The sequence below is a fragment of the Camelus dromedarius genome, chromosome X (assembly GCF_036321535.1).
Source record: "Camelus dromedarius isolate mCamDro1 chromosome X, mCamDro1.pat, whole genome shotgun sequence".
Taxonomy (NCBI): Eukaryota; Metazoa; Chordata; class Mammalia; order Artiodactyla; family Camelidae; genus Camelus; species Camelus dromedarius.
The window spans coordinates 4930503-6083935 of record NC_087472.1 but is presented as its reverse complement, the minus strand read 5'-3'; the positions used below and the strand labels follow the sequence as shown (position 1 = coordinate 6083935).

General features: G+C 44.3%; 12 protein-coding genes, 2 long non-coding RNA genes and 2 pseudogenes across 28 annotated transcripts; 8 read left to right on the top strand and 8 right to left on the bottom strand.

Annotated features, from left to right (window-relative positions):
• Positions 1 to 216641: 216641 nt before the first annotated feature.
• AFF2 (ALF transcription elongation factor 2) lies at positions 216642 to 681987 on the top strand. 3 transcript variants are annotated; one of them, XM_064482805.1, is made up of 21 exons: positions 216642 to 216753; positions 374640 to 374760; positions 383728 to 384588; positions 506352 to 506396; positions 534888 to 534974; positions 540019 to 540055; positions 540335 to 540368; positions 578245 to 578341; positions 595039 to 595076; positions 642562 to 642721; positions 644734 to 645741; positions 646290 to 646411; positions 649966 to 650188; positions 655134 to 655429; positions 656004 to 656067; positions 659298 to 659434; positions 663361 to 663432; positions 663753 to 663846; positions 665848 to 665900; positions 672597 to 672787; positions 677506 to 681987. In XM_064482805.1, the coding sequence occupies exons 1-21, from the start codon at positions 216707 to 216709 to the stop codon at positions 677625 to 677627; spliced, it is 3909 nt and encodes a 1302-aa protein (XP_064338875.1). In that variant the 5' UTR covers positions 216642 to 216706; the 3' UTR covers positions 677628 to 681987. The 3 variants fall into 3 exon arrangements, with proteins under 3 accessions (XP_064338875.1, XP_064338876.1, XP_064338877.1); XM_064482807.1 differs by lacking the exon at positions 216642 to 216753 and adding an exon at positions 266692 to 267495; XM_064482806.1 differs by lacking the exon at positions 534888 to 534974.
• Positions 681988 to 996607: 314620 nt separating this feature from the next.
• Positions 996608 to 1019277, bottom strand: IDS (iduronate 2-sulfatase). 2 transcript variants are annotated; one of them, XM_031445480.2, is made up of 9 exons: positions 1019042 to 1019277; positions 1018483 to 1018619; positions 1017749 to 1017926; positions 1015021 to 1015109; positions 1012420 to 1012620; positions 1010772 to 1010942; positions 1005957 to 1006083; positions 1003665 to 1003838; positions 996608 to 1001636 (listed from the first exon to the last, which is right to left on the bottom strand). In XM_031445480.2, exons 1-9 carry the CDS (start codon positions 1019136 to 1019138, stop codon positions 1001164 to 1001166), a joined length of 1647 nt encoding a protein of 548 aa, XP_031301340.1. In that variant the 5' UTR covers positions 1019139 to 1019277; the 3' UTR covers positions 996608 to 1001163. The 2 variants fall into 2 exon arrangements, 1 of the variants encoding a protein (XP_031301340.1); XR_010379346.1 differs by having other exon boundaries at positions 1001503 to 1001636; positions 1003665 to 1003957.
• A 16707-nt stretch (positions 1019278 to 1035984) lies between these two features.
• LOC105106551 (uncharacterized) lies at positions 1035985 to 1041655 on the bottom strand. The gene is made up of 9 exons (XM_064482903.1): positions 1041546 to 1041655; positions 1041343 to 1041407; positions 1040215 to 1040669; positions 1039247 to 1039278; positions 1038934 to 1039125; positions 1038539 to 1038669; positions 1037587 to 1037689; positions 1037190 to 1037290; positions 1035985 to 1036445 (listed from the first exon to the last, which is right to left on the bottom strand). Exons 1-6 carry the CDS (start codon positions 1041653 to 1041655, stop codon positions 1038636 to 1038638), a joined length of 888 nt encoding a protein of 295 aa, XP_064338973.1. The 3' UTR covers positions 1035985 to 1036445; positions 1037190 to 1037290; positions 1037587 to 1037689; positions 1038539 to 1038635.
• Positions 1041296 to 1054600, top strand: EOLA1 (endothelium and lymphocyte associated ASCH domain 1). Of its 10 annotated transcripts, none has more exons than XM_064482758.1 (6): positions 1041377 to 1041606; positions 1042055 to 1042107; positions 1043198 to 1043313; positions 1043614 to 1043725; positions 1043840 to 1044120; positions 1044920 to 1046438. In XM_064482758.1, the coding sequence occupies exons 5-6, from the start codon at positions 1043868 to 1043870 to the stop codon at positions 1045141 to 1045143; spliced, it is 477 nt and encodes a 158-aa protein (XP_064338828.1). In that variant the 5' UTR covers positions 1041377 to 1041606; positions 1042055 to 1042107; positions 1043198 to 1043313; positions 1043614 to 1043725; positions 1043840 to 1043867; the 3' UTR covers positions 1045144 to 1046438. The 10 variants fall into 10 exon arrangements, with proteins under 10 accessions (XP_064338823.1, XP_064338828.1, XP_064338825.1 ...); XM_064482755.1 differs by having other exon boundaries at positions 1043605 to 1043725; XM_064482760.1 differs by adding an exon at positions 1052961 to 1054600 and having other exon boundaries at positions 1042055 to 1043725; positions 1044920 to 1045098.
• On the bottom strand, positions 1046479 to 1047984 carry LOC135320163 (heat shock transcription factor, X-linked member 3-like; annotated as a pseudogene).
• LOC135320130 (melanoma-associated antigen 8-like) lies at positions 1053195 to 1058101 on the bottom strand. Of its 2 annotated transcripts, none has more exons than XM_064482750.1 (3): positions 1058007 to 1058101; positions 1054205 to 1054303; positions 1053195 to 1054007 (listed from the first exon to the last, which is right to left on the bottom strand). In XM_064482750.1, exon 3 carries the CDS (start codon positions 1054005 to 1054007, stop codon positions 1053195 to 1053197), a length of 813 nt encoding a protein of 270 aa, XP_064338820.1. In that variant the 5' UTR covers positions 1054205 to 1054303; positions 1058007 to 1058101. The 2 variants fall into 2 exon arrangements, with proteins under 2 accessions (XP_064338820.1, XP_064338821.1); XM_064482751.1 differs by lacking the exon at positions 1058007 to 1058101 and adding an exon at positions 1057480 to 1057527.
• Positions 1058102 to 1064513: 6412 nt separating this feature from the next.
• Positions 1064514 to 1066973, top strand: LOC135320119 (melanoma-associated antigen 10-like). Its single transcript, XM_064482724.1, has 4 exons — positions 1064514 to 1064722; positions 1065581 to 1065663; positions 1065816 to 1065884; positions 1065959 to 1066973. Exon 4 carries the CDS (start codon positions 1066037 to 1066039, stop codon positions 1066835 to 1066837), a length of 801 nt encoding a protein of 266 aa, XP_064338794.1. The 5' UTR covers positions 1064514 to 1064722; positions 1065581 to 1065663; positions 1065816 to 1065884; positions 1065959 to 1066036; the 3' UTR covers positions 1066838 to 1066973.
• An 8397-nt stretch (positions 1066974 to 1075370) lies between these two features.
• LOC135320197 (melanoma-associated antigen 8-like) lies at positions 1075371 to 1078900 on the top strand. Its single transcript, XM_064482902.1, has 2 exons — positions 1075371 to 1075423; positions 1077832 to 1078900. The coding sequence occupies exons 1-2, from the start codon at positions 1075371 to 1075373 to the stop codon at positions 1078898 to 1078900; spliced, it is 1122 nt and encodes a 373-aa protein (XP_064338972.1).
• A 17048-nt stretch (positions 1078901 to 1095948) lies between these two features.
• LOC135320128 (melanoma-associated antigen 10-like) lies at positions 1095949 to 1097353 on the bottom strand. Its single transcript, XM_064482748.1, has 3 exons — positions 1097275 to 1097353; positions 1097054 to 1097122; positions 1095949 to 1096979 (listed from the first exon to the last, which is right to left on the bottom strand). The coding sequence occupies exon 3, from the start codon at positions 1096899 to 1096901 to the stop codon at positions 1096101 to 1096103; it is 801 nt and encodes a 266-aa protein (XP_064338818.1). The 5' UTR covers positions 1096902 to 1096979; positions 1097054 to 1097122; positions 1097275 to 1097353; the 3' UTR covers positions 1095949 to 1096100.
• Positions 1097354 to 1107929: 10576 nt separating this feature from the next.
• LOC135318482 (uncharacterized) lies at positions 1107930 to 1117758 on the bottom strand. 2 transcript variants are annotated; one of them, XR_010379345.1, is made up of 3 exons: positions 1117435 to 1117758; positions 1109150 to 1109569; positions 1107930 to 1109014 (listed from the first exon to the last, which is right to left on the bottom strand). It is a non-coding gene; the product is annotated as an uncharacterized LOC135318482 (long non-coding RNA). The 2 variants fall into 2 exon arrangements; XR_010379344.1 differs by having other exon boundaries at positions 1107930 to 1109569.
• Positions 1108271 to 1109335, top strand: LOC135320129 (melanoma-associated antigen 8-like). Its single transcript, XM_064482749.1, has 2 exons — positions 1108271 to 1108325; positions 1108523 to 1109335. The coding sequence occupies exon 2, from the start codon at positions 1108523 to 1108525 to the stop codon at positions 1109333 to 1109335; it is 813 nt and encodes a 270-aa protein (XP_064338819.1). The 5' UTR covers positions 1108271 to 1108325.
• On the top strand, positions 1114548 to 1116053 carry LOC135320162 (heat shock transcription factor, X-linked member 3-like; annotated as a pseudogene).
• Positions 1117759 to 1118254: 496 nt separating the features above from the next.
• Positions 1118255 to 1119238, bottom strand: LOC135320196 (melanoma-associated antigen 8-like). Its single transcript, XM_064482901.1, has one exon. The coding sequence runs from the start codon at positions 1119236 to 1119238 to the stop codon at positions 1118255 to 1118257; it is 984 nt and encodes a 327-aa protein (XP_064338971.1).
• Positions 1119239 to 1130278: 11040 nt separating this feature from the next.
• Positions 1130279 to 1134611, bottom strand: LOC135320126 (melanoma-associated antigen 8-like). Its single transcript, XM_064482747.1, has 3 exons — positions 1134564 to 1134611; positions 1131289 to 1131387; positions 1130279 to 1131091 (listed from the first exon to the last, which is right to left on the bottom strand). The coding sequence occupies exon 3, from the start codon at positions 1131089 to 1131091 to the stop codon at positions 1130279 to 1130281; it is 813 nt and encodes a 270-aa protein (XP_064338817.1). The 5' UTR covers positions 1131289 to 1131387; positions 1134564 to 1134611.
• On the top strand, positions 1130337 to 1131684 carry LOC135320127 (uncharacterized). Its single transcript, XR_010379343.1, has 2 exons — positions 1130337 to 1130464; positions 1130600 to 1131684. It is a non-coding gene; the product is annotated as an uncharacterized LOC135320127 (long non-coding RNA).
• Positions 1134612 to 1143122: 8511 nt separating the features above from the next.
• On the top strand, positions 1143123 to 1144042 carry LOC135320208 (melanoma-associated antigen 10-like). Its single transcript, XM_064482973.1, has one exon. The coding sequence runs from the start codon at positions 1143180 to 1143182 to the stop codon at positions 1144005 to 1144007; it is 828 nt and encodes a 275-aa protein (XP_064339043.1). The 5' UTR covers positions 1143123 to 1143179; the 3' UTR covers positions 1144008 to 1144042.
• Positions 1144043 to 1153433: the final 9391 nt, after the last annotated feature.

Sequence of the window (1153433 nt, the reverse complement as noted above, 5' to 3'; positions counted from 1 at the left end):
CATATGGTAAGTCTATTCCTAGTCTTTTGAGGAATCTCCATACTGTTTTCCATAGTGGCTGCACCAAACTGCATTCCCACCAGCAGTGTAGGAGGGTTCCCCTTTCTCCACAGCCTCTCCAGCATTTGTCATTTGTGGATTTTTGAATGATGGCCATTCTGACTGGTGTGAGGTGATACCTCATTGTAGTTTTGATTTGCATTTCTCTGATTATTAGTGATATTGAGCATTTTTTCATGTGTCTATTGATCATTTGTATGTCTTCCTTGGAGAATTGCTTGTTTAGGTCTTCTGCCCATTTTTGGATTGGGTTGTTTATTTTTTTCTTATTGAGTTGTATGAGCTGCTTATATATTCTGGAGATCAAGCCTCTGTCAGTTTCATCTGCAGAAATTTTCTCCCATTCTGTAGGTTTTCTTCTTGTTTTACTTCTGGTTTCCTTTGCTGTGCAGAAGCTTGTAAGTTTCATTAGGTCCCATTTGTTTATTCTTGCTTTTATTTCTTCTAGAAGAAAATTTTTGAGATGTATGTCAGATAGTATTTTGCCTATGTTTTCCTCTAGGAGGTTTATTGGATCTTGTCTTATGTTTAAGTCTTTGATCCATTTTGAGTTGATTTTTGTGTATGGTGTAAGGGAGTATTCTAGCTTCATTGTTTAACATGCTGCTGTCCAGTTTTCCCAACACCATTTGCTGAAGAGACTGTCTTTATTCCATGGTATATTCTTGCCTCCTTTGTCGAAGATGAGTTGACGAAAAGTTTGTGGGTTCATTTCTGGGCTCTCTATTCTGTTCCATTGGTCCATATGTGTGTTTTTGTACCAATACCATGCTGTCTTGATGACTGTAGCTCTAGAGTATTGTCTGAAGTCTGGGAGAGTTATTCCTCCAGCCTCTTTCTTTCTCTTCAGTAATGCTTTGGTAATTCTAGGTCTTTGATGGTTCCATATAAATTTTATTATGATTTCCTCTAGTTCTGTGAAATATGTCCTGGGTCATTTGATAGGGATTGCATTAAATCTGTAGATTGCGTTGGGCAGTGTGACCATTTTAACAATATTGATTCTTCCAATCCAAGAGCATGGGATATCTTTCCATTTTTTAAAGTCTTCTTTAATTTCCTTCATCAATGGTATATAGTTTTCTGTGTATAATTCTTTCACCTCCTTGGTTAGATTTATTCCCAGATATTTTATTACTTTGGGTGCTATTTTAAAGGGGATTGTTTCTTTACTTTCTTTTTCTGTTGATTCGTTAGTGTAAAGAAATGATAAATATTTGTTCTTAATAACAAACAAGACCTTACATTTGAATAACTTTTAAAATATATTCGTATGAGGTCAGCAGAACAGATTAAGTTGCCCCTGGTATAGACAAAAACATTGAGGCTCAGGGAAGTTAAGTCACGTGTATGTTTAAGGGTACAGAGTAAGCTAAGTCATAGATCTGAGGCCAGTACCTGTTTTATTTATTTATTTATTTTTTAAATTGAAGTACAGTCAGTTTACAATGTAGATAGCCAGAAACTGTTTTTTGACTCTGCCTCTCCTTTAGATTTCTGCTTTTGCATTTCGGATCTCATTTGTTCTGGCCCTCTGGCCCCTGGCTCTGCCCTGCCCTCAAAGTTGGGGCCTGTACTATGGGCTCTCTCTGCTTTGAGCTACCTGGAAGGTGCACTCCGTCTGACCGCCTCCTCAAGACCGAACCTTGACCACTGGGCTCAGCGCAGAGGCAGGAAGGGAAGAGTTAGGCCACTTTTAGACCCATTTTGATCAAAAAAAAGGATGCAAATAATTGAAAGACCACTTTCTCCTAAATGCCTTTTCATGTTACGACCAAATAGGCATCATTTTTCTTTTTCCTACTTTACTCGAATTAATTATTTAAACCCAAGATAGGAAAGTAAATTGTTTTTCTGTTATATCTGCCCTGATGTGAGTGTGCAGCTAGGAGCCAGGGTGACTCTTCTGTGTCTGTGTGCACAATTGCTGTGCTCGGGAACTTACCTTTAGAGTGAATTTTGCCCTTGTGCCACTTATTAAGCAAAACATGCTAATTAAAAATAAGAAATCAAAGGACAGTTTGTGAAGGAAACTGCCTCCAGGACGGGAAGAGGGCAGATTGTATCCTTTCAGGGCCAATGCTCAGACACTGTTTCTTATTAGATAAGTAAATGGATTACCCAGGAAAACAGGAGCAGTCTCATTTCATGTTCTGATACGTTCATCCTGTACATAATGCTAAACTCAAACCCTACAGTATTACTTTTGCAAGACCAGGGTTGGCTTGAAAAATAGACAAAGAAACAGTAAATTAAATTCAGAATTGAAAGAAATGATGTGAATACTCTTTCGGTCAGTATGGGCACATTCACACACACAAAATAAGCTCAATGAGACTAACAAAGCTTACAAATCAGTGACTTGGCAGAATCTATCAGTTCTTCCCTCAAGTAACATAGCCTGAAAAACGGTAGGGTTCTCCTAGGCCCTCTGTGAGGAAGTTTAACATAAAAATGGGTAGCAATAGTGAAGAGGTATTTGTAACTCCATGTTCATTGCAGCATTATTCACAATAGCCAAGATACAGAAACAACCTAAGTGTCCATCAGCAAATGATGAAGATAATGGGGTATGTACATACAATGGAGTATTTTTCAGCCATGAGAAGGAAGGAAATCCTGCCATTTGCAACAACATGGTTGCACCTTGAGGGCATTATGCTAAGTGAAATAAGCCACTCAGGGAAAGACAAATACTGTGTGGTATCACTTACATGTGGAGTCTAAAAAACAAAAGTCCAAATCATAGAAACACAGAGTAGAAAAGTGGTTGCTAGGGGGAAATTGGGAGAATTTGATAAAAGAGTACAAACTTTCAGCTGTAAGATGAATAAGGTCTGAGGATCTAACGTAAAACATGGTGATGATAGTTGATAACACTGTAACTGTGTAATTGAAATTTGCTGAGAGTGTGGAATCCTTTCACAATATATGTGTGCATCAAATCACCACTTTAAATATCTTAACAATTTTATTTGTCGGTTATTCCTTTATTTCCTAAAGCTGAAATAAAAACAAAAACAAAAAGATGGGTAACAGATCTCAAAGTTATATACTAAGTTTGGATGAATCTCATTTCTGGGAGTCAGTTGAGGTAATCCTGGACTGTGTGCATGTGACAGGTCACAGCTAGCCTTGCTCCATGTCACCATTCCTCCTAATTCTAATCCCTGTGCCTTAATGGTGACTCGTGGCCAGTATTAGAAGAGTTTCCTTTATTTAGATCACCATTTTAGACTAACATTCAAATGACTCATTTGCCTGCTGCTGACTTTGAATAGACTGAATCTTTTCTTTGCACCAAGTATGGCTTTTCTACATTTTCACCGTATTAACTCCTATCTTTAATTATATATTTTTTTTAGTGTCCATTGAAAGAAATTGGTCTATAAGGTTTGGTGCAAAGATATTGAGTGTTTCCAGCAAATAATAAAATATCATGCAAATCTGTAGTTGTGTACTTCAAAATGCCAAGTCACAAAAATCTGTATGGTAGTCCAGTGTGTAACTATGTGTTAATTTATTGAACCTGTCTCCTGTTGAGGCACAGTTGGATTTCTTACAGTGTTTCACTATTCCAAACAGTGCTACAGTAAACGTTCTTACGAATACTGGGTTTTTGTATTTTGTGTTTGCCTCTTTGAGACTGACCTTGTTCAACTTTGCTTACCTGGTAAATAAATAAGCAACTGTTTCTAATTATACTTTTTCTTGTGCTGTTTAGATGGTTATTGAAGTTGAATATACTTTAATATGCTTTCCATTTGTTTTGCTATTCTTATTTTATAAGATGCCCTTTGTCATTTTTTCTGTTTTAACATTTTTTTTTTCTTTTTAAAATTTTAGCTTGTAAGACCTCATTCTATATTGGGAACGTGTTCTTTTATATCATCATGTGGTTGAAAATATTTTCCCCATTTTGTCATTTTTCTTTAAATTTTGAGATGTTGCTTTACTCTGTAATTTAAAATTTTTAGTTTCTACATATTCAAATTTTCCAGACTTTTAAGTTATGGTTTCTTGTTACTTGTGATATGTTAGGCACTTTTCACCACAAGCTTTTGAGAAAAGCTCAGCCAAATTGTCTTTTATAACCTTTATGGCATTTCTTTTTGTTGTTATATTTTTGATCCATCTGAATTGAATTTGATATGAAGAGTCAGTCAGAGTTTCAACTAGTAATGTAGCTTTTGATTTTATCTCATACACAAACTTCAGAGTTAACTGGGGTTAATTTTTAAAATCTTGATTTTCCCCTCCATTTGCTATCCAGTTAACCAAATACCATTTGTTAAATAATAATTCATATTTTCCTAAGATTACCATATATAATAAGTTGTACGTCTAGACTGTATTTAATGAAATATTTACTTTAGGAGGCTGTGTCACCTATTAGAAAGAGCATAACTTTGAGGCCAGTCATACTTAAGTGTGTTTAGTTCATTTTGAAGAGAACTTTTTTTTGAGTGCAGGTTCCTTGTATACAGCTCTATCATCTCTAAGCTGTTTGACCTGTAGTTAAGCACTTAACTTCTCTGATCTTCACTTGTGACATTTGCACCATATACCTACCCTCTAGGGTTTTTGTGAGTCTCAGATGAAATAATGTAAGGCAGTCCTTACTTAGCACAATAGTGCAGGACCATAAAAGTGATCATGTAAGCTGAAACCATGCAGTGTTCCCATCGATTAATGGGAAAATTATGATTGTTCCATGACCTTTAAAAATTTTGTCAAAACATTACAAACTCTTTTATTGTCAAGTTACAAATGTATAGGGGAATGAAATAAAACTATAAAACTAATATTTATTTAGTACACTATAATTTAAAACACTAGAAACATTGAAAATTAAAGTGTTTATTACATTTTTCTTTATTAAAAAGTATTAAAAGTAGTTTTAACAGTATTTGCCTTCTTGTTGTGTAAGTTACAATATGGAGCGACCATCTTTTCTATGCACTGGTGAGTTGTCATACTCTTTTTCAAGTTTGGATCACTTGCCAATATTTTAACCTTTTTACTTTCAATATTGTGAAATATCTCCAAGCATCTCTTTTTAATTTGAAAAATTTTGCTATTGTCACTTCCTTTGGGACAGCATCATCTTTTTCTCACAACTGCTTTTTTCTTGTATGCTGATTAGCTCACCTTCACTGGGGTCCTCTGGCTGCACATCTAAGGTCTTTTGAGTTGCAACAGTGTCAACAGTCCTGTGGTCAGCAGTTTCTTCTATAACTCCATTTGTGTTTGATTCAGTTTTCACTTCCAGGATTATGACTTTTTGTTTCTTGGCTTCACTTTCATCTTTGTTGGTCAGTTTCCTCTTTTAATTATCCATTTTTGTAAAATGCTGCTTGGTTTATTAGTGGAACACAAGGAGGCAACACAACAATGACACACTTTGCTGTGTGTGTTTGAACTGAATAACAGACCCTCGGTGACCAATCACAGACTTTGAAAGAAGTGATGTAATTGATCACTAGTCACAGTGCACATCTGTTATTTATGTGGTGACTTATGGGCTGAAGAGCTAACAGTGAAGTTTGTCCTTTATGCAATTATTCACAATTCATATACTGTGATAACTGAAATTTGAACTGTCTTGTTGGGGGACTGTTCTTCCTTAACTAAACTGTAGTGACTGAAATTTGTACATATCAGAATTGTGTGAGGTGAGGGCTGCCTGTAAAGTATATACCACAGTGTTTGACGTATAGTAGGTGCTTATAGAAGATAAGCTCACTTTTCCCTTCTTTTCCCTTCAGATGAATCTAAATAGCCCTACACAAACTTTAGTGTTGATTGGGGTTAGACACTGAGTTCATTATTTGAGGAAAGGAGATGAGTTTGGAAGGAAATCTGTGAATATATGACCTACACCATATGTTTCAATTTCCATATTATGCATGATTTTGCACCCTAAATATAGCCCATTCCTTCAGCTACTACTAATTTCCCCATATCTCTCCTATCTCCATGGTTTCCTTCCCCAGTTTGGGGCATTAGTTTATAATCTTCAGGATGATTTCTGCTATGCACCCCAACAATTTTTGACAAAACTCAAACATTTATTGGGCTTCACAGCTAACATTTCCAACCATTATTTGTAGATATGTGAGTTTTAAAATTGAATCTTCTCACCACCCCAAAAAATGAAATGTTCCCAAATCGCAGAGGCATTGTTAATAGAACAAGTGTGTTTTATCAATAGGAGCAGACCTAGGTAGGTGACCGAGCCGAAAGTTAATTCGAGTGACAATATTTTAAAATGTTACTTTCAATGATACTGAATTTGAATTCTTTATTGGCTCTAGGAGACTAAAATGTTGAGTTTATGGTGGAACCATGAAGTGTGTTGCTCTCTCTTTTTGCTGCCACCTTAGGACAGACACATCACTGTTGCAGTGCTGGTTCTTCCCCTGTAGGGCTTCATTTAGTATGTGAAATGACTCCGAAATACCAGTTGTAGACACATCATGGTTTGTCTTCCACAGAAAGATAGACCACCATTTTATCATTCTTCAGTGAGATTCCAATTACTGTTAAGTTAAACTTGCTAGAAACAATACTAGTTCCCTGGCATGACTGTCATGGCCATCTGTTAGGGTGGCACTGTGCCCACCCAGAGGGTGGTATGCCAGTTTCAACAGGGCACAGGTGCCAGCCAAACATAGGTTTAGAAGGATAGCCTGCAAGAACTCAGCAAGGAGATCCTCCAAGTGGTTAGTGATGCCAAATTAGACCCACATGCTTCATTACAAGGGATCACATCTGTTGATGCTTGTGGGCATTATATTGTCAATTAAGACTTTCTTTTTCTGTTTCTTTATTCATTCTGACTCTGGACTGGGAATATAGAAAATCAGGGGCAAAACTTATCCTTGTCCAGAAAAACGATCGGTATTTCCCATGTGTTCCCCTGATGACTGTCTTCTGCAGTCCCAAACTTTATTCTGAATTATGTGAATGCTGGGAGACACATGACATTAGCTTATGAGGCTGTCTGTTATCAAAGATAACATTTAGGCAACAATCAACCTAGTCAGCCTCAGATTATCAGCAATGTTTTAAGAATTTATCTGCTGGAACTAGAGATTGTGATTCTAGTTTAGCATCTGTCTTATATATTATCTGTTATTTCTTTATTGAAGGATTATTTTCAACCAAGAATGAGACAGACCATAATGAGTCATTCATTATCCAGTGTTCTTGTTCTGGTCTGGGCTGCAGTGCATGGCTTGACTCCAGAATAGTGTTATTACACCTTTGTGTGTTTCAAACTACATTACAGGTTAGGTACATGAGGCAAGAGGGAAATGCAGCTATCTATGCCATGTAGAAAGATAGAAAGCTTGAAACAAACATTTTGGAGATTTAGGAGTGGAGGCAGGGCTGGGGTTGAGGCCTTTATTGCTGTGTAATAGAGATTGTGGTTGTAGGTCACAACCTGTCCTTTAATTATAGGGTGGAATTTCAAAGGTGACGTCAGCCACTTTCCTCTCTCCTAAATATTTGTGCACCCAGATTACAGATAAATTCATGAAAAGTTAATATCATAGCTTTCATGTAAAAGAACCTACAGGATTTTGGAATATATTCCCGACTTTCATGGTTGCTAGCTTGCCATGGCAAATTTTTCTTCTCTCCCCATCTTCCCTTGGTATCACTACCATAAGCAGAAATCAGAATTAGCATGGAAACAGCATGAAGGGATGTGGACGGGGTGGCGGTGGGGGGAAGAGGAAGAGAGTAGAATGGTAAGCACACCAGGCTTTGGAGTTACAGGGACCTGGGTTTGAATCCCAGCTCTACTAATTATGAATGCTGCTACTGAGGCTACTAGTTACTACTAGCAGCTAGGTGAACCTGGGCAGACTATGGAAATGCTCTGGGCCTGAGTTTTCTCACCTGTAAAATAAAGATAATGATCCATAATAAGGTACCTGGCACATGATTGGTACTCAACAAATGGTAGTTCTTAATAGTAGAGTTATTATTATTAGGGTGTAGAGTCAAGAAAAGGAAAGGGTGGCAAAGGAATGATTTTATGTTGTCAGCATAGAGCCTAAGCGGGCTCACTGGCCACTTCCTCAGCATGATTTTGGAAAGCTGGTGTTGAGTTTCTGCAACAGTCCCCGCAGTGCTCATCTTTCTCCCATGGCCTCTAATCCCAGCATAATGCCCCTCACCATGCACAGCTGAATGGCCTCCTTTTCTGCATAACTAGCTGTTACCTTTCTAATGTTATGAGATATTTAATACACAAATGAATATACATATGCATGTGTGTGTATATATATACACACAAATACTGACTTACATATTAGGTATAAAGAAAATTGTAATGAAAATCCATGTACCCATCCTGAAGCTTAAGAAACAAACATTACAAATGCCACTGAAGCTTCCTGTGTGCCACCCTCACCCTCATTTTGCCCCCTCTGTCCCCACAGTGGTCAACACTACTCTGAATTTTCTTTTTTATCATATCTATTGCTTCCTGTTATAATTTTATCATACATGTGTGAATACTTGTCCGTGCTTTTGAGCAGACAATGCATGGGGTCATACTGCCTGTTTTTCCTTCTGCAAGTTGCTTTTCTCACTCAACATTATGTTCGTGCAGTTCATCCATGTCCGTGCATGTTCCACTACATCCACTCTCATTGACATAGTATTTCATAAAATAAATGTAACGTAGCATTTATCCATTCTTCCTTTGATGGTCATTTGGATTGTTTCCCACTTTTTTGCTGCTAATGAATACTCTTCAACATATCTCTTCATATTCATGTGCAAGGGTTTATTTTAGTATATATCTAGAAGAGAAACTGCTAAGTTTTAGGGTATGTTTACCTGCAACTTTTCAAGAAAATTCCAAACTGTTTAAAAAAAACAACATCACTTACTACTTCCACCAGTATCATACAAACTTCTCATGGCTCCACATCCTCACCAGATCTTAGTATTGCCAGACATTAAAAGTTTTGCAAATCTGCTGCGTAACACCATACCTCATAGTGGTTTTAGTTTGTGTTTGTGTTTCCCTTATTACTAAAGAGCGTTTATTGTTTATTGGCCATTCATGTTTAGTATTTGGTGAAATGTCTGTTAGATTTTTGCCTGCTTTTCTATTGGCTTCTTTGAAGTGCCTTTCTTTATCTTTAGTAACATTTTTTGCCTTAAAGTTGATTTTATCTAATATTAATGAGTGATCCTGGCTTTCTTTGAGATAGTAACACCACAATATAGGTTTCCCCTCTCTGTCACCCTATGTTTTAGATATCTCTTGCTAGCAGATAGATTTTTAAAAATTCAGACAACAATCTTTATCTTTTAACTGGAGCATTTAGTTCATTTACATTTAATGCGATTAATGACATCTTTGAGTTAAAAAATCTATTGTTTTTATATTTTCACTTAGTCTTGCCTGTTCAACTTAATTTTCCTTGCATTAATTGCTGCCTTTAAGAGTGCTTGCTTGTGTTTTCATTCCATCTCCCTACATCTACTTGTTTAGAAGTTATGTGTACCCTATATTGATTATTTTAATTATACATATTTTATTTCTACTAATTTAGGTTATAATATGAATATCTAACTTATTTATTAAAGCTTAGTGTCAATAATTTTACCCTTCCCCTGGGGAGTGCAAAGAACTTGAGACATTTTTACTCCATTCATACCCCTCCCAACTTATACCACCATCACATATTTTATTTCTATCTTGTTTTTTAAGCCCAGCGGATGTCATTACTGTAGTTTTATATGAACAGTGCTCATTACATTTGCCCACACATTTACTATTTCTTTTTTTAATACTTCTTACGGCTCAGACTTTCCATCTGTGATCACTGTCCTTCTGCTCGAAGTATATCTTGTAGAATTTCCTTTAGTGAGGCTCTGCTGGTGGTAAATTCTGTTTTGGTTTATTTTTAAATGTCTTTATTTCACTTTCATTCTTATAATGTATTTTTCTGAGTATGACATTTTATAAGCATGTTGCAGTTTTTATTAGACTCTCCTCTGGCTTCCATTGTTGGTATTTCTCTGGCTTTTTAAAAAGGATTTCTCTTTGTTCTGTAATGTGTAGGCATAGATTTCTTTCTTTCTTTTTTTTTTTTTTCTACTTAGGAGTCATTGTCCTTCTAGAATCTGTGGATTAGAGTTTTTAGTTAGTTATGGAAAATTCTCAGCCATTGTTTTTTCAGATATTGCCTCTCCTCCATTCTTTCTAGTTTTTCCTTCTGACTAGACTTATGCTAAACCTTTATAAACTATATTCCATATCTCTTAGCTTCTCTTTCATATTTTCCCTGTGCTCCAGTCTGGGTAATTTTTCAAATCAATATTTTAGTTCACCATTTCTGTCTTGAGCTGTATTTAATCTGTTGCTTAAACCATCCATTAAGATTTAATATTTGACACAACATTGTAAAATGACTATAACTTAATTTAAAAAAGAGAGGAAAAAAAGATTTAATATCAGTGGTTGTATTTAGTTTTAGTTCTGTTTTTGATATTCAAATCTTTGTGTTCATTGCTGATAGTCTTATTTTCTGCTCATTTTTTGCTTCCATCTTTTATTTTTTGAAGATCCATATTATTGTATATTCTTTCTTATCAGCAATACCTATAATCCTTAAAGGTTTAGTTTTGTTCTTATTTCTTCTGAGTCTTATTTATGATAACTTGTTCCTTGTGCGTTTAGTGATTATTATTGTGTGTCTCTGTTTGACTGTACTTATTAGTCTGTGGGACTTCTGTAGGTCTGGGTTGAGGATGCTTTATTCATAGATGATTTACATGCTTTTGCTGGTTAGCTGAGGTGCTCCTATACTGGAATAACTTCTAGGCTTGGTGTTTCCCAATCATGGTGGCTGAATAAATTCAAATCTCAGTCCCTTCTAAAGCAGATTTCTAGAAAGAAATTCTTGGGGTGGGGGTGTGGTAGGGAGTCCTACTGCTATTACTATTACTATTACTATTGATTTCTATTAATTTGCTACTGTGGTGAAGAAAGATTTTTTGTGAGCTTGCTCTGATAGCTACCAGCTTTTGTTTCTGGACTATCTTTCACTGAGGATGTAGCACCTTCAGGAGGGCCAGATTTAAGTAGGGGGTCTCAGGTGCAGTTTGTCTGTTTGCCTAAGTCCAAGGATTCAAGTTCATTTCCAGCTCCCAAAACTCTAGGTAACTGGCTTATTTTCACCCTGAATCCTCTTGCCCTTTGCTTACTTCTCTGCTCTGGTTTCAGACTGATCCTACTTCACCCTTCTCCTGCCCTCCCCCGCCTCTCTTCAACCCCTACCTCCCCCTCCCCCTTTCCTCCCCTTCTCCACCCTCTTGGATTTCCCTTACTTTCTTGTGAGTTCAGCAGTGCATTTAAAATATATTGTTATAATTCATCCAATATTTAGGGGTTTTGAAGTAGAAGGGCTATTTAGAATCTCTTATTCACAATGTTGCAAAAGCAGAAGTCTACCTTTCTCTTAATTTCCAACTCTTCAATTATAGTACCTTTTTTCTTGCAAGTTAACACCTCTTCTTGTGTTCTTGATCTTGTCTCTGTCCACCTCCTCTGAAACCTGGTTTTATTATGTCTCTTACAAGTCTATTTCATCTTCAACCTTTCTTCCCTTCTGTATTCAAATATCGTTGGGTCTCCCCCCTCTCAAGATAATCTTCCCACAGCCATGGTACCTCTCAACCTACTATTAGCTCTCATTTATTTAACTAATTAATCAATAAATCTTATTATTATAAATTTGTTATGTCCCAGGAGCTATGCTGGGTTTTAGATGGTGTCAAATAAGAAGTTAAGGTCCCTTCCAGAATCGGAACTCAGGTTTGTCTGACTCCGAGATCTAGAATCTTTCTACTGCAGCTCACTTCATGGGTTAAGAATGGTCAGATGTATATTAACTTAAGAGGCAAACATCTAATGAATACCTACTGTGCACCAGGTAAACTTCTTCTAGGGATTATGATACAACAGTAAGAAAAGGTGAAACATGAGCCTTACTCTCATGGGGCTTGTGGTGAGCAGTTAAACAAAGGAGATGTACAGGGTGCTTGGAAGGGATGTAATAGAGTCATGTGATCTATACGGGGGGTCAGAAAAGGCATCCCCAGAAAGTAACAAGCTCACACCAAGAGAGGTCTGCCCTCTCTGCTTATCATTCCCTGCTGCTGGTTCAGCTGCATCTTGTCACTAAACTGCTTTTTTTTTTTCGGTGGTGAAAGAAAGTATAGTGTTTATTACAGGGCACATAGCAAGGAGTTCAGGACAGCTAGTGCTCAAAAGCCCGAACTCTAAAATGCTAACTTGAGAATTATTTTTTTCTTTTATATTTAAAAAAGTGTTTATTAATATTTTAAAGTAACAATAATAAACACATAACATGTGAACATAAGACTTTCTATGAAAAATAACTGTATTTTCCAAAACAGAAAAAAAGTTAAGGGAAAAGATTGCCATTATTTCACAATAGGATTATTAATAACCCCCAAATGCCTGAATTCCATGGTGTTTTTTCTGCTGTTCTTTTTACATGTCTCTGTTGCAGGCAGTATTCTTTGACACCAACCCTCTCTTTTCCTTGAAGCTTTGAAATCAGTCTTTGAATTTCTCTCTTGCTTTATACACAGGTGGTTGCCCAATCCTATACAATAGACCTTCTTCTCCAACATATTTCAGAGCCAATATTTTCCATCCCTTGAAACAGCCCTGGTTAAGGACCTTGTCATCCCTTGACGAACTTTTTGCAACACTCTCTGCCCAGTCTCCCACCCCCAGCTCCATCCTCACCAAAGCTGCTGCTTCACTTCGGTAGTTCTCAGCCCTCGTTTTCCATTAGAATCACCTGTGATGCTTTAAAAGCTAATACCCAGATCTCACCCCCAGATTTCTGATTTAAAGGATACGGTGGAGGGGAGGGGCTTTGTGTGTCAGGGTTTTTCTGAAAGCTCCCTAGGGTGATTCTAACATGCAGACATGATTGTGATCTGTTGCTCTAACCTCACGGTTCTCACAGTTTAGAGCACATCAGAATCCCCTGCAGGGCTTATTCCAGCAGACTGCTGAGCTCCACCCCCAGATTTTCTAGTTCAGTGAGTCTGCCGCAGGCTTGCAGTTCTAACAAGCTCTCGTGTGAGGATGATGATGCTGGGCCCGGGGACCACAGCTCTAATTCTATAGCCATTGTCAAATTTTCCTAAACAAGGGGTCTCATGATATCACTCCTCTGCAATATAACCTTGAAGGGCTCCCTATGATCTATCAAAATAAGTACAGACCACTCATCATGGCCTTCAAAGCATTTTACCACCTGGTCCTAGGTACCTGTCCTGCTCTATTTCCTGTTACTTCTCTGCACCAGCCATACAGGACTAGTGGGTCTTCTTTAAACACACCCACTATTCTCTTGCCTTCATATATTTGCTCATATTCTTATCCTGGCTGATACTTTTATTCTCACGTGTTCACCTGCTGAAATTCCATCCATCCTTCAAGGTTGTTTCATATACCTCCCGTGATGGTACTTGCTTACCTCACTCCCCAACACACACGCAGATACACACACACTCATTTACTTACTCTCTCACTCACTCATTCATTTCACTCCATATCACAATTTTCCCATCTCCCAGCTGATTGCCCCAAAATCTTTGAGCTAGCCATAGGGTGCCCAACATGACCTACTTCATATTATATGTCTTCATGCTTAATCCTCTCCCACCCTATCCAACTCAGTTATACATGCCTTGTATTTATCTTTTCATATCCTATAGTCTTGCTACTCTTAAGTGTGGTACAAGGCCAGCAGCATTGACTGTCACCTGGGTGCTCCTGAGGGACGTGAAATCCCAGATCCCACCCGAGAACTGCTGAATCAGAATCTGCAATTAAGGAATCTGTAGGGGACTCTTCTGTACATTAAAGCTTGAGAAGCGCTCTGTAATGCCTTGAACAGCTTGGCATATAGTGAGGAGGTGATAAATATTTGCTGACTTGAATTACCTGGAATAGAAAGTACAGCAGAATAGATCAGTGCTTTTCCCATCTCCCTCAGGGATGCAGTTCTTCAAATTGCTTCCTGCATTTTTTCTTTTGTTTTGCAATAGACAGTAGGACTTGTTGAGTCAAGACTGAGTCAGAACACAGGATTAGGAGCCCTATGGAAATAGCAGAAAGTAGGGACACTTCTCTGGAAGAATTTGTCATCTAACTCAGCAGAAGAGACAGGCTCTGTGGGACAGGCTCTCAGTTTGGGGTGACTAGATACTAGGCTAGTGGCAGAACAACTCTGCCAAAGTATGCAAAGCCCTCGCCACCTGTGGGGGCCCCAGCACAATAAGGACTATTTCTTTCTTTCCTTCTGGAGTTTAGGGCCCCTCTCCTCTTGAACATTTTGATTTTTGATTCAGAATCCTAGGAGAGATATTGGTCAAGAAGACTATTGCCTGGTACTGTCAGTCACCTCCGTGTAAGGAACTGCCCTGAATTTGTGCATATCGAGTCAATGAATAGGGTTCTCTGTCAGACATTTTCTTGTTCCACACTTGATGCTACAATCTGTGTACATGGTCCACTCCTGGCTTTCACTGACAGAAATAGAATGTGCATTTAATCAATAATCACTTATAAAACTTTTATTTAAACACTTAAGTTGAAAACCCTTCATTCTGCAAAGAGTGAGAGAGCTCACAACATGAACATATGTAAATCGTGTCAGGAAAACAGAAATTGACAATTTTAAAGCCTCAGTCTGTAGAAAGAATAATGCTCAAACATACACGTATTTTGAATCCATCCACATACGAGACTCTCAATATTTGTTAAATAGATGAAAGCAAAATGTGTGTGGAAATGTAAGTCCAAAGATGATACTTCAAAACAGTTCATGCCTGTTGCCATTGTAGTCATAGGAAAATACAGTTAGGCCCTTCTGCATCCAGGGCCCTTTAGTGGGAAAATGTAAGACATACTGAAATTGCTGTGACTCACCTCAGCAAAACCACCACTTGGAGATTTCGCCTGTGGAAGTCATAGTCTTTCCTTCCTTCATTTACTCACTCTTCTATCTACCCAACCATGTAGTCAACAAAAATGTATTAAGTAACCAATTATTGGGACTGCAATGATGAATAAATGAGAACGGATAAGATTTGACTATTAGATATGTACTTTTTGTTATAAATAAGACCAGTAAGAATGGTGAAAAAATAAGTTAACTAATTATTTGATGTGCAAACAACTGAAGTTTGATGTATAAATTGAGTGATCTTTTTCTCCTGTTGCAATGATTGGCCTCCTACAGTTGCCAAAATAACCTTCATTTGGTTGCTGTTTTTATTTTTACTTTTAAAGATGCCTCCCATAACTGCTCTCTCAATGCCATGGCTCTATCTCAGTATTCGCAGAGACATTTCCGTCTTTCAGTGCCTGATATCCCCAAGTGTCTCCAATTAACTCGTGGAACGTTGTGACTTTTTTTTTTTTTTTGGTACTATTTTCATGCTACAGAACTAATTTTCAATGGCTGTGTTTCTTAAATAACCACACGACATTTTTTGAGAGTGGAGATAAGTAGGGCATGAAATAAAATAACAACAAGATAAGGTGCTGTACTCTGAAAGATTGGAAATTGCTCATGTTATCTTTTTAGAGTCAGCTTCCATTCACAATCCTCTCTCTCTCCTTTTCTCTCTCTCAAAAAAAATCACAGCCTGACCGTGTCTGTAAACAATGAATATGTTACTCTAAACTCAATAATATTTCAGCTTAAAAAATAATAAGTGATCACTTCTTTGTTGTTAATCACTTGCCCTACTTAATTCATTCATTATACTCTGAAGCTCTGAGATTAAGCCCCCAGGCTGGAGAGCTTCATGTGAGTCCTTTCTTTTTTTATCTATTCCAAGTTAGATTAAGCCTAGGTCCTGTTTAATGAGGTGCCACTTGCTGGGTTTTCATGCAGAAAGAATTCCTCATCCTCAGTGGTATGTATATACCAAATAAATTATCTCTTTTTTTTTTTTTTTTTGAATTTCCCTATCTCTTCCTGTAGGAATGACTATCATTATAAGCTCCCTGGGATCCGGGCAGCTGGATTTCTTTGATTTGGATTTTTTTTTTCCTTTTATCAAAGCTCTCTCTTGTTTTTCATTATATTTAGGGAGTGTCAGATTATGAAGTGATTTCTAGATAGCATTAAGTGCCGTGCACTTACGAACATGTGGAAGAGGGTAGAGATATCAGAAATGAGTCCAGTTGTGGGACTCCCCACGCTGCAGACCATTTGTACCCTTTTTGGTATAACTTGCTTAAAAATGAGCACAGCTACTTCATGTTTCTGCCCCAAATCCTAACATGTGTGTGTATATATGTGTGTGTGTGTTTGTGCACATATGGGTGTCAGGGGGGAGGAGTTGCTAATGTTTTAATTTTTCATGCATGGTTGTGCACACAGAGTCAATCACTGGATTTCCCCTTAAATGCTGCCTTTTGCTGCACATCCTGGCTCCGGACTGAAAATGCACACGTGGGAGTGTTTCCAGTGTGGACTGCGTTCTGTCAAAAACTAGACTTACAGGGCTCTAGTGTCACAGCTGAGAGTCATTGTCCTGGCGCTACGGAAGTGTTCCCTGCAGCTGCCGAGATAACAGTACTACTTCCCTGTAGGCCCTTGGCTAGCCTGGGACTCGGCAGCCCCGTAGTAAGGCTGGAAATAGTCAAGGAGACAGGAAAAAGGAGACAGAAAAACTAGAGCAAAAGGGTTGACAGTAGAGGTAGAAGAGAGAAGAGGTTCCCATGGAAGGCAACGAGACATCACTAGTGCCAGCCCACGACCCCCAATGGCACCGTTCCCAGCCCATTCTAGACAGCCTGGATCTTCAAGTCTGCTTATTGGGACAAATTAATGTGGTAAGAACCCACTAGTGATGAGGCCAGCATCTTGGGTGATGTTATCAATATGGTCCACTTGGCTTTGTACGAAGGAAAAATAGTTTCCACACACTCTTACTGCCACTCACTGATCACCAACTAAGTAAACCAAGACAGAGTGCAAATGGCAGAGTGCAGCCTGTGCCTAATGACTGCAGAGCAAACCTAGAAGGGGGTTAGATATGATTAAACCCTATTCTCACACAGTAAATTGTAAAAGAACAGATGGATGTTACCAGGGTTAATATCCCGCTGTTGTTTAGTTCTGTCCTAGCAATGGCACTCTAAAGCTGTGCTTCCTGAGTTTTTCATGCCGTGGAGCAACTGGACTGTGAGAAGGTCTGTCCAGCCTCCTTGAGTCACCAGAAGAGGCTATACATGACTGGAAAAGACAGGCCCAGGGGCTTGGGCTGGCCCCGGTCTCACCCAACCACCATGAGGACTGAAGGGGTCCATCCACACAGGGGAACTGTAACCACTAGTTGGATGAGCTCTGTTCTAGAGTTATTTCAACAAAATGGGAAACTACCACTTCATTTTGAAATCAGTTTTGGAGAAAGTATTCTACCAAGCACATTTATCTATTTAACCTCTTGGATAGTGTGTGTGTGTGTGTGTGAGTTTCTGTGAGTACATTTTTATTTTTCCCTTAAATCATTCCTCTTTCAAACTTCTTCTTCCAAGACTGAGTCATGAGGTTTATTGCCCCAAGGAAGGAGAGGGCAAAACCTGCCTAAAACAAAGAGGTTGCTGATCAGCTTTAAGTCTCAAAATCGATTATTTTGAGGCCATAGAAAGACAATTGTTTTGAAAGCTCTGCTCTGTGGAGAGAGAAAATGATTTCCTAAATCCCTTTAGCTCTCATTTAACATATGACAAACTGGGCACAGCTGACTAGATCATGGATGTTTACTGTATTCTTAAAATAGAGCTCAGGATATGAGAAAAGGAGTAGAAACCCTGCTCCTTCTGGTCCTGCTGGTAGGGGAAAGAAGAAGGAGCAGGAGGGAGAGGAAGGAGTTCGGATGCTGGGGCCTTTGTTTTCCCTCTCTTTTGGGATGCAGTTTAGAGTAAAGAGGTTATTTAGAAGTTTCCAGGTTGGTCTGAAGAAGCCTGAAAACATCGGGAGGCAAAGGGACAAGCTATTCTTGTCATAGCTTCGGGAGTCCTCAGAGCTCTTGTGGAAGCCCCATACTGGGCCACGCCCAGCCTGCAGCAGGATTAACAGTGAGTCACTGGCAAAGGAAGGCAGCTGGACAAGGATCCCCATGGATTGAGTAAGATGGAGGATTCAGATGCCTGAGTCAGGGAGTAAGGATGTGCTGAGAATGCCTGGAGTTAGAACAGAATTGACTCTGTGAACGAGGACTCAGGTCTGAAGGAAAATGACTGTGGAACCCACTGTACCTTAGTAGACATCAGCAGTCCACATTGCAGAACAGAGTACCCTGGTATAGACACCAGCTAGGATCTAGGGGTCACTGTATGGACCCATGGACTCTTTCTTTGCTATTGCTACCATGAGAATGGCAGAAAGACTCTAAGATGGTCCCTCGTGATCTGCAGCTGCTGGTGTTCACGTTACCTTGTGCAATCCCCTCCGCCTGAGTGGATGGGACCTGTGACTTGCTTCTAGCCAATAGGAGAATAGGTGATGGGATGCCACCCCCATGATAATGTTATATGTCGAAGATGAAGTGATGTCACTCCTGTGATTATGCTACATTATATAAGACTTTGTCTTGCAGACCATTATCAATTGTACTGCCACAGAGACATGAATTCTGCCAACAGCCTAAATGATCTTGGAAGTGGATCCTTCCCTAGTCAAGCCTCCAGGTGAGATACCTTAGTTGTAGCCTTAAGGAACACCTTAATGTAGTCTCATGAGATGCTGAGCCAAGGGCCCAGTTAAGCTGGACCCAGACCTCTGACCCACTGAAACAGTGAAATAACGAATATGTGTTGTTTTAAGCCACTAAGGTTGTGGCGTTTTGTTACACAGTATAGAAAACAAATATGCATAACCCTCAGCCCCCATACACACCATCGTGAAGAGAAGGAGAGGAAAAGAGAACCTGGAAGACCCAAGAGAGACTGAGTTAAAAAGAGAACATTAACGATGGAAGGGACTGGATGGTACCGAGTTTACTCAACTGCAAGAAATTTGTTATAATATCCAGGAGTGTGGGGTGGTTAGGATCATGGGGAAGCTTTGATAAACTACAGAGAAATAAGGTACCTTTTTGTACGTCTGAGTCTAGTGGGAGTAAATTAGTGATACACACACACACACACACACACACACACACACACACAAATACTTCAGCCACAGTATTAAGGTTATCTTGGAATTTATATCTGGAGTCATTTAGGTGGTTGCAGTCCTTGGATCCAGAGTGTTCATGTCTAGGATACCTCTTTACTGTAACCTGATGTTAAATAGGGATCAACCTGTGAACATCAAGGAGAATGAAATAGGTTTTAAAGAGCCCCATAAACATCCTGTTTCTTTGAACACAGTTCAATAAAATGAATAAAGCCCAGTATTGATGGCTTTTGTTTCCGAGGTTTGGACTGCTCAGTATAATGAGCCCTCATTTGGGAAACTGTATCTTCATTTGTAAGAAAACTTAAGATATGGAGAGAGCATTAAAATGGCCCAGTTGATTAATTACACTTGGATGGAGTTCAGATTTGTTCATGGCGATACATCTGGGAAACAAGACCCAGTGACAGGGTTCAGGCGTCCTTCAGCAGCCATGTGGCTTGTGTTGACAGTGTGAAATGAAGACTTTGCCCTCTGACAGTGAAACCGGCATAGAGTTCAGAGTGCAGAGTTCACGAGACTGTTCACTTGAGTGTCCCTCAGTGGACTTGGATCTCTCCACAAAGGTAGGCACTGTAGGAGATTTGTTAAGATTCTGGCAAAATGAAGGTTGGCACAGTGTTTGGTTTCCTACCCAGCTCTGCCAGAGTCAATCATCCCTGAATAGCAACATTCCTGTCACTTTTCAGCAGAGTTGCACCCTTGCTGAGTGCCAGATTCTGTGCCTCCCTGACGCCTCGCTTAGTGTGGGCAAGACCACAGAGTTCCCATCCATTTGATACCTGAGCAAAGATTCATCTCCAGAGTCCTAAAGTGATGATCCAAGACTCCAGTGAACCCTGGGCTAAGAAAATGTCCCTGGGCAAACATTTGTCAGAAGGAAAGAAAAGGACATATTGTCCTTCCAGAAATGGGACATGAAAATGAGGTAGATGGATTCCATCGTAGAGAATGAGGTCTTGGCAGTGGCCACACCAGCACTGGCAAGTCTACGGGGTGGCCAGGCACAGGTGCAGCCCAGGGCCTTAAGTACAACAGAGCAAGGGGATGGATAAATCACGCACCATGTACTGTTGTGAGGTTCTTCCCCCTTCCAGTTCATTTTTGGCAAAATTAAATAGTCAACTGCTACTTCGATTTTTCTAAGAAGGGCTGGGGCACAATAGATCTGCCCTGAGTTATGTTAATTTCCTCAAAAACAGTGCCTGGAAAGAGAAAATGGTCCTGTTGAGACAGTGTGATGGTAAGAAAGACCTTACCATATAGAAAGAACTATATTCAATTTCTTGTAATAACATAGGATGGAAAAGAATCTGAAAAGAAAACATATACATATGTATATGTATAACTGAATCGCTCACTTCACTGTACACCCGAAACTAACGTAAATCAACTAGACTTCAGTAAAAATAAAATTGAAAAAAATAAAATCATTTTAGATTAAAAAAAGAGATTAAGATTAAGGAAAGAGAAAATGGTCCTATTGAGACAGTGTGATGGTAAGAAAGAGCTTCCTCTAATAAATTTAAAACTACTACGGATTGATTTATTTTCACATGAACAGGTTTAAGTTACGGAGAGTGGTCATGATAGGGAAAGGAGAAAGAAAGAATTACGTGCGCGCGTGTATGTGTGTGTGTGTGTGTGTGTGTGTGTGTGTGTGTGTGTGTGTGTGTGTGAAAATAGCTATGCTGGCTTGGCTGTTGCCCCAACCATATATTATACTTCCTAGAGCAGAAGCAGCCTGTGTTTTCAGGAGGGGTACCAAGGCTCTGCATCTCTCTGCATCGGGTACCGTATTGGTGGCTCTGTGCAGGCGGCCTGCTTCCCACTGACTTCTTTAGAGAGAAGAACAGTAATATTTCAGCTCCATAGTGGGCTGTTATCAAATATTTTGAACTGTAATCTTGTAATTACTATTAATGTTGCATTAAAAGGTTATTTAATGAAGGAGATCATGCCAGGAACAAGCATTATAATGGCTCCAAGCAGCCTGCCTCCCACATACCTGGAAAAATTCCCTACTGTTGTGGAAAGTGAAGACGAGCCAGTTCTAAACAATAGGCTTCACACTAGATGTGTTAAGACCTGTTGCTTTTGGCAAACACACACACACACACACACACACACACACACACACACACACACGGAAAACACGAATTAAAAACATGATACCAGTGGCTCAAGACAAGTTTAACGGAAGTTCTAGCTTCGGGTGCAGTATTTAATCCGAGGTAGCGGGGCCCAGACTTCCCACGGAGAAACCCAGTGCAGCCGATCTGTGGGTGTTTTATCTGGAGAGAGATTCCCTCAGACAGTCTCCCACCAGTTTCTGGGTCCTTTTTCCTTTCTGAGCCAGGTTTTCAGAGGCTTGTGCCTAATTCTGGAGTAAAAGCCACAGCAAGGAAATGACCCAATGGCAAGTTAGCAGACGTATTTATCTGTGCAGACATTGGGTTCTGTTTGGGGCAAAATGCCTTTTCAGGACGCAGATTTGATTGGTGTACTTTACAGTCCTTGTTCGGGAAGCTCAGTTGAACATTTGCCTGTGCAGGTCCAGGAACAGAAAAACCGCAGCCCAGACTGGGAGTTTGGCTTCTGTCAGCAAGCCCTCCAAACACCAAGAGCTTGTCTGCCGTCACCAAGGAAAAGGCACTATCCTTTACTGAAGACGTACGTGTTCAGTAGCTGAGCCCAATGCAGTGCACACACCTGTAAGTTCAGGGCTTCTCAGCTTTGGCCCTGTTGACATCTGAGGCTGGGTAACTCTTTGCTGTGAGGAGCTCGTGTGCCTTATAGGATATTTAGCAGCATCTCTGATCTCCACCCACTAGATGCCCATAGTACTCCCCACCTGGCTATCACCATCAAAAATGTCTCCAGACATTGCTAAATGTCCCCTAGTCAGGGGAGCAAATTTTTCCCCATTGTGATCCTCCAATCCGTTGTGGCAGGTACTGTTACTCTCCCCCATTTTCCAGATGGGGAAGCTGAAGTTCTAAGAGGTAGTGACTCACCAAAGATCACCCCACTCATGAGTGGCACAGTCCCTAGCTCCTTCCCCTCTGCCGGTGTCTCCAGGCCAGCAGGTAATGAGAACAGCAGAGTTCCTGGGAAGTAGGTCACTTCACATGTTGAGGCCTGAGTTTCTGTGCAATGGAGGTGAGGTGACTGTAGCTTTAAAGGGAGAGTACTCGAATTATGGCTGGAAGCTTGAAGTCCTTCCGGGATCCTTCTTATTTAGTAGTGGCCAACTTCATCATGATTGTCATCATTGGGATGGAAGAGATTTTAGATTTTGAGGATGAATTCCTTTCTAGAGCTAGGTCTCACTATCTTTCTGGATGTCTGGGATTCACATAGAGCCAAATAGAAAGAAGAGGGATGAAGCATCAGGAGGACTGGGTTCTAATCCTGTGTGACTTTGGGCAAAGCCTTGTTCCTCTCTGGACCTCACTTGGACATGTGTATGAGGACACGGTTAGATTTATCTCAACAGTCCATTTCAGCTCTAACCCTCTTACAATAAGGCTTAGCCAATATTAATCGTAGCCTGTGTTAGGTTTCCTTGGGATCCAGCATTACTGGCTCACTGGCTGTGGATTGGGTCAATGGCTGGGGGAAGACTTATTAAAGAGCGGCTCAGGGATGCCTTCCTTCTGCAGGACCTAGGCACCGTCCAGTTCTACGGGAAAATACACAGAGAGGAAAATTTTGTGTCACTTCTTGTTTTTCTAGGTTTTAAAACCTATTACCATCAACCTGGGGAAATGCCACTGATTTGGCATCATAAAAAGAGTATAAAGACTGTTCCTCACAGTGCTATGGTTTTTATTAGGTTGCTGGGGAAAGAACAACAGAGCATTCCCTACTATATATCTTCAGGTCAGAATTTTATTGCTTGTGGCCAAAGGCCATTGCAAGACTTATAGAGCAAAGGGTAGATACAATATGATTTTTTAAAAGAAATTATAAAGATCAAAACAGAGCTAAGTTACAGTGACTCTGAGTGTAAGCGCTGGTAACATTTTAGCATTGTTTTCATAAAAGGAATCATCATCTTCTGCTGTTTTAACCAGGGTCTGCAGTAGCTTATGCTTTGGTAATTGAAGAGTTCAATACAAATAGACGCTTGAAATGTATGCCTTCAAAATGTCATGAGTAGTTAAAATTAGCCCCCAGACTGTTGGGTTATTTCCAGAAACAGACCATTTTGTGCTTTGGCGGCTTCACTCATGTGCAGGTTTCTGGCTAGCACTGCCTTCGATCATGGAAGCAAGTTCTATAAAGCAGTGGTTCTCCACCTTCACTGCTCATCTGCACCCCCAGGGAGCTTTAGAAAATACTGTCACCTGGGCCCCACTACCTTTGATTCTGACTTAACTGGCCTGGCATGTGGCCTGGGCTTCAGGGTTTTAAAAAGTCCCGCAGGTGATTCCAGTGAGCAGCCAACGTTTGGATTTGTACCATGAAGGTTTGTCTCTGAAAGGTAGGTTTTCCCAAGTGATTTCTTTTCATTATTCCACAACCACCTGGGAAATATGTGGAATGATAATCGTAGTGGGCACATAATAAGTACTCAGTCAATGTGTGTTCCATCTGAATCTGAATCTAGAAGAATTCTACCTCCAAGAGAGCAAGCCTGTCAATGACCTCTTCATCTAAATTCTCACCTCAGCTCGAGTTCTATACGTGCACGTGTCCAGTGGACACCCCTTTACATGTCCTACGAAGGCCTCACATTCCATTTGCTTTAGCCCCAGCTCATGACCTTCCTCCTCAAGACCTACTTCTCTTTTTCAGTTCTCTATGTTGGCAGTGAGACATCATCATCCATCCCTCATCTAACTCATCTCTTTCCTCTCCCTCAACTCTCACATCCATTCAGCCAGAGCCTTTTAAATTCTATGTTAGAAATGTCTCTTTAATCTCTCTCCTCCCTTCTCTTCTTTCCATCAGCATTATCACTGCCTTAATATAGGCACCTCTCCTCTCTTGTTGGTGGAGTCCCAGGAGATCATGACTCTGGCTGTTCATTAGAATCATCTGGGGAACCTTGAAACTCTCCTATTGTCTGAGATCACCTCCAGATACTAGTTTCAAATGCTCTAAGATGGATGGGCACATAGGAATATTTTTTTAAAATTCTTTGCTTTCTAATATGTGGCCAGATCTCTGAGTCTTGTAAAGTTCTCTTGACAGCCTCCTGCCTCCAAACATACATATTCTGTTACCTTCTGACATAGTCTTATGAAACTCCCATTTAAGCCCTTCAGTGTCTCCTTATGACCTCTATGGTAAAGTCCCCACTCCTTTGCAAGGCACTGATGGTCCTTGGAGATCTGGTCCCAGCCAACTCTTGTGTTTCATCCCTCACCATTTCCCTTTCACACTCTAATCCATAGGCTCCCATACCTCTGAGTTTGTTCCCACTGCTCCCTCTCCCCTAGAGCCTTTTCATCCTTGTCTGCCCAGCATTTATCCACCCATCAAGATCCTCGTCACTTAGGATCCCCAAAGCACGTTGCTCAACCTTTCTTTTAACAATGATCGTATTGTAGACTAATTAAAGTTGCTTATGTGTTTGTTTCTCCATCTCTCTCCACCCCAACTGGTTGTGATCTCTTTGAGGACAGGGACCATATCATACTCATTTTGAATCCCCAGTGCCTAGGTCACTGCTTCGTGCGTTGTAGATTTGATAAACTGATTCAACTAATAGGCTAATGCCTACTTTGACCCTGTAAATCAAAGATAATAGAATAGAAATGACACAACACAAATCACTTATAAAATTTGTTCTTCGTGTTGTGAAGCTGAAGCCAACATAAATTTGAGAACCAGTTCTTCAGGGAAAATGGCAGTTTCTTTAAGTATTTTATTAATGGGTCCCATGAATACAGTTTCTGATGCAAATCCAAAATGACCGAATTAGTGCTTCCAAGGTACTGAGAGGTGCAGCTGTTGGTAAATATAAGTGTTTTTAGGAGACATTTTTTGTAATGTTTCCAGGTTTGCACTCTGTTTATTGTCCCAGTCCCATTCCTTTGTTCAGATAGAATTTGGGTCACTAAATTATACTATGGAAGAGTTTTAGAGGGAAATCGATTAAGTGGCCCCCTTTGGTGCAAAAGAATTTCTGTCTGGCTCCTATAGCTTTAGTGACTGTGGCCTTTAATGTCTTAGAATGTCATTTCCCAGAAAGTGCTTAGTTAAAATAAATACCTAGCTATTTAAATACCCAGTACCGATCAATTGACTGATGATATAGAACCTGTCAAATTGCTGGTTTGCTCCCTCCCAATCATCAATTTTCTTTTTGGATAATTAATATTTAATGATGATTCTTTAAGTGAGTCATATTATCTGGATATATATAGAGATAGATAGAGAGATAGGTAGGTAGGTAGATAGACAGACAGACAGACAGACAGACAGACAGACTTGGGCTCAAAGTAAATATTTTTAGATATATTTGCACCACCCCTCATTTCACAGAAGACTTGAGGCAACTTATGGGAGGACAAAAAATTCATAAAATTAAGAAAAAATTTGGGGATTACAAAGGTTGCAAGCCATTATAAAATATTGGCAAATACAGGAATAGAGGTTCTAGATAGAGTTGAGTGAGCAGAAATACTGGGCAAGACAGCTTTTGACAATTTGGCAGTAGCTGTTTATCCTGGATCTTATAGAACAAATGTGTGCTGTCTATTTTATAAAACCTTTGTTAAGAAGGAAAAAGTTTCATGACTGCTTATTCTTCATTTTTTATGTACATATTAAAAATGTAAACAAGGCTCTCCACTGCTATGTTGGCAGGACAGATCCAGACCTCGGACTCCCTCACTTTTAAAAAAAGACAGACAATAGGAGGAAAATAGAAGGAAGGAGGAGAAAAGTCACCAGGAACAGCCGCTACAGTAAATAAACTGAGTAATAAAAGCAGGCCTAACACTTAAAGTTTATTCCTTGCACCCAACAGTGATTTAGAAATCGTATGGAAGTAATGAAATACCCTATAATCTGATTTCAAGATTAAGGATGTCATTAAGGTGAAGGTTGAATAGCAGCGGGACTAAGATCTGCCCTTGCTTCACCTTTTGGTCAAAGAACTGGAAATTCCTGCCTTTATTTGATCAGGGGTGCCAGTGAGAGCCTGCTGAAGCAGAACTAAGAGATGCCCATCAGTGATGGGGCAACGCCATCGGGCCAGAGCTGATTTCTGGTGACAGAGCCACAGGCTGCAGCAAAATCTACAAATGCAGCAGCAGAATGTTTAATAGGGTTTCCTGTACTTCCTTGCACAAAAAGACAAAGAATTGCTTTATTATGTATAAAATTCGATGTGCACTGAGAGCAAGTCATGCTAAACTAAACTTCATGCCTTAAATATCTATTTAAAAGGAGTTTAAATGCAGAGCGGGGAGGGCATAGCTCAGGGGTAGCGTGTGTGTCTAGCATGCATGAGGTCCTGCATTCAGTCCCCAGTACCTCCATCAAAATAAATAAACAAATCCAGTTAACCCCCCAGTAAATAAATCAATAAAAGACTATTACCAAACCCTCAGGTCAGGAGAATACTATAGATGTTATACATTAGGTTTCCTGCACACTGTTTGATATTTATTCATTCAGGAAATATTTGTTAAATGACTACTATCTTCTCCTCTGCATCATGTAGTCTTCTAGGCACTGGGGATACAGCAGTGGACAACACAGTCAAAAATCTAGTTTCTTGGAGCTGACATTCTAGCAGGAAAGAGAGAAGACAGTCAACTAAACAACTAAAAAGTATGTCTGCTGATATTAAGTACTGGGGGGCTAGACGGGCCATGGGAGCCTGGGGATGGGGCAGGGGATATTATTTAATATAGGATGAGCAGGGAAGGCCCCTCTAATCAGGTGACTGTGAACAGAGACCTGAAGGAAGGGAGAGAACAAGCCATGTATCTGTCTGGGTAGAGTATCCGGGGTAGAGGGAACAGCAAGTGCAAAGGTCCTGAAGTGCAAAGGTGAGTGTTTCCATACTGGCCAGGAGGCTGGCATGACTGGAGCCGACTGAGCCAGGAGGAGGGTGAAGGGAGAGGAGGACAGTCATGGCAGAGGATGGGAAGAAGGAGGTATGTAATGTTGTCCAGTCATAGTGAGGGCCCTGGAGTTTACTGTGAGCAGAATAGGATGCCAGGGTCTCATATGGCATCTCGAAGATGGAGAAATGAATCCTGGATGGAAGCACAGTTAACTGAGTTTTTGGCTGGTGGAGCCACTACATCCAAAGTGATGATGACTGGATCAGTGCAGAAACGGAGAGAGATCTTTAAGTGGGGTACCCTGGAGCTCTGTAGTTGGCTGCACCATCATACACAATGCTTTCCTTTGACTCGGGTTAAATAATTGTGGTTATATTAATAATAGCTAATACTTAAATAGAACTGGGTGCAAGCCAAGCACAGTTCCAATTGCTTTACACGTATCCACTCATTTAATTCTTACAGCAGCTTTATGAGTAAGCACTATTATTACCATCACTTCACTGGTAAGTCAACAGAAGCACTGAAAGGCAACATAAAGTGCCCAAGGTCACAAGGCTAGCAAGATGGTGGCTGGGCTCCAGAGTCCGTCCTTGTAATCATCATACCATACTCTCAGTACAGACCACAGATATGTTTACCTAATTTTCAGATAAAAGAATGCTAGAGTAAGTGATAACATATTAGTTGATGAAAGCAGAATTCATATGAAAGACACTTTTACACCGTCATCTAGAACACAAACATGTACACGCAAGATCTCCCAAACACTGACCTACAGCAATGTGTTAGTGGAGCCTAATCCTCCCTCGATGCAAGGCACCACTTAACATTTGTCACCCGACCCACAAACACACACGGACACCTCCTGTCCAGGTGTTCCCTGGGAATTACATTCACTAGCTGAATAAGAAGAGCTGTATGAATGGGCTGAACAGCATTTTGACTATATAGAAATGTCCCTGTGGAGTGGAGGGACAAGGACCAGTTTTCTCCTTAGGGAAACCTGGCATAGCGGAACAAGTGGGGACAGCTGGAAGGTGAATTCTGTATCCAGTTGTGTAGCACGGGCTGGGCCATGGGATGTATTGTCCAGTCCAGTGTCAATAACTGCAGTTGTAGTTGGTAGAAATTCCCTCATGCTTTTGGCAGTAGACCTGCCATCAGCCCAGTGTTCCATCCTTTCTTGAATGTCTTTATGGGAATTTTAAAAGTGAAACTGTATCAAGAGCTGATAATCTCAGTTGTGATGTGGTAGATGATTTTTGCCTAAATTCAATCTTTATTGAATCTTTAGTAGCAGTATAGTTTAGCAGTCTTATATTCCAATTCCTTCCTTCCTTTCATTTCCTTCCCTCCTCCCTCCCTCCCTTCCTTCCTTCCTTTGTACTTTTCCCTTCTCTTTCTTTTCTTCTTTCCTTCCTTCCTTCCTCCCTTCCTCCCTTCCTCCCTTCCTTCCTTCTTAGTATAGCAGACCATCATTTGGGTCCCAATCATTTATTTTTCCTTTTTAACAGAGAATTAGAATTCAGATAATCATTGATTCATTTGAGGAAACAGTAAATTTAATATCCCTAAATACAACATTAAAATAGAAAGATATCATTTAAAGAGAAGTTCATCTTTATGTATTTAAAGTACCACTAATTTGACAACTTGTCATCTACAATGTGAATCGGTCTGCCTGCTCTGCACTAGGTTCTTGGGCACTTGCTACACCTGTAGGACCAAGGCTATATGGCATCTCAGTCCTCCCACCCCTTGCCCCTCTTTGAATTACTCTCTTTTCTCTTGGTCTTCCATCATGGCATGTGACCTTCATTTGGTACAAAAGCTCTTGTACAAAAATGCAGGCGAGTTCTGAGAATATATTCTAGTACTTAACTTCAAGGCGGCCACCAGATGAAAGTGATTCTTTTAGGTTATAAGAACTAATAAACATATGCAACTGAAAACTTACAAAACTCCACGATCCTGGAGATTTTGTCATCTGATCTCAGTTTCAGAATCGAGTTCCCCAAATCATGTGTTTCTAATGACAGATGCTACTGTTTCTTCAAGGGAAACAAAGTATTTCATGTGAGGAGTTTGAAGTCTCTCCCGTGGTTCTCCATGGTGGGCACGGCAAAAGCAAGCCTGGGTGTTACGTGTTCTTTCTCATGACATTATAAGGTCACGGAGAGTGACTTTGATGGAGCAAAGGCAACATGGTTGAAGCAGGCAGTGTTCTAGTGGCCAGGCTGGATCTTAGGGGAGAAGGTGAAGAAACTAGAAAAGTGGTCGGTAGAGTCCAAGTCATTTAACATGGTGTCTGGGGTGACACTGTGCTTTAAGAGCACAGGCTGCAACCCCCCTCCCCCGCCGAAGAAAAGCACAGGCTGCAGAGTCACAGATCTGAATTTAAGTTCTGGCTCCACATCCTGGTCTGTTATTTTCTCATTAGCCTGAGACACTTAAATTGTTTCTAATTGGCACCAATGTGACCGTAAACACAAAAGCCAATGTGGGAGCCGAAATCACAGGGCAGTGCCCAGCTATAGGTGGTCATCTGCGTAGTTTCTAAAATCCTTATAGCTGATAAAATTTTTTAGATCTTCTACTCGAAATTAAAACTTCCACTTTAAGACATTCTTATGGAACTACAGAACCCAGAGAATATGACAAGGGACCTTAGTTTAGGAAACAGTGCACTAGATAAAGCTTGCTAGACTCAGCAAAGTTGGATGACCAGGGTCCAGCTCCAGGAATGAAAAGAAGTCAACCCTGACATGGATAGGGAGTGGGCCAGAGGAAGTCCCAATATTTTTTGGCAAAACTGAGTCTGAAGAGACCTTGCCTTATTTGAGGATGAGTTAACTGAGCTTAAGATCTAAGAAAACAATGTATTTAAACAAGACCGAGACAGATGTACCTTACAGCCTGGCTTCTCACACTGATAGGCGCACAGGAGTCCCAGTGCCTCTGGAAAAATGCAGATTCTTATTCTGGTCTCTTATGCCTGAGACCCTGCATTCCTAATGAAGTTCCCAGGCCACGTTGGTGCTGCTGGCCTCTAGACCATTCTTGAGTAGGGAGGATTTAGAGCCCTGGTTCTCAAATTTGACTACCCATTTAAATCACCCAGAAAGATTTGAAATACTGATGCCTGGGGCCCATATCCAGAGATTCTAATCCAGTTGGTATGGAGTTTGACCCGGGCATCGTGATTTGTAAAAGAACTGAGAGGAGGAGGCTGAGTCTGATTGCTGCAGAAGATGATGCTGGGGCTGAAGGATGAAAGCTACAAATGAACTTGATTTTAGCTCCTCAGTTTAGCATAAGCTTATGCTCGCTGACCCACTAGGCCATCCAACAGAGGAACGAGCTACCTCGTGAGGTGATAAGCTCCTTACCACTCAAAATGTGGTCCGCTGGCTGAGTTTCAGAAGGGTTTGCAGCAAAGCACAAGGGTTTGGACTTGTCTGATCTCTAAGCTCCCCCCTGAGGGGCAGGGCTCATGGAAACCTCTGAGTAGACCCCAGTGTCTCCCCTAACAATGTCAGGTTGTGACTCCTGTACTTATTTTACTTTTCAAAAGTTTTTAGCAACTTGGAGAATAGATACCGCCAAAGAGACCTCATTATCTGACTAGGGCTTTAATTATAAGATGACTTTCTTTCCTTTTAAATTTGAATAGTACATCATTTTTATGCAGTTGATTAAATAATAAACCTACCTTCTCACCCTTATTTGTGATTGCATTCATAAACCATGAATAATTAGAAATAATATTTGAAACAAAGGCCTTCTGGGCTTATCTCATGAAAAAAATAATTAAACCATAATGAAACTTCATAAGAATAATCAGCTTCCCTACCCCCACCCCAAAAGACCACACACACACACACACACACACACACTCACACGCACACATGTACACCCCACTATGTTTAATATTTCTCAAAACCAGGAGAATTGGTGTAGGCAATTTGTTCTTCCATGTGAGGTGTATGTTCTGAGCACCATGGGTGATTCTGTTTATCCTTGTAGAGTCCCCCTCATTTTGTATTTACCAGGGGGTCAAAGCTCAGACCTCCCCACAGAAGTAGTTTAGAGGAAAGAGACTGGATTGGGGGTCAGAGGAAACTGGGGTGTACCCTGGAGCTTAGTTGCCCCGTGGTCTTGGGCCTATTGCTCAACCCCTCTAAGTCATGGCAGTAATCCTGCTCTCAAAGGGCTGTGGCCATGATCATCAGGGTAACACCTGTTAAGTACCTAGTGCAGTGCTGGGCACATTTGGGGGCTCAACAAAGCGCAGCTCTTATTGCTATACTGACAATATGATTTATAAACCCCTGGCTCCCAGGCACCTCCTACATATAAACGAGTGGTGGGTAATGCTGAATAGTAGCTGCCCTGCCCTCCTCGACATGGAAGCTGGCCTGTGTTTGCTAATTGAAAGCACCTGAAAACTGATTAAACGAACGATGCCTTTTTTGTGCAGATTTGGAAAATTAACAAATCCTGGTCTCTAAGTCCCTTCCGGTTCCTACTGTTGTGGAGGGTGGAAGTGATGCTAATAATGAATTCAGCAGCAGTAACCATGGAATTGTGAGCATTTCTTTTTTTTTTTTTTTCAGTTAGATTGAGATATAATTGACATACATCACTGTATGAGTTTCAGGTGTACAGCAAAAAGGTTTGACTTATATATATTGTGAAATGATGACCACAATAAGTTTAGTTAACTCCATCATCTCATATAGATAGAATAAAAAGAAACGGAGAAAAAAAAGAAAAAAATTTTCTCCTTGTAATGAGAACTCTTAGGAGCTACTCTCTAAATCTGCATGTATATCATAAAGCAGTGTTAACTATGGCCATCATGTTATACATTACATAGTACTTATTTATCTTATAACTGGAAGTTTGTACTTTTGACCACCTTTGTTCACTTCTTCCTCCCTCCTGCCCTCACCCCTTGCCTCTGGTAACCACAAATCTAATCTCTTTTTCTATTAATTTTTTTTAAGATTCCACATATAAATGAGATCATACAGTATTTGTCTTTGGCTTATTTCACTTGGCATAATGCCCTCAGGGTCCCATCCATGTTATTCCAAATAGCAGGATTTCATTGTTTTTTACTGGCTGAATAATATTCCATTCTATACATATGCCATAACTTCTTTAACCAGTCATCTGTCAATGGACACTTAGTGAGATAATGTTTCTTGAGCTCTTACCACATCTCAGGTGAGGAAATCGCCCAGGAGTACACAACTGGTAATATATACATGAAGATATAGGTTCACAATCCCTTATCTGCAATTCTGAAGTCCAATACGGTTGTTTTTTTGCAAGTTCTGGGCAAACTGGTTTCATGGTAAAAGTTGACCTGAACTGTGAGTCTATTTACAATCTATTATCCTACTTCATATGAGCATTCACCTGCTTCACCTCAGAAAGGTTATTTACTGTCTTGATTACAGGATGCTGCTCCCAACCTCAATGGGAGCATTACCTCATATACAATATATACACTGAGCTCCATTTCTGAAATCCAAATAATTCTGATTTCTGCAACATTAGGCTCCAAGCGTTTTTGGTGAGGAATCATGGTCCTGCTACTGAAAAGATCCATATTTAAGCTACAGGTGGATCAATTAACCATTTTTGAGCTGGACTAGTAAGCTCACCATGTAAGAGACTGACTGACCAATGGAATTTGGGAACAACGCCCTTCTCTAAATTAGCCCCGCCACCTATAAAGTCCAACAAAGAGAAATTGTCCAAGCCCTGCCGTCTGTGATGTGCTGGTGTTGAGGAAAGCTCCTACTAGGATACAAGGTTAAGGACAAGGAAACCTAACTTGCAAACAGCTGCAAACAACACAATCTAATTTCCATAATTAAAGTTAAATGAGATATTTGGGAAGGTTGGAAGTGTGATTGATTTCATTCCCCAGCTCCTTGAAGTACTTCTACCATTCCTGTTCTCTCTCTCTTTTTTTAATTAATTTATTTTAATTGAAGTATAGTCAGGTACAATGTGTCAATTTCTGGTGTACATCGTAATGTCCCAGTCACACATATATATACATACACTCATTTTGTTTTCACATTCTTTTTCATTAAAGGTTATGACAAGATATTGAACATAGTCCCCTGTGTTATTTTGCTGCTAGGACTAGGGTAGAGGCTTAGTGGTGTGCAGAGAGAGGCAGCACAGAGCCATCCTTCTTTATCCCTCAGCCAATCCACAGCTGGTTCTGGGGGATTCTTCCACGCTTCACCTTGGACCAGGCCCTCGGAATAGTTGCTATCATAGGCTGCTACAAGCTGACAGCTACTATCCTATATGTGGACTTCCGCTTTGCAGTTTTCAATGTAAATACTTGGTTGAGGAAGTAGCTAAACTTTCTGAAGGAGAGAGAGAGAGGGAGGGCAGGGCGTAGGGGAGGGGCTGCCCTGGGGAAGACACAAGAGCATCTCCCTGATGATTAATCAATTCCTGAAACACAAACAGGATGAGGCATTTTCCCACTGCAGTTGACATTTCCCACCAAAATGTTGGTTTTGTTTTGCTTTTGTTTTCCTCTTACTTCTCCTGTGCAATTTGGCACTTTTAGCTGTGTGTTTCAGGTGACAAGATGAATGGGGCTTAACGACTTTCAGGAAAACACAATAAAATCGGGAGTGAAAATTGAATATGATTTCTTGTGGTGCTCCAACAAGAACCAATATCCTGAGTCTGTTCTGGTATATTCTTTCTAACTTTTTCAAGCATAAAAATAGCTAACTTGTATTCAGAGCTGACCATATGCCAGGCACGGTTCTTGGCACTTAATTCATTTATGCCAAACAACAACCTCATGTGGTGAGGGGGTATTTTTTTAAACAGACTTATTGAGGTATAATTCACATACCGATTTAACCATCAAAGTATACAATTCCCTGATTTTTAGTAGATTTACAGATATGTTCTACTATCACTGCAAGTAATTTTAGAACAATTCATGACCCCCCCCATAAGAAACTCCATACTTATTAGCAATCACTCCTTATGCCCCGTCCCCTCAGCCTCTAGAAAAACACTAATCTGTTTTCTCCATAGACTTCCCTATTCTGGACATTTCGTCTAACTGGAGTCACATAATAAATACGTGACCTTTTGTGCCAGGCTTCTTTCACTCGGGGTGGTGTGTTTGAGGTTCATCCATGTGGTAGCATGTACCATACTTCATTCCTTTTTATGGAGGAATCATATTCCATTATATGGATAGACCTCAATTAGTTTAGCTATCCATCTATTGAAGGACATTTGGGTTGTTTCCAGTTTTTGGCTATTGTGAGTCATGCTGCCATAAGCATTCCTGCCCCTGTTTTTGTGTAAATAAATGTTTTTACTTCTCTAGGGTGTAGACCAAGGAGGGGAAGAGGCAGTATTTTCATTATGCTTATTTTACAGGTGAGGGAAGTGAACAGTTGAAAGCAAAAGGGGTGGAGTTGGATTCCATCCAGAAAAGGTGGTGTGAGAGCCCATGCTGGCTTTTAACCACTACTTTGTATGTCTTTTTCATCAGAAAGGCAGTGCATTGAGGCTCACTGATCTAGCTGAGCATGCTGGCTTCAGAGTTGCATTGATGTGAGTTCAAATCCTGGCTGTCCCACTTAATCACTGTGTGAGGTTGGGCAAGTCAGTTAATCTCCGTGAGCCTTGGTTTCCTTTTTTCTGTAGAACTGCAGTGAAAACAATATTGGCATATCATGGGCCACTGTTTTTGTGAAGATTAAAGGAAATATTACATGTGAAGTGCTGAGCATAAGACTTGTTGGGCACACAGTGCTCAGGAGCCTTTAGATTTTTTTTTTTTAATTTTAAAATGTAGGGTTTTATTTTGAATAATAAGTACCTCAATGCAATTATTCTGGTTCCAATGGCTGAACAGATGTTGTCCTAGAAATACAGACAGTAGAGAATCAAAACCATTAACCTCTGAGTCACAGATTAATAAGTCAATATTTATAATATAATTTATATCTGGCCCCCTAGATATTGTTGTTATTAGCCTCACCTGTAGCATCTAGGACAGTACCAATAAAGCCTAGTTTGAAGCAACATTATCAATGTTGAGTTGCCCCTGAGGGCCAGGACCGGGTTGGAGCCTTCCAAAGGAAATGGTCTTTATGGGTTGCAGGAACTCAAGTAAGCCCCCCTCTAAGCTTGAAGACTGACCCAGGGGCAGAAGGGCCCATGAGTGAGCCATTGGCAGGACCACTTCAGATGGACTTGGTGAGCAGGACCAGGAGGCCAGCTCTGTTGCCATCGTAAAGGCTTTCCTCCCAGCAAACTGGTGTTTTCTGGAAGTCCAGCACCTCTGTAGGGTTCTCTTACGTACTTGACATGAGTGAGATTGTATGTTGGGATGACCACCGGCATCCAAATCCCACTCCATCACTTACTTGCTGTGGGAAGTTGGGCAAGTCACTTAACCTCTCTGTGCCTCAATTTCCTCATTTGTGAAGTGGGAATAATTATACTGCCAACCTCACAGGCCTGTTGTGTGGATTCAATGAGTTAGTAGACACAAATCACTAGAACACTACCCAGCACAGATGAAGTCCTGTATATGGGCACATTGTTGCTATGGCTCCTGTTACTATCCTGTTGAACTGTAGCCAAGGGTCTTTCGAAAGACTTGGTGGCCCAGTCAGATGATGCTTCTGTGGGTTGCTTCTTGTTTCTCTTACTATTACTGAATAACAAATGACCCCAAAACTGAGTGGCTTAAAATAACAATCATTTTACTAAGCTCACAGATTTTTGTGGGCCAAGAATGAAGGTGATTCTTTTGCTCCTTGAGGCATCAACTGATGTCCCTCAGTGACATTCAGCTGGTGTATGGACTGCTGGAGAATCTACAGTGTCGTTACTTTCATATCTGGTGGCTGGGCAGGGATGGCTCAGATCAGGACAGCAACCAGACTGCTTTCTCTGTGCCTTCCCGTGTGGCCTCAGTTTCCTCACGGCATGGCAGACTTGAGGGAGTCAGACCTCTTACGTGGCAACTCAAAGATCCAAATGTAAAGACTCCAATGGCAGAAGCCACATGGCCTTTTATGACTTAGCCTTGGAAGTCACACATCATCACCTTGTCATGGAGCACGTAGGTTGTAAAGTTAGGATTTGAACCCAGATCTGTCTGGCAGCAGAGCTTGTCTTTGTAACGAACCTTTCTCCTTGCTCTAGGGAAAAATAGGATGTGTAGAAATGATAACTACATAGGACTATTTTCACTGAAATATTCTCTCAGTTTCCTCCTGTGGTCACTTTTTTACAGATAAATTCAGCTGACACTTCCATCGCATGATATGATTTTGAGAGAAGGGGAGGGAAACAAAAGGAATTCCTTTTTCTCAAAGATAGTCAGGCTTATTCTCGCTCCCAGAGAGCTAGTACTTTCCACTTAACTCAAAATAAAGAAGAAAAAAGAAAGAAAAAAGAGGAAACCGTGAGCCAACTTGAGGAAGTAGCAGTTGGGAGCCTCTAAGATACATTTCTCTGAATTACCAAGTGTTATGTGTAGGGGGAAAATGGGTTTATTGAAATGCAAAAATATACAGTATGTGTTATGCTAAAAAGTGACTATGATATAATTGAAATTTCATATGCTTCCCTCTAAAAAAAATCTATTGTGGAGTAGGCTCACTTTTTCTATCTTGAGATTGTCTACCCTTAATACAGTAATCATAAGCATGACACAATCATTGTTTACAGGGATCAGCGATTTTAATATGACTGATGTCATGTGTAGTGAGGTCTTTAGGAAACGACGCTTGTGAATGAGACAAGGCCAAGTACTGTTGAAATTCAGGTGTGTGCATGTTTCTTTGTTTCATTAAGACAACTTTGTCAGACGACACAGAAAAACAATTCACATCATCTGCTTGGCAGTTTGTGTGCGTTGGGCTGTGAATGTGAGCTGCACCCAGCCTTCAGGAAGAAGAGAGTTGAGGCTTTAAGGTTATCGTCTTCTGTTAGGTGAAGGCTCAAGAGAGTCTCAGCGGGTTGACAGTCAGGAATCCTTACTGAGTACCTGCTCTGTGCCTGGCACTGTGCTAGGTGTTTTCATCTCTGCTAGCTGGCTTATCTTCCTAACCACGGTTGGCGATCACTGTAATTAGCTCTGGTTTTATAGCTGAGGCATCTGAGACTCAGAGTGCCCTTCAGAGCGGAGGGTGCTGGCTCTGTGATCCTGAGCAGCCCCATTCCCATCACCCTTATGCCAGCCCTGCTCCCCCTTCAGCTGCTCCGGAATTCTCCATTCTTGACCATAATCTGTTCTTTTTCAGTCCTCAGCTTCAGACCTGTGGTCTCCGCTGCATGGAAGGCTTTTCCCATCTTGCAGAGATCCTTCAAGTCTCCATTTGAATAACTCTCTCTGAAGGCCTCTGCCCTACCTTCTCAGATGGGGCTAGGCCTTCCTTCTATCTGTTTCCAGAAAAGCCTGTACTGCACATTCATTCTCACTTCTTTGCGTAATTCGAATACCTGGGTGATTCCTGGTTACTTTATTTCTCTCAGCATTTAAACTCTAGCAGGGCAGAGGCTTTTGCCTGCCTTGTGTTTCACCATGTCCTCAGTATCTAATCCATTGCATGGCACATAGGAAGTGCTCAATAAACATTAATTGGCTGACTGAGCCGCAGAGAATGAGTGACTTGCCCATGATCACACGGTTGGTATCTGCAACACAGAAGAACAATTAGCAAGTTCACGATTTGCGCTTATGTTTGTACTCCAACAAATAAACTAATAGTTTAAGGATTAGGTTCTGCCTGATCCGAAGTGTGAGTATAAGTAGTAATGCCTGAGTCAGGTTTTCTGCTAAGAAGTATAATGTGTGAAAAATAGAAATCAAGTTTACTTTGGATAGTTATTCATAGCAGATGGTTGAAGTGGTTCAGAATATGACCTTTGGAGCAAGACTGGCTGGGTTTGAATTCAATGCCAGTATTTCCCCTGTGTGTGACTACAGGCAAGTTACTTAACCTCACCGTACCTCAGTTTCCTCATCTGTAAGATGGATATTGTCATAATAGTATCTACCTCATAGGAAAGTGGTCAGAACAAAATTATTTAATGCAAGGAAAATGATTAGAAACATACTTGGCACAAAGGAAGTGCTAGATAAGTGCTATTTATAGTACATTGAAGAGCGTCCCTCAAAAACTGACGTCCACCCAGAAGCTCAGAATGTAACCTTATTTAGAAATGGTGTTTTTGCCAATATACTACTTAGTTAAGGATCTTGGGATGAAATCACCCTGGATTTTGTGTGGGCCCTACATCCAATGACTGGTGTTCTTATAAGAAGTGGAGGGGACACATAAGAAGGCCATGTGGAGACGGAGGCAGAGATTGGAGTTATACACCTATAAGCCAAGGAGAGCCAGGGGTTGCTGGCAACCACTAGAAGTTGGGAGAGTGGCCTAGGAGAGATTCTCCCCAGGAGGCTGATGAGTAGCCAGAGTGTGTATGAGAAGCCGAGGTTAGCTGCTCCTCCCTGCCGCGGCCTTGCCGTCCCGGCCAGGGCTTCTCCAGCCCTCTGCCCTCTGACCTCTGCTCACCACATCCCTGCTGTGTTTCCTCCTCCCCTTCTCCCATGGCATCCTGAACTTTGTGCCAGTGGTTTGTTGGGTTTTTTTGGTTTTTGTGTTTTGCTGGGCCCTTTAGATGCTTTGTCCTGAGCTTAACTGGTTTCCTTATGGAAATAACCTCTTCATGGATGTTCTCCTCACCCTCCTGCCTCACCTGAAACCCGGCTCCATTGCAAGCTGTCCATTCTCCACGGGGCTGGGAGCCCTTCCCCCAGCTCCCCAATGACACTTGTTTCTTGTGGCTGCTCTAACAAACTGCCACCAAGTTAGGGGCTCAGAACAAGAGAAGTGTATTCTCTCACAGTTTTGGAAGCCACAAGATCAAGGTGTCGGCAGGTCTGCACCCCCTCTGGAAGCTCTGGGCAGAATCCATTCCTTGCCTCTTGCAGCTTCTGCTGGCTTCCAGCATTCCTTGGCTTATGGCCGTATCACTCCAATCTCTGCCTCTGTGAACCCATTGGCTCCTCCTCTTCTGTGTCTCTGGGTGTCTCCTTCTGTCTGTCTCTTATCAGAACACTTGTGATGGCCTGCCCAGATATTCTGAGATAATCTCTTCATCTCAAAATCCTTAACTTAATCATACTTGTCAAATCTCTTTTTAAAAATAAAGCAACATTCATAAATTCTAGGATGGTCTGCACATAGATGTTTGGGAGCCATTATCAGCCTCTCACACCACTTCTGACCCATCCTTTGTGGAGAAAGTGGTCACCTTGGCACTGGACCACTCCTCCCTGAAGTCACCTGTAGTGTCTTGATCACGCGCTTGCAGCTACTCCAGGGCTTCCTCTCCATCGTAAGGCCTGCCGTGTCCTGGGTGGTTTCAGTCTTCATGCCAACAGCCTACCTACCAAGCTGGTCTCACAGCTATCTGGCCCATTGCGTCCTAATGAGCATCTCCACTCTAGAGACTTCTCAGATTCATCATCAGTGTCTCTTTTGACATTGGAAACTCCAGCATCACTTTCTCTGGCCTCACAATGCTTTTCTTTGACTTGGGCTAAATAATCGTGGTAATTTTTTTAAGCAAGAATAGAGGGGCAAGGATGTGAGGAAGCAGGTTGTATTTAAGTATTAGCTATTATTAAAATAACCTCACATTCTTGCCTCTCTATTCCTGCTTAAAAAAAGAAAAACAAAACTTTAGTAACATTTAACCAAGTATATCCAAAGTATTATCATTTCTACCTGTAATCAATTTCCAAAAGTATTCATGAGAGATTTTTCTTTCTTTATGCAAAATCCTCAAAATTCAGAGTATATTTTATACTTATGGCATGTCTCAATTTGATGCTAAATTTTCATTGGAAATACTTGATCTGATTTGAAATGTGGTTGGCCAGTGTATCTGAGGAACCAAGTCTTTTATTTTAATTAATTTTAATTGAAAATTATAACTTGCTCATTTATTGGAAAACTTGTAAGTATATATTTGGGACAACTTGGATATGTGAGCCTACTCCTGCTTTTTTGATCTCCTCTTGACCTCTGGTCTAGTCAGCCCCTCTCCTGGCTTCACTGCCAGAAATGGTCTCGCTCTCCAGTAATCCTTTTTGCCTTTTGGCACATCTCTTTCCTTTTATTCTTTTGTGGTGTCTGCTCTGTAAAATTCAGGATGAGTCCAATCATCCAGACTGTTTGATCCTACACTCTCTTGGGCCACTGAGGATGGCAAGAGAAAAATCGCATCCCTCTGGGGATACTGGCCGTAGTGACATCATACTCTCCGGCATCACCTGGGGCCTGCCAGTCCTTCCTTGGTTCCTAGTTGGTGTTCTTGTTCACTCCCCATAGCAGTGAGACTAGATATGCACTTAACGTCCTACAGCTTTAGGGTATAAAGACCTTTCTGGGCATCTGAATTATCTGGGAGAGGTTTTATAAAGCAGAGCCCTAAGCCCCACCTCTAACCTAGACTGCACTGTCTCTAGACTTAGACATTCCTAGTGGCTTTTAATCATCCCTAATGTGTTTTATATAAGGAGGCCGATGCATTTAGATTTTCCCAATAATCCTCTTACTATCCTATAGGAGAAAATAGTGAGTTTGTCCCATTAGAATACAAAAACAACAGAGCTGAACTGTGTGATATTTGAATCCCAGCCCAACTTGGGCAAGGATTCAGACACCTGGAATCTCAATGTGGATGCTTAGCCTGTCCTCCTTACAGGAGGAGGAAAATACACATGGGTAGGAAATGGCTGTTCTGTTTGAAAGTAACTTTAATTCCATCAGTTGGTTCTTCCAGGTCACCTTTGTAACCCTTCCAAGAAAAGTAATGTTTCTTCATTTTGCAGCCTCATTTTACTGTTGTAAAAACAGGTGGAAATGTTGGAGTCTAAATGGTTTCCAATCCCATGTGAACGATGGAGTATATAACACTATCTTCTGTCCCTTCAACCCACCCTTCCTTCTATAATTGGTACCTTTGAAACAGCACATGGAAGTTTCCTTGAACAGTCTTACCTCATCCATTGCTTTCCCTGTTCCTTGATTTAGACCTGGGGACATTCCAACAAATGAAACAAAAATAACCCAAAGAACCCCTGTGGCAATACAACCAGGCCTCCAAGACCAATTGCACTCTGTTCTTGCACTGAATTTACTGTGAGTCTCTGCCTAGCAATGCTAGCCCTTCCCTCCATTCTGTCAATAACATGACCTAAGCATTCTCGGTCTTCATGGACAGCTCCTTTCTGATCTTCACACAAGGATATGGATTCAGGTGTCCGTATTGGGGTTAGGTTCCATGTATACGGCTTTCAGTATTCTAACGTTTTATTCAGAACGTGCCTTGTACAGGGTACTGAGCTGGGTGCACAGAGCTGACTAAAGACATGGCATCTTCCTTAGCAGAGCTTTCATGGAGAGTAGTAACAGTGGTGTGCTGGAACTGGTTTGCACCAACTTGTAAAAGCTAATCATTAAATTTTTAGGAATTTCGAGAGCTGGTTGTTACACACAACCATTATTGAAAATTAAATTATGTAAATCTACAATAAATGAATTTTATTGAAAGCAAAAGTAATTCATTCATTTCTAATTGTTTTACTCTATTTTATTATTATCTGTGCTCTTGAGATTATTTCCAGCTGTTGTATCTGTATGGTGGAAATACTGTGTAATTGTTTACTACTGAACATCTTTCTCTTTGCAAGTCTGCGTTCAGTGAGTGACATCAAATTGATAGCTTAAAATTGACCATGGTGGGAGTTTTTACACCATGGAAATCGGGAAACACTATAAATCAGGACTTCTTTCAGAGTATGTTTTTAAATATCCACAAGTGCACCACTGGGCTGGGCAGGGAAGGAGTTAAAGAAATGCCTCAGGAAGGAGTAAGTGCCATTATAGAAGTTCAGAGCAAGTTCTCTGTTGGAGTTAGGGAAAGTGCTTCAGGGAGGTGATGATATTTGAGAAAGACCTTGAAGGATGGACCAGATTTTATCAGGCAGAGATTGATAGGTATGATACCCTGAAGAGAGGGAATAATGAGTAAGGTCATGGCAAGAAAAAAACTTTGGACATACTTGGGGAGCAGCTAGGAATGTATCTGGCTGACATACGAGGCCAGTGTAAGTTGGTAGTGAAGATAAGGGTGGGAAAGCCAGTTGAAGCCTAATTGTAGAGGGTTTAAAAGTCACAGGGAGGAGCTTGTACACAAGTCAGTGGGAAATGGGGAATCATAGGGAATTTATGTGCAGAAGCATAGCATCTTGAGAGCTGTGCTTTTGGAAGATGACTATGCCAGCTGTATGCAGTAGGGCCAGAAGTGGGTGGTCCTTGCCTAGGTAGGAAGTCATTGTTCTAGTGCTGTGGAGTTAATAAGCACCAGACTAGAGGTACTGGTCCAGGAAGGAGAAAGGAAGGTCCTGAGGCAAGAGACATTTTCAATGTAAATTTCACAAGTCTTGGCTTGTGATCATCTGTCTTCTGATGCCAGCATTTGTACAAGCTTCTACTGTTACCTGGTCTCTTGGCCATGTGATAAAAAAGTGTGTAAGCAGAAAACACGCATGCTTTTAATGGGAACTATTGATGTTTTACTAGTCACTTTTGGATTCAACTTCCTGAAAGGAGATGTGGCTAATATTTTAACATGTGTTTAAGAGGACGAATAACAAGATTGAAAATGATTTGTTTGGCTACATGGATTCTAGAAGTCAAGGTAATATGCAGTTCCTCTGGCTGTGGTTCCACAGCTTGACCTTTAGAAAATTAGTCCGGTAAAAGGTTAAAGGGGGACCTGGAAAAACCAATATCTATCTGTCTCTCTCTCTCTGTCCCCCTTTCCCCACCCTGTCTTTATTTTTCTCTGAAAATTAAATCAATATTCTTTTTTCTTTGGCAGCATCCAGGAAATCTGGCTGTGGGGCTATGGGATTCCAGGAGAGGTGTTTGGGTATCTTCACTATACCCTGAGAAGGAGAACTGAATTAAGTATCAAGAATTTCATTCTGAGAAAGGGTGCATCTCAGTGGTAGAGCGCATGCCTACCATGCATGAGGTCCTGGGTTCAATCCCCAGTACCTCCATTAAAAATATAAAGAAGCTAATTACCACCCCCAAAACCAAAACAAACAAGAATTTCATTCTAAGGAGGATTGTGGGCCCAATCTCTCATTTTTTTCTCTTTGCCCCTTTCGTCCTCTTTATTGAAAACTCAGGAGTCTCATTTGTGTCAAAAGGTACATGAAAGTTCTCCAATGTCATGGTTTGAAAAATTCAAGGTCAGACTTCAGCAGACATGCAGTTGGCACACCAAGTCCCCTCCAGAACACCCCGTGTAATGCGTCGCTTCTGAGATTTCTTAGCGAGGCGGCTCCCTGCATTCCTCCATCGTGAAATACAACAGAGAGAGACTGCTGCCGGCACCAGTTTAGGATGATTGTGCCGAGACTTGCTGAAGAGCTTTGTGTGTGGAATTTACATTCGTGCTGAGTGGGGAGAGTTTGTGGCGGGTGACTCATCATGGGAGCTTGAGGGGGGCACTGGGAATGGTGGGCAGGTGGGAGCGAGGATGACTGAAGGTGTCTGGAAGAGGGTGTCTGCAAGCGGCAGTGGCAGAGAAGTGGATGTTCTGGAGGGAGAGCGGGATAAGGACTGGAGGAGAAGGGAGCTAGTGAAGGCTGAGGATGGGCTGTGGTGCGGTGAGAGGCACTGAGTGGGCGTGGGTACTGCCCGGACGGCAGTGGGATCTTTGCTTGATTGTTTGTGGGCAGCCCTGTGAGGGTGCTGCTGGGGAAAGGATATGAGGGAGACCTCTGGCCAGCGTCCCCTGAAAACTTGGGTCTAGGGACCTGATGTCCTGGACACCATTTGGCTTAGGTAGAGGTCAGTTTCAGAAGGTTACTCTGGGAAGTAGGTTGGAGGAGGGATGCGATGGGCTGCAGGTTTGTGTCTCCTCCACGTTCATATGTTGAAATCCTGATCCCCAGTAGGATGACATTTGGAGGTGGGGCCTTTGGGAGATGACTGGGTTATAAACGCGGAGCCCTCATGAGTGGGATTAGTACTCAGAAGAAGAAGCCAGCGAGCTCCATTGTATTTTTCCACCACTTGAAGACAATGTGAGGCTGGCAGTCAGCGACCCGGAAAAGGGTCCTTTGTAGCACTTGGTCACGCTGGCACCCTGATCTTGAACTCTCAGCCTCCAGAACTGTGAGCCATACATTTCTGTTATGTACAAGCCACCCAGTCTGTGGGGCTTTGTGACAGAGGGCAGTAGTGGGTGCAGGGAGAACAGTTAGGTGACTTCTGCTGAGAGTTGTGCTGAGAGATGCTGTGGGCCTCGCTAGCAAAACACCTCAGAGGTGGAAATAGTAGTTGTGATGATGGATGCTGAGGGACATGAGGGGAAGGGACACTTAAGAAAGAAATTTTAGAAAAGGGGCATCTGATACATTTATTTGATGCCATAAGGGGTCAGCTACAGCCCCAAAGCTGGGGACCTCAGCACCAGAGTGGGGCAATTTCAGGGAATGGCGATCATGGTCCATGACTGTCAGCTCCCAGGCAACGCACCGTCTTTGAACCCCGTTTTCCTGAGCCCTCCCGGAGCAGGTGTGCTTCCAGATGGCAGTCCATCTGGAGCGGGCAGCAACCTTTTCCTCTTTGTGTTTAGTTTCTCCCCAGTGCTGACCTCAGGTTCTATCCGCACATGGTTTCGTAACATCCCGGCCTGACTTCCTTGGGGCCGCCCCGCAGAGAGGCCCAGAGAGCCTCAGCTGCGGCGGAGAACAGCCCAGCACAAAACACCTTCTCGTTCTTCTGTATCGGGCTGGCTTTGGGGGCTGTCTGCTAGCCTCCAAGAACAATTCGAGAAAACTCCTTTGTCCTTTGCTTTCAAAGGTAACCCAGTGACAGGGTAACACAGTTTTCTTCCCCTGAAAAAAAGTGTGCCTGCTGTCACTGTTTGTAATGCAAGGCAGGTTTCAAACTCCAATTCCCAGCACAAAACTGCCATTCTGCTGGGACTCTCTCTATGACAGAATCCCCAGACCTCGTCTGTGGGACCCTTACTCCCAGCAGCAGTCAGTATGACCCCTATCATGATGTTCCAGGACCACAGAAGCATCTGGTACACATCTTGGACCATTATAACCAAAATCAATGTAAAGCGAGCCAAGGCCAAGCCGGCTTCCATCCTCCACTGTATTTGAGCATGATTCTCCCCTGGTGGCGAGGAAGCATCTCCTCCCTGTCTCTGGATCGATAACCACCGTATAAAAGTTTGTCTTTTTCAATGTCGTGTGAGGCAGTGGAGCTGGTTACCTAGTAACCTTTATTTCATCCTGAAGCCAGGCTTTCGATTGGCTTATCTTATTCCAAGGGTGATAACCAGAGAAGCAGTGAGAAGAGGGAGGGGACAGTGTGGCAGCAAGAGATGTTAGTGGAGATTTTCTCCTCAGCAGAAGAACCTGGGGGCAAAAGTCTACATGAGGGCATGCAGTTCTTGACCCCTTCTTAGCACCTGAATCCGAGCACTGTGCCATAGCTTTCGGCCTGGGTCCCAGTCCTCCTGATGTTGGGAACAGGGAAAGAAGAAATGCAGGGGATTTCCAAGCTCTCTGCCAGGCACTTGGCCCCTCTAAAATCCATGAGAGTGCGGAGAGGGTGGGTGGGCCTCTGCAGAGAGGCTTGCTTCTTGATCCTGGACGTTCCACAGCCTGAGGAGCAAGACAGGCCAAGGCTTGAGTTCTGGCTGCATGACCCGAAGACTCAGTTTTCTAACCTATAAAACAAGGGTGGAACACTTTCTCAGAGCATCCCTAGATACCCCGTCCCACTCCCAATTTGTTCTTCCCTCACTGCTCCCCAGCTCAGAACATGGCACTATTGGCCAATCAGTTAATCAGTCCCAAAGCCAGGCATCCTCTTGACTCTCGTCTTTTCCCTCCACCTGCATCCAGTCCATGAGCAAGTCCTGCAGGTTGCACGTCCAAAGCATCTCCCACATTTGCCTGCTTCTCTCCGCCTTCATCGCAACACTCTCGCCAGTCCCTAACGACCCCTCACCAGGACTCTCACCCTGACTGTTCTCCTGTACTCACTCCCCTCCCCATCCAGTCTGTTTACCAAAGTTACCTTCTAAGAATGCACATCAGTTTACAACCCTCCAATGGCTTGCCATTGCACTTGGAATACAATCCACATGCCACACTCCTTTCCATTGGTTTCAAGGCCTTCACCAATCAGTCCCTGCCTATCTCTCTGGCTCCAGCTCCTGCGCTTTTCCATCGGGCTCACTAAGTTCCAGCCCCCTGGGCAGTATTCTTCCAGTTGCAAGAACAAGGGGACTCTTCCCTGCACCAAGGCATTTGCCTGACTATTTCCTCTGCCCAGAACACTCTTGTCCCTACACCAACCCGCCTCCAATCTTTGCATGACCAGTTCCTTCTAATCCTTCAGGTCTCAATTCAAGTGGAACCCTCTTCCTCATCCCCTCTATTGAAAGGAGCATCTGCCCCTTGGTACACTCTATACCCATCACTTGATTTTAGTTTTATTCACAGCACTAATTGTCCTTTGTACATATTTCTAATGGTTTTTTTTTCATGTTTATTACTGGTTTCTGCCCAGAACAAAAATTCTGTGAGGACAGGAGCCTTACCTGAATTATTCCCCATGGTCTTTCTAGCATCTGGAATGGTGCCTGACACACAGTAGGTGTTCAGTATGTATTTGCTGAAAATGAATAGATGAATGAATGAATATGAATATAAATAAGATGAATAAATTGTTGTGAAGATCAGGTGAAATACAGAGGAAGAAATGATTTGTAAACTACAGTGCCATTTTTTATAGTTGTTTTCCTTTGTTCCCATTATAAACCTTGCATGGTGGATTCTTGAGATCTATCCACAGGAGAAGGGGGATGTCAGACTCTTTGCTACTGTTCTCTGCCTTATGCTTTGGCCACCCAAGTGCTGCTACTTTGTTCAGTGACTCTTCAGTGGTTGCTTCATCACTGCCCCAGCACCCCAGCATTTATTTTGGTTTAACGGCACATCACCCCATTTTATATTTCTAAACACAGTAAAACCTGAATTATTAGGTGAAAGAACTCGAATTTACTTTAGGGAATAGTGTGTTTATCCATTCACATTAATCCCCTACCCCTTGGCTGGAGGGGCTGGTTTAGGTATACCCAGGCCCATAAACCAGAGACTTTAAGACGAGCTGTGTCAACAGAGTCTTTTATTCTTCCAAGGTAGATAAAGTGAACAGTTGACTCTTTCTGTTTGGGAGTGCCTTTCAGAGAGCAGCTTAAAGATAAAAGGCTATCATCTTTAGGTAAACATTAAAAATCCTAGGATACTTCTCCCAAGGGTGTTCCTTACACCTCCCCATTCTGAATTTCCCCAGATCATTGAGTTGGGAGCTTCTCTTTGGTCACCTGAGTCACCTGCCATTGGCCGCTCCAAAGAGTAAATCTGGCCCTGGCTTTTTTTGCCAAACCAATCCCTTACTCCATATGTAGAAGTTCCCAGTTGGGATAATGGCTGCTACTTTCCTGCAACATGCTGAGGGAGGCTGGGCCACCTGGCAGGCTCCAGACAGATGGACTGTAGCACCAGGGGAATGCCTGCATTACTGGAGGCACGTGCACTTCCCAAGGGCTTTCCTAGAAACTGTGGATTTCCTCAAGGACCGTTTGAAGAAGCCGACTCCGAAAATGGGTTATCTAGGCTGTTTTCTGACTGCACCGTTTTTCAGTAAGGGAAACTAGTTTTATATCTCCTAAAGCCACTAACCTTTGACTATGAGACAACTTTAGCAACCCTGATTTCCAGCACTCAGCTGTTTGCTGCTCAGCAAACAAGATGATCCTTCTTGTTGCCCTTGAATTCCCTTTTAGACTTCTATTAATATATTTGTCTCATTTGTTTGAATATAAGTGTGTCTCTCAGGAGTCGGATTTTCTTTTGCCTGATTCCTTTGGGGGTGGTTATTGTTATCGTGGTGAGCCTTACTGAAAGACACGATATCAGACGCAGGGTGTGTTCATTTTCAGTGCTCGGGCAGCCTGTGATGTGAGCCTACAGCTGCAAATTTCTTATGACCTTAATTATGATCCTTCGTGTTTTTCATCTTTTTTCACCTTTCAGTTGACATTGTCAAAGCAATTAAGACTCCCAGGACCTTAACCGTTTGGAGATCCCATTCTTAATCTGAAGAGACTGACACATGACATCATTTATTCTGAGAGCAGGTTGAATTTTAGCTTTGCAGTTGGCATATTTGCCAGCATCCCATGCCTTTTCGCTGTTAATTTTAGGGATTACCATAGCTGGTATTCTGCCATTCTTCACTGGAGAAATAAATGTCCTTTGCGAAAGAAAAAATGTGCACCACTCTGGAAGCTGCTGGAGAGCTATAAGGATTCTGCAGGTCAGGGAAACAAAAATCCAAATCCTTGCTAAAGCAAGCTGTTCTGATCTATTTGCTGCAAAATCTCTCCTCACTGTTTCCTCTTAGCCCCAATCTTGTGTATCCCTAAGCCAGATGCCTTACTGCTATGAATAAGAAATCCTCTTTTCGAATGTGCATGCATCCTGGCAGGAAGGAGAGAGCCTGGCCTGGCTGCTGCTGGGGGCGCTCTGCAGGGCCGAGGTTTGTGGGGGAAGCCTGTCTTGCCCAGAACATCTGGGGCCAGAAAAATCAAGGAAGGGTGCACCCTGAGGGAGGTGGGCGTGGCTGAGGTCAGAACACCAAAGAAGGGAATAAACAGGTCATTGGAAGCAGAGAAAGGCTGAGATGCTACTGTGGAAACAGGGAAGAAGGGAGCTGGGGAGAGGAGGGTCAGAGGCCATGGGTTGAGAGGTAAGTAAGTGGGTGGGCCTGGGAAAATTCTTGTGCCGTAGGGGTAGGGAGCTACGACTCGCATCTGGCTTTTTATTTGCTTTCCTTGTCGTGTGCATGGGAGAACCAATCCCATTTCCAACCGTGGTCACTGACCCTGATCCACTGTACCCTGGCCTGGGCAAGCACATGCCTTCTTCCAGCGGTGAGCAAACTTTTGTTCATGGGAAATAATTTCAGAAAATAAAAATATTCATTGGCCTCATGTTTCCCCATTCAAAATGAACATCACCGTATGGAGTTCATGGTAAAAAATGCCAACACTTACAACTCAGCTTACCGACTTTATTGAAGACCATCAGTGAGAAAACCAGCATTGCTTTTTAGGCACTGAAGTTAGTATCTGGACACTTTTGAGAAATAGCACCCTGGGAGGCCGCCTTCTAGTATTTCCTCCTGAGAAGGGAGACCAGGTCACAGTATCAATGCAGGCCCACCCTTTGACTACAGACCCCGAGTTGCTCCCCACTCCCAGGCACACCAGAGTGCTGGATAGACCCTAAAATAGTTCCTGACTGGCTGCTAGGGCAACAGTGGTTTCCAGAGTTCTGGAAAGTAGGCCTCAGTGAGAAGGTGACATTTGAGAAACATACATAGGAAGTAGGGACATGACCCAAGACAATATCTGTGGAAGAACATCCCAGACAGGGAGAATAGTATGTGCAAAGGCCCTGAGACAGAAGATTTCTTGGCTGGCTGGAGGAGCAGTAAGGAAGCCAAAGTGATATGGTCCCTGGGCACTATTCATGGAGATGGGAGTGCTGCCAAGCAGGGAAATCCTTTGGCCAAAGGCATTTTTCATTGTTGTCACTGACACCGTCTGAGTGGGTGAGAGATGGAGCGCTCTGGAATTCAATGGTGACAGACAGTTAAAAATGAAGAGATATAGAAAACTGGTTAAAAGCAGAGGCTTTGTGAAATTTTTTTTCAAGTTGCTCTGTAAAAGACACTGTTAAGAGAATGAAAAGACAAGCCAAGACTAAGAGAAAATATTTGCAAGTCACATATCTGAAAAAGGACTCGTGCCAAAAACATATAAAGAAACCCAACAGTAGGGAAAGAAATCAAGCAGTTTTTTAAAAGGGCAAAATATCTGAGCAGACACCTTCAACAATATGCAAATTAAAACAACAAGGAAATACTAAGACACACCTTTTAGAATGGCTAAAATTCCAAACACTGACAGCACCAAATGCTGTGAGGATGTGGAGGAACAGGAACTCTCATTCATTGTTGGTGGAAATGCAAAATGATACAGCCACTTTGGAAGACAGTTTGGCGGTGGCTTATTATAAAGTTGAACATATGACCCAGCAATCACACTCCTAGATATTTATTCAAGTGAATGGAAAACATGTCCACAGCTCTTGAATGTTTATACTAGTTTCATTTATAATCACCCAAAACTGGAAACAACCAACATGTTTTTCAGTAGGTGAATGGATAAACAAACTGTGGTACATCCAGACAATGATTTACTATTCAGTGATAAAAAGGAATGAACTATTGATACACTCAGCTACCTGAATGAATCTTAAATGAATGTTGCTAAGTGAAAGAAACCAGTCTGAAAAGCCATGACTCCATGTATGTGAATATTCTGGAAAGGGCGAAATTATAGAAACAGGAAACAGATCAGGGGTTTCTAGGGGTTTGAGGAGTGGAGAGGGTTAATAGGTGAAGCAGAGAGGATATTTTTGAGGGTGGTGGCACTATTGTGTACAATATAATAACGGTGTATTTGACCCTATGCATTTGTCAAGACCCACAGAACTTTACAGCACAAAGAGTAAACCTGAATGTACACAAAATTGAAAAAATCATTGTGGAAGTGGGAGAATCCCAGGGAGGAAGGCAGATCATGACTGAAGAATCTTAACTGCTTTTACAAATGTGTGGAGCCACCTCACTGAAGGCCTGGGGGGAATGGTACTGACCTGAGTAACCTTGGAAATGAGTGGAGTTTTTCATATATACTGGATACTATACGTGTATACTGGAGTGGACCAACTAAGAAAACGGTTGGCAGATGGTGGGAACCAGGATTCTCACTGTTGGAATGAGAGTTTAGATAAGCAAAGGGAGGAAACTAGAATGATCCATGTGGTACTGAATTGGAGCTGGAGACATCAATATAAACTTAATAGATATACAGATGGTCACAAAAAGAGCGATTTATAGATACGTGTATATCCATGAGCAAGGCATCACATCTCTCTGGGCCTCCATTTCCTCATTCATAAAATGGAATTAGAAGAAATTCGACCTGATAAAGTTGTGTGAGACAGGTCACGAGGCAAATGGGACCGCATGTGTAATACACGTGGCTATGTTGGAAAGCATTCCATGAGTGGCAGGTATGGGTAAAAGTCATGTGTGCTTCTGCTCCCTAGTGGGGAGGCAGGGGCTTGAGGGGTGCTTGGGGATCACCCTAGAATGGAGTCAAAGCAGGCAAGAGGCCTGCAGGCAGCACCTCCCTGGACCCAGAGTGTGGAGTATTTCCTGAAATGGGAACAGAGTTGAGGTGAGAATCTGAGGCTGCACTATTGGCCAAGCCACATGTTTGGTTTCTCTCCAAGGTCTTGTATATTGGAAGGCCCCCTTGTTTAAACGCTCACAGGTGGGTGAGCCAGGTGAGCAAGCCCCCTGATGTGGCAGTGTCATTGTCTCTGTCAGTATTTCTTTCATTGGCTCCTTCTTCTTAATATTCTTCAATCTTTTGGTCTTATTCGATCTGATGCCAGTCTTTCCAATGGGATAAAAATAAAGCCACGGCTCAGAGATCTGAAGATACGTTGTTTATTCATATTACTTGAAAAGAAGTGTTGTTCGGCAATATATCATCCAGTTCCATCTTGGGTAATAGTAGCCAGGTTCTCAAAATGTACGGAGGCCAAACTCCAAATTTACATGTACAGAGTTACTCTTTGAAAATCAGCTCTACCAGTCAGTCCCTGCTTCATTAATTTTGTGGTGCTCACTTCATTAACTAATTTAGTGTTCACTTCATTAATTTACCCAGAATCTCTTTAACTTTTTCCATGCCGGTAGCAATTCCTCTTTCGCATCTACGTAAGGAGAATGCATGTTTGTCCCCCGCACCCCCCCCCCCCTTGCTCCCTTTCTTCTGAAGTCTCGTACGCATACCACACTTGATGTTGTGACTTCCTAATTATCCTTGGGGAATATTTGATCCCAGGGTTTTTTTTTCCCTCAGTGTTCCCAGGGCAGTTTTTTGCAGCTTTTTCCTTCTGTCTTTAGTTTGCACTTTCAGAGACAGAGCTACAAAGAAGACCTAAAATGTTTTGGCTTTAAGATCAAGGTCAATGCCCCTGAATTAGATGTTTCTGGGACCTTTGAATCTAGATTCTTACTTCTTCTAAAAAAAGAACAATGCCATATTAGTCTTTTGAATTCACGCTGTGCCTATAATATAATAAAGACCTATGCAGATGCTGTGCACCAGGCACTAAATACTAATGGGGGAAAATCCCTTTACAAAATCCAGGCCTAATTTGTAATGGGAGAAGGGAATTATAGAAAAGCTCAGAGTCTGCCCTTGAAGATGGCAGTGCAGACTGAGTTTTTCTATAAAATGCGTGGCACTGGGTATGGCTGGGAGAAGATACAAAATAGGGAGAAGGCAGTTGTACGTGTTCAGTTTGCTGCACACCTGTATGATGTCAGCCTGTGGGACAGTCTCCGCCCTATGGACAGCACGCTGGTATTCTTAGCTCTCAGGGGGTTCAAGTTGCCTCGGAGCAAAAGGAGTCCTTCGTTATCTCATTACTGCCCAGCAAATGCTGTTCTTTGATAAAGAGCTGAGCCCAGACCCTCTTTGGTGGGCCTTCGTAATTTAGACTTGATTATTATTCTTTGTCAGTTCTGCCTAGTTTTTCTGAAAGGACATTTTCTGATGTACCCCACAGCTGAAATCAAAGGCTGAACCTAGTACAAGGTTTCAAAGAACTATCATCTATTTTAAGAAATTATTATGGGAAGCGCCACATATCAGACTGGATGGATGATTTGCCTGACCCAGTAGGGCCTTTCCATTTGGGAAATAGCCCACCATAGTGTGTGTTCCTCAGCAGGGAAGGTATATATGGGAGCGAGTACGCAATCAATCTTTGTAAAACAAGTGGACCTATCTCACTGAATGAAATTTGGTGTTTTTTATACACATTATAGGCATGTGAACATTTAAGAAGTTTTAGAAGAATTTGCATCCTGCCTAAAGACAGAATCAAGGAAGACTAACTAGCAACATAATAAATTTCTTTCCTGTACAAGTGAGAGTCTGTGCTGAGGACAGCCTCTTAGTCAATGAAAGCTGCTTCATTTCCTAGCTCAGTTTCATAATCACAAGTCAAGTATTCATAATATAGCCAGGTTCATCCCATTTTTCTTGGGTTTGTGACATTTCATAAGGCAGGAGGACCTAATTAAGCCATGCTTGGCTTTTGGACTAGGAATATATTCACAAACACAGTGAATTAATTAAACACAACACATTTGATCCTTGTTTTCCCTGCTGTGGCTGATACTTTGTGCCAGACACTTTGATAGGTCCTGAAGACAGAGTAGAGAACAAGGCCTGGCCTCTGACTTCCCAGTCTTCAGTCTGGCGTCATGCCACTGCCTTCAGACAGGTGTGGTCCTCATAAGAAAACCACTTCATCTAATACTTTTTCTTGCTAAATCTTTCTATCAGACCAGTTGCCCACCTGATTCATTACATGTATATCTGAATGAATTTTTACAAAACAACAAAGGACAAAGAAATCACCACTTCAGTAGCCTTGTTTTCTGTCTAGTACTCTGCCTCCTCTAGATGATTATGACTGGTCTTTCTGTGCACTACTTTAGTTCTCTACCATTTAAAATCCTTCAAAGGCTCCCCATTACCCAAAAGAGAAAGTGAACACAACCTTCATGGTGTCATCTCTTGCCCCATCTCCTTATTTGCATGCTTAGTAATCTGAGCCACCTCTTTTTTTGGGCTGGTGCGTTATGTACGACATTGCACATCTCAGGCCTACCCTCCTTTTGCCTTTATATGTTCAAGACAGCTTCGCTGGGTCTAAATTCTTAGGTCACCAGTACTCTCCCTCAAAACCCTGTAAATATTGCTTCTTTGTCTTTTGGTAGTTTTTGTTGAAAAGAGCAAAACATGGGTACTTTGATTTCAGTTTCTGTCTGTTGCTCAAATGCTGACAGGAATCTTTTCAGTAACAATTTTCCAGGACATATCTGGATGTATATTGATCTCTGTTTGGTAATTTTGTCTATAATGTGGAACATGGTGAGCATCTCCAATATCCAACTCAGTAATTTGACTAAATGGAAAATTTTTCTCCTATTATAACTCTGTTGTTTGTAATCCATTGGCTCCATTTACTACCTCAGAAACACCCGGTACTGGTAGTAGACTGGGTGACTTACCTTCCACAGTGGTTATTTTTTTCTCTAATCTCTACAGAGCATTTTAGGGATATTTTTCCATTTATTTCTCTGCTTCAATAATTCAGGTTTCTGTGGCATCAAGCCTATTCACTCCTTGTGATTCACTCTTTCATCTTGACTGTTGCACTTTTTTGTCTGGTTGCATCACGGGAACCTGGTGTGAAAGATTGGACGTTTCTAAGTGAATGTGGAATATGCTTGTTTTCTGTGTTCACTTTGGTCCCAGAGAAGGATCATTTTCCCCCTGATTGTTTCACAGCTATGTTAAAGGTGATTTGGAGGAAGGATTTTCAGGTGACCTCACTCATCCGTCTGCCTCCCTGGAAGACATTTAAACACAATATAAATGCTGAGTTCTGGGACTTTGATTAGCATATTTGAAAGGCACTGGCATGCGTTTGCTGCATTTGCCATAACTTGGGTAGGGCTCCCATTTTCTGTAAGTATGGTGCTCTGCTAGTTCTTTCCTGTGAGTTACAGTACTTCACGTTGATTATTGTCTTTGGGCAGAAAATACACAGCTAAAACTCACTTTCTCTCTCCATGTTCTAATTTTTTTTCTTATCCTCTCCATGTCTCTTTTCCTTGTTTCTTAATGAATTTAGTGCCATATGTAGTTCTGCTAATAGACCAATTACAATACTACATGAAATTTTGATTATTTATTTAACTTTTTTCAAATTGAAAATGACTGTATTGTTTTTTTGATCACGAAAGGAATGGATACTCATTCTATAAATAGAAACAATATAGAAGCTGCTTACTTGTGCTAAAAAGAAGTTCATAGAATGGATAAGTGATATAATATAGATGATAATTTGACTTCTGGGGATGCATTAATGGAAGTACAATTACAATGCCTAGGAAGGAAGTAGTTAGGCATATAGGTGCTATTTTTATTGATTCTTATGAAATTCTTAAGATGATGCTTAGGCTCTTAGAATATCTTTTGTCTGATAAATCTCAGAAACAGCAAAATACTTAGAAAACACAATTATATGGTGCTCAAGAAGTATGTAGTTCAGCTATTTATTTTAAACTCAGATGCTGCGCATGTTTCTAACTAGCTGGGATGCCTGCATGTTTATGATAGAGGGAGCATTTAATGGGGTTGGACAGACTGGAGTTCCAGACTCCAAAATACAGATGATGAATTGCAAATTCCTCCACTTGATCCCTATGGGCTATGGTTTCCTCCTTAAAAGCTGTATTTGAATGATATATAGTGGCTGGTAATCGCATCCGGCTCCAACCTTGGAACTCCCTTTGGGACTTTGTAAAGATTACGGGTTTTGTTCATATTCCTTTATTTTAAAAGAATAGCTTCCATGTTCTTCTCAAAAAGACTATTATTTGGGGCAGCAATTAGTTGGGCAGTTCCTAAGTCCTTTCAGATATAAATGTGTATGTATGTAGATGCAGACGTGAATGTAAATGTGAATACATATATAATAATGTATATTTTCAAGGAAAATAGAAACTTATCTTTGACTTAGTTACAGGATAGCACCAACCACATAACTGGTGAAGCCACTCTGATTTTATTTTTCTTTTTTATGTAAATGTATACCTTTAGTTACCTGATTGATTATCCATCATTTCCAGAGAATATGAAATTCACCATAGCAGGGTTGTTTCTATGCTCATTCGTTCCTTCACTCATCCATTAATTTAATGAGGAGCTATTGTGTACCAGGCACTATAGTAGCTTACAGACAAAAAGGGAGAGAAGGGACCTTGTTTTCTATAAGCTAATAATACCTTAGTAGAGCCTACAGATAATTACAACACAGTGTGGTAAATACAAGGACAGAGATGGCTCCATGGTGCCAGTGGTTCACATAGGAGGAACATCTCAGAATGCTAGACTAGGATGTAAAATGCTTTCTTATCAATGGCAACCATTGGTTGACTTTCTATCATCAAGAGGATTCCATGCAGAATTCTGAGTATCCAAGAGGTATATGATCTCAAGTTGCTTGAGATCAAGTTGGTGAGAAGGAGGATTTTCATGTTTAGGGAATAATGAATAGAGCTAGTGTGCAGGACCCATGTAGGGTAATAGTGAGATATAAAGTTGAGGAGGTAGTTTAGGGCCACATTGTGGAGAGCCCCGAATGTTACACTAAGAGTTCTTTATCCAGGGTATTTGCTGAGGGGAGGGGCTACTGAAGGTTTTGAGAAGGGGTGAATGTGAATGTCTAGCTTCTCTGCAATAATACAAACTCAAAGAATCAGGAGGCCGTGCCTGCCTTGCTCATCACTCTCGGCCCAGAGCCCACTGTAGTACTTAGCAATAGTATGGACTCAGTAAATACTTGTCGAGCAGCTGCCTGTATGCAAAATTGTGTTTCAGGAAGAAAACTGTGGCTGTTGTTAATAGTCTGTATTGACTGACAGACTAGAGCCAGGAAAACCAGTTTGGCTGCCTTTGAGTAAAGTAGTGAAGACCTGGACTTTAGTGGGATTATTGGCAATAGAATGAGGAAGTGATTACAAAGAAGAAATGGAGAGTACTTTTATGACTGGATAGGTTAGTGGGCAAGGGAAATGGAGGAAACAAGGACCATCCAAGGTTTTGAAAGGGTCACAGAAAAGAGCTGTTGGCAGAAATGGGAAGCATAGCGAGGAAGCTAATTTGGGGAGAAAGATTATGAGCATGGGGTTTAAAAATGCGAACACAAAGTGTCGGACACTAGTCGGAAGTTTTCAGCTAGCCTCCAATAAACTAGTTGCGGAGGTTACAAGCAACTTCTTCCGTAGGTTCTCATACCACATAGCGGTTATGTTCAAGCCGTCAGTTGTGGGTGTGACCTGATGCCAAGGCCAGAGCATTTTCCACGCACATGGCAATAGGCAGAAAGGCTAATGTGCCTTCCAAGACTGAAGCTTTTAAAATGTGGAGCAAACTAGTGGATTAGATGAAAGTGCAAGTGGCTCCCACAGCAAATCAGTAATAATAATAACAACAACAACAATCATAATAAAAATCACACAGGATATTCAAATACCTAACAATTGAAATACTATCTTTTGAAATGCAGTACTGCAATTTCAAGGTCCAGTTCGATTAACTAGCATAATGAGGAAAAAAAATGCTGTGTATGTTCTTACAGAGAACTAGCAGTTGAATAGTGCTTAAAAAATAGTAATAAAAAGACAATAGCCATTTGCTAAAGCAATATGTCATAACTTTGATTACACAAAAAGTGAAGTGGAGTGTAGTGAATTTGAGGTCAACTTTTTAAACAAGTCATCAGGGGGAAAATAAGAAAAGTGCCAAAGAGCTAAATATGCATGAAGCTGCTATTGAAGTTTAATGGAAAAATGGGGCTCTTGTCAGCTAGCTGAGTACTTAATAATGTTAACACCACTACAAACAAGTTGTGGTTTATTGCTTCAATTTCCTACGTACTGGCAAGAGAATTAACAAGACTGATGCATTAAGATCTTAGATTTCAGTCAAATTAGGTGACTAAGAGGGTGATGAAAAAACACTTGTTCTCAAAGGGAACACAACTCCATCAGGAACTTGTTACATTCTGCATCAGATCATTGGATGAGCTGCTGATTTAACAGTTATGCTGAAAAGGAAACCCTTTAATGAATTTTTTTGTACAAGAGCTATTATGTATTAGGTGATTTAAAGGTATAATATGCAGAAGTAGGAAGTGCAGGTACATCTCTGAATATCTGTGTGTGATTTCAGAGAGATGAATAAGATAACAGAGCCTTTGTGAATATCCTTATTTCATTTAGAATGTAAGATACCATCGAAGTAGATTTTTTTGAAGGGGAACTTACTTTCATTTCCCCTCAGGTTTAATGGGGGATCTCCAAGCAATTCAGTGACCCGTCTGGAATCTCTTAGTCAAAGGGAAGCTTTCTCCTTTAAGCCCTTTCCCAGCCCCAGTATTGATGACAGTTGTCTCTGTTACTCTCAAGCATCTACCTTTTCTGGCTTGTAAACGAGACAGAGAAAAAAAGAGATGGGCCCATTACAAAATAAAGCACATATATGGCCTCTTCAGAAAAGGGGGAAGCGAGCAGGAGATGAGAATAGTAGACTGATGAAGGGTTGAACACATTCCTGAGAAAGAACATCTTCAGCTTTTTCAGTGAAAAATATCCTTATTGTTTACTTAAATCAATTAAAAGGCCCTTAATCATAGTATATGGAGGAAAGCACAGACTGTCATTATCCAGATATTAAGCTTTCCCTGTAGGATGTGGGAGACCCCTCCTAATTTGCAAGTTGATATTTTCTCCAGATTTATCTGGTTTGATTCTTTTATTGGAATCAAAGTTACAGATTCACTGAATCATGAATTGTTAGACCTTAAAGGCCAGTGGTTTAAAATTTTTAGCAGCAGAATTCTTTGTAAAACAAGATCTTGCATGAAAGCCCATTATGTGTGGATGAAGACAGAGCTCCTTCGGGAAAAATGGGGAAGGAAGCTGTAGCCACCAGCTGTCCCTCCAACTCTGCAGCAGCCATGCCCAAGGCACCTTGGAGGAGCTTTAAAATAGCAGGTGTGAACAGAAAACGCAAAGTCATGCATGATCAAACTAGGTCTCAGAGTAGTGAAATGACTTGGCCACAGTCATACAATCAAGGCCAGGTAGCAGTTAGCACTAGAACCCCGGTCTCCGAAGTTTGGCTAGAGCTAAGATGTTAATAGCCACCCGCTGGATGGTGAAAAGATAGCCTAGCTCTTCAGGCCTCTCAAGCTATCACTCTGTGGCAACTTTAAAAAATAATGAACACAAAAGAGAAATTTGCATTAATATCTGTTCCCTTAAATAGATGCTTTAGGAGTAAAAGGCAAAACAGCTTTTGACCAGTGTGTGGTGGCTCTCAATTCCATGGAGGAAAAGACAAGGTTAGACACAGTCACTAGGAAGGCTTCTTATGGGAGCTGAAGTTGCTGGGGAAATTATAGAACCGTTGACTAGAATACATCAAGTACAAAAGGGAGATGTAATAATAGAAAAGAAGTTATGCACCTAAGTCCTGAAATGTAGTGTTCCATCCATCCTGAGAGGCAATCACTCCTGTCATTACTAAGCTCTACAATCGCTCAGTCTGGCATGATGGACGACTTCAAGCTCAGTTCCATCACAGGCGGATCTTGCTTCAGAACCCCTGGCTCTTATGGCTCAACTGGGGTTCAGGCAGAGGAGAGAAATAGCCACCTGGCAGTTTTCCACTGACCTTTAGGTATTGGTTATAAGCCTACTTAATTGAAATAAATGATTTTTTTTCATTAGTGCTTTATGGAGCCATTTAAAATGATAATCTTTCCTGTCTGAGAATTAGTTTAATATGATCCACTATGATTACTTCTAATTGGATTTAATTTAGATTGAAATGTTTAAGCTCATATAATGGCTAGGGCTCCACTGCAGTGTGTGTGTGTGTGTGTGTGTGTGTGTGTGTGTACGTTTTCAAATTTCAGGAGATTGATTTTTTTCTTGCTATTGACTGCTGCAATTGTATGTTACTAAACCCTGGGCTAGCAAAACACCCAGAATGTTATTTTACTCCAAAGATAGTTTGTCCTTGTTGAAAGTTGTAGTTAGAGACCATACAGCATACTAAGATTCTATCTTTGGAAGGAACAAAATCGAGCCGCATGATTTCTTCTATCCCTCCTCCCGCTCTCACCCCAAGGATACACTGTAAAATGTATTTTTGTCTCTACACATCTCTCTAAAGCTCTTGAGAGTTGGTTGGCCATCTCTCGTGTGGATGCTGAAGAGCCCTCTTTACCAGGCAAAATGGTACCTGGCGTAAGCATTTAATTGGGGGAATAGAGTTGGAGAAAATAGTCCAGGGCTCTAAACAATGGACGAAATGCTCTTGATTGTGAAAGACTGGGGTCTAATGGTTGCCCACTCCTGGCACCTCACAGTGCTGTTTACTTTCTGCTGGCTTCTGTGTCCTGAGTGGTTTTTTGCTTGTGTCTTGCTGCTTCCTTCCTCTATTAAGGCTATAAAATGACTTAGTCTTACTATAATCAAGTGACTAAAACATTTTTGTGCTTTTCCAAACACGTGTTTTTAAAGCCATTTACACAGTGACACTGTATCTTCAGAGCTCAGTGTCTCACCAGGGGCCCGGCCCTCACAGCTCACTAATGCACTGGCCTGCTTCCTTTTCTAACAGGAGGCATCGGTTAAAAGCCGGCTCCCACCTTAGGCTCGTTGGGTCTAAAACCTGACTAGCCCAGTGGAGCTTTATTTTTGTGATTAAGACTTCAAATGGATTACCCCCGACTCGGGTGCCGTGGATGGATTTGGTTATCACAGTGTGCAGGTTTAAGGCTTGTTATTGAAAACCACAGAGTTATCAGAACTGCTCCCTGTAAAATTGTAAGCATTATGTACCAACCAAACCTTCACGTGAGATCAAGAAAGGGCAAGAGGTGCAAATCTGGTTTGAAATCCAATGGATATCATGCCCCCTTCCTTTGCTTTCCATCCAGTCTTTCCTCGCATTCTGGGAGCCAGAATTCACAGCCGTGGAAAGCTATTACATGAGTTACAGAATTTTATAGGATTGAAAAAATGAAGGGTTGGGGGAAACAGTGGTACCTTCTTGGAACCAGGCAAATTTACTATTACTTCATTCACTGTGATTTTGCTCCACCTGAAAATATCTGGGCACTAGGGTGATAGAGAAATTGTCTCATGGGGATGACAAGTGAGGTCTTAATATTACTTTTGAAAGGTTGGTCCTGAAAACCCAGAAGGGAGAGCTGGAAATGGTCATTTCTCTTTTATCCTTCAGCGAAGGATTCTCCTTAGAAAGAGTTACCTTAGGGTGAAATGTTACCTGTAACCAGACTTTGCACTTGACCGTGGGCATTTTCTCTCTTTGCTGAAGGATAGACAGAAAGTATCAAGGCAGATACCGTTGTTGGCAAGAGGGATGGGCGAGCCTCATTCACTATCCAGAGAAAAGGAGGAAATCCAGTTTCCATCTCCTTCTGTTATATGGAGTACATAAAAAAGCCTGAACGACCCTCTCAAAGGTGCTTCTGTTCCGTCTACAGCCGAGGGTATGGTCAATATGTAAAGAAAGCTTTCTGTATATTTCGGGACTTACATAATTTAGTAAAGTAGCTCCTGAATGAAATAAATGAGGGAAAGTCCAGTGAGACTCTTAATAGTAGACAGGAACTGGTAGCACAAATAAATGGTTTCCTGGTTGGTCAGGACACTTATCTGTTCATATAAATCCAATACAGGTTGTGAACTGGGGAACCCCTACTCTTCTATAGTTGAGATGCCCTAGTCAGTACGCTTCCATGTCAGCCCCTTCCTCTGAATCCAAGTAGTGAATGACATGTATTTCTTAAATTTTGGATTAAAGTGAACATACATTATTTTTAGGGTGGGAAAAGAGAATTTCACAATGCTCCTTAAGATAATTGGAGGCACTCTGAGGTGTCACAAAACCAGTATTGGGAAACTGAACTAAGTCTTCCGTTAAATTTGGTTTAAAGGGTTGGTAACATTCAAATTCGTAATAAGTGTGTTTAGAAATCATGAGGACAAACTTCCTTTGGGTTTTTACCGATTTCACCTTTTACCACAGCTCGTCCAACACTGCGGCCATCTGTTTTGAAGTGAGGACTGATAAGTCCCCTAGGGAACTTCACATTCTTATGTATTCTTTTTGGGGCAAGAAACATGGTAGGCTTGGATCCAGGTCTTTCAATAATTGCATCCATATTAGAAATCACGCGTGGTGATTTTGTGTACCTGAGTGGAGAAAATAAGAAATGACTGTGCGGCATTGAGTGATTATTAGGATAGTTAGCTAATATGAAGGGAGCCAGCCAAAGAAAGCACAGCCAGTAACCCATCCTTTGAGTTTGAAAAGGGCGAAAGGAAGGTGCAAATAGCCAATGGTAGCTGTTACCATCTTCATCATCGTCGTCATCATCATTGTTATAAAATAATGCACAGACGAAAAATTCTAATAAATGGTATAAAAGAAAAAGTCCCCCTCCACACCACCCACTGTCATCCTCCTGAAATCCCATTTCCCAGAGAAGCTACTTTTAACAGGTTTAAATATTCTGAACGGTATCACCAAAATGCTGAATAATGCAGCACTCTTTCTTGCTTTGTCAATTTTACATATTACCCATGGACTGTATTTTCTGTTGCTATGACAGATGAGGAATTTAGCAAACTACACTGTTTTCCACCTCTCTTCTTCCTTCAATTTCTTGATTTATTTTTTGTTGATGATACTATTTTAAAATTTTCCTCCCATGATTTCATTTGCAAACTTTGAACAATGTCTATCCAGGTCTATTTCTTGTTTCTTCAAATGTTGACACTATTTATTTGCTCCCTACCTTGTAAACAAAGGAAGCTACCAGAGACACACCCCGACTCCTCCTTCTCCCCCTCTGCCTCCTGACTGTTGTCTCCCATGTCATTACTTTTATGTTGTCAAAGTTTATAACATTTACAATTTATTCTGTAACTGACTTGAACCATATGTACATCAGAATACCCAAGTATCAGCAATTTCCTGTGGTTCAATCTAATATATTTCCTGTGCTTCTCTATAGCTTGATTTTAAAAACTGAAAACCAATAAACATTCATATTCATAGATACATGTATGGAAGTAGTGTCTTTGGACTCGTAATTTTAAATGCCATGTAATGACTCCCAAATATAAGTCCCGATGCCCAACCTATCCTCTGAAGTACAGACTCATATCTAACCACCTGACTGATACCTGTGTATGTCTACCTGCCATCTTAAACTTTACCTGTCCAAAACAGTTCTTAATTTCCAGCCTGCAAAACCATCTCTCTGTGTCTTGCCAGTGAATGATACCTCTACCCATCAAATCCCAAACTTGGGAGTCATCTCAGATTCCTACCTTTCACCCTCTGCTCCACTCTGATATACATCTATTGGCTCCTCTAAAATATACCCTGAACTGGTCGATTCTCACCCCTTCTGATACTACCACCCTCATCTGCCCCGCCAGCATCTCTGGTGTCGCACTCTAGCACCAGTCACCTAACTGATCTCCCTGTTGCTGTTCTTGTTCTCTTCCCTCCAGCCCCTCTCCAGTCCCTGCTCCAGAGTGTAGTCAGCATGGTCTTAGAACAGAAATAAGATCATTCTTTCCCTGGCTTAAAACCCTCCTTGCAAGCGTTGCATAATTCTGGCCCCCACAAACCTTCCGATCGTATTTCCCATCACCAGTGCTCCTCACTTGCTGACTTCCAGCCCTACGGCCTCATGCTGTTTCTGTCACATACCATGATGGTTCCTGTCTTAACTCCTTACAATGTAAGGACACTCTGCTTCCAGATCTTTCCATGGCTGGCTGTTGTCTGTCATTCAAGTCTCAGTTCAAATATCTCCTCCTTGCCTGACCACTCAGTCTTAAACAGTATATACCGTCCCACCATTTATCTAATTTTATTTTCTCCAGGATGCTTAAAACTGACATTTTCTCGTTTATTTATTTATTTTTATAAATTATCTTTCACCATTTGAACGTTAACTTTGTGAGGATAGAAAGATTTTTTTTTCTGTTTCTGTTCATATATTCCCTGAGCACGTAGGACACCAGCCAGCATTTCATAGGTGCTCAATAAATATTTCTTAAAGACTGTACTTCATAGAGCAGGATAGGTAATCCTAGGTCATTGAGAAGCATCAAGATCAAATAGATTATCTTTTCTTACACTGATTATTCAGAAAGTGCTGCCTTTTATTTTGCTTCATATTTGGGCCATAGCTCTTTGTTTTGTGCAATTTTTTAAACCGTAGTTTTTATGCCCCTCCTTTCTTTTCTCCTCCCTCCTTCCCCTTTCTGTTGCTTTCCCCCTCCCTCTCTGCCTTCTCCCTCCACTCCTTTCCTTTTTGGAAAGAAGAGAAATTTACTTTCATTGCATCAGTAAGAACCTTAAAGTTATTACCCATGCAGTTTGTGGGATAGAACTTTTTTTTTTAATTCTTGAAGACATTTTTTGAGCATCTCTCTAACAACTTCCTGTTCATTTATATTCTGCCATTCTGGGACATGTGTGCCTGCCTGGTGTGTTTCAGGAACAGTGAGGAGTGAATGAAAGAGTTAGTAGGAGATGAGGTCACAGGGGTCATGGGCATGTCATGGAGGACCAGATAGGTTGCAATAAAGACTTCAATTTTAAATCAGAGTGAGATATGAACCATCTGTAGGGTTTTGAGCAGATGCTCATTTTGGCTGCTGGATTGAGAATAGATTAAAAGTAGGCAAGTGCAGAAACAGAGAGACTGGTGAGGAGGCTACTTCAGTAAGCCAGGTAAGAGATGATGATAGCTTGCAATAGGGTGGTGGCAGTAGAGGTAGTGAGGAATGGCCAGATTCTGGATATCTTTTGAGGGCCAACACTAGTTTCTGGATATGACGTATGGGGGAAAGAGTGGAGTAAAGGATGAATGATAGGATTTTTGCCTGAAAAATTGAGAATATGGACGTATTCATATATGTGAGGAAAATTACAGGAGGAGGTTTTCTTGGGGGTAGGGTGAATGTGATATCAGAAGTCCAGTTTTGGATTTTAATTTTGATATATCAGGTAAGAACTTGGTTATATTTATCTGGATTCATGAGGGGAATCCAGGTGGGAGATATAAAGATAGGTCACAGCCTATAAAGTGTACTGAAATTGATGCTATTGGATGATCCTAGCTAGAAAATAAGAAGAGACAGAAAAGAGAAGAGACACAGGAACTAAATCCTGGGTCAGTTCAGTGTTTTACAGTTTATGGAGATGGAGAACCAGCAAATGAGACTAGGAAGGAATGGCTAGTGACCTCGGAGGGAAATCCACTGTGAATGAGGTGTTCTGGAAGCCAAGAGATTTTTTATTTATCATTCATAAACTAAAATGTCAACATGAGTAGATGTGGATCCTATTTTAAATCCTGCTTAGCATTTTAAGGCCCTTTTAATCTAAAGACTCCTGTATTTCTTCATCTATGAATTGTTTCCTCTGTTATACCCTACCCTCTAATGTTTCTTTCATTCCAGAATGCCTATTAGATAAATGTTGCACCTTCTGAATCTATATTCAATGTTTCTTACCTTTTTTGTGCATCTTTTCCATCTTGTTATCTCAAGCTGTAAAATTTTTTATTATTTAGCCCTTCTACTTAAAAGAAATCTGTAGTCTTTTTTTTTATTTCAAAGAACTTTCTTACTCTGTTATTGCTTCTTTTTCATGGGGGTTCATTCTTGACTTCTGTGCCTGGTGTAATCTGTTTCCTCTGCAGTCGTTTGTTTTGTGTGTTCCTGTTGGTCCTTCTCTTTCATGCTGTTGGTTTTCCTCAAACATCCGGTTATCTCTGATTGACCATTTATTTTTATGAATGAAGAGGGACATTGATTAGGACAGTAGCTGGCATGAGTTTGTTTCATAGCCATCTGTGAACATTGCTCCTTCAGACCGCTCTCTGGATTGGGAGTACCAAATGCCGGCTCTGTGGCAGTGGGCTTGTCCTGTTCACTAGGAGGCTTCTCTTTAGGATGTCTTAGTGGAAAGGAGGCAGGCTGACTCAGGAGGACTCCATGTCAGTGCTAAAGGAAGAGGTCTTTCCTTGGAAGTCTTTCATGGCATTTCAGACTTTATTCTAGAAGACTTTAATGTATTTCATTCCTTGGTGGAGCTGCCTTTTGTTGTTTTCTTTTTTTTCCCTCCAGATGAGGCGTAGTGTCCCCCTTCTCTGTACTGTGTCTCTTTATTTAGTTGCAACACCTGTACTGTCGGCCTCTCCACGCAGATACCCTGCTCTGACTAGGAAACAGTTCTTGGGACTGGAGCTAGGGACAAGTATGACACACACATGAAGGATGAGCGGAGGACGACTAGCTCTGTTACCCACTGACAGTCCTCTGCTGTGACCACCCTACTTGCTGTCCCACAGCCCCATTTTTGCTGACTCTGAACTTGAAGCCCCTCAGGGGCTCTGCAAAGAAAGTATCTCCCACCTCTCTGAAGTCTTATTCCATGTATATTTCATATGACATCAGGGGGTTTGGTTCTAACCAATATGGCATTGGGTTAGTTCCTATGTTCTCTGAGCTTCTGCCTCCTCATCTGTGAAATGGGGGTATTATTCACCTCATAAAGTTGTTAAGGATCTTAAATGAAGTACCCTATGTAGGGCACAGACCAATGCTCTGCTCCCCATCCCGAGCATCCATTTTCATCTATCAGCTAAAGGAGGCAAAGGTAAGCATGTGGGAGGGTCCATGTCTGGAGGTTAAGGACACTATGTTAAGAGAGTGTATCATATATAACAGGTTGATACAGTAAGCATATTGTTGAATAAACTGGAAAGTCAGGAAAATACTGTACTTAAAGGTGGAGAACAGTCTCAGGACTTTTGGTTCTGGGTGACTGACTGCCTGAGCACATGTGTTCACTGCTCTGTCTTGCAGGACAGAGTTTATTTATTGTCAGTGGCAGACCCGGGACTGGAATCCAAGTCTATTTTACTTCAGTCCTGGATACTTTCCATCACATCAAGGTCCTTCCACCCTCTTTGCCGTTGTCCTGTACCACACGAAAGACCCCTGGCCAACAGAACTGTAATCCTTGTAGGTGTTCAAAAGAAAAATTAGAATTTGAGCTTGGCACGTATGAAAAGACTGTTAGTTATAAGTTTTGATTGGCAGTTATCTGGGTTTCTTAGTATTTTATCATCTTTTTTCTTCATCCATGAATCATGTTGCTTTTCAAATGTCATGAATATTTTCTCAGTGGGGTGGCTGGTGGTGTGTGCCCCTTATTTCTTTCAGAAGTTGAATTAATGATGAACCTCTCCTGAAGGGGGTGGTTGTGTTAGTAATTTGGGGTGTGCATACTGTGAGCTTGCATTTCACTCAGTGGCTCATTTTTTTCCCAAATAGACAGCTTTTATAGACTAGCAGAGTGGCTCTCATAAAAGAGGTTGACTGTTCCTGTCCAGCCATAACCAGCGAAATTTGACGGACTTTGCTCCATTGTGGAGCTTTCTTTGATTGTACCAGATAAACAAAGGTCTGAACAGGCCAAGAAAAGTGTGTTGTGTGACTCAAAAGAGCAGGCTGGCTGGAGCAGGCAAGACCCCCAAAAAGAGCCACAGAGGGAAGCTGGTCATGCTTTCTCTTCCTTTTGCTGCCTCTTCTCCATGGACTGCTACCAGACCACCCCAGTGCCTCACGCAAGGACACAGAGGACACAGGGACACACGTCACAGTTACTGCGGCATCCACTCCTAGCTAGGAGAAACGTACACTTGGGTCCTGGTGAGGGAGTTCCGGCCCCTGTGACTTTCCTACCCCCGCTTTTCTCTCCGGTGAACTTGCCACATCCTTGCCTGTGTGTTGGATCGCCTTCTCCATTCTCATTCCGTTCATGCTGCCGGCCAGACACCACTCAGAATCAAGGCGCTCATCCTGGGCACAGAATTAAAGAAGTGCAAAAAACAAAAATATCCCTCAATAATCAAGATGATTACTCAAAATGAATGTAAAAAATTCCATGATGAACAAAAATACAAAAATGTTGAAGACAGGGTCTGACAGGGATTTGGGGGAGATGTGAGACAGCCGAGCCGAGCAAATGCCGGGCCCATCCTGTCAAAATGTTTTCTTAGAATTTGAAACAAGAGCAAGATATATCCTCATCATTGTTGTTTTGCCTTTTATCACTTTAAATGAGAAAGAAATATAAAAGTGCTCTCAAAAGATCTTAAGTATGATATAAATGTAAAGTATGACCACACCGCTATTGCCATTTGTTCCCAATAATGACTGCCTGGTTGGATTGACATTTTAAACGAGTCTGTTCAATTCTTTGAATCACTAAAGATTTACACTAATTTGACTCTTTTTTTTTTTTCTCTAAGTCATACAGAAAACAATGAGGTGGCAAACATATTCCGTAAATGTCACTCTAAGCAGAAAGAATGCGATCCATTAGGGAGCATTTGATTCAACTTTCCACCCCTTCTTTTCTTAATTACCATTTACTTAAAAGCAAAGGGAAAGCCAGTGCCCGGCTCCCAGCCGCAGTCAGGCCGATGCTGCCTGAAGCCCCATGCTCGGAACGGGGAAGACGGCAATTGCATTTTAGAAGCAATTAGAGGAACCTCTGGATTTCCACACACTCTGTGACTTGGCATCTTGGTGGAATCGAAAAGGTTTTAATGTTATTGCTGAAAGATGGTAAAAATCATGTCTTGTGATGTAGAAAATGGAAGTTCCTTCTGAAGCTGCATTAATGAGCCTATTTCCCTAAACTTCATTAAGCCAACCGTACATGCTGTTCAGTTCTGGCCTGTCTTGCACTTATTAGAAAATTATTTCCAAGCAGCAAAGATTTAGAATTTACAAGTTAAGACTTAGTGCTCAATGACTTCGTGTTCAGCTCCAGCCTTTGAACTACCCTAAAGTTATCTTCTAATTTAATTAAAGGTATTTGTGAATTCAACAAGCTACCTGTCTCCTGTCTTGGAGTACATTACAGGTAGTCTAGGAAGAGGAAAGAAAAATGGAGAAATTATGTTTATATAAATACAGTAGTGTACAGGTGTGACTGGCTTCTAGAGACGTGGGATTCCTGTGAATGAACATACCATAGCAGGAATCTTAGACAAGCCTAGAAAATTATAGATTAGGCGCTTACAAAACAGAACAAAGAGCTGAAGCTGATGTAAGGAAATCAAAATCAGCATTAGATTGGGGAATGTGTTCAATGAAGTGTGTGTGGCCTGAAAGTACAAAATAAAACTGACCCCCTAATTGAGGCAGCTCAAGTTTGTGTCTGCAAAAGCGTGACACTGTTCCCTTGGAATCCATCAGCCAGGAGAGTTCAGAAGGTGAGGAGGAGGGTCAACCTTTTTCCTTTCCATCAGTTCTAGTTTTAAGGAGGCCAGTTCTTAAAGGTGCTCATTTCTGTGTTTCTGCATTCACAGTTAGAAATGAAATGATCACTCCTAATATCCATTTCAACAATTCTGGGTTTTACTGTGCTTTACAGTTTGCAAAGCCCTTTAACCTCACATTGGTTCATTTAATGCCACTCAGCACCACAGTCTGAGAGGCAGGAGAACCACACCGTGGAGAGTGCAGGCTCGGGAGTCAACCAGCCCTGGGACTAACAGAACTAGTCACACACACTACTCTTTAATTATCCATTTCTAAGTATGTCTGCTCCGTGGACTGTGATCCGCTTAAGAGTTTAGACCACAGCAGATTCACCTCCACATGCCTAGCATCCAGCAGAGGACCCAGAATGGAAGAGATGCTCAGTAAATTTTATGTGAATGCATGAGAACCAGTGAGAGGCATTCTCTTAGTTTTCATGTGAAATAAAATATATAAATGAGGTATCTTGCTGAACAGTAAAGAATACACACACACACACATATATCCATGTTCTATTAGTCTCTGCAACGTCGGGGCAAGGAAGAGCGAGTGAGGAGCTTGCCTAGGGCACACAATTTAAGGAAGCTTCAAAACTCACTGTTGATCAGAGTTGTTTCCCTTCATGGTAAACAATATTTTAATGCAGTATTTTAAAAACATCAAAATTCCCATCAAAAAATCCATGATGATCAAAAGTGTCCTTTTTTGATTGGTAAGGGAACATATGCATAGATTCCGGGGATTAGGTCATGGGCGTCTTGGCAGAGGAGGCACTGTCCAGCCTACCACAGCTACTGAGATGTGTGGGATACTTTGGGGGACACTGCCTGGGAAAGGGTGAGGTGGGAGGATGGCAGCAGTCTTACAGCTGTTCGGGGTGTTGGCAATGGCTTAGCTTTGGGTGGAGGTCCGGGGGATTGTTTGTCTTACCAAGAGACTTGGCACTGATCAGGTTTGGCAGTCGCTGCTCTGGGAAATGAAGGCAGGAGCTTGCACAGAAAAGCACCACCTTGACAGAATGCTAGCCAAATGCAGCACTAAGGCCATCAGGAGCGATGACTAGCAATGCGGGTTCCACAGGTGCTCAGGGGAGTCTTTTTTTGGATTGGCTCCAGCAGCAACTGCTGTGGAGTCTGAAAGGGGCAAGACTGAAATTTGTGAGCAGATCAGAACTGTTGCCTTCAGAATGACATCCCTGTGACTCAATGTTTCACCAATTTACTGAGGGCCACGGTGGGCAAGGGGATCAGTGTGATGCAAATTTTACAGGCACCTTGTAATAGGCAGCAGCTCATACTGAATTCTCTTAAGTTTATCTTACTTGCATTAAAGAGAATTTGTCCTAGTTTGCTTCAGTTTCAAGATAAGAACCGCAGCAGTGTGACTCTTGATCCAGTTAGAGTAGAGAAAGAAATAGAAGACTTAAAAGCTTGCAGAAGGGCCAGGTTCCCTTGCCCACATTACCCCTCCCCTCTCCTGTCCCCACACCCTGTACACATAGCATCCACCTGTTGGAGAAGCCTATGTGAAGGTACAAGTTTCATTTCCCAGATAGAAGTGATTTTCATAGTCTTCTAGAAGATACTTTGTGATACTACATGTCTATTCCCAAGTCAGAGCCACAGTAAGATCAGCTAAGAAATCTCTTATTTTTAAGGCAGTTTTCTATTATAAAAGCAATAAATATTCATATAGAAAATTGGGAAAATATAGAAAAATTAGATAAAGGGAGAAATCACATAATCTGACCTCTGAGTTGATTACTGATAATGTTTTAGCATATTTCCATTCAGTTATTTTCTATACATCATAATATATGCATACATGTATGTGTATATGTAGACATAAATTTACATACATATATATATGTATATGTGTATCTATATATTATATAAACACACACGTATGTGTAATTAAGGGTGGTTTCCATTTTCTTACTCTGATTTTTTTTAACTTACCATTCTTTGTTCTTGTCTGTTTTGACCTATCAGCATCAGCCCACATAGTCAACCACTTCCTCCTTGAAACACTCACTTCTCTTGGCTTCTCTGTCACCACATTCTCCTAGTTTTCCTCCGACTCACTTCCCACTTGTCCTTAATGTCCTTTGTCATCATAGCTTCCTTTATCTGACCATCAAATGTTAGGATTCTGCAGAGCTAATGTCTTGCCTTCTTCTCTTCTTACTTTGCATTCATGTTTTCGGTGATTCTACCCATTGCCATGACTGCATATCTGATTGGCATGCAGATATTTCCCACATTTCTATCTCTGGCACAAACTTTTTCTTTAAGATCCAGGTTCACAAATCCAGCTGCCTACTTGACATCTTGACCTGAATGTTTCATAGACATCTCAAACCCAAGAGGTCTGCACAGAGATCTTGACTTTTCCTTCCTGCACCTGCCTCCTCCAATCTTGCCCATCTCAGCAAATGGTACCACTTTCCACCAGTGACTCAGTCCAAAAACTAAGGAGTCATCCTTCATGCCTCTGTTGCCCTTATGTCTCACATCCAGTCCATCACCAAGTCCTGCCTATTCTATCCTACTTGATACCTTGAATTGACCCATTTCTTTATATCTCCATTGCTACCCCTTGGGCTTAACAAATATCCTTTCACCTGGCTATGACAATAGTCTATAACACTTGCCCCCTCCAACCCATTCCCTACAAAGCATTTGTAATGATCTTTCTAAAAGATAAGTCATATTATGTGATGAGAATCCTTAAATAGCTAACCATTGACTAGCTAAATGAATTGTGGTACAACCATATGATGGAATACTATGCAACTGTAAAAATGAATGAGGAAGGCAGCCATACAATGAATAGAAGGAGCTCTAGGATATATTATCAAGTGAAAAAAAATCAGTGTATAGAGTAGTATGTATGGTATACTTATAACTTGTGGCATATGACATAGAGACAAATCAATAATACATATTTGTATCTTCATCACAACTCTGAAAGGATTCATAAGAAACTAATGAAAATGGTTACTTGTGGATGAGTAGGGGGAACTATCCAGTGGATAGATACAGGGGAGAGAGTAAGACTCATCACAGTAAATCTTTTCTGTATTGTTTGGATTTTTGAACCATGTGGATATATTCCCTAGTCAAAAAATGAAAATAGAAATATCTTTCCATTTCAGCTAGAATTGAACTAATGTTCCCTGCCATGGCCTACAAAACTCTGCATGGTCAACCTCTGCTCACCTCCCTACTCTCACCTCGTACCATTCCAAGCAGTAGTAAGTCACTCTCTTACTACTTTCAAGGCCAAATGATCTTCTTTCAGTTAATCAAAGTCACCCTTTTTTCTTCTCAGTGCTTTGGCACTATCTTTTTCCTTTGCCTTGGCCACCATTTCAGCTGGTCTTCACGGGGCTGTCTCCTTTTCATCTGTAAATCTCTGTTAAAATATCGTCTCAAATATATCTTCCCTGACTGCTTCATCTCGGTGTGTTCACCCCATCCTATCTTCTGTTCTCAATCATGGCACCATGGTCTCTTCCTTCGTAGCATTCCTCACCCTTATTTATTGTTTGTTTAAATAAAGTATTTATTTTGTTGTTTGACTAGAGACTAAACTTCATAAGGATGGGAACCATTTATATAATTTTCACCGCTGTACAACCAGCCTTTATCTAGCATCTGCTGCATAATAGGTAATCAATAGTGTTTCTGGACTAAATGCCTAATTATAGATGCTTATGTCATGAGCATTTACCCATCTCAGTACACATTTTTCAGAAGTGCCCTTGTAATAGTTGTATAATATTCCATCCAGTGGCTATAGCACAGTTAACATAACCATTGTCATATTTCTTGACACTTAGATGGTTATTGAAACAATGTATAAAAGTAAGATTAACCTCAACATTGTTAGTATGGGATACTGTCAGGTTTAATACATTTTGATTTATGTTAGAGCTTGAAATGTCGTATCTTTTCTTTGATTACTGATGCAGTGTTACATGTTTTTCATATTAGCCACTTGGATTTCTTTTATGGACTGTCCTCAACATCTTTTGAATTACATCCTTCTCCTTCCCCAGTTATTGTCTTAAACCAGGTTCTTAACTGTTTCTAGCCTGAGTTGCTTTCCCAACCTTCCTGCTGGTCTCAGGACCTCTGATCTTGCTACCCTCTAATGTATCCTTTCTCCTGAAGCCAGCATAATTTTTTTTCTAAAATACATATTTGTTCACAGTTTTGCCTATTTACAGCTCTTAGACTCTTCAATGCCTAGAAAATAAAAAAGTGAAGTCTCCCACGTTATGGCCTATGAGTATAGCTTCAGTGGCTCCAGCTAAAAGTCTTACCCCCATCCAACATCGCACATCGTGCATGTCTCTGGAGCTACTTAAGTTGCTGTCTCTTTCTGAAATATCCTTATATAGCGTCTTCTGTCCAGCTGTGGAACATGTACTCATCTTTAAAAACTAGGTCAAGAGTTAACTTCTTTCATGTACTTGATTCCCCCAATCTTGGTAAAATTGACCACTGCCTCCCTTTTCTTGCACTTCTACCTCAGTCACACTTCCATCATAGCAACTATGATGCTTGGTTGCACCACTTCTTTTAATGTTTGTCTCCCTGTAGGTTTCAAGCACATCAAGAGGCAGATTAGTTCTTATAAACTGTATATTCCCTATGATCTGCCACGTCTTGAAATACCCAATGAATATTTGTTCAGTATTTTTTCCAGTTATTTGAGTATTAGTGTTTTCCTTATAGACTTGTATGAGTGATTTATATGTTAAAACAGGAATTCTTTGTTTTATTTATTATGAATATTTATCAGTTTTCAAATTGCCTTTTAAGTTTGAATATGGGATTATTGAATAGTTTGGGTTTTTTTAGAGGAGTTTTTAATATGTATAAAGTCAAATTTATTAATATTCTATTTCTTTCATTATTTCTAAATTTAGAAATTTCTATTCCTGTTAGTGATTTGATGGATATTTGTTTTCTTCTAGTTTTATGGTTTGAATTTTTGAATGTAATAATTCCTTTAGTATTTACTCAGTAATTCCTCTAGAAATTACTTCATGGTATATACTAGTAATTTTATTTATTTTTCCCTAAATAGTTTACGACTTGTCCCAATGCCATTTATTACTAACTTTTTTCTTTCCTTTTATTTGAGATACCTTCTTTATCACATATTAGTTTCATATACATAGTAGGATCAGCATGGGGATATATATGATTTCTTTGATTCGTATATCTAAATTTGTTCTGGTATCCCAGTGCTTTAGTAATTGTAGATTTATAACATGTATTTTAAATGCAGTGGACTATAAATAAAATTTTTAATATCTGATAGGGCTAATCCCTCTTCATTCCTCTTCTTTTACAAATGTTTTCTATGCAGTTTTCTTCCATTTGTTTTTTCCTACTAAATCTTAGAATTATTTTGTCAAGTCCCCAAAAGAATCCTGTTAGTGTTTTGATTGGAATTCAACTAAAATTATAAATAATTTGAAAGCAAATTGATTTCTCTTTACTACATTCAGCCTCCCAATTGAGGAACATGGTATGTCTTCTTACTTATCAAGTCTTTTTTTATGTATTTCTCGGGAAAGTTTTATAGTTCTCTTTTTGTGGGTCTCACATGGTTCTAATTAAGTTACTCCTAGGCATTTTGGATTTCATTCAGCAAACTTCTCTGGTAAGACTGAAAATGCCCATGCGGCCCACTGATAAATCTAAACCAGGATATGGGGGCCCATATTTTCTAGGCCACGTGGTCTGACAGTAATTGAGGCCATATAGTGTAGTGGTTAAGTGCCTGGGCTTTGGCGTCTAGACAGATCTGGTTCTGAACCCTGGTTCTGTCACTTATTAGCTATATAACCTTGGGCCCGATATGTAAACTCTCTGGAAATTCCGTCTCAGTTGATTCATCTATAGAACAGGGCTCCTAATAGTGCCTTTCCTCACAAGGGTTTGGTGAGGAATACGCAGGCTCATGAAAGGCAAGTTTTAGCATGGTGCTTGGTACGTAGTAAGTGCTCACCAAGTGTGAACTATGATGATGGTACCGATGATGGTGACAGGAATTGGGCATTCAGAGAAAAATTGGAAACAGGACTGTCCTGAACAGGTCAAAATGCCAGAATCATAGGGAAATGACAAGGAAGAAAGATCCAAAGGAGAATGAAAGCGGAACAGGGAGAGGAAAGCAGGAAAAGGATGTTGCTTGCAGCAGGGAGGTCTAAGACCCCCTCTTCTGATGTGAAGAGTATGGGTAAAAGCTGCGTCATTGTTGGGCCAGGTACGAGGACCATGCTGGGGAAACCTCCCGAGGCTGAGGAGAGGGAAAGGGAAGCAGATTAAATGCGTGGATAGTCGTTCTTCACACAGCTGCCCTCCTGCCTACTCCACGGGGTCTCGGCCCCAGGATGGGGAGAGAAGCTCGCCTGAGGACCACTGTGTTGGAGGCATGTGGCCTGGTGGCCATGGGAACCTGTGGAGCCAAATTTCTACTTGCAGGAGATACTTGTTTGGAATTGCATAGGTCGAAGAATGCAGCTGAGTGATTCTCTGAGAGCAGCCACAAAGGGAGGCGAGCATGGCTCTTAGAAAGAGATGGAAAAGTGTCTGATAACCCAGCCCCTTGAGCTGGGAGGCCATAGATTTGGCTCATCATTATTTTACGAATCGTAGCATATGCTGATTGAGAGTGTTGGTGACATTTAACTAGGTTAGATCACTTCTTAAATGGCAGTGGGCATGAAGTGGAGGAGTGGGAAGGATGGGAAGAAGGGAGGGAAAGAGAGGAGAAGAGGGGAGCTTGGCGTCTCTATGTGAATGCTTCCACAACTGTATAGTCGATTGAGCCATATGCACAGCACAGTGTGAGTTTTACTCTGTAGGTGTTGTTGCACAGCCAGTTGCAAGGATGATGCGTTATTTATTGTATATCACATTGTTTGGGGACAAATAGAAGTAACATCCCTAATTTAATCTGAGGTGCAAACAGGAAGCAGAAGGGTAAAGATCCCTGTAAAGAGAAAATGAGAAAACAGCCTATGGCCTAATGGTTCCTGTTCTGATTCCTTTATGTTCCCGAGAATATCCCCAAGATGCAATTCAGCAGTGATGTTTTCCAATAAAAGATCCGTTATTAAATAGCAGATATTCAAAATATTCTGGGATATCATTGTATCCTGGAACATTAGCACTGGAAAAGCCCTTCGAGACCAACCAATGGAGCCACTGAGGCCCAGAGGAGGGAACTGACTCGCGTACAGTTGTGTGCTGAGCTGGCGGCAGAGCCACAATCGATACTGAGGTCTCCCGGCTCACAGTGCCCTTTCTCTCCACCAGAACATAGAGTCTGCCTACTTCTGGAAGCTCCGAGGCCGTGGCTCTGTTAGCACTTACTCATCCCTTGCGCGGTGACCTTCTAGTGCAGTCAGGGCCTGTGTTATAAACCTGGCAATGTGCTTTTCTGCCTTCAGGGGAATAGGGTGATGGCAACGTAGTGCAGCCCACACACGGAGCAGGAAGGAATATTTTCCAGAAGCAAAACTGTCTTTTTATCATTTTTCCTCCCTCTAGAGATATTTCTGAAAAGATACTGTAAATTTTATAAACATTCTTGTTTCACAGCATCAAAAATGGGCCCATGCAGGTAAGGCCTTGGAGATGGGCTCTGCCAGTTCCGTGCCCCCCGCTGGCCTCCCCACAGGGATCTCCAGCACACCTTCTGATACTAGCTATCTCACGGTATGGTACTTAGTTGAGTCTCCAGCACTGCAGCGTCCTCTGTCTCTGACCTGCCTCTGATCTGCTCCAGGGCCAGGGCTGACTGGGTCCGATTCTCTATCCCCAGTGAAGGGCAGGGACCCAGGAAATAGCTTTGGATTGAACCCCAGGAGCAGAGAGGATGTGAGGGAGAAGCTCAGGTTTTAGGCGCTGAGCTCGTACGTTTGCTGTGTGGCCTCAGGTCCATCAAGGAACCATCCTCAGCGTTGACCGTCTTCATGTAAGGGGATGACAGTCACAGTGCCACCACTACCCCCCAGAGGAATGGAGGATAAACGAGATCATGATTACCGGAACTCTCTGTGAACTGAAAGGGATTACAGAAGAATAAAGCATATGATAGTCGTGGCTAACATTCTTAGAGGACTCACTGAGTGCCTGAAAGCATATTCAGCCTGCACAACAACCCTATGAGGAAAGGACTGTGTTGTCCCCGTTTGAGAGATGGGAAAACGGAAGCACAGGGAAGCTAGACAGTTTTTCCAGGATCCTACATCCCTAAGGGCACACAGCTAGTAAGTGGTTATATTATAAGCTAGAGATGGGGGCTATAACTTGCTCAAGCTAACACAGCCAAGTTTCAGAGACATAACTAAAATCTAGGTCTCTTGACTCCCTGTCCAGTGCTCTTTTTACTAAGCCTTATGTATGACGTGCTGGGAAAACCATCCCAGATGTCTCCTATGGAAGCATACTCAGAGAATGGTCTTGCTACTCTGAATACGTCCTCCTGCCTGAGGAAGAGGTACAGGAAGTAGAAATGAAAAGTTCTCCCTGGGCTGAAGGACTTCAAGTCATGGGTCAGTTTTCAACGTGAGTCCCTGAGGGGCCTGGGGGAAGGTCTGTCATCCCACGTGGGTTGGTGAAAGCGAACGAGCGTACTTGGGTTAGAAATAAATGACACATTTCTCTCTCTTCTATATTTCTATCCTAAACAACCTAGATCTATAGCATATGTATTGTTTCATGCCAACTTGCTGAAAGGTTATTTTTAGGTAAGATGACACAGATATAGCTTGGCCAACAGCAAGCACCTTTGCAATACAATTTGACATTTCTAATAAACACCCAATGATGTGTGGCATATTACCTGGCCTTTGTGTATGAAGCTAGGACCTTCATGCTGTTTCTGAGAATAAATCCCACTGATCAGCGCTAATCTAGAGATCCTTTTTGCTCCAATAGTCCACAATGTGTGCACATTTCTAGGTCCCCTACTCTGTACTCTGTGTGTGTGTGTGTGTGTGTGTGTGTGTGTTGAGAATACAAGGGTACAAGGAAGTGACCTGTGGTTCCTGTTCTCACAAAACTTAGCATCAAGTGAGAATGAAATGGCTTATATCCACAGAACACTAATTTTCTTCAAAATGTGTAAGAATAATAATAATAATAATAATAATAATAAAGCTTACAGAAGGATTTACAGTTTTCAAAACACACACATACTATTTTAAATAGCTGCATTGATTTTCTGGTTATGCACATGTGTTTGGTCTTTTAAAAAATCATCAGTTAAAATGATGATCTCCAGGTCCATCCATGTTGCAGCAAATGGCATAATAAATTCTTTAAAAGTCATCAGGACTATAGTAACATACAACATAGACAGTGACTGTCCCCCATGATCCCACACCACTGGAGGCAGCTATTTCTGTTAACTGTTTAGTGTCTATTTCCTGTAGACCTTGTTCTCTGCGTATACACACATAGATGTATAGTTTATTGATATTACACAAAGGGGAGCATCCAATGCAAACAGCTTTGCACTTGCTTTTTCACTTATCTCACAATGTCTTAGATGGCTTTCCATCCCCATACACATATCTCATTCTTTTAAATGGATACATACTGTTCCATTGAGCATATACTCTTTAATCCTTTTAAGAGGGTCAGCAAATTACAGTCCATCAGCCAAATCTAGTGTACTATTTTTGTAAATAAAGTTTTATTGACACACAGCCATGCCATTTGTTCACGCATTGTCTGTGGATAATTTCACGCCACCACTATAGAATATATTCACTGTCTTGCCCTTTATAAAAAAAAGGTTTGCTGACCTCTTATAACAACCTCCCAAATTAGACAAGGCAAGAATTGCCTTATTTAATGGTGAGTGTGTTTCTGTGTTTCTTTGTGCTCATATACATGTGTTCTACAAATCTCATGTTATATGATATTCTTATTCCTGAAATATCATGTATCAATTGAATCTTATGTTCAATGCCCTCAGTTTGCTAACTACAGAACTGTTACATCAAATGATTGTCCAAATGAAGAGTCCTTCTGTAAAGCGAATAGGCACCACCTAATTTATCTGTTTTATACAGTATTTTGGCTTACTGTAATGTACATCTGTTCATCTAAAATCCACACACTCACAAACACACTCACATACACACATTCTCACAAATCACTAATTCCCCACCCTGCACGCACGTGCACACAGGATCATGTTAAGTGATGCAATCCGATGATGCCAGCAGCATTGGCAGACTTGAGTCCATGTTGGCTTCTTCATGCCCTTCATTCCAGGAGGTGCCCCAGGCTTCACTTCCACTGATGGAAGGAAAGGTTGAAGAAGACTGTGGAATGGAAGGGCCTTTGACAGGTCTGTGATCCTGAGGTTAGTGAAGGCATCCAGGGGAAAGAACAGCAGGGAAGGAAGCTCGGTGGAGGTGGGACATCAGATGCAGAGGAAGCAGGAGGCAGAGGCTCTCTAGAGAAGGCCAGCCTAGTGGAGAGGCCTGATCCCATGAATTGGTGGTTTGTTCTTGGGGCAGAAAGGAGGGTGAGGAGCCATTGGCATGACTGCAGAAAAGTGGGAAGTGAAGAACAAGCAAATGGAAGAGACCGCGTTGTTGATCTGAACAAGAGCAAAAGAACTTGATGGTGGCCACCACTGGCCAGTCACTTCCTGTGAGCTGGGCACTGGGTTGACTGCGTGCGCATTACCTTAGGTAAGCAAATCCTGACCGTGTGCTTTTATAGTAGTGTGGCCTCAGCCAAGAGACTTAACCTATCTGAGCCTCATTTTCTTCACTTATAAAATGGGAATAATAATGGCGCAGGCCTCACAGGTTGATGGTGAGGGTTACCGTAAATAAATACTTGAATTTGTAAAAGTGCTTAGAACATTGTCTGGCACACACACAATACATGTTAGCCATTGTCATCTTGGTTGTTGTAATTATTATTATTGTTGCTGTTTGCCTATGACTTCGGTACTTTCATGATCCCCATGTCACAGATGATAAAACTGCAGTTCAAGGAGTTTGCATTGACTTGTCTAAAGTCCCACAGCAAGTGTATTAGAGGAACAGTGATTCTGATCCCAAGTGAGGGCTCTTCAACACTGCCGGCTAGGCCAGGCCTTCTCCGCCTCCTGTGTGCAGATACACCACGTGGGCAGCCTGTTAAAATGCAGATTTGGGGTCTTCAGATCTGGCGAGGGGCCTGAAATTCTGCACTTCTACCAGGTGATGCTGAAGCTCTTGGTCCTTGGGCCACGTTTTGAGGAGCTGGGCTGCATTGCCTCTCTGTTGGAGCTCTAGGTCTTCACACAGAGTAGACTCTCTTAAGGACCTCTAGCTGAGTTTCCCAGGCCTCTCCTTACTGAGTTTAGAACTTTGGCTGTCAGGGTTTCTGCACCTAGATATGGGTCTCACAGGGTTCCATTTAGTTTATCCTGCAATTATTTGTCTGCAGTTTTAGATATGCCATTTTTTACTGAAGTATTTACAATGTTGTGTTAGGAACTTTCTAGTGTACAGCCTAGTGATTCAGTTATGCATATATGTATATGTTCTTTGTCATTATGGGTTATTATAAGATATTGAATACAGTTCCCTGTGCTATACAGTAGGACCTTGTGGTTTATCTATTTTATATATAGTACTTTGTAGCTGCAAATCCCAAACTCCCAATTTATCCTTCTGCCTCCTCCCTTCCCCCTCTGGTAACCATAAATTTATTTTCTATGTCTGTGAGTCTGTTTCTGTTTTGGAAATAAATTGATTTATCTTTTTTTTTGATTCCACATATTAGTAACATCATGACATTTGTCTTTCTCTGTCTGACTTACTTCACCTAGTAGGATAATCTCCAGCTCCATCCGTGTTGCTGCAATTAGCATTATTTTATTATTTTTTACGACTGAATAGTATTCCATTGTGTGTGTGTTTGTGTGTGTGTGTGTGTGTGTGTATACCACAGCTTCTTTATCCAACCATCTGTCAGACATGCCATTTGAATCAGCACTGCTATAAACACTCATCAAGTTATCTCTGCTTTGTCAGTCAATTGCTTTTAGTACTTATCATGAGATTCATTTCTGAGATGCCAGCTTCATGTTGTTAACTATTACCCTTTTACTTTTCTGAAAGGTAATGTAAGTAGTTTCTTTGGTTCTTTTCCTAATCATTTATTCAACAAATGTATATTATATCCCTACTATATGGGCCAGGTACTATTCTAGGCACTCAGGATAGAAGAGAGACAGAAGTGCTTACCTTCAGGGAGTTTACATTCTGTTGGTGGTAAAGGCAAGAAACAAATAAGCAAGAACACTGGATAGTATGTCAGATGAGAAGTCACAACAGAGATAAGTAAATCCAGGCAGGAGGATAAAGAAGGGTGGGCTGGGAGATGCACTAAGGAAGGCCTCACAGGTAACATGGTGTTTAAGCAGGACCCTCAGGGAACTAAGGGATCACACCAAGTGTCTGTTTGGGAAAAGAGGGCACAGGAAGAGGGAACAGCAAGTGCAAAGTCCCTGAGGCAGGAGTCTGCTAGCTTATTTGGAGAACAGCCTGGAGGACATTGTTCGGGTGAGAGAGAGGGGAGTAGCAGGAGGTAAGCTTGCAGAATTCAGGGGAGGGGGTCAGGCTGGGGAAGGACCTTAGAGAGCCTTGTAAGGATTTGGACTTTTATTTTCCTGATGTGGGAATCATGGCAGGATTTTGAACAGGGGAGTTCTTATAAGATCACTCTGGCCTCTGTATTAAGAATGATGGGAGGGGAGAGCTTGTCCTGTAGGGTAGGAATAGAATAGAGTCACCGTTGGGAGCTTGTAAATATTTGCTTTACAATATTTCATGACATAAATAAGCATTTCAAACACTGACAGGGTTACTGGGATGAACTCTGTAAAGAATCCACAATAAGGAGGTTGACAAGAGCTACCAGTGACTGAGGACCTCCTCCGTTCCAGGCACTTGGGTAATGGCTTCACATGGTGTCATCTCATGGAATCCTCACCACAACGGTATCAAGTGGGCCACTGCCACTTTCAGACAAGTAAACTAAAGTTCGGAAAGGTTAAGCCACTTGCTCAAGGTCACACAGCAAATAAAGGGCAGACTGAGGAGTCAAGCTCAGGTCTCTAGTTCTACAGTGCCCCTCTTCCTCCTCTTATCATAAGGGTTACAACTGAAAAGACATTAAAACCACTCTCAACACTGCAATTTATTATCTTTCATACTTTTTAAAATGTGTACCATTCCTTGCGTTTATGACCAGCTTTTAAGTTAGAGTGCTGCAAAATAACACTATGAGTGCAAGGTCCCAAGTTGGGAAATTGGGTCCAGTGTCATCAGGTGCTCCCGCTGGCAAAGAAGAAAAAGATTCTGTTCTTAGCTGACTGATCAACTTTTCCAGGCTTCTCAGGACAAACTCATTTGTGTGTTTTCATTTCCTCTAATTCAGGTAATTTTACCAGCTACTCATATGAAAAGTAACAGGCCAATCCCACCTCTAGACATCACTGATTAGTTTATGCTGGAGGCCATCTCATCCGCTTGGCTGTGTAGGGTGTCTCACCTCTCTGAGATGACATTAAAGAAGAAAAAAGCAAAGCAAGTTTCATATCGCTTTTTAAGCCTGCTCTTAAACTGGTATCCACAGTGGATCATAGGCTCATGGAATTTGCTGCAACTTTTTAAAAACTCTACTGTGTACCCACTGCATCTTGGAAATTCGACTTAGTAGTTGGAAGAGAAAGTTGCTACTGTAATGTTTAAGATCACAGCAAATTGGAAAAGCTGTGGTAGCTTAAACAGGGAAAAGATCTTTTACTTCTGAGTGGAATAAATCTACTAATAGATCCACTTCGTTCAATCCTTCCCTGCTCTCCCGAGCCTGTGTGCATTCGTGCTCGTGCGCTCTCTCTCTCCCCCTCCCTCCCTCTCTCTCACGCGTGTGCGAGCGTGCACACACACACACACACACACACACACACAGGAAAGGCTGCAAGCTGTCTTTATAGACTTTCTATTGCTTCAGAAGCCACTTCCTGGCCTGTGCTTTCATCTGAAATCTCAGTATGACATCTCAGCCCTGAAGGCAGTTATTTCTGTTGGTCTCTGGTTGAGAGATAGGCAACGTCCCATCGCTGAAGCTTCGTTCTGTGGGTTGAGTAGCCATGCTGCCCCCCACCCCACGACCAAAAATGAAGACTGAAACTCTGGAACATAGACCTAGCTATTTTTTGAAGCCTGAAAATCCTTACTATTTATTGCCAATGAATAAGTGCCCTGCAGATTTGCATGCATTTCCTGGCTCAGAGATACATGGCCAGCTGTTGACCAAATTCAAGGACATAAGGTGTTCCCTCTGGGCAAAAACTGCAAGTCCTTTTTGTATAAGGTGGCAAGCGAACCTTAAGGCTTTGTCACTTAACTGCCTTGTGACCACAAGCACATCACGTCAGCTCTCTGAGCCACAGTGTCCTCACTGGTAAATGAGGGAAATGGTGCGCCGCTCATTTGTCCTCGCGCTGGCGCCTGTGTGCTCCAGTGCAGGGCCTCTGGCGGGGGGGGTCAGTTTCCCACTCTGACTTGTCTTGAGTGCAGGCTCCAGACGACAGGAAGGGAGGAAGTGACAGGCAAGAACAAAGACCTGTTCTGCCACATTCTCCCCGGCCCCACAAGAATCCTTGGGCACACACCAAGTCTTTAGCTTAGAACACAGGTCTCCTGCAACCTTGCAGAGACACTGAGAGAGCAGCGTTTGGGGGAAGGTGCGCTGTCTCAAGTGGTGAGAGGGCAGACGCCACAGGCCAAGGTGGGTGCTTACTCCGCACCTTAGGCATCATAGGTAAGGCTATCCCGTACTTCTGGGCAGTGCTCTTCACTTTATAAGAACTTTTGCCATCCACACTCTCGTTTAAGCCTTCCAGCAGCGTGTGACATAGGCCGGGCCGGTGTTACTAGGCCCATTTTCACAGATAAATAAACTGAGACCCAGAGAGTTGAACGGATTTGCTCTTAAACACAAGAGTCAGGGCCCTGAGACCAGCTTTCACCATAAATTAAGTGCTCTTTCATTGTATCCATACCTTATTGCTAAGTATGTCCATAAATTGAAAATAAGAATGTGGCTACTTTCCCATCACAATGCATGTGGGAGAAATGATCAGAGCTAAAAGTCTTCTCTGTCTACACTTTGTCCTTGATGATCTATAAAATACTGTCTGGGTACTGATGGCTCCTCCCATCTGGACTCTTCCAGAACTCCAGATTCATCTCTCCAGCTGCTTACTGGGCATCTCCATTGAAGTTGCTAGGAGATGTTTCAGATACATCAGGCCCCAAAGTGTAATCCTGATCTTCCCCACTTCCTGCCCACAGCAGGCCATTCTTACAGTTGCTTCGGTCAGTATCCTCGGAGGCAGCCTTTGTCACCTCGACTCTCACATCCTACATCCAGGCCATCAGCAAGTCCTATTTGGCTGGACCTTCGAAACATATTCCCCTATCTAACCATTTGTCCATCTCCCACATCTACCACCAGCCTGCTGTAAACCACCATCATCTCTCACCTATGTTGCTGGAATAACCTCCTCCTCATCTGCCCTCTCTTCCTCTGTACTTTATTCCTCCCGCAGCAGCCAGAGATCCTGATAAAATGTGAAGAGCATGACCCTCCTCTGCTCAAAATCCTTCTGTAGTCCTCCATCTCACTCAGAGTAAAAGTCACCACAGTGGCTGCTGAAGCCTAATCTGGTCCAGCCACCCTGCTACCTCTCAGACCTTCTCTCCTATTACCTTCCCCACTTCACTATTCTTGCCGCTCAGTCTCCACTGCCCACTCAGGTGTTCCCAGAACACACCAGGCACACTGCTACATCAGGGCCTTTGCCTTACTTAGGTGGTCCCTCCGCCTGGACCACTTACACTCTTCACCCAAGGGTCATCAGAGCTACTTCTCACAGCTGTTTCAACTATTTGCTCACATCTTGCCATCTCAGTCAGGTCCACCCTAGTCACCCTATTTATAATGTCACCCACATCCAACCAGGCCTCTTTCTGTGCTCCATTTCCCCCTAAGCACTTACAACTGTCTAACATATTGAACTAACTTGATTACTTATTAACTGTCTCCCACCTCCTGTTAAAATGCAAGATCCATGGACAGGGAGGCTTTTTGTCTGTTTTGCTCACTGGTATATCCTGAGTGCTTAAAAGTGTCTACCAAAAAATAGGAACTTGAGACATCTTGTTGAATGAATGTTTGTTAGATGTAGAAAGATGGAGACAGACAGAAAGCCAGTGAGTGTCAGAGATGAAGAATCAAGGACACCAAGTCACACTATTCATGCTGATATCTTGGCACTTGCCTTGTTGCATTGTAATGTACGGCTTTGCGCATCTGAGTGAGTCAAGGTTAGGGTCATGGTTAGAGACAGGGACCTTGGAGGATTTATCTTTGAAACCCTAGCTCCTAGCACAGTTATTAGGGTATACTGAGCACTGAAGGAAATGTTCATAGAGTGCATGAAGGAATGATGGATGGTCCCATGGACAGAAAGGGTAATTATTAACTGAAGATCAAAATGGCGATGAAAGAGGGAGTAAATATTCTTAAAGATGATAGTAGCAGACTAAGTACAGCATTTACTCCATGCCTGGCACTATTCTAAATGCTTTACCCATATTAACTCATTTAATTCTCATGTAACCCTCTGAGAATATGTGTTATGTCATTTTTCCAATGAAGAAATGGAAGTATTGTGGAATTAAGAAACTTGACCATGCCCACACAGTTACCTTTAGAGCTAGGATTTGAACCCAGGCAGTCTGATCCAGAATCAGTGTTCTTAATCCTCATATTGTACCACATCTAGAATTAAAGATTGTTATTATTTTTAAAATTTATTAGAAAAAATTATTATAAAATGATTATAAGATTATTATTTAAAAATATTAACACTATTTTCACATGCTAGGGCTTAGAAGATTGAAGAGATGGTAACACTGTTAAAGTTCAGCATTTTCCACTGTTTTTGATGCCTTTACTAGAGCAAATTTTTAGGTTGTCTTCTTGACTAAAGTTTGATAAGTCATAGTATAACTTATTATTCTACTTGCTGTTTTTTAAGCTCCTTGCACCTTATGGCTTTGTATACCTCAGTGAGTCAAGGTTAGGGTCAGAATTAGAAACAGGGGTAGGAGTTGCCCGTCAAGAGCAGGAACCTCATTTGCTTCATCTTTGAACCTCTAGCTTCTAGCACAGAGGAGATATTGTTTAAGGAAGGATATAAAAACTGATGGCTTTGTCCATACGTTTTCCTGAAAAAACCATTGCTGTACCATGGAATGGGCTGACTTTGACCTAGGCTAGAATGCCATCTATCACGGGACAAGAATGGAAAGTATATAACCTTGGGAATTGTTTTGAGACCCAAAGACTAAAATGCTATAGATTTGCCCTACAGTAAAGAACTCCAACAAGATGAATACATATTTATGCCAAGCAAGTGGAAATTAATGTTGTTTTCATTTTGGTTGTTGTTCTTTGAACATCCTGGGGAGATAGGCTAACAAAATTTATATGCATCCTCTCAAAGCCTTTTAAAAACATGTCACTATTATTGGAATGATGAAGAGACTCAGGACTGTTCAATGTTGTTATCTTTAGATTGCATGATTTAATGTATGGGATTTTAAAGCTATATTCCTATTATAGTGTTCCTTTCAGCCAGTAAAAACATTAAAAGTACAGTGAAAATTTAATCAATGATACCACATTAAATATACTGTGCTGCACATCTCCATTGACAAAAATACAATGAAGAGGGCTATGTGGTGGTTTTATGTGAATCTGTCTGGGTGGCTGTCTTAAATAAATATGTTCTTAGACAAGTTAATACTTCCTGTTAAATATACAAAGACAATAGTGAACTATAGGTTCTATAGGTTGAAACTTATGTTTTGTGATAGCTTCTCTCTTTGTGGCCATCTGTGTTTCAGTATAATTTTTTAACGTTTGTTTTAACTTTATTTATATATTTATTTTACAATATCATATTTTTATAACTGAAGTATGGTTGATGTACAATATTATATGTTATAGGTATACAATATAGTGATTCACAATTTTTATTTTCACAATTTTAAAGGTTATACTCCATTTATAGTTATAAAATATTGTCTGTATTCCCCGTGTTGTACAGTACATCCTTGTAGCTTATTTTATACCTGATAGTTTGTGCCTTTTAATCCTCCACCTCCATCTTGCCCCTCCCCCTCCCCACTGATAACCACTCGTTCCTTCTCTACATCTGTGTGTCTGTTTCTTTTCTTGTTATATTCACTAGTTTTGTTGTATTTTTTAATTTCCACATGTAAGTGATGTCTTACAGTGTTTGTCTTTGTCTGACTTATTTCACTCAGCATAATGCCCTCCAAGTCCATCCATGCTGTACACCAGAGACTAATACAACATTTTAAATCAGCTGTACTTCAATTAAAAAGCAAACAAACAAACAACCCATTTAAATTATGGGCAGAAGAACTGAGCAGACATTTTTCCAAAAGAGGAAATGCAGTTGGCCAACAGGCACATGAGAAGCTGCTCAACATCACCAGTATCAGGGAAATGCAGATCCAAATCACAACGAGACACCATCTCACACCTGTCAGAGTGGCCATCATCAAGAAGAACACAAATAACAAATGTTGGCAAGGATGTGGAGGAAAGGGAATCCTTGTACACTGTTGGTGAGAATGTAAATTGGTGCAGCCACTGTAGCAAACAATATGGAGGTTTCTCAAAAACCCCAAAACAGAACCACCACATGGCCCAGCAATTCCAGTCCTTGGCATACACCTGAGAAAAATGTGTTTCAGTATAATTAAGTGACCTGACCAGGTGATTCTGACATTGGGGGTGTCCTGTGCATCAAGTTGAGAGAAAAAAACAATAAAGCGTTGAATAATATCCTTGGGTAGTGGTTCCCAGAACTTTCCATGGCTTTGCATTTCAAAGTACTGGACCTATGGACAATATTTTACTAATCTAACAGAATGTATTTCTCTCACATGTAGTTCCTGATGCAGTGGTAGTCACCTTACAGATTTTGAGGAGAGACAGTGATGTCATTCTGCACCATTCAATTACATAGTGTATGCACAGGGCCCTGGGGACACAGAGATAAAGAAGTCTTAGTCTTGGCCCAATTTATAGCATTTCTTTGGGATTTGGAAGAGTATCTAATCACTTTAGCATCCAATGGGAAGCTGATTTGTGGTGTGGAAGGTAAAGGTTTTGTTTGCTTTGAGGAGGAAGACCTCATCAGGGTGTTCTGATTCGATTGCTTGACATTTTTCTTTCACATTTTCACCAGTGAACAATGGCTTTCTGTGCAGAAGTCAGCCAGGTTGGCAATTTGTAATGTGGGTGATTAAGGATTTTCCTAAGAAATGTGGAGCTGACAACAGCTATAAAAAAAGGTTGAACTATTCATAACTAATTTAGTTATAGTTTATGTATTACTACAAATGTTGGTCATGTCACTTGTAAATGTATCATTGACTTGGAAATGGAAACAAGTTATTGAATCTTCTAGTCCATTCTCTATCAATTCAAAATTGTTCCCTTCTGTATTTTCTTAATTGTTTAAGCCAATCAGTCATGTTTTTAATGACTTGATATATTAATAAATAAAGGTTTAGGGCCCACAGAGGGAAAATGTATACACATATTAGAGTACATTATGTTCCTTACAGGAGGTTATATTCCTGCCAATATAGGAAATACTTGTATAAAAAAAAAACAAAGGAGACTTTAAATTTTAGGAAGGGATATTGAGCTTAATTAAAGGCTAGCAAGCAAATTATAGTTATTAATGGCCTTTTATTTGAGTAAAATGAACACAATTTAATATTTAGCATAATCTTGTCACAATACTTTTGTTCCTTTTACTATTGTAGTTCCATTTTGGATACTGTGTACCTGGGGATTTTTTCCAAAACGTCCTTGAAGGAATGAAAGAATTATTGATTCCTTGGGATGTGGGGTGACTATTTTACCTTTAGTATCCCTGCCCTTATCTAAGATATAGCAAAGTTCCAGGTTTTTCATACCATTCTCCTGCTGTGAACTCCAGTACCCTAATTATTACCCCAAAACATGGTCTGATCTGTCCCCTGGTCACCAGTCAATCTCTCTGTCTCTGTGTCTCTCTCTAATGTTTCCCTTCTTTCAGTACATTTTTCACCTTCCCAATTTGTGCCCAAGGTAGAAAAATAACCTCTTTATAGAGCCAATTAAGCAGCTATTAATACAAATCTCAAAAATTAGTCTAACAATAAATGAATAGAAGATCAATGATTGGATGTGAATATAATAGAAAATAGAATACATGAATGAATTGGGGCACATGTAGTCTTGAAAACATGGGATATTGTCCAGTACCCCAAATCATTTGACATTTATATGAGACTTTGTTTTCTTGAACACTTTGAGTACAAAGAACTTTGTGAAAAAACAGACACATAGACCGATGGAACAGAATCAAGTGCCCAGAAATAGACCCACACATAGACAGTCAACTAATATTTGACGGGGGAGTCAAGAACAATCAATGGGGAAAAGATAATCTCTTCAAAAAATAGTGTTGGGAAAACTGAAACTCCACATGCAAAAGGATAAAATTGGACCTGTGTCTTACGCCACTCAAAAAAATTAACACAAAATGGATTAAATAATTAAATGCAAGACCTGAAACTATAATAAACTCCTAGAAGAAAACATAGGGGAAAGCTCCTCAATATTGGTCTTGGCAATAATTTTTTGGATATAACAACAAAAGCAAGCATTATTCAGTGGAACTTCATCAAACTAAAAACGTGCACAGCAAAAGAAATGATCAACAGAGTGAAAGGCAACCTATGGAAGGGAGAAAATATTTGCAGATCATATATCTTATAAGGGTTAATACCTAAAATATATAAGGAACTCATACAATTCAATAGAAAAAAATAATAATCTGATTGAAAAATGGCTAGAGGACCTGCCTAGAAAGTTTTCCAAAGAAAACATGCAGATGGCCAACAGGTACTTGAAAAAGTGCTCATCATCACTAATCATCAGGGAAATGCAAATCAAAACCACAATGAGTTATCATCTCACATCTGTTAAAATAGCTATCACCAAAAAGAGACTATAAGTGCTGGTGAGGGTGTGGAGGGAAGGGAACCCTCATGGACTGCTGATAGGAATGTAAATTGGTGCAGCCACTGTGGAAAACAGTATGGAGTTTCCTTAAAAAACTTAAAAATAGAACTACCATATGATTCAGCAATCCCACTTCTGGGTATTTATCTGAAGGGAGGGAAATCTCTATCTAAAAGATATCTAGAAGAGATATCTATACTCCCATGTCCATTGCAGCATTGTTTATAGTAGCCAAAACATGGAAACAACCTAAGTATCTGTCAACAGATGAAGGAATAAAGAGAATATGTGTGTGTGTGTGTGTGTGTGTAAATATATATATATATATATATATATATATATATAGAGAGAGAGAGAGAGAGAGAGAGAGAGAGAGAGAGAGAGAGAGAGAGAGAGAGGAAGTGCCATAACAAAGTAGGAAATCCTGCTTATGCCATTTGGGCAACAATATGGAAGAACTGGAGGGTGTTATGCTAAGTGAAATAAGCCAGAAAAAGAAAGACAAATACTGTATGGTATCACTTTTATGTGTAATCCTAAAAAGAGAGTCAATTTCATAGAAACAGAATATAATGGTGATTGCCAAGGGCTGGGAGGATGGGGAGATGGGTTGATGTAGGTCAAAGCGTACAAATTTTCCATTATAAGAAGGGTAAGTTCTGAGGATCTAATGTACGGTAATGTCTAGCTAATAATATGGTACTGTATGCTTGAAAGTTGCTGAGAGTAGTCTGAAGCATTCTCATCACACACACACAAAGAGAACTATATGAGCTGTTGGATGTGTTAATTATCTTGATCTTAGTAATCATTCCACAATATATATGTATATATCATTCCCAACAACATGGATGGACCTAGAGAATATCAAACTAAGTGAATTAAGTGAGACAGAGAAACACAAATACTCTGTGACATCACTTATATGTGGAATTAAAAAAAAAACTAGTAAATGTTAGACACTATATATAAAAGTAGATTTTTTAAGAAGTTTCTTTTGTACAGCACAAGGAACTATGTTCAATATCTTGTAATAACCTTTAATGGAAAAAAATATGAAAACGAATGTATGTATGTATATGCGTGACAGGGACATTGTGCTGCACACCAGAAATTGACACATTGTAACTGACTTGTACTTCAATTAAAAATTAATTAAATTAAAAAGAAAAAAATTCCACCAAAGGAAAACTGTCACCAAAGGAAAAAAAAAAACTAGTGAATATAACAAAAAAGAAACAGACTCACAGATATAGACAACAAAGTAGTGGTTGCTGATGGGGAGAGGGAAGGGGGGAGGGGCAAGTTAGGAGTTTGGAATTAAGAGATACAAACTACTATGTATAAAATAGAGAAGCTGCAAGGATATATTGTACAACACAGGGAATTACAGCCATTATTTTGTAATAACTTTTAATGGAGTGTAATCTGTAAACATACTGAATCCCTATGCTGCACACCTGAAAATAATACAATATTGTAGATCAGTTATACTTAAATTTAAGAAAATGAATGAAAGGGCTAGCACACCAGGGAAAGTTGAAAATAAAGGAAAAGAGGAGATAGTCAATGTTGTAAAGTTTCTGATAAAGTGGAAAGAGGGCTAATTCATCCATAGTGTCACTGGGCAACAAGTGGGATTCTAGGATGCTGGTGCAGGAGTCACACACAGCCCCTGGCACTTGGATGGCCTCTTCCCTGGATTCTGTGGGAATGCAGTTTCCTTTACATGGATCTTGTCACAGCCATTGGGCTTAAGGAGCCGGAGGGCGTCGTGTTGGCTCTCTACTCTCCATGGCGATGACACACTTCAGAACAGAACTGGCTTGGATTCCCAAGCCCATGTTCTTCCCCACGTTATGCTGTTTCTGTTGAACAGCAGTGTTATTTTTAAAATTATCTTCATTATTTTTTAATTGCTGATTAACAATTTTCTCTGTACTTCGTACATTCTGTCTGACAGTTTGATTTGGAGCTGGTTTCTGCATTATGAAATCAGTCCCGAGGCCTGATTCCTGCCGGCCCACATGTCTGAAGCAGCCCTCCTTTCCCTCTGCGCTACCCATGTCCCTCTCATCACTCAGCTCTATTGTCTTTTAACACTTAGTACAATTTGAAATTACCTTGTTAAGTTTTTTACTTGTTTATGATCTGACTCCCCCACTACACTTTGTGCCCCATGAAGGTGTGAAATTTCTCTGTTCCATTCCTACACCTATATACAAAGTTCCCAGAACAGTGTCTGGCACACAGAAACCTCCACACGGGGAGTCTGTAAGAATTTAATACTTGTCCTTTCCCAAGGAATAGAATGTGTAATAAGTAACTCTATAAAAGGAGTTTTTGTAATAGGGTGGTGTGTGTTTCTTTATCCTTTTGAAAAATATTTCTTGAATTAACACTATGGGCCACATACTGGGCTAGGCGTTTAGAGTACAAGAAAGATGTGACAAATGTCCCTGCCTTCAAGGACTCATAGACCTGTAAGGAAGGAGGCAAGTAAACTCAAATGGAAATAGGGGATACCATATCCAAAGTCCATATAATCATCCGTGGCTTCATTAGAGCCACCCAGAGAGATTTTAAAAATATTGATGTCTGAAAGAAGCTAGACACAAAGGCCATATACTATAAGGTGTCGTTTATGTAAAATATGCAAATAGGCAAATGCATAAAGACTGGAAGAAGATTAGTGGTTGCCAGAGGCTGAGGGGTTATGGGTGAAGGATGAGAGGATGAGAGGAAATGGGGAGTGACTTTTAATGGGTATGTGGTTTCTTTTTTGGGGTGACAAAAGCATTCTAGAATTTAATAGTGATGGTGGTTGCACAATCTTGTAAATATACTAAAAGCCATTCAATTGCACAGTTTAAATTGGTGCATTTTATGGTATGTGAACTATATCTCAATAAAAGTTTTTAGAATGTTGATGCCTGCCTTCCACCCCTAAAGCTTCTGATTTAGTTGGCCTGGTGTGTATCATAGACATAGAGGTTTTAGACGCTTCTCCAGGGACCAAGGTTGAGGACCACTGGCTTAACTACAGTGGTGGCTCAGAGGAAGCACAGATCAGTCTTGTTTGGATGGTTTAGTAAAAGTTTCCAGTGCTCCAGCCAGGGCTTGAATGATAAGCAGATCATTTGAACTTTTATAGATGTGACTAAAACTTCATTTTGCATAGAAATGTCCTTTTGTTGCTAATTTACCAAGATTTCGCCAGTATCTAGACATCAATCTACTTCAGCAGTATTATCAATAAGGCTTCTTCATGGTCAACCAAATGAGATTTCTTACCTTCTAATATACTATATACAGTATATGGGATTATATTCTTCCATATTTAAATAGTCTGTTGTACCCTGTTTAATACACACCTGGACCTTAATGAAGTACAGTTTTTGCAATTTACAGGGGAGTGCATAAAACCAGTGAAAATATAAGATTTCTAATAGCTCTGGAGCATAGATAACTCAGTGTTTGATCAAATAGATCACTTACCTCTGGGTTTTTTTCTACCCCAAACCTGGTGAGAGAGTGGATATATAGAAACAGCACAATTTAGCAAAAGAAAGATCTGACATGTTAGCCCCCACTTTTACCATTCTAAAAGTGACCTTAAAATTCTTAAATAAAGCAAGTCAAAAGCCATTTGGTTATGATTATTTTTGCAATAGAAAATGACGGTTTGGTCAAGGAGAGAGTTAGGAAAGCTGATGTGAGCTCGAGGAGGCACTTCCACTCCAGGTTCCACAGCCCGAGACTTAGATGACAAGACAGAATTACCAAATCACCAAGGAAATCCTTCCCCTCACAGGTGACTGTCAACGTTCCCTGCTTCTCTGCCTCCTGTTCCTTCAGCATTGAGAGTATGCTCGTAGGCACCAAGAGCTTTCTCATTCACTGGTGATGACTATAGAAACTTCACAGGAGTAAAGCCAAGGAGTCAGGGAAGATGAGAAGAAAGAATAAAAGAAAGGTGGGAGAGAAGGCAGCAGGGACAGCAGAGCTACAGAGGTGCAGAGTAGAGATGGCACTTCACAGACTCAACAGACAGTAGATCAGCACTTCCAGATCCTTAAGCTCATCAGCATGACTTGGGTCTTTACTAAAAACACAGATTTCTGGTGCCACCACCATAATCCAGTTCAGCAAGCCTATGCTAGGCCTGGAATCTGAATTTCCACACGATCCCACCCAGATGCAGATGGTCCCCAGCTGCCACTTTGAACATCCCTGCAATAGAGATGACCATGAGGGAACAATAGTACTAGTGACAAAATGGTGTTTTGTAAACATATTTTCATGACTTTTTTGGTTGTTCCTCATACGATCTTAGGAGGTAGATTGGACAGATGTTTGCCTTCCCCCTTTTACAGATGAGTACACTAAAGTTCTAAGAAGTTAAATGATCTGCCCCAAGTTGTATTATAGTCGGTGAAGTAGGTGATTGATAGAGTCAGGACTGAAACCCAACTCTTTCTAATCTTAGATGGGTATGTCTTCTATTAAACCAAGAGACACAGCCCAGAATAGCACACTAGAAGAGTGCAGTGATATGGAGTCACTGGGTGTAAGGGCAGGCAGGCGTACACAGCTCAGTGCTCTCTCTGGGCACTGAACACACTGGACATGATGATAAGGCCTGACTCATCAGGAAAATAGTCTTTGGTTCAGGGTAGTATATCAGGGTAGAAGATAATAGAATATACTGTGGAAAGATTTTTTTTTTAAGTTTTAACATTTTAAAATTTAAGACACTTCAAGCCCTTTCTTTCTTTCTTTCTTTCTTTCTTTCTTTCTTTCTTTCTTTCTTTCTTTCTTTCTTTCTTTCTTTCTTTCTTTCCTTCTTTCTTTCTTTCCCTTTCTTTCTTTCTTTCTTTCTTTCTTTCTTTCTTTCTTTCTTTCTTTCTTTCGATTCCTCACTTACATAGAATAACCTCATGAATATTTATTCATTGATTCCATAAACACACCACATAACTGAGATATTACTAGTACAACATCTCCACAACCTTGCATTTGTGAGTTTCTGGAAACATCCTCAGTTTTGTATATGTTATTTTATCCTTATGATTATTACCCATTATTATTATAAAATGTATCTGTATATTAAACATTTCTATGCTTTGGTATTTTCCACGTGTAAATTCAGTAAGCAGCCTGTGGGTAGCAGTCACCAGCCCCTCACTGAGGTGGTGCTGCCCGGCACTCACTGCTTTCTTACTCCGAGCAGTAGGTGATTTCTAGACTGTGGGTCCGCCATTCCAGTGCCCGTCATTTCTTCATCCTCCAGATTAGAATTCTTTGTTCTTGGTCCTAATCCCTTCCCTCTGTTTGAATAGGACCACATAAACTCTCTTTATGGCCATTAACTTCTTTCTTAATTTTTTTCTCACAGGCTCTTGGCTGAAAGGCTCTTCCATGTGGGGCACAGTCTGAGCCTGTGTCGCTAGATGGACCAGTGGGTGGGAGCTAGTCCCCAACTCCTTTCTTCTGCCTTCTTAGCATTGAAGCACCAAAACAGGGAGCTGTCAGGTAGTCCTGTGTGCATAATGCTGAGCTCTCCCTTCTCTGTTGGCCAGCTGCCTTCTGGCTGGAAATCCAGGTGCCATGCCAGTGGTCCCCTCTGGCAGGCCTGCACATTCTGAAGGGAGACATGCAATAAACAGGAAACTGGTGTCAGAATGTTCCTCATCAGTCTTACGATTTCTTCATGACAAACTCCCAAATCCTCGAGCCATCCCTTCCCTTTCTGATGCTTTTATTCCCATGCACCAATTCCTTTTAGCATCATATTTCCCTACAAACAATTGTGAAGGATTCTTTTTTTTCAATTGAAGTAAAGTCAATTTACAATGTTGTCTTCATTTCTGGTGTACAGCATAATGATTCAGTTACGTATATATATATATGTAACTGAATATATATATATTCTTTTTTCATACTCTTTTTCAGTGTAGGTTATTACAAGATATTGAATATAGTTCCCTGAACTATACAGTGGGACCTTGCTGTTTATCTATTCTGTATATAGTGGTTTCTGTCTGCTAATCCCAAACTCCCCATTTATCCCTCCTCCCACCTTCCCTGCCCCACTGTGACCATAAGTTTGTCTCATTGTGAAGGATTCTGACGAGCCCGCCTTTCACCTGTGCATTCATGCTGGTACTTTTCCATTTGAGCCCCGTGTTCATAGCTTACTCTTTGTCCCACTAATTTTGGCTCCTGCTTCTTAAGCCTACTCTTGCTGATATTTTGAATCCGTGCTGCCTTTCTTCTGCTGCTCTTGCGGAAGTGATGTAACACATGAGCTCGCTCAGCTGTGACTGGCGTGGTGGGCCACAGGAGGCACCGACGTGGACCAAAATAGAAAACTTCTAGTACAAGTGCAAAAAAGCGGAGATTACCCCCATGAGATTCAGCAAAGCAAGAATTTCAAGTTTTTTAAAAAGCAGACATTGAGCCCAGATATACACTGTGTAGGGTGTAAGTTGTCCCTGGGTGCTGAATACTGTCTCAGTCAGCTCAAGCTGCCATAACACAATACCACAGACTGGGTATTTTCTCATCATTCTGGATGCTAGAAGTCTGGGCTCAGGGTGCCAGCATGGCTGGATTCTAGCGAGGACTCTCTGGCTTGCAGATGGGCACCTTGCGTTGTATGCACACACGGCCTTCCCTCTGAGTGCAGGGAGAGGGGTGGGGCAGGCTCGCTGGTGTCTGACTCTAATCCCATCATGGGAGCTCCAGCCTCATGACCTCATCTAACCTGCATCACCTCCCACAGGTACCATCTCTAAACACCACCACATTCGGAGGCTAGGGCTTCAACATGTGAATGTGACAGGGACACAAACATTGAGTCCATAACACTAAGGGTGGAAAAGACACCAAACCAGAAATTCCCAACACCTGTGCCCTGGGTGGACATCTGTGTGTGAGCTTCCCATGCTGCAGAACTTGACACGTGCCTCTGAGACATGCAGGGGTGGCCTGAGCCGCCAAGTCCACCCATGCATCCTCTGAGATCAAATCAAAGAGCGACCTTGGACCAGGACCAGACTTCATGGTGGGGTCTCGTGCAACTGTTATTAAGTGTTCTTTTTTATTTTTATCTCCACTGATCTGTAGACCATATTAGCGGGCCCACAGGGACCGCACAAAGGAAGGGGTGCTGTGGGACGCTCTGCCTCACTCCCTGCTTCACTTTCATTTCTCTTCCCACCCCCTTTATTCTACTTTTCTGCCCGTTGATCTTGGACATGTAATTGCATTGATATTGAATAAATCATTTATGTATTCATTAACTAAATCATTTAGTCTCTCATGAGATATTTTAAGTGCCTACTATGTGCCAGGTGTGGTTCTGGGCACTGAGTATAGAGCAGTGAACGACAGAGGTACAGACCCTGCCCTGGTGAAGCTGGCGTTAACAGACTGTGAGACAGTGCAGAGTGCAGTGCAGGACATGACACAAGCGGGAATGGGTGGTAAGGAGTGCTGGGGGGCCACATTAAACAGGAAGGTCAGGGAAAGCATCACTGAGAAGTGGCCACATGGGCTCCCAGGGGTCCTGTTGGATACCCCAACACACCACAGCTTGGAGAGAAATTCAAGATTTGTTGAGGATTGGATGAATTTTCCCTCATTCACCCATAATAAATATCCTTTCTAACTTCCCTCAATGGGCATTTTCTGCCATATCGCAAGTCCAAGTCTACCAGTTATCTCTGGATAAGTCCTGAAGATAGCCTTGCCTGTCTTGGGTATGAGTTTGCTGCTAATTTAACGTAGTTCACATTCAAGAATGCCAGGGGCATCCAGTTTCTAACATCCCTCATCTCTCTTTTAAAGGCCGTTGCTGTACTCAATAGTATTACTGATATACTGTCATATAATAAGTGCCTACCGTATGCCCAGTTACTTTACAGATGCTGTGTCATTTAATTACCCAACAGTCAACCAACCAATTAACCTCTGGGGTAAATATTATTATTCACCCCACTTCACAGATGAGCCTTCTGAGGCCTGGGCAGGATGAACTCCTTGCCTAAGTTTATAAAGCCAGCCTTGAAAGCTGTGCCTGTGTCCAAGCCTTTTGTCTTTTCACCACACCAGGCTGCAGCTCTCCTGAGATAGGTCGGTTCCCCCATAATAGAGTTTCTTAGATTTTATCCTTGAGACGGTCTCTTGAAGGCACGTATCTTGAGACAACTTTGTCTTCTCAGAGCAGGTCCTGTGCTCCCTAGCATCTTAGAAAGCAGAGAAGCTTTGCATTCCTTGATCTTGTCTATCAGCATAATTTAAATTTTGCTCTGTTCTAACAGGCATGTACTTATCCTCTGTATATCCATGTCAAGCGTTCTGTCTTTTGATGTGTTAATTTCAGTTGTTACCAAAGTATAATCAGAAAAGTCAGTACTTTTCCCTTTTGACCACACAGCACCTATTCTAAAGCACTTACTTCCTAGCAATTCTGCTGTCTTACTTCTTTTCTGTAACCTTTTTTCCCCAAAGGATATTTGTAAGTAGTCTTCATTTCAGGATTCTTCTTTGCCAATTCTAAATATTTGGCATGTTTTGGCTGCTTTCAACACTGTCATCCTTTTTTCATTGATGCAGTTGATATTGCCTGCCACCATCACCCTCCAAGCAAGTAACCTTTGATATAGTTTCTCTTTCCTCTGTATTTTAGGGGTCATATGGTCATACCCATTCCCAATGGTGCTCTTTTCCACTCTCACATCTATGTGTGTGTGTATCAGGGACCCAAACAAAACATCTTTCATTCTTCTTAAATCAAAATGCCCTGTCACTTCCTCCATCACCCTCTGCCATTAAATCAGTAGACTGCAGTGCTTTAAGTCATTATTAGGTTTTAATCATCTAGTTAGAAGTGTTTAAGTCCTCATGGAGACAATGGCCTTTAGAATCAGGAATCTCTAAATTTCCAAAATTTCTTTTCTATATCAAAAGGCCAAACTGTTACATTCACACTGATGGCTAGAGTGAAAAACTGATAATCCAAGTGCTGACAAGGATGCAGGGCTACAACTGCATTGCTGGTGGGAATGTAAAATGGTACCACTACTTTGAAAAGCAGTGTCACAGTTCCTCAAAAAGTTAAACATAGAGTTTTCTATGACCCAGCAATTCAACTGCTTGATATATATCCAAGAGAAAGGAAAACCTATGTTCAAAAAAAAGTCTGGATATGAATGTTTATAGAAGCATTATTTATAACAGCCAAAATATGGAAACAATCTATGTGTCTATCAGCTGATGAATGGATTAGCAGTATGTGGTCTGTCCATACAGTGGAATATTATTCAGCCATAAAAGAGAATGGAATCTGGTACAGGCTATAGCATGGTTGATCCTTGAAAGCATTGTGTTAAGTGAAAGAAGCTAGTCACTAAGGGCCACATATTGTATGATTCCATTTATAGAAATGCCCAGAGTACGAAAATCCATAAACACAGGAAGTAGAATAATGGTCAGCAGGGGTTGTCGGGGGAGGGGAATCGGGACTGCTAATGGATTTGGGGCTACTTTTGGGGTGATGAAATTGTTCTACAGTAAGGTAGTGGTCATGGTTGTATAACTTTGTGAATACACTAAAAACCACTGAATTGTACACTTTAAAAGGGTGAATTTTATAGTAAGTGAATTATATCTCAATAAAGCTATGAAGGAAGGGAGGCAGGAAAGGAAGGAAAGGGCAAGCCTGGTTAAATAAGACTCTAGAGCTTTACTATATAAGTCATCGATTGGGAAAACCCAAAATATGATCTATGATGCAAGCGAAGGGTCTACTATTTAGGAACAAAAGTGGAGCATACTGAGAGGTGGCAGAGAGAGAAATGAAAGAGAGAAATATGAGGAAGAAGCCAGATAGCACTGTGCCACCTCTCCCACCCACTCCTTATTAATGAGAGTGGAACCTGCTGAGGAGTGGAGGTTTGACAAAAGTATTCCAACCAGGTTTAAGGAGGAATTGACAATACACTGGATTTAAGCCATCTTTGCTCCCTGGGACTCTGGGAGACCACCTTTCAGAGAGTTCCTCATTATGGGGCAATCATAATGGAGGAGAAATGCAAGAACACTTACCTGGGATCCAGATGTTTCCACATGCTCCCAGTGGAGGACACAGAAGGTAGCTGGGTGTTGAGAGCCAACAGACCTGCCATGGGGCCACAGTGGTAAAGGATAAGGTGGCCCCATGGCAGAGGCTGAAGGTGGATAGCTTCATCCAGGGGCTGGATGGAGGATGTGCTGAGACTCAGAGGACCTGAAGGACAGTGGTAGGCTGAGGCAGGGCCAAGTCAGCAAGGTGGAATGCAACACTGGGCCCGGACTGGGCTGAGAGAAAGGACTCTATATTTCACAAGCTCTGGACCTCATCAGTGGATGCCAGGAAGGTTAGGGAAGCTCAGTGATGGAGTGAGGGTATCTGGGGCAGTACGTAGAGGCCAGTGAGGTGGCACATAGGGACCCCCATATCAACCTCTGTTGCCATCTTGGGGAGATGGAAATAGGGGTGGGCTGAGCAACCCTGGAACACTGAGCATTTACCCAGAGGTACTAAGTTAACCCAGAAAAGACTCTTTCTGATGGACAGAGAACTGAGTTTCCATTAATTAGGAGCTTTTAAGGTACCCTTCACCACCACCATCCATGAGAACAGGGACCTCAGATGGAGATGAGAACACTTACGAGTTTCTTGCCCTGGGCACCACTGAGACTTTTGGTTGGATAACCCTTTGTTGCAGGGGTTCTCCTGGGCACTGTAAGATATTTAGCAGCATCCATGCCCTCTACTCACTAGACGCCGGTTGCACCCTCCTCACCCTAGTCATGACAGTCTGTCCCTGGGGGGCAAAATTGCTCCCAGTCAAGAACTACTTCATTATAGCAATGAAGAATGTTATGCATTGTCTACACATCTGGAGATGTAGGGTTAGTTTTGCACCTTTCTCTCTACACACATGTCCAGCTCAGGCCTCAGATACCCCACATGGTGTGAGCTGGGCAGACTTCCTCTCCTGGATGACTTCCTCCCCCTGATGCCCATGGTGTGGATCCTGGAAGCCATGTCCTTTCATGCATAATGCATGTCCTTCTTTGTATTCAGCCTTGTTTCTTACACTAAAATTACATCCTGTTTCTTTGCTCTCAGAGCCCCACAGGCTCTGTCTTGAGCTTCCTGTGTTCTTAGATTATTTGTATTACCTGTTCTGTGATGCGCTTTCTCCCCAATGGTGTTATTTTAATTAGTGCTTCCAGGTTTCTTTTGACCTAGCCTCATCTTTCTTCCCTCTTCTACTGCCTCCCCTTACCTGCTACTCTTCCTTCTGCCCTTTTTAGTTTTGCCTCTTCCTTCACAAACTGGGCCCACGTCTATTGGCTCATCTCTTTCATCTCATTCTTCACTGGTTTCTTGGCGGCCCCAATGTGCCCCACCTTCCACCCTGCCACTGCCTCTATGGAGGCTGACAAACCCTCTCTCCCGAAGGAAGCAAGATGGAGCCTCCCATTCCCGGACCTGTCCAGGCCCTCCCTGTGCCCACATCCCGAGGTAGACAGCCCGGTGCAGGGAAGAGGCCAGTGCTGGGCGTCAGTCACACAGGGACGTGGCTCCTGGCCTCTGCACTGTGCTCATCTGTGTAAAATGGGAGTAAGAAGAGCGCCCGATCCAGAGGGGCTCTGGGGGACTGGACATGTTTCAGGTACAATGTTTAGGACATTCTAGACTGTACACTCTGGCATCTAGTGTATGCGCAGTTAATGTTTGTCAAATAGCTGAAAAGTTGCATCACTGACATCCAGTCCAAGGCCTGGGGCACAGGAAGTGCCAAGGCAAAAATGCCCTTGAACTGAACTGAACAAAACTCTCCTTCCCACATTAGATTCGACAGCCCAGACCTCAAACCCGAACCTGACTGTCTTCCTACATCACAGCCTTTTCTGCTCCAGGTTGAAACCCTTCCGGCATCTGTGATTTGACTTCTCAGGAAAACAAAGACCTTAACTGAACCGACCCCCATAGAATCCCTCTTAAACAGTTCCTGCTGCCTTTTCTCCTACTGCACGCCTCAAAATAAATCCAATTGTTTCTGCTGATCTGAAGCTTCTATCAAACCCCTATACTTTCTGGGAATTTAATTATGACAAATATGTCTCTAGGGTTCGTGCCAATTGGATTGCTAATCGGGGTCCGCAGCACAGGATCGCGGCGGTGCTTTTGAAGGAGATCCGCGAACCAAATCTTCCCTGGGAGGTCTGGCCCCACTCGCCGCCTCCCCCACCGTGGAAAGGCTTTCAGATCCCTTCTCCTTCTATGGCCTCCTCTCTGCCGGCAGCTCTCGCGAGGGCGAACAGGAACCTTATCTGCTTTCTCCTTACTTCCGTCTTCCTCCTCCTCATCCTTGACTTTCTTCTCCCTCCACCCTGCTGCTGTGCCTCAAGATTGTTTTCTTTTCCCTCGGATTTTTAAAGTCCATTTAATCTCATTGGATAAATTGAGCAGGTGGTATTAGCGTCACTGGCTGAGGAGGAAACGGAACCACAGAGTGGTTCAGTGACCTGGCGCGTCACTGCCAGAGCTGAAGTTACAAGTGAAGCCCCACCTCTCAGCCTGTGGCTTTTCCACCATGTCGAACCCATACTGATTTTAAAGGGAGTATCAAGGATGGCAGAAGTGGGCGTTACCTAGTCTCTACAAAATCTACGAAATGCTATGTTTTTATGCTTAAAGGTTAATATCAATAATAAGTAAGGAATCTGCATGAGTTCCCGTTAGTATTTGTATAGAGTGGTACTCAACATCATTAGTCCTTTTCATCCACATTTGTCATTTGTTCTTTCAAAAATCATCTATATACGAAACAGAAAACAGTAATTACAAATTCATAGCATTTGAAACCTATAGAACCCTTTTAGAAGCCAACATGTCATTTGAATCTTCAGAACAATCTTGAAAGGGTCCCTTATTAACCCCATTGTACAGATCGTGAAACTGAGGCTCAGAAAGCTTCAAGGATTTAATGCAAGATACAGCTAGGAAATGGCAGTGCAGTGACTCAGACACTTTCCTCTTGACTCCAGAGCTCATATTCTTTCAATTTCAGCATTCCACTTCACACGTGAAGGGGCTGCATTTCTAAAACCCATTTAGCTTAGTTTATGAATATTTATTGTCAAGAGTAGAAATGCATCAAATTTACAGACAAACAAGGTAAAGGCAAATCAGTAATATTATGTTTAGCTATTGATGTGAGATGGAGCTGCTTGCAAAATTAGAATTCATTACAGGCAATAGATCTTTTTCATGACTAGGCTTTGCTGGATCTCATTATCTTGTAAATAGCACCAAAATAAAAGACTTAGGGTTTAATAGGGTAATGAAACAAGTTGATTTAGTCCCCAGTTGAGCACGGTGGGCCAAGGCCTGCCTAATGGCTCACTCACAGTGCCCTAGAGGGCCGTGGCAGGGCCTAGGGGACCCGACTGGGCTCTGCAGAACTTGTGTGAGTCACCTGCATTTTTGGCATTGGACGCTTGATCAGGGTTTCTGTAATGAACTAAGAAGCCAGGACGATTTGAAACTGGATTATACAGCTGTTTGGAAATGCAAAGATTGTTTGTATGAATTACTGGAATAAAATTATATCCCAAGTTAAAATACCAAAATGCCTAAATCCACTTAGTACAAGGAGATGTGGTTCCCTCTAAGCCAGAGACTCTTCATCTTGGGTCTGTGGATGAACTTCAGGTGGCATGTGAGTGTGCTGAAGATCAGGGGCCAGACTGAGGGGATGTGTGTTTAAGTGTGTGTTTCTTGAGAGAGACTTTGGAACTTCTGTGGGTTTTGCAAAGGCGGAGAGGATGGATAGCCACTGATAGAGAGGCCTGCGGACACCTAGGGAGTAAGCCCTCCTGAAAAGAGGGGTGAGCAGAGGGAGGTCCAGGCAGAACTGAGGAAATCAGCCAACTATATGTCAGATGTTTTATTAAAATTATTCTCAAGGAAGCGTCACATGAATCACAGATGGCGTGACTGGATTTCATGATGAGGGGTGATTACTGGTGACTTTTGACCTGGGGCCTATGGATGCAACATGTGGGGTTCATAAACTCCCTGAAGTCAGGGGCAACCTTTTGCATGTATGTGCATATGAACATATTTCTAAGGAGACGAGCTCCAGCTTTCATCAGAGTCAGAGAGAGCCCTTGATCCCCAAAGGTTAAGAACCACAGAGGTGAAAGAATTGTTCACAAAGCTTTGAGCTTCCGGCAGTGACAGTGATTTGGGTTCCTTCCTGTGTCCCAGGCCCACCTTTATATACTCTTTTTTTCCATCTCTCGTTTGACTTGAGGAAGCAGTGTGCTAAGTGCAGAATAATGCAGTCCAATCTGAATACACAAGAGCTGAGAAGGGAGGGTTTAAGGAGGGGGAGGATTCTGAGGGGATTAATCCAAGAAGATTTCCCAGAAGAGGCCTCCCTTGAAGGGAGGTCAAGCGGGTCTGCTCAGCACTTGAGTCCTGAACTGGCAGGCAGGAGGAAGAAGCCTTAGGCCGGGAGGTACGGACAGAAGGGCTTGGGCTGACCACGTAATCTGAGTATTGAGTTCACATATAAGACAAGGGATTTCCCCTTTGATCGTGTAAGACGCTATAAATGAGGAAGGCAACTACCAGACGGAGCACTTCACTGGCTATTTATCATTGTCAGGCGGGCAGGAGGAATTGACTGACCTGTTGGGCTAATCAGAATTCTGAGCAATGGCTTCATTACATGACAATTCAGTGCACAAGATTGATACAGCTCCTGTCCTCATTAACAATATAAATATGTCTTTAAAATAACATTTTGGAATGGAACACAGAATCATAATAAGTTTCTTCCCTCTCTGAACTGCTTTGAATTGATTCTCACCTAGTTGTGTGGATGGCACTTAGGCTATGGAACTCCCAAGAACCAGCTACAAGGCATGAGTTACGGTGTATCATTCACACCTTGCCAGGGTTCCTAGCTCTCATAAAAGAAGCTGTTCTTGGCATCAGTGGCAAATCTCCAGGAAAAGACTGGAATTGTGACAGGACTGCCTCAGAATAATCTGAAATCCAAGTGGTGCTCTTAAGCTTCCCAATTCATTCCCAGCAAGAGCCGGAGGCTGCTGCTGGTATGCCCCCATTTATGTAATAGGTGTGCTTCTGAAAACCAGTGAGTAAATTACACACATGGAGTAAATGACAAACATATACATATATAATGAAGCTTTGAGTTAACATAATGTGGTCACTATTGCAAATCAAGTTTTTGTAAAGTGAAATGTCTTTGTGTAATGTGAATATCACCACTGATTTTATAAGCCTGGGTTTTTGTGTATTGAGTTTACTTAAATTGAAACCTATTTGTATGTGAGCCTACAGAACTAGTCATTGCTATCTTCATGGTTCAAGCTGATTGGGTCAATATTTTCATAAGGTCTCTAATTCTCTTGAGTTGGGAGCAGGTAGCCCTGTTACATGAACCTATCCAAATTGAACATACAAAAAAAAATTAAATAAACCCACACACTTACGATCAATTAATCTACAACAAAGGAGGCAAGAACATACAATGGAGAAAAGACAATCTCTTCAGCAAGTGGTGCTGGGAAACTGGACAGCCACCTGTAAATCAATGAAGTTAGAACATTCCCTCACACCATACACAAAAATAAACTCAAAATGCCTTTATAGGACACTATAAATCTCCCAGAAGAAAACATAGGCAAAACATTCTCTGACATGAGTCATAGCAATGTTCTCCTAGGTCAGTCCCCCAAAGCAATAAGGAAATAAAAGCAAAAATAAACAAATGGGGTCTAATTAAACTTATAAGCTTTTGCACAGCAAAGGAAACTATAAACAAAACAAAAAGACAACCTACGGAATGGGAGAAAATATTTGCAAATGAAGCAACTGACAAGGGCTTTATTTCCAGAATATACAAACAGCTCATACAACTCAATAACAAGAAAATAAACAACCCAGTCAAAAAATGAACAGAACGTTTGAATAGACATTTCTCCAGTGAAGACATACAGATGGCCAATAGGCACATGAAAAGATGCTCAACATCACTATCAGAGAAACGCAAATCAAAACTACAATGAGGTATAACCTCACACTGGTCAGAATGGACATCATTAAAAAGTCCACAAACAATAAATGCTCAAGAATGCGTGGAGAAAAGGGAACCCTCCTACACTGTTGGTGGGAATATAATAAGCTGGTGTAGCTGTCATGGAGAACAGTATGGAGTTTCCTTTAAAAACTAAAAATAGAGTTACCGTATGATCCAGCAATCCCATTCAGAAAATATCTGGAGAAAACTTTAAATTTGAAAAGACACCTGCACCCCAGTATTCATAGCAGCACTATTTACAATAGCCAAGGCATGGAAGCAACCTAAATGTCTTATCAACAGAGGACTGGATAAAGAAGTTGTAGTATATGTATACAATAGAATACTACTCAGGCATAAAAAAGAATGAAATAATGCCATTTGCAGCAATATGGATGGACCTAGAGATGATCATACTAAGTGAAGTAAGCCAGCCAGAGAAAGACAATATCATATGATATCACTTTCATGTGGAATCTAAAAAAAAAAGAACTTATTTACAAAACAAAACAGACTCACAGACATAAAAAACAAACTTATGCTTACCAGGAGGGTAAGGGGATGGGGGAAGGATAAATTGGGAGTTTGGAATTTGCAGATACACACTACTATATATAAAGTAGGTAAACAACAAGGTCCTACTGTATAGCACAGGGGACTATATTCAATACCTTGTAATGGCCTATAATGAAAAAGAATATGAAAAGGAATGTATATATATGTATAACTGAATCACTATGCTGTGCACCAGAAGCTAACACAGCATTGTAAATCGACTATACTTCAATTTAAAAAAAATTAGTATTATAATCAAATAAGACTTGCAACAAATTTAAAATAAGAAATGATTTGTGTGGTAATTGTGTCAAAATATTAAGCGGTTTCTGTAAATGACTATAATTAGTGTGACTCCTGCAGTCCAGTGAAACGTTTGTAGGGACAGAGGTTGTTCAGGAAAGTGTTGAACAAAACTGCCTGGTGGCCTCTTCTAGGGCCACTGTATCCATGACTCAAGCCTTTCCATCTGGTCATTCCAATGGCCCAGCTTTCAAGGAGATTTATGGTGTCAAAACTCACCCTGTGAGAGCAAATCAGATAAGCCGCACTGGCCGTAACCTCATTCCTCATCAGTTCTTCCCCTACTCCTGGATCTTTCCTATCGCATGGGAACATGCTATAATCTCTCTCATCATTAAAACCCTCCCTTGACCTTACAGCCTCCTCCAGCTACTGCCCCCATGGCTCTGCTTCCCTTTACAGCAAAACTCACCCAGAGAGTTGTCTATACTTGGTAAAGAACCCACTTCTGCTCCTCCCATTCTCCTCCGAACCCACTGCAGTCAGGCTTTCCTCCCCCAAAACTACTCTTGTCAGGACTACTAGTGGCTCCCTTAGTGTCAGATCCAGTGGTGCTCAGTCTTCATCAAGGAACAGAGTTTGGCACCCTTGGCAACTGTTTCCTTCTTCAAACATGTTCTTCACTTGGCTTTCAGGACACCACACTCTTTGGGTTTTACTCTTACCTCACCAACCACTAACTTCTCAGTCGTTGTTGCTGCTTCCCCCTCCTCTTCCTAACCCCTAAACCCTGCAGTGCCCTGAGGATTAGTCCGTGGCCTTCTCTTTTCTAGCTCTGTCCACCTCCCAGGTGACCCCATTTGGTCTGATGGCTTACGTAGTTTGAATATACTGATGCGGTGATGCCAAAGTTACTCTAATGAATGTGTAACTGCAAACTATGATCAGTGGGGGAAGAAAAGGTGCACGGTGCTACGAGATCACATTCCAGGGGTTCCTGTTCCCGTCTAGAACAGGGAACGGGGTGGGGGGGCACAGACTTTGAGTTGCAAGCCATTATTCAGCCAGGGATCTGTTTTTGCAAATGAAGTTTTACTGGAAGTCAGCCACCCCCATTTGTTTGTGTCATCTAAGATTGCTTTTGCACTACAGTGGCAGAGTTGAATTGTTGCAAGAGAGACTACACAGCTTGCAAACCTGACAGTATTTACTATGTCCCTTTATAAGAAAATCTGTTGACCCCTGGGCCAGAAGATCAGAGAACAGATGATATTTGAATTGAGGTCAGAAAGGCTAATGTGAGTTATCCAGACGAAGAAAGGGGGAGAGTGTTCCAAGCCATCGGAACAGCACATGTCTGAGCCTTGTGGGGGAAAGGAGCATGGGGGATCAGGGACCTGATGGAAAGCTAGTGTACCTGCAGAACGAGAGCAAGCATGAGGCTGCTCAAAGATGGAGGCGGTTGTGTCCTTCACAAACACTGCCTAAAGCAGTGCTTCCACAACTTGATTGTGTCTAAGAGCCACATGTTAACATGCAGATTCTGGTTCATCAGATCTGGAGTGGGTCTGTGATTTGAATTTCAAACAAGGTTCCAAGTGATGCCTAAGTAGCAAGTGCCATATGCCACCTGGAAAGTCAAAGGGCATGATCTCATTAAAGCTGAGTGGTTGGATGAGGAGCTTGACGGGGAGGAAGGAATCAAGAATGACTCCATGTTTCTAACTTGAACAGCCCATTGGTGTCACCTACTGGGAAGGGCAGCCTGGGGACCAAGCAAGTTTGAATGTGGAGAGGATGAGTTAAATTTCGGATGAGTTGAATGTGTGGTGTCCATGAGACATTTACATGTAGACCAGCAGGTAGTTGAATATTCTGGAAGGGAGGGATTCGGATTAAGGAATGGTTTTTCAAAAGTAGATGAGTGCATGTGGAATGTCTTCATAGGCTTAGGGGAAGGTATAAGAGATGGGGCAAGATATTATGGTCATGAGTCCAGAGGAATTGCTATCTGTGGGGAGGACAAGGTGGGGGTGTGGCAAATAAGAATAAGTATTTATGTAGATGTGGTGGGTGGAGCTTGAGGACGCTCTCACTGCTGGCCTCAATCTTCTTTGTGGAAAAGAAAGCAAGACCTGTGAAGGGATTGGGTGGAGAAGAGAAGACAGGGAGGAACGAATTTCTGGCATGTGAATGTGTGCCAGTGTATATGCAAAATATCAAAAATTTGCATCTTCTGATAAAATTTTATTTTATTGTCTTTTAAGGAACGTGGTTAAGTGGCATTTTAGAAAAAGCACAGAACGTAGAAAGAGTCAAGAAAACTGCTGTTGTCCTACTATTTGACCCTTGACAGATCCTTTCCCCTCTCTGGGCCTCAGTTCTCTCATTTTACAAATGAGAGGGGTCGGGATTGATCATTAAAGCGTCATATGATTTTCTGGTTCTGACTCAATACAATCAAAGATTTTTAAATGTAGCATATAAAGAAATACTTAATAGAAATATTTACATTTTATCTTGGATCTTAATGAGGAATACCTATTCTGCCTAGAATTGGATGAGAGTCAAATAAACATTTTCATTTCAAGTCACCCTGAAGGGATTCAGTGCATTTAAAGGATAAGAAATAAGTAGGGAGTTAAGTCTTGCAGAATTTCTGACTAAGGCTACACGACACTATAGGAACGACACTTACAATCTTCAAAGCGTTTGGTAATTGTGAATGAATCTTCACAAAATGCCCTGGGAGGTTGTTAACTTCCTTTTAAGATGGTGTAGAAACTGAGAGAAGGAAATTGTGACTTGCCTAAGGCTTTGGAAGGACTCCTGCAATCCTGTTCATTAAATCTAGGGCCTGAAGAACAGTCTTGTTTGGCTGATTTTCTTTACTTGAAGTCAGAGCTCTGGAGGAAGCCTCTGGGGCACCTGGGCCCCATCACCTCCACCTTCACCTTCATGTAATGACATAAAGTCTAGCCTATCAACAGGGGTTCCTTCTTTCAGGGGATATTTGAGAAGCTCCTGGAGAGCTGAGACCATGTACACTGTTCGTCTTGATATTTCCTACAGTAGTTGAATAGGAATTTATTTCTTTTTAAGCACTATTTTTTAGAATGAGAAAATTAGATTTTGCCCAGCAAAGGTCTAGCTACAACCCGAAAGTAATGCAAAAGTAAAACTCAGGTTCAGAGTTTTGCTTACTGAGAATGTGGTTCTTCCACCGAGTTCTACCAGGAAATTGGTTTTTGCCCAATCTGCTCTCTGGGATAAGAAAGTGGATCTCAGCCTTTCACTCAGTTGCTGTGTGCCAGTGCAACTTAAGTCCGGCTTTTCTGTTTTCCCATCTAGAAGTCCAAAATGATAGTGCCCCATCCTATCTACCTCAAAGGCTTTTTAATTTTTTTAATTGAAGTATAGTCAGTTACAGTGTGTCAATTTCTGGTGTATAGCACAATGTCCCAGTCATGCATATATATACATATATTCATTTTCATATTCTTTTTCATTAAAGGTTATTACAAGATACTCAAAGGCTTTTGTGAAGATACCTCTTAAGTACTTAGAGCTCTTAGGAAAAAGGTGTTATATATATGCAAAGTATTGTCACATATACACACTAGATGCTTTATATCCAATATAAATTTTAAAGCCAAAATAAGAAAGAGTTTGTCGGGTACTTATTAATAAATATAAATGGCTGTACTGATACGTATCTGTTTCACAGGGAAGTTTAAAGAAGTAATTGATGCTTGTAAAGTTCCTTGAAGTCTTTGAATTAAAGAGTCTAGAATTTACAAGCTATGATTACCTTCTGTATTATAAATGTTATAATTAATACACACACATATTTTCCAATTCAGATGCAGAGCTAGGACTTGTTTAAAATGAATAAACCCTTTAAAATGACTATTTTGGGGAGTAGCCTCTCTAGCCTCTCGAGTTCTGACTCATTTGGGTGGGCACCAATTGATGCGGACTCCAGTCTCCCCCGAGTACTTTTACCACCTGTATTTTGTAATTTTAGTAATCTGCCTTGCCTTTGTGGCAGGAAGAATTGAAATAACCCTGTGTTATGATTTACTCAAGCTTGACAGAAATCAGGAGCCAAATAAAAGGGAAGACAGCTATTTCTCTGTCTAACAAGGTGACCTCAGATTGCTGGATGTTCCCTGTGACATTTGCTTGAAAATTTTTCTTCCAGCTTCATTAAACTGTCTTTGGGAGGTAGCAACTAAATATTCCCTGTAGTCTAGATGTTCACGTTCCCCAATGATTGGCCCTGCAGCTGGAAGGAGAGTTGGGATACACAAGTGGGTGGGCTGGGATCAGGGCAGACAGCGGGGGCAGTCCCAGGCAGGGCAAGGGAGTCACCAGTGTTCTTTAAACAGCAAAGACCTTTGGGCATTTTAAGAAATATACTGTACTTACAGTCATTTGCTGAGACAGTACATACAGTTAGTTCAGATTACAAATGACTGTCCCATTGAGGTGCATACTGTTCAGAAGGACAGAGAACAAAATGCTCCTGCCCAGGCTCTCCTGGTCAGAGTGTACTAGTGGAAACCAAAAGGAGATTGCTGTCTTTATAGTTCTAAAACCCTTGAATGCTGTTCATGGTAACATTCTTTCAAGTTTGCTATAGACTTGAAATTTTTCTAGTACAATGCTGGAGGGAAAAAAAATAAAGAAATGCCTCTTTACTTCACGACCACTTCTCTCTACCTCAAACATCACCAGATACACAGGATAAGAACCCCCCAGATCTATTTAATTGCATTGTAAGTTATATATTCTAGAATGTTCTCTAAAGTGAATATTAGGCATTTTTCTCTCATCATCCAAAAAAGTGACAACAAGGTGATTAGAGCCATGCATGGCAACAGGTTCTTAAATATACTGAAATCATACAGGAAATAGGAATGATAATGACAAATCTTCACACACACATTACTAAACACCTAGGGAGCCAAAAGTGACCTGAGATTTTCCTTTTTTGGAGATGGGTGAGAGGGGAAGGGGAAGAGAAAAACAGCTGATAGTAAATAAAAAAAGGCAATGGTTGTCATCATATGGGGTACCCAGTAGGTTCTTTAAAATGGAACTGACTATTTAAGAAGTAAATTAACCAAACCTCATGGTTGAATTATTTTTGCATGAAGATTGTATTTACCCCAATCGGGGACACATGCTTTGAAACTTGGACTGCCTGGAAAATTCAAGATGGGTGATAAACCAGCACTCTGATTCCAGTCTCTCTTTGTACTTCATAGAGCTGAAAGAAAACATTTGAGATAAAGTTCTAGGAAGAATTGTCATGAATCTCATTTCATGTTAAGGGACAATTGGCGTTTTGAATTGGAGTCCTGGGGCTGAAAGCACATGTGCATAATGTAAATATCTTAATTATCATTCATTATGCATCTTCAGGAGGTACATTATTATACATAATTGTGCATCTGCCTCTAAAGAGGTAGGCTCCTACCTACAGTGACCACATTTCCCAAATCCCAAACTGAGAAGCGTAATTGGAAACGTGGTCTGACAAGGAGATTGGATTTTTTAAAATCTGGGCCGTCCTGGAAATGCTCACACGTCCCTTGGCAGTCGCTGTGCCCAATGTGTGTGCACTTTTTAACTAAGGATGAGGAGACTAAGCTGGGCTCAAGTCTGTAAGACCCTAAAGCGAGGTGGGGGCGGGGGGCTGCTCTGCAGAGGGAAAAGGTCAGAAGGAGGTCATGGCTGGGTGACCTCAGAGCCGTTTGGTTGTGTATCTTTTGCAGCTGGGGAGAGTAAAGGAGTCCCATAATGGAGGTTTTAGGAACAAGAGAACAAGGTCTCCATTTGGCAGGAGAAGAAGGGGAGAAGAAGAAAAGAAACTAATATTTCCAAGGGCAGGCGGTACCTCACTTAGACTGGGGGCTGGGGCCCCAGGCTCACTGTGTGCGGGCTGAATTGTGTCCCCCCAAATTTATATGGTGAAGTCCTAATGCCCAGCACCTCAGAATGTGACTGGATTTGGAGACAGGGTCTTTAATTAAGTTAAAGTGACATCATTAGGGTGGGCCCTAATCCAATCTGCTTGGTGCCTTTATAAGAAGAGGAGATTAGGACCACATACAGAGGGAAGACCACTTGAAGACACAGGGGGATGGCAACCATTTACAACCAAGACAATAACAGGCTGTTTGGGATGGCTCGGTCCTGGTGTTGTACTCACCTGCTCCTTGCAGCAAGCTTCCAGGAGAAACTTTTAATTAGACAGTGTGACCCTCTCTGAGGCCTTGCAGGCTATGGGTTTCCTACCCCAGGCTGCAGCCCCTCCGGAGTGATTTTGAGCCTCATGTGCTTCCAGGATGAAGCAGGACTTTTATGAAACCAGCTTGCCAAGACTCTGAGGGGCTTGTCTGGGGATTCCCGATGATAGAGCTGATGGGGATCATGAAATAGTATCATCTCCAACTGACGCCCCAACAGCTGTGTGAGTTTGATGTCCGCTTGCGGTTAGCTCACTTCCACCTGTTCCCAGCATGCCTGCTTTTTCCCTGAAGAAATGGGCTTGACATTAACCAAGACACCATCCTGCCATTTGTCTCTTCCCTAGGCACACTATGAGGTCTGGACTCGTCAGCCTGAGAACACAGAGGCGGAGAGGGGCCACAATCCGGCTGCGCAGACAAGGAGGAAGGAAACGAGATGCTGCCTGCCGCACTCTGCCCCTCCTGTGCGTGAGCCCTGCACAAGGGCCACTGTAGCCGTTGACTGTGCTCCGTCTCACTCCCTCCCACATCCAGCTTATGAGGTAGGTACTATCATTATCTACATTTTGTAGGTGAGGAAACAGAGGCTCAGAGAGTGAAAGGGCCAGGGGCAGAAGCCAGGTCTGCATGACTCAAAGCTTATGCCCCTAATTACCCTACTTACCACCTCCCCCCTTAAAGGCTATAAATACATCATCCTGGACTTAGTCATTAAATCCGGGGATGCTAAAATGAAAGGACAACTTCCTTCCGAGCCCTCCTTGTACACATCCTGAAACCGAAAGGAGGCACTTCAGGACAAATTGAAGGCAGTCATCTCTGTGTAGTGGGGAACAAAAATACTACTTGTTTTTTTAACCTCAAGTTGTAGAGCCTGAAAAGATTGGCTTGAGAAGGGTCTAGATCAGTTCCCTAGACACCTAGAGGGTAGAAATGCAGGGATTGCTGTTCTCAAAGCAAAACAAACAAAAATGCTCCCAACCTGTCACAGAATTTATATATAATCCCCCTAAGACTGTGCAGGCAGCCAAAGCCACAAATGCTTTGACCTTGGGGCGAGATTTTTGTCAAGTCCATCAGTTCTGGCTTTCGACTAGTAATTTAGCCTCATCTTCACAACCATCATAGCTAACCCATCCTGAGCTCCTACTGCGCGTCAGCCACTGTTTGATCTCGTTGAATCTTCACAGCAACCCTGAGATACAGACTATCACCATCCCCATTTTACAGATGAGGAACTTGAGGCCACTTCACACTGACAAGAAACTGATTGTGAGTTACCTGCTCCTTTTATAATTCATTTTTTAAAAGGGGAAGGTTTGGGGGTTGGGGAGATACAGCTCACTCATAGCGTGTGTGCTTAGCATGCACAGGGTCCTAGGTTCAATCCCCAATACTTCCATCAAAAAAATAATAAAAATAAAAAAGGAAGAATTTCATTAATTATTACTTCATAAGTACAGTTAGTAAAGAAAGTTATTCAAATAATTAATTGCAGTTAATATGGGGGAATATTTTAAAATATGCAGTTCCCAGTGGGGAAAACCTAAAAAAAAGAGGATAAGAAGATAGGGCCTAGGTCATGTCGTGAGTGATAGCCTTATCCTGGGCTGGTAGAGAGGTCCAGGAAGTGCAGAGTAAACTCCAACCTTTGGGGACCACCTCAAGGAGAGTGGTGACTACATGCACTCACAGCTCATCACGTAGAGTTTCTGAGCTGGCTATGTCAGTGGAATGACCTATTTCTTATGTAAAAGCTCAGAACATAAGAAATAAGTCATCCTGTACCACTAAGATAACTCAAAAATCCAGAAACATGCACAAAAGGGACACACCTGTACAGCAGTTTGTGGCTTGGGCCCCATTCCTGCCACAAAATGCACCACTCTCGCCTCCTGTTCTACTTACTGTCACAGGCTACACTTTGCTCGAGTGCTCAGATCCACTGGGGGTAGAAATCCCAAGCGTAGCAACAGTGTCCAAGCAGAAGCAGCAGCCAAATGTCCTTAACTAGCAGGCGAAAGGCCTGAATAACGATAATCAAGCTCAGAAGCCAAATCAGAAGTGGGTTCAGTTGTAGCAGGCATGGCTGGGGGGCATGGGGGCCGCAAGGGTAGGAATAGCGAGGCAGGCAGGCAGGCCCAGGCTTTTAGGCTTTTGCACCAGATCTATGAAAATTTCGTACATCTTGGCAGTGCTGTGGAATATACCTCAGCTACCCAGGAGAAAGCACTGGAAAGGGGGCCTGATTTTCCTCAGAAATAATAATAATTACCATTGAGTGACAGTTTACCATATGCCAGATACTATTCTAAGCATTCGTTATCTCATTTTATTTTATTAAGGGATAAGAAACAACCCTACATGGCAGGCACAATTATTAAGCCCCATTTTACATAGGGAGAAACTGAGACTCAGGAAGGTTAAGTAACTTCTAAGGTGACACAACTTCAAAGTAGCAGAATTAGAATTCTAATCTTGGTGTGTGTGAATTCTGAGTCCAACTCTTTACCCACTAGGCCAGAGTGTCGCAAACTTTTCTGTAAAGGGCCAGATAGTAAATATTTTCAGACTTGCAGACCACATGGCCTCTGTCACAGTATGAAAGCAGCCATAGACAATATGTAAATGAATAGGTATGTCTGTGTTCCACTAGAACTTTATTTTAAAAAGATGGTGATGGGCTAGCTTTGGCTGTAGTTTACCGACCCCTGAACTAAGCTATGACACTTCCCTAATTGTCTGCAGCAACAATTGTTCTGGTCTTAGAATTAAGTACCCTAGAATTAGAGACAGTGATCTAATGCAAGGAAGGAGAACTGACCTGAAGAATTTGGGCTCGAGCCTCAGTAGTGCCACTCACTTTCTGTGGGATTTTGGTCAAGTTATGTAATGCCTTTGGGCTTCAGTTTCCCTATTTGCAAATTAAGATGAGAATCACTGTTTTATCTACCTCTCTGGAATATATGTTTTCAGGAAGATGGGAAAACACAGGTGGCCTGCTTGTTGAAAAATGGAATTACCATGCAAATCGTAGGTGCTTACTTTTCCTTATAGAATGACTGCCTGGAGCCCCAAGCCATAATTTCCCCGTAGATCACATCCTAGGCCTGGCCCCTGGTGCCTTTGGAAGGAGCCGCAGGTGAGTCACTTGCGTATCTATATGAGAGTTGATTCCTATGGCAACAAACAATCAGAAGCAGCTCTCACGCTGTGCAAAAGAACAATGTGAGGATAGCAAACCAAAAAGTGAAAATCAGACAAGATATGGAATTGCAAGGAGACGGTTAAGCTCAGGTTGAGTGGCTAGTGCTGATACCAGTGACAGGGATTGTTTCCATCGAGTGAGAGCGAGCTCTTGCTTTGTTGAAGCATGTGTTTGTGACGCCGTTTAACATTCAGATAATATACTCCTTCCTGACAAGGAGCTTTCCTCAATGCCAATTGCCGAAGGAAAAAAAAAACAAAGCACTTCCTTTTGCTTTCTCTCACATCTGGGTATGGGGAAGAAGCTCTCCAACTCACCCCGGAAAGCTCAGCCCCTAGAAGGAGGTTGCAGAGACGGGCCTAGAGGACTAGGGCACTAGAGCTGTAATGGCCCGTGGAGATGATTTTGTCCAGTGCTTCACGTTTCTAGTATGGAAACTGAGGCCTGAGAAATGGCTGGCTGAAGGCCCTCAGATGTAAATAGCAGGACCTGCATTAGAACCCAGGTCTCCTGACTCTCCTGCTCGATGACTTGTCCCTTATTTGGAGTCTGAAATGTCTACTTCAGTACACTCCTGTGCATTGCAGCCATTTTTATTGACACACTCTGATATTGACAAGGCAACCTAGGCAAGAGTTTCCTTACATACTATTTACTTTTGCAAACCTTTACTTCACAGCATGATTGGGCCTCTTTCCCTCAAAAGAAATAAAGGAAAAGGTTGTTTGCACCTCTGTATTCCCATGGAATTCTTTGAACAATTGGGATGAAAGTAGTATGTTGTTCTTTTCTCTTTGTTCTAGTTGTTATTACTGAAGTTGACATTGAAAATAGTTAAAACTGCTCTTCAATGTTTTAAGAGAATAAGCAGTATTGATTGTGAGATAAGGTTTCTAAAGCTTTCCTTTACTAATAATTGTTAGACACAGTCACTGTGTAGTACCTTTTAACTAATACTTGGTAAATTAGGCCATTGACGTTACCAAACAATAAAGTATTTTCTTCCAGCTTTGTCAGTCTGTGAAGAGCTTAACAAGACCTCTTAGTGCCTGGACATGGCAGGCAGTGAGAGTTCACTTTTCCCCTAATTAGCTCCGTGCCTATTTGCATGGAGCTTTATTTTTTTCTAATATTTCTGGGTATAGTATTTCCTTAATATTGCCAAGGTCTTCATTTGTATCTTATGCACTGTACACTTGAGGAAATGTGGGGTCAAGAAGAGGTTAAATATAGTGGTTAAAAACATGGGATCTGAAGTCAGAGTGGAGTTCAAGTCCCAGCTCCTCTATTTTCCTAGTTGTGTGACCGTGTGGGAATCACCCAAACTCCATCCTCAGTTTTCTCATCAATAAGGTGGGGAAAATAATGGTAGCTGCCTCTGAGGATTGACTTGCAGGTGAAATGAGCTGATGCAGGCAGTCCTTGGCGGAGGCGTGCTCCGTAAGCGTGAGCCACTATTTCCTTGGGGAGCCTGGGAAGCTTATCCCACTTCTCTTCTATGATACAGGAAGAAACAGAAAATATTTATTTTGAAGCCGTGAATAATGTTAAATAAAAATACAGAAATGCCCATTGTTAGTGCTGACACACACACCCTCTGTGTTAAGCCTACTTAAAGTCAATTTCTCCATCAAAAATTCTGTGCTGAGAAACAATTTTTTTCTCTCTCGGCCAAACGCCTTCCCGTTTTCAGTGTAACTGGTGTGCTTTTATTATTACTACCTTATTTCCCACTGAGACATTTTTCCTCCAGAGCATACGATGTCATTTATAGCTACTGGCACAGACATTTTTTCCCATATTTTGTCAGTTAAGCATATCACAGGATTTAATATGTACAGTCTTATATGGTTCACTGAAGTACCTGGAGGAGAAGAGAAATAATGACAAGGAGAACAAAATAAGAGGTTCTACTTTCAGCACCAAAGAACTGAGGGTAGAATCCTGTCCTGTTGATTTCATGAGTGAATATTAAATATTATGAGGCTTGTAATGAACATACTGATAACTTTGGTAAGCATTTCAAAGAACAAATTAATATTGAAATATTTAATATCTAGAACTCAAACTTTTGCACTGAAGCTTGCCAATTCTCTCGTATAGTTGGGAAGCAGATGGCATATCGTGCTTGTGCAAGGTAAAGTTGCTTATTGCCAAAGCCTGGGTGGTACGCAGGCAAACTCATTTGTGTTGATGACGCTGGTGTGGTAACATGGGCAGGTCACAGCATTTCTCGGTTTCGATATAAGTGGGTATGTCTGAATTGTGTTCCGCTAAATTCACACGTTGAAGTCCTAATCCGCAGTATCTCAGAACGTGGCTGTATTTGGAGACAGGGTCCCTAAGAGGTGATTGAGTTAAAAGGAGGTCATTAGGATGAGCCCTAATCCAACATGACTAGTATTTCCCTATAAGAAGAGATAAGGATGCAGACACACATAGAGGGAAGACCATATGAAGACACGGGGAGAAAGCAGCCATCTGCAAGCCAAGGAGAGACACCTCAAAAGAAATCAGCCCATTTGACACTTTGATCTGGGACTTCCAGCCTACAGAGCTGTGAGGAAATAATACATTTGTGTTGTTTAAGCCGGCTTGTCTGTGGTATTTTGTTATGAGGGGCCCCTGGAAACTAATACATACGCCCAGTCATTGCCTTGATCACCTCAGCTTAGGCGGGGAAGCATAGTAGGTCTGCATTTGTGCATCCTTCTGCCTCAGTGACTCGAGAGAGGAGCAAAGCCACCACAGCAGCCACCCAGCCCTGGCTGAATGGCCGCCCCACGGGTAACGGGAGCTGGGTTTTTCAGAGGTCAGGCATGGGGCACCAGAGAACGGTCAGGAGGTCAGAAACCTAGGTGATCAGGGCACAGGCAAAGGAGCCAGGAAGGAGTCAGGAGTCAGGGCAGACAGAAGGGCCACAGTCTAGGGTTGTGGGAGGACACTAATAAAAGACTCTCCCCCACATTAACTTTGGACCCCATAGGATTGTACTCTGATGGAAAGTAGGAGCCAAAGGTACTCTTCTCCAAGGTTAACAAGAGCAGTGGAAATAAAAAAAGAAAGACTTGTCACTGAGAATTGTGGCCATGGGCCTGTCCTTATGTAGAACTGTAGCCTGGATTTGCATTGCCTGGGTTGTCAAAGAAATATCAAGCTGTGAATGTGACTGAAGGTGGTCTTGGACTGGTAATGCCGCCAAGCACTTGGCAGAAGTGTACACAAATCCTTCTGCAAGAAACTACTTTCATCTTCAACTTAAAAATTTCCCTCAGGTAATTCTTTTATGACAATGAGATGTACACTCCTATCTTAGTTTAAAGAAAAATAGAGAAATACTTGAACAACACATTAAACAAATTGGACCTAACAGACTAGGTATAAAATAATATCCACAGCTATAGACTGTATATCCTTTTCATGCGTATATGGAATATTTAAAAAGTTTGAAAACACTTTAGGCCAAAAGCAAGTCCAAATCTATTTCAAAGTATTGCAGTCAGCTCACTCACTGCTGTGAGTAGAAATCAATAGGAAAAATAAAACCAACACGGCCCCATGTGTATGGCTTTTACATTTTTTCATCACTTAACTTTAATTTAAAATGTAGACATTAACATATGGCACAATTTTTACATTCTTTTGGAATTTCTTCATTTTCCATGGAGTTACAATATGGATACAGTAATGTTTAAAGTGCAGTAATCTTTGGTGTATGGCTTTCATTTAAAAAAAATTTTTTTTTATTTTTAGAATTAACACACAGTAAAATGGACTCTTTTGCTGTATAGTTTTATTAAGTTTACACCATTTATAAATTCAAATAAATACCACCACTGTAATCAAAATACAGAATCCTTCTATCACCCTACCTCTACCTCCTGGCAACCACTGATTGCTTTTCCATTATTAGTCTTAGGTTTGTCTTTTCAAGAATGTCTTTAAAATGTCATAAAAGTGGTGGAGGGTATAGCTCAGTGGTAGAGCCTGTGCCTAGCATGCATGAGGTCCTGGGTTCCTTCCCCAGTACCTCCACTGACAAAAAAAAAAAAAAATGTTGTAAAAGTACATACATGCAAGGCATAACCTTTGGAGATTGGTTTTTTTTTTTCATTCAGCATGAATTCGTCCAGATCCATCTAAACTGTTGTGTGTATCAATAGTTCATTCCTCTGTATTGCTGAGTAGTATTCCATGGGATATACCACAGTTTTAAAAAATTGTTAACTCATTGAAAGACACCCGGGTTTTGTTTCCAGTTTGGGCTGTTATTAGTAGAGTGACTATAAATATTCATATAGAAGTTTTTATTTGGATATACATTTTCATTTCTCTGGGCTAAATACCCATGAATAATACAATTAGTTGTTTAATTACGGTTGTCTGCCTTTTGTATGTTAAATTTCACAAGAAACTGTCAAGCTGATTTCTAGAGTGGCTGTAACATTTTAAATTCCCACCAGCAATATCTGAGAGACCCAACTGTTCTGCACCCTAGCCAGCACTTGGTCTTTTCATCATGCTTTTAAAAACATTTTATCTTGAAATAATTTTAGACTAATAAAAGTGGCAAAAATAATACAGAAATTTTTCATTTATCCTTCACCCAGCTTCTCCTAATGTTAACATCTCACAAACCATGATACATGTATCAAAATTAAGAAATTAATAGCAGTATGATACCCTTGACTACTGACTTTTTAAAAAATTTCACCAATTTCCCCACTAATGTTCTTTTTCTATTCCGGGATCAAACCCTGGATACCACATTGCATTGAGCTGGTCCTGTCTTTTTATTGTCCCTATAATCTGGACACTCCCTCAGTCTTTCCTCATTTTGTGTGACCTTGACAGTTTTGAAGAGTACTAATCAAGTATTTTGTGGAACGTCTCCCAGTGTGGGTTTGCCTTATGTTTTCTCATGGTCAGACTGGAGTTATAGATTTCTCATCACATCGTATTAGGGGGGACATGATATCAACATGACTTATTTCTCATCATATTAAACTTGATCACTTATTGCAGGGTGGTCTCTGCCAGATTTCTCCTTTATAAAATTACTAATTTTTCCCTTTCCATACTCCATTCCTTAGAAGCCAGTCATTCAACCCAGCTCACAAGCAAGAGGAGAGGGATTAAGCTCTACCTCCTGGATGAAGGAGTATCAAAAAATCTGTGGACATATGTTAAAGCCACTATAGTAATTAATCAATATTTAGGGGGAGATACTTTGAGAAAGCTATGTAACTATTCTGTTTCTCCTTAAAGTATTGCCCCCTAATGTTGGCATTCACCAGTGAACCTTACCTGTAGCAATCATTGCTGTGGAGTTCTAATGCGGATTCTCTAGTTCCCTAATTCCTTCTACATTTATTACTGATAATTCTCCTATAAGAAAGATCTCGCCCTTCTTCCACATGTATTTGTTATTCGATCATTTATTTAGATCAGTATGAACCCATGGATACTTAGTTAACTCTTTGGGTTAGACTCCAATGCTATAATTATATAGTTATTTACCTTGCTGCTCAAATTATTCTAGCTTTGGCAATTGAGAACTTTTTCAAGTTGGCTTCTGTGTCCTTCTGACGTGTCCTCATCCCTTTTCTTGCATTTTCCCTGCCCCATTTTCCCTGTCCCAGCCCTAGAACTGTCATTTCCTCAGGAAGCCCTGGCTCTTTTGATTGGAGAGTGACACTTATAAACTATAATGTGGGTGCAGGGTTTGCTCATTCCTACTGGAGTGTCCCTGCTCCTAGGACCCCTCAGCAGACAGAGCTAGGGTAGGAGATATATATTAATATTCATATATGTATAAGTGTGTATTAATCCATATATGTACTTATTTCTATATCTATCTATATGTGTATATGTGCATGTGTATATATGTACACGTATACATACATATATGTATGAGTTCATACTGGTGTCTCTGATTCCAGTCCAGCACCATAGGTTTTCTTCTTCTAACTTCCCACCTTCGTTATTTGTAAGTTCTTTCTCTGACTGTGAGAAACCTGGCTCTCATCATCTATCCACCATCCATTTACTTACTTGTTCAAGCCTAGTGTAGTTTCAGAATGGCCAACCTGTATCCTTGTGAGAAACAAATTTACTGACTGGGGCACATAGTTTATATACAGTTTTGTTTGCTTTTTGCCTTACAGCATCAATTCAAAATATTGTTTTCCGAAGTTACTTAGGTCGGCTACCTTTTCCCCCATTCCTTTCAGCAAGGTTACCTTATACATTTGTAATACAGGTAGATTCATTTGTGATGGTCTGCGTTCCATCCTAGTTTCTCCTGAAATCCTTTTTGATATTTTGAATTTGCATACAGTAAAGGTCACTCTTTGTGCTGTAGAGTTCTGTGGATTTTGAAAAATGTAGTCGTGTATCCAGCACCATCGTACCAGAGAGAACAGTCCCAGCGCCCTGCCAGTTCCCCTGGGCAGCTGTTTGTACTCAGTCACTCCTCCCACCCCGACCCCCAACAGTCTCTGATGTGTTTTCCACATCTACATTTTTGCCTTTCCAGAATATCATATAAATGGAATTATACAGCATGTGGTATTTTCTATCTGGCTTTTTTCACTTTGCAAAATACATTTATGATTAATCCATATTGTTATGTGGATTAATGGCTCATTCGTTTTTATCACTGAATAATGTTGCATTGGGTGGATAGACCACAGTTTGTTTATACATTCATCTACTGAATGATATCTTTTATTTTTGCTTCCAGCTTTTGGCAATTATGAATAAAGTTACTATAAACATCCACATACAGGTTTTTGTGTATACATAGGTGTTCAGTTCACTTGAGTAAGTATCTGAGAGTGACATTGTTGGTTATATGGCAAGTATATGTTTAAATGTATAAGAAACTGCCAAACTGTCTTCCAAAGTGTCTGTAACATTTTATATTCCCAACAGCAATGATTTAGAATTGTTACTTCACATCCTTTCCACATCAATTGTTGTCTTTTTAAAAATTTTAGCTAAATAGGTGTGTAGTAATTCTCACCAAGGTTTTAATAATTTGTATCTGCCTAATGGCTGATGAATATCTTTTTATGTGTTTATTTGCTTATATCATCTTTGATGAAGTTTCAGCTTACGCCTGTTGCCCATTTTTCAGTTGGGTAGTTGTTTTCTTACTATAGAGTTTTGAGCATTCTTTACATATTCTGTATTCAAGTCATTTGTTGGATATGTGGTTTACAGATATTTTCTCTCAATCTGTCATTTGTCTTTTCACTTTTTTTGACAGTTGTCTTTGACAAAGCAAAAGTTTTTAATTTTGACAAAGTCCAATTTATCATTTTTTAACCATGGTTGAGAATTCACCTCCTAGCCCCATGTCATCAAGATTTTCTCCTAAGTTATCTACTAAAAGTTTTATGTTCTTATGTTATACATCTAAATTTATTATTGGTTTTCAACTAATCTTATATAAGATATGAGGTTTAGATTGAGGTTTTTTTTTTTTTTTTGCCTGTGGTTGTCCAATTGTTCCAGCACCATTTGTTGAAAAGACTATTCTCCCATTGAATGCTTGTATACCTTTGATAAAAGTCAGTTGGTCATACTTGTGTGGGTGTATTTCTGGGTTCTCAGTTCTACTCCATTGGTCTATGTGTTTATTCCTCTGCCAGTACCACACTGTCTTGAGTACTAGCTATCTATATGGTAAGTCTTAAAATTAGGTAGAATGATTCCTCCACTTTATTCTTCTTTTTCAAAATTGCTTTGGCTATTTTAGTTCCTTTACCTTTCCGTATATATTTTAAAGTCCCCTTGTCTATATCTACGAAATGATCCTGCTGGGATTTTGCTAGGAATTGTGTTAAACCTGTATATGAATCTTTACTATGTAGAGTGTTCTCATTCAGGAACATAGTGGGTCTCTCCATTTATTTAGGTTTTTTGAGTTCTTTCTGTGGTATTTTTTAGTTTTCAGAATATAGATTCTGTGTATTTTTAATCTGATTTATACCTAATTATAAAAGTAGAGCAGGATGTTGGAGGTGGGTGTTAAAATTTCAGGTAGGGTAGTCAAGGTGATATTTGAGAAAAGACTTGAAAGACATGACAGAAGAGTGAAGATCAGTGAAGATCTAGGAGAGAAGATCAGTCCCAGTAGTGCAGAAGCTCTAAGGCGGGAGCGTTCTAGGCTTGGGGATTCCAAGGAAGCTGGGTGAGCGGGATAGGGCGAGTGAAAGAGGGAGTGGTAGGGCAGGCCGTCACGGAAACAATGGAGGGGCAGGGCTATACAGAACCTTCTAGATCAGGCCTTCCAAGAGACTTCCGCTTTGATCTCAAGTGAAACGGTGAGCCCCCAGAGGAATCTGTGCAGAGGAGGGCCATGAGCTGACTTTGACATAGAGAAGCCCTCTGGCAGCTGTGTTGAGAATGGACTGTAAGTGATCAAGGATGGAAGAAGCAAAATTAGTTTAGGGGGCTCTTGCAGTAAACCAGAAGTGGCTGGACTCCGAAGAGGTTGTGCATTCAACAAATAAGCATTGACTAATGGGGAAGGCTATAAGAAGTTATCAGTATTGCCACCAAAACTCAGGCAATGATCTGGTAAGTGACAACTGTGAAACCAAATTTGGAAAGGAAAAGTACATTACAACAGCATGAATAAACCATCCAATTGCAAGTGTTAAAACCTAATTAGTATTCAGTTTATCACACCTAAGGTGCAGACAGCAGCGTGTGGGAAGCCTAGGGTGCTGTCGGCCCCAGACTCTTTGCTTGGATTAAGAGCAGAGTCGCTATTGTCTGCAGTGGGTCTCCACAGAAATATACCTGGCATGTCTACTTAGCTTTGCAAAATTATAAGGGCTCAGTATGAGAAATTAGGCAGTTGATTGGGCTGAAATAGTGCTGCACCATTGGTTTACTCCTTAAGAAAACCACAACTGGAATTAAACAGAGGCAATCCTGTTAATTTGAGAAGAGAAGCAGAATTGTACTTAGCTTTGTGTCTGCTACTCAGCTGATGATATGTGGTCCCCAATCACACCTCTAGTTTTTGATGTGTGCATTCATAAATGCTTGTCATGGGGCCTGATATAATTAAATGGATTTTCAAATGTTTTCCGAGGTACATTGCCCCTCCATCCTCAGAGTGCTATGACCATTATACCGTAGATCCTCATTAGGCAAAAGCTTACAAATCTTCAGTGACTTCATAAGGGTGGATTATAAAATTAAATCAGGGTTTTTAATGTTGAAACTTATGAGCTGTAATTTTATTAGGGCATATTTTTCTTCCTCCTACTGCACATATCTGCAAATAGCATATACTCTTTGTATAATCCCAGTACTAGTTATAGACTATTTACTTGTTTTAAAAAGTAATTTAGACTGGAATGAATAACTGTACCTTAATGTATATAAAATATGTTGCAGTTATTCCTTTGATTAGTTCATCTTTTTTTTTGGCATGAAATTATCCATAGATGACTTAAAACCTAATGGAAGCCTCCTGAAATACTGAAATTATAAATACAGATTCTCATGCTTGTTATAGAGTCATTGGGTAATACCATCTTAGAGGTAGAAAGACACTTAACTCTTATCTAGACACATATTTTCCAAAGGAACACATTCTTTCCCAGGCTTCTCTAAGGATTGGGCATCAAGCCTCTGTTCATACATCTTCATCAATGGGGAGCTCACTACATTTTGGAACAACCCAGTCTTCTATCAAATCTGTCCCACCAGCCTTTGTACATACTGGTCCCGCTGGAATAAATCAGATAGGGTGCCCAACCATCTGGAAGCCAACCTGGCTCAGAGTCACACAGGATGCTCTTCAAGTGTGGACAGGAAACCAAATAATGCAAATACACTAAAGTCTTTGGGTGCCCCTACACAGCCTGCCTCTCCAAATATAAATCAGCCAGATGTATTTGCTTGAATCTTCTGAATCCTTGCCATCCATTCTGTCTCCCCATACTGTAGTTGACAAATTGCTAGCTGTTTTATTTGATAGTAGTGAAATTAGACAAGTAAATATCCTATTTGATTAATAAGGTGATATAAGTGGCCCACAGGTAGTTAGGGTAAAGTTACCTTAGACTTCTCGGGGGCTGAACTGGATCAATTAATCAACCATTTGATGGTCAGTGACTGACCATCAGGAATAAATGCTACTTTGCATAGTTTGGGTTCATTTAATAATAGCTGATATTTATTTATTGCTTATTATGTGCAAGATGATGTGTTAAGCATTAAGTTATTTAATTCTCATAACAAGTTTGTTATGGGAGTTTCATGATTCGCATTTTACAGATGAAAAACTGAATGTTCAGAGAGGTCAAGTGACTTGCCCTGGGTCACACAGCCAGTAAATACCAGACACCAGATTAAAATACGAATCTGCCTCACTGCAAAAGTTCAATCTGTTGGTCTTTACATACTCTGTAGTGGTGTATGGGGTGCAATTCTAGGCTTGCAACATCAGGCTTAGGGCTTTCGTCATGCAAGTCCGTGGAGAGGGTGGAGGTGGAGAGTTCTGGTGGGTAAGTAGCCGAGACGGAGTTAGTTCATTATTAACTATTCTGCTTTCACTCACTCTCAATGTCATTACCCAGGACCTGCTAGGGCATCATTTCCATTCCCACTTCCCCATTGCTGGATCTCATCCTTAACAAAACAACATTCTCTCTGGATTCCAAAATATGTACCATATGATAGGATAAGCAAATTCACCCCGATATGTGAACAAGAGATGGCTAGAGCACACCTGACTCTGAATCTTCCTTCCCCTTCCTGGTCACATGTTCTTACTTAATGGAAGACATGGATTCAGGCCTCCGTGTTAGGTATCTAGCCTTGAACAATGACTGAAATGGTGGGGGGATTAGGTCAGGGTGACTGCCCAGCAAGCAGGTGGAGGAGACACGTTGGATTGGATATGACCTTGGGAGCCTTCACTGACTGGAGCTCTTCGCAGAGCTAATTCTATAGGTGCTTGATCAAAGTCATCAGTTAAGAACTTGGATGTCACATCCACTTTGCATGAGAAGATAACTTCATGTGCAGAGTTTGGGCAGTATTTTCATCTGTGGTAAAGTCACTGATCAAGCCACTTAACCAGTTCAGTCAGGTCCTTTGGAATCCCTGCCACAAGAAGTGAATAATAATGAATAAAACGCTAATTTCTTGCTTACAGTGTAAAAGATAAGGGGTGTGTGTGTGTGTGTGTGTACTTAAATACATTTCAGATAACAAGATAACCAGATTACTATCACAGAATTCTAGGGTGTGTTGGCTGTAAAGTGATATACTAAATATTGCTCTCCAATTTTCAGTTGTAATGTGTGAAATAGATTAAGTATGCACTTTTATCAACAGCAGTACAAAATGCAAAGCTTTTGGAAGAACAATAAGAAATATTTGGTGTTAGTGAAGAGAGAACTCTTTAAAGGAAATCATAGGTATAGGGGACTCTATCTCACCAAAGATCTGTTTCAGAAGGTTAAAGTTTGCTTTTTGCAGTTGACTCCATATGGAGAACTGTCTTCTGGGAATTGTTCTCATGTTGTTCCAAAGTGAGCAAAGGGGGAAATGTAGAAAGTAGTATTCTAAAGAAGCAGAGCGATATAGAAATGATAAATCAAGCGGAGTAGATGGAATTAGTTTAGCAGACAACACACTTTAGCTTGACTGTCCAGTCTGCACAGTGGATATCTCTAGATACTTTATTATGACTACACACTATAACATAATTAAAGGTTCACTCTAGTGTTTTTCAAAACTGATACAGTTACCCATTTGGGGTTTCCATCCAGAATGGATTAGTATTAGAGCTCCATTCTTAAAATAAACAGAAGAGCCAAAATAATTTTTGTTCAAGGGACACTAACTTTGTTCCAATGCTATAGTGTCCGTATTAATTTCCTTGGGTTGCCATAACACATCCCTGCAAACTTGCTGGCTTAAAACAATATACATGTATTGTCTCACAGTACTAGAGGCTAGAGGTCTGAAATCCAGGTGTTGGCAGGGCCGTGCTCCTCTGAAGCCTTTAGGGGAAGAGGTTTCCTTCCTCTTGCCAGGAATCCCTGGTGTGCCTTGGCTTGGAAGTGCCTCACTCTGACCTCTACCTCTGTCATCATATGGCCTTTTCCTCTATGTGTCTGTGTTCCTGTGTCTGCATTTCCACTCCTCTTATAAGAATACCAGTCATTGGATTTAGGGCCCACACTAATCTAGCATGACCTCGTCTTAACTTGATTACATCTACGAAGACCTGATTTCCAAAAAGTTCGTAATTATAGGTACTGTGGGTTAGGACTTCAACGTACCTTTTGGGGAGACACAATTCAGTCTACAACAGTGTCCTATAAAAGCACTGTATTTTTGAAAACCTCTTTTTTAACGAGATGCCAACCAACTGCACTTCAAGGATGGTATATCAGCAGGACAGGCTTCAGAAACTTGAATGAGAAATTAACAAAGGGCATAACCAAGAACTGAAATACTCTCTCCTAACTGAAAAATCATCTTCCTTCCCACCACCTCTGCTGCCAGATTTACCCCTTAAGGTTAGTGGACAGAGCAGGTAACATCTTCCAAGTGACCACACATCCCATCCCTGAGCTTCACCTTATCCCAATTTCTCACACCATCCCTGGTTAATAGCACTGGCTCTAGAGTCTTATTATTTAGGTTCAAATTCAGCCACCCACCCCCAACATGTGCTAACTGGCTCTGTATCTCAGTACCAACTACGGCAAACTGGAGGGGCTGGCACAATTTCTTTAGTCAAGTTTCCTATAACTTGTTTAGTGAATTCCATCATTTGGTGACAAGCTCACTGCTACAACCCTGCTATCTTTGGGACACTAGTTTTTAATGTTTTCATCAAAAGAAAAATATACTTCTTGATGCATTACATTCCTTTATTCATATGTGACTGGATGTCTAGCTCTGCATTTTAAACCTACTGTTCAGCATGGGGTCGGGCCCATTGACCTTTACAGCCTTGTGGAAATCAGCATAAGAATGTTTTCTGGGAGTTCTTTTTTCTAAATATTATTTTTGACAAGTGCTGGATATTTCAACTGATCTTTGGCTTAAACCCTGGCAGTCTTATCTTTTATGTCCTCCTTTGCTCTTGTGGATGCGTTAGGGTAATTATTCTGAGAAGATTGTCAAAACACAGCGAATGGTTTAGAATAACTCTGTTTATCTCCCTTAGAGTGAGAGGGGAAAGGTCTTGGGAGAGAATTAATAATGTCCTATAGCTGCTTGCAGGGGACATCAAACAAATTGATAGCGATCTTGTTTTTACTGCAAGATAGAACCAAATTTATAAAGACGAACGCAAGCTGCAAAGGCTCAGACCAGATGTAGCGGGTGTTCTGTGTGGATCTGGGACGTTCATTAGCACAGGATGGGAATTCAGAGACGAGATGGGTGGCCAGCAGGCTCATTGGGAAAATGCATTTATGGGTGGGAATTTATAGGCAGTAGCAGAGTATATTTGCTTTTGTCTCCGTTGTGAAATTATTCTGACCAGTTTTGAAAGTCACTGGCTTCCATCTGCATCTCAAGAGGATTCTTCAGGCCACTTTGAAAGGAGCTTTATCTCGTTCTTCTCCCAGGTCACTGAAGATTAATGGGACAAATCATCACTCCATGGCACCAGCATGTGTATCAGAAAAGAAGATGTTTCCCTTTAATAAAACAAGAAAGCACCAATATTTTCTCAGAAGAAATTGCAATTTTCAGTTTTAATGCGTTCTGATAAAGTCGCAGAAAATTCAGGGCTTTCTTTGCTTCCCCCCCGGTCAGTCGGGGTCCCTGACTATTATTTCCAGGGCTTTGGTGGAGCTCTTCTCCACCTCCTGGCCTCCCAAAGAACCCAGCCTCTACCCAGGGAACCCTAGTTTACTTATAAAGCACACCATGCAATGAAGGCTTGACATCTAGGACAGGAAGTGGCATGAATGTCCCCACAATTCACTGTAGATATTGTAGGAAGAAGAGGGTTCTCATTTCTAACCAAACCTTGCACCTGGTGGTGGGGAGAAGCAACAAATTCCAGAGACCCAGGTAGGGAGGCAGGTGGCCAGGCTTCCTCCCCCAGCTCTCACCGACGCCCAGTGTGACCATGAGCAGGCAAGTGTCAGTTTCCCAGTCTCTAATATGAATAGGTTTGGTAAACGAAATAGAAGGTGCTTTCTTGCTGTAAAGTTGATGTGCGGCTGGTGCCCTGATGTGGCTTCTTGGATCCGCTTCCGTGGCCCTGTCCCACACTTCTGCAGTACACATTTCTAAGTTACTCCCCTCCTCTGTTCCTTACCTTTCTCAGCATTTTGCTGTTTCTCTTTGTTTTCCCAACCCCTTTTCTTGCCTTACCCTTCACCCTAAATTTGGGGTAGGGACGTTCCCTTCAGGCTCTGTTTAATGTTCAGGTGGCATTTTGCTCTAACGAGGCTATTGAGCTCTGTTCTTTAGACAAAGCAGACTTTATTTCAAATAAAAGGTTCTGATATGTTCAGGACGCTCTGGTATCAGCGGAATGTGAAGAGACAGCCTAAAGATGCTACAGTAGCATTTCAACGTGGGAGTCATGGAGCCCTTCACAAGGCTGCTGGCATTGTGTCCGCCGTCAGCAGTCTCCCTAAGCTCACTGTCACCCCAACTCCAGGGATTTTCCCAGGGCAAGAGAGAGACAGGCTAATTGTATGGGATTCTTCTCTGAAACCATGAGTGTAAGGTTGCTCCGTCTAGAAGCGCCAGGGGCCTCTGCACCTCAGGAGCTCCTTGGACAGACATGATGGCCTGGCCGTCTCCACAAGCCTCCCAGCCTTGGTGGGGCCACTTCCACGGACAGCTTGCTAATCTCTCTCTCTTTCTGTCTCACTGAGCAAATGGAATTCTGATTTCTTTCATCATTTGCATAGCAGATTTTTGTTGACTTTTAGGTTTTCAACAATCAAAGCCACTCTCTCCCCTCTGCTCTGGGACATTGGGAAATGAGTAACAGCTAACATGTATTTGCCAAGCGCTCAGTCCTTCCTCACGTCACAACTCCATGCAGCAGACGCTTGGAAGATCAACCCTGTTTTGCAGCTGAGGAAGCCAGGGCATGGAGAAGTTCTGCGATTTGGCACAGCATATGCAGCTGAGCAGCGAGCTGGACTGGGTGTCAAGCCCAGGGAGCGTGGGCCAAAGCCTGGACATGGAGCCACCTTGCCAGGGTCACTTTCGCTTTCCCATAGCTCCAAAACTGGCCAGTGGTGGAACTGGAATAAGAACACATGTCTTTGGGGCCAGTGCCCATGACCTCAGCCACCATGTCCTGCTGGGGCGTGGCGGAGAGAGGAAGGGGCTCACCAGACCCTGCCATCTTTCTTGTGATTCTGTTGCTAGAGGAATCGAAGTGTGTAGACTGCCAGACTCTGGAACATCACTCTGTAAAGGAGAAACCCCAAACTAAACGCATACCAAGAGAACGGCCAAATGAAAATAGCAGGGAAATTGAGATACCTAAAACCAGGGCTTGAGGCCAAAACTAATACAGGGGGAAAAAACTCAGTAAAATAGACTTTTAGCATTCATACAATAAACTATCAAATAAACTTGGCAATTGTCATAATATTTGGTTTCATTGAGAACACAGCCTGTTAGCAACAGGGAATAACTTAATCTATTAATTAAGTACAAAATTCAGTTCCCATAAAAACAGAATAATTAGCCCTTTCTTACCTTCGTGTATCTGCACCAGCAGATACGGGCATTTCTCAAGAAGGGAAATAAGGGGGTTCTTCCGTCTGCATTGCTCACCATGGCTTCGCCACCGCAGCTTGGCGAGCTCAGCACTCAGGAGACTGAGTTTTCCTTCTGGAAGCTTTTCTTGCAATGAGGATATGCTCTTCTCTGGCGACAGTAGATGACTCAGTTAAATTCACATTGCTTGATCAACCAAAGGTTCATATATTATAAGCAAGAGTCTTGCTGTGAATTTCTACTCCTTTGAACCCAACCAACCCCTGCCCCTCCAAAAGGTTCACATCAACACTTTAAGAAGCAAATCAAGCGATCATTAATTGGTAAAGTAGATAGTTACGTAGAACAAGACTGAAGGGACAAACATTTGAGGCTGGGGACAATCTGTGAAGGAAGGATGGCCCCGTGGTTACGCACCGAGGACGTCAGAAAGACCTGGCTTCACAGTCAGACTCTTCCGCTTATTTATCTGCAGGGCCAGAGCTGGGCCACTTATTTGACATCTTGAAGCCTACTTCCCCTGCCTGTAGTTAATTATATGTCTGTCTTGTAGTACCATTGTTGTGAAGATTAAACAAGATAGTATGAATGAGGGCCTTGCTTGGCTCAGAGCCTAGAAGCGCAGTGGTGGCCCTGTGTTCCCGTCACTGAACAACTTGTAGTTTTCCACAAAATCCAGGCTCTCTCTTGCCCCTCTCAAGGTCTCATAGTCCCCTTGACTCTGGCCGTCGCTTTCTCCTGGCTCACACCTCCGTGTTCTATAGGCGCGCATGCAGAAGCCAGCGTCCTTAGGACGTCTTCCTTATAGTTAATTGGGTGAAGAGTGATAGCAGTTATATATTTCACAAAGTCCTTGTAGTTAAAGAAGTGTAATAAGGTTTAGGAATATAGGTGAATTGACATAATACCTCAGATTAGCTTTGAAATACTCCAGGAAAAAATAAGGGGAAGTGAATGAGTGAAACAAGGTTGAAAGATGTTGAGAACAGCTGAAGCTGGGATACGGGCACACCGGTTTCACATACATGTCTCTTTACTTTGGGGCATATTTGAAATTTTCCATAGAAAAGAAACAAATCTTCCTGGAACTCCCTCCCCAAGCTGATTAGACGTCCGTCCTGGATACTCCTTAACAACACTATTGTATCATCCCTTAATGCTCTCCTAATGATCTGTTTCCCGGACAGTCTCCGCTAATAGACCATGAACTCCTTCAAGGCAGAGACCTGCATATTGTTCATTTATGTATCACCACCTGGCACTAAACATAAAAATGTAAAAGGATCACTTGGGAACAAATTATTTGTTGAGTCGAATATACATTCTGTTTGGAATGCCTCTTTCATGTTTTGAAGTGTCCTCCTCCAAGGAGCTTGCTTTCAGGACCTTAGTAGATCCTGAAAACAATCTCAGGGGCTGATAATCCTCTCCTCTTTCAGCCACTGGCTCTTAGAATTAATTAAAGAGAGAAGCCATCATAACACATCCTTAAGAATCGAAAACTCTCCGTCACTAGATGTCTTTAAGAAGAAGGAGGTGAGTTTTTGACTCTGCTCAAGGAATGAAATACCCACCTTCTCCCAACAGCTTTAAGCTGCAACTTTGATTTAACAGATGTGTACATAACACTTCCTTACGGCTCCCCAGCAATGGCTGAGGCCTCCAGAACCATCATTTTCTAGGTTTTGAATATCCATTTTAGGCACATTTATGACAGTGTTAGTGGTGCTGCCTCTGGGTCTCCCAAACATCCACGTGCCTGATACTTTTAGATTATGTATAAAAGTACAGAGATGTATTTAGAATACACTGTGTGTTTCTGAAGATTGAAATCCCAATGTTAGAATACATTCCATTTAATTGTCAAAACGCTGTAACACTATTCTGCCCATCTTGAGGTTTTCATTATCAAATAATTAGAAACAAGTTAGCCAATCATTCAATAAATATCTTTAACCTCTTGCCATGTGTGCCAGGCTCTGTTCTAGGCACCAGGAATACATCAGAGGACCAACCACACAAACTCCCCTGCCCTCATGGAGCACACATTTTAGAGGGTTCCACTAGCCCCATTTTAGAGATGCAGATACCTAGCATCGGAGGTTCTCATTGGAGGAACTCAGTGAGAGTTGTTCATTCCTGCGCTAAACTCCTCCCTTCTCACCTGCTAGTCAGGGACCTTGCCATCTTCTTTCTCCTCTCTCCCTCCTGCATCCTCAATCTTCTTTTCACTCCTGGGTCTTTTCATCAGCATCCACACGTCGCAGTTTCTCCCGATTCGGGAAGAACTCTTGACCCCACATTCCCCTCTAGTTACCACTGCTTCTTTGCCCATCTGTACAGAAACCAGTAAAAAAAAACTCCTGAGGGAAGTTGCATGTACTCACTGTCTCCATTTTCTCTCTTTCTGAATGGCCACTTCTCATTCTCTCTGGAACTCAATTAGAGCAGCACTGCTCTTCCATGGGAATGGCTTTCTCAGCGTCACCTATGATCTTTATGTGTTAAACCCGACGATCAACTCCAAGCCCTTATTTAGAGTGACCTGTCAGGGGCACTTGACTCACTTGATCAGTTCCTTCTCTTGGAAACACATCGAGGACACCACACTCTCCTGAGCTTTCTCTTCCCTCACTAGCCATTTCTTCTCAGTCTCCTTTGCTGGTTCGCCCTCTTTCCCCATCCTTTATCTTTACTCCATCTACACTCACCCCCATGCTGCTGTCATCAAATCGCATGGCTTTAAATACCAACTCTGCACCAATCACTCCCCAATGTCTATCTCTAGCCTACGTTTCTCCCCTGAACTCTAGGCGCCTACTTCCACCTCCCTGCTTAACATCCCTCCTTTGGTGTCTAGCAGACGTCTTCAGCTTCACAGTACCCAAACTGACCTCCTGATCCTTCACTCCCCAGATCTGCTCCTTCTGGAGTGGTCTCCATCTCTATAAATGGAAATTCTATCCTCCCATTTTCCCAAAGAACCTCAGGTCCTGCTTCAATGCTCTCTTTCTTACCCCACATCCCATCCTCCAGCAAATCCTTTTAATGAAAATTCAAAATAGGTCTAGAGCCCGACCATTCTCCTGACCTCTACTGCTCCCATGTTGGTCCAAGCCAGCATCATCTCTTACTCAAATTATTGTTAATATCATAGCCTCATAAATGACCTCCCTGCCTCTACTCTTGCCCTCCACAGTCTCTTCCCTTCATGGCGGCCAGAGTAACAATGTTAGAATATAAGTCAGATCCCGTCATTTGCCTCCTCAGAGCCTATCCATGGCTCCCTGTCTCCTTTAGAGTAAAAGTCAAGTTCCTACCATCACCTCTGAGAGCCACTACACTTCTTGTTCCTTCTGCCTGGACCACTTTTCCCGCATATATCCACATGGCTTGCTCATTCCCCTCCTTCTGGTCGTGGTTTAAATGGCACCTTCTCAGGAAGACCTCCTTGACTATCCTATTTAAAACTACAACCTTCCTATCCCCCACACTTCCTACCCCCTTCCCTGTTTTATTTTTATCCATAGCATTTGCCATCATTTAACATACTGCATATTTTACTTTCTTATCTATTGTCTACTCCCCCCGCCGCTGCCCCCCCCCCCCACTGACAATGTAAATAAAACACCAGGAGAGTCAGGGATTTTTATCTGTTTTATTCATTGCTGAATCCCCAGTGCACAGAACAATGCCAGACACATGGTAGGCACTCAGTAACTAGTTATTGATTGCCTGAATGAATGAATGAACACTTATTCTCAGCCAGGCACAGGAGGTACAGCAATCAACAAGGCGTGGTCCTTGCCCCAAGAAGCTCACATTGTAAAGAGGAGAAATAGAAAAGTGAACAGAATTCCTATTCAACATGTTAATTGCAGTACTAGGGATGCATGCCAAGGAGGCTATGGGAATACACGGTAGGCATTCGATAAATGCTTGCTTAATGTTGAACGAATGATTTCCAGTTAGTTTTATTAATAACAACAGAAATACTTCCCTTGAAGCACTGACACCGTCCTAATGACTCTTGTCCTTTTCAGCCCCTCGGGAAGGGCTGGAAGCTGAAGAGACCCTGTTGCCGTAACACTGTCCATCTCTACCCTGCAAAACCTAAAGCATTGATCTGTGTCACTTGTTAAAATCACAAAGGAAAAATAGAGTTAAACTGAAAGCAAAAGACAAAAATGGGCCAGGATAAACAGTTCCCGAAAGCATTGCAATGAGACGTATTAGTCTGCGTTAAGATGTAAATCGCATAGTCCTTTGAGTCAATATTTGCTGATTGTATATTTCTTTTAGCCAAAGGTGAGTCGGTGCGAGGAGGAGAAAAGAGAGAAAATAACAAAAGCATGAATTGCTGGAATGGAACTTTCCCCCCGCTGCTAAAACTTTGCACTGAAGCTGTGTCTGACAACAAAGCAATAGATTGAAAAATGAAAAATTGAGTCAACCAATTGTTCTGTCTACATGACACATATTCTTTGACTTCTTTCCCAACTGAATTGATATTGTGTATATGTGGTTTGAAGGGTAGAAAATGGGCCAGTGGAGGGGAGAGTATTATAAGAGGCCTTTGGTTCCAGGTCCTTCTCTCTTTCCCATTGTCTGGCTTTTCCTGGGTGGTGGGAGATTGGGAGTCAATGTAAAGTGTTCTGCCGCTACCCGGAGCATGGCTTGCATATTGGGGTCCCAAGTACTCCTGTTGCACTTTTCTTCACATCCTGGGAACAGTACACCTTGATCTGTACTAGAAGCAGACAAAGATGTCGTAGGGGCCATTGGTAGTTGGCACTGTGGAACAGAGGTGCTCACCTAACCAGAGTGCAGAGACTGAAAGAAGAGGACCGAGGCTGGGTGGTTGGGAACACCTACACTGAAGGGGCTCGTAAGAGAGAGATGGAGGCGAGCAATGTCACATGCCTCTGAAAGGTCAAATAAGATGAGGACTAGCTAAAAGGTAGAAGCAGCCTAAATGCCCATCAACTGACGAATAGATAAGAAAAAGGCGGTGTATCTGTACAATGAAACACTGCTTAGTCAGCAAAGGAATGAAGCACTGATTCACACAACTGGATGACCCTCAAAAACGCTACGCTAAGTGAGGGAAACCAGCCGCAAAAGACCACATATTGTATGACCCTGTTTATATGAAATGTCTGGAACAGGCAAATCCATACAGATAGAAAGCAGGTTAGCGGTTGCCAGGGGCTGAGGAGAAAAGGGGAATGAGGAGCGGCTACTGGGACAGAGCCTCCTTTCAGGGTGACGGAACATGTGAATGTACTACATGTCACTGAACCATGCACTTTAAAATGGTTAATTTTATCTTCATATGAATTTCACCTCAATAAAAAAATATAAGATGAGGACTGAGATGTGGTCATTGGATTAGGAAGTCATTAAGACTTCTGTGAGAGTAGCATCGGTGATATTGTGGGAGCAGAAGCCAGACTCTGGGCAGTTGAGGCATGAGTGTTGAGAATGGGGCTGCAAGGAGCATAGACAAATCTTTCAAGAAGGAAGAAGATAGCAGTAGAATTGGAGGGGTGATGGCGGGCATTGTTTCTTGACTGTAAGATGGGGGAGACCTAAACCTTTGTATTAAATGAGGAGAAGGAGCCAGTGGAGAGAGAGGGGTTGAGGATACAGAGAGACACTGGCTGTCTGATAGAGCATGGTCTCTATGGAGGAGATAGGGATGTGAGCCAGAGCAAAAGTAAACGGATGAGCCTTGAATAGAAGGTCGGAATGTGCCTCCCATCATGTGGGAGGCAGGAAGAAGAGATGCCAAGGCAGATGGGGATGTGGAGAGGAAGTTGATGATGTTCCCATCTACTGGCATTGTCTATGAGATGGGAAACAAGGTCAATACAAAGAAGACTGATTAAAGCTGGCTACTTGACATAGCGCCATGTGGTTAGCAGAAGGTAACTGACTTCCTTTCCTATAATCCTTAATGAGGGAACAAAGACTGGTCTCCCAAGTCTTTCATTTTGGTTTATTTCAGTTGTCTTTATTGGGCTTGTATTTTTTGATTGTATCACTCCTTACCAACCCCCACACATGAATTTAAATTTTGAATTCCATTTCTCTAATGAGTAACTATACTTGAAATGATAAAAAAAAACAATAAGTTCTGTGAGTACTCCAGTTGTAATGATCTTAAAGTACAGTGTCTGAGGCATCTGAAGTTCAGTACCTTAGAGAGTTAATTAAGTCAGGTTAATTGGAAAAGATCTAATCTCCAGACAGGGAACATGGTTGATTATCTTATTTATGCTTAAATAGACTAGCAGAGGTCATTACAAGACTTTTTAGAAGATTATTGATTGATACATAATTTCTTGATTAATTTTGTTTGACAATATATCTTGCTGCTTGAATCTACCACTTCCTCGCTTTGGAATCTCCTCAGCACAGTTGATCTATTGAAATCATGACAATTTAGCACATGGCTTATTTGTCTAATCTAGGTTTAACATATACAGACACCTAGCATTTGGCATTTGACTGTGACTCTACAAACCAGCAGTATCACACATGTGTGGCATGCTGCCAAGGGCAGAACTGGGAAGATGGAAGTTTCTGGGGACAGTGGAGGTACCAAAGGGTGGTTGGAACAGGACTTTTAGTCAACTTTAATGTCCATAGCTTTGCCCCATCCCCAAGCCATGTCAAGTAAACACACACTCCAGGTACAAACAGTGTGCTTGCTTGGCAAATGCAATTTCAAGACAAGTCTCCTAACCTGGCTTCCCAACCAGTTTGTTACCTTGAAGCCCCTGCTCTAGAGAAATGCTGGAGCCACTTTTGGCTGCTCTGCTTAAGGCAGCCGTTTCTAACAATGGAGCTGGAAAAGATTGCTTTGTCACTGGAAGTTACTGGAAGCAGGAGAGCATCTTTCTTGGGAGGCTCTAGAAGCAGTTTATTGTTTGGATAGGAGTTTAGACTAATGTGGACTTCTGGGTGCATTTAATTTTAAATTCTTTATTTCAAAGATCTACAATAAAGTTGGACCAAAGAGGTCTTGAAATCATTCAGGCTTAACTATCTATGTGTGTTCATGTGTGTGTATTTCACTGAGCTCTCAGTAGTATAATACAACTATTAAGACCCTTGATCATCTAGATCGCTCTATTTCCTCCAAAATATTACTTATCATAAAATTTATTTTCTATCTTTGCTTATAACAGTAACTATTTTAAAAAATATATTCCTAAAATAAGTTCTGAAAGCAAATTCACTTTCTTTTCTGGAATATTCCATGTATTAAGACTAATGATTTCAAAGCATTTATCTGGGATGAACTTTTGGAGTAAAGGAGCTTATGTGGATTCTAACTCATTTTGGAGTGCTCACTTCTGCATTTGCAAGTTACCGTCACCAAATGTCTGCTGTTCTGACCATTTTAAAAGCATAAAAGATGAAGTCCAAAGGATCAAATTGAAAAGAATGGAGAAAATTGACAATAATGCATAAAGCAGCTGTGTTTAAAAAAGAAACCTTCAAATATTCCCCACCTCATCCCTGGCACAGCTGTAGAGGAAACTGCTGTAAATGAGCATGTTTTACATTTGGACAGTATAGTGAATTTTCCCTTAACACTTAAGCAATTAACCAAGCATTGGTGTTTTGCATAAAATTTTGTCCTTGTTATAATTTCTTACATGTTTATATCGCTTTAGAGTTTGAAACGTGCTTTGACGTGTATCATCTCACTTTAGTAAGTTACCCAGCAGTTTCTCTGTGCCAGGCATTTGAAGCACTCTATAGTCTATCTCATTCAGCCCTTCTAACATTCCCACGCAGTAGGGCTTGTGATCTCAGTTTATAAATGAGCAGACTGAGGCGTGGCTGGGGTAAGAGCCTTGTGTCTGCCGATGCAGTGGGAGGTACAGCCTGACTTCTAAGTCCGATCCAAGTGCCCCGGAGGCCGTGGGCTTTCCCTCCATGCTCTGTGGCCTCTGAAGCTTGCCTTACTTTTTCTGCCTGTTTTACCTCTACCTCTTACTAACCTGTGGTCCCTTTTTGTACGAAAGCTTTATTGCTAGTCACCACGGAGAAGTAGTCCTATGACAAAGAAGTGCTAAACAATGACAAACTTAATTGCAACATTAATTGCAGTAGTTGTTAATCTCTACTGAGCGAAACTGACTATGTGGCACTGAGTGGGGGCTTTTGATACCTTATTTCATTGAATCTGCACACCATACCTGTGTTGCATTTGAACCTTACTCAGTCCTAGAAGGCTGCTGGCAGAGCTAGTGTCATTCTTCACCTTACAGATAAGACCACAAGTTCCTTGAGGTTAAAGGACATGTCTAAGGGCACACTGCTTAGTAGGATGGATACTAGAATCTAGGTCACCTATCTTCCTGTCAGATACCCTTCCTCTCTGTATACATCTCACAAATGCCAGGGCGTGGCTGCTGTGCACCCCAGATGATATGCTCTACGTTTATTTTGCAGTTTTATTTCTACAGCCGGCGCCAGCGCTGCAGCAAAATTAACAACTGCGTTCCTCTTTAGTGCTCCTCTATTCAAATTGCTTTATGCCCCAAGGACAAGCAAGTGATGGCCTCTCTGTGCGTTTGTGTCTCTTTTTCATTTCATCTTATTCCTGACAACAAATTGAACTTCTGATGGGGATAGATAAGATTCTGACTCACTGAGCTGCAGGCAAGAGTGACTCAGTAGATTGAATGTGTTCTCTGGGAAGTCTAGAGAAGTGATCTTAAGGAAGAAGAGTATGTATTAAGAAAACAATTTCTCTCTCCAGGAGGAGTGGCTAACTCAGTGCCCCAAAGCATATAATCCATTTTGTCCAAAGTTCTGTTAGACACCTAGGTACTTTGCTTCCCTTGTCTAGGCAGAAGCAAGAGCACAAGGAACGAGAGAACTGGGCTCTAGACCCAGATATACCACTTACTAGCTGTGTGGTCACTTCTTTAAGCCTAAGTCTCTTCATTGGGAAAAGGAGAATATTGTACTAAATCGTCTCTAAATGCCTTCCTGCTTCAAAAATCATGATAGCTGAGGTTCATGGAAGACTTTTTAAAGCACTTCTATCAGCTCCATCACATTAGCTCATTATTGCAAGCCTGATAGGTGAGTATTTGTTTTTCTCCATTTTACAGATGAGGAAAGGCCCAGGGCTCAAGACTGGAAGTGACTGATCCAAGGTCACACAGCTAGAAGTGGTGAAGTTAGGGATGACGCTCATATCTCTTTGATCTTGAACCCCCATCTTCTTTTCACTATCACACATCTGCATTTGCTTACTCTGTGTTTATATAATTGTGCTAAACATTTGTCTGGATATTATGGATTGATGTGACTGCCCCAACAGTTGATTCAGTTGTTTGTATAGATTTTTCTTATTCTAAATGGCTAACCATGGAGCAGGGAGGGTATACCTCAGTGATAGAGCACATGCTTAGCATGCACAAGGTCCTGGATTCAATCCCCAGTACCTCCATTAAATAAATAAATAAACAAATAAATAAATAAACCTAATTACCTCCCCCCTCAAAAACCAAAACAAAATAATACTGTAAATGGCCAACCATTACCTTAATTTGGTGACTTCCAAGGTAGAGCAGAATATGCTGTAATTTTGTGGGAGAATAACCTTGTTAGGTAGGGGCAGCAGAGCAACTAAATGATCTCCTGAATAGAAGCTGATCTTTACAAACATTTCTCTATATATTCAGGGCTTCAGCTTACTTAGAAGCCAACACATCCCCAGAAGAATTCCTCCCCCTGCAAGGCCAGCCAGGGGCTGCTTCTCAACCTGTTGTGACCTCTGCTTTCCACACAAGAGCCTGGGATAGAGACTCTGGCTGGTATATAGCCTATTATTCATACCCTGTGACAGAGCCCAGGGGATGCAGAGCTGGCTAGAGGAACACCTAGATGGATTTTGGCCTGGTTTCTGTGAGGGAATTCCATCTTCTCAAAATCAGAAAACAGACAAGTCACCTCTTTTTATTACTTGGTGGGGACTAACAGGATCTATGATGTCAAATATCTTGTTGCATCTGACTCAATAGACGGGCACTGATCTCAGAGAAGGCAATTTCTGTGCTTAAGTGTGGGGAAGGAGAAAGATGAATAAATAGAGATGGTTCCTATTCATAAGGAACTTGGATCCAAGTGGAGAAGACAAACAAATCGCAATCACAACTCAACATGGTGGGGGAGGGGATAGCTCAGTGGTAGAGCCCGAGCTTAGCATGCACCAGGTCCTGGGTTCAATTCACAATACCTCCATTAAAAAAAATAAGTAAATCTAATTCCCCCCCACACACACACACACAAAAACAACTCTACACAGGATGGAGTAAGTAATACAAGAAATATGAACAATGAATGGGCTGTGGAAGTCCAGAGTGTAGAGTAAAGTCAGTCTGACTTGGCAAGGGGTGAGGATTGGAACTGATGACCAAGGGATCAAAGAAGGCTTCATGGAGGAAGTGGCTCTGGAACTGTGACTTAATGAAGGGTATGATCAGAAGAGATGGAGAATGGAAGGAACAGCATCCTAAGCTTAAAAAAAAGAAACAGCATGTGGAAAGTCACATGAATGTGGAGAAAGCCATGAATGTGCATATTCTGAGCTCTAGATGATCTTGAATTCCGTGCTTTGTTCTGTAGGCACTAGGGAGGCATTGCAGCTTTTTGAGCAGGAGATGGATGTGATCTGTGTAGACTTTAAGAAAGAAAACCCAGGTAGTAGTGTGGAAAAACGGATTCGTGGGCTGGGGAGATACAGAAAAAATGGAGTGTAATTATAAAGTTATAGGATGGTGATGAAATTTTGAGAGCCTGAATGGCAGTCATGATGGAAATAAAGACATGAATGCAATTTTTTTTCTTCACTGCAGAGGGATATTTTAATCATTTGGATGTGGGGGTGATAGAGACACATCTAGGATGACTTTCGGGTCTGAGGCCTTGGGAACTGGGTCAGTGGCTTAATTTCACCAATAATAATGATAATGATGATTTTTTAAAAACCTCCATGGTACTTACCGTGAGCCAGCCAGTCCCTGTTCTCAGCGCTCTACATAGATGGGCTCGTTTAGTCCTCGCGGCAACCTTTATGAGGTAGAGCCCGGCTACCATCCTCACTTTAAAACGTAAAGTGAGGCAAAGAAAGGCATGATTATCTGCCCAGAGTCACACAGAGGGTTTCGTGGTAAAGTTGAGACTGGAATCCAGGTACTTTGGCTCTTGAAACCCATGCTTCATGGCCACTATTGTAAGGAGCCAGTGGCGCGTAGGACTGCCTGTGATCTACAGCCTTGAAAATACTTACGATATTGTCAAAATTACTGCTGATCTAAGCACAAAATAATACCTCGTAATTATTTTAATTTCTATATTTTTATTGTGAGTAACATAGAACACGGTTTATACATTTATTGGCCATTTAAAGTGTGTACTTCTTGGATGTATTATTTGCTCATTTCCTTACTGGGATTTCTTTCAAGATTGTAGAACTATTTACGTATGAGGAATATTAAGTCTTTGTTTTATATATATATATATATATATGTGTGTGTATATATATATATAAAAGTATGTATATATATTAGATTGAATCATATGAAATTGCCAATATTTGATCGTGTTTGACCTACAAAAATGGCAATTTCTTACAGTTCCGCCTAATCATTCCATTAGTCATAATAACTGATATTTATTTAGTCCTTAATATGTACAAGGCACTGTGCTTTATTTACATGTATTAGCTCATTTAATTCTGACAACTACTTTTCAAGGTAAATACTCTCATCTCCATTTCACAGACAAGAAAATTGAGGGACAGGGAGGTTAAATAACTTGCTGTAGTTCATGAAGCAGGTTGTCAGGCACGTGCAGGGGCCTTATCTGGACTGAAACTTGGTCTTTTTGACTCAAAAGCCTATTATCTTAACCACTGCCTTATATTGCCTTGCATTCTTATTCTTCCAGATAACTTTTAGAAACAGGTTCCTCAAAAAAATTCCTGGTGAAATTTTAGTTGGGATGACATTCAATACATGGATTAGCACATGGGGAATTCATATCTTTACACTGTAGAGTCTTCCTATCTGAAAGCAAGCTACCGTTCTCCATTAATTCAAATATATTTTTACCTCCTTTGTAAGACCTTTATAGATTTATTCATGGGATTATTCAAAATGATAATTCCAAGGATTTACTTAAGGTTGTCCTTTGTGTTTTTTAACTTTATGCTGCTAGTATTATAGGATTTTTTCTTCCGTTATATGATCTAAATGGTTATTATTTGTATATGGAAAAGCTTTGGTACATTACTTTTATAGTTATCCATTTTACTGAATTTTCTCTAAGAGTTTTTGAATCTGTTCCCTCATATCCATCACAAGATCACCATCCTCTCTCACCTGGATGACTAAATAATAATCTAACTGTCCTCCTTGCCTCCTAGCTTGCCCACCTAAAATCCACCCTGTTGCCATGGTGAGCTTTCAGAAGTACAAATCTCATGTCCCTGGGTTTAAACCTTTAGGTGGATCCATCCCCGCTGCCTTCAGGAGACATTTGTGCCCCCTCACAAGGTATCCAAGTCTCCTTGAGGCTTGCTACTCATTCACGTAGACCCAACATTCCAGCTAGACCCAGCACTCACATTTCTCATAACGCAGGGTGAACACCCATGCCTTAGCGTGTCCCGCACCCTGCAGGTGCTACCCCTCCTCCCTCCGCTCAGCTCTTCTCCGAAGACTTTACTGGCTACCCCAGGTGGGTTCTCCGTGTCTTTGTCCCTGTCTTCACCTGGCACCGTTTATACACTCCAGTATGGCAATTACCATGGAGGCTTGTCGTTGATTCTCCACACGGATTAATGGTTAAGATGGACGTCAGAACCAGACAGACCTAGGCTCATACCTGGTGCAACTGCTTGCTATTTATGTGACCTTGGGAAGGACATATGACCCCGTGTGGATACGAATGAACACTCCACAGAGCAGTTGTGAGGATTACTCAGGACAACGTGTGCAAAGTGCGTAGCCCCACGCCAGGCACGCAGGAGATATTCCGCACCTTTTCAAAGTGACAGTGCGGAAGATGAGAAAAGGGTGGACTAACCAGATGGTGTGGGCTTCAGGGACAGGGGAGCTGCGAAGCAGGGTTTAGGGAAGCTCCACTCGGGAGCCGGGAGAGGGATAACTTATCTTTCTGCCCGGATGGATGAGGGCTGTGGGAAAATGAGCAGCCTCCACTAGAGGGTTGCTAGACAATGACATTTTTAGAGGTTGGAGTTTCAGTTAAGGCAAGAAAAGCTACAGAGGGAATGTTTACGGCTTCTACTGGGAGGTGCTTTTGATGTTGATGTTGTACCTGGGAACCGTCATTCCTCCTATGTCAGCACCAAGTTGGCCCAAGAGACTGAAGTAAAAATGGAATCGATGGTGGTGAGTCACAGAAGGGAGGCCAGATGGCCAGCCACCGCACATGCCAGTCAAGGCTGGAGTGACAAAAGTCTTATTTCACTAGCTTCTCAGAGTTCTTTGAACCATGCAGAGGCCTGAAACTGCCTAAGGACTCCTTCTGAGTCAAGTATAGGAAATGGACCCCAAAGCCTTGCCTAACGGTACAATTTCCCTCCAGCCCTCTATCTGATAACCTAGTTTCCAACCCCAGTAACTGAACCCCTCTAATTACTTTGAACCACTTCTCCGGGAAGAATCTGTTTGGCTTTGGTCATTTGGCAGCTGGCATGAGGAGAGGGTGGGGAAAGGGCTCCTCTCTCTTCTATTACGGTCTGTGGCCCTCCCCGATGTACCCTTTGCCTCCATGTATCTTCTTGGAAGGGCCTTTCTGAGGGTATGGCTGGTATTTTAATTTTTGTGGAATATATACCCTGAAGCTGTGTTGTCTAGAACCAGGGCAGGCCTGGATTGGGGTGTTGACCATTTTCTGGCTAATGGTTTCCCTTTTATTTGTGTAGCTTGAATCTCTGCTCTGGTAAGGGAAGACAAGAGGGGGAGAGAAAGAGAGAGGGAGAGGGAGAGAGAGAGAGAGAAAGAGAAAGAGAAAGAGAAGGGGAGGGAGGGAGAGGCGAAAAGAAACAATTTACTGTTTTTTTTTTTAAGAGATCAGCCAGTGAAAATATAGATGATGGAGACAGATCTAGGTATAGGCCCAGCTTCACCACTTTTGAGGTCTGTGATGTGGGCCTGGTTATTTAATCTTTCTGAGCTTCAGTTCCTTCATCTTCATTAATTGGATGCTTATTTTATTCAAACAGATATTTTCTCTTTGTTATCCCCGTTACTTATTTATTTATTTTTCTTAGTGGAGTTACTGGGGATTGAACCCAGGACCTTATGCACGCCAAACACATGCTCTACCACTGAGCTCTATTCTCCACCCCCCGTTATCCCAGTTATTAATTAAATGTTGAACCGCCTTGAGGGATAGAAACGAAAGCTGTACAGTGGTTTGGCTTGTTATATCTCGTCATCAGCTGTCAGGATGACATACTATATATAGAAAATACCTAGAATTCTTTATCGTCAAAATACGAATCATCACAGGGAACAGGTAGTGCCTGCAGGTCCTGAAGCAGTTGCTATCTATTTTTAGTCCCTACATTAAAGGTTTTTCTTTCCCTCTCTTTTGTATGCATATATGTGATGAGTGGGGTTGTTGAAGGAACTGAGCTTGAGGATGGAAATGGGCTGAATCTCTTCCCTCTTTGTCATTTAAGAAAATGATTCAACTTTCCATTTTGGGAGTATCTAAGGGTCACCTTTAGCCAATTATGGCTCATTTTCTGTTTTTGTGTTATATTCTCAGACTTGAAACCCTATACAAAAGGGATCTCTTCTGTATGTTTTCTTCATGGTGGAAGTGACTAAAACTCACTAAACATCGAAGATCTTTGTGAGAGTGTCACTTAAAATTGGAAAAAGAAGTCTTTTATAGAAAAACTCTTATAGGTAATAGTAATTCACTCCCTTCTAATAATGCCAAGAGGGTGAAACAATTATTTCAGATATTTAAAAAAAATAGATGGGCTTAATTTTTTACATCCTGAATTGTTAACAAAAGAACAAAACAAGAAATATTGCAGGAGGCAGACATGCACATGCACCTGGGACCAATTAAATATTTTTCCTTCATCTTAATCAGAACACTGGGGCTCTTCTCTTTCATAGTGGACCTACATTCCCCAAATTTGAGATTTTTAGATGCTATTTTTAACCAACCATTTTCACTGGGTTTATTTGAATCAGATTTAAATTTATTTGAGTCAAGTAAGAGACTCGATCTAATGGTAGTAGTAATGCCTCACATTTGGATTGATTTTACAAATTTCAGATGGCTCTAGTGTGTTATTTTATTGATCCTCACGGCAGATAACAGATAACAGTCTTGTAAGATAAGCCGGCCAGGCAGTATTATCTTCCCATTTTACAGGTGAGGAAACTGAATTTTACACAGTTCAGGATCACACATTAGCAACAGAGTCAGACTCAAACCCAGGTCATCCGACTGCCTAACCCACTGCTCTTCCAAGTTCACTACCACCTACTACTTGATCATTCTTTGTTTCCTTTCTACTCCTTTGAAATGGCATGAAGAACTGTACTAGTTTCTCATAGCTGCTGTAACGAAGTGTCACACACTTGATGGTTTACAACAAAAAAATTTTCTTCTCTCTTAGTTCTGGAAGTTAGAAATCCAAAATCAAGGGTGCAGCAGGGCTGTGCTCCCTCTAAAGGCTCTAGCGGTGAATACTTCCTTTCTTTGTCCTAGCTTTGGGTGATTCCTGGCAATCCTTGGCCTCCCTTGGCTTCTAACTTCATCATTCCAATCTCTGCCTCCATTGTCACATGACCTCACTGTGTGTTTCTGTGTCTGTGTCCAGCTCTCTCTCTTCTCATAAGGCCACCAATGATACTGAGTGAGGGCCCACTCTACTCCAGTGTGACTTCATCTGTATTAATTACATCTGCAACAATGCTATTTCCAAATAGGATCACTTTCTGAGATACTAGGGGTTAGGACTTCAACTCAATCTTTTGGGGAGACAATTTTTTTACATTATTTAAAAAATTTTGTTTTATTGAGTTATAGTCAGTTTACAATGTTGTGTCAATTTCCAGTGTAGAGCACAATTTTCCAGTTATATATGAACATACATATATTCATTGTCACATTGTTTTTCACCGTGAGCTACCACAAGATCTTGTATATATTTCCCTGTGCTACACAGTACAATCTTGTTTTTCTATTCTACATATGCCTGTCAGTATCTACAAATTTTGAACTTCCAGTCTATCCCTTCCCATCCCCCTCCCCCCTGGCAAGTACAAGTTTGTATTCTATGTCTATAAGTCTGTTTCTGTTTTGTATTTTATGTTCATTTTTTTTTAGATTCCACATATGAGCAATCTCATATGGTATTTTTCTTTCTCTTTCTGGCTTATTTCACTTAGAATGACATCCTCCGGAATGTCATCCATGTTGCTGCAAATGGCGTTATGTTGTCGTTTTTTTATGGCCAAATAGTATTCCATTGTATAAATATACCACCTCTTCTTTATCCAATCATCTGTCAATGGATATTTAGGCCGTTTCCATGTCTTGGCTATTGTAAATAGTGCTGGTATGAACATTGGGGTGCAGGTGTCATTTTGAAGTAGGGTTCCTTCTGGATACATGCCCAGGAGTGGGATTCCTGGGTCATACAGTAAGTCTATTCCTAGTCTTTTGAGGAATCTTGGGGAGACACAATTTAACCCATAACCGATCCCTCCTCTTTGAGGGATACCGAAACCTTTTAGTTCTCAAGGGGAAAGGAGGTTACTAAGGTTGGATATTGTTGGGAAATGTCTTCAGGTATTTATTTGTGTGTTTTCATAATGTGGATCTGGAGATCCCAAGAGCTGGATGGAGTTGGAGCCATGTTTGGATGTGATTCTCAGGAGCAGTTGCTTTTGGAGGGTGCTTGGAGAGATTCTGTAATTAGAGAGGAGTCATCAGGAGGTACTTCCTTCCAATTTCAGCAGGCGTGTAAGTTTAGCTTTGAGGGATGACCTGGGTCAATGCTTTGTAGTGCAAATCTCCATTACATTAGTGGCAACAGGCCTCTAAGTAAGTAGTGGGATTCCATGTAATGAACATTTATTGAGTAGTTACTCTGTGCAAGGCCCTATGCTGTGGTGGACACAGAAAGGAGACAACCATGGCCCTTACCATCAGGGAATCTAGTCTAGTTGTTCAGTTAAAAAAATACTGGCAACTCCCTGCATGTCAGGAACTGTAAAGGCACCAGTGATATAAGGGAGAAGGAGGGGAAGCAAGGGGAAGGGAAAACTTCCCAGGAGGTGCTCAATTTCTAGTGGCTGGAAGAAGGCAAGTAGGAAGCCATATATCATTCAGTAAGTTCAGGGTGTGCGAGGACAGGAGAGGTGCACCTAACACAAACTGGGACCTCAGGCAGGGCCATCACATCGATGTCTGAGGGACATCAGTCCAGAACTTGCATTGTGAGAGTTTCTACTCAGTACAGGTGGCAGGAGGAGATACCCATGGTGAGTTCATACTAGTCTGCAAATCAGACATCAGTTCCCCTTTCTCTAGGTGTGTGTGGCCTAGTGAATGGCAGATAGGAAGTCTGAATCTGATTCTGCCGGCAGGAAGGGGGCATAGCACTGATGATACTGTGGAGAGTAGTAACTTCAGAAAGATTGCCCTGGCAGCGATACAAAGGAGAATGGAGGGGGGTGAGTGTGGAAGCAGGGGAGCCAGTTAGAGGCTTTTTCAAGGGGCTGGGGAGAGGGGAATGCCATCATTTCCAGCCAGGCTAGTCGCTTGGTCTTCCCACGCCTGGTCTGGCCCTGCTACAACCCATTTCCCACCCAGCAGCTAAATGTAGAGTTAAAAGCATCAGTCAAATCCCACAACTCCCTGCTTACTGCCTGTCAGTGGCTTCGTCTTGTCCCTTCACATGGCTAACCTTGGAGTTCAAGGGTTCGAAACGGCCCGGCCTCCCTCTTCAAATTCTTCCCATTTCACTCTTCCCTTTCACTTTCTGCTCTCCAGCCAAATGGCCTTCTTTTCAGTACTTGAAACACACAAAGCTCTTACCTGCTTTAAAACCTTAGCACTGGCCATTCCCTCTACTTGGAAAGCTTTCCCCCCAGATCTTATTATTCCTAATCTTCCAGATTTCAGATAAAATGTCATCTCCTTTCGGAGAGGTCTTCACTTGACCGCCTTCCCTAAAGCAGCCTCCGTACTGCCCTGTCTCCTCGTCCTTCATGCTGGACATTGTGGGTTTCCTACCCGGCGTGAGCCCCCCCCCTCCTTCTCAACGGGACGCCGCTTTTGTTCATGTGTTCACCTCTGCCGCCTTCAGCCCCGAGTCTTAATTAAGGGAATGGGGCTGCTTGCTCTGCAGCTCATTGTCTTCCATGTGCCAGCGACTGGCCGAGGAGCAGGCATGAGAACAAACTCTGGACAATTCATCCCTTCACTCAACAGATACGTTCTGCACACTATTCTATGTCCTGGGGATACAGCAATGTACAAAACAAAGAAAAATACCTGCCTTCGTCAAGCCTACGTTTTAGTAGGGGGAACAGGCTGTTAGCGCCAAGACCTGGCCCCACACAACAAGCTGTAGGATCCAGTGCTGGGGCACCTCAAGCCAAACACCTAAGTGAGTGGGGACACATCCCCACCCATCAGCAGACAGGCTACATAAAGACTTCCTGAGCCCACAGCCACCTCGAGACACACCCATAGACATAGCCCTGCCCACCAGAAGGTCAGGATCCAGCTCTGCCCACCAGTGGGCAGGCACTGGCCCCTCCCACCAGGAAGCCTGCACAAGCCTCTAGAACAGCCTCACCCACTAGAGACCAGACACCAGAGGGAAGAAAACTATAATTCTGCAGCCTGCAGAACAAGTCTGCAAACACAGGCCAGACCCTACTTCAGGAACAACTGGCCCCTGGCCCTTGGGTGACAAGAGGGGAGTGCACTGCTGGGACACATAGGACGTCTCCTACAGAGGGTCACCTCTCCAAGGTTGAGAAACATAACTAACCTACCACATACATAAAAATACAAGTAGAAATTTAGACAAAATGAGACGGCAGAGAAATATGTTCCAGACAAAGGAACAAGATAAAATCCCCAAAGAATTAAGTGATATGGAGATAGGCAATCTACCAAAGAAAAAGTTCAGAGTAATGATCATAAAGATGATCAAAGCACTTGGGAGGAAAATGGATGCATAGAGCAAGAAGTTAGAAGTTTTTAACAAAGAGTTAGAACATATAATGAACAACCAAACAGAGTTGAAGAATACAATAACTGAAATGAGAAATACACTAGAAGGAATCAATAGTAGAATAAATGAGGCACAAGAACACACGAATAAGCTGGAAGACAGAGTGGTGGAAATCACTTCTGCAAAACAGAAAAAAAAAAAAAGAATGGAAAGAACTGAGGACAGTTTAAGAGACCTCTGGGATGATGTCAAGCACACAGATATTTGTACTATAGGGGTCCTAGAAGGTGAAGAGTGAAAGGGCCTGAGAAAATATTTGAAGAGCTAATAGCTGAAAACTTCCCTAACCTGGATAAGGCTTGAGTAGGAGTAGAGCCAGATTGTGTGGGAATTGCTGCTTTCATAGTCTGAGGGGGGCATTCTTTGCAAAAATACTGCAAAAATGAAAATACAAAATTGCTCATAAAACTTTGTATTTCGAATTAGAAAATATGTCACAAGTTAATGACTTTTATAAATCAGACCTCACAAGTTCAGCAGAAAAACTGCCTGGCAGACAACTATGTTTTATTCCCCTGGATTTGGGCTGAATATTCTTTGATCACCTCTTTTAATGACAATGATTATGGAATATTTTCTGTAGAAAGATAAACTAGTCCCTTCCTCAAATGTGATTAACATTTTATTTTTTATCATTGGTAATTTAGAAACAATAGTTTCAGCATCACAACTTGATGTTAGTAACATCAAATCAATTTTTAGAATTGTCTAATCTGGGGGAAACCTCTATCAAGTCTCTTCCATGAAAGAAAAGTTTTCAGGATTTTTTTTGTGCAGAGATTACTCTGAATTGATCAGATTCATGAACCAATTTGTGGAATATCCCAGTAGTGGCAAATTGAGTTTTATATTTTCATTGTCAATGTCATCATTTCATGGCAAGTCAGAAAGAAATTTTAATTTAAACATTTTCCAATATGTTTATGTGATTCACTCCTCTTTGTGAAGTGGAATATCGAGCAATCCAAGGCTGTTCTTTGGATGTTTGTAGTTAATGATCATGCTGATGTGTAAGACCTTCCATTTCAATAGTTTGAATGGAAACCAAATTTTCCCTTTATAATTTTACATGTTTAATGGTTGGAAGAGTTTTCCATAGACTAGCTTGTGGCTCTGAATGTTTGAAACTTTGTTTCTTTTTCAATATCCACATCGTTCTGGGGCTGAGGCTGGGCATGGCAGGACATATAATACTATGAAATGGTTTCTGTTCAGCACTTTCATTTCATGATACAAGGTAAATCACCAACATGAGCAGTGGGAGTATTCCCAGAAGCCATTCCTACTCTAACCCTACTCTGGAATGGCTAGGGATAAATTAAGTATGTGCTGAGGTAACTGAGAACATGTAAAAATATATTACTAGATCCGTATTAAATGTATCCACAACTCAACTGTCCCTTAGCTGGATCCCTAACATTCCCATGGCCATTCCAGTGCCACCTGACATCATGGGAAGTGTGACAGAAGAGATGCCAAAGTAGAAGGAGACAGAGGCCTTAACTGAAAGTGGTTAAAATATCTTATCTTTGCAAATTTTACAAAAACTTATGACCATGTGAACACATTGCTAGGCCCTTCCCAGAGCTTTGGAAGGAGTTGGCACCTATGAAAGACCTTAATTGTCTTTAGCAGCATAATAACAGGGGAAGGGTGTCTCTCTTGCTCTTCCAGACGTGTTCCCATCTTTTGGTGATACTTAGAACTGGGGCGGCATCTTGCACCCAGTCAGAGGATGAAGCCAATCTTAAGATGATGGATCCTTGATGGTATTGTTGAGCCATTAATGAACCATCCCTGGATCCTGTCTTACCTCTGGACTTCCTATTCCATGAGATGATAAATTACTTTACTCTTTATATCATTTTGAGTAGGAGTTTCTACCAGATATAGCTGAAAACATCCTGATTCACTCTGTTTATTTTCCTCTAAGCATTTATTATTCCCTAAAATTATCTTTTGAGTTTACTTGGGGTTTTTTGGTTTTGTTTTGGTATATCTAAATGTAAGTTACACAAGACTTTATCATGATTAATGTGGTATCTACAAAACTCCAATCAGTGCTCAGCTCATGGTGGATGCTCAATGAATATTCGTGGAATTGGATGAATGGATGGAGTGCGGCATTAACAGTGAGTGAGGCTGGCAATGAATCTTCATTTTCAGTACATTCTACACTCCCAGCTCTGGACCCTCGCACAAAGGAGCCCATGTTACTGAAGGTGTTCTCCTGGTATTTTGAGATTGCTATGCTGAGGCACTGTCATTGTAGATATTTCTCTGCTCCACTCCAACCAACCCATTGGTTTCATCCTGTCAACAAGGCAAGTCTGGGGACTGGATATGCAAGCCCCAAAGTTGCCCTGCTTTCTCTTATATGAGTACTAAATTATGGGCTGTGTAATAGTTAAAGAAGCTAGATTTCTTGGTGGTGAAAAGAAACAAATTTTCTTTGAAAAGTAACTTTTGGCTCTTAAGTATGCTTTGTTCCTCACATCCCATCTGCCCACCACATTCTGACATTTCTCCAAAGAGAACATCATCTGTGTTTGCCCTCCTCTTTATTCCCTGAGGTAGCTCCTTTCCAGAGTTATCTAGTATCCCCAGCACTTTCAGAAATATTCTCCAACAGCCCACTCTCCATCTTTGGCCAGTTTCATCCTTAATTTCCTACATCAATGATTGCTTTCTAAAAAAGCCTTTTAGTGGCTCCCTGGACTTGGGGGTTAAGGCCACATTTGTTTCCGCTCAGCTTTAATAAAAGGTTATTTGATTACCTGGAACGACTGGGGTCTGTAGTAGTAGTGCTAGTGATGGCAGCCATTCTATTAGAGGATTAACAAGATATAGGACCATTCTGCAAATTAGAGAGTACCACCTAGATCTGGACCCATCTGTCTCTTTCTTCCTTCCTCCCTCCATCTCTACATCCCATGTCCGTTTGTCTGTCTTTCTTTCTTTCTCTCTCTGTATCTTTCTTCCTTCCTTCCTTCCTTCCTTCCTTTCTTTTTTCCTTCCATTCTTCCTTCCTTCTTTCCTCCTTTCCTTCCTTCCTTTCTCATTCACAATGTGTCAGACACTATGGTCAGAGCTGGGAATACAGAAAAGAATGACACAGTCCTTGCCCTCAAGGTGCTCACTGTCTAGTCGAGGAGGCAGACACATAAACTGTTGTTTACAGTGCAGTGTGATGAGAGTATGCATTCAGTTTTATAAAAGCCCTTAGAAGGGGCATCAAGTGCACTCCTAGTGACTCAAAGTGTTCAGAGAAGGTGACTCCTGTGGTCCTCTATCAAGGATGAGTACAAGTTAGCTCAGTTTTGGTAGAGAATTGATGGAAGATATTTCAGGAAGAGAAAACAGCATGCACAAAGCAAGAAAGTACATGGCACATTCAAGGAACTAACAAAATCATTGTGGCCAATTAAAGAGCTGGGGGAATAGGGTTGCTAGAGTGGCATCAGATGAAACCAAAGAGGTAAGAAAGAACCATAGCATTTATGACTCTAAGACAAATGAATAGACATTGATGGGTTTTCAGCAAGGAAGTGACATGGTCAGACTGGCATTTCAGAAATGTCACTATGGCTTCAGTGTAGAAAATGGATTGGAGAAGATTCTCACAATAAGGAGACTAGTTAGGAAGTTGGCACAGCACCTTGGATGACAGATAATGGTGGCTTGACCTGGGATCTTAGCAGTGGATGTGGGAAACACTGAACATATTTGGAATATATTTTGGAGGCATGGTTTATAGATATTGGTACTAATTAGTTGTTGATGGGTTGAAGGAGACGGAGAAGTCAAAATAAGGATGAGCATAGGCAAAGATTTCTTAACAGGACACAAAAAGAACCTATAAAATGAGACATTATATATTGACTTCATTAATATTAAGAATTTCTATTCATTCAAAGATGCCATTCAGAAAGTGAAAAGGCAAGCAATAGACTAGGAGAAGATATTCACTTACATATGTCTGTTGGATAACTCATGTCTAAGATATAAAAAGAAATTTTACACATCAAGAAGGAAAAGGCAGCCCAATTTAAAGTTTAGTTAAAGATTTGAAGAGTCATTTTACAAGAGGACTTCCAAATGGCTAATAAGCCCATGAAAAGGTGATCAACATTATTAATCATTAGGGAAATGCACATTAAAACCATAGTGAGATACCACTACACACCTACCGGAATGACTAAAATTTAAAAGTCTGACAATATTACACTGTTAGCAGGGATGTGGAACAATTAGCTGTCTCATATACTGCTGGTAGGAGTGTAAATTGGTACTAGCATTTTGGAAAATTTTTTGACAGCATCTGCTAAAGTTCAATAACCTATCTTGTGACTCAAAAGTTCCACTTCTGGGTATATACCTGAGATAAATGAATGGCTATGCTTACCAAAAATATGTTTAGAAATGTTAATGTCATTGTTATTCACAAAAGCCTCAACTGTTCACAAACAGCCCAAAGGTCCATCAACAGTGGAATGGGTACTTCAATTTAGGTATAGTCATACAACGTAACACAACTGAGTAATAAAAAGAACAAACTATTGATACAAGCAATGACGTGCATGATTCTCACAGATGTAATGTTTGTGAAAGACAGAAGAGTACCTGCAGTAGGAACCCATTCATGTAAGCAGGCAGAACTAGTCACAGGTGATAGAAGTCAGAGTAGTGGTTATGTTTGGATGCTAGTACTTATGGGAAGGGGCACTGGGGAGCCTTCTAGGTACTAAAAACATTCCGTATCTTGATACAGTTGGTGGTTACATGGGTGTGCACATATGTAAACATTCATCGAACTTTACGCTTAGAAGTGTTTTCTCTTTACTGTATGTATATAATACCTCAGAAATAATGAAATAGGAGTAAAAGATGACTTTCAGACTTCTAATCAGAACAACTGAATGGACGGTCCTGCCATTGGCTGAAGTGAGGAATATAAGTATAGTAACTGGGGCCAGCATAGGGGTTGCAGAGAGAGGATGAGCTCACATTTGGACATTCTGAGTTGTATGTGCCTGAACACCCTGAGATAGATCAGACTAAAACTTAGGAAAGAGCTCTAGACTGGATTCTTCAAATTAGTGGCTATTTTCTACACACAAGTTTATATTGTAGCCATAAAATATGATAAAAGCACAGAGCCCAGAAGATTCAGAATCATGAATGATCTTTGCTTTTAGAAGCATTTATGCAGAAAATAGGGTGGAATAATGAATAACACTGGTGAAAAATAGTGAGGCTAGTTGATGAAGGGTCTTACATCTTAATCTGAAGAATTGGGAATTGATTCAAGGTGTAGTGGGAAACCATTACAGGTTATTGAGCCTGAGAAGAATCTATTCAAAAGCTCCTTAAGATAGATTATTCCTGTTGCCTTAGATGTAAAAGATGTACAGGAACAGGCCGAGGCTGGAAAGGGAAAGGCCGATGAGGAGGCCAACTGTGGTCATTCAGGCTTGAGGTCAGAAGTGCTTGGCCGGAGCAGGGCCATTGCTGATGAAGAGGGGAGGATACAAGACCAAGAAATGGTGAGGCAATGATCAGCAGCACTGACGGGATGTGAGGGAAAAAGAAAACTAAAGTCTAGCTCCAGCTGAAGTAACGTGAGGCCGCAGACTTCTTCGGATCAGCACTTGAACCCGTTCCATAGTCGCTGAGCATATTTAACGCACTAACACTTGTAAAGTGCTTAGCACAATGCCCGACACATGCCAAGTGTTCAATTAGCTTAGCTGCTATTATTCTGTCCACAGCTGCTCACTGCTGGAAGAATTCTTGTAACAAGGCAGGTTGGTTCCACTTTAAATTCATCATTACCAACCTCAGGTGGGTCCTTAACACTGCTTACGCCTTCACTCGCCGTACCCCCTGTTTCAAATCTTTTCTCCCTTCCTCCAGGGCCTTGTTCCACTTCACCCTTTCATTCTTGATATGTGACCCAGCCTCTTGCATCGCAGGGAATATAGATACCAGCAGAAAATACTCCCCCAACAGTTCACTGCTCAGTCCAGTGATTGCATCTGACTCATCCTCTCCTCCACACCTGCTGTTACCATGGAGAGGTGTGCTATACCAAAAAGCTAGTACCCTAGAGAGTACTACTTCCTGCCTACTCTGGACCTTTATGAAATATGGGGGTCAACCCATTACCTTTCTCTTTAACCTCTTTGTCTGTAGAGCAGAGGAAGAAAATGCAAAGTCTCTCACTGCCTGGGTTCACACACTGGTTTTGCTACTTACTAGCTGTGAGATTCTGGGAAAATCTCTTAACCTCTTAGTGCCACCATGTCCTCAACTGTAAACTGTTCTCAACTAACCACCTCACTGGGTTGCTTGTGAGCCTTCAATCGGACCATGCATGTAAAGTGCTTAGCCAGTGTCCAAGATGTGTGTTATCCATTACTTCTTGAATTTTTCTATCAGAATTTAAATATTCTCAAGTGTCTCCCATCTAAAAAAATATAAAAGCCCTTGTGGACCCCCACGTGCTCCTCCATAATATTGCTTCATTTATTTGTTGCAATATAATAAATGAATGAATAGTATGTGCATGTTGTATTTGCTTCCTCCCCTCCAATTCATTCTTCAAATCCTTCCGATCTTGTCAAGGTCACCAATGACTGGAATGTTGCAGGATCCAACAGACACTCTTCTATCCTCATCTTGTTTAACCTTTCAGCAGAAGTGGCTTTTGAGCATGCCCTCATGCTTTACTGCCTCACTGCCTTTGGTTTCAGGGTCCCCCATGATCTTGGTTCTTCTCCTACAATTCTGGCAGATGCTGCACTTTTTTGTTGCCCAGTCTTCCTCTACCCAATCTTAGGTTCTCAAGGCTCTGTCCTAGCCCCTCCCATGACTTCAGTTATCATCTGCATTAGTCAGTATAGGCTGTGTTATGCTATGATCACAAATTAGTCCTGAACTCTCAGGGACTGAACACACAAAAATGATTTATTTCTTACAAGCTTATCACACTCACCTCTCCAACTTTTATCTCCTCCCTGGAGGAGAATATCCAGTGAGTCACCAAGTTTCAAGTTATTTCAAATCCAAAATATTCCTTGAACCCCACCACTTCTCACAGAAGTGGTCATGCCATTCCCCTGCTCAAAACTATTGAAGATCTTCTCATTACTCTAAGGTAAATCCAGACCTTCTCCCATGACCCACAAGGCTGTGAGTGACCAACCCACTGTGGTATTCTCAAGCTTCATCTCATATCTCACATGATCCTTCCCTGGTGCACTCTGCTCCTGTTGGTCACACAGGCCTTCCTTCAGTTCCTTGAACACACCAGAGACTCTCTCCTCTGGACCTTGTGTGTTGTTCCAAAAATACTCGTTTTTCCACCTCTGTTCGATTTAATTTCCGTAGGCAGTATAGTGTCCTGGTGACAGGGGTAGGCTCTGCAGCTGCAGAATCTAGAACTACCTAAATTTTCTATGCCTCAGTTTGTCCATTTACACAATGAAGAAATCTGTCCCCTGATGTTGGGTCTTAATACCCTGGTTCTTTCTCTCCTTTTAGGGGGTTGTAGTAGTAAGATGCCTGCAAGGACTAACAGTCAATTCCAAGTTGTTCAATAGGACTTAAGCCAGTTTTACATTGCGTGTGCATGGTGCATGTTCGTTAATTTATAGAGAATTATAGATGTGATCAATAGTTTCATGTTGTTTACATATCATTATCTTAGTAGGAGTAGACGATACACAGCATGAAAGGCAAGAAACTATCACTTTATAAGTTACACAAACTGTAATCAAAATTGCCAATAGGAGTAACAATGTCATTAATAAGGTTTAAGCCAAGATTCTCCTAAACCAAACCATTTTCCTAATATTTCCCCTAAACTGGGAAGAGGATCATTTAGAGAAGAAATTTGATTCTTCATCTGTGTCATGAAATAAATTACATCAGAATACATCAAGTAGAACATATTCAGTATGTATTATAGCACAAATTCTCTCATCAGAAGCAGTCAGAATATCAAGGGCCACACAGTTTTGCAAGACCACTTTTCTCATCTTGGAGACTTCTGAATTGTGAAAGCTATTGGCTTGAGTACTATCATTTAACGCTTGCTGAGTAACTTTTGTTAAAGCCTCCACGTGATTAATAATACCTTCTATCCAAGTTAAGGAACGAATATCATGGCCAGATGGTCGTACCATTGGAAAACTGATCAAAACCCAGTGCGCTTGCATTAAAGGCAAATTGACAAGCTAACCATAGGTGACCTTGAGCCCAAAGGAAACCAATTATACATCTTCCTAATCAACCTGGGGAAAGCCAAGGCCATAAACTGTTCCATAAATCCATTGGGTCCTGTTAGGAACTACAGAGTATTTACCATCTAGTGTAAAGGAATATTTATGGCCAGGTTCAGAACAAGTGTCATTAACTGGCCAGGTAAGAGGGTCCCACTTAGTGATATTGGCAGTAATGGTAGCTTGCAGTCTTCTAAATTTAAATTTCTAAGGGCCATTCAATTAAAGTCTTAGAGAGGAGAAATCCATCAAGATAACCTAGGAGTACTGGACATAGGTAATTGGCCATAAACCCAGCAATTGGATTGATTCTTCACACTTGCAAATGATTGAGCCAAAGGAAGAGACACATTTGGCTCATAAGCAAAAGCATGAGCAATTGTGAAAGTAATTAGTATACAGACCTGGTCTGGCATCTTGCGTCAGCTATCTTCTTCAGATGTTGTCTTCTCATTCTGGTCTGGTAGTGCTGGTCTTAGTCAAAGTTGGTTGTCAGAAACAGGAGTTGCAGTCCATTCAGGAGACATGGCCTAATATGAGTGACTGTAAGGAGTCTTTTACCTCACTCTTTAGAGGAAAGGTTTCCTTATATATCAAAACACAAATTAAATACCAGTAGTATTTCAGACAAAAAGCAAAAAACAAAAACCAAAAAACAAATTATAACCATATTCATCAGTTCACTCTGTCCTATGTGACTAATTCTTATTGTTAATCTTCTGTTAATAGTTTCATAAAGCCATTAGGTTTTTCATTAGAATTCTTTAATTTCTTACCCAGTTCAATGGTATGATTTAAAAGTTATCAGAATCTTGTACTTGTCAAAAAGTCTTTTCTATGAATCTCTTTGAAAATGAAGCAGTTTTTGCAAAAGCATCAGAGTACAACAATAACTGCCTATAAGTAACAAAGGCTTAAAACAGCAAGGTTAAAGATCTGATTACAGTGCCATTAACAAACTTGGTTACTGTGGCAGCGTATGATATTTTAAGATAATAACTAGAATTATCTGATAACAGATAATTCTGATGACTGATAACATTTTACCAGAACATATTCAACTTTTAGAAATATTTATATAATTTCTAGAACATTTACATTAATGATCTTTACCCATACAATGTAGCATAAGAAGGTCTACCAGTCATTTTACAATGCTTCCCATGTAATTAAACATACCAAATAAGCTTAATTAGTGTGATATCTTGCCATGATAAGGAGAAAAAATAGTACTCCTGAGGTATTCCAGGGCCCTTTGGAAAAGTTCAAAGTTAGCTAGAAGTCAAATAAACTTCAACTAGAATTTATCTTTGGGAAGTCTATAAAAAATACCAAAAAGATTTCAAAACATTTGGTCAAATAGAATCATAGGTCCCTGTGGAACTTACTCACTTAACCAAAGTGACAATAAAAGATTTCAAAAACAAATACAGAATGTTATAACAGATTACTTAAAAGTTGAAGAAACTTTACAATCTGTTATCAAAGCAGATTAATGTTCTAAGAACACTTTGTTCCCTTAACATAGAGAAAACCATGTTCAGGTTTTGTACCACTACACCTTTACAATTAACATTCATTTACTCAATTAAATTTATTCTAATCTTAATCAGTCCTGACCACACATAGAATTCCCTCCTAAGGATTCTTTTTTTTTCTCGCAAATTCTCTACAACTCTCTATCCATATTAATTTGTCCCTTATTTTCTTTTCCCTTAAGAAACTGCATTTACATTCCTTATACCTTATTTTTCCCTTGTGTACAAAGATATTTTCCTTATTAATTTTAGTAGTTTTAATTACATATTTTAATTAGAATTCTTAACCTTAAAAACCTTTAGTTTCTAGCAAAAACTACAAAGCAAGTAATTTTGAACTTTTTGTCATTCTAGCATTTCCTGATTGCCAAATTGATGAATTTATCCTGTAACCCAATTTGTTTCCTCAATGGGGCACATGTCCAGTGAACTCAAATATCTTTAGTTTTCCTCTAATAAGACAAAAGTAGGTAAACTTAGACTTGTTTAGCAATTAATGTTCCAGTAGCTTATTTGGAAACGATCTGGATATTCCATGAATTCTCATCATTTAACTTAATTTAATAATTTCAAGTTACTAAAAATCTAGAGAAACTATCTGAAGTAGATATGCTAAAACATAATTATTCCAAAAAAGTTAATCTACTCTTATCTCATTTACATTTAATTTACTTTAAAGTTTCATCATTTCAAGTTATTTTCTTGCTGACAAATTTTATAACACGAATAATGAGGTCTTATTTGACTTCTAGTAAACCTGGGTACAATAAAAGTATACTTAATGTTGATGACTCTAAAGACATGTCTGTATTAATTAAACCAACAAAGTTAAACTTGTTTTCATTCATTAAAAATTAATCCTAGATGACATGATTGTGAAATTCATTTGGGTTAGTTTCTTTTTCTGAGTATTTATATCAGTGCTTAATTTCCTTTAAGCCAATTAAGTAGGGCTCTTTTACGAATTAATTTTGGTAATACCACACATCTACAACACACATATATAGATACATTCAAAACATAAACAGACACAGAGACCCCATAGTTCCCATTCTGAAATTTCAGCCATGAATCAGGTACAATAATACAAAACCTATCACTTACAGAAGTGATTAGATTCAAACTGAATTTCTGGCAGATGGAACAAATCAAGGTCACCCGTTTAGATGGCGAAACGCTTTTTACTAATATTTAGAGAAGACACTTAAGGTACGTATTTGTCCTTGACAAGCCAAGTTCCAAATTACCTATCCTGCCTGTTTATTCTTTGGAAGGCAGCAACCTTCCTGAAATTTGAATTTTAAAAAGATGACCTAGATAAGAGTTCCTGAAGAAGACCAGGTAGAACATTTGCATCTCAAAGGCATAGGAAGAGAAAGGCATGTTCCTCCTAAGAGAACTTTTGTTCCCCTCAAGGCTAGACTCTTTTACTTGCAAGACTCTTAATATAAACAGGGGAGGTTTCGGGAATGGCCAAAGTATTGAGGGGCTTTGGATTGTTGCCAGAGCCACATCTATGGTCCTGAAAAGACTGGAGTTGTAAAGCAAGAACAGCTGTTTTTAATTCCTCAAAAAATTGAGTGGCTACCTAAATGATATCAAAAGGCTGCCATCCCAATTCACCTGTGTTGGAATGTTTTTCTTTCCTTCATTTAGCTTCGGGGAGAAAGCGCCTCCAAATTCCTGGCAGGCTCTGAATATCAGCTGCGGTCCTTTTAGTCAGGCTAGTGGCCTCCCATCTTGATAATGCATTTACAAAACTTTTGAGGATCCTCCCTGGGTTTAAGAAATTCTTGAACTACGGCCCTTAGTTTGTCCTTGACAGGAAGAGCCTCAAGTGGTCCCACTGCTAAAGGTAACCTTTTAATAGTGTCTTCAGAGGAGAAAGGCAATTCAGACAGAGGATGACTAGAGTGAGTACTCAGCTAAAGGACGATGGAGGGGAGCAGTAATGTCAGTCGTAGAGGGTTTTTTGTTTTGGGTAACTTTTATATCATTAATTTTTCACTAGCCTTCTGCAACAAATCTTTCAATAAGGCTTTTTTTTTTTAATTTTGAAGCCTTCTGGAGCGTCTGCATACCAATTAAAGTAGGTACAATAGTTTAACATGTGAGTTCTCTAAAATTTTAACAATTTAGAAGTCTTTCCAATTCAAAGGATCCAAAGAGCTAGCCCTACCAATATTTCCTCCTGCTTATCTAACTTTAGAAGAATGAAAACCTCTTCCCACTCTTGTTTCCAGTGGACCCTGCAGACAGGTTCCAGGAGACAGACTGACATGGTAAGAACTTACCTTCTACCAGCTTCCTCTAACTGTGTGCACAAAATTCAGCTTTAGAACGTCAAAAAAAGAGCCCCATCTTGGCCATTTCAGGGTGAGGTTTCCTTTAATTTTCAATTAAGTAGGCGCTTGCAAGCATACATGAGCCCAGGTGGTACGTCTGTAGGTGGCTGGCTGGCCTGGGTCTCATTGGCCTTTGAGGCACAGTTTCCCACAATCAATTTGGTAGTTTAATTCAGACATGAGACATAATCTGAACAACTTTCTGAGGACAATGTGGCGGGTTAGATGTGTGCTGCTTCTGAGCCTAGCTTAACTCCCCAAGGAATTACCCTTGGGTGGGTTCACCTGCTTTATGTGTCTTGGTTTCTCCCTCCAACAGTCAAAAACCACCATGGGTGCTCAGAACACAAGATGATCAGTCTTTATATCATGTGAGCCCGGAAGGAGAGTATTTCCTTAATGGTTGTAATGGGGTTCCCCTGTAGGATCGCTACATGTCACACGGACTGATCCTCAGACACTTCCACTAGGTTCTCAGTCACCTGAGAACGCCTTGCGGCCAGAAGGAGCCAATGTCTCTTGATGTTTGGAGCTGAATAATGCTGTCTCTCATTTCCTAGCAAAAATTTTGTTCAGACCATATATCAACTTGTTTTTCTTTTTTTTTTAAATTTAAGCCAAATTTAACATAAACCCAGCCACATATGTTTCCCTGGGCCTACTGCCCAGACCGCCTAGGTCCCTGCCTAGGAAATGCCCTGGTGCCCCTTAAGATTCTTAAGTCTAAGGTAAAAACAGCTCAAATAAAATTTTTAGGATCATCACTTAAAAACAATGAAATCTGGATATCAGGATATCAGGAGAACTCACCAGAACACCCGAGTAGTACCGAGAAGCCCGTGGGGCACAGTGGGCCCATGCTGGAACTGAGCACTGGTTTGGGGTAGACTCCAGGTGTCCTATGATGGGTAGCTATGATATTCTGTTAATTCTGCCATGCATATGTCAATGAAAAATTAATCATCAGTAGTCGATCTAAGAAAGAAATAGAAAGTTTTATTGAAGCCAACCTGAGGATTATAACCTGGGAGGCAGTCCTTCAGAAAGCTCTAAGGACTGTTCTGCCTATTAGAGGTCAAAACACAGTTATACAAGTTTTTGAGACAAAGGATTATGCATCAAATGACATATTAGTGACAGCTGGCACAACCCAGATCTGCACATACAAAGTGAGTAGTGGGTCATCGTGATCCCTGAGAAGATTAAGAAGGAAAGTTATCTCCTGAGGAGTTATCAAGTGGTGGGTCACCCTGACTCTTTCCAAGATCAAGAAGGACTGTTATCTCCTAAGGAGGTCTGGTTAATGCAGATACACAATATACGTGAAAGGGGAGGGAGGAGGCCCAAATGGGCAGAGAAAAATTTTGTTTATATTTTTCTTGTCTTGCCATAAAAAATGAAATGAGTGTCATCAGGACAAACATACACATACAAGCTTTCACAGGAAATCCACTTACGGGTTGACTCCAGTACTTAGGAATGTTTTATCGTCACTGGGCTGGAGCCCTGCACAGACCCCGTCTCTACAAAGAGCTCCCCCACCTTCAGACCTCCTCTGTGGGTCCCCACTTAGCTTTAGAGAGGGTCACCCCTACCCAGAGGGACTGGACAGGCCCTTAGTAGAATCCATGCCTTCCGTCCTGGGCTGCAATGATTTCCCACAGCTCACACCCCAAACTCAGGCCTAATTTAGAATAAGTCCTGGGGGTATAGGGTGGGAGCTTCAGTAGGACCTCCAGATAGGCCCCTGCTCTCCCCTCCCAGGCCCTTTGACACCTCCCTGCTGGAGGGAAGGGCTCACTCACTTGTCACCTCCTTGCAGGTGATCCAGTGGGTACTAATTGGAAAGAAACACAGGCATACAGACAGACATTTGCACATTTCCGAAGGACACAGATTCTCCAAACAGGGTTGTCTAAATCCTTGTTAAGGAAGAGAAATGTTTCCTGACTCCACAGCCGTTGGCCCAGCTAACCCAAGCCCACTCTGGAGATAGCGTTTACTCTCTTATGCAGAGCTGGGTCAGTCCCTCTTTGTTCCTTTTAGTGCTTTCAAGACTTTGCCTCAGGGGCCTGTAGGTGCATAAGAAATGGAAGCCATTACCAGGGTACTTACCTCTTAATGGCCACCACTTAGCTACGCAAACACCTGGCAGAAGCTTTAAAATGAACGGATTTCCTTTGTCTTGCCTTTTTGAGTGTGGTCACTTTGCTGGGCAGGGTGCTCAGCTGTAATCTCAGTGGGCCCCAGGGGTTCCAAAGTGAGTATCCTTTAGCCCAAGTAACTGCCTGGGCTGGAGATGCTGATGGGACAACAGTGGCTGCTCTCCTGGTTACCTATAAAGTGAGCTGAATGATTATTTAACATCTATATCTTTGCCTCCAGCTGAACGCTCCACGTTTGTCCCTGTATCGCAGAGCCTGGCCCATAGTCAGTGCTTAATGAATATTTAGTTAATGAATGAATCTCCAGAAGTGTAAGTAATCATATTTTCAGAGATACGTGATGAAAGAATTCAGAGAGCTGAAGCGGCAGGGCCGGCGTCGGGGAGTACAGTGTGAGCAGGAGAGACCGACGCGTTCACTAGGTGGTGAGGACCAGGCGGTAAAGGACCCTAGCTAGGAGGTGAAAAATTTGTATAGGGTTTGTCCTGCCAGTTCCCATCGGTCCAGGTGGGGAGTTTGCATCTCGAGGCCCAGAGCTGAAACACAGACAGAAACTCAGCCTCATGAAGTGACAACTTTCCCAGGGAGGAGGCAGGGGGAGACCGGCCCGAGCAATCACCCTGGTGGGGAAACAGTCCTGGAGAACATGGAGGCTGGGATACTGGTGATCAGAGCAGCTGGGAGCAGGAGGCTACCAGTTCACAACCCGGACTACGGGTCCTACGCACAGAAGTGTAGGGTCTGAGCAGCAGCACTGGAGTTAACATTATTGTCAGGTAGGGGCTGTGCATCCCGTCCAGGGCTGGTACTAGGCAACAGGCGTCCGCGGGATGGAAACTGACTTGGCTGTGGGTAAGCTTACAAACTGAGGGCAGGAAGCCAGGCAGTTCCTGACAGCAGAGGATGATGGAATTGAAAAGGGTGCCTGAACTTTTCTGACCTTCTGGGCACGGTCCCTTTATTCCTACTCATGTTCCTTTGCTTTTGCTCTTCTTTTTCCTTCTTAACGTCAGTTCCATTCTATTACTTCTATTGTTATTATTATTAAACAGGCAATGTATGAATGCTTTTTTATATTCATTTATATTAGGTTCTGATATACCATTACTTCTCTGAAGTCTAGCTCAGGCCAGTATGTTTAAGAAGTCCTTTTGACCCTGGCCCCCCATTCTGATGTTTTCATATGTATCCTTGGAACTTCTAATTCTAGTCTTCTTTGAGGGGAGGGTGGGAATCCTATTACTATGACCTCAATTACTGTCACTCTGTAAATGTTCTAGGATTTTCATTTATGCTTATTGCAAGCTTTCAATGGCAGGGTCCATTTCCTCGGAAAACCCCATCATCAATTCACTCATTCAAGGCACATGTGGAGCACTTACTCTGTACCAGGTGTTGTTTAATCTACAGATGAATTGCTTTTGGAAGGAGAAGCTACTGAGCAGCACAGAAAAAATATTTATTGTCAGATATCTTTGTGAAAAAAAGAATGAAAGAGGACCGTAGTTAATACTGTGAATGCTGATTAAGCAACCAAACTCAGTCTGATTTACTTTTAGGACTAATCGTTGGTCCAGCCTAACTGGACTGGCCTTTTGCCAGCTCTTTTTGCACAGGCTCAAATGCAGCCCTCTGATACCTGTTCCCTGACAGGGAAGTTAGCTGTTCTTGCTAAAGGTCATCATTATTGCAGGCTGCTGTGGTTTATTGCTCCTAACCTGGGAGAATTCCCTTTAACGGGTTCAATTTTCATAAAGTCTTTTCTGCTCTTTGGAGCAGCCATAATTTAGTGCCCCCAATTAATTGAGGGAGCTAAAATTTCATACATAGTTAACTACGCCTTCAATCAGTATTTGGTGCCTAGAAAATAAGTCCCCAGTGGCCATTTGCCCCTACAAGTCATGCTGCACCGAAAAATTGGTGCCTGTTCGCAGACCGTTTCTCCTTCAAATGTTCAAGTTCAACAATGATAGCAGTCGGCCAAGTGGAGAGTGTTTCCAAGAAAAAGCACGCTCAATGCCACTCTAGGGTATCCGACAGAGAAATGGAAGTGACTTTAACTTCCTCCAGGTAGATGAGTCAATGGTTATATTATCCACTCTCAACCCATGCTAAATGAGTGAGGGTCCCCAAGAAGCTATCCATTTTTTTCCAATGGGTTGTAACTGTTTGGTAGAAGCAGTTACTCAACTCAGTTGCTGACAAGCCCTCACCAATTACGGGTTGTTCAGATGTGGCAGCTCACCCTCAGTACTCCTTCAAACCCCTGGGAAGAAATATTTTTTAAATGTTCACACAGATTTCTGACCAAGATGGCCACTGTGGGGAAGGGACAGTGTCCTGGCTGGGAAGTCAAGAGTTTGGGGCTCTGGATCCAGCTCCGCCACTGACTCCTCCTTGTGTGAACTTGGAATTTGGCCCCTCCCCAAATCCTGTCTGTTTCCCCAACTCCAGGACACTCATCTTTGCCAGCCATCACCACACATTTGGGAGAGAACTGAAAATACATCCAGACAACGAATGCTCATAGCTGCATTATTCATATTAGTCCAAAAATGGAAACAACCCAGATGTCCATCAACTGGCAAATGGATAAACAAAACACAGTATGCTCACACAATGGAATATTATTCAGCCAAAAAGAGGAATGGAGTACGGATCCGTGTAACAACACGGATGAAACTTGAATACATCATGCAAGTTGAAAGAAGCCAGACGCAAAAGGCCACACATTACATGATTCCATTTATATGAAATGTCCAGAATAGGCAAATTCATAAGAGACAGAAGATTAGTGGTTGCTCCGATCTGGAGGAAGGGGGATTGGGAGCAACTGCTTGATGAATACGAAGTTTCCTTTTGGAGTATGATGAAAATGTTCTGGAATTGGATGGTGGTGATGGTTGCACAACTTTGTGAATATACTAAAAACCACTGAATTGTACTATTTAAAATAAAAGAATCGCCAGAGTAACTTGTTGAAAATAAAAATCCCAGTCCCCTCCCCTATAGATCTGCAATCAGAAAGTCTGGAGTAGGTGCTGAATAATCTAAATTTTTTAGCAGGTAGCCAGATAACTCTAATTGTCAGATACATTTATAAAACACTGTAGTAATAACTTTTTCCCAAGGGTTCCTCCAGGTCTCTACTGCTTGACTTCTCTGCTATTCTCATTACCCATTTAGTTATCCATGCCCCATGCACTGCGCACTGAATCAGTGCACCAGACACCCCCCCCCCCCGGGGAGGGACAGGTGGGTGGTATCGCCAGTTCTCGTCCTAGTGCATCTTACATCCTTGAGGACAAGGGATGCTTCTAAGTGCCTTTTAAATTTTAATTCACATTCTATTAAAAAACTAAACAAACTATTATAAAGAAAGAGCCTAGCACATCTACTTAATAAAAATCTTTTTTAGGTGAAAAAAAAGATCAGGACATCACAATGTGGCTTTCAACCAAATTTCTCTCTTTGGGTCTAGTTCCGCTGAGTCCACGGCCGACTTTCACAGTCCCTTTGGTTAAATTAATAACTGAGAGACTCACTGGTCTTTCAGAGGAGCACAGTAATACGGAAGACTCCACACTGAGATATCATTTCTGAGGCAGCTCCAGGCCCTGGCAACACAGAAGGCTGAATACATTGGAGGTTTGGGGGAAAGCCGTCCTAGCTCACTGGTGGGAGGGGGCCTCACAGCAGATGCCTCTCTTGGCACTCAGAAAGAGCTGCTTCTCACACTATCAGTCGCTGTCACAAAGCCTTGAAACTTCTGAGGTTGGCCTTGAGAAAGAAATGAAACCACTACACAGTGGTGAGATGGACATTTCAGAAAGGGTGCTGCGCTAGTCATACTTAAGGTTTGGAGACAAATTGCTCGAAATGATGCTGATGTTTTCAAATGCCATAGAAAAACGTCCTTCTCCAGCAAGAGGACGCACTCAGTAAATTTCTACAATTGAGGAAAAAGAAAAGACAGCAGAAGGCTTAAAAAAGGGAGGGAGCCACCAAAAGAGTTCACAGAGTTTCAGAATTGCTGGCTAATTCTGCTGCCCATCTTCTCTGCATCTCGGGAGCCCAGGGGTCTTCAAAGGGGTTCTGCAGAGCAAGAGAAGCGAGATTACAAGAGGAGGAGAGAACGATGCAACCAAACCGTTAACTTTTCCTGCAAAAGTATTCTTGCTTTGGATAGAACTACCAAAGACCACCCCCCCTTTTTTTTTAACTAGAGTACCAGAAGGCTTATGAAGCTTTTCTGGTTCAATCCCCCTGCATCTTGTCAGAACTAGGCAGGGCAAACTAGAGCACAAAGCCCCATCTAGGGACTTCCATCCATCTGGCTGGCTGTGCAGGGACCCACCCTTATTTCTCTCCTCTCCCTTTTCACTTTTCTCTCTCCACCTCTTATCTACTCTGCCTTGGGCCCTGATCTACGGACCAAGGAATCAGAGATGAGTTAGCCTTGGTCCTTGCCCACAGGGACCACATAGCCTGTGGGGGGACACAGACAGCAGACAAATGAATGCCAGGCAAAATGATCCCTACTGTAACGTCCGTGTGCAGAGGAGCCTGGACTTAACGCATTTGTATGGGCTTTTCCAGGAGTGTAAGATGCAAAGGAAACTGACTTGCTGGTTTTCACTGGGGACTCCTGGTCCATCATTTTTTCCTTCTTGCTCTGCTCTGTGGCCAGTTAGTCGCAGCAAACATCCTAGGAGGTATTGTTTGTGGGAAACAGATTAAATGTTTCAAATTAAATGCAGGCAGTGGAGGATTATGGAAAGTTTGTTTTAAGGAGCAGGGGAGTCTTTCTTCCTTTTTTTTTTTTTTTTTTTTTTTTTCAGGGAGAGACTGCCCTGATTCTCAGAATGCCATGAAGTAAGGACACCTGTTTCCTTCCTTGGAGGAAATGCTTTTTAAAAAGCAAGACCTCTTCCAGATTTCTGAGGGCGCCTAGGTTCTTGGATGGTTGTGAAATGAATGTTTTCCGGATAGAAATGTGCCTGCTAGAAATCGTAGAATAAGAAGGCATCTCTCTGACTGCTAAATACTTGGGCTGTGGATTAAAAACTTGGGTTGTGACACACTGGAATTATGGCTCAGAATCTCTTGCTTTCTGTCTTCTGTGCTGCAGGGTGTAACGGTGCAGGGAGCTTGGTAATTTACACACTGCTGTGTGTCACAGCCCCCAGCTTGGAGAAGTCGGGCCAGGGTAGCAGGCACATTTCTATCCGGACAGTTTGACAGCTGACCTCAGGGGTGACTTAGAGTTTGGGGTGATTAATGTTTATTCAGATCTTATCTAACGGACTCCTTGATTGTACAGAACTGGGAAAATTAGATCTGGACAAGCCCTGTAATGTCTTCTTCCTGGAAAAAGACACTGTTAAATAGGTCCTTTAGTCTAGTTTAAGTTGATCAAGCAATGCTTGTATATACATTATGATTTTCCTCTTTTGACTATGAAATCTGAAGAAATGGTAATATAGCCATGCGATATGGCAAGTAATCTGATGAGAAAAACAGAGACATATTGCTTATTTCTCACTTTTTTCTCGTGTTACTGAATGCCCTTCCCGCCTCTAGTTGTTTCCTTGTGATTTTGTGCCACAGTTTAACACTGCACATGTCCTAATTCTGCAGTACGGTTTGCTGAGTATCTCTAGGCGTGAAGAATAGAGCTGAAATAAAATGTATTTTTAGCCCACGGTTAACTCCTGATTGCCCATGAACAGACGTGCCGTGCTGCCAAGGATGTGGGCTTTTGCAGGAAGCAGAAGCTGGGTCAGGGCCCTAGTCGTGCCCTTCAGGTAATAAGTATTCATCCCACAGCCGCCATTTTTCACTTATTCAATGTGTGAACATGTGTAACATACTTAACTGTTCAGAAACTTGGTTTTCTCATCCGTAAAATGGAACAATAGCTCTCACTTCCTATGTGCTGGGGATTGTTCTGAATCCTTTACATACATGAATTCCCTTAATCATAAAAAGAACTCTTCACCGTAGTTATAATTATTGTCATTATTCCCATTTTACAGGGGAAGAAACAGAATCACAAAAAGTTAAGTGACTTGCTCAGGTATGTACATTATTTAATATTCCTGGGCCTCAGCTTCCTCATCTGTAAAATGTGATAATAATAGTGCCAATTTTATGATTACTGTAAGGATGAAGTAGGCTAAGTAGACAAAGTCACTTAGAACAATGCTCGGCACAGAATAAGCCCTCTAGAGTTCCATTTTATTACCTTTAAGGCACTTGTCACTTTCTGAAATCACCTTATATATGTGTTTACTTTTTTATTTTCAGTCTCTCTTGCTAGACTGTAAAGTCCCATCAGATCAGAGCCTCTGTTTGGGTTCTTCCCTGTTATCTCTCTGCTGCCTGTAAGAGTGGCTATACACAGAAGGTAGTTACTAATTATTTTATGAATGAATGCATGACCGTGTGAATGACTTCTACCATTATCTGTCAAGGAAATGACAAGTTTGCCACATTTCCATTTAATTTTTCCATGATAACTACTTCCCAAAGAGCAGTGACTTGGTTTGCTACACACTTAATGGCCCTTCCTTTAACAATGAAAACTTTCCTACTTTTTAACGAAACCAAAACTATATGATTTCCATTTCTGATGCTACTTGGCCTAGACGCTTCATTAACCTACCATAATACATAGCCCAGCACACGTGTAAATTGGAATCATGGCAAGTCTCCCCCAGATTGGAACCATGAGTCCAGGTAATCTGCTGGGGCTGAGGAGCATGGAGAAATGGTTAGAGACTGGGCTATCTTAGGGGCCCAGTCACAGGGAAGTGAGTCCAAAAGGACAAGCAAAATCAGGAAATTAATTTGTGACATCAAAAGATAGGGAGTTTGGTCCAGAGGCCCAGTTTTCGGGAATGTGTTTGATTAAGGAGGAAGCAGGCCGCTGATTGGTGAGGACACGCCTAGGCAGTAAACTAATAAGGGCACAAATGCAGTTGCTGGGATAAACTGGGTTACTAAGCAGGGCTTATGTCACTCCCATGCTCAGGCTCCTCCAGTGTCTTCCCATCACACTCAGAATAACATCTGCAGTCCTTAATATGTCCTGGGTAGTGTTTCACAAACTATCCTGAAGGTAAGAATCACTCAGAGTTTTTGTTAAAAGTTTTTAATGTCATGCCAGACAACAGTATCTTCTCCCCCGTGCCACACTGTTGTTTTCTTCTGCTAGTGCTTGGGCCACTTACCCTAGTTTCTTTTTTCCTTTTCGATGATTTTAGCTCCTGGCTCACTGTCCCTCTCTCCAAAACCACTCCTGCATTAATTATTGGCGATTTCGCTACTGACATAGATGACCCTTCCAACCGCTTGGCTTCTCAGTTCCTTGAACTCTTCCCTCCTCTACTGACCTGGTTCCATACCCTTCAGCCAGTCACTCCCATGGCCACGCCCTCCCTCTTGTTACAAATAACTGCTCCCCCTACAACTGCAGTTTCTCGCATCCTAGTCTCTTTTCACCACTTTCTATCTCTGTGGCTCATTCTGTCCAATGCCTGATCTCCAACCGTCCCTTCAAACATAGCAGACCCTACGACCCATTGATACTACAAACTTTTCACTGTCTCTCACCTACCTGATGTCCTCTCTTCCCTCTTGAATTCCACGGCCAAGCATTATACTTGCTTTGTGTATGTATCCTCAATAGCCTTGCTCCCCTCTCACTTTGCTTAGCAAGACCACACCTACTTTGTAATTATAAATGACGAGGAAAAACCCCACGAAGATGCTGGCTGCTCTTCCTTTAAATTCACAGCTATGACCCTCAGCAGCAATCCTTAGTGCTTGCTGCTTAGCAGTGGCACACTATTTGTTAGGCCCTCGTACTCACCCACTCCCCAAGGTGATGATTCCATACCTTCTCCTCACTCCCCACACTTCCATCGCTGCCCCTCCATCTTGATTTCTGGCTGATAATGATGCTTCCTTTTCCCTGAGAAAATGGAAGCAATCCAAATAGTTTCCGCTCCCACCACACCTACCTGCCTGTCTTCCCTCCTATTAAACGGATAAACTGTCTGTGCTAAATCTAGTGGTCATTTCTTAGTTCTCATCTTACCTGACCTGGCAACTCAGCTGAGCGGTCCCTTCTCCTGAAAGTGCCTTCTTCACCTAACAGTCAGGACACCCAGAGCCTGGGTTTTCCTCCTCTCTCACTTGCGGCCTGCTTGCTCTCAGTCTCCTTTGCTGACTCTGCTCCACCTCCCCAGTCTCTAAACACTAGAGTTGCCCAGAGTCAGTCCTTGGACTTCTCCTCTATCTTGCTCACTCCCCTGGTGGTCTCAGCTAGTCTCACAGCTGTAACGACCATCTATATGCTGACAGCGCCTCAGTTTGTATCTCCAGCGCAGACTTGATGATCCTGTACACGAGTGCAACCCACCGCTACCCCCAGCACTGCCAGGCCCACTTAGTAGCTTTGGTTTTGTCTGTGGTTTAGCATGTAGCAATAGCCCATGTACAACATATTTTTAAAATGTTCATTTTCTGTCTTCCATATTAGAATATGCCTCATTGAGACAGAAGTTTTTGTCTGTGTTTTCTTTTAATTGATGTATCCTCAGTGCCCCAAATGGTACCTCTCATGTAGTAGGTTTTGAGACTATTGAATTGGAATTTCCAGAGGAAAAGCCCTGGTGACTGGTTTATTTAACATGGGCCCAAGGTGATTGCCACGAATCAGGGAAGTCGGGGGAGTTCTGACTTCATCAAATCCTCTACTAACTGATTCCTCCTGGTCTCCCTGACCTAATTTCATCCATTCTCTGCACTGCTCATCTTGCTCTCCTGCACTGGCCTCCTCATGGTTCCTGTAACATTCCAAACGCCTTCCAACCCCAGGGCCTTTGCACCTGATATTCTCTTTGCCGAGAATGTTCTTTGACTTGCCCATCCAGATCATTCAAGATGCTATTTAGTTTACTCAGTTGAATTCAGTTTATTCAGGGCTAATAAATATTCTGGACTATGCTTAAAAGACCCCCTGAGAAGTCTTTCCTGCCTCTATCATTCTCACTCCCCTACTTGCTTTATTGTTCTTTACAGCACTCTTCACTACCTGGCACTAGGTAATATGTTTATTTTTTGTCTGTGTAGACTACAGTGTAAAAATAGTAACAGCTAACACTTGCTACCTTCCAGATACTATTATAAGTGCTTTGCATATAATAATTTTAAATCCTCACAATAGCTCTAACATTAATGTGTACTCTTACCATACTCACTTTGTTGATGTGGAAAACTGAGGCACAGAGAGGTTGAGTAGCTAGGCCAAGGTCACAGCGCTAGGAAGTAACACGGCCTTTGCAATTGGCTCCTGAGTCTGCCTCTTGTTAGGTGACCTAAAAATAAGGATTTGTGTCTATTTTCTTTACCATTATATCTCCAGGGCTACAACAGTGCTGGGCACATAGGAGGTGCTCAATTATTAATAGTTAAATATTGAATCATTGGGGCTTAATAAAAGTTTCTTAAGGCTATTTTAACAAAATACCACAGACTAGGTGCCTTAAACAAGAGAAATCTATTTTCTCACAGTGCTGGAGGCTGGAAGTCCAGGATCAAGGTGTGCTGAGGTTTGGTTTCTCCTGAGGCCTCGCTCGTTGGCCTGCAGGGGGCCACCTTCCCACTGTGTCCTCGCATGGCCTTTACTCTGTGGTGCACCCCTGGTGTGTCTTCCTCTTCTTATAAGGGTTCCTGTCCTATGGGATTAGGACTCCACCCTTATGATATCACTTAACTTTAATTAATTACCTCTTTAAAGGCCCTATCTCTGAATACAATCACCTTGGGGGTTAGAGCTTCAACATATGAAGTCTGGGAAGATGCAATTCAGTCCATAATAGGGCTGAAGCCTAGCTCCTAGAGAAGTAAGACACCGAGATCCGAATCGTTACCAAGGACAGGGCACGCGAGGGTAGAGAGAGATTCCTCCACCATGTCGCCTACTGGTTTTCAAACTCTTATTTTCTTTTTAGAGGCCGAGTCCCTTCTCGACAGAATTCTCCTGTAGAAGCGTATTATAGCAAGCACACAAACAGGGGCTGCCCTGCTGGGAGCTGCGGTGGACAGCCCCATGGACCCCCTGTGAACAACTGTCACAGGAAGGTCCCCTGACCAAATCCCAGCACCTCATGTTAAAGAAAAGACATCGGAGTCTCTAAGGCAGCTCAGATACTCTTTACATACCCAGTGTCCAGCAATAGGCTTGGTTTCAGCTCAGAGAAGGCAGCTCCATCTCCAGCTCAGGATTTACGGGCTCCAGCTGGAAGCTTGGAGAGCTTGGCAGCAGGAAAGCAGGCAGACCTTAAACCAAGGGAGTGAGAACGGTGGCCATCACAACTGCCGCAGGTGTCAGTGGGGCAGCTCAACCTCACCCCGATCAGAATAATGACCAGGCTGCAGCGGCCTTTGCATTATTAGCAACTCATCATTTTTAATGAAAGGTTTAGGCTGAGTTTGAGTGAGAACAAACACTGCTGTTCAAGTTCTCTGATTGTGTAGCTCTATATCGCCTTCATTCTAAAGCACAGGAACTGTTGAAAACATCATAAATCACTCCCAAGAGCCTCAGTTCAAATATTATTTCAGTATGCAAATTACAGTCATAAAGCATAATGAAGCACATTTGAATATCTAGTACAAAAGTCAGCATATAAATATAAAATAGGAGTGAATGAATGTGGTCAACGTTTTATTTTATAAATGCAATTTGCCTCCCAAAGCCTTTAAAGAGCTTCTGGCCAATATTTGGAAGACCCAGCTGAATTCCATGACCAAAAATTTCATTGCTTTAATTATGAAAGGAGCAAGAACATGAATATATGTGTGTGTGTGTGTGTGTCTGCATATGAATATAGATATATGCATAATTTTGTCATCTTCTCTATATTTCCTACTACCTTGCCAATTTTGAGTAGGTTGTCTGGGTTGGCCATTCCTTGACTCAGGGATTCTTACAGTTTGGAAATCAGAACTGTGCCTTGGACCACCTTGCTGGCAGGGCTGGGACGTGGAAGGAAATCAGAGATGAAGGGTTGCAGGCGCATGTGAAAATGCCGACTATTAGGCTGCCTTGCTGAACAGTGGGGCTCCAAGTAACAGCCATCGCACTGAAGAGCCCCGGGGACTGGGACAATTTTTTGTCCCAGGAAATGCTGGTGTCATGCTCAATACTTTGGTGTTACCTAAGTCCCTGGGATTTTTGTTTAATCCCAAGTGGTAGCCTCCCCAAAGATGACTGAGTTTAGGTCACTTCCCACTCCAGGAGCATAGGCTCTCAGAAGTGGAATTAAGATGATTTAAAGAGAATATTCAAAACGTACTACAAACTTGTGTCCATCTCCAGACATAAACGCAAATGAAGGTCTCATCCTTGGGCTTAGGCTTTGCTTTTGCTCTTCTCTTTTCTTCCTTCTCTTTGTCAATTACGTCATGTTACCTCTCTTATATTACATTTGGGTTGTAGAAGATTCTGAAGCTACCACTGCTTCTGTCAAGATCCAGCTCAAGACTGATGTTTTCTAAGAAACCATGCCCACCTTGATCCCTATCTGATACCTTAATGTCTGTCTCTTTGGTCCTATTTGTGTGTTTTTGCTTTTATTTCCATTGTCTGGGTAGACTGCCTAAGGAGAACACTGCTAAGATTTATGTCAGAGAATGTTTTGCCTGTGTTTTCTTCTAGGAGGTTTATAGTGTCTTGTCTTATGTTTAAGTCTTTAAGCCATTTTGAGTTTATTTTTATGTCTGGTGTGAAGGAATGTTCTAACTTCATTGATTTACATGTGGCTGTCCAGTTTTCCCAACACCACTGGCTGAAGTGACTATCTTTTGTCAATTGTATGTTCTTGCCTCCTTTGTCAAAGATTAATTTACCAAAAGTCTGTGGGTTTATTTCTGGGCTCTCTAGTCTGTTCCATTGATCCATGTGTCTGTTTTTTTTTTTGTTTGTTTGTTTGTTTGTTTTTTTGACCAATACCACACTGCTTTGATTGCTGTAGCTCTGTAGTATTGTCTGAAGTCTGGGAGGGTTATTCCTCCAGCTTTGTTCTTTTTCTTCATTATTGTTTTGGCAATGTCTGCCTCTTTGGAACTTTAGATGTTAGTTTGTTCCCCATTATCAGGATTCATTATCTATGATTTTGAAAATATTCTGGGGTTTCATTTACACATTTTATCTCTCTGAGTAGATTGCCATCTTCTCAAGGAAAGAGCTATATATAAGTGACTTATATTTAGTTAATAAATCCCATGGTCAATTCAATAATTCAAAGCATTGTGGAGTGCCTGCTTTGTACAAACCAGTGTATCAGGTACTTTAAAATTAATGAAAACAATAATTGCTTTTGGAAGAAGCTTCTGATCAGATTTAGAAGAGAGCCTCAAAGACCTAAGCACCCAAGCTTTGTGACCTTTGTTGACCTTGGAGTCACTCCCTCTGCCCTTGGATCTAGACGATTCTATGCTTCTTGGCTTCAGGAAACCTATCCCTGTCCCTGGACCATTCTCTGTCCTTTTCTACTTGTCTGAAGCTGAATGTCTGTGATCAAGTCATTCCTCTCATTAAAAATGTTGTGGGACGCACCAGTGTCTTCAGAAAAAATATCCCCCGTCAGAGCAAGGCACTATGATATCAGAAGATCAGGGGTTTGAGGGTTAGACAAGTCAGCTGGACCGTTAACTGGCTGTATGACCCTAGGCAAGTTTCTGCACCTCTTCGAATTTAGTTTTTATACCTGTAGAACATAGGATAAAATTCCTAACTTAGAAGGCAGTGTTCCCCACATTTAGAGTACATCAGAATCCCCTGGAGGGCTTGTTAAAGCAGTGCTAGGACCCACCCCCGGAGCTATAGATTCTGTAGGTCTGGGATGGACTCAAGAACCCGCATTTGTAATGAGCTGCCTGCTGATCTGCTGCTGTGGTCCGAGGCTCACACCTGCCGAACCACCGTGACAGGTTACTGGGCGCAGCGGGAACGATGCACATCAGGAGCCTCCCTGCTGCGCTTTCACGAATGGCAGTTGCTCGTGTTGCTCTCGTGGCCCTTCGCCGCGTGGTCTCCACTTCTCCAGTTTCGTTGCCCACCACCAGTCTGCACACATCCTGTGTGCCAACCACAGCCAACCACTCGCTGTTGCCTGAACTTTTTGTGCAAGCGGCCTTTGCCCTCGGGGGCCTTCGCCTGTTCTAGCTTTCCTTGCAAGAATGTCCCTGCCCCTCCTCCCACCCACACCACTATCCCGCTTTGGAAGAACCACCTCCTCTTCAAGGCCCAGCTCAAATGCCCAGGGACTTTTTGCAAAGCTTCTCCAGTTGGGATTAATTGGTCTTTCATCCATCTGTTCATTTAGTTGTTCATTTGGTAAATATTTATTGAGTATCTACTCTGTGCCAGCCTCTGCACTAGCTGCTGGGAATACAGTGGTGAGCAGAAACAGAAATCCCTGCTCTCGAGGGGCTCAAAGCCTTAGAGGAGAAAAGAGATGTTATTCAAATAAACACAAATGATTGGAAAATTACAACAGTGAGAAGCAGTTGGCGGGGGTCAGCAGGAGCATGCTGCTTTAAGCACTAATAACAGAGAGACGGTCTCAGCTGTTTAAAAAGGCTCTTTCCCTATACAAGTTGTTGAACTCTGTAAGGTTGGAATAGGGGAACAATCCAAAAATGACTTCGGTTGGCATAGTGCCTTGTATACGGCGGACCTATTTTCTGGCCGGTTGCAAAGATTATTTCATCAATTCTCATAGTAGCACGATTTGCAGTCTCACAGCTAACACTTACTGAGCACATACTAATGTTCATACCAGTATTCCTGCCAGGGCCAGAGGTCTCGAGATCACTAAGACATTGCACTTGCTCCCAAGTTGCTTATGTCCAGTGGGAGAAGTTGCACTGCACACAGAACTCAGCCTCGACGTTTGACAGGAGAAAAGGCATAATCGCCTCTCCCATCCCCCACCCCAACTCAAGCTCCACGCCCAGAGTGATGTTTCCGCACGTGTGCACTAGCGTTGCCCAGGATCAAGACCAGTGTCTAGTGTAGAGTGGACAAGCAGTAACATCTGTTAGATGGATGAATACATGCCTACTCTTGCTGCCCCAGCTCGGGGTTCCATCGTAGTTCATCTAGATTTAGCAGCCTGGCCTTCCTGACTCTAGTAACTCAATCCAGCCATCGTAAACAAACAAACCAACCAACCTCAAACACAACCGTGTAACTCTCCTTATTTAAAACCTTTCAGCTGCTCCCTCAGTATTCTTGGAAAAATCCAGACTCCTTCTGTGGGCTCTAAGGCCCTTTGGGATTTGGATCTGGTGTCTGTGTTCTGCCTTAGCTGCTTTCCAACACCAGCGCTCCCCCCATGTGTGCCAGTCGGAGTTGTGGTTCCTCGAATGTGCCAGACTCTTTCTCTCCTGGAAACTCACCCTTCACTCCTGTGTCCACTGACCACTGCTGGTGAACGGAAGCTAAAAGCTGAAGTTCCTGACTTTGGGATAAATCTCCCCAAAACTTCCCTATATCCTTTCCTACATCCTCAGCTTTCAATCTTGAGGGTGGGAGGATGGACTTGTTTATTAATGATGATGTCATTAACAATTGAAATTGAAATCCAGTGTCTTACACAACTGCAGCCACTTGTAGCTCCTGATTTAACAACCCTTTTCTCAAATTAATTGCAGGTGAATATGTGATCGTTTGATGAGTGAACACAGCTGCCTCTGGAGAAGGCGAGGTAAGTAATGGTGACGCGTCTTTAAAGAGAAGCTTCCCTATTTTGTGAATCAATGATGGGCCAACAGTGTTTATCCCTGCGACTCTGCCAGGGACAGAGCGTATCTCTCTGCATTTCAGTTGTCTTAAGTTACATATGGGAAAATCAGTCTCTCCTTACCTACAGACTGCTTCAGGATCCCAAATGGGGCTCCCCCATAAATTCAAAGCACAGTGTAGAAAAAGGCCAACACAAAGGTCATGGCCAGATCATGTGGCTGCTCCTCGAGGGAAGGTTCCGTTCTCTTAGGAATGTCTACATCCTCTTCCTGCCATATTGTTGACTGTTAACACCTGGCTTTCGGTGCCATAAGAAGAAACTTCATTAAAATATTTTGGCACTTCTGCTTTTAGTAGAACTAGGAAGCCGTGAAGCATGCAAACAGGGCATGAAAATGAAATACATCCTGAGGATGGTTATGAAACTTTTTCAGACCCAAGAAAAGTTTCACTTCAGTCTGCATTTTGGTTTGGGAGGGAATCTGCACAATTTCTTTCACTTAAGCTGACCGATTCATGTCTGTTTTCTGACTAGCCCCTTCTCGGCTAGAATGGCCTGCTGCCCTTCTCAGGATAGACTTAGGCCTAACAAAACCAAGCTGTGGAAACTTCCAGGTGGACATAGGCCTCTGCTGTCTTTCGCCCCGATCCTGAAAAGTCAGAGTGTAAAGACTGACTTGTAGACTTCTGAGCAACCACTCTGTGAGCTGAACCAACCCTGAGTGATCATGACTGTGTCCTAAAAGGACCCCCAGGCACCAGTCAGTCTTTAGCTCATAAGATGGTTATTTGTGTGCCTCCATTAGCCTGTGAGCCTCTACAAAGCAAGAATTCTGATCAGCCTTTTGTATTCTCCTCTTCCAATCTCCCTTTGCCACACCCACTCCACTCCCTCCCCCGCCCCCCCTTTTGTGGCACAGTGCCTTGTAGGTCTTCAGGAAATTTATCAAATCAAAATAGCTATATTCAAAAAAAGAAAACAAATAGCTATATTCATGTTAGTATGTCAGCCCCTTACCACAGACCAACTTGCATTTGCTATAGAGTAGAAAGAATGCTCTCCGGGCCTCATTCTTTCGATGAGTTAATACTGAAGTTCCAGGAAGACTTTCTCAAAGCGCGGGCTCTGAGTCCAACACAGTAGGGAGGCTTCCATCTAGCAAGATTATGCATTTTCCTTTAAAATTGCCTTTTCATTCAATTAGTAAAAAAAATCCAACTAACTCTTCTTCTTACCTTTCTTTAATGACGAGAAATATGTCAGTCATGTTGTCCATTTATAAATTATATTGCCAATGAAATACCATGATGCTTAATTTTTCTGTTCCTCTGTCATCCCTGAATCCCATTTACAAAGTCAGCTCACCTAAAAAAGAAATGTCCCCTGCCATTCTTCTATTCCTACTAATCTGGCAGTTAACACATGAGTTCCTGGACACATCCAGGCAAGATCTGGAAGCAGAGAATGTTCCAGTGTCGCAAATGATGTTGGGAAACCATTCCACTGCAGCCAATAGGTAGCAGCAAAAGTCAGCCCTGGACACTGCATTCTGGTTGGCTGCTGGCAGCCGAAATGTACACAGCATTCTAGCGTCCTCTCTGTTTCTAAGAACGGAGTTCTAATTATGAAATGGCAAACCACAACATCTGGATGCTTAGATAGCTGTATCTTTGACGAGAATCCATTCTGTCTGCAAGTGGGCTGAGAGCCTGGTTTGATGGAAAAGTTCTAGAAATTCCCATTCAAGAACCATTTTGGAAGTTGGAGCTTGAAGTCTCCCCAGAAAGACTTCATGAGTAATTTTCACCTTAACGATTTATTGTTGCTCTGGTTACCAAAGGCTAGCGGTAAAAACTAACACAGAAATAGGTTTCTAAATCAGAAAGTTGAGAAATTGTCAGCTTAGGTCTGAGCTGATGGTTCCTATTACAACAGGGTCCCTCTCAAATGAAAGTCATTTGCCATGTTTCAGCCTTCCATTTCCTCTGGCCAAAACTTTTGGAGTGATTTCTTGAATCCTTTCACACAATCTAAATCCAAAACATCAAGGAATCCTATTGGCTTTATTCTCAAAATATGTCTAGAATCTGACCAATTCTAACTACCTTCACTGCGACTCCTCTAATTTAAATTACAATTAACTCTCACCTGGATTGTTCAATAGCCCTTTTCTTGGATGTGTGGGCTTATACTTTTCATCAAAATTAGGAATTTTTTGATGATTAATTCATCAATTTTTTCCCTGCAACTTCTCTCTTTCCCTTTGGGGACTCCAATTACGCAGATATTAGGCAGCTTGAAGTCGTCTCACAGCTCACTGGTGCTCTGTTTACTTTGGAGGTGATTCCTTCTCTCTGTGTTTCATTTTGGATGATTCTCATTTCTAAGTCTAACAAATGTGTTCATCTCTTCTCATTCCATGTCTAACCTGCTGTCAATCTTAAGCCAAGGTTTGTTTCATTTCATGCATCATCATTTTCATCTCTGGAAGTTCCGTTGGGATCTTTTTCATAGGTTCCATGTCTCTGTTTGACATGTGCAGTGTTTCCTCCGGCTTCTTGAGCAGGTGAAATGCAGTTTTAATGTCCTGATCTACTAGTTCTGTCATCGTTGTTACTTCTGGGTCAGGTCAGTTGGTTGACTTTTCTCCTCATGATGGTATTATTTTTCTCCTTTGCATGTCTGATAATGTTTTATGGGATGCCAGACTCCTAATTTTTTTCCCTTTGTAAGATGCTATTTGTTTTTGTTTTCCTATAGATATTCCTGAGTTTTGTACTGACCACATTTTGGCTTTTGGTGGCTTCTCCGTGGTACCCTTAACCTTTTCCACTAGATAGCTAGTGTCACTGTGACATTTGGTGCTTTGACAGAAACGACTCTCAACAAATGACCTCAAGTCTCCTTTGAACTAAACTTCTGACTTACAGCGTTCCTTTATTATTTTTCACATCTTGAGGGGACTTTCTACTGCCATTGGCACTGTTTTATTTACCTCCTTTCCACCTTTGCCTCTTCCCTGTGCATTTAATCCCCTCATGGTCCATGCAGTTGTTTGTGGTCTTGGCCTGTGACTATTCATGGACAGAGCTAAAGGGCCTGTCTGTCCAGATTCAAACTCTGTGATGCTGTCCACTGGGCAATCCCTAGTCCCTGAATGGCCCACAAGCATCAGGAGTGTCCTCCTTATTTGGAACATTCAAGACATTATTGAAAAAAAAAAACTTGATGTGGATATGTTAATATGAAAGACATGATTACAAGCAGGATTTTCCAAATTTCTAGAGAAAAATCTCTTCTACGTGCTTCTGGTGCATCTATCATAATCAATATTCAAGTTAGGATTGAGCCTTAAATATACATCATTTTCAAGCCAATACAAATCATGTTTGTTAGGGGAGGAATGAATGATGACAAATGGAACGGAACCATAGCATTTCCTGAATCCAGATTATTGAACTCGACTCTAAAGTGTAAAAAAATTCAGTGTCACAAGTGTATTCCTTCTTGAAAGGCTTTCATTGTATAATTTCTATGTGAGGGGAAAAAGAAGGATAGATGACAGTTAATACCTTTTGCAAGTGGAAACAGCATCTAGCATCTGCTTGAGGAAGACTTGTTTATGGAGATCATATTTCTGAATAAAAACAGGATTTCCTTTGTGGTTTAATTCAATGAGCAATTATGGTAAAACATTATTAATGGAGATACACTCATTTTCACAATGTGGTCTTTTGGACACAGTGGACTGAAGCTTAGTTTTGTCTAGCGAATTTCTGCTTTGTGATTTTCTAGATAATTCTCATTGCTGCCATTTATTTGGTCGTTATCCATAACTTTGTCTTATTGGGCCCCCATCCTTATTAATCCTGCTCTGTTTGTCAGCGTCCTTGCTACCTACCCTTCCACACCATTTGTCTGTGGCTCATGTTCTCATCTTGATCTGAAAGCAAAGACCCCATGAGCTGCCTTGATAATGATCCTTCAAAGAGATAGAGTATTTCCCACTTTACAAAGACTTCCAATTTTTATTTCATTTGATCTTCACAAGAGGTTCTTTTTCTCCCCATTTTACAGATGTCAACATTGAGGTTCAGTGTGGTAGTCATTAATACTGTTCACCAAATGTTTCTACTTCCCCCCCTCACGTGTGAGTGCTGGGATGGCCCTTCCTGGCTTTACGTGTGAAGCAGATGACTGGTACTCACCGGTAAGTATTTAGTGGAAGTGACACATACCACTTCTGGGCTGGGCACTTAGTTATCGATGTCCTACTCTGTAGAACTCTCTTTTCCCTTTGCCATAGTGACTGGCCATGTTTGCGACAATGTCTGCTAATATTAGCATGAGCTATTGGGATTCGGGGATTGTAAGTTATTGTAGGCATTCTGACTGCCACACTCGGTAACAAATATGAACTGGACCATAATGCAAGTCTCCTTACCCATCCCACTTTCCACTACACTGGTATTTCCAGAAGACAAAAATGTCTTCCTGTTAACAGAGTTGAACAGTGCTCTGCTTAACTTGGTTTGTGTAATTCTCTAAATACGAAGATGCACTGTGGAATTTCCAGAGGTAAATAGTATGCAAAACTTTCCAAAATTATTTAACCAGAAAAACCTATCTTTTCTTGTGGAAGAACTTGCGAGATTAGCTTCTGCAGAACGCGCTTTGGGAGCATTGCACTAGATGCCTTGTGCTCGTCTTCATGAACCTTTCTTCATCTTCTTGGGGTTAAGGGCTTTGGTTAGAGAAGTGATTAGGGAAGTTAGGTGGAGGTCTAGAGGGGGAGGAGGATTAAAGAGAAGATCATTTACCAGCAACATCAGCTCAAGCTAGGGAGGGTTGTGGCCAGGCGGAATATCTAAAGGAGCAAGAGGAAGACCAGATGTTGGTTAAAGCAGAGTGGGAACATGAAGAGGGAGAGAAGGGCGGCAGCCTAGAGAAAGGTACAGATGATAAGCAATCAAATGATCCTCCAAAGGATGCTGCTGCTGGAAGAATCCATAGAGGAGGGGGTCTGCCTTACAAACAGCTAAGAAAACAAGTAGGAAAGCCTCCATTTGGAGAGCTCACTAGCGCTAGGTGCTTTGATTAGCACCTTATATATTTTGTCACCTGAGCCTGCAGGCACTGTTAGAATGCCCACTTCACAGGCCAGGAACTTACCCGGTGTCACCCGCACATTAAGATGGCACATCGGGATTTGCACTCCTGTCAGTCTAATTTCAACACCAGGTTTTCAGTCGCTGTGCTCTGTTGCCTCCCTGTCGTTCATAAAGTCCAGCTCTTACCAATGCTTCCTGCTGCTTTGGCTTCTCTCTTTAGAAGCTGAATTAGTGGGATCTGTGTGTGTTCTGAATGGAGAATCTAGAGCAGTAGACCTATGGGTTATAGAGGACTTTCATGTGTGGGTAACCACGTGTTCTAGGTTTCTTCTCAAAAGTCAGTCTTATAGGTGAGTCATCTTCCAAAATGGGGATGGTCAGCAAACAAAATGCTATCAAAACACCTTCTATGAAGAGAATCACTTTCTATTTGAAGGCGACATCATTTTGATGTCTAAAAGAAACTGAAGTGTGGTTTATGACAAAAGCAGAAACTGGTTACAAACTAATCTCTCTTCTGCAGATGGTTCTGGTCATTTGTAGCTGGAGAAAGATGGTTTCAATCGGTAAGCCTGTAAAAGAAGGTGACTTCTTCCAATTTTGAAAGTCTCTTTTTTTCATTCTTGCACTGCTAAACGATTGGATTTGGACCATTTAGTTTCCCCTGCTACATTTAGTTTCTGTGATTAGGTCCATAGAGATCAAGAGACATGAGTCATAAACTTTGAAACTAAGAGGCCTCTGATTCATCTGGAGTTTGTTGGGTAGCTGAGTCACTGTATTGATTAACTTGAGTGGCTACTGAACTTTTCCCTTTCATTACTAGTCATCCAGACCCAGAATTGGTGGTGAGATACTCTTTTGTACTTTTTGATCCTCAGACTTTGTTTTCTGTGGTTTGGTTAGCTTTTTAACATTTCTTGATTATCTCTGAAAACCAAGCTATAAACAAAAGCATTGACTCAATGAGTTGAATCACTTGGTGTTTAATTATGAACTACTTGGAGATGGTTAAAAATTCATGCAGTCTTGTATTTGTGATGGTACAGGTTTAAAAGTCATTAAGAAACAGCATGACTAGCTTAGATAATTAATATTTGGCTTGAAAAATAAAAACATTGCAATTATGATCAGCATGACCCATGGTCAATTATCTGTCGCATTTTTTCAAGTGAACTCCACAATTTACATAGATTTATAATGAAATTAGCCCTTCATTCATTCATTAATTCATTCATTCAACAAGCATTTATTATTAATTACTAGGTGTCAGGAACTGTGCCAGAAACTGCCAAGGACACAGAGATGAACAGAATCCCTTCTTGTTCTCAAAGAGCTTATTATCTAGCAGGAGAGTTAATACCTCTGCACACAAAACACTCTAATACAAGATACATGTGGAAAATAAGCAATAATGGTAAAGCACCACAGTAATTCAAAGAAGAGATATCTTATTTTGGGGAGGAGAGGGGAGAAATAGGAGAATCTTTGTAGAATATGTAGGATTCAAAGAAACAATAGTGGACAGAGAAGGCATGACAAGAAAGCAAAAAGTCGTGAAAGATACGAAACTTTTAAGGACGGAAACTAAGATATTTTAACAACTACAAATGCATAGTGCACGGCAGTGCCTTCCAAACTCTATCATTCATAAGAATCATCTGGATCATCTTGTTTTTAACTTTTTTATGTTTTAACATTTTATGCAGATTCTGGTTTTGGTAGGTCCAGAGTGGGGTGTATGAATCTGCATTTCTAACCAGCTCCCAAGTGATATCCCAGCTTTTGGGCCATGGACCCCACGTGGAGCAGCAAGGCCCTAGGGCACTGCACTAGGAGTCAGAGACCAAGGAGTACTTCTGGCCAGCCGTGTGACGCAGACAATAAGGGCTACAGGCTCGTGCGAGAAGTGAAGTTAATGAGCACTGGGGTAGTTAGAGAGTGTTCCGTAGAAGAAGAGCTAGAGCGATGATGTGAACAGATAGAGGACTCGGTCGCACATGTTTGAGGAGGCAGAGATTCTAGGTAGGTAAAATATGGTGAACAAGTGTGCGGAGGAAGGAATGCGTACTGTGTATGCAGGCAACAGTGGGCAGACCAGCCTGGCTGGAGTGGAGGCAGTAGTGGAGGGGATTAGTGGAGAGGATTTAGATGTAACGCTAAAAGCATAAGGTTAGACCAGATCACGGAGGGTCTTGCTAATCAGACTAAGATTCTTGCCTAGAAGCCTGCATGCAGGCTCGGCATGATGCGAGCACTCATGGAAAAGTCAACAAAAATCACACAAAAGTACCATCCCGTCACTAAGCCATGCGCCCACGGCGCTGGGCCTACCTGAAGGAGGCACTCTTTCTGTTTTGTACAGAGCTGCCAAGTGCGTGCCTGGCGAGGAAGGCTAGTAAAGCGAGGCTGCTTGGTGTGGGCTCTGCAGGGGCTCTGTTTGCTAGGGCTTCATCGGACTGCGTACCGGGAGGGAGCATTAAGAGTCAGTTAGACTTAAAGGACTGGAGATTAGGAGGAAGATCAGGTGGAAGACTGAGATCTGGAAGGCAATTATTTCAGCCTTGGAGGGTGATGAAATTGCCCAAGGAGGAAGTCTAGAACAGGAGTTCTTACTATTTTGTGCAGGATCATGGACCCTTTTCAAATCTGATGAGAGCCATGGACCCTTTCACCCCAGTGAACACACAGGCACACAGGTACACATGCAAACACAATTTGGCATAAATGCACAGAGGTTTCCTGGAACTCTCTGAAGCTTGTCCATTTATTTAAAAGTTTAGACATTCTTGCTTATTAAGAAGAAAAGAAAAGAGGTGGAAATACAAAGCCTTGGAAGAGGAAGCAGTAAAAAAAAACAAGGAGCCCTCAAAGAGTAAGAGGAGAATCTGAATACTTCAGTATAGGATTGCCAGAGCCAAGGGAAAAGAAGTTTCTAGAAGGGAACAGGGTATGTCAACATTATCATGGGTCAATATGGGAGAGCACATCGAATCAGGCAAAGTCAAGCTTGATGAGGAAGAGAAATTTCAGGAGCATGTTGAGAACATAAATCTCTACTGAGAGAGTTAAGGAGTAAGGAGGCAACGAGGGAGTAGAGTTGGAGAGAAGGATTTAAAAGAGAGAGAGAGAGAGATACCGGAAAAGATGGGTAAGGCAGAGAGGAATTCTGGGATGAATAGGAAGAAAGTTAAGAAGCTCATGTTGGTAAATTAGTGCATGAAGTTGTCAACTGAGAAGGGTCTATAGAGTTGGCAGCTTGAAAAAATGTTGGAATTGGCCATTGTGAACCTAGGGAGTCCATAACAGATGAAACAGAGATTTTTCAATCAATACTTGATATAATATTAATGATGAAATATCTGGTGCCTTTGAGTTTGCAGTGTTTCTCTGTGCAAACTCGGAGATTGATCGTCTATACCTGACATGGCCAGTGGCAGGGCTAGATTCTTGGGACAAAATGCTGGGCATACCAGCTCCAAGCTATAATCTTCTCATGTTACTGTGGGCCAGTTTTCTGTAAACAACTTTCCAAGACTGGTTATTTTGTCCATCTAGCCAAGTTCTCCCCGTAGAGAGACAATGTCATCCTGTAACTGACCCATTGGAGAGGGGGCCATGGTAGCAAAATAAATGAAATACTGCACCTATTGTACCTAATTCACTTCATTGAAACTACTGTATACACATGCATATGGGGTACACTTTCTTAGGAAAATGTGAATGTAAATCAGGAGAATCAAATAGCCAGTCGGCAGGAATTTGGAATATATACTGGTTGCTGGCATACGACCCAGTGTAGTGATAACAGTCCAGTTTGGAGAGGACTGAACACAGGCAGATTCTGATTTCCTCTGCTTCCTGGCTAAGGGTCTGAGGTCCTGAGGGAGGAAGCTATGTGGATCGGGGGGGATAGAGACAGATCCAGGTTAACATAGTGAGGCACACACACATATTGCAGACAGAATATAAGTTGTTTATGCCTGCCAAAATGGTGAATGGATCTGTAAGATTGATTGAAATGTAACAATTGCCTCCAGTGTAGACAGTCTGAAGTCATCCCATTCCGCTGCTATCAGCTCTGGGATGACACACATAAAGCACGGAGGCCAGCCGGTCTGCACGGCAGCTCCTTAAGGACAGCGCTGTCTCCCTTCTCCCTTTAACTGCTGATTGCAGGAAGGACGTGCTGCTGTTTGGATAATGGCACAGTGAATCCAGCTTTAGCCATTAAAGCTTCTACCCAGGGTAAAACTTAAATTTAATTTTAACTCATAAATAGTTAGATTTTTGAGCCTCTATGTGAATTTTGTCGACATTTGTCCACATTACAAAAACGCAACGCCAGATGACACATTTTGGCACGGCATTTAATCTCCATTTGAGAGATGGAGAATTGTAATGGGGAGTTGGCAGAGGTGTGTACCTGCATTTCGAGCTGGTGGTAGCATTCTGTTCTTCTCTGAAGCTCTAAAAGTCATCACTTCTTCTGTGATGTGATCAGATCTCTTAAGCTATGAGAAAATGACGGGACTCTCCAAGATGCCAGTGTTTTACCACCATCGGTTCATCCAGGACCCGAGGACACACGACTCAGTCATCTATGGCATTCTCACAAAATAACCAAAACGGACGGCTGTAAAATTTGGGGTGGCAGTCTATTGACCACTCAGCTGTTATATGTGATATAAACACAACACTGTCTCCATCAAAAAACATTTGCTGAAATCCTACTTGCCCCTCTGGGGTTATTCTAGGAAGACAAGGGCATCAAGCCTTCAAAGTGGAGGATATGGACCCTGAAACCCTGGAGATCACAGATGCCACGCAGGGCCACGTGTGACAGCTCACCAGGCATGTGGCCTGTAGGATTTCCTCATTTAACATCTTCACTCCTTTTTGGTTTCTCACAATCAATTCATGACTATTTTTGAGGGCCTCCTAGGTGCAGGGTCCCATGTTTGTATCTGTGCCAATCTCTCCAACTGACCGGACCCAGAAAAGACAACACAGTGGCTTTTGTTATAACTCACCCTCTTTTCTCCAGAATTTTCTAAGCTTCTGATAAAATGATAAGGAGAGTGATGGGGGCAGGAGCTCAATGCTTTCTTTAATTGAAGGACAAATATATAAGGCAAGCAAGCAGAATCTTGTTGTTAAAATATTCAATATTAATGTTAAAACACTGCATGTAGACATGAGTTAGTTTTGTGTGGAACAAGTTGCTATTCTGAGCGTAAACTCCATGATAGAGCATTTGAAGGAGGAGATGGGAACGAACATTTAATGAGCTTCTCCCCCATATCGGTGCTGAGAGAGTAGGGCAGATTACTGACTGTGAAGTGTTAGCGACTACCCCGCCCGCAGGGCATGCGTACATCGTAGTGCTACCATAGCATAGGGAAAGGGTGCTACCACAGAAATGAAAAGGAAATGGGAGCCAAATTCATGGCTTTTGAATTTCCAAATCAGTTCCCCATCACCTACTCCCTGGATAAATATTCTCTGAGAGGTGGAGCACGACTGTTGGAAACGAGCTGCGTGAATTTAAATCCCAACTCCACCACATACGACCTGCATGACCCTGGGCAAGGCCCTTAACCTCTCTGTGCTTCAGTTTCCCTATCTGCAAAATGGTCATAACAGTAGTACCCACCTCACTGGGCTATTCTGAGAATTCAGTTTGTAAAGTGTTTAGAACAGTACCCGGCATGTAATAACAGCCTTCATTATATAAATGCTAACTGTCCTTAGGTGGGAGGAAAGGAGAGAGAGTGAGCGGAAGCAAGAGGGTCTGTCCCTGACATGCAGATCCCGACCCCCAGCTCAGAGGTTGGGGATGGAGAAAGCATAGGATTATGGGAACTGAGGGCAGGTTCTGGGATTCCAAGAACAGATGTGACTTGTGCTGCACTTTGCGGTGGAGAGCGGGGCAGTAGCAAGCCTTGGGGTGGTTTCCCTCCAAGCCCAGCATGGCTCTGGAGAAAAAGACTAGAAACCCCTGGGGGGAGCCCTAGACTGAAGTCCCAGAGACAGCCTTATAGCCCCCTCAGCTGCAGAGTGGCGCAGAGAGGCAGTTGAGGCAGAGTTCGGAGCTGAGAAAGAACCAGAATGGGGAGAGGGCCCACAGTGGGGCGTGAGGGCCAGAGCAGTGGCAGCTTGTGTGGGTGCCGGCAGGGGAAGATGGTGCCTGCTGAGGACTGGAGGTACTTCTCCCTGGAACCCCAAAGCTAGGTGAGGAGAGAGCACCCCTGAACTGACTGGGATGATGTGTCTGCCACCGAGCAAAATAAGGATCAGGAAAAGGAATTAAGTTGATTTATAGCAAAAGAAGTCATAAATTTTGCACCCCTGTGTTTAAGGCCTGAGATTCACACGTGAGACTAACTACTATTACCTTTACTTTATAGATGAGGGATGTGAAGCCGAGGAAGGTGTAGTAGCTTCCCCAAGGTCACAAGGCTAGCAAGTGACAGCGCTAGGATTCCCACCAGGTCTCCGGGTGTGAAGGCCTAGAGGGACTGTGTGAGCCCAGATCTCGATGAAGTCGGACTAAGTCGGTCTCCACCAAACGATGAGAAGCACACTGTGTGCCTCCTGCTGGGCCTCCGTCTCCGTGCAGGACTTGAGCAGCTCCTTTTTATGTGTCAGAATGAACCTCCCGAACAAAACAAGGCAGGGTCATTTCATTGCCAGGAAAGGAGCTAGATAACACTCATTCGAGCTATTTTCACATGGTGTTATTTCTTACTTTATGAAATAAATATGTCAGGCATCAGCTCCTCAGTGACAAGAAATCTCCAAGAACATCTTGGATACTGTTTTTGAAAGGAGGCTTAATCCAAAGATCGGTGTGTCACTGGAATAAAAGATACGGCAAACCCTTAAGCCTGGAATTGTTTTGGCAGCTAAGCTCTGTGCTGCCCTCTGATTCCAACAGACAGTTCCTCTAATTGATTTATATTTCTATAGGCAATTTTACCAAGCCTCTGTCTCTCCTTTAAAGTTGTGCCTTCTTGAATGGAGCTTCTGATAATTTTACATATTCAAGTACCTAGGAATCATGGCTGGAAAAGTTAATTAAAAGAAATTGAAAACTGGACAGGAGGAATTTCAAGCTAACCCATGGATCTGGTAACAAAGGAAATCCCAGTTCCGGTATCCACCCTGATAATCTGAGACCACACTAGCTAGAATAGAACACGAGAGGCAGAGTGCAAGCACTGGGAGGCATGGCTGCCTTGGGTTTGGGTTGTCTGGCATTGAAAAGGCCCCGGTAGACAGCCATGACCCGAGTCTAGTTTACCTTTTTCTCATCAAGCTTTACACAGCTATCTAAGCCACAGAATTTAAACACTTTGCAGAAGCACACATAATGCAGGATGTGCTTTTATTTGTAAAAATCTCCCCTGCTTATGCAAAGAGTATTGAATCTTATTTCCCTTCTATGTTTGGAATTCTGGCTGAGCTTATTTAAATCTTCACCGACTTACCTTTAAGCAGAATCTCATTTGAATGCTTTCATTGCCTAATGCTAATAGTACAGTTTTTCTTGATGTTTTTGGTTTCACTTTGCTCCTTAGTGGAATATGTCATTTTTAGGTATAAATGATCATAGGCAAAATAATGCAATGAGGAACTTAGATACATAGAGAAATATTTTGTGCTTTCTGGAGATGGTAAGTCTCTCCCCACAGATATGAAGTCATGACAAGGGTGAGCGGGCATAACTCGCCTTCTGTGTGTAGTATCCAAGAGTCAGCTCTCAGCTCTCCGCATAGGCCTTATCTTTTGTGTGAACTGTTTGCATCCACTTTTTAATGCCTACATCAGCGTCCCACAACCCTATTCACCTTTCTCCCAGACCATCTTTCCCCACTGACTGGAATTATGTACAGTCTCGTTTAGTGGGGATACTGACTAAAGTTAAAAATGTAAAACAGAATTAGGAAAGTAGGATAAATGAAAAGATAGAGTGTTCTAAGCTAAGATAGTACACTTCCAAAGCCACACAGAAATGACTCTGAGCTTCTCAGACATTTTGAGTTCTCTGTACTACAATTCCTCTCCCCTTTATGGGTAATTGAGAGTTGGCTGCAATCGCCATTCGGTGTTGAATCATGCACGCACCAGCAGACTTAAGCCAAGAAGCATGTACATCTTCTATATGGAGCTGTTACAAAAGTTACCTAGCCGACGTTGCAGCAGTGAAAAAAAGAGGCCAATCTTGCTGAAACAGTAGAGAGAATGTAAAGTTAAGAGACCAGAAGAAAAAAAAGTTGACCTCTATTTTCTTAATTTTCCTGTGTTACTCATTTTTGTTCTATTTTTCAAATAAAAATACCTGTCAGATATAGAGATTTGGGTGAAATGCTTTAAAAGTTGCATTCTAGTTTCTAAGCCTTAAGAAAGAATGGACTATTGACGTTTGCAGCAACATGGAAGGACCTAGAGAATATTATGTTTAGTGAAATATGTCAGACAAAGAAAGACAAATACTATATGATATCACTTATATGTGGAATCTAAAAAAATACAAATGAATCTATATGCAAAATAGAGACAGACTCACAGATATAGAAAACAAACTTATGGTTACCAAACGGGAGGGGGAGGTGGGGGAAGGACAAAGTAGGAGTTTGGGATTAATAGATACAAACTACTATACATAAAATAGAGAAGCAACAAGGATTTACTATATAGCATAAGGAATTATACCCCAATCTTGTAATAACCTATAATGGAATATAATCTGCAGGAAAAAAATCCTGAATCACTATGCTATATACCTAAAACTAATGCAATATCATAAATCAATTCTACTTAGAGAACAGTTGCATTCTAGAGGGCAAAGCAAAAGAGCACTTCAGCACATGTGCATGAGTTGGCATCTCTCTGAATAATGGTCACAGTGGACCAAACAAATTGTGTTTATACCACGGTTAACTTAGCAAACCATTCTGCAGCTATCTGTGAAAACTTCAAATGCCTCTTCTTTAGACACTTTTTTAAATAGAAAAGTGAATCTTTGTGTTTGAGAAAAATACTTAGGGAGATATTATGTACTGTCCAAGTAACTTATTTAGCCTTTTAATAGGATTTTTTCTTGGAGACTAAACGTCCCGTTTGGTAGGATTATATAAACTTAAAATACAATAAGGTCATGTTCATCCAAGAAAAACTAGGAAGCTGGTGTTGATTGTAAACTTTGGTGAAATTCATTCTTACTTCTTTACTCTGGGTTTTTTTTAAGAGAAGTTCATAAAAAACATTCTTGGTAAATACCTTTGAGCAGTATCTCAGTTGAACGATTTCATTGCCTAATGCGAATTTTACGGTTCTTCTTGATGCTTTTGGTTTCACCTTGCTATTATTAAGGGGAATAAAGAAGCCAGCCTAACAGTGGAGTCTGTTTTTCCTATCTTAGTTTCATCTGACTTGACATGGATATGACAGAAATATCAGGGTTTTCTATTTTGGCATTGTCTGTTGATCTTGCTTTTATAGGTAAATAGTACTGTGATTATTCTGTGGGAAATCAGCCCTTGCTTTTGATCATTCTGCAAGTGCACTGTCTCGTTTATGTCCAACTGGAAAAGAATGAGAGCTGGTACAGGATGACAAGATGTCTTCTTTACTGACAGGAACAGTAGGCCAAAACATTTGATGCTGGATTAATTCTGGAAATACTGGTCCCAAGTGGACCACAGGGTTGCGACTTCAAGTTGCTTTTACCACAACAGAAGAAGTAAACAAGTCAGAAGCACTTCATTTCTAAAACCTGAACCAAGAGGTGGTCCAGGAAACAGCCTGAAAGGGTGGAGAGAGCAGTGGATGTGGACTCAGGAAATCTGAAGCCAAGCCTCATTGCTTTAACTAGGAAGCCAGGGGACTTCGGACAAGTCACTTCCCCTCTCTTAGCTCATGTTTTTCATCTGCAAAGTAGGCACAATGATACACCTCCTGTTTTCTTGTGAGGATAAAATGAAACAGTCTTGCACAGCATAAAATAAGAGAGACTTATACTGGATTCTTATTATTGAGAAAGAGTATTGCTATTCCTCTAAGAGAACAAAGAAACTGTTCAATGTTTATCTTTATGTCATATGTGATATATGACTTGTTGTTGTTTAATAACTATAGAATGTTTATATTCCACTAGGATGCCAGCTGGCGGAGTTTACACTGAAGTCAAAACAGATGAATAAGGAGATGGATCATATTAAAAGGAATAGTGGGAGGGTTCTTCAGTGTTATATATTAATGGTAATGCCTCAGTCAGTTTCCGTACTCAATTTTTCAATTAAGAATTTATGAAAAGTGGTTTGGTTTCTTTGACCTTCTAAATTCTATTGCGATGCACTGTTGCTCCCTGGTCAAGTTCCCTTGTTTTGAGAGCTTATAAGCCACTAACAGCCTTTACAAGTCTGTGCCTAGAATCTGCAGTGTGCTCTAGGTATTATCAATTGGTGAGAGTCAACAAGGAACCAAGTCATTTTCTGTACTTTTCTTCAGTGACACAATGTCACAGTGACATTCTCAGTCTCTTAATCACTCAGGTCAGACAATGCCACTGTCTCAACACACTGTGCCTTACATGCAAACTCTCCACACTTCCACTGAACACCCTGTGTCATCTTTCTAAACACCCATACATGTGGATGTGGCTTTGTACCCCTTCCTTAAGTCACATTAGGCCTAAATACAATAGACTGCTCAGAAGGAGAAAAGCTTTGAAACTCCATATCTTGACTATAGGGAGTAAGTGTCTCAAAGTGTTAGTGACAATTGCTGTTATTTTGGAAGCACCTGAACTGAAGGTATCTTTCGATGTCTTTTCTAGAACTACTAGTGGCAACTATTCTGGAATTATTAGCAGACATTGTTGGTTGGCAAATTCCACAGCCATTTTCAACTCCCTTTTTATTGCTGCCTGTAGATACTGGAAAGCTAGGTCCTTGGAGGTAGGTTTGGCCACATGAGTCAATGAGACATAGGGGAAATCTGTTGTAGAACTTGGAGGAGTGTTTGTGGTTTCCTGATAAAAAGGCACGTATGACTTCCCCTTTTCATTCTTCCTGCTAAAATTCAGACAAAATATCTGAAGCTAGAGCAGCCTTCTTGTGACCATGAGGTGATAAGAACTCACCACACACATACACATACTCATATACAATAGTCAAACCTTTGAGTGTTGCAGAGCAGACAGATGGAAAGAGCCTCAGTCCATGAAGGCCCTGTTGAGCTTCATACCTTCTTTTAAGTTAACAGTAAATATCCTTGTAGCTTCAACCAATAGTCATCAGATATTGGTTACTTTCTGCCAAAAGCATTCCCAGTGACTATGTAACACAAGCCTGCATGACAGTTTCAGAAAGGGCAAGACCCTTTTCCTTATAAATATTGATGACTTCCAGCCCTTAGCTTGCCAAAGAAGCTATATCAAGTATTTCTGAAGGAGGAGTTTGGCAGTAGATTTGTTTTCCATGAGACATCATTTTTATATCTAAAATTTGAATTGTGCATTGCTAATGGGCAGTCCTCCCACCCTAATTTTAAATCTTCATACTTTATTCGCTTTAGTCTCTATTGAATTGTAGCAACATTGCTGTTCTTACTACTCTCTTCCACAAAAGGAAGCAAAGTCAGTTTTTTCCAAGTTGGCATAAAAAGCATCCTTAAATTGCTTTTTAAAAGATAAACACAGACAGACATCAGGTAGATTACAACAATGATTACAGTGTAACTACCTGCCTCTTAATATATGCTGCCAAACTGATTTAAAAAAAAAGGTTAAAAGGGAATCTACCTGAAAACCATACCCTTAGCATAACTTGAAGACAGAGAATGCGCCCAAACTTCAAATAACTGTAAGTGAAAAGAGAAAATTCACCAATTCCCACTGTGTGATCGCTCATAGTTCTGGCCCATGGCTGGCTTTCTGCAGAGCTCTATGGCAAGCAAAGGCAGATAAGAAAAACTTAAAGGAAGACAGAAGAGAAGTTAGCAAAAGGCCCTAAGTTTATTTTAAATCTATTGCCAGAGGGTAGTAGATGCTAAGTCTGAAAATACTAGAAGAAAAAGTTTCTAGGAAGATCAGAGCATGAATTATAAGGAAGGAACTTCAAATTATACATGATTTAGAGGGGTACACATAGTTTAAAAACCATGGTCAAGCCCTATTTAAACAAGTAGGCATGATGTAAAAGGACAGGCAGGGTGTGAAGGAACAGCTTTCAAAACACATAGCTTTGGCAGGGGAGAAAAACCCAAGCAGGAAGTGAGAAGAATCATTTGGCAATTGGGTAGTCAAAAGGAATACAGAAGAAAGTGGGGATGGAAATTTAGGGTCTTGCAAAACAAAACCACAAAATCTAAAAGCTCCCAACTCCTACCACCACTACGGAATTACCTGAACTTTGCTACACTGAGAGGAGAAGGTGCCTGCATTAAGTCAGCTTGGGCCACCATAACAAACACCATAGACTGAGTGGCTTTTAAACAATAGAGATTAATTTTCTCATAGTACTGGAGGCTGGGAAGTTCAAGATCAAGGTCTGGCAGGGTTCAGCTTCTTATGAGGGCTCTCCTGTTGGCTTGAAGTTAGCTGCGTTCTCACTGTGTCCCCACGTGGCCTTTCCTCAGTGAGTGCGTGGAGAGAGAGAGATTTCTTCTTCTTTTTGGACTCTACCTGTGACCTCAACTAACCTAATTGCCTCTTTAAAGGCCCTCTCTCCAAATACAATCACACTGGGGTTAGGGCTTCAACCTATGAATTTTGAGGGGACATAATTCAGTCCATAGCAATGCCATTAATTTACAAGTCTTGTCAAATGCCCTAATACCATAAAAATGAACAAAAAAGAAAAAAATGAACAAAAAAGTGAAGAAAGCTATGGCAGAAAATCAGGAAATAAAATATATATGAACTGAGGATAATAGCCCCCTCCAAACAAAACAAGACAAAACATGAAGCACAAAAAAACGTAACTAAATATGCTCAGACAAGCTCTTAAGGCTTTAACAAAACACGTTGAATCAAAAATTAAAAAACTAAAAGTAACAATGACCTGAAAACAAGGAGAAATAAAAAGTTGTCTGTGGATTTTGGAAATAAATAAAAGAAAAAGACAAAATGATCTCATAAAAGAAAAATAAATTACAAGGGGCCCAAGAAAGAGAGAATAGGTTGAAATGAAAATTTGCAAAGAGGCATTGAAAAAGGCAGGGGGAAAAACCAAGAGGATAAACACACCATAAAGAAATAAGGAAAAATGGTCAGAGAGAAGATAGTGGAAAGGCAAGAGAGGCAAAGAAGGAATAATGTTTGTATTATTGGAGTCCCTGGAGAATAAAAAGCAAAACACTGATACAGAGCTAAGATTTAAAACTGTAAAATAAGAAAACTTCCCAGAAATAGAAAAAGACCTGAATTGACCCCTAGTACCTAGGGAAATTAACAGAGAATGATCAACTCCAAGACATGACCTGATAAAGCTGTTATATTTCAAAAACAAAAATAAAATCTTTAAGACCTCCAGGCAAAAACATCAATTAACTTATAAAAACCATTAGACTGACACAGACTTTTCAAAACCAACATATAAAGCAGGGCAACAATGGAGAAACATTTTTTAAAAAAGCAATGAAAGTATGGACCAAGGAAGATATATCCAACCAGGTTGTTCTTTAAGTTTCAAACTACAGAAAAACAGTTTTAAACATACAAGAACTCAGGGAATTCTAAACTCATCAGCTCACTTTGAGGAATTTCCTAGGGGGTGAGCTGCAGCCAATCAAGGTATGACTGGGACACTTCTGCAAAAGGACTAATGGTGAGAATATTAAAATATACGTAAGACAAAAAGTAAGAATGATGGTAGACTATTAATACACAAAATAAATACTATGACAAAGTAGAAATAATGCAACTAACGCTGGGAGGAAGAAGATGAATAAAAGAGAAAACAGGAAAAAGTAAGTGCTATATAGGCAATAGGTATGTGTTAAAGGAATTGCAAAACAAACAAACAGGTAAAGCAACTAGCAAAAGATTAGATAAGTATGAAGTGCAACAACAAGGGTATATACTAGAATAAAAATACAAGCCTTCCTAAATAATAGAAGAAACTTATTTTAAAAAGAAAAGAATTTATAACTTGTAAAGAAGGACACAGAAAATACAGCAATATAAACATAATGATACAATATTAAAGCAGATTTGAGGAAAAAATCAGTCATAGCAGTAAATGCAAGTAACTCATTAATTCATAACACTTTAATTGGCACACAACAGAAGGTCCAACTATAAGCCACATACAAAGCTTGACCTAAAACAACCTGATTTGGAAAGGCTGAAAATAAAGGGATAAATAAAAGAATGGCAGACAAATGGAAATCAGGAGATAGTCATACTGATATCAGACAAGGTAGATTTCAAGCCATAAAGCATTAAATGTAACACAGTAGAAAACATTTCTTCTTGTTGGTTTTTTCTTGGCTAGAGTTTTATCAATTTTATTACTCTTTCCAAAGAACCATCTTTTGGTTTCATTGATTTTCTCTATTGTGTTTCTGTTTGTAATATAACTGATCTCTGTTCTAATCTTTATTATTTACTTCCTTTTCCTTGCTTTGAGTCTCATTTGCTCTTCTTTGTCTTAATTATCTAAGGTGGAATCCCAGGTTAGTGATTTTAGATCTTTCTTTTTTCTAATTTATATATTTAATGTTCTGAAATTTCCTCTGGCACAGCATTAACAGTGTCCCTCCAATTTTGATATGTTGTATTCTTAATTTTATCCAGTTCAAAATACCTTTTTAACTTCCCCCAAGAATGCCTCATGGACCCATGGGATATTTAGAAGTGTGTTGTTTCATTTCTAAATATTGGGTATTTTCCACATATTTTTGTTACTGATTTCTATATAAAAACCATTATAATCTAAGAACATACTTTCATTATTTCTATTCTTTTAAAATTTGTTAAATTTTGTCTTATGGCTCAGAATATGGTCCATCATGAGGAGTAGTCCATGTGCACTTAGAATGTAAATTCTGCTGTTGCTGGTGAAACATTCTATTCATATCAATTAGGTAGAGTTGGTTGATAGTATTATTCAGGCTAGTTACATACTTTCTGATTGTCTGCCTACTTGTTTTATCAGTTACTGAGAGGGGAACATTGACATCTCCAACTCTGAGTATGGATCTGTCTGCAATCCTTTCAAATTGATCAGTATATTTGCCTCATGTATTTTGAAGATCTATTTTTAGGTACAGAAACATGTAAGATTGTTACGTCTTCTTGAAGAGTAGACTCTATCATTATGTAATATCTCTTTTTATCCATGATAATATTCTGAAGTCTCCTTTGTCTGAAATTAATATAGCTTCCCTTTAGTTAATGGCTTCATGTTATATCTTTCTCTATACTTTACTTTTATTTATTTATTTTTTAACATTTTTTATTGATTTATAATCATTTTACAATGTTGTCTCAAATTCCAGTGTAGAGCACAATTTTTCAGTTATACATGAACATACATATATTCATTGTCACATTTTTTTCTCTGTGAGCTACCATAAGATCTTGTATATATTTCCCTGTGCTATGCAATATAATCTTGTTTATCTATTCTACAATTTTGAAATACCGTCTATCCCTTCCCACCCTCCGCCCCCTTGGCAACCACAAGTTTGTATTCTATGTCTATGAGTCTGTTTCTGTTTTATATTTATGCTTTGTTTGTTTTTTTTGTTTTTTTTTAGATTTCACATATGAGCGATCTCATATGGTATTTTTCTTTCTCTTTCTGGCTTACTTCACTTAGAATGACATTCTCCAGGAGCATCCATGTTGCTGCAAATGGCGTTATGCTGTTGGTTTTTATGGCTGAGTAGTATTCCGTTGCATAAATATACCACCTCTTCTTTATCCAGTCATCTGTTGATGGACATTCAGGCTGCCTCCATGTCTTGGCTATTGTAAATAGTGCTGCTATGAACATTGGGGTGCAGGTGTCATTTTGAAGTAGGGTTCCTTCTGGATATGTGCCCAGGAGTGGGATTCCTGGGTCATACGGTAAGTCTATTCCTAGTCTTTTGAGGAATCTCCGTACTGTTTTCCACAGTGGCTGCACCAAACTGCATTCCCGCCAGCAGTGTAGGAGGGTTCCCTTTTCTCCACAGCCTCTCCAGCATTTGTCATTTGTGGATTTTTGAATGATGGCCATTCTGACCGGTGTGAGGTGATACCTCATTGTAGTTTTGATCTGCATTTCTCTGATAATTAGTGATATTGAGCATTTTTTCATGTGCCTATTGATCATTTGTATGTCTTCCTTGGAGAATTGCTTGTTTAGGTCTTCTGCCCATTTTTGGATTGGGTTGTTTGGTCTATACTTTACTTTTAACCTATTCATTTATTTATATTTAAAGTGGGTTTGTTATAGACATAAGGATACATATGAGTGCTAAAAGTCATAATTCATAATAAAGATATATCATTTATGATTATTTATGCATCAGATAAGACCTCGATCACCTTCATGAAGAAAAACTACGTAAGATGACACTAATAATGGGAGACTTTAATAAACCACTCCCAGTACAAAAAAAGACGAAGTGGGAAAACTAAGTAGGTAGAAAGAAGACCTAAACAACAGAATCAGTTGGGTGGATTTTATGGATATATTGAATTCCCTTATAATAGCAAATACACATTATCTCAATAAATCGTGGCACAGGCACGATATTGACCAATACTGGAAAGCAAAGAAAATATCAGTAACTGCCATAAAATAAAAATATAACAAGCAACACTCTTTAGTTACAGTGTAATTAGACATTGTTAACAAAACAAAAAATAGAAAATTCTTTTCAATCTGAAATTAAGAAAACCTTCTATTAAACAACTCTTGAGTGAATAGACAGTGTAAACTGACATTACAGAGTTAAAATAATAAAATAACTACATTGAAACACTACATTTCAGAATCTATAGAATGCATTTGTAACAATGATCAGAGAAAAATTCACTGCACTATACATTTTTATCAATAAAAATGAGACTGAAAATAAAATAAATGCTTAGCTCAAAAAAAACCCAGAAAAATAAATAAAAGCAAACCCCTCAAAAATGAACAAGGGAAAAAATTAGTAAAGTTAAAAACAGAAATTTACAAAGCAGAGAATAGAAAAAGAATAGACATAATAAATCAATATCATTGGAGGTTATTATCTTAAAATCATCAAAATAGTTAAATCAATAACTAAAGGGGGAAAAGGAGAAAGTAAAATTGTACAAAACCAGCAATGAGAAGTGGAAATCTAAATAAAACCGAATATATTACTTTACAGACCTATGTAAATACACTTGAAAACCGAAATGAAATGGATGATTTCTTATGAAAATTCAGGTTACTAAAATGAGCTTTTTCATCTTTTGATTTAGAAAGCTTAAATCTTAAATCGAAGGAGGAGAGGAATTTTAAGGATTTATCACCCCCTCTAAAAAAAAATCCACAAAACACCAGGCCCAGATGATTTTACAGGGGAATTCTAACAAATTTTCAAATACTGGTTTGTCCCAATGTGCTATAAATTATTCCTGAGTATTGAAAAGGAAGGAAAACTTTCCAGCTCCTTTTATGAAGTGACTATGACATGGATACATAAATCAGATGAAGGCAATATTAGGAAACTAAAATAGAGAGCTGCATCACCCATGAATATTAATGCAAAAATACTGAATAAAACACTAGCAAACAGAATCCAATACCATGTTATGAAAATAATGTACCATGACCACGTAAGATTTATTCCAGGCATGTAAGGTTGGTTCAATAATAGGATATCCATTAATCCAGTTTATTAAGGGATGTAGGGGAAAAAAATCATATGAGAACCTCCATAGATGCTGAAAAAAGCCTTTGACAAAATTCATTATCCATTTGTGAAGAAAACACTGAAGAAACCAGTAATTTAACATGTGACAAAGGTGTTACCTCAAATCATTTGGGTAAAGATGGGATATAGATGAACTTTTTCATAAGTATTTCTGGGAAAACTGGGAAATCTTTTGAAAAAAAGATTAATTATATCCTCATCTCACATAAAAGACATGAACAGACTCTAAATGGATTGGGATCCAAATGTCAAAAATGATCCCATGCAAGCACTGGAGGAATATTAGGCGAATTCCTCTTTACGCTTGAGGTAAGGAATGCCTTTCTAAATACAACTCAAAATCCAGAGGCAATAAAAGAAAAGATGAATTACTTTGATGACATACAATCAAAAAAAAAAAATCATGGCAAAGAACACTGTAAACAAAGTCAAAGATAAAAGGCAAGCTGGGAGAAAACTATTTGCAATGTCTACCATAGAAAAAAAGGCTTATGTCCTTATTATATAAAGAACTCTTAAAAGTTGAGGAACAAGCTACCAAGAAGCCAAAATAATAATGGAAAAAAGACATGAACAGACAATTCACACACAGATACACACACACACACACGCGCACGCACGCACACTTCCTAGCTCTGTCTATAGAGAGGATCTAGGAGCAGTGATACCCCAGTAGCAATGAGCTTTGCTCCTGAGCTACTGTACAGATCTTGGTTTCTAAATACCTTGCTCACACAAAAGGAATCAGGGATCCTCAGAGAAGTGGTTGATTCCAGAGCTAGGGCAAAGAAAATACAAGACAAGCCTGGAACATCTTGTGATGACTAAAAATAAAGAAGTGCTTCAAAAGGATGGTGCAGGTGAAAAGGAAAATAGGTTTCAAACTGAAAGTGCTCCCAATGGCCAAAGATGGAACCTTCTGAGAAAGGAAATAAATAACAGTAGTATTGGATTATAACTCATAAAATAAGTATGCAGAAGTCCATGCATGGTATAAATAATTCAATAAATGGGAGAGCAGCTCTTCCTTAGGGAACTGTATCAGTTAATCAATGCAGAAGAAAAGAGGAAAATAGAGAATCACCATGAAAACACCACAGTAATAATTGTTGCCGGAGAGTCCACTGATGGAGGTTAAAATTAGTGGGCCAAAATTTGAGGAGAAACAGATTATTTCCATAGTCTTCAAGTATCTTCCCCCAAGGTAGTTATTAATTACAAGGGGAGAAAATGATTAGTTAATCATGGAGAAACTCAGCAGACACTTTAAACAGGTGATCATAGTTAGCATCACTAGCGATAACACGTTAGCATCATGAATCCCAAGATGTCATGCCCTGAGAAAGGTTCAGTATTACATGATATTCTTGCTAGAAATGCATAACCTCAATCTAACCATGAGAAAACAAGACAAACCCAAATTGGAGGATATTCTCAAAATAAGTCGTAAGTACTCTTCAAAAACATCAAGGTCACGAAGGTCTAGGAAAGACTGAGGGACCGTCACAAATTGGAGGAGACTAAGGTGACAGGATATCTAAATGCAATGTGAGGTCCCAGATTGGATTCTTGAACAGAAAAGATGACATTGGGGGGAAAAGTGACATGTGAATAATTTCTGTAGTTCAGTTACTAGTACTGTGCTAATTTTAATTTCCGGTTTTGATCACTTTAATATGGCTATATAAGATGCTAACATTAGGGGAAGCTGAGTGGTGGGTATATAGCAGCTCTCTGTACTACTTTTGCAATTGTTCTGTATGTCTAAAATCATTTCTAAATAAAAAGAAAAAGAAACAAAGGACAGACAAAAAATACCTCTCCTTCTGAAGCTATCATTCTGATGGGAAAAACAGGAAAAAAGGATAAATGCAGTAATATAAGCTAGAAAAAACTGAGCCTACCCTTGTAGGAAATACAGGGAAAACCTGCGGTAACGCACGGGCTTAAGCCTTTTCTGGGATAAGCAGACTTAAATTTCTTCACGTTGATACTTTCTGATTGCAGACTTGAGTTGCCGTGCAGTTCTTTTAGGAATCTGTGCTGAGTTTTCGATATTAATATGAATATATGGCGCTCTAAACAGTTTGAATCAGGTGTGACAAGGACATTGTTCCTGGCTTCCCCCACCTTTATCAGCTTCTTTGATGGAGTCTTCCTGAGATCCATTGTCCTTTCCACTTCTTCTTCCCAGGATGTATCTCACTGAGGCGCTTGCTCCTAATTTACATCCCTTAGAGAGAAGGAGGCAGGTTGTTGATGTCCAGTGGGGATTGGCCCTGGGGGCTTCTGAGGAGACCCTAGCCCAATCCGAGCACAGAAGTAAGCCTTTTTAAGTGAAAGTTTATTGAAAATTTGTTTTTCAGTTTAAAAGGTAATACAGGAGAATTATAAAAAAAAAATTGGAAAACACAGAAATGTAGAGAAAAAAAGATCATCCAAATGTCACTCCCTCACCACCCTCCAGAGACTACTATTTACTTTTTGGTGCATTTGCTTCTAGTCTTCTTCCTTTGCATCTGTTTTGTGTAGTTCTGATGATACTGCTTATATAATTGTGTAATATCCATTTTACCTTCAGAAAAAGAAACTCACTTTTGGATTATTATAAATATTTTGTAAACACAACTCATGAATGAATACTGTTTCTTCACATGGCTGTGGACCCAAGCCCTCCCCTATTTTTGGATATTTCATTTGGAGGACTTACATCTGCAGGATGCCAACTATGGGTGAGGCAGAGGAATGAGTACTGGGCTTGAAGCAGGAGTCATGGGTTAGAATTTTGACTCTGTTCCTTATAAAGCTTTCAAACTGTGTTCTGCTCGTCTTCCCTCTCTGATCTTTTTTTGTTTGCTGAAAAATGCCATAAATCGATCTATAATCCTCAAGGTTCCTTGCAGCTTTAGCATTCCATGATTAGAACATCTTTTTAGTTAAAAGTTTCTGTGAGGTTTTCAGCCATTTCCCAAATTGTATACGTCCGTGTATCAATATTGATACTGATACTGACATGTTGTTACATCAGAGTTTATTTAGGATGTATTTGTGTGGCTCAAAGTGCCAGGTAATGCTACCCACCATAGTTTTTGTTTCGTCAGCAGGCACACTCTTTGGCACCTGGGAACTCTAAAAAAAGACTTTTAGAAGTTTTATGTATTCTCCCTGCTTGTATAGAAATCCTCAGTTTATATATTACACCAGGTCCTTAACTAATGGACTTACCGTGAGAGTGTTTGTTCCTTATTTTATGATTATCTTCAAGTCTCGTGGAGACTGTGAACTTCTTGTCTCTATAAACTGTCCTGATACTTGTTCAACCTTAGAAAATGTTAATTGTGAACACAATTCTTACAGAAAGTTTCAATCATCATCTTATCAGTGAACTTTGAAAAATTACACTTTGGTGAGTGTGTAGATTCTAACTGGCTACTTGGAGGCTTATTAATACAGGTTAATGAATCTGTAAAAAAAAAAAACCTCACTAAAAATGTGCTTTTGATTGAAGGCAGATACTCTAACCCAAACTGTGGTGTGTGAAAATGGAAGGAAAATACCAGGTATCATGTCCATCCTTCACTAGCTCTTGAATATGAGATCAAAAGATTTTTTTTAAAGATTTTCTTCACACACACCACATTTGTCTCTCATGCTTTGCTTATCTACCTCAAATGCAGAGAGACAATATGGCTGCCGTTTGGTCTGGGCAAAACATTTGCCCAACATAATTCAGCAAATCAGAAGGGGTAGGGAAAAATTCTATTCTGATACAAATCAACGGATGGATTTGGGGACACAGAAAACAGCCTGCATATAGGCTCTATATTGGCAAGATTTTTATAACCCACAGATGCCATGTAAAGGATACCATGTTGGAGAAGACATACATCTATTAATGAGGTTGATGGAAAATGGAAGTACGGCCAGAACATTTCCCTCTCCAGAGCCTGTGGCTTTGCTTTTGGTTTTATTCTTTAATTGAGAACTGCTTTGGCACCTTACACCCAACAGAGCCAGTATAATTCATTCCAGGAAGGCTGGCTTTCAATAAGGTGAATTGCATGTCTTGTCTAAGTAGAGCTTACCATTTTCTCTTTTCAAGCATTGCTATGGGGCAAAGTGTTGCCATAACTTGGGACCTTTTGGAACTTAATGAACACTTGCTGACGATTATTGACTAGAAAAACTATCAATCCTCAAAAAGAAAACCAAAACCAAAACCAAAACATCAACAATTATCTTACAGACCCTTGGGTGGAAATTTGCATATTTCTCCAAAGGTTAAGATTTTCCTTAATTAATAGGTCAAAGAACAAGTATTTTATGATGTAATTAAGAATGATTCAAGATGTGATGGTTTAAGATGTTAGGATTGCATGATTTGGGTGTGTGACTGAGACTTAGGGGACCTGATTATGGTTCTGACTCTGATATAAGTTGCTGTGTGATCTTCCTGAGCCATTTGGACCTCTGTTGGCATAGAGATAGTAGGGTTCCTGGTGGTGCTGATATTCTGTGATTCTATGATATAGAAAACCAAGTGCTGGCAGAAAGGAACAAGGTGATCTTGGAGACATCATCCTGCTGATAAATTTAAATTTAAGTAATGTAATGTCATGATCTGATAAGTAGAGTCAGGAAGTGTGGGGAGTTGACATAAGGATGACTGAGGCTCAAGTGTGATGCCTCGAAGTGCAGCTTGGTCAGGGATGTGGCTCTCTTCTTGGCTATAGTCTCTCAGAAGTCAGTGAAGGAACTTTGCATTGGAAGACATCTTTTCATTGGATCCCTTATAGCAAAGCTAAGAAGACCATCAGGGGGACCTACTTTCCTCTTCACAGTAGATTATGTTTTCATTTGCAGTGGATCCAGAGGCATCTGATTCACTGAGTTAGTTGTAGGTTTAGGGGAGAAAGAGCCTAAGAGGGGCCATTGGGTAAGTGATCTAAAGCCTTCTCAGCCACGCATCTGCAGTAGTCCAGGCCCACCCTGAGCCTCTCCCCCATCATCCTGATCTGCTTCAGTTGCCATGAAAGGAGGAAGCAGCAACCACCGAGTGGCAGGGCAACATGGCCTCTTTGGAGCAGCCATTCCTGGGAGGTCAGGTGATTAAGCAAAATTTCCCCAGACTGAGGCCTCTGCTCTCCCTTCCCCCGTGGAACAACCAGACTGATTGTACTGCTGATCCATCCCTGAAGCTTTCAGTTACCAGATGAATAAATTCTGGGGATCCAATGTACAGAGATGTAATATACAGATCGAATGGTAACCATAGTTAATAATATCATATTGTATACTTGAAATTTGCTAAGAGAGTAGATTTTAAGTGTTCTTACCACACACATACACAAAATGGTAACTGTGGGAGGTGATGGATGTGCTAATTAGCTTGATTGTGGTCATCATTTCAGGATATATACATGTATCAAACTATCACTTTGTACACCTTAATATATACAAATTTTGTCAATTACACCACAATGAAGCTGAAGAAAAGAGCAATTCAAAGCTTGAGAGACTTACCAATGCATTCTACCTTCTGAAAATAGAAAGTCAGAGCAGATAGAAGTTTACTTGAGGCAGTCATTTCTTCTATAGCCATTGCTAATGATCTGATTGTTAACAACTTAATAGAAAAATAAAATTTCACATGATACTAAGAACCAGGAAGCTTTACACAAAGACACTGACTTAAAACTCTTCTGAAAGTTTCAGTATGAAAATTAGTGATCTGAACCCCCTTCAAAAGATGATTACCACAGAAAAAGAAGTTTAAACTTCTTAATATTATTTTGACAGCATCAAAACTTGCAACTTATTAACCAGGTTCTGGGACCCTTGACCATTTACCAGACAAACAAACAAACAAAAACAAAAAATCCCCACTACAAACCAAGGAAAACTCTACAAGCACAGCCAGTGCATTTAGCACACCTGATCTCAGCTGATGGAGAAGACTGAGAGATGGCAGCCCTAGGGATGGTGAAGGAACACATTTTTATGCGGCTTTTTTACCGTTTACAAAGCACTTTCATACACATTAGGTTTCCTCTCTGGCCACTGGGAAAATGCTTGACTTCCCTCTGGAATCTAGCCCTTCAACCCTGCAGAGTGGGCTCTGGAAGAGACTCTTGGCAGCCAGCCTGCTGAATGGGTTTATGAAGGCAACCCAGGGACAGGGCTCTGCGCTCCAGGAAGCAGAGTTCTCCATCGCCGCTTCAGGAATGGAGGTGATTGATCTGGGTAATCGAGGTGACTCTTCACTTTACCTTTCTCATCATTATAAATTACCAATCTGCATTTAGTCATGGACTCGGAGGTTGTGTAAAGGGACTTCAAATCAAGAAGACATAGAATGTCAGAGCTGGAGTGTTTCCAATCCCCTGAATTTATAGACAAGGGAATGGAGCCTTCGAGAAGTTAGGAGAGAAAGCCATAGATTTGCAGTCCCCCAGCTGCACAGTCTTGCACTGGAGAGAATTCCTCAGGACGCCTCCCAGCCCACCACCATGCACTCCCACACAGTCAACTAAAGAGGTATCTTAGTTCTAGATTTCTAATCTCCAGGAAAAAGACCCATCTGAGTCTCCTTAAACGATGAAGCAAGAATTACTCCACCATCTTCTTGCTTCCTGTTGCCTATCTGGCTGACTTTCTTTAATATGAGGGCATGGCTCAGCCAACTGCCTTCCCCCAGTTCAGCCACAGTTGAGATCAGGGAAATTGCACCACGACAGTTTTTTTTTTTTTTTTTAAATCCAACAGTAAACTGATGCCACTGCAGTCCCAGACTCCCAGGATGCTGGAGTTCACTGGAGCAGCCTTGGGACTATAAAATAATGTGGTCCGTGGAACCAGCACCAGACTTGGTGCCTAGATGATGGTGTCCTGGCCTCAGCTGCTCAGCTCTGCCACCTTGTGACCGTGGCCAAGTCACTTCACTTATTTCCTCAACTGTCAAATCGAGATAATGGTCCCTTCCTTGCTGACTTTCCCTGGGCTACAGTGAGATGAAACCCTTTGTGAAGACGGAATGGAGGCTGTGGGGCAACATGTGCTTTGGCAGCAAACAAACTTGAGGACAACGCCTGGCAAGTGCTCAGCCTCTTCAAGCCTCAGTTTCCTGTTGCAACATAGGTATAATGGTAGTACTGACCTCAGAGAATCATGGTGAGGTGTGAATGAAACAATGTTTGTAAAATGCTGAGCACCCTGTCTGGCAAGTAAAAAGGCCCAATCAGTGTTATTTCTGTTCACTGTTATGCTAAATATGTACAAGGAATCATAGCAATGCACCATCTAAAATGAGAATAGCATCAAGTTCAAGTACTGTGAACCTAGTTAAGCAGTTGATTGACATAAAACTATATGGTGTTTGATGTTTAGGATCCAGTAGAAACCCAGGGACTTTGGAAGATCTCTGAAATGGGGTCATTGTCTACAATAATCAGGAAACCCAAGAGGAGAGTCTTTTGGTTGGGATTCATGATTGAGATCCAAAATTCAAAATGGTAGAACCAGAAGTTGTGAAAAAAAATTACACGTAGATATTCATGAGATGCATTCTAAGTTGAGAGAACTGTCCCGATCCAATGTGAAATCAACTCCTGAGATCGCCACCTTCAAGGAGGTTGGTTGGATAGACTTGCTATGTGTCAGATCTTGCACGAGGCTATGATGACAGAGACTCCGGTTCTGAGAGTACTGACATGAAACAAGTAAGGACGGACGTTCTGAAGTTAGAAAGGATTGAAATGTGCCTTCCACAAGGATCATCCTGGATACTGTGGCCCATGTACGGAAACTGCCCCAAGCTCAGAGTCAGCGTTGGTCCATTCCAGCCAGACCTACGACAGCACCAGGCTGCTCCACCAGAGGGAGAGCCACAGTGATGGAAGCTGATGTTTCCCAAGGGAGCCCATGGAGTTCTTTCACAATCTGCCTCAGATGAGCTGGAACCTTGATCGATTTCCTCCTAGATAGTAACTCAGCCTGACTGCACACACCAGGTCAGAAACAAACGCTTAATATTGTAAGTCGAAATCTGAGGTATGACAGGGTGACACATTGTATCACATGCTGTCAATCTGTTCATTTCCCGGAACTGACATGCACAGTGAAACTTTCTTAAATTAATCTTAATTTGTAGACACTATCTACCAGACCCTGCATGACAGTGCCTTTACTACAACTCTAAGAATGGAGGATTTCAAATTCTTTGAAAGATTCATGCCCAGAGACTCCAAATTAAACTCCTTTAAATGTACTTCAAGTCAAAAAACCCGCTTTAGAAAGTCTGAGAATCAGCAGTTCTATACAATTGAGCCTCTTAGAATGATTTCTGATTTCATACTTCAGGAGATTGGGTCATGGAGTCTCAGTTTTGATGCTCTCCTCTCTGCAAAGACAGCTTGCTCTTGGCCTAGTGGTCCTCCAGTAGGTCTCTGAATGGAGGAGATTGGTGGGGTATGGAGGGGCCCTCAACAGGGAGAATGGGAGAAGCCAACAGAGAGAGGTGGGCCCAAGGGTAGAGGTTGCAACTTCTGAAATACTGGGTTGAGCTGAGAGCTGTGTTGTTAGATCAAAGAGGCTCTTTTCTGGGCAAAGCCAGGACCACAGGTTGGCCCACAGCAATCTTCCACCTTTGCTAAGATGCCCCAGGGAGTGGAAAGGGAGGGAAGCAACCTGACCCCAAGGGACTCGATGGTGGAGCATGCAGTCTGACAGCCGCAGTTGGCTCTGATTTCGGAGAGCCTTTGTACCTCCTATGGCAACCTGCTTTCCCTTCCTTCCTGCCAGTGTGACAGAGGAACAGGGCTTGGATGCATATCTGAGGATTCACTGAAAAGCCCAGTTCTAAGGCTCCTGGCTCCATCTGATCAGGGATGGGCAGGAGGAGGAGGGCAGAAGGTGAAGCTTCTACCCTGCCCAGGAGCTGATGCTCAGACAGTGAGCGAGTGCTGGGCCTGAGGGCCAGCCTGGCCCCTTCAGCGCTGCCTCTTTCAGCTTCATCCTTGTTCCAGGAGGGTGACTGGGGGTGGGAGCTCCTTCCGCCAGCCCAGCCTTCCAGCCCAGCCTTCCCTCTCGGATTTGAGCTCCGGAAGGGAAAGCCCCAGCCCCTCTTTTGAAGCTGCAGCCGGCACCGCTTGTCTCTTCTCTCCTTCCCGCAGGCACTTCTGTTCCGAGTGCCGCTTCTTGCTGGCTCCCTCTGCTTCTGCTTGGTCCTCCCGCTGATTGGGAAGAAAGTGCACCAGTGGGGTGATGGGGGTCTGGAACACTTAAAGGAGCAGCTTTATTTCTGTTGGAAATTTATTTACCCAGCGCATGATATTTTTTTCTCTTTCCCCAATCAATGTAATCTGGCAAGAAAAGTGAATCAGATACAAAGTGACCATAATCACCATTTAAATGTTAATTGTAAATGTTCTGGTTTTCCTCTAAAGATTTTCAAGCAGATCAAGCACTAGCCCTGGCGACAATCATTATTAGCAATCAAATCCAATTCGAGGATCATTTACTAAGGGAATTAAGTTTGGGGGCCACGGATCTGAGCAGGGCAGTCCCTGCTGCCTCAAGGGCTCAGAGTCTAGGGCTGAAGACTGGAACTCCACCAGTTAAGAAGGCACAGAGATAATCTGAAAATCCCTGGCACCATTTTTGCCAATAGCTCTTTTGCCCTGGAGTCTTTGACTGAGGAGTTTATAAGTAGCCAAATTGACAAGGCAATTTGAAATGCAATCTTCCCTTGGCTGCCCATTGGTTGACTCAAAGTCAGTTAACTAGCATTTGTTTAGAACTTGGCCCTATGCAAAATAAATAAAGCAAAGCTTCATCAGCTGCCAGGGTTGCAGTATCTGTGTCTTGTTTCTGTATGTTAGTGATGTGCTTTTTTTCCCATTCAAAGAATGCGAGAGACCAAACTCTGGGCCCCTGCAAGCTCAGATTCTGAAGTCACCCACCTCTTGGAGCTGTAGCACCTTCTACTGGGTTCAGCCCTGCCTAACCGGGCTTCCCAGATTCTCGGTTCTAATCTCGGTTCTCCCTTTAGAAGAAATGTCAGATCTTGGGCAAATGAACTCAGTCTCAGTGCCTCAGTTTCTCAGGGAAAAAAAAGTAAAGAAAAGCTATTTGGATGATTTTGAGAATATGAGGTAATATTAGAGAAGACTATTCAAATATAAAGGAGAACGCCAGAGCAGCAAGAGCCAGATGGCAGCTCGATCAAGCCTCTGCCTTTCTGGATAGGGAAAATGAGCCTCAGAGAAGAGGCTTGCTCAGAGTCACACAGGGAGCCACTGACGAAATCTGAACTGGCACCTAGCTCTGTCAAGGATCAGTCTTCCGCTCTTCCTGGGAGGGTCCTCACCTTAGGATTTCAATAATGCGCCGACACTATTCCGTCTCTACAACGACATGAAGAAGGCAACTGAGAGGTCTGGGACTCCAGGGCTCTCCTGCTCCCGAAATGCCAGAACGCGGTCCCGCCCCTTCCGACACCGCTTTCTCGCATCCGAGGCCAGGAAACCTTTTCCCAAAGACTTCGCCTAAAGGGATCCGCCGGGTCCTGGACCACCAGTGGAGGCTGAAGGGAGGGAGAGGCTGCACGCGGAGGGAGACAGGCTCTCTGGCCAGAAGGGAGAGAGGCAGTGGGTGGGTGGGAGAGTGGGACACACTCAGTGGATTTCCCATTTCCCAGAGGAGGAATGTGCAGAAGCCTTCTGCCCAAGGCACGTGGTGGCTGTGAGGGGAAGGTGATAGTGCAACCCAGTTTCCCAGCCTCCCAGTCCCGAACCCAAGGACCGCACCGGGCCGTCATTCGTGCCTACCCTTGCAGCCTACGGAATCCAGGGCCCAGAGCATGCGGACCTACTAGGTGCACGACGCGCCCTTCAGCCCTGCACGGTACTGCCGCATGCCTGGCCGGCCTTGGTGCGGACATGCGGCGCCGCGGGGACGGTGAAGGTGACCGCCTTCTCCTTCTTGGCCCCGAGTGCTCTGCGCTGCGGGCCCGAGGGATGCTCGGGCCTCGGGCCCACCAAAGTTTGCTCCTGCACTCGGGGCCCGGAGGAGCGTCCCCAGGCAGGCACTGAGCGCGCCGCAGCGTGGGTCGACCACCATCCCCGCGGCAGTTTGTGAGCTCTTTTCTGGTTCTGAACCGTAACTCCCAGTGGTCGGAGTAGCTGGGGGTTCAGAGAGAGGGTCTCCTTCCCAAAGCCTGCTTCCTGGCCCCGCCGGCCACCCTCCCGCATCCCTGCAACTGCCCCTCCGGCCAGGACCCGAGCCCGGGTCCCCAGCTCTGCGGCCGCTCCCACCAGCTGATTTTGACAGAGGGGGGTCCCATGCGGCGCGGGCGGGCAGGGGGAGCCCCTGCCAGATCCGGGGATGATAACATGCCGGCTCCATGTCGCGGCTTCGGGCTGCCCAGGCTCCGCCCCCTGTGAGTGTGTAAGTGTGTGATGCTGCCGCGGCCGCCGCCGCCGCCGCCGCCGCCGCCTGTGCAGCCGCCGCCGCCGCCGCTGCCGCCCCGGCTGCCGCGCCGCGCCGCGCCGCTGCCGCTGCCCCGGCCGCCCCCACCGCCGCCGCCGCCGCCGCCGCCGCCGCCGCCGGCCCGCAGCCCGCCAGGCGGGCGGCCCCGCCGGCCCGAGCCCGCAGCGGCTGCCGCCGCAGCGTCGGGGCGCCGGGCGCGCGGGCAGCCGCGGACCGAGCGGACCCCAGCGGGCGGCCGGGCACTTGCCCGCCCCGCGCCGCCGCCGCCGCCCCGGAGCGCAGGACCCGGTACCTCCGGCGCCCGCCGCCGCCGCCGATGCGGCCCGGGCACTTTTAGCTGGGCGGGAGGGCCGGAGAGCGGGGCCGCTGTGAGCTGCGAGCGAGCCGCGCCGAGAGCCGCGCAGACCCGCCGCGAGCAGGGACGGACGCCCGCCCGCCGCCGCCGCCGCCGCCCGGCCGCTATGGATCTATTCGACTTTTTCAGGGACTGGGACTTGGAGCAGCAGTGGTAGGTGTTGATTTTTTGCCTTCTCCTTTGCTGCGCAGGTCCCCGGGCCGGGGCTGGGCTTTTCGCCTTTGTTAAGAGGAGCCGGGGGTTGGTGGGGGCGCCCCGGACGCCCTCCTACTTGCTCTTGGCCACCTCTGGCCCCGGCCTTCGCGACTCCTCGGTCGGGTGGCCCGGGTGGGGGGAGGTGCGGCCCGGGGGAGAGATGCAGGTCCCGAAAGCGTCGCTTGGCACTCCAAGTCCAAAGAGTTGCATTTGGCCCAAATCGGATCCGGTGCTGCCCGGGGGCTGAGCCGCGCGACCTCCGCCGGGATTTTCTCCTGGAACGGCTCGCCGGGCGGCCTCCCAGCGCACCGGATGCTGCCTGCCCGAAATACCCCAACTTTCCAGGTGCCCAGCGCCGGCGGCCGGCCGAGGGGAGCGGGCAGTGGCAAGGTGCCACCGGCGGCCCTCTGCTTCCTCGGCGGCCACCGCCCCCGCCGCCACCTCGGTCCCCTCACGGCGCGGCGCACACACCTTCCCTTCCACCCGCTCCGGCCGAGTTCCCCGCACTCGGGCGCTGAGGGGCGGCTTCGGGGGCCACCGCGCGAGGGACCCCGGGTCCGGGCCAACTTCGACGTTTGGCTTCCAAGACTGAGGGGTTTTGAAGTTGGCCCCTAAAGTTGGCCTCTCCGACGTCAAGGCACATTTAATTAGCGGTCGGGTCCCTGTCCGCCCCCCACTGGGAGGCAGCCGCAGGTTTGTGAAATGGGCAGCCAGCTCGGATTCAGAGGTTTAGTCACCTCTTCCCCAAATGTCGTCAACTTGTCGCTGCGAGGTTTTTGAAAGATGGTGCAGAGGTGGCTGGGGAGCCGGAAAGTTGTTGCTCTGCGTGATGTGCGCGCGCGTGTGCATAAATAGTGATGTACACATGTATTAACTTGTGCAGAAACTTCACCTCCTGCACCAACGTTATCGTTGTTAATTTGTCAGAACATTTTAACGTTATCAATTTGCCCCCACAGCCGACAGAATTAGATGGGGTGGGGGTGGGGGGATGAGGCGCGGCGGTGGTGACTTAGAATTGCACTCTTGACTATTGCCTTTTAAAATGTGGTTAGAATAATCTATAGTACCGACCGACAGTGCGAAATCTTTTGCAATGTTAAACTACTGGCAACCGTTAACTATGAATGCTGTGTATTTTTACAAGGATTTCCCTTGCTGATGTGATATTTTAGGCAATTTCCTTCTTTAGAAAAGGGTCATACTCTCAGCCAATAGCTTCATTATGCCAATCATGACTCCTTTAGTTGCAAATCCAAGATAATCAGAACTTAAATACATTTTATTTTACAGCAATTCCGGATAAGTCCTTGAAGCCACAAATTATGCTGTATCAGTATTAATCTGTAAGGCATTTTTGATACCATGCAGGGTTTTATCAGCTTTGTAGAAAAACATGTTACATTTTTTAATAACCACGCTGTTGTTATTTAAAAGTAAAGATCACAATAAAATTACTGTTCTATTAAATATTATGCTCCTGCACTCAGCCTTCACTCTGCCTCACTAATTTATTTTGCAGGCAACTGATAACCACAGCATTACTATTTGCATACAATTTGCCTAATGTATGGTGTGGGTAACATCATTAACAGACATTGTTATAATTGATTTTGTGGGTGTAGTTCAAATGTTAAACATATATACAAGGCATTAGGTTTTTTAAAACGTGTTTATTTTATTATTTTAATTTCAGTTTAATCTTAGGCACATGCAATTGCATATTTAAAGGGGGTGGCCTGTTAGATTGGATTTCTTTTTTCAGAAAGATACTCCTCCTCTTCCCTTTTTGGAGACTATCTTTTATTATATTAAGGAAAATGCAAAACCTCATTTCCTCCAGATCCCTAAATATGCCACATCAGTCAAGAAACATGTAGACTTGGACACTCTGTAGATATTATGTGAAATATCAATGAATTAGTATAACACGTCTGCATAAATAAGCCGGCCTTTTCCCTCTGTGCACACGTTGCAGGAAAATTCCTCCTTCTTACTGTTTGATTGTGAAGGGCAAGCTTCCTTATGCATCTGTGTTTGTAAACATTTGTAATGTGGTTGTGCGTCTGTGTTTTGTACACCCCCACAGAGAAAAGGAACATAAATGTGAATAGTGGATGAACTAAAAAGCTTGCCATTGCCTTAAATAGAAATCTGTACCTTTCCAAACTCTCTATGGACATCCAGAGCATGCCAATTACGTGTTCATTATATGTTTACTTCCCCTCCTGGGGAGTAAGCAATTGCTTAGAATGATGGCATGCCTCACTCCCCACCCCTCAACCCACCAGGAGGTCCTAGGAGGAAAAAAGCGCCAGCTAAGTTAAGGATCTCATTTACATTGGACCTCTTCTCAGCATTCACTTGTGGAAGAGAAAGCTCTGAGCCATCTCTACTGTGACCCTACACGTCTGACAATAACTGGATCAGGCCAGCTAAAGAACAAACTCATCTTGCAAGACCTCCTGAAGAAAGACTTTACATTCACCGGCATTTGTGTTATTTGCAATCACTAGGCTATAGTAAACAAAAAGTGCGTGCCCATTAGCAACATACACATTTGTCAGGAAGAATGTGAATGGAAAGGATGGGGCACGGGGGACCTGCAGTGGGGCTGTGCCGAGGCTGGGGGTCTGGAAGTGCTCAGTGCCTGACGCAACAGACCCCGGAATTTCACACACCGTGAGAAGATCTTAATGGGTTATGCTCTGGACTCGATTAAAGGGCCAAAGCTCCTGTTCTTTCAGATTCTTGGGTGAATGAGCAATGTTCACCTGCGTCTGAATTTAATATGAACCAGTCTGTGAAAGAAGAGGAAGGCGCAGATGGCTGTGGGCACCAAAGACACCACTTGCTCTTAAAAAAAAAAGAAAAAAGAAAAAATGATAAGGAAAACATCTATCGTTTAAATCATCCCATAGACTTGTCTATGGTAACATGGGAAATGAATTCTTGAGGTATCTGGGGATCACGTGGCTTGATTTGGACTGTTTACCAGCAAGGAGGATGTCATGAATCCCCTTTTCAGGGGGTGGGATGGAGAGCGAAATCTGAGGGGCCTTTCAGCCCTGTGAGTGCCCCTCCCCTGTTGATTAGGTGTTGCTTTTTGATAGACCTAGGTTCTATGTGGGGGTGCTTGTCTCCTTTTCATGATTAAAGAAGAAGGGAAGAAGAGAGGAAGGAAGGAGAGACAGATACAGGAAGAGGCAAATTCTAAAAAACAAAAAGGGAAAAGGAAACCACCGTAATAGCAAAAATCACAATGCTCAAAAGCCTGGTAAAAATTGTAGTGAAGCAGTTATGACAGTGGCCGACTTCTCACTGCGAAGGCCGTGGGCCGGCATCAGTGGTGTGTAGTTTTTATGTGATGCTCACAAGTAGCCTAATTAGAGGCGAGCTTGCAAACGGGCAGTTATACAGGAAGAGACTTAAACTCACTAAACTGTTATATAAATAGAAAGTTCAAAGGTCTGCGTGGGGCTGTCCGGGCTGGGAAGGGGCCATGTGCGGGCCAGGCTTCTCCTCCCCTCCCGGGGCTGCCCTGGCAGCCCCCACTTTCCCCAGTTTTCCTCGGCCTTGTAGGGGGCGGGGACCCTGCTCTCCAGACAAAAGTGAACTGTTTCGGCTCCAGCTGGGCATGGCCCTGCACTGCAGCAGCCCAGCCTCCTCTGCCTGGTCTGCGCACACAGACCTTCGAGGCCTCCTTTGCTGCAATCCTCTGGAAACGCGGAAGAGGCCTGTTTATGGATGGGGAGGTTGGGGAGAGACAGAGAACACAGCCTTCATCTACCTGGGGGTAGCAGGAATGTGGAGGCGGCGGGGCGGGGCCCTGCATCCTGTTTTGACCAAGGCCTCCATCCTGCCAGGATTTCTCTTTCTCTGTCTCCATCCATTCCTCTTTCCCCCCGCCACTGTATTTATCTTCCAGTAAAAGGGAGACAGTCGATGGTCCATCCTCTTTGCTAGTACTATATGCATCCTTCAGTGTGGTTGAGCATTCATTCAGCAAACCACTTGGGGTTGAGTTTCTTAAGGGAATGTATGGGGAGGTGAGACTCAAAGTGGTGAAACTAGCTAGGGATGAGGTCTCCTCCACAACCTCTCAAAACCCCCAAAGCATAAATGCTATCTCCGTGAATCTTAAAAGACACATCTATTGGCCAAGGAAGAAAATGATCTCATGTTAGAAATCAGTTTAATGATACATGAATTGTTTTGCTGATGATTCAGTCAAGCATTTAACAAGTTTAAAATATACAAATCAAGATTGAAAATGACTACCTCAAAAATGAATCTGTCATTATAGACATAAACGAGGTTCCAAACATTCAAGCATTTTGTAGATGGATAAAAATTATTTTGTATTTAAACATGCTAATTATAGTTGAATAGAAATGGTTTTAATGTGCTGCACCTTTATTTCATGCTGGTTATTTTTAGCTAAGACTATTTCTTGTGCAAAATTTGCACGTATTTAACATAATTTCAGAATCGTAAAACTCCAATAACATGGCCATCTCTGGAACAATCTAAAAGCTGTAGTCCTAGGAGCTTATAGGTGTAGGTCATACCTCAAAAAAAGGAAACTGCCATATACTTGATTAGCTTGTTCTGTAGACAAAGTGGTTGGTACCGTGACAACATTTTTCACTTTTATTTTGTCTTTTTCTGATTGCTGTGGGATAAAGGAAGAGATTTTTAAAACTGGTTTGCTGATAATAGAAAGAAATGTACTGCTGATTAAAGAACTCAAGACCACAACCTGGAGAAACCTTTTTGGGGAGTGTGTGTGTGGTGTGTGTTTCACCTGTGTGTGGTCGGACGCAACATCATCATTGCTACTGTTACTCGGGTATTTACTCTGTGCCCCAAACATGACTAAGTAGCTAGTGCTTTAAATACTCAGCCCCAGTTAATCCTTCAGACAGCTTTATGAGATAGGACGTGTTATGACCTCCATTTCAGATGAAGAAATGGAGGCTCCAGCAACTCAGTGATGCAACCCAGATTCCAGCTTAGATGGAGCTGACTCTAGCAGCAACTGGCATTTTGTCTGAGCCTTTCCAACACGTGGAATCCTTCCCCATACATCATCTCGTGCGGTCCTGTGAATGAGAATGTGCTGGTGTTATTCCCATTTTATAGATGAACAGACAGCCCTAGGAGGTTGATTGACTCACCCAAGTTCACGCAGACTGGTTAGGAGGAGGGCTAGGTCAGAAATCCACATCTCCCAATTTCAAGCTCAGGTGTCTTTCCGCCAAACCTCATTGTCTGTTATTTATTGTTACTGTGGGGGCTCGAGCATTTAGCTCTCATTGAAACAAACTGATTGGATTGTGCATATTGATTGTGTTAAAAAAAATCTGTGGAATCACCGTGTAATCAACTAGCCATGGAACTTGGTTTTTTCCTTTTAATTAAAAAAAGAACAATTTATGTACTGATACAATCTTTAACCACTTCTTTTATGGATGCCCCTTTAATGAAAATATATGAATGGCAAATTATAATATATATGTATATAATTTGCCATTCATGTCTATTGTATATAATATATATATAATTTTCCATATAATATATACATATGGCAAAACTCCAGTCCTTGAGAACTGTCCATTTAAATTTGAATGCCCTAATTTTGAAGATTTGACACTTAAAGAAGACCACGGTATATTTGTCTGGTTAATTGGGAGCCTCAAATCTGGGGGTGGGAGGCAGATGACATTTCTGTCTAAAGCTTTATAACTTACCACATGTATTGTTGGATTTGGTTTTCACAATAACCATGTGGGTTTGTCAGGACTGGTCTTACTAGCTCCGTTTTGTAGCTGTGAAAACTGAAGTTCAGAGAGGTTAAGTGACTTGCTTAAGTTTACACAACGTGTGGATGGTCTTAGGACTTGTGTTTATGGCTCTTTTTCACCACGTCACTACTGTTCCCTTCAGTCGTTTATGTTTTAATATCTGCGTTGCTTCCTAGGGAATGGTGTCCCACCCTATCGCATCATCTAGCTTGGCGCCTTTCTCATTACAGGCGCTCAACTGAACATCTGTTGATTGATATTAGAACTCCATCAGCTCAAAGAGTGTTCTGTGCAAACGCTCCTGTCTTTCAAAGATAGTTGCTTAGTAGATCCTGGTGATAATATTGGCCCTTTGCCTATCTGGTAGTGTTTTAATTGTCTGTAATTTTTTGAAGGTCTATTAGCCAGTCTGGTCTCTTTGACAGAAAGTCATGAGAAAGAACAATGGTTACCAAAAAAGCAAAGCTCAGTAGGAAAGTGCAAAATTAGAACTCCTGTTATTTATCAGTGTGCTTGAAAAGATACATTTCTGTGAATTGTAAGATATGCTTAGAACTGAAAAAACCCCAGCTCTGACGGCACAGGGGGACAGGACTGGTATTGTGTCTCAATCTGTATGGAGAACGTTAGAGAAGAATGTGTGACAAAAATCTGAAGAAGACTTGAGTGGTTGGAGGGTTGGGATTCCTCCAGCTTTCCTTGAGTTTCAGCCTTTATGACTTGTATTTCATCATGAGAAGGCTGTTTTTCTACTTAACTGTAGCAGATCCACGCCATAAATTATCATGACTGTTAAACAAAGGTCCAGCACTGGGTTCCTCTAATGTAAAACTTTTATGTTGCGCTCTAATGAAATTTTATATGCGTGTTCAAAGTGGGGCACACTTTATACCATGGAGAGGGTGATGCTCTGAATTGTTGAATTTATTTTAAAGTAAATCTTTTCGATGACCTTAGCTGCTAACATCCACCTACTTACTGAGCTGAGAAAAATTATCTGAGTGCTTAAATAAAATGGCATGATTTAAGCAGGGCTGACAAAAGCACCACAGCAAGAATCTGATTTTGATTATGGATTGCCTGGTTTATGGAATGCTATTTTTTTTTATATACCTGTGCATTTTCCTTCATTTGAAAAAGAAAATCAGCCAGTGATTTAAAATACTCTTTGATTTGGTTCTTCATAGGCGTGTGCTGGTCTGGGAGGGTATAAAGGCCACACGTTGGGAAATAAGCTAAGGAAACAAGTTTTGTTTTCATTACAAACTCAAAATCACTCATCTGTTTATTTTTTCAATGTTCATTTTGCTGGAAAAAAGGAAAAGAAAAAACACATCACTTCCATCCTATAAAGAATGGGTTGTTTTGTTAGATTTCCAAATAATAGTTCTCTGCATCGTCTACCGTCTTCAGTGAAAACCAGATCTCAGTGGCAGATACTGCTTCACCTGGTGTTCTTGATGAAACTGTGTTTCTGGAACCTGAATTTTGTGTTTTGTAGGCAACATATCTCCTGGAGGTAGCATTGAAATGGCTTGTTGTTTATAGAAATACAAAATAAAACCGCACTTATCTTGCAGCGGTGCTGGAATTGTAATCTCGGCTTTAACGATCTCTGGGGGAAGTTTCTGAGGAGCCTGATGTCTGCTGGGTCTTTGAGTCTCTAGTGTGATTTGATCAAACCAGCCTCAGAAGGAGAGTGTGATGAGGACAGTTTAACCTTCTGACTGTGGCAGTATGTACACGGTGACCTAACTATCTGGTGAACAGTGAGAAATGCATTCGCAGAGGCTTGATTTCTCCCTCCAGGATGTCGGTCAACTACTTTTTTAAAATAAATTAATTTTCCAAAGGGACTGGCGGTTTCATGCCAGGTCGGCACGGCCACAGTAACAAAATTAAATTCCAGCACGAGGGATGTTTCAGACGAAGTGTCACGGAATCGTGGAGAGGTGTCATCAGTTAGCCATTATTTATTTGCTGGCAAAAGCCTTGGCTCTGGGGTGTAGACATTAATCAATTCCTCGAATCCAGTGCTTTGAGACTGGAGGGCCCTTCAGGATAATCCGGCCCAGATGAGGAGACTGAGGCCCAGGAAGAGAAAATAGCTTCCCCAAGGACCGACAGTCCCTATGTGACAGAGCAGGGTCGGGAGCCCTTGTGCCCCAGTCCAGGATTTGTCAGTCTCTCAAGAACTGTTTGCCTTGGGGACCAGCTCTGTGCCCAAGGGTTTGCTAGGCAGTCACTTTTAGGAGGAGATGAAAGGAATGTGGAAGATGACCTCTGGCCCCATTGACTTGACACTGGAATGTAGAGCTGGATTTGGGGAAATAGTGTGACATGGATGGAAGTAAAATAGGAATTTGAGGGGAGAGAGAGAGAATGTGAACTAGAGGAGGAGATGCAGTCCTCGTTGGCTTGGCCCAAGAAACCCTTTTAATACTGTTAGCCCAGTCCAGAGTGAAATGGCAAGCCAGAACTGTGGGCTGTTTAGAAGACCGGGAGCAGCCAACGCTCACTATTAAACAGTTGCCTTTGGATCCCGACTGATCTGGTTGGATAGCAGCTCATGTTCACCTCATAACTGCTGACGTTATGTTTTGCTGACCACCATTTGCTGAGGGACAACCACAAAACGCTTGACGATTATTTGACTGCTGGAATTATGTAAATATTTATGTAAACATTTTTCAAAGAAATACCAAATGAAAGTTTGTTTTCCCTAATCATTTGAAGCAAATGTTTGTAAATTGGCACAATTGCTGGCAAAATAGCTATTTTTAAAAGAAGCGTATGTCGTGGCTCTTGAGATGTACCCAGATATACCTCTTCTTTTGTTCTTTCTCCTTTTTAAAAAAAAAAAGTTAGCTCATTTTTCTGAAAGATGTGTATTGATATTTTCCCCTTTGCCTTTCTTTTTCCTGAAGAGTAAGTTGGTGCCTTGATACCATCTGATTGGTGTCTGCATCTGTGTTTATGATGAATTGTTTGGCCACCAAATAATTCTTTGTCTGGCCACCTCATCCTTCGAGTCTCAGCTCTGTCTCTGCGAAGCCACTAGCTACAATCCTCCTGCCTCCTTCCCCCCAAACTCACATACTCTTGCCATGTTAGACACCTTCCTCTGTGCTGCCATATTGCCCTAAACAGACCTCCAATGCACTTGAGTTGTTTTGAAGGGTGAGAACGTGTCTTTTATTTCTGTGTTTCTGGTGTCTGGCCCAGAGTAATAACCTAATGCAGCCAATTCAGAGTGCAGCACCGTCCACTTATGCGATCTGTTTGGGCTCTGCGCTAGGTCTCCAAAATACTATGTCTAGGTGGGAAGCCATAGTGATGAGTCATATTAATAATATTGAATGAAAATATTCGTTACAGCTAACATTTCCTATTGACAGGCTCTGATTTGTGCTTTCTGAGTTCCCTATCTTACAGAGCAGGGAACCTGGGACAGAGGGGTTCAGCTCCTTGCCCAAGGTCACATAGATAGTATATTGCAGAGCTGAAATTAACGCATGGGCCATGCGAATACTTAGCTACTCTGCTATCCCATGATACCTTGGGAGAAATACTAGAATAGTGGCAAGCCCTATGTGCCACGGGGCTCTGCAGCAGACTAGGCTGATGAGGCCTTTGTCACTCATCTTTAGTATTTACCAACCAGCATCGGGTTTAAGTCCATCACCACATATAAGGTGTAACTGACCCGCTATCTACTCCAACAAGAGATGCTCGATTCTGCTCCTCTTTGGTGTGAGCATCAGATGCGGTGCTTGGGAGGGACGTGCACTGAACATGGGCTCAATGAGCGTGGAGTTTTTTCATGGTGTATTATTTACCATCACATCTACAGAGCTTAGGACAGTGGCACACAGTAGGTGCACAGTTACTTTTTGTTGAATAAATAAATGGGTTGATATACAATAACTGTCTTAATGCTTTGTGTGATCAAATTTGTGAAGAGATAGTTCAGAGATGCAGGAGTGAGGTCTCAGAGAAGAGTGAAAATTATGATCAGGTCAGACAGGTAGGTATAGGTAGATGTGTTCAATAGACATATTCCTGAAATAGCATGCTTATTAAAGCTTTATAAAGTAAATCTCTCTTTGTGCATCTTTGCTTGCCGGGAATCCTGAGGGAAATTCTTTCTTGATGAGGGTAATCTCTCCCAAACAACCCAAAACTTATCAGGTTTGTGATTTTATTTTTATTTATTGAACTATACAGTTACAATGTGTCAATTTCTGGCATACAGCATAATGTTTCAGTCTTACATATACACACATATGTTTGTTTTCATATTCTTTTTCATTATAGGTTATTGCAAGATATTGAATAGAGTTCCCTGTGCTATATATTATAAACTTGTTTTTATCTGTTTTATATATAGTAGTTAGTATTTGCACATCTTGAACTCCCAATTTATCCCTTCCCACCCCCACCCCCTTGGTAACCATAAATTTGTTTACTATGTCTGTGAGTCTGTTTCTGTTTTGTAGATAAGTTCATTAATGTCTTTTCTTTCTTCCCCCAAATTTGTGATTTTAGATTGTTACCCATAGCATTTTCTTTTAGTGAGGTATACCTGCATTTAGTATCTACAACAATGCAGAGTTTTTTTTTTAAAGGTGCCTTACATTGCTACTGTCACCAGAATGAGGCTTTTATCTAGTACCAAGAGGGAGGAGAGCACACCTTCACCATTTGCTGAATATTTTCCTCCATGCTATTTAGCATTGTTTCCGCTGAGCTAGATGCCTTGTTTTTGTTTGTTTGTTTGTTTCTTTCCTTCTTTCTTTTAAAAATAGTTCCTTCTTTGAAGGCTAACCTAGGATTTGGGTTTTCCTAACATATATTTTTAGACTGAACACATTTTCTATTTATGCCTCTGGAGGATTCAGATTGCAATTTCATCCCAAGGACGTGCAGAAAAGTTTCCATGTGTGTTCATTTTTAAGAACTCTTTAAGATGGTTTGATAGAGTAAGAGAACTAGTATTTGCTGAGGGTATGTCATGTGCTTTCCACACGTCACCTTATTGAACCAGCACCCCCAAAGATAGGTGCTCCCTCCTTGCCTTTACGGAGCTGGGCATCAGCTCTATCAGAGTTGATGGGCAATGTCACACTTCAAGATTAATCCAAATTAATGTTGGAAACAACCTCTAAATGTTATTTTTTCTTTTCATAGTACATATTTAAAGTTCAGAAGATGTAGGTCAAGGAAGATAGATAAAAGGTGTTGAGAAATGATAGGTACTTATGGATTTTTAATAAATTAGGTCTCATAATCAGAAATGAAACATATCCAAGTATTAAAGATCCAGGAAGAACACAAGAGCCATGATGCTCTTTTTTAAAAAGTTAACTATTACATATTAACTATATCCCTTTTGCCACAATTACACATTTTGGCCAATTGGTTTTGAAGTTCTGTAACAGTTTAAACATCAGCAGTGCACATGTATTCAGACTGCAAATGGTAAAAGTTCCCATCAAGAATGATGAAGACCATTATGGTTGATTCTGATTAGCATTTTACCCTGAAATTATAATGAAATGCCAGTGCACACTCTAATGCCACTGAAAAATGACACCAGTGGCAGACTTCTACCATACAGGCTTTTGTAAACAATCACACTTACTCATGTATTTTGAACAAAAAATGGAAATTTGATGAACCTATTTCAAGAGGCTTGAAAAGTTAAAGTGAATTCTAAAAGTAGATTAGTAGCAAATGATGACAGCCGAGCCGGTATGACCTCAGTTGATTAATTTATAAGGATACTGGTCAATGATTTTAACCAACAGCTATGCATAGTAGAATCCTAATGGGATCTGTCCGTTAAAATTACATAAAGTAGAGCATTTGATTTATTTCATAGTTTCTCAAAGCTCAATTTTAACTTCATACAAATAATGCATTAGTCACCCGGGATAAATGACACATTGAATAAAGTTGTGATTTTGTCTGCTTCTCCTAATTTGATTTAGCACAGGATTACATCTGGCTCCTTAATTTCTTCTTATCCGAAATGTTTGTAGTCGAGTGGGAGCTTTAACCGTTGCCAGCTTCATCTCTCATCAGGTGAGACTGGATCCTATAGCCCTTGCCCTGCCTCTGGGTTTCTGCGGTGTGGAAGGAAGGCTTTCTAGTTTGGGTGTCGAATTAAGAACTACCATAGGTACAGCGAGGCAGTGAAAGGGGCTACAGACACTGTCCCTTCTTACACACGGTTAGCTGAATGAGTCATTTTTGGTTGGTAACCAGTTTAAGATTGGTTAAACATTCCAACCTAAAATATGTACTACTAAAAGTAACTTTAGTAAAATAGTACTGAAATCACTAAAATTTACTATATCAAGTTATAATGTGGGAAGCCACCCACCTTGACCTCTGTGCCCAACTTGAACCTACCATCTCCAGTCACATCCTTCCCCTTGACCCTGGGGTTGGAGACTCTTTTCCTTGGGCTGTAAATGCTGCAGTGGCAGCTCCAGGGGCGTACATCCCTATGAGCCTTACAATGTCACCCCCCCAATCCAATTTCAATGCCAAGACCTGACCACCTTGTATAGTCTGATCACCATTACTGCGATCTTTCTTTAGGTTCATTGCCTTAGTGGAAGATGAGTTTATCCATCAGAGAGACTGAAATCTGTTCAGTCTGCCATTGCATATCAACATTAGAAGAAGGGGAGAGGTTTTAAATTCACGGCTGGCTGGAAATATGTGGGTTGATATTTTAAGATTTGAAAAACATGATTAGTAGAAAGTTCATAGAACTTCACAGACGTCAAATAACTCTTAAAAACAAAGGTAAACGATGAAGTATGGGGTAAGTTTCCTGAAATTGAACATAATCATAAAAATTCAAGGAAAAGCAATATATTCTGCAAAATTTATGAGTTTTTTGGTGGGGAGAGTTTGCAAAGCTTGACAACCCCCAGTGCATCTGGCCTGGCACATTCCTGTATGTAATCAGAACCTTATGGGGTGCTGGGCCTCGGTTTTCCGAGGCAGGCCTGCTCCCCAGGGGTATCATAAATGATACGCGAGTCAGAAACTTCATGGCTCACGGCATTTCTCAGAGATGTTTTAGTAAAGCTGCCTCACCCAGCTACAGTGGCAGAAGTTGGGAAGAGAGTCCACTCATAAATCTTCATGGAGCTTTAATTAATTTTTTTGCCAGTGTTCACAGGAATTAGAGAGGTGCCTACGTGACTTCACAGGAATGGTCCAGGTTCTTGGGGTTCATGTGACTTTCATTATTTCATAGACACACATTCATTTAACAACACCACCACCACTAAACAGAAAGCCACATAGGTGTACACACCAGTCACACAAAGTTGAACAGACAGAGATAAGAACAGAAGAAAAGGTGCAATGCCCACGCGAGAGCTTTCCCCCCAGTTTTCTAATGTCTCATCTTTCCTTTTCTTTCCTTTTCTTGCCCACGAGCCGCGAGTTTTGTCTCCATCGCCGTCTCTCTTGTGAATTTCAGCCTTACCCTGTGGGATGTGTGGGGCGGTGGGGCTGGTGGGTCACGAAGTGGAGATTTGTGAATTCGTGTTAGTTCCCACGTGCTCCAGCATCTGGATTTCCTGAATGAAGTGCTGATGTTACTTGTCTTCTCAAAAGGTGCTCCAGCCGTAATGCTGCATTTTGGCGGCGGTGATTGGGGCTAGGAAATCTCACGTGGCATTGGCCTGTATCATGGGGCTCCTTCCACTTGCTGCCTCTCCCCTGTGAATTCGGGGACCTCTCTCAGTGCGCCCGGAGCCCAGCTCGACTCGGGCAGGCAGCCAGCAGGGAGAAGGCCTCCGTGCTCTATCACCTCCCCTTCTGTCGCTGTCTTTGGAGTTCCTGACATTTATTCCTGTAAATGGCTTAGCAGTTACAGTTTTATTCACTTCCTTGGGTAGATCTAATAGCATTTAGAACAGGACAGCCCATTGCATGAACATCTCTGTCCTTTTTCATTGTCTTCCTTTGAATCATATCTGTTACATCTGATAAATTTTCAGACTTGTTTACCCTTTATTAGTGAGCTGGGATACTTAGGGCAGTGTTTGGAAAGGGAAAAAACAACACTGCTTTCTCGGAGCCATTGGACTAATTTCTCCTAAAGACTATTTGTACATTTTATTAGAGAAATGTTTAAAGGGCTGTAGTGAATGTAGTGAACACTGAATGAGGAGATTGGACGAAATGAAACATTTTCTTAGAGGAAAAAGAAACAATTTTTACCTTTCATGAGTTTATTTGGAAAGGGTAATAGAGAGATTGCTCTGTTTCCTCACTGGAAAAAAAGGGGAAATAACATATTCAAGGGGCAGAAGCATTTAATATCTTGCACACTGTTCCAGTGAGTTCCGAGTTTCAGGTCCCAAACTGTTGTGGCTAATGGAGATTTATGCCCCATCAATTTTAAAAGTCCAAGAAGGCATCTTGAATTTAAATTGTCAAATTATTAGACCTTCATTTTCAATGAAATGGAAAGATACCGGAAATTCTAGTCATTTTGCTTTGACAGATTAAGCCACACTTGTTTATATTTCGGGTGTTTAATAGTGAGGCTGAATTTTCATAAATAGACAATGGATGATGAAGCCTTGTAGCATCAGTACTGATACTTTGTATGTTTCTGTAACGATTAACAGGAGAATTAAGGCTCTCTGTGAGCCACGATTTTTTTCCCTACATAATCATCATCTCTCGTTTAAAACATGAATTGTAAGAAGCGTAAAAGCTTATCAACATATAAAAAAGAAATATGATTAATTTTCATGAATCAATGTGAACTACTTATGGTGTGTGGGCAAAATGATACATGCAGGTATGTCTCAGTTCTCATGAAGTGCGTGAGGGTGAAGGAGAGAGGAGAAACGCCATCTGCTTCCCCCTAAGCCTTGCTCGCAGACCCACATCCCAGCGGGTATGCAGCATCTAGAGCTTTAGACCTTAGGGGGATCAGAGCGAGGCCAATTCCTTGGCGATGCCCTTCCCTCACCCTCCCTGCCATTGGTTACCCAGACTTCTCTGGTCCAAAAAAAAAAAAAAAATGGGAGGAGTGTAAAACTACCTCTCAAGACAGCTCGTGCCTTCCTGTTTGGGCGGTTCTGAGACAAATTCCATCGTCAGTGCTAAAGGGCCCCGGAAGCATCCGGCCCTTGGTTGTGGTTCTGGCCTGAAGGCCACACAGGGTAGCTATACTCTCCTCAGCTCAGGCAGCGCCCCGTGGCTCTGAGGGCAGCCCTCCTGTGTTCACCGTGTTCTCATTGCTCGGGGCAGAATGTCCCAGAATTGCCTGGAGAGACTCACAGCCACCCGGTCTAGACCCGCGGGTGGGAGGCGGCCAGGCCCGGGGGCTGACAGAGCAGGGCAAGGCCTCGCCACCTTGACCACACACACTTTTTCAGAAGCTCGGTTGACAAGCAGATCCTCAACAGCCTTTGCTCAGGGAAACCTCCCTCTGGGTATCTTCCCCCTTAATGGCCACAATATGGGAACCCAAGAGGCTCAAAAGACTAACAGGAGCTTTTCCAGAAGGAATCAGATAACTCACGTGGAACCCTGGTGCCCCCTGGGAAACTGCCTCTCTCTCTCCACGGCCGTATTGGCCCCCACTTGGGAGGTGACCGCGGGCCCCCTGTATTGAGTGGCTACTGCGCGTCAGGCACTCCCTTGAGCACTTTCCACGTGTGAGATCTTCAACCTTCTGTAGCCTTGGCAGGGAGTAGGCGTGTCCACAGCTGTCACTTTTGTGTTGCGGAAATGGAGGCCTAGAGAGGCCGTCACTCGCTCAAGATCACACAGGCAGGCCGCCTAGGTAGTGGCAGAGCCGGGGTTTGAACCCTGGCACGGAAACACTGCTCTGTGATCCCGCTCCTCAGAGGCAAGGCTTGAGATGTTGCTCCACACTGGCCACCTCTGGGCTGGCGTGAAAAGCCCCTCCTCCCCTGGCTGTGACCATCGCGTCCTCTTGCAAGATGGGGATTGGCTCCTAATAGCTTCCCACTGTGCCCCCATGTCCTCGAGTGCTTACACTCTCCTAGTGTGCAGTCTCCACTTTGCAGTGCGTGACGTCCTAAGTGTTGGGTCTCCTGGAGAGGGGGATGGGCATTCATGCGTTCCTTCATTCATCGGATATGTGGTGGCTGTCTACATGGGCCGGGCACTGGGCATATCGTGGTGGCCAGTCCATAAATGGCCCCTGGAGTCAGAGCATTCAGTGCTTAAAGCCAGATGATGATTGGGCAGAGGTCCATTGTTTCTCTGAGGTGCCCAAGTTCATATCTGAAGATCCTTCCTATTACAGGGATTACAGCCCTCTTTAAGATGCCAAAAACAGATCCCCGTTGCCCACCCTTCAGGACCACTGCCCTGGCTGATTCGTGCAGGAGATTTATGTGGAGGACGTCGACAGGACAAAGAGGATTGGCCACAGCCGAAGCAAACCATCTCCAAAGACACTATTCTGAAAGGGCTTGGGTCATCAATCATATGGTGAAACGCATGGCACAGGGCATCTGGCTTTCTTTGTGGCTGCCAGGAAGCTAGGCTGCCCCAGCAGTGCCTTGAATAATGTCTTCAGTGTCTAGTACTCATTATTTCCACCTGCTGCACGGGAGTCACAATCCAGGGCCCGTGACCCTGCACCGCATTGTTGAGTGCTGCGGCCCTTCTGATGGTGTTCGACAGACCACTTCCTGTCTTGTCTATTGATGAGTTATTGTAAAGCCCTGAATTCTGCTGTACGTATACATTCTTTTTGCTAAAGGGACTCTAAATTAGAGAAGAATTTTTTCACACGTTGTTGTCACAGCTATTCATGGGACATCCTGAGATGAATAGTTTCTTGCTACCAAATGCTTTTTAGTAATATTTAGTTTAGATTCCGGACTAGAGACTCATCTTGACTTGCGGGAATAGTCTATTAAAGAGATTTTAGAGTCCATTTTGTTTTGGTCTAGTCTTGGCACAGGAGTATGGATTGTGCTAATGAGACCAAACAGAGCCAGCTGTGTTCTTCCGGAGAACCACCTTGAGCATCAGTGTGGGTGACAGATGACAGCCTTTGCGTGAAGAAGTTTATTGTATGGAGTTGGACGGTGGCCTGTCGTGCTTGCCGTGCTTCAGTGGCACGGTCGGTCCCTCGTACAAGAGGAGTTGTACATGACTATGGGTCGTTTACTGATTGTCAGGAGGGACCTTTACAAACCAGTGTCCTCTAGGCTCTGCCCTGAGCGATGACCCCACACGTGACTGAGCTTTGATGGGGAGAGGAAGTGGGGTGGCGGGTGGTGGTGGGTCACTTTCCACTCGAGTGGAGGTTACCTCGCGGAGTTTTAGGTATAGGAGTATGCATGTGTGGCATTTCAGCTAAGGCTGGGTGACCCTGATCAGGAATGCTGAAGAGGGGATTCCAGCATTAGATAAAGGTTGAACTAGATGACCTTTGAGGTTGTTTCAACTGCAGAGTTTTTATGACGGTTTAAAATCCCTTAGGAGAAAAGCTCCAGTCGAGGGCATTGGCTGTGAATCTCAAGCTTGAAATTGTCAGAAAATAATTCTCCAATCAAATCACATTAAATTCACTTTAAATTTTAGAAATACAGAGCTCACGGTGTTTTTCCTGATGGGGGGAGGGGCGAGTGAGAGGGAGAATAAGATGACAATTATTGTGACATTAAATACCACAAACAGTGAAAATAGCATCGACACTCCAAACTTAAAAAAAAAAAAGTTTTAATTAAAAGGATTGGGCATCACTGACATATATAGGCTTTTAAAATTTTTTTGGCTCATTTGTGAGCTCAGTACATGGAGCCTATTAATTACTGTTGCCTCCTATTGGCATTTTAACGGCACCTTATATAAATAGAGGCAGTGAAGCTAGTCGCTGCTCTGCCCAAGCTCCTCATTCTCGCATTCCTGACTTCGTGTGGGGACCTAACTCCATTTGGCCATTGACGTCCCTGTTACAGAAGGCGGTTAACTATTCTCCAGGTCAGGAGGGGCGGGGGTCAACATTCTTACAACAGAGAATGTATCTCCATCTCCCTCTTAGCCACTCCCTTTCTGTGTGTTTTCCAGATTAAACCTAAGCATCTCGTTCTTCCTGGCTCATAACATCCTGGGATAACTATTGCAGTCATCTGACACGTTTTTAGGTGAAATCACTTATAGGGATTTCTAGTTCAGTTTGGCTTGTAGTAAATGTCTGTCTTCCACTCAGGTAGACATAAGAATAATACAAAGCAGAAGAAACTACAAATTAAAAAAAAAACAACAGAAAAAAGAGAGCTTAAAAATTCAGAGAGGAATTTGAACTGTTCCTTGTTTCCAGTGCATGTGGCAGTGGTTAATGACATTAGAATGGGCCATTCAAAGACCTGAGGAAATAAGTTAATAATAATGTTTACCTGTGTGTGTGTATATATATATATAGGTACTTCTAGCCACATGTATATGTACACGTATGGCCACATACATCCATGCATGCATACATAAGCTAGCTGTAGATCCTAGGCTTTTGTGAAACTTGACCTCTTAAGATATATGGTTCTGATACCCTATCCCACCACCCTCCCCCTATATACAAACAACCTTTCTTACTCTGTCAGCCCTTTTGTCTGGTTGGGGGCTGTTTTGTCTAAACAAATTATGCTGTTATTTTATTTTAAACACGCCTTTTTAAAAAAAAAGAATAAAATAATCAATGTCAGATGCCTTGAACACTTGTGCATTGAAAGGAAAAAAATCATATAAAACAAGCTTACATCTGAGATGCTTCAAAGAGGGAACTTTAACTATCCAACATTTTTCAAACTTATAAAATCCGTTAATGTCCAGGATGCATTCTGGGCCTGCTGCCTGTCCAGAACTATTTTCAAATGCTGTTGGATTCAGGGAAACCCAAATGCATGTTGCCTCAAGCCCTTTTTCCCTCTTTAATTTTGAGACCCCTGTGTGTTTGGAGGGAAATGTAATCCATATGTTTCTGATTCATTTACACTTAACTCATCAAAATGTTGTTTGGAAGAGCCATTTGATGTTCTAGAAGCGTCTGTGCATTTTTAAAAATAGGCTTTTTAGAAACTTTCCCCACCAGCCCCACTCCCCCTTCTCATTTTTGGCCGAGGGGTAAAATACGAGGCATAAATGCCCGAGCGGGTCGAGTTCAGTTCGGAATTCCTCAGTGTGCCGGGGGCCCCCGGGGCAGGCACTGGGCTGCCACGTTTGTGCTCTGGGTTGACCAGGTCACAGGACTCTTCTGGTTCTTGGCTCAGCTGGTTTTGGATGCAATCAAATGACTTTCTGAATAAATTTAAACCGAGCAGGGACTTGACTCCCCTTAACCAGAACTTTCATTCCACTCTTCATAGAGGGAAGGCATCTGTCCTAATTTGCCATCTGAGATAAAATGTCTGAAAGTGGAAATAACTTCCACTTCTCAGTTAGAGCCCGTCTTGTACTTTAGATGTTACAGCTTTTGCAAAAATTGTAATCCCTTCACCTGCAGTTACTTCTTTTTTTTTTCCCTTTGAGTAAGGAATCTGATATAAAATAATCGGAAACAGTCTTGACAAATGTCTTTGATTGCTGCCGGTGGTTCTGGCCTTTTTCCTAAAGTAATTTGTTTATGGTTACAATGACAAAGCCCTCTGACAGGCCCTGCTATAATGACCCAAACAGTGCCCCTGAGAAGCAGTCTTTGTGTGGAAGTCAAACAGTTGAGCGGAGCATAAAGGCCGCACACATCGGGAAGGCTGTGTGCAGTCACTCATCCGTGTGTGGCCTACTACGCACTGGAAATGAGCTTTGAATAAAAGCTTTCCGAAGCCTGCTTCCTCCTCATGGGGCATGGTTTGGGAGAATCAGGCCTTCCAGGTCGCAGGCAGAGGAGTGTGGACGCCATCAGTAGGTACCTTCCCAGGGGAGCCTCTGATGGTGCCACTGTCCCCATCCCTGCCCCATCTCACAGCGCAGAGGACTGGCTGATGGCACACCCAATGCGGCCTCCAGTCATCGCTCCGGCTTCAGTACATGCACATCTAACTCACAAAAGTTCTGCAGCCTGGGTGGAAAAAAATCACTTTTGCCTTCTTCTTGCTGAAAAATTCCCTTAAAAAAGAGACACAGGGAATTAACACTGAAACATAGTTCATATGAGATCATTTTTGCTCTCAAGGCAGATTTCCTTTCTATCATAAACATTAAGAAGGTCTTAGAACCAAATTACCTATTCTAGCCTGTGTGTGTGTGTGTGTGAGAGAGAGAGACAGAGAGAGAGAGAAAGAGGAAGAGAGAGAGGGAGAGAGAGAGGGAGAGATCTCCAGGGATTTCCATCCCTGATAATGCCAATCCTTGGATTTGTCCTGATGTGAGAGCCAGGGGCTGAACGACCACTGAGGTTCTCAGCTGGGGCCACAGGGGATTACACATGAATATTCCAGATCAGATTGAACCTGATTGTAAATGCTTATCTTTCTTCTTCTGAGCCTGTGGATTTAGTGTGAAAAAGGAAGAGAGCAGTGGAATGAGTGGGTCTGGGCCTCCCTGGCGCAGAGGCTGAGAAGGCACCGGAACAGCTTCCCCTCCACTCCCCCGAGTGGCGTCCGTTTTCTGTAGAGTTCAGTCCATTGCCAGGTCGGGGCAGTAAACGGGCAGAGAGTGTCCCATGAAACTGCTGGCAGAGCATGAGCACTTGTCACCGGATTGCCAGCGAGCCGGAGCCCGGCTCTGGGAGCTGAGGGCTTCCCGGACTGCGCAGCTGGCTTCCCGGGGACCCCGGTGGTTCTGCTTGCCTTTGGGCTCTTACAGCCTCCCCTGTTGTTGTTCTCTTCCTAAGTGTGCCCCCCCCCCAAAAGCTAATGCAAAAGAGTCAAACCGTGGCTGCTGTTTGCTGGCCACCTGTCCCGATGACAAGAGGAAATTGGGTTACCCCCACTGGACCTCAAGTCTTCACTTCTTCTCCAAAACTTGCAGGTGTGCGGCGCGCTATCTTTAGCCCCGCCGGTGGTCCCGGGGGCAGCTGAAAAGGCTGTGCCCGCATTTGTGTGGGGCGGGATGACCAGCTCGTCTCCGATCCGATCAGGACAGTTTCACATCGTGTGTATTTCCTCGGGCTTTTTGTACCAGGAGGTAGGCATGCGTTCTCTTGTTTATGAAAACAGGCGTACCTCATGTCTACAAAGCACAGAGAAAAGGCTTTGAGGGAAAACTTCAGTTCCTTCCTGCTGGGGAAACATGCTGCAGGGACCTTTTCGGTTTTGTACTCGCTGTTTGACTATTTTTGAGTGGGAGTTCAATTTTAAATGCACATCAGGTCTTTCAAAATACTTTTAATGTCCAATTGCTGGTGCAGTTCCTTTACGTTGTACGATTGCCCAGTTTCTCACGATTGCTCTGTATTTAGACTGACAGAGACCAGGCAGGAGGGGGGTCACTAGCTCTGTCCCAGTTTTGCAAAACTCCATAGCCCTATTTTATTAAGATATTCCTATTTTGCTGATATGATCGTGTTTGTATTTTCATTTATTCCAACTTAAGCCTTCTGACGCATACTCATTGATAAACCATTCTAGTACCTTAGTGTAAAGAACTGGGCTATGCGATCACACACACTAATGAAAAGAGAAACTGAGGCCCAGAGAAATCACACAACTTTCCTCAGATCAAATTTTGTGTCTGTGATAGCATTGGGAAGGCAACCCTGAGATTGGAATTCGACTTCAGGCACTAAACACTCGCTCCAGACAGCATCTTTGTGGAATGCAAGGGTGATGTATATGCATATAAATCTTCATTAAGATGAAAGTGAGATATTATTGTAACTGTTAATGTTAATATCTATTTTCAACATTAATAACCAAATGAGCAAAATGAGGCCAATAGATCTAGGTTCTGTATGTGATTAAAATGATTTATTTTCTTTTTAAGTGAAAATGTGAAGTCAATTGCATGGTTTCCTTTGGATTTGTGATAGTGACATTGTAAAACATACACATGCACACGTACCCCACTTGTGTAATTAAACCGATTCATCAAACACGTTGTTGAAGAATCTCGGAAACGTGTGGGACAGAGGATTAATTAACTCAGAAGGATGTAAACTCAAAAAAGTTTGTCAGTCTATTTTCATTATACATATGCTCCTCCATGTATGATTCGTGACAGCTTAAGGACAGATGGCCCCATGATTTACAACTCTGACTTCAATTATATACCATGTAGTTCAAGTGAAAATAGCTCTCTTGCAGCACAGATAGAGATGTTAGCAACCATTTTATAAGAGGCATTCTGAAATTTGGATCAAAGTCGAAGCCTGCTTTGTTTGATTTCATGCAAAAAAAAAATTGGAGCGCCTGTTCCTAAAATCATCCCCCAATACTAATGTCTGTTTCTTGGTAGTTTTAAAATTGGGCGAGTTTGAAAGTGAATCACAACTGCTTTGCTTTTCTTTCATGTAGTTTATAGCAGGTATTTCAGCCCTGTCACCGCTTCAGAAAATCCTTGGATCCACTTCTCCCAGACTGAACAAAAAAAAAAGGCCTGTTGCTCCAGGTCATCGTTTAGGCAGGGGTGAGGAGGGTGGTCAAGGCAAGAGAATTCTCTTCTGTGTTTGGACTGGTAAAGGCACCCACGGCACCCTGATATTTTCAGGGTGCCTCATAGCTGTCAGTCCGTATGATTCTCATTCAAAGTGTGGGACACTGCAGGAGAAACTCTTCTTTCTTGACACTTAAACTTACTGTTAGCATTTCAGTACTGATGTCCGACTTACAGTAAAGTCTGTGTGTGTGTGTGGTCTTGGAGGTGCTGACGGCTTGAGGATCATCTGTGTCCCTCCTGCAGACTATACCCTGGTTTTTGAATTGGAGGGGGGGACGGTAAAATTACATATGTGCCCCCAGAGAGAAGAGGAGGCACATTTTTGCCTTTCCATTTTTAATTTGCCTGTTTTATAAATACTGTTCCAGAAGGGTTTGTATGACTTTATACTTTCCAGAAATATTCTATTTTTAATGTAGGCTAATGGTTCAGTTTACTTCTCATATCTTCGTTGCCTTTCAGATAAAGTGCTTCCCCAGGAACTTAATATTAAAATTTGCCTTTCCAAATGTACCATATGGAATTCCCAAAGGAAAGTATTTTTAAAGTGTCAGTCTCACTCATGAATTTGGCTGTAGAACTGAGTTCTTTTCCTAGCACAACCCCCCTCCCCAGTTGAAAACATTTTCATAAATAAAGATACAGAGGGACTAAAAAAGCATCGCTGGCTCCTTGATTTCCATGCACGTTTAATCATGTAGAATTTTCCAGAATATTTCCACTGTAAAGGGAATGTAGACACAAAGTCTGAACTGACAAACTTCCGACTCCGTCAGCAGCCACGTGGAAAGAGCACTTTCCCATTCTCAGGGCTGTTTTCACATGGACACTCGGAGCCGTCGCCTCCCGGCCTGCTCCGGGCCGCTCCGGCCGCAGGCAGCCTGTATGTCTTCTTGACTCTGGGCTGCGGCTGCCACATCGCCATTTGGAGCTACGACTGAGGAAGGAACTCAGTCTACTTGTCGACAACTGTTGTGGGCACCTCTCCCTTTTAAGTGTTGTTCTAAAGTAACGAGTTTTTGAGAAATTAGGTCAGTTGAATTTTCTAGTATTTTTGGAATGCAAATTAGCTGTACAGAAAGCTTCAACTGCAGTTGTAATCGTAGCCTGTTAGAAGTGAAAGACAGAGATGGCAGAATTCTATTAGGAAGAAGTAGTTTGGGTCGTATTTTCCTGCTGCATTGACCACGCTGACTGTGTGAAAACAAGGAAGTGCAAAATTTCACTTACTTGTGTGTGTGTGTGTGTGTGTGTGACAGAGAGAGAGAGAGAGAGAGGTAGGTTAGAGTCACTGCTTTCCTTTTCTTCCTTTCTATAGCCAAACGTAAGACATTAAAGAGCTTTGACGTAACATCTAAAATCTAAACTACAGCCAATGTCAATATCATACAGCTAATGTTGACTAATCAGAAAGGTCTGGATAATGTTAAAGCTTATAAAGAACAAACAAAATTGGGACACTTATCACTAAAGTACCACGATACAAGTGTGTAGGTGATAATCTCAGCCCAGTGAATGAACTGACTTTCAGAGATAATGGTGACATTAGTCAGATTTGGGCATTTACCTTATCTATATTATATATAAATAGTTATATTTAAATATAAACTATTTATATATAGATTTCACCACTATCTACCTACAGATATAACTATAAAGAAATGGTTATTAAGTGTAGTCAGTTAATATTTGAGTGTTTTATAGTATCATTGAAAGGGATCACATCCGAGCCATAATTGTAAAGGTTTTATGTGTTAGAAAAATGACTGAATTGTGAAATTCACAGCAAAAGACCGGAAGAAGAGTCTGAATAATTCATCCAATTTGGGGATGAATTAAGGAAGCAACAGCACTTTATTCCATATGCATATGTGAGGACCCAGAGTTAGTGGGCTGAAAAGACAGGAGAAATCTGGAAGTCCCGAGTGCTCTGAATGTTCAGAACCTCCGCAGAGCCCCAGATCTTGATTGCCAAGTTCAAGACTTCCATGACTCTGAACTCGCCAAGGCACACCAGTCAGAACTCACAGAGACAAATCCTTCGTCTAGTGACATCTGCAGATGTTGCTGAAATCAATCACAGAAATCGTTTTGCTTCAATGACATGATCTTCAGTGAGCAAGAAAATGTTGGCAGAGATGGAAGAGTAAAAATGGGCAAAAAACTTGGGTTCTACTCTAAGCTCTTTCTTTGATTTATTTACTTAATCGGTGGATTCTGATTTTATTCAGTGAGTTATAATACATTACTATCATGATTTATGTTTGTTCATTTTAAAAATTTGAGATAATTGTAGATTCATACACAGTTTCTAGAAATAATACACAGAGATGCTGTGTACCCTTGTCCAGTTTTTTAATGTCTTACAAAACTAGAAGACAACGTCACAACCTCATTATTTAGTTTGATGTGCAAGTTGTCTCAGACTTCACCCATGGGAGCCACTTTTGATCTCTGAGCACTTAATTTCTGGCATAACAAGATAGCTCCAGGCTTATTGTGTGCTTCTCTGCTCTAGCACTGGATTCAGCCATTTCTCTTAGGAACCCTGATTCCTTTTATTGGAAAATGGTATTTAGAGAACAAGATGTGGGGGCCAGTTGTGCTTTTTACTACCAGAGTGTCATTTCTAAGCCACTCAGCAGACAGAGCTAGGAGATTTTTATATATATGCATATCCTCATATATACACACACATCAATATCTATTTCTATATATATATATCCATCTGTATATATATATTAACATACCATGAGGTCATAGGGATATCATCCATTTCAATCAAGCACCACCACGTTGCAGTGTTCCACCTTTTCTTACTGTACTGTTACTGTAAGGTAACTCCCTTCTCTAAAATCGAGAAACTTAGGTCTCCTTATCCACAATACACTTACTTTTTTGCTCAGTCCAAGTGTGCTAACCCAGACCACTGTGAAAAATTGATTCAAGCAAGAATCATTGATGTATTCTAAAAGCAGTGGATGAAAGGATGAGGAGTAATGAGATATTTACATAATTTTTAAGTATATCCCCATAAAACGTTTGTTAATTGCAAGAGGAAGAAGTAGTAATCTGACAGTAAAGAAACCTGGGAGATACCACGTTACTCAAATGATCAAAGTTACCCTCACTTGTATTGAGACAAACTGACTTCATATGCCTCCTGGTAGAGGCATTGAAAAGGACACAACATCACTTCTGTGTTATTCCTGCCAAAAATGAGTCACCTGAATGTAATCCTGAAGAAACACCAGACAGAAAACCCAAATTGAAGATCATTCTACAAAAGAAGTGCCGCACATTCTTCAGAAATGTCAAGGTCAGGAAAAACAGAGATGAACAGAACTGGTCCACCTCGAAGGAGACTAAAGGGATATGACAACTAAATGAAAGGCATGAACCTTCATTGGCTCCTGGACCTCTTTTTTTTTTCCCTATAAAGGATACTGTTGAGGCAATGGGCAAAATTTAAATAAAGTTGGTAGATTAGATCTAGCAGAGTATCAATGTTTATTTCCTGACTATTTGGCAACTGTACTGTGGTTATGTAAGAGAATGTTCACATTTTCTGGAAATTGACACTGAAGGATTTAGAGGTGGAGGGGCATCCTGTCTGCAACTTATACTGGGTGAACGATATATACGCGTGGGCTTCTTTTGAATATTCTTGCAACTTTTCTGGAAGCTTGAATTTTTTTCAAAATAAAGATGTTTTCATAAAGAGATGAGAAGTGTGGTTCTCCCTTCCCCCTGGTCTACACAGTTGCCTCTGTTGGTTTCTGGAACAGGATTAAGGTCCTTTCTAAAGCTCACTGAGGCCATCTTGACAGCTTGCTTTAATTCTCCTTTTGCCTCAGATGAGCCAGCCTCTATATCCCATTTCTCCTGTTGATTTTATTCCTCTCCTGACTGCAGAAAAACAGTTGAGGGACAGTGGACATATCCCCCTTTTGCTTGCCTCTCTTCACCAGCTCTTCAGTGACCATTCCCAAGACTTGGTCCTGTCTGGCCCAAGAAAGTGATGATGCCAGGGACCGTAGGTAGTGTCCTGCAATTGCAGATTTCAACTTCCTTGATATACCCAAAGTAGCTTATGACAAGAAACAGTTGTGCCAGGGGAAAAGCAAAGACTATTGTAATTCACTTTGCTCCTTAAGTTCACCTCTTGCTAATTTGTTTATTAGGTATTTGCCCTCACAGGTACACCTCGCTTTACGTGTTCCGTCAGCTTTGGGAATTCTGTAGCACATGAGTCAACTGTATACTCTTTTTAACTTATCGTGGTGGGCTTCCCATTTAAAATGGAATTGTGATACGTACTTTTGTAAGATTAGTCATCCCTTCCTACACTTCACAGAAGAAATGTTGCCTCCGTTCACCTGTCTTTAACTGGGAAGTGCACATATCTCTTGGAGAATTCCTCATGACGTCCTTGGTGTCCAGCCCGAGACCTTAGACGAAGTCCTGGTCACGTGGTCTTGAAAGGTAGAGAATGGAAACTGGTGCTGCGCACGGTGTCAGGGGGATCGCCTGGATCAGGAAAGCTTCTAGGCTGCGGAGGGAGGCCAGTGCCTTCCCAATGACGTTTTGGATTCATTTTAGTTGATTGTTTTTTTCTTTCTAAGTAGCTATAATTGTTTAAAATAATGGATATTTCTAAAAGAAAACATTGGTCCTCACCTCACTTAAACTAGTATTCAAACAGCCACATGAATGTTATTTTCATTCAGAAAATTATACAATGGGCTCTGGAATTTGCTTCAACTTCAGCATGTTGAATGCAAGAGGGCCCTATTTTTTTAAAGCATTTTTTTTTGGTATATGTCTAGCCCACACGTACAAACACCATTCAAATGATTGAAGTGGAAAATCCCACATGCTGGTAAATTGTTTTAAAGACTTACCTTCTGCAGCTTCTTCAGTTCTCTTTCTCTGCTCATAAAGTTGAAAAATCATAACCACAAAGTATATTGATACAAAGTTGGTCTCAGATTCCACATCTGAATTCTCACTCAACATCAGCATTTCCACACAAGCCTCCAAGGGGGCTAATGGAGGTGAACACAACCAAACTGGTATCAGAAAATCCGTGCTAGTCCAGGAATGGGGGAGTGACGGGCCTGCCCAGCCCCACAACCCTCGCCGTTTCACTGAAGCTGTCCTTCAGTCTTCATCCTTCCCTGCTGTCACGTGGTGGTGTGGACCAGGGGGCAAGAGGCTTAGATAGTAGTGACAAAGCTCTGTGACCCACTGGCTCTGGCCTCAGCTTCTCAGGGGGGATCAGAGAATTTCACAGGCACCTTTTTTGTTTCTGTGAAATGAGGCCTTGATACACAAACACAAGGTACAGATAAACAGCCATGGCAACGGGCTGATGAGTAAATGAGTAGACTGTGGCTGTGTTGACATTTCTGTTTTCAAACCTAATCATTTGTTTGTGTAGCTGATGGTTCGTAACATATCAAACCGAGCTTGAGAAAGTGATAAACTGGGTGCATGTTTACTCTCTCGTCTCTAATGAGAAATGATTTTTGAACAACCTTTTGATGTGCAAAGATCCTCCCTTGAGGTTAGAGGAGTAAATAAATTACGCCAAGAGGAGTAAATAAATTACGCCAAGAGGAGGCGTGATCCCACCACATGGCAAAACCCGCTTTGAAGTTTCGGGCACCTTCACAACCGGGTTTCCAAACCGAAGAATGAGGCATCTAGGAAAGCCACCCAGACGTTCCTAAGTATGGCCAGGTGGTCTAAAAGATTTTTAAAACCAAATTGGAATGCTTTTCTTCACCTCTGTTGTTGGAAATGAAGGGACATGAGGGGCTCTTGAAACACCTCGCTGTTTCCCCATCACTTTTCAGCACCTGACTCATGGGATGGTCGGGCATGAGGTGAGTTCATACATGTAAAGTAGCCGGAACAGTTCCTGGGTCATACATACTGAGCACTCAAGAAATATCAGCTGCTCTTATAATTGTTACCCTTCTCTGGTCATCTGCAGGCAAGTTTGTGGCTCGTTTCCACTGAAGAGTAGGTGCTCGATAAATGATAGCTATAATGAAAGCACAACCACACAAAATTTATGGGACACAGCAAAGGCAGTGCTAAGAGGGAAGTTTATAGCGATACAGGCCTTCCTCAAAAAAGAAGAACAATCTCAAATAAACAATTTAACCCACCAAATAAAAGAACTAGAAAAAGAAGAACAAAAAACTCCAAAAGGCAGCAGAAGGAAGGAAATTATAAAGATCAGTGAGGAAATAAATAAAATAAAGATAAAAAAAAAATAGAAAAATCAATCAAACCAAAAGCTGTTTTTTTGAAAAAGTAAATAAAATTGACACACCTCTGGTCAAACTCACAAAGAAGAAAAAAGAGCACAAATCAGCAAAATAAGAAAGGAAAATGGAGAAATTACAACAAAATAGAAATACAGAATATCATACAAGAATATTATGAAAAACTGTATGGAACCAAAATGGATAACCTAGAGGAGATGGACAAGTTTCTGGAAACATACAGTCCACCAAGACTGAATCAAGAAGAAACTGAACACTTGAACAAACCAATCACTAGAAATGAAATCGAAATAGCAATTAAAAAACTCCCTACAAATAAAAGTCCATGACTGGATGGCTTCACCGGGGAATTCTACCAAACATACAAAGAAGAACTCATACTCAAACTCTTCCAGATGATTGAAAAGGAGATAATGCTCCCAAACTCATTCTGTGAAGCCACCATCACCCTGATACCAAAACCAGGCAAAGACACTACCAAGAAAGAGAATTATAGGCCAATATCACTGATGAACATAGATGCCAAAATCCTCACCAAAATATTAGCAAATACAATCCAACAACACATAAAAAAGATTATACATCATGACCAAGTGGGGTTCATCCCAGGGACACAAGGGTGGTTCAACATATGCAAATCAATCAATGTAATACATCACATCAGCAAGAGAAAGGACAAAAACCACATGATCATCTCAATAGATGCAGAAAAAGCATTTGATAAAATTCAACACCCATTTATGATAAAAACTCTCACCAAAGTGGGTATGGAGGGAACATATCTCAACATAACAAAAGCTATATATGACAAACCTACAGTCAGCATAGTACTCAACGGTGAAAAACTCAAAAGCTTCCCATTAAAATCTGGGGCAAGACAAGGATGCCCACTATCACCACCCCTATTCAACATAGTGTTGGAAGTCCTAGCCACAGCAATCAGGCAAGAGAGAGAAATAAAAGGGATCCAAATTGGAAAAGAAGAGGTAAAAGTGTCACTATATGCTGATGACATGTTACTATATTTAGAACACCCTAAAAGGTGCACACAAAAACTACTAGAGCTGATCAAAGAATTCAGCAAGGTAGCAGGTTACAAGATTAATGTTCAAAAATCAGTGGCATTTCTTTACACTAATGATGAATCAATAGAAAAAGAAAATAAAGAAACAATCCCCTTTAAAATAGCACCCAAAGTAATAAAATACCTGGAAATAAATCTAACCAAGGAGATGAAAGAATTATACACAGAAAACTATAAACCATTGATGAAGGAAATTAAAGAAGACTTTAAAAAATGGAAAGATATCCCATGCTCTTGGATTGAAAGAATCAATATTGTTAAAATGGTCACACTGCCCAAAGCAATCTACAGATTTAATGCAATCCCTATCAAATGACCCAGGACATATTTCACAGAACTAGAGCAAATCATAATAAAATTTATATGGAACCATCAAAGACCTAGAATTGCCAACACATTACTGAAGAGAAAGAAAGAGGCTGGAGGAATAACTCTCCCAGACTTCAGACAATACTATAGAGCTACAGTCATCAAGACAGCATGGTATTGGTACCAAAACAGACATATAGACCAATGGAACAGAATAGAGAGCCCAGAAATGAACCCAGAAACTTTTGGTCAACTCATCTTCAACAAAGGAGGCAGGAATATACAATGGAATAAAGACAGTCTCTTCAGCAAATGGTGTTGGGAAAACTGGACAGCAGCATGTAAAACAATGAAGCTAGAACACTCCCTTATACCATACTCAAAAATCAACTCAAAATGGATCAAAGACTTAAACATAAGACAAGATACAATAAACCTCCTTGAAGAAAATACAGGCAAAACATTATTTGACATACAACTCAAAAATGTTCTCCTAGAACAGTCTACTCAAGCAATAGAAATAAAAGCAAGAATAAACAAATGGGACCTAATGAAACTGATAAGCTTCTGCACAGCAAACGAAACCATAAGTAAAACAAAAAGACAGCCTACGGAATGGGAAAAAATTTTTGCAAATGAAACTGACAAAGGCTTGATCTCCAGAATATATAAGCAGCTCATACAACTTAATAAGAAACAAACAAACAACCCAATCCAAAAATGGGCAAAAGACCTAAACAAGAAATTCTCCAAGGAAGACATACAAATGATCAATAGGCACATGAAAAAATGCTCAAAATCACTAATTATCAGAGAAATGCAAATCAAAACCACAATGAGGTATCACCTCACACCAGTCAAAATGGCCATCATTCAAAAATCCACAAATGACAAATTCTGGAGAGGTCGTGGAGAAAGGGGAACCCTCCTACACTGCTGGTGGGAATGCAGTTTGGTGCAGCCACTGTGGAAAACAGCGTGGAGATTCCTCAAAAGACTAGGAATAGACTTACCGTATGACCCATGATTCCCACTCCTGGGCTTATATCCAGAAGGAACCCTACTTCAGGATGACACCTGCACCCCAATGTTCATAGCAGCACTATTTACAATAGCCAAGACATGGAAACAGCCTAAATGTCCATCAACAGATGACTGGATAAAGAAGAGGTGGTATATTTATACAATGGAGTACTACTCAGCCATAAAAACTGACAACATAATGCCACTTGCAGCAACATGGATGCTCCTGGAGAATGTCATTCTAAGTGAAGTAAGCCAGAAAGAGAAAGAAAAATACCATATAAGATTGCTCATATGTGGAATCTAAAAAAAATAAAAAATAAAATATAAAAACAAATAAAGCATAAATACAAAACAGAAACAGACTCATAGACATTGAATACAAACTTGTGGTTGCCAAGGGGGTGGGGGGTGGGAAGGGATAGACGGGATTTCAAAATGTAGAGTAGATAAACAAGATTATACTGTATAGCACAGGGTAATATACATGAGATCTTACGGTAGCTCACAGAGGAAAAAATGTGACAATGAATATATATATGTTCATGTATAACTGAAAAATTGTGCTCTACACTGGAATTTGACACAACATTGTAAAATGATTATAAATCAATAAAAAATGTTAAAAATGATAGCTATAATTATTCTATAATCTTACACCTATCACATAATAAGTCCTCAATACACATTAGCATCATGACTATTAAAAGTTATTACTGCACTGTGAAAATACCCAGGAAGCTTACATTTTGTTGGGCAGAAAATATTTTCCAAGGTAGATGACTTGGCAAGTGTTGCCTTGGGGTGATTTTGCAGACCGTCCGTAATGCCAGTATGTTTATTCCCCTCCCCCCCACCCCCAGGTCTTCCTCTTTTCATAAGAATTAACCATATGCACTGAGTTTCCTTAATCTGATTGCAATTCTTTTGTTTAATTTCAGAGTTATTTTTTTTTTTAGTTGAAGTATAGTCAGTTTACAATGTTGTGTCAATTTCTGTTGTACAGCATAGCGATTCAGTTGTGTATATATATATATATATTCCTTTTCCTATTGTTTTCCATTATAGGCTGTTACAAGAAATTGAGTATAGTTCCCTGTGCTATACAGCAGGACCTTGTTGTTTATCTGTTTCATATATAGTAGTGTGTATCTGTGAATCTCGAAGTCCCAAGTTTTCTTGGAAATAAGCTCTCCTTTTAGTCAGCTTGCAGTGTCTAGTATAGTTAAGCTGCATTTCCCCATGTCGCCAGCAGGGGCTGACGACTAATACGCGGTGTGTTTCAGCCTCAACATTGTAACACGGGAAGCTTGGAATTCCGGAAACAGAGTAGTGCCATACTGAATCAGTGAGTGCATTGGAATGTGTATGAAATGAATTGACTCACGAAAAGTAATGCCTGTAGGTGTGGTACTCTGGCTATATTTGTGAGAATATTTGAAGCTTAAAATTTCCTGCTCTTGTTTGTTCGATCATTTGGAAGATGTTTGAGTGCCTACTGCCTGCATGGTGCTCAGCTGAGTCCTCTGGGAACCGATGATAAGGAAAAGCAGAAAATAAGCATTACCTTCGTACCGGGTTTTTCTTTTTCTATAGGTACATGCACAGGAAAAATGATTTTTAAAGGTAGTTCATTCAGAAAAATAGAACTTCTGTTAAAATGGACTTTCTTTATTAAAGGTATGTGCAAAAGATTAAAGCAAAAATACATAGTAAAGGTCTGAACATAAGATTCAAATGAACCTTGGGATGATGAAGTAAAGGTGAACCCAGATGCTGCATTGTCCCCCATCCCCCATCTGGAATAGTCATCACAAAGCACTGAATTTCCTAGGAGGACTGAATATTTACCTTTACAAAAGCAGGCAGAAATAAAATGAGCAAATAAAATGAACGAGCTGAATATTTCCCTGCTATATCTTCCATGTAACAGTGATACACAAGTCTCATTTTTCTAACCCATCCTTTACCTTGTACCTGAAATAGAAAATCTGATATTCATCAGCATCTTCATTTATGCACGACCACTTCCTATAGGTAAAGCATGCCGTAGAGGGAGGGCATGGAATCTCTCTGAGCTGGAATCTTTTCATCTGTGTGACAGGGTTGTTGTGAAGGCCCTGGGAGGCAGTGCAGACGAAAAAGCACTTGTCGACTCTTAAGTAATATACAAATATGGAGGGGTGGTTAAGGAGTTAGTGCTTTTCCAAGTATTGGTTTTATATTTGGAAATGTTATGGCTCTGCAGCATCTGTCCGTCTACATAAGTTGGAAATATTTGTATTTTTATTACTAGGGATCAGATCTTTGGTTGCTTTAAAAGCTACACAACTCAGCTGGAGTTCCTCAACTTTTATTTTTATTTATTTTTTATAATGCTTGTGTATGCATGTGGGAAGAATGAGCATTTACAAGAGATCATGAATTGCCCTTTTAAAAAACATAAAATATTGGCCTAGCATCTCCCTGTCTTATTTGTTCAAGTGTTGTCAACATTCTTTAATGGTGGTTTTTAATCAGTTCACTGTTATCACCAAAAAGTACATTATGGAAATGTAGATTTAGTACCACAGCAAGACAGGACATACAAATTGACATTTGTACTTTTTAAAAAATTTCCATTTTGTAAAAAGCTAACTTAAAATGCCAAATGACTCACAAAACATATTGTTTAAACATGTTCAGATTGCTAACACACCATACTGTTATGCCTTTTAGATTCCAATAAACCATATGAAAATGCTAATTATTGAGTCTACATTAATTTGTATAAATTATGCAAATTGAGTAGCAATTAAGCACTACTGTGGTTGAGGTGGATTCCATGCTATTTTTTAACTTAATGTTGGACTGACATAGACTCTGTTCACTAAAATAAATTGTTTTATTGTTGAGTGTTTACAAAGCAATTGCTGATGGTAATTGGTTGTAGATGACACTATTGTGCATTTCAGTAAGATTTATTTAACCATATGCACCACAACCAAAACACACAGAGGAAGAACGGTCAAGGCAGGGATTTATGGCAGTTCATTCAGAAAAAATAGAGCTTCTGTCGATTAACAGAGACTTTCTTTATGAAAGTTATGTTAGAAAGATGAAAACAAATAAATAATGACAAATGGAGCGTACTTAAAGAGGTGTAGCTAAGAATATTTGAAAAACGTAGAATGTAGCAAAAGGTCAAGGCATCTCATTCAGTCTTTCAAGAAGTATACTAGGAAGTAATTATAATTTTGGATGCCTCCTAGGTATATGGATGAGAAATTCAGCCCTGATTTTGTCCAACCAGTTGTGTGTGCTTCTGCTCTGTCACACAGTGTTTTTTCCCAAATCACTTAAAAGTATTATAACCAGATCGTGTGCCTGGATGCACTCATGTGTGTGTGTGTTTAGCAGTGGATGGAACACCATTTTCATACGCTATCAAACATTAATTAAATTATTAAGTGTCTTGGGAGCAGCTTAGACTGTTTTCAGTGGTGGTTCACAGAAAGCTAACTCTGGAAGATCTCACGTCAACCCATTTCTCCGGAAGACAGAAATCTGCAGTCATGTTCTGTTACCGCTGAACAGAACTCAAGGCCAACCTTCCCGCCTCCAGAATTCAGATTGCGTTTTTCAGATGCAAAGGTTAAACACGTTGACGTGATAATTATGAGAGGAAAATAAATCCTTCCTTTTGCCAAAAATTATTGTGTGAAGGAGTGTGTAAATTATGATTTGCAAGAGTGGAAATGGCTTTAATGTTGAAACATGGCATCGTGGTGATGAGTAGATCATGTCAGCCTTCGGCGATTTATTTCATTTTAGTTTCTCTAATCGGCAATGAATTTGGGGAATCTAGATTCACAGCAAGTGATCTTCCTGAGAGTTTAACCAAAATTAAGAGAATATGTTATGGATTTTCCACTAAGGTCATATTTATGTCATTATTCTAATGAGAACTTTAGTAAGGCAAATCTACAAATTGATTAGTTTTACTGCCTTCATAAATTTATTTTCCATAATCTCCAAACCAATTTTCATTTGCCTTGATGTAAAGTGTATCAGTAGTCTGAAAAATGTGAAGAGTAAATCATTACTTTCAGTATTTGTTACTTAATAGCTTAATAATGAATGGTAAATCTCCTAAAGGACTTTTTCAGTTAAAACTTTATGGTTTGAAATACAGTTCAGTAAGTCCTTTGGTTTTCTTTAACCAACCACACTTAATTGTAATCCCTGTTGTTACTTTTGCCAGATTTTCCGTTGCCCTGGCTAAATTCACTGGAGGAAAAAGAAGTTTTAGAGCAGGATCTGTACTTTCAAAATTTGATTTGCGATAACTCATTTGATCATGTAGAGCCAAAGGATTCAAATAGAATCCTACCTCCAGTGAAAGAGAGAAGCTGTGTGTCTCGGGATGTGGGTCAGAGCTTTGTTGCATCCCTCAGATGGGCTGACTGGGTGTGATGGTGGACCAGCCCTGAGCCGAGAGTCCAAAGACTTCTGTCCGGGACCAGCTTCATGGGTTTAGGCAAGTTATTCAAATTCTCTGCGCCTGAGTGTTCTCACCTGTGTCTACCATGACAATCAGATGATACACATATGGGAAAGCTCTCAGGAAACCTGAAAAGGATGCATAAATGGCATGAATTATGACTTAGTAGTGCAAGGTATTTAAATTCAGCATCACATGTTGATTCAAGCTCAAACTATGGCGTCAGACAGCACTCCCCCTGTTGAGATGTGCAGCCATGGATGTGTGACATAGTTCCTTTGGCCTCAGTTTCCCCATCTGTGAAATGGTGACTGTAACAGGGTATCTACCTCATAAGATTGTTATAAGGATTAAACATAAAAGGCACCTAAAAGGCACTTAATAAAGGTTAGCTGTTACTACCGGGACACAGCGTAGTAATGATAGCAGAATAAAAATACTTCTCATTTGGTAGGTACTAGAAGATGTCTGATAAAATTATTTCTTTTGTATTCATTGTCTACCTACCAGAAGTTTAGATCCTTGAAGCATTATCGAATTGTCTAGGCTGTCCTAGATTTGTCAACAGAATTCTGTTTTGTTTCTAAATCTTGGATCCAATCTCGTGACCCACTCACTCAGTAGAGTAGGGTGGCCCCACCAATGACATCCTGAGATGCTGTGTAGGGAAATGATAAAAAAGCATGGCTTTGTGGTCAGAGGGGCATGGGTGCAGATGTTTAGTAATCTTTTTTATTCCGAACTAAAAGAATTTTTAACTACCTGAATGGAAACTTTGTAAAGAGAATAACAAATATCTTCATAGACAACACTAACTAATATTAGGCTTTGCTTTTTAATGTTACCTTGCTACAGTAGGTCCTGTAAAAGTTGTTTAAAAACCAAAAGAGGCGACGTTGACCGACCTGGCCTAATTATTTACCTAGCAGCTGTGAACTTTGGGAGTTATGGTCTCTGTATGTGACTCCTAGATACCCATTATGATATCTGCACTTTTGTTTAAAACAAATTAAGCCAATAGAGAAAAAAAAAAAAAGATCCTTACCCATCTCAGCGAGCAGTGAAATCTGAATCTATAGCTTGCAATTGAAACTATTTTTTTCCCAAAGCCTTTGAGGGCTGTTACTCAGTCTGGTGTAAACAATTGATAGTTAAAGTCCTAGAATATTTGCATTTTAATTAAAGACAGTTTTAATTAAACTCGAAACTTTGCTCAGAAAAGGCGAGTTTGGGCAGCCAGAGTCCTTGCATGCTGAGGCGCCTATTCAGCGACGACTCACACTCCGGGAATTCTGTGTTTGGTACCACTGAAGTAGTAACATGGCTATGAGTCTGTCTTGCTGACTTAGATGAAAGCACCTCCCAGCCGCCTTTGGAGACCCTCAGCGGAGAGAAGCTGGCCCTCGAAGGGCTGAAGACTGGCTGGGGGCTGAGATGCTTTAGACAGACAGACATGGAGGCGACAAATCAAATTTTCCTTTGTGCATGGGAGGTTAGGTAGTCAAAAGGGGAAGCTATCTTAACAGAAATATTTGAATATATGTATGTTCACCTGGACCGTGAGAAATAAATTTGGCAGTCCTGAAATTAAATGTTTTTGCTAACTAGCCTCTTAATATAGCAGTTGATCGGCGTGACCTGGGGGTGTGGAACTAGGTGTGGACCTCACAGTGAGAAGGTTACATGCAGGCCTGGGTTCTGCCTCTGAAAAGCCGTGTGACCTTGGACAGGCCATAGAATAAAGATTACAGAGTCGCATCTCTCCGGACCTCAGTATCCCCAGCTGTAAAATGCGAATTGTGACCTTTGCCCTGTCAACCCCACAGAGCTTGTATGACGCTCAAAGAATATCACGCCTCTGGAGAACCAGGCAAACACCAAGTACTAGTAATGCGCACCATTAAAAAAAAATATTTTGGTAAGAAGTCTGAGCAAATGTAATCTCAAGTTAGGAAAACAGTGATTTATTTGAACGTTATGGGGAAGTTGCTTTTGCTTCTAAAGATAATCATGGAATTGAAAAGGCTTCTTAATATCCTGTAAACCAGCTCAGTAGAAATGGCAAGAGATGTCAAAGCCAAGGTTTGGGGAACTGGGTGAAGTCCCAGGATGGACATGGCTCAGGGGAGAGGTACATACAAACAGGCAGGAACTTTTTCTCAGCACTCCCGTGTGCGGGGCCGTAGGTTGCAAGAGATCAAAGATAAGGCTTTCTCAGATTATTGGCATGGTCCAGGTGTGAACCGCTGGGAGCCTGGTCTGTGATGGTGGCTGTGGGTTTGGAAAGGAAAAGAGAGAAAGATTTCTGAATTTTGACTTGTCCAAGGTATTCTTTCTAGCGAGTGCTTATAGAATTGGAACCCCTGGGGTCTTGCCATCACGCTGTAGGGAAAATCACATGTGGGTAGGTTCTTGTTTGTTTCCAGGAGCTTTTACTGCGGTCCATTCACCAGCAGTCCGCTGGCCGCGTGCCTGGCTTCTCCTCCCCACTGCTTAGCTCACAGCTGCAGACAGAGCTCTGCTCTTTGGGGAGGTGGGGATGATGAGGGCGCCCCTTTGTCCTGTCCTCCTGAAATGAAGCACTGAGAGCAGAGGGAAAAAAGGCAGCGGCTGAGTGAGAAGCAGAAACAGCCCCATCAGTAGCATCAAGATTAAACAATTCTCCCATCTAATGGTAGGAAACGAGGCATTTTCCGCGAGGCTGGCTCTGATGGCTGTGTCCTTGTGGTGCCGCACCGGGCGTGCAGGGGTGTATGTGGTTTGTAATGAAATAAGTTAAGAAATAGACCCAGACATGGGCCATCTTGCTCCTCCCCCCAAAACGGTCTGCAGTGTGATCGGACCAACCTCCCACCTGTGATCAGAGTCTCTTAAAAACACCGACAGATATTTGACTCAATCCAAGAAAATCTACCCCCTCTAATGGAGGAACCGTTTACTAAGGATTGAAATCAAGCAGATGTCAGGGGGCAAGTACAGAACGCATACTGTGTAGGAGGCACTGGCCCAGATACAGTCCCCAGACAGCTAGAAACTTGCAGGTTGCTGGGCCCAGTCCCAGAGTCTCGATTCACTGTGTCTACACTGGGGGCCCAGAAGCTGTCTTTCTAACAAGCTTCTGGGTGAAGCCCGGGCTGCTGGTCTCTGGTCCATCCTTGGAATAGCAAGGGCAAAGAGCACCTCACTAGCACCTCTGTGCTTCTCAAACTTCAAGGTGTTAAAAAATGCGGATTGCAACTCAGTAGATCCTGAGAAGCACCGGCTAAGTCTGCCTGACTGTTTAAGTGAAGCTTCTTTTTGTTTGTTTGTTTGTTTGTTTTTATTGAATATAGTCAGTTTACAATGTTGTGTCAATTTCTGGTGTACAGCACACTGGCCCACTTATGCATATACATACATATATTCCTTTTCATATTCTTTTTCATTATAGGCCATTACAAGGTATTGAATACAGTTCCCTGTGCTATACAGCCCTCCAGAACAGATCTGTCAAGAACAGCACTTAAAAGAACATAAACCCCCGATCCCCAAACCACTGCCATTTATGACTTCTCTTAGGGGCAAGGCCTTGTGCTAAGTGCCCCGACTGCCTCATCCTGTTTAGTCCTGACAAGAACTTATTAAATGGAGACAATCCCCATTTTACAGATGAAGCAGCTGAGCCTCAGAGAGATCACTCAGGCCACACAGCTAAAGAAATGGTAGTCGTCTCCAGATCGGAACCCAGGTGCGCCTGACTTTGAAGCCCTGTGACTTCTCTTTCATACCGGTCTGTTTCCTTTAATAGCTACTCAGTATCCACTCTGAAGACATTCATTTGCTATTCAAACTATCTGCCCTCTGTCAGCCATGTCCCTTGCCGGTCCTTCTTTGACGTGTTCTCTGCTAAACAGAATCTGTACGGCTTCACACAGATAAACAGACAGCCTCTGCTAACTAGAAGTTTTTTTTTTTTTGAATCCTCCAATAAACATGCAATGGATTATAGAGCTGTAATTTTTCTTAAACTCTGGGCAGTCTTTAAATTTAGTTTGTCTTACGAGAGTTATGGGCAGACAAAACAATATCATTTATTAAGCCTTGTTAGGTACCTTGTGCTTTCATATCTGTTTTCTTTTTTAACTCTCTTTCCTACCCTGAAAGCAGGAATTATCCTCCCAGTTTTACAAATGACAACTAGAGACATTACTGACCTACTCAGCATCATCCAGCTAGAGAGCTCGGGTGTGATCGGAAACCAGCTCTGTCCGATTTCAAAGCCACGCTCTTTCCCTTATGCCCTACTGCCTCTCAGTTTCCTCATCTGTGAAATGGGTAAAATAATAACCATTACACAGGCAAATCATAATACCTGGCATTGATGAAGTGGTCAATACGTGGTAGCTCCATACTGTTTTTGTTATTTTGATGAGACTTAACATGGACTGGAAGCAAAATAGGTCCACAGAAATTCTCCATCAGAGCCCCCACTCCTTCCCTGCACCCAACATTCTCAAGATTGAAGTACACCCTACCTAGCCTACAGTTTGGACAGATGTATCTTCAAGTTAGTAGCTTTCACTCTTGCCCTCACAGTTTCAAAGAGTGCCATTTGCTTTCCATTAATGAAGGACAGATGCCACACGTCAGTTTGAAAGTTTCAGCGTTAGATTCCGTCTATAGCCCTGGTTTAGGAGGACATGATCTGAGCCGCTAGATACAAGACGTCATTTCTTTTCTATTCTCATAGCCAGCTTGTTTCAATTAGAAATAACTGTAAGGCATCTGCCAGAAATATGTGCACTTTGTTAATCTGGGGTTACTCAAGAGAATGGCAAAGGGGTTTATATATTACATTCGCTAATAAAGAGAAATGTTAAATATAAACAGTATTTCAAGATGAGGACTAAAATGAAATACCTAAAACCTTACCAGGTCCAGCTGGTTCATATTTACATTGCCAGAAGGAGGGATTAGGGGCACGCTGCAAATGCACAACACCTTCTGAATTCTTCAAATTAAAGGGACAAATCGTTATCTGCATGACCTGAGTGCCAGAGGGGGGAAGAGATAACAGTATCGGCTGGAACAAAGGCTGTCACTGACCGGCTAAAGGTTTGGCTTTTTTTTTTTTCATTTTCTCTGAATCTAAAAACGAATCCCATTAAATTGCATTATGAAATAGGACCGAAATCTAACAAAGAAAAGCCAGGCCAGTCGCAGATGCTAGGTTTATACTCCCCACAACAGAGAGCGGCCTTCCGTACAATTCACATTAGCCCAGCGTCCCCCAGAGCACACACCACTTCCTGGGAGTAAATGAAGCATTTTTGGTAGCTGCTTTCCCAGTCGGTCTTAGGCCACTAGGGTCCCATTCAGTTAGTTATTGCTTCAGAACATTTAATGGTGCCCTAGTGGCCCAAAATGAATGAATGCAGCTTCTAAAACATCCTAACTTCCGGGAGTAGCTTATGCACCAGGAGAATCTGCTTCATCATAAGCTGTGCAGAACGCATGCAAAGAGATGCTTCTGAAACTTCCAGAATCCTGTTCCAGCAAATGTAGAGCTATGAAGCCACCATCCGGGGTACCTTCCTTGGTAAAAATCATTGACATCCTTGACAAAAGCCAAAGTGCCTTCTTACTGCTAGTTTTCCTCACTGTAGCCAAGATGGGTGGAGGAAAAAAAAGGTCTAAAAATTTAAGATCTTTCAGCCACACCAGATGCTTTTGAAAAGAAAGAACTCAGTCATTCAAAGAGCCTGATTTTATGAAGTGACATTTGAGATTATGATATGACATTGCAGATTTGACATGATTGTGCTAATTGTGAGAAAATATGCTACTCTGATCAAACGCGACTGAAGGAAATAAAAAGACATTGTGGTTCAACTTGTAATAAAGAGCAGCTCATCCTCACAGCTTTTTGATTGTTACCATAGTTATCTATTCAACGTGGCATGTACAGTACAGTTAACGTCTCATTACCAGTAGCCTGTTGCGTGCTTATTGTTAAGAGGAATTTAACATACAAGCTTTCGTGTGGGTTGTTCTCCTAATTTTGATTCTTCGTGCTGACTGGCATGAGACAGGGAGCTGGACTGTATTTAACTGGTTTTATTGTGACATGACTATGATGGATGTGACGGGGGCCTCTATTATTCGCTGCAGAGTGTGGCCGTTAATGAAGCCATTAGCTGAGCTAAGGCAAGTGAAGAAAATAGGGAAATTACCATTATTCTGAAGCCATTAAGTTGTAATCCACCACTTTCTCCCCTTACTCAAAAAGGCGTCTTCTTTTTAAGGCCTCCCTGACTGTCTTTTAAAGATTCATTAATTCATTAACTTTCCAAGGAGATGGGGGTGGATGGCATGGTTGAAATTTTAATCAGGCCGGTGTAGCGTATTATTACCATGATGCCAGTGTCTGTTCGTTGCTGGACCACGTCAGGTTAATTTTAAATAAACCGCATTACAGCAGATGTTGTTCTGTTCTGGGTGTAACCGAAAGAGCTTAAGAGCTTCCATTTGTAGAGGACTTCAGAGCTTTTTCATGCTCGGTAGGCCTCCAGGACGGGTGCTGTGCACCCCTCCTTTCCAGATGAGCGAGTGCACTGAGGCTTGGTGAGCCTGTCACCTGAGGAGTGAACATCAGCTGGGCGGAAGTGGGTTTCACACTTAAATTCTCCTTGAACCTTTGTATTATGACTTTTGCTCTCCCTATGTATATTCTTCACCGGAAAAGTGAAACTAACCTCTAGTGAGCCCACATCTTCTGAGAATGAATGACTTGTGTTGTATCCTGTACGAAGTGTCTGCCAACAATCTTTAAATCTTGCTGTCATCATTGTTCACCGGGGCTTGGAGCATTTTGTGACCCACAGGCAGCGTGCTGGTGCTGGCCAGGTGGGGCACAGTCGGCTACTTCTGCATTTATTTTGAGGCGAGGCAGATGCTGCCTGTGCGGGTCATGCATGTCATGTGCAGCACCAGGAAGCGTGGCCGTGGGTGGTTTCAGTTGACTCCAAAAACGTTTTTGCTCAGTCAGGTTGAGTGAAGTCTCCTTCTTGGCCAAGCAGAAGACGCAGGCCTGGGTCCTCAGCCCTTGGGAAATCACCATTTCCCAAGCCACCGTGAGAACAGTTTCCCCTTTACAGGGATGGTAAGTTCAATTCCACACTTGATCCTTCAGATACCAGGGAAATTTGCCCCCCAGAACCCGTGCCTCAGCTCACTGATCACAGCCTGCCCCTGAATGGATGCATCTTCAAACCTGTTAGTGAACATATGCTGCATATATAATGATTGCATACTTCAGGGTCTAAATGGGTAACAAATAGGAACTCAACTCGTCTACACTGGGGCATTGTTCTTGAGATCTCCTGAGAGCGGGTGGGTGGATCTTCAGTGCCCCACCTTGGTTGGCATCCGTCCAGGCACACACGTGCCCACAGGCTGAAAGGTGGTCAGAGGACAGGGGGAGGTGTAATGGGAACTGAAACTAAGAATATTTCTCATCATATTTTTATGAGCTTCCCTAGGGGGGCTAGAGCCTACCCCGAATAGAAACTCAGTACATATTTGTTAAAGGAATGGGCAAAAGGGAAAAGGATGCTGGCTCAGAGTTCATTCAGCCATCTGGGTCTTTGGGGGCCATTCCCACCCATCTTCTTCGCCAGTGAGCCAACACATGGACACGGAGCTCGGTCCTCCGTATCACAGGCTGCATCACTAGCGGTAGAGCCGAAAGGAAATCGCCGACTCCTCTCGGGCCCAAACCTGGCCACCTGACCTTGGCATTTCTGTGTGAATTCGAGAATGGTTTCCTGACACCTTCCTGACGACGTTTCATACTCTGCGTGCCAGAGCCAGCAGTGGAATGTGGGCTTCCTGAATTCTAGATCCACAGGTGACGCAGATGCCCGAGGAAGATGCCCGGCTCTTTAGTGCCCACTGGTGATAAATCTTGACACCCATTGAAGCGTAGATCTATATCGGCTGAGCAAAGCTTCTGCCCTTTTGCTTTACTTTTGCAAAAGAAAAGAAAGGGAACTGATCTTGATTGAGTCCCCACCCTGTGCCAGTAACTGAATGTGCTTGGCGTGTTAGAGATACGCTTGCCAACCATCCATCCAGTTACCCTTTGAGAGGGGCATTGCCTTCCTCGTTTTAGGGACGGAAGTGACACTGAAAGGCACAACGTGGCTTGGCCATGGTCCCGGGGTAAATGGCAAAGCTGGGGTTCGAACCCAGGTTTATGAGACAAGGTTCCAAAGCCTTCCTGGGACAGCTACACAATAGGAGGGAGCAGAGAGGTGATCTGGAAAAGATGGAACCGCCTAGTTCTTCAGGGGACGTCTCTGGAGGAACCATGTCATTATTGTTATTTAATAACCCTAATGATTAGAGTGGTATTTTTTATAGTGGCTTTCAGCATCTGCTGATAAACGTGCAAGAATTGTTATTTGGTGGTGCTATGAAAAACAACATTGGACTCTAAAGGTGTTTTAAATTTAAATGCTTTCACTGAGTGCTCAATTATCTGCTTGTCTTACTTCCCACTCTTTATGAACAGGGTTAAAGTAACAAGGTTAAAGTAGGTGACCAAACTCTTTGGTGCTACCATCTTTTGTTACTTGTTTATTTCTGTCCCTCCCTGTTCCATGACGGCATAAGTCTTTTAAGCTACAACATCTAACTACCTCCCATGGGAGGGAGCCGGAAAGACACAAACCATGGAACGGGTCAAGACTGTTTAAGCTGATGATTTGCCACAGTCTGAGGTGAGGTTGTCACTTTCAACATTAGAGTGAATGGTCACTGAGCAGGGAACCGCCCAGGCCCCCCTCTCTGCGTCAGGCATTGCGTTTTATTTTATGGCCTACGTGCCCAAACTCATTCTATGGTTACATTTTTCCTGAACAAAATACTTACTGGTTTAAATATAAACTAACCCTTTCCAAGTTCAAATAATTTAGGGATTCCTTGTTTGAATTACTTACATGACTTCTTTCCTTACACTTGTAACTATTTCTTAAAAGCATCCCAGATGGGAGATGAGTTGATGCCTAAGAAAACAAGTGGGTTTCTGTTCTGTCCTCTCTCTCTCTCTCTTTTTTCCCTTCCACTAGGACCTGCTGAGAACCTCATGATGGCTGCCTGTGTGTGTGCACACGTGTGTGAGTGTGCATGCGTGCATCTTGGTTTGTCTCCATTCTGGGGTCTGGGACTGCGGCAGAGCAGCACGGTAATGGTCAGGGTTCCCGACGCGTTCACTGCTGATGGGCTTAACATCTGCATGATACAGCACAGTTCCATACGAACAAGCTACTGCCTTCTTCTTTCGTATTTTGAGGTTTTGTCAACTGCCATGCTCTCAGGCTTCTGAGTTGCTACAAAGGCATCTTCTCACAAAGCCTGCAGTGAGAAAGCTGTGAGACTGTACGCCCGCTGAGCTCAGTTCATATGGCTGGTCAGGCCGGCCATTGGTGGAACTTCTGGCCCCATGTGACATTCTCCACAGGCAGGACTAAACTGGGGAGGGGATGCTTTGACACCATGCAGGTATTCCATTGCTCCTTAAAGTTGCACCCACTAATTTTAGCATCCATGGGTGGGTATTACCTGCAGAAAATATTGCTGTGGCGTTCTAATGAAGATTTTCAATTTCCTTCCTTACTTCTGTCTTTATTAATTGGAATTCTTTTGTTAAGAAGAGTAATCTTTTCTTCCCCTTGATCTGTCCCATTATTTTTATTTATATTGGGAGGAACTCATGGATATTTATTTCATTCAATGACTGTCATCTAATACCATTGTTATTTGTTTTGTTGCTCAGATTGTTCCAGCTTTAGTAATTGCACCCCTTTCATTTCAGACCAAGAAACAGGCTGGAGAGGGGAATCTCCTGCCCAAGATCGCGCTGTGACCCTGGGGCTCGTCCCTTTGAACTCACAGTTCACGCCTCTCCATGATACTGTGCCACTCATAGAAGCACTGTGGAAAATACCAACGTGCATTCTCTCTGCCTGCTATGCTTTTTGTTTATCTTTTTAATAATATAGTCTCTTTACATGTAAGTGTTACTGACTGACAGTGCTGTGTTAGTTTCTGGTGCGCAGCGTGGTGGTTCGGTGATACGCACATATATTCTTTTTTCATATTCTTTTTCAGTATAGGCTCTTACAAGACAGTGAATACAGTTCCCTGTGCTGTACAGTGCGACCTTGTTGTTTATCTGATTTATTTATAGTAGTGTGTATCTGCACATCCCAAACTCCCAATTTATCCCTCTCCTCTTTTCCCTTTGGTAACCATAAGTTTGTCTTCTCTCTCTGTGAGGCTCTTTGTAAATTAGTTCATTTGTGTCATTTTTTTTGATTCCACACACAAGTGATATCATATGATATTTGTCTTTCTCCTTCTGACGTAGTTCCCTTAATATGATCATCTCTAGATCCGTCCATGTTGCTGCAAATGGCATTATTTCATTCTTTTTTTTCTGACTGAGTAGTGTTCATTGTATATTTATACCACATCATCTTTATCCAGTCATCTTTCCATGGACATTTAGGTTGTTTCCATGTCGTGGCTATTGTGAATAGTACAGTCTTGACTGTACTTCACAGTTGGGTACAGGAGGAATTTGGGGGTGTTGGCCTACTGTGTTTAAAAGTCTTTGTCAAATGCACAGGACTTCAGTAGCCTGAGCCACTGTAGAGTGGAATTTAAAATAAGATGGGTTCACCTTGTATCCCTTTTAAGTGGTTACCCCATAATGAGGCAGCGTAGGTATGGTGACCATGCGTCCTGGTTGGCCTGGGATAGTCTCAGTTTGTACCTGTTTTCCTTCTGTAATTGTCAGCCGTGTCTCTTTTCCCCCTGAGAAGTGTGCAGATTTGGATGATCAGTTATCTGACCCAGTTATCCCCGAGTCACTGGCTTTCAATCTTTTGCTCCACATCAGAATCACTTAGAGGGCTTGCTAAACCACGTATGGCCAGCCCCGCAGATTCTCATTAGGTTTTGGGGGGTGCCAGGAATAGGCACTTACAACAAGCTCTCTGAGAAGCCAGGGCTGCCTTTTGTGGATCCCACTTGGAAGATGACTGCCCTAAGCATTGGCAGACAGTCAGATGAATGGTTGGATGAATGGTTGGGCGAATGAATGGATGAAGGGTGTCCGCCACATGACAGGCACTGTGTTGGCCGGTAGGGAGCAGATAGGCAGTCAGGCAGGTGATGAGTGACAAGTCACTGCAGTAAGGACAGTGGTAGGGCGAGTACAGGGTGCCGTGCGAGTGGACACCAGAGGCCCCCGCCATAAAACTGGGGCCTCTGGCTTGGTCTGTGACAGCAAGCTTGTATTAAGGTTCTGGTACCTTGTGAAATCGTTTTCTCCCTAGTCCGTTCTACCAGTGTAATACTAATTCAGTTCATTGGATACCGACCAACCAGGAATCTAGATCAGCATTTTTCTACTCTTGGCTTTTATTTAAATTCAAGAGCTGAGGAGACAGTTGCTACTTCAGGGAGTCTCTCCCTACTCCCGGGGTGGACACAATACATCAATAGTTACATACTTGCTATAGGTCGAACTGGACTAGGCTTCTCAGTTATGTCATGGAACAGGCTGGGTTCGTTCCGTTCTGCTCCCCACCTGCATGTACAGGATGAGAAGTACCACGTCACTGTGCTTGTGAAGGCAGGACAGTTGAAGGGATAGGACACATTTTCAAAGGAATTTTAGCGATAAGAGAACGAAAAATTTTCCACAAACCTTTCACTTAACCAGAAAGTGCACTTAGAAGAACCTAACCCTTAGTTCAGTAAACTTAAGTTTCCTTGGGCCTTTATAGCTTGTAGATAGTGATGGGTGTGTGTGTTTCTCATAAGACCACCAGTAAAAGTGGCCCAGAGGCCGATCACTCTAGCCACGTACATTTGCCAGTAAGAGTCTAACCTGCAAACTCTGTTCTCAACAGGCTTTACATTTGCTTCGGAATCTGTCATTGAACAGAGTTTCTCCTCCTATCACCTGGCTTGTGGACACAGCGATAAGACTTCAAGCTGATGACGCAATTGTTGGGTATCCAGGCTTTTGCCTGGGGTCAGGAATACTGCCCCGCTTTCTCAGGGCTAAGCGTGTGGCGTGGCCTCCATCCATGTCATGTTGAACCAGAATTCCTGACAGATACTCCCTGTACTGTGCCTATTCTTACAGCCAAGATGTAAACAAAAATGGTGGGACTCCTCATCTCCAGAGTTAGGGACATACTGTGTGACTGGTATGTTGATGAACACCATGAAACTTTTCATTTGTAGGTATTATTAATGTTTGTTAATAGAATGTAATTTTTTATCCCTTGGCCTGATGCCATGGGATAGATTTATTCAAAAAAATTTGATGCTTTTCCCATCTAGTAAATTATGTTTATAGAGACGGAGTTAGTGACACAGGCAAGATAGTAGTAATAGCACTGCTAATTATGTCGCTGTGTGTAAAAGTGACATCAGTGGTATCAAGTACCATTAATAGTCCCAAATGGTGTCAGATGCAGCAACCTTTGATTTGAATATAGCTTGTAAATCTTGCTAAGCCTTTTTCTCCCCTACAGATTTCCAAGTGTGCGTTGGCTCTATGGTTTTTACCTAAAGAGAGACAGAACCACTTAGAAGAGCCAGCCTACCCAACTTACAGCAGTGGCTTTGGGGACACAGTTGGCACCTGCTTTCCGAGATGGCCCGGGCAGATGGCCTTTCTCTCTGATTTGCTAAAGACATAAGCTGATCTCGTGCCCTATTCCTTTATATAGCGGAGACGGGAAGGATGGCTGTGTGCGGGCACACATTACCAACTGTGACGATGACAAGCAACTTAGGAGCAATCTTTCTTTTTGCTTTTTCTTGATAGAAGCCAACACTTTACAATGGCATCTCCAGCTTTTTGGGGGCTGCCATATGTGTTCTGCGTTGCTCCCCGTGTAGCAGAGGAATGGACAGGCAGAAAATCATGCAAGAACTGAATTTGAGACCCAGTGTCTATTGTATCATGCTGTGTTCCCACACTGTTGCTTCTCTGACATTTCATCTGTGTTTGACTGCTTCGGTAGTATTCGAAACATAAATGGTTTTCCTTTTTGTCTCTGAGGGAGAGAATCCCTTGGATGAGATCGTTCTAATCAGATCATCGACAAATCCTGAGGATTTGTGCCTTGAAGTTTTCCTTCTCTGCAGGCCAAGAATGTGCAGAGTCCTGGTGGGAGCATTGTTTAGATGTATGACATTGGTTTGTTTGCTGTGGTCACGCGCAAGAAGATATTAAGGCTTTGGCACTGATTGGGCATTGCCAGAGGTGTATTTATTGAGCAGCTATTAAGTGCAAAGTGCTGTGAAAAATAAACCCGTGACTGAGACGCTGACTTTGCCCTCGAGGAATTTACAGTCTCATGGGGAAGGTAACACATGCCCACAAATGCCATAAAAAGTAGGCAGAGTTCAGAGCTGTGAGGGGGGGCTACAGAAAGCCTGCTTGGAATTCGAAGGAAGGGCTGCTCCCTTCCCATGGTAAGGGGTAAAACGTGGCCTTGAGATTGGCTTTGTCCATGAGGTGATGAAAAATGACAGTCTAAGTGGAGGCTATGGGGGGAAAGGCAAAACAAAAATTGTCCAGGGAACTGAGTGCATATTCGTCTGGCTGGTTGCATGACAGGGACTGTAGCAGGAAGCCACGGGCTGGCTGAGAATAAGAGGGACTTGGCTGGATGCGAGGTGGGCAGGAGCAGGAAGTGAGGGGATCACACTGCGTTGTGGCCACACCACCAGCCACTTTGGCTGCTGGGGCAGGGAATGGGACGTCTGTTCTGCAGACACAGGGAGCCACTGCAAGTGAGCAGGGGGTGACATGAGAGCTCTGCTCTAGGACGATTTCATTGGTGTCCTGCGTTGGAAGGATTGGAACCAGGAACTCCAGTTAGGAGTCCAGTTGGAAAAGGGAAGGCAATGGTTTTAGCCACCAGTATACTTCTAAGAACAGGCATTTGGAGTATCCTTGCGGTTTTGGAATGAGCCATTTCTGCTCAGTGGATCTTTTCATTTGAATATAGTAGTTTGAAGATGCTCTTATATGTCACATAGGTCTCGTAGGGTGAGTGATCTGGAATAGGGAACAGTGTGTATGTTTGGGATCCATCCCAATCGAATGGGTCTCCAGCCCCGGTGGGCTGAAGGATCGCCCCTGGGACCCTGGGGAGAATTTTAGATTCTGTATTTCCAGGGTGTGGTCCGGGAATCTGCACACCTGCTGAGGGCCCAGGGTGACTGTGCTGCAGGTGGTCTGGCCCTGGCACTTGGAGAGATACTGTGGCTGCCCGCCGTTGGGGTAGAGAGGCATGTGTCTCTGCCCACCAGTGACCTGCCTGCTCCAGAGGCCGGAGAGACCCGGAGCTGCGGAGGGGACCAGAGCCCCTGCAGCGGGCCGATGCCCGTGGTGGGCCCCTTCTGTACCTTCTCCCATTTCAGCCTCACAGTTTCTCCAAGGAAGGGGTTCTTTTATTCTCGCCTTTCAGGAAGGCCTATGTATGTTTTTCAGGAGTTGAGCCTCCCACATGCTTTTAATAGGGATGTGGGAGGATTAAGCAGTGACCCAAGAAATTGAGTTTCTGTGATTTTTGGTTTGGTCCTCAGGCTTCTCTATTAAGTAGGAAGCTCTCAAGAGAGAAGTGTTGACTTGCCAAGTGTACAGGTTTAATCAAATTCAAACAAGGAAAAAGCCCTTCGTGGGAGACAGATTTTAGCTGGAGGGGATCGCCTTCTCCTTTGTCCTACCCGTTTGGGCAGGTGAATACCCAGACAAGAGTCCCATTTCCTCTTCATCCTCCATCTGTCCCCTCTGCTGCTCTCACCGCCAAGTTCTCATCACTGGACACTTACTCACGGTTCGACAGAGGTCACGTGCTAACTAAGCAGGACGTGGCCATGCTGTGTGGCCAGCGTGACTCAGCCTTCTCCCCACTGCAGGTCGGTGGAGGTTGCCTGGAATACCTCGGCAAGCTCTGTGCTGTCCCCGTGACGTGCTTTTGGACACTCCTGATGGTAGGGTCGAGGTCAGCTCCTGCTCTCACCACCCACGGCCATCAGACTGTGCCCTGTGCCCAGTGGGTTTCACCAGCAGACAATCTGTGGTGGAGATAGTGGAGAAAATGTTTGATTTCCAGTTGCTACTTCCCAGTGATTTGCCACACACAGAGCTCTCATGGTGTGCATTTTGGACCTGTCTGTAACTGCAGTGTTCATCCATGTCTAAAGATGCAGCCGAATAAGACAGTCATTTCCCATTTGCTTTCAAACGTATTCTAGCCTTCCTAAACTTAAGGCTACCAGCAGGGCAACGGAGTGGGAAGGGATAAATTGGGAGTTCGATATTTGCAGATACACACTACTACCTATAAAATAGGTAAACAACAAGTATCTACTGTCTAGCACAGGGAGCTACATTCAATATCTTATAGCAACCTATAATGAAAAAGAATATGAAAAGGAATATGTGTATGTACATGTATGACTGAAACATTATGCTGTACACCAGAAATTGACACAACATTGTAAACGGACTAGACTTCAATTTAAAAAAGTTAAAAAAAATAAAACATGTTCTAGTCTTCTAGTGTCGACATTGCTGAAAGGTGGGGAAACCTTTAATGGAGTGGATTCTGACCAAATAGCTCATGGACTCAAGAGAAGAATAAAGATGTCATCTTTTTTGCATATATGTGCCTCCATATACACTGGCTAGGTAGATCTTTTACCATTTTTTAAACACTTCAAATATAATCTGTCATAAAAAACTGATTTGGACAAAATATTTGGCTATTATGATGGTTTTGGTTTTACTTTATTAAAAAGTAAGGATCATAGAGCTGAAAGGAACTTGTAGCAGTTTTCTGGTCTGTCCTCACACGACAGAGAGTAGCGTTCTAGGCGAATGGAGGTGGAGTTGGCTTCCGAAGGTGTCCTGAGAAATAGTTCTCACAACCTTGAGGGTGAGGCTGTGTCAATTATTTCTGTATTTCCTTCCTTAGCTGGAAATAGCCAAGGCTCAACAAATATTCGTCAAATAAATGAATGAGCCTTTATTGGCAACACACTGAGTTGGCTAGCAAGTGAGTTTCGAGCACATATTTGTGGAATGGATGCCTAGATGAAGGAATGGGCTTTTTCCAGTATAGCTAAGGCGATGTCCTCACCTTGCAGATAAAATCAGTTTTTTCTCAGTCCGTTTGCAGCGTGATTTTCCTTAACTGTTCACCAGCCCCTCTGTATTCGAAAAATCACAGTTCATTTTCCTTTCCTCATGGGCTCATCTCTCCAGGCCTGTGAGAGTCTCTGGGGCTCTCTGATCCCTGAGTACATCGTAATCCTCTGTCTGTTGTGGATCCCAGGCCTGGATATGCCAAAGTGAGCTTTACAGAGGATTAGTGAGCATTTTGTATCTAAACCTGGATGATGACAATCAGACTTCATGAGTGGGTGAATAAACCCGTAAGACAATGGAGGTTTTGTTGGACTTGTGATGAGTTTCTGCAAAATCTGGTTTGACCACTCTTTGCTCTTCTTTCCCCTAGTTGCTGTTTCTAGAACTCAACGTTTGTGATCGTAGCATCAGAAATGGAGGCTACTGCATTTCCCCCTTGGTTATTGAAAATGATATGCTTAATAGTTTAATAAGCATTTTCAAATAACTTCCTCTGAGGACTGGAGAAAGATTTCCACTCTCCCATATAATTTGGTGGTTCCGAAATTGTCCTTTAGTTTGAAAATACTGATTTGCTATTGTTTAGCCCCCAGTGGATTGCTTCTTATCTTCAAGACTGGATTTCTGTTAGAATGAGAGTTGACAGGATTCAGATTTAGCCCAGTGAAGTTTGTCAGGGTTGGTAAAATGTTACAGACTGAGAACAAATGGAATAGTAACCCAGGAAATTTCATGTGGATTTTGTGAAAAGCAGTTATATCGGGAATCAGGACCTTTGGGGTGTACATTTGTCAAAGACAATTATTTAAATGCCCGAGTCACCTTGCAGAGGGAGGAAATTGATTTCCATAGATTTGTTTATACAGGTTAAGTCATAAAGCAGGCCGAAAATGGGAACCAGTCCAAAGTTTCAGCAATAAGAGAATTGCATCAAATTTGGTACATCCATATAGTGGGCAGAAAGTTTTCTTTGGACTTCTTCGCAATTTCCAGTTTTGTTTCACAATGACCACGTGTTGCTTTCACACATACTTTTATACATGACATAATAAGTGAGTTCTGTCAGTCTGTCTAGTGAATGAGTCATTGTACCTGAGGCTGGTCTCGGGAACCCCTGACATAGCCCCATGTGCTCTGGCTCATAGCGCATGAGGGGGAAGGTAGAGTTGACTTGTAGTGTGAAGACCCCAAGTCTATGGCCTTGCCCGATGCGCGCCAGCGCCGAGTGTCTGGCCAGCTGTAACTGGCTGGCCCTTTTGGAGGCAGGGTCTTCCCTGGCCAGACGAAATCGGGAGCCCATGCTCCTGACTGGAGCAGGCTCCTGGCCAGTCCCCCTTCCCCTGGAGTCAGACATGAGGGAACATTGGCCAGATCGCCTTTGCCAGGCAAGCGGAACAGAAGTGGGGCCTCTAATCACGTGTGGTTCTCAGTGTGTTCTGGGCGCTGTTCCTGGCCGGCTTGTGATGCTCGGGGGTCAGATCACTTGGCTGTCTTGTCTTTGAGTGGAGGGACCGAGTTTAATATGACAAAACGAGTCTGGGCTTCATGCACAGATGCTTTTGCATGAATGAAAATGTCAAATCTGGGAGAATGGAAGACTTTATAGTTTTCAAAGTTTCTCTAATATGTATTGTTCAAAGCCTGTTTACCTCTACATATGGAAGTCAGGACACTCCCTTACTTAGGGCCTCTGTAGTGTCGACTAAGTCAGGTAGGGTCCCGGCTCCATTCTGAGTATTTGTTGCTTTGTGGGAGGTGAAGCGAAACAGGAAATGAGAGGGTTCCCCCTGCAAGAGTTTGGTCCCAGAGGTCAGGCAGGGAATTGTACCTAAGACCTGACATCTAGTAGGATTTTAAAAATGTACAGAATGCTTTTCCCCTTTATGTCAGAATGGTCTTTGAGGATGAAAAGAGAAGACTCCTCTGTAGCCTTCTCCCTCTCTCATGTGCATGTGTGTGTACACGTGCGATTCTTAAATTGAAGTGTAACACAGTAAAACGCACAGATCTTAGGTGCTGAGTTCCGTTTTTGACAAATCGCATACACCCTGGTGATGACCATCCCTAACAAGATACAGACCTCCTCTGCCCAATAGCAATCAAACACAAGCCATGTGTGTCATTCACAATGTTTTAGAAGCCACATTAGAAAAAGTAAAAAGAAACGGGTGAAATGAATGTTAATACTATATTTTAACCCTGTGTATTTAAAACACTATTATTTCAACACAAAATTAACATAGAAATTATCATAAGAAATTTTACACTTTTTTGGTAACAAGTCTTTGAAACTTGATATAGAGTTTATACTTGGAACACATCTCAATTAGGATGCTAGCTTTTTGAAAAAAACATTGTAGTAAAATACACATAACATAAAATTTACTGTGACCTTCTCTGAAAGGGGTGGGGCTGAAGCCATAGAGGCTGCTGGTACTGGACGCCCTCCCTGGGTTTCCATTTTCCAGTGACATTGAATTTGGGTCCCTGCGGACAGAGGCAGACAGGTCCCTTCTGCGACATGATCTGAGCTTTAAGCTGTGCTCTCAACCCATTCTTTGTCGTCTGTTCATTTCCTCCCCATCCCCACCCCTCAGTTTCCTTCCACTCATACTCCCGAGTGCTTGCTGAGCACAGGGGACCTACAAAGTACTGGCAAGACAAAAACAGGGACATCGTCGCAGTCCTGGAGCAGCTCACAACGCAGTGGAAGAAGATGCTTTTAAGTAGCATTTCAGAGAAATATGACATAGCCCTTGGATTAGAGGCAGCTTCTGGAAGATGAGGCCTAACCTTTAAAGCATGGTTAGAAGTTGACAAGGCAAAGGGACCAGCAGAAAGAACAGGGATAGAGAAGGACTAGAGCATGAATTAACAGTCAGATTGATGGCCGGCTCCACCAAGTCTAGGCTGTGTCACCTTGGCCAGTCGCCTCACATCTCTAGGCCTCTTTTCCGTCATCCGTTAAAGCAGTGATAATGATACCTACCTACCAGAGATGTCAAAGACTCAGACAAGGAAAGATTATTAAAACCCTGTTGCAATGATTGGCTTATTCATTCACTCATTTGTTCAGCAAAGACTTTAAAACACCTACTACATGCGGGGTGCTGGGCTAGTTGCTAGGGACACCACGGCACGGCCTGTGGCCTCCCACAGCTGGGGATGGGTATCGGGGTTCAGGGAGCAGTAGTCCTTTTCTCACGAGGAGAGGCAGACATGGGAAAGGCCCCGGTGCTGCTGGGAGAGAGTGAGCCGTTTAAGTCAAATTTACAGGTGCCTGGGGGTGGGGGGGGGATAGTAGCGGGGATAAGATTGGAGGGGTAGAATGGGGACCTCCCCACGATCTCACTCCTACTGACAACAGTTTGGAAAGCATCTTCAATGTTGACCAATGTTGGGGGTTATTCAAATATTTAAATAAAACCAGAAGAGACTGTTCGCTTGTGGGGATAATGGAAGACACTTTGGTTTAATTTGCATTTGCCATGTTTTACCGTCCAGATTTCAGACTGTGAGATTAGGGACCATGCCATACCTCAGTCTTTCACCCTATTCCTGTACTAAGTCCTTTTGCAGTGCTGCTCAGACTTCGGTTTTTGTTGGCTTCACTGAATGCACAGCCTCCTGAACCAGGCCTGGCGTGTGATGTTCGCTCCATAGCTGCGTGTCGAGTGCCTGCTGAAGTCCCCAACGGGGGGGAGACGAGTGCAGAGAAGAGCCACCAAACAGAAAGATGACAGCAGCCAGTGACCGTAGGTGTCCCATCCCAGTCAGTCCTCCCATACAAAACTAAAATCACAAAAAAAAACCCCACAAAATCTTTCTGCATATGTAAGAGCCTGCATTTTCAGCCCTGGAATATTCGTTCAGTTTTTATGCATCAAATTATGCACATACCAATAACCTTCTAATTTATGGATGCTTGCTATTAGGTTTTGTTTAGATGAGTTCCTTCTAAAAGGAACCAGCTTCTGTTCTGAAGAAATGAATAAACCATACAAGGTGAACTTTCCTACAATGGATTTTTCTATGCGGGGTTTTCAGGGCATAATTTAGACATAGCTGTGGTGGTTTATGAGCATAGAAAGTGTAGGGGCCACATGGACATACGTGTGAATGAGTGGAAGCCAGGAGGCAGAGGGAGAGACCCAGGGGTGGGGATTTCAGCTCAGTTTCACATCTCTACCCTAAGGCATTAGATGCTGCTAATTCTTCAAAAGCCAAAGATTTGTTTTACAGAAGAAATTCTGATTTGATTAAGATATTGCTTCCAGACCTAATGTTCCTTTAGCAAATCATGCCTACATCCATGATTGGAAATAAACTGCATGTTATCTAAGCATAAAAAAGCCGCATGATTTGGGACTATTCTCCAGAAGTAACATTTAGTGTAATTACAGTACATTTAGATTAATTATAGCACTGGTTCCGGGCGCCACCATACTTAAGGTTGTATCAGCATTTTCGTTATTAACCCTGTGTGGAGGAAGTTTATCCTCTGCCTGCAGAGTGCTTCCTCTAGAAAATATTTGCATTCTCTGTCTTGCTCGATCGAAACTGAATGGCCTTCCCACTTTTTGGGTAACTTTAAAAAGATACGATTTCAGAGGGCTTATTCTTGTTAAGATCATTGTTTCTGTGTAGACGCTCAACATAGGCAGTGAATAATTTTCAAAGTGTGGGAACGGTCAGAGTGTTTAATTAGGAAATAGACTTGCTACAAATGGCCGTGCCTCCCTTTCATAGGCTTTCTAATGTTGACCAGAAAGTAGAAAGTGGCTAATACTGAATGGCCGTGTCAAGAGTGGCGGGTGGTACCCAACCAACCTGAGTTTGGCTCCATCCAAAGTGGCATCCTCAAGGAGGCACTGCCTGATTTCCAACAGGGCTGCCTAACCAAGGCAGATTTCGTAAGAGTTGGTGATTCCGTCTTTGTGAGTGGCTTTTGGAATCCGTGCCTTGTTCTTCTGGAATATCATTAGAGACCTCAGATTTTCATCTCTGCATAGCAATGGTGGTTTTTGTTTGTTTGTTTGTTTGTTTTGTTTTGTTTTTTGTTTTATTTTTGGTTTTTGGTTCCTGAAACAACCAAAATAATTTGGAGCCAGATTGGGCGAGGAAGAAGGTTGATAAGGTTGAATGCACATTTTACTGAAGAATGAATGAGCTGTGGCTGGAAAATAATGAGCCTCATTTTCATGCCTGGTTCATAACTATAGCTGAAGGTAATTCCCTCAGACGAATTCCAAAGTCGGTTGAGCAATGTCTGTCTCCTTGAAAACGGGACAGCTTCCTCATGGCGCTGCTTCGAAGGTGCCGGCATTCATTTGAATGTCAAATGTCTGCTAGTTTGGTCTCTGAAGAGTCCTTATTTTGAGGTTCTACTCCATTTCAATCAGAGGATATTTCTTTTTTTTTTTTTAACATTTTTTATTGATTTATAATCATTTTACAATGTTGTGAGAGGATATTTCTTACAAATTCTAGGTAATTGACTGTAATGACACTAAAAATTGTTCTGACCTGTTGTTCATGTTAAAAACAGTTCCTCAAATATATCTTTGTATTTAAATGAATGTAAATATTCTCAAAAATATTTGTTCATAATAATAGCTAGCATTTTAGTGAGTATTTGCCATGGTCAGGCAGTGTTTTCTACGCTTTAACTCATTCACCCATAATTTTTTGAGAACCTTAGGCACCCATCTTTTGCAATAGTGCCGGTTACATCCACAGAGAGATTCAGTAACTTGCTCAAGGGACAGGGCTTGTAAAGGGCCACGCTGGGATTTGAACTCAGGGTGATCTGAGATTTCACCCCATCCGAGGCTTCACTGCATTTGACAAAGACGTGGGTCGTGGGTAGAGTCACAGATGACTGGTTCCGAGCATCCTAGCCATTCTTTTGGAGGAGGAAGGCGAAAATCAGGACTGTTCAGGCAAGTTTTATAGAGCAAGTTGGATTAAACAAACAGAAGAATCAGGGCAAGAGCAGTGAAATTGTCAAGCCCTCACTCGGTTTGATTTTTCTTTTCCCTTTCTATTTTGCCTGGCTTGGTTCTATTTTACTTTCTCCTGGTAGAGTCGTGCAGGTGGGTAGCTCTTATCAGGAACAAATGATGCTGTAAATCCAGCCTGAAATCAATGAGGTTATGAGCTCTAAGAGTGAGAGGCAGTTTTGTAGACCTAAGTGTTTTCCCTGCTCACCATGCTGTATCTTTGAGGCCAGAAGCCAGAGGCTCATTTACAGACCTATATAGAGCGACACTGTCACCAAGGTGGGCAAGGTGGTCCCCAGGCCCACCCTCCCCTTTCAAACAAGAGGAATATTTAGAAGAAATAATAGAGAGTACACATGCTCTCTTGTCTGTCTCCAGATATATAAGAAGAGAAACGGAAAAGGATGTGGCACACAAAACCACCTCTTGGTAATAACACTGTAATGTAAAAATTATAGCTTGGAATCTTTGGGAGGAATGGCTCCCCACCCCCAACCCCCGGAGAGACTGGCACCAGCCCTTTAGCTTTACTCAGTTAAAGGGAGCGTATTTCCCCGGGCCAGATGCACTCATTTAGTCAAAGGGAGGAAACTAGCCACGGATGCCATTCCACTTTCTGTTGAGCGAGGATGACCATTTTCTGAGGTCCTGACTTCGCTTAGGGGAAAGCCATGAACAGACACCAGGAATCGCAGGTGCTGGGAGGCCGGAGGGCTGGCCTTCCAATGCCGCGTGCTCAGTTCTTGGTGGCTTCTATACGCCAGACAATGGAAGGAACATGGGAGTGGCCAGTGAGGTTTCCACTCCCAGAAGACTGGTTTGACTGCCTTTTTTAGGCGATGCTGGGGAAGTGAGTGTGGCAGTTCGCATTGGTCTGTTCCTAGTCAACTGCGTGGAAAAGTGGACTGTCTACTCCCCATCACACCGAATGCCGGGCTTAGGGAAAGGCTATCGCGAGGGGAAGGCAGGTGAAACACCCCAGCCCAGCATTTCAGGTGGCGCCCCCAAATCTGTAATTGAGATAAACAATATTTTAATGGGGGTCTCTGTAAACAAATCAAAATTAATGTGAAAAATCTATGATTAAAAAAAGATCTAATTACTGTTTTTTTCTTTAATTTTAAAATTTATTTTAGGGGTAATTAGGTTTATTTACTTACTTATTTTTAATGGGGGTACTGGGGATTGAAGCCAGGACCTTGTGCGTGCTAAGCGGGCACTGTGCCACCGAGCTGTGCCCTCCCCAACAAAAGATCTAATTTTTAAAGGAAGACAGGATCAGTAGCAGTACTGCCCTGAGGGATGTTGGAGCCTGAGGCAAAAGGAAGAAAATATTACATGAATTTTGATTTTTTTCAAAAAAAATATTGCCTTCAAATGCCAGTTCGCTTGATGACTGGGTTTCTTGGGCACCTTCTGGTCACCCTGAAAGCCCAGCTCTAATGCCCTCTCTCTGGAGTTTTCCCCGATTTCTGTCTCCCCACTTCCATGGGCGTCCTAGTCCCGGTGTATTTTACCTCTGGGTTTCCGCAGTGCTTTCTGCAGCTCCCCCGGCAGCGCTTCCCATGGTTGACTGCAGTGATTTGTCTGCAGTGTCTGCCTCTTCCAGAAAACGATGGCTTCCTTGAGGATAAAGACCATGTCATCTTTGTATCCACTACGACAGCCAGACATTCAGTAGGTGCTCAAAAAGTATTTGCTGGTTGTTAAAAATAACCGAGTGAATGAAGGAGTTCAGTAAATAAGTGAAAATAACCTTTGTGTCTTTTAGAACTTAATCTGCGGGTTGACACCTTCCACAATTGGCCCTGCCTACATCCTCGTGTCAGTTGGGACCCTGGGTTTGGGACACGCAGTCCCACAGGGAGGACTGGTTCTAGAGACTCTCGGTCCTGAGCATCAGCAGGGAGTCAGGTTTGCCAAGTGGGTGATGAAGTCCCTTGACTGAACCATGCTGCCTTCCCTGTCCCAAGCCCTATGGCAGCCGAGGCTACAGACAGGCCAGCTCAACCATTCAAGAAAAAGGAACGTCAAACAGATATACTCACATGGCAGGTGATTTCACTGATATTCCCAAGAATAGTAGAACCACTCTCCTCCCTCCCTCCTCCTTTCCTCTTTCCCTCCTTTCCTTCTCTTCCCCACTTCTTGCAAAGGGCCTGCTGTTTGTAGGGCCCCAAGCTAGGGGCTAAGGGCCTGGTAGGGAACTTGGTGCAGTTTTCACGGAGCTTACATTCTAGTCGGAGGGGGCAGATGTGAAAAAGGCAACGGACAGTCTCATTTTCGATCGCAGTCAGTGATTTGAAGGCAGTACCATCAGATGATGTGATGTGGTTCCAGAAATGGAAGAGGCCGACGTTAGCTTTAGCGGTCAGAAAAGGCCCTGTTCGAGCTGAGACCTGAATGATGAGTGCAGGCTGCTGAAGTGAGGATCTGGGGGAAGCTGTTCAAGGAGATCACAGCGGAATCCAAAAGGCCCTGAGGCAGGGACATGCTTGGCTTGTCCAAGGAACAAAATGAGCTTGTTAGATAAGGAGGGTAACCTTCTGGACACTGAGGTCATGGAGGCGGGCAAGGACCAGGTCAGTGGGTACTTCAAAGGCTGAGATGAGCAAACTGAATTGTATTCCACCTGCAGTGGAAGCCATTGGAGGAGTGGAAGTGGGGAAAATCATGATCTGACTTCCAGGTTACAAGGGCACCTTTGGAGAATACACTATAGGGAGGTGAAGAAGGAGGCGACGGAGGCCAGCTGTTGAGCCTATTGCAGTAGGGCAGGCGAGTGATGATGGTGGTGCGCACGGGTGGAGAGGCGCGGATGGATGCAGGAGATACGTTGGAGGTGGAGTCAGTAGGAGTTGCCCAGGGATCCAGTGTGTGTGGGGGGGGTGGGGGATGGGGGGGAAGGGGGATGAGGGAAAGGGAGGACTTGGGCATGCCCTCTCCATTTTTGTCTTGAGTGACCAGGCAGATAGTAGCACCATTTATTATGCTATATGTCTAGATAACTAGAGTCCATCGAAATGGTTTTTCTAAAACAAAAAACTAGTCTTTGCCAAAGAATGATCAAAGTTTTATCTTTCATGAGACAAGAACAAAATAAAACTGTTCCCAGCATGTCAATGGGAACCTTTTACTCCCCATTCCATACACCCGTTGGTAAGCTTTCAAGTGTCTTGGGACTGAATTTCAGCCTGGGCTATCTCCCCAACGAAACTGTGAACTACTTGAGGGTAGACATGGCGCTCTGTCGTACTCCTTCTGGTGCGTCTAGTGTCAGAGTCAGTGTCTGGCACATCACAGCTGCTTGGTAAATGCTTGTTGAAAAGGAAGGAAGGAAAGACAGCTGATCCTCTTTAGAACTTGCCTGTCTTTTATTTCCAAAAGTTAACATGAAAATGAAGGGGATACAAACAGAGGAAATAAAATAAAGGAATCTCTGCAGAGTTGGATGGAAACCTCAGTACATCCAGAAGGGAAAAATACAATAGAACAAAACAACAAACGTGCTGTGAATAATATTCTCCTCACTGTGGGCAGATTTAATAAATGTATAGGGGCACTTACCTGTCTGGCAATATCATAGTGTTTAGGACTAACTTTCAACTCTATTTGATCATTTGAATTCAATCCCAGATACATTTTAAATATAAATTTTGTTCATGTCTAAGACACTTGGGATGACAGATATACTCTCATTAGACTATATTCAATAACTAATAAAGAAATTATTAAGACAGTGAAGTCCAAAATGCCTATGTAATTTTAGAGGAGCTGCCTCATTCATTTGATGCAATAGGGGTAATGAACTGTCTGGAAGTAAGGTATTTACCTCCAAAGCATTTGGTAATTCCTTCTTGATGAGAGAAAAAAAGCATCAACATTACTCAGTGTGCTGTTTTCGAGGCATCTTAATGTGGCCTCATCTCCCTTTCTCACCGCATCTTCTGCTTTGCCATTTTACACCATTTCACATGTTTAATTACTTACTCTTCGTTCTTTCCTTCCTCATCTGTGCCTTTACTTATGCTTTTCCAATGATCAGGAACAGATCTTCCTCACCTTCTCCATCACTGGTAACTTAATTATCCTTCAGTGTTCAGCTCGAGTGCAGCCTCCTCCAAGCAGCCTTCCTGGATTTCTCCAGGCTGAATTTATACTTTCCTCTGGTTTATGTTATGTTTGAAATTATGCTAATGACTGACCAGTTATTCTCAACCCAGAAAACTGGCAACGTTTGATTTAGTGACTGCAGCCTAAGATTTTGCCATGGTATATACTTAAATACTTCTCTGCTTAAAGAAGCATTATGTAATTCATCTTATATATGATAAAAACACATTCTGTCCCCTGTACTTTATTTTCTTAGGTTGTTAAAAAACTGACTCTTTCAAACACTTTACTCAATATTCCCCTAAAGGCATCAGCAGGAAAAATTTATGAATATTTTTATTAGGGATGATTTAGTTTTTATTCCTAGGAAACAGCTAGAAAAATTTCAAGGTCATTAGCCATATTTTTAAATACATAGTTGTTTGAATACGTTAGTTTTAGTTTTTAGGTTCTCTGCTATCTTTAGCTTTTTCCATTTTAATTTAATAATGATAAAAATAAATCTCGTATTTATTAGTTGTTTTCATTCTCAGATGTTTAACAAACATTAGGGGTGCAAATATAATGTAGTTATCCATATGCTTGCAAGTAGGTTTATGGCCCAGTGAGCATTTGATTACAGTTATTTCTGTTTCATTGATATTGCTTAAGAGTCGACAGAAGAATCGGGTCCAAAGGTATTGGAAAAGGATAATTAGAAACCCTTGTCAACCCAGTCAACATGTCTTTGAGGAGAGCATGTTAACACAGAACCTCCATATTTTTAAACTCTAAAATATATTTTTATTTCTATTCTCCCTTCTTCCAACAACTGTTTGTTGCATAACAACTATGTGTTGGGCTCAGAGCTTAATCCTGGGGATAGAAAGATCAACGAGGCTGTCAGAAGTACGTGTGTATATGTACATGTATATATATGTGTGTGTGTGTGTATATATATATATATATATATATATATATATATATATATATGTCAATATGGTGGAGTTTCTATATCAGTAAGGTAGGCTGTATGTATATAGTGTCAGCCTTAAAAATAAAATAGCCATTTATTTTACCAGCCAAATCAATTTATTCAGAAATCACAGAGGAACTGCAATTTGGGACAAGAAAACTACAGCAAGCCATAAGTGAGTCCAGGAAATAAAGAAAGGAACCTTCATTTATAAAGGAAAGGGGGAAATTGCGAGGGGCTGTTTTGAACAAAGTTCACTGGAGAAGAGAAGAAATTCAGGACGGGGGCAGCTTCTCATTGGCTGAGTTTGGCAGTTTCTCGTTGGCTGGGCTGTTGCTGGGCAAAGAGAAAAATCTGTCTTCCTCTCGCTGGGGTGTGTAAAAGAAGCTTCTTCCAGTTGGGGAATACAAGGTACACTTCTGCTGGGGTCTGCAAGTGGCAAGGAGTGGTAGTGCGCGAGAGCTCCCCCTACAGGGCGTCCAGACTCCATGTTAAATGAGGTTTCCTTTATTTATTTTTACATTCCCCTCTTTTGGGATCAAGATCTTTCCTTTAAAGCACTACTGATCAAGAGTCAGGTTTTGGTGGCTTTGTCCCTTGGTGCCAAAAAGGACCTTTCCTGGTCGTCATGTCCCATGTCTGAGGGAAAGTACACATATTGGAAACCATTGAGGCCACATTCGGGTAACAAGAAAGGGGAGGAAGGAGAACTCAAGCACCTCTGATCTAAAGTGTATGTCTTATCAAAGCACTGGAGGTCACCTTGAAGCACTGAGATAACATCAGTCTATTTGGTGCGTCAGTTCTGCAGAGATTTGACAGGCAACAGGTATAAAGTTAAAAAATAATTATACAAAGCAGAATGAAAGTTAACATGACAAATCCAAGTTGTATGATTGTTCTAAACCATTTGCCTAGACCTGAAGGTAGCCAACTGAACAAATCAAAGGACCATGGAGAGTTAGGTGGAATTTTTTGTAACCAGTGTGCTGGTTCCCTGATCTTGTGTAGTTGAATATGCACGTTCCTAGAAGCGTTTATCCATGAGTAACAGGCGGTATTTGCTGTCACACAAACACCTCCTTGTTCAGCAAGTGGATAATCCAGGGCTGGTACAACTGTCCAAAACCGCTTTGGCCAGTGAATCAGGTGATTATTTTGGGGATGCTACTGCCTTGGCTGTGGAGTTGGCTAGCGAACATAATGTTAGGGAGCGATTTCTGGCCATGCATTCATTGGCATTTACTCTGACCCACAGGAGAAGGGCTCTCCCTATGGAGGCAAACTTGGAGTCATGTATGCCTCATGGAAGATTCCATTTAAGGTGGCCATGGAGGTTTAATAGAGAGAACCAATGGTAGGTTTCTGATATGTTACGAATGTTGACAGGGACAGTTAAATGTGCCAGTAAGCACTGATCTCCAGTTTACCAGCTATCTAAACATTCATATGGCCAAGAGAAATGCCAACCACCACGGACAAAAATAAAACCAGGTGTCACACAGAAGACTCTAGCTAAGGTGTGATTATTGATACCTTTATTAGCTGGAATTTCCTGACTGACCTTTTCAAGCCAGGGTTCAGAGGAATTGGGATGACATTCTGTAAGGTACCATCCCAACCTAAAGAGGTCTTTTCTAAAAGCCTTGAAAAGAGGAGTTAGCGTCTTTGAATTTCCCTTGGGTGCAAGGGAACAGGTCATATTTAAATAAGAAAAAGAGTGCCAAGGTGGAGGTGTTCAGCTGAACTAGTTTGGTTATGGTTGGAGAATATTTGAAACAAGGTATGGGAACACGTGGCCAGAACAGCCTAACCAGATAGGTAATATCCGTCAGCTTCTGCGTACAACTGACAGTAGGATCTGGGACTAATGAGAAATTGATTATGGGTAAAACCAAAGGATCTCCAGGAAACCGTAAGTAAAACAAAAAGACAACCTACGGAAGGGGAGAAAATTTTTGCAAATGAAACTGACAAAGGCTTGATCTCCAGAATATATAAGCAGCTCATACGACTCAATAAGAAACAAACAACCCAATCCCAAAATGGGCAGAAGACCTAAACAAGCAATTCTCCAAGGAAGAAATACAAATGATCAATAGGCACATGAAAAAATGCTCAATATCACTAATTATCAGAGAAATGCAAATCAAAACTACAATGAGGTATCACCTCACACCAGTCAGAATGGCCATCATTCAAAAGTCCACAAATGACAAATGCTGGAGAGGCTGTGGAGAAAAGGGAACCCTCCTACACTGCTGGTGGGAATGCAGTTTGGTGCAGCCACTGTGGAAAACAGTGTGGAGATTCCTCAAAAGACTAGCAATAGACTTACCAGATGACCCAGGAATCCCACTCCTGGGCATATATCCAGAAGGAACCCTACTTCAGGATGACAACTGCACCCCAATGTTCAAAGCAGCACTATTTACAATAGCCAAGACATGGAAGCAGCCTAGATGTCCATCAACAGGTGACTGGATAAAGAAGAGGTGGTATATTTATATGATGGAATACTATTCAGCCACAAAAACCAACAACATAACGCCATTTGCAGCAACATGGATGCTCCTGGAGAATGTCATTCTAAGTAAAGTAAGCCAGAAAGAGAAAGAAAAATACCATTTGAGATCGCTCATATGTAGAATCTAAAAAAAAGAAAACCAAAACAAAACATAAATACAAAACAGAAACAGACTCATAGACATAGAATACAAACTTGTGGTTGCCAAGGGGGCGGAGGGTGGGAAGGGATAGACGGGATTTCAAAATGTAGAATAGATAACAAGATTATACTGTAGAGCACAGGGAAATATACACAAGATCTTATGGTAGCTCACAGTGAAAAAGAATGTGACAGTGAACATATATATGTTCATGTATAACTGAAAAATTGTGCTCTACACTGGAGTTTGACACAACATTGTAAAATGACTATAACTCAATAAAAAATGTTAAAAGAAAAAGAAAAAAAAAACAAAGGATCTCCAACATCATGAACAGATTGGAGTTTCTGGTGACAGATGCAATAGTCAGAACGACTTCCTCTTTTCTCAGTAGATTGGGAAATGTGGATAAAATATTGCCTTTCCAATAAAGAGATGGAGGGAATAAGGTAAGAAGGAACAGTGAGAAAAAGGTTATACAGGCTTGGTCTGGTCACATTGGGAAAGCTGTCTCCTGCAGATGTCATCTACTTCAATTCCTGAAAATGTTTATTTTCAGGCCACCAGATGGTATGCAAGTCCAGTCCGGGTTTAGATGTGACACATAAATCCAAAAGTCTATTCCTTGGAGTTAGGCAGCACACAGGTTGCTTAACAGCACCTTATAGGGGCCTTTCCAATGAGGTTGAAGAGAGTCTTACTGGAGATGTCTTGTCCAATAGACAAAATTTCCAGGTTAAAAGGAGTGATGCTTAAAGTCTTCGTCTCCTGAGAAGATGGGAGATGCTGTGAAAAGATTGCTCTACTAAAGCACGGTTATTTTCAACAGAAGCAATTAAGCCTTTACAATACTTAAGTGTAATTTCCTTTTATCAGCTGTGGATCAAAAGAAGCAGGAGCTGGGTGCATTGGGCATTCTGTGATTATCTCAAAGGGTGAGAGGGTTTATGGTTTCCAAAAGGGTTTAGACATGAGTTTCAGAAGGACTTAATGGCAGTGCCTTCGGCCAGGGTACTTGAAGGTTTCTACAAATTTTGCAAATTGAGTCTTAACGATGCCATTAGTGCATTTGACCAGCCTTGAGGATTGAGGGTGGGAAGCATCGTGAAAATGCACTAGGAGTGGCCAAACAACACTTGCTGTAATGTTTGCAGGAAAATGGGTTCCCCCGTTGCCATGGAGCTTAAGAGGGGTTCCCCAGGTAAGGGTAATCTTTTCTGAAAGAATTTTAGCCACAGAAGAGGCAGTAGCTTGTCTACGTGGAAAGGCTAAGACCCAGTGGGAAAACATACAAACCATGACTACAACATATTTATATCCATGTGATGGGGGAAACTGAATAAAATCCATTTGCCAAACCTCCAATGGTCCATTGGTCCACTGCGCAGTTTTAAGTATTCAGGAGCACTGTGGACAGGTTCTCCTGAATTATATTTTGGGCAGGTGGGGTAGGCAAAGCATGCATTTTTTGTGGCTTTATCGATATTTCTCCACCAGTATTGATTCATAAACATTACATTTTATCCACAGACCCATGGTTTCATGCATATACAGTAGTCAGAAATGGCAATTTTAGAGTCTCTGACAACACTGGATTGTTATTTGGCCCAAACTAGAGTTCTCTCTTTTTATCAGAGCAACAGTTACTAGATTTCCAATCTTGTTTTTCCTTTTCTGGAGCCAATTCTTGGGTTTCTCTGGCCATTTTCTCTAAGTTATCATTTGGGGAAACATCCCTTTGGACCATGACAGAGGTTTGGGTTTTGGTTCTTTTAAGAGCAGTGTTCTTGGCAGAAATGTCTGTGGTGTGGTTTCCTTTAGCTTCCAGGGAGTCCAGTTTGGAATGCCCAGGGACCCTAATAACAGCTCACATGCCTGGCAGGATCACGGCATCTAATAAATCCTAGGCAGAAGAACCATTTAAAACTTTACGCACTGGAAGTAGGGCAGCCTCGCTGTTCCCATAGCATCTGAGTCATGAGCCACTCGAAAGGCGTATGCACTGTCTGTATAGACATTTGCAGTTTTGCCCTTTGCTAAAGTGCAAGCCTGACTAAGATCGTGTAATTCAGCCTGTTGGGTCGAGGTTGCCAAAGGCAAAGGCGCCACCTTGATGACTTCAAAAGGACTTACAACTGCATATCCAGCATTTACCGTTTTCATTCTTTACGAACAGTCAGTAAGCCATGAAAACTCAGCATCGGTTAGGGGAGTTTCCTATAAATCATCACGAGGGGTCAAGAGGTGATCTGTCAGAGCGCCACGAGGAGTACAGTGTGCGGAGAAGGGAAGAAGGTGGCAAGGCTAATTAAGGTCATTACAGTGAGAAGGAGTTATATGAGGACTGGTTACCCTGAGGACTTCATAGGAAGACAAGTGGTTGAAGGGTGTTGAGTTGGTGAGAATTCAGGAGAACTCCACTGCTTGGGTATAAAAATGGTCAGAGGGGATCCCATGACTATCTCTTTTGTGGCCTTAACTAAAAGGACAGTGGCGGGAATGGCTCTGAAGCAAGGTGGATGTCCTTATGCCATAGGGCCTAGCTGCTGACTCTAGTACCTTATGGGGCGATGGTGGTCCTCATGTTTTTGGGTGACTACTCCGAGAGCACTTACCTCCTTCTCCTACATAAAAAGGGAAAAGGGAAGTGGATAATTAGGGTGCTCAAGGGCAGGGGGATTTTTCAAGCTTTTCTTTAAGGTATTAAAAGCTGGATCATCTGGCTCTTCCCAAGTAATAAGGGTCAGGTTTCATGTTCTTTAGTAAGGCATGTAAAGACTGGGCCATGAGAGAATAGTTCAGAATCCCTTTCTGGCAATCACCAGTGAGCCAAGGACAACCTCACAGTTGGCATTTGGTTTGGAGTTTGGGAAGTTCACGATGCCGTGAAGACGATCTGGATCGAGGTGCAGCCCTTTTCCCATGATCAGGTGCCTGGAATAATGAAGCTGCGTTTGAGCAAATTGCAGTTGCTCCTTAGAAACTTTATGTCCCTTTGAGACTAAAAGCTTCAATAGGTGGATGCTGTCTTCCTGAATAAAGACCTGGGAAGGGGAGCAGAGAAGAATGTCATCTATGTATTTTAATAAAGTAGAGCCTCCAGAACATTTTATATCATCTAAATCAGCTCTTAAGTTTTGTGAGAAGTAAGAAGGACTTCGGTAAAACCCTGGGTCGTTACTGTCCCGGTATATTGTTGCCCTTCCCAAATAAAGGCAAAGAGATACTGATTAGCATTCTCTACAGGGATGCTAAAGAAGGTGCTACATAATTTACTCACAGTGAAAACTTTGGTTTTGATGGGCACAAGGCTAAAAAAGCATGGGGATTAGGAACAACAGGGTGACAAGGTATGACAATTTTGTTTATGGCTTGGAGGTCTTGGGCAAATCTCCATCCGTGGTCATTGGGTTTCTTTTGAGGTAAAATAGGGATGGTACAGGGACTAGTACACGTCTTATAATCATCTTGCTGGCTTAATACCCTGGATGGCCTTTTTATAGGGTATTGGTTAATTCTGAGGAGGTGCTTTGAGGGATCTGTTTGGATCTTAATAGGAGCTATACTCTGGAATCTGCCAATATCAGTTGAGGATTTTGCCCTGAAGAAGAGTGGCAGCTGATCTAACAGGGACAAATGGTTAAGTTTCCTTAGAATCAGCTCCAGTGCCATCAGAGATGGAGCAAGAAAAAAAAAAAAACATGTTGAAGGGTCATTTGATTCACTCCGTAGTTGGCTATTTTGGTTGCTGCTATCAAATTCTAGAATTGTTTTCCTTTTTTTGGGAGAAAGAAATTTCAGCATGGTCTTTTTCTATGAAATGTCAGCCCCGTAAATGAGTAGGGGTGGAGGAAATAAGGAGAAAAGGTTGGGTATCTCTTAGAGGGCCTAAACAAAAGGAGATGGGCTTAGAAACAGGAACCTGTTGAAGTTTACTTGAGATCCCCCCCAATTTGAACCCCCTTAGTACTCTGAGGCAGGGGCTGTTTAATACCAGTGGCACTGAGCACTGAGAGTGTAGTTCTGTGTCAGTAAGGTCATAGACGGATTCATTCCCGATCTGGAGAGTGTTTCTTCAAGCCAATGAAAAGGGAGGATTTGGAAGAGCCCCCGTAGTTCCTCAGAGCCTCATAACTGGGGGTTAGGAGGGCATTGGAAAGGCTAGTTAGAGGGCTGAAGGTGCCTGGAGTGCTTAAATTTGTGACAGTCTTTTTTCCAATGTCCTGGCTTTTTGCAGTAATGGCAGAAGCCAGGAGGCTTTTGTTTTTGTTTAGGGGCCTCCTTTTTTTTTTTTTTTTTTTTTTTTAGTTTAAAATTGAGGATTTCAGTGGTCTTTTAGTTGAATCATCCAGGGTGCAGGCGAGCTGGTTTGCTAAATTAACTAGATCTGGTGTGGATGTAGGTTCCCATTCCATCCCTTTTAACTAGAAGAGAAAGATCCTGGTTTAGCCTGTTTGTGAACATAGAGGTAAAGGCTACCTGAGTGGATTCAGGTAGGGAGACCAGAATTTTCCTTAAAAACAATTTGGAGTTGACTGTAATAGTTGTGCACAGGTTCATTTGGGTTTTTGAGGGCAAGTCTGAATCTTACTCCAATCAACAGGTTTTGCGAAAGCCCTAGAGGTTGCCAAATGGAGTCACCTGGCGATTCCCTGAGCCTGACCACATAATTAAAGCAGCAGGCTGCGGTGGTCTCCTGGTTGTATTCCTGCGGACGCTTCATGATTTTCCCAGTAGGCAGTCTTCGTCCAGTGTTGGGCTTGACTTTTACTGACAAGCATGTAAACCAGCTGACATAAGTCAGAGAAACCAGCTTACGTTTGAGTGTCCATCTTAAATTCCTCAACAAACTCGTGGGGAACTTCTGTTACTTTGGGAAACTCTGACTATAGCTTGTAGTTCAGCTTTAGCCCAGGGAACATAAGAAATGAGGAGTTTACCATTTGGCTCCTCAGAGGGCCTGGTTTAAAGGGGCAGGTTTTAATAGGTTCAGGGGAGGAGAAAGTGGGGGAGAAGTTCAGAGAAAAAGGGAAGTTCAGCGAGAGGATTAGAATGAGGAGGTCGGGACAGCACGGAAGAGAAGAGGGGCCGGGCCTTGGCACAAGATGGCTGCTGTCCACCTGGAGACATAGAGGATGGGGGAGGGGAAAAAGAGGCCTCAGAAGCTTTCTGTTTTTTCCCCCAGTTGTTTATTTGCCTCAGTTAATTTAGAAATGATATTTTGTAAAGAGGTGATTTTAGAGTCTTGAATGCATTTGGAAGCCTCCAGGTAGCAATTAAAATAGGCATCCCATTCAATCTGTTTAATTTTAAAGCCATGGTCTTCTAATTTAGTTCTCAGAAAAACAAGTTTGGGGAGGTCAAAAGTTTTCCATAATGGCCATTGAAGTTCTAAATCATTTTTTGGTTAAGTTGGTCAATTTAAAATATGCATAAGGAGGAAGCATAATTTTTAAACGTAAAAACAAAGTCAGGGTCCCAGAAGGGGGTACTCCTGAGAGAATTTAGCAGAGTTGGATTCCATTGCTGAAAATTCAGAAGTTTAGAAAGTAGTACTCACTAGAAAGGGTGATGCCGTCATAAAAACAGATGCCAAATGAAGTCAGAGTGCTTGACCAAAGAGAGGAGCTTGGATCCCAGAGAAGACTTAACTGAACTTAAAGGAAACAGATAACTCACAGAAGGGGAGTGTGCAAGCAGCTCAAGCGAGCACCTCGCACAGTTCTGGGAGTCATAAGTTCCTCGGGGGCTTGTTGCCTTCGGATCCAATTTCTGACACCATGTATTGCCAACCTTAAAAATAAAGTGGCCAGTTGTTTTACCAGCTAAATGAGTTTATTTAGGAATAGCAGAGGAATTGCAATTCAGGACAAGCAAACTATGGCAAGCCATAGGCGAGTCTGGAGAACAAAGGAAAGGAGAGTTCTTTCATAGAAAAAAGGAGGAAGTTGGGAGGGACTGTTTTGAGTGGAAGTTTATTGGAGTAGACTGTGACTTCATGGTGGCGGTGGCTTTTCATTGGCCGAGTGTGGCAGTTTCTCATTGGCTGGGCTGTTGCTGGGCAAAGAGAAAATCTTTCTTCCTCCTGCTGGGGTGTGTAAAGTAAGCTTTCTCTTGTTGGGGAGAGAGCAAGGTACATTTCTTCCTGCTGGGGTCTGCAAGTGTGCAAGAGCTCCCCCTTCAGGGCTTCCTGACTCCATTTTAAATGAGATTTCCTTTATTTTCACAGTAGCAAAAAGGTAAGAAGGTATAACACACATATACATATTTATAAAATATGTATAGAAGTATGTCAGTTAAAAGTGCACTTTTGGGTGTGTGCATATCCTAAGGCTTTGTTTTCTGAATGTTTACTCTTAGCCAAGCTCTGTGCCAAATAGTTTACATGCATTATCTCATTTAATATTTGCAACAGCCTCATGAGTTATTATTATCCCCATTTCACAGACCAGAAGCCAAGACTCAAAAATGTTACATGATTTGCACAAGTTTATACACTAATAAGTGGTGTGGTTGGGGTTCAAACCCAATGTGTCTGACTTTTAAGCTCATGCTCTTTTCCAATATGTATTTGTGTCTCTTATTTAACCAGATACCAACTTTGTCCCAAAAGTTCAGATTCAGAATAAAAGAAAAAAGAGTGAAAAATATGAAAACGGTTGTGTGAATAGCAAAACCGGATCATCCATGAATACCAAGGATCTATTTTGTTGTATATGTGCACTGGGAGTAGAGAGTTAGTCCTCAGACTCTGCTGCTCACTCTGTATTTGATTCAGAACATGAAACACAGCATTTCAGTGACAGTTTCATTCCCCCTCCCCCAGCTAAAGACCGCCTTATGGGCGAGTTACTTTATGGTGTGGTCCTTTAGATATCTTGGTAGCTAAGAAGGAACTCCCAGAATTATAATATGTTCAAGCAGCAAATGAGCCACCAAGGAAGTCTATGAGGCTTCATTCATTTTTTAAAAATTTTATTTTAGTTTTTAAAAATTTTATGTTGTAGTTGATTTACGTTATTAGTTTCAGGTGTACAGCAAAGTGATTCAGTTATACATATATATATATATTTTTCAGATTCTTTTCCATTATATATTATTACAAGAAATTGAATATAGTTCCCCATGCTGTACAGTAGATCCTTGTTGTATGTCTATTTTATATATAGTAGTGTGTATCTGTTAATCCCAAACTCCTGATTTATCCCTCCTACCCCCTTTTCCCTTTGGTAACCATAAGTTTGTTTTCTCTGTCTGTGACTCTGTTTCTGTTTTGTAAATAAGTTCATTTGTGTCGTTTGTTTTTAGATTTCACATAAAAGTGATATCATGTGATATTTGTCTGACTTCATTTAATATGATAAACTCTGAGTCCATCCATGTTGCTACAAATGGAATTGTTTCATTCTTATGGCTAATAGTCCATTGCATATATATACCACCTCTTCTTTATCCAGTCATCTGTTGATGGACATTTAGGTTGTTTCCATGTCTTGGCTATTGTAAATAGTGCTGCTATGAACACTGGGGTGCAGGTGTCTTTTCAAATTATAGTTTTCTCTAGATACATACCCAGGAGTGGGCTTGCTGCATCATATGATAAGTTTATTTTTAGTTTTTAAAGAAACCTGTGAGGCTTCATTCTTAAGAATCTCCAGATTGAGAAAACCACTTATCCTGAACAGCTGAGCCATTCACCTCTCACGAGCTCTGACAGTTCCACGATTTTGCAAAACATGCACAAGTTTCAAGTTAATTTCACCTGAAGCAGAGCCCTACTTTGTAGGTGTTTCTGCAGCCCCTTAGACTCCATCAGAGTTTCTCTTAGGCACTCAGTACTTTTGTTTCACAGCATTTCTTACAATTGTAGTTCACTGTATGATTTTTTTTTAAAATGCCTATCTCCATGCTTGACTATGAACTTGGGGTGGACAGGGACTGTGTCTGTTGCTCAGTGCTGCACCTTACCTGCAGTGCTTAAAACCCTGTGACCAACACATAGCTGGCACTCAATTAATATTTATTGAGGCAAGAATAAATGAATGGAATCTGATAGAAGACGAGACACATGCAACCATGTAGCAGATTTGGTCTGAATTTATGCTACAGAGATTCCCATCTTAGATTTTAAGCATGGCACTAGTTCAATACCCCTTTCACGACCTAACACCTCTGGGGGTTTTATGTGATGGAGGGCAAGTCTGTTTGCTTGGTGATTACAGGAGGACAGATACAGTATTTACTAGCCTTAGCAACTCTGGAGCAAATGTGGTCCCTGGAGAAGAGAAACCCAGCCGTTATCTCGCAGCAAAGCCACACAGGCATCAAGGCCATGACTCACATTCCTGTGGTCAGGAGCCCTGGAGTTTTCAAGGATAATTTACGGTGACACTGATGAAACAGAGTTCATTTAAATACTGTAACTGCTGAAGCATTCTGAAGTGGAAAAGTCAGCTCATGGTGGAGTAGATACCTCGTTGACCCCTTTTCACTCTCTGATACACCATTGTTTCAAGTATTTACTCTAAAATACTTGAGTCCTAAAGTGACTCAGGAGAGATGAACTGACCACGGCTGCTTAATGCGTGGAGGATTTGATTTCTGAAAACGAAGCACACGCTCATCTTTACTCAGCCCATTGTTCTTTGATCAGTTAAATGATGCTATAAATGGAGAACTGTGATAGCAAAAAATAAATGTTTTATACAGTGCTAGAAAAAGCTTTAGGGGAAAATTTTAGCAAAAGAACAGATTCTTTCTTGTTTCTATAGAAACCAGTAGCGATCAGGAGGAGCGAGGTGTTCTTTCAAGTGTACATGGTAGTAAGGCCAGCTCAGCAGTCCCCAGTGCACTGGAGGGCTGGTTAAAGACCCACTATCGGCGGGGAGAGCCTCTGTCTGCGTCCTTTTGATCTCACTGGGAGTGCGGGACAGCTTGCTGGAAATTCCGGCTTCCCCATGGGCTGAGTCGGGCTGCAGTCCACAGTTGCTCAGCATCATAAAGCCAGAAAGGCTCTTCACAGGAATCTCTTGTTGAAAGAGGAAGAGAAAGATAAACATAAGGAAAGCTCTAATATCAGCTGTCAACAGGCCTTTAAACGTGCTCCTTGCCATCGAGCAGTAAATGCCCTGGTCATGTCCCAGCCAGATTACCGACCAACTGGCCAAAGCAGGCATTGGAGCCATTGAGGGGAGGATAATTTGTTGCCCTTCCAATTTGTCTACTTCCATAAAATCTTTTTGTAAATGAAATTAGAATTAAATGTCTCCTTTTTAGTTTCATTTGTAAAGCTGTTACATTCTTGACAAGTGAACGTTGAGCAAGACTTAAATCAAATTCTGAGGCAAATACTTTTCTAAAGCCTAATCAATACTACAGCTTTAAAATGATTTCTCTAGTCTTTTAAATGAAGTTTAGGTCAAATGTAATGACAGGATGAAGCAGGCGTATTTTGCTTCAATCTGACATGCCCCAGAAGGTAAGAGGAATATCTAGTAACTGACAAAAGGGTTTTCCTTTTGCTTGACATTTACTTTGTATGTAAACAATCCAGTATATTGGCATGTCAGTGTATTAGTTGGTGGTGGTCCAAAACATGATGTGAATTCAGATAGTATTTCTTTCTGCTCACACATACACACTCTTGATCAACAAGAGAACATTTATTGCAGTCTTGCCTTGCAGTTGGCAGAACAGAATGAATCATTTTGAAATATAAACTTCCTCAGATCTAAAATATATCACTGGAAAACACAAGACATAAGGGGAGTAGATTATGAAATAAAAGGAACATATTTAGGAGTCTGTAGGTTATAAACATTATAGGTGGCCATTAATAAAATACTTGGACAAATGTACGGGACTGCCGTTAGTGAGCAGGTGCTAAAAGCTGGGTAACTTCCTTGGAGCTGGACTTTGGAAGCAGCATTTTGCAATGTGGAAGGGAATGAAGTGGCCTCTTACTGGCTGTGTGACGCCAGGTAAGTCACTTTCCCTCTCTGAACTGTAGTTTCCGCATCTGTGAAAAGGTAATCGTACAAATGATGGTGATGTTGGTGGTGATGAGGAGCACGAGGAGGAGGTGGAGAAGAGTGTCTCCCTGATTGGGTTCTCTAAGGTTTAAGAGAATTCTAGAAATCTCTGCACATAGAGGGTACACATGTTGCTTCCCCCTCCCCTTAAAGTAACCAGATTAATATTGAGCATTTCTCCTTTACCAAGCTTGCAGCTGTCATCTTTCTGCTGTTAAATGAGGACTAAAGTTTTGCTAAAATGTCCTTTGGCAGAAAAGTAAACAAACTTCCGTAAATGGGAGATGTACATGGAATGAGAAATACGCTGTATTTTCTTGAATCTTTTATTTCAGATTTTTTTCCCCTGGGAGTAAAGTTAGGGTGCAAAATCTATCAAGTCCTTCTATGAATTTAAGATGAAAAAAAAACCCTTGAGATTTGCTGTGACAGACCCAGAGCTTTTCTGGAGAGCTGTGTGTGTGTTTGACCCCTGGGGCTGAAGTCATAGTATCAGCCCCATGTGACATCAGTGTCCAGAAGCTCTTCTTATTCATGGATGGGCCTTGGTTGCCCAGCACACATAATAAAGGCTCAAGAAATATTTGTTGAATGAATAAATGACAATATTATGAAATTAAGTTAAAAATGTAATGCTTACCAAACAAGTCTCAATACATTTGTTTCAGTGATTTTTTTCTCCCACATAATTGTGTGTAATATCAGCCCACAGGCAATGTATGAAAAAGGAATAACTGGAGATAAAATTGTAAGAATTTGTCTCTAGCTCACTGGCCTCGTTGATTTATACCAGTATCTCCTACCAACCTGATTGATTGTGTTAGTATTGGGCTTAATTTTGACTGCATCAGGATGTAGACTGTTTACAATTTCTACCAACCAAAGAGCCCAGCATATATTTGTGACGATTTGTAATCTCCAAACAGTCATCATCATCATCATTTAGCCTATTTTGAACCCCACTAGTTATATAGCATCACAATATCTACATGGTTATAGTCCTTCAATATGCTTCTGATAAAATTTCATATCACCCAATAAGACATCCTCATTATTTATAAAGAATGAGTTGGAGTGAGGAGGCGGTTATGATTTCTTCACTGATTTCTTGACTTATTTAGCTCACAAACTCATCAGTTTGACCCAGACAACCATTACTCTCCCTTTATTACACACAGCACGCACAGCCGGAACAAGACTTGGAAGTCTCATAACATTTAGTAAAGTAGAAATGTGCATCTTCAGGGAAGAAATGTGGAATGCATGCTCTGCATTGTTCCTTTTCATCTCAAAGATGTCGCTACTGACTATGAGGATGGTCTGGGTGTGCAGATGTGACTGGAATGGCCACCGTAGGACGTGACAACCCTTCCACCTGAGATAACAACAGTTTTTACCCTTTGCTTAGTGCCTGGAGTTGTGGATTAGTTTCCTAAGACTGCCGTGACAAACTACCACACACCGTATTTGTGGCTTAGAACAACAGAAACGTATTCTCTCCCAGTTCTGGAGGCTGAAAGTCCAAGATCAAGATGTCAGCGAGGTCAGGCTCCCTCTAAAGGCTCTAGGGAAGGAGCTTCTAGTAGCCTCAGGGGCTCCTTGGCTTGAAGAGGCATTGCACCACCCTCTGTCTTTAGCATCATCACCTTCTTCCTGTCTCATCACGTGGCTCTCCCTCCGCACATGCCTGTCTCTGTCCAGAGTCCCATTGTTATAAGGAAACCAGTTATATTGGATTACGGTCCACCCTAATGAACTCATCTTAACTTGATCCCCCATAAAGATCTTATTTCTAAATACAGTTGCATCCTGAGGTACTGGGAGCTAGGAGTCCAACAGATTTTTTTTTTTTCAGGGGAGACACAATTCAACCCAGAACGAGCTGTCATCCCCAAAGTTTATTTGCAGCTGTGCCTCTGATACTTGTGGTCCAGATGAAGCCTTAGATCCAAAAAGCAACTCCAGTCTTTGGAGCAGCTTGCTGGGCAAGCCTATGGGCTACTTAATTGTTGCCCAGGCCCCACTGTTAGTCCATTTAACCTGATATCTTGCTTCTGTGGATCCTTAAAGTTGGACATGGTTACCATGCCTAATTAGCTGATGCAGCATTTCTTTCCAAATATTCTGGAACTCAGATTTGTCACTAATTCAGCCTGGATCACCCTCTACCCTGCCCCTCACTGCAGTTAGTCTAGGGTTGATGAGTTTAGCTAGATCCAAATGATATCAAGAAAATTTAAACTTCTGGGCAAATTTAATTTAAATGGGAAAGCAGATGGCAAAGCAGTCTTGGAGGGGAAAGTAAAAGGTAAGATTGATTAAAGAGAGCATTTCTAAAAGTCTTATGGTTATACTGTATTCCTGTGGGAAAAGCTGCTAACCCAAATACTCCGAGCCAAATAATACCAATTAAAAAAGAAACAACACTGAGTTCACTTACTCAAAAGCAGGCATTCACAATGTAGCATGATCATTCTAAAGCTACTAAAAGGCTTCCTGGGAAGTTTGAGGAGGTTAATTGTCCTAAGGATGGATAGACACCTAACAGGGCATTTATGGTCCAATCTAACGAGGGATCAGCACCGAGTGAGAGGGTCAGTGGTAGCAGGACTGATGTCCCTAGGCCCATCTGCAAACAGGAAGCACTTTTAGAAATTATGAAAAAAAGATTATTCAGTCTGAGGCATTAGTGATTATTTGACTAAAAAATTAATAGGGAGCTTCAAAGGGCACCATCAAGAAATGGAAAAGACATCCTGCAGAATGGGAGAAAATATTTGCAAATTACGTATCTGGTGAGGTACTAGTATTCAGAATACATAAAGAACAGATACAACTCATTAATCAAAAGAGAAATGACCTGATTTAAAAATGAGCAAAACCCCTGAGTAAACACTTTTCCAAAGAAGGTACACAAAGGACCACTAAACACATGAAAGGATGTTCAACATCCTTAGCCATCAGCGAAATGCAAATCAGAATCACACAGATACCACTTCACATACTCTGAGATGGCTGTACTCTAAAAGATAGACAGCATAAAGTGCTGGTAAGGATGTGGAGATATTGGAATCCTTATACATTGATGATAAGAATGTAAAATGGTGCAGCTACTGTGGAAAAGTTTGGCAGTTTCTCAAAAAGTTAAACATAGAGTTACCATTTGACCCAGCAATTCCACACCTAGATGTATACCCAAGAGAACTGAAAACATACGTCTACACAAAACTTTGTATGCAGATGTTCAGAGAACATTATTCACAATAGCCAAAAACTGGAAACAACCCAAATGTCCATCAACTGATGAAAGGATATACAGAGTATATTTTATCCATACAATGGGATTTTATTCAGCCACAAAAAGGGAATGAAGTGTTGATACATGCTACAACATGGATGAACCTTGAAAGCATTATGCTAAGTGCAAGAAGGCAGACCCCAAAGGTCATATAGTGTACAATTCCATTTATATAAAATAGCCAGAATAGGCAAATCCGTAGAGTGGTTACCAGGAGCTGAGGGAAGGGCAGAATGGAGAAGGGCTAATAGGTACACACAGGATTTCTTTGGGGATGATGAAGATGTCCTGGAATTCGGTAGTGGTGTTGACTGCACATCTCTGTGACTATCCAAGAATCTCTGAAGTATATACTTTAAAATGGTGAACTGTGTTTATGTGAATTGTATCTCAGTAGAGCTGTTACCAAAAAAAGGTTCACTGGGCAGCTTTAACGTTCATTGATGATTCACTGAAACTGTAGCCAGATCCACTGTTTACAACTTAGCCCAAGAAAATTTTTTCCAGGGATGAGTATTTTATCACTGGCATTTAGAGTTGCTGCTCCATGGTGGGAATAAATAGCAGACAGACTTGAAAAAATATTGTTAGGGAAATCACATTGGAACACATTAATCAGTCTAGTTAGGAAAGAATCACCAAGCTTCCGGAAGAGATACACAGAACGGTTTCAGTGTTGGGCCGGCGAGCAGTGACAGACAGTGGTTTGCTGGCTTTCTAGTTGGACGATCAACCATTTAGCTTCCTTCAAGCCTCTGGGACCCTGATCCCCAGCAGTTCCACTAGAGGGGGAGCAAGTGAGATAAAGGAGATTTGCAATGAGTGTGGTGAGTTACCAGCCTGGAGGAAATACACTGTGAAAGGGATAGGAACTTGAAATTCTGGGCTAGCATGTCTGTGAAATGCAAGTCGATACTAACCTTGTGCCCTTTAAAATGGTGATAAAGACAAAATGTTTGTCCTCGAGAAGAGCATGGAAAAGATATGAAAATTAGAATCTGTTTGAGTTGAACGTCAAGGTTATTTTGAATTACATTAAAAAAAAAAAGCATGTGAGGAGGCAGGTTCCCATCTCTTTTATTGCCACACATGGGGACCTTTCCTTTCCTGGAAACAAGTTCAGGTTGAATAATGTTGAGATTTCCCATTTTAGCCCCTGGAAAGGGAAGCTAAAAGATGTTAAAAAAAAAAAAAGGAATATCTTACATATTTGAAGAGAAAGAAAAATCATAATGGAACAATAAAATCAGTATTAGCTGTCGCGTTGTGGTCTGACAATTGAAACGAAGAATGTGTGGCAAATTTTCATTTCTTAGAATCCAAACTGAAAGGCTTAAAGCTGGATTTTTCCCCCTTAGCATCGTGTACTCTGCCTCGATAAGGAGGAGACAAAGGATGAGCCAACAATCTTTTAAGAGAATAAATATAGAGGTTATATCAGAAGGATAGTGGAGATTTAGTCCAATCTACATTTCCCACAGCAGCATCTGGGTTTACGATGACCTGAATCATCCAAGGAGAGGATAAATAGTGTCCAGGAAGGATTAAGAACAACTGGATTTTATCATCATCTGAGTCCTGAGAATGGGTAACCCAAGTCTGTAGGCTTCTGAAAATACTCGGTGCTTTGCTGCAGTTTGTTTATTCTCGATAGTACACCTTTAATTCTCACCAATAGATTAACCGGTTTTCTGTTGTGGAGATTACTTCCGGCCCTCCCGCCCTGGTGACAAAGGGGAGTGTTGAAGCTTTGTGAATGAATCTGACTGAATAGCCCTAGAAGTGTTGGTGTTGACAAAGCCAAAGTTAGTGGCTTCTTCATTATGATTCATGGCCTCTTGTAGGCGGCAGCGCAGCAGACGGAGCCACGACCACAGCTCTGGGTCTGGTTGCTTTGATCCTAGTCAGTGACCTGGAAATCTCTCTTCGTAATAGGAGCACATGGACTGGTTCTGTAGCACGGCAACTTGTTTTTTCTGGTTTGAGTCAAACTGTTCGCAGAAGGGGATGTGACTGAGGATGCTGCATCTCAGGCAGGCACAGCGGGCTGAATTGGTGGTGCTGTCCCCCTGCCCTTGTGCTTCGTGAAGATGACTGAACAGTTCAGTGCTGGGTGGCTTTGGCCTTAGCCTTTACTCATCTGCTAATATCTAATAATTTGTAACTGCCATTTACTGGTGCTGGATCATGCTCTTTACTTACCTTGTTATTTAATCCTCAGCAAAAAGCTATAAAGTATGCATTGTTATTTCCATTTTAGAGATGAGGAAGCTGAGAGTCTCAGAAGTCCTTATGGACAGTACCATTACCTGCCCCTGTGGGGATATTGTGCAGATTCACGAATATGTGCGTAGTGCTGGGGGATTGGTGTGTGTGTGCGCGTGCGCGTGCGCGTGCGCGTGTGCATTCGTGTGTGACTGGTAGCTGAGCACGTGCCTGGGACCCGAAAAGGGCATGAGGGTCCTCAGTAAATGAGAGCCCTGCTTCTTTTGTCTTGAACAGCACTGAGTATTTTGCCAGTGCCTCAGAGGTTCAATAGATAGTAGTTGAATTGAATTAAAATCTCACTAAGTAGATTTTCCCAGTTAGCTTTCCTTCTGTAATTAGCTTTCTGACAATTTGTGTGGTAATTGGTTGATGGAAAGAATAATTAATAATAAAGGTTGTTTATTTGTGGGGTAAGCATTTATCACGGTTTTCACTCCTTTCCATCAGCATTTAATTCACAAAAAGGCACAGAAGTTAACTATAGAGAAATGATATTACTGAATATTGAATAGTAATTACAATACATGGTATGTTTTCCCTTTAATTAGCAAATAGGCTGTTCATTATGTTTTAGATAATTGTTACATATCATTTGATTTTATTTCTTTATCACTTGTGGCAGGTGATTACATTTCCACAGGGTATAATTTTTTATCACATTATTTTGAAATTTGATTGCAAGATTATGCAGTACAGAATTCAGTGTATTCAGATCACCCTGATTTCTCTCATAGTCTTTGCTTCTGGAAAATTTGCACTTCTTTTTTCTTCCCTGTATGTGTGTGATAAATAAGAATTCAGTATCAATGAAGCTGAAAAATTGTGCAAATCTTTTGAAATGCCCCGAATCAGGGACCTTGGAACTTGAACTTGGAAACTTCTGTGTCTCATTGCAGTAGCCATCTCTGAAAAGTAGTCTCTTTTGCTCAGAAAGGCAAAGAATAATGTAAGATACAGTAATATAAAATGGTATATAAGCCAATATATTATATAAGCATTACACGATGCTATACTATAATGTAATGTACAACGATATTATAATATGTGCAAATGAAAATAAATGCAAATGTTGTGTCTGAGCGTCTGAAACCACTGAAGGAGCTCAAGAGTGTGGAGTGATAGCTGCTAGCTTTCCTCTCCCCGGTCTTTGAGTAATTGGGCTGATAATGCCCCTCATTGCCCCGCTACAGGATTGACACCGTGAGTTTAGCTTTGACAGGAAGTCAGTAGCAGTGTGTGTGTTGCTTGAATACACTCAGACCTCCCTGTCTCCACTTTGATAATGTTATTTATGATGAAGGCAAGATCACAGGCTGCACAAATTATGGTTATTCTGGTATTCAGGCATCAGCAGATACGGCACCCAGATGCCTAGTCACAATTTGTCTTATTAACTTGATTATCTGGTTTCCTCCAAGTTCTGCAATGTCTAAATGGCAGCCTTTGGTGGGGGGCAGTGGGGGTGCAGATTTCGTAGAATTAGTACTGTTCTATGCGAGGCAACTGACTTGGTTGAAATAAGATCCTATCAGAGGACTGAGCAGAGGCTACAATTTTATGGTCTTAGAAAGATTGTTAAGATATTAAATGTGAAGCGAAACTCTTTCATTCCCTCATTTCATTTTGTTCCAAGGAGTTTAAATAATACTGTTTAATGCTATCAGGATGATGTCAGGACTTCAAGGGAATAAGTTTCCTATTTAGATTTGGTCATGCAGTCTGTTTAACAGCTAGTCCCTTTATCACGGCATGTTGCGGTTCCCAGCATTCCTTAGGGCATGCAGGGAGAATGGCATGGACCTCTTGAATAATTAATACGGTTTTCAGAGCAGTAGCCATGGAAACCCAAGCAGTGTCACATATTTGGATTATAAGAATTAGGCACATTTTGAATGGAACGTTTAACCAAAAGAGGTGGCTGTCCCCTAAGGACAAAAGCATTTCCCCCAGTTCCTCCGGCTCAATGAAATGAATATGGGTTTATTTATTTATTGGTTTTGAAGTGTGCAAAACTCCATGCTTCATGGTAAAGTATTTTTATATTTTTGTGTTTGAATTGCTTACCTGATTTCCTTTCCCCTATATTTGGATTCTCTGCTTAATTGAGATGTTTTCACATGCAAGCTTCTGTTTTTATACTTTATCTAGTGCTGTTCATGATCACAGGTTATTACTTTTGTATTAAAGAGAAAATGCAGAACTTAATTTACAATAAAATAGCCTAGACGACTCACTGTGTGGAGTGTCTCTAAGGTATCACATCCTTTCTAATGCTGCCCCAAACCTCTGATGATATTAGGATGTGGGATTTTCAAGAGTCTTAGACAATTGCTATTCACCAGAAAGACTACCGTTTCCCCCTGACGTTTCTAGACCTGTTCTGTTAGATCAGTTGTATGGCTCTTTTTCTTATTTGTCTCAAAAAGTGTCTCTTCAGAATCAATATCGTCATTACCTTGGATGTGTGTGTGTGTGTGTGTGTGTATAAGAAGTCAACCAGACAATAGCAGAAAGCTATCATCCAGTCTTCAGTAATAGTGTACGTGTAAAGAATAAGAATAAATGGAAGTTATTTATAGAGTGTAAACCCTCTGCTTTCACAAGCCATGTTACACTGTTATTTGCTCAGGTTTGTTCCACAAACAGCGTCAGTGTCTAGGACTCCCAAGCCTCTGCTTTCCTCCACCGATGAAGGAAGTGATTAGCAAGACCATTAACCAAGACTAGAAGATTAAAGAGGATTAAGGAAAGCAAAGACCTATTTTTGTTGCTGCTTTTAGTTTTCCGCCTGCTATTTGAAATGGACTTTCTCACAGAAATCTGCCGTCTCGTGGAAGCCCACACAGGTCTGGACTGTTCTGTTGCGTGGCCCCCGGTGCCCAGCAGCCCTGAGTGGTGGGGTCCTCCGTGGAGCCCCCGGCTCTGCCCTTGTCTTACGGTGATCCTTTCTCTCGGGTGAACACACCCGGCCGGATTGTCTTTCCCCCAACTGTCCTGACGACAGTGCCGCAGCGTCTCGCTTGCATCGGGTCCCACCTACTTTCCACCTCTCAGCCTGTGCCTGGGCTTTAATTAGGATTCTGACTGTATTGCTGGCCCGGCTTCCATCCATCTGTTGATAAGTCGCAGCTCCTCTGCGATTCTTTTTGGAATTACCAGACAGACGCCGTGCCGAGGCTGCAGCAAAAGCCCCAGCTCCCTCCCCTGGTGCCTCCGTCGTCAGCGCAGTAGGCTCCTGTTTGTATTTAGCCACGTGCTGCAGTTATTGTAGCTCTTGGTCTTTAATTTTTTCTGTGAACTGATCCAGTCAGAAGATTCCCAGTACCTCTAATTCAAAGTGTCCTTTCTTATATTATTTTGCTCGTGGGTTTTGATTTTGGAAATTTGCAGTTGTGTTTATGAAGTTTACCTGCTTGCAGGGGCTTGTTGGCTTATTCCCGTATACCTCTGCTGTGTCCCGAAGGCTGTCTCTTTGACATCCCCCCCTCTCCTTTCCCTGCTTCGTTGTTTCTTAAGGGCCCAGCCGTCATTTACAGTGGCTTCCCAGCATCCTCCCTCCCCTCCCATCACTTTTTCATGCTTGCCCCCCACCTCCCTGAAACTGAGAGGTTCTTGTTCTTAAGGAGGAAGACCCTATCTTATTTCTTTTTCTGTCTGTAGCCCTTTGGACAGTGTCCAGCACAGAGGTGGCACTCCATAAATGCTCCTGGCACCGTTGGTTCCGTTTCAAACTCTGTAAAGATTGATAAGCTGCTTTGTTTGGTTACCTTGAATAATTGTTGCGACCTCTAGATGTGGTCTATTTGGGGATTAAAAAAAAAAATCACATCACAGGACACCATATTCGTCACCTAGGTAGCACTCTGCAGGATGAAGATATTTGAATACAGACTGTGAAACACATTGATTTTTAAAAATTGAGCTATTTTGAAATATCTCACTTTAGTATGCATGTTCATTGAAGAAGAAAAGGAAAAGGTAGAGGGCATCCAGTGACTTAAATGTTATTAGAATCTGGCCTCTCAGGCCAATGATTTAGATGGGTACCCCTCCCCAACGAAAAAAATGACCACTGTCACCTTAATTAATTGCAAATAAAAAGATCTCCCCTGGGGAGGGGTCCAGGGGCTTCCCCAGAAAGGACACCATTGCAGACTTTGTTTCTAAGCTGAAGTCACCTCCACTTGAGCTGAGGCTGGGCTAGTACAGTAGCTGAGCTGTTTTGAAGCATCGGATGCCAGGGCTCTTGTAAACTCATGGAAAAATGTGTCTGCGATCAGGAATGCCGCAGCAGACACAATCCAATAGTAATTTGAAATAAAAATGTGTTTGTTTTGACAATGAAGCACCATTCTTATTCTCCATGTGCTGAACTGAAAACCCAAGTTGGTCTGTAATTGATGGCTGAAACGGCTGAATACAGCCTCCGTATTTGTTACCAGTTTGTCACCAATATATTTTGTCTGTAAATAACATCGGAGTCGTACCCACATCTCTCTGGAGCTAAATTTTACCTGAGACGCACATGCACAATTTTCCCTGAGTTCAGTGCAAGGCCAAGCACAATTTAGTTCAGTGAATAACAGGCTTTTATCAGCAACATGTATATCACAGCCACACGTGTTTTGAAAAATAAAGTGATTGTTGTCATTTGCCATCGTGAAGAGTCGTCTGTAGTAATATATTTAAATGATGCTATTAGTCATTTATGCCCTCAGTATAAGTGCCGTTTCATGTTTGTTTTATTAAATGTAATAGTACAGCGAGAATCTTTTGATGCTCAGGGACTGAAATGCAAAGTGGACTAAATACAATTAAAGAGTGATCACAGTGTGCAGCATGTGGAAACCAAGTTAAAATACTTTGATATTTTGTGACTGTGCCTAGAAAGCTTGTCATGAAACTACTAGCTGGGCTTTACTGCATTCAGTCTGCAAGGCAGTTGAATAACTGTAACAAAATGTGAATATTTCTTTAGTGTAAATATTGTGAGGCGCTATGAATGACCAGCAGAAGGCACGGGATTGGGTGTGGGGTTCTTGGTGGGCTGGGAGTGACAAGGAGAGGATGGGCAGTGTTTCTTTTGCAGTTACATTAAGCTAATTTCCTTTGGGTCCCGCATCTGTAGCCTACATTTTAGGGATAACATGTGGCTTTTTAAAATTTTCCAGCACTGAGCTGGGTTACTTCTGTCTCCTCTGCTGCCAAGTTAGTGTTTGCTCAGAGACTGCGATCTGTGCCAAACATGCTTCACTGCTTCTAAGTAAGGTACAGCTATGGACCTGGCACTTAAGTTACTTCTTCAAGAAGCGCTCGATTGGCCTGGGTGAACTTGCCTGTTCATACTCAGTGTCTTTGTGCCTAGTCCTCCCATTTGCCAGATGGCTGCTACTGGTTTTGAGTCAGTGAGTGTTTGTGTTTATCACATGGGACTTAGCTTCCAAGAGTCTCTGCTTCTAGGGGGCTGATTCTTGGAACAAGCCCCATCCCGTTTTGGTAAAAGAATGCCAAATAAAATTTCTGGGTCGTTGGATATTTCTTTTAAGGTAAAATTAGTTAAAATAAAATGAAACATATATGTTTCTCGTTCTTTAAAATAATCATTTCATAAGTTGTGGAAAGGCAAAAACATGTTTTTTGAGGAAATTATTTGAAGTTACTCACTTTGTTGAAGGAATAAGCTTATAATAGCTATATATTTTTTAAAAAAGAAAACTCAGATCAGTGGGTTGAAATGATACAATTCTACTTTTTAATGTAAGTAACAAGAATGATCAACTTCACACTACTGTTAAAGTTTATTGTTTCTTTTAACTTTTTATTTTATATGTTTTCAGACCTACAGAAAAATTGCAAGAATTGTGCAAAGAATTCCCATACATCTGTCACCCGGATTCCCCCAATGTTATCATTTTACCACATTTGCTTTTTCCCTCTCTCTCTCTTTCTGTCTCTGTCTATCTACGCACTTTTTTCTCTCAATTGAGAATAAGTTATAGACACGGTACTCTTTACCTCTAAATAGTTGAATGTATACTTCCTAAGAAGAAAGATCTTCTCTTACATAAGCACAATCAGGAAGTTAATATCTGTATAATACTGTTCTCTAGTCTAGACATAGGTTTTGCAGTGGTCCCAATAACATCCTTTTATAGTCACTGAAATTTTAGGATCACGTGTTGCATTGTCTTTATGTCTTCTTTAGTCTCCTTTAATTCTTTAATCTGGAAAAATCTCTTAGTCTGTCTTTGGTATTTCATGACCTTCATATTTTTGAAGATTGCAGGCTATTTATTTCTCAGAGTGTCCTTCATGTTGGGTTTGTCTGGTGTTTTCTTGTGATTAGATTCAGATTATGTGCTATTGGCCATAATAACACAGAAGTGATGTTTTGTTCTTCTCCTGCATCATATCAGGAGGCACATACTGTTGATTTGTCCCATTACTGGTGATGTCAGCTTTGATCGCTAGGTCAGGTGGTGCCTGCCAGCTTCCTCCCTGGTAAAGTTAGTGTTTTCCCCTTTGTGATTAATAAGTATCTTGTGGGGAGATACTTTGAGATGATGTAAATTATCTTGCTCCTCATCAAAGCTTCATCCACTACCCAGTTAAAAAATGGGCAGAGCATGTGAATAGATGTTTCATCAAAGAAGATATACAAATAGCCAATAAGTACATGAAGAGATGCTCAACATCGTTAGTCATCAGGGAAACGCAAATCGAAGCCGCAGCGAGACCCCACTTTACACCCCCTGGGATGACCATAATCAAAAAGACACGCAGTAACAAGTGTTGAGGAGGAGGTGGAGAAATTGGAATCCTCATACGTTGCTTGTGGGAATATAAACTGGGGCAGCCACTATGGAAAGAAGTTCGGTGGTTCCTCAAAAGTTAAACGTCAAATTACCATACGACCCAGAAATTCCACCCCTGGGAATATATCCAAGAGAATTGAAAACATATGTTCACACAAACACTTTTACACGAGCGCTATTCGTAATAGCCAAAAAGTGAAAACAACCTAAATGTTCATCAGTTCATGAATGGGTAAACAAAATATGATGTAGCTGTAAAATGGAATATGATTTAGCCTTAAAAAGAAATGAATTATAGTGCATGTTACAACATGGATGAACCTTGAAAACATCATGCTGTGTGAAAGAAGCCAGTCATAATGACCACATACTGTATGATTCTATTTATATGAAATATCCAGAATACACACGTCCATAGAGACAGAAAGTACATTTGTGGTTGTCAGGAGCTGAGGGAGGGGGAAATGGGGAGCAACTGCTTAATGGATACAGGATTTCCTTTGGAGTAATAAAAAAATGTGCTGCAATTAGTGGTGATGGTTGCACAATCCTGTGACTATATTAAAATCCACTGAATTAGCATTTGTTGATGATTCATTGATGACTCTGTTGAATCAGTTAGTATGGTGGATGCCAAATGATGATTTTTAAAATTTCATAATCCCTTTCATATTTATTTCTGTTGGCTTTCTACAGTGAAGACACTTTCTTCTCTTCCCTTTCCTCCCTCCCTTCCTCCCTTCCTTCCTTCCTTCCTTTCTCCTTTTTTTCCTGTCTTTCAGTGTGGAGTCTTAGATTTTTCAATGGGTTGTAATCCTTTATTATTATGTGTTTCAATGCTCAAGTTGTTCCCAGTTTGACTCGTGAGAACCCCATTAAGGTGGTTCCTGTGTCCCTTTGACATGCCCCCATCATTCTTTAAGACTTTCTTTACTTTATGCATCAGATACTCTTCACCTTGTACTTTCTCTGTTCCCTGGAGTCAGCTATTTTCCAAAGAATACTTTCAGTGGAAAGTGGCATTTAAAAACCAAGATCTAGGCATTATGTGTGCTTATTACTATGGGGATATGATTGATTCTAAGCTCTCTAACCAGATGGAGCTAGAACATACATGTGTGTAGATATATGCATGCATACATACACACATGTATACACACATCTACTCTATGTTTTTATATTTATCTATCTTTCATATAGACTTCAATATATATTCATAGACTTCGATGTATTTTTTCTTTTTTTATAGACTTCAATATATATTCATATATTATACACACACAAGCACACACACATGTTAAAAACCATGAGTTTGCGCTCATTCTTCTAATTCCCATCTAACACCACAGGGTCCATTTCATCCTTTTCCCTTTCCATATTTATAACTCCCTTTTCTGATATTGTTTTATTTTTTTACTGAAGTAGAGTTGGTTTACAATATTGTGTTAACTTCTGGTGTACAGCATAGTGATGCAGTTATGCATGTCTATTCTTTTTCATTATGGGTTATTACAAGATATTGAACATCTCCCTGAGCTATGTAGTAGGACCTCGTTGTTTATCTCTTATGGATAGTGGTTTGTATCTGCTAATCCCAAACTCCTAATTTATCCCTCCCCCTCTCCTTTCCCCTTTGGTAACCATCAGTTTGTTTTCTGTGTCTGTGAGTCTCTTTCTGTTTTGTTGATAAGTTCACCTGTATCATTTTTCTTAGATTCCACGTATAAGTGATATCATATGATATTTGTCTTTCTCTGTCAATTTAATTCTCTCAGTATGATAATCTCTAAGTACATCCATGTTGCTGCAAATGGCATTATTTCATTCTTTTTTATGGCTGAGTAATAATACATTTGGGTATGTATTTTTTCCATTCATCTGCCAGTGGGCATTTAGGTAGCTTCCATGTCTTGTCTATTGTAAATAGTGCTGCTATGAACTTTTGTTCTGCATGTATCTTTTCGAATTAAAGGGGTTTTTTGTTTTATTTGTTTCTTGATCTTTTCTGATACTGAGAAACCTGGATCACATTACTCAGTGTATATTAACTTATTTGCTCAATTTTAGAATAGACAGAAAGTAGTTTCAGAATTGCTAACCCATGGCACTATGACAAGAAGCCTGCTAATTAGCATACAGTATTCACTTAGATTTATTTTTGTCTTTAGCCTAAAGGTATATTTTTGAAAGACTGTATTCAAAAATTGCCTAGGGTAGTTCTCCTCTCCCCACCAGTCCTGCCCAGTGTGGTCATGTTATTCATTTGGAATATAGTTCAGTTCATTTGTTTCTTTTGGAGTTTTTGGATTTATTTTTCTTCTTTTGAAATCGTTGGGAAACATTAACATGGTTCCAAGTGTCAAAACTTTTTCACTTAAAAATATATCCTGGATCTCACTTCACATCAGTTTATAGAAAGAGAGCTCTTCCTCATTTTAAAGCTTATTTTAATGAAACAAATCTCGAGTAAAGGACTTGCAAATAATTTATTGCTTCTTTACCAAGAGCAGTCACTTAATTTTTTTATTTTGAAACTTATTTTCAAAAACAGGATTTGGGACACTTTTTAAAATGACGGCAGATAATGCAGAGGAAACAATAGCATCCAAGAGAGAAAACCAGGAAAAGAGCTGATGTAATAACTGAATAATCAAGGCAGGGATTGAAAACCCTGAATTTTATTATGTCTGCTTACCAGCTGCTGAAGTGAGGCGCCAAGGTCAGCTCGACCTAGTTATGTGTCCCTGGGGTTAAATCAAATCATCACTTTTTTACTGAGTATCTATTTTGTGCCAAATGCTATTTAAGACAGAAAAGAAACATGAGATGCAGCCCCTGACCTTAAAGAGCATCAGATCTAATTGGAGAAAGAAGCCAAACACGTGCAAGAAGAAAGTTAAATCTTTCAGAATTCAAAAAAATAGAGGTGCCGTTCCAAGATATTAGATAGTTATTTGACAAATGGACTGTCCCAGCTTCCAAGGAGGTCGTGACTGCTCTGAGAGTTCAGAGGTGAAGGGCTCTGAGGACTGGCCTGAGAGGGGATGTCTGACAGATGGGGTTTGCAATGGTTTTGGAGAGCATGTGGATGGGTGAGGGGAAAGGGGGAGCTGTTGTGGGAGGTGGGACAGACGGTGGGTACGGACAGAGGCTGTACATCCCAGCGGTTTTGATGGAGAGCAGCGGAGCCAGATTGCCTGCATTACACATTGGCTCTGCCATCTCTCAGCACTGCTGCTGTGGTCCAGTCACCTACCCTTCTAGGTGTCAGTTCCCTTCATCTGTGAAATGGAGGCACAGTGGTGCTCGTACCTAAAGATCTTCTGGAACATAAACAAGATAATTTGTGCAACAGTTAGCCCAGTGCCTAGCACAGAAGATGCTCTCAAGAAATATTTGCTACTTATTATGTAAAAACACAAAGAGAGGAAAGCAGAGGATATACCTTAAGAAGAGTGAATAAACCCATCTGATTGGATTGCAATGTTCAAGATGGGAGCAATGGGAGGTGGAGCCTGAAATACGTGTTGAGATTCCATTGTAGAGGGAGCAGCATAGGAGCAAATATTTATGTGGGACGTACTGTGAGCTGGGCCCTGTTCTATGTGGTTTACACATACCATTCCATTCACTCCTCTCACCAACCCTATGAGATAAGTATCACTACTATCCCCAGTTTACAGCAGAGGGCAAAGTGAAGCACAGAGATGTTAAGTGATTTGCATGAGGTCCCGAAGCTTCTAAGTGGAGGATCCTAGGTATCAGATCAAGGAATTTGAACCTGTTCTCTAGGTAATGGAGAGCTAGTGATGGCTTTTAATTAATTTATAGATGTGAGAGGGGTTATTTATATGGACTGCCCTGAGTTAAGTAATTGCACAACCAGCCTCTGCTATTACATGAAAAGAGAGAGGAGAAAGAGATGGAGGGAGTGAGGGAGGGAGAGAGAGACTATTAGAGAGAGGTAAAGAGATGTCAATTGGTCAATGGCTCCAGGGTAAAGCATATGAATGAATAATGACAGTTCCCCACTCCTGTTCACCTCCTTTAGCATGTATGGTGGTGTATAATGGAGAAAGCATCTCACTGGGACAAAGTTAGAACTCTTGGGTGCACACCAAGAGTTTGGGTAGGCCTTCAGATGGAAGTGTACAAGCTTAGACTGTTTTTCAAACTTGAGAAGATCTGCATGTTGTAATATAAGTCCTAGATCAACAGACACACAGCATTAACTGGCCTTGAATTATAGGGTTTTGTGGCAACTTGGAGAAACTTGAATTACCTCACTTCCGAGAGACGTTCATTTTAGAAGCAGGGGAATTAGTGGTGGCAGTGCTTTAATTAGCAGAAGATAATCTCAGCCACCCCATGATGGAAGTACTTTTTAAGCTTTTAGAGTTTCAAGAGATTAATATTCCACATGTGTTCCTTTTAGGTGACATTAGCTTTCTTTCTTCTCATAAGTATACATTATTTCAAGAGGATAATACTCAAATTGTTGAACTAGAGTGGCGATAAGTGTTTTAGTAAACCTATGGAAACACTTACGAATCTGAGCTCTGTCAGTCTACAAATTAAGCAAATATATGCCCAGTTCATCTTTCCAGTGCAGTTTAAATATTTGAAAGAAAGAATTCTCCAGTGTTTGGAGAATGGGACAGATACTGGGCTAATGAGGGATGTTCTTCTGAATACTTTTACATATTTCATTGGTGAGCAGAGTACTTTTTTATTATTTGTATTAGCATTGACATCAGTGGACAGTTTAAATCACAGAATCATAGACATTTAGAGCTGGCAGGAATTTTAGAAACTGTCTGATCCACCATTTTCATTTGACCCAGTGAGAGGTGAGACTGAGGGGGTCAATTACTTGTCCAAGGTCACAGACCAAGTCCAACCTTTCTTCCTTCCCTCTCTTCTTCCCTACTTCTCTCCTTCCCTCCTTCCTTCCCTTTCTTCTTTCTCTGCTCACTCCGTCTCTTCCCTCCTCCCTCTCTCCCTTCTCCTTCTCTGCTTCACGATTTTCTTCCAACAAACATTTACATACTGAGCATCTTCGAGGTGGCAGACGCCATTATGGGCACCGGGGACCCAGCAGAAGCCCCTTACTGCCTGTCTTCTACACTGGTGCTCGTGCACTCAGAGTCTATCACTCTGCTAGGGATTCACTGACTGGACAGTCTAGAGGGGTAATCGCTTCTCTTTAAACAAAAACACTTGTAACATTATGCAGCCAGCATTTTGCATATTTTAAGGGATAGGCGGGTACAGGAAGGAGCTATTAGTGTTACCTTGATTCTAACAGTCTTTTCAAAGCCAGAAAGGCCGACCACTCCAAAAGTGGATGACCAATGAGAAATTACTTCTAAACATATCACTCGTGATGAAAAAGCATGCATTTTAGCGTATGAATATTTTATTGAGTAAAGTGCCTGTGAGTAGCTTCCAAATTTTGCAATATGCAGCATGAAATATGTAATAAATTTCATAATTGAAAAAGGAAAGGTGATTACAAAAGAGCAACACAGTGCGTAGCTGCTGGAGGATTATGGCCCTGCATCTCGAAAAAGGCCTATCGTGAAAGTTTGAGTTGAGCCCTTAAACGGAAGCATCACACTGAGTCCCTTTATCTCTTTGCCCAGGGAAAGAGGCTGTATGGTGGAAAGTGGCCGAACTGGATTGCAAAGCCTGACTCACCCCGAACACCTTTGCAAATGGGACAGATTGAGTCCAGAGTTCTACGCATTCCTATGGAAAAAGCAGATTTATTGGTTTAGACATGTACTTGTTTTGCATGCATGCTTAGAGATCCACTCACTGTTTCCTTAGGTGTTAGTCCAAGTCTCTGGGTTCATGGGCCGCCGTCTCCTGGTTCCCCCACACGCACTTGGCAGGCAGTGGGCGTCCCAGGCAGGCTTATTGGTTAGTGATTTTTCATGGGTTGCTGCTTCCCCGCAAAAGCAGTTCCCGAGGTCCTCTCCGGGGAGCAGCAGTGTGCTCTAGCCGTGGCGGTTCCCCTAGTCCTGAGAAAGGGTTTCTGGACGCTGTTGGTGGACTTTTACCAGCAGGAAAATAGCCTGCTCCATGACTCTCTCCAGCATCGGCTCTTCGCGTTGATGAAATGTCAGTGTTAATCCAGAAGCAGCAATATTTGTTCAGATGTGTAAGATGTAGACATTTCTAATGCAGCCCCGGGAGTCGGCCAGAGTCCCTCTTTCAAATGATGGCGCGACGGTAGTACTGTTGCTTTAAGGCTTTCAGTCATGAAACTGGCAGGGGCCAGGGATGTGCAGCGGGCCGTGCAAGTCCCACAGCTGTCACCTCCTCAGGCCTCCCCTTTGTTAGCCCCTCTGACTTTTGAATTTGCCACTTTGCACCAAGGGATCGAACCAGAGGGAACAGATTTCTGTAGGCCAGAGAAGGGACTGCCTGTGACTTCTGGATTCCAGAAAAGAACACAGTGAGCCCGTGGAGTTATTTGGTGATTCAAGTTGCATAAATTATCACGTGATTTTTTTTTCCCCAGACCAATCATTTCCTGTTCAGTTTTTTAAAATGAAAATCTGAGTGTAAATGGATGAGTAGGCCTTCCCTCCACTGTGAAAAGTTGTGCTGTGAGTAAAGGCAGAGATACCCAAGCGTGAGACAATTGACAGTAGCTACCAGGGCACAATTGCGTTTGTTTGGTCACCTGCAAGCCCCTCTCTTCTTTTTTTCCTAATCATCTGCCCTGGATTGTTCAAGAGAGCGGACAGAGGCTATTCTGAAATGAGTCCCAGGATCCCTGGTCTGTCTTTCAGTGGAGAGTCAACAGTAGGACTTGGAGGAATGGCACGAGGCACTCGGATTTCGGGTCTCCACGTTCACCGTGGAGATCAGATGGGCTGCTGTACGTCATTGACTGAGAGAGACGGAAACCAGGCCGCCCGTGGATGTACGTGGCACGTGGCCAGTTAAGAACTGAACCAGGTTGGCAGTTTTAGCGGGGGAGTTGGAAAAATGCCCTGGTCCTACCTAGTCCAGCAGGTCTCAGTGCAGTGACCAGACAATCAGCTTGGCAGACTTTGAGAACTTTCCTCTTTCAACAGAAGGGGGAAACACGGAGGCGGTGAGAGGCGTCGCACTGTGTGGATGTGACTTTTTAAATTTGCCATCACCGATGCCACGGATGTTAATTCTGGCAGGGTTAATTATGAGAAATTAAAAAGCGGCTCTGAACAGACTGTACCCTTCGCTCTCGGAGAGAGAGTAGGGTCTATCATGAGCACATTTCTTCATTAATACCCATCCCCAAAGGGCTACTCCATGCAGTGCTCTGAATATGAATCCTGGACTTCCAGGGAGCTCAGATTCAGAGCAGGGTGAGTACTTCTCCAGTTTCAGGAAAGTACTGCAGCGCCTGCCTGGAAATCACCCAGCTGGTGACATTTGCAAAGGAGAATTTATTTATTTGTATGTTGGCATGCTAGGAGGTTTGAAATACGGTTTTTACTGCATTCTGCGTAGACATTGCTGCATCCGGGTTCTCGGGGTGGTTGTATGCTCCACGCGGCCACTCACATGTAGGTCTGCAGAAGCCCCGTAATTGTTTGCCATTTAGGATGTCACCCAGGTGGCTCTAGGGTATATATTTCTTTCTCAGGAAAATTTCACCAGCTCCTTACAGGCTAGGCATTCCTCCACCAGCCTAATGTATTATACTAAATAGCAATCTTGTTACCCCGAATGCATTGCACAGAGTCAACTGTGAAAAAATACCAATGTAAGTAGTGCAGCCGTACGGCAGCGGCTTAATTTATATCGCTGTGAGCTCGAAAGGCCGCATTCTGCAGGAAACCCACCTAGAAACGGAAGCAGGTGGAACTGGCAAATGCTAGCCTTTACCTTTTCAGCACAACCAAAGCCCTATTGTTCAGTGGATTTAGGTGCTGAGACCGGTCACAGAGCGCCTCTCCACGTCAAGACTGTTCGGAACACGAGTGGAGTTCTCCCTTAGTTAAGGCATCTCCTAATCATTACCGCCTCACAGTTGGCTAGACATTAAAATATACCACCTTCCCAGGCAGCAGAGCGGGCAGTGTGAACGCAGAGCTAGCCTTGGATGTGCTGGCTGTCTGAGGAGGAGGCAGCCACTGGCCATTAGAGAAAAAGGAAGAAGCAAATCCATCAGTATATAATTATCCCTTCCCTTTTGTCTAAAGATCAGATTGCTCAGGAGGCCTGGACACCACTGCTTTTCTATCTCTCTGTCACTTTAAGCCTCTCCCGTCCCAGCGAGTGGGCACCTGCTCACGCCTGGCTTCCGTGTGGAGCTGCTGGCTCTTTGCATAGCCATGATCTCTGCATGCTTTTAGGGCTGTCTCTCTCTCTCTCTCTCCCCCCTTCTCTCTTGCTCTCTTCCTCCTCCCTCTTTCTTTCTTTCATCCCTGGAGCCCTTGAGACATTGGTGTTTCTCCATGAGTGAGTCCTCCCCTCCCGAGATGCTCTGCTAGGAAGTGGGGGCAGACTCCAAAGACCTCATTCAAGATCCCAGCGTGTCACCTAGTGTGGGAATGATCTCAGTGGCATCCTAGTGGCTCCAAAGAAATATATACCTTTTCAGAAGCACCAGAGAGTCATGAGGCAAGGTAGAATGGAGCCCAAGGGTGACTAGTAAGCAAAATAAGGAATTTTCATGCTTATTTTGTTTCTTTTCCTTAGGAAATATTTCCTACCCCCAAGACCTAGTAAAATGGGTACTTTTCATTAGGATTTCGCAGAGGGGCGGACACAGGCAGGGGAGGGATCACGTGTGCAGAACGGCTGGAGCAGCAGCTCAGAAGCCCTACGTCTACTCTTGTGATTTTATGTTCAGAGGATACCTGAACATGCCGACTCAGTTTACTGTGTAGCCCCTGTTTCCAGTTCCCTTACATGCAGGAGATGGTTGTGTTTTATTTTCAATGAATTTTTCAGTTTTTAATATGTAAACTGTTAGGATTTAGTATACATCTTACATATCTATAAGTAAAGCTTGCATTTAGAATCATTTGGCCCTTTTTAACTGACTTATAGTCAGCTGACAATGTTGTGTCAGTTTCTGGTGCGCAGCATCATGTCTCAGTCATAACATGCACAGACACATATTCCTTTTCACGTTCTTTTTCATTATGGATTAGTACAAGATATTGAATCTAGTTCCCTGTGCTGTATAGAAGAAGCTTGTTGTCTGTCTATTTTATATATAGCAGTTAGTAAGAGATGCTTGCTTTTGTTTCTCTTTGAATTACTCTTGCTGCCACCAGCGTGTTACAGACATATCACTATAAAGGGGCTTGTACGTTCATTGAAACATTAAGAATCCTCATCCAAAAGTGTTCAGTCTAATTTTCCTTCCTCTTGAGGTTACTGTTCTTGCTGCACAGCTGTCACTGGTAGTGCCATGAAAAGATAATATTGGATCTAAGGTCCGTTCACAGACACAAGCCACCAGGAGTTGGGGGCACATAGGTCATCACAGTCGGCCGATGTCGAGTTTCATAGGAGGTGCTTGAACTGGGAGAACACTTGACTGTGTCTGGAAGCTTGTCTATAAGTCTGTCCCCCTGGCTCAACTGTAGGGCAAAGAGTTCCAGAGCTCTGCAGGCCGGAGACCTGGATTCCAGGCCCAGCCCCAGGACTGACAGCTCTGGGTCTTTAGCAAAGTTAATTCACCTATGAGAGCCTCACTTTCTCTCTGTCAGAAATGAAGCTGGTAATCATTTCTACCCTGCTTATGTCACTAAGGATCAAACAAAATACAGTACAAGTGCTTTAAATACCCCAAAGTGTCACGCCTATGCGGGTTACTCTTATGACTTGTATATTATTATTGAAATCCCTGATTTAATGGCTTCCAGCCATGATCAGCTCCTTCAGGGCTTGGGCTGGATTTATTGCATCATTAGTGAAGAAGTTTCCTTTTCTGAGAGAGCTGGAATTATGTTCTCTGTAATGTTGCCTTCCCCAGAAGTGACCACGTTGAAGTACCAATTTTACGTACTCTTGAGCATTTGGCAAATGAAGTGGAACAGTTTTGAGAAAAAAAACCCATCTTTCCATTAAGACAATTCTTTCAAAACACAGACCTATCATTTCTGACCAGAGCAAGATGATGCACCGTTTCCAGCGGGACTTCCCTCTCTCTCTTTCGTTAGAAATGCAGCTCACCCACAACTTGTTCCTGTCTAAGGACAACCGCCACGTTTCCTCATTAGCTTTGCCTCAGACAGACTCCCGTGTCAAGCTGATGGAGCCTTGTGAGCCTTTTAGCCAAATGACTGATGTTTGCCTCGTTATGTCAGATCTGAGGGCCCTCCTGGCATCTCTCTTGATCCCCTGTCTAACACCATCAATTGAGCAGCTGCGGTGCACCCAGGATCAGGCTGATTATGAAAATGTGCTCAGGAGCCTAACGACGCCAATTGTCTTTCATCTGAAGAGGCCAATAGATTCTGCTGAGAGCCCGCGGTTCTGTGAACCACAGATTTGGTTCCAGGACGGGCAGGTGAGTCTCAGCTGAGTCCCAGGGAACAGATGAATTTTGGTTTCTTCTGGAAGAAATTCCTTGAAGGATTGCTCTTGCTTCTTTGAGTCATTTCCCTCTTCACCCCATAGAAGATTCTTCGGTCCTTTCATTTTGATTTCAAGTCCTGGACAAGTTCATTATTCTCAGGCCCATGGAAGAAAGCTTATTAAGCCCAAGGCCCCTTAATAGGGAATCTATTTTTTTTCTAAATGCAGTTTTGAAAAATGAAGAGAAACGTTTGTAGATAGAGAATATCAAATTCCAGCTGTACCTTCATGAAGCTTCCCTGAATATGTGATGACAGCTTCCCTTCATTGCTGAAGGTAAAACTGATCTGTGAGATTCAGTGATTCTGGGACTGCTGACTTGCCCCCCCAGTGCCCGCCGCCAGTTAGGGGCTGTGGCATGTGGCCTCTGGAGAGAGCACTGCCAAGTGCCTCCTGGGGAGTCAGCTCTGACCTCGGTCTCCTCAGCGGCACGTGCTCCCAGCTGAGCTCGGGCAGAGGGGCTCTGACATTGAGGCGGCCTGTTGCTTTTCCCCCTCTAGGCTTCTTACTCTCCCAGACGGGTCGTGTGGCACGTTCCCTTTGCCCCCTCAGCCCCTCCTTTTGTATCCTTTCTGGCTTGGAAAACCAGAAGCCTGTTTTAAATAATTTAGTTCAGAATCTCAGGTTGTTCTAACAGCGTTTGCAGTAGAGCATTCTGCAGACCCTGTAGGGGGGCCCGGGGTGACCACGCAGAATGGCCTCCCTGCATATTCAGGCACATTGGGCAAGACTGTAGCCGGAACTTGACATGCCCATTTCTAGTCATTTCTGAGCAGCTCTGAATTCTCTAAACCAGTGAGTTCCTGTGATGGTCAAACAGTGGGTGGGGACAGCGATTTTTATATTTAACACTTTTTATAAGTAGTGCCTCGTGATTGCGCTTCTCTGTACTGACCAGGGGCCTAGAACACAGGCGTGAATAAGGGTTTGGCGGTAGATGCGACGCACAGTTCAAGGTCGCCTGGGAACTAAAGAGGACGTTTGGTAAAGAACGTAGGTTTGCAACTTGGGCTTAGCATCAGCTCGCCTAGGGGGCTGGGGAAACATGCCGGTGTCCAGAATCCGTACAGCAGTTAAATCTGGACCTCTGGGGAGTGCCTTAGCCTGGGCACGTTTCCCCAGGTCCCCGGGAGACGAGTATGCAGCCAGTAGGAGAACCACTTGTGGGGCAGAAGAATCATGAGGCCCTGAGTCAGAGATGGCAGTCCCTAGCCTAGTTAGTCTCTGTCCACCTTTGGCACCGTGGACTTGGATACGTCATTGCGCCTCTCTGAGCCGGGATTTTCATCTGTGGGATGGGGAGCAGAGTAATAGCCACTATGTATCGGTGCTCCGGACGTGCCAGCCACATGCTGACCGCGTTACCTGCATGATTGCGTGTCATCTTCACAAAACCCTCAGAATGTTTGAGAACGATAGTGATCGCCATTACAGAGGCATGGAAACAGAGGCCCAGAGACTTTGGATAATTCGTCCAGGGTCAGACAAATCGTGAGTGTGGAAAGTGAGACTCTAACCCAAGTGATACTGGGTCCAGAGCCAAGGCTCTTCACCATTTTTCTAGAAAGTAAGGATGACCACCATCACGGCAGTTCCTTTGGAGGGGTGAGAATTCGATGAGTTAACATATGTTTCGGTGCTTTGTAAACTGTATGTGGACATGCGCGTGGAAGTTGTTTATGAGCCGTGGTCATAGCATGAAGGCGACCAGGCTGGGAATCTCAGTTGATGAGACGGCCTCGGCCGAGGGGCTGCAGACATGCACGTATGGCTATGAGCGGGGTGCGCTGAACGTTCCCGGACCCTGTGCCTCGGTTCCAGTTACAGGACAGCCCTTTGGAGCTGCTCAGCCTGAGCCAGGTAGGCTTAAATAAGGTCTGGAGTCAATTCAGAAATACATCTGGGACACCCTCTTGGGGACCTCTTTTATACCTTATGTTTATGTCTGCTAAATTTCAGCTTTTGCTCGGTTTACAGAGCTAACTGTGTAACATCAGGCACATAATTGATGTTTGAGAGAGAGGGAGGTGTGTGGTTGTCATAGATGAATTAGCTGCTTTGACTTTTTTCAATGGTGCATTGATCACACGCATCTAATTTCATTCCCTCTCAAAACCACACTACAACTACAATGCTACAATGAAGGGGCTTTTAAAAGGGAGAGACCCCAAAGGACCGGGAAAATGGGAGAGGGAATAACAGAATTTGGGAAGTTGAAAAACATTTGGACAAATAGTAACTGATTTAACAGATCTAGAAATCCAAGTCCTAAGGCTGCACCAGGAAAAGCTGAGAATCAATTCATGTCAAAAAGCCCATGGACGGGTGGTGCCAGGTTTCCCTGAAAGTGGGAGTGAATAGGGTCTAAAATATAGGGGGTTGGTTGAAAGCTCTGTAAGAAGACCTTAGATCTCTAATTCCCCTCCCTCTTACACCCCTCCATTCCCCGCTCCTGCAGAAAATGAGAGGTTTATTTTCTGGAGAGGGTAAAACAGAACGTGGTTGTCCTGGGGGTACTTTCTTGGAAACGGGAACATCAGTGAACACATGCACACAGCACCGACTAGATTCAGGGACCACCAGTCTGCTTCCCCCAGAAGGCTGATGGCCGGGATTCATCATGACATTCCAGAGAAAAGGAGATAAAGGGAAATTTCCACAAGCTTCTAGTGGGAGGAAGGGAGAGACAGAGGGAGGAAGGAGTGGAAGGAGGGAGGGGGAGAGAGAGAGACAGAATAGGAGAGCAAGCAGGTATCGTACACAGAGGGATGGAAAGCAGAATGGGTGGGTTTGGACTTTATTGCAACACTGGAAGCTAGAAGACAATTCTCAAGGACAATTCCTTTCACCCTAAGACTGCCTAACCACATGATCAGTCAAGGCGGAGGGTAGAAGGAAGACATTTTCAGACCCTCAAGATCGCCCCCCAAATTTACCTCCAACCAATCCTTCCTCAGTAAGCTACTAGAGGATGTGTTTGTTCAGCAAAGTGAAGGGATAAATCAAGGAACAGGATGGCATCTCTATAGGGAACAGGAGTGCCCACATAGGAGAGAGGCCAGAGCAGGCTGTGGCATGATGGTGAAGAGAATCCCAGATGTGGAGGGCGCCAGACTAGGTTGGAGCAGGTCCGAAAGCTCTGAATGAAATTGATCAAGAAGATGCAATTGGTAGCTGATGTGAATGAAAGTATTCATGACACGTCCACAGCTGGTAGAAGAGTTGGGGGGTCCATCAGTGATAAGCGCATAGAAAAATAAGCCAAACACCAATAAAAGCCAAAGATGATGATTAACTCCAAAGAGTTGTGCAGGAAAGGAAAATCATAGTTTAGTATATGTCTCAGTGGAGAATAGCATATATAATCATAGGAACGTAAAAATGAATTTTGAGATAACTACACTTTGGATATAAATATGTATGTTGGGAAGATGGAGGACTGGGACGTACTTCATGGTGTGGTGGGGGAAGGGGGAAGTAAGAAGACTAAACGCTCATCTTCCATAGAGAGAAGTCAGTAGAAAATACCTGAAACTGGAGAATTGAGAAATAGCGATACAGTTGCACTATTTAGAGAAAGGGAGGGGGCAGCACCAAAGAATGAACTGAAGAAAAGTTGCAAGCAGTTGCCTCTTGAGAAGGGGGCAGGATACAGGGTTGGGGGGTGACATGCAGAGCTGGAGACGGCAGTTCATCTTAACAAAGGTTTTGGAGGGACTTGACGCTTGATCTTCCTATGTGTACATAAGATTGATAGACTCCCAAGCACCTGCTGTTCCCTTTTGCAAACACAACAGTGGAAAATACTCTGAGATAGAAAATTAGCCAAGTAATAACAAAAACTCCTACTAAGGAGGCGGTGGCCAGAAAGAACGAAAGAAATCCACCAGCAGAGAAAGCAAAGCTTTCCTCAAATGTTGCTTCTGAAGGAGAAACCGTCTGGCACCAAGGAAGTGGGCTGCAGGGCGTGTGAGGACCGGGAGTCCGCTCCCACCACTTCAGGACCACTAGGTTTGACCGCGTAGCCGGGGGGCCGGGAAAGCTGCACAAAGACCCCTTCATTGAGCCAGGTCTGTACTGTAATTGCTTGCAAATCCAATGGAACCAACCCAAATACAACGTCTAGGAATCGGGATTTGCCCTGCCTTCCGCTTTAGCGGAGCTCTTTAGTATTTCAGCTCCCTCGGTGAGGCCAAGTAGTGACGTGCTCAGCAGTGGGGCAGATCCTCAACGCCAGTCAGTGGGGTTTAATGAAATCCAAGTGCTCAGCGCACAGGAAAATTACATTAACAGATGTTTGTAGACATTTCCATAATGGATGCGACTCAGTAGTTTAACCAGGAGAATATTGGAAATATTTGTTACTGTTGCCACTTCCCTCTGCATTTCTGTGTGGTAAAAGCCGTGGCGATGACCGTGTGTAATGACTGGCTCCTCGGGGATCATGATATAGCTTGCGACAGTGAAGACTCCCCGATAAACTCTCAGCATTACTCATGACAAACTCAGTGCTCTGTCAGCACTTCCTGACTGTCGCCAGGCGGCAACCAAGGGGTTACTGCCTCTGCCCTCTCTAGAGAAAGGATTAGTTGGAGACATCAGATGGGGCAGAGAAGGATGAGGGTGTCTGAGCTGGTGTATTTCTAGGATGAGGCTCCCGTCAGTTCTTTTGAAACGGAGAGGATCTCAGTGGAGTTTACCAGGAGCCTCTGCTTGGAGGGCGTTGCCACATAAGGAACTATTTTATCTTTTTTGAATCTAGTTCCCCGTGCTCTACAGTAGGACCTTGTTGTTTATCTATTTTGTACATAGTAGAGGAGAACTTTTAAGCTGAAAAATGCTTAATAGCATTTAAAATCTCCAGCCCTGCTGTTTCTGCACATCGCCCTAGCAAGGCCCTAGAAGGGGGCCGGGAAGCAGAGGTGGCCGAGGAAGGGAGAAGGGGAGCGGGCCAGGGACTTTCTGTCTGTGCACCAGGTGAAACGCACACTGGAAGGCTTAATCGCGTGTTGTTCTATGGTATTATTAAGTGAATACATTTTTCATGGCCCACCTGCTAGTGTAACTAATTAACAGCCATTCTCATTAATTACATTGATCAGGATCATAAAATAATTTCAAATTGCTGAACATGATCAGCAGGAGGAAAATGGTTTCACTTTAATCCCTTAATGATTTTTTCATGATTAATCAAACAAAATATATGTAGTTATTTGATCCACTTTTTTCATCTTGGAACTGCAACTCAGGGCAATTATGGTAGACATAAAGTTGATGCAAACAGAACTACATTTCATGCGGTAGCTAATTAAGCAATAAGGCACAATGGGGTGGGGGTATGTGATTATCAGGAGATAATCGCCCCCCTGAGGAGTCACAAAGCAAAAGGTACAGTTGAGTCCTTCTGTTCCCACAGGGCTGTGATTACCTTTGGATAACCACACATCTCGCCCATGCCTTATTGCTACTCGGAAACTCTGCGTTTTATGCAGAGATAAATAGAGGAAAAAATGACTTTGATCATAGGAAATGGTTCACTACAGTATAAAGGTTTCATCTATTAATAGCGACAACACTAATGCATGCTTTAGAAAGTTAAATAATCCATCATACCGTTCTCACATCAGCTGTCAGGGTTGGGGGCCACTTTAAATTTGTTTACAGTTTGGAGAGTGCATACATTTGGTGGTCTGGGTGTGTGAAAGGTAATCCTCAAATGCTCATACTTCTAATAATTAATTTTTGATCCAGTTGGAAAGTTCTTGCATTTAAGGTACTAAACATTTTGGGGCACAAAATCATAAAACAATAGTAGGGTAACTTACAAAGTCTAAGGAAGAGAAAACAGTGCATCTGCTGGGTCTCAGCCATGATCTCTGATTGCCTCCAGCTCTGAAAGTTTCACTGTCCAGCCAGCTCCAGACATGACAATGGGAACACATGGCTGTTTAGGCAGGGGAGAAGATTCTGGCTCGTTCTAGGACATGGTTCCTCTCCCTTTCTTCCAAAGGAAAAAGGCATGAAAAAAAAAATCAAACTCACACAAACAAAAAGAAAGCAAAATGACCAATATCCTTCCTGTGCCAGTGCCAACTGGTAGGGTCCAAGGTCCTAGTCTCTTGGGTGCTGCCATCCCCAGACATTAGTCCTCTATCCTGACCTGCACACTGCAGGGTGCGGGAAACCCGAGTTCACTCTAAGCATCAGGCCGAGTTATTGCTTCATTTAGGAACCATAATGGGGTTGGAGCAGGGGTCACACAAAAGAAAAGGAAAATAAAACAAAATGCCACTACTCTTGCCAGCAGCTTCTAAATAACTAAAAGGACAGACTGACACCTAAGGGGTGCCTGGCAGTGTGGTGTTTGTGTTTAATGTCCAGGAAGACTTTGTTCTTGTTAACGGTAAAAATATAAACTTTGTAAACCTTTTATAAACCTTGTAAACCTTGTTTTGACCAACTTAACTTCCCTTTTCATTATTAAAATCACTATATTTATCTAAACTGATCATATTTATTTCATTTCCTGTTTCTCCCCTTTCCTTTTGACTAAAATCATTAGGGCTTTCTCAAAAGTGTGTGTTTCCATTTTAACTCCAGAAAAATAATGCAGAACTTACATAGTTGTTGATTCTTGAAGATATTCATCCAAATCAGCCCAGGTTTGTTTCAAAATGAGGATGCTGCCTGGTTCAGCGTCTGCAGGCGTCCTGGGGGAAACGTGGCTGTGTACTTATTGTGACCCTGTGAAATGAAGATACATTATGTCACATGCAGGATACATTACTGACTTTATGACATGTATAAATTGACAGCTGAGTGCATCCTTTCCATAAAAGCATCCTTCGATTGCTCATATTATATTTTTAGTGTAACTTTGTTAACAGTGCAAGGCATTGAAAAATATGTAGGTGAAACAATCGGACACCAGACTCAGAGTTTTTCCTTTGTGTCGGTTAGTGATGTTTTTGAAAAGAACAGTCTTGCTTTAACCTTGCTAAACATTCAGTTCAAGCCACATGGCTTGATGAAGTCAAACCATTTGGCTCTGCTTGGCATGGGGTTCTCTACCACCTAGAGATACTCTTTGGGCAGAGTTAAGAACGAACAAGACCATATTGAAAAACAAAATAGGCACAAGAAGATCGGCGATCAGCGTGATCTTGAAACATTGGCTTCTGACTGAGTCCCCCGGTCTCCCGGCTTATCTCAGGTTCACAGCAGTACTCAGACTTACATATGCATTACAAAAGGAAATGTCAGTTATTAACTTAAGTAGCATAGGTGCGAATTGTAAAAGGGCTTTTAAAGTGCCAAATGCTGAAAAAGGAAATTAAATGTACTTATTTATGATAGAGCTTTAGAAATGCTTCGATTTGTTCTTGGGAGACCTGGCATTTTCGATTTTAAATTGTGTGCAGTCTTCAGACTGGCACAATTCATGTAAAAATAATAATAAAGGCAGCTTCCCCTATAATCGTCTAAGTGTGCAAATGTGCATTTGGCCATGGATTTTTTTCCCCCAAAGCAATCAACCGTCACAACTTTTAGTCTCCTCTAAAATGTAAAACAGCATTGTATCTGATGAGTTGAATTGATGCCAGATGAAACTTTGATGAATGAAGGTCATTTGAAAAGCTCTATCAGTTGAAATTAGGTAGGTTTTTGGTTTTAATTCCTGCTACTGGTCAACATTGGGTGGCGATTGTCTGGAGGAATCTTTGCACCTGTAATCATCGCAGGTGTTCTGATCTTTCTAGGCTCGGCAGATCTGAGAAAGTCTTGGGCAGAATTCAGCAACACAATAGGCTTTTAGGTAGACAGCCCTCCTGGTATCAACGCAGTGCCATTTAGCAGTTGCTCATTGGCCCAAACAGTTTGGGGGGTGGGGAAGGGGATGGCTTGGCAGGACAGATGCAAAGGGCTGCTTTAAGAAGGGATCAGAAAAGGCACTGCTCTTCCGCTGGCCTAAATCCACTAATCTGATGTTATTATCAGCGATAAGGAGCAGTGGCCAGAAGAAAATCTCATTCTCTGCAAATGTCATTTAAATAGGACTCTGATATTTTCCGGTCAAGTTGAGAGGCTTTAGTCAAATAGTGAGCACTTTATTTGTAAATGAGGGAGGGAAAGAAAAGCTTCAGTTCAGCAGTTCTTAGGATGTCAGCTTACCAGTATTGATTAATCGTTCAGTAGTGGCAGCTGCTTCTTTATTAAATGTGCAGCTCGCCATACAAAAGATATCCAGTGTAGGAAATGTTTGTTGACAATTCACCTTTTCTCGCAGTGTGGCAGAACAGTCTTAACGTGTTCCTCCACTACCATTCCTGGGAATTTATCTCCTCTCTCCATGTGTCTGCCACCCCCAAACTCCCCGCCAATCCCCAGGAGTTTGTTCCTAGGGTGAACCTCCCTGAAGCAGGTTCTGACCTCATAATTCAAACCCTTCGGAAATATTTTATCTTTTTTTTTTTTTGGTCACTGTCGTGCTCCCTGGGAAGGTCTTGCTACTTAAGTGCTGATTGCAATGTTAGATGTCACACATATACTGTTAATGACTCATATTCTCATATTCACTTGTGAAGCCACGCCTGGCTTGGGGAATGAGGCATCTTAAGAAGCTGAAAGAACTCTTTGAGACCACTAGGGGCACTCTTTAGCAAGTTATCTGCTTCATGTTTTGCAGTTGTACCCCAGTAAGGGCAAAGCCTTTCTGAAGTTTCCTAACATACCTCCAGATAGAGGAGAGTTTACACTTTAGAAGAATCTGGCATGTATGTGAATCTTCAATGGATTTACCCCAAATGCACCTTTAGGAAACACAAATCCAATAAGAAAAGCTTTCTAACCCTTTCCCATCCTTCAAGATCAATTTTCAATTCATCTGCCTTTAGGATTCCCCAGCTCTTTAAACTCCCTTGGCATTTAACTTCTGTGGCCCTCGCTTGGCATTCAGTGTAAGAGACATGTGCATGTATTATGGGTGTCTCCTTTTCCCTTCCAGCTAGAGAGTAGGAACTTCTTAAGGCCATGACTTTGATACTTGAAATCCACATATTATGAATTTTCAAGTACAGTTTATTTTAGAAGATTTTATCTAAGTCCCATAAATCATCAGAAGGACTTAGAAATGTCAGTGTCTCAGTATCCCAACGACAAGCTTTAGATGCTTCTTTCAGCATAAAAATGTTTTGTTAGGTCCTATGTCCCCATTATTGTGCTACACATTCTAGGTACTTGAAGATACAGTAAATGGCAAGATAAAGCAAGAGGTGATGACTGCCAAGAACGAACAGGCATTGGCTAATGTGATAGGGAGGGACTGGGTGACATGGTGGAGAGGAGACACTAACTTTGATAGGAAAGGTCTTTCAGAGGAGGTGATATTTGAATAGAGACCTGAAGGAAGAGCCAGGAGGAGGGTATGGCATGCTCATTGTGCAGCAAACACAAAGGCTCTGAGACGTGAATGAACTTGGCAATTTTGAGGACAAGAAAGAAGGCCAGTATTGACATGAAGAGGGTAATTAAATTAAGTTGGAGCGTGGCGTGAGATGCAATTAGAAAGGAAAGAAGTAGGCAGGGACAGAACGATTTCATTCTGAGTGTAGTGGGAAGCCATTGGAGAATTCAAGTTAGGCAGTGACAAGATTTGATTTAGGTTTTATTAATAAAAATTTGCTCCGGCGCCAGTGTGGAGAATGGATTGGAGGGGGTGATGGCGGAAGCAGGGAGGTTATTATGGCAGCTGTCCTGGTGAGAGTTGATTCTGTCTTGGATCAGAGTCAGGGAATTACAGATGGAGAGAAAAGGAGATATTTTGGAGATAAACAGATGGAACTTACTCAAGGGACTGAGTGAGCATGAGGAATCAACGATGACTTGAGTGTGGCTGTTGAGGCCATATAGTGAGTGGAGGAAGAAGGAGACAGGCAGTGTAGAGGCACAGTTAGGAGCTCCGACTTTGGAATGGAGCTGTACTGTTTTTGATCCTTGGGCAGTTACTTTGCTTTTCTCTGCCTCACTTTCCTCATTTGTAAAAGGTGGATAATAGTAACTAGTACATAGATTTTTCTTATTGTAGAATAGTCAGTATACAATGTCATGTCAATTTCTGGTGTATGGCGTTAATATTTCTGTCATACCTATAAATACATATATTCTTTTTCCTATTCTTTTTCATTATAGGTTACTGCAAGATTTTGAATATAGTTCCCTGTGCTACACAGAAGAAACTTGTTGTTTACCTGTTTTATATATAGTAGATAATATTTGCAAATCTCAAACCATAGATTTTTTTAAACTGAAATCTGTAAGAACTAATGCTGGTAAGTGCTTGGCACAGTGCATTGTAAATAATAAATACATGGAGGATACTTTAGAACCAAGTGTGTAAGTTTTATTAAGTAAATGATGCCCACCCACCCACCATGTGAAACTTCTGACTGGACACATTAAAAAGTCAAGTCAGAAATTGCAGTTAGCTGACGGCAAATGTCAGTAGCATAGCTGGCTCTCTGAAAGTATTTTTCCCACAAACCATGAGAAATAACAAAATAAGAAAAGTAAATTCTATCCCAAACTGAATGCTCAGCATAATGTGACGACAGAGAATGGCAAAAGTGTGGAATAACTGTGAGTAAAAAGGGAAAAATGACCAAATCACAGTGCATGATCTCATGCTTCTGCCCCTCCCCTGCTCTGATACAAGGATTTGCAGTGATCAAAGGGAGACTGAGGAAAACTTCAAAAAGAGCTGATGAGTGCAGAATTCCCTGAGTTCATGTATGTTGAGACTTATTTTTTCCCCTTATATGTAGCCTTGATATAACAGACTTGAATAACAGACCGGCTAGATACAAAACCTAGCGACTTCATTTCACTGGATTTTGTTTTCTTTTAAAGGCTGCTCCACTGTTGGCTTGCCTTTGTAAACCCTGATGCCAGTCTCATTCTCTTGCCTTTGTAAGTCATGTGGTGGTTTTGTCTAGAGACCTTGAAAGTCTGCTGTCTTTCAAATCTGATAATTTTACTACCATATCTTTCTAGCTGATCATTCTGGATAATTTTCCCAGGTATGCAGTGAGCTCATTCAATGAAATTGATTTAGGTCTTTTTCTATTTTAGAAACATTTTCTTGTGTTACAATTTTAAACATTATCTGTTTTAGCATTTTGTTTTTCTTTGCCAGAGGCTCCAGTAATATCAGTATGATTTTTTTCTTTGCCTTCCTTCCATTTCCACTACTTTCTCTCTAACTCCTTTTACTTTCTTTTCTATGTCATTTTAATTCTCTTGGTTGTTTTCCTACCTTTCTTCAATATCTATTGTTACATTTTTATTTGAATCTATTCTTCCCTCTGCACCTTTATTTTTCGGATAATTTTGTCTTTTCTATTTCTTTCCTGTATTTCATCAACTTACTTTTCATTCTTTTCTGTTTTTCTTGTACACTTAAAATTTTAGTTCCTGGAATCCTTATTCATGGTGGTTTTTCATATCTTCAGATGCCTTTTTGAGAATATTCCTTTTGCATATATTTAATTCTTTTACAGCGTTGGCTTACAGTTTTCTTGTGCTTTGTAACTGTTTCTTGGAAGGGAGGGCTTCCTCAATTGATAAGTATAAAATTTCACTTCCTATGCAATGATGCATTCACAAAAATTCATCATGTATTAGGTCACAAAGCAAACAACCATCATTTTCATGAAGTAGAAATAGTATAAATGATACTCTCCCATCACAATATAATAAAACTAGAAATCACTAACAAAATAAAAACTAGAATGTCACTTTTATCCAGAAAGTTTTAAAGCTCCAACTAAACTCCTGCATGGACAAGGAAATACAGACTGAGATTATAGATTTAAAAATTGTGATTAAAAAAACTACACATAAAAATCTATGGGATGCACATAAAACAGTGATCAGAGGAAAATTTATTGCATTGAATACTTTTACCAATAAAAATGAAAGACTGGAAATAAGTGGGAAAATACCCATATCAAAAAAACTAGAAAAAGAACAATAAAATACATCCAAAGAAAGCACAGGAAGGAAGTAATAAAGATTAAAATGGAACATAATGAGACAGAGAACAGAAAAAAAAAGAGATCTAATCACTAAATCAAGATCCTGTATTTAAAAAAAATTATGCAAGTAGAGAAACCACTACCTAACTTATTAAAGAAGAAGCAAAACTACTAAGTGAGAGATGAGAAAGAAGAAATATCCATTTGAGAAAATAATTTAAAAATTGCAAAAGACTACTACTTTTCTGACATCTACGCAAAATTGAAAACTTAGGTAAAATTGATAATTTCCTAGAAAAACATGGATCGCCAAAATTTAGATCATTTGATTTAGGAAGTCTAAACAGATCAATATCCATAAAAGGAATAGAGAAGTTTGTTAATGAACTACCTCACCAAAATGTGCCACGCCCAGATACTTGCATAGTTCTGAAACTATGTGTATATTAGGGTTGATCAAACATGTGAACATATTGTAGCTGATGAGTATAGTTTTCTCACTGTTGGAAAAGGGGGTTCAAATAAGCAAAGAGAAAACTAGAATGAAACTTGCAATTGGAGGTATCAATATGAACGCATATACTTAGATAGATAGAAATATAGATGATAGATAGATATGTGTGTGCATACATACACATATTTGCTAGTTTGATCTGCTGTGAGAGCCTAAGAGTAAGTGACATTCTTATTAGTGATGAGCACAGCTAGCACCCAGATCTTGGTTTCTAAATACCGTGCTTTAATAAGCAAACCAGGAACACTTGGTAAAGTGATTGATTTCAGCTGGGCAAGAAAAGTATAAAGTAAGTCTGAATATCTTACAGGGCTAGAAGTTATGAAGTCTAAAAAAGATTAAGGCATGTGAAAGTTCACAGGAGCCAACATGAAAGAGTACATAAAGGTCAAATCTTGGACAATTTAAACAATAAATAGTATTCTTAATGGGGTATAACTCATACAACAAAATAAATATCCATGAATTCTTACTGCCATGAATTGAGTAAATGAATGAAATACAAAGTCACCATTTGAGAGGACCATGGTATAATCGTGGCAGGCAGTATCCACCAATGGATACTAAAACCCGTGGATGAATGTTTGAAGAGAAACAAGATGTTAACATAGTCTCAAAGTATCTCCTCCAAATTTTGATCAGTTACAATGGAAAAAAAATAGTAACTTTAGCAACCTAGCAGACTCACCTTAGCTAAGTGATGAAGGCTCACATTACCAGTAATAAGATATATTGACATCACAAACTCCCTGTGGTGATGCACTGAGTAGAGTTAAGATAACTTCAATGTCACTTCTGTGGTATTCTTTTCTAAAAGCATAACCTCCATATAATCATGATATAATACCTGACAGACCCAAATGGAGAGACCTTTTGCAAAATAATTGACCAGTATTCATCAAAAGTGTCAAGGTCATGAAAGACAAGGAAAACTGGGGGAATTGTCACAGATTGGAGAAGACCAAGGAGACAAAACTAGATGCAGTTAGGAATCCCGAATGGGATCCTGTAACGGGAAAATGGGCATTAGGGAAAAACCTGGTGAAATTTAGTTGTGTTGATTCCCCATTCTTTTGATAATTGTATTGCAGTTCTGGAAGTTGTTAACATTATGGAAAGCTGGGCAGAGGATGTACATCAAGTCTCTGTACTATGCTTGCAACTTCTCTGTAAAGTCTAACATTCTTTCAAAATAATAAAAGAGATTAAGTCAGCTTTGCAGATAGATTTATTACGCTTTCTGAAGCCAGCCCACTTTCTAGCAGCCTTCATATTTTACATTGTATTCCCAAGCCTGGTAACTGCCATGGCATGTTGTCAGGAACAGAATGTTTATATCCCTCTAAAACTTGTGTGTTGAAACCCTAATTCCCAATATGATGGTATTTTGAGGTGAAGCCTTTGGGAGATAGCTGGGATTAGACGAGGTCATGAGAGTGGAGCCTTATGAATGGGATTAGTGCCCTTATAAAAGTCAGGAGAGAGCTTGCCTCCCCTCTTTGCTCTCTTCCATGTAAGGTCACAGCAGGAAGGCAGTCGTCTGCAGCCCTGAAGAGGGCTCTCACCAGAACCCGACCATGCTGGCACCCTGACCTTGAACTTCCAGCCTCCAGAACTGTGAGAAATCAATGTCTGTTTTAAGCCACCCAGTCTATGGTATTTTTGGTTTAGCAGCCCAAGCTAACTAAGACACATACGAAGGGTCTACAGAAGATTTTTCACAGTTTCTGATCCATGCAAAGATCACCAATTTTCCATCACTCAATGCTAAAACTAGATTGTATATAATTGAATCTTTGAAGATTCAGGTGACACTTCCAGATTTTGCAGTACCTTCAGGTCATGATTATGGGCATCCAATTGTCACTGTACAGCATGAGAGATACACACAGAAGTGCCAATTAACAGAGATTTCTGGTTGACACCATGCCACAGAAATGAGTTTTTTCCTGATTTAGGCTCAAGTTAATGAGAGTGAAATAAATAACTTGTTCCCCTTTTTTACGAAAGCATAACTCCGAGAGCATCTGATCTTGCTTCTGGGCCTTACATACCTCTGTTGCTCTAAGGCCATGACAAGAATTTGGCTTCATTTGCTAAAGACCTTTTAAGGGTCATTAGCATCAAGATGTGGAGAAGGACACTGAGGTCTTACTATGTATGAGCTGAGTAATCCAAGAGGAGGAAACAGAATCTCAGAGAGAGTGACTGGCCCCCATCCACACTCAGCTAGTAAACGGCCAGTAAATGGACCTTTCACCCAAATCTTCCAGATCCCCAAATCCAAGTTCTTTGCATTATCCCAAGTTGTCTCTAGAATGGGGTACAGAATCATTTGAGGACTTCGCCTGTCTAGACTAGAGGGTGACATTAAAGCAACAGACACCACTCTATACAAATCCTTGAGGAATGCTCTGTACATCGCAGATATGTGACCTACTACAAACTGTTTCTTTTATCATCTGAAGATTCATATCAATGAGTTTATGACTTGGAAGCTATATTTTGAATTTCATTATAAAGGACCAAATCTCTCTGAAAGGGTTCTAAAATTCTGTGTGTTTTCCTTCCCCTTAGATAAGTTCTGTACTGGTAGTGTGCCCGTAGGCCTTTACCGTCTGATCAGATCTAGAAGAGGGTTTGGGCTGAAACCGTCTGCCAAGTGCACTTTTCCAATAAGAATAATAAGATGACTTCTTGTAAGTAGTTGGTGATGCCTTGTCATCTTTAGAATTCCTGCTAAAAGGGAATATTTAATGCACCCTGTAAAGAGGCAGTTGTATCATGCCTGACACATACAGCTGTAGTCTAGCCTTGTTGCCTTTACGGAGGCCCAGTAGAGACTATGAGCCATGAGACCAGGGTCCTCTGTCAGCACTGACCTCTCTCTCTAGCTGGTATTTGATTAGAAAGGTTAACAGCAAAGCTGTAATTAGTTATTGGATTATACAGTCTGGTGAGGCTTACTTTGGAATCGTCAGCCCTGATTTTGACATGCCCCAATGTGTCAGTGGATTTGTCCAGATGGTGTGATAAAGCTATCAAAAGGTTCTCAGAGCAAAATTAATTTATTTTATTTTTTAATTGAATTATAGTTGGTTTACAGTATGTTCATCTCTGATGCACAGCATAGTGATTCACTTATACATATATATATATGCTTTTTCATTTTAGGTTATTAAAAGATATTGAATGTAGTTCCCTGTGCTATACAGTAAGACCTTGTTGTTTATCTATTTTATATATAGTACTTTGTATCTGCTAATCCTAAGCTCCTAATTTATTCCTCCCCCCTTCCCCCTCTGGTAACCACAAGTTTGTTTTCTATGTCTATGAGTCTCTTTTTGTTTTGGAAATAAGTTCATTTCTATCATTTTTTCAGATTCCACATGTAAGTGATATCATATAATATTTGTCTTTGTCTGATGTACTTCACTTAGTATGATAATCTCTAGGTCCATCCATGTTGCTGCAAATGGCATTTTATTCTTTTTTATGGCTGAGTAGTATTCCATTCTATGTATATACCACATCTTCTTTATCCAGTCATCTGTCAGTGGACATTTGGATTGCTTCCACACCTTGGCTATTGTAAATAGTGCTGTTATGAACACTGAGGTGCATGTATCTTTTCTAATTAGAGTTCCCTCCAGATATATGCCCAGGAGTGGGACTGCTGGATCATAGCAGTTTTTTTGGTTTTTAAAAAAATCTCCATACTGTTTTCCACAGTGGCTGCACCAAGCTACATTCCCACAAACAGTGTAGGGTTTCCTCTCCAGCATTTATCATTTGTGGACTTTTGAATGATGGCCATTCTGACTGGTGTGAGATGATACCTCATTGTAGTTTTGATTTGCATTTCTCTGATAATTAGTGATATTGAGCATCTTTTTATGTGCCAGTTGGCCATCTGTATGTTTGGAGAAATGTCTATTAAGTTTTCTGCCCATTTTTTGATTGGGTTGTTTTGCTATGAAGCAAAATTAATTTTAATTAGTTTTTTAAACAAAATATAAACCATGACTCTAAAGGAATGGGAAGGATGCCTGTGGAATGTGAGAAACAGAGAATTGCATCTTCAGAATCACTGAGAAATTCTGGCTGCCTGGTGACTTTGGGGAAGTTGCCTAATTCTGGAGGAGGCGAAGGTTGTGTTTGTTTTCGGTGAAGGAGCTGGAGGAATATTTTAAATGGTTCGGCAGACATCTCCAAAGTCTACATTTTACATCTTGTCCTGAAATTCAGTCTTAGTTTGTAATGGCATATATGTTTGAAGGTGCTTTTAACAACAGGAATGTTGATGGAATGTAGAAAGTCTTTGAGCCAAATCCTGCCTTCAGCGTGCACTTAAGTTTCTATAAAAGGAGAGTGGCAACCGTATTTATAGAGCTGAGGGTAAAATTTGAAACCTGCCATAGGAAATCAGAGTATTAAAAGCTGGGATATTGAATTTCACTTTTCCGCATGCTGACGTTGACTTTCCTGTGAAGCATCACCAGCTAGTGAGATCTCATTCAGTTGCATGATTTTTTATTTTTCTCAACTAACCCAAATCCAGAGATACAAATCTGGAGCTTAGGGGGGTCTCATGTAGATTTGTAATATTCCTGAGGGTCTGTGGGATCTTAATCACTTTCATATTTTATTTATAAAGCAAATGTTCCATGACATTGAAACATTAAATGGATTATACTCAGCCATGTGCAATGTATAATTTTCTAAAATCTCTGATTAATTTAATATGGGTGATTTTCATCCTTTGATATGTGACCTTGGTGTAATTTATAACAAGCTATAAATATTTGAAATACCGTGCAAATGTGGTTTGGGGAATAATATTAACACCTGCCTTATGTGCTAGTTAGGTTGTATTGAGCTCTGAGTGTACATGGGTATGTTTCTGGGATACTCTTTGATCTGTGTTCCATCTGAATCGATGTATGTAACGATTGGCTGGATCTAAGGGGTTCTCACTATTTTCTTAGCTTTTCATTCAAAACCAAGTTGAAATTTGGGAATTTTATAGCGGCGTTCCTTCTTTTTTGTACTTTTTAAAAATTGAAGTATAGTCAGTTACAATGTGTCAATTTCTGGTGTGCAGCACAATGTTCCAGTCATGCATATACATGCATGTATTTGTTTTCATATTCTTTTTCATTAAAGGTTGTTACAAGATACTGAACATAGTTCCCTGTGCTATGTAGAAGAAAATTTTAAAATCTATTTTTATGTATAGCAGCTAACATTTGTAAATCTCAAACTCCCAAATTTATCCCTTCCCACTCCCTTTCCCTGGTAACCATAAGATTGTTTACTATGTGTGCAAGTCTATTTCTGTTTTGTAGATGAGTTCATAGTGTCCTTTTTTTTTCCCTTTTTCTTTTTAGATTCTACATGTTAATGATATCTTGTGGTATTTTTCTTTCTCTTTCTGTCTTACTTCACTTAGAATGACATTCTCCAGGGACATCCATGTTGCTGCAAATGGCGTTATGTTGTCGGTTTTTATGGCTGAGTAGTATTCCATTGTATAAATATACCACATCTTCTTTATCCAGTCACCTGTTGATAGACATTTAGGCTGTTTCCATGTCTTGGCTATTGTAAATAGTGCTGCTTTGAACATTGGGGTGCAGGTGTCATCCTGAAGTAGGGTTCCTTCTGGATATATGCCCAGGAGTGGGATTCCTGGGTCATCTGGTAAGTCTATTCCTAGTCTTTTCAGGAATCTCCATACTGTTTTCCACAGTGGCTGCACCAAGCTGCACTCCCGCCAGCCGTGTGGGAGGCCCCCTTCTCTGTGCGTTTTAATTCTCGTTGAAGCAGTACCGCCAGTACTTCCCTTGCTGACTCTCCCCCGTCTTCCCTGCACTTTCCCAGCTCAACCTGTGCGTTTTAACCAAGACACAGATAACATAACCCCTGTCGAAGCCTGCACCTGGAGACACAGACATAGGATACGGCCCTGGCGACCCACCCTGGGAACAAGCATGAGCATTGTTACCCAATCTGAGCCTTCCCAGCTTCGATGGAAAGGTGGCCTCCAGCCCAGGAGAGACTTTTCTCTGAGCTCAGGGGCCCCTCCCACGTGCAGCTCGTCCTTCCGAAGCCGAAGTCATGGAGGGAGTGTAAAGCAGAACGCGTGAGAGCTTTTGGCTTTTCCCTGAGCTCTTTCCTGGCTCAGGTGCTGAGTAACCTGAACCTCACTTCCCTCATCTGTAAGCTAGGATGGACTGGTCTAAGAACGAGAGTCTGTGCACGTGGGGCGCGAGTGCTTGGTACACAGTATGGGTGTATTACTGTCATCACGGATGCTCGTTTCCTCATTGGAAATGCCTTGGTATTGAGTCACGGGTGGTAAAAATGGTCTGTGTTGTGCTGACTTGGTGACTCGTGTTAATGGCCAGTCCACTGAGAGGAATGCCGGACTCCTAGCTCAGGGTTTATTCTACCTGGTCGGGTGCCCTCTGCCCTGTCAGTATTCAGCGTCAGATGATGGCTATGTTTTTATGTATTTCCTCTCCAAACAATGAAGAAACAAAACAGAAAACAACAATCCTGGCAAATGATTCACATCTAGTTGTACTTCCCTTTTCTGTTTTTCCTCTTATTTTGAGGGAACCATAAAAGGTGTGCAGCTGCTGCGCTGGTAGTCTATAAGCGTAGTGATTTATGAAGTCAGCTGGGGGTCGATTTCCCCAAGGGAACGTCTGCCTCATCAATGGCACGTCTAGTGGGTCACGAGCCTGGAGAGGCTGGGGCGTTGATGCGGTCGATGCACCAGGTTTTCCTGCAACTTGGCATTTGGAGAATGGCATGGGGTTATCTCCACCCCCAGGGAACTGGCCTCAACTGGTCAGATCAGCGTTTGCAAAGTCCTCTGTGTTAAGAGTTAGAATAAAATATATTTTTATGTATTTTTAGTCTCCATATAGACAATACACTCCCCTTAAAAGGTAATTCAGGGAGCTTGTTAAATGGGAAATAAAGCTAAGGAGGCAACAACACTTTGAATAAACTGGATTAGTAACACCAAAAGCAGTAACTTATTAAAATAATGTTCTGTAATTCTCATGACTCAGACCTGTGTTTTTCAAATATTATTTTGTCTTCCTAGTGTTTCCAGTGGGAAATAGGAATCAGGCCCATTTATGGACTATATAGTATGACTTTGGTTAGACAGCTGAAGCTTGGACCTTCAGGGTCAAGTGTACTGGCAGGTAGGGAAGGCCCTGGCTGAGTACTTGTGTGTTAGGCACCGGAGGATTCTCCATGGTGCATTCTTGAGATACAGCTTTCTAATTTATTAAAACTGACAGCAGCTGATGCTCTGAGAGTGTTGTGATTGTGAGAATGTTATTCCTTGGAAGGTGACACTTCCAGGAAAGTATTTGAATTTTGGAAGGTTGCTCTCTTGGGAGATGCTGGCTTGTTACCTGCTGCTTCTGGATCATTCTCCATGTCTTCCTGTCTCATCTGCAATTTGTCGAAATTAAAAAAAAAACAGGTACTGTGGTCTAGTGGTTAGCATAAGTCTGTGAAAATGAGAACTCTTATTTATATATCCATTGGCAGCAGCATCAGTTTCCGATGGCTCCTGTGACATCACTGCACTGTTCGTGGCTTAAAACAACACACATTTATTTTCTTACGGTTCTGGAGGTCAGAGGTCTAAAATGGTTTGGCAGAGCTGTGTTCCTTCTGAGGCTCTAGGGGAGAATCCCTTTTCTTGCCTTTCTTTCCCAGTTCCTAGAGGCTGCCTGTGTCTCTTGGCTGTTGGCCCTGCATCACTCTGACCTCTGCTTCCCTTTTCCCCTTTCTCCTTCCTGACTCTGCCTCCCTCTTAGAAGTACCCCAGTGATAACACTGGGCCACCTGCATAATCCAGGACCATTTCCCTACATCAGGATCCAACCTTCGTTACCTCTACGAAGTCCATTTTGCCACGGAATGTGACATAATGACAGAGTCCAGGGATTAGAGTGTGGACATTTTTGGGGGGACATTATCCAGCCAGCCACACAGTGGACTAACCTTCGTGTGCCTCAGATGCCCATCCATCCTCCCATTCCCTGAGGTTGAGTGAAAGATTTTCCACAAAGTTCTAGAAGCACCCTGGGGGCTAGTTTCTATATGAATAAAAAGTGGTTAACACAATGATATGCTAGTTGAAATCTGAAACACTGGTAACCCGGAAGTCTCTTGTTTCGCCTTATTTTATTACTTGCCCTTCCATTTGTTATTTGGTGTCTCCCACCACTGTCTCCCACTGACCAAACAATGCTGCAGTTTTGTCCTGTTTATGGTCTCTTCCCCTTTAAGCCATTTTACATCTGACTCCAAGTTCAGCTCAGAGCCCTCCTTGGCACAGATCACTTCTTCCCTAAGCCATCTGATAAAGTCTGAACTGTTCAGCCTGCGTTGCATACCTTCCACGATCCCCCCCCCCCCACCAAAAAAACCTCGGCTTTCCCGAGCTTGCCTTCCTCCTAAACTGGCTCTGTCTTCACACAGGCTCGGGCACTCACTGTGCCCTGAGTGGGCTGGGTGCCATCCTAGCCCTGGGTCTCACGTCGTCTCCATTCCCTGGGCCTCCTTCAGCATACTTCTATCTTGCAAGGCTCCAGTTTCAACCCCTCCATGAAGCCTTGCTTGCCCACTCCAGCCTTCAAGGATTTTCCCTGCTCTGAGCCCTCCGGTGGTTATAATCTATAGCACTCATTTGACAGTTGTTGGGGGCGTCTAATTTGCTTAATCATCTTTATGTGTCAATAGGTCTTATTTCTCCAGGTAACTATAACCTTGCGATCGGGGCCATCCCTTCCACATTGGCAAGCTCTGCACTCAGCATTTAGCACCCAGTAAGCCTTAAATACATATTCCTTGATAACAGTGTGTGTGAATAGGGATTAGTTTTGCAGGCCTTTTGTTCTGGGATTTATTTTCCTGTGCTATTAATCAGGCACTTTATGCCATTTAAATATGTTGACATTTAATTTCTTAGCTTGTGCGTGGAGGTCCCCTCTGTCTCCTATAGAAAACTATGTACTGGCTCATTTTTAGGACTGCAAAACTATACGAAAGTTTGTGTGAGTTCTGTGGTCAGTTAGACAGACACCTCTTATAGTTCTGAGAATAGAGACTTCTCCTAAGCTCCAGTCCATGTATCCTATCAGGCTTGTCTAAAGAGATTTCGGATCTTTGGAGATTTTTTCCCCTGCTGCAAGTGTCTGAAACCTCTATGAGCAAAACCCTCTCTTCTTGAGCACTGTTTCTGTAAGGCATAGTCTCTGTAATTTCCTCCAAGGATGCCCCCAATATGAGGAGGTCAGCTCTCTACTAAAGGTATGGAAAAGTCCACACCACTCTCCACCTGTTGCCGCTCTATTGCTGCCAAACTGAAAAGTCTATGCAGCCGTATTAGCAAACGAGGTGACTTCTTTTTTAAAAAATATTTCTATTGCAGTGTAGTCAGTTTACAGTGTGTCAGGTTCTGGTGTACAGCACAGTGAATACATACATGTATTCATTTTCATATTCTTTTTCACAAGTTACTACAAGATATTGAATATAGTTCCCTGTGCTATATAGTATAAACTTGTTGTTTATCTATTTTATGTATATTAATTAGTATCTGAGACTTCTCAAGACAGACGCTGCCTGTGGAGGAAAGACATTTCTGGAGGCTTTCACAGTAAAAAAAGGCAAGCTGGCCGTCAGACCTGTCCCAGTTTTGTGGCCTCTTTAAGAGCTGGATTTGTGACTTGGTAATTCACCTTGTGGGAACAGGAAGAAGCTAGGACTGAACATTTAGTACAAGGCAGTTTTCTGTTTAGTAAGAAGACATAACTGTTGTGCTCCTATTTAGGAGCCTGTTGGTGAAAATTCCCAAGTCATTTGAGGCCCTGGAAAATGTGGCCTTCGTGATATGCTTTTTTTTTTCCTCTAGAATTGGCCCTTGAGAAGGAGAGGGAGGGAAAGGGGACATGGTTGCTCTTCCACAAAAGTTACAAAATAATTACCGTGCTTGTGTCGAAGCCGCCTTTTGAGGCTATAATAATGATCACATCAGCAGTTTTAAGACGGTCTTTCACACCAGTTTCTGAATTGCAGAGGCTCTTTGCCGGACACTCAATGGTGACCAGAAGGACCGTTTGTAGACTTCATTATGGCCTGCCTCCATGTTGCACCCCCTAATATATGAGGCCATAGAAATCAGAAGCATGAATTCAGCCTTTCATTTATCTTTGCAATTCCCCACTTAACGTTAAACCCTTAGTTTTGAAGGCTCAAGTGGCCAATTAATCAGCCAATTGCAGGTGCAAAATCTTGAAGGCATCCATAGGGAGGTCTTGGTGGAAATCATCTTAAGAAATGGATCGCTCGTTACGCACTGGGATGCAGGGCTTGGGCGGGGATGGGTGCAAAGAGAATTAAATGGATACAGATGCTGTCCCAGGCAAGAATTGCTGAAGTGATGAAAATGAACGTGAAATGGCTTGTCTGAGGATTGACCTTATTTAACTAAGTAAAAGAGACCACTCACCCTAAGCTCTATACAATAAAAACAGACAGGGCACAGTGGGAATGGGGACGTTTAGAGGTGTGCTCCAGCCTTGCCAGCTGCCTGTAAGAGGTCAGCAATGGGGTAGCCTTCCACCCCTCTCCGTCCCACTCAAAACCAAGGCCAGATGTTTGGGCTTGGGTTAAAACCCCAGCACAATTTGGCTCCCAGCTTTGTCTCCCATTACACACCCTCGGGAACCCTGTGCTCTAGTCTCCTGTCTTTACCCGGACTATTCCCTCTCTCTGAAGTGCCTTTCCCTGCATTATGCACCTTAACTCACCTGTCAAGATCTGCCTCACATCCTCATTTCTTCTGAGAAAGTTTTCCAGATCTTTGTAGCCTAAGGTAAAATCTTGGGCTGCCACGTTCCCGCAGCACTTTGTATGTCTTTCTTGGTACTTTGGGCCTGAATTAGAGTGGTTTGTGTCTCCTTCATTTGCATATTCTGTAAAACAAAGCCCAGTGCTTTGGTATCAATTCATTAGGTTAATAACAACCACCATGTATCCAGTTTAGGGAAAAAATGGCAGAAGAAAATCTGAGCACATTTCTTTAAATAAGATATATAAAGCGTTGGCAGCTCATTAACAACTTAATGGCGAGGCTGGGGACCATCAGAGACAGGGAGCTGAATTGTCAGGATAAACTATCAGTTGGTGATCAATTGGAAATGAAGACAAACCATTCTTAAAACAATAGCCAATGAGAAAGTGGAAATTGACAGATGATAGTTTAATTTACACACAACTTTGCAAGAGCCCAGTGTCCTACACACCTATGACACTGACAAGCTACGTTTTGTTTGTTTTTAGCCTGCTATGCTTTTCTGAAACCCTAGGCCTTGTAGAATCAAATGGAAAGCCGAATTGTCCTTTCGACGGAGAATAGAGTCTGTTAATGCCGTGTGTGGATCTGATGCTAGGGGCCAGATTAAACAAATGAGATACAGCAGTCCAGTTTGCAACCCCTCCGAGGACTGATCCTTCCTTGGTAGGGTGAATGGTTTCACCTCATCCTAGCCAGCAGGAGTTGTGGAAGCTGACCTTCCGAGTCAGCAGAATCCAGATTTCTCTAGCAGCCCACTTCCTGCACGTTGTCCCTTTGAGGTTATTGAAGTTTCCTCTTATCCTTCCTTCTGGGCAAAGAACTAATCAGTTTTCTTGAATGAATGATTCTATGCAAGAGATCCTAGACGTCATTTTCCCCTACTTGCTTTCTTTTTTTAAACAAATTTTTACTGAAGTGTAATTGACTTACAATGTTAGTTTCAAGTGGACAGCAAAGTGATTCAGTTATACATATACATATGTATATGTATTTTCTTTTCAGATCCTTTTCAATTGCATGTTATTACAAGAAATTGAATGTAGTTCCCTGTGCTATACAGTAGGTCCTTGTTATCTATTTTATATATAGTAATGTGTATCTGTTAATCCTCAACCTCTACACTCGCTTTCTTTTTTTTATTCCCCCAATGAACGTTCATTTCTGTTAACTAGAGTCATTTTTTTGCTCAGCTCTGAATATTTTGTTGTTAATTCCTGAGTGCCTGCAGCGAGTTTATATGGCCTTTGTCACCCAGCCCAATTCGTGCCTGCCTTTTCCTCCTGTCCTTTCCCTGCTGAGGGAATTCCAGCCCATTTTTGATTAAGAGAGTAAATCCACAGTCCACAGAATCATGAAATACAAGACGCTCTCAGAAGCCAAGGAGAGACCCTCATGAGCTCATACATTGTTGAGTCTCCTTGTCAATGGCTGCCTTGCACATAGGAGGTGTGTGATACGTTGGGAAGTCACACTTGATGTCGACAGTGTCATTCTGGACATTTTAAAGTTTAGACAGTTGTCACCCCATTATTGTGGCTCTGCATCATAATCCCAGACAGAAAATTACTGTATGTGAAATTAAAATGGATCGTTTCCGATTTTCCCATCTCTTTTCTATGTGTGCCTTTAGGGGGCCTTTAAGGACTAGAAGGCAGAATATTATGAAAGCAGATATATTTATTCTACTCATGAGAAGGCTGGATACTCTTGGCATCGCAGCCTGTGAATCATCGTGTCGTTCCTCCCTTGAAGGATAAATATGGCATTCATTCCATCCCATTTAGCCCATTATTCTTTTGTATATAAAATAGGCCCAATTAAGATATTCTTGTGTTAATTTCTGCGTGCTATGTATGGCTGGAAAGAGTTTAAAAATATCCATCGAAGCAAACATCTCAAAACGCTTCACGCATACTGAGCATACCACCCTGGCCCCCCTCACCAAGCGAAGGCAATCACGGAGATTTGTGATTTTTCTCTTTTCCACTTACCTACATTAAGGCTCTGTCTATGCACAATCCAATATTTAGATGAAAACATGTATTTCTAAATATCTGGGGTTTCAACTAAAAATTCCAATTTTCATCCAGATGTCTTTCATTGGAGAGGCCTAGAGTAGGAGTCGAGTCTCTGCATGTGGTAACTCATTCGTGGTTACCCGAGTGCACAAACAGCAAGCGGCAGGCCTGCCTCCTTCGTCTCTTTACGAGGTGTCTAGCTGAAATTCCATGCTGTGTCTCCCCCTGGTTGTGCGGCTTCTTTAGACATAGTGCACTGGGCAAGTGTGGAAGCCGGGCCTCTAACCGTCCTCCCAGCGCTGACTAGCTGTGTGATCTTCGGAAACTCATTTAACTTCTCTAGGGGAACCAAAGGAGCCCAGGGAGGAGTTGAGAGTTGGGAACCTAAAACTGCCACGACCCCGTTGCATCCCAAAGTTCTGTGAATCCCCTTTGCTCTATGCTGTATATGAAAATGAACTGTTAATGAATATTGCTGTGCCAGTGTGCCTTTTGGTAGCCCTTAGCCCGCTTTGAGGTTGTTTTGGCATCTTATGGGTAAGTTGGTAGAGAATACAGTAACTAAGAACATGGTTTTCAACATTTGAGGATAAAAGGACGTTTTAAAAGACATTTCCATTTCTTTATGTTGATGCGATCCACAGTCGCCTTACATTTGCTCCTTGTAAAATCTTTCTTGTGTATACCTTTTTGATAAACTCAGCATGCAAGAACCTCACACAAAATATCTATCCCCAAGATGCCATAATATTTGGTTACTAGAAAGATTAGCTGCCAGTAGAGATTCAACGAAGTTCCTCTGAATTATGATATAAAGCTTTGAATTGCAAAATGTTGCCTTCCATTGAAAGGTTTCTTATGTCGGGGAGAACACGATAAACCTTTAAAGAGAAGTGACATTTCGTGAGAGTATACTGAGTGTATGATACAATGAACACATCTCTCTATCTCTACATATATATATCTATCTCTGTATCTTCAGTTTATAAATAACTTCCAGCTTCTAAAAATATGAAATATATATATATATTTGGGTTACAACTAATTCTTAGCTTCTAATATATTATATATAGTTTATAGTATTAGAAGAAGCTGAAAAATATTTATAACCTGAATTCTATTTCTCCCGTAACTAACTCTTATAAAAAATTCTAAATATTAAACAAAGCTTATTTTCTTAGAGGGCAATTGTAGCTTATAACCTTTGAAATTGAATAAATCTAACTTTCAAAAACTTGTACCTTTTAACTTCTTTATGAATCTTTCCCCACATGACGGTATCAACAGAAATTGGTAAAAGGTAGATTTTACAAGAGGGCCTCATTTTAGCTGGCAGGGTTTATTTCACATGGTTATAATTTTATTAGTGAAGAAAACAAATGGACCAAACCAGTGGATTCTGCTATTGGAAGACTGGGGCCAGTCATACACAGGAAGAGATTTCTACCCAAAATGGATGTCTCTGGACCAAGACTTTTCGACCAGAAACAGTTTGTCGCCTGTGTCTTGCTTGTGACCATAGACCCACTCACTGCTGACAGCCCATCAGGATAAAGGAACTGCCCGTGCCTGCCGCGTGCGGTTATGGCCCAACTGATCAGAAGCCAAAAACTGTTAAAATAGAAATACAACACCCAAGGGCTCTGGGGACATTGACATGGTTGTTTTCTTCCTGTTTCTTCCTCAGTGTCTTATATTTTCTCTTTTTTAAAATTAAAAAGAAAATTTGGAGAGGGAAGGTAATTAGGTATGTATTTTCATGGAGCTGCTGGGGATTGAACCCAGGATGTCATGCACGCTGAGCACGTGCTCTACCACTGAGCTAGACCCTCCCCCTCCTTATGTTCTCTTTTCCTTCACCATGGCCTGTTCTTCCTCTTCAGAATCCCTCAAGCTGGGAGTTTTGGAGGATTCCACCATTAGCCCTACATACGGTCCCTCCTGGCTTTCAGAAAGACCCAACCATTTGTCCTGCAGGCGTCCCTTCTGACCTCTCTTATCCTTGGGCCACAGTCCTTGCAAAGGGCTCGGGGGCGGCGGTCAGCAGGGCAGAGCTGGGCCCGGGGGATGAAGTGTGGGCGCGCAGTCCGGCTGTTGAGGTGGAACAGGAACAGGGACTTCAGACCAAACATACGGCTGAGCCTGGAGTTTGCATTGTATGAATGAAATCTCCCAACTGCCCCACTTCAACTTATTTTCCCAGATAGCTTCAAGGTCTTTGGTGTCCAATCTCTTTAGCACAGCTGTTCAGAAATAGATTGAGAGAAAAATGAGTTTCATTTTTATTCCCACTACTGATCTTCTGAAAGGTGGTAGGTTGGCCAGAAGACGAGAGATGGGTGGAAGGGGAGATGTTGCTTTAATCTGCGACTTCTCCTGTTGACAAGAGCACATTCCATCTGTACATTCTGTAAACAGCCACATGGGGAAGATTTATCATATTTTGTGTATCTGAGACCCCAGCTACATGAGCTACATAGAGAAGTCAAGGGGAGGATTGATGTCTAAATAGATCGCATCAGTGTTTGGCCATCCTGCCTCCGTGGGTGACTTTCCCAAGGGACAGCCTTGGTGACTGCTGTTTCACACTTGGCTATGTGGTTTTCTAAGTTCTGGTTTATCAACCAGCATATTTTTGTTTGCTTTAGCAATTTTGCCAAGAAATTCTTAATTGGGATTATTGTCCTGACAAAGCATTTTCCTCCATGTGATGAAAGGTTCATCATTTCGGAGAGTGACAGTAATTACCACCTCAATGCAGGCCCTTTTGTGCTTAGCTTGGGAGGACCGCGCCTTCAGCATACCACTAACATGATGGAGTTAGCATTGTCAAAGCCGGGGACTCAGCCTGGGCAGAGCTGTCACCAGGATGGCAGTCAAAGGCATTACTTTTTCTTGGGGAATGGTGCCTCGGGCCATTGGTTGTATAAAGGAAGGCTTGTCTCTCATTCCTACTCAGTGGTCTAGTAAGTGATTTTCTTAGAAAATCCACCCTTGGTGGTTTGTGGTTAGCAAATGTGAAGGAGTGAGCGAGATGGCAGGAGAGTTGGGTTTGGAAAAAAGATTGTCTTCATTTTTCCAAGCACTCTTCTCTGTCATACCATTCTTCTCCATAGCTGGACCCTAAAACTGCCCCCAAACATAAGGTCAGGATCCTAGGGAAAAAAATCTATGTTAATCCATTCATCTAGGAGACACTGAAATTATAAATTACTGCATTTTTTTCTCACCTGCACCATGGCCCTGGACTCGATGCAGAACATGGCCACATCATCTTTTTATGGTGATTTGGAGTTGTCGCTCAGTGGCCTTAATCTAGAAGAGACGTCCAGATTGGAAGGGCTGGATTTGAGTCTTGCTAAGATTCTGATCATGCTTTGTGATTTTGAGCAGATCAGTTTACATTTCTGTCGGATCTTGGCGCCTCTGCCCCTGCTGGGACTCTTTCTTTTTTCTCTAGGAAATTTCAAGACCCTGTTGTCCCTAAAGGAAAAGCAGTGCCTGTTTAGCCTCCAGATTTTAGCCAACCATAGTAACCACTCATGTCAGGAACACCTTTTTATGACAGCTCCCAACTCATACCGTAAAGGATGGATGGGCCTTTTTCAGCTCGGTCTCTTTCCTGGCCTGCCCTCTGTTGGTGATATCAGCGAGTCTTCCCACACCTGGCAACACTCAGGAGTGCAAACTAATGATAGAAGGCGCTCTCCAGGGAGAGCTGTCCAAGGCAGTAAAAGCTTATGGTCCAAACAACCTTATGAGTTCAGAAGAGGCGACCTCAGGGAGCTGGCCTGGTCTGGCTGCTGCAGTAGGCGTGATGCAGGAGCTAATAAGGACGTTCTGTTTTCTGAATTACAGTCCCTATACCAGAGCAGAAGCCTCCCTGTTGGATGAGATTGGGACCAGTAGTTGGTTAACTAAAGAAAAAGTCAGTTAGAGGGGGGAATTATTGAAAAATGACAATACATAAACCATTGTATTTTAACTTAATATGTATAAAATTTTTTTTTGACTAATTTTTGATGGTCTTTTTTGAAGTATTGGATGACTGGTTAATGTTCCATGTTGACTTTCTTGCATAAATGCACAGTCATCATCCATTTCCAGTTTATTTCTTTGAGGTGGAATGAGAGCTTTAAAGCACTTAAGAAGCTGTCTCAGCCCTGAAGTCTTCTGCAGTCTTCTGGATTTTTTTTTTTTTTTTTTTTTACTATTTTTTAAAAAAGCAATCCTTGACAGGGCTCTAATCCACAACTAATTTGACAGTAGTTTTTTAGTGATGTATTTTAATCGAGTTGCTCTAACCAGTACGCTCAGGTTTTAATAGTCTGGGTTTCCACTCACTTTTAATCCATTTATGTACTGTTTGTTTTAGTTGTGTGATCACAGTAACAACTACACCTGGCATAAACAAGTTTGGGAACAAACAGAATTTCCTTGTGGTAAACATTCGTCTCAACTACTGAGCATAGACGTGCCTAGGCACCCTGCAGAGGGGCCCATTAGCTATGGGTAGCGAGTGCGTTTTGAATACAATAAGTTAGGATAATCTGTTGATTTTTTCATCCTATTTATTGAGCACCTACTCTGTGACAGGCACTCTGCTAGGTGCTGGGGACATATTAGTGAATAAGATGGAATGGCCATCCACCAGGAGCTTGCATTCTAGTGGGAAAGAGAAAATAAACAGGTAAATAGAAATATAGAAATGTATCTTATTTACGTGGATCCATGTTGGGTGATTTGTAATTACTATTTTATGGTGTTAAAACATTGAGAAGAATAGGACTGTACCACTAATTTCCCCTTAGTTACTTTAGCATTGTCAGTTGTTGACTTGAAAACTAGCTCCTGAGTGATTAAAAAATTAAGTATTCTCAAACCTGAAAAAGTCGAGGTGAGGTGCGATGTTTTACTCATGTGTCTATACTCTGATGCTTAATGAGTAAGTGTAGGTATAGTTGAGGTGGCCCCTTCTGAGAGCTCTGTCAGTGGTTTCTGTTTGTTTAGTGCACACAGGTTGAACACTGTATTAGTCAGGTTATTCAGAGAAACAACCAACAGGAGGTGTTTTATATATATATATATAGAGAGAGGGGGGGGGGGAGATTTAAGGAATTGACTCTCACATGAGTGCAGACTGATAAGTGAAATTTGTACGGCAGGCCAGCCAGCTGGAAATTCATATGAGACTTGCTGTTACAGTTTTGGGTCTGAAGGTTAGAAACTTAGAATGTTGTAGTCTGGAGGCAGAATTCCTTCTACTCTGGGAAACCTCAGTCTTTGATCTTAAGGCTTTCATGGTCCTTGCACTCAGCAATAATTAAGATGCACCATGTGATCATTGATTCTAGTAGGATTTGCCCAGACAGTAAATCATCATCATCATCATCAAAAGCTTTCCAGTTCGCCATAGCCCCACCTAATATAAGGAACAGTGGGTCTCAGGGGACCTGCACTCCATCTTTCTGGGCAGATCACCGCCCCTCTCTGCCCCTTAGTTTTCTCACATTTAAAATGAAGGGGCCAGATGAAGTGTTCTCTTGGCTCTAACCATTGGTTGATTTCAGGTGACTTCCATGCTGAAGACTGTGAGTGGTCTTTAATATTAAAAGAATCACACAGACTTGGTTTTCTAAACATTTGAGAGGCTTAGAGATTGAAAGAAATCGTTTAGCTTAAGATCCGTTTGAATGAGTATTCGTGGGAAAAGTGAAATGATGTCTTCGCAACCCCGCCTCCTCCGCAGTCCATCACGCTTAGTTCCTGGCCCGGGGCTGATGCACGTTAATGTTTGCAGAAACCCACTGAAGGAAGGGCCCAAGGGCTGGAGGGTTTCTTTTAGTCCTAATGTTTTCTATGAGTGTATTATCACTTCCGTTAGGTAGTGTGTATATGTATCTCCCACTCAAATGTTTAAATAGAGATGTCCTTTTCACTTGGTCTAAAATGAATGATCTCATGTTTAAAACCACTTCTAATAATTTGAGGAACAAGGAAAGTTATAACTATAAAGGTAAGTAGAGTAGTAAAAAGAAACAGATACCCTCTTTGTGGAGAAGACCTGATTAGGGGTTAGTCATTAACCTAAAAGAAGCTGTAGCTTTTCAAACTGCCTCGAGCTGGAAAGGCCACACCAGGTCCACAGTCTGTGGTATAAGCATCTCCTTTCCCAGCTCCTTTGGAAACCCTGCCTCTTTTTAACAGGAGGTTTCATAATTCAGCTAACACACGTGTCCCTTAGAGCCTACAGGGTCAGTAGAAGGTCTGCAATAAGCTGACAGTTTTATATTCAGATAGTGATTTTGTAAGTGCAATTTGACAAATGCCACACATTTAATTTAATTCTTTAGTTCTAAACCAGTAGCTCTAGACATAGCAAGCTAATGATAAATAGCATAGCACAGGCCTTTTTTTTTAAGGGCCCAGGTCTTTACAATTTGTGTTTTATTGGGCAATTTTGAAGTGTTGAGTAATGTATCTTCTAAAAGTTAAGCTCTTTTGAATCAGCAGAGGTTTTGCCGTCCGCAGCCCCTCCCCCATCACCACCTCTAAACTTGTCACCAGCCACTGTTTATTTGGAGTTTCTCTCCTTTATCACATACTGGGTTTTTTTTTTTTTCAAAAAAATCTTGTACACCCAAAACTGTAATGACCTACCTCTAAATGTTTTTTGATTCCAACATGATTTTTTTTAAAAAGGTTTTCTCTGTATTGAAATTGCTTCCACCTTTAAAAAGTACTGTAGCCAGGTTACCAGCATTATTTGACGTTCTCTACCTGCATCAATATTTTTCTTATATCGCTTGTGCAGATCATATTTAATTTGCTGATTGTAAAAGAATGTTTCAACAGATTTTTACATTTTCCCCTTTATAAATACATATATTTTTTACAGAACAATAATGACCAGAAGGAAAATAAGACAAGATTGTTCAAAATAGTTGTACTCAATGTTCATTTTTCTTGACATTTCTTTTTACTTACACATCAATAGAATTTATAATGCCAAAATAATATTCCCAGTCACTTTGAATATAAGAAAAATTGCTGCTGCTGAAAGCAGACTATAGGGCACCCAAAATCCAGATGGCAACTAAAATTTCTGTCACATGTCTAATTTCCCCCATATGATGACAATCCTTTTTATATTTGGAAATTATCTGCATCTTAAAATTGTATTCAGAAACATGGCCGCGCCTCAGAATGGAGTTATGGAAACTGCCCGAGGACATCTTAAATTCCGTGTGTGCTGAGCTGATAGCAAAATACAAGTGAACAGAAGAAAACCAGTGCCAACGCTTTGAATCCCTAATTAGGAGCTCCATTTTCTCCATCATTCTCCCCCTTCCCATGCTAGTCAGAGGAAGTGCCTCTTGTGGTGGATCCAACTCTGCAGGCTTCTGGGCCGCTTCCTGGCCACTAGGAGGGACCTGCCACTCTTTACTGATGTTGTCATCATCATTTGCTCCCTGTGCAGGCTTTGCTTGTCCACAGGGATGAGCTACTCCAAAGAAGGGAGCTCTAACTGGAGGCTGTCAGCCCAGCAGCCAGGTCTGGTCATTAGCTGCGAATTCGGCCCTCGAGGCATTGAGCGGCAAGACTGATGTGTCTGTCACTGCCTGAGCACGCTCGCGGCTCCGGAAAGCAACGTGACTTGTGGAATTGTCATTTTGTCAGTGACAGATACACTTAGTGGTGGTGACTTTTGACCCCCTCCTCTCCTGAAGAAAGGTCAAAGGAGCAAAAGGAAACTTCAAAGAACAGGAGTGTGGTCGGCCTTTGCAGACAGAAAGAACATGTACCGCCATCAGCTTCATTATCAGTCACATCTTGCCTCGGACTAATCAGAATGCACTTCATTTGGTGACCTAGCAGTGCCTGTCCCTTCCTCCTCTGGATGGGATATCAAAGACTTCACGTTCTTTCATTTCTCTAGTCTTATGAATGTGCTGTAAAAAAAAAAAATGTCACACTTTCTTTCCACCATCGGAAAAATGTCTTTGTTCCTAAAGATAGAGGATCCTTCAGCCATTCTGACTTCGAAGGTGAAGGTAAAATGCATTAGTTCAATTTAAGCACGGACGACCGTTATCAGCAATGACCTGTTTCAGCAGGGCAGATCGCGGGGATTAATGACAGATTCAGGGGAGCTGATGACCCACAGCAAAACCAAAGGGCCATTAACCCCCATCAGTCATTTAATTCCTGAGGAAAACCCATTCAGAGGTAATTATTGCTGTTATGACCCGGAAAAAAAAAAAAGCCAGAGGTGCATGAATTATATTAATGAGCCCTGATCATTTTCTTTTATAATGTTAGCCCAAGAAAAAAATAAGTGGGTTTAAAAATGTGAGTTCCCCTTTTGAATTTTGAAAGAAAAAGTCTTCTGGAAAATTTGGTGGTCCCAAGACAAGCCCCAAAGTTTGGCCACTCCCTTCCCTAGTCTCTTTTCAATTCCTAATCCCAGACATCGTGGACCACAGAAACACTGACTTCAGGTTGCATTGTCCTAGAAGGTCCTCTCTATACCATTTAAGTTTGGTGGATTATTTGTGCTCAGAGTAAGGATGAGGAGTGTTGATCCAGACAAGCCTTCTACTTTCCAGCCGACACTCAAGTCTCTCCCCACTCCTCCCCACTACGGGCCTCTTCTTCCCTCCCTCCTGCCTTCTCACTTCTGTTTGACAATATACGTGGCGTCTACTATGAGTTAGGTGCTGTGGTCTGTGGGGTAGGGCAGATGAGAAAAATGCGTAACTGATACACAGGAAAAGGAACTTAGGGGCTAGGATTTCTGAGATGGAGGGGTTGATTAGTTTCCTAGGATTGCCATAACATATTGCCATAAACTTGGTATCTTAAACAACAGGCATTTTTTTTTTCTTTCAACAGTTCTGGAAGCCGGAAGTCTAAAATAAAAGTCTTGGCAGGGCCACAAATCCTTTGAAAGCTCTAGGAGAGACTCCTTCCTTGCCTTTTCCTGCTTCTGGTGGCCCATGTGTTCCTTGACTTGTGGCCATGTCAGTCTAATCTCTGTCTCTGTCTTCACAAGGCTTTCTCCTCTATGTCTCCAGTCTCCCTCTGCCCCTCTCTGATAAGGACACCACCATTTTCAAGTGTACAGTTCACTGCCATCCAGTACATTCAACATGGCCCACCCTAAATCCAGGATGACTTCACCTGGAGATCCTTACCTGGTTGCATCTATACTGAAAAGACTTTATTTCCAAATAAGGTCCCATTCACGGGTTCCAAGGGGCCATATCTTTTGAAGGTCACCATTCAGTGCACTCCAGGGAGCAAATTCCAGGCATGCTCATCCAAAAAGACTTAATGGAAGAGGTAGCCTTTATCTTCAGGCATGTAGAAGAAGGGTCTTTGCAGGTGGGAGTGTGTGACTACAGACACTGGCCAGTGCAGGGGCTGGGGCAGGGTTGGAATTGAGAAAGAGCGGATGGGGATCAACTTTCCCGGCACAGGATTGAGGGAACAGATATGAGAGACAAATTTAGGAAGACGGACTGGGCCCATGTCATAACCACTGACCTGGGAAAGACTAAACACTGTAAAATCAAACAGGAGATCATGCAAGTTACTTGGAAGAGGAAGGTGACAAACACAAACTTGAATTTGGGCAGTAGAATAGGAACTAACGGGGAGGATTGCGTTCTGAAGGTAAGATGGCGTGGAAACATGTATGTGTCCTAGAGAGAGGAGGGCGTGGCCAGGGCGAGGGCAAGTGAGGGGAAGGAGGCAGAGATGAGGCCCAGACGCGGAGCCTGGGTAACTGGGAGTTGGGTGAAATCGATGGAAGAGATGAGCCACACAGAAAGAGGAACAAACACGGTGGAAAGTCAGATAATGTGAACTTGGAGATGTTGGGAAGCCAGGCGGATAAGACCCTCAACCAGGTGAAACATGGGGGTCTGAGTTCAGGAGGGTGTCATGGCCTGGAGATCTGGGGGTCCTTTGTGTGAAATACTTTTCTGAGCCCTGACATTGGCCAAGGTGGGAAAGCGTATGGGGCTGGGGAGGGAGCAGACACCCAGAGAGCCTTGTGGGCTTTGTCATTTACGGGGTGGGAGGAATGGAAGGTGTCAGGGAAGGAGGCAGTGATGGAGAGGTCCAAGCAGCAGGATGCAGAGCTGCTGAGCTCCGTTTTCCAGAAGCCAGGCAGGTGGGTGTCAGGAGAGTGGGGGATGGTGGAGTTGTGGAAATAGACAGTGGTGATGGCTGCACAATCTGGTGAATGTACTTGAGGTCCATGAATTGTACACTTGAAAATGGTTTAAATGGTACATTTTCTATTTAATATACATGTATATATAGCCACAGTTTGAAAAAACCAGGCTTAGAAAGGTCGTTTAGTTGCCCCCAATTGTCTTGCATTCTTTGGCCACTTGGGAAACAGATTTGCCTAGTGGGTGGCATCCTCTGTTTCATATCTTGGGTCGGCATTATCAAAAAATTCACAGGGCTGTGAATGCATGGTCTCCTTCGAGCCAAAGTGGTCAAGCCCACGTTTAAGCTTGAAGGCAAGAGAAGGTAGGTGGGGGATATGCCTTTAGAGATAGTCACAGGGCTTATAGGGAATGATACGCTGAAAAACTGAATGCATGAAAATACAGCAGCAGTTTCTTCAAGACGTTGCCACCTTCTCTGGATTGATGTAACAGCTGCACTGGAGTGGAAAACTAGATTCTGCCTTGGCAGGTGAACTGTGGCGGTCTCCAGCAGGTGCCTCTTGGTATGCTAAGACACCGGTTGTACTTGAACTTCTTTTTGACGTGTTAGTTGGCATCACCCATAGGCAGGAGCCTCTGCACCATACACAGATCTAATTTTTATTATGATCATAGTCTTACTAGATATAGTGAAATAAAAGATGAATTTCGCACAATCCTGTTTTAAAACCATTATCTGAGGGCAACAGAAACCTCATAAAGAACAAAAATCACCCTCACGTGATGTGCAAGTGTATGACAAGGGTTTGTGTGCAGGGCGGGGAGGACAGAGGGCTTGGAGGAACAAGAGGTGGTAGCATTTCTGGGGCTCAGTTTGTTCTCATCTGTAAACGAGGGGACAGGACCAGTTGACCTGTGAGAGGACTTTTCAACTGTAAATATTATGTGCTTCTATTCTTGTGAATAGAACAGCAACAGATATGCCTAGAAGTTTGCGATAAAGCCTTATGTGCTTTCAAGTGGCAAATTGTTAGTTTACTTTAATGAATCCAAACTTTACCAAGTCAAATATTTGATTAATTGGATCATTAATCTGTTCCTGGAAGTCGATTGAAATAAATTGTTTATTAAGTTAATTTCCAGTCGGTAATATGTAAATTTGTAATTTAATTAAGATCCCATTATGTATTTTCTTAAGATCAAAGGCACACTGATACATAGTTGGGTGAGTGAAGTACAGCAAATGCTGAGGAATCAGCTCAGAGGGAAGAATGAGGATCCCTTCGAAGTTTCTTTCCAGAGGTGGAGCTGGGCCAGGCAGCTCCTGCAATTATAGGAAAGCAGGATTTTTTTTTTTATCTTTTTGGTTTCCTTTCTTTTCTTCTTTTTTCATTTTATTTTATTGAGTTATAGTCAGTTTACGATGTTGTGTCAATTTCCAGTGTAGAGCACAATTTTTCAGTTATACATGAACATACATATGTTCACTGTCACATTCTTTTTCACTGTGAGCTACCACAAGATCTTACATATATTTCCCTGTGCTATACAATATAACCTTGTTTATCTATTCTATGTATCCCTGTCAGTATCTGCAAATTTAGAACTCCCAGTTTGTTCTTTCCCACCCTTCTCCTCCCTGGCAACCACAAGTTTGTATGCTATGTCTATGAGTCTGTTTCTGTTTTGTATTTATGTTTTGTTTTGGTTTTCTTTTTTTTAGATTCCTCATATAAGCGATCTCATATGGTATTTTTCTTTCTCTTTCTGGCTTACTTCACTTAGAATGACATTCTCCAGGAGCATCCATGTTGCTGCAAATGGCGATATGTTGTCGGTTTTTGTGGCTGAATAGTATTCCATCATATAAATATACCACCTCTTCTTTATCCAGTCACCTGTTGATGGACATCTAGGCTGCTTCCATGTCTTGGCTATTGTAAATAGTGCTGCTTTGAACATTGGGGTGCAGTTGTCATCCTGAAGTAGGGTTCCTTCTGGATATATGCCCAGGAGTGGGATTCCTGGGTCATCTGGTAAGTCTATTGCTAGTCTTTTGAGGAATCTCCACGCTGTTTTCCACAGTGGCTGCACCAAACTGCATTCCCACCAGCAGTGTAGGAGGGTTCCCCTTTCTCCACAGCCTCTCCAGCATTTGTCATTTGTGGACTTTTGAATGATGGCCATTCTGACTGGTGTGAGGTGATACCTCATTGTAGTTTTGATTTGCATTTCTCTGATAATTAGTGATATTGAGCATTTTTTCATGTGCCTATTGATCATTTGTATTTCTTCCTTGGAGAATTGCTTGTTTAGGTCTTCTGCCCATTTTTGGATTGGGTTGTTCATTTTTTTCTTACTAAGTTGTATGAGCTGCTTATATATTCTGGAGATCAAGCCTTTGTCGGTTTCATCTTTTGCAAATATTTTCTCCCACTCCATAGGTTGTTGTTTTGTTTTGCTTATGGTTTCCTTTGCTGTGCAAAAGCTTGTAAGTTTAATTAGGTCCCATTTGTTTATCCTTGCTTTTATTTCTATTAAGATTTTTAATCTATGTGAGTTCCATCACACACTGACCAGGCAGTGTGGCTCCTGCTGTCCTCAGAGAATCTGAAAATTAGAATTGCAGAAGCGAGAAACCTTTCCAAGACCATCAGGCTCTTGTCCTTTGGTTTGAATCAGCACCTCTCAGCCTAGCCGTGTAGCACCCTCTGGTGCAACCCAACCACCCCTCTGTCCCCTCTCCCTGGTGGGTCCCTCAGAAGTTACTCGTCTTCCCCAAGACTGCCCTTCGAGATACTGAAACACAGAGCCTGTATGGGCTTGAACTTTTAATGAGTCTTGTCTTTTTTAAGGCAAAACATCCCCAGCTATTTCAACCGGTGTCCACAGGCCAGCATTGTGAGCCCTCTCTGCTTCCTTGAAGCTGAACACATCCCAAGAATGTACTGGTTCTCTCCAGAAATGCTTCTGGCGTGGAGTCAGGGTGTCTCTACTTTCCTTAGGGGCCTTTGAGCAGGCCTGGGCAGCTCCCTGATGAGGGGGCAGGTTTCCTACAAAACACCCATAGGTGGGCATTTCCCAGGAGATATTTGTCACTCACTGGGCTTTGAAGTGCACTGGGGACCATCAGGCTTGATTTGGCTTTGATTTTCTGGATAAATGAGGGGAGAGATGATTGGGGAGATACAAGTAATATTGTTGCTCCCTTTGTAATGTGATTATAGGGCACTCGGGGAAATATTTCTTTGTTGTCCTCAAAGACTTCCCTCCCTCATTCTTGCAGGTGGGAAACGCTGGGGTTCACCTGGGTGCCAGCTCGACTGATGGATGTTGCCAAGGTGGGGGACAGCTGCCCCCCCCCCCCACCACTCCATTCCCTTCCCCAACCTGGTCCAGGTCAAGGTGTAGAGGGTTTCCCTGGGGATTCTTTATAGCTTCATTCAAAGAGTGGGTAGGGAGTCGGGGGTGGATTGGCCAGAACTCAAGAGTTGACAAGAAGCTATCTGGTGACAGTCTTCTAGAGGAGAAAGGGAGGTGAGTGGGGGATGGCCTCGGAGCCGCTCCTCACCGGCCTCCGCCAAGACTCAGACCAGCTGTGGTTCAAGCCTTGGCTTACGTGCAAGGCCGCCAGCACGCCCTGGCAGAGTCGTGCCCCCACAGCAGTGAGGGGCCAGATAAGGCACACATAATCATGTTGTGTCTCAGAACCTCTGTCAAAGCTGCCCTGTGAGATGTGGGTTTCGCTGCCCTGGGAGCCCGGTAGTGATAGGCCCCAAACAAATTTCTATTTAACCTGAACGCTAACTTAATAATCGTATAAGTGCCTTCATGTTTAATGCTTACGTGGAATTTCATTAAAATTTCTTTGACGTTAAGCCAAATTTTGAAGTGAATTGGAACCGGTTTCTGTTTCTTAAATTGGTCTTTCTTTGGAAATAATGAAAAAGTGTTAGAGTCTTGGCCGAATTCCAGTGACTGTGACTCAACTTGTTAAAGTTAAATTTTAATATTTACACATTACATAGTATAATATTTATACTAGGCAACAGATTGGGAGTGTGGAATTCAAAATAGGATACACTTTGACTTGGAATTGCAGTATGGTAATCATTGCACCCAGAGAATTGGGAGGTTATCTCATAATGAGACCAAGGCATCTCCAGCAAAGGACTGTGTAATATAAACACTGCTAAGTGTGTAGTTCTAGCTGGTCCTCGTGTGTTGGGCTGTGGGGCCATCTGTGCTCCATATACTGGCTAATCACCGATGTGACTCTGAGCTGCTTAGGTGTGGACACATCACCATCCACGAGCTTGGGGGGTAATGGAGTCAATGAGGCCCTCGTGACCTGTCCTGAGCATGCTGGGAGTTGGGCTGGCTCAGAGGTGGTGCAAAAGGGATGAGCTTACGATTGGAGAAGGCAGAGAAAGTTACCAAAAGGTGAATGCAGTCAGGGAAGGACCGTGAAAATTATCCAGTACGAATGCTGTGTTTTACATGTGAGGACACTGAGGCCCCAAAAGGTTAAATAATTAGCTTGAGGTCACCAAGCTAGTTGAGGATAGGTCTGAGATGGAAACCCAGGTGTCCACACTCCAATCCAGAGAGCTCTACCACTCCCAGCTAGAAGCCCACAGGCACTTACCTGAGGTTTATCAATTTGCAGATGTATGAATAAATAACTGGGTCAAACGTCCCTGGATTCCTTGGAAGTGATGCTGTAGAGGGCATTTAAGAGGTAGTCAGAGGGTGGAGTGCAACTGGATGATCTAGCTGCTCCTTTCAAAACCCTCAGCATCAGGACAGTTCCAGGAGTGCTGTCAAAAATAGCAGCAAATGCTAGTTGGTTCCAAGCCCTCAAGTCTGGGGTGGATACAGGCAGGAGTCAACACGACGCCCTCTCTCACCCCGTCACAGCCACGTACGGATGGATCATTGGGCCAACCCACGAGGTCGGGAGCGCCCTGAAAATGAGCTTGTCACTTGTTGGAGGAGGACTTGGGGGGCTGAGTGGAGGGCTGCACGGTTGAACCAGGTGACTTCTGTGGTCTTTCCTGTTCTGTGAGGCTCTTCTGTCAGTTGGCCTCATCCCGGCAACGTGGATGCCTGTGTGCCCACACGCCTGGGCCGGGCAGCCTGGAGCGGCAGCTTCCTATTCAGCCAGCTCTTCGGCCTAGTAGCCTCAGGTTGTGCCGCCAAGACAACACTGGGATGACCAGTCACAAAGGAGGCTTTCTGCCCCTTGCTTGGCTGTGGAGTCCGCACCTCGTTTAGTTACTAACTCTCTCTGCCTTGTGCCAAACCATGGGCTTTCCTGGAAGGCCTCCAAATTCCTTTTCACCTGAAGAAATCCCACATAGTCTGGAATATGACAGCCTTTTCACATGGAGTGGGTTGCTTGCAGACACTGCGTCCTGCTTAGTATTTAGTGATTCATGAGCGTTTTAAAGGAAACTTCCCAAACTCATCTGATCTGTTCAACTTCCTCTTTAAAAACCACAGGAGAAGGGAAATGCTTCCTTCACCTCCACTTCCACCTTCTCCTTCCTTCTCAAGTGCCTGAAGGCTGGTACAGAGAGATGGGCGCTCAGTGAAGAGTCAGGAGACCTGGGCTCCAGGCCAAGTCCTGACACTGACCAGGTGGATGACATGGGGCAATCCGCCTTCCCCTCTTTGTACTCGATCTTCCCCGAAATGGAAAATGACGGCTTTGATCTCGGTACCCTCTAAAGACCCTTTGATTGAAGGTTGTTTTCATGCTCAATTTTCTCCTGTTTTCATGTTCCTGGTGGAAGCACATTCAAGTGTTTTGCAGGTGTGTGGAGCCTTTCCCAGTCATTTTGTTCCTGTTGGAAGATGTATTGTCATCTCTATTGTTGCAATGTCATGGAACCCTCTTATTAATCAATAAAATTGATGGGTTAATGTGTAGGGGTTTATAAATGAGTAACCACAGATTTCATACTGCTGTAATATGTAAACATGACGAATCCAGCTTTGACTGTTGTGCTCAACTACCACGTAAGAGGGTGAGTGTGGCCCCACTTATCTTGAGCAATTGAGCATCTAGTTATTTGAAGTAATTGAAATGTCTGTGTCAGTCTCTTAAGCTACTTGCAATATGAATAGGAATGTATTTTGGGGTCACTTTCACAGGGTTATTTTTATTTAGTTTTACTGAGTAATAATACCTTACATCTCTATAGAAGCGGGACCTTTCCCTCTTCTCTCCCTCTCTCCGAGATCTGGGGTACTTTCTCTTAGCGACAGGAGGAGAATGCTCAATAACATGGAGAAAGCCATTTAGCTTCTCAAGCGTTTCCATGTGCATTCTCTTATTTGAGGGTCACCGCAATTCCCAGAGATGGTTACTGATGTGAAGAGCGAAGCCTTGGCCAGCCGGAGTGGCATTAAATGACAGAGCAGGTGTGGATGAACACAGGCCTCACCCACTGGGCATTCTTCACATGTGAGATGCTTTTCAGAAGAGATATTTGAAAGCTTTATTTTATTTAATTTTATTATATTATTTTAAAAATTTTATTTATGGAAGTATAGTCAGTTACAATGTGTCAACTTCTGGTGTACAGCATGATAGTTTGGCCATACATACACATACATATATTCCTTCTCACATTCCTTTTCATTATAGGTTACCACAGGATATGGAATAGAGTTCCCTGTGCTAGAGAGAAGAAATTCGTTTTAATGAATCACTTTCATGCATTCACTGACTTCTGCTAAGAATGTCACAGCCCTACTATATGTCACATCATGGCCTTAGGTACTAGGAGGACAAGAGTAATTGAAGTGTTCAACTTGTGGGAGGCAGAATAATGTCCCTCCAAAGATGTCCATGTCCTAATACCCCAAACCTGTGACTATGTTGCTTAAAAGGCAAGAGGGACTTGGCAGATGTGACTAAGGGTCTTGAGCTGGGGAGATAACCCTGGGTGGTATGCTTGGGCCCTAAATGTTATCACGAGGGTCTGCATAAGAGGCAGGCGGGAGGGTCAGAGTTTGAGGAGATGTGATTACGAAAGCCGAGGTGAGAGAGATTTGACAATGCTCCACTGCTGGCCTTAGAAGTACAGGAAGGGGCCATGAGCCAAGGAATTTAGGCAACTCTTAGAAGAAAAGGAAGAAAACCAATTCTTTGTCAGAAACTTTAGAAGGAATATAGCCCTGCAAACAGCTTGATTTTAGCTCAGTGAGATCCATTTCAGACTTCTGACCTCCAGAACTGAAAGAGAATACATTTGTGTTTGAAGCCATCAAGTTTGTGGTAAATTGTGACAGCAACCACAGGGAACTGATACAGGGTCTGTCTGTATTGCCATCTGTTTGGCAGTAAACAGGTCCCTGAGGGGTGGAATTAGTGAGATGGTGGAGGAACTTCAGTGTGCTGGGGAGGGGAGGGGAGGGGAGGGGCTCTGAACCCAGCCTGGATGGAAGGGACAGTGTGAGGCGAGGATGCCTCAAGGAGGCAACAAGGAAGATGAGTTACAAATGTCTGAGCACAGTTTTTCTGTGTGTCCCTGTGCCCAAGGTAGGACCACTCTAGAGAGAAATGAATAACCTGAGGATTCCATCTGTCCTGAGGGGTGGGGGACAGAGCAGTAGAGGACCAGGTGGTCCTCATCTTAGCAGAGTCATCCCATCTGCTTCCCTGGAGGCAAGCAAGCCCACTAGGCAGTCATAAATGACAGAGCTGGGTGAATTCTATAGACACGCGATATATACAAGTGAGCATGTATATCACTCTCTTAAGATTCTTCCAGTGCAACACAGCCTAGAGATCAGCATAATACTCAACACCCACGAACTTAGGGACCCACTGTGGACTTTGAAACAGCTGAAGCTTGAAGTTGATCATCTCCTTTCTTCCCGGTTTGCGTTAGAGCATACATTGCGATGAATGGAAGCAATTATAGGCAGATTCAATGGCAGTGCCATCATTTATTGGTGTATAATTCCTCTAGCCAATCAGTGCTCTAAGTAACAATAAATTATATCAGACTTTCAGTATTACTTGAGCATGCAGGGGGCTATGGATCAATGGGTATCTGATACTCGAAAAGCTTCAGCATTCAGTTCTTGTTGAATCTGTAATTAACAAATGAAACTAAACTAATCATAGTAAATTGTTCATTTGACGCCATTCTTGTTGTTGAGCACACTTTGTGCGGGGGAACGTGAGTGTGAAGTGCCGCCGAGTGTGGGCCTGTGCTCTTGCCTGTCGAGGTGCCTATCAGCGAATGAATGCATCTATCAGCGCGTGCGAATGGCGTGTCGCTGTGATAGAGCGCTTCATCCTCCACGCTGCCGATTCATCTGGCTTGAATAGTATGTGCTTATCAATGATTGTTTTCTATTAAAAGGCACAGTTTAATTTTGCTACAGATTGGTTGGCAATTTCCCAAGAAAATATCAGTAAACTGAGGAGTTCTGAAAGTAATGTGTGAAATGTATGTGAAACAGGTAGAAAGAAACTGCTGGTGGCTTATGCTAATCAAAATTCTTCCCAGCTCCTACAAGCACCTGGGGAAGAAAACAAGCATAAAAGACTTCAAAACTGCACAGAGTTTCGACTGAAAGACACAGTTATTGGTAGATTAAGTTCCACTCTATTATTTACTCTCTCTAGTTTCTATACCTGAAAAATGCCTTCCTCTTGTCAAATGACATTTACATTAAGCCAGGAATAGTACTCGGGTTCTTTTGAGATTTCAGAGCAGGGCATGCGCTGGCACCCACACACTAGCACAGTGTTTGCAATGCTCATTAAAAATATTAGAGACCACGATGTTCAGCAACTACTTAGCATAATTTTGTTTTACTAGTTTCCTATGCACCAGTGATACTCAATTGAGTCTTATCATTAATATGCTCATAATATACAGTGCAGTGCCTCCATATGGTGCATTGGGTAGAAGCATATTAAACATATTACACAAACAGAGCTCAACACCTCACATATTATTGATCAACAATGCACCAATTAGACAATACCACAGTCATGAAAACAAACACTGGCATATGCGCCCAAGGGTAAATGAAAATGAGATGGAGGGAACAAATGAGAACCCAGAAGGGGGAAAATAATAGAACGGGACTGCATAAGTTAGATTGTTACAATGAACCCAAAAGCACAGTCTTCTGTTGTCCTGAGGCAGAGCACTGAAACCAATATTGTTTAAGCTAAGTGGACTCTTAACTAGACTGAGAAAAATCTCTTTTTAGGCCAGTGCTGCCCAACAGAAATATAATGGAAGCCACAAACACAATTCACATTTGTGAGTTTAAATTTTCTAGTCGCCACAGTTTTTTAAAAAAGTGAAAAGAAACAGGTGAGGTTGCTTTTAATGACACTTGATTTAACTCAGTATATGCCAAATATCATTTCAACATGCAATCTGTTTAAATTATCCATTCTGTATTTAATACTATTTTCATACCAAGCCTTTGAAATCTGATACGTATTTTATACTTATGGCCCGTCTCGGTTAAGACTAGCCATGTTGCATGTGCTCCACTTGGCTGGCGGTTACTGTATTAGTGCAGTTTTCGATTATGCATTACAGTTTATCTCCTCCTCCTGTGCTGTGTGCTCTTTGGGTAAGTGTTTCTTAGAACGCTGTGACGGTGAGGTTGAGTGTGTTAAGTGTGGAGACTGAGGCTCAGAGTGGACCCGTGACTTGCTCAAGGTCACTGAGACTTTAAGGGGCAGAAATCACTCTCCAAGGTCTTTCCACTAGATGGTCTCCTCCTTCCAAAAGTCTGTCTCATCTATTTCAATGTTTTCCTACAAAGGCGTATTTATGTATTATTAGCTAATCCATTAATAACGATAACCCATAGAAAGCTATTTTCTAAAGACCTGAAAATAATGGCCCTTTGCTCTGACACTTAGTGATGCTTCTTGTGTTCTGGAAGAATAGAATTAGCTAGCATTTTACAGTTAGAGCACAGAGCCCTGTAGTAAGAAAAAGACTGCTCCTGGATGCAGACACCTTCCTCCCACCCTTCATTAGGTGAGCGACGAAGTGAACATTGCTTGGTTAGCCCTTCTGGGTCTCAGTGTCTCCATCTGTGAAATGGGAGGTCAGAGGGCCCATCCTGCCTATTTCCCAGGGTTGTTGCAAATCTTCTTACTTGTGTAAGTGCTCTGTGAAGTGCCAAGTACCATGCAAATGTAAGAGTCTGTCGATTTTCAAAAGAGCAGCAAAATTTTAAAATCCTGGTATGCACCAAATGCATTCACTTATTTATTTTGCAATGACATCGATAATATATGACTCCACTCACCTTCAAAACATTATACCACTACAGATAAGGCTAAGCTTTCCTTAATCAGCCCTCACTTTCTCTCAGCACCCCCTGTGAGTCCATCTTATACAGGCATTTTGTCAAGGTGCAGACATTTGGATGACAGGCCAGCACTAGAGATGAGACGAGCCATCAGCACATGCATCCTTTTGAACCAATACTGATGCCATCACTCCATCCTGCCACACAGTACATGCTTCTGTGTGCAGAAGAGGGTGTGCACATGCACCGTGCGTAGACTCAGGACTAGATCACGCTCTGGTGGGTAAATCCACTGGATCCACACTAGATCCCTAGGAAGAACCTGCCTCTCATATTGACCCATCCATTTTCCACAAGATCTGGACAAAAACTGAAAGCTAGCACTTTCCTTTTCATATTAATTAGCAAAAACGTTGGCTGTTAAACCTACTGTGGCAGTATTTGCTGTAGAGAATTTTCTCTTTATTCAGTGAGGTCAGTAAAGGGGAAGAAAAATCTGCCACTCGACACTCTCATGGCACCTTGAGTGCTAATAACAATAATGATTAGAATGATGATTGAAATAGGAACTGCTATTTGATCAACAATAAGAAGTCATTTTGTTTCAATATGAAATATTAAAATATTAAATCGCAAGGCATTGTCCATTTGTATTCACTGGTCTTCAGAGAGCAAATGCACAGTGACGGAAGGATTTTAGTAACAATAGCAAACATACCTAGAATGAGCATTGTTAAGCAAATTATGATCACGGATGTCATCAACATATGTCATGTTTCAAAAGACGAAGGTGTTGTTTTAATTTGCTTTTGAAACATCCACAACAGGGTCTCCGAGCATTTAAATAAAACAGAAACAGTTCATTAGAACAGAAGGAAACTCTCTGGATCTATTGGTCATAACTTGCTTGTGAGCATTTCTGACAGCAGCCCTCTGTTGAAGAGAAAATTGCACAAATTACCAGTTATTATCATTTTTAATAAATAAGCCTTCTATCTTCTCCCGCCCTCCTCCCCTCCCTCCCTCCCTCCCTCTGGCTTCTCCGCGATTGTGTTCAACAAGCATGCTTTCAGTGGGACCATTTCTATTACAGAGTGATTGAGCTCTGATTTACACATCAATTACCCACCTTCATGGAGATTTTCATGCTCCCCTAGCTGACATCAATGAAGCATAACTGCGTAAACGCTTTATTTCATACCAGTTTTGGATAACTGAGACTGATAACTAATCACATTGAGAGACAATGTGCTGTAATACAGGAGACAATAAACGCTTCCCTTGGAAATCTCATCTGTGCTTCATGAGCTGGCCGTTCACGGGCTTCTCTCTGTCGAGGCTCTTCCTCTCACTCGGTATCTCAAGTGCAATTAGGGTTTGACCCTTGAATACAAGCACTCGCAAAGCCCCAACTCTCATTTTCCAGCTTCCCTGAAGAGCAGAAAATCTTGCTGTTTCCCCACCACTGTCGGAGACCAATTGCACCAAGCACGGACAGTCCGAGGGACGGAGCTTGCCTGCGTCTTCAGTCCCTTGTTCACTCATCCATGTTCGTCCCGTGGGATCGTCCTTAGTGCCACTGAACGAGCTGATGTGCAGAACATGAACTCTTCCACTGCTCAAGGCCCAGCTGGAACACAGCTGCCTGATTTTGCTTCCCTCCCCCCACCAACCTGAGAATGTTCCCAGGGCACTTCGTTCCTGTGGTCAGAGTGTGTCTCCCCCTGCACCGTGATTCTTTTAGAATGGATTTACCTCCCCTCCTGGTCTGTGAATTTCTCCAAGGCTCGTACTCTTTCTTATTTTTTTTCCTGAGCACCAAACATAGTGCCTGGTGTGACACAGGCACCAATAAATGTTTGTTGATTGAATAGACAAATGAATTAATATATTAATTTAATAGCTTTGTCAACATTTGTCCCCAAACTTGGGCAGAAAAGTAATCTGTTTGCCTGTCATTTGTTTATTCATTCAGTCAAAAACTATTTATTAAGAGCTGAACACTGAGCCTGGCACTCTTCCAGATAAATGTGTTATTCTGGTGACAGTTTCATTTAATACCCATGGTTCTCTCACAGAGCAGGAAAGAGGGAATGAGGGCTATTTGGAAAACCAAAGGAGGGTTGTGCTGGGATGGAAGTGGGAGGGGTGGATAGCATGTCAGTTGAGTCAAAAAGATAGTTCCTAAGGTCATGATTATCCACTCTCACCGGGAGGAGACCCAGCGTTTCCATTGTGGACTGGCTCAGAAATGCCGTCCGGGGCGGCGTGAGCCCGTCAGCACTGCCGTAACCCAGCACCGCAAACTGGGAGGCTTAAACAGCATGGATGCATTCTTTCCCAGTTCAGGACACTCCAAGTCTGTCAGGGTGTGGGCACGGTTGGTTCCTTCCGAGGGCTGTAGGGAGAATCTGTTCCCGGCCTCCCTCCTGCCTTCTGGTGGTTTCCTGGCAATCTGTGCTGTTCCTTGACTTCTACAAGCATCACCTCAGTCTCTGTCTTCATCTTTACTTAGCGCTCTCCTGCGTGTCTCTGTGTTCAAATTTCCCCTTTGTAGAAGGACACCAGGACATTCAATGTCCCCTACTCCAGTATGACCTCATCTTAACTTACCTAACTACATCAGCAACAACCCTGCTTCCAAAGAAGGTCACTTTCTGAGCTCCTGGAGGTCAGGACCCCACCATATGAGCATTGAGGGGGCACACTTCAGCCCCAAACAGGGGGGCGCCTTTTCAGGCACCTCACTGAAGCAACAGGGAGAAGTGGGCCGCTCCCGGCGCTCTGTGCTGCGGCCCGGATCGCATGCCCGCGGCTGTGTGTCAGGCCGGAGCTCTGTGCGGTGGATGGGCTGTGGAGGGGCAGAGGCCTGAAGAGTAAGCCTTTAGGGGGGTAGGGTTTGCCTGCGCACGATTTTGTGAGCACACGCGGATCAAAGGGTTTGGCGAGACATGAAAATAGAGTCCGCTTAAGCCTGTCAATTATAAACGGCTTGTTAAGGGCATTAATTTCCTTAGTTTAAAAGTCATTAAGAATGCGATTTCAGAGAAAATATTGTTTTAAATTAAGTACTTATTGAAATTGTCTTGCTCAGAGCTAACTGAAAATAAAACACCTTTTAAAAGTGTCATTTATGAGAAGCCAGGTTATATTAAGACTTTGACTTGGAAAAGAATTCCTGGTATTTAATGGGCATGGAGGGGAAATACTTCAGGCAGCTTTTTCCTAATTGGAAAGCCAGACCTGTTCCGTGGAGGTTGGCTGCAGAAGCAACAGGTATGGGACGTGGCACACGGGATGGGGCCAGCATACACGGGGGCTGGCCCAGGGCTCATCAGGAGCAGAGCGCCAAGCAGGGCGCTCTGCCTGCCACGAGGCAGAACTCAAACCAACCACAGAGTCCTTCTGAGCCATCAGAATAATCAGAGCTGGACCCTGCCTGCTCTTGCGTAGATGCACGGAACTGTTTCTGATTATGAGAAATGTACTAGCATTTCCTTGAAATAGATCAAAATTTAGATCTAGCAGCTCTTTAAAGCTCAGCATTTAGCATGGACTCAGATTCGTTTAAAGAGAGAATTATAAATGAGATAATTTCAAGTTGACGCTAAAGAGCATGTGAAGAAACGCTGGAAGAAGAAACAAGAAAATAATAATTGTTCCCTCTGTCCATGGGAAACAGGGCAGAGGCTGACAAGAGGGGAAGTGAGAATGTTTTCTATCACTTTGATTTTTTATAGTTTTCAGTGTTGAACCAATTCAAACTTAAATATATAAATAACTACACTGGCTGCATTCAGTCTGTGAGCGTGTGTTCTCTTGGCTTCTGTTATTATCTATTCCAGGCCCCTACTAGTTGTCGGGAAGTGTCTTTGAAAGCTTCCAAGTCATGCAATTATTTGCAGCTCTCTCTGTTTGGCCCCCGTGAATGCGTGATGCTTGGAAGACATCAGTTTGTGTTACCAATTGGTCCATGAGCCAGAAAGAGTGATAGCGAAGTCTCATTTTTAATGAATGGGACAGAATGAGAGTTATTTTTAAATGATTTTCTATAAAAATGGAAATCAGACACCCAATCTAAGAAAATGGTACAAAAGCAGAAAAGAAACTCCGGGATGCTTAGACATCTATGGCACAATGGAGTCTTCTTGTAGCGGGGTACCTGTGTTTGGAGGAGGGGATGCTTGACGTGAGGTTAAGGAGGTAAAGGTGCAATCTGAGTTGCGGGAAGAGGAGGGAAGGAAGACTTGTTGAGGAGACAGACATCTCTCTCAAGCAGTCCGGGATATTGGATCCTGTCTCTTAGCCAACAGTCACATTGTGCAAGGACAAAAGAATTTAATTTCGCTGGAAAGACTGCTTTTAAAGTACATTTTAACAGGCTTCTAGAAAGTTATTGATATGTTGAGTACTGCAGGCAGACGGGAACCTTTGGGTTGCCAGAGTCATGGTCATTCTATACAGAAGTGGCATTCCAATTAAAATGGAATCCTCTAAAAGATGGAATTTTGGTGCACTCTTAACAACAGTGTTGATAATCAGTATCCATCTGAGTGTCTGCCTATCCTTGCTCTTCTGAGAAGAATCTATCCTGTGCTCCAAGAGTCCCTTTCTAACCTGAAATAATCTGCAGGGAGTTCAGATTTTTGACACACACCCTGGATCAACTGTCCTGTGCCGTCCTGTGAGCAGAGCTTAAACGTGTGGCTGTGATGCTCTGTCAGGGCCCTCCCTTCTCTTCTACGTACTAGCATCTTCTTTTTGGCTAAGAGGGTGGCCTCTGGGTAGGGCAGCCTCAGTGGCGGGTCTGCTTGTACCACTTACTAATTGTGTCACTTGGGGCGTGTTAACCTCTCTGGGTCTTGTACGCCTTGGTTGCCTCATCTACGAAGTGAGGATAAAAGTACCCATCAGAGTTTTTGTGAGGATTAAATAAGTTAATACTCATAAAATGGCTAAAAGAGTGCCTGTCAGGGAGCAAGAAATCAACAAAGATTAGCTATTAGTGTTATTGTACTTGTTCTGCATGACACATTCATTGTTGTAACAACTGCTCTTCACCTTTAGGCGTTTCTGATGTAGATTTCTGCATCACAGAACACATCTGTTCCATAAAGGGGCCTGGGTCTTGATTTACCTCCATGTTAAGTCCATCAGATTTAGGCATGGCCAAATGGGTTTAATAAAGAAGTTTCTATATGAATGATCTTATCATGTGCAAAGACTAGAAATTATTTTATACTGGATGCCCAAAACACCCTCCCCACCACCGGGAGATTCCGTTGCAATTGGTCTGCCATGTGACCTGAGCATGGGAATTCATAAAATCTTAACTGAGTGATTCCCATGTGCAGCCAAAATTGAGAACCAGATTATAGAAGATGGTAATACTTAGAAATGTTTTAAATTAAAATATTATTATTTTAAACCTCATCTCAATATTAATTTGTGAATTAATTCCATACATTGATGAATTTGGTGTCACTGTCTCAAAGATCATTTTTAGTCTACAGAGAAAAAGAGTTTAAAGGATAGCTAATGAAATATACTTTCTCCTGCTCTGTTACTAGAAAGAATCTGGATCTCAAAATTGATGAAGTTTTGCTATAGTTTTTGTGGAGTGAAGAGAACTTGTGAAAGTTGCATGTAAATATCTTTGGCATGTGCTGGTCTTGTAGCAGTCTCAGACTTTTTGAAAGAGCTCTGGATTAGGAATCAGGCGAGTGGTGTCCTAAATGCAGCTTTCATAGGCTGTAACTATTTTCTGAGCATCGGTTTTCTGTCTTTCAATGGAAATAATAATCCCTGTCTTGCTAATTTACCAGATATTGCCGAGGAGTACATGAGTTAATGTGCAGTAGAGCTTTGTGGGGTGAAGGTAAATCCTGATCATGTTGACCTAGATCATGGTGCTGTCAATGGCCTCATGTGAGCAGCCATTAGCAATTTACAAAAGCCTTCCTCATTCACTATTGTGCTTAACCTTGACACCAGCCACATGAAAAGGAAAGAATAAGTTATTCCCATTTTACCCATAAGGAAACTGAGGCTTAGAAATGTAAAATGAGTTATTAATGATCAAGAGACTTGTAAGTGAAAGAGTTGGGAAGAATTTGGATTCCATCATTTCTGGACACACTATGAAATTCTTTAGAAGTGTCAGAACCTGTTTCTTTGGTTGGTGTCAGGTTAGGTTTTCACTAGGTTTTTACCATTCCGAGATGTAGTCAATTATCTTTGCAGCTTGAGTATTTGGTATTTGATAGCGCGGTATTACGTCCTTTGGGGAATTTGGCAGGCTAGTCAAAATAATTTTGCCCTAAGCTTAAGCCAAACACTTCTTAAGCTTCTTCCTCACAATATCTGTATTTGACATTGTTTGTTTATATACAAGAAGGTTTCCTCTGCTGACCTGTAGCTTGCTGTAAGTGACTTAGAAGCCACGGACCTTTTCCTTAAGGAGTGAAAAGTCTAATGGGAGACAGAGAGAATCCTGATTAAATCATTATCAGCTCACAAATTTGAATCCCCTTAATGAGCATGGTGTAACATAGGACCAGGAATATCCATGCAGTGGACTGTTATTCAGCTATAAAAAAAGTAATGAAGTATTGATCCATGCTACAACATGGATGAACCTTGAAAACATTCTAAGTTAAAGAAGTCAGGCATCAAAGATCACATATTGTATCATTTCGTGTATACAAAATATCCAGAATGAGCAACTTTATTCAGAGAGAAAGTAGACTAGTCATTGCTTAGGGCTGGGCTGGATGGGAGGATTTGGGGCGGGATGATGCCAAAAGGTACAGGGCTTCTTTTGGGGGGGGGTTGTGAAAATATTCTAAAACTATATCATGGTGATAGTTGCAAAACTCTGTGAATATTCTGAAAACCTCTGATCGTATACTTGAAATGGGTGAATTGAATGGTATGTGAATTACATCTCAGTAGAGTTGTTAGAATCATTTTAAAAACAGGGTGGGGACCAGAAGAAAAGGGGAGTAGGTGAGACAAAAACAAGATAAGAGGAATGGTTCTTGGGATGTCAGCCTGATGCCACTGGAGGATGATTTGATAAGGTTCCTGAATCTACTTCTGTTTTCAGAAGTAGAGGGAATGGGGTATCCTCAAAGTGCCCCAAAAGGGAAATATTAAACCTGTTTTCCTCCAGGACTTCTGGAAGTACTGGTGTACACGTTGTTTGAAAAAGCACAGATTTAAGGGAACTCTAAGGATAAGCACTGGCCCATTTCCCTAAGACCTAAAGAAATTGGCATGACTGGGTTGGGCAGCTGACAGATGTGGAGAGTAAGTACCTTGCGTGTTTCCTCTCCTTTCACTCCCATCATGATTTTTTGTTTTTAATGAGAGCCAGTGTCTGTGGGAAGAGAGTACATTTGCTGAAGAGTGCGGTTGCCTGCAGAGGTCTCAATGAGTCCTGCTGTGGGAATATGACTTAGAGGTTCTACTGATTTTAGAAACATCTTTTCAAGGCACCAGGTTCACATCTCCAGATCCAAGGTTCTCCTATGTCTTCCCTATGTGTGTAAAATCATTATGATCTGTTTTTAGCTTTTTAGAATACTTTGTTTAGCACATGGATGTTAGGAAATAAAATAAGTGCTCGTGGATGTTAGCAAATAACTATTTAACTTGGTGGTGATTTTGAAGGTATTTAATAGCAGAGGTTTTGTTTTTTCAACTAAGAGAAATTATATAGACACTAGGTCAGTGTCAAATTCAAAACAGGGCTAGATATTGAAGAAAAGTACCACTTGGAACTCTGGAACATGTAGTGAGTATAAATATCTACAAATTGTATAGTAGGCAGAAACTCATTCAGAACAACAAGAAGTGAGTTATAGCTTATGTTTGTCCCTTGAGTGAATTAAATATGTATTTTTATGCCTTTACAAAAATATTAGCCAAAATAAAGATGTTTTAGTGCCAGCTGGTTTAGAAAACAAGTGAGACTGTTATTTACCTTCATGTACATCATTACTGTAGTAAATCCTGTATTAGGAGTATTTTAAAACAAACTCATCATTTTAAAATATCAATTTTTTTTAATGTTTCTCCCACTAGTTTTGTAAAACAACCAAATTAGGTAAGCAATGATTATTAAACTTCATGAAATATACAAACCAAATGGACTTAAACTGGTTTTTCAGTCTCACTCACTCGGCTTCTTCCCACAGATGTAGTTAATTTTTACAGTCCCTTTAGGCTCTGTACATTTTGGTGTAAGGAAACTAATGGTTTTTCTATACTTGAATCCAAATTAAATTCCTGAAGTTTTTCCCTACTGGCAATTTCTAATAAAATACAATGCTAGGGAAAGTTGACCAACGGAGGGCAAATGAGACGGATATTTATTCTTGAGTGTGATGGAAGTGTGGACAAAAGCAGTCAGAAGGGACAAACCCTGGGGTATTAGGAAGAGAGCTAGTTTGGGAACTGGAATCCTGGGTTCTTGCCTCCTAGCTCTGCCACAGACCATTACATTTCTGAGCTCTGTTTCCTCATCTGGAAAATGAAGGGACCAGAACTAGAGGACGGCCATACTCTCCTGCTCTCACAGTCTCTCTTCTAAAAGACTAGCCTGCACGGTCAGCCTGGGTGTCCTACCGCTGTGAGCTAATGAACATGGCGTAATTGAACTTTCTTGATTTCAGTGAGTCTGCAGGTGCCCTGGATTTTATCTTCCCATGAATGCACCTATGGCTTCTAATGATGAAAATGGGAGTTACCTGAATACAAGATGAGGTTTAAGGGACCTGATAGGAGCATATGGGAGAATAGGAGAATGTCTGAGAGAAGGAGAAGATGAGGAAAAGAAATCACTTGAACTTGAAGATGGAAGAGACACAGGTTCACATCTTCCTTCGCCACTGCAGTGACGAGGCCTTGGGACGGCTCCCCACGTCTCCAGAGGGCCTTAGATTCCTCCTGTGTTAAGAGAGCAGCTTCTCTGCTATTGGAGGCCAGGGAAACAGGTGGGCAAAATCAGAGCTAATAGAAAAGACCGATTCCAGAAAGCAGCTTCCCACCACCGCGCCTTGCACTGGAGTGAGTAACAGAGTACAGTGGAGCCTTCAGCAACTTCAGCAACCTGCGGTTCCTCCGTATCTGCGATTCATTATCAGTGGATTCAAGCAACCTTGGACTCAACCCAATGCAGACTGCGTGGTACTGTAGCGTTTACTGTTGAAAAAAGTCTGCGTGTAAGTGGACACACACAGTTCAAACCAACGTGGTTCAAGGCCTTGGTGAGTTAAGTGTAGTTAAATGGAACTTCTTTCTGTCCTTTTTCTGTCAGCTAGTGCAGATGTCAGTGGAGCAGGGATTCCAGAGAGACAGGCTGTAGGGAGAGAATACAGAGGTCTTTGGTCAGTTAAGGAATTTGCAGACACTTACTACTGTATATAAACTAGAGAAACAACGAGGACCTACTGTCCAGCACAGGGTACTATATTCAGTACCTTGTAATAACCTATATTGAAAAAGAATATGAAAAGGAATGTATATATATGTGTAAGTGAATCACTATGCTGTGCACCAGAAACTAACACAACATTGTAAATTGACCATACTTCAATTAAAAATAAATTAATTAAATAGTTAAAGTGATTAAAAAAATGTAAATTGCGTTTGTTTTCTTTTTAGGTTGAAGGGTAAATGCATTTTTTAATTGACATATAGTTGATTTACAATATTATGTTAGTTTCAGGTGTACAACATAGTGATTCAAACTTTTTATAGATTGTACTCCATTTGCAGTTATTATAAAATACTGGCGATAGTCTGTGTGCTGTGCAGTATATCTTTGTTGCTTATCTACTATATACATAGCAGGTTGTATCTCTTAGTTTCATACCCCTAATTTGCCCCTCCCCACCAGGTTTTGAGTGTTCAGTGTCACCATAATGTGCCAAATTTCATTCTATCCTATAGAAAACAGTTGGAAGAACAGCCTAACTTGCTAAGAGTGGAGAGTCCTCGAGTTGTGCTTCTGGGCTCCGCTTCCGAATATGAAAGTGGTTTTTTCACACTGATGGGACCAGTCACCCTGCCCTCATCAGCCTGGATGACTGTGAGTTGTGCAGACGAGTAATATGAGGATAAATTCCAATTCCTAGTTAGAGCATTTCTTCCTGGGCTGCAGGGCCTTTTTTGTTTTCAGTGGAAAACAAGCCCGGAAGTGTAAAGGCACATCAGACCATCAGGGGACAGACATATGCTTTCCTGTGGCCTCGGCAGGGCTCACAGGTTCAAACACAACCTCCCTGAATCATAAGAACTTTAATTGAGTAGATAAAGAGGTCCTCCTAATTATAAACTGCAGTAGGTATAACAAGAGGCTAAATACATAGCTGTGGTTTTAATTAGCTGGTGCTTCAAATTAGTAATTTTGGTTTCAGTCAGAAATCAGTGACGTTCTGCACTGTGAAAGCCTCATCACCATGTAGTTCATTCCTCATTATACCTCGCCGTGTGAAGCTTTCAGTACAACGCCCTGCTGAGCAAAAAAGGGAAAAAAAAATTGGAGCGATCTGGTTGCCTTCCAAGAGCAGTGGAACTCTATGGGGATTAAATTCATTCTCGCCAGAGAGATGAGATTTAACCGTTCTTTGTTATATGTGTTAAAAAATGCAGCAGGCAGTTTTCTTGCAACAGATAACACCCGTGTGCACACTCAGTCTGCCATTCAGGTTTTCGTCTGGAATTTGGTAGCTTCATGAACTGATGCAAAATGCAGCCCAGAGCCTCCTAAGAAATCCAACCCGGGTTGAAAGCACCGGAAGTGACCCAATGGCCTGCCGCTCAAAGGGCTGTCATGCGTGTCGAGACATGTTTGCTTTTTCTTCTCCTTTCTTTCCTTCGGGGTTTTAATTATCTTTCCCACAGAAGAGGAGGAAGGTAGTTTGCAAAGCCAAGAGACCAAAGTCGTTCGGTTCCCCTCGTGGGGGAATTAAATGTGATCCCCAGGCTTGTCATTCCGGGCTGTCAGGTGCACGGAAGGAACAGAGAGCTGGAAAACTGACGTCTTGCTCACGTTCCTCGGAAGCTCAAGACTTTGGCTCTTGTCTTTCTGTGGAGAGTCATCTGCTGTGGAAGGCAAAGAAATGAAGTATCCTTCTCTGCGACAAAGCCTCCTCCCAGTCTCCCACCCCCTCTAAATACCGCTTGAACTCGTTCCTCCACTCCACCCGTGATGCCCCATTGTTCTTCCATTTTGACAAATTGAGGATGGGCTCCCGTGACGCACCACCGATGTATGGTGTTGAGGGCGAGTCCTGTGCTCCACGCTTCCTAGACTGTAGGTGTTATGGTTGATTCCACATCAGCCTCCAACACAAAGGCATTGCATCACATGGCGACTGTTTGGGGTTCTGATCACAACTTGTGGTTGGGAATGAGAGATGAGGCCAACAAACGTAATATCGGTGATGGCATCTGAGACTATGACTGATGGGCTGACTTCTTGTACCTGGACTTGACATCTTTCTTGGCTGTGCAGGGATGTGGATGTGGGGCCTGGTCTCTAGGTAGAAAGTCTTTGATTTTCCCAGACGGTAATAACCATTTGCTGGGCGTACTCCTAAGTGACCCAGTGAGCTCTTCTGTGTCCAGCATTGTTTGCATCATGAAAAGATAATGTCCATTTAAGCATCCTGTAAATGTTGCCATGATTTTTAAACGAGGAAATGAAGTGTTGTTTATCCAGGAGATAAGGCTATCAAAGTCACTTAGTGTTTGTCAGTTCAAGTCTCCCCGTGGAGAAAGGTGGATGGCTTAGTGTAGTGGCCTCTTGAATTCCACGTGTGTCAGTATCTAGTTAAGCTGCCACGGGGATTGCGTGCCCTGGGCTCTTGCTTTGTACATTAATGTTACGATACTCATGAGCAAGCTAGGCTACCGATCACAGGTATTGAGGTTTGGGATGTATCCAAGACCTGTCGACTGTACTTTTATATTACATCAGTATGAAAGTGAAAAGTGCCCCCCGCCTCTGAAAGTTCTCGTTATGCCGCCTTGCTTGTACAAAAGTCCTACATTAGTAAGGAAATGACTTTTTTTGGTAAAAGCAAAAATCCTCTTTGAATTTCTTTTGATTAGCGAGAACGGGTACTAATGTAGGTCTCCCGTAAAAGTGAAGAGGTGTAATGTGAACGTTTAGAAAGCAGGGGATACCTGTATTAACACAGCGAAGGAAAGCAACATTTATACAGCACCTGCCAGGGATTTTATGTATATTTATATAATTTCAATTTTGCCAGCATATATGTACTCATTTTGAGTAAGAGTACAATCAAAAGCAGGGGGGAAAACCCAATGAACCAAATAAAATCCACTACTGTGAGACTTGCAGATTATAGTTTAAATATGCACCATCTTGCATGATGAAGAAAATAATTATTTTCTTAATAAGGAAGCATTCCATTCTATAAAAAGCCAAGGATCTTAGATATAGTATGGAAGCTTTTGTACTGATCCTCCAGTGGTAAAGCCTGAAATGTGATGAGAGTCAGAGTTACATAGTGTCTATAAAACATTTGTGCCCTAGGGTCATGCAAGGCTTTTGACACCTCCTTTCATCGGTAGTAGTTTATTGGTCAAGGCAGACTCCTTTGTGAAGAGTTTCCCCAAAAGACTTCTAGTTGCCGATCACACAAACTGTGGGAAAACCAAAACCCCCACAAAACAAACAGGAGTGGGAGGCACTGAGGGATTTGGGTTTTTTGTGGACTTCCAAATATGTTCTTAAAGTCTCCTGTGATTTCATTACAACAGGCTACCACTGGCTGGGGACTCAGGACAGAATTCCAGTTTATCTGCAAGGACATATTTGACACTTCCTTTCCCCCTTAGGGCTTTGTGGCATCTGTGAATCCTGAGCCCTAGGCGGTTGGCAACACAAAGCAACCTGCATTCAGTTCTTTTTTGCACAATGGACTGACTTTCAGAGTCATCATTGCCTGTAGTAATCAAGTCAGGACAAGGGAAGAGGATTATGCCATATTTAAGTGGTCACGAGTGCAATTTCTAATAAGCAAGTGTCTTCTTCTGGATTCTGAAGAACTGGTCAGGATCCTAAACCCTTTGGGAACAGAGAAAAGGAGGGCGGCTCTCTATGCGAAAGCGGTTTGGGTAGCCTCAACTTGCATTTTTTTTTCTTCTTATTGATAACAATTTGATAACAAGGGAGATCTAACTGACTTATGTGACTAATTAATCTTTGCCTCCTTTTGTCTTTCTCTTTGCCTATCAGTCACTATGAACAAGACCGTAGTGCACTTAAGAAAAGGGAATGGGAGCGGAGGAATCAAGAAGTGCAGCAAGAAGACGATCTCTTTTCTTCCGGCTTTGATCTTTTTGGGGAGCCCTACAAGGTAGCTGAATATGTATGTAATTTATCTTTCTGGAAAATGGTGGCTTGATATATTTTTGAGTGTACTAATCAACATTTCATCTATTTTTAAAACACCCAAATCATTTCCAAGGGAATATATTTTACAAATGAAATATATCCATCCGCTGTATTGGGGGCAATTGCGAGTTTCTGAGGATGTCTTTAGAAACAAATTCCATCTTCTTTGGGAAACACAGTAAGATCTGAAAGGGACTTGGGAGACTTCCTGTCAACAAAGAGTTCTCCCCTGCCCAGCACTACCTACAGCAAGGAATGCCCCCTGACACTTTTTCCCTCTTAATTAGAATGTCAATGGATATGTCCGTTTCTCCTCCCAATCAGTGCCATCCACTGCAAGGCCACTGCTTTCTGTTTCCATTTTAGGTTGTTAGCAGCTGTTCAGTAGTTGAGTGCTCTTTGAAAATCACTGTTCTAGGAGAAAGGGAAAAGCCAATCATTTTTTTCCTGGTGGTTAATAATCATGGGTTAGGTGATTGCCTCAACCGGAGGGGGTAGTGTAGCTCGGTTGATTTTCTAGTGGTATTCTGGCTACTATGTAGCTCTAATAATGGTCATACTTCTATGTCTACAAGTATTGATTTCACAATGGCTGCCTCTGAACTTTCTATTTGGGCTGGGGGTGGGGGGAAGAATCTTGTTGAATTGCTGGCAGCTGGTTGGTTTCCATTGCAATATAGTCACAGTGTGATTTTCAGTAATGAAACAAAAATGATGTAAGGGGTAAAACAACAACAGAGAAAATGTTCAAGAGTTGTGATTTTAGAAGAGCAGTATTTAGGGGACAGTGACTTCTGGAAGAGGAAAGTTCTTAATGAGGACAGCATGGGTACGAATGGCGTGGAGAGTAAGCTGTTAGGATTGGTGACTAGTGAGACCAGAGTCTGGCTACCTTGTTCAAAATAAGCAAACAGCACTTGATTGAAGCACTCGGGTGCCTTCCCAATTTGGTAAGTCAGACCAAGAGACTTAGGTCACCTAAACTACTAGCTTTCAATTTGCCAGTAATAGTATAATCCTTAAAAAAGCATTTTTCTGATCTCCGTTGATTTAACTTCTATACTGTCTTTGAATGTGTGCATGTAGAGATAAGATCAGTTTAACAAGGACTTATTGAAGGCCTACTATGTGCTAGCCACATCTTAGACTGGCATACAAAGGAGAATAAGGCATAGTCCCTGCCTTCAAGGAATTCCTTGTCCAGTGGCAGAGACCATCGCGAAGGAATGAGGACATGACTGCATGGGAACTGCTGAAGAGCGAGGCAGGGGAGAGGTTCCTGAAGACTTTGTACCTCATACCAAGGAGTTTGGACGGGACTCTGTACATGAAGAGAACTCATTGCAAGTTTTAAAGTCAGGATGTGGCCAGGACAGACGAAGAATTTGAAGAGATGGTATTGTAAGTGTGGAGAGTGGGTTGGAGAGAAGGGAAACTAGAGGCAGATAAAGAAGCTACTGTAGTTGGCTAAGGAGGGGCGTGGTTCATGGCAGGCAGGATTTAAAGTGGAGCCAGGAAGTTGTAGCGATGGGACTGGGTGTCTGCCTGGATGTGGGGAGTGTGGAATAGGAGTGAATGATTCCTTTTTGACTTGATAGGAGGCTGGTGTTATTAACAGGTTATTCAGGAGGACGACAGGATTGGTGCTGTGGAAAAAAAAAATTCTGGGTTTAAGATGCCAGGGGGGATATCAAGGGAGAGCTATCCAGTAGGCTTTGGGTATATGGATCGGAAGCTAATGAGCGTGGTCAAGAAAGTTAGGTGTTATTGTGTAGGTGGCAATGGAAGCTGTGAGAATGAATATCATCACTAAGCCAGATGGCTGAGTAAAAAGAGGGATGAAGACAGAATCTTGTGGAGTAGCAACATTTAAGGGGTGAAAGAGATGGTCAAAGCAGGGGCCCGGAAAGGAAACTGAAAAGGAGGGAATAATCAGAGAGGTAGGAAGACTAGGAGACAATCATTTAATAGAAACCAAGGGATGAAAGGGTTTTATGGAGGAGGGATTCATTAGTTCCATGTGTCAGAGAGGTCAGGAAAGGTCAGCACTGGAAAGTGGCTGTTGGATGTGCCAGTTCAGGGGTAATTTGTGCCCTTAGGGGGTGTCATTTTATTAGATGATGGCAGTAGTCTTTGTGGGTTGGGGAATAAATGGGAAGTGATGAAATAAAGAAGATAACCAGTGAATGTAGACTTGACCTTGCAGTCTTTGTATGGAGAGAGGAAGAAAGGAAGATAAGTTGGAATGTAAGGGGAACAATTATTTGGAAGGAGGCTTTTTTTTTAAGGTGAGAGAAACTTGAACATGTTGTTTAAAGATTGAGGGGAAGGAACCAATGTTAGTGGAGAAGGAGAGGGTGAAGGTAAGGAGGGAGAGGTGTGATGGGCAGAGCAAGGTCCCAGAGGAGATGAGAAAATAGAAAATTGGGAACATGTGAAAAGTGGTGAGCCTTCGGGAGGAATATGGTAATTCAATATTAGGATGAGAACAAAACAGGAGAATGGAAGGAAGACTGGGAGCAGGACAAGAAGTTGTGGCCTCTATTTTTTTCCAGAAAATGGAAGACAGGTCAAAGGTTGATAGATGCCTCATTTCTTCTTGAGAAAGAGGAACGACCAGATGAGTTTTACCTCTTACCTTTGGATACGTTAGAAAAATCTTTGGATGGGTTAGAAAAATGAGCTTTGCTCAAAGGGCTCATTCTTAAAATTCAATAGCTACTCTGTGCTTAACACAATACGAGGTGTAGAACCCTTGGTGTATCTCCCCTTTATAATCTTAAGTCATGTTGAATTAATGTCTTACCTCTTTAAGGTAAATGGCATCTCTTGTTAACAAGCCTATAATATAGATGCCTATTTATTTTTAGATGTAAGCAGTGTAGTTTTGAGAAGGCAGTTAAAGAACCTGTTATCAACATTGTCAGAAGTTTTGAAAAGCCATCTGTCTTGACTTGACAAGGATGCATCAGGTAGACGTACAGATTGGAGCATTAGTCTAGTGCAGGGCCAGGCCTGCTGTGTGATTAGTAGCCTGGTCCCTTTATGCTTCTTGGTGGGGAAGAGCCTTGTTTTTGAGTCAGGACTATGAAGGAAAGGATTAATGGTAATAGTTGATGACCTCAGAATTCTCTTTCTTTCACTATTGCTTTGATGATCTTGATGATGACTGCCATCTTGTACTGTGTGCATGTTCAGGGTTCCCTGGGACATTGCTGGGGAGTATTCTTCTCCTCCCCCCACATCATGATTCTAGAACTGATGTGCACGCCCAAAAGCTCCCCAGACCTGGACTGGTGTAGACACCCTTGGAGTATGTGGACATGCCAGAGGCAGTGAGAGTTCTAGAGCTGGCCCATGGTCCACTGGTGGAGAAATGGGGACATACCTACCACAACTTTCCCTTAAAGTTGTGGTGGGAATGCTTACCAAATTAAAAAGCAAAGTTCCTGGTGGTTGATCAGGACTTCCAGGAAACTTCTTGCCACCCTAAACCGTAAAACACGGCCTGATCACTTGTATGATGGGGTTGGTGGTTCATAAGCTATCCAATGAGCATCGGTCCCTAGGACCTACTGCCCTTTCTTGGCAGAAAGAAAAAATGGTGATCTCTCATGGTTCTTTCCTTTCTTGGCTTCACATCCACTACTCCCAGAATGGAAAGAATGTTGACTACCCCTAGATTTGGGTGATGGTGGGTAACTTCTTTTTGTAGCTGCTTTTGTCGCTTATAACTTTAAAATCTGAGTTTGTGCTGTGCTGCTGAGAAGGATGCATTCCAAAGTGCTCGAAACATGAGAGGCCATTTGACATGTCTAGATTAGTGTGGAAAGGCTGGGAGGGACAGGGAACGGGCATGTACCAAGTGCCCACTGTGTGCCAGGCACTGTGCTAGAACTGTCTCTGTGTGCTTGCTGAGTCCTTACAGCAACTGGATGCACATTTCCCCCACGTTTCCCACGAGGGTTTTGAGGCTCAGGAGGTGAGGTGGCTTCTCTGCAGGTTCATATCTGTGTAAGTGTGGTTCCGTATCTGTAACAGGAAGCTGTCTGTCCTCTGACCAGAAGTCCAAAGGCCTGATGAACTTACCTCCTGTGTGACTTTGGGGAAGAAACTTCATTTCTCTGACCTATGGTTTCCTTTTCTCTGAAATCGGGGCAGATAGACACTGGATTAGACCAGAACGGCTCTGCTGACTCACATGGTGGTTGTGAGGATCAAGTCCGACAATCTGGGAAACCTGGCTTTGAAATCTGTAACGTGTGATAGAAATTCGTGGTCTTATCGTTATTATAATTAGGGTAGAGAACGAAATAGCAACTTACAGCTTAGAGAGATTAACTGTAAAAATATTAGAATTTGAAAAAAAAAAGAATTACTAAATCACATACATTAGCCACAACTAAATAAAAGGGAAAAAATGAACCTCAAAACTTAAATTATTGCGCTACTTTTATTAAAAAGAAATACCTGGTACAGGAGTCTCCTAGCACATTAGACTTGCAATGGAATTATACTACTGATTTGTAGATAAGATCAGAAGCAAACTAAGGCAACTCCACACTTCCCGAAATAATGAGAGGCAAAAAGCTTAAATGAAGGAGTGCTGTTAGTCATGAGTCACAAACCAGACATGTAATTTATGCCTGAAAATACTTGGAAGATGCATTTCCTTGAGGATGGAGAAATTGTGATTACTTAGAAAATAATGGCTGCAGAGGTTACCTTTAAGGACTCAACCAATTATCTAGAACGGGAAGTAAAGAGTTGGCCAAATTGAAAGAAGCCTGTAATTGATTGAAATGGCTAAATTTCCATTTTTGCCATGTTTATAAGGTTCACTCAGGACCGCTGAGAATACCTTGCTCCTTAAAAGGGTGACTAAGACTCTGGAGGGTGAAGAAGAAGATTTAGTGTGAATGAGAAGTTGCTACGATGTGTAAGGAGAGCCCATTGTGTAGGGCGTACATAAATGTATTCTGGGCCTTTCTGGGTTTTCCCTCCAGTGGATCGCATATCTACATCTCGAGAACTTTAAAAACTGGTTGACAGTTACCTGCCTCCAATGGTTGGAAGGCAGAGAGTTGCTTCTGGTGCCCTGGTCTGTAGTTTTAATTATTCTGAGATTGTTGAATGGTGGACTTCTTGAGGCTACGTGTCTGTGTGTCCTCCGTGCCTAACCCTGCCTCATGAGTGTTTTGAATTTACCAGCATGTGTCTTAAGAATGACTGTGGATGGTAATTCTGACTTAGCCACAGCATGTCCGTTACAGATCTTCCTTCAATCAGCAACTCAGAAAGTGTTGCTAGTGAACTCAACCTTGAACTCTCTGCCATGCATTGGGTCTCCACCCGCATGTCATTAGCACACAGGAAAGTCCCCCACTTGGAGCTTTTGGCCTGGCCCCCTAACTCCACGTGCAGACCAGACACGCCTTCACCGAGTTAGAGTTGAATGCAATGCTCTTGTTTTTTAGTCAGTCATAAGATGTCATCATAAAAAAAGCCATCTTCTGTAAAATCGGTGCTGAGAAAATCACTTGGTTTATCATTCGAAGGTTCTTGTAACCTCTTAACTAAACCAATGAGAGGAATTCCTTTTCACTTTTTAGTATCCAGCAAACATTTGTCTCATGTAATGAATTAGGATTTGCCTCCTGCCATCAGACAAAGAGAATTCTATAAGCTGTTAGCTTTTCCTTTTGACCTTAGCCACCAAGAAGCTCAAAGTTCAATTTGATGTTCAATCCCAGTAACCAAGTTAGCTTCATTTTTGCTTTTCTCTTTATGTCCCTTTTACTTCAAGCAATTGCAAATCCTTTATTTTGATATAGGCACACTATGAATTATAATTTGATTCTGTTCACCATCAGCAATTTGCTGAGTACCTAGTATGTACCAGACATGGTGTCAAGTCTTGAGGATATGAAGATGAATAAAAGGTGGTGGTCTCTGATCTTTAAGAAAAGCTCATAGTTTTACTCAGGAGAAGAAATCATAACTGTAGGAGATCCCGTGTAGCAGGAGGTTGATTTTCTAGAGTTATTCAGAAAACTTTTCATTTCCCTCTAATTTTATTCACGTAGACACGGTTTTAGACTGGCCATTGTAGAAATTCTCCTAATTTCAAGCATATTTTAAAACCCAGAGATGGAAAAAAAAAATTCTAAGCATGCATGAGAAACCCAGATCAGTATAACAGTAAGCCACAGTGAGGAGATGGTAAGACCTCACCAGGGTCTCTCCGCTGAAGATGAGATGAACATGTCCCTTTCCTTTACTGCTGAAATAGGAACAAGAATGTGACCAGTTTGCTTGCAGACAAATGGGCCTTGAAGTTCTTAGGTCCTGATGATATTGGCCCGGAGACAGTGAGTGACTTCTGAGAACCTTGAGGTATTGTAGAGTTCTCTGTGACATCTGGGGGCAAAGGTCTGATTCTCTAGAACTGGTAGCTAAGGCAAAAAGGGATGGGTCATAGGTTCTAGAAGTCTCTTTGTCTAATGGAAGGAGGCATATCTTAATTCATTAAATGAGACCATATAAAATGGAGGCATTTAAATTGGGACCTGAAATGGTGTTGGTTCCCCTTGCTGGGTCAGATCCTTGACGATATCAGGTATTAGTATTCATTAGGCAGGGATCTGACCCAAGAGGGAAACTATCTGAAGGTCCAGCACAACCCTGCAAGGATTTAAAACTTGCATCAAACTCTACTGGGCCCTCATCACAATGAAATCCCTTTGTTTTGAATTTAGGGATTGAATAGAGAGACTGCTTTTGGCTGCTGCCCAAAAGGTTCGTTGTGCAACTCCCTTGAAGGAGACCACTGTATACAAAGAGTTTATTCTTGCCTTAGCTGAAAAGTAATTTTTGCCATTAAAATTGACAAACCTAGGGACTTTCAGGGAATAAAAGTGATTTCTCCCCGTCTCCATCTATTAAATTCTGCCTTTCAAATGACTTCTGAAAATGGAGCTATTAGTCAGCTGAGGATTATATGGAATGTTAATTGTTTAATCACTGCTTCAGCACCAAGGTTGCATGTGATGCAGTATGAGATGTTCTTGAGAAGAAAAATGGAAACCGACATACATTTATTTGATTACTAAAACGCCCCACCCCCTGAGCCCTCTTAGCATATATTTAGCATACTTTTCCTTAATCTTTGAAATCATCCTTCTCTAACTGCCCTCATTCCTTTGCAAGTGTCTTATATGATTTAACACATGATATGAGTGGAATACTATGTACAGAATGTGGAGATGATGCTAAAAACGAGGCAAAGGTTCCTGGTTTGATTCCCTCTCTGATTGCTCGTTCTTTGTATCAAGGCTGGCTCCTCTGCTTCTCCTAGTCTCTTAAAGGTTGATGTTCCACGGGGCTCTCTCCTGAGCCTGACTTTCTCGTTCTACATTTTCCTTCCGTGAGTGATTTCATCCATTTCCAGCACTTCACCCTCCATTCATCTGCACACTCTTCCATCTTCACATACAGAGAACAGCACACAGCCATACATCCTAGGTTTAGACTGAGACCTCGGTGTTGAACAGGCACACCCTCTGTGGACACCACAAGACTGGGCTGAGCACCACGTGTTAAGGGCGTGTGAGGAACTTTAGATGTTAAACATCTATCTTCAGTGGAGATTGTACCAGTGGGGAGGTGGTCACCCCCTCCTGAGCAGGGAGAGCATGCCGATGGCTCCTGGGACATGGAGGCTACACGGGGGGTGTCTTTCCTATGCACTAGTCCTGCTGCCAAATAGATGCTGGTAGCCTTCTCTCACTGCAGCATCTTGGGCCAGGATAGAGCAGCCTAAGCACAAAGAAGTCCTTTGCCCTTCTAAATTCAGCTTTGATAATGTCTTTGACAGGTAAACAGAATAATAAAAAAAAGTCATTTTCAAAGATGAACAGCTGAGCTTTTGGCAGTCATTTCCAAGCATCTAGCTCACCACCATTTTTTAGTTATGAAAGGTGGGCTTTCTATGTTACCAAAAAAACCCAGGCAGAAGCTCAATTATTTTAAGAACAATCACAGCCATTTTGATAAGATTAGTACATCCTACAGGGGATGGTATAGCTGGTGTGTTGATTGCCCATAGAATGAAGTAGTTGCCAACATCACTTTCAAAATCTGACTATGTTTTGATTTACTTAAGCAACAGTTTAAATTCTTGAATAAATGTTTCTAAATCAATTGAAAAGACACAGGAGAGCTTGAGTCACTGTTGATGAACAATTGCACCGTTTCAAAGTAAACGAATGTGAATCATCAATACGTAAACACAGTTGCCCCCAGAATATGTAGGCAGACACCAGTAATTTATACAGTCTTTGATTAAACGGAATTAGATTCGCTTTAGTCATGAGTTAGCTGAATTCAATGTTGTTTAAGCCCATACCTTTTCTAAACTGAATGTAGTCGTGATAGCACAATTTAACCGACTTCCTTATCCAAGGGGCTAAGACTCTTTCAGGGTATAATGTAGCGCAAAGGGCCGACATGTCAAGAACAAATATAAGTCGAACATGCTGTTTTAATCCCGGTGGTCAGTAAGCGGAAGTTGTTAATCACAATGTGGAATATAACAGTTCAACTCATTGGACCTAAAATTAGTTAATTTGCTGATAAAATTCATAAGCAATGCAAATGAAAACTTTCTCCCAATGAACATGTTTGAAGATAGCCAGGGAGTATACAGACGTTAATCACACAGCTCATCCCAAGGGGCGCTCTCAGTAGTGTTAACGACTTTTTTTCCCCTTACATAGCACATGAAAAGTATGAAATTATATGGCAGCATGAGAATTTTAAGGAACCCTATATGCTAGTCTACTTAGGACATCTGTTTGAAACATTAACATTAGGAAACACAAACCTATTCATTCTCTCTCCTCCCACCCCCATCTTTTTGTTATTTTAGACAAACAAAGGTGATGCACTTGCCAACCGAGTCCAGAACACGCTGGGAAACTATGATGAAATGAAGGATTTGCTAACTAACCATTCTAATCAGAATCATCTAGTGGGAATCCCAAAGAATCCCGTGCCCCAGACTCCCATCAACAAAAATGAATCGAGCTTTTTTCCAGAACAAAAGAACCGAATGATCCCACCTCACCAGGATAACACTCACTCCTCGGCACCAACGCCTCCACCTTCTGTTGTGATACTGAATTCAACTCTAATCCACAGCAACAGGAAATCCAAACCTGAGTGGCCCCGAGATAGTCATAACGCTAGCATTGTCCCGGCCAGCCAGGCCGGGAGTCAGCCAAACAAGATGCAGCCAGCAACACAGGACCCGCCCCCAGCCAGACTGGAAGACTTCTTTGTCTACCCAGCTGAGCAGCCTCAAGCTGGAGCAGTTGAAGAGTCCAACCCAGCTGCAAAAGAAGACAGTAATCTCAAATCCAGTGGAGGGGATACTTTCAAAGAAATCTTTCAATCCAACTCCCCAGAAGAATGTGAATTCACAGTGCAGGCGCCGGGCTCCCCCCTAGTTGCCTCCTCTTTATTAGCTCCCAGCAGTGGCCTTTCCGTTCAAAACTTCCCACCAGGGCTTTACTGCAAAACAAGCATGGGGCAGCAGAAACCAACCGCGTATGTCAGACCCATGGATGGTCAGGACCAAGCACCGGACATCTCTCCCACGCTGAAACCTTCTATTGAATTCGAGAACAGCTTTGGGAATCTGTCGTTTGGATCACTCTTGGATGGAAAGCCCACTGCACCCAGTTCAAAGACTAAACTGCCAAAGTTCACGATTCTCCAAACAAGTGAAGTAAGTAATTTTTAAAGTTTTGTTTCACTTTTCTTTTTTAGTTCACTGCTCTAACCTCTGTAGTCAAGTTTTCACAAGCAGTTCTCCTTTACCTTCTTGAGCTGTAGGTGAGACTCTTCAAAGTCAGAGTCTGAGTCTTGATCTGCTGTCACTTGTGACTTGACTGATTAACACTCTGCTAATACAGTTAAATCGCCGTAATTTGGAATGACAAAAGACAAGGAATGTTCGGTCTGAGTGAATGAAAAGTTGGAGTTATGAAATAGTTTCAGAGAACGCATTTGTAGTAATATTATGTACACATTAATAACACTGGAGATTTTCATTGGCCGTAGCAGTAGGAGGTACATGAAAAGACTGTGAGTCACCATGGGCCTTCACTAGCCAATAGCATGTCATAAACACAAAACACAGACATTCCTTAAGGTACAAGGATGTGCACGTGGGATTTGCTGGAACCGGAAGTGGAAGGCATTCTTTCAGAATCTTAGTTTCTTGAGTGCTGGCAGGGCTGTTCCTTGGCAAGATCTTAACATTATCTTCTGTATCCCTCAGTCTTCCCCTCTGCATCACCTTCTACAGATGCCTACATAACCCTCTTACGCTACCTTGATCCCTTCTGTCAAAGCCAAATGCACTATGCTCAAACAAAATCCCACTGGGTTTGGAATGACTAAATGTTTTACCTATCTCGGGAATCATTGCCTTGTAAAACAGAAATCCAGAGGGACCAAAGCCTCTCCCAAAGGAATGAATCACTAATGATTGGATCCCAGACCTTGTGGCCCCTGGGTGGGAGACATATATTGGGTGCCCCTCAGATTCTACCACGTAAGCGACTGCCTACTATACCTCAAGTGCTTGATTGGAAGAAACCACTGCTTTTTAGATTGGATTCCTGTCACTGGTGACTAAAGGCTTGAAAAGACACACAGGAAGAAAGTAAGTTGAAATTCTTACGCAATAGGAGTCACAGTCAGTCTTTCTGAATGGTGGCAGAGTCCAAGTTAGTGGTGTCTCAATTAGAGAAGTCTGACCATCTGTGCCCTTTATTCATACTCAGCAGATGCGGTGATGTCAGAGGACGATGAGGACACAGAGGTGGGGAGAGCTGGGGCTGCTGGTTGTATTTTCAGAATGCATGTTTTGAATATTGTTTCATTTCTGAGGTGGTTTTGCTGTTTGTATCATCATCCGTCAAGTCTTGTCATCTTCCTCCCAAGTATCTCTCCAGTCTGTCACCTCTTCATCCTCACTGCCTTCGAAGCGCCTGTTAGCATCTCTCGCCTGGACTGCCTCCTATCTGGTCCCCCTCCCTCTAGTCTCACTTCTCGTTCAAACCATCCTCCATTCTGGTTGATCTAACGGGCAGATCTGACCATGTCACTCCCTGCTTTGGAATCTTCAGTGCTTTCTCATTGCTGCCAGGAAGAAGTCCAAATTTCTTAGTCTCGCATACCGAGCTCATCACTCTCTGATTCCATACTCCCTTCCTGACCTCACACGTCATGAGTTCTTCATATGCAGATGAAACCCCAGCCCCACGGAGCTGCCTGTGGTACCCCGGCACATCATGCTTTTCCACGCTTCCTTGCTTTTGTGCCTGCTGCCTCCTCAACCTAGAATGTCTCTTCCTCCACTCCCTTGTCTTCCTGGTGAAGTCCTGTTTCTCCTTCACATCTTCCCAGCTGTCACTTTCTCTGCAAAAGCATGCCTAATTGGCCCAGGCTTAATTACAGCCCCCTTCCTCGGGGCTCGCCAAGTGCCTTATACACCCCTTGGCTGGCACTTCTTTCATTGTATTGTAGTTCCTTGTCTGTGTGTCTGTCTCCTCTATTAGACTGTGAGCTCCCTGAGAGCAAGGAATGTCTTGTTCTTCTCTGTATCCCAAGCGCCTAGCAAATGCCTGGCACATAGTAGATCCTGAATAAATGTTTGTTGAATGAATGAACTTCAAAAATGGGTACTTGCTTACATTTTCTAAGCCATCATGTTAATCAAATAACACGAACAAAGGTAAATGACTGCTAGAAAACCCATCGTCGATGGTATTTCTTTCTCTGTACTCTGTCTGCCTGTGTCTCAGTCTACTGTTCCCCTGCACAGTCACTTGAAAATCCTAATCCTAGTTTCCGCTGGATGACTTAATACAGGATTGTGATACACAAAAACCAGAAAGAAACCTCCTTGGAAAGAGGGGGCATCTAATGGGAAAGTGGGACCCCATTCTCAACCCTTTTCTTGCCCTGGGATCTGCTGCTCTCCCCCTTTGCATGGCAAGGCCATCGCTCAGGACTGGTCTGCAGGTAGCTCTGGCCCATGAAGAGGTCTGTCAGCCTGAATCAACACCTCACTGGCAGAGTGTGAGGATCTCCACTCCGCTGTAACCTCCTCTCTCTCATCCAGTCACCCCGTGGCTGACGCAGATTCAGAGACGACTGCATGCTCTCGCTCCACGTGCTGGTGCACCAATGAGAAGTACATTTCCAGAGTCTGAGCAGCCATCGGCTCTGGAGCGGATGAGCTGAGGAGCCGCCTGTATGCGCGCCGCCTTTGGGAGTGGTCCAGATAGGCTTTTTGGTAGAACTTCATATGAAAAAATGGGTCAGGTGCGGTAAAGTCATGATCAGTGATCTGTGAAGAAAGTCCGTATTTTAAAATGCAGGTCTCGAGGAAGGATTTGGAAGAAGGGTAGAGAGAAGCTCATGGCCCTCAAGTCAGGAGCACATACAGGCTTTCACATTTGGTGATGTGAAAACCAGAAATAGGAGGAAAGATAATGAGAGGTTAGACAGCCTACCAGAGAATTTAGATGAGTGTAGATTAAAATGTGGGCATAAATGTAGACAGGGTGGAGCGTTATGGAACTTTGAAACTAATGGAATTTATGTGGCTAAAACTCTGACCAGGCCTGGAAATTCACCCCATTAAATCTTGATGCACTTTTCAAAAGCACTTAGTATTAGAATTCAACCCCAGCCCCTGGCGCCGAGAGCTCCGGCATGGGGTTCTGGGTCTCTAGTCAAAGTAGCCATCTTCAGTGAGTGGTACCATTCCTTTGAGTTATTACTAAAAAGGCTTGTCCATGGAGCAGTCATAGGATGTCTTTGAGTTTTCTCAACTCTTCCCCTCGCTCTAGTGACGGGGGGCTGATGTGTTGTGCATTTGGGAGCAGTGGGGGGTTGAATGACCAGGAAAAAGACACATTCTGAGGTATACAAATAAGCAGATATGGTTAAATTTGTGAGTTGAGAGATCATCACCTATTATTGAAATGCAATGTGCGTGCATGTGTGTCCGTATACGTTTATGTGTCTACACTTGTATATATAGTGTGGAAATTTTAATTATTTCCCATCCGTAAGAATTCCCTTGCTTCTTAGAATTTCTGTGTCAATAATAAGGATACCAATAAATACTAGCTAAAATGGATACTATACTAAAAATAAATACTAATAAAGTCTAACCAACTTTGTTGCCAGAGGTCAGCTTTTCAATTGAAGCATGCTTTTTAAACAAAGCATTTATTTAAAAAGTTGGTGTTACAGAATTTACTATTATTCCAGGCAACTGAAAAAAAAAAAGACTGATGTGTTCTGCAGTTGCACTTAGAAGAATTTTCTGGGGATTGCATCTGAAAACCGTGAAAGACCTATTTATATCAAGTGGAAACTAAGGATTGCTTGCAGACGGTGTTTTGTTGGGAAATGAATTTGTTAATAAATGTAGCTTTGTACATGACTTCATTACAGATGTTTTGACTTATTTTTTCATTAGGATAAAAATCTGCTGGTGTAGATAGCTTTGTATTTTGGTACAATTTGTTACTACTATTATTTGGGAAGGAAATAATTACATGCAAATGAAAGGATCAGTGACATGTATTGAGTGTTTCCATCCTAACTCAATAAACTTTCATAGGTACAGTACAAATGTGCAGAGTGTCATCACCATAAAAAGGTCATTTGCTTTACGAGGTGCTCTTGGATGTGACCTAAGACTATCTGAGGCTCTAACTGCCTCAAAATTAGGAATCTCTTAAAAAAGTGTAATGGAATTGATATGAGTGATGGGGTTTGGCTTAGCTTATTTTCGTGTCTAGCTTTGTCAACCAGCTGAAAAGTTATTGCTCACATTTGTGACCGTGCCTGCCTTGGTTTCTATCCTGTGCGGTGAATGAACGCTGTGGATGTGATTAGCTTTGTTTATTATCGGTAGATAGGAAGCTCAGGTCCCTTGTGTGAGAACTGCAGGGAATGCTGGGAACGTAACATTCGTGTGCTGGATGCACAGAAACCATCGAGGCAGCTCCTTCAAAGAACAGGGAGCCGTCCAGCTGCTGTGTGCAAGCCTTTTTCACTTGATGTACATCATGAATTTATCTTTTGTCCATTCTTACGGAAATAAAATAGCATTCGGTTCAAGGCTGTAACTGGTTTAATTCCTACCTCATTGGGAATGAATGGAGATGCCCTTGAAAATCCTCACACATTCAAGGGTGCCGTCAGAGACCTTGACCTTAAGATTTATCCCATAGAACTGTAGGAGGATCCAGAAAGCTTTGTATCTCCTCTACCAGTCTGTCAGCTGGTAGTTGCTTTTCCTTCATGCTTTTTGACTAACTCTTCCAACTGCTTGGTCTCATTGGGATGAAAGTTCATTTTCCTTACCACACCTCTTCATTTCCCCTCTAACTTCAGTGTCTCCCTAAGCTGAATGACGTGGCCTTAACTGAACATCTGAAAAGAATAGTCAGTGATGCAAGTAGAACATGGAGCCTCACATTTTGATGGAGAAGTCAGAAATTCTGGGAGAGGATTTAATTGATTGTCGTAGTTCAGCGATGAAAAAAGATGTCTTGGGGAGGGGCAGCTGACATCATCCTGACAATCACAGGGCCATCTCACCGGAAAGTGACACATAGGAGTAACCCCAGAAGGTTTCTCAGAGACAGAATACAAGATAGGTTTTGAACTTGACCTTGAATACAGGGTGGAATCACAATAGGTGAAGAGGGGTCTGGAGGACAGGGCAGTTCATATACATGCATAGTGATGGTGGAGAGACTGGCAGGTACAAAAAGGGAGCATAAGGACATGCAAGGTGTATTCTGAGGACGGGCCAGTTTGTGTGCAGCTGTGGGTTTATAGGACCAAAGTGAGATAAGGCTCGAGAGCCAGAGTCTTCAGTGTCCTGACTGCTGAGGTGATGTGGCATCCAGATTGTGATGCTGGACTTGAAACTCCATGGTCCCAGTGGCTGATCGGGTGGTGACCTAGGAACTCACTCAGGCCCGTTGCTCTCAGTGATTCAAACAGTCATTTCAGAGTGCCTGTGTTCTCTGTTCCCTTACCAGAAAGCATATCTTATTTCTTGCTCTTTAGGTATCAGTTTTCTTCCACATGCTTTCCCGAGGCTCTTTCTAAAATAGTGCAGAATGCTTGTTCTAAACCATGCTCTTTCCCTGCCCTTCGTTAGTCCCTTTCCCTCCATTTTCTCATTAGTGCTAGTCAGACTCAGGAAGACATCTCACCCTTGGCCTAGTAAAGGTTATGCAAATGCCTGGGGTCCGTCCTGCCTTCCTGCCTTCCCTTCTTTCTTCCCTTCTTTCTTCCCTTCTTTCTTCCCTTCTTTCTTCCTTCCTTCCTTTCTTTCTTTCTTTCTTCTTTCCCTTCCTTCCTTCCTTCCTTCCTTTCTTTCTTTCTTTCTTTCTTTCTTTCTTTCTTTCTTTCTTTCTTTCTTTCTTTTCTTTTTCTTTCTTTCTTTCTTTCTTTCTTTCTTTCTTTCTTTCTTTCTTTCTTTCTTTCTTTCTTTCTTTCTTTCTTTCTTTCTTTCTCTCTCTCTCTCTCTCTCTGTCTCTCTCTCTCTCTCTCTCTCTCTCTCTCATTTCCTCAAGTCCTGTTCTTTAGCATATATATTTTCTTTTCCTAAGGCTATGTGTCAGTGATTTAGCCATCAGCATCCTGGAACCATGTCAGCTATTTCAACATTCCATTTTTTAAAATGAATTAGACTATTTGGTTTTAGTGCAACTGTCTTGGTGTTCTGTGCTTTTAAATCCCTTGTCACTTTTAACATTTTTTTTGGCTTGGAAAGATTGATTTATTCTTATTCTGAAAAGAAAACCACTTTGATTTTTATCCTATGCCAATTTAAGTCATCTTTAATAATGACACATTTAAAAATATCATGATTTATTAATAACTTCAGTGATTTTTTGTGAACTAACTGGAAGTAAATCTTCTGTGAGGGAATGTGTGGTATAGTACAAAGTAGAGTTTGAACGAGGTCTACTGAGATGTGGGTTCTGGCTTGGGTTTGCTTTGTGAACTTGAGACGGTGATTTTCCCTCTCTGGGTCTCTTGTTATATGGGGAGTTTAGACTAGCTCATCAGTGAGGTTTCTTCTAGCTGTAAATCTCCTAGAGCATGTTTCTTCTTTGTGGTTAAGCCCTAGCCCACCTTGTTTGTAAAGTTACTTCAGCCACCGCCCCCACCCATATCCCTCCAAGAGTACGGGCCTCAGGACGGGCTGGAGGGGGGTGAGCCCTGCCTGCCAAACTCTCACTGCCACCCTTCAGAATAGTTGGCGAGTTTTTAAGACTAGGTAAATATGGGCAAACTAGAATTGGATCTTCTTTGGGAACTGGATACCAATTCAGCCTGGAGTATTATTAAATTTCAACTCATTTTTAAAGATGTACAGTGATATGCTGCATTTCACTGGAAAACACCGAGCGGTGAACTCAGGCAGTAGCCTCCTCATCCCTTTGTCACCACTCACTCATGTAATGAAAGATGGAGAACTTCTATTTTCACATTCCTTCTAGGAAAATATTTTGACAGATTCAGTATGCAGTAAAGTGATAAGCTTTTGTTACGTGTGTCCCAAATCACCCTGTTATCACTGGATGTATCGATTAGCTTAGTACATTCTGAGCCAGTCATAAAAAACAGAGTGTTCACAGTGTGTGTTAAAGAATCAGAAAAATTGACAGGTAGAGAACCATATTGATTCAAGCCAAATCGTGAATGCGAAGGGCTTTAGAGAGGAGTTATAAACCTCTTTATGGCTGGTGTAAGATTCTTAAGTTTTTTTTTTAATTGACTTGAAAGCAAATATTCTTTAATTAACTATCTTTTTAAAAAGTGCTGTGCTTTAGTCACCAGGTAGAGTTTATTATACAAGTGACAATGACAAAAAGCAATTACCTTTATACTTAGAGTTTACAATTGCTTTCAGTTACATTATCTTATTTTTTTCAGCTTTGTTGAGGTATAATTGATAAATGACAATTGTATATATTCAAGGTGTACAACTTGATGTTTTCATATACATAAACGTGAGATAACCTCCAGGATCATGCTAATTAACATATCCATCACCTCACATAGCTACCACTTTTTTGTGTATGTGGTGAGAATACTTAAGAGCTACCCTCTTAGCAGATTTCAAGTGTACAGTATGTTATCGTTAACTATAGTCACCACGCTTTACATTAGGTCTCCAGAACTTATCCATCCTGCACCACTGAAACGTTGTACCTTTTGACCAACATCTTACCATTTCCCCTGCACCCTCCAGCCATCTTATTTTGATTTGATTTTTATATGGTCTGGGATTATCATCATCCCCTTTTCACAGATGCAAAAATGTAGTCTCAGAGAGACTGAGGGTTACTTATCTAAAGTCACACAGCCAGCAACCGGCAACGCTTGGACTAGAACCCAGGTCATTAGTGCCACTTCCATTTGGTGTACAGTGTGCTCCTGTATACGTATGGGTTAATTTTCTACAATGAGCCTCTCTGCTGGCACATAAGGGCCAAGAGAATAATGAGCTGAATCCAGCTTAAGTTGAAATACCCTTGATGGGTTCATATTTCAAAAGTCAGGAGCCAAACCTAGCAAAAGAGCAATTTTCCCTGTGGTATTACAGGTTACAATCATGTGTTTTTCATTTACAAAAATGGTGAGAAGTAGTGTTTTTGCAATATTTCTAAATGAGTAACATATGACACAACTTGTTAGAGGACCTTTCCTTGGTTTGTAAAGTTTCTGAGTTTTTGTCTGTTTGGTAGGATGATTTTAGCAGAAGGCTCAGACAGCAGAGCTGAAATCTGGATTTCTGTGGCTGAAACACAACCACCCGCTGGATAAACATTAGATGTGAATGAGGGGTCAATAAAAAGTGTGCATGTAAATAATTTCTATGGAAGGAATAAGATGTCTCTCAAATGTTTGAGTCCTGCACCCCTGCCCCAAGTATATTAATGGAAAAAAAAATTACAGATCATCAAATTTCAAGGGTAGTTAGCAGGGAGCAGGAAGGATCCATGGCTTTTATCCATAGATGCTAAATGAGTGAGTCTCCCTGTACCTCAGCAAAAAAATGCAGGGAATCCATAGACTGCCTACTCAGAAAAGCACTATGAGAATGCATGACCTAAAGAGCTGTGAAAGGCCTTTGAAAATGTTACAAGATTCTGGAAATGAGAGCCATATTAGCCATTTTCTGTAGATGCCGTAACAGAATATTATAAACTGGGTGGCTTAAAACACCAGAAATTGATTCTCCCACAGTTACGGAGCCTAGAAATCCAAAAAGGTATTAGCAGGGCTGAGCTCCTTCCAAAGGCTCTAGAACAGGATCCCTCTGGCCTCTCCCAGCTTCTGGTGGCCCCAGGCATTCCTTGGCTTGTGGCCACATCGCTCCACTCTCTGCCTTCATCTTCACATAGCCTTCTCCTCTGTGTCTCTCTGTGTCCTCTCCCCCTTGTATAAGGACACCAGTAATTGAATTTAAGGCCCACTCTATATCCAAGATGATTTCATGTCTAGATCCTTAAATGATTCCATCTGCAAAGACCGTATTTCCAAATAGCCACATTTTGAAGTGCTGGGTAGACGTAAGTTTTGCGGAGACACTAGCCAGCCCACTATGAGAGGGGTCATTCTTCCCACTTCCCAGGCTGGGAGTGGAGAGAGGCCAGCAGTGTTTTTTGTGGAAAACCTAAGCCAGTCTGTGAGAGGGAGGTGGGCTTCTGCACCTCAGAACTGAACTCAGGTTTAGTCTGCAAAGCTTCTGAGCCAAATTCTCTTGAAGCTCTTCAGTTTTACTGTGAATAAACTGTTCAGTACAACAGTAGAGAAGTGATTTTTCAAATTCCTTTACAGTAGCAGGTATAAAGTTTCTTTCTAATTAAGTAATAGAGAAAAAATAATTTGTTAATATCGTTGACTCGATTATGAACTAGAGTTGAGGTGGGCAATTTTTTCTGTGAAGTAAATATTTTCAGCTTTGGGAGCCCTTTGGTCTGTGGCAAATCCTCACCTCTGCCCCTGTAATGTGAGGACGGCCATAGACAACATGTAAATGAATGGCCATTGCTGTGTGCCAATAACATTTTATATATGGATCCTGCGAGTCAAATATTCCATATTTCCATAGGTCACAAAATATTCTTTTGATTCCTTTCAACCATCTTACAGTGTAAAAACTATTCTTACTTAGCCTGTGAGCCATCCAGAAACAGACAGTTGGGTGAATTTGACTTGCAAAACTTAGTGTGCTGACTGCTGGGCTAGATCTAGACAAAGCTTCAGCCAGCCAAAAAAACATTGGCTCGCTCTACCTGTCATCAGTAGGAAGATGGCTTTGAGTAGAGAGGGGAAGAAGGCCAGCCTTGCAACTTGTAGAGAGCAGAATCCTAGAGTCAGGAGAGGTGTCTCTAGTGAGGGTAGAACTGGCCAGTCAGGGAGAGCCTCCCCCAGGCCTACAGGCAGATGGGTAAGAAGGCTTTGTACCCACACCACAAATCACATCTCCGTTCAGGAGGGTTCTCTTTCTTTAGTGACTCATGGGGTGAAGGTCCTTTTGTCTTTTGCTTTCTTAGAATTGGAGTGCTTGAGCTCCCAGGACAGGGGACCATCTGCATGACTGGTCTGGGCTCAGAATCATAGGATGCAGAGATAACTTCAGAGATAACGACTAAAAGGAAGCCTGTCCTATAACTTGATCTAAGGGGAAGAACCTAGTCTAAACCCAGTTAGGATTCTGGAATCCCTTATGGATTGGGAGGACTAAAGTAAATATTTGAGTTGGGTGTGGGGTGGAAGGGATTTCTATGATTCTAGGAGTAGCAGGTTCTCTTGTGCAGCTTGAGACTTTGGGTTTAATGGGGTGAAAGGTTTGTGGGAGCCCCTATAGGTGCTTCATAGCTGGTGTGTAGAGTGTGTATGTGTGTGTGCATATGCACGTGCCATTGTCCATGTGTCTCTCTGGGGGAACCTGAGAAAGCCAGTGGACTTCTGGGAAGAGCAGGCTAGAGAATGATGGCTTTCTTGGTATCTCATGAAGTTTTTGCCCAGCCTCCAGGGCAGTATCTAGGTTCTGAGGTGACTCAGAATGAAGGAGTGATAGGAGAAAGGATCTATTTTGTTAAGGTTTTAAAGGTGAGATGAGGTGGAGCTAAAGCTTCAATAAGCTAAGATGCATAGGTTGATGTAAAAAAGGCTGTCATATAGATGATATGGGCTGTGTAAAGCCTTTGAAGTTGGTGGAATTTCAAGGAACATGCTTCCTGTGATATAAGAGTATCATGAAAGCTCACTGTTTAAAGTATGTACCAGTGAAGAATGTTACCACTGTGTTGCAGTTTCATTAGCTAGATTGGTGATGGGAGAAGGCGCTGCCATCTTGTAGTTTCAGAGGTCACCATTCACATCGACTACCATGTGATGATGAGTCCTGAAGCTGGTTAAGGAGATGACCCCGGCTTTAGAGCAAACCTATCCTTTGACCTTCCTCTGCCTGTAAGCATCTCCTTTGTAGACCAGGATGCTCACCCTGAGTGGAGTCTCACCAAGTAGTCTCTCCTTTATATTGAGACACCCAAACTCTCTCTCTGCAGCTCTACTCTATTTACTTGAACACATACAGCCTTCAGATCCTTGGGAATGTGGGAAGATCTAACATCCCTTCCCAGGCAAGGTTGATGGGTAAAAAGGACCCACATCAGAGAGTTAATTCTGAATCCACGATCCACCTAAAAGAAAAGAAAATGGTTTTGTTGGATATTTAAATGCCGCATTTGATCCAAGGACAAAGATATAAACAGCAGCATAACATTATGAGTTGTTCACATTGAGCCTGATATTATGAATTGGGATGATTTAAATCTGAAAATATTATCATATACATTGTTGGAAAGAGCCATTAGAAGAGAATGCCTGTAAGACCCCACATCTTCTTTTATTGGTTGATTTGATTTACTCATTCAACAAACTTTTATTGAGCACTCATTGTGTGCCAGCCACTGTGCTAGGAGCTAGAAGCCTGAGATGATGAAGACATGTTGACATCTTAAGTAGCTTAAGTCGGGGGATATGGACACAAAAACAGAAAATCACAGTGAAATATTAATAGATGGTTGTTCAGTATTCTATGGGAGCAGAGAGGATGACTAAGAGTGTCTGAAATGTTCGGGAAAGCTTCTTGAAGGCAGTAGTAACTTGTATACTAGCTCTTGAAGTGTGATTGGGAGTTTAGTTTTCCTGGTGAAAAAGTGGTGGTACGGGCATGTCCTACAATGTAAACCCACATCAAATTGTATGTGGGCCTGATGACCCTTGGGATTCATGAGACATGAAGAGTCAGCTGTGTTTGGAGAGTTAGGAGGGGGAATTGGTTGGGAAGATCAGGGTCTTGGTGTCAGCTCTAGGTGATGAGGAGACTTTGGATGCTATTAAGTATGGCAGATGATGTTTCAGAAAAGTCATGTCAGAGGAGGGATTGGCAGGGGAGTCGGGGAAAGGGAGCTTGTGTGATGGGGCTGGTGAGGTTTAAGGCAGAGAGAGCACTGAGCAGGCTGTTGAAATATTCCAGGCTAGAAATGCTAGCAATTTGAATTGGGGCCAATTTTGAGATAGATTTTTGAGGTGAATTTGATGAGATTCTGTGATTGATGAGATGGGCCATGAGAGGAAGCCCACAGAGAGGATCTAAAATTTTGACACCAAGACCCTGATCTCCCCAACCAACCTCCCTTCCTAACTTCCCAAACACAGTCTAAGAACCCTGAGGTTTCTAGCTTGGGCAACCAATGGATGGTGATGCCATTACCCAAGATTCTTTTCTTTGACACCTAAGACTTCACAAAGCAGATAAGTTTCTTCTTTTATCTCTTTTATTGTCATGCTGTCATGATATTCTAGGCTTTGAATGTCATGATATTTGATTAATGTTTGCACAGTGCTTTTTGTGCAAAGCTTTCTATGAAAAATCATGATTATTTTCTTATGCTCCAATGAAGGATTTGTTTCCTATAAATGGCCTTTTTCAATTCACTACTTAAAAATTAACATCTTAACTCAAAGATTTTATTAGTACTTGAGAGAACATGGGAAAAGATGCTGAATACTTTCTTAGAAATCATCAAAATAGAAGTGACAATTTCCTATGAGTTACGGACTATATTACATTATGTTTTGTATTTTATAATTTTGGGAAGCCAAATGGACACATTACCAGTTGCATTTCTCTTGTAGTGATCGCTGTGGACTTTGCCATGGACTTTCCTGAACTTCCTTTTCCTTTAGACTCAAGCTGTGCTTACAGTGAAGAGTTGGGATTAACTTTCCAGTCCATACTGTCCTCCTCCCAACCCCTGCCCCAAGACAGAATCTTTAGTGAGAAAGTACATCTTTTGATTTTGGTAGACTTGGTGTAGGGTTATTACGAATGACCATCATATAAATTGTTACTTCAAAAACTGTTCAGCGCCTCTTCCTTGCCTTCGTTTGGTGGACATGTTCATTGCCTTTCAGTTAAGGTCATGAATTTCTGGTGTGGAGGCAGAGCAAGGACTAGAATTGAATTTACAGCCTTTTTGCACTCAGTGGTTATTAGGATTAAAAGTGTGTTTTTCAAGTATAGAAGAATTAATCATAATATATTTATCTTATTTTACTTACCCACTCCTGTTCTGTTCTCAACTGTTTGAAATTCTTTCTGTAACTTCTATTATACTTTCTTATTTTGAAATCATTTGAAGCACGGAGATATGGGGTGCTGAGAGGCTCACTTTTGCGGTCAGGAATGGAGAGGCTGGGTGCCAGGAGGTCTGACCAAAGGCCTCACCACAACCAGATCCAGAGCTGAGCCTTGAACTCTAGACTCGTAACCCTGTGCATTAAGTTAAAAGAACAAAGCAATCAGCATCTTGAAGAACAGTGGTGCCGTTTATAGAATTAGAGATTCTTGATGCTGGAAGGAGTCTGCAAAGCCCAAAGGTCCAGCTGGTTTAATAGAAATGCATTTGTCGGCTATTAGGCTGCACACTTCTCACTCAGGAATGGGAAAGTCCTTAAAAGTCACAGGTGAAACCTTCATGTGAGAGCGCTTGCATCAAAAATAATCAGGTACAACATGAGCCTTGGCCACTTGCCACAACTCAGAGATGCAGATAAAAATCCCGTAGTTGGGACACTCCAGCAAATACATTAGCCACGGGAAGCAACAATACCTGGCTTCCGTACTTTGACCTATGAAGGAAGCGGCATCCGTAGCACATAGATACGTTCACTTCACCTTCTGGGAGGAAAAGAAATGCAGTGGCAGCCGTAGTATATTCCTGAATCTTCTGGAAAGCTTGAGAAGATTGAACGATTGAATGCCAATGCTTCCTACACAGGCAAAACCAAAAAAGGCACGCTCTGCGTTTGCTTCCTCACTGGTTCAGCTCAAATAGAATTAGTCAAGATCGCTGTCAAAAATTGGCATGTGTTATATAGCAGTGCTTTAGAATGTTAAAGTACATATTGGGTTGGGAATACATTACCAATGAAATACTAGATTTAGTTTGTGGATTTTAATTGCCACATCATTCAGGATGTGATCTACATAGGTAGACATAAATTTATTTCTTTCCAAACCATGTAACAATATACACATAAAAGCCGTATAATAAAACACACAAAAACTCTACTTGAGCACTGCTGAGAAAAGATGACTGTTATTTTTTTAATGGCAATCTGATAGTAACATCAAAGTGGTAGAGGGAAAAAGACGCTTCACTAAGAGAAGTTTAAAAATGGCATCTTCATAAATCAAGAGGATATAGCACTTAGAGCTAGAAATGACAGTGTTGGGCTTCCCACTTTGAATACACCATTAGGCATTTTTGTCTTTGCATTTCTATTTAATCTGTACAGCATTATTTATTCCAATAATTAGTGTTAACTTTCTTGGCAGTTGGCAATATAATTACCTTTAAATTTTAAATGGGATAAAAATGCCTTGAGAACATGGTTTAGGAAAACTCTTAATATTTACTTTCAGTTGCCTCTTTAATTATTCATGTATGCAGTATTTGAAAAAGAAGAATCTTGAGAAACGGAAGGCCACTGACAGAATTACGTCCCAGATGAATGGCTTTGGTTTTTCAATTGGTTGCATAACATCCTGGATGGCTAAGACATTAGTGATGCCGAGTAGAAGCTCCACTACCCATTGACCTTGCCAATCTAAACACATTTCAGTTAGAACAGCCCACACTGCTTTCTCTTATTCCGATTCTCCTTTAAATAAGTTTCCATTATTATCCCTGCCCCCCCCAAGGTATGTAAAATCCCAAGGTTGTAGGTCACTGAATTATAAGCTTTGACACCTCCACTCACAAGGCAAGGAGGCAATTACTTCAACTTATTTGAAGATTCTCAGTGCTATTAACATGACTCTTGATTTCAAATATAAATAGGAAGGTGATTACTTTCTTAACTAGATAAATTAATTAGAAAGTAGTTTTTAAGCTTAATAAACCCTATAATTCTGAATAAGCATACTAGTTTCAGAGAAAATCAGTGTTTCTGAAGATGGAAGGAATAAAACTAGCTTGTTCTGAGCTGTTATGGAGAACAAAAGCAATCTCAAGGTAAGGTTGATAGTTATTCATTCATTTATTATGTATTGAGCACATCTACATGCATAATGTAGTTTCAGTCTTTATCAGGGGCCTGAAGATGTTAGAAGAAGAGATGACTGGATGTTTGCCAATTCCAGACAGAGTTCTTGGCAGAGAGTAGGTGCTCATTAAACATGTGCTGAATAAGTTAATGAATCCCCTGAAGAACTGAAGAGTCCATAGCGTGCCTGAGGCAATTAGACAATAATCACAAGAATGTGTATGTTCAGTTGTGTTATAACAAGATACAAATGTAAGTGTATTTTATGTGCAGGCCTTTCTTGAAGACAAAGGCCCTGAGACTTGCCAGCAAACAAGGGTAGGACTTGGGGAGGTGAGGCTTCTGGGCAAGAAGAATTAGGTGATCAAAGACCAAGAAGAGAAGTAAGAACAGTTCTGAGAAGTAACGACCAGTCACTAAATCAATCTCATTGGACCTTTGTCAGTCAACCCTTATGTACAGAGTACTCTGCTGGGGCTTTGAGAGAGACAAAGCTGGACAAGATTGTGCCCTGCATTCAAGAAGTGTAACTTCTAGCAAGGCAACTGAGACATGTATTCAAATAACAGCAAAGCAAGGTAAAATATCCGAGCTGCTGGAACACACAGAGTGCTGTGGGAGGGAGGTCAGAGCGGGGAGAGGTGCATGCTGGCGGGCAGACCTCGGGAAGTAGTGCTGTCTGCACCAGGTCCCAAGGAGCACGAGGATGAAATCATAGTAGTTCATTGTCTGTTGTGGCCTTAGTCCTTTCTGGGAAGCTATTGAAATCTCTAGCTCCTCTCCCCAGAAACCTGTGCAAGTTGATATACCCAAACAATTTTGTATACAGTTGCTTAGGTTTCCTGAGAACAATCTACGGACCCTCCAGGGAATCCATGTCCCCAGAAGTGAGACATTTGGCATAGTGGGGAAAAAATGGCTTTGGAAACGGGTGCAGGGTGGAGCTGTATTTGAAGTGCAGCTCCATCACCTCTAGCTGTGTGATTTAGGCAAGTTTCTCAGGCCCTCAGAGTGTCAGTTTCCTCATCTGTAAAACAAGGACAGTAATCTCTACTTCCTAGTCCTGAGGCATCAGATGAGTTAACAGAAGTCACACGATTGCATTGCCAGGCGCCAGGCACCTACTGCTTTTCCCAGTCCCGCATGGCTGTGTACGTCTCCCTGGGAGCAGGGCGGTTGGCGCTAGGCTAGGTTATTTTATCGAGCACTGTCTTTCCTCTTTCTGTCCCCACCAATCAACCAACTACTTGTGTTTTAAGAGTAGCATATGTAGTAGTATATCCCCAGTATGTAAAAGAGAATGAGCATCTGGGGCAGAATTAACTGAGAAATATAATGCCACACTGCTTTCCTAGGATAATAAGCAAATTTAAAAAGGAGCCTAATGTTCTATTTGGATGTTGCACATTGTATGCTGAAAGGTGTGTGTGTGTGTGTGAACAACATAATGTTAAAATGGGGTTTTGTGGTCTCATTGTTTCTCCCTCTCCTCCCGAGGGATTCGTGCTTTCGGATGCCTCAGATACACCTGCAACCATCCTCATGTATTTCCTGTGGTTTCTTTTGATGCACTGATGGGTGCCTCAAGATTTTGGTCAGAACATCCACACTCACACACGCCGACACCCACAAACACAAATGTATACACATATACACACAAAAGCATATATAACAACAGAACAAAAGCAGCAGGTGACAAATGCATACTGTAGTTGTTGTACAAACTTATTCTGTAGCTTTACAAACATATTTAGTGAAGGAATAAAAGGAGAGTGGCGATGGGTGGTTGGGTTTAAAATCAAAAGTCACCCAGCTGGTCATCGTACAGGTGACTCAAGTTGGCTTTGTATACTGCGAACGTTTTGATTGCAGGGCTTAAACATCTGTAATCCTAATTTTAAGAAAACTGGTGGAATAAATACTCATTACACAAACAAAAGCCCTTCCATTTGGCTTTTCATTGCTTTATAGTTATTTTGTCCAAAATAAAATAAGTAATTATTTGAAAGTCCTTTTAGCACACATACCACGTGGGCTAAGCTTGTTCCTGACATCTACAATCCTTTGAATGGAAGTGCCAAGGGCCCCCTGCTACCATGGGCCACAGCCAAGTGTCATGTGAATCTGAGTCTCACAGGTTACATGAGAAAGAAAGGACTGCTAGACCAGCCTGCTCCTGAGAAGGATGTAAAATGCAAGCATTAGAGAAGAGTGATGGGGCCTTGTCCGAGACTAGACACCAAGTAGGTATTTCATACCTGTATGTTGGTGACTGGGTGGATGGGTGGGCAAGTGGGACAAGTGGTTGGTGGATGGGTGGGTGGATGGATGGATGGATGAAAGGATGGAGGATAGTGGTCATTTCAAGCAAGCCTAGTGAGCCAGCAAGATTAGAGTCTTCCTAAGAGATCAAGGCTTGCTTATTTGCTTCCATGAAAAAGGAAACTCTTTTTCAAAACAGGATCCTTGTGATTCAGTTTGTAATAGTTAACACTGTATTTTTTCATCAAAAAACTTACATTGAATGATCCTCACCTGTATTATTTGGGTGTTTTTGTTTTTGTTTTGTAATGAGAAATTCTAAAAAGTTGACGATTTGGATAGGTAGTAATTCCTAGACCTCAGGTCTTTGGTGAAGGGCACTGGAGAATTGTGGTGCTCAGGAAATGGCAGACATTACTGTTTTTGTTTCTGTTATTATCATTAGAAGAACAATAGTTCTGGAGGATCAGGAATGACAGTCAATGTGTGTTTTGCCACACCAAACCCTTGCCTGAGGTGAACTGAGTGGAGAGATCAGAGGAGAACTGGACCATCATCCAGCTGATCTAAGTAGTGGCTTTGGGTCTTACGTTGGTTATACGCACTAGGAGCAAACCACATCGATTCTCTGCGTCAAATATTTCTCAGCCCTAGCAGAGGGACAAGTAATCCCTGCTTTACTTTCCTTAAAAGGATGGATGAAAATAGACTGAGGTTATGGATGTTCAAGTTCTTTGTAAACTGTCAAGTGCATTGTGCATGCAAGATGAGCGCTTCCCAGAGCTTTTGATGCGTCCACGCGGAATGACCTACAGGCTCTTCTCAATCACCGTGGTAGTAAGCAGGAATGTGTCAGTCTACCCAGGACCCTATAACTGAATGGATTGCTATTTAAGGTTAAAAATACCATGTATTGAGCTCTAACTGTGGATGTTTATGAACTTCAAGAGTTGCCCATGTGCAATTATCCTTTTTGACTTTACTTTCTTACAGATGGGAGGTGGTCTGGAGAGGCGCTGGATTACTGCTATGTTAATTTTGCTCATACTGTATCTTTTTAAGCATAGAGTTTATACTGAGGGCCTATTTCTCCCCTCTTCTTTGATAAATTGTAACTGCAGATCTTGTTTGGAAGCTTTCCAAACCTGGCTATCCTTCATGCCACTCCACCGCTGTCTTGCCGAAACACCAGCCCCAAATGCTTTGCCTGTTCCTGGTCAAGGTTTCCACTTGAGCTCTTCCGAGTGGTAAGAGACTTTTAGTCGGCTTGCTGCCTCTCAGAAGACCACTTTTCTGGGATCACTGATGTTTACTGGCTTTTAAGACTGGGGGAACTATTTAGGACATTTCTTTCTTTGAGGCAACATTGCCCAAGAGAAACTTGCTTTCTGTTGACTTTTCATCATTAAAATGAATTTGTGCCTGACATACATTAGTTTCACCCGTACCTAATTGCCCAGAAGTTACCCTGTGTGAAAGCCTGTGCAAACATTTTAAATGAAGACAGGCTAATGTACAGTCTGGATCTGAAAGGCATTAAAAAATGTAAAAGTATCATCATTGGAGAGGAATCGATGGAGGCTATTTTTAATGAGTAGGATCATTATTGTTCTAAAATAATTAATGAATGTAGTTGGTCCTGATTAATCAGAAGGCTTTCGAATTGGGTAGAGTCAGCCCTTAGAATTCTGGCTTCTTTGAATTCAGCCATGTTCAATAGTTTTGATTTTGAAAGAAGCTTTTGGTTGGCCTTTAAATTTGTACATTTAGCTTCAATGTCATATGTGAGCCCAAACAGTGTTTGCTGAGAAATGTAACACATTTCTGCAAAACATTTTTAGAAGGTGATATAGCAGATTTGCTTGATCAAGGGATCCCCTGTAAGTACGGTATTAATGAGGCACAATCCAATTTCCTAACCTGGGCCCTCTGTTCAGAGCACAAATTCCTATAACCACTCAACATAGCACTTAGGCACTGAGAACAAATATATACCTGGCCACCTCCACACCCATTTGATTTTCTAAATGTCAGAGCAGAGCTCCTGAGTTTGAAAGTGTACTTCAGTAAGCAAGTATCAGTTTCCAGAGTGAGCACCCCAGTAGCTAAATTGAGAAATACAGTTGTCATTATTTGGAGAAGTAGGAATCAAGTCATCGCAGCTGCACACTGTCGCACAATAAACTCAAATGGGAAGTGGCTTCCCTTTGACTGATGTTGCCCCCTTTTAACCTTGGGTTTGTTAGAACTTGTTTTCCGTGGGCATTATCTATATTATACATGTTTAGAAACCAAAGCCGTTTGCAGACTCCAAAGGCTAAGTGGAAATAACTGTGTACTTGAAAAAAAAAAAAGCTTTTCTGATTTAAGAAGCATAGCTTAGAACAGGATTCCAGGTTGCACATTCTGACCAAAGGCACTTCTGTAGGTGCTTGAATTAAAATTAAATGTGTTAAAACCCAAATTAGAGTCAAATCCAATATGAACCAGTTGACTCTGAGCGACAGTCGTAGGCGGGGAGGAATGATCTTCCGGGTCAGGGTTTTTGCGGGTCCTGGTGCTGACTCCATGGGGGAGGGCGGGGGAGGGGAGATGGACGCATCCCGTCCAGTGGCTAAAAGGAATTTAATAATGACCTTTGCATGCTAGTTGCCTCTTGCATTATTTAAACAAATCTAAGGATGCTTTCAACCTGGTGAATTATGCCTGTCTCATGGCAGAAATTATTGGAGGATGCCAAAGGCTCATCTGAAGCATCTGCATAGAGATTTTAAGATTTCATTCCTGATTAGCACAAGTGGTGACTTCATTTTCCTATGAGTTTGAATTTTTTTAACATTGGATAAGCTATTCAGAATTATGAATACCTAAATGAAAGGCCCAGACTCTAGAATGGGAGAACAAAATCCCATGGGATAAATAGCTGTTCTTTTTTATAATGAATAACAACAATTCTGGGGAAATACCATTGTAGATATGAGCCATTTCCGAGCTCATGTTCATGTATATGTAAGGGTTTTGGAATTTAATGCTCGAAATTGACAAGTATCTCTCTCTCTTTTACTTCATAGCTGCCTCCCAGACCCCCTACCAAAATATGACTTTATCTTTCATTTTAAAATTACAGTTCTGTTTAACTCTTTTGTGAACTTTTAAAACTTTGATATAGAATATGTCCAAGTGAAACAAAAACCTATCATTCTCACCCTCCATTCCTCTCTGTTTCCCTCCCTCCCTGTCTCTGAAACACACACATACACACACACTCACACACTCACACGTGGATATATATATTTGCATTTGCTTCTCAGGAGATTTGAAGCCCAAAAGCCTATGCATTGTTTCAATTTCAGAAATTGCTGACAGGGAATTCAGTAGAATGTTAGCAGTGGGAGTTTTCAAGCCTGTGATTTTTAGAAAAATCTAAATGATTCTGGGATTACTAATAAAAATGATAATAGGTTTCTGTGACGGTTTCTATCCTGACAAACTCCCGACAATTTCCTGTATATTTAAAGTAATGCTGAAATTGAGGAATGAGGCGAAATCATTGATCTTATGTTACGTGTAATGAATAATCGGCCCCGCAGGGCGATAGGTCACAGTTTACAGCAGTGGTTCTGCACACTCTCCCGGAAATGCACACAGCAGCCAGGGGCCCTTCTCTTTGCTCTTCTTTGGAATTGGTCAGTCCAGCAACACGCAGAGACTGAGCACCTACTCTGTGTTAAATACTGTACAGCACAGGGAACTATATTCAATGTCTTGTAATAACCTATGAGGAAAAAGAGTATGAAAAGGAATTTATATATATGTAACTGAATCACTGTGCTGTACACCAGAAACTAACACAACACTGTAAATCAACTATGCTTCAATTAAAAAGAGAAAAAGAACATTGTTATATGGGCAAAAATAAAAAATAAATCAATAAATATTGATAGCATATGGCTCATCTGACCATTTGAGTTATTGTTCTGAGTGCAACACTTTTTAAAGCAAAAGGGGACATGAACGAGGGCAATAGGCATTTGACCTCAGCTGAGGGACCTGTAGACAAGAGACAGCCTCTCAGAACCTCACTTTCTTCCACTGGGGATGAGAATAACACCTAGTATGTGTAACCTGCCTCCCCGTGCCAGTGGGACCTTCAAAAAGTGTTCATTTTTTCTTCTTCCGTGGGAGAATTCCCAGCCCTGGAATCTTTTTTGTCCAATGCACCACGACACTTAGCGAAAGCTCCTACCTGGGTACTTAGGGCTCATGCAGGTCTCCTTCTAATACTGTTTGGATCATCATTCATGGGAGACCTGGATCTGTGCCTAATTTATCTTTGCATTTACTATGAAACCATTAGTTAATTAATGAATTAGTTAGCTACTGATTGAACCCTCTCCTTTGATGAATATACAGATTTTAAAAACAAGATAGGTGTAGACAGATAGGCAAGTAAGAGAAAGCAAGTCTGCATTGAGTGAATACGCAGCAAACTGTGGAACTTAAAGAGTTGATGGGGTCTCTAAAGACACCTTAGTCTAATGCTCAGACAGTGGCTTATGACCAGGGGAATGTTCCTGACTTCATTCGGATATCAGAATCATCAGTTTTGGTTTCATAAAATGTGTATTGGCATTTTCCTTGGAACAGGGAGAGAGTAAGTGACCATCTCTACGTCACAGGGTTTCCATCTCTTAAAAACAGAAGAAATGATCAGGTTTCAGTTTCAACTATTCGGGAAAAAAAAAAATCTTGCCAAGAGCTCGTTTAAAAGCCTGTAATTTTGTCCATTTTGGGATGTGTCTGAATTTTGTCAGATGTTTAAAAATAACTTAGGGAGATCACAGACGTTGAAAGTTTTCTCCTAGTGGTAACCTTGTTTCTTTATTTTTAATTAAAGTCAATTAGGTGCATATCAATGTGTTGATTTGGTAGCAGCAGAAAATTTAGTAGTGCCTTTCATACTAGGAAAAAATGTTGAAAAGCACATTTTCAAATGTCATTTAGTTGATGAGATTTAGAGTTTTGTACATATTTAGTCTGCTCCTTAAGATGATACTTGGTACTTAGGTAAGAGCTCATTATCTAGAGACTTTGATTTCCCTTCTACTTGATCCTGCTGTGAAACCAGAGGCTTGTGTCTCTAACTTCCTGGTTGCTTTCTATACAATGTCTTCCCTTTGTGGCACAACCCAGGATGTGGGGAGGTGTGCCAATGGGTTTAATAGACAGTGACGTTTAAACATTTAAAGTTGTTAAAGAAAGCCAGCTGGGTAATGAACTTGGACTTACATATGATAAACCTCATTACCTTCTGCCTTTCTCCTCCTCTCCCCTCCTCCCCATCCTCTGTGCTGAATACCTGCTATGCACAAGACATCAGATACGCATATACAGCTGCATCTAGACATCTGGACTTGGATGTTCTCACAGGCACCCCGTGCGCAACAGAACCAGCACTGAACAGTTGGTGGCACTGCCATCAGTCCCAGAAACCCGGCAGTGCCTAAGATTCCCTCTCACCCCCTCCTGCTCTGTCACCTACCAACCATCAAGCACTCCCGTCCTCATTTACTTTGTAAAGCAGCTCCAGCCCTTTGGCCATCATCTTACACCAGCGAGCATCGTATCTCACCTGATTTCTGCGCCCGGTTTTCTTGCCTCTGGTCCTGCCCCACCCCTCCGTGCCTTCTCCACCTTGCAGCCAGGCTGCGTTTTTTAGTGCCTCCCGTAGCCTGAAGCTATAGGTGAAGCATGTGGCAATCCCTGTGACCTGGCCCTTGCTACACTGGCCAGCCTCTTCTCACAGCGCTTCCTCACCCGCTGCCTCCTGCTCTCACTTTGCATTTCACACTCTCTGCGAAGACTTCCCAAGCCAGGTACCCCTCTTCTCCATCCTCGGGGTACCCTGTCCTGACTTCAATGGAAGTGCGTCTCACACTCCATTCTCATTGCCTCTTTATACGTATTTCTCCTCCAATAGCCTGTAAACTCCTCGAGGGCAGGGAGTGTGCGTTCGTTTATTTATCATTGTCTCCCCAGCCCCTAGCACAGTGCAGAGCACTTAGGTAGGGGTGCAGCCCCGACTGGCTCTGGTGCTCCTTGCTGCGTTAGACCGCTCGGGCCGCCATGACCGGGGTCTTCAACAATGGACATTTATTTTCTTGCCAGTCTCAAGGCTAGATAGAAATCCAAGATCAAGGGCTAAGCAGGGTTGATTTCTTCTGGGGCTTCTCTCCTTGGCTCGTAGATGGCTGTCTTCTCCGTGTCTTCACATCGTCTCTCACCATGTGTCTTTGTGTCCTAATCTCCTCCTCTGATGACACCACTTATATTGGATTAGGGCCCACCCTAGTGACTTCATTCTTACTTAATCTCTCTTTAAAGACCCTGTCTCCAAATACAGTCACATTCTGAAGTATTGGGGGTTAGGGCTTCAATGTAGGAATTTTGAGGGGACATAGTTCAGCCCATTAACACCCGCCTTTCAGATACTGGTGTCTAGCAGACAATTGTCCTGCCCAAGGCCTGTCCTCCTATGTATGGAAAGACATTTTGGGGGTGGGATTCTCACAGTGGGCTCCTGAGGTGTTGGGGAGTCCCTGAGTTTTGAGAATGTGTGTGCTCTCCAAGACCACTACTGGGCACTGGGTTTCTCTTTTTCTAGTTCATAGATTCGGCTGACATCGCTCGAGTAGCAATGCCAGTCAGCTGTTCAGGAGACCAGAGGTGGACCACGGATGTCCTTTGGTCACATTGCCTGTACTGCCAGAACACAAGGGCTTTGCTCTGACTCTCAGTACCCAAAGCTATTTTAACTATTCTTTGTTCTTTTTAAAAATTATTCTTATTTTTATTGAAGTGTAGTCAGTTTACAATGTTAGTTTGAGGTGTACAACAAAGCAGTTCAGTTATACATAGACATACATGTATATACATGCATACATATTTTTTCAGTTTCTTTCCCATTACCGCTCATTACAAGAAATTGAACATAGTTCCCTGTGCTATACAGTAGGTCCTGGCTGCTTATCCATCTGACATATAGTAACGTGTGTCTGCATATTTTAACTATTTAATATGTTCCCATTAGCAGAATGCCATCTTCATGTGGTCAAATCTAATCATTTGGTTTTTGCAAGCCTATTTGGAAAACTTTATCCTTAGCTCCTCTGAGTTGACTTGCTGCTGCTGTAAAGCAAACTTGGATACTCAGAAAGGAATTGGCTGGCCTTGGGACATTTGTCACCGTATAGATGAATGGAATCTCTTGGTTATTTGTACCTTTGGAAACATATAAATTATCAATTACCTACTCTCTCTGGTGTGTCTGATTGACTGGCATTGTCTGCAATCTCTAAAGGAGTCTTTGTGTACATAAAATTTCAGACCCGTTTGCAGATGAAATATGAAAGTAAAATGTTACTGAAAGACTCAAGCTTTCACAGCCAGGCCTGACAGCTCATCTAATGGAAAGCCTGTTTGAATCGATGGGCCCCTGATGTCATGTGACCCAGGCTGCTCAGGCCGGAGGAGCGGAAGCGGCTAGGATCATACATCTCCCTGCACTGACTGCAGTTTGCGGTGAGGGATTGTTGGCAAGAAGGAACCTGATCAATTTAGCTGGAGTAATCAAATAATTGGGGGAGAAGATGCCTCAAACTGTCAGAATATATGATCATTTGCTGGCAAATCAAGGATAGCTCAGTACCCTGGGTAAAAGGTTTTTCCCTCACTGGACCTATCCTTATAACCAGCTCTCTGGCGATGTGGACCATAGACTCATTGAACTACAGAGAATGAAGGAAGGATCTATAGGAACTGTCTAGTCCAAACGTCTCGTTTAGACATTTGGGGAAACTGAGGCCCAAAGAACCAAAGGACTGACTTGGGCAAATGTGTTGTGCCCCTGACAGGGCAGGGTCAGGGATTTAGGGTATGTGACTCTCAGTCCAGCCTTCTTTCTTCATCATATCGGAGCAATTAGACCTCTCCCATCTCCCTCCCTACTTAGAGGGACTGGAGCTGAACCATCTCAGGTGAGAGGCAGTAGAGCTTGGTGGTTAAGAGCACTCACTCAAGAACCAAACTACGAGTTTGAATCCCATATTAGCTCTGTGACCTTCAGCAAGGTACTTCATTAGTTTGCTTGGGCTACAGACTGGGTGGCTTAAACAGCACTAATTTATTTCCTTACAGTTCTGGGGGCTAAAAGTCCAAGATCAGGTTATCTCAGGGTTGGTTTGTTCTGAAGGCTCCTTGGCTTGTAGATGGCAGTTTTCTTCTGGGGTTTTCACATGGTCCTCCCTCTCTGCATGTCTGTGTCCTAATCTCCTCTTCTTATAAGGACACCAGTCATATTGGATTAGAGCCCACCCCAGTGACACATCATTTTACCTTCATTACTTCTTTAAAGACTCTGTTTCCAAATATAGTCATATCTTGAGATACCAGGGGTTCGGATGTCAACGTATGGATTTTGGGGGAACAAAATTCAGCCCTGTAAGTGACTCTAGGCCTTGGTTATCTTATGCACAAAATAGGAATGGTAATAGAGCCTACCCCCAAAGGGTGTGGGGATTAAATGAGTTAGCTCAATGTAGACTACTTAGAAAAGCATGTAACGTGGGGTAAGCCCTCATGAACCCTTAGTTAATATTCTGGAAAGTCAGGTTCAGAATCGTTTTGAAGCTGTTTTGTTATGGACTCTACAGACACAGCAATAATAGTACATCCCTCATTTCCATTGGATCTTTAATTCATATATTAACAAAATGGGATCTAAAGCCTTTTGTTGAATCAGACTGTTCCGAATGGGTCGGTATCATTTGAACTTTCTTACAGAGGGTTTTGGGAGCTAGAAACAGTCTGTGTGTTTAAAGAGACAAGCCTGGACAATGTCCCCGAAAGGTTAAAGTAATTAACAGAGGATGGAATTGCCCTTCCTCCGTTGACTAGCACTGGAAATATATTTGGGCCTAGGACCCTGGTGGATGAAACACATGTTAGACAGGCTTTTAACATGTAAATACATGTTCCTACTTTAGTTCATTTAGTCAACAAACGTTTATTTTGTCTGTGTATCTTATATTGTGGTAGGTGCCCCCTCTCACCTCCAGAAACTCCTAATATAGAGGGGAAATACATGATTGTAGTATAAGTGAATGAGATGAAAGAGAGGTGAGCAGGGAGCCAATAACTCAGAAGTAATTTGGCCTAAAAGAGCCAAATTCCCAGAGGACGTGAGTAAAGAGCTAAATCATAAGCTGCGTGTAGGAATTGGCCAGGAAGCCAAATGAGGAGGAGAAATTCACATGAAGGCTAAGGAATCTGAAAGAACACGGTGGGGAGTGGACTCACTGTAGGCTGCTATGGTTGGGTCATCAGATGTGCTGGGCAAAATGGCGTGCCATGAGATTGACCGCTTTGCGTTATCCTCGGGGGGTTAGACTTATATCCTCTAAGCTGGAGCTGGCTGACAGCGATGACTGACATTACTCGTTGACAGCAGCCCTCGTTCCCTGTGAGCCTGAGTGAGGCCTTGGAGTCCATCTCAACACAGCCATTACCAATCAACTGGAGTTGGCCCCTCTCCCAGCTGTAGGCAGTGGCAATTGTTCATGAATAAAATTAAGCCAGAAACATTAATTTTACCTAAGAACAATTAGACTTGGGAATAGTAGTCTAAAACTATATAATTTTTTTTTAGTTTTCAAAATGTTGTTCCTTGCCTGATTTGTAGATTTGATACAAGCATTCCTCAGAAGAACTGGAATTATATCAACTGTAGCAATTTGGGTTTACAAGGGTTTCCTGAAAACAAAAGTAACAGATAAAACTGTCCCCACATGTTCATCTGAATTTATAACGTTCTTAAAATTCAATGAAATGTTCAGATAACATCATCACACCATGGCATTGGGGCTCTTGGCCTAAAACTCAGCATTGAAAAGTTTCAAACGATGATTCATCTTAGTATTTTTGCTTTTATTCTACGAGATAAATGATTCTCCTCACAATTCCAAACAAAACAAAATCCCTGGGATTACCCTCTACTGTAATAAGGCAAACGCTGAGAGCAGAGTATACTGGTCAGCATCACCCATTTGTATCACCAGGCCCATGGGCCACACACAGTATTTTGGAAAACTTGACTGTTTTTCTATATGCTGTTTCAATACTCATGTTTTTGTCCAGAAAAAAGGAAGTTGGTATTAAGGTAAATTAAACTTAAATGCTCACTTTTGGCTTTGGTGAGTTGTGTTTATTTTTTATAACATCCTGTACTGCTAATTTCTAGCAACATAAAGTCACATTTATCTTAGTGCTATATCTATATTATATTTAAACATATAAAACCTAAGATGTAGTTGCATGTTCTATTTATGTTCTTAAGTTATGCTACATACGTATGCAGAGACAAAGGATGCTATTAACCTATAGTGAGGCTATCACAGGTCAGTTTCCCTAAAAAGTTGACTCTGAGATGGAGATGTGTATGTGGGAAATTTTTTGAGGAGTATTTTTAGGATCAACACTTATGAAAGAGTTAAGAAAGTGAAATAGCCCTTCAGCGTTGTCCTGAATTGAGGTCAGGTGCCAGGCTTTTAGACCCCTGCATCAACTAGTTCCTGGCTGTTGGTGTCCCTGGGGAGTGGATGCGTCTTTGGGTGAGGGGCTTTCTTAGGGTAAGGGCCATTCCCAGAAAGGTGAGTCACTTGAGAGCCATCAGCAGCCAACTCTCCCAGCTGCTGGGGGAATGAGTATTTCTGTCTGGAATAGGGTCAGGGATCTGGGAGACTGGGGACATGGGCACAAGCGTCGACACAAATACACGTATCCTTTGCATCTGTTGGAGAGTGGTCTTTACACTAACGGTGGTACATTTAAGAGATATTTAGCTTGTGACTTTTCCTGCCTATTTTTAGTTCTTCCACTATTCCTTTCTGGAGTGGCCTGATATGTGTATCTTTTCTTTATATCTTCTTCAGTTGACTCAAACTGAAACTTGTCTCTGGCCTCCTGGACCAAGCCACTTGAGGAAAGGCCATCATTTGCTATATATTGACATAATTCTTTCTTTTGTATACTCATGAGAACCAAAGCCCAATGGTTGTGGCTTTCAAAGGAGAGGAAGCTGTTGGCGTTCCCAGAAAGAATCCATTCTGTCAATGGAATGAGTGTTTTTGGCCTCACCTGGCAGTCAGTTGTCATTGGGTGTAAACGTACATCGAATTCGAGTCCCTCTCCTCTTGCCACCCGTTCAGAATGAAAGTAAAATCAGAGTCCTATCTAAAAATGAAATACCCAAGGACAGAGAGTGGTGCAGTTGGCTAAGACCAGCCTGTTGGTGATGCGTAATGAGGAAGGCTTTGTTAGCTGGAGAAGACCCTTCACCCAAGGTGAGTGCTCTAGGGCACTACTCTTTTTAAACTTGAAGGGATCATAGCGTACAGTCTAGTGTCCATCAACCTTGCCAGGTATGGGAAGAGGGTGAGGGAAATGAAGTTCTTAGAGTTCCAAAGCAAAATGTTTGAGTATTTTCAATCTTAAAAGAAAATACTGGCTTTGTTGGGCTCAGATCTCCTGGGGTCGGTTTGATGTTTTGATGCTCTAACTGCAGAGCGACAACGTGCACATAAGCATTTTGCATTTCTCCTGCAATTGCCATGTAATTATAATGAATGGGTGGGGGGAAATGACTTGACTAGCCATTTCTTGTAAGGGTTTTGAGAATTTATGTTTAGAATTTCAATTTGAAAAGAGAATGTTTGTTTTGAACTATGAACAGTATCACAAGCACATTAGTAACTACCATCCAGCCTGTCCACTCAGTTACCATTTGTGTGGACAAGTTTTACTTCTAGCCTCATTTCAACTTCACAAATATCTCTCGAGTGCCTACTAAGTAGAAAACAGCATTTGTATAATGCCCCGTTCGGTGACAGGTAGTGAGGCTGGGCGTTTGGATGGTTCTGACACCTGGTCATGATGGACTCTGGGCCATTGGAGACAGTGCCCCAGCTCTGTCTGAGATAGTGATACTCTAGTCCAACGCATGTACATAGAGTGTAAAGACAGGCCTGATGGATAAGAATGCCATCTGACAGCAGCTTGCTTGCTCTTTATGCTGTCATGGTTGATTGGGTATTCTCATCGCCCTTTGTTTAAAATCATTTCAGAATTAATTGGCGTTCATTAACGAAAGTCTTTGCAGTGGAATTGCAGAAACAGTCATTAATGTAGCTAATAAACATAAAAAAGAAAAAAGCTCCTATTACTGGGTCCCTACAGGCTGTTAACTAACATTTTGAATAAGAATACATAAACATAAATTAAACATTTTTCAAACTGCTAAGAATGTGAGAATTTCACACGGTGGTCTGTAATAATGCTTGGAACTAATTTGTTCCTTTTAAAACAGTAGACCCAGAGAAAGTGGCTCTGGTTGGATAGCCTCGTCTTGGGTGATTGCTCAGAAAGCCAGGGCAAGGCTGGAGGTAAGCCATCCCAGCAGCCAGGAGAACTTACCTCAAAGTAGAGCCTTCTGATGTAAGACAAGAGCTGAATCTAACTTTGATCACCCAGGCCGGTCCTAGGATAAGCACCTTAATGGGATTTAGAAAAAGACTCATTTTACAAGACAAAGAAACAAATCTCCTTTTGAAAGAACAGATTTTCTTGATCACACACCTGCTTTGTGGCTTAGCAGTGTTATAATGCCAAATCTTCAACCACATCTCATGAGAATACACTCAAGGAAACATGCGCATTATTTTGGAAAGATGGAATAAATCTGACCTCTGTTTCTGTCCAAAGGCCAGGGACTGGGACTTTGAATATTTTCAGATGGGCTTAACTCATCTTTCTGTGTATCTTCATCTGAATAACTCCAGTTGACTGCAAAAAGTGCACCATTCTAGGAGTGATCTGCGCCCAGGCTGGAGATTCCATCAAACTCTCTCATTCTTCTTCTGTGACACTATCAGACATTTCTAATTATTCTGAATGGCAATGACAATCATTTAAACATAGTTTTAAAATTTCACATTACTAGTCAAAAGATATTTGTGTCCTATGGCAATGTTGTGTTTTTAAGAACAGGGCAAGGAGTGGGAGTGGGGAGAACCTTTGCCCTAAGACCAGATGCCATGGCAGCTCCCTCCACTTACCTCCACCCAACTGAGAACTTGCAAGATTAGCCAACTCTCTCTAAGCCCCGTGGGAAATCGACTGGCCACAGCCCATGGTGTAAGCACCAATGCCCAGAGGCAACTTCCAGGTACACCTGCTGCTTCAGTTCCCACCAGCTGAATTGTATGGCTAGCAGGGGTTCGTTGTTTGTTGTTCCCAAGCCTGTTAATGCCAGCTGTACTTAGTTTTGTAATGAGGTCATTTAATTCAGCATTGCAGAAACCAAAGAAAAGTGAGTGTGAAATGAAGTTGAGAGTTTCGGAAAAAGTCAGTTCTATTCGTTTCTTATTGCTGCTGTCACAAATGACCACAAACTTAGTGCCTTAGAACAACACAAATTTATTCTCTTATATTTCTAAAGAGGTCAGAAATCTGAGATTGGAATTATAGGGCTAAAATAAACCAGCAGGGCTGTGTTCCTTCTAGCGTTAGGGGGAAATGTAGTTCTTGCCTTTTTTATTTATTTATTTTTAATTTCTACTTTTTTTGGAGGGGAGAGGTAATTAGGTTTACTTATTTTTTTCATGGAGGTCCTGGGGATTGAACCCAGGACCTTGTGCATGCTAAGCATGTGCTCTACCACTGAGCTAGACCCTCCGCTCAGTTCTCACCTTTTTCAGCTTCTTGAGGCCACTTGCATTCCGTGACTTATAACCCCTTCCTCCATCTTCATAGCCAACAGTGTACTAGCTTCAAATATTTCTCTGACTTCTGTTTCTATCCTCACATATGCCTCACATTCTGCCTCTGTTTTCCTTGTCACATTGTCTTCTCTGACACTGACTCTCTGTGTTCCTCTGCCACTTTTGAAGACTTATGATTATGTTGGCCTGGGATAGTCCAGGACAATCACCCCATGTCAGGATCCTTAACTTAATCACGTCTGAAAAGTCCCTTTGTCATGCGAGGTACCGTATTCCCAGGTGCTGGGGATTGAGATGTGGACATCTTTTGGGGGACATTATTGTCTCTACCACAGTCCGTCTCTGGCCCCTAGAGATTCATGTCCATCCCACCTGCAAAATACATTCACTCACCCCCATCCCAACATACCCACCACTCACAACTTGTCATATCAGTAAACTTTAATTGATTAAAACATGCAATCAAAATAGGTGTTGATGAGACAACTATTAAAAATTGAGACCCAATTATAAAAATCTAAAAGATACTGCACTCGGATTGCCTCTTACGTGTCTCTAAGTTCCTAGTCCACTTTTAAGAATCTCACGTGGGCAGTCCTAGAGGATGCATTCTAGGTGTGGTTTGTGGGAGAACTATATGGTGTAAATCCAGTCTGTGATCCGTATTCAAAGGCCCTGGCTTTGAATTAAAAGACTTGTGGATGCATTAACAATTTTATGGGTGAAAGTATAATGTAGATTTAGAATGTACTGAAGGTTGTAATCCCCCATTTGAATGAAATCCTTTGATTTAATAGCCAACTAAGGGTTGTAATCAAGTTCAATTGAAAGAGCTTCTCTACCTATAGAGCGTCACCATTCTTGGCTGAGAGCTACTGTCCCAGATGAAGACGGAAGTTGGGAGTTACGGGTTTGTCTTTATGTCTTGCTGCATCATCTACAGCTGCCAGACCGGGCCATTCACCAGCCCCCGAATTCCACAGGCACGTTGCTTTCTCTGTGCCATTATTCATACCACTTTCCCTTACTTGCAGTGCCCTCTTCTCTTCCCCATTTTGTCAATCCCTCTCCTTCCTCTCCAACAGGAGGCATTTATCTTATCTCTAGTTCCCTTTAAAAAGGAGTCAATTTACGCAAATATACAATTATGAACTTGGGCAATTTGATGTATTGTCTTTGTACCGGAGTAGCTGAGGCCATTGGGACCTCAAGGACCTGGTAGGGGTGTTGTGTCTGTGATGCAACAGAGTCCCGCCCAGGGCTCTGAGTCTTTTGTCTCCTGAACACAATTTCAGAGTATCTAGAAATGATATGAGTACAGCTGGTTTGTAATACGTGTCATAGCTTTACCCTAGAAAAATGTTTTGCTAATGTATTTGAGCATAAAATAGCAGGACAGGTAATTTGTAAAAAGATGTTGATACACTTTTAATAAATGCCAAATCCCCTCAGAAGTGCAAATCCTGAATGTGTTGCAACAAAACATAATTTTATTATGGCAACAACCATACACGTGTGTGTCTACAGGAGACATGTAATTGCAGGCATCGCAGTGCAGGGGATTTAATATTTAACTCTTAACTACAGCTAAAGTCAGTCCTGATGTGATAAAAAAAAATGTGTTAACCTTTGGTAATTAGAATATAAAACCAGGAAGACTAAAAATTGTTAGTCTAACTTTTGTTTATTGACTAGAACATCTAAATGGCTCTAGGCATCACAAAACAATAAAAAAATGTGGCTTCCTATTGGGTCTTTGATCCATTTTAATTTATTTTTGATGCTGTATGCAGTTTCTGAATATCTTTTGTGGCTTGTAATAAAATAGCCGCAGTGCAATTTTGCATGTATGTCAGGCGACGCGTGACCTGCTATGCAAATTTAATACCAAGGTGCCAAAGCTGAATTCATAATGTTTCCCAGCTACAGAGCTGTTTAAGGCAGTTTAGAAATCAATGAATATGTAATATGAAGGTGATAAGACCTAAATAAAAACCCTATTTATCTACTATGAAAAAGTATTTATACACAGAATACTTAGCACAAGCAGCAAATGGACAGAGTTTCCAATTATATGGTTTGCATAAACAAATGTTAAACTGCGTGCTGTGCATGGATAATAACGTAGCCAGTCCCTCCGCATCGTGCTCGGAACTTTGAAAATGTTTACAGCTGTGTGCCTCCCTCTTAGGATAGAAATAAAATGAAATGTGCACCCGAAGCGGTGGCTGTCCTCTGAGTTCCAGCACTGCCTCTCCATAGTGTGTTAGCCTAGTTTGTATACTTGACACAGGACTGAATTTCTTTAATACCGAGGTAAGCAGATACGTGTTTTATGGAGTCTTGCAGTGGATTTTGCAATGAGAGAGCTCAATTGACAGCAATTGATGAGAGTGAGGAAATCTTTTTCCCAGGTTGGTTTGGAATGCGTGATATTATACAGGCCTCGACTTTTAATATGCCACTGTTCACATCGATATAATGCTACTGTTTCTGATGGACTGGCCATGCCATCATCTGAGTAAATATTTCAGGAGTCTGCTGACTGGTGCTTGCGTAGTAACTGGCTGCGCTGTGGGCAGAGATGGATGGTGGAAGACAGGCCTTGATTGATTGACGGGAATCAATCCGAGCTTTTTATCACGAGAAAGATTTATTTCTGCTTTTCCCTCGAGAGAGGTAAAAAGCAAGCTAATGCATTTGTGTATTGGCAGTGTGTATGCACACATGCGTATATGGGCGTGCATATATATGCGTGCACACACATGCGTGCACACACACAGAGACATACAATACACACTCAGTCTGCACTGTTTTATGACACCCCTGCCAGTCAGATTCCAGACGCATTTATATCCTTTGGCTTAGAGTAAGCTGCTACAATAATGACTAATAGTGTGGAGAGCAGTCAAGGAAAATGTAGGAGTGGGATTTGAAAAAGGCATCTCTAATGCCATCTGGGTGGCGCAGATACTTGGAAGAGCTCGGAACGCACTATCTAGAGGCCAAGTGCTATCATAACAAAGTCAGAACGAAGTCCGCTTGATAGGGGAAGTCGCGACTCTCGGGAGGTAATGATGAACTTTCACACTGGGTCTGTGTTTAGGTCTTTCAACGAGGAGAATCAGTTTTAGAAATTTAGCGCAGTGTAAAGCCACAATTTGTCCTTAGAGAAGCTGCCAGAGTAGACACGACTGCTAGAAAACTGGTGGGTCCCTGCCTTTGAATTCTCGCTTGCCATATGTTTCCTTTGGAAAGCAACATACTCACTAAGAGTGCTTAAAAATCAGACCGTATTTCTAAGGGAGGGCAAAATAAAGACTAAATATATCCTGTATCATCTCCAGATTTTCATATCAAACTTTATTTGTGTTGGTCTTTGTCATTGTATTTTCTGTTCAAGCTTAAACACACAGCAATGAATGCATTTCACCTGCAGGTTACATACTGCTTTCTAAATGAGATGTGATGTCAGGTGCTGTTCATCTTATTTAACAAATGGGGAAACTGTCAGAGTAAGTGATGTGATCCTCAAAAGATTGGTGACATATTTGGGTTGTGGAGACGGGTGAAATGGAGATTTGGCAATTATCTGGGTCATTTCATCAACAGAGACAGCCAAACTTGATAATTCAGACCAAAAAAAAAAAAATCATCTACCTTGGCCACTTTTGTGGAACAGATGAACTGAAAAATTGCCAGATCTCGACTTCCAGATGCTCTGTTCCAACCAGCCTTCTCTGCCACGGGGCCAGGCAAGCAGGCTGACTCCCAGGGTAGGCTCTCATTCTACTTAGCTTAATTAAATGTACCAGGCACCTGAAGTGATGGAGTTACCCAAGGGAGTATTTGAACCCGTATTGATCCGAAGAGGGGCGCGCTGTTGAAGTGGAGAGGTGCCACCCTTAGTACCCGCCATATTCCTTAAGCCCCCTCAGCCTCCACAAACTCCCGTCCCCTGATACCTTCTTCCTCATAAGCTATTCTGACCTTGGCCTTTTGCTGATACTTCCAGGAAGAAACTCACAAGGGGTGTTTTGAAATATAACTGCGGCAAAACATTTCCAATTTTTTGTTGTTGTTTAGAAAGAACATCTGTGGACTCAATTATTTTTCAAGATTCTAATTTACTGCTGAGCAAACAACAGGCCAAATTATATTATCTGTATTTAGCCCTACTCTGTTGCTGTACTCCTGAGGATTTAATTGGCAAGCAAATGTCCTGTCAAAAATATTTTCTGTGGCTGGAAATCTCTCAAGCTCTGACAGATGATAAGCTTCAAAATGAACTAGAATTCCCCTAATAAAATTTCAGCTTGTCATTTAGGACATTTGTCCTTTGTATTCTGTAAAAACCTTTCTTTTGTAGATATGGTGATAGAGAGGGAGTGTATGTGTGTGTTTTGTGCACATGTGCCCACACCATTATGGTAAATTGCCTTGGTGGACTCCACTCAGCTGTGCAAAAATCTGTAATGCTGGCAGGAGCAATTATATCATGTCCATAATTTAGAAAAAAGTAGTGTTTGAATGGGCAGACAAAATTGTGTTCTAAGTGATGTGCTAGTAGGCATTTTGATGAACACGAGCTTACATGTACAAAATGGATCTCTCAATCCCTGGCTGAACACTGGCCACTTCTAGCATTTAACAGGTTCTTTTTTTTCATGACACCTTAAAAACTGTATGGGGCCCTCCATCTGTTCTGACATCCATTCCTTCAAGGAAAAGAAGACTGTCTTCATGGTTCTATTATTTATTACTATGATAACTGGCACAATTTCCAGGGAATTCCTACAAAGTCCAAAGGATGAGAGCAAATTCAAAGGGACTCTGCATTTAAAATACAACACATCGATCATTTGCAACAATTAGCCATGATTTTGGATTTTCAAAAATAGCAGTGATATTTTGAAATTATCAGAATACTTTCCCAGAGGAGAGCACTGTGTTCCTGAAGAAGGATTTTTCTAGACTTGTGGCTTTAGAATATAGTTTTCAGTGCATCTTATGGAAACACGTGGTGGCACACTCAGGCACTCATTTTTAACCCTGAAGAATAATTTACTTAGCAGTTAAATTGATGTTATTTGTGGTTGTGTGTCTGTGCATTACGCTGTGACTTACTGTGAAATTTGCCATCTTTGCCATGACCGACCCATGAAATTTATCATGTTTTTCTGATTTACGTAAAACTGCCTTTACAACTATTGAACCCAATTCACAAGTGAAAAGTGTTAGACTAAAATCCTCAACATGGCAGCATTAGACTTTGTATTTGGTGTGCAATGCAAAGGTAAATTATGAGCGCGAACCATGTATAGATATTTTGACATTTATATTTTTAGGTTTCATTTGCTCTTAAGTGTGCCATCGTGATGAATTCATTTGCTATTACTGGAAAAGTACTTAGTGTAATGGATTCATTTGGTATCCATGTGGATGTCACATGTTCCTTTATACATGTTCTCCTATAATTTTATTTCAATTCCACTTTAATTTAGAATTGGTTAATGGACTCTATCATAACTCTAGTTCATTTTTTAAAACCCAGACCTCCTAGTTTAAAGCTGTTGAACTAGATGGCTTGGGAATAGGAAATTTTACTTGCTCCTTGTCAGAAATATTGAGCCCCAGCAGCTCGGTTAGGATGGCGTGCATTGTTAAAAACTGGCCACAGTGCGGTGGAAATGTAGAAACGGTGTTAAGGAAACATTGGTGGAGGCAAAAGAGAAAGGAGCACCGTTTACAAGCACGTTTTTCCATAACTGATATTTTTTTTCATGTGTTCTTTCTTTTTCCCTTTTTTTTTGGGCGGGGTGGGGGAGTCTCATTTCAACTTTAATGTTTTTTGTTATATGCGATGCCAATTTCACTCCAAATTAGGACAATTCATTACAACACAGTCACAACTTGCTCGATTTTACCTCTTTATATTTGTGGTTGTGTTTTTGCCTCTAGTTAACATATCTGTCCAACTTTTTTTCCCCCTATCTTAATGCTCTATCTGTCCCTTCAGTGCTTCAGGGGGGACGCAGGTGGTTCATTTCACCTGGTAGAGGAGTATTTAGCACCATCAGGAGTGTCCCATGAAAGCTCTTCCTGATACCCCTGATCTCTCAAAACCAGGCTGATTTTTCACTCCCTCTTGGAGGATTCTTGGGAGTCACTTCGACACTTGGTGAAACCCAAATAGCAGAATCATCCACACCCACACAATGAGGGATGAATCTTCCTAGCGCCTTTTAAACAAAAGTGGCTTCATATCCAATTATCCTGGAAAGGGCAGGCACCCTGCATCAAAGCTTTGGAGTGTGAGAAACAGTAGCATCAGGTCATCACTGTAGCTTGTTTGTAGAGCGGTAGTGAACTATTTGCCCAAGATTCGATCTTAGGTAAACCAGCCCTTCTAGACTTAACTTGGAAAAGCCAGCAAACTCACTGAAGCTCTCTGCCTGCTAGACTCCGGATACGAAGTGAGGCTGAAAGCTGCCAGTGTTTATATATAGTATTTGATTCGGTTGTTTTATCTTAGAGTAAAACCAGTCAGGGGGAGATAGAGACGTTGAGGGACCAGAACAAACAAAAGTACCTATGAAAGTCTTTACTCAAGGCGTTTGTCAAGGCGTTTAGACCGCTCTAGCCTACTGGCACTGCTTCTCGTTGCCTTTTACAATGTACTGTTTTTCTCCTCTAATATCCACGGCAGTCTCCTAGTTCAGGAGCAAATGATATACCAAAGTTCTTTTCATATAATGGGGCCGTGAAGACAATGTAACGCCAAGCCTCAACCGGGAGAGTTTAGATAACGATTTGCTTTTGTGCCCTCAACCATCACTAAACATGAACTGCTCGTCCCATTCATCCACAGAGAATGCGTCACGCCAAATATTCCTTTAAAATGGTATCTGTTCCCCACATCATGGCTGGATGCAGGTCCCAGGTCAAATGATTCTCAGGACTTGAGTGCAGCCTTCAAGGGACATTCAACCTGGAAAGTAAAACAGGAGGTTTATTCTAAGTGAGTCATGGCTTTTGACATTTAGCTTTTGTTCCGTGGCTGTTTAAGGGTAAATCCCTTGCTTTATAATTACTGATCTGGCAGAACAGGCAGTGTATCAATGGTGAGCCCAAGGTGATCAAATTCGATAGGGCCCACTGGATGGCCCTCAGCCCTCTGCTGCGCCCGCTCCCTGCCACCTGTGCTGATGATGCCATGATGCCCAGCTCGTATCTCCTGTCCACACTCTGGTTTCCAATTGGCATATTATATTTTTACCTGGATTATTTGCACATACTAAAAACCCAACTATTTTATTCTTAAGAGTTACACTTCGAAAATGAGTTATAATTATTCATGGAACCTTATGTAAGTTGAAAAAATATAGTTCCATCTTCTCTTATAATGGAATTTTTTTCCATCTCTGTCTGCTGGAGGACCAGCATCTGCACAGGCCTCCAGCCTCAAAGCCTGCCCCCAACATTTCATCATTCCATGCCTATCAATTGACCACCATGGCCTCACCCACAGCCACCCTCCCCTCCATTCTTCAGCTCAGGCCTCCTCGTCTCTTGTCTGAACAACTTCAGCAGCCCCACTGCTGGTCCTGCTAGCAGTTTTCCACTTTCTCTTCCGTCTAACTCATTTTCCATGTTCTTTCATCGATTACTTTTTCCATAACATTTCTCATCATTTATTTCTCTGCTTCAAAACCTGGGTGGAATGGTGTTTCCTGCATAGTGAAGTCCAAACTCATCCAAACCCTCAGCCACCAGCTTATCACCCATCACTCCTCCTTAGCTCCATCCGTCCCATAAGGCTTGAGAGCCAAGCTGCTGTGTCGTGTGCACTAGGTGCTTTCCTGTCTCTGCGCTTTGGCATGGACTTGCTTTGCTTCGAATAATCTTCCTATTGAAATTCTATCCCCCCTTTAAAGTCATCTACAAAAGGGCCACCTTCTTCTGGGGCATTTTTAGTGTTCCCACATCTCCTAAGCAGAATGTGTGATGCCTTCTTCTTTGGATCTTCTTGAATATTTTAATCATAACATATATCACACCTTAATTTTTTATGATAGCACCTCTATCTTTCCTTATAGAGTGTGTGTTCCCCGAGTTGGTCCTTTGCTGTATTCATCATGGTATCCTCATTCTCTGACAGTATCCTTTGCACAGTAGGTACTTCATAAATGTTTGTAAATTAAATCTACTAGAATTAAATGGGATCCGAGTAACTAGCAGAAGGTTATGGCGTAGCAGGCATGACTTCCTGGCAGAGGCAGTAAGCTTTTTAGTGGTTATCATGGGATATCATACTTTATTGTGATCAACACAGCAAACAGGCTCTTAGTCGATGAGTAGGAAGCATAGTATCTAGTAAAGGGCAGTGATCACTGCAGTTGACTGTCTAACTTTTAAGACTAGGACATGAGAGTTTCACCGAGGGCTGGGTACCACAGTTAAAGGGACCATGGACTGGAATGAGTTAGGTGAAAGGGGAGGGGAGGACTCCGAGCTTTGTCATATGAAGCAGAGTCAGAGGATTTAGGGGAACAGAAGAACTTTCATCATATATCTGACTGGCTGTCGAAGGGAAGGAAAGAGGAATTAAGCTTGTTCTCTGTGGCTCTAAGGGATGGAATCCCACTCATCTGCAGAAAGCCTCAGGGAGGCCAATTTTGGCTGAGTGTTCAATAATGTACACCTCATCCTGAGGCAATGAAGTACACGTTCCCTATCACAGAGAGGATGTGGAGATTGGCTAGAGAGTGCTTTGATAAGAGAAGATGCTTAGGAGAGTCAAGTGTCAGATGAGGATTTCAACTAGATGACCACAATTAAAAGGTCCTTGCAGCCCTGCAGTCCTACGGTTCTGTTTATTTCGGAGGGGCCCCCTGTCTCAACTCGTACAGTATTTATGGACTCACGTTCTCGATGGACATTTTAATCCTCTCTTGAGCAACTGGGTTTCTCAGACCCGGTAATTGGTTCCTTTGGTTTATGTATCTCGCTTCTGATGTCACTCTCTTAACTTCAATGTAAGGAGCACCTGCGCCCTGCAATGAACTCTGAAACCTTGTGCCTCAGAGCCTTGCGCTGCGGTTGCCGTTTGGGAGGTGGGTGCTTCTTGTGCCTATCCCAGCTATGGTTTCTTCCCAGGAAACCATATGGACAGGATATCAATTTGGACACCGTCCATCCAACAGGGAAACAAGTGCTTAACCTTGACATATGGAGCAGTAGAATCACCGGTGAGAAAGAACTGTTTATGGTTTCTGTAAAGGATCTCTTACTGTTGAATCCACCAGCATTACTCGTAGCATAAAAGCCGTGTGTCACGTTAAGCTCAGCTATTTAAAACTTTGAGAAAACCCACACGTTGCCATGCGTTAATGGGGCACACGAGATGAGAAGAACTCCCACGACTGGAGTGCCTGCACTTTGACTGAGTTGTCCCAGATACGTTTCAATCCCTGTATGTTTCGTCTTCCACACCGAGGGTGTTCAGGTTAGGACCATGGGGTGTGCCGATGCCATATCTGGCCTGCAGCCCAAGGATACCTTTTCTTTAAGCATAGAAAGAATAAAATGGGAGAGCTAATTTGAACGGAATATGGCTTTCTGTGTTTCTATTTCTGCTTCACTTCTCGTTTGCAAGGCTGCTCCGTAGTCCATGAATGAAACTCACTTCTCAGAGTAGTGGGGGAAATCATCAGCCAATTTAAACAGTAACTGTCTGCAAATGTGATGTCTGGTTTACGCGTAAACAGAAGATTCTTATTTTAGGATAGATAACATTCTTTCGTCTGTCTGGTTTTAAAGCCAAGCTGCCTCTCTCAGTAGTCGGTCATCTCCTTGAGGGCAGAGATTATGTCTTGTCTTTCCTTGTGTCCGAAGAGCCTACGAGAGGCACTTGCACCCACATTAATGGCTTTGGAATAGTTTGCTCGAGTGAATTGTTTTAATCGAATTTGGAAAGTTTTGATCTGTTCTGGCTTTTAATTCATTTTTAGTCTCATAACAATAGGTAGGTTCGACAGTCTAGGAAGGACCTGGACTGTCAGAAGGATCTCAAAAATGCATTATGAATATGCATAGAGACAATCTAATTCTTATTTCTAGGGATACGAATAAGGTGACCTCTGACTTTCCCCTCAATACATCTCTTTGAAGAGTTGAAATGGCTCCGCTTGCTGTATTTGTACAAAGATATCTTTTATTAAAATTTTATGTATTCATTGTAGAGACTAGAATCAGTGTGTTGTAATCATTAACATACTAATATGTTTTAGTTCCCCAAAATAGAATCTCTTTGGCATTTGGGGGGTTTGGAAATTCTATCACATAATTGGGCATATTTATGGTTTTATAAAGAGTACACTATTACAGAATTTAAAATAATAGATTTTTTTTCTTTTTCTTTTGATCATTTGGGGAAAGAAAGGAAAGTTACATTTATTGAGTATGTCATATGTGCCAAAAAGTGTGGTACGGTTTTGTGTGCATCATTTCATTTCATTTTTGTAATCCTTTGAAGCAGGTGCTATCCGCATCCCAACTTTATTAATGTCGATACTGAGGCTGCAAGGGATTAAATTATTTGGCCTGAGGTCACGTAATAAAGGATTTGAATCCAAATTTATCCAGTTTTAACACTGATGTTTCTTTATACGGCAATATATCCATCCATTCAATACAACTTGTGTGTGGCCTATGGCCTTGTGTTTCCATTGCGTTTTAGTCTTGATCCATTGTCACCATTAGAACTTTGCAATGCCTGTCATTTACTCCAAGAAAAGCTAAGATCCAAAAAAAAAAAAAAAAGATGCAGAAAGAATGGTCTCTCAAATTTTAATGGTGAGAGTGTCATAGGCTAGGATTTCAAATGATTAAAAACATGAAACAAACTCATAAAATAAAAAGAATAAACCATGTTGTCAGAATTACTTGCAGCACCCCAGGGCTTTTAAGCTCTACTAACTTATAGCTGCATTTGTTGTCTTATCATTGTTGTCACTGCTGTATTTCATTTTTTTTAATGCATGCCCACTCGTTGCAAAATGTTCTGATAATTAGATCTTTAAAAATCTTCAGAATACAGTAGCTCCCCCTTATCTGCAGGGGGATATGTTCCAAGACCCCCAGTGGATGCTTGGAACTGCAGATGGTACTGAACCCTGTATATGCAATGTTTATTCCTGTACACACATACCTATGATAGAGTTTGGTTTATGAATTAGGCGCGGTGAGCTCAAACTGCCAGCATCACCCCTCTTGCATTTGGGGGCCATAATTAAATAAAATAAGCGTTACTTCAAATCAAGCACTGCAATACTGCGACAGTCAACCTGATACTCGGCTACTAAGTGACTAACTGCAGGGACATGCTGGGCAGAGGGAGGCTTCCAGTCCTGGGTGGGATGGAGCAGGACGGTGCAAGATTTCATCACGCCGCTCAGAATGGCATGCAGTTTAAAATGAATGGATTGTTTATTTCCGGAATTTTCCATTTAATATTTTTGGACCGCAGTTGACTGAGACCCCAGAAAGCAAAATCATGGATAAGGGCGGGGGGACTACTGTATTATAGATGAGTTTGTCTGTAAATTTGCATGGATTAGCGCCTGAACTGTGTATTTTAACAACCACATAGAGATATTTACAGCATCCTATAAAGTTATGCCATGAAATAGAAATGAATTAAATTGAAGATTTACATTGCCTCATGTCACTCTGTTAGAGACAGCTGCTCACATGTACCATTGTAATCCAAGTGAAAAGTGACTTTTGCAAGTAACAACTTTCTTCTTGTATTCTTTGATCATCTAAACTCAGTTGGAAATGCACAAGCAATAAAGAAATCTCCGGCAGCTTAACTCTCTGCCTTTCTTCTAATCTAAATGAATATATTGCAGCTGCTTTGGTTTGAAAGAGAAGTCTGGAAATATAATGCAAACCAGACCACTTCAGACCAAGATTTTATGTCAGCTTATGGTTAAATTGTAGGCTAATCAAATTTTAGGTTAAGTGGACCCTTAGCCATATGTGCTGGAGGCACTTAACTGACCACTATGAACTTGAATGTGAAAAGATAGGATTAGAGTGAGTACAGTGACTATTTTCAAAACGTGCCTCCATGTATCCTGGGCACCTAGAACAGTGGCTGGCACTCTAGAAGTGTCTGTTTTTGGAATGTATGAATTAGTGTCCTTAATGTGAGCACCCACCCAGGGAAAAACACAATAGATTACGTACCACCTCTGTGAAACTGTATTACACCTACCGCAGAGTTGGGCTAAGGCTAAAATTATGTAATTCCGTAAAGTCGCTTGGATGGTATGTGGCATATTGTAATCACTCAGTAAATATTGGGGTATACAGTATATAGTGGCTTCTTATAATGACCTTGCTTTTGGGACTGACACACACGCGTAGGCAGAGTGGCATAGTATAAAGGGTAACAAACCTACTAGTGGCCCGGAGAACTGGCTTCTGATTCCCATTCCACAGTTTGCATGTTCCCTGACCTCAGAGGGCGTCATTACCTGTATCACTTCAATTGTCTTTCCTGTAAAATGGGAATTATAATACTTGAACTGCTTAAAGGCAAGCTTTTAGGACAGAGCCTCTCTGGAGAGTATTTCTAAGATACTTAATGGCCATGAGTCCATGATAAGCTTAATATAAATTCTGAAAGCTTGATGTGAGACCAGATTTATGATCTATAAATACTTAATCAAAAATATGTCATTGTGGTGATGATCAGAGATTCTCAAATGGTCATAGATTATTTGAACCGAAAGGATTCCTCACGCCACAGACTGGGAAATGGTGACCCAGTTAAAGAAAGTAAATTCTCCAAGGCCGGTCACAGTTTCTAAGGGGAAGATTCTAGATAAGAAATTAGGCAGTCAGCTGATGATGAGCTTGATCAAGTTATTCTCATTGCATCAGTGACTTGGATGAAAAAAATGGCACAACAGAACCGAAGACAAATAAGGCTCTTAAAACGTATGCAGTGATAAAACGGATCTCTCTGAAAATGGATGAGTCCCTGTACCTTCCTCTCTGCCTCTCTTGATAGCGGTCTCCATCCATCATGCAGGCAATATAGATCTGAGAGCAACATTTATAATTTTCCAGGGTTCTGTTCTATCTTCCCGCTTAGACAAATGGAAACATTTAAATTCTTACGATTTTATAAATAACATAACATTTCAAACTTTTTCATGGTGATACTAGAGATATAACCACAAGCTTACCATTTTAACCATTTTCGGTGCACACTTCCATGGCGTTAAGTACAGTTGCAATGTTGTGTGACCAACACCACTATCATTTCCAAAACCTTCATTATTCGAAAGAGAAATGCTGTCATTTCTGTTTCATTAGGGGAAATAAAATACATCTTGATTTTTGGAAACTCATGTTGGGACAGCTTTATCTCCAATGTAGATAATTGGCACAGTGGGTTTATTTTATGGTTTTTTTTCTCTGCTAAATTCTATTTAAATAATTAGTTTTACCTTGTAGGTATATGTCATATTCCTAGGAGGGAAATTTTCGGAGTTCCATAGGATGAGAGGAGGCGCTGGTTGGAGGTCAGTTGGCTGGCTGACCTATAATTATTATCTATCTTGAAAATAATTTTTCAAGATAGATAATTTTTGTATTCTCATTTTTGTATTCTTTGTACTGATTGCTGTTTTTATATGTTGTGTAATTATTTAGAAACCGCTTTTTTTCCATAACAAGTTCCACCTGATGAAGTTGCTAGCATTAACGTGTGTAAATGTGCCAGCCAGAGTCAAATGTAATTGTTAAAATGCTTCGTGGGCTGAGTTTAGACAGCAAAGTCAAGAGCAACTGAGTAAACAAGGAATGAAGATGTTGGCTCCGCGTAGAACAGTTTTACCCTTGCTTGACTATATCACAGTTAACAAAATTCTCTAAGAGAGAACAAAAAGTATTCAGTCCAATTTAGCTCTGGGGGAAAAAAAATCATCCTTTAAATGGATAAACTGCCATTCTCCATACCCAGTGATTCATCATGTATTTCTAAATTCTGATGAGAATTGTTACAAGTCTTTTCTGTAGCATTATTTGAAAATCTACATTATTATGTATGACAGACCATGTCAAAATAATTGTGTGTGGGACTAGTCTGGGTTAAGAGGAATCATATTTGATGTTACTAATTTTCACATTATTTCACCCATAAAAATTCTTCTAGCAGCAAAAGTTTTATTGCACTGTATTTCAGTCTCTAATTTATTCATGGGATAAATGTTTCATATAATGAATTTTCAAGTAAATGTATTCTGAAATTCATGCATAACCACGGCTGCTGTAAAACCATAAAAATTTGGTTAAAATTGAGGCATCTCTCCATTCCCCTCGGAAAGTGTAGTGGGGAACCTGGAAGATTTTATGCTAATGAAGACAATATTGTTCTGCTTTCCTTTTTATCCAATATATCCCTTTTATTGAGTTCAAGCCATTATTGCAATTAATAACTTTAAATGGAAGCACTTCATCAATTGTATTGAGCCACTACCACTGCTTAAAGGGTAGCGGGTACCAGGCCCATTTTGTGTCATTTAACATACGCCTCTTGCTAGAGAAATGCTCTCCGCGTTGCCTTCTGAATGTCTTGCGTGGCACCATTGCAAGAGCCCCCTGCCATTTGGTCTTACACCTGCCCTTCTCCCCTCACTCCCTCACTGCCTCATCTGCACTTTTGGATTTTTGTGGGGGTGGGGGTGGTTGTTCAGCCCTACACTGAACTAGAGTCCATGGACGTGGGTAAGAAGCATCTCCCCACTGTGACCCCATACAATAAACCGACATAAATAAAAATGGTTTCAAGCACTCGATTACACCTGCCTCCATCCTCACCTAGAAGAGTAGGCTCAGATTACTTCCCCAGGGATTTTACTCTAGTATTTTTCAGCTCACAGGTATAAGAGGTAACCATAGGATTTGGAAGAACAGAGTCTGTGTTTATCATTAAGACCGGAAATCCTTGTGATTTGGAAAGGTTGCTGTTTGCCAAACCCGTGGAGTTACATTTGAAGATTAAGTTCACAAAAATAACTCTGATTTTGAAAGCACACCATTAGATATTATTGGAAAAGTCATTAAGTAGAGTTCCAGATTTTTAAAAATCTGGGCTTCACTCTCCTCAAGACAGTGAAGGAGGCCACTTATCCCTAAGGACAAGGACAACGCAAGCCCTGGAAGGTCCCATACATAGCACATATTTCTCTGTCTAGACAGCCTCTTTGGTTTGGAATCCTTCTCTGCAAGGTGACCAATGATCAGCTATCAGATACAGTTTTTAATGAGTATAATCAGAAATTGAATAGATAAGGTTTGTTTCATTTGAAGAGAACTGTTGTGCATTCAAATTCATCCATTCATTCATCAGCAATGTTTACTGTGCACCTACTATGTGCCTGTCACTATTCTAGGCGCTAGAGATATAATAATGAATAAAGCAAGCCAAGTCCATGCCCTCATGAACCTTACATTCTGCGGAGGGATGTGGATGGGAGAAGAAAAGGAACGAAATATGTATGTAAAATATAGCATAGTCAGGACGATGGTAGGGGCAACGGCAAACATCACAGGGAGGGGATGGGGGCATGGCTCTGGGACCTAAGTTTTAAAAGTGGTTAGTAGAGGCACCACTAAGAAGATGGCACTTGAGCACAGACTTGCAGGAGGTGAGGGAGCAAGCCATGGCACTCTTCCAGACAAAGGGAACAGCAAGTGCAAAGGTATTTCCGAGAAATATGGAGCAGGCCACTGGGGCTGGAGCAGAGCCCGCAAGGGGGAGCCTGGCAGGAGATGAGGCAGGGAGGTGGAGGTGGGGTTTGGGGCTGATCGACAGCAGGTCATGGACCATCTTGTGGGCCATCTTGGAAGGGCCTGTATTGTACTCTAACTAACATGGAGAGTTTTGAGCAACATGAGCTAGGTGTGACATTTTGGTACGTAAATGCATCTAATGTAGTCCTTTCCCTTGATAGGATAACGTAAACTTTGATAAGAGAACTTTATAAAGCCCATGTGTCCTAGAACTAGCACCATCGGTGGTCGGGGGAGGTCGGTCTTGCAGTGAAGGATGCACAGTTTGGCCTGATCTTAAGTAATTAGCCATAGATTTCACAGGAAATGCCTCTAGCGTAGAATTCCCAGTGCTTCCTACTCTACCTGAGATGCAAAATTTCTAACAATAAATTACGTTCCCCAAACCACTAGCAGTCAGCCTAATTAATTACAGGCATCTAAACCACCCCTTCTATCCATTGGCAGAAATAAACTTGAAAAGGCTGCCCAGTTATTGACTCTAGTCCAGAAGTCAATGTGAGGTAGTCAGTTCTCAAACAGAAGAGGCTAAGAAGAATACAGGAAATGGGTTGAAAAATTAGCCTCTTCAGAAATGCAGGAAGAGGATGTTTGCAGTCTTAAGGGGGGCATATTTCCTAGTAGCCTGTCTTGCAGGGGCCCTATTTAGGTAAATGAGTTCATTTTCATCTGCTCAAGAAGTTCTGTTATAATGGCTCTTTCAGGGTATGAAAATTCAAAGAAGGGAATCTTTGGATGACCAGATGCACAGAAGCAGGTTTTAAATGACTACAGTATAATTGATATATGCGGCCATCAGTTGTGACCCAGGTAATAGTGGCGCTAAAACAATTTCAAGTGGGTCAAGACATCCCTGGAGTACTTGCCGCAGTGATAGAAAATCTCCCCGCAATGTGTCTTAAGTCCTGTAAATCATGTTAGACTTAATGAAACCTTCGGCACGAGCATTCCATTTCTATGATGCATTTAACTGCACTTGCTGATGTGTTGTATCTGGATTGAAGAAATATGTAAACTTTTGATTAATTGCTGTGGTACTCAGAAAATAAAATATATGGAGCACTATTTTTAAAGGAAGATTCAGCATACGTGTCTTCATGTGTAATTGTTCTCTCCTTATTTAAAACATGCTCCCTTACACTGCGTCTTCCTTCTCAGACTACTAGGTGCATCTCTACTTTGTGGTTTTCATTGTGGTGCATATTTTTTTCAGATAGAAAACTCTGAAACTCAAGTCTGAACTGGAGTATGGTCAGCATATTTATTTTTCTTGCTTTGACCCAATTGAGTTTGATGTTAAAATCATGCTAGTTCAGTTCAATTCTGTTGGATGGGTTCAGTGAGTATGGAGTGCCCACTCTGTGAAGTTCTGTGTTTATGATGCATCTTTACACAGCATCTTTGAAGTGAACCAGTGTATACCACGGCCCTAATACAGGAAGGTTACCGAGAACCGAAATTTTATGTCAATGATCAGTGACATCTTAGAATGTTCTGTCTTAGAATCTCACCTTCTAGATTCCAAAGTCTATATGTAGACAGCCACTAACCACAATTGAAACCTCGGGCACTCTCTTAAGACATATGTGCTCAGGAGCCTCCTGTGTCTTATTCACCACCACGTCCCCAGCCAAGTTGATGCATAAAATTAACCATCACAGTGCTTGACACATAGTAAGTGCTTGAAAGTATAAATAAATGCAGGAGCAGACATTACTGACTAGCTGTGTGCTGGGATGTGAGGTGAGTAAGTCAGAGTTCCTACCCTCAAGTAGTTTGGGGTCTTGGTAGACTGAGGAATGAGGATGGAGATGGAGAAGAGCAGCGTTAGAATGCAGAGGTAAAGTGAAGGTGCCTGCTAGCAGAAACCGAGACTGCCTCCCTGGCGGGGTAGCCTTCAGGAGGCGTCTAAGTGACCTTGAGCAGGAGAAGGTGGAGAAAGCCAGTCTACGCTGGGAGAGTGGCACTGATCGAGGGGCTGAGATGGGAAAGGACATATTATGTTTGCAGAGCAGCAAGGGATCTGGGTTACTTATCAGGCAATGCGGAAAAATGGCTTTCAATTACTGTGCTCCTTTCTTTGCAGGGGAAGTAGTTAGGTTTACTTGTTTATTTTTTGAGGAAGTGCCAGGGATTGAATCCAGGACCTCGTGCATGCTGAGCATGTGCTCTACTGCTTGAACTATTCCCTCCCCCCTAATTACTGTGTTCTTCTAATACCTTTCATATCACTGAATTCAGTTTCTGGTTAGGCAGACAAGCAAAGGGGAGCAAGTTCAACAGGTATTCCACCAAGGAAGCCCAAGGTCAGCATGTATATGTACATCTCCCCCACCCCTGCAAGCTTATGCGTGTGTGTGTGTGCATGCTCAGACACACACACACACACACACACACACACACACACACACTGGCTTCTTCTAAGTACAGCTCTTCCTTGATGCTCCCAGATTTGGGTTCTTCTTCTAATGATGGGGAGCAGACCACAGGGAAGTTTCTTGCACATATCCCACCAGGGTCTGTATATGTTTGAGGATGACAGAGGTCATGTGAAGACATACGTCCAAAGAAAATCTGTGAGATTTCAGTTGTGATCGGTAGCTGTCCGTGTAGAGTCTTTGGAATCTAGATAGATGGATGGACTCAAACTAGTTGATAGCCTAGACATGAATGTGTTCAGTCAGCTCCCTAGGATTCAAGATTCAAAATGTGGCTACATTGCCTCCTGAAGGGCTCATCTTCTAGATAGATCCCCCTTTATTGCCCAGGTCTCACTCCTGAAATTTTATGTGTGTGGCTTCCATCTTAGACAGTCGACATGAATTTTAGAGTTTTGCCTGAAACATGAAAGTCTTTGGCAGTGTGCAGCCTTTGATTATAAGATGAAACACTTTGTTACCATGTGATTAATAAGAAAAGTGTATAATGTTTTGGAACATTACTAAGTTCTAGGCAAAAAAAAAAAAAGAGGGAAATGGTCTGGCAGTTCTGCAAAGAATTAAACATAACCTTACCATAGAACCTACAAGTTCCACTCCTAGGTATATATCCAAGAGAAGTGAAGAAGTGTGTTCACACAGAAACTTGTACATAAATGCTCATAGCAGCATTATTTATAATAGCCAAACACTAGTAGCAACCCAGATGTCCATCAGTGAATGAATGGATAAACAAAATGTGCTTAATCCACACAATGGAATATTATTCAGCCATGAAAAGAAATGAAGTCCTGACAGCTGCTACAACTGGATGAACAGTGACAACATTATGCTAAGTGAAAAAAGCCAGACACAAAAGGTCACGTATTGTATGATGCCATTTATATGAAATGTCCAGAATAGTAGATCCATTGAGACAGAAAACAGATTAGTTGTTGCCAGGGGCTGGGCATAGGAGGAATGAGGAATGATTGCTTAAAAGTGAAAAGGTTTCTTCTTAGGGTGATTAGAATTAAGTAAGGCAATCATGCGACCTGGGAGGAGCAGTAGACTGAGGAAGAGAAGAGTGGATTTGAGGCCCAGCCCTGGTGTCTATCAGCTGAACAACCTTGGACAAGGCACTTAAGCTACAGGTTCTACATCTTCAAGCTAGAGGTGAAGATACCATCTCTCCCTATGTCACGGGGTCATTGTGGGGTTCATATGAGTCAAAGATCAGAAAGTACATTGACAAGGACAATTTGCTTACATAAATGAGAAGTATTATTAGCCGTGAAATATAAAAGTCATTATTCAGAAAACCTAAAACCTTCTACTCTTTCTCTATATCGAACTTACAAGTGTTGACATGTTGATGAAGATGTTTTTATTTTATGATAGATTCTGAGCCTCTTGAGAACAAAGAATGGTGTCTTAATTCATCTCTGTGCCTGGGTGCCTAGCACAGGGAGTGAGCACAGTAGGAGTGCAGTTAGGCTCTATTGAGAAAGTGGATAAATAAACCAACTGTATTTTAAATTTAACTCATCAAATAATTGCATACAGTGTCCTAGGGCTGACCAGGGGCCATAGTCTGATTTAGAAATTAAGCGCTCATGTGTCCAAGAATGAACAGAGTAAATTGACAACCCAGGGCTGACGTTGAAGTGATGTCATAAATTATTGTAATTCATCACCTATAATGAAGAACATGGTGAATCCACAGCCGTTCTTGGGGCCAGTAAATCTAGGTTGCTTGGAGCAGTATAGATGAGTTTGAGCTTCAAGAGGAAGGTGGGCAGTGTGAGTAGGCAGTAGAAGGTCTGCCATAAGCCACAGTGAATTTTTCTCCCTCTTTACACTTAAAATAATGTCATTGGTCATAGTGAGATGACTCCTTTGGCTTACGAGTACCCCAGAACACTGGCTTAAATTCAGTTCCTTGTACGTAGGATTTTGTGGATCTCCTGCTCACTAAGCAAGGAAACTCAGACAAGCACTGATTAAAGGCCTCTGGATGGTGAGAACTGGCTGGCTATTCCTTATGGAACTAAGGAAAACCAGGGCTGAATGGATTGCATCTGAGATCCTCAAGTCGTAACAGCAGACAGAAACAAATTGAATATCATTCTGAGACTTCACTGCAGGATCTTGTCTGTGTACTTCTCTGTCAAATAGGGATAATAATTCCTGCCCCAGCAAGTGGTTGTGAAAATCAAAACCCAAACCAGAGCAACCTGTTTATGTACTCTTAAAGTACCCGTGCATCTGAGAATGATGGAGCGAGCTAACATCACAGGGTTGATAGTAGCAACAATACAACATATGAGAGCACCTAGCTGAGTTCCTGGTACATGGTAGATGCTCATTGGTAAGAAACACAGATGAGCGATGAGGACGGATGATTGGCAATGAGCACGTGGAATGCTATGGAGCACTCATTTTGCCCTGTTAGATGACTTAGACTGTTGTATCTGTGTGTTCTTCCTGCCTCGTCTCTTCCTCTCATCCTGTTTCCCTCCTGTGAATTCAATCTTCTCTCGAGTCTTTTTCTCTAATACTTCCCTTCAACTACCCTTTCTCTCCTGCCGCCATCTTTGCCTTGGCTCCCCAGTGAGAGTGATGGACATAGTATGCCCCATCCACAGTATTCCTCCTGGCTGAAGTGGCTGCTGAGTTCTGTTTTGAAGAAAATGTATTTCTTTTTGGTGGGAAGAGGTTGTTCCTGGAAATTTCTAGAGAGGCCACAAACCCATATCCCATGGGCACAGTCTTCTTGCTCCCTTCCTCCTTTCTTTTCATCAATCATCTATCCACATACCTATATACACATGTATTTAATCTTTTGCTGTAAATCTTGTCAGTTCTTTCTTGGTTTCTTTCCCCCTTTGAGCCTAATAAGTATCTATGGTGGATGCTCCATAAATGTTTTTCATGAGTGTCAGTGATAACAGTACTTTTTATCTCACGTACCAAACTGAACATTAATGTTGCCTTCAATTACTCCCCAAAAGGTGGTGGAAGCATATTTGTTAGTAATATTTTGATAATAACTATATAAACAGATACTTGTCATGCTATTCTGACTCCTACATCTTCATTCACAGAAGAACATTTTATTTACATTGTCAAGTAAGAGGGTGGCAATTTAAGTGAGACTTGCAATTTATCACTTGCTTTGCTTTCCAAGGGAAGTCCTGAGAGTTGTTGTGTTTTGTTTTTTTTTTTTTTTTTCCGGGAAAGGATCTAGGATCATTCTTTTGAAATGTATGTTTTCTGGCATACTAGAAGGAAAAAAAGATATCTCTATCGATATATTTATATCCCTATCTATATAACCTCTCTCAGTATCCTGGGATACTGTCTCCATCTCGGGAGGCTAAGTTGATTCCAATCCATGAGGGTTATAACATGTTGAACTGCCTCTTGACATTACAGGCTTAAAACCTGTGAGTGGAGAGTTCATCTCACTCGGTGGAGGGCAACTTTCTCTTGAGTGTATATTTCACAACCAAAGCAAGATGTTCCACGATGTGAAGGAAGCTGTCACACACAGGAAGTAGCATGGAACTGAACAAAATTGGGCAAGGCTAAAAATAATTACATATGGATAAATGGAAACTTGAATGTGGCAGTGGAGAACACATTGCTATGGAGTGGGACATACTGGCTCTACTACTTATTTGCTACGTGGCTCTGGGGAAAGTCCTTCTCTGGGTTGCTGTTTGCCTGGCCCAGGGAAGGCACTGGGGAAATGTTCACGGGCTGGGGAGTGGAAAGGCGGGTACAGGCCAACCTCATGGCCCATGATTAACCCCAAGATGACTGACCCCCTCATGTCCTCTGGCAGGACTGCAGATAGAACATCTTCTATACCACCTACGAACACCGGGACAAGGGAGGAATTGAATGCAACTGAGAGATAAGGGGAGAATCTTTCTAATTATACAGCCCACGGGCCCTGGCATTTGGCAGGGATCATATGCAGCACTCACTTTCCTGTGTTTTAATTCACCATTTCCCAAAGTCTAATTATTGAGAGCATCATTAGGCAGAAGATGGGGAGCGAAAAAGGAAAAAAACCTTCAGTAGACAATCACCTTGTAAACATCTTGTGATGAGGATGGCTATTAAACAGGAATGCTCAGTACCAACTGAAGCTCAGGCGAGTTTAGCCAAGCAAATCAATGCAAGTTAATCTTTCAGTGTCAGCTGGCTGAGTTTTGGACGAGTGATGAATGCCTTGACTGGAAAGATGGAATGCTGGAATGCCAGCCAGTGCTCTGACAGCTACAGATGGTGCCAATTACTGCCAGTGGAGCCTGTCCTGCTGTGAGCCCGAGATGTCTGATTTGTGGCCACAGGAAAATGAAAAAGAGGCCTTCCAGCTGGGCCTGTCACCTGTCCTTTATTGTGCTGTAACCAAAATTGTATTCAGGTGTGAACACCTTTTTTTGTGATGGGGGTCGGGGAGGAAAAGGGGCCCATTGCCTCATGTTAATTACACAGCCACGTTAATTGCCAAGCATAGGCCTGAGAAGGGTGGGGTAAGTCACTACCAAGGTCAGCCACTTCCTCCTACCCCATAAAGCTAACTGCAAATCATCCTGAAATTATGAACAAAGGCAAATTAGAATATCCCACATCCTCATGATTTCCATGGGGCTTTTTTTTTTTTTTAACTGAAGCACAGTCAGTTACAATGTGTCAATTTCTGGTGTACAGCCCACTGGCCCACTTATGCATATACATACATATATTCATTTTCATATTTTTTTCCATTAAATGTTATTACAAGCTATTGAATGTAGGTAGGTCCCTGTGCTATAAAGAAGAAATTTGTTTTTTTAATCTATTTTTATATATAGTGGCTAACATTTGCAAATCTTAACCTCCCAAATTTATCCCTTCCTAACCTCTTTCCCCCAGTAATCATACGATTATTTAGCATGTCTGTTTCTGTCTTGTAGATGATTTCATTAGTGTCCTCTTTTTTCTTTTTTTTGTTAGATTCCACGTATGAGTGATATCATATGGTATTTTCTTTCTCTTTCTGGCTTACTTCACTTAGCGTAATGATCTCCAGGTCCAGCCATGTTGCTGCAAATGGCATTATTTTATTCCTTTTTATGGCTGAGGAGTATTCCACTGTGTAAATATACCACAACTTCTTTATCCAGTCATCTGTCGATGGACATTTAGGCTCTTTCCATGTCTTGGCTATCGTAAATAGTGCTACTGTGAACATTGGGGTGCAGGTGTCTTTTTGAATAAGAATTCCCTCTGGATATATGCCCAGGAGTGGGATTTACTGGATTATATGGTAAATCTATTGTTAGTTTTATGAGGCATCTCCGTACTGTTTTCCACAGTGGCTGCACCAAGCTGCATTCCCACCAGCAGTGTAGGAGGGTTCCCTTTTCTCCACACCCTCTCCAGCATTTATCGTCTGTGGACTTTTGAACAATGGCCATTCTGACTGGTTTGAGGTGATACCTCACTGTAGTTTTGATTTGCATTTCTCTGATAATTAGTGACATTGAGCATTTTTTCATGTGCCTATTGGCCATTTGTATGTCTTCATTGGAGAATTGCCCCATTTTTGGATTGGGCTGTTCGTTTTTTTCTTGTTAAGCTGTTTATGTATTCTGGAAATTAAGTCTTCCTACACACCAGATTTGTCTGGCACATTGTTTGATTAGGGTGCCCTTGCTAGAAGGATCACCATGCTTCTGTCCTGTGGCAGGCTTCAGAGTTTGGCTCTTCTCATGTTTAGATCATGTTAACAAGTGAGCCCACGGTGCAGATTTGGGGTCCAGTGCCCAAAGGCCTGCTAGTTTGCTCCTCCTTTGGAGGCAGTGACCAAGGAGGATACCTTGGCATGAATTGCCTCATCATTATAAGAGGAGTAATAATAAAAATTTTCAAAAATTATAACAGTATCTGTAGCCACTCTCATTTTTTTGAGAGCTTTTGATACACTTTACCTACATTATCCTTAATCTTCTCAGTGACCTTGCCTGAAAGAGATTATTACCCCATTTTCGAAGGAAGGGACTGAGTAACAGAGAAGCTGAGTGGTTTGCCCAAGGCCAGAAAACTACTGAGTGATGCCACCTTCATCTGAGTACAGTTCTCCCAACCTTAAGAATGAGCGTGGCCAAGAACAGAAAAGAAGACCATTAGTTTCCATACCACACAGTTCACGAGTAAGGTGCTCGATAAATGTTTGAAGGAGCAGTAAAGGTATTAATACTGGGCTGGTTAGTAGGAATAGAATAGCAATGGGAGGCAGTGAGGCAACAGCGGTGGCAGGAATTAATACATCATTTAAAGTTTTACTGTTATTATTGGTAGTCACATTTTGTTTTTAATGGGTCACCACTAAATGTTATGATCCTAGCCCTAGAAAATGATTAGGCACTAGAGTGGGTTTTCATGAATCAGGTGAAGGCAGAATCAACTGGCACCCAACAGCTTCAGTCAAGAGGAGACTGCAGCCTCCTGAAGTTGCTGAGCCCTGGGTGGCACTGGACTCTTCCAGGGCTCCTGAACGAAGCCACTCCAGCCAGACTCATCAGTAAATTGTTCCATCTGTCCCAGGAGAGGCTGTCAGATGCAGAGTGAGGAGCAGAGAAACCAGTCCCAAAGCCCTACCCCTGGGAGCCTAAGAGCATTGTCGCCCTCACGTGGCCTGGCCTTCTCAGCTCTGACCACCCAGAAATTGCCCTCCATTCAATATGGTTTCCGTGGAGGTAGAGTTGGCTGTGAATGTCTGCTGGGGTCCTTTCCTCAGGGCTTATGGGTGCAGGTCCTCGGTCTGGAAGATTGGGTATTCTACTAGAAAACTATTCCCCTTTCAATAAAATAAAACAAAATCAGGCTCCAGTGACCTCTGGGCAAGCCTCAGAAACTTAACAGAGCGTTTTAAATGGTGCTCCCTCCAACATTGTGGGCAGGCAAAGATGGAGCTTGAGTCCTATGACAATGTGGCTCACTAAGAAATGGGCAATATTTACACCAGATATTAACACGACATTGTAAGCTGGCTATACTTCAATAAAAAACAATTTTTTTTTAAAGAAATGGCTGGTATGTTTAGGATGCTTTCACTTAAGGCTCTGACGTAATGCTGGTCTTTGATAAACTTCCAGTGCATGTCTCCGTTCTCCTACTTCCTTCTTTTCTATGTTTTTTCTTATTCAACACAAATGATCATTTACCGAATGATTTCTTTCTCTTTGTGGTAGTTAATGGAATTGGTCTACACATCTGTAATTTCTAATTGATTTTTCCCTAAAAGGTAATTAGTTATAAGAACTTAAGCAAATCAGAATTATTTTCTCCCTAATGTTGAAACTTTTGTGGACAGAATATCTGGGCCACTTGAATTTGCCTTCCTGGCTTTTTAACATGGCCAAGGATGTCCTCTAGACAATATTGAAGAACTAGCAGCAAATATATTTTTGAGGAATTTTACATAAAAATAATACAGTGTCTGAAGGGCAGCAGGCTGGTTGTCCTCAGTGATGGCCACATGGGGACTGTTCCAGGGGTTTCAAGGTCACCCAGGGTTCACTGATTTGCTAGAGGGGCTCATGGGACTTAATCTATAGTCATCCTCGGGGCTCAGGTTTATTATAGGGACAGCCAGAACATACAGCCGGTTCCGCAAGGGGAAGGATACATCAGGAAGAGTCTGGAGGAATCCGGATGCAGGCTTCCGATGCTCTCTTCCTCCCATGAGGGTTCCGCAAAATGCTGTGCCCTGGCAGCAAAATGCAGCAACACGCATGAGGTGTGCCCAGGGGAGCCTTTTGGAGACTTAATACCCAAGGTCTTTACTGGGGTCTGGTCTCCTAGGCCCACTCTACTTAGCAACTACTAAAATTTCAGATTCCCAGACTGAGGGTGTTCAGTGCTCCAAGTGGGCAAAACGGCCTTATCACTTAGGGGAAGGTTCGTATCAGCATGGGGGCCCATCACAGCCTGCCTTAGAAAGCCGATCAGCTCCCTTCTTGTTTCTCTATGAACCTTTCCTTCCTGGCCTGGGGCATCAGTTCAGGTACAGCACAGCTCTGGCAATAAATTTGAGCTGACCTGGAAAGCTCCCACGGCTGAGGTGGTGCCATGATAGAGGACACGCAGGAAATACAGTCGCCGAGGGCGCACGTGGCTCCTGCAAGCAGAGTTTCCACTCGGTACCCGAGGCTGTATGGGTTAACAGAGCTCCCAGTGTGGCCTCCTCCCACGGAAAGAGGAAGTGGCAGGACTAAAAGATAGGAGTAACATTTCACAGTCAGACTTAGATGTTTGTTTATCTATTATTTATTTAAAATTACAAATGACCACCGATTAATCCTATTTACACAAAGTAAAGTGGAGATCTGCTTCTTTCTCCATGGAATTATCTGTCTGGAATTACCTAGAGGCTGGCTCAGAGCTTGTAAACTGAGATAGACAGGGAAGCATTTTGTTCTCATTTTATTAAATCTGACCTATAGAAATGGAGCTATTTGGCTCTCCACTTCCAAAAGAAATATTTAGCAAATTTTAGGATCCATTTAACAAAAGAAATAGATCAGTAAACAAATGGTCCTAGAAAAATGACTGTCTAAGCATCTGGGAATCAGGTCAGAGGTTCCATATAAGCCTTTGTTTGCCAGTTGCACACACGATGTTTCCAAACCATAACACTTTGAAGAATTGATAGTTTCGGCTCCAAATAACTATAAATGCTAAATCGCAGTCACTTAAATGGGAAATGGGTTTTGACATTAGAACATTAGGAAATGAAGGTGAATGGGCAGTGGGAAAAGTGAGTCAATCATGACACGGCACTTTATAGTTTATAAAGCATTGTCCCATTGATTCTCACAACTGTTCCCTGAGGTTGGCATTTTCATTCCCACTTTATAGGTCAAAAAACAAAACAAAACCAAAAACAACCAACCGAGCTTGGAGCATGCTGAAAATCACTCCTGGGAAACAAGCTGCAAAGTCTGGATCCAAACAGATATAATGACTCCCAAGTCTGTACTCTTTTCACTGACTGCAAGGCTAGCTTTTGAACCCTCAGCCCCTCACCTTGCTTCTGTGTTGAAATGGCTTCCATTAGAGAAAACCTAGGTGGCTATTTGCTAGCATTGTTTATAGCCTCCTCACATCTCAAGGCTGAAGTTTCTGTTGCAAACATTCCTCACTTTTTTCAATTCAAGGATCAACAGAGTTCTGATAGGAAGAGCTTGCATCATGTATGTTTTTGGTGCTTCTCTGTAGAAGAGCTGTTGGAACAGGGAAGAAGTTGCAAGACACAAACGTGGAAAGACTTAACAAATACTATTCAGAGAGAGGAACTAGTTGTGCTTGAAGACATAACCTCTGGATGTCAGATGGGCCGGGAGAAGCTTGGTGCTGGTGAACACTCCTGCCCACAGAGGTGATCGTCCACGGGGCTCTCGGGCTGGTTTGCCTCACTGGTAAAAACTACCACTAAGGCGCTGGAGGTTGGAAACATGGATGCAGCTCAGTCATCAAATCCCCTCTCTTAATCATTTGATGATGCATAACTAGCTAAGGATGGAAGCTGCCAGCAATTCTCCTTCCAAACAGAGCTGCCCTCACATTACCGGCTTTACCGTCCATTTTCCTTTGTTTTAGGCTATTTAACAGCACATTTCCAGACTTTAAGCTTCCCCAGACCTGGCTTCTTGTTAAAGGAATCTCTGCCGTCTCCTGAACCCATTTTCATTTCCTGCCGGCAAGAAGAGAGGGGCTAAAACTGGCGCAGTCCGTAGGCCCGAGGCCCCAAGTGGACAGTTTTCTGCGGAGCTGGAGAGGACGATGGGCAGGTTTATGTAACAGTAAACCCAGGCGGGCACTTACCCACTTTGCTTCGGTGCAGTGTGTCTAGGACTTGGCACAAATTCGTGTGTTTGCGTTTCATTCCACTTGGCCCCTGGCCAGCAGGGATAATCTATTTTCATTTTGAAATTTCACTTGGCAGATCCTTAAAAGTCACCGGAGAACTTTTCCCCAGTAATAAACAGCAACTTTTATTGAAAACTAATTATGTTTTTAGATGAATATGCCAGCTGTTTGAAAATGTTCTGGTCACGTTAAAGCATATTTTAATAGTGTGCTTACAAATGCAGATCCAATTGTGAAATCCTTTTTGACAGTAACTTATAAGCACTTTATTCCAAAGTGCCTCTAAGCCTGGTTCTGTGCAGCTCGAGAAATCTGATAAATGGAAAAAATATCCACTAGTCAAGTAAATCAATTATTTGGGGAATGGGCAAACACTGCAAAATTCAATACATAACTAACAATGCTTTTTTTTCTCCTTAGGAGCTAAGACAGACAAAATAAACGTAGATTTCATTCATTGAGCAGTTTTAAGCTTTTAGGAGGAATGAGGCCCTAACGGCGTGGGAAGTTTGGGTTACTCCGAGTATACTTGGTTTTGTGTTTCCTTGCCGGGGCACGCCTGTATCTTTGGTTCTGTCCGCACACATGCATACTGGCGTTCCCTGGGTTCTAGGCGCCGCACTAACCACTGGAGCTCGGAGATGAGTGAGAGGTTGTCTTTGCCTGCCAGGGATTTGCGGCTCCATGGAGTGGATCAGAGTATGGGGAGAGAACAGAAACACAAACAAGGCCGAATGATGTGTGTGTAAAATAGAGGTTGAAGGGAAAACTTGCGCCAGCAGAGCTTTCTGACTGAAGGGACCAAAGAAAAGGGGCCATTGGAGAGAGGCCTTGAAGGATGACATCCTACTGATGGGTGGGATGTGGAGAAAGGCCCTTTCTCATCGAATAACAAAGAGACGAAGGAGAGGAAGGGCGTGGTGTAGACGGGGCGGGGGGCGGGTGGCGTAGGAAGGGAGATGAGGCTGGGTGGGGAGATGGTGGAGGCCTCAGTGTCCCCTGCAGAGGTTGTCCTCTTTGCTAACAGAGGTTTGTGAGGGGTGGGGAGGATTTGCTCTCTGGTGAGCAGGCTTGTGAGCAGGAGGCTAGCCTGCTCGGGTGCGTTTGAATTCCACTGGAGTGTGGAGCACGGACTGGAGGGGCATGAGACTGCAGACGGGGAGACAGACCAGTCAGGTGGTGCGTTAGTTCAGGGCAGGGTTGATGAGGGCTTGAAGGGGGAATTAAAACAATTATCCAGTGAATTTAATCTGCAGCGAGAGTCATCCGGCTAATTCAGGGGTGGAGGGGGGCAGGGGGCGGAGGCACTTTCCTCTCAATCACTTGTTTTTATTGGCTTGACGTGGCCAGATAATTGTCTCGACTCTCCTCTTTGCCTTGCCTGTGTCACAGCCATTGTATGGGCGGACACATCACTTAGCGTCTCTGGCTTTCCTTTTCACCAGCTGTGAAATAGGGATAGTAATTCTTGCCACCAGTGGTAATTGTCTTGTAGGAATGCTCTACGCATTCGTGTGAGTGCTAGCATATTCTTGGCATGAAATAATCATTAATAACATTTCTAATACTTCTACTAATGTGCTTTGAGATCTTCAGAAAAGTCAACACCCCCCCTAGTACTGAATGTTTTAAATGTGAGGAAACATTTGGAAGGAATAAAAGGGCGGCACCGTGTTGTTCAGCAGTAATCCCTGATGCCTTCCCTTTCATTTGCAAATCCTCTCGAGCCATTTGCATTTAATTCACAGAACTTCATTTTATAAAACAAATGTAACATCCAAAGCTGTCTTGAGAACCTTTCTAGGGCTTTTGCAACCGATTGGAGGCTGCCTTCCACCAGCTCAAAGGATGTTGCAAAGACCTTAGACTGCTAAATAATGAGGTGACCTGTCTGTCCTTGGGTGACAGGTGAAGTTCAGGAGTGTCTCAGGATTTAGCAGAGACCTTTGCCTGTGGCCCAAGGGCCCAGCGACTGAAAGATACTTTGGCATTTTTCAAAATGGTAATGGCAACGGTATGAAAAAAAAAATTCCTTGGCTAACTGACCTCAGGCCATTATAGAGTGTTAAGGAATTAAACTGAGTGAATTAAGGGAAGATTTAGATTACATTCTCTTTCAGGAAGCCAGCCTACTCCCCGCTGCCTTCCCCCCAAATGGCAAAAGTGCACAATCATGAGATGCAGAATTAACATTTTTCAAAACAGCTGGGGTTGGTTGGCCAGTATTAGCAGTGTTTAAATGAAAAAAAAAAAATCTGAAGCCAACCACGCATGTCAGTTCTACCACCAGCAAACAAACAAGTGAAACTATTCTTGGGACTTCAAACCAATTCACCAGGAAATTCAGGCAAGCGGGAGCCGAGCTCTGTGCTGCCAAAAAATGTGGCTTTCTGATGGGGCTGTGGCCTCAGGAAGGGGAGCTGTGCAAGAGAGGAACTCCACTTGAGCCACTGGCAACCCCACTGATGCCGAAGCACACCAGGAGGGGGAGCTTTGCAGCCAGGAGGGTTGGATGCACACGTGTGGGCAAGACCCCGGAGGCCACTCTCTCAGAGACCAGTTCTTTCTGACAAGTCGTTTCAGTGAGACAGTCACCTCAAGATGTGGCATCCAGTTCCTTGAGGGGCCTAAATTTCCCTGCTGCTCCTCTACCCCCAAAAGACCCCAAAGGATTTATCTCTGGGCTTCACCAGCTTCGGGAGCAGTATTCCTCTGCACGTGCGCGCACATCAGGACTGGGCAGCATTGAGCCAAGGTGCGAGTCTGGCTTTCCCAGCTGGTTTTTGGTGAAGGGCCGGTCCCAAAGGACCTACACTCAGGTGGCAACATTTGAATCCATCTAAATGGATGGCTTTAATAGGAATGGGAAGACCTCATCTGCGAGAGTGTGGGGCTCGCTTTGTTATGATATCATACTACGGGTTCACTTTTGATACCCCACCCCCAAGCATCTAAGAAGTAGAATTTTCCTTCAGAGTGCAACCTCCACCTTTCCTTTGACATAGCACTTCCTTCTGAACAGGATAGGAAGCCCTGCTTATTTTTAGAAAGGAAGAGTTTAGAAAGAATTTTGGATACAGATTCAAAAGGCCCAAGGGTGCAAGGGGAAATTCTACCAATTTTTTTATGACTGTGATTTTGGGTAAGTCACTCCAGCTTTCTGATCTTCTGTCTCATGGGCTCATGGAATGGAAATATCTGGTACCTGCCCCACCGGCGTGGGTTGGAGGGCTACAGAAGATGCTCCTTCTACCCATTTTTTGAAAACCATCAAGAATTATTTATTTGGAAGTTTCTGTTTGAGATGAGGAATGTATTTTGAGCAAAGGGCCTGTGATTGTCCAGGTTAATTACCTGTCACTAGGGGCAGGAAGAAACCAATAACCCAGCAGACCTCTCTTGTGTTCAGACAATACTGAATGACACATTTGTTGCTTCCTTTCTCCTTGTGTATAAATAGCACCAGCTTAGAAATAATTTGATCTTTGGTCAAGAGGTTATCTTAACTGATTTAGAGATGCAGTTAACTTTCCATCAATGACAGCGGTCAACCGCAAACAATTATCATAATTATTCTTTTCCCTGCAAGGTTTTGTCTGGAGGGGGGTTTCATTATTTCTCCCCATTGACCAACTGAGGAGAATAAAGTAAATCTATATTGGCTTATTTTCACCACTCATGCGACATAGTGCCCACATGCTTTATGTTACCTGTTAAGGACATTTGATTATGGGTTGGTGAAATGCTCATGCATTTATTCAATAAAATATTTGTGACACAGCACTCATGTCTGTAGCACTGTTACCTTAGGTGCTAAATACTGTAGGGTTTTTCTGCCATAAAACCGTATGTCTCTTAAGCCTGGCATACTTTTCTTTCTTGTATGCATAAATATTAGGAAGAACATTGATTCTGTCTAAGGAACTTGGCTAGTACTCTGGATATCGGGGGTCAGTAGGCTTATCTCTGATCCCTGATGTGGAGGAGTCTACGAATGACTTTTCTGAAAATGAAAAAATTAAAACACTACTGATGAGCAAAAATACAATTTTATTAAAGCAAAAGTCATGCTTCCTGAAACTCCATGACTTGTGGTTTTCTGCCTGTAGGTTTTTCCCCCCTTTTGGAGCCCTGCCATTGTGTTAACGTATCAGTAGATGTACAACCCACCAGTGGATATAATTAATGCTTGGAAATTGTGGATTTCAGTCTCACCAAGCACAGGAAAATGTCTTAATTTGACAGTGGGCCTGACCAAAAGCTAATTTGTTCAGGGAGACACAACTAGCCAGTCATGTAGCTATGTGCGTATGGTCTGTAATCTGAACAGAAGGAGACCAGAACCTACCCGGCTGTTTCCTCTGTTCCAGCAGTAGCGCCATTCTCACTAAGACTAGTAAATATTCTCACATGGCATCACTTTATATAAATATAATGGTGTGGGACCAGCAGCCTGGGGACAGAGCTGTGTACCCTGCCTGGCCCTCTATCCACCCTGCAGAGAACTCCCAGGCCCCATGAGGCTCACATGGGGAGGGTGGTGGAAAAGCATTTGCTCTGTACTCTCTCTGCCTCTAGCCGTCTGTGGGTTCCTTTCCTGTAATAGGTCCTTCTTTGAAGAAGCTCTTGACGTTGAGATCTTATGTGAGATCTTATCTTTGCTAAGGAGTTTGGCCTAAGTTTGGAGGAGGGGACTGTGGGGATGGTGGTACTTTGAGCCTCGCCATTGAAGATGGAAGAGAGAAGGAATAAAGTTACTGAGCATCTGCGTGCATGGTGCTCTGCTGGGCCTTTTGCACATCATTGTGTCTCATCTGAACCTTCCAACACCCCAGGAAGTGGTCAGCCAGCCTTCCCAAAGCCATGAAGTGAGCATGGAACCAGAATTCGAACCGAAGTCCATGGGGACTCCCCACCTTGTACTCTTCACTACACCAGACCAACTCCCGCTCCATCCTTCCTTGTTGACCCCGTACATGATGTGCATGATAGCTACCGAAGACAGGCCATTCTCTTGGTTGGCTTAGGCTGCCCAGAGTCTTCACTTTGAAGATGTTCACCACAACCATTTTACGAATTAAGATTTTAAAAGTCTAGCTCAGTATTTACCAATGAGAGGAGGCCCCCTTCTCCAGTACTTCCGCCAAATAATAGGAGTAGTAAAACCTGTCTACCCAAATAGTCCATTGTAAACTTGGTTTCCTGTAAGTTTTCCCCTTTCTGTTTTTTGTGGGCCTTCAACTGGGTTGACTGTATACGTACAGAGAAAGAGATGTGAGAACTGGAAGGACCCCCCAAGACCATCTAGCGTGTTTGACAGATTAGTCAACTTGGGTTCAGAGAAGGACACTGCTATTTCTTCCAAAGTCACACAGCAAGCAAGTGGCAGCACTGGAACCTGACCCTGAAGAAAATGTCACTGTGTGTCTACAGCTACAAAGTAGATCACCAAACTCTTGAGGCAGAGGTTCAGATAAGAATAGAATGTTGGGTTTTGCAGTGGCTTGACAGATAGGAGCAGGTGGCTTGTGTGGGAGTCACATGCATCTTAGGCATTAAAGCAAGAGACAGCACGTTATCTTTGATGTTAGAAAAACGAACAACCTAGTAAAAGAATTATTCATCCCAGAATGAGTACAAAAATATCACCTAAGTTTCTCTAATGCACAATCCTGTTTGCGGATCTGTGTATATTTATGTACATAGCCACCCTCTCTTTAGTTATTCTGTCTTTCAATCTTACGTTTTGCTCTTTGGAATTTAAACACAGTCTGTGATTTATATTTTGTTTTGTTATGTCACCTTAAGACTACACTGAGGGTGGGACTTTACCGAAGAGTGGCTCTGTCATATAGTTGATAATTTTTAAACAGGTCAAAGGATTGGTACGTATTAGAATATTAAAATTTATTTCTCCAGTACCTCCACCTTTTTCCTGCTTATTTAAAGAAATGAATGCAATTCATCAGAGACTTTTTTATTGTAAAAATAAGTGAGCAGCAGTTACATGAGTTAAAATCAAGATTGTAGCTCCAAACGTTTCAATCTATTAAATTCAAGACTTGTGTAATAAATCTTTTTTATAGCTTAAAATACAAGTTAATACCTGACAATGTTTTCTTGTGTTTGGATATTTTGCCCTTCATGTCTTGTTAAACGATAAAAGCTAACATTCAGTAATGAACCTTTGAGCTGTGAGTGAGGGGTGGTATGTATGTGTGTGTATCTGTGCATAGCTTGGTGAGGAGGGTGCATGTGGTGAATTTCCTGTTTTCTTCCTCTTTCTGCTCTTTGCATTTTACTGGAGCACCCTGAATTCTTTCTTCTCTTAACCATGTTTACTCATCCAACAACAAAGGGCATTGACTGAGGATGTACCCGGGTAGAAAAGGCAAAAGCTCTAATGTGATCTATAAAAGGAACTTTGTTTGAGCATCAGGGTAGGGCATACAAGTTATTTGATTAAAATTGAAGTTCTTAATGGTTTCTATCACAAATAGTTTTCTAAGTGATTAGGGGCATGGTATACTGGTAACTAGAGAATGGATTTGACTTTTAAAAGGGGATAGAAGCATAAATAAATGTGTTTATAAGAAAGATATAGGAAGAAATGTGTACACGTGTGCTTATATTATATTCTTTCCACTCTGCTGGGATTTCTGTCTAGAAACAGCCTATGAAATTCTAATAAGGGGTGGGGCTGCGGCTCAAACCTGGCTCATAACCAAGCGTCTTGTCTGTTTTTCCTGATAAAATGGTATTATTGTATAATGTTAAGAACTTTGCATGTATGTAAAAGTATATAGAAGAAAATAAAGGCATAATAGCATCACCCGGAAACATTGACCGCGTGGTTGACTTTTGCATGTATGTACATGTGGAAGACAAGAATTAAGATTAGAGTTGCAATCAGAGTTTTGTACCTTGTTTGACTCCTCTTAAAGTAATATCATGAGCCTTTTTCCATGTCATTAGATTGTCTTTAGAATTACAATTTTAAACTCTCAGGGCCTCTCTCGTTGTGCCACCCCCTTTTCAAGGTGACAGTGACCAAAATGGAAACATGGTGCTTGCCGATATTCTAAGGGCCTTCAAATATTTAACAACAGTATCGTTCTATGGAAAAGTCGCATTAGTGTCTTATTTTAGTTTCTTTGTTTCGTTTTGTTTGTATCAGGTCCAAAGAAGGAAGACATGGCAAGGGAGACCGCTGCAGCTGTCAGGTTCTAAGCTGACCTGGCTTCCCTTTTTACCCCTAGACTGGTCATGATCGCGCTCTGATTTCTCCCCTGTAAAGTAGGAGTGCCCCTCACTGTGAAGGGAGGATTCAGTGAAGATTCAGGATCTTCTAACGTGTAGGACTTTGGCTAAGGAAATAAAGGATAGGCTAGGATTTCCCAAGCCGTCTCTATCTGGCATAACTGACCTTCATGGCTGGCTCCCTGCTTTCCTTAGATGGACCCGTTGGCAGATTATTGCTGTTGTAAATATCACCTATCAATGTCCTTTTGTAAATCGACTAGTGATCAGCCTGCCTAGGTTTCCATGTTGCCATGTTGCTAATGCTGTATGACCTTGAGCCAGTCATTTCCTCTCTGTGGCTTCCCTTCTAAAATGTTGGACTGTCTAAAGATTGGACTAGCTGATCTCCCTGTGCGTGCAGGTTCTAAAATTGTTACACACCTATCATATTCTGGACAGTGAACAGCTGACCAGATGTGAGCCCTCTGATGCAGCTCCGTAGTTGGGGGTGGGGAGATAGAAGACATTTTCTAATTTCCATTAACCACTTCCCCCATGTACCCGCCTCAGGATTTCTTTTAGAAGTCAAGTGCTTCTTGGCTTCTTTCAAAAACAACATTTTGATGAGTTAATTTAAAATGGATCAGCAACATATGGACTTTATTTTACTTGAAATGTCCATTGGTTTAAACATGAAACAAACAAACAAACAAAAAAGACTTTGGCAAATGTTTTTAAAACTATTTTGAAACTTAACCCAGACTTCCTGCGCCTGTGCCTTTATATGAACGTGATGATTATTGTTCCCATCTCTTTAAATCCTCAGGCCTCCAGTGTCTGTTATGGTTATATGTGCACTAGGAACCAGTACGTATAAGCTGAGAATCATACTGTATTATTGGAAGGGAAAAAAAGCATGCACTGTGTAGCTTGTCAATTAAAAAAAATAGTAGCCCAAACTAAAATTAAGACATATCAGTCAAAATGGCTACTTTGTTAGTAGCGTGTGAGGGCGCTACAGGCAGACGAGGAGCCATAGTCTTCTGCTTACGTCAGTTCTTAATTAATCTTGAATCCCTGGTAGGCGTTTCATGGAAAATTCTGTTTTCCTCCTTTGGATATCAGCTCTATTTATAAGATGCTGCTTAGTTTTCAATCAGCTATGGACTAACTTTTTCTTCTCTCAGGCCTTTAAAAAGATGACTATTTCATAGCATCATTTGCCGTCCCTTATACTCAGCGTGTTTTGGAAGACTATGAGTCAGAGAACATAGGTTGCAAAGCCAGGCAGAATCCCTCCTCTTACTTTCATTGTATCAATCAGAGTGATGGTTTTTCTAAAAGGATCAATGCCATGTATCTGTTAGAGCACATTAAACCCCTGACTAACGGTTTTAGGTTAGTGTTTTCCCTTCTACAGAGGAATTACCACAGCCATACAAATCAGTGCAATTTATCGATTCGTTCATTCATTTATTCATTCATTTATAGTGCATTACCTGCTACTTTCTGTCTTGTGTAGAAGACAGACAAGTAAATGAGCCATGGCAATACCATGCCCTCTAACAGAGAGATGGCCAGGATGCTGTGGGAAGTCAAGCAAGGAGGGACTGACTGCCATCAGGGACGGATTCTCGGAGAGGATTTGCTTCTTGAAGTCTGAGGGCCAATTTGCTGGTAGAAATTGGTTGGGAATGACATCCCAGGAGGTAGAAACAGATTGGACCAAAGCACAGAAATGTGAAAGGGTCTTCCTGACTTTGGAAAGAAGGAAATTCAGTCTGTGTAGTCATTGGCATGGTGGCAGCTAGGCAGACAGTCTGGGGTGGGGTTCCTAGGCACAAGAGAAGCATTGGACATTTATTTTTCTTAGAAAAATACAAATCTCTTTCAAGTACATCTTTCACTATGACCCTATGATTCTACATGAAGCCTTCCTGGCTCACACATGCAGAGACAAAGGTATTGATAAAGCTTATTGTTGGCAATAAAGTAGGCTATTCTTCACGAACTCCTATGCACCCTTCAAGACCCAGCTGAAATGACACTTTTGCAAGGAAGTCCCCCTTGACCCCTGACTGCTCGCACCCTCACATAGCACTTATCTCACAATATTGATGTCACTTTTAAATTACCCAACATAGTGCCTGATACCTTAGTAAACAATTTTTGAATACATAAAGGAATATACATTAAGCCCATGAAAACTCTGTGAAGGATATAGGTAAAACCTTGAACATATATGCAAAAACAAAAAGCTTTTAGCTTAGAGAATCCATGGAAGTGACACATTTTGAACTTTCATCACAAGACATGAACAAAGCTCCAGGGTGAAGGTTTTTGGTTTTCCACTTGCCTTTCGTAGCTGAAGGTCACTTCCCAAATATTTCTGCCTGGGAATATTTTGTTGTTTGCCGGTTTCTTTTTTTTTTCCTTGCTGTTATTTTCATCAACAACAAATCCTTTAATATGGTGCTAAACCGAGCTATATTAGATCAGCCGGAAATCTTTTAGGCTCTCAAAGCATGGGCATTACATATTCAAAACAGGACCTAATGTTTCAGAGCTTCATATTCTACTATAATTATATGGTTCAATGCGAGTGATTATATCTCTTCTTCAGTAACGGGCTGAAAAGTTTTGGTTTGCTGGTTCCCTCATAATTTACTGCCTAGGTATAATAGGCCAGTCTTGCGGAAAAAAAGATGATAAATGATGCTGGTGAGCATTCATAGATTTATTAAATTTCTATCAAACAGTGCAACAAAAAAAATCTGCTTAAGTTAGAAATGGGCTCAAATTTTTTAATCAAAATTCATGAGTCCTGATGCTTGGTTCAGTAGGTCCAAGGAAGGTTTGAATTGAAGACTGATTAAAGAAAATAAAAGGCTTATTTGAAGTAATTTTTCAATGACGGCTTTTAATTGGATGTTAAATCAAATTCTTATCTGCCTTTCTGCAGATAGCACATTATATAAAATACAGTTAGCGGCACTAGCACTGTAACGGATACACTGAATAACAATTGACTTCTCACTTTGCACTGAGAGGGGAGAAGGGCTGCGGTTGTCAGCCTGTCAGAAATTAAGTATGTAAATTAATGCTTAAGTGTATGAATATGAAAATGATTTACAAGAGGCTCAGGGAGTGTTGTGGGGGGGGATAGTGAGGTTTTTCTTTCCCCTTCAAGGTTAACCAGTGCCCGGTGACCTTTCCAGACTGCGTGGCCATGGGTGTGCCCACGTGTGCATTTTGCCATCGAGCTGGGGCTGGGAGCAGAAATCCTCCCGAAGAGCAAATGCTGGACTCGTTTCTCTAACGTCCCTTTCTGCCATCCATGAATGTCAGCCCATAAAAGCAATTTCATTAGCATTTCCTCATTTTCCAATATAAGCAGTTAGTGCGACCTAATCATCTGGGTCCTTATACATCTTTTGTAGAGGATGGGAGCTGTGCCTCATGGAGGGAGGGGCTGCCAAGGCTGGGGGCGCCCAGAGCACTTGGGGCCCTGTTTGGGAACAGCAGTGGCCGTTCCTGGTAAAGCCTGGTCACTGCTGGAGGCCGCTGGTGGGGGAGGGGAGAACAAATGCCTCTTTCACAGCCGGCTGAGATGGCGGTGGTTTGCAAGAGTTAATGGAACTTTCCTAAGTGCTGAGTTAACTCCCAGGGTAGCGTTTACACACCGAGGGAATGGAGTTAGCATAGACCGGTTTTCTCATATACATTTTTAATGGTAGATCTTTAGTAGACAGCTCATTAATTTCATGGTTCTTTATTGCCAAGAATAATATCCTTTAGGCTTGGGAAAAGTTTCTCCCATTTTTGTTCTAATTTTCGGAGGAACTGGCAAGGCTGTGCTTCATAGAATTTTAAAGGGGGAAGTGCTGGTTCATAGCTCAGATACAAATCCACCTTAGTTTTTCTGTCCCCCTAAATAGAATTGCATCTGTATTGGCCTTCCATGTTGGAGATTACACACAAAGTAATCATTTTGCTGCTTGAGAGTTATTCAACCTAGTGAAATTTATGTTGCCTGACTAGAGTCTGGTTTTTTTTTAATCTCATTTTCTTTATTTCAAGTACCCTTTTTCTTGTTATTAAAACAGTACGCAATATGTATAACTGAACCACTTTGCTATACACATGAAACTGACATCGTAAATTGACCACATGTCAATAAATAATAAGATAGCGGTTTTGGCATAGTCAGAACGGTATAAAGAAGAAATGAAAAGCCCCTCCACCACCATGTTAACAATGACTAAACAGTTTTGTGTCTATTCTTCCTGTAGATAGTCTGTTTTTATTGCATATTTTGTTGACCCTTTTTGAGAGTAGACTTTAGTTTAATTGCCAGATTTCAATTCCATTAATAATAATACTTACATCTGCTCCATGTTCATGGATTGCTTACTTCGAGCCAGGCTGGTCACTTTCTATTGATGGTAACAATAACCTGGAGTGCCCGAAGAATGGCCGAAAGTGACCAAGCTGGCACTGCCACCCCACTTGCACTAAGCCCAGATCCAATATGCTCCATCACCCTGTAGCATGCTTCTTCTCTCCCTCAACTCCTCACAGCTCCTGCAGGGCAGCTGGCATTAAGCCCATTTTTACAGATGAGGAAACTGAGGCTTAAGAAGGTTATTAAGAGCATAGTAATCAAGAGCCTGATTGGGGGGGGATATAACTCAGTGGTACAGTGCTTGCTTGTGCACAAATTCTGGGGTTCAATCCCCAGTGCCTGTCTTAAGGGGAAAAAATTATTTAAAAAATTAAAAATAAAAAAAATCTCCTAAAAAAAAGAGTCTGATGTGGAGTTTGAGCCAAGGTCTTTAAATTTCCTCCCTTCACTCCTACCTCGCTACACCGCAGGCACCTTCTCCAAGATGACGCTGAATGCCTGCACCCCTGGTATTCATTCACAGCCTCCTAAGCAGCGATCTCTTGTCAGGCCTCATCTTTCTCGATTTTCTTTTTTGAGAGGGGAGAGCAGTTGCCACTGTTCCCCATCCTTCTTTCGAAACTCTTTCCATGACATTGTATTCTGTTGGCTCTCATCCCACCTCCCCATAGGTCATTGCATGTCTTTCCCTTCCATACCCTAGCCTGGGGGATCACTTCTGTGTTTTCAGTCTTGAGCAAACTCAGCCATCAGGCTTATTCATTCCCGGAGTGTCAATTCTCTTAACCAGTTATTTCTACCTGTGCTGTCTCTCCCAGACTCTGCTCTCACACCTCTGGGTGTCCGCTGCTTGCACCAGATTTGGATTTAAATCTGGATGGTACCACGTGCTTGCTGTGTAACCTTAGGAAAGTCAGTGAACATGTCCAAGTCTCTGTTTTCTCATTTGTAAACTGGGAATGATAATAGTGTCCCATAGAGTTTTTGCATGGATTAAAGATGAGATAATGGAGGTAGAGGACGGAGCACAGTGCCTGGCACCTGTTAAGCACTTAGCAAATGGTAGCTGTTGTTTCTTTTGTTAGTGCTCACTGTGAGTTCACATGTCACAACCTGCCTTGTGTTGTAATTCTTTTGTTTATTTATTAAATTGAAGTATAGTTGATTTATAATGTGTTAATTTCTGGTGTCAGTATAGTGATTCAGATATATATATATATCTGTGTGTGTATATATATATAATATACACATACACTCTTTTTCAGATCCTTAATGGCCATGTCTTGTGTCCCTGAAAGACCATGAGCAACTCAAACTAGAGATATCTATCAATCTACTTCAATAAAATGACATACTCTTGACTCCTCTTTTGATGGCCAGTGTTTACTGTAGTTCACTGTCATTCTATGAGCCACGTCTAACTATTTATGCTTATTTCCCAATTCTCCAGGGCTTATGGATTATAATTGAGACTACATAAAGATATCATGTTTACATCACAGAGTTACAAATTCTATTCCAGCAATAGTGTCTCATAGTTCAGGGAAAGAGCCAGTGTCTGTACAGAATTGCTAGTTTCACCAACATTTTTGATGAGGTTACTGACTCGGTTTGTTCGCATGCGGCCAGTTCCCGTTGCTGAATTGGAACTGCTGTGGACATGGGGAAAGGACCAAAAGTGTTATCCAGCTAGTTCATTACCTGCATTCTGATGTATGTGAGAGCCAGATCTTTCCCTGTCTGTGCTAACATGGTGTTTTCCAAATGAGAGAATTGCCTTGGGAGTTGGGGGGGGGGGTGGTAATTCCAGAACACTCAGGGATTCCGTAGATCTGTGATGCATTTATGCAGAGCTCTAAGATGCTCTCTGTGGCAGAGAACATGCGGCTGGGATGGCTTTCCTACAGGAAAAGCACGTTAGAGCATGTGCAGTTGCTGAGCAGAGTGTGGGAGACAGGTCATGTGCTCTGGGCAAATGTGACTTGAGCATCATTGTGTGTGTGTGGGTACCAGTGGATATAGGAGCCTCTGAGTACAGAACCCATCTTGTCTTGAGTGGCCACAAGTCAAGGATCTAAATAATTGTGGTATAGACAGCCCTCCCTTCTTAACTAGCCCAAGCCTCTGCATGAGCTGAGCCTACTCCTCTGCTAGTTCTTAGCCAGCTCCACCTTCCAAATGCAACAGTGCCAACAAGTTATTATGTGAACTTTGTGAGTGCTTGTCTTTATCCTAGACTGTCCACCGACCTCTGTGTGTCCACTGCTCAGCATGATGCCTTGAACCGGGGATGAGCTCCCTCAGTGTTTATAGACGGAAGGAAAAGAGGAAGGGATGGAGGGGGGAGAGGGAGGGAGGAAGGCAGGCTGAAGGGGGGCAATTTAGTCAAACCACCGGGGAATCAAACAACTCGTTAATAATCCAACTATGGAGTTTGCACATCTAGTTTTATTCCTGAATAGCATCCCAATTAAAAAAAAATTGGATTTCAAGTGAGAGAATGTCATGGTCACATTAGTATTGAACGAGCCACAGCACGCCCCTGATTTAATTATGTTATGTGAAAATCTAAGTAGTGATGTAAGAACATATCCCTTTCGGGGCATTTGCTGTTTTTTAATTTAACCTTTGTGGCAGCTGAAAGCATCTCCTCCATAAGGCAACATTATCTGGTGAAGACCCTAATGAACGTTGGCAGAAATTCCCGTTTTTCTTTTAAGTGCGTAGAAGAAAAATAGCATGTTGCTGGCACAGATATGTTTCTAATTATAGCTTTTGCATTATACTGTTTTAATTGTCTTCTTAAATGCAGCTTTTGACATTCTGCCAAGAACTCTCAATGATTTGTTCATTGAGAAGAGGATTGGTAGACATCGACTCCATTTCTTGAAAACTGTACATTTTAACAACATTCAAATCCCCTCTTTCCTCCCAGAGTCACTTTGCAGCTGATGCTCCTCCTTTCCCAGGACACCTCATCCCCGGTGCCCAGATGCAAAAGCCAGCATCGGGGTAACTGGAGCAGCCATTTGTAAGGCTCACTTCTCCTTTTTCAGCGCTAAGACCTTGGGGATGTTGTGGTGACATAGCTGTTTGTCTGTAGGGGAGGAAATAGGATTAAATGAAATGAAACCATACCAGAATCACTCAAGTCCACATTTTTATAGTATGCATAATCTGTTGTTTTTTTTTTTTTTTTGGAAGTCATGAAAGATGTTCTTTATTTCTTGTTTTACAAAAATAGCTGCCCCCGGGTGTTGATAATGCTAATTTAAATTCTTCAAAAGAATCTGTGAATTGTAACTGCTCCGATAGTTCTGCAGCTATTTTTAAGTTTGTGTTTTTGCTTAGAAAATTATACACCGTGGGGTAAATTTTATGCACAATTATATATCGCTGGAGGAAAGTTCTGAGGCAATGGCGTAAATGGACCTATGAGGCAACCTCCCAGGAATGTGGCCCAGCTGATTTTGTAACATACGCATCTGGGCTTATATGCTTTAGTACATCTTCATTTATATCATTAAACTTAGTCTGATTTCCGATTTCTTCGGTTGGCAAAACATCAGGATCGTGTCTTTCGAGGGAAGACACCACGCTTTCTGGTTGGCCTCCTGCAGCTCTAATGTGTAGCCTGCATTTTACCGAGTGGCAGCAGGGCCTCTTGTCACTGATGATTATGCCTGGGACGACTTGTGGACTCTGAGAGTCTATCCAATGCCCGGAACTGAAAAATTCTTCCTAAATCACTGACAGAAGACAGCATATGGGGTCTGTATTCTTTCAGTTTAGCTCTAAATTCCATGGAAACCACCGTTCTGCCACTTAGACTTCCAAACATCTCTCCCACTCTTTCTGGAAAAATCATTATCTCCCGATCGTCCTAAATGTGTGCAGCTAAGATGGACATAATACAAACTCCAAAATTCTCCTATATTTAAGCAAACTCTCTTTTTGCACCTGAAAAGAATAATGTGATAGTGGGCTTTTGTTTCTGATCAAGATCTTTCCGTTCAATAAATCAGCTACAATCAGGTGTAGACCAGGAAAGCAAATGCACAACTATAAGCTTCCCAAATCACCGAACCTAGTAAAGTTGTGTTCCAGTTCCTATTAAAAGAGCACTGATGTACAGTACACACTGACTTTACGGGACCTCGTGATGCTGCCTACAGTGTGTAACACACACGAGCAACCATGCTGTTCAGACTTTGTATCTCTATTAATCGAATAAGCTAACTGTAATAAGCATTAATTCAACATTTAATTACCAATAATTGTGTTTGGCTTCTTAGAATCCTGAGGAACTTTGGGGGATTAATTTGGTTTTCCGCAGCTCTAAAAATTATTTGTTTTTTTCTGGGAACTGTGACCTGTTAGTCTTTTTTGTCCTCTTAATAAATTTCCCTGTACCAACGACATCAGGATCATGCCTTTGACCTTAGAATTGCCCTCATGTGTGTACCCATTCTTCAGAAATAGCCATTATAATATCAAAACCCCTGAAGACCTCACAAGGAGTTTAATGAGAAAAGTCTGGGGACCAGAATACTCTTGGTCTTCTTATTTTCTGGGTTTTGAACCTTCCCTCCCCTTCAAGGAAAAAAACTCCCTTAAAAAATCAGGTTTGTCTCGAAAGAGACCAGAAATCACAAAATGTCAATGATTGTGGTTGTGGAAAAAGGTGAAGAGGAAGATTTATTTGCCTTGAGGATCTAAGGGCTGTTTATGGGCTCCCAGAATGGATCCAAACAGCTGACCTTTCTTGATGCCAACTAATGGAATGAGTCAACTCTGACCCTTCTTCCTGCTCTGCCCCTCCCCCCATTTCCTTTCCCAGCACCAGCGGGGCTAGAGCCCTGTTAGGGAGTCCATTCAGCGTTCGTGTATTGATTATACATTGTTGAAGAAGGAACAATTAGCCATTGTTGAAGGGACTATGTAAAGTGCTGAAAAATGGTAACTTCTTGTGAGCAGAGGTACTTTTCTTTCCTGTTGAGAGACTGTTCAATTTAAATGTACTGTTAAGGAATACAAGAGGAATAATATTTAACCCCTACTCCCCTCAACCCCCAGAAGCTCATGATCTATTAAGAGGGCTAAGAGAAAGAGACAAAGAATTACAACGAAATAAACAACAGGGCTGTCCCCCGTGGCATCGCTATGGGCTGTGGATAAATCTGATGAAGGCATGGACATGCTAATTGGGTTCACTCTTGTAGATGAGTTTTTTCATGTTGGTTGGAGGTTGATTACGTTTGTGCAATTGTCAGAGCAAGTTGAGGAGTTCAGGGGATAGATTAATATTTGAAATGTCCTGATCGCTTTCCGTCTTGACATCAGGTTATCGTCTTGCCTGCACTCTCACCAGGAACTCCGATGTTCAATCAGTTCTTTCCATATTAAATATTTACCCCTGTCTTGATCATGACTGAAACTGCTTTTGTCACTTTTGTTTTCCAGTCATTGTGATGCTGAGGCAGTTCAAGGCTTTGTCTGTGCTTAATTATGGTATTTAGTTACAGAAAAACGTTTCCATTTTTTCCATCTACCTTAATCAGAGCCTTGGGTCTGACCTTCTAGCCCTGGATCCTGGTGTATGTGTTCCTTAGCGAAATAGCAGAGGGCTTCCTGTTCAGGTTATACTAAATCACAAACTGATGATGGGTGACAGGTTCTGCAGTCAGCTGGAATCACATGTTTGATTTTTGCCTCTATGGGCCAAATTTCAACAGAAAACAAAAAAGACAGAGGCGGCCACATGTTCAGATAGTCTGAAATGAGATCATAGTACCACAGTGACAGCCTCTTATTCTTTAGGTAAAGGAAATACTTAGAATTTTGTAACAACAAAACCCAAAATACCTAAATATCATTAAAACTATCATACAGTAAAATATCCATGTATATATTTATATTCATGTTCATGGGTATATGTATATATAAAATATATATCATTATACATCATATATTATTAATCATAGAATATGGTATATAATAATATGTAATATCACACACACACGCACTGTACATGTATATCTATCTCTCTGTCTGCTTCTGTCTACCAAGTCACCTAAATGAGATGTTTCCTAAATTTTGCTTGGAACTCCCAAATACCTTCTCTGAAATAAACAAGCCATTGATCATCTGAGCCCTTTGCTCCTTCAAGGAAAATTAGTGAAGCAGAACAGCTGAAATGGAAACATTGGCTAGTTTTCCTGTTTACGATCAGTGATTATTTCCAAGTTTGATGGACTGGGCTGGACCAACAAAAATATTTCAAGAGACTGGGCCTGTATCAGATAGTGAGGAGCAGTGCAGACAGAGGAACAGCCTGCACTTACAGCCAGGAGCTGTCTCATACTAGCATGGGCAAGGTGTTTAACTGCCCAGAGTCTCATCTTCATTATCTGTAAAATGGGGATAATAATAGCGCCTACCTTAGATGGTCCCATGGAATAAACCATACAAAGTACTTAGCACAAAAGCTAGATTTTACATGGGCTAACATTAAAATGGAACTGAAATAGAACTGCAAAGCTCAGAGCCGGTTAGGGCTGGCAGGCGATGGGACCAGTTAGCAGATAATACAGTAAAGGTCTCTGCTCATCGTGCCGTGGACCTTGGACTGGGACGATCTCATATGAAAGAGTTAATTTGGCTTTTCTTTTGGCTGGTGAAGTATGAACCTTCTGAATTTTATGCCTTTGGAATGTGAACATTTCATGTGATCATGCTGATTTGTGTCCTTTATAATTAATGAACAATCAACGTAGTTATCTGAAATAAAAAAGAAGACAATTCAAGAATTGACTTATTTCCCTATGTTATCTTGATGTTAGTAAATTTGAGGCTTTATTGACCATGTCTGAATAGTAGTGAAACCTGCCCAGGCACGATGACCAAAAGTATAGTTTTGATTTTTCAAAATAAAATAAAAGAAACAAATGTTTTGCAGGGAAAGCTTCCTCACTCTCTGGATGATTAGATCTAGATGGTTCAGAATGAATATTTTGCGGGCTTGTGTGGCAGCTTTGCACCTTGTGTGTCCTTGGAAGTTATAGTTTTGGAAAACAAGTGGCATGTACGAAACTGCGACACGTAAATGTAAGGACTGAATGATAAGCAGGTCAGGGTGACTGTTCAGAAATGTCGGGAAGCTGCCACATGACAAGAGTTCGTAGTGTCCAATTAAAGGATCAGAAGACCTGAATTCTTGTTCTCCAAATGGGGAAATAATATGAAGAGGTCAAGCTGTAGAAGCCTGTTCCGTCAGATTCCATTCTGATGTATTTAGGGAATTTTGTTCTATAACAATCTTGCCTCAGGATGTAACTCTGGTTGGGGCCAGTGCTGGATCAAATTCCATTTGCTATAGAACAGGGGTTTACACACTACAGACACTTGTTTTTGTAAATAAAGATTTATCAACACACAGCCATGCCCATTCGTTTACTGGTTGTCTACGATTGCTTTTGTGCGACAAGGGTGGTGTTGAGGAGTTCTGACAGAGACCGTGTAGCCTGAAAAGCTGAAAATAGATGCTATCTGGTCTTTTACAGAAACGGCTTGCTTATTTGCTTATTTGCTTATATGCATGCATATATATACACACACACACATATTTACATGTATGTATATATGCACACCTCTATTTATGTATATAATATGCATGTAATGTATACATGATTATATATAAATATTTAAATTTTAGAGCAGCACGCACACGATATTAATTAGAAAACAATATAGATTGCTGTGCCACGCTCCTAACGTGGTACTTGGCTCCTATGAGGTGCCCCCAAAAGGAGAGTTACTAGTAGACTCTTACGGCATAGGGGTACTTCTCAGATATTTCAGAACTGCTTTTGTGGGTTTGCTTGTTTGTTCTTTGGGGTGATTCTTTGGCAGGCATTTCCAATGACTTGGTTTAGTAAAAGTGATAGAAGTTAATTGTGGAAAATTGGGAACCTGCAGAGGAGTGGAAGAAATAGCATGAGAATTACCCATAAACTTACCAACCAACAGTGACCACCGTAGACGTCTCAGTGAGATCTCTCTCTCCGTCTGATTATTTGTCTCTCTCAAACAGAATGGTGCTGCGTATGCATTTTTCTCTCATGCTTTTATAAAAAAAATTGGAGTAGGATGTCAGTGTTTTTTTAAACCAGAGTTTTAAAAATGTTTAATAGTATTTACTTTTTTAATGGAGGTGCTGGGGATTGAACCCAGTACCTTGTGCATGCTAAGCATGCGCTCCACCACTGAGCTGTGCCACCCTCCTCTCATCCTTTTTTGAGCATTCTCATTTATCATTAATTTTTAACACTTCATTTTAAGTCTTCATTATATAATATTATGGAACATGATCACATCATCTTTGATTTAACCACCCCTCTTTGTTGAACATTTAAGACTGTTTCCATTCTTTGACATTGTAACTAGAACTTCAATAAACAGCCTTAGGGTTGACATAGTCCATGCGTGTCTGGGTTTCTCCCCTTAGGATAAAATTCTAGAGGCGGACTTACTGGATCAGGGGCATGATTTTTAAGGCTGCTGACACTTGTTCTCGAGCGTCCTCCATCGGGATGAGAGAATGCCAGTATCCCGTACCCCTCCTTGATTGACCACACTCGGTAGCATCACTTGGAAAGTTTTGCTATTCTGAAAGTTCAAATGCATCAAAACTGTTGAATGTTTGTTCCAAAATATTTTCCCTTACTTCTCTGTTAGTATTGTTGATGCATTTGGAGATGTTCCAATATCTAAGGCTGAGTCTTTGTCATTCAGGAAACTTTGTGGGAAAGATGCCTCTCAAAAATCGGAGCACCATGTCTCTTTTTATTCTTACCGCCCAAGCCCAGGCCCAGCCAGTGATTCAGCCCCTGCTGCCAGGGAAGGAGGGTATGTTCCGGGTCAGAAGACCAACAGTCCCGCATTTCCAATGCTAATCCAGGCAGTCCTGGGCAAACCAGGCCAGCTGTTTACTCTTTTTCTCTTGGTGTCACCGAGACACTGGACTTGGATCCTGGAAATGCCAGACAGTGGGTTTGTCATGTGAGGGAGCCCTTACAGAAAGCAACATTTCTGTGAAAATCTTTCCTTTGGTTCACATGATCCTTGAAGATATTTAAAAATTGTAAACCACTCTACTTCTAGAGCTTTGAAAAGTTTTCATACTGGCCTTAATTATTTGTATGACTTTATGGGTTCTGGGCCATATTTTATTTCTTTGGAATAATGACAGAAAGCCACATTTAAACCCAAATCAGAAAGAATGAAGGATTTTGCTCTTCAAGAAATACTGTGAACTGAGTTCAAGGATTGTTACCGAGATAAGGAGGAACGGGCGCAGCGTGACAGCGAGGGCACCGTGTACTCAGACTGATTCTGAAAGTAGTATTTTCTGACATAGTTCTCCACTGACGTTACTGTACTCGCAGAACACAGTGTGCGCAGCCAGTGTGGATTCCAGATCACAGGAGGGGGGAGAGAGGGTGGAGACATTTTTTGTTATCTTTTAAGGATGGAAGGATCATGACGTTCTTCCAGGGATGGTTTTGTTCATGGAGGGACCTCTGCTCCTCTCTGTATCCATCATCAATAGATTCAAGTCGCTGCAGGGACCTTGAGCCTGTGTCTCACTTCAGTGCGCCTATGTCCCGTGATTATGGGAAACCCAAACCACACTCAGCCCGGGATGAGAAATCATTGTCCCGCCGAGTGCATCCAGCGATTTCATCAACTTCTCAGGCACCTTGTGAAAGGCCGTGTGAAGCAGCTAACTAATGGCACTTGCAAAGCTCCCCGTATTTATCACAGAGAGTTTCTAGATGTTTTTGCTTTGAGCCTCAGGTAGAACGCGCAGGGAGTGGAAAATTCACCCAAAAGGGCTTATTCGTTTTTCTAACAAACGGATGTGCCCCGAAGCCAATTTTACCCTTTTCATAATAACACATAGCGTTTTAAAGTTAAAAACAAAACATGGAAAGTGAAGCATTTGTTACTTCCTTCGTTCCGACGCGCCATAGGTGGAATTTTCATCACATTGGAAAAACCACTCACTCCCAAGCTGAGACCTAACAATGCTGGGCTTAGTCACCCAAGCTTCGAAGCTACCCAAACCAGGATTTAGAATGAAAAGAGTGACACACCTCTTGAAGCCTGTGAAGCAGCATTGAATAGAGCTGTTTAAAGAGCCAAAGTGGACTTTTTCTGGGCCTCCTTTGAAGGATTCTAATTCCTCCGTCTCCTGCCTGATTACAGAAAGCAGCATAAAGAACGAGGAAGAGATGTCACCTTTCTTCCTTCTTTTCTGACAGAATTCACAAGCATTTCTTCAGGCTTTCAGCCGCATCTCTCAGTGTCTCCTCAGGAAGAAAGACGGCCTTCAGTCATTGTCACGGATCTACGGGGAGAGAGGCTTCAAGTGCCAAGCGCGTGCACACAACTGGACGGACTCAACGCATTACGCACGGTGCGAGGCAAGCTCTTAGTATTATTGAGAAGCAGCAAAATCACTGAAAATAAATTGGAAATTTTCTGTGTGTCAAAGAGTGAAATACTCTGAAATGTAGAGTGGGCGCCCAGAGTTTATATCCTTCGGCTGCTTGTACACTTGAAGACAAAGTGCCTTGGGCAAGGCATTGTTGGATAGTTTGCCAGTACACTACCGTGAATAGCATATACAGCTCTTAGGAAAGTTTCGAATCATTTCTTCAGAATCTAAGTATTCAGGATTTTTTACTTTCTTTCTCTCTCTCTCTCTCTCTCTCTCTCTCTATATATATATATATATATGTATATATATATAAAGATTTAATATGTTATAAAATAGTGTCACACACCAGTGGGAACATAATGAACTATCTAACCACTATGGTTGGGAACACTGGCTTCCACTGGGGGAACAAAGTCAAGAATTATGAAGTGAAAGCTTTACCAGGCACAGCGTATAAAAGTGAACAAACCAGATTAAAAAGTTAAATGGAAAGAGTTATGCCAATATTAACCTGACACTCAGGGCCAAGCCTACACATCTGGAACCAAAGCCCCTCTACTCACCAAGAGAAGATTCAAGGGCAAGTGTTTGGCTTCAGGGTCTGCCCATGTTACTTCATCCATCTGTGCAGCCCTGGAAGGAATATGTAAAGCATAGTCTGACAGTTGGGTAACAGTGTCCCTTGTGTTCTGGCCTCAGTTACTCGATCTATAAAATAGCTTGATATCTCCTAACCACTTCAGGGATTTGTTGCCACAGCCATGAGTGATGTCATGGGCAAAAGTGTGGGTAGTTATAGCTTCGACGACAATTGAAATATTTTGCTATTTGGAAACTTTTAGAGATTGTAGGGTTTTAAAATTATTTTAAACTATTCTTTGAAACTATTTTTTTGGCATTTTGCAATTTGAGGAAAAAGCCGTGGTACTTACATTTAGCCCTGTGTGTGCATATTATGGGGGGACACGGAACTAGAAAGAAAGTGAATGGTCATGAGGGCATACCACTCAAGTGCCTTTCGTTTATTTATTTATTTTTATTGAAGTAGAGTTGATTTACAATGTTGTGTTAGTTTCAGGTGTACAACATAGTGATTCAGTCATACATATATATTGTTTTTCACATTCTTTTCCATTATAGGTTATTACAAGGTATTGAATATAGTTCCCTGTGCTGTACAGTAGGACCTTGTTGTTTATCTATTTTATATGTAGTAGTGTGTATATATTAATCCCAAATTCCTAATTTATCCCTCCCCCTCCTCTTTCCCCTTTGGTAACCACAGTTCATTTTCTATGTCTGTGAGTCTATTTCTAGTTTATAAATAAGTTCATTTGTATCATTTTTTTTTAGGTTCCACATAGAAGTGATGTCATATGATATTCGTCTTTCTCTGTCTGACTTACTTCACTTAGAATGACATTCTCTAGGTCCATCCATGTTGTAGCAAATAGCATAATTTCATTCTTTTTTATGGCTGAATTCAGCTGTCTTTCAAAATCAAGTCCCAAAGCCTCTTCCATTATTTCCTCAATTGAAAGCATTCACTATCCAGTCTACCTCTATTTCCTGTTCAGTTCAAGCCCTGATGTGAGGTCAACTCCCTATGATTCACTAGCTCTTTAGATGGCAAACTCATTCATTGATTTCTTCAACAAATGTTTTTGGCGCCCTGGATCTATGCCAGGCTCTGTGCTAAATGCTGGGAACACAGCAGTGAACACAGCGGCCACTGTCACTGTCCTCATGGAGTGTGAACGAAGCCTGTGTCTTTTCATTGTGGTTGCCCCAATGCCCAGCATAGGGCCTGCTGCATAGTAGAACTCAGTGATGCTTGTTGAATAGATGGCAAACAATGAAATGAATTAGTATATGACTGAGAAAATGAGTGATACAGGTGTCTGCAAGTTTAAACTTTGTGAGCTCCAGGCACTTTTCTCTGCCAATTACAGACCTCAATGTACTTCTTATGACGTCCCGGTGCTGCTTAGGAGCCATGGTGTCATTTAGGGTCTCATCATGAAGATTCAGAAGAGCGAGCGTCCTCAGATCTCCGTGCGAGGAAAAGGGCTCTTCCTTAGTGTCTAGTTGGCCGGTTCTCATTTCATGCAGCCTCTGCATCTCACAGCCTCTTAGGAGCCCCTCTTTGCTCTGGTTGCCAGGAAACACCTCTTCCTTCTTGACTCACCCGAAGTAAGATCTAGACTTTTGTAGAAAGCATTTGGGCTACGTAATCTTCGCCTAATCCTACGGTCTTTATCCTTTCCATTTTTTACATCATTATATTATGTTTATCCCCGCAAGCTGCCACACAGTTTGTGACAGAACAGGATCGAACTTGTAAAATATAAGCTAAAACTACATGTGGCATGAAGTTACTGACCTTCAACAGCCCAGGCCAGTGAAGCTTTTTCTGGATAACTTACTTCTTGAACTCTGAACGTGTTTTCTGAGTTTCTCTTTATTTTCAAATAAATGTATCACGGCCATTCTCAAAACAACAAATAGTGATTCTCAAAAATCTTTCTTAACATTGAGAGTCTCAGAGCATCGTATAGGCTAAAGGTGTCTAGATTTGCCTATATTCTCCTGGTACAGGCTTTTGTGGTACTTGGCAGGGTGCTGGCAACTCAAAAAATGTATGCTGAATTGAATTATTTGGCATATTTTGCCTCCTGGGCTTTGCCAGGGTAGTAAAAACCAAAATCTGACATCCTGGTCCCTGAGATAAGTGTAAAACATGTTCATTGGGTGTTCAACTTCAGATTTAGTGCTGGATCCTAGGACACTTTCAACTTTGAATGAATAAGAAGAACTCACTACAGATATAATTTGCTAATTTCCACTTCTTTTTACCCAATTATGTCTATAAAGGAGCAAGGTAAGACATTAGTCAGGGAAATTGAGGATGAACACAGGGATGCTCAGGTTCCAGACCTCCAGATAGACAGCTTTGATTCTCAAGTGATTCCTTTTTATTTTTACTACTGTCTCTATCATGGTGCCAGTTGGAGGCATAGCACACACGGTGTCACTCAGTGAAGGAATTTGCTCAGGGAAAAAACTCACAACCATAGGGTTTTCCTGGGAGTGGAGTGAGTAATTAGAGCAATAACTTTTAGAGACGTCATTGCGGAAAAGTTCATGCTTTAACAGTCAAATAATAATTACATTAATTTGTAGATTAGTCAGTTGAAATATGAAATCCTTTGGCACTGGCTTAATGAAAATTGTCATAGTGGTGCTAAAAAGAAATCTTATGGTCGCCTTTTAAATACGAAAGAAATTCCCCATTGTTGTGATAAAATACAGATGTGACTTAGAAAGAAACTTGCATAGTGAGCAGAAATAGAATATATAATTAGAACAAAGAGGGCTTAAATCAAATTAATCTTCATCTGACAGGAACAGTTACATTTACATCCTTGAGTGCAAAGTCATAGCCAAAACTGAAATTAGGAACAGATAATTATGATCAGAGAGGACAGTTACGCTGACTTTTCTCATGCATAATTGGAAAGCATACAAAATGCAATGCTTGTTCTAATTAGAATTAGCATTAAAAGATGCAGTTTTGATGAATTGAGGGTTTTGCCATAAAATAAGTTGTTTAAATAATTGAACTGTGGACATGCACATTTATTTGCCTGTTTGTTCAAGATCAGAATGGGAAGTGAGTTCAGGAATTCGACTTTAATGGTAGCAATGATAAGAATTATGTTTATTTCTTTTGTTGATTGCATATCGTAATTTTGTTGGCTTTGTTTGGTTTCTGGTTTTGGTTTTTGGTTTTTTTTTTTGAGAATGTGATTTTATTCTTAAAATCTGCCTTTCATCTCCTTTTGTATGTGTACCTACACACACATGTCTTATAAAAACAGAGGATGCAGTCATTCGCTTGGCATGCACAAAAAGTGTTTGTGACAGTTTCAGAAATGCAGATGTCAAAAGACCTTGTGATACAGTCCTGTCATTTCATCTTGAAGTTCAGATTTGCTATTTCTGAATGATTGTACTCAGAAGGAAAATTTGCTTCCCATTGACAGATCCTTTTGAAATATTTGTTTCGGAATTCCTCACCAGAATCAATCTCTTTGACAAGAGTGACATTTCCAATGATCCTGGCAGTTGAGGGAGGCAGGGTGAGGTGTGGGCCAGCGTTCTGGGGCTTCTAATGGGGCCCCAGGAGTCATTACTCTGTGGTATGGCTCTACCACACTGTGTTCTTTGCTCTTCCTCATCTCTTGTCCTGTTTCTCTTCTCTTATTTCCTTTTTCCGTCTTCCAAGGTGAAGCTTCTGGTCTTTTCAGTAGCAGCAGTGAGCCTAGCTGCCTGGCTCAATCTCCAGGGACCCTTGGGGGTAATTTCATTATTTTCCATTAGATTCACTCTGTCATATCATGATGCACTAATTGTGGATAGTGAAACTCCTGATTCCATCTTTGTTGGAAATGTATGGGGGCTTGGCAGGAGAGGTGGACCCAGACACACGAAAGGAAAGGTTTCAAAGCCCCTTACTTCCTGATTAGGGGTTAAGGGTTTTATCTCTGCATAAACAAAGTGTACCTTAGTTGCTTTCCAAAAGTAGATGGAGTGGGGTTTATAGAACCCCTTTTTGCATAGCATACATGATTGCTGTTTAAGGTAGCATTGAATGCCTTACCATCTAGGGCCCTTCACAACGTTGCAGGGGATGGCTGTCTGAGGTTGTAGATTTCCTTCCTAAGAAGCAAGAAGGCGTCTGATCGGTCAAGAGTTATTTATTTAGGGTGATGGTGCCTGAGGTTTCTCTAATTTTATGACCCTGATCATTTTCAGCTTTCTTCCTGGCTTAGTGTTCTCTCAGAATTTGCCAGTGCTCAGAAGTCCTGAGGTATGGATTCCCCCTTGATTATGTGTAGCATTCTCTTTCCTTGGCTTTCCACAGTTTTGTTTGGACTTTGTTTTTGTTTGTCTGTTTGGTTTGGGCCTAAGGGAAAAGGGCAGGAGAGAAAGTAACTAGTATCTGATTTTAAGGATCACAATAAATACCCAAAATGCCATTTGCATTTAACTTCTCAGATGACAACTGTACAGGTGATACAGTTCTTACCAACGTGAATTATACAAATGATTCCTTTATTGTACATTTGTGTTAAAGAAAGGTGCTTAAAAGGGAAAGAGAATTTTCAGTGCCAAAATTTTAAAAATGATGATTTATCATAAAGTCCAATTTGTATTATTAACGTAGTTAAATGATCACAGTCAATTAAGATCTGATTGTAAAAGCTAAATATTAACAACTTCTTAAGTAAAAGGACTTTATCTGAGAAAATAACATCATGGAAGAAAGCATGACTGTGGCGTAACGAATGGCATCAATGTGACTGTCTCAGGAGGATTTGTGTTGTGAAGAAACAAACGAAACACCTCCAATGATGGACTCAGAAGAGAGTTTTCAATAGAGAGATTTAGACATACAGGCAGAAGGACAATGGCAGGCCCGACCGACGGAGGCCTCAGCATCCTAAAACCCTGTCTTAAGAGGGAAAGGCGTTCCAAAGCCTGTCATTTCCTAACATCCTTGCAACCACACGCTGAAGAAACTGATTTGCTAAGAACTTAAAAAGGCTGACAAACAAATTACAGCCGTCTTGATAGAGGGTGATTATTGGCATCACCAACTCAGTTGGTTATTCTTAATGAAAAAAGACAGCTTTATTTTTACAACTTGGCTTGTCATGTAGGTGCAGGATAGTTAATGCTTCTTTAATGAGCAATACTACCCAGCTCTATATATAGCCTTCTACATCTGCAGATATCATTGAAGGCAATTGTATTTTATTTTCTTTCTAAGGCTTTTGTGAAGCAGGTCATGATAACCATGGCCATTGTATAGAAAGAGTGATTGTAAAGTGTGGCTCCGACATAATCAGACTTGACAACATAATCTCAACGCTTATATCCTAATGGCCAAGGTCCCTGGGAGGCTGGCTGTAAGTGCACTGGCTGGTGCCCACCTCAGGCCACACGCCTCCTTTGGGCTGTTCCTTTCTTCTTGGAACATTGAGCTGTCCCCACTTTCTCTGCCTGGTGAACTCTTATTCACCCTACACGAGCCTTCTCCTGGTCTCTCTTCTGAAGTTCGCTCTGCTCCCTTCCCAGCCCCACCCCTGGCACTTCCTCTCAGTCTCCCTGGTCCCACTTCCCTCTGTTCCTACAGCTTTTAGAGCATCCATCATGCTGACTACAATGATCTGGTCACATATGCTTCCAAGACTAAACTTGTGAACCCTTATGGCCCCTGTATCTGGGACACGTGTCCCAGTTACCTGCAACTGCCCCTTCTCCCCAAGAACTGGGAGCTGAGATTAAGAGGCCTTAATTAAATGCAGTTCACACGTCCAGACCTGTACTTGCAGGTCCGCAGGGGTGCAAGCCTGCTGTCACCACCCTGCTGCCCTGCCTGGCGATTTTAGAGAGTATCTTGTGGCTGGAGCAGAGGGTGGGGTCCGCTTTCAAAATGAAACAAAAATGTGTACATACTCACACGCACACACACAGACGCATTTGTAAGTCACCGTGGTCTGTAGGACCTTTCAGCTTGAGAGGACTAATGGCTTAGGCTACAGATAAGGCTTTCCCATAGACATCACGTGAAGAATAAATTCAAAAGAAAACTGGCTTTCTCAGGTGGAGATTGGGAGAAAATGAAAGGGCAGCATTTTGGGTACAATGACCAAAATGTCTCTGCTTTGGCAGAAAGTTACAGGGATATGTTTTTGTTTATTTCTTGTTTGTTGTACATCTGATCCTAAGTGGTATGTGGTCTCCCGGACAACATGGATTTAGGAAGCAGATCTTGCCACCTTGTCACTTCTTTTTTTATCTGCACTTCTTTATTTAATCCCCCTGCACAGCCCTTTGAAGGAGGTAGCACGCTGCCCGATCTACAGATGAGAGAGCTGAGGTCAGAGACGCCAGTGTGCGTTGTGCGCCGACACCGTGATGCTTCCCGTCTCTCCCAATAAAGTGGGCCCTGCTTGACATTTGAGAGATGAAAAATCATATTACCAAACAGATAAATTAGACTTTTATTGTAGAAAAGTGTGCTATAAAAATCTTTACAATGTGGACCTGTTTTGTGGAAAGCAAGATGCCCCTTCGTTATGCAGGGGCTATTTTTTTTTTAATTAAAGTATAGTGAGTTACAATGTGTCAACTTCTGGTGTGCAGCATCATGTTTCAGTCATACATATACATACATATATTCGTTTTCGTATTCTTTTTCATTATAACTTACTACAAGATAGTGAATGTAGTTCCCTGTGCTATACAGTATAAACTTGTTTTTATCTATTTTAAATATGGTAGAAGATGCAAATGTTAGTCAACAAAATGTTAGCAAACAGAACCCAACAACACATAAAAAAGATTATACATCATGACGAAGTGGGGTTCATCCCAGGGACACAAGGCTTTTTCAACATACGCAAATCAATCAACGTGATACACCACACCAACAAGACAAAGGACAAAAACCACACGATCATCTCAATAGATGCAGAAAAAGCATTTGATAAAATTCAGCACCCATTTATGATAAAAACTCTCGCCAAAGTGGGTAGAGAGAAAACATATTTATCACAGGGGCTATTATGGGGAGAAAAGGCAGTGATAGCAGTGTGAAGGCTGCCAGTGAGCCTGCAGTTTGTGTGGTTTTCAAGAATGGCCAGAACACAAACCTGTAACAGAAGAGACTAAGGTGACAGGGTGGCAGGCAGCGCTGACAGTGATGTATTCTGGTTCCCGACTGATAAACTTTACTCCATAAGCCACAGTGCCAGAGAGATATGAGCAAGATGAAGAAGCAGAGAAACCATTCGTAATTAAAAGAACAAGAGAAATCCCCTGAAAGAACGATCAATGAAATAGACATCAATAGCCTACTAGATTTTAAACAGTTTTTAAATGCATTGTGCTTGATGTCCAAGTGTATCCCTGGGGAGCTCGGTCAGAAATGTAGTGCCACTTCTCGGTACATAGGGGACAAAGACTGGTCCTGCCCTTCCACCCTGGGCTTGGCTCCTGTTGCCCCCTGGGGGCTGTCATTTCAGTGGGAATCCAGAACAGATACTCTGAACGTTTGGGGAGAGAGCCAGGATTGTTGGAGTCACATGGAAAAATGATGCTTCTCTGACTCAGGACATGAAATTGATTGAACAGCTTCCAAACTCAGCCCCTTCTCCTTGCCCTGATATTAAATTTTGGGCTGACTCCCAGGAAAGAGCCCCAGATTTCCAGTTGTCCAAATGGGAAGTTCATTTCAAAGAAGTACAGTCTGCATGCAGGTGAAAATGGTTCTACAACGTTGTCGCCTCTGCTGCTGCAGGCAGTGCTATCCCTGTGAATGTGCACCTTCTCTATAAATCCACTTACCATCAGCCTTGAAATTAATCTGGGCCAATTCAAAGCCTTTCCAGATTATTTGGTAATCCAGCCATCCAACATGCACTTGCGTAGTACCTACTATGTGCGAGTACTCGGTTAGACATTCGCGGTGTTGATAGGGGAAAGCCTGGAGAGAATAGAAATGTGTCACGATTGGACTGGACCCTGCCTTCATGCCACTTGCAGATTAGAAAGGAAAATCGTGTGCCATAATTCGAGGTAGAAACCGCTATGAGAGGTGCAGATCAACTCCAGCCAGTGTTATTGGGAAGGTCTCAGAAGCAGGAAATATTTGATCTGAACTTTGAAGTATCGGTGGGATTTCTCATTGTGGAGTGGGAGGGAGGTGTGTGATTTCCAGAACAGGAGGCACTACAAGTGGAGTAAATATAATAAAGACAAGGATGAATGGTCGAATCTCATGCTAGTTTAAATTGCATCATAAGTAATATTGCAAGGTCATCCATGATCCACTGAGAAGTAGAAGGGAGGACCATGGCTCCTGCAGGTGGGAAATGAAGTCTTGGATAGAACATTTGAGGAGCCTGAACAGGGCGAGCCTCTCACGCCTTCATGAGGATCGATCATAAAACATATTTTAACACAGAGACTCCCTTGACCCACTTGTGATGACTTGTTGGTTGCACACTGCAGCTATTTGCAGTTCATACGGTAAAAATGCATTTCACAGCAAGTGTCTTTGTGCAGAAAAGACTTAACATGGCAGCCTGGAAACCAGAATCTTTAGAAGGGCCTGCTTGCAGAGTTGGCCCTTGGCTGGCCTCTGGGAACTTGGCTTTGAAGACATTCCCTAGCTGAAAAAGTTGGCTCATTGAACCTAGACTGTTCCTACAGGCAATGTGATTTATGCTGAACACCTGCTTTCTTTCTGGAAGTCTGGAATTTTGGTCCTTGCTAGGCAAAGAATGCCCACGCGGCCAGCCGCCCAGACCGTGAGTGCCAAGTCTCGAATGAGCTGCCCTGGGCAGAGGCATCAGGGGTGTGCGATGACATTTTCACTGTTGGGGCAGAATGAGCTCTGTATGGCCCTTCACGGGAGGGACAGGACATAAGGAAGCCTGCACAGGGATTTCTCCAGATGCCACCTGTGTCTTCCCCCTTTCTTATGCTGTCAGAAACCTTAGCTGTGACTCCAGCTATGTGCTGAGTTCTCCGAAAGTGCAGGTGATTTTATGGACAGGATTACAGTGTGCCCAGGATGAAATGGCTCCTTTGTGTCATCAAAGAAGAAAATACCAGTTTTCAAAGACAATGTATCCAGTTATAGAAGGACCTGATGATTTACCACAAACAGGACTAAGACCTGTGCTTCCTCCTCATAACCATTTTCTTCTTCTCTTTTTCATCTGTAATTGCAATAAGATGGCTCCTGATTTCTGTACTGGGCCGCCTGGGAATGAACACCCCTCCAAACCATTGAATTCCCAGAAGAGAAGCCACCTTTGAGCCCCATCACCATCTTGTCTGTGTTGTGACTGGCAGTCATCCAAGTAAAGACAGTAGTAAATATTTTTTCTCCTCTCACACCAGGTGATCCTCAGTCAATCTGATTGCTGACTCATTTGCTCTCTAGCTGTAACAGATGTTGCATTTGGAGATAGAAATCAATGTTACAAAATATTAACAAGAGGAGAACTTATAGGAAAGTGAACCGAAATGACTCCCTGCTTATTTAATACAGCATGATCTTGGCCTGTTATGTCAGGTTTTGCCAACAGATTTCAAGGGACGCGATCTGAAGTAAGCAATTAGTTCTCTGAAGTGCATACATGCATCCCAGATAGCCAGGAGTCGTGAAGGTAGGAAGGCCAGACCCCAATTTGAAATGAAAGGACAGATCGAAAGTTTACTTGCAAAAGACACCTGCAGAATTCATGCAAGACTGGATGCAGGCAGGGGACTGCTGGCCTTACAAATGTGTTTTTTGACCCATAATAGGTTACAGCCTGATTTAACAGGTCACATTTCACTGCTTTAATGGGCATCCTTACATCTTCTTTTTGGGGTAATTATCTCAACACACATCTGATGTGGCAATGTAATTGACTCTTGCTTTGGTACAGTTATAGGTTAATGAACCAGACTGACTTTTTTCGACTAAATCACTCATGTTTTGTTTTTGAAATGAAATAGAAATATATTTAGAAGGCGATGCTTGATACATTAAAAATTCTCAGATGGCTGACAACTTTGATTTCTCATCCTTTATGCATCACAGTGTGTAGCCATGAAGAAAGGATTATAGAGGCATCTGAAAGCAGCTTGGATGTTTGAAATGTAGAATCTAAGAGGAAAGAATGGCAAAATGATGTTTTTGATGAGTTTAACGTTGGGTGTTTAAAATACCATGTGTTCATTATAGAAGAGTGGTTTTCATTTTCAAGTTTTTTTTTCACCTGAGCACCGTATGAATTTCAGGTATAATATTTAGTTACTTTAAAATTTCCATCAAAAGCCTTTCCAAAAGTCTGTTTGGGGTGTAATCTTTTTCTCCTCTCATGAAAGCTGTGTGACGGTTTCATTATGAGGAATTTCCAAATAGTTGAAGGCAATGAAGAAATAAGAGATATTTAAGCTTAGAATTAGGATTGAGAAAACAGATGCCTTATAAATTTTATTTTACATTTATTTGTTTGTCCCAGAGTTAAAGTACTGTGGAAGCAAAACCAACATAAGACAAAGTATAATAACCAATATCAATCCACTGATCAAGGAGCAGTTGGTTACGTATGGTATAATCTTTTTTGTTTTAAAAAAAGCCAAAAAAGGCTCAAAAAAAGAAAAGCATATGTATGTTTATTAAAAAAACACTAGAAGACCCTAAGCCAAGATGTTAATGCTAGCAGTTTCGGGGGGGGGGGGGGGGCTATAGAGTCTTCCTCATTACCTGCATTTCCTAAATTTTATATAAATACCATACGCTTTTTGTCATAAGACAAAGTTATGTACCTTTTTAAAAAAGAAGTAATTAGTGTGGGGAACTATGAAAGTAATAATGACTATACATTTGATTGGGGTTTTTTTTTTTTCCCAATTTTTATGAGGAGAAAGTGACCCTCCAATGAAGAGCATTTCCAGCTCTTATTAACCAGCCTCATCTAACCACATTGAGGGCCAGGGCAATTTCACAAGCACTTGTGAAGCGGGTAGCCTCCGGAGTAGTAAATGAGATTCTTCCTGGAAATATGCAAAACTGGGGAGAGAATTAATCAGAATGCCAAATGCAAGTGATGAGTATGCTATAGAGATGTAAAGCTGCTGTTGAAGACAAAAACATTGTCAAAGGGTTGATGAAATTAGCTCTTATTTTAGGAGCAGGGAGATTTTCTGGTAGGAAATAGGGCAGAAGGTAGTGTTTCTCTTTGTGTGAGATGGAAACCATCTAGGGGAGGATGTTGGCTCTGCAGAGTTCCTCAGTGTTAGAAATATGTAGAAAACAGGGATGAAGAGGCCCCTAAATTCACAGGAAATTAGGCTTCTCTTAGGAAATCAGAGTTAGAAGTCATTCATTTTGCGAAGAGTTAGAATGTGGGAGATGAGTGACCACCATGCTTCAGTAAGTTATTTCATGTAGACAGTCTTGAGCTTTTGGGAGATAACCTGCATTTCAGAGAGTCTTCTCTTCAAATGAAGATGTAGGACTCATGTTGCATCACTGCAGATACAAATACTAGCACATACTGGTCAGAAACAGTGACTTAGAATAACTGCCTATGTCCTATCACTTTTTAACTCACTTACCATTAGTGGTTTATATCCTAACTTTTTCCAAAAAAATGAATCAAGGCAGTCAAAAAAACTAAAATGAATATTAGCAAAGACAATTTAAAGAATGATTAAAAAGTTATTAAAATTATTTAGAAGGAGGAAGAGACGTACCAGGAACCTCACGTACAATCACCATCCACAACTGAGCACTTATTGTAGCTCTGATGACTGTCTTTTAGCAGGAGATAGATGTTATATCCTCTTTGTATGAGCACAGACTGACATGGAGGAAAATAAGAGCCTGGAGAGATGTGTGTCTAATGATCTTATCTCTTCCTTTACTTCTCCCTCTTCCTTCCCACTTTGCTGACTTCATAGCCTACATTCCTCCCTTACTCATTAACCTTTCTTGTGTTTCCCGTCAGATTTTTATCTATACAAATACAGATATATTATAGATTTCACAACTGCCATTTGAATACTGATGATTAAAATACCACCGCTTAAACAAGAAAACCAGAGAGTCAAAGAGCAACCTGTACAATTCTGCAGTTTCCCTCTCCTTCTCCGTCATGTTTATGGGAACCTATTGGTTTTGCTTGGAGGGCAATTTCATTTCTTTGGCCTCAGACCAGCAGGTTGGGAGTGCAGTTCATAACTAACTGGACAGGCTGCTCTCTGCAGAGCAATTGCTCAGTGCTGTTCCTTGTTCGTCAGCCAAGTGGCAGACAAAACATAAAAATCAGTAACTGTTTCATCATGTAACGAACTTTCGGGGGGCTTCTGAGCTATCGGAAAGAGTGAGTTGGACTTTATTGGACTGGAACCTGAAGAGTGATTTTTATTGATTGGGTAGTTCAGCTCTTTTGCTTGATTCATTGTAATTATGCACAATCAACACATCCTTATTTTGAGTGATTATTCATGCAAATGGATCTGCCTTCAGTGAGAGGCTCTACAGCACAGCACAGCCTTCTTTGTTCATTTAGAGATGGTTGATGTCAAGGAAGACATTTGTTAGAAAAGTTGATTATGTGGCCAGGAAAGAGTTGTCTGTTTCTTTTGGTTCACAAGTTCTTCCAAGTTACACCTATATATTCTATATGAGATGCATCTTCTATCGTGGTATCTGAAAATACCTTATAAAATTAGAACTACTGAAACTGACAGGCTGGCATAAGGACCACTGTGCTAGAAGGTGCGTTGCTTTCCTCAGTAGCACATGGTCAGTCCTATGTAAGCACTTGCCTTTGTTATTATCATTTGGAAGCTTATTGCATTGAATCTGTAAGATAGACACTGTTAGCCCCGTTTTCTATCTGAGCCAAGTCAATCTCCAGTGTTGTATTAGTTTCCAGTGGCTGCTGTAGCAATTTGCCACAAATGGAGTGGGTTAAAACAACAGAAACTTATTCTCCGATAGTTGGAGAGACTAGAAGTACAACCTGAAGGTGTCTGCAGGACCCTCAGAAGGCTCTAGGGGACAATCTTTCCTTGCCTCTTCCAGCTTTGGGTGGCTGCTGGCAGTCTTTGGCTTGTGGCCCCATCACTCCAATCTCTGCCTCCATCTTCTTAGCAACTTCTTCTCTGTGCTTGTGTCTTCTACTCTTCTTCCTGTGTATGTCCCCAAACTCCTTCTGCCTCTTTATTGTGACAATATATGTGATTTTGTTTAAGGCCCACCCAGATAATCCAGGATAAGGTCCTCATCTCAAGATCCTTAACTTAATCACATCTTTTGCCATAGAAGGTAATGTTCACAGATTCCATGGACATCCCTTTTTGAGGCCATTTTTGGGTTTCAAAAGGTGGATCCAACTGATAAATGGCAGAACTGAGACAGACTAGAATCTAGTATCTTAATACCAAAGCTTTAGTATTATTTCTAATACTGTCTGAAACTACACCCTGTCTCTGCCCTAGAGTAAACTTGGAGATCAGTCAATGTTACTTCACCTTTTAGAGGTTAGGACACTGAGTCCACCTGAGGAGAAGTGTTTTGGAAATATGATTTAAAAATCATAATAATAAACATAAAAACAAATCAGACTCATAGTGAATACAGCAGAATATTATTTTCCCATTTCTCTGAAAGGAAGTAAAGGTTTTGCGTGATATATTCCATACTAAAGACTCTGATATTATTTGGACTAAACTAGGCTAAAAAGAATATTTTATTTCATCATGCATTTTAGTGAGCTTATCATCAGTAATATGTTTAGCATAAAATTTATTAGTGACATGCCCTTTAATTTAGCCTGTCTAATTGGTGCTAATTTAGTTAGATTGCATTAAATTACACCATTTAATGTAGCTATACGTGGGTCAAGAAATCTATTCCAACTAGTTAGGTAATTTTTCATGCAGCTGAACAGTAAAAAAAAAAATGGCATCAAGGTAGCTGAAAAACGTGATATTCCAAAATAATAATTTTCCTGTAGTCTTGCTGGAAAGAGGTTACCACACAGAGCTTATCTTCTGTATCCACTCATTTTCCCAGTCTGTAAAAATTAACCAAAGTACAAACAAGGAAAAAGGGATTGACACCTTTAAGTGTACTGGAATCTTTACAAATGATCCTCGTTCCAGCCTTCATTTCCGATTTGCCATGTTAAGGAGCAAAGAACACTGGGGGAAGCAAAACCAAGAATCTTCCCACCTTTGATCTGAATGTCATTCTATTTGAGTGTTATTGGCTGGATGATGCAAGTATGAAGTTATTGACATTTTCCCCTCAGTGGCATAAGTAAAAACCACTTGGCATTCAGACAACATAAACACAAGAGCAAAACATTACCCAAGCCCTCTCACTAGTTAAACAGAAGGTGAAGAGCAGTTACCCAGCTGCGTGCATCGCCACGCCTCTGTTTCCTCTCACCTCTGCCAGTTACCACGCCCGTCACACATCTCCCGTCTCTCATAGAAGACTAAAGCTCATTTGAGAACGTAATAACCATCTCCAGATAAGACTTTTTCACTTGCCTCTAGAAGGAAGAGTTGTTTTGGCTTTTGGAGGATCTCCAAGAATTCAAAGTAGACCCACAGGTCGATTTTCCTTCTGTTTCTTCTTAGATAGCAGAAAACACTGGGCGGAGTTGCTGAACTGTATACAGATTGGACAGGGACTTGTAGCTTCTCCCGGAGGTGTCCGTGAGGTCACTGGAGAATCAAGCACCGAGCCACTTGTGACCTGAGTGGACACCACAGGGCAGCACGAGCAGCAGCCGCCGCCGCAGGCCTCTCCATGGGTTTCCAGCACACTCTAGCCTCCCCCTCTCTTCCTGAGCCGTCCACAGTCATGGGAGGCCCGCTGGTTTTGCCAAGGTGCATGTTTGAAACCTGAGCCTTTTGTGAATGTCCTTTTCAGTGGCCAAAGAGACATTCACTTGGCCTGGGGGGTGACAAGAGAGCAGAATAGACTGAGGACGTTTTACCTAATGCCAGAGAACTTGGAAGGTGTGCCACCCATTACTGTCAGTGTCCGACAGCGCTGTCACTCCTGGCTTTGCCCTGTTCGCCGGGGCCTGGCTGTGGGTCGCAGCACACGGTCACTGCCACAGCCTTGCCGGGCCTCTTCCTTGCCGGAGGCAGATGAGATGATGTTTTTGTTCAGCTTCTAGTGCTGAGCTCTTGGGTGGCCAAACCCAAGACTGGAGAGAGAGTAAGGGCTCAGTTCGGAAGAGCCGCGGGGAGGGAGCAAATGGCAGGCGGCATTTAAAAGGAGAGGCAAAAGCAAACTGGGGAGGCACCAGGCCCAGGGAGGCCGGGAGAGAGCGTGCGGGGCGCAGCGTCTGGCACGGCCGCCGGTGCTCGCTGAGCCCCTCCCGGAATGCCTTGAGGAGACAAATCGTTCCCAGGTACCTAGCGCCAGAGCGCTTAAGGGTTAGCTAGCTCTCGCTGAGTACCATTCCTTCTAATAATAAAATTAATTTGACCATTTGGAACAAGATTTAGTAATGGGCCTCATCCAAGCCTCTAAATATGCATATTCCACTCTGGAACTGTACATAATTGCTCAATTGCACCTGCAAATCATGTTGTTAGCTCACTAATTATTCAAATAGTGGGGGCAATTCCACAATTGTGTCTGTAATTGTGTTAATTGTTAATGCAGTTAGGTACAGGTGCACCGTGACTAATTACACATGCAGAAGCGGCTCCAGAACAGCCCCCTGTCTCCCTGCACGGGCCATCCCTCTCGGAGACAGACGTAAGTGGGTGGCACACACAAAGCCACAGGCCATGAGTGGGGGTCGATCTGGCATGGCTTTCACTCAGGAGTCGCAGCATATACGTCTGGGAAACAATCAGGTCTTTGACTAAATTAAGCTGTGGATGCTGTTGCCTCTCTCGGGCCCGGCCCCGCAGTAAACAGAGGCAGGGCGCCTGCGCACACGCACGTGCATACACACACACAGATGCACACACACACAGTCACAGTCACACAGTCACACACGAACTAGTTCGTGGAGCTGCTCTACGCATCTTTTCACTGATGGTTCCCTTGCTTGGTGAGATTAGCTTTTAGTCCGGGATTTTATTACTATCTTTCCCAGTCACCCATATGTTTACAGGAATCGGATTTCTCTGAACCCAATATCCAGATATTTATGCCACTTCAAGGATAAGATGCAGCCTGGGAGGTGAAATTTAGGTGATTGCTGGCACATTCTGATAGTTTATGTCCATAGGACTAAAGCCGAGACTCCTGCCACATTCCTGGCCACAAGACAATTCTGATAAATGCTGAAGTCTTCTGTGTCTGTGGCTCAGGAGCTGGGCGTGTGTCTCACGCTGTGGAATATATACAGCAGATATGCCCTCGATTTTTCAAGACTGACCTGATTCAGATACTCTGCCCAGTTGTCCGCATAAACCAGAAGTTTTTAACTTTTCATGAATTATAGTATGTTTTGAAAATCTGATCAAAATAACAGAACCTCTTACTGGAAAATGCACTTAAGTGCACGTGCACACACACACACACAGAGTTTTCCATACATTTTCAGACCCCATTAAGCCCATTCATGGATCTCAGGTTAGGAATCCATTCCACAAACACTCCAAGTCTTAGCATCTAGCAAAGTGTCCATTTTATAGAAGAGCTTTGATTGAATGAAATATATTGTATGAAGGAACTCCGATTTTAGGTATATGATAATTGAATGAAGTTGGTAACAATTACTATGCAGCTATAATCAACCTCCTCCGTCCCCCACCCCATCTCTCTCTCCTTCTCTCCCGCCCTCCCTCTCAGACACACACACACAACAAAGAACTTTGAGATGAAAATTTCTACTTTTTGGTTTGGAAAGATATGGTCAGCATAGCTATAGGTTTCTGTTATTGTCACAACCATCTGTTAGTTTCATAACACAGTTGGTAAAATTAAAAACGAGTACTCGCAGCCAAATACGCATGGGATGATCTGGAGCTTGTATGCTTGGGAGGGAGGGAAGAGAGGATGAGTTGGGGGATGGGGTGCGGGACAGTCGTTTGTAGACTTGTATAACCAGAGACCCACTTGTACGCAGAATGTCAGACTCCCAGGCCGCTTGTGCCATGTGCACACCGTACCTCGGGCCCTTTGAGTAATCAACATCTATTTATTATTTTGACTTTGTGGTATGTAAGCCTAGCTCTAAGGAACTGGCTCTCTTAGGAGAATCTTTACATACCCTCTCTGCTATAAGGAAGGCAGGTCAGCTGTAAAAAATTAATTAGCACTGGCTTGTGAGCCCAGTGCCGAAAGGAACATGGACCACACATCAGACAAATCAGTCTGTGAGCAATACTGGAGAACCTTCTTAGGGGGCATTGAGGTTAGGGGCAAGGGAATCCCCCACCCCGGGTGTGGGCTTGATCTGGTAGAAGAGATGCTCTCTGCATCCCTGCTGTGTGGGGAACAGGATTGACCCCCCCCCCTCACAGCCATCTGTGGCCCCAGCTACCCAGTGGAACATAGGGATAATGTTAGAACTCACGTCACAGGGTTGCTGTCCGGGTTAAATGAGATAATCCTTGTGGGGCATTTAGCACAGTGCCTAGCACATATTAAGTACTTAGTAAACATGGCTATAATTTGATCTTTATTATCATTATTGTTATTGCCGTTATTATTTCTGTTGTTGTCATTTTAATCTGTAAATATGGAGACTTAACTGCACAGTGCTGTTGCTCCCTTCCTCCTCCCCCCGCCATTAAACACTGTTCATACCTGCCTTTTGTCACTTTCTATAGACTGTCTTGCAGTGCAGGCACTCACGCAGTTGTCTTATCCCACCAGCTAGCTTATATGACTGAATTAATTTGCTCGGGCTGCCCTAACAGAGTGCCACAGACTAGGTGGCTGAAACAACAGAAATGTACCATCTCCCAGCCTGCAGGCTGGAAGTCTGAGATGCAGGTGTGGGCAGGGCAGCTTCCTTCTGGAAGCTCTGAGGGGGAATCTATCCCTTGCCTGTCTCCTTGGCATGTGGATGGCTGTCTTCTCCCTGTGTCTTCACACTGTCTTCCCTCTATGCGTGTCTTTGTCCAAATTTTCCTTTTAGAAGGAAGCCGGTCATATTGGATCAGGGTCCACTGTAATTGATCTGATTTTAATTGGATGATATCTGACAAGACCCTATCACTAAATAAGGTCACATTGTGAGGTCCTGAGGGCTAGAACTCCAACATGAATTGGGGAGGGGACACAATTCAACCCATAACAATGATCATTAATGATATGGCCTGTGTTTTCTATGTCTTTGAAGCTCCTACAGCATTGTCTAGTGCCGTGCCTGGACTATGGTAGGGGAAGCCATGGGCCTGATGTGCTGGAAACCAACAGGCCTGGGTTCTGATCTCATGTCTCTCTACTCATGGGCCAGTTAGCCAGTCCAAGTCTAATTCCCTCTCTAAATTGCTACTTCGTGGGCACTGCGAGCATGTATATGTATGTATAGCAGGTACCTCCGCATAATAGATACTCAGTAAAGGGTACTTACTACTTGCAAGTGTTTACTGAATAAATGGATGAAATATGTATGGATGAAATAATGAATGAAAAAAAAAGGAAGAGTGACTGAAACCTAGGTGTCTAGTCACAACTGTTAGCCAGAATTCTAGGTTTTTAACTTCTTTGTTAAGGTGGTCTGTTTTTCAGTGCATTTCTTGGTTTTATGCCCAGTACCTGTGGAATGGAAAGGAATTTGGCCAGTGGTTTAGAATGGAGGTGTGAAAAGTTAGCTTTCTGAACTAATTTTTGAACAACAAGCAACACTGTGGCCCTGTGTGTGTGTGTGTGTGTGTGTGTGTGTGTGTGTGTGTGTGTGTGTTTGAGCAGCCCAAGTTGCCTCCTTGAGACATGGTATTTAATTTGTGGATAGGCAAAGCCAGTTTCATGATCACCCCCAACTGAAATCTGTCTACTAAATTTCATAAATATGTCAATTTGTAACCAAAAAAACACCTTCTAATAACAACAATGTATCATAGATTGGCTACAGCATCCAGTAGTTAAGAAGCAGAAGACAGGCACTTGTTTTGAGGCTACGAAAATTGGAAGTCCACACTGACATTGGTCTTCATTATAATTTCAGTTCATTAGCATAAGTGTATCAAAATCGAACCCAGATTTCCTTTTGCCTGCTTATCTCAACATTGCAACAGTGGCTTAATGTGCATTATTTGCTGTTTGGTTGAAATAGATCGGAAAATCAGTAACACCCAAAAGCCAACCTCATAATCACTGATTTTTAACACTGTGTCAATTGCTGGAAATCACAGAGCTATAGATACGTGTAGTTGTCATGTTGAAGGTGATTAAAAGCTGCTGTCTCTAATCACTACAATGAAAAAGGTTGTCATCAATAAAGAGACTCTGGAGCTGAGGAGTCGTATTGATCTGAGCAGAGGAATCTGCAAACTCTCTTTCTCAGTGATCTTGTCCTTCCACAACGGTAGCAGACACCTTGAAAGATATCATAGCACATTTGGTGGAAGAAGAAAGTCCCTATTTTTGTAAAGGGTACTTTGTTCATTTTCAGCTTCCAGGTTCTGATGTGAGCCTTCTTAGTGGATGGCTCAGCCATCACCACTGTTGTCTACAAGTTGATGTCTCTCTTTCTAGCAAGCACAGCTTCAGTGCCCCTGCCAGCACATCCTAACTGGCTTAGATATCATGGAAAAATCATTTTGGGTGGGGCAGGGCTGGGGAGAGTTTAGTGATTATTTCTTTTTTGTCAGAATTATCCACAGGCGGCCATTGGGTTCATTCTTACTCCAAAGCAGTATAGAACTGTGTATTAAAATGCATACCAAATGGCCTAATGAAATAAAAAGGAAGCATGAACGCTGTTCTTTCCATTAGGTTTTCTGTTTTCAGCAGTTCCACAAAGCCACGTCTCGAAAACTGTGTCTGTCTGAATCCCTGTGAATATAAAATCTGCATGATTGCCGGTCCCAGGGGCCAGGGCTGTTGCTACTGGGGGCCTCAACCAGCTTTCTCTGGGCTGAGTTGACCCACCTTCCCACTGTCCTGCGCCGGTCCTCGCCGGTCCTCACCGCCCACAGCCCCCCTCTTCTGTATGCTTGGGTGGTCATATTTTGAAATTTCCCCAGGCCCAGTTTGTCATTCAGTCACGTTTCTCATCACATCTGAAGGATGTTGTGCTTCGCATGGTAATGAGGCCCTCTTTGTTTCAGCTGCTGCCCTGCTCACAGTAACTCCCATCAGTTCCTGCAGACTGAGGGCTGGTGCCACGATGGCAGGGCTGGGAGGGCCTCTCAGAGTAAACAACTCACCTCCTACTTGGTTGGGTTTTTAAAAACTGATTTACATCTGTTTCAGGTTTTAAGCTGCTATGTTTACTCTGTTTTTTTTTTTTAACGTATTAAAACAATTTATGAGCATCGTTCGCAAGCGTTGCTTGTGTGGCCTGTGTATGTTTGCCCAGATTATTGTGCCCATGTATACAAGTGACTGCATGTTTACAAAAAAGGCTGAACTAAATGACGCCCACTTGAATATGTTCTAAAGAGAGAAATGACACTCCCGGAAGGCATTAATTTCTCTCTGAATTTAGTAGCTGTGATGGTATATTTCCTACCGGAACTACTGAAGAATATGATTTTCTGTCTTCTCTTGAAATGATTGTTATTTGGTTTTAAATTGCTTTGAAGCGTACCCTCAGAACATGTTGCCTCTAACAGAGATGCAGTCTGTCAATGTTATAAAATATCTGCACATGCCTTATCTCAGACAGTGAAGACTAGCCCTGCAGTCCTTATCTAGACCCCAGGAAATGACGGGGAACTTGATGTGGTGAAAGGATGGTGGGTTTGAGTTTTCTCGGGCCCCATTTATTTTCCCACTAGCTGATCATACCACCATTCGAACAGAATCTGTGTCCCCTGCCTTAGGACAGAAATACTGGCTTTTGCCAAAAGTGATGATTTCACCATAAAACTTCATGAGGCCTTAAGAATCATGGTTATATAGGCTCCTGTATAGTAAGGAGCCCGAAGAGACCACAGAGAGAATCAGACGCTTTCATTTCATAGGGAGGAGACTTTGGCCCAGAGAACAGAGGTAAGTCACCAATGGCACACAGCCAGATAAATGCCACTTGATGAAAAAGGACCCCCAACCACCAGCATAGTGAAGGATGGTTCCAATAACATATTTGGGGGCTATCAAAGTGGACTTGACAAAATGAAGGTCTAAGAGTCTAACCTCATGGAGTGTTCTGGAGGAAAGCGTAGCATGCCCCCCTAGAAGGAATCATTACTTGTAGACGATTATAAAGTGACTTACTCTCAGTCTTCTTATCAGCATCGTCCACCTATTTGCTCACCAGTCACAATCTTAGTTTGGGAAGCTTTGCAAAATTGGTGGTACCTGCTCTTCCAGAGTCTCTTCATTTCATAGATGAAGAACGTAAGGGAGATCTAGAGAGGAAAGTAGACCAGGGTCCTGGAACGTCAGCTGCAGTGTTCTTTCCCGTTGGCCTCCCCTCTCCTCCCACAGTAAACCATGCATTTTTAAATGCCCCTCTATTACTGGTAGAATTAGGCAGGGCCATTATGAGACACATTGGTTGTCCGACCTAGAGCTCTGGAAACAGAGATGGATATACAAGTCTATTGATATTTTGAATTGACCCAGCAGTGGAACTAGTTGTCAAAGGATCAACTCGGCCAAGATCAAGGTCAAAGAAGCATTTCAAACATGATTGGACTATAAGGTCTCTTCACTTTGTAAGCTTTGGGTGATGATAATACTGCGAAGAATAGGTTTTCACTGATTAGAGCCAACTACATCAAACAAACCAGTAGTGAACCCATTAGAGGGAACTTGTGAGAAATGTAGCCTTTGAAAAGTTAGGCTTGGAAATTCTCTTAAAAAGGACCCATTTGGCCATTAGATTATCAGTTGTGGGCTGACATATGTTTACTCTGTATACATTCTCACATACGTATTTCATATTTGCAGAGACCAAACACTGAAGTTTCAATTACAGAAACCCACAGCAGGTCAATTAAATCTTTTTTTTCAATGCTCACTCCTGAATTACTTGTCTGTATTCAACAATCTCAACATCATCTTACCTTCTAGTTTGACTTAGTTTGTTATATAGAATGAAAAATGGCAGCAAATTCTCTCATGGCCATTTTAATCAGTTTCTCTTTGAGATCTCATGAAATAGCCCACTGAGCTCCGCACTGTGCTTTGTGTAGATTACTTCGAGGTAATTGCACTGGCTGTAGTAGCTGTGAGTGCAAAGAAATAATCGTGATGCCTTGTTTATCCTAAGGAGCTGGGTGTATATACAACCTTAGATTCCTCAGAACAATGGGAAAATCAGCCTCACTGAACTCCAACTTGTATTTTCAGGTTCACTACATTATGTTATACTGGCCTGACAAGCGTTTTGCAAAGTGAAAATAATATAGCACCACGTACTATAGGGGGTACTGCCTACTTACTTTTGGATGATATAATTGGGAGCCGGTCTTCTTATACAGTGGATAAAAACATGGGTTTGAAGTCATAGAGACATGGTTTCCTTTCTTGGCCTTATCACGTATTAACTGTGTGACCTCTGGCAAATTACTTCACCTCTCTGAACCTCACTTTCATCATTTGTAAAATAGGGATAATAATTCCTACACCATAGGGTTGTCGTGGAGATTAAGTGGGCTGGATAGGCCTGGCCCATCTTAAATGCTCAACTAGCATTAGATGACTAGTTTAACACTACAGCTATAACAACAAAAGGCCTTGTTGACACGTAGTTTTCATTTCTGCACCTTACTTTTAACTCAGGATGCTAAGCATTCAGCTGTGAAAATAATGATGTAAAATGCCAGTGCTGGAGTGGTCTGCATTGTCGTGTTCAGTGTGCCTTGAGGGCAGCTGCCACCAAGTGTTCACTCAAGAGTCTAGGTGGACTAGGCCTGGAGGTAGCTGTTAGGCCATGGGCTGGATGATGGCATATACCACAATGTGTAATTGGGGGGCCCCATTAAAATTGATCATTTCCCCTTTGGTGTGGCTCTTCCATTTAAGGGATGGATGTTGGGACTGCATTAGTGAAATTGCATAGGCAAGAAAAACAAAGGAAGGAGACAGGAAACTGCCTAAGCTTTCAGAAACATCTCTCAATGTGCCAAATTTCACTTTTGAAATAATCACCATTAGAAAGGAGTCAGGGATGGATCATTTACAGAAGTGGAGACGTTTGCAGCTGCTCCAATGCCTGTGTCTCCAGAAATTAACAAGTCTGATTATTTTCTGTACTTAAATCCTGATTTACAGTATGGGTTTATTCATCATCCAACCTTCTCTTCTCAATACTTCCAATTTGCTAGCTTTGTCTTTGTCTCCTTGCTTTGATTGGCTCAGTTGTTTAGACTGTGAACCTGGTGCTATGGAAGCCAAGGCAATGACCATGACCCACACATCCCAGTGAACCTCACCATGCTCTACAGCCAAAGAATCTAAATAGGCGCTCCATCCAGCCTGTTGCCTAACATACCTGGCTCAAGGCAAAGGTGGATTCTGACTTCCTGATGATCCAGCCTTTTCTGTGGCTTCTGTTCTTGCTTGCCCACTGCTTTCTCAGACATCTTTTCATCACAGTCATAATAATCATCATGTCATCACACTATTTCAACTTTTTCAAAGAGATGTTCCATTTAGATGCTGCCTTCAGAGGTAAGGTAGGGCACAACCCCCCTCCCTTTATTTCCCAGCAGAACACAGAGGGGACTGTGTAGATAGCTCTATTAGATCTTCCAGTAGAAGTTGGTTAGGGCTTCTTGAGTTGCCTAATTAAATTGAAAAAAATTGAATGGAATCCAGTGGAATCAGGAAATAATGAGTCCCCTGTTGTGGGAGTTATGGAAGCAGTGGTTCTATAATACGACTGAAAAGACTCAGCTTTTTTCAGCCAGATGGACCAGAGTTCAGTCCCAGGTCTCCCATTCACATGGCTGTGTGACTTTGGGCAAATCATTTCACCTTTCTGCACTTCATTCGTCCTCACTGTTTAAAGTGGGCTGCACATTAGAAGGTTGGAGTGTATCACCTCCAGGGCCCTTTCTCTGTCAAGAGTCTAGCAGGAGATGAATGTATCCATTACTGGACAAGCAACTGAAAAGCATTCCATTGAGAATGAAGCAGTAGCATTAGCTTTGCATGTGACAGATGGCACATGTATCATCAAAGAGTTATTTCATTTCTTACCCGGTCCCTCTCCTCTCTGCCCTCCAGCAAATTTAGTAGATCATGGTCAGAGCTTTAATGCTTTAAGCCAAAGGCCTCTATCTACCTGGAATGGTTGTCAGGGGCAGTCCTTTTTCAGAGTACCCATCTGACTCTAAGTAACCAAATTTCCCAAGATGGAAGGGTTGCCCCTGCCAGCTCTGTTTGGCTGCTTCCCCGTTCCTTGAAGGGAGCACTCAAAGGAGGAAGGGTATTTTGTGTCAAATGAGCAAGGGTCTTTCTTCATCCCAGCCTTGGCCTGGTGCTGGTAAGCTCATTTCACCACCAATTCATGACTCTTCAAAGCAACGCTGACTGCAGATGTTCGTGGGAGGACAGTTTTCGTGGCATATTTGGACGGCCAAAGAACCTGTAGGAATTTCCTTCAGTTGGATGTAAAATGGCCAAGAGACAAAAACTAAAGGAGGAGTCAAGTATTGGAGTAGCAAGATGCTGGCCTCAGTGTTGAACCTGAGTCCTTGGGGTTTAGCAACTGTGGAGGCCTGGCTGGGGGAAAGAGTTGGTCTACCATTGACAATAGTAGGTGCTCTTCAAAGCCCAGATTCTGAGTCATGATCGTATAGGTGATGTTCCTTCAAGAAGTTCCTCCTCCTCTCTTAACTTCTCAACGTTTGTAAGTCTCATTTTAGACCATCAAGATTTTCTGCCTTGTATGTTGATAGTTTAGGATTGGTGACGACATCACTTGCCCTAGGCTGGAGATAAGTATGCCCTCGTCTTAGAGGGGAACCTTCATGAACGTGGCTTCTGAATTCCTCAGGCTTTAGTGGGCACTCTGTAAGTCCATGTTTACAGACCAGGAACATGAAATTGCGGAAGACAGGCTAGATTAGGGAGCTGAAAGCCCAGGGGCTTGTCTTCACCGCTAAGTAGCCATAAAACCTCAGACAACTCATGTAACCTTTTGAAGCCTCAGATTTTTTTTCATCTTTAAAATGCAGTTAATTCTATCTTTTTTGCCTACTTTACAGGGTCGTTGTGAGGAACAAATTATACAGGGAGGTGGGGAGCAGAGAGGATGTGAAAGGGCTTTGCAACCCAGCAAGGACTAAACTTCCGAGGAATTATTTGTAGGAGCCTTGGTCTTAGTAGCAGTAATAGTAGAAGATATTCTTAATATCACCTTCATATAAATGGCCTCATTCCCTTTTGTTTTTATATGCCACCAGGGTGCCGTTCTTTGAGTTTTCAACTAAGGGGTTAATATCTTCACATTAAGGATTTAGGAGATCTCACTTGGGGTTAGATAATCATTTATAGAGAAGAGAAACTGAGAATCTTGAAAATGCTAATTGGAAAGCTTATCTTGACAAAATAGATGTTAGATGCTGCTTGAAAACCTTGTAGCACCCTGATAAGTTCCATGCTTTCCTTTCAAGCACAGCTTGTAAAACAAAGGCAAAAAATTTAGAAATTAATGAAATGTATTTCATAAGGATACCTAAGTGCTTGGCTAAATAATTTCAAGATTAGTATTAGCATAATAACTTTGTTTACAGCGTGCTCTCAGCCTAGAGCCTTTTGGGTACCCAACAATGTGCACGCTAAGTATTAATAATTGCATCATGTAAATTGGTATATTATTTTAGATTTTAAAAGTCCCAATCCATTTGAATGAAGAAAGACCTTCAAACTGATTCTAAAGATCTTCAAATAACACTTTATAGTGTAATATATACTGGTGAGTTTATTTATCCTGTGTTGGGAGCTTTTATAGATTCCAGCTCTGCGGCCTCACCACAAATCTTGTTTTTTGTGCTCATGGCCTCCGTGAGAATAAATGGGAGTTGTGGAGTCTGTGAAGGCCACTGGCGGGAAATTCCCAATCTCCTCATATATCAGTGTCTCTTCACGTCTGTTTCTGATGGGGTCCAACAGCAGGTCAACATCCTTAGGTAAAGAAAGGCTTCCTAAGAGTGAGCAGCAGTCATTGAAAGTAAATTAATGAAAGCCAGGGACTGCTGATTGCTTTGACAAGAAGGAATTCTTGCTGCCAACATTCAGAAGCCACTGGAAGTGGTCTCCATTGGAAACCGGGTTTCGACTTTCTGCCCTCGGCTGCCAAAAGTATTACAGTAGAAAATTCGAAAGTAAGTTGAACTTTGAATTATAAATTCAATGACTGTCTAGTGAAATGGATTCATGCTCTGGCACTACACCTTTGAGGCTCTGGGTTGATTCGCATAAAATAAAAATCTGTCTGGTCTGACAGTTGAAAAGGTCACAAGCACACTGATGTCTGGTGGTCTCAGTACATTCCCAAATCTTGATTAAAAAAAAGAAGATTTAGGAACTACTATGGGGTTTTTCAAAATAATCTTTTCAAAAATAGCCACTTCTACATGTTTTGGCTTCAAGTGTATGGACTTAGCCAAATATAGATTATATTTTCACTGCCGTTTAGCAAGGACTTCTAATGCCACAAGAAGCTCTCACAAGATTGAGGCACTTTGGCTTTGGGTCCAACATGTTATTTTTGAAAATGGCATCTGATTGTCATTGTGGTCTCCCTGATATGAGAAATGGAGTTGTCCACATTTTAATGTTTCCACTGAAGTCATAAAGCGTGTTACCGGCTTCCATTTTGAAAATATTCGTTGGGATGGCTTGCCATTTCTCCTTCTGTAGATCACACAGGCTTTCTACTTATGAAATGTATTGCTTTTCATTTTCAGTTGGAGACTTCTTTCAATCAGAAATCAGCTGGTGAACACAAGTGGAAGTTTTGAAATTAATTTGCTTTGGACCACAAGATTGATAGACTCATTTCAACAGCTTGGAGTTGCTTTAGAGACTTGATCCTGGGCCAACCCCTTGCTTTTATAACTAGAGAAACTGACTTGCACAAAGTCATACAGTGTCATAGTCACTACCTATATGAATCTTTTCTCTTATTCAAAGTTAAAGTCAAGTCTTGCCTGACCACACCAGAGCCATGGACAGTCTTCTCTTTTGCAACTTCCTATTACACTTATCGTCAAAGCTGTTCATCTGTCTTTTTAAAAGTAGTGTCACTACATAATCTGAGATTTCTAGAAGAATCCTGATTTGAAATAAACGCGTTCATTCTCCCCGACTAGATAGTCTGGACATCCCCATATTTGGCCATCTCAGTCATGTCATCCCTGAATTAAAATCCTCCTTCTGTCCCTGTGCCTGATTCAGGGATCAGAAAATATGTGCTGACTTGCACTGTCTTTACTACTTATTGATATATCATCCTGTCGACTCTTATCTCAAGCATATGTTCTTTGTGGAAATTTAGTCTTTACCATCTACTGAAGCTCCCGGAATGCTTAGTGTGTTGTACTGTGCATAGTGGGGATGCAGTGTATATTTTCCACTTGGGACAATTTTTTTAAATTGAAGTGTGGTTGATTTACAATGTTTCAGGTGTACAGCAGAGTGATTCAGTTATTTATACATATATATTATTTTTGAGATTCTTTTCCATTATAGGCTATTACAAGATATTGAATATAGTTCCCTGTGCTGTACAGTAGGACCTTGTTGTTTATCTATTTTATATATAGTAGTGTGTATCTGCAAATCCTGAACTCCCAATTTAGCCCTCCCCAATTTCCCCTTTGGTAACCATAAGTTTGTTTCCTATGTCTGTGAGTCTCTTTCTGTTTTGTAAATAAGTTCATTTGGATCATTTTTTAAGATTCCACATATAAGTGATATCATCTGATATTTGTCTTTCTGAGAGAATTTTCTTAACATGAACAGATTTTCCAAGCACCAAGTTTGAAAATACCCCCAACACATTGATTCGGGTGAGGAGTCAGAGCGATTATTTCACTGAGTGTATTTTGTTTGTATCAGTCATGTGTTGTAATTGTGCCTGGAATTATAAACACCTGCCAGGTTTCTCCGGCCTACTTTCACAGCTAAGAAAGAATCAGCCCCTGGTTTTCCCGTGGATGTGTGTCAAGCTAGGATCATTGGCGCCATGCATATGCTGTCCACGTTAATTGGCATAACCCATCCGGCTCCATAAACCATGGGACACCATGCATCATCCTCTGTCTGGTGTTCAGTGTATAATGCAGCAGGCTTGAGATGTTCCACAGAGTGGGCCCACACTTAAAGTCACAGACCCTTTCTTTATCACACGGTGTCCAGGGTCTCTGTTTGCAGAGTGATTTTCTGGAAAGTGCCGTGCCCTTCCATGGGCCTAGTGTTTCAGAGTGTCCCACAAATACTGGGCAGAAGGGGCCTTGGGACCATCTCTCAAGCTAACTGGAGATGCTAAGCAAAGCCCAGGGGAAGTTTAATAAACAGGAACTTCTTTTATTTGTTCTATTGATTTTTCTGCCAACCAAAAAGTGTCACAAATTGGGGTGTTTTCAAATAAGAGCATCAGGCATAAACCCCAGTTTTAGAGAGTGATTTCCTGTACATACATGCAGATGTGTTTGGAGGAAGGCTGGTTACAGCAGGAGATAGGTAACGATGCCAGGTCGGTAAGGGCCAGGGCTGTGAATCATCATTTATAACCGAACAGAATGGTACTTTTGCCCACTCTCCATCCTCAAATGTGACACCCTCTTTGTGTTAATCAAACTATTACTCTGACACAGTTAGCTTATCAGGAGACTACTTTGGGATTGTGACCTGAAAATGGACGTTGTCTTTTAGCTCATTTGAATTGCAAACAGGATAGACAACCTATAACTACTGTGGCATATTTTTTTAAGCAAAATCAGGCACCTACATTGACCTCCTATTTACATTTCTTTGAGAAGAAAAAAAATCACATAAAAGCCATCAAGAAACACATTTCACAGCAGGCAAATTAATTGGTTTTACAGTATTTGAATGGAGGGTTTGTCAAATAAAACATGCCGTGACAGTTAATAGTGTCATTTAGAGCCAGAAAATTATTGGCTTATTTGTTATTGGATAAAAGGAAGGCAAACATTTTGTATTAGGAAGTTTTAATGTGTTTAAAATCCTCATTAGGGATTAATGGACATGCTTGCTTAGCATAGCGCCTCATTAATTTGAGGCTAAACAGTTACTTCTGTGTTTCAATCTTAGTGTTGTTTCTTAAGATTTTTTTTACTTCTCTTTAATTAGATCTTGCATTTGAGTTTGGTCTCTACACCACTGGAGATGTAGAATTAATTAATGAGATTTATAAATCTAATGCAAGTGAGTTATTCTTAGCTATCGTTTCATTTTAGTGAGCGGTTAAACCACATGTAAGTGGGCGCAGATCTAAGAGATTTTAGAAGTATAGAAAACAATGTGAACTGCCCTGAATATATTTAGTGGTTTCACTTGGCATTAATAGATAAAAGTGTTTTAATTAGAGTTATAAATAATAGGGGAGCTGGCGAGGATTCAGTTCCCATGCACAGGGCTTGTTCCCTGAGAGCATCACTGTCAAAGAACAGCAATTGTGAGTCTGTTTCTGCAGAATCACAGTGTCATCCACTGGCAATTAAGACAGCCCTAAGCATAGGATTTAGAGAGTCAAGAAGGCGCCAAGTCCGGTAGAGGTTAGTCTGAAAGCGGAGCCACTTTCTATCAAGTGCGTTCTGTTGTCACAGTTTTATTGAGGACATGCATGGAGACCATTTATAAAGTCTACTCCACTTACATTGCTTTAAGGAAAATTGAGCTAGAAGAAAAGCTAACTGAAATCTGGGTTTCTCGTTTTAAAGCAGACGTTTAAGTCATTAGCTGTGTGTTTAGAGGATGACTGAAAAAGGAGCTTCTTTAGGATGAGGAATTGTGAATGTCAAGGAAAGACCTTTCTTTTCTAAAAGAGTTTCAGAAAATGAGAGCTGAAGATACATATTTGAAAGCTTCTTTTAATAAATGAGGTTACAACACTTAATTTAAGACCCCATAATATGCCTGTGGCAATGTCTTCAGAAGCCACCAGAAAAACCTGAACTCCCAATTCATTTCTTTCCACTAGTGAGGAAGTCCTTGTATCTTTAGAAGCCACAGATGCTTAGTAGAACTTGTCAATCCAAGATGTATTGTAAAAGATTATCGTATTTTAAAATGTTTCAGGCTAACAATCACATAGTAAACGTGGAAGATGTTTGTATAACTTAAATGATTAAAAACAGCTCTTCTTTAATCAATTTGGAAACCCCTTCCAATGGTATATAGGAATGATGTCTCAGGAGGATCCGGGTTAACAGAGTTCTCTACTGCCCTGGGGACACAGGAGAAGTCATTTAGTCTCCAGAGAGGAACCCTCAGACCCTGGGGCCGTATGTGGCCTGGGCTGAATTTCATCTGGCCTCCTGTGGGGCCCCAGGAACATCATTCCTCCTCCTCCTGGGCTCTCAGAATGAAGCTCCTTGTAGATTAGAGCAGCTGGAGGACTGTGAGCTGTGCTTAATTAGCTCATCAGTGTTGGAAAGTGCGGTAGCTAATAGTGGGGAGCAGAGTGCCACCTCCTTCTCAATCTCCGGAGCTACTTGGCCTCCAATTCTCTTCTTTCTCCGCCTCCTGGCTCCTTTATCTCCATCCTCTGGGCGTACGCAGCATCTCTGTCAGTGTTTCACACGACAGCCAGCTCTTTCTCTCCCTTAAACATTGCCAGATAGTTCTGTTATCCTTTCCTAGCACACCCACATTCCTGTTCTCCAGCATAACCATCCTCCACCTTTCCTTTCTCCTCCAATTTCCAATAAGCAGCCTCATTCTCCGCTGATGACCTTGCCATATACTTCAGAGAGAAAAATAGATCCGATCAGACAAGTACCACCTCATCTTCTCGTCTTTCATTTCTCCAACCCAACTGCTTATGTACCGAGACACAGTCTGCCTTCCCTCCTGCGACAATGGAAGAAGTGCCCAGAAGTGTCCATGCTCCTCTTTCAGGGCAGCCTCTCCAATTGTGTCCTAATCTGCTCTCTCCTTCTCAAGGACTCTGCTTTTACAATCATCCATTGTTTCTTTTGTGATACGTTTTCCCCTCCACTGAGTTACACCCATCGGGATATAAACCTGCCTTAATATCATCCCTCTCAGAAAACAAAGAAAAACCCTGGCACCACATCACCCCATCTCTCTGCTCCCTGTCACAGTAGGAATTGTTTATTTCCTCTGCATCTGCCCCTCCCACCCTATCCTCCACCCACTCCGGTAAGGTTCGCAGCCACAGCATGCCACTCAAACAGCTCTGCCCAAGGTTGCCAGTGGCCAAGGTCATGCCAAACCCAATGGCCAATCCTTGTGTTACTTAATGGCTGATTTCTCCTTGAAGCACGTTCTTCTCCAGGCTTCAGGGACACCGTGCTTGCCTGATCTTCCTCCTGCCTCCCTAGCTACTCCTGAGAATTCCCGGGGGCCTTTGGAATACCTGATGTGAAACGAGCTGTAGAGATGAGGTCTCTAGGATATGTGTGCTACATGTATATGACTTGTTACAGAAGAGCTGTCTGCTTACTCTTGTTGGGGTTGGCTAGCCCAGAGATTAGTTTGCATTCTCCATGCATTTAAAAGCCATCAGCGGGAGAGGAGGAAATGTACCTGGGATTTGACAATGAGCAACAGCGAGGAAATCATCCACGGGTAGGAGATGATAGAGAATTGAAGTTGACAAGTGGACTGCTACCTACAGTCAAATATATGTGATAAAATCGAACAAAATAGAAGGTGAGTAAAATCATAGAATCCAAAAGATACCTGAGAAGATCATCTTGCTTGGTGACCAGTCTAAGGTGAAGGTGCTGTTATTCTGTGGCAGAATGGGAACCATAAGACCAATGGTATGTGTGAGTGAGTTGGATGGTGGCATAGTTTGCTGTCATTTATTGTGAAGAAACAGTCCATTTTTTGAAGATTATACCCTTCCTGCCTTTGGGCTGTTGTTTTGTAATGTCCTTTCACAATAAAAAGTTGGTGATCTGCTGACGATCACCTACTAGTTTGGTCCTGTTATGTGAAATGCAAAACCCTGGGGACTTGGGACAGATCTCTGTGGCATCATTGTGTCACCTGGAGAGTGAGGAAGTGAGTCGCCTCAAATCAAACAGCTGATGAGTGACAGAGCTTGGACATGGAACTGCTTCCAGACTGTCAGTACATTTTTCTTTTCCCGAAAGTGGGGTCGCTGCTTCCCCATTCATGCTTGACTTGCGCCGTGCCGTGAGAGCTTGCTCTGACCGTGGTGCGGTCAGGAGCATAAGAGAACTCTAAAAACCCTCACATTTATTCTTTAGTCGACAACATTCGGAGGCGAGCTTGCTTCCTGTTCCATCTTTTTTAATATATTTAGATCCTGGATGCTTGCCTTGTTAACGATGGCTAAGGAGAGGGTTCAGAAATTGCCTGACTTCACTTTGTACATCGGTATTTTTACAAGATCCTCTTTTACTAGGAGAGATTATGGGCCTGCACACAAGATAGCTGTTAATGTTAATGGGAGCTCAGTAAGTAGGGATTTAGTGGAATCAAGATTTTAATCTTAAATGGTCCTTGGTTTCAGTGCTAGGACTTGGACAGGACAGAAGAGGGGATCCCGCAGGCCCTGAGGAGTTGGATGTGTGCCTAGAAATTCTGAAAGGAGGGAAGCATGGCTGGAAGGTCTCTGGGTTGTAGGGCGGGCCCTGGGAGCAGACAGAGGGCTGAGAAGAGCAAGAGACAGGAACGGGCCAGCCCACTGGGTCAGGGTCTGGGAGGCTGGCGAAGAAAAGTTGGAGGAGAGGGCTGGAGTGAGAGCAGCAGAAAGGAGGAATCAGGCGAGAAGCCTGGAGAACGTGGAAGTGGGGGCTCTGTCCCGGGGGCACCTGGCCGGCAGGTACCGCACAGCTCAGGCACATGTGCGGGCAGCGGTGACGCCTGCGGCAGCTGGAACAACCTCACCGCCCAGCTCGGGTGACCAGAGGCCGGGCATCCCTGGGGAATGGGGGTCAGGCAGCCAGGCTCTTCCAGATAGACTCTTGGTTTCTTTGGGTAATCTTTCTAGATGTGTACCTAATTTTTCTTTAAGACCATACTCCCCCCCCCCCCCCGCCTTGAGAGCTCACTCTTCTATAGAAACTAGTTATTAGACCAAATAAATGAACAGTGAGCTAATGGCTATTCAGAGCCCACTGAATTAAGTACTCTTCACTTCAGATTCCATCTGCCGTTAGGTGCTCTGAGCTGATGATGGCCTTTTCTGCATATGCATCCGCCCTTGCCCATACCTAATGTAATCAGCGAGAGTGATCCTCGATCCTCCTTATGAACCGCATCGCCCCCCGCCCGTCCCCCACCCCGCCCACCCTCACTCCCCTTGTGCTCTCTGTTGTCTTGCCCCCTCGAGTCCCATCTCCAGCCTCCTTTGTCACCTTCAGTGAGAGCCACCAGATGGAGCAGCCGCCTGAGACTCCTTACACACTGGGCCCCTGAATAGGATTTCATAATTAGCGACATTCACAAGATGTCATGGGGGCCAGTTGACAAGGTGACTAAACTGTCTACTCAGTGGTTCCAAGGCTCAGGGTGCTGACACCTTTCCAAGGGCCTTAGAGGGAACTGAGTATAGAAGGTGTGGATGGACACTGAAAAGGCATCCACTGCCAGGCTAAGGTACTTCTATATGCCTCACTCATCTCAACCCCACTGCAATCCTCCAAGTGGACTTTTTAGTCCCCTTATATAGATAGAGAAACAGAGGCTCAGAGAAGTTTAAGCGTCTTGCCCAAGTTCACAAAGCAAGGTAAGTATCAGAGCAATATATATGTAGGTACATGTGTAACTGAATCACTTTGCTGTACACCTGAAGCTAACATTGTAAATCAACTGCACTACAATAAAAACTTTTTAAAAAAATCCCAGTCTGTCCAGCTTCAAAGCTTCTGCTCTTTCCCCTAGCCCTTTGTGTCCCCAGAAAATAAAGTTAACTATCTCATTTATTTAGTCAAATAAATAAAATGTGATTGCTGTCTCTTCCTCTTTAGTTTTAGTTCCATGTAAGGCTCTAGACAAAGAATCACTTTCTGTACTTGGCTTCAAACGGCCAGGGTCAAATTCCGCTGATCTTCATGCTCTACTTTTTGTTGCTTCTTTTCTTAGAGAGAATGTTGAATGTTAGCTTGTTTTACATGGCATTTTGACCGCGTGACTCCCTTAAAAACTGGCCGGAAGCAGTATTTGAAAGTAAACAGCGGCTCCTTGGACACCAGGGCTTTCTTTCGCTATATTAAAATGAAAGGGGATGATGAGCTGGTTGGCTGTACCACGTACCTGTTGTGAAGTCTGTTTTGTTTTGATTAAAGTTATATTACCTGCGGATGTCTATCTGCGGCTTATGCTATATTAAGTGTTCCCATTTAACCACAGACTGAGGAATGCAAACTAGAATACGGACCAGTTAAGGTGAGGCAGGAAGCAAGGGACAGAAAGATCTTCATGTGAACTGGGTTTGTCGTTTTCCAAATTTGAGAACTGGGACTCCCGGGATGGAGATGGGAGATAGAGGCAAATAGGGACCTCAGAGGCTGCTGCTCCTTGTTTAGGTAAATGACCAATGATGGGGATTAACCATTTTAAAAAGATGGAAAACTCATTTGGTAGTACAATGTCATAATGTGAGTTTTCATTTCAGTAGTAATGCCGTGTCCGGGGAGCCCTGTCTCCTCCATCCATCACAGGCATAAATGACAATTTGTTAATGAAAATACAAGTGGAATTAGTTTGGAAGCTGCCATCAGTGTCAGTCGTGGATATTGTTTAACTGGATCAATAGCACGGAATTTGGTGTTAGTGATGTGTCACTCAGTGTCACTTGTACTTGTTAGGAAAATCCAAGCGTTCACTGGCAATTAGACTTGCAGTTTGTGAGTTTTACTTGGCGAACTCTTTGTCAAGGTGGAATATGCCTAGAATAGTGGGCTTTGATTGCCAGGTATTGTGGGACAACCTCAGGCTTATTTTAGGAAAAAAAAAAAATGACCTCTTCTCCCCCGCCACCCCTTAATAATAATGTCCTGAGATGCGCGTCTCACTCCCTGGGGTTAACCATGTGATGGTCAGGATCCTTTTAATGTTTTACATTAATCTTCGTGTTTTCTATTAGTGCTAGCTGCTGCTTATGTCTCTCAATGACACAATCAGGGTATTTTTGATATCTTGTATTACCCTAATCGCCAAGAAGTATGCTCCAAACTGATTAATTCCAGAATGATTAAAACATCCTATGCAATTCATTTATTGTTGCTGCACTTAATTGAATATTTGATGATTTAAAGGTACCCTGATTATTTCCTAAGATATGTATTTATCACCCGGCAGATGATCTGTGCGTGGTCTCTCTGTGGTGACATGGGCTGCACTGTCACACGCGGGGAGCGTCGGCACTTGTGAGGGCTCTCAGTCAACTCCGCACCTGCCCGACGTGCGCCTGCCTCCCCTGGCCCTCAGAGGACCACGTCCGTGCCCGGCACAAGAGGGTCGTCTGGGGCCAGGAGTGAGAGCACAGCCTCCCCTGGGCGGCGTGCAGCTTGCTTTCTGCTCCCGGAGGAGGGGGTGGAGAGGGGGATGCAAAAGGATGCCGCGGCTCTGAGTGGCTAACTTGCGCTTTGTGGACTATGTGAATACTCAAGAGTGGATTTAAAGGGAGGCGAAGGTGGCTCCGGAATTAAGCAGCAGCTTGGCAACTCATCAGGCAGCAGTTGTAATCCCAGTGTCACCCCCTAGCTCTCCTCCTCAGTCTCCTGTCACACCTGTCCGAGTGACTCCTCCACAGTTCCTTCGAGAGAGACAGACAGACAGACAGAGAGACAGGGAGAGCGGCTGGGCAGCCGGGGCCGAGCCCCCGCCTTAGCTCAGCTGTCCTGCAGAGCACAGAGGGACCCGGGCTCGGCTCTGCAGGGGGCTCAGAGCCTGAAGTGGCCTCAGGTGGCCCCATCACTTCTCAGCCATGTCAGACCCTTGGCCTCTCGCTCCCTTATGGGGTGATGACTACAGTGGGGACCTCGGCGGCTGGGAGCTCCTGTCGGACATGGCTCTGTCCGTGAACCCGGTAGGTACCCTCTCCCTGACACCGAAATCAGACCTCCTGTTCGGTATTGTCTGTTTCCCTTGTAAATGTTTGTCTCCCCCAATTTGTGTGGAGTCTCAAAGGCAGAAATTATGTTGTCTTCAGTGTCTTTAAATCCTCCCCTTGGCACCATCCTGAGCACAGTGGGAGCTCAATCAGGATTTGTTGTCTAAAGAAATAAATGGGAGAAGTGATGAATAGGCGGACGGGTGAATGAATACGATCCTATTACCCTTGTCACGACCACCTTACAATGTGTGTCCCAGTGGGTCTCTAATTATTTGTTTTCCTGTCCCATCTAGACATTTAACTCCGAGAGAAAGAGGCCAAGTCAAATAGTTCTTTGTGCCACCAACCCCCCTCGCCCAGCACTGTTCTAGGCACGGAGGAAATGCTCGCTGCTTCATTCAAAAGCACTTGCAGGGGGAGAAAAAACACTCGCGGCTCAAATGAGTTGTCTTGCGGTGAAAAGAGCTAGGAGGCAGGGCGAGATGAGTTTGCGGGACTAGTGACTCCATGTCACTGCTGGATTCCAGTGTTTTCTGAAAAAGAAAAAAGAATCTGACCCCGCGGTGTGGATGCCTATTTATTTGACTGTCCGTGTCTGTAGAGTTCTTCCCCATTCTGAGTGTTCCCCACCCCCAGAAGTCATCATTAGATTTGCTGCAATGCCCCAGAGTCCACAACTCTTTCGATTTTGACAGCATTTCCCCATAAGGAAATGGATATTTATAATACCAGGTGTAGAGATGATATTTGCAGTTGGCAAGAGTGAGTCAAATCCTACCCTGAGCGCATGAGAAGGGAGGGAGGGCTTCGTAATAAAGCAGTCAGGAGACCAGCAGGGCAGGAGCGAATACCCTGACGTGCCGTGACGGGCTTCGCAGGTTACAAAGCACGTTCGCTTTCCTTATTTCATTTGCTGCTTGCAGAAGCCCTGGGACATCTAAAAGGAGCAGGCATTAAGATGGCCGTGATCTCATTTTACTCGATTTTATTTTACAGCTGGCCTAACTCGGACTCAGAGGGGTAAGGGCATGAAGTCCTGTTCCCGAGTGGTAGGGCCGGGACTCCCACCCAACTCTTTAGACTCACAGGCAGGTGCTCTTGCTGTGTCTGCGTGTTGCTGATACTTCCCACCCCCCCCCCAACTTTTATTTCAAAATTAACATTGGTGTGTTTGTGTGACAAAAGGACCTTTTCATGAGAGTGGGCCATGTATGTTTAATCCAGGCAGCCCACACTGATACAACACAACCACGATGCGGAAGATTTTGAAGTCTTTGCTTTGACTGTGTTGACCTTTGGGTTTGGAGACGGTGTGTGTTAGAAGTCCAACAATTGTCTTGGAAAATATAGTTGCTGGAGCCGGGAGCGAAGGCATGAGATTTTATTTGCTGTTGTGAATAATTAGCTGAGTTCTGGAGTCCTGTCATATGTTAGACCGACCTCTCCTAGTGTATGTTCTGCAAACACTCATTCTGTAGAATGGCAATAGTTGGTAATCAAAAAAAAAAAAAAACACATGAAAACTAAAAAGCCCACAATTTGATAGTCAAGTGAACCGATGAGATAGATGTCTCAGAGCCTTTGATCTGCATCATGGGTTGCCAAGAAGGGGCTGGATTGCGGCATCTCCCACACTCATTTGGACATGGAACCTTTCATTTTGCAGAATCGGTGTCTATGGGACGGTCTCCTGTGTGGCACTTAAATAACAGTTACAATCATCCATCAACTGTGCTTTCTCACATCCGCCTTCCTCCTGAGCCCACAAAGCCCACGAGAGAGGAAACTGTGTCTCCTTTTGCTTCTCCCTGTTGTATCTCTGCCAAGCATGAACCTTGTGGCACACTCCATGGCCCTCCAAAATATTTGTTGAATGAATGAATGAACTATGCTAAGCCAAACCACCTGTGGTTCCCTGTTAGGACCCTGTATTTAAGGTCCTTGACAGTGTCTGCCCAGCCAGCTTTTTCAGCCTTTCCTTCTACTGTTCTTTCCACTCAGTGTTGCAGTATTATTGTTCCTGGAGGGGTGGCTGTATAATTTATCATCCAAACCAGGACGTTTTGGAGAGTGAAAGACGACACTGTCAGTAATGACACCAGAATAACAGGTGGACACTGAAATCATACCAGATAACCGACCTGGATGTCCCCCTCATTACTGGTGACCCCTCTGATCCCCACTAGGGATCTTACGCTCCTCGGAGCAGGGCCTTTTATACAGGAGAAGGTATTCAAGAAATACTGGCTGAAGTTAGTGTAGGTATAGCAGTGCCTGTAATGCTAATTTAAGAGGCACTGATGATGTAGCGTGTATTTTGTAAGATTGTGGGAAACTGGCATCACATTCTGTTCCCCAAGCCCCCAAATACAGTTGTGTTTGAACTTCAATCTATCAGATTAACTAGGGGATTAAGACCTAACTGCCCTCGCACGGGGCCTGGGACACGCAGGCTCTGTGGCGCTGTGCTCGTCACAGGACTGGCCTTGCACCTCCCAAGGTAGTGAACCGAAGCGACCAGATGTTCTCCCAGAGAGGGGTGGAGGTGATCCAGCTGTGATCCTGGGGCAGGTGAAGGCGTGAAGGAGAGAGTGAGGAAGGTTTAGGGAGCCCCGCACCTGCATGGATGACATCACGCCTGGTAGACCTTTCTCCAGCTGGTCGACCCACTCCCAAGTCCTTCATCATGCGCAGCTTTATAACTGCTGTTTCACTCTGGTGTTTGGCTTCTTGCTTTCGCTGATGACTGAGCCAGGTGAGAAGGAAGTCCTCAGTACTGCTCTGCTAGTAGCTTGGATTTTGATTGATTAGGAAGGTGTCACCCTGAGCAAGATAGCTCAGGGGATTCACTTCGTATATTTGTGAGATTCTCTCTCAGGGCCAAGGCAAGCATTTGATTTGCACAGGAGATTTAGCCTTAGTGTTTTGGATAAGAATTGTAGGCATCTAATTGGACTCCTGAGTTAAGAGGACTTCATTTAATCATAGAAGTGTTTCATATAGGACTCTTCTTTTAAAAATCTGTCTTATGAATAATATGGTGAATTATGTCAGAGCGTAGAAGAGGCCTCAGGGGTCAGGGGCTTGAGCTCCCTCTTTGGAGCCCGGGGGATGGGGGAGGACGGCTCAGTGCTCGTAGCAAACCAGTGACAGAACAAGTCTTTCTCTTTCTGTGCCTTGCACTGGGGTCCTACTGCTTCATTAAAGTCAAACAAAAGTGGCCATTTGCAGATACTTACAGCTTTGTATTTAGCAGGGGAAAAACCACATCAGTAACTATATTTACTTTCTTTACAATTTTGCCTACACAGTAAAATATTACACAGTATGGTTTTCTAAGAATAACTAGATTGTGCTTAATTTTCTTTTTTGTTTTATTTTGTTTTAGGTAAGCCTTGCCAGTGATTCAAGCTGTGTTGAAGAAATCTTGCGGGTGAGTTTAAGCCTTGATTTCTGTGCCTTTTAATAATGAAGCAATCTATCTGCTTAAGCTGTTTAAAGTAATTTCTCTTCTGTTTCCGAGAGTATGGGGACGGGGCATCCTTGTATTCCATTTCAAGACCCTTCTGCTTGCACCTCCTGTCTCATCTCTCACCTCGTCTTCTCACTCTCTAATCAAGCTAGTCTCCTGATCTCTATCCCATTCTCTCATCCTTCTGGGTCTTTCTTTTGAGGTCTGGACAGGGACTCAATACCTCCTTTAAGGAAACGTTCCCTATTTAAGCATCCTACCCTCAGTCTTTGCCTTTCTGCTCTCTGGGATCTCAAGTCCACTTCACTGATGCCTTCCGCTACATTGCTGGTGGAGCATGGTTGTGGAGACTGTGGCCTCTGATGTGGAGGGGAGGAGAGGAGGAGAGACTTGAGGATGATGGCAAGTTGTGAGAAATGTTACCAGTGGGAGGGAACTGGTGCATGAGAATGGCATGGGGGCAGCACAAAGTTGCAAAAGGCAGCAATGACCTCTCCCAAAGTAAACGAGGAAACCAAAAGGAAAAACCAAAGCCAAGGCAGAAGAATTCACCTCCTGCTTCTGGCTGGCGGCATCCAAAGGCGATGCGGCATATGAAGGGTAGGGGTCGTGGGAGTGAGTTCTAGTCCCGGCTCTACCATTTTTCATTTCTGCGGCTTGGACAGATAACTTCATCTTTCTGAATCTCCCTTCCTTGTCTGCCAAAGAGGACAATAATGCCTGCCCTAATTCCCTTCTAAGCTGCCAAGTGATAAATAAATGCTTATTATTATGATAAATGATCAGTGTGGCCATGAGAAAACCATGCAGGCTTTTCAGTGGAGGAAGAAAACCATCTATGTGCCAGTGAAAAGTCTGCATCCCCTTTCCTCACTTACCAGAGTCTCCCCAACTTCCCCTGATGCTCCCCCTGGTCAGTGCCTTCTCAGTAGCCCAAAGTTGGAAGCAAATTCTGTGAAGATGCAGCCAAAGGAATAATAAACAGCAGAAACCTGTTTACCAAGTTGACTGGCCACCTGGTTTCACCTACTGTGAATATTCATGTACCTTTTTCAGCCCAAGAACATCATTATTGACTATTAAACAGAGGAGTCCAATCACTCTGATCAGAGATGAGATTCTCTGATTCAGGGATGTACTGGCTACTTTTGTAATAGCCCAGGAACCTCTTGGTCATCTCTCTCTGGGACCCAAGGGTGGGAGTGGAGTGTGGGTGGTTGTTGTGAAATCCACAGTGCGATGCACCCTGGGAACCCAGCCACCTGCTCCTCGCCTTAGGTGGAGATGGGTCCGATGCACCAAAGACACCAAATACTTGCAAGGGTGTCGGCCACCTTCCTTTTAAAGAAACGCCACAGTGAAAGAAACCTGTTACTCTCGTCTCTACAGTAGCCTTGCTTTTCCAAATGAAGGCAGTGGTCTTTTCTCAACTCCTGAAAGAATGCCAGACCCGTTTCAAAATCACCACCTAGTCTGACACAATTGGAGTTCTCTGCGGACAAGCAGCCTGGCCCTGGTGTCTAGGTGGCTCCCCCAGTGACTGAGCGAGGGGAGCCGGCGAACACCTGCAGAGGCTGGCGACCCAAGCCTGCTGGAGGGGCCACTTAGAGAAACAACAGAATGCCATTTCAACACGGAAAGAAAAGAAGTAGTTTCCTTAATAAGTTCATAAAAGATAGCACCCTTTGAGAAAGTAACAAAAGTCCTTCTGTTGTTCTTGAAAGAGAATCTAGGGAAATGGCTTTTTTGTTTGAAGGGCTATAGATTGTATAGAATTCTGTTTTTTTCCCCCAACAATACCATTAATGAGTGGGCTTTCCTTTATTGAAGAATGGCATGTTTCATTCCCCATGCTTAGAATAAAAATCAGCTTTCTGAAGTTTACGAATCAGATTTTATGACTAATTCTTAAGTTTTTATAAGACCACATTCGTGGCACAACAGAATGCTTGCTGGACATTTTTCTTATCACAAGTTCATGGAACTGTTTGTTTTAAGGGCCTTGGAGCGCGATGGATGGTTGGTTTCACAGTCTGTTTGTTGCCTTGCTCCCCGCCCGTCTCCTTGGAGGGCGGGCAGCCGGGGGGTGGTGGGAGGAGGAGTTAACTATTCTGTTCTCTCCTGCCCTCTCTGACCCCCTCAGTACTTTTCAAACTAAGCAGAGTCAAGAGCAAGGTCATCTTCTCTCCCTCACTGGAGAGGGCCCTGCGGAGGAAGGCGCACATGCCCAGGATGGGAAGAGCTGGCTTCCGGTCGCTCGTGACATTCCATCACTTCCGAGCTGTGCGGCTTGTCAACTTCCTTACCTGGAAAACAGAGGTTAATTATGCACCCTGACCCCCCACCCCCGATCCGAGGAATCTGTAAGGTGGACACGCGGTTGGCATCTGTAACGTGGAGCTCAGTCTGTTGGCTCTCCCGACTTTCCCACCTCCCTGATCCCCCCCTTTCCCCTCCACAGCCCGACAGGCAAACCCACTTCATCTCACATTGGGACAGACTTCTTTTATTAACCAAGTACAACAACTGGCCTCTCCGTACTCTCAGCCCCTGAGTCCCTAGGCAATGGAAATGCCTTTGCCTACTGCATTTTAGTTTCGCCCCCTTTTCAAAACGCTGTTCAAATTCAATCCAGTTGGCTTCCTTTGAAAGCCCCTCTCTACCATCTCTCCGCTTCAGACCCGCATTCCCACTTCTGTCTGTGCGCGCCTGGGTCTCACTCTATCTGTCCGGTTTTCCGGGGCTGCTTGTGACCGCAACCGCCTGTCCCTCCAGCACATGACTGCTTTCCAGAGCACTTGAACCTCATTATCCTTTTTTGATCATCGGAAACATGGCGGTCCCTTATTATCTCAGGAAATTAGGGCCCAGAGAGGTTATAAATGACCTGCAACGGAGGGTGAGGCTAGTATGTGGCAGAAGCACAACGCCTCACTGTCAACCACCCTGTTACTCTCTGGATTGAAAAAAACTGCCTCAGATGCTGGCTGACGCACTTCTAGCAAGTCTGACTTGGAAAACCAGCAAACCAACATAGTTTGAGCAGGTCTTAGGAATTAATTCTTTTCTTCTTGCCACTCAATATTTTCAAATCTCACTTCAAATAATAAAATAATACCAATAACAAATCCCTACTACTAATAAAACAGTAATTTGCCACTTACTGTATGCATGGGGAGTACTTAAGCACATTATGTCATTTACTTTTCACAAAACTAAAAGACTATTATTCGTCACTTGTTACGGAAACCCTCAAGCTGTCCATTCCTGCTGTTTTCTCTTCCTGCTGGCTTACCTGAATCCATCCTTATTTCACAAGCTCCAGTCTATTTTATGATTACCGTTATAATGGCACCAAGCAACAGTTCATTTCAGCCTCGTCTGTTTCCTTAATTTGTACAAGTTCAGTTATGCCAAAAGCATTCCAAGTAGTTTTTCCAACAAAGCAGAATTCACCAGCCCACAGCACCTTTCTGCCAACTGCCCTTCTCCTACAAAACAGGCCATGTAAATTCAGGTATCTTTGCTACTTGTCAAGTCTATTATTGCTCATTATAAATTTTACAAATCAGAAACGTCAAGGCAGCGATCGGTGCGGCCCCGCCCAGCCTGCGGACCTGTTTCCATCGGCACGCTACTTTCTCTTCAGAGTCAAGCTACCCTCGAGTACAAACAGAAATGAAAAATAATAACAGCTCTGGCCCTAGCGATGGCGTTCTGCAGTTGCAATTCATCTATCACATGAGGGATCCCTAAGCTGCTCATATGTAATAATATGGGCGGCAGCGGCGGCTTCTTTTCTGAGCTCCACAGGGTTTTATGGGTCCTAGAGTAATCATTTCTGCAAGAGTTAAGCCAAGGAGAGCAGCATGCACTAAGTGCTACTAGCTGAGGATGGATGTTCGATGATTATTTGTTCTGCGGTAGTATGATTTATTTGTTCTTAGCAAGAATTTACTTTAAAATATCAACAAACTATCAATTAAATCCTTTCTAGAGTCAAAAATGCATATACAGCGTGTCTCTTAGATGTGACGCTGAACAGATTGTGTTTCCTAGCAAAGTACCTTCAGCAGTTGATAATTTCATAAGCAAACATCTGTATGGGTAATTCACTGTTTATGAGGGATGCAGAATTTGCTAGCTAGGATTTAGGGAACTTGATTTGATGAACTGTATCATCTTTCCCATCTCTCCCCACCATATGGATCAGGTTTGTAAACACCGGCATGGGCACCTCGTTTTGATTACAGCATGATCTGTGTTTACAGCCGTCTAAATTATGGCAATTGTGCCTATTAGGTCTGTGTTTAAGTGCACAGTTTTAGCATGGAAAGAACTTACCGAATAATTACAGGACGACCATGCACAGTACTTGCTATTTTTTTTCCTTTTAAAGGGGAAACAAATGAGAAAGCCCATCTGAAGAGTGAGGAAAAAAATGGATTTGGGAGCAAAATTGGTCAGACAATTATGTCTGAAAGGGAATTTGATTATATTACCATAACTATGCAGCATAATCAAGCACCTTTCCGTAGAATTTCTTTGATACATTTAACCAATAATTAGGCAATTGATTTTACATCCTGTCAAATTAATGTATAAATAATGTTCAAATTGGAATCACACGAACGATTTTCTGTATAGCTGTCTTAAATACTAATCCTCCCAGAATGATTCAAAAAGCATCCATCCTATTCTTGTATGGACTTTCCAAATTATAGTTTCTTGAAATAGTAATACAGTGTTCCATCCAAGAAAGACAACAATTGCTAAATGTAATTTAGACTATAATTAATGTTAACATGATGGAGTCAAATAAACGAACTCACTAATGATTGCACCCTCTGCTATTCTGATGACTAGCTCTTACCTAATGACATTGGGAAATATGTAAATTTGTCAGCAGGTGAAAATGCCCTTGACTGGGTAAATTATGTGGAGTATTACCTTTTCTGAAGCTAAATCAAAGCACTAATGGACTTAATACGTAGCATGCATGTGTGAGGTGAGCTATTCATGAAACCAAATTAGCCCATAAGAGATATTACCCATTATTTGCCTCCCAGTAATCACTTCCTCTTTTCTCAAACACAAACCAACCCAGAAGAAAGATGCTAAATTTAATTATAACAACTATTATGTGAACAACACAGGTAAGCCATCCAGTGTGCTTCCAAATGCACTTAGAGCCTGTCAAGCAGTTTAAATATTTTCATGTGGAATCTAGGGGCTTGCAGCTAGTGTATGATGTGAATTTTAAATGATTATCCAGACGTCACTGGGTAAATGAGTAACGTGAGTAACGAGGTGACTGGCCCAGTGAATCATGGGAACCTGTCAAACCTGGGACATGTCACCGAAGAGATGATGTCAAATACCAGTAACCTAGCAACTCAGCATTTAGCTGTCCAGGGAGTGAGCAAAAGTAGCCCCTTTAAAATAGCTGAGTAAATATACGAGTCCCTATATATCTTAGGTGCGCTATAAAAATCAGTCTGTTTTCTGTCAACCTGTTTCTTTTTTGTGAATATGGTGATTTACTGTTTTCTATTGAATTGAATGAAAGCAGGTGAGAATTTAAGCCACGTGCAGAATTTACACCTGCTCTCTGTATCTTGGATGTGCAGGGAGGGTAATGAAACAATGTATTCGTTTGCCAAAAAGCAGTCTGGGCTTATCTGAAAGAAGTAATAGCTTCCAACTGTTGTTTAAGACCCAGTCTTTTTGTCCTAGCTGTGCTGGTGGGATTGAGTTGGGAAAAAAAATTTGTAATGCAAGGAGGTTAACTATTCCATTTGCATCTGCGTAAAGGTAAAAACCATGGAAAATGCATGGAGAGGGGGCCATGTAAGGAATACAGTAAGATTCTGAGGCAGTGTCAAGGATCCAGGTGATCCTGAAGACATGAAATTCATACAGGTTCCAATCTACTTTTGGGTAATTTTCTCCAACAGTGCTTAACTCGTTACTCAGAGGACCACTGATTAATGGGTCAAGGGAAGCCTGGGAGCCTCAGAGAAGTTGAATAAATTGCCCTAAGTCACATAATCATACAGCTACTAAGCAGATGAAACAGGATTGGAACTCAGGTTGGCCTGAATTGATTGAATGTACACACTAATAAGAATATCAAAGAGTTACATGGCAGTTTTTTTTTTTTGTACCTGGCACTGTTCTAAGGATTTCACAAATAATAACTCATATAATCATCATACCAATGACAGGAAGCAAATACTATTATCGTCCCCCTGGTACAGATAATGAAATGAAAGTACTTTGAGGTTAAGTGACTTTCCAACTTCAACAGCTAACCAGTGGCAGAGCCAAGATTTCAACCCAGGCAGTCTGGCTTCAGTGTCCAGGTTATTAGCCATCATGCATTTGGCCTTTCGCCATGAGGATATAGGGCTGAAATAGTAGGTTTTAAGTGATTATTACAGGGCTCAGACCCTGATCCAGTGGATAACAATGAAGCTAGGTGAGACTGCTAAAAATGCCATGAGTCAGAATCAGGAAAACAGCTTACCAGATGGACTAAATCTAATAAAATAAGGTTTCATAGGAGTATAACTATATGATAATTCAGCTGAGTCCACTAATGTTCAGAGTAGACAAGAAAAAGTTTAGCAATAACATTATATTAACTGCCAAGAAAGTATTAATAGGAGACAAGTGTCTAAAGCAGGGCTTTTCCTGTAAAAGAAAACTTTTCCTGCAAAGGGCCAGATTATACAAATAATTGGCTTTTTAGGTCATATGTTCTTGGTCTCAACTACTCTGTAGCTTTAGCATGAAAACATCCACAGAAGATATGTAAAAGAATGCTTGTGACTCTGTTCCAATAAAACTTTATCGACAAAATCAGGCAGTGGGCCAGATTTGACCTGTGAGATACAGTTTGCTGACCCCTGATCTAAAACACCTAGAAATAAGAAGGGGACAGATCCCCTCTGCTCTGTTGGACTTGGACCAAACTTGGCATGTGGTATTGATTTCTGGCCAGCACATTAAAAAAAAATTATGTTCAATATAATTTACCTTTTTTTTTTAGTTACCACCCTTTGAGTTTTAACATATGTGCAGACTCCTGTAATCACCACATTTAATAGAATACAAAACAATTCCAATATCCCAAAGAATTCGCTTGTATTACCCTTTTGCAGTCAGATTCTCCTCCCCACCCCCAACCTCTAGCAACCACTGCTCGGTTCTCTAACTCTACAGTGTTGCCCTTTCCAGAGTGTCGTATAAACAGACTCATACAGCATGGAATCTCTCCATAGTGATTCTTTCTCTTAGCACGTGACTCGGAAATTCATTCAGGTTGTTGCATGCAGCAGTAGTTCATGACTTTCTATTCCTGACTAACAGTCCATTACGTGGATATGCCACAATTTGTTTATCCATTCACCCACTGAAGAACATTTGGGTTGTTCCTAGATATTTTTGTGATTATTAATAGTGCTGCTAATAATAATCGTACAGATTTTTTTATTTCAGCCTGTCTAATAGGTGAGCAGTGGTATAGCATTGTGGTTTTAAATTGCATTTCACAAATGACAGATGATATTGAGCACCTTTTCATGTGCTTCTTTTCACTTTTGTATATCTTCTTTGATGAAGTTGCCTTTCAAATCTTTTGCCCTTTTTTTAAAATTTATTTTTTGTTGAGGTAGCATTGGTTTGTAACACTATATAAGTTTCACGTGTACCATATTTTATCTTTACTTCTGTATACATGACAGCATGCTCACCACCAAATATTTCATTTCCATCTGTCACCCTACAGTAGATCCCTTTGCCCTTTCCCCCACCCTTCTCCCCCACCACCCCTTCCCCTCTGGGAACCACGACTCTGTTCTCTGTATCTATGTGTTTGTTTTTGTTTGGTTTTTAACATTTATTTTGGTTTTTGTATGTTTGCTTGTTTTTTTATATTCCACATAAATGAAATCATATGATATTTGTCTTTCTCCATTTGATTTATTTCACTTACATTAATATCTTCAAGGTTCATCCATGTTGTAATTGACAAGATCTCGTCTTTTTATGGCTAAGTAGTATTCCATTGTATATATGTACCATATCTTCTTTATTCATTCCTCTGTTGATGGACACTTAGGTTGCTTCCATGTCTTGACTATTGCAAATAATGCCACAATGAATGGGTGCATATATCTTTTCGAATTAGAGTTTTCATACTCTTTGAATAAATACCCAGAAATGGAATAGCTGGATAATATGGTAATTCTATTCTTAATTTTTTAAGGAATCTCCATACTGTTCTCCAGAGTGGCTGCACCAATTAACACTCCCACCAATAGCATGTAAGAGTTCCTTCTCCACATCCTCACCAACACTTGTTATTTCTTGCCTTTTTGATAATAGCCATTCTATCAGGTGCACGGTGATACTGTGGTTTTGATTCACATTTCCTTAATAATTAATGATGTTGAACATATTTTCAAGTGCCTGTTGGCTATCTGTATGTTTTCTTTGGAAAAATGTCAATTCAACTCCTCTACCCATTTTGAAATCTGGTTCTTTGTGCTTTTATTGTTGAGTTATATGAGTTCTTTATATATTTTGGATATTAACCCCTTATTAGAGATATGATTTGCAAATGTCTTCTCCCATTCAGTAGGTTGTCTTTTCATTTTGTCGATAGTTTCTTCTGCTCGGCAGAAGCTTTTCAGTTTGATGCAGTCTCATTTGTTTATTTTTGCTTTTGTTTCCTTCCCTGAGGAGACATGTCCAGAAAGACATTGCTAAAACTGATATCAAAGAGTGTACTGCCTATATTTTCATCTAGGAGTTTTATGGTTTCAGGTCTTACATTGAAGTCTTTAATCCATTGTGAGTTTATTTTTGTATATGGTGTGAGACAATGGTCTTAGTTTCATCTTTTACATGTAGCTGTCCAGTTTTCACAAATGATTTATTAAAGAGACTATCCTTTTCTCATTGTGTGTTCTTTGTTCCTTTGTTCTAAATTTATTGTCCATATATGTGTGGATTTATTTCTGGCTCTCAATTCTATTCCGTTGATCTATGTATCTGTATTTCTGCTGGTACTATGCTGTTTTGATTACTACAACTTTGTAGTATAGTTTGAATTCAGGGAGTGTGATACCTCCAGTTTTTCTCTTTTTTCTCAGCATTGCTTTGGCTATTTAGAGTCTTTGTAGTTCCATATAAATTTTAGAATTTTTTGTTCTATTTCTGTGAAAAATGTCCTTGGGATTTTGATAGAGAGTGCACTGAATCTGTAGATTGCTTTAGATAATATAGAAATTTTAACAATGTTAATTCTTTCAGTCTATGAGCAATCAATCAATCTCTTCTTTCAATTAGTTCTTCCCTTCCATGTATTTGTGTCTTCTTCAGTTTCTTTGAACAGTGTCTTACAGTTTTCAGTGTACAGGTCTTTCAGTTCGACTAAACTTATTCTTTTTGCTGTGATTGTAAGTGGAATGGTTTTCTTAATTTCTCTTTCTGCTAGCTCACTGTTAGCATATAGAAATGGAACCGATTTTTGTATGTTGATTTTGTACTCTCCAACTTTACTGTAGTCATTTGTTATTTGTAATAGATTTTTGGTGGAGTCTTTAGGGTTTTCTATATGTAAAAACGTGTCATTCACAAATAATGGCACTTTTACTTCTTCCTTTCCAATTTGAATGTTTTTTATTTCTTTTTCATGCCTAATTGCTCTGGTTAAGATTTCCAATACTGTGTTGAATAACAGTGGCCTAAGTGGGCATCGTTGTCTTATTCCTAATTTTAGAGGGATAGCTTTCAGTTATTCACCACTGAATACGATGTTAGCTGTGAGTTTGTTATATATGGCCTTTATTATGTTGAGATATACTCATTCTATACCCATTTTATTGAGAGTTTTTTTAATCATAAATATGTATTAAATATAGTTAAATGCTTTTTCTGGATCTATTGAAATGACCATATGGTTTTTATCCTCCATAATATGGCGATCACATTGATGAATTTGCAGATGTTGAACCATCCTTGAATCCCTGGAATAAATCCCAGTTGATCATGGTATATGATCCTTTTAATGTATTTGTTAGAATTCACTAAATTCTACCAAACTGTCTAGTCCTGGATTTTTGTTTTTTGAGAAGTTTTTGATGACTATTTTAATCTCGTACTAGTGATTGCTCTATATTCAGATTTTCTGTTTCTTCATGATTCAGTCTTGGAAGACTGTATGATTCTAAGAATTTGTCCATTTCTTCTAGATTGTCCAATTTATTGGCATGTAGCTGCTTATAATGTTCTTTTATAATCCTTTGTATTTCACTGGTTTTATTTATCAGAGCCTTCTCTCTTTTTTTCTTAGTGAATCTGGCTAAAGATTTGTCAATTTTGTTTATCTTTTCAGAGAACTAGCTTAGTTTTATTGATCTTTTCTATTATCCCTTTAGTCTTTATTTCATTTATTTCCACTCTGCTCTTTATTATTTCCTTCCTACTAACAGAGGGCTCATTTGTTCTTTTTCTAATTCCCTTTGGTGTAAGGTTAGCTTGTTTGAGATTTTTCTTGAGGTAGGCCTATATTTCTATAAATGTCCGTCTTAGTACTGCTTTTGCTGCATTCCATTGATTGTGGTATGTCATATTTTTATTTTCTTTTTTCTTCAGGTATTTTGATTTGTCCTTTTTCTTCATTGGCCCAATAGTTGTTCAGTAGTGTGTTTTTCAGTCTCAACGTATTTGTGATTTTTCCATTTTTCTTCTTGTAACTGATTTCTAGTATCATACCATTATGATCAGAAAAGATGCTTGATATGATTTTAATTTTCTTTATTGAGACCTCTTTTGTGTCCCAACATATTGTCTATCCTTGAGGAAGTTCCATGTGCACTTGAGAAGAACGTATACTCTGCTGCATTTGGATAGAATGTTCTGTACAAATCAATCCATCTGTTCTAATGTTTCATTTACAGTCCCTGTTTTCTTGTTCACTTTCTGTCTGGATGATGTTTCCATTGATATAGTGGAGTGTTAACATTTCCTACTATTATTGTGTTGCCATCAATTTCTCCCTTTAGGTCTGTTGATAATTGCTTTATATACTTTGGTGAGCCTATGTTAAGTGTATATATATTAATAATTGTTATGTCTTCTTGGTGAATTGTCCCTTTTATCATTATATAATGTCCATCTTTGTCTCCTGTTACTTTTTTGGTTTGAAGTTTGTTTTGTCTCATATGGGTATGGCTACACCCATTTTCTTTTGGCTGCCTTTTGCTTGGAGTATCATTTTCCGTCCCTTCACAAGCAGCCTATGTTTATCTTTAAAGCTGAAGTGAGTCTCCTGGAGGCAGCATATTGCACATGGGTCTTATATTTTAAGCCATCCAGCCACTCTGTATCTTTTGATTAGTGAATTCAATTCATTTACATTTAGGATAATGACTGATAGATGAGGATTTAGTCCGGCCATTTTATCTTTTGTTTTCTGGTTGCTCTGTATCTCCATTGTTTCTTTTTCCTTGTGTTTCTGTCTGCCATTTTGGTTTGGTGATTTTTCTATGTTTTTTCTAAGCTTCATCTTTTTTTATGCTTCATGTCTCTCTTCTACATTTAAGTTTTCTGGTTACCGTGAGGTTTGTGTAAAATATCTCATAGAGTACTCCTTTTTCTGCTGGTAGCATCTTATCTTCATTTGCCTATACAGGTTCCATCCTTTTCCTCTTCTCTTTTGCTCATTTTAACAATCAGGTTGTTTTTCATATTTTTTCAATATACGTTATTAGAAGATATTGAATATAGTTCTCTGTGTATCTGTATAACTGAATCAGTATGCTGTACACCAGAAACTAACATAACATTGAAAATTAACTATACTTCAGGTTAAAAGAAATAAGGTTGTTTGTTACCTTATTGTTGAATTTTGAGAGTTCTCTGTGTATTCTGGATATGTCTTTGGTCAGATACGTTATTTGCAAATATTTTCTCCCAGACTATGGCTTATCTTTTCATTCCTTTGATGGGGTCCTTCTCTATGTATTCTGGATATGTCTTTGGTCAGATACGTTATTTGCAAATATTTTCTCCCAGACTATGGCTTATCTTTTCATTCCTTTGATGGGGTCCTTCTAAGAGCAGAAGTTTTTACCTTGATAAAGCCAAATTTATCATTTTTTTCTTTACTGGATTGTGATTTTGGTGTCAAGTCTGGGAACTTATTGTATAACCCAAGGTCATAAAAAGTTTCTCCCATGTTTTGTTCCAAGAGTTTTATAGTTTTATTTTTTGCATTTATGTTTTTCATCTGTTTTTGAATTAATGTTGGCACATGGTGTGAGGTGTAGGCTGAAGCTTATTTTGTTCATTGTGTTATAGCACCATTTGCTGAAAAGACTGTCTTTCTCTTTTGAATTAATTTTGCTTTTTTGTAAAAAGTAGATTGACCTTATTTATGTGGGTCTACTTCTGAACTCTGTAGTCTCTTCCATTGACCCATGTCCCTGGCCTTTCACCAATACCATGTCTTGAATGTTGTAGTTTTATAGTAAGTTTTAAAACAGGATAATGTGAATCCTCCAACTTTATTCTTTTTCTAAAATTGTTTGGCTATTGTAGTTCCTTTTCCTTTCCATATGAATTTTAGAAACATATTGTCTATATTTACAAAGAATCCTGCTTGAATGCCTATTAGTATTGTGTTATATCTATAGATCATTTTGGGAAGAACTGACACCTTTACCTTGATGTGTCTTTCCATTCATGAATGTGATGTACCTCCCCATTTATTTCGGTTGGCCACCCCATTTTTAGAGGGACATTGCTAATCTACCATTCCATTTTGGGGAATGTATGCTTTGGGGGGAATCCAGATCCCTAGAAAAACTATATGAGCATGATTTCAACATTGTTTATAATAACAAAAAATACTACTGTATATCCAACAATAGGGAAATAGTTAAGCAAATTCTGAGTTATACACTCAGAAAAATTGACCATTAAATGATGGCTTTGACAATGATATAGTGATATGGAATAAAAAAAACTTATGATATAATGTTAAATGAGATAACCAGAATATAACATTTTATGTGCTTAATTTTTATAGCTATGAAAAAAATATGAATAAAATAAGTGAAAGAAAAATGTTCTAAAGAAATAGTTCTTATTGTGTTAGAGTGGTAAGATTATGGGTGAGTTTTTTTCTTTTCTAAATTTTCTTAATTTCTGTAATTTACATTCCTTTCATAAATAAATTTTTAAGAGGGATGCTGCTGAACTGAAATACATTTAGCAAAAAGTAAGCAGGATAGTGAGTGGACTGACAAGTAGAATGGCTGAAGAGATGAGCTAACAAGAAGAAAAGTGGACCAGAAGAACGAACTGCCCATAGCTGCCTGATGCCTGAGGGACTTACCGTGTAGAAGCAAGGCTTAGGCTGGATTTAGGCTAGGAAGCCTCAAATTGAGGGCCCAACCCCCAGGGGGCAGTTACAGGGGGTTAAGTACCTGAGCAATAAAAGGAAGAATGTTCTAGGGGGACATCGTTGTTAAGGAAGTAGAGTTTGGCTTTTCTCACCAACTGAATATTCTTGGGTTACAACCATTGTGGCTCTCCTTTACAAAACTGGAATACTACTGCCAAATTTTCAGGATTAGTGGGTGGGTTGAATGAGGTGATGCATGTGAAGCCCATAGAATAGTGCTTGGAACACTCAATTCACATTAGCTCCTCCCTCTCTCCCCTGATCTAACTGGTGGATCTAAGGACTGAAGGGAAGTGAGGTCTCTGTCACCAAAGGTATTCAAGCAGAGGTACTGTGCTTTCCCAGGGCCTAGAGGATAAACTCCAAAATCCTCATCTTGGCAGTCAAGGCCTTTGCTTTATGCCATCATTCGCACCTACCTCATCTCTTCACTTTTCCCAACCATGTGCGCTTTTCTCCACCCTTCACAGACTTCTTTCCTTCCCTCAATCCTGCCAGTTTCGTCTTATTTCATGGCCTCTGTGTGTTGGCTTCTCCCTCTACCTGGAAGCCCACCCACTCCCGTTCACACCACAGAAGAGCCAACACAGAGGTCATGTCTTCTCTGCAGCTCTAACACTGTCCAAATGAAATGAAACGCTCCCTCTTCTGGGTCCCCTCAGTACTTTCATTATCTACACTTGTCACCTTTGTATGTTGGGGGGTGCCTCTCATGACAGCGTGAGGTCCCTTAGAGTCGAGTCTGTAGCAGACTCATCTCTCTGTCCCTTTGCCCTAGCCCAGAATCCACCCCCTACACACGTATGCACACAAAGCTGGCGAGTGCAGGTATAGAAAAAGTACACAGAGTGAGTGCACTGTGTTTGCTGAATGACTTAGATTCGTAGAGGAATGGTTAGAGAAAATGACCTCGTAGTGTCATTTCCACCCACGGTAAAAATCATTATTTGATTTTCCGTGAAGATATTGTATGTTAATAAGCAGATAATAGTGTTTAGTGAGTAGAATATTTATACAAATATTAGGTACTATAATGACTTGATTTCTTATTTATCCAAATAATATATTTAGCACCACTTTTTGTGCTAAGTTTTTCCATTGCCTATTATGATTTAATACCATTGCTTGAGCCTATTTTTAATATTGCTTGTCAAAGTGCAATAATGTTGGCATTACCACTGTAAACAAGGCATTAATGAAAGGCCAAGGTAGAGCCCCATATGCTCCTGTCACTGGAGAGAAGAGAGACAACAGGCATCTCTCGAATAATGTTGGGTACCATTCACTGTGCCTATGATTATTGCGGTCTCAAGGAAGAAGCTTCCATGACATGTGTTCTTTCCTCCAGAGTGGGTTTTCCAGACCTTTTTGTCGCTGGAAGCCTGTACGCTGTTTCCATTACACACTCTCAGCCTCACAGCAAAGGCTGTGACAAAGCTGAGCACTCCCCCGAAGCCCGCCCTCCCCGGGATGACACGCTAACAGGGACAGACTCAGCCCGCTGTCCCCGGGCAGCGTGTGAATTAGAAAGTGCCGAATCACACACCCAGCACTTACGTACAAAGGGGGACAGAGCTCTGATACGGAGGCTCCACCCCCATGTGTCAGAGTCTGGTCCGTGTCATGGAGTAAAGACCACATAGTGCCAGCCTTTGGAAGAACAGGGGTTAAGAAGAAAGCAGTGTTGAGGTGGGGAAGGTAGAGCTCAGTGGCAGAGCATGTGCTTGGCATGCACGAGGGCCTAGGTTCAGTCAGAAGGTTCAGAAGAAGAAATCAGTGTGGCAGTGACACTGGACTGGGCATCAAGGGACCTCAAAGCTAGTCCTGACCCTCCCTACCTTATTTTATGACCCTTCCAAGTCTCAACCATGACATGCTTCAGGGTTTCCATTTGTAAAGGTGAAGTGTTGACTCTCTTTCGCTGTTCAGTACAGTGATGATAGCCACGTGTGGCCGGTTTTTTAAATTTAATTACATTTTAATAAAAGTTTAGTTTCTCAGCCTGTAAGGCACGTTTCACATGCTCAGTAGCCACACGTGCCCAGTGGCTACCATTGGACAGTGCAAAAATACAATATTTGCATCATTGCAGAAAGTTCTAGTGAAAAGAACCTCCCCAGATTATCCCTTGAGATCTGCTCTAGGTCTCCATTCTGAGTCTTATCATTCAGTAAAACCAAGTCTAGTTTTACCTTTTTGACTCTGTACCCTCGACCATGTTTAGAGTATATCTGAATAATTTACTTCCATCCTGAGGCTTATGTAGAATATATTGGTCAAATACCACTCTAGTTCTGAGCAGTGCCCTCCTATATAAAAAAGAACCCCGAATCAGGCTAAGTAGGTAGAAAGAGATAAAGCCAATGTTTCTGCAAAAGAGAGATGGGAGAAATTTAAGGCATGTACACCTGGCTTAGTGGGCAGTGCAGGGAAGTACCCACACCCCGTCCAGGCCTCAGGCAAGTTCCTTTCCCTGTGTTCAGCAGAAGTGATAATGTCCGCAGCCCCAGGCTCTGGGAAAGGGCATGTGAGACCCCGGAAGGGCAGTCCCAGAAAAACAGTACTATAGAAACCTGATTCATAGTCACTCCCTCCTTCCCCGCCCTCTGTTTCATGCTCCATTTCCTAGTCTCTCCAGCATGTCCATCTTTTGAGATATTCACCTAAGGTGCACCAGTCAAGGAAGGACCACGAGCAGCGCCTGGACTGCTCGAGAGACTGTAGATGACCCATGACGTCATGGGGGGAGCTGCTCACCCGCACCCTTGATGTAACCCTGTGACAGGGACCCAAGACCTGGGCTACTGACCTTAAGATGCTCCAAGTCCTGTGAGCAGCCATTCATGGGACTGTATTCTGGTGATAAGGTACATTTAATAAATCCGTGTTCCTTAGAGATAGACATCTTTAATTTGCCATCCAGGATGTGTGACCCGCACATGACAATGAATTAAAAAAGTGGCAGGGGGAGGGTAGAGCTCAGTGGTAGAGCACATGCTTAGCATACACGAGGTCCTGGGTTCAATCCCCAGTCCCTCCACTTAAGAAATTAAATAAATAGATAAACCTAATTACCCCCCCCCTACCAAAAATAAAAAGTAACTTAAGTAAGGACAGTGGTTTCAAAACAATTATAATGGAGCTCCGAAATCCACCCAGAAAGGGCTGGTGTACAGGAAGGTGAGAAAGCCTGGTTCCTTTCAGAGAGCTCATCCTTGTGGAGCATGGTGATGGCAAAAGTCCAGTGACCAAAGCCAGACACCTGGATGGGGGTCCTTGATACGTCGCCTGCTGGCCACGTTATTTTGTGGCAGTGATTACTCTTCCCCAAGACTCAGGTACTGAGTCTATGAAATGAGAACAAGAATAAAGCCTTCCCTGGATTCCTGAGTGGCTGAAAACGGTAACATAAATGAAGCGTTCAGTTAACTCGACCCCCTAACCGCGTGCCTGTTCCATTGGATTTTGCTGTGAGTCTTCTTTTTTTTTTTTTTTTATTGAAGTATAGTTGATTTACAACGTCGTGTTAGTTTTAGGTGCACAGCAAAATGACTCAGTTATATGTGTGTATATATCAATATACATATATATTCTTTTTCAGCTCCTTTTCCATCATAGGTTATTACAGGACATTGCGAACAGTCCCCTGTGCTGTACAGTAGCGCCTTGTTGTGATTCTCCTTCTTGTGGCTCAGTGATTCCGAATACTTGCAAAGTGTGACTACGGATTCCAGGTTTCCACCCTTCACAAGGAGTTCAAATTGCCCCTGCGATAGTTTTCTTAATTATCAAATATATGAGGCCCTTTCATGTCGTTAATACAGTGCAGGGTTTTTTTTTTTTTTCCTTTTTCCTTTTTTGACCACTCCATGGTTCATAAGGCATTTCACAGCTTTTCAAATTGTCACATTTGTTTCGTTAGCCCAGAGACCCTGCCACGTTGATTTCTGTCATCTGGACAACAGTCTCCGTGGGTAGCTGCAAATCCCTGACCAGGAATGCTGAAAAATGGTTTTGCGCATTTCTTTCCTTTCTCAGAGCAAATGAGGGGAGACCAGATGAGATGGAGACAGCGGAGGGGAGGGCAGCATGCCGTTAGCACTGGCAAGAAGGATGTGTGTAGTGCCCAGTATAAAACCACTGGTTGACAACAGGCTTTGGGACACAAAATGATTACACACCACAGTCTGACGCACAGGACTGAGAGAGGCAGCTCTGTGAGGGGGAGTCCTCCGTGTGCCGTTTATTTACCTCAGGCCCAGTGTGACATTCGCTCACCAGACCCTTTCCAGCGAAGGGTTTGACATCACCGTCTTCGCATGTTCTCTTTGGTGCTTCACTAAATTTATAGCAAGGAGTACAAGTATCGACCTGCTCACCCCAAGAGATGGTATAGGCTGAAAACAGATACAGGTTTAAAGAGGATTGAGAGACAGCCATGGGCAATGGATTCCCACCGGGTCAGCCCCACAGGGAAGCTTTGGGCAGGGGGCCGTTGGCAGGCATCCCTTCCTCGTGATGAGCAAATGCTTTGAAAATATAGGTGTGGATGCCTCAAAGATGTCAAAGGGAAACACTTAATAAAAGACACTTTCATAATAGACTCCAAGTGCAATTGTTACCTTTTTATTTTAAAAAAATGACTAGGCAGTGAAATGCAAGTATTGGATTGGGTTTCTGTTGTGCAAACGCTTTGTGTGTTATCTCCTTGATATGTGACATGATCTCTAAAGACGTATCATACCAGTAGCTGTTCCTAGCTTGTGCAGCTTGGCAAGTGGCTGTTTCTGCCAAGGTGGAGAGGGGCCTGCCTTCCTGATTTTAGCACAGTACTGAAGCTTTATAGCAAGCCTACGGGGCAGGGTTTTCCGTCCGTACCGCCTGGCCCCTGGAGCGCTCCTATTGAGTTGAGAATGTTCTGTCTCCATTAGTCAGACATCCCTTTAGAAAAAGATACATCTCTCACTCGTGCTCCTTCTTTGCCGCTCTTCATATGGAATAAAGAAGCTATTTATTTCCCATTATTTGAAGTAATTGCAGGGGAAAAAAACTAATGTGGAGAGAGGAGCAACTGTCCGAGCACTCAGCCTGTCTGCAGCTTGGAACATTGGGCGGGGGGAGCCCTCTGAATCAGCTTCACGGAGGCTTAGCCGTGGTTTTGATGTTAAATTCGGGCCACTGCAAAGAGTCTGACGCCTCTGTTGGTTTATTTTTCTTTTCACTGCGGGCATGTGTGTTGCAAGGGAGGAGGGCCCGGAGGTGTTCAGTAGTTAGACCCACACCTTGTGATCGATTTGTTAGTTAATTTCACGTGAATGGGACAGACCAGTTCTCTTTTATCCCCCTGGCGCTGTGATTCTGTGATTCTAAGATTGAAATAGCTGTTTCAGAGGAAAGACAATTCCATGCAAATCATATTGGCTGGAGTTTCAGCTGTATTGGTGGCCTGGTGCCTTATTTTTTACTGAGCTCAGAAATAATGAGAGAGCAAAGCTAAGGCCAAGTCGTTCACTAGAGGCCTCTTTCCATGAAAATAGATATTACTTCTTTTTTCCCCAGCAATTGAGCTTTTGTTCCTTTTAAAAGCAGTTGTCATGAACTCCTCATTACCATTTTTCTTAATGTGATAAGTGTAAACTACAAGAAAGCTATCATGTTTGAAAAGCTAAAGCAGCCCTTAGAAATGGAATACTAGCTCCTTGTGTAAGGCTTTGAAAAGGCTTAGACTGGGATTGAGAGAAATTTATCCTTCTGTCTCCCTTTGCCTGGAGTTGTCATTCTCTAGTGCCTTTCACTTAGAGCATAAGCCGGCTTTCTAAATGACTGCCGTGTGGCTGCATGCACACGCTGTATCTGTCCAGCCATGAGAGAGCAACAGATCTCTTTGGTAATTTTTGGAACATGATAACAAATTGCATGTTATTCAAAAAAAAAAAAGCCAACTCTGACAGGTTTATTTTAGTTCTACTTTTGAACGATAAATAATAATTGTCATTATCTGCCACTCACCCTGATTATGAAGCCTCTAACTACCCAGAGTCTGGCCACACCCCGCACCTGGACCTGGCCTAGCTCCCCAGCCCTTCGAGGCTTTGCAGAGAGTAGACACTTAATAAATGTTTTTAGAATGAGTGAAATTCAATGTAGATCATTCAGGATGCTGCTGGGGGAGAAGCCAGTGAAGGTGTGTAAGTTTTATCACATTGCTTTAGCTGACCTGGAGCTGAAGGAGCAAACTGGAGGTTAACCATAAAGAAGTAGCTCATGCTACGAGGATAGAGCATGTCATTCCATTCAGTAAAGAGGCTCTGGAAAAAAAAAGACCCCCCCAAAATGGCTGTAACCTTATGAAAGCCCATGGAATTGTTTCAAGCCAGTGTATTTTAAATGATGGTCATTTGGATGTAGTTGATGGCAAAATAATTTGAAACAGAAGAGCTAGAAACTTAACAGTGAAGTTGAAAATCACTTTTGAAAAGAGTAATGTTGTCAAAATTAGCTTCTGAATGAAGAAAACAAGTTCATGGGTGAAAAAGGTAAGAAATGGCCTTTGAGAAACCTCAGACCATTCAGTGGAAGCCCTCTACCTAGGTTTCCTTCTTGCAACTGATCTTTGCCAAACATTTGTCAAAGGCCAGTTCTTACATTCCTTACCCTTGAACTTGTGCTAATGTTGCCTTTACCAAAGAAGACAATTTCCATCTAACATTTGCTAGGTCGGTGGCCAGTTTTCTGTTCTGATTGGTTCAACTAATTGAGACAAATGTCCTGATAAGGATTGAAATTAACAATCCCATCATCTGTTGGGGAGTCAAATCCCATTAGTGGCCTCAGGTTACTCTTGCTGAAATGTGCAGAACTCAGTGGATCTGGTTGAATTCTGCCCAGTATGTCGCCATAGTGGTCTGTCCCCTTTTGCTGCCTTTGGTGATGTTTCTTTGCAGTGTCTGAATGTAAGTGGTCCAGAAGAAGTTGTATGGCTAAGCTTGCTGTGCATGTGGCCATACACCTCCCCATCATATTCTGTGGATGAAATGGAATTGATTGCATTTGGCAATGGCAAGAAGGTGAATTGATTGATTGAATGACTACATGGTGAAGCTGCGGGATCACTGATCACTACGCTCCCCAACTGTAAATTAGAATTAGGCTCTTTTTTAGTGGAGCCCTGGTTTGGGGGCTGCCAGGATGAAGGCAGCCAGTGTGAGCTGAACTTTTTGCATGTACAGTCCCGGGGTCGATGGAGAGTATTTCCAGATTCCCTGAAACAACTGCCAGCACTTAAGAGTTTTGAATAAAGCAGTCAACTATTTAGTTGAAGGAATATGGCCAGGGTTTTTATAGCATGTCAATGAAATTATAACTTAGTGTTCAAAACTTTTAAAAGAATTAGCCTTTTTTGTTGTTGTTTTTCTGGTGGATTGCATTTTGCATTGGCTCACTGTTGGGAAGTTATGTTTAATGTAACAGTTGATTTTATACTTCTTCCCAACCTATGCTTGCCTAGAAATCAGACGTGCACTCTCAGGAGACTGTCTTAAGAGCATTCCAAACAGAAGAATATTCATTCAATTAAATGGAACAGGGTTTTGAGACCACTAGAGAGGGTTGGCAAGAGTGTTAATGATCAAGCCCGGGAAGGTCTGTGGTTCCACTGTTGTTGGACTTTCCAAGAGCTAAGCAAACAATCAGACAAATTGGGCTGTTAGCCATCTCACTGTGAGAGAGCAGGCTCCCCACCAGTGCTCCTCTTCCATCGCCCCTGAGAGAATGATCAATTTCATTAGCCAGTTTGATCAGCCATGTTTATATGTATATAACGCAAAACAAACAACAAACAAACAAAAAACCCCACTGCTCCAGATTCAGTTTTGCGTCTTCTCATCAATATCATCGACTATACAGAGATAAAGAATATAATCACATGACTGTAACACAGTGCAGTTGGCCCACGACCCTCCCCTCCCCCTGCCTTTTTAGGAATCCTTGTTCCAGTACCTGTAGGCTGGGGCTATCCTGCCTTTAGAGATTGGCTTCTCACTGCCTGCTAAAGCAGTAGGCTCCATGGTTGGAAAGCTCACACAACTGGAAATTCTTTCTCTGCTGACTTGTACCCCTAGGTCTAGTCCTAACCACTTGGTCTGCAAAGCAGGTCCCAAATCTCTTCCGTGTGACAGCTCTTCAGGTGTTAGAATGCACCTCCCAGACCTTCCCTCAGTCTCCCTTTTCTTTTCTCCCGGACTAAACTTTCCCCGTTCTCTTAAAGTGCATTTATAGATGTGATGAGCTGTCCCAGCTCTGACAGTTCTGGTAGCCGTTCCTTTTGAGAGATCGTAGGATTTCAGTGCGCCAACTGGAGTGGGCCGTCCAGGATGGCAGAGTCTCCTTCAAATGTGGTCTGTCCCATACAGTGTACTGTTGTTGTACAGCCAGCTGTTTGCCTCCCACACTCTGGGCGTCATGCTTCCCTTCACATCACCTGAGCTGGCACTGGTTCTTTTGGCTGCCGTATCCCCTCAGATTTCCTTGGGCTTTGGCCCGTGGATTACAGCTGGGTCAGATGGTTTTTCTCATTCTGCAATTTCACACTTGGTTTGGGGACTATAATTGCAGCTTTCACTTACCTCTGTTAAAATTCATTTTATTGACGAGTTTTGCAGGTTCTTTCTGAATTTCAAATACTCACAGGTTAGTGTCACCTGTAATTTTGATTGAAGGAGATAATGTTTCTGAAAACTTTCCTTTCAACCAAACATCCCACTGAAAAGTAAGGCATTATTATCATTATTAAAACTGATAAACAAGTAAGGACTCCAAATGACAGAACCCTGGGGCGAGCCTCACGAGATTGCCTTCTGGGTTGATCTTGCTGACACAACAGTCTGTGTCAGCTCATGCAGCAGCGCTGTGAATCGACCTTAATACACGATGATGCACCTCACATGCCTCCATCCTTAGCTGTAAGAGTTATATCTGAGATTTGGCAAGTGTCTTACTGAAGCCAGGATGTACTATGTCTATGACAATTACCAAGTCTGCCAACTAGAATCTCATTTGCCAAGTGGTATCAATGTTCTAGATTGTGGTCTGGCCAGAGTTCAAAAGGCCCTCAGACCCTAAGTAAAAAGTACATTTTATATGAGCATCTTTAAGGCCAAACATTCTGGGAAACCCAATGTCTGTCCTAGGGGAGGAGACAGAGGGGAGAGAGAGAGAGACTAGTAGCTCTTCCCGTGCTCCCTGCTTCATTGTATGAGGACTTTCATATGGAACAGCCAAGTTCCCTGACCCTGGTCAAAGGGCTCCATCCTGCAGCCCTTGTCCTCCCAGGGCCAGCCTGAAGAAGGCCTCCCGGGAGAAGCAGGCAGGTGCGCATGTCTGCAGGGCTGCCCAGCAGCAGGGCTGTGTCCTGGTACGACACCCTGGGAGTGGCGGCCTGTGCGGATCACAGCGCCTGGTCCCCTCACTGATGGCTGCTCGGCTCCTTCCAGGGCCCATCCCAAGGTCTGCTCCTGTCATGCGCTTCCGTTTAACAGCCCCACTGCTGCTGCAGATAACAGTCCTAACACCCCTGCATGGCTTCCCCCTCCTTGCAGGGAAGACCCGAGCTTCTTAGAGGCCAGGGAGCAATCACTAGCAAATCGAGGACTGCCGGTTTCCTGAGGCTGGGGACCCTTGTCTCTCATTCTCTGGGAACCCTGATGCCTAACTCCACCCCGCCCCCCAGTTCTGGCTCTTCAGGGCCCATGGATACAAAGATTCTATATCATTTATTCAAACAAAGTAGGTTTTCTGGTAAGTTCTTAAAATCCCCCCACACATGTGGTTTTGCACCAGAGGGAGGGCCCCTTAGCTAAAGTTGGTTTGACGATCTGTCTCACGAACAGACCCGACTCACAAAAACGGGATGTGCGGAGTCAATATTTTCAGGTTTAAATTCATTTTGGAGAAGGGAGGATGCCCGGTATCTGTATTTACTTTCCTATTTCAGTGCTATTTGGGAACACACTGCCTGGAAGAAGAAAGAAAGAAAGAAAAGTAACCCCCTCCCCCAAAGGAAGTCAGAGACCAGTCAGGTGCCATGACTTGGGGGTCATTTAAAGTCTAAGCCTCCAGGAAGATAAGCTCCAACCTGACTGTGTGGACTGATTCTCCTTCTCTTCCATCGTGTTTGTGTTTCAAAATTGCTCAGCTATTCCTACTTATTATTGTTTTCAACCACCAGCAATTGTAAATACTTCCAAAATTATAGTTATTGCAGTCTTGATATTTTAGCAGAGAGAAGGGGGAATGATGGACTGAGCCCCTCTCCTCTGGGGCCCTGGACAGAGCGTAAGGCTGCCCACAGCTTGTTGGCTAAGCAGTCACGTGCAGGCTCCTGCTGGCCATGCTGTAGCCGGGCTGGGGGGGCCAGTAGCATCGCGCTCTGTGTGTGGACGACACTGTAGGGTTTCCGAGACCCTTGCAAACGCGGTAGCTCCCTTTCCCCTGTGGCAGGCAGGGTAGGCGGAAGAGGTAGAAACAGAGATTAAAAACACTCAAATTTATGGTTACCAGAGGGGAACGGGGGTGGAAGGGTAAATTGAGAGTTTGGGACTTGCAGATATACACTACTGTATATAAAATAGATAAACAAGTTCCTACTGTACAGCACAGGGAACTACATTCAATTATCTGTAATAACCTATAATGAAAAAGAATCTGAAAAGGAACATATGTATGTACGTGCATGACTGAAGCATTATGCTGTACACCAGAAATGGACACAACATTGTCAACTGCCTATACTTCAATTTAAAAAATGTTTAAATTAAAAAAAAAATAAAAACACTGACACCTGAGAGCTCCCCTAGAGGCCATCTGGGCCAAAGGCCACATGCTGCAGGTGGGGACACTGAGGCTCAGAGAAGGCAAGCAACGTGACCGGGGGCACTCAGCGGGCTTTTGGCAAAACTCAGACATGAGTTAAGCTCGCCTTCCTCTTAGTCCAGGGATCTTCGGGGAAACCCTCTGACTCCTACAACCAGAACAATGAAATATGTGAAATACCACCATCATTTGTATTCACTTAAAATGTTTGAGAGATGGCTCTAATTAATCTCTTCAATTTGAGCTCTTTGAGGTAAGGATCTTAATCTTTATGTTATGTTATGTTATTTAACCTAAACATATATTGCTGGAACATCTACCACGTGCCAGGTAATGGTAGCCTGCAAAAGGACACACGTGGACACACACATCTGTGCACACACAGTGGACTCCTCCCTCACATCTTTGCACGCTCCCCTCCGAGGCGGTTAGCATGTCAAGCAGAGTGACCTCTTCACAGGAAGAAACGACTTTTTATACCTTCTGGATCCCAGTGACTGGTACCTAATGGCTACTCAGTACAAGTTACTAGAACGAAATGCAGGGACTCCACCGAAGGGCCTCTGCCATTTGCTAACCGTGTGCCCTTGGACAAGTCACTTCACCTCTTTGTGTCTGTTTTTCCGTCTGTCAGATTAGTTTGATGCTCATCCCTGCCACTTTCATTTGTGGTGCAGAAAGGCCAAGGGAAATCAGTGCCTGTAACCACACTGTGATCACTTGGTTAGTCTTGGTGTTATTAATAACAGTGATGATTCACACATAAAAACTTCAGAGACTAATAATAATAACATGTCACATTAGTGAGGTACTACTTCCTGGGCCCTGGAGATAGGAAGTTGACTAAGACCAGGCTTAGGACAAGATCCCAGTTACCCGGCATCGCCGGCTGGGAGCCCTGAGGCAGGTGCATATGGCCTGCACCTGAGATCAGCAGAGGCTGGAATTCAGACTGTGTTCTGCCCCTCAGCCTGTGGGGCACCGGCCTTTTGCTTCTAAGTCAGGCAAAGTAGGGCTCCCCACGAGTTGTTCTGGATTTGTTCTGCTCCCAGCATGACCCAGAGTCTGTAGAACATGGGTGGGATCTAACCTCTGGTGGAAAATGGGCCTCTCCTGATTGTTCTGGGCTGGGCTAGGGAGGGCTCAGGTCACAGAGGTGTCAGCATCTGCACGGCTGTTAGGAACTCTGCAGGATGCGCTGTCGCTTATGAAGCCTATTCTTTGTCAGATCCTGAAAGATAAAGCGGCACTGCTTACTTAGTCATTTCTCCGTGAACCACGTTAGCCAGCCTTACGAACGGGAGACCCATCTGGTGTCGCAGAAAACATGTGCACGCGTTCACTTATGGCTGATGTCAGGCTGTGCGCAAGCGACTTCATCTGTCAGAACCTCCACTACCTCAACTGCCCAGTGGGGGTGTGAGCCCCTGCTTTGTCTTTCTCGGGGAGGGTCAACGGAGCCCAGAGATGAAGTAGTTTCAGATCAATTTCACATGTGTGTGAGCACCTGTGTGCACACCCACGTGAGTGTGTGTGTGTGTGTGTGTGTGTGTGTGTGTGTGAGATTTGTGTTTTTTATGGAGAAGCAGTGCTTGCTGTGGAGTCCAGGTGCTCGGTACTGGAGTCTGTTGTCAGAGCTTTGGCACACGCTGGAGCAAGTGCTCATCCCCACCTGATGAACAGGCAAAGGGTTAGGACAGTTGGATAGGAGTGTGTAGGTGTTCTTATCTTAGGAGTAGCAAGAACATAAAAATAAGTTAATATCCTTCAAGAGCGGATGAAAAGAATAAGAATGAAAAATCTGCTGAGAGCATTCCGCACGTTCCAGGTCTAACCCATTTTGAGAATGGATAGAGCTTGCTCCAACGGTCCTGGCTGAAGATGGCCTTTCAGGAAATTATATTCCTTTCAACTACCTTCTCCCCATCTTAATCAAATGTGTCGATGGTACCACAGAGTCAGCTTGCTGTTTCCTGAAATCTCACATTTTCAAATACAGAGAATCAGTTGTAATTGAAAATGTGAAAGTGCATGTAGTTTCATGTGGATTGGCCAGCAGGGCGGTGCCCTCCGACAGGAATTCAAGATAATCAGATTCTGCCCACGAGTAAATACAGACGGTCTGGGGGAGAAGGGAGATGGTACACCTTTGAGAAGTGATTCATCCATCCAGGGCTCTGAAACACCTTATTTTAATAAACCCAGAGGCACACTGCTAATGCCTGGGGTAGAAAGGGATGTATAACTCAGCCCCTCATTGATCGAGGCATTTTTTTCCCTAGTTGCTGAAAAGAAACAACGTTCCTATCCCAGGCTGCGGCATACTGCCCCTTGGTTGACTCTGGCTCAGTAGGACATGTCTTTTAAATGATGGGACTAATATTGGAGAAGACCAGCCTTACTCAGGAAAAACTCTCTGAAGTTTAAAAGAAATCATCGAGTACTGAAAGATACAGAGTAATTGGAATGCCACTTTAAACTGTTGTCACGTAGTTACTTTTGGGCCAGTTTTGATGAATACAGAAGTAGCATTTGTCACGAACGTTATCAACCGCATACAAATGCACAACTCAGAAACACTTGGAAATAGTCTCTCTCTTAAGTAGGTTAAGCATCCCCTCTAAATCTTGTATGCATTTTTAATGTACTTACCGCCTCCTTTTAAAACAGTGCTAGGTAGAATCCAATCTGTGTCACTGCTCCTCGGAATCGTACTTACAAATTCTGCTTCAGCGGCGCCACCGTGAATGAATCTGTGAAGTAGCTCCTTGCATTACAGCTCTTCAGACATCAAAGACTCTTTTTGAACTGGATAATTATAGAAGGAAAAAAACAACCATGTTTCAGTGCTACCTGAGAGTTCTTATTAATATTACCTTTGAAATGACTAATTATGTTACCCATGAAGAGTGGGGAAAAGTATTATGTAACTGACTCATTAAAAAAACCTTTCGTGAACTTTGATCCCTACACCCCTCCCCCAAAGCTCGCCTTTATTTCCATCATTACATTAATTTTTATGTTTAATGTTTATATATCAACACATGCTGGCACCCTCCTGCCTCACAAACTTTGTCATCTCTCTGAGGCTGGGATGTTGAGCATGTGACTTAATTATTCTTACTCTTTGGGTAAAGCATATTGGCCACGAGCCCTAAGACTCAAGCAAGATTTGAACAGCATCTCTTTTCAAAGTGAGTGAGAGAACCTAGGTGTCCCCACTGATAGCAGAGAGTGGGCACCTGAGGGGCTTTTCCTACATTGAGAATTGAATTTACAAATGCACTGTGTCTAGCTGAGTGGAACAGAGCTGCCGATCCCAGTGTCACCTTCTCTCTAAATGAGAACGAATGCTCCTTGGTGGCCTCCTCTTTGCATGGAAAAAGTCAACAGCTTGGGCGTAATCTTGTCACTAACTATTAGGCTATGTCAAGAGAAATGAGCATCAGAGTATCCAGAACAAGGGTGGTGATGGGGCCACCCTCCTGGGAGCTGGCAGATCACACCTGCAACAGAATATCCCGAGTTAGAAGAGCCCCAGGCGATCTGGTGTCCCTCCTGGGAGCACCTAAGGTGCTTGACAGAATGCAGAACTCAAGCATTAGAAGAAAAGTTGAAAGTTCCCGATAACTGAATGAACAAGCTGCAGATGCCTTTGACTGGAGACAAGACAGCACCCAGGGGTACAACTGCTGTCTTCCAACAGCAGAAGGCTTGTCAGGCAGAAGACGAGGCATGTTCCATGTGGCTCCAAAGTGTGATGCAGAGGTTGAAGCTCCTGGCAGACAGGTTTTTAGCTCCCAACAGGGAAGAAGAGTGTGATCAGCCTGTCTCAACAGGGGCTGGGCTGCTTCAACCGGTAGTGAGCTTGCCGTCACTGGCAGTGTGCAAGTGGATGTGGGATGGCCCTTTGTCTCACAGATGGGCATCAAGCACCAGTACGGGCCAGGGGAATGGACCAAATAACTTTAAATTTCCCTGGAAAAAAAATTAGGCCAATTAAGTCAGTAAGTATTTAGAAAAGGCCTACTGTGTTTAGTGGCAGGAAGGTGTTTCATTTTCAAAGTGCCCACAAATAAAGTTGCTTTGTTTTTCCTCATCAGGAGATGACCCATCCCTGGCCTACTCCTCTTACTGCCATGCACACTCCCGGAAACTCTGAGCAGAGCACATTTCCCATCCCGGGACAGGTCAGTTATCTCCATCTTCCTTCCGCCATTTTCCTTGATCTTATTTCCATGATACCAATCTTCCAGTTGGATTCTTAAAACTAGAAATGGCCTTGGTTAGACTCTCGTGTCCCTCAGGATGTTGATATAAATAGCATTTTTCTTGAAAGAGAGTCTAAGAGAATGAGCAGCAGACACTGGCATGCAAGTCATACTACCCAGAGCACTGCCCCCGCCGAGTTACCCTGCCCGAGCTGATGAACCAGAGAGAAGGGTGCACTCCTCCCTTAAGAAAGACCAAATACATGATGTAACAACATTCAAGATTGTTTTTCATTTAAAAAAAAATCCTATGCTCTTCAGTCTAATGGATCGATTTTCACTTTTGTGTATCACCTGCAGTCTTCGCTCACAAGCAGGTGGATGCCCACACCCTGACACATCATACTGACGGAACTTTTTCTCCTACAGTCCTATCATCAAATGTTTAATGTAATTTTTTTCCTCACTTGCTCCCAGTAAGAATTTTTTCTCACCATCAGTTTTTCAAATGCCTGAGTAGACATGGCTATTCTGATGACATACTTTACAAGAAAAAAATAATATCTTCCTTTCTGTCTTCCTTCCATGCAGTTAACCAGCCACCCATTTATCCACCCATCCATCCATTTATTCAGAAACCACTTACTGAGGACATACGATAGACTCAAAGTTAGCGATGAAGAAAAACACGAAACAACAAAACAATGTAGCAAGTGTCTTCTCAGAGAATAAAAGGCTCAGAGAAGGACCCTAACACTCCCTGGGGCATTGGGGAAGTGCTCAGAGGTAGCAGCATTTGGAGGCTGCTTACAACTCTGCCAGGTGAAGAAGGGCCCAAGGATACTCCATGCAGAACAGGATGACAAAGGCACGAGGCGATGAGGGGTCGTGCTGGGATCCGGACTTTTGCCATCCTGAGTGGCTGGATCTCAGTTTGTGTGATGGGAAGTAGAGAGAGACGAACCCCCGGCAGAGAAGTGCATTTCCCAGAAAGGCCTTGAATGCAGGTCAAGGAGTTTGGACTTTATTTGTAGGAGAAACCCAATCACATCCTTTAGTTTTGAGGGTTATTGTTTTGCGAGTAACATTGGCATAAACTGCGTTTAATGATTCCCTTCCGCCTTTGAAAGCGCTCAGAACTAAGTGAGCAGCAGCAGCCTCTGTCCCTGTAGTCCCTTCCCGGAGCCCCCGTCTCCCTCCCCCGGCCGCCCTGGGGTGGGCATCCTCCCCAGCGTCCCAGCCAAAGGAGCAATTCATCTGTTTCAGGCGTTGAAGCCAACACTTGCACAGCGATTGCAGTGTTTTCAGCCGTGTTCTCCAGTTTTGGAGGTAACTTGTGCAAGTCGCAATTTTGACGTTTGCAAGTGTATGCAGTAGAACTGGTTGTTCAAGTGGGCTTTTGTAGTAAGTGCACGATTTGGAATCGGGCCTGATTTGCATTTTCTGCCAAGTATCTGTGCTACCATCAACCTCCTGATAAAGGTAGAAGCAAGTGGGAGAAAATGGTGAAACCAAGATGGCAACCCGCCCGCGCTCTTGCTTCACCTGATTCCTGCCAAAATGTGGGTGTGAAAGAGAAGTACATTTTAAATAGCAATAATAACATTAACAACACATATAACATTGGGATGTGCCTTTGCCTGCTCTAAGCACTTAATGCAGAGTAAATAATTCCGTCCTCACTGTAACTCAGAGACACTCGTAATTTACTATCCCTGACTGACGGAGGAGGAAACCGAGACACAGAGTAAAGTATTATGCTTGGAATCACTCAGCTAATAAAGGAGTGAACTGGTTTTTTAGATCCCAGTGTTCCAGTGAAGTGTTTATCACACAGATTGACAGATGCTCCAGCTCGAATTCCACCTCCCAAAACATGGGCATCTGCAGCACCCTCGTCACTGGGGGGCTTGCCCCACAACTAAGGGGCACCGCCCTCTCAGAAAGCATCCGCTTCTGACCTTCACGGCAGAGGTTGCCCAGTGAAAGGGCTCTTAGATGCTGCGGACCTGACTGCTTTTAATCGTGGCTCTGCCGTCTGCTGGCAGTATGGTTCTGTTCAAGTTCCTCTGAGCCTCAGTTTCCCTATCTGTACTCTGTGTGTGTGCGTGTGTGCGTACTATAGAGTCCCACTGGATTTTTCAGATCAGATAGTCTGTAATTCTATGAACTTATAAAAACAGAGAGATTTGAAAATTCTCAACTCACTTAAGTTCCCTTATCCATCTCAAAGTTAAAATGCTGCGTTTTCTGGCAGAGAATGGGAAAACTCACAAGGAAGGGAGTCCATTGCTAAGCAGAATTGAGGGAGCTGGTCACCTCCTCCAAGGAGGTTCAATAAAGGTTTCATGGAGGTCGAAGTCCTCTAGACAGAGTTTGGCACACTACAGCCCCTGGGTTTTTTAGATTTTTAAATGGTTAAGATTTTCAAAACAAAAAGAATATGAAGATTATGATGAATGTGATGAGTAAGATGAGTGGTATGAAATAATACGAATGATGTATAATTCAAATTTCAATGCCTATGAATCAAGCTGTCTTAGAATCCAGCCACAGGCATTCATTTATGCATTGTCTAAGCCTGCTGTCACACTGCAGTGGCAGAGCTGGAGAGCTGGGACACAGACTGTTTGCCCCACAAATCCTAAACTATTTCTTCTCTGGCCCTTTACAGGAAAGGTTTGCTGACCCCTGTTCTGGCATCTAGTTCCTACAGGAGCCTCTGATTATAGGATTACCATCAAGGCTGTTATTTAAAATAGCCTCACATAAGTTTGTAAAAACAACTTGGCACCGTTACATTCTACTTGTAAAATTACCTATGTGACATGTCTGTGTAAGAAATGCACAGATCAAAGTCAGACATGAAAACAGTTGTATTACGTGCATCAACAGTTACTGCGTGAACAGTACAGATGCTTTCCCCCAACAAGCCATTTGCAGCCGGGTTGGGTATCGATGCACCGTGACTTGGGTGCTATCCAAAGGTGTTTCATTTGCTTGGAATTCTGGTTTTAAAAAGGCTCACCCAGCTACACATTAAACACTGTATCAAGAATACATGATGTAAATGACTCAAATTCACTAAATAATATAACCCTCCAATGTGTTTCATGCATCGCTGCCCTGATGCCTCGAACAACTGATTGTTTGGGTCTAATGTCCAAAATACTTGGATGAAGGGTAAAAATTCAGTCCAGATTTCTGGGACCAGTAGCTGCATGTTTCACTCTCTAATCAGATATTTGATTTATTTGACTTTGAGACTTGTTGTTTGATTCCTAAAGGTATACAAGCCCAAACTTGCCCTATTCAATTGAAATGAAATCTCTTGTTAAAAAAAACAAACAGGTAGAGATATTGGTATATAGTTAAGGACATACAATTGGTTAACTACTCATTTTATTTGACACTCTGAGAAATGAGGTGTTCTGGATACACGGAATTCTTGGATAACCAAAGGTTAACCTTCCATACAAATCATGTAATATAAATAATTTTGAAATTTAATTAAGATTTTCGTGACTTCTAAAAGTTATCTTGAAGACACGTTAGTCTTTCTGGATAACTTAGGCATTATTATGAGCATCCGTTCATGTACTAAGCTGTAACTGCCTCCTCGGGAGCTATTAAGATGGGCAGGAATGACTCCTTCTATATTAAGCGGTCATAGGCTTTTGTGCTTTTTAAGTCCTGACTTTGCTGTGTCATTTTCTTTGGCCCCCGTGCTGGTGGTTTTCCCATCCCAATATTCCTAGTGGCTGTTTCTCCAGAAGTGTTTCCCCTTCCTCGCCATCTCTGACTTGCTTAAGGGGTGGGAATCAAATGGCCAAGATTGTCAGGGTCTTTTGTCAAAAGTCGGTTCTCCATCACTGAGAGTAAGAAGCCTTTGAACTGCAAACTACATGTGCTCAGTGCTAGCTCTTTAGTTGAGAGGCCTTTTCCATCTCTTGTGGAGTTCATGGTCACCTTATGGAGTGGTGATCATGCCAGGAGAAGTCTGTTGGCCAACAGAATCATGCTAAAGAGATTGTAGAGTTCACTTTAGATTAAGACACTGCATCACCGTTCTTGCTTACTTCTCTTAAAGAGAAATTATGCTGTGATCTTATTTTTACTCCATAGGGTGCGGTGGCAAGATTAGGCTTAAAGAGTAGATAACGTGCGGCAGTGATCGATAGAACTCATTCTTTCATTAACTTGAATTCATTGTCTTCAGTTTGGGGCCACTTGCTTTGCAGTCGAAATGCTCTCTCCCATCTGCGCGGAGGTGTGGGTGCCCTGTACATCACAGCCCTGCTTCTGCCTGCAAGTGTGGTCAGGATGCACACAGCTGTGCCACGGTCCCAGAGAGCCCAATATGTGCAAATCCAGATTTCTCCAAACACTGAATGAATGCTGTTTAGGGTGACTTTCAAATGAAATGTAAATCCCTTTAAATAATGTGCTCCACTAGCATAGTTCAAATTGCTTTCTCCTCTCCACCAAATCGGTGGTGAAATTTTAAGAACACTTCTCTGGTGAAAACTAGATACATCTATCGCATATGTGTCACAGTTAAGGTAGAAAATTGGAGTTGTTGCTATAAAGTGGAATAACTGAGCAAATCTATCCATTGCAGTCTTATTTCCGCTTCTTCAAAAATGACAGGCAATCGTTTGGTTGAACCAAGTCCCCTTTACTTCCATAGAGGCATCATTGCCTAGTTAAGTGAGAAATTATCCAATCGAATCTCACACATAGGGGTCATTTGTTCCCATGTTGCATATATTTCCAAATAGATACCAGTCTTGCTTGCAATTCTGATAAAACAGCAGTAATGGTCCTGATGCAGTGCATTTGGCTAGCAAATGTTTATCCAAGAAATAGAGCTACAGACAGTAGCCTCATTAATGAAGCTGCTAACAGTGGTTTCCTATTTGCCAATATTAGTCAAATTATACCTTCAGCAATAACAAATAGACCTTTTGTTCCCCTTGTATCATTTCACTATTGTTCATATTGTATGTCTTCTTCCTTCTAGGAATCCCAACATCTGACCCCAGGATTCGCCTTACAAAGTAGGTGTTTTAAAAATCCTTCTTGGTCCAAACCATCATCTCCTCTCCCTCACTTTCTTCTCTTTCCTACCTAGTAGCATAAAAACATGAAATAACAATAATTAACAAAAAGCCACGTTGTGAGACACCCAGCTGGGTCCTTTCTTCCCCCATCCTTTTTTATTTTATTCACGAAAAAGTATAACTGGGAGGGCTGCATGTTCAAGACCACCTTCATTCAGAATTGTCATTTGGCAGCAGAAAACACGGACAGTAACCGTCTCTGCCCTTTCTTTTCAGAGTGGAGTGACCCGACCAGCAGAGCTTCTGCAAAGTCAGTATCATTCAAGCCGTGAGTACTTGGGTTTCTGAAACAGGCCTCTTTGGGGGACATTTGGCAAGGAAAAGGGACTTGAGTGCTGAGCGCATCTTGTTCTCCCGTTCCTTGAAAATATGAACCTTGCCTCATGATAATGTGGAGTTTGATCAGAAGGAAGAAAGAGATTTCCCACGATAAGCAAGTCACTGTCAAAATGAGTGAGATCACCATTCAGTTCTCTAACAATGTAGACACAGGCACGGTCAATACCTAGGACGTGAAAACAACTGTGATTTTTGACCCATTGTTGGAGCATCATGTCATTTCAGCCACAGACATTGTTGTGTGTACTCGGCAGCCACCACTGACTGGGATGGAGAAGGGACACGCCCACGCAGCCATGATTGGACAGGGGATGTTGAGTGGATTGCTCCGGCCAGTCAGCCCGAGACCTTGCTGTTTGCAGGTCGTCCGGTGGCTGTATGTGAAAGATAAACAAGGGCACTCAGAAAGAGAGGGAATAAGAGCTTACGTGACACTAGGCTGGGGTCAGAAGCCGGGGCCCTGCCATTCGCTCAGCCCTGTCTTCATTTATTATTAATGTTAACCGAAGGAGGAGTATGGAGAAACCAATTTCCTCAGATTAACTCTTGTAGATTTTGTAATATCCATTTGTCCAAGAGCGTATCAAGGGAGTCATTCTCTCACAACTTCTTTCATTCCTAATAATAGAAGATGGAAGTCGACTTTTCTGTGTGAGTAATAGTCACATACTTGAAAATTTTCAAAATGAAATAATTTATGACATTCAAGTGGCCTAATGGCACACTTGAAGTGAATTGCTCACCTTTGGGAAGATCAGGAATAATTGCATAAAACAACTGGGAATGACTCCCAAATAGACCAAAGCTCTGAGAAAGTCAACGGTATTTCCACGTTCTTAGTTCTGTTCAGTGGCAAAGCCCCCAGAGCCCTGACCCCATCACCAGTCCTCTTCTTTGGTTTTCTGGCCTGATCTGTGCCTTCTAAATCGAGGTTCAATTTCAACAACCAAGAATTCTCCATTTAAATAATTGAGAAAGAAAGAGAGAGAAGGGGAAAATAAAACTATAACCTTGACTTAAGGAGCAAATTATATGGAAACCTGGCAATCAAAATCATCTCTGATATTGTTCATTCCAGCTTTTCCATTAATCATTTTGAATGGCCCTCCCCCTTGTTATCCTAGTAAACACTCTTACTACAAAGTCAGTACAATTCACATGCATGCACATTTGTGCATGTGTACACACACACACACAGTTGAACATTCAGGAAATCAATGCAGATTTCCAGACATGAAAACAAATAAAAATGTCTTTTCCATTGTAAAATGATCCTACTCTTAAAGGAGGACTATTAGGCTCCTGCTGTTAAATATGCTGATTTCCATATAGACCAAAAAATACAGTATTTCAGTAGTTTGTAACTAACAGAAATAATCTTGTCAATTGTGGTTTATAGTTAGAGGCTGCATTTCTAGAGACCGGTGCTTCGTAGCACAGGCTATATAGTGCGCTCTACGATTGGAGTTCTCTATAGGAAGCACTGATAAAACTGGAAAACCCTGAGTCTATTTTATGAGTGAGCTGCTCTCTATTAGCCACTTAATCTGAAGTCCGAGCGCCGTCCAGCAGGCTTCAGCGGGAAGACCTCATTCCCTTCTTGCGGCAGTGTACAGGTTTAACACAGGACACATCAGAATTCTAAGAATAATTTTTATTTTCACCTTCCACATTATTATCAGCTTGGCCGTTAGTACCATCTTCCCATATTTTACTACAGTGTGCTTTTGAAGTCAGCTTCTAGGACTTCCCATCTGGCAGGGCAATCCTCCAGGCAACTAGGAAGATCCTGAGTGGAGACAGACTGTTGGTGGCTGGAGCTTGGAGGGGAACGGCCACAGGGCAGCCTGGCGGCGGGAGAGGTGCCCTGCGAACTGCAGTGTCGTGAATTTCCTAGGCACGCCCCTGACACTTCCCGCAGTAGGGAGAGACGGGGCTCGTAAAGCAGAATCCCCTGATCACTGGGCTACTTTACTAGTTTTCCTCATCTTGACCTCTTTTCCCCAGATAATGAAATGCAGAGCTTCCATTTGGGCCTGGATTGTTTATAAGGACTGCACGCATGGGCACCAGGTCTGAAAACACTAGCGCAAGGGTCCCTGGGCTCATGCTGGGAACCAGCCAGTCTCCGTGCTTCTGACAGTTGCTGCTCTCTCTAGGTCTGACCCAGCAGCAAACCTGAGCTTTGGAGAACTGGAGCCATGGACCCAGAGAGTTGTTGAAAGGCCGTACAAAGCCAGACTAGTTGTGGCCAGTTTACCTGTGGACAGGTCTGCATGCCACATGGACAAATGCTTGGATGTAGCACTTGTCAGGAGGAAAGGAAATTATACTCACAGGAATGGCGGGCATCTCCGACAATAATCATTGTGCTGTTGGGACATGTGCCAGGCTACGTCCCAGGTCCCATGGCAGGTGCTTTCATATACATCATCCTATTATACTTAGCAGCCATCCTGGAGGGGCTCCAAACTATTCCCATTTTACAGATGAGAAGAGCGAAGCTAGAGTACAGTCCGTCCCAATGAAGGGTACACAGTCCAGTGGGCACAGACACCGACCATGCTCATTTACCACGACTGGACATGTTGGCTATGGGTACACAGAGGGGCCCAGTGAGTTCTGCTGCTCTTACTGGGAAAGCTTGAGTACAGGCTGACAGCTGTGTGGGCTCCAAGCCCTCTCTTTTCCCACTGGGCTGTCCCTCCTCATGGCATCTGATGGGGTCAGGGATATGGCACACCAAACATGGCCTTTTGTACCTGATGCAACCTTCAAAATAGACTTGAAGAGCTGAAGCTGGTAAGAAGTACTCCTGCAAGAGATTATGCCTCTCTGTTTGAGATAACTCCAAGCCAGGTCAAATTTGCTTTATTTAACCACAATATCATTATTTCTAAACTTTTCTCTGTGTGGTATGAAGATATCATTACCACAGGGAGTAGAAAGATAATTAGAATGTTTTCCCATTGGCTATGACCAGTAACAAGCATTACATTATTTCTTAGATGAATTTTGAAAAAAATTTACCAAAGCCCCCCCCCCTCCAAATTCATTACAACCCTGACCATCTTTCTACCAGACTTTCATCACTGGAAACCTTTTCTTTGAGAATCTGATCTGAGGTTTGAGAACTGCATCTCTAGCAATTTCATGCATTCTTCCATAAGAAGGTATTTGATCTGCTACTTAGATACAATTTCGGTAGCAAAGGAACAGTGTACCGAGGCAGGGGGAAAATGACTGTTCTTTTCTTAATCAGATTAATTCTTAATCAGAGTACATGATTTGGTACTTGGAATTTAGAAATACTACTCATCAGGTTGAGGCTTACAAAAGCCAAACTAAACTCTCCCAATAAGCCGGTAATCTTGGTGACTGTCCCTGGTCGCAGCCATTCTGGCTTTCAAACCGAGACGTGTGCCAATTCTTGCTTTTAACCTGTCTTGTACGCCATGCATCTTAGAGCTTGCCAACCCTTCCTAAGGACTTAATATATTTTTGGAAGTTCTCCACTGCATCGGGGACAGCCACCTGGGAGCAGAGAAAACAAACTTTGGCAGCCTGTTTAAGCTGTGAATTAAAGGTAATTCACAGTTTGAAATGAATCAGCATGAGGTCCTTAAGAAGAGGAATCAGACATCAAGAGGGTTTTATTTTGAGGACTGTATATTGGCTAATGTGACAACAAGCAATATTGGCATTTGGAATGTTCGAGTCAAGAAGCCCTGAAGCTGCCGGTGCTTGCTGGGCGCCCGGACTGACAACTGGGGCTCCTTCTATGGGAGCTGTGGCACTCCACTTCCGTTATAGAAGCTGAAACTGTAGATGGCTTTGCTTGGAGAGCATCAGTCTTCGAAAGATCCAGTTTGATTTCTGTGTCTTTGTTCATGTGCCCAAGATGCCTGTCTTTCAGGTGGATTTTGAGACCCCTCTGTAATTAGAAACAAATGTCTCGTTCTCTCGGGGAGAAGTCAAGTAGCTCCTCTTTCCTACCTGATTTGTATCCTCATTTATATTCATTCATTCAAGTTTTCATTCCTTTCAACAAAAACGCACTGAGCCCGTACGGTGTGCAGGGCTCTGGGCGAGGCGCTGTGGAAACTCAGGGTGGAGCCCTGCACGTCTTCCCCTCAAGGCGCTCCCAGATGACTGAAGATTGCGCTCACACTGATAACACCCAGACCTCCACTAACTCAGATTTGCTGAGGGCCTACGTCGTGCCAGGCACTTCCTCTCTTTACAAGCCCACGGGAGTCACCCGCATTGTATTCGACAGCAGAAGGAACCCAAACTCAGAGACTTTGAATGTCCCCTAAAGGGCTGCAGTAACAAAACCACAACAGGACAGACTCTAGCACGCATGCTCTTAACCCACACTAAAGCCATCGCATGGGCACTTTGGAGAGGGCCCTACTGATAGGAATTCAAGTGTGATCTTGCCCTGGCATCAGACCAAAGCAGGCTGACCACAGTGCCAGCAGAAATGGGCCCTGTCATTTTGATTTCCATCAGGGAAAGGATTAGATCTGAATATTGTCGTTGAGTCAGGCCTCTCAGATACAGGACATGCTGCTGTGGACTCTGTAGGCTCAGGGCCTGCAGCCAGATGGTGTCACCGGGCCTGTATGATGCTTCCTTTGGTGATGTGGAAAGATCCAAGCCTGTAAAGGATGTTCCCACCACACAGAATCCCCAGAAGGGTGATTTCTGTGGCCTCTAATGGGAACACCATCCCTCTCCAGAATCTCCATTTTGCCAAATCAAAATGAAAAGAAAAGAACTGATATTTGGGTCCGTTTTTACCAGAGGTTTGTCCATCACCTCTCATGCTTACCAACGTGTTTGATAATTGGAAAGTTGTTTTATTTTATATCCTCCTAGTGGAATAACTTTTTAAAGTTATCCCCTGTGTTATCAACCAGTGGCTTTCTTTCTAAGTTCTTCTCACCGTTTTGACCAGTAAATGGGAGTGAAGCAAATAATGCTGGGGGAAGTCACTGACGTTAATAAGCGAGGGACCAAAGTTAATGTGATTCCAGTTGTATAAATGAACGCAGTGTTTGGATAACACACACACACACACACACACACACACACACACACGCACGCATACGTGCTTGTACATCCTCTATCCCAACATATCAGGCCTCTCTGATGCCTCTGATCTAATGAGATGCACGGACATACACGCACGCTCTTTTTTCCGTTACTAGATTGTAAAATGCTATGACTGGGGCGCCTTCTCATGAGCCTGGTGATTGATCCTTTCATAGCACTCTCACACAATGCGTTAACTTCGTGTGAGTATCACGGCAGTCCTGTTAGGTAGCCAGGTGAGAAGAAGCCAGGCTTAGGGAGGGGGAGATATTCACCAAAGTCCCCCAGCTAGGGAGTGGCAGTGCTGGGCGCAGAAGCGAGGCTTCCATTCCCACTAGAACGCGCTGCCTTGTCCCCAGATTCCCCAGGTGGCTGCAGGGCCAGAGCTCAGCAACCAGAGTGAAGAAAATACAGCAACCATGTGCAAAGCCCCATGGATCGTCCCTAGAAATTAAAAAGAAACAAACCAAAACCCAAAACAAAACACCCAGCTGAGACTGGAGTAGATGAGAAGGACTACGCAGTGCACTTTTGAACTATTCATTCTGCTTTTCCATCTGACCAAGCATTTCCCAAACAGCCAGGTACTCTGCCGCAATTACGTTATCAGGGACGCTCTGTTTAAATGGCCTGCTCTCGACACCTTCTCAGAGCTGCTAAAAGCCCTTCCATTTTACTGAGGCGTGGGGAGCGGTGTTGGTAGAACACCACAGATGCTTGCACAATTACAGCTGTAAAATCAATTGAAAAATCTGACAAATGCCTTTCCTTGTGGTTTGCCTATCCACCTTACTAATGAGGATCAAAAAAGGAAAAGGTCTCAAAACGATTTGATTGACATCTCCAAATATGCTGTCAATATCGGGCCCGAGGAACAGAGCAGGATCCGACTGGAGTATGCTTCCTAAAAATCAAAGGAACAAAATTACTTTTCTTTGCTACCCTGTGCCATCTCTGCACCCATTATGTACCCGGACAACCCCTTATATGCCACTTGGTCCTTGGTGAGGGTTCCAGGGTGCCTAAGAGAGGAATGAGGGAGAAAAGGGTGTAGAAGGATCTAGAAGGTGATGATTTACAGAGGAACCAACCTACAGTTCTGCCACCTCCATTGCCTAATTTCAGGAGTGACCTCATTTCTGCAGAAGTTGCCCACTTTTAAAATCCCAGATAGCTAGCTGAATATTATAACGAGGTGGAATATTTCTAGATTTTCAAGAGAAAAACCCAAAAAAGTTCTGATGGCTGGTAATATCTAGAAATTGTCTAGGACATAATGTCTAGAAATTGAGAGGGTCATTCTGTATTGCTCCAAAATCATTTTCCTATATCCTGTTCTACAGACAGAAGGGAAGCAAACTAACTACACGTGAGCTCTGTGCTTGGGTAATTGCGGTCACCACTTCCAGGCACCGTCTATGTGCCAGGCTCTGTGGCAAACATTTTACAAGCAGTAGCTAGTTCATCCTTACAGCATCTATGAAATGGGATGTCATCATCATCACCACTCCCAGGATTATCCTCTCAAGGGCTCAGAGAGGCCGGGTGGCCGATGCCAGCGATAGCACTGGACCAGGCCTGCCTGGAGTTCTTTGCACTATGCCATTTCTCTGGTTCACTCCTCTCCTCACCTTCTGTCCTCACGACACCTTTGTAAGCTGAAACTGACTTTATGAAGAAGGAAATTTCATCTTCGAGCCTTTCAGTGATGGGCTCAAGATTACAAAGCTAGTTTTAGAGAGAGACAGAATTTCACTGTAGGATTCTTGGATCATGAAACTCGAACTTTTCTTTCTGGTACCTTATCTGTCACCCCCGTTGACAGTTTCAGTTGAACAATTATTAATCATGTCCAGAGACAGATAATACCTTCTAGTTCGGGGACATTTTCTGTTTCCCCACAGAGCATTATCTTTGTGATATTTGGTCTTGACTCATTTTGGGGAGCCAGGAGACAGGGGAGGGATTTGCTGTTGCTCCTGAAAGACTTCAGCTGCCCGGCCTCCACTTCTGGGCGGCTCAAACCCCAGCGCTCTCACTTCCTGCCACGTGACTGGATGAGGTCACTGGGGGTGTTTCTGAGTCTTTGTTTCGACTTACATAAAATGGAGATGCGCTGTTGCTCAAGCTGCGTAGCGAAGGACGCCACCACCGGATGAGCTCAGGCCCGGGCTTGGCCTTCAATTATTCGCCTTACTGCTCTCCCCACATTAGAAGTAAGGAAACTCACGCTCAGGCGGCTTAAGGGCCCCAAGCTCACACAGCTCACTGTTGCCAGGCTCAGTCCCAGCTTCCTGACTCCTAGTTGAGCGCTCTTTTGGCTAATATCCGCCATCACTTCTCACAAGTGTTGTGTCTTTGTGGTTTGAATCAAGGGATCAATTCCCAGTGCCGACAGAGAGCAATGGACTGGAAACCAATCAGCGTGCGGGCCGCTCTCCCCTGCTACTTAGATTAGATTGCCCCCAGCACGGTCCTGGATATTCCACCACGCTGAGAAGAGTTGAGTGCATTTTCTTACCCACCTGCCCACACACAAGATCTCATTTGATTTAGTCATAGTTTTTGAGCATTTGTAGAGAATTTGAAAAGCTAAAACAAATCACGTATGTTTGACAATCTCACTGTCTTAGAGAGTGGAATCCGGGGATAGGTCTGTCCTTTATCTTCGTGCTTTTTTGGGGGGAGGGTGCTCTCTTATTCAGAGCTTGAAGAGGACCTGAAACCAGTGACCCGTCTTGACCTTTACAACTGGATTAAAATTCCAGATTGCTACTGTGGTAACCGTACCTTGAAAATTAGATCCTGACAGTCACTAAGAAATTTAAAAGTTCACTGCTGCCATGAACTTTGAAGAAAGGTTGCTTATGATTGTCAGCGACAGCCACTTGATTGAAATAATCTGCCTTTCTGTCTGCTAGAAAATGTGTGTGTGTGTGTGTGTGTGTTGGAAAGGGGCGGTACAAAAAGATTACATCTTGATGGGTTTTTTAAACATAAAAAAATCGTTGTGGTTTGAAGCAACGCGGTTTTTGGCATGAAATTTAAATCAACTTCAGCTCAATTTATACTACTCCAGAAGAACTGTGATATTCAGGGTGGCAGGAAGCCAAGAGGCGCACTGAAGATGTAAAGGCGCTCCGAGAAGATACTTCCGGGGCTCCATCCCACACAAACCTCAGTGGCCCAGAGTCCATATGGCAGCCACTTTCAGACCACGGATTGCTGTGGCCGGGGTTCTGCGCAGGGCGGAGGTACATTACAGGCATGCAACAGACTTTCAGGTCAAGGGAGCAAGCAGTCACTGGTCTCCCCAGTGGCATGAAGAGCTGGAAGTTGTATTGATGCTCCCAAAGCCAGAGAAAGAGGAAGCAAGCAATATAGGGTGCCTGACCTCAGAAGAAGCTGAGGATTGAGGCATCTGCAATTCCAGGGATTCTCCATGTGCCCTTCTTTTTGCATTTCTCTCTCAAGACAAGCAGATCGTAGTGAATCTGGCTGCAGAGTTAGTGGTGGGCTACGTCTGTGGCTCCATAGTGGGGTTTTGTTTTTTTTTATTTGATGGGGCTTTTTCTTTTTTTCCTGATGTGCTACACCCGGAGATGAATGTGTATTTCTTGGGCAACATCTACAAAACACATCTTTAACTCCCTGAAAGGAGCGATTTCATCCTAGAAGTGATGACCTCACTCTGAGAAAGTTGGCAGACCCTTTCCCACACAACCGGTATCGAATATTAAACCTGTTGGACAATATCAGGTAGTTGGGAGTGAGGGATATGGAGCAACAGGAACTCTCATCCTCCGCTGAGGGGGAGCTCTGACGAAGACCTGGGGGGAGATTGCCTCTCATGCCACTTGAGAGTCTCTTCATTCTGGTTTGGTCATTCTGTTTGCCGAGGAGACTGGGAGAGTGATGGCTGAACCGTGACATGCCTCCAGACCCCAAGGAATGCACAGGAAAGCCCAGCAAACACCACCAGTCTTCCACTTGAGAGGGCTCTGGAACCTCTGGCTCTACTTTGGCTCTGCTGTCATAGTAGATTCGCAAGGCTGCAAGCTCCTTGGAGAGAAGGGTGGTGTGGATTCACTTGCGTTTCCTTAGCAACGAGTATGAGACCTGTGACACAGGAGATAACCGGAAATGGTTATCCAGTGAATGGTACGGACTGAAATAAGGATCTAGAAGGCATCAGTTATTCTGAATTAATATTAGCACTTTGAGATATTTTATTCTTAGATTCCTCAGTCCATACGGAAAAGGTGGTATCACAAGAAGTACAAATGCGTGAGTGTATGTGTGGGTGCAGGCTCACCATGGAAAGGGGTATAGTGTAGAGACTGAAGTGGACGGGCTCCAGTGCCGTATTGCCTGAATTCAAATCTCAACTTCACCAAAGTCTTTTAGTCATGTGGCCGTGGCCAAGTTACTTAATCTCTCCATCACTCAGTTTCCTCATCAGTAAAATGGGGATAGTAATAGCATCATAGGACTGAACGATTGACTTGCTTATCGCAGTGCGAGGTACATTCTCGGTAGACATTAACTACTGTCACACATTATGCTGCTGGTTAGAACGCTCGCTGTTACTGAGTGCTCTGAGTTAGTGCCCTTTGCACTACCTCCCAATCTTCGGTCACTCTGGGGGCTCTTTCTCTCCATTCCTTGACTTGTCCCAGAGGCTTTCAGTTGGAGGAAGACCTCTCCAGAATGATCAAACCTGGACTACACTGAACATTTCCTCTGTTGAGCCACCTACCCCAGGCCCCAAGGATAGAAATGAAGAATGGCTAAAATCCCTTAACTGCGTCCACTTTTGGTACTAGGCACATTCTTATTCTTGGAGCTCATCACAGCCTCTTATCACAGCCATGGTTGTGCTTTTAATTCTGTCATTATTAAAAAAAAATAAAAGCTAGCACTTCTTAAGTCCAGGCACTATGCTGTTTTATGTCCACTAGCTAATTGAATATTCACAACCCAGTGAGATGTAGGCACCACTGTAACCCACATTTTACACCAGAGAAACTGAGGTTCATGAATGGAAACTAAGTTCTCACGTCCAATAATGGTGGGTTCATGGCTTGAACCTATGTCGGGCTGACACCTGTGGGAGACCCCTGAACCACAGCCTTCCTGCCTGCCCATGGAATGGCCGATCCCAGAATCCACCCAGACTCCATTGTCTTGGGAAAAGGCAGCACTGCCTGAAAGATAACAGAGGACCAGAACTTGACCAAAGACACCCTCAGCCCTGATTCCCAGGATAGCCTCTTGACTTCGGTAAAATCACCACTGGAGTAATTTCATAATTGTGGATTGCTTAGTTCACTTACGTATGAATAACTATTTCTGAAATACTGTGGCAAGCATGTTGGCAGTTTTCTAATCAAGTAAAACAGAATCCTTTTCTGAACTCTCTCTTTTTTTTTTTTTTGTGGACATAAGGGGGTTTGTATGAATAAGAAAACATGTGAATAAAATGTCATGGACTAGCCCCACCGTTCTGTGAAATAAATACTCTATTCCCTTGCCTGGGCAAATCTTTCCTGATGCTGCGTAGCTGCTTCTGTTTCCTTGGTCTAAAAAGACATTTCAGACTCTGCCTTTAATTATGATCAGGCTTGACTCTGAATCCCTTGAGAAATAAGCTTGTTTTTGCTGGGAGGGAAGGTAGAATAACATTTAAATAGGTTTTAAAAATAAGAATGAAATCTCAGAAGACACACTATTGTCGAACCTACTGTATATCAAAATACATCAGCACGTAGTTGTAACAGTGACTTAGTAAACACATTACTGAGTGAACTACGAAAAGTAATCCACCAAGGTGCTATTCCCCTCCTTCCAAACACTGGGTTAAGAGAGTGCTGCCATAAAGTAGATATGCACTGTTTAAAAATATTTGTGTCTGTTTTTTTAGAATATCTCTTTCAGGCCCAATAGACTAATCTGTTTTCTTTGCTTGCTAGATAAAGCACACTATAAGGAATATAGTTCGGTGGTGTATTAAGTGACGGTCTGAAACAGTTTTAGAAGATAACGATTCGGAGCCAAGAGCTGTCTTTAGCAATTTGATTCTGAATGTGACACAAATTAAGTATGAAATAGAATCAAAGGAAGGTCAATGAAATCTTTCCAATCTGTCACCTAATTTAGAATCTGACACCAATTATATTTTCTACTGGCACCTTTATTATTATAAGAACCTGAAACTGTACGTAAAATAAATATATCAGTACAAGTAAATGAATTTCCATGTTCTGGAAAGTGAGCTTTCCTCTGGGCAGCCTGAATTATCCTGGTTAAGAGACCGCCTCTGTAGGAGAACAGGGCTCCCGAAGACTGTTCTTTTGCATAAAGCTTTATGTTAAACTTCTAGAAACCCTGTTCCAAATTTATGCAACAGTCAGAGGTATTCCTCTTCCCAAGCACACCTCCTTCCATTACTCTTGCTAAAGCTTTTAGATCTAAACTAACTTGACTTTTAAAATCATGGTTCTGTTCAGAATTGTTGCCTTTTAATTCCATGTAAAAAAGAGTTTGATGAGACAGTTCGCTATGCACATCAGAGCACATCAAACCATTTCCAGTTTAAAGTCATGAAATAATTTCCCATGTCTCAACCGATGGTATAAAACTGTTTTCTTAGTTTAATTCCAATAATGCGAAAGGTGCATATATACAAAGGTTTCAAAGCAGTGTTTCTCATGAATAGCATTTCAGTAGCTCCTCCTTTTCAGCAGCAGAAGGCAAGGAACAAAGTAGAGAAATCATGACAGTCTCTCATAATGAAAAAAACTGAGCGAACGCACTTCCACGTGCCCACTCCATTACGGCGTAGTTTGGCTGCATGATGGTTATCGCTGAATGATTATAACTCACAATTTTACGTGGGAGAGAAGAAGAAAAGACATATAGAGATGTTTTCCCACTTGCAGCAAACCTGTCACAAAAATTCTCGCATTTATTTCCAAACAGACAAAAAGGTAATTTTTCACCCTTAAAAAGAATCCTTCACTTTGAAAATGATTCACCGCGGGTTTCCTCTAAATAGTAAGCTCATCTCATGCGTTTACAATATGGTTTGATTTTCAAAACACCAATTTGCATGCACTTTCCAGAAACAAATCCATTGTGCAAAGTGGTGCTTACTTGTAGAACTTAAAAAAGGTGAAAATATTTTTAAGGAAATTGGGGTCCATGGTTTAGAGAGGGTGCTCATTAGTAATATTAATTATTTATAGTCTAGCCGCTCTCGCTAACCCAAGTAGAGATGGAGATGCCACAGGCTGCCTCAGAGGTAGTTCCGTAATTCTCATTCATAATTAGCGAAAAGCTGGATTTCAGCAGCAGTCAGTCGAACACAGTCTTGTTCTTGTTCTCATGGGAACCCAATCCTTTTCAGTCCCTTCTTCTCCCTTCAGTTTGCCTGGTTCATGGACACATTCCATGAGCTGAAAAAATCTAACAATAAATTAGGGAGAAAATGAGAACGGTTTTCATGACTAACATGTGAAATGAACGGAACCCTTGCAGTACAGAAGATTCACAGCCAACGTGAGATGGGCAGATGCGTAACTAGAGACATGGCATAGTGTCTCTTGGAACGTGAATTCTCTGAAGAACCCTTCCAGCCAGTGTAGAAAGGTCACCTGGACTCATTATTTCAAAGGGAGCAAAATGCCATTGAAAAGGGAGCGGGGGCTGAGCTGTGCAACGTCATTTGAGGTCTGTGCAGCCAGGAACTGTAAGCACATCTCGGACACAGAAGACTCAACGCCCCGCTTTCAGTGGGATGTTTTCAATAAGGTGCTGATGATGGCTTGACTTTTTAAAACAAAGATGTTTAGTCCCTGTTGGAGAGAGGATCAAACCACACACGAACATTCCCAGCAAGACAGAGATTGACGTTAGGTGGATTTACTCATCTTCTAAGATGGTTGCTCTGGGAAAGTCATCTTCCTCTGTCCCAAACAACCAGCCCCTGAAACGAATGCAAGCATTTGAAACCGTCACCCAATCACTTGGCCAAACACAATTTTGAACTTCCATACGGAATTTGGCTTGAACAGTTTTACCGAAGGTTTTTCTGAGCTGATTATACAGGTTTAATCCTGGGTCTTTTATGTGTAGAGTGCTAACTTCAGACTTATTTTCAAATGCAGTTGTCTCAGATCATTTCCAAGAACACACTGAGCTTCTCCACTTTAAAGAGAAAAGATCTTTTTCTGCATTCAATTGTGACGACCAGGCAGGTCTGCAGGAGAGTCCTGAATGTGGCTCTGAGTGATTATTTCGAGAATTTTAGTATTTTGACTTTCATCTCTTAATTGAAAATCAGGGTTTTTATTGTGGCTTTAAAAAAAGACTTATTAGTGTCAAACAACTTCCCTTGGAAGCTTTGGCTGTAAGGTCTTATTTATGTCATGCAAATAATGAGAATATTTGAGGCAAATCAATTCAGAGGGAAAGAAAATAACCTCACTTTTCTGTCAATTATATGGATGTGTAAGGCAAAATCATTTTAGAGACGAAATGTCTAGGTTTCACCTTTTCTAAGTGCTTTAGCATAAAATACTAGTCTGAAAGGGTTGCCATGGAATAGTAATTGTTATTCAGGGGGAAAAAAAAGGACTTCTATGATCCAATATATTTGGAAACCAGTGGGTTAAAAAAAAAACCCTAACAAGTCTTTTCATTGTAGGAGTTATTTGAGCCTTTAATATGCTAATGTTCACTGTGTTTCCCAAACTGACTTGGCCATAGAATTTTTTTCCCAGAATAACTTAGGCTGCGCCCACTGGCCATCGGGATAACAGCATCCTTACAGAGTTCTCTGCGGATGTAGATACAGCTTCAGTATCTACTTGGTGTGGAGATGCCCATTCTTTCTGATCTTGCCTCCCTCACTCTTACTTTTCCTCTAGTCACCCCACCAGACCAGAAAGTATGTTTTAAATCAGATGTCGCTTTTAGGCAGCTCAATGAACATGCAGTTTGCAAAAATCATAGAGGATTTATTTTTGAATTAATAATATGGAGGGTGTTCTGAAATCCCACCACCTTTCCCCCGGAAGATTCCTTTTGTGAGAGCCTTTTGTCTGGGTTCCCCCCTCCCCTAGACCACCTGCAACTGTAAGTTGTCTCCCGGGTGGTTGACTCCAGTGCTCTTCGGTCATCTTCCCTCACCGTGGGGAGAAAAGCTGGCTGAATAGAGAAAGAAATGCTGCAGACTCACTGAACATCCTTGGGAGATAATTTACTGCCATGTTTTATAAAACCAGGGACTGGATGTGCTTAAGAGCTTTTTATTAGATATTGCCGAGAGAGATAATAGTCCTGTTATCCTGGTGACTTTTGAGGCCGTTCTGAATGCTGGTATTATTGAAAATGCAGTAATGAAGTCACCTGTCAAATCTAAACGTGTGGCTTGTCCACTTCACACTGTGCCGTCCGCAGCTGACTGTCTTCTCTGGGCCATCTTCCCCCCACCCTCTGTGGGAATGATTCTGGAATGCAAGCTTGCATCACATTAGATTGAGAAATAATACAATTAAAAGATAATTTATTTTTCAGTTTCGGGAGGGCGGTTGCATCACACTGTCCAGAGTCTAAAGGAAAGAATTTCCCATGTTACCCTTGGCTCCATCAGCACCAGTAATCCAGAGCTGATCTATTCCATCCAAAACAGCCAAATCGTGTTTCCAAGGAGGCCAAGAATGTGTCCTTTACTTAAGTACTTTCTTGATAACAGATCTCCTATTATGAGGAACATTTACTGCCTAGTTAAGCTGGTGTTATAACCCCCTACACTGGTATTTCTGGTCTTCCGAGTGACACACTTGAAACAAGATGTTTCTGTGTACACAGTGCTCCATTTAATTATCATTTTTAATTACTTTATTGACTTAAACATGAGTTTTGAATACATTTCACAATAATGAATATAACATGCAAGCAATTTATAATTTTCATTATGTCTTATCTCGTTCACATTGTGTGAGGCTTGATGGTAGATAATTAGTTGATTGGATATGAAAGCACCCCAAATACTGATGGGTAGCAGAGATGAGTTCTGATTAGTTGGCGCTTTCTGCTCTCACCAATTACATATTGTTCTTTGTATTTGTTCCTGATGTATACTCAGTAATACGCATCTTGTAAAATTTATAGAGAGAGATGGTTCTGTGATTATATTTGGAATATATTAGAACACCTACTTTATAATATGGAGGAACTCAAATATTAAAATTTTCAATTCTGGCATTAACTTTCTGCCTTTAGATTTTGTCAGGGGTCCTTTAGCCCTACTGATTTTGTGCATGTGTGTCACAGACACGTTTCTGTAAATATCATGTTTCTCCGCAAATTGGTAGGGTTAAGTTAAGAAATTCAGCAACAGAGGAATGAGCCACACACACATACAAAATAACAAAGATGAAAATACAAAATGCCACGAGAGGGCGGTACAATAGTACTGTTTGCACAACTGCTCTCCTTGAGGTGGAAAGTAGCCGGGGGAAGATGGCTGACAATCGCACACCTTATCTCGCTCAACTCACTGTCCAAACATCAGAGCCCTTCTTTGCATTATCTTGGTTACTGGACTAGGAAGGGGCCATCTAACTGCATCCATCGTTTGAAGAATTTGGTTGATTGATTGCCTATTCACTGAGGTTTGGGAAATCAGAATGACATGTCATTTGGGTAGCAAGTTACTTTTTTGAGGGCATTCAAAGGCACACCAGTAAGCTTCCAATCTAGATTCGTGGTTATTCTTTGAGGAAACCCAAAGAGTAGAGAGAGATGCCCAGCTTATATTGTCAAGCTGTGAAGTTATCGTTCTGTAAGGATGCTTCTTACTGTGAGTTGAGTCTTCTCAGGCTGTCCTTGTATTTTCCTTTGTCCACAGGGAGAAAGGGGAAAGGGTGGGAATGATGCTTGAAATCCAGGTGGTAATGGGGGAAGGAATGCATATTTTCATTTACCGAGAGGAGCAGAAATTAGATTCTTAGAAGTCAGACGATCCTTAATGTTTCCCATCAGATAAAATTCTGCTAGCAAATCCACCCCAGGGTGGATCTGGCCTTGGGGTAGAAGATCTTTATTTTGCTTTCCTTTCACTGAAACTGAGTTCCTATGAAAGCCAAGACAGAAACAAATTGACAAGTATCAAACAAGGGCTCAGAGATTCACTGATGCTGCACTGTGTGTCCTTTGTTAAGGTCCGATGCCCTCTGAGCACGTCTTCATCATTGCATGCATGGCCGATGAGGGATATTTAACTCAAAGAGAAGCAGGCAGAATACTGATTGAATGTCACTCTGCCAGTTGGCCTACCTTGAAAGCCCAGAGTGGATTGGCTTCAAATGTGTAACTGATGTGGTTTTTCAAAAGGATGCCCAAATCCAACTGATTGGGGATCCAACTCAGTGACTTCAGATCAGCCAGAAAGGGTGGAAGGGTGTCTCTGCATCTGTATCTTCTGATTTGGCAATTGCAAACTAGGAGTCTTGATGATGATGTGGCTACTATAAACATTGGGTGTTGCCTCTGGGGAGGTGAGCATTGCTGTTTGAGGTGCAGCCCAGTGGTTTGACTTTTCCACAGACACAACAGCCTGAATGTATTTCTTTTTCCTGAACGTGCATTCCAGAGTCCTAGAAATAGGTAGAGATTTATGCAGATTAATTTGGCACAGTGCAGCAAATTGTTGCCGTGAGATGTATTTTAGAATGACTTCCCAGCTCAGGCTAATGGCTAGAATCAAATAAAACATAAAAATAGGTTTACATAGATTGTTTTATAAATCAGATAAAGCTTTATGTTACCTACCATTGGAACTGGATGCATTTTTGCAAGCAACATAAGGGTTGTTCACGTAATACCTTCATTATTTCCAGCAAGAGTAAAACAAAATAGAAACAAGTCCATTGAATTGAGCCACCATTAACTACCATTAACTGTAATTTTTCCTGACAAGCTCTCTCATCTGATGATGAGTGTAACATTGGGAAAAGTCGCCTGAAAAATTGCATAAATGCTAATGAAATATGCCCTTGGATTTTAAGTGTGCCCAGTTCAGACATTTAAAATAGAGCAATTTATAATGTGTTAGCAGCCAGAACTCCATCTTGTTTTCAATGAATGCATTTTTCTACTTCTTGGGAGACTCTGACTCACTCTGAGAAGACGCATGGCATTTCCCTGCACCGGGCGGGTCACAAATTGAATAATGTGAAGTAACGTTATTAGAGAACTGAAGAAAATGATATGGCAATAATGCATTTTACAGTAAAATTTGATAGTCCTCTAAAGATCAATGAGTGTGTTTGTTTACTTTGAAGTGAAAGGACAAAGGCTTCATAATGGAATCCAGAGAAACACCCAAATTAAAGGAATCTTTGCCCGATGAAATGAACAGCTTTCCTAGTCTGCGGTGAATTCAGCAAATCGACCACGTACTTTGCAGGAGGAAGAAATAACCTAGGTACTGTCTGTGATAACGCGTCGTTATAAAGCTACCCTGGAATGAATGAAAGTCCTCTCGTGGCCACACAGAAGAAAACAAGCTGCAAGTCGCAAGGGGTCCTGTCCTGTCCCAAACGTTGATTGAAAGGGCACTTTATAAAGGGAGAAAGAAACAGCGGGGCACCTTCATTTGCATGAGCAAACGCTAATGATGGAGGCGCTTTTATGGTCCCACTGCGTACACAGAATAGGTTCAATTAAAAAGAAGCTATTTTACACTGGCCTTTACCCCACCAGGATTGAAAAAAAAAAAAAAGACAAAAACAAAGCCCATTTATCTAGGTAACAATACGTTACTTTAAAAAAATCAAATGAGGCGGAATATAGGGTAAGCAAGAAGCGGGGGTCTCCCGTGGTTGTATGTCTGCCCCCCCTCCACCCGACCCGTCGGCTTGCACCTCGTGAAGACGTATCTTTGTCAGAATAAGGGAAATATGATTGATGATTGGAGTAGCTGCCCCTGACTAAGAAAAACAGGATTTGGAACTTCTCATGAGTTGGAAATCAAGCTGCGTTAGCAGAGACCAAGAGGAATTGCTGTCTGATATTTTGGGTCTTGATAAAATGATAAAATGAGTTGGGGGTTTGAGTTCAATGCCTGTGGACAGATGTTCCACAGACAAAAAACGAGGCTCTTAATTGGCACTAATTAGCACCCTTGTTGGCAGGGAACGATTGACAAGGTTATTTCTATGCCCCCCCCCGCACCCCCCGCCGATTCCCAGAGCCGTTCTTTCCAGGACAAGAGGAGGGCAATGTAGGTAAACTTGCGCTCTCAGCCTTCAAGGATTATTTGTGCCCCTAAACAAAGAGAGGCCTCACGTTTCTAAGCTGTCAACTTAGTAAGACTCTTCGCCTAGGATATACATTGGCTTCTATTTTTAATTAAATAAAGTGTAATTAGTAGGGAAACAGTACGGTAGAGTGACAGGCACTTTTATGTTGGTTGGTGTCTCCCTGCTGACAGAAGCAGAAGCAAAGGGGAAAAAAAAGCAGCTGTGTTAAGGATGGGAAAAACAATCTGGGCACATTCTGCTTGTTCACAGGAGTAGAGAACATAGGCCGGCCGTGTGCTGTGCTGGCACGGACCTCCGCGACGTCCTGTGCCGTACATCTTTTCAGTGCTCTGTTTCTAGTCACTTCCATCCGGAAAGTGGGAAGTACCACCATTCTTGTAGGTATCGCTGGAACGAGCGATGGTGGACAGTTAGCGGTGATAAAGGAGCCTGTGGTTGCCTTCTAATAAATATTAACCGAAGCTCTGTGGAAATACGCTTTACATTTCTGCAAATGCTCCTTGCTGTATAATTGAAAGCTTGGGAATTATGCAAAGGTAGTTATTTTTGCATTGATTCAATTTAGTGCTAATAAGGAACCCAAAGAATGGATTAAAGCCATTTTTAGTAACATGGCAGATTTTTCTTATGCTCTAGCGTGATGGCGTACATTGTCTGCAGAGCTGGAGGGGATATTAAATCTAGATTAAGCCCTTACTGCCTCCTGAGAAAGCGAAGGGGTTAGATCTCCAAAACAAAACAGAGCCAAAGAATCCCCATCAGCAAGACCCGTGGGTGTGAGAAATTGCATGTGAAGTTGGGGTGGTGGGAGGTCAGGTTCCTTAGAAGCCGGCCTTTCCTGAGAACGTGCATGCAAGGAGAAGCCTTTAAGACAGTGAAGCGAGCAGGGTAGGTTGGGGGAAGACAGCCAGGCGAGAAGCCTGGCTTCCGCCTGATCCCACGGGGAGTCCTTTGACTGGATTAGGGCTTCCGAGCCAAGAGCCAGGACAGCCCTCTGAGGAAGAGCCTGCCTAGGGAGGACCCACAGTGCCTGGAGGACCCTCAGTGCCTAGAGGACCCGTGTGCCAGCTTGGTGACAGCGACATGGGAAGGCTCCAGGACCTCAGACTTGGTAGAGCCAGGTAGCTCTCTACCAAAGCAGGGCCTTTTGGTTCCTAAGCAACTTTCAGGAGAGTGAGATTTTATTCAGCAGCATGAAGTCCATCCCCGAATAACCCAATTAAATATCCTTTCCTGATCGGCAGCAGTGCGCACGTAGAGTCCACCAGTCTCTTCTCTTGTGTGAACCGTCCTGATTTAAGTCCAGGGGGACATGGCGGAGGTGATCTGGGGCTCTCACTTGTCCGTATGCTAGAGAAAGAGGAACTGTCAGGTCTGCAGACGAGCGCTTCGCTTTCAAACCCGCCCATCCTGGCCTGCGCCTCGCGGGCAGGCCTTCTACCTACAGCACCCTCGAGTCCCTGTCTTACAGTCGTTGCTCAGGATCACACACAAACGCCTGACCATCCCAGCTAGAGGTCACTCCAGATGTGACAGAAGTACCCCTTGGTCCCAAGGCAGAGGGAGCTTCCTGCCCTTCCCTGAGACCAGCTCTGCAGCCACGCCCTAGAGCCTAGGGCCTCGCCTCCTCCCAGCCCTCACACGCCCCCTGCCCCTCAAGGCACCTCCCTTCTTGCCCAACACCTACCCTGAGTGGAGACGTAACTGCCATCGGGCCTAAGCAAAGCGCCCAGGTGCCTCCCACTTCCTCACCAGGGACTCGGGCAGCCTTTCCTCATCAGCGCGCTGCGATGCTGACACCACATCCCATTCGAGTCCCGTACTCTGCCCTGATACGTCACCGTGCCCGCCAGCCCCCTGCCAGCCCCTTAAAACAACCTCCTCCTGATGCCCCCGGCCCTTGTTCCCTCCAGGCCACACTGCTGTACAGACTCCAGACATCCCAGCAGTGATTTCCCGAGACTGCGGCCTTTGTTGCCCTCTAAGGATCTAAATCAGGAGAGTGACAGGGCCAGAGTCACGCCATAGTCAGATCACCGTGGCTCAGGTGAGAGATGCTGAAAGCTTGCAATATGATGCTGTTGGAGAAGAGGGGACACACGGGAAAGGATGCTCAGTGGTCCCCTCAAGAGGAGTGAATGACTGACAAGATATGGGAGGTGAGGGATAGAGTAGAAATTTTTAGATGACCGCCAGCTCTCTGGCTCAAAAATGTGGATAGATGGTGAGACACTATGGAGAGAGGCAGAAAATAAAACATAAGAACGAAGTGTTGAATAGATGTATGATCCAAGAATTAAATGCAAAACTTAAAATATAAAGTAATTACACATCTCATCGGTGAAAATTTACTAAGAACATTGCATTTTTTTCCTGCAGTAGTTGGACTAGGTGTTATTTCTTGCCTTGGAGGGGTTTGTCAGGTTTTTCAGTAGTGTCCCTCACATAATTCTACATTGTAACATGATAAAAAAATTTTAGTACCACCAAAAAACAAGAATGAAGTGTTAATGCAGGCGACAACTTGGGTGAACCCGGGAAACTTTGTGCTAAGTGAAAGAAGGCAGACACAGAAGTCCACATATTGTATGGTCCTACTTATATGTAATGTCCAGAGTAGGCAAATGCAAAGAGGCAGAAAGCAGGTTAGAGGTTGCCTAGGCTGGAGGGACAGAAGGTTAGGGGAGTGATAGATAAACACAGGATTTCCTCGTGGAGTGCTCAGAATCTCCTGGAACAAGATAATGGTGGTGGCTGCACAACATTGTGGATATACTAAAAAGCACTGACTAGTACCCCTTAAAAGGATACATTTTATGTTATGTGTATTTTACCATAATAATAGATGGATGGATAGATAAAACTGAATGAATGAATGAATGGATGGATGGATGGATGAATGAATGAACACTTAAATGAAACCAACCAGGAGGAGGAGCAGGCTGGAGACAATGGGCTCAGTTTTGCTTTTCTTGGGCTTGAGGCATTTGTGGGCCACGGTGGTGGAACCGTCCAGCAAGAGAGCTGGATTTGAGACCAGAGCTCGGGAAGATGCCTGGGCTGGAGATGGAGATGTGGGGAGGCAGGGTGGGGGGTGATGTCTCCCAGGAAGGGGAGCCCGGCGAGCGGCTCGGGGGGAGAGGGCCCTGCAGATGGGCGGGCAGGCAAGATGACCGGAGGGGCAGTCAGAGCAGGCGCGCTCGGAGCCGGGTCTGCATTGCCTTGCTCTCTCACTCCTGGCTGGGCGGCCACCAGCCCCATTGCTGGCCGTGCCTCCGGCATCAGGGGTTATCTTATGTTCTGTTCTGGGCTTTTCGTTTATGTCATTCTCTGGCATCTGACCTCTCGTGCTATGTGACTCACCTCTTATTGTGAGGTCTTCTGCGCAGTGTGTGCCAAAACGCTGACATTTTAAGCTCTTTAGGGGACAAAAATTGTAGTACAGGAATGCCTCAGTTCCTAAAATGCTACGCATTTTGAAAGTCTGAATCTGCCCTCGGATGACATTGTCAGAGCTCACCGGAAACAACATTCAGCTTTACAGCTGGCACGGGTAGAAGTGAAATCAATGAGGCTTACCAAAGCAAAATAATCATTAATACCCCTACCTGAATATAAGGCAATGTCCTAAATAGGCTGGGGAGTGCCATGGGGTTTGGTTAAATTTTAGCTTTGGAGGTGCTGTTTCAACTCAAGAGATTCAGATGACCCAAGGTTCACTTATTTTCCACTTTAGAAAATTGGTCCCTGGGATTCCCCTCTCCCATCACCTTGGTTGCTGTTTGCTTTTCGCAAACATATTTCTGTTACCCCCCCAACTGCTTCTTTTTTCCAGGTCATTAGATGGTGAAGCCAGTACATGAAAAGACAGCTGTTCGGGGTGTCAATGCAATTCCCCCAGTCCACACATCTGGGGGTAATGGGAACGGGGATATAGTCTTGTATTTGTTTGCTCAGGCTTCTGTAACGAAGTCCCCCAGACGGGGGGCTGCAATGACAGAAACGCACTGCCGCCCAGCCTGGAGACCAGAGGTCCAGGGTCAAGATGTGGGCAGGGCGGGCTCCTTCTGAGGGCCGAGAGGGCAGGGTCTGGTCCGGGCCTCTCTCCTGGGCCGGTAGACGCCGTCTTGTCCCTGCATCACCTCGTCTTCCCTCTGTGTGTGTCTGTGTCCAGTTTCCCCCTTTTCATAAGGACACCAGTCAGACCGGATTAGGGCCCACCCTGAGGACCTCACTTTAACTTCAGCACCTCTGTAAAGCCCCTACTTCCGAGCAAGGTCACCTTCTGTGGTGCTGGGGCTGAGGACTTCAACTGATGCATTTGGGGCGTGGGGGACACAGTTCAGTCCATCACCAACCTGTTTCTGGAATTTGCCTTTTTGGATCGGTGGCAAAGCTAACGACCTTTGTTAAGCGAGCTCCTTCAGACAGCAGGCCACAGTGGCCAGGCGGCGCAGCTCTGCCCCATCCCAGCCCGTGGGAATCCTTGGAGCGTGAAATCCGCCTGCCCCCCGAGAAAAGCCACCTCTGAACTCCCTTCTTCTCCGCCCTCTCAGAAGGACATGGATTTAGGGAACCGACTCAGGAGCATCTGCAGGCAGTACTTTGCAGATAACATTGTTCCTGCAATTACCAAGTTAGGGAAAGACTGTTCACTCACTGCTTGGGCAATTGATAGAGTAATGAGGAAAACAAACAGACTTACTTTTTCCTGTGAGACTGAGCGTTCCTAGGAGGCGGTGCCCACATCCCTCGGCAGTGGCTCTGGGCCCTGGGTTCGCCCGGCGTCCCTAACCCAGCCCGGCTTCCGGGCCGGCCCGTTGTCCTGCGCCAAGTTCATTCTTGGGCCCTGCGGTGGGACTTGATGCCAAGAGAAGTCGCTGGAGACCGAGAGACAGATCAGGCTGTTGTCCCACATTCTCTCTCCACTAAGTCACAGTTTTCTTCCAAGGGAAGGTGGCTATTGTGAGGCTGTCACAGTGAGGCGAGTTAAATGGGCTGGAGTGAAGGCATCTATGAACAGTAACAGCCATCTCTGTTAGCTGCGGACTCTGCGCGGTTACAAGGCAATTTGGCCCTGATAGGTAGGCAATTAAAAATAACAAAAGGCAAGAAGAATGAGAGGGGAAAACCCCTCTCATGGTCCCCAAACCAAGGGGGCAGGCAAGTCCTCCGCACTCCGCTCAGGCAGAGCCCGCCGTCGGGGGCAGGGCATCTTTCCTTGGCCAGGGCTGGGAATGTGAGGTGGGCCAGGGGGCAGCGGGGGAAGAGGGCAGCCAGGTCTGGGTCGGCTTCAAGGTCTGTGTCAAGTCCTGAAAGCTGAAAATTGGAAACAGTGTTACTAGTGGGGTGCATGCATGTGTGTGTGCAGGGGACCCTCAGTGTGGACAACAGCGTGGACATTTTTTGTACGAGTTGTAGCTCAGATGGTGAAGGTTAGACGATAGACAACCAGAAGAGGATTAGAGGAAAATTCTCACCTCAGAGGATCCCCGGGTTAAGTTGGATTTGTGAGCCCACATTTGCATTCGCGTAAGGAGCCGCACACCAGCACCAGGCCCCCTAGGAGCCGGGCCCCCGATCCCACATGTCAGGGGCTGGAAAATCGATCCGCTAGCGGAGCGCCGGGCCTGGCACGGCCTCAACAGAGAAGAGAGCGCTGCGGTCCTGGGCGGCCTGCACGTCAGGCCCGCGAGAACTAACGCCTTTCCCTGACCTCGAAATACAGAAACGGAGCGTAGAGCCCCATTTCCCCTCTGCTTAATGAGCTGCTGTACAACATGATCGGTTTAGGACCAAGTCTGCATCCTCACCCTGGCTTCTCCTGTAACCACTGAAGTGCGAGCCGCCCACCATGGGCCCTGGCGTCCGCTTAGATCGGCTCATCTGGATTGTCAGCCCACGTTACACACATGCCTGCCCGTGAGCTTATGGCGGGGGAACAGGCGATTTGTCCTGTGGAGACGGGACCTCTTTGCCGATGGATTCCTTTCTTTCCTAGCTTTAGGTCTAGAAATTCTGAAGTCAGAGAGGGCTGTCTCTTTAATGTAATGCTTTGTCTCTCCTGGAAAAGACAAAGCCCTTTTCCCTCGCTGAAGCTTTTGGTGGCTGTATCAATTGCAGTTTTAACGTAAGAAAAATGGAAGGAGAAAGGGACTATGTGAGGGAAAAAATAGCTCTTTTTCTCACAGCGGTTTTCTCCGTAGGCACAAGCAGGGATGCATCTGGGACCGTTTGTCAGTCTCCATCAAGTGGGGCACTGAGTGGACTGGTTAGGGACGTGGGCTTCGGCGTCAGGCAGGTGCAGCTTGTCACCCCAGCTCTCCCTTCCCCCACTTGCCCAGCTGTGTGACTTTTTAAAAAGAATAGCTTTATTGGGATTCAGGTACCATAAAATTGGCCTTTTAAAGTGTATGATTCAGTGGTTTTCGGTAGTCACAGAGTTCTGTAACCATCACCGTTCTCGAATTCCAAAGCATGTTTGTCATTCCAGAAGAATCCTTGTGCCATTAGCAGTTGTTCTTCATTACCCCTGCTCCCAGAACCTGGCAACTAGTAAGCTACTTTCTATCTCTATAGATTTGCCTGTTTTAGTCATTTCCTATAAATGGAATCCTTCACTATGCTGTCTTTTGTGACTGGCTTCTTTCACTCAGCGTAGTGTTTTCCAGGGTCTTCCATGTTGTAACCTGTACTAGTACTTTGCTCCTTTTTATGGCCGAATAGTATTCCATTCTCTGGATAGACTGCATCATACTTACCCATTCATCATTTCATGGGCATTTTGGTTGTGTTCACTGTGTGTCTGTTTCCTGATGGCTAATGATGTTGAGCATCCCTTCATCTGCCTATTGGCCATCTGTGTATCTTCCTCAGAGAAACATCCATTCAGATCCTTTGCCCATTCTGTAATTGGGTTACTTACCATTTTATGGTTAGGTTTCCAGGCTTCTTTATATAGTCTGGATACTAGACTCTTACCGGCTATATGACCTGCACGTATTTTCTCCCATTCTGTGGCTAGTTTTCTTAACTTTTCTGAGTTCCCTTGTCTAAAAGCAGAAGCTACAAGTGCAGCCTCCCAGATGTCTTGGAGAGAGCCAATAAAGTGATCCATCAGCACACGTGGCAAAGTGAATGCCTGGCATGCATTGAGGTTGCCTGAATAAGTCTTGGAATTATTAGCTAGGACCGGCCAACTTAGACTCATGGTAAGACAGACGCAAGGTGTGAGCCCTGAAGCCATCACTTTACATCTGCCAGGTGTGGCATTCAAAGAGCTTTGAATTTACTAACACGTTATACCTAGATGACTGGAGCACTTTTATTTAGGGTGATTATACTCTTTATTCTGCGTATGTTTTATCATTTTAGAAATTAGCTGATAACTACTGGCCAGTACTGGGATCTGCCGCTCTCCATATATCTATAGTACAGCTCTCTCTGTTTTTCTATCTAGACAGCTAGTTACCCATCTATCATGAATGTGAATCTATGAAGAACAGGATAGAAATAGACTAGTGTTGGGGCAAGGATTCAGGACTGGCACTTTCTTACCTAAAGCCAAATCGTGAAGGAATAGATCTCCAGTTTCCTAAGATGTTTGCCTACCGTCTGTAAAACCTACTCAGATGGTTCTCTGTTGTGGCTTAAACTACTTTCTTCAACCAGAGACCTGGGAGTTTCATCCACAGTAATTCTTTTAATGTTGCTTCTGAATGTGTTGATATAAGAATCAGGATCCCATTTGTCCTAATATCAGTAATAATAGAAGTCGTAGCATCTATTAAGCACTCACAATCATCTCTTTTCATGTTACTTTTCACAAAAACCACGCAAAGAGGGTATCAGGGACCTCGTTTTCGAGACAAAAAATGGAGGCTCAGAGAGGTCAATCAGTTTGCCTAGATTTGCATGGCTAGTAAATGCAAGAGCCCGGCTGGTCCATCCAACTCCCAGACCTTTGCTTTTTCCTTTACATTGTGACGCCTCTTGGGAGATTAGATTTACCAGAGCTCTTAATCATTAGGCACCTGGGTTACTTCTGTGTTTCAGAATCAGAAAGTCACTCCCTTTTAACCAGTTGATAGATGGCAGTACATAGCAGTTCAGATCTGTGTGCCACTCACTTATCAACAGTGGGCCCTCCCTTATCTTAAAAATCTTCCCATCTCAGAAATTCAGTTCTTTTCATGGAGTCAAAGGCAGTGCCTTACATGGACTCAGCAGGGTCCCAGGGTTAGGAAACACCCACACTGCGTCGGTGAGCCACACAGAGTTCATTTGCACTAAGTCGGAGTTTAGAGAGATATGGCCAAAATGATCCAACATGGCTGGCTTTCCGCATCAATGTGCTCGTGCCATGTGTTGTAATTTATATTGTAAACAAGTTTTCTGCAAAAGCTAAATATATCATGCAACTAATTTAACATGCACAGAAGGAGCTGTTAAATTATTTCAGTCCCATTACTCAAAATGTTCAGAAAATTCCTCTGTATTAGAGCCAGTGCAGGATTGGCTTTGCAGCCAAATGCATCAACATAAATGTTGAATTCCCTGGGGAAATGCATGCCTCATACGGTTACTTAGGGAAAATATATGCCCAGACATCGCGGAGCCCCTTCTAAAACAATTCTCATTTTGTTCAAACAATAGTATCAAATTTTCAGGCACGTTACCCAGCATCGCTGCATTTAGCAAGCTTGTAGGCAGACGTGACTGTCAATAAAATGGTGATGTGTTTTTAAAGGATTAATTCTTTGTGAAATGAGGAAGTGGAAACTGAGGTTTTTCATGTCACTTTCCAATTTTGTCCTTACCTACATGGAAAGACTTCCTCATGGAAGCCATATGTGATGCCTCAAAACTGTTGAAATTGGAGTAATTATCAGAACAAATGGTGTCATTGGATGATATTAGTCTGTTTGTGTTCCTTCTGCCTCCACAATGAATCAACATTAATACAGATTTTTAGAAACACTTGAAACACAGTCATCTGTGATTCCATTTTTGTTTTAAAATACATGTTTTAAAATTAATTTAACCTTTTTACCTACTAAAACATACTTTTAGGTTGACAGTTACCCTTGCATAGTCCCGAGCCAGAAAGGGTGTCTCCTTCTCCACCCAGTTTTTAAAGCTCTGAATCAGGAATGGGTATGAAATTTGATCTGGTATGTTTTTGGCATCTATTGAGATGATCATATGTTTTTGATCATTTTATTTGAAGATGTGATGTAGTATACAAATAGATTTCTCACTGTCACACTGTGTATGCACTCCTGGAATCTGGTCGATTAATATTTATGACATGCAGTTCAGTTGTATTTTAGGTAGATGTGAATTTTCCAGACTTGAAAAAGTCGATATAATAATATTAATAGGCTCTCTTTGTACTCAAAAACTTGATCGACTTCTCTTTCTGATATGCAAAAGCTATTCGGGGCAAAGGTACAGTTCTTTCCGTTTCTGCAACTTTTGCTTCCGTGCGAGAACACATTTCTCTAGTTTTACTTGTTTCCGAATAAAAATGACATCTGGTGTGTTTGGGTTAATCCAGGCTGAACTATCTTGATCCAGTAAGCTCAACAGATGATGAAGATGGGGTGATTCCTATATGCTGGGGTCCTCTCAGTGAATAATTGCAGCAATCCTACAAGACGGTACTTTTGGGGTCTCTTTCACCAAAGTACTCACCCGGAAGTTCAAGGGATTAGATCCGAGGTGACACAGCGAGGGAGGGTTTGAGCCTGGGCCTGTCTGACGGCAGAGGAGGCTCAAGCCCCACGCTGAGACCTTCCTTGTGCTCAGAAGCCACATGCAACTTAGCTGACTCTGCACAGGGTCAAGTTACTGGTCTCCAAGGACCCTGAACATTGGCTAGTTTTTGCAGATATGTCCTTGGACTCAAGCGATGGCCAGCTTTGCTTGTGCTCATCACTCTGAGCAGAGAAACAAGTCCATTAGGTACTCTTCTGCTTATGGTAGTGATACTCCTAGCCTTTGTTGGAACTTAGATGTGGGCAGCATGTTCGACATGAAACATTAGTCAATGAGTATGTCCAGCACGACACCGGCATCTGAAAAGCAGGTCCCATGAGGAGTAGCGAGCGGCTGGCTAGGATGCCCGGTGGGGTGGGGAACAGCTCCGCCATGCGCTGTGAACACCCCGCAGGTATTCAAGTGACCTTGTAGGCCGAGGCTTGAACCACAGATAATCTGAGTCTTGGCAGAACACCTAGTGATTTTCCCAGAACAGGAGAGGACAAGAAGATCTTGAGATGTACTTCAAGGCCATCTCCCACTCGCCCCCCTCCTCCCCCGTCTCCTCTGGGAGCCTGTTATGATGCAATTTCCCATTGCCTCCCAGGTTCTGATGAGGTATGGAACATTCTGTCCCACCCCGTGCAGAATAGAACTGCAGCCTATAAAACCCCTTACGTGGAGCCGAGAATGGGCTCCTGCATACCGGAATATCACACAGCTTTGGGTCCCTTTTGTTTTGGTGGTGTCCTTTTTGGAGTGTGGGACAAAGATCAGGGGAAGCTGGTATGTCTTCCTTATTTTCATTATGGTTTAGTACTAAACTGCCTGAATCTAAGAGTAAATGGCCGTATCTTCACCAAACAAATCACTCAGGCCTTGCCCTGTCTTGTATGTGTATGTGTGACAGGCGCTAACCCACGTTCACCCCGTGCAGAGTGCACAGGGGTCCTTCCTGGGCTCCATGTGCCCCAAGAAAGCCTTTCCAGCTCTAGGGTTTTATAAGCTTGAAACACTGTCACCAAGGGTTACAAGCCAATCTACCTCCTTCCACCCTAAACAAAATGTGTGTGTGTGTGTGTGTGTGTGTGTCTATGTGTGTGTGTGTGTTGGGGGGTGTCATTTTGATGAAACAGAGTTGAGCATATAAATCAGGTGGGATTTTCATAAACAACCCAGCAACACTGCTGTCAACATTTTAGTGGGGCCTAAATTGTCAGGTTTGACTCTTTTGCTTAAACAGTCTGAAATAAAAGGTGAACTCTCTATGCATCAGCATGAAGTTCCTTGAAGCCCTGCCTGCCCTGTCAGCTCAGGTAAACAGCCCTTCTCCACAACCTTTCTCTAGAAATGGGCTGGAGGAACAGTTTAAAGCACTGCAAGCTGAAGTGCTGTGTTCTCAGCGGCTGAGGATTTTCAGGGCCTGGGGTCTCACTAAGAATTGGTCCTCGCGCCCATCGAGTTTCATGTAAGGCGCAGTGGCTGTCAGCAGGCACGCGCTGTAGTGCACTTAACAGCAACTTAATATTTCAGTTGTTTTGAAGAGTTTCCTTAGATGGAGATTAATAGACCAGCTCAATAAAGTAGTTCTTTACTTAATCCTTTAACAATTAGAAGCTGATGTGGAGAGATAAGTAATGAAGTACCCTCTGTGATTGGGAGGTGCTTTGGAAGTAACCGCGGGGGTTTCTACTCTCTAATCAGCCACGGTTGCTCTAAGAAGCTGAAGGAAGGCCGAGGAACAACCGCAAAAGGGAGCCTTCTGGCAAGAAATCTGCCCTTCCTAAGCAATTGGCAATGGAACTAACGAGGTGTGTCTCCGGAGAGGAGGGTTGAGTAGGAGAGACACTCCCTCTGCCCTGGTGGCAAAGGTGTCAGAGCTGTGGGAGGATGGGCAACATTCATCAACATAGAGGCACAGCCTAGTGGGAGGAAGTGTGCTCCTGCTCTAGAGGTGGGCAGAGTTCTCGACAACAATTCAGTGCCCTCAGAGCGGCTGGGAAGACCTTGGACTTCAGGATCATCAGTGTCCCAATTCAGTTGATTCTAATTCCAATGCAGTTGGAGAATCTGGTCCCTTGTCTTCCCCACCCTGACTGTCGGTGCCCTGGTCCAGGCCATCCCTATCTGTTACCTGGACTCCTACAATGATGAGTTGACAGGTTCCCTTGCTACGTCCTTCTTCCAGTCAATCTCTGTTCTTTCCTCTGAGATCTCTACTTCTGGATCTCCATGGCCCCCCTCTTCTTAAAAACTTCATGTGTTCCCCTTCCCTGTTGTTCTTTAGAACAAGCCAGGGCCCGGTCTCACCGCAACCTGCCTCCTTAGTCTCATGTCTTTTCACCAGTGCCTAGAGATGGTATATTCCAGCCAGACCAAGCATCCTACTCTCCCCCAAACCTCCAGTCTGTTTGTACCCCTGTTTCTTCTCCTTGGGCTGTTCTTTCCTTCTTCCTCCTCTGGCAGTTCATTCTGCCTTTGAGGCATGGCTCAAAGGCCGCTGCTTCTGGGGAGCCTTCATCAGACTCTGGGTAGACTTAGTCCTTGTTTGAGTCTCTTCTTACATGCCTCTGACATGGAACTTACAGCATTACATTGTTATTGTTTCTTTATCCAGTCTTTGTCCTTATCAAAGGGCATGCTTATTAGGTGAAGGGACCATGTCATCTTCATAGCTGCTCCCCCAGGGCCAAGCACAGTCATGACAAGTAGGAATGACAGTAACAGTAATTATTGAGTGTTTACCAACCATTTTACGTACATAATCGAATTTAATCCTTGTACCAACCTTCTGAAACAGATACTATTATTGGCTCCATTGCACAGATTAGGGAATTGAAGCTATGATAAGCAACTTGCCCCAGTCCACACTCAGTATGTTTTGGAGCTGGGGTTCAAATTCAGCACAGCCCAACTCCAAAACCTGTGCCCTCAAGTGCTGCAACGTTGTCTCACCCACAAGTACCAGGCCCAGCAAATGATCTGAAATGAATCCCTGTTACTCCGTGTGGGTGACTTTCCATACCACCTAATATAACTCAAAGGAAGTTTGTTCAGGATGACTTGTACAGTCCTACTGAAGAGTGTACCCTCAACTATCACGATGTATGCTTGAGAGACTTTTCTAAAACAAAAGATTCTCTTTTCCCCTTTGGAATTATCCTGGCAGCTGTTTTCAGGTACAGGTCGGTCTACTGGGTTATGATCTTTTCCTGGGAAACCCATGCTTAGATGTCTTCACACACACCCCTGAAAAATGATACAGTGCTATTTTGGTGTGTGTAACATTCTTGAAAGCCATCTGAATTCTATTAGGCAGTTTGTCATTTGCATGATCACTTGAGTTCCCACATTTGGAGAAAATTATATAACCCAGAGAAATATGCCAAGAAAATGAAAATCAAATTCAAAATAATGACTGTGGAGCAGAATACTGGTATTGTGCTGAATTTACATGATCAGTTCTAAGGAAGTCCAAGGTTGAAGGGGGTGGCGCTTTGATACAAGTCAATAGTCAACGTACATCAAGGCTCAGATTATTCGCTTTGGCTTACGTGTACGATACAGACATAAACCCGTATATTCCACATGTGAGACTAGAAACAGGATATTTATTCTTTTTTATTTCCTACTATTGCCTTGTACTTACTCAGGACTATGGCCAGACTGTTTGGAATTCCCTGAATCTCTGAGATAGATATTAGTTTATTCCTTTTGCACAGAGGAGTAGACTGATGTTCAGAGAGGTTAAGTAACGTAACTCTGGCTCTCTAACTAAATCCTAGCCATAAGTACCTCCAACAAATAAGACTTGACTAGATTGCAGGGGAGGGCATAGCTCAGTGGTAGAGCACATGCTTAGCGGACACAAGGTCCTGGATTCAATCTCTCATACCTCCATTAAAAAAAGGCAATAGCAATCCCCCCAAAAAAGACATGACTAATTCCTGGGGACCCCCAGAGGTCCCCCAACCTGGCTATGAGCAAAGCAGCACTGCTTTAATCTCCTTCTCTCTCTCTCTCTTCTTATTTTTACTTTTTAAAAAATTGAATTATAGTCAGTTGACAATGTTGTGTCAATTTCTGGTGCACAGCATCATGTTTCAGTCATACACGTACAGACATATATTCCTTTTCATGTTCTTTTTCATTATAGGTTACTACTTAATCTCTTTTTTATTTGGGGTTCCTTACAAGATTTCACCTGGCAGGAGGAGGATTCTTGAGTCTAAGAGAAATTTGGGAACCATTGGCTTACAGCAGGGATCAGCAAACTTTTTTCATGTAAAGGCTCAGGTGGTAAATATTTCAGGCTTTTCCAGCCATCCATCCCCATCGTAGCACAAAAGCACAGCTGATATGTACATGCATGGGCGTGGCTAGTGCCAATGCGACTTTGTTTATGGATAAGGAAATTTGAATTCTGTATCATGTTCACATGTCATGAAATATTATCCTTCTTTTGATTTTTTTCCCTCAACCATTTAAAAAGGGAAAAAGCGATCTTAACTTCCAGGCAGTACAAGGAGAGAGGGAAGGCTAGTGTGGACTGAAGGCCTCAGTTCATGAAACCCTGGACTAGATGGTCCCTAAGGGGACTCTCAGTTCTCTTGCTAAGGAACCAGTGTAACCTTATGAGAGATGCATTTTCTGAACCCCCTAGAAGGCCATCAGCTACAGAAGATGCTCCTTCTCTGGTCTGCATGCCCATGGTGGGGCACATGGCCTAGTATGGACCCAGGCTGTGGGCCCACTGGGTGGCACTGGGCCAGAGGGTCCCCTTGATGGATCTTGGAAACTTATCCCTATGGAATACAGTCTGGATCTTCAAACTATCTGTCACTGCCACAGCCCTCAGACTGGGAATTTCCAGGATTCCCAGTGGGGTGGTCATGGAATCAGACTTTTAAGTTAAAACCTTGAGAAAATTAAATGCAGCTTTTCCCGAGAAAAGAGCCCGGCACCTTTACCTCAGGGAAACAGAATGAAAGCTTTGAAAACTATCACAGCGTCTCCGTCGTCGCCTGCCTGACGAGCAGCGAGTGATTCAGTGCTGCGGAGACTACAAAGCGCTGGGCAGGGAAATCTCGAACTCCCCGAGTAATTCTGAAGCAGCCATGTCTCACGCCTCTCAGCCTGCTTTGTGAAGAGGAAATGCCCTTTAAGGAGTCAATAGGAGTTAAGATTCTCTTCTAGAAGAGGGCCCACAGTGAGATGCTGCCTGATGGGAAGGCACAGGTCTTCGGGTATTGCCCAGACTCTCCAGGATGCCCAGCCCGGCTCAGCTGTGTTATTCATTTGGAGCCAAAAAGACCACTTACTTAGATTGCTATCCGCTCTGAATACTTACGAAGACCATGGTAATCTAAGCTGGTCCCCTGAAAACCCCAAAATAGTTGAGACAAAAGCTATGGTTCCCAATTTTTGTTGAGAGCCTAGAGCCCAGGAGGAAGAGCCTGCTCCCCTCCCCCGCACAATGGAGATGGCAGCACTGGCTCCACCTCCCGGCCCCTGCCAAGTCCGCCTCCCGCCGTGGACCACGGAGCGCAAGGCTCAGGCTGCCAGACGGAAGCTGCGAGAGCGCAGGGCAGCTCCTGACGCGCAGAACGCCTAGCGATGTAAGCTACTGAACAATAGAAATGAATGCCTGACACCGCCAGACAAAGGCTGTGGCCACGTTCAGGGCTGTTGTAGCTATTTCCCCAGGGTGACAAGGGGAAATAGATGCTTTAGGCACTTCCAGCTGTGAAGTAGCAAGGTTTCCGGAGAGCAGAGGTCACAGTTACAAGTCATATGGGGCCGGTCACATCACAGTGTCCTAGGCTGTCCCAGTGCCAAGAGCCCCGTGAGGCCACCAGGATGAGCTGGAGGCCCAGAGAAATAGGGACAGAGAAGACCTTGAGCACGGCTCTTCCTTCCTCCTCCAAGGCCTCCCCAGTCTTCTTTTTGTTCTTTCCATCTCATCTGCTCCAATTTTCACTATTCGAGCTTTTATAGGATCATCTCTTCAGGACAAGGACTTTGTTTTGTTGACATAGTTTTCTGGACTGTTTTACTTCTTAATACTCAAGAAAGTAAAATAAAAACAGAGTTTTCATACAAAGACAGACTTTGGGAACCACTAGATCCAGAACAAACATGTGAAATCACTAAGGAGAGCTACTTTGTGCTGTTTTCATCTAACTGAAAAGTGAACAAACAGTTGTCACTGTGGTTGAAGGTCACACAGACATTCAGACGAGCATGATTTTTTCACATTTTGGGATATCCAGTGTGTGATGAGTTCGTGGAATTATAACCTCATGAAAAGAGATTACCATTTTTCTGCTGAGAGACCACCTTAACTGCATGGGTGTGAATGGCGCTGCTATGATAATTAAATCCAAAATCTACCATAATCCGACACTTTCCCTGGAGGAATGTTCAGCATTAACTATGGATGGGAACGCAAACAAGTGCACGTAGATTCGATAATAAAACTTAATAGTAGGTCAAGGGAGGAGTGAAATGAACTGGATGCTTAGCACCTCCAGAGATAGCAAATGCTAGTTCGCCTTCCTAGTTACTTCCTCGGCTTGCATTTGCTGGGACTTGAACGTATGCATCAAATTGTCCTTTATTAACAACCAAATCCATATCACGCTTGTTGCACGGTGTGGGGATGTTTAATGTCAAACACTATGTAGATTGGCTGCCTATTTCCAGAACTTTACAGTGGAGGGCCTTTCATTTCTACATTAAGATCGTATACAGTTGATTGGAGAGTAAAACGAGGGCTGAGTTCCAGTCTGTGGGCTCTGGTTCTGGATGTGCAAATTCTGCCTAACGTAGAGCAGCCTGAAGACCGTGAGCCCATTTCTGGATCCAGCTTTGAGATCCCATGAGACGCTTCCCGAGTCATCACAGCTTACCTCTGTGTTGCTTGGCAAACTAAAATGGGAACAAAGTCTAAGGCTTTGCTTGTGATTGCTTGCGAATAGTATGAATGCTACACATTACTTCTAACTGGGGGGGGGCTATTTCCAAACTAATCAGTGATACTCTGCATTATTTTGTGTTTTCATAAAGCATTCCACATGCATTAGTCCACATTATGTGCACCACCACCACCACCGCCGTCCTGCAGAAGAGTTTAATTATTATCCCATTTAACAGATAAGGGACATAGACGAGGCTCAGAGACAGGAAGTGACTTACCCAAGATACCAGAGTTTATGATTATCCCGTAGTTAAATTCAAATATCTTGATTCCATGTCAATATGTTTTGTTTTGTTTTGTTTTGTTTTGTGGGGTTTTTGTTGTTGCTGTTGATTTTATTTCACACACTAACTACCCTTTGTAAGTTATACTCTCTACAAAAGCACTGCATAGTCTCAGGTTCTGGCTGGAAATGTTCTGGGTTCCATGTGTGCCTCTATGATTTCCTAGCTGTGTGACCCTGAGCCAGTTCCTTAAGCCTCAGTGTTGCCATCTGGAAAATGGGGCTAATTATCATTATGAGAACCTCCTTCATAAGGTCTAAATTACAAATTACATGCTGCTGGTCAAATACTTAGCACCTTTCCTGACACATAAATGGATCCTCTACAGGGTAAGAATCGTTTTATCATTTATTTTGCTGAACACTTAGGTGTAAATTAACATATAGGCATTATACTATGGCTGTATTCTACAAACACAGTATAATACTGACTACTTGTATATACACAGAGAAAGGGAGAGAGAGAGAGAGAATGAAGCCCAGCATTAGTAGTTTTTAAATATCTGAGTTCTATAGCTTATGAGAAGGATACAGTCTTCATTTACCACAACGTGTTATGAAGAATTATTTGTTCAGGATCATAAGCCTGCAATCGCGAAAGAAATACCAAAATACATTTTGTCTCTTTCTCTAAGATCTTCCAAACATCCATCAGTCTCTTGAAGGGTGGCCATAAATCCTGCAAATTTAGTTTATCTGAAACCAACTCTAACAATTGTCCTTCCCACCAATCATCCTTTATATCCGTCGTCGGTTTTCAGACCTCAGCGAACATGCCCTGGTCTTGTGCGGCTGAGCATGAAGGTGGAGTGGCTGGCCTTTCTTTGGGGAGTTTCTGGAACCCACTCGACCTGAATCTCTTTCTAACATTGGACATAACCTTGAAATAACATGTTCCTCTCTTTATCAAATTCGAAGCTGCCTTTGGCCTTCTGGCTTCTCTGCTGGAAAAAGCATGCAGGTGGGAACCAGGAGCTGGGAGTTTTTGGACTGGCTCCAGCACTGACTAGCTGTGTGACCTCGAGCAAAGCAGTTAGCTTCTCTGAACCTTTCTTTGCTTGTCAGCCAAATGAGGGTGGCGGACTGTGTCATTTCTGGGAAGACACTGTGCAGAACACACATAGGCACGAGGGGCTGGTGGAGGAGACACTCAACGGACAGCTGGCTGGGATCAGCGGAGCTGGGGGTGGGGAGAGGGAAAGGGTTTTCTACCTGAGATGCGGATTCTTTCTCGAAAACTTTGATGAAAGAGGTCGGATCTGGCTGAGCTGCGGAGGAAAAACACGACTTCCAGTTGAAGAAAGGGCTTCCAGCCTGGGAGCTGAGCCTGACACTGAGTCTGGAAGCAAGAAAGAGTGAAGCATGCTCAGAAAATAGCCGTAAGTCCTGACAGGCTGAGACTGGCTCTACTTGAAGCCGGAGGATGAGGTCTCAGATTGTGTTTAATAAATAAAAATCTTAACACCAACTGGTCTTTGAAAGTTGTGTAACTGGAATTTAAAGCTAATAAGTCACTCTTCCTGCTGTAGCTCAAATTTGGAGATCGGGAGCTGCTGGCACTGGAATTAATATCCCTATAAGAACAAAAGGCTCTGTGTGCTCGATAAACAATTTTGAAAGTGCTAGTTCATCACCCAAATTCCGACCACTCATATTTTTCAGGTACCTTGTCTTAGGAGAGAAAGATTTCTTATCCACATCATGGGCTTACATCTCTTGGATCAAATTTTACGGGAAGGGATCGGTCATATATCAAAAGGTTAATGACTAGCCATTTCTCGCCCAGCTATTTTGTGGTCACCGAGCTGCCACAGCACAGAGGGCACTGAAAGGCAGTGGAAGTTCCTGGGGCCCTTTGCCTCTGTCATCCAGAGAGCCCCAGCGGGCCTCCACAATAGCCTCTGGACCTCGGGGCTGTCATCATGGCCCTATTCTTTCATGGGAGACCCAGAACATCTTTTCCTGGAGAGATCCAGTGCCGCGTCCCACCTCCACAGTGATTGATCAGCACATTTATTACACTTGCAGTAGTAAAAATATATAGACTCCAGTCATCTCTGGAGATGCTGAAATAGTCCTTTTTTCCCCTTGATTTAGAGGAAGGCAGAGAGGGAGGATGTGTGTAGAGTATGACAGAAATATAAGAACTCAAATATCTAATTAGCTGCAAGAATCTCGGTTCCCTCTGCACCTTTGGCAGAATTGCAGCTGTCAGATTGTAGTTCCAATATTTTATCCTCGTTGCAAAATGTATCTGAGGATGATTTAGAAAAGATGCTTTCTAAAGTGAATGCCACTCAGGTTTTTTTGTTTTTGTTTTTGTTTTTTGTAGGATGCTGGAAGATGACCTGAAGCTGAGCAGTGATGAAGATGACCTTGAGCCTGTGAAGACCTTGAGCACTCAGTGCACTGCCACTGAGCTCTACCAGGTAGGAGCAGCTTAGGGCTTGGTTCGGGACCCAAGGGGAGGGAGCTGAAGGCACCGCTTCATCTCCAGGCTTTGGAGGGGAAGAAGCAAAGACAGACATAGTGTTCTGGAACAGGTCGAATCAGCTCACACTTTCAGTGAGGTGATGCTGAGCCCTTGAAAACTGCTTTCACCTCCTCCCTTCATTCTCTCCTTTCCATATGCACATACTGGTCATCAAAAGCAATAGAGATCGTCTTTCCCTCTCTTGGACTAAGTACGGTCTCGGATGCAGTGTAACTTTCCTATAATGAGTGCAGCGGGCACCACTTTGGAACACAGCTGACAATCAGTGCCAGCACCCTACAGGTTACATGAAAGTCCAGGCAAAGGGCATTTGGCCAAAACTGGCTGCAGCCCTGTCTTCTCCCATTGCAAGTATTTATAGCACTTACCACCAAATTAGATGGCAAGAAGGGGCATTGTCAACATTTCCAATGAGCCTGGACCTCTTGATTTGACAAGGGCAAGTATCCTGTATGAGTCATGACAATGGCAGTGGAGTGGGTGGTACCAGTGATGCTCGCGTGTCCTCTGGGACACAGAACCATCTCACATGTGGGGTCCTCCTGGGTGCGCTGAGAACCTCAGACAAGGAACACAGAAGGATTGCCTTTTTTAAAAGCCAATATCTGATCATATGCTTTCTACAGGGAAGTCTGCTAAGTAACAAAACTAAAACCAGAGTATTTTAAGGAATGCTCATGCACTAATATTTCAGGATAGTTAACAAATACAAGAGCCCATGTTCACGAAATATTTTGTGAGGCACCAGCAAAGAAAAGCTTATGGAAACCTCTTCAAGGCTCACCTAGTCCGTTCTCGTCTGTAATTGTTTACCACACTAGAACTCCTCGCCTTCAGTATGATTTTAAAATTGAACTCATCTTCAATGTTATGTGGCCCAAACTTTCCCTTTCCTCTACTTTCTCCACTTCATTCTGCCTGCATTTTTGATAATATGTACAAACTGCAAGGACAAGCACGGCTGTGTCCCAGGGCTTCGTGCGCATTCACTGAGTGCGAGCGGTCCGTCTCCGGCGCGGGGCGTGGGCTTCAGGGCAGATGGACAATGCGCACTTCAGTTCCGATGTCTGCCATTCCTGCATTTACTACGCCAGTGAGAAGAGCGCTATACTGGGAAATAACCTCCCCGCCCCCCAACCCAGATGACTGGTTTTGACAGAAGCAACATTACTTTTAAATGAAAATGCTTAAAGCCGTCATCAGCAGTAAGTGAAGGTAGATTTCGCACGCTGACTTCCTCTCTATGTGATTACACAAGTGCAGTCTGCTTTTTTGGCTTCTCAAGAAAAGTGTTATTTTCTGTATTTAACTGAAGTGGCATCAGGTCAGTTGGCCTGAGTCATCTCTGTTTTTAGGATGTGCGTGGTCACTGTGTCAGTGCTGAGACCCTCAGGTAATCCGGGTTGGGGAGCTGGGAGCTTTCCGTGGCCTGCTGCTCTTAGCCTGGTCACTCCTTCCCGAGCAAAGCTCCTCGCCCCCACCCCAGCCGGCTCCAGGAAGCAAGAAGTGGGCGCAAGGTTGTAACATTTGCAGATGAAGTCTCCTTGTAGAGTTTGAGGACTGGCTACAAAGCTGAAAGTTAAAGGCCAGGAGAGAATGTTTATGCAGTAGCAGAAGCGACGGTGACAGCAAGTTTCAGCGAGTTCTGGCTTTATGAGGCCCAATATCCTTGTTCAAAGATGTGTGATTGAAATCAGTTTCCTTTTTTTGTTGTTGTTGTGCTAAAACTCACATAACATAAAATTCACCATTTTAAAGTGTACAGTTCAGTGGCATTTACTACCTTCACAAGGCTGTGTCTCCATCACCAGTTCCAGAATATTTTCATCACCCCAAAAGAGAAGCCCCACATACATTCAGCAGTCACTCCCCCCAGCCCTTGACAACCACTACGCTACTTTCTGTCTCTATGGACTTGCCCATTTCCTCTGAACGAAATCATACGATATGTGATCTATTGTGTCCGGCTTCTTTCACTTAGCGTCACGGTTTCTAGGTCCATCCGTGCTGCAGCTGTATTAATATTCCATTCCTTTTCTGTGCCTAAATAATATTCTGTCATCTGGATAGACTACCTTTTGTTCACCCATTCATCAACTGACGGACATTTGGGTCCAGCTTTTGGCTATTGCAAATAGTGATGCTGTGAGTGTTTGTGTATCAGTTTTTGTTGAACACCTGGTTTCAGTTCTTTTGAATTGAATCTCTTATTTCTTTTCAATCCTTTCTTCTCCCTAGAGATGGAATATTGTCATGTGGTAATTTATGGTGTCTAACTTATGGAGGAACCACCAATATCATTTTCTTTTCAGATGAGATAACAGCGCCATGTAGGTAACATGGTACTGTTCTCTCATCTCTCCATTGGGACCATCGGAGCTCCAGCCACATCAGGAGGAGTTCTGAGAGCTCTCATTGATGGGGCCACTCTTGCCCTGTGTCAGCTGTTAATTTTGGTGCTCTGTCTCACTCGAACCTCAAAGCAAATCTTAGAGGTAGATTTGGGTCTCCAGCCTGAGCTGCGGAATTGCACAATCCTTCTATTTGTGGCAGGATGATTGTGAGAAAAGCATCCTAACAAATGCACTGGTGCATTAAATGATGCACCCAAGGAGCCAGACCACACTATGGGTTTGAGCCGGTGTTAAACTTAGAAATTTTCTCGGAACCCATTAGCCACATTCATGCACACATGGTTCAATTAAAAAAAAAAAAGCCATTAACTTTCTGGAGACATCTTCAGATCATCTTATTCGTAATCATTACACGTGGACTTACCTCAGGAGACCCAGAGTGGCCAGGTTTAATGAGTACACAGCAGTCTTTCCCCAAAAGCTCTTAAGACCTTATGCTATGGTTTGCAACATAAAGAATCCCAGGAGAATGCTCTGCAAATGCATGTATGAAAATGAAACACAGGATCGAGATGTGTCACTTTCTAATTTGACCTTTCAGTCCCAAGCCTCTCATCATGAGAATGCCCTCCCTTCTCCCTGCCCCGTCACTGGCACCCTCCCCAGCATGGTCGTGCTGAGCAGGTCCTGGGTGCATACACCAATAGAACAATTAGGACGTGTTTAGATGCTCAGTATTGTTCCTGCAGATGGGAAAATGCAGCAAATGAAGCAGGAGGCCTGAATGGGAGAATCGTAATATACAAATTAAAGATGCCAAATGGTCAGCCATGGAGACTCGGGGGTATTTTCTAACAGGGTATTTTACCTTCACGTGATGCTTTAAGTCAGAGATGCGCAGTCACATGTGCACATGGTTTCCGTGAAAAAGCAATGGTGATTGTACCCTGAAAATATTTGTTAAAAGTGTGCATGTTCTCTCCACATTCCTCATCGCCTTTTACTCTCTCGTTTGGGACTATCCGGGAAGCAGGTATGTCCAGGCTGTCTTCTAAGGCGGTGTGGCAGTGCTAGCTCAGTGGGCGAGGATGAGTGAGAACATAGATGTGTAGTCAAATGGGTTTGAATCCTGGCTCTGTCACTTGCTGGATGACCTGGGGCTAAAGACCGTATCCATAAAATGGTGATAATGGAGGTAACAATAGTACCTACTTTCCTGGGTCATAGTGAGGATTCAATGATTAAATGAATGAATACAGGCAAAGTCATTTGCCTTTGTGGTGGCACTCACCACTTTATATGGCCGTCATCCCCATCGTCATCGCTACTGCTAGTGATCGTCTAAAATGTCTCATATTCAAGATGCGAAATACATCACATTCCCTTTTCTTGTAAGGTATGTGGTGTTGAAGAGAGCTGCTGAATTAACTACCTGGAAAACAGCCAGTATGTGACAAATTTAAATGAAAAGATTCTGTCTGGTCCTAAGATGCATTAGCTGTGTGCACCTAGCCACAAGGAATTGTAACTGTGGTACTTTAGAGCATGGTTTTTGGACTAGAGAAGCCTGGGCATCAATCCCAGCCCCATCATGTACTAGCTGCCTGACACTTGGCAAGTCACTGAACGTCTCAAAGTCTCAGAGCTCTCACCTGACGCCGAGGAGTATGGTGAGGATGAGAGGAAGACTGTGTATAAGAAAATGCTTTGGAAACCACAAACACTACACACATAGGTAGTGGTTCTTCCTTGTGGCCTTTTCAAACGTTAACTGGAAGGCCCCTCTTTTGGATCCTTTGGTAAATAGATCTTGCCCTTCATCTTGGCCTTGGTGTCCAGAGCGATCTGCTAGGAACTGCACTGAATGTCCTAACACCACCCTGAATGCATCCATTGGAATGGATGACCTTTCCCCCCCTCTGAGCCCCGACAACTTTTAAACTAGATATCCCAGGAAGAAAGGCTGGGTTGCCAATGACATGGCACCAAGTCCTCCAGGAAAATTATGTGTCTCTAAACAAGAGTTTTTCTTCGAAGGACTGACATGGGTGGAGAGTTGATCACAGTCTTTGATCACAGTTCTCACTTCTCTTTCTGAGTGCTCGCTGTGCCCTGGAGAAAGGCTATACGGTCTGCTATGACGCTCTACTCACCTTGGTTTTCTCCCAGGAGCTTCCCCAGAATGGGAAAGAAATAATTACTTGAAGTTGACATCAGACACGGGCATGCTCCAGAACAGCGTTTGAATTGGATGCAGTGTTTTGAACTCAGGGTCCGCCTAAACACACTACGTCCTGTTTTGTTTTTGAAGTCAGCTCTCAGGAACGTGGTTGGCATGCAGGGGCTCCATGATGTCCGTTAGCCAGCTGACTGCATTTTTCCTTCTCAACTGCCACTCTTGGCATCGTAAATATAAAACCCAAGCCTGGCCTTCCCCAGACAACGCTTATTGAATTGCCATTTTCCAGCCAGTCATGCAGGGCAGGCGGTGATGCTGTGATGAGTCCACTGGGGTTTGGCTAGAGAGCGACATAATCCGATAGGACAGGCTTCCCACGTGCACGCAGGTGCGGGGTTCTCTGCCCGCCCTCAACCCTGGTACCACTGAACCTTAAGTTCTCCTTTTGGTCAGTTTTTCTTCTTATGCTTCCCAGGAGTGAAAGAACCCCTGAAAATGAAGGGTTAAACCTGGAATCAATTTTCATTTACACCTGAGAAGCAGTTATTGATGCTGTGTTTGCAGTTCAATAAAAGATCTAAAGATATAGACCTGGTGCTTCTTTTCAATAGAAGCAGCCTAATCAGTCTCAAATGTTTTGCTTAGTTTTTAACAAAGAAATTGTATTGACGGGTTTATTAAAATTGTTGTCTTTCAAGTTTTAAGCTAGCCACAATTCGACCTATTCCAAAGGCTTCTAGAGTGTGTCATGGCCCAGTTCCAGAGCTTTCTCCAGCACATAGCCATAGGACCACGTAAACATCTGCTTGATGTTTCCGTGAATGTTGTCCAATGCTTGTTACACAACTCAAAGCATGTAATGTCTGTTATCATCCTTTGGTGACAGGATGGTCCATGATGCCGGGGTTCTGCCGGTGGGTTAGATCTGGGAATGGCTCTCAGATGCCCTAACCATCTCAGACTGGCATCAGAAGCAGCAGACTTTAGAACGATAAAGGCCATAAAAGAAATACATATTGTTAGAAACAACCTTTAGGGAATTTTAATATTAATGCCATCTTATTACAAATGTGAATGAAACTGAGACCCTAGGTGACCTCATTTAGCTCAGTTAGAAATTCAGAAAATGGGCACTATGGCTAGAGATGTTCCGTTTGTGACCAGGCTCAGCTAAAGGACTCTAGATAAGGCTTGGAGTGTTGTGTTGGTGCTTGAAAAACATAGCTGAACAATTTCAATTTGCTTTGAGCACAAAGTCATTCTAATGAGTTGTGTCTGGACACATTAGCATAAGTAGCTCCGATGTACCCGGTTTTATTTAACCCAGTCTTCTTTCTCTTTCTGCCTAAGGATTGCCCTTAGAAGTGTGGTACTTAATTCACAGCATGTTACTGTGGATGTGTGGGCTTTTCAACTAGATGCCCGTAGCAGAGCATCTTCACCTCCACTTTGTAATTTTACTTTTTGTCTGAAGATCACCAGTTACCTCACACAAAACAAGCTTGTTTCTAATCCAGGTTCTGGAGGTTGGCTTTATACTTGATCCATTTTTGTTTGTTTGTTTGTTTGTTTCTGTTGTTCTTGTTGGGCCAGCTCACTGGCTAGGTTGTTATAATTGCAAATGAAATGAATTACATGGTAGCAGAAAGTCAGGATATTCTGACAGCTCTGGGGTGTGTGCCTTCTACCTGTGATGCATATTGAACTTTCTAAACCTAGTGGCTAGATAAGCCACCGGCCTATGTTGTACAGCACGGGGAAATAGAGCCATTATGCTGCAGTAGCTTTAAACGGAATGTACTCTATAAAAATACTGAATCGCTATGCTGTACATATAAAACTAATATTCCATATCAACTATACTTCAATTAAAAAAAGGGAAAAGAAACCTAGCGGCTAAGTTAAATTCAAGCCCACTTTTATGTTTAAAGTTTGCTAATGAAAAAGGGGCAATACATTTTACTGCTACTGTCAGCTGGCTCTTGGGAAGTTGACGTGCTAGCGTGAATTCATTCGTTGTGACATCAGATACTCTTCTCTGCTGGAATGGTTCCGATTTTTTAGCCACAGTTCTCCCTCATCACGCTGAACAAGTTGTTACCTCCCCAAGGTTCCTCCGCATTTCCGTTTACTTTGTTATCAGCAGAAAGGCTGGGGAAGGCCTCCTCAGTAATGACATCAGTGTGGCTCACACAGCAAGAGAGGTCAGCCTGTCAGAGCTGTAGAAACAGCAGATGGATTAGGATGAAACCAGGTGCAAAATAACTTTGATAGAGTCTTTTAATGTAAACAGTTTATCTGTCACTGCCTTTCATTGAAATCCCCCACAAAATGATCGAGTTTGGGCTGTTAAGGCTGCAGAACATAGTGGAATAAAACCCATATGTTGTCATACTCTTTAACTATCCAGCAATTAGAGAATGAGAGGACATTTTAATTTATTCATTAAAGACAAGAAAGTAAATAAGATAACATATAAGGTTAATAGAATAACATTGGCCTTCATATTCCCAAGATTGTGTTTCCCATTTGGCTGTATTAGCACAGAGACTAGATTAATAAGAAACTGCTTAGGGCTTGTATGATGTGATTTTTAATATGCTCCAGGCAAGTCTCTGACTGTTTAGAAAACTGCATGCTGAATTTTTTCATTGTAAGTAGGTCTTCTACTTTTAGTACCAAATATTTTGACTTGTAATCGCCATAGATTGCTTTTTTATTGTAATCTCACTGAGACGCTTTGAGCACACAGAGATGTAGAGGAGCCCAGCGTTTTTACAGTTATGTTCGTCACAGCTGATGACCGGACATGGACCGACGTCCACTAGAACTTACGAATTGTCATCTAGGAGCACTTCAATTGCAAACCCAATGGCTGTTTTACTTAGCTTAACACTTTTCTCACAGCGACCTTAAATCAGACATTGGTGAGGATGTGCTGCTTGCCCCAAGATCCACCTGGAAACAAAAATGTGCACAGTCTGTTATTTCAGAAAAAAATAACTCTCCCATGGGTCAGGGATGACCACAACCTTTTAGTCACAAAGAGCACATGGCACAGATATGGCTCTGTAAAGAGGGTGGCAGGAGGAGTAGCAGCCACCTCTGGGAAGCTGAGGATCATTAAGTCAATTTGAATCAAAGTGCTGGAAGGAAAAGGCATCACCATGTTACCCTTATCACTGCCTCTCTCACCCCTACTCTTTGTTTGGTCCAAGCACGCATTTTTCCATAGGCCCCTTCATCGCCCCAATTTGGGTCCCAAATCCATGGCCGAAGCCTGGAAATTCTGTCTTAGTCATCAGCTAACAACGCCCAGACAGGGCGCCACGTGTACCTAAGTTTCTTGAGTTTAATCAGGGTTCTAGTGTATATGAGAGCCATACGAACATCTCCAGGAATAGAACTCTTCGCCAAACTGAAAATGGAAGAGTTTGAAATTTAGATGCTGGCTTGGAAAAATGTACCAGGGCTTTGGTTTAGGACCTGGAAATGCTAAACTCTATCCCCCAAATATCTGCCGTCTGCTGGAAGATCTGCCAGGCAGGCTGCAGACACCCAAGGACCTTGTTCTGAAGGGAAGCAGAATCTGTCTTGTTCTGGAACAGCCATATATATATATATTTTTTCCTATTTATTTAGCAAGAGCAAAGAGCCTAAGCATTGTAAGCACCCAGAACTGGTATCCAAATTTGAGGTTAGCTACCAATCCAAGATTAGCCATTCAAAATTCAAGTGGATGGGCAGATAAAAGCCATAGACCTTTCCAAATGTATGGCACAGCATAGCCCGTATCTCACAGAGTGGCTCATAGGAGTCGTTGGAACATTAGTTAGAAACATTTATAAACTTGCTAATAGATCTTATTTCTTGCTAATGGAGGTGGACTCGGGTTCCATATTTATCCCTGAGTCATATATATGTGTATATGTGTGTATATATATACATATATATGACTAAATACTTGTGTATGTATTAAGACATAGAATATCAGACCTTAAACTGATCATGGAGAGTCCTTACTCCAGCTGCCTAATTTTGCCAACAAGGACACTGAGGCGCGGAGAAGTCAGTTGGTATTTGGTATTGTGAGGTAACAGAAAATATATATATATATATTGGTCTCTGCCCCCAGTTCCTAAACCCCTTGGAATTTCCTAAATGGTAAGAGTACTAGGAGCATCTTTTGCTCTCATATTTGGTCTTTGGCCCTGGTTCCGAACACAAGGTACTGTATCCCTAGTTTCCTGCGGGGTAGGATTGTCTTGTGTTCTAGTGAGCTGATTCTGGGCGGGCTCCTGGTTGGGGGCTGGTCATCAGAAAGACAAAGCCCTGATTAGCAGCTTGGAATTTCCCATCCCGCCCTCCCCTTCTCTGCAGAGGGGAGAGGGGCTAGAAATGCAGTTAATAGCCAATCATGCCTATATGAGGAGCCCTCCATAAAATCCCAGTAGTATAGGGTTCGGAGAGTTTCCAGGTGGGTGATCACATCCACATACAGGAAGGGTGACACACCCCAACTGCACAGGGACAGAAGCTCCTGCACTCGGGACCCTCCCAGATCTGGCTCTATGCGTCTCTTCATCTGTGTTCATCTGTATCCTCTATCATATCCTTTAGTAAACATGAGTAACTGTTTCCCTGAGTTCTGTGGGCCACTCTAGCAAATTAATCAAACCCAAGGAGTGGGCCACTGGAACCTCTGATGTATATGGCCAATTGATCAGGAACACAGGTGACAACTTCGGCTTACCACTGGCATCTGAAGTGGAGGGAGACAGTCTTGTTACTGAGGCCTTAACATTCGGGATGTGTCTGTCTCCAGGTAGACAGTGTCAGAATTGAGTTTAATTGAAGGACACGCAGCTGCTGTTGCAGAAATTTACTTGGTGTGAGAAAAGCCTCCCACACATCTGGTGTCAGAGCATTGTGAGTGTAGTCATATTGGGAAAATAAAGGAGAAACACAGGTGGAAGGTTACTGGGTTTTCTAATACAGATGTATGATCAAAATGGATGTAGCCTCCTTGCCCAGAATTTAACATGCTGTAAAGGCACAGAAAGCCTGAACACGCCAGTATGCTCATACTGAAGATGCGTCCTCAGTGCTCACTCCCAGGGAGGGTTTGGAATACTTCTATTATTGAGCACCTACTGTGCGCTAAGAGGACTCTCCCCATTGCCCTGGTTACACGTGGCAGGGACAGAGCCTCTATTAGGTATTGATTGTCTCTCAAAGGACACATGTCATTTTGTGAGGGGTGCCTCCCTAGCATCAGAGGCAAGAGGGCTCGGATTGGCCAGGAGAAAAGAAAATTGAATTTTCAAATCCACAAATCCCAGGGGAACAGAGTAACTGAGTGCCACTTACATTGGCCTTTCTAATGGGGAGAATAAATAAGCCAATACTGAGATGCTCTGCCTCGTGACTCCGTATTTACTCCACTTAGGGAATGATTAGTGTCGACAGATGACTCTTATGAGTGAAACGTGCTTCTTCACCAGAGACAGGGCATTTTTCATTAAATCACAAGATACCAAAACTTGAGTTATAAACAAAATCAGCACTTGACGAATGCATCTTGCTAAAGGGTTTTCTAGCCAGCACAATAGCCTGAAGGGAGCAATCCTTAATGAAATGCGAGCACTGCTGAATCCTGGTAACACATCATATTTGGGCCAGACACTCAAAAAGCTCCTACTGGTTGCCATGTTAGTGAAATACACGTGGCAGGGTCTTGAGCGGCAGGTTGGGTGAAACTGATCAGGAATTCAGTGAGCATTGGGAAGCCATGGAGGGTTCTGAGAGAGGGATACGACCGAAGTGGAACATGAAATGGGGTAACAATGGGAGCAGCTGCACTGAGCAGCAGCCGGGTGCAGAGGCAGTGGTCCTTGTCCTGCTGAGAGGTAACGAGGACCCCGCTGGCCCCTAGCTGCAGGAAGAGTGAGGAGGGCATAGCCTTCTGTCAGAAAGCAGGGTGGAAATATACCCTGTCAGGACCGCTCTGTACTCCCTCCTTGTTGGGATGTGAATCTGAGCCTCGTGTGTAGTTGCGGGATGGATCCAGATACACTTGGCTCTGAAGCCCAGCTTTTCCTCCAGAGGTCTCTTTGCTCCTCTGCACAGGGCGGGGGGTCCTCTGGCACTGTCACACCCGGAGCAGTGGTGAGGCCTCTCAGACTCTGCAGTCAGCCCCAGGTCTTTTACGTAGCCCATGTTTATTAAGTGACTCTTAGGTGCCAAGACACCTGGAACAAATTTCCTCCAGTCTCTGCCTGTCAAAATTCTATTCCAGCCCCTGTTATGTCTGGCATAGGCCTCCTTCATATACGCACAGGAAACGATGAATTACATTAAAATGGGAGCAGCACAGTACTCCAAAGCTAAGGAGCATGGTTTTTGCTTCCTACAGTTCAAGGTTCAAATACAGGATGTTTCTGTGTCCCCTTCTGGGCACTCAACCAGAGGGTTGAATATAGTGGGTAGTGTTTTCCTAAAGATTGCAGTCCCTGGATGTAAAGTCAGAAATTCAGGCAGCCATCCAGGTGTGGCAAAATGCTGAGTGACATTTTCTCCTTTTAAGCTGCAGTCCTGGCTGCAAGCTGAAACCCCAGCCTATAGGATATAAAATAAGCCTCTTGCTGTTTTACTCATTCCAGTGAAATCTATTTAAATGCTGTAATTAAGCGATTCATTTTTATATTTGGGCAAGTGCTCTCAGGCTATGTCTCTTTAATTGATTTCACCAATTCTGTAAGTATTGATTTTAGACCATCTGAATACCCTAACGATGAGTTCATCTGTTAATAGAGGAGTTTTTCTTCTGAACTTAGGCAATTGATGCGATTTACCAATACATGCCACTAGGTTAAGGCATAGCTGTGCCTCACACAGCAGCACCAGGGATCGTTAAAGGTAAAACATAGAAACCCCGAACGGACGCAATCGATTGTTCTTCGGTCTTATTTCCATAATGCATAATATCCAATTATTTGAAATTAATCTGAATGATTGACTTTTCATTTTTTCTCAAGAGATGTATTGTCTAGAGCCAGCTTGCTGTCTCTGCTAGTAGAAGGTGACGAAAAAAGAAACATGTAAGCAGGAAATGTAAAAGTCACACAGAACAATGGTAGTCGAATCATATTTTATACCTGACCGGCAGAATGATTACTGATTAAGGGGAAAAGCAGTCCCTGAATACATAGCCTTGTAAAATGAGTCCATGGCTACACTATTTCTAGGTCTTCGGAGGGCTCACTTTGACAGTCTCAGCAAACAGGAAACATAGGGCACTGAGTTGGTTGTCTGTAAATTTCAGGGGGGTGTAATATCATAAGTCTGGATATAAAAGTTCAGGGCATGCTTCCTAAAAGCGCAAAAAGATGCTCTGAATATTTTTATGAATATAGTATACATGTCTATTGGACTAGAATAACAGTTAATGACATATGATCAGTGGGACAGAATGACCTTACCAAAGAATTTCTTTTTTCAAAGTTCAGTTGGGATATAGAAGATGATGAGCAAGTTTCCTAAGTGATTTTTTTTTAATCAATAAAATTTGGATTTCATTTTTTTATTTTGGGGGGTAAACAAAGTACATTTTAGGAAGAGCAACTCATTGAGAGAGAAAATCATTTAAAAATTTACATATGTTCGTTGTTTCTAAGAACAGTTTAGAGCTTTAGCTTTTTAAACTTCATAGTTATCAAAGGAATAAAGCCTAAGTGCGTTATAAGTCATATTTTCTCCCCAAAGAAATGGGATATGTATGCCCTGGAGGATGGGACTCAATAGACAGCTTCTTTCCTTCCTTCCTTCATTCCTTCTTTCTATTTTTTCATGGTAGCTACATTTTATGGACCATGTAATACAGTATGGTCTTCGAGTCACTTAAGCTGCAGTGCAGCAAAAGGATTCTCTACAAAACAGAAAGACAAGGTCCTTCTTCTTTTTAGGGAGATGGATGTAATGAGTGAGCAACTGTAAGCATGTCCTTAGCCATCTCGTCCCTCCTGAGGAAGTAAATTTGCTGCTTAGCAGGATGCCACCAGTAGCACAGTGCTGGTAATGAGACAAGAACCGGCTCATAAACACTCCTTGGAATGAGAGCAGTGTCTTCTCCCTGGGAATATAATTTCTCAAGCTGCTGTATTGTGGAGGGGGCTCACCTAGGGTAGCATCCTCAGGGCTTCTCAACCTCAGGGTCAAATGGTAGTGAAAAAGCAAGGAGCCCTCCTGATGGAGTGAGGTGTGAGAGGAGGGACTGCTAATGGAGGAGTCACTCGGAAAAGAAGGACTCCTCGGCTTCTTTGTAGGGAGAGGCGAGTGGAGTGTGCACACTCGCCTGTGCCCCACAGCATCTCATGTGTCCCGACCTGTCTACCACCAACACCAACCCCCAGGGAGGTTCAGGGCAGAGGCCCATGCGAAGGCAGAGGGCCCTCTGTCCTGCTAGGCAGGGCTTAGCAGGATCTAAATACATCAAAGTCTCCCTCGAGTAGGACTTTCCAGACAGGAGCACTTTGTTCGCTGAAGAACTACTGCTGATATGGAGAGAAGAACAGAATGGCCTATAATCCTCGTTGGAATAACTGCCTAGATTTGATACTGCAACGTGGTCACCAGGCAGAAAGCCCATCAGCTCTCTGGCTATAAAAATATATGCAGCATAAGTTTTGCTTACCAAAGGGGAGGGATAAGTTAGAAGCTTGGAATTAACAAATACACACTACTATATATAAAAGAGATAAACAACAAGGACCTACTGTATAGCACAGGGAACTACATTCAATAGCTCGTAATAATCTATAATGGAAAAGAATCTGAAAAAGTAAGGTATATTTTATATATATGTATATATAATATATATAGTAATATATATAAATTGAATCACTGTTGTACACCTGAAACTAACACAACACTGTAAATCGTCTAAAAATAAAGATGTATGCATGGATGCCTGTGTGGAATATGGCCGCAATCAAGATGCACTTTTTTGCTTAGAATGCTGTGGTTTCTAGAGCACTGTTGTCAACGTCAGGCACTCACAACCACCCTTGATGTAGGCAGGGGAGAAACGATTACCTTCATTTTTAAAATGAGGAAACAGGTGCACAGGTGTTAGCCGTGTCACTAACGTCATGGCAAGGGGAAGTGGCGAAGCCAAGAGCAGAACCCAGGTTTGTGTATTTCGGGTACAGCGCTCTTTCTGCTACAGCCCATGGCGTTTCATTGCACCAATTGGGGTATTATTTTATTTTACATTTTAATTGATTTTATCATCCTATCTCTTGCTCGAACTTCACTGATGGCAAGATAAGTATGATGTTAGGGAAACGTGGCACAAAATAAGTAGAACATAGGTTTTAAAAAACATATAGACATTACAAATTAAAGTGGCATAAATGTTAACTGTCTAGCCTCCATTTTCCAATCAGTTTAAATTACTTTAATGTATGTTTTTAAACTCAAAATTAGCTGTAATCCCAATATGTATCCTTCTTAACACTTGCTGAATTGCACGGCATCCTTTCATTTTGGTTTCCCTCCCTTTGCAGGGTATCTCACATTCTTGAACGTGTATCTGGAACTTGGGATTGTCTTTTCATGTCCTATGATTTCAAAAGAGGAATTTTCTCCTTGAATATTTGGTAGACTAATTCTTCTACCTTAAAGGCATATATATTTTGTTTGCAAATAATTCACTAAACTTTTCTTCCAAGTCTCTCAACAGTTCCTTATAGCATGCTTAAAACAAAGTCAAATTACAGTGAAAGTGGAGAATGCAAAATGTGAACTCCTGTCTCATGCCTGGCGGAGGCTCCCTGCAACCATTTCATTTGGAGATGGGCTCACAGGAGGATGATGTGAGCGCATCTGACTCGAGCTGCGGGGACTCTGGAATAATCCCCGGTTAATTTCCAAAGAGAAGATAACCTCTCGGTGTAGACAGTTTCCATCAATATCCAAGCAACCCAGAAAAAAAAAATTCACTTGAATGAAGTTATTTTCCTATATTGGCTGTATTAAAAGACATATGAAGTAGACAAAGAAACTGGTCTTGAACATGATTATGTTCCTCCCGATCAGAGAAAAATGACTGGCCCTAATTGTCAGTCTCGAAGCCCAGAGAGAAGAGAGGACATTTTCAAAACACATGTTGCAGAATCAGAGCTAGGCTAAGCGATGTCACTCTGATCTCTCTCCTCCTGTCACATCTTGAACACCATGCCCGTTACTTTGTGATAACCTAAGTCTTCGTCAGGAACAGATTTGTTTGGATTTTACGGGATTGGGAAAAGTGGATTCACATGATTTCCACAACGGCCTGTCTCCAGCCTGCTGCCAGATCCGATTCTACCAGCCGGGACTGGGAGAGGAAAGGTGGTAAAAAGGCAGACGGTGTGCAGACCGGGTACACTTCTGTAGTGAAGGTCCATGTCTCGCTCCCACTCTTTGCCAGCATCTGGCTCTGCCTTTCAGCATCCTTTACACGGACCCCTCAGAACCAGGCATTCACATCCCAAACACCTTTGAGAGATGACTTGAGCCAAACACATAGTCCTTGTTTTATCATGCTCACCTGTTACCTCATTCCGTCGCTTTCTTCCTGTTCCACCGCTTGCCAAGATTCAGCCTCAGGCACAGATGGTGACAAAATGATTTTTGCCTACTGAGCCAAAGAAAGTGCCCAAATATTAATGGGTATTTATCTAGCAACAGACCCTAAGACTTCAGCGAGGAGAAGGACTTGGATTTCCAACACTAATGTCTAAACTTGGGAGCTATTTATTTTTTAAAACATTGCTTCAAAGTGCATTGAGTTGTTATGCATAGAAAAGTTCAGCCTGCATATGCACTGGTCACTCAGAATGTCAAGTCCAATGTCAGATTATAAATTGTCTCTGTTACAAGTGGTGGCCTCTGCATTTTAATTTACAGCAGTATTCTCTTCATCTCTTAGTCCTCACCCACCTCCAGGATTTGCAAATATAAAGGTCTCCAAATGGATACTTTTTAAATAGGTCTGAAGAACCCTGAGGTTGTCAAACCACGGCTTCAGTGCTCTCTGTCCTGTATGTTATTTCTACAGCCTGCAAAAGTCTAGGGGAGTACAAGTCTGGTTCTGATTGCATAATTATGCTACCGAAGTATGAAAAAAATCATCACTAAAACCCTCCAGGTGCTTAAACAGTTTGATAGACTGTAGCCATTCTGCCATCAGTGCCCCCAGCTGTGTTACTTAGCAACATTTTAATTCCAGAAGAATCGAAGGAGATGCAATCCCTGTGGAGAGGGAACCAGAAATAAGAGGGCTGTTGACAGATGATCTGAGTTGTTTCTTCTAATACACTGTGAAGATCACTAGCTCTTTTCATGAATGATAAATGGACTGTACACAGATCAATGGGTTCAGCAATAAGCTGGAACCAGGCTCCACGTCTAAGGGGCACAGGCCGAGAGGCCCAGAGGTTTCCTCATTTCGATGATTTGGTGTGTGTTTTCTTAAAGGTTCCGCAGGAGGAAATTGATCTGAGCCATCAGTCATCCCTTGCCCTTTTGTGGTATCTGCTAATAAAAATGATTTTAGAGATGGATACTTTGGCCTTTCTGGCACCCGGCATGTGTAGCCAGGTGGCCGAAGTCATGCAGGGTAAACAGTTTCCGGCCACAGATCTAAAAATCCAGGACACGCCCATGACCATTCCCTCTGCGCCCACTTCCCCGCGCTGTCATAACCCAGACAGGTCCACATGGGTGGGTGAGTGGGGTGGGGGATACGATTGGAGGGAAAGGTGGGGAGAGGAGGATGGAGTTGCGAACCTGAGGGCCCACTCGCATGGGCACTGCTGAACTTCGCAGGCAGCCCTGGCCTGTGTCTGAAGGCTGCACTTGAACAGGTACCCACGCTCCCTGGGAGAGGAAAATTGCTTTCTGCGTCTCCTCCAGTCTGCTTATCTCCAGCAGCCTGCCTCGGTTAGCTCTTCACGTTTCTGAAGAGCATTTTATATTGCTTATTGTTTTGCTAACTAGTCGCAAAGATGAAGCCTGCTAATATTGTCTAATTGCATTTTTTTCTTCTGTTTACAGGCTGTTGAAAAGGCAAAACCTAAGAACAATCCTGTGAAGTAAGTTATTTTCTTTTATTAGTTGGAAATGTTCATTTGAATGGACTCCAGGCATGTGAAAAAAGAATATCAGAGAAGAGACCTTGATGTTGAGTTCGTCTCTGTTCATGACAATTTCAAAAACAAGAACAAAAACAAAACCAGCAGAAAAAAAACCCTCTAATGAGCAGTGACCAGCTTTTTCAAGTTTTTCCTATGGTCCTGATGAGGAAGTGCTCCAAGTTATGCCCAGTTTACACAAATTAATACGTGCCGCCCATGAATAGCTGCCAGATACTATTATAATCATATTCAATGCATAGTACTTCAAGCCTTTGGGCTTTGCACATGCTAAAAAGATTACATTTTTAATTGCAAACCTTGGACCTATGACAGAGACTTAAATGGCTGAAAATGTGCCAAGTGATTTCCAGCCACGTGGGGAGGTTTGGCACCTCGGCATCAAGGCCTCACTACTCTGTTAATGAAAAGCTCATAAAAATATATCTAACTGAAGGTTTTTCTAGCTAACAGAGAGCTATTTCCAAGGCATTTTACGAGACACTCTTAAATTATAAACAAGCCGCACAGCACTCTTTTAAATATAGTACATCTTAGACATCCTGTCTCTTCCAGAAGGGAGACTTTCAAATTAAGGATGTCTGTCTTGTCATTTGGGTTTGTGACATCTGATTGCAGTGTTATGATGCATACCAGTCCCACCAGCCATGTGGTCTAGGGCAGACCTGCTCTATTTGCCGGATTACTACAGGTCTGGCAATACTACATCCCTAGGAACTTTGTGTTAATTTATGTCAGCCGACTTCCGTTATACTGGGTACCAAATGCAGAAATGGGGAATGCGTTGATTTTTTTAAAAATCGGTATCTTTCTATATAAAGTGTGTCTCCTGTAGATGGCGTATAGTCAAATCTTGGGGTTTTTTCCCAGTCTGACAGTCTCTGCCTTTTGACTGGATTGTTAAATCCATTCACATTTAATGTTATTATTGATACAGTTGGATATATTTTATATCTAGTTATATAGGAGGCAGGGCATTGATTTTTAATAGCTTCTGGGAGAATGGATCTGCTAATGCCAGTGGCAAGAAGGCTGCTTGTGTTTTGTAGAATAATTAACTTTCCCAAGTCACCAGGGTAGTGTTTGGCACACCATTAAATCCAAGGTCTGATTCATTTTTTCCAAAAGGTTTTGTGTACTTTGTTTTAAGTTTAATTTCCTTAGGCCACAGAATATTCCTTATCAGGCTCCCATGGTCTCTGTGGGGGTAGCTGTAGTCTAGAGATATATTACGCTGTGGTTGTCCTATGGGAGTGTTTTTAGTAGCTGAGTTTTTGTCTGATTGTTTGGTTGAGGTTGAAATCTCTGCAGCCTGATTTCTTTCCTGTCTGTGCCCGGAAGGCTTCCCTACTGCAAAGCCATAGCAGGCAAGCTCTGTGGATTGGAGAAGGTGCTAATGAGGCCAAGGCCAGGACTCGAGTCCCTGGGTGGGCCATTAGTGATCTTCTTTCCCGTAGTCCGGCTGCAACTCTCCCTCCAGTCCCCCCGTGGGCAGATGCATGCCCCAGGTCACGAGGGATGGAGCAGGGGCCGGAGGAGTATAAATCTGGCCCTCAGTGGGACAACCATCTCCAAGTTCAAGCCCTCCCGACAGGAAGTGAGTCCCGAGCTCCACCTTTGCGTGCACGTGGCAGCCCACTGGCAGCGTGCAGGGCTGCATTAAATGGTACTCTAATGGCCTGGAAACGGGACCAGTTTTCTGTCTGCACCTTGTGAGAATTCGACTCTACAGATAATTATATTTTTATGAGTTCCTGTTAATTCACAGCACAGACTCTATCTCATGTCTAGCACTTTGAGGAACGTTGTAAAGAGAAAACAGGAAAACTAGGCTAGCCAAAGGATTACTAATAGAAGGTAGAGCAATTTTTACTTTTAAATATACTTGCAAATCTGTCTAGTAATCAATCCAAGTCACAACCAACTGGTAGGTGTTTAGAATCATCTCCTAATTGAATAAGATACTGCTCTTAGTATGAGTTTGAGTGACCTGTTGTATTTGATACCTAACACCTGATACCTGACTCACTGGCCTGGCCACAAGCATCACTTTAAGAAGAGGAGCTTCTTCAAGACCTCAGCTCAGGCACAGGAATTCCAGAGCATGGTTCAGTTACACTGCCTGACAGCAAAGCAGAAGTGGGGTTTCGCAAAGTTTTATAGATAATGGTTTTCCTTCCATTTCTGATATCTGCCAGAGAATTTCAGTTAGACACGCTGCCCTGGGACCCCAAATAGAGTCAGGGTTCGATACATGTTATCTGAGGGAATGAACAAGTAAACAAATTGGACACATCCCAGAAAACCATCCTTTCAGGAACCTGGCCTGGAGGCTTAATAAGACCGGTAGCTACCCTAGTCAAATGTCAGATCAGAGGGGCTGGTGTATTGTGACCACGTTGTCCAGTCTCTTATTTTGACTCATGTCACATGTAAAGTGTTCCCACGTTGCTCTGGTTCATACTAGCTGCTTTGACTCTGACCAGTTACTGGCTTGATCTTGTATACACGAATTAACATGCGATTTGTTTGCATGGGTGCACACGGGAAAGCGTGCACAGCCTTGCTGGGAAAGTAGAGGTCTGGAGGCATCGTTTACAACTCCACTGTGAACACAGATTGGTACAGATGATCATTATGTGTGGTTGGATGTCATCCTCTGGTGCAGAGTTTGGCAAATGGTTGGGGAAAAGAATCAAAAGAAGGATATTTCATGACATGTGAAAATTATATGAAATTCAAATTTCAGTGTCTATAAAAGAAATTTTATTGGCACACAGCTACACTCATTTGTTTCCATGTCGTCTGGGGCTCCTTTTGTGCTACAGTGGCAAACGTGAGACTGTACAACCAGAGAGCCAGAAATGCTTACTCTCTGGCCCCTTGCAGAAAACGTTCACTGACCACTGCTCTGCTTGGTCAGTTAGAAAAAGGACTAGATGTAAGCTTTTCCATGACTGAAGGGCAAACGATCAGCCCTTCCTCTAAAACACTTGAGTTGGTAACTACTGAGCCCTTGTCTTGTGTTCAGGACTTTCTGGGCCTGACGTACCACCTCATTCTCTTTCGGAGCACAGAGCCCACTCTGAATGCAGATCTTTGAAAATCATTATGGCTGTGAGAGTCATTGATGGGGCAGTGATGCCTCAGAAACCAGTGAACACACCGCTACAGCACACGGCTAGTCTTCCAAGTTGTGTGCAGATGGATATATTGCAAAAGGCCTATGCATTTTCTAAAACTCTGTTACTTCCCAAGATCTAACTCAGGCTGAGGAAGCTTTTAATTCACGTGATGGTAAATGAGTCACAATATTATTCAGTTTGTGTATTTTCTTCTCTAAAGGTTCACCTCCCCCCCCCCCTTGTTTCTCAACCACTTGTTTATTTTTAATACCTTCATGGTTGTAATCTTCTTTCATCACCATAGGGAGACTGTGGTACACGTTAATTACATTCCATATATAAAAGAGAAATTAAATATATGCTTAGTGACTGTAAGCACATAATGTACCTGGATCACTAATGACTTTACCTTGAAACATTAAATATTACCCCTGAGGGTAAGAATCAAAATTGAACATTCTTAAGATCACTGATCAGGATGAGAGATGCCGGTGTGCTTCTCAGTCTGTCGGAACCATGCCGGTATCAAAGCTTGATTATCTGCAAGCTTTCATTGTGGCAACAAGGCCTGAGAGATGTACAGATTTCTTTTACCATATGTGCCTTATCACATACATTTTTTTAAGAACACATTTCTGTTATTAAGACATATGTGATAGTACACTTCTGCAAATGTGCATTGCTTTTGGCTAAAAGCCATGCACTAATAAGTTGAGTTGAATCTAACCGAGGTTGACATCTGTTACCAAAAAAGAGAGAGAGAGAGAAAGACAGAGGAGGGAGCAAGCAGTTGTCAAGCATCAAATTCTTCCTTGTTTTTACACTTTAGCAACGTTCAGCAACATGATGGTTGTCTTTCACAAATCAGGATCAGAAACCACTCTGCTTAGGAAATTACAGTTTCTTTAGGAACTGATCCATCTTATAGATACGATGATTTCATTATTGAAAATGACAAATAGCCACAAAGATTTTCCTGACCGTGATGTCCGTGCATTATTCATTTATTCATCCAATGAATATTTACTGAGGAGCTACAGCATTCCGGGAACTCCGACAGATGCTGAGGGAATTCAAAATAAATCTGACACGGGTCTTACCCTCGAGGAGTTTAGAGTCCAGGAGGAACGATAACATCGGTTTGTAAAGAACTAAATACAAGATAGAGAGAGAGATGTGTGTTAAGTGGGGACCAGATAAAGTCCGAGGGACGCTCTGAGGACGGACGGCGCTTGTAGTTCTCATTGTTGGAGACGGTGGGGGAGGGGCGGGGGAAGAGACATGAGCACCTGCAGTTTAAAGACGGCTGGTTTCAGAGCTGGTGCTGAGGTGGCAGGCAGTGAAAGGATGGGCTGGCAACTGAGACACAGAAGAAATGGTGGCTTAGGGCCCTCTGGGCTTATCCAGATAGAAGAGGTAAGGTTGGTGGAGTCAGAGAGCATTGAAGAGCTCTAACATGTTACTGCGCGTCACCAGTGAGTCCACTGATTATGACATGTACACAAGGAGCCCTTGGACCTGGGGTCCAGTCCTGAATCCAACCCTCGCTAGTGGTATGACACTGAAGGTGTTCCCTTCTTGCTACAGCTCTGGGCTAGATTATTTATGTGGTTCTTCCACCTCTGGAACAAAACCAGAGCTTGAAATTTTGTTGTATAATTATGCTTCTTTTAGGAGATATTCGATGTTAAAGTTGGATGCAGACGCATACAAGCATATGCGTACATGACAAACATATAATACCTGTATTTGTAGACACACATGCACATACACACACCCACACAATGCCTTTCCCTTAATTTCTGCCTTGTGCGTTCACGAAATGAGGGACAAGCCACATCATTAGAGTTTTAATGAGATACGCTGGATAGATTAGTGTGGCTCCAAGGATGCTGGGTTGAGCATCCTTGTAGATGACCCCTTACGCCCACAGGTGATTCCGTGGTTGGAGTCTATATCTCTCTGATGCTCTCGGACACATGCCTATCACAGACATGCAGAACATCGCTGTGACCGCCACGTCCTCTCAGAGTGATGAGGCAGCAGATTGTGGACTGTGCTCTGCTGAACATAAGTCTTGTGAGATTCTCTCCTTTAGGCACAAAATGCTCCAGCTCCGTGGAACTTTGACACACGCCATCACCTCCCTTTCCTGGGGCACCTCTGCACACAGGTGAATAATGCAGGCTCACAGAGGTCCTGGAGAAAGGGGCCGACTGAACTTCGTTTCTCCCCTGAGGCTTCCCAAATGTGTTTGAGCAGAAGGCGTCTTTATCTGTCATAGTGTTTCGTGAGACACAGACTCTGATTCTCCAGTACATGTGAAATAAAATGATCGCGTGGAGACCTGGCCTCCGTAGGTAGTTTGAGAACCCTAGGACATAATAACTTATGCCTAGTCTCTAATAATTGTATTTGAGGTGAGCAGATTATCTTAAAAGTCAATCATGGGAAGGAAAGAAATCCCCCATATCAGAAATGATAGAATTCCTCCTGTGTCTTGTCGACAGCGTCCCACTCTTAATGACTTCTGTCATCTGTGGATGTCCTGAGGGGCAGTTCTCAATGAGGGAAAGGGACAATTAGGGTTAGGTCCCTGGAATGAGATTCCTGAAGCCAGCAGTCCCCAGTGTGCCCCCTATGATGTCAACTAAAGTCTAGTCAACTCTAATCGACTTCGGCCCTTTTAACGGTAGTTAAAGGAAAGATAACAATATAAAACCTCTTTCTAAACAGCTGCATAAAATAAACTGTGCTCTTCATGTTGTCCAGATAGCTGTAATCGGATGCAGACGGTTCTAGCAGTCATCTTCACAGCTGGTGGAACTCGCACCGGTTTCTGGACCCTCTCCTGCTCCTTGCTAATTGCCGTTGCATCATCTAGGCAGTCTCGGGGGAGACAGCTGAGACCCAGGGAGCACACTGCCCAGAGCCCCGAGCTTCCAAGAACTCTCTCCGCTTCGAACTCACCGCCTTGTTCTCAGCAGGGCTTAGGACACACGCGGTCACCTGCCACGCCTATACATTTGTTGTCGGCTGTAAAAGTCATATTGTCTAACTTGCTGTAACAGTTTGGTTCCTTAGGATATGGCAACAACTGCTTCAAAAATGAATGAATCAGCAAGTGTGCAGGCACTTAAACGGTTATGCCAACTTCTACTATGTGCACTGGCAAACCATTTTAAAGGAAATCAAACTTTTAAAGCAACAACATTTATAAAATACCTCTTTATCTGGTACTTCCTACGGTATGGTGTTACTTTCTAACTCTGTGCCTCTCACTAGCATTTGCTGCTTAGACAAGAATGGATGACTTTGTTTAATCCATTCACACAAGTCACACAAGTTTTTGATATGTAAGAGTTACACCTAGAATTTTATTTCAGCATTACCAGTCAGCTATCTTTCCGAAAACCGTCGAAAACTCAGAATCACGTAGCTGAGCTGCTAGAAGCTCCAGCAAGTCATAAACAGGTGTTCTTTTAACAAACATGCATCTTGCACCTACCATGTGCCAGGCTCAGTTGATAGGGAGATGAGTTAGGGAAGGTTTCTGCCCTAAAAGTCTCTGGTAGGACACGGACACATCATTGCACTACAGAATAGACAGGCTCTGCAACTGAAGCATGGTCAGCATCCTACGAGGCTTGGATGCAGGAGTGAGTACCTGCTTGGGGGAGGCTCTCCCTAGCTCAGCAGGCGTCCCAGGGAACAGTGGGGGTGAAGCCGTTCCAGAGAGAACAGCACTTGCAAAAGGCATGACGGGATGAAAGCAGATGTGTTGCAAGCAATGTCTGGTAGGTCGAGGCAGCTAACGAGAAGGGGCAGGAAATACCAAGTTTACCGGGAGCACCACGCCACCGAAGCCTCAGGCCCTGCTTTTGACATGAAGAGGAGAGTCATGCGGTATAGGCCAAACTAAGAAAATGCTTAAAAGGATTCCTTTGTTCTAGAAAGTTAAAGGTGAGAGTTCGGGGTGGATTATAAGGCACCCTTTTAGAAGTGTTTGCAGAGAAGTAGACATCAAATCCTTTCTGATTGCATCTGGCCAATCCTTCTCTGAGGACTTTTATGTAAATCTCCACTCACATGGGGCTGCTCTGAGCATCCAGCTGTTCCCTTGGGGCTTTACTGACCCTTGATTGTTTATTACATTTTACCAAATTTTACTTTCATATAGTTCCTTTCACATTATTCAAACATCTCAGCTACACTAAGGCACAGTATTTCAGGTAGGCATGACCCATAACACTATTATTCTAGCTTCATTTTCTGAATTCGTTCTGCAGACATAAAAACTCTTCCTGAGTGTATTTTTATCATCCACAAATGTAAGCACAGTAGGGCTATTTTTTATTTCTAGGGAAATGATGCACACCCCCCCACCCCCCGTGGTAACTACACGCAGGGCTCCAAAGAGTAAATCCGTCCTCCATCTGCCGCAGAACCTATTCAAAGTCAGGAGCCTGCGGTCATAAGTTATTTAGTTGACGACTAGTTTAGAGGGGACTGAGAACTAGAGAAATGACTCACTTTGGCCGGGGACTGGAGCAGGGAACAAATGGTTTCTGCTTTATTAAAGCGTTTGCCTAAACCAACAGCAGTTATCTAGAGAGCCAACATTTAAAAAAACAGTAAATCATTCTTCCACAGGAAAATGTTTCCATTTGTAGAATTTACAACATGGCAGTAGATTACATGTCGTTATAATCCAGTTTTTACAGGCGCACACATTTATAGACTCCATACATCGATATACCCTCACGCTCCGTGGTAATTTACATCCAGGATAGAATTGTTGCTGGTGATGGGGAGGGGCGGGTGCGGAGGCAGGCAAAACCGGAGAAGTTCTCTGTCTCTTTTTTTGTGAGGATTTCCTTGTATTTCTGATGTAAGAGCTATCCTGCCAAAGTTCCGTAGGTATTCTGCATAATTTGCTCTGTATATGGGTATAGATTTTGCTGTATTCATGGGAAAGGGTGAGCTAGGCATCCTGCTACTCAGCCATCTCGGCCCCGCCCCGAGAAGTTCTCAAATCTTTTTCTCCGAGTCCATTTCTCGGTCCTGACCACCTCCTAATATTTTGACTGCTTTCCTCCTTCTCTCAGCACCACGTTCCCACAAGTGGGGTCCACGTAGTTGGGGAAAATATTTCAGAAAACTCCTGTAGCTTTTTGCTTATATTGTTAGCAGCTTCAGGGAGTATACGGCTGTCTAGCTCCGTGGAAGCCCTGTGAGTTACTCGGCAGGACAAGCCGCAGGCAGCCAACGGGCTCATCCACACCCATCGTCTCTGCCTTATCAAACCGTGTAGGGGGCGTTGCCAGGAATCTGCTAATAATAACATCTACACAGAGAAGCACACCTTCGTCGTCTGTCTGTCACCAGCTGGAGACATGTGACCCTCTGTGGTTAAGTGAAAGTTTAACTGGCTTCAAATCACGATGCAGGGGTTTACTAAGCAAGTGAAATGCGCTAGCAAACTTGCTTTAAAGGACTGTGTAGACGGGTTTACGCACTCTCTGCCCTTGTATGTGCATTCATATATAATGTAAACCCCACCTACTTCCCACGATGGATTCGATGTGATTGAAACAAGATTGTAGAGCAGGATGTTTCAAGGAAACGGGAGACCCTACTATTTCCTAGCACAACAGAAACATCGGTTTTCATATATGATACAACTAGAAGATGCTCCATGTCTTTAAATCCACCCCGATGAGGGCTGCCCTGTAATAATGGAGCTGACCACAGCCGGGCCCCTCTGCAGTGAGGCCCTTGTGGGGCAGAGGCTGTCAGGAGAGCCTCTCTCGGAGAGTTCCACATGTGTGCGGTTCTACAGCTGGACCCTAGTGATGGGTGGTGGACCTTTAAATTTGAGTTTGACTTTTGAAAACTCGTCCAAGACAGTGATCTCGAGTCACAGATGTTGAAAAAGTGGTTAATCAAGGCCATCAATGTGATAGTGTTTCAAAATATTTGTGATTTTCTCCTGTGGACTATGGATGCCCTGAAGAGGAATTTCACAAAGGCTCTGTAAAGCAAGAGCAACAGCATTGGGCAGCCACCCCATACAAAATAGCAACCCCTCTGACATATACAGTCCCATCCTCTTTACCCTACTTTATTTTTCCTCTTTAGCAATTATTAGCATACCATGTCTATCCATCCATCTGTCTGTCAGGTCGATCTATCTATTTAGCTCTCATCTATCTACGCTTTGAAGCATCACCTCCCACAAGAATGCAAGGTCCATATGAATGGGAGCTTTGGTATTCACTGCTGTAACCCTAGCACCGCAAATAGCACCTCGCATACAGTGGGAGCTCAGTGCTGGTTGATGAGTGAGTGCAAGCATCTAACGGTATGACTTTGAAGTTCCACTTTCCCAGTTCAGTAGGAGTGGGAGTTTCGCCTCAGAGTCAGCCTGATTTTGCACTGCTCTTTGGACAATCACTGAACAATTTGATAGCCCTCATGGGACTTAGTAACTTTTCCTAGAAAGGAACCAAGCTTTCTTTTCAGAGTCTGTATTCCATATTGGCATTTCAGCTTTTTTTTTTTTTTAATTGACATATAGTCAGTTTACAATGCTGTGTCAATTTCTGGTGTAAGGCATAAAGTTTCAGTCCTACATATATGTACATATATTCATTTTCATATTCCTTTTCATTATAGGTTACTACAAGATATTGAATATAGTTCCCTGTGCTATACAGTACAAACTTGTTATTTATCTAGTTTATACATAGTATTGTGTATCTGCAAATCTCGAACTCCCAATTTATCCCTTCCCACCCTGTTCCTCCCTAGTAACTGTAAGTTTGTTTTCTACATCTGTAAGTTGATTTCTGTTTTGTAAGTAAGTTCACTTGTGTCATTTTTTAAGATTTCACATATAAGTGATTTCATATGGAATTTGTCTTTTTCTGACGTGTTTCAATTAGTATGATAATCTTTAGGCCTATCTGCGCTGCTGCAAATGGCATTATTTCATTCTTTTCATGGCTGAGTAGTTTTCCATTGTATAAATATACCACCACTTCTTTATCCAGTCATCTGTCGATAGACATTTTGGCTGTTTCCACGTCTTGGCTATTGTAAATAGTGCTGCTGTGAACACAGGGGTGCAGGTGTGTTTTCGAATTAGAGTTCCCTCTTGATGTGTGCCCAGGAGTGGGATTGCTGGATCATATGGTTTCTGAGGCATTTTAAAGTTCACTTTCCTGTCTTTATAGAGCTAGAATGTCACCTCACAGATGATACCTCTGGTCTCTACCCACTTCCCTACTCAGGATATAGCCCCACTCTTGATGTTGACGGGAAGGCACCGGGGGAAGATGTCAGTCTTTCTGTGGGTGAGCTGATGCTCGGGCAATTGTGTTTGACTTCAGTAAGCATCTTCAAGAATGGCAGAAGGCACATTTTTGTCACTGTGGGACAAGGAGACAGAGAGGCCATTCAGTTAACAGCTGACAACACGTGAGATTTCCTGTTTTTGAAAGGTCATCTTGATGCTCAGAAACTGGCAGGATGAGACACACAGCAGCCAGTGCCAAAACACGCACCCTTGCCCTCTTTCCTCAGCGCCAGGGAGTCAGAAGCACCTGATATCCGCTTCCTCCTTCCCACCATACTTCACGGTCACAGCATGCAGAAGCCTTTGGTCACTTTCCCTATTGGCTGATAGCCCAAGAAATAGGCTGGCACCAAAGTGGGCAGCTCTAAGGGAGCTGCTCTACGAGCAAAGCGTGATACTGAGTCACAGGCATTTCCAGCCACAAGGGTGTAGGCAGTCACTCCATGGAGCAGTAGAACCAAACAAACCGTTGTTCATTTCATGTTATTTTCATGAATATGCAAGCAATTAAATCCTTTGCTCACATCTCAGCTGGTGAAGTTTTAAAAACCAAGTTCCTCCTTTTATATCGATGTGTCTGAAAGAAAGTAAAAAGCAAGACCACGTTTTGTGAAATAACACTGCTCCAAGGTTCATTTTGCCTCACGCAGCATTTCCTCAAATTGAATTGTCTGATCTCCTCCCTCGGGGATTGCTCTTAGGCTTGCAAAAATCGAGGCTGGTTTTACTGGAAAATCATCGCTGAATGAGGAACATACTCCAGAGGAAACTTTGCACGGGACAAACTGGTTTCTGGTGCCCGTGGCATGTTCTCCAGCTGGTGATGTTCGAGTCCCAATCTTTCTGTTCATTCAGGCAGCACATTCATTACAATCCTTCAGGCAGGGTAAAACAACGAGATAGATCAGGGAAATTTACTTTGAATTGTTTGGGGGACTTATTGACTAACAGATCAGTAATCAAATGATAGCTTTTAACATACACATTATATGTTTTACTAGTAGTGGCAGGATTCACTGTAGTTTGCACTTGAAACGCTTATCATAAAACAATTTTGCACAGAGATCTGGGATGTTGAAGATCTCGGATTGATGACAGGGCAGAATTCTGGAGGGTAGCGGGAGAGGAGAAAGGACGCTAATACTGAGGGGGAAGCTCTCACACTGTCTTTGTCTGCATGGTTCATCCATCAATCATTTCCTGCTTGTTGACTTTTTTAATTATAAAAAGAATCCAGAGTTATCTTGACAGCGCAGTGCAGCACAACTAAACAGGAGACCCAGATTCAGAAATGTCCCCCAGCTCCCAAACTCCACCAAGAGGAAACTGAGAATATTAGAGACAGAATACACTGAGCCTCCAAGGACGGAGGAAAGGAAGGAGGAAACTGATGGAGAAGCCACACATCAGGGGGCTCTGGTAACCTTGGGGTGACATTGACTCTGGACACTGAAGAAAACGTACTCAAATGCTTATTTGATTTCATGAATATGGGAGAATTGGGAGACAAAGACAGCAAGGATGATTTTATGAACAAGAGAGGGAGACAGAGCAGAGGGGATGCTCATCAAAGTGTATATGGTATCTTAGCCCTCGAGCTTCTCGGGCAAAACCTCCACCTGGAAGAAGGAAAAAGATCCCCCTGCTGTGTTGCTGTTAAGTCTCGCTGCTTAGGGCTACTCATTGGAGCACAAGACAACTTGGCCACATGTGCTGTGCCTGACGCTTACTTCTAGGTTTGTAATAATTCAGACATTAAGTGGAAAAGCCAAAATGTCGGTCTGTGCTGACTGCTTGGGACCCCTCTTTTATGAATTTTGTGCCCAGATTATTACCATTATTTACTTTAACCGAGAGAAGGAAAGTGAAACAATCCCCAGGATCCAGGCAGTCACACAAAGCTTTCTAACTAGTGATGTAAGTTACGTACGGCTTAATACTTGGGTTTCCAGCAATCAGGAAACAAGCTGGTGCAATATCACCAGAGCTCGGTTCCCAGTGGGCATAGCAGAGATGATTAGATATATTGAGTTCTTTATGTCATTCAAAGAAAGCAGAATCTCATACACATTGGTGTTAGCTTCCTCTCACTTCATTTCAATTTTCAATAACCAGTGTCATCACATGTAACAGCTTCTTCATAATGAAACTTCACGTCGAATTGGATTTGGCTTTCAAGTGAAAGCACGTTGTGAAGCCTTCTGAAATCGAATCCTTGAAATAATTTTTACTGCTACAAGAATCTTAAATATACCTCAGATTCCCCCAAACAAGAATAATGCAACAAATGAATAATAAAAATGAAATTGCTGTGTTTGAAAAAAAAGGCATTTCTGCTTTTGATATTTGACAGGCCCACGGGAAGAAGTACTCTGGTTAATCAAAATAATTTGGTTAACAGAACAACCACATGTAAGAGAATGATTTTCAAGGGGTTAGAAGAGTGTTAGTACCCTTATCAGGAGACAATGCCACACATAATCAAACCCTTTTGTGATGATTTAGGGAGACCATACGTGATTATCACAGTGAATGGTTCTCATGCCGTTTGCACAGGAATCCAAAGTTCTACGTGCTTACTGTTGGTGGGAATGTAAATTGGTACAGCCACTATGGAGGACAATATGGGGGTTCCTCAGAAACTTAAAAATACAACTACCATGTGATCCGGCAACCCCACTTCTGGGAATATATCCAAAGGAAGTGAAATCACTATCTCAATGAGACAGCTGCACCTCCACGTTCATTGCAGCGTTATTTACAACAGCCAAGACATGGAAACAACCTAAGTGTCCGTCCACAGATGAATAGATGAAGAAAATGCAATGTACATGCAGTTGACCCTGAACAACACAGAGATTAGAGGCTGCGACCTCCGATGCAGTCAAAAATCCGTGTATAACTTTACAGTCCAGGGATTCAACCAACTGTGGACCGTATAGTAATGCAGTACATCTTTAATGAAAAAAATCCATATTTAAGTGGCCCCACACAGTTCAAACCCAGGTTGTTCAAGGGCCGAGTGTATATACAATGGAATATTTCTCAGCCACACAAAAAAGAAGGAAATTCTGCCACTCGTGACAACATAGATGAACCTTGAGGTCATTACACTGAGTAAAATATGACAAAGTCAAAATACTATATAATCTCACTTATAAGTGGAATCTAAAAAAACTCAAAATCATAGAAACAGAGAGTAGTTACCAGAGGAGGTGGGGTGTGGGGAAATAGATGAAGGTGTCAAAGGGTACAAACTTCCAGTTGTAAGATGAGTTAAGTTCTGGGGATCTAATATACAGCATGGTGACTCTAGTTAACAATACTGTATCGTATACTTGAAAGTTGCTGAGAGACTAGACCTTAAAAGTTCTTACCACGCAGACCAAAAAAAAAAAAAAAAGGTAACTATGTGAGGTGATGGAATAACTAACCTTATCGTGCTGATTATTTTGCAATATAGTACATCAAGGCATCATGTTACATACCTTAAACTTACACGATGTTATATGTCAATTACATCTCAATAAAAGTGGGGGAAAAAAGAGCTAGGCGCTTTGATGCAACAGCGCTCAGTCTCATTCCTCAGAGAATCCCGTCCTGTTCCTGGTTTTGGCAGTTTGGGGGTAAATCATCCCTGTGCCCCACCCGCTTCCTACCACCTTATTGAAACTATAGTCAATCTCACAGAGATGTGAGAAAACATCACGGTAGTGCTTGCACAAATGCGCCCAAGTCCAGATAAGTAAAGTAGCACCTAGACATTTTACCTACCAACTCTCCAACAGGAAACTACTTGAATTAGGGTGCTTTTGTGGTGGATTATCAAGAGCAGAACTTCGCAGCAGCGTTTCAGTGGCATAGGTTGCAGAAATGCTTGTATGCTGATCCTTGTAATACTAGGGCTGGCGGGACCCAGGAGCCCTGGAGTCTCTTGACAAGCCATACTGCTCCAAGCCTTTCCTATAAGGACCACGATGTGGAAAAGGTTAGGAAACACTGTTCTAGGGATTTGAGCGTTATGCATCCATGTCCATTTTTTTTAAGAGTACAATTCTTCAAAGCACGATAATGTACCCAGACAGTGAAAGCTTTAAGGTCATACTTCTCTCTTCCTTCAGTCAGTTTTTGATGGGCTAACTTAGCATTTCCCAAAGTGTGGTCCATGAGTCATGTTTTGAGGGACATTAATAGGTGTTGTGCAGGAGGCAAAACAGACAGGTTCATGTGTAGGTTTGTGTGGTGCAGAATGGTCAAGTAAATATGGGAAGTGCTGGGTTTAAGTTTTCTTTTAAGTTGAATTTGAATCTTTAATATTCTAATGTACATTGTATATCTCTAAGACGGTCTATAGATTATTGCAGGTAAAGTGGACTGGAGAATTGGAGTTATGGTCTGATGAAACAGTCACTCACCATTCTTCCCTCCACCCAGCCCTTACCACTAATCTACTTTCTGTCTCTATGGATTTGTCTCATCTGGACATTTTATATAAGTGGAATCACACAACATTTGGTCTCAGGTGTCTGGCTTCTTTCACTTAGCATAACGTTTTCAAGGTTCATCCGTGTTGTAGTGTGAATCAGGACTTCATTCGTCTCTGTGGCTGAATAATATTCCATCGTATGGATAGACCACATCGTGTTTGCCCATTCATCATCAACTGAGGGGCATTTGGGTTGTGTTCACCTTTTCTGGCCCTTGTGAATAGTGCTCTGTGAACACTGATGCACAAGTTTTTGTGTAGTCATATGTTTTCAATTCTTTTAGGTGTATACCTAGAAATAGAAATGCTAGATCCCATGGGAATTCTACGTCTAGCCTTTTGAGAACCTGCCAGACTGTTTTCTACAGTGGCAGCGGCATTTACATTCTCACCAGCAGTGTAGGAGGCACCAGTTTCTTGGCACTGTCACCAACACTGGTTATTATCCAACTTTTTGATTATTGTCATCTTAGTGGGTGTGAAGTAAAGTATCATTGTGGTTTTGATTTGCATTTACCTGATGCCTAATCATGTTAAGCATTTTTCCATGTGCTTATTGGCCAAGTCTGTATTTCCTTTGGAGAAACACCTCTTCAGATCCTGTATCTTTTTATACTGAGTTGTAATGATTCTTTATATATTCTCAACACAAGTCCCTTAGCAGATAAATGACTTGCAAAAGTTTTCTTCTATTCTTTGGATTGTCTTTAATTTGTTGATGATGTCCTTTGAGGCACAAAAGTTTCTAATTTTGTTGAAATCCAACTTACCTATTTTTCTCTTTTGTTGCTTGTGCTTTTAAGAGTTTTAGGGCTTAGGGCTTAGGGCTTTGGTCCATTTTGACTTGGTATTTTTCCGTGGTGTCAGGTAGAGGTCCAACTTCATTCTTTTGCATGTAGAAATCCAATTGTCCCAGCACCATTTGTTGAAAAGATATAAATGTGAGAGTTTATTTCTGGACTCTTGTTTCTGTTCCGTTGATTTAGATAGCAATTCTGAGTCTAGTACCACACTGTTACTATAGCTTTGTAGTAGGTTTTGAAATTGGGAAGTGTGATTCCTCCAGTTTTCTTCTTTTTCAAGATGTTTTGGGTATTCTGGGTTCCAGTTACACATTTTTTAACCTCAGTGTACCGTCTAGACACTGCCCAGACCTCAGTGCACATTATATATACACTTTGTTTAGAAGACTAAACCAAAGAGCAGATATTTGGACTTTGCACGTGTGACACACAGACAGAAGCGTCAGCAGTACAGAGGCAGATATTTCCAATTCTGAATCCAAGAGATTCAGAAGAGAATAGGATTGGGAATCAGGCCTCGAATCTATTGAATAGTCTCCGAACTAGGGTGTGGTCGAAGTCCTCTCCAATCCCTATGTTTACACTCATGCGCTGCTGTGATTTGCATTTCTCTTTCCGCTCTGCTGGGGACTCTGATTTCCCCACAGCCTCCATCGTGGCGGCTGAGAACCGCTAGCTGATTCTAACTAAGGAATGTCACCAGAAAAAAAAACTTCCCCTTTTTACATTCCAAATGCATAGTGAGGAGGAATTAATAGCAGTTTAAGTATACTAAGAGATTTGTCAACAAAAGAAAATGACTACTTGGTATGTTTAATGCTTAGAATAAAATGACTATTATGTGGCTCTTTCTGAAAAGCATCCACCGTCTCATGGATTGGTCAGCGGGTGTTAAGTATGAATGGCGTCTTCTGTAAACTCTCATTCTACTTATAAACCAGGGAGGCAGTGTGCCTACAGGGTCACATAGCCAAGTCTTCCTGATCCGTGTTCTTACTTCTTGGCATTTTTCTATAATTTTATGAAATACTTTAATATGACAAATTCACTTCAATTACACAGTCATTATAAGTTTTGCCAAGGTTGAGTATGGATCGTTTTGTGTTCACTAGAGCACAAAATTAGAATTTTCATTGCTGCAACTGTAAACACTGTTTGGCTCAAAGGAATCAAGCGTTTTCTCATAAAATCTTGGATAACTGATAATTGGTATTTTCCCTGTTTTCCAGCATATTTTAATTTTTTGGAAACTATTTTCTGCTTTCCCTCCCTTGGTATATTTCTTTTGGCCTGGAAGTTGCATAAGTGGTTCTCTTCCAAAAGGATGGCGTGGCACATAGTGCGTGGACTAGCGGCACGTGACAGCCGTCCCCAGAGTCAGGAGCAAGAGAATAAATTCTTTCTTTCATTTTCTCAGCTTTAGTTGGCCCAAAGTCTGGCAGTTAGACCTGAGTAAGTCTGGAAAAACCATCTGGCACACCTACATCTGTTCTCACATTTGCCAATCAGGATTTATCAAAAATCAATGGCTCCAAAGCATGAAGCTCTTAAGAGGTGCTAATTTGTGGCTGAAGAATCATTCAAATGCCACACCATTTGGTCCTCATGGAGTATAGTTTCAGTCTGGGGGAATTCAGTGAATCTGTTTCATCTTGCTTTCTTGTTTTTTTCTGGAAAAAGAAGAAAAAGTAGTAAGTAGTTCATATCTAAGGACTCTCTTTTCCCTCCCTTTGTCTTTCCAGATACTGGAATGACTTTGCCAAGGGGGTTTCGATAACCTCAGTGCTGTTTATTAATGGGCACTCAGACATCCCTGCTCTCTTCCCAGTTCATGGGATGTTCTCGGCAAAACACCAATACTTGGTTCTAAATCATCTCCCACCTGCCGTCCCTGTGCTCCAAGCCTCTGCCCGCCACTCAGAGGCGGTCATCTATGAAGAAGCCCCCACGCTTCTCCCTCTGCACCGGCCCAGGAGAGAGGGCATTCATTATTCATGGTGACGCTTGCTCTTTGCCAAGGTATACTCTGCTTCAAACTCAAAACAGCTCGTTGGCTTGTGGGATCCAACAGCCATGGGCGGAGGAACAAGTTTATTATGGGAAGCACATGACTCTGCCAGATTTCGCTAACAGATTCTGAAGCCAGAGCAAGCAATTGGCTGGCACTCTTTGTGCATTAATGTCCTTTGGCCCTCACCGTGCTCATTGTTACACAGGTGCCCCTTATAAAGCACGGAGACATTTTTCAGACAATAAAACAAATCATACCTTTCACATCCCAACCACTATAGGGAGCTGATGCCTCAAAACCATATCTATACCATCATGGCCCACGTGCAATAGACTAAATTATCATTCGATGCAATTATAGATTGCTTTTTATCAGTCTGTAGATTTGGGGATTAAAATGGTTTCCTTTTGTACCTCATAGGCTTGCCACGAGAGCTTTTGCCCCCGAATTACCAAAAGCGCCTTATTAAGAGGTGGTTTCCCTAATGGCGCCGTCCTTCAGTATTACCTCTCGGGGCAGCTTTATGATGTGGGCATAGTAAACTCTACTCCTGTTTGCTGAAATTTGGAATCTGAAACAGCAAACCATGTCGAAGTCACTTGTAAGTAAAAACAAAGTATGTGTGATAGATAAAATATAGGCATGTGTTAAAAATCACTGTGTGCGTGAGCAGAGTTGAACAGGGTCCCATGAGTAGAGCCCATGGAATCAAAACCTACTTCAGCTCCTAAGAGAACACATGGTTATTTGCTGTGTAGGACACGGATAGTCTTTGCCTCAAAGAGTTTTCTTCTCTGCTAGGAAAGGCACAGGGCACCAAATACTGCCTCTCACAGGGTCCCGTCTCACTTTCTAAATCCAACCAAAAGCTTATCTGATGGCATGTGTTTATGAAGCTGGTGAGTGTCTAGACCTTCAAGGGAAGAGGACTGTTTGTGTGTAGTGTTTGTTATGGAAAAGGAAGTTAGGGCTGATTCTCTGTTTTCCTTTCCTGAAAAAGTAGAATATGTCAAAATGGAGCCACAGCTGAGACTGTGGCAGTGGCCAGCAGATAAATGGGGCCTAATTACATTTAAGCCTGAAGTTCTATTGACATAAATAACATTAGCGATGATCAACATATTTTAGATTTTTCTGGAAAAAGTGAATTGAATCTCACCTTTAGACAGATGGAGCAGTCTCAAATCCTCTTAGTAGAGTGGAGGGCTGATGATGGGAACTCAAAATATTAAACTCTTTTACTGTGTGCACTTTGATTTGTTTCAGGGACATAATTCATGACCAGAGATAGCGATTAAACCTATCAGCTAATGAAAGGGGATAAGTGAGACTTGTAAAAAAAAAAAAAATCCATCATGTATGCATACGTGTGAGCATCTGCCTGTGCGCATACGTTCTTTTAGCAAACATCAATTTTCTGTCACCGAAGGCAAACCTGTTTAGCTTCAGGGTTCTTACTTGTGTCTCATGCCATCCACCTAGAGAAATAATGCTGGATTTCTATGGGATGATGATGGAGGTAACCTGGACAGTTAGTATATCTTCCAGGGAAAGCATTCTGCATGATTTGATGCACTCAAATGGAAATGTGTTGAGGCTGTACTCTGCTGGACACTGAAGGGGATGCCAAAATGAGGAAGCCAACACCTGCCCACAGGGGCAATTGGAGCTTCGCTGTAGGGGGTGGAGGGGAGTTCAGATACACAGATGCTTCCACTGTTGGATAGATGCCAATCCAAGTGTGATACAGAATAATTTTTGAAAATGTTAGCATGAAACCCAGCCTCCCCCCAAATCCTACTGGTTCCAACAACCTTTGGGTCATGTGGGCGTCCTCTGCTTCTGTTGAGTTCTAATTTCTGTGCTCTCTCCATCTCAGATTTTACCAGAAGCTTCTTCAAAGGCTGAATATCAACACCCAGCATGATCTATTCAATAAGTAAACGCATATAACAGGACACTTGCACACAGATCCAAACCAAATCATTCCACAGAAACTGCTAAGAAGTAGATCTGCATGATACTAGATTGAATTATATTAACAGTTGGCTTTTAAGAGTAGCTGTTTGCTTTGCCTCCATTTCCTCCTGAATCAAATGAAAGAGGGGGTGGCATGGGCTCTAAGGCTCCAGGCAGCTCTCATCCTTTCTCATCTATGAATTCCTTCTGCTGATGTGTAGCTTCCTGTCAGTGAACAGCCATAGGGATACATTTGAGGATGTCTAGTTGTTTCATCTCACATTTTAAAGATACCCTCTTAAGGACACAGTATTATCATCTCTACATTTTAGAAAAAATTAGAAAAATCGGAAAAACGATTTGAACTTTTTAACCAATATATAAAGGGGAAGTGCCTAGCACACAGTAGGCATTTAATATTGGTTTAGGCGAACAGGTGCAAGAAATATTAAAGGACAACATTTCTACAGTGTGTCACACACATACTTGTCCCAAGGGATATTAGTAGGTCATCTCCTTGGCAAAATACTGGCTGCTGGCACTGGCCTCAGGAGTCCAGGTCCTCTGTGAGGCTTTCAAAGAACCCAAGGCACGGTCTGGAGAAGTGAAGGGTTTGGGTTCAAATCCTAACCCTGCTCCTTCCCCACTGGGTAACTTTGAGCAAATTGCTTCACCTCTCTTTACTTCCCTTTCCTCATCTGTAAAATGGGGATGATAGGACCCGCTTTATAGGCTGCAATGGAGATGAAATGATGCTCTCGATGACGTTCGTCCCTGTGCTGGGTTCAGTGCCAAGAGCTCCAGAGCCTTAGTTTCCTTATTTCTAAAATGACATAAAAATCCCTGGCATATGGTAAGTGCTGGATAAACATCTGCTGAATCTGCTGGATGCAGGTTCTGAGTGCACTTGCCACAAAAGCAAGCCTCAGTTTAGCGGATCGGAGATTTCTAGTATTTTCCTTGCCTTGTCTTGCAGCTCTGCTGCTTCCCATGTACTGTGCATTTATGTCAAGAGTAAGTCCAGGGGCAGAGCGGCATCGAGGCTGTACTGGAAGTTCCATTTTTGTTCTAAACTTGCTACGGCATAAAAGAAAATAACAGACTACGTGTTGGCGTCCTTTGCCAAAAGCAGCCTAGCCACATCGAAGTCTGACAATTCTATTTATTCGGTCTCTTTTGAGATGAAAAGGGTGAGTTGAAATTCTCCCACTCTGCTTCACGCTGGTTGCATGAGCTCCTCACTCCTGACACCGGCCGAACGATGGTGTAACTTGGGAGGGGGGCACCCCCTCAAGTCGCCTCACCCTTCCTATGCAAAGCAGAAAGGGGAGTCGTTAAAGTTCATACGAGTCACTCTTGTTCAGGCTGTACGAGGGAATCAGTTCCATCCCGGAGCTGAGATGGAAGTCGTCATGAAGGCCGTGCTTTCTAAATGAAGATGTAGCATATGGAGAATGCGGAGTGGAATTTATAGCTCGTAATTATAGAGGATACGGGGTAGAGTCCATCTTGCTGGTGTTCGCAGCCATCCACTCCTTCCCACATCAAAGCCTTGCCAAATTGCAGTGACCTCCTTGCCATCTCCCCAGCGACCAACTCCCGCATACCGCGTCAATCCATATTCATTGATTTTTGTTGTTCAAATAGAAGCTTATTGGTGGATCTACTGGGGTGACCTCTTAGAATAAAACAGCCTTGATGTCACATGGAAAGTGCAGCTGACATGTTCTTCCCTGGCGCTCTAATCGAAAAGCACACGGAGCATTCAGCTGGTGCCCTCCTCCCAGTTCTGTTTCTTCCCAGATAATTTAAGATTCTCCAACCCTGAGACCTAAGGTCTCATTTTCTCTAGTGATTGTGCTTGAAGTTGTGTTTTTTTTTAATGCATTGTAGTGATCGGTTTACCTTTCGGTGCTGCTTTGAGTAATGTTGAGTTGTTTTTTTTTTTTTTTTTTTATGGCATGCTTGAGACACACTTTTCAATTTATCCAGAGGACTAATGGACTCTGGAAGGGAGGGAAATTGGGACCTTGAACATAGACATTTAGGAATAGCTACTAATGCTCTGGCTTGAGAATTCTTTAGAAAAAGAGAGTATGACTGAGACAGGGTTCAAGGTAGGGAACATGTCTTTGCAGAGACCTTACGGCAGTCAGGCAAGAAGGTGCATCATTTTCCTATTTAAATAAATGACTCTATTACCACCAATCATTCTTCACATTTTACTTTCTTCTCTCCCCTTCCTCTCTTTGATTAAGTTTTCTCTTCCTTTTTCCTCTCTGCCTGCCTTCCCTCTCTCTTACCTGTTTCCTCAGAGTCCTCCCTTCTCTTTCCTTTCCTTGTCCTCCAGGACTCAGACTCAACCTCCTTCTCATTACACTGTGGTCTGTAGAACAAAAGCAAAGATGACTGGAAGGCTGGACTGGAGGTGAGGGGCCTCTGACTAGTCTCTTGCATTTGGTTATTATTTTGAGCACTAAACAGCAATTCAGTCACAGGCAAAGAGGGACCTTGTGTTCGCATCCCAGACAGATGTTGGCTTCTTTTTCGTGGAGGGTCATGAAAAATGTTTACCACGAAGGCGCTGCCAAACTCCCTACTTTAGTAGACTGAACAAATGATGTTATAATGTTTTTATATATTCACGGTTAAATTGCGCCTCGTTTGAACGTAACAATATTGGGGAAGGAATTACTAAGGAGACCAAATTGTCATTTTTCCGGCAGTCTTTCCATGTGCTGAGTTTATGAGATGAATGCCAAGATGATTAGGGATTGTCCTTGTATTCCAGAACATACAAATGGTACCCAGCATCTCCTCCATGGAAGCTTTGGCTCTGTTTTTCATAAGCTTCCCACTCTGTTCATATACAATACTGTATCTTAAATATAAACCTATCATCAGGTTCAGCAAATCAATACCATAAGAGTGTGAAATGGTCCCCAGAACTCTCCACAAGGGCATTTCACAGTAAAAGCAATTGAAAAAGAAGCGGCAATGGAATATCTTATGAGATAGCCGTTTAGATCACAAAAGGGCCATAAAAGTCACAAGCAGTTTGTGTGAAGCAAGGTTCATAATATAACCATACAGGACTTGCTGGGAAGAAAGAGGAAAATTGCAAAGCAATTTGTGGTTATAGCTTTTTCTGTCAATTCTATTGGGATTTAAAACTTGTAAAAGGTAGAAACTTCTGCCAGCTTACATTATGTCGAGAGAGTGTGGAACTGGAATCATAGCAGCCAAACAAACAGCAATTATTTGAAGCCAATAAAGCCTTTATTAACTTCAAAGGAATTAGTACTCCTTGGGTTCATTTAGCCACAGAACGGGAAGCTGCTACCCAAGATCATTTGTCAGGAACAAATTTGGGAGTCATCCCAGGATGTTGCATTTACATCTTTTAAAAATAATTTTGCAGTGATGGATGAGTGGTTGGAGGTAGAGTAGGTGAGAGCGGAGGGTCTGCTTTCGGGAGCCCGCGCAGCGCCGAGGTTGCAAGATGCTGCCCAGAGGCCGGCCGGGCTTGGCGTTTCCTGCTGTGACACAGCCTGCCTTGTCCACTGTTTCCGGCTCTGCGCAGCCAGCCCGCTTTCTGAAAGCCATGGCAGCAACGACTGCTGTCTGTGCTGAGCGCCCGCTGGGCCTGGTGCAGTCTATTCATCATCTCTAATTAGTTCAGCAGCTCTGCAAGGCCTCGTCCTCTCCCCGCAGACGAGGAAACTGAGGCTTAGAAAGGTTAATTAACAGTGGCCGAGAATGCAGCCCAGAGTTGCCTGGGTTCCGCATCTGGGATCTTGCCGGGACTCCAGGCTCCTCCTCTAGCTGATGAGTCAGTCGATGGCCAGAGCCACACACCTTACACCTTGTCCTCCTCGGGGGACTCGCTGTTACTGCACTGAGATCCAATCGCCGAGTTCTCCCAGACTGGAGACGGGAGCTGACAGGTCTCCCGGCTGTGTACCATCCTGCACTTCTTGGGCTGGCTCTAAATTAATCTCTCCAAACAGTAAGAAAACTAGTTAGATTACAGTTCTGAGTCTTTCAGCCTGAGTCTTTGATTCGCTGTTGATTACAAGCTAATGCACAGCCCATCTACCCAGGGTTTTATTTTCATCTGAGCAATGAAAGTAGTTGCTGGTCTCCCCTCAGTTAATGTTTCTCTTTAAAGTGCAGCCCTCCACTGATGAAGATACGTGAAGTGAAATTCCATCCTGCTGTATGCAGTCAGATTTCTTCAAACTAATATAAAGTAATGCCGCCTCTTTTAATACCATTAAAAAACCTGACATCTCATAGTTACCTGTAGGCTGCCGTGTAGCCGAGGCAGGCATCCTGGCCTGTTTGTACTGCTGTGATTCACTGGCACATTTGACTCAAATGGCAAAACAGATGCCACCGGGCGCCCTTGTCATCTGTCTCTATCTAAAGTCGCCTTTCTGAGACCAGACAGATGTCTGTTTCTGTGTTTAGCAGAAGCTCCATTCATCCTGGTCTGCAGTAGGCTGGAAGCCAGGCCGGGATGCCGGGCCCAGTGGCTGTATCCCCTTTCCTGGCCTACAAAACCAAAGGTGACGAGAGACCCAGCTCCATAGGTAGTCCAGAAGTGTTGTGGAAGTTCCCAGCCTGGCCTCACAGCCACCTTCTGCCAGGCCCTACCACACGGGTCAAGCCCAAGTGCAGGAAGTGGATGGGCGTGCACTGCCTGGGCCACTTCAAGGCGCAAGGCCAGCACGGCTTACCTGCGTGTGCCACTCGGCGTCACAGCCTCAGTCAGAGCTCGGCCGTGAAAAGACGGGTCAGACAGACCCGGGCCATCTTGACACCGCTGTGTACTAGCTCCGTGGCCTTGAATTAGTCTCGTTTCCTTCAGGGCCATCAGTTTCTTCACTGGCCCATGGGGATAAGGATCTCTGCCCTGGCTCCTTCACAAGGTTGCCTCAGGAACAAGAGAGAATGTTCTTTGTCCAAATGATGCATAAACTGTAAGAAGCAATAAACTTACATGAGATGATACTCCTCGTACGTTGGCCAAAGGGGTGGCTCAAACAGCAGGCCTCCACAAGTCCTACAATAGACGTGAAGAAGGGGCCTAGGAAACGTCTTGGAAGCCTTTCACGTTGGACCACACCAGCAACTCTCAGCAGCAGGAGAGCAAAAGCAAATATGAAGGCCCTGGTCGGGGTTGGAGTCATGCGGGGACCTGCCATTTCTGGAACTCCTCAGGGGCTAGCGGGAGGCCTCTGTGCCGCAGAGCCAGCCAGGACCACTATGACCTGACTGGTCATTCCTTCCCCAGCCCGGAAGCTGGTTCGCCTCAGGTAGCCAGGGCCAGTCAGCGGCAGTGCTGGGCCTGCAGGTCACCTGCTCTGTCCTCCATCCTCACTCACCCCTGGCGTTCTCACCTGCAAATTTCAACTGCATGCGGCCCAAACCACATCCCCCCATCACCAGCAAGGCAAGGACTCTGCGACCTCGGGCTCGTGGAACTGGAGGAGTGCCTGTCACCTCGTGAGTCACGTCCCTGCAGCCGATGCGGGTTTAAATAACACAGTGCTCCTGGTCCCCTGGCCGCTAAGGCGGCGCTATTTCTGCACCTACTGCTGGCTTGACTTCAGGTGGGGGCTCTCGGGATGAGGGACATTTTTGCAAACTGCAAATGCCTCTGAGTATTGGGCTTCATTCATTTCATCGAAGGCTGCACATACTTCACAAGTGGTTGTGCTAATATGAGAGTGTAAGAATTCACGTGCAAGCCGTGGTTGCGATTTGCATTCTCGACCCTGAGCTAGTTCACACGCCCCGTCTATGGCAGGGCATTGATATTTCAAACAATGCCTCTGCTTCTTAGAGCAAAAGGGAAGAAAAATTGCGAAGGTTTTAATAGCCTTTATCACCCATTTATCAGAGTGGTACAGTTATAAATAGCACTTCTCCAATTAATTGGTGGCCTTAGTCATTATATAAACACAAATCACACCAAGCTAGCATCTTCTAATTTCCATGTCTTGCACTACTTTTATCATCTATAATGGCTGACTTTATTGAAATAAATTTATTAATGTGATTCAGAAAGAGGAAGGTAAATTATCTTGCTGTCTCTTTTAATAAGAGGAAGGCTGATATGCATGTTTTTTTTTTTTACCCTGCGGCAAATATTGGGCCGTACTTGGACTGGGGGTGGGGCTCTGTTTCTGAAAGTGCATTAGTAAGCCGTCTGTGGACCGGCTGAGCATTCGGGAACTAGCTCAGAACAGTATTATGGGAAGGATCCACTTCAACAGGAAAGGAGAGGCGGTCACAGTGTGTTCATCCTTAAACTCAATCATTTGTGGCGTTCACTGGCTATTTCTATAGAACTGGGGCTGAATTTCTATCTTCCTTGCTACAGTTACGGCTGCTATCAGGGAACATGACTTAGACTGAAGTCCTCCTCTGTATGGCCAGTATGTATTAGGCACCACTGGGAGCCAAGAGACTAGCACTCTCCCACCAAACCTGTCCGGCACCCCTTCTGTCTCTGTGCCCCAGTTTACCCTGCTGTCAAGCCAGAGGAATGGACGGGACAATTCTCCAAGTCCAACTCTCAAATCTTCCGTGTGAATGTTATCAGTTTGGATGTGCTTCCAAGGCCGGCTCCTATGTGACTGAAGGTAGCAGAGTTAGAGACTGGGTATGGCAGGGGGCCACTTAATCTCCTGCGGATTTTCCAGGTTAGAAACAAGTGAGGGTTATTCATGGTTTCTTGGGGTGGCTCAGAGGCCACCGCTCTTCCATAGGTTTGGAAAGAATGAGCTGTGTGAGCGTCTGCCGCTCTTTCTCGTTCCCTGCTGCATTGTGGGAACAGCTCTGGAGTCAGGCCAGCCTGGAGCTGACCACTAGCTCTTCCAGTTAGTAGCCGTGTGAGCTTAGGCAAGCTTACTTAAGCTGCCCGAGCCTCAGTGTCTTGGAAGCTGGACCCAGCTGCATACACTATAAAGAACCTTCCTTGCCCACCGCACAACGTCAGACACATACGTTTCCTCCATCTGGTTGGGTTCAACTGGGTCCCATCTCTTCAGAGAATTACTGTGAGGACTGCAGTAACGTGTCAAGTACTCAGCCCCTGGCACCGAGTAGTTGCTGAATAAATAGGCACTCCTAGTCCTCATACCTGTTGTTACTGGTTTACTTTGTCGGTCATGGAATCCACCAACATGACCTAATTCACAAAACCCACACTTACATTTTTTCACATTCAGGCATGCATTTGTGCATCAAATATTTATGGACTACCTACTAGGTGCCAGGCACTGTTCTAGGAGCTAGAGATACAGCAGGAAACAAAGCAACCCAAAGCTCTGCCCCTAGTGGACTTTATATGTTATTGGGTGGAGACAGACGATAAATGACATAAATATGTATGATAACATACGTTGGAAGATGGTAAGTGCTGTGGGAGAAATCAGGGGAGAGTGCTAGAGAGGGTTGGAGTAGAGTTGTGGTTTTCAATAGAGTGGTCAGGGAGGCCTCACTGAGAGCTGGCATGTGAACAAAGATCTAAAGGAAACAAGGGAATGAGCACCACAGAGATTTGGTGGGGAAGAAGGATAGCATGTGCAAAGGCCCTGAGACATGCAGGTATTTGGTGTCGCTGGAAGCAGTAAAGAGGATAGTTCAGTTGAAGCAAAGTAAGTAAGAGCAAGAATGTTAAAAGAGGGCGCCAGCATGTTCACTGGGAACCATTGTACAAAAGCTGGTAGGCCATGGGAAAGACTTTGGTTCTGACTCTGAGCTGGGAGCCACTAGAGATTTTGAGTGGAGAAGAGATCTGATCTGACTTACGTCATAATAGGATCACACTATGGCTGAGAAGTGACTATGAGGGTCAGGGATGGAAGCAGAGGAAACGTTCTGTAAGAAGACTACTGCCGAGCTAGGTGAGAATGGTGGGGACTTGGACCAGGGCAGTGGTGGTGAGGGTGATGGAGAGGGGTTGGATTCGAGACCTATTTTGAAGGGAGAACTGGTAAGATTTGCTGATGGGTTGATTGAATGGAGATACAAAAAAAAAATATACAAGTCAAAAATGAGTCCAAGATTTTTAGCCTGTGATTCCAAGATTTTTAGTCTATGATTCCAATATTTTTAGCCTGAGCACTTGGAAAAAATGCTATTGCCATTAACTTTGTAATTCTTTATAATCATTATTGACAGCATGATAACAATGGACCATATGGAAATATCTGAATAATTTTTCTAATACATGGACTGGGAGAATGTTAGTTCTTTACTATCTTTCTAATGCCAACATTGAAGGGGAGATGTCCGAAAGATATAAGGACATTTTTATCTCAAGTCAGTGGCTCTCAAATGTGGATGTACAGCAGAGTCACCTATGAAGACTATTAAGAAATCTAGATATAAGGTGGCCCCCAAACCTATGGAATCAGATTCTCTGCTTTAAGCACATACACACATATAGTTACACACACCATGTTGTCACTGTCATGTTTTTATGCATTGAGTCACTCAAATGCCTGGTTTGTGGCTGATAACTAACCAGCTTTCAAAATAAAATAACTGGTTGTTTTAAATAAAATACTTTCCCTCTCTGGGTTTTCTGCATTCATCAGCTCCAAAACAAAATGGCCCCCCGGATCTTACCAAGATAGGGATTTAGGACTTTGATTGACTCACTAATACGACCTTCAGTTTGCTGAACATACTTCTGATTGGTCTCAGTTCCTCTACTGACAATTCAGAGAGATGGATTGCAGATTCCCAAGATCCTGTACAGCTGTATGATTCTGTGGTACTATGATTCTGCTCTGTTATTATGAAATTGTTATTAGAAGGCCATTTGCCTCTTAAAACTGGGTATTGACAAAACCAGAAACCTCAATGGTGGACATTTTACTTAAATTACACATTGGAATTCATCCCAAGTCACTTCAGTATAGTGTAACAGCAAAAGATTACAGCCTTTGGAATCAGAAAGACCCTCATTCAAATCTCGAAGCAAGTTGCGTCAGTTCTCTAAGCCTCAGTTTTCTCACCTATGAGACAAGGATAATAGCAGTTATGTACACCATAGCACTATGGTGAGGATTTAGGGACATTTCATGTTGGCATGGGACCTGACACACAGGATGAGCTAATAAATAGTGGCCATCATCACCGTCTTCTCCAACATCACCATCATCACCATCACCTTCACCATCATTGCTCTTAGTAAACATTATGTCTTTTCACTTGTCACTAGAGAAGGCTACAGATAATCTTATGAAAGCGCACGTTTAAAGATTTTAGTACTTATTCTCCAATAGTTCTGTCTGAAAGTACATATACAGATGGGAGATTAGCTAAAATAGAGCAGAACTTTTCAAACTGTGTTCCAGCCAAACAAACAAACAAACAAACAGAAAACAACCAAACCGCGGGACTGTTTCTTCCTAGCCACTTACTGGCTGTGAGACTTTGGACAAGTCATGGCACACATTAAGAACTCAATAAAATTAAATATTAGTATTATCATTATTATATATCATGTGGGGGTTCACAGTGGCAAAAGGAGATTGTGATGGTAAAAGAATGTTGGACAAAAAAAGGTGTGTGCATCAGATCCTAATAACCTATTTAGGTCTTGCACTCAGGCACCAAACCCAGGGGAGAGAGGAACCTCACCTATTCTGAGATTAGATTTATATGAGACTTTCTCTTTATAAGCTGCAGATCGTTGATAGGCTAATGATGAGTTTCTTTTTTTTTCCTCATTTGAAACTATATGTATATTAGGACTCTGTTCATTTTTATACAATTCTAAGCCCAAATTTCATATTACTGCCATTCTCCTCTGTCTCAATAGCTCATTTTCAGGGGTGAGGCTGTTGGTGATCTCCGCTCTCTGCTCTCGGGGATAAGTCCCTATCATCTCTTCCGAACCTTCCTGCAACTGTCTCAACAGACCTCCCCGCCCCTGCCCCCTACACAACTCTGTGATCTTCAGTTGCAGGTGAATTCGCCTCCCCCTAGAGGCTGGAAGGGAAAGGAGGACTTCGAGTAAGTGTGGCGTCCCAGCTCTGTCTCTGCCATGTAATCAGAAGCTTGCCTGCAATTTGAGTATTTCACAATAATTGCCATGTTTTCAATACAAATGATAAAAAGGCAGATATAAAGGCAAATATCAAGGCCTCTGGCTGACAAAAGCAGATTTCAGAGAGAAATGTGAAAATAGCAACTTACTTCAGCAATAAAGAGAGTATATTTTATACTCCAGGTTTTTTTCCCCCCGTTTTGTAAAATCATGACTTTCTAGTAAATGACATCCCAGAAGATATTTATCAAAGCGGGAAAGCTGTGGAAAGGAACACCTCACATTCGCTTTAATATTTCACCTTTTCTTTTGATATTTTCTTGCCTAGAGATCTAATTCCATTAAATATGTACTTTTTTTTTTTTTGGCTGGAAGTCTTCTTCATGTATCTTTCAGATAAATCTTAAAAGTACATAAGGTCTGTAGGGCAGCTTTTTTTAAGTGCAAATGAGACACACAGTAGAATATTGTCTATGAGGGTCTCCAAATTATTTATATTCCTGCAGAGTTTTCTCTTGCACTTTCTGTGATAATAATCAGGGAAAAGGTACAGTTCCAATGAGCCTTCTGTGGCGCATTGTCAGACCACATTAATCATATTTAATATCTGACATGCAGGAACTTACTTTGGCTGATCACTACTTTGATTGGCTTTATTAAGCATTGTCATGACCGTAACTTTGCCTGATGGACAAGGTAAATAGAAGTGTAACAAAGTGTCAAGTTAGCAGTGCCCTAGGGAACATCCCGTTATGCCTTTGCAAATGGACGTGGGTTGACTACTCTGTTTCACCATTAGACTTCTCTAGGACCTTGGACTCTGAGTTTTCTAAAGTGGAAGAATTATATTCCAGATTCTGTAGACACTGGCTGAATCGGGATGTCTCCTAGTAGAATTTCAAGGTCTAAAACCTTGCATCTGTAATTTCTTCCCTTGATTTTTTTGGCCTTTTTATTGAAGTATAGTCAGTTTACAATGTTGTATTAATTTCTGATGTCCAGCAGAGTGATTCAGTTTTATATATATATATAAATACTTTTTTATATATATATATATACTTTTTCACATTCTTTTTCATTATAGGCTGTTACAAGGTATTGAGTATAGTTCCCTGTGCTGTACAGTAGGACTTTGCTGTTTATCTATTTTTTATATAGTGTGTATCTTCTTCCCTTGATTTTATTTTTCATTCCCTACATCTTCAACTATTTCTTGCATTTATATGAAATCAAACTCCCAGCATAAGGATTCACCAACAGGGAATTTTTTTAAACAAATGTGTATTTATTAATGTTCAGAGCACTGGAATTACAACATAAGTGAGAAGAGTCTACAATGAATTAAGATTTTTGAATTTGTACTTCTGCTGTGCTGGTCCCCTCCTACCCCTACTTCCCCGCTCCCCCACCTTCCTAAGGCAGCCGTGGGAAAGGGACCATGTTCAGGATGCTGATGACAAGCCTGGGGTCACAGGAAACGTTCTGGAACTTTCTGTTCACTCTCCTTCAGGCCTGCAACTCTCTGGATGAGCAGGCCCTATTTGGGGTTTCCTGAGATCTTGAAGTTTATGTCTTTCACCCAATGGAAAACATTCAAATGTGGGATTTTGGAATGTCGCCTTTCATGTGTAGTCACTGAGTGGAGTGGGAGCTGGACAGAAGGGCAATCTAGATCAGTTTTCTGTTACGGAACAGAACTACAGCTTCGTTACTACGGATTTTCTAGGTGTTATCTTTACCCAGGTAAGACCTCAGGAAAGCAAGAGAAAATGCCAAACTCACACAATGTTCTATGTCACTTACATCCCAATAAAAATGAGGAAAAAGACAAGGAGACTCCTGGATATTAGAAAGATAAACATGAGAACCCAGAAGAAGGGCAAAAGAAAGGAAAAGGAGGAAAAAAACCTCCTGGTCCTACTTGCAAATAAACTATATTCCCCCATCCACCTTAGACAGTTGGTTTGTCAAAGCGCTTCCACGAGGAGAGCTGCCACTTGGTCCCTCTGCCTGTGTCGCACAGCTCTGTCTTCTCTTGTCATTGGATAATTGCCACGGCTTGACTCAACTCATTTTTCTATCGCTGAGGATAAGGATGTTTTGAAGTTACTGCGCGGTGGAGGAGATGGTGAGGATGAAGGGGAGAGCCGAAAATCTGTTGCTTTTGCAAAATTGTCATCGAAAGGATAGCCAGAACCTAAATGATACTGTTTTGGCTTCAAAAGGGTAAGCAGGTGTCTTCGAAGTCCCAAATGAGCTGTGTACAAGCTTGTACACACAAGTGCAGAATCAGGCCTGTTTGTTATTCACACAAACAGAGTTTGAACCATCTGAATCCCACAGTTCCCAGAATTCAGATGGCGCACAATGGCCCATAATGAGCAGCACCTGTGCTTACCTCAATTACCAGACAGTTCCGAACAACGGCAGAAAGGGCTTGCTAGAATTTTTTTTTCAATAATAGATTTCGTTACGTCTTTCATAATTGGATTCAAAAGCTCAAAATTTCATTTTGCAACTTGTTCATCAAATTTGTATGAAAAAGTCTGGCATTTATTCAAAAGAAATAGTCTATGAAGGAAAAAATTGCAAAACAGCCAACCACTGGTAACTAAGCAGCCAAATTATAGTCCAAGCACTTGGCAAATACACCATCTTTTTATTATTTCAGTAATTGAATTTCTGTTAAAGCATGGAGCATAATTTAACATGAGGAATTTATTTATAATACAATAGTGTTTCAGTAATAAATGCATTATTATTGTCACTTTTAATGGAGTCTTATGTATTCCCACTGAGACTGTGTGGCAGACTTTGAGACAGCCACTGCACCAGTGTTGTTTGTAGACAATTGAATTAATTGGAGACAGGGTCATTAACTCGACCTGAATACCTCTGATTGCTTCTGTAAATAAGGTTAGAGAGCAAATGGCTAATCTTCGTTGTCATTATGGATTCCTCTTGCATTTTCACACTGCCTTGTATATTAAGATCATTTTGCTAAGCAGCTTTGCAGACTCTCCTCATATTTACAGTATTGTCTTGCGTGGCACATAACCATAATTGTATCAGACTTATATTACATTCTCCATATCTTTATAAAACACGATACTCGAAAGGAACCTATGTTGAATCACAAATCGTAAAAACCATCAGACCAATAAATGAATAAACCACAGTGTATAAACCATCGTCTTAAAGGAAAGTAAGATCACCGAGCAAAAAGTTGCTTTGGTCTCCTCTTGAAGATCCATGTACAATTTGGAGACACAATTAACAGAAGACAGGCTCCCAAAGATGCCATCTCTAAAGAAAGAGCACAGCAAGGGAAGCGCTGATTAAAATCTCTTTATGTTTCCGTGGATATCACGCCCTTTCTTGCTGTTCTCTTGCAACATGAATAACATGTAAATTATAGGAGGTTAGTTTCTTTCTCCCTGCTCATTCTAGATTGGAGTTAACTAAGAACTATTTGAAATATAAATATTAAAAACTTTTAAATATTTGACTTGTATGGGGGTTTTTTGCATAGCATTATCCTGTTATAAGCATACTAGATATTTGGAAAAAATTCTTCCATTATAATGACTCAAATAAAAAAAAACGTATACTGGAAACTTTTCTATAAGGGAACTTTGTCAGGTCCTTTTCTAATACAATTCAGAAATAAAGGATCATGGAAAATGTACGGTATTATGTTGAATATTGAGACTTTTACAAGTAAGATGCCAGAGACAGAGGAGGAGGAAGAGGGGAAAGAAAAGGAAGGAAAAGTAATTCTATGCTTTGTCACTTTGTTTGACATTATTTTTGAAAAAGTACTGAAAATATCAAAGAGATCATCAAAACTAGATCTGCACTAGATCATTTACACTGCTAGAAGAATAGAACAGTTCTACGTAAACCACCAGGAATTTATCATTGTCCTACGACCACCTGGAAACCTATCAGTTCATCCCCCAACTTTACTGAGCTATGATTAATAAAAAGTGTCTCTATTTAAGGCACACAATGTGATGTTTTGATACACACATACATTGTGAAATGATAGCACAATCAAGCTAACAAACAAATCCATCACCTCATATAATTACACTTTTTCTGTGTGGTGAAAATGCTTGAGATCTTCTCTCTTAGCAAATTCCAAGTATCCAATATGGTGTTATTAACTGGAGTCACTGTGCTATACATTAGATCTCCAGAACTTCTTCATCATATAATGAAAGGTTTACATCTTTTGGCCAATATCTTCCCTTTTCCACCACCTCCCAGCCCCTGGAAACTATCATTCTCCTCTCTGTTACAGTGAGTTGGACTTTTTCTTTAGATTCCACATGTGTATTTTTCCTACATCAGGTTTATTTCACTTGGTGTAATATCCTCCAGGTCCATCCATGTTGTTACAAATGGCAGGATTTCCTTTTTAAGGCTGAGTAATATTCCTTTCCCATTATAGATAGATAGATAGATAGATAGATAGACAGACCACATTCTCTTTAACTATTCATCTGTCAATGAACACTTCAGTTGTATCCATATATTGGAAGCATATCGCTTTTCATGAGTTTCATGGCTAATTAAAAAAGAGTTGACATTTACTTTGAATATTTGATGAGTCATGATCGACAGACAGAAAAATAACCACCATTTCAGTTCTTTTAGACTTTTTGCCTTTATACATTCTTATCTGTACAGCTAACTTTTGCGTATATGAGGAGAACTTGAGTAAATGTTTGACTCTCATACATGTGAATGTACTTTTTTTATTGAAGTATAGTCAGTTACAACATGTCAATTTCTAGTGTACAGCATAATGTCCCAGTCATGCATATACATATATATTCCTTTTCATTGAATGTACATTTGTGTATGTGATCAAAATGTGGCTAGTGTCCAAATGAGGGTTAATATAAGCATGGATCAGCAACAATATCTTCTTCATTAAATGACTGATGCCCAGTGTGTACTACAGAATTCAACATTCCTATTCTTAGCCAGCTAATAGCAACATTATTTTTTAAATTTAAAATTAATATTATGCATCTCACTTGAAGGCTAGTGCTTCTCTCAATATTGTTTTACTTCTTAGGCAGCCATCTTTTTTTTTTTTTTTTAATGAAGTATAGTTAATTCACAATGATGTATTGGTTTCTGGTATATAGCATAGTGATTCGGTTACACATATGTATTCTTTTTTCATGTGTTCTTTTTTTTTAACATTTTTTATTGATTTATAATTATTTTACAATGTTGTGTCAAATTCCAGTGTTCAGCACAATTTTTCAGTCATTCATGGACATATACTCATGTTCTTTTTCATTATAGGCTATTACAAGGTATTGAATGTACTTCCCTGTGCTGTACAGTAGGACCTTGTTGTTTATCTATTTTATGTATAATAGTGTGTATCTGCTAATCCCAAACTCCCAATTTATCCCTCCACCCCCTCCTTTCCCCCCTGGTAACCGTAAATTTGCCTTCTATGTCTCTGATTCTATTTCTGTTTTGTAAATAGTTCATTTGTGTCATTTCTTTAGATTCTACTTGTGATACCGTATATTTGTCTTTCTCTGTCTGACTTCACTTAGTTTGATAATCTCTAGGTCCATCCATGTTGCTGCAAGTGGCATTATTTCATTATTTTTTATGGCTGAGTAGTATCCCAGTGTGTGTGTGTGTGTGTGTGTGTGTGTGTGTGTATACCACAACTTCTTTATCCAGTCATCTGTTGATGGACATTTAGGGGCAACCATCTTAATTGATGCTGAGATTATTTTCCTTCTCTTGGTAATAGCCATCTTGGGTTTTAGCCAATAGATACATACAGTCACTCACATGCACACGCACACGCACACATACACTCACAAGCACAGGCACGTACACACACTCACACAAGGGCACACACTCATTGCCTCTCATTCAAATACCTTGAATTTAGGCATAGTTGTCTAAAATATGTATTGGAGTATAATTGTAGTCAAAGGGAACATTTTAGCATATAAGCTTTCTGGAAAATGCTTCCCTACCATTTTTTGCCCAAGTTTCCAATTGGCAGAGTAATGTACCTGGGTCTTGTCATTATGACACTAGAGCCGTGGGAACTGCACTGGAATTTGAGACATTGACGCCATCAGGCTAGAAAACATGTATCTCACTAGAAGTACATGTTTCATGCAACTCATGTGACTGTATTTTTCTTGTTTTGAACATTTCAAATCCCTGCCCCTCCTCCAAGCTTTGAATGCCTTTCCCACTATAATTCCTAAGATGTATGTTTGTTTGAGCTTAGCTGGTGGGGACCCTGCATCATTGTGACTTGCTGTTGACACCCTCTCAGGATAGGAAGATTTCCAAGCTTTTAGAAGACCACAAGTGTAATTTGTTTAACTTCAGAAGGTATTTTTAATTATCTGTTTGTTTAATCCTTTTTATTGTAAATTTTGCCTTCTTTGGAATTGCCAAATTTCCCAAAATCCTCTGCATGACAAATCCCTCCATGTGACAGATTCCTCTTAATGACAAAACCAAACACCATGACCTTGGTATTACTAGCCTTTTTGTCATGATCGCAGATCCTGCAAGTTCTTAGAGAAATGCCTAAGGTTGTTTCCACTTCTTTCTGGGTCAGTTTTTAAGTGGTTCTATGTTCATTTGTAATACGGGGATTGGCATTCTTGTTGCTGTTGATACGGATTCAAGGGTAAGCACTGCTGTTCCATGTACAGGAGTCAGTGTTGAATAAGGCTGCCTGTACTTAGCTATCTTATTACTGGTGGCCACGATCGGACTTTTCCTCTTGACGTCAGAAGCGTGTTGGGCTCAAGATCAAAGGCGCTCCCCAAGTATGAAGAAAACGTGGTCCCCTCTTCTTCTCTCATTTGCACTTGACTTCCTTTAATTTAGCCTTGATGAGAAGGGAGATGTTAGCTGGAAGGCAAGATTCTCAGGCAGATAGTATTACAGGATTAAAGATCCAGTATTTCCTTTGCTGTCATTCAAAATAACAGGCATAGGAAATTCTGTTTAAAATATCTGGGCTTTTTGACTTACAGGGCTTCTGTATAGAAGATTTAAGATGTCAGCTTTAAATATGACATTGATCGTCTTAGGCAAAGAATGGGAGTGAATTTTTGTAGAAACTGTCTTTTTTTCCCTGTGCCTGTTTATTAATGGTCTTTGTGATTTATTGTGAACGCTGGGGAGGATTTTCAGGCCCATTTATCATGGGAAGGGAACACCTTCTTGTTCTTAATGTGAATGCGTCGTAATTAGCAATGCATGTGGGCTAGGAGATTTAGTTCTGTCTTTTGCGCAAGTCCCTCAGCCTCAAATTTAATCCCAAATTGATTGAATATTTTTTCTTCCATGAGGAAATTAATTATGCCACTAGAAAAATCATCAACTAGAAAGGGAGTTAATATCAGGCACAATGTACACTGGGCTGGTTAATGCATCAAAATGCTGTGATGAGCGTAGCTCACGTTTCACACAAATCGGAATAATGGAATTGTCGTTTTAATTAAAAAAGGGGAAGGGCTGTGTATATACAGCACTCATTTGTAGTAAGAGCCACACCATCTATTTCTTAGGTTCGTGCGTGTACGTGTACTCTGCAACCCAGTGACAGCTGTTGCTCAAAATACCAATTACATTAAAAACATCCATCCAAACCCATTGCATTTTGTCAGTGGAACTGAAGCTGAAGAAAGAATCGGGCACTGTGATGGACCAACCTCCATACAACCAGTTGAAAGGTTACAAATCTGTCATCAGGCAACCTATGTGCTTAATTATTTTCACTACATTAAAGTACGACTCAGGATGTGTCGGTGTTGGGTAGGCTGGTCTGAGTCCTGACTTCTGTTGAGACTCTGCGATACATTGACATGTCATCGTTAGGTATTGTTCTTTACCAGGTGGTCTTGTTTGTGCTGATTTTCTGTTCATCATGAGGCCATTTGGAGTGTTTTTTCATAACAGTAAAATTAGATACAACTTATCATACAAGTCACCCCAGGTGACACAAAATGATGGGACAATCTGGCCCCCGCCATCAAGGTTGGCACAGTGTCATAATTCAGGAGTAATTACGGGATAAACCGTGATGAAGTTAGGGGAAAGATAAAGATTGAAGGAAGCAGAAGAGAAAGAAAAAGTGTCATGCTGGACAGAACCAACAGGGTAAGCAAAGGCACAGGGGCAGTGTGGGCGCAGGAAGGCTGGAAAGAGAAATAGAGACTCACGGTAAGGTCGAGGGGCGATACAGAGAGATGTCTGCCAATCCTGTAGAAATGGCTGCGTCTCTCTGCAAGGAAGTCATCGTGAATTGTGCAACCGAGAGATATCATACTGTATATGGTCACCAGGACTGAGTACAAAATAAGTCAAACTTCCAGTCTAACAGGGAGCAAGGCCAAGGAGAGTAAGGGGGTGTTAACACAGGAATATTATGTCTTATGTATTACTTTCATCATTTAAAAAACCTTCCTTGAAAAGCACACATATCAATATTCACATATGATATGTCACATAATAAATATGTGTCATATCGTTGGAAGAATCCTAAGAAATTGGTAACAGTGGAAAACCAGAAAGCTGGGTGGCATGCCAGCAGAGGCGCAGAAGATGTACTGTTCATTGCATCCCTTTCTGCATCTTTTGAATTCTGTACTGTGTTTATTATCCATTTAAAGACACATGATGTGAAACATAAAGGGCATTTAAATTTCCCGTATTGAATCTTGACAAACTATTACTCTATGTGGAAAGAGTTGGAAACTGGAAACCTTTTCAGCTGGAAACTGGAAGACTTTTTCTCTAGTCTCAGATTTGTCGGTTGAATGAGTCAAATGCAGCAAGGTTTTCTTAGCATAAAGGGGGGGTGGCCTTCAGTGTTTCAAGCGTTGAATTCTTGCAGCCTATCTCATCAGGTCACTTGAAGAAAGCATTTGGGATGAGTTCTGTGCCCCCTTTGCCTTTTGATAGGATTACAAGGGTGGATTTTGTAGTGGATCCTAGACTGTTTTCCTTTCGTCAAGCTAGACTTGCTGTTCAAGAACGAGTCACAGCAGCCTGGTGAGAACCGCCCTCCCAGAGCCCGGCCGCAGGGCTAAGGGGTCCTGGGGCTTCACGGTAAAGTGGGGCGGACCCCTGTCCCAGCCCCCGCGGCCCTCGCCCAGTGCTCTTGCAGCAATCAAATGAGCTCACGGGAGTGAAAAGGCTAGAACATTGTCAAGCGCTCTGCACTTAAAAAGTTTTTTGTCTTGTTGATCCACTGATGACAGTCTCCTGCTGGGACCACAGGGACGTAGACAGCAGGCAGTGGGTGCGCGCGGGGACAGTTCTCCCAGAGATTTATAAAGAAGACTTCTTCATGGCTTTACTCCAGGGCGTCTTCAGTACACCAAACATCACTCCAGGGCATGTGTGTGGTTGATAAAGCCTCTGGCCTTAGAAGCTTCCCCTCTAAATCGAGTGTCTGTGATACATCAGGTAACAAATCAGACGTGAAGGGGAGCAGACCACACAGATAAGGAGATGGGCGTTGAGAGACAGCAAAGAAGAAATGTGGTCTAGAGATGCCCACTTCCCCAGTCGAGGGGCGGCGCTAAGCGTGGCGGGCAACAGGAAGATGCCAAGCAAGCGAGAAGGCAGCGGCTTGTCCTGAGCGGCTCTGAGCCGGCCAGCGGCCTGCGCGGGCCCGTCCCAGCGAGCCGACCTGCCCACCGCTGGGGCTCTCCTGACGGGTTGCTGGGCTTCCGCTTCCTCTCCAGCCCAGTTCTGTAGACACGCTGGGGAGCTCCTGCACGCAGGCAGCCTCTGGATTTCAGTCCCCCAGTCAAAGTACATCCCCTGCTCCACCTAAGGTGTGTGACTGATGGGATTCTTTGTTGGAAGGCTTTGACCTTGTTATGGATTCCTGACATCAGCCCCCCCCCCCCCCCGGGCTCCTTATGCATGTGTGCTGTCAATTGTTCATTCTCTGCTCCCGTGGAGACGGCGCTCATGGGAGTCGGTGTTCCGTCCGCTTGCTCACCTTCATTCTCTCCCTTGCTCCCATTAAAAAAAATGGACTTTAAAGGCAAACAGGACAAAAATACTTGGCTGTATATGATTTTTCCCCCACCTGTTTAGCTGTTTGTTGAAACAGCTCTGATCGATAGCAGAGAAGTCAGTGTGGCTTTGAATCACTTCCAGAAAAATTTGAATACCAGCTCATTCTCCCTAATGCAAATTTTGAGGTTCTCAAGACGTAAATGGCCCATTAGCCACCACCAGCCGGCCTCACTGGTAGCACACTGGCACCCTCCGCAGTGCCTCTCACTTCAGGCTGCGGTGAGGCAGAAGCCAGCCACTTTGTTTTTTTGTTTTTGATTTGGGTTTGGGTTTTGTTGTCACCTTGGTTTTTTTCATTCCTTTGAAACTGCATATTAAAGTTTGTCCCCTGGTATTCTTAAAACTATTTTTCAACTTCATATTGCTTGGTATTAAGTCTCAGTATTCTTAGCTGTAAAATGGAAGTAATAAGAGTCACGGGACTGTTGTGAGGATTAAAAGAGAAGATGCAGGGATGGTGCTAAAGCTGCCTCCTGGCGCACAGCGCACACGCCATCTGTATTAGCCATTGTGAGTTATGCCCGGGTCCCAGCCGGGACCGTGCATGCAGTCTAATGCCACCTTGACCCTCAGCAGCAATAGCAGCAAGCCACCTTTGACCTTTGCCATGATACATGGGACGCATTCGGAGGAAAGGATTATGCATTTGGTCCACCACCAGCCCAGGCAGGTAGCCTCAGGAAAGTCATAAGCTGAAGTCGGTGCTTATCAGAAGGAATCTGATAAAACCTCCCCAGGAATGATGGCCTAAAGAAAGCTTAAACTTGACCAGGTTCAATTCAAAGTGACGCAAGGCAGTCAGCTTTCTCTGTTGCAAAGGAGGACAGATCATTATGGAAAAATAAAATCCACAGCTGATCATGAAGCTGTGTTTTAGCCATTCGTTTCAAGTTCACCAACTTGTTTTTGTTTTCCCCGCAGCTTCTATCTGAACAGCCTCTGTAGGTTTTAGCCTCGCCACTCGCAGTGCGGTCTGCCGAGCCGGAGCACCCATACCACCTGGGAGTGTGTTAGAGATGCAGAGCTCAGGACCCATCCCGGGCCCACCCCATTAGAGCCTGCATGCTAGCAAGGTCTCCAGGTGGTTTGTATGCACATTACAGTTTGAGACGTACCAATTAATAGAGTTCTTTCATCTAAATGACCTCACTCAGTCCTCTTATAAGCCTGTGTGATGTATTACCCCATTTTACAGATGAGGAAACTGAAACCCTTCTGTTAAATGCTTAGCCTAAGGTCACACAAAAACAGTCTCCAAGGTGATACTCAAAATGAGAGCACCTGGCTTCCAATCGCATGCTCCTCCCACTGTCCTAAAACTGCCTCTTTAAAACCAGCAGGGGAAATGCAGCTACTGAGATATGTGAAAGAGACTGAAAGTGGCAGAAAGGGCACAGGCAGGAAAAGAAGACAAGAGCCTGGGTCTGGTCAGCCTGCCAAAAGGGCGACTGTGAGCCAAATATAATTATGTAAAGCTTTTGCCCAAATCACTCAGCATTATCACCTCAGAAAAGACGTCAGAGAGGGCTGGGGGATATAGCTCAGTGGTAGAGCGCGTGCCTAGCATGTACGAGGTTCTGGGTTCAATCCCCAGTACCTCCGTTAAAAATAAATAAATAAGAAGGAAGATGTCAGATAAGTCGGGAGAAGTAACTAACTGCTGGTGATCAAAAACTGTGAGGACCCACTCATTTCCATTTATCGTGGAAGTTCCAAATGACTGACTCGCAGCCTCTCGGGAAGCTATAACCTCTTTGATTGCCCATTGCTGTGATTACACTGGGATCCCCTAGATTATCAGGATCATCTCTCCATCTCGTGAATTTATTCATATCTGCAAAACCCCCTTTTCCACGTGAGGTACCAGAGTCACAGATGCCAGAGATTAGGATGTGAACATCTTTAGAGGAGTCATTATTTTGCCCACCACAGATCTCTTTAGTCAGTGTGGGCTTTAAACTATGTCATGTACGGTACCTTGTCCGTGAAAACGAATGTGAGTGTGTAGGTGCGCCTCTCCTTCTTATGCTTTGCAAGTAAGTCGAGCAGACTGCATTTCAAACACAGGATCAGACAAAAGGACAAATCCCCAGCGTACACACACGTTGGACAAAGATGATCTCCCTGGAGCCATGCCAGGTTGGAGCCCAGATAACAGGCGGACAGGGATTCACTGTCTGCTCGTCAGTAGCATCCATTTATTAACACAGAACATACTCGATTCTGAGTTGTTTCTGATCATATTGGGATATGCAGTATTTTACTTTCAAACTGTGCTCAGGGGCCACCCCAGGGACGAGGACAAGCTGCTGGGGACAGCCCCCTCTACATTCTGCCCCATCTCTTGTTTCCACGAGAGCAACTCTGTTTTTATCTGTTTTATGTATGATGCTTCTGTGTATGCTTTCTGTTGGACAATTGGAGTAAATGGATGTTCTGGGGTGGGTGGGGCAGATTTCCTAACTACTGACTCAGAACAAAATGGATTCCTCCCATCTCCTGGCTGGGATAGGATGAGGGTTCGGAGTCTCTGCCTCTAGTGGCCTAGTGCGGTGAGGCAGAGATACTATTCCAGTTTGGGAACCCAGAGTTCAGAGAGGCGAAGGAGGAAGACAGGAAAGATGGCTATAAATGTTGATTCCTTTGCCGCAGGGCCATCCGTCCCTTTACAACTTAATGATGAAATCAAGTATGGAAGCATATTTCAAATTATCTAGTAAACAGACATCTGATCTCCATAAAACTAGAAAAGGGCCATGTTGGTGAAATTGGTACAAGTCTCAGCTAAAGACAAAGGGGGTTAATACAGGACTCCCCCATCAAGCATCTCATGCTACTGTCTTTGGCAAGTTCTGGGCCTTGTGAAATGCATTGCCAGGATCAATAAACACCCTGTGGACTTTTTCTTGACTCCTTCTCATCTATGTTTCCCACTACGAAGCCGTCACCCACGCTGGAACCTTTCCTTTTTGATGCCCACACAGCTTGATTGCATACAATGGCCAATTCATCATCCCTGTTTATCTCCTGAAAGAGGAATTTACAGTTAAATTAGGATTCGAGTCAGATAGCACTGATGCAGATGTTTGGTTTTCTGGGGGCTGTTAATGTGAATTAGTGAAAAGTCTGATTTAGGACATAGCTCCCCAGAAAGGCAGCTGTAATCCTCTAGGTTCATACGAGAGCTCTGTGACGGTGTCACCAAGAGCAGGTCATTTCAGTGTCTCATCGTGTATTTTCCGCAAGGTCCAAACAGTCTCCCTTAAAATCCCCTATACACTTTTGTTTCAGAAGAATCATAATCTTTGAGGGCAAGGACGCCTTCAAGATCACCCAGCCCCACTCTGGACCCGTAATAGGAATCTTTATTGCCGGCTATATAGTCACCGGAATCCAGCTCACTGGCCTACAAAGCAGTGGCTTCTTTCTGTGGGCAGCTGGAGATTTTTGAAAGTCTTTCCTGATGTGGAGGTGAGATCTCCCTGGCTAGATGTCTAACTCATTGGTCTTAATTTCACCTTGGAAGGCCCTCTGAACTGGCCCACTCCCTTTCCTACAGGACAGACCTCCACGTTTTGGAAGACAATCATCATACGAACCGCCCCCTTCTCCAGACAAAGTAGTCCCAGTTCCTTCTTGTGGCTTCTGGGACTGTCTGCTTTATGGTGGCTCCTACTGAGCCCTTTATTGCAGAAGAAGCCCAGTCAGTATAAGCACAGAGAGACTGTCGTGTCTAGAGATTAAGGTGCCTGGACTGCCAGTTAAAACCCATCTTTATCTCCTGGTACTCTCAAGCCTTCCACACCAGGGCCAAACCTGTCTGCAGAAGGCATCTTCAAGGCCTCCCAAACTCCTCTCCCACTGGCCTCCTCTCTGACCCCCTTGGTTTCCCCACGAGGGGCACTGACTTGCTAAGCCAACTTCTTTGCCGTCAGTCTGGCCCATGACCGTGAAGACCTACTAAATCGGGTTTGGATTTAACTGAGGCTTCACTCCACTCAGTGTAGACTGCTCACCCTGATGAATACATAGCAAAATCAGATCTTTGAAAAGGCTGAGTGGTTCACTTTGAAGTTGTTACAAATGTGGGTCCTTTGAGAAGTTTTATTACATTCAGGGTGAAGTCACAGAGTATTCTTTTAATATTTACAGACTGTGGAGCAGATGGTTTAATATATGAAATGTTAATGATTTTTGTATTGCATATTATCTTTGTTGTTGAACCACTTGCATTCTTCTTAAAAGCAGTTTATTAAAATGTGAGAGTAAATGGTGCGTGGGAAATAATTCTAGAACAGTTTGGTGAATGAAGAAAGTGTAAATTGCACATTAGTCCTTCATCTCCTAGGCAGCATTGAGTATTGTGTGAGCTCACTTCACTCACAGCCACCTTAATATACATTTGAAAAATAAATTTGCGACGTATGAAAATAAATGTAGCAGAAGTGGGAATTTAACTAGCTGAAGAGCTAATGAATTTCAGAGAAGAGTGAAAAGTGAAATATCATGATAGTTTTCCAACTTGAAAGTTCCATAGTGGACTCTAGACAAGAATGTGGCCCTCGGCCAGTCCTTCTGATACTGATGTGTGCCTTGCTTGTGAAGACAATGTTTCAGTTTTGTGCCACTTTTTGTCCCTGGGAGGGGCCCCAACTGGGCGCAAGGAGGCTAGGGTTGGGCTCAGAGGTGTGGCTTACACACATGCTGATGATCCCTGTTTCCAACTGTGCAACTGCCCGGAGAAAGCAGTTCTTTCTCATTAAGATGCTGAAGGCCTTCGCCCCCAGCTTAAGTTTTCATGGTCTCCTCTTGAATTCAAATCCACATTCTCTTTCATCCCCAAGTCTCTATGCCTGTCAGTGTGAGTATGAAGCGCGGATGTGCCTCTTCCTGTTCTTCATGTACTAATTTCTCCTAAGTGATCGTTGTCAACACTGACTGGCCATGGGGTCCTTCCCGAGAACACAGCAATAGATTTAGCTGAAAGAAAACTTAGGTCTCATTTCACTGGGTCTCAGTCAAGGTTACCCTTAGGTTTAAAATCATCTGTATTTTGTATCTATGTCTATATAATCTGTATTTACTTATACATATAGTCCATTTTTCATATATGATTCTGTCCCCGTCTACAATCCCTTAATCACGATTCTGAAATTCAAAAAGTTTTGAGAACTATTATTTTCAGTAACTTTGAGACAACCTCAGTTGATGACAAAACCTGACCTAAACTGATGTGCAGGTATGTATCTCAAGTCTTTTATTTATTCCTCTGATTATGAATGTTACTGCAGCAATAGTCATGAGTTTTATCCAGGGGGTGCTTCCCAGATCCCACTGGGGGATCATAGGTGGTATATCTACCATATTATGTTTTAATTAAAAAAAATCTGAATACCAAAATTCATCTACCTTCCAAAAGGCTTTGTGTAAGGAACACCTGTGTACAAACACATACACACCAGGAATTAATGCGTTCATATGAAAGAAAACTAGGAAACCATCTTTTCACTTGAAAACCATAAATGTCGGGGGAGGAGGTACAGCTCAGTGCGGGGGCGCGTGCTTAGCATGCACAGAGTCCTCGGTTCAAGCCCCAGCGTCTCTATTAAAAAATAAATAAATAAAGCTAATTACCCCCAAAAAGATGCAAGGAAAGAAGGAAGAAATCACTTTTAAAAAAAAGAAACAAATTATAAATGTGATTACAAGTTAGATCTTAATTCTCAGTCCGCCAGCCAGTAGTCTCAGTACTGCAGACGCCCTGTGCTGGATCTGAAATTTTACTTGGGGGGAACGGAGGCCGAGTTAGCACACTCTCTGGGTTAGTCTCATTTAAATCTGTTCTCTCAGTCTCTATTTAGTAACCAAAGACAAAAACAATTGATTAGATTTAGAGGGTACTTTGCATAAATACGGACTCATTATACTGCAGAGGAGCACGGGGAAAGAAGAGCTCTGAGCTGTATGTAGATCCCTGCCCCCACTGTCAGGCGTGTGCGCACACACACGTATACACACACACACACAGATACACACAGACACATATACACACACAGACACACGTTACACACACACGCTTTCCCAGGGGATATGGTCCCCTATTTCTTCTGCTTCTCCTAATGTCTTGGTATATTTGGCAGACAAATGTACTTGCAGATAGCATTTACTTAGCAGATAGCATTTTAAAATGAGCTTTGGCTGTATGAAAGGAAATAGCTTCGTGGGAGATTAAAGGGGCAGTCTTCAGGGACACGAGGCACATGTCGTGAAAAGGTGCTCTGCGTCGGATGGCAACACAAGAGGAGCCCATACTGGTTTGAAAGGGATCCTATTCCTTCCCGGGCAGCAGCTGAGTGTGGCCCCTACTTGGCAGGCAAGAGCTGTAATGCTGGTGACTAGGCTCCCATGAGGGTGCAGGGGGGGCAGGCGAGGAATCATGGCAGAGGGGGACCTTGGAGTCTCTCTTTGTCCGGTTTGAAGGTGGAGCCATAGGGCCCGGTGCCCTCCAGGACCAGGACTGAGTTCTGTGGGGAGTGTGAGAGGCAGCGAGGTTCAGGTGGCCAGCCCATCCCTCTCCATGATTCAACTTCTCTCCAAAGAGGGGACTGGGTTGATGAGACAGAGGTGGATGAGACCCTTCCCTCGACTTTAGAGCCCCATTTCTGAGCGAAAGCAGACCAGAACTAGTCCAAAGAGACAGTGAGCAAAAGGACAGAAAGGCGATGACATCCCAGCGTGCCAAGAGGCAGCTGAAGTTGATTTGTTATGGGGCACAGAGAGCAAGTGATTAGTAAGGAAGGACATCGATTATCGATAAAGCCAGAGTGGCAAACGGTGTCAATTTCACAACGCTTTGCTTGGTCAGCTTTACAAATCTAAAATCAGTCGTTAGAGATGGTCGGTCCTTTATGATCATACCTCCTCGTAAGAGATTTACGAAGGATTTACGGGAATTATGGTGGGGGAGGCGAGAAGTATATCCTCTCATCCCAGTACTCAGATGGTGAGCTCTGCTGGCCTTGGTGCTGGGCGCTGGGCACCTGGTAGTGGATACACTTTACACAGCCCTGCCCTTTGAGGGGGCTGGGAGGCCATGGCCCTAGCCTCACTCTCCTCTCCAGCTGGGAGGCTGAGGCAAGCCCCTCCCCTTCCCTGAACCTCAGTTTTGTCTGATGAAAATGAGGATTGAACTCACCCCTGCTTGATGAGAGGGCTGTACTGTGCATATAGCGAAGATCAGAGCCCCTTACCAAACCTGTGGGCTTCTGAACAAGATGGCAGCAGAAAACGAAAAATTAACTGGAAAAAAAAAACTGGGACTGTGGGTCACTCACTGGGCCTCCTGAGCCTCGCGTTTCCCATCTGTAAAATGGGACGGTGTGCTCCACTCGGCCTGTACCTCACAGAGCATCAGTCTTTATGCTGACCTGGGCTCTTTTCTGGCTGGTTTGAGGCTGAATGAGGCAATGAACATGTCGTTTTTCTTCCAGCCCACTCTTGGCCACACCTCAGCCCCCCACTGCCGTGCCAGCCAGTGGGGCGTCTGGCAGCTCCAGTGACTCGGACAGCAGCTCAGAGTCCGACTCAGACACAGAAAGCAGCAGCACTGACAGCGAATCCAATGAGGCGCCACGCATGGCCACCCCAGAGGTGGGTGAGGGGCCAGGGCCCCGAGCACGATTTGTCTGCCCCGAGGCAGCACCCCTCCACACATACGCACACCACAACCGTACAATGATAATACTGCTCCAGCGCAATAATGACTTTAGCACAAGAAATCCTTCAGACGAATATTCTGGTATTTGATAGCAGTTTTTTTTTTTCGCACTCATACATTCGCAGCCTCTAACAGACATTTCTGGCCGGGTGACTGACTTGCTGTGTGACCCACTTAGCGCCTCAGAGCCTCGCACTCTTCCATGGGTAACACTGGAATAATAATTACTATGCTAGCAACTGCTCTTTCCAGAGAACTCACGAGGCCAGGCAAGACCCACTTCTGGCTCTGGGGACACCACCCCTTCCTCTAGGTTGAAGCGATGAATCACCAGTTGGCAAGTAAGACTCAAGAAGTGTGATGGTTGAAAGGACGCGTGTATTTTTTTCATTTCAATTAATATTCTTCAGGTTGTGTTTGATGGTAATTCATGAAAACATTTAACACAGCCCCACAAAATACCAAAATTAGAATTGTGGAATGAAAACACATGTCCTGCCCCTCCCATCCTCTCTGAGTTCCAGCTTCTCGTTTCCGAAGTCTGCACCTCGTACCGCAAGCCAGTCTGTCCACGGCCCTTTGCACACTTGTTTCTGAGTCATCAGAAAAGGATAATGGAGGGAGGGCATAGCTCAGTGGTAGAGCGCGTGCTTAGCATGCGTGAGGTCCTCGGTTCAATCCCCAGTACCTCCATTAAAAATAAGTAAATAAATAAATAATAACCTAATTACCCCCAAAAAACAAAGCAAGCAAAAGAAAAAATACAAATATAAGAAAAAGAAAAGACCGAGAGAAGGAGATGCCCTAGTAACTTTGCTACTGTTTGTAACAGCTCACACTTCCTCACCACGGACCGTGTGCCAGGCGGTGTGCGGGGCTTGTGCTCTGCATTTTCTCATTTCATCCTCATAACATCCCCATGCGGTCCTTGCTACTTTTTATCCCATTTTACAGATGAGAGAATAAGGTTGTGAGAGGATAGGAAAGAACTTTCCCAAGATCTCACGGGCAGGCAGCGGCAGAGCCAGGACTGCAGCCAGGCTCTGTGCGCTCCCAGAGCTGGTGACCTTAACCTCGGAGCTCTGCTGTCAAGAGCAGCCTCCGCGCCGATCTCCTCGCCCCTTACCTGCCGTTGCTCTGTGCGGGCTGGAATCGCGGCTGCTCAAGTGTTTTTAATTCTGTCATCCTCTGTTGGCTGGCGCCATAAGCCTCAACTGATGGCTTTCAAAAAAAGAGCCATTCTAATAAAAATGATGGCTCTTTTAGTTCAACAAGCAGAATTCAGAGCTAGGAATCAAGTAGCTGATTGGACGCATCATTTCCATGGCTGAACAGCGGACACTAATGTCTGCACACATGTCCCCGTAAATTAGTTATTGCCCATACACCGAAGAAAGTGCAGGTGGTTTTTTGGGAAGTCAAATCTTTTCATCCTTCAGTAAAAATACAAAGGGCCTCTTCTTTTTGCAGTGAATTACAGCATCATATAGGAGGCACTGGCACTTTGGCAGCCAGAAAGCCTTTCGTTTTGAATTACACTTGAGGCACGCTTACATTTCTTTTCAGGACCAGAGATCATTACCTCTGCCTCCTGGTGGGAAGTCGAGTAATGAGTCCCACCAAAGGGTTTTGGGAGCCGGTTTCCCTCAGCCCTCCCTGCCCACTCTCTGGAAAAAAACTCTCTGTGAATAATTCTTTCCTTCCTAGACAGAGAATATTTTCAGAAGAGGAGTGGGACTTAGCTTAAATAAGGAGATTGCAGCTGGTTTGTGAAGTATTTGTCTACGTAGGTAGTTTGACGAATGTGAATTCTGGGTGGGCTTCTAAATGTGTGAACGGTCACCTAATATCCAAAGCTTTTATCAGCTAATGGTCAGTGCCCTGCGTCCTCCTGGATTCTTCCCAAATATGAAATTCATTCTTGCTGCTGTTTCTCAATCTGCAGCCTGAGCCGCCCTCCACCAACAAGTGGCAGTTGGACAAATGGCTTAACAAAGTGACATCCCAGAACAAGTCGTTTATATGTAGCCAAAATGAAACGCCCATGGAGACGATTTCTGTGCCTCCTCCGATCATCCAACCAATGGAAGTCCAGGTCAAGGTGAAGACAAATCCCAGCCAGGTCCTGCCTGAACCCAAAGAGAGGCCTCTCCTCAGTCTCATCAGGGAGAAAGCCCGTCCACGGCCCACCCCGAAAACACCAGAAACAAAGGCTTTGAAGCATAAATTGTCGACAGCTCTGGAGACAGCTTCTCCAAGGACAATTGGGAAAAAACAGCCCAAAAAGGTCGAGAAGAACACCAGCATTGAGGAATTTACCTGGCCCAAACCAAATATTACCAGCAGTACTCCCAAAGAAAAGGAAAGTGTGGAGTTTCCTGACCCCCCGAGAGGCCGCAGCAAAGCCACTGCCCACAAGCCGGTCCCCAGGAAAGAACCGAGGCCGAACATCCCCTTGGCTGTCGAGAAGAAGAAGTACCGAGGGCCTGGCAAGACGGTGCCGAAGTCCCGGGAATTTATTGAAACCGATTCATCTACGTCTGATTCCAACACAGATCAGGAAGAGACCCTCCAGATCAAAGTCCTGCCTCCTTGCGTGGCTCCTGGGGGCAATCCTGCCAAATCCAAGGAAAGCTGCGGGGCCAGCCTGACCCTCAGCACCTTAATCAGCAGCGGCAACAGCAACAACCCCTCCATCACTAACGAGGAGCCGGCTTTTTCACCCGTCCCCGTCATGCAAACCGAGCTGCTGTCTCCACTCCGAGAGCATGAGAATCTGAAAAATCTCTGGGTGAAGATTGACCTTGACCTACTGTCTCGAGTGCCTGGCCACAACTCACTCCCAGCAGCGCCAGCCAAGCCAGACCACAAGGAGCCAGCCTCCAAGCCCAAGCGGCAGACCGCGGCCGCGGCGGCCGAGAAGCCCGCCCCCAAGGGCAAGCGTAAGCACAAGGTGAGCTGGCGGCGGCGGCCTGCCACGTGCTCGCGAGCCGTGGCTGTCTGTGGGCTGCGCTGGGTCTTCAGCGCCAGTGCCTGAAGGTCCAAAGGTGTGCCTTGCACATGCTCAGTTTCCTTGCACGTTTTTGATCGTGTAAGTCACCTCTACACGTTACCCCAAATCCCCACGCTGCTGGTCCAGGGTTTGTGCCATGTTAGAGTTGCAGTGTTAGTTTCTAAACTGCTCATTTGTGGGGGCGTTGTTCCTGAGAAGAGTGTCTGAAAATTATAGATTCTCTTTACTTTCAGTATGACGTTCATCTGCCGCCCAGTCTTTAATCAGAGGCTCACATCGCAGCTCCACTCACTCAGATGCCAGCTTCTTGGTCGGGCTGGGCTACGCAAGACTGATTGCTTTTCCGTCTGATTGAAAGGGCACTTTTAACTCCCCTACCTAACCTAGGAGTTCAAGTAGAAACAAACTGTCTCCCTTGCTTGTTGCTTTTAAATGTCTGCATGGGCCATAGATTTCCAACTCTGTGTATTTTGTTTTTCCTGTTAAAGCCAGCAGAAGTTGCGGAGAAAATCCCTGAGAAGAAGCAGCGCCTGGAGGAGGCCGCCACCATCTGCCTGCTTCCGCCTTGCATCTCACCAGCTCCACCCCACAAGCCTCCCAGCGCTAAAGAGTGAGTTTGCTCTGGCTTTCTGGGATGCTTCGATTGTTCGGACTCTTAAGAACTCCCAGCTGAACCCCTTTTGGTGGGGGTGGTCCTGTCCTACAGGAATGTTCAGTAAGAAACAGGAGTCACTCAGTCCAGTCCTGATAGCTGTCCCTGGCCACCGGCCTAACAAGGGTGGGATAAAGGGTAGAATACAGGCTGCCAGATTTGGGGGTGACTCTGTGAGCTTTTTAGCAACATTTCTTTATTCCAACTCAGACTGATGACCAAAATCGGCCAAAGTGAACCTTGAGCACTGAGTGAAGGGCACAAGAAAGTAAGTGAATTTAAAAGGGGGCAGCATCAAGAGACACCGATCCCTTGCACCAAATCACCTCCTTCTGCGCAACTTCTGGTTCTGATGCTGATGGAACACTTTCCCCTCCTGGCTCAAACGACCCCCGCCTTCCCTAGAGAAGCCCCTCCCTGTTTCTACCAAGCATCGTGACGGGGCTCTTCTGTCTTATAAATATCACTTAACTAACAATCATGTCAGCTACTGGAACCATTCCGTCTGGATAATTATTGTCATAAATTCATTCAACATTAGAGATTACTTCCATCAAAGACCAGTTTTGGAGCCTATTAGCAGCCCAGAGCAGAGAGGCAATCTGGCTAACTGCTGCTAACAATTGATTTCACAGATTACGATTTAACATCAGTGATACGGCATCAATCTGCCACAGATAAGGTGTCGGAAATAAGTTATCAGCTTACATTTGCTTGGATCCTTGTTTTGAGATGAAAGGTAGGAAGAGATCAATTACCATTAGATCTGCTCGAAATAATAAGGAGATTTGGCTCTGGGCTGACTTCTCCCTGAGGACCCCTAGCTCTTTGTGACACGCATCTGTATTCCCTGGTATAATTTGATCTGAAACATCCCTTCCCACCTTCCCGTAGTTGGAGTTCTCAGAACTAGAAACTCTTCCAGGGTGGGCCCGGCATGTGGGGAAATAGGCTTCTTTCCTAGTGGTCAAACACAGTCACTCCAGGGCCCTCCTCCTTTCCAAGGAGGAAGAACTGAAGTGGTATCTCTGTGGTGGCCGTACCTCCCCAGTTTCCCTGGCTCTGATCTATTCAAGCCAGGCCACCAGAGGGCAAAAGGAAAATCCAGCGGGGCTGTGGGCCATTGCCACACCATCAGTCCCCATTGTGAGCCCCTTCAATGACCCAGTGATCTGTCATTGTTATCATTTCATGGAAGGTAAATGATCAAGTCTTAGGTGAATGTCTAACCATTCAAATTTGTTTTCATAAAATAGCGTTTTACCTCATGGCCTTTACGGACTTGCTGCTTTTGTAGCAGTTAGGAAAGTAGTGCTTACCTAGTAGCCCATTCATCACCCAGGAGGGGGCTGAGCAGCTTCTGATGCTCCTCAGGCAAATCCCCGTCTGTGGGGAAACCTCGGCGGCTGAGAGACAACGAAGCAAGGCCAGGCCTCTTGGAGATCTCCTGGGAGCCCTCTCCCCAAGCTTGTCTGCTCCTTCGTGCTTCGTTGACCCTTCAAACTAAAGCTTTGGCAATGTCTGTGAGACAACATTCACTTTTCTAAATGAATATTCTAAACCTAGCAAAGAGTGCCACACCAGACCATGACAGCTGGCCTTCCCCACCGTCCACCAGAAAGGCCCTGCTGACTTCCTGCCTTCTTCTTTGGAGCTGGAACCATCAGAAGGGCCTCTGAGGCATTAAGTGGGGGACTTTTGCCTGCTGGCCTCCTCTGGCTTTTACAAGCGGTGCCCAAGGTAGCAAAAGCTGTTCTCATAGTAAGAAGCCATCGTGGTGACAGGGTGGTCTCTAGAAAATGCTCCCTGGTGTCTTTCACCCAGGAGGTCATTAAAGGCCCCATGGTTGCAGGTCACCGTCATACGCACTGGACCGCACTGCGTATCATGTACCGTGTGTCATGTACTGTGTACGATGGCAGATGGGAAGGCCTTGCGCAATAGTAGCAGCCAACGGCAAGCTGACTGCCTCTAGGGAACAGCTCTCCCCGTGGCAGCCCCCCACCCCACCCCACTCAGGCAGCTGGGGGAGGACAGGAGGAGGCATTCCTGGAGATGCCACAGCAGGGCTCGACACCTCTCTCGATAAACTCCCCCAGATCCGATTCCTCCATGGGGATCATGCTCAGTGTGGCCTGATGTTTGTGGCGCTTCCTCGTGGGCTTGCATCCTGCTCCCTATTTGCACCATGATTTTCAGCAGGCGTCACAACTGTCTTACAATGGTTCTTCATGCCAAAGCATTTGAAAAACGCATCAGCAAATAATTTGTAATGAACTTTAATTTAATTTAATTGAGGTAAGGGCCCAAAGAGTTAATTTTCTGAAAATGTGGCTGTATGACACAAATGGACAGAGGACCACATGTATGCCACGGAAGATGGAGAAGATGACACATCCGATTACAATTGGCAGATCTGGGCAGCAGTGCAGACGCGGAACTCGGGGACTGCAGTGACCTCTATCATCTCAGGAAATCAAGCCACTGGAGTGCTTGTTCGTCTTTGATTTGTTGCTTTGAGAGATTGTAAATCTATATTTCAAGACACTGCCTGAAATTGACCAAGAGGAAAACATAAATTCTTGTTGACTTAATTTGCTATTGAAAATTGTAGTCAATAATCATGAAAAGCAAATGGCTGCACAGTGCAATCTTAGTTTTCAAGAAAAGATTAAAATTCAAGTAATCTTCATTGATTAGTCAAAGACAGTAACTAAAATAAAAATCCATGGCCCAATTACCATGTTAAGCAGCTAGCATAAGCTTTCAGTTGTCCTGTTTTATTTGAAGTCTCAGTCTATTCAATGATGCCCATTTAACGGGCAGATACATCAGGTTAAAAGCACAGGAGCGCTCCCAGGACTGCAGATGTCTTGTGGCAAAATGACAAAATATTTTTCAAATGGATTTTTGAAAAAACTCCTGAAGGTCAAGGACTCATTACGCCTTGGTGTTGGGTTAGAACATTTCGAACATACAATTTGCAATGTGTCCTCAAAGTATTTAGTGCATTTTTTAATTTCTGTGTAATGTATAAGCATAATCTTTCTTAAGAAAATACCCTTCCACTAATTGTTTATTGTACCGTTTATTGTGTGACCAGGCAGTTAAGTCCTAGGGCAAAATAAGTAAGAACCAGCCTAAAAAATGATAGGATTAAAGTCTGCATTGGATTTTCCATAAAAATCTAATTAACAGTAATCTTGAAAGGTTGCAAATATCACACTGGGGCAACACTCCAGCAGACATTTACATTTATCATGGAGTTCTGTTTCAAAGACCTGTGTTTACTCTTAGATATATGAGTTTGCATTTATCTATAGCTCCATCTATAGGGAGGGCTACCTCGCTACAGGTATCTGTGCCTCTGTGCGCTTTTATATATTCTCTTCACCCCGGGCAAAGGGCCATCAGCCAGTATATTACTTTAGCTGAAAGTGCCAGCATCCTGGGAAAAATCAGGATAAAGAGAGACGAAATTTTATGACACCGTGTCTTCTTTGTTTATCCAGAAATAATTCATCCAGGAGAGCAAATAGAAGAAAAGAAGAAAAGCTGTTTCCTCCTCCACTTTCCCCTCTGCCAGAGGACCCTCCCCGCCGCAGGAACATCAGCGGCAGTAATGGTCCCTTCGGTCAAGACAAAAGCATCCCGGTGATTGGACAGATCACCTCGACCAAACCTAAGAGGAGTGAAGGCAAATTCTGCGCAACTTTCAAAGGGATATCTGTAAATGTAAGCATCTTGGAAGAGATATGATCATTGGCAGGGAGAAACAAGTGGACCCAGTTTACCTAACTGGACGTGACCTCGTGAGGGTGTCGCGGGGTGGGGGAGGAAGGGGCAGAGGGGAAATAGAAGTGTGTGTGTGTACACAAATACACAGACTGTCCAGTACTTCCAATCTTGATGATTTTAACTTAGGATGAATTTTTCATTCCAGTCTCACTTCTCCAAACAGGTAGTTATGCAGAGATTCGGGTCCTTGGACACCCTTTGGTTCAATCATTTCGTATCTTGGGGGTGGGGGACACTTCCCTAATACTGACCACAGCATCTGGCACATGGGAGACATCGATTATTGACTGAATGAAAGAATAAATGGACGGAATTGCCCCAGGTCACAGAACTGGGGCTGGAAATCCAAGTTACACGTTTCACCACCTAGCTCAGCAGGTGTGAACTGTGTTTTGCAATAGTGACTCTAAAGGATGGAACTTAAAAGGTGAATCTGTTACTAAAATCACACAACTGTGATTCTCTAAGCCCAACTAAAGGATCATCCAGTCCTTTGGTTCTTCTGCACTGCGACTCGAGTAGCATAGGTAATTGAGAATCTGTGTCCCTTTTGACATCCATACACAGTGTCTGTTTACCCGCGCCCCAGGTATAGGTACATGAACAGTGGAAACCATGAGTGATAGTGTTGCTAGTGAACATTGATGGCAAATGTATCTGCCTTTTCATGTAAAAGCAGATATATGCGGATACAGCATCCATATACATCTAACCCCCTTTAAGTGTGCTATAAAAAGCGAACGAGAGAAGATCAATGAGTTTTCAGATGGCTGGTGCCAACCCGGTAGACGCTGAGCCCAAAACACCCATTTAACACTTATGAGAGGCCGTGAGGCCTCTGAGCTTTAAGGACCACAGTCTATAGTCCTCCATCCTCTGAGCTGACTAGATGACATACATATCTAAGTCAATTTTATTGGTGATATAAAGCAATTGCTCTGTTATAAAGTTGTTTTCCATATGAAATTTGTATGTGCGTGTGCCCACATTATATTTGCATTCACATTTAAAGACGCTGATTTATAATGTTCGGAATTAAACCATCTCTTCTAAACAGTAATGACACTATCAGTCCCATTTATCATGCTGAATGTAATTAATGTTACCAACTCCAATTGATGTTTTCTTTTACTGCAAGCTTTTGGGGGGCATACATCATATCTAGGCACTTGTCTTCCTACAGTGCCTAGTACAGTGTCACAAATAGTTAGGTGCTTAATACAGATGCTCTTATGGCAATGATAAGGAGCATCTCTGGAAAGTCATTTCCACAAGAGCTAAAAACTGCTGGGGAAACCTGGTAAGGATGGATACATTTGCACATAAAAATGGATAATCCTTCTTAAGGAAATTCCCAGGTTCCCCATGATAGGACTGAGTACCCATTGCCTCTTCTTTGGCCATTACTTGTTTCTATTAATGGCTTGAAATCTGGGAGACTTTGTGGAAGTTTTAGAGACTTGCGTGCCACATGGTGCTAACACTGCACCAAATCTGTTCTGTGACCTTGGGCAAAGTATGAAAGCTCAGCAAGTCCATGAAATGTGTAGATTTGACTAGATGATCTAGGAAGCTTCTTCCAGCTCCAGAAATGTTTCCAATTTTGTGCTCTTAGAGTCTTCTCTATTCCATGCATGAAATCTCGTCTATTGACTCAATGGATGGATGAGTGAACCATTTCCAGTCAGAAGTGCCCGGACTGTCCACAATGCCATGCGTGTGGTGGACATGGTGTTTCAGGGTTCTTGTCACACATCTTGGCCATAGAGACAAGTGTCACTCTCTTGGGCTCCACTGTTTGGTCTGGGCCATCTGGCTTTGGCAATAGAAACATGGAGCTGGCTTAGGAGTTCAGAAGGTTCTGAGTTTTTTATGTGTTTGGGTTGAATAAAATCCATGATGAACTTTAATCTGTTTTCTCCATATCATCATAACTATTTCTAGATATGTGTCTCTCAACCCACTGATTGCCATGAGCTCTTTTTTTAAAATCGAAGTCTAGTTGATTTACAATGTTGTGAATGAGCTCTTGAAGAGAATTTTTGATAATCAGAAGGTCCAGGATGAAGTGGAAGAGATAAGACTTTCATGAATATAAGACATGTTCACATTTGACTTTTATATTTCAAGTGACCGTTTTGATAAAGACAGGCAGGCATGCTTTCAGCAAATCACTGATAGTGCTGGGCTGTGGGGCAGCAGGTCCCGGAGAGGGGAGTAATGTCGTCAATCAGAGATGGTTCCAGTGCTCGAAGGGCTCTGAATCTAAGGCGAGCAATGACGCATGCACTCAGGGAACTCAAATACAGACCAGCTGGTGATCAGTGTCTTAGGGGAGGGATTGAGACAGACCTTTCAGATCTCTAAAGGGACCAAAAATGTTGAAAGCACTTCTGGCCATAGACATAAGGCAGTTTTCCTGAGGAGGAGGCATTTGTTGAGCTGGGCTGAGCTGAGAGTATTGAGATAGATAAGTAGGGGGTTAGAAATGAAGAGAAGTGGTTAAACAGAACGTGGTCCGTACACACAGTGGAATATTATTCAGTCTTAAAAAGGAAGGACATTCTGAGATGTGCTCCAACCTGGGTGAACCTTGAGGACATTATGCTGAATAAAATTAGCCAGCCCCAAACAGACAAAGAGTGCATGGTTCCACTTACATGTGGTACCTAGAGTGGTCACATTTGCCAAAACAGAAACTAGAATGGTGAATTGCCAGGGACCCGGGGGAGGAGGATGGAGACATATGATTTAACGGGTGCAGAGTTTTAGTTTTGCAAGTGCGAAGAGTTCTGGACTTTGCACGGCACTGTGAATGTGCTTGATAGCGCTCAGCTGGACATTTACAAACGGTTGCGGTGGTTGCAACCAGTCACAACTAGACACACTGTAGTAAAATTGCTGAACAATTAGCAACCAGAGAGAAAAGACAGATTGATTACAAAGACAATAGCGCCACACTGTATGTCAGATATATCTCTATAAAACTGGAAGAAAAAAGTGGTTGAGATGGTAAATTGGATGTTACGTGTATTTTGCCTCCATTTAAAAAATTTTAAATGCAATAAATTATCACAAGGTGAAGAAAAGTAACAAAGAGGAGGATTTTTCAACCCCAAGGCTTTGCAGGAACCAAACCAGGAAGGTGAAGAAAGCGGGGTGAGTTCAGTTTGGCGGCAGGTCCATGGGAGGGAGGCAGGAAGGCTGAAGCCAGGTCACGGAGGGCCTTACCCACCAGCAAAGGAGCTCAGCCTTGGATTTGCACTTGGCTGCAAGGCAATGAACTTCAGGGAGCTTGGTTCAGGAAGCTCGGTTCAGGAAGCTCAGGCTAGCATGCAGCAGATGGAGGGTGACTGGAAAAGCGAGCTCAGAGGTCGGGAGTTTGGCCAGGAGGCTGTCCAATTGTCTCTGTCCGAAGCCATGAGGGACTGCACTTTGAGGCGTCAGAGGAGGTGGGGACAGATTTGAGAGACACTGAGAAGACAGATGAACAGGACTTTGTGATTGCTTGGATAAGCGTAATGGAGAGGGAATTTGAGATGAAATAGAGCAGTGGCTTTCAGAAAGGTTTCAGGAGCATTATCAGGTTTTGAAATGAACCAATTTACAGAACTTCAATATAGAAGGCTGCTTACAGCCGAGCAGCTCGGGTGGAAGGCGAGGTGGGGAGGACATTGGTTCCAGTGCACCCAGCCCAGGGGTGACCACGATGCCCTGACCGATGGAGAGAAACCCAGCCTTGGTGACGGGGAAGACCATCCTGCCATTCACAGAAAGTGGGCGCCGGTTTGGCTCTCAGTTTGGTCTCAGAGCAGTTTGATTTGCTCATGGACCATCTTGGTGGAACTCTCCAGAAGTGGGCACTGCAGGTCTGGTGGGTTGGAGAGAGGGTAAGATGGAAGTTTCCTTTCTGGAGTTACCTGCTTATTGTCAATTCTGTGCCAGCACACAGCGGACGGGCCAGTGCTGTCAAGGTCAAGAGAGAAGAGTGCTGAGGATTGATGTTGTGGGGTACCGACCTTAAGGACATCCCCACTCAGAAGAGCAGGGGGAAGAGGCACTGCGGCAAAAGCAGACAGAGGTGGAAGAACCAGGAGCACCCCGAAGTCGCCCGGTGGGGAGGGCAGAGTCAGCCGTGTTGGCGCAGCAGGTGGTCTCCTAACACATACTGTGTCACACATTGTGACACACCCTACCGCTGACTTTATTCATCTGGATCCCATTCTTTCCATGGCAATGACAGTTCAGAGGGAAACTCAGGAATCTCCAACTCCTCTGATTTTTGACCTGATCGAAATGAACTTTCTCTAGCCCAGGACTTCAAAATGAAGAGGCACTCACGTGGCATCACCTAGCCAGAAACCAGTCAAGGCGTCACATGAACAGAAGGACATTCTCGGTCTCTGTCCCAGGGCACTGACTGGTGTGCTAGCATTTTGCTGCCCTAGATCTGGCATTTTGCAGAGTGACTAGAGGACTTTTCTTACCCTCGAGACGGTTTCTGGGCTGGTCGCTTTTCCAAAACATGCTCACCAGGGTGATAATCAGTCAATCTCTCTGCTTCCCTCCCTTTCCCATTCCTCCCCTCTCCTCACATCCCCTGCTGGGTTTGGACCTTTGCCAGTGGCTGTCTCACCGGGGTGAGGGGGCTGTGGAATCAAAGCCCCAGACAAGCTTGGTGTTTGGTGCCGTCCTAGAACAAAAGCTGGTGATTCGCAGAGTCCACAGTATACAGCAGGGTCACCTCTTCATCCTCAAGCTGTGCGCATGGTTTTCTTTTCTCTTGGCTTCTTTCCTAGCGTGCTTGACATGCAAAGCATCTAAGAAAAGATGTTCTAAAAATCTGGACCTAATGGAAGCTCTTTGTTGTCCTTTTTCCCAGGAGGGAGACACTCCAAGAAAGGCAGCCTCTGCCACCGTCACTGTCACCAACACTGCTATTGCCACTGCCACTGTCACTGCTACTGCCATTGTCACCGCCACTGTCACAGCCACTGCCACAGCCACTGCCACGGCCACTACCACAACCACTACCACTACCATTTCCACCATCACCTCTACCATCACTACTGGCCTCATGGATAGCAGTCACCTGGAGATGACATCCTGGGCGGCCCTGCCCCTTCTGTCCAGCAGCACCACCAGTGTCCGGAGACCCAAGCTCACTTTTGATGACTCGTATGTTGTCCCCAGATTCTCATGGACCGGTTTTGGGAGTGGTGAACGGGGGGCGGGGGCAGAATGGCTGTTCTCGCACCATGCACGTGTCACCCAAAGTAAGACCTCAGCAGCAGCTCGTACAGCCTGAAAAATATATTCCTCCTCCGCCCACACACCTGTGTCCCCGCCAGGAACCACCGTCGGTCCCCTTTAGTTGTGGAGCTCTGTTACTGTCTCCAGAGGAAGGTGCTGATCCTAGGTTGCTCGGTCCCCCTTTCTTACCCGGGACCTCAGGTAGTAGAGCGGCATGCCAGCAGAGACGGTCACAGCCAGGCTCTGTTGGATCTGTTTGGGCAACTGGAATGGTCGGGGTTGGAGGATGTTTTCATTTATCCTAATGAGCCATGATGCACTTCAGGTGTCATTTACTGGATTATTTCCAGGTCGGGTATTTTATGCCTGACAGCATTCATCTGCCCCTTTTCAAGGCATTGTATAAGCATGGATTTATAGCCAAAAAAATATATTGACCGTTTAGTCTTTTAATGAAAAGATGAGACAGTTTCTGATCGAGCTCGTTTTGTCTGTTCAGGGTTCACAATGCTGATTATTACATGCAAGAGGCTAAAAAGCTGAAGCACAAAGCTGACGCACTGGTAGGTTTGCTTCCTCCCCTCACTTCCCTCCCATGACGGTATTATGCTTCGATGGAAAACAGAGAAGGCACTCTACAAGCGTCTCGAGCCTTTGCGTTGCTGCTCTGACACAGGGAGGTGGGAGCCGGTGCCTTCTCAGCGCTGTAACTCCCCGACTCCTCGGCGCCGAACCGCCCTGCCAGGCCTGGTCTTCCCGCCCTTCCCATTGCTCCAGCTTCAGAAACTCAGTGGTCTATCCTGCTTCTGTCCTTCCGGTGATTTTGAAATGACTTTTGACACTGCCTTTGAGAAGGTGGGAGCTCCCCTGGGTTCCAATAAACCCAAACTGGCTGAGAGCCAGTTAAGTGGCCCCCACAATGGGCTCGGGGAAACCGAGGTCTGTAGAAAACACTCAGCTTCTTGCTGCATGTGATTTCCTGGTTCCAGAGTGAGGCCCACAGCCAGCCTCAGCCCCTGCCCAGAGAAAGGCAGCTCTGTTCTCTGGGTTCCCCACGATGCTCGGCCCCGCTGCCTCCAAGGCTTTTGGCTGCCTGGACCAGGGAGAAGCCCAGCGCGTGCAGTTGTTTGATTGATCCTCTTATCAAGGGGTCTCCATCGTGTGTTACAACCACTTGGGGAGCTTTAAAATAGCCCTGAGGCCCAGGCCACACCCCTAGAGAAATGGAATCAGAATTTCTGAGACTGGGACCCAGGCCTGGCTGTTAAAGCGGTGATTCCCAAGTGCAGCCAAGGTCGAGAACTACTTCCTTAGAGAAGGCCCTAAATTTAAACTCCTCGCCTTTGACTAAAGCCCAGCACAATTAGAGCTGTCAGTCCCCCTCCATTGGGTTCAAAAAAATTACCTTCTCCATCATCACATTGTGTCCAGCCGGGACTTAGCGGCCCGGTGCTGTTTGCCACTGGGATGGCTGTAAAGCAGGACCAGCACGGTCTCTGCGCCATGACTTGCATGTGGCCAACATCACTGCCCATGGCCCTGGCATCTGCCACTTCCCTCCTTTCTGTTGGTTTCCCGCTGTCATCCAAATTGTTCAGCTATTGTCTGGAACTGACCTTTCCGTGGTGTGAATGGTCCCTGCTCCTGCAGACGAAAATGACAAGGCAGACTGGGAGCCAGCTCCGCTAGGGATGCTGGGAAGACGGTGCTTGTGACCACTGTAAGGGCAGCAAGAGATCTGAAAGGCCTTCAAGACGTCCTCGACTCCGCAGCAGTGCAGAAGGGCTCTGAAGTCCGCCTGCTGTCACCATCAGGGCGAGGGGACACAGGGATAACACAAAAGAACACAGCCTTTGCCCTGCTGGTGCATGAGCTGATGAGACCAGGGCACATGCGTGAGACCATGTAGGTGACAGGAGGAGCACTGAGAAAAATCAGCCACAGAGATACACACAGATGGTTAAGACTCGACATCACCTGCCACCTTCCAGGGCTGTGTTCCTGTGTCCCCCAGATTCACTGATGATCTAATCCGCTTAGACAATGCATTTTCCATTTGGGGAGATTTTGCCCCCATTGGGGCAAAATTTGGTTTTGGCGGGTGAAACAAATTTCAGATATTGCAACGATGCGTGACCCTCCACAGGGTCACAGCACATCAGGAGATAATCGTTAGTATTAAAGTTTCAATGGGGTGTGAAAAAAATATCTAAAAATCTACCTCAGTGGTGGGGGTAGGGGTGATAATGAAGAAAAGGTTGAGAAACTCTCATTTAGAGGAAGAGGCCTTTGGCTGGGCTTATGTCTATGTGAGAGCTGGAAGCTCCCTTGGAGTTTAAGCCCCTCAGTTTATGAACGCGGAAACAGACTCAGGGAAAAGAAATTTGAGCCAGGTGATCTTTAAGGGTCCTTCCAGCTCTGGGTTTGTGAATGAAAAGTCACTTTCAAAAATCAGGAAATAAAGCTTAATTTCCACATGGGAGAGCCATTCAGAGCAGCATGCCCGAAGGAAATTATCTTGTAAGGCAAGAGAAGAAGAGAATTTCCATATATACACGTAGGTTTTCATAAAATCACTTTGAATTTGGGTGAAACCGATATTTTTTCCACAACAGCTTACAGAAAGGAAACCACAGAACTCCTGCAGTACATAAAAGCCGGGGAACATTTATTGTAAAGAGAGTCATTTACCACAAGCAATTCTGCAGGACCTGTAACTCATCATTTTATAGTTGTACTTAATCCTTGGCTAGAGACAGCTACTCTACCATTTTGAGAATTGAAGCCTTCACAGTTGCGTAGAAAATATTTTGATAAAAGGTATACACGAAAATTAAAACAGCTAAATCTGCATTATATTGGTTCTTTCCCGTAAAATTCTGTATTAGTGGAATTCTTACGTCTAGCTATCAAAAACTGATGATGTTAAATACTGTTATAAAATCCTCACTATAAAAGTGTCATATATAATATTCATTACACATAAAAAAAAAGTCAGTTTAATCGGGACCATTATCAGTGCTAAAACCTCTTGCAATAAAATTTTACTAAACTAAAATATTTAGTAGTGCTATATTTTGGGGCTTTTTGACACACTGCTTCAGACCATCATTTACAATGAAAGTGATGTGATCATTGTCAACAGTCACGCTGCAGCTTGCCGGTTTCCATGACAATAGCGTTAGCTGGGTGCTTTTCTCCTGGCCGTGGGGTTCATGTGCTCACCAAGGGTTCCAAGCAAGGACTGGGTGTATTAGTGGTCCAGGAGGCTTATAAAAAACAGAGCTTCGTTGAAAGCTCTGTCTGGAGGACAGGACGATGACCAGTCTCGTCAATGTAGTCGTAGAAACTAGTCGAGGCAGTGATCAGGATTCTGCTCCACCAAAAAGATAACAGTCGTACCACCCAGACACGGTTCCTTGGCTGCAGGTCTCTCTTCTCGGCCAGCCTCAGTGTCACGACAATAGAACCTTAAATCGGTTGCATCCTTGTCAATACAAATTCATAATTGTATTGAATTATATACCCCCCCATGTCTCTACCTTGGCACTGTTGGACTGGGCAGTTCTCCGTGGTGGGAGCCATCCTGTGCATTGGGGGATGTTCAGCAGCATCTCTGGCCTCTGCCCACCAGATGCCCCCTGTCCCTAGTGGCGACAACCAAAAACGTCTCCAGACATTGCCGAAGATTCCCCGGGGGCGGGGTGTGAAATTGCCCTGGGTTGAGAACCAGCCCTTTAGATGAAGGAGAGAAGAGGAGCGAGCGTGTTGATGAGTCTCCTTCCTGTTTCAGTTCGAGAAATTTGGCAAAGCCGTGAATTATGCCGACGCAGCCCTGTCCTTCACCGAATGTGGCAATGCCATGGAGCGCGACCCCCTGGAAGCGAAGTCTCCCTATACCATGTACTCTGAGACCGTGGAGCTCCTCAGGTCAGTGCGCCCTGCAGCCTTCTGCCCACGCTCTTCCCGGTCCAAATTACAAGCTGCTGTGGTTTTCGAAAATATCATTTCCATGTAGTAATGATTGGTCCAAGGCCGCCTCTTCTTAGAAGTCATCATATTAGCTCTTGCCATTTGATTAATTGTCATGGAAAATTTATAATTGATTGGACACTGCTTTTGGAAGTTAGCCCCTTCAGAAGTTATAATGTGAGTGTGATACTTTTCAATATTCATAAAATGAAGCTGGAAAGGCGGTGGGTGGAATTAAAGCACCGTGCCTTCCCTGTATGGCCCCAACACTTGTCTTGTCCAAGCGCAGTTTTATCCTTCAAAAATAGCAGCGCTGTTGGGATTTCTGTTATAAACTATGTTTTCTAAGAATCTCTGCCTCAGTTATTAAAAAGGGAGGGGCACTATTCCAACACAAAGTCAGCTTTTACAGCCGCAGGTGTGGAGTCCACTTTTCACGCATCTGGAATTTGAGGGAGGCAGTCAAAGTGGTAACAGCGGGCAGGGCAGAGATGAGAGAAAGAGAAAAAATGATATCCATTCTATTGTTTTCTAGTAATTTGCAGATGTTTGTAAAATACTGTAATCCACCTCTGAATAGTGGATAAGCACCATCATTCGCTGGATGGACTAAATAATTGCTTCTGATGCCGCCTTCACCTGCTGGGCCCTTATGTCCCAGCCACCTCTGGCTCAGTGGATCGATGATGCCAGGCCTGGTTTTTGTGTGTCCTCCCATCTGCAATAAACTTTACAAATCTGAGGACGCTTGTACCTAAACCTTCGGACAAACATTGGACACATTTAGCATGCATATTTTCCCAGGAAAGCATTCGAAAAGTCCAAAAGAAGGAGAACTATTATAAAGAAGAAGGAAAAAAAAAAAAACTGTGCTTAGACAGAATCAGAAGATTTAGTTAAAGCCACAAAAGTGGGGAGATTATGAGGAGAGCGCCAGCCTTCCTTGCCAGGCCAGGCAGCCATCTTTGGCTTTTTGCTGCTCTGAGAAAAGTGCGAGGTGTCCCTCAGACTTACTTTATGCCCTGTGAAAGCCGCCACCACCGTTTGTAGCTTTTAAAGGGAAATTGATTTCTCCGTGTCTATTCGAGGCTGCCTGCAATTTTCAAAGATGCACAAGATGAAATTCCTGGCAAAAATTGTAAGGATGCAAAAAAGAGGGGGACCATTAATAAACAAAACATGGAGGAAAGCCATGCCTTCTATTCATCCTCAAATGCAAATTAAAGAAAGACACTTTTTAAATTGACAAGATAATGTGAAAACGTTACTACCTAGCATGAGCACGCGTGCACAGTCATGGCGACCTGGGCCTCTTCCTCGCTGGCTGATGGGAGTGGGAACTGATGGCAGTTTGGCATCATGTAGGAAAACCTACACCAGTGAGCATTCACATCTTTTCAACCAGTAATTCAACTTCCAGAAATTTGAATTTCCTGTACTGGAGAAAATAATTCCAAGAGTAGAACGAGTTATCTGTACAGTGTTCAGCTTAGCATATATCATAGAACCCAATTAGAAGCAAACCAAATAATCAATAATAGAAGGGTAATTCATTGCATCGTAGTGCACTCAACAGACTTTGCAGCCATTGAAATGCAACAGTAATGGAAACTATGAAGCTGCACAAAAATGTTTATAATATGATGTGAAAGTAGAAGCAAGCCACAGACTTATATACACTGTACGTTTCTGAGCATGAAAAGCATGTGGACCGATCTAGAAGGGAAATGAGCTCATGACTGTAACTGGGGATGAAATTATGGGTGTTTTCCCTCCCTGTGTATATTGTTTTCCTGTTTTCTTTTAGGAAAACACATGCTCTCAAAATATAAAATCAAAATATCAAGGCAGGGAGGGTGTAGCTCAGTGGTAGAGCGCATGCTTAGCATGTATGAGGTCCTGGGTTCAATCCCCAGTGCCTCCATTAAAAATAAATAATTAAGCCTAATTACCCACTCCTTCCCCCCCCCAAAAAAAGAATTAAATAAAAATGTGCAAAATCAATGACAGCTTAAATTTTTTTTTGAAAAATCAATTTCATTTTTGGTAACAATGCAATGTGAATCATTGAGTAATATTTATTTCCATTGGAAAACACTTCTTTTCCATTAATTATTTACATTTTTTTTCTTTTTCTCTAAGCACAGTTTTTTTTCCCATGACGTGATAGTTTGTCTACTCCCCATAGGAGTATGTTTCAGTGGAACCTGGTGAAAATCAATGGAGAATTTACAGGCATTCACTTTAAAGTCAGTATTTTTAAACTTTATTTTGAGATAATTGTAGATTCACTTGCAGCTGTAAGAAATGATACAGAAAGTCCCTGTGTACCTTTCCCTCCATTTCCCCCCAGGTACCGTCTAGCGAAGCTGTGGTCCAGGGCCACAGCTGGGACACAGACACTGCTTGTCACAGTCTGTCCACCTTACTCAAATTTCATCAGGTTTTTTTTTCCCAGATTGCACCAGTGCTGTGTACACTCTTGTGTGTGTCCTCTCTCTACATATGTATATTTTTTACATTTTCTCTACGTGTGTATAGTTTTAGGGGAGAGAGAAATTTCAGTTGGGAATAAAATGGGCTAAAGCATCTAAGTCTTCTGGTCCATTGAAAGCACTGGAGCAACAGTGATTGCAATTAGAGGGTGACTGTAAAAGGAGCATAGTTCTTAGTAGCATAATTTTATGTAGAAGAGATTTTTATTACTCTCTCCCTGATGGTATGCTGGCTACAGAGAGATCACCCCATTCTTTTCCATCCAAGTAATTATCGTTGCTCTGAGCCTTGGGCCTCTGCGGTAGACATGTATTTGTGAAAGCAAGCGAGGCATCCCCATGACTTGACATTTCAGCGACCTAACTGCCGCAGACAGGTTTGTGACGTAATACAAATCCTCCTGCTTACTACGGCAGCAGCAGGACACACCCCTACCCAGTGCCCAGGCTCTTTTGTTGCAAAATGTTCGCTGGAAGGAACTGGCACAGTAAGAGGGAGCGCGGGGCGACAGGGGGCGCTGGCGCTCTGGGGAGGCTGCGGACTCTCCACCGCCTTCTCAGAAAGCAGAACTCATCTAAGGCTGCTTGCACATCTTCAACTTCCTTCTGCAACACTGAACTCCGTTACTTATCCCACCACAAGAACCTGTGAAATTGCATTAAAGCTCAGACCCTGATTTTATGCAATGAATTGATTTTCAAGAGTCTAAATGCCCAGAATGGAATATGCTCAGCTCGAAGAAAAAAAAATGGGAACTACTCAACCTTTGATCACCCCAGTGTGAACAGTAACAATTAAACAGAATGGAAAGACATAATATACAAGCACCATAAATTAGGGGCACTCAGACCTTGACATGCTGTAAAAGTGACCTTCCTTTTAAAAAAACAAAGCCACTTCCTGGAGGAACATTCCCCACGTGAACCATTAGAAAAGCCCCTCGCGACGGTGTGCCTGAGTCCTCCCCACGCGCGCGTCAGACACGGCTGTGTTATTTACCTCATCTGTCAAAAACTCAAATGAGACTGACATTTGTGTCCACCTCATTGGAAGCCAATAATGTTGTTTAGCTAGAGTGTTCTTAGAAGCAGTACTTTCCCGCATTTCTGCGTGTGCCAAACCCACAGCAACTCCACAGTCCTGCCCTCAGACATGGGCTCCGGATTCCGCTCAGTTGCCCAGAGCTATAGCTTCCATTGTGGAACTCTTGTGGTCATCATTTTGTACATGTTTTTGGGAGAGCATGCTTTTGCCCACATACCCTTCTCAGTCCTTCGGCCCAGAGCAAATGTGGGGCGAGCGCATTCCGGTGATGAGCATGCCAGTGCCTTTGGGACTTCCTGAAGGGTCCGACAGATGCCACTAGACCTTGTCCTTTCTCTTCAAAGGTATGCGATGAGGCTGAAGAACTTTGCAAGCCCCCTGGCTTCGGATGGGGACAAAAAGCTGGCAGTCCTCTGGTAAGTGTCATGGACCACCAGGAAGCAGCTGAGAGTTCGCGGAAGGATTTGAAAACTCAACTTAGGCTGCTTACCCCAGATCGATATTCTTGTTTTCCATTAACCTATTAAAGGTTAACTAATGGATTTCTTCAGCCACTGACTAAACATTTACTCTCCCCATTTTTACCCTTATCAAGATGGAATTTTAATGCTTACTCCTTCTTTTTAATTTTTTTCTTTTTTCACTTACGTTCCTCAATAACCGTGAATCAGCACATTCTAGTCTGTAGGTTTCGTTAAGCGCTGGCGTTAACGTGGTCCTTTCCGCATCCCCACAGCTACAGGTGCTTATCGCTCCTCTACCTGCGGATGTTCAAACTGAAGAAGGACCATGCTATGAAGTACTCCAGATCCCTGATGGAGTATTTTAAGGTAATCCTTATTCTGGATAATGCATAGACCCCTATTCTGGATAATGCATAGACCCCAGTGATTAAATCACAAGGAGACACAGTGGGCATGTTATTAAATGTCAAGGTTCTTGCTGCCCAAGGCTTAACCTCCCTCGTCCTGGCCGGCCGTGGCCCTCCCCGCCTCCTCTGGGGCTCAGGTTTGATTTGATTCCAGGAAGAGAAGGTATAATAGTGCAGTCCCCTGGTGATTTTCTGGATTGAACAGACGGCCCTGGGCAGCCTCCTGGCGGCAGTCAGGGGCCTGATGCCTTCTGCCCCATCATGCACAGCTGTGGCTGTATTCAGTCTCTTGTTTAATGAGATGCCAGCCCAGAAACTTCTCAGCCAGGACAGAAGTCACTGTTGCCACCCTGGGCTCTGAGGGGACATCCATACCCTTGGGAGCCCTTTGGCCATGGAGAGTCTTGGAGTACAGTGGTTGCACTTTAAGACAACTGAGTGCTTTGGCTACCAAAAGAAACAAACAATAAATAAACCAATCCATTATCTAGGGTGCTGAAGTTTTGAATTTGCAAGCACAAAAAGATATTTCAACCACCAATGCAATACCAAAATGCAGGAACGAGCTGGATGAAAACCACAAGCCACAGTCTGGCACTAGGCCTGGCCACTGTACCAGGTGTCACTGGCTTGAGGGTCTGTGGGGCTTCTGCTGCTTCTGCCCGCCTATGCTGGGCATGATTTAGAATGCAGGATGCCCAAGGCTCCTGCTGGGCAGGTCTTGAAAGAAAAGGACAATCTTATTATTATTACTATTATTATTTTGCTAAGTGCATGAGACCACATGACCGCACTGCACCAAAGCAGTTGTTTGAAATGAATCCAATCCTGACCTTACATCAAACATCTGAACCCAGGGAGGGATGGGGCTCAGCTGTGTGAGGACACTGACTCGGTTGGGAAAAAGAGCAAGTTCCCCTGCTCTGCTATTATGTGGTGTCCAGCCAGAATAAAACCAGTGCTGGTGGAGGTGAACAGGGTCAAATGCAAAGCCGCCTGTGACTGGGTGCCTATGGTCAACCTGTGCTCTGGAAAGGTGTCTGGATTCTGCCAGTCCAGGGCAGGTCCTAAGAATAGGGATTTCTAACAAGCTCCCAGATGCTGCTGGATGCTGCTGGTCTTGTGGTCTCACTTTGAGGACCACAGCCCTATTATCAGTCCCCTGCAGCCTGCCCTGTGTAGTTTTCAGGACACCGCAAAATACCGAGCAGGTGTTAAGTAGCTCACTCCTCTGGCAGTGTGTTGGGCTTTGAGCTTCAAAACTGGAGGCTCCGCCTTGGTGAGGCTATTATAATGAGCCGATCGCTGTCCTTCTGCGGCGGTGCTGAATGTCAGGTTTTTCTGTGCTCCACAAGTGTATGGCCACGAAAACAGAGGAGGCCCATTCTTTAAACCAGCCCTTCAGAGGGCAAAGAATGCAGCCCTGGGCCAGCTGCACTGCTAAACAGAGAAAACTGTCAGTCACGAGGATTTGCATGTAAAAATAGCAAATCAAGGTGATTCACACACACGCACACAAAGTGCTGCTTGGTCCTGGCAAGTTCTTGGAATTTCACCTTGCATCCCAGGGAAAAAGTTTGCAACTGGAACTAAAGGTGAAAAGCTTGTCTGTACTCTGAAGAGCTTGTTTTGCAGAATAAATTTCAGATGAGGATAATTAAACCACTTCTTGGAGAACTGAGTCTGATTTCACTGGGCCTTTTAGTATATAAGATCTTTCATCAAGTGACTTTCATGGTCCTGATTGGAGCCCACTAATTATCCTAACCAGCTATTTTCATCGAGTGTGCGTCGTGGTGTGCTGACGTGCACATACATCCCAGCTCTGCTAACGAAACAGGAGGCATCCCGAAATGCTGCAATCAATATTAATGCACTCGGAATCACACTTCCATCTGTTTCTGAATTAATAAAACACAAAATAGATGTCCTCATTTCCCTCTCTCTTTCTCTTTTTTAGCAAAACGCTTCAAAAGTCACTCAGATACCATCTCCATGGGTAGGCAATGGAAAGTAAGTATCTTATGAAAATTGCTTTCTCATGAAAATCAGTGATTGAATAGACCCCCAAATATTTTGTATTGACAACTCGGGAGCAAAGGTCAATTCTGAGACTATAGTAATTTGGGAGCACACAAAAGTCTAGTCACGTGTCAGCTAATGGCAAGACAGAAAAGTTTAACATGATGCAATCCCAAATTTCTTTAGCTATCTGATCTTTAAGTCAAATGATGGCCATAAAAATATCTGTTAATGAGATGGCAAGCACCATGCCATTTCAGGGAGGCGGGGTAAAGTTACCTCCACTGCAGTGATTTTTTCCATGATTCACTCAGTAATGAAAGACCCATGAAATATTCATTGATATGTGGTAAGTGCTGTTTAATAAAACCAAAGGCATAATAGGGCTGAAAATGTGAAGGCACTTAGTCAGCCAATTATCTCAGCCTTCATGATGATTTTTATATTAATACTGAAATACCCTGACCTAACTCAGCCATAAAAACGAATGAAATAATGCCATTTGCAGCAACATGTATGGACCTAGCGATGATCATACTAAGTGAAGTAAGTCAGACAGAGAAAGACAAATACCATATGATATCACTTACATGTGGAATCTAAAAAAATGACACAAATGAACTTATTTACAAGCCAGAAATAGACTCACAGACATAGAAAACAAACTATGGTTACCAAAGGGGGAAGGGCAGGGGGAGGGATAAATTAGGAGTTCAAGCTTAACAAGAGATAAGAGATAAACAACAAGGACTTACATACAGCACAGGGAACTATATTCAATATCTTGTAATAACCTATAATGGAAAAGAATCTGAAAAATTATATATATATATATATATACACACACATATATTATTGAATCACTTTGCTATGTACATGAAACATTGTAAATCAACTATACTTCAACGAAAAATAAATGAATAAATGAATAAATGAATAAATGAATAAATAAAATACCCTGGCCTAAAATATAAAAGCATCCAGCATAATGCTGACCTGAGGCTCTGTGAACTCACCCACCCTGCGGCTGTCCTTAGAGCTGTATCTGCTCAGGGCAGCTCTGCCCTCCAGCAGTTGGATGGGAGCCGGGAAACCACTGACCTGGTCCCAAGGCTGCCCTTAGCTCCCCAAGAAAGCTAAGAGCCCCTTCTTCTCTCTGGGTTTGTTCCTCTTTCTCTACAATGAAAGGGCTGGGCCCGATGACATTTGAGGCTCATCTGAAGAGATGTTCCTTTTAAGAGGGTAGTTTTGACTCCCAGTCCTGTCTCAGCCCTGGCTGTGTGCTGCGCGTCTGTGCTGGAGCGTCCGTGTCTCCTCTGATTCCAGTACCTCCCTCACCGCCCCTTGCCACCAGTAGTGGGAAGGGAAATGAGATGACCGTGAACACAGCCTTTCGCAAAGAGCTGCTTTCTCCATTTTTCATCGTTTCAAAATTCTTCTGTCTCCGATCAAAACAGTTTCTTCAACAGTGACATAATCTCCTTTGCCGCTTTATAAATATCTCCAAAGCAGTGGGACTGTGAACTCTACTTGGAGATCATAAAAACATTCAGAGTGAGGGAACAGATCCGTTAAAAACTATACATTAACTCAATTACCTTATTGAAAGGAAGTACCGTACTGTTGAAATGATTGAATTAGGTCTTACTCTTATATTGATGAACAAAAGCAAAAGAACGCTTCTCTCTGGAAGTTCTGAAAATAAAAATAACTACTGAAAGGCCCAGAGAAAGCTATTTTCTCTGAGCACAAAGTAAAGCAAGGGCAAGTTCAGGTAAGCAGCCATTAAAGGATCATTGGGCAAAAAAATTTTTTTTAAATTCCAAAATGACAGAACCCAAACACATTCTAAGCTTGTGAAGCCACATGAAAAGCCTCGTGAAAAATGATTTTTAAAGCAGCTTCTGTCTGAAGAAAGCACACTCTCTTTGGTAAGCCAGGGAGGTTTTGAATGAGACAACTCAAAACGGTCACCCAGGGGTTACATCCTGTTCATTCAGCAAACACTTCGGGTGTATTTCCACACGAGAGGCCAGGGACCCAGCTGAATTTCATGCGATCCCTGCGCTCCAGAAGCGTGCCGTCCGGCAGAGGGAGGTGACATGTACGGACAAGGTTCTGTGGAAGCCCAAGGGAATGAGAGCCCAGGCCTCCCTGGGTGGCCGGGGGGGTTTCTCTGCCAGCTTCTCCCAGGGAATGAGGGCAGCCGAGCCCACACAGGGATGTCATCTCATCCACGATGCCATCCAGAAGCAGCGTCCCCGGACCCTGATCGTGGGAGCTGCTTGGCAAAGAGCAGGGGTTGGCAAACCTTTTCTGTTAAGGACCGGATAGTCCATTTTGGGGTTTTGCCGGCCAAGAGACAAAACCGAGGGTATTATGTAAAAAGAATAAAGGAGGAAACAAGTTTCCACGAAAATCTTACTGATGAAATTCAGAATATGATAACAGTTAAGTACAAGTTTTATAATACAAGTCTACTAAGGAGAAGAATGGAAATTTGAAAAAAGAACATTTTTCTTAATTGGGGTTCAAAGTTAGTGTTCCCTCTCATCCAAGTGATTGCAAATGTTCATCTTTTCCGACCATTTGTAGCTCACCGGCCCCTGTAGAGAGTCATGGAAACCACGTGGCGGAGCATTTAAAACTGCTGGGCAGCAATCTCAGATGTCACCCAGAGAGAATAAAAAGAAAGACGGCCAGGAAGGCTGTGGAAGGAGGAAAGAAGGCCATTTGAAGCCTTTAGAAGAGCTGTTTCAGTGGACAGGTGGCTGCGGACGCCATATTGAAAGGGCTGGAAGGGAAGGGCTAACTGCTTGTTTGGGACGCTGGCCAGTAAAAGGATCATGAGGAGAGCGGTGGTCACTGGAGGGAACATCCCCATCAGGCAAAAGTTCTTCCCAAGCTTAGGGATGGCTGTGCCGGTGTGAACATGGGATGTGCCTGGGGAGAGCAGTGGAAACAGGCCAATGTGGACTCAAGGCTGGGTCGGGGTGGGCATCCATGTCAAGTGAAACCTTTAGTGGAACAAGGGTAGGACTTCGAGGTAACTTGGTGGAACGGAAGGAAAATAGACTTTGGAGGAAAACAGACCTGCTTTCAAATCCTGGCTCTTTGACCAATTTGCTGTGTGGCCCTCAAAAGGGAGCTGAACTTCTCTGAGCTGTTTTGCCGCCTGTGAAACAGCGGTGGCAGAAACTCCCCCGCGGAGTTGTCCCGAGGCTTACAGATAATATCGGTGGAGCCCAGAGCACTGTGTTTGGCGCACAGTGACTTTAACAAATAGTGGCTGCTGCCACTGGCATATTTTGTTGTCATTGCTCCCTCTTTGAGTTAGAAAACATAGGTGATCTTGCCCCTAGAACTCCTAGAGCTCTTGGTCTATACTTCACTTTTGGCACTTAACGTAGAATCCCAAAAATTAATGGATTCTGCTCCCCTGGTAGACTGTTTGCTCTTTTCAATAGGGGCCGTTCATTCTTTTGTTTGTTAATTTTTTAATGGAGGTGTTGGGGATTGAACCAAGGACCTTGTACATGCTAAGCATGTGCTCCACCACTGAGCTATTTCTACCCCCCTCCCAACCTGGTTCATTCTTTTATTTACCAAACATTTATCGTGCTCCTGCTGTGTATGAGACACTCTGCCAGGCACCTTATAAACGTATTCCCTATCCTTGTGCTCTGCGTTGTTCGTCTTCCCTCTCCCGAGCACCGCATAAGTAATGGATACTGAGTAATAACAGAAGAGTAGCTGGAGGGCAGGCTATTCATGTATGTAACTGGCATTCATTAAGTATGTAGCATGTGCACCAGGCGCTGTTCTCGGTGCTGGGAGTGGCACCGGATGAAGTAGACAAGGACCCCTGCCCTCCTCAGTGACACGTTCTTGTTGAAGGAGAAAGTGGAAAAAAAAAAGTGCATATGCTAGAAGACAAATGTCACAGCAGAAATCAGCAAGGAAAGGGCATAGAAAGGGCTAGTGGGCACGGGGGAGGGAGATCTTGAATGGGGACATTAGGGAAGGACATGGGGGAGCAAGCCATGCAGATACTTGGGGGAAGTTCATTCCAAGCACAGGGACAGCGACCACCCCCCAACGGGGGCACGCCTAGCCGGTCCCAGGAACAGCAGGGGGCGAGTGCGGCCAGGAGGCGAGGGAGGGCGGTGGGGGCCAAGGGTGCTCGTGCGGGAAGTGGTGTGAGGCGTTCGCTGCTGTGTGCGCACTCGTGGCCACATGCCACGGACGTGTTAAGAAAAGGACACGATCTACAAGCAGGCCCACAGAAGAGGAGAACAGTGAGGCCCAAGCCGTGCGGAGAGCCGCGCGGGGCTCGAGGCACACCGGGATGGGCGCCGCAGCAGCCCTCTGTTAGCCAGGGGCCCAGCGTCGTCGGCAGCTTTTGATCTGTTTATTTAATGATTTGTTTACTTCATCGGTGCGATGCGGTGTGCAGATGTGCTCCAAGAAAAGGCAGCTCACAGAGCCTGCCGGGAGGGCGGTCGCGGCCGCACGCGGACCCGTGCCCTTGCTCTCCTTGCCTCCGCCACCGACTATTTAGCAGAAAGCGGAGTGGACGGGAGAGAAAGCCCCTCAATAGCACTCCGGTGTCATCAACTGAAAGGCCTTTTCAGAATATACGAGGTAACCAGAGGTGACTTGCTTCCCCTTGTGACTTCTGGACATGATTGGAAATCACCGAATCCAGCCTTTTGTTGCAGGCCAGGCCGGGCCCGGCGAGGGGCAGGGTGTGCTGGGGAGCTCACGGCAGTTGGACGGCAGGGCCGAGTTAGAGTCCCGGCCTATGCCATTCCAGAACTTCTTTCCCAGCGCCACACAGCCCCCCTCTCGATGTCTGTGACACTGATACCTTTGCAGTTTTCTCTAGCGATTGCAGATGAGGACATGCTCCTTTCTTGCCGTAAACTGACGTTTAAGGGTTAGTGACCATCACTTGGGGAAAGACTAGAAAACAGCATTTGCAACCTGCCATGACAAAGGAATCCAGCATTCACTGCTTTTTTTTTTTTTTTTGGTCATAACTAAGCCTTCTGTGCCCAGATCCTTGAGCTTAGCTATCCCCCTGACCCCACCCCACCTTGAAAATAAGTCTTTCCATCAAGAACTATCAAAACATCTCTAACGTTAGTGCAGGAAAATCTTCCCACCGTCTTACACCAGACAAGTGCAGAGCCAGTGTGGGGAACGGCTTTCCCCCTTACAGCAGAACATACCAGAAGACACATTCTGTTCGCAGGATGGACCAGAGCTCTCCCATGGCTGTAAGCACAGCCTGTGTGAGTCTTGGGCGAGTGTATCAATTGACTTGCTCCTGGACTGAGTCAGCCCCCCTTCTGCATTTTGCTACGTGGTGATCGCCAGTCCCTCCAGTCCTGTGTGTGTGCAGCCGGCGGGGTGCACGGCCGCCCTACGGGCAGGGCTTGACTTTGAGGAATACAGCCACCCTGGAAACGTAGTTGCCAACAGGCAGCCAGTCAAGTCGGGGGAGTGGAAGAGGGTTCCTGATGATGTGCAGGATATGTTCGGAGGAAGGAGGAGGAAGCACGCAGGCTCAGCCCCAGACACAGCTTTCCCCCCATTTCTTTTACTCCCCCAAAATGTTCAATCATAAGAAAGTGGTGCATCTGCCTGGGCAATCGTTCAAAGCCTGGCTGAAGGAGAACAGGAGGCCGAGGGTGTGGATGGACCTTGCTCGCGGGCACAGGCAGCCACCCATGACTCTGGGACTGTCCCTGACCTCAGTCCAGGCCCTCTATGCGATGTGCAGCCAGCAGGCGAGTTCCTGCTGATTTTAAAGAATGAAACAAAAATCTACCTCCAGACATTGGTACTGCCCCAAGTAGGACTCCGAAGACTTCTTTTTACAAAGCAGTGTGCGGGTGAACTGTCAGCAATTAACAGCCATTCCGTAGCACGTCTTAAAGAACCCTAAAGAGGTATTCAGAATCTTTTTCCAGCTTCCCTAATAGTGCTCCTTGGGGGGCTTTTAAGAATTGCACTTTGCTTATTGTGACAACTGTATTTGGAGCAAAGTGTCATCGTGGTTTCCACAAAATGCTTTGATAATACACCGATAGCGCACATCAAGCCTTTCTAACTGCCAATATCCATTCTGGCAGCAGGTGGAGAAATCGTAGCTCTGAGCTGATTCTTCCTCTGCAACATCAGAAGACTTGCTATATGTATTCAGAGGAAGAGCTATGTTTGTGGGTAGATTTAATGCCAGAGGAAGATTCACCCAGCTCTCTCTGGTATTTTAAAACAAAGTAGCAACATGCATGGAGTCACCCATGGTTGCCAAAGACAGTCAGACTTCAGTGTTTAAAGTTAGGAAAGGAGAAGGATGGCTCATTCACAGCCTGGCACCGTAGCCCTGTGTGGGTTGGTCTGATGAGGCAAGAATGGGGTGATGATAAGCTCTCTCTATGCCGGGGCCTCTGGAGAAAGCTACTGTGTTGGCAAAAGCTGTGGAAGTTCCTCTGAGAAGAGTCAGAGGGATGCGAACGCTGGCTCCACTGCACTCGGGCTTCACGTACATTCACTGTGCTCAACCTCACTGTGGCAAATCGTGTCCGCATGAGGTCCCGGTGTGACGAGGGAGGCCTAGAGCAGCACTGTCACTCTTGCCAACCATCCTAACAAGGCCTGTCTCTTCCCATTCCCCAGGAACACCCCGTCCCCGGTGTCTCTCAACAACGTCTCTCCCATCAACGCCATGGGGAACTGTAACAACGGCCCGGTCACCATCCCCCAGCGCATTCACCACATGGCCGCCAGCCACGTCAACATCACTAGCAACGTCTTACGGGGCTACGAGCACTGGGACATGGCCGACAAACTGACAAGAGAGAACAAAGGTACGCGCGTCTGCTCTGCTCGTTGCTCACAGGCCGTGGTGGAGTCAACTTGTTTCAAGGGCCTTGAGCTTTCCGCAGGGGCCTTCTCTCTGTCTGTCTGATTTGCAGGGCTAGATCGGCGCAGAGGGGCTTAGCTCAGGGCTGACACAGTGACCGGTTTTTGCTGAGAGAGTGAAAAAGGCCTGGGATGGAGTTCTCCTTTTGAGCTTCAAGTAATCTGAACTATGATGTGTTGATAAATGTCCGTTTCAGATTTTCACTCAATGGTAAGGATCAACACAGAGAAACAGAGCAAACCAAAAAAGAATGATTTGCAAATTAGTTAAGATACTATTGGCTTTTTTTCTTTTTTTTTTTTGGAGAGGGGAGGTGGAATGAAGGCCCTCTACGTTCATTATAATCGTCAGCGCCAGTGAGTGCGTGGTACCGTGGCAGGCATTCAGAAGCCAGGACCAAGCCTCAGCCAGGGCTTTTCACACACTACCCCTGGGATGAAGGATCGGGGTCCTGCTTATGGGAACGCATGACATTTGCTACAGAACAAATACAAGAGGGACCCTGCTTTACCAGAGAGTGAGTCGATGGTCCTTGGCTACTTCTGCTGCCATCTATGACACTAACTGTCGCACAGGGTCACCCAGAAGCCTCACTATCCCAGTGAAGGTTGGAAGTTCAAATAAACCGTACTTTTACCCTCGCCGTTCCCCTGACTTCGCTGATTCTAGCCCAGCAGTCAGCGACAGACCCACTCTAGTCAAGGCGGGGACAGATATGGGTCTTACAGAATCAGACTGCAAAGAAGGGGCCGGCGGTTTAGAGCAGTAGAAACATCTGGTGGAAACAGGCAGGCATTAGCATCATGCATCATCCTGTGGCTCCTGCTGGGACATGATGTGGTGCAAATTGTGTGGAGTGGGCTTGGGTCCCAAGCAGTGACCGGGCTTTCTGGGAATCAGGCTGGGACAGCAGGCCACAATGATGCAGATGGAAGTTCCCATGGGTTCCACCAAAAAGCACTTCCTGGGCTCCCTGGCCCAGCTCTTCTCCCAAACCCCAGGGTCCTCACAGCTCAGGGAGTACTCCTTTCCTTCCCACTCTGGCCCCAGGGCCTGGCCTGCTCCTCCTCTCTCTGAAAAGCTGCTGCACCAGTGCCTGATCACGGAATGAGGACTAGACTTCCTGCACCGCTACTGCGGCGTCACCGAGTGGGTGGGGAAACAGTCCCTCGGAAGGAGGAAGGGCGCAGAATTTGAAGCCTAATCATTTAATTAGAATCCTGTCCAGCACTGGCGGGGTGACCACAGACAAGTTACTTAAATCTCTGAGCTACTTACCTGCTAGCTTCCGTTTCTATGATGGATAAAATAATATGATGACGATGAAACTGCCCCAAAAGGTGATAGAGATGAAGTGAATAAAATAGTATGTATAAAGCACCCAGCATAAAATATCAGGTGCAAGGTTGAAATCCTACAAATATTTATTTCTCTTTCCTTACTTCATATTGTGCTATATCTAAATAACTCAAAGATTCTGTGGCCATCAATGCATATGCCATAATTTGGGACTTCAACCCTTGACCCAGCTATAAACTTCACTGAGTCCTGGGGCTATTTGCATGTATTGGTTATGTGTGTTCACGCAGCAATTTCTATATGCCACGCCCTGTACTATTTGTTTTATCATTTGTTGCCTCATTTAGCCGCATTTCCTAGATGTAGAAACTGAGGCTTAGGAAATTCACTCATGACATCACAGCTCATAATGTTGGAAGCAGGAGCTGAATCTAGTGCTGTCCGATTCGAGAGTCTGAACTGATCCCAATAGGCTACACTGCCCGCCTAGAGAGCAAGACTAGCAGTGCGTCCTCAGACACCTTCAGTGAGCGCCTGTCCTCAGTTACCTGAGCAATGGGCAATCTTTAACTTGTCCACTTTCCAAGGCTTCTAGAAATCCAAAGACAACTGGCCCAGACAACCAGGCTGATCCAAAGGTTCTCAAATTGCTAATGAAGGCATCGGCATCTTAAGACTTGCCTACCTTGTCTGCCTCCGCCCTTCTCTGTCTCATTTTGTATTGGTATCTTGAGGGTAATTCAATATTTATGGATTTCCTTCATAATTGCATCCATTTTCAAAATCTGTTAAAGTAATTCCTTCTAATTAACCACAGAACTTTCCAGAAGCAGTAATGTAGCGGCCGTGGGGATGTTGGAGTGAGATGGCGCTAATCTTGTCCTCAGCACAGTGTGTCAAGGAATTGTTAAATTCTCTGCCTGATATTGAATGAATCAAAATGACTCGGTCACTCTACCAGCAGAAGGAAGATGCATCCTGCTGGTGATGTCATGGGGCTGTCCAGTGGACTCGGCGAAGGGCCTCGTTTGGAGTCTTCTGTTTGCAGCCTTCAGTTTCACACATTTATCATTTCTGAAAGGCTTAGGGTTGAGAGTCCTCCCAAATCTGTCTTGTCCACATAGAAATGGGGAAACAGAGGAGATTCCCTTTTGCTTGGTACTCCGCCTCCCACTGGAGACAAGCAGGTACTTGCTCCTTTCTCCACGCACTTGTGCAGTGGAAATGGCTGAGGCTGGCCGCCCCTGCCCCACGTCTGCCCACCTGTGCAGCTGCAGGAGGCTTATTGCAGAAGATTCTGGTGCTAAAAGGGGCCAAGTGGATCACTTATATGTGGAATCTAAAAAAATAAAAAGGCCACAAATGACCTTATTTATAAAAACAAACAGACTCAGAGACATAGAAAACAAACTTATGGTTACCGGGGTTGGGGGGGAGCGGAAGGATAAATTGGGAGTTTGGGATTTGCAGATACAAATTACTATATATCAAATAGATAAACAGCAAGACCCCACTGTGTAGTACAGGGAACTATAGTCAATATCTTGTGGTAACTTATAATGGAAAGGAATATGAAAAAGAATACATGTATATATATGTATGTATAACTGAATCACTATGCTGTACGCCAGAAATTAACACAACATTGTAAATTGACTCTACTTAAATTAAAAAAAATAAATGGGCCAATTGGGCTGATTCTGCCCTCTGGCCTTTGTTCTAGAAGCCCTGTTGCCTACCTTTCCAGCTGCTTACTTGAAGCAGTTATTAAAATGGTGACCTGGGTACCAGGTTAAGAATGCCATAGCGGGCTTTGTACAGAATTCCCCAGGGGACATCCCAGCTCACATGCGGCTTACATTCACTCCACGGTGACTGGGTCCTTTAACATTTCCTTTAATATTGTATTACATAAGAAAGTAGTTTAGATGCCAAAAATAATTGACTCTTTTACCGGCAGAAATCACTTTTATTTCATAGTACAGGTTAAAAAGTATCACATAATCAAATGAAGTTGATACGTAGAGCAGGAGCCCATGTGTTACAAATAACACGAAGAATAAATGCACTGTTTAGTGAAATGCCATCTGCTGGGCAATCAGGCGCACAGAACCCACGCGAGGAAATTGCTTCCCAAGGAGGCAGGAGAGCATCCCAGCCGCTCGCTGTAAGGTCGTCTCCAGCACCTCCCCCGCCCCCGCCCCAAAGATCCCTCACCCTCAGCCAGCACAGGAGTGACTTCCTTGTGGCTGAGGCTGCCTCCTCCAGGGGAAGCTAATGAAGAAGATGCCCGAGAGCTCTCTCCTAACCAAGAACAATGCAGCACCAGACAGATCAGTTCAGACGTGAAAAGGGGAAGCCTAGGACTTTCTAGAGCTCACATGGTTTTTCCCGCGTACCCCCGACCCCGCCCCAAAGCAGACAGTCTAAGACTCTGGTCAGTAGTGTGTCCCCAGTGCTGCCCCTTCCCCAACTCATCTGGAGGGGAATCGCCAGGCAGTCTTCCCATCCATGTCCCAGGGGGCAGGGGGACGTGTTATGTGGCAGATACTTAAAGGTCATTTTCCTTCCCTAAAGGCAGAAGACTCACCAAATCAGATGCTTCCTAGACACTTGTTTGGCCTGAGATGCTGATGGCTACAGTGGCTGTGACTGCCTCAAGCCAAGAAAAATCAGTAAACTCTGTTCGTTTAGACAAGAGGAAAAGAGAATGTTTTTAATGCAATAGCACAGAGAATGAAAAACTGCTTGCTATCATATAGACCAGGGCTCCCTACCATTTTATGTATAAGGACCCCTTTCTAAATATAAAGTTATAATGTATAAAAATATTAATTCAATATATAATGTCAATGATATTTAAATACATTTTATTTTAGATGTGTAATTTTGTGTATGTTTTCAATATATAAATATTATATATGTTTATACGAATATATTTTTATAAGTAATATATGCATATTTGTGGTGAATATCTGTGTGCGTCTCACAAACCTCCACAGGACTGTAATGTACTTTTAGAATCTGCTGTCTGAGAAAATACACAGCGATTTGAAAAAACTGACTCTGAATTAACAGATGTAAAGGAGTGTGTGTTTCATTAATCACAATAACCTTTACAGACATTACTTATGCTGTGGAGTTTGGGGCACTAACTACAGATGAGAATAATAGGGCTTAATAGAGAGTTTTGGTCGCTTCATAGGCACTCTGTAAATTTCTGTTGGATGAATGAGTGAATGAATGAACAACAGATAAGTTTTCCGATGCCCACAAGGCGGTGGTGCTGCCCGAAGGCAGCTTAAGCAGTCAGGGGCCGTGACAGCATGCAAAGGCCTGACCAAGGTCTGCTCTGATTTTCAGAATTCTTTGGCGACCTGGACACGCTGATGGGGCCCCTGACTCAGCACAGCAGCATGACCAATCTCGTCCGCTACGTTCGCCAGGGACTGTGCTGGCTGCGCATCGACGCCCATTTGTTGTAGTGGGTGCTCCCCGTCTGCAGCCCCACCGCCCATCACTCTACCTCTACCAGAGCACCCTCGGTCGCTGGTGGAACACCACTCATTGGGAAAGTTCTCTTTGATTGTGTTTGTTTTTCTGCTTCTTTTGCTATCTGTGAAAAACAGAAGTCATTGTCAGTGGACACTACAACTTGAGCGCAGTGTATCTTTTATGACTTAGTCAGTTTTCAATATTTTATATGCATTTCTCAGCTCCCACCATCCTTTTGTGCTTGATGGAATGACACAGTCCTTACAGTATTGTTTTAGGTCCACACTACCCCAAACAAAGAATGGAAAGCAATTGTGATGGCAGGTTCCTGAGAAGTGAGACGGAATGTCATATATATATATATGTCGTATGCCATATATATGTATGGAGGTGAACACAGACACAGAGGACCTGCAAAGATTCCAATTTTCAGCAGTAGCCATTCCCCAAACCGTGTTCTTATGTCCAGACAAGAACGTAGTTCATAATCCTTTGTTAAACTTTCGTGGTTCCCACAGACTCAGTTTTCAGATGAGAATTTTCCTTGTCGAAACCCACTGGTTAGATGTTGTAGCAACATCATAAAATCGAGAGTATTAAGAAAATGAATGAGCACAGCGATGCTGCTCAGAGGCGACACTGCGGCGCACAAGCAGAGGACTTCGGGATTAGCACCCCTTTCCTGATTCATAGCAATGTCAGTGATGAGAAGGAGCGGCAACACTGATTTCGACAACTTCAAGGCATCCGCTGGATAAATCTTTTTGGACTCCATGACTGGAAGCGTAAATCCTCACCTGGGATTCTCTTTGTGGAAAGCTGTCCTCTTGAGGGCAGTTTAGTCGGTGCGCACCCTCGTAGCCAAAATGCTACACTAGAGATGTTAGAGGTGTTGGAGATGAGAGATAAGAGAGGTCTGGAAACCGTCCAGGAAACACGCACCTCTGCCTCTTTTGCAGGTAGTAGGCAGGTCCATAACTGGCAGGATTTTTTAATTGTATTTTGTTCAAATCTCTGGAAACAAAAGACGAGTTGTCACTACCCAGAAGTAATAACACACAGTCGGCTTCTTAGTGGCTTTAGCATCTGGACTTCCACAGTTAGTAGCCACAGTTTCTATTTCGCAGGGTTTCTTTTTTTCTTCTTTCTTTTTCCTTGGCTCTTTCTTTTCTTTTTTTGGCTCATTCGCTTCTGACTGAAATACGATCACTGATTTTATTCAAGTTTATATTAGCATATGAATCATTTCCATGAAAATCCCAAAGAAAACCCCAAACTCTCGAAGTGCTAACTAGCCTTTCAACAACAGCAACAAAAAAATGAGTCTTGGGGTACTGCTTCACCCTAGAGTGGCTTTGAGAGAGCCCTGAAGATTGGGGACAGTTCACCTGATTTGGAGATATTCCCACATCAGTTGTGACCGTCCCCCACCCCTTGATGATCCTCTGCATTCATTTTATGCCCCTAAACATCGCAATGCAAATATCACCTTCGCTGTTCCAGCTCACCGGAAGAACCCCCCACCTGCAGTAAAAACCACTCGTACGTTAGTTCCTTGTAATTACCTGCCGGTATCTAATTCCACACAGCCTTTAATCTGCTGAGTTATTGGATTCTGTTCACTGAGTTATGACCAGGTAACTAATAGCTACATGCACATGAAAGATACAAACTTGTATGATTTTTCAAGCATGTCATGCAAGTCTGTAGCAGGAGCGGTGAGGGATCACTCCGCACTCTCACTGTCAAGGTTAGCTATGTCCCCAGTTGCAAAAGAGCCAGATGAGCTCTGTTCTGGTCATCTTTGAGTTTAAGACCCTATGCGGTATAATAAGGCTGTGGAAGTTGGCCTCCAATGGCTGAGGCCACGTTGTGAAGATGACTGCTGGGAGCGTCCCAGCAGCTGAACCCAGCACTTTTCATGCTCCCGGGGTGGCGGAGCTGGACGTTCGCAGTCTCAGCACTCACACTTGCAGACACACACACAGACCAAGGAAGCCCGAGAGACTCTTCCGAGCCTCTAACATGGGGAAATGATCATAGAAATGACCCCGAACACCCAAGGAGGGTGTCACATATACAAGTGAAGCTGATGGCTTTGCAGTGACTCCAGTTGTCTGTTTGTATGGCTTACCAGGTAGAATGCCTGACTATTACTATATATAATGAAGCCCGCTGGCTTGACTTGTAAGTTCAACCTAGACCACGATCCTAGACCATCATGGATTTAGGAATAGATTCTTCTTGAAATTCAACCTCCAGAAACTAGACATTGGAGTGCTAGGGGCAGTTTCCCAGGGAAACAAGCATATTGCCTCATGAATGAAAGACTCGTACCTCTAGTTTCAGCGAGCCATTAATATCTACATTACACACAACAGGGAGGCAGCAGAGAGTCCCGCTCGCTGCCCGTATGCGTCACCTCTGGTGGCTGAGTGTAAAACGTGTGCCAAATCAGCAGCACGATGATCAAATCTGACAGTCGAGCTCAGGATCACCACCTGATTACTTTGCAGACCCACTTGTAAAGCAGCTTAGAAACCAATTAAACATGGAGGGTGAATTGCCTTCCCATCCCTGGAGATGAGACGTCTTTCGGTTTCATGATTAAGGATTGTTGCTGTTTTCCAGGCACTTGATTCATCACATTGTAAATGGTGATGTGTGTTGTAGGTGTGCAGCTATTTGAGGGATTGAGATATTTTGTCAAGTAAATCTCTTCGGTGTACCACTTTGTGGGAGGGATACAAGACATGTGGATGGCAGCGAGAGATCCTGCCTTGAGGCCTTGATGGAGGCTTGGTGAGACACAACTCAGTAAGCTCATGGAGGTAGGGAGATGGGCAGCCACCACTATGCCTTCACTTGTCACCCAAGCTCCAACCACAGAGAGTTTGACAAGTTTGTGTTATGATGTTGGCTTGGCTTTGTATTTTTAATTAACTTTGGATTTTTTAGTGGTTTTGTCATATTACTGTCTGAGTTTGGTAGGTAGGATTAATTTGAAAAGAGTATACTCGTGTGGTCCTCGGGGTAGAATTTAGCCGTGAGCATGTTGTTAGCCAGCCTGTAGACTGTTAATTACTTAATAATCTCATTGGGAAAATACTAGTAGTTGTATATTTGGATGACATAATTGGAAAAGCAGATTAGCTGCTGCTAACTTTGCAAAGACTCGAGATTGGGATGCCTTTTTCCCATGTAACGACAGAAAAAGATTCAACTCTTCGGTCAGTAACCAAGTTGCTAAATTAGAAAGAAACCATTGGCTCAAATGTGTTTGGCTGAGTTTCCAAATGGATGGATTTTCATTGGGACAGTACCTTGCCTCATGCATTGGATTGGGTCTTTAGTGGAAAGAGAACTCCTTCTGTCGTTATCTTTCCCAAAGCTAATTCAGATTATGTTTTATTCAAATTTGCATCCCAGAGGTTGAAGTGGGAAAGTGAAGTTGGAAAGCATTTCTGAAGGCAGAATCGATTTAGCCGTGGGGGTGGAGCCCTCGCGCACGTCTCAACAGACATGATAAAATTCACCTGCGTGAGTTGCCAGGTGGGCGCACCAAACTGGACCACTGGGTAGGACTACTCAGTAAGGCAATGAACTGCTCGCTTAGAGAAGCATCACTCTCCCCATTGAGCGAACGTGTGGCGAGACGCTATAGCTACACAACATGGAATGGATGGGTCGAATCAGTGCCCCCAAATTCAATTCTGGGGGGGAACTTGGAGCCAGTTGTGGCTGCGCTGTACGCGACTGGCAGACTAAATTCTTCTTCCTCGTCGTGGTTGTCGTCTGTTGTTCTTGTTGTTTCTCGTTTCCACTCGCACAGCCTTATTCTCAGCATTAAACTCGGATTCATTTTCTCTTCGGTGTTAGCAGACTCCAACAACAGGAATGGCATCCGTGTATTGATAATCAGCATTTACCCTGGCAGGAGGCTAATCGGATAGGCTGGTCTCAGACATGAATCCTACCATCTGATATTTTTGGGGAAAGACAAAGTATGAGTTCCCTTTCCATTCTCCTCCTCACCAATCTAGAAGCCCTCTTTACCAAGAGCATCCCGTTTTCCTCTGTAACCCATCGACTCAAAGAAGATTGCATTATGGGGAGGGCAGACGGGGGTGGGGGTGGGGGGTGGCCAGGCAGCAGTTCTCGCCCCTTTCTGCTTCTGGCCTGAGGTGGTAATGAACCTTTCATCAGGCTCACCGTGGGTTAGGGGACCCAGAATTGCTCATTCTGATCCATGATCAATCATCGTTCTTCTAAGAGATTGGAGCTTTGCTGTTTCATTAACTGTGCAGTGTAGACTAATGGTGTTTAATAAAAATCATTCAAAATTTCAAACTCTTTTGCCAGTGACCTCAATTTTGTTGGCTCTTTGATTTGTACCAGACTTTGAGGAGGGAAGGGGGAAGCCTGCTACCAGGCCCCTGGTGGGATGCTGCGGGGCCACACACCCAGCGCCCGCCGGCACTTTGCTGGTGACCTGCAGCAGGCAGACCAGCCAGGAGACTTCCTGAAGTGTGCCCCATGGATGCTTGCAACTGGGGTTAGCTTGTTCCTACCGAGGGGATCATTGCTCTCCAGCCTCTGCAGCGGGAAGGCAGCTGCCATTTCTGGAGCTTAATCCGAATTGCAAATGCTTTACCTACTTGGTTTTGGCCCCCCTCACTCTTGTGGCTACAGAATAGGAAAAAGGGTTCAGAGCACAGTGGGACGCCAAAGGCTAGTCAAATGCGTGCCAGATGCGCGTGCCCTTCTGTGGTTCTGCGGCACTTGTGACAGCAGCGGAAGAGGAGCTCCTGGGCAGGAAGCAGAATTGGGGGAACCCCCAAAGAGGCTGCGTTGTGCCATGTGGACCAACTAGCTTCAGACCGGGAGCTAGCGTCTCCTTCGGTCAGCCGGGCATGCTGCAAGTGGTCTATTGGTAAAATGTTTAACAAGGTCTCCAAGAACCGAAAGCACTGAATTTGTGGCATTTGCCAGTGGCCGTGGCGGCACTGCTCCCACCCTGGCTGATTTCGAGCTACTGTGATGTCAGTGAACACAGAGTTGGGAAGAGATACACGCCAAGCTGGGAGACTGGGCCGGCCGGCCCCGCCACAGTCCTGAACGCAGCCAAAGAGGGCTCATATTTCGTGTTTATGTTCGTGTGAACACACACACATTTTAGTGACAAAAACTATGACATCATTTCCAAATATGAGTCGATCCTCTCGGAACGTAGGTAATTTATGGTGAAGCCTAGATGGGCGGGTTTTAAGCAGGAGCTGGCCAGGAGGCATGAAGCCCTCTGCGGCCCCAAGCACGAATCCATCGTGGGGCTGGCTTGGCCATCTCCACCTCTCCAAGGTAAAACGGAAGTGAGATAAGTGCTTAGAAAACCCTCCTGGTTGGTTTAAAATGAGGATAGGTGAGTATTATTTTATTATTATTATCACTGAAACGTCCAAGTGGCATTTCAAGCTTGTCAGTGTAACTTGAGTAAAGGATTTACTGTTGCTCCTACTAGTGACGGCCTTTGGCTGGCTGGAAGCATTCGGGCTTCTGTGGAGAACAGCGCAAGCCAAAGTGTATTGTGTTGTTTTCTCATAACATGGAAACGCAGCGATCCTCCCACCTCCCCGCTGCTTTCACTTGAGCTGTTAAGGGATCCAAGTTACTTCACATGTGTTTTTAGTTGAAAGTACCTACTTGCTGTGCTCGCTCCGAATTCAAACCTGAATGTCCCCTGTATCAACTATATGATTAATACTCAGAAATGATCATCCAGACCAAAACAGTTCCCTTTTCTACCCAATATAAAGAAAACCAAGGTCACTTAACAAGAAGGCATAAACTTCAGTATATTTTTCTAAGAGAATGAGGTTTTCATTAAACACACACATACACAAACTTTTCTTTTTTTTTTTTTTTTTTTTTTTTTACTAGCCCTCCTCATCATCAATCATCCTGAGAGTAGAACAGAAAGTCTCAAAGGACCTGTTCTCCTGGTTTGGTGCCTCTTCTACAGTTAATAAGAGGCTTGTATCTGGAAAGGTCGAAGAACTTGCCCTAAAATCTTATTTTTCTTTAAACATTTCCATGTTCTGTCCCAGCCCGAGTCCACGATCAAGTGCTGTTAGCCCTGGAGGACACCCATGTCTTACTCTTCCTTTCTGGCCTTTCTCTCTTTTGCCTCTGAAGCTCTTCCTGTGGCCATCACAGTAACGTGGAGGGGTGGTCTTCTGGCGCCTTGTGATAACCCTGCAGCATTTGCCCTGACTGGAGGGAGGTAACGTCTGGGTCTGGTTTAATTGCCATCACAGTCACATGAGGACTCGGTGTCCCCCGAGGCGATGGACCAGTTTGCGCGGCTGTAGAGAATTAGAAATGTGTTCATCGTCATCCGTGATTTTCCATTTCCAAACCATCCTCACTAATCAGTCATATTCACCCACAAATATCACAAATGAGGTTGATTCTATCTCAAGACAATTTGTCAAATAGCCTTCTTCCTGGGCTCTCTGCTCTCTGGGTATTTAGAAAGCGAACTGTCTGAGACGGAACCCCTCCCACGTACTCAGTTCCGCAAATGGCTGCTTTCAGTCCTGTTTTCATCGGAATAGCGCTTCTGAAGATGGTTTAATGTTGCGTTGTCTTCAGATAAAATGAATACTTCAAAAGTGAGCCTGGTAGAGTTTCCAGGCTCAGACTGCCCCTTGGGAGCAAAGGATCCTGCAAATCCTTCCCCTTGGCACATTTGGCTAGCTGACTGCATATCCTTAAGGCTCCTCCAGAGAAGAGGCTGCTTTCGTTTCTGTTCTGCGGTGGTGGGCGCGATGGTTGTGGCTGTGGTTGTTCCTTCTCTCTCTCTCTTTCTCTCTCTCTCTCTCTCTCTCTCTCTGGCTTCTGCTTTCCTGCTTGGGCTCTTTCTGTCTTTAAACAAATGAATAGTTGAATTCAATGTGAGCTTCTGAATTGTACTTGTTCATGCTCTTAAGACATAACAGATTAATAAAAATAGACGTGTTCTGATTTAAAACATGCCACCTGGAGAGGCATGCTGTATTATGAAACCATGCTGTTATAACAAGTCCATTATCACATGGCAGTATAAATACTAGTCTGTTGAATTCATTTGTCCAGTTGTAGAACTTTGTGGAGCAGTGTTTTGACCTTTATGAGATCATTCTGGAGCAAGTGGAGTGGTTGCAGGCAGATGAGACAGTTTACAGCAGGATTTTTCAATGAACTTTAGTTGGAGACCTGGCAATGGCTAACATCTTCAGATGTTGCTGTGACCATGATCAATACGAAGAACAAATTTCTCTTCAAGAAATTGCCCAGAGCACTTCAGTCAAGGCGGGGTTTTTTAGGTTCATCTTTTCCCTCTTTTTTTCCTTTCTCCTTTTCCTTTTTTTATTTTGAAAGGGTTTGGTATTACTGATTGAAGAAATGTTTGGATTGATCGCGATGTGTATTTCTTCTATCTACCTATCTCTGTCACCCTCCCTCCCTCCCTCCCTCATTAAAATCTTGAAAGCTGGGGTCTTTGGTAAATCTGCATTAGATCAGGCTAGGAATGAAATCTAAAGCTAATCAAATATTGATGAGTTTTCAAAGAGGAACACGCCATGTTTGTTGGGCCCTTCCATACGCCACACTGACAAATGGTACAAAAAACAGTTTCTAACATCGTCTGAGACCTAATGCAGTTTAACAAATAACTCCACATATTTTTCCAGTAAGTCACTTGACTGAGACTTGAAAAATACCCCCTGAGGCTTGCCAGGGGTGTCTTCTGCCTGGTCTACAGCGTGTGTGTTTGCTTTGGCTCGAAGAGGTGCATTCGTGTCTTGTGTGTTCATTTGAAGTGTTTCCTAATGTGCCCATGAGCCTGTGTATAAGAACCAGAAAGCTAATCCCAACATGTGGTTGATGAAGATGTGACTCTCTAAACCTTTCACTTTTTCTTGGAGAAAAAAGACATTTTCATGCATATTTTAAACAGAAAGTTTGTATATTTAAGTGTCATGGAAATATTTATTGAGTAACCAGGATACAAATGGGAATTTAATCGTCATCTTGTGCTTTGTTGGGGGTAGGGGGGCCCTCGCCACCACCACGCCGCCGGACTGCTGGGGCAAGCCAGAACTGCCCGGACAGGACGCGCCATCTGTGTGTGTGTGCGTGTCCGCTCGCGCGCATGTGCAGCACGTCTGGCTTGCTGTCCTTCGTGGGATTTTAGCCTTCCCTTCTTGAAAAATATTCTTTTCCAGTTCCAGGAGGCCATGGCTACAGTGCTCTATGAAGGCAGAGGTTTTAAATGAAAACCCCTCTCCCCTTGGAAGCTATTATCATCATATTAGGGTTCAACTACTTGGATTCCGCTGGCCTTTGTGAGGGAAGAGGTTCTGTTCAAATTGAGCTGGGTTTCCAAGAGAAAGGCTGAGACACGTGGTAGGGGCGATGAAGGCCACTTCAGCTGCAGCGTGTGAGCTGAGTCGAGCCCTCAGGAGTGAACTTGCCCTTGAGCTACAGCTCAAATCCCTGGGGCCAGTGTCCTGGCTCGGGCTCCTTCCATGTTGGTGCATGAGCAAAACCATCAGAAATAGCCTGGCCTGGTTCCTGAGAGGCCTTGTCCCCCCAAGGAAGACCCTTTCCACACTGGGGGCACCCCAAGTAGCCTTTAAGAGGCGATGTTAATTCATAAAGCACCCCCTTTGTTTTGCCATAATCCAGTTCGTCTTTTGAGCACCTTTTTCTTGGGTGCAGATTTCCAATCTTCATACTCATTGCAGATTCACCGTCACTGTTCTTAACAAGCATGCTTATCTCATCAGAATTTCGGTAAGTTCTGATGTTCTGTACAGACCAAGGTAACTGTTCAAACATCAAGCAGTGAATGAAATGGTATCTGGTTCCTGAAAACTGGTTTCATGTGCTTTACGTGAATAAAGCTGTATCTGCCTGTGTTGCTTTGCATTTCAAATGTGTGGCGCACAAGCGTTTTGTTGGCGCTTTGTTCTCGGTCCAGTAACTCTGTGTACAGACGTTTCAATGTAGTTTTGTTGTTTTCCATTACGGTGTCTCTGTAAAAATGATATTGGCTGAGCTGGTACATTGGTTTTTCTCATCGAGGCATTAACTATACTGCCAGTGCATTGAATTATTTAAAAATGCAAAATAAAATTTTTATGAAAATCTCACTTTAGACCTGTAGATTATTCTGCTTACAGACTCTGCAGCCACAAGCACCAAGTCACCACGCCTTTTGCGTTATAATGCATGGTCAGTGTGCCCACTTACTTCAACAGCTTTAAAAGTGAGAACGGGGAAGGACATAACTCTCACAAAGCCAATTTATTTTATGAGGGACCTTTGGGCTATCATTCAAAGCCCACTTAAGAGAAAAATGTCAAATGTTTAGTTTTCTGGACCCTTAGCAGCACAGCACAAAAAGGCTTAGTACAAAGTCACAACTGGAGTGGCTGCTGAGAAGAGAGACAGAGGAAATGCTAAAACTAAACTAAAAACTTAAAAGCACAGGAGAGTATGGCAGTTTACTGTGGGGGCATGGCCTGGGCGGGCAACCTAGGTGGTAATTTTAGGTCACAATAATGATTTCAAGTCATCAGGAAAAGGTTAAGTCATCTTAAGTAGATCCTTTTTACTAAGGGAGAAGAGCATGCCATGTATTTCAGAGCTATTCCCTTCAAAATGTTCAATATTTCCCAGGCAGTGCAAAAGGAGGCTCTGGGTATCTAGAAATTTCATTTGTATGGAGTATATTCCCTGGCCAGACAAAGTGAGAAATTGCAGCGCTAAGACACTACACAGCACAGAGCACTTGAACATGAACGCCACATCAACCATCAGCTTAGCTGAATTTCCTGTGAACAAGCAAACTGCATTTGGCGTGGCCGGATAGTTTGACACTGCATCCTCGGAGTCCAGGTGTGAACACTGATGCAGCTAAATGTGGCTGACACTGATGCCCATGACACTAGCACGAAGAATTCCAAATCCTTTCCAAAATGTGAACCCTACAATATCAGTAAATACGAACATTTTTCTTATGAGATAATGAAGAAATATTTGCTCTGAGTAAATAGACCTAAACGGATTATAAATTTGTTCTCAAGCAACCCAGTTGTTTTCTACTTCGCTCAAAAAAAAAACAGATGTCATAAATTATCATCATGCCTAGGTAAACATATGCATGAGTGCAGAGACGAGCTGGGAGGAAAAACACAAAGAGATTTTTAAAAATTGGATTATGCTCTTTGCTCAGTTTATGCAGTACTTACTGTGTGCCAAGCACTGTTCTAGCACTTTCTTCTATATTAACTTACGTTAATCCTCCTAATGGCCCTATGAGATAGGTGCTGTTATATTCCTGATCCATAGATGACAAAACAGAGGCACAGAGAGGCAAAGCAGCTTGCCTAAAGTCACACAGCCAGAATTTAGACAGTGTGGCCCCAAAGCCCTTGATCTTAACCCCTACCATCTCTTGCTTCTCACTATCACATATAATAGTATTGCTGCTAGAGCATCATTTCATTCTAGAAACAAAAGTAAAGAAGGGTCTTCAACAGGCACAAGAAAAGATGCTCAACATGGCTAATTATTAGAGAAATGTGGATCAAAACTACAATAAGGTCTCATCTCATATTGGTCAGAATGGCCATCATTCAAAAGTCCACAGATGACAAATGCTGGCGAGCCTGTGGAGAAAAGGGAGCCCTCCTACACTGCTGGTGGGAATGCAGTTTGGTGCAGCCACTGTGGAAAACAGTATGGAGATTCCTCAAAAGACTAGGAATAGACTTACCATATGACCCAGGAATCCCACTCCTGGGCATATATCCAGAAGGAACCCTACTTCAGGATGACACCTGCACCCCAATGTTCATAGCAGCACTATTTACAATAGCCAAGACATGGAAACAGCCTAAACGTCCATCGACAGATGACTGGATAAAGCAGTGTGGTATATTTATACAATGGAATACTACTCAGCAATAAAAAGAATTAAATAATTTAATTTGCAGCAACATGGATGAACCTAGAGATTATCCTACTAAGTGAAGTAGGTCAAAGACAAATATCATATGATATCACTTATATGTGGGATCTAAAAAAAAATGACACAAATGAACTTATTTACAAAACAGAAACAGACTCACAGACATAGTAAACAAACAAACTTATGGTTACCGGGGGGAAGGGGGAGGGGAGGGATAAATTACAAGCTTGGGATTAACAGATACACACTTCTTTATATAACATAGATAAACAGCAAGGACTTACATATAGCACAGGGAACTATATTCAAAATCTTGTGATAACCTATAATGGAAAAGTATCTGAAAAAGAATGTGTATATATATATATGTGTGTGTGTGTGTGTGTGTGTGTGTGTGTGTGTATCTGAATCCCTGTTGTACACCTGAAACTAAGACAACGTTGTAAATCAACTATACTTAAATTTACAAAATTAAAAAAAAAAAAAGAAGGACCCTGAGCCCTCAGGGAAGGATGTCGTCTTGGTCCTTCCAGAGAACTCTAAAAGAAAGGCACTGGGCCAGCCTTCCAGAGATGCCTCCTTCCATGAAGACTGAGATCAGGACCTGGGTGGAGTCAGCAACTCAGGAAAGATTTGGTGAGATAGGACCCCTTACGTTTGGAAGTAGCAAATAGAAAAGAGGGTACCACTTTTTGGCCAGCTGGACCGTCTGGCTGGGGTCATGATCAGGCCTTGTACTGGCTGAGCGTCAAATCAGCCCACTTCACAGACAGGCCTGGTGGGGCTTAACTCCTTGTCTCTGCCGTGTGGACACCAGTGCGGAAGGGAAGGAGCGCATTCCGGGGGGAGCTTTGAAGCAGGATTTTAGAGCTTAGAGGGCTTAGAGGAAACAGCTCACCTTTCCATGCCCCGCTTCCTTCCTTTACAAAACGGAGTTGATAATACCAGCCTTTTCCCTGCTTCCCAGAGATGAGCAAGACGTCATCAACACAGGTGTCTCATCCTACGTCCCTTCTTGGCAACACTGAGGAGCGTGCTGCCCCCAAAGAATGCCCCCCGACACACTGCCATTATCAAGGCCAACAGTCTTCGCCCTCTGAGGGTTAGTGAGGCAACTGCAAGGGTGCCTTGCTGGTGGCGGCTGCACTACAAGTGGGTAGGCAGCGGCAGCGCGACGGCCCACGTCGGGGACTGGGAGTTCACTGGAGCCTCACGCTTTGGACAAAGAACACGTTGAGCTCTGTGAGTTTCTCCAGGAAACACCTTTTGGGCTTGGTGGGCAATTTTGTCCCCGTTCCCCCTTTTTTAGAAAAGGAAATAAAATATAAAAGCTTCAGCTGTGGCAGAGCGGGATCTATGTAATTTGTTAAGGAGGATTTTGCCTGTAAGTTTCAGGTACGGCCATTTGAACTTGACACTGTAAGCAGCTCTTTGCAGGAAACCGCCCTCAGCAGGAAATCTCTCTTGTCTTGTCACTAACCTTGAACCAGGCGCCCCCACGCCCTACTCACCTCCAGCCCCAGCACACCTTTCGCATCTTCTGATCCCACAGTACCTTTCCTAACCTGGCTGGTTCTTTCCTAGATCAGAGAAGTAGGAACGAAGACTAAGTGATGAACAGATGACCGGATCTCTTCCTTAGCTTCCCCTTCAGTAATCTCATGAACAAACTGTGTCAACAAGGTAGCATCTAAAGAAAAGATCACGAGAAGTCGACAAGCTTGCACGCAGTGGGGGATGGTGACGACTGTGACTGGTTAACTGAGGTTACTTCCCCTTTTCCCTTTGAAACTTTCATGGCTGAGCAGAATCTTCGGAGATGGTCTTTGGGGGACACTGAATCATCTCTCCAGATTGCTGGCATTCTGATTAACAGCAGCTTTCCTTTCTACCAACACTTGCCTCTCTCAAGTATTGGTTTTTGAGTGACAAACAGCTAGACCCGAGTTCAGTAACAGCACGCATTCTCTAGGCCGTTTGCAACTGTGATAAGTTATATGTGGATCGTGAGCTGGGGCTCTACTGGGACTGACAGTCACAGGACCTAGTGCACGAGTTCAGGAGGCAAGCAGGGGGCAGGAAATGACCTTCGAGCCCTGTCTTTCTAGCCCTGTGACTCTCCACCCTTCATCCAACCCACCTTCTTGAGGGTAGTGGGAGAAAGAATTTGAGAGTGAAGAGGTATCAGGAATTAACAGTGCTTCCAGTGCTCTAGAGAAGACATCCTGCAGGAACCCAAGCCCAGAGTGCTCTTCTCCAGGGAAGGGATTTCGTCTCATGCTTTTGTAACACTCCCGGAATTTCCCAGGTAGTTCAAACCACAACTCACTTGAACATTTTCCCATTTCCCAAATAAGACAGGCCCTGGGCAGAGGATGATGGGGATGAGCTGAGATTCTCCCACAATTCCCGGCTCTGAGGACACAGCATAACCCAGGGAGCAGGGAGGGAGGGTCCCTCAGAGAGGTTCGTTTAGAAAGACCCCACACACACATACACACAAGCCTTCGTTGGCCTGAAGCATTTGTGGGACAGAAAACTCCAGACTAAGCAGAAGGGGCAGAGCTTCCCATGAGTCTCAAGGTGTGAAGTGAGATAAATGATGGCTTCTGCACACTGGCCCCTGTGCCATTTACTTTGTCACAGTAGGCTGAAACCGGTTAGCTCAAAAGCCTGCTGGCCAAAAGCTCAAAATTTTACACATTCATTTGTTTTAAATAGAGCCCAAATAAGCAGATTTTTACCCATTTAGAGCCTACTTGCTTCATATCACCTAGAAACTTTGCCCAACATCTGCTAGCTGTAGATAAGGTAAACCCTGGGGCTGCAAGGACCTCACGCCGCTGCTGCCCACCGAGATGTTGGGCCCAGAGGCTCCCGTCAGGCTGCTGAGCACATAGCCTAGACGCTTTCACCGAGCTCTCTTCTCTTCCGGCTGGAGGCCCCTAGAAGGTCTCGTCCTGTGAAGGACACCCCCACCCCACATGTGAACCTGCCAGTGTCACCCAAATAAAGCCTGTTGCGTGCGACTGCCCCCTCGTGGTCACCTCTTTCCTCACTCATCCCCCAATCCTTCAAACTCAGTACACCCAGGCAGCAAAAAGGGCCCTGAGGAATCAAGTGACAGGCAGTGGTGGCAGGCTCCACGTGCGGTCGTCTCCTGGCAGCCCACAAGTTCCCCAGACACCTTCTGAACTGGCCGAGTCTTGGCCTCGACTCACTGAACAAGTCCTGTGCTAGCTGCCAAACACATCCTGAGGCTGAGCCTTCCCTGGGAAAAGAGTCAGCTCCCCTCAGGGGAGGCCCAGACACCCCTGGGGCCCTTTGTCACTCAGGCCCAGCTCCTGCCCTACTGGCTGCCTGCCCAGTCCCACATTCTAGCCGGCTTGGTAGGGGGCCTCTGCCCGAGCTCTGAACTGAGGGTCCAGCTCACCTCCCGCCCTCTGACTCAGGGCCCCTCAACCTTGGCTGAGCTGGATATCCTATCAACTCCTGGCCCAGCCCAGAAACTCTGATTCTTGATTTGGGTACCCCTCTCCCATCTGCCTACCACCAAAGCCCAGGGAGGAAGCTGCTCCAACCTGCAGCCAGGATTAAGAATCTTTTTTTTTCTAACCAAAGATTCTCCACCTGGGGCTGTAGCCCATATCTCACCCCGCCCCTTGCCCAGGGTCTGGCGCTGTTGGACTCGATCCTGTGGATGGCTGAATTTCTGGGTCCATAGCCTGCCTCTGGCAGGGAATCAAAAGTCATTCAAAACCCAGAAGAGGTTTGGGCTTGGGAGCTCACATCCAGACCCATGGTATCCTCCTTGGATCTCTGAATATTCTTAAAATACCCATGGAATCAGTTACAAACAGAAATAGTCATCCACAAAGAATTACTAACTCAACTGTCAAGGGCAAATCATACCCCTTTATGAGTTAAGCTATGCCTTAGAGTATAACCTTCAGTTGGAGGCAAAAGAGGAGGCCCAGGTTTGCATCTGAGGCCTGCACGAACTCCCTTGTAGCTGTCCCTCTTCTGCATCTCAGTGTCCTGTGGGGACAGTGAGAATGACAACAGCTTTCTTGATGCCTGAGAAAACAAGGACTGAGGCACAGCCTGTAAGTCCTGACAGAGGACAAATGGTACCCAGGCTGGTTCTTCTTCGTAAGGATGGAGGAGATGTAAAATGTACCCTTGTTGTCTACTCATCCTCCCCCAAAGTCTGAGGCATCACCCAAAAAATGTACTGAAAGCAGACACTTTCTTTTTTTATTGAAGTAGAGTTGATTTACAGTGTTGTGTTAGTTTCTGGTGTATAACACAGTGATTCAGTTATACATATCTATTTCATATTCTTTTCCATTATAGGTTATTATAAGATATTGAATATAGTGCCCTGAGCTATAGGTCCTCATTGTTTATTTTATATATATATATATAATATATATATTATATATGTATCAGTGTGTATCTGCTAATCCCAAACTCCTAATTTATGCCTCCACCTCCCTTCCCACCTCCCTGCCAGCAACCGTAAATTTGCTTTCTGTTTCTGTGAGTCTTTTTCTGTTTTGTAAGTTCATTTCAGATACTTTCTTTTAAGCCCCTATTTCATCCAAAAATTGTATTGTTTGCATTCTATTCCATAAGACTCCATGGCTATGTTTATCTTAATATAGAAATTATCTTCTTCACTCTAAAACTTGACAACTCATGCTCCACAAAGATGTTTCTGACTTATTCATTGCTCAGTAATGTCTCAGCACATTGCCTTGCCCTGGATCCTCTCTCAGACCCTTTCTAATTCAAATGCACCATGAGTTTATGCCTGAAAATGATTCTGAACTCTGGCCTCTCCCATCCTCACCCTGGCCACTGTCTCCCTTGACATTCTCATCATCATCATCATGTGGACAACCTCAACAGTTTCCCAGCGAGCCTCCCTGCCTCCCTCTAGAAGTTGGCAGCAGGAGAGGGAGTCCATCCTCCGGACTGACTTTTAAAGGACTCTCCTGATTAGATCAGGCCCACTCAGGATAATCACCATTGTGATGAACTCAGATCATACTGATTAGGGGCCTTAATTACTTCTACATAATCCGGGCACCTTTTCCATATAATGTAGCCCAATCACACAAGTGACATTCCTTCTACTCACAGGTCTTGCCCACACTCAAGGGAGCTTACACAAGGCAGGCACACTGGGGATGGGAATCTTGAGGCCATCTTAGACTTCTGCCCGCCACAAGCCTCTTTGACACCAGAAGACTTCATCTCCTGTCTCTCCAGCTCTCCCCGCTCCCCATGATCCCTGGAGCAGTGGACCTAGAGCTGCTTGTTTTTTTTTTTTTTTTAATGGAAGTATAGTCAGTTGCAATGGGTCAATTTCTGGTGTGCAGCACAGAGTCCCAGTTATGCATATACACACATATATTAATCTTCACATTCTTTTCCATTAAAGGTTATTACAAAATATTGAATAGAGTTCCCTGTGCTGTACAGTAGGACCTTGCTGTTTATCTGCACATAAAGCTCCTTGAACTGTGGCTCTGCCATCAATATAGTCCTTTTGTCTCTGCCTTACTTTCTCCAAGCAGAAAACTACTTGAGCAATCTTTACTTCTGTGCTGCTTAGGGGAGCATAATGAATTAATGAATTAATTGTGTTAAGCTCATTAGTCGGAAGAAAGGTGCTATCAAATGCAAATTATTATTATTTTGAAATCTTGTGGCTGTCACTGCAAAGTTTGCACTTAGTTATTAGACACTGCGCCTTTGCCATCTCTCAGCCCCTAGTTCAAAAACAATGTTCGTATTTTGCTTCAAACCATTAATTTGAAAATAACCCCCTTGGTGCTCGTGATGGGCTGATGGGGAATTATCTGCCCTGGGAACTTGCCAGCAAGAATTATAAAAAGAGATTTGCATTAGCTGAAGCTCAAAGGAGAGCACCAATCCGAAAGCAGGAGGAAAAGCTCCCCATCGGATGCCGCTCCTCCCTCCCAGGGACCGTGGGATGACGCGGTGGGCTGGCTCCCAGCAGCTCCCACCTCCCCCGGGGGCCCCGCTGTCCCAGTGGGCAGGGTGCAGCTCAGTGGCTCTTTCCTTTTGACTACAGCTGCAACTACCCTAAGATGACTTGGGGTTTCCTGCCCTGGGGAATTGCCAGGGACAACTTGCTTTCCTGCCCCACCCCCACCATTCCCCAGGCCCTCCTGGAAGAGCGGAGCCCAGCTCCCCAGATAGCATAAGTCTCACCAAGGGGCCGAGCCTTATTTCTCCAAGCCTCCGTCTCGAGTTTATGCACACTTCTGTCCCTTTTCCTTGGGCTCTGCATCCCCCACCCAGAGCTGTTTCCTTGCAACACAGCCTCCCGTGTGGGTCCTGTGGGATTTCTGTTCCGCAGACTTAGCCCTTATCTCTCTGGGAAGCCCCTGCCCCATCCACAGCCCTGCAGAGTCCTCCTGAGTCTGTTCTTCTCCGGAGTGCTCCCCAAGTGAAAAGAAAACAGGCCTTGACCTGGAGGCACCCAAGCCTGAGGCCTTGGCTCTGGGTCCATACCTTTGGGTTAGTCCGGCCCTCTCCCAGCTGCAGGGGACCCCTGCGCAGCCCTGGCCACAGGGCTGTGCAGCTTAGCGGCAGTCCTCCCAGGGATGGGTGCCTGGACTGAGACGTGCAGGGTTGCAGGAGCGAGCTGGGGAGAGATCTCTTATTCTCCTTAGCTCTGGCCTGAAGAACAATTTGAAATGTTGCCATTGGGACGTCTGAATAATTTCTGCCTCTGGGCCAGTGGCCTTTAGTTATGGCTTGAATTGTGTCTCCTCCCCCCATTCCTCCCCCCAAAATTCTATGTTGGAGTCTTAAGTCCCAGGACCTTAGAATGTGACCTTATTTGGAGACAGAGCCTTGTATCAGGTTAAAATGAGGTCATTAGGCTGGGCCCCAATCCAATGGGACTGGTGTCATTACAAAAAGGGACATTTGGAAAGACTTGCCTACAGGAAGAATGCCATGTGAACATGAACACAGTGTCTACAAGCCCAGGAGAGGGGTCTGGACAGATCCTGCCCTTCTGGCCCTTGGAAGGAGCCAGCCCTGCCCACACCTTGATCTCAGATTTCGAGCCTCCAGACCTGGAGATAATGCATTTCTGTTGTTTAAGCCTCTCATTGGTGGGGCTTTGTTATGGCTGCCCCAGGAAGTGACTACCCCATCCTTATCCATTCATGTGGTAAATAGTCATGTGCACAATTTGAGGTTCTGGGACTTCCTGGGGGAGCAAAACCAGACCCTCCCCTGCCCCTGCCCTTATGGAGCTTATGCGCCAGTGGGACAGAGAGCCATTTAGCAGATAATCACACAAATAAATGTGAAATTGCAAAGAAAGTGACTATGTGAGGAAGAATCGCCTGGTGCTATAAGAGCCTGTAATGAGGGAGTTTGGCAAGTTGAGGAAGGTGTCACTAAGAAGGTGCCAATTGAACTAAAATCTCAAAGTAGTCAAACCAGAAAGAGAAGCAGCATGTGCAAAGGCCCTGGGGTAGGGCTTAGCACAGGCCCTGCTCAGGCTTTCAGATGGCCCTCAAACATGCCCATCAGCCTCATTGCCCACACAACAGTGCCATCTAGCCTTGTCATCTCTGTGAGGGCATCCCCAAAAGATCCTTAATTGGGTGCACTTATCACCAGGGGAGGGAGAATGCAGAGGAGAAAAAAGCCTGGGAACTAAGGTAAGAACGGTCCAAACACTGGCTTCCGTTCTCAGCTCCTTGGGTCCATGAGTCCAGCGCTATAGACAGCATAGGTGTTGTGAGACGGAGCCATAAGGAGGCTGGCCTTGGCATGAACTGCCACTCTGCTGCTTGCCAAGTCATCTGCAACACATCATTTAACATTTCTGAGTCGCAGTTTTCTCATCTGTAAAAGGGGCTCATTAAACGCCCCCGAGTGTTGAAGCCATCTAAAGGGTACATAGCCTAGGAGAAACACAACAGTCAGCACTGTTGTTATTAACAGAGCGGCCCCTCCCTCCACCCCCCACACACTAACACACAAGCGCGCGCGTGCGCACGCGCGCGCGCACACACACACACACTCCCATTTAGTACTGGAATTGTTTCTGGAAATGGAGAATGGCAGACAGACCTTACTCACAAGCATAAACTTCCTTAGACTGAGAGGCTGCTAGGGACCATGGGCGGTGTAGCGGGACGAGGCGGGCCAAGCAAGTCGGGCCCCTGAGGAGAGGGCGCCTCCCATCAGGGCAAAGGTCAGTGGGATGAGGATGTAGTAGCCGAGGGGAAGAGACAGGGCCAGGGCCCTCCCCGGGGCATCAGGGAGCCAGCTGCTCCCTAGCCCTGTCCCCAGCCCGGGCTAGTCCCGGCCTACCACCTCTGGCCGGGTGGCTGTATTTCCTTCCTGCCTTTCAGGGCCTATAATTTATGGCCTGGCAAACTCTGACTGCTTTGTAGTGGAGCCACTGTGTTTGTTAGCACAATCATTTCTCAGAAAGCATGTCAATAAAGGCTGGGGAGTGAAACACAAAACCCCCTACAACCCCAACTGCTAAATAATTTCTGGAATGAGTTGTCAGGAACCTTTTATTTACTGATTTCGCGCATTTCATTTATTTCTGGCATGGGGCCAACCTTCCTGACAGTTAAGATTTATTGATTTAATTGCCTAGGGTAACCATGCAATAAAATCATCTCAAAGATAAATTTTCATGGCACCGTGCGGCATGGAGGTAATTTTTCAAATGCTACGGCTATATTTCTGCAGGTTACAGGTGCAAAATTTGCTTAAAGCAGGGATGTCTCATTACTGCAGCTCAGGAACATCAGGGGGCCAGCTCTTTGGTGGAAATTCTTTAGAGAGAGAAAGAGAGAAAGAGAGAAGGAGAGAGAGGAGAGAGACAGAGAGAGAGAGAGAGAGAGAGAGAGAGAGACAGAGAGAGAGAGAGAGAAAGAGCGAGAGGGAGAGAGCGAGGGAGGGCCCTTTCGGGAAAGAAATGGTATTGCCTTAATTGGGTCGCGCAGGTAGCGCCCACGAGGAGGTGGGGCTTCGCTTTAATTAGGAGCGGGCTTGGAGATTATTTACAGTGTTCGGAGGAATCGTTTGTTTCCAGCTGTGCGATGCTTTGTCCCGCACGAGCCTCACAAGGTAGACGACTGCCACTTGTGACATTCGCGTTTATTGCTTCTTTAGATCTTTTTATTTACCCTGTTAAAGTGCTCATTATGGCTCCGAACAACGGGTAAATGAAAAACTCTGATTAACTCCCAGGTTAATGGTAACATTTCGGGAAGTCAGAAATAGCATAAACTTTTAACAATGTGAAATCTCTTCTTATCTCTCTTGATTTATTTTACAGTGTTTTTGCTTTGATTGCAGGTTTCAGATGGTGCCGTTTAATAGCTTATTAAACTTTCAGCCGAGCAGGTTTGCTGTTTGGATAAAATTTTATTTTTGCTCAGGTGTAAATTTTGGAGCTGATAGGGATTTTTTTCCCCACCTCATTGAATTCCAGCGGCCTGGGTCTGGCGGGTTTTCTTGGATGCTCTCTGTGGAACGTGGGACTACGCAGGCGCTGCTGTGAAACTGTTGTCCTTGAAGCCTCTCCCTTGCCCATCATGGATGAGGTGACAACGGGGGATGGGGAAAGGTACCTGCGGGCATTTCAGATGAACCTGGATAGGAGCCAAGGACCACATATTGTATTTGAATCCCAGCCTGAGCCCCTCGTTGCTCAGGTGGGGAAACTGAGGTCCAGGCAGACCTTCCCATCCTCCTCCTTCCGTTGCTGCCCACTTCCCATCACTCAGTCATACAGTCCAACCACGTGTGCTTCCGGGCAACCCCATGCCCCTCTCTGTGCCTCAGTTTCTCTGTTGACAGATGAAGGGGGTTGAAGTCCATGCGCCTAAAGTGCTCGCCCAGCTCTGAGAGTCTGCAGCTGGAAGGCGTGTGCACATCTGGCCAGCCTCACCCCCACCACCCAGCCATTAGTACAGCTGAACCCCATCCCCCGGAACTGCTGAATCTCATGAGTTCAATACCCACACTCCCCGATGGCCCAGACATGGCGCCCACTGTGGCACAGTTACATTTTCTTTTCTGATGGCTTTGCATAGTTCACAGGCTGTGATTTGCAGGACGACGACAAAGCAAAATCAGACTCTGGCTAAAGAGGCGGTGATGGGAACTGGAACTCAGATGGGGAGGGAGTCCAGCCGACCACATGGACCTGTTGGCCTGCTGTAACCAACGGCTATGTGCAAACCGATCTGATGACAGGGTGTCCAAGGCAGGGTATCTGGGGCTCAGCGGCAGGACTGGTTGCTGGGTGCAGAGTCTGTGGGCATGTGCACACTCACGTATCCCATAGAGACATGGGACGAGGGCACTGCACCTGGGGTCCTCGACGGGCAGGAGTGAGAAGAGCGAGGGCAAGGTGAGCAGCGGCGAGCAGCCCCACAGCTGGCTCAGGGGGCCTGACTGGCACCTGCGTGGCACACTCGACAGCTCAGAGCTCTGCCTTCTCGCACTGGAGCGATGGTCTCTCTGCCTCTACTCTTGCCCTCTCCCCCCAATACATCCTGTCCACACAGCAGCCACAGGCATCTTTCTAACATGCCAATCTGATTATGCCATTCCCCCCACTTCAAATCCTTAACAGACTCCCTCCCCATCACCCCAGGATGAAGTCAAGAAGGATTTGTGTGACCCGGCTCCTGCCTTCCTCTCCAGCTGTCCTCTCTCTATTTGTCCGGTTACCAGCTCCTTTAGAGCTTCGGTTAATAGGCCAGCAGTCAGCTCAGGTACACACACACACACACACACACACACATTCTCTCTCATTTTTCCCTTTCCGTAATCACTCATATCCTGTTCGTCAAGAAGTCCTGTCAACTCTCCATCCAATACAGATGCATAAGACATCCCTGTCTTTCCATGTCCACTGCCTGCACCCTGGTTCAAGCCACCATCATCTCCCACCTGCGTGTTAACATATTAAAGACTCCGGAAAAGGAAAGCTGTTTAACGAGGGTTAACCCTCAAGTTCCCAGATGTATCTGACAATAGCTTTTGTTGAACAACTGTGAACTTCATTCATTTAGCAACTCTTTTTTGGTGCTAACTTTTACTTATTTTTTTAAATCTGCAAATTTTTGTTTCTTATATTTTTATTGAAGTCTAGTCAGTTGACAATGTGTCAGTTTCTGGTGCACAGCAGCATGTTTCAGTCATACATGTACATACGCATATTCCTTTTCACGTTCTTTTTCATTATAGGTTACTACAAGGGTAAGCTAGGAGCTTGGGATTAGCAGACACACACTACTATGTATAAAAGAGATAAGCAACAAGTCCTACTGTGCAGCACAGGGAACTATAGTCATTCAGCAACTCTTGATGGAGTGCTTTTCTTGTGCTGTGAATTCTCTAGGTGTTGAGAATACATCGCTGCAAACAAAAAGACAAAAATCCCTGCCCTTGTGGAGCTTCTGTTCCAGCGAAGACTGGTAGTGCGCAAACTAAACTCACCTGTCTAGGACTCAGGTGGTCAGTGCTGCTCAGGTAGGGAGTGAAGATGACCACAGAGAGGATGGACCAAAAAGTGGTGGGGCGCGCCCTGGACAGGAGTGCTGACAGTCCCTCCATGGTGATGAAGGGAAGACAGTGAAGGAAACGTCCCAGCATTCCAAGAAACATCGTGCAGGAAATGCGACGTAGAGGATGAATGCCTAACTCGAGAAACTCCTGTTCCAGCCGAGTCTCTCATAGATCTTAGCTTTCACCTCCCACCACCCTCAACTGCCACTCACACACTCCTCCACTCTGGACATATCCGAATGCTTTCCAGTCTCCGAAAATGATACCTTGTGACCCCCTCTGCCCACATTATTCTCTTTACCTGACATGCCTGTCCCTCATCTTTGCCTGGCAAAACCACCTTCACTTTTGTGTCCCTCATTCTTTTCCTCCTGGTGATTAGCACAAGGCCTTGCCTGCTGCGAGGTGATGTTCTGAAAGTGACCGTTACCTTGAAATCCCCAAACTTCTCCTTTGTCTACTTAATGCTTCCCTTCCCAGAGCCACACGACGCACCCTATTTTTGCAGAAGAGAAAGCCAAGCTTTCCTAAAAGGTTGCCAGGCCCACAGGCTGCCATGTCCCATTTGAACACCAAGTGATTTCGTAAGCCAGACGTGCGGAGCCGCAGATCTCCTGGGAGGAAGCTCTGTAGGAGGCCCCCCTCTCCCTGACAAGTCCCAAAAGTGGGGCCCGGCCAAAATCAGCACCGCTTTCTGCTCATGCCTGGATCACTACAAAGGGGCATGTGAGAGCCATCAAGGCCCTTCCCCAGGCAGATAAGACAATGGCCAATCAAGGGCTGGCTCATGCCAATAGGGGGGTCTGGGGATCCCAGAAGGGCCAGGCAGAAAGTTGATCCCCACGAGGACCAACAAGTTAGTCTAAGATGAGGGGTGGAGAAATGAAGGTCTCCTTCATATGGAAGATGTTAAGATTATAAAGCAGGAAGTTCATGGTGGGGAGGATATTAAAAAGCACACACTTGGGCTAATTTGGAAACAGTACATTGGAAGAATGTTCAGGAACAGGGCAGATCCGGTGGGGCTCTCTGGCCGAGAAAGCTGGGGGCATGTTTCTCAATTGATCCAATTCCCGTGGGCGTCAGGCAGACCAGCTGCTGCCCTATCAAACCACAGCCCGGATTCCAAACGCTCCGAAGCATTGATAGGGCTGTATTAACAGTGGAAAGTCCACGGGGATGTTCATGTCTGTCTAATGAGAAATTGCCCTGGCTCTGGCCCGGCAGAGCCACTAAGGATCGTTCCATGGGAGCCGCCTGTCTGCACCTGCGTGGAAGGAATGGCCGGGTCCTTGGCTTTTTCTCTACGGGACACTGACCAGCACATTCTGCCTGTTGCACATGACAATGACCATTACAGAGAGCGCGTGAGGTGCCGAAACTCGGGCCAGACGGGATGAAATAAACGAGATTCTGCGTGAGCCTGGTCCGCATGGTGGTAGCCACCAAAGAGGATGGATGCCCATTTCCCTTTGAACTGGGTCCTCGCTGCGGAGCCAAGAGAAACACACCCGTTGAGGTTTCTTCATCCTGTAACAGCCCTTCTCCTGGGGATTCAGGGCTCAGCCTGGCCAACTGGATCAGCCTGAGAGAAGCCCGGGACACGGGCCCTGGCCGCTGATCCTGCAGCATAAGCGGCACGTCTCAAGTTGCTGGACCGGGTCCTTAGGGATGTCCTCACTGGTTAGTCCCACCCAGGTGTGGCTTCATGCAGAACTGAAAAGCTCTGCTTGACTTCCCAGCCCCAAACTTCTCTGAAGCTCTCCAGTCACTGCACGCCCACTATGTGCCCAGGACCACACCAGCCACAGAGGATCCAAAAATGAATGTGACAGGCTCCCCCTTCAAGGGGAGACCAACAAGAAGCTCCCACACCACCTGTGCTAAGTGATCTGAGCGTTTTAATGCCTCCCTCCTCCCTCTGCCTCAGTAGATCTGAAGCGTTTTGGTCTTGGGAACTTGTTATATTCTTCAAAATCATTCAGCACCCTGAAGAGCTTGTGTTATGTCTAGCATCACCTACCATATTAGAAATTAAAACTGAGATTTTTTTTTGTAATAACCTATAATGAAAAAGAATATGGAAATATATATATAATGTATAACTGAATCACTATGCTGTACACCAGAAACTAACACACCATTGTAAATCAATGAGACTTTAATATAAAAAAAGAAAAAGGCAAAAAAAAATCCCTGAGATTTTAAAAAATATTAATGTGTTAATTCACTTTAAAATAAAATAAACCCAGTCCATAGTAACATAAATAACATATTTTTTAAGAAAAGAAACTATGTTTTCCAAAATAAAAATGATCAGTGACAAGAGAAGAGTTACACTGACATTTTGGCAAACTTTTAATATCATCTCAATGAAAGAGAGCTGCAAGTAGCCCCAAGCTAGCTCAGGCTTCCAAATGATGACCCCTCTCAGTACGCAATAGCTGAAAGTCCCATTTGTTAACAGCACCACCGATCTCATGGGGAGAGTCTAAGTATTGGGAAGCTGTCAAGCTCACAGTGGTGGATCCCAGTTTTCCAAAATTCTAACTTTTGCTGGAAAGCTCCAATGTCATCATTGGAAAAAGGTTATTGCCAGGTGTTTTCCTTGAAATAATGGAGTCACTTTGTTCATTGCCAGGAAAATGTCTGCTGAATGCCCAACTCTAAATCACCGTGATTTGTCCCTCATTCTCTCAAGTAAAAATGAAGCTCTGTGGAAAAAAGAAAAGGCAGACTGTTCAGCTTTCTTTTAGGCCATCACCGTATCACACTGTGTAACACTGGCTTTACGCAGTCCCCTCTTTGTCACACAGTCTTAAACAGACCTAGACTGAAGGGTTGAGCTTTCAGAAAATTAGTAATTGTTTTTCCACTTTTATCAAGGACATTCTTAAGTGAAACTGGATTTTTTTTTTTTTTTGGCTAACTGCAAGTGCATAGCAGTAAAGAATCCAAAAATTACTAGTATGGTTTGGGGCCATTGGCCTGATTCGTGCTCAGGTGCCAGCAGTGGGACCCACTGCTGCTTTTGCACTGTCAGTGTCCATATCAACACAGGGAAAAAGGCAAATAATACAAGTGGGTTTGACCTTACAGGAGCCCCCAAAGGTTACCCAGGCTCCAATGGGTGCAGGGAGCCCACATCAAGCACCCTTCTTCAACTTCATTTTCATGCCACGCCCTTTAAAATGGGTGACAGGCCCCCCCAGACTCTGGGACCTGTGTCACTGTGTCTGTAAACTTTGTGAGGATGGAGTTGGTACCTGAGGCCCTCATTTGATATTTGCTGAGCAAAGGGCTGAATGAATGAATGAATGAATGAGTTGCCCGGAGTAGGGCTGAACACAGGGCACAAGGAAAGGTTCACCAAAAGGTGGCCATTCTGCTTTCAGCCCAAGGAGGAGCGCTGCATTCAGCCCAAGCTGAGTGGAAGCCACGTCTGCTGAGTGCAGAGCCCCTGGGCAGGGAGGGTTTGCAGCAGTCCTAAAATCTCTCACTACATGGGAACTTGGTGGGGAAAGTGAAAACTCCACTCTTTTTCTTGCAAAGATCATTTCATTTTTCAGTTTAACATACTGATGATGCTGCCCTAATAAGGTCTGACTGACAGAGGAGAAGACAGGGAGGCCCCTCGGGGCAGGGGGAGAAGGCTAGGCTTAAAGGACAGGTAAAGGGGAATCACAATGAGGTCCAGCAAATAGCCTTTCTGAGCCAGTCAGACAGGAGAGCCATGCGTGAGCACAAATCCCACTGAACAATTAGGCTGTACGCCAGAAACTCACACATTGTAACCGACTATACTTCAATAAGTTTCCAAAAACAATAAAAGGTAGCTTAAGCTTACAGAGATCACAGAAGAAGGACGAACTGTGAGCAGGGGAGATGGCAACCCACAGGGAGGCGTCCTGTTCTGAGCTGCCCGCAAATGTGTGCGGCGACCGTGGCTGGTGGGGAAATGCACCGGTCACATCTGCTGCTGTGGGAGCCCTTCTGTCTCAGCCACTGCAGCCTAGCACTGTGCCCCGCCAAGAGTGGACCCCTATCTAGACAAAGAGCTTAATGAAGACACGTGCACCAAAACTCATGGGCCCTTGAATCACTATCCAAGGTGGAATGATTCGGTGCCTAAGATTTAGCCCAATAGGTAGAGAGGAGGGAGTTTCCCGAGTGCTGATTGTTCCATCAATACATGTAGGATTTGGGCTCCATGTCCTCCTGTTCAGGTCCAGGAACCACCTCTTCCTATTCCTCATTGCCCAGTGCACTTTGCAGGGATAATCTCACATCTCCCACAGAGGAGAAAGGAAAGTGTTGGCTACTGTCACTCACGTGTCATGGCTCTCCAGAACCTGCTTGTCTTGGAGCAATCTAGATGTTCTGGGCTCCACAGGTCCCGACGTCATTAGCTTAATGCCGGCTACACCATCCCTCGTGATGCTGCCATTATCCATCGGGCCGCCTGTGGGCACTGGCTTCTACTTGACTCTCTCAGACCTTGCTACTGTGATTCATTGATGATGACCACACGTGCAAGTCTTCCCCAGAGTATGCAGGAAAGTGTGAACAGTAAGTCGTTTTCTGGTCGTGTTCGATTTGCTCTTGCCATTTTGTTGTATAAATGCAGAAGAGCCCATCTTCCCACTACATCCTGTCTTGAACAGCCTAGGATGTAATCAGCGCATTCCTAGAGTGGGAACTTTTCCCGCGTTGACCACACCCTGCTTTCTACACACTGTCACTGCCACCAGAAGGGAGGATAGGTGAGGGGGCCATCTTTAGAGGAAGTAGAGTAGTCACATTCACATAAGGAATGAACATGGCATCACTGCATGACTGGAAGCAAAAGAAGACATTTATCCGAAGGGCCCATGGAGAAGTGAGGCAACAGCCACCTCTACGTGCCTTTTTGACAAGAGGGCACAGACCCACAGAAGGGCTGGCATCCCGGGTGCCGGCAACAGGTGGGCACACCTGGTAAAGGCCTCCTGCCGCTACCCCCTCCCTCGGGTGCTGTAGAGCAGAGATGGACGGGGGCCCACGCAGGGACTCACACATGCAACTCAAGCCCAGGGGTTGGTGGTGGACTGACAGGAGCCCAGAGCCCTGGACTCATGAATGAGAGTCAAGTCAGCATGTCACACTATTCTCACAGCCCACTCTTGCACAATGTCAGGAAAGAAATGCCACACAACAGACTGGAACAATCCATAGATATGAGTTCAGGAGCTTCTTGGGGCATCTGGTTTACCCATGATCAGGCATGAGGGCACCACAGCAAAATAGGTGAAGGGTACTCAGAGAGAAGAAATGGGGACTGGGACCTATGTGGGTCTCTAAGTTCAGAGTGCCCTGCTCAGATGGCACTGCCATTCTGGCTGGTCCCTGTCACCGGAAGGGAACTTAGACATTTTCAAGGAAGGCCTTTGTAGTGATCAGAACCCACCCAGGACCTATCCTAGGCCTGGGATACAATGCCTGGATGACACTTAAATGACCTTGGCTAGTCCTGGGCACCAAAAGAGTGTCTTAGAAAAATTTAGAAAGTGTTCCAAATTAGGTGACCTCCTGAAGGGTGGGAACGGGCACGGATGACAAGCTTGTTCATGTCTGAAGGAGGGATTACAGCAGGAGACGCTTTCCAAGCTCTCCTTAAATCTAGGTGGAGCTGAGGCTAGCTCCCATCAACAGAGTGAGTAGAATTGGAGTTGCTGCTTCTAGGCGAAGTATGACTTTTCCAGCTTTTATTTCCATTTCTGCTGCCTGGAAGTAGAGTTCTCTGAGGTCTTAGCAGTAGCATAGCCACAAGATGAAAGGATTCTGTGCCCCTGGGTGGAAGAAAGGCTGCCAACCAGCAACATCCACAGTGCACTGCAACATATTGACATGTGGGAGGTTTATTTGTTAGAGAACCAAGAGTTATTCAAAATGTATGGCCCAAGTTTACATGGGCTAACATTAAAAATAGGCACGAACAGGCTTAAAGTTCTCCACTGTGTCTTCCAGCATCCCAACTACCAACCACCTTGTTAAGGCTGACATAGCTTGAGATTCAACGGGACTGCAGCGGGTGAAGGTACCAAACGCGTAGAGGTCAAAGCTCAGGGAAGAAAGATTAGCAAGAGGAATAGATCTGTCTTTTTAGCATTTTTGCATGTCTAGCTGCACTGTGCAAAACAGACTCTGCTCTTCTAGGTTCTAACAGCTGAGTCTGAGCTCTCCATAATATTCCCCCAAAGTTGGGGAACCATTTTACAAATACAAGATCTAGGACAATGGTGATTAACTCTGGGGCCAAAGAAATAGATGGAGAGAGCTGTTGAGGTTGATTTGCATTCCCTGATTTTATTAGGCAAAGCTTTGATTGACTACATGATTTCCTGACCTTTCATAGTCTCCATTTTTCTGTGAAATATAGCATGTAGAACACTAATAATGGATGATATTGATTTAATGGAGGATTTTCACGAGGAACAGATTTTTATGAGATGCAACAGTAATTATTTGAAACATATTGACATTTTTAGTGGTTGACAGCATCCAGGCTGAGCAGCTTCCAGATTTACAGGATGCAAGCCTATAACAGGAAAAAAGACAATGAAAAGCATTAAGAATCCTAAATTAAATTGGGGGAATCTTTAAGAACTGCCAAGTTTTCGTCAGATAGAAGCTGTAAAGAGGGCCCCAGGTATTAAGTCTGGGATTCCCAGCCACAGCAGTCATGCCTTAGAAAACAAGAGAAAGGACGATTCATTGTTAGCTGTTTTGATACAGGAACTCTTCCCAATAGGAAATGTCTTGGCTTTACTCCAACTTTAGGAGTTTCCAGCAAGTGTGACTCTGAGGTTGCCCAGGTATCAGAGCCCAAGAAGGACTGCGGAGCTAAGTGATGGAGTTATATGAGTAAGAGAGACAGAGACATAGAGACAGCGTGAAAAACGACATCTTAATCATCAATTTGGTTGTCAGCTTCTAAATATATCACTAGTCCCTTGGGCCTGGAATGTTGTCAGTTACGCATCAGCATACACCCCTGCAAGCAATCACACAGTAAGTCTAATTCAATGGTTTGCACGTAGTAGGTGTCAAAGGTCACTTATTCACTGACTCATTCATTCATTCGGTACATATTCCCTGAGGCCTGCTCTGTGCTAAGCCCTGAGGATGCAGAAAGAGACGAACAAAGCCTGACCCTCCAGTGTCACAGTCTAGCAGGGGAACATACATGCGATAACCACAGTCCAGTCTGAGCAGCATGAATAGACGTGTGCTATTGTCAAATAGTGTTTAATGGCACGTGGAAATGTTCAAGATACAGCAGATTATAAAAAAGGATAGCCCCGGTTCAATGTTTTATGCAAGAGTATTTTTGCAAAGAAAAAAAATGGAGACTTGTACTCAGGACGGCATTGTACGTTCATACTTTGAGCCGTGTCCTGCCATCTCCCATCTCCCTTCCCTTCTCACTTTCCATACACACACCAACGTGAAATGAAATGCAGAGAGAAAATTAAAAGGAAAATGTAACCACACTCCAAAACAAAATAGTATCTCTAGACTTAAAATGGGATAGAAAAATAAGGTAGCAAGCAAGGATGAGGTGGCCGGTGGGTCTGCAGGGCACTGGTTTTGAAAACACCGAGAAGTGTCTGAGAGTTCACCATCCGATGGGTAACGGGCACTGGAAGGCATCACACAATATGGAAAAAAGAAGCAAGGCTTTCTGCTTGAAGTAATGGGCTGCAGCAGGGCTTGCCCACTGAGAAAAGGGACTGAAACCAGCTGAGATTCAGTGTGCCTGGAACCACTGCTTATAGAGAGCTACGCTGCGCACCCAGGCGCCTGGGCAGAAGCGGAACACCCTGCTCAGCTAGGCCGTGGCCCGGCTGCCGGTGGGCCTGTGATATTCCCAGTCTCAGGGAGGAGAGGGGCGCCCTTTGCTGGCCTCTGGGCCCGGGGGGCTGGATGAAGGCAAGTGGAAAATCATTCCATAGGGACTTTGAAATAAGTATATTTATAAGCCTCGGAGAGAAAAAGGGAAGAGTAACTGATAAAATGAACAATAAATCATGAAAATGATATGTGGGGAAATAAAACAATTAGAAATCTGAAATAGTGGAAATTACATATAAACATATATAGGAAAAATACATATAAAAAGAGAGGAACAGAGAGAGAGACAGAAAAAGAAAGAGACAGAGAGAGATATGCAGAGATACTGAAATAAGACTCAGTAGATGGGAAAGAGTCAAGGGTCAAAGACCAAATTAGTAAACTGGAGGATGATCCTGAAGAACTCACCTAACAGCACATAGAGAGCAATATTAGAAAGTATATGAAAAAAAAGTTTTAAAAAAGTTTTAAAAAAGTTAAGAGATGTACAGGATAGACTTAGAAACGCAAACATACATGTCTTAAGACTTACAGAAGTAAGGAAATGGCAGAGAAGAAATATTTGGAGAGTTAATGGCTGAGAATTTTCCAGAACTAAAGGATATGAAAGCACACCAAATCAATTTCACATGGATTATTGATTTAAACTTTAAAGGAAAAACAATAAAGGTTGTAGAAAATAAAATAGTAGAATAACATAAGAGAATTCCTTCATGAGGGGGAAGCCAAGATGGCGGAGTAGAAGGACCCTGGTGGCTCACCCTCTCCCACAGATGCACCGAGACTCACATCCACAGACCCACTCAGCCAACCAGAGCACCTGCAGAACTCCGACAGAACGTCACCCTTTTCAAAAGATAGAGACGCCAAAAATCTGGTAGGAGAAAAGGAAAAAAGAAAGAAGAAAAGGCAAAGCAGAGCGGAACGGGCCCTGCGGGGCGGGAGCGGCAAAGGAGGACTAGCGCTCGCTCGCTGGGGCTCCCCTCTCCAACCGAGAGGCCAGCGGGACAGGGGGAGCCTCCGAGGCTCGGATCTGTACGGAGCAGCCCTTGACCGACAGAACTAAGTGAAACGGGCACAGAGGGTCCCCGCGACACTCAGCCCGAGACGCGGGCCAGCAGCTGGGGGCTGGGCCAGGCCGCCTGAGCCAGGCGGGGGATGCGGGCAGCTGCACCGAGGCGGCCCCGGGGGACTGCAGGGGGCTGCGCGCCGTGGCTGTGGGTGCGCAGGGCAGAACCACCTGGGCCCTCCATGAAACAGCACGGCTGATGTGCCCTGGGGGGAAGGGTGCACACCCCATCTCTGAAAACCCGTGGAAGGTTTTCGGGGGGAAGAGAGGCGGGGCTCAGGCGCAGCCGCCATATCCTCCGGCGCTGAGCACCCAGGCGGGGGCGGGGGCGAAACCTGCATCCGCACCGAAGGGCTCAGCAGCCTCAAACGCCAGACGGAGACTTGTCTACAGCCCGAGGCAGATAGGAGCCTTCCATCCTGGTCCCTCTGCCAAGACAAAGAAGGAGCTGGGTTCTGGCCCGGAGCCGGGACAAGGCTGTCCCTCGGTCTTCCCCGAGCCCACCTGCGGAGCGCCGACCCGAGGCGGAGCGCGCAGCGGCACAGAGCAGCGGAGCGACCGGCGCCGGGAGAGGGCGGGCGGCCCCCCGCCTTTCGGGCAGGAACGCAACCCCTGACCACGGTGCTGGGAGAGGGCACGACCCGCCCGCCTACCTGGCCAGTCTGCAACATCTGACTGCGGCATCGGCAGGGGCAGTGACCCGCCGCCCACAGCCAAGGAGAGCTGCACCTGACCCAGTGTTGGGAGGGGGCGCGATCTGCTTGCCGACCGGCACTGGGAGCAGCACAGATGAAGGCGCCAGCGGAGGGCCTCTGGAAACAGCAAGCTGAGCTCCCAAAACAGGCCGAAGACAGAAAGACTTCACATTAAAAGCACACAGTCTCCAGGAGAACACTGACCCCACCCCTTTTTTTAAAAATCTGTTTCTACCTGTTCTATTTTCTATTACCTTTTTAATTTTTACTTTTTAAAGAATTATATATGCTTCTAGCTTTAATCCCTTTTATATTTTTCTTTGAAAATATTATTATTATTATTTTTTAAAATCCACCTCATTTCATTTTTATTTCTCTTGGTTTTGATTTCCTGTTATTGATTATACACAGGTTTCAAATATCTTTTTTCCTCTTTTCTCCTTTTTTAAAGGTTTTTCAGAGACGTCTCAACCCGATTGCTATTCTGCTTCAACTTGCTCTTCTATTATTCATTATACACTGTTTTCAAACCTTTTTTCTCCCTTCTTTTAAAATTCTTTCTCTCTCTTTCTTTTTTTCCTAAGTCTTATTCCTACATAGGCATTAGATAGATAAACTCCTTAAGGACCACAATGGATAACTGATACTCCATAAACCACAGTGCCAGAGAGGTATGAGCAAGATGAAGAAGCAGAGAAACCTTTCCCAATTAAAAGAACAGGAGGAATCCCCTGAAAGCACGATCAAGGAAATAGACATTGATGGCCTACTAGATCAAGATTTCAAAAAAGGAGTGATCAAAGTACTGAAGGAAGTAAAAGAAATAGTGTTTAGAGATAAAAAAATATGTCAAAAATGAAATTGAAGCTATAAAGAAGAGCCAATTAGAATTGGTAAGCTCATTGGCTGAGGTGAGAACTGATCTAAAGGCTGTACAAAGCAGACTAGATAATGCAGAGGAACGAATAAGTGACCTAGAAGACAGGACAACAGAAAGCACACAATCAGAAGAGCTACAAGATAAACAAATAAAAACTAATGAAGACAACATAAGGGACCTATGGGATAATATAAAGCGTGCCAATCTATGCATAATAGGGGTTCCAGAAGGGGAAGAAAGAACAAAGGGAATTGAAAAGGTCTTTGAAGAAATCATGACTGAAGACTTCTCAAACCTAAAGGAATCAGATATCCAAGTACAGGAGGCTCAGAGGGTCCCAAACAGGAAGAACCCAAACAGACCCACACCAAGACATAACATAATCAAGATGGCCAGAGTCAAGGATAAAGAAATGATCCTAAGGGCAGCAAGAGAAAAACAAAGAGTGAGTTACAAGGGAACCCCCATAAGGCTCTCAGCTGATTTCTCTACACAAACACTACAGGCCAGAAGGGAGTGGCAAGATACATTCAAAGTCCTGAATGAAAAAAAAGATGCAGCCTAGGATACTCTATCCAGCAAGGCTATCCTTTAGAATAGAAGGAGAGATAAAGAACTTCACAGACAAGCAAAAACTAAGAGTTTAGCAACACTAAACCCATGCTAAAAGATATATTGACAGGTCTACTCTAAATAGAAAAGAAGCAGGATTCTACAGAAATGAGAAACTCATAACTGGAAAGGTGATAACTCATGAATTACAAATAAAATAAACACGAAATTGTAAACGAAGACATCTAAATCATTAAGAGTGGGAGAGGGAAGCAAGAAAATATACAGTATTTTTTTTCTTTTTTCTTTCTTTTTAAAAAATTTTTGTTCTCGGTAGGATGGGTTTGAGATTATATTACTATCAGTTTAATAAAAACAGTTATAGTAATGCGCTAATAGATTAACAAAAAAGGGTAGCCACAAGCCAAAAACTTACAAGTGAGTCACAAAAACTAAATAAAATCCATGATAATAGAAAGGAAAATTACTAAACCACAAAAGGAAGAAGAAAGGTACAAAGAGGAAATACCAAATCAACTGCAAAAATAAGTTCAAAATGGCAACAAACACACATCTGTCATTAATTACTGTAAATGTTAATGGACTAAGTGCACCAGTCAAAAGACGTAGAGTGCCAGACTGGATAATAAAGCAAGAACCTTCAATATGCTGCACTTTCGGGAGAAGGACACATATAGACTGAGAGTGAAAGGATGGAAAAAGATGTTCTATGCAAATGGAAAAGCCAAAATAGCAGGTGTAGCAGTACTGATTTCAGACAAAATAGACTTTAAAACAAAGGCCATAAAGAAAGATAAAGGACATTTTATAATGATTAAAGGAGTAATACAAGATGAGGATATTACACTTGTTAATATATATGCACCCAACAGGAGCACCTAAGTACATAAAACAATTACTAACAGAGATAAAAGGGGATATTGATGGGAATACAATCATAGTTGGAGATTTTAACACTGCATTAACATCACTAGACAGATCTTCCAGACAGAAAATAAATAAGGCAACAGAGAAATTAAATAATACGATAGAAAAATCAGATTTGGTGGATATTTTCAGAGTATTACACCACCACACCACCCAAAAATAGGATATACATCCTTTTCAAGTGCATATGGAACATTTTCTAGGATTGATCATGTACTTTGGCACAAAAGAAGCCTCAATAATTTTAAGAAGATAGAAATTATCTCAAGCATGTTTATTGACCACAATGCCATGAAATTAGAAATCAACTACAGAGAAACAAAGGAGAAAAAAAGGAAAACATGGAGAGTAAACAACATGCTATTAAAAAACCAATGGGTCAATGATGAAATCAAAGTTGAAATTAAAAAATACCTTGAGACGAATGAAAATGAAAACACAACCACCCAAAATTTATGGGAAACAGCAAAGGCAGTGCTAAGAGGGAAGTTTATAGCGATACAGGCCTTCCTCAAAAAAGAAGAACAATCTCAAATAAACAATCTAACCCACCAGCTAAAAGAATTAGAAAAAGAAGAGCAAAAAACCCCAAAAGGCAGCAGAAGGAAGGAAATAATAAAGATCAGGGAGGAAATAAATAAAATAGAGATTTAAAAAACGATAGAAAATATCAGAGAAATGCAAATCAAAACTACAATGAGGTATCATCTCACACCAGTCAGAATGGCCATCATTCAAAAATCCACAAATGACACATGCTTGAGAGGCTGTGGAGGAAAGGGAACCCTCCTACACTGCTGGTGGGAATGCAGTTTGGTGCAGCCACTGTGGAAAACACTATGGAGATTCCTCAAAAGACTAGGAATAGACTTACCATATGATCCAGGAATCCCACTCCTGGGCATATATCCAGAAGGAACCCTACTTCAAAAAGACACCTGCACCCCAGTGTTCATAGCAGCACTATTTACAATAGCCAAGACATGGAAACAACTTAAATGTCCATCAACAGATGACTGGATAAAGAAGTGGTGGTATATTTATGCAATGGAATAGTAGTCAGCCATAAAAACTGACAACATAACGCCATTTGCAGCAACATGGATGTTCCTGGAGAACGTCATTCTAACTGAAGTAAGCCAGAAAGAGGAAGAAAAATACCATATGAGATCGCTCATATGTGGAGTCTAAAACAAAAAAACAAAACATAAATACAAAACAGAAACAGACTCATAGACATAGAATACAAACTTGTGGTTGCCAAGGGGGCAGAGGGTTGGAAGGGATAGACTGGGATTTCAAAATTTATAGATACTGACATGTATATGTAGAGTAGATAAACAAGATTATACTGTATAGCACAGGGAAATATATACAAGATTATGTGGTAGCTCACAGAGAGAAAAATGTGACAATGAATATAAATATGTTCATGTGTAACTGAAAAATTGTGCCCTACCCTGGAATTTGACACAACATTGTAAAATGATTATAACTCAATAAAAAATGTTAAAAAATAAATAAAAACTATAAAAAAAAGAGAATACCTTCATGACCTTGTGGTAGGCAAACGTGTCATAAACAAAAGAAAAAAATCACCCTAAGTGGAATGATTACAATTTGGACTACATTCAAATAAGAACTTCTGTTCATCCCATAACACAATTAAGGTATGAGAAAAGCAGGAGACAAAGTAGAAAATACATCTGTGATAAATGTAACTGATAAAGAACGTGTATCTACAATATTTAAAGAATTCCTCCAATTCAATAAGAAAAATATATTTTTAGAAAAATAAGAAAAGGACTTGAGCAGACACTTCATAAAAGAACTTATCCAAATGGCCAACAAACATCAAACGTACTTCACCTCATTTGTCATCAGGGAAAAGATATTAAAACCACAGTAAGGTGTTATCACACATCTGGCAAATTGGTTAACAAAAAGAAGATGGACAATAATATCACATGTTGATGAGCATGTGAAACAACCAGAATTCTCAGACACGAGTGGGAGGAATAAACATTGGTACAGCTGTATTGGAAAATCATCACTATCTATTGATGCTGAATAGATGCAGATTTTATGATCCAATAATTATACTCGTAGGTAAAACCAATAGAAAAATCTATATCATGCACCAAAAGACACACACCAGCACTATTTTTAAAGCCTTAAACTGAAAAAAGCCCAGGTGTCCATCAACAGGACAGATCGATAAATCATGGGACAGTTCTGTAATGGAACAGCATCCAGCAATCAGAATAGATGGTCTGCTTCTACAGGCAACAACATGGATGACCCTCACAAACAGTGCTGAACAGAAGCATTCAGACCCAAATCAGTAGATAATATGTGACCCCATGTATATAAACTTTAAAAAACAGGCAAATGAATCTAGGGTAGTAAAAGTTAGAATCATGGTTACCTTCGAGAAAGAAGGGAAGGAAAGTTGGAGGCGGCAGCAGAAGGGCTTCTGGGTGCTGATCGTGCTGCCTTTCTTGCCCTGGATGGTGCTCACACGGATGTATTCACTTGGTGAAAATTCTTCAAACCATATCCTTAGGATTTGTGCATGTTTCTGCGTGTAAAAATTTGTAATGGACAGAAGACAGTGAAAATCTCAGGATATACTGATAGTGAAAAAAATCATGTTAGAAAAAAAAGTTTCTATGTTCTCATTTATCTAAAAAAAGGAAGGATATGAATACACACACACACACATACACACACACAATCTGTGTCTTTGCTATACCCTCCTCACCCCCCAAAAAGGATAGCCATATCATCAAAAAGTTTACAAATAACAAATGTTGGCGAGGATGTGGAGAAAAGAGAACCCTTGTACACTGTTGGTAGGAATGTAAATTGGTGCAGCCACTATGGAAAGCAGTATGGAGGTTTCTCAAAAAACTAAAAATAGAACTACCATATGATCCAGCAAGCCCACTCTTGGGTATATAGTCAAAAAACAAACAAACCAATTTGAAAAGATACATGCACCCCAGTGTTCATAGCAGTATTATTTACAATTGCCAAGATATGGAAACAATGTAAGTGTCTATCAACAAATGAATGTATAAAGAAGATGTGGTAAATAAATATATATACATATAAATGGAATACTACTCAGGAATACTACTCAGCCATAAAAAAGAACAAAATTTCGCCATTTGCAACAACACGGATGGACTTGGGGAACATTATGCTAAGTGAAATAAGTCAGACAGAGAAAGACAAATACAGCATGATATCACTTATATGTGGAATCTAAAAAATACAACAAACTAGTGAATATAACAAAAAAGAAGCAGACTCACAGATATAGAGAACAAATTAATGGTTATCAGTGGAGAGAGGGAAAGGGGGAGGGACAATATAGGAGTAGGGGATTAATAGGTATAAAGTATTAAGAATAAAATATATAAGCCACAAGGATATATTGTATAACACAATCAATATTTTATAATAACTATAAACTAAGCATAACCTTTAAAATTGTGAATCACTATGTTGTACACCTGTAACATATATAATACCGTACATCAACTATACCTCGATAAAAAAAATAGCCATAGCATTTTTTTTAATGGCCACTTATGGGGAAAGAAGGGACCTAGAATGAGAGTAAAGGGATAAAAGCCATACCTCTTGGAGTATATTTGAATTGTCTATTAGACTTTGGAATGATATAAACGTTTTGCATAATTAAAAGAAATTGAAAACAAAAGCCATTCCTACAAGCTGAAAATGAAACTAAACAAATGAAATGAACTGTGTTATTGAGTTGGTGGCTGAACCACACAGAAAGGAATTATTCCAAGAGGCAGTAATTTGACTGTTTATCCCAAGTGGGATATACTCTAGGACAAAAAAAAAAAAAAAATCCAACCAAACAATAACAACAACCAAAAAATCGAAACAAAAAATCCACAACCAAACCCAACCCACAACCCCAGAACAACAAAACAAAACCAAACCAAAAACCAAAAACAAGCAAAAAAAACCCTTACAATATCTTCAGTAATCTTATTGGCAATTTAAAAATTAGTATTGTTGTTCTGAATCTATTTTACATCTATCTATCAATTGATCAATAGAGATACAAAGCAAATAAGAAATTATGTCAATGTCATTAGCAATTAGATTTTCTACTTGAGAGAAAAGTAATAGACACATAATATTAAAGAAAGTAACTATAGAATCTACAATCTTGATTTTGAATTGGAAATTTTAGTATCAATTTATAATGTATTTGGGTCCCAATTTGAATAAACCAAGTATAAAATATTATAAGACAATCTGAAAATAAATGTGAACCATGACTGAATATTTGATGACATTAAGGAATTATCATTTTAGGTGTGAAATATTCTGTAATAAAAAATTTTTAAAGTGCACTTAAAATGTCAAGCATGATAAATAAAACTAAATCCTCACCCTCCATACATATGCACATCATAATAAGTCTCATGTTCTGATAGGGAAGAAAAAGAGGAAATCTTAAATACTGCCATAAAGGCAATGTAGTAGTTACCTATTGCTGCATAACAAATTACCCAAAGCTTAGTGTCTTAAAACAACAAATACTGATTATCTCAGTTTCAGTGGATCAGGAATTTGGGTGCAGCTTAGCTGGCTGTCTCTGCCTCAGTGTCTTTAACAAGGCTGCAACTGAGGTATCAGCTGGGATATGTGAACTTAATAGGATTCAGTTTCTCACTGGTTATTGGACTGGGCCTCAGTTCTTTTCCAGCTGTTGGCTGGAAGTCTTCCTCACTTCTTGCCACATATGCCTCTCCATGGGGAAGTTCACAACATGGCAGCCAACTTCATTTGAGCAACCAAGTAGGAGAGGAATAGAGGCCATCCAAGATGGAAAACAGAGTTTTTCTGTAACCTAATCTTGGAAGTGACATCTCATCACTTTTGTCTTATTCTGTTCATTAGAATAAAGTCACTAGACACAGCCCACACGAAAGGGCAGGGGACTACACAAAGGGACACATAGCAGTAGGCTGAGATCATGAAGCACCAGTCATTTTAGAAATGACCTACCACTAGCAGATTACTGACAAACAAAAATTAGATGGGCGGATTTTTCATCAGCAATAATGGATTCTACAAGATACTGGGAGAATATCTTTAAAATGCTGAAGAAAAATGGCCACCAATATAGAATTTTGTTCCAAGCCAAACTTGGTATAATAAAAGAGTTGTTTCTTCAGAAGTCAATGAAAAGTTAATATAATTTTTTAAAAGGTCATAGCTCTGGGGTTATCGAAATCATTCAGTATATCTAGAGTTCTATATCAAGAAAAACTGGTACAGCATTCAAGACTAAAGGTAAGATAAAACATGTTTTTTTTTCATACAAGAAATAAGAGAGCTATCCATCACTATGCAGGGCAGAGCATCTTCCTTGTACATTCCCTTCCTTGCAGGGGCCTTTGGGAAATCATAGGAAAGAGTTGGAGGCCGTGGATGTAAAAGCTCACTGGGATTATTCCATAAAAGTTGGTAACTATCAGCCAGAGAAAGTTTTGCTTCCTTATAGATATTTCACTATGGGCTTCTGCTTGAGGTCCATCAAGAGGAAAACAGGAAGGAATCAACATGTTCTGAGTGAGAGAGGCCCATGGAGATGCCAGAGGAGAAACAAAACAAGGGGTGTGAATGAAGAGGAAGATCAAAAAGTAGAGACGCGAGAATGTCCAGTCAAGATGATGTTGTTTTATGGGGGGAGGGTCTAGCTCAGTGGTAGAGTGTATGCTTAGCGTGCACAAGGTCCTGGGTTCAATCCCCAGTACCCCCTCTAAAACTAAGTAAGTAAGTAAATAAATAAATCTTTTTTAAAAAGATAATGCTGTTTTAGATTTAGGAAAAGAAAAAACAGGGCAAGACGAGATAGCAAAGATAGACTTCCAAATGCCTGCAGTGCTTACCTCTGGGAAATGCGATGACTGGTGATTTTGATTTTCTTCCTTTTTATGTATTTTCATAAGTTTCTACAGTAATGACAGATTTTTTTTATAATAATAAAAAGATGTCTCTTCAAAAATGAAAGAAAAATAAATTTTAAAAAACCACTTTTAAGGAAAAAACCAAGGTCTTACTGTTAAGCACAGGGAATTGTATTCAATATCTTGTAATAACTTATAATGATAAAGAATATGTATATATAATGTATAACTGAATCGCTACACTGTGAACCAGAAACTAACACAACATTGTAAATCAACTATACTTCAATCAAAAAATTTTTTAATTAAAAATGTTTAAAAATTAAAAATAAAAAAACACTTTTATCTTTCCAGAGTCCTGAGGGTTTGTTGTCTTGTGTTGTGGATAGAGTTGTTGAATGCGGTGCTGTCTCCTCTTATCCTTCCCCCAACATCAGATTAGGGTACCAGATTGCGTATATCTGCCATTGGAGTCATTGCTGCTCACCCGATATTTCTGGCTCTCTGTCTTCTAGGTCACACAGAAGGGTCGCACTTCTCTATCCTTCTTTGAAATCAGGTTTCGTTACATGACTTGATTGGCCAGTGAAATATGAGTGCAAGTTACCTTGTCACTTTCAGGTGCAATTTGCTGAGTTAACTTCTTACTGAGGTAGTGGTGAGATCACACGCTGAGGTGGGTCCTCCGCTGTCTTCAGTCTCTGAAGGGCTGCGATGAGCAGAGTCCCTCTGCTGACCCACGTCAGACACGTAGCAGGAGCAAAAATCGGGCTTTGGTTAGGTTACACCACTCAGACTGGGGAGCTGTTTGCTACTGCCACACAAGGGCTCTGCTCATCACAGCCATTCAGAGGTCCTCTTGCGAGATCTGTGCAGGTGATATTCTGTTGTTGTTCTGGTTTCTCATTTTCCTCCTGACACATTTGAGAACCAAATGAACTGGAGCAGAGAATAGGCCTCCCCTACAGTCTTTCAAATTTTCAGGCTGAAAATCACCCGATGACTTCACCATAAACTTGCAAACGCTTCCTGCTTAGAAGATTTGCTCCAATGGCCAGGGCTTCAGAAGGATCTGTTCCTATTATTTACTCACAAAATGTCTCCAATACTCACAGAGCAAAAAATCTCAGGATTGCTGCACATTAAGGCCTTTTCCTCCACACAAATGGCTAATTGCCTTGGAATCCCAGAGGCAGTGCAAGGCAGAATGGAAAGGGAGAATAAAAGAAAATTGCTTTAAATGGGCTAAATATACCTATGAAGAAAAAAAAGCAGATTTTCCTACAAGGCAAGTGCATCAATTAAACCTTTCAATGGGGAGATCTTACTGATGCTCTTGGCATTAGTCTGGAATATATATTACAGAACTCTATTTACTCCTCTAATTAATATAAATGAGCAGTTACCATAGCAATTATTGCATTATACGATGCACATAAAACTCCGGCTATGCTTAGAGCTAGGGTCAACATTTTAAATCACTCTTGACTCATCATGAATCAAATGTCCCTTTCCAGATATTCCGATGCACAAAGGTTGAGCATTTAGTAGTAATAATGGAATGGAGAATTAATGTAGCACATTAGATCTTCAAAGTGCTTTAACTATTTTAACCAACGCAACTCCACAGTGTCTCTTTTGTGTGTCTGTCTGGCCCATCGTTCGAATGGGGAACCACGGTGAGGCCTGTTGAGGGGTCCTGGAGCCACCCCCAGGGAGGGGAATGGCACTCTTCTCTAGGGTTTGGAAATCCAAGGTATAGGATGTATTATTTGTCACATGAATGATGTAAGAAAGAAGAGTTTACATGGTACCAGAATTCCCAGCATCTTTTTGGTATATGCCTGAGGAGAGATGTAAGAAGCCTGGAGTAGCCAAGTGGAGGCTTTGGGGAAAGGGAGTCTGGCTTGGAATCCAAAATGATGACCTGGGGCCGGCCAGGGAGGGTGATGGATGCCCGCTCTGGAGACCGATGTGCACGCCTCTCTTCACCCTTTCTGGGCTGGATCTCTTCCCGCCCTGAGGTCCACACAGGGCTCATCAGAGCCCAAGTGTGCTACCTCTGTGCTGGGTGGGCTCTGATTCCCTTCTGTGGTCTCTTCAGGAACCGGCTCGGTGCTTGGCTTCATGGCGTGCAGCCAGGGTAGCTGCTCAGGGCTCAGAAGGGCTCTGGGCTTGGTTTAATGTTCTCTGGTTACTGTCTTGAAATTCTAAATCATTTTATATTTGACTTTGTTTTGTAAGTGAACTCTGATGGTATAGTAAGCCTGGGGGCCTCAGCTTACCTCCCAACCCTAACCCTAACCCTCACCCTCACTGTCCTGGAATGGGTTCTTGGCTACCTGCGCCCCTGGCCCTGGTACTCCTGGACACCTCTTGGCCTCTCCCTCCACATCACCTCCCAGAGATCACTGCCGCCCTCTGTCCCTGGCAGGGGCCTGGGTGTAGGCATGGGGAGGGTCAGAGTTAGGCACGTGCGTGCTGTGGAGTGTCAGGGTGGGACATGGCAGCATCACCATACATTGGGCATCTAGGCGGAGGTGAACCTCTATCTACCCTGACCCAGGTACCAAGCTGTCCTGCAGTGAAAGTCTCCTGTCTGCCATGGTGGTGGTCTGGTGGGAGACAGGAAGGCCTGGCTTGACTTCCCTGCCCTCCAGTCCTCAGCTGGGGCCCTGTGTGGCCATCTGGCAGCTGGCAGGAGGAGGAATCTGGCAGCTGGCACCTTTGAGGGTCTATACTGGCCTTGCAAGTATCTCTGTGCTCAAGTGAATGTGACATTAAATAGCAAATAAAAATCACCAGGTGAGGTCCAGAGAGAGATGGTGGGAGGAAGGAAAAAGAGGTTTATATTTTTGTAACCTTTATGGGATCTTTACCATGAGTTCCTTTTTTTAAAAAAAAAGTCTCTAGTATATTTATTTGTATAAAGAGTAAATAAAGTGCATATAGAATGGCCACAGGTTTGATGCAGACAGACACCTTGATGATGCAGTTTACTCTGACTTTTGAACAAGGGGCCTCATGTTTTTTTTTCTCTTGAAAAAGTTGTTTCTCCTTATTTTTTTTAACATTTTTTTATTGAGTAATAGTCATTTTACAACGTTGTGCCAAATTCTAGTGTAGAGCACAATTTTTCAGTCATACATGAACATACATATATTCATTGTCACATTGTTTTTTCTGTGAGCTACCACAAGATCTTGTATATATTCCCCTGTGATATACAGTATAATCTTGTTCATCTATTCTGCATTTTAAAATCCCAGTCTGTCCCTTCCTACCCCCCGCCCCCTTGGCAACCACAAGTTTGTATTCTATGTCTATGAGTCTGTTTCTCTTTTGTATTTATGTTTTGTTTTGTTTTGTTTTGTTTGAATTCCTCATATAAGTGATCTCATATGGTATTTTTCTTTCTCTTTCTGACTTACTTCACTTAGAATGACTTTCTCCAGGAGCATCCATGTTGCTGCAAATGGCGTTATGTTGTTGGTTTTTGTGGCTGAGTAGTATTCCATTGTATAAATATACCACATCTTCTTCATTCAGTCATCTGTTGATGGACATCTAGGCTGCTTCCATGTCTTGGCTATTGTAAATACTGCTGCTGTGAACATTGGGGTGCAGATGTCTTTTTGAAGTAGGGCTCCTTCTAGATATAAGCCCAGGAGTGGGATTCCTGGGTCGTACGGTAAGTCTATTCCTAGTCTTTTGAGGAATCTCCATACTGTTTTCCACAATGGCTTTCCTTGCTTCCCTCTCCCACTCTTAATGATTTAGATGTCTTCTTTTACAATTTTGCATTTATTCTATTTGTAATTCATGATAGTTACCTCCTTTCCAGTTATGAGTTTCTCATTTTTGTAGCATCCTGCTTCTTTTCTATTTAGAGTAGACCTGTCAATATATCTTTTAGCATGGGTTTAGTGTTGCTAAACTCTTAGTTTTTGCTTGGCTGTGAAGTTCTTTATCTCTCCTTCTATTCTAAAGGATAGCCTTGCTGGATAGAGTATCCTAGGCTGCATCTTTTTTTTCATTCAGGACTTTGAATGTATCTTGCCACTCCCTTCTGGCCTGTAGTGTTTGTGTAGAGAAATCAGCTGAGAGCCTTATGGGGGTTCCCTTGTAACTTATTCTTTGCTTTTCTCTTGCTGCCTTTAGGATAATTTCTTTTTCCTTGACACTGGCCATCTTGATTATGATATGTCTTGGTGTGAGTCTGTTTGGGTTCTTCCTGTTTGGGACCCTCTGAGCCTCCTGTACTTGGATATCTGATTCCTTTAGGTTTGAGAAGTCTTCAGTCATGATTTCTTCAAAGACCTTTTCAATTCCCTTTGTTCTTTCTTCCCCTTCTGGAACCCCTGCTATGCATAGATTGGTATGCTTTATATTATCCCATAGGTCCCTTATATTGTTTTCATTGTTTTTTATTTGTTTTTCTCTCAGCTGTTCTGATTGGGTGCTTTCTGTTGTCCTGTCTTCTAGGTCACTTATTCGTTCCTCTGCATTATCTAGTCTGCTTTGCACAGCCTTTAGGTCAGCTCTCATCTCAGCCAATGAGTTTACCAATTCTACTTGGCTCTTCTTTATAGCTTCAATTTCATTTTTGACATATTTTTTTATCTCTAAACACTGTTTCTTTTACTTCCTTCAGTACTTTGATCACTCCTTTTTTGAAATCTTGATCTAGTAGGCCATCAATGTCTATTTCCTTGATCGTGCTTTCAGGGGATTTCTCTTGCTCTTTTAATTGGGAGTGGTTCCTCTGCTTCATATTGCTCATATCTCTCTGGCACTGTGGCTTAAGGAGTATCAGTTATCTAGTGCTCCTGGAGACGCTGTGCTCTTAATGATTTTATTGAGAGGTCTTTGTGTCTTCGCCCTGTTTTGTGAACTCAGCTTGCTGTTTCCAGAGGCCCTCTGTTGGCGCCCTCGTCTGTGCTGCTCCCAGTGGCTGTTGGCTAGCAGATCACACCCCTTCCCAACACTGGGCCAGGAGCTGAGCTCTTACCCGGTGGGCAAGCAGGTCACTCCCCCTCCTGATGCCGCAGTCAGATGCTGCACTCTGGGGGAGGCAGGTGGGCGGATCGTGCCCCCTCCCGTGGTCAGGTGCTGCATTCCTGCCAGGAAGAGGGGTGGCTGCCCGCCCGCTCCGCCTTGGGTGGGTTCCATGCCAAATCTCAGCTGCTTGTTTGTCTTGGCGGCGCGAGTTCTCTGAGGTGACAGGGCAGAAAGATCCTATCTGCCTCGGGCTGTAAACAAGTCTCAGTCCTGCCCAGGAGGTGCAGAGCCCCCGGTGCGGATTCAGGGCTCGGCTCGGCCCCGCCCCCACCCGGGTGCTGCGCACAGGAGAACGTGGCGGCTGTGGCCGCACCTGCCTCTCTTCTCACAAGATGCGCCAGTAATGGCGGCGCAGGTCTGGGGAGATAAAGGCTATGGTGCCCCTCCCCCCCAGGGCACACCAGCCATGTTGCTTTGCTTTTTTTGCTATTTATGGGGGACCGAGGTTGTTCTGCTCCGTATCCCCTCCCAGCCACGGCACACGGCCCCCTGCATTCCCCCGGGGCCGCCTCAGTGCAGCCGCCCCCATCCTCCGCCCAGCTCAGGCGGCCTGTCCCGGCCCCAGCTGCCAGCTCGCAATGTGGGCTGGGTGTCGCGGGGACCCTTTGTGCCCACTTAACTCAGTTCTGTCAGTCAAGGGGTACTCGGGGCAGATCTGAGCCTCGGAGGCTCCCCCTCCATCCTGCTGGCCTCTCTGTTGGAGAGGGGGGAGACCCAGGAACAAGCACTGTTCCTCCTTTGCCGCTCCCTCCCCGCGGGATCGGTCCCACACTATTTTGTTTTTTATTCTTTCTTTTTTCCTTTTCTCCTACCAGATTTTTGGCATCTTTGTCTTTCGAAGAGGGTGATGTTCTGTCAGAGTTCCGCAGGTGCTCTGGTTGGCTGAGAAGGTCCATAGATGTGAGTTTTTGTGTATTTGTGGGAGAGGGTGCGCTACAAGCATCCTTCTACTCCGCCATCTTGCTTCTCTCTCAGGGGCCTCATGTTTTAATTTTGCACTGGGCCTCAGAAATGACGTAGCTGGCCCTGTCCTCAGCAAAGATTTGTCGGTAACAGTAGTTATTATTAATTCAGCCATTACTGTGGGTGGGCACTGTGCTCAATGCTTTACATGTACCATCTCATCTAATCCTAAAATCAGCAGTAGGAGGTAGATATCACTTCCTACTACCTCTATAACTCATGAGTTTGGGGTCCAAGTTACTTAGCTTTTAAATGCCTCAGTCTTCTCACATGTAAGATGGGCCATATTAGATTGACTATATGAAATTGCCATTCTGTAGGTCAGAAATAGCCAAATAACAGTAATTTTGTATGATTCAACTTAACATTGCCTTCCTCATTGGAGTGCAGGGACGATTCAATGATATACCACAGGAGAAGTATTAAGAAAAATGCCCAGATCAGAATAAGCACTCAACTAACACTCACTACCCAGCTTTTATTAATATGGATGATCTTATTAGTAGTATAAGAACTTTCTTTTTATACAAAACTGGGACTCCTAGAAGTTAATTAACACAGCCAGAAAGTGATGAGTCTGACATAGAAAACAAAATCTACAATTACCAGGAAGAAAACAGGGGGTGGAGGGATAAAGTGGGAATTCAGGATTTGTAGGTGCACACTACTATATATAAAAGAGATAAACAACAGAGTCCTACTGTATAGCACAGGGAACTACATTCATTACCTTGTAATAAGCTATAATGGAAAAGAATATAAAAAGAATATATATGTATAACTGAATCACTATGCTGTACACCAGAAACTAACACAACATTGTAAACCAACTTTAATTCGATAAAAAAGAAAGAGAAGAAAGTGATGGGTCTGAGATGGGGATCCAGGCCTTCACTACTTGAGTGGCACTGCCTTGCTTCCATGTGCTGTTTAGAGAAAGCACTAGGCTCTGCCCATCCTGGTGCAACCTTGACCTCAGGAAGTGGGTCCTGAGCTGAAGTGTATCCTGTCTCTGAGGCTGACTCAGAGTTTAGAGTCCAGCCTTAATACTATCCCTCGATGCACATGGTAGCATTGCTTCTGCCCCAACTCTAAAATGAGAGAAAATTCTCAGGCCTGTAAATGCCAGGTGTTTGCATGTATTGAGGGTGGGAAGGCCGCTTACCAGAAAGGCATTGTCTAAAGAGAAATAAGTGTTTTCCTCTATTTAGATTCAGTTTTCCAAAGACAAACATGCCTCAAGATTTGTCCTCTTTGATGGCTTCCTTCTTGGGGGACTCATCAGGATTATAACTTCAACTGATTTCTTTTTTATTAGCTGAGGATGAACTGAAAAAAACGGTAAGGTTCATTTTGGATAAATCTGCAAAAGTTCGGAAAACTCCCAAGACTCCCACTGAACTTTCGTAATCTCTCGGCAGCTTTGTGTTCTGTGTAATGATCCACATTTGTGAAGGGAAAACTGCCCTTGCCTGAGGATGCCCCGCCTAAGAATGGATTCCATTCAAATCACAGAGACATAGGCAGGGGCCAGTGGGGGAAAAGTCCTGAAATTAAGATTTACAAAATGAAAGGCCCTTTGAAAACGAGTGTGGTACTAAATCTTCCTGGTATGACCTGAATTATGGTCATCGTTTCTCATACTCACAGAAGAGTGAACAGAAACATCTTTTCCAATCTTATTTCCAAGAATTTCCTGACTCAGTCTTTCTGGCAGTCTTGTGGAGGAACTGTGAGAAGTGCATTCTAATCCAGCCTCACTCCTAAGATGATGTTGCCTCTGACAAGCAAGAGAGAAGGTAGGTTAAGTGACTTTAAAATACTTGATGTCACATTCTGTCCTTTCCCATGAGGCAGTCATGGGTGGGAAAGCTGACTGTGCCATCTGAGAGGCCGGAACCCTGGTTTTCTTACCGGGGGTAGGTTCTTGTCTCATCGCAGAAAGAATTCAGAGATGAGACGTGGAGCTCAAGAAAGCAAAGTGAGGGTTTGTTTAGTGATAGGATGCTCTCAAGGGGTGAGCAATGGGGAAAAGATGGTAAATTCTATATTAATGTGTTTCTTATGTGAACAAAAATTACTGCAAGCCATATCAGTCAACAAAGAATGCTGAAGCCAACAAGTCATCAGTGCTGCCACCACCCCCCACAGTGAAGACACAAACAGGCACCCTGGCCTCTGCAGCCACCCTGAGGGGACTCAGAATGTGAAAGGACAGGATACTGGCCCTAGACAGCTAGGTGCTTGTCAAAGGAATGATTTCAATGAGCCCAGACGGTTGCTCATTCCCATACATAGAAAAGTGCTAAATTCTTTAACTTGAGATGTCTGGTTTTCTTTAACAGTAATCTTTTATTGTTCCAACTACCTGGTCTTGTTGTAAAACTCCTATATATTCTGGCTCCTCCCTTACCTCTTGGGAACAGTCCCTCAGAGCCATCTGGAGGCTGTCATCCTGGGCTCCAAGGGGTTCGATTCCTCAGAAGTGTCCACCGAATAAACCTTAACTCTCAACTCTTAGGCTGTGCATTTATTTCAGTTGACACTGACCATAGTTTTTTAAAGTATACATATACACCAGGGCGGCTGTGCTACAGTCCTGATCAAATACGAAGCCATCAGTTTGAAGCAATGGCTGCAGCACTGCTGATTCCTAATGGATCTTTGTCCATACCGATGCTACCTTGATTTCTAAGTTTAACAGGAAATGGCAGACAGATGCACCTGGAATCCCCAAATGACTCCCACTTTGCCCCTTCTTTTGTTTCTAAAAGCTTTTCCCCCCATATTAGCACATTATTAGCAACATCACATGCCACCTGCTCAGTTGGGAAGACACAGCCACAGCATAATGATCGATGTGTTCAATAACCCACCTGGTATTTCTTTTGCACGAGATACAGATCATCAGAGTCTTGTAACGGGCCTCAAACATGGACACTATTGTCTTCCCACTTAAATGGAAAGGAGGAATCTATAGTCTGTGCTGCCTGTTAAACAATAAGAGCCCTTAAAAAGCAGAGAAGGGCTCCGCAGTGTGAAGCCTGGGGTCCCCCAGCGTTTGGCTCCAGCAAGCCTTGATCCCTACCCGTGTCTGGTGACGAGGTCTTTGGGATGAATGGGGCACAGGGTGTGGACGGTGGGTTCTGCAGTTCTCAGAGGGGGCGGGCTCCATCCAGCCCCTTTGGGGACCAGGCTGTCAGTCACCATGCAGTCACTTGGACGGGGTCTTGAGAGAACCCCTGACTGAGCCCCTGCTCTCAGCGAGGGCATGTCCCATTGGGGAAGGCAGTAAATATGCATGTTTGAGAGGATGGCTCCTGGAGTCCAAATACTCCAGATTCAAATCACAGCTCTTGCACGTCCTGGCAGTGTGCCAGCAGAAACTCATTTTCTCTGAGTCTCAATTGGCTCCTCAGTAAGATATGAAGACGAACAGAGCTGGGCTGAGTATCTGGCACGCATTAGACCCTTAACACATTGCTGGTGTTGTTATTTTTCTTATTGTCATTGCCATCTGGTGCTCAAAAAAGGCAGTGCTCAACCACCTTCCTGAAGTCTTTTTATAGCTGAGACTTCCTGGGTGGGAAAAAGGGGAGTGTCTTCAGTGATTGCTATGCTTGGACATCGTTCAGTCAGTCAGCAAGTAGATCCCAGGGACTCACAGGGTTCTAGGCCAGCACCGCTCAGGAACATGGCTGAACGTGCCCTTGGCCTTCCAGAGATTTCTGCTGCATCAGCTTTTAGGCCTCAAGCACCACACCTCCCCCCACCATAGCATTTGCCAGGCTGCTTGGCTTGGAGTCATCCATAGAAAGACTGGAAAACCAAGGTCCCCCTCCTAGAGCCAGTGCAGGTGTTAACAGATCAGCCTTGACCGGCCAGACCACCGAGGACAGAATGCCTTCCTTACCTGCTAGAGCTTAGTCCCTCTTCAAAGAATTACTAGGGTTTCCCCAGACCAGTTGGGCAGTTGTTCGGTTCCAGGCTGCACCTGGAATATATCAGGTCTTAACCATTTCTAATATTTTTAAGTAGTATCTTTCATTCCCAAAGCATCTATCACATGCCAGCCATAGCTCTAAGCACTTGATGTGTATTTACTCACTCGATGCTCATAAACAACCCTATGAAGTAGAGGCTCACAGAGGCCAAGCCTTCCAGCTGCCTTCCTCAGACCTCAGCTGGAATGAGCTTCCAGGAGCTGCTTCCATCCGCCAACGGCCAAATGACCCTGATGGCGGAGACGCTGCTGTGAAGTCACCTTCCCAGTCCAAACAGAAGGCCCTCTGCTTGTGAACTGAGGTCAGCTGAGGTTGAGGTACAGAAAAAAATTCAGGAAAAGCAATTTTTTTAGGGGGGAGAGATAATTTGGTTTTTTTTTAATTTATCTATTTTAATGGAGGGACTGGGGATTGAACCCAGGACCTTGTGCATGCTAAGCATGCGCTCTGCGCCTGAACTATACCCCCAGCCCCCAGGAGAAGAATTATTTTTGAAATGAGTTATGGAAACGATGTGGAGCCGCAGTCCCTGGCGCATCTCCCAGCGTATAACATAACACTGAGAGAGTCTGCGTGGCCTGGGTGAATAGGTGAAAGAATGAATGCAGCATACTCATTTTTTTTTCAGCCAAGATTTATGTTAAATAATCCATGCTACAGTCTAAATGCTTGTCTCCTCCCCAGATTCGTATGTTGAAATCCTAACCCCCAACCTAATGGAATTAAGAGGTGGGGCCCTTGGGAGGTAATCAGGTCATGAGGGTGGAGCCCCTAAGAATGAAACTGGGGTTCTTACAAAAGAGGCTGCCCGGAAATCCCTCGCCCCTTCCATCACGTGAAGATGTAACCCGCCAGCAGTCTGTAACTCAGAAGCGGGCTCTCCCCAGAACGCGACCCCATGACACATTGATCTGGGACTTCCAGCCTCCAGAATCGTGAGAAACAAAGTTCTGCTGTTTATAAACCACCCAGTCTGCGGTATTTTGTTATAGCGGCCCCGAATGGACTAAGACGGTCCAATAGCTACATAAACAAATAGAAGCAAGTAGGTAAGAAGAGGCTTCTCACTTCTACTCTGCAGGACCCAGAGCCCAGGACACAGAGAAATAATTCTATTGGTTCCTAAACCTCTGCTGTGGCCTGGTATAGAAATGGAAGAGGAAATGCGACTCAGGAAGAAAGGGGCAGGATGCTGGGAGCAGCCAGGCATTTTCTGATGGGACGGTAAAGGTGGTGGAAGTTGGCTCTCATCCTGCAAGCCAGAAGAAGCTCTGCCTGCTCTGTCTTCCCTGGAGCTACTGAACCCGAAGTTGGAAGATGGCTGCAGGCCCCCCAGGGTCTCGCATCTGGCCAGAACCCCACTGAAAGCCTCGTCTTAATGTTATTTCCCAGCCCTGCGCTGCGAGCTTCAGATGATCTGCGCCATGCAGATTTGTCATCCTTCATCGAGCGCTTTCGTCTAATCCCCAGGAAAGAGCTTTGAATCCTGGTTTCAGTAAACATCTTCTCTCTAATCTGTAAGCTATTTATCAAATATGAATGCGCTGTTTGAAATGAGTAACTCATTTCCCTGGCGTTTTTGTTCCAAAAATAATTGGAAGTGACAATACAAAGAATTACACATGGAGTTGAATCACCATAAAATAAATATAAAGTCGGAACTGCCCTTGGAAACTCACTCTCCCGTGTAGCTTCCTCTCCGAGGAGGCCTGGGTACCTCCGCAGGCAGCCCTGTGTTTCATTATTGATTAGCTTTTAGACTCTTGTTACATATCAGATTAGGATGGCTCTGTGACTAGAGCGTGAATAGTCCAAGCACACATACAAACATCTTAGGAAAGAGATTCTAATGTGATTTTTGGGGGCAAAATTAGAGAAAAAGACAGAGTGCATGAAGCCTACGCTCCGGGTGACTTCTTACATTAGTATTCTGTTCTTCACAGGGTAAAGCTAAAGATCGCCTTTACCCAGCTTGGTACGTGGGCACGCGTGTGTGATGGGGTGTGTGTGCGCGTGCACACGCTTACACGTGTATGCCTGTCAGCCACTTTGGGCAGCAGTTTGAAAGGAAGGCATTAGAAACGATTCTAAAGGGGAAGAAAAGATGGAGGTGAGGAGGTTATTCTCTAAGCCACTACAGTTCCAAATTTCTGTTGAAAAGGGGTTTCAAGCACAAATATTCTGAATTTCGCCCAAACCACCTGGCAGCGCAAGCTTCCTGCTGCTGCCTCTCCCTCTCCCTCCCTCCCTGAATTTCCCTCTCCAGTTCCTGCAAGTGCACCCGCCTCCGAAACCGCTCGGGCGAGGGGAGCCGTGCTGGTGCTGACGGGCCCATGCGCGAACAAGCAGCTGGGCGCAGGCCTGTTTACCCAGAGTCTTTCTTCGGCACTGTCCCCAGCACAAAATCCTGGCGGTGAGGCTGAACTCCACTTCACTCACTCTAGAATTGTTTTCTGTCCCTTCATGCTGCCATCGTTGTCCTCCGTAGCAGAGAAGCTAATCTTCCTGACCAGGTACTTGCTGACCAATATCTGAGCTTGGATTGGTTTGCATGGCTACTTTACCACAAGTTTAGTGGCTTAAACCAACAGAAATTTATCATCTGATAGTTCTGGAGGTCAGAAGTCTGCCATGGGTCTCACTGCACTACGATCGAGGTGTTAGCGGGGCTGGGTTCCTCGCCAGAGTCTCTAAGGGAGAATCTCTTTCCTTGGTCTTTCTAGCTTCTAGAGACCGCCTGCATTTCGTGGCTTATGGCCCATTCCTCCCTCCTCAAAGTCAACAACACTGCATCCCCTTGACCCTTCCTCCATCGTGACATCTCTTTCTGACCACAGTCAGGAAACGTTCTCTGCTTTTAAGGATTCGTGTGATTACAATAGAGTCAGTCTGGGATCATCTCCCTATCTAAAGATCAAGGTCTTTAACCTTAATCATATTTGCAAATTCCCTTTCACCGTGTAAGGTAACTTATTCACAGGTTCTGGATTTAGGACATAGATAACTTAGGGGCCCAGTATTCTGCCTTCCACAGAGCTCCATTCTTTTTGTTGGTGATGTTTCTCTTTGTGGCGGTGATGCTAGGAGGACCTCCCCACTTCCGATGGATCTGAAAAGAACAGCAGGGCTCGCCCAACCCAAGAAACTCAGGAAGCGCCTCTGCTTTTTGGACCATCACGGTGGTCATGGAGATGCTCACTGGCTGAGGCCCAGCAGCAAGGTGAGAAGCTCGCCCAGTTGGCTCTGACGGACTATCATACTCCGGCCCTTTGCTGCTTGGGGTCCATGGCACAACCTGGCTACTTAATAGCTCTTCCTTCCTGAGATGAGAAATTGTTTCTGCATGGATGGACAGTTTCAACTTCCATAAAATTGTATTTTTAAAGTTGTCTCTTGTTCACAGGTATATAAAGTATGTGTACATTAACATAAAATCCACATTTTCTCTGGCCAGATTAGCACACAACATGTTTTTGCCTTCCCTTGATAGACACCCTTTCCCATTTAAATACCTACTAAACAGCAATGCAATTGTCCAGCGTGAAGGGAATGCAAAACTCAGCTGAGATGTCACAATCACCTTTTAAGTCCAATTACTAGGCTTCCATTGACGCGTGAGTCCGTGGCAGGTAAAACAAATGTAGGCGGCCGGTGCGGTGCAGGAGAGCGATCGCGTTGTGCAGCACAGGGAAGCAATGTATTCGACCCCCCAACAGGCATTTCAGTCATAAAATATGTCACAATGCAAACTGGCTAGCGGGGAGGCGGCGGAAGTCTCTCCTGGGTAGGTTGAGTGTGGGAGCTGACAGCGGCCCTGCAACTCGTGGAGACAAACTCGGGCCGCCAAGGCCAGAGGACCAGCCGTGCCTGGCAAATGTGAGCAGTTCACACTGCATAATTCAGGCTGAAAAAGGAAATAATCCCCTCTCCTTCCTTTCCTGTGGCATTAAGGACAACACTGACTTAGTGGCCTGTAAAATTGCAGGCCTGGGGGCCTGGCCTCAGGCTGTCCATACACGGGCCGAGAGAATCACCTGAACCGTGAAAAACAGCCATCAGCTGGTGGCTGGGTCACACAACTGGTTTGAATGACTGCCTTCCGCCTGTGTCTTTTGAACTGGGGACAGAAGGTGCGTGGGCCTGAAGGGTCCGCGCCCGCACCTGCGCTCTGCCTCACCTGCACGCACACCTGAGCTGTGGAGGATGCTGACAAGGACGCTCCTGGACACATGGACTCTTCCCACATGCTGGCTCCCTCACTCACCCAAACCTCATTACAACAGCCACTGCCTCCCGGTTTTCTACTTCATTGAGGCAATCGAGACCAAAAGGCATATTTTACTTCAGCCGTCTGCCCTCTGCCCATCTACTAGCATATCTTCTAGGCGCATTCTGGATTCTATCCTGCTTACTAGTGGTGTGACCTTGGACAAGTCATTTGACATCTCTGAGCCTCAGCTTATTCATCTGTACATGGGGGTGATTGGAAGGTGCACTACATTAAGCGCTGTAGCAAATGGGAATGAGGAGGAGGATGGGGGTGTGGCAACGCAGCCTCTGCTGAGTCTCCCATGGGAAGGAGAAAAATGACGCCGGCAAGGCACCTGCTTTGACAAATCTCTGCTTGAGGCTTTCTCCACTTCTTCTTCCTCATTCCACCTCAACTCAGCTGAGGACTTGGAGGAGAGGAGGCGGGTAAGAATATGACTTTGTTGGACACACAGTGGAGAGAAGTTCTGAGAGAAGCCATGTTGCCTTTCTTATTCCTTCCTCTCTTCTGAGAGGAGGAGTCACAGATGTGTGATAAGTGGAAATATTCAGTACTTGGAGTGAAGAGAGACTTTGGGGCCATGAACCCCCTTTCCCTTTGAAAAGATTATACTGAGTGATGAGATGTGGGAAGGAGACGATTTTAGAGCTGGAGGTGCCTTCTGGATGGAGAGTGGTTCAGCTGGGTCTCAGAGGGTAACTTCTGGGTCCTACCTCTTGGCCCTGAGCCAGCCTGGAAGAGATCTCAGTTTGTAGATTTGCTCACATCACCATTCAGTTCTCTTCCCCTGGGCAGAGTAAGAAGGCTACACATTTCATCCTGTGCAAAAAATATTAACTCTTCCAGTGTTACCTGTCAGACAGCTTCCAGATCATGAAACCCAGAAAGAAAAAAAAATCAACCAGAAGCAGAATCATCAATTTCACAATCCTAACATGCAAACCAAATAGGGCTTACAATACCAGTAGCATTGCTCTACCACCTGCTTCCTTTAATTCAGAGAGCGAGAGGAAAATCATGGGCTGTGGAATCACGGTGCGCTTTCAAGTCCTAATTCCTCGTGTACAAAGCGCCATCACGTTGGGCTACCTGGTTTACCTCTCAAAGCCTTGGTTGTCTCACCTCTAAAATAGAGATGAGGATTAAAGGTGTCCCAGCCACTTTGGAACACATGGAACACAGTTACACTAGCCTCTTTGGTGTGTTTAAAATAAACTTTGAATTTTAGAATAGTTTTAGATTTCCAGAAAAATTATAAAGATAGTACCAAGAGTTCTTGAGTATTGCACATCAATTTTCTCCTATTGTTAACATCTTACATTAGGATGAGACATTTGTCACAACGAGTGAACTGTTATCGATACATTATTACTACTGAAGTCGACATCTTATTCAGATTTCCTAGGTTTTCACCTTTTTCTGTCCCAGAGTCCCTATAGGATTACACTGAGTTGTCATGGTTCCTTAGGTTGGTCTTCACTGCAATCATTTCTCAGGCTTTCCTTGTTCTTGATGGCATTGACAGTTTTATGGAGTACCGGTCAGGTATTTTGTCAAATGACACTCAGCTGGGATTTGGCTGACATTTTTCTCATGATTAGACTGGGGTTCTGGGTTCTGGGGAGGAAGATCACAGAGGCAAAGTGCCATTTTCATTCCATCATATCAAGGGAACGTGCAATCACCATGACTTTTCACTGTTAACGTTGAGCCTGATCACTCGGCTGAGACTGTGTTCGTCAGGTTTCCATACTGCAAAGCTACTCTTTCCTCCTCGGCATATTGTCCTCTTTGGAAGGAAGTCACTCTGCACAGCGTACAGTCAAGGGGTCAGGAGTTATGCTCTCCCTCCTTGAGAGGGTAGTAGCTATATAAAATATTTGGCCTTTTTCTGTATGGGAGACTTGTTTGTTCGTCTTCGTACTGTTGTCTCTGACTCTAGTCCAGGACCTCGGGGTTCATTCCAGCCTCCCTTTCATGTTTGTCTGTATCTTCTCCTTCCAACAGTGAGAAACCTGGCTCCCACCTCATGCCATCCATTTATTATTGTTTTCAAGCCCATTGTACGTAAACGGTGAGTTCAGAATTGTTAACCCGCACAGTGGGAAACTTCACCAACTAGAATACAGCGCTACGTACAGTTCCTTTTGTCTTTAGATGTAACATTTCCACTCACTTCCGAAGTTACTTAGGTCAGCAACTTTGTCCTCCACTCCCCTTCAGTGAAGTCGCGTCCTACATTTGTAATACAGTTAGACTGTTTTGTCACGGTCTGCCAGTTGGGGTTTGTGATCTACCAATTGGTTTTTTTTAAAAAGATTCATACTCAGGGCTGTAAATTTCTGTGGGTTTTGGCAAATGTACATTGCTGTGTATCCACCACTATGAAATCCCTTGTGCTTTACCTGTTCACTGCTACTTCCTCCCCACACCTCTGGCCACTACTCATCTGTTGTCTGTCTCTATTTTGTCTTTTCCAGAATGTCATAGAAATGGAATCACACAGTGTGTACCCTTTTCAGGCTGGTTTCCTTCATAGCACATTCATTTTATCACTGACTAGTATTCTATTGTCTGGATGTACCACAGTTTGTTGACCCATTGACCTCCTGAAGGAACTCTTGGTTGCTTCCAGTTTTGGGGTGATTATAAATAAAGCTGCTTTCTTCACGTGATTACGAATACACGTTCATACATTACATAAATGAACATTATTCAACTGACTTTGAATAAACTTTCATCTACAGGTTTTTTGTGTAAAATAAGCTTTCGAATCAGTTGGGTAAATACCGAGCAGCACAATTTGTGGATTGTATGCTGAGACTGTTTCGCTTTGTAAGGAACTGCCAAACTGTCTACGAAAGTGGCTCTCCCACTGTGTGTGCCCCCTGCCAGCAGTAAGTGAGAGTTTCTGTTGCTCTGCATCCTTACCAGCACTGGTATTGTTGGGTTTTTTGGATTTCAGCCATCCTACTATGTGTGTAGTGGTAGCTTGTTTGGATCTACAATTCCTTAATGAGCAGTGACGCTGGGCTTCTTTTCATAGATTTCTTTGCTGTCTGCACATCTTCTCCGGTGAGGTATTGCTTCAGACCTTTTGCACAATTTTAAATTAGGTTGTTTGTTTTCTCATCGTTGGGGTTTAAGAGTTCTCTGTGTATTTCGGATACGTTCTTTTATCAATCTGGGCTTATCTTCTGATTTTCTTAAGACTGTCTTTTACAGAGCAAAGGGTTTTAATGTCGCCGAAGTCCAACTTACCCATGCTTCATTTCACAGATCATGTGTTTGGTGTCATATGCAAAAACTCATCACCAAATCTGACACCATGCAAATTTTATCCTGTTTTCTTCTAGAAGTTTAAAAGTCTTGTATTATGGGCCCAGCTCCTTGTCAAAAACAAAGGTCTGTGGTTTACATGGAGCTGTTTGATCCATTTTGAGTTCTTTTCTGTTGAGGGTGTGAAGTCTGGGTCCAGGTCCATTTGTTTTCTGTTTTGCTTTTTGCAGATGTATCTCTAATTGCTCCAGTTCCATTTGTTGAAAAGACAGTCTTTCTCCATTAAACTGTCTTTGTGCGTTTGTCAAAAAATCAGTCGATTCTAATTATGTGGGTCTACTGCTGGTCTATTTTGTTTCTTTCATCCATATGCCTATTTTTCACCAATACCACATTGCCTTGATTACAGTCGGTTTATTGGAAGTCTTGTAATGGGGTGATGTGACTGTTTCAACTATGTTCTTCTTTTTCGTAATTGTGTTGGCTACTGTACATCTTCTGTTTGCCACATAAGTCTTAGATCAACTTGCTAATATCTATCAAAAAAGGCTTGCTAGGTGTTTAATTAGGGTTGTGTTGAATCTACAGATCAAATTGAAAAGAACTGGCATCTTTAGAATATTGAGTCTTCTAATCCAATAACATGGATTCTCTCTCAATTTCTTTAGACCTACTTTGACTTCTTTTATCAGTATTTTATAGTTTCTGTGCACAGATCCCACACATATTTTATTAAACTAATACCTTAGTATTTCATTTTGTCGTGCTTAGTGCACTATCACAAAGTTGGATATGTTGTATTTTCATTTTCATTTAGTTAAATATATTTTTAACTTTCTTTTGAGACTTGTTCTTTGACCCATGGTTTATTTAGAATTGTGTAGTTTAATTTCCAAACATGTAGGAATTTTCCAGCCCTCTTTCTATTATTGATTTATAGTTTAATTACATTTTTGTCAGAGAACATACTTTATATGATTTCTATTCTTTCAGATTTGTTAAGGTGTGTTTTATGACCTAGTATGTGGTCTGTCTTGGTGAATGTTTCATGTGAACCTCAGAAGAATGTGTATTCTGTTGTTGTTGGATGGATTAGGCTATAAATGTCATTTAGGTCAAGTTGACTGATAGTGCTGTTTAGGTCATCTATATCTTTATTGATTTTCTGCTTGCTGGATCTATCAATTGATGATACAGGGGTTGGAGTTTCCAGATGTAATGGTAGACTATTTCCCCTTCCAGTTCTATCAGATTTTGCCTCATGTATTTTGATGCTCTGTTGTTAGGTGCGTAAATGTTAAGGAGCGCTATGTGTCTTTGTAAAAGTAACTTCTTTATCATTGTATAATGTCCCTCTTTATCCTTGTTACTCTTAATATGGCCCTCCAGCTTTCTTTTTGATTAGTGTTGGCATGGTGTAATTTTCTTTTTACTTTTCACTGATTTGAATCTTCATAGTTAAAATGAGTTTCTTGTACACACCATGTACTTTGGTACTTGTGTTCTGTTGTTGTTGCTATTGTTACTTATCCATCCTGACAACATCTGCCTTTGACTAGTATAAATCACGTGTAGATTAATTATTGATCTACCATCTTTGTAACTGTTTTCTATCCATTCCTTTAAATGTTTTCTTTCTTTCTTTTTCTCCCTCTCTTTCTGTATTCTCCTATTTTAATGGAGCATTTTATATGATTCCAATTCATCTCCTTTCTTGACATAAAATTTATATTTCATTTATAAATGTTTTTATTGTTGCACTGTGGTTTACAATATACATTATTAAGTAATTTTTGTCCACCCTCAAATAACATTATATCAAGTCACATGAAATGCAGGTACCTAATAGCAGGGTATTCTCATTTGCCTCATTCTATGTCTTGTGACATTGCAGTCATTCATTTAACTTATTCATTTGTTATAAACATTCAACACATTGTTAGTATCATTGTTTTAAATAAGCATTTATCTTTTACCAATTAAGAATAAGAAAAATAAAAGTTTCATTTTATTTTACCTTCATTTCTTCATTTTTTGACACTCTCCTTTTCTTTATTTGGCTTATAGTTTCTGTTTAATATTACTTTCTTCTGCATGAAGAGTTTCTTTTTAACATTTCTTATAGACCAGATCTGTTGAGAGTAAATTCTCTGAGTTTTTGTTTGTATGAGAATATCTTTATTTCTCCTTTATTTTAGAAAGATGATTTTTCTGGACATAGAAGTGTAGGTTGGTGGCCTTTTAAAAACTTTTTTATTTATTGACATATCATTTACATACCATAAGTTTACCATTTAAAGTGTCCAATTCAGTGATTTGTAGTTTATTCATAGGTTGTGCAACCACAACTGCTATCTAATTCTAGAATACTTTCATCACTCCAATGGGAAATACTGTACCATTTGGCAGGCACTTTCCATCTCCCGCCTCACCTGGCCCCTGGTGTGGACTAATCTACTCTCTGTCTTTAGGGAATTGCCTAATCTGACACATAGTTATTCATAGAAATGGAATAATGTGATATACAGCCTTTTGTGCCTGGCTTCTTTCAATTCACATAATCACTTCAGAGCTATAGCATGCTGTAGCATGTATCAGAACATCATTCTTTTTATGGCCAAGTAATATTCCATTGCCTGTTTTGTTTATTCATTCACCAGTTGATGGACATTTGAGCCGATTCTACTTTTTGGCTATTATAAATAATGCTGCTCTGAAAATTCATGTGCAAGTCTTTGTGTAAACATATATTTTTCATTCTTTTTGGTATACACCTAGAAGTGGAATTGCTGGGTCATATGGTAACCCAATGTTTAACTTTTTAAGCAACTTCCAAAATGTTTTCCATAGGGGTTGTACCATTTTATGTTCCCACCAGCAATGTATGAAATTTCCAATTTCTCCACACCCTCATCACATTTTTGCTTGTCTGTTCCCTCATTACAGCCATCATTTAGGTGTGCAGTGCTTAGTTGCTATCTGTATATCTTTTTTTGGAAAATTTCTCCTTCAAATCTTTTGTCCATTTTTTGCATTGTGGGCTTTCATATATTTTGTCAGATCCCTAAGTTTTTCGTACTTTGATGCTATTGCAAATGCTATTAATTTTTTATTTCAATTTTCAGTTGTCTATCCTACTACATAGAAAATCAATTAATTGAATTTTATATATTGACTTTGTATCTTGCAATGTTACTAAAATCACTTACTCGTTTCAGTAGTCTTCTAAAAATAGATTCCGTTGGGTATTCTACGTAGACGCCATCTGCAAATAAAAATTTTTATTCTTCTTTTCTAAACTGGATGTGTTTTATATCATTTTCTAATCTGATTTCAAGGGCAGAAATTCGGTATAATGAGAATGGACATCTTTTTCTTGACCCTGATCTTAGAAGTAAAGCATTCAGTCTTCTACCACAAAGTGTGATGTTAGTTGTAGTCTTTTGTCTTCATCAGTTTGAGGAAGTTTTCTTTCTATTTCTAGGTTGCTAAGAGTCTTTATACAGAATAGATATTAGAGTTTATCAAATTATTTTTTCTGCATTTATTGAGATGACCATCTGGCTTTTCATTTTTAGTTTGTTAGTAACATGAATTACATTGATTGATTTTTCAGATGCTTAACAAATCCTGCATTCCTGGGGGACAAATGCGTTGTACTTTTTATATCTTGATGGACTCTGCTTCATCCTGGATAGTTTCTGTTGCTGCCTTCAAGTGCACCAGCTTCTCCTTCTACCCTTTGTAACCTGCCATTTATTCTGCCCACTGTGCTTGTCATCTGATGCTATAGTTTTCATCTCTATAAGATCAATTTGGATCTTTCTTATAATTTCCATGTCTCTACTTAATTTTTGAACATATGGGATACAATTATTATAACTATTTTAATGTCCACGTCTGCTAATTGTAAAATCTGTGCCAGTTTTGGGTCAGTTTGATTTCTCAAGGGAGTTATAATTTGATTCTTCTTACCTTAGTGAGGTTAAATGTCTTTTTAATATGGTTAAGGGCTGGCTCTATATCTTTCTTGTGAATTGTCTGCTCGTGTCTTTTAAACATCTTTTAATAAGGTTAAAGTCCAGTGTTACATCTTATAAATTGTCTGCTCATATCTTTTTCACATGTTCGCTCAGGTTTTAGATTCTCTGTTCTAAAGATTTTAAAAAGCAGTCATCTTTTGAATTTGTTTATGGTGTGCTTCACTCTGCCTCTTATAATTTTAAGCAGCATGATGCAGGCTGGGTGAACAAGCACCCAGTGGACACCAGGCAGCGAGTGGGCTTCATGGGAAGCCCAGGAAGCCCCACTAAGCCAAAAGGCTGTGGCCCCGGGTGAGCGCCTCAGGCTGGCTGAGCCCGCTAGTCGATTAGGAACATAAGGCCTGGGGTGTAGTCCATAACCTGTTACCCTTTCCTCCAGGGCCCACAACCTGAATGAGAGACCTAGGGAACTGTATGGACAGGATTTGATCACACAGGATCTCCTCCAAGAAGCCAGAAGCTTGTTGTAGCTGTTCATAGAAATGAATTTGACCAGTGTCTCCACTGTGAGGTAAGCGCCAAGGGAGGTGCCAGCAGTAAAACAAGATGAGAAAAGTCTCTGGTTTGTGAGGACACGTGTTGAGAAGACCTTTGTCCATGGGGCTCGCACACCTCTGGTTAAGCTCTGCTCCTCCCTGGGAACACTCATCAGTTCTGGGCTGTATTCTCCTGTATGTGGCCGCTCTGCACAGCTTGTGACATCTGTGTATCTGCCTCGTACCCTCTGTGCACTGTTAAAACCTAAGCCTGGGTAGTACGCCTCCTGAGATGAGCAAGACCCCCCACACACACGCATTTGAAACAAAACTAGGAAACCCAGCAAAGCAAGTGTGTTCACTGAGGTCTTGCTAGCCTGGAGGCCATGATTTCAGACTGGAGAGCAGAACACTGAGGGCAGTTATGTGGACACTGGAAAAGGGAGGTAGGATGAGAAAGTTCCTTGGTAGTAGCCAAGAGGCGAATGATCTTCAAAGTGTGAAGCAGAATTTGTAGGAGGGAAATTAGATGAGTCACATCTCCAGTTTTAAATATGGCCACACTACCATGGATGGGTTTTAGGCAAGACATACAAAGAGTAGGTAATGGTGAAGGATGGGGGAGAACAGAATGAACCCCTGAGGAAGCTGGCTGTGGGGAAAGGTTTGCCACGTGGCCCACCAGAACTGCCATGGGGAGATGCCGACGGTGGCATGTCAGTTTGAAGGGCTCTTTAGGGGAGTTAAAATGCCTCCCCCTACCTACCAGAACATCTGGGTTGCTCCCAATCCTCCCCTCCAGGGGTCAGGATGGGGCTTTGTGATGTCAAGCCCTGCCCAGGGCCACCACTGGCTTAGGGGAGTGACTTGCTGACCTCATAAACCTGAAGGGTGTGGCCGCCACATCATCCTGGGGAGGGAGGGGTATATATAGGGGCGCTCGGAGCCTCTAGGGCAGACCACTGGGAGTCTTCGAAATGGCCAAGGTGAGCAGGAAGTCACAAGGCCCTGGTGCAGCTATGAGACAACCGACTGCAACCACCAAAGAGGGGAAGAAAGGGAAGACTCCCTATGAGCAGAGGCCCAGAGGCAGCATCAAGGTGAGCTGAACCCACCCAGCTCCTCTTGCCCATTGACACCCCCCATAAGACCCCTGCCCTGTCCTCGCCTGGCACATGCCCCCTCCCCAGCCCACACTCCTCTTGAAGCCCCTGCTCCCATCCGTCCCCTACCCCCTTCCCCAAGCCCGTGCCCTTCTGTGCTCACTCTGTTGTCTTTCCAGGTAGCCAAGGCAGCCATTAGGTTAAACAGACGTTGTCAAAGGAGCCTGAAGAAAAAGGCCTCTCAGAAAACTCCGGCCTCATCAAGGAAACTTAATAAGAAATCTAGAGGGTCCATGATATGCAGTCATTGCCATAAGAAAAAGGAAGAGCTGAATCAAAATGAAGCTGAGCAGGTCCAAGAGACCAAGGAGAAGACCACCACCCCAAGTGAACAAGACAGCAGCCAGTAATTCGGAGCAGGGCCGCAGACCCAGAAAGATGAGAAACCTCCAGGGGTCTAGCTATTGAGAAACGGCCAACTGTATAGGCATTGAATATTACACCAACGGAATACATTGATAATGAAAAATAAAATCAGCCTGCTGTGAAAACCTGTGTGTCTCTGAGAGTTCTCTGGCAGCAGGGAGTGCGGAGGGGAGGGAGGGGCAAGGGTGGCAGAGGAAAGGACATGGGTGCTGTTGTGGGGTTGGGGGTTGGGCCAGAAGGTCCAGTTAGCCAGACAGAGGGGAAAGGGACCGACTGCGTCAGGACTGAGCACTGAAGACACACTTCCCATAGAAGAAGAGAAAAAGGACTAGGTATTTGTGTGTGCGTGTGTGCGCGCGTGCATGTGTGTGCACACAGAGGTGTGAACTTAGCTGGGGAGCCGTGTTATGGGCGGGGGGAGGGGAGCAATGCCATTTCCTAAAAAGGCATACAAAGTGGTTGCCTGCAGGACACCTATCTCATACTAGTGTTTGTTACACGTCACCGTGTGATGTCAGCAACCAACAGCCCTCAAGAAACCCAAACATCCTGCCTTATTAAAAGTTAGTCCAAAGGACTAAAGTAGTGGTGTTTTTCAGCATGGAAGATTCTCAAAAAACTAAAAATAGAACTATCATATGATCCAGCAATTCCACTCCTGGGTGTATGTCCAAAAAACCCCAAAAACAGTAATTCAAAAAAATACATGCACCCAAATGTTCACAGCAGCATTATTTACAGTAGCTGAGGTATAGAAGCAACCTAAATGCCCATCTACAGATGGATAAAGAAGCTGTGGTGTATATATATATATATACACACACACACACACACACACACATACACACACACACACACACACACACACACAATGGAATACTACTCAGCCATTAAAAAGGACAAATTTTTGCCATTTGCAGCAACATGGATGGTCTTGGAGGGCATTACACTAAGTGAAATAAGTCAGAGAAAGACAAATACTGTACGATATCACTTCTATGTGGAATCTAAAACATGCAACAAACCAGTCAATTTAACAACAACAAAAAAAACTAGACTCACAGATACAGAGAACAAACTAGTGGTTACCAGTGGGGAGGGGAGGGACGATGTAGGGGCCGGGCAGTGGGAGGTACAAACTATTGGGTGTGAAATGGGCACAAGGATGTATTGTCCAACACAAGGAATATACTCAACATTTTATAATAACTACAAATGGAGAGTAACCTTTTCAAAAGTTGTAAATTTTTTTTAAAACATAAGAAAGAGAAAGAAAGAAAAAGAAAAGAAAAGAATGGTATTTCTGGAGATCACAAACCCAACACCGATCAGGCCACTTTCTTGCTAAGAAGTTGAGCGAGGCGCAGCGGCCGCCCGCGGGCAGGGCGGTGGGAGTGGCCTGCACCCGGTGCGGGCAATAAAGGCGGGGCATTGTTTGCAAAGAGTTTTATTACAAGAATAAAACCAAGTAAGAGCTGGGCCTGTTTTTATGACCACCTTCATACTCACACCTCTAATCCAAAATAATGTCAGTAATTCCATATTCTTCATCCTCAAAAACAGATTTTGTTGGTTTCTGTTCTAAAAGTCTGCTATTATTTATGTCAAGTTGTCATATTCTATATGTTATTCAAAAAGTACAGACAAAACATATATATATATATATATATATATATATATATATATATATATATATATATATATATATATAATTTCAAATGACCACATTTTAGGTACTTATCCTTTGAAAAAAAAAATCACTATCTTCTTTGAGGGAGTTCATTTGGATCAGTCCCTGTGACACAGTTGTCCCTAGCACAGGCTGCCACGGTTACTACTGCTCCTTTCCATAGGAAGTCCTCAGTGATTTGGAATGCTTTGAGATCACTCTCTGCACATCCTGCAATCTCCGAAGTAATGTAGTAATTCATACCCCCCACATTTAAACGGTAGATTCAAAATACACAGTGATAGCACGATTGTCAAAGTAAAGACGCTGTGTTAACTTGTTTTTATTTACATCTAAATCAGTGAAACAAAGCGCGAACCACGAGGTGCAAACTTTGTTGTTTGAGAAGTACAACATTTTCTTGTATTTGAACATAAAATATTTTTGCTGAATTTGAAAAATATGCTTTAAAGTGAAACTCATTCATCTTTACTTGACAGCTATTTTAAGACTATGGAATCAAGAAAGGAGAGAAAATGACATTAACTGTAGTTGCTTAAATTGTATCTTTTGCAGATGTTTTGTTTTCTTAAAGTTGCCTTGTATTTTATACAGTCATAATTATACATAAAAGGATCAATAAGCTTTACACTGTATTCATTTTCTGGGCGTGATTATTTTCTGTAATTGATGAATGGTACTGGAAGTTTGTTCTATTGAGGAGGAAGTATCCAAAATGATTCCTCTCCGGGGTGGAATACACTATTTATGCTACTGCTGGGAGATATTTTATTGCCTAAAACCTTTTATAATTCAGCTCTAGGGTTTAAGCTTTTCGTTTTGTTTAGACTGAGGATTTTCCCTCCTATTCCTAGTCTCTTAAGAGTTTCTATAAGGAATGTGTGTGGGATCGTGTCAGCTGTTCTTTGTGCACTACTGATATGCTCATACTCATTTCATTTTTAGTTTGTTAATAATGTGAATTGTATTGGTTGATTTTCAGATGTTTAACCAACCCTGCATTCCTGGGACAAACTCCGCTAGCTCACAGTGTATTAGCCTTTGTATGCATTTATGGACGCTCTGTGTTTCGTTTTAGATGGCTTCTACTGCTGGGTCTTCAAGTACACAAATCTTTCCTTCTGCTATGTCTAATTTACTGCTAATCCTATCAAATGTACTTGTTATCACAGACACTGTGGCTTTCATCTCTGTGAAGACATCCTGGGTCTTTTTTCTGTCTTCAATGACTCTACCAAACTTTTTGACCATATAGAATTCAGTTATAATAACTATTTTAATGCTGCTGTCTGCTAATTCTCAAATCTGTCTCTATTTTGGGCCAGCTTCCATTTCTCAGGATAGTTGTTGTTGTTGTTGTTGTTGTTGTTGTTGTTGTTGTTAGCATGTTTCTTATCTTAGTGAGCTTAAACCACTTTTAATCTGGTTAAGGGCTAGCTCTGTATCTTTCTGGTGAACTGTCTGCTCATGTCTTTTTCACATGTTTCTTTCAGGTATTGGGTCCTTAATCCAAAAATTTTTTAGTACTTAAATATTAGAGCTATTAGCCCTCTGTTGGAGATCCAAGTTACAAATATGTTTTCCCAGTTTGTTCGTTGTCTTTTGATTTCTTCCACAGTGTGTTTTGTTCTGCCTTTCAATAAGTTAAGTAGCTGGACGCAGCCTGGGTAGGCAAGTGATCAGTGGACACCAGGAAGCGAGTGTGCTTCATGGGAAACCCAGAAAGCCCCACTAAGCCAAAAGGCTGTGGCCCCGGGTGAGCGCCTCAGGCTGCTGAGCCTGCTAGTTGATTAGGAACATAAGGTCTGTGCTGAGGCCCGCAGCCTGTCCCCCTTCCCCCCAGGGCCGTTAATCCAAATGAGAGACCCTCTGCGTATGGAGCCGTATGGACAGGACATGACCACAGTCTCTCCTCCAAGAAGCTGGAAGCTTGTGGTGGCCACAGCCACCTTCCTGAGGGTGTGACCCCTGTATTTGCACAGGACCCAATATTTAGAGGAGCTCCAGGTACTTGAGGCTCTGCTGTTGGACTGTTGAAATTTGCCATCGGTTTTGAACGAGGCCCCATGTTTTCATTTCACACTCAGTGTTGCAAATTCTGTGATCAGTTTCGTCCCCACCCTCAGGCCTCGGGAATTGGAATTTCTGTGGTGAGCACCTGATTCTAAGAGAAAGGGCTTGAGTCCTGTAGCTGTACGGCTTCCCAGCTGCAAAGAATTCTGTCTCTCACCCCCTTTCACGTGGGAAAGACGTCAAGAGAGAAACAGATGCACTGCCCATAGACAGCAAACAAGTGCCTGTTTCTCAGGACTCATCTCCCAGCAGTCCCCACACCGGCCGGCCGCGGCTCCCAAATCTGCGATGCATGCAAAACCAGGACACCAGCTGCCAGGGCCTGCTGCTGCATCTGGAAAGCATATCTGGAACGCGTCCCCTCCCCTGCCAATTGAACCCATACCTCGAAAGCCAGGGCAGCCCTGCAAGTGGGCAATGTGGATGGCCTGCTGGAGTTGAGATCATTGAATGCGCTTGGCTTCTAACTTCTGAAATGAGGCCATGACCTGCTGGAGCCTTGTGGGGTCTCCTGCTTCTGACTCAGAAGAAAGGGGCTGGCAAAGGCTTTGTAAATTGTCAGGACATCAAAAGGCCCTTTGACCTTCTTATTCCGGCGAAGGATTCAGCAACATCTGGAAGAAATTTTGCCTCCAGCGCTCACCAATTTTAACACGCGGGAAAAGTGACTAGCAAAATATGCTGGTCAGACTCCAAAAGCAGCACAGGAGGTGGGGGAGCCCAGATGACACTTCGCTGGCCTCGCCTGTGTATAGTTCACACCAAAGTGCTTTGTCCTTTTCAGAAACTCCGTTTCTCACCATCTAGTCCAACAGCCTTGGAGATCGGAGAGAGTAGATTTCAACTCTGATGGCCACACGCTCTGGAGGATGGTACACTTGGGGCACCACAAGCTGCTCCTTTCATACCCTCCTTTGCTAACTTGCTAGTGACATATCAGAGCTGTCAGCTGCCATGCAGATCAGATGCCCTATCATCTATTTGTCTCATAGTCGCTCCAAGTGGGAAGTGACCCAACTCCAGAAACGAATGTTCACACCTGCCAGGAATTTACCCTGGAGCAGTTTCCTCCCACACCGGGTCCTCTGCTGAGCTTCTCTAAAGGATGAGGATGAAGGCTCTGCTTCCTATATGGCTTCTGGCACAACGGCTCCAAATCATTCGAGCGTATCCATGTCGGCTTACATTTCAGCATTTTTTTTTAATGAGTTGAGCAGGAACTTCTAAAATTTGGATTTTGTCCCCCTCCAAGCGTCAAGAGCTGAAGCATCATGGCAGCGGGCTTGGCAGCGGTGGCAGCGGGTATTGTGGCAGGCGTTTCAACTCTGACCTGTGACAGCGCTCCTGGGAGCACTGGGTGAACCGGCCTTCCTAGTCCTTTATCTGTGACATGGAGTCAGGGAGGCGGATTCACAGGGGACCAAGATCTAAGCACATTTTGCTAATGGAGGGCTGGCTGCCCTGCCTCGTGAATGAAAGGCAAGAGCTCGTTTTCGGGCGCTTAACTCTTGAGCCCCGGCAATGTGCCTTGTCAGTTACCTGGTTCGTGAACCGCTGTTGTCGCCACTTCTCACCAACAGGAGCAGGCCACTTAACTGAAAAGAGGGCCAAATATTGCCATCAGACAACGATCCCTGAGGCGGGCTGGGCCAGTAGGCCTTCCCAGCCCTCATCCCAGCTTTTCTCGTTGGAGAGACCGCTTCCCCCGTTGGAGAGACTGCTTCCCCCAAGTACATGGATCTCTGGAGGGCGACAGATTCTCATCAGGAATAAGTAAACATATCCTCTTACAAGTACATGTGCTCCAAACCGAGAAGGCAAACAAGCGAGCACACATCCCTTTCAAAGACAAGAAAGCCTCTAAATCACGGGGTGTCCTCACTGAAGCTTTGTCTCCCTTGCCTCTAAGCATCTTGCCCCACTCCTACAACATGCTAAAATGCAGCATGCAAAAAAAAAAAAAACAAAAAAAACAAACACCTCACACCTTTTAGTATGGTCATTATTTAAAAACAAAAACAAACACAAAAGCCCAGAAAATAACAAGCGTTGGCTGGGATGTGGAGAAATTGGAACCCTTGTGCATGCTTGCTGAGAACATAAATTGGTAGAGCTATTATAGAAAACAGTCTAGAGGTCCCCACCCCAAAGTAAACCTAGAAATACTGTATGATCCAGTGGACCCACTGCTGGGTATATACCTAAAAGAATTGAAGACAGGCTCTCAAAGAGATATCTGTGCTCCCATGTTCACGGTAAGTAGCATGAGTCACATAGCCAAGAGGTGGAAACAATCTAAATGTCCATCAACTGAAGAATAGATTTTTTAATGGTATTAGATGTACACTGGAATATTATTCATTCAGCCTTAAAAAAGAAGGAATATGTATATGTACTAACATGGATGAACTTGGAGCACATTATGCTAAGTGAAGTGAGCCACTCACAGAAGGACAAATACTGCACGAGTCCATTTACATCGGGATCTAAAGGAGTCAAACTCCCAGAAGCAGAAAGGAAAATGGCGGGCGTCAGGGGTTGGAGGGTGGGAAATGGGGGATTATTGTGCAATGGATATTATAGAGTTTCAGTTGTGCAAGATGCAAAAGCTCTGGAGCTCTGTTCCCTGAAACTGTGCCTGCGGTTAACAGTGTTATATTGTACACTTAGAATTTCGAAAGGGTAAATTTCACGTTATATCAGATGATGTTCCCCTGACCCAGAACAGTCAGGGGATGAGAGGACCCAGAGCCACTCTAGACACAGATCCCACTCCCCCACCACCTTCACCCACTCTTTGTTCTTCGATAGGATCTATTCCTCTTCCCCATACATGAGACAGAGAAGAGTATACATGCAGCATCATTAGGAAAGGCCACTTGAATCACCTAAGCCTTCAAACCCAGCTCAAGCACAACATGGGCCTCCTGCAGGCCCTAAGGAGAGGGGCTGGCATGAGAGAAGACTGGGAACCAAGTGTGGGGCCCGGACCTTGGACTTCACCCATGGGTCTCCCATGCTATCCCTTCTGCCGAGACGGCCAGTTGTTCTCAGGACAGCTTCTAGCTGGAATGGCTAGTGGTGGCTGCAGAGGGTCCCACATTTCCCAGCCAGAACAGCATAGTTGACTGAGCTCCTATCTGTCATTCACGACTCTGTTCCCTCATGCACTCACTCACTCATTTGTCCCCAACACATTTGCAGACCATCTGGGGGCCTGAGCTGTGCTGGGCCCAGAGGAAGTGGAGAGGGAGGGACCAGAGGTGCACCAGAGAAGTAGGTCCACTGGCCTGGACTCTAGGCCACTGTTTCCCAACCTGGAAATTGGATCTTTGAGGGGCTTGGGTGTTAGTGCCGAGGGTTCAGCATGGGAAGCAGGCATCAATCCTGGACCAAATAAATCATACAGGTGCTCCATAAAGGTACTCTAGTATGTGCTCACAAGCCTCGGAGCTGGATCCCCTGGGCCCAGCCCCTGTTCTGACATTCTGGTGGGTTCCTCACTTTGCCATGCCTCTTTCCTCATCTGAGTAACAAGGAGAAATAATGTTTACCCCAGAGTTAGCATATGTGAAGTGTATTAATATTTGACCATTATTACATGCATGTCACAAGTTTTCAAGTGTCTATAGATGCTACTATAATAAATGAAATATAAATTGATTTAAAAATAAAACCAAATCTAAAGTAGTTCATTGTCACTCTGTATTTTCTCCATCAACCAATGCCACAAAAGTATAACTACTGCCAAGTGAGGGCATCGTGATTTATTGGGACCTACAAAATCAAGGATCACAGGCCTCCTTACTGCCATTGTCCCCAAGACCCTGGTGTTTCTCCAGCCATTTCTCTAGCTGGACAGAGTCTGAGGCTAGGGACTGGCTGGTCCCAGACTCTCATCCCAGTGCCACTCCTCTGTCAGTCATTCAAAAAACATTTATTAGAACCTAATTGTACTAGATCTGAGGTGAGACATGATCTCTTAGCGAGGAAACTTGCAGCCAATGACTTCACCTGCCTAAATCTCATTTCCTTGCCTGGGAAATGGACCTCTGTCTCCCAGTTTGTTTTGAAAATTAGACGAGTGACATGTAAAATCATCTGGCACAGCGCTGGGCACAGAGAAGATGATGAAGAAATGTCTGCTTTCTTTCCAAATCACAAAATGTCAATTGAAAAATAGTTGTATCACTTGCCGAATCTCCTAAATATGAGAAACCATGTATGGTTCCCTGGTAGTCACAAGAGCTGAAAGGCATCCTTCCCTCTTCAAGCAGAGGCTGGGGATGTTATTAAAAATTCGATTCCATAAAGTGGATCTTAGCCAGGGCTGCTACTGTCTTTTGCGAGAAAGAATCTAGCACACAGGCACTGGTAGGAGACTTCCTAGACCAGAAATGCTCGATGGCTCAGACTGTAATCAGGCTGAGTGTCAACATTTAGTTAGGGATATGGCACCTAAAGGAGCTCTCATCTATATCAGTACACTTTAGATAAACACGTGGGGCCCCAAGGCCAAAGGGAGGAGGAGTGGGACTCTTGAGTGCTGGGATGAAGGATGGGAGGACGGATGCAGGAAGACCAGGAACATCAATTAACCCCAGGCACAGAACACTCATTTGTAAGGTCACCCTGTGGTTTACATGACATTCAAGCACATGCACCAAAAGCGCTGCAGTCACGATGGCAAATCCCCGCCGCACCAGGCCCCGGGGCGGCCTGTGCTGTGAGCTTTCTAGAAGCTCCTTCTGCAACCCCCAGCCCGGTGCAGAGGATACAGGCGTCAACAAGTTGGGCAAAGACTCTGCCCTAAAGGAGCTTGCAGTCTATATGGGAGACAGGTAACAAACACATGAACACACCATATAATGTGAAGGGGTGATAAATGCTATGAAACAAAATTCATCAGAGCAAGGGATCTGGGGGTGACACAGCAAGCGAGGCTGGGGTAGAGGGGCCATTTTCAGATAGAGGGGTCAAGGAAAGTGTCTCTGAAGAGACGGCTTCGGACCAGAAGGGTGAATACGGCAGGGAGGCAAGCCCTGTGAAGGTCTGGGGAAAGCAGCGCAGCCAGATGCCCGGGGAAGTGCCTGGACTTTGAGGCATAAGTGAGCGGGGAGTCAGGACACGCAGGGAGCAGCATGGATGGGGCGGTCAGCGAGAGGGCGGAGAAGAGCGCGGAAAGGAGGCCAAGGGGGTTGGGTAGAGCTCAGCGGGAGAGCCACGCTTAGCATGCGTGAGGCCCTGGGTTCAGTCCCTAGCACTGCCACCGAAGAGAGAAGAAGGGCAGGAAGCCAAGATGTGGCCGTTTCTAACGGCCGCTGTTGCTGCCATCTCGGTCTAAGCCTCCACCATCTCTTGCCTGGATTCCTGTAATCGCCTCCTCAACTGGGCTTCCAACTTCTTCTCTTGGTTCCCCATCAAACTATTCTGCTGGTTCCCACTTTGCTGCACGTTAGAATGACTTGGGGAGCTTTTAAAATGTCCCCATGCCCATGTCACTCCAAACTAATTAAATCAGAAAGACTGGAAGTGGGTGCCAGGCAGCAGCAGCTTTTAAACAATCCCCAGGTGATTCCAATGTGCAGCAACATTTGCGAATCGTTGGCCTGTTCTCATCACTGCAGCAAGAGCTGCCTGATAAAATAAGCCTAATCATGCATCTGTCCGTTGCTTAAAACCCTCTGATGGTGCTACTGCATTTAGAACAAAATCCAACTTTTGCTGGCTTGTACGACCCACCAGGCCCAGCACGGCCTGGCTGGCCTCTGTTCGTCTCCCCGTTGGCATCTGAGGGCATCCCTCCCGCCACTGCCCATGCTCCGGCCGCTGGTCTTTCCTTACATCACACACACCCAGCTGCTCCTGCCTCGGAGCCCTAGCACATCAACATGGGAAGACTCGTCCTGATGAGATGCGCAGGGCTGGCTCCTTCTTGCTAATCAGATCTCGTCCCTAATATCACCTCCCCCAAGAGGCCTTCCCTGCCCCTTCTAGCTAATTTTGTACACACACATGCCCACATGGATGCCGTGATGTGCCATCTAGACCCCCCTTCGGGGACTAAAATTCTTATTTCCTCAGCTGCTGGGAGTGTTAATGGCACTTGACTTTGGCTGGAAAGACTGCACCTTCTCAGGTGTAGTTTGCATTGGTGACACTGAAGGACACAGCCAACCCACTGCAGTGTGGGAAAACTCAGTAAGGCCTTGCCAGCCTCGGTGCTCACCAAGGGGGTGACTGGTCTTGGCTGAGCATAGGTCACAGCCCAGTGTCTCCCTCTGTGCCCTCCTGCCTCCTGCCATCCTACAGGGGCCCTTGATCCCAAGAGCACTCTTTCATAATATTCCGGAACATGAATTTCCCTCTCAGAATCCAAGATAAACTGCGGAAGTTGGTGCCAGTAATCCAAGGAAGCTCACACGAAGACAGCATTCTGCAGCTGAGCCACCTGCCAGAGAGCTGGCACTGAGGCCCCCTTCACAGAAGATGGTGGCCCGGGAATAGCTCCAGCCCAAGGTGACAATCCAATCATTGACACTTGTACCCATGGGACCTGGAAAATGATACTTGTAGAAGGAAGTTCACTAGCAATAGTGGAACTGGGTGGCCTTTGCTAAGCATGAATAATGTTTGGAGAAAGATAACAAAAGGCTGTGAGTGATTAATCAGCAATTAAAAGCTAAGTATGAAAATCTACGGTAAAACACGACACAGAGTCAGTTTCCATTTCATTAGAAACACTCACTGTTTCCAAGAGCATTACATTGAAACATAAGTATGATTATGTCAAGTATATATTCATACCAAATGAAAGCAAAGCAAAAAAACCCAAAAAAACAAAAAAACTAAGTATGAAAATCAGAGGACTTCCTTTGCAGAAGGTAAAAACTTCTCACCCCTTGCACCCAAAGTAGACAAAGCTAGAAATGAATCATCAGAGTAACAGAAAGCCAAAGACGGCTTAAACTGCCAACCACAGGTGTGTTAGGCCAAGGTCAAGGCCCTGGTTGGGAAAGAATAGGGACCCACATCCTGGCATGGGGGACCTGGGTTGATGCACCAGAAAATCGAGAATATTTGAGTCCCCTGAAACATTTGCGGGTACAGAGTGGCCCACTTTTCTATTACTGCTCCCTCCTTTCTTAAGGGTAACACAGAGGCTGTATCCCTGAAAGTGACGAGTGCTCCCTCGGGATCTACGTTTGCCTCCTCTCCTGCCCAGTGGGCCAAGAGCCGGGATTATGTCACAGTATAACCTGACTGGGGAAGTGCCGGGCCTGCTAAGGGAAGAAAGGCACTCGACCTCAAAGGGGCAGCTGGACCTAGTCGGCATGACCCCGCAGGAGCCAGTAGGGTGTATACATGGGACTGAATCCTGCGTGTGCTGGATCGGGGGGGAGGTGGGGTATACAATTAGATAAATGATATTGATGGGGGAGCACTTGCTAGAGATACAAGATTGAACAACCTGGCAAGGACCCTGGGAGACCACATGAAAATGCTGCTTATGATGAAATAAGGAAAAAGCAATTACCCACACCAAGCAAGGTAGAGATGCTACGATTGTGGAGGCAGGCAGAAGAAAAAGTGATTAAAGCCTCCAAGAAATGGACACGATCGAATAGCTATTCCATAGAAGGCTGGAGTCCTTACCAAATGACTCTGTTCTACAGGGGGCCTGAAGGAGATGCTATTCTCCAAGGCTATCAGGAAAGCACCCGTGAGAGGGGCACCAGCATCACTAAGGTCAGTGGTGGATGCCCCTTATAGGACAGGGTAGATGGCAGGGGATGTGACTATAGAGCTGTGCTCACTGAGAGCAATGGAGATGACACTAAAGCCCAGGCGGTGACATTTTACTATCAGAAACCACTTGCATACGATTACCGTAGCGAACAGCAAGATCAGAGTTGCAGGGAGGGCCTGACCTGTAGAGAGCAATGCGGACAGCAAAACACAAGATCCCTAGACAAGACAGATGGCAGCCAGCAAGGGTGGTACTCAGTCTACACCATCAGAAGAAATCAAGGGTGGGCGAGCAAGAGGATGTGGGCAGTCACCCAGTGAAATCAAAATCACTTGCTTAGTCTCCAGACCTAAGCTACTTTTCAGACCCGAAACCCATTGAATGAAAGAGAGACTAGGTCTCTAGTGGAGAGGATCCTGTCCCACCACACCAGCATATATGGTAATGATGCTTCTGAGTTTTCTCAAAAAGGACAAATGGCCACTGATTTGGGTGACTATCTACTGGTGAAAGGGGACTATCCAACATTTCACAGACTCTGTTTCCATTGATACCCACTTACCTGAAGTATCATCCTGATCCCCCGAGTAGAGTAGGGTCATATGAGGACTAGATAATAAATGTTGTCCTGGCTCAGATCTGGCTCATAATATGTTCACTGGAACCATAGACCCACCCAATGATCATTCTTCCAGTCTCTAAGTCTATAGTAATTGGAATGGACACGCTTGGTGGTTGGCTCAAGTATTAGTTTCTTGGCCTGTGACATAAGAGGTACCATAGTGGAGAAGGCCAAATGGAAACCTCTAGTGTCAGTTGGGTTTATGGCAAGCCTAAATAAGAGAACAACAACAAACACCACTAGGGTTCTAGAGCAAGGCCATGCCGTCTATGGTGGAGGATTTTACGTGTTTTATAGAACAGTCCCTGACGTGCTACTGAGCGCTGATAGAGAGGAAGTGCCCGACCGTGAGCCATCAAGTGACTGCAGCCCGAGCCGCTCTGCACGAACTGGCTTCCTTCACATCCAGATGACTTCACTGGAGAATTCTACCTTCAAGAAATTATTCCAGTGTTACACAAACTATTCAAGAGAAAAGCAAAATAGGATACACATCCAAGTTTATTTTATGAAGATATCATAACTATGATATAAAACCTAAGAATAGTACCAAAAAATTACATGTCAATCTCACTCATAGACACAAATGTAAAAATCTTAAATACTAGCATATCAAACTCAGTGGTACGTGAAAAAATATAATACATCATGATCAAGTTGGGTTTATCTCAAGAACTCAAAGTTGGTTCAATAATAGAATATTAATTTATATAAGTCATTATTAATATAGAGTAAAAAAATACTAAATTAATGGAGGAAAGAAATCATATAATTTTATCAATAGATGAGAAAATCATGTTTGATAAAATTCAGCATATATTTATGATGAAACAACAAAACCTCTTATGTGTAAGAGAACTTTCTCTTTCCTGTGTCTTATGCAAGTTTCATACTCTAATATTATATGGCTTTTTTTCCTTTGGAAAAAAATTAAAGGGTTTCTTCTGAAAGGTTAAAAAAAATAAAGTGTGTCTGATAAAGTGTGTTTCACAAAACCTACTGCAAACATAATGGTGAAACAGTCAAATTTTCACTTTGTGATAAAAAAGAAGACAAGGCTGTCCACTAGCACCACTGCTATTCAGGATTGTGCTGGAGTTCCTAGTCAGCACAGCAAAGCAAGGGGAAAAAAGTATAAGGATTTTAAAGAAAGAAAACAAAGCTATCTTTTACGTATTATATAATTATATACATTGAAAATCCGAAATTATTTACAAGTACATTATTTGAATTAATAAGAGTTACCAGCTTAACTAGATTCAAAAGCAATGGTCACAAATCAATTGCCATTTCTATATAAATACAACTTTTAAATAGATATCCTTTAAAATAGCGTTAAAATTATACAAAATCTAGGAACAATCTGACAAAAACGTGCAAGTCACCTGTGCAGATAATTGTAAAATAACAGTGAAAGAAATTGAAGAATATGGAAATAAATGGGGAGATATTCCATGTTCATTGAGTGGAAGACTCTACATTACAAATATATTAATTCTCTCCAAATCAATCTATAGATTCATTGCTAATTCTACTCAACAGAGGTGTGTGTGTGTGTGTGTGTGTGTGTGTTTATGTAGAAACTGACATGCTGACTCTAAAATGTATATGAAAATACACAGAGCCAAGAATATGCATTGAAAAGAACAACATGGGAGGATTTGTTACAGTGTATAGCAAGACTTATAAAACTACAGTAATTAAAACAGTGTGGCATGAACACATAGAGAAATAAAGTGATCAGAATAGAAAGTCCAGAAATAGACCCATATATATGGACACTTGTTTTATGTAAAAGGTGGCACTGGAGAGTACTGAAGAAAAGATGGCTTTTCCAGTAAATGGTGTTGGATCAATAGGATATATATTTGAAAATAAAATTGCCATTGGTCTGTCCCTCATTTATACAGAAAACTCCATTGTTAGTGTGTTGTAGAACTAAACGTGAATGGCAAAATAATAAAACTTTCAGAAATTAACATAGGAGTATATCTTCATAACTCAAGGATCAAAAATAATTTAAAGGAGGATACAAAAAGCACTAAACAAAGCATTAATAAGTTGGAGTACAGTAAATAACTTAGTTTTATTAAAAGACCTCATTAAAATATTGAAAAGGCAAGCAACATGTTCACCCTTACCCTTTACACGCCATCACGCATACAGTAGAGTTTTCATTGAAAAATATAAATCAGATCATATCACTCCCTTGCTTAAAACCTTACAAACTTATTACCTTAGCCTATACGTCATTCAGTACCACTCTGTCCTCTGTCAGTTATAATCCAGCTATATTCCAAACTCCTTTTCTGCCTCTGGGGCTTCACACACATTGTTTTCTCTGTCTCTTCCACTCTTCACTTGACTCTTTCATTCCAGTCCTTCAGATCTCAGCTTCAGTGTCTCTTCCTCAGGTAAGTCTTCTTTGATCATCTAATTGAAGTAGGTCCCTTAGAACACCCTGACTTTTCCTTCATATTTAGTATATTTTTTCCTTGTATATCTCACGTATTTTACTTGTCCACTTCCTTTCTGTCCTATTGGACTGAAGTTCCAAATATATGTTAAATACCGATGGATGAGTGGTTGGATGATGAAACTAATAACATAGTCATCTTCTTAATCCAGAATTTGCTCCTCATTTCTGGTCAGAGATCTCCATTTCCAGACCTCAAATCCAAGGATTTTCTTTCACTGAATATTTTTTTCAGGTGTGTAAGGGATCAGTCATTTTTTTTCTGTTTACTCATCCATTCAATTATTCATTCAACAGATGTTTTTGAAGAGGCTATTTGAATAAGTGGATGTGGGTCAAGCCACTGAATGAGCAGATTTAGGCTTGAAAAGAGAAACATAAAAGTGCATAGTGAGATTCTTAGATACATACACACTTTAAGGTCCCATGGGGAGAAGTTTTCTGTGTCTCAGCTGTGGCTTTCTTGACAGTTGAGATAGTGAGAGATGGCAACATGCTCTGTAATGTCAACAACTTTTTATTCTCAAGTTTGCAAATGAGTCATCAGTTACTTCTGTCAATTTTTCTCAAGCATCATATAACAGCCGCAGTTTGGAAATTACGTTGTTTACTGAGCCAACTATTGTTTCCTGTGGCTGTCTAAAAGTGGTGTGTGAACAATTTTGGCAGCATTTTCCAAGATATTCTACTTCTTCTGTAGGCACAGAGAACAATTAAAAGAAATTAAGATAATAGTTGTAAAAGATGGCTGTAAATTCTTTGACACTTCTCCCATTGAGATATGGAGTCCATGCCCCCCCCCCCATTGAATCTGGGTGGGCCTGTGACTTCTCTGACAATTAGAGAGTACAACAGTGTTGCAAGACTAGGTCATGAAAGTCCATGTAAGATTCTGCCTACCTCTCTTGAAATATTTGCTTTTTTTGAAAGTTCCAGCTCAGGATGCTCCCTCTCAGAAAACAGCTGTCATATTAAAGAGGACCAGTTCATATTTTTTTTTATTATAAAGGCTGTTTTATTAATTTTAAATTTTGGTCTCAACTTATAAACAAAGCACGAAGTTTTAGTAATAATTATAGTTATATAAGGGAATATAAATGTTATCAATCTTGAAAAGGTAAATATAATAATATAGCCCCCAAATCTACAAAGTCACATCTCCTTAGACACTGCCTGAAGTTAGTAAATCACAAAATATTGAAAGTTGTAAATATAGTGTTAAAATACAAATGAGTGGAAGTCAAGCGTAAAAGTAGAAAGCACTGATGAAGCATCAGGGATTTTTTTTAAGTTGATAAATCAAAAAAGAAATTGACAAAATACATGATTTAACATTTGTCGTGGTAACTATCAAAATAACTGAAAAATGGAAACTGTCAAAGTTTATTTTAACTTGGGAGAGGAAGAGAGATCTGCCTTTTCCATTCTAAACTTTTCTATGTGGGCTGGATTTTTATTAAATAGCCTAGATAATACTTTACATTTTTATAAAGTTTAACACATTTCAGCGCATAAGAAGCATAACAGAAATACACCAAAATATTAATAGTGATTTTTTTCCTGGATGGGAGAAATTCTGGGTGATTTTTCATATTACTTTTTCATATTTTGCTGGTTTCCAAATGGAGGACCAATTCATACTGCTAGACCATGTATAGGTGCTCTGGTCACCTGTCCCAGCTGAACCTACCTCTGAATACATCACAGCCCAGGTGTCAGATGTAAGAGTGAAGAAACCTCCAGGTAATTCTAGTCACCAACTGTTCAAGTTACCCGAGTCGTACGAGTCTTCCCAGCTGAGGTCCCAGAAAATGTGGGACAATCCCCACTGTGTCCTGTCTAAATCCTTGACCAACAGAATCCATAAGCATAGGAAGTGAATGGTTGCTGTTTCATGGGGTAGTTAGGGTAGTTTGTTAGGCAGCAGTAGTAATTGAAACAGAATGATAAAATGAAAACTTTGCTTGAAGCCCTGAAAAGTGGCAACGTCTTAATATGGAATGTTGAAAGACGAATAAATGAATACCCTATAAAAAGCTTCACAAGGCAGAGTGGGAAGAATGGCTTAGAGGCAATAGCCTCATTTTCAAGGTTAAATCATTGGACAATGTCCCTGGGTTATGGGATGATTAGTATTTGACCCATAATTTAGGAAGGATCAAACGCTGTATTATTTTAATTATCCAAAGGTCAGTGTTCTGACATCCTCGGGCAGCTGGAACACAGCCATCAATCTACAAGTGTAAAAAGATGTGTAGTCATAAAAACAACAACAACAAAACAAATAAGATGGGGTGATGGATGAATAGAAAGAAGGATGGATAGATAGATGGATACAGCAAGTGTAGTGATAAGACAAGCACAATGAAAGATTAACTGTAGAATACAGATATATGAGAGTGTATTATATCTACTGCTGAATAACAAATAACTCCAGAAGTTAGTGCCCTGAAACATGCATTTATTATTTCAAAGTTTCTGTGGACCAGGAATGTGGGCAGGGCTTAGACTGGCTCAGTCTCTCACAAGCTTGCAATCAGCGCTGCAGCCATTTTAAAGCTTGACTAGAGGTGGACCAAGTTTACTCGGGAGGTCATTGATTGGATTCAATTTCTTGCAGACTGATAGCCAGAGACGTCCCTTGGGTTCTTGTCACATGGGCTTCTCCATAGGGCGGGTCACCACAATGGCAGCTGGCTTCCCCCAGAGTGATGCAGTGATGAAGCAAGAGAGAATGCTAGCCAGACAGAAGTCACAGTCTTCAGCAACCTAATACTGGGAACGATACCCCATCATGGCAGCTGTATTTTATTCATTAGAAGCAAGTGATTAGGTCTGGCCCACCCTCAAGGGGAGGAGACTGGATGATACAGGAGAACGTGGGGCAAGAGGATGGCCATGTCCCAGGTCTTGGTTGAGTCCCTGGGACACGCCCCACCAAGTTTAAGTCCTGGGTTTCATACAGGAAAGAATTCAAGAGCAAGCCGCAGGTGAGTAAAGGTAGATTTATTCAGAGAGTTATCTACTCCATAGACAGAGTGCAGGCTGTTTTAGAAGGCAAGAGGAAGGCCAAGAGATGCGGGAGTTGGGTGCTCAGTTTAAAGTAAAAGTAGACACACACTCCATAGACGGAGCGCGGGCCGTCTCTGAAGGTGAAGGAGCAGGAGGCCGGGAGGCGTGGCGTTGCCAGTTGTTATGCAAGTGGGAGGGTTACTCCAGCTGCTCTGGGGGAGGGGCTGGGATTCCCAGGAGCTGGGCCACCACCCACCCTCTGACCTTTTATGGGCAGCCTTGAAACTGCCCTGGCGCCTGTGGGAGTGCCATTTAGCAGCTGTTGTATTACAGTGAGCCTGTACTGAAGCTCAAGGTCTACTGGGAGCTGAGTCTTCCACCACCTTGGTGCTTCCTGCTGTATCATTCCGATAACGGCTGTGCCCTGCCCTCTTCCCTCCTGCCTTGGGACTACACAGAGTCCTCAGTGCCAGAATGCGGGGGTCACTGGAGGGCGGGGATCGTCTTGGAAGGCCACCTACTACAGGGGGCCTGCTGTAAAATAAACATTTACATTTTAAATTTACATTATAAATATAGATAGATACATATCTCTGTATCTCTAAATCTATGTTCTATTCTCTGGGAAGCCATTGCGAACTTCAGGCTTTAATGTGATCAATTATACAAACAAGGCACCAGCTTAGAAGCACTGAGGCTTGTAGACAAGGAGAAAAGCAACAGTTAATATACTGTTGACTGAAATAAATGCACAGCCTAAAAGCTGAGAGTTATGTTTTATTCGGCGGACATTTCTGAGGACTCAAACCCCTTGGAGCCCGGGATGACAGCCTCTCAGATGGCTCTGAGGGACAGCTCCGAAGAGGTAGGGGAGGAGCCAGGATATATATAGGAGCTTTACAACACAGACCAGGCAGTTGGAGCATTAAAGATTACTGTTAAAGAAAACCAGGCATCTCAAGTTAAAGAATGCAGTGCTTTTCTATGTATGGGAGGGAGCAAATGTATGGGCTCATTGAAACCATTCCTTTGACAAGCACCTAGCTGTCTAGGGCCAGTGTCCTGTCCTTCCACATTCTGAGTCCCCTCAGGGTGGCTGCAGAGGCCAGGCTGCCTGCTTGTCTTCACTGGGGGGCGGTGGCAGTGGCTGATGACTTGATGGCTTCAGCATTCTTTGTTTGCTGATGCAGCTTGCAGTATTTTTCGTTCACAATACAATGGAAGAGAGAGAGCATGCTCATGAGAGACAGAGCGAGACAGCGAGAGAGCGAGAGAAGGATAGGTTACGTGAGGTTATGTAATGTTGGGGCAAGAAGTTCCACGGAGCTCACTGCTCCCGAGAGCACAGGTACAAGAGAAGCCAATTAAATAACGATAAACCACACCTACAAAACACTAGGAGCCAGACACCATCCTAAAGCCTTGACGCAGGGTAACAGATTTAACCCACACAATAAAACAATGAGAAAGTTAATATTACTATCCCCATACACAGATGAGGAAATCGAGGCACAGAAGGGGTAAACAATTTTCCCAAGGTCATAACATCACTCTTAAATCAGCGAGCTGAATTTATATCCATTCTTTTCAGAAGGCAAGGAAGCATGTGCTATGCTTTAGAAAGATTTCCAACTGAGAGAGCTCAAATCAAAAGCATTCTTGAGCTGAAGGCTATAAACTTGAGTTATCTGAAATGCTCCCTTATATGGAAAGCGGTAGTCTGCTGCTTTCCTGAAGAGGCGTTCCTTGACCTAGTCCATTCTTCCCTCTTAAACCCCTGACTTTCTGTTCCAGAACCCTTGCCATGGAAACCCGCCAAGCTGTGATCCCTATCTCAGGTTGTGAGAGAAAATACAGGACCCGGGAGAGACTGAAATTTCAGATGCACAACCTAGCCTTTTTAAAGTCTAAGAATGTCCCCAGTATTGCACGGGACATGTATGAAAAAGTATTCATTGTTTAGCTGAAAGTCAACTTTAACTAGACACCCAGTATCTTTATTTGCTCATTTGGCCACCTTATCCCTAGCAGAACCTTCTGCCCAAGCCCCTGAACCTCCCACACCCCTTCTCTTTGATTCCCCCAGGACTTTCCACCTTGCCACCTTCCTGCTTGAAGGAAAGACGGACTGGGGAGTCTAGTCTCCAGCTGCCAGAGGCTAGAAAGGGCTGGAGAATTGCTCCCGGCATCCACAATTAGCCTGGGGAGCCCATTTTCCCATTGCAACAATGATCTTAATGGCGGCTGGCTCCCTGGTGCTGCGGGCCCTAGAGTCCAGCCATATTCTGAGTTAAATAGGCTTTTGTCGACTGGCCTGGGAACCTTCTCATCATTTGTAACATTGTTTCCATGGGAAAAATGCGCCTCAAGTTCCAAACAACTGACTTACAAACAAACTTTTGGAACAAAATGCATTGGTAAGTTGGAGAAGACTGTAGACTCTCCCAGAGTCATTCAAAGGCCTGTGACTTCACTCCAAGATGTTAGCATCGTTTAGGACTACTTAGCATACCAAAGGGAGGCCCCTGGGTCTGCCACAGAAACTTTAATAAGCAAACAGACAAGATTGACAGATCTATAATAGACAAGCTGACTCTGCCTTTGATTGGCTGCCTGGGCCAGCATTTACATTGAATGATTTCCCCTAATCAAACACAGGCCTTATCCGGACAGGCAGGACGCTTATCCGACTAAGTGGGTGGTTATTACACGGAGATGGCAGGTACTCTGTAGCTAATTGTACATTTAGGACCCTTTCACAGACAACCAGCCCGCCAGAGGAGAGACAAGCTGATTTTTTCCCTCCATTGTCTGATACTTTCAGTGTTTCATTGGTTCATTCACCTTGATGAAAACAGAGCAATTATGCAGCTTTCATCTGCTTCTTTGAAAGGCATATGGAAAATTCTGCTTTCAGGAATAAAATGCTAATTCCAAAAAAGAGTACTTGAAGGCGCGTTCTGAGAGGCGGCCCCCCATGTTGCCGAAGTGACAGGCGGCACCGCCACATTTGCATAGCAAATGTGACAGGAAGGTTACTTAAGAGACTGAAACCCGAGGAATAAAATGTATGGAGCCGCCTCACTTCTCATTAATTATTATTCGAAATGCAATGTAATGCCAGGAGCTAGAGGGTGCCAGGAGTCGAAGACGGAAATACATCATCATGTATTTAAAACCCTTTACGGAGTATAATAATAATTAAGAGATTATGACACTGCTGATCTTTCAGAAGCAGTGTGGCCACCTGTTCACGCCTTTATTAATCACCAGTCTTCTTCTTCCTTAACCCTGCACAGCAAAGATCATTAAAGGGAAGAATCCAAAAATGGAAGTACCGAGACATAATTTATATCACGTAGCAAAGTATATTAAAATGCATCATTTTAATTAAGACTTTCACTAGTAGAGAAAGTCATATTTTAGGTCTGGTTTATAGCAACATATAATTTGACTTAAAAGAATAGCAATGCCTATTTGTAATTATTATTGTTGATATTATTAATTTGCTCTAAAATTAGCTCTAAGAGAGTCTTTTTTTTTGCCTCTGAGCAGCAAGCAATCACTACGTATAAAAGTGTGTTTACTGGGGAAACACAGTTCAGAGGGTTGCGTTCAGTCAGGCGTCAGCAGGCGGAAGGTACAGAGTATCTCAAGGGGGAGGGTGGGCGAGGGCGCTGTCTGCAGGGAAGTTTCCTGCCCAGGCAACTGGTGTGTGACCCTCACAGCCACTGGGGAGATGTCGTGGCACAGGTGATAGCAACAAATGCCTGGGAAGGAAAGTGGGAACTGCGCAAGTTACCTAACCTCCTTCAGATTCAATTACTTTGTTTTTTTCATTTTGCAGAATCTCTCCAAGCTTTATTGAAAATGTCCCAGTGGTCTTGGTTATTGTTAATTTAAAAATTTCGAGTTTGGAAACTGCTTACTAATAAATAAAAGTAATTGTTTTGTAGGTTGAATCACAAACTTGATTTTTATTTTCTTTTTTAAGTTAATGTAAAGTAAAACTGACTTTTGGGGGTGTATAGTTCTGTGAATTTTAATGTTACCAAACACAGGTTCAGCTGCTCCCCACTCAAAAGCCAGAGACAAGTGTTGGTTGGAAAGGAAAGGTGGCTTTATTTGGAGGTCGGCAGCCTGGAGAGAATGGAGACTTGTGTTCAAAAACCAACTCCTAAGATTCTGCTCGACCATGAAAGTTTTTAAAAGGAGAATCATTTGGGGAGGGGGTCAGAGTCCTTATAATTGGTTGCTGGTGAGGTAACAGGGCGGTGCTCCAGGAATCCTGTGCTCAGCCTGAAGTTACCATCCTCCACCTGGGTGGGGTCCCTAGTTCCTGCAGAAGAGCTCAAGGACATTGTTTACGTATATGCCTTGAGGAGGACCCAGGACCCTGCCCCAAGGCTACACTATTGTTTCCTGACTGCTCCTCCTTTGTCTCTGCATCCCCTCCCTTTGTTGAATAGCAACTGTTTGAATCTGCCCCTTGGAACTCAGGGAAGGTCAAGGAGGCTGAATGAAGCCTATTTCCTACAAACAAGAAATGGGGGAAAGAGAAAGGATTTGTACCCTGGATGGCCCCACAGGGTCTTCCTCTACCACCACAATCAGGATACGGAACAGTCACCCCACAAAACTTCCCCACCCCTGCTAGCCCTTTGTAGTGACGCTTCCCCCATCCTAGACCCCGGCAGACACTGGTCTGTTCTCTATTTGAATCTACCATTTACTATTAGTTTTCAGTTTGTTTCTCTATTTTTCAACCATATTTCCACTTTTCTGCTTTCTTTAGGCTATTTGAACATTAGTAATGTGTTAATTTATCTACTACATTTTTGATTATATATCTTTTACTAGTTCTTTTTTAAACTATTTGTCGCTCTAGCAATTACAAAGTACGTATTTAAGTTTTTACAGTCCACTTAGAATCAATATATTGCCACTTCCAAGGAATTCAGAAATCTTACCACTATATTGGTCCCTTTACCCTCCCCCATTTTATGTTGTAATTGTGTTAAGTATTACATCTTTATACATCGACACGCAGTCAGACAATGTAATAACTTGTGATTTCAAGTCTCAGATATATTTTAAGAACTCAAATGGGAAGACTAGTCTATTAATTACCCAGATATTTACAATTTATGCTGCTCTTCTTTCATTCCTGATATTCCAGGGTTCCTCCTGGTATTGAGACAGGAGGGGAGGGGGCAGGGCACAGCCACTCAAAGAATGACAGCAATTTAACACCAAAATGGTGGAAGATTCACCTCCTAGTTGGCCTTGAGGATTAAGAGGTTTGACTTCTAGTAGACCTTGAGCTTCATTATATGCTCACTGTAACAGCCTGTTAAATAACATGCCCGCAGGTGCCATGACAGCCCCAAGGGTAACCGCAAAAGGCCAAAGAAAGGGCGGTGGCCCAAATCCTGGGAATCTCAGCCCCTTCCCCAGGGCAGTTGGAATGGTCCCACCTGCAGGCGTGTGAAGCTACCGAGCCCATAAAAACTGGCAACACCACGCCTAGCCGCCTTTTCACTCCCTCCTCTTTGGAGACGGCCCGCACTCTATCAGTGGAGTGTGTACCTACTTTTACTTTAACCTGAGCACCCAATTCCCACACCTCTTTCCTTGCCTTTCTCTTGCCTTACACTCTATGCAGTGTGTGTCTCTCTAAATAAATCTACCCTTACTCAACGGTGGCTCGCATTTGAATTCTTTCCTGCGCGAAGCCAAGGACCCACACCTGGCGGGCACGTCCCAGGGGCTCAGCTGAGACCTGAGACTCAGCTCTCATGCCCCAGGTCCGTTTTCCTGCATCAGTATCATATCCCCAAAGAGTGGAGAACTTTCCTTAACAAATCTTTAGAGAAATTGTATTGGCAATAAATACTCTTAGTTTTCCTTCATCTGAGAATGTCTTTACTTTACCATCCTTCCTGAAGGATATTACTACCCAGAATTCTTGGCTGATGTTTCTTTTCTTTCAGCACTTCAAAAATGTGTTGCATTTTCTCTCTGGCCTAAATAATTTCTGCTGAGTGTCAGACATTCTCTGAACAGCAGCATGGGGGGAACTGCTAGGTTTGCTTATCGCACTTCCAAGCAGCTGGCTCAGAGGACAGCAAGCACAAATGGAGTAAGACAGTTTATTACTTAGCATAAGCAAGATCAGCGTGGCGTCACTCTGCATCCCTAGTCCCGCAGAATGACACTGAACTTGATGGGACAAATGATTAACAACATGAGCAGGGCTCACTCACGGAAGAGTCAATACTAGACTGTAGCTAAACAGTCTTATTGCCTGCAATTGTTTCTTAAGGGGAGGAGGCAAAGTGGTCAGTCCAGGGAGGTAGATGAGGACCTGGCTTATGGCAGCCTCTTGCAAGCTAAGGAGGCAAGTGATAGTTCCTCACAAGGTTGCCTTTGCACCATGCTTTGGGAGAATCATAGGATGGTCCCCCTAAGGCTTATGTCAAATTATGGTCTAGCCCTGCCTATGTGGTCTACATGGATACATGCAAGGTGACCAGAGCACCATGATGGTGCTGTTCCTCCACAATGAAAAATCGTCATTCAAGTCAGTGTAATATAAGTAATGTGTTGTTATTTTTCTGGTTGCCTTCAAGACTTTACCTTCAGTTTTAGTAGTTTTATTATGATGTGTCTGGGCATGGATTTCTTTGGGATTAATCTGTTCAGATTTCACTAAGCTTCTCAGATCTATAGGCTTACGTCTTTTGCCAAACTGGGGGGGGGGGTGGTCATTGTTTCTTCAGAGTTTTAGGCACTTAGGAGTCCTGCTCCCTTTGTTGTTACTGCCACCACCACTACCACTGTGGGTCTGTCTGGGGACTGAGATGAAAAAGAACATCATTCAAAAGTCCACAAATGACAAATACTGGAGAGGCTGTGGGGAAAAGGGAACCCTCCTACACTGCTGGTGGGAATGCAGTTTGGTGCAGCCACTGTGGCAAACAGTATGGAGATTCCTCAAAAGACTAGGAATAGACTTACCATATGACCCAGGAATCCCGCTCCTGGGCGTATATCCAGAAGGAACCCTACTTCAAAATGACACCTGCACCCCAATGTTCATAGAAGCACTATTTACAATAGCCAAGACATAGAAACAGCCTAAATGTCCATCAACAGATGACTGAGTAAAGAAGATGTGATATACTTATATGATGGAATACTATTCAGCCATAAAAATGACAGCATAATGCCATTTGCAGCAACATGGATGTCCCTGGAGAATGTCATTCTAAGTGAAGTAAGCCAGAAAGAGAAAGAAAAAATACCAAACGAGATCACTCATATGTGGAATCTGAAAAAAAAAAGAACATAAATACAGAATAGAAGCAGACTCATAGACATAGAATACAAACTTGTGGTTGCCAAGGGGATGGGAGATGGGGAGGGACAGACTGGGATTTCAAAATTTGTAGATACTGACAGGCATATGCAGAATAGATAAACAAGATTATACTGTATAGCATAGGGAAATATATACAATATCTTGTGTTAGCTCACAGTGAAAAAGAATGTGACAATGAATATATGTATGTTCATGTATAACTGAAAAATTGTGCTCTACACTGGAAATTGACACAACATTGTAAAATGATTACAACTCAATAAAAATGTTAAAAAAAAAAAACATTGGGAAGATAAAAGGTAAAAGTGGGGGTTTTTCCTGCTGCCTCTGAGTGATCCACGTTCCTGCTTCTTGAACCAGACCTGGAAGTCATCTCCCGGAGCCCTCTGTGGGTTCCAGGCTACCTTGGGCCCAGGACTGGAAGTCCAGGAGGAAAAAGCTCAGCATCACTTTGGTGGTACTTAAAATTCTGGTCTTCCTCTTTAATCTACCTTCTACTATTTACTTTACAAAGCCTTCAAATAACTGCTCCATGTAGTCTGTCTAAATTTTGTAGCTACGATCAATAGGAGATACAGGGTAGAGTGTGATTAATCCATCTTACCTGCAACCAGAACCCTCAGCCTCCATCTGCCACTTGAGAACTGAAACCACCTATAGGCACACAGCTTCATTGGATTGAGAGTGTGATCTTACTATTCTATGAAATTCTTATCCAGGAAGATGAGATTGAATATAACTTTGTGATTGTTTCAGAGACTTCCTGAAAATTCATTGATGTCAACAAAAGAAGACTCAATCCTCATGAAAGTAATGATTCCTTTCTCAAAATGACAGGTCATTCAATGGGCTTTTTACATGAAATGATTGTTATTCTTCAAGGCTTGCTTCAAAACCCTCACCTCACTGTTCTCACCAATTCCAAACTATTAATATATCACAAACTATGTCTAATCTTAATCAGGCCCCAGCTGCAGCACTGATTTGTCTACCTTAAACCAGACTTTGCTTGATCAATAGATTATTATGGTGGTGGTTTAAAATTTTTTTTCTTTTTCAAAAAAAATTTATTGAAGTATAGTCAGTTTACAATGTTATGTCAATTTCTGGTATACAGCAAAATGTTTCAGTCATGCATATATATATATACATATATTCATTTTCATATGCTTTTTCATTATAGGTTACTGTAAGGTATTGATTATCGTTCCCTGTGCTAGACAGTAGAAACTTGTTTATCTATTTCATATATGGTAGTTAGTATCTGCAAATCTTGATCTCCCAATTTGTCCCTTCCCACCTCCTTTCCCCCCTGGTAACCATAAGTTGGTTTTCTATGTCTGTGAGTCTGTTTCTGTTTTCTAAATAAGTTCATTTGTGTCTTTTTTTTTTTTAGATTACACATATGACTGTTTCTGAGGTTGATGGCTGACAAAAATAGTCTTGCGGGGCCAGAGTAGCAATGAAAAACCCTTAACAATACTTTCTACTTTCATGGTAATAAAGCAGGTGAGACAGATTACTAAAGGTCTCAACGAGAGTTTATACCTCACAAATGAGAGACAAGAAAACTGCCCAATTCATTGACACATACTAACCTTTACTAACTAGAATGTTCCCTGGATGTCATTCTTCCAGCATTGCCAAGGAGAGTTTTCTACATTTGTTTTGCTTTGTGACACGTGATACAGAGAAGAAGACAATTTTATTTTTATATGTCTGGTTCTCCATTCAAGAACTTTCCTATATGACAGTCATATGGTTAACTCCCACCTCCTGGGTCTCTCCAAAGCTCCCAGACACCCACCTCAAAGCACAGGTTAACTCCTGTTCGCTTCCTCATCAAACCAATGCTCCTTGTTTTTCTGTGTGCAAACCCATCACCTGTTTTGTAGAGAACTGAGCCATAATTACTGTATGCTTGAATTGTAAATGCCACACACTAGTGTTTTAATATCGGTATGTGTAATTAAATAAATATGTCTAAACTAAAGGAAGAAAAATAACCCATTCAAACCTTACTCGAGTTTGTTTACAGGTAATTGTGCCTGTCCTCCTTACTTTGCCTAATTTCTCAAAGGCTCTTTTCTCCCCTTTCTGCTTTCTATTTTAAAGAGGACCGACACTTTAAAAAATGACCATGTACATGTCATGCTACACAGGGTGTAATCAAGATGTGAGGTGCTCAGATTTTTAAATATTTGTCTTTAAAATTTGGCTTCACAGTGTCGAGATGTTTGCTGTACTTGTAAGAGTCATGTTGCAGATTTGCCTTCTACTCTCGTTTCATTTCCCTAACCCAAAGGCTCCACTCCTGTTTGATCACCTCCACTCTCCCTCAACTCGTCACCTCCATCAGAAAAGACTGGTATCTCCTCTCACGGAGATGCGTTTCTCCTTAAGTGTACCGAGATAAAGCTGCGTACAGTAGAATTTCGCTTCAGGGGAGCTCACAGCGGGGAAAGGATTTGTATAATTCCATCTGGAAGGGGACTTTATCTCTGTTCCCCGGGCTTCTTATCAAACAAATTCACTGGGCTCTTCTGTACAATACTCACATTTCCCCGTTGACAAATCACTTCGATACGCATCCGATCCTCACCAGGACTGCTTGAGACAGGCAACAGCATCACTGCTCCTCTTGAACCAGTTTGGAAACTGAGGCTCACCCCAGAAAGAGAGCACCATGAACTGTGTGCTAAACCAGGCAGCTCTCCCATGATTGCTTTTCAATTGATTCATACATTTAGTTTTTCACCAGATATCCTCTGTACTCTTAGAATGTACTCGTTTCTGTGCTAGGTGGTAGACCCCGCTCCTGTGTCGCTCCCAGACTCCTGAAGCAGACAGATAAGACACCTCCTTTTAGAATCTGAGCAACAAAATTCTTTGGCTTAACTGACTTTTTATTTCCAGATCAAGCCCAGTTATATTTCAGCCTAGCCCAAGTTGCATTGGAAACTAATGAAAGGAGGCAGAAATAGTCACAGATTGGGGCTCAAGGGATATTATGTACTAAATCTGACTCAGCCTTTATGCCTTTAGACAACTCCGTTGCTTTCTCCGAGCCTCAGTTTCTCTAACTTTAAAGAGAAGTGTTGGACAAAGGGTATTGATAACACTAAGAATCTGTCTTTAAAGATTCATGTTAATTGGCTCTTAGGAGCTATTCAAAGATACACTAGGTCAGTGACTCTCAGTGGGGAGTGGGGGCTACATCCTCCAAGGTGGGGGGGTGTCAGATTCTCAGAGTTGTGGAATTCGAAAAGGCACTCTAAATATTATAACTGAATATTTCAAAAAGGAGAGAAACCTATTGATTTTATATTGCAAACTGCAGAATGCAAAGTTAATGGAGTCTTCTGGACTGATGAGAACATATATGCAATTTTAGAGTTGATATAGGGTGGGAGGGTTGCAGGAATAGCAAACTATCTGTTGACCTAAAGAGTCCTGGTTTGTTTTTTTTAACTGAAGTATAGTTGATTTACAATGTTGGGTTAGCTTTGGGTGTACAGCAAAGTGATTCAGTTATACATATATACATATATATATATATATACACACATATGTATATGCATATATATATATTCTTTTTCAGATTCTTTTCCATTATAGGTTTGATACAAACTAACTTATTTACAAACTGGAAACAGACACACATAGAAAGAGTCCGGGGTTTGAAGAAGTGGTGATGCTCCGCTTGGCTGCAGACCTTTTGGCCATCCCATTACCCCCATGGAGCCCCTGGTGGGTTGTAGCGGGGGGTGACACCCCTCCTCCTTCCTCCAGGTTCCTGCTTGTCACATGGGGGGAGTGGGGGATGGATCCCATTCCTCTCTGCATTGAATTCCTGACTGAATTACTGCCTGATTACCTAACGACCGTTCACCTTGTTTCACTGTCATCCTTTACAGACAATTTAATTTGAGTTTTGATCTCCATATTGTGCTTCTTTTCCTTTTTTGGTCTCCCAACTTGTCGATCTCAGCGAGTGTGCCCTTGCTACCCGACCCCCTCTTTATTTAACCCGCTTGTTCACCCTCACCGTTTTTCATCTCCGCTTCACCAATTATCATTTGGTTGCCACCCCCTCCCCCCGCCTAATCCGCCGCTTTTGTTTATCTAGCATTTATCCATCCAGATCTTTCTGTCATATTCTTGCAGATTGCTAGACCTGAGCATCGATTTTCCCCCTTTTGCTTGAGAAAACAGTTACTAGCTAAATGATGGTGCTTTTCAAGCCTCCCCTATGAGAAGCCCACAAATTATCACTGATCAAGGACTTTCATTAAGGGCATCATTAAGCAAACACTATTCCTTTAATACACCCGAAATCTGTCTTTCCCAGAAGAAAGGTGTGGGGAGGGGGGGCAGGAGGAGAAGACTGGGGCGATTCTGTTGCTAAGTTCTTCACACCAATGCGGCAGGTGTGTGAAACCCTTCATCTCGATGGGGCCTGCTCTGGTCTCCGCACGAGCACATAACTGGCAGTGACATAAATCAATTTTTTACGGATTAACACAGGCTTCCGTGCAGAAGACAGGCAGGGCTCCTGGTGACTTGCGTCTGAAGAATGCGCCCGATTTCTTTTCTTGCCCCCTTTAAAATTAAATAAATGCAGAAGCTTGGAGTTGAAAGTCTCCTGAATGCTGGCAAAGCTCTGTTGAAGGCAGCAACTCGCCACGCACTGCTGAACTCTCCGTGGTCCCAGAAATGCCCCTCTAGCCACTTTCCAAACCTCTGTCTCGGTGGCACCCTTTTGAAAAGCCATTGTTTCTATTTCAACTGCTAAATGTGCCCACCGACTCCGCATTTTACCCCTTTGAAGCCCAGCACAAAGGAGAAAGCTGGAGGGAGGAAAGCACCCGGGAGAGGCCGCCCCACAGCAAACACCAGACTGCCAGCTCCCTGCCTGGGCTGGAAAAAATCAGGAAGTCCAGGGGGAGCCAACAGCGTGGGCTTCTTTTTCCTAAAACTCCAGCAGGCTTCTCTCTGCCCAGACCAACTTTTGAAATGGAAAGGAGAGACCAGAAAGAGGGCATGATTCACAAAGAAGAAAAGCCGTGCTTAGGTGATGATTTTATTTCCCAGATACACCTTTCCTGCCTCATTAAGATACCTCTGCAGTGGATGAAAGTCCTTGGCATCCAAAGCAGGTAGTAATGGCCCATCAAGAGCTACCATGTCAGCTTCCTAATGCCGTATCAAAGGCTTATTGAAGAACACGGTCATCGTGCTACTCTCGCTGGTTTTAAAGAGTTACATGAAGACAAATGAAATGTCCCTTTCCTTCATGCATTTCTCCCCAACCATTTCTGACGATATCTTTCATGTATAAATCATACTTCCCTGATAGCCTTTGGCCGGGTCTATCATATTAACAGTGGGACTGAGACAAGGCCGGAGGTCTGAATAAGGCGTTCTGTTCGTTTCAAGATGCACAAACGTGTTCACAGCGTATTAACCCTCAGAGAGCAGCGGGCTGTGTGCACGCTGCAATTTTACGGGTGCTGGAACTTGGGATTTGCAGAGTAGTCAATGTATTATTGGAACTGTTTCTATAGATGTAGTTGTGACTATGCCATTAGCAACAATAAAATGGAAAAGCCATGCTTATAGAGGTTTTATTCAACCCAAGCTTGAGTGACCTTTGGCCTCTTGGTCCCCACGCAGTAGCGGAGGTGTTAGAGCGCTGTAGCTAGACATGAGCAGAGAAGGGGAACACAGGCCAAATGGCAGGAAACCATACATCTTGTGAACAACAGGGGTCCTTGGACAGACCAAGAAAAACAGGAACCTCCGGACTGATAAGTAACCACACATTCTGGGGTGAAGAGTGTCCCGGAGGCAAAGAAAGGGGGACAAGACAGGAATCTGCACCATCCGAATGTAGCCTTTCACTCACCATGACCTCCATCTGGATGCAACCTTTTGTTCATTATGACCTCATCTGACTTCCTGATCAAGACTAAATAAGGACGAAAAAACCTCCCTCCTCCCCACCTGGGAAGGTGGAGCTGGGATGCAGATCAGGAAAGATGACCCCAAACCCCTCCCCGCCAATGAATATTCTGCCCATTCATTTTTACACCCATATAACCAGCTTGCCAGAGACACTCGGGGCAGCTGCCCACCTGGGTCTGCCCGCTCTTTCCTTGAAAGCGTTCTGTCTATCCCTTAGTAAATCCTTGCTTTGCTTTCTTGGCCTCCGTGTCTCATTTCTGAATTCTTTCTAGGATGAGACAAGAACTATCTTGCCGACAACAGAAGCAGTTTTGCCTGGGTGCGCAGACTGGGAGGCTCAGCGCTCCCGACACGAGCAGTGAGCCTGAAGTCTCTTGTGTACTAAAGACTGCCCCATCCCCGCCCTGCCTGGTCCTCTGGCCCTAGGCTTTGAGCCATCTTTGGCTCCTTCCTATTCCTTGCCCTCTGCTTTTCATCAATTGCCATGTCCTGTTGTTTCTATGTCTTATAGACCCTTCTGTCTGCTCCATCCTCTGTGGCTACTCCACCCACTTGTTGGACACTATCACGATCCCTCTGAGGGTCTACACACCCCTGCTGTTCTACCAGTGAGTGCAGCTGTGCCGTCCACCCACCACATCATGGTGGGGTGCCTACCCTGAGACACAGCCCAGATTACAGGCCTCCTTACTCACCGCTTCCATGGCAAAACGCTGGAAGGCTTCAATTAGTTTGCAGTAAGAAAGCAGTACTGCCTTGCGCTGGCATTCAGAGTCATCCTCCAGACGGCCCACCAGTGCCTCGGCTTCACACCGGCATTTCACTTCTACTCCCCTTTGTGTATCGTCTCTTCATCCAAACTAAGCTGCTTGCTGTTCCCCATACACACAACAGGGTTTCCAAGCCTTGGCTCATTGCTTAAGCCATTCCTTCCCTCCTTCACATCCTGCCCGCCCCATGCCTGCATATCCACCTCCCAGTCCTCCTTCAAGACTCAATTCAAAGTTCAGTTCCCCCAAGAAGCCTTCTGTCACCCACAGCCAGGGGTGATTGCTCCCTCTTCTGATCGCCGCCCCCCTCCCCAAGAATACTTGCTCCTTGCCTTGTCGCTGTTTAGCCTGTATTCAAGTAATTCCTACTTACACATGTAACAGCATTTTTTTTAATCTTCAAAAATTGTCATATATGCTGTGGGATTCAGCAGGCCAGTGAGCGGGCAGTAAAAGAATTTACCAAAGACAAAGAATGACAACAGGAAAAGAATTTATTAGATACCCTGCCACAGACAATGGCGGACCGCACAGATGAGCGGTGCCTGTGTGAGCACCGAGGGGCGGTTGTCGGGGTCTTTTATTAGGGAGAGTTACGGCAGGTACCAAGGGGTCACAAAGTGCATGATCAGCTCGTGCACAAGTCTCTGACTGGTTGACACTGAGATAGTAGGGAAGGGAGGGAGTTATGGAAGGGTAGGGCTACAGGACTCTGGTGGCGGCTGTGCCTGGTGCCGGGGGTCTGGCTTCTGGGTGTTGATTATTATCTAGGGTAGTTAGTTCAGCTAAGGCAGGGATGTATTAGGGAAGGAATGTTCTTTGCTATCTTTAAAGGGCAGCAACTGGGTGCCTGAGGGGCCTTGGAGCAGGAATCTGCCAGATGTCAGTGCACTCCACAATATAGCTTAATTCACACGACCTTAACAACTCTGTGACATAGGTAGGCTATCCTAGCCCTATTTTACAGATAAAGAAACTGAGGCTTAAAATAATAAAATGACTTATTCAAGTTTCCTCAGTCCGGCAGAGTCAGGAGTCGAATCCAGGTTTACTCCTCCAACTTTAAGTCTTTCTAACTCCTTTTTGTTGGTATGAAAGAAGAAAAATACGGTCCAAGTTTCTTTTTGATAAGAGAGACTTTTTAATTTGGATGCTAATTAGTTGTTTGATTCAATTCAAGTACCTGTCTCCTCCCTCTAAGTGATTTGGGTGTATAATACCATAGGCTCAGTTTTAAACTGTGGGTTCTTGGCAAAATATGTTCCTGCTCTGGTCTTCACTTTCCTAATCTGTGAAATGGACATAATTGTGCTCACTTAGCCAGGACCAAAAGGAGCATATATTTGCTAAGCACAGATGCAGTATTCAACAAACATCAGAGGACCAGTCACCACCACCTTTTTGTTTATGTGCCCTGGGAGTTCCTGGGGGTCAGAGGACTTCATTGCAATGTTCCATCCCCTTTGGGATATGGGGAGTGAGGAGATAAACCCCCTTACCCCGCCACCAACTTTTACCTGACTTCTGTCCTAGAGTAAATCAATGGAGCAGATTGTTTTCTGACCTTTTCTAAGTGAGATGTGCTCAGAAGTGTCCTGAAGAGCCAATCTTTTTCAGAAGCAACTTCATGCAAATGGTAAGTCTTTGCTCATAGGTCTGACCAGAGCACACCCAGGGCTAGGAGCCAGTCATTTGGATTTGATGCAAAAGACTAGTCTGTGATAGGGCCACGTTGTGGGGACTTGCTAATTTATCTCAATCATCTAAAGAGCACAGTGCTCAGCAGGACATGGGCTGCTTGGCCGCGTAGCACGCTCTCCTCTTAATCCCCTCCAGTCTCCTCCTACTTTGTCCTAGGCTCTTTGACCTCGCCAGTTCCCAGGACACCAAATGATTAATGTAAAGCAGGAACAAATAACAGAGACAGCGATCAGGGGAAAACAGGGTAGGATTTTTTAAAATTTATTGTTTTTTAAGAAATTTTATTGAAGAGCTGTTGATTTACAATGTTGTGTTAGTTTCTGGTGTGCAGCAAAGTGATTCAAGAACATACATGTATGTGATACACACACACACACACATATATGTAACTGTGTAAAGTAGATGTAGACAAATATACATGTATGTATTTATATGAATGTATGTTAGCATATATGTATATGAATATGTTTTACAGTTACACATATATATATCTTAGGATGGCTTTAAAGTACAGTATACATACAGAAGTATAAAAACCACTGAATTATCAAAGTGAACACACCCACGGAACTCCACCCAGGTCAAGAAATAGAACATTACCTCATGTCCCCTTCTAATCACCACTCTGTTCCCCAGGGAAGATTAATTTTGTAAACAGCCAGATCAAGAAGGGGAGAAACACCTAGAAGGCCATCAGTGTAGAAGGCAAGAGACAGAGCAGTGAGTAGGAAGTGAGCATACGGTTCTGAACGGTGAGGCTGGTCTCTTTCTTGGCACACAGTGACCAGAGCACAAGTACAGTGGCGGCCCGCGGGAGTGGGCTGAGAACTGGACACATCGGCAGTGTGACTGCAGACAAGTTACCGCCCTTTTCTCAATTTTCCCCATTGGGAGAAGGAAAACAATCATGTCGACCTTGAAAGGCTGTTGTGATCATTACGTGAAATCATGCATTTATGTTTTCCTGCATAAACCTAGTAGGTGCTCAATGAGTAGGAGCTGTCATTTTGCCATCATCATCTTCGGGGAGTCCAGGTGATGCAGCGGAATCCCGGACCCAAGGCACGTGTGCTGCTGAAGGGGTCGGTGCTGGTGACCTTCAGCCACTACAAAGAGCATGTTATTTGAGCAACCTATTTCTTTGCTGTTTATTTAAACCATATCAAGTGTTTTGAGTGGAGAGTGCCTCGTTCAGTTCGGAAGTTGGGGCTGCACTATAACAACTGGTTTGTATATTTTATTTAGCAAGCAATTATCCTTATTAATTGCCAAGAAAAAAAGGTTTCATTCTATTTTACAAACATTGTTATTTGAGGACCATGTCTTCAGGGTGACACCTGTAAAAACAACACAGTGACCCTTCTACACACTTGGCTTGTTTGACATCTCGGAGATTACCTCCCTTTATTTCAGCAGGCTTCGGCTCCAGCGCTTGACGGTCCCCTTCACTAGAGCTTTAATTGCCGCCCCAGCTCTAATCTGTGTCAATAACAGGGGCCGCAGGAGGTGAAGCCTTGTGGCTGCGCTCACCGACAGACTCAAGGCCGGTTCCTACACACGTCCCTGAGAACCGGGCTACAGATGCCCAAGAGTTCATTCGACCTGCTTCATCAAATAACCGACATGTTTCTGGGCAATCAAGGCCCAATCTCAGCTCTGCCACTTGCAATTAGTTCGGACTGCAGACAAACATTGAGCAGAGACGGATGGCTGTTCCCCACGGGGAGGGCTGCCGGAGTCCTGCAGGAGTGTTGGGGAAATTGGAGAACACAGAGGGTCCAAGGGCTGTGATGGGTAAACTGAAAAAAGTAGGGGGTCATATTCAGAATGTCTTCCTCAAACCATTTTTGTGAGTTGCTCAGATGTTGTTCTGCCATCTCTTTTTAATCATATGTATTATGTTGGCTTCAGAAGCATGTTACCTAATCTGTTCTTCTAAAGAACACAGCAGCAGGTGGGGGTGGTGATCAGTTCAAATCCACTTAAAAAATTCATGTCAATAATCATGGCCTCCTTTTTCAACAAATGATGCTGGGGAAACTGACCATCCACACGCAAAAGAATGAAGTTGGACCCTTACCTAAAACATATACAAAAATTAACTCGAAATGGATCAAGGGCCTAAATATAAGATCTACAACAACAAAATTCTTTGAAGAAAACAGGACAAAAGCTCCACAGCATTGGGTTCGGGAATGATTTCCTGGATATGATACCAAACGCACAGGTAACGACAACAACAAAAATAGACGAATTGGACTTCATGAAAATTTAAAATTTTTGTTCATCAAAAAACACTATCCACAGAATAAAAAGGCAACCCACAGAATAGGAGAGAATATTTGCAAATCAAATATATGATAAGAGACTAATATCCAGGTATGTAGAGAACTCCTAAAAGTCAACAACAAAAAAACAAAACAACCTGATTCAAAAATGGTCAAAGGACTGGAATAAACATTTCTCCAAAGAAGACATACACATAGCCGATAGCACGAAAAGCTGCTCAGCATCACTAATCTTCAGGGAAGTGCGGATCAGAACTACAGTGAGATACAAGCTCACTCTCATCAGGATGGCTACTATCAAGAAAGCAGAAAACAACAAGTGTTGATGAGAATGTAGAGAAATTAGAACTTTGTGCACTGTTGGTGGGAATGTAAAATGGTACAGATGCTGTGGAAAACAGTTTGGTGATTCCTCAAAATATTTAAAATAGAATTACCATATGATCCAGCAATTCCATTTTTGGATATATACTCAAAAGAATCGAAAACAGTCTTGAAGATATTTGTACAACTAGGTTCATAGAGGCATTATTCAGAGTAGCTACAACATGGAAGTAACCTGTGTCCATTGACCAACAGGTGGATAAGCAAATGTAGTCTGTCCACACAGTGGAATATTATTTAGCCTTAAAAAGGAAGGAAATTCTTACATTTAGTACAACACGGATGAATCTTGAGGACAGCATGCTACACGAAATGTCAGTCACAAGAGACAAATACTGTTCCCACCTATATGAGCTACAGAGAGTAGTCAAAATCATAAAACATGGCGGTTGCCAGCAGCTGGGCATAGGGGAGAATTGGGAATTGTCATTTTAACCATTGTGGACTTCCAGTTTTACAAGATGAAAGGAGTTAACAGGGACGGATGGTGGTGATGGTTGCACAACAGTGTGAGTGAACTTAATACCACTGAACTGTACACTAAGAAATGGTCAAAATGGTAAATTTTATGTTATGTGGATTTTACCACAATCCAAAAAAAAATTTTTTTGAATAACCAAGGCCTCCATGATCCTTTGCTCCAAGCCTTCCAAAAAGCACTGGGGAATATCTGGTAGGGTGCTTCTTGCCCTTAAAAGAAACCAAAGATATGTTCTTTACTTTCTGGCTTCCTTTTTACAATGCCCAGCATTTCCCCACCATCCAATTCCGTCTCCTCTTTGGGCCCATCCTACCTCGAGGCTCCTGTGGGCAGCAGCCCCCGTCCTCTTCCTACGACCTGTGGTCCTGACTCTGCAGAGCCAGATGTGCTGGGCTTTGCAGCCAGGGCAGCTTGGAGGCTTCTCTTCGTAAACTCTGATATCCCTGGCAAACCTTTGCCTTCTACAGAGACAAGATTCAGCTCATGCTTCTGCCCCCTTCGGAAGCTTTCCTGGGCTTCTGCGGGAACACTTGATCCTTCCTCTCCTTGCTGCCACCTTTACACGACCTGGAGCCCAGCACTGTCCCCTTCACGTGGGAATGGATTGTTCATGTCTTGGTCTCATACTCGTGACCCCCTAAAGGATCAAGGCACAGATTTTGTTTTCTTAATTTTAAAATTTTTATTGAAGTATAGTCAGTTTACAATTCATCAATTTCTGGTGTACAGCAAAATGTTTCAGTCATACATGCACATACATATATTCCTTCTCATATTCTTTTTCATTATAGCTTACTACAAGCTATTGAATAGAGTTCCCTGTGCTATACAGTAGGTCCTCATTGTCTATGTATTTCCTATATAGTACTGCATACCTGTTAATCCCAAACTCCTAAGTTATCCCTTCCCCCTTTCCTCTTTGGTAACAATAAGATTACTTTTTATGTCTGAGTCTGTTTCTGTTTTGTAAATAAGTTCATTTGTGTCATTTTTTTAGATTCCACATGTAAGTGATATGATATTTGTCTATCTCTGTCTGACTGGCTTCACTTAGTATGGTAATCTCTAGGTCCACCCATGTTGCTGCAAAAGGCATTATTTCATTCTTTTTATGGCTGAGTAGTATTCCATTGTATAAATATACCACCTCTTCTTTATCCAGTCATCTGTCGATGGACATTTAGGTTGTTTCCATGTCTTGGCTACTGTAAACAGTGCTGCTATGAACATTGGGGTGCGTGCATCTTTTCAAATTTGAGTTCCCTCTGGATACATGCCCAGGAGTGGGATTGCTGGGTCATATGTTAAGTCTATTCCTAGTCTTTTGAGGAGTCTCCATGCTATTTTCCACAGTGGCTGCACCAAACTGCATTCCCACCAGCAGTGTAGGAGGGTTCCCTTTCCTCCACAGCCTCTCCAGCATTTGTCATTTGTAGACTTTTGAATGACGGCCATTCTGACTGGTGTGAGGTGATACCTCATTGTAGTTTTGATTTGCATTTCTCTGATAATTAGTGAAATTGAGCACTTTTTCATGTGCTTACTGGCCATGTGTATGTCTTCATTGGAGAATTGCTTATTTAGGTCTCCTGCCCATTTTTGGACTGGGTTTATTTTGTTGTTGTTGTTGTTGTTGTTATTAAGCTGTGTGAGCTGTTTGTATCAGGGCACAGTTTTTATTGTTCTCCTCCACTTCTTTAGTTTGGAGCCAAGTGCCTGGCACATATGAGGCACACGGTCAGCCCCTAGACTGATGAATGAATGAGTCTCTGTGCTGACCATACACCATAAAAAAATGTCAGTTGCCTGCTTCTTTTGTCTAATTTGTCTCACAAAAGTCATCATAATCATTTCAATTTCTCCTACATTCAACCTAAAGTAGAAGTGTGTTTTACTGATTCATCTACTTAGATTAAAAATTAACCCGAAAATCCAAACCAAGACACACTTCCAGTAGCCCTCCTGCCAGCCTCTCTCCTCTCTTACCAACCTTACTTCCCCCTTCCCTCCCAGCTCTCCCAGTGGGCAAGCTAGAGCCTAGTCTTCTAGGCCCATCACAGTCTTTGACTTTAGATTTGACTGTGTGAGTGTATGTTTGCAGGGCTGGAACATAACATTCTACTCCCACCTTAGCTGGGCATTTAATGTTGCCCTCTAACTAGCCCCCAAACTACTTATCCAGCTTCATATCACAGAGCTCCCTTCATTACATGTATCATCTGTTTTCATGCCTTCATACTTTTGTTCAAACTGGTCACTCCTGTATCTTCCTTCCCTGCCCTTTTGACTCCCTGCCATCTTATTCAGGTTCATACCAACCTCCAACGGTACCTCCACCTGGACTGAGCTGCCTCCTTCTCTGTGTGCCTACAACGCTCTGTCTGTACGTCCCCGAGTATGTGTGTCTTTCGTACCTTGCAGCATTACTATTTGTGTACTCGCCTGCTACCTGCACGAGCCTTCATTAATTCTCTGCTCCCTGTTGGTATCTCTAGTACCAGTCTCAAGTGGGCACCCAGTGAATGCCTGTTAAACCAAAAAGACCCATAATTTGTCCTCCAAATGTCATTTTCTTTAACATAGATTTTAGGAAAATTAAGATGCACTTAGATGAAATCAACAGGTTGTAACTTTAAAATAGGCTTTGTCTCTTAACTTTTTCTGAAGACAGTTTTACTTATCAAGAGAAAGTAGGTCCATCATAATCGGCTGGGAATTCTTTTGTAAGTTTTCCAATTAGTAAAGATGTCGTTAGCTGAATCACACAGCCCTCATTACTTGATCATATATGACAATGACTCAACTGTCATTAAATAAGAATTAAAAAAATTTTCTGATGATCTTGATTTTAACATGCATTTTAATATGTATTGGTGGCACTTAATGAGGACCACAGGCAGCAGAGTTACCACAGATTAGAAATCATTTTTTCCCTAATGCCAATTATTAAGGGTCAATCGACATTTTCATCTTGAGATGTGATTTTCAGGTACAGCCCAGAGATGCGAGCTGAATGTGAAATACTTGATTCTGAAAGGCAAGTCACAGAAATCATGTCATTTTTGGAGATTAAAAATTGTCTGTTGCATTCTTTGGGGTTCGTCATTAAGAGAAATAGCCACGTGTGGGATTACTTTGTTTTGGGAGAATTGCTTTGTCTCCTAGCAGTTAAGCCAGATTTATCTTCAGAAAGGAAATGTTTCTCTGGATAATTTCGGAGGGATGCCCTGTGATTGAAGCTTGCACATTCGGTAATCACTGTGCCCTTTCGCATTATGCCACCACTCACTCACAACCTTTCCGTAAGCCAAGTCAGCGGGAGCCTCCTGCCAGTAAGACGAGCTGGAGAATGTACCGATGACTTCTCCGCACAAGGTCTCTGGTTCAGAAACTCCCCTGCCCAAGTTGAGGGGAAAGCCTGTTTGAGGATCCTGAACTGTTTTCTATCCATTTAGGTCGCTTAACACCTTATCAAGCCAAGTCATTTAGAGAGCATTAAAATTAACGTCCAAGAACATTAAATGTAAGTGAACATATCCGGGAGATTTAATCACTCTGTCTAATCAACCTTAAAGGCTCTAAAAACTAAACAAGCAGCCTATGCCAGGAGTTATGCCAGAAAGATCAACGGGCACTGACTTCCTTAACACCAGATCGCAAGCTTCAAAACAAGGGCCAGTCAAAAGTGACAGATTCCAGCCATGATGATGTATGGAGACCTTCTCGGGTGACCTGAGGTGGCAACCCACAACGTAATGACTCATCGGTGAGGAAGAAACAGTGGAGCGGGCTCAGGAAACCAGTAATCTGGTGATGACATGTAATGTATGCCTAGAAACGAGGGCCAGTTTCACCCAGACGGCCTTTTTAGCCTTGAGAAATTGGATCAACACAAATGAACGGAGTTCTGAAAGTTCAAAAGGTTTTGTTTGAAGAAAAAAAAAAAAAAAGAAAAGATTGCTTCCTTAAAAATCAAGCAATCACTCAGGAGGCGTACAATGCTATTACTTCCAAATGTCTCTCATTACCACTCGGAATATTTTTGTCTCAGATTTATGGCAGTTTGAGTTTGTTTTCCCTCAAATCTTTCTTTATCCAAAGAACCCCTTTTAATTTGTAACTTGGAAAAAAATAAATTCCCCACAGACAGTCAAAGGCAGCTGGTACCTAGTGTTGCAAATTCTACTTTTGAATGTGATTCCGTTTTTGCTCATTTTCAACCTGAATCCTTTTGTTCTGTGTAGTGGAAACATGCATTCTTATTTCCACTGCCTTTTGTACTTCTTTTACTAAGACTTCTAGGCCCTGAATAAGAAATTCAAGCTTTTGAATGCAGATTAATAAAAATCAGAAGCAAGAACAGATTTCTGTTCTTAAGAACACATAGCTACCCTGAAGTCACAATGAGGAGTGGGTATCAGAGACCAGAGTGTGACTGTATTTATTGCATCTACATCTTATTCACTTGAATTGAACAGGCAAAGTCACTTAACAATTTGCTTATCGCACCAAAACCCTAAGGGCTTGCTTCATCTTGGAAAACGTTCATGTGCCTTCCAGATGCTGACAACATGAGGCGGTAACCATGACGCCTGTTGTGTGTGGTGGGGGGGAGTTCGTGGGCGCAGGAGGTAGCAGAGGGTGTCCCTCGGGAAATTCCTCACTGGAGTGGCTTTTGCGTGGCAGTGATATAGTCTTTGTGTTGGTTGGAAGGGTTTTAAAATGCAGAGTTTGCAGAGAGCAGATGATAAGACAGAGTGGTCCCAGCCAATCCACGGTATAATCAGCTTCTGCTGAAATTAAAGGCTCTTCAGTGATATGTTATCTTATTGTCAACTTGAACAGGATTGCAAGAGATTTAACACAAATCTCACTATCCGCCCCCTGCACGCATCACTCCCTAACACACACACACACACACACACACACACACACAAAGGATTTGAAGGTTCCATTTAGAGCAGGTCTGCCCTTCTCCCATCCTGCTGAGTAAAATTGGCTACTTCTTTTACAATGTGGATTGTTTTTAGTCAGATCAATACAGATGAAAGCCATATACCTGAGGAGCCCACGTGTAACATTTTCCTTTGAATTGTAACTGATGTTATTTTCCGTGTATTTAGGTCTAACAAATGTGGCGTCCCAGGCAGCGGGAGCTAGCTCAGTTTTTAAGAGTATTAGAAATAGCCCAATTTTTTTGTTTTTTTTGGGTGGAGGAAGGGTTATTGTACTTTAGTTACGCTTAGGAATTGAGACTTTGAAACGATTCCTTGGGTTCATTTCCAGGTTTGGGGGTGGGGTGAGGTGGGGATGGGAGATGAGTTCAGGCTGGTTTCCAATCCAATCCTGTTTGCAAGGGAAACCTGATCCCACATACACAGGGCTCCGTGTAAGAGACCTTTGCTATGCGAGGTGGGGGTCTCCAATTTCAATTCTTTTTTAAAAAGGGAAAACCTGGACTCAATCCATCTAAGTGAAGGGCAGCTTTTTTAGTTTATTTCAGTCTCAAAGGGAAAAAAAATCCCCCTTTGACACATCTCTTTGGTTACAAATCTATTTTAACTTTTTCCAGGCAAGACGTATTTCCCTCCCTAGTTTCCAGTCTCTAAATGTAACGGGTGCACAGGAGTGGCCCTTTCCAGATCATTAAAGCATAAAGTTAGTGGCTGCTCTGTCACATATTGGCCGAGATGGTGTCCTTGTCTACAGAACTCAGCCCCCTCCCCCGCTCCCACCACACCTACTGTGCTAACCCCTAACGGATTGCTGTCCTTGAACGTGACCACCTGCCTCGGCTGTGGGGTTATTCACTGCCCCTCACAGCCTGTATTACTCCAGTTCTCGAGAGTTAAAAATGTCCAGACAGAAGGGAACCTTACACGAGGTAAAGGGAAAATAAATTAGCAGAAAATCTGCAAGCAGGGAAGGAAAATCTAAATTGCATCCCATCGATCTACGTATACTTGGCTGAAACATGGCAACACGGAGCCAAAAATGGAATGTTTTAATCTAAATACTGCATCAATTCATTGGTTTAATGTAATACCTCACTCCTTATAAATATGGTTGAAAGTCATGAGCACCACCCTGAAAAAAATGACCACAGCCAGGAATGAATGCCCAAGAAATGGGCTGCGGGATTGAAGGCACTGAGTCTGTCAGACAGGACAGAGAAAGCTCCTCTGGGAGGAGAGAGACTGTTACATCATTTGCAAATTGGTCCTGCTCATTTTATGAGGTGTGTGACCGAGTTAAAAAATCCTTTATGCACAAACGTGTGGTCCATAAATCAATAGATGGAGGTATTGTATCATTTCTAAAGGACGGCGCAACACTGATTCAATGGCTCTTTCCTTACTAATAACATTAACTTCAGAAATTGTTTCCATCATTCCAGGTTTTTATGACAAGAATTTACAACCAGATCTACATAATGCTTCATGCAAGTCATCTTCGTCGGCGGAAACATTGCATTGGGCCAGAGTGCATTGGCTCAGTTTGGTCTCAGTGTTTTGACTTAGACCTGGCTAACAGAAGACCAGGGTGGACACCTACAAGCCATGGTCCCAAGAGACCCTGGAATCAAGGTGCAGTGCTCCACACAAAGGCTTCAAGACATTTTAAAAGATAAGGCGGAGAAAGGACCCCAAAAATAGTCTGAGATGGAGGCAGTGCGTCATAGCGGTTCTGCGCGTTGGCCTTAGAAGCCAGCTGCCTGTGCTCACCTCCTGGCTCTATTCCCATGAGCCATGTGACCGTGGACAACTTAATGCCCCCGAACTTCAGTTTTCTCATCTGTAAACTGGCGAGCATCAGAGCGCCTACCTCAGAGGGTTGTTGTAAAGACAAAAGGGGATCGCACGTATGAAGCACTTAGAAGAGCAGCACACAGTAAGCACTCAGGGTATGTTAGCTCCTGTGTCTTGCCGCCAGAGAGGGGAGGTATTCTGGACCACTGCTGGAAGAAGAATTCACACGTGGCTGCTTCCAAGATTGTCTCCACAGGGAGCCACTGCTCAAAATCTCATTCTGGCATCCACATGAGAGCAGGCAGGGGGAGGCAAGGGCCTAACACCTTCTTGCTGGGCAACAAGCACTTTTTTCCATTCACCGATTGAGCAACAGAAATGGTCAGGGACAAATGACAGAGCAGTGAAACAAACAGGTGTGGTCCCTTGATGGGTGAGTCTTACAGTCTACCTGTTTCTCCCACTTGTAGGCCCGAGGGATCTGAAATGCTCTTCTGCCAGGCAGAGATGGCCACATTCGTCCTCTGGAGCCCCTGTGGTTTAGGACACAAGCCCCCAGACTGTCTGCAAAATAACACTAGACCGGCTGCTTTCAGAGTTTCAGCGGCTTGCGGCAAATACTTGTATGAAAACGAACAGGTACTGGCTTGATAGCAATGTTTACTCATGTTTATGTATTTGTTATTTTTAACCTGCCTAGCTCTCCAAAGGTCGTGAGACCACATAAATCATATGCTCTACAATAAAACAAAAATAAAGTGGAGGCTTGGCTCAAGATAGCAGATTAAGAACATACATCTTCAACCCCTTCTGCCTAACATCATTAGAAAATACATAAAAATATGTTTTATAGGAAAGCAATAAATGTAAAGCCGTGCTGATAAACAAGAAAGATTGCTATCAAGAGACCAGAAATGTTCAGGAATCCCTGAAAGACAGAAAACAGATTGGACAGAAACTAAAGCCAATACACACAAGACATTGCTCCAAGCTCACAGACAATAGATGCGAGTAGCTGGAGAGGGTCCAGGATAACTCTTGGGGTAATTAACTGGGGAACTGTTTATAAGAGTTCTAGAAAAAGAGATGAGAGAGGTGGGAAAGGGGAAAGAATAAAGAGATAATAGAAGTTTTTCCAGAGCTAAAGAAAGACATGACACTTTAGAGGTGCAAGGGGAGTGAATGAAAAAGACACTCACTTGGATGTGTCCCGGTGAGATCTCAGAACTCCAAAGGTAAAGAAAAACCCTAAGTAACCCAGAATGGAAAATCATGTGAAAATGAATGTATGTATGTATATGTATGACTGAAGCATTATGCCGTACACCAGAAATTCACATGTTGTAAACTGACTAGACTTCAATTAAAAAAAGAAAAGAAAAACCCGAAAAGCTGTCAGAGAGCACTTACAAAAGAAAAAGAATCAGATTCACATCAGACTTCTCAACAACAACGCTGGATGTTAGAGGATACTGAGATAGCGAAAATGCAAATGATTTTGAATCTTGAATCCTATCCCTAGCTAAAGAAGCTTTCACGCAGAAAGGTAAAGTAATTTTCAGGCATACTTGGCCTCAGAAAGATTAGCATCCATGTCACTTTTAAAATTCTTGATGTTGTAGTTCAGCAAAATAAATCAGACCACATAGGTGATGTGGTCCATAATGCTATAATAATTTGTATGGAGACAGATGGCGTCTGGATTTAACCTGGTGATCTTTTTGTAATGCATCTAAATGTTGAATTACTACATTGTACACCTGAAACTAGCATAACATTGTACATCAACTATGATTTAAAATATAAATAAAGAAATATGACTACAATAATAGCAGGAAAAAATAATAAATACAAGAACACAAGATGATGTGGGATGCAAGAAAGAGAAGTGAACAAAGAAATCCATGAAAATGATAGTTGAGTCCAAGGAATAGTTCATGGGTAATATTTTTAGAAAGAAAAAGGAGAACAACAGTAAGAAATTAAATATCAAGTGACCTAAAAATGGAGGAGGGGAAGGGCAGTCAGTGAACAACACGCTAAAGTTCTTATTATGGTCCAAAAGCCATCAGTACAGATTCTGCCCCTATGGAGAGGCCGGATAGGGGTGGCGGTGTAGAACTTGGGCTGCAGAATCGAAGGCTGAAATACCTCTGCTATTTGCTCACTGTATGACTTTGGGAAATTCACTTACTTCTTTTTGCCTCACATTTTTTCCAGCTGTAAAATGGAGCTGATAATTAAAACTACGTGATGGAAGTGCTGTGAAGCTGAATTTTGCTAATATTTGTAGAGCACTTGGAAAAGTGTCTGGCACTCAGTAAGTGTTAGCTATTATAATAATCATTAGTAGTATTAACTCTAGATGTTGACTTTAGAAATATAAGACGAAATATGTGGAAAGAATTTAAGAGTTAACATGACAGCTATACTTCGATTTAAAATAAATAAATAAATGTAAAATAAATAAATAAATAAATAATTTAGGAAGAGAAGCAGAGGTGTATAACTTCCAAACCACTAGAGAAAAAAAAGGAAAACAGAATTAGGAAAATGTGAAACAGGCAACAAAAGACTGGAGGGAGAAACCAGAGCAACAATAACGATTTCTTGTGTAAATAGAAAACAAATTAAGATAGCATGGATCAGTAACCATAATAATAGTGAATAAATTCCTTTATTAAAGACAGAAATGCCTAGATTGGGTGCAAAAAAATTTAATTACAACCTGTTTCTAAGAGATGCACCTAAAACAAAATAACACACAAAAGTAGAAAATGAAGAAATAGAAAAGATACTCCATGGCAATGTTCACGAAAAGAAAACATATGTTAATACAGTGTTAATATCAGACAAGCTAGAATTCAAGACGAAAAACAAAAAAAAATGAGAAAGTGGATATTTGGTACTGACAAAAGGAACGGTGCTCAATAAAGACACAAAGATGGATTTCCCATGAACTTCATAACACAGTTTTGAAATACATAGTATAAACATGATAATAAATAGAAAGACAAACTGAAAATTCATAGTCCACAGTCATAGTGGGAGACTTTAACTTAGCTGCCTAAGAAATCAACAGATTGAGTGAATAAAAATACAGTTAGCCATCTATGAAGCCACACACACACAAATCTCAACAAATTCTCAAAAACAGCCTGCCCAGGTCGTATTGTTTAGCCTCGTTCAATAAAATTTGAAATTGATCACAAAAGGAAGGACAACAATATTTTAATGCTTTTCTAAATAATTGTTGGATTAAGGTAAAAAATGATGACTAAAATTGATAAACTGTTTAGAAATAAATAATAATGACAACACTATGTACCAAAACCTGTGAGACGCATCCAGTGTAGAATTCAGAGGGAAATGAATGTCTTATATCACTCATTAGAAAACATGAAATATTCAAAATAAATAGCCTAAGGTTTTCAGAAGATGATAGGAAAAGCACAGCCAAAATAATCTCAAAGAAAGTGATATAAGTAATTAATAAAGTCAAAGCACACATTAATAAGATATGAAGGTTAGGCTTGATCAATGAAACAGAAAGCTGGTTCTTTGAAAACAGAAATAAAAGAGACAAATCTTTGCAATTGTATCAAGAAAAGGATACATGTAAACGAATCAGGAGTGAGAAATCACGTGTAACTACAGTTACCGAGGAGACTTCATACGTTACAAGAGACTCTACAGGTTTATTCCGATGATTTTGAAAATCAAAAAAGTTCCCACGTGATGTGAACTGTTTTCGAGCATATAATAAGATGAACAGTTTACTTTCATGTCCTACAAGGTACATCACCTTAATATCCATAAAAGACAAGTTTAGCAGGAAAGGAACAACTATAGCCAATCTCATCTAGAAAATAGCCCTAACATTTTAAGTAAAGCATTACCTGCACTGCAGCAGGAGATCGAGCAGGCTGTGGGAAAGACTGCCACTCACCTCCTCATCATCCATATCATGGTCCTCCTTTGTAATAGAATCTCGATTCTAGCTGGCAGGGAATGTGCTCAGCTGAAAATGTTTAAAAACCAAAAACTAAAACAAAATCCCAACTACATTGCCCAGTCTCACCCACAGACGGAGGGGACCGTGTAGCCCAGTACTGCAAATGAGGTCTAAGTGGGATTTCTGGGTGGGGATGTCACAAAAGCCCTTCAAGCAGGGACATGCAGGTGGCCCAGTCCCCTTCATCCTTCCCCCTCCCTTCTGTTATCTATTCTGCATCTGTTCCTCCAGACCCACTCTCTACCTTTCCCACTCTGCGCCGGGCCCAGGAGGCTGACCTGTATGGAACCATCAGCAAGTATCCTTGCCCTCTGGGTTCTAGCAGGAGGCAGAGCCTGGAAGGGCAGAGATATCAAGATGTTTTTCCTCTGGGCTCCTTCTCTTTGGTCACACTTTGACAGTGGCTGCTTCCCTCCATCAAAGGCCACAGCTCTGGTCAGGCAGCCTTCTCTGACCACGACAGCTGCAGCTCGCCCTGGATTCCTGTAACTATTCCCTGCCCTTACCCCGTCACACTTAGGAGTGGTAATGGCTCCCTGCTCTTGCTAACTCCTAGGTTCCTTATAATTCCTTGTTCATTTCCCTTCATTCTACCCACACCTTTGTGAAGAATACAGTCATTAAATTTGCAGTTACTCCATCTGTTTCTTGCCACGACTCTGACTGATACACCTATCTTGTCTCCTGCCTGGAACACAGATGTGTTAGCTGGAATGCATGCAGCCCTCTGAGATACTGAGGCAAATTGGAGACTGGAACTGCAAGCTAAGGATAGAGGGGCAGAAGATGGGAGTCTGGGTCCTTGATAATTCCATAAAGCTCCAGATTAGCTCTGGACTGCCTTTATGGGAGAGAATTAATCCCTAATTTATTCAAACTACTCTTACACTCATCCCTAGCAGCCACAAGTAGTTTCTAATTGATATATAAAATTTATCTAAAGAATGAAATATTAGTTTAACATTAAGAAATGCATTAATGGAATCTATTGCATTAACACATTAAAGGAAATAAACATAAGGATTGTCTGAATAGGTGCTAAAATATCACTGATAAAACTTGATATCATTGTTGGCAAAAAATAAGCTATGAATTATAGGTACTTTCTTTAACTTGACAAAACATGCCCCAAATAAACTATAACAAGTATCATAAGAAATGATTGTCAGAAGTGTGATAAGCAGAATTCTAAGATGGCCCCCAAGTTATGTTAGAAATAGCAACCAAGTGAAGAAGGTGATAAAAAGAAAAGGTAAAGATGTATAAATATTGGTAAGAAAAAGACAAAAGTATAATAATTTGAAGATACTATTTTCCTCTGTATAAAACTCTTAACTAAAAAAAAGTACTAAAATCTCAGAGTATTCATTAAACTGGCCAGACAAAATATCAATAAATAAAAATCAGTAGCTTTGTTTTACATTAGCTACCAAGATTTAGAATGTGTAAATAACAAAAAGGTTACTTTTATGGCATCAAATAATAATAATCAAACAAAAAGTTTAAGCAAAATAATAAAAACAAGACAGAAAATGCCTGGGCATAAACACAAATGCTTATACGTAGAAAAGTACACAAAAATAACTGAAGGGTAGATAAGGCGTGACTGAAAGAAAGATGTAGCATATTCCAGGAGAGAAAAAGTGAACATTGTAAAAATGTAAATTTTTCTCAAATTAATCTATACACTTAATGCAGTTCACATCAAAATCTCAATGGGATTTTTCATGTAACATGATTATATTTATTCTTAACTATATTTGTGTGTGTGTGTGTATATATATATATATATATATATATATTTTTTTTTTTTTTAATTCTGTTCCATTCATCCACACATCTATTTCTATGCCAACATGTCATGGTCTTAACATATTCATCATTATTACATATATATATATATATAACATACACATACATATAAACAAACACATACATATACATATATCACATATATACATATGCACATGTATCCATATATGTATGTGTATATATGTGTTATAGATGGAGAATAGACCATAGAGGGCAGAAAATATAGAAGCATGGGTCCATTTAGAAGATCTTTGGAACAATCCAGGTGAAAGATGATGGTAGCCTACACTGGGGTACAGCAGTGGAGGTGGGGATGAGTGGTAAGTTAATGGACATATTTTGCAGGTAGAGCCCATAGGATTTGTTGATGGACTAGATGTAGGAAACAGACAGGAGTCAGGGAGGACTCTAAGATTTCTTGGCTAGAGCAACGGGAAGATTGGAACTGACATTTATTGAGATAAGGAAGATTGCAAGTATTATAAGGACTGAGATCGACCATTGGATATGGTCATATGAAGGTCATATGTGACCTTGAAAATAGCAAGTTCGGTGGAGTAGTGGGGTCAAAGCCTGCCGAGGAAGTGTGTGCAAGAGATAATAATAGGAAGGAAACAGTGGAGAGAGGGAGAGTAGACAGCTCTTTGGAGGAGTTTTGCATGAAGGGAAATGAAGAAACGGGACAGAAGTCTGACAGGATGTGACATCAAGGAAGACAAGGTCTTACTCCTCTGGGCTGCTGTAACAAAATGGCACAGGCTAGGCGACTTCTAAACAGCAAACATCAAGTTCCCACAGTTCTAGAAGTCCGAGAACAGCATGGTCAGATGAGGGCCCTCTTCTGGGCTGCGGACTGTCGATCTCTGGCTGTGCCCTCCCATGACGGAAGGGGCAAGGGAGCTCTGTGGGGTCGCTGTCATGAGGGCACTAATCCCATTCAAGAGGCCGCCACCCTCATGGCCTAATTCCCTCCCAAAAGCCCTGCCTACTAATACCATCGCCTTTAGGGATTAGGGTTTCAACATATAAATGGGGGGGGGGGGAGTGAGGTGAGCACAAACATTCAATCCATAGCAGAAGCATTGATTGCTAATACGGGATGTGTTCACACGCTGAACATAGCAGGTATATTTCTTGATACAAATGATCTGACTGAAAGCAGAAAATTAATGAAGCATCTCTCACTAATCTACACTTTGGGCCTTCTCTGGGGGTGTAAGTATGGCTACAAGAACTTACGAATTCCCTTCCCTGTGATTCTGAGTCACAGGCACTAAGCTTGGCATTCTCACACTTAGACTCCTGTTCCATTTGCACTCAAAGATGTGATCTCTAAACTTGAAGGGGGTCATGTCATACCTATCCTGGGCTTCCGCGCGGTGGAAGAGGTAATGGGGTACATATGGTGCTCCTGCATAAAGCATACCCTCCTGCTTCCTCTCTAGACTCTCTCCCACCTCTTTCTGCCCAGAAAGCTTATGCACCGTCTCCTCCCATATAAGTGTAAAACGAGCTAGAAGCTCAGACGTTAAGACATTTATGGCATAGCTTGTGGAGGTGGTTTCATGGCTGTGTACTTATCTCTAAACTAATTAAGTTACAGACATGAAACATGTAAGGCTTTTTGTAGGTCAATCATACCTCAATAAAGGTTTTTTAAGTGAAAAAAGAACTTATTTTGTTTCAACTATACGGGTTGAGTAGAGCTCAGTGGTAGAGCACATGCTTAGCATTCATTCAATCCCCAGTACCTCCAGTTAAACAAACAAAAAACCATAACTCTAATTCAAGTATAACATTCCTTTCCCTGAGGCTGTGGAGGTCAAAGTCTAGTTTGAGTGGGGAAGGGCGATGTGGCAAATAAAGGGATTACAAGGACAGAAAATATGTAAAATGTCATTATCTCATGTAACATCCCACCACATCCAATGATCTGTCATCACTGCCTTCTTCCACAAATGAAGATAAGCAGCGAGTGGTGGGAAAGAGTCCAACTCTAGGAGATCAAGCCGCTGGAACCAGTTTGTTTATAAGAGCTCCCTGTAGCTTAGCCTTCACAGCAAACATCCCACCAGCTTAACTCTGAAGGGGTCAATTCAGACTCTTCTAGTTAAAGAACCTATGACTGAAATGCCCCACTTGAGCAAGCCTCTCAAAGGCAGAATGGTCTTTACTGGCATTGTTTTGGCATCTCAAGATTTCATCCTTTGTTGCAAAAGCACATATATAATCTTGTCCCTTGACAGCCAGCATACTACACTGTAGGAGAGCAGAGTCTTGGATTCACTCCTTAGTTCTTTTCCTAGGACCCGGGAAAAAAGTGAAATCAGAGGTGATATTTTGATCACATTCGTGATTGTCACTATTCCTTTCAAAACTGAGACGTATCAGGAGACGGGCTGTCGACCGTCAGTTGTTTTCCATGAACAAATCTCCTTGGGCATTTAGGCACAGCTTCTAATTTTCTTTTGTGGTTGTTTTGCAACACCCTTCCTTGCCGTCCACATTGCCGATTCTCTGGCAGTACTAACCGAGATGCACTGCTTTCCCCAGTTAAAATTCTCGCTCACAAAGTACACGTGATAGTAATTGCTCTTCCTTTTGTCTGTCATTGATGTTTTGCAACATCCAACAGGGTCATTTAACACCTTTTTATTCTTTCTCTCTAAATAGAATACTTGTCAAGAAATTTGCAGCTACTATCACAACCTTCCTGGCAATCTTGTATCTGGGTATTAAGCCTGAGTAAGTGCTTATCTGTGTGAAATAGAGACCAAAGTTAACAGAGGCTTCAACAGAGTAGCAGATGATTTCTATCTCATGTAACTGTCTGGAATTAGAAGGTTCAAGATTGGCATGGAGGCTCTGCTTCAGCAAGTCATCCAGAGATCTACGCTCCTTCGAGCTTATCACCCTGCCTTTCCTCAAGTGTTGCCCTCACCTGTGTGGTCCAAGAAGGCTCGCCACCACATCCACTCCCGGGCAGGAGATGGAGGCTGTCCCTTTAAAGACACACTCCAAGAGTTGCACATATCACTTTCCCTTGAATCCCACTGGCTAACATTCAGTCACATGACAGATAGCTGCAAAGAAGCTGAGCAATTGTGTATTTGTCTGAGTATCCGTGTGCCCAACATATCAGTTTCTCTTTCTGCAAAAAGAGGGGAACATGGATCTGAATGATGTCTAGCAGCCTCTGTTATATCTGATTTTGCTACAAGGAGCAAATCTTTGAATAATGCACCTGTAGTTTCGCATGTTCTTTGGTTTTAGTGAAAAAAATGTTTAAATTATTACTGGAAAGCATTATCATGTACTTGCACTGGAAATATTCAATGTTGTGTCATTTGCTAGAAAGGACATGAAAGCTGTGATACCTTTATGCGAACTTTTTACAAAGTTTTATTTTTAAGCAGTTAGTCATCAGTATAGTTCCTACTTACACTTTTCTTCTTTTTTTTTTTTTTGGCTGCTTATATGAAATAAAAATCACACATTCACTTGTTATAGGACACACACGTACACAGTGTATACTCATAATTGAGTCCTACTCACTAAGTTTACATGACTTTCAGTTGTATTTATGTTACCATTTTCTTGAGGTCCATACCTCATTGGCCCATTTAGAGTCATTGATCTATTTTTTTGAATTGAGGATATACGAGCACAATAAACAATAAGAACAACCAAAAATAGAACACCCACAAAAAATAACATACAAAGGACATGAAAGTGTGAAAGTAAACAGCCATCTTGTAGCTGAATTATTAGGTGAGACAAGCTGATCAATTCCATCCTTTAAGACTGTAGGAATTTCTGTGACAGTCCTAATTGATCTCACATTTCAAATCTTGGGAGTAGATGTGAATAAATTAATTTCATTACCTTTTCCACTAAAACTATGAAACTCTTTTTGGAACCACTTAAAGGAGACCACGAGGGATCCATTAGTGGTCTGAGGCCTGCACTTTGAAAAACACTATTTCCTTACTTAAGAAAGCCCTAGTGTGGTTTGTATATTCATTTGCAGGGCTCAGCCAATCAGTTTCAGTGTGAGGTTACAGAAGCACAAAGGCTTGAGGCAGAAGGGTGCGTGTCCCTGTGTGGGGTGGGGTTGGGGGCGTGGTGGGGGATTGGGAGCAAGGGAGGCAGACAATGGATACTATTCAACTCCTATTTAAATAAAGACCCTATTAACAGAGACTTTAATATCTCTGAAAATGAGCTTGAGCCAGTCACTGGTATAGTGGGTTACAGTCACTTTGCCACCCAGTTCTTGCTCTTCTCCACATTTACAGAGTTTTGGAGAGATGCTTTAAGATATGTGTGCAACCTAGATTCCAGTGATCCTTGAGTTTTTAAAATCTGTAGCAGTACTACTAATATACTGACATTCCAAGACCAAAGTCCTTATGAAAAATAGAGATCAAAATAACTGTCAACCTACCATTCCTCCCTTGTGGATTTCATAGGGTGGGGAATTTACATGAGTAGAATATAATCTGCTAAAGGAAAAGCAGCCCCCTGGCGTGTGTTAAAGTTGAGGAAGGCATGACTAGTGGATGGCTTACCTCTGGGACCTAGAGAGCCAACTGGTTCACTTCGCTCAGCTTCATTCTCCTGACTTTCACTGAATCATAGCTCCAGTGCCTTTGGGAACCTCCACCAAACTTTTGGAGCTGATGAAGTTGATCTAGAGCAACAGCATTAGATAGTTATTTTCCAACCTGTAAGAAATCTGAAAGACTCTGAGGAGCTGAAGGGAGATTGTTATCTACTTTAACTCATCTGACTCAATGGAGTGTTTTTCTGATCGAACTAGAATTGTGAAAATTGATGGACCAAAAGCCATTTGCTCATCTCAGAAATTGGAGAATCTCAGGGCTATAAGAGACTTTGGATGGCTGTATAATCAAACCCTCCTTCTACTCCACTGCATCTGGTACTAATGATTATAATATGATACTGGTACTATGTAACATCTAAGTGACCACTGTCTGTATTAGGTAGCTATTACCACAATAGTGCTGCATAACAAATCCTCCTCAAACTCAGCACAATGCAATAATAGGCATTTGGTTTGCATTCATGCATCCATGGATTGGCTGGGGTTCAGCTGATCTAGGTTGGGCTCAGCTGGGCTTGGCTCTGGGCTGGATAAAGATTTGCTCTACAGGTGTCTCATTCTCCTTGGGTCAGCAGCTACACGAGCATGTTCCCATGGTGAAATGCAGGCGTGCAAGGCAGTAACCAAACTTTAAGCTCTGTTTACATCACATACTACCATATTGGCCAAGATCAGAGTCAAGGAACAGGAAAGTATACTCTGCTCATCACAAGACTATGGCAAGGATGTGGATATATTACAATATTGCAGAGTGAAGAACTGGGAGCAACAATTGAGTTCCTTCAACTATTCCTCATATAACATATGAGGAGACCCCTCCCCATTCTGACAACTATCCTCTGAGCATGGTCATGTTTCTCCTTACTGTCCTGATGATGCACTGGGCCCATGGTTACACAACATTCCAGGTAAGGTTGATAGCAGATACATACCAGGGGTCATCTCTTTATATCTTTTTTGATATTTTTCAGAATTTCTGAAAATTCTACTTTATGTCACATAAGATTTCATTCATCTTTTGGTATTAACACTTTGGTAACAAGTTATTAGCCACAATACTGTTAAATTAACCATATCTATAATAAAGTTTCCATTTCCATTTTCATGTTGCAGTCACTCAATGCTCTATTTAAGAAGAACACATCTGATAGAATATTTTGTAGAATCTATTGAAGTAGCATGATTTTTAATAAATCATTCAGAATATATGTGAGTGTTCATATGTGTGTGCATGTGTGTGAATGCACCAAATGAGTAAGGTCTCCTTTATAGTGGGAGGTCATAAATTTATTCAAAACATTTGTAAACACTACTTTGCACATTACCTTATGAGTCTACAGAACATGCCATAATAGTATAAAATCTACGGGCAGCGACAGTACATTTTCACGCAGCTTCTTAGAGAACGTAACTCTGCTTATGCAGAGACGTAGTCAAGTTCCCTCTCCTTGATGTTCTGATGGGTATCTTGTTAGAACTTATGGAGGAAAATGAGGAGATCAGATTAGTCCTGCCGTTCTGTAATATTAATACCACATACCTTTTTTTTTAGAGTTCTGGAAAAGTAAGCAAGTAGCTTCCAAATCCCCAAATAGGAAGTAGCTCCCAGAGACTGGTGCCATAATGAATGGTCTCAAGATGATTTTGCAATATTTCTGGATGATATGCTCTTGCAGGACATTGCTTTTCTCCTATCAAAAGGTGGAGTATATTTCCCCTGCCTTTGAACCTGGTCAGGCTTTTGTTACTGCCTTCAGAATGTAGCAGAAGTAATACTGTGAGGCCAGATCCTACAAGGCAATATGACTTCTACCTGCCCACTCCATCCCTTTCTTGGGATACTCGCCCTTGGAACCCAGCCACCATGATGCGAGGAAGCCATGTGGTCACTTGGAAAGGCTACTTGCGGGCAACTACAAGACTGTGAGGGAGTGAGTGAGGCTTCAGATGATTCCAGCCTCAAATGTTTGAGACAGTTGGCTGAGGCGGAGTAGAGCAGAGCCCTACTCAAACTGCATAGTCATGAGCAAAATAAATGTTGTTACGTTAAGTCACTATTTGGAGGTATTTGTTATGCAGTAATAGATAACTAGAACAGAAGGGTAGCAGAGAAATTCGACAGCAGCTTGAGGGCTTATGGGGACAAGGGAGAGTAGAGATGGACAATAAAAGAGGGTGTTTTGAGAGGCACAGAGGGGTAATAATGAGATTGGTTTTAGGTGTGCTGTGTTTGAACAGTCTGAGAGGAGTATCTGAGTGGAGATGTCCAATAAGCATTTGAATATAACAGGTCAGAAAGTAAGAGAAGTTACGTCTCTGAAAGAATATTAGCTTGGAAGGCAAGACACCTTTGTGCATTCCTGACTCAGCTCCTAACTTGCTGAATGACCATGGGCAAGCTCTTCTTCTGCTCTCAGAATCAATATCGTTTATACACTGAGAAAGGTGGAATTTCAAGATCCTTTTCTTCTCTAACATCTCTAACTTGGATTTCTCAAAGTAACAACTTCAATGATCACATAAGAGGCTCTTATATATTCAGAGAATATAATCTGCCTTCAGAAAATCAACCTTAGGAAGTTCCCATGATATGATGTGCTGACCTAGTCACAAATAGGAACGATATGCTTCTTCTACTTTTCTAACCAGTCCTAACCTAGACAGGTGGGAGCATGTTGTAACCATTACTCTCAAACTGATTATACAAAATAGTTTCCAAAGTTGGCTTCCTGCCTTTATCCATGGAGCTATTTCCAATATCATGAGTTCAAAGTGATTCTTAGCATTTTGGGAATTTTCATGAAAGCTAGGCGGATTTTCTCCAGAAAAATGAAGATACATCTTGATACAAGTTTTTGTGCAGCTTTGATTATGAGGAGCCTGAAGCCAGAACACAGAACACAGGCCAAGAGCCTACATGAATTAAGACCGTTTCATCCTCTTCACCATTAGATTAACTTCTAAACAGTACTTACTGTGTAATCATGGGGAGGCTTCTTAAATGTCCTTCCCTGTTCCCTCATTTATTGTTTCATTATAATCTTTTTCGAATTTACTTTATTTTTAGAGCAGTTTTAGGTTCACAGCAAAATCAAATGGAAAGCACAGGGTTCTTTTATATTCCCTGCCCCCATACACTCTCAACTCCCTGCACTAGCAAAATCCTACACCACACGGTACATTTGTTACAGTCAGTGTTACATCACTATCACCCAAGTCCATAGTTTACATTAGGGTTCACTCTTGGCATTTTATGTTCTATGCATTTTGACAAATGTATAATGACATGTATCCACTGGTGTATGTATCATACAGAAGGGTTTCGCTACCCTATAGAGCTTCTGTGCTCCTCCTATTCATTCCTCCCTCCCTCCTAACCCTTGACAGCCATTGATCTTATAACTGTCTCCATAGTTTTGCCTTTTCCAGAATGTCATACAGTTGGAATCATACAGTATGTGGCCTTTTCTGACTGGCTTATTTTGCTTAGTAATATGCATTGAAGTTTCCGTCATGTTTTTTCATGGCTTGATAGCTCACTTTTTTGTGCTGATCAATATCCCATTGTCTGGATGTACCACGGTTTATTTATCCATTCACTTAATGAAGGACATCTTGGTTGCTCCCAAGTTTTGGTGAGTATGAATAAAGCTATTATAAACATCCCTGTGTAGGTTTTCTTGTGAACATAAGGGTCCAACCAATACCCAAGGAGCATGACTGCTGGATTGTATGCAACAATAATGCTTAGTTTTATAAGAAACTGCCCAAGTGTCTTCCAAAGTTGCGTTTTACATTCCTACCAGCAATAAATAAGAATTCCTGCTGCTTCACACCCTTGTCAGCATTTGGTACTGTCAATGTTTTAGATTTTGGCCATTCTAATAGGTGTATAGTGGTATCTCATTGTTGTTTTGATTTGCAATTCCTTAATGACAAATGAAGTTGAATTTTTTTTATATGCTTATTTGCCATCTGTGCATTTTATTTGGTGAGATGTCTGTTAAGGTCTTTGGACCATTTTTTAATCAGATTGCTCATTCTCTTATTGCTGAGCTTTAAGAATTCTTTGTATATTTTTACGCAACAGTCCTTTATCATATGTATCTTTTGCAAATGTTTTCTCCCAGTCTGTGGTTTGTCTTCTCATTCTGTTGACATTGTCTTTCATAGAGCACAGGTTTTAAATTTTAATGAAGTCCAGCTTATCAATTATTTCTTTCATGGATTATGTCTTTGGTTGTATCTAAAAAGTCATCACCATACCCAAGGTCATCTTGGTTTTCTCTTATGTTATCTTCTAGGAATTTTACATTTTTGTGTTTTAGATGAGGCCTATGATCCATTTTGAGTTAATTTTTGTGAAATGTATAAGATTTATATCTAGATTCATTTTTTTTCTTTGCACGTGGATGTCCAGTTGTTCCAGCAACATTTGGTGAAAAGACGATCTTTTCTCTATTGTGTTGCCCTTGATTCTTTGTCAAGGATTACCTGACTTTATTTATTGAAGGGGAGTCTATTTCTGGGCTCTCTATTCTATTCCACTGATACAGTTGTCTATTCTTTCAACCAAACCACACTCTCTTGATCATGTAGCTTTATAATAAGACTTGAATTCAAGTAGTGTCAGTCCTCAATTTTGTTCTTCTCCTTCAATATTGAGTTGATTATTCTGGGTCTTTGGCATCTCCACATAAGCTTTAGAATTAGTGTGTCAATATTCACAAAATAACTTTTTGGTGTTTTGATTGGTATTATGTTGAATCTGTAGATCAAGTTAGAAAAAACTGATGTCTTGACAATATTGAGTCTTCTTATCCATTAACATGGAATATCTGCCCATTCAGAAATGAAATATCTTAAGAATTCCATTTATGGAGGTGCTAATGTAAATGACAATGTATTTTTAAATTCCAAATTCGACTTGTTAATTAGTGGTATATAGGAAAGTGAATGACTTTTGTATATTAACCTTGTATCCTTCAACCCTGTTATAATTCCCTATTATTTCCAGGATTTTTTGTCATTTCTTTTAAATTTTCTACGTAGATGATCATGTCATCTGTAAACAAAGATAGTTTTAGTCTCTCTTCCCAATCTGTATACTTTTTATTTCCTTTTCCTACCTTATTGAATTAACTAGGACTTCTAGTACAATGTTAAAAGGAAGTGGTAAGAGGGGACATCTTTGCCTTGTTCCTGATCTTTGCAAGAAGGCATCAAGTTTCTCATTATTAAGTATGATGTTAGTTGTAAGGTTTTTGTAGATGTTCTTTATCGAGTTAAGGAGTTTTCCTCTAGTCCTAGTTTGCTAAGGGTTTTTTTGTTTTTTAAATCATGAATGGGTTTTGGATTCTGTCAAATGATTTTTCTGTATCTTCTGATATGACCATTGATGTTATATCAATCTAATTTTTTTCCTTTAGCCTGATGATGTGATGGGTTTTCAGTTGTTGTTTTAAAAGCAGTAAATAAACAAGAAAAATAATATCTACCTTGAAAGTGCTAATGTAAACTGAATAATACATGTCAAGGGCCTAGGCTTGTGCCTGGCATGTAATGCGAGGTCAATAACTGGTAGTGTCTTCCTTTTGAGCCCCTCCCACAAAGGTGGAAACGACTGACACTCAAGCTCCAATCCCCAGTCTTTTCCTAGAGAGTCTCTGAATCCCCTGTGAGAGGAACGTGCTGGCACTTGGGAGGAAGTTACCACCATGTCACAAACCTAGCCTTTTGATTCTTGAAAACTTATCAAAGAGCAGGAATCATGGTGTTGTGTCTCTACTGTGTATTCAAAACAATTTTTGTCAATACATCTCTAACAGCAAACACAAAATGAGTAAAATCTGAAAGCCCTTAGTTTGCAGAAGTATGAAGTTCACTTTCTTGGAACACTAATTTCTCCCCTGATTACATCATCGTTCAGAGTTTTCGTATGCTTAGTAGTGCAAGTGTCTCCTAAACTCATTAGATATCAGCTGATAAATGAATTTGACCTCACAATCTGTGAAATATCACACTGGCACAGTGAAGCAAAAAGTCCATAGCTTAGAGTCCATCAATGTTTCATTCATCCCAGAGAGTGTTTGCAGGGAAACAGATCCAGGGCAGTGACTCAGTGCAGCTTTCAAACATGTTGGCCTGAAAAAGGATAGACTTCAATAGTATTGTCAGTAATAAATCACATCCACACTTTGAGAATCAGGGTGACAAAGGGTCAACATTTTCCTGGGTTGGCTGGCAAGGCATTATGAAACAGGCATACTTGAAAAATGAGGGCTTGTCTGCTCTGTCTTCTATACCCTGACATTGTGCATAGTACAGAACCAGGAGTGGGTTCAACCCAGAGTCTACCAAAAGACTATCCTAAGGCAGACTTGGATCTTCCCCGTGGGGCCCAGAGGCCTGCCCTCTGAGGAACCCTGCCAGAGGGCCTTTATGCTTGTGGGTGTGGGTTGTGGTCTGCTGAGTCATTGCTCTTTATTATAATTGCAACTCATGAGGCTGCTGCTTTTGTGAGCCTTCCTTCAGTTTCATTAGTTATGAAATAACTTATAACTCTAGGAGATTCTGCCTTCTTCCTTAACTTATGGGCCTAGGGAAAGGCGTTGTCCTATGTCAGAGGCACCAAAGAAACTGTCATAGCAAAAGTCGGTTTCTATTCCATGAAGTAAACATCCATTGGCAGCCCCCTTGGGGTGTGGGTGACAGGTTGAAGTTGGCACAATCCCTGCCCTCACAGTGCTTGTGGTATTGTGGAGGTAACAGTGATGATGACAACTAGCTCTAAAACCAAGAAGACCTGGAAAATCACCAAAAAGCCCTGGATGAAGATATCTTCAAACCAAAGAAAACAAGGCCAGCTCTTCTCATGCCATTTCTCTTTCAGAATTTTGCCAAGGCTCTGAGCAACTTAGAGAAAACAATTCAAATTCTCATTGTTTTTTTCTTTTTTTTTAACATTTTTATTGATTTATAATCATTTTACAATGTTGTGTCAAACTCCAGTGTAGAGCACAATTTTTCAGTCATCGTTCCTCTCCACAAGTCGCTCTCACCCTCCTTTTTTCCCTTTGCTTTGCTGAAATACAATTGACATATAATGTTAAACGTAAGGAGTACAACATGGATGACTTGATACATGTGTACACTGCAAAATGATTACCACGATGACATCAGTTAGCACCCCTGTCACCTCACATAATTACCATGGTGTTTTATTTCATTTTGTTTTTGGTGAGAACATTTGAGAGCTACTCTCAAGTACACAATACAGTATTGTTAACTATAGTCACCATGCTGCACATCAAATCCCCAGAACTTATTCAAGGAACATGAATGAGTGTTTTGTATGGCTGAAGGCGGTGACATACACTTTGAAACTCTTCTAGGTCAATACATTTCTGCTGTAGCTTAGGTGGTGAAACTCAGTGAAGCAGCTGTCCAGAAGGCATCATGGCTAAGGCATGGACACCAAAGCCAGATTGCCTGAGTTCAACTTTTGGCTCTGCTACTTACTAGCTGTGTTAACTTAGGTAAGTTATTTAAGGTATCTGTGCCTCAGTCTTCCAATCTGTAAAATAAAGGGGGTTATAGTACATATCTCATAGCATGAGCAGTATTGTGAGCAAAATTCTGTCTAACAGGTGAACTTTTATCTGGGTACAAATACTGGTCAGTAAAGTCAGCTTTAATAGCATTACCAACTTGTCTGCAAGTTAAATTATATCATTCTTACCTTAATCAACTAAACAGAATACCAGAGATATTAAAGACAGAGCCATAATCTTGAACTGTATACCATGGATCTAGTAGAACTCTAGCAAAGAAGTATAAAAATTAAAGAAGGGAGCATATGAAACATGCTATTTATATACACCTCTAGGTATTGTAAATTCCTACCTTTATTAATTGAGATTTCTGGAAAGCTCTGTGCTTGGTCTCATTTATCTTGCTGTAGAAATACTATGACTGAGTTGTGCTTTACTGTTTTGTCCTTGGCCTTAACAAGATCACTACACAAGCAAAATGCCAAAATATTTATTAAATGAATGAATAGAAAGATGGAGGGATAGGTTAGCTGCTGCTTTTATTGCAAAACTATCATGTAAGATATTGCCCATTATGTTTTTCAGAGTCGACAGTGTGAAAACCACACCATACTTTTTTTTAATTAAAAAGAAAAAAGTTTGATTTCCTTGAAGAATTGATAGGCTTCCTTGTGTCAGAAAATAACTCTAAAGCACCTTTTCCCAAGTTGCTTGGAAACTCAGTAAAGTTTACTGCCCAGTGACTGTAACTCAGAGGCCTCAATGGCGGCCTATTTCCTCTTCTCATTTGCATATATTTGACTTTCCAGTTTTATCCTAATGATTTCAATGTGTACTTTTTTATAACAACAATAACAACATTTATTGATTTCATATTATTTTCCAGATAATGTTCTAGGAACTTTGAATAGACTATTTCATTACAAGCTGCTGCAAACCTTTTTGGAAAGTATAGGGATATAAATCAATAAAGATTCACGTACATGTCAGTGTGAATTGATTATTAAATGGGACTGAGATTTTGTGGTGCGAAATAACAATACTCAACATTGATGCACCAGATGATTGTTTTTGTTTAAAGAAGAGTTAGGGAACTTCAATTTCCAGCAGTACTGTACATTAGATATTCTGAACAACGCTCTTGATGAATATAACTAAAATATTGGATAACACACATCTATTCCTTAATGGCTTTAATTTGTTCCTTAAAACCCTACTGCTAAGTGAAAAGCTGTTACAGGAAGATTTTTTCCATGAATTTTAATGGGAAAAAGTATTATGCATTAATCCCAACCCAAGATATCCAAACAATTATCACCTATATTAAACAATGAAATTGAATAATCGTACAATGAAGACAAGTATGCATAAGTAACAAACAACAATGTGAAAATAAATGTAGTTTGAACATAAAGTGTTAAAGGTTTATTACACTCATTCTCTTTTCCTTTGTACATCATTTTTTCATCTAATTTTTAATGTTTGGCACAGGGGAGGAGGTCTCAAGGTCACCTTGTACCGATGCTGCACCTTTAGAAGAAAATAAATACTAAATACAAAATACTAGACCATGTTGAAATATGTGGAATAGCTCACGTGATTAACAGAATGAAGGGGAGCAGCAGCAGCTACCTCTTCGTCCCTCAGACTTGATATATGTACACCAAGCAAAACGTTTTGGGTTCATTTAAACTTAATACCCAGTTCAACTTTGTTCCAGATCATATTTTCTGACTAAAAACTGTTGTGTTGACTGTATTCATGAGGATGTCTTTGTCTGAAACTGTAATTTTGAAATAGCACTTTTTATAGTAATTTATTAGTGTGGTTTTAGTGAATCAAGGCACCAGCACAAAAGCGGGCTGGTAGCTATTGCATTCTTCACTGTCACATACTTGCAGGGAAAAAAAAGGTCAATTTCACATAAGAATGTCCTTGATGAATCACTAAAAATTTATTAATTGTATTAAATCTTGATCTCTGTCTTTTTAAAATATTCTGTGTGACAAGATAAGAATATAAAATATAAAAATATAAAAGTCCTTCTGCATACCAAAACCCAGTGAAATGCCACTATGAGTTGTGAGCTGAACTGTTTTTCTTATGGGATAACACTTTTACTGGAAAGAACGAATCAGAGAGAAACTATGGTTATTCACATTTGGGTATTTAGGAGACATTTCCTCAAAAATGAACAAAGTGAGCCTATCGTTTCAAGAAAAACAACTGATAGTATTTTTTTCCCATGATAAAATCCCAGCTTTAAAATGGAAATTAGAGTTTTGGAAAACTTGAATCTGCTGCCTTGAATTTAACAGCTTCCAAGCGTTTATCATTTTTTCCAATGAGTTGGGCAGTGCTATCAATGAATGTGAATTTCTGATATTACATAATGGAATGTGTCAACATTTGGGAGATCTATATCATTCAGTGAACCAATATTTTACAAAAATATCCCTAATGTACAATGCTACAAACAGGCATGGGCAAAGGATCCACTCAAAGTGTATGTGAGATCAATGTATTTTCTTTTCTTTTTCCTTTTCTTTCCTTTTTTAAATTGAAGTATAATTGACTTACAATATTATATTAGTTTCAGGTATACAATATAGTGATTTGATATTTTTATACATTACAAAAGGATCAGCATGAAGTTTAGTTACCATCTGTCACTATACAGAGTTACTACAATATTATCAACTATATTCCCCATACTGTACATTACATCACTGTGATTTATTTATTTTACAAAGGGAAATTTGTACCTCTTCATGTTCTTCCCTAATTTTACTCATCTCCCCACCCCACCCCTCTGGCAACCACAAGTTTGCTCTCTGTATCTATGAGTCTGTTTCTATTTTGTTATGTTTGTTGGTTTAGATTCCACATATAAGTAAAATCATATGATATTTGTCTTTCTCTATCTGACTTCTTTCATTTAGCATGATACTCCCTAGGGTCCATCCATGTTGTTGCAAATAGCAGGATTTTATTCTTTTTTATGCCTGAGTAATATTCTGTTGTATTCCATTTACATACTCCACATGTATTCCATGTGATATATACCACATTTTACTTATCCATTCATCTATAGATGGGTGCTCAGGCTGCTTCCATATATTGGCTATTGTAAATAGTGCTGCAGTGAACATAGGGGTGCATATATCTTTTCGAATTAGAGTTCTCATTTTCTTCAGTTAAATACCCAGAAGTGGAATTGCTGGATCATATGGTAGTTCTACTTTTAATTTTTTGAGGAAACCCTATACTGTTTTCCATAGTACCTGCAACAGTTTACATTCCAATTAACAGTACACAGTGAAGGAAACCATCAACAAAACAAAAAAGGCAGCCAGCTGAATGGGAGAGGATATTTGCAAATAGCATGTCTGATAAGTGGTTAATATTCAAAATATATAAAGAACTCATACAACTCAATGTCAACAAAACAAACAATCCAATTAAAAAACAGGCAGAGGACCTGAATAGACATTTCTCTGAAGAAGACATACAGATGACAATAGGCACATGAAAAGATGCTCAACATCACTAATCATCAGGGAAATTCAAATCACAATGAGATCTCATTTCACATCTGTCAAAATGGCTGTCGTCAAAAAGACAACAAATAGCAAGTATTGATGAGGATGAAGAGAAAAGGGAACCCTTGTGCACTCTTGGTGAGATCAATGGATTTTAATATAACTGAGTAGGAAAGATGCATTGATATGGTATCAGAATACACGTTTTACATTTTCAGAAACTACCACTGGTTGAGTTTGGTGAAATATCAAAGGAGAATATCCATAATTATATAAAAAGGCTCTTAAAATATACTGCACTTTTCCAACTATGTATCTGTATGAAGCCAGATTTCCTTTATATACTTCAGCCGAAACAATATAATGCAACAGATTGAATACAAAAGCAGTTATGACAAATCAACCATCTGTTTATTAAACCAGACATTAAAGAGATTTGCAAAGAACTTAATGCAATTCTGAATAAATGGGTATAGATTCAAAGTGATCCCAATAAAAATTCTTATTTTTTCCCAGGGGAAGTTAAATTGATTCTAAACTTTATATGAAAAAAACAAATATCTTAAAATAGTCAATACACGCCTAAAGAACAAGGTAGGGAGACTTACCCTACTTAATGTCAAGACATAATTTTAAGCTATACTATATAAGACAGTGTAGGATTGGCACTAGGACAAACAAATATATTAGTGCAACAAAGTAGATGTCCCAGACACCAGCCCATACATGTACTGAAATGATGCCTGGCAGGCGTGGCACTGCAGACCACTGGGTAAAACATCATTAAATAAACGGTACACAGACAAGCGGTTATTCACATTTTAGAAACTGCAAAATTGGATCCCTATCTCAAGTTCAATTCCAAGTGCAGTAAATAGACTTGAATGGAAACTGTAAAACTATTTAAACTTTTAGAAAACAACATTGGTAGATATGTTTATAACTTCAGAGTAGGGAAATTTTAAAACAAGTTAAAAAAGGCACAAATTATAAAGGAACCAATCAATACATAAAAATTAAGACCTTTGGTTTATCAAAAGACACCATAAAGAGGGTAGAAAAACAAGCCACAAACATCTAAAGATACTTGTTTAGATATTTATAAATCTCTAAAGATACTTGTAATCCCTATTACCTACAAGTATTTTGTATCCAAAATACATAAAAGACTCTTACAAACCAATCAGAAAAAAAACACATAACCCAACAGGTAACAAAAATGGGCAAAAGAACTATATAGGCATTTCCCAGCAGATGAAACATAAATGGCCCATACACTTTTGGAGAGAAGTTATTCTCATTGGTAGTCAGAGAAATGCTAATTGAGACCACGATGACATAGCATTTCATACACAAAACATTGGTAAATATTAGAAAGTCTGACAATACTAAGTGTCACCAAGGATTTAGAGAAACAGGAATTTTCATCCACTGCTGGTGGAAGTGTCAATTGGTGCAACCAATGAGTGTGACAGCCATAGAAATGTGCCACTCAGCTTCCCTTCAGGAGAGCTTGCTGCAGAGAGCATGGCTGACTGACAGCCCCAGCCACCAGCCTTCTGAATCTACCACGATGTTTGCCCCAAAGCCACATTCCCCCCAGGTTGCTCTCAGCCAGTGACTGAGTGCTGCAGGAGTGCTAGGGGTGGACCATTCCTGTAGGATGCAGGACCCCTCTCACAGCGGAACTTGGCTCTGGAACACCCCATCAGCCTGTCTGAGACGTCCTCAGGATTGTGCGGCGGTCTGAGACTCTTCCTGCTCAATTCTACTTCCTTCTTTCTCTCCCTTCACAGGGTCCAGACCAACACTGAGGTCTGAAGGCTTCCTCTGCTTATACCCGCTCTTTCCCCTTTCCCCTTCATGGGCATTCCCTCAATAGATCCTTTGCACATCTAGTTCCATCTTGGTAATTCTGCTTCTTGGTGGACCCAAGCGGACACAACCACTTTGGAAAGTATCTTGAGATTATCTAGTAAAGTTGAACATGGCATATCCTACGATCCCACAATTTTACTCTTAATTATGTGCCTTAGAAAAACTTGTACCTTGATACATGTACAAAAATGTTGACAGCAGTATTATACTAATAGCCCCAAACTGGATAACTGTCCAATTACTGGTCTGCGGTAGACTGGGTAAATGAATTGTGGTTTACACATACAACGGTTACTTTATAGCTTGAGCTGCTGTATCTTGATTCATAGGCTGTGTAGAGCAGAACTCTGGAGAAGGGGACACTCACACAGACAAAGAACAAACCACAGTTAGATGCACTGACATGGAATATCTCAAAAATGTCAAAGTGAGTAAAAGAAGCAAATAACAGAAAATTCCGTAGAGTAGGATTTCATTTAAAGTTCAAAAACAGGAAAAAACTAAACAATACACTGGTCAGGATTTATAACAAGATGGAAGGAACTTGAAGATATTATGCTAAGTGATATAAGTCAGATGCAGAAAGACAAACACCATACGATCTCACTCATAATGCACAATATAAAAAACAAAAAACCATAGCAAATGAACAATCCAAAAAAACCTAACATGTAGATACAGAGGACATAGAAGTGGTTTCCGGAGGGGAAGAGGCAGGGGGGAGAGTGAAATGGGTAAAGGGATCAACTGTAGGGTGATGGGTGGAAACTCATTTTATGGCAGTGAGCACTGTAAGGTATGTATAGAAGTAGAGATAAAATGTTGTATACATGAAACTTATATAATGTTATAAACCAGTGTTACTGCAATAAAAACAAATCTAAAATTAAAAAAATACACTGGTTAGGGACGTATGTGTAAGATCAAAAATAAAGAATAGCAAAGGAAAGAGAAATACAAAATTTAGGAGAAAGGTTACTGTTGGGGTGGGGATGGAGGGATAAGGCACACCAGGGGCTTCTAAGTTATGGATAATGTTCCACTTCCTAAGGCGGGTGATGAGTTCTAGTTATTAATTCTTATTCTTTTTGTGTTTTGAAGGGATGGAAAGCCCCAGGTCATAACAATTTAAAACAAGTTATTTGCTAGTCCCTTTTAAAAACCAACACTAATGCCTTTTGGCGTATCCTTTCATAGGTTGATGGGCTAGCCCTGATTTTGGGAAAGGGAACAGTAAGCAGTGGCTTGTGATGATTTCCATATTTCTGTTCTTCACACACAGTGAACACGTTCTCTGGGGAGCAGATGACACAGGTGTGCAGCCCCATGCACTCCCTCAAGTCCCAATGAGCCATGCAGCCAAAGAATCTCAAAGTAAGGCAGGCCCAGGCTTGGTTATTATCAAATAGCTATAAAGGTATTTTTAAACGCAACATGTGTGAATGTTTCCCTTTCAGAGTTAGAGGATTTCAGGAGGTAGGTTGATGAGGGAGCTGCCTCATAAGACATCACTGGCAGAAAAGTCACCTCCTTTCATTTCCATGGACAGGGTTGTTTGTAGGCTGAATCCCTTCTTAACCATTGGGTCTCACTCTGGGTCTGGCCAGAGGCAGGAGTTCTATCCCAAGAACTTTAACATCCTCCACAGCCCTGGGGCAAAGATGCACCAGGATGGTCTCCCACAGGGGCAGGAAGGCCCCCCGCCATTGCATGAGAACTTCCCAGAGTGATCCTGTGAAGATGGAGTGGTCCAAGATCTCTAATCAGCCATCATTGACTGCCACTAACTTCACTGTCCTGGTAATAATATCAATAATCTTTTAACAGAATTATGGCATCAAAAGATAAGAAAACAGAATGGCATTTCATCAAATCTACTTTTCACAGCAATCTTATAAAGCAGATACTTATTGTCCCCCTTTTGCAGATAAGAAAACCAAGGAACAAGAGGGGAAGGGACATGCCCAGAGGCACCCAGCTTGTGAGAGGTATAGATCTCGCAGCACTGGGTCTCAGAACTCAGTCATAGACTCGAGCCCCTCCAGCATGATACGTAATAGGTTCTGTGGGTTCTGGGGCTCATGCCTCTCTTCCCTATCCTCTCCTTTCCATTCCTACCTGCACTCACTTTCCTAGGGCTCTCAATACTTTTTGACTTGACTATTGCAAAAGCCTTCCGGAGGCCTCTCTGTCCCCTCTTCCTGGCCTCTTCTGTTCATCCACCAGCAGCTTGTCCAATGACTGCCTTCTCTATGTAGCCTCCATGGATTCCCACATCCCACTCTCCCTCCTTTGAGTTCCCATGACCCTGTGCTTGAACCACTTTTGAGGACTTGTTTCATCTCACTTTGCATATAGCTCTCTCCTAAATCTGACACTTCCTGTACCATTCTAGGTAATACACATTCACTTTTGGCTTTCTTAGCATCAATGCTAGTTTTAGTTACAGCACATCTGAATCAGAAGTCATTCCTACTGACAATAATTTGGGGGAAAAAAAGAAGAAAACAGAGGAAGCGTTAAGAAAAGGGAGGTAAAGAGAAAGGCAAAGGAATTCAGAGTCCCACAATAGCGCCTGGGAAGGAAAAGAGAGAAGCTAAGGAAGGGTTAAGCAAGGCCAAGATCCGTGGACTTGGCCTTGCTATCATCCCACACAGAACCAAGGCCAGTCAAGGCTCTGTATTACAGAGGAGACATGGACAAAATCTCTACTGCTGTGAAGAGTAGGGCAAATAGATGTCCAAGGGGAGGAGGGACCCACCAGTGGGAGTCTCCACAGCCTTAGACCAACCTGGAGAGAATCTGAACATGGTTCACGACTTCAGTCCCCTTACCCTGTCTTTCCCCCATGAGGTCTAAAATTCTTCAGGGATGAAGAATTTTGTGTATGTAAACATAATAATGGCAGCTTCAATGCACTTCATATTTACTGTGTGCGGGCACTAAGTTAAGTGTTTTATGTACACTATCTCATTAATCCTCGCAACACCAACAAGTCAGGCACTATCATTTTCTTCACTTACTAACAGAAGCAACTGAGGTTTGACAGATATAGTGCCCTGCCCAAGGTCACACAGCTCATGAAGTGAAGTTCTGAAATTCAAACCCAGAGCCCCAGGACTCTGACACTGACGCCGTCACCAATTAAGCTCTGATGTCTCCCAGAATATAATCCAGGGAGAACGAGACTAGACCGATAATGTGGTGCACTGCCACAGTGCTACAGGAGGGCCGGCAGAGGCTGTTTCCAACTGGGCAAATCTAGAAGACTCTGAGGAGGAAGTGGGTTTCAGTGAAATACACTGTCATTACAGAGACACTTGGCAGGATTAACACTGTTAACTTCCACTAGAAGAGACCATCAGGAGCACATCCACAGTTAAAGGACTCAGGGTTACTGATTCTTTGCAATAAGGTGATCACATATCATAGGGAACCGTGTGTTGTCACAGTAAGAGAGGGACAGGTAGCACTTATTATAAGATTTCAGATTGCATTAGGTGATTGGGGGAGGGTTTAAGGAAGTGGGCTCTGCTATGGATTGGATGCTATCAGGAAATTGGGTAATTTTTTGACTGGGAATAATAATATTTATCTACAAGGTGGGAAAAACAGAATGAGGCTAAGGCTGTAATTTTTTTTTTTTTAAGTAGCGCTTACTCATATTCACCAAGATAGTGGAATGTTTGGTCACTTTAGTGGTTTGGACAACGTTCTTACTTCTGACTGTGCTCAGGCTTGATTACAAATAGCCTTGATCCTATCTGCATCCATCAGAGTCACAGAATGGTCTTGTCTGATGTTGATGCTCTGTGAAATTTTTTCTGTTCAACAGAACACCGAGTTCTAGATGTGAATGCCAGGCCAGCTTTGGATGTCAGGGGCTGCTTTTCTCTTTCTCAACACTTACTTCTGCTCAGACTACTTGGGTCTGTAGGCTTGAAGTTCTTAAATGCAAACAGATGCATTTAATGATACAAGAAGGATGCCTACCATTTGTAGAATGCCAGGAACCATAATAAGTACTTTGCAAGCACTGATTTATTTAATCCCCACACAATCAAGTGATACAGTGTCAAATATTATTTCTCCATACTTTAAGAAAAGTTTTTGGTTATAAAGCACATAACATAAAATATATTATCTTAACCATGTTAAGTGTACAGTATAGTTGTGTGAACTATGTGCACACCTGTGTGCCACAGATCTCTAGAACTTTTTCATTTTGCAAAACTGAAACTCAATACCCATTGGACCTCTTCCCCTGCCCCCAAGGCCTGGCAACCACCATTATACTTTGTGCTTTTAAGAGTTTGACTTTTTGCTTTTAAGAGCTTTGACTACCTTAGATAGCTCGTATAAGTGGAATCACGCAGTATTTATCATTCTGTGACTGGCTTATTAGCAAAATGTCTTCAAGGTTCATCCATGTTGCAGCATGTGACTGGATTTCCTTTTTAAGGCTGAATAATATTCCATTTCATGTATATAACACATGTACTTTAGTCGTTGATCCATAAATGAACACTTGGGTTGATTCCACCTCTTGGGTATTGTAATGAACATGGGTGTACAAATTTCTCTTTGAGACCCTAATTTCAAATATTTTGGGTAAATACCCAGAAGTAGGATTGCTGGATTACATGGTAGTTCAATTTTTAATTTTCTGAGTGATGTTCACGCTGTTTTCCATAGCAGTGGCACCATTTTACTTTCCAACTAACAGTGCACAAGAGTTCCAATTTTTCCACACACCCCCATGACACTTGTCATCTCTTGTTATTGTTGGTGTTTTATAATAGCTATCCTAATGGGTATAAGGGGATTCCTTTTTGTGGTTTGGATTTGCATCTCCCTGGTGATTAGTGATGTTGAGCATCATTTCATAGACCTGTTGGCCATTTGTATATCTTCTTTGGAGAAATGTCTAAGTCCTTTGCCTATTTTTAATCAGATCATTTGGGTTTTGTTGTTGTTGTTGAGTTATAGCTCTTTATACATTCTAGATATTGATCCCTTATTAGACACATGGTTTGCAAATATTGTCTCCCATTTTATAGGCTGCTTTTCCACTCTTTCTTTGTTTCCTTTACTGTGCAGTTTTTAAGTTTAATATAGTCCCTTTTGTCTAATTTTGCTTCTGTTGCCTGTTTTCTCAGTTTTCTTCTTTTCTTGCCTGTTTGCCCCTTATGTTTTCTTCTAGGAGTTTTATAGCCTCAGGCCTTATATTTAGGTGTTTAATTCATTTTGAGTTCATTCTTATTTATGGTGTAAGGTAAGGGTCCAACTTTATTATTTTGCATGTGGCTATCCAGTTTTCTCAACATCATTTGTTGAAGAGACTATCCTTTATCATGTAGACTTACCACTCTTTTAGAAGGTCATTTGACCTTACGCATGAGGATTTATTTATTTCTGGGCTCTCCATTCTGTTATATTTGTCTATATGTCTGTCTTTATGCCAGTACCACACTGTTCTGATTACTATGTATTTGTAATATGCTTTGAAATTGGGAAATTTGAGGTTTGCAGCTTTGTCTTTATTTCTTAAGATTGTTTTTTTTATTCAGGGTCCTTTGAGATTCCACATGAATTTTAGGATTTTTTTCCATTTCTATAAAGAATTCCATTGGGACTTTGATAGGGATCACATTAAATGTGTAGACAGCTTTGGGGAGTTTCAACATTGAGAGTATTAAATCTTCCAATCTAGAACATGGAACATCTTTTCATTTATTTCTGTCTTTAATTTCTTTTATCAATATTTTGTAGTTTTTGGTGTACAAGTCTTTCCCCTCCTTTGTTAAGCTCATTCCTAAATATTTTTATTATTTTTGATGCTGTTATAGATGGTAAATGGGATTGTTTTCTTAATTTCCTTTTTGGATTGTTCATTGTTAGTGTGTAAAAACACAACTGAATTTTTCTGTTACTTTTGTGTACTGCAAATTTACTGAACACCTTTACTAGTTCTAACATTCTGTATGTGGAATCTTTAGTTTTCTATATATAAAATCATGTCATTTAAAGACCGAGATGTTTTTAACTTTTCCCTTTCTGACCTGGATGCTTTTTTTTAAATTTATTTTTCCTTGCCTGCCTGCTCTGGCTAGCGCTTCCACGACGGTGCTGAACAGAGATGGTGATAATGGGCATCTTGCCTTTATCTTGATCTTAGAGGAAAAGCTTTCAGCTTTTCACCACTGAGTATGTTAGTTGTGGGCTTTTCACATATGTCCATTACTATGTTGAAGTAATTTCTTTCTATTCCTAGTTTGTTGAATTAAAATTTTATTTTATCATGAGAAAGTATTGATTTTTTTCAAATGCTTTTTTCTGCAATGATGAGATTATCATTGGTTTTTGCCCTTCATTCTTTTAATGTGGTGAATTACACTGATTGATTTTCACATGTTGAACCATTCTTGCATTCCAGGAATAATTACCACTTGGTCATGATGCATAATCATTTTAATATGTTGTTGAATTCAATTTACTAGTATTTTGTTGAGAATTTTTGCATCAATATTCATCAGGGATACTGGTCTATGGTTTTCCTTTCTTGTATTTTTGTTTGAATTTTTTGTATCAGGATAATACTGACCTCATAAAATGAATTTGGTAGTGTTGGCAAACTTTAAGGAGGTTTTGCATTCATTCTTTTTTAAATGTTTGTTAGAATTCACCAGTGAAGCCATCTGGTCCTGGGCTTTTCTGTGTTGGGAGGTTTTTGATTACTGATTCAATGTCTTTACCATTTATAGGTCTATTCAGATGTTTTCTTTCTTTATGATTCAGTCTTGATAGGTTGTATGTTTCTAGGAATTTTTTTTTCTAGTTTATCAAATTTCTTGGTGTATAATTGTTCATCATAGCTTCTAATGATTTTTTTTTATTTCTGTGGCATTGGTTGTAATCTCTCATTCATTTCTAATTTTTGTTATTTGAGTCTTCTCTCTTTTCTTCTTAATCTAGCTAAGGGTTTGTCAATTTTCTTAATATTTTCAAAAAAGCAGCTCTTAGTTTTGTAGATTTTTTCTATTGCTTTCCTATTCTCTGTTTCATTTATTTCTGTTCTAATTTTTATTCTTCCTTTCCTTCTGCTAATTTCGGGTTTTGTTTGTTCTTTTTCTAGTCCCTTGAGGTACAGAGTTAGGTTGTTAACTTGAGATCTTCCTTCTTTTTTAATGTAGGAGCTTATTGCTATAAACATCCTTCTTAGCACTGCTTTTGCTGCCTCCCATTAAGGTTTTGGCATGTTTTATTTTTGTTTTCATTTGTCTCAAGGTATTTTCTAATTTTCTTCGTGATTTCTTTTTTTGATCGATTGGTTGTTCAAGACTGTGTTTAATTTCTATATATTTGTGAATTTTCCAGTTTTCCTTTGGCTGTTGATTTCTAGCCTTGTTCCATTATGGCATTGAAATCTTCTACTATTACAGTGTTGCTGTCTATTTCTCCCCTCAATTCTGTTAATGTTTGCTTAATATATTTGGGTTCTCTGCTGTTAGATGTGCATGTATTTATAATTGTTATATCTTCTTGGTTACCCTTTTATCATTATATGGTGTCTTTCTTTGTCTCCTGTGACAGTTTTTGACATAAAGTCTATTTTGTCTGGTGTAAGTGCAGCCACCCCTGCTCTCTTTTGGTTACCATTTGCATGGACTATCTTTTTCCATTCTTTCACCTTCAGCCTGTGTGTGTCTTCAAATCTAAAGTGAGTCTCTTATAGATAGCACATAGTTGGGTCTTGCTTTTCCCCTTTGATCCATTCTGCCACTCTATGTCTTTTGACTGAGGAGTGTGTTAGTCTGCTCAAGCTGTCATAACAAAATACCACAGAGTGTGTGGCCTAAACAATAGACTTTTTTTTTAAAGGAGAAAACATTTTCTCCAATTCTGAGGCTAGAAGTCTATGGTCAAGGCACCAACAAATTTAGTTTCTGGTGAGGACTCTCTTTTGAGCTTGTAGATGGCTGTCTTTTTTCTGTGGCTTCATATGGCCTTTCCTCTTTGCTTATATGGCAAGAGAGAAAAAGATTTCTGTTGTCTCTTCCTTTTCTTCTGGACATCAATCCTACTGAATTAAGACCCCACTCTTATGACCTCATTTAATCTTAATTACCTTCCTAAAGGCCCTGTCTCCAAATATAGTCACAACTGGGGTTAGGATTTCAACATATGAATGAGGTTAGCGGCACAATTTACTCCATAACAGGGAGTTCAGCCCATTTACATTTAAAGTAACTGCTGATAGAGAAGGACTTACTTTTGCCTTTTGTTAATATTATTTTATATGTCTTTTAGTTATTTTGACCCTCTTTTCCTCTCTTGCTGCCTTCCTTTGTGTTTTGTTGATTTTTTTATAGTGACATGGTTTGATTCCTTTTTTTGATGTTTAATTTACTTTTGGTTCTACTCATACTTTTTTTTTTTAAAATAAAAGTACAGTTTATGTACAATATTATATAAGTTTCAGGTGTACAACATAAAGATTCACAATTTTTAAAGGTTATATTCCATTTACAGTTATAAAATATTGGCTATATTCCCTGTGTTGTAAAATGTATCCCTGTAGCATATTTATTTTATACATACTAGTTGGTAATTTTCTCATTTCTTTTGTGGATCTCCTATAGGTATTTTTCTTTGTGGTTACCATGGAGACTAAATAGAACACCTTACGGTTATAAAACTCTGTTCTAAACTGATAACAATTTTATATACAATAGCCAAGATATAGAAGCAACTTAAATGTCCATTGACAGATGACTGGATAATGAAGTTGTGGTATACTTACACAATGGAATACTACTCTGCTATAAAAAAGGAATAACATAATGCTATTTGCAGCAACATGGATGGACCTGGAGATTGTCATTCTAAGTGAAGTAGGCCAGAAAGAGAAAGAAAAATACCACACAATATCACTCATATGTGGAATCTAAAAAAAAAAAAAAAAAAAAAAAAGGACACTACGAACTTATCTACAAAACAGAAACACACTCACAGACTTAGTAAACAATCTTATGGTTACCAGGGAAAGGGGATGGGAGGGGATAAATTTGGGAGTTTCAGATTTACAAATGTTAGCCACTATATATAAAAATAGATTTTAAAAAAGTTTCCTTTGTATAGCATGGGGAACTATGTTCAATATCTTGTAATAACCTTTAATGGAAAAAAATATGAAAATGAATATATGTATGCATATGCATGACTGGGACATTATGCACCAGAGACTAACACATTGTAGTTGACCGTACTTCAATAAAATTTAAAAATTAAAAAATAAATTGGTAACAATTTAACTTCAACTGCATATAAAACTTCCACTTTTTACATCTCCCCACTTTGCTATTGATGTCACAAATTACATCTTTTTGTATTTTGTACCCATTAACATATATTTATAGTTATAGTTATTTTTATGCTTTTATATTTTAACTTCTATACCAAGATTACAGTGATTTATGCACCATTATTACTCTGTTACAGGATTCTGTGTCTGTCTATATATTTAATTTTACTTTTATTACTTTATATTTAGAGAGCTTTATATTTTTGTACAGGTTTGTGCTGCTCTCTAGCATCCTTTTGTTTCAACTTGCAGGACTCCCTTTACCATTTCTTGTAAGGCAGTTCTAGTTGTGATGGACTCTTTCCGCTTTTATCTGGGAAAGCCGGATGTATTTATTTCTCCTTCGTTTCTGAAGAACAGTTTTGCTGGATGGATATAATATTCTTGGCTGGTATCTTTTTTTTCCCTTTCAGCACTTTGAAAATACCAATTCGCTCCCTTCTGGCCTGTAACTTTTCTGCTGAGAAATTCTCTAACAATCTTATGGGAACGCCTTTGTATGCAATCACTTTTCTCTTGCTGCTTTTAAGATTATCTCATTGTCTGTGATTTTTGACAGTTTAGTTAGAATGTGTCTTGGTATGGGCCTCTTTGTGTCTATCCTATTTTGTAGTCCTTTGACATTTTTTAATTTAGATGTGCATTTCCTTTTTCAGATTTGGGAAATGTTCAGCCATTATTTCAAATAAACTCTCTGTTCCTTTCTCTTTCTCTTTTCCTCCTGGATTCCCTTAATGTGTATTGATCCATTTGATAGTGTCCCATAAGTCCCTTATGTTTTGTATTTTTTTTTCACTTTTCTTCATTCCTTTTTCATTTTGTTCCTCAGACTGAGTCATTTCAAATGACTTCTTTTTGAGTTTGCTGATTCTTTCTTATGATTGATCAAGTCTTGTGAAATTCCTCTAGTGAATTTTCAATTCAGTTATGGTGTTCTTCAGCTCCAGAATTTCTGTTTAGCCCTTTTTTTATATATAGTTTCTATCTTTGTTGATATTCTCATTTTGTTCATGCATCATTTTCCTGATGTCATTTGTCTATTTGTGTTCTTTTATAGTTCACTGAGTTTCCTTAAGATGATTATTTTCAACCCTGTCAGGTTATTTCTAGAGCTCTTTAGAGTCAGTTTCTGGAGACTTATTGTGTTCCTTTGGTCGGGCCATGTTTCCCTGTCTCTTCAAATGCCTTGTTATTTATTTATTTATTTGCTGGGATTTGTACGTTTGAAAAAACAGCCACTTCTCCAAGTCTTTATGGACTGGCTTCATACAGGGGAAGAACTTCACCAGTCAGCCTGGCTAGAGATTCAATAGGTCTCTTTCCTGGGGCTGCATCTTATCTAGGCATGTGCATGTAACTTCCCAATTAGAGAGGTTTGCAGGTTTCTTTGTTAGAAGCTTATAATCTCTTGCTGCCTCTGGTCTCTGTCTGCAGTATTGCAGGTTCTCTGTTGCTGCAACAAGCTGCTGAGCTTTAGTTCTTAGGAGCTGTCAGACATTCAAAGTATGCCAGTTCTCCAGCATTGTTATGAGTCAGACAAAACAGAAACCAGTCCTTCAGGCAGCTCTCCTAAAAGCTGGAACACTGGACGCGTGTTCCACTCTTCTCTTTCCCTCCCAAGGGAAAAGTTATGAGTTGGATGTTTTCTCTTGATCAGAAGGAGTTGCGTCAGCTTGGGAAAGGGCTATCATGAGTAAAATGCAGTGAATTTTCTCATCCACTTCAATGTGGCTGTTCTTGCTTTGTGCTTGCCTGAGGGTACTGCAATTTCTTTACTGATTTCTAGAATTCTCATAAAGGCTTTTTGGATCAGATATTGTTGTTAGGTTGGCTTCTTTGTATGGGAACAGGTTCTGGGGCTTCCTGTTCCACCATCTTCCTCTATCACCATAATTCTTAAGGGATGGTAAGTTTGAGGCTTAGAGAGATTAGATGAATTGCCCAAAAATACACAGTGAGAAAGTTGCAGAACTGAATTCTGAATGAGGGGTAGTCTGAGTCCCAGTCTGTGTGCTTTGCATCTGTACCCCATAGTGCAGCAGGCAAGTCAAGGAGAAGAATCACGCAATATGAGGCCATTCAGTGCAGAGGCAAAAAAGGCTGTGACACTGAGTCAAATAGGAAAAGGTCTCCTTTCCTAATGGGAATTTGTTTACTTAGGCAAATTAATATGGAGGCTTTTAAAAAATGGAATTAAACAAGCCTCCAATTGCAAATCTAGAACGTCTCCATTTTATTAAAGTGTATTCAATTTTATTATGTGTTATTCAGTACCAGGCTGCTGAAAGGATTCGTAAATTTGCTGACTAACGAATCTCTTTTTTAAAATTGAGGTATAATTGACATAACATTATATTAGTTTCAGGTATAAATTATACTGAATCAATATTTGTATCTATTGCAAAATAATCAACATGATTAGGCTAGTTAACATCCATCAGCATGCATAGTTATAATATTTTTTCTTGTGATGAGAACTTTTAAGATTTACTCTCTTAGCAACTTTCAAATATGTAATACAGTATTGTTAACTAGTCACCATGCTCTTCATCACATCCCCATGACGGATCTTTTTTGAATGGTTTACATTAAAAGTATATTTTATATATAAAATATTCTTTTTTAAAGTTTGAAAAAGGATAGTTTTTAGTTTTGTTTTTTTTTTTCAAATCACTTGTTTGAAAGGTGCTTTCTAGCCCAGCTTCATCACTACCTCCACATATAACTTAGAGCAAGGCCCATGGCTAGGAAGTAAGCCTGGATATAAACCTATGGCTTTTCGTCCCTAATGCTTCTTTACAGGCCAGAGGCCATGTAGGATTCAGCTCTGCAACTCTCACAGCACAGTATAGCACAGGGCCTGGCACTTCATAAGCCATGACTGGAAAGAAACATACATATTTCAAGCTGGGAAAGAGTCTCCCATAGGACTTTGATGGTCCAGCTCTTGAAGTATTTTCATGGCTATACTGGGGAGCACAGGGGATGGCAGAGTCCTCATAGTTACGTGGGCAGTACAAGTCCTGGGAGAAAGGAAGAACAGAGCATCAAGAAACTTGAGAGATGGAACCAGAGGCCTAGTGGAAGAGCTCATCCCAACTTGCTAAACTGGTGAGTCTGAAAGGGGGCGTGTGAAGAAAGACAGGAATCACTACAAGTTCCTACGTCCCTCCTTCCTTCCTTCCTTCCTAAGTAAGGGCTTTCCTGCTCATCATTATAGGAAATATATTGTTGGGGGTAGTGTACAAGAAATGTCCAACATGGGGGAAAAACCCAAAGTTCACAAACTATCCTTATAGTCATGGTTGCTAGGTTACACTCACCGACTCCTCTGATGAAGGATGTCCCTGATCTCCTTTTCCAGGTATTTGTTTAAACTTATCATTTATCGTTACTATGGTTATGCGAATAACATCACAGAAATCAAAAGCAAAATAATTCTCCCATGATTTCCCCAGCTAAACAAATCAAACAGGATGCCGTACCCAAAAGACAATCAGGTTTTGAGTCCTGAATCTGCCGCTCCTTAGAAATGGGATCTGCAGCTGCTCAGCTTTACGCAGCCTCGGTTGTGCTCATCTGCAGAAGGAGCAGAACAGCACTGATGCCTCCAGGGTTGTTGTGGTCATTAAATGAAATAACATGCACAAAAGGGCCTCATAACTATAATTTACTGGGTAGTTTGGTTATAATTATTTTTGTCTTTTACATTATCTTCCAGCTCTCATCCCCAGGCACATAACCCTTCCCAGCTATGCTAGTCATCCACACAAGTTCATTGCTTGCCCCTTGCTCTGTGGACTTGCTTGCCCGTTTCTACATCATCAGTAGCATCATTTTTTAAGGTAGTGTGCTACCTCAAGTAGATGTGCCCAAGTCTATCAAGCCGTCTCTCCACTGCTGGGTGGTATGTCTGTCCCTGAAGCCTTGCTATATAGGTAACAATGAGAATCTTCCAATGGTTTGTATATTTTTTGAACGTCAACCACAAACTTCAAAGTCTAGAGTTTACAGGCCTGTAAGAGCTAACGAAGTTCTTCTGAGAACGTAATTGGCCAAAGTCAGGCTGCCAGTAAGGCTTTCATGAACCAGAGCCTCTGGATCCATCGAGTGCGCTTTGTGCCCCTGCACAGTCAGGAGACAAAGACAGAGAGGGGCCCGGGCAGCGATTTTTCAATGTAACTGTGGGAACTGCTGTTCATGTGGCTGGGAGAACTAATTTAGAGATTGCAATAGATGTAAACACAACTTTCAAGTACCAAAAGCCTCAGTCCTTGTCCACAGAGGCTACAGTTCAAAACATTCTAATTGGATGTGGGAACAAAGAGCAAAATGGCCCAGGCTGACAAGTCACAAGGAGCACGAAGATGGACTTGGCGCCGTCAGAGCCTTTGCCAGGAGGCAGGTCTGGGACAGGCCAGAGTCGGAGGAGCACTGACAAGGAAAGGAGGCCAGAGCCAAGTACCATTCAGGGGAAGGAAAGATTCGGAGAGCAGAGGCAGTGTGGTTCAGCAAGAGGAATGAAAATCCATTCATAGGGGAAGGGCCCTTTCTAAGATGCCTCATTAGGGAAGACCGAGTTGAGCAGAGGGAATTGGCCTCTCCTGGTAACGGCAAGAAACTCAGATGGCGGGCAGCTTCAGGAACAGGAAGCAAGCCCAGAGGATGCAGGTGCCAAGAAACAAATAGACCCAGGGAGAGCCCAGACTCAGCCTGGCCCCTCCGCTGTGCCGCACGGAAGAGAGAACAGGCGCAGAAGCGGCACAGGCCAACCTGACAGGGTCATCTCCCCGCGTAAAACCCTCCAAAGCGTTCCCTCTGCTCTTAGGAGAAAGTCTGACTCCACCCTGTGGCTTAAAAGGCCCTGAATGTTCTGGCCTCGCCCACCTTGCCAGCCTCCTGTCTTCCCCCTCACCCAGAGTGCTGGCTCAGAGCACGTCTTCGAGCAAGTCGTGTTCTCTCTCACTTTCAAGCCTTCTTACATGCTGGTCTTTCTGCTTTCAGGACTCTCTCCTCCCACCTTCCTCACCGGGCTAATTCCTACTCATCATTCAGATCTAACTGAAATGTCACTTTCTCCAGGCAGTGGGCATCCTGTGCATAGTCTACAGTGACATTTGTCAGACTCTTTGGCAACTGGTACCTCCCTGTGTCACCTATAATCTATGAGCTCACATAGGGCAGGCACTACATCTGCCCTGCTCACCACTGACTGCTGGCACAGAATAAGTACTTGATAAATATTTTGAAAAAAATCATAACTGGATGAAAGCAAATTGATCAATTCCTTTTAGTGTAGCTACCACTTACCAAGTTCACGGTCTGCGGCAAGTTTTGTTCTAAGAGTGGTGAGCAAGGCAGGCATGGTCTCTGTTCCCATTTGAGTCCATTGCCTATCTAGTGGGGACACAGAGGTACAGAAAGAATTCTGAGCAGACTCACAGACATTAAAAACAACTAATGGTTACCAAAGGGGAAGGGGGAGGGATAAATTAGGAGTTTGAGATTAGCCAATACATACTATTACATATAAAAGAGATAAACGACAAGGACCTACTGTAGAGCACAGGGAACTATACTCAGTATCTTGTAATAAACCTATAATGAAAAAGATAAAAAAGAATATATATGTATAACTGAATCACTGTGCTGTACACCAGAAACTAACACATTATAAATCAACTATACTTCAAATAAATAAATAAATAAATAAATAAATAAATAAATAAATAGGATTATTTAAGACTTAAAAAAAAAAGAATTCTGGTATAGGTGCTCCAGGAGGGGTGCAGGGTGCTCTTGGCTGGGGGGCACAGTGGTGCATGTTGAAAAGGAAGACAGAAGGCTCCATGGAAAGGACTGGAACTTAGCCTTGGCAGTCCAGCAATCCTTTAACAGACAGAAGGAGGAAGGATGTTTCTGGCAGATCAAGTGGCTAGAGCAAAGTCATGTTACCAGGAAATAGTGAAAAATGTTCGGGGGACAGCAAGCAGGCTGGGTGGCCACTGTCAGACATATCCAATTTTGCTTTGATGTGAGGATACAAAGCGGGCAGCAGCCAGATTACTGAGGACCACCTTTTCCAAGCTAAAGAAAATAGACTTTATCTCACAGTCAACGAGGAGATACAAGAATAGCTATGCTTTGACTGATGGACAGACCGCCTTGGGACAGTAGCCTGCCTGGTTGGGAATCTTTGGTTTGTAGGCACCAAGGATGGGAGAAAATGTCCTAAGGAAAACCGTATGGTCTATAGTCTAAAATTGTATAACTGTTTATCAAATTACAGAGGATGTAGAAAGGATGTCAGCTGCACCCTGGAATACTCACGTGAGAGGGGCCGGTCTGGGGTCAAACCTATGATACACGTCTCCCTGGCACAGAGCGGTCACACAGAAGGGCTGCAGCACAGGCACAGGTGAGAGGCCCTGAAAGGGTGCAGTGGAAAGGGTAGAGGACAGGAAGACGGATTAGGGTTCCAGCTCAGCTCTGCTGTGCGACTTCGGGCAACTCTCTTCTCCCCTGTAGGCCCATCTCCCCTGCTAAGTCCTTTTCATCCTAAAAATGGTGTATGGTTTGATGGGCATCTTGGAGTAAACAGCTGAGTTATGGGGGAGGGACCACCCCAAGGCTGCTGCTAGCCTTTGGGCAAATAAGAAAATAGGCACCCCTTTCACTAGACATTTGACTTACAAAAGTTGGAGAACTTCTCTAAGAAAGATATGATCTTTGTTATCCACTGAGGGAAGGGCATCCCCTAGGGTGGTGTAATATACAATCTGCACAACTGCCCAGCAACCCTGGACCTACATGGTGCTTGTGTCAGAAATCAGGGGCTGGAAAGGCCATGAGTCTGGCCCAGTGAGGCATATCTTCCTGGTCCAGGACCAGTGAGGAAGAATGCAGCTTTCGAGATGAGCAAAGTAGATTAGAAGAGCCTGCCTTTAAGCAAGAACCAGCATGCATCCCATCGACAGAGAGGCGGCGGCAGTCCTGCAGCCACCTCCTCTTCGTGGGTCCAGCAAGGCTTCAGAGAGGCCCCAGCCAGAGACTACAGTCGGATATGGACTTGGGCTGGAGAAGGGAGGGCGTGTGGATCAGATGGCTGGCCCAGTTGCCACACGAGATACAACAGGGATACCTTTCTGTCATGGCCCCTTTGCAGATGATGACAAGTACTTGACCAGGTCCTCTCAGGTCAGACCTCTCAAGGCCATTCCAAAGAGGCCCTATTCTGTGGAGACCACCTCAGACACCTCAGATTCCCGGAACGAGCAAGCAACAGTGGACTTGGCACCGGAGTCCCCTGAATATTTTGAAGAACTGGTGTTTATTCCTCTAAAAATAAAATCTCCATAGCACACGATGGGTACATTTATCTGGGACTGACTTATTTACCAGCAACTAAAACACGAAATTAGCTGCTCTCTAAAGGCAACTTAGTCCTTTCCTGCCTGACGCTTTAATAAATCATCCCAATCCAGCAGGTCGGGAGGCCCTGGGGGACAGCACCACATTTGCTTTCCATATTCTCACATTCTGCATGAACAAGCGTTTTTCACTTAGGGCCTGTGGCGATCCCCGTGAGACGTCTGCGTGACCCTATGCTTTCTAGTTTCTGGGGGCCTGGCCATGTGTTTGCGTTGGCTGACTCAACAGGAAACTTTCTTTCACTTTTTTTTGGTTTCCAAATTTAAAGTCCTGGGAATGTTTTAGAAACAGGCCCCTGACCAGGACAATGTTTCTACTGTAACAGAACATAACGGGGACAATTCTCAGGAGCATAATCCTTCTCCTTCCCCAGCCACGCTTTTGAAGAGGGCAAAAGAGACTTGCTTTGGATGCTTACATTTCTCTCCATTCCCCAGCTGCGGTGAGAAATGTGAGCGGGCACCAAACACTCTCCTCTTGGGTTGACAATCCAGGAACCGCCAAAGATGCCTTTTTTTTTTTTTTTTTTCCTGCCAAACAGTAAATCCAGGAGCTGCTAGGAGAAAGAAGGACTTAGCATGGTCCGGCCCTGAGGATGGGAGGAGCTGTGGCTTCTCTTCCATGACGGTTCACTGATGGTGGTGGGGATGCGGATGGTGGTGGAGGTGGTCACATTAAGGCCAGAGGGGCCTTTCTCGTGGGCTGAGGGGGTAGGGGAGGATCTATCAACTGTGAGCCTTAGCGATCCAACAGGAAATGTAGGCAATGTAGAATCCATCCTGGAACTCTCAAAGCCTTGAGTTCAGGAGCAGGTGTAGGTCTCCCGTAACTAGCTTGCTCTGCGATGCAAGGGAAGCACTTGAGATCACAGGTGCGTCCGGAGAATTTTAAAAGCCAACGAGGCATGAAGGCGAAAGGTCTTTGGCTTCCTTGGTTCCTGGCCTTAGGGCAGCACTGCGATAGCTGATCGACTAATTGAACTGGAAGTTCCTTATTAGGCGTTTGTATTTTCTTCTATTTGTATGCTTTAAAAAAAACAACAAATGAGGACCCCTGTTGCCAGGATCTGGGAATGAGGCAGCCCATTAACTGTTATGATCTTAGAGGGCATTCTTCTTAATTTTTAAAAACGAATTACTAGATCCCTTGTCACGCCTTCAATAAAAACTTCACAAATCAAATCACCACTCATCTCATTTGATAGCTATTTCCACTCTTTACCCCAACACGGAAGCCCTACGGAAGCTTGAAATGTCACCGTTTGCTTCCAGGGCGTGAAGGAAATTTAAAAGTGAGACCGTTACCCCACATTTTGTCCTTTTTTTTCAAAATAGATTAATTCTTGGTGATATTCTTAATAGAAATGAAGAGACTAAAACGAGCTTTAGCATTTTCTCATGAAGTTAAGAAAGTGAAGGAAAATGTCAGAGTGCCCACTCTAGCTGGAGCCCCAAAGAGAGAGAGGGAGACACAGACAGAGACAGAGATGGAGAGGTGAGTCCTTGGGCCTCAGAGCCTCAGTTGTTTCACTGTAAAATGGGAATATTAATTCAGGTGGGTGGGGGTATGATTAAAGCCGATGTATGGTGCCCTGACCCAGGGGCAGCCTGATCCATTCACCTGCTCCGAAGGAGCTATTTGAGGCAACAAATGGGACATCCTACACACCCTCTCAAGTCCTTTATGTAACTAGCTGAGAAACAAACAAAAACATTCCCTGGTTAATGCTTCACACAGATACATTAGAGGAGGAGATACTATGATCGTTCCCATTTTATGACTAAGGAAACTAAGGCTGAAGCAGGTTAACTAATTTGCCCAAGATCACACAGTTAGTAATAAGAAAATGCGTGCTTCTAACCCACCCAGGACTGTGGATGTCAGACTCCATGTTCTTTCCTATAATCCACTTTCCCCAGAACTAGTATGACTGAAATTTTCAATGGCATCATTGAATCATAGACGTATCGCAACTGGAAGGGGTCTCAAGAGATGATCTAAGCCCTCCATCTCTCTTCACGAATGAGAACATTGAAGTTCCACATTTGATAAGTGGTTTGACCCAGGACACACAGAAAATGACTGGGAGAGCTGGAACAAGACCCAGAGCATGCAAGCCGGGGAGGGACCCTCTCTAGGAAAACGCCCCTCCTCCCCAGGCCCGCACTGCTCAGAAGATTATGGTCTAGGCTCCTGCCACCTGGGCCAAGGCTGGTCCTCCTCTAGCGGGGGTGCTTGAGCTGCAAACTGGAAACCTGGATTGGATGAAAGTTACACTGTTAGTTTCACCAACTTCTAAGTAGAATTTAGAATCTCCCCCAATGAATGAATGTGGGTAATAAGCCACAGTAGTATTAGTCACAGTCAGTACTTGTCACATGTTGCCAAGAGAAATTACAGATATTTGCAAATCACTTTCGAGTTGTTGAAGGTATCTCAAAATGTCATTTATGACTCTTGAATTACAGTCATTGTTCAAAATGCCTTGATAAAGAAGTACATATGCTACTGTATCACAAATGTGTTTGTTAAAACATTTTATAACTATGGTTCAGTATTATTGATTCCCTTTCTAATGTCATGTATTTTATACATTTAAAGGCCTTTCTGATACAGGCCTATAGGCTGCAGCAGACCACTGAGGGGGCCAGGGCACAGCCAGGTTAAGATCTTCTGCCCCACAATAAATGGCACTCTTAGTCTCAGCAAGGCTGACCTCCAAGGGTGAACAGTTCAGCACAAACTCATCACCATAGCAGTACAACTCAGAACCATTCTGAAATAGCAGGCCACTCGTGGGCTTGGCTCAAGGAAGGAGAAGCATCAATGCTGAAGGAACTGGAATCATATCATCTGTCAATACCAAACTTCACACAAATGTTCAGTCCCTTCTAGAGGCTGTGGGGAAAAGGGAACCCTCCTACACTGTTGGTAAGAATGTAAACTGGTACAGCCACAGTGGAGAACAGCATGGAGATTCCTTAGAAACTAAAAATAGACTTACCATATGATCCAGCAATCCCACTCCTGAGCATATATTCAAAGAAAACTTTAATTTGAAAAGATACACGCACCTCAATGTTCATAGCAGCACTATTTACAATAGCCAAGACATGGAAGCAACCTAAATATCCATCGACAGATGAATGGATAAAGAAATTGTTGTATATGTATACAATGGAATATTACTTGGCCATAAAAAAGAATAAAATAATGCCATTTGCAGCAACATGGATGGACCTAGAGATTATCATACTAAATGAAGTAAGTCAGACAGAGGAGAAACATCATATGACATCACTTATGTGTGGAATCTAAAAATATGATACAAATGAACTTATTTACAAAACAGAAACAGACTCACAAACATAGAAAACAAACTTATGGTTACCAAAGGGGAAAGGGTATGAAGAATAAGTGGGGGATTTAGGATTAACAGATACACACTACTATGTATAAATTAGATAAACAACAAGGACCTACTGTATAGTACAGGGGAGTACATTCACTATCCTGCAGTAACCTATAATGAAAAAGAATATGAAAATGAATATATGTATGTATATGTATGACTAAAACATTATGCTGTACACCAGAAACTAATAGAATGTTGTAAATCAACTATATTTCAATAAAAAAATGTTCAGTCCTTTCTTGGTAACCCCACAGGGAGTTTGCTACACGATCTCCTAGGCTGTGTCATTGCCCTATGTAGACTTGAGTCCTGTCCCTCAGTGGGCCAGGAAAAGGAAATATCTGATTTTACATTATAGCAAGAAATGATTTTTCCTGAAATTGTGCAAAGAGCATGACATCAAAATAACTTGTCAAATACAGATCAGTCTATGCCCTGTAAAACCTTTCCACCAATGTTGGACACTGGGAGTCGGTGGGGGAAATGCACCTAACTCTGGATACGCGAAGAGCCCTCCTCCCTTGCACCGTCGCTCTGCCCCTTACTGCCCGCTCCCTTCCACTTCGCTGAGTCTGCGCCCACTGCAGCCGCTCGCACTGGGAGGGAACGGGGGCGTTGCCCTGGGGTGAGCTTAAAACTGAAAAATGTGTATTCTCCCTAATCTCCCTTCCTCTTCAAATGTTTATTTTTAATCCAAGAAATAATGCTTTGTTCACACATTAAATCAGCACGTGGATTCCTATTGTACCAGGATCTGTATTTATATACATAATTTCCTCATCTGGACAGAAAACACTATAATTTTCATATGAGAGAAATTCCCACAGAGTGAGGATGTAGCAACAGTCCCTATAAAGTAAAGGAGTGGCCATGTGTCACGTGCTGGACCAGTACTTCACCCTTTACACAGAACCTCACAAACATCACCCCAGTAGCTCTCCATGATGCCATCTGGCAGGCAGCATTATGTCCTCTTTAGGTAGACAAGGAGATAATGTCACATGCCTTGCCCAAGGTCACACGGATAGCCAGAAGCAGAGCTAGCACTTGGACTTGGATCTCTCACCATGGCTCTTCATGCCACCCAATGGCTCCAGTTTATTTGTACTCTTAAGATAGTGCTGGTGAGAGGACAGCAACCTAAATGTCCATTGACAGATGATTGGATAAAGATGTGATACACACACACACACACACACACACACACACACACACTCACACTGGAATATTACTCAACCATAAAAAAGATTGAAATAATACAATTTGCAGCAACATGGATGGACCTAGAGATTATCATACAAAGTGAAGTTAGTCAGAGAAAGACAAATATCATATGATATCACTTATATGTGGAATCTAAAAAAATGACACATGTGAACTTCCTTACAAACCAGAAACAGACTCACAGACATAGAAAACAAACTTGCAGTTACCAAAGGGCAAAGAGGGGGAGGGGTAAATAGAGTTTGTGAGTTTGGGATTAACAGATAGAAAGTACCATATATAAAACAGATAAACAACAAGGACCTACTGTATAGCACAGGGGACTCTATTCAATATCTTGTAATAACCTATAATGAAAAAGAATATATTTATATCTGTATAACTGAATCACTATGCTGTACACCAGAAATTAACACAACATTGTAAAGCAACTATACTTCAATTTAAAAAAAAAAGGACAGCGCTGGTGAGAGGACAGCGCTGGTGAGAGGACAGCACCAATAGCCCTGTCTTACCAGTGGACGGCGTTCTCTTCCAAAGCCCCAGATGCTAAGAGAGACCTGGAAATCAGTTCCTCCTGCTATTGGGTGTCAGCTTTACCCCTTTTCCCTCTCTCAAATTGAACACAGATGGAGGATCCTAATGAGCCAATGAAGGCTGAGGGACGAGGAGCGATCCTGCCCCAGCTGCAAATCCTTTTGGAAGGAAGAGAGCTAACTTTTCCTCCTCGGACACAACTCTGCCAACCAGCAACAGAGTGTGTCTTCCCATTCCAAGATTTCTAGCACACAGAGTCAGTGGGATCTCCGACGGGCAAAGTCAGCTGGACAGGATTCTAAGAATTTCCCACTTGGAAGCACAGAAAATGAGGAACAGAGGAATGAAGGGATGGATCACTTAAAGGTCTCTGACAAACTTTCTCTCTGGATGTAACTGTGGTTCCCACGGCAGTCTGATGGGAGATGTCCAGAATACACCTGTAAATACTCACCCACTGGTGCAATTATGGGAGTGAGCTGACCATCTGTCACTTGGGGAAACAACTGCCTAATTGCATCCTTAACTGAGTACTTGCAGATGTGTTCAATACATGCAAAAGAGAAGGCCACTTGGAGCCATGACCAAGGGCCTCATTATCACATTAACAAATCCTTCTCCAACAACCAAGAGAAGACCTACAGGCCAGCAGCTTTCCCCCAGACTGGCCATGCTAGTGGGACAGGGAGGAACAGAATGAGAGAGAAAAAGAGCAAGCTATGTTCTCCTTCAAGGAGCCAGGCTTCTGGGGTATTCGGTCTCAACCAGGCACACTTTCTGCAAGAGAAGTGGCCCAAAGGGTTTGGCTGGGGAAGAAGAAGGGAGGGCAGCTGGCTCCCCATGTCCTCAGACCTGGCATGAGACAATAACACCGGTCCAACACGTGTAAATTTCGGTCAGACCCCCCAGAGCAGCTCCGCCTTCATTACCGAGGCATCACACTGATCGAAACGTGGCCACTGCTCTGAATTGCTAGATCCACCCACAGAGCTGCCTGAGAGCACGTGATGCTTAACGGTGACGCCACAGCCCATGAGTTGGCTCAGAAGATCTCTTCTTTCCTTTTACGGTCACCGAAGGAACTGCAGAAGGGCTTCACTGGCCTATGTCTCTCAGCACCGTGATAATACTTAGCTGTTGGTCAGACAGCTGCTGGCTGCCCCATCTGACAAATCAGACACTCGAGAAATGCCAGAGCTGGGAGGGCCTTTGGCAAGCTTGGAGGCCCACCCTCATTTATTTTGCAGATGAGAAAGTAGAGAAGAAGCTTGTCTGAGGTCACACAGAAAGTTAGGGGCAGAACTGAGACTAGAATCCAGGTTTCCTGGGGCAGGGGCTGGGACCCCACCTGCTCACCAGTTGCCGTTTAATATTCATGCACATAAATGACCCCTTGCAGTAAATGGTAAGGGGGATGGAGCCTTGACAGAGCCAAGACATGTCACTTCTGGTATTTAGCAGCTGGAATTTTCTGGTACCTGTGTTGGCCCAAAGATTTCCTCCAGTTAATGGCACTGGAAATCTGCATAAGTGAATGGTGATTATAGACGGCAGAATCCCGTGGCAGGCAAAGCCGTAAACACCAAGAACAACCTTCGCTAGGTGTAAATATAAAAGCTTCTCTGGGAACATCTCCGAAGGAAGAGTGTTTCTATGACACTGACTTAAAACCAGAATTACATTACTCCCAGCTATACAAGCGTGGACTAATAAACAACATGTAGAATGAAACGGCGCATTATGAGAAAGTGTCATCCTGTACCTCCAGCATCTCCCCACTCTTACCTTTGTTATTTAATATGGGACACTTTTAGCCACAAAATGTCTAGAGTTTATTCAGTATTTTTTATGTGCTTTACAAGGTCATTAGAGAATTTATTTGCTCTTTCTCTTACAGATTGGAAGGTGGGCAGTGATATATGAGGTTTCACATTTTATTTATTCAGCAAACTGTTCCAGATGTGATCTCATCATTTATCCACTGACACATCAAACCTGCTGAGTGCCCTGCACACTGACCTCCTCCCCACATTCGCTTTCATGCTCTTAAAGTTATAGCACGGCTCCCTTCGATGAGAAGACAAGAGAATTGCTATTTAGGGAGACTTGGTGGCGGGAGGGAGGCAATCGAACTTCAGTAATAAAAAATTTAATTGCTCGGCTACAATTTGAAAACGATATCCAGGTGGAAAACTGACCCAGTACCTTTCCCCTAAACCATTGCTTCCCGCTTGCCCTCCAAACAGGGCTGCATGCCTCAGATTTGGAATGTGCAGGATCTGAATAAATGGAATTGAGCAGGTACTAAATCATTTCCCCTTTCTCCTAGTGATTTGTCACCGTAATAAGCATTCTGAGGGTGATAGACCTTTTATTACTATACACTGTTAAGCAGGAAGGAGGCTGCAATGTATTCTTCGTGCTCTTTAGGGAAAATAATTACCCCATGCAGGCATTTAAAAAAATATATCGATTTAACAGAAAGAGTGATATTTAAACCCAAATGCTTATTTAGTGCAAAATATGAAACATGGTTATGTTTGTACTGGAGCGGATAATGGTGACATTCTGTGGCACCATAGTCCATGAGATGCAATCCACACGTTCCCAGCCACCTCCCTACATATTTTTTGGTGAGGAAGAGGAAGGGGGGGTTCTCCGTGGAGGAGCCCCTCTATGATGCCCATTCTATGTACAGTATCTATAAGTACTGGTCCTACCATCTAATACTGGAAGAGCACATTATTATGTGCCAAACAATGTTATATCCATCATCCCTTCTGATCCGCACAACAGCCCTGTGAGGGCTTCAGGGCTGATGTTATTTGGCCCATTTTCCAGAGGAGAACACTGAGTCCCCGAGAGACAGACACAAGGATACCAGAAGCACACATAGAAATGGCACTGTAGCCAGGATTTCCAAATTTAGGGGAAAAAAGCATATTACATGGGGCATACTTATGCAAAAGAATTCATTGTTTATTTGAAATAAACCGGACATCGTATATTCTATCTGACCACCCTAAGTTGTAAACCCCACTATGGGCTGCCAAAATGAGAAGTCCTAACCTCTTCTTGCCCCCACCAGAAAAGAAATATATGACTTCCTTAAGAAAGCATGGGTGACTTGCCCACAGTCCCACGGCCAGTAAATGGCAGAGTTGGGAATTCAGGTCATTTCTGTGACTTCTCAGCTGAGTAATTTAGAATTCTCCCTGGCTTCCCCTCCTTCCACCCAAGACCAGAAGCAGGAGAGCTGGCACAGGCTGAGACAGGATTGCAGGACGCTCAGCCCAACTAGGTGGGAAACAGTTCTCTTAGGCCTGTGAAGTCCCTGCGCACAGGGGGATGCAACGATCCAAAGACCACCTTTGTCTAGCATCCCCCACACTTAACCCAGTAGGGCATCATCTGCATGCAACCCAGCGCAACAAGCAGAGTACCCAAGTGGCTGGTTCTCTTAAAGGGGGCACCAGAAAATACGTTCAGTCTCACTAAGAAGTACAGAAACGTACATCAGCGCAGTGCAATACCATTTTCTGCTGAGCGCATCAGCAAAACATAAGGCTGTGATATACCCGGTGCTGGTGCAGGCGACGGGAAACCAGCCTCTCATCCAGTGTTAGTGAAAGTGTAAATACTATCTTTCGAGGGATTGGTTTGGCACTATCTATGGCAATTTAAAATTCACATACCCTCTGGCCCAGCAATTTCACACTCCTGGAAATTAACTTGCCCACACAGAGGCTTACACAGTCCCGCCCTATCCATTGGCCGTAGGGCCTGACTAGACACATTCAACATGACCTTGTTCATCCCAAGAATAAGAACACCCACCATTAGCAGCAGGCACTGGGCCAAGTTCTCCAAGCACGTTTACTTCATTTAATCCCACAAAGTCAATATCAGCATTAACCCCATTATACTCAATGTGGAAACTGACACTGGAAGAGATTTACGACTCACTTCGGATCACACAGTTTGTAAGCAGAGGAGCAGGGATCTGAACCCAAATCAGCTTTACACTGAAGCTCAGAGAGAGAGCAAGGAGGGGGCCATGGCAAGAGACTCCCAGGAAAGCTGGAAATAGCTGTTCCTCTCCCTGGTTGGACTGTGGTATTTTCTGTTATGGTTCAGCTGCTCAAACTTCCAGACCGAGTCATTAACAGGTAGAGGAAATCCGCATGGAATTCGAGGTCCCCAGTGAACCTCCTGAGGTAAAGAGTACAAATGAATGAGTGCATCAGTAAGAGATTTCTGCTCACTAAAGGAACCCATTTCTTCAATTTCAATCAAAATGTATAACAATTTTTTTTTATTTAAAAAATGTTGTAGTCAAGTCATTTCATCAAAAGCAAATGACAGCTTGATGGTATAAATGGTAAATTTCGAGGTATCTGCTTGAGGAGACAGTGAAGACACTCTGAAGGGCTGACAGTACTGCAAAGTGATCTGGAAAAACATTATTTAAAAAAATGTTCCGGTTACATGCCTAACCCTAAAGGTAAGAAAGATACAATCTTGTTAGGTTGGTTTGTTACTTGGTGAAATAAAAGATGAATGGCTTAAACAAGCAAGCATTGAAGCATTTCAACTCTCCTCCCCAGAAAAAAAAAAAAAAAGAAAAATGGTTATTGTGTACCCACAGGATGCCCAGAAGACACTGTGGTAGGCTTATGCCCCTACCAGCCTGTCCTAGTCCTGATCTGACTCACGTCCTAAACTGCAGATCGAAGCAACATGGCAGAGTACAAAGGGCTTTAGTCTAGTACTCATATTAGAGATTGACTGGTCAGATGTTGAGCAAATGTCTTTGCCCCTCCAAACGTCAATCTCCTAATCTCTAGCACGGGAATAATGATGCCTGTCTTATACCTCACAGGGCCATTACTCTGTTAAAAGCAGAATTAACAGGAATGTGAGCGTGTTGACAACAGTAAAAGCATTAACATGGTCCTGGTGTTGGAGTCGTGAGACCGGTGCTAGAGGGGACTTTCAGGGTGTGTGTAAGTGCTAGGTGGGCTGGCCTTGTGACTTTGGTGACGTCACTTCAGCACTCACAGGACTTCTTAGGTAGGGGGAAAACAGAAGGCCAGCTTGGCTATTATTCCGTTGCAAACACATGTAAGACCTCGGATGTGAACTTTGTAAAAATAACGATTTCAGCCTTGAATGACTACGTCCTCAGAAAAAAATGTCCTGAGAGCTAAAAATGTCACGGGTTGCAGAGGATGTCATTTATGAGTGGTGGCTGGCTCACGTATGAGGATTCCTTGGGCTGCCTTGAAGGCTGGAGTGTCATGTGTTAACTGCTCCTACTCCAATGGTCCCCTTCTACCCAAATGTCCACGGAGAGTCTCTTTGGATGACCATCGTTACATTGCTATAATTTTCTTTTCATGTGTTGTAAATGGAGTATAATTGAGATACCATAAACTACACTCTATTTTTGAATGTATAAAACTGCTTTGCCTGTGGCAATGCGTTTACAGTATATCTGCTTCACCTGTTGAGTCGCCTTTCTGTGACCATTTCCTCGTCGTAGATTTCTATGTCTTTCTGTGTAGCCTGCTCAGGGATGCTCTGTGCTTTGCGGTTGGCTCCTTTGTATTTAGCTTTTCATTTGTTTTCACTCTGGTTTGTGTAAAATAGAAGCATTTTTTGCACACATATCTACTTCACCAGTTTACAAATTTTTTTTTGTCATCTCTCTAATAATATTTTTGAGCTATTTGTAATCTCTGAATATCCACATCATTTCATCTACCATTAAAACATATAACCATTATTCAACCACACATTGAATTTCCCCAACTGAGTAGATCTTCTTTAGGAAATAATGTAAGTAACAAACCACTAGTGTAATCACTGAAGAATAGAAGAATTTAGCTATGACACTTTAATTTTTGTTTGTTTGCGTTTTTTTCCGGGGGGTAATTAGGTTTATTTATTTATTTACCATTATTATTTTCTGTTTAATGGAGGTACTGGGGATCGAACTCATGACCTTGTGCATGCTAAGCATGTGCTCTACCACTATACCTTCAACACTTTAATTTTTTGTTGTTCCAGGAGTAATACAGAGCACGCCGCAGAGCTGTCCAGCCAGGCTGCGGTGAGGTTGCCCGGGCCTGTGTCCATCTCAGGGCTGGTGTGAAAATTACATGTAGCCATGAAGGGACAGTCTTCGTGCTCTGGATGGTGCTGTCCACATGTGAACAATCATTTGTACCAATGCCACGCACACTGTCAGCAAAAGGAATCGCACTTACAACTTCAGTCGGCCAAAGATGGCAGCATCAAGGAAGACACCACCATGCTGTTCAATTCAGAGAGGCGTACAACCCTCTCAGATCACAAGTGCTGCGTTCTGCAAATGTTTCTCTCGCACAGAGCCAGAGGCTTTTAATGTCTTTGATGAGTCACCAAGCCAGATGAACATGACCCAGCCGCCTTTGCCCTGTAGCTACTTGTGGTACGGCCCCATCTCACTTGAATCAGGTGAATGCAATTCAATGGCTCAAGTGCAAACCGAATCAGATAGTGGCTAAGTTGATCATCTTTTTGTCCAGTGACAAAACAGATGCTTGGCAACTGACACTCTGGAATACAGGAAGGATGAGTCTCTAAAGGAAAAGCATAGCACCTGGGAAAACCCGGCTATGAGGGACCGACTCAACATAGTCAAAGGCCAGAAAGCCCCCTGTCATGCCAGCAAGACTCTTACCTTCTGGAAGTTCCCTCGTCGTCAGCTTCGTTGTCCAAGGACAGGCTATTGCAACACTCAGGTGAGTAGTGATGGTGGCCGTGACTCGAGCAGCCAGCTGTAGGGACAGATGGGAGAGGAATAACATGAGAGCTGTGTTGAGAACAGCAGTCCAAGTCCTCAGCGGCCTGTCTGCATTGTTCAGTTTCAAATAGATCTGCGCACAGAACACTTCTCCTTCACTGTGGCAAGACCTGACTTGAACTTGAGGCAGGGGGGATTTCTAATCTCTATTTATCCTACATAAGTGAATATTCATATATTTCACTGCAGAAACATAATTTGTTTGACTATTGGGTGCTGCCCTAGTATTATGTAATACACAATATAGTGCAATGTATTATCTTTCTAAAATTTGACGTGTTTACATCTCTGAACCACACCTGGTCCCTAAGTAAGGGATGGTGGACATGTTCAAAAGGCGGACTCTGGGATGGACCTAGAGATCGCAATACTAAGTGAAATGAATCAGAGAAAGATAAGAATCACATGATGTCGCTTATATGTGGAATCTTAAAAAAATGATATAAATGAACTTACTACAAAACAGAAATAGACTCATAGACATAAAAAATAAACTTATGGTTACCAAAGGGGAAAGGGGGGCAGGAGGAATAAATTAGGAGTTTTCAGTTAACAGATACATACTACTGTATATAAAATAGATAAACAACAAGGTCCTACTGTACAGCACAGGGAACTATAGTCAATATCTTCTAATAACCTATAATGAAAAAGAATATATATGTATATATATTTAAAACTGAATCACTATGCTGTACACCAGAAACTACCACACCATTGTAAATCAACTATACTTAAATTAAAAAAAAAAAAAGACAAAGAAAGAGGAAAAGTGGGCTCTGAAACCAGACTGCCTGTTCCTAATCCAGTCTATGTCACCCAGTAGCCATGTGACTTATGGTAAGTTATTTCATCTCTCTAAGCGCTGATGAAGATAATGGTCGGTATGAAAATTAAGTGGGCAAACAAACATAAAGTGCTAGAAGGCGCTTGATGTTATGAAGAATGACCTAAGGACAGCTGGCATAAACCTGGACTCCCCAGGAAGCCAGGATCCTCTGCCCAAAGAGCTATGAGCCATTATCAAAGAGGCGAGCTCTACAGGCTCTCGTGACCCGGATTCTGGAAGGGAGTGAAGGGAAACCTTTATTGGTAACACTAAGTATCACTGCCATCACTTGGGGCTACGATGTTTGAGACCTGACATGTTCTTTGGGATCTGGACTTGACTTCACTCTCAACGTATGCTGTGACCTTGAGCAAGCCACTTGCCCCCCCTGGACTTTGGTAAGGAAGGGCTAAACTCGATTTCTAAAGGCTGTCCAGCTTGAGCACTGGACTCCAACGGGAACACAATGCAAAAGAACAACCCTGACTGGGGATTTGAAAACCTCTCACTGGCTAATTCCTGGGGGCTAAGGCAACACAATCCTTGTTTTCATAACCCAGAGCTACATTCGGGGCCAGATCAGAGCAGCAGATGGACAGACCCAACTCCTAGATGTTTGTAATTGATCAGGACACACTATAATGAAGTAATTTTCTTGTCTTCATTCTCCATGTCAGCAGGGATCTGTCTGCCACGCAGGAAGGGTGACAGAGTAATCTGAGCTGCAGCTGAAAACCTGCTTTTTCTCCACAGTTATTTAGCTTGCCACGAGCTGGGGCAGGTGGCGGGAAAGAGTCCAGACAAGCAGGGGAATTTGGCTGCTCTCAAAATATCAGACAGGAACTTTAAAAACTGAACTGATTTATGCTTTGTAATGTTTTCAATAATGTGTGAATTAAGTTTGAGTTTAAATCTGGGCTCAAGGAGAAATTTTCTCTGTTGCCAGCCATGAAAGGGTCACAGAAAAATCTCATTGTATGGTAACATTCCCTCTGCTGCACCAAGAATTGCACTCTGCATAAATAATGGATTCCGGGGAAGAATAAGTAACGTGCATTCCTTTTCAGTATCCAAGAATGCTCACAATTACCTGGGGGTCTGAAAACTCCTCTGGGGTTTACAAATCTCTGGATCGCAGCAAAGGCACTGGCACTGCAGACCTGGTTTACCGGCTCTGCGAGCTCAAGGCTCTGCCACGGCAACGTGACACGAGTCTCAGTCCTGTCAGTCAAGGCATGGACATCCCAGGTCCATAATCTGCCCCGAACCAGACTCTGCACTAGGAATCGCATCACATTTCCAGTGGGAACCAGGATCACCGTGACATGTAAGACACGATTAGGACCTCACTGTTTTCTTCATTTGGAGATCAAGATGTGTCTGGGTGCCGAGTTGGCAAGCGGTGGACTTGTGATGGCTAATTTTTAACTGTCAACTTAACTAGGCCACAGGGCACCCAGATATCTGATTAAGCATTATTTCTGGGTGTGCCTGGGGGGGTCACAAAACTGGAGACGTGTGTCAGATGCAGGATGAGCCAGGACATGAGGAAACCAGAGAGAAGGTGCTGCCCACTGTTGGAGCAGACAGAGAAATGGGGTCCCAGCAGAGGGAGAGGGGTCCCTGGAGCTCAGGCTCTGGATACAGTAGGAGGGGCTGTGCCCTGGGAAGGGCCAGTGGCAGGTTAACAGCAGCACGTATAGGAAGGATTAGATCGCAAACACACTGCTGAGACAGGCTTGGTAAGGTGAAGGCTGAGTGAGTGAGCTCTTGCCAAGGCATCCATGCCTGGGACCCTCAGACTCACAGCAACACTGGTAGATCCAGACCAGCTGAAGTCCTAGCCTCGTGGCTAGTGGCCCATATATATGCACAAAGATTCTCGTCACACAGCCAGCCCATCAAGTGCTAGGATGGTGATGATTAATGGTAATGTTAATGCAAGCCTGGCATAAATAGAGAACTTGTGCTCTTCAAAGCATTTCTTCATCAATGAATTCATTTTTGCCTTCATAGAAAATCTTAAGGCAGGTAAGGCAGGTGTTATCTTCCCTTGCATAGAGGGAGCAGTGTTTTCCCCCAAGGTTACCCAAGGACAGAGGAAAGTGGCCCAGCCCCTAGTCTCAGATTTTTCCACCAGCCTCATGTCCTTTTTAAGACATGACTGGCACAAAATCAGTCAGGTTTCCACTGGCAAACAGTCCATTTCCACAGGGCCTCCAAGTCTGGGCTGCTTAGAAGCATGGCCCCTCATTTCCAATAGGTTTGCCATTTAAAGACTGGATTCTGATGAGAAGTATCTGGAGTCTGATCAAGGCTAATTACAGTTGAAGGGTATGAAAATTGGGAACTCGGAAGCAGATTGGCTCTACTACTGCCTGGGCAGAATAATCAAGAAATTAGCAGAAAGTGATGGCGACCATAAAGAGGCACTAGAGGATAATTGAAGTATTAAAATTAAAGATAGGCTGGCAAGTGGTCTATCCCTTGAGGATCCAGGCCATCTTCTTTGCTATCAGGCCATAAGATGACTGAAGAGCTTTTCAACAAGGCGATAGGGGCTCTGTTAGATGGCTTGTCTCATAAGCCAGAGATGGGGCTGCAGCTGAGGGACACTGGCTAGTGGGCAGGCTTTTCTGCCTGGGCCCCATGCTTTTAGGGTGGCTCCACCAAAGTACAGCAAGTACAGAGAGGGTCAGTCAGAGAAATGAAGGCTCGGAACTTACAGCACGGGGGAGCCTTTAAGGATGGCCCCGGTTTTGGCCAGTGAGGCAATGGTTCCAGATGGGCACCGTCAGTGTGTTCAGTTATTGTAGCGGGGACGTCACAAGGAAAGGGGATTATTAAAATCAGTAAAACTGAGGCTTGGAGAGATAAAGGGACTTGCCAAGTCAAGTGAGAGGAGGCTGAATCTTGACTTCCATTCTGTCCTCTACCATAGCCAACAATACTCTTTCTATTAGATCACATAGATCTCAGTTTGAGAGAAGAAACACTCAACATTTAGAGATGTGAAATCCCAGACTGGGAGTTCGAAATTTGTAGACACCGACAGGCATATGCAGAATAGATAAACGAGATTATACTGAACAGCACAGGGAAATACATACAAGATCTTGTGGTAGCTCACAGCGAAAAAGAATGCGACAGTGAATATGTGTATAACTGAAAAATTGTGCTCCACATTGCAAATTGACACAACACTGTGAAATGGCTATAACTCAATAAAAAATGTTAAAACAAACAAACAAACAAAAAAGAAATACAATAAAATGTGAACGATGTGTTTGGTGGCAGGAGACTAGGTGGAGTGATTTTTTTTCTCTTATGATAGAACTAAAATAAAATATTTTAAAAAGTGGTATTTTTCAACAACAACAACAACAAAAAAAAAAAACATTTAGAGATGTGTAATGGCAGAACCCACGCTTCGTGAGGCAGTGACTTCTCTATCATTGGAGACATTCAAACTGAAGCTGGAGGAAAACTGCCAGGTATTCAGACATCAGAGGTGAGTTAGACCACACAGCCTGTCATGACCCTCCCAACACGGAGCTGTTGGACCCGGCCACCTGAAAAGCACGTGTGAAGTGGGTGGGACATATGTTGTAAATAAATCCCTGATTGATCCTCGGTAACTGGGAAGAGGAGAGATCAATGACTCACAGATCATTCTAAATCCTTCTTTTAGCCTCCTAATCCACATGCTATTTACTACCCACTTCACAAAGTCCACTAATTTGACAGCAGCCTCCTGTTTTCTTGCCCTTTAAGACAAGGTAGAAAAATGTCCTTAGAGGAAAAGAGGGACACATGGTCCAAACTGGATACCCAGCTTAGCACTGAAAACAGTTGCAAAAGATCCACGGATGAAAAGATGCCTCACCCGCCGTGACATAGGACCTATCAATATTGTCACCAACTGATCATTTTCCAGAAGGCACAGGGTCTTAGTCTAGCTAATAAATCGTAATCTTCACCCCCTATGCTCTCAGTGGGGTCCTTAAGAAAAGTGCCGATTCCTCTGAACTACCTCCACCTCGCCTTCCTATCATCCTCCCAAGGAATTGAGCCCTGACATCTCCATCTAGTCCCTGGCCAGCCTGAACTCTGTGAGCTCCAACAGTGCTTGTCGGCTGAAACTTGAGGTGAATTCCGACACAATTTCATTTGGTAATGTGATGGAAGCCAATGCTCTTAAATAATTAGCCTTGGAAATATAAACGCATGTGGAGGTATAAGCAATGTTTTTATATCTTTATATCCCACCTACTTCTCCAGAAGGATTTTAGGCAGCCTAAATACAACATTTTAGTGGTAATACAATGAAACCAAAATTGTTTAAACAAGAGTAAAAACTAGAAGGGCCGAGTCACAGAAAGGGATTGCGGGGAGGAAAAATGACTATATGGGACGATCTGGGTCAGAGGTTGCAGACTCTACAGGCAGGTAGCATACATGTGCGAATCAGGACAGATTTAAGACAAATGAGAGATGTCTTAAATCTCTATATATTCTACATAGATATATATTCATCCCCAAAGCCATGTGATGGTTTTACATACAAAGCTAGCTGAATGTAATTCAGCTATAGGCAACATTTGGACCCCAGTTTGTGACTCCTGACCTAGATGAAGAGAAGCTGTTTAAAATGAGCAACAATTTGACTCTGAGGTTCCTGGAAGATAAGGCAAAGGTGGACAGATGATGGCCGAGAGGATCCTCAGCTGCTAACAAAAGCAAGTAGACTAGTCTGTCAAGAAAGACAACCTGTTTCTTATTTCAGAGCTCTAAGAAAAATTTGTTGCCTAGGTCTTTGATTCAGGGAACTTGCACCATATAATGGATGGTATATTTAACAGGAATTTTACCCAAGAAATACACTGATATTCCACATATGGTGTCTATTATGTGGCCCCTCAGGAAAATCCAAATGTATAGTGTTAAGCTATCTATTCTGTGAAGGCAATTCCACTGGGGAACAGAGTGATAGAGACCAGGTCTGTAGCTTCCTGGAGCTCTGGTATGATATAGGGATAAAGTTTTGAAAATTTGGAGGAATTCCCTAAAACTGGCACTCTGGAATATCAATGGCTTCCGCTGGGTTTTTGACAGGAACTATAATACAGATAATTCAAACTAGAGGTCCTGGAGAGAAGGAATTTAACAGAGGTGGCTGGAGAGAAGAGGAGATGCTCTTCATTGTTGACAGAAAGAGGATCCAGGCCCAACTCAGCGCGGAGGTAGCCTGGCTGGGCCTGTGCTCATCCAAAGGGCAGCTTCATTCATACATTTGGGATGGATTCTCTCTTTCCCCAGGCAGCTATAGTTACAACACATCTGTGCATACCACAGACACACAAGGGGCCGTGATCACATCCCTTTGTATGGCTTTAAATACCAACTCCATGCATATGGTTTCCAAATTGATAGCTCCAGCCTAGACCTCTTCTCTGAGCTGCAGACTTGCATAATCTTTGTCTCTCTTTATCTCTCTCTCTCTCCCTTTGGATGGCTCATAAACATCATCATAAACATCTCATGAACAAATGTCTGCATGGGCAAAACTGAACTTGATTTTCTTCTTTCTCCAAATCTACTCCTCCACCAGCCTTGTCCACCTCAGTAGATGGCAGCAACATCACCCCAGCTGCTCAAGCCAGAAACCCGGGAGTCGTTACCTTTGGTTCCCATTTCTTGAGACCACACTAGGGCATAGAGGAGAAGAGCCTGGGCCCTGAAGCCCATCGCCCAGGTTTGAACCCCAAAGCCACTTTTAAGCACTTGTGCCACCTTGGCAAGTCATTCAAAACCAATACAGTTCAGTGATCTCATTGGCAAAATGAGGATAATAATGACACCTATTTGATAGTTTTAGGAGGATTAAATGAGATGGCGTGGTAAGCTTGTGGTATAAGCGCTGTTACTCAGTAGCACCTGTTCAAAACTGGCGGCTGAGATTACCCTCCTTCTCACCTTGTCTCCTCGCTAACAGCACTCTTCTTCCTCTGCAAAATGCAAGTAGCACAGCCTATCTTACACAGGTATGTGGATGATTAAATGAGATAAAGCTCATATGGCACCTGAGTGGCAGACCCTCAATAAATAGTCACTTTTATTAGTGACATTTTTTTTTGCTGAGGCATCAAGGAGTAGTAAAAAGAATTCATTCATTCATTAATTATTCAACAAATATTTTTCAAGCATCTATTAAATGTCAGGCATTTTGATAGACACTAGGAATAGAGTGAGGATCAAAATGATCCTTGTCCTCATGGGAGCTTATTTTCCAGTGAGGATTTGGGCAGACAATAAATGTAGCAAATAAGTCATTACATAGTATGTTAATTGGTGAAAAGTCCTACTGGGAAGGGTAATGCAGAGAAGGAAAGTAAGTTTGGGAGAGGGGGAGATTATCATTTTAAACAGGATGGCCAGGGAAGTGACATTTGAGTAAGACTATGAAGGCGGGGAGGAGAAACCTGAAGAAGGAGCATTTTAGTTAGAGTAAATAGCACTTGCTAAGGCCCCAAGCCAGGGACAAGGATGGCTCCTTTGAGGAACAGCAGAGGCCAGCTAAAGAGGAGGGAGTGAGGAGAGAGAGAGCAGATGAAGTCAGATAGACAACAAGAGACCAGAGCACGGAGGGCCTTACAGATCCTTGTAAAGACTTGAACTTTTAGTCCGAGTGGGATGGAGAGCTAGTGGAAAGTTTCAATGATAGAAGAAACATGATGTGTTTTAAAAATTTCACTCTGCCTGCTCTACTGAGACTAGTCTGAAGGGGACTTCGGTAAGAATGGAAGCAGGGAGTCCAGTCAGGAGGCCACCGCAGTAAGACAAGGCAGAGATGATGGCAGCTTGGACTAGAGTGGTCTCAATGAAGGTGGTGAAAAGTGTTCAGATTCTGGATATATCTTGAAAGTAGACCTCACAGGTTTGCTGACTGGCTATGAGGTACATTAAAACAAAAGGAGTCAAGGATGATTTCAAGTTCTGGAATCATAAACGACTGGTTTCAAATCCCAACCCAACAATTTATGTGTTGTGTTTGAATCCAAATGGCAAATTATAATCACTGGAGCAGGGCCCAAAGGTACCTAAAACCCTGAGATGGGTATGAACCTTCTTCTCCCCTCAGAAGAGCTTTGGTTCTAAGGGATGGGGAACTAAATGAGAGATTAATAACAAAGATGTCTGGAAAATCCTCAAACTTTCGAAAATAACAGTTTTAAATAATATATGGGTCAAAGAAGAAGTTTCAGTAGAGTAACAACATATGTTTAACTGAATGAAAATATAACATCAAAATCTGTGGGATGTGGCTAAAAGAGTGCATAGAGGAAAATTTATAGCACTAACCACTTATTATAGAAAAGAAGAAAAGTCTCAAATCAATAATCTAAGCTTCCACCTAAAGATAATAAAAAAAAATCAAACAAAAGAAAGGAAATAGTAAAGAACAGAAATCAATGAAGTTGGAAACTAACAATACAGAAAGTCAATAAAACCCAAAGTTTATTGAAAAGATCAGTAAAATTAACACCCAATTAGACATACAATGAAAGCGAAAAGACATATTATCAATATCAGGAATAAAATGGTGGCTGTCTTTACAGACCTGTAAACAATAAAAGTAAAATAAGGGAATTGAATGAACAACTCTATTTATATATATTCAACAACTTAGATGAGAGGGACCAATTCCTTGAAAAATACAATCTACCAAAACTCATCAAATATGAAATATGTCATCAAAATATCTCTGTATCTATGAAAGAAATTGAATCTGTAATTTAAAAACTTCCCCCAAAGAAATCAGTACTCCTAGATGAATTTATTAGTGAATTCTACCAAATATTTATAGAAGAACAAAATCCATTTTATATAATCTCTTCCCAAAATTAGAAGAGATGGGAATGCTTCCCAACTCATTTTATGAAGCTATCATTACCATAATAATAAAATCAGATAAAGTAATTTACAAGAAAAGAAAAGACCAATATTCTTCATAATTGCACAGTTTCTTGACAAAATATTAGCAAATCAAATTCAGCAATATGTAAAAATGATAATATTGCAACCAAGTGGGATTTATCTTGGAATTGCAAGTTTGGTTCAATATTCAATAATCACTGGATATAATCACAATATTAACAGCTTAAAGAAGAAAAAAACCCACACAGTCCTTTTAATAGGTGCAAAGGAACCATTTGACAAACTCCAATATACATTTGTGATAAAAACTTCCCCAACTGATAAAGGGCATATACAAAAATACTTAGAGTTAACATCACACAGTTGTGACAGACTGAACGCTTTCCCCTTAAGAATGGGAATAAGGCAAGAATGTCTGCTTTCACTCCTCCTATCCAACATCATACTGAAAGCTTTAGTGCAATAAAGAAAGAAAAGGAACTAAAAGTACATGCAGACTGAAAAAGAAAGATTAAAATTGTCCCTATTTGCAGAAGACATGATTGCTTGTTTAGAAAATCCTGAGGAACGTACCAAAAAGCCTTGTAGAACTTGTGAGTTCATCAAAGGCACAGGATGCAAGGTCAACACACAAAAATCCACCATATTTCTACATACTAGCAATGAATATTTAGGAACCAAAGTTTTTAAAATACGCCACTTATAATAGCTAAAAATGAAACACTTAGTTATAAATCTGATAAAGCATGTATAGGATTATATGCTGAAAATTATAAAACACCAATAGAAAAAAATAAAAGACAACCTAAATAGACAGAAAGACAAACTGTTTGTGGACAGAAAGACTCAGCACACTAACAACGTCAATTGTCCCAAAATTATTTTCCAGATTTAATGCAATTCCAATAAAAATCTCAGCAGAATTTTTGCAGATATAGACAAGCTGATTCTAGAATATATGTGAAAAGGAAAAGGAACTAGAATAGCCAGAACAATTTTGAAAGGATAAAGCTGGAAGACTCACACTAACCCAATTTTACAACTTACTCTATAGCTACAGTAATCAAGACAGTGTGGTATTGGCAGAGGGATAGACACAGGGATCAATGGGCCTGCAGAGAGTCCAGAAAATGACCCTCACAAATATGTCCAATTGATTTTTGACAGAGGAAAGATAGTCATTTCAACAAATGGTATTGGAAATTTGGACATGTATAGGGAAGCAAAACAAAACCAACAACTCGCCCCCACCCATCTCCATAAAGTCTAGAAATCTCACTCTCGTTAGCCTCACACATTATTTAAAAGATTAAGTGGAGGGAGCATCAATCTAAATGTAAAACATAACACTATAAAATATTTAGAAGAAAACACGGGGAAAATTTTTCTGTAACCTGAAGTTAGGTAGTGAGTTCATGGGCATGACACCATAAAAGGAAAAATTCATAAATTGGACTTCATCAAAAATGAAAACTTTTGCTATGCAAAAGACACTGTAAGAAAATGAAAAGACAACCTAAAGACTGGGGAAAATATTTTTCAAATCACATACCTGATAAAGGACTTCTACTGAGAACATATGAAGAAACTCAACAATAAGAAAACAAGTAACTCAATTACAAAATGGGTGAAATTCCTGAATAGACACTTCCCCAAAGAGGATATATGGATGACAAATATGTAGTATGTACACGGAAAGATGTTCAGCATCACTAGCCATCAGGGATGAAAGTGAAAACCACAGTGAGCTATCACTACATACTTGTAAGAATGTCAAAAAGAAAAAATACTGACAAATGAAGTATTGATGAGCACACTGAGCAACAGGATCTCTTCCACATTGTTAGAGGGAATTCAAAATGGTACAGCCACTCTGGAAAACAGTTTGGAAGCTTTTTAAAAATAAAGTCAAATATGCACCAATCATACGACCCACCTATAGCACTCTAGGGCATTTTTCCCAAGGAGATTAAAACTTAAGCCCATACAAAAATATGTATATTGATGTTTAAAGCAGCTTTAGTCATAAGTTTCAAGTTGGAAACAATCCAAATATCTCTCAGCAGGTGAAAAGATGAATTGTGGTACATCCATATGGTGGAATACTACACAGCAAGAGAAAGGAATCAACTGCTGATACAGGCGCTAACTCGGATGAATCTTAAAGGCATTGTGGATGAATTTTAAAAGTATCATCCATTTATAAGACATTCTCCAAAAGGTAAAACATTAATGGTGAAGAGCAGCATAAGGGGGTGTCAAGTTTTAGACTCTTCTGTTACATTGATCTGTGTGCCTACACTTACTGCTGGGCTATGAGCTTCTCAAGGGCAATGACCAAATTACATTCACCTTTGAACCTCAAACTCCTTGCATATAGTAGGTACCTCTTCAAGGTTGCTGAATGGAAGAAGCCTGACTTCCAAATTCACATGTGGAGACACAGGTGGGCAGATTCAGTTACAGAAGCCAGGTCATGGCCCTACATACCCGCACCTCCCCGCTATCAATACCCAGAAGTAACAATTATTCCAGCACATCTTCTCTAAGATTAAGCATTCTGTCAGCTCCCCACATTAAAATTGCTGTGCACAACAGACAAGCTCAAGCTCAAGGATAATTCCATTACAGAAGTGGCCTACCCTAAGCCATTCCGAATCTTGACAAGCTGAGCCCTTACTGAGATGGTTGAGGGGACTTTCATTGGTTCATCTGCCTCCTTGACTGGGAAATTTGTGGTAAATTGGCAACACCCTCAGCCATATTGCAAACACTTTTTTTAAAAAGCTGTCAGTGGCAATTTTCAGATGGCCCTTCTCATCATCTCAGATTTTGAAGATTATAGGCCAAATCCTTAGTATAATTTTATAGACCGCACAGAGTGTCAATTTTGTGAATCTTGACAAGTCATGTGTTTTTTCTTGGCTTAGAAAGTTGGTCTGCTTTATGCTTTTGTAGATCAGAGGCCAGAAGTCTGCTATTGTCCATGTTTATAAGATTGGTAGATGATGGTTACACACATACATCACATCACCATTTGTGGAGATTGCAGCAGTCAGATTATGACTCTACTATGCTCTATCAGACAATCAAACTTCACTTGACCACCCAAAACCATTATATGCCTAATAAACTAAAATAGGCTCGGGTTGTGGTGTTGTCTGTGGTAAACACATTCAAACATTCTTAAAGCAAATCACTGAAAATAAGTGAATTCAGCAAAGCAAATCCTTTTGCAAGTTAACAGTACAAACTCATTATTTACTCATAAACAGCTAATCCTGCAAACCACTGTCCTCCTGGAAGTACCTGGCAAGGCTCCTGCTCTCTGTTGCAGATATTGCCCATGGAAACGCCACACTTGCACATCCAGTCTATGCTCGAAGGCTCATATGTGTGTAGGCTTGGTGGTGTCAGGCTGGTTGGGTCACTGCTCTGGGACAGTGTCATGCACGCCATATGATAAGAGTGGCGAATTGAAGGAAACGGAGACTATCGAAGTTCCCAGGTTGTCAACTTGGTTTAAGTCACTCGCTCAGGCTTGGCCATTATCTTTAGCTCAGTGCTCCTCAACCCTGGTTATACAAGAGAGTGACCTGAGGACCTTTTTAAACATACCCGTGGCCAGAATCCACACCAACAGTTAATCCTGAATCTCTGGAGATGAGATCCGGGTATTCATACAGTACAAACTCTCCAGGTGTTTCCATTGGGCAGTCATGGTCAAGAAGTAGTCCTCAGATGCTCCTATACAGTCACTGTGGCCCTGTTGCAACTCTGAGTTCATTTGTGACCCTCAGCTACTAGAAGGACTTTGTGAAAATGGATTTCTATTCTGAGAGGAACTTGGCCTTCCAACGGAATCTTTATTGGTGGGGCTGTTAGGGGAGGAGGAAAGATATTTGTGGTCAAATGTCAGCCCCCAGGCTCTCCTTGAGGTCAGTCCTCCCAGCTGTGTGTCCCTCTTCGGCACAGCTCTTTTACTCCAAGTGTCTGGGCAGTGCTCAACTATGGCCCCGGTCACGGTGCCTGGTGATGAGGGAGGCCAGGGGATGCCAGCTCTCCTCCGGGCTACATACTCAAAGTGGCGCCCTTGGGGAGTCTCGCAGAACAAGACCACTATCCCTCCAGGCCAAATAGGGAGCTGATATTTTGCCTCAGTCTCTTTCAATGCCTCAGCTTACTAACACAAACGGAACTGAGGAGCATGTAAAACATTGGCTGTAATAATAGCTAACACCTGTTGCCAGGTATTAAATGCTTCATGTATATTGATTTATTGAATCTTTATGATACAATAGTAGGTACTATTGCTATCCCCAGATGCAGAAACTGAGGCGCAGAGGAGTTAATTTACTTGCCCAAGGTCATTAAGCTAGCAAGTGGCCGAGCCAAAATTCACATGCAGGCAATTGGTCTCCAGATCATGCAGGCTTAATCACTGTTCTTCCCCTACTCACAAATCCTCCTCCTCGCCTCCCCTGGGGTTGACCCCTGTTTGGCTTTGTACTTCAATCTCTGTTCCTGTCTTCGCCCTAAAGCTGTTGCCCGGTTTTAGACTTGTTTTCTGCTTTGACCTTGGCCCTCTCCTTTGAGTACAGCCCATTAGATCCTTACCCTTTGGCTCCACCCACCAGGACCACACATCACACCCATTCCTGGCACCTCACCTTGGCCCTGTGGGCCTGACCCCCTGGGACTGCTCCCTGCTCAACCTCCCCACCGGGAATAGGATAATTAGTGAAAAGCAACTAGTTCTCACTGGGCCTTCTCTTTTCTGGGTTAAATATCCTCAGATACTTCAGTCTTCTTTGTTAACTCATGACCTCACACACCCTCTCCATCCTGGACGCTGTTTCAGACATGCTCCAGTATGTCCCTAACCCTCCCAGAGTGTCATGTTTGCGCTGACCCCACCACTGGGTGAATGCGACCGGGGTGCTCTGCTTCTCCCCCAACACTGTGCTCTCATGACCCCTATGGACATCCTCACCCGCCATACTGTACGTACGTGCTTGGCCCTTAGGAGCTATCCAAGAAATATTTGCTGAATGACTAACTGACATTTTAATTTTCTGTTTATGTGTCTGTCTCCCTTACTGAATTATAAGTGCCATGAGCTACCTTGCCTTATTTATATTTGCATGCGTTATTACATGCTTATTGTAGTCAGTCAATAAATGTTGGGTAAAAAAAATTATTTCTAGGAGTTTCATTAATAACTACTATGACCAACCCCATGATATTACTATAATTTTTCCTACCCCTTTTGGGGCAACTTCTTATTGAGGTAAAATTCACATGGAAGAAGCCAATCTGAAAAGGCTACGTGCTGTATGGTTTCAACTATATAACATTCTGGAAAAGGCAAAACTACAGAAACAGTAAAAGGATCAGTTACTATCAGGGATGGGAAGAGAGGAAGGGATGAATCCGCAGAGCAGATTTTTAGGGTGGTGAAATTATTCTGTATGATCCTTCAATGGTGGGGACATGTCATTACACATTTGTTAAAACCAATAGAATGTACAACACCAAGAGCGAACCTAATGTAAACTACAGACTCCGGGTAATTATGATGTGTCAGTGCAGCTTCATCAGTTGTAACGGTCGTACCACTCTGGCGCAGGATGTTGCTACTGGAGGAGGTTTTGTGTGCTGGGGGCCGGGGGGGAGGGAGTATTTGGGAAATCTCTGTACCTTTGCTCAATTTTGCCATGAACCTAAAATTTATCTAAAAAATAAAGTCTATAAAAATTCATGTAGCAAAATTCACCATTTAAAAATGCACAATTCAGCGGTTTTTCTAGTAGGTTCACAATGTTGTACAACCATCACCACTCTCTAATTTCAGAACATTTCCATTACTCCTCCTCAAAAAACCCCTTACCTGTTAGCAGTCACGTCTTTCTCCCTCCCCATACTTCCATCCCTCACAAGCACTAATATACCTTCAGTCTCTATGGCTTTTCTTATTGTGGATATTTAATGTAAATGGAAATCATACAATATGCGGACTTGTGTGACTGGCTTCTATCACTTAGTATAATGTTTTTTAAGTTATGTTGTAGCATGTTTCAGTACTTAAGGCTTTTTACGGCTGAATAATATTCCATTGTATGAACATTTGAGTAGTTGCTACTTTTTGGCTATTATGAATAATGCTAATATGAATATTTGCATACAAGTTTTGTGTAGACATATGTTTTCATTTTTCTTGGATATATGCCTAGGAATGGAATTGCTGGGTCATATGGTAACTCTATGTTTAACTTTTTGAGGAAGTGCCAAACTGATTTCCACAGCAGCTGCACCATTTTACATTGTCATCAGCAGTGTAGGAGGGTTCCAATTCCTACACATCCTTGCCAATGCTTGCTTTTTCCTATTTTAAAAAAGTTATAGCCTTCCTAGTAAGTGTTAAGTGGCATCTCATTGTGGTTTTGATTTCTATTTCCCTAATGATGTTGAGCATCTTCTCATGCATTTCTCGGTCATTTCTATACCTCCTTTGAAGAAATGTCTATTAAGATTCATGTGCCCATTTATTAATTTGGTTATTTGTCTTTTTATTACTAAACTCTGTTCTGGCTACAAATCCCTTATAAATATATGGTTGGCAAATATTTTCTTCCATCCTGTGGGTGATCTTTTCACTTTCTTCACAGTGTATTTTGATACATCAAAGTTTTGTTTTTGATGAAGCCTAATTTAACTATTTTTTATTTAGTTGCTTGTGCTTTGGTGTCATATCCAAGAAAACATTGCCTAGGCAAGGTCACACTTATGTCCATATTTTTTTCTTAGTTATATAGACACTGCTTTCACATTTAGGTATCTGATCCATTTGAGTTAATATTTGTCTATGGTATGAAATACAGATACACATTCATTCTTTTCCCGACTGGATATCCAGTCCCATTTGTTTTAAAGACTATTTCTCACCATTGAATTTTCTTGTCACTCTTGTAAAATATCAATTGACCATAAATATAAGGGTTTATTTCTGGACTCTCAATTTTCTTCCATTGATCTTTATGTCTGTCTTTATGCTAGTACCACACTGTCTTGATTACTGACACTTTGTAGTAAGTTTTGAAATCAGGAAATATGAGTCCTCCAACTTTGTTCCTACAAGATTGGCTATTGAAGTTTTCTTACATTTCCATACGAGTTTTAGGATAAGCTTGTCCATTTCTATAATAGTTGCAAGTTTAATAGGGGTTGCACTGAATCTGGACATGAATATGGGGAGCATTGCCATTTTAACCACATTGTCTTCTAATCCATCAACATGGGCTGTCTTTTCATTTATTTTGGTCTTAAACTTCTTTCAACAATGTTTTGCTGGATCTAGAGTTCTTGGTTGAAAGATTTTTTGCTTTCTGCACCTTGGAATATTTCATTCCACTATCTTCTGCCCTACATAGTTTCTGGCGAGAAATCAGCTATAATTTTATTGAGGAGATGTGGTATATTTATACAATGGAATACTACTCAGCCATAAAAACTGGCAACATAACGCCATTTGCAGCAACATGGATGCTCCTGGAGAATGTCATTCTAAGAAGTAAGCCAGAAAGAGAAAGAAAAAAACCATATGAGATCGCTCATATGTGGAATCTAAAAAAAAAAAACAAAAAACAAAGCATAAATGCAAAACAGAAATAACAAACTTGTGGTTGCCAAGGGGGCAGAGGTGAGAAGGGATAGATGGGATTTCAAAATTGTAGAATAGATAAACAAGATTATACTGTATAGCACAGTGAAATATACACAAGATCTTATGGTAGCTCACAGAGAAAAAAATGTGACAATGAATATGTATATGTTCACGTGTAACTGAAAAACTGTGCTCTACGCTGGAATTTGACACAACATTGTAAAATGACTATAAATCAATAAAAAATGTTAAAAGAATTTTTAAAAAAAAGAAAAGAATTTTATTGAGGATTCATTGTACATGGTGAGTCACTTCTCCCTTGTTGCTTTCAAGATACTATCTTTGTCTTTGTCTTACAACAATTCGATTATGAAGTGTCCAGGTGTGTATCTCTTTAAGTTTATCCTACTCGGAGTTCACTGATCTTCTTGGATGTACAGATTAATGTTTCTTCCAAAAATTGGACAATTTTCAATCATTATTTCTTTAGATATTCTTTTTGTTCCTTTGTCTCTCCTCCCTTCTGGGACTCCCATTATGCATATGTTGGTAGACTTGATGGTGTCCCACAGGTCTCTGAAGCCCTGTTCATTTTTCTTCATTCATTTTTTCTTCCTTTTCTTAAAACTGGATGATCTTAATTTTTGGAGCTTTATACAGCCCTTATGGACATCTCATCCTCCAGCCTTTCCTCCAAACCTTTTTGGTTAGTCTAGTGTTTGTCCCAATTGTTATTCATTGCCTCAAGCAGCAGAGACTAAAACATCTGCCTGTGCCCCAGGGTAGCAACTTCAGTATTGGGTAACTTCTGAGTCAATTGAAATAGAGAATTTTTGAGGAGGTCTTCCAGGAAACCACGAGACAGATGCAATAATGACAATTCTTTGCTTGAAATCTGTTCTGCTCCCTCCAGAATCAGGAATGTGGGCTGTTAGTTTCAAGGCTACACCCGAAATGGGTAGGGGGGGATGGGACTAGGGTAAATGAAAACACCATGAAGCATGCTGTTCTTCCTGAGATTCAGTTGTGTATTTTTAAAAATAAGTGCCCACCCCCTGGGTTGATGAAAACATTTATGTAACTTCCAAAGTTCCAAAAATGTTGATTATAACAATTTTTGCCATTTTTCATTGTTTCTCTGGAGGGGCAGAATTTTAGATTTCCTTATTCTGGCATTTTGCTAAAGTCACTTTTCATACCATTTTTGAGCATTTTCTGTGTTGGAAACACAGAAATATCTATCTTTATAAAGAGCTCACTTCATCCTTATAAAAACCTTTTACTATGGGTATTATTCTCCTTTAATAGATGAAAGTATGATGAAAATGTTCTAAAACTGAGTTTCAGTGATGGTTGTGCAACACAGTAAACTTACTAAAAATCACTGGATTTTACACTTTAAAAAAACACATGAGGAAACTGGGGCTCAGAGAAGTTAAGTAATTTGCTCAAGATCACACTAAGAAGCTGCAGAACCACAATACGAATCCAGACCTAAGTCAAAAGAATATTTTCTTCCTACTATGTCAGGTGGCCTCCATTGAGAGGTCAAGTTGAAAGCCTGCTAAATTAGAATCTAGGAAATTTAAGAGAGTTGATACCAGCTGAGGCTAGAAGTGAGCACCATTGATGGGTCCACATTCTCACAAGGAATGATTACTCCCAAAGGTTTGGCTCAGGATGTTATCAGATGGAATGTCAGGTGGAGAATGTATACATAAGTCGCAGCTGATGCGTGCTGTAAGGTGCTCCATGCGCTTGCTAGGTGGCCATTACCCTGACTTGCCAAGGGCAGTGACGTTGTTTGTAAAACTGACCCCTGTCTCCATGCATTTGTCCTTGAGGCCAAGCCTAGCATCACTGGCTGCCTAGAGGAAGATCCTGGAGGGCCTAGAAGATTTGATTAAGAGAGCACTTCCACAGAGAGCCCTTCCTGATCCTTGGGCCGGAACAAATCCCTTATTTATAGGCTGTTGAGGGCCGATGGACCTTTCACTTGGAGCATCTTCATCATTGCAATTTCACATGTATTAGTGTGACCACTGATTCTCTATTTCCCCCACAAAAATGCAATAACCTAGAGGGTATGGACCTTGAGACTCTTCACCTTTACCAGTGCCTGACACATAGAAGGGGTTAGACAAATATCTGTGAGTGAATGAGGGCAGGAATGAATGAACAGGAAACTCAGCTTCCTTTTTTGATACAGGCTAGTCTTGTATCACCACGTAAGAGGGTAAAACGTCAAAATAGAGAAAGCATTGGTAAAAAGTAAATAAGATAAACTCTAGTACAAATGGACACAGAAGAAAACAGTCAAATCATTCTGCCAGGAGTGGCTCCAGGTTTGGTTTTGCATAAACCTTATCCAATTTGAGGGGCAACTCTTTAGGAAAAGGAATTCTGCCTGAATGTGGAATCTCCAGGACCCCTCCCACTCATGGACACAGGCACCAGCCAGCCAGCACTTGTATCTGGTCCAGGGCAGCTGGAAGCTTCTGCTAAGAAGCCCATGCAGAGTCCTCAGGTGAACCCCACCGGGAGCCACGATCCCTGGCTGTGGGCATAGAGAGGGAGCACGTGACCTCCAGCAGCCATGGAAGGGGTCAGGGTGCTTCTAGTCCTGTAAGAGGTCCCCAGGCAGCTGGCAGTGCCACCTTCCCATCAACTTCTCAAGGTTCCCTGGGTGGTCTATTGTGATTGTCCCAAATTGTAGAGTGCTCAGAAGAGTCTTCTGGTTTCCAGCTCTCATGCAGAGAGAAGATAAAATAAGCCTCCCTTTTGGAGAAAGAGAGATGGGTTGAAGAGGCTTCCTGAGAATGAGGAGTGCACCTGAGACATCACCTCTGGACATGATGACACGTAACAGATATTCAGGAAATACCTGTGGCATCAAGGTGATCAGGAACCAATCCACGGAGCTACCTTCTGGCTCTGTTCCAATCCCAAGCCTCCATCCTAGCAGGAGGCTGCAGAATGGCCTGGGGTTTGCTTAGCAATCACCAAAACTCCCTTCCCTCTCAGACCAAAGCTGTGTCTCTCTGATTTAACTGAGCCGCAGAGTACAAAAGCCTCCTGATATTACTTGAAAACAGTACCCTTTGCAGCAATTGTGCCATCAATCCAAAGGACGTGCCTCCCTCTGTGAACAGCAAGGCCAGAGACAAACAAATGGCCAGTGAAAATCATGAATCCCCCTGTGACAGGGCAGCCCAGAGAAAAGGATGGAGTTTAGCGCATTTGTATAAAAATCAAAATGGATGGTATCTGTTTTGCAGCAAACTGAATTTCAGCCGCCCTGGCATCTAAAAAATGGCTTGCTGGTCTTCTTCAATGTCAACTACTTCAGTGCACAGGCTGCTTGTCAAGACTGTCTAGGGGAAATACGAACTAGACGGATAAACCTCCAAAAGGATCCCCCACGTCTTTCACCAACAGCAAGGCGACCGGATCTGCCAATTTCTGCGGTGCAGGGCTGGCCGGAGGACCACCTTGATCAGCTACAGAAAGGAAACAGAAGCACCAGGGCACTGGACAGGGACAGGAGAGGGGTATGCAGCTGTCACACCTTGAACTTGTTCCTCATTTGTCATTTCTCCATTTACGTTACCAACATTTGCTGTACCCTAAGTGACAGGCGACTCTGTGATCTCCTTGTGGGCAGAGATCTCGTATTGTTTTTTGCTGTGAAGAACCAGGAATACAGCGTGAAAGAAGATGTGGCCTTGGACTTCAAAGAGATCACAAGGTAGCAGGGAGCACACATATAACCTAATTAAAATTCATTACGATCAGTGTGGTGACGGAGGCGAGGCACTACACCAACACTAAGAGAAAGCACTCAGTCGCGAGAGATGATGGGTGCGGGGGAGGGTGTAGCTCAGTGATAGAGTCCGGGCTCAGCACGCACGAGGTCATGGGTTCAACCCCCAGTGCTTCCACTAAAAAAAGAGAGAGAGATGACAGCGGAAGTGGCATGTAAGATGAGGTCAGAGAAAGGAGCAGCACCAGCGAGAGGGAGGGGGAAAGAAGTTTGCAGTCCGAGGGAAGTTCATGGTCAAAGGCCTGGAGACAAGGAGGAACAGGATATGCTATGGAAACCTAAGGAAGCTTAGTCTGGTTAGAAAGCCAAGTTTAGTCTGGCCAATGGGGAAGAAACAAGAGACAAGTCTCCGAAAACAGGCAGGAGCCTGATCATGAAACCATGTTAAGAAGTTTGAATGATCATTGCAGTAATGGGAAGCTATTGAAAGGTTTCAATCAAGGAAGCAGATGCTTAGATTTTCATTCTAGAAAGATCCCTCTGGCTTCCAGAAAGATCAGAGGATGGTTTCAAGGAAGAAATGCTGTACCCACATGGGAAGATTGTTGAAATAGTCCAAGTAAGAGATAATGGCGGCCTGAACTGAGGTAGAGATGTCAGGGACTGGAGGAAAAGAAATACTCAGGAAGTATTTTAGAAGCAAGGCATGCAGGGTGAAGGAAAAGAAACAGGGCTGTGTGTCTCCATTCCACAGGGCTGAACCGAGAGACTGGAGGAAGTATTTAGAAGGAAAAGCACATTCAGATGTGGATCAAGAGATTGCTGCTACCAAGGGGCCCAAGGAGGTGAAGGATAGCAGCAAGGTGCCAAGGGGTCCGGGTACCCACTGTGGAGCGGGACCTGGCTGGCAGGACTTGAGAGTGCCAAGAACCAACATATCCTCAAAGAACAGCTAGCTCCTGTGGGCTAAGGAACAGGACCCAAAATCACATCACGCTGTTCCACCATCGTGTGTTGCAATCAAGATAATCTCAGGAACGGGAGAAGACAGAGCCCAGAGCTGGTGTGTAGATCAGCTGGAGGAGACAAGGGCAAGGGACGAGTTCATTGTTGTGTGAGTAAACAAATAGCTGTTATTTGTCTACAGCTAATGGCAAGGTCCAATTGAACAAAAGCACGAATTGGAAGATTTCTCTGTAGTTCTCAAACTATTGCGGCTCTCCACTCATGAATACTGTCCAATCCAGTGGCATATGCTGCTTTCAGTTCTTTGAATGGTTTTATCATTACATTTTCTGCCTCGTTACAGTTTTTACTGAGATCCTCCATTGATGAAGAAATAAGGTTGTGGTATAAAATAGAGGCCGTGTGCAAAAAATGGAAAACTACATGTCAGTGCATCCTCAAAATCAGTGGTCAGGAGGGAAGAGAGGCAAAAGTAAGCCAGGGCATCTCATGGCAAAGGATGGGGGCTCTTGAGAGCCCCCAGTCCACAGATACGGGATTTCTTTTGGTCCCAGGGTCTAATGCCAGACCTTCAGATATGTCTTGAGACCATGAGGCCTCTTGGTGCCAGAAAGGGCCACATGCCATACACGTGGATGCCCTCCTGAGACAATCTTCTCATTCAAATGCCTCCTTGCGAATCCCAACTCAAATGAAAAAGTAAGAGCTGTCAAACTCTGATATATTAGGAAGACAATTCAAGCAGCTGCTATTTGTATTTTATTTTTAGACATCTTTTTTTCCTTCAGACTGATAACAATTTCTATAATACTATTCCTTCTTCTAGGTCAAACAACATCTGTTGTATAAAAAAGAAAATAAACTATTTCGCACTGTCGGGTTTACAGCTTCCATTTTTACTGTGCTGCAGCAATATCATGTAGTTATTTTATTTCCCGTCCAAAGAAGTCGTTATGGTCGATGCTGTCAATATCCCACGGATTAAGGGGTCCCCAAGCCAACTGTGACACATGGTTGGGGATTTTAGTGTCAATAATCCTTGGGTATGCTCTGATATGATAAACTACAATAGCTCCAAATGAGAAGTTCCTGTTTATCATTAAAATGGAACCCTGATTATGCCAAGGGACACCTTCAGAAAGTCCCCTCGCACCACATTTGTGTTTCTCCCTATCTTAGAATCTCTGGTAAATAACAAATGCGGGTGAAGCCATTTCTGCAGCTTGGCCCTAATGATGAGGAAGGGATGCTATTAAAAGAAGCAAATGAGCAAGTTTTTGACTAATGAGCAGGTTACTACAGCTAAAAATTACCAGAGAATCAACCCCTCTGGCCTCCTTTCAGTTTGACACACAGGCTGCTTGCTCTCTCTGCCTGGAAAGCTCTCCCCGCTTCCTTACCTAGCTGATGCCTACTCGGCCTTCAGACAGCTCGGCTGTCACTGCCATCCGTAATCCCCTCCCCCAGAGAATAGGTCAGACCCCCTTATTATACATTCTCACCATGCCATGCACCTTTCTTTTTTACCCCTTACCACCAGTTGCAATTTTACTTATATTTGTGCATTCGTGCAACTGGAGGTTCTGAGTGTAGGGACTGACCATGTCTGATGTGCTCATTCCTACATTTCTAGAACCTAGCATGGTACGTGAGAACCTAGCATGGACGTTCAATAATTATTTGATGAATCATCAAGGTCTCTGTTCCTGTATTGGTCAGGACAGGTAGCACGAGCTGCTGTGACATACAAGCCCTGAATCTCAGCTGCTTAACACAATAAAGATTTATTTCTCATTCACATCAAGAGCTAATGCAGATGGGGCAGCTCTCATCGGTGGCTCTTTTCCAGATGATGATCCAGGGATCCAGGTTACTTCCATCTAGCGATGCTGCAGCCTTCAACATATAGACTCCATGGTCTCTCAAGAAGGGGAAGGGAGAGAGCATGGACAGTTGTGCAGGAGATTTTATGGCCAGGCTTAGAAATGGCACACTGTCGCTTCTGCCCACATTCTATTAGCCAGAATGTGGTCACATGCTCCAATGTGACCACAAAGGTGGCTGGGAAATGTAATCCTCCTGTGTGGCCAGGGAGAGGAAGCAGGATTGATGAGGAGCCAGTCCATCTTTGCCACATTCTCTGCTGTAACTTACCATCTTCTACAACCATGGGCACTGTATGAGTCAGAGTTCTCTGCAGAAACAGAATATATAATGGTCACGGAGGCCAAGAAGTCCCACGATCTGCTATCTGCAAGCTGGAGACCCAGGAAAGCTGGTGGTGTAATTCAGTCTGAGTCCAAAGGGCCTGAGGATCAGGGGACTGATGGAATAAGTCATGGTCTGAGTCCAAAAGCCTGAGAACCAGGATCACCTACATCCAATGGCAGGAAACAGTGGATGTCCTAGCTCAAGCAGACAGGATGAACCCACACTTCCCCTGCCTTTTTGCTTTGTGCCGGCCCTCAGTGGACTGGATGGTGCTCATCTGCATTGCTCAGGGTGAGCTGTTCTTCCTCTGTCTACTGATTCAAATGCTAATGTCTTCCAGAGACGCCCTCATGGACACACCCAGAAATCATGTTTTGCTCCCTCACTGAGACTCCTTTAGCCCAGCGTGGTTGACGCATAAAATTAGCCATCACAGATACCAACAGGAAATCCAATCAAACAAATGAGCCCCAGAACATTCTGCCCACCCCTTCTCCCACCCTCACACCCACCTCTGCCATTCCTGATCTCAGATAGGAGTTGGGCATTTTAAATGACTGGTGTCTTGCTTCAATCTTGTCTAAGAAGCAGGTACATAACTGAAGTCAGGCAGAACATAACTCAGGTCGGATTCTATGATAAAACCTTTCATTAGATCCCCATCACCTAACCTTGGCTTACAAGCTTTGCTCCATGATTCCAGTCTTAATACCTTTCTGGAAGCAAGAGGCAACTTTGTTTAAGGTAACTTGCCACATCTTAAATATTCCCGTGAAATTTTGGCATTCTGTTCCAAAATCCACCCAAGGGTGTTTAAATTTAAACTATTTCCCTTGGAATTTCTAACTATGGTTTTTGTTCCAAGAAGATGCCTTGCCTTCGTCCAGTGGTTTTTGCTGCTGCTTGGCACAGGGGCAAAGGCTTGAGCAGCGAAGCCCTGCAAGGCCTGAACCACTGTGTGGCCATCTAACTCTACTAGAAAGAGCCCGGCGGGGCTGCCCCAGGCTCCCTGGGGCCCTGTGTTAGGCGGCTAGGGCCACCGCAGCCAAGTCCAGCAGACTGGGGGGCTTAAACAAGAGACATCTATCTTCTCACAGTTCTGGAAGCTAGAAGTCCAAGGTCAAGGTTCTGGCAGGTTTGGTTTCTCCTTGGGACTCTCTCCTCAACTTACACAGGGCTGCCTTCTCTCTCTGTCCTCACGTGTGTCTGTCACACCTTGGTGTGTATATGTATCCTAATCTCTTCTTAAAATGACACCAGTCAGATTGGGTGAGGGCCCCGCCTAGTGACCTCACTCGATCGTAATCACCTCTGTTAGAGACCCCTGTTCTCCAAATACTGTCATGATCTGAGGTCCTGGGGATTAGAACGCCAATGCATGAGTTTGAGGGGGACACAATTCAGGCCACACCAGACCCCGACATTCCTTTAAAGAGCAGGGACAGCCACCATACTGCCAACAGAAGAAAACCCCTTCTGGAATTTAATGCACGAAACAAACGGCCCCTCCCTCCACACACACAGCCACCCACCCACGTGGGGGCAGGTTTAGACTCCGAGCATTTCAATTCAGGGAACCTTTGCATCTGCCACAGGCTGTGGAGTTCTGTGCTCCTTGTGGCAGGATTGGGTTTTGTGTGTGTGTGTGTGTGTGTGTTTCTTTCTTTCTTTCTTTTTTTTTTTTGGAGTTGGTTTTGCTGTGGCTGCTGTGGCTACATCTCAAGCAATAAAAGGGATTTGAATTGCAATAATTTGCCTTCGGTCTGTCTTTCACGTTGCCCTGGCTTCGCTGTCAAGCTTTTGAGGAGAATCACAGTTATACACGCACGCTCTGCGCCGATACCTGGCACCCGTCTACCGGTTTTCTGATAAACATGCCCTTTCTGTAGAAGTCTATTCAAACGCCGGGCAGGGATCGGCTCTGGCGCCCGCCTGGCGCCTGTGTTCTGCGACAGCCCCGCCGGCAGAAGAGGCCCTGCGCCTTCGGAGAGAGGTGCTCAGAACCCGGGCTCCGCCCCCCCGTCCCCCCCCCCCCCCGCCCCGCGGCCTGCGACCCGCAGCCGCTGGACAGCAACGCGCGCGGGGGCGGCAGTGGGACAGTTGCACGGCTAGCCGGCGGCACCCGGCTGAGACGGCCGCAGGGAGGCGGAGGGCAAGGCCGTCGGAGCCTGCTGCCCCGTGGGACGTGATGCAACCCCGGAGGCGGCAGTGCGTGCACAGCGCCGGGTCGGCTCCCGCTCCTGCCCTCCGCCAGCTTTCAGGAAGAAGAAAGGAAAAGCGGCGGCTCAGTATTTGAGATTTAGAATTAATTAGAGCCCCAAATCCCATACCAGCCAGCGGGTTGCTTAATGAGGCCAATGTATTCATCTTCTTCAGCCTACTTCTCCAATCCACATCCAACCCACACAGGGATCGTTACGGAGCCGCACGATGCCCCGTGGCTTTCAAAGCGCTACCACACGCTGTTGCCTCATTTGGCCCCCACCATCACCCTGGTAGGTGGTCAAGACCGGAGCCATTCTCCCCACTTCCTAGATGAGTTTTCAGGGAGGTTGAGTCACTCTCCCAAGGTCACACAACTAATAAGCAGGAGAAACCGGGTTTGAACTCAGCTGGTCTAACACCGGGGCCCGCACAGAAAGAGGCATGACGGCTTCCATGTCGGGGTATCGGGGAGGCGGGGACCTCGGCCTCCCACGGGGACAGCGTTACTCAGCTAGGGTTGCAGGAAAGCATGCAGCAGGCCCAGCTGAATTTGAATGTCAGATGAACAAAGGATACAGTTTTAGGCTACATTTGTCCCATAGTTACGCTTATTTCAAATACTGCATGGTATCTACTTACATGTACTCAACATTTATTTACTGTTTCTCTGAAATTCAACTTTCACTGGAGATCTGCTTTTTTTTTTTAAATGGAGGTCCTGGGGCTCGAACCCAGGATCGAACCCAGGACCTCGTGTGTGCTAAGCACACACTGTGCTACGAAGCCTTACCCACCTCCTCTAGGGCTGGTTCTGTATTTGCTAGATCAGCCAGTACCACCCTCAGCAGCATCCTAACGAAAAGCTGGCCAGCCACCTGGCCTTCCCATTAGCTCTGCTCTGGTCCTCTCCACACTCGCCTAAGGTCACCTTTGCCCACTAACCCTGGTTTGAAGCCTGCCAGTCATGCATTCTCCCTCATCCTGAATTGCCAGGTCCCATCCCTCTGAAGACTCCCTGAGCTCCTAAGGGTGGCCTTCAAAGCTTTCTGGAACGAGGTTCAACCTGACGCTGCCACCGCTCCCAGGCCCCTCATCACAGTTGAGTATGGACCCACAGCCTGAGCCACACAGAGGATCCCAGCTTCCCACATACTTCTGCTGGTGTCTGTCTTTCCACTGGCCTTGAATCCCACTTCCTTGACATCCCCAAGTCCAGCCTCCAGGAAATCGCTCACACTCTCCACTCCCCCGGCCACAAGCGGTCTTGCCCCTAGCTCAGCCTCCACAGCACCTCCGGACCCTTTGTACCTGCTACACTGTGCTGTGTTTTTGTTATTTGGGCACATGTCTTAGCTCTTCCTTCCACCAGCTTATACCTCTAGGGGACAAGACCTATTTTGTGTGATTTGTTTCCCCTCTACATGGCTTAGCACAGTTTCTGGCATAGGCTAGACGTTCCATAGAAATATCTGGATATAAATGAATGGCTGGACCACCCAGACATTCTCCACTCTATAAATACCTACTCTCTGCCAAGACTGGGTCCAACCATGGGTGTAGAGTGATGACTAAGATCCAGGCTTGTTCTCAAGGCACACCATGCAAACAGAGCAACTGTAACTGGAAGGAAACTGGGTTACTCGGAGGCCAATCTCAGCCTAGTATTTCTGCAAAAGACTCACATCCCCAATTCCAGGATGCTGGGAGGAGTAAGGCTGGACTTTACTAAGTGACCCTGGAGAAAGTTGGAGAGGGTAGGGGGGCCAAGGAGGAAAATATATACTACGGCCTGCACCAAAATAACCCAAGTCTTCTCCACCTCTCCATCCCAAACCCGCTCTTTGTGGTAACTTCCCTCCCAGTTCGCTCTCCCCTCCCTGCATAAACCCAAACAGCGGCTCTCCACTGGCCTTGATGGCATGCCCATCCACAATCCTCCCTTCTCCTGGGCTTCTAGCTCACTTTTCAGGATTGCTGCCCACATCCTCATGTGGAGCCACTGAGCCTTCTTGTGGTTGCCATGACTGCATCCCCAGACACTACCCGCACAACTGAGTTTCTAATGAGGTCAAAACTTTAAAAGCGATTCATTTGTTCCCATCATAAACTGATGAGATACCCTGTGAGTGGCTTCTGGAGGTGAAGAGAGAAGTCCTAAAGGGAAAGAAAAAAGGAGAGAGTTTGAAAGAAGGTCTAAAGAGGGGGTCACCTGCTCCTCCATCTCTGATGACACTTTCTTTTCCAAGGCCCCCTTGCAAACCGCAGTAAGTGCTATCCAAGGCGGTCTTCCAGTGGCCCCACCTCCTGGTGTTCATGCCCGTGCGCAATAACCCCGGCCTAAATTTGGGCCAGACTTAGTGACTCACTTCTAACAAAACAGAACTTGGCAGAAGTGTTGGAATGTCACTTCCGAGATTAGATTACTGGAAGACTCCAGCTTCCACCTTGGTGTCTGTTTCTCACCTATTTATACTCCCTCGGTCTCAGATGGCTCATCCTGGGGGAAGCCAGCTGCCATGCCAGGACATAGCCATTTGGAGGGGCCCATGTGGGTGAGCTGGGAAGGGTCCCCTCTCCCTTAGTCTAAGCTTGAAATGACTGCAGACATCATGACCACAATTTCTTAAAAGACCTCGACCCAGAGGCTCCCAGATCTCCCCCCAAGACTCCTGACCCAGAGAGACAGTCAGATAATGATTGTTTATTGGTTTAAGCAAACACTAAGTTGTGGGGTGATTTTGTGATGCAGCAATAGATACCTAATACACAGCTGTAGCCTCTGCCTGCTTCTCTGTGACTCAAGAGAGAAGCGATGCCGCCGGCTTTGGGGGCCCAGCCAGCAGGCAAAGGTGACTACGGCAAGCACGCCCATCCGCCTTCACGCCCAAATGTCATTTTATAACGCTGCAGTCAGAACGATACGGCCGGTGGCCCCTAGAGACTGCCGAGGGGCTTTTATAGCTGTTACAAATCCTGCTTCGTGAATCCCAGACCCGTATGCAAATGTGAAGCTCAACCTTTGATAAGCCGTTTGATTTCCCTTTTAGTTAATGAAGTGAAAATACACGATTTTACACTCAGATTAAATTGCTAAAATGTTTCACTCTGGTCCCCCGTTAGTTGTAATTAAAAATAGAAATAGAAGAACAGGAAGAGTCACCCATCCTCTCCTGGCATCCTGAGGTGCAGAAGGGGAAACTCGGGGTCCTCTGCAACCTCTAAGCAGAAGTGGGGTGCAGGGAGAGGAGGGTAAGACCACAGACCACCCCACCCCCAACACGGCAAAGGCTGCGTCCCTGCGCCTGTAGCCGCCAGCAACCCGGAATGCCGGGAAGAGGAAGGCGGGCAGGCGCCCCCGGACAGGCTGCTTCACTGGAGCCCACGAACATCGAGAAGGATGTGGCAGCTTTCACAAGGCCCAGAAACAGCTGATGCCCAGCAAGAACTCAAACGTCTGACAGCGCGTGGTCTGGGCGCTGACGGCGCAGGGGTCCCTGCGTAGAGGAGAGAGAATGTGTAGGGGGGCGCGTGTGTGTACAGGCACCCACGTGTGCGAGAGAAAAGAGACGACGGCATACGTGGACTTGTGTGTGTGTGAGCGGATGGGTGAGAGTGGTGCACACATACACGTGTACGTGTGAGACAGGATGGATGAGGAGAGTACGTGGGTACCTGTGTGTGTGAACAGTGTGTAGGGATTCATCTACATGAGACAGAATGGGTGACGGGTGTATACGTAACTGTGTGTTTGTGCTGTATGTGTATGTGTGACAGAGACAGAGACTGGGTGAGGAGGTGTATATGCACCTACGTGTGTCCGTGTGCAGGTGTGTGTGTACGTGCATGGGGGCGAGGCATGTGTGTGTGTGAATGTGTGTGGATGAAAGGTCGTTTCCAGATGGAGGAACTGGAAATGTCCGGGCGTGGACCCCTGTACAAATGGAGGGGGAGGGGTGTACGTGCATGCGGAGGGGTGCGTGCAGGTGAGGGAGAGCACGTGTGTGTGAGCACATGAGTGTGTAGGCGAGGAGATCTCTACGTAAACACGTGTTGTGCATTCTGAGTGAGGCTGTTGTGAGTACGTGTGTGAGGCTGTGAGTCAGGAGCGACCAGATACTCTGTGGACACGTGTGTCATGCGTGGCTGCAGGAACTCTGTGTGTGTGTCTGTGAGCAGGAGGTGGGGGTGTGAGGACCGCGTTAACACGCGGGACTGTGTCTGGCAGCTGCATGTGCATATGGGGGTGTCAGGGCACGGGTGGGGCGGCCGTATATAAATGTGTGAGAGAGTGCACGTGAGTGTGGACATGTCAGTGTAGGAATGAGGGGTGCTATGGACACGTGTGCAAGGGCTTGGATACGTGGAGAAGGGGAGCATATACGGAAGGGTGTGGAGGAGTGTGCACGTGTACGTCTGTGCGTGGATGCATGGCGGAGGGAGCGATTGTGTGCTGTACTCACAGCCCCCGTCAGAGGCGGGGGGCTGTGCAGAGGGAGCTCCGAGGAGAGCTCCGTCCCCTGGTTGTCCCTCCCGCCAAGGACACTGGCCTGCAATTGCCTGATGTCTGCATACAACTTGCCCCCAGCAAGTCCAGGAATCAAGGTTGTCTCCGGACAACTCCAACCCAGCCAGGCCACTGAGCAGCAGACTGCGGGGCCAGATGGTGCAGGCACCGGGGGGCACTGGACCTCCCCCGTCTGAAACTGCTGTCTGGCTCTTCTCGTTAATTCTGTTGTCTGAGCTAACAGAGACTCTGCGCCGTGCACTAACTCACCTGAGCGTTTAGGCACCTGACGCCGTCCGCTCCAGGCCGACGCTTGCTGCGAGGGGTCTGCGGTCACTCACTGAGCAGGAGCTGCGAGCGCCCACCCTGCACCAAGTGCCACGCAAGGCGCCGGAGGAAAGAGGTGAAGGAGAAGAGGCCCCCCCTCCCCGTGGAGCCCTCGCCCTTCATTCCTGATTCCCTCCCTTTCCTGCTCCTCTCCATGGCTCTCCGAGAACCTCCTCACCAGCACCAGCCCCTTCTCTGTGCAGGATGGGTAGAAGTCAACATGGAAACCAAGGGTCACAGTTGGCCTTTAAAGATGGAAGTGGGGGGCGGCCCACAGCGTAGGCGCTCTGTCCCCATGCAACAGCCAGCCGGGCGGCCAAGCGCCACTTCGTAGGCAATGGAGCACCAGGACACCCGGTAGCTAGAAATCCTGCTATGGTCACACGTATCCATTAGCCGAGGGGGTGCAGCATACCCCGCCAGGAGGACGTCTTCACCCCTGTTCTTGCTGAAAAGATGTCACTGTCCAAAAGGTTGAAACCACCTCATTACTGATACGAGGGCCAACTGGTCCCCAGATTCCACAACGCTCACGAACCCTTGGACAGTTTGATAAGCACGTGGGTCCCCAAGCCCCACCCCCTGGGATTCTGCTTTAGTTGGCTGATGAGGGGCCCAGGGACCTGCATGTTTCCACCCAGCCCCCACCTATTTGGTTCTGAAGCAGAAGAAAGAAACCCTGGTATGGAACCAGAGACCAGGAGACGGGCTACAGGAGGGAGGCGGTTTGCTCAAGGGCACAACTCGAACCCTGGTCTCCGCCTGCCAGCTCAGCCCTTGCTCTGCTACAGCAATAATTCCCAAACGGGGGAGACCTGAGGACAAAGTACAATCATAGGAGGGGGTCTTTCCAACGCCCCCCCCCCATTCCATCCTGGCCCTTGGGAGTTCCTGCCATCGTGAGCATCTATTTCCATGTGTTAATGAGATCCTGGGAGGGTGCTGGGTAAGAAATAATTTATTGGAAGCCAGGGCTGGACATCATATCGCGTTGCTCTCGGGGCTATTGCATTCAACAGTGACGGCACAGGGCCGCCGGAAACGGGAGCCCTGCACCGGGGGGAATCCTAGCTGTGAGTCCAAAATACTGTGCCTGGGGATTCCCTTTCCAAGGTGAGGGTTATGGAGCCAGCCCTGCAGCTGGGTTGAGGGGGCTGAGAGCCTGCTGGCAATAAATAAATGGGCTCATGGAGGAGTCTGGCTTGAGAGAAACTGGGTGTCGTCGATGGCGTTTCACAGGAGAGACCCTTCAAAGATAGGCTTACAAAAGGGCCAAGTGCTATTTTTAATTCAACACTCATACCATCCAACAGCGTCTCCCATTACCCTGCGTGTCGCCCATTCATCTCAGATGCTGAACATTGTCAGATGCTTTTTAAAAATCCAAGCACACAGTAGCCCCCGAGTTTCCTTTATCTGCCACAACAGCAATGTCTTCAAAGAACTTCTGCGGGTTATTTTAAAACGACCTCCCCGAGCTGGGAGCTTACTTTCCTGGAGAGCTTTCACTTCAGGGCCGGAGGCGAGAGCGGAGGGCCAGGGAGTCCGACCCGGCAGCTCCGCAGGGTAGCGCGGCGAGCCCGGGCAGAGGACTGCGCAGGGGGGTGCCCGCGGCCTCAGGACTGGTTGCCGGGGAGGCTGTACCCCCCATCCTGAGCTGATCGCAGCTCCTCAGCTGTTGGTGTTCTTACCCCTACAGCAGCCCAGCCCGGAAAGACGGAGCCTCCCTCACCCCTGCTCCACCAAGACGTCCCTCCAGGCACCTCGAGACACACAAGGGCCTCTAGTGTGGCAGCGGCTGCCACAAGCAACCACTCATCCAAGGCCCCCGCTGGGCCACAATCCCGCACTCCGCTCGTTCTGTGCTCTTCCCCGTGGCCGCGAGGCAGGGGGCTCATCAGCCATTAGGCGACTTGGGACTGAGTACAAAGTAGATGGTGGGGCACCTGAAGTCTGTGGCTCAGGGAAGGCTGGGCCAGTGGGAGGCAGCATCTCCATGACAGTCAGGCTAGCCATCAGCTTTACTGGCTGGAGCACACAACTGTTGATTCTGCTGGGATTTTCCCATCGTGCATTCTGTTCCACGTGGGGATGGGCTGAAACCTGATTTCCAAAGCTCTCTGTTGGGGTCTCAGCTCTTCCCCTGAGTCTTTCTACAACCTGCACCCTCTGTGACCCCTAGATGACTACTGCCTTCTGCTCCGCTGTCAGAATATAGCTCTGGAAGAGGGGGTCCTCGTCCTGCACACACCTTGCCCAAGGTCCTGCAAATTGTGGGTGTCCAGACATGTGTGTATCCCCGTTGCTGTACAAAAATCAGATGCCCAGAGCCCCCTCCACTGTGAGCCAGGATGTGTTCACTCTGTCGGTGGCCACACAGCATCCCATGACGCACAGGGGAACAGAGCAGGACGTCACATCTCTAGACCGCCACCTGCCCCAGGCACAGGCACAGCACCTCCATCCTCACAATGGCCCCGGGAATTATCCTCAAGTTACAGTGGAAGGGAAAAAAAAACAAGGCTTGGGAATACTTAGTAATTTACCCACATAGGTAGCAAATTGGCAGAACCAGATTGGAAGCCTGAGTCTCGTGAGGGTGAAGCGAGCCCATGCACGTAAAAGAGTCTGTAGAGTGCCAAGCAGTGCCCATCGCTCTCCTCTCCGGTGGGATTCGGCTGTGGCACCCCAGTAAGGAACTTCCCCTCCCTGGGCCTCAGTTTCCATACCCATAAACCAAAGGGGATTGGGTCACCAAAGTCTCCCGCTCTGAAAGCCTGGGTTGCTGACAGGTGAATAGAAAGAAGAAAGCAGCAAGGGGAGGGGGTGGGGGACTTCTGAAGCCACGAGGCTTTCCCCTCCTCGCACAAGAGCAATTTTTTAACCAGGTCCATGGACAGGCTTCAAGAGAGCTACCGATCCCTGAAACAGTCCGCACAATCTCGTGTGTGTGTGCCTGGGTGGATTTTGCTGGAGAAAGCAGCTCTAGCTTTAATTTCAGTCCAAGACCCCAAAGAGGGTATAAGAGGACATCAGAAATCCCTCAGGAAGGCACCCTGTCCCCACTGGACATTCACCTCCAGCTCAAGTTTCCTTATGTCTGTGAAGGTCTCACCTGACTTAAAAGAGCCGTGCTTAAGAATTATGGGCACCATTGGTCTAAGGACAAAGTCAATCAAGACAGGGCCTTGGAAGGGGGAGGGTATAGCTCAAGGGGTAGAGCGCATGCTTAGCGTGCACGAGGTCCTGGTTCCCCAGCACCTCCTCTAGAAATAAATAAATAAACAAACAAACAAACAAACCTAATCACCTCCCTCACCGCCCCCCCCCCCTAAAAAAAGAACTCATCAAGACAGGGCCTTGGAAGCAGATACACTGGGATTCAGTCGCAGCACCGCCACTGTCTGGCTGTGTGACTTCAGCCCAGTTACCTCCCCTCACTGAGCCTCAGCATCCACACTGTGTAGTGGACAGACTACCAAGAGACTGTCCTGAAGGTTCTACTAGGAAAAGCATTACTACCTGGCACATGGTAGGCATTGGGTAACCACGATTTTTCTTTCCTTTCTTCTAATTATGAAGTAAAGCTTTAATTATTCTTGTACCCTGAAATGATTATTACTGCCATTGTTAGTAGCTAACGTCTATGAAGTGGTTACCATGTGCTGGGCACGATCCTAAATGATGTACAAATATTTATTTACTCATTTAATCATCACAACAACCCACCAGGGAGGTACTATTTTCAGCTCCATTTCGCAGTTGAAGAGATGGAAGTATACACTGAGGTGTTAAGTAACTTTCCCAAGGTCACCCAGCTGATAACAGACAAAGCTAGGATTCTAACCCAAAATGATCCAAATGCAAACACATGTGAGCTGTCACATAATACTGACCCTGCTGGTTAGCGGTAAGTGCTCATAGGCCTGAGCTGTCCTCAGGCTTCTGGATGAAGCCTGAGCTTATCCCAAACCCCAGGTCCCTGGACTCTGGCAAGGACCTTCACTTCCATGTTAAACTGTTGGCACCAGCTGGCTCCCACCCCAGGCTGGACCCATGTTCACTGAACTCAGGAAGCCAGATCCATAGCAATTCCTGCCGTTACATTTCATGCTCTGCCCATCTATTCATTTGTAGGTCAGTCCATGGCATTGTTCACTCATTTCATATTGCTTTCCCTTTTCACATGACCTTCCTCCTTCTGCTTTCACCTCCACTCACTTCTGTCTCATCTTCCATAACACATGTCAACATCCTGGACTGCTGTTTTCCATATTTTTCTACACGCTCACAGAGTCACATTCAGATGTACGTGCATACGCACAGACACACATGCGCGCACGCACTCCAGTAAATACATTTGGGGTGGTCAGTCCTTGTTTTACAAAACCGAGAGCATGCTGTGGATGCTTTTCTGCACCTCGCTTTCCTCACTCAGCAATCCTTCCCGGAAACCCCTCCAGGGCAACCAGTGGAAGTTCTCAGTCTTTTCCATGGTTGCGGTCCCACTTGTTATCTGCCTTATGGTTCAGCCACACTGAAGCTCTAGCAGTTCCCTGAATACCCCAGATTGTGTCCTGTCTCTGTGCCTTTGCCCCTCCTGCTCCCTGAGCCTGGAAAGTTCACTGTTCTGCCCACCTAAAGCGTATCTCATCTGTCAAGACTCAGCTCCTGGCAAGCCTTTCCTGGCCATCAACTGACCCAGGAGAACTGATCTTGTTCTCCTCCTCCTCCTGGTCCTCAGGGTTCCCTGGACAGAGTTTTTTCTGAGAACATCTAAACTGTTAGTGAAGTCACGTGCTGACCTTTGTTTCCCCCATGAACGACAAGACTCCAAGTTCCAGGAAACACAAGTTGTCCATTTTGCACATTGCTGGCATCCTGGAGGTCCCAAATAAGTATCTGTTGACATAATGAATGAGCGAATGAATGAATAAGGATGAGGAGAGCCTGAACCAATGGACTAGCAGTGGAAGGGAGCGGAGTTGGTGGACTTCAGAGCACTATGAGGAAGACTTGGCAATGGGCTTGAGTGTTTCTTATTTCCACAAGAACATAAGCAACATGGAAGATCATGTCTGCCTTGTTCATACTCTCACCGCCATTGCCCAGATTGACTAGTGCCCTGTACATAGTTGGAGCTCAGTAAATAGTTACAAAATCAATGAATTCCACTGGATCCAGGCATCCTGGCTGGGCCCCTGACCGGGAGGAAGATGCTTTTCAAAAGCCCAAGCCTCTGACTCTGCTGGATGTCAAAGGCCCCTGCCCTCTGCTTGCCCATCTGATGTGATGGCAAGGTGCACGGTTGTTCCTCCCCGGGACCTTTCTGTGGTCTGCGCCTCAGTGGGTCCCAGCTCAGACCAGGGCCGAGGAGTGGCTGTGCGTGCATGCGCCCCCATGCACGTGTGCAGGTGTGTGTGTGCAAATGGCTGGGGTGAGTGTGACGCGGGATCCCCGGCAGGGAGGCTCAGGATATTTCTATCACACAGAAAAAGAGGAGGCAGAGCTCAGGGCCTCTCCTGGGAGCAGCCGAGGAAACCAGTGTTCCTGTGCTGCTGGGGTGGGGAGGCCGGAGCTGCCTCATTCTCCTGTCACCACCGGGCCAGAACCTGAGCTCTGGAGTGAAACCATCAGCCCAGAGCAAACTCAGAAAGCAAACCTAACTGAGGGATATTCACCCTGAGGTGCCCTTAGGAACTTGGGGGCTGGGAGCAGGTATAGAGGAAAAGAAGCCCAACTATTAAGCCAAACCCTAGGAAAGCTTCAGGAGGGGGTCTCCCCCCGCACTCACAGCGCCCTCCACAGGACGTGGCCCACAGGCTGACCGCTGCTCGTGTGGGGCAAGGACAGGAAAGCGAAGAGCGATTCCTTTGCGGATCCGTGGCCTCTCCCATAAATCAAGGTTAGAAGCCTGAGGAACTCATCATCCTAGGACGAAGCAATAGCCTGAACAAAGGCACTGACCCTGAAGAGCATGGGAATTCCTGCAGGCTACAGCGGGGAGCGCAGCTCGTCTGGAGATATGTGAAGGGCAAGGGGGAGAAATTAGGCTCAACGCTAAGGTGGGGGCTTCATCCAGAGGGGAAGGGGAGAGAAGTCTACGAGAGAGTTTTGGCGAGGGTGGGGCATATCGGAAAGGACACTCGGGGGGCGGTGTGGAGGACGGACCGGATGAAGGCAAGATTCAGGCGCGGAGAGACAAAGAGGAGACCATGGTCAAGGACGGCGGTGGGGGGGGGGATGAGCAGATGGTTGAGGAGATGCTTAGGAGACAGACTGAGCAGAGCTGGGGCAGTAGCAAGGGGGTGGGGAGCGGGCCTGGATGTCAAGGACATGATGGCGAATTGTGGGCGATGGGCTTGATTTGAAGGCAGGCTTGACTGCGGGAAGCAGGAGTCCAGTCAGAGGCGACTCAAGCTTTCTAAAGAGCCAGGAGCAGAAACAGTGAACATAGAAGAGCCTCCGTAGAGTGCCTGTGTGGTTGGAGGGGCTTGGGGGCAACAGGAGTGCAGAGGCCTGTCCCGACCAGTTAGAACTGGAGGTCTTGGCAGCCAGCTGAGTGCAAATGCCTAGCAGGCAATTGGGAAGATAGGGCAGCTCTGGAGAGAGCAACCTGACCTTGACTGCATGACATGACTCAACCTTCAATCAGGCCAGAAGGAGGTCACTGACTGGGAACAGAGGCTCAGACAAATTGGGCCATCTTGGCCTTCAGCTTGGCACAAGGCATGTGCCGAGAAGCCTGACAATCATGAGGTCTCACAACTTATGATCTGCCTCCCGAAATATGGCTTGAAGGCGATGCCTCTGACTTAGGTTTGGAAGAGAAAATGTTTATACAACCATTTATTCCATTCGTACATTAACTTTCCGCTTCACAACTAAATGTCTCTACTAATTAAATACATTTATTTTAACTGCAGAAGCATTTATTTCCAAAATAAGGACATGTTAATCATCTGCAGAGTGAAATTAACCCTAGGATGCTAATCTATACATCCATCCGCCTGGATATACATTACCCACGGATGCCTGGTTGCACTGCCAGTCATTTCACAGAGCTGCTCAACACACTCTGGCCACTTGCCTGGATCCACATCCTCCTTGTCATCCTCTTACTGAGAACTGCATCGTGGTGCGGAATGTGGAATTTTAATATTACCATGCTCATTCCAAACCTAAGGCTAGCGAGTCAAGATTCACAAGCACGTGCCAATATGATTCAAGGGCATTCTTGCTGGGAGAGAAGGTAACTGTCTCCGATTACCCTGAGGAGTTTTTTGCTCATGTTTTATGAGAACTGACACCTTAATTCTCTTGTCACTGACACTTCCTAGACACGGGTACATATCTGTAATTCTCATGATAAGTCATTAGTATTAATTAAGCACATCAATAGCATCATTTACCTAGTCAGTCAACATCTTCTGAGAGCTCCAGTGGTGGGGGCAGCCCCAACTCAGAGCATTGGAGAGTTAATCAGGGAAGAAATGCAGCATGGGGAAGAGGGAGTTTTCTAGAAAGTTGGGTGTTCTTGCCTTCACAGCCGCTGGGGAGTCACTCACAGCAACCTCAAGAAGGAGTGGGGTCCTCTTTTATGATATGACATCTGTTTTCCTCATCTGCACAATGGAGCCCCATGTCTTGTAGCTGTCTGGCATCAGAGGGAGGAGCTTCAGGCAGAGGGCAAGGCATGTGGCTCAAGCAGGGACTGGGCAACTCTGTGGGCCAAATTCTGGCCTTTGGTCCACCAAGCCTGGGCCATCACATGTACACAGGCGGCAGAGTTTTCATAGTTAAAAGGAACCCTTCCTACCTTCTTCACTCTCTCCCTCCCTCCTTCTCTCTCTCTCCCTTCCATCCATCCTTTCTTCCTTCAAGAATATTTACTGAGCATTTACTATGTGCCAGACACTGAAGAGTGGAGGGACATTAGTGAGTAAATGAAAGGCCCTGCTCCTAAGAAGCTGAGCACCTAGTGAGGGGAGACATTTATAAATAAATGAACAAACAATCAAACTTGAACAATACAGCAGGTAGTCAGACACATTATAAAGAAACACAAAGGAGGATGAGGGGACAGAAGTGATGAGAGCAGATGCTATCTTAATACCAAGCAGTTCCCTTGCACCACATACCGGTCCGATGTGTGGGTTCCCTACTCAGACAGACGCACAAGTCCAATGAAGCGGCCCTATGTATCATACAGCGACTCTGGCTCCATGGATGGGGTAAGTATTCACTGACGACCAGAGGTCTTCAAAATCTTTTTGCATGTCCACTCCCAGTCTTCCCTGGGATGACTTTTTTTAAATTTTTAAATTTTGGGGGGTTTGTTTTGGGAGGGGGAAGGGGTAGGTAATTAGGTTTATTTGTTTATTTTTAATGGAGGGACTGGGAATTAAACCCAGGACCTCGTGCATGCTAAGCACACACTCTGCCACTGAGCTCTACCCTCCCCACTTCCCTGGAGTGATTTTTTTTCTCTCTCAATGTTTATTCTCAGTCTCTTGCTGTTATCCAGATAATCCATTGCAGGGATTACATGGGTTCAGCCCATGTGTCTTAATTGAAGTGTAGCACCTTCTCACGTAATACCTGTGTGTCCAGTAGACTGCATGCCCCAAGGGGGCATGAAAGTCAGAAGGAAGGAAGACCCTCCTGCTCTTGCGCACCCAGACTCAGCAGGCCTGCATGGAGTGGCAGGGCGACTGGAATACATTTTCACCTTTTTAAAGTGCTAGCTGGGTGCTACTGGAACTACAGACTTTAAACATTCACGTGGCTTTCCTAGCCAAGTACCATGTGCCAGTGTCTACAGAAAAACAGAGGTCCTTACCATCTATTTTTCCCCTGGGGTAGCAGATTTCTCTTGGCAATCTCCTGGCTCTCAACGAGTCATAGGACAAATAATGAGATGTTTCAACTCCATAAATGACAGACAGGTTGGGCTCAAGGTGAGTAAAAGAGGCTCGAACTGAACGGACCTCGATCTTTTTGAGAGTGATCTAGAAGATGGCATTGCCAAACATCAAGACCATGTAAGGTTATATTAAAGAGTTCCAAATTTAGATTTTAAGCCCCAAATCCTATAACCTGATATGCATCGCTGATTGTAGGGTGTGGAAGAAGTCTGGCAAAATAAGGATGTGCATAGGCCATTTGACACATACGTTTTTTAAACACACTAGATTCATATGTTGTACTCTAAATTCAAGGTGTTTGAATTTTGCTTTGCTTGGTGTAATTATCTGGAAGACGTAAGTCTAGGTAGATTACAATTATGCTATATCAATCTGTTCGTTTGTTTTTGCCCATCTCCTCCCACAAGACTGAGTGTTCCATGACTGTTCTGTGTACTGCTGTATCCCCCGTGTCTGAATAAAGTCTGGCCCAGAATAGATACTCAACAAACATTTGCTGCATGAATGAATGACACAACTGCAGCAGGCCTCTGGGAGAACACAGGCTGCCACCCCTTAAGGTACTAGGCTGCCTGGAGAGGGTTGTTTGCTTTCTTTCTATACACTTTTGAGAGCGCTGTACGTATTCTGGATATAAGGCCTTTGTCAGATATGTGCTTTGCAAATACTTTCTTTTAACAGTGTCTTCTGAAGAGCTGAAATCTTTAATTTTGACAAAGTCCAGCTTATATTCGGTTCTTCTATGGTTTGTGCTTTTGGTGTCATGTCTGATTTTTTTTTTTCCTAAGCCAAGATCACAAATATTTCCTCCTGTATTTTCTTCTAGAAGTTTTACAGTTTTAGGATTGAAACTTAGGTCTGTGGTTCATTTCAAGTTAATTTCTGATTATGGTGAGGTAGTGGAAAGGTTCAGGTTTTTGGCATGTAAATACCCAGTTGTTCCAACATTTGTTGAAAAGATTATCCTTTTCCCACAAATGCAGCAGTATCTATCGCAGCACACTACTGGAAACAACATAAGTGTTCCTCAGTAGGGCACCAGTTAAATAAACTCCAGTACATCTACACACTGGAAATCCATGGCACCATTAGAAACCATGAAACAGCTCTATATACACATTCAAAGGTAAAATCCATTTGCATTCCTATGAACTATGAACTGTCTGTTCATATTCTTTCATTCTATAAAGATTCACTGAGTTCCTGTTGTGGGCCAAGCACTGTTCTAGGCACTGAGGACAGAGCAGTGCTATCTAGCGGGAGGAAACAGACAGTAAACAAAGAATTAGCAACACATCAAGTCTGATGATGGTAAGAGCCAAGGAGAGAAATAAATCAGGGTAATAAAGGTAGGGATTGTGGGACTGGAGGGTGGCAATTTCAAAGAGAGTGGACATGGAAGGCTTTACCAAGAAGGTAACATTTGAGTGAAAGCTTAAAGGAGGTGAAGGAGTGAGCCACACAGACATCTGGGAGAAAAGCTTTACAGGCTGCGGGAACAGCAAGGCCTTGAGCTGAGAGCTACCGGAGGAGAATGAAGAGGCAAGTGTGGCGAGAGAAGAGTGAGGAAGCGGAGGGGAGCAGGAGATGAGTGGGGGCAGGTGGCAGACCATGCAGCCTTGCAGGTTACTGTGAGGACTCTGGCTCTGAGTAAGATGGACAGTGACTGGGGGCTTTTAGCAGAAGAGGGACAGGTTTATCTCACTGATTTCCTGTGTCTAGTTTTTTCTAAAACCCTATTAAATATGAAAGGTATTATTTATTTAAATCAATTTTCTGCATCAGAAGTTGCATTGAATCTGTTAACGTAGGATGATTTGACATTTTTGTATTATTGAGTCATTCTATACAAAACCAGGATGTGTCTTTCCATATATTCCAATCTTCTGCCATGTCCCTCGACAGTTTCCCTCATGTAAATACTGCATATTTCTTGTTAAGTTTATTCTTGTTTTTTTAACATCCTTTTTTGGACTATTTTCAATGTGGCCCTCTATACCCTTGTTCCGTATCAGGGACAGGCAAACTATGGCCTGCAGGCTAAATCCAGTCCACTGGCTGTTTTTGCAAATAGTTTTATAGTAAAGTTTAAATAGCCATTCATTTGCATGTTGTCTATGGCTGCCTTGGTGCTACAGTGGCAGAAATGGCAGTTATAACAGACCATATGACCTGCAAAGCCCAAAATACTTATTAGCTGCCATTTACAGAAGAAAGTTTGCTGACCTTCATGCTGTATTTTCTATATTTTCAATCTGGTTGTTTTTTGAATAAAGAAAAGCTGTCAATATTTGTCTATTAATTTTATACCCAGCTATCTTACTATGTGTTTTTACTTTTTAATAGTTTTGCAATGTTTTTCTTAGGTATTCCAGGTATAACATCTGCCAACATTAATAATTCTACTTGTTAATATTTTATTTAGAATTTTTATAGCTATATTCACATGAGAAACTGGCTTTAACTTTCTTTTGTGTTTATCAGTCTGGGCTCACACAGAAAAACAGAGCCACTTAAGTATCCTAGAATTGTTACTTTAGAGATCTGAGCTTGTTTTAATTTTGAATTATTTGGATTACATGAATTATTATTGCAATAATACTGCAAGGGGGTAAGGGTGGGGTCCAAGTGAAAATTAGGGCCTATTACAGGATGATGCAAAAATTAATTCTAGGTAGGCCAACAACAACTATCCATTATGCAAAAGATTGATAAATTTGACTAATGATTAATTTAAATTACTTGAATCAAAACAGAAATCTGGGCTTATTTAAATTTGGGGAAAGCTGGTGGTGAAGGTCAGCAGTAAAAGTTGCTGTAGGAAGGTCCACGAAGCAAACACTAAAGGTTCAAGTGTGATGCATGGGAGTGAGGGATCCTCAAATTCTTACTTGGAAACTGTTGAAATTCTCAAGAGCCTCTGAGAAACCTTTCATACTGCAGCAACAAAGCAGTGGTTCTCAAGCCATCCACAAGAAGCCGCCACGAACCTCCCATCTGTCCCTACGTCTGATTGCACTATATCGAGAGACAAATGATCTCTGCTTCCCTTCTCTCCCCTAAATCTCATGAGAATTTCTCTCACTTGGCCAACTCCACCCCAGAACATTTACAGGGCAGCTGATTCTGAGAAATGGGCTCCTTTTTTTTTTCCTTCAAGGGATGAGAGTGATGCCAAGTTGACAGCAGACAATCTAGCATCTTTTTAAAGTTTTGGTATCAATGCTTCCTCTGAACTCTCAATAGATAAACAGTTTTTGTGATTAGTCCATGGGCCCTTGAAAAAAATGATATATTATCTAATTTAAGAATATAGAACAAATCTACCTTACTGATTAGCTAATAAAAAGGTAGATTTAAAACCTGAGTTTAATAATTTATCTTATTAATTTGGTCAAGTCCTCTACAGTTACTTATTTTTTATTTACCATGGAATAATGGAGCTAAATTTAAAACTCCTACTCTGCATGTGTTTCTGCTTCTCTGTGTATTCCTCTACATTTGTCTTGTAACTTCTGATGTCCTGTTACTTGGTGCATAGTCACTGCTCTTAGACTTACATTATGTATTGTACCCTGCCCTTCTTTGTCTCATTTTTCCTTGAATTCAACCTTGTCTGATAGCAACTTTCAGATGTCTGCTTTCCTTGTATTTCCATTTGTCTTATATGTCTTTGCCCATTCTTTTGCTTTTGATTTTTCTGAGTCATTTCATTTAGGTAAGTATCATATAGTTAGTACTTAATTGTATTTTGCTCTGTCAATTCAATGAGTCACTTTTTCTGTCTATTAAAATGGTATATATGCTTAGAATGAGTGTTACAACTTTTAAAACTTTGATTTTCTGCTTTGCTTTGTATTGTGTTTCCTGTTCAAAGGTGTAGTCTCTTTTTACACCTAATGAATGTCTCTCTAATAATCATTTTACATATTATGTGTAATCCTCTATTTAGCTAGTATCTATTGACTCTTCAAGAACAGTAATAAACTGAATGAATATACCCCTACTTCCCCTTCCCTCCATCTCAGTTTTGTAGGGTATGCTACTCGTCTTAATTCTTCTAGTTCTTTTAGTGATTAACTTTATACATTTAAATATGTTTATACCTTTTAAACTTTAACTGCCACCCTTAAAAACATTTTTTGATCTCTACTAAGAAAAATAAGAAAGTCAACTTACATGCGCAGTCTCCCTTTCTCTCCCCGTTCACCCCCTAACGTCTGTTATTGCAGTGTTTCTCCATTCTCATGTTTGACTGTAATAACATTTTGTCTTTAACGGTAATTCCCATGATCGTTTCAACCTTTATCCACAGTTTTACATTTATTTTTGCCACAGGTTTTCCCATTCATTTTTTGGGTTCAACTTCATCTTCTAGTAGCTTCTTCAAAAAAGTGTTCATGGTAATCTTGTTTATCTATTCTACAATTTTGAAATCCCAGTCTATCCCTTCCCACCCTCCACCCCCCTGGTAAAAAATGTAAAAAAAAAAAAAAAGATACAAAAAAAAAAGTGTTCATAGGAACAATACTCCCTGAGTTCTTGCATATTTGGAAACATTTGTCTGTTGCCAGGATAATTCAAAGGTAATTTAGCTAGGTAAAAGTTATTGGGTCATATTGTCTTTTCCTGAAGACTTTATAAGCATTCCTTCACTGTCTTGTAATGTTCAATAGGGGAAGTCTGAAGCCAACCTTTGTTGTTGTTGTTTTTTTTAATTGTTATAGGTAGTTTGATCATTTGGGTACCCACAGGATTTTTTCCTTTATCTTTTAATTCAGGAAATTTTACTAGACTATGGTTCTATGCTAATACTTTTTTTTCCCCTTAAGATATACTGTGTCCTGTCACTCTTTAGGCTCAAATCTTCTTTAATATCAGGAAAGATTTAAAAAGTATATATTGGAATATTTTCTAATTTTTTCAAACTTTTTTCTTCAAGAAGAAAACATTTACACTTACATGGTCTCCCCTTTGCCTGTCTTCCACATCTACAATTTTCCTCTAATCACTTTAAAATTTATCTATTTCATTTTGCTCAATTGCCTCAAAGCTGTCATCCATATTTATGTCGCCATCAGTGTTTACTACTACATTAGCTAACGGTACGATGACACTGCGTCATCAGTTACTCCTGTTTGCAAGGTAGTCATCATTTCTGTGATGATTTTGGTTTTCCTTTCCACTTTGTGTGACAGACACGGCCAGCTCACTTTTAATCTCCTTCTGCAGCCTTTCTTGACTCCTTATGCCTCGGCACTGAGCTTGTAATTCATAAAGGACTTTTTGTTGTTATTTGAATTCTTAGACAAATATTTATTCATGATTTTCATCAGCTCCACGTCAAAATGCCCGTATTGTGTAGGCGTAGTTTGCCTTTTTGTCCTGTAATTTCTCACCATTTGGTGATACTCTTGTACAGATCTCCTGGTTCCTTTTTCATTATTAGTCAGCCTTGAATGAGCAGAAATTTTCTTAGACCAGATATTTAAAAGGAATAGTGTGGAGGAGGGGCCCGGGCAATGTTCTGGGTCAGCAGAAAATGCCGGTTCCCAGTAAAAGTCTTTATGATTCACCATCTTGTGGGAGAAGATTGGCGGGGTGCGGTGCGTTGTGCATTTTTCTGTGTACGTGAAAAGACTGGGTGACTGACAGGTGGCTTAACCATTATTTCTTTTTCGTTCACACCAAAAAAATGGCTGCTACAGAGTTGCTGAACACCCACAAGTTTTCCTCCACATGCTGCACATTTAAAAGATGGAGTATCTGTGAGTTTTCTCACTCACTCCTGCTTTCCCTGCCATTTTAAAGTACCCAACAGGGCTCAGAAGCATCCTGCAACCAAACATGTGCCCAGATCTTATTGTTCCAAGTAAAGGACTATTGGATTTGTCCTCAGAGTAGACTATCTGCTTTGGAGAATTTACTGAAAGGCATTTCTCCTCTGCGGGCATCCCCGATCACTTCATTCCAGTGTTCACTGCACGTGACATCCCATCTTACATCTGTGGCTCATGATTATAGGTGTTTCCATTCCAACAAAAATTGGGTTTTCACCTTTGTTTCTCATTTTTTTTTCCAATTGGGCTTCTGAGAGAATTCAAGACATCTTTACTCCAGTATCTTAAAATTAATGTCTGGAAGGAACCTAGCTTGCTCAGTGTTTATCTGCTGGGTCTGTACGTGGTGTGGCAGAGACTGCTGCCTGTTCACCAGAATCTATTTCCTCTTCTTCATAAATACACAAGAAGACTAATTTCCCAGCCTCTCTTGCAATTGTATGTGGCCATGTGATTGAGAGTTAGCCAGTGGGATTTGAGCAGAAGCAAGGTATACCAATTGTAAGCTTTGCCTATTAAAACTCCCCAACATGCACTCTTCTGTGCCTTCCTCCTTCTGCCTGATTAAGTTGGAGATAACCCCGGTGACACTGAAAACCAGATGCTAAAGAAGGCAGAGCCTCCTTCAGCCTGGAGCCTTAATGACTATGTGGAACAGAGCTCCCTGCCTATCTGGGACCATCCTGGATTGTTACACGAGCAAGAAATAAACTTCTGCGGTGTTCAGCCATTAGACGTGTGGGTTTCTTTGTTACTGCAGCCTAGCCTAATCAAAATAATATAGTGGGGAAGGCAAGACAGTGGGGGAGCCTATTCAGTGTATAGCCAGCTATCCTTAGCGATGAGTTATAAAAATTAAAAGAAGCAGACACCAATGCTGGTTGACTCATCATAGAGCAGAACAAGCAGTGATATGATGCCAGAGAAAGATGCCACGGCTACAACAAGGGATGACCAGTGTTATGGACAGGAAAGGAAGAACAGAAGCCAACCACTGGAATCCTTGTATAAATTATGGAAGACTGGGACCTACTTGTATATAAAATGCAGGAAGGAAATGAGACAGGGAAATGGAGGTGAATCACAGATACAACTATTTGCCTGTAGGAGAATTTAAAGGAAATGCTGCCTCTACTGATTTCATGCTGAAGGCCTCCTCCAGCTGTTCAGCTCTCTATACCTAAGTAAGAGAGCATAATGCAGACCTCCCGGGACCCAGACATGAGCTGCACCACGTAGCTGCTGGGTAGGAAGGAAAAGACTCAGCCCCCAGAGCAGCCCCTCTGGCCACTGCCATCCAGCCAGCTCATGTCCACAGAAGACTTTTCAAGTTTCCCCTTCCCCTAAAGTGGCTCTCAGTTCCAGACTTCCTCCTAGGCCCCGTTTCTGCTTCTTTTCATACAACCTCCAGTCCCTGAGTGCCTATCAGACACTAAGCACCATACTACTAAGAAGAAAGACAGTGACCTTCTACCAATGCCCGATGGGGCTGAAGACAGGCTCCCTCTCTCAAGGAGCTTGCGGTCTCCCCATGGGCAGTGCCCTCACTCCTCAGGCCCGATGGACTGGGGACAAGCTAGCAATCTGCAGTGGACTGACTGGAGAGCTAATTAAGATTCAGCGAAATGGTCCTTATTTGCAGGGACCCCCTTCCAATGCTCTGCCGCTGATCTTATACTTGTGATTTGGAATTCTTTATCTCAAAGAGGTCCCTCAAATTATATAAGCTTCGGGCCCTCTAAAACCTGGATCTGCTCCCTGGAAGCCAAATAACAGGATCAGAAATAACTTTCAGGGCTCATCGGGTGCTGAAGCATTCATGGTTAGCTATTCAAATAAAAATGCAGAGAATCTGCAGGACCTTCAGGCTGAAACCAAGCCTTCTCCGCTGACTGCGTGACTGCCAGAGAACAGACAGCGGGCCATCTCCACCTGCTGGCAGCCGACCAAAACTGCGGCACATCGCCTTGACTTCGGACACTGGGCTTTGTTTCCCTTTAAGTGAATGCATAAAATCAATCAAGCCACATCACATGGAGTTAGGAACACAGAAGGACTCACCACCACTCCCCCCACAACAAAGCCATTACTTTCATTTTGAGGAACCCCTTTCCAGCCCCTGCTCACAGGCGCTCCGTTTTACATGGCTAGAGTGTTGGCTAGACAGTCCTGCTTTGTAGAAGGTATTTTTCCCCCACCCATCATAAGCATTTTACATGCTCCGACGTTGTCTTCATAGTCAGCTGTTTTAATTGCCGCATCAGTGATGGGTCCTGAGTGATGCCAGAAGTCCTATTCAAGTAGCTTCCATCTATTGCTTTTACAGATAATGCTGCACTTTCGAATAGAGAACTTCGTCTTTACCAGGGATGGTTTCAAGAACTGGGGTGACCAAATCCCATTCCGTACCCTGACTGAGCGGAAGCAGGATTTCAAAGGACAGGGTGGCCTGGCTTAGACTCAGAGCTTGGCATACACATAGTGGATGAAAAAAAAAATGAATGAAGATGGGAAAGAGGGAGCCTGTCAGTCAGCGAATGACATGCAAAGCAACCCTGAGGGGAATTGTTCCAATTCGCACACTCCCTGGAACATTCCAGTGGGCCAGTCTGACCACACTCTGATCAACACTGACAACTCTCATTCAGAGAATTTCAACCAGGAGGTTTTTGCCATTCTGCTCTGGAATCGCTGCTTTAACAATTTACATACTCAGTCAAACGGAGAATCTAGTGAATTATTTATAGCAATTTCGCTTCACAGATTGAAAGGGCATTCTACATTAATCAATTACGAATCATGATAAATTGCTTTCTAAAAATTATACACGCGGAATGGAGAAATTGCCAAGCCCTTTGACCAGGCACACCCACCTCCAGTGCATAGGCATCTTGCCGAGAGCTTCAAGACCAGCAAGGCCCACAACCCTGCCCACCGCAGTGAGCCTGGGATGGGGTTATCAAGCTCAAAAAGTCCAAGATGGCACACTTTCTCAGTGGCACGCCTGCCCCTGGAGAATTCCAGAGACAAGGAGGCAGGGTGTCTGTCCCCAAGCAGCTCAGTCTAGGGAAAGAGATGGGCCCAGGGCAGAGTCACGAATGTTCAGAAAGACTCGCTGAGTTCTTAAAGAGAGTTCCAAAAATGCAGGGAGAAATTCAATGAGACAGGGCAGGGAGCTGGGGAGAGATAGTGGCTTCCAGAAGAAGTGTCACTGGCGACATTTTAGACCAGCTAGATCCTGATGGAAAGCAGGAAGAAGGGCCGGGGCGATCCGGTCTGGTCAGAAAGCACTCTGTGAGGAAAGGTCTGGAGGCAGGGAAGCGCAGGCAGCCACAGCAGAATGTGGTCGGATCCCAGCTCGGGCTCTGCAGAAGGGCCCCCCCACCAGCAGTGGGCTCTCTGGCTTGGCAGGAGGCCACCGTGGCTGGGAAAGGCACAGACCAAGATAGGGCCTGTCTGAGGCTCAGCCCAGCAACGAGGCCAGCTGCTGACCTTAGCTGCCCCTTACCCGGTGTCCTCACAGCTCTGAAGGCCATCCTCAGGTTGTGCCAAGACGGATGCCCATCAGGACGTGGTTGCCAAGAGCCCCTGACTTGTTTTGTGTGCTTTAAGAAGACATAAGTGAAGCAGCGAGGTCTCCCAAGAGAGGGCAGAAGCGGGGTGGGCCCCCAGGAGGAGGAGGCCTCTCCACCCGGCTCAGCAGCTCCCCCCACGCCGCAGCTTTCTGCTCGGGGTCCCTGCTGCCAGGCCTGATGCTCCCATCCGGTCCACCCAGATGCACCACGCTTCCCGGGTTTTATTATTTGAGCAATCTAATCATTACTGCTTTCATTACCCCAAATCATACAGACAGCCGTCTGAGTAACGCAGGGACTCTAGTTCTCTTTTATTCGACGAGATCATCTTTCTGGTTGACTCTTCTGCTGGGGGCTGAGCAGTGGGGAGCAGGCGGGCCTCATCACACTCTCCGCGGCCACCTCTTCAGCCCACGCCCCACAAACCCCAACCCTGCAGGTTGGAAGCGTTTCTGGTGGCGAAGCCAGAGCCAGGGGTCCATGGCCTGATATCCTGGAACATCACCCAGCAGGAGCCATGACTGGTTTAGGCGAGTGGGCGACCTAGTGACCCAGCCCCTCGGGAACAGTAAGAGGGATTCGTGTCACCCTCCAGTTCTGAATGACGGGAGGCCCAGCCCAGAGTGCGGTGTGGAGAAAGGCCCTGAGGCAGCATCTGGACCCTGGATGAGCACGCCCGCCGTGCAGAGACGACGCCTTCAGGATCCGCGGCGGGGTGAGCAGGGGGACGGGTAACAAGCAGCGGAGACTGGACACCTGCTGCCAGGAGCTGCAGCACTCTTCGTGTGCGGTCTACCCCGCCCCCACAGGCACATGCAAACGCCCTTCAGGGAACAGCTAACGGCTCAGGACACTCCACTGGGCACTTTCTGGACTTGCTGGCTGAGAGCAGGCACCGCTTTCCATCGCTCGGAATCCACAGAGCCGAGGGGCCCGGCCCAGCCCAGGCCCCCAGGGCAGAGTCCCATGAGTGAACAAATGGACAACCCTGGGGACGTCTAACTCCAAGGCCCACAGCCTCCCCATTGGGGGGCCTGGCCCAGCCTCCTCGGGGAGGGCCGCTCCATGGTGGGCCGAGGCCTGCACATAGGCCTTGTTCCGTCCCTGCCTGCCCAGCCGCGGAGGACTCGCTCAAAGGCCCCGAGGCTGTGAGGGCTGCTCGAGCCCTGGTCCCCAACACCTAGTGAGCACCTGTGGCCCAGCTCCCTCTCGGCAGGGCCCACAGCTCTGAGAGCCAGAGAAGCATGAAGAGCAAACGGGGGTCTGCCCCAAGCCCTATCCGAGACCGCTCAGCTCCTGGTGACTCCGTGACAGCGGGCGGCCCTGGGATCACCCCTGCTGCCAGAATGTGTGACATCTCTGGGCATCGCCACAGCAGACAAAGCTGCCAACCCCAAGAACCCCGGGCAGTGACTGGGATACAACTGAATTCAACCCGCTGGACCAATGAACACGGCCCTGTGCTGGGCCCCTCAGGAGACGGGGGCAGCACGTGCCCTCGGAGGGGAGCCTGATTTCCAGAAGCGGCACGAGCGCTGGAGATCATCTGGACCATACGGCAGGCTGTGCAGGATTTATTTCTCGGGACTGTTATAACAAAGCGCCACAAATTAGGTGGCTTAAACAACAGAGATGTATTGTCTCGGTTCTGGATGCATGAAGTCTAAGGTCAAGGTGTCGATGGGGAGCATCCTGACCTGTGCCTTCATCTGCACCTCACATGGCATTCTTCCCATCTGCAAACCTATCTCTGTTTCCTAAGTCCCCTTTTTGTAGGGACACCAGTCATCCTGGGTTAGGGCCCTCCTGAATGACTCCATCTAAACTAGATCACATCTACAAAGACTCTATTTCCAAATGAGGTCATAGTCCGAAATATTGGGCATTAGGACTCCAACATATGAATTGATGGGGAACACAATACAACCCGTAACAGCAAGTATAGCCAGAGGGCAGCAATTAGCAGTGGACTCCTACCAACCACAAAGGCTTTCTGACAGACCGTGTGGTCCATGAGCAGGGACTGACCCGTGGTTACATAGTGTGTTAGAGACAGATCTGGAACTCACTCCCCAGTTTCCAGCATCTTATGAAAACGCCCTGTCCATGGGGGTGGCCAAGCACCACGTTCTTCTACCCACTCCCTTCTGGCCCCCGTGGCAGCTTGCTGATCTTGCTGGGAAGGTGGTAGCAGGTACCCCCCTCCCAAATGCGGGCCCTAGGTGTTATCTACAGGGGCCTCTGAGCCACGTCACCGTACTCCAAAGAAGGGGCTTCTGAGGGTGGAGGGAGCTATTTCCTGTGTTGTACTGAAGTACGAGCTTCTGCGAGTTATGAGTCTCCACCCACCCTGTCTGCTGTCACCTTCCTACTCCGTGGCAGCCTACCCTTCTGGAAACGTGTCACGCCACATCTCGTGGGTGCTTCTGCTCTGCTGGGAGGCAGACCGGGAAACAGACATCAAGTGCAGACTACAACGTCGAGGCTGTAAGACGAACTCCTGAATGAGACCGTGTGCCCCAGCGCAGTGACTCAGCTGGAACTGCTCCAGCCGCCTGGTGGGGAGCAGCAGTGCGGGTGTTTGCCTTTTTCTCCTTCTTGACCGGATGCTGAGCAGGTGGCAGCATAGCTGAGTTTGGGACCCTAAAAGGTGAGGGAAGAAGGGTCCGTCAAGGGCAGTGTCCAAGCCCTTTAGGTGCTGAGAGCGGGGCGTGGCAGAGGACCAGGGTGGCTTGCCACCCAGGAGAAGAGGCGCTCAGACCCTTGGCGCTCACGAATAGTCCCAAAGGACAGCGTGTTTTCCAGAAGCATGCCCCTCCTCCCTGACGGAGTCATTGACCCCTGCGCCATTCGATGAAAAGGCAACCGTTGTCAACATTTCCTTGGCAAGACCCGCGACACACAATACATCTGGGGACACTTGCATTTGTCACCTTTCTAACTGCCAACTATTATTAAAGACATTAGAATAGACCTAGAGTCACTATCGCACCATTAACATAGAGATGGCTTTTAAGTTGTCCTGGAATAAAAGAAATCATGAGGCCGTTCAAAATGCATGAGGTCAAGCACCTAAGTGAATGGCTTCTCCATTTTTTAAAGTATCTACCAATTTGCATGTAAGAGATTTCATGCAATAAAATCAGTCGAAAAGGGAATGCGGGAATCATGTTTATCTTAACATTCTAAGCCACGAAACGTACTAGAGAGCCAAGGTGTCGTACTAGCACAGTGCCTTTTTACAAGTTCCCCATCTTACACTGGCTTTTAACTAATACCTCTCCTGGATTCTTCATCAGAAATTCCTCAGGGTCGTTGTTATTTTAATGTCTAACCAGAAAAGGGAGTTGACAACCAATTCATTGGCTGGCATTCTATTAACACGTGTCGAGCTGCAAGGTCCCGCACTGGATACATTAATATGTTATCTCCTGTGCTCTTGGCAACAACCCAGTGAGGCAGATATTAACACCATTTTACAACTGTGGCAACTGAGGTCCAGAGAAGGGAAGCAACTTGCCCCAGATCACACAGCTAGTGAGACATAAAGCCAGGATTTGAACGAATGTCTGTGCTCTTTTGTGCTACTATCTGTCCAGTAATCTACCCATAGTAGCTATCTGGCCCTGCATAGACCGCCCTGGGGACTCACTTGGCCGGGGCTCTTTTCCCCTGTATAGGATGAGGGGCCAGTCTTTATTGCTGTATAAATTAGGAAATGCCTCTCCCATATCATCTCACTTCTAATCTCACGGACAAGCCAGCCCGGCACTTGCGTCCAAGGAGACATGGAGGGAAGGAATATTCATCTACGAGGATGAGTCCGCATCACCCTCTAAATGAGGGCTAACACGCCCTACTTGGGCATCCTCGCTCCACAACTCATTATCTTCTCTGGGTTAACACCTTGGGTGCTTCCTATCTGAGAGCAAATATATATTCATTGAATAAATCAATAAATGAGAGAATGAAAAAAAAAAAGAATAAATGAGCCAGCTTCTGGATTCCCCCTCGCTTCCTACCCTTTCAAGTAAGTTTCCAGGGCTCTCCCATCCGTCCTAGCCCACAGCCAGCAATACAATACAGGTGTAAGGACACAGGAGTCCTAGAAATAGAGAAACACAAGGAAAATGCAAGCCATTTTGTGTTAAGACAAGCTGAGTTTTGCCTTTGCATCAAGACCCCCGATTTCCCAGCAAGGCCTTTTTCCATTTCTCTCAGAGTTGGTGGTTTCTGAGATGTCTGAGTACATACAGTCTTTCCTCTGGATATACAAAGAATCTACAGAAACTCCCCCCAGCCTACACACAGCGAAGAAGCAGCACGACATAGCCCTGCAGGGAGCAGGGGGCATCCCTGACGGGGAGTTGGGTGCGACCTATAAATGGGGTGAAAAAGTTTTCGGAATGAATCAAAGTGTGTTGAGCATCCCGAGCCCCCAGCCCTGAGACCCTTTATAGAAACAGACTGGGTTGGAATCGATGTGCTGCGTTGATGAGTTCACTCATTACCACTTGGGCGAGACAACCTGCTTTCCTGGCTCGAATGCAGATCTTGGATTCTCTTCTCTCCCTGTGGGTAGGAAACATTTCCGGAAGAAATGGAAAACATCTGGGGAAAAATGCAGCCCAGCAGTGAAGCTCAGATGCCATCGACCAGATTAGCTCCTGAGATACATTTTCTCTGGAAGAACAATGCGCCCTTAATGCAAGCAGATCATGATACTGCAAGCCAACCAAGACACTGAAAGGCTTGGGTATCTCCCTAAGTTCTAAGTGGCTTTGTGTGCGCCGGTTTAACTTTCCACCAAGATTTTAGGAGTGTGACATTGGAGCCTATGAATTTAGATAGCTCATTGGTTGTGGGACACTAACCACGCACCGGTATCAAGTATGTTTTCAGATCCCTCAAACATGAGGAGAATTCGGCTAGAGTATCAGATGCTCCTACCTACTGCAGACTCAGACACAGCTCTGAATTTCCATTAAGGCCTTATCCATAACTTTCAGACTTCATTAATTTGGGGAGAATTATGGTTTGGCTTCAGCTTTTTTTTTCCCTAAAGGTTGTGTGTGACAAAAAAATTATGCTTTCAATTTGTAAAACCCAGTATCTACGTGGGACCTGTCACGGCCAGCATGAGCTGCAGACAGTCACGTTGATGGGGTTAACTGCCATTTTAAAATCATTCACTGCCTCCAGATTGATTCTTCTGCTTTTTTTGTCTTTACACAACATTGCTGCGTCTCACTCTAATTATTCAATGCTAAGTTCATACTTCTGAAGCAGGAGACTGGAGTTAGAGGAAATGGTGTTTGATTTGTTGCCATGGAAACGTCTTGCTGTAGATGGACTCTAATCCCATGACAACTCTCTCTCTTAAGAACCATTTTTTCTGACATAATAAAAATCTGATCAAGGTCAGATTTAATAACCATCTCAATTCCCCAACTTCCCCCTGCATTTGGTGTCAGAGAGTCATTTTTGACAAAGAGATGCTTAAAAGAACTTTTGCTTGCTTGCTGTATAAAATTATTGTTTATGCCTCTCAATGCATAAACCTGGCTCCATGTCACATTAATTTGCAGCCATACCTTTTGTGACTGCATAATTTCTGCATTAAACGAAAGTTACTTATAATTGTTTGCACTGCGTTGGCAGATGTTAACATTTTGTGGTGCATTGTTCCTGCTAATACATACATTAGGGGTATCAATAAAGCTTATCGTTTGCCAACAAATGGTGTTTACAGTATTAACAAATGCCACGACCATTTATCTTTCAGTTTGCACTGGAATAATTTTCTGAACTGATTATCATGCAAGCGTGCAGTTCGGTGAGACAGGAACTGTGTGATGGCACGCTGAAATGAAATACTACATATGGGAGCAAGGTAAATGAAACGTGCCTGCTGTGTGACCTTAAGCCAAGCCCTTTCTCTCCCTGGGCTCTGCTGGCCTTACCTGTACAATGAGGGCTGAGACCACATGGTCTCTAAGGACCCCTCCCGCATTTGGCAGCCCCTGATCTACACCAGCCCTGCCCAGTAGGGAGTGTAGGTTCCGGGGCTCCTGCCTGGCCCCGCCTCTTGAGGATTTCACAGAGTGCTCAGCCTGTAGGTGACGCTCCTGCTTGTCCTGCATTTTGTTCTTGGCCAATCCCAGATGCCTTTAATCTGCTTCATTGTAGCCTGATGCTCATTCTGTGAAGGGGGAGGGCAGGAGTTTTTAACTCCAGTTTATAGGTGAGGCGCCTGAGACTCAGAGAGGTGAAGCGACCTGCCCAACATCACACAGGTTCTATTTAGCAGAAACAGGTCTCAGATCTCCACTCCTCCACACTGCCAAGAGGGTCGGGTGAGTGAAACTTTGTCCAGGAGTACAGATGCAACCAGCCCCTTTCATTGCAGGAATTCAGAGCCCAGCTCTTTGTTTTACAGAAATTAATGGGTCCTGGGAGGAATTCTCTCACCTCTGCCTCCCTCAGTTTCCTGATCTGCAAGAAGGGGAACCTAACATGATTACTCCGCTGAGCTGTAAAGGAAATGGAATGAGCTCACTCGTGTGAAGTGCTGAGCTCAGAGCCCGGCACACAGTAGGCACTCATGACAGCAGTGAGGGTTAGCATTGTCCAGAAGGAGCCTGCACACCCGTTTATTGCCGCCGCGCTGTCATCTTCCCCTATTCTCTGGAGATCTGGGGGCTTTCTCTTCCTTTCTCAGGCTTTGGCGCACCCGTCATTCCAAACGACTACAAATCTTACAGGGAAACACCAAACATAAAATAAACCAGATGCCTCCGTGCTTAAATCACTCTGCTCCTTGACAGGTGTTCTGTAAACAGGGTTCTGATCTCCCTTTAGACACAACGGCCCCATGATTTGTGTGACAAATGTAGCAGATGCAAAGAGCTTCCTTGCCTACTTCCCTGCTTTCCTTCCACCCGTCATTGAAGCTTGTTCCACAGAAATCTGTGAAGGTGGCATTCTCGAAAGTGAGAGTCATCCCAGGGCAGGTCACCTGAGAGCCCGTCCACCTGGGTGAGGGGGTTTTCTCCCATAAGACTGCACTTCCATTGCAGTTCTAGAAATATCCAAATGCTCTGGCCTGGTGCCAGGCTTGGAGTGGAGCGGAGGGAAGAGGGGACCCGTTTTCACTGCTTAGGAAAACACAGATCCTCCCTTCATCTCCCAGGAAGGGAAACCCTGGGACACAGGATGACCCAAGGCTGGCTCTGGGGCCTCCACGAACTGCCCATACAACAACTCCCTTCCTGCAATTGCCCAGCCCACCCCCTCTTCAATCTATCCAATCTCAAATATAAGCGGCTTAGACAAGATGACTTCCAATCACCCCTCCCGTGCCCCAGTGTGGACACAAGTCTGGCTGGTGGGACTGTGCTTAACTGTTCTCAGAAGACTCAAGAAGGGATGAACACTGAGTCACTCTTGGTCACTGTTCTTATCAAACCCCCTTTTTTTCTTGAAAAAGAATCAATTAAGAAATACGGTAAACAAGGAGTAAAGCATTTTACAGACCTCGGGGCTGGATGTTTGCTCTCGGAACATCAGCGCAGAAAGTACCCTGAGATGTGGGCAAGGTCAGAAGTGGACGGCGCTCTGGTAAGTGGCCAAACCCTGCCTTCCTCCCTGATGAGATCTGAAATGATGGACTGAAAGGTGAGATGGACAAAAGAGGAGTCAAGTGAAGAGACCAGACTCCCTGCCTTCCGGTTAACAGCCCCTCCTGGGACACCCCTCCTGGATTCTCCCCGCCGGTTTTGTGGCGAGTGTCAGGTTACAAGGTATTTTTAAAGTAGCACTCCTTCCCTAATCCCCTCTAAGCTGGCCGTCTCTGCGTCTCCTTTGCTACCACCATAGTTCAAACCCTCACCACGTCTCTCCTGGTCACTATAGCAACCTCCTCGCTGGTCTCCCTGCCCTGTCACTCTCCTTCCAACTACCAGAGAAATCTTGCAAAGACGCAAATGTCTCAGAAACAAAACACACACCTCATTATGTCCATTCCCTGCTTGACGTCCTCCATCAACCCTCTACCGTCTTCAGAAACCTAAGGTCTCACGTGGGACCCACTAGGCCCACCAGCTCTGGCCCAACCAGCCTCTCCCAACTCTTCTCTTCTCCCACGTGCCAAGTCACAGCACTCTCTGCTTCACTCAGCAATTCATTCATTCGTCCTCATGTCTGCCGACCCCCGCCCCAATCCCTGGCGCAAGGGATCACTAGTGCTAACTGAACACCCTCTGTGGTAGACTGTCTGCGAAAACGGTTGCTAATAATTTCTCTCATTTCTGTAAACACATGCCGCTCCTCCCATCCTCAGGTCAAGCCTGTTTGCCCCTTTCTCATGCCTGGAATAGGCTGGTGACTTGCTTTGACCAACAGATTGTGGCAGAAGTGATCCTGAAGGACTTTCAGGCCTAGGCCTTAAGAGGCCCTGGGCACATCTGTTTTCACTCTTAGAACACTCTCACTACTGTGCAAGGAAGCGCAGTCTAAATGACTGAGGAACAAGAGAACATGGGAAGAGGCCCAGGGACCGCATGAAGAGACAACCGCTCGCCCCAGCATCCTGGCCAGCCCCCAGCCAGCCTGCCAGTTAAATGCAGCCACACAAGGGAGCCCAAGGAAGAGCTGCCAAGGGATCGCACAGCCACCCTGCAGGGCTGTGAGAAATAATGCGCCACTGCTGTACTAAACCACTGAGCTGTGGGCCCTTGCGGGCTGGCACTGGGTAACTAAGATGCCATCTATGTGCCTAGTAAACTTCCAGGCTGAGGACTATAATGTGGAGCCTGTCTTTTGAAAGCGTACAGTCTAGTCACTGTTATGTCTCTCACACACATACAGCAATTAGAAGATGAGACCATCTCTGCTATGAGGCCGTGTGGCGCTGAGGAAAGTGCCAGAATCCGGGTCCACATCCCAGTCTGCCTGTGTAACCCTTGGGAATGCATCTTCCCACTCTGGGTCTGCTGGCTTCCAGGTCCAGGAAGGGGCTGCACTCAAGATCTGAAGGACGTGCCAGCCCTGAGTCTGCCCGACTGCCATGCTCTCTGGGGACCATCTATCGACTGTGGAGGAGTGATGCGGGGAGAGCTCTCAGAGAGGAGCCTGGAAATACTCAGCCCGTGACCAAAGACTCAGCAGGCAGACACCCCCATGTGAGGCACTGCGCCTGAGGTCGGCACCAGGGACACAGCAATGAACGCTCGTGAGGGCTGTCACGGGAGGCGTGACGTGGCTGTGATCGGCGTGGGGACAGTGCTACGGACAACAGGAATCATTCATATCCTACCACCTACCCCATCGTGGCAGCCTGAACACAATCACGTCGCCTCCTTTGGCTTGGGGCTTCTTGACTGCACAATGGGCGTGAAAGTGGCAGCCCCCCGTGCCCCGCGGGGCTGGGGCCGGACCCAGGGCAGATTCGGTCTCCCGAGGGCTCCGTCCATGAGGAAATGCTATATCCAGGGAAGGGTGTCTCTGTGGGCCCGGCAAGGCCGGAGTAGTCTGAGCATGTCCCCCAGAGAAGGCGCGCTGTGGCCTGGAAGGTTGGAAAGGATTTCACAAGGTCAGAGACACAAGCCTGCCCCCTGACCAAGATAATAACAGCCCTTTCCCCTTTACTTGCCCCAAGTGTCACTGCAGAGTCAGGAGAGGAAAAGGAAATGAACAGTCAAAAGGGGCTACCACGCCCTGAAGCGCTGCCAGCAGGCTGGTGAGCACAGCCATCACTTGTGTCTCTTACTGCTCCAGTTTCTACCCCCCAGTCTCACTATTTTGTAAGAAAACATGTCAAATAATTTATGGCAAGAGCCATGAGCTGGAAGGAAAGTCGCCACGTGCACACTGGAGCCACTGCTGTAAGAAAACTCATGCAGAGTGACTCTAGCAAATATCGGGGAATGTCTTGCAACATCCCAGCGAGCACTTGGAAAATGCCCCTAAGAGGCCCTGCTGACGCGCGGGACGGTGTGGGGCGCGGGGTGGGCAGGGGGCAGGGGCAACACAAAGGCCGGTGACCCAAAGCCCCACTACCTTTATGGGTCCACGCTCGCTGCTCCCTTCCCAGCTGGGGAGGTCTCCATCCTCTTTGGGGAGGTCATGCTGGACCAGGAGGCAGGAGATCTCACCTGGAGTCCTTTCTTTGCCTCCTACAAGCGGAGGGATCATGAGTGGGGGCCCTGACCACTCCACTCCTCAGTTCCTTCATCTGTGAGCTGGGGTGAGTCTCCACCTACCCCCAGTCCCTGACGACCCTGAGAGAGGGGTGACGGCAATGCCACTCGGAGGCTGTAAAGCACTCGACAAACAGAAGTGATTTTTATTATTAAATTAAGCCTTGGAATTTATACATTCACTGCCTGCTCTCAAGGTTGAAAACGGTGCTCAAAGGTCAAGTCCAATTCATTAAAGCCTAATTAGAAGACAAATTGTTTTTCATTTGAACATGGGAGACAGAATCCAGGAGCTTAAGAAATAAGGACGGTTTATTTGAAACTCTTTGTTTTCATTCAGAGCTTCCAGGATTTGTGGAGCAGCTGCCCTGCGCAGGGAGAATGCAGAGCAGGAGAGGGCACGGTGCCCGCCTGCCCCGAGCCCGCAGTTCAATGCAGATGAGAAGACGAGGCCTCGGATCAACACGAGACAGAGCCTGGGGGCTGGCGCTGCTGTGGGCCTGGCGCCCTGGGCCAGGGCTCTCTTGGGGACGGCAGTCTCGTCTAATTGGGAAGAAGTCTAGACACTTCTAAACGAAAGTCTTGAAAGACCGAAAGGGAGCATGTGGGTTGGCAGAGACAGGAGGCACAGAGGACGAGCAGACGGAAGCAAAGCTGCAGGGGTAGGGGTGCGGGTGCGGGCCGGGGCCCCACTCACCTGGGCCCCATGCGGCACGCAGAGCTGTGGATACCACGCGGCTTGTCAGCAATGACTCCGCATGCCTCGAGTGCCTCCTGCTGGCTGCATGGCCTGCAAAGCCCTCCTGTCTCCCGGTCCTGGCCTCAGTCTGCCACGACCCGGCTCTTCCACTCAGCCAGTCTTCCTTGCCTTCCACAACCAGCTACTGAGCACTCGGACAGCTCTTTGATACGTCAGTTTGGTTAGGCTTAACCATGGTCGCCAGTTATCCAATCAAACATTGAGACAGGTGCTACAGGGAAGGGCATTTTGCAGAGGTGATGAAATTCCATAATGAATAGACCTCAAGCAATTCAAGGGAGATGGTCCTAGGTGGGCCTGGCCTAACCAGGCAAGCACTGTGGAGGAGGGTTCAGGCCTTCCCTGAGGCCGAGACTCCAGACAGCTCCCGTTCACAGGGTTTCAGCCGGCCTGTGACCGTCCTGCATGACTGTGGAAAGCAAGCCCTGTGACTTCCTCTTCCTGACTGCTTGCTTGCCCTGCAAACTTTGGACTGGCTTAACGAGCCCCACAATCACACAAGCCAACTCCTGGTACACTAGTGCATGTAGCACAGTGTAGTTATGAGACACACACACACACACACACACACACACACACACACACACCTTACTGTAGCTTCTGCTTCTCTGCTTGAATCCTGATGGATAGCAACTACCTAGTACCAGACTCTGCTGGGTACTGAGGGTACGATGGTGAGCAAAGCAGCCCCTGTCCCCAGGAAGCTCAGCATGCACCCAAGATGAGACAGGCAAATCAACCAGCATTTTTCAAGACAGCAGATCTGTTCAAGGGGTATAAGCTTTCAGCTACGCTAGGTGAACAAGACTTGGGGATCTGCTGTCCAACGTCGTGCCTGAAGTTAACAGTACTGCATCATGTGCTGAAAATCTTGTTAAGAGGGCAGATCTCATGTTTAAGGTTCTTACCACAATGAAAAAAAAAAAAAAAGACAGGAGTTCAGTACCAGAAAAGGGTGGCATATGGGAGCGCAAACACAGAACAGTTAAGCCAGAATGAGGAGATGAGATGCTTTAGGGCAAACATGATGAAAATGTGGAAACCTGAGGAACAAGACATTTGCTGTGTGAATGGGGAGAAGCAGGTGTTCCCAGACAGAGGAGGCTCTGTGCTCAAGATATGGAACATCAGCTAGCCCTGCCTCATACCCATGACAGCTGCAAAGTGGGTAGATCTTACACGTTCTCACCACAGAAAGAAATGGTAACATGGCATGTGATGGTCCTGAGCTGCCGGTAGTAATTACTGTACAACATCCAAGGGTATCAAGTCAACCCATCATACACCTTAAATTCACCCAATGTTCGATGTCAGCTAGCTCTCACTAAAGCTGGGGGAAGGAGGGAAAGCCGCTTCCCAAACTCTGAACCAGACCCATCTGAGGGAGTCCTGTCTGGTCCAGAGGTGACAGTAATGGGATGAAAAGGACCTGGCGAACAGAAAGTGTGCGGATGAGTACAGGCCAAAGGGAGAGCGTGTCTGACACTAATGCAGGAAGCAAAGGAAAGAACCAAAAAAGTAGGAAAAGGTCAGGCTTCTTTTTAAGTTAAGAGGATGAACTGCAGTACTGAAAAAAGACAAAAACAAAAACATAAGCCAACCTCTGGCTTGGAAAGATCTAATAACACTAGCAGAAGCTGTTTAAAAGTGCTTGGCACTGCTCTACAGAATGAAATCGGCAAGCTATTGATCCCTTGGGGAAATGGCTAAGTCCCTGAAGCCGCTCTCCCCAGAAGACTTCTCCGAAAAACAGGGAAACCGACCAGTCTTGCTCCTGGTGGGTCAATCCCGCTGATCCGAGCGACACTGAGCTGTTGACTCTTTAGGGTCTGAAAATCACACTTAGCACAAGAAAATCGGACTGACATCGCAGTGGTGATACGCCTCGTAATTCCTTTGTTTTCCTGTCAGAGTCTCCAAGGCTGAGCATCCTGAGACCTGGGAGAACAAAAGTGGAGGAAAAGCTGGGAGGAAAATGTGTATGCGATTCTAAGGGAGTCCGTTCTACTGGAGCAGGGACGGTTCCCAGATGGGGGTGCTGTTTGCTTGGTCGACAACCATCATGAGGAGGGAGGGACGCTCCAGGCAGAAGAGGTCACAGGAGGTAAGACTCAGAGCTTCGCAATTTCTTGAACGAGGAGTGATTCGTACAGGCTGGAGTGTTAGGTGAGAGAGGAGTGCTGGGAGGGAGGCCAGGGCCGGACCATCAAGGGCCCGCCTGTGCCACGTTAAAGAGGTTGGAGTGGATCCTGTAACCAGTGCTTCTCAGCTCTGTTTGTGGGTCTCACTTGGGGACTTCTGAAAAAATGACTGAAGACCCCTGAGCCAGGACCAGGACCAAGGGCGGCAAAAGCGAGGCTGGAGACACCAAAGAACCATCGTGCGTTCTCTGATGGTGAAGGTCACGTCTGTCAGGCTCCGAATGATATTTAGACTCTTAATAGGCATTTCGCTCCAAGTAAGTTCCACTAAAACTTTCTGATGTGATGACTGATGCTAAATTTTAAAAATTTAATAAAAAATTTTAAATTAAAAAAAATTTATTTTGTGCCTTCCTCACAAAGCCTGAAGAGCATTTCACGTGAAATGGCACTGCCACAAGAGGGCCACTTCACTGTCATTTGCCTGAGTCACAGACCATCCCGACCCTCCATTTCGTGAGCTCCTCGTGTTTCATATTCCTACCTGGGCGTGATGGGACACAGGACAGACGCCTGCCCTGCGACTTCCCTCAGCAGTGGCCTCGGCATGCAAGAACCTGGCTTTGCTCGCTCCCGGGAGCGGTGGCAAAAGGAGGGGAGGGCAGGGAGGACTTTCCCAAAGCTGTCCCCGGGAAGGGCGGCGCTGGCTTTGGACTCGGTCTGCACTGTGGGCCCCCGAGGCCCCGCCGCCGGCCCACACTGCGGGGCTGGGCTAGTCAGCCCCTCGGGCACGTCAGCCAGTTCCTCACAGTAAGTCTCCTCGCAGACACCCGCACGTCCTGGTGGTTCCTTTCCTCTGGAGAACCCTGACTTGCACACAGGGCTACCCCCACGTGGTGGCAGTGGGGAATACAGGGGACCTAGAACGCCGCCCGCTAGAGATGGGTCTTAGACGGCCAAATGGAGAGCCAGGGCTCTCCGCCCCTCTGCGCCACCAGAAACTAACAGAAGAGCTTTGCGTCCTCCTCACCTGAGCTGCACATTAAGCGGGACTTAGACATACTTGGGGGGGAGCACCCCAAACCAGGTCATTGCCCAGAAGGACCCGTGGTTACACTGCTTCTCCTGAGAGTATCTTTCTCTAGAGTTCTTGGCTTCCTCCTGGGAGGCTCGGATGGTTCTTCCCCCAGGAAAGGAAGATCTTCAGTAGGCTTGGGTGAGGCCTCATGTCATTTGGTATTTTTATCACTTTTGGTTTCTGGCCTCTTTCACGCTGGGAAGCAGTTCTCACTCGTGGGGAGGGGACATCAGTCTGGAGTCCAGCTTCCTCGGCATCTTGTAGGATAGATGTGCCAAGAGGAGGGGAGCATGGCTGCTCCACTGGCATGGAGGGGGATCAGGATGTGGGCTCTAACCCCAAGAACAGCTGTGCTTCTCACCTAGACAGTCCTTCCTCCAGCGTCTCCTTTTCACTGAGCACCTATTTTGTGCCAGCTCAAAAAATACTGAGCAGCTCTTCTGTGCTGAGAACAGGAGGGCCAAAGAAAAGACGTGCCCTGTCTCCGTCAGCTCAGGCTGCCGCAGCCCAGCACCATAGACTGGGCAGGTTACACAACAGAAATGGGTTTGCTCACAGTTCTGGAAGCTGGAAGTCCCAGATCAGGGTGCCAGGAGGGTCCCGTTCTGATAAGGTCCCCCTTCCTGGCTCAGGACAGGCCCGTCTCACTGTGCGCTCACGTGATCTGCCCTCCAGAGAGTGTCAGCTCCCTGGAGTCTCTTCTCATAAGGGACCCAACTCACAACCTCATCCAACCCTAGTCCCCACGCAAACGCCCTGTCTGTCTCCAAACACCATCACATGAGGGCCTAGGGCTTCAGTGAACTTAGGCAGGAGAGGCACAAACATTCATTCCCTGGCATGCCCTGTCCTCAAGGAGCTTGCAGGCTTTAGCAAGAGACAGATAACTAAACCAAGAAGTGTAACATGGTGTGGAACATTCCATGAGAGAGGCGAGGTGAAAATGCACAATTACACGGAAGGACCACATTTCACCTCCTGACGAGCAGAAATCCCAGAAGAGACGGACATCAAGCAGATAACCTCACTAAGACAGGCAGAATCACAAACCAGGAGAAATGCAAGGAGGGGCAGCCAGGATGCTCTTCCAGGAGGAGTAACTCCAGGGCCAGAGGACGAGCTGAATTCAGTTTGGACGCGCTGAGTTAGAGGAGCCTGCGAGCCGGTACCCCATACCCTGCACTTCGTATTACAGAAGGGATTTTGATTAGGAATCATGTCCGAATACAAGGAGGCTGGCTCCTGTACCTCCCAACCCCCTCCTCACTGGCAACACAAGCAATAGGACCAAGAGTTGCAAAGGATACAAAATGCCCTTGGGCAATTGTGAATCAATATTAGGAATTTCATGGCTAATGAATCAGGGCTATTCTTCGACCCACAGATCCTCTGGCAGAAATATAGACTGCTGGAGTTCCAAGGGTCTCACAGATCGCCTACTAAAACCTCTTCATTTGATGGGTAAGAAATCCTCCAGCCAGAGAGCAAATTTGTTCAAGTTTCTATGGCTGGCTTCTGAGACGTCACACACTGAGGTTTTCCTCAGCTACTGGGTGACCCTGAGCATGTTCCTTATGTCCTCTCTGCCGTCATTCCCTTAGTAGGAGCAGGGATAGCATTTAGTCCTAGGCAGGCTGTGCCACTTCTTCAGACCCTTTTGGTGGCACTGGGATCTGTGTCCTTTAGCTGAAGTCATCCTTCGAAAGGTCAGCCAGCCTGATGGGTAGCACTGCAGGAAGAAGGTGATGGGGTCCTGTGCTGGTCTAAAAAGGCAGTTCTCGTATTATGGCTTCCTGCACAATGATCTGGGCTGTGGGGGACAAGCCCAAACAGCCAAGTCCATACCGTGTGGATTACAAGTCTAATCAATGACCACAAGAGTAATGGGGATCCTACACTGAGCACTGGCCATGCCAGACACTGGGTTAGGGGCTTTACTCACGGTGGCTCACCTTCAAACCAGCCTTGCAGAGCAAAGAGAATCTTCCCTATTTCGCAGGAGAAACTGAAGCTAATGAGAAACCAAACAACTATTCCAACAAATATGACAAGTGTTATATCCTTCATATATAAAAAGGTCTCAGAAATCAGTAAGAAAAAAAACTCAACACAAAAGAGACAAAAGACCTAAACAGACAATTACACCATATACATCATATATGTTCAATGAACTTTAACATGCCCAACAAGACTGCTAATCAAAGAAATGTAAAATGAAAATAAGACACCAATTAATTATACTTCTTTATTTTTTTGCCTACTGCATAGGCAAAGATTTTAAGCAAGAGGATATACACGATTGGCAAAGGGCCAGGGATATGTGTACTGAGACACTAATGTCAAAGTACCAACTGGTAAGACTTTTCTGTGTGGCAATTTGGCAAACTACATAAAAAGTCTTAACAATCTATATTGTTTTAAATAACAAGGTCCTACCATATCGCACAGGGAACTATATTCAATATCTTGTAATAACCTATATGGGAAAAGAACAGGAAAAAGAGTACGTATATGTATAACTGAGTCACTATGCTGTACACCAGAAACTAACACAACATTGTAAATCAAGTATATTTCAATTTAAAAAAATCTATATTGTTTGACTCAGCACTTCTAAGAACTTATCCTACAGGGATCAGAACAATGCACCCACTTACGTATCCACGTACATGTCTGCATGTGCAGAGAGCAAAAGTGAAAGGCCACGGAAAAATACACTAACAGAGGGACTGCAGGGAGGTAGGGTTACTGGTGACTTAAAATTTTTCTTATTTTTCTGTATTTTCCAAATTTTATTCAGTGACTTTATAATAAGCAAATACATATATTCTCCCAAAAAGGGCAGCTATAAGTTGTTCTAAGTAAGTTCTTATCTCCTGGCCTGGCAATTGGACAAAACACAGAGGAAAGAGGTGTAGTCTCTCAATCTTTGAGGAATTTCTCTCGTAAGACTAGGACTGATAGTGGAAGAGGATAAAAGGCAACATGCTATTCCAATTTTCCCAAAAGAAGAGATGGCCAATTCTACACATTACAGCGTGGTTTAGTGGGTTTATAACCAATTGCATGACTGCCCGTGCCCCATAATTTGAGTGATTCAATCATGTTATCCAGTGGGGGGACCTTGAACTTGTCTAGTTTCACAATTTTCAGCAGACACTTGGATACAGACACTAATGATGGCTTGCAGATGGAACTTATAAATCTCATGAAATTGGGAAGGAAACAAACTATGTTGAAGAGTATAAGGGCACACAGTTATTTGAAAAGAAGATCTGCTAAAGTGAAACTAGGAAGCAGCAGCTTAATCAAGTCAGTGCAGAATAGTGCACTGAGGTTCAAGTTTTAGTTCACGTTTTTAGGGGAATATGGGAATTAATGTTCCTCATGAAGATGACATTAACCAAATGCAAGGGATGCCTCCTCACATCCTGTGCAAGTTCTCCCTCACGCTCCCACCTGCGCACAACTGCTTCCCGCATGCACCTGCCTGGCTGGACTCCCTGCCCTGCCCCCCTCCACCAGGCAGATCCTCTCTCCCTGGAGGTAGGTCTAGCGCCCCTCTGCCGAGATTCAGCCAATGGCCCCTCTGGGCCACTAACCAAAGATACCAGGCAGTCTATGTGAGAGGCTAGAGACTGCTCACCTTTGTATCCTGCACCGCAACACAGGCCCTGCTCAATAGATGTCTGGCAAGGAGAGCGCAGATGTGGCCGGGCAGCCCTAGAGATCTGGGAATGTTATTAGGTAGAATAATATTCCAGAAGGGTGTGCATGCTGTTCTGTTCCCTGTTATCCTGCTTGCTTGTACCTTTCAGGGCCTTGACAATTTATGGCACAGAAAAAATCCCACTAGAAGAGGCTACAAGAAGGTGCGCAAATTATGTCACTGCGCTGGAATGTGGGTTGTTGAGGGCAATTCGAAATGAAAGAGCCGCTGGCCAGGACTTCGGCAGTTTCCACGAGAGGGGAATTTGCCTTGCAATGTCATTAACAGGAACCAGATCTTCCTAGTCTTGAGGCTGCCTATGGAATACAGTGATAAATTGTAACAGGATTTTCTAAAAGCTAAATTGTGTTCTTTGAGTGTAGAATTCGAGCACGCATTACGTAACTGAGGATGACGGACCGATGCCAGGGAATTTGGCACCACTGGCTCAGGGACCGGGGGCAGCATGGCTGCGTGTCACCAAAGGCAGGCGACTGTTAGATGACGCAGTTCACGAAGCCCAACACTGGCTGCATGTTTGTATTTTGTGTATAAACATGACGGCCTCTCTTCTGCTACTCGGAGGAATCTTTGATGATTCACATGTGAAATTAAAGGCATCTTATTCATTCCGTTATTTATTATTCTCTGTAAAATGAGTTAGGAATTTGTCCCCGTGAATAATGGTAGCCATAATAGTTAATTTACTCCTATTCATTGGCAGTAATAAAAATGTACAAGGGGAGGCAGAAACATTATTATTTCTTGCTTGAAGTGCAATTTCATGTGGTGAGAAAAACATGTTAATATGCCACAAAGTGCTACAGGAATTTAGTTCTCAAAGGAATGGCGGTATTAAATGTATTCTGACAAGAAGGAGCCTCGGAAGGGAAACATTTATCTTCATAAAGTCATTAAATTTACTGAGCAGCATCGCATTCTCCCTGCAATCTGCTCACTCCATTAAAGGCGAAGCGGCGGAACTGAGTCTGTCACATGAGAGGCCCCTGCATTTCTGAAAAGAGGAGGAAGGGGGCTCTTTCCTCTCATAATAGGTTTCCCCCCTTAAAACTAGCATGCTCAATCCCAGACGCACACATGGGTGCCTGGTTACCACTTTCCAAAATAAATAAACGGGGTACTGACAAGTTTCTTCCTTTCCCCCCAGTCAGATGATCCTGCATGTGACTTAGGGATAACAGATTTTGCAAGCCCTCCTGTTCCACAGTTTCAAGAGACTCTTGGCTCTCGGGGGGTTGCCCATCCTGCTGAGATGGACCCCAGGTGGCTCATACAGGTCTCGGCCGGCAGGATGGTCTGAGCTGTTCTGCAGAGCAGTTTTCTGCATGCACATTTCTCAGTCGAGGTATCCTTATCCACCCAAAATGTCATGAATCAGCGTTCTTGAACATCACAGTGGGAGAGAGGGCTCTGGTGCCTTGGAGTTATGGGTTTCTCTTCGATTTCAATAGGTACATGTCTTTAAAGAGCGGAAATCGCCGGGAAATGCAAACAGACTTGAGAACCACAGCCATGCTGCCCGCTTGGACACATGGTAGAGAATGAAAACAAACTGAACAGCTTTCAATACACCGTGAGGACACTGCCCGCTCACCCAATCCCTTTTCTTCCTACCATTTCGCAAATAGCTGCTGTTCTTAAGGATGAGAACAGACACCCTATCTGCCTCCATGTCATGAGAAAGAATGCAGTTTCAGGTGTGGTGCAGAAGAGGATGCAGGTATAGAGCGCAAGATAAAGATATGAAATGAAGAAGTTCTGTGGATGCTGATTTTACAATCCCAGTGCAAGTCTATCTAGAGAATAAAATGCCTTTGAACAAAGAGAGCTAAGGCATCCTCCACACCATGTCCCAAGCCACAGCTGGGGCTGTCTAAAGACCAGTCCAGAAGAGTCAAGCCATTTATTTGGTGACGTGAAAACAAGATCACTGAAGGAGGCTCACCGTAAGCGCCAAGAGGTCAGAGACAATACTGGTCACTATGCGAGTCCCAGCACCCAGGTCATAGCAGGGCTCCCTAAACACACATTCAATAAATGGACGGATGCATGCACACATGGCTCAGTTTTGCTCTGGGGGCCTGCATGGCTAGATGGAGACATCCTCATCCTATACTCCAAACGATACCGGCCTGTCCAAAGGAGGCTGCATTTTGTCAGCAGGATGGATTCTGAAATGGAGTGATAGAATTTCCAGTGACCAATTCCCAGAATTCTCTCTGTTTGGAGGAAAATACTACTATTCATTGAATATCCAGCAGGTGCTAATTATTTGACCTGTGTTTGCATGGAGCTCTTAGAACTGCCAATTTTGCAAGTGAAGACGCTCAGAGAGGTTCAGTCGCTTGCCTGAGAGCACAGAGCTAGTCCCTGGAAGGAAAGTACCTGCAACACGTTCATTCATTTGACAACCACCCAACGCAGGGCTCCAACACGCCAGCCTGGTGCTGGGTTTACCACAGTGAACAAGACAGCATCTTCTCTGTCCTTCTAGAGCCAAGGGTCTAGAGGGGGAGACTGTCATTAAACAGTTAATAATCCAGTTACTCACGGCTACACTGGCGATAAGCGCTCCGAAGGAACAGCACACAGTTCCTGAAGAACCAACCACAGCGGGGACTAACCTTATCTCGGAGGAGGGTCACAGAGGCTCCCTTGACAAAGTGACATCTGAGTTAACACTTTTAAGGATCAGTGAGAATTAACTAGATAAAAAGAGCAGAAGAAAAGGGTATTCGAGGCAGAAGGGTCAAGTGCAAAGGCCCAGAGGCAGAAAGGAATGTGCATCTTCTGAGGAATCAGAAGGCAGCCCATGTGACCGGATGGCAGAGAGTGAGGGGGAAAGTGGCCCACGATGAGGCTGCCATAGGCAAAAGGAACCATGGAGGCGGTATTAAGGATTCAGGAATTTAGCCTAAGAATCATGGAAAGACACTTAAAGGTTTTAGGCGAAGAGAGAGAGACCTGGTAAGAGGTCACGTCAGCCCTTGTGTGGAGAACAGATTGAAAGTGATCAGAACAAGCTGGGAGACAGATTGGGAACCCAGGACAGTTGTCCTAGTGAGAGAAGATGATGGTGGCTTGGGTTGGTAGGGAGGAGATGGGAGGGTGGGTGTAGGAGAAAGTCATTTAGTAGCTGGAACCTCCGGGGCTGGGTGGTAGGTGGGCTGCAGGAAATCAGGGAGAAGGAGGTGTCAAGGATGACTCTCAGATTGTGGACTGAGGTACTGAAGGCAGGGGACAGGGCTTGGAGAGGGAGGAGAACATTCTGCCTGCCCGGCATCTCTGTATTCTCTATTCCAGCAGGAAATCCTTTCATTTCAGCTTGAACGCTGAGAGCACTCCATCCGTGGCCTGGCGACTGGCAGCAGTTTTCGAGCTGAAATGTCATTCTCACTCGGGAGGGCATCCGAACTGGTCAGTGAAAGCTCAAATGGCAGAACACGGGCAGACAAGTCCCATCTCGGTTACAGACCAAGAGCTTTTTCTTTCAAAAGGATGCTGATTGTGCTGCAGAAGCAGCCCCGTCACCACCAATAAGCAGCCCAAACGTGTTCAGCCTTTTCGTCATTTCACCACCAAGTTTCCCAGCCACGGCCAGCACTGCTCAGTTCATCGCGCACGCAGAGTGCGGCACCACTGACGGGCCCCAGTGCACGCCTAAGCCTCCCAGTCTGTTCAACGACTTCTGTAAAGGCCTCTGAAACATTCAAGTGAATAGAGGCATTTGAGAATATCTGCCCTCCGTCACAAATCTGGCTAACTGCCAGCCCATCTGGAGGCCCACGGAGGGGAGAGCAGAAGAGGTTTCAAAAAATGGACCGCGCAAAGCTCAGTTTTCAATGGCCCAATCACTCTGTGAGATGATCTGCTGAGAGAGAACACGATGAACAATCTTCGCCTGCACAGAACGACAGCAGGATGGCCCTTCAAAGAGGCACTTGTTCCAGAAAGCAAGATCATTTGCTTTTCGTGCTATTTTCTTCCACACTTATTGATGAGTTAAGAACAGAATCTGACCTGACCCCAAGCACAGATTGTACAGAACATCAAATTCCTCTGTACATTGTGTGTCTAAATAAAGGAGCTTCATTTAGTCAACAAATATTTTCCATGCAAATGTAAAATTTAATGTTCAAGAGTCAGTCAGCATGTCTGAGTAACAGGGCCATCATTCTGCAGACGCTTTATATGTTATGACACCCCCCATTGCTTCCCATGTGCTATTCCCGGCTGGGCTCTGTACCCCAACTCTGTCTGCCCTGGGGCCTCCATCTGGCAGCCTTTGGGACTACCTTCTCTGGCTTTCTGGATTTGGTTTTCCACTTGGCTCTCCATACTGAATGCTTTTATAAGCTCAGTGTTCCTCCGTGAATCCAAAATCAAGGCTTCCCCGCAATCCTTAGCTTCCCGGAACTCTTCCGGCTGGACCACCACAAGATCTCAGTAGCCCCGCCAGCAGCCCTTGAACCCAGCACTACTTTAACCAGGAGTGGACACAGATAGACGTTAAGTGTTTATGTAAAACTGCCCCCTACACACGTACTCCTCCCAATCACCTTGCTCACAAACCATACACGTGGGAGGCTACCGAAGCCACTCACGGTAACATTCCCCAGGGAGGCAGGGTGGTAGCACTGTGCTCTCCCCAGCTCACCTCACTAGACCCGGATATGCCTAAGGTACTGGGCCCATAGGATACGCATACCCTGGGAGAAGTCTTAGGATGCAAACAGTCAGTGGCTCAGGCCAGGATGGCTGAAGAGCCTGCTGCTGCTGCTGCTGGTGGGGCCAGGAGAGAGGTCCTTCTCTGAAGCAGTTCCTGGGCCAGTGGTACTGCTAGGGCAAAGGTGTGGCAGACAAACTCTAGGGTAACCCCCGACGACCCCACCCCTGGCATTCATGTCTCTGCATACTCTCCTCGCTCTGAGTGTGGCTGGCGCCTACGGCTTGTTTCTCACATAGAGAATATGGCCAAGACGGCTGGATGTCATCCTTACAATTATCTGATTACGTAAGACTCCATCTTACCAGACTGGAAGGAGAGAGCCTCCTGGATGGCTTGATAAATTAAGCAGCCATGTTAAAGAAGTCCACGTGGGAAGGAACTTCAGGGGGCCTCTGGCCTGCAGCCGGTCAAAAGCTAAGGCTCTCAGCCACACAGACATAAGGAAACGAATCCTGCCAACATCCTGACGCTCAGAGGCAGATCCTTCCCCAGAAGGAAGCTCAGCCCCAGCCGATACCTTGATTTCAGCCTTGAGAGACCCTGACGAGAGGATCTAGGCCATGCCCAGACTCCTGACCCCCAGAACTGTGACACAATAAAGGTGTGCCAGTTTAAGCTGCTCAGTTTGTAGAAGTATGTTATGCAGTAAGAGAAAACCAATACAAAAGGCTCACGGGAAACCAGGATTCCAGAATCAGGCAGGCCAGGCAGACCTCAGGCTCTGTGGGAGGGGGGACCGGCAGGAGGAGTAATGGTCGGTAGGAGGATGAGGAGAGGCAGAGCTGGAAAGATCCCAGACCTCGAAGCAAATCAAACGCCTCCATCTGCAACCCCAAGCCCTCCCTGGCCTGACCCCTGCTTCCAAGCTTTAGTTCAAATATGCACACATCTCGACCATCCATTCTGCTCATTCAACTTACAGAGCCGAAGCACCTGCTGTGGGCCAGGCCCTGTCTTAGATCCAGTGGGGAGGAGACATGAGGAAGTCAAGGTCGCTGGCCTCAGGGGGTTCTTGGCAAGACTTTAGATGCCAAAGGGAACTAACAGACTCAGGATGCTTGTTTAAAATATGGTTTCCTGGGCTCCACCCACAGAGATTCAGTTAGTAGGTCTTGGGCAGGGCCCAGGCATTCATATCTTAAACTCAGGTGATTCTTATGCAGGTAGTCCAAGGGCCATATTTCTCAGGTTAAACATTGGTCTATAGGACCAGTGGTAGGCTTTCAATAAAGGAATGACTAGATATGGCTTACATGTAAGAGGCCCACCCTGGTTGCTACATGGAGACTAAACTGATTAGGGGCAGGGAGGAAGCAGGGGCCAGCAAGGGCTGTGGCTGTGGTCCAAGACAGAGGATAGCAGCTTGACTAGGGTCGGAACAACAGGATTGGAGAGAAATAGATGGATGCAGGCTTTATTATGGAGGTGGAGCCAACAGAACTTCCGGATGTTGAACGTGAGGAGAGAGAGCGAGAGGGGATGCCGAGACCACTGTGTTTACGATGATTAAAGTCACATACCCACTGCAATTGGGGTCATTCCACAGTAGAAGATCCATGAAAGGGAAGAAATCAGTAAAGACAAAAATCAATCTTTTTTCCATCAAAATAATTAGAGTGACCAATTGGAACACACTGATTTCCTTAATTCAGTAGGCAAGTCCATCATCATGAATGAATCAATTGTTTAAATACCATTCTGCAGACAAAACAGCAGAAGTACCTGCTCACTTATGAAGTGAATAACCTTTCACAGTGGTCAGCATTATTCAAAGGGTTTTAAACTGTTCACAAAATGTTTCAAGGAGAAATCATAAAATTCTAAGGACTCAAAAAGTACATGAGGACTCTTCTTTTCCCTGGAGACCAGGAAGCAAGTGCAGAAGAGAGTTATGTAAATACACGATTGCCATAGAAACCTCTCCTGAGCAGGGCAGACTGATTTGGAGAAAGAGAATTAATTCCTGTTGGGTATTTAATTTTTTACTTTGTGTGTGTGTGTGTGTGTGATGTTTTTCTTTTATCTCACTTCATCTTTACGATGACCCTGTGCGGTGGAGATCACTATCATCTCCGTTCTATACTCAGGATTTGATGACAGTGGCAGAATGTCAAGTAACTAATAAATGAAAACTTTGCCACCCTCAAAGAGTTTTTAAGTAAAGCTATCAAACAGCACATCAAAACATAGGAAAATATTTAGGATTTTCTAAACATGAAAACAATGAAGAAGCATAAAACAAAAATGCGGATAAATTTGACTACAGATATGTATGTAAAATCTCTCTATAAAAGGATCACAAGCCAAATTTAAGATGCAAATGACAGAGGAGGAAAATATCTATCTATAGCCACTAACACAGAGCTGACACCTGTCCACAGTGTGGCGGCCACCTCGGTGTCACACTGCTTCAATTTGAATCCTGGCTCTGCTATTCACTAGCTGTGTGACCTGCAACGAGTTATTAAACCTCTCTGATCCTATTTTCCTCATCTGTATAACAGGAATAATAATAGTACCAACTTACTGCCGAGGATAATTTGACTTCTAGGAATGTAGTCTAAGGAGCTTGTTAGATAAACAAAGATCCATGTGCAAGGAAGTCCACCGTGGCAATTTCTCTAAAAATTTGAAAAAAAAAGCCCAGACCCTCAGCAACAGAAGATTAAACTATGATACCCCCATACACAAGACGAGTCCACTGCCACTAAAAAGCACATTTTTAAAGAGTGTCTCACGATACATGGAGATGCTCATAACATAGTTTGTCAAAGAAGTGGTATACAAAGCAGCTGGGGCCCATGTGTGCACACGTGTCAGTGTGCACAAGGCATCCTGGAAGAAAATGCACCGTAGTATTAACGACGGTCATCTGTGGGTGATGAGATCCTGGGCAGTTTTTCTTCCTTCTTCATACTTACCTTGACTTAACACATTTTATACAACGAGTATATATTATTTTTTAGTAAGAAAAAATAATTAAAATGCATTTGGGGTTGGTTCTTAGATATTTGGAATTTTAAGAGGAATCCCAGAAACCCAGAAAAAGTGAGAATCCGTTAGATAAAGTCTCCCTCTTTCTAGTGACATGACCATGAGAGTTTACGGAAGGAGCCTTGGCACTGACTCCTCCTTGGTGATCACAACTTCTCTGGAGCTAGGAAGGAGAGGCGGAGGGGCCATCCCAGTGGGGGTTGTGGTACAGCCACCTTCTTCCCTTCTTCCCTGCTCCTCCTTCCTTCTGCCTGCTCGCCCCCTTTCCACCATGTTGGAGGTAGGGTGCAGCCCTGTCCTCACCTGTCTAGTAGGACTCTGAACTCAGAGGCTGAGCAGCTCATTCTTGCCTTCGTGTTGTGATGATTAAATTTGCTCTTGGCTCTGCTGTTGGGCTGGTGCCTGGGTCTGGGACCTTAGCTGTTCATGGTGTTCACTCTACGTGCTGTAGATTCATGTTCCTGTATCCTGAATGATGTCCCTTTGACCAAAAAGAACACTCTCTTCCTGTAGATTCTCTCCGTGAAGAGGTATCCATTTGGCTACTTGGTAAGGACCCACTCAATTTTCAATATTAACTAAATTTTTTCACTCGCCCGAGGAGCCTTCTAGAAGAGGCAAAGCCTGGGACCAGGCTGGGACTAGAGGTGAGGAGAGTGAGGCATCTAGTGCCTCCTTGAATTGTACACCCTAGGTGCTTACCTACCAGACTCTAGTCCCGGCCCTGAAGCATGAGGCTAACGTTTATCCCTAACAAAAAAAGTCCCAGTTAGAAAAAGCACGGATAGAAGAGAACTTTTTAATTTCTTTAAACTTTGGTCCACGAAACAGCTTAAGCCAGGCTAAGAAAATATTCACTCAGCAATTCAACACACCCAGGATAAGGATCTGGGGACCCAGAGATGGATGGAGCGGAGAGGGGATGGACGTGGCCAGGGATCACTAACAATGTGTTCACAAAGCCATCTGTTTCATTAAATTTGCAAAAGCAGGATGTTTGCATCACACTTGGTTAAGCTGCCTGCTCCTTTCCACCCTGACTTGCCCTTCAACCCCATTTCCCCTTGTGTCAGGTGGCACTGGAATGGCCTCAGGCATTTTGGGGACTGGGCTAGGGGAAACCAACTTGGGATACAGCAATTCTCAGTTTAGTAGGATATGCTTATGGGGTTGCAGTTACTTCCATGGCTAGTTAAATTAGCCCCAAGCATCTCGCTGTAGGAATGACTTCCGGTATGCATTTACCATCCACTAGGCTCTCACGCGGGGCCATGAACGTGAAGGTGCACGTGCCCTGCAGCGGCCGGCACCGAAGTGGGCAGACGGTGGAAGCCAAACCAGGCTTGAGGGTACTGAGTCTGAAGGCAGTCTTTGGAAAATTCTTTCAAATCTTATATACAGAGTTAAAGAGAGAGAGAAAGAGGTTTTCCCAAATTTGACAATATAAACAATTGGTAATTAGATGAATTACCAACAAAGTGTTGTCAAGTTGCGAGGGAAAAAAAAGGTTTTCTAAACTGTCAACAATATAAAACAAATTTCCACCAATAATGATAGAGAAGAGAAAAATGATCTTCCAACTCTCACCACAGAAAATGTTATAAAATTGTCATATGCAGAAGTGATTAAAGAATATGTCAGGCAGTTACTTAAATATTAAAATACTGTGCTATTTTTCTGGATTTTATGATGTCTGTGGTATTTGTCAGCCTTCCAAATTTGTGATTTCTGTGATTTATTTTCCCTTTCTACAGAAATATTGACTTTTGTACCTAATTTTGAATATGTGATTTTGGGTTTCTTTTCTTCAGGAGAGTCATGAAAATCTGGTAAGCTTCAGGCCCCACAAATCTGGACCTGCTTCTGATAGGCGATGAAAGATCGTAGAGATTTATAGATGTATACATGATTTGTGTAGGCAATCTAAAAAACATTTTTAATAATAAAAAATGAGTTATGTGCTAAATTCCTGTCTTGTCTCAGTTACCCACACCTGGGGAAAGGCTGGCTTGATGAGCCACCACGCACAGATGAGCAGGATAGGACCTCAGCCTGAAGACCCAGCACCGAGGAGGAAATAAGCATCTCTGTGGGGAGCAACAAATGTCCCATCACTCAGAGCACTGTTTTTCAATTACACACAGAAGGAATTTCACCACCGCCCCCCCACCCCGGCTTCCTCTTGCATATGGATTCAAAGCAAAAATATTTATTGAGCATGCAAGACTCCAAGTCACCTGGGGATGAAGCCAGGCACAAGGACCCAGAAGAGAGAGCTAGCTGTGTGGTAAGAGGACATAAGAGACAAGATCAGATCTGGAGAGCTCTGCTACACTTTGGAAGAGCAGGCAGGCGAAGGCCTAAGGGGAGGAGCTTCTCCCCTGAGCAAGGGTTAAGGCATCAGTCCAGGAGACAGAGGGAAGAGGGCCCAGGAGGATCAAGGTCAGTATTCACTCTTCCTTGGTGCCCGCTCACAAGACCCCACTGGGTCCGCAGGGACTGCAGGAATGCGGCCAACTGGGCCTCAGAGAGAGGGACAGGGAGCAGGGCAGGCCTAGGAGAGTGGTGTGGTACCCAAAACAGTCGCTGGAAGGGGGTTGGAGCCTGGACTATCCCTGGCTACCCGTGCTCCAGCTCATCCCAGGCTGGCCCTTCAGAGGAAGCCTGGAGTGCGACACCCCTCCTGACAGCACAGGCTTTGGAGGCACGTGGGCCTGAGCCTCAGCCCCACTCTTCCAGCTGCGTGACACAGAACAGATTATTTCATCTCTCCAGGCCTGAGTTTTCTCATCTCTACGCAGGTGCTGGTAACACCCACCTCACAGCATTCTTACGAGGAGTTATTAAAATAATATTAGCTGTAACTAACGTTCACTCAGCGTATACCAAGTACCAGGCAGAGCACAAAGCGTTTCACTTATTTGCTTCTCACACTTAAGTACCAGAAGAACCCTCTTAGGAAGTTGTTCTCGTTTCCCCATTGTACAGATAAGAAAATTCAGGCACAGAGGGGTTGAATAATTTGCTCAAGGACACACAGCTACTCTACAAAACAGAGACAGACTCACAGACATAGAAAACAAACTTATGGTTACCAGTGGGGAAGGGGTGGGGAGGGATGAATTGGGAGTTTGGTATTTGTAGCTATATATATAAAATACTATATATAAAATAGATAAACAACAAGGTCCAACTGTATAGCACAGGGAACTAGATTTAATACCTTGTAATGAAAAAGAATCTGAAAAGGATTTTTTATATATATATATATATATATATAACTGAATCACTATGCTGTACACCAGAAATTAACACAACACTGTCAATTGACTATACTTCGATAGATAATTAGATATAATTAGCACATAACATTATATTAGTTTCCGGTATACAACATAATGATTCAATATTTGTATATATTGCAAAATGATCACCACAATAAGACTAGTTAACATCCATCATCATAAATTGTTACAAAATTAAAAAAAAAAAAAAAAGAACACACAGCTAGCGAGTAGCAGAGCCCGGGCTCGGGACATAGACAGTCCAGCCCCAGAGTCCGTGTGCCTAACCGCTCTCTCTACTGCCTTTCTCTACCAATACTTGAGACTGGTTTTTCACCAACAGAAAAAGCATGGAAGGTGAAATTATAGCCACTAAACAGAATGCAAATGCTATCTACCTTGCTGGTGGGGATGTGAAATGGTACCCCAACTATGGAAGAAATTTGGCAACATTTAGGAAAAATGTGTGTGTGCTTACCTTTTGACCTGACAATACCTCAAGGAATTTATCCCCTAGCTACACTAGCAAAAGGATGAAAATACATATGCACAAAGCTTTCTGACACAGAACCATTTGTAAGAGCAAAGACAGCAACAGCCCAAATGTTCCTCTATAGGAGACTGGTTGAACAAGCTACGGTGTGCCCACACAATGGAGTACTATGCACCTGGTAAACAAATGAGGACGCTCTCAATACACTACTATAAACTGATTTCCAGGATGTATTTCCAAGTGGGAAAACAAGCAAGGTGTGGGAAATGTGTGTACCGTGCTACCTTTTACCCCAGAAAAGAGGGACGCAAAGATATGCATCTATGGATAGTCTCATGTTGAAACATTCAAAAATAGAAGGATGAGGAGCGAACATTTTTGAAATGGTTGCTTCCAAGGTGAGGAGGAAACAGGGTGAAGGGGGCAGGAATAGAATCTAGATTTGAATATATATTGGCTTAGAAATTTGACTTTGGAACCATGTAACCATGTGACATAATCATAGAAGAACACTACTAAGAGTATAAAACAGAAATTCCCCCAAACTGAAAGCAAAATGAAACAAATGAATCTAATTGTGCACGTAGCTGGTGGCAGAGAGAAACTATTCCACGTGACTTCCAAACACACTAATCTAATAGTATATCTCTAGTGAGATTTGCTTTCAGTACAAGGAGAATGACAAATAAATTTTAAATTATTTACAGTAATCATATTGTGGTGGTAGCATTAGTATTGTTATTGTGAGACAGTTTTGCTTGTATGATGAGACAAATTGAATAAGTAATTGTGTAATATTTTAATTCTATTATCCTCAGTGGCCTTGAAAACTGGGATTCTTGTGTAGGAATAAAGAGATATAGATGTAAGATAGAAGTAGTTACATAGACGCCCTGAAGTCCTAAATTTGAATTGGAAGTATCAGTATGCACTCATGATATATTTTACTTCAAAAGATATACTTCCTATGACATAATACTATATATAGAAAACCCTAAAGACTCCACACAAAAACTGCTAGAGCTAATAAACGAATTCAGCAAAATAGCAGATGAACATACAGAGGAATCTACTGCATTTCTTTACACTGATAATGAAATATCAGAAAAGGAAAGTAAAAAAAACAACCCCTTTTAAAATTGCATCAAAAAATAAAATACTTAGGAATAAACCTGACCAAGGAGGTGAAAGACTTACACGTGGAGAACTACAAAACACTGATTGAGGAAACTAAAGACAATTTAAAGAAATGGGATGATATCCCATGCTCTTGGATTGGAAGAATTAATATTGTTAAAATGACCACACTACCCAAAGCAACCTACAGATTTAATGCAATCTTTATCAAATCACTCAGGACATTTTTCACAGAACTAGAACAAATAATCCTAAAATTTATATGGTACCACACAAGACCCAGCATTGTCAAAGCAATACTGAAGAAAAAGAAAAAAGTTGGAGGAATAACCCTCCCAGACTTCAGACAATACTACAGAGCTACAGTCATCAAAACAGCGTGGTACTGGCACAAAAACAGACATATGGCTCAATAGAACAGAAAAGAGAGCCTACAAATCAACCCGTACACTTATAGTCAATTAATCTTCAACGAAAGAGGCAAGAATACACAACGGGGAAAAGATAGTCTCTTCAGCAAATGTTGTTGGGAAAGCTGAACAGCTGCATATAAATCAGTGAAGTTAGAACACTCTCTCATAGTATACACAAAAATAAACTCAAAATGGCTTAAGGATTTAAATATTAAGATACTATAAACCTCCTAGAAAAAAGAACATAAGCAAAACATGATCTGACATAAATCTTAACAATGTTCTCCCAGGGCAGCCTAACCAGGCAATAGAAATAAAAGCACAAATAAACAAATGGGGCATAATTAAGCTTACAAGCTTTTGCAAAGCAAAGGAAACTATAAAAAAACAAAACAAAAAGACAACTTACGGAATGGGAGAAAATATTTGCAAATGATGCCAGTGACAAGGGCTTAACTTCTAGAATATACAAACAGCTCATACAACTTAATAACAACAACAAAAAAACCCAACCCAAAAATGGGCAGAAAGCCTAAATAGGCTTTTCTCCAATGAAGACATACAAATGGCCAATAGACACATGAAAAAATGCTCAATATCGTTAATTACCAGAGAAATGCAAATCAAAACTACAACGAGGTATCACCTCACACCAGTCAGAATGGCCATCATTCAAAAGTCCACAAATGATAAATGCTGGAGAGGCTGTGGAGAAAAGGGAACTCTGGTGGGAATGTACTCTGGTGCAGCCATTATGGAAAACAGTATAGAGATTCCTTAAAAACTAAAAATAGACTTACCATATGATCCAGCAATCTCACTCCTGGGCATATATCCAGAGGAAACTCTAATTTGAAGAGACACATGCACCCCGGTGTTCATAGCAGCACTATTATACAATAGCCAAGACATGGAAGCAACCTAAATGTCCATCAACAGATGACTGCATAAAGAAGATGTGGTATATATACACAATGGAATATTCCTCAGCCATCAAAAAGAATAAAATAATGCCATTTGCAGCAACATGGATGACCTAGAGATTATCATACTAAGTGAAGTAAGTCAGGCAGAGAAAAACGAATATCATATGATATCACTTACAAGTGTAATCTAAAAAATATGAGACAAATGAATTTATTTACAAAACAGAAACAGACTCACAGATATAGAGAACAAACTTATGGTTTCCAGGGAGGAAAGGGGGTGGGAAGGGGTAAATTGGGAGTTCGAGATTTGCAGATACTAACTACCATATACAAAATAGATAAACAACAAGTTTCTACTGTACAGCACAGGGAACTCTATTCAATATCCTGTAGTAACCTATAATGGAAAAGAATCTGAAAATGAATATATGTACAGGTATGACTGAAACATGATGCTGTACACCAGAAATTGATGTAACAATGTAAACTGACTAGACTTCAATTAAAAAAATAAATAGAGGGGGGAAAATATGGAGAGGGTCCAAACAATTTTAAAAAGTTCTGAAAGACATATTAACTTTAATCAATTGCAATATATGGACTTTACTTGGATCCTGATTCAAATAAACTGCAGTGTGTGTATGTGTATAATTGGAAATTTGAACAATGAAGATATTTGATTATATTAAGAGAGCATTGCTCCATTTATAGTTGATAAAAGTATTGTGATCGTGTTATAAAATATTTCACGTCTTTTAGAGATACACCCTGAAATATTTATGGATTACCTGATATGAAGTCTGGGATTGGCTTTAAAATAATATGGGAGGGATGAAGTAGATTGAGCCAGAGGTGCAACAAAACTGGCCCTGAGTTGATAATTATCGAAGCTGGGTAATGGGTATATGGTATTTTATCAAACTATTCTAGGTTGTATGTTTTTAATTTTCCACATTTTGAAAATCAATGCCAAGCTGTCAGAAGTTCAGTGGTAAAGACGGAGGCAGGAAGATGGAGGTCCTCTCAGGACTGAACACTCCTGTAAGCAAGGGAGCTGCCATCACTAGAAAAATCCACCGCCTGGGAGCTTATGCTCTTTGGTTTTCAGGGACATTCGACCCCTGCCTGGATTAACCTTCAGTGTCCTTCCGCCACTCTGACTCCCATCTTCCACGACCTAAAGCTTCTCAGCAGAAGCCCTTCTTCCTAAAACAATGAAGAGAAACTTTTCTAAAAGAGCCTCTCCGCTCAGAAGACTAGTCTGAAACACAGCTTCATGCTGCTGCGAGATTTTAATTATAGTGGCTCATCAGTTGATCTAAATATTTTAATGAATGGTTTCATTATGCTTCTGTCTTGAGGCGTTAAGAACAAAGCACACTTCTAAAAATCAGATGTTCTTGCAGCCACATTTCTTTAGCATTGTAGTTTGCAGAGACCGTCCTGACCCTGGTTATGTGTTACAGCTCACACTGAGAGATGACAGCAGTGGTAGTTTTGTGGAAAGAACTTCGGACCAGATACCAGAAGTCCTAAGTTTAAATTGTGTGACTTACCGGCTAGGTGAGCTCAGGTGAGCATCTTAACCAGCGTGAGCCTGTGTTCCCTCATTTGTAACATGGAGATGATGAGCCTGATTGAAACCATTGTTTTGAGAATCAAACTGAATAATATGTGAACATACTGTCTAAGCTGTCAAGTGCAAAATATATAAAAGATATACGCTCATTTATACAAGTGAAAAAATATGCAGTAATGTAAAAACCCACATTAGGAGTTATTGACTTCATAAAGACATACTGAATTTTCATCATCTTCTTAGGCGGAACTCTCTACCCTTTCAAAAAGCGGAAAAGCTCTTTTAGAAAAGTTTATCTCCATTGTTTTAGGAGTAAGGAGGCTGCCTGTGTCTGTGAGCAATACGCACCCACATATCACACACTGCATAAGCACACAGCACCAGGGATGGCATTCCGCCTGTGGTCCTGACTCAGCGCCCCGCCCTGTCGATTATCCAAGCCCATTGCAGACCAAACAGTAAAGGTCCCAACGGGGTGAGGGGGCACAGGACACCCCTCCAGTTTCCACTACCAAAAATAAGATACAGGGCCAGCCCTGGCGAGAGACCATCAGCTCTAGATGCCAGACCAAAAAGGGCCCCCCAGAAAGCATAATTTCCCCACTACCCCTGTGCCCTTAGCAACAGGCACAGGGCTCACCAACGCAACCCCCACCCTGCAGTGCCTAAAAAACAAGGCCCTTGGAAGCCGGCCTGGGTGCCTCCAGGAAAAAGGAATAGTTCCTCCCAGACCATTCAGTTTGGACGTCCCTGGGAAAAGCAGCAGGAAACCCATGGGGGCTTGGGAGTCCGAGAAACCTGGGTTAGTGACCTTGGGCAAATCATTTCCCATCTCTGGGCTAGAGTACCCCTTTCTGTAAAACGCCAATAAAATGTGAATGATACTTACCCAATAGGTTGTTGCCAGGGTTAAATGGCACCCAGCACAAGTAGGCACTCAAGAAGCAAAAAGAACTCTTGCCATCATTCTGCACTGTGGTAAAGTCAGTCAAGGAAAAGTCTAGAAAGAGAGGCAATCTGTGAGCCTCTGGAGGACCGAAACAGGGTTGCTGGGAGTCTTCCCCTCCCCCAGTAAACCGTGACACATCTGCGCATGCTCACACAGGCCCCCCAAGGGCTCGCCCGAGGCCTGAGCAAAGCCCCGCCCCATCTGCCGCTTGCACAGGTGAGGCTCATAATTGCCTAAAACATCCACATCCTCACCAGAGACAAGCGGAGGTTGAACTCCCCTTCCTGCCGGTGGGGCCTGGAGCCTGCATCTTATTTGCATACTGATTAACATCAGTTGGAGGAATGTGGGATTTTTGATCCTTGTGGATGTGCAGGAAATCCCTTGGTAAGTAGAAAAAAATTCACTGTAGAGCCGAATTTCAATCTTCCAGCCAATTCGATCTGCTTTTCTCCTGGAGCTACAACCAGAAAAGGGGCTTGAACTCTGCTAGGAGCTGGCTAGCACCATAGGAAATTCTTTTGCAGAGATTCAAAGAGTCAATGACCCAAGCCCCTTTTCTCTGTATAGCGCTTTCCAGTTTCTAAGGCACTTTCACAATCATTACCACACCTAAGCCTCTGAATAGCCTTGTGAGGTAGGCATGAATAAACCCATTTTACAGAGCAGGAGACGGCTCAGAGACGTAAAGCAATTCATCTGAGCTTGCGCACCCTTGTCTGTCTGTCTGCCTCGCACAGACGCACAGACGCATGCACGTGCGCACATACACCCCAGTGGTTTTCAAGCCCAAATTCAAACATAAGTACGACTCCACACTCCGACCCTGCCCCACTACCTTTTTTACTTTCTTCTTTCTTCTTTAGTACCCAGCCAACAGTCTCCATCATTTCCTACTTTAGTCTCGTTTTCTGTATCTCCTGCTAACCTAAGGAGTTTTACGGCCAGAGTACAGCCAAGCCCTCAGGCCAGAAAGATGAAGATGCCTGCAAGAAGTGACCTGGCAGCTTCTGTTTTTAACAGTTTAATTTCAAAGGAAATGGACCTCACTTAACTAAATTTCCTTTTCTATTTTTCCTAGCTATTAAAGAACTTGCATATCTAATAAATATTTAATAGGAATTCCCCTCCAGCTGAATTCAGGCCCCTCAGCATCTCATTACCATGTCTTAGAATAGTATCCTCATTGTCACTTGCTTAATTATGCTAAGAAAGAGTTGAATTGTGTGGCTGTTGGGATCAGAAAGCGATTAAATTCACTTGGCAAGACTTTGGATATCTCATTATGATCCTCATTTAGCACTTCTAATGGAGTTATTTTTTTCCCCAATACTGGCTGGGGAAAGGCTTGCTCGGTATAGCTAAGTATTTCCTTAAGCCTTGCACAACTTTGCACTGTGCCAGAAAAGATCAGAAGTTACTTCACACATTATTTGCACTCCCAAGAACACCAGCCACCCGATGAGAAACAACGTCGAAGCCTAGACAAAGGGGTGGGGCAGTTGGATTGAGACATTTTGCAAATCAGGCAGGTTGGTCCCCTCTGATGTTTGAATTTCTTCTGCAACATCGTCATCAAGGGCTAGTCCAGGCCCCGCTTAGATTCCTCCAATGTCAGGAAACTCACTTCTCCCGAAGGCAGCCTGCTGGCTCTTTGGGCCACTCAGTAAGTTCTTCATTGCTTTCGCTCATTGGTCCTCCCTGTGCCCTCTCTATCCTCCCTGATTTTTGATGGCAAAGAAATCTTACCTTTCTCTGAGAAGATCCTTTGGCCATTTGGAGATTCTGAAATCGAGCAGAACCCTGTGGAGTTCCCCTGGATACAAAAGCCTTTCTGTGTCCCCCATTTTTTGTTTATAAGAGAAAGGCTTCAGCCTCTTAGAACTTCCCTGAGTTCCAAAAGGCAGGTTCAAACAGTTTCTCATTAGGGAAGTGAGGGAATGTAGAAACAAAGGGGGAGCAGTCAAGAAGAAACAGTGAAGTGCAGCCACTATGGAGAACAGTATGGAGATGCCTTCAACACCTGAACACAGGCTTGCCACGTGATCCGACAATCCCAGTCCTGGGCATGTATCTGGAGAAAGCTCTAACTTCAAAAGACACCTGCACCCCAGTGTTCACAGCAGCACTATTTACAGTAGCCGAGACGTGGAAGCAGCCTAAATGTCCAACTGGATGAAGAAGTTGTAGTGTCAGGTAGTTAGATAAGTGCGGGCATCGGGCAGACAGGTGGAGGAGAGGGAGGATGGTCTGGAGGATGGCGTTGTGCCCGCCTCCAGCATAAAGGGGCTTTACTTCTTCTAAATGAGTGCCAACAAGAAACCGGTTAGAACCCGACAGCCACGACTCCGTGGTAGCAGAAAGGACTTACCTGGACACAGCCTAATGCTCGTTGCATTATAATTAGCATCGCAGTTGAGGCCCACCCCTCCATGGGTTTTTCTGTGTATACTATGGGTAAGAACAAGCGCCAAGGGGCCAAGCATCACTAAGCACTCCAGGGACAAGAGCTGTTAATCAAGAGAGCACCTCTAGGCGAGGGTATAAGAGAAAGGGGAGACAAAAACTGCCGCTTCTCCTGCCTTGGATCAGCCTGCCTCCTGCTCTTGGGGTTTGTGTGCTTTTCCTTTTGTTAAATAAATCTTAAAATCTTTCGCTATACAACACACTGTCTCCTGACTATAAATATGTCTTTTGGGTATGACAGGAACTGGGGTCTTTACCTTTTGGGTTAACGGTAGTTTATATATTAGATGGAATATTACTCAGCCATTAAAAAGAATGAAATAATGCCATTTGCAGCAACATGGGTGGACCTAGAGATGATCATACTAAGTAAGTCAGACAGAGAAAGACAAATATCACTTATATGTGGAATCTAAATAATAATACAAATGAACTTATTTACAAAACAGAAACAGACTCAGACATAGAAAGCAAGCTTATGGTTGCTAAAGGGGAAAGGGAGGGTTAAATTAGGAGTTTGGGATTATCAGATACAAAAGACTATATATAAAATAGATAAACAACAAGGTCCTACTGTACAGCACAGGGAACTATATTCAATACCTTGTAATAGCCTTTCATGGAAAAGAATATGTATATATAACTGAGTCACTATGCAGTACACCAGAAACTAACACAACATTGTAAATCAATTACACTTCAATAAAAAATAAATGATAGTAATAATGACAACAACAACAAAAAACCCAAACAATCATGCAACGATTAAAGCAGGGTCCTGGTTCCTCCTCAAGGACTACACATAACAATATTCTTGAGTTCTCCTACAGGAACTAGGGCTCCCACCCAGGTGGAGGATGGAAACTTCAGGCTGAGCACAAGATTCCTGGAGCATCACCCTGTTACCTCACCGGCAACCAATCAATCAGAAGAAAGTCACACGCCCTGCAGCCCCCGTCCCAAATTTTGCCTGTAAACATTCTTCCCCGAAAACCATCAGAGAGTTCAGCTTTTGGGGGCACGAGCCACCCGTTCTTGCTTGGCCCTACAGTCAACCTTTCTTTGCTCCAAACTTTGACATTTCGGTTTTTTTGGCCTCACTGCACCTCCAGCACATAAACCTGCATTCAGCAACAGTTTCTCCCCTGGCCCCTTTGAGTCTTCTCTCTCGGTTCTGCACCCCCGTTTCCTTCATTCTTCATCTGGCATTACTTCCAGTCCCTCCTTCATCCAAATTCTGCTCTCCTGCCTCCTTCCCTCCCTCTGTCCCTCTATTCTTTCCTTGCTTCTTTTCTTCCTGAGTGCCTACCCTGAGGGACAGCCATCAGAGTTGTTGCTGGGCCTAGAGCAGTGAGCACAGCAGATGTGACCCCTGCCCTCACAGAACTTAGAGTCTAGCTGGGGAGACAAGCACAGAGACACATACTAGGCACATGAGCATCATGTGAATAACAATAGGAGATTCACTGAACACTGACTCTGCGCCCCGCCACTCTGTGCTAGGTACGTTCCACGGATAACTTCACTTAGTCTTCACAACAACCCCATTCTACACTCATTCTACAGAGGAGGAAACTGAGACACAGAGAGGTTAAGTAGTTTCTCTAAGATCACACAGTAAGTAGCAGATTGAGGATGCAAACCCATAGAATACACTGTTACCCAGCCCTCTGAGTACGGAACTCACATTTGGGTTCAATACCGCAAGAGTGGCCTGACCAGGCAAGAAAGAGCGCAGCATTGCCCTCCTCCTGCTCTCTCTGTCCTGTGTCCATCTGAGCTCCTCTTCCTTGCCTTGGGAGCACAAACCCCCCGTGCGCTGGTCCTAATGAACGTGCTGCCCACCAAACCTGGAGACCCTGCTTGTCTGTTGCTTAGTCCAGTGGCCCCTCACTGAGCTGCCTCCCCACCCTGCCCCTCCCCCAGATTTGCCCTCCGCACAGCTCCTTCCAGGCCCTTGCACGCAGGCGCACATGCCTGCGGGACCAGGGTTTGGCCAAAGAGAACTGAATCTTGGAAGAGTGACATAAAAGGAGGTCCCAACTCTCCCCTAGATGTTCCCCAGCATCTCTGGGGCTTATCCTTTGGAAAAACTTGCTTCTTCTCTACGTGAATGAAATAGACACAAGAGTGCTAAGCACACATTCAAGCCTGAGTCTTCGTCACTCGCGTACCAACCCATGACCGCCCCTCCACCTGCAGCTGCTCGCTGTTACTGGAGAGTAGGTTCTTGTCTCTCACAGGAAAGAATTGAAAAGCAAGGCATAGTCAAGTGAAAGCAACTTTACTTAGAGAGATACACATTCTAAAGACAGAATGTGGTCCATCTCAGAAGGGGAAGTGGCCCCAGGGTGCAGGCTGGCTGGCTTTTATGCGCTGGGTTACTTCATAAGCTCACAAGTGGGAGGATTATTCCAACTGTTTGGGGGAAGAGGAGGGGATTTCCAGGAATTGGGCCTCCACTCAATTTCTGGCCTTTTATCGTCAACCTGGGAACTGTCTTGATGCCTTTGGGTATGTCATTTAGCATGCTAATGTATTATAATGGGTGTATAATGAGTCTACAGGAAGTCAAATCTTCCACCATCTTGGGCCTAGTTGATTCTAACTAGTTGATGTTGTATCCTCAATGGTTATGTCTTTCTTTTAATGGTTGTGCCCTGCCCCCTTACTTCCTGTCTCATCACCGCTCACAACATTTTCACTTCTCAGTCTTCTGCCTTCCCACCAATGCAGCCATTGCCACTTTGCTGCCAAGGCTTTGCAACTAGGCTCCATTCAACAGTCTCTGCTTCCTCTCCCCAGCTCTTCCTGCTATGACTCCTCATCCTCCACATAGTGACGCCAACATCCTGTCGATGAAAAGTTAATCCGTTGATCTAAGAAAGAAATGGAAAATTTTATTTGAGCCAAATTTGAGGCTTATAACCTGGGAAGAGCATCTTAGAAATCTCTGAGAACTATTCCGCCCCTTTAGAAGTCAAGGCACTGATCTTACTCATAGCCGTGTCATTGGTCATGCTTTTTTCCCCCATTTTTTAATTGACATATAGTCGATTTACAATGTTATGCTAATTTCCAGTGGATCATGCTTCTTTAATCAACAGAGACTTCAGCAGCTAGAATTTGGGGCTGGTATTCATGGGGATGACACTTGGCTGAGGCCAGTCTTCTTTCAGGAGGCCAGTGCAAGTCCCCCATCAGAGAGAAGCTCCAGGGTTCCTGCAGCTCCCCAGGTGTGAGCCTTTTCCTCCGCAGAATGTGAGGCCCCAGTTCAAAGGTATCACTTGGCTTTTGGATAATAAATGTCTGTCTTGGGAGATTAACGGACTGCATTTCCTTTTCCCTCATTTTATGCAACCTGCTTGGCTTATAGGTAGTTTTCATAGCAAGAAAAGGAGTTGGAAACCCCTTTTGAAAGCAATACAGGGCTCTGTTGGCCTCTGCAAGACACTTTCCAGAGCCTTCTCCTCCTCCACCTCCCCCTTCGAAGAGCAGGACTATAAAAGGCAGAGTGCCTTCTGTCAGAATCTGCAGCCTGCCAGGTAATTCTCCCGAGACAAACACACCAAGTAACAGCCCAGAGCATACACCTACCTACCCCCAAAGCTTTAGAACATTTCACAGCCTTCTCAGAATTCTCATACCTAAATACATGCAGGTAATAAACCTACTATAAAACTACAATGACATAGTTAAACAAAAATGCCTGATGATCTGGTTCTTTTTTTTTTATCCTTCATCTCCAGGAAGGAGAAACACCGGGCAGACACCGGAGTGAGAGAGCTCTGCCCTGAGAGCAGGTGATTTTCATCCACAAAGTCTTCACCGTGAAGGCCGTCTTTCTAAGATCGCTCTGGCCAGAAAAAGCAAGCCTGCAGCATAAAAAAAAACTCCCCCATCCATCAGGCTTTTTTTCAAGTCTAAAAGGGATCCACACAAGATCAGAAATTATTCTTTGTGATGAAGGGCAGGGAAAATACCTGGAAAGGAGGAAATGATTACAAACAGGAAGGCAGGGCTCTCCCACTCAAGAAGATAGCTATTTGTCGATTAAATTTGGAAGTTAACCTCTACAGATAGATAGCCCCATCAAACACTCTAAGAAGAGCCAGTGCAGCTTCCTGGATGGCATTCAATCAGGGAAATAATGGATGGAAGAAAATCAATATTCATTGAGTTTCCTGTGAAAGAAGCGTGCTCACCGTTCACTCGACGGATGAGGAAACCAAGGCTCAGGGAGGAAGTGGCTTTCCGAGGCCCACGTGACCAGGAAGTGCAGAGCTGAGTTCAGTCATGATGCCTCCACTCTTTCTGAGGATACTATGAAGAGGCACTGTAGGAAATCCAGCTTATCCTTTTTTAAAAAATTTTTATTGAAATGTAGTTGATTCACAATGTTAATTTCAGGTGTACCCCAAAGTGATTCAGTTATACACATACAAACATATATATTCATTTCTTTTCAGATTCTTTTCCATTATATGTTATTACAAGAAATCGAATATTACTTCCCTGTGCTATACAGTAGATGCTTGTTGTTTATCTATTTTATATATAGTAATGTGTGTCTGTTAACCCCCAACCCTTAATTTATCCCTCCCCACCCTTTCCCCTTTGGTAACTATAGTTTGTTTTCTATGTCCATGTGTCTGTTTTTAACCAAAAACAGCTTATCCTTTTGACTTGCATGACACCTAGGGTTTCCTGGGGTCTGAGTTCCACTGGCACATAACTGCCTATTTATCTAACACCATCTCTGAATGATCATGAAGATGCTCGCCTGGGTCCCCTGCATTCTGATACAGCGGCTGTCCTTGGAGTTTCTGCTATTCAGCTACATGCTTCATCCTTTTGATATTTTTCCAGAAGCTGTAAAATAGATCCTTGGCCACCTGCATTGGCCGAGATTCTTTTGGTTGCAACTGACAGAAACCAATGTCAATCTAGCCTAAGCCTCCTCCAAAAAACCCACATTTTAGGTTAAAAAACAATCTAAGGCCTGGAAAGAGCATGAATCCTCAGAAACAACAGGAACTAAGGATTCAATTGCCATCAGTTAGATCACCCATGAGCATATACACACTCACTTATGGATTCTCTCTCTCCCCGTGTGTGTGTGCATGTGTGAAAACTTTACAATGGGTTGTGTGTGTGTGTGTGTGTGTGTGTGTGTGTGAAAACGTTAATGCGTGTGCTAAAACTTTAAAACTTCACAACTTCAGACCTGATTGTTCTGAGGACAAGTTCAAAAACACTATAGAAGAGGGTTCATCCAACTTGGGATAATGTCTACACCTCTGAACCAAACCACAGTGGCCAAAAGGTCAGGACATGACAGCACTGGGGGGAGTCATGTGAACGGAGAGAGGCTCAGGAAAGGGACATGAGACAGGCGATGCTCTTGAAGCCTATCTCTCCGTTTATAGATGAGCTGCTCTTAAAAATGCCCACCCTAGTCCAGCAGCTACAGCGGGGAACAGCCATGTGTACTAAACACATCTAACCGATGACCACCCCTCGAGCTGGGTCTGGGGTGGGACAGGCACCCTACTAGACACATCCAGAGCCAAATCTGGGAGCTATAGAAGCCCTAGGGTGTAGCACTCAAACCCCCTACAGCCACACATAAGGGTGACAGCCCAGAAAAGCTGTGTGCCTCACCTCCCAGGCACACCACTGTGATTTCCTGCCTCTGACTCAGCACTTGCTCCCTCTGCCTAGAACGCTTTTTGCCTGCCTGGCCCACCCCTCTGACCCCGTCCAGCCCTGATGGAACGCCACCTCCTCTCCACAGCCCTTCCGATCACATCAGATGCCAGCCCAGGGCCACCAACTAAGCTGTCCAGCACTTTAGTGAAAATGAGAAAAATGTGCCCTTTCCTCAAGACACGTTCTTCAACCGGCCAGAAAACTGTCCTAAGAAATATACACATTTTCGATGCCTACGGAATGAAGGGTTTCTACTTCCATTTGACATCCTTGTGCAGTTCATGACCTGTATAGCTGTACTCAGCCAGGGCAGAATCAGCAACTCTAACGCGCTCCCACATTAGTGCTTCACATCTCTACCATGGATGGCCAGCATCTGTCATCCCCAGACAGGTCACAGATTCTCAGAGGGCAGGACCCCATCTCCAAGATTTCAGTATTTCCAGAACACTTGGAAGCCAGTCTGTAAAGGGCATTGAATCAGTCTGTCAACTATTGACTTGTGAACACCTGGCAGCTGGATGGAGCCAGTAGAAAGTAGCAAGATCGGGCCAACAGTTCAAAGGCGTTACTAGAAGGGAGTGGCCAGTTCAGCAAACACCAGGTCCTGTGAGAAGGCGCCCACTTGGTTTTGACTTGTCAGGATCAATATTTGACTTGGAGATCTACCATGCCGTTCAGAGAAACACCAAGGAGACTGGACTAAACTGTGCTGTGCTATTCCATTCTCAAAGTGGATTTGTCTTTATATTTTTCTGACTCCTAACACAATAAAATCACTTCCGCCTGACAGTCATCTTACTGAAATGAAAACATGATTTAACGAGATGACATTTTATGAGCTTTAAACCAAGCAAATATTTGACATAAAATAGAGAGGAGGGGAGGAAGACGAGAAAGGGGAGCGGAGGCTGCTTCCAGAGGTACATGCAGGCCCATTCAAAGGCTGTCAGGCTTCCAAGCAGGGCTGCTGGCTGGTCCAAGAGACAAAGGAGGAGAATGAGGTCAAGCAGGCATAAGGCAAGAGACAGGGAAACACACAGAGGGCGGCACCATCAAGGCAGTAAGCACGGCTCAGCAGCGACCACGGGGGCCCAGGGAGCGCTCTGTGTGTGGACACCACCACTGAGCACGGAGGACGTGGCTTCACAGGGCCTTTCTCTCTCTGCTGCCCAGATCTCTGGGCTGGCTGCATCCCCCAGGGGGATACTTGAAAGAATCTAGGCCAATAAAGGCGGTACCTTGCTCCTCGAGAAGGAATTATCTCAAATCTACCACATCTGAAGCCAGGGCGCCATCACTCAGCTTGGCTGGAAGCTCAGGGTCTCGCTGGGCCCAGCCCTAGAGAAACAATCCAGGCTGTCATTTGCTCTTTGCCCAGCTTCTCTTCCCTCTGCGCTGAGGCGAAGACCGCTGCGGCCTGTGGTCTTCGACTGTCCACTTTCCCCTCTGCCTGTGTCTCATCAGTGGAGGAGTCAGGAGGTGTTTTCCATCACCGCTGTGCCAGGGGCCTTAAAACTTCCTTCATCTGCCCTTGACCGAAAGAGAAGTTCCACTACCTTTTCCTGGACTGGAAAGACCGTGGGCTCCTGAGGGCAGAGTCCAGGCCTAAAAACCAAACATCCTTCGAGAAAGGACCAATCTCCTGCCTCACCCCAGTTCATTCTCCTTCAGCCACAGTTCTGGCCATGCCAGCCCCTGTCTGGGGGCTGACACTGTACCAGGCCCCACGGCCAGGGCTTTATGTGTAGTCAGTCAGGTAATCACCACCTAAGCCCCGCGAGGCAGGTACTATTACTACCCCTGGTTCAATCCCACTGGTTAGGCTCATCGCAGGTAATTAATATGCTCAAAGTCACATTACTAAATAAGTAAGCAGTAGATCCAGAATTGGAACCCAAGCTTGTCCAAGGCCAAAGCCCCATATTCTCAATTGCTAAACCGAGTCCTGTTCTCCAGAACAGGACTAGTCTACGGTATCTTGTTAAAAATGCAGATTCTGATTCAGTACGTCTGGGATGGGGCCAGAGGTTCTGCATTTCTGACAAGCTCCCAGAGAATGCTGATTCTCCGAACCCCTGACCACACTTTGAGTGGCAAGGTCCAAAAATTTTCTCTTTCCCTGAGGAAAGACCCTATAATTATGCTTTGCAAGCTTGGAAGCCTGAAAGCTTCTACATGTAGACCTCCTCTGGTCCACTGGCCAGGGGGCTCACTCAGCAAAAGCCATGATGGCCAAGAAACAGGCCTGATTCTCCCAATCTTCCTAGGAAATAACAGAGGAAAGAAGTTAACAGGAGAGAAATCGCCTGCAAGTCCCCACGTGTGTGGCCATTCAATGTTTCTTCCCAGCTCCTTCCGGTAAATCTCTTACCTTTGTTCTGTGGCAAAGCAGGCCTACGAGCGAAGTCCCAAGTAATCTCCCCTTGGAGCCGCAAAGCCAGCACCTGGCTAGCCTGCTCCTTTCACCCACGGGCTGCTAAAATGGCCCCAGACAACAGACCAGAGGAATTCTGGGGCTCTGTGGCATAAAGACATTCGCCCAACACTAAATTCCACGGAGATGCTACACCTCTTGTCACCAAAGCCCATTTATCTGTGTGTTGAAGTCACTTCACTTGCTATAAATGTGCCTTCCTTAAATGGGTTGCATAGGAAAAGTAGCAGCAGGTCAGGTGAGTGCTCAGTTTCAAAAGCGTGTTCACCATAACCTTCCAAGTTGACTTAGCTCGCCTGTGTACAGGCGAGGACCAGAGCCTTCTTGAAAACGCTTGTCCCGAACTTCGCAAGGTCACCCCTCCAAACCAGAAGTTGACAATAGGCCCCTGTCAGCCCTTTGTGGGTCTTTTCTCTTTAGAAGACATAATAACCTTTCAAGTGTTTCAGAGGCGCATGGACAAGGAGGCGCTTCCCTTTCTCAGGCCACCTTCATGCCAGGAGCGAACCCTAAGGTAAGGGCTTCACAGTGTGAATCCTCAGCATGAAAGGCTCTCAGCAGGCTTTGATAATGAACAGTGTTTCATTTGCTGTAAACCATGTTGTTGTGGTATCTTTACAGGAGGAATTCTCCAACCTGCCTGAATCATCTTAGTTCCACAAAGTCGCAGAGTTGACAACTAATAATTAATTAACAACGAACACTGTCTTGCTGCGCATCACAGTGACTGGCACGCTCAGCTCTGAAAAGAGAAAGATGTGCTGATGCGGCAGCTCCCTAATCCCCACAGCTCTCAGCTCAGTGTCTGATGTGACGGGGCAGACCCCTGCTTGGGACAACTCGGCAAACGGAGGGGAAATAGGGGACAAGCGACAGCTTTCTGGAGCCAGATGACAGAAGCCACCTGCCGACGGTTGGAAGTTCATGGTCTGGAAGCTCAGTAACCAGCCCCTTTCCACTCAGTGATTCCATCGTCTCCCTCTATCGCGCTCCTCTCACCAATCAGCCCAACTCTACCCAAACTTACCGGGGACTCTGGAGGTTAACAGGCCAGGTGCCTCAAAGGGGCGTGGCCACTAAGCTGGGCTGCGGGCCATGAAAGCACAGAAAAGTAGCCTCGCTGACTGTCCCTGAGCTGCTCCTGGCAGGGTCCTTGCCTTTTCTCTCCTTTTAAGATGTGACCCATCTCGTTTGAAGAGCTATAAACTTAAATACACACACCCACACACACACACACACACACACAGAGACACATGGGCAGACCTATTGCAGGCCCTCCAGGGGACTGAAACCCAGAGCCATCTATCTGTCTGGCATGGAACCTGGACTTTATAGGATGGGAGGACGGGGTCACTTGGGACAATCTGTCTAAACATGACTGTAGCACAATCAGCAATGTTAAGACATAAAAGGCAGTGGCCTGGATGCCAGGGGCCCTGCCTCCTAGCCTAGCCCCCTGTGGGCTTGCCGTGTGACCTTAAGCAAGCCTCCTCCTCCCTTTGGGGAAATTGAGCTGCCTATCTGCCAAGAAAAGGGATTGGACTGGAGGATGGTTGTTTCTCACTGCATCCCCAGCCTCCAGAGCAGCACCTGGCCACGTACGAGATGCCTAGAAATGTTTGTTGCCTGAATGATCGGCTGTGGCTCCTTCCATGGCTGACATTCCAGAACTCTGTGGGCTCATTCCCCCGGGAGCTGCACTGCCTTCACCGCTAGACCAGCTAATGACAGAAGCTTCACTTGAATGGAAGATTTTTTTAATCAGGTGACAGTCATTTGAGTTTCTCCTTCACTTTTTAAATCGTTCTGCAGCTCAGTTGCCTCCTCCAGTCACCCGGGAGACAGAAGCTCACGCCAGTCACTCTCCGTTCACCGGTGCTACGTGCCACTGTACACAGAAACTGTTGAGGTCTGTAAACATAAGGAAAGCATTAGAGATGAAAACCTGGGTCCCATAATCCCCAGCCCAGACAACACATCACACAGACTCCCAGCCAATTCACACAAGGCAAGAAGGCCGCAGACAGAAGGATATTAACACTGTCAATCTAAAAACACAGCTTTAAAATTAGGAAAGGGAAAAATCTGTCAGTCATGACTCAGGCAGCATCACCGAATGCTTTGCATGTTCACTTCTCAACCAAACAACCACTTGAAATCCTTCATATCCAAAATGTCTGCTGACAAAAGTCAAGGCTATAAGAAGATCAGGCTTGAATGAACCAAAAAAAAAAAAAAAAAGAAAGAAAGAAAGAAAAACAGCTTACAGAGAATAAAGGCAGAGCCTGAATTGAGAAATTTAAATCACAGATTAAGTGTGTGATTACTGCAATTACCTTTACCTATTACCAGAGAATTCTGGATTTATTAGACAGTGTGACCAAAAAAAAATAGTAAAAAAGTAAAAAGAAGAACTTGGGTCAAATCTGCTGCTGAGGGAGGAGAACACAGGGAGGGGCCAATTTTTGTGAGATTAAAGCCATTCTTGAGGCCCCACCTCTGTTCTCAAAGACAGAAGTGGAGGCTGGAATAAAGCAGGCAGAGAGGAGCGCAGGACCCGCCCGCGAGCCGCGCACCCCGCCCTGCTGGAGAGGACGTGAAGTTGCTGAGGGCGCCGAGCGAGGCGAGGCCAGCGCGGGCAGGAGGCCTGCCAGGACACGGGCGGCCGTGGGGGGGGGGGTGGCAGGAAGGGCTGCAAGTTCTTTGCCCTTCACAAGGCTTCCAAAGCCCTGCCGCTGGGACAAAAGGCAGGCACTGGAAGCCCCCCCACTCAGTGTCCTCACTCATCCAGACGCGGCAGGCCCCCAGAAGGCAACACAGTGCTGACCACGAGCACTGGCACGCCCCAGGCCGCGGGAGCTGCCTGCCCAGCCCCGAAATGCACGCCCACACCTTTCTCACATCAGCTGTAGCACAGACATCTAGAACGGAAACAAGTTTGGGAGGCTGAGTCTCAGCTCTGCCACAGACCCAGCGTCTTCTTTCTTGGGCCAGTCCAGCCTGTTTCTGCCTTCGGTGTCGCCATCGAGGGGCCGCAGCAGGTGCGCTCCTAGGGACCTTCCAGGCTGGTCATGACACGGCTAAAGCAAGCTCGGGGCCATGGGAACACAAGAAAAGCCCCCATCCTTGCCTGTGCCCAGTGAAGTTGGGGCCGCATGCTTCAAGCAGAGGCCCCCGCAAGGATGCGACACAGTAGCCCTGCAATGACCATAAGCATCTCAGTCCAGCCCCGGCCTTAGAGACACTCGATGAGCCCACTCGATTAGTCCAGAGCAAAGTGCTTATTATCCAAGTGACCCAAAGACACCCCCTGCCTCCCCTGACGCGAATGTCCTGGCTGATGCAGGTCTACTGTGTCACCCCGCGGACAGCCAGGCAGCATCCCATAATTAGGAAAAAGCTGTTTCTGCCATCATCAAGAATATGCATTTCACAGAGACACCTTCTGCTGGTAAGATGGTATTTCAAACAAAAAGCTTTCAAATACCAAACTCCAGGCACTCCAGCAAGTCATGTCTTGACAGCCTGGTCTTAGATGACTCAATATCCTTAAACTTGCCTTCTTTTTGCTCTAAACAAGTTGTCTTGCTTTTCCCAGGACCAGGACCACTCATACCTTTAAAGTCACTTTGTCAAACTGTCTGAAAATAACAATTTACAAGGGGAAAAAACACTTCACTGAGACGACAGAAAGATGTTACTTCCTAGACACACACAGAGTCCTCTTAACTAACACACACACACACACTCACTCACACACACTCACTCACACACACTCACACACACACACTCACACACACTCACACTCACACCCACGTTCCAATATTGAAAATGTTTAAAATAAACTATAAAACTTATAAATAGGGATATTATATAACGGAGGTTTTGAATCACCATTTAATAAGTAATCCAACATGAAAGGCAAATATTCACTCACGGTAAACGTGGTCACTCAAATCTTGGTCAGCCACACGCCTGCTAATTTAGGATTTGCAGCAGACGAGAGACAATTGTGACCTACAAAGTGAGTGGTAAAAGCTCTGAAATGAGTATTGGGTGTGTAAACAGGAACCATCAAAAGAAACAAAAAAATCTGTCTACTTGACTTTCATTTTTGTTCTGTAATTCATTGCACAGATGAAGTTGAGAGTCACTTGATTGAATCCGCCAAATCTAAATGATGCTACATCTTAACCTAAGCTCTCAAATCTTCAGACGCTAATTGGAAGGAAGAAGTGGAGGCCAAGCAAAGGGAACAACACTATCTCTCCCATCTGACTGTGCAAACCCATCGTCTTTGTCACTAAACTCTTTTCTTCCAAGACGCATGCATGAAGAAGCGATCACTTCCTCCTGCGAGGACTTGAAGGCAAACAACTGAAGCACATCATTCACTTCTCTTCTTTGCCCACACTTACTATAAACAAACAAGATTTACAGCCTGTGGGCCAAAGGGGAATGGAGGCCTCTTTGGTGGGAAAAGAAGGGGATTTCCCTTACTGTTCTCATGTTCAATGACATGTTCAATAGCAGACATATTCATTTATATCATAAGTAATCAATGCTTATTATAGAACATTTGGAAAATCCAGAGAAGTGTAAAAGGACACTTGAGTTTCCATCCCCTAATGACCAAGCGATACCATTGGTATAGTTCCTTTGCCTTTGCAGTTATAAACAAGTGTTGCTTGTTTTACAGGGTTGTAATCAATCATATCAACAATTTCACATCCTGCTTTCTTCACAGACAATCATAAGCAGCTCTACATGTTACAACCATAATTTTGAGAACCACACACTAGTCCACGAAGTGGATGTGATAGAGAAAAAAGGCACCATACATAGTCTTGAGAGCATGGACTTTGGGGTCAGGTGGGGCTGGGATCAAATTGAACCTCTGCTACTTACTGGTCTGTGGTCTTGTACCTCTGAACTTCACTCTCCTCCTCTACAAACTAGGGATGACAGTAGCCTAGTAGCCATCACCGTGGTTGATTTAAGGCTAATGAGGTAACACCATAAACCACTCAGTCCTGTCCTGGCAGTAACTCCATAGTACATGTGAGCTGATATTATTATTACTATCTTCTAAAATTTATCCAAAATTTTCTTGTTAGCCATTGGCTAGCTTCCAAATTTCCCTTTTGGACCACTCTGCACATGAACAGTTAGAATTCTTTCCCTTACATTTTCCCAAAGTGAAATCCCTGTGATTATTGGCATGTATTGCCAAATTTATTGGCCGGATGATTTTTGCCCTCCGGGAATCAGGGTGAAGATATCATCAATGGCTGTAGGACAGAGCAAGACTAAGGGACCCTTGAAGTCTTTAAAGGTTTTAGGGCGAGGAGGGTCCTCGGGGAGCACCAAGTGCAATCCTGTTCAGATTACTAATGGGAAACAGCTGCCCATATCAATGCGTTTGGCCTCATTTGAGCTGGGACCTCACAAACCACAGGACAATGTGTATATGAAGCAGCACACAATGAGGCACAACCGACATTTGCAAATCTCAAAGCCCACATCACCCGTGCCCATGGGCTACTAAGCATTCGAATTCTGTACCTTGGGGGCTAGCCTCTCCCCAGAAGTCGACGGTAGATCGTCACACCCCCTTGGCACATCTCTCTTCAGCAGGAAGGTTTCTGGGCACAGTAGTGGGGTCCCACCCATGCTGTTCCCTTCTCTGGAGTGCTTTTCCCCAGTGTTTTGAATGGCTACCTCCTTCACATTCAGGAACTTATCACAGCTTGTACTCAAGTCTTGCTTTGTTCACTTATTTATTAGTGCATCTCCCCAATTAGACTGTCCACCCCACGAGGGATGGGACCAAGCGTGTCTCGGTCTTGCTTAGTTGTATCCTTAGTTCCCAGCTAGCAAAGGGCGTGGCAGAGAGTAGGCACTCCTGCCCCTCACGACCTGTTTGGGGCTCAGGGCCCTCTTGGCCTCACTGGCAGCTGGGCCCACGGTATAGGAACAAAGGAGCACACAATCTCTGCTTTCAGGAGTTCCCACGGCTGTCTCTCCATACAGCCATCTGAGCAAGAACGAAAAGTAACAGCCAGTACTGCTGGGGAGGCAGCCGGGAGTCAGAGCTCACCAATGGCCAGCCACCAGCACGAAGGTTGAGTCTACCACCCCTATCCTTCACACTCATTCTTGGCAGCTGTGTGGACCTTGTCTGCTTTACAAAGCCCTCAAAAACACTTTCCTTGCGATGCATCCCATAAGCCCCAAACTGAAAGGGCTGGCGCAGCAGGACAAGGATAAAGGAAAGCTTTTAAGTTTAATTAGGTCCCGTTTGTGTACTTTTGCTTTTAATCCTATTGCCTGGGTAGACTGCCCTAGGAGAACATTGCTGAGATTTACGTCAGAGAATGTTTTGTCTATGTTTTCTTCTAAGAGGTTTATCATATATTGTCTTAATGTTTAAGTCTTTAAGCCATTTTGAGTTTATTTTTGTGTATGCTGTGAGGGAGTGTTCTAACTTCATTGATCTCCATGAGACTGTCTAGCTTTCCCAACACCACTTGCCAAACAGACTTGTCTTTTCTCCACTGTATAGTCTTGCCTCCTTTGTTGAAGATTAACTGACCATAAATCTGTCTAGCACAGGGAACTTCATTCAATACCTTGTAGTAACCTATAATGAAAAAGGACATGAAGAGGAGTATATGTGTGTGTATGTATGACTGAGACATGATGCTGCACACCAGAAACTGACACCTTGTAACTGACTATGCTTCAATTGATAAAAATAAGGAAAAAAAGAATAAAGGAAAGATGTGCAGGGCAGGGGGAAAGAGCCTAGAATCTGGGCTCCAGTCCCTGTTGTGCCCCTGTTGTGTGTGAGGGAGGAGCACCTCATCCCTGAGCTTCAGTTGTCTCCTGATTAGTAGGAGACAGCAGGGTCTTCCCTACTTCTTAGGATGTTTCAGCGATCATGCGCACGAAAGGTAAGATTGCAGTAGAGAGGCCAAGAGCTCATTACGGCAAGCAGGGGAGATGAGGGGTATGTCAGCCCGGTGGCCCCGAGGGCCCCTCTGGGAATGCTGACGGTGGAGACAGAGATGGGAAGAGTCACACCTTCTGCGCCTAGACTTAGACTTCTTGACCAAGGAGTTCTCCTTGGGCCTCTTGAAATAGCCCCCAGGTGGGACTTCCTCCTGAATGTGCCTCCCACAGCACTAAGCGGCAGCTACTCGTTTTCTTCAGGGCGAGTTTTGTAATCCAATAGGCAGTATCTCCACAGCAGCCAACAGAGATCTTTCATGGATGAACGCAAAAGCTCAGACAAACCACACATGCCCCGTTCACCATGTCCATCCTACAGAGGAAGTTGTGGTTCTGTCAGTTTCCCTTGCCACGTACAGCTGCAACCCTGGCTTAGATTACTAATTACATGCAGTATGTGTGTCTCGGGTTAGAACAGATGGTGTTTGTGATGCATGCAAAAGCTTCAAATAGCCAAATGGCGCGGCCGTGGAGATTTTCCAAAGAGAAGACAAAAACAACAACAAAAAAATACTCTCACCAGCAAAAATCGGAAGAGTGTTTATATTACTTCCTACTGTGGTGAAATACAGAACATCCGACCCGTGCAATCGCTCCCTGACTGGGGGGAACCGGCCCAGCGCGAAGGGGCTGATGCCACTGGAAGGCTGTACCTTCGAGACACACTCTGACTCTTTCTAGAAGAGATAGGCTGTTCTAATTGGTAGAAAACTCTGTGTTCTAATAAAATACTGAAGATTTTGTTCCGGCAGTTCATAAAACCAGAGCTAAAGAGGACCCTGGTGGTCATCACTTTAGGGCCTTACTTCCCTGCTAAGGTGCCTGAGACCCAGAGGAAAGCCAGCCAAGGTCACATGGCTAGATGATGGCTTGCCCTAGCCCTCTAAACTGGTGCCCATCGGGCTCCCCAGACAGCTAGACGCAATCAGCAAGTACCTACTTATGTCTTCACCAACTCCTCAAGACCCACCTGGCCCCAATTACTCCTGACCTGCTCCTGCTCTAATACCCCTGTGATGCTTGCCTGCCTCTGGACCTTCACTCTGGGGTTGGATTTTGTCTCCACCTCTCTGTAAAGCACTTAGACTTTCTTCCCGCCCTGGCCCACACCTTTGGCTTCACTGACTCCCACCCCGAATCCCAGCAATCTCATCCAAGTCATGGCACAGCCAATCCACACCACGGCCGAATCACCCCTAATAAGGAGGAGATTCAGACAGAGGGAAAACCAAGACTGAAGTCTAGGTCTGATTCTAAAACCAATGAACTTCCCAGTACATGATACTCTCTACCCTCTGCCCCTGCATTGCTCTTACTTCCACCTTCCAGTGCAGCCAGTAAATCTAGTTCTTCTCTTTCATCATATGAAGACAGTTTTTATGTCCTACACCAACTAAACCCTACCCGAGCCTTCTATCCTCTGCACGAATCATCTCCAGCTTCTTAAAAATGACTTCATAATTCATGCTCTCCAGGTCTTCAGATGGCTCATAAACTCGATCACCATCCTCTTAAAAAGAAAAATAGAGAATGCTTTGAATCCATCACATCTTTTGAGTTAGATGGTCTGCTTGTATCCATGCAGCTCTGATCGTGGTCACATTTCCATCAGCTGCATATCACATTATGCCAAGTTGTGGCCAAGGAAGGTCCTGGGATTATGTTCAAATTCAGAATCCTTCCTTAGGGATATTCAAATACTGACAAGAGAACAAAGATGCTTTCCCTTTCCTCCAGGGTCTCGGAGCTGGGATTTTGTAAATCCAGGGATGCCAGAAGCCATGTTCTCCACCAGATAAAGAAACCTCATCTGCAACAGGAGAGTTTGGAGCCAGGAAGAAATGAGGAGAGATGAGCATGTGTGTGTGTGGGGGGGGGGGGGGCGCCAGCCCTCACTAGCATGTAAGCACACATTCACTGGTGCTATCAAGTCCCCAATTTCAATCTTGAAGTCTCCTGAGCTGCCTTGGTTCCTGCAGCTCTTCCACTGATTCTGGGAGCTAGCCCCAGTATCCTTCCAATAAATTATCTTATATGCTTCAACTAGGAAGGAAGGTTTCTGTCATTTATAACAAAAAGAAACTTGACTCCAAATTTCCTGATACCTTCACAGAGCAGGTTTCTTCTCTCCCATTGCTGAGCACCAGCCCAAATCTCCTCAGGGCTCCTCCAGTGATTCCTCCCATCGCATAACACTCAGATGACAGTGCACAGGATCCACCGCCTCCACCACCTCGCCTCTTCCAAAGATCTCCACTCCAGATGGCAAGCTCTGCAGAAATTGGGTTTCTGGGTGAAAAAGAAGGGCTTGAGAAAATTATGGGTCTGTGACACAGTCTGGATTTACCCTGCTCCCAGGCTCTGCATCATATCAAGTGACCCATTAAATGTGTGAAATGGAACATCCTCTGTATTCCCCCAAAAAGAATCTGAGCAACCTCAAGTTGGAGATGGCACAAGCTAATGTTTGGGTTTGGAGTGACTGGCAGCAAGATAATCAAGTTGAATCTCCCAAGTGCCTTGGGCTCTTCCTCCTTTAAAGTGCTCTGTGCACACATGAGATAGCAATTTGGCTGAAAGAACAGCAGCTAACAAGTCACACGAGAATAACTTCCAAATAGGCTGTTTGCTAACATGAGCATCATTATCCAAGAAGATAGTTCGATATGATGTTGAGTAGAGAGCAATGTTCCTGGCATAACTGTCCTCAATGTGGCTAAGATGCAGGCCGGCATGTTCCATTACAATTAGTTCTTAGAGGAGCTATGGCCGCCTAATAGCCTTGCAGTTGTAAACTCACTCAGAAGGGATTATGCGCTCTTACTAATACAGTAGTGTTGGAGGGAGCCTTGCTCGATTACACACTTGGCCTCAAGCCTTCCATTCAAGGCATTACAAAAGCGTCTCTCACAAATTCATCTACCGGGAAATCTGGGTTTTCCTCCTACACCAGTCCTAGAAAACCGCCAAAGAAAGATCTTATTTGCTCACTGAGTTTGCACTCTCTTGCTTTATTTCAGGAAATTATGATGCTTCTGGAAGCACTAAAGGATGAGGTACAGGGACATAATGTCACCCACTTAACCCAGGGAAACACAGTTCTTGCATATTTATAAATTCTTTCTGCACATTAATTGATTACTAATCTTTTGGAGGAAATGCTAACAGCCCAGACGGCAATAATCTGAAGGAAGGGGAGCTAGTAAATGGCTTCAGATTAAGCTGAATAATAATAATGAAGAGGGATTTACAGACTCACTGGGGCATAGGTATTTCTTTCCCAGATGGAAAGAAGGAATTCATTTCTTGTAGATTTTTAGCAACTACTTTCTCACTAAGGAGGCTTTGATGAAGCAGCCTGCTCACCTAGTTACAAATTATCTTAGACCCTGTACATGGTATACCTCAGAGATATTGTGAGTTCAGTTCCAGACCACCGCAATAAAGTGAATATAACAATAAAGTGAGTCACATGAATTTTTTGGTTTCCTAGTGCATATAAAAGTTATGTCTACGCTATATTGTAGCCTATTAAGTGTGCAACAGCACTGTATCTAAGAAAAAGTGTGCATACCTTAATTAAAATATTTTATTGCTAAAAATTGCTAACCATCACCTCAGCCGTCAGTAAGTAGTAATCTTTTTGCTGGTGGAGGGTTTGAAATATTGCTAGAATTATCCAAATGTGACACAGAGACGTGAAGTGAGCAAATGCAGTTCGAAAAATAATGCTTATAGACTTGCTCAATGCAGGGTTGCCACAAATCTTCAGTTTGTAAGAAAAAAAGTCAATATCTGTGAAGCTCAGTAAAGCAAAGCTCAATAAAATAAGGTATCTTGTACTTGGCCCATTACAGCTGTTTAAGAAAGCACAGAAAATAAACGGGTGGTGCTTATTAAATAACATTGATCCAAGAATGAAGGACTTTATGACTTCTTCAGAAATGGTGTCCTGAAAAGTGTAAGGCAGATACAGAGAGGGTATGAGACTTGTGTAAATGTTCTAAGTATTGTCCTTCATATCACTACTTGAAGAATGGACTTGACACAGATTCACCCAATAAGCTAGAGGAACAGATTTACACTGAGGTCTTCTGATGTTAAATTTTGTGGTCTACTACACATCCAAAACTCAAGTCATGGGTCTCTGCTTTCAAGACAAGATAACAACTACCTTTATTAAGTGTGCAATAACCCTACAGACAGACAGCAGCCAGGTACATGAAAAAGTATGTCAGGAGATAGTGTCTTCGCCAAATGAGTGATGCAGATAAAGCAAGCATCTGCCTCCCTTTTTCCAGGACTGTCCTGACATTAAATACCTAGCTGGATATTATCCCCATAAGCTCTTCAAATGTCCTAGAAATACCAATATTTCAGCAAATAGTGACAGAATTGAGTCAGTAATCAGAGCAATTTCAACTTCAACAACTCACAGGGATCACATCTCAGATCATGTGTCCTTGGTTTTCCACTGATATTGACAACATAATGCTCCATATTTGAGAGAGGTATTCTTACAGGTGGGTTTTCAGCTGGGGGTTTTTGATTGTAAGCAACAACAAAAAAAGGATTCTGTGTAACTTGGGCAAAAGGGTAAATGTATTAGAAGACTATAGAGAAGCTCATAAGATCATAGGAAAACTAAAGAGCTGAGCTTAGAACAGCCAGGAACCAGGGAGCTCCAGAGGGCCTGGGACCACTCAGCAGCTTTACCCAAGCATGTATCACCACTGAAATTCATTCACTAATCCAACGCATATTTACAAATACCTACCATGTGCCAGGCACAGTTCTACATGCTACGGAGATAAACAAAATGGACAACATCCTCATTCTCATGGGTCTTTCATTCCAATAGAGGGAGAAAGATAATATTACAAACAGAATAAACATTTTTAAAAACCACACTAATATGAATCATAATCAAACTCCTAAAAAAATGATAAAGAAGAAAAATCACAATAGTGGACAGAGAGAAGAGACATATTACATACAGAAGAACAACCTAAGAATTACAACAAACTTCTAATCTGAAACTATGTAAGCCAGAAGACAATGGAACAACATCTTTTAAGTGCTCAAGAAAGAAACTATTTAGAATTTTATACCCAGAGGAAATATCTTTCAGAAACAAAAGCAAAATAAAGAATTTTCCAGACAAACAAAATCTGACATGATTCATGGTTTTCAGACCTGCACTACAAGAAATGCTAAAGGAATCAAGCAGGAAGATAATGATAGCAGATGAAAACGTGGATCTTATACACAGAAATAAAGAGAACTGGAAAGGTTAAATATGTGGGTAAATATTTAAAGAACTTCACATTATTTTTAATGTCATCAAAAGCTAAGTGACTGCTTAAAGAAATAAAACCTATGTATTTTGATGTTAACAACATATGTAGAAGGAAAAATCTATCAAAATAATATCATGAAGGATAGGAGAGGAAAATGAAAGAATATTGTTGAAAGGTTCTCACAGTTTAATAAGGAATGTAATATCATTTAAAGCTAAACCATGATAGGATAAAGATGCATACTGCAAATAATAGGGTAACTACTAAAAAGATAAAAGAGGCAGAGCTAATAAGCCAAGAGAGGGCGCTAAATGGAATACCAACAAAATACTCAAATAATACCAACAAATTCAGGAAAGGAAGAAAAAAATTAACAAAAAGTTTATGGGGGAGAAAAACAGAAAACAAATAGCAATATGTTAGATTGAAACCCAAACAAATCGATAATCACATTAAATGCAAATAGTGTAAACATTTCAATTATTATCAGATGTTATTACACTGCAAGAATAAGTAAATGCTGTATACAAAAATTGCACTTTAAATGTGAAGACACAAATAGGTTAAATGGATGGGAAAATATGTACCATGCAAGTACCAATCATAAGAAAATTGGATTAGCTATATTAACAACAGACAAAGAAGACTTCAGAAACAGGAATGTTCTGTGGGCTACTGAGGGACATTTACATTTTATAATTACAAAGGCATCAATTCATCAAGAAGACATAAAAATTCTAAATATGTATGAAATCAGTGACAGAGCTTCAAAATACATGAAGCAACAAATTGACAGAAACAAACTGAAAAATAGGCAAATCCACAATTACATTGGGACACTTCAATATTCTGCCTTCAGTAATTGGTACAAGTATAACCCCCACATCAGCAAGGATATGGAAGAACGGAGCAACACTGTCAGCCAGTCTTACCTAAATGACGTTTATAAACCATCCCGTCCACCGACAGCAGAAGGCACATTCTTTTCAAGTTCACATTGGACATTTCACCAAGATATACCATATGTTGAACCATAAGACATGTCTCAATATATTTAAAATAATTGAAATCATACAGACACACTTCTACAGCTACAGTGGAATTAAGTTAGAAATAAATAACAAAAATATCTGGAAAAGCCCCAAGTATTTAGAAGTTTAAAGAAGCTATTAAATGTTACTTTTACTTCCAGTCAGGACAAAGTATGGAAGGGATTTACCCTCCCACTTGAAACAACTGAAAACAATTACACAAAATATGCAAACCATGTCATTCAAGGCATCGGACATCAGGCAATGAAAAAGAGTTATCCTTGAAATATGAAAAACAAATGAGGTGAGTCCTAATGTTGCTCCATATTGCTAGCTCGAGAAAGATTCCAGGGTACAGCAGGGGAGAGGGAGCCCAGGCAGTCTCCCTGAATTGAGCACACAGAGATGGGAGTCCGAGGACATAGGGGCGATGAGAGCACATACGACAGCATTCCAGAGAGGAGAGCGCTGCAGAGAAAGTGAGGTCCAGAGGTCTTCACGGGTCTCCCTCAAATATTCCGAAAAGCACTGATCAATGCGTGCAAGTGAGGAAACTACCCAAGACCAGGAAAATAACCATCAAAATAGATGATCAGGAACAGTGCCCAGAGATCACACCCAGTCAGGAACGGTACCCGTTGTCTCCAGTCAGTGTGAGAAATCTCATAATTAGGTGAGCGTCAGTTAGAGCTGTGTTTCCCAAATTGAAGGTAATTTTGTCCCTTAGGGGACATTTGGCAATGTCTGGAGAGACATTTGTAGTTGTCACAACTGGAGGCACACTACTAACACACAGTTTGTAAGGGCCAGGGATACTGTTAAACATCCTACAGTGTACAGGACAGCCCCTCGCCACAAGGAATTATCTGCCCCAAAATATCATTAGAACTGAGGTTGAGAAATCCCAGGTTAAAGTAATAAAAAGGATGTTGCCTCAGTAGTGGTGAAAAATAAACCCTAGACTAAATCCTGTTCTTGCCCCAACTAACAAAATTTTGCTCATGCAAGACCTGAAAGGATCAAACTATTTCCACTTAACTGCATCCCAGAACAAAGCTCAAGAATATTTTTAGGAATGTAAAAATATTCAGTTGATTTAATAAGGTAAAACTGACAATGCCCACCACCCAATAAAAAAATTTACCAGACAGGCAAAGAAGAAGAAAAGTGCAACCCATAATGAGGAGAAAAGTCTACTGAAGTTGACAGAGAAATGAAATAGATAGGTGAAATTAATAGTCAAAGTCATTAAAACAATTATTATAACTGTATTCCATATGTTCAAGAAGCTACAGGAAAGACTGGACACACTCCATAGAGAAATGGAACATGTGGAATGATCCAAACCAAATTCTAGACATGAAAACTAAAACAGGCTAAGAAGAAAAATAGACTAGGATGGGATTAATGACAGATTACACATTGCAGATGAAAAGATTATAACAAATCTTTATAACAAAAGACATAACAATACATACCATCTAAAATGAAACACAGAGTGAAAACAAACTAAAAGCATGAATAAATAAACAGAGCAACAGTAAAATGTATACAACTTCAAGCAACTACACACACACACACACACACACACACACACACACACACACACACACACACATAACTGAAGTCCCCAAAAGAAAGAGGAGAGGAAATACAAAAAATGTTTGAAGAAATAATGGCCAAAATCTTTCAAAATTTGATGACAACTGTAAACTAGCAGATCCACGAAGCTCAACAGTCCCAAGGACAAGAAATATGAAGAAAGCTACACAAGGACATATCACAATCAAATTGCTTGAAATCAATAATAAAAAGAAAATCTTAAAACTAGCCAGAGGAAACAAGAATGATATATCATGCAGAGAGGAACAAAGATGAAGATAACAGATTTCTCATTGGAAATCATGCTATATGATTCCATTCATATGGAAGTCCAGAATAGGGCTCCACAGAGACAGAGAGTATATCAGTGCTTGCTTAGTGCTGGGGGGAGAGTGGGAAGAGGGTGAAGGGGAGTGATGGCTGAAAGATACAGGGTTGTTTTTTTTTCCTTAGGTGATAAAAATAATCTGAACTTGACTGTGGTGATGGCTGAATATATCTCTGCACACAGTAAAAAGCCACTGAATTGTACACTTTAAATGAGTGAATTATATGGTATATGAATAAATCTTAATAAAGATGTTTCAAAAGATAATAGACTGTTTTAAAGAGAAAAAGAATAACATTGTATTGGGGGATTTATTATATATGTAGAGGTAAAATGTATGAAAATGACAGCACAAAGGTCAGGAGGAGAGAGATTGAAGTATATTTCTGTATGGTTCTCATATTTTATGTGAAGCATAAGTATAATGTCACTTGAAGACAGATAGTGATAAGTACAAAATGTACAGTATAAACCTTATGGGAACCACTGAATAACAAAACTGAGAGTTATAGCTAATAAGCCAACAAAGGAGATAAAATGGAAATGTAAAAAACAGTTCATCCAAAAGATGGCAGAAAAAGAGGAACAAAGAACAGATGTGACAAATAGAAAACAAATAGAAAGTGACAGATTTAAACCCAACAGTATCAATAATCAGATTACATGTGAACAGTCTAAACACCACATGCACAAAAGGCGGAGATAATCAGATTGGATAAAAAAGCAAAACCTAACTGTATGCTGCCTGCAAGAAAGCAACTTTAAATATAAAGACACAAATAGGCTAAAATTTCATGCTGACACTAATCCAAAGAACGATGGAATTGTTATATTAATATCAAAGTAGATTTCGGAGAAAAGAGTATTATTTGAGATAAAGACGGTCATTTTATAGTGTTAAATGTGTCAATTTATCAACACAGCATAGCAATCTAAGCATTTCAGAGCCTAAGAACTGAGTTTCTAAATATATAAAGAAAAAATTAAAAAACTACCTAGAAAAATCCACTGTTAAAACTGGCGATTATAATACTTCTCTCTCAATAACTGATAGAAAGTAGGGACACAAAATCAGCAATGCTTTAAAAGACCTGAACAATAAAATCGGTCCATTGGACCTAACTGACATATATAGCAGAATACACATTTTCTTCTTCAAATGTACATGGAACATTTACCAAGAAAGGCCATATTGTGGGTCTTAACACAAATCAAACTAAATTTTAAAAGATTCAAGTTATATAAAGTATATTCTCTGACCACTATAGAATTAAAGGGGAAATCAATAAGAGAAAGATATCTGAAAAGTCCTCCAATATTTGTAAGCTAAAATATATATAAATAACTTATAAAACAAAGAAGACATCAAAATGGAAATTTTAAAATGTGTTAAACTAAATGAAAATGAAAACACAACATATCAAAATTTATGGGATGCAGTACTTACAAGAAAATTTATAGCATTATACACCTGTTAGAAAAGAAGAAAGGTCTCAGATCAATGACCTTAACTTGTACATTAAAGAACTAGAAAAAAAAGAGCAAATGGAACCTAAACTAAACATACAGATGGAAGTAATAAAGATCAGAGCAGAATCATTGAAATAGAAAACAAAAACAATAGCGAAAATAAATGAAATTAAATATGATTCCTTGAGTCCGTCTATAGAACTGATAAACACCTAGCCATGATGATCAGAGAAAAAAAGTGAAAAGACACAAGTTATCAATGTCATAAATGAGTGAGGCAACATCACTAAAGATTCTGCAGATACTTAAAGACCAACAAGAGGATATTATGTTTCAAAATATGAAAATCAATCAGCGTAATACATTGGAATAAAGGGAAAAAACACACGAGCATCTCAATTGATACAGAAAACATCTGACAGAATTCAATACCATTTAATGATAAAAACACCCAATAAACTAGAAACAGAAGGAAACTAACTCAGTGGGGACAGAGTTTTAGTTGTATAAGATGAAAAGAGTTCTGGGAATGGATGGAGGTGCTGGTTGCACAATAATGTGAATGTATTTAATGCCACTGAACTGGACACTTGTAAATGGTTATAATGATAAATTGGATGTTATGCATATTTTACTTCAATTTAAAAATTAAAAAAGATATTATGAATAACTCTATGCCAATAAGTATGTCAACTCAGATAAAATGGACAAATTTCTTGAAAGACAGACTACCAAGGCTAATTCAAGAAGAAATATGTAAACTGAAAAGTGCTGAACATATTGAAGAAATGGAACAGTTGTTAAAAACTTCCAACAAAGTAAACCCCAAGCCCAAATAGCATCAGAGGTAAACTTCAGCAAATATGTTTTTAAAGTGTATATTCAAACAGCTCCAGAAAATTGACTAGGAGGATCTACTTTCCAACTCGTTCTATGAAGCCAGTATTACTCATAAACCCAAACCAGCTAAAGACATTAAATGAAAAGAAAACTACAGGTGGATATCCTCCCTGAACATAGCTATAACTTTCCAGGAAAATGTTACAAAATCAAATCCAACAGCATGAAAAAAAGGGAGTACATCATGACCAAATGGAGTTTATCCCAGGAATGCAAAGTATATTTAACATTCAACAATTCATTAATGTAATTTACCATTGTAACAGAATAAAGAAGGAAAACCTTGTGACCATCTCAACAGAAGGAGAAAAAGCCCTCAAAAAACCTAACATCCATTCATGGTTGAGCCTGTCAACAAACTGGGAATAGAAGGAAACTTCCTGAATCTAAAAAAAAGGACATGTTAAAAAAACCTAAAATTAACATCATACTTAATAGTGAAAGAATGACTGCTTTCCCACTAAAAGCAGGAACAAGCAAGGATGACTACTTTCACCGCTTCTAGTCAGCATCATACTGGAGATCCTAACTATTGCAATAAGGCAGTAGAATATATGGGAAAATAAATATATATATACAAATTCATTTCCCCCACAAACAACATGATCATGCACGTAGAGTATCTTAAGAAACCTACACTATATCTACTAGACTTAGTAAGTGATTTTAGCAAGGTCAAAAGATACAAGGTTAATATGTAATAAACCAATTGTAATCCTAAATACTAGTAGCAAACAATTGGAAATTGAAATGTAAAGAATAATACAATTTACTATAGGATTGTTAAAAACCAGGAAATATGCAAGATAGGATTAATCAAATAAGTATACTGAAAACCCCAAACCATTTTTGAGAAAAATTAAAGGCACAAGTAAACAAAGAGATATGTCATGTTCGTGGGAGGAAGGCTCAGTATTGTTAAGACGTTAGTTCTCCCCAAACTGATCATTAGATTCAACCTGATTATGGTCAAACCCTAACAGGAATGCTTTAGTAATAACTGGCACACTGATTCTAAAAGTTATATGGAAACGAAAGGACCTAGAATACCCAAAGGAATATTTAAAAATAAAAAGTTTAGAGGACTTACACTACTTAATTGCAATGCCACAGTAAGCAAGAAAGTGTGGTATTGGCATAAGGATACATGCACAGGTCAATGGACGAGAATAGTGACTCCAGAAACAGATCCATGTATTAATGACCAATTGATCTTCAACAGTTGCCAAGGTAATTCAATAGGGAAAGACACAGTCTTTCAACAAATAATGCTAGAATAACTGGGTATTCATATGGAAAAAAGCAAACCTTGACCCTTACCTCACACCATACACAAAAATTAATTCACAAAATGATTATAGAATAAAAGCTAAAAATATAAAACTTTGGTAAGGCATCATAGGAGAAAATCATTGTGGCTTTGGAGTAAGCAAAAATTTGTTAAATTGGATGCAAATAGCATGATGTAGCAAAGAAAAACTGATAAACTAGACTTCATAATTTAAAAGTGTCTGGTCTTCAAAAGAAAACATTAGCAAAATGAAAAACCAAGTCAAGGGAAGGGAGAAAATATTTGCAATACATATATCTGACAAAAGAATTGTATATAGAATGTGCAAACAAATCTTACAGCGCAGCAATAAGAAAGCTAACCACCCAGTTAAAAAAACTGACAAAAGATTTGAATAGACTAGTCATAAAAGATGATATACAAGTGGTTAGCAAGCATATGAATAGATATTCCACATCACAAATCATCAGAAAAATGCAATTAAAAACCACACAAAATATCTCTAATAGCTAATGTGAAAAATATTTTTAATACCAAGTGTTGGCAAGGATGTGAATTGACTAAAACTCTCATTCACTGCTGGTGAGAATGTAATATGATACCACCAATTTGGAAAACTGACAGTTTCTTAAAATGTTAAGTGAACATCTAAATTATGACCCAGCAATCCCACTGCTAAGTATTTTCCCAAATGAATGAAATACAAAATGTTCCCAGCATATTTATTCATAATACTCAAAAATTGAAAACAACCCCAGTATTCTAAAACATATGAATCAGTAAATAATTGTGGTATATTTCTACAATGGAATCCTATCACACAATTTAAAAAAAAAAAAGGACTACTGATCCACACAACATGAATGAATCACCAAAATATTCGTGTTAGCAGAAGAAGCTAAACACAAAAAGGGCACATGTACCATGTTTCCGTTTTTATGAAACCCTAGGAAAAACATATCTACTCTATAGTGATGGAAGACAGGTCAATTGGAGTGGAATGTGGGGGACTGGAAAGCAGCACAGGGAAATCTTTTAGGGTAATATAAATATTCTATATCTTGATTGTGGTTGTGGTTACACAGATGCATATCATCCAACTATAAAATAAAATGTACCCATTTTAATATATGTAAACTATATGTGTGAATAACTTTTTAAAATCATATGTATTGGAATGGCCAAAATCCAAAAACTGACAATACCAATTATTGGCAAAGATGCCGAGTAACAGGAGTTCTCATTCTCTGCTGGAGGGAATGCAAAATGATACAACCACTTTGGAAGACAGTTTGGCAGTTTCTTACAAAGGTGACCATGGTCTTACCATATAATCCATTAATCGTGCTCCTAGGTATTTACCCAACTGAATTGAAAATGTATGCCCCCACAAAAATCTGCATGTGAATGTATATAGCAGTTTTCATCATAATTGCCAAAAACTGGAAACAGCCAATCATACAGGTGAATAGATAAACATTCCATATCCACACAATGGAATACTATTCAGTAATAAAAAATCAATGAGCTGTCAAACCATGCAAAGTCATGCACAAAAATACATACTGCTAAGTGAAAGAAGCCAGTTTGAAAAGGCTACCTACTGTATGACTCTATCTATATGACATTCTGGAAAAGGCAAGGAGGGCAAAGAAAGCATGGTTACCGGGCGTTTGGAGTGAGGCAGAGGGAGTTGAATACAGGGTATTTTTTTTTATGTCAGTGAAACTATTCTGAATGATACTATAATGGTGGATACATGATTCTATTCATTTTCAAAGCCCATAAAATTTTACAGTACAAAGAGTGTACCTTAATTATGCAAAATTTAAAAAGCACTTATGATGTCAAGAAATCTCAGGATGAAATGCATAAGTGACAAAAGAATCTAACTGTATTACAAAGTTATGAAACAACCTATTGAAAGGAGTTGGGGAGAAAAGTGCTGACCTCAGGAACTCTGGAAATGAATGGAGTCTGCAAGACTAAAGACAGTGGGAACTGTACACAGGCACTGTACTCTAGTTGATACATTTGTTTCCCACAGGGGTAAGGGTCGGTAATTCTGTTACCAGTATTCATGCAGACTGGAACTCAACAATCGAGTAAATGGATGGTATATGGTGGGAGCCAGGTTTCTCACTGTTGGAGTGGAGAGGATACAGACAAGCATGGAAGGGAGGCTAGAGTGAACCCCATGGTCCTAAAATTGAGTCAAAGACAACAGTAGGAACTCGTATTTAGCTTAGTAGAGATACAGATGGTTACATATAGAAATATTTATAGATATGTGTATGCATATACCTAGGTTGGTATGCGCACAGAGATTTCTTTGCTGTGTCAGCTGAGGTCCTAGAAGCAATGCCACCCCAAAAGCAATAAGCACACTTAGTGCCCAGTTCGTCGTCTTACTAATAAAAGGAACCAAGGCTCATTGGAGAAACGGCTGATTCCAGGAACGGGTCAGGAAATATACAAGATGATCCTGCAGTATCTTGTAGTACAATAAGGAAGTGCTAAGAAACAAAATAAAACAAAACCCTAAATTGATAGGGTTATGTCAAAGGGATACGCATGTCAACTGAAAGAGTTTCCAATAGTCAGAGGTGTAACAATTTGAGCAACAGAATAAATAACTCATTGCATTATGTAACTGAAGTATAAAATAAATGTACATGAGTCCATATTATATAATCAAATGATTGATAAATAAGTGGAAGAGAAGAAACAAATCTCCCTCATAGAAGAATTCCAAATAATGTATGTAGACACTCTCCCTTCAAGGAAGGGGAGTGGAGGGCCCCACTTAAATGTGGGCTGGACATAGTGACTTCCTTCCAAAATGGTGCAGTTGGGAAGGGAGGAAACAGACTAACTTTACAGCAGACAAACCTAACAGAGACTATCGCAATGAATTCAATAGTGATGAGTCATAAGGATGGTATGTAACCACTCCTAATACGATGTGATGAAAATGGCACTTTCCCTCTGTGATCTTCTTCCTAAAACCCGTAACTTCAGTCTAATCATGAGAAATACATCAGACGAATCACAATTGAGAGTCGCTCTGCAAAATACCTGACCAGTACTCCTCAAAACTGTCAAAGTCACCAAGAGCAAGGGAAGTCTGAGAAACTGTCATACCCCAGGGAGCCTCGGGAGACACGACAGCTAAACGTTACAATAGCTATCCTGGATGCAGTCCTAGAACACAAAAAAGACATTAGGTAAAAACTTAGGAAATCTGAATGAAGTCTGGATCTTAGTAATAATAACATATTGATATTGGTTTATTAATTGTGACAGGTGTACCATGCAAATGTAAAATGCCAGTAATATGGGAAACTAGGAGTGGGGTATGTGGGAACTCCATTATCTTTGCAATTTTTCTGTAAAACTAAAATTACCCTAAAGTAAAGATTACAAAGGAATAACCTGATGCCTGACCCAACTCCCCAGAAATTCTGATTTAATTGGTCAGCCTAATGGCCTAAGCACTGGGAGTTTTGAAATCTCTCCAGGCGATTCTAAGGTGCAGCCTGGTTTGAGAACCATAGGATGAGAGCCTGAGGGTGAGAACCTGATCTGGGCAAATGCCAGGAGCTACATGCATATCCATAATGCCTACTGGCCCAAATTTAACCTCACACAATCATACTTCCTCAACAGATAATCAATTTTCCCTGTTTACAAGATGAACAGGTGGGAGCAGACAAAATATCTTTTCTTATTATCCTAGATTAAATAGCGCTGTTCAAAAGAAAATGTTGTATATCTACACTGTCCAATATGGTAGCCACTAGCTACATGTGGGTTCCATCGAGCACTTGAAATGTGGCAAGACTGAAGAAGTGAAATTTTAATTTAATTTAGTTAACGCAAATTTAAACAGCCACAGGTGACTAGTGACTACTGTATTGGATAGCGCTGCTCTATGAAAACACAGTCAAGTCCCTAAGGAAAGATCTCTTAATCTTCTTTTTCGGATCTGGACTAATTTTTTCTCTCTCTAACTTTTTTCTTCCTATAAATTGGAGTCTCCTATTTGCTGGGGGCATTTTTACTTTCAAACAGCAATACAAGTGTTAAGGCACTCCCTCCACCTTGGCAACAGAAAGGTTTGGCATCCTTCCTGGGTCTCCACCTGCAGTGCCTGCTGTTGGCCACAGGAAGCAGCCATTGTGCCCTTGGCGGAGAGCATTTCCTCCAAGCCCGGACACCCCTTTCTGGACTATTTTGGTTCAGTCCAACTCTAATTTTTGAACTGCTCCCTCTGGAGTGAATTTCAAACTCCTAAGAAGAAAGGAAAATAGGATCTCCTGGCAGAGGGCTGCAGATGTTCTGTTATTTGTCTCTGTTTAAAAAATAGCTTCTCCCCAACCCTCTACCACATCCGCGAATTTCTACTACACCGCACAGCTAATGACTACATTAAGCATTTGGAAGGTCTGCATTATTGTATGCTGAGAGCCCGGTGGCAGAATACAATTATACTATAGATTGCTTAGGTTGTCTGAGTGATGGGAAGGAATAAACATTCTGGAGGGGCAGTATGGATTGAGCTTTATCGCATAACAACTCTCCCGATTGCCAGCTCCATATCCTAAATACTGAAAGCAAAAACCGAAGGCGAGATTTTAGAAATCCCGCTGCCATGCCGGGGTACACACCTTGTCACTTACACATTGTGGTGGAAGTTTAGCTGTCTGGTTTTAATGGGAATAGGGTTTTATATGGTTTTAATGATGCAAAGAGGTGGGGCAAGGATCTTTTTTTTAAGTAACAGTTTCTGCAGTCAGAGGCTGTTCCAAGCTTATTTCTTATAGATCAGGGAGAAATCTAGATTATCATGAGCAATTAGCAGAGGGAAAAAAATTGAGATTAGCATTAGAATTAGAGATTCTAAATTGTGAACTGCTTGACAGCAAGGCCTCTGTTCCTCAATTTTGCTACATCCTAGGCAGGCCTATGGTTTTAGGTTTTTTTTTTTTTTTTTTTAACAGCTTCACTGAGATGCAAATACTATAAATCATCAATTTTATTTAATTTTTTAATTGAAGTAGAGTTGGTTTACAATGTGTTAATTTCTGGTGTACAGCATAGTGATTCAGTTATACATATATATGTATTCTTTTTTCAGATTCTTTTTATTATAAGTTATTACAAGATATTGAATATAGTTCCTTGTGCTATACAGTTGGTCCTTGTTGTTTACCTATTTTATATATAGTAGTTAGCATCTGCAAATTCCAAACTCCCAATTTATCCCTCCCGACTCCCTTTCCCCCCTGGTAACAATAAATTTGTTTTCTATGTCTGTGAGTCTATTTGTGTTTTGTAAATAGTTCATTTGTGTCACTTTCTAAGATTCCACATATAAATATTCGTCTTTCTCTGAGTGACTTACTTCACTTAGTATAATCATCTCTAGGTCCATTCGTGTTGCTGCAAGCGGTATTATTTCATTATTTTTATGGCTGAGTAGTATTCCATTGTATATATACCACAACTTCATTATCCAGTCATCTGTCAATGGACATTTAGATTGTTTCCATGTCTTGGCTATAAAATCATCAATTTTAAATGCACAATTCAATGATTTTTAGAAAATTTCTATTTGTGCAACCACCACCACTCTCCAGTTTTAGAACACTTCCTCACCACAAAGAGATCTCGCCTGCACAATCACTACCTATGATCCCTAACCTCCCCCACAAACTTAAGTAACCACTGATTTATTTTCTGAAGTCTCTATTAATTTGCCTGTTCTGGATATTTCATACAAATGGAATCATGCCATATGCAGTAATTTGTGACTGGCTTCTTTCACTCAGCATAATGTTTTCAAGGGTCATCCATGCCAGAGCACGCATTGGTACTTCATTATTTTTTATGGAGGAATAATATCCAATTGTGTGGCTATACAACACTTTGTTTACCCATCATCAGTTGATGGACATTTAGGTTGTTTTTACTTTTTATCTGTTTTGAATAGTGCTGCTGTGGGTGTTTGTATACAAGTTTTTTTTGGACAAATATTTTCAGTTCTTTTGGGTATATACCTAGGAGTGGAATTGCTGGGTCCTATAGTAACTCTATGTTTAACTCTTTGAGGAACTGCCAAACTGTTTTCCAAAGTGGCTGCACCATTTTCCGTTCCCATCAGCAATGTATGGAGGTTCCAAATTTCTTCACATCCTCACCAATGCATTATTTCCCAGTTAAAAAAAAATTATAGCCATCCTAGTGTGTGTGAAGTGTATATCATTATGGTTTTTTCTTTTTTGTATACAATTTTTAGAGGTTACTTTTCATTTACAATTATTACAAAATATTACCTATACTTCCCATATTGTACAATACACCCTTGAGCCTGTCTTATACCCAATAGTTTGTACCTCCCACTCCCCCAGCCCTATATTGTCCTCCCCTCTTTCCCACTAGTAACCACTAGTTTGTTCTCTATATCTGTGAGTCTGCCTTTTTGTTATATTCACTAGGTGGTATATTTTTTAGATTCCACATGTAAGTGATAAGTGTTATCATGCAGTATTTGTCTTTCTCTGTCTGACTTATTTCACTTAGCATAATGCCCTCCAAATCCATCCACATTGCTGCAAATGGCAACATTTTGTTCTTTTTTATGGCTGAGTAGTATTCCATTGCGTGTATGTGTATGTGTGTGTGTACACACCACATCTTCTTTATCCAGTCATCTGTTGTTGGACACTTAAGTTGTTTCCATATCTTGGCAATTGTAAATGATGCTGCTATGAACATTGGGGTGCATGTATCTTTTCAAATTTTTTCCCTTTAACAGAGGCACTGGGGATTGAACCCCAGACCTCATGGACACCAAGCACGTGCTCTACCACTGAGCTCTACTTGCCCACCCCTCAAATTTTGATTTACATTTCCCTAATGACTAATGATGTTGAATACATTTTCATGTGCTTACTATTTATTCATAAATGTTTTATGTTGAAATTTTTAATTTAGTCAATTGGGTCATCTTATTATTATTGAATTGTAAGATTTCTGTTTATATTCTGGGTTCAAGTTCCTTATCAGACATAATATCTGCAAATAGTGTCTCCAATTCTCTTAGTTATATTTTCATTTTCTTAATAATGTTTTTTGAAGAGCTTAAGTTTTGAGTTTTGAAAAAGTCCAATTTATAGTTTTTTTTTCTTTTACTGATTGGGCTTTTTAAAAATCATATCTAAGTAATCATTGCCTACTCCAAGGTCAGAAAGAATTTCTCGTATGTTTTCTTCTAAAAGCCTTACAGCTAACAAAATGTCCTATCCTTCCACCTAATCAAATATGTCTTCAGAACAACCTGGAAGGCCAGGTTCCAGTGTCAAATTCTCCGTCTCCAAGTCCTACACCTAAATGCGGACTGCCAGCCCCCAGCACCCGAGCCACTCCCCACCCCCTCCTCGCTCTGGGCTCGCCCCTCACTGTGAGCCGCCTCACGTGTGTTTATAAGCGCTTTACTACATCCTGTCTCCTCCCTGCAAAGGCACGCCGCTGCCTCCTGGCCAGCGCTCAGGCATGTGGGTGCACACGCAGACTGCATGTGTGTCCCTAGGACGACAGACACAGGAAAGGAGCTTGTGAAGACTGGAAATGGGCTTGCGGCCATTTAGGGAAGGACTTTCAGTTTCCCAGGTATCTACTGTGTGTTCTAGAAGGGGGCCAGCTATTCTGTGTGGGGATGTGTCCTTGATTCCACTGTCTCCTCCTCAAAGCGAGGCCATCTCAGGCACAGGGACCAGAGTGGGGCTCTTTTCGCACAGGTCTAAGTGTGGTACTAAGCATGCCAAATCCTCAGGGGGAAAAAGCCAGAGGGGAACTGACTGATGACCAGTAGTCTCAGAGACTGGAAGTCTTGATCCTCCATGGGCTCCTATCCAATCCTGAAAATAGAAGTGGGTAACTTGTGTCAACAGGATGACCAAATCAATCCATTTCCATCAGGGCAAAGTGGGGAAGCAATCTCAGAGGGGGTGATTCAGTTTGGGCCTAGCAAACCTGGGCTGCTATTTACCTCTACTTTCCTGTCTTCTCTTCCCCAATCAGATTTCAACCTGCATTCGAAGAGTCTCATCCACAGACCAATGGTTTAACAGCACTGTCCATGGGGGCTCCAAGACCCTTTTGCTAGGATAATGGGAAATCTATTCTGGAGTAAGGATTTCTTGGCTCCAGGTTCTCTTCACTGGTTGCATCCAAAGGCAATGCCCTCCTTTATTTTATATCTGGAAGTTTGTGCCTTTTGACCCCCTTCACTCATTTCAAAGGTACAAACTTTCAGTTATAAAATAAATAAGTCATGAGGATGTAAGGTACAGCATGGGGACTAGAGTTATTAATACTGTATTGCATATTTGAAAGTTGCTAAGAGATTAAATCTTAAAAGTCCTCATCACAAGGGAAAAAAAGAAAAGAAAAAATTTCATAACAACATGTGGTGATCATTTTGCAATGTATACAAATACTGAATCATTATGTTGTACACCTGAAACTAATATGATGTTATATGTCAATTATACCTCAATTTAAAAACATGTCTCCAGACATTTCCAAATGTCCCCTGGGGGATAATACTGTCCCTAGTTGAAACCACTATACAGGATAGAATATTTATACAGCCTGGACAATGATAGATTTACATTATGTGTAATAAAAAATGCCTATGTAACAATAAAAAAAGCAGAATAAAAATATACATTCATAACAAGGCCACGATTATGTAATAAAACAGTGTATGAATAAAGGTTGTGAATGTAATAAAACACAGAATGAAAAAAAATGCCCCTTTAAATGGTTGATGAACATCAAGACGGTGCTTAGTAGCTGTTCGGTGGGTGTGTGGGTGGCCCGACGTCCCTCCCAGAACGCAGAGCCCCAGCACGTTCCCACCTTCACCGTGAGCTGCCTGGTTCGAGCAGAGCCACAGCCCGGTCTACGCATGCCTGAGCGCTGCTGAGAGGAAGGCAGCGCGACGCAGGAGGCATTCAGCCCCGGGCTGCCGTGAGCGAGGGCGCTTGTGTGCTGCGGCTCCTTTGGTGCAGGTGAGACTTATGATACTCATCCACTCGGCACCAACGGCTGGCTCAGGACTCAGGACCAACTCAGCAGCTGCAATCCGTCATCTGTCACACACCTTCTTGTGTTGCCTTTCTCAGCTGGGCAGAAGCCTCTGAGCCATGCCCAAGTAACCATTTCAAAGATTGCCATGGACACTAGAACTGTATAGTGGTAGAAGCTTCCAGAAGACAGATGCCTCCAACAGAGAGATGGCAAACAAGATTTTGGGGGCATGCTGACACCCAGCAGGACAGTATAGACTGGCACAAACTGGAAAGATTTTGAAGAAGGGGGGCGAATTGGAGTTGGCCCATGCACAGCAATGTAGACAGGTGCTTTCAGGAACAAAAAAATATATAGCTGCCAGGGCTTCAGTGCACTTCCTATTAGGTGCATTGATATGACAGAGACAGAGACAGAGCAGAGGCCTGTCCCTGAGAGTGAAAATGAAGAGGGACCACAGCATGCTACACAATGGCTGCCTAGGTCCCATTCACAGCTCTGATTTCTATTCTTTACGGATTCCTAGAAGTTCTAGCACAGTTACTCCATAGAATGATTATAATCAAGAGTTATTTTTCATATGGTATGGGGGACGGGTCAGAATTCCTTCTTTGCCTGTAGCTATTCAGCTGTCCCAGCACCATTCACTGAAAAATCTCATATACTGACCACAGACGTATGGGTTTATTTCCAGCCTCTCAATTCGATTGCCGTGATTTATATGTCTATCTTTACGCCGGTACCATACCGTCTCGATCACTGTAGTGTTGTCTGAAAATTCAGACGTATGTGTTCTCTTTCAAAATTGTTTTTATTTTTCTTGATCCCTTGCCTTTCATGTGAATTTTAGGATCAACTTATCCATTTCTGGACATAACTTTTTACATGCTTTTACTTTCAACTAGTTAATATCTTGCAATCTATAGTGTGTCTCTTGCAGACAGCTTATAGTTGGATAATGTGGTTTTTAAATCAATTATGCCAATGTCTGCCTTTTAATTGTGTTAATCCACTTACATTTAATATAACTACTGCTAAGGTGGGATTCATGTCTGCCATTTTTCCTTTTCTACATTTCTTATGTATTTTTGTTTCTCAATTCCTCCATTACTGCCTTGTTTTGAGTTAAATATATATTTAAAGTGAACAATTTTTTTCATCCTTATTTATTTTATTCTATATTTTTGAGTTATTTTCTTAGTGATTGCCCTGGGGATTACTATTAACATCTTCATGCATAAATGTCTAGTTCAGATTAATATTAACTTAATTTCAATAGTGTACAAAGACTACTTCTTTATGGCTCTTTTCCCCATATACTGTTATCACCACAAAGTACATCTTATATATTTTGTGACCCTCAACATGGATTTATAATGATCACATTAGGCAGCTGTCTGTTAAATCATATAGACTATAAACAAACACAAGTACATTTATACCGTCTTAGTTCATTTCTACTGTCTTTTGCATTTACATAGTTACCTTTACTTGTGTCCCTTATTTCTTCATGTGGATCCAAGTTATAATCTAGTTTTCTTTCATTTCAGCCTGAAGGACTTCCTTTATCATTTCTTATTACGATGGTTTGCTCTTGATGAAGTCCCTCCATCTTTGTTTTGATCTGGGAATGTCTTAATTTCTCCTTCATTTTTGAACGATACACGTTTTTCAGTATGCAGAATTCTTGATTGATAGTAGCTTGTTTTGTCTTGTTTTTTTCCTTTCAGTACTGTGAAACTGTCATCTCACTCCTTTCTGACCTCCATGGTTTCTGGTGAGAAATCAACTTATCTTACTGAGCATCCCTTGCAAGTGGAGAGTCACTTCTCTCCTGCTCCTTTCAAGATCCTCTCTTTGTCTTTGGACAGAATTTTATTATGTTGTGTCTAGATATAAATATTTTTGAGATTATCATACTTGCAGTTCGTTGAGCAGATATGCAAAATGGTTAATGGCACATAAAAAGATACTCAGCATCATTAGTGATCAGTGAAATGTAAATCAAAACCAAAATATCACTTCATACCAACTAGGATAGCAGTAATTAAAAAGTCAGATAATAACATGTATTGGCGAGGTTGTGAAAAAATTAGAACTTTCATACCCTGTTTGTGGGAATGTAAAATGGTGTCACTGTTTGAAAAACAGTTTGGCAGATCCCCCAAAAAGCTGAACATAGTTACCATGTGATCCTGGAATTCCACTCCTAGGTAGATATTTGAAAGATGAAAACTATGTCCACACAAAAGCGTGCACATGAATGTTCATAGCAGCATTATTCACAATAGCCAAAAGGTGGAAAAAACCCAAATGTTCATCAACTGATGAATAGATAAATATGTGGTACATCCAATACACAATGCAATAGAATATTATTTGACCATAAATTAAATGCACTTCTAATACGTGTTATAATAATGCATGAGCTTTGAAAACATTATGCTAAGTGCAAGAGGCCAGGCACAAAGGACTGCATATTACATTATTCCATCTATATGAAATATCCAAAATAAGCAAAACTATAAATGCAGAGAATATGTTAGTGGTGGCTTAAGGCTGGGAAGGGACAGGCAGATTGGGGGTGATGACTGTGGTGTCTGGGGTTTCTTTTCGGAGTCATGAAAATATTCTAAAATTGACTGAGCTGAAGGCTACAGAACTTTGTGAATATATCAAATCATTGAATTCTACACTATAAATGAGTGAATTATATCTCAATAAGGCTGTTTAAAAATAGATGAACAAGAATTATCGTCATGAAGGTAGTTTATGAGTTAGTGCTTTGTAATCACAATGTGCTTGGAAATAAGACCTAGACTTGAGTCTTGATTCTACTGCTCACAAGCTGTGTGATCTTGGGTAAATCACTTTCTCTTTCTGACTCTCAGTTTCCTCATCTGTAACATGGGGTTAATAATAGTACCTACCTTATAAGTTGATTGTAAGGATTAACTTAAAGGTGATTTCCAAACCTGATTATATGAAGACCTCAGGAATGTATCTGTGGATTCCTAAGAATATGTCCTGTGGTCTCAAGTCTGAGAAACACTGCCATTTCCATTTATCACAATCACCAATACCAGTGATAAAGCAGACACGGAAGCCAGGTATCACAGTTCATTTATGTGTGGTCCCCAAGGTCACCCAGAGTACACTTACTCATCAAAATCTAACAGAACATTTTATACTTCCCACAGAGAACTCACTGAGGTTAAGTCCTTAGAGAATACATCCATTGCAACTGTGACTCTCATTACTGCTGGAGGGAGTATAACACGTTACAACTGCTTTGGACAACTGGTTGGCGATCAGCATACCTACAATGGAATATTATTCAGCCTTATAAAGAAAGGAAATTCTGATGCAGGCTACAACATGGATGGTCCTTGAGGACATTATACTAAATGAAATAAGCCGGTCACAAAAAGACAAATACAACATGATTCCACTTACAGAGGTTCCTAGAGTAGTCCAAGTCATGGAGACTGGAAGTAGAATGGTGGTTGCCAGGCCTTGTGCGGGGAGGGAAAAGAGGTTCAATGGGTATAGAGTTTCAGTTTTGCAAGATAAAAAATTCTACAATCTGTTGTACAGCAATGTGATAGTCTTAACACTACTGAGCTATACACTTAAAAACGGTTAAGATGGTAGATTTTATGTTACATGTTTTTAAATCACAACAAAAAATAAAACACTGTCAAAAGAAAAGAGAAGAGAAGAGAAGATAAAAGAAAAGAAAAGAAGTATTTACTGTTGGGCCACAAGCAGCCAGAAGAGCTGGCAGCTGGGAAGCCATGTGGTACTAACACAGCCAGCCCTAGTCCATCTCTTCTGTCTATTTGCTCTGGTATCAGGGTCCAGCTTCTTATCTAAACTCCAACACAGTGGTCTTCTATCTTGGTTGCATTTTGGAATCATCTGAGGGGATTTAAAATTTTGCGATGTCTGAGACCCCTAGAGATTCTGACCTACTTTATCTGAAGTATGGCCTGTTCATTGAAAAAACAAAAACAGGTGATTCTAAAATATAGCCAAGATGGAAGACCACTGATCTAGAGAGATTCAGAGTTGGTGCGCAGGTCTCCTTGGGAACTTTTGATGGAGTTTCCAAGCCTGGTGTGCTTTAAGGGAATGAGATGAAGTAGCTGGTGGCAATGGAGAGAAGATAGAATCAGCTGAGCCTGGTGATGATTGGAGTGGTTGGGGGAGTCAAGGGTAACTTCCAGGTTCCTGGACTGAACAACAGGAAGGATGGTGGTATGATTCAACCAGGCAGGGAAGACTGGATAGAGGACCAGTATTTGCTGAGGAAGACCATGGGCTCAGTTTAGGAGACTTACGGAGTCTGAGATGTCTGTTAGAGGCCCATGTAGAGAAGGTGAATAGGGAACTGGATGTTGTATTGTGGGGCTTGGATCCATGGCGGGGGAAAATTTGTGTATCAGTGAAAGGCATAGGGATTAATGACATCACCCTGGGAGGAAGTCTAGAGCGAGAAAAGAGAGCTCAGAACCAGCTTCTTGAGTACTCCAATACTAGCTTAGGAAACTGAAAAAAAAAAAAAGTGATTTTAAAAATGGTCAAAATAATAACAGATAATATTTATGAGAAAATTAATTTGCGCAGAGCCCTATTTTCCAACCCCGTTCTAAAGGCTTTATCTGCTTTGTTTTCTTTTTTTTAGAACACTTATTTTATTTTTTATTACAATTTATTTTATTTTTTTATTGTGTGGGGGTAATTAGGTTTATTTGTTTATTAATGGAGGCACTGGGAATTGAACCGAGGACCTCGTGCATGCTGAGCGTGCGCTCTACTGCTGAGCTACACCCTTCCTCCCCAAAGGCTTTACTTGTTTTAACTTAATCCTCACAATGACTCTGTGAGTTCGGTCATTGTAATAAAGCGCCTTGACTGCATTTTGAATTTTGACTGCTGAGAGCTCTCAGGCCCCATCACTCCTCCTTTCCCTTTTGCCCCATATCTGAGCAAGCTGGGTGCTCTGTCTCTGGGCACCAGTGGGAATTTCAAACCATGAAAGGCCCAGTCCTCATGCACAAAATCCCATCCCAGTTCCTCCCCTCACCACAATAAAAACCTGAAGCCATCCACCACCACCTCACTTCTGGTTTGCCTGAAACTGAACCTGAGCCTTTGCCTTGGGGAGTCTTTGTGCTGTTTACTATGTGAGTAATTGATGGTATTAGTTTCCTGTGGCTGCTGTAACAGACTACCATAGACTTGGTGGCATAAAACAACAGAAATTTATTTTCTTATGGTTCTGGAGTCAGAAATCAGTTTCACTTGCCTGAAATTAAGGTGTTAGCAGGGCCATGTTTCCTCTGGACGCTCCAGGGGAAAATCCACCCTCAGTCTCTTTCAGCCTCTGGTGGCTGCCAGCATTCCTTGACTTGTGGCCTCATCCTCAAAACTAGAATCTTCAAATCTCTCTGTTCCATCTTCATATCTCCTCCTCTGTGTGTGTGTGTCACCTCTGTCTACCTCTTATAAGGATACATGTGACTGCATTTAAGGCCCTCTCAGATAATCCAGGATAATGTCCTCATGTCATGATCCTTAACTTCATCACATCTACAAAGAACTTTTCTTTAAATAAGGCCACATTTACAGGTCCCAGGGATTAGGACCTGATGTCTCAAAGAGCCATTTTCAGCCTACCACCACATGCATTGGTGCCCATATGTCATTTGTCCCAAAATCCAAATATTCTTGTGTGGGGTCAGGCTGTCCAGTATCCAGCAGGGGCTGGCAGGTGCCCAAATAAAACAGCAATATTGTTCCCAATTCACAGATGACTAGACTGAGAGAACAGCAGAGCTTGGGGAAGTGGGGCAAGATGTGCTTGATTTTGTTTCTTCCAACAGGACTACTCCCTCATTACCCGAAAAAAAAGGAAAAAAAAAAAAAAAAAAACCTCTTGGGTCCTTAACAGCAAATGGGCAAAAAGCGAAAGGCCATCTACAGGGCAGTTTGCTGGCCTGGAAGTGTTGGAGGAAAAGAAAAGAAAAAAGTCAAGACCCAAAGGCGCATACCCATTCCTAAGTCTAGAGTGATTGTAACTGTTGAACAGAGCGAATACCTTGAATGCATGCAGAAAGCTGGCAAGCAGTTCCAAACTAGTGGATTTGCAGATCTATTTATGGGGAATTAAAGCTACAGTTGTTATACATCATCCTCCTTTTAGTGAGCAGCAGATACTCAATTTACATCAGTAGCTACCTGACAGTAGTTACTCTGCTGTTCTGCTTATCATAATCACCAGACTGACTTTGACGTTCGTTATTCACAGTTCTTCACCCGTTTCCCCTGACAGTTTATCTAGCACGTATGATTCGGTGCATACTTCAGCGTTTCTCAGTGAGGTTGGAGTAAGTTGGAGAAGATCCCAGGTTCAAGTCCCGGTTTGGCCACTCTTGCTGCGTGACATGGAGCAAATCCCTTCTTCTGACTGGGTTTCAGATTTCGCATCTGAAAACTAAGGGAGGCAGATGGCCCTTTCCAAAAGCACACAATTCTTTATAGTGGCTGAAGCACCCTAGACCTTCCCTGGAGAGAAATGATCTAAAAGGAAACTCTCATAAACCATAGCATCAGCATCCCTGACCTACATAAGAGGCTGCTGCCTTTGCAGTGTCTCCACTTGGTCTTGAATTCTACTATGTGGCATTAGGCAGAGAAAGGCCATCATTCTTCTTTCCAATGACTGTAACAGATCTTGTTCTTGGCAGTTATGCTAGGTGGGAATGAGAAAATTCTTTCATGATGAACAAAAGCTTTTGTGTCTTTTTTAAGTAGTGGAAAACTGCCTAGATGGACACACCAAACCACATTGATGGAAGACTTTGGAATGTCTAATTTGAAAAACAGGCACATGGCGATACAATGAAGGCTTCTGCCACCCTTCTTCTCCCTCCCTTTTCCTCTGCCCTACTTGTTCCACTGTGCCAAAATTAAATAATCACTTCTCTGGAAACTTTAAAACTTTACCATAATCATTTTTATTGGTCTTAAGCAAGTCCTAAATTAACTGGCAAAATAGTATAGCCAAATAACCAGCTTAATGTCCTCATGGGGTAGACAGCCTTTAAAGAGGCTGTTTATTCTATACTGGTAACCCATTCTTATGTCCTACCATAGGACAGTGGGGACCTGAGCTTTGAGCCTAATAAAGTCAGGCTACAATCCCAATTCTATTATTTCCTAACTGTGTGACTTTGGGCACACTGTTAACCTTTCTCATCCTCCATTTCCTCATCTATAAAATCAGCTTCATAATAGCTACTCACTATGGTAAGTGGTTTACATGGATTCTATCACTTAATCCTCACAGGGGCTTCTGAGGTTGGTGTCATCTGCTTTTCTTGTGAGGATTAAGTGAGATAATTCAGGCAGGCAACTGGTAGGCAGCAGGGTGCTAAGGAAAATGGTGGCCAGCTGTTACCGCGTGCTCAGCTTTGTGCTAGGTATTACAGAAGAAACCAAGAAGTATTACTCACTAAACATGAATTGAGCACCTACCATGGATTCATTTAAAAGGTGGAGGGGGAACATTCAAAGAAAGTACAAGACTCAGTTTTTCAATCTGGAATGGTTCTCTTCTGTTCCAAGTGGTCTGGGTGAGATTAAATACCCCTTCTAGCCAGCTGAGCCTCCAAGCATGACAGGTTTCTCGCCTATATTCCCTAGTTCAGAGCTCAGGCTACAAACTGGGATGTGATCCTCTGGTGGGGGTAGAGGGGGGGTCATTGGCATTGCTGACGAGGCTGGATATGAACCAAACCAAAGGCAGAAAAGATTTGGTCCATTCAAGTGGTCTCTGCAGAGAAGGTGGGGACTTGCACTCCCTTCCTGCAAACCCTTCGCAGAATGGCCTGCCCCAGGTTGGCCTCCATCCACTGACGATCCCTCCCACTTCTCCATCTGTCACACATGCTCCTTGGAGAGCTTGCCAGACCCCCTCTCTTTGATCTTCTTGGCATCTTCAGGTTATTCCCTAGGTCTGGCAGAAGAGTTATCCGCCCATTGAAATTCAACTCATCTTATGAGTTTGAATAGCTCCCCTGGGGACAGTATCAGGACTGAAAGTTGAGGCTGCCTTTCTACAGCATATGGTGAAAATAGTAGGTCTTCAACATGATGTGAGCTGATTAGAGTAGTTTAATCCCTATTAAAGCTGTCACAAATGTATGGTTAATTTTTTAAATAAAAATGAGTGATATTTATGTCATACGCACAAGCCAATTATGAACATAAATCAATTAATAAAAAGTATCTAGTGGTACTACACACCAGATGTCAGCTTATTGCCAGATGCCAATATTTATAATATTATCTATCTATATCATCCACATTCCCTGCTGCATTGATTAACATATGAACACTTCAGAATTACATGATTACATATGATTTATAGATTTGTATAGGAGAAAACACAATTAATCAATGGAATAACTATAAAGATGGTGGAGGCACTAAATAGCCTAAACAGTAAAGGAATACCAAAGATTAGAATATGGTACCTGCAAATATCAGTGATTTAAAGTGAGAAATGTGTGTATAAAGACCTCACACTTAGCTTTTATGCTACCATGACAAAAAGGAGACTCTAGTTTCAAATTGCAAAAAAATAAAAATAAATAAATAAAAGTTCTACTCACTTTAATTTTACTGAGCCACTGTAGTGGGTTGAATAGTGTCCCCCAGCCTGGCCCCATTCATGTACACCTGGAACCTCAGACTGTGATCTTATTTGGAAATAGAGTTTTTGCAGTTAGAATTAGTTACAGATCTCAAGATGAAATCATTCTAGATTTAGGGTGAGTCCTAAATCCAATGGCTGGTGTCCTTATGAGAAAACCAAAGGACCCAGAGAAACACATAGACGGAAAGCCAGATAAAGATAGAAGCAGAGATTGGAGTGATGCATCTATTAGTCAAGAAATGCCAAGGATTGCCAACAACACTAAAAGCTAGGAGGGAGAGGCGTGCAACACATGTTCCACCCTCTCCAAGGCTCTAGAAGGAACCAACCACGTCTACACCTTCATTTCAGACTCCCGGCCTCCTGAACTATGAGAGAATATCTGTTGTTTCCAGCCACCCAGGCGGTGATAACTTGTTACAGCAGCCACAGGAAACTAATACCACCGCCTTCACTTCTATATCCAAACTTGACAAAGCACCAAAAATGAGAACTAAAAAATCTACCTAATTTGTGAAAGCAGAAGTATAAATTCTAAGTAAAATACCAGCAAAACAATTCTTGAAAAATAATACATTTGTAAGACTGGTTTATTAGGACTAGGCAGGTTTTATTTTAGATGTTTATTAGAAAAATCTATGATTAGTATTCATCACATCAAAATCAAAGCCATAATATTACCATCGTAATAGGTGTAAAGAGGCCATTAGTTAAAATCCACGTGAGTTCCTAATAATCATTCTTAATGAAGTGTGATTGGAAAGGTGTTTCCTTAGCAGGACATACAATATGCATCTGAATATGTGTGTGTGTGTGTGTGTGTGTGTGTGTTTGTGTACACATGTACTTCCTTGCTCTGTCTACTGAGAAGACCTAGAAGCAATGACCCGAGTAGCAATGACCACACCTAGTGCCCAGATCTTAATTTCTTAATACCATTCTCATTGGAGGAATGGACTGGAGCAGTAAATGTACAAGATGAGCCTGGAGCACCTTGTAGTAGCAGAAAATCGGAAAGATGCTCACAGATGCAAAGGCTGAGGACATGCCAAAGGAATTTAGGAGCCAACCTGAAAGAGCACTCAGTGCTCAAATTTGGAACAATTTGAGCAACAGAATAAAGTAGTATTCGAGTGTAACCCAAAGTGTAAAATAAATATCTGTGGGTTCATTCTAATATAGAAATATTTGATTGAATGAATAAATGAGGTAGAAAGAAAAGCTCTTTCAACTCATAAATATAGGCAGAATAAAGGACATAGAAAATCACCATTTGGCAAACATTATAGTTTAAAGGAAAACTCAGTAGTTGATGTCAAAACTAGTGGGCGAAAGTACATAGTCTCACAAAATTTTACCACAAGATATTTATAATTACTAAGGGAAAAATAGTAACCTTACAGTGAACAAAACCTGGCAAACAATCATCAAAGTTCACATGATCAGCATTGGGACATGTGAGTATCATGCACCTTCTGATATGATGGCCTAAGAAAGGCACGGCATCACTTCTGTGGTATTCTTGCCCAAAATGCAAAATATGGATTTAATCTCAGACAAACCCCAATTGAACAGCATTCGACAAAGTAAGTGGGCACTTCTCTTCAAAACTTCAGAATCAGTAAAAGTAAGGACTAAATAACTGCCCCAGATCATAGAAGACAAGGGAGACATGACAACTACATGCCATGTGTGATCCTGGGTTGGATCTGGGACCAAAAAAGAAAAGAAATTAATGGAACAATTGATAAAATCTGAATAAGGTCTGTAGGTTGGTTAATCACACTGTATCAGTGATAATTTTCTGGTTTTGATACTTGTACTATGATTACATAGGATGTTAACACTGGAGGAGACTGGATGAAGCGTATATGAGAATCCTTTGTACTAGTTTGTAAATTTTTGTAACTCTGAAATTATTTCAAAATCAAAAGTTAAATAAATTTAAAGAAACCCCCCAAAGTTTTTCAAATTATAGTGTATTTCATACAATGGAATTTTACACAAATACTAAATGTAGGATTTTCTTAAAGTAATAAGGTACCAGTGAGGAAATGCTAACACTATATTAAACAGAGATATATCGTATATGTAAATTTTATGTTCTATATGATCCCAATTTTGTATTATTATTCATAGATATATGCATAGCAAATCAAGAAAAATAAAGGTAATATAGAGAGGTAGAGGACAAAAATTATCATATTTGTAACTGTTATCACACTACTTCTACTGAGAAATGCAAAAGAATCATCTATAAGAACTACTAAGAGAATTCAGTTCGGTAGTTACAAAATAAATGTACAGGATTTAGAGTATTCTGTATGCTAACAATAAGAAGTTGGAAAATACAATTTTAAACTTAGAATACTCAGAATAAACTAAGATTTTAGCAAGAAGGATTTGAAATCGAAGCTAGTAAGGCATTTGGATGGCTCTGTTAGAGTCGGTTAAATGTAGGGGAAAAAATAAACTGAATCAGTATCTTGCACTACATTCCATTGAAGAGTAGCAGAATATGCCATCCTCAAATATGACTCTTTGTTAAGGATTATTTTGAGCTGATTATTTTGAGACACTGCAGACACAGGAGAAACTCTGAAAACAGTGGAAGTTACCCTTTTGTAAGAGACATTCACATTAGAAAGGGGCCTGAACCAGGAAGAGCTGTTACTAGAGATCAATTTTTTCATCTGAAAGACTTACCTACATGACAGGGCAAATTCTGTTTACCATATATTTCCCCTTCTCACCTTCCTGTGAGTAGCCTTCTACCCCTTTGAAGCCCCAGACCCCTGTCCCTTTCCTTAATGTAGGGTGGTATATAAGCCTCAGTTGCCTGGCTGCCTTTTTGAGGCTCATATCTTTGTGGGGCTTCTGTACATACATATGTGCACATGTAATTAAAATCGTTTGTTTTTCTCCTGTTAATCTGTTTTTTATTACAGGAGGGTCTCAGCCAAGAACCTGGAAGGGCAGAGGAAAAATTATTTTTTCCTTCTCTACACCATTATAAATACCGTATGAAATAAATAGTTAAATGTGAATATTTAATCTCAGAGGAAGGAATAATTCTTTAGGCATAAGTAGGTAGAAGCTATAAAGGAAAAGACTGCTAGTTTTGACTTCATAAAAGCATTAAATTTATTTACTTCAAAGAGACCATAAATAAGAATAAAAGGGAAATAACAAATTTGGAAAAAATGTAATACATGTGACAAACAAGGGTCACTACCCTTAAGATGTAAAGAGCCCCTACAAGTAAGCAGAAAAGAGACTCCAACAGAAAAAAAAAATCGAGAACCCTAAAGTCTCCACCCAAAAACTACTAGAACTAATAAATATATTCAGCAAAGGTTGCAGGACACAATGGTAATATACAGAAATCTGTTGTGTTTCTATACACTAATAATGAAATATCAGAAAGAGAAAGTAACAAACAACCCCACTTAAAATCGCATCAAAAAATAAAGCAAAATATCTAGGCATAAACTTAACCAAGGAGGCAAAAGACTTTTACACTGAAAACTATAAAACATTGATAAAAGAAATTGAAGATGATTCAAATAAATGAAAAGATATCCTGCACTCTTGGATTGGAAGAATCAATATTATTAAAATGGCCATACTACTCAAAGAAATCTACAGATTGAATACAATCTCTTTATATAAAAATACTGATGACATTTATCATGGAACTAGAATGAATAATTCTAAAATTTATATGGAATTACAAAAGACCCTGAATTGCCAAAGCAATCCTGAGAAAAAACAAAGCTGGAAGCATAACCCTCCCAGACTTCAGATTTTACTACAAAGCTACAGTAATCAAAGCAGCATGGTATCTGGCACAAAAACAGACACACAGATCAATGGAACAGATTAGAGAGCCCAGAAATAAACCCATGCACCTACGGCTACTTGCGCTATGACAAAAGAGGGAAGAATATAAAATGGAGAAAGCCTCTTCAATAAGTGATGCTGGGAAAACTGGACAGCTGCCTATAAATCAATGAGATTAGAAGATTTCCCCACACCATATACAAAAATAAACTCAAAGTGGATTAAAGACCTAAATACAGGATCTGAAACCATAAAACTAGAAGAGAACATAGGCAGAACACTCTTTGACATAAATTGTAGCAATCTTTTCTTGGATTTGTCTCCCAAGCAAAAGAAATAAAAGCAAAAATAAACAAACGGGACCTAATTAAACTTAAAAGCTTTTAACACAAATAACAAATGTTGGCAAGGATGTGGAGAAAGGGGAACCCTTGTACACTGTTGGTGGGAATGTAATTTGGTGTAGCCACTGTGGAAAACAGTATGGAGGTTTCTCAAAAAACTAAAATTAGGACTACACTATGACCCAACAATTCCACTGAGTATATATCTGAAAAAAAAACCCCACTAATTTGAAAAGATACATGCATCCTAATGTTCATAGCAGCATTATTTACAATTGCCAAGATATGGAAACAATCTAAGTGTCCATCAACAAATGAATGGAAAAAGAAGAACTGGTGTATATATATATATATATATAGAGAGAGAGAGAGAGAGAGAGAATGTATATATACATGTGTATATATATATACACACACATATACAATGGAATACTACTCAGCCATAAAAAAGAATAAAATTTTGCCATTTGCAGCAACATGGATGATTTAGAAAGCATTATGCTAAGTGAAATAAGTCAGACAGAGAAAGACAAATACTGCATGATATTACATATATGTGGACTCTAAAAAACCCAACAAACTAATTAATATAACAAAAAGGAAGCTGATTTACTGATATAGAGAAGAAACTAGTGGTTACCATGGGGCGAGGGAAAGGGGGAGGGCAATAGAGGGGGAGGGGAATAAGAGGTACAAACTATCAGGTGTATAATAAGCTACAAGGATATATTGTACAACACAGGGAATATAGCCAATATTTTATAATAACTATAAATGAAGTACAACCTTTAAAAATTGTGAATCACTATATTGTACACCTGTAACTTATATAATATTGTACAGCAACTATGCTTCAGTTAAAAAAAACAGGAATATGAGGATGGCTAAATAGAAAAAAAATCTTAAAAGCTTTTGCATAGCAAAGGAAACCATCAACAAAACAAAAAGACAACCTACAGAATGGGAGAAAATATTTGCAAATGATATGTCGGCAAGGGGTAAATACTCAAAGTATACTAACAGCTCATACAACTCAATACCAAAAAAACAAACAATTCAATCCAAAAGTGGACAGAAGACCTAAACAAGCAATTCTCCAACGAAGACATACAAATGGCCAATAGGCACATGAAAAAATGCTCAACACCACTATTATTAGAGAAATGCCTATTAAACCCACCATGAGTTATCACCTCAAACTGGTCAGAATGACTATTTTCAAAAAGTCTACAAATAGCAAACATTGGCAAGAATGTGGAGAAAAGGGAACCCTGGTACACTGTTGGTGGGAATATAAATTGTGCAGTCACTGTGGAAAACAGTATGGAGGCTTCTTAAAAAGCTAAAAATAGAACTACTATATGAGCCAGCAATTCCACACTTGGGTATATATCCACAAAAAACGAAAACACTAGTTTAAAAAGGTGCATGCACCCCAATGTTCATAGCAGCGCTATTTACAATAGCCCAAACATGAAAGCAACCCAAGTGCCCATCAACAGACAGCTGGATTAAGAAAATGTAGTATATGTATATATATATATATATATATATACATATATATATATATATATATACACTTCACATAAATATACATATATATATATATATATATGTAATGGAATGTTACTCAGCCATAAAAAAGAATGAAGTACTGTCATTTGCAACAACATGAATGGACCTAGAAAATATTATGTTTAGTCAAATAAGCCAGACAGAGAAAGACAAATACTCTATGATGTCACGTATATGTGGAATCCAAAATATAAAACAAATAAATGTACATACAAAACAGAAATGGACTCACAGACATAGAAAACAAACTTATGGTTACCAGAGGGGAGAGGGAAGAGGGGAGGGACAAGTTAGGGGTATGGGAGAGATACACACAACTGAATATAAAACAGATAAGCAACTAATGACCTGTAATAGAATATACTCTGTGAAATACTGAATCACTGTGCTGTACCCTGAAACTAACACAAGACTGTAAATAAACTGTACTTCAATTTTTGTAAAGTGGAAAAATAGACAACAGGATTCACAGGAGTAAAATATTGAGAACAGTATAGGAACACTAAGGAAATGGTTAAGTAAATAAATAAATGGTTAAATAAATCCTGGTCCATTTATCTATAAGATAAAGTAGTATACATCAAAAATTATCTGACAAAATGTCAAATTATAAGAAAAATACTTATGAAATACAACATATTGTTAAGTAAAATACAACATAGGGTTAAGTAATAAAAATATGCTATAAAATAGTATTAAAGTATAATATCAATTTAAATATATATATTCTAAATACATAAATACCTCCACCATTTGGCTTACTTCAAATATAACAAGAAAGTCTATTTTTTTAATATATAGAGAACCCACTAAGAGTAAAAACTTTTAAAACATAATTGAAATTGAAATACTGTGATATTTCAATAAAATTTAATTATATTATTTAATATTATTTAAAATATGGATAAAAATTCATTATCAATAAGTACTTTTCAGGTACTGATTATGCAACAAGCCCTCTAGTAGGTTCCAGGGATACGATCATGAACAAGACCACAGCCTGACCTGTGGCATTTACACTCTGGTGCAGCAGATGTAGTCAACGTATAAATACACAAGTAAATATGTAAGTGTGGATTTCAGTAAGTGCCTTGAAGAAAAGTTACAGGTTACTACCACAGCACATAAAGGGGACTGATTTGTTAGGAGGGTGGACGCGGGGTAAAGAGCATACAAAAAGAACTAAAAGTTGTTTTCCAAATGTTAAAAGTGATTATTATTTTAATAGGTAATTATTTAATGATTTTCCTTGCTATAACTTTTGATTTATTTTCCTAAATTTCAGCAATGAACATGTATTACTTTTTTAATCAAAAAAGAATAAAATACTTAGACGTATACTTAACCAAGAAGCTGAAAGGCTTGTACACTGAAAACTCTAAAATACTGATGACAGAAATTAAAGCAGACACAAATAAATGGAAAGATATCTCATGTTCATGGGTTAGCAGAATCAATATTGTTAAAATATCCATATGTCCATACAACCCAAATCAATATACAGATTCAACGCAATCCCTATCAAAATCCCAATGGCATTTTTTTACAGAGATAGAAAAAACAATCCTAAAATTCATGTGGAACTACAAAAGACTCCACAGAGCCAAAACAATGCTGAGCAAGAAGAACAAAGCTAGAGGCATCACACTTCTTGATTTCATTATATATTACAAGCTACAGTAATCAAAACAGTATGATACTGGCATAGAAACAGATATATAAACCAATGGAACAGAATAAAGAGCCTAGAAATAACCCACACACAGTCAGCTGATCTTCCTCAGGGTGCCAAGAATACACAATGGGGAAAGGAGAGTGTCTTTAATAAATGATGTTGGGAAATCTGGATATCTACATGCCAAAGAATGAAATTAGATCCTTGTCTTGTACCATATGCAGAAGTAAACTGAAAAAGGATTAAAGACTTAAATGTAAAACCTTAAACTGTAAAATTCTTAGAAGAAAACATAAGGAAAGAGCTTCTTTTTTTAACTGAAGTATAGTTGATTTAAAATGTTGTGTTAACGGACATAGAAAACAAACTGTGGTTACCAGGGGGGAAAGGGTGGGGGAAGAGATAGATTAGGAGTTTGGGATTAACCGATACACATTACTTTATATAAAATAGATAAACAATAAGGACCTACTGTATAGCACAGGGAACTACATTCAATTTCTTGTAATGAGCTATAATAGAAAAGAATCCGTAAATATATATGTATATATATAATTGAATTGCTTTGCTGTACACCTGAAACTAACATTGTAAATCAACTACATGTCAATAAAAAAAATAAGAATTAAAAAAATGTGTTAATTTCTGGTATACAGCATAGTGATTCATTTATACATATATACATGTTCCTTTTCATTTTCTTTTTCCTTGTAGGTCATTACAAGGTATTGAATATAGTTCCCTATGCTATACAGTATAAATTTACTGTTTATCATTTTATATATAGTAGTTAGTATGTACAAATCCTGAGCTCGCAATTTAAGGGTCTCCACAATGATTTCTTGGACATGACACCAAAAGCCCATGAGACAAAAGCAAAAATAAACAAATAGGATTAAATCAAACTAAAAACCTTTGCATAGCACAAGGAAACAATCAATAAAATGAAAAGACAACCTACAGAATGGGAGAAAATTTTTGCAAACCATGTATCTGATAAAGAGTTAATATCCAAAATATATAAGGGACTCTTAAAATTCAACAGAAAAAAAACCCACAAATAATTTAATTAAAAACTCAGCAAAGGACTTAAATAGACATTTTCCCAAAGAAGACATCAAAACCATAACACTACCATACACCCGTTAGGATGGCTATTATCAAAAAAAAAAAGATAGCAAGTGTTTTCAAGGATACAGAAAAAAGGGAACTTTTGCATACTGTTGGAGGGAATGTAATTTGGTGCGGCAACTATAGAAAATCAGTTTGGAGATTCCTCAATAAATTAAATAGAGCTACCATATGATCCAGCTATCCCGCTTCTAGGTATATATTCAAAGGAATTGAAATCAGGATCTCAAAGAGATATCTGTACTCCCATGTTCATAGCAGCATTATTTACAATAGCCAAGACATGGAAGCAACCTAAATGTCCATTATCAGATGAATAGATAAAGAAAATGGTTATCTTAGTCAGTTCGGGATGCTATGAAAAAGTACCATAAACTGGATGGCTTATACAATAAACATTTATTTCTCACAATTCCAGAGGCTAGTAGTACTGTATTGTACACTTTAAAATCTGATAAAAAGATATTTTGTTAAGTGTTCTTATCATAAAAAAATAATAAAGATGGTGGTAGAAAACTTTTGGAGGTAATGGATGTTTATAACATAGATTGTGGTGATGGTTTCATGGGTGTATACTTGTCTCCAAGCTCATCAAGTTGTTTATATTAAATATATACAGATTTTTGTATGTCAGTCAGACCCCAATAAAGTGTTTTTTTAAAGACATAAACAGTAAATGTAAAAGAAAAACATAACAAAAATAAAATAAAATAGATGTGTAAGTATTATTGTTTACTTTGATAATCCTCCAAAAGTCATACTGTCTAACAAGGATGCACTGACTTGCCTAAAAATTATCCCTGTGTACATCACACCCCTGTGGCCCGATGAACATGAAGGGACACCTGAGAAATAGCCTTGTCCGAACTGCTATTCAAGTCATCTTTTAAACTTTGTCACAACATTGATATCTCCACGATTGGCTTATCTCAAATGCAAAAAGAAAGTCTATTTTGAATATACAGGAAAACTTCTAAGAGCAAAACTTTCTAAACGTAGTTGAAATTGAAATACTGGGATATTAACAAAAAATTAAATTATATGATTTGAACTCATCTTTGAAGTAAATTCCAATTGGATGAAAAAGATACTGGGATGATTTATATATAGAGATATCCTCTGATGCTCATAGGATGGAGATGCAAAAGAGAAAGGAGGTTGGTTCAGACAAGGTGTGTTCTGTAAAGAACAATGAATGACATTAGGAAAAAAAAATGGAAATACACTGTAGTCCAGCCAATGCAAAGGTATCCTTTAGGACCATTTACTGTAATCTCAAATTGAGAAATGCTCAGTGAACAGAGGGTCAGAAATCCTCCTTCTGGGCACACATGTAGTAGGATTTGAAATTCCTCAACACCTTTGGAGAATTTAGCTTGTATCTTCCAATTTGGGTTGAGCAATTCCTTGCTTCAGCTGATGAAATGTGCAAGGAAGTGAGAAGGAACCAGTGCCATTGTGATCATCAAAGCCTGTACAGGGATGGAGGCTCCAACAGTGTGAGTAATCATAATGAGCAGAGTTCCTATGAGCTGTCAGGCAAGCAGCTTGGGCAATAAATATGTTTTTCTGCTAAGCCACTGGGGTTTGGGGGTTAATTATAACTACATCAAAGCCTGACCCATGCTGACCCATACTCTTATTAATCCAAACCATCAGATGTGCTGGATCAAATTTATTTAAACCTTTATTTCTAGTAATAGAAAGTTGAGTTGCTGGTATCCAGCTGGTTACAAAAATGATATTTAACTTTCATAGGACAGTGAGAAAGAATAGCTCATAATTAATAGCACAGGCTTTGGAGTCTGAAAAATAAAACAAGAAAACCGTGTTCTAGTCCTGGCTATGACTAGTTCTTCTGTGCCACGGGCTAGTCATTAACCTCAATGAGCACCAAGTCTTTTCCATCTGTAAATTGCACAGTAACGGCAGCTCTTTCTCAGGGTTATATTGTAAGCAGAGAATAAGACAATGGGTATAAAGCACTTGGCACAGTGGGCAGAAGACGGTGAGTGCTCAGTAAGTGACTATCAACATCATCATCCTCCTTATTACTTCTCAGTAGATATTTACCATCTTCCTTTTGAAATACCCTAAGACCAAGAACTTGTTCATCTGATGGCTCCCCACGTTTCAGAGATAAGCAATTTTTGTATGCAAATGTGCCATACTGATTGATTCCTCTGTCTCTCCTGAATGGAAGAAAATACTGTTGGTAGAAATAAATTATCGGCCTCAACTTGTCCAGAAACCCAAGATCTTGTAAGTCATTACAATGTGTTTTTGAGAGTTGCCACTTCACTGCTCTATAAAAAGCTTCCTGGAAAAAGTATTAACAGATGGCCTCTTACTCTCTGAGACTGTTAGTAGCACACCAGATGGCAACCCAAATGAGAAGATTCAACTTAAATTCTCCAAACTGAAGGAAATGTGGCACTAGCTTTTTAATAGGTGTGCAGAATTAGAGGTAGCAAAGAAATGATCAGTGAAGATAAAAACTCCCTTTCTCTCCTTATTTCAGCATGGAATACAGTCTTCATTGTCTCACCAGTTTGCCAGAGAGTTCTTATAAAATGCTGGCAATGGCTTGCCCAACACAAATAGAAATTTTATTTGAAATGACTGACAGATTTATGAGGTGTAAGGCTGGTCAAAAGAATGAAAATGCAAGGCAGTGCCCCGAGGCCGAGCGCTCGGTGCCACGGACAGCCCTTTCTCTCCAGGACCAGTCGTTAGTTTGCAACATTTTGCCCTTATTGTTTGAGATATTAGGCCTCAGCTCAACTGTCAAACTTTTGACAGGGAGGTGATAACTGTTGGAAGATACTGTTCATCTTTCCAGATGTCCAGCTCGTCTACTGGTAACTAAAAGCCGAGGCTGGGGGTTCCCTTCTCAGGCGTGGCTACTACACCAATTCCCCCCAGGGGCCTTGGCGGGCTAGAACAACCTTGCCCCACTAGGGTTCTGGAAAGGCCAACCGAGTCTTCCTGTTTACTTTGGAAGGTTTTCTTTTACCATCTTAGGTATGTAACCTAAGTCAATAAAGATGTTTTTTGGTGGGGAGGGTATAGCTCGGTGGTAGAGCACATGCTTAGCATGCACGAGGTCCTGGATTCAATCCCCAGTACCTCCATTAAAAAAATAAACAAATAAACCTAACTACCTCTCCCCCCAAAAATAATAAAAATAATAATTTAAAAAAAGATGTTTTTGGATGTCAGAGAATACCCAAACATCAGTGTTTCAAGAGGCCATGGAACCACCCCTCAAAGTTGGCATGTAACGATTTCATTCCGCAGGCCACCTTGGATCTTCAAAGATGGAAGCCAAGGGGGCACAACGTGCAGATGGAGTTTTGGCAAAGTGGCTCGAAATATGGTCTTCAGTATAAACACACTTCATTAAAATGTGCATAGATACTCTCTGAATCAGGCATTTGGGGAAGACGGTGGCTCGCAGCCTCCCTGACTACGCACGGCTGCTGTCCTCTCCTGTCTCAAGCACAACTCTATCGCAGGGCCGGTGGAAACATGAAGGAAACATGACTTCCACAAACCACATCGAATTTCCAGGAGCTCCTTCCGGCTCTCTTGTAAGCTCCTAGGACAGCTAAAGGTAGCAAACCCCAGGGACCGGGTCCATCCCCTGTTCTCGTGAACACTCCATACCTGTGAGCTATAAGCTAAGACTATGGGTGACCTAGGATTGGAGGACACAGACATGGCTCCAAAGCTCCGGGGAACAGGTACAATCTAAAGAAAGAATGAGCCCATCAGGAGGACTGACCAACCTGGAGAATCAAGTTCAAAGAAAGACAAGTTGTCATGTATATCTAGCACCATCCAAGGGAGAGAAATCCTGGATCTGGGGTCACTAAGGAAATGATCTTTGCTCTGGGACAGGAACAGATCACCGAGGTCCCTCAGTGCTGGAGTGAAAAAGACCACCCCACACCACCCACCTCTCCAAGCAATATCTGGCTTTATGATTCTGCTTCCCAGGTCTCTGGATACTGAGAAGGAGGCCCAAAAACATTCTGGCTTCTGGCAAGAGGGTAGTCCTGTTACAGAGTCACTGACTTCTTGCTTTATATGTTACTGGCTAGTATTTCAGTTAGTATGAGTCTATCCTCACTTCTGGCAATGTGACACAGTTTGAGGCTGAGAAGCAGACTGCAGAGTTGGAGTTCTTAACCTGCGCTTCATATTCTTGTAGGATAAGTCTTTAGGAGTTCCAGCAATTCTGTTAAATTCTATGTATAAATGTGTGCACATGTGCTTATGAGCACGTGGGGATGCGAAGCAAACCATAGGTTCTTTCAGATTCCCAAAGTGGCCCATGAGTCCAAAAAGATTAAGAACTACTTCTCTAGCTTCCTGATTGGTGAACACATGTAGGTGCTGGGAGCGTGGTGTGCTCAGAGAAGGCAGAGAAGCTCCATGCCACCTCCCACCCCCACAATAACTTGCCCACGCATCTCTTTCATTCGGCTATTCCTGAGTTGTATGCTTTCTGATAAACTAGTAATAGTAAGTTCTAAAAAAAATCACCTCTCTAGAATGTGGTGACTCAACCAAGAAGCTGCTCTTGATAAACCCTGCACACCACTAACCATCAGCCCTAGATGGCACCTAGGTCTCTGGACAGCCTCATGGCATCCCCCTGAATTGCAACAACGCAATGCCTTAACCAAACCAGGCATGACCGTTTCTATTACGCCTGAAGATTGTCAGAACAGATTTTACCACTTCTCTCAGTTATAATCCAAGACAAAAACTGTCCTCCTAGTGAAATAATAGTTCTATGATTTGCTACCAGTCCTCAGGTAAGCTTGCTTTTTCTGTACTGCTAAGTCTCAGTATAATTGACTCATCTTCCAGGAATTATAAGAGAGGTCTGGTGGAAGGCTATTTTTTCTTAATCCAAACATGTCTGGGTTTTCTTTATCATGTGATGTATGAGAGTTTGGAAAGAGGCTGCCTCAATCTCATAATAATTACATGAATACATGACTGCCCATTAACAGCAGAGGACAATGGATGAACTTGCAAACTACACAGATGTCCTCTCAGACCAAGAAAGCATTTATATAAAGTCAAATATACTGATAATCACACCACATATTTATCATGGTGGTGGACGCAGGCGAAAACCCACAGAGAAAGGCTTCCTCTTGGCTTTAGCATTGGCTGCCATCCAAAAGTCACAGACTATAAACAATGAAAACCTCTCCATGAAGAAAGTTAGGAGTGGAACTCACTTGGGGTCCCCAACTTTCTGAGGAAGTGCTCAAGCCATAAGTCAAAGTAACATTTTCATCAGCCCAAGGTGGCAGGCAGATAAACGACTTGGCAGTGAATGCACACGTTGAGAGGGACCTGTGAGAGGGGGCCGTCAGGAAATACCTGTGGAAGGCTGCCTCCCAGCTCAGCGGGCCTGGGCCGCGGAGGAAGGCCCCATCGAAGGTGTTACACCACAGCGAGAAACTGAGCTCCTCCAAGCCTGTCTCGCTCCGGTGAGACACAATGGCTTCATTGTTGACTTTCTGGGGAAACTGAAGTTCTGGTTTTTCTAGCAGCCTAGTTCAGGGAACACGCTGCCTGGGCTTTTCCGTTACAAGCAGGTCAAAGATGGCCCTCCGTCAGGTCGGAGGCACTGAGGCCTCATGACGGGCTGGTTCAGGAGACTACAGTTTTCTCCAAGATGACTGCTGCTCCAGGTGAGCAGACGTCCACAGACTTTACACTCTGTTTCCCCGAGGTGTTGATGTTTCCAGCGTTTGAAGATGTAAATTTGTGATGTGTGAAATGAAAAGTTCAGTACCCATTCCTTTGAAAACCTAAAAGAAAAAAAGTCATTTAGAAAAAAAATTCTTTCCCCTTGAGGTCACTGGGTTGATTCCACCTCAGGCTGGTTGTTACTCAACCTCATTACTCAGACTTCATTTCTAAATATCCAGGCTTCAGGGCACTGAGAGATGAGGGGAGAAAGTAGTGCTGAGAAGAGGCTAGGGGAAAGATGGGCTGACCGGAACTCTCGGCGGCTGGGCCAACTGGGGTCCAGACCCTAAAGGAGGAACCCGTCATTGCCAACGGGCCCAGAACAATGGTCTCAGATCCACAAGGAGCTTGTGGGAAAGAAGCCTCATTCTTTTTTTCAAGGGGTGAAATATCTGCTGGATGTTCTTGGGATGAAGAAGGGGAAGAGGTCCTCTCTTCCTGCCCAGTAAATCATAGTCACACCCTGCACAAGAGTTTCCTCAGGACCCTGGTGTCCCACTTGGGACGAGTAGCAAGTTGGAGGTGACGATGGACACCTAGGATTCCCAGAATACTTACAATCCTAGAATTGGGGTTCAAAGAGGACTTTAACCTGTTGAATCCTTAATTAGAGCCTTTCTGTGGGCAGTGATGGGTAGAGAGGGCAGAACCACGTGGATCTGCAGGTGCCAGGTGCTGGGCTAGACGCCTTCCCATGTGCCAACCTCCCAGCACCTCCGTCAGAGTTACTAATGGCTACATGTTGGGGAACAATCACTGAAACCACATATAATAAATACATACCCCAAGGCCAAAGGACTACTGAATACGTAAAGCGCCAGGCACAGCATCAAGGAATTAACACACAGTAGATGTTGTTATTAGCACATAGCTGTTTGAAACTGTATCCAGCTTCTCCAATGGGACTGAGTTTCCTGAGAAGTTACCTCTTGTTATCCTCCTCTGTACAGAGCACAGTTCTTCAAACATAGAATCGATGTAGCCAGTGTTCAGTAAATGTTTTTCAATGAAAGAAAGAAACAAACAAAGAAAGGAAGAGACAAAGAAACAAAGAAAGAAAAAAGAAAAGAAAGTAAGAGCACTACATAGGCATCGCATGAAAAAAAAAAGAACTTTCTCTCCGCCTCCACATCAAATCAATACTGCTGATTTTACTTCCTAACATCTTTAAAGCCACTCCTCCACTTCCCTCTGTCACCAGTGCCACCACCTTGTCATCAGCTCTAGTCTGGCCTCTTCAACTCTCACAACTGGTCTTCTTTCCACTGATCTCAACCCCCCTTCCAATTACGCTCCACTCCGCAGTCAACAGGATCTACATAGAATTCACATCTGCTCATCATGTCAGCCTCCTTCTTAAAACATTTCAATGGATCCATTGCATTTGGGATGAAGACCAACTCCCTATCACGGTGGGGCAGGTTAAAGACATGCGCTTAGTGTGAGCTGGAGGAAAGGAGGAGACCCGCATGGCCGCAGTCATGGGACTCTCAAAAGCAGAGCCCAAGGGAGGCTAATTCAACTTCCAAGGAACAATATCCCATTCCAGGGGAAGGCAGCCCCAGCAGCAGCTGTTGAAGAAAGCCCTACTCTACCCAGTCTCTGGGGATACCTGTGGCTGAGACTGTGCGAAACAAGAAATTAGAATAATTTTTGAAATTCTTTAATTTCTTTGGAGTTAAGAATTCTCAGCTTTGGATTTCACTTTCAAGGAGAGGAGATTTCAATTTTGGAACTTAACGTCTTTGGGCATTAACTTATGAAAACAAGAGGATTTAATTTGGTTTTGTTTCTGTTTTCCAACATTTTAATATTACATGCAAGGTAACCCAATGCAGCATCTACTGCTCTAAACGGAACCAAGTTTTCAAATATGGATCTTTGTGCAACTCATCTTATTTTTACCAACCTTGGTTCCATTTTCATAATAAAAGGAGCATAATATTTTCTTTTCTTCAATTTTAAATTAAACATCTTTCCCTGGGAAATCTTTTTATTTATTTTTCCAATTTGTTATCGTGGCAAAACATGACATAAAACTTACTCTCTTAACTAGTTTTATATTGAGGTATAACAGTCAGTTGCAATGTGTCAGTTTCTGGTGTAACTCTCTTAACTATTTTTAAGTGTACAGTTGCGTGATATTAAGTACATTCATATCAAGCAATCATCACCATCAGATATCTCCAGAACTCTTCATCTTGCACAGCTGAAACTCTGTCCTCATTAAACACTAACCTCCCATTACCCCCTCTTCTCAGCTCCTGGAAAATACCATTCTATTTTATTATTTTTATTAATCTCTCCTATTTCCCCACACCCTAGCTTCTGGTAACCACCATTCTACTCTCTATTATTATTAGTTCAGTTTTTTTTTTAATTCTATATATAAGTATGATCATGCAATATTTGCCTTTCTGTATCTGGCTTATTTCACTTAGCATAATGGCACAGAGGTCATTCATGTCATTACAAATGGCAGGATTTCCTTCTTTTATGGCTGAATAATATTTTATTATATATAAAGCACATCTTCTTTATCCATTCATTTGTCAACAAACATTTAAGTTGCTTCCATATCTTGGCTATTGTGGATAACGCTGCCATGAACAGGGAGGTGCAGGTATCTCTTTGAGATGGTGATTTCACTTCCTTCAGATGTAGACTCAGAAGTGGGATGGCCGAATCATATGGTAGTTCTATTTTTGGTTTTTTGAGGAACCTCACGCTGCTTTCCATAATGGCTGTACCAATTTACATGCTCACCAACATTATAAAAAATTCCCCTTTTTCCACATCCTTGCCAACATTTATCTTCTGAGTTTTTGACGATAGCCATTCTAACAAGTGTGAAGTGATATCTCATTGTGATTGTGATTTGCATTTCCCTGACGATCAGTGATGTTGAGCATTTTTTCATGTGTCTTTTGGCCATTTGTATGTCTTTAGTAAAATGTCTTTTCAGGTCTTTCCCCTGTTTTTAATCAAGATGTTTGTTTCTCTGCTATGGGTTGAGTGAGTTGCTTATATTTTAGATATTAACCCCTTATCAGACATATAACCATGTCACTTTTTGGTGGAAGCTTGAAGAGCCCGTGCATAATGCTTGACATTCCTTACCCCAGCCATGGTGATGGTGAAAGCAAATGTTGACAAAGGAGCCTTCACAAGCCTGCATTCCTGAGTGACTATGAGGAGCAAAACACTGGAGATGCCATGTGAATGAGAAATTGAACTTTGTTGTATTACACCACTAAGATGGGTGGGATTGTTTGTTACCACAGCATAACGCAACTCATACCGACTGATACACACTATATCAGAAATATAATTTCAGGGATCAGATAATCTACTCAAGGAAGTAATTTTCCTCAAGTACTTTAAGAGCATCCATTTACTAATCAACAATTGCTATAGTGACAAGAAGTCACTATTGTCTCTTCATTAAAGCAGATTCTTGAAGATACTTTTTGATCTTGGTTTCAGTCATTGTATGAATTTATTTTACAATATGTGCCAATTTTTAATGGATTCCAAGAAAGGTTTTCTGCTATATCCCCTTCATTTTTTGAGCCAAATATTTACTGAGCACCTCCTCTGTTTCAGGTACTCTGCTAGGTGTTGGGGTATCAATAGTAAAAAAGAAAGGTATGGTTCCTTCCTTCAAGGAGCTGGGAAATGTTTTGAAGGAAAAGAACAGGGTGCTTTGAGAGTGTATAACATGGGATCTGACCTTGCCAGAGGGGCAGAGGGGACAGAGAAGGCCTCCTGGAAAATATGGCATTCTCTCTGAGACCAGAAAGATGAATAGGAATTAGCCTGACATGACATCTGTCAGTAAAATCTTGGTTAAATGGAAGAGTCAAGGAATAGGGCATTTAGGTTAATTAAAAGTTCTAGCTTTTACATTAAATAATTAATTATACCTCATTTCTAAAGACTAGAATTCCAACACTTTCATTTCTATTTTCTAATTTTACTGTTATGGATCCTCCTGGGATTTCTCCTTGGCCACTTGAAGGTCCAAGTGACTTGCTAAATCCACAAAACTTCTTCAATGTAGAGCTCAGACTTGAAGCCCTATCTCCTCACTGGCACCATTTCCATCTATGAAGATTTGGCCAACACTTGCCTAGCACCCCTGCTTCCTGTACCCATGCAGACATGGTGAGTCAATCTTTTCCTCTGGGCTGGGCCCAGTTGCATCATCCAAAACTTCCTCAAGCCACACTGCAGACAGCCTTTTGCAGTCAGTAGGACCTGGTGTGCAGGGAGAGACCCGTTTGCATCCTTTCTGAACCCGTTTGAAACTTTCTGAAACTGCATCGCCATGCTTTCTGACTTTGGAAGCGGCTGGCAGTGTCCGACTAGTTCTCCCCACCTCTGGTGCCTCATCAGCTCCTTGAAGCTGGAGTCAGTTGTACCTTCCAGCCCCAGCCCACCGGGCCAGCCTCCACCACACCGTTACCTGCCGAATTCCGACAGCATCCCTACCCATGCCCAAGGCACTGAACTGAAAATTGTCACTCCTAGGGCCCAGACCAGATGGTCCATCCACAGCTGAGTCTAGCATGGCCTGGTCAAGAGCAGGTGCTACTCTACATTGATGGACTGAGAAAAGGAGCTCGTGAATGAATGACCCCATTTAGGCTCAGTGAGTTATTTCAAAGTCTCTCCTTCCAGTGGCCCTTAGGGGAGCTGGCTAAGAACAAAGAAGTGTCACAGAGCTGGCCCTGTTATTCCCGAGTCCTCACACATGAGCCTAGGAATATTTGCCAAAGTGCTCACAGATGCTGCAATTTCTCTGTTATTGGAATCTAAGGCCATGGATTTGAGAAAGTGGATTCACAAGATAAACTCAGCAGAGCTGGCAAACCTGAGCGGGTTAATAGCAGCAAAGGGAGCTGGTGCAGGGAGCCCTGGCCCAGCCGGGAATCTTCCGACTAGCTCCGGAGGCAAAGCTGCCCGCCTTGGTCTGGGCAGCTCCTGGAAGATGGAGGCGTGGAAACAGCCGGCCCCTCCCCCATCCAGGCTGCGGGTCCGCCGCACTCACAGCTGCAGCACATCAAAAGAAAAGGAAGAAAATGAAAGGGCTCTGGCCTTCAGGTTGAGTGGGACACGATGACTCAGACAGCTGGAACCTTCCACAGAGGAAATGCTTTAGCAAACGAGGCCCAGCCTTTGAGCTCTCACCCCTGCCCTCGACCTGCTTTGATCAGCACGAACGAGCTGGGGAGGTGAGGATGCTGGAAACTAGCAAAACCGAGGTTCCCAATTCCTAACAGGAAACGGTCGAGCTTTTCTCCTCTGTGGGTACGTAGTTTGTCAAGGTCATGCTGATGAGGCCACAAACAGTGACCCAAAAGCCATCTGGACCAGAGATTAGGAGGCCAGGGTGCTAGTGTCAGCATCACCACTGACCCCCAAGGTGACACACTCGAGATCCAGGGCTGCCCACATGCAGGGTAACGCGGTAGCAGAAGCGCTCGGAGGCTTTGGGTTTGGACAGTCTGTAGTTCCCGGCTCTGAGCTAATCCTGAAAACAACCCAGTGACACAGGCAGATGTATCATCCCATTTTACACACGAGGAGACTAAGGGCTCAGAGAGGTGAATGCGCTTCCCTAAGGCCACACAGCTAGTCAGGGGTGGAGTCAGAATTCACACTCCAAAATCAGGGCCCATTCCCACCTGCCACGGTTTCTCTTGCCAGCTCTGGGACAGGGATCAAAGAGTGAGGCAACCAACACTTTTCAAGCACTCGTGAAGCCCTATTCTGAGTGCTGAGGGCTGAGGAGGCAGTGGTAAGTAAGATATCACAAGGTCCCTGTTCCCTGGATCCGATATTCTAGAGAAGGAAGTGTACAAGGACCCGTTGATGGGAACAGAACTCAAGTTCAGATGATAGTGGGTGTTACGCAAAAAACAAAGCCAAGTAATAGAGAGATCTCCAGCGGCAGGTCCAAACACTGGGTGGGTGGGGGAAGAGGGAAACGAGGCTGTCCAAGTCAGGGTCTGGCCTCTGGAGGTGATGACCGCAGGGTAACCCCATGGCCCCACCTCCTCCACCAGAAAGTCCCCCAACCAGGCCTGCTTCCCGAGGCTGAAGTGACCCTCAAGCTGCAGGCTGGCCCAGTACCACGCCAGCCTGGGACCCCACTGGCCCCAGGAATTCAGGAAATGTGTATGTGAGTTTGGTTTGAGTTTAAGCGCATCCAAGTCTGGTTTATCAAGAAAGAAGGAAAATAAATCCATGAGATTTATGTCGCTGATCACAGTGAACACAGGTCCCAGGCGGAGAAGAGCTGGCCTTTATCAGGACTCCTGAGTAGCTGGGAAGGATTGGCCCTCGATTGGGAGACCCAGGCCCAGGAAGGAAATCTGTCCTAGGTCACCCAGGGTCAGGGCTTGAATCTCAGTACTGCGAGGGTAGAGCTGGGAACACAATCCCTAAACTCCGGGTGCTCCCAGACCAGGCAAACAATGAAGAAATGTTCCAAATAATTGCCATCAACCTTAATACGTACAAAGTAGTTATTCTATCAACTAGCTTCTTTTTTTCAGAAGCATCCCCTAACCGGAGACCCACTTCCCTCTTAAATGTTTTGACTCCAGCAGTGGTGGCCTGGGGTGTGCAGATTCATCGCTTTCAAGAGCCTCCCACCTGCCCCTCAAGCTCATGGAGACACGTATGGCACACCTGCTGCCCAGGCGTGAGAAGGGGCGTGGCCTGCACGAGGTCATCCAGCCCTTGGGCAGCAGAATGGAATCAGTCTGGGTCTGGGTGGGCTTTTCCGGATCCTCCCGGGATTTCTCCTTGGCCACTTGAAGGTCCCAGCCAACCGGAAAGAGGGGACCAGAGATGGTGGGCTCCTTTGGAAATCTGGTTTATTTGCCAAAACCAGAAGATAGAAATTCCGTGGCTGCCTGCACATCCCCGCTGAGTCCTGGAGACCTCCAGCCAGATGGGAGAGCCTTGGGAAGAGTCTGGAGAGGTGAACATTCATGTGTTGGGACCTCAGTGACTTCAGGAGCCCCACGTTCAAAATGCCTGAGTGCCACCTATAAGACCAGGCAAATGCCCCTCTGCTGGTGTCACCTCCTTCTCGGGCTGCCCAGAGTTAAATCTACAGCTGGTCCTACCACTGCCAGTCCTGGGCGCCCACATCAGGGGCAGGGCCTGCATCAGGGCATCATGACCAATGGTTGAACTCAGTGGAGCTCGGAATACAGTCCCCCGAAACTGGTGTGCCTGTGTAGGTGTTAGAGCGAGGGCAGTAAACAAAAAGAAGAAAGTAGAACATTACTTCCAGTTGCGGCTTCTAACTGCGCAAATCCCTTCCTCAGAGACACCTGACCGCTGGATGCCTGGCTTCAGCCCTAACCACTCCCCATCTCTGGGCCCCCTTGGGGCCCCTCACTGCTACCCGACCCGTGTCTCCCTGTCTGTGGACGGTGGCCAGAATTTGCAACTCATAATCCCGGCCGCCCAGTTAAATTGGAATTTCCAATAAACAACAAATCATGTTTTAGTTCAGTGTGACCCATGCGAGATTTGGGACGTACATAGAGTAAGCAATTTATTCATTGTTCATCTGAAATGTATATTTAACTAGATCTCCTGGATTTTATCAGGCAGTCCTATTTCTGCAGCCCACTTGGTGGCTGGCACCTGCCGCCAAAACTAGTTGATGGAGAAAACAGTAAAACATGCTATTTTGCAAAAGTACTTGGGGATGAGCACCAGAGGCTGCAGCCGCGGCGTTTCCTCCTCTTGGGTCATTTCTGGAGGACGTTTTCGCCACGTATAAAGCCCGCGTCTCGCAGGACACAAACAAGACCCAGTCCCAAAGCGGGGGAAAGGAGTTAGAAAGCAGCTAAGAAAACAACCCCAGGGAATCCGAGACCCGCGCTTCATCTGCCGAGTCTTTTATTCTCGCTAATTCATAACAGTGTCTTTTAAATCCTGGACTAGAATTCGAGAACAGTCGGTATGTGTGTGTGACAGTCATTACTCCTAGGAGACGCCCGCTCCGCCAGCTGGGCGCCCTCCGCGCGTTCTTGGTGCCACAGCGGCCTCCAGTGGTCTCCCGAGGAACCGCACGCTGTCTCCACCGCCGGCCAGAGCCCGACCCCGGCTGCTGCGGGAGGCCCGGCGCCCGCCGCCCTGGAACCCGGGTTGTGTGGGAGGATCGGAGCCGAAAGGCACAAATCCAAGCGCGCCACGTGGAAACACAGCTCTTCCCTGTTGCTGTGAAGCTCCGACCAGACCAGGGTTCTATTTCATCTTGCGTGCCAACGTGTAACGTACCTGCTGACCCAATTTTACAGATGTGCTCTTCAAAACGGCTTTGTGGAGATTTTTCTTTTAACTATCAAGCCGTGGTGACGGAGATGTTTTTTAAAAAAAAAATCCTTTAAATAGACTGAACAAAGGTTGGGCCCGGAATTGATTCATATTCTATCAGTTGGTGATGCTTAAATGGGTAGTTGGGGAGGTGGGGAAAGGTAAAACCACTGGAATTAGGACTCCCATCCCCACTCCTTGCCTCTTACCTCCAACCTAGCAACAGTCTCGCTTCATTTCCGAGAAAGGGTGGCACTGCAGATCCATTATTGAAAACACACGACTCCCAGAACCTTGTTCATTTTCATATATGCAGCTCGGGGCAAAAGGTTCTCTGCCACAGCTTTCCTTTGATTTGAAAGCAGTACAAAGAATAAAGGGAAATGAAAAATCCTGCCAGAGAGGGGCCGGCACTTGATTCCCTACACACGCGCGCGCACACACATACACACACACACATGCACACGTGCGTGCCTTCCAGGTACATACAAAGGCAATTTTCCAAACGGGTGGTCACCAGCTTTTCCTCTTTCACAAGTTGATATTCCGGCAGCTCCACGGCTTTTAGTTTGCTCATTTGCACATCATTTCAGCTGAAATCTACTCTCCCCGGTGGGGAGACCCCAGGAGAGGAGCGTTGCCCATGCAGCAGCCCCTGCGGCGGGGCCACGGAGAACAGGATCGGAGGCGCCCAGAGGAGAGACGTGTGGACTTGGGTCTGAGGCCTGCTTCCTCGGGTCCCTGCGAGTCCTTGGCGGACGGGGCTTCTCGCCTCTGGGCCTCAGCGCCCCCTGGTGGAGTAAGGGGCTGCCTGGCCGTCCTCCCAACTCAGTCTCTGCCCTCACGTCTTAGGTCTTTCTCAAATTCTTTTTTAAAAAATTCTTTTTGTTCATTCATTTCACAAACACGTAAGTGCCTCAAATGTGCCAGGCACTGGGTTAGAGACTTAGCATAGAGAAATGAATAGGGAATGCCTCCTTCCCGGGAACAAGGTCATTGCAAAGTGACAGACGGTGTACCAAGAGGAGAGCTATAAACCCAGTTTGGCACCAGCTTCCAGATTGTCACATGCACCTGCTACATTAGTCGGGAGCCCCAGTTGCTTGACTGACTCTAGTCAAATTAAGCAGAAAAGGGTTTTTGTTTTGTTTTGCTTTTTATGGCTCCTGAGTAATTCACTGAGTCCCAGGGAAGGCTGCAGTCTCAGGCTCAGGTAGCAACGTAGGTGACCAGCAGCTGCCGTGACCATAGCCAAAATCACACCATGAGAACAGTCTGGTAATTACACTGCCATTGCCACTGCGGGACACTGGTGGCCACCGCTTCCCATTGTGAGTGCAGAGCCTGTGTGCTGGGTCGGGATGCCACCCCCGCTTCCCCCTGCACATCAGGGGGAACGGCATCTGCTTGGCTTACTGAATGTCACATGCCCGCTCCCCGGCCACAAGGGAGCCACAGGGAATGTGGGCACCTGACATTTCGTGCCTCTACAATGGCAAGTGCGTTCTGCCTCCCCTGCAAAATAACAGCACGGGCAGTTTCCCCAGCAGAGGATTACAGCTATGCTGCTGCCAGCCCAAATCGTGACAAATGTCTGCTACGTGTGCCTCTGACCTGGAAATTTCATTTCTACAATTTAATCCTTTAGAGTTCCATTAACACTTACACAGGCCCTTGTTTACTCCACCAACATTCATTATGTGTGTTGCCCCGTGCTAGGGACTGAGAGATAAGGGCGCCAAAACAGACAGCGTATGCCCCACGAAGCTTCCCAGAAAAATAAAGACAAGTGAACTGATTCCGGAAATGAGCGTGAAAGTACAACTGAGCTGAGGGCTGCCGAGGAGTGGTGTGGGGATGAGGCAACCTGACCCAGTCAAAGGCAGCAAGAAAGGATGCTCTTGGGACCAGAGTGTCAAGCTGGCCCTGAAGACGGGGAGGGGGGGAGTCAGGACAAGGAGGCATAGGAGCCAAACTATGAAGGGTCAACACAAAAGCCAGGTTCAAGTGTTTTCTGCTCTTGCTCATTCACTGGAAAGCCAGTGAAATATTTGGAGGTGAGAGAGGTACAGTGACCTGATCTGACTAGCCTTTTGCAAAGATCTTCCTTAGAACCAGGTGAGTGGGACTGCAGTGCAGCGTGAGTGTGACTTGGATGTACAACATGCGAGTGGTTGTGCATCCAAATGACAGGAGACAGTAGCGCGGGTGGGATAGGCAGAGAGAGAACCCGGGTGGGTTCAGGATACACTGAGAGGTAAAATCCACAGTCTGTTGGTGGATGTCTGCGCCCCTTGCACGTGCGGGGCTCGTCAGGCCCCATGGCCAGCAGAGTCATGAAGGTCAAAGCTGGGAAGAGCAGTGGTCTTGGTGTTAATCTTTGTAGAAATATTCACATTGATTAGCTGTCACGGGAGAGGAAGGACACTTCAAGGTTTGCGGATTTGTCCGCCAGGACACAGCACCACGTGCTCACGTGGAAGTGCTCTGGATTTGCGTGTCAGAGAAACCAGGTGGAGTCGGGGAAGCCTTTAGCAACCATGCAGCCTGAAAAGCCGGTCAGAAGATAGGATGCAGAGAAACAAGCTGAAGAACCGGGTCCGATCATTTCCTACACTGTGCCTGGGGAAGGCCAAGTTAGAGCGGGTCCGATTGTCTTGGCTTTGTCCATGTTTTAAGTTTTTCTGACTATGTCAATACTTTTGCAATAAGGGAGGAATCCAATACTATTTTTTAAAAGAAATTACCTAGTATATATAACTCGTCTTCTACCAGAGAGGAAACGGAGATGGGGAAACCTCTCTGCACAGGAAGAAAGGAGAAATCCAAACAGCTGCTACTCTGGAAACTTTTTGTGTTGTTTGAAAAGCTTCATCTGTATTTGAAGCTCCTGGCCCTCTTGAAAGACTGTTTTTCCAAGGCTATATGCAAAGGGCCACTCCTCTTATAATCAGCATGTTATTTTAATAACTGAGTGTGCAGTCCCCAAATCTCAGAGACACAGAAGGGGTTTTAGTAGTTAGTCCTGCTCTGGCAAATGATGGCCTGCCAGGGTCTCTGGACCTAGCACCACTGCCACTTGGGGCCAGCTGGGTTTTGTTGTGTGGGCCATCCTGCACTTCCTATCACCCCTGGCTTCTCCCCGCTCAATGCCGGCACCTCCTCCCACCAGTTGTGCCAACCAGAAGAGACTCCAGACATTGCCAAAACTCCCTGAGGGCAAAATCACCCCCGTTGAGAACCATTGGCCTAGGTGTTGCTTGCAAACCTCAGGTGACAGAGAGCTCACTACACCTAGGCAGGCTCTTCAAACCGAGAGTCACTGTTAAGACAGTCAGCCTTCCACTGAGCGACCATCTGTCTCCCTGCGGCATCGATGCCCCTTCTCCCCTTCAGGTCATTAGAGAGAGTGTCCAATCTCTATTTTCTATACTTCTGCAGAGATTTCAAGATGGCGCCATGCTCTGCTCCCCATTCCCCACCTCTGCCTGCTCCCAAGTCTTTTCTCTCCCAATTTGAACACTCCTCCTCCAACTGCTCCTCCCAGGATGCTTGGGTCTTCTGTTTGTCCACATTTCTGTGACAGCTCCAGATCCTCAGTGAAACACAAGTCTCCAGGTGCTGGCTGTCCATGAAGCTGACCACCTCCCTCCTCCTGGATACCCATTTATGTAGCCTGCCAGCTACATCACACCATGTCCCCAAACTGAGCTGCTGGCCAAAATGCTGAAAGTTTGCATGTGTGACACACTCTCTTGGGTGTCTGCCTCGAGTTACGACACTGGATCTGGGGCTCCCCTGTTAAGCTTACATTTATCCTTCTTAGATATCACCATTTCACAAGAAATCTCAGAGGCCAGCAAGGTGGCTGGGGATGGGATGGAAGAGAAAATGACTCTTCATTGCATCATGTCTGTGCCTTTTCAACTTTGTACTGCACGCAGGTACTACCTAGCCACAGTAGAATAAGCCAGCCAGTAAATATATGGCGCATACTTCACCCGCTTAGAGTGGCTCAATCCATCCAGTGGGTTGAGCCATTTGAAAATGGACGCTGTGTCTTCCAGTATCCTCAGTTTCATCCCCAAGTACCTTCCAAATCTTCACTCAAAGCCATCCATAAGGTAAGGTGGAAAAAGACAAGCCAAGGCTCATCAAGGCACTTTTAAGTCGAGGTGCTAAGTGATGCCTTTTCCAGCTGGGACTCCAAGAACCCAGCCATTTCCTTCAAGAAGACAAGTCAGCCCTCCTCTCAGTGGTTGCTATTGCATATCTAGTTTCCCTAAACAGACTGGCCACCCCACTTCCTCCTTTCTGGGGAGTTTCTAACTGCAGGGCAAGCTGAGAGAAGTATCACTGCCCAGAAAGGTGCTTCTAAACTCCAGCACAACTCACCCCAGCGCCTGCACCCACCCCAGGCACACCTGCGCCGCCCTCAGCCGGCCGCACACCTGAACTGCGGTACTGGGACCTGCTGAAAGCCCTCGTTTATTTCCAGGCGGCATCGAGCAGTCCTGGAACAGCAGCAAGAACTGTACGCACTGTGATAACGACAAACGTGTATGATTTATTCATACAATAACTCATGCTGCACTTAACACATATACAAGGCTACCTTTTCAATAGCGTGAAGGAGATTAATTGATAAAAACCTGTTAAGTAAATAATGCGGTTTGCATATAAATCACCTGCAAAAGGTTCCTTCCAAAACATGCTCGAAATGACGATAAATGAGGGTAGGGTTTTATTAATGTCAGTTTCAGTCCTGCTGCAAACCATCTTACCCGCATAAATCATGGTCCCTGACTCTCACAGACAGGAAAAAGCCGAAGCAGTCACCCGTGGCCTTTGCCCCTTACTTTCTGGCAGGGGCCAAGTACACGTGACCTCGTGTCTTTGTTCCCAGAGGGCAGCGGAGCTTGGTTCCTCCCGCCTGGGCTGGGCCACGTGGTCTGTGTGGGCACTGCCAGTGGTCTCCCGGACACCTCACCCAAAGCCAACCCAAGCCACGTGTTTTCCCCATCCTGGACTGGCCCCCATCAGAGGCCTAGAACTATCGTCCAGGATCCAGAGTCAAACACAGGCATCCTTCGGTGACCAGCACCATTGGCTGCCAGTGATTGGGCAGGAAACTGTGCGTGAAAGAAAAGGTGGGCTCCCCACCCAATAAGACTGTCTCTAGTTTAGCTGACACTTGAGGGGAGGGCAGAGGCTGCCCCAGCAGCTGGGTGAACGGAAGGAACGCCAGCAGGAGCCTCAGAGGCACGCGGAAGGCAAGTCCCGACAGCAGCGGGGGCTCTTACCCATCACGGCGACACTAAGGGTGAGCCGAGGGCGCCATTCAGTGCCAGCTCGCTCAGCTTCAAGGACGCATGCACAGAAGGGAAAGACTGCCCAGGAGAGCCAAGGGAACACTGAGGGCATCAGGCTGGGGGGGGGGGGGCTCGGCTGACAGCAGGTTCAGTCACAGTGGGCTATACCTGAGGCCCAAAGAGACAACAGACACAGGCCAAAGGGGGCAGCTGGGTTCTAGCTCAATGCCAGAGCCCAGGCCAGAGCTGCGAGACTCCTCGGAGATGTAACCTGCAGGTTGGACTTGAGCAAGGAAAACTGAGGGGGAAGGGCCAGCCCCTTGCCATCATCCAGAGAAATCCAGCCCTCTGGCGCTGGGGTGAGGCTCCTCCAGAGTCACCCTGCTCACCTCTCGGCACACACCCCGACGCCCAGCCCAGGGTCATCTCTCATCGCGCAAAAAGGCTGGGGAGTGTGCTGAGCATCCCTTCATCCTTACCGTCTCCCGTGTCTTCCAAATTGTACTCGATGAGCATATACTACTCTGATGATGAGGTGGAGAGACAGGGTACATTAAGTATTCAAAACAAACCACAAAAAAGCAAAAGAAAATGAGTATTTATTAAATCTCCAGGCTGGGAAAGACCTCCACATTTAACAGGAAAAAAAAATCACATAGGGAAAGAGCAATTTGTTTGATTACTTAAAAAAGTGAAACCCATAAACAAAATTTAAAGGCAAATTCACCCAACTGGAAACACAAATGCCCAACAATCATAAAAAGAGAACAATGATCAAGGTCACTGCTAAGCAAAGACTGCAGAGCTAAAACAGGATTCTACCTTCACCTATTACCGTGGGGCTTGGGTTTCTTGTTTGTTGGCTTTTATGGGTTTGTATTATTGTGTGCTTGTTTGCTTTATTTTTAGTTTTACTACCTAAGGTCGCAGGAGAGTGAGGAGAGGAGTGAAACGGTGATGTTTTTGACAATTTGGCACTGAGAGACTATGCTGACAGAGTAATGTGAAATACAGAAAAAAACTTTATTCACAAAGGTGCTCATCCCAGCATTATTTACAATACTGAAAATTTGGAAATGAACTGGAAATAAATTTCCAGTAATTGAAAGGTTAAGTAAATTATGACAAAACTACACAACAAAATACATTACCACCAGTATAAAGTATCTTTGCAAAAATCTGTGATAACCATATATAATAGTGAAAAAGTAGGAATATAAAATTGCATGATAAAGCATACGGTATGATCACAAGAATGTAAAAAATTGACACCCCCAAAAGACAAGATATTAAGTGACTATTTGCATAAAATACAGATGCATTTTCTTATCTTTTACTACATTTGTTTTCCAATTTTTCTAAAATTAACACATTAACTTTATAATCAGAAAAAAGACCTTTATTTTTTAACTAAAGTGACAACAAAATTCTTTCACAACATTCATTTCATCCCACACTATGGTCTAGAAAGTCAAAACCCCTCAGCCTGTTGGAAGTAGGGGCGTGGGAGCGGGCTGTGAAGAACGATCGTGAATAGGTAGATGGATGGTGAGGGAGGAGGGGACAACCTAAGGGTAGACAGGGAGGCAGGGCCTGGCAAGGGAGAGTCATGGACCAGCAGGCAAACTGGTCAGCCGAGGAAAGGGGCTTTGTGGAGTCAGGGAAGACTGACTGCTCAGCAGAGGTCTGTGTAGACCCAGTAGTAGGCACTGACGGTGTTCTCGAAGAGCAGGACCAAAGAGGGATTTCAGGAAGACACATGGATTCTTTGGAGGCAAGGGAGGAAAGAGGAGGCGGAGGTAAACTACTTGGGAAGGAGGTCTGAAGGGCTGGGGTGATGGCGATGAGAGTGGAGAGGAAGAGGCTGATGGTCAGAGTGAACTCCCTACACTTGGCTTAACCCAAACGTACGTTGCTCGCCCCCGGACAAGTCTCTGTGGGCAAACACAGAGTAGACAATCAGCCCATAGGAGGAACTCGCCAACAGCCAAGTGGATGCAGCTCAAATTCGGACGTAATCTAGGACAGCTCCATTCAATCCACTTTCTTCCACAACAGAAAGGATCTAGATGTGTGCTGTCCGATACGGTAGCCACTAACCGCACTGGCTGTTGGGCACTTGAAGTATGGCCGGTGCCACTGAGATGCCACTTTTGAAATGTTTATTTCATTTTAGTTAATTTAAATTTAAACAGTCTCATGTGCCTAGTGGCTACTGGACAGCACACACCTAGGGGCAGGGCTTCTCAAGTGCAGCCTTTCGAAGAGCTGTGTGATTTCTAAGAAGTGCAAATTTTCAGGCCCCACCCCAGACACACTGAATCAGAACCTGTGCAGGCAGGGCCCAGCACGCTGGGTCTGCACCAGCCTTTCAGGTGGTTCTGATGCATCGTCATGTTTGCGAGCCACGGAATTAAGGGCCATTCAAAATTTCTAGGCTCGCTGCTTCGGGTTTCAACTAAACTGCGTAAAAGCAGCCCTGGCTCAAGAGAAATAGGGATTTCTACAAATAGTGGCTGCAGAGCCATTAATAAAACATGTCCAGCTCAGCAGGATTGGAGAAAAGTTACGGGAAGCAACAAAGATGTGGCTTCTCTAAGTTGAGTCAAGATAAGGAATGTGGTCAGCTTCGATGTCTGAAAACCAGAAAGCACCCACTCATCCTGATGTCTGCTGGAGATGTGCAATGGTGGTTCTAAATTGGGTTCAGTGTCAAAAACACAAAAAGCAACCAGAACCTGTAAGATGATTTAGAAGAGCATGCCATCAAACATGAATGGAGCCTGTGCTTCTAAAAGGAGATTTACAAAGGGAGGCCAAGCCAAGCTAAACCCTAAGGAGAGTGGAAGCTTTCTGAGGCTGCGCCCTTGCATAGAGAAGATGAGACAGAAGCACTTCTGGCAGAGACAGATCTACATGCAAAATGCCCCAAAGTAGACCCAGACCAGGATGTGGTTTCAGTCACGCACGGAAGTCAGTGCCAAAAGGGCAACAGCACAGCCACCGTGCACATCATGGCACAGTTCAGCTTATGGCTTCAGCAAGAACAGAGTTTGCAGGCTTTTGATACTAAAACTGTGCTTCCAGAAATAAAGCAAAAAAAAGAGGATGCAGTGTATATATTATAGCCAACTAGGAACAACAAATGGATGTGAAATAAAAGTCTGTGTGAAACGTATAGTCTTTAACTGTAGACGAGATAAAGCTACACAAAGTGAAATATGTCATGAGGAATTCAGACTGGATTGTAAAATTCTTAGTGGAAGTGATGAGCATAATAAAGGGGATGAAGAAGGAGAAAGAAACGGCTGGGGGAAACCATCTACGAAAGCTGAGGCTTCCAGAAGAGAGATAAGCTGCAGGATCAGGAGAGAGGAACAGGGCCCTTCACTCCAGTGAAAACTGTTGTTGCCAGAATGAAGTCATTTAATCACTTAGAAGACTGTGGTGTTATATGCCTCCACTGTAGGCTAATTAGTGGGAAAAAAATCTATTTGAAATTTTACTGATTTGAAGTAATCTTTTAATATATCTTGCCTTTCTGGTTACAATTTAATACAGTATAGTAACAATTTAACCTGCTGTAGTTTGTTTTTTCACAAACATTTACCTTTAAACACTGAAGCAGTACTTGTAAAGAAAGAATTACTAAAAGCTACTCACTTCGATACAGGAATATGTTAGATGTTTGTTAAAAAAGTGCTTGACTTCTGATGGCTGTTAAGAATTGATCAACTTCAACATGTTGAAAATATGACTTGGGAATATTCCATTCTCTGTAAGATGATGGGGACTAAGCTTATCCCTACCACCTGCATTTCTGGTTACATTCATATTTAGGGAATACAGAACCACATTCTGGGGCATTAAAAATCACAACATTATACTAATGAAAAGTTTCCACAATTCTCAAAATAACTTAGAACTTAATAAAATTAATAACGTCTTTAATCAGCAATTAAAAGTTGACTATTTCCTGCCTCCAGGATAAATGGATGTCTGCAAGCAACCATCCCTAAAGAAGGAGGAAACTAACAGTTTTGAATGGCTCAGTTCATGGATACAGTTACACCTTTAACTGTTTTCCACTGTGAATAAAGATGCCTTTTAATAGATGGCCTTTGTGTTCAAGAGTCATCTGCAAACAAATTATTTGGGCCAGAAAGTCTATGAAAATTTTTAACTGAATTTCTCATACATCTCATGCCTCTAGTTTACTGAGCATTATTTATTACTTGATAAAGAAATTGCACATAAATCACTTTATGCATATTTTATCTTTAGATCTGGATTTGAAAATTTGCGATCTTAGAAAGAAAAATTGGGGGGTGGGGGTATAGCTCAGTGGTAGAGCATATGTTTAGCACATGTGGGGTCCTGGGTCCAATCCCCAGTACCTCCATTAAAAAGAATTTTTTTAAAAAAAAGAAAGAAAAATTGAAGATAGACTTTAAGGCTTTGGCATCTGGCAGTATTATTTAACTTCACATTTTAAAAAGAAACCTAGATTATATGTTGATATATTTTGAATATACTGGGCTAAATAAGACACATGATTAAGTTAAACAAAAGAACCAAAAACTTAGTGTCAAACCTAATTTGATATGTGGTTACTTTCTGAAATGTACTAAATTCCAGTATTTCTTGAGTACAGTGTTAATGTTCAGTTATTACGGTCTTGATAGCTAAAGGTATGATTATTTTAGTTTGCTTACTCTGTATGTACTCATTCAATAAATAAGCTATGACTGTTCAAAAAAAAAAAAGGGAAGAAAAGTTCAGCCCAGCCCCAGCGCAGTTACCAGCTGTAAGTTTGTCTGTCACATATTCTCAGGCCAAACTGTTTTTTTTCATCTTTTGTTTTTGTTTTATTTTGCTTTGGGGGGAGGTAATCAGGTTTACTTATTTACTTATTTAATGGAGGTACTTGGGATTGAACCCAGGACCTCATGTATGCTAAGCACATGCTCTACCACTGAGCTACACCCTCCTCCACCAAATTGCTGATGCCTGCTGTGACTGCCCACCCCCAGGTTGCTTCCATTATCATGAATACCCACAAAACACCCAGCTCTACTTCCCTCTCTCACCACCCGGAAGGGAGAGCATTAAATACGCCCTCCGTCGTTGGCAAAACTCAAGGCATCAATGACCAGGGAAGGGCTCCACCCTGGGAGTCATTATACACATTGTGGTCCTGCAAAGGGTCAGAGTCTACAAAATACAGTTCCCCTGCATGGATGTCTGAAAAGTTAGCCAGAAACTCCTGGGGATTGAAGCCAACCCACACAGTATACCTATAGTCTATCGTGCGTATGGAATAGCCCATGATTTTTATGTCTTTTAAACTGGGCTTGTCAGAATTCCACTGAGGAGAGTCTGCAGGCCGGGGGTACTGGCTATAGGCAACCAACTCACGGGGATTAGCGTGGACGGGCGGATCCCCTTCCACGGCACGGAACTGAAAATGCTTCAGAAGGTTCCGGCCTTCTCGGCACAGCTGAACATGAAATGAGGGGATGGGGCAGCGGGGAGGGACGCGCAGTCCGGCAAGTCCTGCGAGTGTGGGGAAGAGCGAGAGAAGCTCCACGAGGTCCACGGCTTGCCGGCCTGAAAGAGGAAGCAAGTCAGCAGAGGGGCTCCGTCACAGGCGCCTGCCTCAGCCGGCAGCAGGTGCACAGAGCCTGCCCAGGCTCTGATCTGTTGTTTGTTCTTTCACCGCAATTTATTTTAAGCATGAGAGTTTGAGGAACAACGCCAACTCGGCACTTCACCCAGGATGCAGAACGAAGGTGTCCTCAGCCTGTTGGCACTCTTAAAAACGACTTGAATTTTGGAACCACCAGTATATAACTGGTTTGGGCAAGGATCATCACTGGAGGCCCAAACCACTGGGTACAAGTCTGTTGAGGAACTATCCCAGTCTCAGTATCACCCTGCAGATCGCTCCTCTCCGGACGTCTGCATTTGACCCATCTCTCTTTTATTGTTGTAAAACACAAACAACATCAAAGGTACCATCTTCAGCATTTTTTAAGTGTCCAGGTCAGTGGCAGTAAGTACATTCACACTGTTGTGCAGCCATCACCACTAGCCATCTCTAGTACTCTCTGCATCCTGCACAACTCCCCAACTCTCCTTCCCCCAGTCCCCAGCACCTATCTTTCTACTTTCTGTCTGTGTGCATCTGACTACTCTAAGCACCTCACAGAAGTGGAATTGCACAGTATTTGCCCCTCTGTGTCTGGCTTCTTTCACTGAGGATAATGTCTGCAAAGTCCACCCATGTTGTAGCAGGTGTCAGAGTTTCCCTCCCTTCTAAGGCTGAATAATGTTCCATTGTACGTATGTGCCACATTGGCTTACCCATTCATCTGTCAATGGACACCTGAGTTCCTGCCACCTTCTAGCTGTTAATAATGTTATGAACATTCTTCTACAAGTTTTTCTTTCGACGCCTGTTTTCAGTTCTGTGTGATATACACCTAGGACTGGAACTGCCGGGTCACAGGATCATTCTATATTAAAGTTTTTGAGAAACCACCAAACTGTTTTCCATAGCGGCTGTACCATTTTACATTCCCACTAGCAATGTCTGAGGGCTCCAATTTCTCCACATCCTCGCCAGTGCTGTTGATACCAGCCATTCTAATGGGTGTGAAATGGTACCTCATTGTGGTTGACTCACCTTCACAGTCTAAATCATGTGCTTTATACTCACTCCTGTTAAAATTTATCTTGACTTTGGGCCATCATTCTAGCCCTTCTGGACCTTTAAGAGCTTGCGTCATACTGCTCAATTTTATTTCTGATACATTTGTTTTGTAAGTAAAATAAAAAGAAAAAAGGTAAAGAAAGTTCTTTGAAAAAGACACCTTCACAATGGCGAGGCCTGGCTGACGCATCCACTGCCACCAGGCAGTGAAGCTCGGCGTCACTAACAATGGGACAGGCCGCCAACGCGACAGGACTGGAGCACCCAGCCTCACCTCTAATGCGCATGTCCAAAATGTCTGCCCTGAATCTAGTCATGAGGAAGCAATCAGACAAATGACAGAGGACCAGGACAGACAGGGGCCTGACACTACCTGGAGAGAACAGCTTGGAGGAACTGGGACGTGGAAGTCAAAGGAAACCTGCCCTTCACTGCTGGGGAGGGCAGAAGCAGAACCACCTGACAGATTTTACAGATCCAGTGCTTCACCAGATTGACAAGCTGCCAAAATGGCAAACGTCTCCCTCATGAAGGGCTGAGTCCCTGCCGGAAGCACGCAGGTCATGGGGTTCTGTTCATCTGTCAGGGGGCTGCCCTGCCCCGGTGGAGTCTGCTGCTCACCTCATCTGAGCTCCAGAGCACACTGGTGTCACCTCCAGCACAGCCCGCCTCATCCTGGGGGTGCCATCTGCTCCTTGGCCCCGCCTTCTCTGCAGCCCCTCGTGACAGGGGCCATACTCGTGGGCACGAGCCCTGGCCCTCCTCCCGACCCAGAGCCTGGGAAGTGCTCGGGCCGCGGCTGCAGGAACGGCAGCGCTGGGAGGGAGGCGGCCTGGGTAAGCCGCCGAGGATTTGATAAGGCAGCTTACATGGCAACTACAGGTGCCGCTGCTGTCAAGTCACGTCATCGAGCATTTTTATACCTGGCTCCATCGGTTCTGAGGCGGAATCAAAGGGGTCGATGTATGGGAAAAGCTTCTCTCCGGCCTCCGGAAGTGGAGCCGTCCTTCCCGGAACATAGAACATCAGGGGCACGCGAGTAGTGACGTCAAAATTGCTGTACTTGGCCCATTCTCCGTGCTCACCCAGAGCCCACCCTGGTTCGTAAGAAGCACAGCATGACAGAAAATGAATAATCGCCTTGCAGCTTGCTCATCTGAGTCATACACCATTTCATTTCCGGCAGTAAAAACCAGAGGAGGCAAAGACCCATCACCTAGAAGAAAGAAATTCCTCTAGAATTACCACAGAAGCAGTGAATTTCCCCTGAACGCAGCTTTATCTGAAGTTAGACATTTGCTTTGAATGAGAAAACCTTTAAGAGGGAAAAAATACTGAATTCCCAAACTAAGAAATATTTAGCAAGCAACTACCAATCTGCACCCAGGCTGGGCTCCAAGGGACAATGGCCCCCACACAGACCCGCCTCCCCCGCTAAGGTGGGCTCTTTCTTGACCTAGTGGAGACCCCGACAGTCACAGTGTCATCATTCTCTGTCCTGTGCCTCCCGAGCTTGGACTCAAGTCCCACAAGCTCAGGTTCTCACTTTTGGGTGTGCACCACCAAGAAATGAGCTGTGAAACTGTGGCACAACTGCTCAGAGTTTTAAAAGACAAGGTTATCTTTTTCAGTTAAGACATACCACAGTCCAAAAAAATGTAACTTCTGAGTCCAGATCCCTAACCTTGATTAAAGACAACCCCTAACCCTTGCTGAAAACATCCGTTGCAAAGATGGCTTGAATACTCCAAGTTGGGAATTTCCAATCACTTCACGTTTGGGTGTCCTTTTTGATATAAAAAAACATAAAAGAGATTGTACATTGAGTATTTTGTATTAAAAAAATAACCAAAATCACAAAAGGCTGCCATGTACGGGTTCAACAAGTCTTTCGTGGTTTGGCTGGGGGAAGCCCCAGGGGAGCCCTCTGAGAAGGGCCATTTGTCACTGACTGCAGTTGCCTCCGAGCAAAAGAGAGCTTCAAGTGGGCCGCGCCCTCATGCGCCCTCATGGGGTGCAGAGGCCCGTGTCAGCACTGGAGGAGGAGACGGCGCCCAGAGGAGAGGGGCAGCACTGGGTGGCAGATCACCAGGGAAACAGTGAAAAATTATGACACATCTGTATCCGCCAAAACGATATGGGTCTTTACAAGGCATAGGGGAGGCCTGTGAAAAATGACACAGAGAACTGTCTGTGACATTAAGTGGAAAACACAAACCAGGGAACAAAACAGTACACAAGCACAATCAAGCCCGCCGTGGTCCCTGACTATACGTTATGTACAGACGTGCTCACGGCAGACAAATGTGTGTGCACCCCCGAAGGCTGGCGGACGGGCCCCTGACCGCCAGCACCAGTCAGCTCTGGGCAGGTGGGGTAAAGGCGGGTCCTACATGTTGTGGTCTAGTATTGTCCCACTTCATATTTGAGGATGTTAAAGAATCGTTTTCTGGTTCTAGGTATGACAATGGTAGTAATGGCAGTATGGTTAAACCTCAAAGGAGCCAAATTTATTGGAGATAGTGTTCAGAAAACTGAACCACCTGAGACTTGCTTCAACACAATTCAGGGGTGGGTGAGGATGAGATGGACAAAACTGCTCTGAGTGGATAACTGTGGTACAGGAAGTGGGCACTGCGGCTCACTGGCCCCAAACACACAAACACACCCTGGCAAAAATTAAAAAGAATTTTTTAAAAAAGGTTTCCATTTTTGGAAAAAGTGGGAAACTCCCTTAGAAGATATACAGAGTTGTGACCCCCCCAGGCTCCTGGCAGAGAAGACAGTGGGGCTGGGGGGCGGAAGGGGTGAGCCGGGTCTGAGGGCCTTGTTGGGCTCTCCCAGAATTGTTCTGGATCTTCCTAAGACAGACTGAAAATCCTCCAACCATCTAGGTTACAAATGGCTTAAAAGGGCTCCCCACACAAACATGGTTACCGCTTGGTTCACCAAGAAACAAAAGATTGCTACAAGGTCCACCCCACCCACCCACCCGCCCGCCCACCCCACCCAAGCATCCAAGATACTTCTTTGACCCAAAAGAGGCTGTGCCTCCCTGGGGAGAGGTCCCAGGACTAACAAGGTAGAAAAGCATCCAAGACTCCAGGTTCAAGGCACTGCTGAGTCACAGAAGAGAACACACACCTATAAGGCAATCTAGGAAAGTTTTCACAGAGAAGGTCAGATGCTTGGAGCAGGGCATTTCAAACGCTCACCGTGATCCGAGGTGAGCACCACGACCGTGCTGCTGGCCAGCTGAAGCTCATCCAGAGCGCTCAGAAGCTGGCCGACCTGCGTGTCCACATATGAAACAGAGGCGAAGTAGCTCTGGCGGATTTTCCGCTGCAAATTACAAAAACAATAATAATGACAGCGACTGCGCTTCCGAGGGCCGTGTGCTCGCCCAAGCGCCCTCCCGAGCCCTGGCCCTCCGAGGACGCCTAGAGGATCTTCTCAGGCAAAACATAACCCTCGCTGCCCTCCCATCTGTGTCCCCTCGCCTGCACAGCCACAGCGAAATCCTCGTGGCCGAAAGGAAGATTCTTTCCTAAGCAAACCAGTTTTCACTTTAGGGCACGGATCACGGCGGAGGGGTGTGCCACTTACTACTCCTTTCTGTCTCCTTCACACCATCTTATGGGTCCCAGGAGACAAGCTGGTACACAGACACTGATCCCTCGGCCTTCCAAACTCTGCTGAGGGTCCCGCCAAAGATGTCACGTAGCTGGGTTCACTTCCTGGGCAGCTTTAACGAACAATGACAAGCCCGGCGGCTTAAAACAACAGAAACTTATTGTCTCCCCCTTCTGGGGGCCAACAAGCTGTCGTCAGGGCCATCCTCTCTCTGTGGGTTCTGGGGAGGAACGTTCCTTGCCTCCTCCGGGCTTCTGGGGGGATCCGTAGCCCCTGGCGCCCCTTGGCTCGCTGCCCCAGCACTCCACCCCCTGCCTCCATCCTTGCGTGGAGTTCTTCCTGTCTCTCCCTCCTTCCCCTTCTCACAGGGACTCAAGTCATACTGGATCAGGGGCTCACCCTACACCGGTACAACCTCATTTAACTAGTTACACCTGCAATGACCCGTTTTCCAAATAAGGTCACATTCTGAGGTCCTGGCGGGCAGGACTTCAACAGATCTTTCTGAGGGACACAATTCAACCCCCTAAATGGCCATGAGTGGGCCTCTCCTCTGACCCCAGGACCTCAGTGTCAGCCATTTACCCTCGCAGACTGGGGTGCTCACGTGCGGCTCATTTTCAACAAAATCCCGGCGGGCAGGAGAGCAGTGGACGGACTCCCAGGCCAGACAGGCTCCGTGAAAGAGCCACAGCCTCGTCCGGGCTGACTCTCCCCCAGCCTTGTTCCCAGATATTGAAGAAAAAGGTGAACCCCCCACCCCAACCACGGGGGAGCAGCACAGGGGCTGCTGACCGATCAGACTGGCCCCTGCCTCCACTGTGCACCCGGCTGGACCCACCAGCTTCTTCTCACCGCTGCCAGGGTGAGAAGAACTGTGAGACAGACCTGCTCTCCCCAGGCAGCGAAGACAACAGACACCCATCTAACCTGCTAGAAGTATTATACAGAACCCTGGCCTACTTCTATTTTCTGGTAGATAAAGTCTTCGGTCTGTAACTGGGGGAACCTTGGTCCTCCTGGGGACCAAAGACGGCTGTCAGGACAGCTGTGTCCTATTCAAGGGCCCACCCTCCTTCCTAGGCTGGCTGGCCCCTGGAGATAGGAGAAGCAAACGTGGTCCACACCCTCAATGAGCCACCCCTCCAGTGAGGACAGGCCCAGAGACACAAAAAGGCACATTACTGGCGGGGCCTAGGGACAACACAGGAGAATGAGCCTTCAAGTCAGCCTGGGGAAATCAAGGAAGGCTTCACAGAGGAGTCAGCTTTTGAGAAGAGGAGCTGGCAGTCAGACAAGTGGGGTAAGATGCTCTACGCAGGGGCTGCAACACGTGGACCCATGTAGTGTCACCATACAGCAGGGCTGTTTTGGGCCAATGAGCTGGCTGGTGCAGCTGGAGGATCAATGGGAGGGCCAAGGGGTGGGAGATGACACTAAAAGGCAGGTCAGGGCCGGATGATATGGACCTGGAGGTCCACCCAAAGAGTGGAGGTCCTGGGCTGGAGGACAAGGAAGGCACTGAGGCTGTCCAGGGGGAAGAGCTGCCAAGCGGGCTGCAGGCGAGTAAGGGTCCTCCAGCAGCGGCCCGAGATGAAGCAGCGCTAGGTCAGCGCTGGGCACAAGGGCCTCCGCCGTCACTTGCTGAAGGGACGTGTCAGCCCAGACCCCCGGCAGTGGTCCAGAAGGCTGTGCTGAAGGCGCAGGAGGACAGCACGGACACGAGAGGGACTGAGGGGCTCGAGCAGGAGCGGGGGCAGGGGGGAGCAGGCAGGGAGGGGAGCTGAGGACTCCAAGGGTGACTCCAGCTTTCTTGTTCAGTGGCAGGGAGGGGGCCCCCAAGAGGGGAGTAGGAGGAAGGAGAACCGGAAGAGCAGGAGAGGTGCTGTGGCCCGTGGGGCCTCTCACAGCCAGTGGACAGATGCTCGAAAATCAGGAGTGAAGCCAGGGGTCATCCACGCAGGCTCCGCAGAGCCCAGCTGAGGACAAGGGGCAGAAAGGGTACAGTGGGGCCCTGGGCTGACCCTGGAGAACAGCACCTCCTAGGTAGCAGACACAGAAAGAGGGCCCTGCCGGGGGGACTGGAGTGGAGGAGGGCCCAGGAGGGTTGGCAAGGAAGCCCAGGAGGCGAACATTTCCAGAACGGGTAGTGCCGGTCAACAGTGAGAGAGCAGCAGGGAGTGGGGGAAGGTCCGGACCCATGAGGGTAGATTTTATTTGTCAACCAGGTCAGGGCTGACGCAGGTGAGAGAACTCTTAGTGGGCTGGGGAGGCAGAAGGCCGCACAGAGGTAGATGAAGAATGAAGGGACGGTGAAGCCAAGATGCAGCCAGAACAGACACCTCACTCACTCTCCCCTGAAGGGCAGGCGAGGGAGCAGGACGGGAGGAGAAACAGGAAGGGGTGAGACAGGTGGTATCCCTGAAGATGGGACGGATGTGAGCCGATGTGGAGGCTGGAGGGAAGTTGGTGGGAGCAGACAGGAAGGAGAGGAAAGGGGGTTGGGGGGGGGCAAGTCCCTGCTGCTCTTCTTCTGAGACCCACTGAAGAGGGCACAGAACCGAGAGGCTCAAGAGTGGAGGGAGACGGGGCCTGAGCACAGACACCCAAAGCTGCAGGAGGATGACGAGCAGGGCCGAGTCCAGGGTGCATGTGGGGCAGGAGCAAGCACGTGAGCACACCAGGGAGGTCCTCCAGGTCACACCGTCTACTCTGTGCCCAGTGGGGCAGCCACACCGCTGGCGGACGCAGCACGAGGAGTGGAGAGAGAGCCAGGGAGAAGCCGACGCCCCCCAACCACCACCGCCCCAGGCGCCCCACACGCTCCTGTGGTCCCCACGGAAAACCCCCAGCAGGTGTCATCGTGGAAAACCTTCCCCCATCTTGTTTCAATTTTACAGACGAGGAGATTGAGGCTCAGAGTGGCAGGAGGACTTGTCAGCGACCACACAGCTGGTGTGGGGTAGGATGGGAATTCAAACCCACACTGTTCAGAACCAACAAACTGAACCCCGGGGCTCTGGCGTCACAGCTCCATGGGGGACGCCCCCCGCACTAACTGTGTGATATGGGGCACACCTTCCCCCCTCTCTGCCTCTATTTTCCTCACCTGGACAACAGAGGGAGCAGGCAACCCACTAGGTTCCCACAGGACCAATGGACAGTGCACACAAAAAGCTGAGCACCCTTCCTGGAGCACAGTTCAAAATCTAAAGGGTCATCGTAAGTGACCGTCACTAACTAGATGTCCAGGTGCAGCCTCAGAGCTGCCATTCCAGAGACCTCGCTCCCAGAACCCCCGTGAGGGGAATTAGGAACCCAACAGGCTGACAGGCCACTGCTTCCCAAGCTGTCACCACGGCCACCCGCAATGCAGGGACAGTGGCCCTCACCACCGACACGCCTGCTCTCCAAACACAGGGGCCAAATGGGTCTAGACAGTGAGAGCCGCCTGCACAGCTTGTTTTGTTTTGTCTTGTTTTGAACTGCAGCCTGCAGCAGCGGCTCTCCACTTTCCATGTGAGTCAGCACCACGAGGTGTGCTGTTCTGGAAACGCCAGGCTCCCAGGCCCCACCCCCAGCTCCCAATCCCTGAAGCCTGAGTGGGGCCAGGACACTGTGCTTCTAACAAGCCCTTGTGGGGAGTCTGATGCAGGTGGCCCAGGAAGCACGCGTTGAAAACAGTGTCCCCTTCCTTCTCCTGGAGACTGCGTGTTGGAGTGTTCATGTGGTAACACAAGGGCAGGGCTGCATGTGGAATATTCTGGAAAAAGTTGGTCAGCATGTGTTCTGCAATCCAGGCAGAGGGTAACTGAGGAGTCAGCATGAGAACTCCAACTCTGTGCCTGCCCCACCCCCACACCGTGGCCAAGGGACCCAGACACTGCAGCTGGAAGGCTCCGGCCATGTTGGCGCCCCTGCTCCCTCTGTGCCCAGGCCCTGCTCACCAAGCCAGCTCCTGAGAGGAATGGATGCCCATGTAGGCTTTCCTTCCCACAGAGGGGACCCACAAGGACCAGCAAAACAAGAGTTCTGTGAGGCACAGGAGCCGCCAAGCAGCTTAGAACTGACAAACCGTCCCTTGGATTAATCGGCACCCCCCATGAGTTAGAGCATGTCACCCAGGCCTCTTCCCCATCCTGCGCCCGCAGCCAGCGAGTCCCCAAACCTTCAGGTGCCCCCTTCTTTGGAAGTGGAGACACTGCAGGGGAGGCTCTGTCGACCCAGCACTTCTAAACTCCTCCAGGCCACCCCAGCCCCGGCACGCTGCAAGACGCCTTGCGCAGAAAGTTCTCCGCGAGACGCGAGGCACGGGGGAGTGCCCACTGAGGAGAGTGGCGTCACCAATGACAGCATGCCGTCAGCGCCCAATACGCCCCCGGGTGCGTCCTTGATACCTGAAAGTCCGCGGGAACCGGGCCGTAGGGCACGCTGAGGTTTAAGGCCTGGACGTCCTCCCGCTGCCTGATGTCCATCCAGGGGTTGTAGGCCACGGGAGGGAGGCCAGCAGGGACCTGGGGGTCAGGAGCCAGCGTGATGTTCTCCAAGGGGTACAACTTCTGAAACTCCTTGGGGGAGAAGCGCACAAAGCCACCAGGCTGTCATTCTTTTGGCACAGGCACCAGGCTGGGCCTCTATCCCAGTGTTTAGACCGCCTTTTCTGTAAGCCTGCGACGCACTTACACAGGGGCTCACTACCACTCCCAGGTGCTGCCCGCACCTGAAAGTCAGGCCTTAGGTCACTCTCATGAGATGCCGATGGTAATGACATTTCTCGGCTTATTTCCTACAAACCGAGCAGCACCAGCTCTCTTCCCTCATAGAGGTCGATGGCCTCCTATTCCTGTCCCCAGCTCCCCTCCAACAAAAAAAGGTGTGGAGAGGTGCTGCCAGTTCCCCAAAGCGACCTCACATTCAGCAACTCACTGGGAGCGCTCACAGGACTCAGCACACAGCCATACTCCCACCTGCAATGATGACAGTGAAATAACACCAAACAGCATCAGCAAAGGGCAAAGTCCTGGGGGACGCCTCGGGGAGCCACAGTCCTCTCCCGGGGAGGTCACACAGGACAGGCTTAATTCCCCCAGCAATGAGCTGTGTGATGACACATGTGAAATGCTGCCGCCAGGGAAGCTGAGGCTCATTAAACCTCAGCACCCAGGGTCCTTCCTGGGGCTGGTCACCCAGGCACCCTCTGCCCGCACAGAACAAAATCCCAGACTCCAAGGAGGAAAGCGGGGCTTTCCATGAACAGTCTAGGCCCCGGGAGCCGCTCATCAGTTCTGGGAATGGTGGGAACACTCCCGAGATCCAGGCTCCCAGAGGCCTCTCCTTCTAGGTTAACTCTTTCTGCACCAGAGACAGCAGTGAGTCTCACTCCATCAAGGGGGCTGACGGCTCCTGCTAGGAAGGTGAGATCCCCTGGGCCAATCAAAGCAAGACAACCTACAGCATCAAAGAGCATGCTTCTGACCTCTACTCTCATCACAAGTGAGGGGTACGCGTTGCAAAAGAATGTGCTGCTCAGGCCCAGGGAAACCATGATACGGAAAAGTGAAAAACATTCTAAAAAAGAAAAGACAACGTGCTCTAAATGATATACTGGCAAGCACAGGATTTGAGGCTCCAACAAGTCACACAGTGCCCCACACTTAAGGACTCAGGGGTAAAGCTGTTACTGAAGAGGCTTCACATTCCCTGGAATTGTGTCCTAAGGACCATCACTTATCCCAGACTTTGGTGGCCTCGCTCCCTTCTCTATGATGCTCTCACCATCCAACTCAGAGTCCTAGGGGAAAAAGCCCTCCAGGGGAGGAAGTGGAAAGCCAAGTGTTTCCAACAAGATTCTTACATGTCCTAAGTCTACTTCTTAGCCTCGACCTCTGAAACCCATCTTCACACCACTGAGTACACTGGTGCCATCAGGCATCCCTGGTAACCAGGGACAGCAGGATGTGGTCACCTTCACTACACAAACCCCTCCTTCAACAAGCGACACAGCTGTTGCGGCTGTGCTGGAGCAGCCCTCCGCCAGTTCTTCACCTTGGGGTATCTGAAGGGGATGTGTGGCTTATGATACCCCACAGCCAGGAAGAAAGGACTGGCCGACGTCTTCATCTTCTCCAACAATCGTATGGCTTGCTCGGTGCTCTGTTTGTCAGGCAAGGTGCCCTCAGGCACATCTGCCACATCCACGGGGCAAAGCAGGTTGGCATGGAGTTCTCCATCTGGGCCCCTACACGTCTTCCGAAACAAAACATATCAAGTCAGCTTTTCACATGCAAAAGAGAGAAGTCATGAAAAGTTCCACACACAAAGGACTGAACATTCCTATCTCCAGCCCAGTGAGTATTAGTCACCCGGACTGCACAGGCACACAGGAAGTAGAACTGAAACAGAGAAGCGTTTCTTCTTTTCCTGGCAGGGACCAGAAAACCACCAGCACTTAGCTTCTTGCTGTTCATCCTCTGACTCTAGGTTATAATTACTTAAAGGAAACCCAAGTAAACTCATGATCCAAAAAAAAAATCTGTCTCCAACTCAACAATAAAAAAATGGGCAAAAGACTCAGATATTTCTCCAAAGAAGATCTACAAATGGCCAATAAGCACATGTAAAGATACTCAACATCGCTAGTCCTTGGGGAAAACCAAATCAAAACAATGCAAATGCAAATTGATGAGATACCACTTCATACCCACGACAATGGCTGTAATTTTAAAACGGGAAATAACAAGTATTCTTGAGGATGTGGAGAAATTGGAACCCTTATACATTGCTGGTGGAAATGTAAAATGGAGTACCTGCTTTGGGAAACATGCTGGCAGTTCCTCAAACAGTTAAAAAGACCCAGCAACTCCACTCCTAGGTATATACCAAGAAAAATCAAAACTAGGTCCATACAAACACTTTGCCCAGTGATTCTACCCAGGAGAACTGAAATTTTAAGTCTATGCAAAAACCTGTACCTGAATGCTCAGAGCAGCACCACTCACAACAGCCAAAAAGTAGGAACAACTCACACATCCACCAGCTGACGAAAAGGCAAATAAAAAGTGTAACACCCATAGAATGGAATCCTATTTCACTGCAAAAAGTAATGAGGTTCAGACACAGGCTACAGCATGGATGAAGCTCAAACACGTGATGCTCAGTGCAAGAAGCCAGACACAAGAGGGCATATTTTGCAAAATTCTATCTGTACTAAATGTCCAGAACAGGCAAATCTGCAGAGAAAGAAAACAGATCAGCTATTGCCACAGGTTGGGGGTTGAGAGAAAATTGGGAGTGAATGTTCATGGATACAGGTGACTTTTTGAGGGGATGAAAATGGTCTTAAATTGAATTTTGTGACAGTTGCACAATTCTGAACGTACTAAAAATCAATGAATTGGACACTTTAAAAGGGTACTTTTTATGGTATATGAGTTATGTCTCCAAAGAATTTTAACAAAAGGGAAATAAATCTGTCTTCAATTTGAGAGAGAGACTAAAGCTTCTAAGTGACAGGGTCCCAGTTGACTGGGTAAGGTGACAGTCCCTGGAGTTTCCAGATCCCCAACTATACCATACACAGGATGGAACCAACAGCTTCATTCCCCAAAGTGGCCGACTTCAGTTTGGACCCGGGCACCGGTGGCTGTTGCTCCACCTCACAGGCCTGCTGTGTCCACCCCAGCCTGGGCAGGACGGCCGGCACCCGCTGCACGGGCCCCACTCACCCTCTGCAGGTTCACGTGACCTGCAGTACCCCAGGGATTGGGGACAGTCAGACCCACAGCCTGGAGAACAATGTGGGGGATGGGGACAGAGATCTGGTGTTTGCAAGGCCACTACAAAGCAGCAAGGTGGCTTCGGGGAATGGAAGGATTGAGATGGGGTCTCCCAATCTCATTCTGTTAATACTCAAGCCACAAGCCAAAGGCCAGAGTCCCCAGCTTTCACTGTGCTCTGAGAAGACGGCTGTCAAGCATTTAGAACACTCTTCTCCACCCTACCCGCCTCCCCCAGTCCGCACCCTTCTCCACACAGTGTCTCTGAAAACCTCCGAGAAGCATGTCATGTCTCAGTGCTCCAGCTGGTTTTCTGAATTGTTTAAATGTAGATTTTACTTCCATTTATACATTGGGGGCTCCTCTGAACCAAGATTAAGCTTCCTTATAGATTCCTTTTTTCCCATAATGCTCTAAAATTTTTAAAAGCCTCTCAAAGCTCGCAGAACCTGAACACATGCGTTAGGCCCGAGAGAGACGGATGTAAGCCTTTCTCCTAACGTAGGCTGAGGCGCCCGGAGCAGAGGGCTCTCCTCTCCCTTCCATGTGTCGGCGTTTCCCGTAACCCCTCAGCACAGAGCCTCCTCAGACTGAACGCGAAGGAGCCATTAAACGAGTCATATACACTAGAGTATGAGCTTCTACAACAAGGTGTACCCACCAGCTTCTAAAGCAAAGCCACCTCTCCACTGGACCTAACGCGAAAGATCCCAACACTTGTCTCTGTCACGTCACGACCGCAAACAAAGCCCACGAACCTCCCCGGACAACCAGCTTGAAAGGCCGTGCAGTGCACACAACAGGTAACCTTCATTTGCTAGACAGGGAAAAAAGGCTCTTGTTCAGAACACTCCCACTTCCACATTCTTACCTTGGTGTTTTCATACTTTTCAGAGGAGGGGTGATAGGCTGGAAGAGACCAGCTATATGGAGAATCGTCACTATGATTGGAAGATATTCCTTGAGGGGGAAAAAAAGAAAGTCATTAAATAAGGCTTGGAGATGTCCTTCCCACCCAAAATGGACACTTCGTAAACAATTAGGGAAGGCCATCTCCCCTCTTTTGGCCTCGGTTTCCTCATCTATAAAATCAAGAGCCAAGGCCAGATGATGAAGTCCCCACAAAAGCCAACTCTGGGCTTCTGCGCACTGAGCGCCTGGCCCGCGCCCTGAAGCCCTGGTGATCCATGCTAGGCTCCGAGGAAGGAACCCAACAGGGTCAGAGCAACGCAGCCCTGCAGGCCCTGGCCGGCACCTGTCCCAGCCCCACGAAGGACGCGGCAGAGGTGTTGGCACACCCACGGCTGGCTGGGGAAGGGGAGGCTCGCCAATGGTGAGTGCCTTGCCGGGTGCCAACCAGATACTAGACGAGTGAGCCAGGACTCAAAGCCACACCTGAGGACTCCAGGTGCTCACGCATGATGCAGAAACCCACCCCTCTGCTCGGGAGTTCACAGTCTACTTGGGAAGACAGAATAACAGCATGTGGCAGCAGGGAAGGCCTGCCGGCTGTGTAAGCGGGGGAGCCCCAGACACAGAGGTGACCGGGGGGGGGGGGGGGGCTGGCAGCAAGGGCTTCCAGGAGTCAGCGAGGCTCGCGAGGGAGCCAAAGGGAAGGACGGCCCATGGGAACTAGCCAGGAGGGGCAGAGAGGGCAGGCAGGCAGAAGCCGGAGAAAGAGCATCACCGGCACAGGGCTACTCGGGGCTCTGACAGAGAGCACTGGCTGAAGCAGGGCTGGAGGGAGACGGGGCGGTGGGAGGAGGGCCGAGCAACACGGCAAGCACAGCGCGAAGAGCTAATGATGCAGACAGACCTGGGTTCAAACGCTGGTGCTGCCTCTCAGCACCTGTGCAACCCTGGGCAAGCTACCTGACCTTCAAGAGCCTCAGCTTCCTCCTCCAGAAATGATGACAATGATGAAACCCCACCTTGCTTGCTGTTGAAGAGAGGATGAGGGAGTGGCCAGCACAGTCACTGGCACGTGCCTGGCACTCAATCCATGGTGGCTGCGGTCACCCTCAAACAGGTCCTCCCCGACAGAACAAGGTCTTGAGAAAAAAGACCCGGTTGAAAAATGTGTTTCCATGAAGGCTACAGGCAAAGCATGCAGTCTCTACAGGGTCCTCAGAGCCTGATCCCACAATCTAATTACCAGGAGGAAGGAGATCAAGTGACACCCCCAGGCCCTGTCTGGCCTCCCCCTGCTGTATCTCCTCCTTCCCGCAAACTCGTCTCTTCCCTCCAGCTGTGCTCAGGCAATGGGTGTCCAGATGTGAGCACCAGCTGCAGAAAGGTCTCCGGATGCTGGACTTTCAGCTGCACAATACGATTCCTGACAGATTCACCTTCAAAACTGGGCCCAACTCAGCCCAGTCGAATGTTACCCTCAACCGGGACTAGCCGGCTGGGTACCAGAAGGAGGCTGTTGAGCCTGCTGCCAGTGGAACCAAAGAGCAGAAGGAAAGCTCTGGAAATTACTCCCAACACAGCCCCTCATGATAAGTGCTCCACGGTACAGAGCTCCCCTGGGACACTCCCCTGAGAAGGTAATCAAGGCAGCTGCCTCTCCAGCTTCCCAGAAAAGTAATCGGAGGCTCGAAGGCGATGAATGATTTGCCCAAGGTCCACTGCACAGCTAAGAAGTGGCAGCGCCAGGGCTGGAAGCCAGAGGCCGGAATTCTCGGTGCCACTGCCCATCAGCAGTTCGCTCTGCCTCTGGAGAGGCTCAGCCCAGCGGCAAGCGGGACACTGAAGACCTGACAACGAGTGGGATGAAACTACAGTGCACCTCTCTGTTACACTGCTGTACCGCCACTACTAACGGCTTGCGTGAAGAATCATATGGGAAAGCGTTTATGATTAAGACATTCACAGTATAAAATTGTGTACACAGGAGAATCTCAAATCAGACAAATAATATGCCCAGAACACGGGCTGTCAAACTTCAGCTCTCCTCAGTGTGGTTCTAGTGCGAGTAACTTATATTTGTTGGTTGATCCTTTCCTTTTCTTTCCAACTTTTTTTCAAATAATCAGTTACTTCAAGTAAAAAACAAAGTTTGAAAGTTTGTGTTTCAGTATTCTCACTATTGGCATTAAAGAGAGCTCGTTTACCAGGCAGTGATGAAAGTCCGGACTGGTGGCCCCTGGTACCCTAAAGACCCTGAGTGCCCTTTCTGACCTAATTCGCAGTGGGCAGGCAACCCCTGCCAAATTATAGCCTCTTCACTGGGCAAGTCAGCAGGCTGCTCTGGTCTCACTTTACTGACAGGGACCCTGGGGTACAGAGAGGCAGGTGCACCCAACATTGCCACATCCCCGGCCGGTGCCCTTCCTTCCACCTGAGGAACCAAAGGAACCAAAGAACACCACGACGACTTTCCAAAAGGAAGAAAAAGCCCTTCTACCCTTTTTCACTTTCAGTGAGAACACGAAGCCAAGTTAAGAAGTCATATTTTGTACAAAGACAGCAGTGACTAATGAGGTCCCCACCAAGCCCGAGAAGGCCTCTGCCAAGAGAGCCCCAACCCCAGGAGGGGGTCCCAGTCCTCGGCCACAACACTGGAGAGAACCCAGGCTTTGTTCAGCAAGCAGTACCAGGGTGAAAGACTTTTCCCACCGACAAGGTCACGTAGCCATTCTCCTTGAAGTACTGGGGGATGGTGGAGAAGTTCCCAGCGTGCACCCTCCAGTAGGAGCTGAAGTCGTACAGGCGGGTGGTGTCTGGTCTCCTCCCGGTGAGGAAGGACACACGGCTCGGGGCACACACGGCTTGCTGGGAGGGGGCAGAAGCAGAGGGAAATGTCCTCAGGGCAAAACAGAGTCTGGGAGCTAAAAGGTAACCAGGCAACCTCCCAGGTCCTCCTCAAACAGCTTGGCGGCTGAGTCACGCAGATCTCAAAGCCAACCAGCGGGACTTGGGCCTCACCCAGACGCTGGAAAGAAGTCTTCCCGGAGAGAGGGAGGAAGGCCTCAGCCCCTCAAAAGATGACTGTGTCCTTCTGCGTGATGGTGACTCATGCGTGCCCAGAGCAGACAAGGGTCTTGAGGGCGGCCCCATGAGGGGTCTCCAGGAGGAGGGCCACCATGGCAGCATCCCCTCCTCCTCAGCACCAGGCCATCCCCAATTTGGGGAAGAAAGTTGGGCATTGTAGGGCCGGGGCACACCGCCCACCCAAGGAGGAGGAGCACCCTTGAAGGCACAAGCTTCCTTGCCATCTTCCAGACTGTGCTTCCCTCTAACAATAAAGAAATGCCCTGCACGATGAGTGCCATCCCCTAACCCTCAGTGCACAAAGCACACAGCCACACCCAGAGGTCCCCAGACATACCTGGGCAAAGGCATTCTGGAAGAGGAGGCTGTGGGATGCCAGTTGGTCAATGTTTGGGGACCTTATGAGCTTGTCCCTGTAACAGCCCAGGGAGGGACGCAGGTCATCCACGATGATTAGAAGGACATTCAGAGCATCTGCACAGGAGGGAGGGGCTTCAGTGAGGTCCCGTGCACTGACACGAGCCCCCACCCGCGGTAGGTGCTAGGGCTGGCACCTAGACAGCCCAGCCAGCCAAGCCAGGGAGGGTGGGAGTGGGTGCACAGAAGAAGTCCCGGTCCTGGGCGGCAGGGTTAGTTTTCGACCATGGTCTCAAGCCTGGATGAGAGAGTGAGAGAGAGGGGACGGAGGAAGGGAAGGGAAAATAAGAAAAACTTAGGGAAAGAGAGAAACGTGGAGGGGAGGAAGAAGTGATGGTGGGTGGGAGGGAGGAGAGGAATGAGAGGAAGGACAGAAGGAAGAAGGAATAGCAGAAGGCAGGTAGCGAGGGAGTTAAGGCCGGATGTAAGCAGGAAGGAGGGAGGGAGCCCTGCAAAGTGGGCGAGGGCGCGGGACGCACCTGCGGCGGAGTTGCCCGGCGCCGCGGACTCCAGGGAGGCGCAGACAGAACCCAGCACCAGGCCAAACCAGAGCAGGCCCCGGCTGGGCGGCAGCATTTCTGCCTCGGCGTCGCAGCTCCGGGACGACGGTGACAGGTCTCGGTGGCAGAGCCAAGCCGCCGCCAACCCCGCGGGCTCAGCGTCGGACTCCAGGAAGACATGCGCAAAGCGGCTGCGGCTAGCCTCGGGCCCGGGCGCCGGCCCGAGCGCGAGTGCGCCTGCGCGTGATCCGGGCCACAGCGGGCGGGGCCGCGGCTCCAGAGTAGCGCTGGCTCCGCCCAGCGGCTCCGCCCAGCGGCTCCTCCCTCCAGCCCCTAAGTGAGTCTGTAGGAGGATGTTTTTCCCGGTGTCTCCAAAGATTTGCGTTGCAACCGCTGTCCTTAACCAGCAGTTTCCCGCCTCTTTGCCTTTGCTCGTGCTGTGCCTTTCACCTGGAAGCCCTTCTCTTCCGTCATCTCTCTATAAAAGCCACCCTTTCCCTTTCAGACCAGCCCAAATGCCATTCTGCTTCAATGAGACCCTTTCAGAACCCGTCTTCCTCCATCTAAAAGGACCCCTTTCCTATGCACTTGTTCAATAAATACTTTTTAAGTACCCTCAGATATGTATACCAAGCACTGTTGGTGGCTTGGGAGTTCTAAGTCCCTGCCTTGGTGGAGCTTGCAGACAGTAAATGACCAAATAAACATTGAATGGCAGTGGGCATGTGCGGTCTGGAGAAAAATAATATGGGGGTGTGGGGCGCGTGGGGAGTTTCATGTTATTTTCTACGGAGTGGCCAGGCAAAGCCTCACTAGTAAAGTGACATTTGAACAAAAGCTTGAAGGAGGTGAGGGAGAAGCCATTGTGGAGAGCATGCTTGACAGTGTTAGGCCCAGAGGCTGGTGTCACTGGCCGGGGAAACAGATGGGGAGCAGGTAGGAGATGGGCGGAGTGAAGGTCATAACTCTTTCGGTGGCAAGAATCATCCACTGTCTGCCTGGGGCTGAAGGCTGGAAGGACATCACAATCCTCTGTCTCTGACTCTTCTCGGCCTCCACTGAAATAACCTAACACAATGCCAGGCAGATCGGAAACTTTTTCTTTTTTTGAGTACAGGAATGCATAAATATTAGTATTGTTACTGGGGGCTTCCTATACCCCAGGCAATGTACAAATTTTCTCCTTACCTCAACACCATGAGCTAAATGCTACCATTATTCCTGTTTTACAGATCCAGAAATTAAAACTCAAAGAGGCTAAATCACTTGATCTGGCACCTAGCCAGGATGTGGAGGCACAGGGTGGCTTTCCTTGAGGGGGAGCCTCCTCAGTTGGTAGACAGAGCACAGGCATCGCATGCAGCCTGCTGCCCTTGCTGCTGCACCAGCTTTGCTGTTTCTTCGGGCCCCAGCCCTGGTGGCTATTCACGCTGCAGCCTGGCTGGCGTCCCGGAGGAAGGGCCAGACTCTGCCTGCACTCCCCAGGCCAGAGCACACTGAGTCCCTCAGGGTGGGCCAGCCCCAGCCAAGTGCCTAAGCTGCCAGGCTTCAGATAGCTGTCCCTCCTCATCCTGACACTTTCCTTGTATTGGTAGCTGCCCTTTCCCTCCTCAAAGTATGGCCTCGATGTCTCAGGATACTCTGAGCCTGGCGTCAGCAGTACTCCAGTGTCTACTTAGAAAATTTCTCTCATCCTTATTTCCTCTTTCCCTGGCATCTGGAATGCATTCTCACAGCAACAGGTGCCTCCTGTGAGCTTATGAACTAAGGATTAAATGATATCATACTTGGCCTTATCAAAAAGCCATCGATAAAACAGAATTCAGTAAAGACCAAAGAAAGAAATGGGGCAAAATTCACACACAGTTCCTGCCTTGAAAAATGCCTGCAGTTCTTTTGTGGACTCAGTTCAAGTTGGCAAACGTTCCCTGAGCACCATCCCATCCAGACCCAGGGGCGGGAGGCAAGAAGGGTACATGAGGAATAAGGAGACAGACTGGTCCTTTCCTGCCACTGCGCACCCCCGCCCCCCACAACGGCACACACGATCTGAGGGGAGGAGGGACAGCAGCACAAGCAGATCGCTGTCACAGAGGTGGACTTTCAATTTGTCAAAAAGAGAGTTTCTCCAGAGGAAGCAATCAGATGTGAAAAAATTCAGCCAATCTGACACTGATTCAAGCATTCTCTGACTTGTTGCTGAGGTGTTGGAGTATGTGGAGAAGGGGCAACTGGAGAGCCTGTTCTGGACCACAGTTAGGCCTCTGATGACAGATAGGAGAGACCAGACATGAGGCCTATGAGCATTTGAGCATGCAGTCTCATTGACATCTTTCTGGAAGACTTTAAATTTGAATAAAGGTGTACTGGTAGCATTCATTGACAGCTGTGGTGGATACACCCTAGGATGAGCACCAATGAGTCATGCCCATGGATAAGCCCCTCCCATTGGGTGTCGGTGGAGCCTGCGCTTCTAATCAATAGAATATGGCAAAGGTGAGGTGGGATGTCGCACCTGTGAGCACATTATGATGTGCACAGGAATCCATCTTGCTGACACACACTAGAGATTTCTTGCTGGTCTTGGAAAAGCCATATTGTAACTGCCACTAGAGAGAGCTACATGGCAGGGAACTGTGGGTGGCCTTTAGGACCTGAGGGTGGCCGCCAGCCAACAGCCAGTAAGAAGCCAAGATAACTTGGTCCTAGAACCACAAGGAAATGGATTGGGCCAACAACCACGTGAGTTTGATAGAGGACTCTGTACTCCCCTAGAGAATGCAGCCTGGCCAACACCTCCATGGCAGCCTTGTGAGACCCTGAGCAGAGGATTCAGCTAAGCTGTGCCTGGACCCCTGACCCACCAAAACTCTGAACTAATAAATGTGTGTTGTTTTAAGCCACTAAATTTGTGGTAACTTGTTATGAAGCAATACAAAATGAATACAACAACATTACTCATTCATGAAACGAATAGACCTTTGACTCCAAGGTCAGATCCCTTCCATGGGTGATCCTAACAAAACTCAAGCAGATGTCGAAGTGGCTTCTTATGATTATGAAAGTATTAATGCCATTAGAGTCCATGGGAGCAGGTTTGAATTGTTCCACAGGAACCACGCCCACTAAGACTAATCCACCAGCTCCAACAGGGTGTATGATGGCTACGCAATTCTGGACAGAAAAGATGGCTTCTCTGTCCTCAATCTAGCTATGGCCATCATCAAAGAAAAGACTGAGGGAAAAGGGGAGGCAATGTTCCTTCAACGTTCCAACAAAAGCCAGGAGGTCACAGGCACAGCTGAGATTGAACTTGTAGGGCAACTGGAGAGGCTGGAAAGATGAAATAGGGAAGTAGAGGGAGATGATGGTGGAGAAGACACAAAAGCAAAAGCTGAAGACTGACTTCGTTGGACACGTGGTCCCATTTCAGGGTCATAAAGCAGCCCTGATTGCTGTAGACACCCTTAACTTTAATGACTCTCAAGACTGAAATTTCAAAGCTGATATTTCAAAGTATTTATTAAACACCCCAACAGACCAGAATGTGAAACACTTTCCTCAATATCAGCTGCCTTCACATGGTGGCTTCAGCTCATCAAGGAGTTTTTAAGGGAGTAACCTCATTTCACACACAAAAAACGAAAAGATTCAGCTGAAAGCATCACAACATCTGGCCTCACGTGTCTCAGGATTGGCACTTTGTAGCTCAGTGCCTACATGAGATTTCATAGGGGCATCCAAAGCACACAGTCCCAATCTTTCTATATAAAATAGTTTCTACAAAGCAAATATTAAATATATTTCTGGAATATGGAAGAAATACTGATTGGTTCCACTTCCAGCTCAAGTTAATTAACCAGAAACATGCATATATTGTCTCTAATGGGTTGGGTTCTTCAGAAAGCTGACTCTAAAACAGAGTTAAGTGTGCAGGATGTTTCCTAGGGAGTGCCTTTGTGAGAAATACCCTTGGAAAGGGTGGGAAGGGAGCTAACGTGAACAGAAAGAAGAGTCGAGCTGTGCTACAGGTCTTGGCTAACCCTACAGGGCAGTCTAGAGTGAGGATAGCCCTTCAGAGTTGTCCCGAGTTAGGCTGAGATGGCCAGGTATTTCTACATCATCCTGAGAAGTCACTGGACACGGCTACCCTTGGAGGTTTGTGATCTTGGGCAAGGCAGCTGTCTGCAGCTGAGGCAAGCCCTGAAGGGGAAGACAGCCCTGAAAGGCTGCCCTCCCAGCAGCTGGGGCAAAACCTCCACTGGGAGGGGTCTTAGGTGCCACATCTCTGTGTCCACCATTTCTCTTCTGCCCTTTGAAATCATCATGAAGGAACAAAGACAATATAACCTGCCAGCAAGAAAGGATGGGAGGGGATGCTCATATCACTCATTATAAGGGAAGTGTACATCAAAACCACTGCAAAGTAGCAGTTCACACCCACTAGGCTGATTCATATAAAAAAAAAAAACCCTAAAACTAACAAGTGTTGGTGAGGATGTTGAGAAATTGGAACTCTACTTATACATTGCCCTTAGAAATGTAAAATGATTCAGGTACTGTGGAAAACAGTTTTCAGTTCCTCAAAAAGTTAAATGCAGAATGACCATATGACTGAGCAGTTCTACTCTCAGTTATATACCCAGAAGGTCTGAAAACTGGTACTCAAACAAATATATGTACATGCTTGTTCATAGCAGCACATCACAATAGGCAAAAGTGGAACAAGCCAAAATGTCCATCAGCAGGAGAATGGATAAGTGAACTGCGGTATACACATACAGCGGGGTATCATGCAGCCATACACACGGAATGAAGCGCTGATGCATGCCACACTGTGGATGGCTTTTGAAAGCATTATACTAACTGAAAAAATTGAGACACAAAGGGTCACATATTGTATGATTCCATTTATGTAAAATATTCAGAGTAGATTATAGAGATGGAACACAAATCGATGGTTGCCAGGGGTTGGAGGAGAGGGGCTGGGGAGTAACTGCTTAATATGTACAGGGCTTCCCTCGGGGATGGTAAAATTGTTTTGAAACTAGATAGAGGTGGTGGCTGTACAACACTGTGAATGCACTAAATGCTACTGAATTGTTTACTTTAAAATGGTTAATTTTATATGAATTTTATCTCAATTTTTTAAGTGAAAAAAAAATGGGAGGGGACCTGCAATGGCTTAAAAATTCTACCAAATTTGCCACAGTGGAGACTGATGAAGCCACAGTCTACAATACCTACAAAGGGACTTCAGCTAAGGAGGGAACAAACTTAGCCTAGACAGTCTCCCAACTCAGAGATAGCAGGTATGACAGTGGGCAGAGTAAGACATGGGACTTAAGCCAGAGAGGTTAACTGAAGGTTTCCATAGGGACATTAATCTTCCCAAGAAGGCCCCAAAGCTAGTATTTAACCCACGAATGAAAAAATGAAGGGTTCTCTTCTAAAGAAATTGAATAAATTGTCTAGGGGTAGGGCTGGGAAATCTGGAGTGGGTATTGAAACCACCACCACCAAAAAAAAAAAAAAACTCTCCATATTATGACATTTTGGAGAACCCCCAACAAAACCATCAGCACACCGCCTCTTCATCTTAAAACACAGCCTGCAAATCAGCAATTCCCACCCGCACAGAGAGCTGCCAGTTGGCCTCATTGCTGAGCGTAGTCAGACGACAAAGAAAGGCCAAACATTCGTACGAGGTGACAGAGAAATATCAAGAAAGACAAATAGCAAAGCTGGTCCTAGATGAAACAGACGACTAGGGGACAAAACAGAATAATTTTAAAAGGACAAATAAAAATATCTTTTATTAATATCATCAGAAAGATTTGAGAAGCTATTGAATATGTTAAACAAGAATAGATGGCCATGGAAAAATTACAAAAGAACGTGAAAGATCACCTGGAAATTAAAACTATGGTGGCAAAATTAAATATTCAATAAAAGAACTGAAAAATCAAGTAGAGAGAAAGTTTTAAAATGCAGAACAGAAATCAGGAAAGGACACCACCAAGTGCTGGCAAAAAGGTGGAGCGATTCAGACTCTCACACATTGCCTGTAAGAGTGTTCATTGATATAGCCATTTTGGAAAACTTTGTGGCAGTATTTACCAAAGCTAAAGTTAAATGCGTGCCTACCCCATGAACTGGCAACTCTACCAAAAGGCATATGCCTCCCTGACGGATGTGAGACTTCTGGACACCAAAAGGCATGAACAACAATGTTCATAGTATTATTCGTAATAGCCCCAAACTGGGAGCAAACCAAATGTCCTCCATTGTATCTAATCTTTTGGATAGAAAAACTGTGAGATAATCACAAAATGGAATACAATGCAGCAGTAAAAAGAACAAACTACTGATACAAGCAACAACATAGTTCAATCCCCCAAATATAACATCAGTTACAAAAATCCAGACAACAAAGAATGCCTAGTGTGCAGTGACATTTATATGAAGTTATAGAACAGCAAAACCAATCTGTGGTGATAAGGTCAGAATAGTATTGAAGAGCAGGGGGGCATGAGGAAGTCTTCAGGGGTGCTGGAAATGTTCTGGTATTTTATCTGATTAGTAATTACATGAGTGAGTACATATGAAAAAAATTAAGCTCTACACCTGAGATTTGTGCACTTTAGTGTAAGTTACGCCTCAATAACATAGGCAAAACAAAACCTAGGAAATATGAAAGAAGATATGAGACAACTAGGAAGACCAACATTTTACTAAGTTATAGAAATAGAAAAGAAAAAACATGGGAGGAAATTAAAGATATATTAGAAAAGTAACTTTAGAGCTAAAGAAAAAACAGTTTATACTGAAAAGGTTTACTGACTACCTAGCACAATGAATGAAAACATACCCAAGCTTATGGATAGTTTTGTGAAGGTTCAGAACACCAAGGATAGGAAAGGTTTCTAAAAGCTTGCAGAGATTAAAAAAAGTATATAAAATTTCAGTGTGAAGTTTTATACATAGCCAAACTATCAAACGAGTATGAAAACAGAACAAAGACTTTTTCAGAAATGCCAAAATTCAAAACCTTACCTCCTACTCGACCCTTTCTGAGGAGGTTACTTAAGGATGTACTCAAGCAACTGAAGGAAGTGTATGGAAGTGCAGGCCACTATCACTACCATCACCATAACTTATATATATAAAGGATATATATAATATGTAATATATCATACATCATTAGGAAATGATATATACATTCATTATGGTAAAGTATTTAATTTATATATTATATTAAATACATATTTAATACATATATTTAATAAATTTAATTATATTAAATATAAAGTTAATACATATATTACTTAATTAGCAATTCTACGTTTATTTAGGAAATTCTCCAGCATGGCAACTGTGCAGCAGGCCTAGAGAATAACCAGTTCAGATTGCAACAAAAGATTAGAGACTCTGGGAGGAAGATCTCCAGGAAATAAGGGAATTTCATTCACTAGGTAGTACAACTGAGATACTAGAAGAACTCAGGTATATGTTAAAAGCATAGAGTGCCCAAAACACAACAAGAAAACAAAAGTCTCTAAAAGTTTCTATACAAGATCTTGTGGTAGCTCACGGGGAAAAAGAAAGTGACAATGAATATATGTATGTTCATGTATAACTGAAAATTGTGCTCTACACTGGAATTTGACACAACATTGTAAACTGACTATAACTCAATAAAATAAAATTTAAAAAATAGTCTCACCAAATATTAAGCAACCAGTTCAAATTGGTACAGAAGCCAGTACCTTCAATAAGAATGGGATGGATTCCAGGACATAAATAGAACAAGAAGCTAAAAGATATTAGGGGTATGGCTATAAGAAGGCATAGCTCTAGCTTCCTGTCTACAAAAAATGCAATCAGTAACTCCATGAAAAACAAAAACTATAAAAAATGTCATGGTTTAATATAAAGCAAACTAGAACCTGGGTAAGATTTGTGACAAAAAGTTAAAGGTATGAAAAAAGGAGAACATTTGAACATTTGAGCATTCTCATCTGCGCAGCCAGTGGGTAATGACTGTAAGGACAGAAATGGAAATGAATCTTAAGCCTACATCCTACTGTCATGAATAACATTACCATAGTCATCATACTGCAGACACAGTTGTTTGTTCTTCAACTTTGGGAATCAATCTGTAACAAAGCCCAGGAGACTTAATTATGGTTAAAGAACAATGGATAATGGAAAAGTACAAATACAGCTATGATGGTGCTGTTATGTACTGCTCAGGACTCCCTTAACACCAAAATCCTTATTTTCATAGCTGGCTTGAGTGCTGTCAGCCCCCCTCAAAAATTGCCTTGAATAAAAACAGTCACCTCAGTCGAGGTCAGACTCCTATTCGGTAAGCCCACATTCAGTGATTCAACTTGGAGGTAGAGAGCTGCAGTCTCTTGCTCCAACTTAGGACATCTCTGAAAGACCATCCCAGCTTCAGAGTTCCCTGTAGGGTTGGCTGGAGCCTTTTTTGAGACTGCACCACAATCCACCTTCTCCACCCGCCAAATGCTGATTCCTTCCCTTCATTTCTCTTCCCTTCCTTCCCTTCCACAGACATTGATCCTGAGAGAACGCCCAAAGAAACTCCTGCATATTAATCTCATCTTAGAGTCTGCTTCTGTGGGAACCCAACCTGCAACAACAACTGACAGAAAGTTGGGAAGAGGACGCGAGGAAGAGAAGTGGAGAGAAGTGTAGGCACATTAATATCATCATTACAAAGTGGAAAATCAATAGTTTTTTGTTCCTAGTTGATAGAAAGAGAAACAGAGGTATGGGGATATTATTTAAAGATACAAAAGTAGCCAATAGAATAGCTGAAAAGTGATATATCTATATATTAAGAGGAAAAGGGAAAATGGTAGGGAGAGATAAAAGAAATTGGTCATGAGTTGATAACTGATGAAATGCAGTGATGAGCACGTGAGTTTCATTATACAATATTCTGGACTTTCATATATTTTTGATCAGTCACCATAATCAAGAGTTTAAAATATACACTTAAAAAGAGGAAAGGATGAGTGAACTATAGTCTCATCTAGCATAGCAGGAAGTCAGCAGAATGTTGACAACAACATAAAAAAGTTGATACAGATATAAGCATAGTATTTACAAAGACAGAGGCAAACTACCAGAAGAACTGAAACTAGAAACATTTAAAATGAGAATGGGGTGCTGAGGGGTAGAGCACAGGATCTTTGCTTTGCATTATAAGCCTTCTGTTCTCTTTGACTATTCTTACGGGTTGAGCTGTGTCTCCCCTCTCCAAAAAAAAAAAGATCTGTTGGAGTCCTGATCCCCAGCATGTCAGCATGTGACCTTATTTGGAAATGAGGTCTTTACAGAGGTAATCAAGTTAAAATCAGGTCATTAAGGTGTTACCTAATCTAATGTGACCGATGTCCTTATCAAAAGGAGAAATTTGGCCACAGACACAAGCACACACAGAAGGAAGATGCCCACATGCAGATGGATTGGAGTGACACATCTACAAGCTAAGGAATGGGAAAAAATGCCTGTAAACCACCAGAAGCTGGGAGAGGCACAGGAGGATCCTTCTTTTACTAGTTTCAGAGGGACCATAGCTCTGCTAATACCTTGATTTCAGACTTCCTGCTTCCAGAATTATAAGACAATAAACTTGTGTTGTTCTAAGCCACCTAGTTTGTGGTACTTAGTCACAGCAGCCCTAGCAAAGTAATACAACTTGAAACATTTCAAAATGTAATGAGATTGATGGGCTGTGGAGAAGGTAAGCTGAGATAGAAAATTGCGGGGACTGGTGGTACAATTCTGTTGTTGTCATTTTACTGGGCATTAGCAGCAGCAGGACAAGAGTGAGAGCAAATGGAGATGGCCAGTGAGAGAGCAGTTTGGGTGACAATGGTTAAGAGTTTGAGAAAGAACTGGTTTTAGTTAGAGAGTGGGACCTGAAGTGTAAGATGTCTGAGGTGGAGCAGATCCTGATGATGAAAAGGTCTAGGATTTGGCCTTGAAGGTGGGGGGCTGAGGTGGGGAGGAAGAGAGATTGTCAGAGGTCAGGGAGAAGTCAAGGATTTGTGAGTGGCATAGCCTGCCCAGGTAGATACTGAAATCACCCCAGATGATGGCCTGCCAGGATGCCAAGGAAGCCTGTGACCCAGGTGTCCAAGTCCTCAATGAATGAGGGAGACGGACCATTAAGTGCTACATAGCAAATCTTGGTGGCTGTAAACAACATCCACTTATCACCTCATAGTTTCCTTGGGTCAGAAGTCTGGGTGCAGTTTAACTGTGTCTTCTGCTCAGGGTTTCACAAAGCTGCAATCAATGTGCTTGCCAGGGCTGTATTCTCATCTGAGGCCCTGGGTTGTCTGGAAGACAACCTATTCAGGTTGTTGGCAGAACTCATTTCCTCAAGGGTATAGGACTGAGGTGCCCATTTTCTTGCTGGTGACCAGCCAAGGGCCACTCTCGGCGACTAGAGACCACTTACAGTTCTTGGCCAGATGGCCCTCCCACAGGTGCTCTCACATAGTAGTCTACTCCTTCAAGGCCAGAAGGGGAATCTCTCTAACTTAAGGGGAGGCCTGGCCCTTTTTAGAAAGTCTCACCTGATGAGGTCACAACCACCAAGGATAATCTTCTTTTGATTAACTCAAAGTCAACAGATTAGGGACCTTAATTACATCTGCAAAATCCCTTCACCTTTGCCACATTCTATTGTCCATAAGCAGCCCATTATACCCATACAAGGACAAGGGGAGGGGATTATACAAGGACATATGTACTATGGGGGTAAGAAACTTGGGGGCCATGTAGAATTCTACCTACCACAAATGAGCCATGTTTTCAACCTCAATTCCACTAAATGAAAGAAAACTTAATTCCATAGTCTCCCAGTTACTTCAGAGTTTTCTTACTAATTACTAAGTCTTGTTATTCAGCAATTCAGGATTTTCTCCTTGGTACCAGGCTATCACCAAATTCTGTGAGGCTTATTCAGGTTCATGGCATCTGGAGAAACCAAGAGAGCATCAAGTCCTTGTCATTGGCAACTGTACATGCCAGCATCCACTGCAATGTACATCCCTTCTGGCCCTCAAAGAAACCTTCATGCTGGTTTCCAATGAGGTGCCATCCTAACCTAGTTTCTAGCTGCACGGCCCACACCACATTCCACTGTGACATCCTTTGGAGGGTGACTCTTTCTTTCTCACACACACACTCACACACTTCTTCATGGGGGCACAGGTAAATTCAGCTGCTTTCCCATGCCACTTTAGTGCCACAGGAAGCACAGGGGGCTGCCCCAGGCAACTCTACACTGGGTCATGCTGATGTGAGGGGAGTCCTCGGACTGTGTACTTTCCAGGGTACCGTCTGCCAGGGAGCGTAAGTTCCCTTGCCCTTGGACTTCTATTGTACTCCCACTTTCAACATCAGGGAGTGAGGGCAGAACACATCAGTCTATTGGTAAATATTCCACAACACCCTGCCATAGCAGAAGGATAAGGATTCAGGGCAGAATCCAAGGCTTGGCTCTCATTCTGGATCCAGGACCCTCAGATGGTATTCCTTGAGGGCAGGCTCTGCCCCTTCTATTCACTGCTGTATCCACAGGGCTAGCATCTTTGTTGGATTTCAAGGGATCACTGGGATGAGAAGCATGATCAGAATCACTTGGATGAGAAGGCAGGCAGAGTCCTGGTCTCAGTGAGCATGTGAACTGGATCTGAGAAGGGGCCTGATGTGGGATGTGGTTGCCACTGAATGTGAGGGGCACCAAGCACCCTGTTCCCAGGGTGGCTGTCTCAAGAGGTGCTGGATGGTTCTCTAACTTCCTGGGGGCGCCACGTGGATGGAGCAGGGTCTGGGTTGCCCTGAGGTTTATGATATGACAGGAAGAGCTTACTTTCTAGCTGGGGACCTAGGGGCAGTAAAAATCAATTGGATCCCAACCAGAATCTGATTCTGTTGACACAGAAGTAAAGCCCTGTGGAACGTGAAGGGGCAGAAGAGGGAATGGGCATCACTGCAGCCTTGACATTTGCTGAGCTCCTGCCCTAAGTCATACACTGTGCTAAGAACTTTATAAGGTGAGATGATTCATTACAGAAGAGGTTGGTCCCAGTCCCGTTTGACTCGGTATCTTGCATCATCCTGGGAACAATCTTTCCTTTCCCTCCCCTCCCCTTCTCTTTCCACTGTTCTTCCTTTCTTTTCTTTGCAAGCCCAGACTTTTCCATCGTGCCGTTCACGGATTCATCCAGTTCAGCTCTAGGTGGGCGGACAGGCCTCTAGAGCTTGGAGCAGGCAACCCTAGTGCGGTCAAAGCCGGAAAGTAGGGAATTCCTAAAAGCCTCCACCAGAGGCTGCCCAAGCGCTGGTGTTTGCTGGCACTGCCTCATTGGTGATTCATTTCCTTAAAATAAGAGATGAAATGCGATAAGCTTAAAACAAAACAGAACAGAAATGCCTAATCAGACCTTGTAAGTATCACACTGAGTGACAGATGACTTTTTCTCCATTTGCATCACATGCATCTGAATGAGTTAGTTACATTTGGTCACCCCCTTCCTCCTGGGTTTTCCTGTTCCTCTTCCATCTAGGGATGTTTTCTGCTTACTCCCCCAGATCTATCTTTACAAAGAGCCTCGGGGAAGGGAAATCATGACGCATCAAGGAAGATTCTCACACTGGGGGGCTTCCTGTGTGAGGGGAGGGGCTGATGGTCCCTCAGGCCTGGCTGATGCCCCACAAGAACAAGTGTGGAAGGAATCCTCACTGCTGCCCCAGGGACCATGCACTGTTATGTCTAGCATACAGATGTGTAAATTGAGGCTGGAGAAGGGTCATCACTGGCTCAAGAGCTCACCACCAGCAGAGCTGGAACTTAAACCTGGGCCTCTTAGCCATGATGCTACACTGCCAAAGACAAACAGCCCAGGGCACTGGTCAGGGCTGCTCAGCCCTGCGCTGTGAGAGTGATCCCCATATGTCCTCATGAGCAACCCGGGTACAGAGAGGGTCACTGAGGCACAGAAGCAGGGGTGGGCAGGCAAGAGAGAGCTTCCAGATCGTGGGCTGGCAGAAAACCCCAATTTTGCTCAGGGAAAATGATTTAGGGTCCAGGTTAATCCTAATGATATTACCAGCTACCAAGCACGGAGCAAGTGAGACCCAAGTGCCGCTCCCTGGAGGCATCTTTCCATCTGGTCCAAACTTACCTGACAGCCTTCTCAGGGACAGAGGCAGCCACACAGTAGAGCAACCAGCCCAGGCTGCAGCGCGGCGCCCTTCCAGTTCATCACCTCTGGCTGCGTTCCCCACTGGGAACTTGTGAAAGCACTCTATGAAAGGGGCAACCCTACCGGGTGAGCCTGATGCTGCCAAGCTTCCTGTGTCATCGCCTGCATCTCTAAATCAGAGACTCCTAAATCACGCAACATCCCAGAATTCTGTGGGTGAACCCAGGCTCTGTGTGATTACCCTGGGAGACTGCACAGGGCTTGGGATTTCCTGAAACAAGACGGTGGTTGGGTTTTCAGAACTATGAACAACTGGAGTACACACGTTTGCCAAGGGCCCTTCCTAGTTTTAGCACTAGGTTCATCCCATTTCGACCACAGAAAACTGTGGTCGGTATCAAATGAGATTCCACATCCTGGTGCAGTTCGGCAGAAGGTGGGGTATCCAGCCATCCAAGTTGACCAGGGGCTGGGCCTCACTCCTGCCTATCTTAGGAAGGGCACCCCTGCTGGCTAAAGGCTGGAGGAAGGCCACACATCCAGGACCCTGGGCCTAAGTAAGTCCTCAAAAAATGTTGGCTCTCACTGGTGTTAGTGTCACATATGCACAATGCTTTGTCCAAAAGCCTTGTGGCCAAGTGAGTTTCGGAAATCAGAAAGATGACAGAGGGCACAGAGCATTTGTCAGTAACACCCTGGCAGTGTTGAGCAAACACACTGACATCTCTGCAGTGAAACACAAGACTACTAACACAAGTGGAATAAATAAAGAACATTCATGATAAAATAAATAGCTTCGTGCCATCCATTTTTGATTCTACCACCAAAAGGGTTATCAAGCTGGTGAAAACCCTCTTGATTACCAAAGATTTCTGGATGTTGGAGTCGTGGAGAGCAGGTTATGGACCTGTATTACCTGAGGCAGCAGGCTGACATTAACTCCCACACAGATCAGGGAAGAGACTCCCAGATTGACGGATTCCTGGCACGGATACAGCCCCTAATTTTCAAACCCTGTTGGACTGATGCAGCTCAAACTGCCTCCTATTGTCCCCAGGGGCTACTATACATCTTTGGTCCAACTCCCGAAGGCCCCCAAGTCCCCAACCAGGACACATCCTGTAGGACTTTTGGGACTAGGAACCAACGGAGTCACTGTTCTTCCTCCTCCTTTCAAAGCTGGAGTTTTTCCCTGTCTGCCTCTCTCTCCTCTACAGGCTTCAAGGCACAGGCCTAAACACCCATACTCTTACCTGGCAAAGCCTTCTTGGGAAACCAGATGCCCCTTCAGCCACTATTTGTAGTGGATGCTTTCTGGTTCACAGATTGTTCTTACATGAACCATCCCATGTCATCCTTTCTCCTATCAGATAGACTAAAAACTATGATTACTCCTTAGGGGGAGATGTTCACACTGTGCCCAACATTCAGATGAAGAAATTGAGGCTCAGAAAGGGAAAGTGATTCATTTAGACTCACACGCCAGCACTGGTGGTGCCAGGGATGAATCCCAGGATTGTCAGGGTAGGACAAAGCTTGTCCTTCCTCGCAGGCTCCCCGGTGGAGGACAGAAGTCTGCGCTGCCTCACCTGGGCAGCTTTGCACGCACCATCTCACACACTCTCTCTCTCTCACACACACACACACACACACAAACCTTCCTTCTATAGGCAATGAGCTAAACTTCGCAGTACATCAGCCTTTAAAATCCCTATGGTGACACTGTCAGTGGACCTGAATTGATGGGGTCAGGCTATGGGCCCGCCACAAACTCCACTGCCCCAGCCACATTATCTTCTCAGTTCCTTGAATGTGTCTGGCCCTTCCAGGGGGTTCTTTTCCTATCTCCCAGCTAGGGAGACCCCTTTTACTTCAAAACCCACTCAAACGGCCCTCATCTCTGAGGCCTTCCGCAGCCCCTTGCTCTGTCAGCAGTTCCCCACTCTTCACGTTCACCAAACCTTATTCGGTCTCGTTTCAGACTGTGGTTTACAGGTCTCCTGGAAGGTGGCCCCACACCCCCTAGCCCTGAGCGATGCAGAGGTGAGTGAACACCTGTGAACTGCACCATCAAGAAGCCTCTTACAGGACCGGCATCCGCGGACTTCAGTGTGCTTTGCATTATGAAGTTTGGTGCCCAGATCTGCCCTCTCCCATCAGGCTGCATTCACACCCACGCTCACAGATGGCTGGTCAGCAAAAGCCCTTCCCAACCCAGCGGTTGTCTGATGCCCCAGAGGCCAGAGCACCTCCCTCCAGGCAGGCCGCAGGGCAGAGCGCCGTTGCGCCCGGCAGAGGTGGCTAGAGCCCTGTGCGCTCCGCTTAGCACGCAGCCACGCCTCGGGCACCGACTCTGGGTGTTGGTTCTCCCGGTCGGTCCGTCTGCATCGCAAGGCCTCGGGCACTGCGAGGGCCTGACCACTGGGCCCACTGCGGGGGCCTCTAATGCCCACCCGTGCTCTGCAGCTCCCGCACGGGCTGACAGGAAATGTCAGGTGGACACCGCAGGCTGAAGGGACACCCTGCCCACCCTGCCCCCTCAGTGGATGCAGGTCCCCAGCGAGCCGCTGGCATCCTAACTCCCTCCGAGGACCAGCTTCCCGAAGGGCCCAGCCTGAGATGCTTGGTTCTGGAGGGGTCCAAAGAACAGGTGGGGGGATGGGGTCTTGGTGAGGGACTGTCACCCCCGCCCCACTGGTCATGAGGACCCCCATCCTGGGGGGAGGCGGTGTGCAGAGAGGCCTGGGCACAAGGTCACAGCCCAGCTGCTAGAACTTCCACGTCAGAACACTTGCTGGGCTGGCAGGTGGAGAGGAATGTCCCGGCAGGTGAGAAGGCCCAGATGTGGGGAATGTGCCGGGAACAGACAGCGACGTCTCTGCTGTGCCGATCGCAGAGGGACGAGCAGCTGAGGGGCAAGGATACGGCGGGAACCAAGGGTGCCCCAGAGTCTCCTCCATAGCTTACAGAGCAGCCCCGTCTCAGGCAGCAGCCACATGTCCAACCCAGGATTGACAGAAGGGGCCGAACCTCAAAGACGGCTGAACGCTCGACCAAGGCAGGACCGTCAGGCCAGCAGCAGAAGCTGCCTGGGAAAGCCTGCACCCCTGACACAAGGGACAGGGAGCCTAGGAGAAGGTCCCGGAAGACCTGACTCCCCAGTGTCTCTGAAACTCCTGCGCCGGAGGTAGCAGTCCACCCCCCACGGAGCTCGTGCACCCACCTCACCCCCAAGGGAGCAAAACAGGACCCGCGTCTTCCCCCACAGGGGCCCTGCGTCCCAGGAGACGGGGTGACCAGCTGCCCCGGTTTGCTGCGGGCCCTGCAGCGCTACATCCAGGAGAGACCGGGAAGACCGGGAACAGGTGGTCACCCGCCTGCCAGGCCTCCACCGCACAGCACAGGTGGGGGTGCTGGCCCGGGTCAGGGAGGAAAGGGATGGCCCCTGCCCCGCAGGAACTGCAGCAGGGGTCTCCAGGTGACACTGAGCGGCCAGAAGCCAGGGGCTATGATGATGGACACCAGTGACCAGGAGACCTGACCCACAGAGCAGGGGAGGTGGCCAGGACAACACGGCCTCCTGGGGGCTCGAGGGAGGAGCAACCAACCAAGGCACAGCCCAGAACGGATACTCAAAAGAGCAAGAACGGACAGTGGGAGGCTGAGGGCAGTCACCCCAATACATGAATTGTGATCCCTTGCCCAGGCTCTGCCCCTGAGCCAGTTTTCAGACCTGGAACCGACTAGGGAGGTGGCCGGGTCCACGGGGGAAGGACATTACAGTACTGTGGCAGGAGACACAGGAATGACCCCCCAGCCCTTCCCAAAGGGACCTCGGGCTCTGCACCGGGCGACCCAACACTGGGAAATGGGACAACCAGATAGTTCGAGGCCGTTGGACACAGGGCCCAACTCAACACAGGTATGGGAGACTCAATCAACTCTGTCTCTGCAGCCACCCCAGGACCCGTGCTGGAGGTTCTGAGCAGCGGGTGTCACTTGTCTGAGGGACGCTGGGCCATTCCCGAGGATGTGTCACGTGGTCTTGAGCAAGAGAGCCTGGAATCCAACATCCTCCAGAATGAAGTGTGGGGTTAGTCAGATGTCTTCCGAGGAACCTTTCAGAACTTGGGATAACAGTTGATGCCAAGTGAAAAAACGTAAGAGAGAACGTTAACACTGCATGAACTCAAGTGAGTAAAGGGAAAATGCCGAGAAAAAGAACGGGGAAATATGCCCCAACTGTGAACGCTTCTGCCTCCGGGCGATGCCTTATGAGCGTCTTTGGTCCTGACTCTTCACATCCTTTCTGCACTTTGCAAAGTCCCCATGGTGAGTACACAGATACACTCAAGAGGTGGCTGAACGGGTCCTCTGCCCAGAGCACGTCAGTCTGCTCGTGCAAGCCCTGCAACCACGGTTAGGGGACGGCAACTCGTGCTCCAGACCCCCGCCCCAACTGAATCTAGCAAACAAGTAAGCTGGGCCCGTTTGCTTGGCCGCAGCATGGTGTCAGGAAGCCCCTCGTCCGGCTGTGGAGGGCCTGGCACCCGGGTCGGGGCTTCTCTGCTCAGAGACCGAGGACGGTAAGGAGCACGAAGTCAGGAGAGCTTAGGAGTGATGGAGACACAGAAAGAGCATCTCCCGCCTCCGTGGGAGGTGGCAGAATGGTCTGTAACATGAGTGCGGGCGGGGCAGCGCCAGAAGTGCCCAGACACGCCCCTGGCTCCCACTCTGTGTGCCAGGGTCCGTGTGCAGGCACCACGGGACCAGCAGCGGCAACGTCTCCGCCCACATCGGCAGGTCCCCTGTGGTGCAGCTTCTCCCCGAGGCCTTGGAGAGTCATGAAGACAAAAATCAGAAATACGTACAGATCTCAGGCTGGACCACACAATCTGGGCCGTGTGAAGAGGGCCTTGGCCAACCGGAGCTTGGAGCTGCCAGGGGACACAGCGGAAGCCGGGGACAGGGCCTGCAGATTAGAGACGGGCCAGAGGGGCGGGAGGTAAACCAGGAGAGTTGGGGCAGAAGAAACAAGGCTTGCTGTCTTCCCACAGCTGCACGGCTGCCCCGGGCTTCTCCCGCGTGAGTCCAGGGCATGGAACTGAAGCCAGGCGGTAACCGACTGACTTACACAGACAGGAAGGAGCCCTTTCTCACGGGCAGAGCCCTGGACACCGGGGCACCTCCCCCTCAGGGATCCTCACCCCAGGTGGCGGGCCTGGGGGTGGGTGGCGGCCTTGGGGGGGGGTCGGGACACTCCCTGACCTTTGGGGTCACATACAGTTTGGAGCCTCTAGGCCAATACTGAGTCCAAAGCTGGCCTACGAAGACAGGAGGAAACCAGCCTCCGAGGGGCAGGAGGAGGCATCTGAAACACAAACAAGCAGGGCAGGATGAGTACCCAGGTTGCAAAAAGACCCCCCACAACTCAGCACAAAAAGGACAAGCAGCAAAGTAGACAGACAGGCAAAAGGCATTTCACAGAGGAAAGCAGCCCTGCCGGGAAGGAGGGAAATGGAGAATTTGGGCCCAGCCAGCCCCAGGCCTGTGGTGCCCCGAAACCTGCCACAGGAACAAACTGGAACCCGCTCAGGCCTGCGAGAGGCGCGTGCGGTGGGGCGGCACTTACCGCGGCGTGGTCTGCGCCTGGTTTGCGCCTCTCAGCGAAAAAGGGGGGCGTGTGCCCGGCACAGAGAAGGGGCGGGGGTCTGGGAAGTCACAGGGGGCAGAAAGGACGGCTGGGAGGACCTCTGGGGCAAACAGAGGGATGGCGGAGCCAGGGAGAGGAGCAGGACAGAACAGCGGTGGTGAGTTCCCAGGGGTGGCTTGAGCCGGGGGCAGGATGGACCAAGGTCACTGGGGATGAGAAGGAGGGGAAACTGCAAAGGCAGGTGCTCAGAAGGGCCCCCGAGACACCGAGCTCTACAGGTGCCCTGGGGAGGAGGGACCAGAAAGGGAAGGTGACTCTGAACAGGTGCCCTGAGCTCCAGAGAACAGGCAATGTCCCGGGGCCACTGTCACCCCCAAAGGGCAATGGCAAAAACAGCAAGGACGTCCAACAGGGAAGACTGGGTGCATCTGGGGAAGAAGCAGAGCTTGAGGAGGGGACTTGCTCCTGTCCCGTGGGGTGTGGTCCAGGGGCAGTGGCAGGGAGGGAGCAGGAGCTGCAAGCAGGGGGAGGCCGGGAGGCCCAGTCTGGGAGGGAAGGCTGACTCACCCTGATGACCAGAGAGGGAGGGGGAGGAGGCCCGCTCTTCCAGGACTTCATTTGTGGAGGACACGGGAAGGAGCAGGTGAAGAAACTCACCGGGAAGTCAGACATCAGATTGTAGTAAGGATCGGCGCCCACTGACTTGTACGGAAAATCAAAACTGAGTTGCAGTCGGGTGCCTTTCACAGGGACAGCCGAATACTAGCCCACGCCCACCTGCGACAGGGCCAGGCCACTCTTCCTGGGCCCACACACCTGGTAGAGAACCGGCCCGGCAGCCACTACCGTTGCAACTGTCCCCACATCAGACCACACTCCTCCCTTTCCTGTTCCCCTCCTCGGGGACCTGGGGCACCCTGCTTCTCAGCATAGAGGGGAGGGCCAGAAAAGGGGGTCCTTACGCAGCACCATCACAGCTGTTCCCCACCAGCAGCCACATATCAAACGTCTCCGGCTCACTGGGCAAGTTCTCTTGCTTCAAGCAAGATTCGGGAGGAGCTCCAGCAGCAGCCCAGCATTCCGGGAACCGTCCCTCATGATTTGAAACCGCTAGGAGGAGGTTCTGGGGTGTCAGGACACAGCTGGTAACCATTCTATGGGCGCAAGAAGCCGAGGAGGGGATGCCGGCATGGGCTGAGTTGGATCTGGTGACTGTTAAGGTCCCCCGCAGCCCGGAGGCCTAAATCCCATGAAGGCAACCCTCCGCCCCCTCACCTCAGGGCCAGCATCCCTGCTTCCTCGGGCTTCTGCAAGGAGAGAGCAGGTGCAGCTCGCTGGAAGACAAAGCAGTCCTCTGCGGACCCAAAGTTTCCTAAGCACCCACCCCACCGTGTCGGAGCACCCAGCTTAGGGAAATGAGTAAGACACTGTCCTCGCCGTCAAGGGACCCAGCGCCGCTGAGCGGGCCACGGACTCTTGGAGAGCAGCTACAACCCAGGAGGAAAAGCCCAGGGAAGGATGGCAGCAGCAAGGCGCAGCATTACCAGAACTCCCAGACAAGAGTGCCTGGCGCCCGGGGGGCGGGCGGAGATGGGGAGCTTCCAGTTGCGCCCGGAAGGAGGACAGGCGTTTGTCAGGACAAGAGGAGCCAGCCTTCCAGGTGTGGAACTGCGCGTGCCAAAGCCTCCAGTCGGGGTAGGGCAAGTGCGCTCACTGTGCAGGGACAGCCCAGTGACCTAGACTGTTGGGTGGCCAGGAGGGAGAGCTGGGGCCACTGGAAGGCCCTACCTGGGCCCCGAGGTGTTGGAGCTTAAACAAGAGAGGACTTGGCAGGGTTTTCAGTCTGGGGCTGACAAGGACACATGTGCAGTTAGACACGTGTGGAGCAGCCCCTGGAGGAGGAGAGACAGGAGGCGTCCAGGCCGGTGGGGGGCTCAGGTAATAGCACAGGCCCCGGCCATGAGGCCTGAACTCCGGAAGGGGCAGTGGGGACAGGAAGAGAAGCATTTATTCTGATCGGTCACTTGGGAGGCAGGGACACAGGACTTGGTCATCAAAGAAACAGGGAGGGAGGGCGACGGTAAGGGAACCAAAGGAGCAGAGCCAGGCGGGTGGCATCGAGTGGCTTGAGCCCCCAGGGGAGAGGAAGAGGACAGAAAAGGGCTCTGACAGGGAAGCTGGCTTTGTGTGGGACCCCAGGTCCGCGGAGCAGCAGGAAACAGTGTGGGGATTTTCCTTCTCACCTGCAAAAAGGCCAGACCAAGACTGTACCTCAGGACTTGGCCAGCAGTCCCAGGGCGGCCTGGAGGAGGGGAACTGGCCTGAGCATTCAGCCCTGAGATGCAGGACTCAGCCCAGAGGCTCCGCCCTCTCTCCGCCTCCCTGTCGTCTGAGGTCCATTCCGACGGTCCGATGAGGTCGCTGACAACGCTGGGGGCTGCCACTGCGACTCTGGCCGACTGCTGCGGCCTGGACTGGACGCCTATGTCAAGAGACTCAAAAGGGCACTGCCTGTCCCCGCCCACCCTCCATGGGTTCCCAAGACCCACAGCTCCATCCCTGTCAGCTCCGCTCCACTCCTCCCCAGCTCCACTCGGCTCCGCCCTCAGCTGCTCCTCCCCCTGAAAGCTCCGCCCTGCTCCTCCCCGGCTCTGCCGCCTCTTCCAGGAGCGCCTCCTCACACAGTTCTTTCCCACGTCTCAGTCCCAGAAACTGCTCCCCCAGCTCCTCCCAGCTCCAGCCCACTGCGTCCCAGCGTTTCCTCAGCTCCGCCCCACTCCTCCGCAGCTCCACTCGGCTCCTCCCTCAGCTGCTCCTCCCCCTGAAAGCCCCGCCCTGCTCCTCCCCGGCTCTGCCTGCCTCTTCACCCAGCTCTCCTCAAACACCTGCCCCACAGGCGCCTCCCTTAACTCCTCCAACCCAAGTTCCTTCCCCGCAGCTCCGCCTCCTTCCTCGCAGCTCCGCCCTGCTTCTCCCCATCTCCTCCCACAGCTCCTCCTCGCCAAGCTTCCTCACAGCTCCGCCCCGGCTTCTCCCTTGTCGCTTTCTCGAGGCTCCGCCTCCCCCTCCCGCAACTCCTCCTCCCCAGCTCTTTACCACAGGTCGGCCCCTGATACTCCTCCCCCAGCTCCTCCCATCCCCGCCTCCTCCCCGCAGCTCCGCCCCTCGGCTCGCCCCTCCTCGCCCCTTCTCCGCCCCGCCCACCTCCTTGACCTCCTCCGGTGCCGCTCCCGGCCTTGGATTGCGAACCTCCTTCAGGCCTGGTCGTCCCGCGGGCCACAGGGCCTGGCGGCTCCAACAGCGCCTCCTAGCGGCGGGGCCTACGTGGGAACGAGTCCTTGTTCCTAAGCGCGTGTTACGTAACTGCGTACCTGCGTGCTGCGTGCGTACGTGGTACGTGCTTCCGTACACCCGGAAATAAGGGGCGTCAGCGAGTCTGCGAACGGAGCGCGGTTAGGGCCAGCTGGCGCTGTCCCCTGTCAGTACTTCGGAGTCCCCAGGACGGGGAAGACCGTCCAGCCGCGTGGCCGCCGCCGGGCCGTCCCAGAGTCCTCGCGACTCGCGCCGCCCTCACGGAGCCAGGACCCATCCCGCCCAGCCCCGGAGGGAGCCGAGACTCGCCGTGTCCTCCGATGGTACCTCCTCGGGGCACTGGTTTCCCGGCTGTGGGGCTGGGAGCGGCATGGCAGCCGAGGCCGCCCTTTCCCATCCCCTCCCGGTGGAAAGGCACACCCGGGATTCCATGGAGGGGAACGTGTTGTGGGGCCCCCAAATCCTTCAGGTGTCGACTTCTGTTGGATCTAGGGTCTGCTGGGCGGTGAGAACATGATCTACTTAGGTGAAGTGATTTTCTCTGCTGCGGGCTTGAGGCATCGTGGGGACCCTGACCCAGCGGGGGGACGAGAGACCCACTGCCCTGAAGAGCAGAAGCAGCCCCGAGTGAGATGCCATGTGTGTTTCTCCTCAGTCGGGCCCTTCTGGGTCCCGGTGGTCTCCAGTCCCTGCTGAGGAGAAGACACTGTGGTTCATGTTGCTGTCTTCTAGCTGATGACCTTCTCTCCTTATCTCTCTCGTCCCCTGCAGGTGAGGAAGCTGAGCCAAGTGGAAGAGCATTTCCTCCTGAGGCGGCCAAGCAGGTACCCTCTGCATCAACAGGAGGGCACTCCGCCCCCTTCTTCCCTTTACAGTTACCCACCCTCGGTGTCCATTGTCCTGGGCAGTCGTGTCAGAGGCCCACCGTCTGGGTGGCTTACACAGCAAAAATGCCTCCCCTCTCAGTTCCGGAGGCTAGAAGCCTGAGATCAAGGTGGCGGCCGATTTTTGGCCCTCCTGAGGGCTGTGGGAGGATCTGTCCCGTGCCTCCCGCACTTCCGGGGGTTGGCTGGCAGTCGCTGGCCTCCCTTGGCTTGTAGAGCCCCGCCTCGTCTTCACGTGGAGTTCTCCTGTGTGTGTGCCTGCCTCTAAATTTCTCCTTTTTATAAGGACACCAGGCCTATGAGATGAGGGTCTACCCTGAGGAAGTCATTTTAACATGATGACCTTTGTAAAGCCCTTTCTGTTATCTGTAAGGTCATGCTCTGGGGTACTTGACATTGGGACGTCAACACATGAATTTGCGGGGAACGCAGTGTACCCCATAATAACCCACCAAGTCACTGAGTAGGAACACACTAGGAATGTTCCAGGCCTGGAAGGGAGGCCCTCATGGCTGCAGGGGGTAAATAAAGGGGAGAGGAGAGCAGGCAGCCAGGGAAGGAGCCAGAGCATGTGGGGCCTCGTGGGCCCCTGTTCCGCTTGGAGAAGCAAAGCCCTAGAAGGGACTGGGCTGGGTGCCTTTGGGGCCATGTGCCCCGTCCTCACAGCCACGTGGAAACTGGGGCTCCGCCAGGTGCCGAGACCCAGCTGAGGTTCGGGCCTGGGGCCCTGCTCCTCCTGCCGCACAGCTGTGTCCTCAGGGAGGCGGAGCCATCCTCCCCTCCAGGTACAAGGAGGCGAGTGCATGCGGTCAGGCCCTCTGGAGTCACGTGCCATCTCTTTCTACCTCGGCGCCTCCTTCTCAGCTGTGGAGTGGGGTGACGGTAGCACTGCCCCCTCCTGGGATATTGGAGGATCGATATCTCTGATTCCTGGATGTGGATGGTGGTCGTGCCAGGGCCCGGCATGGAGACGGAGCTTACACCAGTGCCGGTGGTTCCTGCTCTCATTTGTCGGTTCTCTGGGCTCCAGGCGGGGGCATCTGTGGACAGTGGAGGGCAGGGGTGCCGGAAGGGGTGAAGGAGGTGGCACCCAGAGGCGTGTGGAGGAGACACCTGAGATCCAGGGCGTCCCAGGGCTGGGCTGAGGTTGGTAGCAAGGATTTGCGCTCCGCAGCCCAGGGGTAAGGGTGGTAATGGGGCATCTGCAGGGCACTGGGAATGCTGGGGCCGGGGGAGCTGCGGGGGGTGGGCGGGGGTGGGGAGAGAAGCAAAGCCCAGGACTGTCCCTGTCTGTGCTGGGAGAGGACCAGAGCCTGGCCACACGGCTGTGAAGCCGAGGGGCCCTCTCTACCTGCTCTGTGCTCCCCGGGCTCGGGGACCTCTGTTGTAGAACTGACCACACGCCTTTCTCTCCCTGTGCCCACCCTCCTTTGTGAGCCCCCGCAGACTCCATCTGATGGACAGATCCTCCGAGTGACCAAGCTCCTCCTTTGGGCCTGTGAGCTGACTGCGTGAACACAGGGAAGGAGCCAGCGCCCTCTGATCCCCCACCGTCCAGGTCAGTGGAGGGTCAGGGCACCGGGGCACATTGTGGGGAGGTCAGGTCCACGGGCCGTGAGCTCAGAGGGCCGGCGCCTCAGGCTTACTGACACTTGCTTCTGTGTTTCCCCAGCAACGTGAGGTCAGGGGAGCTGCAGGAGATGAAGTTCAGCTGCCTCTCCTTCCGGCAGCCTTATGCAGGTTTCGTCCTGAACGGGGTCAAGACCCTGGAGACGCGTTGGCGTCCCCTGCTGAGCGGCCACCGGCACCGGACCCTGGCCGTGCACATCGCACACAGGGACTGGGAGGACACTGCCTGGAGGGAACTGCTGGTGGAGAGGCTGGGGATGACCCCTGCCCAGATCCAGGCCTTGCTTCAGGATGGGGAGAAGTTTGGCCGCGGAGTCATAGCTGGCAAGTGGTGGTGTGCCCAGCCCTGCTCCGGAGCCTCCAAGGGCGGCCCCCAGGCTCTCCCGCAGGGCCTCTGTGACTTGTTTTCTTTCAAATACCTTGGTGTGTGGGCTGCGGTTTCTTGGAGCAAGACACCTTCAGAGGGGCAGCCAGAGTCCACGGGCTGGCGGTTGGCGGGCCGAAGTTCCCTCACCGCTGCTCGGGGCCTCAGTTCCCGTTGGGCTCTAAGAGGCAGAGGAGGGTCCAGGACTGCGTGTGGCATTTCCATGTGTGTGTGTGTGAGCGTGAGCGTGCCAGTGCACATGTGTGGGCGCACCGCAGAGACTGTGATGAACAGCGCAGCACCCAGAGCAGGTCAGGGGTCTGTGGACTCAGGCTGCCCTCCAGGCTTCCTACGCCTGGCCCACCCCTGCTGCCCGCGGCCTCCTGCGCCAGTCCCCTAACGCTGCAGCCACCTGAGCCAGTCCCCTAAACCCTCATGGGTTGTGGTCCTGCATCAGCAGCTGTCACCTGGCGGATTGCCTGGGGACCTGATTGCCCATAGGGTCCCCTTCTGATCGTGACTTGCGGCCTTCAGCACTGACGTGGGTGGGGTCACTCCCTCGGCCTCGCCCCAAGTGCCCTGAAGAGGGACGTCGGTTCCTCGGAAGTGCTCAGCCAGCGCGACCCAGTTGACTCTGGGTCCACGTGCTGATATCGCCTCCGTCTCTAGTGGTTGTGACCTTGAATAACCATGTTCTCTTAGGGGCAGGCCTGGTTTATGGAAGGGAAGACATCTGTGTGCTTCTCTCTTTGTGCACAGGGCTCGTTGACGTTGGGGACACTTTGCTGTGCCCAGAAAACTTAGGTCCCGAGGAGGCTGTGGAACTGGAGAATCGAGCCGTCCTGACCAACCTGCAGCAGAAGTACCTGACCACGCTCTCCAACCCCCGGTGGTTACTGGAGCCCGTGCCCAGGAGAGGCGGGAAGGGCATCTTCCAGGTAGACGTCCCCAAGCACCTGATCCCCTTTGGGCAAGAGGTCTGAGCAGCGTGGGCTCTTGAGAGGAGGTGACCGAGAGACCAAGCTAAACCGTGGCACGGTCAGCTCGCCGTCACGCCCTGGACGTGCTCCGCTGGTTCGCTCTGAATCGGCGCCGCCCTGGAGGGCGCTCCCCACTCTGTGCTGTTCCCGGAAACAGATGTGTCCACCGGGACGCGGGGACGGGGGAGCGGGACCCCTGCAGGGAGATGCCTCCCTGGGCTCGGTGACAGAGTCTCAAGGACTTTGGACCTCTAGGACAAGGGGAAGCGGCCTTGCAGGCCGCTGCTCATTCTGGCCCTGCTGATTCTGGATTGTGTAGAGAAATGTGTTTTGAGAGAGCTGGTGAGTGTTCTCCCCGCCTTTGTTCTGGTCAAAACCCCTAGAGGGTCTGAAGAGCATCCAGGAGACGATGTGGGACGGCTGGAGCGGGCGCTGAGTGCTTGCCAGGGAGTCACCAGCCAGCGACGGCCTGACTCCCGGGCAAGAGGACGTCGGACTCAGAAAGAGCACCGTCTGCCTCGCAGATGACTCTCGCCCTGTTGTAAAGTGTCCCTTGGCTCACGGAGCCGGTGTGTTAGACGTGCCGCACGGCCGCTTCACGTCCCAAGAAAGGGTCCTAACTACAGCCCTGATGGAAGTGAGCAGTGCTGGTGTTCGCTGGGTGGGAGATCTTTTATACATTTGTGGGGGGGGGGGGTTGGTCACTTGAGAGTAGGGTTTCCAGTGGTTGCTATCTTCGAGGGTGACGGGCCTCCCCCCAGGCGTTTGACTGCAACCCCCCGTCTCTTCGGAGCCAGGCTGCAGTGCTCTCAGCCCTTGGTGGAGGGGGTGGCCCTACTTTACGGCGGGCCTCCGTGGGGGGCCCCTGGATCGTGAGCTGGAGACGCTGAGCTGCTGATCAGAAACTTCTGGCATCCTTGCGGGACCCAGGAGGAAGACCCTCCTGCTCCGCGATGCATGAATGATGGGGGGGAGACACCCCCGAGGTCAGAAGCCAGGCTGTCTGTCCCCTGACGGGCAGGCCCGGCCCAGCGGACCAGACCTTCCTGGGCTCGCCTCAGTGCTCGCTCCCCACCTCCTTGGGCGGGTGTCCGAGATGCCACAGCTTCAGATGCAAGAGGCCGATGGGGACCAAAGCCTGCCCCCGGCCGGGGTCTCCAGCCTCCGCGGGCTTATCTGGTGAGAGGTGTGCGGAATCGAACGCGAGAAAGAACACGGACCCGCGGGTCTCGCAGATTGTTTATTTAGTCCCGGGGAGTTTTGCTTTTCTTTATTAAAGCCCAAAATGTTCATGGTTACAGGACGGTGCTCTTCGTGTGTCTCTAGTGGTCTGTGAGCTCAGCGCTTTGGGTTGTTCTGGAACTGTTGGCAGAGAGCACACTTGTAATCTGAAGAGCCCTCGGGCTCTTCATCGGCCTCGGGCCTCCTGGTTGGGGGCCATGAGCAGAAGGGCCGCGAGCAGCATGCAGTAACCCGTGTTGCACGTGGACACCACCGAGCTGGGATCGGGGCAAACGGGGGGGCTTCTGGGCAGCTCCCCTGCACCGTCCCTTCCGGCAGTAGCCGGGGGCACTAGCGTGACATTCCTGGAGGTGCCCTCCCCACTCGGGCCGCCCTGCTCGCTGGAGGGACGCTGCACTACCACCAACCTGGCCACCCGGCCGGCAGACAAGACGCCAGGGAGCACGAAGGCCCGGATGCCGCTGGGCACCTGAGCACGGGGGGCTTCCCTCTGGGTCTTCCTGTCGGCATCATTGGTGGAGTCATTCTGATGGAAAAATTGGGTGCATCTCATAGGTGGGACGGCTTGCTTCTTTCTCTTTGGGGTGGTTGTGCTGGAAGCGGGCCGAGCAGTTGCTCTCGGGTCACCTTTTCTCCGCATGTTCTCGATCAGCAGGGGCTTCTCTCTCTGAAAGTTGCAGTTGTGGTAGATCTGAAAGGACAAGAATCATTCTCGTCATTTCGGGGGAAATATTCACTCCTCCCCGCCCACCTCCATCATAAAGGTCTTGTTTGACTGTGGAGAAAAGGTCTTTTTAAATTCCTGGCAAGTTTTGTTTCGCCCTGGAGTGTGCGCTCACTAAAGCTACGTGGTGCCTGGGCTGAGGTGTCACTCTAGCTCCCTGACGTGAAGTGGCCCCTGGGTCTTCGGTCACACCCGCAGGGCATCTCTAAGGGGCGAGCCTTCCATGACACGCCGGACTGCCTCAGCCTTCATTCAGTACTGGCTCACAGGAAAAAAGTCCCCCTCGGGAATGAACCCCGCCCAGCACATCACTCATCCGCTCAGGACTAGGAAGCCGTTCCAGGAACAGAGAACTCGGGAGACGGAAGGGCTGTCTACGTTACCATCAGCCTTTTCTTCCCCGGAGAGCGACCCAGAGTGCCGGGCAGGTGTATTTTCCTGAACCCATAGAGGTTCAGTTGGCGGATGAAGCTCTTCAAGCTGTCTGTTTCAAAGATCCTGTCTGCGCCGCGCCGGCGAAGAACCTCCCGCTGGAAAAGGTCTTCCTCGATGATCAGCATGTCTCCCTTGTCGTTCCAGCGCACGGACGTGAAGGCCTCGTCCTCCACTATCATCCAGAGCTTTCTCGGGAAGGAGAGCCCAAGAACACCATGGGTTCCGTCCACGTTGGCGGGACCCGGGTTTGGGTCCTGTGGTGGCTGGTTGTCTTGGGAGCCTGGATCTTGGCTCTCGGCCTGGTCGCCGGGCTTCTCCAAAATCTCCCTCGAATCCACCTTTGGATCCGGGGATGAACCCGATGGGGCCCCCGCTGGGGGCTCTCCATCAGCTGCGGGGGCCGCCGTGGCCGTATATTCCTCGTCGGGGCTCTGACTCGCCATGCAGCTAGTCTAGACCAGGCACACGCTCTCCCTGAGACCAGATCACTGAGCTCTCAGGGCAGAAGTGCCTTCAATCTGAGCAGGGACGCCCAGTAAATAGTGTCCGCAGAATTCTAGAATCTCGGTAGCAGGGCAACCAGCGACTTTGGTCATCGTCCTCTTTATGTGTCACGTGAGGTCACAGAGTTGGTCTGGACAGGGAGCCCTGGCCGAGGGGAGGGGAGGGGAGGGGAGGGGAGGCGAGGGGTACAGAGCCCCAGCTTCTCTGTTTTCTAAAAGTGTAGGAAGGTATGTTCAAGTTCCCGGGAGAAGGCTCCCATCTGCTGCCAGGCACCTTTTTCCCAGGGGCCAGGCCCTGAGTGGGCGGACAGACATGATCCTGTTTCCATCCCCAAAGGTTGGGGACGCCTGTTGCCAGCCTCCGATTTGTTCAAGGGCCAGGCCCTGGCTGGCCCTGGCTTGGCTACCACCAAGGCGGCAGGGGTGAGATGGGCCCCGGGCGACTGCACCTCCCGGAAGTGGTGGTCCGAGTGGGCTGGTTAGCCCGGGCTGGCTGGCAGCGCCCCCTCCCCCCCCCCCGCCACCAGCTCCTGCCTTGGTCTCTTCCAGCTGTTCCTGCTGGCTGGTCGGTCCAGCTCTGATGGGCCGTAAGGAAGTGTTCCGTTCTCCTGCCCCTGGGTCGAGCTGTCCCCAGAGTGGGGCTGTGTGTGGGAGCGTGTGGGGGCACTCCCCACGTCCCACTTCAGTGTCACCAAAGCACCTGGCACATAGGGTTCCCCCCGTGCCGCGTGAGTGGATGGCCGCATCCTCCCCTGTGCTTTGGAGCCTCCTTTTGAGCTCCGCTGTCCGCAGCCCCACCCCTCTCCAGAGCACATGGGATCCTCTTTAGTGTCCATTTCTTGCCATAGAAACTCCTCGTGGCCCGAGAGCACTCACTTTCAGAACACCGGCCTTAGTCCGCGTCAGAGCACCTCCCTCAGACCTCGGATTCAGCCTCCCCTGAGGCTGCTCTAAGGCCCTCTTCCCTCTGTCACTGGGGGGGGGGGGTTAGGCTCCTGCCCTGCCAGATTGCTGGCCTTCCGCTTCCAACTCGGCTCTGCCCTGCTTCTTCCCCTTTGCAGTCCTTGATCTGGGGGTTCAGCATGTATTCTGATCTGTTGAGAGCAAGCATTTCCCTGGTCTGCTCCCAGGCCTGCCCTGCTCGCCTTCCCCGAGCCAGCCCCACCCCCAGCCCTGGGTCCCCGTCCCGCCGTCACCTCGGTGGCAGGTACACTGAATAATTTTGCCTGCTCTGGGTGCGGTACTTTTCAAGGGGCCTACTCTACAGACTCACTCCCAAGGACAATTCCTACTTGTTGAGCTAGACGTGACCAACGGAAAGCCCGTCCACGTGTGACTGAAAATAGATGAGGCTCTGGGTGTGGGATGGGACAAATCCCGCCCGAGAGCCGTCTTCACCACGGATGGCAGGACAGACAGGACAGTGGTCTGGGGGGACACGTGTTCTGTAGCCGCTGTGGTGGCTGTTCTTCCTAGTCACTGCACAGGGAGAGACAATGGGACCTGGAAAGGCCCGTCTGCCAGGCTCCTAGGTCCTCATCCCAGCTCTGCCGCTAAGGAGAGGCGTCTGTCCTCTCTGAGGGCCACTCCCTGTTCCAGAAGGGGAGGGCAAGGGGTTCGAAAGAGATTCTCCCAAGGGGCCCTCGAGTCTGAGGACTGTCAGCCTTCGTGGAGCTCCTAGGCCGAGACTAGAGCTTGGGCTCAGGTCTTTGTGCCTCTAAACAGGTTTACAGAGCACTTGTTCGGGTCACTCCCTCCTGCAGGGACGTGTCCTTAGAGTTCGAACTTCAGTGGAGGCCATGGGGGCGTCTCAGAAGGGGGCCCAAAGGCTGGGACATCGGTGGGCCGATCCCAGCCCTGTGGCCTCGCCTGCCGCCCGCTCCTTCCAGCCCTCCCTCACACCCTGGGTCTGGTGGGCCTGCCCCCTCACAGGTCTGCCTCCCTCCCTCCCACGCACCCCTGCCCCCCCCCGGGGGGGCCGGCTGGGCCGTGGCTACGTGTAGCGCCCCAGGGGTCGCTCTCAGCCATGGCTCAGGACACTTGTTACTCGATACCAGCCCTCACGACGTCCAAGGCCTGCCTTTCCCAGCCTGGCCCGCCGGCCGCTGCACCTGCCTTAGCCCCTGGTGTCCGCCAGCCCAGAGGACCACCCAAGCGCTCTCCGTCACCATCCATGGGCCCTGGGCCAGACCCGCACCCAGTCCCCAGCTGCTCTGGGACCCGCCAAGAACTCCCCTGTCTGGGCGTGTCCTCAAGCTGCCTCGTCGGGTGGCGATGCCCGTCTCTATCCAGAGGCCGCTCTGCATGCTGGGGCCCGGCTTCAAGGCCGGCCCGGCTTCCAGGCCACCTCGGCAGTCAGGGCTTCCTCCGGTCCCAGGCTCCCTCCCAAGGCTCCCACAGCCCGCCTTGCATGTCCAGTCCCAAGATGGGGTGCTCCTGTCTCCCTGAGACCTTGGGTGTATCTGCCTCCCCCTCCAGACCAGGAAAGAGGTCCCTGAGGACAGCAGACTAGGATGTGAATGGGGTCCCCAGCCTATCTTGGAACGAACAAATTTGTATGTCCCCCAGGAGCTGGCTTTAGTGTCCTTGAAAGCAGCTGTGCACGGTCACTGCGACAGCTCGAGCAGGTGGGAGGGCGCCTGCATTCCCTTGGCGGTGCTGAGCGCTCTGCGGTGCAGCGCCGTGGACTCTTCCCGTCTGACCCGGGGCAGGTGGCAGGGAAGGCCCGGCCCGGGCCGGGGAAGGTGGAGTCGTGGGCCTAGGATCCGCCCGACGGAGAAGTAGAGCCGGCCTGTGGTCCACTGCGGACGCCCGAGCCCACGGCCTCAGCCCAGACTGGGGGCCTTGTGTCTGCCCGGAAGCCACCTGCACCCCGCAGGGACAGCAGCAAAGGGGAGTCTTCCTTGTCCAGTGATGACTCATTTCGTAGTTGTCCAAGGCCAAGGAGACCCGGGAAAGCCATCCTTAGAAGCTCAAATGGCACAGGGGCCGTCGGGTGCAATGCACTTTCCAAAGGAGCCCCAGGCAAGCTCTGTTACAGCCGCTCCCCTCCCCCACTGGGGACGGGGAGACGGTGTCAGGATGTTCCCTAGTGTTACCTTTTCTCCAGCTTCTGAAAAGTCTACGTTAGGGATGTTATCCCATAAGAAATGTGGCCTTCAAGACGCAGTCAACCACAATCCCAATCCCAGTCTCAAGCCCAGTCTCGCGCTCTGGCTCTCGCTCTGTCCCTGTGTCTGTCTCCGTGACTGTCTCTCTGTCTCTGTCTCTGTCTGTCTCCGTCTCTCTGTGTCTCTCTCTCTCTCTCTCTCTCTGTCTCTCTCTCTCTCTCTCTCCACACCCCCACCCCCTGTGATGACCAAGTCAGCAGGTCAGGTTCGAGTTGGCCAGGAGGGCCCCGAGGAAGGAGGAGACCAGGGCAGGGTGCTGTCGTGTGGGATAAGGGCTGGGACTGGACAGCAGTGCCACCACCTGGCAGGGTCAGCTCTCAAGAAACCGCAGACAGTCCTCACCCTGGCTTTGATTGTCACAGTCACCTTCCTTTCTTGGTCCAGCTTTTACTACCTGGGCCTCAGGATCCTACTTTCTGTCACCCGACAGACTCCATGAGGACACTGAGGAGACAAGTGGACTCTGGGTCAGGAGGCGGGCCGCAGGCTGCGATGGGTGGGCGCAGCGTGGGCTCTAGATGAATTCAGACCAGGGGTCTCGGCCCCAGCCCGTCACTTACTAGCACGTGATCCTGGGAAGGTTCCCGAGCCCCACGACCCCAGGGTCTTCATCTGTGCAGTGGGCGGGTGTGAGGAGGCCCGGCCCGCAGGACTGCAGGGGTGCGTGCGATGTGCGCCAAGCACCTCGCGCGGGGCGCGCTGCCTGTTGGAACCGCGATGATTGGCAGTTGCTTCTGATTTTCTTTGGCCCCAGACCCTTCCACTCCCTCCTCTGGGACTTGGCTGGTTGGTTTGTTATCCAGGTCATGTTAGAGAACACACAGCTCAGTAGGATGTGGAAGAGCTAATCAGCCAAAAAGCATGCCTCGTAAATGAAACTAAGTAAATTCTCCCGATTAGAGGCTAGGTTACACTGAGGGGTGGGGGAGCGTTCCCAGCTGGACTCAACACCGAGCTCCTAGGAAGGGAGTCAAGGAACAACCTTTGCCCCCTCCCAGCCGCCCTTCCATCCGAACTGTGGCTTCTGAAACCCAAAACACGCCTTCTTCAAGTCTGGCCGCCGCCACCACCCAGCTTCATTACCATCACCTCCCACAGAAGGAAGCCCAGCTTCCCAAAGCCCCCACCTGCCCTGGCTCTGCGCACTTGCACTTGGGTGCTCTCTCCCGGACCCCCTCCACCTCGCCGCTTCTTTCCCTTGTTCTGTGGGACTTCAGGGACATGTCACCATCTTCCTGATGTGACTGGGCTCCTAGCCTGTCCTTCTAGGTGTGGGGTGTGTCTTGCTTTTCCTAGTGTCCCCACTAACACAGAGCCCTCCGGAGAGCAGAGGCTCGGTGAGTGTGTGCGGATGAAGTGAGACGGTGAGCGGGGATCCTATTTGATTCAGACTGATTTTCTCCTACTTTCTTAAATAACCCGTGGAAATCCAATTAAACATAGGGATATTACACGTATAAAATGACAAACAAGAAGGGATAAGAAGCGAGTTAATATTTTTACTTTTATTGTTCTAAATCTTCCCTCATCTATATTATTGCTAATTACTCTCACATTTCCCGAACAATTCTAATTGCAATTCCATATTATGTCATCCAGGATGACAGGGAAAAAAAAAATAGAGATTTCAGTCTCCTTTACAGAAGAGGAAAATTGTTGTGTTTGAACTGGATAAGCACACACACGTTGTGATCAATGTCATTCACAAAGTTAGATACTGAAGCTTATTAAATCTTCTATTAATAGGAACAGCACTGAAAAACACCTACAGGAAACAAAGATCAATTTCCACGTCACCATAAAGGACGGGAGGAGCCCAGAGATGCTGTACGCCGTGCCCCCCGAGCTGGCCCGGGCCCTCACTCCTTCCAAGGCTGACCGCTCGCTCTGCAAACACAGAGTGAAGGATGGACTCCCTTCCTGCCCGGCAGGAGAAGCTGCTGGACAGGGGCCTGGAAGGAGCGCGGCTGCAAGTCTGGCTCAGGCCCCCTCTTCCTCATTGCTCACGGCCTCCTCAGACAGGGACGGGAAGGAAATGGGACCCTTACTGTTGAGTCTAAACAAATGCTCCAGGACTTGCAACTTGCTGGTCTCCGCGTGGGCCCGGGGCCCCCACAGGAACTCGTGGCGAGCGGGATCGCTGTCGGCCACCTGCCGGTACTCCAGGTACCCCTCCTGCACCCACGCTTTGGTGATGAGCTCCCTGGGCTCCCCATAGATGAAGTGCTCCCTCCCAGGATACACCCCCATGACACCGAGTGCTCCCCACACCTCTTCCTCAGGCGCCCCCTCTCCCCCCAGGACGATGACACCCAGAAGTATCACCAGGAGGCCGTTCTTGGGCATGCTCCGCTCATCACCCTGCATCCCATCACAGGTGAGGCCCAGGGTGGGGACCAGGATGTACAAGTGCTCCTTGGGGTCCACCTCCTTCACATCCACCCCAAAGACCAGCTGCATGCACTCAGAGGCCTGGCTGAAGACCACAGGGAAGTGGTGCTGGTATGCTCTGAGGATACTCAGCATTTCTGCCCTGGTGGTCGGCTGTTTCCTGCGATACTTGAGGAGCAGGAAGCTCACCAGGTCAGCCATCATTGAAAGCTCTGCCCCTTGGCGCAGGGACTCGGCACCGGCAGAGTAGGAAGAGGAGACGGAGGAGGAGGAGGAGGAGGACGAGGAGGACCGGGGGGATGCGGCCCCCTCCTGCTCAGCCTCCAGCTGCTGCACATCCACCAGGCCCTGGGCGTCTCTTGGGTCCTGAAGGTCTTCCACAGCCTGGCGGAGCTCACTCATCTGAACCAGGGACATAATGACAGGTGTTGGCAGCTGACAGGAGTCTGGGCCGGGGTGACAGGTGGGGACCCAGTGGCCTTGTGGGAGGACAAGCTTATCGACCTTCCCAGGGTTTCTAGGGCTGAACGAGGTTTCCTTTGGTGTCCCATCTTTGTTGTGGGCGTGCGGGTCCCCTCACCCTTCCCTCGGGCCCTCACCTTGACTCCTGGGAGGACCCGGGACTCTTCTCTCTGTTGCCAAGGCGTGGTTCCTTCAGATGATCTGACCCGTCCTCTCACACCAAGGTCCTCACCTCCCTGAAAGGCGGGAGAGAAAGGAGAGGAGGCCCCTTTCCTGCTGTGATTCAGGACAAGGATACCTCTGGTCATTGACTTTGGTTTCTGGGCACAGTTCCTTGTTCACAGCTCCCAAAGCCCTTGGGATGTCCTCAGTGTTGAGAGTGATGAATGTGCTTTTTTTGTTTTTTATGTGAATGAGATGTGTTTGCAAAGCACCTAAAATGGGGCTGGTTGCCAGAAGAGCCAATCATGTGATTAAAAGTTTGGATCTTTTGGCCCCTCCCCAGCACCACCAGGGAGGGGAGAAAGGCTGGAGATTTGAGTTCAATTGCCAATGGCCAATGATTTAACCAATCGTGCTTATGTAATGAAGCCTCCGTCAAACCCCAAAAGGATGGGTTTGGAGAGCTTCTGGGTTGGCGAGCAGGTAGAGAGCTGGGGCAAGTGGCGCTGTCTGAGAGAGCGGGGAAGTCGGCCCCGCTCCCGCACACCTTGGCCCTAGCACCTCTTCCATCTGGCTCTTCGTGACTCATGCCCTTTATGTTCAGCTGGTGATCTAGGAAGTGGTATGTTTGTCAGAGACCTGTGAGCCACTCTAGCAAATCAACCAAACCTGAGGAGGAGGGCGTGGCAACCTCTGAAGGTCTTTCAGAAGGACAGGTCTTTCAGAAGGACACGTAACAGCCTCGACTTGTCACCAGCGTTGGAAACCCAAGGAGGAGGGAGTTGGAATCCCCAACCTACAGCTGGCCATTTAGCAGCACAGGCAAGAACCTTGCCTTGCGGTGGGCTTCTGAAGTGGTGGGGGGAGGGCAGTCTTGGAGGACTGAGCCTGAACCAGAGGGTCGGATGCCATCTCTGGCTAGACAGTGTCAGAACGCAGTTGAATTCCTGAACACTCTGCTGCTGTCTGAGAACTGTCGTTGGTCTGGGGAACCTCTCCCCTACGTGGAAATTGGTCCCAGGATCCATTTACACAACATCCACCCCCAGCTCCCCCCGAAAAACCCAGAAGCACTGGCAGCGGGGATCGGCCCCTCTGCCCTGGGCGGAGGTGCCCTCAGTGCCTGGAGGCCATGCATCTTGACTCCCGCCAGGGCCTGCTCTTCCCCCCTGCCCCCACCTGGGATGATGAGTTGACATCTGCCCTTCAGACCCAGACCTCAACTCCCTGAAGACTCCCACCTTCCCACCCAGGATGGAAGTGAGCACGGCACTTAGGGCCACCACTGACTGTTCCTTCCAGGGCTGGGAACAGGGGTCAGCTGGAGCCGGTGGGGTCCTTCCTCTCCTGAGATGGCGGGGTACATTTGGTCCTCATGAAGAGTCCTTGCCTTGACACGTGGGATATCCTAGGACTCCTCCCTCTGCTGGCCTGATGTTTCCCCTCAGACCAAGGTCCTCACACCCTGAGATACCCCACCCCCAACCACGTGACGGAAGTGATGGCAGGCCCCATCCGGCCAGACCTGACCGGGGACTCCTAGGGCTGAAACAGCTCAAGCCGGACACTGTAAGTTCCCATCTCTTTTGGGGTGAGGGTCTCCTCACGCCCTGCATCCACCCAAAGGGTCCTTCTCCTGAGTCCTGGCACATCCTGTGAGTCCTTCTGCTGCTGACCGGTTGTGGCTCCTTCTGCCAACCTCAGAACTAGGTCTGAATTCCCTGAGAGCCTGGGGCAGAGGTGAGGGGGCAGCACCACTGGCCACTCCTGCCCAGGGACTTCAGGGATGACAGGGGGCAGGGCCGGATTCTGTGGGCTCACTCTCTACTCTCAGTATCAAGATATTCACATTTACTCCCAGCAAGTCCTGGAACCCTCCCCTCAGCTAACATGAGGTTGTCCCCTGCAGGCCGACACCACCATCGCACTGAGTTTGAGGATAAAGTGGGGAGGTGATGCCTCCTGACTCACACCCGGGCCTCCCAGGAAGGAGCAGAGGAGCAAGTTTCTGTTGAGGCCCCCTCTACCTGGGGAGGGGGTCTGCCCAGTCCTACTGGGGGTTCCGGGGAGACCACCCTCTGCACATCTGAGCCACACTCCTCAGACCAGGGACTTCACCTCCCAAGGACCTCTGAGTTAAGAGGTCAGAAAGCATCTCACCTGGTCGCCCTGCTCTGGGGCCTCCAAGACCCAGCACAAGGGCAAAGGCTCCCTCACGGTCCTCACATTGCCTCCTGGTAATTTAGGATTCTGTCCTCTGCCCATCTGACGCCCCGCCCCCTCATACCAGGATCCCTGTCCCCTCTGAGACCGCGATGTCAGGAAATGCTGCCTTTGGCCATCCTGCCCTATAGCCCCCCATGGCCGACTCTGTTCCGGGGTGCAGGGTCTCTTAGTCCTCCCTCAGGGTCCTCACCTTGACTACCGGGGGGACCGGACCGGGGATACCCTCCTCTGCATACCTGAGGTCCCCCTCCTTATATTAAGGCCCCAGTCTCTCTGAGACCCGGATGGGGAAGTCGAGACACCAACGTGTGCTCATCTCGCCCTGGGGCCTCCCAGGGAGAAAAGCAGGGGCAGGATCGGTTCGGCGGGTCCCCACTGATCTGGGGTCTCTGGTCCCCTCAGTCCTCCCTCAGGATCCTCACCGTGGCGCCAGGCAGGAACGGGGATTCCCACCTCAGCCCATCTGAGGCCCCGCCCCTCAAACCTGGTCCCCAGTCCCTCTGAGACGCGGATGTCAGGAAATGTGCCTGTGGTCATGCCACCCTATGATCTCCCAGGACCGACTCTGTACTGGGGTCCAGGGTCCCGCAGTCCTCCCTCACAGTCCTTGCTTACTGTCCTGACAGGCCCTCAGCCCCGCGTTTCCCAACCTGAGGCTTCGCTCCCCACACCAGCGCCCCAGTCCCTCCGAGGCCCGGACGCGGAAGTCCCGGCACGCTGCCATGGGCTCGTCCGGCCTGAGGCCTCCGAGGGCTGCCTGCCGGGGTACATATCTTGGGGTCCCCTCGATTCTGGAGTCCAGGGTGTCCCCAGTCCTTCCTCAGGGCCCTCGCCTTGACGCCCGGCAGGAACCGGGATTCTCTCCTCAGCGCACCCGAGGCCCCGCCCCTCAAACCCGGGCCCCAGTCCCTCCGAGACCAGGATGTCAGGAAATGCTGCCTGAGGTGATGCCGCCCCATGACCTCCCGGGACCCACTGTGTTCTGGGGTCTCTGGCCCCCTCAGTCCTCCCCCAGGGTCCTCACCTTGACGCCCGGCAGGACCTGGGATTCTCTCCTCAGCGCACCCGAGGCCCCGCCCCTCAAACCAGGACCCCAGTCCCTCCGAGACCCGGATGTCAGGAAATGCTGCCTGAGGTGATGCCGCCCTATCACGTCCCAGGACCGACTGTGTTTTCGGGTCCAGGGTCCCTCACTGCTGGCTCGCGGTCGTCACCTTCACTCCCAGTGGGACCTGGGATTCTCTCCTCTGCAGATCTGAGGGTTCCCCCCCCCATCACACACTAAGTGCCAGGTCTCTCTGAGACCAGGATGCCGCGGTCATGACACGACACGTGGGCCTGTCCTGCCCTCGGGCCTCCGGACAGCAGCTAGCAAGGGCCCCTTTGTGTTGGATGACCACTTTTCCGAGTTCGGGGTCCCCTCAGTTCTCCCTCAGGGTCGTCACTTAGGCGTCATGTCGTCTAGCCTCTGGCCACCCGAGGACCCACCCCTCATCCCAGGACCCCAGTCCCTCAGAGACCCGGATGTCAGGAAATGCCGCCAGTGGTCACCTTGCCCTATGGTCTCCAAGGTGCAACGCTGTCCCGGGTGCAGGATCCCTCCGTTCTCCCTCGGGGTCCTCACCTTGACTCAGGCGGCATGTGGTCTCCCCTCTGGCCACCCGAGGCCCCGCCCCTCATCCCAGGACCCCAGTCCCTCCCAGACCCGGATGTCAGGAAGTCAGGACCCCACGAGTGCTCATCCCACCCAGGCCCTCCCAGGGCTGACAGCAGGGGCGGGGATCTGTGGGGCCCCTTCGGTCCTCCCTCAGCGTCCTCAGCTTGAGCCCCGGCAGGTCCTGGGACGCCCCCTTGTTGACCCGAGCCCACACCCTCACACCAAGGCCCTTACTGCCCTGAGACCCCCAGGGGAGCCTCTGGACTCACATCAGGCCACCAGGCCCAGGGCTTCCCAGGACTGTGGATGCCAGGGGCTGAGATGGATTCCATGGGTTCCCTCAGCCCTCCCTCTGCTCCTCACCTGGGCTCCCGGCTGGGCCTGGGTGCCTCCCTCTGCCCACCTGAGCTTGGTCCCCTTGGACTCGGACCCTCCAGAGCCAGGACACCAGAGAGGGAAGCGGGGATGAGGGGGTGGGGATCTGATCCTTGCAACCCTGCCTTGGGTCTCCCAGGGGTGACCGCAGAACCGACCTGGATGCCTGCAAACCGAGTCCCCACACACGGTTCTACCTTGACTCCTGGCAACGCTGGGCTCCTTCCCTCTGCAAACCTGAAGCCGGCCTCCCTCACCCAGGCCCTCACCTCTCTCACCTCCCAAGGGTGGGGCATCAGTGCCCGTCACATCTGGACCCTGAGCCCAGGGGTTTCCGAGGGCTGTCGGGGGGGGCCGGAGGTGGATTCCCTGCGGGCCTCAGTCTCCTGTGTCCTCACCTTGACTCCTGACAGGAGCTGGATTCGCCCTCTGCCCTCCTGAGACTGCGTCTCTCAGACCTAGCCTCTGACTCCCCGAGTTCGCTGAGGAAGTGGGGGCCGGGGACTGCTCAGCCTGACAGCCCCGTCCGGGGGCCCCCAGGATTCCCGCACGGGGCCGATTTGCATTCTTAGGGTCCCTGTGTTGTCGGGTGGTTGGACCCCTCTGTCCTTACCCTGGAGGGCCCTCACCCACCCTCGCACACAAAGGCTGCAGTCCCAGCAAAGATGCTGGAGGGGACCTGCCTCCTGGTGACCGTGAAGGGGCAGAGAGCAACACAGCTTCCCTCGGCGACTCGCTGACAACCAGCCTGACCTCGGGGACGGTCTGTTCGAAAGACTTACCTTTTCCTGAAGAGGCTGAGCAGTGGCAGGGGAGCTGCGGATCCCTTGCGTTGATGACTAGATAATAGTACCTGTTCCAGAGCCGTGACTTTCACTTGTCAATTCTCATCTGCACCTACTGTGCGTGTATCTGTATCACATGTCTAGACTGTATGTGCTTATGTACACGTACATCCACGCACCACACACATGGACCAAACATGCCACGTGTGCCGCATGTGGAAACCTGGGCCGTCCCCAGACACAGGTGCCTGCCCAGGGCCCTGAGGCGCGGATCCCCGCCCCCTTGCGGGAGCCCTGAGAGCCCACCGGACCCAAGGGCACCATGCTTTGAACTACAGGCCTGCCGCCTGCCTGACACCCCATCTGCCCAGGGCAGTGAGCCTGCAGGAGAACGTGGGCCCCCCAGTCAGCTGGGAGAGAAGCCGAGCAGAGTGGGCAGGAGGAAGTGGGAGCAGGGCCCCAGCCTGAACAGAAGAGCAGACTTCAGAGGGCCGAGCCTTTACCCCCACATCCAGGAGCCTTCTCCATCCTCACACCCTCTCTCCTACACCCAGACCCGCCTCCTGGGGCCCCGTCTCCATTTCAGGATGGATGGTGATCCCGCGGGGCTGGGACAGGCCACGTGGGCAGAATCCGGTGTCAGGCTCTCCTGAGCACCGATGCCTGGCTTCCCTGTGTTCTCAGCTACGTGGCATGAGGCACCAGGTGGTAGGACAGCCGGGGCCCCCGTGAGTGTTGGCGAGTCGGCTCAGACCAGTGGGGCACAGGGCTTTCGACCCACACAAAGCTCAGACTGAATGTGTGTCCTGCGGCCGCTAAGCTGAGCCAGTCATGGAAACCGTCTGTGCCTCGATTTCTGCCCGTCAAATGGGCATAGTAGTCGTACCCGTTGAAAGCACCGGTGTGAGTTTATACACGATGTGACCTGTCTCTACAATGTCTGGGCCAAGGACGTGGACAGTAGATGCAGCTGTTGTCACTGTGCGTGTACGATGTGCCTTCCCCACACTGTGGGGCTTCTGAACCAGTGTGTATCTCCCGGTCCACTGACTCAGGTGGGTTTCCTCTTCTCACCGGCACTCTGTTATTGGGAATGGGACCCCTCGCGTGCCAGAAGTGCTTAGACATGACAAAGCTTGTTCTAGACCCAGCATGGGTGACGCTCAGGGGCCCTGGACCAGCGCAGGGGAATGGACTGTGCTGAGGGGCTTGGCCCTGGGGAGGAGGCATCAGGACCTCTGCACGTGCTCCGTCCTGATCCACACAGCCCACCACAGAGCTCTGTGAGCGAGGGTGTTCTGGGACTCTCTGAGTGTGAGGGAAAGTTTCTGCCGTGGGCCTTTCCCCTGGCCCCCCGAGGAAACGTTTCCTCACCCAGAGCCACATTCCAAGTTCTCCCGGTCACAGCTCGGACTTGGAGGATGTGCCCGCCACGTGGTTGCTTCAGCAGCGTTTACGCTCACACACGGTCTCTGAAGGTGGGAACCAATCTGAGTTACCTAGAGCCATCCTAAAGTTCTTTTCCTCTGAACTTTCCAGTTTCCTCTTCTGCTTTTCCTCCTAGAAAGAGGAATAGGAATGATGTCCAGAGGACAAAATCTTGCGCACACACAGTGTGACTGAAGCTGCCTCCTGATGCTTTGGGCAGGATTCTCCAAATCTTTAGCTTGACTGTGCCTTTCCCAGCTTGATACCTAGTGATCAACAGGTGTGAGGAGTCACTTGATGATCACACACACACACACACACACATTGTAACTAGACACGTATTGCAATTGGGAAAATCTGGTACAGTGACAACACCAAATGCTGGGGAGGATTTGGAGCAGCAGGAACTCCCATTCATTGCTGGTGGGAATACAAGATGGTACAGTTACATTGGAACAGCTTGGCAGGATCTTATAAAAGTAAACAAACTCTTACTGTATGATCCAGAAACCATATGGGTATTTACCCAAAGAAGTTGAAAACTTGTGTCCGCACAGAAACCTACACGTGGATGTTTATAGCAGCTTTACTTAGAATTGCCAAACTATAGATGCAAACAAGAGGTCCTTAAGTCGGTGAATAAATACACTTTGGTATGTGCAGGAAATGGAGTATCACCCAGTGCAAAAAAGAAATGAGTTATCAAGCAAGGAATAGACATGAAGAACCTTCGATGCAATTACAAACTGAGTGATTCTGAAAAGGCAACATACGGTATTATTTCAACTATGTGACATTCTGTGAAGGCAAAATGATGGAGACGCTAAGAAGATGAGTGTCTGCAGGCGCTGTGGGGAGAGGAATGAATAGGCGCTGTACAGCAGAGGGTGGTTAGTGACGTGAAATAGTCTGCATGATACCCCAGTGATGAGGGCATGTCATACACGTTTGCCCAAACCCAGGGAAGGTGCAGCACCAAGAGTGAACCCCAAGGGAAACTCTAATTTCTAGGTGACAGCGTAGGTCCATCAATTCTGACACATGGACGACTCTGGTGGGTTGCTGATAAGGAGGCAGGCTACGTAGGTGTGGGGGCGGGAAGTAAATGGGAAATCTCTGTACCTTCTCTTTGTTGTTCTGTGCACCTAAAGGTGCTATAAAAATAAAGACTTTAAAATAACACACGGTATGAACAACGCTAGGTGAACAACAAAACGTGAGGACACCCGAGGGGAAGACTGCTGACTGGGGAGCTGACTCGTCCGTTGCGGGGTGGGGGTGGGGGGCAGCAGGGAGTGGGGGAGGGGCTGTGGGCCGCACAGACGCAGAGGGCAGGACAGGTAGGAGAGAAGATCTCCCGCTTCTGAGCGGTTTCGTGCCTACAGCTGGGGCAGGGCCCCGGACACACATGCCTCAGCCCTGGGGCTCTACCAGGACAGCAAGAAAGATGGGTCAGTTGAGGCATTTCCCTCCTGAGTCTCTGCTAATACCCACCTGACATCAAACCTGCGTGAGGACTGGCCTGTGCAAAACACATCACTTAAACAGAACGTAAGGGAGAGACGGACAATAAGGTGGCGGTACCAGAGCACCTCACACGTGGTTATAGCAGGCACACTTTTGCGCCTTGGGTATGTATACCGTCTGCACGTACATACGAGCCCTCGTAAGATATAAACACGCACCCAGATACACGCGCTAGTACGTACACAGGTGGTGCGTGGATGTACGTGTACATAAGCACACACAGCCCGCACACGTGTCATACATACACGCACAGTAGGTGCAGATGAGAAATGTAGTTCTTACTATGCATGAGAATTAACAAGTGAAAGTCACGGCTCTGGAACAGGTACTATTACCTAGTCATCAACGCAAGGGATCCGCAGCTCCCCTGCCACTGCTCAGCCTCTTCAGGAAAAGGTAAGTCTTTCGAACAGACCGTCTCCGAAGTCAGGCTGGCTGGCGAGGAGCCCCCGAGGGAAGGTGTGTTGCTCTCTGCCCCTTCACGGTCACCAGGAGGCAGGTCCCCTCCAGCATCTTTGCTGGGACTGCAGCCTTTGTGTGCGAGGGTGGCTGAGGACCTTCCTGGATGAGGACAAAGGGGTCCAACCACCCCGCAACAGAGGGACCCTAAGAACGCAAATCGGCCCCGCGCGGGAATCCTGGGGGCCCCCGGACGGGGCTGTCAGGCTGAGCAGTCCCCGGCCCCCACCTCCTCAGCGAACTCGGGGGGTCAGAGGCTAGGTCTGAGAGACGCAGTCTCAGGAGGGCAGAGGGTGGCTCCCAGATCCTGTCAGGAGTCCAGGTGAGGACACAGGAGCCTGAGGACCCCAGGGAATCCACCTCCGGCACCCCCACCCGCCCCCGACAGCCCTGGGAGACTCCAGGGCACTGGGTCCGGATGTCACGTGCACTGATGCCCCACCCTTGCGAGGTGAGAGAGGTGAGCGCCTGGGTGAGGGAGGCCGGCTTCAGGTCTGCACTGGGAAGGAGCCCAGCGCTGCCAGGAGTCAAGGTAAAACCGTGTGAGGGGACTTGGGGGGCGGGGGCAGGCATCCAGGTCGGTTTTGCGGTCACCCCTGGGAGACCCCAGGCAGGGTTGCGAGGATCAGATCCCCACCCCCTCATCCCCACTCCCCTCTCGGGGGTCCTGCCTGGGGAGGGTCTGAGTACAATGGGATCAAACTCAGGTGGGCAGAGGGAGGGGCCCAGGCCCAGCCTGGAGCCCAGGTGGGGAGCAGAGGGAGGGCTGCGGGATCCCCGGGGAATCCATCTCAGCCCCTGGCGTCCACAGTCCTGGGAAGCCCTGGGCCTGGTGGCCTGATGTGCGTCCACAGACTCCCCTGGGGGTGTCAGGGCAGTGAGGGCCTTGGTGTGAGGGTGTGGGCTCGGGTCAACAAGGGGGCGTCCCAGGACCCGCCAGGGCTGAAGCTGAGGACGCTGAGGGAGGACAGAAGGAGCCCCACAGATCCCCGCCCCTGCTGTCAGCCCTGGGAGGGCCTGGGTGGGATGAGCACTCGTGGGGTCCTGACTTCCTGACATCCGGGTCTCGGAGGGACTGGGGTCCTGGGATGAGGGGCGGGGCCTCGGGTGGTCCAAGGGGAGGCCAGTGCTGCCTGAGTGAAAGTGAGGACCCTGAGGGAGAACAGGGGATCCCGCACCCCGGGACAGTGTTGGTCCTTGGAGACCTTAGGGCAGGGTGACCAGCGGCGGCATTTCCTGACATCCGGGTCTCACAGGGTCTGGGGTCCTGGGATGAGGGGTGGGGCTTCGAGGGTTCCAAGAGGAGGCTACATACCGCCTGAGTCAAAGTGAGGACCCCGAGGGAGAACGGATGGATCCTGCACCCCGGGACAGTGTTGGACCTTGGAGGCCTTGGGGCAGGGTGACAACCGGTGGCATTTCCTGACATCCGGGTCTCAGAGGGACTGGGGTCCTGATATGACGGGCGGGGCCTCGGGTTGCCAGAAGGTAGACCACATGCTGCCTGAGTCAAAGTGAGGACCCTGAGGGAGGAAGGAAGGGCCCCGGAACCCAGAAAACAGACCATCCACAGACAGGGAACCTTACTATCAGCTGCCCGGAGGCCCGAGGGCAGGACAGGCCCACGTGTCGTGTCATGACTGCGGCACCCTGGTCTCAGAGAGACCGGGGACTTTGTGTGAGATGGGGGGACCCTCAGATATTCAGAGGAGAGAATCCGATGTCCCACTGGGAGTGAAGGTGACGACTGCGAGCGAGCAGTGAGGGACCCTGGACCCTAAAACATAATGAGTCCTGGGAAGCCATAGGTCGGAATAACCAGAGGCGGCATTTCCTGACATCCGGGTCTCACAGGGACTGGGGTCCTGGGATGAGGGGCGGGGCCACGGGTGGGCAGAGGGGAGACGACATGCCGCCTGAGTGACGACGCTGAGGGAGAACTGAGGGGACCCGGGACCCAGAAGATAGGCCACCCCACAGAAAGGCGCCCTTGCTATCAGCTGTCCGGAGGCCCGAGGGGAGGACAGGCCCACGAGGTTTGTCCTGACTTCCGCATCGGGGTCTCAGAGAGACTGGGGACATAGTGAAAGGGAGGCGGGGATCTCAGGTCTGCGGAGGCGAGAATCTCAGGTCCCCCTGGGAGTGAAGGTGACGACTGCGAGCGAGCAGTGAGGGACCCTGGACCCTAAAACATAATGAGTCCTGGGAAGCCATAGGTCGGAATAACCAGAGGCGGCATTTCCTGACATCCGGGTCTCACAGGGACTGGGGACATAGAGAAAGGGAGGCGGGGGGCTCAGGTCTGCGGAGGAGAGAATCTCAGGGCCGCCTGGGAGTGAAGGTGACGACCGCGAGTTAGCACTCAGGGACCCTGCACCCCAGAAGAGAGTCAGTCCTGGGAGGCCATAGGGCGGGAGGACCTCAGGCAGCAGTTCCTGAAATGCGGGTCTCAGAGGGACTGGCGTCCTGGTATGACGGGCGGGGCCTCAGGTGGGCTGAGAGGGGAATCTCAACTCCTGCCAAGAGTCAAGGTGAGGACCCCGAGGGAGGAGTGAGGGGACCCGAGACCCCAGAACAGGGGGACGCAACCGATCCTGCCCCTGCTGGCAGCCCTGGGGGGCCCCCAGGCAGGATGAGCACACGTGGTGTGTCCTGACTTCCGCATCCAGGTCTCAGAGAGACCTCGGACTGATTATAAGGAGGGCCCCTCAGGTGGTTGGAGAGCCGAATCCCAGGTCCCGCTTGGAGTCACGGTGAGGACCCTGAGCTAGCGCGGAGAGGACCTCCCGTGCTAGAAGAGTGGGAACCTGCCAGAGCCCAGGCCTCCTGCCACCACGCGGGTCCAGGGCTGTACCACAGTGTAGACCCGAGGTCTCCCCTCCTTTCTCTTCCAGGGGCTCCAGACACCGGGAGGTGAAGGCCTAGGTCTGAGACACGTGTCCTCGGGTCACAGAGCACAGGAGGCCGGCAGTGCCGGGTGAGGTGTGGGCCCTGAGTGTGTACCCGGGGGCTCCCGGAACAGACGGGAACCCACAAGGCCAACGTCCACTCCACACACCCCCTGTCGCCCCCAGAACCTCGGGCTGGTGCCGGCAGCACCCTGAGGAGTTGCCTCACTTCCCCCGTCAGGTTCACAGACGACCGTCCACCAGGAGGAGAGCCCCTGTGAGGCCGAGGGCACCCCTGAAGAGGAGACCTGTAAGTCGCCTTTGTCAGAGCCCCTCAGGGTGGGTTTCTCAGCCCAGCCTGCTGACACACCCTCTCTCCCCCAGGCCCTTGGGTCTCCATTTGTCACCCCTTCCCTCGCTCCTCTCGGCTGCCCGACACCACTCATCGTGCCCCCCGTTGAGATGAGTGAGCTCCGCAAGGCTGCGGAAGACCTTCAGGACCCCAGAGACTCGCGGGGCCTCATGGATGTTCAGCAGATGGAGGCTGAGCAGGAGGGGGGCGCATCCCCCTGGTCCTCCTCCTCCTCAGTCTCCTCTTCCTACTCTGCCTGTGCCGTGTCCCTGCTCCATGATGCACAGCCTTCGATGGTGACTGACCTGGTGGGCTTCCTGCTCCTCAAGTATCACAGGAAGCAGCCGACCACCAGGGCAGAAATGCTGAGTATCTTCCTCAGAGAATACCAGCACCATTTCCCTGCGGTCTTCAGCCAGGCCTCTGAGTACATGCAGCTGGTCTTTGGGGTGGATGTGAAGGAGGTGGATCCCGGGGGCCACTGGTATGTCCTGGTCCCCACCCTGGGCCTCACCTGTGATGGGATGCTGGGCGATGGGCAGAGCATGCCCAAGAACGGCCTCCTGGTGATGCTCCTTTGCATGATCCACCTGGAGGGAGAGCGCCTCCCTGAGGAGGAGGTGTGGGGAGCACTGAGCAAGCTGGGGCTGCGTGCTGGGAGGGAGCATTTCATCTACGGGGAGCCCAGGGAGCTCATCACCAAAGCGTGGGTGCAGGAGGGGTACCTGGAGTACCGGCAGGTGGCCGACAGCGATCCCGCTCGCTTCGAGTTCCTGTGGGGCCCCCGGGCCCACGCGGAGATCAGCAAGTTGCAAGTCCTGGAGCATGTACACAGGGCCAGTAGACGGGGTCCCAGTTCCTTCCCATCCCTGTCAGATGAGGCTGCTAGCGATGAGGAAGAGGAGGCCTGAGCCAGACTTGCAGCCGTGCTCCTCCAGGCCCCTGTCCACCAGCAGCTTCTCCTGCCGGGCAGGAAGGGAGTCCATCCCTCACTCTGTGTTTGCAGAGCGAGCGGTCAGCCTTGGAAGGAGTGAGGGCCCGGGCCAGCTCGGGGGGCACGGCGTACAGCATCTCTGGGCTCCTCCCGTCCTTTATGGTGACGTGGAAATTGATCTTTGTTTCCTGTAGGTGTTTTTCAGTGCTGTTCCTGTTAATAGAAGATTTAATAAGCTTCAGTATCTAACTTTGTGAATGACATTGATCACAACGTGTGTGTGCTTATCCAGTTCAAACACAACAGTTTTCCTCTTCTGTAAAGGAGACTGAAATCTGTCTCTCTTTTTTTTTTTTTCCTGTCATCCTGGATGACATAATATGGAATTGCAATTAGAATTGTTTGGGAAATGTGAGAGTAATTAGCAATAATATAGATGAGGGAAGATTTAGAACAATAAAAGTAAAAATATTAACTCGCTTCTTATCCCTTCTTGTTTGTCATTTTATACGTGTAATATCCCTATGTTTAATTGGATTTCCACGGGTTATTTAAGAAAGTAGGAGAAAATCAGTCTGAATCAATAGGATCCCCGCTCACCGTCTCACTTCATCCGCACACATTCACCGAGCCTCTGCTCTTCTCTTTGGGAAGCTGGGGTTGGGGGCGGGGGTCCTTCTGTGGGAGGTGATGGTAATGAAGCTGGGTGGTGGCGGCAGGCAGACGTGCAGACGGCACTTTTAGTGGTGAGAGGAACGTGTCAGGTGGGAGGTTGCTGTGAGCAGTCCCTCTGGGATCGTGGATACATCTCCTGGGCGAGAGGGGAAGATGCACTTTGTTCAGGGATGCTTAGAGACCTGGTTATCCTGCCTGAGCTGCTAGGACACTCAGAATGCTCCGAATGCAGGGAGGAGTGGCGTTTGATGTGGCTCCCAGTGTACTCCGTCCTGGCGTATATAGTTGAAGAGCTTTGGTAACCGCCCCAAACGCGGGGTAGGATTTACTGGGGTGTGTTCTTGGAAACGGTCTGCTGGACACTTACACTGATGGCTCAGCTCCCCTCGATGGTCAGACTCCAAAGCCATAGGTGCGGAATGGTCCTGGAATTCGCAGGGAGGGAACGCCCGCCGAGGCTGAATACAAAACAGCTCAGAATCCTCCTTGGAGATGAAAGATGGTTCTTGGTGGGTATTCTAGCCTGATTTGTAAAGAGAAACTAGTTAACCATCCTTCCTCTGTGTCTAGTCTGCTGCCTGCCGCACAGGAAGGTCCTGGCTTTCAGGGTCCCTGATGCCACCTGAGCAGGTGCTCGGGCACTTCCGGTCCCGTGGAGGGCTGCTGAGTTTCCGAGGCTGAGCCTGTGTCCTGGCTTCAGGGCCAGAGAGCACGTTGCCAGCCCGCCGGCCTTGTGGGCGTTACTGCAGAGGGCAGGGCAGGAACGTGCTGTGGAGTAAGCCAGAAAGAGAAAGAAAAATACCATATGAGGTTGCTCGTATATGGAATCTAAAAAAAGAACATAAATTCAAAACAGAAACAGACTCATAGACATAGAATGCATACTTGTGGTTGCCAAGGGGGCGGGGGGTGGGAGGGGACAGACTGGGATTTCAAAATTTGTAGATCTTGACAGGCATATATAGCATAGATAAACAAGATTATACTGTATAGCACAGGGAAATATATGCAAGATCTTGTGGCAGCTCACAGCAAAAAAAAAATGTGACAATGAATATATGTATGTTCATGTATAACTGAAAAATTGTGCTCTACACTGGAATTTGACACAATATTGTAAAATGACTAGAACTCAATAAAAAATATGGAAAAATTCCCAAACAATTAACAAAAGGACAATAAGAATCTACTGATTGATAACCTCTTTAATTGTGCAAGAACTAAATACTCCAATCATAGACATAGACTGGCTGAATGGCTACAAAAGAAGGCTCATGTATATATGCTGCCTACAAGAGGCTCAACTGAGATCTAAAGACATACATAGATTAAAAGTGAGGGGATTGAAAATGTTATTCCATGCAAATGGAAATAAAAACTAAGCCAGGGTAGCAATACTTGTATCAGACAAAACAGAATTTAAAACAAAGACTGTAACAAGACACAAAGAATTACAAAGTGATGAAGGGATCCATCCAAAAAGAAGATATAACATTATAAGTATATGTGCACCCAACACAGGAGCACCTAAATACAGAAAGCAATTATTAACAGACATGAAGAGAAAAATCGGCAGTAACACAATAATGGTAGGAGACTGGAACACCCCACTTCTATGAATGAATCGATCATCCAGACAAAAAAATCCATGTGGAAACACTGGCCTTAATGACACTTCAGACCTGATGGACTTTATATATCTATGTTATAAATAACTGTATGTGTATTTACACACACACACACACACACACACAGACACACAGACACACACACACACACACACACACACACACATTCATCCCAAAGCAGCAGAATAGATATTCTTTCAAAGTGTGCATGGAACATTCCCAGGATACATTACAAGCTAGATCACAAAAAAAGTCTCAGCAAACTTAAGAAGATTGAAATCACATCAAGCAACTTTTCCCATCACAGTTCTTTGAGACTAGAAGTCATATACAAATAAACCCCTGCAAAACCCACAGACTGGTGGAGGCTAAACAATATGCTATTGAACAGCCAGTGGGTCACTGAAGAAATCAGAGAGGAAATCAAAAATACCTGGAGGTAAATGAAAATGAAAACACAACCATCCAAAATCTATGGGACTGTAAGAGCAGACGCAGCTTTTGCAAGCATGTTCATAACAATGCACTTCTAAGGTAGATGGGTTAATGAAGTTGCCATCTGCTGTAACTTGCAGTGTGGAGAGTGAAAGATTTCGAACCTTTGAGTGACTTTTTTCTATTCTCTGATAGACATCTCTGGTGTATACTGGGCAAGACATAGATTGTCAGAAATCGTTCGAGTCTGGGGCACTTTTGTCTTACTGAGAAATAATTGACATACCTTACCATCACCCTTCTAAAGTGTACAGTTCAGAGCGGCTTTTAGGAACTGCACACATTTTTGTATCCATCACTGCTATCTAATTCCAGAACATTTTCATCATTCCGATTTGACTCTATAAATTTTACAAAAATCTTAGAGAACCAAAATCACAAAGATTTTCTCTTATGGTTTCTTCTATAAGCATTCTAGTTTTCATCCATACAGTTAAGCCTATCTTCATTTTTGAGGTGTGGGTTGAGATCTCTGGTTTTTGTTTCTCAGTGTTTTACACACACACACACACACACACACACACACACACACACAGACATACGTACACACACATCACACACACACACACACACACAGACACACATACATGTCCAATTATTCTAGCATAATTGGATTGCTTTGCAACTTTTGTTAGGTCTATTCTGGACTTTCTGTTATGTTCATTTGGCCCATTTGACTGGCCCTTTGCTAATAACACTAGGGACTGGCCAAGTATGGCTAATAGTCCAAACTCCTTCTGCCACCTATTTCTGTAAGCAAAGTTCATATTGGAACACAGCAATGCCTCTTCATTTACACGTTACCTATGCCTGTTTCTGCACTACAACAGCAGAGTTGAATAGTTGCAACAGAAGCTATATGACACACAAAATCTACCAAAACCACATGAAAAGATTGCACCCCCTGTTATGTAGTAAAGTCTTGACATTAAATTGTGTGGGACCTTTGATACTGATACTCTCTTTTCATAGTTGTTTAGACTATTCTAGTTCTTTGACTTTACATAAAGACGTTACTCATAATACATTTGGGAATCAGACATTTATATTTAGAAAAAAATCCTGCTGGAATTTAAAAAATATACTGTGGTAAAATTCATACAAAATTAACCCATTTAAAGTGAACACTTCAGTGGCATTTAGTTGTGCAACCAAGACATCTACCCATTTCCAAAACATTCCCATCACCCCAAATGGAAAATTCTTGCCCATTAAGCAGCTTCTCCCTGTCCCAAGCCCCTGGCAACTAGTAATCTAACTTCTGTCTCCATGGATTTCTCTAGTTTCAATATTTCGTACACATGGAATCATACAATATATGACCTTTTGTGTCTGCTTTATTTCACTTGGTATCATGTTTTTGAGGATATGACCATATCATAGCATATACCAGACTTCATTCCTTTTTATGGCTGGATATGATTCCACGGTACGTATGTATCTATATACACATACATATACATACATACATACATACATATAGATAGATATATAGCTATAGCTATAGATATAGATACATGACACAATTTGTTTATTCATTCCTCCACTGATGGACTTTTGGGCTGTTTCCACTTCTTGGCTCTTGTGAAGAGTTGCAATGATCATGCGTGTACACGTACTTGTTTGAGTATCTAGTTTCAAGCCTTTTTGGTAGATACCTAAGAATGGAATTAAGGGGTCATATGTTCATTTCTACGTTTAGCTTTTGAAGAACTACCAAACTGTTTTCTTCCTGCTGGGATTTTCCTTGTGATCGTGATGATTCTATAGAACAACGTGAGGATAATTAACATCGTGACAATATTGACTCATGATTCATGAAAACCACACATCTCTCTATTTATCTCTTTCTTGATGACTTTCATCAGTGTTTTGTGGTGTTCAGCATACATATCTCACACATATTTTGTTGGACTTATACTAAGGATTTCGTTCCACGTTTCTTAGTTCTTAGTTATAAGTGACATTGATCTTTTTTTCCAATTTTCAATTTTAAGAACAATGATAGTGTACAAAAATATATAATTAATATTTCTGTATTGTTCTCATGTCCAGTGACCTTGCTAAACGCACTTAGGAATTTTCTAGGCAGATGTTGATGTCATTTTCTAATAGGGACTGTTTTGTTTTTCCTTCTCCTATCTGTTTATCTTTTTTTTTTCTTATACCTGCTTCATTACATTGGTCTAGACTTCCATGTCTTCTATGCCTCGAAAGAATTTGCTTAAGAATGTACACCCTGGGCTTTTGTAAGTCTTAGAAGGAAGTCATTCAGGCTTTTACTATTAAGTATGAGGTTAGCTGTAGGATTCGTTGTTTGTGTGTTTGTTTTGGTATTTGAATCAAGGCGTGAAAGCTGTATAAACATCCAGGCCAAAGTCACTCACACAGAAAAAGACCCAAATCAAATGAAAAACATAGTCAACATAGCAGTGAAATAAACAGACAGTCTGTCTTAGTCTGTTTGGGCTGCTGTGACAAATTATCATAGACTGCAGACCTTATAAAAGATAGGAATTTCTTTCTCACCGTCCTCGGGCTGGAAGTCCAAGTTCAGGGTGCCAGCATGGTTGGGTGAGGTCCCTCTTCAGGGTAATACACTTTTCCTGGTATCTCCCGTGACAGAAAGGGTGAGGGACCTCTCTGAGTCCCTTTGATAAGGCACTAATCCCTTTCAGGAGGGTTCTTCCTTTGTGAAATTAATACTTCTCAAAGCTCAAAGGTCACACATCCTAGTACGATCACATCAGGCGTTAGAATTTTAGCATATGAATTCAGAGGGACATAAGACAGACCAGAGCACAGGCTGTGTTCAAGACGTAAACATTGAACATTATAAAAATACTTCCATGTGTAAATCCCTGTGTTAACAAATCCGCAGAGAAAAAAAGTTTTGATCAGGTCAACGGAGACAGAAAAGCCTTTGAAAGATATTCAGCACAAGTTCATGGTAGGAACTTTAGCAAGGTAAGATTGGAAGGTAAATTTCCTTTCCTACAGTTGGCAGCAAGCATACAGAAATGTGAAATGTTAGAAGCATTCTTGTCATGAACAGGTCCTAAAAAGATGTGATCACCTCCGATTTCTGAAGCTGCCCTGAAACGGAAAGCCAGAGCTATGGATATCAAAATAAATAAGAAATACATATATTGAAAAGAAAGAATGAATGTTCCTCGTCACAACATGATGACGTATCTAAGCAGATTCAAAGGAATGGGCCCATGGAAGAGTCAAATGAATATGAGGTTTCAGAGGAATAGTGGATGGAAGATCACCACAGCAAAACCAAGAGCCTTGCCATACAAAAGCAATGACTATTTAGAACATGTAACAGAAAAATACCTCAATTTATAACTGCAATAAAAGTTAAATGTTACCTAAAAAGAAGCCTAACAAATATGTATACAAGGTCTTGACGGAGGCGTTATACAAGTTTCCTGGTAGATTCAGGCTGAAGAGCTCCCCAAAAGAGCAGTATGCCATATCCACTGATGGGGAATAAACTATTGTGACCGTATCAATTCCCCTTTTTCTTTTCTTTCTCTTTCTCTCTTTCTTTTCTTTTTTCTGTCTTTTTCCCCCCACAGATTTAGTGCTATAAGTTTATCTGCCAAGATGACAGTCAATCTTGAGATTTTGTCTTCCGTTTCCAAAATCAACCCCGGAAAAAATTACACGGGAGAATGAAATTAAGTGTGTGTGTGTGTGTGTGTGTGTGTGTCTGTGTGTGTCTGTGTGTGTGTGTGTGTGTGTGTGTGTGTCTGTGTGTGTTGGATAAAAGCAGATGGCAGGATGGGTAAGAGGAAAAGTTTAAACTTCTACCCTTGTTTCACTGTGAAAATTGGGAGAGAGCTCAGCATCTCTGGCCACAGAGGCCAGAAGCCATGGGGAAATATCAGGGCAGTGTGAAGGATGGGATGATTAAGGGCAGCGGAATTTGTGCTAATAACCACCTGAAATCACCTTAGTGGATGAGGCCTGTCCTTTTCAAAATTGACCATTTAAATAGCAGAGGAAGTCTGGACAAGAAACAAGAGTATGGAGCATCGGAGTGAATCAGGCAGCCTAAGAGTGGCTATGCTTTCCGGAAACTTGGTGAGATGTAAAATGTATTTCTGACTCTGAATGAGGCTTCAGAGAATGAAAATCAGTGCTCTGAACTATGAAATGTTAGATAACCTCGAAAGAGCAGGACGTCCCCAAGTCCGGCTGCTCAGCCGCTGCCTTTTAGAGGGAAACGTTTCCGCAGTCTGGCTGGCTGGTGCTTCTTCTCTGACCCTCCGCGGCGGTCAGGGGCGCTGCAGCTCCCCACCCAGCATGGAGTCTAGGACTCAGAGTCATTTTCTGCAAGGGGTGCATCTGAGACACAAGCTCAGAGCTGACAGGGAGGGAGCCGGCCCAACCAGCATTTCATCAAGGACCCAGGAGCCAAGTTAGGAACTTCAGGAGCGAGTAATGGGGAGGGGCATCTTCCCCAGGGGGTCCGAGGAATCCAGCCTGGACCTGATTTCAGCCCTGGGAGACCCCGAGGCATGGCGTCTGGATGTGATGTGCCCTGACTTCTGCCTGGGAGGTCTGAGAAAGGTACGGGCCTGGGTCTGGGAGGAGGCTCCAGACTGGCACAGAGGAAGCCCAGCCCTACAGGGAGTCAAGGTAGGGGCCTGAGGGAGGACGAAGGCCCCACAGGATCCGTCTCCGCCCTAGGGGATCCTGGCCAGGCTTCTCGGGGGACTAGGAGGAGGAGGGCCTGGTTCTCAGGGAAGGCAATTCAAGTGGGCAGAGGGAGGGCCCAGGGCCTGATAGGACCCAAGGTGAGCATGCAGATGGAGAAATGAGGGCGTGGGGTGGGGTGACCCAGAGAAACCTGCCCTGCTGAAAGCCCTAGGAGGCACATGGCAGCGAGCCCTGACTTCCGCATCCGGGTCTCAGAGGGAGGGGGGACTTAATTTAGAGAGGGGGACCTCAAGGGGGCAGAGCGGAGACTCGCAAGTCCTGCCAGGAGTCAAGGTGAGCACTCTGAGGGAGGACTGCGGTGACCCTGGACCCCAGAACAGAGTCTGTCCTGGGAGGCCATTGGGTGGAATGACCACAGGCACATTTCCTGACGTCCGGGCTCTCAGAGGCACTGGGGACCTGGTATGAGGGGCGGGGCCTCAGGTGGGCAGAGGAGAGACTACAAGCCACCGGAGTCAAAGTGAGGACCCCGAGGGAGGACGGAGAGGACCCAGAACCCCCGAAAAGAGGCCATCCCACAGAAAGGAGCCCCTGCTCTCAGCCATCCAGAGTCCCGAGGGCAGGACAGGCCCACGTGGTGTGTCCTGACTGCGGCACCCTGGTCTCAGAGAGACCGGGGACTTAGTGTAAGTTCGGGGAGGGGGGGGCTCAGAGAGGGAGAATCCCAGTTTCCGCCTGGCGTCAAGGTGAGGACCCAGAGGGAGGACTGCGGTGACCCTGGACCCCAGAACAGAGTCGGTCCCGGGAGGTCGTAGAGCGGGATCACCTCGGGCAGCGTTTCCTCACATCCGGGTCCGCGTCTCAGAGCGAGCGGGGACCTGGTATGAGGGGCGGGGCCTCGGGTGCGCTGAGGGCAGAAACCCAGTTCCTGGCGGGAGTCACAATGAGGAACCTCAGGGAGGACTGCCGAGACCCTGGACACCGGAAGAGAGGGGACCCCACGATTTCTACCTCGGCAGGCCCCGGGTGGACGAGCCCATGGCAGCGTGCCGGGACTTCCGCATCCGGGCCTCGGAGGGACTGGGGCGCTGGTATGGGGGGCGAAGCCTCAGGTCGGGAATGCGGAGCTGAGGGCCTGTCAGGACAGTAAGCAAGGACTGTGAGGGAGGACTGCGGGACCCTGGACCCCAGAACAGAGTCGGTCCTGGAAGGTCATAGGGCGGGATCACCCCAGGCCGCATTTCCTGACATCACGGTCTCGTCTCGGAGAGACGGGGGTCCTGGGATGAGGCGCGGGGCCTCAGGTGGGCCGAGGTGAGAATCCCAGTTCCTGCCGGCCATCAAAGAGGGGACCCGGAGGGAGGACTGAGGGGACCCTGGACCCCAGAAGAGAATCGGTCCTGGAAGGTCATAGGGCGGGATCACCCCAGGCCGCATTTCCTGACATCAGGGTCTCTCTCGGAGAGACTGGGGTCCTGGTTTGAGGGGCGGGGCCTCAGGTGGGCCGAGGTGAGAATCCCAGTTCCTGCCGGGCATCAAAGTGGGGACCCGGAGGGAGGACTGAGGGGACCCTGGACCCCACAACGGAGTCTGTCCTGGGAGGCAGTAGGGTGGAATGACCACAGTCGCATTTCCCTGAACATCCCGTACTCTCTGAGACTGGGGACCTGTATGAGGGGCGGGGCCTCAAGTGGGCTGAGCGGGGAATCCCGGTTCCTGGCGGGAGTCACAGTGAGGACCCTGAGGGAGGACTGAGGCCCAGGACTCCAGAAGAGAGGGGACCCCAAGATATCTACCCCATCAGTCAGCCCTTGGAGGCCCCGGGCGGACGAGCACATGGCAGCGTGCCCTGACTTCCACAACTGGGCCTCAGAGGGACTGGGGACTGGGGACTGGGGCGCTGGTATGAGGAGCGAAGCCTCAGGTCGGAAATGCGAAGCTGAGGACCTGTCAGGACAGAACGCGAGGACTGTGAGGGAGGACTGCGGTAACCTTGGACCCTAGAACAGAGTCGGTCCTGGGACGTCATAGGTCGGGATCACCTTTGGCAGCATTTCTTGACATCCAGGCTTCAGAGAAACTGGACCAGATTTCAGGGGCGGGGCCTCAGGTGAGCTGAGGGGGGAATCCCAGTTCCTGCCGAGAGTCAAGGTGAGGACGCGGAGGGAGGACTCAGGGGACCCTGGACCCCAGAAAAGAGTCAGTCCTGGGAGGTCATAGGGCAGGATGACCACAGGTGACATTTCCTGACATCCCAGTCTCTTAGAGAGTAGGGTCCTGGTATGAGGGGCGGGGCCTGCAGTGGGCAGAGGGGAGACTACATGCCGCCTGACTCAAATTGAGGTCCCTGAGGGAAGAGGGAGGGGACCCAAGACCCCAGAAAAGAGGCCATTCCACATAAATGTGCCCCTGCTGTCAGCCGTCTTGAGGGCCCAGGGCGGGATGAGCCCAATCGTAGTGTCCTGACTTCCGCAACTCGGTCAGAGAGACTCGGGACATAGTGTAAGGGGGGGTGGGGGAGGTCCTAGGTCTGTGGAAAAGAGAATCTGAGGTGCCAGTGGGAGTGAAGGAGACGACCGCGAGGGAGCACTGAGGGACCCTGGACCCCAGAACAGAGTCAGTCCTGGGAGGCCATAGGGCGGGATGACCTCAGGCAGCAGTTCCTGAAATGCGGGTCACAGAGGGACTGGCGTCCTGGTATGACGGGCGGGGCCTCAGGTGGGCTGAGAGGTGAATCCCAGGTCCTGCCAGGAGTCAAGGTGAGGACCCGAGGGAGGAGTAAGGGGACCCGAGACCCCAGAACAGAGGGGATGCAACTGATCCTGCCCCTGCTGTCAGCCCTGGGAGGCCCCCAGGCAGGATGAGCACACGTGGTGTGTCCTGACTTACGCATCCAGGGCTGAGAGAGGCCGGGGACTTGCTATAAGGAGGGGCCCTCAGGTGGTTGGAGAGCAGAATCCCAGGTCCCGCTTGGAGTCAAGGTGAGGACCCTGAGCTAGCGCGGACAGAACCTCCCACCCTAGAAGAGTGGGAACCTGCCAGAGCCCAGGCCTCCTGCCACCACGCGGGTCCAGGGCTGTGCCACCGTGTAGACCCGAGGTCTCCCCTCCTTTCTCTTCCAGGGGCTCCAGACACCGGGAGGTGAAGGCCTAGGTCTGAGACACGTGTCCTCGGGTCACAGAGCACAGGAGGCCGGCAGTGCCGGGTGAGGTGTGGGCCCTGAGTGTGTACCCGGGGGCTCCCGGAACAGAGGGGACCCTACAAGGCCAACATCCACTCCACACACCCCCTGTCGCCCCCAGAACCTCAGGCTGTGCCGGCTGCACCCTGAGGAGTTGCCTCACTTCCCCCGTCAGGTTCACAGGCAACCGTCCACCAGGAGGAGAGCCCCTGTGAGGCCGAGGGCACCCCTGAAGAGGAGACCTGTAAGTCGCCTTTGTCAGAGCCCCTCAGGGTGGGTTTCTCAGCCCGAGCCACTGGCATTCCCTTTCTTCCCCAGGCCCGTGGGTCCCCATCTGTCATCCCTGCCTCCACTCCTGTCGGCGCGGACACCAGTCGTCATGCCTGGGGTTCAGATGAGTGACCTCCACCAGACTGAAGCCGACTTTCAGGACCCAAGAGAGGCTGAGGATGTGGTGGTTGCGCAGGAGATTGGGGCTGAGGAGGTGGCGGATGTATCCCCCATGTCTCCCTCATCCTCTTCCTCCTCCTCCCCCTCCCCCTCCTCCTCCGTCCTGTTCCTGGACACCCTGGAGGAGGTAGATGATTCTGGGACACCCAGTGCCCCGCAGAGCCCTCGGTGTGTCTGCTTCTTCCCCGCTGCTGACGACGACGCCCCTCCATGGAGCCAGTCGGAAGATGACACCTCCAGCAGCCAAGATGAGGAGAGGCCCAGCACCAGCCAGGACCCCGCAGATGCCGAGTCTTCACACCCAGACCCACTCCATTTGAAGGTGGCTGAACTGGTGAGCTTCCTGCTCCTCAAGTACCGCTCAAAGGAGCCGACCACAAAGGAAGACATGCTGAATGCGGTCCTCAGAGATGACCAGGACCACTTCCCTGTGGTCTTGAACCAAGCCTCTGAGTGTCTGCAGCTGGTCTTTGGGGTGGATGTGAAGGAGGTGGACCCCAGGGAGCACTTGTATGTCCTGGTCCCCACCCTGGGCCTCACCTGTGACGGGATGCTGGGCGATGGGCAGAGCATGCCCAAGAACGGCCTCCTGGTGATGCTCCTGGGTGTGATCCTCCTGGAGGGAGAGTGCGCCACTGAGGAGAAGATGTGGGAAGCACTGAGTGTCATGGGGGTGTATCCCGGGAGGGAGCACTGCATCTACGGGGAGCCCAGGGAGCTCGTCACCAACGTGTGGGTGCGGGAGGAGTACGTGGAGTACCTGCAGGTGCCCAACAGCGATCCCCCTCGCTACGAGCTCCTGTGGGGGCCCCGGGCCCACGCGGAGACCAGCAAGCTGCAAGTCCTGGAACATTTGCTCAGGGTCAATACAAGGAATCTCAGTTCCTTCCTGTCCCTGTCTGAAGAGGTGTTGAGTGATGAGGAAGAGTGGCCCTGAGCCAGACTTGCAGCTGGTCTCCGTCCAGGTCCCTGGCCGGCAGCTTCTCCTGTCGGGCCGGAAGTGAGTCCATCCTTCACTGTGTGTTTGGAGAGCGAGCAGGCAGCCTCCTAAGGGGTGACAGCCTGGGCCAGTTGGGGGGACACGGTGTACAGCATCTCTGGGCTCCTCCCATCCCTTATGATGACATGGAAATTGATCTTTGTTTCCTGTAGAAATTTTTCAGTGGTGTTCCTTGTATCAGAAGATTTAATAAGCTTCACTATCTAACTTTGTCAATGACATTAATCACAATGTCTGTATCCTTATCCAGTTCAAACACAAGAGTTTTGCTGTTTTGTAAAACAAGTTGTAAATCTCCCATCTTATTGTGTCATCCTGAACAAGATAACATGGAATTAGAATTTGGGGGAGCAATGAGAAGAAAATGTAAGAATAAATTTGATGGGGTTAAGCATTCCCCATCAATTTCTAGCTTCTTATCCCATTGTGTCTGTCATTCTGTAAAACTAAGATATCCATGTTGAGTTGGATTTGCATGGGCTATTGAAGAACGTGGAGAAAATCAATCTGAATCAGTAGGATCCCTGCTCCCCATCTTATTTATTCCACAGACATTCACTGAGCCTCTGCTCTCTGGTGGACCCTGTGTTAGTAGTGGGGACACTAGGAAAAGCAGGACGCCCCACACCTACAATGATAGTCTCGGAGCCGCAGTCACATCAGGAAGATGGTGAGATGTCCCTTAAGTCCCATAGAGCAAGTAAAAATGGGGTGAGGCGGTGGGAGTCTGGGAATGAGCACTCAAGTATAGGTGCCAGGAGCCTGGGCAGTTGGGGGCCTTGGGAAGCTGGGGGTCCTTCTGTGGGAGGTGTTGGTAAAGTAGCTGGGTGGTGGCGGCGTGGCGGCGGCTAGAATCAAAGAGTATGTGTTAAGGCTGAGAGGACAATCGGACATGAGGCACTGAGAGGATCCTTCTGGATCCTGAAGAAAGCAAAGAGAGCGCTCCTCTTGGGGAAAGAAGGAAGTCATTCTCGGGTCCTGTCACATTGCACTCGAATGCACTTACGAGCTAGGTGTTTTATAATCCATCATCTCCCAAGGGTTTCCTTAGGACCAGAGTGAAACTTCCCTGAAGTGAGGCCCAGAACCCACTGGGCAGGAAGTCTTCTTCCCGGTCTCAGAAAGCCAGGATCGATTCCACTGAGCTGAGAAAATCTTTGTTACCTTGAGTGCCATTTAGCCAATTTTAAGCAAGATCTAGATTTTTGTGGGGATGAAATGAGTGAAAATAATGGTTTGGATGGAAGAGAAGCTGCAAAACAGGGAAGGAGCTGGTTTTTAACTGAAATTCTGGAGCTTTGAGCTCGTTACTCCCAGCCGGGGAAGACCTCAGCTCACACACAGCCAAATTGTATAATGTATCCTCCAGGAGGGAAATATGTAGAGTGGCCATTCGGCTGAATTTCCTTTCTGTTTCCTACTGAGTTAGAAGTTCTCAGAGATGTCATGGGAGCAAAATCATTTCCAGAGAGGGAGTGGTAGGGTCTGGGGTGAAAATAATACTAGAAATATGTACCAGCCACTAAAGATCCAATACACACCAGGCATTGAGCCAGGTGTTTTACTACATGGCCTCCATTCCAACAGCGTCACAAAGTGCAGGTTGTGAAACCCATGTTACAGATGTAGAACCCTACGTGGTGCTTGGTACTGGTCCCACGATTGTAGAGCCTTTTAGTAAAGATCAGGCTGCTCTGAATGTGTCCACGCTGCCCTGTTCCCCTCTTTCTAGCTGAGACCAAACTTCCGTGACTTCATTCATTTCTATTCTCACGACTTCATGATGTGCTAAAGGAACAAACGGCAGGACTCTATTTCCAAAATACAAAAGCAGGCTTAACGACAGAAAGTGACAAGGCACATCAGACAGAATTTGGGGACTGTCTGTGGGCTTTATGAATCTAGGGTCCTCCTGCCCGAGTCCCCGGGTCCTTGAGAGCTGACGTTGCCCAGGTGCCCTTGCCTGGTCTTCCCCCGTGGGCCCCTCCATCCATCTCTGCTTCCTGCAGGTGCGGGCCGCCCAGTAGGCAGCTGGGTCCCTGGGGTGCTGGCTTCAGGGCTCTAGGGCTTCCGGTGTTGCTGTTGACCTGCTGGTAGGGGGACGGGGCGGAGCCCAGGGAGTCCCGGCTGGTGCTCGCCCACAGGGGGGTGTGCGGCCAGTCCTGGGGTCTGTGCTGGCCCACGGGAAGGGATCCGTCATAGGAAAAAATCTTCACAACCTTGGATTTAGTAAAGAATTCTTAAGTAAGACACCAAAACCACCATCCCTGAATGAAAAAAAATTAATAAATACTTTTTCATAGTAAAAGGCACAACTAAGAAAATGAAAACCACAGTCGAGGAGAAAATATATGCAAATCATGTCCCTGACCCTGATGAGGGACTCATTTCCAGATTAGCCAATGAAACAGAACAAACCAAAAAAGCCCTCTGCAACTCAAAAATAAAGACAGTCCAATACTGAAAGTTTTCACCATAAAATTACCCTATGACCAGCAATTCCACTACCTGAGGAAAAAGGAAATACGTGCTCGTCTTAAGACTGCCACGTGACTGTGACTAGGACGATAGTCAGGGTAACTGCAAAGGGAAGCAACCCAAATGTCCCTCAACTGGTGAGTGAATAAGCAACATGTGATCAGTCTGTGCGATGTAATGACATAGTATTCGAAGATAAAGTGAATACAAGGAAGCCAAAACAACCCCCGCTGCATGTGCTAACCAGGATGGGCCCAGTAAGCCGTGAGACAGGAGCCCGTTCATAACAAGCTCGGAGACAATCACACCCTTAGAGACAGACAGTGGAGCAGCGTTTGCCTGCGGTGGAGGGCGAGAGCAGGGTTTACCTACAGGTGGCACGAGGGATCTTACGAAGGTGGCGGACATTTTCGAACCTTTGCCTTTGATGATGGCTGTACAACTCAGGACATTTAATACCCATATTTAACTGACCACTTTAAATGGGAAAATTTTATGGTATTTAAATGGTATGTCAATAAAGCCTTAAAAATGATTCTGTTGTACCCATAGATTTGGTTCCATGTGTATAATCACTCAGTCAAGGATTCATTATTCCTTTATGCATCTCTTCCTGTACTGAGCACCTACCACATGCCAGACACTGTGCAAGGTTGTACGAATACCCTTTGGAACAAAAAAGAAGACTTGTTCTGAAGAACTCTGTTCCAAGCAGTGGAGACGAACATGTTTCAGCTGGTGTTTCACAACCTCTATTCTTCAGAACAGAAGGCTCCTAGGAGATGTGAACCATCAGGAGGTCAGCAGGCACTAAGGGCTACTCTTCTGTGTTCCAGGCACTGTGCTTGGCACCAGCAAAGCAGCCGTGAACAACAGAGTCCCTGCCTAGAGGAGCAGTCTCCACGATGCTTCCCAGTGATCCCTGCCTCCTTTGCGGTCCTGAAGCAATTGGAGTGAGAGCCATCCAGGCCTCACTGGCTGTTTGGATGCTGAATGCGAGGGAAAGCAGGTGGCCCAGAAAGACTATGGCAATTTGGGCTCGAACACCTGGAAACCAGAGTTTCCATGGATGGACATTCCGAAGATGCAAGTGGAACCAGACTGGGGAGGGGCGGGAGGACGGAAAGAGCTCTAATTAACCCGAGCTCTGTCTGTGAATTTGCTAGGCAACCCAGAGGATGTATAGAGGAGTCTGGAACTCAGGAAAGAGTTCGCTATTGGTAGAAACTGAGAGTTCCCAGGGGACAGATGGCATGTGAAGCCACGGGACTGGACATGATCACCAGGTGAGAGAGACGGCGACCAAGACCAAGTTCGAGGCTGTGAGCCACTTGGAGCCATTTGGCTAGGTCTTCAGGGAAAGGAGCTGGGAAGGAAGAGTCAGTGAGAGTGAAGGAAATGCAAGTGTGGAACAGTCTCTGGGAGCACGTGGTCAGCTCTGCTGAGTGCCGGTGAGAATTTACTGTTAGTTGGTGAAAATGTAGGTAACTGGTGACCTTGAGAGGAGCTGCTCCCATGCAGCTGTGGGGGGAGTTGTCTGATGGGAGCTGACGAAGGTAGCATTTGGAGCCCAACACCTGGACAGTTCTGCAAAGAATTTTACTAAGTCCTGGAGTGAGCCACGAAACACAAGGACAATGGGAGGTCGAGGAAGACATTTCTTTGAAAGTTGAAATCCAGTCCTGTGCTACGCAGCTACTTAGAACCTCCCCACTTCGCAGGCGCCGCAAACGGCACCCGCCGTCCCACCGTCACTAACCCTCCAGAAGACAAACCCTGCAGCGGTAAAGGTCTGTGACTGCCAGCGCCCCCTGGAGCTCTCTAGCCCAGAGACTGCCACCTTGCTGCCAAGCAGCACCTTCCAGATGTGTGAAGCCCCCGTCCGATTCCCCTTCTCTCCTGGGAGGTCCCTGGCGTTATGCCCCTTCTGGGAGGTGGCCTGGTGCCTCTGCCTCTCGAAGGTCCTTCCTGGGAGGGACTCTCCTCTCAGGCAACCGCATCCAAGTGCTGCTCCACGATGCTTGTGTGTTCCTGCCTCTCCTGGCCCGGGCTCTTCCTTGATCAACCTCGATATCTTCAAACTTACCACACTCATCAAAGGTGACAAAGATCGTCTCCGAGGTGTTCTCCAGGAAGCATCACACTTTTACTTTTGACATGGACTTCTACCATCCATTTTGTGTTATTTGTTATATGGAGCAAGGTACAGATTAAGCTTTATTTCTGGCACGTGGCTATCCGGTTGTTCCAGACCTAATTGTTGATAAGATTACGTTTTCACCTCGGAGTTTTGTCGTGTTACTGATGAGCGGTTGTCCGTGCCTGCATATGTGTGTGGGTCTACTTCTGTACCTGGTCACGTTGCCACCTGTTTTCTCCCTCTTCTCATGACCCCACCCAGATGCCTGCATTCTCTGCCCCGATCCCTTAAAGGGTTACAAACTTCCAGGCACCTATTTAAGACCAGAAGCCCACTCTTTCCCAAGCACTTTTCTCTTTAAATTCTGCCCCTTTTTTTCTTGCATCATTTAACCCTTGCTCTCGACCTGATCACTCCTGCTGGCATACAAGGGGTCTTAATACCACCTTTCAAGAACCAAACATTTACTGGAGACTTGTGGTTTCTGGTCAGGCATGTGAGGAGCTTGGAAGTCAGCACAACCCATCCTCACAGAGAGAAAACAGGTGAGCACATTGAAAATCAGTGACTCTTCTCAGATCCATGAGAGAATGGAGGTGGCAGGCAAAACCACTGCTCCCCCAAGTGGAAGAGACAGACAGGCAGATAGAGACAATGGCAGCTTACAGAGCAGAAGCGCAGATGCAGAAACCACCCTTGCAGGCGGTAATGGGGTTGAAGATTTCAGCTGTACTTGAAGAATTTTTGAGTGTGATCTGAGGAAATGCTATAAATTTACATTCTTGCAGGTGGATACCGACTTTTCCCAGCACCAATTGTTGAAACGATGATCCTATCCCTGTGTATTTACCATATAAGCACCTTTTAAAAATCCATTAACCACAGGTAAATGAGTTTATCTAGGAAACCTCCATTCTGTTCTGTTGGTCTATACGCCTAACCTTACAACACAATTGTATTGTCATGGTTCCTATATCATTACTTTAGGTTTTGATATCACCAAGTGCAAGGAAGTCCTCTAGCTTTTTTTTCAAACATTTTGTGGCTATGCTGGGCATTTTGCATCATAAGATGAATTTCACATCAGCTCATCAATTTCTACACAAAACTCTGCTGGAATTTGGATAGGGACGGTGTAGAATCCATACATCGATTTGGAGCAACCTGGCATTTAACAACATTGCATCTCCTAACTCATGAGCAGAGTTCATCTCTCTCTTTTAGGTTGTTTTTGTTGTTGTTGTGAAAAACTCCTTTCAGCAATGTTTTGTAGTATTTAGTGAATAATTCATGTGATTTATTGTCTTCTTCCAAATATCTCTTCTTTGATGCTATTGTGAAAGGACTGGTTTTCAGAATTTCACCTTGGGATTATACACTGCTAGTACATGGAAATGCAATTCATTTTCTGAAACATTGATCTTGTGTTCTACATCCTTGATGAACTCGTTTAATAGTTTCTATAGGTTTTTCTTTGGGGGGGGTGTTCACTAGAATTTTCTATACACAAGATCATATTGACTACAAATGATAATCAGTTCTCCCTTTTCCTTAGGAATTGTGTTAACGGTAACAATTTAAACTTCACCAGTTGCACTCACACTCGCCTGATATGGCATCTCTAACCTCTGAAAATCATGACCAGGTGATTTTGTAGAATTCCTGGAGCTGCCTCCTGTGTGCTCACGAGTAGTGCCTGAATCCAATGTATTCATACTCCCCTGGTTCAGATCGTGGGAAGACACAGGAGGGTGGTGCCCACAGCAGCACCTGTGGTCAGTGCATTCTGGTGTTAGTGATGTGCAGGTGCTGACTTCAGAGTCCCCATTTCTTGCAATGTCATTAAAAAAAAAAAGAAGTAGAAGTTTTTGATCATGTGGCCCTTCAGTTCAGAAGGTGCGTCTTAAATTTCAAAAGAAAGTGGTCACTGTAGTTGATTTCAAGTTTCATGGCATTGTGGTCAGTAAAGATGCTTGAGATAATTTCTATCTTCTTAAAATTGTTGAGGCTTCTTTTGTGTCCAAGTACATAAGCAAACCTAGAAAATGTTCCATGTGCACTTGAAAAGAATGTATATTCTATTTTTGGGGGGTGTAATGCTCTCAAAATATCCACCAAATCTAATTTTTATATTGTATCATTTAATTTCTCTGTTGCCTCATTTATTTTCTGTTTGGAAGATGGAGATTAAACAGCATGCTATTAAAAAACCAATGGGTCAATGATGAAATCAAAGTTGAAATTAAAAAATACCTTGAGACGAATGAAAATGAAAACACAATCACACAAAATTTATGGGATGCAGCAAAGGCAGTGTTACAAGGGAAGTTTATAGCGATACAGGCTTTCCTCAAAAAAGAAGCACAATCTCAAATAAACAATCTAACCCACCAACTAAAAGAATTAGAAAAAGAAGAGCAAAAAACCCCCCAAAAGGCAGCAGAAGGAAGGAAATAAGAAAGATCAGGGAGGAAAGAAACAAAATAGAGACTAAAAAAACAATAGAAAAAAATCAATCAAACCATAAGCTGGTTTTTTGAAAAAGTAAATAAGATCGACAAACCTCTGGCCAAACTCACAAAGAAGAAAAAAAAGAGAGCACAAATAAGCAAAATAAGAAAGGAAAATGGAGAAATTACAACAAATAACATAGAAATACAGAATATCATATGAGAATATTATGAAAAACTATATGGAACCAAAATGGATAACCTAGAGGAGATGGACAAGTTACTGGAAACATACAGTCCACCACGACTGAACCAAGAAGAAACCGACCACTTGAACAAACCGATCACTAGAAATGAAACCAATTTAGCAAATAAAAAAACCTCCCTACAAATAAAAGTCCACGACCACACGGCTTCACCAGGGAATTTTATCAAACATACAAAGAAGAACTCATACCAGTCCTTCTCAAAGTCTTCCAGAAGATTGAAAAGGAGGAAATACTCCCAAATTCATTCTATGAAACCACCATCACCCTGATACCAAAACCAGGCAAAGACACTAGCAAAAAAGAGAATTACAGACCAATATCCCTGATGAAGAAAGATGCAAAAATCCTTACCACATTCTTAGCAAATAGAATCCAACAGCACATAAAACAGATTATACATCATGACCAGGTGGGGTTCCTCCCAGGGACACAAGGGTGGTTCAACATATGCAAATCAATCAATGTAATACATCACATCAACAAGACAAAGGACAAAAACCACATGATCATCTCAACAGACACAGAAAAAGCATTTGATAAAATTCAATACCCATTTACGATAGAAACTCTCACCAAAGTGGGTATACAGGGAACATATCTCAACATAGTAAAAGCTATATATGACAAAACTACAGCCAGCATAGTACTCAACGGTGAAAAACTCAAAAGCTTCCCACTAAAATCTGGGACAAGACAAGGCTGCCAACTATCACCAGTCCTATTCAACGTAGTCTTGGAAGTCTTAGCCATAGCAATCAGGCAAGAGAGAGAAATAAGAGGGATCCAAATTGGAAAAGATGAGGTAAAAGTGTCACTCGATGCACATGACATGATTCTATATACAGAAAACCCTAAAAGGTCCACACAAAAACTACTAGAGCTGAGCGAAGACTTCAGCAAGGTAGCAGGTTACAAGATTGAAGTTCAAAAATCAGTTGCATTTCTTTATGCTAACGATGAATCAACAGGAAAAGAAAATAAAGAAACAATCCCCTTTAAAATAGCACCCAAAGTAAAAAAATACCTTGGAATAAATCTAACCAAGGAGGTGAAAGACTTATACAAGGAGAACTGTAAAACACTGATTAAGGAAATTAAAGAAGACTATAAAAAATGGAAAGATATCCCATGCTCCTGGATTGGAAGAATCAATATTGTTAAAATGGTCACACTGCCCAAGGCAATCTACAGATTTAATGCAATCCCTATCAAATTACCCAGGATATATTTCACAGAACTAGAAAAAATCATAATAAAATTTATATGGAACCACAAAAGACCTAGAATTGCCAAAGCATTACTGAAGAGAAAGAAAGAGGCTGGAGGAATAACTCTCCCGGACTTCAGACAATACTACAGAGCTACAGTCATCAAGACAGCATGGTATTAGTACAAAAACACACATATAGACCAATGGAACAGAACATAGAGCCCAGAAATGAACCCACAAACTTTTGGTTAACTCATCTTCGAGAAAGGAGGCAAGAATATGCAACGGAATAAAGACAGTCTCTTCAGCAAATAGTTTTGGGAAAACTGGACAGGAGCACGTAAATCAATGAAGCTAGAACACTCCCTTACACCATACACAAAAATAAGCTCAAAATGGATCAAGGACTTAAACATAAGACAAGATACAATAAACTTCCTAGAAGAAAACATAGGCAAAACATTATCTGACATATATTTCAGAAATGTGCTCCTAGGGCAGTCTACCCAAGCAATAGAAATAAAAGCAAGAATAAACCAATGGGACCTAATGAAACTTACATGCTTCTGCACGGCAAAGGAAACCATAAGCAAAACAAAATGACAACCTACGAAATGCGAGAAAATGTTTGCAAACAATGAAACCAACAAAGGCTTGATCTCCAGAATATATAAGCAGCTCATACGACTTAATAAGAAAGACACAAACAACCCAATCCAAACATGGGCAGAAGACCTAAACAAGCAATTCTCCAAGGAAGAAATACAAATGATCAATAGGCACATGAAAAAATGCTCAATATCACTATTCATCAGAGAAATGCAAATCACAGCTACAATGAGGTATCACCTCACACCAGTCAGAATGGCCATCATTCAAAAGTCCACAAATGACAAATGCTGGAGAGGCTGTGGAGTAAAGGGAACCCTCCTACACTGCTGGTGGGAATGCAGTTTGGTGCAGCCACCGCGGAAAACAGTATAGAGTTTCCACCAAAAGAATAGCAATACACTTACCCTATGACCCAGTAATCCTGCTCCTGGGAAATATCCAGAAGGAACCCTACTTCAAAAACACTCCTGCACCTCAATGTTCATAGCAGCACGATTTACAGTAGCCAAGACACGGAAACAGCCTAAATGTCCATCGACAGATGACTGGATAAAGAAATGGTGGTATATTATACAATGGAATACTATTCAGCCATAAAAACCGACAACATAACGCCATTTGCAGCAACATGGATGTCCCTGGAGGATGTCATTTGAAGTGAAGTAAGCCGGAAAGAGAAAGAAAAATACCATATGAGGTCGCTCATATGTGGAATCTAAAACAAACAAAAATGAACATAAATACAAAACATAAACAGACTCATAGACATAGAATACAAACTTGTGGTTGCCAAGCGGGAGGGGGGTGAGAAGGGACAGACTGGGAGTTCGAAATCTGTAGATACTGACAGGCATATGCAGAATAGATAAACAAGATTGTACTGTACAGCACAGGGGAATATATACAAGATCTTGTGTTAGCTCACAGTGAAAAAGAATGTGACAATGAATATATGTATGTTCATGTATAACTGAAAAATTGCCATCTACACTGGAAATTGACACAACATTGTAAAATGACTGTAACTCAATAAAAAAATGTTCAAACAAAAAGTGGTCACAATGATTGTGATAAGCAACAAAGTTGACAGCATCTGGGGCTCTGACCTGCAGAGAGGTATAGAGATTGTCAACAGGACACAGTATTTTTATTGTCAAGACAGATGGACAGCCAACAAGTATGTTGCTTAACTTGTATAAACAAAAGAAATCAAGGGTGTGTCAGCAAGAGGCTGGGGTAAACTGCTCCAACCAAAGTCGAGATCTCCTCCCTGGTTTCCAGACCTGAGCCAACTGTCAGAGGCAGAATCCATTGACTGAAGGGTAGGAGGGGCCCCTCTGAGGAAAGACCCCAAAACATCGTGGCAAATTTCTATAGTAATGGTTCCCCAAGTCTATCGCACAAAGAGACCTACGTCCATTCACCTTGGCAACCGAACACTGGGGAAAGAGGCAATATCGAAACGCTGTGAGAACTCCTGGAAACAGGATGTGCTTTGGCCCTGATACTCTGTACCTTTAGCTTCATCAAGGCCCCCTGGTAGAGTGGAAGCATGTGTAGACCAGGAGTATGTGGCGTTTTGCCCTAGGTCTGACCCAGAGCACTTGTGCCTGCAGTCTCCAAATGTGTAATTAAAATGGACTGGCTTGATGATGGGCACAAGTCCCGCCTGGGTCTGGGGCCGTTATTATAAGAGCTATTAGAGTGGGGAAGGCTGAGTGTACTCCTGGTACCTTGACCATGAGAGTAAACAGAAACCAAGATTTCATCTGGGGAGATGCCAAATATTAATGACACCCTTAAGACCAACAGGATGCAGGGCTGGTGGTCCCCATCATACCTCCTCAGCAGTCTGGACCCTACTGAAACCGGATGGATGCTAAAGGAGGACTACAGACTACCGCATACTCAATGGCTACTGCTTTACCAGATTTGTTATCTTTGCTAGAACAGATCAGAACAGCCTCGGCATCTGACATGCAGCCATCGGTCCTCATGAGGTCGGTTCTGCCAGAACCACAAAGTGAGGTGATTGCAACAGTCATCCACCATCAAATGGAAGTGGTGTGTCTGGGACCAGACACAAGCAGGGCCATGGATTACAAGAAGGTGACCTAGACCCAACAGCACCTGTAGATGTTGCATCAGCACCTGCCCCTCAGCTCATTCCTGTAGCTTAACGGACCAGGAACTTCTTTCATGACCAGCTACAGGAGGGGTAGAAATGCTGAGCATAGTTGATCAGCGGGTTGCTTGAATTTCAGGTACAAGGTGAAAATGGACTCCTGCTGCAATACTGCCTTAATCAAGAGTGACCTTGAAAGGCAGTGGTGAGCAGAAGCATTCTCCCAGTGGGCAGAGCCTCACATGGTGCATCTAGTGATCCACGTTGTATGGATAAAAGAAGTGGCCCAAGCTAAGAATATACATGGACTTAAAGACGACGGGAAAGGGATTGGCCAGTTGGTCAGGGACCTAGAATGAGAACTATTTGGAGATTGCAACAAGTAGGTTCGGAGAAGGGCTATATCAACGGACTTATTGCAAGGGGCACTGGACGTGAAGATATGTATATGACACCTTAATGCTCACAGAAGCATCCACCACAGTGGAGGCACTAAACGGTGAAGAAGACAGAATGGCCTGACTAATTGACAGCAGCCAGCCTCTGTAAGTGGCCACATCGTTGCTGCACAATGTTCTGATACACGGAGTAGCCATGGTGGCGGGGGCAGATGCTAGGTATGCGTTCAACAGCATACCCACCCACCCAAGGCAGATTAGCTACTGCTGCTGCCACATGTTGACCCTGCCAGTACAGACGCTAATGCCTAATCTCCAGTGTTGCACCACTGCTCAAGTAGACCAATGAGCCAATATGGCTACTTGTTGACAACATCTCACTTCCATCCTTGAAGGGGGAGAAGTTCAAGTTTACTGAAATTTATACACATTCTAGGTATGGCTTTGACTTTCCTACTTGTAGTGCCTTGTCTGGTGCTACTAACTGAGGGCTCACAGAATGCCCAATTGACTAACAGGATGTCTCCTTTGACCACCTGGGACCAAGAGACTCTCTTACAGCGAACGAGGTGCTCAGAGGGAGGCCATGAGATCCAAAGCTGCTACCTCAGCCCGCACCTTCCAGAAGCTGCTGGTCTTCTGGAGCAGTGAAATGGCCTCTTCCAAGCACAAACGAGGTGCCAAGTGGGAGACGACAGCCCCGGAGGATGGGGTGTCATCCTCCAGGTTACTGGACACACTCTAAATATATCATCATCATTTCCCAGCAAGAGATCAAATACATGATCCATGAACCAGAGGGTTGAGTGCCCCCACTTGCCATCACTCCCTGTGACCTTCATGGGAATCTGTGCTTCGTGTCCCCCAAGTTTAGGTTCTGTAGGTCCACTCCTGTGCTGTCTAGCCTTTAGCCACATGTACCTATGTACATTTCACTGTATTATCTTAAGTTAAACGTTTAGGCCATCGGACACACTAGGCACATTTCAGTACTCATACTCAGCCTCATGTGGATACTGGTCAGTGCTGGCTAGACATATTGTTCAAAAAGTGAGAATGTTTCCACCAGGAGGCAAGATAAGAATCCTATTGACCTAGAAGCCATGGGTCCTCCCAGGGCACACTGGGCTCCTCCTACTTGGGGACCAGCAGGCGCACAGAGGAGTCGCCATCCTGCCGGGGATAGTTGACCCTGATCACAAGGAGGGGGCAGGGTTACTCGGGCACAACGGGAACAGAGAGTGACATGCCGAATGCCCAGGTGGCGCACTTGAATGTGTCTTGGTGTCCCTGCTTACTTTCTCTGTAAATGCTCAAGTGCAAGAGCAACAGCCTGAGAAGGGCATCGGACCAGGGGCTCAGAGCCCTCAGGGACAGAAGTCTGCATTACCTCACCAAGTAAGGGCCACCGAAGACAGCAGAGGTCCTGGCCGAGACTACAGGGACTCTAGAATGGACAGGAGGCAGAAGAGAGTGACCAGCAGTTGTGGCTTAGCAGCCTGCTGCCACAGAGGGCCCATTATTTGTCCACGATCCTTGTCGTCTATGATTCTTTAGGAAGAGACCAACCAGAATCCTCAAGGAGCCATCCTCAAATGAGGTGAACTTGCCAGATGAGTGTTGCCAGGGACGGATTACAACGGATGGGGTGCTACCGCCCAGATCTCCTCGTCATGACTAAGGCACTCGTTCGCCCAGCTGCTACGGGTGATGGTGGATGATGACCCACAGTGAAGAGCTTCTCCAGAATGGCCCTCTGTCGAAGGGGCCTGCCTCCCCAGGGTCAGCTCCTTTGAAAGACTAGTCATGGGATCAAAGGGGAGGATAAAGAGGCCTGACACTGCTGCTTTGATTAGGCTTGTCTCTGCAGGGGTACCAGGGGATGTCTGTTTTCCAAAAATTACTAAGACCACTGGGCTCTGAAATGGCAGCAGAAGCGAACGAAAGAGTCAAGCGCAAGTCAGACACGGAAACTCAGCTATCGGAGGCGTAAGACGTGGACAGGGGCAATCGCTGCCATCTGTCAGAAATTCCAGGAGTGATGTTCCCCAGGTGTATGAATGGAACTCTATCAAAAGCCAGAATCTCAAGGCAACTGTATCCTGTCTCTTGCTTTAGCAAATGAGATCATCTCCTCGACCCCGTGAATAAATGGGACAGTACTGGTAAGCAGGTACCGTTAGTATGAGGAGAACAAAGTTTCCGCATCCCACAGTAAGTCCGTGTGGTCACGCACAGGCACTGCACCCTGCAGTCAAAACAGCTGGGTGACTTCAAGGCTCAGTGAGGAAGTGCCTGTGACCTGCACAGGCATAAAATGCTCCAAGGGATGAAGGCAGCTCATTCCATCCTCGTCTGAGTCCAAGGATGTCTGGGGTCTGGGGGGCACCCTGGTGACCATTCCTGCCATCTGCTCCCGCCTTTTGTTTGCTCCAACTGCCTGTTTGAGGACACTAAGGCCTAGCTGGCTTGATGGGTGGCTGAAGGGTCAACCCTGCACCACTTTTCAGGAAAAATCTCAGAAAGGAACTCTCATCGTTACCCAGCCAAGGTGACCAGTTTCATCAAAGTTTGGGAATCACATGGGGAATCATCTGAAGAATGATTGATAATTGTAGCATTTTGTCACTTACTCACATAGCGAAGGGTTCTTATTAACCAGCCACTGGGACACCAACAGGCTACATCAACTCCTGTCAACTTACCTGAATCATTTGTGATTGTGAAAGAAGATTCCTATCCGGGGACTTTCACTTACAGATGACTGCAGACAACCTTCACCACTGGGTCCCATCGTGGGCTGAGCGCTTGTCGGTAAATGGACAGGAAGGATAAAACCCCAAGCTGGGCAGAGTGAGGCCAAGTTCGAGAGGGTGGGGCCAAGGTGCTATATACCACAGGGGTCAGGGAAGCCCTGGGTTGAACCCCAGGCACAGGGCACTCCAATCTCTACAGAGCCATTGGGGCTGCTGCCTCACACAGCTTCCTGGATCCAGGTTCTTCTCACCATCCCCAGCAGATCAGGCACCGGACCCCCATCCGCGTCAATCCCCTCCTCCTGGCCAGGCCTGACCTGCCCCGTGGGTAAGGGAACAGGGAGAGAGGGGTGGATCCCGGGAGGAGGGCAGTGGGGAGAGGAGTGCACCGTCCTCGTGCAGTTCTTGCCTTTCAGCTCAGCTACAGACTCCTGTGCTGTGTCCCTGCCTCCTGCTCCCAGGGGTCTTGGCCCCTCCCTGGTCCCTCTGCCGTACCACCCCCAAGACAGCTTCTGCAGTGCCCACAGTCCAAAATGCTCCTCCCTCCTCCCCCATCTCTACATCACAGCTGTCCTGGAAGGCTCTAGGAAGACAGCAGTCCAAGGAGACACACACACCTTGCGACTGTGCCATTGGGAGGAGCTGTCTGGCTCTTCCCCTTGGCCCTGAAGGGACTTTGCCTGGTCCGAGGTTGCATCAAACAGTCTCTCAGGAGCATTTCCTGCTTCTTTGGGAGCTCAGCCCCTGGAGTAAGGACCGCCTGGACCCCAAATACCTTTCCACATAACCCAGCAGCCAGGGCACGTGGTATCTTTTTGCCGGCCAATGTGCTATTGATTCTTAAACGGACTTTATTTTCCGTCTTCGGATTTACTAAAGTGATCTTTAACACCTTTTTACTACAAAATATTTGTAGGTTTACACGAAGAATCTCATATTCCCTCCACTCAGCGTCCAGGAAGGAGAGGAAGACAAGACATGGGCCACACTCAAGGTCTCTCCGGAACAGCGCTGTGTACTAGGTGCTCGACGAAAAGCAGCTAGTGTAATTGGGGATGAAAGCAGTTCCCTTCATCCGCTGGAGGAGCTTCTGAGAAGCCACATGTGCCTCGAAATCCTCCAACGTTCTCTAATCACTTGCCTCTGACACGTCCTTTCAAATACAACATTCCATGTGCTCTCGCAGGACCTAGTACCTGTCCGCAGGGAGGGTTCACCCCGATCGCTCCACAGCACGATCCTGCCCTGCCCTCTGCAGTAACGCCCACAAGGCCGGCGGGCTGGCAACGTGCTCTCTGGCCCTGAAGCCAGGACACAGGCTCAGCCTCGGAAACTCAGCAGCCCTCCACGGGACCGGAAGTGCCCGAGCACCTGCTCAGGTGGCATCAGGGACCCTGAAAGCCAGGACCTTCCTGTGCGGCAGGCAGCAGACTAGACACAGAGGAAGGATGGTTAACTAGTTTCTCTTTACAAATCAGGCTAGAATACCCACCAAGAACCATCTTTCATCTCCAAGGAGGATTCTGAGCTGTTTTGTATTCAGCCTCGGCGGGCGTTCCCTCCCTGCGAATTCCAGGACCATTCTGCACCTATGGCTTTGGAGTCTGACCATCGAGGGGAGCTGAGCCATCAGTGTAAGTGTCCAGCAGACCGTTTCCAAGAACACACCCCAGTAAATCCTACCCCGCGTTTGGGGCGGTTACCAAAGCTCTTCAACTATATACGCCAGGACGGAGTACACTGGGAGCCACATCAAACGCCACTCCTCCCTGCATTCGGAGCATTCTGAGTGTCCTAGCAGCTCAGGCAGGATAACCAGGTCTCTAAGCATCCCTGAACAAAGTGCATCTTCCCCTCTCGCCCAGGAGATGTATCCACGATCCCAGAGGGACTGCTCACAGCAACCTCCCACCTGACACGTTCCTCTCACCACTAAAAGTGCCGTCTGCACGTCTGCCTGCCGCCACCACCCAGCTTCATTACCATCACCTCCCACAGAAGGACCCCCGCCCCCAACCCCAGCTTCCCAAAGAGAAGAGCAGAGGCTCGGTGAATGTGTGCGGATGAAGTGAGACGGTGAGCGGGGATCCTATTGATTCAGACTGATTTTCTCCTACTTTCTTAAATAACCCGTGGAAATCCAATTAAACATAGGGATATTACACGTATAAAATGACAAACAAGAAGGGATAAGAAGCGAGTTAATATTTTTACTTTTATTGTTCTAAATCTTCCCTCATCTATATTATTGCTAATTACTCTCACATTTCCCAAACAATTCTAATTGCAATTCCATATTATGTCATCCAGGATGACAGGAAAAAAAAAAAAAGAGAGACAGATTTCAGTCTCCTTTACAGAAGAGGAAAACTGTTGTGTTTGAACTGGATAAGCACACACACGTTGTGATCAATGTCATTCACAAAGTTAGATACTGAAGCTTATTAAATCTTCTATTAACAGGAACAGCACTGAAAAACACCTACAGGAAACAAAGATCAATTTCCACGTCACCATAAAGGACGGGAGGAGCCCAGAGATGCTGTACGCCGTGCCCCCCGAGCTGGCCCGGGCCCTCACTCCTTCCAAGGCTGACCGCTCGCTCTGCAAACACAGAGTGAGGGATGGACTCCCTTCCTGCCCGGCAGGAGAAGCTGCTGGTGGACAGGGGCCTGGAGGAGCACGGCTGCAAGTCTGGCTCAGGCCTCCTCTTCCTCATCGCTAGCAGCCTCATCTGACAGGGATGGGAAGGAACTGGGACCCCGTCTACTGGCCCTGTGTACATGCTCCAGGACTTGCAACTTGCTGATCTCCGCGTGGGCCCGGGGGCCCCACAGGAACTCGAAGCGAGCGGGATCGCTGTCGGCCACCTGCCGGTACTCCAGGTACCCCTCCTGCACCCACGCTTTGGTGATGAGCTCCCTGGGCTCCCCGTAGATGAAGTGCTCCCTCCCAGCACGCAGCCCCAGCTTGCTCAGTGCTCCCCACACCTCCTCCTCAGGGAGGCGCTCTCCCTCCAGGTGGATCATGCAAAGGAGCATCACCAGGAGGCCGTTCTTGGGCATGCTCTGCCCATCGCCCAGCATCCCATCACAGGTGAGGCCCAGGGTGGGGACCAGGACATACCAGTGGCCCCCGGGATCCACCTCCTTCACATCCACCCCAAAGACCAGCTGCATGTACTCAGAGGCCTGGCTGAAGACCGCAGGGAAATGGTGCTGGTATTCTCTGAGGAAGATACTCAGCATTTCTGCCCTGGTGGTCGGCTGCTTCCTGTGATACTTGAGGAGCAGGAAGCCCACCAGGTCAGTCACCATCGAAGGCTGTGCATCATGGAGCAGGGACACGGCACAGGCAGAGTAGGAAGAGGAGACTGAGGAGGAGGAGGACCAGGGGGATGCGCCCCCCTCCTGCTCAGCCTCCATCTGCTGAACATCCATGAGGCCCCGCGAGTCTCTGGGGTCCTGAAGGTCTTCCGCAGCCTTGCGGAGCTCACTCATCTCAACGGGGGGCACGATGAGTGGTGTCGGGCAGCCGAGAGGAGCGAGGGAAGGGGTGACAAATGGAGACCCAAGGGCCTGGGGGAGAGAGGGTGTGTCAGCAGGCTGGGCTGAGAAACCCACCCTGAGGGGCTCTGACAAAGGCGACTTACAGGTCTCCTCTTCAGGGGTGCCCTCGGCCTCACAGGGGCTCTCCTCCTGGTGGACGGTCGTCTGTGAACCTGACGGGGGAAGTGAGGCAACTCCTCAGGGTGCTGCCGGCACCAGCCCGAGGTTCTGGGGGCGACAGGGGGTGTGTGGAGTGGACGTTGGCCTTGTGGGTTCCCGTCTGTTCCGGGAGCCCCCGGGTACACACTCAGGGCCCACACCTCACCCGGCACTGCCGGCCTCCTGTGCTCTGTGACCCGAGGACACGTGTCTCAGACCTAGGCCTTCACCTCCCGGTGTCTGGAGCCCCTGGAAGAGAAAGGAGGGGAGACCTCGGGTCTACACTGTGGTACAGCCCTGGACCCGCGTGGTGGCAGGAGGCCTGGGCTCTGGCAGGTTCCCACTCTTCTAGCACGGGAGGTCCTCTCCGCGCTAGCTCAGGGTCCTCACCGTGACTCCAAGCGGGACCTGGGATTCGGCTCTCCAACCACCTGAGGGGCCCTCCTTATAATCAGTCCGAGGTCTCTCTGAGACCTGGATGCGGAAGTCAGGACACACCACGTGTGCTCATCCTGCCTGGGGGCCCCCCAGGGCTGCCAGCAGGGGCAGGATCGGTTGCGTCCCCCTGTTCTGGGGTCTCGGGTCCCCTCACTCCTCCCTCGGGGTCCTCACCTTGACTCTTGGCAGGAGTTGAGATTCCCCTCTCAGCCCACCTGAGGCCCCGCCCGTCATACCAGGACGCCAGTCCCTCTGAGACCCGCATTTCAGGAACTGCTGCCTGAGGTCCTCCCGCCCTATGGCCTCCCAGGACTGACTCTCTTCTGGGGTGCAGGGTCCCTGAGTGCTAACTCGCGGTCGTCACCTTCACTCCCAGGCGGCCCTGAGATTCTCTCCTCCGCAGACCTGAGCCCCCCGCCTCCCTTTCTCTATGTCCCCAGTCCCTGTGAGACCCGGATGTCAGGAAATGCCGCCTCTGGTTATTCCGACCTATGGCTTCCCAGGACTCATTATGTTTTAGGGTCCAGGGTCCCTCACTGCTCGCTCGCAGTCGTCACCTTCACTCCCAGTGGGACATCGGATTCTCTCCTCTGAATATCTGAGGGTCCCCCCATCTCACACAAAGTCCCCGGTCTCTCTGAGACCAGGGTGCCGCAGTCATGACACGACACGTGGGCCTGTCCTGCCCTCGGGCCTCCGGGCAGCTGATAGTAAGGTTCCCTGTCTGTGGATGGTCTGTTTTCTGGGTTCCGGGGCCCTTCCTTCCTCCCTCAGGGTCCTCACTTTGACTCAGGCAGCATGTGGTCTACCTTCTGGCAACCCGAGGCCCCGCCCGTCATATCAGGACCCCAGTCCCTCTGAGACCCGGATGTCAGGAAATGCCACCGGTTGTCACCCTGCCCCAAGGCCTCCAAGGTCCAACACTGTCCCGGGGTGCAGGATCCATCCGTTCTCCCTCGGGGTCCTCACTTTGACTCAGGCGGTATGTAGCCTCCTCTTGGAACCCTCGAAGCCCCACCCCTCATCCCAGGACCCCAGACCCTGTGAGACCCGGATGTCAGGAAATGCCGCCGCTGGTCACCCTGCCCTAAGGTCTCCAAGGACCAACACTGTCCCGGGGTGCGGGATCCCCTGTTCTCCCTCAGGGTCCTCACTTTCACTCAGGCAGCACTGGCCTCCCCTTGGACCACCCGAGGCCCCGCCCCTCATCCCAGGACCCCAGTCCCTCCGAGACCCGGATGTCAGGAAGTCAGGACCCCACGAGTGCTCATCCCACCCAGGCCCTCCCAGGGCTGACAGCAGGGGCGGGGATCTGTGGGGCTCCTTCTGTCCTCCCTCAGCGTCCTCAGCTTCAGCCCTGGCGGGTCCTGGGACGCCCCCTTGTTGACCCGAGCCCACACCCTCACACCAAGGCCCTCACTGCCCTGACACCCCCAGGGGAGTCTGTGGACGCACATCAGGCCACCAGGCCCAGGGCTTCCCAGGACTGTGGACGCCAGGGGCTGAGATGGATTCCCCGGGGATCCCGCAGCCCTCCCTCTGCTCCCCACCTGGGCTCCAGGCTGGGCCTGGGCCCCTCCCTCTGCCCACCTGAGTTTGATCCCATTGTACTCAGACCCTCCCCAGGCAGGACCCCCGAGAGGGGAGTGGGGATGAGGGGGTGGGGATCTGATCCTCGCAACCCTGCCTGGGGTCTCCCAGGGGTGACCGCAAAACCGACCTGGATGCCTGCCCCCGCCCCCCAAGTCCCCTCACACGGTTTTACCTTGACTCCTGGCAGCGCTGGGCTCCTTCCCAGTGCAGACCTGAAGCCGGCCTCCCTCACCCAGGCGCTCACCTCTCTCACCTCGCAAGGGTGGGGCATCAGTGCACGTGACATCCGGACCCAGTGCCCTGGAGTCTCCCAGGGCTGTCGGGGGCGGGTGGGGGTGCCGGAGGTGGATTCCCTGGGGTCCTCAGGCTCCTGTGTCCTCACCTGGACTCCTGACAGGATCTGGGAGCCACCCTCTGCCCTCCTGAGACTGCGTCTCTCAGACCTAGCCTCTGACCCCCCGAGTTCGCTGAGGAGGTGGGGGCCGGGGACTGCTCAGCCTGACAGCCCCGTCCGGGGGCCCCCAGGATTCCCGCGCGGGGCCGATTTGCGTTCTTAGGGTCCCTCTGTTGCGGGGTGGTTGGACCCCTTTGTCCTCATCCAGGAAGGTCCTCAGCCACCCTCGCACACAAAGGCTGCAGTCCCAGCAAAGATGCTGGAGGGGACCTGCCTCCTGGTGACCGTGAAGGGGCAGAGAGCAACACACCTTCCCTCGGGGGCTCCTCGCCAGCCAGCCTGACTTCGGAGACGGTCTGTTCGAAAGACTTACCTTTTCCTGAAGAGGCTGAGCAGTGGCAGGGGAGCTGCGGATCCCTTGCGTTGATGACTAGGTAATAGTACCTGTTCCAGAGCCGTGACTTTCACTTGTTAATTCTCATGCATAGTAAGAACTACATTTCTCATCTGCACCTACTGTGCGTGTATGTATGACACGTGTGCGGGCTGTGTGTGCTTATGTACACGTACATCCACGCACCACCTGTGTACGTACTAGCGCGTGTATCTGGGTGCGTGTTTATATCTTACGAGGGCTCGTATGTACGTGCAGACGGTATACATACCCAAGGCGCAAAAGTGTGCCTGCTATAACCACGTGTGAGGTGCTCTGGTACCGCCACCTTATTGTCCGTCTCTCCCTTACGTTCTGTTTAAGTGATGTGTTTTGCACAGGCCAGTCCTCACGCAGGTTTGATGTCAGGTGGGTATTAGCAGAGACTCAGGAGGGAAATGCCTCAACTGACCCATCTTTCTTGCTGTCCTGGTAGAGCCCCAGGGCTGAGGCATGTGTGTCCGGGGCCCTGCCCCAGCTGTAGGCACGAAACCGCTCAGAAGCGGGAGATCTTCTCTCCTACCTGTCCTGCCCTCTGCGTCTGTGCGGCCCACAGCCCCTCCCCCACTCCCTGCTGCCCCCCACCCCCACCCCGCAACGGACGAGTCAGCTCCCCAGTCAGCAGTCTTCCCCTCGGGTGTCCTCACGTTTTGTTGTTCACCTAGCGTTGTTCATACCGTGTGTTATTTTAAAGTCTTTATTTTTATAGCACCTTTAGGTGCACAGAACAACAAAGAGAAGGTACAGAGATTTCCCATTTACTTCCCGCCCCCACACCTACGTAGCCTGCCTCCTTATCAGCAACCCACCAGAGTCGTCCATGTGTCAGAATTGATGGACCTACGCTGTCACCTAGAAATTAGAGTTTCCCTTGGGGTTCACTCTTGGTGCTGCACCTTCCCTGGGTTTGGGCAAACGTGTATGACATGCCCTCATCACTGGGGTATCATGCAGACTATTTCACGTCACTAACCACCCTCTGCTGTACAGCGCCTATTCATTCCTCTCCCCACAGCGCCTGCAGACACTCATCTTCTTAGCGTCTCCATCATTTTGCCTTCACAGAATGTCACATAGTTGAAATAATACCGTATGTTGCCTTTTCAGAATCACTCAGTTTGTAATTGCATCGAAGGTTCTTCATGTCTATTCCTTGCTTGATAACTCATTTCTTTTTTGCACTGGGTGATACTCCATTTCCTGCACATACCAAAGTGTATTTATTCACCGACTTAAGGACCTCTTGTTTGCATCTACAGTTTGGCAATTCTAAGTAAAGCTGCTATAAACATCCACGTGTAGGTTTCTGTGCGGACACAAGTTTTCAACTTCTTTGGGTAAATACCCATATGGTTTCTGGATCATACAGTAAGAGTTTGTTTACTTTTATAAGATCCTGCCAAGCTGTTCCAATGTAACTGTACCATCTTGTATTCCCACCAGCAATGAATGGGAGTTCCTGCTGCTCCAAATCCTCCCCAGCATTTGGTGTTGTCACTGTACCAGATTTTCCCAATTGCAATACGTGTCTAGTTACAATGTGTGTGTGTGTGTGTGTGTGATCATCAAGTGACTCCTCACACCTGTTGATCACTAGGTATCAAGCTGGGAAAGGCACAGTCAAGCTAAAGATTTGGAGAATCCTGCCCAAAGCATCAGGAGGCAGCTTCAGTCACACTGTGTGTGCGCAAGATTTTGTCCTCTGGACATCATTCCTATTCCTCTTTCTAGGAGGAAAAGCAGAAGAGGAAACTGGAAAGTTCAGAGGAAAAGAACTTTAGGATGGCTCTAGGTAACTCAGATTGGTTCCCACCTTCAGAGACCGTGTGTGAGCGTAAACGCTGCTGAAGCAACCACGTGGCGGGCACATCCTCCAAGTCCGAGCTGTGACCGGGAGAACTTGGAATGTGGCTCTGGGTGAGGAAACGTTTCCTCGGGGGGCCAGGGGAAAGGCCCACGGCAGAAACTTTCCCTCACACTCAGAGAGTCCCAGAACACCCTCGCTCACAGAGCTCTGTGGTGGGCTGTGTGGATCAGGACGGAGCACGTGCAGAGGTCCTGATGCCTCCTCCCCAGGGCCAAGCCCCTCAGCACAGTCCATTCCCCTGCGCTGGTCCAGGGCCCCTGAGCGTCACCCATGCTGGGTCTAGAACAAGCTTTGTCATGTCTAAGCACTTCTGGCACGCGAGGGGTCCCATTCCCAATAACAGAGTGCCGGTGAGAAGAGGAAACCCACCTGAGTCAGTGGACCGGGAGATACACACTGGTTCAGAAGCCCCACAGTGTGGGGAAGGCACATCGTACACGCACAGTGACAACAGCTGCATCTACTGTCCACGTCCTTGGCCCAGACATTGTAGAGACAGGTCACATCGTGTATAAACTCACACCGGTGCTTTCAACGGGTACGACTACTATGCCCATTTGACGGGCAGAAATCGAGGCACAGACGGTTTCCATGACTGGCTCAGCTTAGCGGCCGCAGGACACACATTCAGTCTGAGCTTTGTGTGGGTCGAAAGCCCTGTGCCCCACTGGTCTGAGCCGACTCGCCAACACTCACGGGGGCCCCGGCTGTCCTACCACCTGGTGCCTCATGCCACGTAGCTGAGAACACAGGGAAGCCAGGCATCGGTGCTCAGGAGAGCCTGACACCGGATTCTGCCCACGTGGCCTGTCCCAGCCCCGCGGGATCACCATCCATCCTGAAATGGAGACGGGGCCCCAGGAGGCGGGTCTGGGTGTAGGAGAGAGGGTGTGAGGATGGAGAAGGCTCCTGGATGTGGGGGTAAAGGCTCGGCCCTCTGAAGTCTGCTCTTCTGTTCAGGCTGGGGCCCTGCTCCCACTTCCTCCTGCCCACTCTGCTCGGCTTCTCTCCCAGCTGACTGGGGGGCCCACGTTCTCCTGCAGGCTCACTGCCCTGGGCAGATGGGGTGTCAGGCAGGCGGCAGGCCTGTAGTTCAAAGCATGGTGCCCTTGGGTCCGGTGGGCTCTCAGGGCTCCCGCAAGGGGGCGGGGATCCGCGCCTCAGGGCCCTGGGCAGGCACCTGTGTCTGGGGACGGCCCAGGTTTCCACATGCGGCACACGTGGCATGTTTGGTCCATGTGTGTGGTGCGTGGATGTACGTGTACATAAGCACATACAGTCTAGACATGTGATACAGATACACGCACAGTAGGTGCAGATGAGAATTGACAAGTGAAAGTCACGGCTCTGGAACAGGTACTATTATCTAGTCATCAACGCAAGGGATCCGCAGCTCCCCTGCCACTGCTCAGCCTCTTCAGGAAAAGGTAAGTCTTTCGAACAGACCGTCCCCGAGGTCAGGCTGGTTGTCAGCGAGTCGCCGAGGGAAGCTGTGTTGCTCTCTGCCCCTTCACGGTCACCAGGAGGCAGGTCCCCTCCAGCATCTTTGCTGGGACTGCAGCCTTTGTGTGCGAGGGTGGGTGAGGGCCCTCCAGGGTAAGGACAGAGGGGTCCAACCACCCGACAACACAGGGACCCTAAGAATGCAAATCGGCCCCGTGCGGGAATCCTGGGGGCCCCCGGACGGGGCTGTCAGGCTGAGCAGTCCCCGGCCCCCACTTCCTCAGCGAACTCGGGGAGTCAGAGGCTAGGTCTGAGAGACGCAGTCTCAGGAGGGCAGAGGGCAAATCCAGCTCCTGTCAGGAGTCAAGGTGAGGACACAGGAGACTGAGGCCCGCAGGGAATCCACCTCCGGCCCCCCCCGACAGCCCTCGGAAACCCCTGGGCTCAGGGTCCAGATGTGACGGGCACTGATGCCCCACCCTTGGGAGGTGAGAGAGGTGAGGGCCTGGGTGAGGGAGGCCGGCTTCAGGTTTGCAGAGGGAAGGAGCCCAGCGTTGCCAGGAGTCAAGGTAGAACCGTGTGTGGGGACTCGGTTTGCAGGCATCCAGGTCGGTTCTGCGGTCACCCCTGGGAGACCCAAGGCAGGGTTGCAAGGATCAGATCCCCACCCCCTCATCCCCGCTTCCCTCTCTGGTGTCCTGGCTCTGGAGGGTCCGAGTCCAAGGGGACCAAGCTCAGGTGGGCAGAGGGAGGCACCCAGGTCCAGCCGGGAGCCCAGGTGAGGAGCAGAGGGAGGGCTGAGGGAACCCATGGAATCCATCTCAGCCCCTGGCGTCCACAGTCCTGGGAAGCCCTGGGCCTGGTGGCCTGATGTGAGTCCAGAGGCTCCCCTGGGGGTCTCAGGGCAGTAAGGGCCTTGGTGTGAGGGTGTGGGCTCGGGTCAACAAGGGGGCGTCCCAGGACCTGCCGGGGCTCAAGCTGAGGACGCTGAGGGAGGACCGAAGGGGCCCCACAGATCCCCGCCCCTGCTGTCAGCCCTGGGAGGGCCTGGGTGGGATGAGCACTCGTGGGGTCCTGACTTCCTGACATCCGGGTCTGGGAGGGACTGGGGTCCTGGGATGAGGGGCGGGGCCTCGGGTGGCCAGAGGGGAGACCACATGCCGCCTGAGTCAAGGTGAGGACCCCGAGGGAGAACGGAGGGATCCTGCACCCGGGACAGCGTTGCACCTTGGAGACCATAGGGCAAGGTGACCACTGGCGGCATTTCCTGACATCCGGGTCTCTGAGGGACTGGGGTCCTGGGATGAGGGGTGGGTCCTCGGGTGGCCAGAGGCTAGACGACATGACGCCTAAGTGACGACCCTGAGGGAGAACTGAGGGGACCCCGAACTCGGAAAAGTGGTCATCCAACACAAAGGGGCCCTTGCTAGCTGCTGTCCGGAGGCCCGAGGGCAGGACAGGCCCACGTGTCGTGTCATGACCGCGGCATCCTGGTCTCAGAGAGACCTGGCACTTAGTGTGTGATGGGGGGGGGAACCCTCAGATCTGCAGAGGAGAGAATCCCAGGTCCCACTGGGAGTGAAGGTGACGACCGCGAGCCAGCAGTGAGGGACCCTGGACCCGAAAACACAGTCGGTCCTGGGACGTGATAGGGCGGCATCACCTCAGGCAGCATTTCCTGACATCCGGGTCTCGGAGGGACTGGGGTCCTGGTTTGAGGGGCGGGGCCTCGGGTGCGCTGAGGAGAGAATCCCAGGTCCTGCCGGGCGTCAAGGTGAGGACCCTGGGGGAGGACTGAGGGGGCCAGAGACCCCAGAACACAGTGGGTCCCGGGAGGTCATGGGGCGGCATCACCTCAGGCAGCATTTCCTGACATCCGGGTCTCAGAGGGACTGGGGCCCGGGTTTGAGGGGCGGGGCCTCGGGTGCGCTGAGGAGAGAATCCCGGTTCCTGCCGGGCGTCAAGGCGAGGGCCCTGAGGAAGGACTGGGGACACCCTGGACTCCAGAATCGAGGGGACCCCAAGATATGTACCCCGGCAGGCAGCCCTCGGAGGCCTCAGGCCGGACGAGCCCATGGCAGCGTGCCGGGACTTCCGCGTCCGGGCCTCGGAGGGACTGGGGCGCTGGTGTGGGGAGCGAAGCCTCAGGTTGGGAAACGCGGGGCTGAGGGCCTGTCAGGACAGTAAGCAAGGACTGTGAGGGAGGACTGCGGGACCCTGGACCCCAGTACAGAGTCGGTCCTGGGAGATCATAGGGTGGCATGACCACAGGCACATTTCCTGACATCCGCGTCTCAGAGGGACTGGGGACCAGGTTTGAGGGGCGGGGCCTCAGATGGGCTGAGGTGGGAATCCCCGTTCCTGCCTGGCGCCACGGTGAGGATCCTGAGGGAGGACTGAGGGGACCAGAGACCCCAGATCAGTGGGGACCCGCCGAACCGATCCTGCCCCTGCTTTTCTCCCTGGGAGGCCCCAGGGCGAGATGAGCACACGTTGGTGTCTCGACTTCCCCATCCGGGTCTCAGAGAGACTGGGGCCTTAATATAAGGAGGGGGACCTCAGGTATGCAGAGGAGGGTATCCCCGGTCCGGTCCCCCCGGTAGTCAAGGTGAGGACCCTGAGGGAGGACTAAGAGACCCTGCACCCCGGAACAGAGTCGGCCATGGGGGGCTATAGGGCAGGATGGCCAAAGGCAGCATTTCCTGACATCGCGGTCTCAGAGGGGACAGGGATCCTGGTATGAGGGGGCGGGGCGTCAGATGGGCAGAGGACAGAATCCTAAATTACCAGGAGGCAATGTGAGGACCGTGAGGGAGCCTTTGCCCTTGTGCTGGGTCTTGGAGGCCCCAGAGCAGGGCGACCAGGTGAGATGCTTTCTGACCTCTTAACTCAGAGGTCCTTGGGAGGTGAAGTCCCTGGTCTGAGGAGTGTGGCTCAGATGTGCAGAGGGTGGTCTCCCCGGAACCCCCAGTAGGACTGGGCAGACCCCCTCCCCAGGTAGAGGGGGCCTCAACAGAAACTTGCTCCTCTGCTCCTTCCTGGGAGGCCCGGGTGTGAGTCAGGAGGCATCACCTCCCCACTTTATCCTCAAACTCAGTGCGATGGTGGTGTCGGCCTGCAGGGGACAACCTCATGTTAGCTGAGGGGAGGGTTCCAGGACTTGCTGGGAGTAAATGTGAATATCTTGATACTGAGAGTAGAGAGTGAGCCCACAGAATCCGGCCCTGCCCCCTGTCATCCCTGAAGTCCCTGGGCAGGAGTGGCCAGTGGTGCTGCCCCCTCACCTCTGCCCCAGGCTCTCAGGGAATTCAGACCTAGTTCTGAGGTTGGCAGAAGGAGCCACAACCGGTCAGCAGCAGAAGGACTCACAGGATGTGCCAGGACTCAGGAGAAGGACCCTTTGGGTGGATGCAGGGCGTGAGGAGACCCTCACCCCAAAAGAGATGGGAACTTACAGTGTCCGGCTTGAGCTGTTTCAGCCCTAGGAGTCCCCGGTCAGGTCTGGCCGGATGGGGCCTGCCATCACTTCCGTCACGTGGTTGGGGGTGGGGTATCTCAGGGTGTGAGGACCTTGGTCTGAGGGGAAACATCAGGCCAGCAGAGGGAGGAGTCCTAGGATATCCCACGTGTCAAGGCAAGGACTCTTCATGAGGACCAAATGTACCCCGCCATCTCAGGAGAGGAAGGACCCCACCGGCTCCAGCTGACCCCTGTTCCCAGCCCTGGAAGGAACAGTCAGTGGTGGCCCTAAGTGCCGTGCTCACTTCCATCCTGGGTGGGAAGGTGGGAGTCTTCAGGGAGTTGAGGTCTGGGTCTGAAGGGCAGATGTCAACTCATCATCCCAGGTGGGGGCAGGGGGGAAGAGCAGGCCCTGGCGGGAGTCAAGATGCATGGCCTCCAGGCACTGAGGGCACCTCCGCCCAGGGCAGAGGGGCCGATCCCCGCTGCCAGTGCTTCTGGGTTTTTCGGGGGGAGCTGGGGGTGGATGTTGTGTAAATGGATCCTGGGACCAATTTCCACGTAGGGGAGAGGTTCCCCAGACCAACGACAGTTCTCAGACAGCAGCAGAGTGTTCAGGAATTCAACTGCGTTCTGACACTGTCTAGCCAGAGATGGCATCCGACCCTCTGGTTCAGGCTCAGTCCTCCAAGACTGCCCTCCCCCCACCACTTCAGAAGCCCACCGCAAGGCAAGGTTCTTGCCTGTGCTGCTAAATGGCCAGCTGTAGGTTGGGGATTCCAACTCCCTCCTCCTTGGGTTTCCAACGCTGGTGACAAGTCGAGGCTGTTACGTGTCCTTCTGAAAGACCTGTCCTTCTGAAAGACCTTCAGAGGTTGCCACGCCCTCCTCCTCAGGTTTGGTTGATTTGCTAGAGTGGCTCACAGGTCTCTGACAAACATACCACTTCCTAGATCACCAGCTGAACATAAAGGGCATGAGTCACGAAGAGCCAGATGGAAGAGGTGCTAGGGCCAAGGTGTGCGGGAGCGGGGCCGACTTCCCCGCTCTCTCAGACAGCGCCACTTGCCCCAGCTCTCTACCTGCTCGCCAACCCAGAAGCTCTCCAAACCCATCCTTTTGGGGTTTGACGGAGGCTTCATTACATAAGCACGATTGGTTAAATCATTGGCCATTGGCAATTGAACTCAAATCTCCAGCCTTTCTCCCCTCCCTGGTGGTGCTGGGGAGGGGCCAAAAGATCCAAACTTTTAATCACATGATTGGCTCTTCTGGCAACCAGCCCCATTTTAGGTGCTTTGCAAACACATCTCATTCACATAAAAAACAAAAAAAGCACATTCATCACTCTCAACACTGAGGACATCCCAAGGGCTTTGGGAGCTGTGAACAAGGAACTGTGCCCAGAAACCAAAGTCAATGACCAGAGGTATCCTTGTCCTGAATCACAGCAGGAAAGGGGCCTCCTCTCCTTTCTCTCCCGCCTTTCAGGGAGGTGAGGACCTTGGTGTGAGAGGACGGGTCAGATCATCTGAAGGAACCACGCCTTGGCAACAGAGAGAAGAGTCCCGGGTCCTCCCAGGAGTCAAGGTGAGGGCCCGAGGGAAGGGTGAGGGGACCCGCACGCCCACAACAAAGATGGGACACCAAAGGAAACCTCGTTCAGCCCTAGAAACCCTGGGAAGGTCGATAAGCTTGTCCTCCCACAAGGCCACTGGGTCCCCACCTGTCACCCCGGCCCAGACTCCTGTCAGCTGCCAACACCTGTCATTATGTCCCTGGTTCAGATGAGTGAGCTCCGCCAGGCTGTGGAAGACCTTCAGGACCCAAGAGACGCCCAGGGCCTGGTGGATGTGCAGCAGCTGGAGGCTGAGCAGGAGGGGGCCGCATCCCCCCGGTCCTCCTCGTCCTCCTCCTCCTCCTCCTCCGTCTCCTCTTCCTACTCTGCCGGTGCCGAGTCCCTGCGCCAAGGGGCAGAGCTTTCAATGATGGCTGACCTGGTGAGCTTCCTGCTCCTCAAGTATCGCAGGAAGCAGCCGACCACCAGGGCAGAAATGCTGAGTATCCTCAGAGCATACCAGCACCACTTCCCTGTGGTCTTCAGCCAGGCCTCTGAGTGCATGCAGCTGGTCTTTGGGGTGGATGTGAAGGAGGTGGACCCCAAGGAGCACTTGTACATCCTGGTCCCCACCCTGGGCCTCACCTGTGATGGGATGCAGGGTGATGAGCGGAGCATGCCCAAGAACGGCCTCCTGGTGATACTTCTGGGTGTCATCGTCCTGGGGGGAGAGGGGGCGCCTGAGGAAGAGGTGTGGGGAGCACTCGGTGTCATGGGGGTGTATCCTGGGAGGGAGCACTTCATCTATGGGGAGCCCAGGGAGCTCATCACCAAAGCGTGGGTGCAGGAGGGGTACCTGGAGTACCGGCAGGTGGCCGACAGCGATCCCGCTCGCCACGAGTTCCTGTGGGGGCCCCGGGCCCACGCGGAGACCAGCAAGTTGCAAGTCCTGGAGCATTTGTTTAGACTCAACAGTAAGGGTCCCATTTCCTTCCCGTCCCTGTCTGAGGAGGCCGTGAGCAATGAGGAAGAGGGGGCCTGAGCCAGACTTGCAGCCGCGCTCCTTCCAGGCCCCTGTCCAGCAGCTTCTCCTGCCGGGCAGGAAGGGAGTCCATCCTTCACTCTGTGTTTGCAGAGCGAGCGGTCAGCCTTGGAAGGAGTGAGGGCCCGGGCCAGCTCGGGGGGCACGGCGTACAGCATCTCTGGGCTCCTCCCGTCCTTTATGGTGACGTGGAAATTGATCTTTGTTTCCTGTAGGTGTTTTTCAGTGCTGTTCCTATTAATAGAAGATTTAATAAGCTTCAGTATCTAACTTTGTGAATGACATTGATCACAACGTGTGTGTGCTTATCCAGTTCAAACACAACAGTTTTCCTCTTCTGTAAAGGAGACTGAAATCTCTATTTTTTTTTTCCCTGTCATCCTGGATGACATAATATGGAATTGCAATTAGAATTGTTCGGGAAATGTGAGAGTAATTAGCAATAATATAGATGAGGGAAGATTTAGAACAATAAAAGTAAAAATATTAACTCGCTTCTTATCCCTTCTTGTTTGTCATTTTATACGTGTAATATCCCTATGTTTAATTGGATTTCCACGGGTTATTTAAGAAAGTAGGAGAAAATCAGTCTGAATCAAATAGGATCCCCGCTCACCGTCTCACTTCATCCGCACACATTCACCGAGCCTCTGCTCTCCGGAGGGCTCTGTGTTAGTGGGGACACTAGGAAAAGCAAGACACACCCCACACCTAGAAGGACAGGCTAGGAGCCCAGTCACATCAGGAAGATGGTGACATGTCCCTGAAGTCCCACAGAACAAGGGAAAGAAGCGGCGAGGCGGAGGGGGTCCGGGAGAGAGCACCCAAGTGCAAGTGCGCAGAGCCAGGGCAGGTGGGGACTTTGGGAAGCTGGGCTTCCTTCTGTGGGAGGTGACGGTAATGAAGCTGGGTGGTGGCGGCGGCCAGACTTGAAGAAGGCGTGTTTTGGGTTTCAGAAGCCACAGTTCGGATGGAAGGGCGGCTGGGAGGGGGCAAAGGTTGTTCCTTGACTCCCTTCCTAGGAGCTCGGTGTTGAGTCCAGCTGGGAACGCTCCCCCACCCCTCAGTGTAACCTAGCCTCTAATCGGGAGAATTTACTTAGTTTCATTTACGAGGCATGCTTTTTGGCTGATTAGCTCTTCCACATCCTACTGAGCTGCGTGTTCTCTAACATGACCTGGATAACAAACCAACCAGCCAAGTCCCAGAGGAGGGAGTGGAAGGGTCTGGGGCCAAAGAAAATCAGAAGCAACTGCCAATCATCGCGGTTCCAACAGGCAGCGCGCCCCGCGCGAGGTGCTTGGCGCACATCGCACGCACCCCTGCAGTCCTGCGGGCCGGGCCTCCTCACACCCGCCCACTGCACAGATGAAGACCCTGGGGTCGTGGGGCTCGGGAACCTTCCCAGGATCACGTGCTAGTAAGTGACGGGCTGGGGCCGAGACCCCTGGTCTGAATTCATCTAGAGCCCACGCTGCGCCCACCCATCGCAGCCTGCGGCCCGCCTCCTGACCCAGAGTCCACTTGTCTCCTCAGTGTCCTCATGGAGTCTGTCGGGTGACAGAAAGTAGGATCCTGAGGCCCAGGTAGTAAAAGCTGGACCAAGAAAGGAAGGTGACTGTGACAATCAAAGCCAGGGTGAGGACTGTCTGCGGTTTCTTGAGAGCTGACCCTGCCAGGTGGTGGCACTGCTGTCCAGTCCCAGCCCTTATCCCACACGACAGCACCCTGCCCTGGTCTCCTCCTTCCTCGGGGCCCTCCTGGCCAACTCGAACCTGACCTGCTGACTTGGTCATCACGGGGTGTGGGGGTGTGGAGAGAGAGAGAGAGAGAGACAGAGAGAGAGAGAGAGAGAGAGACACAGAGAGACGGAGACAGACAGAGACAGAGACAGAGAGACAGTCACGGAGACAGACACAGGGACAGAGCGAGAGCCAGAGCGCGAGACTGGGCTTGAGACTGGGATTGGGATTGTGGTTGACTGCGTCTTGAAGGCCACATTTCTTATGGGATAACATCCCTAACGTAGACTTTTCAGAAGCTGGAGAAAAGGTAACACTAGGGAACATCCTGACACCGTCTCCCCGTCCCCAGTGGGGGAGGGGAGCGGCTGTAACAGAGCTTGCCTGGGGCTCCTTTGGAAAGTGCATTGCACCCGACGGCCCCTGTGCCATTTGAGCTTCTAAGGATGGCTTTCCCGGGTCTCCTTGGCCTTGGACAACTACGAAATGAGTCATCACTGGACAAGGAAGACTCCCCTTTGCTGCTGTCCCTGCGGGGTGCAGGTGGCTTCCGGGCAGACACAAGGCCCCCAGTCTGGGCTGAGGCCGTGGGCTCGGGCGTCCGCAGTGGACCACAGGCCGGCTCTACTTCTCCGTCGGGCGGATCCTAGGCCCACGACTCCACCTTCCCCGGCCCGGGCCGGGCCTTCCCTGCCACCTGCCCCGGGTCAGACGGGAAGAGTCCACGGCGCTGCACCGCAGAGCGCTCAGCACCGCCAAGGGAATGCAGGCGCCCTCCCACCTGCTCGAGCTGTCGCAGTGACCGTGCACAGCTGCTTTCAAGGACACTAAAGCCAGCTCCTGGGGGACATACAAATTTGTTCGTTCCAAGATAGGCTGGGGACCCCATTCACATCCTAGTCTGCTGTCCTCAGGGACCTCTTTCCTGGTCTGGAGGGGGAGGCAGATACACCCAAGGTCTCAGGGAGACAGGAGCACCCCATCTTGGGACTGGACATGCAAGGCGGGCTGTGGGAGCCTTGGGAGGGAGCCTGGGACCGGAGGAAGCCCTGACTGCCGAGGTGGCCTGGAAGCCGGGCCGGCCTTGAAGCCGGGCCCCAGCATGCAGAGCGGCCTCTGGATAGAGACGGGCATCGCCACCCGACGAGGCAGCTTGAGGACACGCCCAGACAGGGGAGTTCTTGGCGGGTCCCAGAGCAGCTGGGGACTGGGTGCGGGTCTGGCCCAGGGCCCATGGATGGTGACGGAGAGCGCTTGGGTGGTCCTCTGGGCTGGCGGACACCAGGGGCTAAGGCAGGTGCAGCGGCCGGCGGGCCAGGCTGGGAAAGGCAGGCCTTGGACGTCGTGAGGGCTGGTATCGAGTAACAAGTGTCCTGAGCCATGGCTGAGAGCGACCCCTGGGGCGCTACACGTAGCCACGGCCCAGCCGGCCCCCCCCGGGGGGGGGCAGGGGTGCGTGGGAGGGAGGGAGGCAGACCTGTGAGGGGGCAGGCCCACCAGACCCAGGGTGTGAGGGAGGGCTGGAAGGAGCGGGCGGCAGGCGAGGCCACAGGGCTGGGATCGGCCCACCGATGTCCCAGCCTTTGGGCCCCCTTCTGAGACGCCCCCATGGCCTCCACTGAAGTTCGAACTCTAAGGACACGTCCCTGCAGGAGGGAGTGACCCGAACAAGTGCTCTGTAAACCTGTTTAGAGGCACAAAGACCTGAGCCCAAGCTCTAGTCTCGGCCTAGGAGCTCCACGAAGGCTGACAGTCCTCAGACTCGAGGGCCCCTTGGGAGAATCTCTTTCGAACCCCTTGCCCTCCCCTTCTGGAACAGGGAGTGGCCCTCAGAGAGGACAGACGCCTCTCCTTAGCGGCAGAGCTGGGATGAGGACCTAGGAGCCTGGCAGACGGGCCTTTCCAGGTCCCATTGTCTCTCCCTGTGCAGTGACTAGGAAGAACAGCCACCACAGCGGCTACAGAACACGTGTCCCCCCAGACCACTGTCCTGTCTGTCCTGCCATCCGTGGTGAAGACGGCTCTCGGGCGGGATTTGTCCCATCCCACACCCAGAGCCTCATCTATTTTCAGTCACACGTGGACGGGCTTTCCGTTGGTCACGTCTAGCTCAACAAGTAGGAATTGTCCTTGGGAGTGAGTCTGTAGAGTAGGCCCCTTGAAAAGTACCGCACCCAGAGCAGGCAAAATTATTCAGTGTACCTGCCACCGAGGTGACGGCGGGACGGGGACCCAGGGCTGGGGGTGGGGCTGGCTCGGGGAAGGCCAGCAGGGCAGGCCTGGGAGCAGACCAGGGAAATGCTTGCTCTCAACAGATCAGAATACATGCTGAACCCCCAGATCAAGGACTGCAAAGGGGAAGAAGCAGGGCAGAGCCGAGTTGGAAGCGGAAGGCCAGCAATCTGGCAGGGCAGGAGCCTAACCCCCCCCCCAGTGACAGAGGGAAGAGGGCCTTAGAGCAGCCTCAGGGGAGGCTGAATCCGAGGTCTGAGGGAGGTGCTCTGACGCGGACTAAGGCCGGTGTTCTGAAAGTGAGTGCTCTCGGGCCACGAGGAGTTTCTATGGCAAGAAATGGACACTAAAGAGGATCCCATGTGCTCTGGAGAGGGGTGGGGCTGTGGACAGCGGAGCTCAAAAGGAGGCTCCAAAGCACAGGGGAGGATGCGGCCATCCACTCACGCGGCACGGGGGGAACCCTATGTGCCAGGTGCTTTGGTGACACTGAAGTGGGACGTGGGGAGTGCCCCCACACGCTCCCACACACAGCCCCACTCTGGGGACAGCTCGACCCAGGGGCAGGAGAACGGAACACTTCCTTACGGCCCATCAGAGCTGGACCGACCAGCCAGCAGGAACAGCTGGAAGAGACCAAGGCAGGAGCTGGTGGCGGGGGGGGGGGGGGAGGGGGCGCTGCCAGCCAGCCCGGGCTAACCAGCCCACTCGGACCACCACTTCCGGGAGGTGCAGTCGCCCGGGGCCCATCTCACCCCTGCCGCCTTGGTGGTAGCCAAGCCAGGGCCAGCCAGGGCCTGGCCCTTGAACAAATCGGAGGCTGGCAACAGGCGTCCCCAACCTTTGGGGATGGAAACAGGATCATGTCTGTCCGCCCACTCAGGGCCTGGCCCCTGGGAAAAAGGTGCCTGGCAGCAGATGGGAGCCTTCTCCCGGGAACTTGAACATACCTTCCTACACTTTTAGAAAACAGAGAAGCTGGGGCTCTGTACCCCTCGCCTCCCCTCCCCTCCCCTCCCCTCCCCTCGGCCAGGGCTCCCTGTCCAGACCAACTCTGTGACCTCACGTGACACATAAAGAGGACGATGACCAAAGTCGCTGGTTGCCCTGCTACCGAGATTCTAGAATTCTGCGGACACTATTTACTGGGCGTCCCTGCTCAGATTGAAGGCACTTCTGCCCTGAGAGCTCAGTGATCTGGTCTCAGGGAGAGCGTGTGCCTGGTCTAGACTAGCTGCATGGCGAGTCAGAGCCCCGACGAGGAATATACGGCCACGGCGGCCCCCGCAGCTGATGGAGAGCCCCCAGCGGGGGCCCCATCGGGTTCATCCCCGGATCCAAAGGTGGATTCGAGGGAGATTTTGGAGAAGCCCGGCGACCAGGCCGAGAGCCAAGATCCAGGCTCCCAAGACAACCAGCCACCACAGGACCCAAACCCGGGTCCCGCCAACGTGGACGGAACCCATGGTGTTCTTGGGCTCTCCTTCCCGAGAAAGCTCTGGATGATAGTGGAGGACGAGGCCTTCACGTCCGTGCGCTGGAACGACAAGGGAGACATGCTGATCATCGAGGAAGACCTTTTCCAGCGGGAGGTTCTTCGCCGGCGCGGCGCAGACAGGATCTTTGAAACAGACAGCTTGAAGAGCTTCATCCGCCAACTGAACCTCTATGGGTTCAGGAAAATACACCTGCCCGGCACTCTGGGTCGCTCTCCGGGGAAGAAAAGGCTGATGGTAACGTAGACAGCCCTTCCGTCTCCCGAGTTCTCTGTTCCTGGAACGGCTTCCTAGTCCTGAGCGGATGAGTGATGTGCTGGGCGGGGTTCATTCCCGAGGGGGACTTTTTTCCTGTGAGCCAGTACTGAATGAAGGCTGAGGCAGTCCGGCGTGTCATGGAAGGCTCGCCCCTTAGAGATGCCCTGCGGGTGTGACCGAAGACCCAGGGGCCACTTCACGTCAGGGAGCTAGAGTGACACCTCAGCCCAGGCACCACGTAGCTTTAGTGAGCGCACACTCCAGGGCGAAACAAAACTTGCCAGGAATTTAAAAAGACCTTTTCTCCACAGTCAAACAAGACCTTTATGATGGAGGTGGGCGGGGAGGAGTGAATATTTCCCCCGAAATGACGAGAATGATTCTTGTCCTTTCAGATCTACCACAACTGCAACTTTCAGAGAGAGAAGCCCCTGCTGATCGAGAACATGCGGAGAAAAGGTGACCCGAGAGCAACTGCTCGGCCCGCTTCCAGCACAACCACCCCAAAGAGAAAGAAGCAAGCCGTCCCACCTATGAGATGCACCCAATTTTTCCATCAGAATGACTCCACCAATGATGCCGACAGGAAGACCCAGAGGGAAGCCCCCCGTGCTCAGGTGCCCAGCGGCATCCGGGCCTTCGTGCTCCCTGGCGTCTTGTCTGCCGGCCGGGTGGCCAGGTTGGTGGTAGTGCAGCGTCCCTCCAGCGAGCAGGGCGGCCCGAGTGGGGAGGGCACCTCCAGGAATGTCACGCTAGTGCCCCCGGCTACTGCCGGAAGGGACGGTGCAGGGGAGCTGCCCAGAAGCCCCCCCGTTTGCCCCGATCCCAGCTCGGTGGTGTCCACGTGCAACACGGGTTACTGCATGCTGCTCGCGGCCCTTCTGCTCATGGCCCCCAACCAGGAGGCCCGAGGCCGATGAAGAGCCCGAGGGCTCTTCAGATTACAAGTGTGCTCTCTGCCAACAGTTCCAGAACAACCCAAAGCGCTGAGCTCACAGACCACTAGAGACACACGAAGAGCACCGTCCTGTAACCATGAACATTTTGGGCTTTAATAAAGAAAAGCAAAACTCCCCGGGACTAAATAAACAATCTGCGAGACCCGCGGGTCCGTGTTCTTTCTCGCGTTCGATTCCGCACACCTCTCACCAGATAAGCCCGCGGAGGCTGGAGACCCCGGCCGGGGGCAGGCTTTGGTCCCCATCGGCCTCTTGCATCTGAAGCTGTGGCATCTCGGACACCCGCCCAAGGAGGTGGGGAGCGAGCACTGAGGCGAGCCCAGGAAGGTCTGGTCCGCTGGGCCGGGCCTGCCCGTCAGAGGACAGACAGCCTGGCTTCTGACCTCGGGGGTGTCTCCCCCCCATTACTCATGCATCGCGGAGCAGGAGGGTCTTCCTCCTGGGTCCCGCAAGGATGCCAGAAGTTTCTGATCAGCAGCTCAGCGTCTCCAGCTCACGATCCAGGGGCCCCCCACGGAGGCCCGCCGAAAAGTAGGGCCACCCCCTCCACCAAGGGCTGAGAGCACTGCAGCCTGGCTCCGAAGAGACGGGGGGTTGCAGTCAAACGCCTGGGGGGAGGCCCGTCACCCTCGAAGGTAGCAACCACTGGAAACCCTACTCTCAAGTGACCAACCCCACCCCCCCCACAAATGTATAAAAGATCTCCCACCCAGCGAACACCAGCACTGCTCACTTCCATCAGGGCTGTAGTTAGGACCCTTTCTTGGGACGTGAAGCGGCCGTGCGGCACGTCTAACACACCGGCTCCGTGAGCCAAGGGACACTTTACAACAGGGCGAGAGTCATCTGCGAGGCAGACGGTGCTCTTTCTGAGTCCGACGTCCTCTTGCCCGGGAGTCAGGCCGTCGCTGGCTGGTGACTCCCTGGCAAGCACTCAGCGCCCGCTCCAGCCGTCCCACATCGTCTCCTGGATGCTCTTCAGACCCTCTAGGGGTTTTGACCAGAACAAAGGCGGGGAGAACACTCACCAGCTCTCTCAAAACACATTTCTCTACACAATCCAGAATCAGCAGGGCCAGAATGAGCAGCGGCCTGCAAGGCCGCTTCCCCTTGTCCTAGAGGTCCAAAGTCCTTGAGACTCTGTCACCGAGCCCAGGGAGGCATCTCCCTGCAGGGGTCCCGCTCCCCCGTCCCCGCGTCCCGGTGGACACATCTGTTTCCGGGAACAGCACAGAGTGGGGAGCGCCCTCCAGGGCGGCGCCGATTCAGAGCGAACCAGGGGAGCACGTCCAGGGCGTGACGGCGAGCTGACCGTGCCACGGTTTAGCTTGGTCTCTCGGTCACCTCCTCTCAAGAGCCCACGCTGCTCAGGCCTCTTGCCCAAAGGGGATCAGGTGCTTGGGGACGTCTACCTGGAAGATGCCCTTCCCGCCTCTCCTGGGCACGGGCTCCAGTAACCACCGGGGGTTGGAGAGCGTGGTCAGGTACTTCTGCTGCAGGTTGGTCAGGACGGCTCGATTCTCCAGTTCCACAGCCTCCTCGGGACCTAAGTTTTCTGGGCACAGCAAAGTGTCCCCAACGTCAACGAGCCCTGTGCACAAAGAGAGAAGCACACAGATGTCTTCCCTTCCATAAACCAGGCCTGCCCCTAAGAGAACATGGTTATTCAAGGTCACAACCACTAGAGACGGAGGCGATATCAGCACGTGGACCCAGAGTCAACTGGGTCGCGCTGGCTGAGCATTTCCGAGGAACCGACGTCCCTCTTCAGGGCACTTGGGGCGAGGCTCAGGGAGGGAGACATTTTCTTCTCATTGCTCCCCCAAATTCTAATTCCATGTTATCTTGTTCAGGATGACACAATAAGATGGGAGATTTATAACTTGTTTTACAAAAGAGCAAATCTCTTGTGTTTGAACTCGATAAGGATACAGACATTGTGATTAATGTCATTGACAAAGTTAGATAGTGAAGCTTATTAAATCTTCTGATACAAGGAACACCACTGAAAAATTCCTACAGGAAACAAAGATCAATTTCCATGTCATCATAAGGGATGGGAGGAGCCCAGAGATGCTGTACACCGTGTACCCCCAACTGGCCCGGGCTGTCACCCCTTAGGAGGCTGCCTGCTCGCTCTCCAAACACACAGTGAAGGATGGACTCACTTCCGGCCCGACAGGAGAAGCTGCCGGACAAGGGGCCTGGAAGGAGCCCGGCTGCAAGTCTGGCTCAGGCCCCCTCTTCCTCATCACTCAACACCTCTTCAGACAGGGACAGGAAGGAACTGAGATTCCTTGTATTGACCCTGAGCAAATGCTCCAGGACTTGCCGCTTGCTGGTCTCCGCGTGGTCCCGGGGCCCCCACAGGAGCTCGTAGCGAGGGGGATCGCTGTTGGGCACCTGCAGGTACTCCACGTACCCCTCCCGCACCCACACGTTGGTGACGAGCTCCCTGGGCTCCCCGTAGATGCAGTGCTCCCTCCCGGGATACACCCCCATGACACTCAGTGCTTCCCACATCTTCTCCTCAGTGGCGCACTCTCCCTCCAGGAGGATCACACCCAGGAGCATCACCAGGAGGCCATTCTTGGGCATGCTCTGCCCATCGCCCAGCATCCCGTCACAGGTGAGGCCCAGGGTGGGGACCAGGACATACGAGTGCTCCCTGGGGTCCACTTCCTTCACATCCACCCCAAAGACCAGCTGCACACACTCAGAGGCTTGGTTCAAGACCACAGGGAAGTGGTCCTGGTCATCTCTGAGGACCGCATTCAGCATGTCTTCCTTTGTGGTCGGCTCCTTTGAGTTGTACTTCAGGAGCAGGAAGCTCACCAGTTCAGCCACCTTCAAATGGAGTGGGTCTGGGTGTGAGGACTCGGCATCTGCGGGGTCCTGGCCGGTCCTGGGCCTCTCCTCATCTTGGCTGCTGGAGGTGCTGTCTTCCGACTGGCTCCATGGAGGGGCAGCATCGTCAGCAGTGGGGAAGGAGCAGACACCCCGTGGGCTCTGCGGGGCACTGGGTGTCCCAGAATCATCCACCTCCTCCAGGGTGTCCAGGAACAGGACGGAGGAGGAGGAGGAGGGAGACATGGGGGATGCATCCGCCACCTCCTCAGCCCCAATCTGCTGCGCAACCACCACATCCTCAGCCTCTCTTGGGTCCTGAAAGTCGGCTTCAGTCTGGTGGAGGTCATTCATCTGAACCCCAGGCATGACGACTGGTGTCCGCGCCGACAGGAGTGAAGGCAGGGATGACAGATGGGGACCCACAGGCCTGGGGAAGAAAGGGAATGTCAGTGGCTCGGGCTGACAAACCCACCCTGAGGGGCTCTGACAAAGGCGACTTACAGGTCTCCTCTTCAGGGGTGCCCTCGGCCTCACAGGGGCTCTCCTCCTGGTGGACGGTCGTCTGTGAACCTGACGGGGGAAGTGAGGCAACTCCTCAGGGTGCAGCCGGCACAGCCTGAGGTTCTGGGGGCGACAGGGGGTGTGTGGAGTGGATGTTGGCCTTGTAGGGTCCCCTCTGTTCCGGGAGCCCCCGGGTACACACTCAGGGCCCACACCTCACCCGGCACTGCCGGCCTCCTGTGCTCTGAGACCCGAGGACACGTGTCTCAGACCTAGGCCTTCACCTCCCGGTGTCTGGAGCCACTGGGAGAGAAAGGAGGGGAGACCTCGGGTCTACACGGTGGCACAGCCCTGGACCCGCGTGGTGGCAGGAGGCCTGGGCTCTGGCAGGTTCCCACTCTTCTAGCACGGGAGGTCCTCTCCGCGCTAGCTCAGGGTCCTCACCGGGACTCCAAGCGGGACCTGGGATTCTGCTCTCCAAGGACCTGAGGGCCCCTCCTTATAGCAAGTCCCCGGCCTCTCTCAGCCCTGGATGCGTAAGTCAGGACACACCATGTGTGCTCATCCTACCTGGGGGCCTCCCAGGGCTGACAGCAGCGGCAGGATCAGTTGCATCCCCTCTCTTCTGGGGTCTCGGGTCCCCTTACTCCTCCCTCGGGTCCTCACCTTGACTCCTGGCAGGACCTGGGATTCCCCTCTCAGCCCACCTGAGGCCCCGCCCGTCATACCAGGACGCCAGTCCCTCTGTGCCCCGCATTTCAGGAACTGCTGCCTGAGGTCATCCCGCCCTATGGCCTCCCAGGACTGACTCTGTTCTGGGGTCCAGGGTCCCTCAGTGCTCCCTCGCGGTCGTCTCCTTCACTCCCACTGGCACCTCAGATTCTCTTTTCCACAGACCTAGGACCTCCCCCACCCCCCCTTACACTATGTCCCGAGTCTCTCTGACCGAGTTGCGGAAGTCAGGACACTCCGATTGGGCTCATCCCGCCCTGGGCCCTCAAGACGGCTGACAGCAGGGGCACATTTATGTGGAATGGCCTCTTTTCTGGGGTCTTGGGTCCCCTCCCTCTTCCCTCAGGGACCTCAATTTGAGTCAGGCGGCATGTAGTCTCCCCTCTGCCCACTGCAGGCCCCGCCCCTCATACCAGGACCCTACTCTCTAAGAGACTGGGATGTCAGGAAATGTCACCTGTGGTCATCCTGCCCTATGACCTCCCAGGACTGACTCTTTTCTGGGATCCAGGGTCCCCTGAGTCCTCCCTCCGCGTCCTCACCTTGACTCTCGGCAGGAACTGGGATTCCCCCCTCAGCTCACCTGAGGCCCCGCCCCTGAAATCTGGTCCAGTTTCTCTGAAGCCTGGATGTCAAGAAATGCTGCCAAAGGTGATCCCGACCTATGACGTCCCAGGACCGACTCTGTTCTAGGGTCCAAGGTTACCGCAGTCCTCCCTCACAGTCCTCGCGTTCTGTCCTGACAGGTCCTCAGCTTCGCATTTCCGACCTGAGGCTTCGCTCCTCGTACCAGCGCCCCAGTCCCCAGTCCCCAGTCCCTCTGAGGCCCAGTTGTGGAAGTCAGGGCACGCTGCCATGTGCTCGTCCGCCCGGGGCCTCCAAGGGCTGACTGATGGGGTAGATATCTTGGGGTCCCCTCTCTTCTGGAGTCCTGGGCCTCAGTCCTCCCTCAGGGTCCTCACTGTGACTCCCGCCAGGAACCGGGATTCCCCGCTCAGCCCACTTGAGGCCCCGCCCCTCATACAGGTCCCCAGTCTCAGAGAGTACGGGATGTTCAGGGAAATGCGACTGTGGTCATTCCACCCTACTGCCTCCCAGGACAGACTCCGTTGTGGGGTCCAGGGTCCCCTCAGTCCTCCCTCCGGGTCCCCACTTTGATGCCCGGCAGGAACTGGGATTCTCACCTCGGCCCACCTGAGGCCCCGCCCCTCAAACCAGGACCCCAGTCTCTCCGAGAGAGACCCTGATGTCAGGAAATGCGGCCTGGGGTGATCCCGCCCTATGACCTTCCAGGACCGATTCTCTTCTGGGGTCCAGGGTCCCCTCAGTCCTCCCTCCGGGTCCCCTCTTTGATGGCCGGCAGGAACTGGGATTCTCACCTCGGCCCACCTGAGGCCCCGCGCCTCATCCCAGGACCCCCGTCTCTCCGAGACGAGACCGTGATGTCAGGAAATGCGGCCTGGGGTGATCCCGCCCTATGACCTTCCAGGACCGACTCTGTTCTGGGGTCCAGGGTCCCGCAGTCCTCCCTCACAGTCCTTGCTTACTGTCCTGACAGGCCCTCAGCTCCGCATTCCCGACCTGAGGCTTCGCCCCCCATACCAGCGCCCCAGTCCCTCCGAGGCCCGGATGCGGAAGTCCCGGCACGCTGCCATGGGCTCGTCCACCCGGGGCCTGCCGAGGTAGAAATCGTGGGGTCCCCTCTCTTCCGGTGTCCAGGGTCTCGGCAGTCCTCCCTGAGGTTCCTCATTGTGACTCCCGCCAGGAACTGGGTTTCTGCCCTCAGCGCACCCGAGGCCCCGCCCCTCATACCAGGTCCCCGCTCGCTCTGAGACGCGGACCCGGATGTGAGGAAACGCTGCCCGAGGTGATCCCGCTCTACGACCTCCCGGGACCGACTCTGTTCTGGGGTCCAGGGTCACCGCAGTCCTCCCTCTGGGTCCTCACCTTGACGCCAGGCGGAAACTGGGATTCTCCCTCTCTGAGCCCCCCCCTCCCCGAACTTACACTAAGTCCCCGGTCTCTCTGAGACCAGGGTGCCGCAGTCAGGACACACCACGTGGGCCTGTCCTGCCCTCGGGACTCTGGATGGCTGAGAGCAGGGGCTCCTTTCTGTGGGATGGCCTCTTTTCGGGGGTTCTGGGTCCTCTCCGTCCTCCCTCGGGGTCCTCACTTTGACTCCGGTGGCTTGTAGTCTCTCCTCTGCCCACCTGAGGCCCCGCCCCTCATACCAGGTCCCCAGTGCCTCTGAGAGCCCGGACGTCAGGAAATGTGCCTGTGGTCATTCCACCCAATGGCCTCCCAGGACAGACTCTGTTCTGGGGTCCAGGGTCACCGCAGTCCTCCCTCAGAGTGCTCACCTTGACTCCTGGCAGGACTTGCGAGTCTCCGCTCTGCCCCCTTGAGGTCCCCCTCTCTAAATTAAGTCCCCCCTCCCTCTGAGACCCGGATGCGGAAGTCAGGGCTCGCTGCCATGTGCCTCCTAGGGCTTTCAGCAGGGCAGGTTTCTCTGGGTCACCCCACCCCACGCCCTCATTTCTCCATCTGCATGCTCACCTTGGGTCCTATCAGGCCCTGGGCCCTCCCTCTGCCCACTTGAATTGCCTTCCCTGAGAACCAGGCCCTCCTCCTCCTAGTCCCCCGAGAAGCCTGGCCAGGATCCCCTAGGGCGGAGACGGATCCTGTGGGGCCTTCGTCCTCCCTCAGGCCCCTACCTTGACTCCCTGTAGGGCTGGGCTTCCTCTGTGCCAGTCTGGAGCCTCCTCCCAGACCCAGGCCCGTACCTTTCTCAGACCTCCCAGGCAGAAGTCAGGGCACATCACATCCAGACGCCATGCCTCGGGGTCTCCCAGGGCTGAAATCAGGTCCAGGCTGGATTCCTCGGACCCCCTGGGGAAGATGCCCCTCCCCATTACTCGCTCCTGAAGTTCCTAACTTGGCTCCTGGGTCCTTGATGAAATGCTGGTTGGGCCGGCTCCCTCCCTGTCAGCTCTGAGCTTGTGTCTCAGATGCACCCCTTGCAGAAAATGACTCTGAGTCCTAGACTCCATGCTGGGTGGGGAGCTGCAGCGCCCCTGACCGCCGCGGAGGGTCAGAGAAGAAGCACCAGCCAGCCAGACTGCGGAAACGTTTCCCTCTAAAAGGCAGCGGCTGAGCAGCCGGACTTGGGGACGTCCTGCTCTTTCGAGGTTATCTAACATTTCATAGTTCAGAGCACTGATTTTCATTCTCTGAAGCCTCATTCAGAGTCAGAAATACATTTTACATCTCACCAAGTTTCCGGAAAGCATAGCCACTCTTAGGCTGCCTGATTCACTCCGATGCTCCATACTCTTGTTTCTTGTCCAGACTTCCTCTGCTATTTAAATGGTCAATTTTGAAAAGGACAGGCCTCATCCACTAAGGTGATTTCAGGTGGTTATTAGCACAAATTCCGCTGCCCTTAATCATCCCATCCTTCACACTGCCCTGATATTTCCCCATGGCTTCTGGCCTCTGTGGCCAGAGATGCTGAGCTCTCTCCCAATTTTCACAGTGAAACAAGGGTAGAAGTTTAAACTTTTCCTCTTACCCATCCTGCCATCTGCTTTTATCCAACACATACAGACACACACACACACACACACACACACACAGACACACACAGACACACACACACACACACACACACTTAATTTCATTCTCCCGTGTAATTTTTTCCGGGGTTGATTTTGGAAACGGAAGACAAAATCTCAAGATTGACTGTCATCTTGGCAGATAAACTTATAGCACTAAATCTGTGGGGGGAAAAAGACAGAAAAAAGAAAAGAAAGAGAGAAAGAGAAAGAAAAGAAAAAGGGGAATTGATACGGTCACAATAGTTTATTCCCCATCAGTGGATATGGCATACTGCTCTTTTGGGGAGCTCTTCAGCCTGAATCTACCAGGAAACTTGTATAACGCCTCCGTCAAGACCTTGTATACATATTTGTTAGGCTTCTTTTTAGGTAACATTTAACTTTTATTGCAGTTATAAATTGAGGTATTTTTCTGTTACATGTTCTAAATAGTCATTGCTTTTGTATGGCAAGGCTCTTGGTTTTGCTGTGGTGATCTTCCATCCACTATTCCTCTGAAACCTCATATTCATTTGACTCTTCCATGGGCCCATTCCTTTGAATCTGCTTAGATACGTCATCATGTTGTGACGAGGAACATTCATTCTTTCTTTTCAATATATGTATTTCTTATTTATTTTGATATCCATAGCTCTGGCTTTCCGTTTCAGGGCAGCTTCAGAAATCGGAGGTGATCACATCTTTTTAGGACCTGTTCATGACAAGAATGCTTCTAACATTTCACATTTCTGTATGCTTGCTGCCAACTGTAGGAAAGGAAATTTACCTTCCAATCTTACCTTGCTAAAGTTCCTACCATGAACTTGTGCTGAATATCTTTCAAAGGCTTTTCTGTCTCCGTTGACCTGATCAAAACTTTTTTTCTCTGCGGATTTGTTAACACAGGGATTTACACATGGAAGTATTTTTATAATGTTCAATGTTTACGTCTTGAACACAGCCTGTGCTCTGGTCTGTCTTATGTCCCTCTGAATTCATATGCTAAAATTCTAACGCCTGATGTGATCGTACTAGGATGTGTGACCTTTGAGCTTTGAGAAGTATTAATTTCACAAAGGAAGAACCCTCCTGAAAGGGATTAGTGCCTTATCAAAGGGACTCAGAGAGGTCCCTCACCCTTTCTGTCACGGGAGATACCAGGAAAAGTGTATTACCCTGAAGAGGGACCTCACCCAACCATGCTGGCACCCTGAACTTGGACTTCCAGCCCGAGGACGGTGAGAAAGAAATTCCTATCTTTTATAAGGTCTGCAGTCTATGATAATTTGTCACAGCAGCCCAAACAGACTAAGACAGACTGTCTGTTTATTTCACTGCTATGTTGACTATGTTTTTCATTTGATTTGGGTCTTTTTCTGTGTGAGTGACTTTGGCCTGGATGTTTATACAGCTTTCACGCCTTGATTCAAATACCAAAACAAACACACAAACAACGAATCCTACAGCTAACCTCATACTTAATAGTAAAAGCCTGAATGACTTCCTTCTAAGACTTACAAAAGCCCAGGGTGTACATTCTTAAGCAAATTCTTTCGAGGCATAGAAGACATGGAAGTCTAGACCAATGTAATGAAGCAGGTATAAGAAAAAAAAAAGATAAACAGATAGGAGAAGGAAAAACAAAACAGTCCCTATTAGAAAATGACATCAACATCTGCCTAGAAAATTCCTAAGTGCGTTTAGCAAGGTCACTGGACATGAGAACAATACAGAAATATTAATTATATATTTTTGTACACTATCATTGTTCTTAAAATTGAAAATTGGAAAAAAAGATCAATGTCACTTATAACTAAGAACTAAGAAACGTGGAACGAAATCCTTAGTATAAGTCCAACAAAATATGTGTGAGATATGTATGCTGAACACCACAAAACACTGATGAAAGTCATCAAGAAAGAGATAAATAGAGAGATGTGTGGTTTTCATGAATCATGAGTCAATATTGTCACGATGTTAATTATCCTCACGTTGTTCTATAGAATCATCACGATCACAAGGAAAATCCCAGCAGGAAGAAAACAGTTTGGTAGTTCTTCAAAAGCTAAACGTAGAAATGAACATATGACCCCTTAATTCCATTCTTAGGTATCTACCAAAAAGGCTTGAAACTAGATACTCAAACAAGTACGTGTACACGCATGCTCATTGCAACTCTTCACAAGAGCCAAGAAGTGGAAACAGCCCAAAAGTCCATCAGTGGAGGAATGAATAAACAAATTGTGTCATGTATCTATATCTATAGCTATAGCTATATATCTATCTATATGTATGTATGTATGTATGTATATGTATGTGTATATAGATACATACGTACCGTGGAATCATATCCAGCCATAAAAAGGAATGAAGTCTGGTATATGCTATGATATGGTCATATCCTCAAAAACATGATACCAAGTGAAATAAAGCAGACACAAAAGGTCATATATTGTATGATTCCATGTGTACGAAATATTGAAACTAGAGAAATCCATGGAGACAGAAGTTAGATTACTAGTTGCCAGGGGCTTGGGACAGGGAGAAGCTGCTTAATGGGCAAGAATTTTCCATTTGGGGTGATGGGAATGTTTTGGAAATGGGTAGATGTCTTGGTTGCACAACTAAATGCCACTGAAGTGTTCACTTTAAATGGGTTAATTTTGTATGAATTTTACCACAGTATATTTTTTAAATTCCAGCAGGATTTTTTTCTAAATATAAATGTCTGATTCCCAAATGTATTATGAGTAACGTCTTTATGTAAAGTCAAAGAACTAGAATAGTCTAAACAACTATGAAAAGAGAGTATCAGTATCAAAGGTCCCACACAATTTAATGTCAAGACTTTACTACATAACAGGGGGTGCAATCTTTTCATGTGGTTTTGGTAGATTTTGTGTGTCATATAGCTTCTGTTGCAACTATTCAACTCTGCTGTTGTAGTGCAGAAACAGGCATAGGTAACGTGTAAATGAAGAGGCATTGCTGTGTTCCAATATGAACTTTGCTTACAGAAATAGGTGGCAGAAGGAGTTTGGACTATTAGCCATACTTGGCCAGTCCCTAGTGTTATTAGCAAAGGGCCAGTCAAATGGGCCAAATGAACATAACAGAAAGTCCAGAATAGACCTAACAAAAGTTGCAAAGCAATCCAATTATGCTAGAATAATTGGACATGTATGTGTGTCTGTGTGTGTGTGTGTGTGTGTGATGTGTGTGTACGTATGTCTGTGTGTGTGTGTGTGTGTGTGTGTGTGTGTGTAAAACACTGAGAAACAAAAACCAGAGATCTCAACCCACACCTCAAAAATGAAGATAGGCTTAACTGTATGGATGAAAACTAGAATGCTTATAGAAGAAACCATAAGAGAAAATCTTTGTGATTTTGGTTCTCTAAGATTTTTGTAAAATTTATAGAGTCAAATCGGAATGATGAAAATGTTCTGGAATTAGATAGCAGTGATGGATACAAAAATGTGTGCAGTTCCTAAAAGCCGCTCTGAACTGTACACTTTAGAAGGGTGATGGTAAGGTATGTCAATTATTTCTCAGTAAGACAAAAGTGCCCCAGACTCGAACGATTTCTGACAATCTATGTCTTGCCCAGTATACACCAGAGATGTCTATCAGAGAATAGAAAAAAGTCACTCAAAGGTTCGAAATCTTTCACTCTCCACACTGCAAGTTACAGCAGATGGCAACTTCATTAACCCATCTACCTTAGAAGTGTATTGTTATGAACATGCTTGCAAAAGCTGCGTCTGCTCTTACAGTCCCATAGATTTTGGATGGTTGTGTTTTCATTTTCATTTACCTCCAGGTATTTTTGATTTCCTCTCTGATTTCTTCAGTGACCCACTGGCTGTTCAATAGCATATTGTTTAGCCTCCACCAGTCTGTGGGTTTTGCAGGGGTTTATTTGTATATGACTTCTAGTCTCAAAGAACTGTGATGGGAAAAGTTGCTTGATGTGATTTCAATCTTCTTAAGTTTGCTGAGACTTTTTTTGTGATCTAGCTTGTAATGTATCCTGGGAATGTTCCATGCACACTTTGAAAGAATATCTATTCTGCTGCTTTGGGATGAAGTGTGTGTGTGTGTGTGTGTGTGTGTGTGTCTGTGTGTCTGTGTGTGTGTGTGTGTGTGTGTAAATACACATACAGTTATTTATAACATAGATATATAAAGTCCATCAGGTCTGAAGTGTCATTAAGGCCAGTGTTTCCACATGGATTTTTTTGTCTGGATGATCGATTCATTCATAGAAGTGGGGTGTTCCAGTCTCCTACCATTATTGTGTTACTGCCGATTTTTCTCTTCATGTCTGTTAATAATTGCTTTCTGTATTTAGGTGCTCCTGTGTTGGGTGCACATATACTTATAATGTTATATCTTCTTTTTGGATGGATCCCTTCATCACTTTGTAATTCTTTGTGTCTTGTTACAGTCTTTGTTTTAAATTCTGTTTTGTCTGATACAAGTATTGCTACCCTGGCTTAGTTTTTATTTCCATTTGCATGGAATAACATTTTCAATCCCCTCACTTTTAATCTATGTATGTCTTTAGATCTCAGCTGAGCCTCTTGTAGGCAGCATATATACATGAGCCTTCTTTTGTAGCCATTCAGCCAGTCTATGTCTATGATTGGAGTATTTAGTTCTTGCACAATTAAAGAGGTTATCAATCAGTAGATTCTTATTGTCCTTTTGTTAATTGTTTGGGAATTTTTCCATATTTTTTATTGAGTTCTAGTCATTTTACAATATTGTGTCAAATTCCAGTGTAGAGCACAATTTTTCAGTTATACATGAACATACATATATTCATTGTCACATTTTTTTTTCGCTGTGAGCTGCCACAAGATCTTGCATATATTTCCCTGCGCTATACAGTATAATCTTGTTTATCTATGCTATATATGCCTGTCAAGATCTACAAATTTTGAAATCCCAGTCTGTCCCTTCCCACCCTCGCCCCCTTGGCAACCACAAGTATGTATTCTATGTCTATGAGTCTGTTTCTGTTTTGAATTTATGTTCTTTTTTTAGATTCCATATACGAGCAACCTCATATGGTATTTTTCTTTCTCTTTCTGGCTTACTCCACAGCACGTTCCTGCCCTGCCCTCTGCAGTAACGCCCACAAGGCCGGCGGGCTGGCAACGTGCTCTCTGGCCCTGAAGCCAGGACACAGGCTCAGCCTCGGAAACTCAGCAGCCCTCCACGGGACCGGAAGTGCCCGAGCACCTGCTCAGGTGGCATCAGGGACCCTGAAAGCCAGGACCTTCCTGTGCGGCAGGCAGCAGACTAGACACAGAGGAAGGATGGTTAACTAGTTTCTCTTTGCAAATCAGGCTAGAATACCCACCAAGAACCATCTTTCATCTCCAAGGAGGATTCTGAGCTGTTTTGTATTCAGCCTCGGCGGGCGTTCCCTCCCTGCGAATTCCAGGACCATTCCGCACCTATGGCTTTGGAGTCTGACCATCGAGGGGAGCTGAGCCATCAGTGTAAGTGTCCAGCAGACCGTTTCCAAGAACACACCCCAGTAAATCCTACCCCGCGTTTGGGGCGGTTACCAAAGCTCTTCAACTATATACGCCAGGACGGAGTACACTGGGAGCCACATCAAACGCCACTCCTCCCTGCATTCGGAGCATTCTGAGTGTCCTAGCAGCTCAGGCAGGATAACCAGGTCTCTAAGCATCCCTGAACAAAGTGCATCTTCCCCTCTCGCCCAGGAGATGTATCCACGATCCCAGAGGGACTGCTCACAGCAACCTCCCACCTGACACGTTCCTCTCACCACTAAAAGTGCCGTCTGCACGTCTGCCTGCCGCCACCACCCAGCTTCATTACCATCACCTCCCACAGAAGGACCCCCGCTCCCAACCCCAGCTTCCCAAAGAGAAGAGCAGAGGCTCGGTGAATGTGTGCGGATGAAGTGAGACGGTGAGCGGGGATCCTATTTGATTCAGACTGATTTTCTCCTACTTTCTTAAATAACCCGTGGAAATCCAATTAAACATAGGGATATTACACGTATAAAATGACAAACAAGAAGGGATAAGAAGCGAGTTAATATTTTTACTTTTATTGTTCTAAATCTTCCCTCATCTATATTATTGCTAATTACTCTCACATTTCCCGAACAATTCTAATTGCAATTCCATATTATGTCATCCAGGATGACAGGGAAAAAAAAAAAAAAAAGAGAGATTTCAGTCTCCTTTACAGAAGAGGAAAACTGTTGTGTTTGAACTGGATAAGCACACACACGTTGTGATCAATGTCATTCACAAAGTTAGATACTGAAGCTTATTAAATCTTCTATTAATAGGAACAGCACTGAAAAACACCTACAGGAAACAAAGATCAATTTCCACGTCACCATAAAGGACGGGAGGAGCCCAGAGATGCTGTACGCCGTGTCCCCCGAGCTGGCCCGGGCCCTCACTCCTTCCAAGGCTGACCGCTCGCTCTGCAAACACAGAGTGAAGGATGGACTCCCTTCCTGCCCGGCAGGAGAAGCTGCTGGACAGGGGCCTGGAAGGAGCGCGGCTGCAAGTCTGGCTCAGGCCCCCTCTTCCTCATTGCTCACGGCCTCCTCAGACAGGGACGGGAAGGAAATGGGACCCTTACTGTTGAGTCTAAACAAATGCTCCAGGACTTGCAACTTGCTGGTCTCCGCGTGGGCCCGGGGCCCCCACAGGAACTCGTGGCGAGCGGGATCGCTGTCGGCCACCTGCCGGTACTCCAGGTACCCCTCCTGCACCCACGCTTTGGTGATGAGCTCCCTGGGCTCCCCATAGATGAAGTGCTCCCTCCCAGGATACACCCCCATGACACCGAGTGCTCCCCACACCTCTTCCTCAGGCGCCCCCTCTCCCCCCAGGACGATGACACCCAGAAGTATCACCAGGAGGCCGTTCTTGGGCATGCTCCGCTCATCACCCTGCATCCCATCACAGGTGAGGCCCAGGGTGGGGACCAGGATGTACAAGTGCTCCTTGGGGTCCACCTCCTTCACATCCACCCCAAAGACCAGCTGCATGCACTCAGAGGCCTGGCTGAAGACCACAGGGAAGTGGTGCTGGTATGCTCTGAGGATACTCAGCATTTCTGCCCTGGTGGTCGGCTGCTTCCTGCGATACTTGAGGAGCAGGAAGCTCACCAGGTCAGCCATCATTGAAAGCTCTGCCCCTTGGCGCAGGGACTCGGCACCGGCAGAGTAGGAAGAGGAGACGGAGGAGGAGGAGGAGGAGGACGAGGAGGACCGGGGGGATGCGGCCCCCTCCTGCTCAGCCTCCAGCTGCTGCACATCCACCAGGCCCTGGGCGTCTCTTGGGTCCTGAAGGTCTTCCACAGCCTGGCGGAGCTCACTCATCTGAACCAGGGACATAATGACAGGTGTTGGCAGCTGACAGGAGTCTGGGCCGGGGTGACAGGTGGGGACCCAGTGGCCTTGTGGGAGGACAAGCTTATCGACCTTCCCAGGGTTTCTAGGGCTGAACGAGGTTTCCTTTGGTGTCCCATCTTTGTTGTGGGCGTGCGGGTCCCCTCACCCTTCCCTCGGGCCCTCACCTTGACTCCTGGGAGGACCCGGGACTCTTCTCTCTGTTGCCAAGGCGTGGTTCCTTCAGATGATCTGACCCGTCCTCTCACACCAAGGTCCTCACCTCCCTGAAAGGCGGGAGAGAAAGGAGAGGAGGCCCCTTTCCTGCTGTGATTCAGGACAAGGATACCTCTGGTCATTGACTTTGGTTTCTGGGCACAGTTCCTTGTTCACAGCTCCCAAAGCCCTTGGGATGTCCTCAGTGTTGAGAGTGATGAATGTGCTTTTTTTGTTTTTTATGTGAATGAGATGTGTTTGCAAAGCACCTAAAATGGGGCTGGTTGCCAGAAGAGCCAATCATGTGATTAAAAGTTTGGATCTTTTGGCCCCTCCCCAGCACCACCAGGGAGGGGAGAAAGGCTGGAGATTTGAGTTCAATTGCCAATGGCCAATGATTTAACCAATCGTGCTTATGTAATGAAGCCTCCGTCAAACCCCAAAAGGATGGGTTTGGAGAGCTTCTGGGTTGGCGAGCAGGTAGAGAGCTGGGGCAAGTGGCGCTGTCTGAGAGAGCGGGGAAGTCGGCCCCGCTCCCGCACACCTTGGCCCTAGCACCTCTTCCATCTGGCTCTTCGTGACTCATGCCCTTTATGTTCAGCTGGTGATCTAGGAAGTGGTATGTTTGTCAGAGACCTGTGAGCCACTCTAGCAAATCAACCAAACCTGAGGAGGAGGGCGTGGCAACCTCTGAAGGTCTTTCAGAAGGACAGGTCTTTCAGAAGGACACGTAACAGCCTCGACTTGTCACCAGCGTTGGAAACCCAAGGAGGAGGGAGTTGGAATCCCCAACCTACAGCTGGCCATTTAGCAGCACAGGCAAGAACCTTGCCTTGCGGTGGGCTTCTGAAGTGGTGGGGGGAGGGCAGTCTTGGAGGACTGAGCCTGAACCAGAGGGTCGGATGCCATCTCTGGCTAGACAGTGTCAGAACGCAGTTGAATTCCTGAACACTCTGCTGCTGTCTGAGAACTGTCGTTGGTCTGGGGAACCTCTCCCCTACGTGGAAATTGGTCCCAGGATCCATTTACACAACATCCACCCCCAGCTCCCCCCGAAAAACCCAGAAGCACTGGCAGCGGGGATCGGCCCCTCTGCCCTGGGCGGAGGTGCCCTCAGTGCCTGGAGGCCATGCATCTTGACTCCCGCCAGGGCCTGCTCTTCCCCCCTGCCCCCACCTGGGATGATGAGTTGACATCTGCCCTTCAGACCCAGACCTCAACTCCCTGAAGACTCCCACCTTCCCACCCAGGATGGAAGTGAGCACGGCACTTAGGGCCACCACTGACTGTTCCTTCCAGGGCTGGGAACAGGGGTCAGCTGGAGCCGGTGGGGTCCTTCCTCTCCTGAGATGGCGGGGTACATTTGGTCCTCATGAAGAGTCCTTGCCTTGACACGTGGGATATCCTAGGACTCCTCCCTCTGCTGGCCTGATGTTTCCCCTCAGACCAAGGTCCTCACACCCTGAGATACCCCACCCCCAACCACGTGACGGAAGTGATGGCAGGCCCCATCCGGCCAGACCTGACCGGGGACTCCTAGGGCTGAAACAGCTCAAGCCGGACACTGTAAGTTCCCATCTCTTTTGGGGTGAGGGTCTCCTCACGCCCTGCATCCACCCAAAGGGTCCTTCTCCTGAGTCCTGGCACATCCTGTGAGTCCTTCTGCTGCTGACCGGTTGTGGCTCCTTCTGCCAACCTCAGAACTAGGTCTGAATTCCCTGAGAGCCTGGGGCAGAGGTGAGGGGGCAGCACCACTGGCCACTCCTGCCCAGGGACTTCAGGGATGACAGGGGGCAGGGCCGGATTCTGTGGGCTCACTCTCTACTCTCAGTAGCAAGATATTCACATTTACTCCCAGCAAGTCCTGGAACCCTCCCCTCAGCTAACATGAGGTTGTCCCCTGCAGGCCGACACCACCATCGCACTGAGTTTGAGGATAAAGTGGGGAGGTGATGCCTCCTGACTCACACCCGGGCCTCCCAGGAAGGAGCAGAGGAGCAAGTTTCTGTTGAGGCCCCCTCTACCTGGGGAGGGGGTCTGCCCAGTCCTACTGGGGGTTCCGGGGAGACCACCCTCTGCACATCTGAGCCACACTCCTCAGACCAGGGACTTCACCTCCCAAGGACCTCTGAGTTAAGAGGTCAGAAAGCATCTCACCTGGTCGCCCTGCTCTGGGGCCTCCAAGACCCAGCACAAGGGCAAAGGCTCCCTCACGGTCCTCACATTGCCTCCTGGTAATTTAGGATTCTGTCCTCTGCCCATCTGACGCCCCGCCCCCTCATACCAGGATCCCTGTCCCCTCTGAGACCGCGATGTCAGGAAATGCTGCCTTTGGCCATCCTGCCCTATAGCCCCCCATGGCCGACTCTGTTCCGGGGTGCAGGGTCTCTTAGTCCTCCCTCAGGGTCCTCACCTTGACTACCGGGGGGACCGGACCGGGGATACCCTCCTCTGCATACCTGAGGTCCCCCTCCTTATATTAAGGCCCCAGTCTCTCTGAGACCCGGATGGGGAAGTCGAGACACCAACGTGTGCTCATCTCGCCCTGGGGCCTCCCAGGGAGAAAAGCAGGGGCAGGATCGGTTCGGCGGGTCCCCACTGATCTGGGGTCTCTGGTCCCCTCAGTCCTCCCTCAGGATCCTCACCGTGGCGCCAGGCAGGAACGGGGATTCCCACCTCAGCCCATCTGAGGCCCCGCCCCTCAAACCTGGTCCCCAGTCCCTCTGAGACGCGGATGTCAGGAAATGTGCCTGTGGTCATGCCACCCTATGATCTCCCAGGACCGACTCTGTACTGGGGTCCAGGGTCCCGCAGTCCTCCCTCACAGTCCTTGCTTACTGTCCTGACAGGCCCTCAGCCCCGCGTTTCCCAACCTGAGGCTTCGCTCCCCACACCAGCGCCCCAGTCCCTCCGAGGCCCGGACGCGGAAGTCCCGGCACGCTGCCATGGGCTCGTCCGGCCTGAGGCCTCCGAGGGCTGCCTGCCGGGGTACATATCTTGGGGTCCCCTCGATTCTGGAGTCCAGGGTGTCCCCAGTCCTTCCTCAGGGCCCTCGCCTTGACGCCCGGCAGGAACCGGGATTCTCTCCTCAGCGCACCCGAGGCCCCGCCCCTCAAACCCGGGCCCCAGTCCCTCTGAGACCCGGATGTCAGGAAATGCTGCCTGAGGTGATGCCGCCCCATGACCTCCCGGGACCCACTGTGTTCTGGGGTCTCTGGCCCCCTCAGTCCTCCCCCAGGGTCCTCACCTTGACGCCCGGCAGGACCTGGGATTCTCTCCTCAGCGCACCCGAGGCCCCGCCCCTCAAACCAGGACCCCAGTCCCTCCGAGACCCGGATGTCAGGAAATGCTGCCTGAGGTGATGCCGCCCTATCACGTCCCAGGACCGACTGTGTTTTCGGGTCCAGGGTCCCTCACTGCTGGCTCGCGGTCGTCACCTTCACTCCCAGTGGGACCTGGGATTCTCTCCTCTGCAGATCTGAGGGTTCCCCCCCCCATCACACACTAAGTGCCAGGTCTCTCTGAGACCAGGATGCCGCGGTCATGACACGACACGTGGGCCTGTCCTGCCCTCGGGCCTCCGGACAGCAGCTAGCAAGGGCCCCTTTGTGTTGGATGACCACTTTTCCGAGTTCGGGGTCCCCTCAGTTCTCCCTCAGGGTCGTCACTTAGGCGTCATGTCGTCTAGCCTCTGGCCACCCGAGGACCCACCCCTCATCCCAGGACCCCAGTCCCTCAGAGACCCGGATGTCAGGAAATGCCGCCAGTGGTCACCTTGCCCTACGGTCTCCAAGGTGCAACGCTGTCCCGGGTGCAGGATCCCTCCGTTCTCCCTCGGGGTCCTCACCTTGACTCAGGCGGCATGTGGTCTCCCCTCTGGCCACCCGAGGCCCCGCCCCTCATCCCAGGACCCCAGTCCCTCCCAGACCCGGATGTCAGGAAGTCAGGACCCCACGAGTGCTCATCCCACCCAGGCCCTCCCAGGGCTGACAGCAGGGGCGGGGATCTGTGGGGCCCCTTCGGTCCTCCCTCAGCGTCCTCAGCTTGAGCCCCGGCAGGTCCTGGGACGCCCCCTTGTTGACCCGAGCCCACACCCTCACACCAAGGCCCTTACTGCCCTGAGACCCCCAGGGGAGCCTCTGGACTCACATCAGGCCACCAGGCCCAGGGCTTCCCAGGACTGTGGACGCCAGGGGCTGAGATGGATTCCATGGGTTCCCTCAGCCCTCCCTCTGCTCCTCACCTGGGCTCCCGGCTGGGCCTGGGTGCCTCCCTCTGCCCACCTGAGCTTGGTCCCCTTGGACTCGGACCCTCCAGAGCCAGGACACCAGAGAGGGAAGCGGGGATGAGGGGGTGGGGATCTGATCCTTGCAACCCTGCCTTGGGTCTCCCAGGGGTGACCGCAGAACCGACCTGGATGCCTGCAAACCGAGTCCCCACACACGGTTCTACCTTGACTCCTGGCAACGCTGGGCTCCTTCCCTCTGCAAACCTGAAGCCGGCCTCCCTCACCCAGGCCCTCACCTCTCTCACCTCCCAAGGGTGGGGCATCAGTGCCCGTCACATCTGGACCCTGAGCCCAGGGGTTTCCGAGGGCTGTCGGGGGGGGCCGGAGGTGGATTCCCTGCGGGCCTCAGTCTCCTGTGTCCTCACCTTGACTCCTGACAGGAGCTGGATTCGCCCTCTGCCCTCCTGAGACTGCGTCTCTCAGACCTAGCCTCTGACTCCCCGAGTTCGCTGAGGAAGTGGGGGCCGGGGACTGCTCAGCCTGACAGCCCCGTCCGGGGGCCCCCAGGATTCCCGCACGGGGCCGATTTGCATTCTTAGGGTCCCTGTGTTGTCGGGTGGTTGGACCCCTCTGTCCTTACCCTGGAGGGCCCTCACCCACCCTCGCACACAAAGGCTGCAGTCCCAGCAAAGATGCTGGAGGGGACCTGCCTCCTGGTGACCGTGAAGGGGCAGAGAGCAACACACCTTCCCTCGGCGACTCGCTGACAACCAGCCTGACCTCGGGGACGGTCTGTTCGAAAGACTTACCTTTTCCTGAAGAGGCTGAGCAGTGGCAGGGGAGCTGCGGATCCCTTGCGTTGATGACTAGATAATAGTACCTGTTCCAGAGCCGTGACTTTCACTTGTCAATTCTCATCTGCACCTACTGTGCGTGTATCTGTATCACATGTCTAGACTGTATGTGCTTATGTACACGTACATCCACGCACCACACACATGGACCAAACATGCCACGTGTGCCGCATGTGGAAACCTGGGCCGTCCCCAGACACAGGTGCCTGCCCAGGGCCCTGAGGCGCGGATCCCCGCCCCCTTGCGGGAGCCCTGAGAGCCCACCGGACCCAAGGGCACCATGCTTTGAACTACAGGCCTGCCGCCTGCCTGACACCCCATCTGCCCAGGGCAGTGAGCCTGCAGGAGAACGTGGGCCCCCCAGTCAGCTGGGAGAGAAGCCGAGCAGAGTGGGCAGGAGGAAGTGGGAGCAGGGCCCCAGCCCGAACAGAAGAGCAGACTTCAGAGGGCCGAGCCTTTACCCCCACCTCCAGGAGCCTTCTCCATCCTCACACCCTCTCTCCTAGACCCAGACCCGCCTCCTGGGGCCCCGTCTCCATTTCAGGATGGATGGTGATCCCGCGGGGCTGGGACAGGCCACGTGGGCAGAATCCGGTGTCAGGCTCTCCTGAGCACCGATGCCTGGCTTCCCTGTGTTCTCAGCTACGTGGCATGAGGCACCAGGTGGTAGGACAGCGTGCAGGACAGCCGGGGCCCCCGTGAGTGTTGGCGAGTCGGCTCAGACCAGTGGGGCACAGGGCTTTCGACCCACACAAAGCTCAGACTGAATGTGTGTCCTGCGGCCGCTAAGCTGAGCCAGTCATGGAAACCGTCTGTGCCTCGATTTCTGCCCGTCAAATGGGCATAGTAGTCGTACCCGTTGAAAGCACCGGTGTGAGTTTATACACGATGTGACCTGTCTCTACAATGTCTGGGCCAAGGACGTGGACAGTAGATGCAGCTGTTGTCACTGTGCGTGTACGATGTGCCTTCCCCACACTGTGGGGCTTCTGAACCAGTGTGTACCTCCCGGTCCACTGACTCAGGTGGGTTTCCTCTTCTCACCGGCACTCTGTTATTGGGAATGGGACCCCTCGCGTGCCAGAAGTGCTTAGACATGACATAGCTTGTTCTAGACCCAGCATGGGTGACGCTCAGGGGCCCTGGACCAGCGCAGGGGAATGGACTGTGCTGAGGGGCTTGGCCCTGGGGAGGAGGCATCAGGACCTCTGCACGTGCTCCGTCCTGATCCACACAGCCCACCACAGAGCTCTGTGAGCGAGGGTGTTCTGGGACTCTCTGAGTGTGAGGGAAAGTTTCTGCCGTGGGCCTTTCCCCTGGCCCCCCGAGGAAACGTTTCCTCACCCAGAGCCACATTCCAAGTTCTCCCGGTCACAGCTCGGACTTGGAGGATGTGCCCGCCACGTGGTTGCTTCAGCAGCGTTTGGGCTCACACACGGTCTCTGAAGGTGGGAACCAATCTGAGTTACCTAGAGCCATCCTAAAGTTCTTTTCCTCTGAACTTTCCAGTTTCCTCTTCTGCTTTTCCTCCTAGAAAGAGGAATAGGAATGATGTCCAGAGGACAAAATCTTGCGCACACACAGTGTGACTGAAGCTGCCTCCTGATGCTTTGGGCAGGATTCTCCAAATCTTTAGCTTGACTGTGCCTTTCCCAGCTTGATACCTAGTGATCAACAGGTGTGAGGAGTCACTTGATGATCACACACACACACACACACACATCGTAACTAGACACGTATTGCAATTGGGAAAATCTGGTACAGTGACAACACCAAATGCTGGGGAGGATTTGGAGCAGCAGGAACTCCCATTCATTGCTGGTGGGAATACAAGATGGTACAGTTACATTGGAACAGCTTGGCAGGATCTTATAAAAGTAAACAAACTCTTACTGTATGATCCAGAAACCATATGGGTATTTACCCAAAGAAGTTGAAAACTTGTGTCCGCCCAGAAACCTACACGTGGATGTTTATAGCAGCTTTACTTAGAATTGCCAAACTATAGATGCAAACAAGAGGTCCTTAAGTCGGTGAATAAATACACTTTGGTATGTGCAGGAAATGGAGTATCACCCAGTGCAAAAAAGAAATGAGTTATCAAGCAAGGAATAGACATGAAGAACCTTCGATGCAATTACAAACTGAGTGATTCTGAAAAGGCAACATACGGTATTATTTCAACTATGTGACATTCTGTGAAGGCAAAATGATGGAGACGCTAAGAAGATGAGTGTCTGCAGGCGCTGTGGGGAGAGGAATGAATAGGCGCTGTACAGCAGAGGGTGGTTAGTGACGTGAAATAGTCTGCATGATACCCCAGTGATGAGGGCATGTCATACACGTTTGCCCAAACCCAGGGAAGGTGCAGCACCAAGAGTGAACCCCAAGGGAAACTCTAATTTCTAGGTGACAGCGTAGGTCCATCAATTCTGACACATGGACGACTCTGGTGGGTTGCTGATAAGGAGGCAGGCTACGTAGGTGTGGGGGCGGGAAGTAAATGGGAAATCTCTGTACCTTCTCTTTGTTGTTCTGTGCACCTAAAGGTGCTATAAAAATAAAGACTTTAAAATAACACACGGTATGAACAACGCTAGGTGAACAACAAAACGTGAGGACACCCGAGGGGAAGACTGCTGACTGGGGAGCTGACTCGTCCGTTGCGGGGTGGGGGTGGGGGGCAGCAGGGAGTGGGGGAGGGGCTGTGGGCCGCACAGACGCAGAGGGCAGGACAGGTAGGAGAGAAGATCTCCCGCTTCTGAGCGGTTTCGTGCCTACAGCTGGGGCAGGGCCCCGGACACACATGCCTCAGCCCTGGGGCTCTACCAGGACAGCAAGAAAGATGGGTCAGTTGAGGCATTTCCCTCCTGAGTCTCTGCTAATACCCACCTGACATCAAACCTGCGTGAGGACTGGCCTGTGCAAAACACATCACTTAAACAGAACGTAAGGGAGAGACGGACAATAAGGTGGCGGTACCAGAGCACCTCACACGTGGTTATAGCAGGCACACTTTTGCGCCTTGGGTATGTATACCGTCTGCACGTACATACGAGCCCTCGTAAGATATAAACACGCACCCAGATACACGCGCTAGTACGTACACAGGTGGTGCGTGGATGTACGTGTACATAAGCACACACAGCCCGCACACGTGTCATACATACACGCACAGTAGGTGCAGATGAGAAATGTAGTTCTTACTATGCATGAGAATTAACAAGTGAAAGTCACGGCTCTGGAACAGGTACTATTACCTAGTCATCAACGCAAGGGATCCGCAACTCCCCTGCCACTGCTCAGCCTCTTCAGGAAAAGGTAAGTCTTTCGAACAGACCGTCTCTGAAGTCAGGCTGGCTGGCGAGGAGCCCCCGAGGGAAGGTGTGTTGCTCTCTGCCCCTTCACGGTCACCAGGAGGCAGGTCCCCTCCAGCATCTTTGCTGGGACTGCAGCCTTTGTGTGCGAGGGTGGCTGAGGACCTTCCTGGATGAGGACAAAGGGGTCCAACCACCCCGCAACAGAGGGACCCTAAGAACGCAAATCGGCCCCGCGCGGGAATCCTGGGGGCCCCCGGACGGGGCTGTCAGGCTGAGCAGTCCCCGGCCCCCACCTCCTCAGCAAACTCGGGGAGTCAGAGGCTGGGTCTGAGAGACGCAGTCTCAGGAGGGCAGAGGGTGGCTCCCAGATCCTGTCAGGAGTCCAGGTGAGGACACAGGAGCCTGAGGACCCCAGGGAATCCACCTCCGGCACCCCCACCCGCCCCCGACAGCCCTGGGAGACTCCAGGGCACTGGGTCCGGATGTCACGTGCACTGATGCCCCACCCTTGCGAGGTGAGAGAGGTGAGCGCCTGGGTGAGGGAGGCCGGCTTCAGGTCTGCACAGGGAAGGAGCCCAGTGCTGCCAGGAGTCAAGGTAAAACCGTGTGAGGGGACTTGGGGGGCGGGGGCAGGCATCCAGGTCGGTTTTGCGGTCACCCCTGGGAGACCCCAGGCAGGGTTGCGAGGATCAGATCCCCACCCCCTCACCCCCACTCCCCTCTCGGGGGTCCTGCCTGGGGAGGGTCTGAGTACAATGGGATCAAACTCAGGTGGGCAGAGGGAGGGGCCCAGGCCCAGCCTGGAGCCCAGGTGGGGAGCAGAGGGAGGGCTGCGGGATCCCCGGGGAATCCATCTCAGCCCCTGGCGTCCACAGTCCTGGGAAGCCCTGGGCCTGGTGGCCTGATGTGCGTCCACAGACTCCCCTGGGGGTGTCAGGGCAGTGAGGGCCTTGGTGTGAGGGTGTGGGCTCGGGTCAACAAGGGGGCGTCCCAGGACCCGCCAGGGCTGAAGCTGAGGACGCTGAGGGAGGACAGAAGGAGCCCCACAGATCCCCGCCCCTGCTGTCAGCCCTGGGAGGGCCTGGGTGGGATGAGCACTCGTGGGGTCCTGACTTCCTGACATCCGGGTCTCGGAGGGACTGGGGTCCTGGGATGACGGGCGGGGCCTCAGGTGGGCTGAGAGGGGAATCCCAGGACCTGCCAGGGGTCACGGTGAGGACCCTAAGGGAGGAGTGAGGTGACCCGAGACCCCAGAACAGAGGGGACGGAACCGATCCTGCCCCTGCTGTCAGCCCTGGGAGGGCCTGGGTGGGATGAACACTCATGGGGTCCTGACTTTCTGACATCCGGGTCTCGGAGGGACTGGGGTCCTGGGATGAGGGGTGGGGCCTCGGGTGGCCAGCGGGGAGACCACATGCCGCCTGTGTCAAGGGAGGACCCGGAAGGAGGAAAGAGGGGCTCCAGAACCCCAGGATATAGTCGGACCTTGGAGGCCATGGGGCGGGATGAGCACCGGCGGCATTTCCTGACATCCGGGTCTCGGAGGGACTGGGGTCCTGGGATGAGGGGTCGGGCCTCGGGTGGTCCAAGGGGAGGCCAGTGCTGCCTGAGTGAAAGTGAGGACCCTGAGGGAGAACTGAGGGATCCTGCACCCCGGGACACTGTTGGACCTTGGAGACCTTAGGGCAGGGTGATCACCGGCGGCATTTCCTGACATCCGGGCTCTCAGAGGGACTGGGGTCCTGGGATGAGGGGCGGGGCCTCGGGTGGGCAGAGGGGAGACTACATGCCGCCTGAGTCAAAGTGAGGAACCTGAGGGAGGACGGCGGGGACACAGGACCCCGGAAAAGAGGCCATCCCACAGAAAGGCACCCAATGCTGTCAGCCGTCCGGAGGCCCCAGGGCAGGACAAGCCCACGTGGTGTGTCCTGACTTCTGCACCGTGGTCTCAGAGAGACCGGGGACTTAGTGCAATTGGGGGGGAGGGGGGGACTGAAGTCTGCAGAGAAGAGAATCCCAGGTCCCACTGGGAGTGAAGGTGACAACCGCGTGGGAGCAGTGAGGGACCCTGCACCCCAGAACACAGTCAGACCTTGAAGGCCATAGGGCAGGATGACCACCGGCGGCATTTCCTGACATCCGGGTCTCACAGGGACTGGGGTCCTGGGATGAGGGGCGGGGCCTCGGGTGGGCAGAGGGGAGACTACATGCCGCCTGAGTCAAAGTGAGGTCCGTGAGGGAGGACGGAGGGGACCCGGGACCCCAGAAAAGAGGCCATCCCATCCCACAGAAAAGCGCCCCTGCTCTCACCCGTCCTGAGGCCCCAGGGCGGGATGAGCCCACGAGGTGTGTCCTGACTTCTGCATCCGGGTCTCAGAGAGACCGGGGACTTAGTGCAAGTGGCGGGGTGGGGGCGGGGGGGCTCAGGTCTGCGGAGGCGAGAATCTCAGGTTCCGCTGGGAGTGAAGGTGACGACCCCGAAGAAGCACTGAGGGACCCTGCACCCCAGAACAGAGTCAGTCCTGGGAGGCCATAGGGCGGGAGGACCTCAGGCAGCAGTTCCTGAAATGAGGGTCTCGGGGGTACTGGTGTCCTGGTATGACGGGCGGGGCCTCAGGTGGGCTGAGAGGGGAATCCCAGGTCCTGCCAGGAGTCAAGTTGAGGACCCGAGGGAGGAGTAAGGGGACCCGAGACCCCAGAACAGAGGGGACGAAACCGATCCTGCCCCTGCTGTCAGCCCTGGGAGGCCCCCAGGCGGGATGAGCACACGTGGTGTGTCCCGACTTCCGCATCCGGGGCTCAGAGAGACCGGGGACTTAATGTAAGGAGGGCCCTTCAGGTCGTTGGAGCGCAGAATCCCAGGTCCCGCTTGGAGTCCCGGTGAGGACCCTGAGTTAGCGCGGACAGGACCTCCCACCCTAGAAGAGTGGGAACCTGCCAGAGCCCAGGCCTCCTGCCACCACGCGGGTCCAGGGCTGTGCCACCGTGTAGACCCGAGGTCTCCCCTCCTTTCTCTTCCAGGGGCTCCAGACACCGGGAGGTGAAGGCCTAGGTCTGAGACACGTGTCCTCGGGTCACAGAGCACAGGAGGCCGGCAGTGCCAGGTGAGGTGTGGGCCCTGAGTGTGTACCCGGGGGCTTCCGAAACAGAGGGGACCCCACAAGGCCAGTGTCCACTCCACACACCCCCTGTCACCCCCAGAACCTCGGGCTGTGCCGGCTGCACCCTGAGGAGCCGCCTCACTTCCCCCGACAGGTTCACAGACGACCGTCCACCAGGAGGAGAGCCCCTGTGAGGCCGAGGGCACCCCTGAAGAGGAGACCAGTAAGTGGCCTTTGTCAGAGCCCCCCAGGGTGGGTTTCTCAGCCCGGGTCACTGACACTCCCTCTCTCCCCCAGGCCCGTGGGTCCCCATCTGTCACCCCTGTCCACACTCCTGTCTGCTGCCCGACACCAGTCATCATGCCTCTGGTTCAGATGAGTGAGCTCTCCCAGAGTGAGGAAGACCTTCAGGACCCAAGAGACGCCCAGGGCCTGGTGGATGCGCAGCTGTTGGAGGCTATGGAGGAGGGGGCCGCATCCCCCCGGTCCTCCTCCTCCTCAGTCTCCTCTTCCTACTCTGCCTGTGCCGAGTCCCTGCTCCAAGATGCACGGCATTTGATGATGACTGACCTGGTGGGCTTCCTGCTCCTCAAGTATCGCAGGAAGCAGCTGACCACCAGGGCAGAAATGCTGAGTATCTTCCTCAGAGAATACCAGCACCACTTCCCTGTGGTCTTCAGCCAGGCCTCTGAGTGCATGCAGCTGGTCTTTGGGGTGGATGTGAAGGAGGTGGACCCAAGGGGGCACTGGTATGTCCTGGTCCCCACCCTGGGCCTCACCTGTGATGGGATGCTGGGCGATGGGCAGAGCATGCCCAAGAACGGCCTCCTGGTGATGCTCCTTTGCATGATCCACCTGGAGGGAGAGCGCCTCCCTGAGGAGGAGGTGTGGGGAGCACTGAGCAAGATGGGGCTGTGTGCTGGGAGGGAGCACTACATCTATGGGGAGCCCAGGGAGCTCATCACCAAAGTGTGGGTGAGGGTGGGGTACCTGGAGTACCAGCAGGTGGCCAACAGCGATCCCGCTCGCTACGAGTTCCTGTGGGGCCCCCGGGCCCACGCGGAGATCAGCAAGTTGCAAGTCCGGGAGTATCTGCTCAGGGTCAATCGAAGGGGTCCCAGTTCCTTCCTGGTCCAGGTCCCATCCCTGTCAGAAGAGGCTGCTAGTGATGAGGAAGAGGGGGCCTGAGCCAGGCTTGCGGCTGGGCTCCTTCCAGGCCCCTGTCCAGCAGCTTCTCCTGCCGGGCAGGAAGTGAGTCCATCCTTCACTCTGTGTTTGGAGAGCGAGCAGTCAGCCTTCTAAGTGGTGACAGCCCGGGCCTGTTGAGGGACACGGTGTACAGCATCTCTGGGTTCTTCCTGTCGTTTATGATGACATGGAAATTGATCGTTGTTTCCCGTAAGAAATTTTCAAATGTCGTTCCTTTTCGTAGAATCGTAACGAGCTTCAGTGTCTAAGTTTGAATGACGGTGATCACAATGTTTGTGTTTTTATCCAGTTTAAGAGCAAGAGTTTTGCTATTTTGTAAAAGAGATTAGGAAATCTCCCATTTGTTTTGTGATCCTGAGCAAAATAACATGGAATTGGAATTAGAATGTTTATGGAAATGTGAAAGTACTTAGCAGTATTATGGATTGGGGCAAGAATTAGAAAAATAAATGTAAAAGTAGTCTTTTCTTGCTTCTTACCCCTTCTTTTCTGTCTTTCTATAAATCTAAAATATCTATGTTTAGTTTGATTTCCACGGGCTATTTAAGAAAGTAGGAGAAAAATCAATCTGAATCCGTAGGATCCCTGCTCACCATCTCAGTTATTCCGCAGACGTTCACTGAGCCTCTGCTCTCTGGAGGGCTCGGTGTTAGTGGTGGGGACACTCGGAAAAGCAGGACACCCCACACCTAGAATGATAGTCTAGGAGCCGCAGTCACATCAGGAAGTTGGTGAGATGTTCCCTAAGTCCCACGGAGCAAGTGAAAATGGGGTGAGGCGGTGGGGGTCCGGGAGCGAGCACTCAGGTGTAAGTGCCCGGAGCCAGGGCAGCTGGGGGCTTTGGGAAGCTGGGGGTCCCTCTGTGGGAGGTGATGGTAAAGTAGCTGGGTGGTGGTGGCGGCGGCAGGCAGACATGCAGGCGATGTGTCTTTGGGTTGAGAGGAAAGTCTGAATTGGGGCATTGCTCTGAGAAATCCTTTTGGATCATGGCTAAACCAGAGATAGATTCCTCCTGGAGCAGGAAAGAAGGTGTCCTGGGTTTCTGTGGCATCGCAGTTGAGCACAGTGGAGAATTTGGTGTCTTCTACCCGTCATCTGCAAGGATTTCCGGAGAAGTGAGGGTCTTGCTGTTTGAAGTACTGCCCAGGATTCACTGGTCTGCACTCCGCTCCCTGCCCTGGGAAAGCCAGTACCAACTATATAGATATGACAATGTATTTCAGCCATCTGGAGTTTATTTTGGCCAATGGTGAGCAGGGTCTAGATTTCCGAGGGATGAAATGAATGAAAATAGGTGGTTTGAATGAAGGGAAGGTGCAAAAGTGGGAAGGAATTCTGGGAGCTTTGAGTGAGCTGCTCCCAGCTGGGGAAGTCACCCCCTCCCCCCCCCCACACACACCCAAATTAAATAATATATCTTCTAGGAGGAAAATACCCAGAACAGCAATTTTGGCTGATTTTCTATTCAGTTTCCTACTGAGCTGCAAATTCTCTGAGATGTCATGGAAACAAAACAATTTCCAGAGGCAAGAGGCACAGGGTCTGAGGTCAGGATAATACTAGAAAGAACTACCAGCCACTAAAGATGCAATATTGGCCAGTGTCCCCGTTTTCAGGCATGTTGAGGAATGCAGCCAGAAGCAGAGGCTCTCAGGTTAAGGCTGTGACCTTGCATCTAGAGGAAGGAGCAACTTGTCAGCCTAAGGAGACTGTCGAGGTCACTGCAATGGGAAGTGCAGGCGGGTGCTGGGGAATGAAGAGGGTGGGCGAGCCTTCCCTGCTGAGAGTCATAGAACCACGTGGAAATTGGATGTGATCCTGGATTGGGCGCACCTGCCACATAGTAAGTAGGCGGGCACTTGAAAAAGATGGAGAATGTCAAGGCAGAGTTGACCTGCTCAGAAACTCCTCCCAGAAATGCAGGGGATTTTTTTCCTAACAAGTTATAAACGGTACATTTTGTTGAGCATCTCCTACTCCACGTTGAACTGGAGAGACGTCAGGTGCTTGTCTGCGTCTTGGCTTCCTCTCCTCCCTGGACAGGTGGGGACACGGCACTGCTGGTCCTCTTTACTTAGGAAGGGTCCTGTGATGGCCCTTTGCCACTGAACTTTGAGCAGAAGCGTCGTTGTCACGGCCATTTGTATAGAAGAGGCACCGGGGCCGTGGATTAACTCTCAGGCCGTGACAACACAGACACAGACCACTCTTGTCTCCTCACCCAGGGACTTAAGTCCTGCACCTTTGACCCTTAGATGTGAGATGCCAGACGCTGTGCCTTGAAGACACTGGGCAGGGTTGGAGGAGTTCCAAAGAGAGGCTGCCCCAGGGGAAGGTGGCTGCGGGAATTCCCTCCAGCCACCTGTACCCTCAGGCCCCTGAGCTTTGCCCATCAGCCCCCACAGGCTGTGATGAGCCTGTTAGGAAGGCAGCAGCCAGCTGCCGAGTGGCTCTGTTGGGGTTAGGGGTGTCCTTCTCGTGGGGCCCAGTCCCGAGTCCCCATCACCCCTGCTGCCTACCCTGCCCACTCTCCTGAACCTGGCCTCAGTCTGTACAGCCTGGGGTTTTGCCCTGCCTGTTCCTCCAGTAAGAGCCGCTCAGGCCCTGGTCCCGATGGGCTCACGCGTTCACCTTTATTTGAAAGTCCCGGACGAGCATCCCTTTCACAGATGCTGCAGTTCAGGTGGAGCTGACGGGACATGATGTAGCCCCTGGGTGAGTCTCCTAGTGCCTGGTAAACAACAACCATTGCCATGTGAGTGTGGGACGAATCGCTGTGATTACAAGTTACTTTCAAATAATTCCCCATGTAAGGCCCAAATGTTTGATTAAACTGATGGTCTTGTGAATGTGACTATGAGGTTTTGCTTTCTGAGCCTGAGTGTGAGAGGTAGAGGGCTGTCTTGTCAGCCACCCACAGAGCCAGCTCAGACCCTTGGTGTCCCCAGTCACGGTGTTTGAGCAGAGGAAAGGCTGTAGCAGATGACAGAGGTGGTCACCAGGAGCCTCCCCCTGTCCCCAGATACTCACAGATTCAAATGAGGATGTGGAAAGGAGCCAGGCAGGAGAGGGTTTGGGGGCACCAGGGATGCAGGCTGTGAAGGGGCTCAGCCACCCCAGAGACAAAGAAGGAGCAGCACCTGCCAGATCCCCTCTGAACTGCCCCTGCCTGGCCAGGGGAGGGATGTGGGAGCAAATACTGCTGAAGGTGAGCTTCAGCCCTGGAACACATCAAGAAATGGGTGCCCTTGGGGCAAGTCCCAGGACCAGACCCCCGTGCGGAACCCAAGTTGAAGGAGGGACCCTTGGTGCTCGTTCATGAAGTGAGCTGACTGGTGAGGGCAGTGCCAGCCCAGGGAGGCTATGGCGGGCTGGCTACCAGCAGCCGGGAGACAAGAGCACCCAGGGCCACTCAGGGAGGCGTTCCCAGGGGGGCAGCACCCTCCCCAGCAGACTCTGGAGGAGCTCACAGCGCCCAGGTCCCCAGCCAGTCCTGACCAGGGCAGGGCAGAGCAGAGCACACCGGGGCTCCCCTGCCCGTCAGTGAGAAGGTCTGACATTCTCCACGTGCCCTGATTCTGCCTCCTGGGGGTCTGGTGTGAGTTTTCTCAGCTGTGGCCCTGCTTCCCTGAGAAGCCCCCGTTCCCCCGCCCCAGCCAAACTCTGCACTGAACTTCAGGCTCCTTGGCAAAGGGCAGACCCCCTGCCTGGCTCTCGCCTACCCTCCTCTGTGGCACGTCTTGCTGGCAGCTGCTCTAGGGGCCTTGGTGAGCAAATAAGGGGCCCCAAGTGTTTCCCTGTGCCTGGTCCCTGAGCTGGGGCCGGGCACAAGGATAGGGCTGGGATGGTGTCGTGATGCAGGGAGTGAAGCCAAGCGATATTCACAAGACAGCATGAAGGTGCAAAGCCACCTTGATGGCTCGAGCCACCCAGAAGGAGGTGCACCCAAAGGGCCCAGAGGCTCAGATCCTCGCCCTCGTGTGGATGCAGTGAGAGCCCAACAGCCCCGTGGTCGCTATGCTTTGAACTACTGGCCAGCCGGCTGCCTCAGGTTCAGCCTGCTGGAGGAGTGATCCTGCAGGAGAACGCTGGGCCACCGTCAGCTGGGAGAGAGGGGAGCAGAGTGGGCAGTCGGATGAGAGAGCAGGGCCCGAGCCTGAACAGAAGAGCCACTTTCAGGGGTCCAATCCTCGAACCCCCACGTCCCGGTGGAACCTTGTCCATCCTCATACTCCCCATCCTAGATCCCAGCTCTCCTCCAGGGTGTCAGCTGCCTTTCAGGAGAGGTGGTGTCTTAGTGGGGTTTGGAAGAGTCAATGTGGGCAAGTTTCAGTGTCTCTCCAAATACCATCACACTGTGGGGATAGGTTTTCAACATAGGAATTTGAAGTGGACAGTTTAGTCCATATCAGACACCGATACAAAAATGGCAGAAAAAAGTAAATTGGATTTCATTAAAATAAAAATTGTTTGTGTTTCAAAGGGCATCATCAAGAAAATTGAAAGACTACCCCCAGATTGGCAGTAAATACTTTCCAATCATATATGTGATAAATGTGTAGTATCCTGAATATATAAAGAATTATTACAACTCAACTGAGAAAAGATAAATAATTGGGGAAAAGATTTGAATAGACATTTCTCCGAGCAGGCTATATAAGTAGCCAATAAGCACATGAGGAGATGCTCAACAGATTGTTAGGGAAATGCAACTCAAAACCGCAGTGAGATAGGACCTCAGATTCACTTCCTGAAAGAAAAAGATAGAAAATGCCAAGTATTGGTAATGATAGGGAGAAACTGGAATCCTCATATATTGCCAGTGGGAACAGAAAACCAGTGTGTAAAGCAGTCAGCTATTTCTCCAAAAGTTAAATATAGAGTGCAACTATATGATCGATCTATTCCACTCCCATGTATATATCCAAGAAAATGTAAACACATGTCCATGCAAAAACCTATACAGAAATGTTCATAGCAGCAGTACTTAATCATACTAACCAAAATTAGGAAGCAACCCAAATGTCCATGAACAGATGAATGCATAAAAATAAGGTCTTTTCATGCAATGTAATATTATTTGCCAGTAAAAGTAAATGAATTACATGGACGAATCTTGAATACCATACATTTAGGGAGGGCAACCAAATACAAAAGACCACAATTTTATTGTTGAATTCATATGAAATATCCAAAATAGACAAGTCAACAGAGATGCATAGTAGATTAATGCTTGCTTAATGCTACAGAAAGGGGGAATGAGAAGTCACTGCTAATGGGTGAGTGGCTTCTTTTTGGGGTAATGAAAATGTCCTGGAACTAGATAATGGTAATGGTTGCACAACCTATGAATATACTAATAACCACTGAATTGTACACTTGAAAATGGTAAATTTTATGACACATGAATAAGAAATACATGCCATTTGCAGCAACATGGATGTCCCTGGAGAATGTCGTTCTAAGTGAAGTAAGCCAGAAAGAGAAAGAAAAATATATAACTGAAAAATTGTGCTCTACACTGGAATTTGACACAACAATGTAAAATGATTACAAATCAATAAAAAATGTTAAAAAAAAAAGAGAAAGAAAAATACCATATGAGATCGCTCATTTGTGGAATCTAGAAAGAAAGAAAGAAAGAAAGAAAGAAAGAAAGAAAGAAAGAAAGAAAGAAAGAAAGAAAGAAAGAAAGAAAGAAAGAAAGAAAGAACATAAGTAAAAGAACATAAGTACAAAACAGAAACAGACTCATAGACATAGAATACAAAGTTGTGTTTTCCAAGGGGGTGGGGGGTGGGAAGGGACATACTGGGATTTCAAAATTTGTAGATCCTGACAGGCATATATAGAATAGATAAACAAGATTATACTGTACAGCACAGGTAAATATATACAAGATCTTGTAGTAGCTCACAGCGAAGAAAAAAAAATGTGACAATGAATTTATGTATGTTCATGTATAACTGAAAAATTGTGCTCTACACTGGTATTTAACACAACATTGTAAAATGACTATAACTCAATAAAAAGTTAAAAAAAAAAGAAATTCAATAAAGAATAAGAAAATGAAAAGACACCCCACAGAATGGAAGTGATGGGGGCAAGAGCACAGACAGAGAAGCCCTGCATGGCCCAGGCCTGGTGAGACTGCTGAAGACTAAGAGGAGCAGAGACTCTGAGGAGAAAAGCCTGGTGCCATAAGCCACACAGGCAGCACAGATACATGCAGCTCACCACTGGAAGATTTCGAAGCTGGTAGCAACAACAAAACCCAAACCTAGCTCAACCACTGACTAAACTTACTACTTCCTGCATCCTAGCAACGTAGCAGAGAAGAGGCGTGTCAATTTCCAGGTATAAATGCTACTTACCTCAGTCTCTGCTGCTCTTCTACAGATGATGTCTGGCTGGAATTCAATAGAAATATTACAACAAACAGCACTCCAACATCAAGAACAGTCAACCCATTGCCAACAGAAAAAGCAATGAATAGAACTGTATTCCAAGTTGACCTATATGCTAGCTATATTAGGAAGACACTTTATTATGTTAATCTGATTAACATATTAAATAATCTAGAGGAAAAAGTGAATAATGTGCATAAAGAAATAGGTAATTTCAACACAGAAATTTAAACAATATGATAGAATTCAATGAAAATACTAGAATTAAAAAATAGTACCTGCTAGAAGGATTATAAACGGACTGAACACAGTAAAGGTAGAGTAAACTTGAGATAAGTGGTTAGAAATTATTCGATAAAATACAAAGAGAAGAAAAGGAGAAAAACAGCATAGGGCATCCAAGAGTGGTGGGACAATATCAAATGACTTAGCCTGTATGTTATTGGAATTCTAGAATAAGACAGAGAGAGAGAGAAAAAGACCAGAGTAGATGATATATTTAAAAAGATGATGGACAAGAATTTTGTAAAATTAGCAAAAGACAAAATACACAAACATACACACACAGATTCAATTAGTTCATGGAACACTAAGCAGGATAAAAAGAAAGACACATAATACCCAAACTGCTGAAAAACAAAGATAAAGAGAAATTTACAAGAAGAAAACAAGAAGGGCAACAAGAAGAAAAATGAAAATCATACACAAAGAAGCAAAGAATTACAGCAGAGTCTCAGAAGACAAAAGAGTGATCTTTAAAGTGTTAAAAGAAAAACAAAAAGCCCTCTGAACCCAGAATTCTATATCTAGTGAAAATATTGTTCAGAATGAATGGGAAATAAAGAATTTTACAGAAAAACAAGAGCTGAGAAAATTCATTGCCAGCAATGTACTGTAAGGAATTTTAAAGAAAGTTCTTCATGCAGATGGAGTATACTAATACGTGTAAATGTGGATATATAAACGGTAAAAATTAGAGTAATTATAAAAGATATTTTTTTCTTATATTTAGACACCCTAATAAATAATTGACTGTCTAAAGTAAAGTTTGGCAAACGACTGCCTGTACACCAAATCTGGATTGTGGCATGTTTGTGTTCAGTCTTTGAAATAAGAATGGTTTTAAAGACATATATTTTATGGACTGTATAGTCCACAAAGCCTACAATATTTACTACGTGGCCTTTTGTGGGAAAAGTGTGCTGGCTTCTGGTGCAAAGAGAAAACAGCAGCAATATATTGAAGGTTTATAAAATACATGCAAGTAAAACTTGTAATAACAATAATCCAAAAGGTGAGAGGGAGAAAATGGAGGTTTCCTCTTTTAAGGATATTACATTCTACCTGAGTTGGTCCAATATTATTTGAAAATAATCTGTGATAAGTAAAACTTAATACTGAAAACATTAGAGCAACCACAAAAAACACAAAAGATACATAACTACCAACCAGTAGTATGCATAAAATATAATCATACAAATTCTCAGCTTATTAGAAGAATATTGGAAAAGGAAAAACAGATTGACAAATAGAAAACAGTGAGCAAATAGTATATTTAAACCAACTATTTCAATAATTACATTAAATGTAAATGGTCTAGGTCCAAGGTGGATTAAGCATACTCTTCCTTGTTCCTCCCACTTAAAGCAACTGTAAACCTTAGGGGAAAAAGCATGAAGCAGTTACCTGAGAACTATGAAAAATAAGTGGAATATACACACATGTATTTCCTTGCTCTGTCAGCTGAGAGGGCCTAGAAGCAAGGACACGGCAGCAGCAATGGACATACCTGGCATTGTTTTCTAATCTGATTTCCCAATGGAGCCCAAGGAAACCAGGGATCCTTAGAGAAATGGACAATTCTAGGACTGGGGCAGGAAATACAGAAGATAAGCCTGGGACATCTTATTGTTCCATAAAGCAAGGACATGCTCAAAAACAAACAAAACAATGTAAGGTATGTCGAAGGGCCACAAGAGTACATGGAAAGAGCTCCCAAGGTCAAATTTGGAACTATTTGAGCAACTAAATAAAATTGTACTGCATTATAACCTAAAACATAAAATAAATATCCATGAGTCCATAATAAGATTTTATAAGCACTGAATAAATACATAAATGGAGGGGAAGAGACAAATTTTTTGTGCTGAAGAGTTTCAAATCATTTGTGTAAATACTCCCCTACTCAAGGAAGTGGAACATAACCCTCACTCCTTAGCTGTGGTTTGCACATAATAGAGTATGAAAATGAGGCAGGGGAGAGTAACTACTCAGTGGAGAAGCCTGACCAACACTATCTCAGCCAGGTGATCAAGATCAACATCAGTAGTGCTGAGTGATGTTGATAGTATGTACCCTTGATATATATGATGTCATGAGAAGGACACTTCACCTCCCTGGTCTTCCTCCTGAAAACTCATAACAGTCTAATTATGAGAAAAATAAAAGACAATGTCCTTCGAATAGAGGGATATTTTACAATATTCTTAACCAGTACTCCTCAAAATTGCCAACATCATCAAAAAAAAAAAAAAAAAGGAAAGTTTGAGAAATTGTTGCTGCAAAGAAAAGCTTAAGGAAATATGACAGCTATATGAAATGTGGTATGCTGGATGTGATCTTATAATTTTAAAAGAACATTAAGTAAAAACTAAATATAAAAATAAAATATACATCAGAAATTAACACAACACTGTAAACCAACTACACTTCAATAAAAAAAAGAAGCGATACAGGTCACTTGAACAACTGGAAAGGACAAAATTAAAAATCATTTAAAACTAGAAAAAGATACAATATAAATTAATTAATATTAGAAATATTAAATAATTAAGTTGAACAATTAACTGATAAATTATAAATGTTAAATATAAATACATTAAACAAAATTATTATGGTTATAATATAAAAATAAAATATAAAATTTATCTATCTCAGAGAAAATATGGCCTACAAAGCCAAAAATATTTCCAATTTAGCCATTTATGGGAAAAGTTTG

What these genes read in the sequence shown, in the direction of transcription:
- AFF2 (XM_064482805.1), top strand. Translation starts at nt 216,707, where the DNA reads ATGGATCTATTCGACTTTTTCAGGGACTGGGACTTGGAGCAGCAGTG. An exon ending in TGGGACTTGGAGCAGCAGTG is followed by an intron (nt 216,754 to 374,639) that starts GTAGGTGTTGAT and finishes TTTGCCTATCAG; the next exon opens with TCACTATGAACAAGACCGTA. An exon ending in CATTTCCCATCCCGGGACAG is followed by an intron (nt 534,975 to 540,018) that starts GTCAGTTATCTC and finishes TCTTCCTTCTAG; the next exon opens with GAATCCCAACATCTGACCCC.
- IDS (XM_031445480.2), bottom strand. Translation starts at nt 1,019,138, where the DNA reads ATGCTGCCGCCCAGCCGGGGCCTGCTCTGGTTTGGCCTGGTGCTGGGT. An exon ending in CGGTTCCCGCGGACTTTCAG is followed by an intron (nt 1,006,084 to 1,010,771) that starts GTATCAAGGACG and finishes TGTAATTTGCAG; the next exon opens with CGGAAAATCCGCCAGAGCTA. An exon ending in CTCAGAACCGATGGAGCCAG is followed by an intron (nt 1,001,637 to 1,003,664) that starts GTATAAAAATGC and finishes TTCCTCTTTCAG; the next exon opens with GCCGGCAAGCCGTGGACCTC.
- LOC105106551 (XM_064482903.1), bottom strand. Translation starts at nt 1,041,655, where the DNA reads ATGCCGCTCCCAGCCCCACAGCCGGGAAACCAGTGCCCCGAGGAGGTA. An exon ending in GCAGGGATGCTGGCCCTGAG is followed by an intron (nt 1,039,126 to 1,039,246) that starts GTGAGGGGGCGG and finishes TTGCGCCCATAG; the next exon opens with AATGGTTACCAGCTGTGTCC. An exon ending in AACAGCTGTGATGGTGCTGC is followed by an intron (nt 1,038,670 to 1,038,933) that starts GTAAGGACCCCC and finishes CGTACAAGTCAG; the next exon opens with TGGGCGCCGATCCTTACTAC.
- EOLA1 (XM_064482753.1), top strand. Translation starts at nt 1,043,868, where the DNA reads ATGAAGTTCAGCTGCCTCTCCTTCCGGCAGCCTTATGCAGGTTTCGTC. An exon ending in TGGCCGCGGAGTCATAGCTG is followed by an intron (nt 1,044,121 to 1,044,919) that starts GCAAGTGGTGGT and finishes CTTTGTGCACAG; the next exon opens with GGCTCGTTGACGTTGGGGAC.
- LOC135320130 (XM_064482750.1), bottom strand. Translation starts at nt 1,054,007, where the DNA reads ATGAGTGAGCTCCGCCAGGCTGTGGAAGACCTTCAGGACCCAAGAGAC.
- LOC135320119 (XM_064482724.1), top strand. Translation starts at nt 1,066,037, where the DNA reads ATGAGTGAGCTCCGCAAGGCTGCGGAAGACCTTCAGGACCCCAGAGAC.
- LOC135320197 (XM_064482902.1), top strand. Translation starts at nt 1,075,371, where the DNA reads ATGGCAGCGTGCCGGGACTTCCGCATCCGGGCCTCGGAGGGACTGGGG. An exon ending in TCGGAGGGACTGGGGCGCTG is followed by an intron (nt 1,075,424 to 1,077,831) that starts GTATGGGGGGCG and finishes TTTCTTCCCCAG; the next exon opens with GCCCGTGGGTCCCCATCTGT.
- LOC135320128 (XM_064482748.1), bottom strand. Translation starts at nt 1,096,901, where the DNA reads ATGAGTGAGCTCCGCAAGGCTGCGGAAGACCTTCAGGACCCCAGAGAC.
- LOC135320129 (XM_064482749.1), top strand. Translation starts at nt 1,108,523, where the DNA reads ATGAGTGAGCTCCGCCAGGCTGTGGAAGACCTTCAGGACCCAAGAGAC.
- LOC135320196 (XM_064482901.1), bottom strand. Translation starts at nt 1,119,238, where the DNA reads ATGCCTGGGGTTCAGATGAATGACCTCCACCAGACTGAAGCCGACTTT.
- LOC135320126 (XM_064482747.1), bottom strand. Translation starts at nt 1,131,091, where the DNA reads ATGAGTGAGCTCCGCCAGGCTGTGGAAGACCTTCAGGACCCAAGAGAC.
- LOC135320208 (XM_064482973.1), top strand. Translation starts at nt 1,143,180, where the DNA reads ATGCCTCTGGTTCAGATGAGTGAGCTCTCCCAGAGTGAGGAAGACCTT.